Genomic DNA, 847,883 nt, shown 5'->3' on the forward strand with positions numbered 1-847,883 from the left:
GGCTGCATGCCCAAATAAGAAATACTGGGTCACTCGACCTGGGGGAAGGCAGAGGGACAAAATGGCCGAACGACAGAACAAAAGACTTTGTGGCACAGCCATTTTGGGCACTGGCCACAGTCTTGCAGTAAATGCGATATGGTCCATCAAAAAGAAGTAAAAATACTTTAAAAGTAAACTGCTGCCACCGGTTTGTCCTAGGCACACTTGTAAAATCCCCCAAAGAATCTTTAGAGGGTGGCTAGGGCTATAAAACAAAAGGACCCCTATGCACGCGTTACTGTAAGGTACTTGCGGCATAGATAAAAAGTTACCAAGAAATGGCAATATAGTCAAAGAGAAAGATGGAAACGAAAATTCAATAACGGTCAATAATTCAAGACATTTAAACCAAATCGGTTAAAATAAATGAAATAAGCAAGTTCAAACAGTTTACACTTTATAAAATAAATATGGAAATTAAAGAAAGATATTGAACACTATATAGACATATACCCGTGTTTGGTTCCTGACTTCTATCTGCAACAAAATATAAATTCTAGCAAGAGGCAGGCCCAATATTCAAATGTACAAAAAGAAATATGTTACATTCTCAGAAATGTCCAATACATCTAATAGCAGGTGCAACAAACGAGGGTCCTTCGACCACGAATGGAGTGTCACAGAATCAACAACCACACTTTTTTCAGGGGAGAGGCAGAAGAGGCAGGTCCAGATAGCTAAGAGTCCAGACATTGGATCACACAATAGCAAATAGAATGGTAGCTCCTATATTTAACTTGAGCTCAAGTTTTGTCTCAGGAAGAGATAAGTAGAATTAGTAAAGGCTTAAGTTTTGTTCCTTGAACACTAGCTACTAGGTTCCAGACTGAACATTTTCTGAATCATAAGATTAAAATATTTCTTTCTTGATAAAAACGTAGTATTTTTTAGGCAAGGAAAATATATATTTGCTGACGGAAACAACTAGAAAAACGGACAACAAATGGAAATAGAACGCGCCACAAACAAGCACACATGGCAGGAAGTTTCTGGGGAGTGCGGGAGCCCAGGATTCACCCTCTCCTAAGTCAAGCCCCCACATTAGACACAGCCTAAGGGAAAGGCAACCTATCTGCAAGCAAAGGAAGAATTAATAATAACTAGCACCCAACAAGACAGGCAGCGCCTGTGATTCGGAGTGAGGGCACCCCGTCCTAGGAGCTCAGGCAGGCGATGGCAGGCACTCCCCATGATGACCTAAGAGCAACCCACAACCTTACCGATCTTGACCCAGGGGTTGAAGGGAGGCACTTAACACCTTCACGCCCTCAGATCACTAGACAGTTACCGGAACATGCCACTTCCTCACCCAGAACACAGAACCCAGCGAGTGACACACCACAGAACGCTCCAGCAGACAGCACGGGCAGAGAGACCTAAAACAGAGGTCCGGAGCAACGAGGTAACTCCACTAACCCATCCCTTAAAACCTCAACTCTCTGCATACACCTCTGTTATGCTTGAGCTAAAACATGGCGCTGGTGCGCAGTGTATTCTGGGAGCACTCAGAGCCATGATGGATATTTACTTCATGCCGCAGTGAAAAACTGTACTAATTTTGCTGAGAGCTAGATTCACGCTGCTGAAGAAAACATGCTTTCCAAACCTGGTATGCAGTCAAGGACATTTCTGCTGGGAAAGCTAGCTTTGTTATGTCGTGTTATGAGTTACGGGACTGTTTTCCGTGGTGCTTGTTTTTAGAGGAGGGAAGCACTTTGCTCCTTGAGGTTACTGTCGGTTGACCCAGCTGGCAACCAACGGCTGCTCATCAATGCGCAAGTGCGTTGCCAGAAGGTTCGAGAAATTGCCACCCCTTTTTGAGGAGTGCATATATGCGGAACCCCTTAGCTGTCAGGCGAGACCTCAGCCGGAGGGAGGACGCTTTCGTCCGGCATACCTGTGGGCTGTTGTGCTCTCATCCTGGCTGTCATTGGGGTCTTCCAGCCGCTTCTGGCGAGATGAGGGATCCAGTTACGCCCACGGTGATGTATTTTATTTTGAACTCTCTGTTTCTTCTGTGATTTATTTCTATGTTATCACTTGTTGCTTCCAAGCTTTGAATAAATAGCCGTATAGGTGCTCATTATTTTCTAAGAGTGTGTGTATTGCGTCTACCTGTGTAGAAAGTATTGGCTCCGTAATTACACTGGTGATTAATGACTGTCCGTGCACTCTGGGCGAGCAATACAACCTCTCAAAACTAAACAAACAAAACCACTTCCTTGCACAGCAAACCGCATGAACTTCACTACATTGCAACAACAAAACAAACACACAGGGCCTCATTACACGGAAGGCGGTAATGGTTAACGGCCACCGTTAATGGTAACAGTGGCCGTTAACCATTACCGCCTTACTACGAGGTCCCTTAGCGGGTTGGTGTTTTAATGCCTGCTTTTTGCAGGCGTTAAAAACCAACCCGCTAAGGGACCTCGGAGCTAATTACGGCACCGCAAAATTGCAGTGCCGTAATTAGCGCCTTCCCCATTCCCATAGAGCCCTATGGGGCAGGAATGGGAATGGGGAAGGGCAATGGCGGAAGGGGGATTTACCGCCCCACCAACCTTGGAATGGGGCGGTAAATCCCCTTTCCGCCAAGGCGGTGCCGGTAATTTACCGGCATGGTCCAGGGTGCTAATAGCACCCTGGACCACCGCCTTCCGTGTAATGAGGCCCACAGTCTTGCACAACAGCACATGGGAGTCTACCGATCCGTAAACTGTACCCATGATCAGTGAACAGTGTTTACCGAACTGAAGCTGTCAACAGGTTATAACAACGCTTGCTCTACCTGTGTCTGCTATGCCCCACTAACCCATCCTACCCTCTTACCTTTCAGATACGCCAAAGGACCACCCCGGTGGTGATATTGCGCAGTATAAATGTCCTTTAACATTAACTTATTTAATTTTAAACAAATGGCACTTGCTCGTACTTCTAAAATTCCTATGGCTAGCAACTCCCGTAAATCAAAAGAAACATGTTTTTCCAAATAGATTTTCTTCACATTAGGCTGCATTTCTCTCTATGGAAGATTCTGCTTGTTCTATGGTCTGAAAGCTCGATGCTCTGAAGCGACTAAGTTGGCAAGCAGCGAGTTACAAAACTCTGAATATATCACCTCAGCAGTGCACAGTGCACATGTTCTGTCATGTTAAGTTGTCTTGTTCCATGCACAGTTACCATTGGCATACGAGTTATATGAATTACTCTCTATTTTTTTATGTTTTGTTAGTGTTACAGTTCATATCGAACTATTCACATAATTAAAACAAAAGGATTAAAAACACATATACAACAAAAACTAAGAATAAAAGTCACAAGATTAAAAAAAAGAAAAAAAATTATTACAGTAACACACAAAAAATATAATTTGTCTTCATATGATTCAGGTCAAATTTGTACCTCATTAAAACCTGTACAGTTTGATAAGCATATACAGAGTTCTTCATTTTCTGGAGGGCCGCATTGGCCTTTTTTTGAAGGAGTAAGACTTATGGAGTGCTAGGGGTCTGGCAATAATGAAGGTGGGATTTGGCACCAACAAGTCAAATGACCTGAGCAATAACGGCAAGGCTAGCCAAAGGTGTGGGCATGCCAGTCTAAGGCAGGTCGAAGGAGCCTGCAAGGCAGATGGACGCAGGCTGTCTGTTTTATGACATTAGTTGGTTATATACTATGATCAGTCGCCCCTTGGGTGGCACCGCTTTTGACTTTAGTGGTGCAGCTGTTCTGTAGGAGGGGGAAAAGTGCCAGGAGTTAACTTTGGTAACTCTCTCCATGCAATTCTTGGGAGCACTGCCCAGAACAAGTGTTCAGGGAAAATCAGTAAAGGGATTTTAAATTTTAAAAACTTCTTTTTTTTAAAGACCTTGGTGAGTCCCATGAGTGAAATCATACAATACATCAACTAGTGATCCCTGTGAAAACATCTTGTGATGAATACATTTTTCAGTAACATCTTTCCGAAAAATGTCAATCAGCAAAACAAATTGAAAAAAAGAGGAAAAGGTTTATCGGGGTAGAAAAATCATTAGGCCAAGGCAGCAGGTAAGAGATGAAGGTAGAAAGGCATAGGGGGCATCTCCCTGTAAAGTATCCATTCAGAAGATTTATTTTACATGTAACCATTAAAATCTATGTTGATAAAAGAGACAGGAAAATAGGCAATCTGCTGGCCGTCATCGACCGTCAGTATCCCTGCAGCTGCGTTTCTTGCAGGTTTCCGGTCTTGTCTTTATTGCATATTTTGTTTATTATTGACCCAAGTCAAAAAGCAAGATCTTCCTGGAATCATTCTGAAGTCATCCGGTGACTCCATCCTAGAGTCATCCATGGCTAGTTCATGGAGATCATCCGAAACCATCCTGAAGTATGTGCATAGGCCAACATATTTACATGAGATGACTAGAGTAATCACAGAAACTACTCCAGGATAAGTGCCGATTACTTTCAGTGATCTTGTATTACTCCAGGATGACCCCATGATGTCAGGAGGGGTGTGGACTACTCCAGGATGACCCCATGATAATGTCAGGATGGGTGAAGATTACTCCAGGATGACCCCATGACAACTTCAGGATGACCCCATGATAATGTCAGGCTGGGTGCAGATTACTGCAGGATGACCCCATGACAACTTCAGGATGAGTTTGGAATTGTGAATGATAATTGCAGACCACTCCAGGAGGAGTCATTTCATAATGCTTCCAAAAGATTTAGGAAAAGGATTTTGATTATCCCAGGACGTATCCCTTGTGAGTAAGACAGGTGGTATTACTTTAGGGTGAGTCTAGTTAGACTTATGGATAGTGTACTGGAAAACCTCAAGGGGATTTGCAGACGTCACTTTCCATCTTCCATGCCCGAGCACTCAAGTGTCATTAAGTTTGCGGATTTAGTGTACAAAAGTACAAATTCACCCCACAATATCACAAACCAACCTGTAAACTCCCTCATTTCAGTTCTTACCTCTAGCTAACATGGCAACACATCAAATAACCTCCCACACTTACAAATCACTGCACGAAAATACACACTTTCAGTGACCTAAACAGAATCTGTTAAAGTTATACCTGCATGACAGACTGCCGACAGTCACTTCACCTAATATCACAATGAGCAACTAACAGTTCGACCATTTACTGCACCCAAGAAAACACTCAATGACCCCAACAGAAAACAGACAATACCCAATAGCACACAAACATGTACCATTTACAAGTTGGCACCAACCTACAAATTCATCAGATCAACTATATCGTTCTACACACAAGAGCACTCGCATCTTCAGTTTCACACAGCAGCATGTGCGATCCACACAGACACACACCCCAGTTGACTCAAACAGCAATACTTATGTCTGGCTCTGGTTCCATAAACACAATCTATACAAGTATGGTTTCACAACAGTAATCGGTAGCTTTGGGGCAATCTATTAAAGATGGACATGGTTGTACATTACGTTATCACTTAGGAGCAGGGACTGACGTAGCAACCAAACTCTGTTGTGGAGATGTTCCAATGCCATTGTTTTTACAGACCGTACTCTGAATGATTGAGCAGATGTGTGGTAAAGTGTAGGCGTCACTTCTAAACAGGCATGACAGTTATATTGTAACAAGGACACACTGTTGAAAAGATCTGGTGATAGAGTTGAGCTTGTCAAATTAGATCTGTCCGACAAAACTTTTGTAGCAGACGGCGGACTACGACACCCAGAATTCCATCGGCTGAAAATGGCAACTTAAAAAAAAAATAAAAAAAATGTTAAACCCTCTTTACACCACATACATATGCCGGGGGAGACCCTCCGCAGCCCTCCCATACTATTATATCCCATACCACCCCACCCACAGATATATCTGCTGTAAGGGGAATGGTCGGAAAAATAAAAGTCGGAATTACGGGTGTTGGAATTCTGAGGGAAACATTTTGGGTATTTACCGCTGACTGTTACTTGATAGTCCAATATTTTATATTTTCTCCCGATGTATTGCTGTGTCTTTCAATTGTCCAGGTAAAGTAACAGACACGGGTTCGGAGGAAGGAATGTAGGAGGAATGAAGAACACTATCCATCCCTTCCAAAAGACTTAGGTTTTCCAGCTTTTGTTACCATAACTGAACAGCCATTACTAAGTTTAGGAATAATCGGTTTCCACCCATCAGCTTTCACAATATAATTCTTTGTTTTCTTTTGTTTTTTCACTGCATCTTCTTCTTGTAGCTCACGCAACACCCTTTCAGTTTTGCAGCGCTTCCCTGATTGCCAGATTCCACCAATAGCTGCTTTTACTTTCTGCTTTTCTTTTTAAAGCCTGAATTGCTCCCTCTGCATCACAATAGGTTTTAATTATTGCTTCAAATGTTTTCCGTGTCTTAATACACTGTTTCTTGGCTGCAGGTATGAAAAAGGCAAGTTAAAACTTCAAAATGTCACTATCAATACAACAGACTTTTTGATTGAGCTGTACACTGGGGTAAGTGACTTCCCTTAAGCGCGGTCCTCTTGGTTTCATTTTTACTTATTCCTGTGCTCCTAGGCACTTTTCTCCTCCCCATGCAGCTACCCACAACTCAGTATAGCTGCACACAATGTGACCTGGACTACGGTCCCCGAGGACGTTCAACCCACAGCGCTTTGAGATCATCCCCAACGGTAAAGGGCGCTATAAAAATGTCCAATAACATAAGGGAAATCATGTAGGGCATCTATACTAGAGAGTTACTCTAGAGGATTTAGAGATGCTGTAAAACGTGGGGGGCATTGTGCAGCACTCATCTGTATGAATGAAAAAAGGGAAAGCCTCAACATAGGGGCATCAGATGATCCCTAACAACAAATAGATGGACTTGCAAAAAAACAAAAAAAAAAAAAGACACCTTGTTTACCTGCGGACTGGAAAAGCACTACTGCTTTGAAATTCTTTCCTTCAAGACCCTCTATCAGCCATTTACAATTAACTTCAACAGGAATTGGCAATAGCTCAAATTCCCCATCCTTTCTAATACACAGAAGATTGTCAGAATCAAAGAAAAGCACATTAAAAAATAAATAAATAAAATTAAAAAAATGTTTTACAAAAGAGTGTCATGATTTGAATTATTACCTAAAAGAAGAAGGGGAAAAGTAAATTTAGAATGAGTATTTGTGAAACTCGTCTGTACCCAAAACCATTCATTCATAGTGGGCATTTTCCTGCCTGAAGCATCCCCGTTTGGTGCTTGGTAACTTCCTCCAAGACTTTGACCAATTGTGGACCATTGTGGCTTCAACTAGTTCCATCGGCTTGCAAATAAAATTAAGAGGGGAGTGTTCTAGAAAGGCAATACTCTCTTAACTAGAGAGCTCTTATACCTAAAATGCTGCAGAGTAATTCTGTGTGTGTCCTTAAAATGACAAGCACCTGTTTTGGTTTATTAAATGTAAACATCAACATGTACAGGAAATTATAGGGGCCGGAAATAGGAGGGCATGCAGGGACAGAACCCATAACCAAAGGGATCTTTACTTGGGGAACAAAAAGTAAATATTACACCTTAGGAGGCAGGGCTTTACTAATATGAGCCGGGCACTATCGTCCAGAAGGGTCAACAGAAGCCACAAAACTTCCATAAATTATGCACTACAGCTGAAATAGTGCAGCGCTCGTGAGCAGTGGAGAAATCCTGCAAAAAGGTAAACCAAGCCATGGGAAAACATTGCACAGGCATGGATTTCTCACACATGCGCCATGGCCCGATACACGTAGATAAGCCAAATTACTTCTTGCAGTGTCAGGTGCACCTATTCATGTGGAACATTGTGGGGGCATTGGAGCAGCAACAGCATTAAAGCCAGAGAGGGTCAGTCCGTAGGAGCATTTATCCCCTACTTGGCGACTGTTTGAAAGCAATCAGAGTGATCAGTAGAACAGCCATTGTGTGGAAACAGAAAGGGGAAGGGAAGGAATCACTCCACGCACAAAAAGGGGGCCTCTGTATGCTTAACGACTCAGGTGCCTTAAGGCAGTGGTCTTCAAATTGGGAGAGGGGGGCAGGTAGCTCGTAGTGGGTGGGGGGTTTGCCCTTTAATGCAGGATTATGGTGACTGTTCTTAATAGAAAATATAAGCATTTAATGGAAAATAAGCATTTGTGGCTTGTGGGGGGCCCTGAATGATATTTCTACTCATGGGGGGGAGGGGTGGGGGTGAACTCAGCATACAAAGGTTTCAAGACCACTGCCTTAAGAAAATTAACATCACTCCTTTCACACACAGGTCAGAAAACTTGTGTTACTGCGCCAGTCCTCTGTTACACAAGGCTTCTGAAAAATACGGAAGCGCAATAAAATAAGCTCCAAGCTCCACAACATCGAACGACAATGAACTGGTCCCATTATTAGAGACAAAAAAAGATGTCAAAATGGCTCCCAACCATTATCATAGAAAGCATTCACCCTAGATCATCATAAACAAGGATAAGAAATAATTAACGACAGTGATCACAACTCGCCCTGGTCGGCATTCAATAAATAAGTTATAAAGTTGACAAAAAACTATCTTCAATTGACTGCTGATGTGCAATGGTTGGAAAGAACAAACCGCACTGAAGGGGCAATAAAAACCCTCCAGGAACCTCATCACCCTATACACAGAATGGGACGTGTATAACTAGAATGTGCAGTAATCTGTCTGAGTCTCTGGAACTTACATTTGTATTTATTAAATCATGTAGGGATTTCCCAAAAGTGTTGAACATAAACTAAACATAGATGGAGGGAATTAGAAAACTGTCCCACGCGCCCAAAGGCTGGCACAACTTCGCCCTACTGTGAACTGAATGGAAAATCAAAAGGGGGTAACCAAGCTCTCTATATTTTCTTTAAATGGCGTAGAAGCAATACAACAGCTCTGCCTCATGGGTATAGCATCCATAACTTCCAGCAGTGAGAAGGTAAAATGCAAAAGTATTACAATACACAATTACAGCCTTTGAATGCCAGACCATTTGCTTTTCATGGGAGGGAGCTTTACAGAACCTCTCTAGGGGTGCTTTGACCTTGAACCTGTCCTGTACACTTTTCACATTACACAAATCTCAAACTAATGCATATATTGCAAACAATCTTCCCCAGCTTAAACGAGGTGGAAAAAGGGGGGATTAGGAGGGCCGGGGGAGGTTCGAGGCTCTCCTTTAATGCACATTTCTTTCAGTTGCTGGACAATTAATGGATGCCACTTAGAAAAAGTAAAAACACAGAGTGCCACTCTCTATTTGGCTGGTGTTCAATGACTTAAGTGAAAGCAATGATCAGGCCGGGAGCAATTGTTTAAGAGAAATAGATGGGGGCATCCGTCAACTGTTGGTTAGAGAAGCCTTTTTTTCTCCTTTCTTGATGAGGGCTTGGATGGGGAATGTCTGCAACCATTCTAGGTGTGCAGAAACATCAGCAAATCTAATTTGGAGCTTTTATAAAGTAAAAGCAAATTCATTGCGACTGTTCATCCAATTCCAAAGCACCCTCTGCCACCAGAAGCAGGAATCGAAGAGTGCATTCATTAGGGCATTTCAACCATACCAGGGCTGAGACTTTACCTGGCAGTGTGTGCAGTGCACACTGTACCACACAGCGGCTCACACAGTCTGCCACACAATTTAAAACATGGCCAGCCTTCATGTCTGCCAAACAAAACTTCACCCCTTGGCACCCCGCTTCAGTATTAAGCAATATTGAAGATCCTGCGAAAGTCACAGACGCTTACCACGCGCCATACACCAACAATCCTGACACAAGGGAAATATAAGCCGGCGGGCATTTGTGCACCGGCATGCAGCTGTCGGGGCAACTTATTGAAAATTACAAACACAGCAACACTGTGCCCTTTATATACAATAGGCAAATGCCCACAGGGACTACGCGACATTGCAATGTTTCTAAGCAGACAACCAAGTCAAATCTTGAGTATCGCCGGGCCCGTGTGACTCTTTACTTCACAGTTAAGCACTGCATTGATTCGCTCGTACCCACTAAAGGTGCCGTTGTGTGTACGAGTTGTATATGCACCGTACCGTACACATAGCAACGTCGCACACAAGGGAAATGCAAGCATGTGGATATTGGTCCACTTTAAAAAAGTAAAAAAGCAACCAGGGATTTTGCAAAGATGATTTGTTTAGTACATTAAGCTTCTGCCGTTCAAGCCCACAAGTGCTCTTCAAAGCAATCAAAATATATGTTAACATAGAACAGTGCTTGCAAGATAGCAATTATGTTGTTTGCCTTTTTATAACAAGACAGTATGGCTAGTTTTAAGGCAAAATACTTAAAGGCATGGTCTAGAAGAAATTTTTATTGTCCCTACGGGTCGGCCATGTTTTTTTAAGCCCAAGTGGCTCGATTTTAGAAAACTTTCCTATGGACCTTACCCGAGTTTTCATCCATTAAACGCACGCGAAAACAAGCACCAGGGAGCCGCCATTTTTTGATAATCCTATCTTTCCCCCCCCGTCGCCCTGGCTGACCTGCTTTTGCGGCACTAAATCAATTCCCCCGCCCCTGAGCCTGTCATCAGCAGACTCGTACCGCCCATTTCCCAACGCCAAAGCACGTCTCGTGTCAACATTCGCTGCGCTTCAGCTAATGACGTGTCACCATGGAAATGGCAGGACACCTCTTTCCTCAATAAGTATAAACAGACCGTTTCACAACACACAGCAGCAGATTTTAGATTCTATTCCTCTCTCTGTGTTACTTTGAGTATTCTGTGACTCGTTTCAGTGCTCTGGTCAGCTACCTTCGCCGCTTGTAGCCCGTGTGAACACCTGTACCATCTCGGTAAATTATTTTACTCTGTTTACCACACAATGGCTACAATAATGCCCTACATGTACGAGCCCGAGTATACCGAGGAGGAACTACTGGAAAGGGAAGCACGCGAAAACGATGGGGATTCGGACGGCAGTTGGCAGGACGAATCAACAGATGAAGAGCCTGGGCCTTGTCGAATGGACGTTGTCTCCACCTGGTGCACATGCAATCGGTGCGAGCTGCTGCTGCCGAGAAAACTCGGGATGCCTGGCCTACATTTCGGAAGGCGAGCCACGACCGCAATGCATCACCGAGCTGCCAGACTTCAGGGCAGCCTGCCTCACACGGGCCGTGTTGAGAATAATGATGGTGCTTATGTTCGTCCTCGTAATCCGAGTAACGAGTAAGTATACTCTGCTTGTCATGCCACTCCTATTTCATGTTCTTCTACTATATCCAAAATTACATCTACATATCATTGTAACGCATGCAAGTCGTTCAATAGTGTGCATTGTCTAGATAGCATTTGTCCGTGCAGAATGCCATTAGTTACAAGAATTGTCATTGACAACAAACGTTTATTAAACTTATCTTGTTCATTTAAAAACAGTTTGTTTCATTCCTTTTCACATTTGGTACAGGCTGGTGGCCTATCGTTCCTTTACATGGTGGCTCCACGGGAGGCTTGGACACCGCGTTCGAAGAGTGATACCCGCATGTGCCGTTCGTGCCATTAGAGAAACGTTCCCGAGTGACAGCGGTCAGTACAGGGGATTTTCTCTCGCTGTGCTGCAACCTGACCTGTATAATCTTTAAAGTCTTGTATTTTTGTGTCATGAAAATAAGATACGAAATAAAACACCACATATATTTTAACAACGTTTGTTTCGATTTTTTAAATGAATCAAGTGCGTCTCCATTCAAGGATGGACGTCAGACATCTGTGCTCCGAATGGGTGAAGGTCTGGTCGCTGTGAAGCAGGGTGGTCACTATCTATCTAAGCTAACATAACATATTCTCGATAATGCATGCACTAAAACACACTTGTTCAAAGTATTTCAGTAGGTTATGTCTCTATAAAAGTCACACATATATCTATACTAACAATTACCATTGGATTATACAGGCCTTAGGGTCTTGACCACTATAATACACCGGTTGAAGTGTGGGTCTGTGCTCACAAGAATCTCCGGTATGTGGCATTTGTTATTGATAAGCAACGATATACTATCATTGATATAAAGGCGATATACTATATATTGATATAAAGGCGGTTCGCGCCAGTGGATGAGCGCTGGCATGGGGGACTGTCAGGGGCGCGAAAGGCCAAGGTGCCAAACTACATGTACACTTCAAAAGCTGTCCCACACCAAGGGGCCATCGGTCACATGGACTCCTCAGACCCCGTGTCTCCAGCCAGGCCTCCCCTTGAAGCAGGCCGCCCCCCTGCAATCCACATAAGTGTGTCTCCATTCAGCAGCCTTCCTGTGCCTTATCTGCACACCCCAGGGCCATCCATCCAACCCCCCTGTATCAAAGGCGGTTCGCGCCGGTGGATGCGCGCTGGCATGGGGGGCTGTGACGGGCGCAAACGGCCAAGGTTCCAAACTACATGTACACTTCAAAAGGTGTCCCACGCCAATGGGCCATTGTTCACATGGTCTCCTCAGACCCTGTGTCTCCAAGCAGGCCTCCCCTGAGGCAGGCCGCCCCCCTGCAATCCACATAAGTGTGTCTCCATTCAGCAGTCTTCCTGTGCCCTATCTGCACGCCCCAGGCCCATCCATCCCACCCCCCTGTATCAAAGGCGGTTCGCGCCGGTGGATGCGCGCTGGCATGGGGGGCTGTCAGGGGCGCGAAAGGCCAAGGAGCCAAACTACATGTACACTTCAAAAGTTGTCCCACGCCAAGGGGCCATCGGTCACATGGCCTCCTCAGACCCTGTGTCTCCAGCCAGGCCTCCCCTTGAAGCAGGCCGCCCCCCTGCAATCCACATAAGTGTGTCTCCATTCAGCAGTCTTCCTGTGCCTTATCTGCACGCCCCAGGGCCATCCATCCCACCCCCCTGTATCAAAGGCGGTTCGCGCCGGTGGATGCGCGCTGGCATGGGGGGGCTGTCAGGGGCGCGAAAGGCCAAGGTGCCAAACTACATGTACACATCAAAAGGTGTCCCACGCCAAGGGGCCATCGGTCACATGGCCTCCTCAGACCCTGTGTCTCCAGCCAGGCCTCCCCTTGAAGCAGGCCGCCCCCCTGCAATCCACATAAGTGTGTCTCCATTCAGCAGTCTTCCTGTGCCTTATCTGCACGCCCCAGGGCCATCCATCCCACCCCCCTGTATCAAAGGCGGTTCGCGCCCGTGGATGCGCGCTGGCATGGGGGGGCTGTCAGGGGCGCGAAAGGCCAAGGTGCCAAACTACATGTACACATCAAAAGGTGTCCCACGCCAAGGGGCCATCGGTCACATGGCCTCCTCAGACCCCGTGTCTCCATGCAGGCCTCCCCTTCAAGCAGGCCGCCCCCCTAATACCACGACATACATACGTCATTCATTCACAAACACACATCAGTTTCTAATACTTTAAAAACTACTCGATATGTCTCATGAGAACATCTTTGTGCTTTGCAAGTCAACTCCTGAACGTGCTACCTGGGAACCACTGAGATATATGCTAATCTGCTCGTCGTCGTGCTATCCGTGAACTTCTGTGACCGCTTCGAGCTAACCCATCAGTGCGCTACCTGTGGCCATCCACCTATTCTCCCGCAACATACTGCTCTGCTTGCTGAATCCAACTGTTTGTTGGTCAAGGTAAGGCCATGTATCCTGGTCATATTTCGCAGATTTTTAAATTTCTATCTATTTGCGAGTAGAATACCCAATAGTGCTATGTTCATTGGTCTCATTGCTATTGACTTGAATTTCCATTGCTATGCTATCAATAGATCTATTTATTTTCATCTGTGTCAATTGTCATCGAATTGCATCCTTCAGGGGTCCAGTCTATGATGTAAGCATGTTTCCTTCTCGTACAATACAGAACATCCAAGGGATGAGTCACATGTTCAGTTTTTAGTCACATCATTTATACATTTCTGCAACTTATGCAAATACCAAGCCGCACATAATGAACTGGTATAGTTCCTGCGACCAAAACAAACCTTGCATTGATCATTGTATGATTCATTTACTTTTGTATCAAATCTTTATTTTTGAAGATTGTATAATAATGTCGATATTTACTTTTCAGATTTATCAACAATGCCTGCCTGTTCGATTAGCGGTTGCCCTTCGAAGACGCATGCGAAATCTGAAGGCACTACAATGCATGTATTCCCGAAAACTGTTGATCGAATAAGAGAATGGGTCAGACATTGCGGATATCCACTGGATGAGCTGGAAAGTAGAGTCCAACAAGTCTTACAGGACAAGAGGGGTGATCGATACCGCATCTGCAGCCGGCACTTTTCCTTGGACATGTACACAACATCTTGAGTAACAAAGAAGAATAAACGGCGAACGACACGGAAATTGCTCGAAAACGCTATTCCCACTCTATTCGTCCACATTCCGCCACCGGTAAGTCAAGTGTCCGGATTTAGCTTTAGGCCTTGCGGTAGTGTGTAGGTATCCGAACGGATTAATTGATATTGTAGGCGTTCTATCCCTTGTAATAATTTCGATATTGATATGATTGTATAGTTTTTTGAATAATGACATTTACCAATATATTATTTTTCGATTTCATAACCCACAAACGCAATGTATATATATGGGAACAGGGAACTGTGCTGTATTGAGCATTTTACAAGTATTCTGTCGCCTTACATGGCTATTTTTAATATTGGCATTTCATTATCAATCATTAATTTACCTTTACAACTTCTTGACTATCCCTTGAATCTGAAGCAAGAACATTCTACATCCTTGACGTGGTCGCAGTTATCAACCACTTCTAGCGCGTATCAGGTGTTCTTACTAGGCTAATCCGCTACAGACCTGTTTTATGCATGTCAAGTAATATTTTTATTTTATCGTGTAATCATTTTACCGAATGTTTGGTTAGTGCTTTCCAATTGATATACACCTTAGTTATCGTCCACTGGTGTTTTTTTTTCGGTTATAATTAGTGTTATCCATAGTAATGCAAGTACTGTCTTTCCTGGAGATGCTGAAGCGTCCGCCACATCTACAACATTTCTAGATGTTCTTCAACAGAAGGAGGTATGGATACTGACAGCTCCATCGAGCGTTATCATCAGAGCTGGAATTCTTGTCGTTTGATTGTTCTACACAATGTTTCATTCGTGGTTAGCCGTTGATATGTACCTGTGCTGTCGACCCCAGGTGTGTGTTATGTTTTCACTATTGTAATCCTCACTAATGCAAGTACTATGTTTCAGGCGGTTGATGGAGCGTCAACACCTGCACTTGATGCAGAGCCTGACATTCAAGTTATTCCAGGGGAAGTGGAAGCGGGACCATGCGTATACGAATCGGCGCAACAGCTTTCGGAAGTGCGTACTACATTTGCAACATCCATAGATATTCTTCAGCAGCACAAGGTATGGATAATGACAGCTCCATCATGCGTGATCATATAACGTGATTCCATTTGCTATACTTTCTTCCCTATTAACGCAAGTGCTGTGTTTCAGGGAGACGACGAAGCTTCCACTACAATCACAACATCCAATTTAGATGATGCAGATGTAAATAAATCGGAGAAATAAGTCGATGAAATGTGATCATATTTAGATTTTCCTTGATTCTTTTGGACAATGCATCATTTGCGGTTATCTCTTTATATGTACCTGTGCGTTCGACCCCAAGTGTGTGTTATGTTTCCAATATTGAAAACCATACTAATCCAAGTACTGTGTTTCAGGGAGACGACGGAGCTTCCACCACAATCACATCTCATTTAGATGATGCAGATGTAAAGGAATCGTTGAAATAAGTCGATGAAATGTGATCATATTTGGATTTTCCTTGATTCTTTTGGACAATGCATCATTTGTGGTTATCTCTTCATATGTACCTGTGCCGTCGACCCCAAGTGTGTGTTGTGTTTCCAATATTGAAAAGCATACTAATGCAAGTACTGTGTTTCAGGGAGATGCGGATGCCTCCTCTCCAATACAACCATTCATGGCAGTCCATGCAGAGCCAGAGGTATGGATACTGACAGTTCCATCGAAATAGATCATCACTGGTCGAATACTTGTCCTTTGATTGTTGCACACAATGTTTAAATCGTGTTTGGCTATTGAGATGTACCTGTGTGTTCGTCCTCACGTGTGTTTTATGCTAACAATATTTTGATACATAGTAATGAAAGTACTATGTTTCAGGGAGACGATGGAGCCTCATTCCGTGCTGTCTATGCGGATACAGAAAATATAGTCGTTGCAGCGCAAGAGGAAGGTTGAACATGCGGAAACGAATCGGAGCTACAGCGTGCAGATGTTGAAGGTCGAGTCAAAAAAGTTGCAAAGAAAAAAAAACAAAAAAAAGGTTAGTTACAAACAGTTCATAACTTTAAAATAATGTTTGTGCTGGGGACTATTTTATGTTTTTTTCCAGTCAATTCTACTACACTCCATCTCGTGTTTAAACTGAACATCCCTTTTCCAATCTCTCCTCCAGTTACCCGTGGGTGTCAGAACTATACACACACAGAGAAGCGAATGAGAGATGTGGTTTGCCAGACCGTGTACACTATGGAGGAACTATTAATTGAGGTGAGGCGTGTTCAGGCTCGAGATGCTCATGTCCAATGGCCAGAACATGAATTAACTGTGTTTGGAGACTACAGCAAAGTTGCATTGGACCATACCTACAGTGCGACCGCACCACCACAAGAAGATGTTAATGAATGTATTGAAGATAGCTCTAAAGTAGTTGCAGATCAATTTACACAATCTACACCTGCCAAAAATTTGCCACCAAAAAACCTGTCGACATTGTTGTGTTCTCCCATCAATGTTGAAGTAATAGATGTCGAAATGACAGAGAATGAACCAGCTGCAGCATCCATAGACGCATCAGAACTTGATATCAGCAATATTACTTTCCAATGTGTTGAAATCTCCACAACATCACAGGCTGAAACAACGTTGACGCAGGATGACAGTCTAATGAAAGAGAGCAAATACATTGTATTCGACAGTTGTTTGATGGAAATTATAAGTATGCTGAAATGTGTGCATTCCATTAGAGGGAAAGTATGTTGGAAGCCATTGATTAATGTGACTCGTCAAATAAAAGGCAGTAACGTCAAAATTAATGCCGCCTGTAGATTAAATCTTAGGTTCTCATGGTCTGCACAACCGATGCTGGGGAAACTGCCAGCAGGCAATCTACTGTGTGCAGCTGCATCACTTTTTAGTGGCTCCAGTTTTAGAAAGTTAGAGGCTTTCTTTCAGTTTGTGGGACTCCATTTAAGCGCTGTACTACATAAACCAACGTGATTATCTGTTTCCGGCCATTAGTGATGCTTGGAAAATTGAACAATTGTCTCTAGCAAGTACATTCGAAGGCAAACGAATCAGGCTAGCCGGCGATGGACAGTGCGACAGCCCTGGATTTTCTGTCAAGTACTGCACCAACCACTTTCAGGACATGGATAGTAAGAAAATTGTGAGTTCGGTGGTCGTGCAGGTAACACAATGTACATCGTCAGTGGCCATGGAGAAACTAGGATTTATAAAATCAGTGGAATATCTACAATCAAGGGGAATGCACATCGACCTCATAGCCACGGATAGACACGTTTCAATTGCCAAGACAATGAGAGAGCAGTTCCCACATATTAAACATCAATTTGACGTATGGCATCTTGCTAAATCAATCAATAAGAAAATCTCGGCTGCAGGGAAAAAAAAAAGGTTTTGAAAGTATTTTGCAGTGGTCACATTCTATCACCAACCATCTTTGGTGGAGCTCAAAAACTTGTGAGGGGTCAGTGGAAATACTACTTGAAAAATGGCGGTCACTGATGCACCACTGTACCAACGTTCACCGCTGGACAGCAAATGAACATTTCCACCAATGTGAACATGGCCCTTTGTCCCCAGAGGAGGCACGGAAGAAGAAGTGGTTGATTCCATCTTCACCGACACACAAAGCCATTGAGAAGATTGTTTTCGACAAAACTCTATCAAGAGATTTGAGAGGACTGCAGGAATTCTGTCACGCAGGAGATTTGGAGGTGTTCCACAATATGTGCCTAAAATACAGGCCAAAGCGCTTGCGTTTTAGCTTTCGGGGCATGAAACATCGCACTCTACTAGCGGTCTTGGCCCATAACAGCAATGTCAGACGTGAACAATCTAGGACTAGGGGTAAAGTAAGGATGCCTCGTTACACTAAGGTGTTTTCAAAACGAAGTAAGCAATGGGTGATCAAACCAGTCTATGATGAAATGCAGTTCGACTTTGTGAAAGGCCTTATTGTTGCTGTGTTAGAGAAGCACAGATATGGAATTTTGGACGTTTCTGTGCAGAGCAGTGATCCATTGCCACCGACCATTGCGACTGTGCCATGTCCACCCGAAGCACAGCTGATTGTGAAGTACAAATCCCGGTTTAAATAATTGCAATACGATTGTCTTTTTGTAAATAAATGTTATTGTACAGTGTACCTGTAAACCTAACCCCTACCTTCACCATCATGGGTGGCGAACAAGCTGGGTGTCATCTTTGAATTCTCTCTATTCACCTCACATATGTGTATGTATATATTTTTCTCATGTCTCATCTCATGTAAATGTAAATGCTGCGCACTGTTGACGGAGGGGAGGCTTGCGTATTGCAAATAATAAAACAAACAAACAAACAATAAATCTCACTTTTAACTCAACTCCTGTGGTACTTTATACTTTCCCTGACCTTCCGCAAAAAATTAAATGTCTCAATTTGGGCTGCAAAGCTCGCAGACAACGGGGACAAAATTGGGGCACTTAGAACGCGCCAGCCAAGCGGGCCGTGGCATTTGGGAGAGAAGCCAGTTCGCATTTGCACATTGAGGCGCACTGCATAGACGGATTCTAAACTTCAAGTTCTCACAGATGCCTATACTACGTGATGTTGCAAATAAAGAATGCGAAGGACAGCGCCCAGATGAGGCCCACAAGTCGCACTGGAAGTATAAGGATCTATTGTTTTTTGACCTTGAGACAGGGACCATGCTGAAAGAACTACATTTGAAGGGAGTGCGCAATAACGTAAGAGACGATAAGGCAGAAAATTCAGAAACTAGACCGAGTTTCATTTTAGTTCAGTATACGAAAAATCGTTGTCAAGAGCACGGTCCGTTTTACAGACTGCATTACGAAGAGACACAATGGAAATTTCAAATATAATGTAAGTAAATCTTTACACGCTTTTATACCGGAATGAAGATTTAATGAATGGATGCATAAATAAATGAATGAATGAAGAGCTAGGAAAAGCAAGTAAAACGTGTTCGTAGTGGGCACATGGGCATGCAGGTCCACTGGTCTCACCGATATCGGTCCTTGGCCCAGCCACTTTTCCCTGCACTGCCTACCTGCACTACGGGACTGTCTCTGTATCCTTCAGCCCCTTCTCCCGGCATTTACCTTGCACTTGCCACCAGCTGGCCCTATTATTTAATTTGTATTCAACTAACCATGTACAGCCCTTCCCCATGCGTGATCAGAAAGACACCTAGCCTAGTAGGATCGTTGTCTGTCTGCCCTTGTTCCCCACCTGCCTCGTCACGCCTAGAAACACTTGAGTATAGGCGCGTTACAAATGCCATATCATAGATCATATCCATCCTCACGCATGCAGACTAATTGTCGTTTATTATTGTTTTTGCCTCGATTTATCTCGTTACTTTTCGCATTGATTTTAGAGACGAACATACTCCATTGAACTATCCTTGCAAGCAAATAGTTTCTGATCGGCCGTAATAAATAAAATGAGTAATATTAATGAAGTTCGGCTAGCGAGACTAATTATAATTTTTTTGTTTTCAGAACAGGTATTTGATCCCATTCTGCCACTGCCATCTGTTTGAGACACCGGTGTGTTGTGAGTTGATCTGTGTTGGTTTCCGGGTTCTGTGTGGAGTCGCGCAGAAGACTGGGCGCGTTTGCCTACGCAGCACGGTAACGTCACGGAGAGAGGCGGGGAATATGAATGTTTTGATAATGTCAGGCTCAGGGGCGGGGGAATTGATTTAGTGCCGCAAAAGCAGGTCAGCCAGGGCAATGGGGGAAAAGATAGGATTATCAGAAAATGGCGGCTCCCTGGTGCTTGTTTTCACGTGCGTTTAATGGACGAAAACTCGGGTAAGGTCCAGAGGAAAGTTTTCTAAAATCGAGCCACTTAAGCTTAAAAAAACATGGCCGACCCGTAGGGACAATAAACATTTTTTACTAGACCATGCCTTTAATTGTTGATCTTGCTGGCAAGACTAGGTAGGTGTCTGCATTTCGCACTGTATACTAGCATAGAGACAACACAGGGAAATGAAGACACTGTGTCCTATACATACAGCGGAAGAGGGGGTGAGGGAGGCTCAAGAAAGGCATCTAGTTGTACAGCCAGACCCTGGCCAGTCAGTTCAATGCACTGCCAGGCAGCACTCAGAGGTAGAGTTAGCCACATCTCCCTGCAATGTTCAAGCCAAAACCCCTCCCCTCGTAAAGGCAGTAAAGTAAGAGAAAACATGGCAAGGGAACTTCATGCTGTAATTTGCAAAAAACATCTGCCCTGAAAATCCCTTTGTGTGCGCTGCACAGCCATAGATCACTTCTGCTTGGGGGTGGGGAGGGGCGGGGATACTACTTACCAGCCAAGAAGACACACAAAGACATGCTGTTGCTGCAACCAAAATCAAAATAGGAAAAACAAATCCACCGGCAGCTAAATATACCTGCCCGTGAATGGCATGGAGTCCGTTATTCTTCTTCTGCACAGTCACCGTCTCCAGGCAACTTCAAACTCCCCTGAGGCAACTCTACCCATCATACGCTTCCACCCTGCCAACCCTGCATTACCCGCCCTAAGGCGATTTAAGATAGTTTCCTCCGTTCGTGCCAACTCAAAACCAACAAACACCCGAACCCGCACCTCCTTGCAGTCTGCATACAACTGCCGCCCCTTCGAACTCATAGCCCACCGATCTTGCCACAAATCCTGCCACGCACCACCACCGTACACACTTAAGGGGACTTCTACACCCAACTCCCCCCTCTGTGTGGTCCCATAAGCAGCCCTGTCCCCCAATTTGTTACCCAAAACCCCACAATGACTGGGGACCCAAGCCAACTCTACCATGGTACTCGCCAAAACACGCTCCTCTAACCGCCGTCTAATGAGCATAACGATATCCCCCATCACCATTTCTCTCCTTGATAGCCAACAACGCACTCATCAAATTCCACAAACACCACCACCCTAGCCAACTGCTTCCCCTTAAACCAAAGCACAGCCATATTAACAGCCATCAACTCTGCCATGCAGATTGATACATCATCCGACAACCTAGCCACCCAAAACTCCTCTTCCGCCCGTAAATAGCAGGCCATACCAACCCTGTTCCTCTCTGGATCCCTCGAACCATTCGTATACACCTGGGGACCAAATTTCCCCCCACATTCTGCACCGTCAGACTCTTAATCACACCCTGATCACCACTCTTCTTGACCACCACCTTTGATAAATCCAAACAGATAATTGGATCATGCAGCATCCAAAAAGGCAAACTCCAGCACCCTCCTGACCAACCCCACATACAACATCCTCATACTCCTCTGCCCTCCACCCCAAGCCTGACCCGACACCGGCTTTTACACTTCGGCACCATCCTCTCCACTTGTAACTTACAAGACAGGCACTCATCGTAGGGCACACCCAGATACCGGAATTCCAACATCCGTACCAACACAGTCCCACTCACCTTAAGTTTCAAACTGACACCACTACATCACGTGTGGAAACAGCGGACACACCGTTTTGGAGGAGGACACCGTAAAACCCCCAATTCTGACACCACGCTTCCATTACTTCCAAAGCCTCCTGCAACCTTCCTTAAATCACCCCATCCACTTTACCCCTAACACAAATCACACCATCTTCTGCATAAAATCCCACCTGACAACCACACTCCTGAACCTTCTCGATAAGGCCATCCACTGCCACAATAAACAAAATAAATCTGACAACACTACCCTGCGGCGTCCCATTTTCCAGCAGAAACTCCCGGGACAACACATCCCCAAAGTGCACACGAAACACCCTATTCCCCATAAAATCTTCAATCCAAGAATACATTATCCCCTTAAACACCTTTCTCACGCAGGAACGAATAGCAACCCATCCCTCCACACCACATCGTACGCCTTCTCTATATCAACAAAGATCGCACCCACTATCTCCCGACAGGACAAGGCCTCTTCCACATCTGTCGCCAATGCAACCACAGCAGCCATCACTGATCTAAATTTACAGAACCCATGCTGAAACACAATCAGCCGCTGCTCCGACTCCAAAAAGTGCACCAATTGGCCACACACCATTTTTTCAATCACCATACACAAAACACAAGTCAAAACAAAGGGCCGATAGGACCCACACAAGCTAACCGGCTTCCCCAGTTTCAGAATCGGCATGATTAAACAGCTGCAACACCTTTAGTAAACATCCGGCAAATGCTGCAAATAAACATAACGCACCCCATCCTCACCTGGACTAGAATCCCGTCACCCTCCCCTCCCCCCAGCTCGGCCCGCAACTCACTCAGAGTGAAGGACATAAACATACAGGGCTTCCAATTGTCCACGGCATTCAGCACACCCAGATTAACAGCCACAAACTCTGACATCGTCCGTCTGGACGCCAGAGAATAATTTTCTGTGCTGTGCACACCCGCAAAATACTCACCCAGTTCCCGTGGTTCACCACCATATCACACCACATTACAATAATCCCCGGAATCCGAGATCCGCCCCTCGCCTGCCTGGACATAACCTGAAACCTAGCCCACACCCGCATCACCAGAGAGAGTACCACAAAAATTCCTCAAATACATCCACTTATGATACCGAATCACCCTCTACAACGGTGCCCTGGCCTTTTTATACGCTATAATTTCCGCCACCACTTTAGAACGCATGGCCTTCGCTGCTTCCTCTTCCTATCCTGAACAAGCACTGTACAGTCTGATGATCACCACGGACCTCAGGTTTCCGGAAGCGCTTACCTCGAGCCGGGCCAGGTCCGTCACAGCACTCTGAAAGATGCCTACCAGAGTCACATCCAACTCATCCACATTAGTCAGCACCCACACTCACTGAGCACCACTCACCCAATCACACCCATCAACCTGCTACACCCATCCCCAAACCTCACCCAATCCAAATTACGGAAGATTCCAACCCCTCAAACAGGACTCGTCGACTTCACCATCCGGACATCCACCTCCACAGATATAGACCCATGATCACTCCCCAGGCATCCTCAATTTCCACACACACACTTAGAGACTAAAGAAGCTGCTACCCAGGTCAAATTCATTCAAGACCCCATACCCGTATAAACATCAGTCCTAGTATGCCCTGGCAAGTTCAATAAAACAAGCCTGCAATCATCAGCCAGCACCTCAAGACTAGCCCCATTTACATCTGTCACAGGACTATTCCACAGTGTATTATGCCAATTAAAGTCACCAGAAAAGACACACCTGCTGCAATGCCCCAATATCAAAAGCCCTACACAGATTATAATAATTCAAAACAACCAACACACCATCACCCACAAACAACCTCACACCAATCAACTCCAACTCCCCATCAAACTCAAGAACAGAACATTGAATACCAGTCCTCACCAAAATGCAGAGCCCACCCCCACAACTCTATCCTTCCTAAAGAACACAATCTGGAAAACAGAAATTAATACCCCCTCTCAACCACATCTCCTGAACACATAGGACATCAACATCACCCACCCTAAACAACAACTCCTACAGCTCCTTCTCATTCGCCAACAGACTCCTCGCATTTCATTGCCACAACCTCAAACTGCTCAACTCTCACAGGAGACGTCACCACCACTCATCCACATATCTGTGATATGTCCAATCTTCAAATACATTTTCACTGCCCTCAGCCTGCAACCTTTCAGATTTTGACTAACTCAGCTGTCATATTGATAGTCGCTATATTAAAACACAGCAAATCCGACAACTCCAACAGTAACACCCCCACCAATCACCCCTCCGTCCCCCAAAGGGGGTCATAACCGCCTGCACCTTCTGAACTGCTACAGCATAACTGATGTTATGGCTCACCTTCATATTCACAACCTTCCAGACCTCCACCTGAGCAACACACCCCTAAACAAAGCAACATGATCACACCACAATTGCAGCACTTTGCATCCACACCGAGACATCTTTGATATCATGTGGACCACCACACTTACCACACCTCCTCTCCTTCCCACAGGATCGCGGCACATGGCCATACTCCTGACACTTATGCCACTTAAAAGGGGCTGGAACACAAGGCTTCAACCTAAAGCGCTGAAACCCCAAATACACATGCTCCAGCACCTCACACCCCCTAAACTGAATAGCCACAGTCGTAGAAGTAATGCCCCCATCAGGGCCTTTCCTACCCAACTGCCACACCTCCAAAACCAAATTACAATATCCTTGTCATGCACACAGAGAGGTAACCCCATAAATCTCCCCCTTACACACAGCACCACCCTGTTCTGACATGGAAACAGGGTGCCTCCCAAGACTACCCAAATCCAGTGCCTTGTTCCTGGTCGCCTCACCAACAAACACCCCCCCCCCCACTGATCACCTGAGCAAACAGCACAGCTCCAAGCCCTTTCCGGACCCACTCTGACACCACAAAAGGGCTAACTCCACCAACATCCTGATCGGGCTTCGCAGACTTTATAACCACCTGCCAACCCAACTCTGCCTCCATGGGCTCAACCCCAGACTCGCACCCGCCCACACACGCACTGCTGCCCACCACCAGAACCCCCACCGCCCTCAACCTTCCAATCCACAGTGGATCTACTACTGAGCAGCGCAACCACCACCCGCACCAAATTTCCCTTTCCCACAATCACCCTTTTAACTTTCCTTCCCACTTCTGCATTCTCCAGTCCTAAGCGACCCCTTTGACAGGCCCACCACCAACCACTGCAGGCCCAAGGGTACCCTTGCTCATACCTGCCTAACCTCTGGGTTTATCCCAGAGACTCAAGGTTTTTAAGCTCTTCTCTGGGTCTCCGGGGAAGAGTGTGGAGTCTCCAGGTTTACACAGCAGGCCCAGAGTTGCTGCTCCTCTGAGGCTCGGAAGGGCTGAAGCAGTAAACATTGAAGCGGCTATGGCACCACTTGCTGCACCTGCATCCCCGAAAAGGGCGTTTTTTTAAAATTGGCCTTGATTTTCTAATGAATTACTTTTATTTGTACCTGCAAGGGAAGCACTAATCAAGGTCTTGCTAAAATGTTAAAGAGATGTCTCCGCAGGACTATACAGGCTGCAGGCATTTTCCCCTCATTCTCTTTGTTTCTTTTAAGAAACCCACTTGGCATATCATATTGCAGGCATTAGCAGACAAGTGTGTGGGAATGGTCCATTTCTCTATCAAGCCACATCTCACTGGGATGGGCTGCTTAGCATTAAAAAAGCCCCACAATCTGCAACTATGCAAAAGTAAATACCAGACTAACAATGCATGCTAGTCTGTGCCATGTTTGCTTGGTTGACATGAAAACATATTAGGCACTGCACATTTTATTTACGTCCTGCATAACAAGATGCATGCCAGTGTGAAATGACTAAACTGCATTGACTAGGAGTCAAAATGGGGAAACCAGGGGTATATTCCCCTTATCAACTTAAAGAGGCTGGAAGGCCCTCTCTAAATGGAATGGTGTGTGGGTGCGCATTTCAAAATGTCCCCTTGCCTGCAGCTGAGAAGACCTGCCTGCCCAGGTTAGCAAAGATGCCTTTATCTGGATTAGTGTGATGCTTCCAACTGCAAAAGGGCCCTGTAAAAATGGTAAATGCTTTTTTTGAGGGCACAGTTCAATGTGATGCAGTTTTGCGCACATGGCCAATCGCGCATTCAATATAGTTTACCTTTCTGACATGTGGGCGGAGCCTTGTGCACTGAGGCGGAGTCTCGTATGGCTATGGGCGGGCATAAAGGATTTTTGATGTTGAAATGTAGGCAGGTATGCCCTTGCTGCTCAAAGCCTCACCCCGCCCAGGAACAGGCCCTAACGCCATCTTGCACCCTCACCCCCGTGCCGCAGCTGCCTTCTCCAAAGCAGTCCCCTGCCCACTCATATCAGCGGGCAAGAACACCCACCACATGACTCTCTTCCTCCCCCTCCCCCCAAATAAACCATTCCCCCAACAAAACAGTGCCGCGACTCTCTGTGCTCGTTCTCAATGAGATGGCGCCTATGTGAAGAAGACGTCGTGCCGCAACTATGGTATGCTCGGTCGGTACTCCGCGCTGAAGTCCTCACGCAATCTGTAAAGGGACGGGTCGGGGTCTTCCTTTCTCCATAATCCTCTCCCTGAGCACGTAGACACAATCTCCAGCCGCCCTGCACAGTAGTTTCCTTCTCCCGCGACTCTCTTCCTAGACACGTAGACGTCCTGTGTGAAAAACGTCCATACGTCAGGGCGCCTTAAAGGCATTTGAGAAAGTGTCGGCAAACTTTTAAACAAACGCAATTCCATCGGGTCTCATAGGGACTTTAAATGTGTGTTTCAGCTGATAATAAAACCAACACAAGGCCTGCCTTTCCCATAAGCTCCTTTCCAGTCCCAGGCGCCGGCAGCAGCAGCAGGTGAGGAGTGCAGGCATCCAGCTGTTGTAATGAATTGTATACACTTGCCTGGCAGGGGAGACACCATTCTCTGAGACACCCCCATGATCACTAAGGGTGACCCCTCTCCCCCCAGGGAGGTGTCACTTTAACTTGCGCGGAAGCGGGGGTGAAGGTGGACGGGAGAGCCCCGTTCACTTCAAACCCCACAAACAATTGACAGAAAAGAAAAGGGCGAAGGGAAACATTTTTTTTATTTATGCATTTCTTTTAGCGTCCATTAACTCGCCCCCTGTTACATTGGTAAGAGGAGCCCTTTTGCAACCTCTGGAAATGCACGTTTAAATAAGAGGCTGCAGCCGAAGCTGTAATTCGTTATAATGTAATGGTCGCATGTTGAAATTAAAATGGGGCAGTACGTGACTTTCTAAACATCTGGATTTGAAATTCCACTGGGGAAGCCTGTTGTTGGTGTTGTAGACACAGCAGCTGTTCCGAGGGGTGAAGTTTCTTCCATCCAGTGACTCGCATACCCTCTCACCCTTTTCCCCGAAAATCGAAACGGTGGCTGAACTGGGTGGGGCTGTAAAGGAGTTGAGAGAGCTGGACCAGCGTCGCATACGAAAACCATGTAAGCTAAAGGCTCTCGCGTAAAAGCTATTTAGCACATTTACCCAGGGCTTTAAGTGGGGTAAGAACTCGAGGGGGAGGGGGCAGGTTCATATTTGGGGTCTGGCTTGTGGGATGGGCGTGGCCTAAACAAGTGCACAAACCATATTAAGGTGCGCAAACAAATATATAAATGCATGTAAGCATTTATATATTTGTATGCGTACATCACTATGGTTTATGTAGTATGAAAGCCATCTTTTATAAACATAGAAATATGTAATATATTTTAATGTTTATAAAAGATGGCTTGAATTCTGTACTTTTCAAGCCATCTTTTATAAACCTTGAAATATGTCAAAGAATCCCCAGGTTTGTCGAGGGTGAAAGACTCCTCAGCGACCTGGGGAAACAAATGGACAGTAAGGTCCTCTGGTGACCCCTCGTGTAAGGGGGTCACCAGAGGAATTTACAGTGACTGACAGAAGCGTCAGCCAGTCACAGCATTGTTGTGGCTGGCTGTCACTTCTTTCAGCTTGCCTGACTTAATGGCGGGCACATCTCCCGTCGCGACTGCCAACGGTGCGGTGGGACCGGAGGGCCCCGGTAGGCCCCCGGTACAGCCTCACTTTTTGGAGACTGCTGAGGCCTGGCCCCAGCTAGATACGGCCCACTTGGAGCATTGCATTTACCTAACCTCTTAACTAGCTCAAGGGTCCCCGTAAGTCAATAAGGTGAAGCGGTTAGGAACATCTGCAAAGTAGATGCAGTTCGGAAGCTAGTGCAAATATGCATATTATTTACGTTTACTAAGAGCCATACAACCTTTTATTAATGAAGAAAACACAGCCACCGTTGTGAGAGCAGTTATATTGTCACGCTTAGACTATGGCAACGCCTTACTACTTGGAGCCACCAAGAGGGAGCTAGAAAGGTGCCAAGTAATGGAAAATGACGCTGTTCGCATAGTCAAAAGAATTAAAAATAGAGAGCACATATCGACTGGGAGAAAAGATTTACATTGGCTCAGAGTAGAAGACCAAATCAAATTTAAAGCCATGACGATAGTTCACAGATGCCTTTTTGGAGAGGCACTGAGCTACTTTAAAAACAATTTGCCTTCTGCACTTCCCGGAAATATCTAAGATCAGCAGACGCAGGTCTACTGAATATACCCTACGTAAACCGTGTTTCAGGGTGTGATAGATCCTTCCCGTTTAAGGCAGCAAAATTCTGGAATAAGCTGCCTGCGACAAGAGGGGAACTATCCGAGTTTTAGTGAAGCATTGAAAACCTTCTTATTTCAATAAACTCAAATATTAAAGGCACTTTTCGCTGCCTATCGGGCTTTGAGCTTCTAGTTAGGGATCAGGTTGTGAATTTGCATTTCTGGTTTTGTCGCACCCTGATGCCTGCGGGCTATCGGCGTGTTACAAGTACATACATAACATAACAGGCGCTGCATGGTTCTTTCCTTGGAAAAAAAAAAGAACATTCGGGACGGCTGTGGGGGTCACCCTCGCAACCTCCACTCACAATATAGTGAGCAAGGGTGTGGGGGACATACCCGCAGCCACCAGCACCAAATGCATTATCTGGTTGAACTTTTCGGCCGTTCGGAATATTCGAACGGCTGAAATTCGCCCAAATCCTGCATTCAGTCATTTTTTATCGGTCATTTTGTCTGATTTCTTTGCAACAAATACCCTTCATTAGCACCCCTTTCCATCAGCATTCAAATGCGCCATCAGAGAAGCTGAGAAAAGCTTATTTAAACCCCACCCGTCCGAGCCATCTCCTAGCCTTAAAGCAGCTCCATAGTTTTCGGAAAAGGGACATCGCCTAAAGCAGCTATTACTTTGCCACTATTTCGTCAGTGGGCATTGAAAACTAGATTATTGAAGGCTGTCCTTCACTGCTTTTACCCCCTCCCTCCATATTTTACATTGGGAAGCTAAGGATATTAACAAAATCTGTAGCAACATTTACCAGGTCACATGCGCCTAGCCTCAGCTTCCTGGAATGGCTACCCTCTAGCCTCACAGCCCACTACACCTCCTCTTTCCCTGCTTATTCCTTGACCACACAAACATCATGACCTCTCTAAAGGTTACCTTTTTTTTTATTTTTATTTTTATTTTTTACTTGAATTTAATCGAAAAGATTTTTACAAGAGCTATTTCTCCTTCTACAGATGCGCTTCAGCGCGTTCAAGTTTTGATCGTAGGAAGAATGTTTCTCAGCTAAAAGAGACTCCTATCTATGTGTCTCCAAGTTGTGTCACTTCTTTTATGTGAGTTGAGAAGCAGAAAAATGTTTTGCGATGATCACATGATGTATGGCGTTGTCACGACCCCATTCTCAGCCAGGTACGGTTGTGGTTTTATTTGCGATCATTTCGAAGGCCAGTTCTATCAGTTTCACCATAACGATGGTCCATCTCGTCCTCTCTCCCGATATTAACCGGTTCCATACTGCCTCTTCATCTAGGGTGCTCGCCCTTTGTATACAAGGTAAAAGGAATATGTCTCTGTTTGGCCTTGTTTTAGGGCATATCAGGACAAGGTGTTTCAACGTTTCCACTTCCTCTTTAACTTTGCATAGCCGGCAGCTGTTGTCCGTCTTTGGAGTGCGAATTGCAAGGATTTGCTGGGTCATCAGGAGATTTAGTCTGGCTTTCAAAAATGTTCCTCGCATCTTTTTGTTCGGGAATTGTCTGCAGTAGTTTAATGGCGTTTTTACCTTGTTATATGTCGGGGGAGATGGGTGAGTAACTTGTTGGTCCTTGCAGTATCTGCTGACCGGATCCAGTCCATAAGTTCAATTTTGGTTTTCACTCGTTCTGGGTTTGTTTTCAAGTCTTCTTCTGTGCAGGCTATTTCAATCAGCGTTTCTTGAATTGAGGCCGCCCATTTGTTGAGTGCTTTACAGGTGCCCTCTTTTAGTTCTTCTGCAATCACGTTGTATATAGGTAATGAATCTGCCATTATGATTTTTCTGTAAAGCCTCATCTTGCTTTGCTCCACCGAGGCAGCGAGTGAAACAAGACCTAGTTCCCTTCTTATTGCTGACATGGAGGTCGACTTGGGCAAGCCCAGTACTGATTTCCACACGTGTCCTTCAAGTTTTTGCCATGTAGCTTTAGGGACATTAAGAAAAGCTTCCATTCCGTATGTGATAGATGGCACAACCTTGGTCTTGTAGAATTTTATCGCAGGAATGATGGAAAATTTTCCAAATTTTTTATCGATCAGTCTTGTTTGAGTAGTGAGTATTTTGACTTTATCCCACAATTGTTCTTGCATCGCTTTTTCTGCTGATGATCCGTCCATGGTCACCCCAAGGTATTTAAACTTATCGACTATTTCTAGTTTCGAGTCTTCCAGTCGCCATGTCCGCAGGTTTGGCCTCTTCGTTGTTATTTTTTCCATGATCAACACTTTAGTTTTAACTGCGTTTATTTCCAAGTTGTTTTTTCTCATGTAGTTTGCCAAGTGTGTCAGTTTACGCTGCAGACCAATTGGAGTCTGGTCGATGATAATGGCGTCATCAGCATAGAGGAGTCGTGAGATGAAGCTTTTTTGCCAATTTTGGGCGGGAAGGCTCTTATTTTTTCTTCCTCGTGCTGATAGTCGCCCAAGAAAGCTATAAACAAGGCTGGGGCTAGTGGACAGCCTTGTTTGACGCCTCTCTGGACTGTAATCTCTTCTGATAGGGCGCCTTGTTTGCTCAGTTTGACTATGATCTTCGTGTTTTCGTGTAAAGCTGTTATTGGCTCTATGATTGACGTTGGGCAATTCCAATTCTTTAATTTGATCCATAATTTCTCTCTGTCGATTTTCTCGAAAGCTTTCGATAAATCTACAAAGGCCAGGTAGACTCGAGGTGCTCCTTCTCTTGTTTTTGCTTTCAGGATTTGTAGCATCATTATGTTGATGGTTGTGCTTCCGTTTTTCTGGAACCCAGTCTGGAAGGTGTCAAAACAGGGTGCCTGGTTTGCCCAGGTTCTGAAATGGACCAATAGCTGTGCTGCGTATATTTTTCCCACGATGTCCAACAGGGCTATGGGCCTGTAACTTTCCGGATCTTCTCTTCCACCTTTTTTATAGACGGGTACTATTATCGCCTTTTGCCAAGTCTCAGGGACCATTTTTGATTGTGTGCAGTGGGTGAAGATTTTACTTATTATTGCTGCCCAGGCTTTCGGGGACTGCTTCAGTTCAACATTAGTCAAGCCGTCTGGGCCTGGGGCCCTCGATGATTTTAAGTTATTGATGGTCCGTTCTATTTCCACGCTGTTTGCTACGTTCACCCAAGGGGTTGATGATTCACATTTTGCTGGTACTTCTCGTGAGTCTGGAAGCTGAAATTGGGTCGTTAAGTAAGTCTTCCATCTTGTTTCATCGACCGCGTTTACCAGTTCTGTTGGTTTGCCCGGGTTTGAAGCTTTGATTAATGACCAAAAGTCACTTGATTTCTTTGTGCTGAGACATTTCAACATGCTTTCCGCGTCCTGCTGGTAAAGTTGTAGTCTATGTTGCTTTAGCCACTGTTTGTATTTTTTAGACTCTGTACTCCATTTTTCCCAGGTTTCTTGGAGATCACATTTTTTTGCGATTTTCCTCAGTCTCCTGACCTCTTTTCTTTTTTCCACCACCAGTCTGTCATAGACATGGGTGTGGGTTGGTTTGCTTCTCCGCTGACTTCCCGCTGGTTTTCTGTACGGGATCAACAGCGGTAAGTAGTTCGGACGGTTCCCCTGAGCTTGAGGCCTTGTTGGATCAGGCAGTTTGTATTTTTCTGTTATCCTTTTGATGTCTTCTTCCTTCAAACAGGTTCTTGATTGTTGGTTATTTATGTCGAGGTTGTACTTGTATACTGGGTTTAGTGTTTGAGTTCCTAACCAATTGCATGTCAAAAGATTATGATCGCTGTGCGTTGTTTTCTGAACTTTGAACTCTTGGATCCTTGTTGTCAGTTCGGTGGATACGTATATATAGTCCAAGGTTGTTTTGCAATGCAGATTCTCCCAGGTTGGGATATTCTTTTGCTTCGGAAAAAGTTCTGCAATATTCTGGAGGCTTCTAGGTTTAGTCAATAAGCCCCATGTGATCCCTCTGTCTCTGGTTGCTTCGCAGGGTTTTCCTGCTTGTGTTTCTTTGTTCCCCTCGCTACAGTCCGCGTTTAGGTCTCCGCACACAATGATGTGTGCGTTGATATGTTCTGTGTAGAGCGAGTCTAGTAGATCCTCCATCCTGGTACAGTAGGTTTTGGTTGTCATTTTTAACGGGTTCCAATGTGTATATTATGATGATTTGGTTGCTGCGCCTATTTTTCTGCCCTTCCGATTGGTCGTACCAGGAGGTCAGCGTGACTAACGTTTCGTATGATTCGTGGAGCTTTATGGGTGTTGCCAGACCTACTCCCATTTTTGTTGCTGTTAACAAACCTGATGACCGGCGTCCAAAAACACCTCTACTTGCCGACGATAGTTCTACTACGAAACCATTGTGGCACGGTTTCTCTTGCAGCCATGTCTGTTGAAGACATATAATGTCCAGTGAACCTAGGTCAACATCGCCAGGTCTAGTTAAGTGAACGTGTCCCCTTGTGTTCCAGGAACCCAAAGTGAAGCACTTCTTGCTGATCTCTAGGTCCTCGTTAGGTCGTTCACTTCTTGTAGGTGGCGCTGATCCCTTTAATTGCTAGTTCTCTGTGTTAAAATTTAGTGCTGCTTTTATCTAGGCCAATGGCCCTGTGCCCAATAGGTTGCTCCTTGTTTGTGCCAGAGCTGTCTTCGCTGGTTTCTCGTTTCGGTTATAGGAAGAGGTGCGCGCCGGGCTTGCTTGTCGTATAGTGTATCGAGTTACACCTCTTGTTCGTGACCTGTATTTGTCTAGGTCTGTTTCCTGGTGTTCGTTCCTTCGTTGTCTGTTTTCTTTGTTCTTCTCTTCATTGGTCCATTTTTGGTTGTCTTTTTGATTCTCGGTTCATACGTCTGCTGTATACCTCTTCTTCTAGGTTTTTGCCTATTCTATTTCCTCAGTAGCTCTCTTCTGTGCGTGAAGTGTAGCAACTTTTTCTTTCCCCTCGGTGGTGGTAGGGGAAGTGATTCTTTTCTCTTTGCGTTTCTGTTTTTATTTCAGTCAGCTCAAACCCATTTTGCTCCATTTCTCTGGCTACGTTCTTGTCCATGTCTTGGAGGCATGTTTCTTTCACGTGGATGTAAGCCTTCGCGATCTTTCCTCTGTGATAAGGTTCCACTAGAGTGATGTCTTCTGTTTTTATTTTTTTTCAGTGAATTCATTGTGCTCATTAGTTTCACGATCGTTCTCCTGTTTAAAATCATGTAGCCTTTTTTCAGGTCTAGTTGTTAAACTTTAAATATTCGTCTTTGTTTCTCTACTTTTGGGGTTTCTGTTTTTGATGATCGTCAGAGCCTTTGTAAGCTTCATTTCGATATGTCTGACTTTGACGTCTTTCTCTTTGCTCTCTTGGGGCCTTTTGCACGCCGTCCTTCTTCCTTGTTTGCTCTTCAAGTGCTAGCCTCCTTTGACAATCGGAGGCTTTTCGGGTTCTCTTGTTTGAGTTTTTGGGGATTTTGGGTTTTCGTTTCCTTTTACAACTGTTTTCTGTTCTGTTTCTTGCTGGTCCAGGATTACCTCGATCACTGAATTGTTGGAGGCATTTTCCCAATGTTGGGATAGATTCATCAGGTTCATGTCGCTCATAAAATCTTCTACTGATCTTGGGGAGCACCTCTTTTTCTCTCTATTTGTCGATCTCATTAAGTCTTCTTGTATGCCCTTGGTTTTCTTTTCTTTGCTTTCTTTATCCTTCGGTGTGTCTTGCTGCTTTACCTTCTCTCCCAATGTTTGTTTCTGCCGTTTATCGATATTTGCTAGTTTCAGTACCACTGGGTCCTTTTTCTGAGGATGCTTGAGCAATCCCGACTTGATTGGGTATTGCTGTTGGCGTTCAGGACATGGTTCATTAGCTTCACTTGCTTCTCGATCTTCCTCGCAGATGTCTACCGTTTCGCCCTTCTGACTTTCAGACTGGTACCTTATGTTAAGCGGGTCTTCCTGACCCCTCTCCCTTTGTAGAAGCTTGATTTGCTTTTTTAGTTCCTCCACCTCTTTTTCCCAGTCTTTATGGTAAGCATTGTTTTTTTCCTCAAGTGCTGTCATGTAGTTTTCTATATTCGTGACTTTTGTGAACGCAGAAGCTAAAATTGAGGTGTTATCTTGTATTCCCTCTTTTATTGCTTCGTATAGCTTACAGTATGGAGCCAGGGCAATCGTTAAAGCCGACATAATGGCCAATAGGTCTGTTTTTTTGCTTGGCGTATCTTTTTGCGTCGGTGAGGTTATTTCGCTTATCCGTTTGTTTTTAGGGGATTTCGGTGTGCTTGCTGTTTTTCTAGGGGTTGTCCTCGCTTCCATGAACAAGCTGTCACTCAGCCTGGTTCTATATGGTTCACCCTCTGTTAGCGCATGTTTAGGTAATTCTTTTAGGCCTTATTTTTGACGGTTCTTTTCGTTTGCGTCCCTTGCTTTCTCAGGGGTACACGATAGCTGAGTTGAGTTTGGTTTGGCTTTCGACCAGCCTCTCTCGGGACCCCTGAGGCAGTGATCTATCCCTTGGTGTCTTAGTTTTTGTGTTTCCGTTCTTTAATCTGCGGTCGTCGGTTGCAGACTAGTTGCTGCTTTCATCTGGTTACACAGGGTCCATTCTTGTAAGTGCTCCCAACTGACGTCGTTGCCTATGCTTTTTAGTGCACACTCGTCTCTTACTGAGTTCTTTTCCTGTTGTTCTTTCCGCGTACTTTGTCTCCGACTCTCTTCTCTTTCCTCTATTTGGCGCCGAATCGCTATGGCCGCGTTTCTTTTTTCCCTCAGGATCTGGGACAGGCCTGATTCAGGTGTGCCTACTTGCAACCCTTCTGGGCCTGTTGGCTGTTGACTGTTTCCTTGCGTGGCCTCCTGAGCTACTTCTAAGATTTCGGCGTCCGATACTTCGTTTTCTGAGTCAAGTTTGCGCTTCTGTTGGTTGAAAAAGAATGCCTTCAGTGTGCCCGATGGCGGTGGCTGCCCTTTTTGCAGCTCTTCATTTCTTTTTTGTAGTTTTGTGGTTCTGGTTTCTCCTGTCGTTTTCCCTTTGGTTAGTTTTTCGGGAGTAGTCTTTGTCATTTTCATTGTGTTGATCTTTTCTTGATTTTTTCTTTGTATTGTTATCTTATTATTATTTTTTCTTTTTTTCTGTTTTAGTGGAGACGATTTTCTCTCTGGCTCCGAATCGGAGCCTGTGTCTGATGTGGCAATTTCACTTTCTTGCGTTCTTTGCTCTGTGCCACTTTTTTGATTTGATCTAGGTGTGTTATTGTTTATCTGCTCAATGTTACTTATTTGCTGGGTCATGTTTTTTCTTTTCGCGCCTGTGCTTTCTATCGTGGCGCTTTCATTGCTGCCTGTCTCCTCGACAGTTTCTGCTAGAGTTGGGTCTTTGTGGACTAATGCTCGGGCCGACTTTGCCAGGTTTGTCCATTGTGGGTGTTCGTTTGTCGCCGTTACCAGCTCCAAAGTCGGGCTGTTTGTGTGCTCTGATGTAGGGTTCCTTTCGTCGCGTTCCTCCGGGCTGTCAATCTGCCCTCGATGTTTCTCCTGGTCATGTCCCTCCTTACACCCCGTCTGTGTTGGGCTCCTTCCAGCTCTCCCTGGATCAGGCGGCACTCCGCCGTGGTGCTCCAGTGGGTCCGGTGCACTCGACCTTTCCCGGTCCTCCACATCACAGCGCACCCGTTGAGGGTCCGTCACTGGCCGCCCTTCGACCGCCAGTGCCGGGGACCCACTCGCCATGCCGGCGGTACACGAGGTGCTGATGGTTTTGAGTCCGGGTAGGCCACTGTTTTCAGTGCTCCGTTTTTCTTGTATATCATGTGAGTTTGAAGTGGCTGGTGTGTCTTGGTTGTTTACCGCTTTAGCTTGCCTTGAGGGGGGAGCCGGCTTTCCTGTCTCCTCCCTGTGCTCCTTGTTCAAAGTCTTCCGACGCACCTTTGGCACTTGTGGTTCTTTATTCATTTCCTGCGTTCCCTCTGCAAAGACAGTTGTCTTTGGTTTCGGCTTTTTCACCGGAGTTTTGACACTTCTTAGCCAGCGCCAGCTCTGCTCCGTGTCCGTGTCTGTGCCAGCCGGCTTTACTGCGCTTGTAACTGCTTCTTTCGCTTTTTCGCTTCTTGCTCCTCGTTCTTGCTCTTGTTGGGGTCGACGGACTCGCAGTGTTCAGGGTCGAGTCCATGCTCCCGCGGACTCCTGCAGACTCAACTCGCCTCACCAACTCCGCTCAACCGCTCCGCTCTGGGTAAGGGTTTTTAAGCCCTCCCACACGCTGTGTGAAGTAGTAGACAGGGGAGAGAGACTGCAGCGACTCCTGCAGACTCAACTCGCCTCACCAACTCTGCTCCTTGTTCAAAGTCTTCCGGCGCACCTTTGGCACTTGTGGTTCTTTATTCATTTCCTGCGTTCCCTCTGCAAAGACAGTTGTCTTTGGTTTCGGCTTTTTCACTGGTTACCGGTTTAAAAGGTTACCTTTTCTCATTATTACATAACATACTTTGCAGTGCAATTGACCGTATAGCCCTCGCCCCTCAAATTCCAGGTAATTATCATTACTGTCCCTTGATGCCTTTTGATAGCATGTCCTGGGATTATCTGAAGCTGGTCCTATCGGGGTTCAGCTTTGGCCCACGGTTCACCAAGCTAATACTTTCAGATACTGTCTGCGTCGGGGTTAACTCTCGGTGGTCGCCCTCCCGATAGCCATGGGTAAAGGAACTAGACGGGTGTGCCCCTTGTCCCGCCGGGTATTTGCCTTGGCAATGGAGCCCCTAGTCCAGATAATCTGCCTCCATCCAGACATTCAGGGCTTTAAATATGGTGGAAGATGTCATAAAGTGGCACTGTATGCCGATGACGTGCTCTGCTTCTTAAGTAATGCACTTACCTCTCTCCCGATATTATTAGATCTCTTAACCCAATTCACAGCAGTCTCGGGGTTCGCAATGAACCTAGGGAAATCCATAGGCATGCGTCTGACAGAAACTCAGCCCTGGCAACCCTTTGTATGATTTGTCTTCCGATGGTCGGATACAGACCTCTCCTACCTGGGAGTTCTTCTAACACCCACCTACTCCGGGTTGCTGAAGGTGAACATCCCTGGCCTCTGGAAGGAAACCAAGGAATGGTTTCAAAGAAATTTTGTAGTTGGGACGTATTTGCTCCATCAAAATGACTCTCCTTCCAAAACTGCTATATATTTTCCATGCTTTGCCAGTGCTCTTCCCCGAACGGGAACTTCTCACTACAGAAGGCCGTGGGACAAATCATCTGGCAGCGCAGAAAACTCTGAATCCCCTGCAAGATCCTCACAAGAGGGAAAATGCTAGGCGGCCTAGGCCATCCCTCGATCCCACTGTACTACCAAGCGGCTCAAGTAGCCGTAATGCGGGGCTGGGTTTTGAGCAACTGAAGCTTAAAGTGGTGGGACATTGAGCAATAATGCTTACCACTGAGTCACCTGCCATTCCTCCCCAAGGAAGCTCGTCGACAGCGAGGCACCATGCGTACTACTACTCTAGCGACACTCCAGAGCTGGGATAAGGCCTTTGCCCAGAGAGGATTTAAATCGGGCCTGGGCCCTCTCTCACCTACCACCGAAAACCCTGCTTTCACCCCAGGCCTTCAAGCTAGAACCTTCCAACACTGGACATCAGGTGAACCCCTGAGATTATGCAACCTTTGCGACAAACGGGGGCCCCTGACCATTGTGGAATGTAAGGAGAAATTTAAACTGCCTGTATCTGAACGGTTCTGCTGTGCACAACTGCGTCACTGGTTGACTAATACCGCCATATGGCAGGCAGCATCCAGGCCCCCATCGGGAATAGAGCTAAAAGTTCTTGAAGGGCAAAAGACTCGCAGATTAGACGCATGCTATTCTAGAAAGCGCCATGCCGGAGTCGAAGCTCCCCTACATGGTGGCATGGCAAAAAGAACTGGCTTGGAGATTCCAGGGGAATGCTGGCAGAGGATATGGACCAGGGCCCAAAAAAAGCTCTTGGTGTACATTTGAGAAGGAAGGAGTGCTTAAACGGTGCTTCCGTTGATATGTCTCCACAACGCTTGCATGCTATGAATCCCGCCTACCCTGACAGATGTTGGCATGGATGTGGAGAGCGGTGCGATTTAGCCAACATGTGGTGGCATTGCTCCGTAATAGTCGTTGTGGTTGGAGGTTCGGTCCGAAATTAAAGCGAGCACGAGCCCCTTGCTCCCCATGAATCCTCTCGTCCTGCTACCGGGGATGTTCCCGATGATGGGTTGTTCCCCCATGTCAGGGCCAGAGCCGAGTGATCTCTCAGCTGCTTATGGCAGCCCGAATTCCCCGAGCACGATTCTGGAAGGAACTGGACAGGCCACACATCTCCTATTGGTGGGTGAAGTGTGGGAATTGATGGGATGGAGAAACTTGCACCATTGGTAGAAGGGATGTTGCCCATGTTCTCACGCATATGGGGGCCGTTCTTGGACTATGTGGCAGACAAAGAGCAGATGTTCTGCCAACATTTGCTTTTGAGACACCTCATGAAGCCATGACTCCATAATGGTGAACTCGTTGGATGAGATCCTCAATTACTGCAAGATAAAGACTGTAATGTCGGCAATGTGTTACATCTCTTCTTTTTATTTTTTATTTCTTCCTCTTTTCCCTCTTCTATCGTCTCCCTCTCCTCTTTCCCTTCTCCCTTAACTTTCACCTGTTAATAATATATAATCCTGCAAGGGTCAAAACTCCCCCTCCGGTGTACTGTGCCCTATTTAATCTCAGGAACCCAGGATTGTAGCCCATATCTTGTACTATCCCTTTTATACTGTTGTTTGCTCAGCGTTTAACCTGAACAGTGGGACTGGGAATCTGCGTGGTTACAGTGTGGCCTATTACTGCCCCTGGGTAAGTTTAAAGGGTGCTAACCTAGGCCATTGCTATAAAACCAATGGCTATAGGAACAATCAACGGTGCTTAGTGAATCCAGGACTAATCAAGGACTCAAAACTAGAGTTGAGGGATTAACTAACACACCCACATTTTACAAGGGGACACAGTAAATGATAAACATTATGGTGGGGAGAAGCTATAACCCGGAAATTGAGCAAAGAAAAATGCACAGAATTCTATAGCTAATACCAGCTTATAATTAGTTGAGGAGACAACACCAGTAAAAGGCAAACGAAGGGGAAATTGTTAGACTATAATGAAAAAGCAGAAAGTGAAACAGAATGGCAAGGTCAACAAACCGGTGAATGTAAACAGCCTTGTAATTGAACCTCGGGTGATCAACCTAATATGGCTTCTGATTATCTAGAATTGGAACAGTCGAAGGTCGGGTCTACTAGCACACACATCAAAGAGATGGATGAAGAGAACTCTGTGCAGATGGTCACCAGATTCAAGAGATAATTTTGAAGAACCTATTGTTCTTTCCAGTCGTTGAGGATATGGTGGACAATAATTCCCCGATGAGCAAGAATAACGAACTAACTGAATTGGAAAGGCTGTTAACAAATGACATTCACAAAGGAGCAACAATCTATTAAACACAACTAGTGATGGTGAAAATATATTTTGATTCTCAGAATATACAGTTTCTGTGAAAAAAAAAGATCTATAACAAAGTAGGAAAAGTTAGTATTTCAATTCATGTGCACAATATTAATGATAACCTAATACTAAAGAATAATTTGGTATAATTTAAGCAACAAACCACTATGGTGTCGACATGCAAACATTCAAGCTATTAGCCAGCCATGAAAATTTCTCTTGCCACCTCAATTCCGCAGCACACTATTTATTACTCCTCACGGGTAAAATATTACTAGCCAATGGCTAGTGGCGAGTGCCCATTTCCCCCCTCACTAAAGCCCACAAAGAGACATAAAGAATACCAAAACAAAAAAGGTCTCTCTCCTGTTAGAATCCATTAATTTCTTATCAGTTAGTTGAATGGCCTTTTGCCAATCGTTGAACAAAACCACTGAGTGTCATTACTTCGTGGAAAGGTTGTGCCCCCCCCCCCCCCCCCCGACGCCAAACCTTTCTGACGGGTATTCCCCCAATAAAACATATTGTGAAGTAGTTGACTTAAGTTTCGTCTTTAATGGCCCACAATTAATGGTCAAGCCTTCTGCAGGACTGGTTACACTATGTACAATTACATAATACATAGAGATTTAGAAACCTATAAGGAATACATGAATGAAGACTTACATTTCTGGATCTGTAATTTAGATGCATTTAAAAAGTGATATTGGGCCAGCGACCTACTATTAAAACTGTGTGGTTTGTATTTATCATTCCAATCAATTTAGTGTTTGCATATTGAGGAGCCTCAAATTCTAGATGATATCCAATTCAAGCTAAGTTATAATGGCGCAAACAGTATTTTCCTTTTACAAGTTTATCTGGTATAGGTTTCTCGGAACATTGAGAGGATATGCTATAAAATCAATCCCATCAGAATCAATAGGCTTCTTGAAGGCTCGATCCCAAACTGCAGCATCCTTTTCTGTATTTAGTCAAATTCAAATTCGGGAACTTGTGTGCAACTGTCTAAAAATACAACAACAAAAAACTCCAGGGAGCAAAATATAACTAGGACCGATCAAGCAGAGGTTTTAAAGTATCTGTATAATTTGAATGGGACACGTGCAGGGTATCTGGTGGGTGCAGACGACAAAACTCTGCAACTGTTGAGCAAAGCACATTTCATATTCAGACCTGTGACATCAACATGCCATGTCTATACCATGCACATTCCTGAAGGTAGTGCCAAAACAACATGTTTGAGCTAGAGCTAAGGGCATCAGCGTCGCCATAGCAAAAGGATTTCAGCCAAGAATGTTTTATTAACCCATAGTAGAATTGCCCATTGTATGTTCTCATTAGTAACTGTACTGTGGCTCAACCATCTATCCAATGTTGCTCCAGTTTAAAGGAGCCTAATTGCAATAGTAGAAGTTACTTTAAAAGGGTGTCAGACTATGCACGAAAAGCTAGATAAACTGATTGTCAGGATGTCCAAGCACCAAAGTGATTGGCAAGTGAGGCTTGTCTGTTTTTAGTCAGGATTCGGGACCCATGCTCCATAATTCGTGTAGATGCTGTTTGGGCACCACCCATACATTTTTGGGAAAGGACTATTATTCACTTACATTACATTTTTTGTTTGGCTGTTAGTATCCTGCCATATACAGATTAATTGTATTTTGTGCAGGGACAAGCCCTGTCCTGTCCACATGGACAAATCCCGATTGAAGTAACATTGAATATTGCTGATTGGTTCAACCTATCAGTCTTAAGGACAAACTGGCGCTCACACTTTTATTTTTTTTTAGTCTTAAGCGCACATTTATCCTTCAGATTACGGCCTATTTTTTTTACAGCAAATATGGTTCTTTCCTGAAATGGCCACGTTAATGGTTACCAAATGTCAATATTTGTTAATCAGATATTTGGTTTTTAGGAGTGTTTAGCAATGGGGTTGTCTTCACTAGATTCAGATTCCTTGAAGGCAAATGGCATTCCTCACTCTGTATACCATGCTCTTTTGGCTGATTGCATAAATAATCTGCAAGGATAAACTGAATGTTGAAATCTTTTGGTTAGTAGGTTGGCATGATTGGTGTACTCCTCCTTACTGCAGTCTTAAAAATTCACTACATGATAGATTATCCTTTAAGAATTTAGATGTTTCCTAGAGTAAAAAAGCATTGTGACGAATGGACGACTTTGAAATAAAGTTGTCTTATTTTTCCCGTAGCATTGTTTATAAGAATTCCGATGCATGGTGTCTCATCTCTATTGTATGTCATTGAAAATTCTAATTTTGGGTTCACTGAATTGAACCAAACGACGAATTCCTCCAGATAAGTCACATCACCTCACCAGATGACAATAGTCTCACTGATAAACGTCTTCCAACATAAGTTATCAGAGAAACTGTCTAGGAAAAAATAACTTTAAATCGGCCATATAAAGATGGACAAACTGGGGGCAAAGGATCTTCTGCAGCTCGTTTTATTCACCAAAACAATTCTTCCTTCATGGTAGACCAATCATGCACAATGCTACGTTTAATAGTCCAAAAATAAACTCTGCTGGAACTTACTGAGGGGCTTGCCTTTTATTCAAGTTGTTACAGATGAAATGTAGTGCTTCTTTTTGATTAATGTTGACATAAATCACAGTAACGTTAAGATGTTAACTGTGCTGTCCTAATTGCGACCTTCATTGAGGCTAATGAAGTCCCTTGTATTTTGAGGACCAATATTATTTGCTCACTGCTCTTAGAGAGACACAGCTTTGCCTCACTGATGATGCCCAACAAGGTTGAAACGCGTGTATGGGGTTGCTGTGGTACTCTTGTTCAGAGGAGAATTGCCTAGCATTTCGGTGCTGGACAGCCCATGGGCAGGACAAAGACTGATATGCCGGTAAATTTCTTCTCTGTGAAAAGAACAGTGAGCTAAAGACTTGGTTGAGACTCTCCCAGGGGCCACCCATCCAAGAACAGGTCAATGGGCTGTGTTCGTGCTGGTAGAGAGATTCCCAGACCCCCTCTCTCCCCCGTTTTTGCTTTTATTCAAGTTGTTACAGATGAAATGTAGTGCTTCTTTTTGATTAATGTTGACATAAATCACAGTAACGTTAAGATGTTAACTGTGCTGTCATAATTGCGACCTTCAGTGAGGCTAATGATGTCCCTTGTATTTTGAGGAACAATATTACTTGACTTGCCAATGGTTGAAGAAATGCTTCTATGCATTTCACTACTGGCTCCAAAACTGTGCCACATAATGAGATAATTGATCATCTTGGTAGCTGCAGTTGGATCCTTCCGAGTCTTGGGTAATGCATAGAAGGAATGGTTCGTGGTATATTGGGTGTTCGGTGCAAAGCCTCTTGTTGGCTAAGAAAGACACTTTTATCCATTTTTTTGCAAAGATATTGCATGAGATTAATAAACTTCTCAGTCAGGTCTTCACTTAACTTGGGGCAATGGGTGGAATTATCGAGTAGCTCTTTGGCCTTAAATTCGTAGTAGGTGGTTTATAGGACCACAATGCTACCAAACCTTGCTGATCAGAGTGGTGGGAAAGAGGCTGTTATTTTGAAGAGGGCTATAATTTTCAGTTTACTCCTATTGCTGCAAACCTATAATGGTGTTTCAAAAATTTAATTTGGGCCATGCTTTCCCAAAAGTTATTTGCTCTGAGGGCATGTCAAGATCTGAATAATCCAGGAAAGTACTCGTTGGAATAAATCACTTGTTTCCATTTTTTCTTGGATCTTTGTTGGACTCTGCCGATAAAAGGTCTGTTTTCTGCCTAGTTAATCTCCGAAGTACTGCTCCCACTTGTATTAGAAAAAAGTAATACATTTTCTGTTCCCCTTTTTGTGCCTGTCCCTCTCCCTGGTAGTTAGGCGGAAATCTTGGTGTGGCAATACAGTAAGAATTAATTCACTTTGGCAAAGAAAGAAATATCTGTCTGAGTTTTTCAGATTTTTTTTTTAACATCAATACTGGTTAGCAGGCAACAGATCAGTAAAATCCACAGCAGGCAGGGTATTAGTAATGTTGATGTCGGGCAGTAGTAGCAAAATGACTGTCAGTTGTGGTTAGCAATACTGATACACAGTTGGGAGTTTGGGATTAGCACCATTGACCTTTACATGGTGCTATCAATGAAAAATAAATATCAGACTTTGTTTTGCTAAGTCATCCAACCAAACCAATACCCCTTGAGTGTGTATAAATAGCTCTACCCTCCACCCTTTCACTCACACAATGGCCCATCTGTCATCAGAAGCACATATCCACACACTATCAACCCAATCCAGACACATTCCAACACTACACCCACTCACCCACCTCCACAGACATATCCCAACCACCCAAATCGACACATCTACACACTTCACCTATGCCCCTACAAGCATATCTCCTCTGTCAACCCCCAACTCATAGACAGCCACTTATCTACCTTATCACATAGATGCATATCCCCTCCTCCTCTGATAGGCACATTCCTGCCTTCAGTGTATTCAATTATTCATTTCAGACCCCCACAGGCTCCTGAAACTTTTTTTTAAAATTATGTTTATTTTTTAAACATCAAACCACAGGAAAGGGAGAAGACCAAGACGAGCAGAGGGAAAGGGAGGAAATGATGATCTTGATCATGAACTTTGGACGTAGATGGTTTTATATCACGGGTGTGCAACCTGTGGCTCGCCTAATGTTTTGGACTACAGCTCCCATGATTCCTCACTATTGACTACACTGCCAGGAATGATGGGAATTGTAGTACAAAACATCTGCAAATCCATAGGTTGGAGACCCATGGTCTAGATCATAATCCTGGGCAAAATGGCAGTGTACGTTCCTGTTGCCAGCAGCCCTGGTGGACTGTTTGTAACCCCATCAGGCCTTGAAAAATCCACTCTACCACTGGCATAGCGCAATACTTTATAGAAGAGTTGTGTACTATTTTTATGGTAGTCAACCCTGTGGTCGAGTGTCCCTTCTGAAATGTTTGTAAGCTATCAATGCACTGTCTTTGAATGCTCTCCAGAAGGAAGCAGTGCATCATGTCTGAGGCAGTCTGTTTTTCAAGCTTGTTTATGAAAGGCGTCTGGGCCTGCGTTCTGTAGTTGCTCTGATGTGTATTAAGCAGCAAAAAGTCTGCCAGCATGGGGCTCGGTCCACTTCTGCTTTCTCGAAGATAAATTCACATAAGAGCGGTCACTAAGTAGTTATCAGATAAAAGGTTATCTATGTGGCCAAGAACTGATGTAGCAGAACTGATGTGATACAATGAAGATCTTGCATTACACCACTCAGTATGTCATTCTTCTCCACATTGGATGAACAACTCCCCCACCACCAATGTTTCCTTGGCAAGTTGCTGGATGAAGGGTTTGAGTGCGCGATCCAGTCCTGCATGGGATTCATTTGATTTTCTAAATGCATTTTTAAAAAGAAAAATGTATAGCATTGATAAGTCAAAACAAAATGGTCCTTTATTAACTCATGTATATGTGGAGTTTATACGCTTGAACCCAAGAGTGGGGCAGGCTTGGTAACCCATGCTACAGTGTTGAGGAAGAGCAGCATTGTGGGAGGTGTGAAAAGTGAGCATATGGTCCGTAACAGCTGTTTAATTACCTTATGATAGCAGGGAATGGCGGTGGGCGAGGCCAAAGCTAAGGATACCACCTGTGATGTGTGGCTGGATGGGTCAACAGAGGGTGAAGTCCTACTGGAAATGACCACCTCTAGCAGTCTAGGTGGGCAGTCACCAGGCTCCGCTATCTCCGCTCATCTCATCTACTTATGCCACAATCTCTACAGCTTCAGCAGCAATCACCAGACTGACTGCTACGGGTTAATTGAGGGAGGCAAGAACCCAGAGCTGATGCTAGCAGAACCTTCATTTAAAAGTACTGCCCCATAGAGGGACTGACCGGATGGAGCAGAACCGAGGGGCTGGAGAGGAAAGGTGGGGCATTCAAGCCTGGTGCCTTTGGTGTCCAAGGCTGTTACAGCCACAGTGCTCTCAGATTTTGCAGAAATAATGTCACCGATTGCAGTCCTAATAGCCCCACTTAGACTGTGATCTTTGGCAAATACCTCTCCTCTGTTTTTTTTAGCTGCCAAATGTTGGAATGTTTAGAAGTGGTGTAGCAGTGTACTGAAGTGTCAAGTTGCTGATTTGTGGTCAGATGATCTGGGTCCTAATGGTTTGGTCTTGGCCAGAAAACTTTAATTACCTGTATTAAGTGCCCTTAAATTCTCTTTGTTTCTTTTTCTGCCATAAAATGAAAATGTCCTCGGTGATCCTACACTTTAATGGGCAACTTAAATTCTTTGTGCCTTCAAGTTATATGGTGGCGATTGCCTGCCTTTCTCATCAATCGCTGTGTGGGCCCAGGGATAGGCACATGCATATGGATACCAGTCTGTTACTCGCTAAGCTTAATGTTATTTTATTAAAGTAATTGCAAGTGGAATTTTCCTTACATCATTGAAAACCCGGCCAGGAAGTGTTTATTATTTTTATTTTTTTGTTTGTTTTTTTTTTTCCAAACCTTTACAAAGTTCTTTTAAAATCAAGACAAAAAGACAATACAATATCTCAAATGATACACTTAAGTCATAGCAAACACTATCCATCACATAGTAAAAATTAAATAGCATCACTGCATAATATAGTTCCATAAAATATAAAAACAATTGCTTACACATCAACATCACAAATAGCAGAAAGCCAACTTAGTCTATAGTTAGACATCACTATCTCACATAAATAAAGCTATAAGGTTCACTCGATGGACCTTTAATAGAAATATAATCCTCAATTCATTTTATATTGTACATAGTCGCCAATAGGAAACGCAACATTTACTTAAGAATTCTACTTTAGGATGTGCTGCCCAAGCTTCCACAAAGGTTTAAGACAATCATAATAATCCTCTTTAGAGGCAATCTTAATATGCAATTCATGGTAATTGATTAGGTGCAATTAGTAACTTTTCAGATAGTTTTTGCTCAAGAATTATTTAAAAATTTGTTAAACAAATAATGAGACTTTGGTTTGTACCTGCCATGCATCTTTGCCAAAGGGACTCTCTGCTTAGGCTAGATACTGTGTAAAGGTATTTACCAAGTATGTGGGTTCTGAAGGATTCAAAAAATGAACAGTAGACTGTAAGATGTTTCAGTGTTTCCATAGTATTATTACCATTACAAAATCTACATTGACCATTGTTAAATGAGTTATTATAGAATTTCCAGGACATCAGTCGCTCATTCGTAAGGGACTGGTTCAAACAAAATCTCAGATACGTCTTCCTGGCTCGTTCACAAGGAAAGATGGTCTGGTACTTCGGTCGATGTCCCCACTGCCATGTAAATTTCGCATATTCACCAAAGGTTTGATATTCATTGATTTTATCAATCAATGGACACCAATGGTATCTACAGTATTTAAGTTTGCACGAAGGCAAGCGCAGTACCAGATCATCCCGAGGGGTCATGGCACTAGCTAACAACTCCTCCATCTTAGTCCTAAATTTTAGAAACGACGGAGGATATCCTTTCTTTATCATAATTTCAAGATCTTCATAAAGTGAATCTTTAGGGGACGCTAGCGTTTTTCCATAGTGCATAAGAAGTCGCCAGTGCCATTTCACTGATAATGGTAATAAGCCCAGTTCATGACACACAATAGCATTCGGGGTGGAAAGAGCAAACCAATACAGTTTTCAACATTTTACCTTGAATCGCATCAAGAATAGATTCCACATCCAGCAAACATATATCTAGAGAATACAATAAAATTGGTTCAATCTTTTGAGCATAAAATTTCATAATGGGGATCATTGAGTATTTCCCCAGACGAAGATGAATCATTTTCATCTGCGTTGTTAGCATTTTTGCCTTATTAGACAAAATAGTCTTCCACCCCTCTAAAGAATATGAACTAGCAAGTTGATAACCTAAGTAGCGGATGGCAGTAGATGTAGGAATAGCAATACCATTCAGACCCCAATCAAATTTAATATTTTTTTTCCGACCTTCAATAAATGTTATTATGAAGGATTTTTTGAGATTGATCTCTAGATTGTGTTTACTTTCAAAGGAATTAAATAAGGCCAATTTTGTCTGTAGCCCAAACGGTGTCCTGTCAAAAAATAATAAATCGTCTGCAAAGCTCAACCAATTAATCGCAGTTACCCCCAGTTTAACAGGAAAAATGATGGCATCCTTCCATTGCTCGTCCAAGTCTAATAAGTATAAGTTAAATAGGACCGCAGCAAGGTTACATCCTTGTTTGAGGCCGATAGCGGTGGAAATTGTATCGGTGAATGCCCCATTTCTTGTCAAACGAATACGATAAGTGGTTTGTTTATGTAGAGCAGCAATGATAGCAACAAGCTGCTCTGGAAAACCAAATTTGCACAGTTTTGTCCATAAAATATGTCTAATTACGGAGTCGAATGCAGCAGTAAGATCCAGTGACGCCATGTATACCGGGCCTGCCTTATGAGATTTTGCCTGTTGATATACATGTGCAATAAGCGTCGCATTAAGTTGACATCCCATATGACGTCGAAAACCAGTCTGATATTTCGATAAAAGATTGATTTTTATGATGTGCTGGTTTAATATGTTGAAGTAACAAGCTAGTAAAGATCTTCGCTGCAGCATCCATCAAAGCTATCGGCCTATAATTGGCCGGTTCATTCAATTGGCCCTTTTTGTAAATTGGAATGATATTGGCCATACACCACGAATTTGGAATGTAGCCCAGGGAGTAAATCGCATCAAATTTTATTTTGAGAATCCTTGCCCACAAATCCGGGTTAAGTTTAATCGGGCAAGGAGGAATCCCATCCGGACCTGGGGCTCTAGATCCTTTAGAATTCTTAATGATCGTAGTTATATCTTCTGTCATCCAAGGACAACCACATGGGGTTGGCCTAAAAATTAAGATATCCACATAACCACAAAACGCAGTAGGTTTGGTAAATTTAGCCTTGATATACGCCATCCAAACTACTGCAGATATTGCCGATTCTCCAATTGACTCAGTATTATCAAACAGGGTACGCATGGTGGCCCATGCCTGTCTAGTGTTATTCTTTAATAATAGAGTAATTAGATGCTGATTATCCCTATTTATCAGTTCATACCTCATCATTTTTAGTTGTCTTTTATAGGTCGTATTGATTTGAGCTTTGCTTTGATTAAATTCACTAGTTGTAAAATTAGTTTTGGCAAGTTGTCTAAGCAGTAGCCGTTTCTCTTTCCTCAATGCAACTACTTTTAGATTAAACTGGTGACGATGTGTGAATGTAGGCTTAATGGCCTTAGATTTCATCAGACAAGCCATGTGAAGTGCAACTCTAATGGAGTTCTGGATCTCAGCGATGACACACGAGATTCCACTAGACACACAACTCCTATTAATCAAGGTATCGTTTTCAGTTTTGTTGGTAACTTCATTGCAAGTGCTTGAAGTCCACTTAAGAGTGGCACCTACGCGATCGAATTCAATGGCATCAAGCATAGGTATGTTATCGAAAATCATAACATTTAATCTAAGCTTAGAATTCAAGGATAAATGATCTCCCCTCCCAAGATTGTGAATTGCTATAGGGTCCATTAGTTCTAATAGCCCCGTTGAAACAAAGATGTAATCAATAAGTGACACACAAGTACCTCTAGCCCAGGTATACTGGCAGCTTCCCATTTTAAAAGGAACACATTGAATGTCCCATGAGAGAAGGAATTCCAGCCACTTTGAGCCATTTACCTGGGATTTATTTTTCGAATCATGCATAGCATATTTCCCATTCTTATCTATGAATATACAAGTGGAATTGAAATCCCCACCGATTAATACATTCAACATTAATTTATGCATCAAAGCCTTTTGATTGTAATTGTTTCAAAAGAAACAGTGACCTCATTCCAATATAAATCAACAATCGGAAGCTCTTGCCCTACTAGATCATTGCATGCAATTCCCACCACCAATAAAGCTTCATCAGCCCACACAATAGAAGATTCATATTTTAACTGCTTATCAATCAGTATGGCAAGGCCTCCAGCTGGACGGCCTTGATCACCTCTTCTAGCCGGCTGTTGATAAGCATCAAACCCTTCTAGGACTAGATTTCCCATGGACATAGTTTCTTGTATTAAACAGATCCCTGGGCGACTGTCCCTATCCAAAGACTTATTCCATAACCTTAAATTAGCACTGCCACATGAGTTCCAGGAAAGTATCCCAATCCCCAGATTTTCATCCTATTTGCCTCCCATTTTTGTGTGCGGGGCAGATGGAGTCAACGCCCCCATACTCATCATACCCGTAAGGGATGCTGCTAAGTTCATAAATTGCTTCAGCACCTCCTCGTTAATCATTGGTTGAGAACACACTGCATTAGGTATTTGCAGGGATTCAGGGAGAGTTGCAGTGAGAATTTCCGCGGGTTCACTGGTATTAAAGAGACAAGGATGTAGTCCCAATAATTCCAGATCTTCTCGCTGAGCCCAAATCAGTCTTGTGATGATAAGTGACTGGTAGCCACATATCATCCGCGTAGGATTGTTGTGTGCCAAACGAACCCAATCAATATCGTTGCTTCTGATAGTACGTAATGCTGGGATTGCTTGAAAGGCCTTTAGCATTGCAGACCGATTTAGGCTCGTTTTTGGAAAATGTAGTTGTTCGCTTTCCCATCCCATGATAGGTGGCATCTCGGGGGTTAGGAACATTCCGTCTTTTTTTGCCATTTGATCATTAGGATAGGATTCAGAGTAGACCTCATAAATCTGGCTTGGGGGTTCTATTTTAGACGTATTCAGGTCCATGTATGTAGTATGCTTGCCTTGGAAATCACCCAGCTCTTCAACTACCTCCCCATCGTCAGTGACTACTTTATATGCAAGATCTTTAATGCCACTAAGCAAGGGTCCCACCCTAGGGGGGGAGTGAGTCATCAATGGCTTATCCAAATTTGCCTGTCCATTATTGGTTATCTTAGAATTGTTCAGAAAAGATTTATTTGGAACTATTTTTTTCATGGTTTTATTGGTGGCTGCAACCTTGATTTTATTGGAGGCCTTCTTCATGTATAGAGCAGGAAAGAACTTTATCAAGTCTGTTTGTTTTTGTTTGGGCGAACAACCATGCTCTCCCACAGCAATTCCCCCCCCCCAGTCTCTTCCTGTGTTGTTTTTAATCGGTGACATCTGAGAGTCGCCAGGACTGTGTGTTACATCAATATTCAATACTGCCCTTGACTCTTTATTCAATTGCAATAGATCAATCCTCTCTTCTTCATGGGACAAGTTCTTTGGATCGACTTTCAATGAGTCTAAAGTGACTTTAGGGAGAGTTTGATGATTCTTTAATTTTACGTTTTGTTGCTCTCAGCAGCATTTTTCTCTGCTTCCTAGACAGGACAGGTTCATATACCTGTTCCTCATTCGTGAGCGTTTTCAAATAGTGCTGACATAACTGACCCTCATCTTCCAAATCAATCAAGTTGGTTAAAGCTGAGGGACTATCCAAAAGTTCCTCTTTTGCTAACTTGGGTATCGCTGAAATCGGAGCGGCGATCACATCATCACTAGTCATCTGAGCATCCACTGGTAGTGCACTTGGACTGCTCCTTGTTATAGTGGCTAGTATCTGTTGTATGGCCACTGCATTAGCCGATACCATGTCAGTGAGATATTTAGTTTCTGCTGCAGTTGGTGTATCATTTTTGGTATGATCACCAGCAGTAACTGCTGCAAAGGTTGTCGCCATAGGTCCCAATCGTGGGTCATCGGGCGTTTGAGAAGCTTTGTTCTTCGGTAAGGGGCTCTCCCTTTGTTTACCATTAGAGAGGGCCGCTACCATGTCACAGGTGAACAATAACCCCTCTATTCTGTTGACCTTAGTAAGCAGGTCAGTTGGCATGCTGTGTGAATATCCAAGTTGGATATGAGTCTGGTCATGTCATTTTATCTAGTAAATTAAGGATCCTAGACAATACCAGAAACTCAGCTCTGATATCTGAGGACTCAATTAGGTTACGTTCTGCTTCACCTTCTAGAATCGATAGTTATATGTGGTTCAACAGGGGAGGGTACCAGTGCTGGAGGAAATCCCGACATCCTAGGAGTCCCTTCAGAGGGAATTTCTACTTCTGAGGGAGAGCTAGTCTCTGACTTTTTGAATTCCTTATTCACATCATTATTACCAATTTGGTCATCGCAATGAGTATGCCCCTGGGCCTTCATATGAGGTACTAGATCAGAGTCAATGTACACATGTACATCCTCCATGCAGTACTTATTGGCATTAATTGGGGTGGAGGGCCCTCTAGAAAAACGCATCCTCCTATCCAACAATGCCTCAATAGCAGGAGCAATTATTGATACATCGGAGAATCTAGGCTTTGTGGTAGTGATACCCATTTTCGTTAGTAATTCATCTTTCCCATACTCTTGTAAGGTTTCACCCAGAACCCCATCATCAGAATCATGGTTCATTGCTTTGAGCTTAAAGGTCTAGTGCCGAATCAGAATTATTCTCGGGAGTGCTTTCCACTGATGTCTCGGGCAGCGTTATTTTGCCAGACATATCCCCCTGGGTTTCTACACACGCCGACGTTCCCACCTTGAAAGATAACTCATTCTCTTCGCTCTCAAAGTCCCCCATTTCCTCATTCTCTGCGTGTGCTATCATGGTATCATTGATATCATTACTCATCTTACTGTGTATTTTTCGCCCACTACGTAGACCATTCACCATGATCAATCAACAAGGAAGTTGGTGATTACCCTATCCTCAAGTAACCAATTCAATGCCTCGAGTTTACTATTAATACACTCATCCCAGCTTACCTCCCAGCAGCCAGCCCACCACACACTTCACAGTAAACAGTACTTCCTCTGTACTTCCCACGGTGCGCGCGCGAGTGCGCTGGCTGCTGGGTACAAGTAGGAGGTTGCCAAGAGCAGTGGGCGTCACAGAGGGCAGAGCCCAGCCAAATCAGTCCTTTCAGAGAAGGAGACAAAACAAAAGAACCAATCAGTAAACTAGAATTTGAATCCACAAAGACCCAGCGTTAACGCACTTCTCGCGTGCACAAAGGCACCACTAGACAGACAGACAGACAGACAGACAGACAGACAGACAGACAGACAGACAGACAGGCTAGGCACACACTGTACTCTAAGTATACACGGTTCACGCATGCACGATGGCACGCCAAGCTCGCCTGTTATGCGCACAGGAAGTTATAAAGTCACCTTCTTCTAGTGCCACTAGATCAGGCAGTCCAAGGTGTTCAGCAGAAAGACTTCCTCCTGCTGTAATGCCAATTGAAGCACGTAATTCCGTATGCGCAGCGAATGGAGAAAAATGCTCTATCAATCCAAAGCAATCCCAACACAGCACGGCACGCCAGTAAACAGTACTTCCTCTGTACTTCCCACGGTGCGCGCGCGAGTGCGCTGGCTGCTGGGTACAAGTAGGAGGTTGCCAAGAGGAGTGGGTGTCAGAGGGCGGAGCCCAGCCAAATCAGTCCTTCTTCTAGTGCCACTAGATCAGGCAGTCCAAGGTGTTCAGCAGAAAGACTGCCTCCTGCCGTAATGCCAATTGAAGCATGTAATTCCGTATGTGCAGCGAATGGAGAAAAATGCTCGATATCAATCCAAAGCAATCCCAGCACGGCACGCCAGTAAACAGTACTTCCCACGGAAGTGTTTACAAGCATGTAATGTGTCCCATAATGTGTAAAATGTCCCACACACTACGCTACCTGGTTGTGGCATATTCTACACACCTGGGCCTGGCATAGCCTGCTTGGGTGATTTTCACAGTACATCATCAGTCGGAGTGAGGTTGTGCTAGACCAGGCCTGGAAGACGCGGTTGAAGAACTCTTGCCTATTTTTGGTCTAGAATGCCGATCCGGCTATCTATGCATAAGGGAAGGGTAGCAATAGGATACAGTTACTCAGCCTAGCACGGCTAACTCGAAACCAGTCTGACAGTGTTGAGTAGGTTTATATTTGGATAGTGGTTCACTCAGACTTGACATGCCATGTAATGCTCCTATTTATACAATCGTCCTCCCTACCCCCAATTCAGGGCAAAGACCAGACAGTGAAGCGGTCATGAATTGAAATTTATTTAACAGAAGTATTCAGTTTCAGACAGCTGAGTCTCCAGCTTCACCTTGGAGACCACTACAATATAGTATGTATACAAGACAAAACCAAAACGAAATGTTGCCAGCATATCACTATTATAAATCTACAAGGTCTCCACTTTTAATCTTGTAGTCTTCCTCTAAATATCATAGTAATCTCAGACACTACGCATGCGAACTGTTCTGCTTAACATTGGTTTCTTTATAAACCTCGCTAATTCTTTCATGGAACCATTTCACATAATGCAAATATGGTTAAAACCGCTGATTGTCTCCAGCATCAAAACCAGTATGGCACGGGAGAAAGTTAATGGAAACCTAACAATCAAGATACTTTTACACTCCTCCGACCCTGTTATTCAGTTGTGAGATAATAACGTATTGAGTATGTAGAGACCACTGGACATGTAGACAAAGGCTGGCTAACATGGGCTCTATGGGGCTCATTACGACTTAGCCGGTAGAAAGGCGGTAATACCAGTAAGTGGTGTTACCGACGGGGGTGACCGTCAGAATTACTGCTGTATTAGGACATTGCGCGGGCATGCGCACCACCCCGCTGGTAACTGTAATACTGCCTTACCGTTATTACCAACAGAAGTGACGGTAACACCACCATAGACGCAGCATTATCACAGATACCAGTGCCATATCAGTCAGTGTTATTTTTGCCAGTATTACTGTAAGTGGAAATAACACCGCCGCCGGAACGGGAAGTGCTACGGGGACCAATTTTAAAAAGACAATCCATTCAGAATCCACTATATCCAGTTTCCACTCCCGAAACTTATGGCAGCAGCATGGCGCAAGAAAGGCACGCATCCCCTGAACTGAGCCAGCGTAAGCCAAAGTTCATTGAGGCAGAGCTCACAGCACTTGCTGATGCTGTTGTGGCGCATTCTGAGGATTTATATGGGCGCAGACAGCGGAAGCAATGGTGTTAGCAGTGAGCATCGTACCCCCGCACTGCCAGGGACTGCCACAAGCGATGTGACGATTTAAATGTGAAGGTATGCAACTGAATAGCCAGACACAAGAGGGAGTGTGCTGCAGCAGTAGGTAGAACAGTGGAATCCCTCAAACTAATGCCATGGGTGGAGACGGCCGGCACTGTCCTCCACATGAGAGGATAGGCAGCGCGGAGGCCATCTGACCTCATGTACATGTGAATGGTGTGACCATGAGCAAGTGTCCCCCAGTTAAGACATGCACCATGGGAAAATGTGTTACCACATGGCCATCATAGCTGACACCTGTATACCAATTCAGGGACACATGAGAACCACCCATGCGTGCCATGTACATCCATATTGCCAAGCAATGACCCACCGCGCACACCAAAACATGCCACCTTGGCAGCCCAACAGATGGTGAGCCCATGCATGCACAGTGTACATCCTCGGCAGACACCACCACCATATGGAAGTGGCAGCACCAATGCCAATCATAATTTATAATTGGTTATTATAACACGCTTAATACCCAGAGGTTTCCAAGCACAGACCTGGGGATCGAACCTGTGTTGCTCCGCATCGTCTTGCTTCCAAGGCGAGCGCATTGACCCTGGGCTATCTTCAAGAGTGTGTCTCTGGAACACATACGAGTGCCCTGCAAGCTTGCATACATGTCTGACAGCATGTCATTCTATTTCCGTCATGTACACAGTCCACAGACAGTGACGTGGCAGGACCCTCTACGGCAGGCACATCAGCTGCCACCATCCCTGCCCAGGTCAGAGCTCTTGCCAGTGGTAGCAGGCAGCTGAGCAGGGCTACAAGGCACACAATACCACCTCCACCTGAGACCACAGTGGAAACACCATCTACCATTGAGGAAGACCTCATCCCTACGGTGATGCACACTGGCCCCTCTGCACAGCTGTCACTGCAGCCACCACTGCCATGCCACAGCTACCATCTGTCATGGCACACACCAAAGCCATCCTAGCAGTGGTGCACAGTCGTCGGGGTTAGAGCATGCCCTCATCTTCATCACATGCAGCACAGCCACTGGTACATCATGGCAGGACCAGTGGTCGAAGTGTATGAAAAGAAGTAGTGGAACTATGTTCCCAGCTGGCCTGCCCCTGCTCCCCACAAACCCCATTGCCACAACCCCTCCCACACACAATACACCCCCCAAACACTTGCACCTGCTGTTTAAGGGAACGTTCAGTGATGTGCACTGAAAGGGAAGGTTTCAACTTCTTCCTACACTTTTATTTGAAAACAAAACCATTCCGGAACGGTTTCTTTTTAAAATAAAAGTATAGGAGCTGTACAAGGTAATTTAAAAAAGTATAGGAACACCGCTCCCGACCGCTCCCGCTCACTTCGACCACTGGGCAGGACCCATTTACCTACCACCGTTGAGGAAGAGCCCGACATGGCTGATGTGTCTCCATGCTTCAACCCAGAGCCACACAAAAATCCCATGCAGCCAACCACCTCTGCCTGTGACCAAAATGGCAGTAATATGTGCGAGACTGGAGGCCATTGAGCAACACCAGGCATCCATAGAGGCACTTGCGAGCCAAGTGCTGCATGAATGGTGCATGCAGTCCATGCATGAGGGCATGCAGGGGTGCACCTGCAGGATAGCTCGGTCACTCGGACATTCCACTACTGCCATAGTCTTACTGAGACAGAGTGCAGGAGCATACCGAGTCCTCTTCGTTGCTGCAAAGTCACTCAACCAGGCCATCCAGCTGATTCTGCAGGTCATCCGGGCCTAGGGGTCAGATCCCTCCATTATTGTAAACACAACAGAGGGCTCCCTACCCAGCACCCCAAGTCGCCGCTCGCAGCAACACCTCGCTGCCAAAGAGCAGGAGAAGGCCCCCATGCCAAAGGGGCGCAGGAAATTACTGTTGAGCATTGTGAGGGTATATTGAGGGTGTACTTGGGGTGGGATGTTTTTGGAGGGCTGTTGGGCAAGGGTGTTGGGGAGGGGTTTTGGAGAGGGATAATGCTGTCTTGGGGAAGGTCAATTCACCTCTACACATAACAATGTGTTCACGTTGAATCAATGCTAGCACAGTCCTTATTGTGTGCAATATGGGAAGTGACAATATAAATAGGTGCTGTCCTGTGAGATGGTGCTCAGAAGACATTTTCAATCTGTTTCTGAGGAGCCAGGTATTCCTGCCTTGTCTTGGCCCGCTCAGTGCAGACCCCCAAAGCACCTGCAGGCACAGTCGTCCTCCTCTGGGTTGGCATGTCCTCATCCGTGGAAAGGGGAATGTTGCGCTGTATACTTCTATTGTGCACCATAGCACCTGCGAGTACTATCTGGCTCAACCTGTACAAAAGCGCAATCCTGGAGCGGTGCAGGCAGTGGAAGTGCCCCTTCAGGAGGCCAAAGGTGCCCTCAACGCACCCCCTGGTGCCCCCATGTGCCCAGTAGTAGTATGCAACCTCCTGTGGCGTCTGCCGATGAGTGGAGCTTGGATATTATTTTGTGCACCCCTAGGTGGGCCAACCAGCTCTAAGGGATATCAGTCAGGCACACACCCAAGTCTTGCCTAGTATGTAGGGCGCAAATTAAACCCTTATTTATTTGTCTAGAAGTTCAATATTCTGAATGATCTACCACTCATATCACACCCTTTTCAAAATACCCCCCAGGTCATACCGAACCAGGAATCGGGCTAGTTGGCAAAGGTAAAGATTTATTTATTTAATATTCAAATCACACATAGGTGTACTATAGATGGGTATATGGGTAGCAATCACCCAAAGGGTGACAATACAAGTCAAGCAATTTAATTTACTAATAAGGAGGCAAAATAGAAAACACAAGGAAAAAGAACAGTTTGTTTTGCACACAGATAGCGTTTAGGTTAATGTTCCCCCTGCAAGGTTTTGTTTACATACAAATGAGCAATCCTACACCAATGTGAGTAATCAGCAGGTTTTCGGGAATGAAAATACAATGTCTAGAGTTATAGGCCATCCTCCTTCCCACACAAGAGTGAGAGCCTTATTTTGGCAAATGACACTTTGAATTGACAGGTGAAAATGGCTTGGTGAAATACTGCAAAATGGTCAAAATGCTAAACTGCAAACAAATTCTGAAGAAAGCAACACTATTCCGGTCCTAACATGCATGGGCTATGATATGAAGCACAATATGTACTTCAGATCCTGATGGGATGGAAAAAGCACTTTGAAATGGGCAAAAGACACGTGTACTTTGGCTAAAATTGCAAATTTGCGGCAAACGTTTACTATGCGATATTGAAGAAAAACGGGTCAAATACACTGTTCTGCAATGCGGTTTTTAGTTCTGGAGATAGGTATCAGTGGGAGTTGAAATTTCGTTTCTATCTTTAAAACTGAGGGAGATATAGCAGTTTTAGTGAGAGGTGTTTTTCGAAAATAAAGACACGAATTTGGACAAGGACTTCAGTTTAAAACCAGAAAATATGGATTATGCTTTTGCTCAAGACTAGAGCATTCAAACTAGACAACCAGGTTGGGACGAAGTAAGCTCTGAGACTGATTCATGACTTCAGTAACAGATCCCCAGCGCCTTCCCCGGCGGAACCAGTCCAAACACTCGAAGTGGGATTTATGGATAAGAGTTGCACAAATAAAAATGACTATGACACTGACGCTTTGGCAAATAGACAGGATAGGATAGCACTAAAGATTTTGACACTGTTACTGGGTATGAAAGTAATGATAGTTCAGAGATTAGGGTGGAACAAGATAAGGCAAGGTATACAATAGTTATCTAGCGTCCTGTTAACACTCAAAATCCAAAGGGATTTAAGATTTTTGGACCGTCGGGTCAATTGAGTCGGTCTATCAGGGAAGGACAACACATCAGCTAGGCCGATCACCGGAACTGCACAGAATCTGCCCTTCTTGTCTCTGGATATTTCAGATCAGTGGGATGGCGAGTTCAGCAGGCAAGCATTTATGGGAGCAAGCCAGATAGTTTCAGGATGCTCCCCCCCCCCCCCCCCCCACCAGAGCGCTTCACTGGGTTGTGAGGATTAGCTGAGGCTTGAGAACTAGCTGAAAATGGTTCAGCTACGTCTTGGCCTGGTAGTTGGCATCTGGACCTAGAAGGATGTTGAAGGCTGGATGTTGAATACTGGTTCAAGTGCTTCACTGGAATCCAAAGAGAGAGTGTGTCTGTTTTCAGATGTCCCTATTTATCCTGTCAAATGACATCACCAAATGGGTGTATGGGCCGGCTTAACTAAACCTGCCCCTGTGAAATGGGATTGGATCAGAGCCTCATCTCCGCCTTGCATCCGGGTGATTGGATCAACGACGGATGATGTCAGGTTTATGGCGTGATTTTTACAATACTTAGAAACCTCCCATAGACACCAGCATCAAAATCATTGAATTTTGTCCTAAATGCATATTTATACATTTGCAACCTCTATGAAAATCACATACTCTATAAAATATGTAATACTTGTATCTGTTCATCAAACTCCCACAGCTGTGAGACCTTGTTTCGCCTTTCTGCAGCATTTTGTCCATTTCGCCCCAAAAATATTTTCCAAAATTTCTCCAAGTTTCCACAAATATGCGCGTTTACCATAGGAATGTGTGTGCAAAGTTTAACAATTCTAGCATAAATACAGTTCCCATAAAAACACATGTATATTGCTATTCCTGTTCAGAATATGCTACACAGTTCCACCACGTTTTCAACTGTAGGGGCAAAAATTACATTAACAAATCTGCCCGTTTTATATTTTTCACCACTTCTGATAGCAAGTTATAAATCTCTAAAAAAATGTTCATTACATATTCTTTAGCAGCAAATGGTCAGCCTTTTGTCTGTCTCTGGAGCCAAGGAGCAGCCCCCACCTTTGGGATTTCCTTCTGCAAGCCTAGTTTATGACCTCTTCACACATCCATTTCCTGGCCTGGAGAATCTGCCATTGTTCAGTCCTTGACAGCAGACACAAGTCTGGCATACCTCACAATTCTCATGTGTCAGTGAGCATCTGCTGAGAGCAATGCCCTCCTCTTGGGTGGAAACCTGTTTTTCAGCCCCTGGCAGGCCCAGCCAGCCTAGGTTCATTCTTAATTTCTTGACCTGAAATCTAGCATAAAACAAACTTGTTGCATCAGATAACATATATAATTTACATTCTAGATTTAACCTGTGGGATCAAAACAACTGAGATCCGTGTTCCTTTCAGCACAGTCCTTTTATATTTGCTAATCCGACAGACCTTTAGTTTATCCAACTTTAAAGTTTAATCAGGAGATCCCATTTGACAGGGGCTGTCACTCGCAGGCAATCCAGTTTTGCTGAGAAGGTATTTTGTTCTTAACACTTCAGGACCTTGTAAATTCACAGTGCTTCATTAGATTAAATGAATGTTATCACCAAGCAAGAGTTTGAGTGTTGGAAAGTGTTATGTACAGGTATTTTGAAGTTTCAGCAGCAAAGTAAATGTCATTTACAGGCAAATTTTGGAGTTTCACTTGCACAGCTCTGCTTCTCCCTCTGCACTCCATGTTTACTTGTCATGTAGCCCACTGGCACTTTTTTTGTAGCGTTTGCTCTGTTCCACCACACATGCACCATGGGTGGCAGGTTGTGCAGCCATCTTTTTGTGTGTTTAAAAACGCGGTTTTGGAGGTTATGGCGTGCATAAGGGTTTGCCGCCATTTTATTCTTTCGCACACCATGGATAGCAGAGCGAGGCCGCATAGTATAGCAGAGTGGGTCAATACATCCCACAAATTCCCCCTCCTGACTTCGTTTTGACTTCCAGTCGAGGGTAAGTCGGGCGAGTGGGATGTTCTTTTCTGTCCATGTGGAGAGATTCAGGTGCTTCTCCCGTCAGCGATTAAGTTGACACGCTCCCCTCGCCAGTTCGGGTTGGGATGGGATGATATTATGGATTCCTTGGGTTTTTCTTCCCGGTCCCCGAGTGGTCCTCCTTGGTGATTCTTGGGATTTGGTGCCAATACTAGAAAACAGAACATAACACGGTTATGAAAATGTTCCCACTACTGTACCCACACATCTTCAGGGGATCTCAGCAGTGGGAACAACACTTGCATCCCCTAACAATTGGCAACATTCCCTGCCATTATTCCATGATAACTTAGCCATTTTCTCAGGGGTTTCTAGATGTCCGGATTTTCCCCCTCTGGGTTTCCGGTAAGCTCTTCTATCTGCCACAAAGTATGCCTGGGATGGCAACTCTTTAGCTGGTTTATGCGGACCCACTTGTCTTCCCCCCCACCCCCTCTGTCAAACTGCCCTTGGGGATGCGGATTTGGTAGGCGACTGGTGAGATTCTGTCCACAATTTCAAAAGGACCCCGCCAACTTGGGAGGAATTTGGACTCTTTGGCTTGGTTCCTTTGGAAATTGTACAAGTAGACCCTGTCTCCTTCTTGATATTCCTTTTTAGTTGTCTTAAGGTCATAGTGGGTCTTAATACTGTCTGCAGATCTTTCTAGATTCCGCTGAGCATACGCAAAAGCATGTTGAAGGTGTTTTCTCAGATTCTCAACATACTTATGAGTTTTGGAGGCATTTATCAAGGTCTGCTCTTGGGTTCTGTAGAGCAGATGCTGGGTTAGCACCATCCTTTGTTGAGTCATCAGCTCAAATGGAGACATTTTGTAGCAGAAGAAGGGGTAGATCTGATGGCCATCAGGAAAAGGGGCAATCGAATGTCCCAACTTGGCCCAGAATCTGCCACAAACTTTTTTAATATGCTCACAATAGTTTTATTGTACCTCTTCGCTCCACCATTAGAGGGCAGCTGGTAGGCAATATGTAGTTTCTTTTTACCCCAAGTATCTCCCACATCTTTGTCATCACTTTGCTTGTGAAGTGGCTACCTCGGTCTGACTCAATCCTTTGGGGTAGTCCAAAATGCGAGAAGATGTGATTGATCATCGGGGCAGCTGCTGTTTCTGCCTTGCAATTTGGGGCCGGGAGACATTCCACCCATTTGGTAAACAAGCATGTTAGGGCCAACATGTACTTGTTCTTCCCCCTAGAGGAGCGAATCACGGGCCCGAAAATATTTACTTGCAAATCTGACCAAGGCATTGTCATCCCCCTCTTTTGGAGGGGAGCACGGTGTGTGAGTGATGTTGGCTGAAATTGTGCACACACAAGACACCCCTTCAAGTATTGGTCGAGGTCCTGCCCCATGTGTGGCCAGTATGCAACCTCTCGCAAGATTTCTAATTTCATATTAAACCCCCAATGACCGGCTGTGGCTGCATCATGGGCGTGACTTGGCATCAGGCTTCAAAATGAGGTAGGGACCACCCACTGGTCATGGCCAGATATGGATCTCCTCACCACCAAACCGTCTTGGATTCGGAACATTTTTGGACATTTCATCAACACTCCGAGGTCCTCTTTCCCCTGACGGATCCCGATTGCACTGGGAAAGTTTTCAGGGTCCTCAATGTGTTAGAACTTACCAATTATTGGATCCCCTTTTTTGAGCCATAATCAAATCAGCATTTGGGGGTCTCCTTATTCCATTGGGCAGGCGAGAGTTCATTGTGAGCACTTGTCTGGGACTTAGTGATAGCAGTGACCAGGATTTCCCCTAACAGGGACTCAATCTCAAGTAGATCACCTTGGAATTGGCCAGCTGATCAGCTAGGTCATTTCTAGTTTTGTCTGGTCCCTCTGCTTTAGAATGACCCTTAATCTTTTTCCAGTAGATGGTCATCCCATTCGAGGTGACCAGATCATCAATATTTTGTATTAGTTTTCCATGTTTTAGTGGTTTATTGTTGGCACATAACATGCCTCTGGTTTTCCAATTAACCAGGTGCTCCACGAACCTGTTCCGTACATAATCTGAATCAGTGATTATGACCAGTTCGTGGAGTTGGTGTTTGACAGCAGTGAGGATGGCTTGATGCACAGCCATCAGCTCTGCCACTTGACTGCTGCATGGATTTTGTACCCAGCGGAGGGTTCTAGTGCATCATTTACCCATGCATTCCCGACACTGGCTACTAATTTCCTTTTCCCCGTTGTTGTCAACATGGTAGGAGCACCCATCCACATAGACAGTGGACGTTTCCTCACACTTGTCTTCTTCATAGACCTTGTGTGGGGAATTAAGGTATGCCTCCCTGTTGTCCTTGATTTTAAGACTTTCGTCCTTGAGAAAGTTTTCTCTGGCAAAATCATGCAAGTCAACCAGACCCTTGCGCGAGGGGACTCTTCTTGTTTTGGCCATATCTGACCTCCACAGGAAAGCCTTGTATTGACAGAATCCAGGAAGTAATTTGGGAATTACTCACATTTCCGGCCGGATTCTGACACTTTGAAGATATTGCAGAGGCTGGTGTGGAGTCTCCACTATGATGTGTTCCCCCCCCTGGATAAACGGGCGGTAATTCTTCAATGCCTACACTGTAGCCAGGATTGCCTTCTCACAATCGTTGAATTTTTCCTCCACAGAGGATAAAGTTTTGCTTGCATAGGAGATGACTTTATTGACCTTGTCATGCTTTTGGTATAATACTGCTGTCAAGCATGTATTTGAAAACCCTGTCTCCAAGAGGAACTCCTTGTTTTTGACAGGGTAAGATAGACATGGCGCTTGTGAGAGGCTTCTTTTAAGCTGTTTCACTGCCTCGGCTTGTTCCGGACCCCACTCCCACTTGATCCACCCCCCCCCCCTATTCAACAGATGGATCAGGGGTCTTGTGATCTCTGTGTAATCTGAAAATGACCTTTCTACTGTAATTAGTCAGTCCAAAGAGGCTCCTTAGCTCCCGCAGAGTTGTGGGGTCTTTTAGTTCCTGGAGTGCTTCTACTGTCTTTTCCTGGGGACAGGGACCCTCAGGAGTTATCTCATACCCCAAGAAGTTGACACGGGTCCTGCAGCACTGTGCCTTTTGGAAATAGTTTTGCTCTGACAGCCCTCAACTGTGTCAGAACATAACGGATCTCCGCTATGTGTTCCTCCACAGTTGAGCCTTTGATTAGAACATCTACATAGGCTAGATTACCCCTTTCACCCAAGACGGGCATGGCCTTATGCAAAAAGATTTTAAATTCATTGCCGTAGTTGATGTAGCCAAAGGGAGTCCGGGTCCAAGTGTACTGCTGCCCCCTGAAGGTAAAGGCCAGCTTGTATTGGTCCTCCCTACTGACAGGTACAGTCCAGTACCCATTGGTCAGGTCAATGGCAGTGTATACTTTTGATCGCTGGATCTGGGCCAGCCCTTGGTCAATGTAGGGAAGAGGCCATCGGGAAGTGTGGAATTGTTTGTTGCGCTCCCTTAGGTCAGCACAGAGTCTCCACTGGCCGTTTGGTTTCAAAATCCCCAGCACTGGATTATTGAAGGTGCTGTGGACTGGACAAATTATCCCACGGGACTCCAGGTTCGTAATTATTTCTGCGAGAGGCAAGCGATATTGCTTCACAAACACTCTAGTCATGCTAGGGTCCGTGAGAATTGTTGTATGGATTTCGGTGTGACCACAGTCATGAGTCCACGGCAAAGAGATCTTGAAAATCTCAGAAAACGTGTTTCAATTTTTGCTTCTGCTCCAGAGTCTCACAGGCATCAGCTAGGTTGACTCTCTCTTCAACCATCTGCCTGAAGCCGGAAAGACTTCTGGTTTGGCTATCTCAGCGGCCTCCTCCAGCTGTCTGGAGAAGTCCCTGGTTAAAGTACTGACTTGGACTGGTGGCTTCAGATGGGGAAGGCAGTCCTAGTGGACTTGAAAGATCACTTCATCCCTCCTGAAGTCACAGGTCACCTCTTCCTTACCATAAGGGCAGGAAGAGCACACTTGGAAATTCCCCCCCATGACGGCTGAAGATCCTGTCTGGTGTTGTCATTGTCGCTATCACGGTCAAAACAGTCATTTGGGGATTGGTCCTACCAGTTCATAACCCAAATCTATGGAAAAATGTAAGTCATCAACCGCCATTCCAATAATGGTGCCTGCAACCAGAGTGATACTCCGAAGGTCGCTGTTATCCACCACTATTGGAATGGTGTTGTGTTCTGTATTGAATAGTGGTGTTGGGTTTAACACCAATCCTTGCTGTTGGAAATGGGCATTGAGGTGAACGCATGCGTCAGAATTTTGCAGTGTCTGTCCTTTTTAAAATTTTTACTTTAAGTGTGAATTGTCGGGTCCGTTCTGGGATGGTGACTTCCTCTCCAATCTGAATTTCAACTGCAAATGGCAGCAATTGAGCTGACCGAAATGCTTTCTCTAGGCCATCAAAGTCCATGGGATTACCCGCTAATCGGGGCCAGGCTTTGAAGTTTATTAGGTCCAAACTAATGGCAAAGCGATGAGAATGTCGCTGCCTAAATAAAATGTGTCAGGGACATCTCGCATGACCCAACAATCATGGACTATGCTCTTGTTGCCTATAGAAGTTTTGAGCATACACCTGCTAGGCAAGAGATGTTTGGAATTGGGTGTTTCCCGGTCCATTTCCCATTTGTCTATCAATTTAAATGTGGAAATGGCTGCATATTTTGGCACATGGCTTCGCTGTTACGCTCACCTGGTATCCACAGGGATGCCACCCAGCGGGGTTACTCGCTGGTATGCTTCTCAGCTTTGCCCTGATGTAGTCTGCGGGGAAGGTTCTGCCTGAAAATACAGGACGACTGTGATCAAGACTGACCGACTGGGGTAAGTATCCTCCCTCCACCCCCGTATGACCTCAGTCCCTCTGGCGCCATCTCCTCACTTGGTGGTAGAATTAGGCGTGCTCTCCGTCCTGCCTTCTTTGCAGGGTCGCGTTGTCTTTCGTGGGCGAGTGCGGTCCAGTTACTTCACTGACGCCGGGCCGTTTGATAGTGTTCAGGTAGGTCTTATTGCTGTTCTTTAGTTTGTTGCTATCCTGCATGCCTTTCTTTGTTTAAAATGTCTTTTTTTTTTTCTCTCTCAATTAGGTATGCGGAGCTTCAGCGCGGCGAACTGGCTTGGTTGAGCCCCGCTGGTAAACGATGGCGTGTTAAGAGCACTATGATGCGGTAAGTAAGCGCTATGCGCAGCGCTGCAAAGTCTTGTCTGCTAACTTATGTTTTCCTCCCTTGTAGGACGCAGTGTTCTTCAGCGCGAGTGGGATGTCCGGAGTGGTGCCAGCCGAGATGCGACCAGCCAGGTAAGCCTTTTGAGCAGTTCGTAATTTGTAAATGTCTCTACTGCTTTCTTTAATGTTGCCTCTATCTTCCTCTTTCAGGTCGTTCTGTCTGGGAGGTGTGCAGATTCGAGGAAGCTGTTCTCAGTAGCTGCGAGTGTTTAAAGATGAAGACTGCAGGTAAGATGATGATGATGATGATGATGCTGCTGCTGCTGCTAATGATGTTCTTTTTGCCTCCTTGCAGGTTCTGCTTCTCCGAGGGAATAGCTGGACACAGTGAGCGTCACGTTGCAAGCTGCAAAGTAACGCGAAGCGTGTTGTCTTGCTCGGGTGTTGTCTTGCTCGGGTGTGGTTTGAATAGCCCCAACAAAATAGTCCAGGTAAAGTAGTCCCTAGGCTACCACACCCAAAACACTAGACCGCATAGCTTGGTTCTTAGAAACCAAGCTATGTGGATGCCTTCATGTATGACAATACAATAAAGTAGTTCCCAAGCACATTGTTTTTCATGGTGTATGAACCTGGCCCCATGAGGGCTTTTGAAGAGGATGCCAGGCTCTAAAGGCCCAAGTCCTGACTCCACCTGGCCAATGGGTTTGCCAAAGGGGGTTTCGGGCGAGGGTCGTGACACTCGCTGATGAAGCTCTTACCATTGTTCACACACACTCGGGCGAGAACAGAGTCCTTCCTCCCATTTAACTGAATGGGGATGAACAACTATTCTACAATTTTCTGAATGTCGGCCAAGTTTTGAGCTGGTTTCTTATCATTTTGGACTATAGCAGTGGGATTTTCTGATTGTGAATTTGTATAGAATTTCAGAGTATTCCCTTCCAGTGTGGAATGCTACTTGAGACTGGAAGGAAGGTTGATTTTCAGAAATAGAGAGGACTTCCCATCACCTGTTTGTTGTCCTACTGCAATTACAGTCACGTCAGGGGTTTGGTTGTTTTGAAAATGGAATTCAATTTGGTCAGGTTTTTGTTCAACCATGTGGCATGTGCCATTTAAACTAACTTGGTTGACACTATGTTTTAATGTTATTGGTCGGTTAATCTGGGTCCAGAAGACCTTGTTTACACAATCTGAGGGGAGACAATCTACGCAGGATGCCATTCCCTAGTAAACGTGGTGTGCCCTCTGGAGTCGCAACTAGGACTGGGTGTTTCACCTTGTGTCGCCCAATTTTAATGTCTAAATCTGCAGTCCCCCTCGACAGGAATTTCATTCACATCGAAGTTCTGAATTTGTCCAGGAAGAGGGGTGAGAGGGATCTGGTATCTCCCCCCCCCCCCCCCCCTTCTTGAATTCAGCTGATCAAAGGCCCTTTTTGACAGAACAGTGGCTTGGGATCCAGTGTCAACCAGTGCCAAAAAATGTACACTGTCCCTGTATTTGGACCGGGGCATAAAATGTTCCCTCCTTTTCCTCAAGGGGGCAAAGATAATGCACATTTTGGGCCAATTGGTGGGTTCGTTTTTTTACTCTTGATTCTGACGGAGGGGTAGTTTGGGCAGGATTTTGTTTGGGAGCTTAGGAACCTGTAAGAAAAAGATGACAGTTTGATATGGGGGGAGTTTTGGGCTCCCCTGGTTCTGATTCTGGGCTGCCACCTCACCTCCCCTTTTTGGAGGCAGTCACTAGAATTGGTTTGGGTAAGGTGCTTTTCTGGCTGGTCATTCTGGGGCTTCAATGATGGGCAGTTTTAACTTGGTCCCCACATCTACCCATTCTGGATTAGGATCTCTCGTGACCTATTTTTCTTTGGGAGGAGTTCCCCCATCCCTAAGGAGAAGATAATTTTCCCAGAATCCTCTGAGGACCCCTCTCCTTCAAATTGGAAGATTATGACCTCCACAAAATGGGTCTTTTTTTTTTCTCCTACCCGCCCTCTGTTCCTTAGGTTGCAGGAGATTTTGGTTCCGGTTCCTGGGTTTCCAGGGGCTTTTCACAAGTGGGGAAGAAAGCTTCCTCTAAGGCTTTACACCCCCATTCCCGCTGTGCCTCCTCCCTTGGAACCAATGTATTGTCCGGGTTCTCTCCCCATCATTGCTCTGGAGTACCAGACCCTTGATTTGATGGGTTCTGAGTCGCCATGTTCATCTGAGGAGCTACCTGGTTGGACCCCCCTCCCCCGGGCTGTGGGAGTCCACACATAGCCCAGGTCTGTGCCCTTGTAACGGGGGCATATATAATCAGGGGAGTTGGGGGTTACCTCCCTGACTATCTGTTTGGGATTGGCCCAAGGGCCTTCTGGGTCTTTGGTTAGGAGGATTTTGCGCAGGAATATTTTTAGGCCCCCTAATCTCCAGATCTAAAATGGGGCCTACCTTCACCTCCGCCACCTTAGCAGCAGCAGGGGTGTTGGTTTGGGGTTTTTATTTGTATTTTTGTTCTCAACTGGTTTCTGCACTTCATAAATGTTGAGTGGTTCTGATCCTCCAGCCCCACAAAGAAGCTGGAGTATTCAGGGAAAAATGTCCACTTGACATTGTGGGATGTTTTTACCCATGCATCCGAGCCCTACCCCAAAAACTGTGCAGTACTGGCATTGAAAACATCATGATGGTCAGAGCTTCCCAGAAAATGCCCAGGGAAATGCATGAAGAATAGGCTGCCACCCATTTTTGCCGATGTTGTGGGCACAGAAGGGCACTGCCTAAAACCACCATTGGAATACCCACACAGTAGCCTGAAACCATTGGGAATGGCAATGCTGATTGCCAAAAGCAACCTAGAACTGTGGGGAATTAATTTTCTTAAATCCCAAAAATGGTTGCATTACCAGTACTCACCACTATCAGAAAGCCGGCGTTTTAAAACCACCAGACTTTTGTGTAAAACTGAATCAATGATCCCAAAGCAGGCCAAAGAAAGACTTACTGAGAGGTGGATACAATGTAAAGTTATATTCTGAAGTGACTTGGAGGTTTATAACAAAACTGGCTGAGCTGTGGATTTCAGCAGTTTAAGTGAATTTGGACTGAAAGACACTAAAAATCTAAATGTTTAAAAGAAATGAGTGACCTACTTTTGAGTGTCACATAGGTTGCAATTGTTTAAATGTCATAGTTTTAAACTTAGAATCAGCATTCTAGCTGCATGCGTAAAAATTGGAAGTTTGATTTGGATAGGAAAACTGGCAGCCAAAGAGACATTTAGCTGAGGCCTGGCTTAAAAAGAGTGGGAATTTTGCCCACCAGCTACCCCCGACAGGAGTTGAGACTTGCACAACAGCTGTGTTCCCAGGCCTAGCTGCCTTTTGCTGTTCCCACCAAAAGGGATATGACACTTCTCTGATTTAATTACCTGGGCTCTGCAGGAAATTGAACAAAGCCCTGTCCTGACTCAGGCAAATGTTTTATTAGGGGGGTCGTAAAAGTGGCTTCCTCCTGGAAGGAAAGGGGAGGAGCACTGCCTGTGAGAGCAAGCTGGCTTGGCAGAACTGGAAAAACCAGAAATTCAACCTTGTGCTGGGGGGAAACCACACCCCTTTGGGGCCAGAACATAAATCTAAAAAGATGGATCATTCATAGAGCGGACTTGTGAAAATGTTATAAGTGATATCATTATTCTTGTGATTTTTCGGTGCACATTTGAAGACGTGTTAGGACCCGGTGGTATGTTCAGGGGGGTTTTTAGCGGAAAAGAGGATATTACTCTAAATGTATGTATGTTAAAAATCTGACACTCCACCACCTAATGCCCACATGCTTTGCGAACATTTGTGTAAATGCGGGGACAAATCCAATATTGGTAACCCGACCAAAAAGTGAAATATGTTGCCATTTTTGAACCCAAGCTCCTAGAAACGACAGAATTGGAACAGGGGCTACCATCAGTAAATGCATGATGTGTGTATGCAATGCCAAACAACTGTCTATCGGGGAAGTATGTATTTGGATCAAATATAGATTGTGTGTAATTTGACAGGGGAGTGTCCTTTCTACAGGCCATATAATGACATCGCTCTGACACTCCACTTCTTTTCCCCAATCAAGAGAGAAAGGAAAGCTTGACCAATGGGCAGTTGAGAGAGGGGCTGGCTAGTGATGCTGCACACACACCCACTTTCAAAAGACATAAAAAGAGCCACTGAAAGCTAGAGAGGACATTCAATTCCATTTGCTGCGGAGCATGCTGATCGACTTCACATCCAGAGATCCAGACTTCTAATCCATCAATCTCCAGAACCTGTAGCAGTACCTAGAAAGCAGAGCAGTATCCAGAATCCAGAGAGGCTATACCAGCAGAGCAGAGCTGACCCAGACCGCTGTTAGCAGAACCAGAGACCTGACCCAGATCACTGTGAAGTGCCGAGACCAGACCGGAGTCCAGTCCAAAACCTGACCAGATCCGTGGCGAGGCCTATTTCTAAATATATTGTGAGTACCTAGCAGAAACTGTGCAGAACCAATCTCTTAGTTAAAATAATATAATTCAATCTATTTTAATCTAACCAGACTGCCTTCTAGAAGTTGTCACCTGTCATTTGCAAAGCTGTCACCTGTCATTTTCTAGCTGCAAGCTGTAACCTGTCGCTTTGAACTTTTAAAATTTCAAATCCGAAAAACTACCTTTATTTAATCGTCCGTATCTCTGGAACCGTTTGGGCTAGGTACTTGGTTTAACTTTCCTCTGAAAACTTAGCATCTCAGCTTTTCAACGGGCCTAGAACCTACTCCTTATACTTTCTCCGTAATCACGATTCTTGCACTCGGGAATTTTACCGCAATTTGGTTAAAAATCCAGCCACGTGTGAAAACAGCAGCTTCATTGCTTTCCTTTGCCAAAAATTTGTTTAACCTGCTAGTTACTCTGAATCATTGCTAAAGTGATCCTGAACTCATTCAAAGTATCTATCACTCACCCTGAACCTCTAGAAGGAATTAAAAGCATTTTAGCACATTTTTCACTTCCTTGCAAACCACATTCAAAGCATTTTGGGCCTGTGTTAAAACTCCAACCTGTTTTCCTCTAAGCTTGCTGGGGTGAACTGAATTACATTTGATTGCATTTCTAAGAACTTTGTGCTCTCCCCTTCATTTACTTACATTGCATAAGGGGGGGGGGAGTGGATTGCCAGAGAAAAGTGATTACATAGTTTTGTTGAAATCATATTGAGTATTTTCTGTATTGCATTTTCATTCAACATTGCATCCATCTGAACTTATATAAAGCATTCTCTACCACCTTATTCTTCTGTTCCTATTCACAAGTGTGCTAGTGCCAGACTATCCATTATTGATTACTGCTCAGATTAAGTGTGATATTCAATTATTAATTTATTATAAAGTGTGATATATATATTGTTTAAATTCTCAAATAAACCTTTTAACTTGCAAAACAGAACTACTTCTTGGCTCAGTGGGGTCAGGGGGATTCCAAGAGAGGGGTGTTATATAGGGGTAGTCATCCAGAACGCATGATCTGGACGTAAAGATATATCAATAAGGGTTTCCATTCAGTATCCCAGACTAGGCATTGACTTAGCTGTAGTGTTGAATTGAATCCTCTTACAACATATTGAATGCAACTCTGGCTATCTTTCAGGTGGAAAGTATCCATTTGCTCATACAACTCGAGGTGCTCCCAAACTGTATATTTGACATTTTTATGATGGGGAGTTATGGCACTCCTAATTGTCATGACCACTGTGAGGTGGCACAAGTTGTGCCACAAGCAGGCTCCCACCAGAACCCTGAGGGCCTTAAAACCACTGCAAAAGGGCTCCTGGATCCAGTCCTGCCACCTTTGGCACCAGGCTCATATGTAGGACGGAAGGGCTGTTCAAACTAGGTCCCATTTATGTACATGGGCCTTTGAATCCAACATGGAAGCACCCACACAATCTATTTCTAAGAACCAAGCCATGCAGTCTAGTGTTTTGGGTGTGGCAGACCTGGAACTACTTTCCCTGGGCTATATAAACCACACCCTGACTGCAGAACACGCTTCGTGTTATTCTGCAACCCGCAGCGTGATGCTCACCGTGTCCAGCTCCTGGTCTTCAGCATCTTCCTGTAATCCTGCAAGAACAACATGTTTCTGTCTTACCTGAGAAAACACCTTCCAGCACTCAGCATCTCAACTGGGCTGCAATCTCTGGAAACCGAGAGAAGAAGAAACCTCACTCACCTGTGAGTACTAGCTTAAGGACTTACGGCGAACCGCTTCCACAGCTGCTGTTCGAAAATTGCCACCTGCAATAACGAGAAAGGGAAAAACAATATTGGAATGTGTGCTTCCAAAACCTCGAATTCCATCATTCTTACCTGAACTCCATTTCGCTACGCCACGCTTCCATCTCGAGCACTACAGTAACATCTGCAAAGGAAAAGAGACCTATTCAGGTTCGCTTTCAATATTAAACAACCGCACAGCGCTGTACTTACCTTGATGGATTCCGGGGGCCTGTTTTTCATCAAGCTCTCATCCACTCGCAGCACCACAGCGGCCTGTGAGGAGAAGAAGAAGAAAACACAGGTTAACTTTAAAAGACAATAAAGGTGCTGCCTTTCGCGCTTTCTCTTACCTAGAAAACGTGCCTCTCCATCCGTCACGCCAGCATCAAGACCTTTGCACCTGAAAAAAAGGAGATAAAGACATTAACGAATTCCCAGCATAAACAGAACAAAGACTTACAATCAACAAACCTACCTGCCTAACGGCAGATTCGGGGTGACAGCAGGCCTCTGCCCAAGGAAGGCGTACTGCACCAGTGAAGCAACTCGGGCAGCTTGCCAACAAACGTCAAGCACCCCTGCACAAGAAACGCAGGACGGATAGCTCACCCTACAAATAACTAAGATTCATTATTCAGCACTGTGCAACTACGCATACAGGGTTCCAGATCTCGGAGCCTTCCAGATGCCCCCGGGGATATCGGGTGAGCGTAACACTAATGGCCTTTATTTGTTTCAGGGGATCTTTCAGTAGGGCCCTCTTCATTTTGTTGGCCTTTTTAGTCTTAGTCACCCTTGTCCACTCATCCTCTGACTCAGAGGCACTGCTACAGGAGGTGGCTATCTGAACCTCTAGGCTCTCCCTGATTGTGCGAGCTTGGGAATGGCTTGCAGAATGTGGGGACCTAGTCTTTTGAGACCTGTGGCGCTCAGAATTGTCTTCTGACTCTCCCTTGCTCCAGGATTGGCTAAGTACCCCCCACCCCCACCCCCACTGCCCTAGCTGGGAAGAGGTTTTTAAAATGCTCTTGGTGGGTCTAGTTTCTTGGAGTTCCCCACCAAATTTGACAGACGGATCCCTTGGGAGGCGATAGTTTTGAGGCTCAAATTCTCTTTCTCCCCCCACTGGAGTCTTCCTGATCAGAGAGGCTAGCCCTAACATTTGGGAATCTTTACATGGATGCCTGCCCATCCATTTCTGGGAGGCGTTGATCTGTCGGTGCCATATTTCCCCTTATGTTGAAGTCTACCATCCCTGTGGCTCTTGGTCCATATGAGCCGGTTGACATGAGGGTGTCAGAGTCCATGAAACTGAAGGGTTTAAAGTCCCCGATGCCAGGGTTCCTAAGGTTATGCTCAGGGGTTTCTGTGTCCCTTCTTACCTCATCTCTTTCAGCCCCTATTCCCTGGTTACATGCCAAATTCTGACCCTTTTGCTCCTCTATTAAGGCATTACTGGTCTCAATGATTTGCTCCTGCATGGCTATCTGTTTGTGGAGCCTGTCATTCTTTTCACAGAGAGCCTCATTGTCTCTCTGTGCTTCCTGCCAGTATTGGGAATACTGGGCCAATTTTTGCTGCAGGAGACTCACCGCCTGAGTTTGGTCCTGATTGGTCTAAGTGTTCTTTGTCAGAGCATCCTCCACCCGCCCGGTGTGCTCTAGTAGCTTTTCATATTTAGTTTTAACTTCACTAAACTTCTGAAGTGCCAGCTTTCTTTCTTCCAACTTAGTTTTTAATTGTCTGACTTCCTGGCCTAAGGCGTCCCTCTGTTTTTTTAAATGCACTAGATTTCTGGCGCTTCTCATCAAATTCCTCCTTGGGAGTGGATGTCTTTGATAATTAATTTATTTTCCTCTTTCAAGGATTCTAGGCGGTTTTGTAGAGTGACTACCTGCTCTGCGCAGGCTCTGTTAAAAGTTAATTGCTGCTCCAGTTTCTGTTGACTGTGTTGTAAAGAGTCAACCCTTTCCTGACATTCTTTTTGCAGTGTCTATACCTGGGTATCTTGCTCTGTATTCTTTTGCTGTAAGAGAGCCAGATCTTCTTTGAGTTTGGTGATGTACTGCCTACCCTCTGTTTCTGATTCTTGGCTCTTCTGGAGCTTTTGTTTTGCAGAGTCCAGATTAGTCTGGATTTTCTGCATTGTTTTCCCCTTGCCTCTTGGCCAAATCTATGCTGCCTGCATGCTTTTCCTGTATGACTCCTATGTGGAGGTACAGGTGGCCCACTATTTTGGCAATTTTACACTGCTCCTCTTTTATTTTTGGTTCATGTACAGTTCGCTAAGCGCTTGATGTAATGGACCCGTGTCCTGCCATGTATTCAGGTCTATTGCAATGACTTGTTCTTTTATTTCCTGCAGCCATACCTGTTCATCCTGTTCTGGCCACTCACCCCTGACAAACAGTTTGTGCAGGAAGTGTTCCCTAGCAATATTAATTTCCACTGGGGTTGCCATCTCAGAAATATCAATTTCCTAATGGCTTATTTCAGGGTTAATTTACTTTTGCAAACAGGCCCAATTCTTTTGGTTATTTATTTTGAGGGGTGCTTGTGCAGTGTAGCACAGTATGCCAACCCAGCAAGTGTCTGTACCCTTCCAGCTAGTATGCTGTGTTAGACTGTCACGAGTGGTAGGTCAAATTCAGGATCCCGGCACGAGCCCCAAAGCTGTAAGGGATTTCAGTCAGGCACACACCCAAGTCTCGCCTAGCATGTAGGATGCAAATGAAACCCTTATTTATTTTTGCCTATAAGTTCTATATTCTGAATGATATACCACTCATATCACACCCTTCTAAAAATACCCCCCAGGCCACACTGAACCAGTGATCAGGTTGGCAAAGGTAAAGATGTATTGATTTATTTAATATTCATTTCACACATAGGTGTACTATAGATGGGTATAAAGGGCACTAATCCCCCAAAGGGTGACAATACAATTCAGAAATATAAGTCAAGCAATTTAATTCACTTATAAGGAGGCAAAATAGAAAACACGGAAAAAGAACAGATTGTTTTGCACACAGATAGCGTTTAGGTTAATGTTCCCCCTGCAAAGTTTTGTTTACATACAATTGAGCAATCCTACACCAATGTGAGTAATCGGCAGGTTTTCGGGAATGAAAATACAATGGCTAGAGTTATAGGCAATCCTCCCTCCCACACAAGAGAGAACCTTATTTTGGCAAATGACACTTTGAATTGACAGGTGAAAATGGCTTGGTGAAATACTGCAAAATGGTCAAAATGCTAAACTGGAGACAAATTCTGAAGAGAGCAACACTAATCCGGTCCTAACATGCATGGGCTATAATATGAACCGCAATATATACTTCAGATCATGATGGGATGGAAAACGCACAATGAAATGGGCAAAAGACACATGTATTTTGGCTGAAATTGCAAAATTTGCAGCAAACTTTTACTATGCAATATTGAAGAAAAACGGGTGAAATACACTGTTCCGCAATGCAGTTTTTAGTTGTGGAGATAAAGGAGGTATGGAGGTATCAGTGGGAGTTGGCGTTTCGTTTCTATCTTTGCAACTGAGGGAGTTATTGCGGTTTTAGTGGAGGAGTTTTTCAAAAATAAAGACACAAATTTGGACAAGGACTTCAGTTTAAAACCAAAAAATATGCATTATGCATTATGCTTTTACTCAAGACTAGAGCATTCAAACTAGACAACCAGGTTGGGACGAAGTAACCTCTTATACAAGGGTGGAACAAGATAAGGCAAGGTATACACTAGTTCTCTAGCGTCCCGTTAATACTCACAATCCAATGGGATTTAAGATTTTTGGACCGTCAAAGTTCTGGTCAATTGGGTCGGTCTATCGGGGAAGGACAGCACATTAGCTAGGCCGGTCACCGGAACTGCACGGGATCTGCCCTTGTCTCTGGATATTTCAGATCAGCGGGATGGCGGGTTCAGCAGGCAAGCATCTATGGTAGCAAGCCAAATAGTATCGGGATGCTTCCACTAACCAGAGCGCTTCACTGGGTTGCGAGGATTAGCTGAGGCTTGAGACCTAGCCGAAAATGGTTCAGCTACTGCTTGGCCTGGTAGTTGGCATCTGGACATAGAAGGATGTTGAAGGCTGGATGTTGAATACTGGATCAAAGTGCTTCGCTGGAATCAGAAGAGAGAGTGTGTCTGTGTTGTCAGATATCCATATTTATCCTGTCAAATGACATTAACAAATGGGTCTATGGGCCGGCTTAACTAAACCTGCCCCTGTGAAATGGGATTGGATCAGAGCCTCATCTCCGCCTTGCATCCAGGTGATTGGATCAAAGACAGATAATGTCAGGTTTATGGCTTGATTTTTACAATACTTAGAAACCGCCACAAGTATCAAAATAGATTTTTGTCCTAAATACATATTTATACATTTGCAACCTCTATGAAAATCACATACAAGGATTATATATTTATGGAGTATCTGTTCATCAAAATCCCACAGCTGTGAGACCTTGTTTCGCCTTTATGCAGCATTTTGTCAATTTCGCTCCAAAAACATTTTCCAAAATGTCTCCAAATATGGATGTTTACCATAGGAATGTGTGGGCAAAGTTTAACAATTCTAGCATAAATACAGTTCCCATAAAACCACAAATATTGCCATTCCTGTTCAGAATATGCTACAGTTCCACCAAGTTTGCAACTGTAGGGCCACAAATTAGATTAACAAATCTGCCCGTTTTATATTTTTCACCACTTCTGATAGCGAGTTATAAGTCTCTAAAAAAAAAAAAAAAAAAAAAAAAAAAAAAAAAAAATAATGTTCATTACATATTCTTTAGCAGCAAATGGTCAGCCTTTTGTCTGTCTCTGGAGGCAAGGAGCAGCCCCCACCTTTGAGATTTCCTTCTGCAAGCCTAGTTTATGACCTCTTCACACATCCATTTCCTGGCTTGGAGAATCTGCCATTGTTCAGTCCCTGGCAGCAGACACAAGTCTGGCATACCCCACAATTATCATGTGTCAGTGAGCATCTGCTGAGAGCAATGCCCTCCCCTTGGGTGGAAACCTGTTTTTCAGCCCCTTGCAGGCCCAGCCAGCCTAGGTTAATTCTTAATTTCTTGACCTGAAATCAAGCATAAAACAAACTTGTTGCATCAGATAACATATATAATTTACGTTCTAGATTTAACCTGTGGGATCAAAACAACTGAGATCCGTGTTCCTTTCAGCAACAGTCCTTGCTAATCTGGCAGATCTTTAGTTTAGACAACTTTAAAGTTTAATCAGGAGAGCCCATTTGACAGGGGCTGTCACTCACAGGCAACCCAGTTTTGCTGAGAAGGTATTTTGTTCTTAACATTTCAGGACCTTGTAAATTCACAGTGCTTCATTAGATTAAATGAATTTTATTGGCAAGCAAGATTTTGAGTGTTGGAAAGTGTTATGTACAGGCATTTTGAAGTTTAAGCAGCAAAGTAAATGGCATTTACAGGCAAATTTTGGAGTTTCACTTGCAAAGCACTGCTTCTCCCTCTGCACTCTGTTTACTTGTCATGGAGCCCACTGGCACTTTTTCTGCAGCGTGTGCTTTGTTCCACCACACATGCACCATGGGTGGCAGGTTATGCAGCTATCTTTTTGTGTGTTTATAAACGTGGTTTTGGAGGTTTTGGCACGCACAAGGGTTTTGACGCCATTTTACTGTTTCTCGCACCATAGATAGCAGAGTGAGGCCGCATAGTATAGCAGAGTGGGTCAATACACCCCCCCCCCGCCCCCAATCCCAGTTTGATGCCAGGGTATGTTTACGGATATGTGATGTTGCATTGTGGTACCTGTAATCCTTTTGCTTGGCTGGCCTGATGGGGATATATGACTTGACCATTTTCTGTGGCATCATGCGTCATGTTGCAGACACAAGTGATCACAATGCAAGGGTGTTTATTGAACAGTAAATGTGAGGTGGAAGAATGCCTAAACTAAACCTAAATCTATGATGGGAGCCAGCGTGGACCCTCATATGAAAAATAAGGCCGTCCTAGTGGCGTTGTCAAAATAAAAAGGGCCTGTACTAAGAAAAACCTATTGCCAGTTCCTTACCCTATCCCACACTCTTTTTGTAATAAGTTGTATCAAAATAAAGGAAAGGGTGCTCAAATAACAAGTCAGGATGTGATTGCCGCGAGGTCTCCCTTCCTCTTGTTTTTAGCACCGAACAAGGTGGGACTTGGGAGCACAGCACACACTTGAGCCTTCCCAGCCCGACCCTTTCCAGCGCAAGCTGACCATTCCATTCCAGCTGTCGAGTTCTTCGATGTTAAAGTCTCTTTGCATTAAAAAGTCTCTTTTGCCTTCGAGGCCTGATGTATCCAACACACAAACAAAAATTCATTTTCCACAGTTCACGTTGGGTGATGGCTTGACGTATTCAAATAACAAAACAATAGTTCCTTCAACAAAATTTGTTTCCTGGTTTTACTTGGGGTGAGGATTCTTCACCCCTGCGTGGCCCTTTTTTCGGGCGCTGACCCCTGTTCCTCGTGGTGTTGGGAGATTGTTTTCCACCCCTTGGATCTCCCCCTTCCGGCTTGGATCCTAAAACAGTTCCTATCGGTATCGAGGCCTTTTGTGGTTGTGTTTTCCTGGTCCTGAGGGCCTGATAGGTTTACCAAGAGAAACGACAAACGCAAAGTTCTGCTTCACGTATACTTCAGGTGACTCAACCCCTGAATCTCCCTCGGCTGGGCTTGGATCCCAAATGACAAGGGGAGCTTCCCTTCCCCTTGTCTTTCAATGCATCATGCTTCACCAATCTTAGTGTCTTCTTTTTTTTAAAAACATGTTTTTAACTTTATTAACAGGCCGTCAAGTTACATTGACATTCATTTTTAAATTGTACAGTTCTTGGTTATCTTGCTTACGGATCATACAGTATCAGTTAAATTACATTTCAATATCTTTTTACAGCTGAGTTTCTCTCAAGTATTCTCGGACTGGTTCCCAAATGTCCTTGGGTCTATTTGTTGTCATCATTATCCGACATAACTCTCCTCTTTCCTGCACATAGGTCAGCTCTCTGAGCCATTCACTCATTGTTGGGGCTGATTTAGATTTCCACTGCAGTAAAATGCCCTTTTTTGCTATAATACATCCCATGTTAAATAGTCTATGGGTTTCTAAGATCAACCTTTCCAATATCCCCCCCCCCCGTCCCAACAGGTATTTAAGGGGGAGTAGGGTAAGGGGTAAGTGGTTTGGGGTAAGTGATTTGTCCACTCCTTTCCAGAATGATACCACCCTGGGGCAGCTCCAGAACATGTGAATCGTGTCTGCTCCCTCTGTCCCAGATTTCATGCATTTGTCTTGTATATCATGGGTAAAATCATGACACCTTTGATGGGGTGTAATAGAGCCTGTTTAGCACTTTGAATTGTATGAGTTGCATGCGGGATTTGAGGGAGACTTCCTTGGTTAGGTAGCGGAATCTCTGCTATTTAGTGGCATCTATGCTGGTTGCTATGTCCCTCTCCCGTTTTCCCTTCACAGTGTTACGTAGTGTAGTGGTATCCTGTATAGCCCATTTGACCTAGAGATTAGCCTTTTTCGTTTTTCCCCAGCACTATAGCTTCAATGCAATTCGAGGGCTCTGGTTCCTTGCGGAACAATGGTCACTTCTTCTGCACTGTCGTCCGCAGTCTAAAGTATTGCAGTATTTTGACCAGGTTATTTCCCAGTTTTGCCTTAAATTCTTCCTTGGCCACACATTCACCCTCTGGGGATAAATCCCCCAGCTTCATTTCCTTCCCTGGGTCCCATGAAACCTGAATGTTTGGGGAAGGCCTGGGCAGTTAGACAGGGGGATTTTGCCATTGTATGGGGTAGATATGTCTAGACGCTTAAATATGCATTGCCATGCGTTTCATGTTGTGCACACTGGTTCAAATGTACATGTATCTGTGTAGTGATCGTCTAAAAGGACTGATTGAGGTCTGTCGGGGCTGCTCCATAATGTTATACGGCTTGGTGTCGTGGACCGGGGCCTGTCTGATACCAGTATTCTGCGTAATGTGCCTGTGCCACCAGGTAGTACAGTTGGAAATCCGGGGCAGCCAGTCCACCTTAGTTGTATGGGTCAGCCAGTGTTTCTCAACACATACAGGGCGTCCCTCCCAGACGAATTGCATGGAAATTGTGCAAAGATTCGTCAAGAATTTACGCCCTGGCCATACCGGGCTGGTATTAAAGTAGTAAAGCAGCTTGGGCACCACTACCATCTAGAGCAGTGAGATCCTACCATATAGGGACATTGGGAATTTAGTCCATATGTCTAGCTTCACGGCCAGCGTGTTGAGGTACTCTTTGTGGTTTTTTCATATCATAGTTTTTGTGTTCGTGCTATCGCCAACCCCAGATATTTTAGGCTGGTTTCAACCTACTTCAACCTGCATAGTTCTTCCAGCTCTTTGTTAACTTTTTGTTAATGGGAACAATTTTGACTTAGTAGTGTTAATTTTTTTATCCGGAGTAATGTGTGAATTTGGCTACTTCTTCCATAACTGGTTTAATGTTCAAAACCGGGTTTCGTAAGTATAATAAAGCATCATGGGCATACAGTTTGAGGGGGACCTGCTAGGTGTATCCCTCTATGTCCATGCCTATCCCTCATCAATTGTTAATGTGAAGAGGATAGGTGAAAAAGGGCAGCCCTGTCGGGTTCCCCTGGCCAGCGGGATTGGTCCTGTTTATGAGCCCATTACACGAACCGAACAGCAAAGGTCCGTACTAAAGTAGTCCTACGTACCCTCTAAAAAGACTTCTTAGTCCAAACCGCCTCAGCACGCCGAATAAGAAGTTCCAGGACACCGCTTTTTCAGTATCGAGCGAGGGCGCAACTGCAGATGCTTGGGGGGAGTGGGGGGTCGGTCTATCTCTGAGATGAACCCGAATAGTCGCCGCAGGTTAAAGGCCGTGGACCTGCCAGGGATGAAGCCGGATTGATCGTGGTGCACTAGGACGGGCATGTAAGGAAGAAGACTATTTGCAAGAACTTTGGCCAGTATCATTGCATCTGCTGTAATCAGTGACAGTGGGCGATATGAGGCTACTTCCCTTGGTGATTTGCCTGGCTTCGGGAGCACTGTAATGATTTGCCTTGGTCATTGACGGTGGGAGGGTGCCATTGGCATAAGATTCCTCCCATACCTTAAGTAAGCATGGGGCTATGATGCCCTTATATCTTGTATAATTCCATCATCAGCCCGTCGGGCCCGGTGCTTTGCCCTAGGCCAGTGAGGAAATAGTTGCATTTATTTCTTCTAATGTCACCGGCTCATCTTGTGCCTCACGGGCTTCTTCGCCTATGTTAGTGAGTGCTGTCTACTCTAGGTACCAGTCGACACTCTCCTGGGTACGTGTCTGATTTGGTGTATCATTTCTTATAGTACTTCTCAAATACTACATTTATGTCTTCCATTTTGGTTAGTAACTGTCCCTCACTCTCTTTGCCTGCAATGGTCTGCGAGCCACGCTCACCCCGGCCAGATAGCGGCTGGGCTGATCTTCCACCCCGTATCTACGAGCTTGAGCCGGCACCATCGTAAGGTGCACTTCTTGATCCGCTAGTTCACAGAACTTCAGTAGGTTCCCATTAAGGCCCCTGTCCCCCTGTGTTGCCATACTTATTTTCGAGTCCTCACAGCTCCTGATCTAATTCCCTCTGATAAGAACGTATCACTCTTCAAGCTCTACCTGGCCGTCATTAAGCACTAAAAGCTGATGATTTATGTATTGGTGTGAGTACTCCCCTCAATTGGGAAGAGTAGGCTGCGTAGTTCCTTTTGTCGTCCGCATGTAGGTGCAAACCCATCGTGCATAGCTCTCAATGCATGCATTTCTTGAAGCATCATCAATTTTGGGAGAAGATCTTTTGATGTATGCTAGGACCTTTCTGGTTTTAATGGGGTTAAGACCCTGCACATTCCATGAGATCAGTCCTATTGAATCACCCATTTGTTTTTTGCTGTCTTTCTGCTTTCCCATACCAGTGTACCCTCTTTATGACGACCATCATATGAACCTGTCCCATGCCCATCTATGAACCTGTCCGCCAACTTTTAAATAACATTCCCGTCTCCCCTTGTTCCTTGTTCCGATGGGGCATTCCAAACTTCCCAGTCAGGGTTTCGCTCTCCCCAAACCTTCAACTTTGTAAACTCCCCCCTCCACCACATTCACCATCTACGCCAACTTGATGTTGTGTCCATTGTGTAGCCATCGAATTTCCCAGGGGCATGTTGTTAGCAGCTACTATTGCTTGGTCTGCCAGCTGAGTGCCTCTGCACAGGCTTCATGGAAACCATCTTTTCATGCCTATACATTTGACATGAACATAAACTGTTGCATTAAGGACACAGTGCAGTCTCCCACTCGGTCACCAACAACCTCCTGCCTTCCTTCTATTCTTGATTCTGGTCCCCGCTGTGGAGCGAAATGGGCGCCTCCACATAGTTCAGGGCATCGGTAGGATTCTCAAAGTGTACTCTCCCTCCTTGTTGAAGTCAGATTTGCTGGGAACATCAATGCGTATGGGACCCATTTTGCTCTCGGTAATCATTTCACTGGGTCGTAGGTTCTCCTCTGGGCTTGTATCCTGGCCGTGAAATCCGGGTATATGTGTATATTATTTGCTTCATAGCGAAAGCTCCCGTGCTCTTTATAATTTCAGGTTGTGGTCTGTCTCTATAATTGAGCATCTTGGCGATTATTGTGCGTGGCGGGGCACCTGGTCTAGGTACAGGGGCGAGGGTGCGGTGTGCACGCCCCACCAAGAAGTGCGCAGAGAAGACGGCCGATTCAAATGGGGTTTTCAAAAGTGTCTCAGTAAGTGGTTCCATTGGGCCCTTACATGACGCCTCCGGCACCCCGACTATCCGTATATTGTTTCTACTTGAGCACGATTCTATGTCCTCGCATTTGCCTCTCACTTTGAGTTCCGTCTTTAAGCTGGCAATATCTCGGTCATGTTGTCCCACCTTGTACTCTACTTTGTCAATTCTGGTCTCGGCTTTGTTTATACGTCCGCTCTCCTTTTCTAACTTAGATTTGAGTGATCCTGTCGCAACAATGTCGTTAAATGTCAAACTGGATGACATGAATCTGCTTTGCATGGCTAATAGTAAACGGTCATCGCGGGCGTTGTCGGTTGTTGTCTCTCAGCTAGCCTGGGGTGGGTCTGACGTCAGGTGGATGGGGGTCTGGGAGCTGGTAAAGTCAATTGGGCCTTTTTTCCTTCCCTGCACCTTTCGTCATTCTATGTAGTTGTGTCTAAAAGAGCAGATATGTCTGCGGGTACCCGAGGTGTTGCTGGCCCTTTTTGCAGCTATTTGCCTGCCACGTATCTTCTTGTGTCAGGGCTCCTTCATTGCCCTATCGCTTTGAGGTACCGAATTAATAATGCAGTTTCCTTAGTGGGTGTTTGAATTTGGGTCGTGGTTCTCTTTTGATGAATCTGCACAACTTGTGGAGCCCACTTCTCAGTTTCAGATGTTTTTTTGTTTTATAGGGCTTGGCCTTTGGCGGGGAGACTGCGTTCCCGATACGTGCTCCTGGTCTGGTGCTCTGCTCCTCGGCTTTAAGATGTTATATACCTGGGGGGGCCTTGCACTGAATCACTGTTGGCCATGCTGACAGGGGAGAAGCAGGAGCGGCCTGTGTATATATTTATTTTTATTTAAACTTATAAAGCGCACAAACAGCCCTTGGGCATTGTGGTGCTGTTACAGTATGCTCACATAGTTGCGAGATGGGTGCAGATAAATGACAATGGCGACAGGAAAAATGTACAGGTTCCTTGGTTAAAGTGGAACAAGATAACAAGATAACAAGATGGGCCCATGGTTACAGTGGAGCTGAGTCAGCTACAGAGGCAGTTATTAGAAATGAACTGTTTGACATTACAGAGGATTGCCGTTTGGTCTACATAGCATAATTAATTGAAGAGTTTGGTTTTCAGTGCTTTACGGACAACTGTGTATGATGCTTCATTTCTGAGTGCTCTAGGAAGGGTATTCCAGTTTTTGGGTGCTAGATTTTGGAAGCTGGAGCCACTTGCTTTAGCTATTTTGAAGGAGGGGATGTAGATCTGGTTGGAGTGGTGTTTTCATGGTTTTGAATAGAAACGCTCTTATACTGGCAGCCAGTGCTCATTTCTTATCCCCTAAGAGATATGTTCCCTTGTTGGGATGCTCAATGCTGCTCTGAGGGAGTTGTTTTGCGTGACTTGTAACCTGTTGAGATCTTTAGAGGAAGTTCCTAGGAAAAGGGCATTACAGTAGTTGAGTTTGGCACCGACTGTAGCCCTGGCTATTGCGAGGCAGTTTTTGGTTGACCAGTATGGTTTGACTGCGTTGATGATTTTTGTGGCGAGTTCTGCCGAGGAAACAATGGCACTGACTTGGCGAGTCATTAACGAGGAGTCGTCCAGGAAGACCCCTAGGGTTTTGACTGATTGTGATACAGTGATAGGCGTGTTGTCAATATTAAAGATCCTGTATTGGGGGTCGAGTTTATTGAGCGTGTCTTTAGTGCCTACCAAGAGGATCTCAGGTTTTCTCCATTGTGACAGAGACCATTCGCTGCCATCCTGTGTAAATGCTAGCTAGGGCAGCTCAGTCTTGTTCATAGGAGCCGGTTAGAGGGAGTACGACTTTGGTGTCGTCGGCATAGTTTGTATAAGCTATGCCGCGTTTGTCCAAGTCATTGAAGAGTGGTAAGGTGCAAATGTTATATAGGGTGGGTGCAGTGCAGGAACCCTGCGGGGCTCCACAGTGTATGGTGGTGGGTGCTGTGCACGCAGTGTTCGAGAAGACCCTCATAGGTCTCCCTTTGAGGAAAGCCGAAATCCAAGCTATGGCTTTTGGGGAGAAGTGGGCTGCATTTTGAGTTGTTTACATAGTGTCTCATGGTTGACGAGATCAAATGCAGCCGATAGATCTAGCAGGAGAAGTGCCAGCTTGCCTTTGTCCACAATGTCACCGAGTTGGATCTTGAGATCAAGTAGGGCAGATTCTGTCCCATGGCCCGGGCGGAATCCCGATAGCCTCTTGCCCAGGATGCTGTTTGCTTCCAAAAACTGCTGGATTTGAGTATAGCCAACTTTGTCCAGCATTTCCAGCAAGAATGGGACCGTGGTGATAGGTCTGTAGTTGTTGGCTATCTCAGGGTCTAGTGTAGGTTTTTTTTTTTAGAAGTGGACGAACGCATGCCTATTTTAGGCATGCAGGGATTGTGTTAGAGTTGAAGGAGGTATTAATTAAAGTTTTAAGGAATGGGGCTAAGGTATCCGCACATTCTTTGACGAGCTTGGCTGGGCAAGCATTGCCTTTACAATTTGGATGGCCTGATTTTCCGAACGATGTCCAGTACTTCGTGTTTTCTCTTTTGTGTCCTTGCTAGTCGTATAAGAGGCTGGCATGTTGTATTTCGAGAGGTCCTTGTGATGATCATTAATCTTCTTCTGTAAGAGTTCAATTTTATTAATCGGGGCTGTTTGTACACTGGTACACCAGGATTCTTCTTTGACAACTACCTGTGAGTTGGTGACCGTGTGTGGACAGTCCCTTAAAGATGGCCAACGGCTCTTTTGATTCTGAGGTAGCGTTAGTGAACCTATCGTTGCAAGATGAGGATTTAGCTTGGACTATAGCTTTTTTGTATTGTGTAGCTAAAATTCTGTAGGCAGTTAGCGTGGAGTCTTGTGGGGATCCTTGCCATTTGCTCAGGGCTTTGCGTTTGAGGGCATGTAGTTTTTGCGTTGCGTTGAGGGCACGGGCTGCCACAGTGCCGGTCTCCAGTTGGGCCTTCTCTTTCTGGTCCCGGAGGTCTGGATCGGTGTCTGGGCACGTCTCGAACCGCAGGATTTGCAGTCTGCCTTTTCTCTGTCGTCGTTGCGTTTGGGGAGTTGAGCTTACGCCCTCTGCTGCCGTGGGTGTTAGCTTTCTTCCGACGCTTACATAAGGAAGATGTTCAGCACTTCTGAGGATATTTTAAAGATCAGGATGTTGTCTAATGTAGAGCTTCTTGTTCAGGCAGCCATTTCCTTCGCTGTTCGACAGCGCCCCTCCTTAATGTCTTTTTAAACAGTTCAAGTGGACATCCCTCGGCCGGGTTCACTCTTGCCAACTTCACACTTGTTCTCAATGTTTACAGGATTCACTTCCCTTGCTTTCTCATGAAGCGAGATTCACTTCACTTCACTTACTTCCTCTACAGTCCCTGGGTAAAAAGCTTTGAACTGTAAAGGGGTTTTGCTTGCCCTCCTGTATGACCACTTTTACCTATTTTTGGCGGCTCTCCTACAGCCTTCTGGAATCTGTAGTTTCACTCAGACGGGGATCGACCAGAGTTTCTCAGAGCAGCACCCAGGTGGTGCCGGTCTCCTTCTGCAGCTGGTCTCCCCTTAACATTCTTACAGTTCTTTGAAGTCCTCTCTTTGTCACTTTCACCACAGGGTTTTATCAATTCTCCCTTCAACTCACTGGCTGTGATGAACCGCTTGGCTTTTCCTCGTTTGTTGAGTCAAGGCCTGTACCACCATAGCGGGAGCCTCCCTCGCTCCTGTCTATCACCATAGACGTGCTCTTTGTGCCGTCGGCGTCTGGAGCAGCGCACTTGGGCTATTGTACTCGGTCTTACGATTCCGTCTGCAGGGGTTTCACATGGTTTTGGCAAAAAGGGCAAGGTCATGTCTCTCATTCGCCTTGATATTTGCCATCTTCTCCTCCTCTGCCTCGATATTTGCTGCCTTTCTCCTCTTGAACTGCTGGGTCTGGATAGCTGTCTCTTTGTGCGGCCTGCCTTGCTCTTAGGGTGCTCTCTTGCTCTACCTTTTATCGCTGTGGGGAAAGGAAAGGGCCGTCTGGTGTGTGTGATTTAGGTCAGTTGCCTGATCTTTGCATCGAGACATATCGGGTAAACAGGTTTATCATTAGTCCTTTGTCTGTTACAGTTTACAGAAGTGTTCAGGTTGGAAAAGGAGAGATGTAGAGTTTCTAAGTGTTCTACGTGGTAGAATAGGGAAAAAGTGTTATATGGAATAATAGCTTTTGTACCAGGGGTTTTGGTAAACTTGGAGGGGTAAGATTGATCGGATTTGTGAGACAGACGGGAATGACCGGGATTGTTCTTGTGAACGGAACAGGAGGGATTATGGGAATGGTAGTGTTTAGTCCCTATAGACTGGGTGGTCAGGAAAGAATAACCAGAGTGATGTGAAAAAGAAGGATCGGGAGTATTCGGGTATGTAACGGGGAAACAGATTCTGGGATATACACTTTTTGGGTGCAACCGGTTTTGGGACCTTAGAGGATTGGTTATGTATGGAGGGGTTGTTGGATCTGGCCGGGGTAGTTTTAATGGGAGGAAGCGAGGCAGATGTATTATAACCCATGAAGAATTTAGCGATCTCGTTCTTTCTTTTTCTCTGTTTTACCGCGTCTCACCTGGGGCATTCTCCCAAGTTTAACCCCGGGCTCCCCTACCCAGGTGATCCTCGCTCGTCCACCCCCAGGGTTGGGATCTGAGAGTGCCAGACCTTCGCTGGCCAACTGAATAAGGGATTCTTGAGGTCCACTCGGGAGAATAACCTCCGGTTTCTCACAGTTGCAGTCTGCCATTTGCAGCTATGTGGGCTGACCCTGCATGTTCAGGGCCTTGACAGATCCTGCAATGTCCTTGTCTGCTCCCCCTTCCTCAATATCATGTCAATTGTACGGCAAGTCTGGTGTTCTGGAACTTATACACGCCTATTATCCAGGTCTGGTGGCCTATGTACCTCTCTGCGAACCCCGGCAGTGGGCTGTTCTGCAAGACCATAGCGTCATGGGCAGATGCTGGGAAGCGGGCACAGGAGTGCGTAATATTTGGGTCACAGGTGACCTGGACATTGAGTGGTACTGCTTGCGGTTGCGGTATGCCTCCTCTGATGCCTCGGGTACCAACTCTCCGTGGGTGCAATCAATGGCAACCAGTACATTTGGCATGTGTGCCACAGCGTAGAATCTAGCCTTCATGGCATCCTGTTGTGCCGGGGTGGTGGGGAGTGCGATGAAACGTCACACATTACGCAGGAGTGCTTACAGCTGCGAGATGCCATGCAGCGTGCCCACAGGCATGCAGGCTCTACTTGCGTACCTGAGGGAGACTGCTTTGAAGAACATAGGCCTACGTTTGTTTGAGTCCACATTATCCGACTTGCAAAAGTCTGAGTCTTAGTAGGTCCTTTGTGTTGTCAGTTCTCAAATTGTATGGCCGTGCCCTTGCTGCTTTGATTATCCTTTCTGGCTTCATTGTCTAAATGTAGGTCTTCGCCACGGCCGACTGCATGTTGTCTCGGTAGTGAAATAACTAATAAAGAGGCGATCTGGGGTGGGGGCTGGGATAAAATCAACTGGTTGAAGTTGAATGCCTTAAAGATGGAAATGTCATGCAGCCAGGAATGGGTTATTCCTGCTCTGCTAATTGTGATGCTGGAAATGCATTGGAGGGACAGGGCCTCCATATCCTTGTCTTGTACTCCCTTATGTGTTCTGTGATGTTTTCTGCTTAGGAGGCCAGTTGGGACACCTGGCAGTGCAGCTCTTCCTCTTTTTGGTCATGATGAACAGAGACCCTTTGGATACCCTTATGGCACCCATGGGTGGGGATACAACCCTGTACCCTTAGTGTATATTGTAGGGCACCTGTGTGTGGCCCACAGTGCAGGGTATGGGCGGCTGGCAGCTCCATGCTGAACTTGTCAGGTGCTCGGACTATCCTCCATTTTGGGATACACAGGCCCTGCCATAGGAATCAGAGGATTCCTAATAGAAGGCAAGATGGCCCCTGTGGCCTCTTGATTTCTATTACCTGTTAACTTGTTTCTCAAGTCCTGGGAAGCCCTGACTCTGTCCCTTCTCCTGACTGGCTGTTGGGTGGAAGAACCATATATGGTATTATGGGGGAAGTCCAGGCCAGACTGGCTGGAGCCTCCCCAGTGACTGTATGTTGTGGGTACACCCTTGTGGTGGGACCTGTGTGAATAGTGTGTGACCAATATGCATTCTATGTTATCGGTGTCTGGTTTCTGTGTGGATGACACAATAAATGAGGCAGCCCTGCCTGAAACTGACATGAATGCAGTGTGGCGTTCTGAAAGGCTGGGTGCTTACCCCAATCCACATTCCTTGTTATGGGTGTCTGGGTGAAAGTGAATAGCCTGAATGCCTGTGAGCCTGATTGCCTGCATGAATGCCCTTCTGTCTGATTGGCTGACAGAGTTTGGTATAGCAGAGTGATTGAGGGACAGATGTGTATATCTAGGGACCTCTTCCTTCCCAATTTGTTCAGAAGATGAAGTTGAAACTTGAAGCTGCTTATACTTGAAGCCCAGCTGGAAGAAGAATTGCTGCTGCTTTCCTTCAACCCAATCTAAAAGCTGTCGAGGACTGATCCAAGAGAGGACCTGTCTAGGAGACCTCTCCCTGAGCTACGAGGAAACATCATGCGGAAGCTGATCTTCGAGGCACCCTGGAAGCCAGTCCTGAAATGCTGTCAACCAGAGACGGGGTCCGCCGAGAAATCTTGAAGTAATTCACCAGGCCATTGAGGCCATAGAAGTCCATCGCAGTCGACTGGGGTTCGGAGGATTTCCATAACCGCTGGAAGCCAGTCGAGTCGTGTTGCCCAGAATTGGTGCTGCTTGACGAGAAGGAGCCGCAACGCTCCACCTTGCTTAAGAACATTGAATGAAGGGCTCGCTTGCCATCACCGTCGACTGCTTTGTCCCGCCGGAGAAAGTCGAGGTCGTCAACTACAGACGAAAGTCCGCTGGTGGTTTTCCCGCCAACCGAAGCCCACAAAGACGCTGCTGAGTGAAGATCCGAAATCCAACCGTGGTAGAGTCCCGATTGTCAACATGCACTGCCGGGCCTACGTTCTTCAGAGTCTTTCTAGCACCAAACCCTTTGCATCGAGGTGCACTGCACGCCCCATCTTCACAGGACTTCCACAACCGATCGTCGAAGAGAAAAGCAAAGATCGAAGCTGCTGTTTCGACACCAGTGTTCACATTTCATCGAGGAATCTCGATGCCCTGTAGCTCCTGCTTTTAAAGTGAGTCCACTCTCGAGGGATCAGTCCATGAACGTTGAAGAAACTCTTCTAACTCGGGTACATTTGTGGGATGTTTTTACCCATGCATACAAGCCCTACCATAAAACTGTGCAGTACTGGCATGGAAATCATCATGATGGCCAGAACTCCCCAGAGAGTGCACAGGGAAAACATGAAGAATAGGCTGCCACCCATGTTTGCCTATGTTGTGAGCACAGGAGGGCACTGCCTAAAACCACCATTGGCTACACACACAGTAGCCTGAAACCATTGGGAATGGCAATGCTGATTGCCAAAGAGCAACTCTAACTGTGGGGAATTCATTTTCTTAATCCCAAAAATGGTTGCATTAGCAGTACTCGCCACTATCAGAAAGCCGGTGTTTTAAAACCACTAGACTTTTGTGTAAAACTGAACAAATGAAACAAAACCAGACCAAGGAAAGACTTGCTAAGAGGTGGAAGAATGTAAAACCATATTCTGAAATGACTTGAAGTAATTATTTAATGTATAGGTACAAAATGTCAGTTTGATTTGAATGTAGAAAACTGGGAACAAAACGTGACATTTAGCGGAAACCTGGCTTAGTGAAACTGGATTCTGCCTGACAACTACCCCCGACAGGAGAAACCTGTTCAGCCACTCTTCCCAGGCCTAGCTGCTTCCTGCTGCCCCTTGCCAAAAGGAGTTGTCACCTCTCTTATTAGATTAGGGGTGGAGCACCTGGGAACTGGAAGGAACAGAACAATGCAACTCCCTTGATTCAGGCAAATGTTAAATTGGGGGCGTCGTAAAGTGGCTTCCTCTTAGGGGAAACTGGGACGGGCAGTGCCTCTGCTAGCAGCTGAGCTTGGGGGAAGTGGATAAACCAGTTATTCCAACCTGTGATGGGGGAAGCCACACCCCTTTTTGACCAGAGCATAATTTTTAAAAGATAGATAACTCATAGTGCGGACTTGTCAGAATTATATAAGTAATATCATTATTTTTGTGATTTTTCTGTGAACATTTTAAGAGGCGTTAGGACCCTGTGGTGTATTCTGGGGGGTTGCTAGCGGAAAATAGGGTCTCACTCCAAATGTCTGCATGTTAAAAATCTGACACTTCATCAATTAATGTCCATACTCCTTGCGCACATGTGTGTAATTTTGGGTAAATGTCCGAAATTGCAAAACCAGTTAAAAAGCGCAAAATGTTGTCATTTTTTAATGCAAGCCCCTAGGAAGATCAGAGGCGGACAAGCATGGACCATAAGGAATATATATTGTGTACATGTAATTTCAACAAATTGTATATCTGGGAAGGATGTATTTGAATCAAATATAGATTTGTGGGCAAACTGACCAGGGGAGGATCCTCTGACCCATAAACAGACTTCATCATGATGACAATCCATTTCCTTCCCCCAATCATGGGAGAGGGGAGAATTGGGCCAATGACAACTAGAGAGGGGCAGGCCTAGCTAGGCCCAGGCACACACCCATTTTCAAAACACATAAAAAGAGACTGCTGGGACAGGTAGAGACATTCAATTCCATTTGCTGCGGAGCATGCTGACCGACGACTTCACATCCAGAGATCCAACACTTAGACTTCCAAGCTAAACAGAGACTACAGAACTTTGAACCAAGAAGGCCCACTGCAAGCAAAAGTATTTGTCAGCAGGCCTCACAATCATTTGCAAACTATTCCACAGCCGGGGGAGCTGTCTGAATTCTTTTGCCAAGAACTCTTGCCAGTACCCAGAAAGCAGTGTTACATCCAGAATCCACTTGATCCGGACCGGAAAGCAGAGCAGTATCCAGAACCAGAGGCCGCTGATTCCAGAGAGGCTAGACCAGCAGAGCAGAGCTGACCCAGATCGCTGTGAGCAGAACCGGTGCCTGATAGACCCGCCGAGCAGACAGAACCGCAGCCGGACGTGTTGACCAGATCCGTGACGAGGCCTAGTTCAAACTTATATTGTGAGTACCTAGCAGAACTGTGCAGAACCAATCTCTTAGTTAAAATAATCTAATCCAAACTATTTTAACCTAAGTAGAACTGCCTCCTAGAAATCGTGTCATCTGTCATTTTTAAAGTTGCAAGCTGTCACCTGTCATTTTGAGTTTTACTTTAAATCCGAAAAACTACCTTTATTCGGTTCTAGACTTATACTTTTGTCGTAATCACGATTTACGCACTCGCGAAATTTACCGTGATTTGCGATTTTGGCTCAATTTCTCCACTTGTCAAAATAGCAGCTCCATTCTTTCTTTTGTTAAAATCTGTTGCAACTTGGTAATAACTCATAGAGCATTGCTAAAGTGAGCCTGAACTAATACCAACACGCATCTCCCACTCACCCTGAATCTCTAGAGGGAATTAAAATCGGTTGGCACATTTTCCCATCCATTGCCATCACATTTAAAAAGCATTTTGGGCCTGTGTTTCAAACTCCTACCTGTTTCCTCTAAGCTTGCTGGGGGGGGAACTGAATTTTGTATTGTATTTGATTGCATTCCTGAGAACTGTGTGCTCCTCTTTCCATCTCCTTCCATTTCTTGCATTGCATAGGGGAGGGGGGGTGAATTGCCAGAGAAGAAGTGATTATCTTATCTTTTACTAAAATCATATCAAGTATTTCTGTACTGCATTTTATTCCTCATTGCTTTTCCCTTGAAATCATAAAAGTATTTTTGCTACTTTATCCATCCTATACTAACTCCTCATTGATTGTAAAGAAGTGTGCTAGTGCCAGATTACCCTTTGTTGATCAACATCATATGTCTAACTGTACTATCAGATATTAATTTATAGTAGTGTGATATATATTGTTTAAAATTTCAAATAAACCTTTTAATTTGCAAAACAAACCTACTTCTTGGCTCAGTGGGGTCAGGGGGATTCTAAGAGGGGGGTGTTATACAAGGGTGGTCATCCAGAGTACTGAACTGGACATAAAAATACATCAATAAGGGTGTTCCTCAGCATCCCAGACTAGGCATTGACTTAGCTGTAGTGTTGATTGAATATTGCTTACACATTGGGGTAGTTGATCATTTTAACTAGGAAATAATACTCTTTAAACATTAATGGACTGGGATAATTAATACTCTTTATTAAAGGTTGCCCAGGTGGGGTGGAGGATCCTCAAACACAACTAGATCTAGGTAGCTGGGGACCGCAGTCTGCCATCGTTTAACCCAGCTTGTCTTCCCTCCTGTGATCTATGCTGTTATACATTTCTGCATGATTTGTATGCCATTAGAACTGTGAGTAGTTGATCCATTTTAAAGGAATCAATAGCTAAGTGTGGTACCACATAAACATATATTTTCCATATTAGAATTGTCAGAGTACAAAGTGTGTTATTAAATGATGTATAGATCTTGAACCTTAATTTTATATAAAGAACTGTGTTTGCACATTACATATTGTGTGGACATGGGGGCTTGGTGATTACCCTGTACTTAAGAACCAGCCTGCATCACCTCCTGAGAGCTTAAGCCTTGGCTGCTCGTCCATTCTACCATATAGAGAATCTTGGCTGGGGTGCCCTTTGCTTCTACTCTGCCATATAGAGGGCAAGAGTACAGATACTCCCCCGCCCCCAGTCTTTACAACTATCCCTCTGGTTCCGTGGTCAGATCACAGCCTAGTGTGAGTGGTATTTTGGGGGGGGGGGGTAGTTGGTCTTGAAGGCTCCCGGGGAGGTGGATGTGCAATGATCTGCTGCTGAAGGATAAGGTGCTAGCTCGGAGGCTCCAAGCCCATAATCAGGAATACTTTGAGTTTAATGTCTGGGGGGCATACCAGTCTGTGGTTTGTGTGGGAAGGGTTCAAGGCCACGTTTTGGGGGAGGAGGGTTGTCTTGATAGGCCTAGGTGCCAAGTAAAAGCACGAGAGACAGAGGGAGGAGACTGATCTATGGGCAAATATAGTCTTTGCCTGGGAAGTTCTAGGGCAGGAGGTCGGAACCCGCAACGGGTAGCACAGCTACATTTATATGAATCTCTTATATGAATCATGGCTAAAGTCCCTGCTTATCCAGGATACAGAAAAGAAGTTGACCTTCCTGAAATGGATGTATCACGAGAAGGGTGACAGGGCAGATGAAATCCTGATGTGGCACCTACGGGAGGTGCAAAAAATGTAAGTTGGTCAATACAGTTAAAAGTCCCCTGTTCGACACTGGGGAAATAGGAAAGGAGTTTTGTACGTTTTATGAGACCTTGTATACGTCGGTTCACTGGGGATAGTGAACTAGTGTCCCAGTTCCTAACATTGCTAAGGATGCCGGCTTTAACTGACCTCGCGGCAGACAGCATGAATGGCTCGATTTTCCCCAGAGGAGGTGGCCCTTACGATCAAGGGGTTAAAGTCCGGTACTACTCTGGCAGATGACGGCTTTTCAGTAAAGTTCTATGAGACGTTTCGGTCTCTGTTGGCCCTGTCATCTGGCTAAGGTTTTTTAACAGGGTGTTCGAAGGGGAAGTGCTGCCTGCCTCGATGCTGAACGCTATCATAGTGGTTATCCATAAGCTGGGGAGACCGCCTCTTCCTCAATCTGCCTCTTTCCTCCTTTCACCCCCTCCAACTAATCCAGAATAGGACTGCAAGGGATATGTGGTGGGATTGCCCGGTGATCCAGATCTACTGGGCGCAGAGGCCCTTAGTTGGATGAAGGATGTCACAGGTGTCCCCTTGGAGCTAGATCCCCCTTCAGAATCTATTGGGAGTCCCTTCGGTAGAGAGTGGGGAGGTGAGCATTCTGAGATTATGGGAATGAATGCCACGAGCGAGTAGGATCGCACTGGCGCAAAAGTGGAGTTCCCCGGTAGCCCCTGACAGGGCAGGCTGGGGAATAGAAACTGAGCGACATTTACAGAATGTAGAAGCTTTCTGCCATTGTGAATGACCAATTGGGGACGTTTCACGAGGAGTGAAGCCCATTCATTGAAATATGGGAATTGAGTTAAGGAGTGGCTAAGGGAGGCCTGTTGGTGTGGGACAAGAAGCTAGTGTGGGGAGTGTGTCTGGGATCCTGAGGGAGAAATGGGAATGAGAGGGTCTGGGGGGGAGGGGATTCCATCGCCTGAAGTACAAATCTTGCTAAAGTATTGTAACAAGCTTTCATGTGTAGAGCTAGTTTACACATGGTCAACGTGGTAGACGTGGTACGAATTTGAGTTAAGTGTATCTGATTTTAGGTTGCATATGGCAGCAAGCATCGCTTGAGTTTTGGGTGGTGGCAGGCGGGGGGAATTTTAATTTGTTATTGTGGTTGTTTTGCTATGAGTCGTGTGTAGTAACTGGAAAATGTTTAGCAAAATGATAATAAAAATGAAAGTTTAAAAAATAAAAGATGGAAATTTCAATGGGCGACCGAGTCCACTGCAGATAGCCAACTCCTCGTCCTCCACCCTTGGACTGTGTTCTCTTTGAGCGTTCAAGTAGAATGTTGGAGCCACTGCCTATCGGTCTTTCTCAGACTGCCTTTGTGAACACTGTCTCGTCATGCTTTTTCCAGCTTGATATTTCACCTTGCCCTAAAAAAGTAGAAATACGTTGGCAACTTTGGTCATCCTTGCAGCACAATTGTAATACATGTATAGCACCTACATGGTAATGTTAGTTATAGGTTCCAGCATGTTTGAGATGTTGCAACCATACTTCTATCCAGATCAACAAGAGCGAGCGTACCTTGTGAGTGCTTCAACAGTTTCACTAACTTCACTGTTGCAGAGGGTCAAAGTTACAATCTTGCGTCCTTTTAGTTTTTGTTTGCCCATGCTACATTGCGAACAAGCAGTTTCAAAGCCACATCAGCTCCTCCGTGTAGTAGATTGATATCTTGTGACCTCAAGAGCTTACACCGCCTTTTCTGTTGTTCAAACTTCTCTATGAATCTCACTTCCATCTTAGCATCTGAGGGGTTGCACATTTGTGAAAACAGTTTATGTATGATTAAGCACCATTCCTAATATCTTATCCTCGATATAATATTACCTTTTTTAGGTATGTTCTACATTCAAGACCAAGAACCCTCCATTTGGTAGTCCATCACGTTACCAAACCTTAAACTAACATAACCAAGTCTGTCTTGGTTTATTGGGGGACCAGTTATTCTACTGGGCTGTAGAGCGGTTTTAAGTATGTTAGCAGTTTTCTGTTGTTGTTCTGTCATCTAGCAGAAATCGGTATCCAGATGACCAACCTTTCACCTTTTTGAAACTAAAGAAACTGACCCAGTTACTCAATTACGTAATGTGGATGTCAAATGCTATTGAGATTGCCCATTTTATATATCCCGTCCAGTCAGGGGATTTCTTCCGAAATCGGACCTTTGTTTGCTTTTGCCTCAGTTTATGCCCAGTGTAAGGGTGTAGAAGTAGGAGACTGGCACACAGGTGGCATATTTTTGGCTGTAAACTGTTAGAATGTAAAATAAGAGAAACTCCTACCTGGACCTATTATTAAGAGAGGTTTCCCTGCCTCAACCAAATACTAAGGACTCTTGTCAAGATGTCAGTCAAAACAAGTAGTCCACATCATGTGTCAAAAACCTATTTCCTTTCCTTGCGTTCTAAATCAAACTAAGTAAAGAGGTGATCTTCTCGGTCCAGAAGAATGGCTTCCTTCTTCTGGATGATAAACCAAGGTTCACTTTCGGGTGATCAAAAAGGAAAAGTTCTTCAAAAAGGTCAAAATCAAAAGTCTCAAAAGCTTTCATGGCCTGGCACTCCCCCACGCACATGGAAAAAGAAAGTCTCTTATATCTTTAGTGTCAGGGAGAGATGACTCCCTCTCCCCCTACACGTCCTCTGATTTCTCAATCGGTTCACATCGCCAAGATGAACAACTTTGTTCTCCTAGTCTTTATCCTGGACTTTACAATGTCAGGGGAATAACTCCCTTCCCCGTGTCTTTCTTGGGCTTCTCACAATGCCAAGGAAATTACTACCTTCCCATGGCTTCTCACAAAATGTTCACAAACAGCAGGGTGGGATGATTCCCTTCCCCCTGGCCTTTCCCTGGCTATTCACAATGCCAAGAGAATGACTTCCTTCTCTTACTACTTTCACAATGTTCATCAAACACCAGGGGGTATGGCATCCTACCCCTGGCTTTTCTCAAACTGCTTTATTTCTGTGTCAGGTCTGACCTTGTATACTCCCCTGCCAGGTGCTGCCCTGAGGAAGATGCACCTTGGAGGAAGTACCTTTGCCGGGCTTCCCCAATGCCTGGTTCACTATCTTGCCAGGAATATGCTTTTCCCCACGTCTTCCTCTTTCTTCTCTTTGGGTCTCTTTTGACTCTCTCAGTAGCTTCTTGATTTTTCACCATTTATATTCGGGTCCCAGACCCTGGTTTCCCTTCTGCACAGACTTGGTATAATCTCCTGCCAAGTAATGTGTTTAGCTTCTTGATCTGTACTATTTCTGTTTGGGTCCCAGATCCTAATTTCAATGGACTTGGTATATACTTCTGGCTACTACTGTGATGAACGAGAGGGTATTTCGGCTCATTATACCCATACCGCGTCATCGCCTCCTTTGTTAACTTGTCCCTGCTGGTCCCCGAGCCTTGCCAGTTACCTTGAGAGTATGTTGGGTGCTCGGCTGTTTGTTGCCAGATTCATCTTCCGCTCTTTCTTCGTGCAGCATCTCAGTCTCCTGTTGCCTGTCCTTGCTAGTTCTTGGGCTCCTTTTCGTTCTGGATGGTGTCTGTTACTCTCGCTCGCCACACCGCTGTCCTGCAGCTTCCTTTTCTCTGCCGGACTTTGGCAGCGCCTTCAGCCTTGCCAGCTTCTCCTTTGCAATTCCAGGTTTTTTTCAGCGTCTCACATAGATTGGCTGCTGCTTCTTCTCCCTCTGTTGTCCTTCATTAGTTTTTATACTCTTATGATGTCTATATGGACTGGGATGCTCACTTTGGTTCTCTGGAGTGCTCTTCATAACTCTGCACATCTTCTTCGTCCCAGTATGATTATGAGCAATCTCTATTGGATTGGCTGGACTCTTCCTCGTCCCACTTTTCCAGCATACTTTGGGCAAGTAGTCCCTAATTGTCATTATCTCTGTGGTTCTCACAAGGGTTTAGACTATCTACTTGACACCAGTATGAGTGTGGGGGGGCGGGGGCTAGTGTGTTGTGCCCAGGGAATGAGAGTGACAGAGGTTGGGATGTATTATGAACCTACCACATTCTCCCTGAGAAGTTGTTGCATAGTGGGGCGGGGAGTATTCCTCCCCATGAGATCATCACACGGAGTACCACCCCTAGCGGGACTATCTGGTAGCAACCTCACCTCTCTGGCCTCATGGGGAAGGGACTCCCCTAGGGGCGAAGGGAAGACATCCGAGGACTCGTCACACCAGTTATTTTGCCTTTCACATCTGAAATCTGTGTTCTCATGAAACCACTTTGTGTTTGTTTATTTTTTGTTATTTTATTTATTTATTTATTTTGTTTTCTCTTTCACTAATACTGGTACTTCTCAGACTATACAAACCATTTCTTTGGTCCAAAATCCCTGTCCTACCTTCCAGTGATCAAAATAAGGTGAAGCTGGGAGTCAGTTGTCTCTTCCTTGTGGCCTCAATCGCCCAACCCCAAGTACTCCCTTGGAGCTATCGTTGTCTCCTGTTGGCAACTGTTGTCATACAAATATACACGCATGTGACGTTATAGCTGTATTCGTCATTTTGAATTTGCATAAATATGCGCATGATCTCCTTTCTGGTTGTGCCTTTTTTTTTTAACTAACCTAAATAATGCAATGTGCATTATTACAAGTCACCGTGTAGGATCTTTGGAGTTTACAGTATCTAATATTGGGGAGCAGATCTCCATCCTTTCAATCTGTTTAGCTTAAGAACTTGGTTTATCCATAATTTGTACATATGAAGTACTCTGGATTGTAGTTAGACATGATGTTTCAATACTTTATTATGCTTAATGGAAATAGTATTAGTGGTTAAATCTAACGTTAGATCTCTCTTTATATATGCTAAACGTCACTATCTTAAGATGCGTAGTGTCCATTGCTTCAAGCGTCATGGCTTTACCTTCTCCCCACTGAAGGATCCCTACACGCCCCGCTGGAATCCCTACACGCCCCGCTGGAATCCCTACACGCCCCGCTGGAATCCCTACACGCCCCGCTGGAATCCCTACACGTCCCGTTAGAGCCCAAACAGCTTGAGTGGATTTATGCAAACACATGCCATTAAAAGACATATGTATGTGGGCAGCTCTGCACACCTTCTGCAAGAATTACTCTTTGGTGGCATGTTCTAGAAGCGCTGCTGGATTTAGCTCTTCTCGTGCCATCACCTCGATGCCCTCACCCTATTAGCCGAGTCTATGCAGCGGACCACTTGGAGAATTGAGGTGGATGAGTAGTTTCAGCAGGATGGCGTACTCCTTTACGATTGTAATTATATGCATCCATATTTCTGGCTGCACACCACTTGGACTTTTATTAATGATAATCGGCAATGTATGTATGTGTGTGTATATATATATATATATATCTATCTCACTTTGTCCAAAGTGCTTTACATACAACACTTATATATTCAAAAATGAGTACCCACGCAAAATCTGTATTATCCTCGGACAGTTGAAAGGCTGGATCTGTCCTGCCGGGACTACAGCCTGAAGGTCCCGCACAGATCCAATTAATGAGCTCTTAATCCGAAGGTACATTTCGCGGGTAAAGGCGACCTAAGCAAACTGAAGGCAATTGCCTATATCACTGTTGCCATTTCCACTACTCCAATGCTGCCAGCCAGAGATGTCGCAGCCTAGGACAGGAAGTCCAAGGGTCGTCATGAAGATGCATTGCCATTTTTCCTGCGGCCCCCTTTAGAGGAGCTGAAGAGGAAGTGCCTTTTTCAAGTTGGTCTTGGTGGATTATCCATTCATCACGGGTAGGGTAGGTCAGTGCTGTGCGGAGGTTTTGCTGCTGCTGGAATTTGTAACCTTATGTATGTAGGTATCTTAGATGGTGCTTGAACCACACCTTCACGCTGCTTCGAAACAATAGAAGTTGAGGGATTTTTTAAAAATCCATATTTATAGCATGTCTGCATTCATTTGGAGGTTTGTGGTGAATGGCAAGTGAGAGCGTAACGGGGACGTGAACTAACCAAACCAGTGTTTCAACTTTAGGTTTAATTGAATTGCAACTGCTGAAAGACCTCGTTTGTGTGGTTTGAGCAACGGCATGGGCTGGGGCCTATGTGTCTCATGGAGATTTCACTTGCTAAGAGTGTGGGGTGCCGGTGGATTAGCAGAGAGGCTGCAAGTCCCTACTTTAGCCTTGCAGAGTCCAGGATTGGCTCACTTGAGTACTCGAGCCTCACACCGGAGTTTATTTGCCAAACGAGAGCATTCCCGGGAGCAAGTGCCATTGAACAGGCGTGTATGGTGGTGCATTTTTGTATGCTTTGCCAGATGTCGGTTTGGGATCCCTCGAGTTGATTATAAATGTGTGGCCTCCCTACCGCCTTTTATGTTATCTATGTGGCCAGAGCTGGTCTAGCCATTGTTATTGATTGCGGTAGTTCAGGGCTTCGTGCTGAGGGGGACCTCCGCTGACAGCAATTGCCACGGCACAGCTCATTGAATGTTCCCGCAGGAGCTGCTTTCTGTGATGCCCAGCTTAAATGTTTAACGCCGGATTTTTCTTTTTACCAATTTCTTTTTGGCTTACTACACAAAAACCCAGACTCATTTAAAAGTGGAAAAGGTTGCTTTAATGTGACAGGCCAAAGCTTACAATCAAAACACTTATCTGGCTCCATGGCCTAACAAGCTAAAGAGATATTTGAACAATCAATTAAATAACTTAAACATTTTCATTTTCCCCCAACAATTAAATAACCAATTTCCTCCCTAATGAACCCTTGGATCCTACCGTCTCCTTGCCCCTTTTCCATGCGTCCCGCTTTCTCCCAGTGGCCATGCCCCTCCAGGCTCAATACCTGTTCCCCCCGGGGTGACCTGCTTGTGCAAACAGCGCCACCCCCTCCTTTCCCGTGTCATTCCCCCATTGTGCTTCCCTCCCCCCACATCAAAAGGGGCCATGCCCCCGGCGTCCCGAACCACTTCAACCCCTTTTAAACTCCCCTCTACACCAAACTCCCCCTTCCTATGACCTGCCACATCAGCAACATATATTACACACAAACTTTCACAATGCCTTGACCTGTCACACGAAACTACCAACCCTACCCCATAACAGACCCCACAAAACCATAAAAAACTCCCCCTGACATCTAGAAAATCCCCCCGCATAATCATGTACAAAGGACCCCCCCCTATTCCATAACTGCCATTACCCTAAAACCAAAATGAAGGGGTGGGAGGGCGGGACAATCACCAAGTCCTAACCGTCGCCTGCCTCCCGAACCTTCCCTGAGCCCTTAAGTACCCCTAGGGCGGCGCTCTGCACCCCCACGGCCACTCGCGGGCCGTGTGCAGCGCCAAAAAACTCCCCGGGTGGGAAACGCTTCGCGTTCCCCCCGGCACCTCCCTTTTGGCTTACTGCACAAAAACCCAGACTCATTTAAAAGTGGAAAAGGTTGCTTTAATGTGACCGGCCAAAGCTTACAATCAAAACGCTTAATTGGCTCCATGGCCTAACAAGCTAAAGAGATATTTGAACAATCCATTAAATAACTTAAACATTTTCATTTTCCCCCAACAATTAAATAATTAAATAACCAATTTCCTCCCTAATGATCCCTTGGATCCTACTGTCTCCTTGCCCCTTTTCCAGGCGTCCCGCTTTCTCCCAGGGGCCATGGCCCTCCAGGCTCAATACCTGTTCCCCCAGGGTGACCTGCTTGTGCAAACAGCGCCACCCCCTCCTTTCCCGTGTCATTCCCCCATTGTGCTTCCCTCCCCCCACATCAAAAGGGGCCATGCCCCCGGCACCAGAAAAACCCTCCCCCGAGGAGTTCTTTCTGCTCCAACCCCCCCCCCCCCAACTTTTCTACCTCAAACTTTTTACCCAGTCTCCCAGCCAAGAACCCAAGTCCGCCAGGTAGTGATTATTCCCATACACGGACAAGTGTACCCCATCCTCTCTAAAGATAAGAAAACCCTCATATGTTATTTCCTAATGGTCCATGACCCTCACCGCCACTGAGGCACAAAATGTTTCCATTTCCGTGTTTATCCCCTTCCTGGCCCGCTCTATTGCTCCCTCGCTTCTTGCTCCCCTCCACACTCTTCGGCGCAACAACTTAGTCCACACCACCACCGCTTGAGGCCACATATCCCTAATCCACACTAAGTCCCTCTTCATTTTCTTTAGCAGAGCCACCCCCGTATCTCTCACCAGGTCATTCTCCCCAGCATGCAGCATCACCACCCTTGGAACTCCGTAGCGTTCCCTCATCCCTGCCAATATGGGCAGCAGCTGATCCCACCACAGGCCCCCAAACCGTGCCATCTCACCACCACTTCCTTGTAACTGCACCCCAACTGCCTTCCAAACACCCTTTTCTCTGCCTCTTTCCCCGCCCACTTCACAATTGAATGGCCAACAATCCAAACTTGCGCCAACTCCCCCTTCTTTTGCGCAGCATCTGAAACAGAAATTACAAAATTACTGACAAGTCAAATTAATACAACATCATCTTTCCCACAAAGTCCTTCTCCACCTTTCTTCAACAATCCCCTTTCCCAAAATCCCTGACGTAACCCTTGTATTTCCCCGACCTCCAACGCCCCAATCTTTTCACTTTGTCTTCCGAAAAACCCAGTCTGGTACCCTCAGATGCTGCGCCCATCCTAAAAGAATGAGTCCCGAACTCCTCAGCCTTTTCTCCCACCGTGACCAGAGCCTTCCGCAATACCCCTAGCACCTGTGCCGCTGTAACCGGCAATCCATCCGCATGCTGAAAAACCAGGCCTGACTTACCCCCACAGCGCTCCTTCCACACCTTGCCTGCCTGAACTGGGCATAAAACCTCGCTCCCTCGACCCAGCAGAACCCAAGAGCCCCTTCCCTTCTGATCTGTCTTGGACCTTTTAATCTTGATGTCTAAACCTTCTTCTGTAATTTGAACATCTTCCCATTGCAGTCGCCCTAGCCCCCCTTTTTCCCCGACCAACTCAGAAACCCTGAAGGCCCCAAAAAATAACCATATAAAACAAGCCACAAACAGTTCCCCTTCCCATACCGACCAGCAAACTCCCCCCACCACCTCAATCAACTTCTGCAGCAATTCCGCCGATATCGGCCTCCTCTTATCCTTGTCCCTCTTACTCTCCCTTGCCCATCCTTCCAACATCCTACTCGCCATCTCCCCCCCACTTGGTTGAAAACCCCAAAACCATTTCCTGTAAAAGGCAATCCCTGCTAGCTTTCTTGCTATCGTTGCCCTTGACCAGCCCCTGTCCATGCACCTCAGAAGGAAATTCGTGACATCATCCCTCCTCCGCTCTTCCGCATCCCATCTACCCTTCCAACTACAAGCTCCTCCTCTAATAAAATCGTCCCAGGCCCTCCTGTATGACTTCTTAGATGCCGCGGCCAATGAACCCTCCACCAGAGCAAGCGCTCTCAGCTTCCTATCTTCCACAGCTCCTCCGGAATCTGCTGCCCCTCCTGATCTGCATCTGGAGCCAATCCATGGAATCTCTGCCATTGAAAACGAGATAATGCATCAGCGATGCCATTATCCTTCCCTGGCACATGTGTTGCCTTAAACACCACATTCCATTCAATGCAACGCAGGACAAATTCTCTCATCAGCCTTGCCACCCTCTGATCCTTAGCTGACTGTCTGTTCACCACATGGACCACGCATTCGTTGTCGACATTGGAGTTCACCTTCTTGTTTTGCAACTCCTTCCCCCACAACTCCAATGCTACTAGTAATGGAAAAAATTCAAGAAATTCTATACTCCTCCCTTCCTTCAACCACCTCTCTGGCCACTTTTCCGCACACCATTTCCCCCCCCAAAACACTCCAAAACCACCGGCTCCCGCTGCATCCGAGAGTATCTGAACTTCCCATGTCACCGGGTCTCCCTGCAACCACATTGACACTCCATTGAAACTCTCCAAGAAGCGCAGCCAAATTCTGCAATCCTCCCTCACTGCCCCCGATACTGTTATCCGATGATGTGGGCACTTTGCTTCCGCCATGGCCCTTGCCATGTTCCTGCAAAACGTCCGCCCTGGGGCCACCACCTTACATGCAAAATTCAGATGCCCAACCAATCTCTGCATCTCCACCAGCATCATTTTCTTGGCCCCCACCGCTTTCTCCAACAGTACCACCAATTTGCTCACCTTGTCGTGCGGCAAGCGTGAGGTCATGGCCACTGAATCCAGTTCAATTCCTAGAAATGTTAACACCACTGCCGGCCCCTCTGTTTTGTCTTCGGCTAATGGTACACCCAGCTCCTCCATCAATTCCTAAAACAACTTTAGCATTTCTCTGCAATCCTCCTCTCTTTTTGCCCCGCTAATGAACAGAAAATCATCCAGATAGTGCAGCACACTCTCCCACCCCGAGCTGAATGAGAAAACCCACTGTAGAAAAGAGCTGAACCGTTCAAACAAAGCACAGGAAATTGCGCACCCCATTGGCAATGCTTTGTCTATGTATATGCGGCCCTCAAACTGCAAACCCAACAACCAAAAATCCTCCGGGTGCACCTGCAATAACCTAAAAGCCGCCTTGATATCGCACTTGGCCATGAAGGCCCCTCGCCCTTCCTTCCTTATCAGCTCAACCGCCTGGTCAACACTTGCATACACAACCCTACATTCTTCCGGGGCAATGAAATCATTAACTGACATACCCTCCGGCCATGACAAATGATGAATCCGTCTGAACTCCCCCGGAGCTTTCTTGGGCACCACCCCCAATGGGGATATCACTAAGTCACCCGGCACGTCATCAAATGGGCCCACTATCCTTCCTGCTGCTATTTCCTTGCTCAATTTTTGTCTTACCACCTCAACATTCTCTCTTGCCGACTTCAAATTTTCCACCCACCGACGCACCCTTGGACCCTGGTAACCTAATCTGAACCCCTGACCAAACCCCTCACTCAAAATCTTAGCCCCTTCCCTATCCGGATAAAATTGCAACCATTATTCCAACACACCCACTTTAATTGGAGTAAAAGCTTTTCCCCCCAACCCCTTTTCCTGCACCTCTCCCCCTCCCCCTGTCTCCTTGTTGGAAACAATGCATGAGAGGGTGTTTTCCACCACACTTGCTACACTCGTGCCTGAACCTACACAGGGTCCTTGCGCAGCTATCCTTATTGTACCCCCAGCACGCTGCTGAGGACTGGCCCCTGCCTCCCCCCCCCCCAGCCCCCTCATGGGCGGGGCGACCAAGAAAGGGCCGGAAAGGCACAGGCAGCCCACTTGCAGGGTGTAATGTCGGGGCAGGCCTCGTTGGGGCCATCCATTGCAGCCAGAGATCCACATCTATCTCCCCCCAGACGCCTGATTGTCCTCTGCCATTCTCGCTCTAAATTCCTCATCATACCTTACCCAGGCAAAGCCCTCAAAGCTCGTGAAAGCCTTCCTTATTACATCCATATATTTAAGCAGGGCCACGCAACGCTCCGGGAATTTTTCGCAATACACAATGGCATAAAAGATAAACGCCGATGTCCAATTCTCAATGGTCACCAGGACCCTCGGGCGTGAAGCCAGTTCCCCCTCTTCCTCCTTAGACCCCTCCTTCGCTCTCACTTCCCTATGGAGCAATTTGAATACATCCACAAATTCCCCTGCCTGAATCTTCTCCCTGGTCGCTGCCATCAAGTGCGCCCCCAATGGTTTTGTTATCCCCATGTATGGCAATTTTTTCTCCTTTCCTTTCACTTCCACCTCCTTATCTTTACCAGCTTGCACTTCGAGCCCCAATGGCTCCACCACTTTGTCCGTTTGGACCTCCACTGAGCAAATGCTCTTTTCAACCCCCTCGGCTCCAATGGCCTGCACACCAACTTCTTTCCTTACACCCTGAAGACCAGCCCGTTCATCCCCTGTCCACCTATTTGTAACCCCTCTCTGCCATGCAGATGACCATTCCCTTTCCCGCTCGCCACTTTCCACACCTGCCACCTGCGGTCTGGCGTCCACACCGATGCTCCTCCTCTCCATTCTTAGAGGGCTCCTACTGCGGGGACAAAACATGTCGGCACACTCACCCAGCCAATAGTTCCCTTGACCCCTTTCACCCCGTCCACCCTGCACTTCCCTTTCCCTATCCCACCTTGAACCTCTTCTCTCCTCCCCCCCTCTCCCTTTCCGCCCTGTAATCTTCCAATTCCCATTGCCCCACATATTCCTCCCAACCAACTTCATCACCCCTTAAATACCATTGCGGATGCAAGCTCATGCCCGAGATGAGTTGATCTTCTTGCGAGCCCGGGGCGTCCGCCCCGCCACTCCTTTGACGTCTTCTCGGCGGGGTTGTGGGAACCCCTGCCTGGTCCTCTAATCTCGGGCGAGGCGTTCCGACCTCCACCCTGGAATCCTCATTGCTAGGGGCTGTGCTGCGCCCTCTAGGCTCTCCTTGCTTTGATCGAGGAGGGGCCGTACTGAAACCCTCAACCTCCACCTGACCAGCGGGAGCTGCGCAGCGCCCTCCGCCCTCACCCCTCCTACCCGGGGGGAGCCGTTCCGCGCCCCACTCTACCCTCCTCAATTGATGGGGACCTCCCCCTCCTTCTCCCACCTGCACTCTTCTGCAGGTATTTACCCCCTCTTCCCCTCTGCCCTGACACCCCCTTCTGTGCCCCATCCCTGCCCCTAATGTTGTTCCCTCGAGCCCCACCCTCTTGAGCATTCCCAGCTTCCCTAGGGCTATCATTCCCTTCCTCCCTCCCTGGCTGCCCACCCGACATCATTTCTCCCCCGTACGCCCTTCTGTCTATCTCCCTCCTCATTTTCCTGCCCCTGGATTCCCAAACCTCCCCCCTCCCCGCCGCAGGGGTGCAAGCCACCACTGCCGCGAGAGCCCCATCAGCTGCAGCTCTCCACTGCGGTCTACCCCCCCCCTTATCTCCCCCTCACCCGTGACCTCCCCCACCGCCCCCTCCAGCTGGGCCTTCGATGCCCTGCTGATGATTTCCAGGGCCTCCCTCAGAGCCCTAGCATCAACCAGCCCCTTCTTGCTAACCCCTTGGCCCACCATCGTGCACTACTAATCTGAGAGCGCACTAAACTTTGCCCTGACGCTCACTAGCTAAATACGCCCCCGAGCCGGTACCTACCCGTGGAAAAAATACTCCTAGCAGAGGGAAAACCAGAAGAAATTGCGCTATAACACTAATAACCCAAAGGGGTTAAATAACCCCAAAATAACAATTATCCTTTTTCTTTTTTATTCAAAACTGTTTTTTTTTTATTTGCCCCCACACCTAAAAATTACCCCTCTCCCAAAGAAAAAAAACCCCTCTCCTAACTCTACTTCTTCCCCTGATAACTGCACACCACCCAGGAGCCCCCCTACTGCTGCTGACAATCACCACTAATTCCCTTTTACTTATTCTTTTTATTTTTCTTTTTTAACCCTGTAAATCATATAAAAAGTTCACTTAGCACCGCCCGCCCTAACCCCTGGTGGCCCACGAGATGCACCGCACTACCAGCAGCACCAGCAAAACAGCGCGGCCCCTTTAAGGTGCCTTTCCTGCCCCCTCTGACAGAAGGCTGTCACCGCACCGGGACACTCAACAAGACAGGGCTGCCTGGGCTCTGCTAACCAAGCCCCCCCCCCCCGCCGACACCCCCGCAAAACCAAGAGGATCCGGGCAGCGAGGAACCGGTGCCGTGGGAAAAGGAAGTGTCCCCAGCTCCCGTACGGAACCGCCTCAATATGCAGCCCAACCCGGCCTGCATTCCCCTACTCCCGAGCGGCAGAGGAAGAAACCAGAGATGGGCCCGACGAGGAAAATCCCCTCTCCCACGCAGCGACCCGGGTCCCCAGAAGACCGAAGGCTGGGAAGGAAAAAACCCGTCCCCACAATCCCGCCGTGCACGGAACGCCAACGGCATCTCAGGTAAGGAGGAGGGGATAACTTATTTACGCTACTCCCAATGGGCGAAATTCGCCAGCTCAAAGTTGGTTTTTTTTTTATATAACTTTATATTAAATAACTCCTACTACCTAAACCGCCCCCCAGTTACTAACTAAACCTCCACCTACTCTACCCTGCAGAACCGAAGGCCCAGCTAACTTCAGGGAAGGCTCGGGAGCGGGCGACAGGACTGATACAATCACCAAGTCCTAACCGTCGCCTGCCTCCCGAACCTTCCCTGAGCCCTTAAGTACCCCTAGGGCGGCGCTCTGCACCCCCACGGCCACTCGCTGGCCGTGTGCAGCGCCAAAAAACTCCCCGGGGTGAAAACGCTTCGGTTCCTCCCGGGGCCCCCCTTTGCGCGAAAATGCAGGTTTTTGGGTGAGGCAATATGGTATGGGTAAAGTGTGTGGTTGAGTGGGCAAGTGGGGAGAGTGGGGGGCTGCAGGGCCTCCAGTATTTTTGCAGCAAAAAAAAAACAAATAGGAAAATGTGGTAAAAATCCTGTGCAGTGAAATATCAACGGTAACGTAGATGCACTTTCCGCTGCAATGCTCACCTTCCTACTCCGCACCTTACAAGGCCTTGCTGACTGCCATCCCTCTCACGCCTGTGAGGCCCTGGAGACCACTCCTCTCCCCCCCCCCCCCTCACCTCTCTTAACGGTCCAGCGGAATTGCCACTGTAGAACCCCCTGGGGCCTCACAAATACGTACATAAGTACACGCTCCTTGTTCTTGTCAGAGCATTTAAACGAGAAGCTTTTTTTTAATTTTTTTAGTGGTTCATTTGAAGAACTGTCTTCCTCCTCCCCAATCCCTCAACAAGCCCCTTATGAGTTTTAGAGTTTGGGGGATAACTGGTGAGGGGAGGAGTTTTCTTAAGCAAGCCTACACACAGCTCAAGTTAGCTACCCGAACAATACCTTCGTTCAAAACCGTTAAATTGTCACACAGAAACCTTTTTAAACTGACGCCCTCATTTTGATATGCACGAAAGCATTGGCTTTTCTTAACATCAGACACGCAGTAGCCCTGTCGGAAAGTCCGTACTGCCAGGTGACCTTATCACACGGTATATTTTGTTTTGCGTCTGAGTTTTGAAAGTATGTTGACCAACGTCATGGGCCACTTTTTAAGCCTTGCTCTGCTTTGCATTCTATTTGTTATATACTACTGAAGATGACGTACAAAAAAAACTGCAATATCGATTTATTATTGCCATGTAGCTATAAGGATGTATATATTGGTCTGGGGGGGGGTGTTTTATGATTTGTTTAATGTTCAGGTAATTGCTCCGTTTTTTTATTCTTCAAAACCAGAATCTAAATATTTCTACCAATTGGAACCGGAAACGCCAAAATGTGCGTCACTAGATGTGGTGCAGTGTTTTCTGAACCGCGTGGTAGGTGTGACCGTTGCCTTATGCAGGGGAGATGCTCTCTCTGGCCTTGCAACCCTTTTAAGAATGTGGCCCATGGCAACACACCCACGCATGCGCCTGAGCACACGATGCCATACACTGGGTATCCAATGTCTGTCAGTGCTTTAAATGGGGGGCGGGAAAAGAAGTGCGGGTGCTTCCCAATCTAGGCTTTAAGTGGCCCTGGCTCCGCACTGGGAGGGCCTTCAACGTGCTCTTAAATCGAGGCTCCCCGACCATTTCACTAACTACCACTGTGTCCTGATCCATTTTCGTAGATATCCATTTGTCTCACTTGCTATGTGTTTTATTCTCCATTTCTCCACATTTAAGTTTGTTTCTGTCTCCACACTTCCACTCCAGTCCTATTTTTCCGTCTCTTTAACTCTGCAAGTCTGGGCTTTTTTCTGAGCCTGGGCCTTGGCAGGGTGACGAGCTGAAACGTCTCTGTGATTACAACCAACATCTCGGTACAATGGTTTACTGTTAAGTCAACTTTAAGTTTGATTCTGTCGCCTAATGCAACCATGTCTCAATAACGCTCATCAATCACACACTGTCTTTGGTCTGTTTGGACAGCAGTATTGTTATGTCCAATAGTTGGCAGGCTTTGAGAATGGTCCTTTTTTGGAAGGCAAGCCACAGCGAGATGAATGAATCCTTTTGTTTAGCAGTGGTGGAAGATGGATTACTTTCACACGCACTTTTTTGTTTGTTGTTCTGAATGATGTTAAGAACATTTAAATATCCATATAAAATCAGACTTTCTTATTTGCGTGTCAAACTAGCAGACATCCTAGATGTAAACTAAACTTTAAAAGGGGAGGTTTATTAATGCCTGCTTTCATTGTTCTAAGGGCGCAGAAAGAAGATTCTGAGACGGAGGGGTCATGGTGGTTGGCATGGTGAAATAAATGAAAAAACAACCCCATCTGGCCCTAACTCTGGGAGGGGATTCCCTTCCTCAACCAGAATAACTGTCAGTCAGGATGTCATAAGTAAAAGTCCCAATCCTAGCTCTGTCCCTCATGCTCCAAGTTTAAACAAAATAAGAACGAGGGTCCCTTCCCCTAGACAAAAAGACAGTTCTGGGTTTATCAGTTCCTCAAGTGTTGGGGGATGTCTCCCTTCCCCAGCCTTCCTCAGGCTTCTGCTGCAGTTCAGGAACTGCTGGGGGATGTCTCCATTCCCCAGTCTGGGGGATGTCTCCCTTCCCCAGCCTTCCTCAGGCTTCTGGTGCAGTTCAGGAACTGCTGGGGGATGTCTCTCTTCCCCAGCCTGGGCGATGTCTCCCTTCCCCAGCCTTCCTCAGGCTTCTGCTACAGGTCATGAACTGCCGGGGGACTGTCTCCCTTCCCCAGCCTTCCTCAGGCTTCTGGTACAGGTCATGAACTGCTGGGGTATGTCTGGCTTCTCCAGCCTTCTTCAGGCTTGTAAAACAGTTCAACAATTGGTAGGAAAATGTCTGTTTCCCCAATTAGCCCTTATCAGGTTTTGTCTCAACGTCTGGGGTCCCCTGCAATGATTGGCGGACCTAGGCACTGCGACAAAGAAGATTAGCTTGGATGGTCCTCCAAGCCATGGTGGGTACTTGACCTGGGTTGGCAGACCTGATTTCCTTCTCTGTTAGGTCTCTTAGTCCCAAACACAGACTTGTTTTGCTCCCCTGCCAAGCTCTGTGTTCCTCATTATTATTCTCCCAGTTCTCTTTATAGGGTCTTATGTATACTTGGTTTACTTCCCTGCCAAGTACTGTCTCCATATCTGTCACACTCGGTTCTACTATTGGGTTTCCTAATTTCACATACAGACTTGGTTCACTTCCCTGTGTAGTACTGATTTCGTGTGTATTTATCTTTTTCTTATGCAACAGACCTGGGTGCCCTTCCTTCCAAGTACTGCCACAAAGAAGATTAGACCGTCTTGTTACTTGATATGCTTTTTTCTTGTAAGGCTACCAGACCCTATTCCCCTTGTTATTGTATCTTGGTAAAGGTTCATCCACTATGCTTCTCAGGTTTTTCTGCACCCTATGGGGACCCCCAACCATGGGTTCAGCCACCCAAATACCTTTTAGGGGTTTGGCTGCAGCACTCTGGTGGGTCAGGGGCTTACCAGTGTCCTTCTCTGGTTCTAGTTGGCTTCAGACCCTCTTCAGCGTCTCCCTTCTCTCATACCACGCGTTCCTGCCATGCTGCGCTGTTGGTGCTTTCCGCAGCATGCCTTTTGGGTTCCTCCGTGAATCTGGTGGAGACCGGCCCTTCAGCGTCTCTGCGCCTGGGTCTGCTCCCGCTGCCTCCCTCTGGGAGCCTCAGTCCCTCTCGTGGGTCCTGTCCAGACCATCTGACATTCGGGTAAGTTAGTCCTCAGTTTTTGTCTGTTACCATCAAGGTCTGCAGTTGAAAGCTAGACCGTTAAGTTAAGTTCCTTTTGAGTGATCCATGCAGATCTGCGCCTCTTCCTCGGCTCAGTCCCTTCTTGCCTTGGATCTTCATGATCTACATCACTATTCTTCCTCGTCTCCATCCTTTCTACTTCTTGCATACTACAGAAGTATATGGGATAGGTGTGGAGAGAGTGGGGGTGGGGGTGTGAAGGAAACGTTTAGGGTTTGGGTGAATACTGCATTCGCCCAGAATGGTAGTCACTGGTCCCACAGGGGGTTTCAGCACCCATGAGATTCACCCGCTGAGCACCACCCCCAGGGGGACTATTGGGTAGTGGCCTCACCTCCCTGGCCTCATGGAAAAGGACTCCCTACTGTGGAAGCGGTGACGACCTCCTGGGATTCATCACATTGTCTAGTAATAGGGGATTTGGAAGATGACTGGAGCTGTGGGGGCTTTCAGGCCAAACACTGAACAATGTACATAATACAAAAAAAAGGAATTGCCCATGGTTTCTAGATGTACTTCCCGCGTAGTGGTTTTTCCCCATCAAATCTACCCATACTCCACGTGCTTTTGTTCTGCAGGGAGGGCCCGGATGGAGACATTTATGGGCGCAGTGGAGAGAGAAGGTAGAGGGCACTGCTTTCCTGAGCAAAGACTGCAGGAGCTTTGCCCTTCATTGAGGTACACTTAAATGAAATGCTTTCAATTTCACCTCATCCCATAGTTCTAAGGCTGGGGGTGGGTTTGATTTAACACATGAAGAATGTATTATCCAGTTCCCTGACTTCCATTTTTTTTTTTAAGTCCCCACTCATAACCCGAAACGATTGCATTCGAGTGCAGCTAGGTAGACATGGCACTGTTTGCTTATGTCGTTGCCTATTGTATGTATTGATTTTGTTTCTTGTTTTGTTGTCATGACTCTACGAGTGCACCTTAAGCGGTCCTGGTCTGTGTGTTCTATATGAGCCATGAATAAAAGCACTATTGAGCAATAGCTTCAAACAAAAGTGATTTCAACCATTACCTTCCCAGAAAGAGACTGGCAACCCTTTTAATGCACCTACACAAAATGTGTAAAACATACAAGAACTGGTTAAATAAAATCTATACATCACAGCAGTGTCTCATAAAGGCTTACCCGGCGGCCACATGTACAGGACAGTGAACCTTAGCAAGGTAATCAGTCGCGTCAGACCTCTTCTGACCTTAGCTTCCTGGGCCGCCTCTATGATTTTGTCCAGGAAACGCCACCTATAGAAGACTGCATACAATGCAGCACTGGGCTTAAGCCAGTGGTCTACACACTTTTTTTGTTCTGCCGAGCCTCACTTTGAGTAAATATATTGTCTCCAGATCGCCCTACAAGCTATAAATGCCATTTTCTATTCAAAACAGTCACTTTGATACTGTTTTAAAGAGCTTTCGGGGGAGCCTAAGTGGCCAGCCCCACAGTTTGAAGGCCACAGGGGAGCATGTGATTGTGTGAATGAACTGAGCTGGTGGATTGAGGGAGGCATGTGTGGGGTCTGTTTGTGGCCTTTTTGATTCAGGTGTGGAGTGGCAGTGTGTTTATCAGGACAGGGAGGGGAGTTGGAACTTCCTGCTTCTCTTTCCTGTATGCAGTCTTGGATGTCTTCACGTTTTCTCCGTCTTAATTTATCCAAAACAGGAATCCTTTCCCTGTTCCTCCTCCTATTTTATTTCCCCCCGCTCCTCAAACACTGTCCTCAAACACTCATTATCTTGGTATTCCTTTCGACTCGTCAGACTTTCTCCACGCATATTCTCCCTCCTGCACACGCATGTTGTTTTTACCTCTTTAACATATGCAAAGCTCGTTCCTTCTTAAATTTATGGGCAACTAAGCGCCTAGTTTCTAGTATTACTCTCGCTGTCTTGACTATTGCTCCTGTCTTTTACTTGGTCTTCCTGCTACTCCTCTTGCTCCACGTTGCTTCATTTTTCACTCATCTATACATCTTCTATGCTCCCTCGCTCCCCGTAGCTCTGATCCCTTTACTCCCTTCAGCGGTTATCTTTTGAACATCACTTGCAACATCTTCTCTCTATTGTTTTTTAAATGCCTCTATGGCATGGCGCCGCCATATCTCAGTTCCCTTGTATCCTGGTGCATAATCACCCTATCTCAGTTCCCTTGTATCCTGGTGCACCACCACTGCATCTGTTCCCTTGTATCCTGGTGCATCATCACCATATCTCAGTTCCCTTGTATCCTGGTGCACCACCGCCATATCTCAGTTCCCTTGTATCCTGGTGCACCACCACCATATCTCAGTTCCCTTGTATCCTGGTGCACCACCGCCATAATCTCAGTTCCCTTGTATCCTGGTGCACCACCGCCATAATCTCAGTTCCCTTGTATCCTGGTGCACCATCGCCATATCTGAGTTCCCTTGTATCCTGATGCACCACCACCATCTCTCAGTTCCCTTGTATCCTGGTGCAGCACCACCATATCTCAGTTCCCTTGTATCCTGGTGCACCACCGCCATATCTCAGTTCCCTTGTATCCTGGTGCACCACCGCCATATCTCAGTTCCCTTGTATCCTGGTGCACCACCGCCATATCTCAGTTCCCTTGTATCCTGGTGCACCACCACCATATCTCAGTTCCCTTGTATCCTGGTGCACCACCACCATATCTCAGTTCCCTTGTATCCTGGTGCACCACCACCATATCTCAGTTCCCTTGTATCCTGGTGCACCACCACCATATTTCAGTTCCCTTGTATCCTGGTGCAGCACCACGATATATTAGTTCCCTTGTATCCTGGTGCACCACCGCCATATCTCAGTTCCCTTGTATCCTGGTGCATCATCGCCATATCTCAGTTCCCTTGTATCCTGGTGCATCATCGCCATATCTCAGTTCCCTTGTATCCTGGTGCATCATCGCCATATCTCAGTTCCCTTGTATCCTGGTGCACCACCGCCATATCTCAGTTCCCTTGTATCCTGGTGCACCATCACCATATCTTAGTTCCCTTGAATCCTGGTGCAGCACCACCATATCTCAGTTCCCTTGTATCCTGGTGCACCACCACCATATCTCAGTTCCCTTGTATCCTGGTGCACCACCACCGCCATATCTCAGTTCCCTTGTATCCTAGTGCACCACCGCCATATCTCAGTTCCCTTGTATCCTGGTGCACCACCGCCATATCTCAGTTCCCTTTTATCCTGGTGCACCACCGCCATATCTCAGTTCCCTTGTATCCTGGTGCACCACCGCCATATCTCAGTTCCCTTGTATCCTGGTGCACCACCGCCATATCTCAGTTCCCTTGTATCCTGGTGCACCACCGCCATATCTCAGTTCCCTTGTATCCTGGTGCATCATCGCCATATCTCAGTTCCCTTGTATCCTGGTGCATCATCGCCATATCTCAGTTCCCTTGTATCCTGGTGCATCATCGCCATATCTCAGTTCCCTTGTATCCTGGTGCACCACCGCCATATCTCAGTTCCCTTGTATCCTGGTGCATCATCACCATATCTTAGTTCCCTTGTATCCTGGTGCACCACCACCATATCTCAGTTAAGTGGGTGGGAGGCGTGCCCCTGTTGAGACCGTGGAGGACCACAGTAAGTGACGAAAGAGGGTGGGGAAGGCAGTGCGTTGTAAGAGGAAGAATTAAGAAGTTTAATTGGGTATAGCCAGTGTTGCACAACTTGTTTAGGGCCAAATGTACCTTACAGGATGTATACAGGGGCCCGTATTGTTTGTGTGCGGTAGCCAGGGCGTGGCATGTGGTGGATTTACACCCCCCCCCCCCCCAGACCTTTTCAGTAAGCATGTCCGGGAACAAACGGGCATTTTGAGGTGTAATTATTGCTATTTTTGCTTTCAGTTCTGCAGTACACATTATTACCAAGCCAGAAGAATAACTGATTAGCCCCTGGGCTTCAACATGTTATCAATAGTGTAAGAACAAAATCATACCCGCAACCCCAGCAGCAACAACCTAACACAACTAGCTGTCTTACAGATGAAAAAGAGATGTGCAGATGTGGCTGAAGAGTGATCTGCCCACATGAATGACTACATGAGGAAGCTTTGCCTCTGGATCTTAGAATGCAGCCTCCAACCCTTTGCACTTTACAAAATTGCAGTAAGGGCACCGTTGCCCGAACAAATCAAGAGATGTGGGTTGGGGGGTGGAGGGGAAGGGCATCTTCCTCCCCAAGAACATTTTTAAAACCAAGCATACAAACCAACATACACATTTAAATAAAAGTGCCTTCTGCCCTGGTCCTCCATGTTTCCTCCCAGTGCTACAGCTCCCGCGTATCACGAACATGAAGCGGAGAGTGCTTTCTGGTTCGTGCACATGTGAGCAATAGCCGGATCGCTGATGCTGAAGAGCCCTGCTCTGGTTGTATGTGGGAGGAGGTGCAGGAGTCCCTCAAACATACAAACCTACAGTTCCTCAGCCAGCATCCCCAATGGGTCAGGTAAGGTTGGGGAAGCAAAATGCCCCCGTCTTTGCATGGCTCATTGGATATACGAGGTTAAGGAACAGAACTGTGAAACGGAAACCTCGTTTCCCATTGACAGTTCAAGCCAGCCGAGGAGCGATCCCTCAACTGCATGAAGCAGCTGAGTGAGTGCTCAGTGTTTACAATGGCTGGCTCCATTATGGAGAAAATCACTGGTACACGTCAAAGAATGTATGCACATGGTCAGTGTGGCTGGAGTGGAGATGAAATACCTTTGACTTGGAAGTCCTGTACACTAACTGCACTGTTGCTAATACAGTGATTTTGAACACATGACTGGACTCCTAGACATGCCCTACAGTAGGAAGCTACCAGGGTAGCTCAACAGGTTGAGTGACTTTTGCCAAGATGTTATATTTACAACTGGCTGCAAATCTTACGACTTTTTGCAATTCCTTATAAAGAAAGTGCTATAAAATGTGTTCGGCCAGGGGATGTGTTGGGCTGGCAGCTTGCTTATATTCAGGGTGAGGGTGGGAAAATGTCTGCCCCAGAAGTGAAAATCAAAGGTTGGCCCCATGAACCCAGAGTATAATTTTCTGATCACAGCGGTCGGTGCAATAGAAGCATTTATTTGCAATTAAGTAGTTTGACAAGCATATAACGGTTTTAGCAATCTATCCTGTCGAACCCAAAAGGGACACAAAAATCACAGGGTATTTGTGTGGCAGTCCAGCTAAAAAAAAACATTTCAAAGAAAACTAATGATTAATGTAAGTTTAAGAATCCTGTTTCAGTTTGGAAATGTCTTTTTGTTTTTCTTCTAGACAAGTGTAAGCTGCACATTAGGAAAACAAAAGTGTAGCTTGCTTTTATCAGTGATGGCCCCCAGTGATATTCATGGCCCATTGCTTCCTGTGGTGTCCCTTTGAGGCCAGAAAAAAGAACACAGGCTGTGTAAATAGAGTCAGCTAATGTGTGCATGATACCTGGGTGAAGGAGTGCTTTTAGGGTTCCTGCAAAATTCTTTGCAGGGGGGGGGGGCGTTACAGGCCATCAATTAGGGGAGCAATTACCCACTTATAGGGATGCCTATGCCAGCAATGTCTCAGGCTTCAAAGACTTTCGTAATGACGTGAGGCCCGCTTTGTTTTCTGTTTGAAGTGGGCTGCACTTCTTTATCAAAGTCCTGTCCATAGGGGGGCACAAAGCACAAGCCTACGGGTCATATATTGTGCACACCAGGCGTATACCTCTTGTCTCTGCGTCTCCTAATAGGGAGGGGCACCATCTGGGACGTGAAGCCTTATTGAGACCCTGTTAGGCCACAACACTGGCGTCTGGGTGCTGACGGCCTGTGCCGTGCACCACTAACCATGTGACTACAGCAGGCACACTGCATACACACACAAATGTGTGACGCAGTTGCCGGACCACAGGCAAGAGAACGCCTGGGAGAGCACAAGTGTTTCGTGGATTACTGGGATGGACGGAAGGCAAAAAGCATTCCCCCAGCAGATCTGGATTGGACACTGACACGAGTCGGAGGCGGATAACCAAGCAAGGTCCCACTGAAGAGGCATTGACGTCCACGTGGTACACAAGAGCAACCATGAAGGCCCAGATATAACGGAAGAGAGAAAGAAGCTTAGTGGGCAAGCTCAGCTACAGTGCTCATACCATCAAGACAGGGACACTAACCAGTCCTGAACAATATCAGTGGAGGACATACCGGCCAGTCGCAGTGGCCACACGAAACGGGCTCACAGCAGGCTTTCAGGAATCGCTAGCACTACATCTGCCAGGCCCATTTGAGCTGAATGGCACCAGCAACATGGGACCACGATGGGTTACATGGTTTCAGGATTTTGAGGTGTATATCAATGCCCTGGGAACTCTAAATGATCACAGAAAAAAATGTCTCCTCACCCTGGCAGTTGGGTCCACCACACAAGGCTTTCTATAGGAATTACCCAGTGATACTACAGTCGGCTTTGGGCATGCAGCCTTTTTCAAGCCACACACTAACGTGGACTATGAGCGGCATGTATTCCATTCCACGACAGAGTAATGGCGAGACAATGGACGTGTTCATAATGCGTCTAAGAGCGCGCCTGAAACACTGCGCTTTTCACAATTATTCTAATGAAGAGGTGTTGCGCTCCTAGATAATAGCAGGCTGCGAATCCCCCAGCTTCAGAAAGAAATTGCTGCAGAGAGAACGGTCTCTGGAGGAAATCCTGACACTCGCATGTACAGACATGGCCATAGAACATCAAGTAGAGTTGATGAACAAACTAAAAGTACACCAGTTGTGCACAGCAGTGGTAAACGAGATCACCCAGTCCCCGCTCACGCAGACATCAGCCGACCCATTCTGTTTAAGATGTGGAAACAAATATGTGCATGAAGGGTCATACCCTGCGATTGGCCAACTGTGTTCCGTCTGTGGAGAGGAAAATCATTTTCAAGCAGTGCGCAGAATAACGAGGAACCCACCATGCGCTGGAGCACCATCGATGAGAGCAAAAGAAAGATCCCAAGCAACATCATTCTCGCAGCACCAGGAGAAGATGCACGGTAGACGCCATGAAAACAGGAGAAGAGAAATTGCCGGAAATCAAGAACCTGCCAGAATGATGGCCATCCCGGTACTCCTCCACATGTCCATACTTAAGACTGAAGAGAAACGTGCAAGATCTAGTTGACAAATCACACTCTGAGATTGAGCCCAGCTCACCCTCTGACAACCAGCAGCGGAAAGGATACTGGTATGCACCAGGGAATCAACAAGCCACAGTCCTGTGCTGTAGCACTTTTTGGGCGCAGTTATGCGCAGAATGGAATTACCATAATGAAGTATCTTGGACCCAATAACCGGACAGACTCCAAGAATATGGCAAAGTACTACTTTAATAAAGTTGGGCAATCTGGTGAACGTCAAAATACAGTTCACGACACTCAAGTTTGATTAAACATAGGCTTTATACCTTGATATGCGTCATCTATGATGTCGTTCTACCTAGCATACTAAAACCTATTGAAAGGAGGGATTGGTTAGGGGAACATGTGTACCTATATATCGTGTATTAGCAAATTAATTTGATGCCACTTATCTGGTGGGCACGCCTTGAACCATCTCTAAATACATATAATATAAATTGGGGCAGAAACGCATCAGCGGGTTGGCATATGCACCATTGTATAGCATGTTGCTTCACACACACACACACACCCTCTGATTGGTTGTCCTTCTCTCTAACCCTGGACTTTCGGCTCGTTGGCAGCACATAAGCGTAACCCGAAGGTGAGGGGAACGTCGCACTACTACCAGCTTTTCCCATTTGGTCCATCTCTCATAGGTCCTGCCCTAAGCCAAGGCGTCTCCTTTGTAGTTGACCTTGCAGCATGTTCTCTGTTCTGGAACTTTCAAGGGAGTGTTGGTACACCATTATCTTTGTCTAGAGTTTGATGAATCGCCCTGGTTTTTCACTTCTGAATCACGTGTGAGGAGACAACGTATTTGTCAATTTCGAGCTACTATTTGATTTAATTATGCTGGGTGTCATTACTCCTCTTGGCCTCTGGAGACTTGCTCACTCCACCACACAGGCTTGCCGCATCCTTGATTGTTCAATATGTGGTTCTTGCAAATATTTTCTCCTTTACTTAATCTCTGAGAAATATGTCTTTCATACATGGCTTATCCTTTTGACTCCCCTTGTGCCTTGCAATGATTTGATACTAGACCAATAGACTCCCCCTTGTTACTCACACAAAGCTTTTTTCCAGCGTCTCCTTATTGTCTCTGAGGTAGCTTGATTGGTTTTAACACGAGTCTGACACCCATCTTTCCATCATGGCCGCCATAACCATGTCATGTTTTCTTCTGTAGCAAGCTTCTTTATGTCTTGTCTACCTTACTTTTCTGCATATATACATTCACTACTTGTCTGGTTATTTTATCGTCTTCGTACATATGATTTCTTCTTGCTTGAATATATGATTACTTGGTTTCTTCAGTTACATCTTTATTAAGTATTTGTATATCATTTTAGTGCGTCATTGTAATTTTCCTCAATTACATCATTCTGCCTTTGTCTCATTTCACTTATAGCTCTTCGATGTCCAATGGTGTGCAAATGTCCTTCCACTCTTTCAGTGCGAGGGTACATTTGATGCGGTTGTCTGAGTGCATATTGTCTCTCATACACTCAATGCAGTATTGGTATTATACCTGTTGTTTCACTTAAGACTCTTCTGCTATTACAGTATGACAGAGGTGAGGGGGCGAGAGCTAGGGATGTCGTCTCTGCCTGCTCCTCTACAGTCCAAAACTTATACTGCAAGTCAATGAAAGAAGGTCAGCACAGGGGCAACAATCTGGTCTTGGAAGCAAGACAACGCAGAGCAACAGAGGTTTTAATCCCAGATCTGCGCTTAGAAACTGAACTCTGTATTAAGCGTGTTATTAAAAAACAAAAGGCCTACTGAATTCCTGGTGGGTAGGGAGAGGGGGTGGATGAGGCTCACGGTAAATGTGATCAGTGAAGCCATTTTCAAGAGCATCCCCAGACGCACGGGACCTAGGCCCAGCTGAAGTGGATATTTACACATTCGGGTCAAAAACAACACTGCCATGAAAGGGATATTTTGAAGCCAGCTGCAGTTACAAAACTCATCGACAATCATACAGATCATGTATTAAAGGGGACTCCCGAAAGCGGCTGCATATTAAGCTTCAAATTGGCTCTGGGCATGGCACTCATTCACGTACTATATAAGCTCATAGATACATCGATACAGTTGAAGATGGACCAACTGTTCCCAACCCTACTCGAGGGTCTAGGGAAATTTAAGAAATACACCTTCACATCAACCTGATGGTACAGCTAATGCCGCAACACTACAGAGGAATACCTGTTGATGTACGTCAGCTGGACGAAGAACTAAGCAAATTACTAGGGAACCATAGAACCGGTAATGGACCTACACATCCTGGACATTCCCCATAGTCTCTGTGCCAAAGAAAGGCTCTATTGTCATCAGGCTATGTATAGACTTGAGGCAACCCAATTGTTCTATACAAATAGAACGCCATCAGGCTCTCCGGGTAACTGGCATGATACACCTTCTGATTGGAGCCAAGGTATTCTCAAAGCTAGACCTGAACAAGGGGTATGACCAGCTGCTACTAGCACCCGAGTCGAGGTACATTGCTACTTTTGTAACACACCACACCATAATCTCGTTCCAGTGGTTGGCAATTCAGAGAAGTGCACAGAGCTAACGGTGGATGCAAGCTTTAGGGGTCATCCTCCTAGCCCAGTATGCTGAAGACACGCCTCTCCTGAAACAGAATGTCTCTTATGCCAGCAAAGGTGTGGGGGGGGGTGCGTGGTGTGCGTGCGTGCGTGCGTGCGTGCATTTGTGTGCGAGAGAGAGAGAGAGAGAGAGAGAGAGAGAGAGAAAAAAATAAATATATATATATATATATATATCATACTAGTAATACCAATGGCACAACGTCGAGTCATCAATATGGCGCATGAGGGACAGTGATATAGTTTCCACAAAGCGCATGATGTGCCAGAAAATGCGGCTTCCTCAGCTGGACGTGCAGGTAGAAGAGGCATTAAAGAGGCCCCACGTGCTGCGTCCTCACCCCACACATGCATCAAGAACACAATGGATGACTGAGCAACCAGCAGGTGTGTGGCTGGAAGTAGCCATTGACTTCTTCGGACTAGTGGAGTGTGGTTACTACGTGTTAGTGGCCGAGGATGAATATTCATGCTACCTGGAAGTTCAAATAGTGGAGTCCACAGTGGTCACTCATTTTGTACCAGCCCTAGATGAGATGTTCACGGCCTGTGATATTTCAGACAATGGTGCCCCAGTCACCAGCCAGGACTTCAGAGTGTTTGCTGAATACATGGGTTTCAAATACTGCTGAGTGACGCTGTGTGGCCTTAAGCAAACTGGACAGTGGAATGGTTCATGGGCAATAACAAAAGAACTTTACAAATAGTCCATCTGACCGGCAAGCCATTGGCACAGCTCCTATACCAGCTGCTAAAAGATTACAGGAGCACCTCATAAAGCACGACAGGGAAATGCCCGTCGGAAGTGATGTTTGGAAGAAATATCAGGACCCGAATACTGCATGTACCAGGACAGGAAGAAACCTACCCAGAGGACTGCACGATGAGGGATCATGAGGCAAGGGGAAAAAAAGCAAAATAAAAATATTTGTGGTCACTCGAAAGAGAACAGAAGAGTCCACACTAGCGATAGGCGACACCGTACTTGTTTGCCAGCCAAAGACGCACACACCGCAGCGTTCCATGCTGAACCATTGGTGATAATCCACAAAAAAGATTAGATTGCTGGTAACTGCAGAAAATGGAGCTCGACAGATCACAATAAATTTGACGCACTTCAAAAGCTGGGTGGGTGATGAAGGGGTGCCAGAAGAAGAAGAGGTGGCGAGTAAGACGTGTCATATCAAGAAGATGGAGAAAGGTCTGAAGAGGAGGGACTGGAAAGATACAGTAGTCACCTCGTGCGGACAACACCCCAAAGGTGCAACTACCTCAGAGGGTGATAACCGGGCCTGCAAAACTGACTCTCCCTCAAGACTGAAGAAATAGGGCAACAGGGATGTTGCTCCTGCATTTCGCTGGCAACCCTGCCCACAGCGATATGTGGTAGGTGGGCCCCTGTTTGGACCACAGAGGAACGGAAAGTGACGAAAGGTGGGTGGGCACTAAGTTGTAAATGGAAGAGTAAAGAAGTCTTATTGTGTATACCCTCTTGTCTCTGCATGTCCTAAGTGGAAGTGGCGCCGTGTAGGACATGAGGCCTAACGGAGACCCTGCTATGCCAATAAACACCACAACCACATAGCCCCGAATAGAGATTGTACCACAGAATCGCAGCACAAGGTGCACCTGTGTGCATTAGTTCTTATGGGAGTACAGTGCCAACCCACCTCAACTCGTTCATATAGTGCCTACCTACCTCCGTTCATTCAGCCCCCGCAGTGACTTTGGCTGGCTTAAGGATGTCACCCTGCTACACTGGAATGAGTCTAGCACAACCAGAGCTGAACGGGGAACCAATATTGGTCCCAGAAATGTTTGTCAAAGGCGCCCCAAGTGCAAGCAAGCCCACCTCTCTGAGTAGGTTTTGGGTGAGTGGGTGGGGCGTTCTTGGCCAAGAATAATTGGAAAAAGGAGTCCACGTAGTAAAGCACACGTGTCCTTATTTGGGGATTAAAAAGTAGTTGAACATAATTAAAAAACGGACATAAAGCATTTGGTAGGAGTGAGCAAATGCATACTGGAAATGTATAACCCATTTATTTTCTTGAACGAGATGTGGGGCTGAAGAGCGATGGTAGGATGGGGGCTGGGAGAGTGGGTAAGAAGAGCAAAAAAATGGGGTAACCACACAAGAGGTGCATACAGAGCTCTCCAGTTTCCCTTGGCCATGGATGAGAAGCTAGTCCTTACTGGTTTTGCATGGAATTGTATGTTTCCTATATTTCAAATAGGAAGGAGCAAACTACAAGTCCCCGAAGAGAAAACGGGACTGGATGGCCTTCTCAGACATGGTTACCATAACCTTGAGAGCTCCGCGCATGGTGTAGAGGCCCTCTGGGAACTCTCCGGGGTGTCCTCCAGGGCAGTTCACCGGGTAATTGGGGTGTTGACTAATGATTCACAGCTATGCTGCTACTATTTAGCCCTCACTGTCGGTGGCTGCTAAGATGTCGGCTGGACCGTTCTGTTTCCATACTTGCCAACCCTACAGATTTAGGCAGTAGGATCGATTTGGGTGACCGATCCCACTGCTTTTTACAGGGTCAGGTAATTTATGTGACTCTAAGGCGGGCTGCTTGAGACCGGCCCAGGGCAAAGCATGCAACACATTAGTCTGTCTGTGCAGTGGGCGAGTAAGTGATCACCAAATCTCCGACCAAATGTAGTGAAGTGACCGCTACATGACTGTACCCTGCACTCTTCCCGGGACAGGCCTTGGGTGAACCACCAGTGAAGGCAAGTGGCAGAGCGTACCACCATCACACAGCATCTGCCTATCAGACTGAGGAGGGTATCCGTCTCCATGTTGTTCAGTTATTCATCTTGCACTGCAGGAATACATATGTACTGCCCGGGCTGCTGCTGCAGAGCAGTGGCAAAAGTTGCCTACCAGCGCTGTGTGATTACCTTCTGTGAAGTTAGGTCATTGAATTTGGTGTTAACTTACCATTCACAATTATACATTTTAAACATTTGAGCAACTTTCCATGTTGTGCTGTTTGATGGGTTGTGTGTTTTAGAATGCTCCAGTGCTGCCAAAACATGTATGTTGTGTATTTCCCTGTGATGTAATTGTTCTACGAAGTATCCTCTTTGAAACTTGAAACATCCTACATCTTTTGGGCCACAGAATGTTGACAAGTAGGTGTTTCCTGGGTTCATTTAGCTGCAGTGGGACTTCTTCTGTTTCCTAGTTGCGCAGTTTGTGAGGGAGGCCCCTTTCTACGTCGTCCAGCCGCGAGGTGAAGATGTTTCCCCGTGTTCCCCGCTCCGCTTCATTTGTTCCATGATGTGCGCATTCTTCCTTTGGGTGCAGTGCTTGGCGTGGAAGACGTTTCCCCTCTCCCAGACGCCGGGGAGCTTTGCGCAGTGTGTCGTGGCCGGCAGAATGCACTGTTATGATGACAACCTGCCTGCCTCGCATCTCTGAGCTCATGTTGCAGGCATGCGTCTTGTGTTTCGACCGCGGAGGTTTCGGATGCCTGTGTCTTTTCTGGCACCGGCTGCACTTGTAGTCTGTGCCCCGTATTGTCTGTAGCCATAGGGCAGAATTTAGTGTGTGGGGCTTTGTTGCCAAAAGGGGGCACGGTGACCGCACTGGGGCCTCACCAGTGTTCGACTCCCACCTTACAGAGAACGCAGTTCACACAGCCCTGGTGTTATTTCTTGCATATTGCTTGCTGCTTGTAGTGTTATCGTCCCATTGTGAATGCGGGACAGCGGGTTTTAACACAGTACTTGATGATGTCTGACGTTGACCTAATCCACCATTGGGCATCTAACCTCTGCAAAGAAGCAAGAAGGGGGTCGGGGGGGGGGGGGGGTGGTTATACGATTCTGTGGCCATTTAATCCTTGGCCTCTCCAGTGTGTATCTCTAATGCCCAATATTGGCATTTATTAATAATTTAATTTGAATTCACTTGGGCCTAAGCACTGAACAAAATTAAATTCAGCTTCACAAAATCATAAGCAAGATGAAAAATCGAATTCCAGGTGGCCTTAGGATGGTGGGGAGGGAAGGAAGGCTTTAAGCCTAGAGTGAAAGATGGGCAGAGTATTTTGTACCGGGCGCCGCTATCACCCGAGGGCTGTCTCCAAGAAGGCGGGGTGTGTTAGTGAGGATAGGAGGAGTTGGCGTCTGTGTGCGTTGCCTTGCGTGTGGGACTTGGTTTGAGAGGCCCGATTGATGTAACCGTACGGGCAGGACTCGGTACCTCGGATGCCGGCTAGTGTTTGTGTTGGGTGTGTGGGCCATATGAGATGGAAGAACGAGTCAATAAGGGCAGAGAATTCCAATACGTTGGAGCAAACAGGGCAAATGATCAAAAGCAAGAAGAGGCACTGGGCGGCTTGGGCACGGCAAGAAGAAAGACATTGGGAGCATAAGGGATGAAGGAAAGGGTGGGGAGATGCCTCATGAAAGCCAGGAGAGAGAAAGTAGAGCTGAGAAGATCTTGAAGGAAGAGGTAAGAGTATGAATAGATGGATGGTCGACTGAGTGTAGTGGCGAAAGGAGGACCGAAAACCGGGATGAGCAGTGAAACAAACGAGAAAAAATAAAGACTGAAATAAGGGGGGGGTTGCAGCAGAAAGGACAAGAGGTGTCGAATTTTCCGGACGTTGTGTCAATGGAACCGACTGGTATGGGCAGTGATGGTAATATCATGAGAGTAGGATCAAGAGCATGCGCAGTGTCGGGAAAGGCTAGCAGGACAGAGGGGAAGGAAGAGGATTGTGGTTCTCGATTGGTTGTGAGCAGCCTAATGCCAGGTCCAGTTCATCCTTGGCATTCTTGCCTTTATGGCTCTGCTTTTCCCATTACAACTGTAAGGAAAACATTACGAAAGCGAATACAATAGCAGCAGGAGTGGGTGCTCTACTCACGCATGAAGCATGGGTTTTTTTAATGGCACAGTTTGCTGATCATTTTTTTTCCCTCTGTCACAATTAGTGGGCTGGGGGGGCAGGGGTTCATCCCCTCATTTTGCACTCGCCCGACCATCTCCCCATCCCAAATTGCCTCACCCAAACCTACCCCCTACATTTTGTAGAGAAACATGCGGTACATATATCGCCAGTGAACATTCTGCAGTCGTAACATTGGACGCTGCAAGAAACGCCAGTACCATGGCGCTTCCACAGCGAGGGTGGTTGGTAATCTTTGAAGCCGTCTCTCCTATTTTGGGTTGACTCTCGCAATGTATGGCTTATTTTGGGCACTGTAGCTTTAAACCTGATCTTCCAGTCTGCTTAGGTTAATGGTGGATAAAATGTTGTTTGTGCCTTTTGAGTCGCACTCTACCTCGTTCTGGTGTACAGCCTGTGCCTTGCTCATTCCTGAGCTAGCCAATACGTTTCACCCCGCTTACCGGGTGTTGGGAGGTTCCCTTTGGTTAAGGTCACAGCAGACAAACTCCTGTTTGGTCAATTATGATATTTGGGCCTCCCGGGCTGCCTCGTTGGACCTGTTGTTTTAACGCTGTAGTTGTTGGGACTACAAAGCGAGTGCTTTTAGAGTCTTTTGTAAGTTCCTCCCTTCTACGTTTCAGGAAGGACCTCAAGACCTGCCTCTTTAAAGAGTAGCACCGCCTTCACACCTCGGGCCACGCCCCACCTTGCCTGAGACTGGGCGATCTTCTCCCCCGTTTCTCCTGGTTGCCTGCAGATCCCTTGCTGCCAAATTTCCCACTCTCTTGTGTCTCTGCTTCTCTAACAATGTACTTCGTCCTGTGACTTGGTAAGCGCTCTGTTGCTTTCTGAAGCTATGTCCACGCACAATGTATCCCCTACTAATAATAAATGCAGAGTGCCTATAATGTAATTGTTTATTTGTAAAGCGCTCATACACAAGTGAAGTGCCCTTCCATGTATTCGCGATTATCGCCCTCTTTTATATCCCCTTAGAGCGGGTGATTTTCTTGCTCTTTTGCTAGTAGGTTCCGGTTGCTTGCCTTCCCTCTACTGGGAATTCCGGTTGCTTGCCTTCCCTCTACTGGGAGTTCCGGTTGCTTGCCTTCCCTCTACTGGGAGTTCCGGTTGCTTGCCTTCCCTCTACTGGGAGTTCCGGTTGCTTGCCTTCATATTCTAGAAGTTTGTTCTTCTCCATATACTGATTGCGGGTTTCTTTCGGTTGCTAGTGCCTGTCGCTCGCACTTCTGCATCTCCTGCCTGTACCTGTCCCAACTATCCATCACCCTGCTCTGCCTTCTTCCAGTACCTTTCACAAGTTTTTCTTTTGTGAGCTAACCTACTGCTCTATCCCCTGTTGCCCATCCCCTGCTGGTTTGCATCTCACTCTTGTATCTTTTTACCGCTGCCTAGCACACTACTTCATCTTCTGCTAATTCCATATGCACCCTCAGTTTCTGCCAGTAATTTTTGCATGTCTCCCATCTTCTGCTAGTATCTTTTCACCCTTTCATATTCCACAACTGCATGGCTGACTCCTCTGTGAAAGTACGGAGTGCCTTCCTTTTGCTAGTAACCATTTCCCCATCTCTTCTTAATAACTACTCGATTATCTCCAGCTAGTAACTATCACACGTCACCGTTTGGATACCCGCAAACGCCTTTCCTTTCTGCTAGTAGCTATACACCTGTGCACCTTCTTATAGTAACTAGCACACCGCCTCATATTCTGCTAGTACCTCTTACAATCCTCCACACTTTCATTTACTAGTCTTCGCGCTTCTGCATCTATTGCTACTGACCATCGCAAAGCGTTTTGCTGTTATTGACCTACACTCCTCATTCTTGTACTAGTAGCTATCCAATGCACACATCCGCTAGTGTCCATCACGCCCATGTTCTACTAGCACTCCTCAAATGCCTTGGCTTTCTGCTAGTGCCCATCACTCTCCTCAGTCTTAGGCTTGCTTCTTAGCCCCGGCGTTTGGTCTACTTTTTTCTGCCCATGAATCAACCAGAAATAGTTGAACCAAAATAATGTTTGCTCCCATCACCCTATGAAGTGTCCCGCTCCCAATTATGTACTGAACAAACATGCACACCCATTTTTTGCTGTTGTCTTGCATGCGCCTCTGTTGTGGGTCCCCCCCTGCACCTCTACTGCTGTAACCTCTCATGCTTCTCTTATGTAAAGGCTCCCATGCTACTCTACTGTAGAATCCTCCTGTGCTGCCTCGTCCGCTGAAGCTTGCCGTGCTCCTCGTCCGCTGAAGCTTGCCGTGCTCCTCGTCCGCTGAAGCTTGCCGTGCTCCTCGTCCGCTGAAGCCTGCCGTGCTCCTCGTCCGCTGTAGCCTGCCGTGCTCCTCGTCCGCTGAAGCCTGCCGTGCTCCTCGTCCGCTGAAGCCTGCCGTGCTCCTCGTCCGCTGAAGCCTGCCGTGCTCCTCGTCCGCTGAAGCCTGCCGTGCTCCTCGTCCGCTGAAGCCTGCCGTGCTCCTCGTCCGCTGAAGCCTGCCGTGCTCCTCTACTGTGGATTCTCCCTGCATTCCCTATATGTGAAGGCTTGGGAGCCCGCTCTCCTCTGCTGTGGAATCCCCCTATGTTTCTCCTCAGCTACAGCCTTCATACTCCTCCCCTGCTCAAATGCCCCTCTTTTGCTGAACCCTGCAATACCCCACTAATGTGCAATCTTCCTGGGCTCTTCATATGTTAACCTCCCCCCCACCCCCGACCCCTGCACTACGCCCTATTGGCTCTCCTGTGCCTTGTTATATGTGATCCGTAGTGACTCTCCAATGCCTTCTGTTGGTTGTGACGCAGACCTGCGCGCGCTCCTCTAGAGCGTTGATAACTGCCTGACCCTGACGGCGTCTCGTGCTAGTCCTATGACATGATTTCAAGCGCGGCCATTTGGTTGTCTGTCCCCGGTTTGACCTTTGTCGTAATTCAATCATTTGAGCACTGGCAGGGAGCCAGTGTTATATGCGAGCAATTATTAGCATCTGTGTTCATGCCACGCCCGAATGACAACTGATGCCCAGTCACCCATATGGCATCAGAACTCTTCCACCACCCTTTTCCTTTTAGTGCGGTTCATGTAAATAATCAGTATGATTTATTCACCCATTTGCTGCTAGATTCTAAATTGTCTTGTTGTATGTTATGTCAAAAACTATTCCTAACAGAAATATGTGCACAGAACCTATATGAATTAGTTATTTAATTGTAAGGTCTAACCAAAACTCTCTGCAGGGGCGGAGGCACGGTGGGCAACTGCTTGGCCAACCGGAGGCTGAAGCCCCTGCATTTTCAGATGTTGCCGTTAGGGAAATGTAAACATCCCTGCTCACCTGCAGAGGGAGCAATGGGGGCAGGCAGCGTCTTTGTTTTGGCTACCTCCAGGATCTTCCCTTTCCGGCTGTGCAGGAACATTTAAGGTGATGTCCTGGGAGGATAGCTCACCGGCAACGTACTCGCAGGTTCAATTCCCGGGTCCACACTTAGAAACCTCTGGGTATTAAGCACGTTATAAATACGCAACTAAGACATATTCCTGTAACAGCGCCTCTATGCCCCAGGGCTTTGTGAGCGCTTTAAAAATGCAAATGAATAAAAGATGGACAAGCTCTGTGTGAGACCCCTTTATTAAAGGGCGGCAGCTTCGCTCTGCCTTTTTTTTTTAATTTTTTTTTTTTTTTTAATTGGGCCAGAATTCCAAAATTTCCAATCACAACTGTCTTTTATTTCCATGTTTCGGGGGATAGACTTTGTTGGGTTGTCACCACTGTGTTACCTCTGTAAAGTGCTCCGTTGTGTATCTTTATTGTTGTATACTTGTGTAAAACGCTCTGTTGCTTCTCGAAGCGAGGTCCACGCTCAATACCATAATATGTTTGAAGCTGTCAAGGGCGCTGTGGGATGTGTTGTCGCAATATAGAAGGCCTTTCTTCGTGGTCACTATTTGGGTTCTTTGCTTCTCAGGGTTATTAAGAACATGGATGTAAGGGAGTCTGGATATGGGCCTAGGAAACGATTTCAATACATAAGTTTGTTTATTGGAGTTATGCTAGGTTGAGATGCAAAAACACCCGATCGTGACCTTGAAGGCCTCCTATATTGTGGCTACGCTTGATGAAGGATCTAAGGTTCGCATTGGCCTGGCTGGTGGTTATTTATTGATGACCATGGAAAGGGGTGTTATTTCAATCATATTCGACTTCTTGGCGCCTTTTCAGACCGTTGATCATGTCAGGCTTTTGATCAGCCTCTGGAAACTAATATGGATTTTTGGGGGATCTCCTCTTGAGCAGCTTTCGTTGTTCAGCAGGTGTGCATATGTACCTCTCTCTCTCACCTGTCCCTTAATGGATCTTACAAGTCTTCGTCCTCTTCCCCATTGCTGTTGAAGGTGTCTTTCGGGCACGTGATGGATATCATTAAGGGCATGGTCTGCAGTCGGATCATTATGCCAATGGTATACAGATCTTGTTCTCTTTCCAAACCAGCCCGCAATAGCTCCAGAATCCCAGACAAGCTGACTTAAGTTGATACTTGGACGTATGCAAGTAGCGTTAGTCGCACCCTGACACTATGAAAATTATAAGCGGGTTCCGAAAAACTACTGAGTCCTTGTTAGTGTGAGCTACCACTTGTTGACTATGTGCACCCAGTTTGCGATTACTACGTGCAAAACCTTAGGGTCCTATTTGACTAGAGACTTATGATTGGTCCATGCCTGTTGTGACGAATTGCAGGTTTTCGTCTCTTGTCCCCAGAGGGGAGCCCTTCCTTTTGTGGCTAGGGAGGTGAGCTTGTTATGCAACATTTACCCTAGGAGTGGCGTTAAGCGGGACCTCACAGGGAGACACTCATCCCTTGGGGATAAGGACTCCCGTCCATGATGGAACTCATGAAGAACCTTTATTTTACACCAACAAATCCATCCACACTTCAGAGCATTCCGTTGGATTAAGCTGTTTGTTATTGTAATGTTGGCCCCAACACGCAGATTGGAGGGAAATGTATCAAACACACTGAGACATCAAAGAGAGGTGAGCGCTCCATGTATGACACACACTCAGACTGTGACAAAGAAAAATGGGCGAGCAGGAGAGATTGGCCATACAATGAAGAGAAATGACTTTTAAGGTTCTGCTGGGGAGGACCCAGGACTTTAATACAAAAATGGAAGAAAGACTAAGCAAATGTGTGAAGCCCTGGAAGTTAGAATCTGGGTAAGGCAGAACTGGGGCGCTTATGAGTAGCTGTAATCCAGAGGCTTGGGAGAAGCAGACGACCATGCCATGTAGAGGACTGGCACCCCAAGGAAACGAGGAGCAAAGTGAAGGTGGAGTGACCTGGAAAAGGTGGATTGATCAGATCAATAACGGTTATACCGTTACTGCAGTGGCCCTGCAGGACCATGCGGAAGAAGCCAGAAGAAGTAGTACCAACGCTGTATCGGCTACGACTTGGAGAGTCGACCCGACCCTAGAAGAGCACCTGGTGATGCTAGCCTGTGGATACAGAGGTAACTGGAGAGACAGGAGACCCGGGAAGGGTTACGCGTGAAGAGACCCGCTAAGCTACTCATCCCAGTGAACATACTAATAGTTACAAGTGTGAGCATAACTACGAGACACAGCCTACTCGTCGCAGTTAACTTATAAATATTCACCAGAGTGAGAATAACTACGGGACTCTTTGTGTCCAAGTGGAAAGAGTAGGATTCACAAGTGAGAGTAGAAAAAAGGCGTACAGCCTACTCGTCCCAGTGAATGGTCAAGAGACATTAATAGAGAGAATATCCCAGAGGGGAATCGAGATCAAAGGTTATAGAGCAAGCCAGAACCAACAGGTGAAAGTGGTTGGAAAGGCCACCCCAGTCTTACAGAGGAAGTAATCGAAATAAACTAAGACAAAGCAGAGCAAAACTATTTTACTTCTAATGGAATTAGTAACCAGAGGAACATACAGAAGCAAGGCCAAAGAGAGAAAACACAGAGTCCCAGCAAAGTGGCGTGTAATGCAAACGTTTAAAAGACTTTGCCAGAAACTATAGTCCAACAGAACAACCCAAATATTGAGAGGAGAGGAAGTTCCCTGCTAATAGAAAAGAGTACGTGGAGAGCCTGGGGAAGTCCCAGAGAAGAACTAAGGGAACTGGTCAAAGAAATAGCTAGGAGCGATTTGAAAATCGTTCATTAGGCCTGAAAAGATTGTGCAGGAGAAGAGTAATTCTCCTGGGTTTTCTGTTTTTCCTTAGTGGTAGGGCCAGAACAAGTTAGCTTTGAGATGGAGGACAGACACGTTTCCTTTTGGACTTCACTAGCGACCATGGGCACACTAGCTAATTTATTAGGTAGGCAAACCTTCCGAGTAGGGATAGGTGGGCCCTTTTTCTTACTGTTTAATAAATCAGCAATTGAAAATCACCAAAACTACTACTCCTTCTTCTGACCTACCACACTGCGTTTTGCTATGTTTGGTCTACAGTAATGTGAGGTATGCAGTGCTGCCTATATGCTGAACGCAAAGGCCGCAGCCGGCAGAGAATGCGGCTCATGGATGATGTAGAAGCCATCCATTAGGTCCTTCAAATCTTTTCACCCATTCGGCCACTTGATCAGCGATGTGAGTGGTGGAACGGAGACTAACTACATACAACCTAAAGGCCTCCGAGCGGATGGGCCTCGCCGTTCCCAGGGTGTTACATCCATATTCCTTTTCATGTGCAGTTTGTATTACCCATTAGAATTGCACAGGTTGCTGGTGCCCTGCAAGAACCTTTTTTCGTTTGACTTTTGGTGCATAGGGCTTCTTCGTTTTGTTACCCATAAGCATTTTGTTTGACCCTCAATGTATATGAATGTGAATAATGGCTCGCGACAAGTGTGTGGTGATTAGGATCAGTGTCCGGTTTCTTGTAGGGGATGCTATGTTGTTCGGTTTGAAGGAACTGCTCGTCAGTTTGCTGTGGTGTCCATGTTTCTTTCTGGGATGTCCGCTGTTTGCCTTGTCTGGTGATGGGCTGTGGAGCGAGTAGGGTAATGCACCGTGTACGTGGCTTACCCTTCCCATGTTCTAACAGGTCCAAACAGCTGTTGTCTTGCACGACCGGTGTGAGACGCCCTGGAGGGTTAAGTATGAAGGGGGGGAGGGGTGGAGTATGAAGCATCAGTACAAAACATCATGTATTGTTGGATATGTGAACTCCTGTCACTTTCTCACTGCCTATTCTAGACAATAGGAGTTTGGCCTAATATGAAGTCTACTGATAAATTGGGTTACATCTGTTCTCTTACATCTTCCAGGTTCCGATATGGATGAAATAAGGGGTTACCCTTCTGGGGTTCATCTTTGGGGTCTTGGTGTGCATAAACCTCAGGAACAGAAACACATTGGTTGAGCTGGCCAAGTAAGTGCACTTCTGACCCGGATTCTGCTTTTCGCTCATGGGGGGTGGGGGGAGCACGGTCTAACATCTTCCCAGTCTGTTGTAGGTTTTCTGTGTTAAACTTGTCTGGGTATCGGCATCTCTCTTCACTAAACTGGGTGGGTCTTTGGGTGGGCTTTTATTTAGACTGCTTTGCAGAGGGGGAAGTTGCTTGAATATCGTGATATACTCTCCGATTATGCTATGAGGTTTGTGGGCTGGGCCAGTCTTACCTGAAGATCTTCTATGGACAGCAGTGGCCCAACATGTGGTCCCTTCGTTAATGCTCAAAGAAGGCGCTTCTGTGACCAGACCTGATTACAAGGGAAGTTCCTCCTAATGGCTCCTTGGTTTGAGGGAGATGGAGATCAGTCCCCACATGTGATTTGTGTTACACCTTTGGTCTTCATTTAAGATTCTAGAAGGAAGGATTACAAATTATATAACAAGACTTCCATTAGGAAACACTCTATTGTTCACCCACTTTCAAATTAAATGTGTCCAGGATAAGGCTGCCTTTTCTGAACAGTGGCCTGTCTGGATTAGTGCATGCATGAATTTGTGTACGACTGAGGATGATCGGCAAGCGGCGGCCCAGGAAGGTAAGGAGAAGCCACAGCGTGAGGGAGTAGGGGGAAAAAGTTGGCTTCTGTGCTTGGGTAAGGAGGCGAGGGGGCAATGAGATCTATGCTGCAGTTGAAGGAGGGTGACAACTAGGGGTTCTGGCGGTGTCCTCCAGTGACAAAATGACTGCTGTTATGCAGGAGTGCAGGAATGAGCATTGGCTAAACCTCCTGCTCAGCCCCACGCTACTAGTAAAGCAGCAGTGATCCCAATCATGAAGGTAAAACAAACTTGAGCCCAGCGGGTATACCTCCTTTGCATTTTGTGATAACTTGGGCCTAGCGCAGGCTATGCTCTCAGGAGTAGTGTGAGGTGACAACTGTAGCAACCCGAATAGCAAGAGAGCATCAGTCCAAAATAAAAACGTCCAATCAAGGTTGTAAACAAATACAGACTTTTTAAAATTAAAATGCAAATAATGATCTAAAAACACAAGGAAAAATAGAACACAGAATGTTCTGATATTAATGTATGGCACTCTGGGTTTTTGAGCTGGGATGTGCAGGCAAGGAATTGTAGCAAAGTCCATGTTAAAAAAGATCTGGAAAGTGGGGCTTATCAGTCCCTATGGTTTCAAAAAGTGGACCTTGGGTGGTTCGACAGCATCAAACTAGGTCTCTCTGCACTCTTCTTGTGATTCAACCTAGTTGGAGATGCAGTGAGTCACCTTGATTCAGGTGAGTCTGCGTCGAGACAGGGCTTGGTGCGGTTCGAGCCTGCCTTGGATACTGTGTGCAGGTTTCGAGGGGTCCAACATGTTCAGATTGGCAATCGAGTGCTGGGTCAAGTCAGCGCATGGCACGATGGCTTCCCGCGGTTCGAATTGATGTTTCAGTTCGGCAGAGGTGAGGTCCTGTTGGTTCGTTGCGGTGCACAAAGATGCAGCGGGATGAAGATTTCTGCAGCGGCAAATCGGCATCAAGCCAGTTTGAAGATGCCGGCGAGCAGTTCAAAGTCATGAAGTGCCAAAAGCAGCATGGCAGGTCCTCTGTCGATTCAGAGCGTTGAACATGGTTCGAATGCAGTTGAAAGCTGTGCGAACAAGATGCCAGTTGCTCTTGTGGCTTTCTGGTTGTTGAAAGTCTCAATCTGGGGGCTCAAGAGCGAGTTTAAGCCCTTTTGTTCCAGTGCAGTTGGCAGAGGGGCAGGCCTTGGTCCAAACAGCAGCTGCCCCAACAGCTCCCCAGGCACGGTTAAGAGGTAAGAGTGCTTCTCTGCCTTGGATTTCTTTTACCTTAATGTCGCTCCTTGGAGGACTATGGAATGGACTGTTTTACCAATGGAGGTCCAGTAAATTCTTCTAGGCTTCTTGAAGTTCCATAGATGAATTAAGGAAGTGGAAAAGGCAAATTGTCATTGGGCATAGGCCAGCCTGATGTAATGGGTCCAATCCATGTTTCTGTAACAAGTGACCTCTGCCTTATTACTACATGTGGAGAGTGCCATGTCCTGTGGGAAATGCAGGGGGCAGCAAGGGAAAAGAGTCCCAACAGACAAGCAAGATGGTGGATTCCCTTCTCATGCCCACCTGTCACTCTCTGATTTCTCAAACTGTGCCCCTCTACCATGCCTATTGACTTCAAAGACCCTCTAGTACTGCACCTTGGTGAGAGGCTCGCCTTTATGCGAGTGCCCCGTTAAAGCAGGTTTCATAGGAGATCACTTGGTGAGTCATGTGGAGTTGTTACCCTTCCTTCTGGGGAATCGTAGGAAGGCAGCATCCTGGCTGTTCACTAACGTGAGTGAGTAGGCACTGCTTACTATGGATTCTGTTTGTCAAGTTAACTTTTCAGCTGAAAATTGGGTCTGGTTTGGGGTGTATACCCTGTAAAGAATGCCATTGCGCCGGGCATTCAGTATATGGCAGCGTTGTGGACCTAGGCTAAAAAGCCAGGGGGGAGGGTTGCATGCTTTTGGTCTAGCTAACCAGCTAGAATGACATTTGTTTGGACTGTCTATGTAACATTAATAAATTTGCTGCTACTTATAAAAATGACATGCAGACGTTTTGCTCACCCAAGAACAAGCCATAGTGGCGTTAAAACGACCACTTTCAGCAGCCTATGCCCAAATGCTATATCACCAATGCATTTCGGTCATTCTGTCCATCAGGGCTGATAGCTATACATAGAGTATTGCAACATTGCCAACAGGCCACAAGGACCCAAAACAGACAAACCTGAGGAAACCATTATTTTTTTTTTAAATTTTTTTTATTTTTTTTTATTTACTTGATTTTAACCAAAAGGTTTTTACAAGAGTGTTCTGTGATGCTATTACATAACAACGTGTTCTTACAATTTGAGTCCGTAGGCTATGTCGTAAATATTGTGTTAGAGTTTAAAATGAGGTCGAGGATTTTTGCCGTGGCCGTCACCCTAGTGGTCTTCTCTCCTCCAATCAGCCGAGACCACCAAAGGTCTTCTTCATGTATATGAGATGATGCAAGAATGTTTTCCAGGTAAGGTTTTCTGATGTGGTCGACCGCTGGGCACATGAGTAGGAGATGTCGAATCGTTTCCACCTCTGCTTGGTTGTTGCAAAATCTACATATATTAGATGTTGACTGCTTTCTGATTTTTAAAATTTCATTTGTTGGTAAAATGTTCAGACATGCTCTCAGGAATAAGTTTCAAAGCTTCCTGTTTGGATATTTTATCAGGAAGGCTTGTGGCTCGTGAAGCTACCTTGCCTGTGGTGGGAGGTGTGCCGCAAGTTTGTAGTTTGCCGCAGAGTCCAACGTGGCAATCCAGTCGTTCTCGTATAGTCTTTTTTTGCGTTTTTGTCGGATTCTCTACGAGTTCCTTTTTTGTGCTTTGGATCTCCTCCAATTTTTCATCCTGGATTTTTATCCATTTATTTAGGTGTAAGCTTTGCTCGCCTGTATTCTTCCAGTATGGCATTCAGAAGGTTTGGACGGTCATCAAGCAGGATTTTCCTATATAACATCAGGGCGTTGCGTTCGAAGGTTCCCTTGAGTGATAGTTGGCTTAGTTCGCGTCTTATAAGCACGATTGGAGTTGACTTGGGAAAGAAAAGGACTTTTCTCCAAAAGTAGCTTTCCAATTCTGTCCAAATCTGGATTGGTAAGGATGGCATTGCTTCCGCTCCATAACAGATGGCGGGAACAACTTTTGCTTTGTAGAAATTTAGCAGGGGAACAAGCGAGAAACGGCCAAACTTCTTGTCTACAGCCTGTGCCTGGGTAGTTAGACTTCTGATTTTTGTGCGTAACGCAGTTTGCATTGCCTTTTCCTGGTTTGAATTGTCTAACATCACTCCCACGTATTTGAACTCTGTTACCCTCTCAATTGGCGCGCCTTCAATTTGCCATTTGAATTTTTTCGAACTTCCTTTGCTTTTGCCGAGAAAAAGAATTTTTGTCTTGCTTTTGTTAATTTCCAGATGGTTTTTGGCAATGTACCGATGGCGGTTAGGTCGTGTAGTATGATATCGTCTGCATAAAGCAGTCTTGAGTTTTTACTTTCGCCAAGTTGTGGAGGGAAGGATCACTCCTCTTTTTCCGAGTCTTTGAAGTCTCCCATATAGGATAGGAACAGGGCTGGAGCCAAGGGGAATCCCTGTTTGACTCTGCGGTTTGTTGGTATTGCTGCAGACAATAGGCCTTGGTTGTTTAGTCGTACCTGCATTCTGGTGTTTCTATGTAGTGATATTATTGGTTGCAGGATTTCTTCTGGGCATCTCCGCCTTCGTAGTTTCTCCCACAGGATATGCCTATCGACTTGATCAAAGGCCTGGCTTAGATCTCTAAATGCCAGGTAGAGTCGGGTTCCCTTTGTCATGACCTTTCCCTTTAGGACACTAAGGGTCAGTATGTTTGTTGTGGTACCCATGTTTTTCTTAAAGCCTGACTGAAGAGGGCCTCGCATTCTGCTGATTGTGACCAATTTTGAAAGCGTCGGAGAAGGAGAGAGCCGTATATTTTGCCGATCGCGTCTAGTAATGCGATCGGCCTAAAGTTTGCTGGGTTTTCCCTGTTTCCTTTCTTGTATATGGGAACCACCACGGACGATGTCCAAGAGTCTGGAATTAGCTTTGTTTCTGCACAGCGTTCGAAGACCAGGCTGATGAAAACTGACCATTCCTCTGGGTGCTTTTTCAGTTCGATGTTTGAAAGTCAGGTCCAGGAGCTCTGGAGTTTTTAAGTTTTCGTATCACTTCCAGGATGTCAGACTTGTCATGGAGTTTAACCCATAGTCGTTCTACACTTTGGGTTTCGTGGTTGTTTTCTTCATTTCGGAAGTCAGGATCTTGGCTCATGCCCACAAATAGATTTTTGTAATGAGCGATACATATATCTTCAGATATAGAAGTAGCTAGTACGTTGTTCGTTTGGTGGTCCGTAGATCTAATTAAAGCCCAAAATTTCCTGGCGTTTTTCCCACATAGTTGTTTCAACATCTCTTCTTAGTCGTTTTGATATAAAGTGATGCAATGGTTTTTCAGCCATGCTTTATAGTGTTTTGATGCCACCAAGAAAGCTTTTGTTTTTACCGGGTTATCTCGTACGGCCGCTGTTTTTGCTGCTCTCACTAGCTTTCTTTTTGCTACCAGGATGGTGTCGTATTTGTAAACACAGGCTTTCTTTCTTGGCCTGTTGGTTACTGTCGAGTTTTTAGACATAATGAAGAGTGGGCAATAGTCTGGCTTGATGTCAGTTTGTTTTAGGCGCCCCTTCAGGGAGTAGGCTGTTGCTAGTTTACTAATGCTGTTTGCACTCATCGTCAGCCGTTTTTGATTATTTGTTACTTCCAGTTTGAGGTCTAATAATGTGGTTTCCTGAGACCAACCCATGTTGCAGCCAGAAGATTGTGGTCGCTGGCTGCGGTTTGTATCACGTCCAAGGAAAATATTGCCAGAATTAGGGAACGGGAGACAAAGATGTAGTCAATTGTAGCTGTTGTTTTTTCACCTTCCCAGGTCGGTAATCGTTTTTTTCCTGTGTGGACACTGTCCAGGTTAACCAGTTCCCTTGAGTCCATCAGGGTGGACCACGCACGTCCACGGGTCTCTGCCAGAGTGGTTCTAGGTGAGGGGTGTTTCTTAGTGCAAATTGCGTTGAGAATTCCACATATAATTAGGTAGGAGACCTGGTGTTTGATGTAAGACTGGTCTATCTCGTTTTCCAACAGTGTGATGAAATATTCAATCGAGATCGCTTCTGGGTTCCAATAGGTGTTGATGATGATGGCTAAAACTGTTGTGGTCTTCCCATTTTCCATGTTCTGTTGGTTCCATGTAACTAGCACCGTTAGCAGAAATAGAGATGTTGTAAATATTTCTTTCACAGAGATTCCTTTACCCAGCCGGATGGCTGTTATTAGGCCTGAGAATGGAGGGCCTCTTGTTCCTTTGTTTGCTGGTGTGTGTGCTAGTTCGTATACATCTAGAGTTGTTTTTGTCATTCGCCATGTTTCCTGGAAGCACAGGATGTCAAAGTTGGCCAGGTTTACATCTCCAGGAACTGTCCGGTGAGAAAACCCCTGGGTATTCCATGAGCCTGGTCGAAATGTTGTTGCTTCTAGCTTTTGCTGGGTAGTTCGAGCGGTCGTCGATGGAATCAAGGGTTGCTATTTTCGGTTTGCTGACCGGGCCTTCGGGTTCCATGCCCACAGTTGTTTGAGGGAGGTCAAGTTTGTTTGGTCTTGTATGTTTTTTACTATTGTGGCTGGGTCCTGCACCAGTGTTTTTAATTGAAGTTAAGGGGCCCAGAGGCAACCTTTTTGATTTATCCTCTGCCATTGACAATGCGGCTTCTTCGTCTGTCCCACTCCCTTGGATTTCAGTTGATGTATTAGTGTGTAAACTGGGGATTCTATCCCTCTTTGCCCTTCCTGATTGTATCTGATCCGGACTTGCAATTTCTAAGTGTCCCTTTGGGCGATGTTTCGGGCTGTTGGGGCTGGTCTTTGGGAATCGACCGGTGGTGTTTTCTTCTCTACTTGGTGTCCTCCTCTTATAGCGCTGTGGAGACTTCAGGGTTTGTTGAGGGCTCTTGATTTCTGTTAGGTCATAGCCTAATTTGAGTAATTTGTCTGATCCATCTCGCAGCTTTTTTGTAACTCTTCCGGACGTAATGTGCAGAAGAGTTGTCGCTTGCTTTCCTTCATGAGTTGGTTCAACTCGTATCAAATCTTCTGTACTAATTGAAGAGAGGGAGGGTACACTGTTGAGCAATTTTAAAACTGTTCTTCTGTCTAGGATTACATATTCTCGACTATCCTTGAGTTGTTCTATTAAGAATGAAGGTCGAGTTTCGCCCACCTTCTGTAGAAGGACGTCTTTACCTCTGTTACGTTTATTTTCTTCTCTCGGACGCCTTTTTCCTGAGGTCGGCCGCTCTTCTGAGTGGGTGTAGTTGGTGTGCCTCCTTGGGGGGAGGTATTGCATCTGGTTTCCGTAGGGTCAGTTCGGTCCGGGTACTTATAGGACGTTGAGGTGGCCGCCTTGGATCGGTAGTGTCTTGAGGAGTCTCTAGAGGAACCTTCTTGTGATTTAAATAGGTGCACTGTTTGTTCCCACTCTTTGCTGTTTGTTGTCTTCTTATATCTGTCTTCCAACGTGAGGAAAAGGTAATCCTCATTTTCCTCTTTCGTTGGGCTTGGGATTTGCTGGCTCGACCTTGCCAAGGTGGGGATTGTGCAAGGGAGGAGAGCTGGGTCCCCGCTTTCCGAAAATGGTGCTTCTAGATGTTGGCTTAGGTTAATTTTTTGATTTCGAAGAAAGACAGGGGATTCAGACCCATCATGGACTTGCGCGGTTTGAACAAACTCCTCAGGAATGACAAGTTCAAGATAGTTACTCTCTCTCAAGTCCTCCAGGCCCTTCAACTTCAGGACTGGTTGGTGTCTCTCGACCTCAAGGATGCTTACTTCCATGTGCCGATCCATCCCAAGCACAAGAAGCACCTGAGGTTCGCGGTTGGCGACTCGCATTTTCAGTTTCGGGTCCTGACTTTCGGATTGACCTCCGCCCCGAGGGTTTTCACCAAGCTCATGGTGGTGGTGGCAGTGCATCTCAGGAAAAGGGGGATTCACGTCGACCCCTACCTGGATGATTGGTTGATCAGGGGGAGCTCTCCCGAGCAAGTCCTGGATCATCTGTCCGTCACCTGCCACTCCCTTCACAAGCTGGGCTTCTCCCTCAATTTAAAGAAGTCCCATTTGACACCAACGCAGTGGCTCCAGTACATCGGAGCAGTGCTCGACACATCCCTGGGGCAGTGTTCTCCTCCCCAGGTGAGGGCTCTTCACATTCAGCAGATGGTGCACAAGTTTCAACTTGCCCAGAATCTCCCAGCGTCCGAGATCTTGAGACTGCTCGGCCTCATGGCATCCTGCATTCTTCTGGTGCCAGAGGCTCGTCTGCGGATGAAATCTTTGCAGTGGGCACTCAAGCTCCAGTGGTCCCAGTCCTCTGGCAGACTGTTGGACCCTGTTCAGGTGCCGCACTCGGTCACCCAGGTCCTTCTGTGGTGGGCCGTCGAAGGCAATCTGATGAAGGGGGCCCCATTTTGGCTGCCCTGGCCAGAGATGACAATCGTGACGGACGCATCCCTCACGGGATGGGGAGCTCATGCCAACGAGTTGACAGTCAGCGGTCGTTGGTCTCCTTCGGAGTCCAGACTCCATATCAATCTGTTGGAGCTCAGGGCCGTCAGGCTTGCCCTGAAGGCTTTTCTGCCGACTGTGCGAGGAAAGAGTGTCCTGATTCTAATGGACAACACGGTGGCCATGCACTACATCAACAAAAGGGGGGGTGCCGGGGTCACTTCCTCTGTGCAGGGAGGCAATGCAGCTCGAGTTCTGGGCCATCCAGCAGGAAGTTTAGATCTCGGCTGTTCATCTGGCCGGAGACAATGAGACGGCGGACGCTCTGAGCAGGCAGAGCACGATCTCTCACGAGTGGGACCTGTCTCAGGAGATTCTCCTGGAGATCTTCGCCCTTTGGGGGACCCCTCAAGTGGATCTCTTTGCCTCCAGTGTCAACCGGAAGTGCGAAAGGTTCTGCTCACGGGAATTTCCTCCAAAAGGAGCCTTAGGAGACGCGTTTGTGGTGGAGTGGTCATTCCCACTGCTGTACGTGTTTCCTCCAGTCCCTGTCATCCCGCAAGTACTGCGGAGGTTACGGAGGTTCGGTTCCCGGATGATCCTCATTGCTCCGGCGTGGGCCCGGAGGACGTGGTACCCGGACTTTCTCGACTTGTCCATCTGCCCTCCACATCGTCTTCCCTACCGAGACGATCTGCTCTCAGGGGAGGGGGGTCAGGTTCTCCATCCAGAGGTCAGATCCCTCAACCTTCATGCTTGGCTTCTGAAAGGTTGAGGTATAAGGATTGGGACCTCCCTGAAGACGTGATGGAGGTGTTGCTCTCTGCCAGGCGGCCGGCAACAAAGTCTCTGTACCGTTGCCGTTGGAGAAAGTTCTGCGACTGGTGCAGAGTTAAGAATGTGGATCCTTTTGAGTGTGACATTCCCTTGTTTCTGTCTTTTTTGCTTTCCTTGGCCCAGAGGGGCTTGCAAGTGGGGACCATTAAAGGTTACCTGGCGCCGCTGTCCATCTTTAAGCGCTCGTCTGAAGAATGTTCCTATTTTAAGATTCCTTTAATTTCTCAGTTTTTGAAAGGGCTCACTAATGTGTTTCCTCTGTCACCTTTTCTGGTGCCATGTTGGGATTTGAACCTTGTTCTTAAGTTTCTTATGGGTGCTCCGTTTGAGCCTTTGCATTCTTGCCCTTTGAGACTGTTAACTCTGAAAACTTTGTTTTTGGTTGCTGTTACTTCCGCTCGCAGAGTGAGTGAGTTACAGGCACTTTCAGTTAAGCCACCCTTCAGTGTTTCATAAGGACAGGGTTGTCCTTAGAGTTCATCCTTGCTTTCTTCCGAAGGTGGTTTCGGAATTTCATTTGAGCCAGAAGGTTGTTCTTCCGGCGTTCTATCCTCCTCCACATCCTGGTAAGGAAGAGGAGAGGCTCCATAGGCTTGATCCTAGGAGAGCGTTGAGCTTTTATATTTCACGCATGTCCCGGGTCAGAGTGGACGATCAACTTTTCATTGGTTACACTGGAAAGCATTTGGGACAAGATGTGCCGAAACAGAATTTGTCTCGTTGGATTATTTTAGCTATCTCCGAGTGTTACTGCTTGGCGGGTAAGGACCCTCCGGCTGGCTTGTGGGCCCATTCTACCAGGGGAGTGGCTGCGTCTACTGCCCTGCAGAGGGGTGTTCCTATTCGTCACATCTGTGATGCAGCCACCTGGGCTTCAGTACATACTTTTGTACGTCACTACTCCCTCGATTCCATCAGAGGGCAGGATCTGGCCTTTGGCAAGGCAGTCCTTTATTCCTCACTTTGATTGGGTATGCTAAATTTGTGTTCAACATTTTTTTCCCACCTCCTTCCTTGGTACTGCTTTGGGAATCTGTCATAGATATGGAATACGTCGGAGGACCCAATCCCCTCGAAGAAAGTTACTTTCTTACCTGGGTTCATCAAAAAGATCTTGGCTTGAAAGGTTTGGTCTAACTTGGCGACATCGATAATAATGAAAGAAAAACAAAGTTGCTCCAATCATTATAATGAGTCCATTGAGTCGCGTCTCACCAGGTGCAGGGTTTAGCCAAGTGAAAAACCCCTTGAAGAATATAAAGTGAGAGTAACCCGGAAAGAGACCGTGCCAAATCTTTGCAGAAAGTGTTTATTTTGTTCAAAAATGCCCTTAAAAAAGATGACACGTGTTTCGGTCCTCCAAGGACTTTTTTCAAATCAGGGCTGATGGTTTATCTTGAAAATCATGTAAGTGCCCCTGTCACACAGTGTGAAAAACAAGCTTCCATATATAGAATGGGTTAATCCCTGCTGTTCCTAGTTCAAGCGTTCGATCGCAAAGTTGCTAAGAATCTCGAGACACGTGTCATCTTTTTTAAGGGTATTTTTTAACAATAAACACTTTCTGCACAGATTTGGCGCGCTCTCTTTCCGGGTTACTCTCACTTTATACTTTCTTACCTGGTAACGTTCTTTTCGATGGGATGGTCCGACGACGTATTCCATATCGTTCCCTCCCTGCCTTCCCCGCTGCAGAATTTCTTTTGCGATTGCAGCTTGCGTTCTGCAAGGCCTTGTATGTCTGACTGGCAGAAAACTGGTGGCACATGTTCTGGGGGAAAAAACTACAACTGAGGCTACGGGCGTCGTGCGTCCTACTTATCACATCGGGTGATGTTGGCCGTCGAAGGAGGTCCTCGGGGAAGGCGCATTGACGTCATCGACGCAGACGCCAAAGATTTTCCGAAGCCGCACAGCTGTGGACATTACCTGTCATAGATATGGAATATGTCGTCGGACCATCCCATCGAAAGACCGTTACCAGGTAAGAAAGTAACTTGTTCTTCTCAGGGATTCCAGTCCGTTGTGGTGGGTTGCGTGCTGTTACCCTGTGGCCTGCTTGGTGTGTCTGTGGCCGGCAGTGGGTAGCCCTTGCCTAGGTGGTATACCATGGTTAGGTATTTGGCTACTTCGATTTGAGTTGGCACTTCTTAGCTCCGCCTGCTTGCGTCGACCTACGAGTCTACACAGGAGTGTCTCAGTTTATTGTGTGCTCTGTTTTCAGTCTCTTCGTTCTGCTCTGTGTCAGCTATCTGTTAGTTTTCATCCATCATGCTGGGTGTTCTGTTCCCGGGTTTGGGGCGAGTGTGTTGGTGGTTCAGTTACTAGGGTGTTGGTCCAGGAGGTCTTGCATACGTCCAGTTAGATGCCGGTTGTTGTGCTTTCCTGCTTTATTGTATCCGCTCAGTGTTACTTCGCCCTTGTTGTCTCACTTGGTGTGTTCACTCAATGAGGCTCAGTTCACTTTTTTATTTGTGGCTGGGCTTCATTCCGAGCATACTATCCTCTGCTATAGGATCACTGCGATTTTCGGCAGAGTCCAGTGTCATGGAAAGTCTCTGGGCGTCAACCGGCGCAGGGTGGGGGTGGACACCTTCAGTGGCCGCTGTTTAGAGCTGCGGTCGGTTCCCCTCTTCCTATAGGTTTCAGGCAACTTTGTGATGGTGCGCAGCGGCAGCCCCACTTGGGCCCTCCTTCTAGGGCTCCCCTTGCTTGTCTATTCTAGCATTGTTGTTGGGCTCTGTGCGTTATGTGCCATTGGTGTACTCAAGCTGTGGCAGAGCCTCGCTTATGAGTCTGTGTTCTATGCTTCGCTGCCGCTGTATGGGCACTGTGTCGCAGTGCCTCTGCTACTTGCCGCCGCTCACCTAGGTTTATGACCAGCCCCTCCGTTTTAATCCTCTTCCTTTCCCCCCTTTCTTAACTCCGCGGTATTGTTCAGGCCGTTAATGGGGTAGTGGGGTTTGGCGCCTTCCAGTGTTCTACTCCCTGTACCCTGGTCGTCTGGTCCGTGTGTCGCAGCCTCTCCCCCGGGTCGGGATTGCGCCGTCTCAGACTCCTTCTCCTGCCACCTAGTCCTCGGCAGTGTCGGCGGGAGGGGCCACATTCTTCCGCCGCCTCTCTGTGCTGCTTGGTCTCATCCGCAGGGTCCGTTTGTGGGTTTGCTGCAGGGACCTCTCCTGCTTGGTGTCGTTTTGCGGTCTCTGCGCCCGCTCCCTTCAGGTGATCCAGGGCTGCCACTGGCCCTGGTGTCCCGCCTTCGGTTTATGGAGCCCGACACTGTGAGCTCATTAGGGGCGCCTCAGCAGCATCTGTAACGCAGTTGCTTATACATTTGGCAACCCCCCTTGTACAGTATTCGGTAGCATTTGTTATCATTGAATGGGCGGTATTGCACAGTGATGGACATGTATTTTTTTTGTTTTTAATGTGTGAGCACTAGAGTGAAATGAGTCTGCTTTTCTGCTAAGTGTTTTCACTGGCTCTTTGTCAGGACAAATTAATAAGGGGGTCCTGGGAGTCCCTCTGCCAGACATTAGTCCTGGTTACGAGAGACTTACCCAGAGTCTTTAGCTCACTATCGTTCACAGAGAAGAAATATCCCAAACATATCAGTCTTTGTCCTGCCCAGGGGCAGTCCAGCACCGAAATGCTAGGCAATTCTCCTCTGAACAAGAGTACCAACAGAAACCCCAGACACGTGTTTCGGTCTGGTTGGACCTCATCAGTAGGGTGGATCTGTGCCTCTCTAAGAATAGTGAGCAAGGGGTCCACGTCTGGATTCCCCTAGTAACTTAAGGTGAGACCCAATGTTACTTAAATATGCAAATTAATAAGGGGGTCCTGGGAGTCCCTCTGCCAGACATTAGTCCTGGTTACGAGAGACTTACCCAGAGTCTTTAGCTCACTATCGTTCACAGAGAAGAAATATCCCAAACATATCAGTCTTTGTCCTGCCCAGGGGCAGTCCAGCACCGAAATGCTGTTCAGAGGAGAATTGCCTAGCATTTCGGTGCTGGACTGCCCCAGGGCAGGACAAAGACTGATATGTCTAGGATATTTCTTCTTTGTGAAAGATAGTGAGCTAAAGACTCTGGGTAAGTCTCTCGTAACCAGGACTAATGTCTGGCAGAGGGACTCCCAGGACCCCCCTTGTTAATCTGCATATTTAAGTAACTTTGGGTCTCACCCTAAGTTACTAGGGGAATCCAGACGTGGACCCCTTGCTCACTATTCTTAGAGAGGCACAGATCCACCCTACTGATGAGGTCCAACCAGACCGAAACACGTGTCTGGGGTTTCTGTTGGTACTCTTGTTCAGAGGAGAATTGCCTAGCATTTCGGTGCTGGACTGCCCCAGGGCAGGACAAAGACTGATATGTCTAGGATATTTCTTCTTTGTGAAAGATAGTGAGCTAAAGACTCTGGGTAAGTCTCTCGGAACCAGGACTAATGTCTGGCAGAGGGACTCCCAGGACCCCCCTTGTTAATCTGCATATTTAAGTAACTTTGGGTCTCACCCTAAGTTACTAGGGGAATCCAGACATGGACCCCTTGCTCACTATTCTTAGAGAGGCACAGATCCACCCTACTGATGAGGTCCAACCAGACCGAAACACGTGTCTGGGGTTTCTGTTGGTACTCTTGTTCAGAGGAGAATTGCCTAGCATTTCAGTGCTGGACTGCCCCAGGGCAGGACAAAGACTGATATGTCTAGGATATTTCTTCTTTGTGAAAGATAGTGAGCTAAAGACTCTGGGTAAGTCTCTCGTAACCAGGACTAATGTCTGGCAGAGGGACTCCCAGGACCCCCCTTGTTAATCTTTGTCAGGACAGCCATTTGTTATTTTTTGATGAAAAATTAATTGGGAAGGCATTCTTTATTTTTTGGTACTTATTAGTGTTAACACTTTAAAAAAAGTTTTTTTTTTATTTGTTTTGGAAGGATCCATCTCCCAAGACCCCACCTTTTAGACACTATTGTATTGGTGTACAGATAGGAGTGTGATTGCATGTGAGGTGGGGGACCCACGCAGTGACAGCCAATTAGCATGTTGATCCCGATGGCCATTCCCACCCACTACCTGCTGCTGTATGCCAAAAAAAACACATTTTTCTGGGACCTCTTTCAGCTAGGTCTGTCAAACAGTAACATCAAACTTTGGCCTGGCATTGTTCTTTCTAAGCAGACTTCAGCTTAATTCTGGCTGTAAATGGTTTACTGCTGTAATAAAAATGTCTTAACAAAGTGTTCCTTCAACCACTTGATTTAGATCTGTTCCCTGTTCTTAGATTGCATTGTTAAAACCAACAATGTTTTCTTCTGTATAAGTATTTGGCATTTGCCAGACCCTGCTATCATATGCCCAGCTAATCTCGCCATTTTCCGGCTGTTGGCGTTTTATGGCCAGGTGATGGCATTATGAGACCGCCTAGCAAATGCTTTTCCCATGCCTACCTAAAAGCTCAAACTATTGGCTTTGACAATGCTTGCTTTACAGCGCTCATATTCGAGGGGCCCTGGTGTGACAAGTTGCTCTGTGATGCAGAACAAGTGCATCATGGTTATAGTGGCATCCATCTTGTAGAAGAGAGTGGAACGGTTAAAGTTGTTGGGACAGTTTTTAACTGGTGCTCCTTGCAGTTTGTTTTCTTTCTCTGCAGCTTGGTACTTTGATGTTTTTGCCCCATTTTTGCCCCATTTATGCCACGTTACGTTCCATTTGACTATTGATTTTCTGGTTAAAGAGCGCGCCTCCATGATGGCTTGGGAGAAATGTATGCCTTGTTTTCCCATTCCATCATGGCCACCATAATAATAGCATTGGCCTCTTACAACTGATGTTGAAATCTAAAAACCGGGCCACGTTACGTTACGCGGCTAAATTGAATGGCAGCTAATGAGTGTGCTAAGTAGAATGAATAAACAAGGAGCTTGTCTCTAAAATATCATGAAACCCCATTTGTTAGAGGGCTCAATTTAGTGCCTGGTGTGGACTAAGGGGGTTAAATGGCTAAGTTAACTTTATAGGAGGTTTGGGTAACGGAAAAGGAGTGGCACAACTGACGCAGTTGGGGTTTCTCTGTTAAGAAAAACACTTGCCATGAACCCGAGAAACATCTAGTTAAAAACTGTATTTAAAATAGTATAATCGGTCACAAATAACTTCTAAAGTATGTTGCAAATAAAAAAGAAATCGCATCATAATTTTAGTGTGATAGCTCAGGGTGTTAACATGCATGCTGCAGAGAGCTGTTTCAGCATCCAATTTAGAATTGACGATCCCAGTAAGGCAGCTCGGTAGATAATGCCCCTGCTGCATATCTGAATCTACCACCAAAATAACAAGAGGGCCTGGGGTTCTGTCACCACTGTTGCAGCCTAACCCCCCAAAATTGAAAACTGTATCCCCGATCTCTCATAGGACAGACTGGTAGAAGTGGCGTTGTAACACTGCTGCTGTTAGTGCTTTGTTAACTTGGTGAGCTGGCGCCTTTCACATTTCATAAGGCCCACTCGCATTCAAGGTTTAGTCCTGTTGCAGCAGAAGCAGCATGTTGGGTGAAGTGGTTGGCATCTGCCCGTGGGTGGCTATCTCAGCAACGCTAGTCTATATGCAGAATTTCAAAATGCCTTGCAGATGCTGGGCCTTGTGACTGATGTCACTAGCAGCAGTGTTTTATCCAGCTATCTATATTTATGAAAGTGAAAATGTGTGGGTGGCTGGGTTTGTGGCAAAGCATTGTTCCTTCTAAAATTACACACTGGTTCACCAAGCTGCACCACATTTGGCCTATTTACCGGTTAGGACCCTCTGAACATTACTAGCTACATGACCTTAGTGGGCAAGAGAGCTCCCTGGGCTCTGAAATTGAAAGCAAGGCTCAGTGAAACTTGATTCTGCTGTCAAACTGTTTTGACTAACTGGGGAAATTAGAGCATGTTAAAAATAAAAAAAAATAAAAAAATAAAAAAAACACCTCCCCAGCATCGTTTAAACAATTGTATATGGGTAATGACCCGCAAGTCGCGCTCTTCCTTGAATTAATACAGATTTGTAGTAAATAATTTTACAATTGTAAACATATTCGTAAACGTTTATAGTCCATCAGTATGCAGTGTTTATTAACACTGTGTCAGCGACACGTGTTTCGACATCAACGTCGTTCTCAAGGCTATCATCTTTATAGTCTATACACGTTAGATCCAGACACTAAATGTATTCGGAATGAAGTCTAGTGCTGTGAACCTTAAGGCAGAGCTTTGTCAATGTGATCATCTTCTACGGATACTATTTAAGTTGTGTGGTCATTCAAGGGCCATTAGTCTGAAATTCCCGTTGGGCACGTATCATTTCATGAATTCCCATATATATGGGTTGAATCCCTGTCTGCATGTTGGTAAGGTTACGTCTACGCATATATTTACAATTGTAAAATTAATTACTACAAATCTGTATTAATTCAAGGAAGAGCGCGCTTGCGGGTCATTTCCCATATAAAATATTTCAATTTACTGGGTATGAGTAGGCGTGCCCTGTCTTTGACCTTTGCAGCACAGCTTAAATCCCAATTCCTAGCTTGGAGACGTGTAGAGCGCACGCATCAGGTCTTTGCCTACCCTTCCAATATATGTAATTGTTTAAACAAGCCAGTATTTTCCAATACAATATGCAGAATACAGGCCTAATCGGTACCGGTCGTCCCACCATATAGTTGAGCTCATTTACCCTAAGCTGTTGCTCAGGTAGGATTCCTGGGGGACCCTTGCACAGTGGAAATATTCATAACGCACACACTACAGGAGGTTATAACAATATTGAAAAGCACTGAAGGGGGTGGGGGCGGGGGGTGTTGTCACCACCCACATTCGAAAACCCCTCTGGCAAGCCCATGGGCCAGGAGAGGTTTTGGCTCGGATCTCCAATAAACCTCGGTATCCACTGCCTAGGCCCTCTTGGAGCCAGTCCTGGCGCCTATTTGCGCTAGGCTCATATACAGTGAAGACGTGTTTGGGGAACTACTTTATTTTGAAGCTGCCAGCCAACATGGAGGCATCCACCTAGCTTGGCTCCTAGGAACCAAGCTATGTGGTATAGTGTTTTGGGTGTGGTAGCCTAGGAACTACTTTACCTGGACTACTTTCTTGAAACTATTTAAACCACACCCGACTTGGATAACACGCTTCGCCTTACTTTGCAATCCAGCAATGTGATGTTCACTGTGCCCAGCTACATCCGCGAACCTCGGAGAAACTTCACCTGTAAGGAGACAAAAGGAACCTTGTTAGCAGCAGCATCTTTCCTGCAATTCTCATCTTTAGCTGCCCATAGCTCCTGCTAACGGCTTCCTAGGATCAGCACGTCTCCCTGACCGACGGATCTGCAAAATAGAAAGAAACAAGGTATTAGAGACATTACAACATAATGAACTGTGCCGAAAAGCTTACTTAGCAGGTCGCCCTTCGACCAGCATCGCCTCGGAATTCCACACCCTGGATGAACACCGCACTCTATGGGAAAAGAAAAGAAAACAGGTTAGCAAAGGCAAGGCATCACTGCGCTGCGCATAGCGCCAACTTACCGCTTCGTAGCGCTCATTGCAAGCCATTATTTACCAGCGAGACCCAATTCAGCCAATGCACCATACTGGACTTCCGCACATCTAAGGAAGAGAAAGAGACATTATTAAACCAAGAAAGGCACGCAGGAATAACAATATACAACAGCAATAAGACCTATCTGAAAGACTTCAAACGGGCCGGCATCAGTAAAGTAACTAGATCGCATCCGCCCACAAAGGACAACACGCCCCTGCCAAGAAGGCAGGACGGAGAGCACCCCTGAATCAACAATAAGGTGAGGAGAGGCCCCAGAGGGGCTGAAGGCATACGGGGTGGTGAGAGGCTAATTACCCCAGTTGGCCAGTCTTGAACATAGCCCTCCTGTATTACAGGCAGAACCTCCCCCACTGGCCACATCTGGGAACCGCAGAGAAGGATACCAGTGTCCATACGGCTGGGTGGCGTCCCCATGGATACCAGGTGAGCATAACAGGTGTGTGTAAGTGACTAAATAGAGGAACAAGGCTAAAGGCCACAACATTTTAAGATGACTTGCAAGATCTTTAATAAGTGTGGTGGGGGGGTATTGTGTTCCCTGTGATGGGACTGCGCCACCGTTCCCTTTTGTTATTTGGAGGCCACCCAGTTGTTCATACATTTGCTCCTCAATTTGGAATCTATTCAGATGAACGAAGCTCTAATATGTTGCAAAACCCATTTCAAGCTGTTCTAATACAATGCATTGAAAGGCCATTTCGGGTTTAAAGTAAGTGATAAAATAGAGATAAGGTCCCTCCTTAAACTCCAGCCTTGCACAAAAGAATCCTACTACCATGAACCCTTCCCCACCGATGAATAGCTGGAAAGCGTCTCAGAAAAGGTATATGGGAAGATGTGAACCTGAAAGCAGATCAAATCTTGAAGCACTCCAGTGGAAGATGGCATTCTGCCCTGTGCTGGCTCAAGCAAGAAGCCACTGTAATGCGTCATTAGTTAAAGTAGTAATGTCATTTTCTTTGTACTGGCGAGCAGTAGTGTTACTACTATACTGTAATATGTATGAGATGAAGTAACCCCTACTGTGCATTTATAAGGATATTGCCTTCAACAAGGAGTTCTGCGAGCAAATGCAGGGGGTGGAGGGGCATGAGCCTGAGAGCCGAGTTCCTTCATAAGGTCACAGAATATCCTTTTTGTGAGTATGGCAGGGGTTTTACGCCTTCCATTACATGGCCACACACTATCATGACTGCTGTTACCTGGCCTCCTGCTTAATATAATCTATCTCTCGAGCAGCAGGCTGGGGGTGTTGCTCAGCAGTGGAGTACATTTTGTGACGTTGTGCACCAGTTGTTTTTCAAGTGAGTTTAGTTATGAGGTTATAATGAAATGTACAAAGAGAGAGAAGAGCACTAGGAGGTGGACGACGGACACGAGCAACTGAGCTCCTCATTACTCAAGATACGACTAACCTATGCATAACAAGATATTTGAACCAATGCAATACACATCATGCAACCTTTTCTCCAGGAAAGAACTAATCATGAGGCTATCAGCCCTTGCCTAAATTCCTCGAACTCCGATTACCAATCTAGCCTTGATAAAGACCTGTTTAGGGTCGAAACACATGTCGGCACCATCTCCTAATCAAGAAAAACCTCAAATCACTAATGAAATACACATAAGTATTGTGTGGACCATACTTATTACGCTCAACAGAGTGAATGGAGTCAACACATATGATCAAATGCACCAGCGCCAATCGAGTAGAAACACTAACCAAATCAAATATAATGAAATGTCCATGCTTACCCTGTCTACAGTCATTTGACTGTGTGGATGCCAGTACTAAATCGAAGCTTATAGAAGTGAAGATGGGGATTTGTTCTTGTAACCATCCTTTCTATTTTCGCTGCAAAATTCAAGCTGATCATATTACTATGTCTAAAGCTTATGCGTTAAAGTGATCAACTCTGTGTACGCGTGTCTGCGGTGGGGGCTTCTGTGTACATTTTCCTGGTTAGGGTTCATGCATCTGGATGAATGCTTCAAGTGTTCTTTAATTGCTTATTTAGAGTTATTCCTTTGAGGAATTGCAGGAGGAATGCTCTTTCTGGGACTTTTATTTTTTGTTACGATATTGTTGCATATACTACAAATCCTCACATTGTGCGGAGAGGCTATGTCATTTGCACTAATGCAGTTGCATATAGTTTTATGAATACACCTGTTCCCGAGTTGTAGTTAGGAGATTAGGTGAACATGCCACTTTGCGCACCGATGTCAAAGGAGGACTCTGTGGTGTGCGTGGAAATGTGTGTTGACTTTGTTGACAGGAGTTAGTCAGGAGCATCATCTTGATGTGGGAAGGATGCTTTCCACATCCCAGCTTGCGAGCTGTTTCTGGTTTGTTTGGGGACGCCCGTCTGCCAGCTTGAAAGTTATGGATTTCAAGGAGTTTAATGACTTTTGGAGGTATTTTGGGAGATGTATGCGGCTAGGCAGTCAATGCAGTCTATTTGCTGGTTTAAAATGTTTTGGTCAACCATGCCACCCTCGTGAGTTGGGTTGTGTGAGTGTAGGTTGGTCACTTGTGACTCTTTTAAATCTTGCCAATGGGAGCTTGGGCTGGTGCTTTGCTGTTTCTTTTGATGTGTCTTAATGTTACCTGGTCAGCAAGTTTAGCTTGGTTTTTGGTAGCTTGTGCGTGGTGTGGTAGTAGACCTCACTGTGTTGGCTCCCGTGTGTGTGTGTGTGGTGCATGTTAGCAGAAATGCTTGCAGTTAGTCATTTGTCGTCTATGTGTGTGTGTGAGTGATCCTTGTAGCCTTGAGTATGTATTACAGGGGAGTGTGGTGGAGATAGTTGTTGGCATTGCAAGTTAGTTCAGAATCTAGATGACACAGGAACGGCCAGCGTGTCAGTCCAAAGAGGGGCATGGTAGTGCTGCGGAGTGGCAGTCTGTAGGTCCATCGGTGGCAGAGATGAATGGGAGGTGATTTGTTTTTTTTTTGGCCCAAGGAGGGGGCAGGTTAGTTTTCTATGGTGGCCTAGACATCCATTGGTGGCAGGAATGGACGGGAGGTGTCGAGTAATTTTCAGATGGTTTGGAGTGTATAGGTTTGTGTGTGGTGCTGCCTACTGTAGAAAGTTTAGTTACGCCTGGTTGGGCACTCCTGTCCTTGGTTGAGGAGTATGTTTGGTCTTTAGAGGTTGTGTGAGCATTGTTTGATTGGTGTTTATGAAAGAGAGAGGAGGTGGTGTGTTTTTCTGGCTAGATCTGGTTTGGTGTGCGTTTACATTTCTTCCTTATTTCTTTGAATGTTTTATGTGTGTCAATATATTTTTCTGTCTGTACTCACTCGTTCCTTTGTGCTCATGCACTATAAGGAAGCCGGACCAGTCTGGTGTGTCGGCTCCTTAAGTTACTGTTAGTCACACCCCTTCCGCTAGGGAAGGAACCCCTACGCTCCCTCTGCAGTTTACCAATATTACACAGAGGGAATCCAGTAGAAAAGAAAACCCTTGAAGTAGGTTGAAATTTAGTTGAAACCTCTCATTTGAAAGGCCTTTCGTGCATCGAAAATCTGGGGAGCAGTACATAATGGGGCAAATGGAGTGCATGTCGATGGAACTGGGAACTGGACCTTCGGTCAGTTACTTTATGCAATACCCTCGAAGTTCCCAATAGCGACAAGGCAGTGAGGAGTTGGGACTCCAAGAGGTTGCCCAATGAGAATATGGAGCCTGTTTTACCACTGTATACATCTTTGCGTTAGCCCATATAGAAAGCTCCGTCCAGCAGATTCACAATCTTCTAGAGCGCAAACTGTGCCCGATTGGGCACCCACCGCTACACATGGGTGGTGTATGTTAATGTTAAAGGATATTTGTACCGCGCACTATCACCACCGGAGTGGTCCTCTGGCGCTCTGGCAGCTCTGAAAGAGGGAGGGGGGCTGAGTTGGTGGGAATAAGCTTGAAAAGTGCAAGATAGCAGTGATGTGCTGTTGGCAGCCTCAGCCCGGTGAGTAAGTTGGCTGGGTGTGGGGTGTTTTACGGTCGGTAGTCGTCGTGTGTTGTTGTGCAAGTCTATGTGAGGTTTGTTTTGTTGCAGTGTAATGAAGTTTGTGCGGATTGCTGCGTTTTAGGCTTGTGGTTGTGTTTGGTTAGAGTTTGAGAGGTGTATGCAGAGGGATGAAATTGTTAGTGGATTGGTTAGTTGGCATTGCTGTCCTTGCAATTATGTCTAGGTGTGATGCTTGCCATCGTTCACTATTCCATCGGAGCGTGGCGCTTGCTAATTTCAATATTGTGTCTAGACATGAGGCAGGCTAGTGATCACGATTCCATTCAAGTGTTGCGCTTGTCATCATTCACAGTTTCATTTAAGTGTGGCGCATGCTCACATTCACATTTCCTTCAAGATGCAACGCAGGCCAAAGTTAAGAATTTCATCTAAGTGCGGCACATGCTAACATTCATAATCCTGCGTCGATGCAACGCAGGCTAAGTTTAAGAAGTCCATCTAAGTGTGGCACAAGCTAGCACTCAAAATCCTGTCTAGATGTGACACAGGCTAAGGTTAAGCCATGAGCCATGCTTACTCTTCACACTGAAATGCTGCTGCATGAACAGACCTATTCAGAATCCTGGTCAGATTTACGTTTACAAATTGCTTACATTACAGAAGTAGGCCTTGGGTGGGGTCTGCAAGACATTGCGTATTGCATAGTTCAGCAAAACCATATGTATGTATGAATGTATGTATGACGCTGATTGAAGAATTGGAGGTGTTTGAGGAGTCCACAGAATAGAAGAGGGGCATAGATATTGAGGATCAGGGCAATGCAGTCCATCTGTGCCTGATGTAGCCAGAGGCTACATTGGCTGTGCAATGCCTTATTTTGGCAATGTAATGCTTGTGGGATTTTTGAGGATGAATGGAAGAGCACCTAGAAAAGAACGGCACCAGGGGGTGGGGGGTGGGGACAGGGACAGGGGGTTAATCATTTGTCAGTATACACCATCCAAGGGGGGGTGTACTCTGCACGATGATCTAGTGCAGAGGTCTACAACCTGAAGAAGCCATCTTTAGATATCTGCTTGGTGGGTAACTACCGCCCAATCACCAACTCCCCCTTTCGCCTGAAAGTGCTGGATAAAGTATCTCGCCAACAGATTCAGGCTTTTCTGATCGAACATTGCATCCTAGGCTATAAACAATTTTGTTTTGGGAGTGCGCATAGTACGGAGTCCACCTTGCTGGACCTCAAAACCAACCTCTTACATACTATGGATAAGAGTAAAACCGCAATATTGATGCTGTTGGATTTAACAGCCGCGCTTGACTTGGTCGATCATTCCTTTCTTGCCACCAGGCTGCTTGAACAGGCATCTTTATATAAGGAAGCAGTAAATTTGGTACTCTCCTTTTTGTCAGAACTCTCAGCCAAGGTTTTCCATGGCGAAGCCACATTAAAGGGCCTTCTTCTACAAAGTGGTGTGTCGCAGAACTCTTGTCTATCCCTTACCTTGTTTAACTTATTTATGCTTACCCTGTTGGATCTCTTGGACGCAGAGGGCACTTGCTATGCCAACTACGCTGATGATACTCTGTCTGTTTCCGCTTTCTGGCGACTATACGAAGGACACTATATTCATCAATGCTGCCTACAACCTAATTCGTCACTGGATAGCAATAAACAGATTGGTCTTGAATAACTCCAAAACCGAGGTTATAATTCTGGTCACAGGCCCTAAACTGCACATTTTAAACACACTTGTCCAAATTGCATACTTTCTCCTCTCCACCGTGAAAAAGGTAAAAACCTTAGGAGTTACCATCGACCAAGAGCTCTCTATGAAACAACACATTGGCTGTTTGGTGTCTAACGCTACTTACTACATCAAACACAAATCGGGGCCTTACCTTGATATATCGAGCTGTGCTACGGTAGCCAGGGCCATCATTGGTAACTGACTGGATTACTGTGCTAGCAGTCTGTTAGGTGTGTGCAAGTATGAACTCTCCCATCTGCAAGTAGTGCAGAATAATGCAGTGAGGGCGGTAATGGGATTGCGCAAAACGGATCATGTATCATCTGCTCGGAAAGCACTTCACTGGCTGCCCATCGCCAAGAGAATCCAGTATCATACTCTCTGAATCGCACCATCCTGCCTTCATGGCCAGAGCCCATCCTACCTGGCTGCTAAGCTGAAATGGCTCCCGGACAGACTATGCCTGAGGTCTAATAACTCAGCGCTGCTTTGGGTGCCAAAGGCCAAATTGGTGCTGATACAGAGAGGCGGTTTCCCATTTTTAATTCCTTCTCTGTGGAATGGCCTTCCACCTGACCTTAGGCTTTGCCCTAGCCTTCCCTCCTTTAAACAAAACATGAAAACTGTTCTTCTCGAATAAACTGTTCTCGGTTGATTGACTCAACCTGGTCCTCTCTGTACACTCAAGCTGTTTCTTGTTTTCTGTTTGTCGTTTTGCAGCGCTTTTATGCCTCAGAGCCCTTGTCTCTAGCGCTTAAGAAATACATTAAATAAATCAGCCTTTTTGGCTTTCCCGAAATTTTGGACTACAACGCCCCTCATCCTTAGTTTGCATAGTCTGTGATGAGAGTTATTGGAAGTCCTATTATGAAACATTTGGAGAGGTGCAGGTTTCAGACCACTGATTTAGGAAGATAAGGGAGGTTGAAGGATCAAGAAAGGGGTAGAATGCTTAGCTGGAGCCTCGATTGTTGGGCACTGAGGTGCGTTTATCAGGGACAGTAGGCCTCTGAAGAGGTGGGAAGGTGAAAAATTGACAATGTGAAAGAGAGGAGTCTGCTTTATTCAGCAAACAAGGTTATCGCATAATGGAAAGGTAGATTAGCCATTACAATCTGGGGGGTGAGAGAGGAAAGGTGTAATGGAGATTATTTACAAAACAGTGGGGTATAAATTGCCCAATGTCTCTTTACTCTTCCCCTCCTCCTAGGGTAAAAGTCTCTGTCCTTTTGGGTCAGCCTGTAAATTACCCAGTCCTGAAATATAGTGTCTCACCCCGCCTTGGGCTATTTCTTCCTTCTCCCGGCCTAGGAGGTTTGTTACACCTTTCTTTGGGTTCCTGTGTCTTGCACCCACCTTGTTGTTCGGCTTCTGACACCCTGTCTTGGGATCTCCTGTCTCTCAGCCGGCCTAGGGGTTTTCTGTCCATCAACCGGCTTTGCCTTTCACTCCGTCTTGGGATATCTGGTGTCTTGCTCTATCTTGGACTATCTGGTTTCTCACTCCTTTGGGTATCCGGTTTCTTGCCCTGTCTTGGGCTGTGGCCGGTCCTCTCCGCCTTCCCCCCGGTTCCCTGTATGCACCACGCACTTTGCTCTCTGCGGCAGTGTTCTTCTGGGAGGTGGTCTCTTCAGCAAGTGGGGAACCGTGACTCCATTGTCCCTCTGGTCTTGCGCATTGGATCGCTTGCGTTGGTTCTTCCCGTCTGGGTTCTACAGGACTTTGGTGTAGATTCCAGCAGGCGCCAGTTGCTTCTTGTGCTGTCATCTGTTCGTTTCGCGGGCCGAAGCTCTTCTGGCTCCCAGCCTTGTAGAAGGCAGCATCGCTTAGCAGTCTTTCTGGGTCTGCCTCAAAGGGGGGCATTCCCTTCTCTAGGTTACTCTGTAGGCTTGCGCTCCTATCTCTTTTCCACTCCCTCTCCGTGTGTCGATCTCACAGGAGGTTTATGATCCTCACTGCAACGAGATGGGTCAAACTATTGGTCCCACGTTTCATGCAAGAATGGCAACAGAAAAGTGTCAGAGTACACCAGCCACTTCTCTATGGATATTTTCAGTTTTCTCTTGCTATCCCCATATATCCAACCAAGATATTAGCTTCATGAGACCAGGGAGGGTAACGCGTATCCTTGTTCATGGATTGCCTTTCCTCTAAATGGAGGGAGGGGTTCGCGTATCATCCCGAGGGTTGCCACTTGCCCTGTCCCTTAGGGGGAGTTAAGTTTAGCAGGGATCGCCTCTCTAGTCACAAAGGGAGTGGCTCCCCCTTTGGGAGAGGGGGCACATTCCCTGTATTCGTCACACTAGACGGGGCCTACGCCTTGTTCTAGTTCAAACCAAAAGTGCGTGACCCTCGGTGCCTGTATCTTTTGTGCATGCCCTGATCATAGACCTTTGCAGTCAATGTACTAATAACAGGAACTCAGACGTCTCCTTACAAGCCATAACAGGAGCCCAGACGTCTCCTTGCGAGCCATCTATGATATTGCTGTTTTCGCAATCTCACACATGTTGTCATGTCATTGAACAGTCTGGGCTCCGTTTGCTTAATCGTAATAAGCCCTTAATGAGTCTCCAATGCTTCGTCTGCTCTTTTCCTCTGAGGGACTGTTCTTTGGGGATCTAGGTTTCCGGTTTGGACAAAAGAATAGATTGCAATAAAGCTTCCTTGGAGTGGGATACAGGGGCAGCCAATGCCAGCTAGGGATTCATTGTCTCGGGAGGATAGCTCGGGGGCAATGCGCTGCCCTTGGAAGCAAGACGATGCAAAGCAACACAGGTTCGATCCCCGGGTCCACGCTTAGAAACCTCTACCAATTAAAATAAAATTGTACGTAGACTTTCATTCCTATATTTGCAGGATCCTGAATTTCCTGAAGAATCGTGCTAATCTGGTGATTTTAATGTGTATTAAGGTGAGTGGTCCGGCCTGGTAGTGCGAGGACGGCTCGTATATCTGTTGTCTTCTTGTTGTCTACTCTCTCACGCTGCCAAGCGTTTTCCAGGTTTTTACTGCCGTCTCCTCTTTCGTCCGACCAGCAGTCCCAAACCTTGGGGGCTACGGTGCTGTGAACACTGCAAAGTGGGGGCGAGGGAAGAAAACTCGCAGCTCAGCCCAGCCAGCCCTCGAACAGGAAGGATCAGACGAGGGCCAGCTCATTAAAACGCACTCGGCCGGTTTTTGCTGAAGGATCCGCCGGGTGAAGCTTTTGTTTTGGTGAATAGACGCGGAGCCAGAGAGGGAGAAGGGGTATTGTGCACGCAGGCGTAATGGGGGTTCTCGTCCTCGAAGCTCACGAGGGAGGGGGTGGGCCAATGGAGCACGGAGCTGGGGATCCCAATCCTGACCCAACTAAGCAGTTTGTTTTTACACGGTTACGTTGCACCACCAGCGCAACATTTTTCAAGTGCTAAATTCAGAGCTGCACGTGAAGTCAAGTCACCGGTGTGAAGTAAAGTAACCGACTGTAACGAGTGGGAACAGTTACACTCAGTTACGCCTGAAATAAAGGATGTGGGAAAGAAAAGGGGTAAAATAACTCATGAAACAGAAAAGTTACTTCCAGCAAATAGAAGGCAGTAAGGTCTGTCAGGTAAGGGCGGAAAATACATAGATACATGTTATGCATTGCAAAAGGAAAACAAAGGGCCACCCATCCCCTCCCCTGACCATGTCATCCACATCCACGGTGCATGAGCACGGCCACTATACCAGGGAGGATAGCTCGGGGGCAAGGTGCTCGCCTTGGAAGCAAGATGACATGGAGGACCACAGGTTCGATTCCCGTGTCCACGCTTAGAAACCTCTGGGTATTAAGCGCGTTATAAATAACCTATCATATCATATCACCTACTGTTTGAGGGCAGGCGGAATCTGGTGGGTGGCATACAAGGAAGGATGGGTGTACGCAGGGCCCCTCACCTGCCAACCCCCGCATACATAGTCTGATTTTACACATTGGGTCTAACTGACTCACAGAGGCTGAGAAGATCTCATTTGTACACGACCACCACAATTTACATACTGAAGCTCGCGGAGGAGTTTGAAAGCTAAATAAGGATGCACACATCCATAAACCCTCTATTGAAGCTTGTGGCTGCCCTCCATTTCCAAACCACGTGCGCATTCTACCGTTGCTGGCATGGTGCATGCCCTGGCCCAGCCAGTGGCGGCTGGTGAATTATTTTAATTGGAGGGTTGTAAACATTAACCACAAATATGACAGAGCGACTGAGCGTTAGCAAGGGAACCCTAACTCAACCAAGCGGTGGACATTTCTTTTGATATTGGGTTAAAAACGTGCATTGCACACTTTCTCTGAAAAACTGGGTAAAAAAGCCAGAGAGTTTGAATTTGGTGTTCTATGGTCGCTCCAATCCAAAATGCAAGTCACTAGTGCACAGGAGCATTTCCCAATGGATTTTCATATTGCCTTCACCCACAATGTCAGTATAAACACATTTTCACATTGGCTTTGCCCATACATTTCCATGCTGGCTGCACCAATATATATATATATATATCAGTATTCCTATATAAGAACATGCTCCTCTTTGCTTTGTACATGGAACTGTCCCTTTTGGGGTGCGACCAAGCCTGATTTGCATATGGTCTTTCCCCTTTTGTAATGTTGTAATGGCTTGGCAGGTGAACAAAGATGGTTTAGAGGGTTGCCCAGAGCAATGCCAGAGATTAAGATTAATTCTAATATTTCCAGCCATCACACCATTTTTGGTTGGTCTTGTACATAATGCCAGTAATCATGATATATGGAAACCTGTCTACAGTGGCTCTGCCATTATGTGGCAGCATCACCCACATAAGGACATACTGCTGATAGCTTTACATTTAAAAATGTCATGGCACAATCAATGAAACATGTTCGTATTGGCTGCGCACAATGTAGTCCAGTGTTGACACATAAAAACACAAGTTTGTTTTATCATTGAAGCCCACAATAAAATGATATGCCACCGTTGGAAAGGGCATAGACTGACTGGATTACAATGACAGTATAGTTGGGTAACGCATGCCAAGCTTGGTTTAGCATAGATTCCCAGTACAAGACTTCATGCCACAGTTAGAAAAGGCTGGACCGGCTTTCCCCCCAAATGCCAGTCCAGCCACATAACACTTCCTTTCTTTTATCAGCCACAGGTTGACAAAATAAACAATGATAATGTTGTACTGCCCATCTATTTCAGAGGCCCAGTAAAAAATGCTTTGTTGCCACGCCCTGACTCGCACCCATTCCCCGGACCAGCGTGTCTACATTCACACAACATACAGCTTTCACTCACTCAAATGCTTACCCAAACATCAAACGCTCAGCCACACAAATTTCACATTAAAAAATACAAATCTTACCTGCACTCGGCTCTGGTCCGGATTCCGCTCCACTGCTGTCTCCTCTCCTGGCTCCTGCTCGCGCAGGACCAGGAAGCGGAGCACTTCCTGGTTCTAGCTCATGTGCAAGCCGTATCGATGATGAAGCGGTCGCCTGCTCCGTTTATATGTGCGGAGTGCGCCCTCGAACATTCAGATGTGCAGTATCCCAGCGTGCATTTCCAGTGGGCCATGGAAGGCTGGGGAAGCAAAACATCCAGGCCTTGCATGGTCCATTGTACAAATATCTACGGTAATGGACTACCAATGTACATGGCCACACGCAGGGTTCAGCGAACATGTCTTTTAGGTAAGCTAAAACAGTTGGGTTCCTGTTCAGTGGGAGAGGCATGAGCATAGGGAGTGCCTGGTGACATGGGTGAGATGCAGGTATTGCCTGGTTAACGGTCTGTACACATGTACGAGATAAAATACCACATCCCAGCTCCATCAACCGCACTTCAGACACACATGACTATAGCCGTGTCATGTCTATAAAAGAGGACCCATGGAAGAATTTTCATATTACTCGAGTCGATACAGGTGATGCCAGCTGTTCGCTCCTACCATGGCTCTGGACACCCTATAGAAACCCACAGAGGGCACCCGTTCCATAGATGTACACCCAGCTGAATGAGTGTCCTGGGAGATGGAATGGCAATAAGGGCATAGGTTCATTGTACCAATTCAGCCGTTATTAGTACCAATGGGGGTTAGGTGCTCGGCACAGGTGTGAGAGGCCAGCCAATGCATCGTACGCCCGTCCAGCTTCTTTGAATGGGGTCAATTTGTATTACAACCAGACTTCTGCTCTTTGAGAGCTGTCGTCTGCTTGTTGTTTTGCACACATCTGTGTAATGCAAGCCACGTTGAGTTGTGGAGAGCTGCATATGTGAATGCAGTAGGAGGTGGGGCATGTTGTCTCAAAAGGAGCACATGTATGCATGTGTGCAGTAGAACAGAACTGCTAAAGACTGCACCATAAACATGAGAATCTTTCCTGCTAAAATTGACAAATGGAAATTGGTACATGAATTCTGATGCGCGTGTGAGAAACGCCCTTTAGTCTAAATGACAGCCTCACATGTGTTTTGTTTACCACTCCTCCTCTGCAAGTCCACCCCAACACACACCCCTCTCCTCAAAAAGTCTCATAATACACCCTGCTTTCCCCAGAAGTCAATCCCAAAACACGGCTCCGCCTCTCCCAGATGTCGGCCCCAACACACCTCACCAGGCTGCTAGCGAGAGAGTGTCACCCGTAGCCATAGTTATTGGAGCCGATTCTTCCCCTTCCCGTGTGAGTTGGGAGATGTGAACGCCTTATAGCGCAGTGTGGAGGACTGCTTGAGGCTGTTACATCTGTGTTCATCAGAGACTGATGGTGTGCAGGTCCTTGACGCTACCTAATGGAATCTCTGCATGGATGGTGCCATCTGCTCCAAAATGCCGGAGAGCAGGTGGCAGCCATGGAATGTTGCCTCTGTGCCCCCCCCCTCATTTGCTGTCTTCGGGGTGTTATTGCACGCACATGGCCATCAATGTTCCCTGCAAGGGGGAATACATGCTGTCCCATCTTCTTGCATTGCAGTATTATCACCTTTATTTTTATTTATTTTATTTATTGCATTTATTACTCGCCCAAACCCTTGGGTACCACGGCGATGTTACAGACAGCTTGGTTAAAACATTTCTTAGAAATTGCCAATCGGGCGCAGTGCATGTGAATACAAAATAATCATACACGGAGACATTTAATGCAGGGCTTCAGTACAGTGATATTTCCTTAGTCTTGGTTAAATAGCCACGTTTTCAGGGATTTCTTGAAACCTGAGAAAGTTTGCTCATTTTTGATGGGGAGGGGAAGAGTGTTCCAATATGTGGGTGCGAGGTATTGGAAACTACTGCCTCCTGCCTTGGTTGTCTTGTAGCGGGGGATGGCTAGGAGTAGTTGACTGTTGGATCTGAGGGGCCTCTTTGATACTTTTTTGGTGATGGCGTGGTTGAGGTAGATGGGGGCACAAGAGTGGATGCATTTGAATGTGACGCACAGGGCTTTGAATGTGACCCTGGCTTTGATGGGGAGCCAGTGATGGTTTCTTCTAATATTTGAGATGTGATCTGATTTCCTTAATCCAAGGGCCGCCCGAAGGGCTTTATTTTGAATAAGCTGTAGTTTGTTTAGATTGGCTTTTGAGGTACCCAGGTAGAGTACGTTGCAGTAGTCGAGCCTGGATAAGATTAAGGCTCTTGCCAGCATGATACAGTTGGTGGGTGTCAAGAATTGGCGACTGAGAGCAATAAGTTTTGCGGTGTAGGAGGTAGAGGAAGAGAGGGCGTTAATGTGCTTGGTCATGGTGAGGTTGGCATCTAGGTAGACACCTAGTGTTTTTACTTGTTTGAGTACTGATATGTTTGTGCCATCGATGTTGATGGATGAGTAATCAGCATGTAATGCTTCTATTTTGGATTGGGAGCCCACAATGAGAACCTCAGTCTTCTCATCATTGAGACAGAGGCTATTTAGTGCCATCCAATTTTGGATTATGGCATATATTTTGTTGATAGTGTCGGTGTCTTGAGTGTAGTCTCCCGATAAAGGGATGAGGATCTGGGTGTCGTCTGCAAAGTTGGTGCAGATGACACCCATGTCGTCTAGCGCTGAGAAGAGGAGTTTAGTGTATGCATTGTATAATGTTGGTGCGAGACTGGAACCTTGGGGGACACCAATGGGTACTATGATGGGGTTGGCGGCTTCTTTACCTATGGCGACCCTGGAGGTGCGGTCAGCAAGAAAAGATTTGATCCAGGTAGTAGCTTCGGTGGAGAAGTTGAAGTCTTTCGCTAGTGTGGCGCACAGTTTATTATGGTCTACTAAATCAAACGCTGCGGAGAGATCGAGTAGGAGGAGGATGCAGAGTTTTCCTGAGTCTCTGATGGTATCCATCTGGATTTTTAAGTCAAGGAGTGCCGTTTCTGTGCTATGGTTGGGGCGGAAGCCTGATTGCCTCGTGCCAAGGAGGTGGTTTTGTTCAAGGTGAGCTTGGACTTGGTTGTATGCTAATTTATCCAATATTTTGAGGAGAAATGGGACAGTTGTTATTGGCCTGTAATTAGTGGGCACAGTAGGGTCTAGGGTAGGTTTTTTCAGGAGAGGGGTGACCCAGGCTTCTTTGATGCTAGCTGGTACTAGGTTAGTATTGAAGGATGCGTTCACGAAGTTGGTGATAATGGGGGTGAGGGTGTGGGCGCAGGATTTGACTACTGATGCGGGGACAGAATCTCCTTTGCAGTCGGATGCTTTAAGTTTGGCGATGGTGTCAAACACTACATTTTGGGATACTGGTGTGAAGTGGAATGGGGAGCTGGTGAATTCCTGATGTGGTCGATTTAGATTAAGGAGGACAGGTTTGTTGGCTAGTGATTGTTTTTTGGATGTGATTTTTACTTGGAGTACAATTTTGGCTGTTAGTGCGTCTTGGATAGTGGTGCACCATTCCTTGCTGGGGATGGTTGGGTTTATGGCTGGGGTAGGGTTTTCCAATTCTTTTAGAATGGCAAATAGTTCCTTGGTATCTGAGGTCGCATTACTGATCCGATTATTATACGCATTAGATTTGTAGGTAATAGTGGCTGTTTTATAGGTTTTGTTTATTTCTTGGTAGGATTTTTCTGCCTCTGCAGTAGGATGCTTTCTGTAGGCATGTTCACACGCGCGTTTGGTTCTTCTGAGGGCGATAAGATCATCATTAAACCAGAAGCTAGATCGCTTGTCTGAGCGTTTTGCCTTGGTGGTGAGCGGTGCTATAGCATTAATGGTTGCAGTGAGGCAGTTGTGATATATGTCTGCTAGGAGACAGGGGTTGTCACTAGTGATCGAGGTAGAATCTAGGATTTTTGAAAGAGGAGGCGTGAGGTTTTCTGGCGTGAGTTTGCGGGCGTTTCTAGTTTCATAGGTAATCATGGTTTTAGGTTTCTTTTGTGTGGGTTTGGAGGGATTGATTGTAAAGACAATGTTATGGTGATCGGTCCAAGTAAGAGGGGAGATGGCCTCAATGGTTATGGGGGTATTAAGGGAGAGGATCCAGTCAAGAGTCCTGCCTTTGATATGTGTGGGTGCATTAACTAGTTGGCTGAAGCCCATGTCCTTCAGGGCGGAGTGAAGTGATTCTGCTTTGGCATCTTGGCTGTCATTGAAACCTAGGTTAAGGTCACCCAGGATGATTTATTTAGAGCTAGGTTTTATTAATGGAGCTAATAGCAACGGAATTTCAGTCTCTGGGTGGTTGTTGGGGCTAGGTGCTCTATAAATTACTATTAAATTAATCGTAGTTTTAGCATTTATGGGAAATTTTACGAGTAATGTTTCATACCCTTCAATACTTTCGATGGGACAAGATCTAAGCTGTAATTTAGTCTTGACTATTATAGCAACACCGCCTCCTTGTGAGTGGGTCCTATCTGTTCTAAATATGGTGTAGTCAGATGGGATTGTCAGAGTTAGTAGTGGACCTGATGCTTGATGGAGCCAGGACTCTGTGACTACTAGCATGTCGAGCTGTGATTCCATAATGAGGTCGTGAACTTCTATAGCATGCGCCCCGAAGGAGCGGGCATTGATGAGCGCTCCTTTAAAGGTGGATAGTAATTTATTGGGGGTGTCCGGGGCTGGTTTGGAAGTGGTGTTGGGTTTCTGGCTAGGAGTATGGTTTTGATGAGGGGGAAGTACTCTGGGCCTAATTTGTTTGGGAGGTGTGTGTTCATATTTGATTGGGTTGGGGTGGTTGAAAGTACGAGACCTTAATCGGAAGTGTCTTGCTGCACCTGTCACGGGGTTAGAGGATTTTTCAGTATGGCTGTGGTGAGGTGACTCTGCAGTGGGCAATACGTGTGAGATTGGATCAGGGCTGATAGCATGATGCTTGAAGGTATTCAGATAGGTCCTAGGGGTAAGACTTACGCTGTTTGGGAATGGGGGAGTGGAGGGAAGGAACGGTGTAGGACATGGGATAGAGTGATGCCGGGGGCATGCCGGCTTGCTGAGACCGTTGTTATGGGGCCAGTAGTAGTGGCCCAAGCAGGGTGTGTGGTTGGGGAGAATGCAGAACGGGAACATGATGAGGGGCAAACAGGTTTGCATATTGGATTAGTGTCAGGGCGAGCTGCGACCATAAGGCACAAAGCTGGCTCCTCAAAGTGGTCTGTAGGCGACCAAAGGGCACAATACAGCGGTCTAATGTGGTCTGTAGGCGACCAAAGGGCACAATACAGCAGTCTAATATGGTCTGTAGGCGACCAAGGGGCACAATACAGCGGTCTAATGTGGTCTGTAGGCGACCAAAGGGCACAATACAGCAGTCTAATATGGTCTGTAGGCGACCAAAGGGCACAATACAGCGGTCTAATGTGGTCTGTAGGCGACCAAAGGGCACAATACAGCAGTCTAATATGGTCTGTAGGCGACCAAAGGGCACAATACAGCAGTCTAATATGGTCTGTAGGCGACCAAGGGCACAATACAGCGGTCTAATATGGTCTGTAGGCGACCAAGGGGCACAATACAGCGGTCTAATGTGGTCTGTAGGCGACCAAAGGGCACAATACAGCGGTCTAATGTGGTCTGTAGGCGACCAAAGGGCACAATACAGCAGTCTAATATGGTCTGTAGGCGACCAAAGGGCACAATACAGCGGTCTAATGTGGTCTGAAGGCGACCAAAGGGCACAATACAGCGGTCTAATGTGGTCTGTAGGCGACCAAAGGGCACAATACAGCAGTCTAATATGGTCTGTAGGCGACCAAGGGCACAATACAGCGGTCTAATGTGGTCTGTAGGCGACCAAGGGCACAATACAGCAGTCTAATATGGTCTGTAGGCGACCAAGGGGCACAATACAGCGGTCTAATGTGGTCTGTAGGCGACCAAAGGGCACAATACAGCAGTCTAATATGGTCTGTAGGCGACCAAAGGGCACAATACAGCGGTCTAATGTGGTCTGTAGGCGACCAAAGGGCACAATACAGCAGTCTAATATGGTCTGTAGGCGACCAAAGGGCACAATACAGCGGTCTAATGTGGTCTGAAGGCGACCAAAGGGCACAATACAGCGGTCTAATGTGGTCTGTAGGCGACCAAAGGGCACAATACAGCAGTCTAATGTGGTCTGTAGGCGACCAAAGGGCACAATACAGCGGTCTAATGTGGTCTGCAGGCGACCAGTATTTGAGACCGGGAGCACATTTCAGTAAAGCGGTTAAGATTACTAACATACAATAGTGGCTCCGGTGCTGGCATGTACTTACAGTACGTTTTCATTGTCCGAGTGGTAGTCTATCGGTTGGAGTGTAGTAAAATTGTGCAGGGGGGGTGGCCAAGCCGCGCTTTCATGCGCGTAACAGGCGCAGGAACAGGCCTTTGTATGGCCTTCGTGTGCGCCGCCGTCGGATCCGCCTGCCGGCGGGAAAAGCAGATTCAAATGCGAGGCTCAGCCTCGTTCTCGCGCCGCGAAGCGCCCAGCATGTGGGGGTCAGGCAGGGAAGCGAGACAAGGTCAGGCAGGCCTTGTTGCGTGCATCGGGTGATGCCGCACAGCTTAACAGCTGTTTTCCTGGTTGCTGCAGTGAGGAGAAGGGCTCCTGCCCTCTTCCCTTGGCAAAGGGGACGGAATGAGGGGACCAGGGCGCAGGAACAGGCCTTTGTATGGCCTTCGTGTGCGCCGCCGTCGGATCCGCCTGCCGGCGGGAAAAGCAGATTCAAATGCGAGGCTCAGCCTCGTTCTCGCGCCGCGAAGCGCCCGGCATGTGGGGGTCAGGCAGGGAAGCGAGACAAGGTCAGGCAGGCCTTGTTGCGTGCATCGGGTGATGCCGCACAGCTTAACAGCTGTTTTCCTGGTTGCTGCAGTGAGGAGAGGGCTCCTGCCCTCTTCCCTTGGCAAAGGGGACGGAATGAGGGGTCCAGGGCGCAGGAACAGGCCTTTGTATGGCCTTCGGGTGCGCCGCCGTCGGATCCGCCTGCCGGCGGGAAAAGCAGATTCAAATGCGAGGCTCAGCCTCGTTCTCGCGCCGCGAAGCGCCCGGCATGTGGGGGTCAGGCAGGGAAGCGAGACAAGGTCAGGCAGGCCTTGTTGCGTGCATCGGGTGATGCCGCACAGCTTAACAGCTGTTTTCCTGGTTGCTGCAGTGAGGAGAGGGCTCCTGCCCTCTTCCCTTGGCAAAGGGGACGGAATGTGATGTCCTGCAGCACAGTTAGGTGTTGAATCGATCGCTCCACCTCGCGCTGTCTCTCAACTCACTGATGATGGACTGGTGTTGTGTTCCACTGGAGTTATCCAACTAGGCAGATTGGTCTATCCCAGATGGTATACGGACTGGCATGGAATGTTTGGGCTGTTGTGCAGATGTGATGTGATGGTCATCATATAGGTAGTGACCATCTGTTGGTCGTTCGTCTATCACCCTTGGACTCCATCAGTGTCCTCAATGTCTATGCCTGTAGTTGTGAATGGGGTGGTTTTGCCCACATCCATGGTGTCTTCTCATCTGTCCAAGGACACAAGTTGGGAGGGCGATTGAGGTCCAAGGCATCTGGGGTCAGTTTCACAGCCATATGTTGTGTCGCCGGTTATGGGAAGTTTGGTTGGATTGCCGAGCTGTGCTGGCTGGACAGATTGGGCCTGCCTGCCTGGCCTGACAGTTTGTGCTGGCTGGCTGGGTAGGTGGTGGTGGTGGTGGTGGTGGTGTCTTGGCTGGATTATAAGTGATCCGACCGCGGCTGATTTTGCTGTGGCCGGAATGTTCGCATGAGAAAGGTGCGAACTACCAAACGTTTGCACCTTTCTCCTGCAAACACACTTACATGATACGGGGGTTGTAGGGGCTTCCCCCGCTCACTATACTGTATAGTATGGTGAGCGGGATGTTGCAGGGGCCAGCCCTGCAGCCCCCGTTTTTTTTCTTTACTGACCTGGAATACTACCACCAAAGGTTCGATCTATTGGTGTTCGTACCTTTGGTGGTAGCTTTTTTTCGGTCATTTTGTACGGTCGATCCTTTTTTTTCGGTACGATCGTACAAAACCCTTTGGCTGAGGTCTTCTCCTTCCTTTTCTTTCCTTTGGCTGCAGGAGTGACAGCTCATTTTTGGAGGGCCTGTTCCCTGATGGTGGTGCACTGGTGGCTTTTGGTGTGTCAGAAGGGGTACATGTGTTGCAGTGTATGATGTGGCATTTATTTTGGTGCCAGACATGTCCTCTGTGAATACACGTGGGTGTGACAAGCTAAATATGTTAACCACATTAGTTTACTTGTCATTTGTATAGCATTATTCTCTAGGTCATAACTGTATGGCAAGGTATTTATGTATGCACATGTCAAATGTCTGTCTGGAATTCATTTGTGGAATGCCTGCTGGGGAGCATATGAGTGCATTGTTTGGGTTTGTTGCTGATGACTCATAGACCAGAGTCTGTGGGATTAGGTGATGGATGTACAACCTTGAAGTTGCTTACAGGTTTGTATGCATCTTTTCTGAGATGTGATCATTTCACTGATGCCTTGCTATTCTTATTGCCAAGGCAACCCACCCCTTCACTGTACTTCAGGCATCACCCTGCAATACTGTAGGCTTTAGCTCCCAAGTCCTAACATAAGTAATTTGCATCGGTTATACTCCCCATCTACCACATGTATCCTCTGCGCAGGTGGTCATGGAAAGGAAATCTCTCTTGGATCCTGACCCAGGAGTTGGAGAAGCGAGGGAGGATCACCTGGGTGGGAGGGACCTTGAGGATTGGGATTCGGAGAGGGGGACCCTTGGACGAGACATGGTATCCCCTTTTCCCATCGATGACAAATCTAACCCTCCCCCAGCCTTTATGGGCTATTATAAGCCAGCTCCCCTCATTTTTCCACACATGCCATTTGACAGTACTAGGACAAAGAAGAGGCGACTAGGATTTATGCACACCGACATGCACCACTTGGTACTTAGACGAGGAAGAGTGCCTCAGGAGTACCATGGCAAAGACCAGGCATGTCTTCCTAATAAGCCTAACTATAGTCGGGCAGTTAATGAAAAGCACTCGCACCTGCAACCCCTTTACACAACTCTGGTGTATAAAAGTGAGGTGTGAGGGGAGAGAGGCGAGAAGCTGATGGAAGCCGTTGTGAACCATGCTGCAGCTGTAGAAGCACATCGAGGACTGAAGCAGCTGAGGGTGTGGGCGAGGGTGAAGTGGCAGCAGGATTTCTGTGGCTCAGATGCGAGGCGTAGGAAGGAGACCAGATGAGGGGTTGTCCTTCATTCCATCCAAAAGCTTGCTGGTTTTCCCGTGGAGCTGCAAGAGTGTCTGAGGGGCAGAGAAAAATACCCCCTGGAAGGAAGCCGCCAAGGATGTAACCATCCCGATATAGAAAAGGACTTCAAAATGGACCAGTGAATTTCCCAGATCGAGAAATCTGGTGTTACTGTAACTGTGAGTCTCATGAAGTGAACCGCTATTGTTAATGAGGGCCGAGACTGGCACAATGTAGTGGAGTGGCCGCGTGTTTTGTTAAAGGGACAAGCACGTTTTCAGAGGTCTCCTAACATTATGAATTCTTTGTTTTTGAATTAAGCTTGTTGAAGTGATCGCGAGCCTTAAAAGAGGAACGTTATTGAAAGTACTGAAAACCAATGTGTATAAAATACCGAATTAAAGGGAAAAGGAAGTGAATGCACATTGAATTCCGAACTAAAAGGGAAATTTGACATTAAAACAAACCAGTAAAATGCTGAATGCATGTTGCACAACAAATGAATTCAGACGTGATCTGCATTTGAATAATATTTAATGTGTTGCACAATGAAGAAAACCTAAGGAGTGAATAAAGTGTGACAAGGCTACCATTCAGAAAGGGGTGTGTGACACGTGGCAGCATAGCCACGCAGCAGCGAAGGAGAAACCAGAAAAGCCCCAAAAGCACACCCTAACCCCGAAATCAATAAAGGGAAGTAAGTGAAAGTAACTGGACGCACAGGAGTAAATGTCAAGGAGACTGTGTGGGACCTTGAAGTCTTGAAGGGATGCCTGAGGCCTGGCAAGTGTATCTATGTTTTGGGATTGGAATCCCCGAGACTCCTCATCTTTGGATTATGTTTGAAACCTGGGGAAGGGAAACCTGGAGTGACTTTGAATTACATTACTTTTGAACTGGAGAAAGGTAAACGTCAAGACTCTTTTTCATGTTCTTGGGGAAGGGGAACTGAGAGAAAGTGTTGATCTGGAATAAACACAGAACCTTGAGTTAACCACTGTTTATTTTGACTTTGATATCCCTACACATTTTTTTGTTGTAGTTGTGAGAGCATGGGGCAAGTTTAGGCCTTCAACCATCCTAACATTTAAGTTAATACATATCTTTTGTTTGAACTTCAAGTCTGTCTGTCTTGCTTTATGATGCTGTCACAGTACACCGTAGGATATCCTTTTGCCTCCCAGAATACCGGTTCTGTGCTTGATCATTACACAGAGGAGGAGGCAGGGAATCTCCCAATATACCCACCATAAGACCTTTTCTGTGCAAAATCTATAATTCCAGAAGCACATTCCTGAGCAACTTCTTAGGATCAACAGTCAATTTATATCCCCCTCCCCTTCACTACTTTCACAAATAAAAAGGGCTGAGGTCTATTCACCTATCACTCCCTTGACAATGATTTCCCTTAATATTACACTTGCATCTGAGCTTCTTTTTAACTGTGTCACAGACGTGTGGTCACCCTCTTAAGGACTCTTTCTATTCTCCTCTTTTTGGAACAGGTGGTCATCAGTCCGCAAGATGGGGTCAGCTTCCCCCTCAGAACCTGATTTCTCTTTCTGTCTTTTCCACTGAGGAAGGCTTGGTACTTTAACTCCAAGTAGGAATCTCATGCAGTGTACTACTAGTAATCCTTAAGTGGGTCATGAAAGAAAGGAATCTTTTCTATTCTCCTTTCTGTTATTGCCAATTCTACTTTCTCTCCTTCTTTGTCAGTCAGTCCATCCCAGTCAGTGAGTAAGGAAATGAGTCAACAAAACCTATGTTTTTCTTTTTTTTTATTAGATCGGAAACCACTCCATTTAGAGGTATGTATCATTTCTCTTCTCTAATGGGTCAGTGTTCCAAAAGTGACATCACACTAAACCATCCTCTTAGTACTCCTAGCGCATATCAATGAAGAGGACAGTCTGAGAGTAACATCTGCACCTAGTTTCCCTAACATTTGATGGGTGTTATCATGGAGATTTCAACAATTGTAACTTTCTAAAACATTACATTCCTCAAATGTGATCGTTACTAATTGGTTCATCAGATTGCTCTCACAAAGGTGAATACAGTCCTGCAATTCTCATCTCACCACGACTAGTGATGCATGTGTTTATAGATTTTGTTACATTTTTCCCCTCTGTTCCTTTTATGCAAAAACTATTTTTCCATCTCTGAATAACTGGCTCGCCAGCACCAATGATAGGTTATATGAATCACTAACGCACGTTTCTGAGCATAAATATCCACATTTGCCTCATTTTCATAATTCACCTTAATAACATTCAGCTGGTGGGGCTTTCCACCCTGAACAATTGTTTTAATAAATTAAGTCTCTAGGACAAAGGTACACGCCAAAATGTGATTCCACAGTAAATTATGTCCTTGCATATAATGTGGTGAATCCCAATCTGAAATGGCATACCACCCCCTGTCTGAAAACAGAATATCTGGTGTCGTATAATGTTAGTTCCTTTGCATCTGAGAGCCGTTCTTTATGACTCAGAAAGGCCTCGTCATCATGGTACAGAGTGTCAGGAGGCTCTTTGAAATGTGGCTTCCTCAGCCATTTGTTGGCACAGGTCCATGCCCCTTGAGTGATTGTAGCCACTTTCTATCACAGACCCCAAGTCTACAAAGGTGCGAGTTTCCTTCTCCTTGGAAGAGCTAGCTGATGGGAAGAGCCGATTTCAACAGCAGGCCGGTGCCCAGAATCAATTCTGTGTGTTTATAAGACGTTTGCCTTCCTCAGCAAAGCTTATCTTGGTGAAAGAAACAAAACACTTGGTCTTTTGTTGCCTCAGGCTGAGTCTTGAAACTTTTATAGTTTAGCTGCAAAGCCCCAGAATGTTATTTCCTTGGAGCAAGCCACCCCTCTCAATAGGTGTTTGGGCAGGTTGGGTTCATTTAGAACTACAGCCTTTACAGTGATTTTCTTTCACGCATTGCTTTCACATTTCCATAAAGCTGGGCCATATTATAACATGTATTTTCAATCAAACCCCTGTCAGCATTTTACATTTTTAAGTTTCTATACGTTTTATAATGCTGATTGTTGTTTGTGTAAGGAAATGAAGAAAGCAGTCCATATCTGGTTTTCGACTCTCCTATGAAATTCTGTGCTTTTTGTCCCTCATTAGACTGTTCTCCAATCAACAAAAACTGTTCTTCCATGCAACTGAAATTATTTCTGTTTGCTTTGTCAATCATTTTGGACGTAGGCTCTTCTTGTAGATGGGCTGGTAACATCGCACATTTCCACGCACATGTCTGTTTCAGATGTTGCAAGATGAAGCTCACATGTTTTGTTTTTAAATTCATTGCTTTCCTCTGCATCCTTCCCTTTTGGTGTAGATTTCACATGAGCCCTCATGGCGAAAACCAGCTGACCCCTCATTTGAGGTTCCGGCTGTGACCTTCTAGGAGACTCTTGGTTCCTCCTCATTGGAAGGGCCTACTGTCCATTCGTAGGAGGTGCTTCCTGCCCCCTTTTGGAGGTGCTTGTTGATCCTTGATGGGAGGACCCTACTTTGCTCGCATAGGAGGTGAGCTGCCTGGTGTCATCATGCAGTAAGCGCCCGCTACCCCTCAGAGAGCTCCCACAGGCCCCTTCGCAGCTTGTGTCCTCACTGGAGGTTTGTGCTGCTCGTTTGCAGGAACGGCTTCCTGATTCCTTTTTAAGGGGCACCTTATTCATTCTTACAGGAGCAGGCTGCTGCCAGCTGCTTTCTTCCAAGCACTATATCAAGGAGCAGTACTGCATAGTCACCGTTTTCCTCTTCACTAAAATCCCTGCATTTGATATTTGGCTAGAGGCCATCTACTTTATCTATGAATGAATGAATGAATGAAGAAAGGTGTTATCGGTGTCCAAATCAGGAACTAATTGCATCAAGTAAAACAAGCCACTAGGAGCAGAGCTGTCCGAAATGCAGTACAATCCTGCAAGGAGAGGTAATAATCATTGCCAGTTTCAAAGGGTCCCTTCACCTATTTCAAAGCATTATTCTGCTGTCTTAGTATATAATTAGCATATTTAAAATGCATACTTTTTTCCTCGTTTTGACAGCATCTTGGCTGTTGCACGTTTACCAAGTGCCCAAACTGTACGCTTTAGCGTATGATTGATGTTTGGGCAACATGAAGTCGTTTTGTGCTATGCCACAACTAAATGCTTAGGTGCAAGGTTGAGGTCCATGGCAATTCTTTAATGGTGCTGCAGAGACATTTAGCACATATCTAAACACTTAAATGTTTAGCAAATAATAAGTGAGCCCGGGCATATGTGCTAACCTGCATTGATTACACATTGTGATCAAGTGGTAAGGTCTGAGCTGAAATATCAACACGTTCAGGCTCGGACTGGCCTATAGGGCAATAGGCTCGTGGCCGAAGCAAACGCACCCAATGCTGGTGTGGGCCACTTTTGTTGGTCAAGGTGGGCCACTTCCTTGGCCAATTTGGGCCAGTTTGAGTTAATTCACTCTGAGGCTAGTAGTTTTGACCAGTGTTGCTGAATAGATCTTCTTTAAAATGCACACTTTGCATCACACTTTAGCAAAAGACTCCCCCTTGGTTACTATTCAAACAGTGTCACAAAAGGAACGAATAGCCATTTGCAACTGTCGGCCACTTTTTCATTGGTGCCCGAGACAACTGCATGGCCCAGTCCGACCCTGATTACACGTTACGTGTTTTTAATATTTTTTTTATTTTATTAATTTTTTTTTTTTTTTGGTGGTGTGACCATGCAGAACCTCTCCAGAATTTCAAAACGGTCTGATGAATACTGCCATTTTGGGTGATATTGCTTTGACGCCTATGAATGGACAGAAATAGAGACAGCACATATGACAAAAGAAACATGAAAAACGAAGACCCTAGCAAGTGACTCGGGTAAATGCAATGGGGAGAGGAGAGAGGAGAGGAGAGGGGAGATGGGGAGGATTGCCACAAAAACAGGCCCCCGGTCAGCCGTTCTTCAGGATGAGCAAGTCCTCCTGCACAGACAGAACGTTTCATATTCATGCAGAAATGGGGTCACGATCGGCTACAAAACGAAGCTGCACTGGTACCAACATGAAACATTTGTTATCCTCGTGCAGTTGGCTTTTAATCAGTTTCCAGGTAGTGCCAATTTTGGCAGATAATGGACCCTGGCTAAGGAAGCTGAAAAGACGTGCATTTGCTGAGGGTTACACAGTGCAGTCATGTGCCGGAGTCAGGATTCAAACCTAGGTTACCCGGGACCACAACCACCAGACCACGTCGTCTTCTAGCCCCAACAATCTATTTCCGAAGATGTCAGGATAGATAGATAGATAGGATAGGGCTACTCACTTGAGCCTGATCGTTCCCGGGCCGACCCAGTGGAGTAACTTTAATGAAAATGTTGGGAGGGACATGACATCTGTAGAAAAGGCGCCCCAGCCAAATGAATGGGGACAACATGGTGGGCCATGAAAGTTGGGGTAGGGGACAAACACCTGCCCCCCCCCCTAAAATTACACCCATGGCCACCAGAATTTCCATATCGTTCAGTTTGCCACTCCCGAAAAGGCTGAACCCCAGGAGTCGATGCCAGTGGAACCCTTTCGAGCCCCCAAGATCCTTTGGCATTTATTTGTATTTGTTTGTTTATTTGTAGAATGAGCCTAGGGAGCATAACTTATGTTACAGTTGCATATGAACAGAGTACATTTACAGATATTTTCAAAGCGCATGAGCGCATATCTTATGTTGCAGTAACATACGCACTACAAGGTGCAATGACACATATTTACAGTAAGCATGAGCGAAAAAGTACACAGTCCAGTAAAGCGTAAGTAAAAACGAAAAGGACTATACCTCAGGGAGGGAGCTAGAAATGAATGCTGACTGAAAAGTACCATAGTAAGAGAGCTATAGTATAAATACAAAGTTGATGTACAGCAAGACGGCTTTAGACATCTTGGGACAGCAGCCATGTCTTGACTTGGTGCTTAAAGGAGCGGAAAGATGGCTCATTCCTAGTGGGGTTGGGGCAATGAGTTCCATCATTTAACGGCGAGGACAGGGAAACGTTAAGACTATGCATTTGGGCAGATCTCAGTGGGCGAGTAGAAGTATGCTGAACAAATCGATTTACCAACTAAGTGGGGGCCTGATTGATCACACATTTATGTGAGGGCGAGCGTGTTTAAGTGATATTCTTTGGGTTACTGATAACCAATGAAGGCTTCGTCTAGTGTCAGAGATGTGAGAAGATCTGGGAAAGTTAAGGGCAGCCATAATGGCATTGTTTTGAGTAACCTGGAGTTTGTTTAGGTTGCGTTGGCTAGTCCCTAGATACAGTGCATTGCAGTAATCTAATTTAGACATGACCAGTGTTCTGGCGAGAGTAATGCAGTTAGGCGTGGTCAGGAAAGGGCGGCAGGCTAAGATCCGTTTGCATGTGTATGCAGAGGCTGTGATTACAGCGTTAGTTTGTCTGTTGAGCGATGTAGAATCGAGGTAGATTCCAAGGGTTTTAGTATTATTGGAGACCTGGATGGTATTACCATCGATGTTGAAGGCTTTGAAGGCTGGGTCCAATTTGTTGATCCGGTTCTGTAAGCCCAGGAGGAGCTCTGTCTTGTCATCATTGAGACAGAGCTTGTGTTGGGCCATCCACGCCTGTATCACTTGATAGACCTCATTCAAAGCCTTGGTGGCTATAATGTGGTCACCCGTGATGGGCATAAGTATCTGGGTGTCGTCCGCATAGTTGGTGTATGTGACACCCAGATAGGCAAGTATGTCAAATAGGGGTTTGGTGAACACATTATAGAGTGTGGGAGAAACGCAAGATCCTTGGGGGACCCCAAGTAGGACTGGTGATGGATCGGCGGAGGGGGAGAAGACCCTCATGGACCTATTGTTCAAGAATGATCTAATCCAGGTAGTGGCTTTGTCAGAGAAATGAGTAGCAGTTTTGAGGTGTTGGCAGAGGATATGGTGATTGACCAAGCCAAATTCAGCTGATAGATCGAGAAGAAGTAGCAGGGCTAATTTGCAATTATCTTTAAGGTCCTCAATTTGTGTCTTAAGGTCAATAAGCGCAGTCTCAGTTCCATGACTAGGGCAGACGCCAGAATGTCTAAGGCCTCGGAGATTGTTAGATTCCAGATAGTCCTGTATCTGCAGATAGGCCGCACGATCTAGGATTTTAAGTATGAAAGGGACGGTGGTGATGGGCCTGTAGTTAGTTGGTATGTTTGCTTCCAGTGTCGGTTTTTTTAAGAGGGGAATGGTCCAGGCGTCCTTAAGGTTGTCAGGGACAGTACCAGTATTGAAAGAGGAATTAATAAGTGCCGTGATAAAGGGGGCTAGTTCATGAGCAGCTTCCTTGATGATAGGGGCAGGGCAGGTATCGCCCTGACAGTTAGGTTTAAGTTTGTTGATGATACTTTCAACTTCTAAGTTGGTAAGTGGTGAGAAGTTGAATGGTGCCGGAGTGTGATCCGATGGGGTGGTTGCAGGATTAGGTTGAGTAGCGTTTTGAAGGCGGTTTTTTTTTTTTGATCGATTTTCGACTAGAGCATAGCTACCTTGTCAAGGAGAGCTTTTTGGATATTGGAAAACCAAGCACTGTCTTTGCTACAGGTGTCAGGTGAGCGGGGTGTGGGGGGAGGGGAAGGGGGAGGAGGGCGATTCTAGTTCCTTCAGCATTTTAAAAAGCTCCTTAGTATTAGATTTAGCTTGTGTCATGCGTGTGTTGTAAGTCTCTTTTTTTTTTTTGCTTGGAAGATGGCTTCCTTGTAGTTGAGAGTAGCAACGATGAGGTTATCTTTGTTGGAAGGGCAGGGGAGACTTTTCCAACAGGTTTCAGCCATTTGTTTATCTTTACGTAACGCTCTCAGTTGTGGGGTGAACAAGGAGTTGAGGTGCGCTCGCTGTGTTTAGGTTTCCTGAGTTTAGTGGGGGCTATAGTATTAGTGGCCTTGAGCATGGTGCAGTTGTATGCATCCACAAGGGTAGTGGGGTCAGTGCATGGACGTGCGATTTTGTTAAGTGTGGGCAGAATAATGGGGAGAAGTTTATCCCGTGTAATATCCTTTTTGTTTCTTGTGGATATAGCAGGCCTTGTTTATTATGTGTGTTATTGGCTTGGATATTGAAGGTGATAATATGGTGGTTGGACCATGCACAGGGAGTTTTCTGTTCTATATTAATGTTACAATTGAGGTCAGCTACCCAGTCGAGTGTTCGGCCTTTATTGTGGGTAGGTTCATAGATGCAGTGTGTAAAGCCTAAATTGGAGAGAGTACTGGCTGTTTCCAATGCATGCTGATCATTAGGGTCAAGGAATCCAAGGTTAAGATCACCTAACAAGATGATTTGGGAGTTCATCTTAGTTTTCTCAAGTAGGATGGATGTAAGATCCTCTGTGAAGGTGTTCAGAGGGCCTGGGGTCTGTAGATGCGGTGCAAAGTAGCAGATTTGTACGGAGAGATTGCAAGTTTGACAGATAATAACTCATCTGATGGGATTTGTACATTAGAGGTGGTTCTAATGTTAACACTGTCTTTATGTATAAAGGCGACACCGCCACCTTTAGACTGGCCTGAGTTGCGGTCGCCTCTAATGATGGAGTATCCATTGGGTAAACCGAGGGAGAGGAGTGGGCCGGATGCAGCGTGAAGCCAAGTCTCAATGATGGCGATGAAGTCGAGATCATGGGTGGTAATAAGATCAGCGATGTCCAGTGCGTTTTATATATGTTACTTCTGAGTGTACATGCACCCACTAGGCTTTGTCACGTGAATTATTATTATTGGTTATTTATAATGCGTTTAATACCCAGAGGTTTCTAAGCACGGATCCGGGGACCTGTGTTGCTCTGCGACCTCTTGCTTCCAAGTCTAGCGCGTTGTTGCTGAGCTATCCTGCCAAGCTAACATTAACACTGATGTATAGACGAAACAAATGTGTTCCTATGACAGAGTACATCAAGTAGCCATTGTTCAACCATGCCATAACTCTGGTTCAATTAACTGCATTTATTATTTGTAATGATGCCATTCTGGCATACAGTCCATCTCTAATTGTTCCTTATTTTGACATTTAAGGGAACTGTAGTTCAGGGAGTTGGCGATATGCCCAAGGTTGCAAAATGTGGTTTAGTGGGCAGCCAGGATTAGAACCAAGGTCTTTTTAGCCCGTGGGTCACCAACTTAGCCATTTGACCACATCTTCTCCCAAACACAGGCTTGCTGATAACTAAGGAATGGCCAGTAGGGTTTGATGAGCGATCCAGGCCAGCATAGGCTTGCTGGATGCTAGGAAAAACAAGTTGTGTCCTAGTATACTGGTAGAGGATACTGGTACCTCTGAAGAGGCGTTAGGGTTGGGGCAGAGTCAGTAACCTGGTTTTTCATCTTGGACAGGTAAGGGGAGAGGTGTGTGGGATTCTATTTCTCAACCTTTCTCAGGCATACGGCAACCTGTCCCCCTTACACTAGCTTCAATATGAAAGCCAAGTTTGGCAGGGAGAGAGAAAGCACTCTGATCAACTCTCCCAGAGCAATATTTGCTAAATAAAGGATGATTCCATTTCAGCTCTGGCAATGCTTGCCGTGTTTAGTCATGCCAGTACATCTCTGTTGGATTTTATTGGATTGACCAACGCCCATACTCCTTGGGCACCTCCCGCGCAACTCCCTAGCCAATCAAGGCACTATCGAAAAAATGGGTTCTATGTGTTAAAATCGTGTCAAAAATGGCAGTGTACATAAAATATCGCGGCAACCAGGCTGTGGTTTTGCCGCCCCAATCCATGTAAAGGATGCAGGGGACACCCCCGCAACCCACGGACCCATTATACCATTTAAGGAGAGCTGGGGACACCCCCGCTCCCCTTAAATGGTGTAGTGGGGAACACCTTGAACGGGTCAAACCACATTATTTTTGCCGCGATTTTAGTTGTACAGGCGACATTTTTGCTGAGATTTATTTATTTATCACTTTATCACTGCATACCGAAAAATGTGTGTATTTTTAAATCTGGCATAACCTGCTCATCTAACCTTCCAATTTATACAACCCTTCCCACAATTCTAGGGAAGGAACAGGGTGAGGTAGTCAAAATCAAAATGTGTTGAAAAGAATAATGTTAGTTCAACTAAATTGGTCTCCAGCTTTTCACTGTGGAGACCATACGATAAATACAAAAATCAAATAGTCAAACATAGTTCCCTGCTATAGGCATCTCACTATTACAAGTCCACAAAGGCATTCACTTTCAGTTCCACCAATCTTCATATAAAGGTATAGTATTCTAAAAGGTACTAGACATTCCGAACATTTCTACTGTGCATTGGCTTCTCTGTGCACTTAAATCAATAACATGTATTCCTGCATATTCAAATGCACTCCCTTCTACATGTGTGGGGTTGTAAATGTGTATTCCCAGTAAATGAAGACCACAGCAGGAATGCATTGGCTCCTGTAGGGTTGAAGTTGAGGGAGTACTGTCAGGGGTCTGATGATTATATTCTGAACAAACATGCAGACTGTGTTCCCTGAACATGTGGGTGCAACTTTCACTAATCATGCATGTGTGGCTGTGGATACAGCTATGCATGTAGTTTTAATTCAATTGAGTGTGCATCTTTCAATCCATGTATGCCGGCACAACTTTAATGCATCTGTGTGTGTGTTCAGTCTGCATGTATTTTCGAGCTGAAGATGTACTCTTCCAGTAACATTCACAAAGTTTGCGGAATGCAGGGGTTTGCGCTTCGCATTAATCTTAATAAATAGAATGAATTCGATCTGCATTCACTTTGTTGTGCAAACATCTGATCTATGACTTCCCCAATGTACGATATCACCTCAGGTGATATTATGCAACTGTCATGACCCAAGATTCCTCTGGACCACCTGAGGCTGCTCATTATATTTGGCATAATACTTTGGCAGTTCCACATTAGATGCCACCAAAATACATTGTTTTAAATTTTGTTTTTCAATACTAATGCATTGGGCTTTAAATCAGTAACTCACTTTGTGCCCTGTATAACTGGGGGACACAGGGAATTGTGTTTGCAAATTGCACTCCCCTTACCCTTTTCTTCATCGTCCCAGATGTTACTGTGCTCATGTATGGCTATTTTGGGATTGGGGGAGTTTTAATGTACATTTTTTAATGCAGAGACTGATTTTGGAGAGCCAGCAGGGGATTCAGTCTGAATCATTCCTTCAGCAAACCCTCTCTTCAGGTGGCTATGTGGAAATCAATCCCCCCCCAAAGACTGGGCCTCCTTCTCTCAATGGACTGGTCTTCTCTTGATGGACTGCCTCCTTGTCTCAATTCCCCATGTTCATTGCCCCATATTCCATAATACTTTTTCTCCTTCCTTATTAATAATCCCCCTGACCTGTGTGCATCAATAATGTATATCTTTCTGACTCCACGTGTGCTTTATGACGGAGGTGTGGTTTTTCCAGCCACATGATCAGCAAGGGTGGGAGGGAAAACTGCTCGAGTGGTTGAAAAGCCTATTTCGTTTTTGGACTCCAATTTCTGACCTAAAATGTGAGACTGATCAAACTAATGTTCTCAGATTCTGCAAGTCGGTGCACATGTTTACGGCCTTTAAATGGTCGCACTACAATGAAAGTGTGTGTGTGTGTTGTGTGTGTGTGTGTGTGTGTGTGTGTGTGTGTGTGTCTGTCTGTCTGTCTGACAGTGACATACATGGAGAAGAGGGACTAAATGTGTTAGATTACTTTTCTATGTGTAAATGAAAACCATACGGGACACTGTTTGGCTCAAAAAAAGCCCAGGAAAGGGTGAACCCCGTTAGTGCAGCAGGGTAATTTCTGTTTGTTTGTCTGCTAAAGCGGGTTTTTATAATGCAATATTAATCAATTGGAACGAAAATTCGTTCTTCTGTGGTGTTTAGAGCAAAGAGGTGCTGTGAGGAGTGCGGTTCGAATGTTTGGGAAACCCAAGGAAATGTACGGGGAAATATACACTTTTTTTACATATTCTAATAGATTACTTCGATCTACAAACTGTCCACATTTGTGTGAATCAGAGCTTGCATTGCAATACAGCGCTCAATTTAGTAATTACGTGTTTTAATGTGAGAATCCTCTCGTAAATCAAGTTTTCTTGCATGCTTCCACTACCCTTCCCCCCCCACTTTCCCCAATTGACCACATCCATGTTGATGGCACCGCCTACAGTCGTGACGTCTACGGCTACGAAGCATACCGCCAACTCTTCAGAGAAGAGATACCCATCAACTACCCACACTCAGTCGTTGAACCAAAGAAAATCATCAGTGATGACAGTTACCTAGTAATAAGGTCCATAAGGTGAAGTCAGCCTCCTTATCGACGTCTGCTCTGTCGACTATCGTTTCGATGATTACGACCGCGATCACCAGAATTGCTCTGCCTCCAAGGCCAGCATCGCACCTTTGATGCCTAAGAGAACTTCGTCTATAGGCACGTTATAAATGCCATATCATATCTCCACAAGCACCAGTTTGTACTACGTTCTCAAGGAGCACAAGTGTGGACAGAGATGCCTCCAGCACTTTCCTTTCTACCGCCCTACTAAGACAAACCACTCTTCACTCTGGTACCTTGGTCAATTGAAGCAGCACCACCTGCTCAACTATTACAAGAATGTGTTTTCTCAGGTGATGAAGGGCCTCTGGAGGCTTTATTCTCTCAGCAGGAAGAAACGGAGGACGAACCCTATCCAATTTTACCCACTCCTCACAAGTCAGTCCACACACCTGTTCCACCAGTGTCTGTGCCTACAGTTCCTGTGGGACGACCTCCAGCGGTACCCAGGGACCTGTTGCTAGACTTTCTGTCTACTGTGCAGACTTTAGTCACGGAACTACAGCAGCGACTGCCTCCTCTAACCCCCCCCAGGTGCTCCCAGTAGCGGACACTTCCGTGAGGCAGTGACCCCACCAGTGCCTCTCCAACCTGCCCTCTGAGACCGGCTCCATCGTTTCATTCGTTGGCTGGACCTGTGGCTACTGTGATGAATCCTGCAGAGTCATCACTAAACCCCAGCCCAAAGTCTCCTCCCATGTGGCCAGGGAAAGGCAGCCACTACCTGACCCTGGGGGTTGTATCGGGAGTGAGAATCGTATGGAAGTAGATGGCTTCCTGGGGAGGGGGGGGTGCGGGGGGAGTGTTGCATTAGGAGAAACGGGTTATTTGTCCTCTTCTGAGGATGGGATTCCCTGAATGCCTAAATCACTAATGGAATGCTGTCACTGTGCAGTTCCCTCTCGCATAACTACCCAAAGTACAGAAAATGACTCCTGTTTTAAAAATATTTTTTATATAAACTTGGAAATGTTAAGAGGGATCAGGAAGCTAATATTGCAACTTCTAGCCGTTATGATTCCGCCTGTCAAGGTCCTAAACCCAAAGGTAAAATATCAACTGCTGTAACCATCTTCCCCAAGTCTCAACACTCTGTTACCCAATCAAATTGGGTTAACTAATAGTAAAAGGAACAAGAACATTATGGACTTCAAATCCCATAATGCCCATAGTACGGAGCTGAGGAAGAAGGGCTCAGAGTTAAAGAAGTGTTATGAGTGGTCTAGTTGTTTGAATAGAAAGCACCTGAGTGGGACCTTTAAAAACCTCAGACTTTCCGGTGCGAGAGCAGCAGCGGTAGGAGGAAGTATCAGCTGGTGGTGGTAGATGGATGCTGTGCAGGAGCTGTGGTAGATGTTGGGTAGATGTGGCCATGCAGAGAGCGCGCAGTTGGAGTTCTCAACACGCTGTGAACTTCTCCGTTATTGAAGTGGACAGTTCAGCAAGAGATTCACTGAACTTCAGACCAAACTAATCCGGCAGAAACAGATGAAGCCCTGAAGAGATCCAGAGCAACACCAGTGAGTCAGAAGGAGACGCCAAGGCATATCTGTGAGTTGGCCTGAAGCAGGTGACTCTGGGGTGCCATGAAGGATAACGCTAGGTGTGAATGCTTATTTTTAATATCGAACAATTGAATTGATGCAAACTGGACACAACTATCCTAATGAGGGATTCCAAATAGGGAATTATTGTACCCCCCTTGCCAAAGCCAGAGACGATTGATAATCGGGCAAACTGGATGCAACTCTCCTAATCAGGGATGGCAATTAGGAGACTATTGTAACCTGTATTGTCAATTCAGTAGAAGAGGGTACAACTCTCCCAGAAAGAGATGTCAATTGGGAGATAATATTAACTCTCATTGTCAGCAGCCAAGAGGTTGCACAACCAGAAAACTAAGGCCTCCGTTGCAAACCCTCCTTGTATGAGAAACCAAGGGGGAGAGAATGTAACCTGAATTGCTAATAGACCAGCAAGAGAACCATTATCCTTTTGTGGAATATCCATTTGGAAAGAGATGGAGCACATTTTGATAAGTCAAGACTATCAAGAGAAGTAGTTGTTTCCAATCTCCTCATTTATGATTCTAGTGTGGAGAGTTTGTACTCTGTGGTAAGGCGTGTTCCAAATTGCAGTAGTATGAGTTTTATCCTGGCAGGCGAGTAAAAGAGGAAATGAACCAATTGTAGTTAGTCCTGGCAGGCGAGTATACTGGGAAGAAGAAGAAGAAGAAGAAGAAGAAGAAGAAGAAGAAGCTGTGGTAAAAGGTAGTGGTGGAAAAGTGTTAATTCGATCACCTTGTACTGTAGCATTTCAGAAAGTAATTGTTGAACCATCCTGACCAAGCCTCCGGATAAGGTGTCCCGTACCAGGGCTTTTTATGCATGAGCATCTTGTAAATACAACAGCTTTATTATTTTCCTGTGTACATTTACACACAGGTTTAGAGCAGAGGGCATTTGCAAAGGTCCGGTTACTTTACAGAAACCAGGAACGCTTCTTTGATTTTTATCTACATGTATGTCATTGCAAGCCATGGAGAAAAGTCTCTGAAACATAATGTATTTCTCTGAAGCCTTTTGAAAAAGGAAACTGCACACTTTGATAAAAGCAATGGTTTATTTCCATTTAGATTCTGCCGTGTTGATGTTCGTGGAGCACACAGAAGCACTGTGAATATTTGTTTCCGTAGCATTTTAGGATTGTATAATTCATAAGATGGAAAACTAAGTTGCAATTGAGAATTCATCTTTTGTACCAAATTATGTTTATTTTCCCCAGTGAAAGCAAACCAGTATTGCACAATTGTATTTTTCAGAATTCCTGTCCTGTGTGCATAATCATGCGGTGGCAGATAATTTTTTAACTTCTAATTTAATTTACACTCGAATTATAGAAACAGTGTGTAAAATTATGAGTATGCATGGTCTAGTTCACATCCATTCAACCTTGCCGTCAATGGGGTACATTACTATAAATGGTCAGTGGCAGCAGAGTCTTTGCTCAAAGGTGAGTGATTGCCATTACACCAATCACAGGTGTTCTAGCCTCTCAAATCTTCAAGACTTATAATTAAACCTGACTCTGCAGGAAGTGCAACCGCTATTAAAAAACAAACAAATGAAAGTTACATTTGTAATTGAAATGGAAACTCAGCAAAACCTGTCCTTGTGATCATCCAGGTAGGTATTTAACTTAATGTTGCGCTTCATACATGGTTCGTCCAACATCTAGGCACTGATTATCATACCTCAGTCGATACTCAGTTTACCGACCTATGAAGGATGTTAGCCAATAAGATAGCTCAGCCTGTTGAGCGCTTATTGCTGAGATCTGTAGGTTGTAGGTTCGAATCCCAGCAAGGCCAACTCAGCCTTTCATCCTTTCGAGGTCGATAAAGGAGTACCAACTTCGGTTTGGTGATAATTGTGATAAATATGTTCTATGTACAGCACTTTGCCAAAAGTGCTATATAAATAACCATTTGACCATGAGATTAGATGTAGAATTTAACACACTCTGCACTGTTGTATCCTAACATTGGTATACCATTAGGTAGTAATAGCTCCAGGAAATGAGCACTTTCATTAAACATCAACAGGCAATTCTGCTATCGAACCTCAAAACACACAATACAATTAATGTTTGCTTTACTGTGTAATTGGCTAGGTCTTTGTGTTGTCAACATTTAAATATATACAGGAGAGATCAAATGGCCATACCTCAGAGAAACAATGAAAGGTGTATTCTGTCACAATCCAGAAAGCTGCCGCATAGGATTTCCATACAGGTATTGCAGACGTCTGCTGGATGTCACATACATTTTACTCTTCCAAAGAAAAGTCAATTTACTCGCTTGAAATCACATTTCCTCTCAACGTTTAAAAATGAGGAATAAAATACTCGCGCCTCAAAATCTCATTTGGAGCACTGGTCCTATCTATCGTTTCTTTCGAAGAAGAATTATGGTGTGCTAATAATTATTTGGCCTTTTGAGAAAAGAACACTTGTACTTGATTTATGTTTGAAGGAAAATAAATTTGTTTCACCAAAGAGGAAGTTGTGGAAAAATGAATAATTGCTTTGATGTATAAACCAGTTTTTGGAAGAAAGATATTCACTTTGACAAGTGAAAGAATATATTGAATGGAAACGACTTTGTATGCTACACTGAATGGAGTTTTGGTATTACCCAGAACTTTCTTGAAACTGAACTTTGTTCCGGATATTCCTGAATTGATCCAGAGGAAGGGAATCCAACCTTGGTTACAAGGGTGACCGTTTATGAGTTTTGAGTTTGACTTTATGTTGTGGAACTTAAAACAGCCAAACAAACCTTGTGTAATGTTGTTGTGTTTATTAGTGTGAGGGTCAGAAATGTTTTGGACACTAGGTAATTTTTCTTTGCATTAGTTTGTTAGGCAGGGACATCCTTGTTGGGTTAAGGCAAGATAGGCGTTTGTCTCATCCCTTTTTAAAAAAAAAAGAAAAAATGACTTGTGAGAAAACTATACCTTTTGTGTCCGTCTCGCATTTCTGACCCCTCGCGCTACCCTCACAGACACTGGTCCAGACACGGATGTACATCCAGACATGCATACTGCTAATGACTAGTATGACGACTTGGTCCCAGTGGACGGGGAGCCCCCAAACATGCCTTCAGGAGATTGGCCTCTGGACGGAATAGCCTCTTTTCACGCTCTTCTGACACGAGCTGTGAAGCTTTTTGACCTTGTTCCATAGGGACAGCAGAAGGAAGGTTTTCTATTCCAAGGTGGGAAGCCTCGAGGCAATCGGTGGTAGCCATCCCAATGCTGGATGACATTTGGGAGGATGGTCTGCTGGTAATGAAGCTCCTTTCCTCGGCACCGTCCAAGAAGGACTGACTGGACAAAAAATATAAGCTCACAGACGTCGCTCCCAAGTGTCTTTGCACTCAGCCAGGCCCTGACTCTGTGGTGTCTGCTGTGCCAATTCTTTAGCCATCCTCTACAGATATGACAGGGAATTGTGGTACAAGATAATCTTAGATTTCATGCCCGACAATAAGCAAGAGTAGGGTCGGCTTTGCTATGTGAAGGAGAGGCGGCATCAGATCACGCTGTCACTGTGGCTCCGGACGTTGTGGGCACATGATTCCGACAGATGGGTAACGGAGTGGTCCTGAGGTGCATGGGGTGGTTGAAAGTTACACAATTTCACCCTGATGTGCAGTATAAGGTCATCGGCATGCCCTTTGATCGGGTAGACCTCTTTGGGAAGAAGGTCTACGAGATGCTTTTAGCCATCAAGACTGACAAGGACCCTGCTTGTTCCCTGGGTACCCTGAAACAGAGAAGACAGCTCTTTCCGTCCAGTAAGGGCAGATTCTCTAGGACTTCTAAAGATTATCGACCTGCCCATAGTCAACATTCCCGCACCAGCACGCAGGAGGCATACAGAGGGAGGTTGCAAGCCTATAGAGGTACGTAACAATGGCATGCTGCTTCGACTCGCACGCAAACCCCAAAGCGAGTCTGACCAGTGCCGGGTCCAAAGCCCCCACTTCAGCAACCCAGCGGGAGGCCGGCTTTCACAGTTTGACGAAAAGTGGCTCAACATTACCACCGACAAATTGGTTTTCAACATCGTTGGGCAGGTTCACACACTGGAATTTCAAGACGAATGCCCCTCCATTCCACCAGCACGAAGGAAGACTGGGAGCAACATCTGCCGCTCCTCCTACAAGACGTTCAGTCTGTATTGTAAAAGGGGGACATAGAAGCCATTCCAACGCAGGGCTCTACAGTGTACTCCAGGCATTTACTGGTGAGAAAATCTAGTGGGTGCATACCCATCTTGGACCTCAGCGAGCTCAACAAGTTCCTCAAATCGCAGAAGTTCTGCATGGTTACAGTTCAGCACATGCTAGAACTGGAGTGGGGAGATTTCCTTTCGTCTCTAGATTTGGAGGATGCATACTTCCACATTTCCATTCATCGGAAGCACATGCTCTTCTTTCGCTTCATGGTGCAGAGGCAGCACTACCAGTTCAAAGCTCTGCCATTCGGGCTAAAGTCTGCTTTAAGGTTATTCACCAAGTGCCTAGCACCGGTAGCCACCTATCGGCGCCACGCAGGCATCTATGCTTACTATTACCTCTATGACGGGCGAGAATGCACGTGGATCAGCCAATTAGCCCTGCAGACCATTCAGTCCCTGACTACGCTGGGATTCTCCATCAAATTTTTTCAAAGTCATCTTTGTTCCTGTGTCGGAACACTCTGCTCCTGGGCTTACAATTGGGCACGCTACAGTGCCTCGCTACATACTTTTAGGAGAGGGTCAAGATCATACACTGCAAAATTAACCAGCTTTCCTCTCTCCAGCTGCCAACTGTTGGCTCCCTCAAGTCACTACTAGCAATGATCTCCTCTTGTATCCTGTTATTTCCACACTGCAGACAGCAAATGAGGCCTCTCCAGGAGTTCCTGGATGACAGGTGGAAACGGGTGTCGGTACACAAGACGCTTCTTTTTTTCGCCCGGCAACACATCATGCAACCGTGACAACAAACTCCTCCCTGGAGGTTTGGGGAGCACACACTGGAAAATTCCATTTGTGCGGTCTATGGCAGCCCGAAGACCAGATACTGCACATCAATGTGCTGGAGCTCTGCGCTGTTATGAGCCCTCCCTTCTCTTCAACACCAACTTAAGGGCAAAGTTGTTTGCACCTTTTATAGACCAGACAACACAACCACGATGTTCTACCTCCGGAAGCAAGGAGGGACTCGTTCTCCCATACTGTCCAAGGAAGCACAGACTCTGTGGTACTGGGCTCTGTCCCAAGGCATGTTCCTGCAGTCCGTTTCACCTGGCAGGGGTCCAAAACACCATCGCAGATTCCCTCGGCAGGGAACTGCTTTCATGCCACGGATGGGAACGCGGTCAAGATCAAGTTCTTCATCTTTTCTCCAGGTGGGGGAACCCTCAGATCAACTTGATCACCACATCGGACAACTCCAAGTAGGCCAGGTTTGCCAGCAGGTATCCTCAAGCAAGAAGCCTGGGAGACGGTTTCTCCATTTCCTGGGAGGACCGGTTTGTGTACACGTTCCCTCTGATCCCGCATCTTCTGCGTGATCAGTGCACTCAAACAGTCGGTGCAGGATGATTCTCGTGGCCCCATCTTGGCTGTGCCAAATTCGGTACGCTGACCACCTTCATCTGTCAATAAATAGTACCCTGCATCAAATGCCTCCTCTCCCAGATCTGCTCTCCAGAGAATAAGGATCAGTTCTACACCACAACCCAGCGTCCTGAAGTTGACGGCTTGGCTCCTACAGACCTAGAATTTTGGATTTTTCGCATTGCCTTTTAGAATGCAGATAAATTCTAGCAAAGGCTCGAGCTCAGTCCACCCTATCCTGCTACAAGCACAAGGGGAACCATTTCACTATGTGGTGTTGTTCGCAATGGCTTTACCTCTTTGATTCAAAGCTGATCAAATACTGCTGTGTCTTCTATCGCTGCACAAGTTCACGCATCCATTAAAGTCCATCTCGCTGCGATCTCTCGCTATACTTGCCCAGCTGGAAAACCAAACCTTCCCTGTGGTGTTCTATGCTATTGAAGGAGTTTCTCAAGGATCTGTACTATGCATTCCCTCCAGTAAAGGCACCAGCTATGGCGTGGTAGCTTACTGTGATTGTCTCCAAGTTAATGGGCCCACCTTATGTGCCTCTTCATCGGGCTCCTCTGAAGTCTCTCTCATGGAAGACTGCTTTTCTGGTGGCTATTTCCTCGGCCAGACATGTTGGAGAGTTGCAAGCTCTCTCCAGCAAACCACCGTATTTGACATTTTATCACTCCAGGGTGGTGCTGTGCACTCATCCTTCATTCATGCCGAAGGTGACATAATCGTTCCACCTCAATGACTCACTGGTCCTGCCAGTGTTCTTTGGTTCTCCTACTTCTCTGGCGGAGAGGGCATTGTATTCACTGTACGTTGCCAGTGTTTTGAAGTTTTATTTTGCATGTACGAAACCATTTCGCAGAACTTCACAACTGACATTTGGACTTGTTGAACAAGGGAAAGCCTTGTCCAAGGCTTCCATTTCTAGGTGGCTATATGGGTGAATTTCGCATTGTCATGGGCTTGCAAACAGGCCACTGGCAGGTAGACCAAAGTAACATTCCACCAGAGCTGTGGCTTCTACTACAGCATTCTTGTCTGGTACTCACCTGCTCGGCATCTGCAGGGCTGCTACGTGGAGGTCGACCCACACTGGCATGAAATTCTACTGCGCTGACAGGGATTCCAGGGAGGAGTCCCGGCTCGGGGAAGTGGTACTTCACAAACTATTTGCTTGATTTGCGTGTTCCAGTGGTGAGTTCATTGCTTCTGTGGAGCTGTACTGCCTCCCATTGGTTGTGTATATTGTGAGACACCTAAAGGTGTCTCACCCGCTACTCCCTGGGAATCTGTCATCCAGGTGGCCAGGATATGGGCATCGCTTTTGGATCCCGTTCCTAGGGGTGGACCAGTGCGGGAGGATCACCTGGATGAGGGGATCTTTGGAGAGTGGAAGTGGGACACTGGATGGCAAGACATGGTATCTCCTTCCCTGTAACACCCTTACCCCATCCTACAAGGTAGGATACTTGGGAACGCAACACGCACCGCTTTTTCCAACACTAACACTTTCTCGTGGACGGCTCACTGAGAAAACTGACTAACGCCCGAGCCGTATAGCTGACTGAAGTGGGAAGGTCGAAATCTTCCCCTGCTCCCCCTTCCACAAGACACACGAACCAGAAGAAGAACCAAAGACAGCGTGACCGTTTGGACCGATTCCCACTGCACCCAGGATAGACATATATGTTGAAAGGTACCCAATCAGTCAACCCTACAGCCCAGGAGCAGTGCGACTGTTGCCCAAGGTGGATGAAGATCCACGAGACTCAACCAAAGACCCCTCAATTGACCGTCTCGACTAAAGCACCAAGTAGTCATTGGAGACATCATGACATAGCTGCGTCAGACATGAAGCACACGTGCCATCTGCACATCGGGACACAACTACACACTCAAATACACGAAGAACACATGCGTACAGTTCTATAAAACAGAGGACAGAGACATACTGTCTTCACGTTTATTATTTTGTCATTAGCTTGCTGCTGCAGCGCAGAAACCACAAGAAGCAAGAGATCCTGTGTAAAAGCTTACAGATGCTTCTATGCAAATAACCCAATGGAACTACAGGACCACCCAATAGACCTGGCAGAGCCATGAACACTTAACTTATGGATACTATAGCAAAGCACGAACAATTCAAAGCCATGCAATGGTTTAGGAAATCACAGTAGGCGATAACCACCTCAGTAAAAGCTGAACTGATATAAGAAGAAATCAGGAGAGCAACCGGGTGGGACAGGGCCCACTGCCAAGGCCACTGACATACGAATGACATTACATTCCCTGAACTGCAGTAACACCAGCACAGTAAATGTGAATAGGTCCTCATAAATCTGAGTAATTCAGAGCTCCCGGAGCCCAAGACCATGGTCTCTAAACATGTGATCCAGACGAGCTGATGATGACCCAAAAGTAGCAGCTGGGAAGCAGAGCGGCCTCACGCAGCCATACAATGGCCTGCAACAAAGTCGTTACAAAAGAAACCAAGCGGTGAGAACGAGCACTCTCATAGTCGTGGTGGTGCACCCACGTTACAATGCAGACAAAGTTGCTATTATTACCTTGAAAAGGTACATCTCAAGATGAGAACCGATTTGCGTCCCGGGCCTGGGGGCAGCAGCTCTAACCAGTTACAATGCAGGACCCTAGGTGTGGGTAGCAACGGGCAAGAACCAATGGTCTGACCCTCACACTGCAAAATTGTAGAAGTAGCCCTCTTCGGGGATGGTCCAGGCCTGACACCTGACATGGGAGAGCCAGAGAACTAACTCATATAGGAGCTGCTATAGGGGATCTACCACTCAGCATCCAATCCACTCGCCTGATAGGTTTGCTGGAGAAGGGCCCAGATTGTGATGTCACAATGATGCCATGGTGTCAGAAAACTCGTTGCGAGCCAGTGATCTCTGGGACGTCCATGAACCTGCTCCTTGTACTGATCCCTGTTGGTTTTTCATCTGTAATAAACCACAGTTTGAACTTGCTGTTTGTCTGGGCCTGCGTTCCTTTTGGGGAAGGGAAGGAGTTGGGCCTTCCATGAGTTCTGAGTTCGCAAACTCCTAGCAACCCTCAACCTGCCTGGGAGTTTTATCCAGAAAGTTGGTAGCAGAGGACGGACTAACACCCGAGCCGTATAGCTGACCTGTTCAATACAATGGTCAGGCAGTTACTGATCATTAAAAAACACCTGATTTCCATCACACTTCCCCACACGGATGAAAGGCGGAGCACGAAAGCACACTCTGAGCAAGGCAAAGCATATGAGGAAGCAGCTGTTCCAAGATGGCAGTTTAATACAAGGTGAAAGACGGCAAACCCAAATAGGATTGCAAGGAGGGAAGTGCCCTTGACCTCTTCACCAAAGGACCATAACTTTCATGAGCCTTCGAGAATAAGAACGTAAGGTCCGGAATCAAAGCTGAAGAATCCTGCATTGTGTGTCGGAGGTATCCGCAGCTCTCCTGCGTCGATAGCCAAGGTGGGGTGAATAGTTTGCTGCTGTGGTACTGTCCTTGGTTCCTACAACAAAGCAGCCACAGTAAAGTCAGCACAGCCAGTGAGTTGGGGAGACTGATATCAGACCGGTCTGTGTTGAAGCGAAGGTTGCGGCAACTTTGTATAGAGAAAACCAAAGAGAGCAGTGTATGAAGCATATGTGGCAAGCAACGCAATTCTAATTAAAATAGTAGATGAGTGACTGAACTTGGAAGCCAAGATACAATGCTGTAAATGGAGTGGTCCGGCACTGCGTGGGTTCTCTTTCAAAAGTCTCTTAGGTATCCAACTGAAAGGTTGCAAATGTTAAAAGGAAAGGAATTGTGAAATTGCAGTGGTCCTGCAACGGGTCAAGCCAAACCCTGTGCATATTCAAAAGCCTTTGATAGTTGATGTTAATTGAAATTAGTCCAAGCCGGCCGAAGGAGATTAATTGTGTTTAAAAGGAATTTGAGCCCAGCTGAAAGGGGAATCCAGGGTGAACCGTGAGTCACCCGAAAAAGAATATCCTAAGAACATTGTTCTAAGCGGATCTGAGCTGGGATGAGGGTGGAGTCAAGGTGACGAACATTGTGCTAAAGGGATCTGAGCCCGGCTGAGGGGGATCCGGGGTGAATAGTGAATCACCTAAATTGAATACATGGGGGGGGGGGGAATCTGAAAAACGAAAAGAACTTCTTGTTTATTTGGTTGCATCAGGCCCTCTGAATGAAGAGACATTGAGAAGCAAAGAGACTTGAACATAGAAGGCCCTGATGCTAATGATTGAACTGAACTGTATCCTCGTGCTAAAGAAGCCAGAGACTGCCATGCTCGAGTGAACCGGCTTGTCCGTTGCTGAAAACGCTGGAAAGGGAGGCCAATGGCCTGAACATCCTGACATATCATTTTTAAACACTTCTTTTTCGTAACACTATTTCTCACACTATTTGTATTTAGAGGTAAGGATTGGCAATAGGTTTATTAGTATAGGCCCTTTTAGACACCACTAGGACTTTGTTATTATTTGATGGTCGTAGCTTGCTCCCATCTGTAGATTTAGGATTAGATAGGCGTTTATTGAACTTCCAAAAAGGGTTTGATAAACACCCTTGAACTGTGGTCAGTCACTTGTCTGTCTTACTGGTGATACTATGCCTTCCTTACAATATGTACTGCTGTCATCTTATTCATAATCCTCTGAATCCATGAAAGATCCCATGCCTGAGAAAGAGCAAGTGGCATACCTGTAACTCTTGTTCTCCAGTATGGGTATCTTCCATGGATTCACATGCAACGCTCCCTCCTACCTCTCTATGGCTTTCTTCTTGGTTCCTACTGCCCCATTACGTGCCCCATAAATCTGAAGCTGGCCACCAGGGATGTAGCTTTGGAGGACCACTGTCATTGGCTGGGGCAGTATGACACAAAGGGCTATAAAAGCCCAAGCAGTTTTAAAATATAAAGCAGAACTGTTTAGTTACCGAGGATTCCCAGCCTGATGAGGAATATTCAGAAGTGTGTGAACCATGAAAGATACCCCTGCTGGAGAACAGGAGTCGCAGTTAAGTAACTTGCTCTGTGTGTGTGCTCTCTTCATGTGCATTCCTGTGCTGGGTCTTTGCACAATTGTATTGTAAAATACATAATAGAGGCCCTGATTTCACATTACATTTAACATGGTGATCCACTTTTTCCTTACAGGGCATATTTGCAATTGGGTCGTATTGAGGAATCGAATTCTTCACTTCTGTGGTTCGCTGTAATCCTTGGAAAATCAATGCATTCTAGATTAAACCTAGTTCTTGTTTGGTTCTCCGCCTTGTCGTCTTGAATTGTCAGTGGATGAAAGAAAATATGTAATGTGTGTACTCCGATGTGAATCTGGCCTCAGAATTGATTGTAACCCAAAGTTACTTCCACAATATTTGGACTTGTGTCGGATGCGGGCAGATTTCTTTACACTTTTCAATGGCATCCTATTCGAACATGGCAGCGAGCAAAGAGTGCAATCTAACAAACATAATTTTAATTGTGTCAGCAAGTAAGACAGAAAATCACAACAAATGACAGAATCTATAAATGGCGCCTCTGTTGCTCTTTCAGGAAGGCTTTACACTTTGTACTTTGTTTTAGGCCTCATTTTTGCTGTAAACTTTATGACAGCACCTTCTGCACCCATCAACCAATCCACAACTTGCACCCTAAAATAGAAAACTACCTTTATTGTTCATTTACATTTTGCTATGTTAATGTATTTAATAGTAATTTTTTAAGTGACTTTTAAATCCATATTTTCACCGGACTTGTGAGTTGGGAGAGGTTTGCGCAGATTGTCCTAAAGCTGTTCCTCTGTCAGCAATGTGGTATGTGATGGATGTGGGTTGTAATTTGTATTAAATTCCCTGTGCTCTCACCTTTAAGAGTGAAGATAAAATAGCTTGATCAATATAACTGCATCAGCACAATAAGCCTCAGAGCTGAAGGAAATACTTTAGTCATGTAAAAGTGTTTGATAATTGCACATTTCATGATGGTTGTTAGTTTGTACATGTTGGGTGCTGTTGCCAGTCTTCAGGCTCCGTCCTGTCCTTCTGTCTTGATGCTATCCACATAGAGGATTTGGATCCACTCATGAGAAAGAGTTGCAGCGACAGCCAGGCGTGTGTTGTGGCTTTATTATTAAGCTTTTGTAATGCACTGAATCATTGCTGCAGTTCTCTCAAAGCACCTACCATTGTCTGAGATTAGAAATTCGAGGTGCCGTGCATAGCTGTGAGCTAGACTGACTGTTTCTTGTTGCTGGACTACACTTCAGTCTGGGCTTTGGCAAGAATAGCCACCACAGATATGGGTAATCTATTAGGGCACTCTGGCCATAAAGATGCTAAGTGGTTTTGCAGGTCCTCTTTCCCACTTGGGTAACGGCTAACAAGCGCCTACCAATATCTAAACAGCTAAAGACTCCTGATCGGGACTTTGAAACAACTCTCAAACATTCAGGCTTTGAGGCCGCAGCGACAGACTCTGAACTCTGGCAACCAAACTGAATGTGATGTGAGAATGACTGGAAATGCCTGTACAGCCCCAATGATAAACGCTCCCACCCCCCCATCTGCCACCCTCTATTTGGTTGCCTTTTCCTTAAGTGCCGCCCCATGTGTATCCAAAACCTCTGTCGCGCGGCGAGGCTGTCCTTGGACATAATTGAGATTGAATCGCTGCTACACAATCAAGAAAAACTAAATGTAGTGTTTGTTTTTGGGAATTCATTTGTAGCTGAAGTTCCAAATTAAGGCTACTGGACATCCATACCATTTCCAATGCCCACTGCAAAGTCAGCTGATAAAAGCAGTATTACTTTGTGTTCTCCAACTTCAAGCAATACACGTGACTGTATAGCGATGACCACTAACAATACAGTTGTGTTTAAACAGCAAGACGTGGTAGCCCAATCCTCGGGGTTTAAAGTTAAAGTTCTTGCCAGGCAACGTCTTCCCTTCACTGATCCGTCGCTTGCCCAGTCAACTAGTCCGACTGGTATCCCTAACATACTGAGCCAACCTGAAAACACGAGTCATCGTCCTTCAATTATCTGTCAATCAATAGAAATGAGGGCTACCCTCCCATTCCAAAAAGCATGATGGATCTGCAAAATAATCTAATGGCAGCAATGTCAATTTCCGTGTCACGGTTTCTAAAACTTTAAGAATCTTAGTGAGGCGATGAAAGACCAAGCGACGCTCCTGTCTATGATGCACTCAAAACAGATCTACTTGGAAGCCTTTCCTACTAAAATTTAATCTCAACTTGACACAGAGGTCGAACTGATATACCAGTGGCAGGCAAGGCTATTTGATGTGGCAAGAAGAGAGCAAATAGACAAAACTTCAATGTTGACCGCAATTGAAATAGTAAAGATGTTGCGGTTAGAGAGTCTACCAACTCAACCTCTCCCTGCTCCATTATACAAATCTGCGACTGAGACTGACCCCCGACCCGTGAATATACATCCCAGTGAGAACATCCATCAAACCAACAACTCTGAGGATGAATCTGGTGAAAAGAACTCAATCCTCTATAACTGGAGCTAAGGCGAGAAAGGCTTCAGCTTTGGCACCAGCTTCTGCAAAGCATGTCCACACTGATGCTCCCAGCGGTCCCGTACCTAATTCAATCGAAGCCGATGTGAGTTTGAAAACGCTGCCGTGGTTCCATTCACACTGCATTCTGGTAATGAGGATTCACTGGGCTTGGAAAAACCAGAAGGCATGGAAATCCATCAGATTTCAAAGAATCCCTTGCTGATATTTCACCAAGAGGCTTAGACGAAAGAACCCTTTATCTTTCAGAAACATCTACTCTTGACTGTTGTAAGACTCTATACCAAAGAAACCAACTAAAAATAACCAGAAAAACTGAGATGTGTTCAACCCAGATCCAATGGGTCAAGGGCATTTTTTTTAACGAAAGTTAAACTTTCCACAAACGAATTCAAACGCATCCCCCCCCCAAAAAAAAGCAAGGAGTACAATCGAAGAGATGTATAATAGATGAGGATTTGGACCAAAGAAATATTCTACTGAATCATCAGTTTATATGATTGAAGATTCGGTAGAGAGACCTACATCTGTCCTGAATTGTGAAATATCCTGTGAAGAGATGTATGAGAATGTTTGAATTTTCCACTTATGAGGATGCTAACACCTGCCCCAGGCCACTGCCCTACGATGTTTTACTGGCTTCTCATGGAACGACATTTATGAAAGTTGACCAGAAACGACTCCTAACAAAAAACTCAGGAAAAGGAATTGTTGATCAAGCCGAGACACTTCACATCAAACAAAGACCCAAAAAAACTACCCAACTTTGATTTTCCACGTCACAACTCTTCCACCTATACACTAGTGATTGAGTTAATGGTAAAATCATTGGATGGCTTGATGTTGAATCGTGCACACGTTCTGAAGCTTCTTCACTTTTTGGCAAAATTGCAAAATATTGACTCAAAGGACATTAAAATCGTCCAATTCGTGGAGGAAGCAAGAACAGATTGAGTAATACTACATCTCTCCTCTAAGAGGATTCACTCTGCTATTCTAGATCAAAGTGATGCCTTCTTGCCCCTGGGATTTTACCTTCCCCGAACATTGCCCAGGGCGAACCTGAAACGGGCAGAGAGGCTTGAGGAAACGGTTATACCTTGCAACTCAGCTCCTAGTGTATAGATTGATTTGCGAAATTGCTTCCGAAAAAACACAACCCAAAGGGAGGCTGAGAAAGAGACGAGTACCCAATGCTTGACGATAAAATGTGATGCTCATGATCTAGATGCGCCAAGAGAAGTGAAACATGAAAACTACAGTGCCCCCACACGACGGACAAATCTAAGCATCGCTACTGAAGTTACCCCACAAGCTCACCAGAACAACTAGCAATCACGGATAATAGAGGCCTCACTGTGGATGCTTTGTTCGTGGAACACACAAGGATTTTCCCACCTGTTCACTAAAGCTAATTCGGAACTTCAACTTCGATATTGTCTGCCTCCAGGAAACATGGTTTCGTAATCAACCATTATGCGGCGGCTATCTCACATATCTGAATCCAGCTATTTTGAGATCTTCTGGTTGACCTTCATCTGGGCTGCTGACTTTAGTGAAGTCTGCCTCTAACTTGATAGTCCAAGAGGCAATGAATCCCAACCCGTTTATACAGATCACCATCATTGGCGAAGCCATTGACTGTAAAGAAAACCGAAATGGCTTTATATTGGAACCCTGCGGGTATTAACGACAACGTATTCATCAATACTTTACTTTTGGCTATTGATGATCTCCATCTTCGCTACAAATCCCTTAATGTCATCTTGTATGGAGATCAGAACATCATTTATTCAAGATTCCGGGAGTCTTGATCCCTGCAGTGAAGATTCCCTTGAAGGCCCAACTATGGATGAAAGAACCACAGGCAAGGTCCATTCTGCTAATCAACGGCCAGCTGAGGGAAGATACACCACCCAGCCCGACCTGGCAAAAGGAAAAGTCACTAGCCTATTTGGGCTATATTTTCACCTTGCTACCACTAATCCCTCAGTTGGTAGAAATGATCTTTAAGGCATCCAACAAGGGTGACCCCCGGGATGTTGACACTCACCTGGAAAGAACCTCAAAGATCTTTGAGTACTCTTTCGACTCTATACTTGAACAATGAGAAAAATGGGTTATGTATTAAACCAGATGTCCCAGCATTGACTGAAGTTTTATTAAACGGCACAAAGGTTGGCACTGAGAGACTGGACTATGAGTGGCTTCTAGTTCCATGTAGAACTGCGGATTCAAAAAACTAAAAATATTTTCCAACCACGACCATGCCTTTCATTTAGAGCTCATCGAGAAAAGGAAATGCTACTGTGCTGAATTAAGGAAAGCGAGATCCCTCCTGCTGGAAGTGCGTCTGACGCCATCCAAAAATAATCAAGGGAAGGTACAAGAACTGGCTTCTTATGTCCAAAGCCCTCTGCACCAAATGTGATGCATGCTTAAATCATCAGCTCATCGCAATACCCAAGCTCTGTGGTCTCTTCTGAATGGCCTAAACAAACAGGCTGCTTTTATTAATCTCTGATGTCCCAGAATCCGTGTGGGTGACTCACTTCACTATTTGGAAAGATTAGAGAAAGAACGGGGAAGATGGTGACCCTGTCTTTTGATACCTCAATCAGGAAAACAATGTACCTTTTGTATGTAGACCAAGCTGCTAAAACACCAGGCAAAAGCCTGCATGTATAAGGATAGCAAAAAACGTTCACAAAAAATGAAAAACAACCACTACATGATAACAAATTTTATTTTTTAATTTGCTAAAAGGCTATATGAAAATTAATGTATTAAAAAAGGGAGGAAGAAAAGTCTTCACACACAATCTAAAAAATGAATGGACAACTTATTCAACAAAACCAGACTGGAAGGCTGATATAACACATTGAGAGCTATGGTGACAATTTTGTGTATTGCCTGATTTTTCTTGGTGCCTCTAGCCGAAACATATGTCGACCATCACAAGATTAAACCTAAGATGTCTGATAGGTTTCTTTTTTGATAGAGCTGCTTTTATTAAGAAGTGCTCTCTCCTTTTGTGCTTGATTTTGAACAGTCAGTGTCCACAAGACACAACTTTCACGTACTAACCCCAACATAGCTCTCAATGTGTTATATCAGACTTCCAGTCTGGTTTTGTTGAATAATTTGTGCATTCATTTTTTAGATTGTGTGTGAAGACTTTTTTCTTCCTCCCTTTTTTAATACATTAATTTTCATATAGCCTTTTAGCGAATTTAAAAATAAAATTTGTATTGTTATCATGTAGTGGTTGTTTTTCATTTTTTGTGAACGTTTTTTGCTGTCCTTATACACACAAGCTTTTGCCTGGTGTTTTAGCAGCTTGGTCTACATACAATAGGTACATTGTTTTCCTGATTGAGGTATCAAAAGACAGGGTCACCACCTTCCCCGTTCTTTCTCTTACGCTTCCTTTGATCCCTGGAGGTGGGGTTCCCATAAATAGGATCTTTCCCAACTTTTACACAGAATATTTGGAAAGAGACATGACTGGGAAGATGTACCTGACAATCCCAGCCATACTACCTGGGAACTCAATTGGTACATAGATGACTTACTTACGCAAATCGAACAACTGAATCCCTCACAAGCCCCAGGCCCTGACTGTTAGACCAATATGATCTTGAAGGCCAACCCTGATGTCTGGGCCGATCTCTGCCAATCCCTATTTAAAGTGATCATGGAAACTAAGCAGATCCCAGACACCTGGAAACCATGGTACTGATTCCAATCTTTAAACAAGGAGTTTGGATGGTAGTTGGAGGGAATCGACTGATTGCTCTACTGGACCCGCTGGGGAAACTGTTTGCCTCCATGCTCCTAGGGCGACTAACTATCTGGACGATTCAAACTAACAGACGGGATCCACTACAGACCAGTTTTGCCAAGCGCGTCGGTACAAACATCAACCTGTTGATATTGAACCTACTAAAGCTAGAGGTGATGAGATCTAAAACTACATTGTATGCCGTTTTCATAGAGTAAGCAGGCATTAGATAGCGTAGACGGTAATAACCTGTGAAAAAAAACTGCAGACTTGGAAATGCCCCCCTGACCTACAAGCCGCTATTCAAGTGCTTCACTCCAACACCTCGGTCAAGGTGAGGCTATCGGCTCTGGGGGCCACTACAAAAAAGATTGTCATGTGGAATGGCTTGAAAACGGGTTGTCTCCTTGCGGCAACCTTATTCAACCTGTACATTTCTGACATAGCAGCTTCACAGGAAGTAAGAGCACATCTGCGGATCTTGAATGGCACTGCTGTACAATGGATGGTATACGCGGATGATCTGGTCCTTCTAGATAAATCACATATTGGACTCCAAAGAAGACGGAATGCCCTAGCTGTCTGTTGATGAATACGGCCTTACTATAAATGCAGCAAAGACTCCAACCATGGCCTTTGCTTGCCAACAAGGAGTAAAGAAAAGACCCTGCTCCCTGTTCCTGAGTTCTAACAAATTGATTCAGGTTCAAACATTAAAATACATAGGAGTGTGTCTAAATTCAAGCATCAGTAAGATCGAATGTGAGGTAGAGTGAAAGTCTGATCCCTAGCCCGTGGGGTCGTAATCTACACAAAATGTGGAACATTTTCTTTGTGCCCAGTCCTCGCTTTCTATTGTCAAAAAGTAGTGCCAATATTGACATATGATGCAGAAGCAGCACTCAATCTGACATGGCACATCTGGGACCAGTTAGAAGGCCTCTTTTGGAGGAACGCTCTCTCTCTCCCGCAATGTTTCCAAGTACAACGGTTAAGATTTGAAATAGCTGTCCAATCAATGCACTCACTGGTATTGTGGAAATCACTCGACCTCTTAAAAACTGTTGTTGACCGCAAAGTGCCAGCAGTTGACATTTTGAGAACAACACCAGTCAAAATGCGATACTGAACAACTGGAAGGCAAATTGTATTCAATGGATCGAAGCTCTAGAATGCTGAATTGAAAGGCTGAAGACTAACCCATTGTCAATCAAGAAGAAAATCCACTGGAATCACTGGATTGAGGCTCGAGGGTTGAAAATGCATTACAAAATGACCATTAACTGTTCAGCGGAAAATCGTGCATTGAATCAAATCACTTCGTATTTAAATCTTTTCCCATGTCCAAAGTTCCGAGATTTGTTTCTACGTTTGAGGCTAAATCTGCTACCAACGAGAGAGGTTCTAGTGCAAACAAAACAATTGATGGGTCTCTCTAATACCTGTCGCTTCTTCAAAGACAGGTCGCAACAATAATCTTTACACCATCTTCTAATGGTTTGTGATGCGTTAGCCTCCGTAAGAAGAAAATATCTAGACTTGCTACCACCAGATTACACACGCCTTTAACTATGGAGGAAAGGTGGACTTCTCTGATAATTGGGGCACAAAGTGTTTAATCTTCAGAGTCTTACAATTCTGGGTCCAAATGACGAGTTCAAAAGACTTTTTTAAGATTGTGAAACGGAATATTGCTTTTCTTTTTTTTTTGTATTTCTTTTTTCTCGGTCTACAAGGAAAGTAAATTAATGTGAAATAATGAAAAGTTTGTAACAAACTCCATTAAATATAAAATTAAATGAGTTGTGTCTCAGCACTTTCGGCTCACCTGGCTTAATAGGAAGCCAAAAGGTAATGCTAGTTTATGGGTTTTATAGGCGGAGGCGTAGACAGGATAAATTCTGAGCGGGCAAGACCCACCGAAAATCAGTAAATGCCCACTCGGCAGCGCTGTGTGGGCATTTACACATGTCAATGTCACTGCAGTGGGCCCAACTACCCACTAACTAACTACAATTAGCTTGCAGATCAAAATACTATTTGCGTTTTTTGGAAGAAACAAAATGTCTTCGTGCTACCACAGAACTCCCACTACCTGCCGTCAACATTTTGCTCCATATTGAGGTCGTTAAAGGGCAAGTAAGCGACATTGCTCATATGGGCGTGTCCTGAATTGCGCAGAGTTTACAGCTTCTGGGGGGGTATTCACAGTAATATTGTTACGCCTAAGGCGGTTTATCAGCTTTTCAACGCCATATTACGGCCTCTTGATATAAGTTATTTATAACCCTCTTAATACTTAGAGGTTTCTAAGCGCGGACCCGGGGATCGAACCTGTGGTGCTCTGTGTGGTCTTGCTTCCAAGGCGAGCACGTTGCCCCTAAGCTATTCTCCCGAGAATAGAAGAAATATGTAAGTGTTTAAATACATTCACAGCCTGTGGCGTCACTTTCCATTACATACGCCAGAGTCCCCCCCTCCTAATGTTTTTATGAATATGTTTGTGGGTGTCGAGCACTGTAATCGTCCCCCTTCTAATTGAAGTAGACGGCGGGTCCATCCCATTCCTACACATGCCCTCAACCTCCGCAGCGGAGTGTGTGCTCGTACACGGCAACCTTCCCCCTGTGCCTGCAACTGCCAGGGCCCGCACACAGCTCAATCTTGCTCCTGCGGCTCGGGTTGTGTACAGAGTGGAGGCAGCCCCTGGTGCGTTTGTGTTATGCACAGAGCTCGGTGTGTGTACACAGCACCTGGGCAAACCGCCCCGTGTGGCTCAGGTGGTGCAAAGCGATCAGCGCCGAGGTAAGCCGCTCCTGCAGCCGCACCTTGGCCGTGCACACCGCAGCGCAGCGCAGCGTGCAGCACCCGCCGCTCGGGCTGTGCACACAGCGCTCCGGCGGCTCGTCCTCGCACTCTCTGGCAGAGATTCAGAGATGAAATCGCTCGCACGGAGCAGGGGAAGGCAGGCAGGCAGGCAGGCGCTGTGCTGGGGGAGGAGCGTAGCAGGCAGGCAGGCTGCACAGCGCAGTCTAATGAATAAGCCGCCCCGAGATGGGGGCAGAGCAGCGACTCCTCCGGCGGCGGCAGCAGCCCCTGCCATCGCAGCCACCTCGCTCTTCCACAATCCCCCGCTGCCTAGCGTTGAGTGAAGGTAAGCTGCCGAGCAGGGTGCTGCATTCTGGCGTAGGAAGACTATATGCCATTTCATGCCCGTGTGTACTCTCTAGGTCCACTTGAAAGCCCCTCGGACAGGGGTCCCCTTTGTCTACCAGGGTTACGGGTCACGGGGGGGGAGGGGTGTTGGTGTCGCAGCTCAGGGTGGATCTGTGGGCTGGAAAGCCGTGGAAAGTGCAGTCTCAGACACCACAGGCGTGGCTAGAATGCACGTCGGTACCTGATGCTGGGGCGGCCAACTGGCCCTCTGCTGGCCTGATTGGAGACTGTGTGTCGCTGGAATGTGCCCTCTGCGGGTTGTAACTGGTGGCACATGTGGGCAGAGGTAGTTCACTGTATCTAGCCTGCCTGTGCCTCTCCTCTTCAAGCCGTGGAAACGGCACCACAACCCTGTCCGGGCACGACTCTGGTCTTTTCAGTGGCTACATCATGTATTTATTTCATGTGATGTGGACAAACTTTCAAACAAATAAAGTAAAACAATCATCCTAATTGTTAAAACAATGAACATAATCCTAATTCGTGTAGTACAGAGTAAATACAACTACTAAATTATGCAGCAATACAAAGTTTTTCTAAAATTTTAACTGTATCACGTATTAGGGAAATTTGATTTCCCTCAAGAATTCTGTACCAACATGTTTTGGTTGTTGAAGCATCAGATCGTGCACACATCTCGAGAAAAGATGAAGGCACTCATTACAGATTTCCCCAGCTCTGGAAAAAAATGCCAGTCATTCTGGCACCAGCATTTTTACCGGACGGGGAAACACAAGTTTTCCAGTGGGGGTTTGGGGAGGGTGGGGGGGGGGGGGGCTGTCACAGATCAACCTCCAGGCCTGACCTGCCGGTAATTGCAGCAGTCCGCTCCGTGGAGTCCTATGGAATGGTCGAGTTGCCGGCTTTCCTGCCCCCCATGATATCCTTGTATACAAGGGCGCAGAGTACGGGACGGGTACATTTCACGAAAGTCCCTATACTTAACAATGGGACTTTTTTGGGGTTGTTTTTCCTGTGGTCCCCATTATCTCCCCCCCCCCCAAAACCCCATGCCGCAGAAACCAAAAGGCTATGCCCCTGCCGGTAATACCGGGATATCGGGCAGCGGGAATGCTAATTACGTTTTGGTGGAGTCCCACCGGAATTCCCGACGGGATACCCCTGAACTCGCAATGAGGGCCGAAGTCTTGAGGAATGAATGATGAAGTGCTCTAAGGTTTCAAGTGTGGTGTGATCTACTCCTAAGCCTCGCTTAGTGTCTTGGATCTAGAGCCAATTATTTCATGGGTTAAGAAAAGGTTCAAACGAAACCTTAAAAATGCTTGCCGAAATCCAGTGCATTTGGTAAGGTATATAGGGAAACCGTTTATTTTTGGTATTTATTTAGCACCGTTCACAGAGCAAAGCGCCTCAAAGCGCTGCGGCGCGTCTAGTAAGCGCATGGCTGAAGGAGGAACCGGCATACACTATTTGAATAGGACGCATGACTTTTCCCAGTACCAGGACCACCATTGAAGGGTCTGTGCACTTGTCTTTGGACACTGTCACATGCAACTGAACAGACCCCAAACCTCCAGATCCTGCAGGTGGCTTGCATCACACACACACGTGACTGTCAAGGCAGATGCCTTTGAGGCGCATTGGCTGTCGCACATCAAAGTGCATTCTTTATTCACAAAGGGGTGCTCTTTGATGTGCGACCGCCGCCGTGACTGCTTCCGCTGTGCCTGGCGTGCACAGTTGCCCCGGATCGTTGAAGTGCATAACCCCGAAGGTGGCATTCTCCTTCTAAAGTGGTACACATTTTGCCCGCATCCTATTATTATTATTTTGCAGGTATCCTTTTTTGACACCTCCTTACTCCCGAAATCAAGGAGTCCATAAAATGTGTACACCACCCTTCTGCTTAAAAGTGTAGATTGCCAACACCGAGTCTTTCTTCTTTCTTATGAATGTATCCGAGGAACAAGCCAAGAGCGTTCATCCTGAATTGGAAAATCGCCTTATAAATGCCACAACTCAAGCTCCCTAACGCGAAATGACGTGAGCCTGAAACCCAGGAATGGCTGAAAATGTCAGTCTTCGCCCAAGATAGTCAGACCTCTGATGTATACTCGCCGCTCTCTTGTCTTCACACCACAGAAGTCATTGTTTCATACAAGCATCTTGTGAATAAAACCTGCAGGCACACAGACATCCCGAACACCATACCTTTTGTTCGTGTCCAGAGGCGTTGGGGGGGGAGGCAAGTGGGGAGGCTGAGGGGGCTATAGCCCCGGGTCTTTTGGTTGTAGCCCTGGATGGAAGCCCAGGAGCTACAACCAAAAAGCTAGCTAGCAGCGAGTCCTGACAGTCTCCACATTAGCGCAGCCCTGGACCTATTCCTGACCTAGTAACACTCCTGCATGTCACAGATTAGTCCGAATTGCTAAGAATTGTTAGTTGGTCTTGTTTGCCTTTTTTTATGCCGCTCTACTGCCCATAACGTTGGCCTTGCTGCACAGGTTTATGTGGTGCAGTCGTTTACTGTGGAATAGACACAGAATGAGAAGATTTTCAATGCTGATGGTCCCAGGGAGCTGTGACTTGACCCAAGTGCCATTTCACGCTGATCTGTCCCAGCCAAGAAATAAAAGATAATACTTAAAAGAATCAGATTCGGGAAATGACCCGGGGCGGCCTGTGAAGCCCTGCTAGGTAGAACTTCACCATAACAATCTGTCAAAGCCTTGATATGTGCCAGCCTGTAGCAAGCAACCACAAAAAAGCAACCTTTAATTTGGAAATTAAAGGAAGAGACTAAGAGTACGAGGATCACCACTGAGTAACATGTACTTATTGGTATACCTTGTTCACCTTCTTCCAGACTCGTGGAATAGCTGCGCCTCGATGCCTCTGTGGAGGCGAAACGATGCACGCCACAAAACCAGTACGTACTGTGACTGGTCAGAATAAGGACGAAGACTATTTGAGGGCATTTTTGATGTGATTTATTGAATGGAAAGGCCTAGCTATCGCTATGGCCACGGGGTGTTCCCTACCTAAAGAATAACTAAGGAGCTAGTCGGTCGTCTTTTCCTCAATGTCCAAAAAGAATACGTCTATGGTCAAAACTATTGCCATCTGACTATTGTCACAAAACGGAGGCAGGAGAATGACTCCCACCTCCTGCTGGGTGCTTTCGGCACTTCTTATCTTGGTATATGCTCTCGTTTTCTGGCCACTCTGTCAGTTCCATGAAGTCCTTTCGGGCTTTAGAGAGTTTGCATTCCACTTTAGATACAACTCGACTTTGTTTCACTTGGTTTCTGGTAAAGGCTGCATTGGGCCTTTACGTTTTGATACTCGCTCTAAGATGTCTGTCTGTTACTGAAAGTGTTTCGCCTGGTTTACTTTCTTTCCAGGACAGAATTATATTCCGTATATTATCTATCTTTCTTGGTGTTCTCAAAGTTCAGTTTTATGAAACGTGTTTTTTCTCTACTTTTATCCCCTCCAGGGATTATCCCAGTTCGGATTTAATATGATAGTTCACTTGCATTCAACTCTATTTCACTGTACTTGTTTCATCACCAATTTGTACTGAGGCCAGTTATCTGTTCTCTGCTATGCTGCTAGTTACCCTTCCTGTGCCTCCCCAACCCTCAGTTACCTTCTTTCTTCTTCAGGAACGGTCCTGGGACTCCTACAGGTTTGGCGTCAGGTGGATGCCTTCTTTGTACTTGCGAACTGTCTCCTTCTGCATTCCTCACCCATAGTGCTTGCACAGTTCCTGATTCTCTCTGCGTCTCCACAGGGAGCCGTGATGCTTGCTGCGGTCTCCCGTGGATGCTCTCACCGTCGATACACAGGCCTGCGTCTGACCCTGCGGCGCTTAGGGTCACACCACCTCCTCTCTGCTTCTTGGTTACTCTGCTCGTCTAGTGTCTGCTCTCATGCCTCCAGGCCTGTTTGGATTTTGCAGGCTCTGTGTCCCGTGATGATACCACCTCTTCTCTAGGTTAAGTCCGCAGGGAACCTCCCCTGCTTGGAGACACGCAGTCCTCTCACTGAGTTCTCAATCTCTCTCTCGCTCTACCCTCCACATGACAATTGTTCTCTTATCAAGTGACTTGTTCTAGTGGATTGGTTTCTTTTCATTAAAGATTTATTTCTCTTTCTATAGAAGGATAGCATCCTTCAAACTCTTCATCGTCCCAGTCTTGGGTTTTAACCAGATTTCATATTCCTATATATGCCATTGTGATGCTAGGTAAAGGGAGTTCCTCGTAGGAATGGGAGTTGTGACAAATCCTCGGATATGGTCCCTTCTCTTCTGGGGGGGGGTGTCCCCTTTCCATGATGCCAGAGACTACCCAATAGTCCCCCTGGTGGTGGTGTACCGATGGAGGATCACATGGGGTGGGAACCCCCTTGAGGGACGGTCATCTGAGGAGAACATGGTATTTTGCACCATAGCTACTCACTCCATGAATACCAACCCCTCCCCCCCCACCACTTCCATGTGTTTGTCACCCCTTCAATATAAATTCATGTACTGAGACGAGGGAGTGCAGAGACTACCTATGTGAAGCCTTTGACAAAACTGGGACTAAGAAAAACATCAGTAACCCAATAAAGAGCACAATGTGGAACTAACAAGTGCGGTGTAGATGATTTGGTCCAAGTACTGGGACGAGGAACAGAAGCATGAAGAGCCCTCCTAGAATCACTATTGACCATTCAGTGGTTCTCGAAATCCTATTGGTCTAAAAGCTAGAAAAGGGAAGTGAGAAACCAGGAAATTGGAACACAATCCTGGATGCAGGGCAACCCAGGAGCAGAGCAGCAGGAGAATTGAAGTAGCCCACAAGGAAGGGGGCGGGGGGAACCCCGAGAACGCTGTCCAGAGTGTGAGGTCAGTCTTTCACCTCAGAACAGAGGCAGACACCAGGAATCCCTTGCTCGATGGTGGTGAACTACTTAACTACTTTCCAAGGCTTGCGGGTAGAAGCCCCCACCCACCCTCAGCAGGAAGCGGGAGATTCAAATCCAGGCAGTAGTAGAGGAGACGTGACGCCGACGGTACCAGGAACGGCACACTTACCTGCTGGTAGAGGCGTTCCCGAGGCATCCCTTGCAGATGAGTACTCGATGGGAGCAGAAGCCTGAGCCTCCAGCCATATTGGAAGCCTGGAGCGCATGGAGAAGCCGAGACGCACAGCTCAGAGGCCGGGAGTCCATGTGGAGCTGGCGCAGTCCCTGGAAGCCACAGAGAGAAGCCGAGAGGGCCCAACACACCCGCAAACAACCGACGACTACAGGTAAACTCTCCAAAGAGGTCAGAGAGAAAGGGACGGTGGTGGGACAGCTTATAAGAGGGAGAATCACTAAGGTGAGCCTCGGACCCGCACCCACAAACCTAATGAAGGCCTCCAAAAGCAATCTTCATAGTCTCAGTACCTGGCATACCAGACTGGCTATGACCAACATAGTACTAACACTGCGAGAAGAAAAATTAAAAATATACAAAAAGAGAGTCTGGGAATGACACCCATATGAAGAGCCAAAGCAATCTTCATAGTTGCAGTAACTGACAGGATAGTGTACCAGGATGGCTGTGACCAAGGAAGTATTAGTAAAACCACAATTAAAAATGCAGAAAAGGCAAAAGCCTGCGACTCACTCACACGTGAAGAGCAAACCAAAGCACTCTTCATAGTCCCAGTACCTGGCAGGACAGTGTACCAGGTTGGCTGTGAAACCAAGGAGAAGACCAGAGAGGAACCTTCATAGTCACACTATCTGGGAGAAACAAGAGCCAGGGTGACTGTGAAATGTACTTGAAATAAACTAGAGGAAGGGAAGCATCCTTCCTAATTATATGCACATACAAAACAAAGGCAAGAAAAGGGAGCTATTCCCTCAACATTTGGGCAAAGCAGGAGAGGAAACCAAGAGGAAGGGAAGCAAATTTATCCCCCCCCCCCCGCATCCCCTGTGTTGTGGATGTTTTTGGAACACTGAAAGAAGGGACGACCTTCATTGGACATTCGGAAGGTGAGAAAACCCGGGAATAAGGTTGTCCTTTCTTTTGAAGTTTATTTGTTGCATTGTTTGGAACTTTATTTTGTAAGCTGGAAAAGAACCTTGAGAGTAAAGAAGACCCCCTTATCACGTTAGTTTGAGTTCTTGGTGTGAGGGCTGGAAATAGTATTTGTGACACAACAGTGGATTTATTTCTTTGGACTATCCTAACGGATTCAGTTGAATATTCTTTCGAGGCAGGGAAAACCCTCTTGGTATTAGGAACAGGAATGTATTTCCCCAACCCTCATTTATTTAATAAGTCTTTGAGAACCATCATGCCACCTGTGTGCCAGCCTCCTCCTTCCACACCCTTACAAGGTCCTTATCCCCAAAGGGGTAGTCTCTCTAGGGGAGTTCCTACTTGCCTCAACCCCCCAGGTATGGTGTTGCAGAGTGTGGTCACCTCCCTAGACTCACAAGGGGGTCCCCTGTTGGGAAGAAGCGACAAATTCCCTCTATTCATCACTGTACATACCTACATGATACAATAGAGGGTGGAGGCAGTCCCTAACATATACTATCAACCAAACAAAAATTTTCTTGAGCATAGGCTAGTTAAACTGTGTCGGCTCTTGCTCTGTATCTGCAAGCCTACAGTCCCCTTCCAGCACTATTCAGACTCCTGTTATCTACACCTTCTCCAGCATGGGGTCTGGCATGGATTCACATGCTCATGAATATTCCCCGTCGTCAGGCTTGGAATCCTCGGTAAAGAAAAAATCAGTATCAGTTTCGTTTCTGATCTGTCTTTCTTAGTAGTAACCAATCACTGATCTCTGGGTCATACTGCCCCCAGCCAATGACTGCCCTCTCCCTAAGCCCCGCTCCTGGCAGCCATCCTCAGATTTTTACCGCACGCTCAAGTGTTGGGAGTCCTCGTGTTTAGCTCTCGAGTTTTTTTGCTGCGTTTTCACATTTTTTCAGGAGAATTTCTAATTTTTTCTGTTTAATCGAGCCTCAAGCTCCACCGTTTCTACTTCCGATAACGGGGACCCGTTTCGGAATTCTCCTACGCCCCTCAAGGGTGAAGTTTTCGTCGAGTTTACACTTCTTGGAGGATTCCGGAAGATCTGCGGCCTACCTCAAGACATGGCCCATGACAAAGGGAACTCGACGCCCGGATCCAAGCTGTTCAAGAACTGCCCTGGATGCGGATTATATAATGTTTTCAAGGAGGACAAGCATTTGCGATGTCTCTACTGCCTCCATGGGGACAAGACGCACGTGGAGAAGGACTGCGCGTTCTGCAAGAACCTTTCAGAAGGGACCAAACAAGATTGTCGTTCCCGCCTCGCCATCTGGCTGGAGAAGGGCACGGCAAGTGAGAAGGCGAAGAAGAAGTCTGAGCGTGCTTCTAAGTCCTTTGAGGGCGCCCCGGCGACGGGGGCTCAACAGAAGGCCAAGCACCGCAAGTCAGCGGGCTCCGGGAGCGCCGAAAGGTCGGGCACTTCGGTTGCCAAGCAGGGCGCTCCTTCCCCGGCACTTTCGACCACGAGCCAGTGCTCTGGGTCGGGGAAGAGGAAGTCCGAGAACCTGGGTAGGCCGCTGGAGCGGACCCCGTCGATCTCGAAGGGGGAGCGAGGCGGTGACCCCCCCCCCCAAGGCGAAGGCCCAGGACGCACCTAAGGTGGTGAGGGCCTTGATCCACCCGGCTAAGGCCTCTACCGAAGTGGTCTCTGCGACCCCGGCGGAGCCGTCTGAGACTACGCCAATGGAAACGGCCTCTGGGCCCAGAGTATCCCTGCCGCCGCGGAGTGCATCCTCTTTCCAGCCCATAGCTAAGACCCCCGTGAAGCCCCTGGCTGAAAAAGAGGGAGAGGGGCGGTGGCCGTAACGGACTCGGAATCAGCCTCTGAGGAGGAACTGGTGGAGACCGAGAGGGGCTTCAACGAAAGGTCCGTAGGCCTCAACGAGAGGTTCATAAACCTCAACGAGATGTTCGAAAAGGTTCGATTCCAGGGGACGGTCCCTACTGACGTGATCGATGAGAGCGACGAGGACGACGAACAGGGCCCACGGGAACGGCCATCCCGTCCGTCGCAGCCATTGCCCGAGCCCCAAGATAGCTCAGCGGCCATTTTTTTGGCGATCCAATCCTTATGTACCGAGATAAGGACGAGATTACCACGCACCCCGACGGAGGAGCCAGAACCAGGCCCGTCGGGAAGCCCTCCGAACAAGCGGAGGAGAGTCCACCCTGCTCCGCCCTTCGTGCCTGCGAGACTGGCGGACCCCTCATCCCCCTCGCCGGGAGAGGATACGGCGATGGACGACGACGACGACGGCGGCAATGACACCGGCGATGACACGGCAGACATCCCGTTGTCGCCTCCCCGGCGGGCGTCCCCAGCCGACGAGGTTGGCTCTTTCCATGCATTGATAACCAGGGCATCCGAGCTCTTCCATCTCTGCCCTGAAGAACAGAAAAAGGAGGGGTTTCTGTACCAGCGACGAGAGGCTAAGAGGAAGACGGTCCTCGCGGTGCCTTTACTCGACGACATCTGGGACGAGGGGCTTGCTGTCCTCAAGAACCCTGCCACGACACCCGCCAAGAGGGACCAGAACGAGAAGAAGTACTGAGTCCCTGATGCCGCCCCCTTGTGCCTCAGGGCCCAGCTCACGCCAGACTCGGCAGCGGGCGTGGCGGCTTCAACTTCCACCTCCCCGCCGGACAGCGAGGGTAAGAAGTTGAACTCTATGGGATGACGAGTCCTCTCGTAGGCGGCGACGATGATTAAGGCGACCAATGCCTTAGCGATCGTGGCCCGCTACGACAGGGAGCTCTGGTTCAAGATGGCTCCCCTGCTAGATTTCCTGTCGGATGACAAAAGGGCGGAGGCCCTAGAGATTCTGCAGGAGGGCGAGGTGGCGTTGGATCACGCCATTACGGTGGCAAGACATTGCCGATACCGGATTTCGCCAACTGGGCAACAGAGTTTGCCTCCGACGACGAGGATGGTTCAAGGCGAAAGACTTTCGCCAGGACGTCCAGACCAGAGTGTTGGACATGCCGTTCGACGGCAACAACCTCTTTGGTAAGGCAGTGGATGAGTCTCTACAGGCCATCAAGACCGACTCGGAGACGGCCCGGGCCCTTGGGGTGCTTCAGCAGCGACGGCCCTTTCAGAGCCCTGGAGGCAGACAGGGTGCCTCCAAAGGATCCAGCGGTGGCTCCTCCACCTACCGCCAGGCGGCCCGCTCCTCTTCCCAGGAGGCCTACAGATGTCACGGCAAACAAGGGATTTCCCGCCGTTGTCACCAAGGAGGCCAAGGCGGCAAGGCCGCCTCCAAGCAAGAATGACCCGGCCGTGTTGTCGGGCCCCCACCGAAGCACCCCGGTGGGAGGCCCGCTGACGAAGTTCGTCGGCGTGTGGGAGTCCATCTCCACCGACCGTTGGGTGTTGGACACCCTGGCCAACGGGCACTCGCTGGAATTCCAAAAGAAGTGCCCTCGCATTCCTCCCATGGCCAGGAAGGAAAATCGCGACCCTCAACTGCTGTTGGAGGTAGGGGCGATGCTCAAGAAAGGTGCCATCAAGCTCGTCCCCAGAAGGCTCCGGGGCACCGGAGTGTACTCAAGGTACTTCCTCGTCAGGAAGAAGAAAGGCTGTTGGCGCCCCATCCTGGACCTGCGCCGCTTAAACAGGTACATCAAGGCACAGAAATTCAAGATGGTCACCCTCCAGCATGTGCTGGGACAGCTGGAGGAAGGTGACTTCCTATCATCGCTGGACCTGGAGGATGCTTACTTCCACATCCCCATTCTAAGAAGGACAGGAAGTTCCTCAGGTTCGTGGTTCAAGGACGCCACTACCAATTCAGACCCCTACCGTTTGGATTAAAGTCGGCACCCAGGGTTTTCACCAAGTGCCTGTCACCAGTGGCGGCGCGGCTGCGCCTGCAGGGGATCCACGTCTACCCCTACCTGGACGACTGGCTAATCTGGGCAGGGTCAAGGGAACTCGCCGTCGATCATACGGCGAGGACCGTCCGGTTGCTCACGGAGCTGGGGTTCTCCATCAACTACCCCAAATCCCACCTGGTTCCTTCGCAAGTAGCACTGTTTTTGGGGGCTAAGCTCGATACAGTGGAGCAATTGGCCTCCCTTTCAGAGGAGAGGACCAATACCATCCTGGGCAAGGTACGGCGACTGTTAGCCACGGACATGGCCAGGGTGAGGTCCATCAAGTCCCTTCTCGGGATGATGTCCTCATGCATCTACCTTGTACCCCTCTGCAGACTTCGGATGCGTCCGCTGCAGGAGTTCCTCGACACCCGCTGGTTTCAGACGGGGGGCTACTTCGAGGACAGGATCCCCCTCGACGAGGAGTTCCGTCGGGCGATCCTATGGTGGGGCACCCGGGCTCTCCTCACGACGGGCACAGACTTTCAAACCCTGGCGTTTCAGGAGATGGTGACTACGGACGCCTCTCTGGAGGGTTGGGGGGCCCACACTGGAGATCTCCTAGCAAGAGGCCTTTGGCTCCCGGAGGACATGTCTCTTCACATTAACATCTTGGAGCTCCGTGCAGTGTTCTGGGCGCTCAAGTCGTTCCTCTCGTCCCTCAAGGACAAAGTGGTGAGGATCTTCACCGACAACACCACCACGATGTTCTACATGCGGAAGCAGGGGGGGCACCAGATCCCCAGCCCTATCCAAGGAGGCCCAGGATCTGTGGCACTGGGCGGTCGCCCAGAGGATGTTTCCGGTTCCCTTCCATCTGGCAGGAATAAAAAACACCATCGCCGACTCACTCAGCAGGGAGCTTCGCTCGTGCCACGAGTGGGAACTGCGCCAGGATCAAGTGGATCGACTCTTCCGACGATGGGGCAAACCCCAGATCAACTTGTTCGCGACGGCGACAAACTCCAAGTGCCAGAGGTTCGCCAGCAGGTTCCTCGAGCCGAGGAACATGGGCGATGCTTTCTCGTTCCCTTAGGACGGCCTGTTTCTATACGCGTTCCCTCCATTGCCTTTGCTGCTCCGCCTCATCAACCAGCTCAAGAAGTCCAGGTGCAGGATGATCCTCGTCGCACCGGCATGGCTGAGGCAGATCTGGTTCCCGGACCTTCTGGACTTGTCAACGTCCCCGCCAGTCAGGCTGCCAGCGGACGCGGATCTTCTCTCCAGAGAAGGAGGCGCCATTCTACACCACGACCCACAGTCACTGAACTTGCAGGCCTGGCTCCTGCAGCACTAGAGTTTGGAGGGTACGATATCCCGGCTGATTGCAGAGAGGTTCTTGCAAAGGCCAGGGTGTCCTCAACTCTCAAGTGTTACGGTCATAAATGGAAGAGGTTCTCTGTCTGGTGCCGTGCACAGAAGATTAACCCTCTGCGGATTACGGCCCCTCAAGTGCTGCCGTACGTACTGTCGCTGGCCAAAGCTGGACTGGCTCACGCCTCCATAAAAATACATCTGGCTGCCATCTCCCTATATACCAGGACTACGGGACGGGCGTCCTTGTGGTCTCCTCGCCTGATAAAGGAATTTATGAAGGGACTATTCCGATCATTCCCGCCGGTGAAGGCCCCTGCCCCGGCATGGGAACTTAATGTGGTGATGACCAGGCTCATGGGGGGGGGGGGCCCATTCGAGCCTATGCATTCGGCGCCTTTGAAGTTCCTGTCATGGAAGACAGCGTTCCTCGTGGCTATCACCTCCGCACGACGAGTGGGAGAGATTCAGGCCCTATCTTGCAAGCCTCCATACTTGACTTTTCATGACACAAGGTTGGTGCTGAGGATGCACCCCTCCTTCATGCCCAAGGTGCTGTTGGACTTCCACCTCAACGAGCCCTTGGTGTTACCAGTTTTCTTTCCGTCGCCTTCGACGCCGGCCGAGAGGACTTTGCACTCGCTGGATGTAGCTAGAGCGCTGAAGTTCTACGTGGACCGGACAAAGAGTTTTCGGAAGACGTCACAACTGTTTGTGATCTTTGGGTCTGTGAATCAAGGGAAGACTCTCTCGAAGACTTCCATTTCCAGATGGCTCTTCGGCTGCATTATGCATTGTCACCGGTTGGCAAACCGACCGCTGCCCTGCCGTCCGAGAGCCCATTCGCCCAGAGCGATCGCTGCTACCACGGCGTTCTTGTCTGGTGTGCTCCTGCTAGATATCTGCAGGGCTGCTACGTGGAGGTCGACGCACACCTTCACAAGATTCTACTGCGTCGATCGGGACTCCAGGGAGGAGTCCAGGGTCGGCCAAGCAGTGCTGCGCAACCTGTTCGCCTAAGGTGAGCCTGGTGAGGAGGTAAGAGATGCTTAATGTTGAGCCTTGCCACCTCCCGTGGTTGTGCATGTGTGTACTGCTATGTATTCTTATATTCATGAGCATGTGAATCCATACCAGACCCCATGCTGGAGAAGGAACAAGTTACTTACCTGTAATTGTTGTTCTCCAGCATGGGTCTGGCATGGATTCACATGCGAACCCTCCCACCTACCCCTCTACGGCTCTTCACTTGGTCATACTGCCTCTTGGCGTGCTACCAAATCTGAGGATGGCTGCCAGGGGCGGGGCGGGGCTTAGGGAGAGGGCAGTCATTGGCTGGGGGCAGTATGACCCAGAGATCAGTAATTGGTTACTACTAAGAAAGACAGATCTGAAACGAAACTGATACTGATTTTTTCTTTACCGAGGATTCCCAGCCTGACGACGGGGAATATTCATTAACATGTGAATCCATGCCAGACCCATGCTGGAGAAAAACAGTTTCAGGTAAGTAACTTGTTCCTTATTCTCGCACTTACTACCTGCTGGCCGCACTACCTGTTATCATGTGTTCAGCACTTTCCACTCCCCTTCCCTCTTCCCTACACTTGCACGTTCTCATTGTCACTGGGCCTAGTAAGATCGTTGTTTTGTCCTACCTTGCCTCGTTATGCTCTGAAACACCTGTGTATGAGTGTGATGCAAATAAAATATATCATATCTTGTGCTCACTTTCAATGCATAGTACGAGTAGAACATGTGCAGAGGGGCCCATGTCACTGCCCTGCAGGTAACTTCTAGAGGTACATGGTGTTGACATGCTGCTAAAGCTACCACAGCCCTAGCGGCCTAAGCACGTCTACCAGACGAAGGAGTCATACCACTCTCTGCGTAGCACTTAAGGGTTCAAGACTTCACCCATGGGGCAATGCAAACATTTTGTTATTTATTTTTGTTTTTATATTGGGAAGCGCTGATATAGGTCACAAAAAACCTGTCCGAAGTACAGTTTGAATTTGCACTCCAGGTAAAACATAAGCGAGATTCATAACGGGTCTGGCAAAAATGTCAGTAATAGTATTTTTTGATTTGACTGAAAGGCTGCAATAATACCTTAAAAAGGATGGATGTGTCTGAAGTACAACACTGTGTAGGGTGCCCCGGCTAAAAGCTTTGGTAATTCATAAACTCACTGCGCTGAGGTAACAGCCACTAGAAACACCATCTTTCATGTCAACACAACAGATTCAGTAAGGGGGTGCTCCTGGGGTCGAACTTCTGTGCCAAAACGTAGTATGATATGATAGGTTATTTATAACGCGCTTAATACCCAGAGGTTTCTAAGCGCGGACCCAGAGATCGAACCTGTGGTGCTCCGTGTTGTCTTGCTTCCAAGGCGAGCACGTTGCTCTGAGCTATCTTCCCGAGACTAGCACATTATGCAAATCTGAAATGGGATGGGGCCTCCTAACTACAGAACTCCTGTGCTTCTTAACAGATTATTTTGTTTACGTGAAATGGGTGAGCTCCTGCAGGGCCAGATTTCTGACAGATAAAACCTGCAGGACCCCACTTGAACTCCCAAATGAACTAGGAGTGAAATGAAAGAAATTCATGATCCAAAGGGCACTGACGTGGATCCACCTTCTCCTTCAGTGCCTAGTAGCAGACATTCAACTTGCTATTCGACTAGTGTCTCCTTCAACTCTGTGATATCGGTGGTCGATTTGAAGAGACCCAGATAACCTGGAGTTAATTCCTTAGCAACCAGATGGCCAAGCTCCTTGATTGGCGGTGGGGAGTGGTTAACGGACCGAAGATCCTTCCTATCATGTAGCCTAGTCACCCCCACCAATGACCATTTCAACCGGTCCAAGTATTAGAAGTGGTTGGGCCAGACTGGCCAAAAAGAATCATGGAGTATCTTGGGCCCTTTCTCTGCTTGATCAACACTCGCTCAATCAGAGGGATTGGAGAAGGGCATTTAACAGGTTGTGCGAAAGAATTAGAAAGATGTCACATGGCGCCCAATGGTAGAGGCCCTTCCATGAGCGAACCTCAAACACGTCCTGTTGTCCCTGTTTGTGAAATGTCTACCACTAAGGGAACAGACGAAACTTGGCCATGTGGGGGAACATTTCATGTGACTGAGACAGTCTGCACTCATGCTGAGCACACCTGACTGATGCAGGAGGTCTATCTGTTGGGGAATTGCCTGATCGCACAGATCTATCGCTAGTTGACGGTTTGGTTGGCCAGGGAGTCCCCTAATTATTCATGTAGAACATGGCAGTGTTGTCTGTAAGGATCAGCACTTTGTTGTTCGACACTAGAGGAAGGTAGGATTTCTGAGCCAGGGAGATGTCCTTCAACTTCAGCATGTTGATATGGAGCAGCCTGTCCTCCGGTGGCCTTCTATTGTGCATCTGGAATGTGCGTATGGTTTAGAGTCAGCCATATTTCGACAAGTCTATGGGAAGAGATGGAATGAGTTCCTTCTGGTAAATCGTGCATCCATCAAGGCATAGACCTCTTTTCTTCTCCACGTTTGATGGTCTGTTTATGAAAATTGAAGTGGAATCTTCTTTTTCATGACATTAGTTATGCCAAATTTTGTTGCAGCGCATCTGGAGCTGGGCATTTTGGAGCACCTAGCTTCAGGAATCCATGACTCCAGGGCCTTGGGATCCCGGGAGGATAGCTGGGGGGCAACGCACTCGCCTTGGAAGCAAGGCGACGCAGAGCAACACGGGTACAATACCCGGGTTCGCGCTTGGAATCCTCTGGGTATTAAGTTTGATATAAATAACTAATTATAATTATAATGTGCTGAACCCACTATGAGTGCTGAAGCAGCAAAGCAGTTGGTGCATTCTCTGGGGAAAAGCCATAGGCCAGGCAGTAGTTTCAGGACATGCCAATGAATGAGATACTGTGTCGGAACCACGATGGCCTTCGGAACAGTGATCGATGAATACGAGTAACTTCATCAGCATAAGCGTCTTCCGTGCCCTATGGGGATAAAGTTCTAGATGCAATCCTTACCACATAGACATGCTGGTATGACTGCCATCACTTTACCTGAGGGACATGCACAGGCCGAATGGGAACACTTTGTACTGAAGGGAATTCTGTGCACCACACACCTCAAACCTCCTGTGCTGAGGACCGGCCAAAACCTGGGTCTTGGACACCATCTTGAAAGTGACGTCTGGCATGCTTCTGTTAAACATGGACATGTTCTAGATCGCTCTTGATCCTGGCATTTCTCTGTCCACTGCATCACCAGGAAGAAACAGCTCTTGCACAGCCCCCAAGCTGATCCGTTTGATGGCCCGTACCCTGACCAGGAGCTGAATCTCTGGCATCAACTGAGGAGAAATAATCTGCAGGGGAGGAGAAGATGTAGGAGTGAGAGAATCAAGAGGAATGCAGTAGCTAAATGCCTTTACTGACCAGCCCCAAGAGGCCCTCGCCACACGTTCCAAGACTGGAGGAAACTGGACTGTTAGGGAGAATTCTCTCTTTAGGCTGAATTTCCTAACCTAGTGAGTCCCCCGGCAGCTTTGCTGGATTTCTGGAGTTTGTTTTTTTCTCCTGCCAAGAGTGAGACTCTTTTTCTCCCACTCTTGGACATGATTTATGGTGTTCCTTTGACTGTTAATGTGTTTTATGGGCTATGGGGTCCTTTACTCCATAGGGTCCCATGTGTTTTTACTATGTGTGTTACACAGCACCCTCCGTGCAGTGACACAGGGGTGTCATAGTGACACCCCGCCATAGACTCCATACTCTGGGACTGACTACTGTCTCCCAGGGCATGTAAAGTCACCATTGGCTTTACTAGTCCCAAATTATTAACAGAAACCGGTACAAACCATCATATTGTGGACGTACTGGTCGGGGCAATTCGATTGCCCCGGGGTCTGTTAGTCGAGGGGGCACGTCTCCGTCCCCCCTGATCGAGTTTTGGCTGGTGGCAGTGGATACTACTTTTTATATTCGACCGCGAATATATCCCTATGGGATTTTCCCATTGTTCGAGGCTACCAACTTTAATTATTTAATTCTCATAGCCTCGAACATACCGCCGGTTTATTTAATTACTATTAATTCGCCGGTTGGTATTTTTTGCCAGGACTCGATTCTAAAATGGCGTTTGTGTTCTCTTCTGTGACTCCAACCCAAGTTGAGCCCTTTGTTCAACACTTTGGCGGGCTTCTCCACAGAAGCCTCCAAAAGTGGTGCCACTCTGTCTGGGTATCACAGGGGGTGTGGGAGGGGGTTTAGGCACCCTGGACTGAGTTACCTTGGTAACTCAAGTCGCACTCTTGTGTGATTGGCCCAAGGGGTGAGCCGGCCGGCTCACCACTTAGCATGTTTGATTGACAGCTAGGCTGAGTGAATGGGGGTGTGCTGCATAAAAGCAGGGCTTTGGGGACTGGAACTTCAGAAGTCACCACAGGACCTGAGAATCCGACGAGGGAGAAGCTGAGCTGACCTACCACGACGACACCACCGGTGGAGCCCTGCGGAACCGAATCAACACTTCCCGACGACAGAGAAGATCTCCCGGCTGGAGAGGCTTCTTCCCCTGACTGGTGGGCACAACCAGTTTACCTTCTTTTCCTCGCATCCCAGGACGTCTTGTGGTCGAATTGCCCGTGCCAAGCACCCGGCAACCGGATAGCCACTTACCACTGGACCGCGTATAAAAGGACCGCTCCTTTTACCTGAGAACTCCGCGGATGGTTTCTTCCCTGGCAGTGCAACGGACTCATGTCTTCCTCCCCGACGAGATCCTCTCTTCCCCCGGACGAAGCACCGACTTGCATCTGCTGCCAGGAACAACTGCCCCCGCTGGAGTATTCTCACCACTTTAAGGTTCCGTGTCCGCCAGGCCTCCCTTTCTAAAGATTGCTACAAGGTAATAATAATCCCTTAACCTTCTGGACTGGGCTGGCCGCCTTGACCATCTAACTGGTCCCTTTCTTTGGTCCAACTCTTTTTGAACCTTTTCAAGACTTTTGTGCACTGCAACCGTGTGACCTTGGACACATTTCGTTCTGATCCTCTTAAAGTGGATCCGGACCTCTGAACTCTAACTTCACGGTTTTACTTTGCCTTCCTCTCTTGTTGTGTTCTTGTGAAAGTGTTGGGATCTGTTTCAAATTATGCTCTGCTCTTCTCTCCCTTTTTAAAACGAATTAATAGAGTGCCACCTGCGTTAAGCGCTCACTGCTGTCTGAAAATAAGTGGGGCTTTACTTAAGACTTGTCTAATATTCTTTTAAGGGAGTGTATATCTTTTAGTGACTGTGTTTTTAAACTGCTTAACATTAGTGCCTGTGTGTTTTACTAGATGTGGGTTTAAATAAATAATTATCTCTTTTACACCAAGCTCTGGTCAGTGTTTACTTGTTCTACTGTGTTCTTCTGACCTATTGTGAATACTCTGTATACTGCCTAACTCTTCTTGAGGGAAGTCTGACTGCTCAGCCACAGCTACCAAGTGAATCTGTGTGGTACAGACTGCTACCAAGTGGGTTTACTGCCAAACACCTGTAGTCTTAAATCTTTTGCAGTGGTCCCAGAGGGAACTGCACAGGTTTCTGCCTAACATGGACAACCACCTGATAGTTAAAGTTAAATGCACCACGACTTGCAGTTTTTCTTCTCTTTGCCGGTGCAGACCATAATCTGGGGACTTGCCAAACATTTGCTGTTTACATCTCTGCTCCAGAGCTTGGAATCCCATATACCTCATAACCTTGTACCGAATTATGGAAGACCTTGCCCCATGCAAGTTCTTTCTCATCCAGGACAAGATGATCAGGGTGCTCCATTGTGGGAAGTGACAGAGTTGCTGCATGAGGGCAGGGAAAACCGACCAAGTGGAGCAATGATGCCTATTACCAGTTGGGTCCGATTCTTGAATTATACCTTTACCACCAGTGCCAGGGCAGAGGCCACAAGTTTTGAAGGTCTCCATGGGCTATACCTGTATGTCATTTATCAACCAGGTACCTAGCTGGGGAGTCAGAGTGATATAAATGGGTGACACCTCAATGAGGCTACACGTAGAGTGTGTAGGCAGCAGTGAATTTGGGAGGGGTAGTGGGAGCAACGAAGGAAGAGCTCCAGTTGGGTAAAGTAATGTTGAGTAGAGTGATATCTGATTGGCAAGATATTGAGTTACCTCCTGAAGTGCAGAATGGAGAAGTCCGTCTTTTCTGTGTTGGTAACTTGGTACAAGGGTAGAATGTATGACAACAAACAGCACGTTTCCCCGTGATCTTACCCCTTTTGTAGTTTTTTGTTTCCAGTCTGGTAATGTTGTTACATTTGGTGGAACCCTGGCCTTCAGAGATGGAGAGTTTATTGACCAAGTAGAATTGTGTTTCGATTGGATTCTGTCCTCCAACATATTCCTCATCTTTGGCATGTAATGTCCAGCTTTGGCTGCTTCAGAAAAAGATTTTGGCAGAGGGTGCCCTGTGTCGATGGCGTCGAGTCGATGTCCCTCGAATGCCTCCGCCAAGGGTGATGTTATAAGTAGCACGAACGGTGCCCGTTGGCCTAAGTTCCATTTTTCCGCAAACGTGTTTGCTTCGTGAAACTCGGCGCGCCTCGTACTTCTGAAGCACTGTTATTTGCTTAATCTTAGATGTCTTCGTCTTCCACCCCGACGACCCCTCGTTCCGGGTTCAAAAAGTGTAAGGAGTGCGGCTCCAAGATGTCGTTAACGGACCCGCATCGAGTCTGTCTGTGGTGCCTGGGAGAGGGCCATGAGACAGACACTTGTTCCAAGTGTCGAGCCATGACAGGGAAGGCCTTGTCGGAACGAAAGGGGAAATTGCAGGTAGGCAAGATGTCCAAACCCCATAAATCCCGACCGGTTGGGGCTTCGACCGACGAATCGAGGGGCGCCTCTCCTCGTTGGAAGTAGTCCAAGCGCTCACGGTCTCCTTGTGGATCCCGCCAGTCCTCATCGAAGCGAAGGCACTGCCAGTCGCCTTTCTCGCCATCTTCGTCGGGCGGTACCCCCGAGAGGGTGACCTGCCCCTCCAAGACATCAACACCGGCGGAGTGGTAAGCTTTCTGGATGGAGATGCTTACGATTTTTGAGAGACAGGGCAAGGCTCTGTCCGCGCCTTCTGTAGAAGCCGGAAAGGAGCAGTCTCGACTCGATACTCGTGCGCCCTGGAACCCGGGTACTCGGCATGATTCCCATCGAGAGCCATCGAGGCCTCAAGACAAGGGATTGAAGGAACACTCGAAGCGGAGAGAGAGGTCACGGTCTCCGACTTCATCAAGGCCTTGGACGTCGCCGTTGGATCTGGTAGCGTCGTCGACGCCTGCTAGGCTTTTGGTGCCGTTGTCGAAGCCGACACCGTTGACGCCGGTGGGGCCTAGTTTACCGGCTCAGCCGGGTGACCATCCTAGAAAGTCTTTGACTAAGTCTCAGTGGACGCCTTCGACGCATTCCAAGCCTCTGGCCTCCATACCCGAGAAAAGCTTTGTCCCTCTTCCGAAAAAGGATTTTTTTAGAAACCTCACTTCTGTTTTTGAGGAGGAGGAACGTTCGGAGGAGGAGGGGGAGAACCTGTTTGGGCTCCAGTATGGCACACCTGATGTGCCGTAGTGCCTCATTTCAGAGGAGAGCAGGACGCAGGACTTGTGATACTTTGCATAACGCAAGTGGGATTGATGCCTCTCCTGAGCTGGAGTTCGGCAAGCCAGAACCTGGGGAGCATGCCGACTCATCATATAGGCACCTTATGTCTAAGGTGTTGGAGTACTTGGGCTGGGCCAGACCGCCAGCACCTTATGATCAGGATGATTTAACCGGTATTTTGGACAAAGGTCTACCTACGGATCCTGTGTTACCGTTCCATGTGGCTCTGCAAAAAAAGGGTGGCCAGGAATTGGGAGCCCCCTGAATCTAATCCGGTGGTGGACAAGTCTCTAACAAGAAAATACTGCCCCTCCAATAGCGACCCCAGCTATCTGTCACAACACCCCACTTCCGACAGTCTGGTGGTCCAGGCAGATACGGCTACCTCAAAGCCGGCCGCATACTCTACCATCCCTCCTGATGGGGATGATAAGCACGTACATGGAGGGGCGCGGAAGGTATTTTCGGCAGGAAGTATGGCATTGAAATCTGCCAACTCCACCTGGGCGCTTGCAAAATTTTCACACACTCTGTGGGAGTGCATCTCCATGGCTGCGCAGCACATCCCAGAAGGGGACGAGAGGGACGGCTCCCTGGCTGTTGTTAAGGACGGCAAGGAGGCCATGTGTGTGTCCCTCCTGGATTGGATTCTGCGGATAGTATGGGCAGATCCATGGCCACGAGCACCGTGATACGCAGCTTTGCGTGGTCGCGGAAGTCTGGTTTTTCTCCCGACGTGCAGGCTCGTCTTCAAAACATGCCATTTAACGGGTCTCAATCTTTTTGGCAGCAAGGCTGACGAGAGCCTTGAAGTTGCAGACCTCTAAGGCGGCTGCCAAGTCTTTAGGGGCCGCCGTTGGGCAACCTCAGCCTTTCCGTGCTAGTGGACAACCATGGAGGGGTAGATCCTTTTGGTTTTTGCTCCTCATTTGGAAAGGCGAGAGGAATGGCCAGTCAAAGTGGGGGTCGAGTTAGATGTGCCAAGTCAGCTGCAGCAGCAGCCTCTGTGCCATCGGCCTCTGCAACAGCTGCTTCAAAACCGCTCTGAAGGCTTCAGTCACAATTCACCAGTGGGGGCATGCTGTCACGGCATCTCGAAGAATGGCGAGCCATGAAATCAGATGCTTGGGCTCTGTAAATAAAAGCCCACGGCTAATGCCTTCCCTTTATCAAGAAGCTTCAGACCAATCTACCGGGGAAACACTCTTTGAGGATTCCGGATCTGCTCCTTGTGCAGGTGATTTTAAGAAAAGCGCTGTAGAACCACTGCCTGTAGCGGAGAGGAACAAGTGTTGGTATTCCTGATATTTTTTGATTCCCAAAAAGGACGGGGGACTGAGACCCATCTTGGACTTGATCGTTGAACAAGTTTATCAGGAATGACAAATTCAAGATGGTCACTCGGATCCTTCAGGCCCTCCCAACTTCAGGATTGGTTGGTGTCATTGGACCATCACGATGCTTATTTTCGTGTGCCAATCAATCTCAGGTACAGGAAATACCGGAGGTTTGCCATTGGTGGCTCGCACTATCAGTTTCGAGTCCTGCCATTCGGGTTGACCTCTACCCCAAAGGTATTCACAAAGCTGATGGTGGTGGTGGTGGTAGCGCCTCTCAGGAAAGAGTGGGATACACGTCTACCCCTAACTGGACGATTGGCTGATCAGGGATCATCTCAACGTTACCTGCCACTCTCTTCACAGGCTGGGCTTCTCCCTCAGTTTCAAGAAGTCCCATATGACACCTTCCCAACAGCTCCAGTACATCGGGGCTGAGTTAGACACTTCCTTGGGAAAGTGCTCAAGACATTCTCCAGATGGTTATGAAATTCCAGCATGCCCAAAATCATCCGGCCTTCGAGTTCTTGAGGTTGCTCTGCCTCATGGCATCCTGCATTTTCCTTGTGCCAGAGGCCCGATTGAGGATGAGATCCCTTTTAGGACCATGGCGTTCGTTGAGCCCATTGTTCTCAGGACAGATGTCGGACCTCCTCCATTCCGACCAGAGTATCACGGGATGGAGATCACTGTAGTGACGGATGCCTCACTGACTGGGTGGGGAGCTCACGCCAATGACATGACTGTCAGCGGTCGTTAGTCTCCATCGGAGTCCAGACTACACATCAATCTTTTGGAGCTGAAAGCAATTAGACTTGCACTGAAGGCTTTTCTACCATCTGTATGGGGAAAGATTGTCCTGATAATGATGGGCAATACAGTGGCCATGCACTACCTCAACAAAAGGGGTGTAGGGTCACCATCACTGTGCAGAGAGGCAATGCTGCTCCGGTATTGGGCTATTCAAGAAGGAATTTCCCTGTCGGCGGTTCACCTAGCCAGGGAGGAGAACTCGGCGGCAGACTCTCTGAGCAGGCAGAGCACAGTCTCCCACGAGTGGGAACTAGCTCAAGACGTCCTTCAAGAGATCTCAGGTGGATCTGTTCATGACCGGTGTGAACCGGAAGTGCGAGCTGTACTGCTCAAGGAAATTTCATCCGGGAGGAGATCTCGCAGATGCGTTTGTGGTGGATTGGGAATTCCCACTCTGTACGCGTTTCTTCCAGTCCCCGTAATTCCTCAAGTATTCAGGAGGTTCGGAAACCACATGATCCTCATTGCCCTGGTTTGGGTTAGGAGAACGTGGTACCTGGACCTTCTGGATATGTCCATCTGTCCTCCGATACGTCTTCCGCTAGGGGAGAGAATCTTCTCTCGCGAGAGGAGGGTCGAGTTCTCCATCCAGAGGTCAATACTCTCAACCGTCAGGCTTGGTTTCTGAAAGTTTGAGGTACAAGGATTGGGACCTTCCGGATGATGTGATGGAGGTGTTGCTTTTGGCTAGGAGGCCAGCAACAAAGTCTCTGTACCGTTGCTGTTGGAATAGGTTTTGTGACTGGTGCAGAGACCGGCATGTTGATCCTTTTCAGTGTACAACACCAGATGTTTTATCCTTTCTGCTTTTCTTGGCACATAAAAGTTTTGCAGATAGGTACTATTAAGGGTTACCTGGCAGCACTATCCATTTTTAAGCGCTCCTCAGAGGAATGTTCCTATTTTAAGATACCTTTTTGGTCACAACATTTCTAAAAGGGCTCACAAATGTGTTCCTACCTTCTACATTCCAGGTTCCGGTATGGGACCTCAACTGGGTTGTAAAATTCCTGATGGGTGCTCCTTTTTAACCATTGCACTCATGACCTTTAAGGTTGTTGACCTTTGAGACCATCCTGTTGGTTGCTCTTAAATCTGCTAGAAGAGTGAGCGTGTTGCAACAGCTTTCTTCCTAGCCACCCTTTAGTATATTCCACAAGGACCTGGTTGTATTGAGGGTGAAGCCCTCCTTTTGGCTAAGGTTGTTTGGGAGTTTCACCTACGGCGGAAAACTGTGCTACCAGCATTCTTTCCTTCTCTGCATCCTAGTAAGGAAGAGGAAAGACTTAATCGGTTGGACCCTTGTAGGGCATTAAGCTTTTATGTGTCAAGGATGTCCAAATTGAGAGTGGACGACCAACACTTTGTATGGTATACAGGACACAGGCTAGGCCAGGCTGTTTCCAAACCGACCTTCAACTAGGTGGATCATCCTAGCTATTTCTGAATGCTACAGGCTGGCAGTCAAGGACCCTCCTGAGGATTTACGTGCTCATTCCACCAGAGGCATGGCCACTTCGTCTGCCCTGCACAGAGGTGTCCTTATTAGGAACATTTGTGATGCTGCAACATGGTCATTCATACACCAAGCATTTACCAAGCATTACTCTTTGGATACTTCCCCGGCTCAGGATGTCGCTTTTGGCAAGGCAGTCCTTTGTTCTGCCCTTTGAAAATTCTGCATGTCTAAATTCTCACCCTCCTCCTATCATGGATACTGCTTTGGGAGTCTGTCGAAGATGAGGAATACGTTGGAGGACACAATCCATTCGAAGAACAAGTTTCTTATCCCTGGTAACGTTCTTTTGATTGGATGATCCTCCAACGTATTCCTCATCGCCCTCCCAACCTACCCCGCTTTTGGAATTTCCCATGCTATTACAGCTTTTGTTCCAACAAGGCCGAGTACTATCCTGCCTGTGTTATTGGGCACTTCTGCTACACGAGGAGGGGAAAACTGAACTGAGGCCAACAGGCGCTGTGCGTGCTACTTATAACATCCAATGACGTTAGCCTCGACGGAGGCATTCGAGGGACATCGACTTTGCCGAAATTGTTTGCCGAAGCTGGACATTACATGTCAAAGATGAAGAATACGTTGGAGGAACATCCAGTCGAAAGAACGTTACCACGGCTAAGTAACTTGTTATTTAGTTGTGACTGCTTTGGAGGTGATGTGTGCTTCAAGCGGTATCAAGTGAATCATGCCTTGAAAGAAGGCTTTTATAGAATCCAAGGTAATGAACCTCTGGAAGAGCCCAAAAGGCCTACCCCTCAATGGGTGCGCATGACACCCCCCCCCCCCAGCAAGGCTTCTTACGTCGGATCAAGTTAGTACACTGAGGGCCAGGAGCTCCGTGCCTCGCTTATAGAGCGACTCTTCTCAAATGAAGCATCTTCCAACCTTGCCACACATGCATGGGACTCAAATGCAACAAATAAACTCAGTACTTTCTTCGCTAACTCCTGCTTTGAGTCCCTCCATGATCTTAATCGGTTTGTGAGTGGAGGAGGTAGTAGTGGACTTAAACGACGAACGGAACGCTTTCTCACGTGCAGGGCCTCCAGCCGAACTCCTGGTTGGCAAGTCCTCCTGCCGCCCAGTGAGGCCCATGACAACCCTCTGGATAGCCAAATGCTTCTAAGCTCGTGAATTTGAGCGGTGCCTGTATATATGATAAACCATAGCCCTCTTGTGAGGCTCTATTCCTACCGCCATGTTCTGACTGCTAGGGCACCTTCATAGTGCTCAGCCTTTGCAACTTGCCACTTGCTGGCTGCACTACCACTGTTTCTTGCTCTTATTATTTATGTATTTACTATTTCTTTTTATTCCTTTGCACAGCACTTTCCACTTCTCCTCCCCTCACGTGCATGTTCACATTCCCCTTTCCCTCTCCCATGCACCTGCGCGTTCTCAATGTCACTGGGTCTAGTAAGATTCTTATTTTGTTATCCCTTGTTCCCTCCTTTGCCTCGTCGTGCTCTGTGACACTTGTGTTCGAGCACGATTCAAATAAAATATCAATATCAATCGCCTTGCACCATAGTTTCTTATGAGCCACTCTCTAGAAGGAACATCGGAGTGTAGCAGCAGAGAGGTCTCGGATAATCTGGAAACAGCACTGCTCAGGGATGATGGGTACGGGTACTGGAGTAAGCTCATTTTGTAGCCTCTACACAGGAAAGATAAAAAGAAAACATTGGAGCCTCTGTATGGTGTCCATTATGAGTCCCTGCTAGAATCTTGCCACATGGGCCATACGTCGACCCTTCCGGGTACTTCTCCTTGCTGTACACTTTGATGTGTGCAGACCTTCAGCACAAGACACACCTCACTGCACGAGCCAGACACCGTGCCTGGAGTAATCTCCGTTGCAGGCCTCCGTTTTTCTGTGCTGGCCTGCATGTAGAGTGTGCATTGCCTGGGGTGCAGTCCTTTTTTGTGTCTGGATTTTCCCAGTCCCGCCTCTCAGCCTGCCCACCTATCCTGATTGGTACGTCCACCTGGTCATAACTGATGTACCCAGGGCAGCCCTGTGCCCGTGCAGTCCCTGCTGCTAAGGGCCCCAAGGCAAAGGGCGGCTCTCACAGAGGCAGCTCCATATTGTGTCTGCAGGTGTCAGCAGGGGAGGCCAGTGTAGCCAGCCGTCAACCAGCAGCAACTTCCAAAGTAAGTGTGGCATAGGTGGGGAGTAGAGCAATCACTCTATTCCAAAAAGCACTACCACTCTACATTACCTTACCATAGAACATAGCTTGACAGGCTAGTATTCACCTGCATCACCCTCTTGGTGAACATCCACACTAGCAATCGCCCATTATACCTATACTTGTGAGTAGATTTATATCAAACTTTCCGTGTCTGCTTTAATAGTAAACCATTATATTCCGTAACCTGCTACACTAGTAAACTTGGGCCTCCCCCCACTATGTAGGACTCTCAAATCTAGGCGCAGCCACCACCTCTATACACGGGTAACCCACCATTAACCATTAGTATGTGTCGCATCTAGATGTATTTGTGAATGTTGGCAAGTACCACATTTAGATAGATTTGTGAATGTTAGCAAGTTCCACACTTAAATTTGTGAATGTTAGCAAGTACCACATCTAGATAGTATTGTGAACACTAGCATGCGCCAAACAAGATAGAACTGTGAACAATAGCAATGGTCTCACCGAGACAGAACTGTGAACATTAGCCTGTGCTGGAGCCAGATAGAACCATGAATGTAAGCGACAGCCTCACCTGATAGAACTGTAAACACTAGCCTGCATCATAATCCAGACAAGACTGTAATTGTCTGCAAGTGCCACATTTAGATTGAAGAGGGAATATTAGCCTTTAGGCATGCTTTTTGTGTTTCCCTTGTTCCCTCCCGTCGTAGGGCGCTTTGAAGCGCATTGTGTATGGACGCTGTATAGATGAACTATCCTTTCATTTCACTATGCTTACTCTCTACTCTACACCATCACACAACTAGGGTGCAGCTATACTACTCAAATAATTCGGCCTAGCTGCTCACATATGAACACTATCCCATGAACACCTCATCATTCTAATAAATATCAGGTATACTCCAAGACAAACCGGCCCGGCTGCACAGATCAGCATCTCACAGGCCTAGCGCAGCCAGAACCCAGTCTTGGTGTCCACCGGCCAGACTGCACACATTGAACCAATATCAATACCACAATGCATAATGCTAGGATGCAGCTACCACTTACATCAGCTGCGCACTTAACTGGTGCACCCAAGCACCCTGCAACACCCTACTCGCTCAACTGACCTGGACTGTGGTCCCTGAGGATGTTTAACCTACTAGCGCTTTGAGGGAATACCAGTGATATATAGAGCGCAATATAAATGCCAAATAACATAACAGGTGTTTGGTCTTCGGAGCACACCTGGTTAGTGTATCTGAGATGGCCAGGGCTCTTCCATTTACATTGGTGCAGACCCAGTACTCCTCAACTTTGTCTCTTATGTAACACAATGTCCTTGAAGTGAGTGGCCTCCTGGATCCTGAAGAAGTCTGCATAGCTCGGAAGTCTGTTCCTGCAATTTCCTTTCCTACAGGGATCTCGGGAAGTGCAGTTATGCCTGGAGTGTTGGGGCCTAGGGCACTGGGGTAGGAGTGCAGGTTTGCTTCTGCAAACTGGTCATACCATATATTTTTACAGTTAAACATTTACTGCACAAATTGAGAAGACTAGGTGCGGAACCCATTGGGCCCCCAAAAATAGTTGGAAAAGCAATGTGGAATAGAACGGTCTACATTGGCCATACATGACCCGCAGAATAACATATCCAGTCTTCAGTGTGGATGAAGAGGACAGGGAAGGCAAGCCAGAAGGTGGGAAAAGCAGAGGGCAGGGCCTCGGCCTGGATAGAGCTGAGCAATGCGCACCAGGACCCCCCTGACGCCCCCCAAGCTTTTAGATGGCTGATATGGAATAATGCTAGTCTCCAAGCCCTGCCATGGAAGGCCTATAAGTTTGGAGTAAGGAGATCAAATTGACATCCTCCCAAAGTTCCCGTACAACTGGCCCCATGCGCGTCTTACGTATTGCTCATAGTTGTCCCCATCAAAAGAGCAGTAGGGATCCACAAGCTACTTGATGCGTTGGTCCACTATGGGCAACGTGCATGTACTGATGAGTGGGTGGATGGGCCAAACAGACTGACGGAAAGCAGCAGTAAGGTCTTTCCGAATCACTGTGCCTTTGCCTGCCTCGGGTACTGGGTGTTGACCTGATAAATCCAGCCAGGATTGGGAATAAGCAAAAACAAGGGTGATTAATACCCCAACAATTTCTAGCGGTAGTGGCCAAAGCCACCCTGTTAGTAACCTCCTCACTTCTGCTGAAGTACTTAACTACCGTAGTAGGAATCCCATCCAATCGGAATACTCCTCCGGATGCAATAACAGGGAAAATAGTACACATCTGGTAATAGTTGGTGACAAAACTATGAATATTTAAGGTGGCAATGTAGAGAAGATTTTGATTAACATCAAAGACTTTGAGTAGTGCAGCTGGGGTTTGTCAGATCTTCCATGAGAATACCTCAAAGTCTGTGTACCGCTCTTCCCAATCTTTTGCTGAATGTTGGAGCCAGACTCGACAACCAAACCAGTCCGGGGGGGGGGGGGGGGGGTTAAATAATTTCCCCACCCAACTGTGGGTGGCAGTGGATTTCCGCCATGCCACTTGTTGCCTCACTTTCACTTCTTTGCCCCACAGCTGAGTGCAGAAACTTTGCTGAAAATGTTTGGGGGCGGGGGGGACATGACATCTAAATGAAAGGGGCCCCTGCCAAATGAGTGACCATATACTCCTACGTCCCGTCCCCTTTCCTCCATACTTATGGGACATTTCTCCGTTCTGTGGGACGGGACCAGAGCACTTTGTAAAAAGCATCACATTTTTCAAAAATGCGTCCTTACTCTCTTTTTACGTGGGGTACCGCAAGCGGCCGTAACCCCGCCCTTCTTAGCCTCACCCAGCACCTCGCCCATCAGTCCTTTTCTCAGCTCGTTCGGGACTGGACGCACTTGCATCTTTGGAAGATTATTTTCCTTCCATTTTCCCCCTCTCTTGCTCTGGCTTAACGGTCGCGTGGTAGTCCGTCTATGCCGTTTCAGGTAGACTTTCCAAATTGTTCTAGTCAGCGACGCTTCGCTAGGGCGGATCTCCATTCTTTGTTTAGAGTGTTTGGGTCCGGACCACCGGTGGGACTAGTGCTTTTACTGCGACTGCCTTTCAGTCCGGGCGCTTCAACGTCGTTTAGAGCGGTGGGATGAGGTGGTGCACTGTACTCCCCCGGCGCACTTTCAAACTTTCATCGACGAGAAGAAGAAACGCCTGGTGAGTTCTTTACTTTTTAGAGCACCCTGGCCGGGGGACTCCTTCCCGTGGTCTTCCCTGTCCGGGAGGAGCGTCAAAAGCTCTATTACCGGGGCTTGCCCTGAGGTGCATTCTAGGCCTAAAAAGTGTACCAGAGTTTTCTCTGAGGGCCTCCGTAAGGGGCCTATTGACACAGGATTACAATCCAAGGCCCCTCCTGTGGGGGCTATTTGTGGGCCCAGTTCTACTGAGGCGTCGGGTATCGGAGCTTGCTTCGAGGTCTCCTAGACTGAGGCTTCCCATAAAAACACCGGGGTACGCCCTGAGGCCTCAGTTGAGGCTGTTAATACCGAACAGAAGTTCAAGGCCCGTCGTGAAGAGTCTTTTACCGGACTCGGCTCCGAGGTCCCTCGTTTGGAGTCTAAGGTGACCAACAGTTCTGAGAGGCCTGTTAGGGTCTTGTCGGTGAGGTGTGTTCCTCATCGGTCCCGCTCTAGCGGTGACTCTAGATCTGTTGAGGGGGCACGGACTCCGTTGTCCCCAGTGAACAAGTCTATTGTGGTGCCTGATGCGACTCAGCCTGATATGGACCTGTCGGATGACGCACAGGGCGATCAGGACAGCGAAGACCAGCCCCGCTCTGTCGGAGCCTTTCACGACCGGGCGCTGGACATGTGTCTGTTGTATGTTCCAGTACCCGAGGCACCCGCTCCGCAGCAGGCCGTGCTTTCAGGGGCCTTCACCTTGTCTCCTTCGGAGCGTACTGGCTTGTTCTTGCAGAAGGACGTTTTGGCTGAGGTCTGTAAAGTCTGGGAGAAACCACACTCTGGACTGTCAACAAGAAAATTGATGCGCGCTACAGGCTCCATTCTTCGGAAGAGGTGTCCTTAGCGTCGTGTCCGCCCTCCTCCTCCACGGTAGTGGATGTGGCCACTTTACAATCCATACCTGCTGCATCCTCTAATACGACGGCTACACAGGTTCTTGCCAAAGAGGATAAGCTTCTTGACTCCCTAGGGAGGAAGATTTTCGCTAATTCAGCCCTGCAGCTGCGTCAAGCCAATGCAGAACTGGTGTTAGTGGGGGCGAATATGAAAATGTGGAAAGGTCTGTTGGAGTTTGAGGAGTTTATTTCCGCTGAAAAGCTAGACGATTTCAAAGCGGGATTGTCAGATGCCAGGGACCTGACGCAGGATTTGCTGAAGGCAGCAGCGCATCATGTCGACACCTCGGCCCGGGGCCTTATGCTTGGCGTGAATACCGCTCGTCGGGCTTGGCTGCACGCCACCAAGTTCTCTAAGGAGGTGCAGGATAAGGTTTTGGACCTGCCCTTTGATGGCAAGGAGCTCTTTCATTTTACAACCGACATGGAGCTGACCAAAACTAAGGACAGCACTCAGACTGCCAAGTCCTTGTCTGTCCTGGTAAAACCACCTTTCAGGACACAGTGATCGTTGTCGCAGCCTCGGCCTTCCTCTGGTTTCAGGGGTTTTCTAGATTGAAAATACCGCAGGGTTTATTTTTTATTTTTTAAATTAGTTTTATATCAACCGAACAAACAACAACCAAACTTGCAATACGTTACAATATGTCGAATTTTATACAGCACAATCATTGTTGACTGCTTTTCCCGTTCACCCCCCCCAAGCCTACATCTCTTCGCAATCTACTTCTGCAGTTTGCAAAGGGGTTTCCTTACTCGTGTTCTCCGCCGGGTCTTGGTCACTTGACTAATCTTGCGTGGACCCAAATAGTGTAGCTATTAGGTGTCTCCAGCTAGTCAGGGTTTCTGTTTCTTCACCCGCCCCCATGTTTCTAGCATCCTGCCATACTACAGTTTCGGCTTCTGCCAATTTCTGGAGGTCTTCCCACCATTCTTCAATCCTAGGTCTGTGACACGCCTTCTACCCCATGGCAATCCTACGCTTCGCCAGTATATACGCCAAATCCTTTAGTTTGCTTACATGTTTACGTGATCTGGGGAAAGCCCCAAGCAGGCACGCCCACGCTATCCCTACAGTTATCTTAATCCCCTTTTCCTCCAATCTGTGGGCTATTTCTCCCCAAAATTTCTCGATTTTCCAGGCACGCCCAGAACATATGCGTCATCCCAGCGTTTTCTTTGCCACATTTGGGGAATATTTGCCTTACTGCATTACGAAAATCCCACAGGGTTGACGCCCCTTTGGGAAATTCCCGCCGAAGGCAGCAACAGAGTCGGTTTTTCTCCCGCTCCTCAGCCGCCTCCTCCTCAGGTTCAGGTGGTGCTGCCACTGAGAAACCAGCTAAATGAGGGTTTTCTGCGCTCGCACGAGACCCCGGTGGGAGGACGCATTGCGTCTCATTGGGAGGCGTGGCAGATCATCACTGAGGAGCGGTGGGTCTTGTAAGTTGCTTGGGCGGGCTTCTTCTTACCCCTTCCCCCTACCCCACCCATCAGTCCTCCCTTCCAGCAGTCGGGGTCGCCCTCCCTCGCCTAAATTCAGATATTACTGGATCTCAGAGCGTTGGAACCCAATCCCCTAGGGGAGCGAGGAGAGCGCTTCTACTCCCGGCTGTTTACTGTGCCCAAACCCAACCAGGCTGGCCTGCGCACCATCCTAGACCTTTCCCAGTTCAATCTTTTTTTACCCCAAGAGAAATTCCAGATGATCACGCCTTGTCAAATAAAGTGCTCTTTGCAGAAGGGCGATTGGCTCAGCATGGTGGACCTTCAGGATGCATATATGCATATTCTGATCTGGAATCCACACCGGAGATACCTACGGTTTTCCGTAGAAGAGGAGCACTTCCAATTCCGAGTGCTCCCCTTTGGCCTCCGCTTGGCACTGCGTGTCTTTACGAAGATGATGTTGGTTATCGCAGCTTATCTTCGGCTTCAGGGTATCCATTGGTATCCGTATTTGGACAGTTTGGCTGTTGCTCAGTCCTTGCCCGCTGAAAGCCTCGAGCAATCTTCAGTCTCTCCTCCCGCTCCTATTCCACCTTGGGCTGTCGGTGAACTGGCGGAAATCTTCCACGACGGTCTCTCAGGACCTGACTTTCCTGGGTTTTCGTTGGAACACGATTGACTGCAGAGTATATCTGACTGGGGACAGAATGGCGGATCTGTTGGCCACGTGTCCGATGTTTGCGCAGTCGGAGAGCATGTCGGCCTGGTGGTTCCAGAGGCTTCTTGGCCTCATGGCCTCGTGTGTATTGGCTCTTCCTCGGATCAAGATGAGGCGGATGCAGATGGCTCTTCGGAGTTCTTGGCGTCAGGCTGTGGATCTGGACTCCAAGATGATATTGATTCCGGCTTTCATGAGAGTGGACCTTGTGTGGTGGTCGTCTCTCAGCAACCTGTCGGTGGGCGCGGGTTTTCAAGACCCCGCTCGGATGGAGACAATCACGATGGATTCTTCCCTTCTGGGGTGGGGTGCGACGTTGGATCTTCTTCAGGTCTCCGACCTCTGTTCGCCCCAAGACAAGCTCCTTCATATAAATCATCTGGAGCTTCTGGTGATCTTCCTGGTGCTCAAGGCGTTCAGGCCGGTCGTTGCCAACAAAGTGGTTTGTGTCCGCACGGACAATGTGTTGTCCATGTTTTACATCAACAAGCAGGGGGGCACCAAGTCCCCTCTTCTTGTGGATCTTGCCATTCAGATTTGGGAATGGGCGGTTTAGCATGGTGTCTGGCTGGTGGCAGTACACATCCCGGGCCAGCTGAACGTTATGACAGATGCCCTCAGCCGACGAACAATGGTCAGCTACGAGTGGGAATTGAAAGCGGAGGTCCTCTTACAGATATTCCTGTGTTGGGGCACTCCGGAAGTGGACCTCTTCACAACATCGGCAAACAAACTTCCTCTGTATGCCTCCAGAAATGGGCTGGGAGCCTCCTCTCTGGGAGATGCTCTTGAGTTTCCCAGACACAACATGAGGGCCTATGCTTTTCCGCCTCTGCCTCTGATTCATTGGACGATTTGTAAGCTGAGGAACACCGTGAACTGTTCTCTTCTGCTCATAGCTCTGTGGTTGTCCAGCCAGGTTCTGGTTTTCAGAGCTTCAACATCTGTCCGTGTGTGCACCGATCAGGCTTCTGTTGGTTCCCGATCTGCTTCACCAGAGAAATCGGCAGCTGTAGCACCCTTCCCCACAATCGTTCAGCTTGGCGGTATGGTGCCTGAGTTCAGATCTTTAGAACATCTGAACCTGTCTACTGACAACATGCGCATTATTCAGGCAGCCAGGAAGCCCTCGACGAGGTCTCAGTACAGAAGCAAATGGCTTTGTTTCTGTCACTGGTGCTTAGCCAAACAGCGGGACCCCAGGGTGGCTACGATCAACACGGTGCTGTCCTTCGTCTCTCATCTAGCAGAGTCGGGCATTCATGTCCTGTCATGCAGGACTTATCTTTCGACTGAGGCCGCCTACCTATCCACGCACCAATGCTCTTTTTCACTGTCAAATCCAGTGGTTAAAAGGCATTTTGTGGGTCTAATGCGTCTTTACCCTCCTGTTCACAAACCGCCTCCGATGTGGGATCTGAACGTGGTTCTTAAAGCCTTGTGCTATAAGCCTTTTCGAACCAATGGATGCGGTAGATCTTAAGCACCTTTCGTGGAAGGTGTCTTTCTTAGTCACAGTTACTTCGGCAAGGCGTGTGAGTGAGCTCCAAGCTTTGTCGGTGGAGCATCCCTTTTTGGTTTGTCCTAAGGACAAAGCCTTCTTTCCTACCAAAGGTGGTTTCTGATTTCCATCTAAATCAGTCAATCTCACTGCCTGGCTTCTTTCCAAACCCGGCTTCGGAAGCTAAGGAGTTTGCATTGCCTGGATGTTAGAAGAGCTCTTAAGTTCTATTTAGAAGTGCTTCTCAACTATTGGTGACTTTTTGTAATCCTCATGCACATCTGGTACGGGGCAAGGCAGCTGCTGTTGCCTTTCAAAAGTATGTCCCCTGGGTGACCATCGAGAAATCGGCTACTTGGGCCTCCCCATCGGCCTTTTGTAAACATTACTGTTTGGACCTGAGCTCCAGATCTGATGCCCAGTTTGGCCAGGCTGTGCTGGAAAACCTTTTTCAGTAGGGGGTTTCCATCCACCCGTAGTTCCTGCGAGAAATGCTTGGGAATCTCCCATAAGTATGGAGGAAAGGGAACGGGACGTAGGAGTATAGTAAGGTTACTCACCGTAGTGACCACCTTACTCCTAGTCCATAGTCGCCTTTCCTCCATACGCCCGCCCGCCGTCCCCTCTAATAAGGTTCCTCTGTTATTGGTTAAATGCGATAGAAAAGGACTGTGGGCGATGCGCTGGGCAGAGCTAAGGAGGGCGGGGTTACGGCTGCGTGCGGTAACCCGTGTAAAAAGAGAGGAAGGACACATTCCCTTCCCACAGGACGGAGGAATGTCCCATAAGTATGGAGGAAAGGGGACTATGGACTAGGAGTAAGGTGGTCACTACGGAAACCTTATTAAAAGGTGTGCCACAAAAGTTTGCCGGGCAAAAACCCTTGGCTCCCCCACACCCTGAACACTACGCACATGGCACAATTCCTTACATCCTAATTTGAATAACCCCCTTTCAAAAAAGAAAATGCTATGATGTTACCGACTTGCATTTTTTTCGTACTATGTACCTTAATATGCAAATCTTAAAAATGTTGTTGAGGAAATGCCTGCAACATCTAGTTCGAGTCTTTCGGCGTCATGCGTGAGAAGGCCATCCAGTCTTGTTTTTCTTTTGTAGTCTGGGAATTGTAGTTTAGCTACATTTTAAATGGGGAAGAAAAAACAAGTCCCAGAATAGAAAGGCAGGAGAAACAGGACTTGTGGGAGGGGCGTGATGGACGGGCCAGCTCATGAGGTTCATAGTTTAAAAATCAGAAGATATTACACTGTTCGTGGTAGAGGCTTCATTGGAACAGGCTCATCTGGCAGGACTTCCCTTCGGATGTGGCCAGGGAGGTAAAGGACTGTGGGGGTGAAGCCTGCGATTGGGAAACGAAGGGGCGTGGTGTGAGCGATTGAGTTTTAAATCTCCAAAAATTAACCCCAGATCTTTTTAAATTCTCATTATTTCCCTGGAAATGTAAAGGACGCTCCTTCTAATTCAGGTCAATCGGTTATGAAAATTTTAGTTCATCAGGCCAAATTGAGTTCCTAAAACAATGTTTCGAGGGGATTGGGTCCTCCGACGTATTCCAGATCTATGACAGTAATCACCACAGCTGTGCTGCTTCAGAAAATCTTGCGGCGCATGTGTCCTGCGTCGATGACGTCGATCCGCCGTCCTCGAGGCCCTCCGCCGACGTCACCAGATGTTATAAGTAGGATGCACGACACCCGTAGCCTCCGTTCTGTTTTTGCAGCGAACGGGTTTGCTTCGGAGATCTCGGCGCGCATCGACTTTCTGTTCTTTCGGATCTTCGAACCTGTTCGTTTGTACGAAATTTATCGGGATGTCTTCCTCTTCTTCCACCCCGCGTCCGGGCTTCAAGAAGTGTGGAGACTGCGGGTCCAAGATGTCGTTGACAGACTCGCACGATGCCTGCCTCTGGTGCCTCGGGGAGGCCCACGACACGGATGATTGTGTCGACTGCCAGTCGCTTACGTCCAGAGCCTTGTGGGAACGTAAGAAGAAGCTGTCAGTTGGTAAGGTGTCGAAGCCCCGGAAGTCGAGGTACACTGGGCTTTCGATGGGCGACTCTCTGCATAGTCGTCGTAGGTCTAAGGGGTCTCGTCCCGGAGTGGGTCCTGCCACTCCTCTGCCTCTTCGAGGCACTCCCAGAAGCGCCGTCATCGGTCGCCTTACCCGTCCTCGTCCAAGGACTCCACCCGTTGGCGGGTTGTTTATCCCACCAAGCATGCAACTCCGGAGGAATGGGCTTCCTTCGGTAAGAAAATGTTGGCGATTCTTGAATTGCAGGGCACCGGTCCGTCCGCGCCTCGGAGTGGGGTCGGGCGTGACCGTACTAGAGACACTGCTCGTACGCCTTCGGGCTCGGGTGGTAGGCACGGTTCGCGGGAAAGGTCCCGCTCGGACAAGGGGTATCATTCTAGTCATGCCCGTTCCCGGTCCCCGACGCGCTCGAGACCGTGTGCACCTGTGAAGTCTTCAAAGAGGACGTCGACGCATGTGGCGCCGAGGTCGTCTACGGACTCTCTCGAGGCTCCGCCTCCGAGGAAGTCGTCGATGCCATCGGCCCCCAGGCTGTCGAAGGACACGGTCGGGGCTCCGCCCTCGAAGCCTGTGTCGAAGCCGTCTATGCTGTCGGCACCGTGCTCGACGTCGATGCCGATTCACTCGACGCTGATTCACTCGACGCCTTTCGAGGCTGTTTTGTCGGAGGTTCCCCGTGGCATGGTGGAACCCCCTAGAAAGGCTCTGGCCAAGGCAAAAAATGTCTTTGTCCCCTATTCTGTGCCCACTTTCCACCATTTGGAATATATTTCTGAGGTGGATCAGGGTTCTGAAGATGGGTTGGTTCCTGATACGGTGCCAGACGAGATTATCTCTGGTCATAGCCAGATTGAAGACCTGCGTCAGTCGCTGCACGACGCCAGTGGTCTGGACACCTCTCCGGAGGTGGAGTTCTGTAGGCCTGAGCCTGGCACCCACGCCGAGTCCTCGTAATGGCGCCTGATGTCGAGGGTCACCGAGTACTTGGGGTGGTCTGCTCCACCTGGGGATTTTCTGCAGGATGACCACACGGATATCCTCGACCAAGGTCCACCAACTGACCCGGTACTGTCATTCCATATGGCTCTGCAAAGAAGGGTGGCAGCGCCTTGGACTGCTCCGGAGAGTCTCCCGGCAGTGGGCAAGTCTTTGCCGCGAAAATACCACCCAGCCAGTAGCGACCCCTGCTACTTGACCACGGACCCCACTCCGGAGAGTTTGGTGGTGCAGGCGGCTACGGCCCAGCAAAGCAGGCATTGTATCCTACCATCCCTCCTGATGGGGACGACAAGCATTTTGATGGTTGGGCGAAGAAAGTGTTTTCTTCAGGGGGTATGGCTCTTCAGGCAGCCAACTCCGTATGTGCCTTGTCACGTTTCACGCAAACTCTGTGGAACTGTGTTTCCTTAGCGGCTGAACATATTCCCGAAGGGGACGAACGGGATGGTTTTCTTGCTATGATACAGGATGGCAAGGGTGCCATGTGTGAGGCCGTTTAGTCGGGTCTGGACATGGCAGATTGCGTCAGCCGGTCCATGGTGGCGAGCACCGTAATACGCAGGTTTGCGTGGTTGTGGAAGTCGGGGTTTGCTCCTGATGTGCAAGCCCGGCTCCTCAACATGCCCTTTGATGGTGTACATCTTTTTGGCAGCAAGGCTGACGAGAGCCTTGAGAGGTTGCAGACCTCAAAAGCTACAGCAAAGTCGTTGAGCGCTGCAGTTCGCCAACCTCCGCCTTTTCGTCCTAGGGGACAGCAATGGAGGGGAGGCTCCTTTCGTTATTACTCATCCTTTAGTAAAGCGAGAGGAGCTGCGAGTCAAAGGGGCCACCGTGGGAGTGCCAGAGGTGGAAAACAAGGTACTCGACGTGCCAAGGCCGCTCGGTGTGTTGCCTCTTTGCCATCAGGCCACGCCGCAGCCGCTTTAGCTCAGTCATGAGGCCATGTCCCATGGTTCACCGGTTGGGGGGAAGGCTGGCGCAGCATCTTGTAGAATGGCGTGCCATTACTTCAGATGTGTGGGTTCTGGAGATCATAGCCTACGGCTACTGGCTTCCCTTTCGGCAGAGGCCTCGCGACAATCCACCAGGGAATCTCTCTTTGAAGAGTCCGGACCCGCTCCTTGCGCAGGAAATTCAAGCCCTGCTGGAGAAAGGCACCATAGAACTGGTGCCTGTAGCGGAGAGGAACAAGGGATGGTATTCCCCTTATTTTTTGATTCCGAAGAAAGACTAGGGATTGAGACCCATCATGGACTTGCGCGGTTTGAACAGACTCCTCAAGAAGGACAAGTTCAAGATGGTTACTCTCAAGTCCTCCAGGCCATTCAATTTCAGGACTGGTTGGTGTCTCTCGACCTCAAGGACGCTTACTTTCATGTGCCGATCCATCCCAAGCACAAGAAGTACCTGCGGTTCGCGGTTGGCGACTCGCACTTTCAGTTTCGGGTCCTGCCGTTCGGATTGACCTCCGCCCGAGGGTTTTCACCAAGCTCATGGTGGCGGTGGCAGCGTATCTCAGGAAAGGAGGGATTCACGTCTACCCCTACCTGGACGATTGGTTGATCAGGGCGTGCTCTTCTGAGCAAGTCCTGGATCATCTATCTGTCACCTGCCACTCCCTTCACAAGCTGGGCTTCTCCCTCGGCTTTAAAGAAGTCCTACTTGACGCCAACTCAGCGGCTCCAGTACATCGGAGCAGTGCTGGACACGTCCCTGGGGCAGTGTTTTCCTCCCCAGATGAGGGCTCATCACATTCAGCAGATGGTGCACAAGTTTCAACATGCCCAGAGTCTCCCAGCGTTCGAGTTCTTGAGGTTGCTCGGCCTCATGGCATCCTGCATTCTTCTGGTGCCAGAGGCTCGACTGCGGATGAGATCTTTGCAGTGGGCACTCAAGATGCAGTGGTCACAATCCTCCGGCAGGATGTCGGACCCCGTTCAGGTGCCTCCCTCGGTCGCCCAGGACCTTCTGTGGTGGGCCGTCAACGGCAATCTGATGAAGGGGGCTCTGTTTTGGCTTCCCTGGCTGGAGGTGACGATCGTGACGGATGCATCCCTCACGGGATGGGGAGCTCATGCCAACGAGTTGACAGACAGCGGTCGTTGGTCTCTGTCGGAGTCCAGACTCCATATCAATCTGTTGGAGCTGAGGGCTGTCAGGCTTGCCCTGAAGGCTTTTCTGCCGACTGTGCGAGGAAAGACTGTCCTGATTCTGACAGACAACACAGTGGCCATGCACTACCTCAACCAAAAGGGGGGGGGCAGGGTCACTTCCTCTGTGCAGGGAGGCGATGCAGCTCTGGTTCTGGGCCATCCAGCAGGAAGTTTCGATCTCGGCAGTCCATCTGGCCGGAGACGAAAACGAGATGGCGGATGCTCTGAGCAGGCAGAGCGCAATCTCTCACGAGTGGGAGCGGGCTCAGGAGATTCTCCTTGAGATCTTTGCCCTTTGGGGGACCCCTCGAGTGGATCTCTTCGCCTCCAGTGTCAACCGGAAGTGCGAAAGGTTCTGCTTGCGGGAATTTCCTCCAAGAGGAGCCTTAGGAGACGCGTTCGTCGAGGAGTGGTCCTTCCCACTGCTGTACACGTTTCCTCCAGTCCCTGTCATCCCACAAGTTCTGCGGAGGTTACGCAGGTTCGGTTCCCGGATGATCCTCATTGCTCCGGCATGGGCCCGGAGGACGTGGTACCCGGACCTTCTCGACTTGTCCATCTGCCCTCCACGTCGTCTTCCCTACCGAGACAATCTGCTCTCACGGGAGGGGGGGGGTCAGGTTCTCCATCCAGAGGTCAGATCCCTCAACCTTCACGCTTGGCAACAAAGTCCCTGTACCGTTGCCGTTGGAGAAAGTACTGCGACTGGTGCAGGGTTAAGAATGTGGATCCTTTTTCATGTGACATTCCATTAGTTCTGTATTTTTTGCTTTCTTTGGCCCACAGGAGCCTGCAAGTGGGTACCGTTAAAGGTTACCTGGCGGCGCTGTCAATATTTAAGCGCTTGTCTGAGGAGTGTTCTTATTTTAAAATTCCTTTAATTTCTCAGTTTCTGAAAGGGCTCGCTAATGTGTTCCCTCCGTCACCTTTCTAGGTGCCCGGTTGGGATTTGAACCTTGTTCTCAAGTTTCTGATGGGTGCTCCATTTGAGCCTTTACATTTTTGCCCTTTGAGACTGTTAACTCTTAAAACTGTATTTTTAGTTGCGGTCACTTCCGCTCGCAGTGTGAGTGAGTTACAGGCACTTTCAGTTAAGCCACCCTTCACTGTGTTTCATAAGGACAGGGTTGTCCTTAGAGTTCGTCCTTCCTTTCTTCCGAAGGTGGTGTCGGAATTTCATTTGGGCCAGAAGGTCATTCTTCCGGCATTTTATCCTCCTCCGCATCCTGGCAAGGACGAGGAGAGGCTCCATAGGTTAGACCCTTGGAGAGCTTTAAGCTTCTACATTTCACGCATGTCCCGGGTCAGAGTGGATGATCAGCTTTTTATTGGTGAAGCTGGAAGGCGTTTGGGACAAGCTGTCACTAAGCAGACTTTGTCTAGATGGATTATCTTGGCAATTTCTGAATGTTACCGCTTGGCGGGTAAGGACCCTCCGGTGGGCTTACGGGCCCATTCTACTAAGGGTATGGCTGCCTCTACTGCCCTGCAGAGGGGTGTTCCTATTCGTAACATCTGTGAAGCAGCCACTTGGGCTTCGGTCCATACTTTTGTACGTCACTACTCCCTAGATTCCATCCATGGGCAGGATCTGGCCTTTGGCAAGGTGGTCCTTTACTCTGCAATTTGATTGGGCATTCTAAATTTGTATATTCTAAATTCTTTTCCCACCTCCTTACGTTGGTACTGCTTTGGGTGTCTGTCATAGATATGGAATAAGTTGGAGGACCCAATCCCCTCGAAGAACAAGTTACTCTCTTACCTGGTAACGTTCTTTCGATGGGATGGTCCGATTTGTAATTGTGTAATTGCCCTACCCAGAAGTGCATATTTCCAGTTGCAGGTTAATAGTCACTCCCCCGCCCTCAATTCTCCAGATACACATATGTATGTTTTCTACTTGAGCACGCATCACCACGCCGAGCGACTCCAACGTCTTCTGTGAGTAGGTTGTTTTCCAGCTATTCGGTCACCGAGCCTGAGATGTGGCTTGTTCTCGGGCCACGTCCACTCTTATCTCGGGTAGGACATTTCTCCTGTGCATCAACCAAAAGCACATGGCTGAGATTCTTATGCTACGCAGAACACAAGACAGATTCAGGCTAGCCATGTTTTCCAAGGAAACTCCTGGATTCATTTTTGTAGTACATCATCTGACCAGTAGGTGCACCAAACTCTGCCCTCAAAAGACTGGGCTAAGCACGAGTGTGTAGAAGACCGTCTATAGAACGGATAGAGAGATCGGTGTGTAAGAGTGGAAGACTAGGTCCTACTTACAGCCACATATGGTCACGCCAAGTGATGCCTTCTGAAAAGAATATTGCCCCGGCTGGAAAGTAATCCTGGATGGTAACACTGGTGGCGACTGTAGAATAAGGATGCCTCGTATGCAATGGCTTCATCGTGCTTCCTGGGAGCACACCGCTGTTTGATCCCTCGCACAAGGACAGCCTAAGGATCATCGGAAGCAGGCGAAGCGATCAGACTCAGGAAGTGGGAAATATTTGGGAGTAGACCAGCAAACGAATTCCTTTTAGATCATTTGAGCTGTTCTGCTTTTTTGATTTTTCATGCACTGGACCTTGCAGGAGATGCCAACGTAGAGTTTACTGACTAGAGACCATCCGAACTTAGCAGGCCTGATGTGCCTGAAAAAGTGGTTTGATTCTAAGAAACGGAATACGTTTGCATTGGTCTTTCTATCTCCTGATTATCCTGATTATTTATTTCTGTGCATATTCTTGCCTCTTCTGAAATGTTCTACTTTTTTGATTGATCGTAAAAAATAAACTACTGCAATACATGGGAAGTGTTGTGCAAAGCTATTTTATCCTCTTCCGATTCCTTTGTGTCCCTCATGTGATGTCCTTTGCAGATAAATCGAATTTTCATTTCAGTAAACTTTCTTGTTGAATGTTTTACAGACTGTCTTCTACCCTCTGCTTTACTTGAGAGCTTTCTTTTGGCAGGAGCCTCCCTCTGGAATGGACTTCCGTCCCCTCTACATCTTGAGCCGGATCTCCTTACATTCCAGAAACTTCTCAGGACCTTCCTTTTCTCCTCTTCCTTCCCCCTCCCCTGCTAGTTCCACCTGTATCCCGCATGAGCCTTATTGGGGCAGACCCTCCTTTTAACCAGTCTTCCCCTTACCCCTTACCAGCACTTGCCCTCGGGCACGCTTCCCCAACTAGCCTACTGAGTCTGGTCCACCACCACTCCCTTGCACTAATTGACCCTTATCCACTTCCTGAGCACCTGCCCTCCTGGGCCTCCCTTAACACTTGCACAGCCCCTTGGACCCCACTCCCCACCCCTCGCACGTCTTCCTCCCCCCGCCCCACTACCCCTCTCACTTCCAGTTACTGCACTTGCAGGATCTGAATGTCACATGGCCTATTAGGACCGTTTACAGGTATTTCTCCGCCCGTCCTCCCCCACCCCCAACCCCACCCTATCTTGTGGCGCCAGAAAACACTTTTTGATATATAGGCGCAAATGCACTTGTTCAATAAATAAAATACATAAATGAAGGTTTGCACCTAGGTGAGTGCCTTTGACTTACTAAGGGGAGGGAAGTTGTAAACAGCTGAAGCTGTTCTAACCCAGTTGTAGGAGCGCAACTAAGACAACAACAAAAAATTCTGTAACAGCGCCACGATGCCCCCGGGCTGCGTGAGCGCTTTAAAAATTCAAATAAAATGTTGTTCTGAGCCAGTGGTATTTAAAGGGTATGTAAAGTGTTGTCCTCTCTGGACGTTTGTCCAAAGGTTAAAGGGGAGAACGGGCGTGTTTCTCCATTTCAGGGTTCCTCGCCACCCTCTGCCAAAGTGTTGTGCAGTGATGGGGCTTTTCAGTTTGGTGGTTCTGCTCCAGCTGCACCTTAGCCGTGCACAATTCCTACTGTAAAAGAGCACATGTTCAGATTACGCCTTTGCCTGCAGAACTTACAATCGTGCTCCTTAAAAATGCATGGGCTTATTAGCTAACGAGCAGGCTTGCTTTGCCGAAGGCTTCATAACGCCGTGTTTTACTCACTTGGGTCATTTGAGGACCACGTTACTAGCGGGAAGTTTTAAGCTCTAGACGAAAGACCGTTTCAGTTTCCTCGAGTCGGTGGCGCCGCTAAAAATAAAGCAACTAGAGAGGGCTTTAATATTTGACGTCTTCCTGCCATCATCCCATTTGGTTATTTGCTGCCAGGCGCCTTACACAGCAGCACGTTACGCTTGCCATGTCCTCGACGCGTCACATCTGATGCACTGATAAGACTGTATCTACAGGACACAGGGAGGGGGTTTATTGCCAGCCTAGAGCATGTTCAAGACCGCGCATTAGTCTTAGGATCATGATGTGGGATGTTACACTTGACGTGTGCACGACATGGGCTTGTGCAAAACTGCATATTACATGTGGCATGCCCATGATCTAGCATGTTTGAGACACAGCTGTTGAGTTTAGCCACCTCTTAATGCAGCACATGAACTTTAGTCTGCATATGTGATGGACCGCCTGATTCACTAGTGATTGGGGTTTCGAAGCCACTCACTCTAATTTAAGGCGCTATCCCGCTCCATATGCCTAGCATTATGCAGGTATAACGGGTATATTGAGTTGTTTCATGGCCGTTACCCAGAACAACATTGTGCAAGAAGGAAAGTCTGTTGGGGCCAGGTTTAGCCTACTATGCTGCCTCTGACTTGATTGGCGAGAGCACACACGTCTAGAGTTAGTGTCCATCGTGCAAGCGATACCTGTCACAGTAGGCCTTAATACAGTCACCAACCCGCTAGAAGCTTCAAGGGGTTTTATTAACGCGCCTTTCAACACTTTGTGATGGAGCTGATGAGGCTGTTGGCTTAGTTCTAGCTGTTCCCTCGGTTTCCCTGTCGCACAGGGTCCGTGTGAGCACTAATGATCAAGGACCCCTATTGGTCAAGCTGTCCTAGCTATGGTGGGAGGGGCAGAGGGCTCAAATCCGATCTATCTTACACCCTGGAGGTGCTAAGGGCACCCTACTGATTGGGTCCCCAACTGAAGGTCTTAATGATTTCTGATGGCACCGGGGATGTCTCGACTCTTCCTCTTCTCGCACCGATCTTGTATCTCCTTCCTCTTCACTGCTCTTCCTACTCCTCTCTTCCTCTCACCTCACTCGACTTCCTCTTTCTCACCTCCCAACTCATGTCTCCGCTCTCATTCTGATAGTCTCACACTCTTCTCCCCTCAATCGCTGCCACTTCCCTTCACCACCAACTCTTCCCCACCTTCCAATCGTCTTGCTCCCACAACTCCTACCTCCCCCCCCTCTCTCTGATACTGTTCACCTTTTTCTCCAACGCTCATCCCACTCTTACACTGTTTTTTTTCTTTTACACATGTTTATATAACTTTTTAAATAATCCGACATCGAAAGAGGAGAGGGGGGGGGATGAAAAAGGGACAAAAGCCAAAAGTACAACTTGAACTTAGTTGTTACGTCATTGGGGTACACTCTGTGGGAGGCGGGGCGGGGACGGAATACGTACACTGCATGTTGACATTAAAAGATGCAAACAAGGAGGACCAGACGATGTTTGCAGCCTAAGGGGGGGGGGGGGAGACATTTCTTTGACCTGGTAACACAACTTTGTGAAGCTTACTGTAAGATGTAAGACCTTACAGGCTTCAGGGTCTACATAAGGAGGGTCTAAACGTGTTCAAGTCGATGATCAGTAGTCGTAGAAGGGGACTCTACTCAGTCATCCTTAAAAAGCCAGTTGTGAGCACCCGTACTCTCAGCCCAAAGGTTGAGACTTTGCCCTGTACCTGATTGAATGCTGCGTCTGCATGACTTGGGAAGTGCAGATTCCAGCAATGTGGTTTCCAATAACTCCATACTGGGCATCCCGCAAGATGGTGCTGATTACCTGGTATCCGGGTTCCAAGTCCCTAGTCTTCCAGTAGATCTGAGCGCATTGTGGAGGATGTGCTGAAAGTACAGCCACCAACTCCAGGTTTTTGTGTAGACCGTCATGCTGTACTCTATTGGATGTAGTTTGCCAAGTGCAGATTCCAGTTCAGAACAGTGTGCTGTGGCAGATGCAATGCTTTAAACGACACAGTCCTTCCTGTTCCTAGACTGGAGATGGAGATCTTCGCCCTCTTATTCTGCGCCTTCCTTCCAACCTTCTCCCCTCCCTCCATCCCTATAGAATTCTCTCAAGGCCTAAAGGCTGCATTAAGGGCTAGACGATAAACAGACCAGTGCTTTAAGTGGGCCGGGGCCCCCCGGTTCCGCCACAACATTGGCGGGATGCATTATCCCATCGCAGCCGCGACGGGAGATACGCCTGCCAGTAGGTCAGGCAAGCTGACGGAAGTGTCAGCCAGCCACAGCATCGCTATAGCTGGCCGGCAGATGACCTAGAGTAAGGGTGCGCACACAGATGGGGGTCTAGAGGTTTTACCACTTTTAGTTGTCTTTTTACCCTCAGATTTCATAATGAGTTCTTATAGCTGTTCAATAAAAGCCCTGGGAAGCTGCAATGCCATCCCTTGTTGCGATTGGACATGTAACCTCCAGGTAAACCTTATACCGTCTGTTGAATGGTGTGCCATAATGCCTGGATTAAGATCTCATAGTATTTACAATATCTTGTAGAGATTATATACTGTGTCACCTGAAATAAAATATGAGCCACTATTATATCCCACATTAATAACCCGACTGATGCAACAGTGTTAACGAGCCTTGAGGGCCTTTAATATGCTGATATAGCCTGCATCTGTGGGCTAAAAGGCTATAAACGCCCACGCAAGAGCCCCAAAGTGCTAAAACATTCCAACAAGTTGAAGCTGTGTGAGCTCCGAATGCTCGGCATTTGGAACCTGCTCAGCATCAACCGAGAAAGACAAAGAGGGCCACCAAAGCAAAGGGAAATGTGAGGCCCATTTGGAAAGAGGGAGCCACCCATTCAATTTCCATGGTGGCAAGCGGTGGGAGGGATCCGGCGGTAGGTTGGTGAGAGAAGCCGGCGTTGCAAAGGTAGAGCTGCACAAGACTGTCCAGAGCAGGCAAAGGGAGTGATGTGTGGGAGAGCCAGGTAAGGGGTCTGTGGCAAATGCAGGTATGCAGAGCCATTAGGAGCAATCGCAATGCAGACGTCCACCACCAGTTAATTCCCGTTTTCCAAGCCTTCCTATTGCTCTGCCGCACGTCCTGGTCCTAATACAGTTTATGGTTTACTGGAGGAAGATGGCCCAAATGCTTCTTGCCATCCATTCGGAGCACATCTACATTGAAGTCTTTTGTGCCAATTGATAGGTGACTTCAAACCTTTCCAACAAAGGGTTGGAAAATATGTTAACACCTTCTAGTGCTTTGTGATCTTATTTAATATTCCAGCCAACCCACCTTAGGCAGTACCCCAGTTACTAAAATTGCAGACGCTGACCTCGTGGCAGGTTTTTTTGCGCACAAGTTGAGGCTCGCTCACACTCCTCCACCTTCCCTGTTTGGTAAATAAGTCTTTGTAAGGACCTGCATGCTTGATTTCTGGTAGAACATCTATAGCGATTCTGTTGAGATGGATTTTCAAAACTAGCCCTGTAGGAGGGTCTGAGAGGCCTAGTTCGGGTAATTGACAATTGGGTGTAGCCAAACTCTATCAAGGGAAGGTACTGAGCAGCGGGCAGCATTAAGGCGGTATGGGGGTGGTGTTGTAGTACAGTTTATTTATTTGATATTTGTAAGGCGCCTATACCATAGAAGATGTTTTAAGACACCACAAGACAAAAAACAGGGGCTGGGGAGTGGGGGTAGGCTTGCGGGAGACAAGGGAGAAAGTAACAATAACGGCCCTACTATGCCTTGTGACATTTGGATTGTGCAAAAACGAAGTTTAAGGCGGGAAGGGAAAAAAAGTGAAGGGGCCAAGTGCAAGTGCTAAAGGGAGGCCAGAGGGTAAGTGCCAGGGAATGCAGATAAGTACAGGGAAGGGAGATGGACTGGGCGGGGGTGGCTGGGGCATGGAGCCCTGTAGTACATATAGGGAACAAGGCAGCCCGTCACTCGAGGCAGAAGGGGTTGGCAGGGGACGAGTGATGCTGGAAATGCATTGGAGGGACAGGGCCTTCCTGTCCTGTAGTCCTTTTTAATTTGTGTTCTGTATTGTTTTCTGCCCAGGAGTCCATATGGGACTCCTGGCAGTGCAGCTCTTCCTGCTTTTGGCTTGGTGTACAGACCCATGGGATACCCTTATGGCACCCATGGGTGGGGGTGCAACCCTGTGCCCCTAGTGTATATTTCTGGGCACCTGTGTGTGGCCCACAGAGCAGGGTGTGGGCTGGTGGCAGCTCCATGCTGAATTTGACAGGTGCTCTGAGTATCCCCCATTTTGGGATGTCCAGGCCCTGCCATTGGAATCAGTTGATTCCTGATAGGAAACAAGATGGGCCCTGTAGCCTCTTGCTTTCTATTGCCTGTTACCTTGTTTTCCCAAAGTCCTGGCTCTGTCCCTTCCCCTTGACTGGCTTTTGGGTGGAAGTTCCATATATGGTGGTGTTGTGAAGTCCAGGCCAGACTGGCTGGAGCCTTCACAGTGACTGTATGTTGTGGATACACCCTGTGGGTGGGACCTGGGTGAATGGAGTGTGTGACCAATATGCACTTCTTGTTGTGGATGTCTGGTTTCTTGTGTATGACACAATGACTGAGACAGCCCTGCCCGAAACTGGTATGAATGCAGTGTGTAGTTTTGAATGGCTGGGTACTTGTCCCAATACACATTCCTTGTTGTGAGTGTCTGAGAGGGAGGAGTATGGCCTTAACGCACTGTATGCCTCATAGGCTGACTGACTGCATGAATGCCCTTCTGTATGATTGGCTGCTGAGTGTGACCCAGCAGTGTGGATGAGAGATAGAATAGTATATCTGGGGACCTCTCACCACTGGAAATTGTTCAGAAGCTGAGTTGACACTTGAAGAGTAACTGGAACTGCTAATTCTTGACGTGCTGCTGCATTTGTTTCAACCCGATCCGAAAGTTGTCGAGTTCATCGAGGACTGATCCAAGAGAGGACCTGTTTAGGCACCCTCTTCCCATGCTCTGAGGGACCATCGAGCACTGATAACCTTCGCCAAAGCTCCCTGGAAGTCAGACCCTCGAAAGGCTGTGGACCGGCGACAGGGACCGCCGAGGAGAACGAAGTAAAGCACCCAGACATCGACGCCGTCGAAGTCCATTGCTGCCGACCAGGGTTTGGAGTATCGCCATAACCGCTAGAGGCCCGTCGAAGCCGGGTTGCCCAGAAAAGGGGACCGCTTGACGCTGTGCCGCCGATGACCGGAGCCGCACGCTCCTTTGCCTCAGACTTTGATTCATGGACGCGCTCATCCGCACCACCGCCTGCCTTATCCCGCCGGAGAAGACCAGGCTGTCGACTCGCTGAGGAGCATCCGCCGGTGGGTTTCCCGTCACCTGAAGACCACAAAGACTTCGACGACTCGACGCCCTTGTCGGGCCACAGTTCTTCATAAAGTCTTTCCGGTCCTGAACTATCAAACACCGAGGTGCCCCGCACTCCTCATCCTCACAAGACGTTGCTGACGAGCACCGCCTGGATCGACGCTGTGGTCTCGGCACCATCAAACTTTTCATCGTTGACACCAATTTCACCTTCTTCGACGCCTCTTGACGATCCGTGGCTCCCGCTTTAAAGGGAGTCATTCAAGAAGGATCCATCAATGCCTCATCGAAGAACTCTGCTCTACCAGGTACATTGGGGGGCGGGTAGAAACCTTATAGAAGGAAATAAGACTTGTAGAACAATATATGGACTGGGCTTGTGATATATCTTAAATTTACAGGTTGCCCAGGTGGGGGTGATATTCTGCCCGTTGTTCTAACCAACTGGTTTCCTCCTATATCTATTGTTGGTTACTTTTATTCCTTGATCTGTGCGACATTTGACCAAAGTATAGTTGATGCACTTTAATGAGATCTGATAATAAATGTGGTACCACTTTAGAACTGTATATATTTGCCATTGTGGATTTTCTGAGCACAAAGTGAGTTATTTATTTCCTTGATTTAATCAAATTAATGATTTTTACAAAACATAGTTGAAGAAGAACAGTAGAATGAAGTTCATAAAGACAAAATAGCCTTTAGAGTTTGAGTGGTCGCAATTGTCCAGGTATTTCTTTCTCCGCTCATTAAGCGATTCCACCAGAATTCTTCTTCCATGGTGTAAGATGCCAAAAGATGTTGCTGCAGATATTTTTCGCCAATTTCTTGTGTACCTGGACAATTTAGAAGCAGGCGGCGTATAGTTTCAACTTTTGTGGAGTCCTTACAGAAACGACATATATCTGAGTCACTCAGTCCTCTTCGTTTCAGAATCTCGTTGGTCTGCAGTAAGTTTAAGCGTGCTTTCAGGAACAGGTTTCTGGCTGCTTTGCTAGGAAACTTGCTCAAATAGTTGGGAACAATGTTGAGTCTACATTGGTAGGGTGGAAGATGATTGACTGATTTCGCTTTTTCTGCATAATCCAAAGTCTTTATCCAGTCATACTCGGCTATTTTCCTTTTTATTTTTAGAGGGTTCCGGATAAGCTCTTGTTCCGAGGAATGAATTTCCACTAATGTAACTTTTCGTGCTCTTTCCCAGGATTTTAGCACCGGACAGCGTGCTGCTTGGACTTCGGTGCGAATCGTGGCAAGCACGTAAGGACAATCAGGAAGTAGCATTTTTCTGTAGAGCATCATGAATTTGGTCTCCACAGTCCCTTGCAGTGAGAGTAGACCCAATTCCCTTCTGATTAGAGGCGGCGATGTTGATTTTGGCAGACCCAGAACCGTGCGCCAAAAGTATCCCTCTAGCTTCAGCCACAGCTGAGGGGGCGTGTGAGGAAGAGCATCCGCTGCATAGGTGAGTGATGGAACCACCTTTGTACGATAGAATTTGATCGCTGGCAGCAAGGAAAAGTGTCCATACTTCTTGTCCAGTGCACGAGCCTGTGCAGCTAATTTTTTTACTTTGTTGACCAAGCAAGTCTGAAAGGTTGCGTTTACACTGGAGCTGTCCAAAGTTACTCCAAGGTATTTAATACTTGATACTTTATCAAGCGCCACACCTTCCAGATACCAGGAGAATTTCTCTTTTGCCCGTTTGGGTTTTTCCATCGTCAAAATTTTGGTCTTCGAGACGTTGATGGTTAAGTTGTTTCCACGAACGTAAACAGCCAGATTTTCAAGCTGACACTGAAGGCCAATTGGGGTCATATCCATTAGGATTAAGTCATCTGCATAAAGTAACCTTGTGGTTTTGCAGTTTCCCAAAGACGGCGGAAAGGAGCGAATAGATTGTTCGGAGTCCTTGAAGTCACTGAGGTAGGTGATAAAAAGTGCAGGAGCTAGCGGACATCCCTGCTTTACTCCTCTGCCGACTGAAATTTCTGACGATAGCAAGCCTGCTTGGTTTAACCTCACGCGGAGCTTAGTGTCCGTATGTAGTGCCTGGATTGGTTGAAGTAGTTCTGCTGGACAGTTCCACAGGGACAGTTTCCTCCACAAATTAGCTCTATTAACTTGGTCAAAGGCTTGCGCCAAGTCAATGAAGGCCAGGAACACTCTCGGGCCTCCTGCTAGCACCTTGCTTTTTAACACACTGAGAAACATGATGTTTATGGACGTACCGTTGTTCTTGGTGAAACCCGTTTGAAACGGGTCAGCACGATCTGTATCTTTGAACCATCGGTGGTATTGCTGGAGTAATAGGGAACCAAACACCTTTCCAACCGTGTCCAGAAGGGCTATAGGACGATAGTTCATGGGATCTTCTTTACGTCCTTTTTTGAAAATAGGCACCACTATTGATGTTGTCCATGAAAATGGAATTTGTCTGGCCTGTTTGCATCGTTTGAAGATCTCACTAATCAGTGCAGACCATTCCTTCGGGAATTGTTTTAGATCAAGATTTGTGATGCCATCTGGTCCAGGGGCTCTCGATGGTTTAAGCCTGAGAAGCATTTTAGTGATCTCTGTTTCGTTGCTCAGATCAGCCCACGGTTCCAATTTTGTACTTGGCAGCGATGTCCCCGAGTGTGTAGGCGTCTGAAAAAGATTGGAATACAATTTTATCCAGTCAGCTTCACAAATCGGGTTTGTTAGCGATTCGCCGGGAGGATTGAGCTTAGATCTGATCAATGACCAGAACTCTCTGGGGTGATGACCACAAACCAGTTTCAACATTGCTTCCGCGTCTTGTTGGTAAAGGTTGCTCCGATGTTGTCTAATCCATGTTTTATAGGTTCTCTGCACCTGTGTGAAGGTCGCCTGGTTTTCTAACGTCGGAAATGCTCTCAGCTTTCTCTTTGCTTGTCTCAATTGACGCCTTTTTAGGACCAGTTCTTCATTGTACTCGTGTGAGGCGGATTTGTTGTGCCGTCCCGGGCCATTGGGCTTTGATCTGAAAGGTAACAGAAGCGGTTGATAATCTGGTAATTGCAGGACCTTCTGTTGATTTTGTTCTTTACCTGTACTTGCGTACTGCGACTTTATTGTAGAAATGGCAGCTGCTGACAGTTTTAAACGGGTTTGTTGATTGTTCGCCTCAACAGGAGCAGGCATAATTAGGTTATGCGTTGAACTGGTCTTCCATTTCAACACCAGCAAGTTATGATCACTCGCCACTGACTTTAATACTTCAAACGATGTAGTGAAGGTGGCCAGATGCCTACTGATGAAAATGTGGTCAATAATCGCGTGCGAGTTGCCTCTTTCCCAGGTAGGTGGCCGCCCTTGTCTAGAGAAAAGGTCCTCTGCGCACAGCAGATCACAAGTTGACATTAGAGCTAACCACTTTTCTCCACGTTTGTTTCTAAGAGCTGAGCCAAGAGGCTGGGGGTGCCCTGCTGCTTCAAGCGGCGTCCTGGTAGCATTTAAGTCTCCACAAATGACCAGTAATGCCTCTGGATTATTCACCAGGGCTTCATTGATGGTTTCTCTGGTCAAGGCAATGAAGGAAACGTCACTCAAAGCTGCCGGATTCCAATAGACGTTAATGATAATTAAGGGCTGTTTCTTGAATTTGCCCTTTTCCTCCTTGCAAGTCATCCAGCCGACTTCCGTGGCCAACAGGTAAGTAGAAGAACTTAAAGTTTTCTTTAGTTGTAATCCTGAGCCACACAGAATGGCCGTGATAAGGCCCGATGAAGGGCGTCCGAAGGTCCCTTTTATCGCTGGAGCACAAACCAAGTCGTAGCCGTCAATGTATGGATGTTCCATCGTCCAAGTCTCTTGTAGACATATTATGTCCAAGGACCCCAAGTTTACATCTCCCTTTTCCATCAGATGCTGGAAACCACGTGTGTTCCATGACCCCAGGGACAGAAATTCTTTTCCCGGTGTTTGTTTTATGGAGAGAGGTGCAGAGAAATGACTGGCGAGTTGCTATTTGGTCTTATTCTGCGTTCGTGCCTTTGGCAGCCATGCCCAGAGTTGTGACAAAGGGGCTTGTTTGGTGGGGTCCTTCGTACCAAGGCCCTCCTCACCGGCAGGTTGAGTTATTGTTCGTTGAATTTTAGCCATAGGGCCACAAGGGCGTCTTCCTATTTTCAGCGGGTCCTGGAAAACAGCTTCCTCTCCAATTGCTTCCTCCAAAGGTTGTTGACTCATAGTTTCGCGGCGATTGGTCTGCGGCACAACTGCAATTTGATCCTCAGAGGTTAGTTCGATAAAGCGAACCTGTCGCTCAGAACCTCTCTCCTCCAAAACTCTTTTCGTCAATTTCAGTTTGGTGCTCGAATTTTCAGAGTGTGGAGGTTTAATTTGCCCCGCTGTTCGACTGATTCACCACGTACAGCAGAGGATGCCCCTTCTTAGAGTTCAAACAGATCGAATCCCAGCTTTAGAAGGTGTTCAGCTGCCTCAGCTATTCTAATTTTCGCCCAGTTAGTATGAACGTGGAGGTAGGCACTCACCGTTTTACCTTGATGGAATGGTTCCACTCTAGCTAAGTCCTTTGTTTCGACATTTCGAAGCGACGGCACACATTTGAGAAGTTGTAACAGGAATCCTCTATTCAGTATCACATATTTGTTGTTATACGGTAATTGTTCAATCAAAAAATTGCGTTTAGTTTTGGGAGCCTGCGCTCCAGACCTTGCCACTTTCCTTGGACTGAATCTCGGATTGTGCTGGTTCCGCGTATCTTTTAGAATTGCTTCTGCTTGCTTTCTTGATTCTGGGACATCTTTGGTTCGTGTCGCGTGCACCCATCTGCTCTTTTGGGGAGAGCTCTTTCTAGGGGCATAGTCATCGTTTTTTTTTTGGGACCTATATCTCTGAGAGACGTTGGAAGGAGTAGCCTCATATAGGTCATTGTCTTGGGACTGTGCATGGTGACTTTCTCGTGGCACACACTTCAGTGTGCACGGCCCCCAACTAGATTTATTTTGCAGCTTCTTACAGCGACTCTCCAAAGTTTGAAAGGGCGAGTTGTCCTCCATCGTACAGTTCATGTTTCGGGTCTCCTCTTGATCGTCTGACAGCGTGTAAACACTGAGATTTAAGATGTCCTCGTCTATTTCTTGATTGTCCTCCTTTGAGACTGTTAGACTGCCAGATGCGATGTCGTCTTTGTCCTTTATTAGAAAGTTCACTTTATCTTGTCTTTGAATTTTTCTGCCCCCAGATTTGTCGGTCAATATGTGTAATTCCACCTTCTCGTTTACAGGCCCCTGTTTGCTGCTGTTTGTATTTGCAGTGCAGAGCTTGCTTATTGTTTGCTTTTGCTTTATGAGAGGGCCTTTAGTAGCAGGGGCACTGTCTTTTCTGTTAGTGCAATGTGCAAGCTCACTGCCTGGTAAGATTGAGATCTGGTCGTTGTAGATCGATCCATTAACCTTAACTGCTGAGTCCTTCACATTTTTTGTCGTGAGGACCCTAAGAGGGGGCGCTTGACCTCCCTCAAGGGAGGGCCCCTCGAGATCGATGATCGGCCCACCTTCGAAGGTCTGGGTGCTGGAGTCTGAAAGGGGGACTCGCATAGCGGGTGTACTGTCCTTCGTCTTTCCAGCACAGTCGTCCTTGTGCCTTGTTTCCATCATTTTGCTGTTCAAGGCATTGATGTAACCTTCCAGGAAAATCAGACAGCTGTTCATCATGGCTGTAATAGACGTATGGTCTTTCAGCGAGTCATTTATCGATTCGTACAGTTTGCAGAAGGGCGCCATCGCCAACGTTACTGTAGACATTATTAATCTTAAGTCTGTCTTTTTAGGCGAGGAGTCCTTGGATGAATTCCCTGTGAGTTCACTGGAACGTCGATTTCTCGTTGGACTGGGAACCGTTTGGGAACTAGAATTGTGGGTCCCCACTCTGGAAATCACTGGAGTCCTTGGAGCATCAAGAGTGGACCTCTCCCCTTGTCTAAGGGGGTTACGGGGGTCCCAGGCTTGAGCTGTCAAGGAGGTCTGCCCGGACTCCAGGTTTGGCCGGGTAACTCCGATGATGATCCTAGGTCCGGAGTCTTAGGCACAGGGCCGTAGGCTTCCAGGTCTTTTGGGTGAATCTCAGATGTAGACAGTGACGGCTCAAGCTGGTGATCCTCCACGTCGCTTTCTGCCACGATGGGATTTGTCGGAGGACAATACCGCTCCTTGTTTTGCAAGGAGTCCTTGGGTGTGTGACATATAAACCCTGTTTTCAGGGACGAAGTCACGGGTTCCTCGGAATCACAGTTCATGGCTAAGAGAGGCCTTTTAGCCGAAGCCAATGACTTTGGTCGTGGCCAATTTGTCGCTACTTCCGAGTGGTTTGGTGAAGTTAAAGGCTGACTTGGAGGGGGAGGTAGAGCAGTACTTGGGGATCCAAAATGCCACCTAATGTTGGCATTGGGGGCTGTGCTAGAAAAAGAAAAACACACCGGTTTAAGCGAGAATACTGGCCTCGCGTCGTTAGATTGCTCTGATGTTGTGGCCGGGGTTTGGTCCGTGACGACCCTCAGGATCTCAGCATCCGAGATTTCTTCAGAAGTCAGGGGTTTCTTTTTTAAAAAGTTGGCAAAGAATCTGTTGTTAGTAGGCAATATAGGCGGGTCGTCCTTCGGTTGATTTGGAGGCCTGTCGGAGGCGTTTGTAAGTTTTTGACGCTTTGGTATCTGGGCTTTCAACCCCAGCTTTGGCCGCTAATGAGCGGATCGTTTCCTACGCGACGGGCCTCCCTTTTTCTTATGATGGACAGCATTTGCAGAAATATGAAAAGGTTTGGTGTAAATATCCTTGGTCGTCACTTCCCTTTGGGTAACTGGTGGTACGAGGTCCAAATGAGCAGAGGCGGTGTACTGGTCCCCCACTGTGCGCTCAGACCATGATGGAGCTGCTCCGGTCACCGCGGCACAGGGCTCCGGGGGAATGTGGTGCAGGATAGAGGCCCGAATGGGGCCATTGGAGGCTAAGAGGTCTGTCTCCCTCATTTGCAAGTTTTCCTGGGGCTCCTGCCCGTCTTGATCGATGCACCCCTCTGCCCCAAGAGGAATTGGAGTTGTCAATGCTGGTCCAACCCCCGGGGACACACAGACGAGAGGTCTGAGCGGGACACTCTTACCCCCACCGCCCCACCGCCCACTGATACCACCTCACCTGGGGCGAGCGGCGTTTCCTCTCCTCCGGGGGCCGCGCTGCACTTGCGTCGCTTGGCGGGGGACAGCAGGTAGAAGGTGGGAGCTCTGTCCGGATCAAGGGATTGCTGGAGGTAGGAGACTCCACGGCGTCCCTCAAGAGTGTTTCCGGATCCAGTTCAGGTACCAGTCCAGGTTCCGTGTTAACTCGCATCGGCACAAGGGGGTCCATCTCTTTATCCAGCTGAGAGAGAAGTGTCATGGTAGTTTTGGCGCTACGTAACCGAGGACCTAGAGTCTCAGATTTTTTGGCAGAAACCAAGGTGTGCGAGGCGCTGTTTTTCCTACTGGCAGGTCGCGCTGCCCTAGCTGCCATAGACTGCAGAGACTGCCACTCTGCAGCTACTCCGCGGCCGCTCTGCGGGAAAGAGGGGTTTTAGTATAAGAGTTCCGCCCTCACACAGTAGACACTGGAGAAAGACTTCCAGGCACTGGAAGCACGCCTTGAACCTGCAGAGACTGCCACTCTGCAGCCACTCCGCGTGAGTTATTGTGATAGTGTACATAACCTTGAATATTAATTCTATAAAGACTGTGTTTTAACTAATAGAGTGTGTGGACATTCCTTTGTGGGGGCTTCAGGAGTACACTGTACTTAAGAACCAGCCTGCATCACCTCCTGAGAAGCTAGGTCTTGATTACTCGACCAGTGCTACCCTATAGAGAATCTTGGATGGGGTTCTCTGTGCCTCTTCTCTGTCATATAGAGAGCAGGAGTACAGACACCCCCCTCCAGTCTTTACAACGAGGAGAGTGAAGGAGGAGAAAATGAGGTTCTTGTGGAGCTTCCATAACTTAAGGAGATCCGGCTCAAGCCTCAGGGGGGCGGAGAGACCATTCCATAGGGAGACTCCTGCGGAGGAGAGACATCTACCCCCACTCTTTGCTTAGAGAATCGTCTTCATTCACAAAGCGTTTGAGCTAGCAGACCAATGGGCTCTAGGAGGGAAGTATTTAGGGAGAAAGAGTTGGATATAGCGGGGTCCCAGGCCACAGAAAGCATTGCGGATGATGCAGAGTTTGAATTTGATCCTAGCAGCAACCGGGAGCCAGTGGAGAGAAAGAAGGGCTGGAGATGCGGTCGCTGGGCTTGAGCCCAAGAATAAGTCTTGCAGTCCTATTCGGTATCGGTTAATATTATCCCCACCAAAAAATATCGCCGTATATATGGTCATCGGAAACGGCCATAGGCAATATTTTTGGTGGGGATAATATTAGGAGCGGGGGTTGCAGGGGTGTCCCCTGCATGTTCCATACATTAATATCACCGCAAAAATATGGCAATATCTTTTGTATGGTGATATTTTGGCTGGATATTAACACATGGAACCTCCTATTCTGGATCAATTGAAGGGGACAAAGGGAGGATGAAGGAAGATTGAGGAAGAGGCCGTTACAGTAGTCCAGCCTAGAGAGGATCAGAGCTCTGGAGACAATGAGTTTCTGGGGGAAAGTGGGGAAAGGGAGAATGCCTCCTGGGGAGATGCAGCTGATATAGTGGCCCTTCGTGCAAGGTCTGTGATGTGACGAGAGAGAGGAGTCCAAGATGACACCAAGGTTTTTTGCCTCACAAGAGGGTGAGGTGGAAGAGACTGAGGGGGAAGGGACCGACCGAGGGAGAGAGGGAGAGAGGGAGGGAGGGAGGCGGAGATCATTGGCAGCGCACCATGACTGAGTAACGGTCTGACAGTGGGGGGCTGACGAAGGGGAGGGAAGCTCGCAGGAGAGTTGTGTGTCATCTGCATAGCACTGGAAGTGGGGAGAGGAGGAAGAGATCAAGTGGGCAAAAGGGGCAAGGTAGATGTTGAAAAGCCACGGCAAGAGGATAGAGCCTTGAGGGAAGCTGCAGGTGGAGAGTGATGAGGTAGAGAAAAAGGCCTGGTTGAACCTGGGAAGGTCATTGGAGAGGAAGGCGGTCAACCAGTCCAGTGCCAGGCCTGTGATGCCACGGGTTTCACAGAGCCAATTTGTCAGGGTAACATGATTGTCTGTGTCGAAGGCCGAAGGAATCTCCAGGAGGATAAAAATGGAAGGAGTGTTAGAGTCCAGAGTAGAGAGAAAGTCATCACAGAGGTTCAGTAGAGCAGATTTTGTGCCATTGCCAGCTCTGAAGCCAGACTGGTGGTCGTGGAGACAGCTGACTGATTCGGTATGTTGGGTCAGTTGGGAGATGCAAGCTTCTCCAAGAGTTTGCCCAGGAAGCAGGTAATGGAGTAGTTAGCAGGGCAGAAGGGGTCAGAAGAGGGTTTTGTAAGGAGGGGATGCACAAGGGAGTGCTTGAGGGGCAGAGGAAAGGAGCCAGTGGCAATGGTTACTGAAATAGGCCATGGAAGGAGCAAGAAATGCAATGTTGTCCTTCATAGTTCTGGAGGCGAGGGGGAGCACCTGTTTGAAGGAGACTTTCATAGAGGGAACTAGTCTAGAGACCTCACCCGGTGCTATGGGAGAGAAGCGGGAGAGAAGCAGTAGAGAAGTAGGGAAGGGGAGAGAGGTCAAGGGAGGCATGAAAACTGGGGAGGAAGGCGGGTAGAGAAGAGTGTCCAGAGTTTTGGAAAGAAATTGGGAGGCCATAGAGTACAGGGGGTCAGGGATGGCAGGGGAGATGTGGAGACTGTAGAAGGACTGGTGAGTTCCTTGCAGATGTTAAACAGTTTAACAGAGTTGTTAATTGCCCCGGAGATGCGTGCTTAGATGCGAGCCCTCTTCTTCGAGCAAATGGAGAGTCTGTATTGCCTTTGGAGCAGGCAGCAGGCCAGTTTGTCAGAGGATGCGTCCGATACCTGCTATTTTCGGCTCAGCCACTCTGCACTTGCGTTTCAGAGAGGCTAGGTCTGAGTCGTACCAGGAGTTTTAAGGTAAAGTAAACGTGAAGTAGCTATCACTAAAACACACTGATAAACACATATGCATGCACAGTTGATATCTCTAAGTGATGTCACCTACACTTTACACTAAAAAACAGTTCAAATTAATTAATTAATGAACAGAGAAACGCTGAGTAGTAAAGTGAAAAAAGGTGCATTACAATTCTAAACCATATGCTCTGCCTTTAATATGGACCATATAGGTTCAGTTGTCCTTCCCTACCAGGTAAGTAGGCTTAGTTCTTCAACAGAGTCAAAGTGCCAACTAAGTACCGGAGAAGGGAGCAAGAAGTCTTCCAAGCCCCACGGAACAAGCTTTCGCAAAGCTAATTGGGTGAGCACAGTTCTAGAATAAAGCACTTTGAGAGTTTGAACGTAAGTAAAAAGGCTTTAGGGGTACTCTACCAATCGCACCACTCTAGTGGTTACACAGCTGGTTGGAGGGGGATCTTTGGTCAGAACTCCACTGATCACAACCAGGCAAGTGAGAGTTGGGGATTGGACTTTACGCCCATACAATCCATATTGCACGAGTTTGGGTGAGACCACATGCAAGCGCATGCCTGAATACCAGTAACACCCCTAGGGTACTCTGAATCACTGGGGCCAATTCCTTCTGCTCTTGGTCCAGTTTTAGGGGGCCCAGGGGCTGTGGGTGCAGGGGCTGTGATGTCTGTGTCAGGTTCTGGCTAGATGGTGATTGTGCGCTCCGTTGTAACTGTTTTGAAGATTTTCTCGCTCGATAGTCCGGGCACTTCCACACAGCAACTCCTATGACGATAGGCGACCCTGAGGATGTGGCAGAGATGGGCAGCAGGAAAGTTAAACAAAATCTGGCCGTGGCAGGTGAGACATGCAGTGTTGATGAAGACTTGGTTCCAGTAAGGTCCTACTTCCTTTTCGAGAGCAGCAGGAAGGATGGTCTTCATCTACAAGATGTCCGCTTGCAGTGCTCCAGCTCAGGATGGCTATGTGTGCAGCAGAGAGGCCTTGAAGAGGCTGGACAGCCATGAAAGTCCCAGGGCATACCCAACAGCCTCTGACAGCGGGCTTCTCATGAAGGAACGTACTGATGAGGGTCTTCAAGAATCCCTACAGGAGAGGCAGGGTTTCACCATGACTTGTCTTTGGCAATGCTTGTCGTTCGCAGCATTCTTCCAAGTTTCAGTGCATGCTTCTCTTCTCTGGTTTCTTGGCTCCAGTGAGCAATCTGGGCTAAGAGCCCAGTAACCATTTCTCGGATTTGTTGTGTGCTACCTCAGCCTACCAATGGTGAGGACTTGCACTATTCAAATAGTTACGGGCTGTTCAATCATGGACGGCCTCAAACCCCACATCTGCCCAGCAAGAGACATCCCCTGGCTGGAATGTGGATTCGGACCAGTTAGTCCCGCGCCTCAGCCTCTCACATCCTTACTTTACCTGGGAATTCATGCTGAATGTCCTTAAAGTCAATACCACAGCATTTCCTGACTGCAGAAGGCAGGATGACGGGCAAAGAACAAGATGGCGAAAGGACAGGGGTAAAGGACATGGCATGGCGATTTTGAGCATATGGTACTCCAATATGGCATTACATGGTAAAACAAAAACATGCACGCAAGTGCATCAGAAAAATTAATAGAACAACAATCGCTGCCACCAGCCCATCCTAGGCACATCAAAAAGGTAGCAAAATGTTACTAGAGAAAAAAGAAAAGAGATACATAGTACCCCTGCAGAAAATCACTGTAAAGTGATGAGTGCTATAGCAAAACATGTTATTGTGACTTATATTGCGCACCAGCTTCCATGTTCATGGTCTCTAGGTGCTCTGGTGGATTCAAAGGAAAGAGGGCTCGGGTGGTTTAGTTGGTGGGACTAATAGGGAGAGCGCAAGAGAGCTTTTGATGTGATGTTGGTAGCTTCAGTTCGGTAAAACCAGTCCCACTGTGCTGGGTTTGTTTTTTTTTTTTAGTCTGTAATCGTTTGGCGATGTTTTGTATGCGAGTATGTATGCAATGGTTTCTTGTTTGTGGTTTGGTTTTCTGTAATGCATTTGGTTTAAAGGGGGTTTGCAGATTGTAGACATTTGTGGCCGCTTCAAGTTTGTGCGGTATGTGTTTTGTTAGAGGGTTAGCTATGAGGGTGGTCTGTGCCATACTCTTCAAGGGTTATGTTGGATTGGCAGGGCTCATATTCTTCCATGGTGTCCTGCATTGAAGTGCTTTTATTTCCTTCAGTGTGCAGGTTTCGGTTGTTTTGGGTGTTTCTCTTGTGTTGTGATGGCTGTTTCCCTCCGACAGTTTTCTGTTTATTTTGCAGTTAAAGAGCCACGTTTCTAGTAATTTTCGGAATGTTGGATGTGCTTTTGTTTGTAGTTTCTTCAGGAGTGAGTTCCATTTTTTTTTTTGCTGAGACCAAATTTCAACTTGAATATTGTTTTGGTTTGAGGCAAATGTCATTGGATCTCCGTCTTTGATTTGGTATGTAAATGGAATTTTTATTTCCTGTATGAATTCCTCTTTGCATAACCCACAGAGCAATCCATGGGCGTGTGTTTTGAAGACCTTTCTTTTATTGACAATACTAGGTATCTCAAACAGGGAAAAGGCTAACCCTGCACTGGTAAAGATATGGGCTGAGCAGGGCCCAAAAATGAATGAGTCAAGCAAGTGGAGTAAAGCAAAAAGACTTTACTTACCTACAAAAGTCAGTACAGGGTTCAGGTCATAGCAAATATTTGGAGGTTCCATTGATGTCAATGAAAGTACGTTTGCAAAAAGTAAAAAAATCTTTCATGACATTAACATAGTATGGAAATCTATACATCAGAAAAGGAGGAAATTAAAATCCCACATTGAAAAATAAATATAATGAACTACATTCTACGCAAGGCATTTGTCAAACGCATGTGAGGAAATGTGATGTCAGAATACCATCTACAGCAAAAGGTAATATGTCCACAGTAAATGACCAGGCCTAAATCAATCCTTTCTGTTGTGAAAGTATACAGCAATCTGTATTAGATGGAGAATGATCAATTCCGGATGAAAAAGCACAAGATTTTATAGAAAAGTGAAAATTGGATTGGGACCTACATTATTTCCGCTTTCTTTTTTACATGACTGAGAATTGGCCTTATATATTGGAACTTGCAGAAACTTTAAGAACACATTCTGATGTGGAAAAGAGGGAAAAGTAAAGTGACTTTATATGTTACAGTTGTACGTGAAACTAGAAACATTGGCCAAAAAGCTAAATTACTTTTTCTGTGTCCCAGCTTCAGGGCTGAAGAGATGTTCTCCCAAAAGAAACTAAGCCAATGCCTGGAGACTGGGCTATCCACCTTAGGAGTCCTTGCACTAAAACATCAACTGCTCTTTGTTCTGAAAAGCAGCCCTTGGTAATAAAACAGTTTCTGTCACTAGCTATATACAAGAATTCCCTAAAAAATACAGAAATATACACTGAAACCCAGGCCCACAGTAGGACATTCCCAGGTCATTGTGAGCTTTTGTAGAACTAACTTTCCATTAAGGGATGCTATTTATGCTTGCAGAGACATAATGCCAGCTTTTATAATCACTAGAGTCCGTGAACGGTGTCAATATTTGGTTATGAGCAGCCTAATTTCAAAAACCCTTGTGACAATAGTGCCATGATAACGAGGCCTCTCGGGGGGGGGGGGGGGGGGGGAGGATCATAAAAGGCCATGGCCTGAAGACTCAAAGGAATGACACCATATGGCTGTTGCCAGTGTGGGGAAACTCCTTCAACTCTCACACCAGAAAAAATACAACCCGCTAGGGGGGGGGGGGGGAAGCCCAGCACACCTCTTACAAGAAGAACGTATTATTTCTTCAAAAATAGAAATGCGCCAGCAAAGAGCTCTGCTGCCACCGAGCATTCTGCCAAAATTGGTACGTGCAACATTTTATACGGATAACCGTATTCTTGTAATACATAGTTCTAAAATTGATCCTCCTTCTCCCCTTCCAGAAAGCCATCACTTCTGATTTTGCTGCATTTACTACCAGGCCCCACCCTTCCATAAAAGTGGCATACTCCGAGATCAGTGCTTGTAGAGCTCTTGGTTTGTTTTATTTATATAGCGCGCCTGACCCAGAAGTTTCTGGCCGCTTGAAGGTAGTGGTTACAGAAAACCGTTTATACAGTAATCCAGTTTATACAATATATACAATTAGAATACAAATAATACATTCATATAACAATGGCCAAGCAGGATAGGGATATATCAAGTTGGAGAGGTGGGGTACAAGGTGAAGTTAAGTGTGAGGTAAGTAGTGTTAGTTTTTGTTCAGTAACCATGTGATGACATGACTTCTGAATGAATGAAAAGTTGGGATGGATTTGATGTCCTAAGGAAGTGTGTTCCATAATTGGGCGACAAGAACCGGGAAGCTGGTTCCTCCTAATCTTGTTAGATTATACCTGGGCACCACCAGGCAAGATGTGTTGGTGGATCTGGTGATTCTGGCTGACGATTTCAGGGTAAATTTGTCCGTGAGTTAGGGTGGGGCTTTGTGGTTCAAAGCTTTGTAGGTGAGGTAGAAGGTTTTTAAATTAATGTTTTCTTGAATGGAGAGCCATTTGCACAATCTTCTGGTAGCAGAGATGTGCTCTGTCCTAGGTACGTTTAATGCAGCTCAGAGTGCATTATTTTGCAGAACCTGCAATTTGTTAATTATGGATTTGTTGGCACCTAGGTATAAGCCATTGCAGTAGTCCAGTTTGGACTGTGTAAGTGCTCTGGCCAATATAAGGGTCTACAGGCCCTGATTAGCTTGCCAGTGTAGGAAGTGGCTGAGGCAGTCATATTTATTTGATTGGTTGGGTGGGTGTTGGCATCAAGGTAGAAACCAAGGGTTTTTACACTTTTGGCAACAGGTATATTCTTTCCATCAATGAGGATACTGCTGTAGTTGGGACTAAGTTTCTGCAAGAGTTGTTGGGTGAGCCAACTAGGTGTAGCTCTGTCTTATCATCATTCAGGCAGAGGCCATGTGTGGCCATCCATGCCTGAATGATGGTGACGACTTCAATAATCTGGCAAACATCAGAGACGTAGGTGCCTGATAGTGTTAGGAGTATCTGGGTGTCATCTGCATAGTTGGTATAGGTGACACCCAGACGGTGTAATTTGTCAAATAGGGGCTTTGTAAAGATATTATACAAGTAGGCGCTAAACAGGAGCCTTGAGGGACACCACAAGTGATTGGGGCCGGGTCAGCTGCAGCTGTGGGTGAGAAAACTTGCATGGTTCTGTTTGCAAGGAAAGATTGGATCCACGTAACAGCAGAGCTGGAATAGTGTGCTGCCGATTACAAGTGGTCGCATAGGATTTTATGGTCCACCAGTTCAAAGTCTGCCGATAGATCTAAAAGAAGTAGGATGGTAACTTTGCCTTTATCTTTTAGTTCGTCGATCTGACTTTTAAGGTCAACAAGGACAGTTTCCGTTCCATGTTGGGGTCTAAAGCCGGATTCCTAATAGTTGCTTTGTCTCTAGGTAGTCTCGAATTTGCAGTTCTCCAGCATGGGGTCTGGCATGGATTCACATGCTCATGAATATTCCCCGTCGTCAGGCTGGGCATCCTCGGTAAAGAAAAAAATCAGTATCAGTTTCGTTTCTGATCTGTCTTTCTTAGTAGTAACCAATCACTGGTTTCTGGGTCATACTGCCCCCAGCCAATGACTGCCCGCTCCCTAAACCCCGCCCCTGGCAGCCATCCTCAGATTTTTACCGCACGTTCAAGTGTTGGGTGCCTCGTGCTATAGCTCTCGAGCTTTTACTGCGTTTTGCGCTTTTTCTAAGAGATTTATCTAATTTTTCGGTTTAATCGAGCCTCAAGCTCCACCGTTTCTACTTCCGATCAACGGGACCCGTTTTGGATTTATCTACGCCCCTCAAGGGTGAAGTTTTCGTCGAGTTACGCTTCTTGGAGGATTCCAGAAGTTTCTGAGGCCTACCTCGTGGACAAGAAGAGCATGGCCCAGGAGAAGGGAAGCTTGACTCCCGGCAAACCGTTCAGGATCTGCCCTGGATGCAACCTACAAAATGTGTTCAAGGAGGACGAGCTTTCGAAATGCCTTTACTGCCTCCACGAGGACAAAACGCACGTGGAGAAGGACTGTGCGTTTTGCATTAACATGTCGGATCGGACTATGAGGGATCGCCGGACCCGTCTCTCCAACTGGCTGGAAGGAAAGAGCCCAGCAGGTGAGAAGAAGAAGTCAGAGCGGTCTAAGTCCTGTGAGGTCGCCCCAGCGACAGGGGCCCAACAGAAGGCAAAGCACTGCGAGTCCGCTGGCACCGGGAGCGCCGAACGGTCCGGCTCCTCGGCTGCCAGGCAGGGCGCACCTTCACCGACGCCATCAACCGCGAGCCAACGCTCTGGCTCTGGGAAGAGAAAAACCGAGAACCCGGCTAAGCTTCTGGAGAGGCCCCGGTCGATCTCGAAGGAACCGGCCGAGGGGGAGCGAGGTGGTGACCCTCCCCTTAAGGTGGAGGCCTCAAGCGCACTCAAGGTGGTGAAGGCCTTGATTCACCCGGCTAAGGCCTCTATCGAGGGAGTCGCTGCAGCCCTGGCGAAGCCTGTGGAGGCTATCCCAGTGGAGGCGACCTCGGGGCCCAGAGTTTCCCTGCCTCCGCGGAGGGAATCCTCTTTTAAGCCCATCGAGAAGACCCCAGTGAAGACCCTGGTGGAGAAAGAGGGGGTAGGACCGACACGGACACAACCTCTGGGGAGGGACTGACCGAGAATTTGGAAGAGGCCCAGCCCCCACGGGAGGAATCCCAAGGAGGGAGACGACTAGAGCGAGGGTGGCAACGACGACGAGGTTCCCATGGAGGAACAACTGTAGCTCCCGGCACGCCCGTCGCAACCCGAGCCTCAGGACAACTCAGCGGCCATTTTGATGGCAATCCAAGCCTTATGCACAGAGATAAGGACGAGACTGCCCCTACTGTACCGGGTCCGTCGGGGAGCCCTCCGAACAAGAGGAGTAGAATTCATCCAGTGCCCCTTCAGCCCTCACGGCCTTCTCAGCCTTTGTCGCCTTCCCCGAACCCGAGGGACGACACGGGAATGGACACGGCCACGACGGGGACGGATGACGACGGCAGTGACGACGGGACTGGCCTCCCGTCTCCGATTCCTCGGGCGTCCCCGCCCGACGAGATTGGCTCCTTCCACGCCATGATTGCCAGGGCATCTGAGCTTTTTCAGCTCTCCCCTGAGGAGAAGGAAGGCTTCCTCTACCAACGGCACAAGGCCAAGAGGAAGACTGTCCTCGCAGTGCTGTTGCTGGATGACATCTGGGACGAGGGACTTGCCCTCCTCAAGAACCCATCCACGACACCTGCCAAGAGGGACCGGTACGAGAAGAAGTACCGGGTCCCCAACGCCGCCCCGTTGTGCCTTAGATTCGGTCGTCTCAGCAGCAGCCAAGAAGAAAGCAGGGGGGGGGAGATACATCGGCTTCATCCTACACGTCCCCACCGGGCGGCGAGGGAAAGAAGCTGGACGCCGTGGGACGATGAGTCATCTTGTCGGCGACGACTATTAAGGTGGCCAACGCCCTAGTGATTTTGGCCCGCTACGACAGGGAATTGTGGTACAAGATCGCCCCCCCTGTTGGACTTCCTCCCGGACGACAAGAGGGCAGAGGCCCTGGCGATCCTACAGGAGGGTGAGGTGGCGTCGGACCACACCATAACTGTGGCCACGGACATTGCCGACACCGGTTTCCGCCAGTTGGGCAACAGCGTTTGCCTTCGACGGCGGGGGTGGCTCCACCAGGACATGCAAGCCAAGGTTTTGGACATGCCCTTCGACGGGAACAATCTGTTTGGAAAGACTGTGGATGAGTCACTCCAGGCCATCAAGACCGACAAGGAGCCGGCTCGGGCCTTGGGAATTCTGCAGCAACGGCGGCCGCCCTTTCGGAACTCCAGAGGCAAGCAAGGTGCCTCCAAAGGATTCGGCGGCGGCTCCTCGACCTACCGTCAGGCAGCCCGCTCCTCATCGCAAGACGCCTACAGGGGATGAGGCAAGTCAGGTGGATCTCGCCGTCGTCGCCAGGGAGGCCAAGGCGGCAAGGCTGCTTCCAAGCAAGACTGAACCGGCCGTCGCGTCGGGCCCCCACCGAAGCACCCCGGTGGGAGGCTGGCTGACAAAGTTTGTCAGCGTGTGGGAGTCCATCTCCACCGACCGTTGGGTGCTGGATGCCCTGGGCCACGGGCACACTCTGGAATTTTTAAAGAAGTGCCCCCGAATTCCGCCCGTGGCCAGGAAGGAAAACCACGTCCCTCAACTGCTTTTGGAGGTAAGGGCGATGCTCAAGAAAGGAGCCATCGAGCTCATCCCAAAGAAGCTCCGGGGCTCCGGAATATACTCAAGATACTAACTAGTCAGAAAGAAGACCGGAGGTTGGCATCCCATCCTGGACTTGCGTCGGCTAAACAAATACATCAAGGCACAGAAGTTCCGGATGGTCACCCTCCAGCACGTGCTGGGCCAGCTGGAGGAAGGCGACTTCCTATCATCGTTGGATCTGGAGGATGCGTACTTTCACATCCTCATCCTAAAAGGACACCGAAAGTTTCTCAGGTTCGTAGTCCAAGGGCGGCACTACCAGTTCAAGGCCCTCCCATTCGGATTGAAGTCGGCGCCCAGGGTGTTCACAAAGTGCCTAGCACCAGTGGCGGCGCGGCTGCGCCTGCAGGGGATCCATGTCTACCCCTACCTGGACGACTGGCTCATCCGAGCAGGGACAAGGGAACTCGCCGTCGAACACACAGCAAAGACCGTCCGGCTGCTCACGGACCTGGGATTCTCCATCAACTTCCCCAAATCCCACCTGGTTCCATTGCAAGTCGGGCTGTTTCTGGGAGCCAAGCTCAATACAGTAGCGCAGTTGGCCTCGCCGTCAGAGGACAGAACGCAGGCCATCCTGGGCAAGGTACAGCGTCTGCTGGCCACGGACGTGGCCAGAGTGAGGTCCATCAAGTCCCTTCTCGGGATGATGTCCTCTTGCATCTATCTGGTGCGCCTGTGCAGGCTTCGGATGTGTCCGCTGCAGGAGTTCCTCGACGCCCGTTGGACGCAAGCGACGGGCAGCTTCGAGGACAGGATCTCGCTCAACGAAGTATTCCGCCAAGCAATTCGATGGTGGGGCACCCGCGCGCATCTCGCCGCGGGCACTTACTTTCAGACCCAGCATACCAGGTGACAGTGACGACGGATGCATCCCTGGAGGGGTGGGGAGCGCACACCGGAGATCTTCACGCGAGAGGCCTGTGGCTCCTGGAGGAGAGGCCGCTCCACATCAACATACTGGAGCTCCGAGCAGTGTTCTGGGCCCTCAAGTCATTCCTCCCGTCCCTCAAGGGCAGTGTGTTGAGGATCTTCACCAACAACACCACCACGATGTTCTACATCCGGAAGCAGGGAGGAAACAGGTCCCCAGCCCTGTCCAAGGAAGCCCAGGATCTGTGGCACTGTGCCGTTGCCCAGGGGATGTTTCTGGTGCCTTTTCATTTAGCAGGGATAAAAAACATCATCGCCGACTCACTCAGCAGGGAGCTGCGCTCGTGCCACGAGTGGCAACTACGCCAGGATCAAGTCGATCAACTCTTCCGGCGATGGGGCAAACCCCAAATCGACCTGTTCGCGGCGGCGACGAACCCCAAGTGCCAGAGTTTCGATAGCAGGTTCCCCCAGCCAAGGAGCATGGGCGATGCTGTCTCGTTCCCCTGGGACGGCCTATTCCTGTATGCGTTCCCGCCGTTGCTGCTCAGGCTCATCATCCAACTCAAGAGGTCCCAGTGCAGGATGATCCTCGTTGCACTGAGGTGGCCGAGACAGATATGGTTCCCGGACCTTCTGGACTCTGGACTTGTCAGCGTCCCCACCAGTCAAACTGTCGACGGACGCAGATCTTCTTCTCTCCAGAGAAGGAGGCACCATTCTTCATCACGACCCGGAGTCGCTGAACTTGCAGGCCTGGCTCCTGCAGCACTAGAGTTTGGAGGGTACGATATCCCGGCTGACTGCAGAGAGGTTCTTGCAAAGGCCAGGGCGTCCTCAACTCTCAAGTGCTACGGACACAAGTGGAAGAGGTTCTCTGACTGGTGCCGTGCACAAAAGATTAACCCTCTACGGATTACAGCCCCTCAAGTGCTGCCGTACTTACTGTCGTTGGCCAAAGCTGGACTAGCTCACGCTTCCATCAAGATACATCTGGCAGCGATTTCCCGATACACCAGAACTGCAGGACGGTCGTCCCTGTGGTCTCATCGCCTGGTGAAGGAATTTATGAAACATCTGTTCCGACCGTTCCCTCCAGTGAAGGCTCCAGCCCTGGCGTGGGAGCTCAACGTGGTTCTGACCAGGCTCATGGGCGCCCCATTCGAGCCCTTGCATTCGGCCCTGTTGAAGTTCCTGTCGTGGAAGACTGCGTTCCTTGTGGCCATCACCTGTGCACGATGCATGGGAGAGATTCAGGCCTTTTCCTGCAAGCCTCCATACTTGACTTTCCACGAGACGAGGCTGGTGCTGAGGACGCACCCCTCCTTCATGCCCAAGGTGGTGTCGGACTTCCATCTTAATGAGCCCTTGGTGTTACCAGTCTTTTTCCCGTCGCCGGCCGAGAGGACTTTGCACTCGCTGGATGTAGCTAGAGTGCTGAAGTTCTACGTGGATCGAACAAAGAGTTTTCGGAAGACATCACAGCTGTTTGTGAACTTTGGACCTGTGAACCAAGGGAAGGCTCTCTCGAAGGCTTCCATTTCCAGATGGCTCTCCGGCTGCATCATGCACTGTCATCGGTTGGCAAACCGACCGTTGTCCGGCCGTCCGAGAGCCCATTCGACCAGAGCGATCGCTGCTACCACGGCGTTCTTGTCTGGTGTGCCCCTGCTGGACATCTGCAGGGCTGCTACGTGGAGGTCGACGCACACCTTCACGAGATTCTACTGCGTCGACCGGGATTCCAGGGAGGAGTCCAGAGTCGGCCAGGCAGTGCTGCGCAACCTGTTCGCTTAAGGTGAGCCTGTTGAGGAGGTAAGAGATGCTTAATGTTGAGTTTTATATAATGCTTAATGTTGAGCCTTGCCACCTGCCGTGGTTGTGCATGTGTGTACTGCTATGTATTCTTATATTCATGAGCACGTGAGTCCATGCCAGACCCCATGCTGGAGAAGGAACAAGTTACTTGCCTGTAACTGTTGTTCTCCAGCATGGGTCTGGTATGGATTCACATGCAAACCCTCCCTCCTTCCCCTCTGCGGCTCTTCACTTGGTCATACTGCCACTTTACGTGCTACCAAATCTGAGGATGGCTGCCAGGGGCCGGGCTTAGGGAGAGGGCAGGCATTGGATGGGGGCAGTATGACCCAGAGACCAGTGATTGGTTTCTACTAAGAAAGACAGATCAGAAACGAAACTGATACTGATTTTTTCTTTACCGAGGATTCCCAGCCTGACGACGGGGAATATTCATGAGCATGTGAATCCATGCCAGACCCATGCTGGAGAACAACAGTTACAGGTAAGTAACTTGTTCTGTATGCAACTCTATCTAAAATGTTCAGTAAGAACGGGACACTGGTGATCGGGCTATAGTTGGTAAGTATAGCCAGATCTAATGTTTGCTACTTGAGTAGTGGGAGAACCCACTATTGTTTCAAGTTGCTTGGGACCAAGTTGTTAGTAAATAAGAGTTTATTAATTTGGTAATAAAGGGAGACAAATCTCTAGCTGCGTCTTTTATGATCTGAGCTGGGCAGCTGTCACCTTTGCAGTTAGATGGTTTCAGGGATGCTATGATTTTTTGTACGTCGGGTATGGTTACCATATTGAATGTGAAACCTGAATTGATGTATGCGGATGGTAGCATGATAGGACTGGTGGGTTTACCAGCGGTAAGTTGGTGCCTTTTGTCAGCTATTTTAGTCTGGAGCCCTGTAATTTTATTGGCAAGAGCATTCTGAATGCTACTACACCTGGGTTTGTCCTTAGTGCAGGTATCTGCAGGTGGATTTGGGTTTTCTAATTCCTTAAAATGTTGAATAATTCTTTAGTGCTGGATCCTGCCTGGTTTATTCTGGCATTGAACATATCTTTTTTGGTGCAGATTTTCTAACATTTATATAAAGTCGTGATGTTGGTTAGGTTGACTTCATTTTCTGTAGAAGGGGTGTTTTTCCAAAGTGTCTAAAGTTTTCTTTTTTCTGTCCGTAGTAATTTGAGCTCGGGGGGTGAACCAGAAGTTCAGATGTGCTCTTGGTTTACCTTTGCGCAGTTTTAACGGGGCAATGGTGTCAATGGCTTTGGTCATGGAATCATTGTAGGTGTGTCGCTATCAGGACAGAGTTGTCTGCATATACTAGAACTGGTAGCGGCCGACCTGCCATTTTTGGGACATCAGGAGAAGCTTTTAGGAGGTGGTTATGCGGCCCATTTATATATAGGCAAAAGAGCAGGGGTGCCAATACACATCCCAGGCGAACCTCCAGTTCGACTGGAAAGGAGCCTGTGCATTGCCTATTAACACCACTCCCGACGCTTGCTTGGGTGGAACCATGCAACTTGGCCAACAAGTTTACTAAAGGCACTGGGCAATTTATGGACCTGAGCATATTTCCAAAACTTGGTACGATTTAACTTGATCAAATGCTGTGCTCAGGACCATGAATGCTAGGTAGATGGGCTCATCCTTCAGTTAGAGGTGGAGTATCTGCTCCACTGGGCCCAACCCCGGCCTAAAACCTGGGCCAGAATGGCACAACGTAGTATTTTAAATGGTGACTCCAAGAGAGACGTGTCTATATGAAGCAGGAGAAACCCTTTTTGTAAATTGGTTGAATTACTGCCATATTCCACAACTGAGGAATGGGCCCACCCGCACATATCGCGCTAAACCCTTGGGTTATTACAGGAGCTCAAAAGTCTGAGGGCCATGACTAATAAATCAGCTGGCACATTCTCTGGCCTGGAGCACGGTTACAGCGCTGTTGGCCGATTGCCTTCCTGATTTCCACTGAGGACAATAATTGGCTCAGTACCCATCCCCTCACTACATCCCATGCTAGCCGTAGAGGCTGGTCCTTCTGCATCAGCCATGTGCCCTGCACTTTAAAGGCTTGAGTCCACCCAGGCCTTCTCTGAAACATTACTGACCGGGGTGTCCTAGTTCTGTTTATAGTATGGGCCCTTTTGGGTAATCTCCCAGAACAATTTAGAATCCTTGATCTTGGCAGCTACCACCCAGGCTTCCCATGCCTCTTCCTCGATTACCCGTTTTCTATTTGCTAGGGTTTTCTTGTAGTGGGATCTAGCCTCATAATGGCAGTTCTGGGAGTTTCCATGCTCCCCAATGCTAGTAAAAGATTATTCCTAGCTCTCGAGCAGACAGTTATACCACCCCTGCTTCTTTTCCCACCTTGTTTGCTTGGTTCACGCGAGAACACCTGTGAGAGTTGGGTCTGCAGCCTTCTAAACTCCTCAATATATTTATACTTTCTGTATTCCCCGACAGCAGATTCTCAAGTTCCAGTGGACTTGATAATACTGCCTTTCTCAGTAGTTACTCCTTCTTATCCTCCCATTTAAGTCTGCGCCACAAGGTGTCCAGAAATACCTCTGAGGAGTATACTCTGTTCAACCTGTCCACCCTAGGTGCTGACGTAATCTCTAATTTAATGGGCAAGTGGTCACTGCATATATTGTCCAATACCCCAAACCCCTTTGAGATCCCAGTGCTGAACTGATACACAGAAGAAATCAATCATCAAGCTACCCATTGCAGAGGAGAAAGTAATTTTACCGGGAATGTCCCCACACAACCGCCCATTTGTTGACCGTAATCCCCATTTATGCAAATAATGGCAAAGACACATCCCTTCTGCACAACGCCTAGTGTCCATCATGACTTGAGGAGAGGTTCCTGCCACCGTATCTTCGGTGCTATCATATAGGTTCTCTTCCGGGCTGGTCCCCAGTTTTGCATCAAGATACCTCCCAGAACTACACACACATTGCCCACAAAGGACCTGGCAGAGATTTCTTCAAGGACTTGAGCCAGCCCACCAAAGCAGTTTTTCCCATACTGTTTGTGGGGATGTTATAAAAGTTTATAACTAGGAGGTCCGTCTGGCCCAGTCTAAGAATTTTACCAACCAGTAGGAATTGCACCGGGGTTGTCAGAATCACCCGTGTACTCTCTAAATGGGTTTTCACCAGTATGCGCAGCCTGCCATAACTTCTCCCTCGCCTGTTTCTCTCCGCCATGCACTGATGAATACAAAACCATCAACATTGATGAAGTATGCGGGAGTCAAGGTAAGTAATAAACTTTTCTTTAATTTACTTATTATTAGCCGGCGCCCCGCACAGCGTCCTTCCCATCCACCCCGTCTCTTGCCAACTGTCCTCTGTAGAATGTTCCCTCTCAGACCCTACATTCTATATACATTAGAGCTTGCGCGCAGGCGAGGAGCCAGAGTGTATTACATTAATTATTAGAATATACTTGGAATAGAACATCATCCCCCCCCCTTACAAAATTGAGTAAGAGAAAGGTTCTACCTTATAAAAATTTAAACACATGTGTGCTAGGTATAATAAATCAAGACATTTCAAACATAACACATTAGTGCGGAAATGTACAACTGTACCAATTAATACTTATAAGAGATTAACACAATATAGAATTCCATTACCAACAACCTGCGTGCGGAAAATACTTAGCTCTGCATGACATAATCTCTAGACCAAAACGGTAACCTCTTTTCCCTAGAACTACGCACACTCTTATTATCAAAAGCTACCCCAGCTCGTTGAGTGTTAACATCTTCAACCTGTCTCAACACGTTACTGTTCATACTCACATGTTCTAATCCATATTGAATATGATCATCTCCAAATAAATCTCTTCTCTCGAATCTAACCATTTATCTAACTAATCTCTTCTCTCTTTCATTCTCACCATTCCACATCCATTTACTAACCCTGTCCAAATTCCATACTGATCCTCCCGCAACTGTAACTGCTCTCCTGAACACTTGTAACACCTTGACAGGACTGCTGTATTTCGAGTCACCTTTCTTAACATTTCGTCCAAGCCTGATTCGCACAAAATCTCCTGGTGATATTCTCAACTTAAACCTTTCAGAAGACCTAGTCTTTCCTGGAGACCTACTACTCCTAATTACGTTTTCATCAGAATTACGTAATCCTGTGTTTCCACTTCTCCTACGATTAACCCAAACAGGATTAAGCAAAGTATTTGGAGCTCTTCCCCTCATTAATTCAAAAGGAGAAACCTTCATTCCTCTTTACAGACATCCTGGTACTCCATACTCTCTCCTTAAGAACCTCGTCCACCGGCATGTTGTTACTTAAGGCTAACTCCATTGCCTCTACAATTACACGGTTATATCTCTCCACCAACCCATTGGTTTGTGGGTGATACAACGACGAAAATCTCCTTTCAATACCTGATCTCTTGGCAAATTCTCTCATTTCTCCACTTCTAAACTGAACTCCATTATCACTCATTATTATTTTGGGAAATCCTTCCCTTCTGCAGATTTGCATTATGAATTTTATCACCTCATCAGTATCGACTTTTCTCACCGCTTTGACTTCCACCCATCCTGAATAGTAATCAACCAAAACCAATATGAATTTCTCCTCTCCAATTAACTTCACGTATGGTCCAATGATATCAATCCCTACCATCTCCCATGGTGCATCACCTTTGTCAATACACATCGGCTTAGACTTCACTATCCTGCAGCTCTTGTCACTGTTCTTACATGGCCAACAATTTCTAATAAACCTCTCAATCATGAGATCCATGCCTGGCCACCAGTATTTCAAACGCACATTGTTCTTAGTGCCAGTAATACCAGGATGACCCTGGTGCGCTTTCTCAATAAGGTCATTCCAAAACTTACGTGGGGGAATCAACTTGTCTCCCCTCACTAAAAATCCATCTTCCATAGACAATTCATCCTTAACCTCCCAATATCTTCTACAACTTTCGCTAATCTCTCTTTTTTCAGGCCACCCTGATTCGGAGTATCTTCTTATCTCTTGTAATTCATCATCTTTATTTAATTCTTCAATCCACATTTCCTTAGACGTAAACTCAAAAACGACCGCCACCATCTCTTCATCCAGATCCACACTTGCTTCATCACTCCTTAATGGCAATCTAGATAAATAATCAGCAACAATATTCCTTTTCCCTGGCACATATTTCACTGAGAAATTGTAATCCTCTAATTTCAGATTAAGCCTGGCTAACCTGTGAGAAGCTTTACACATTCCTTTCACAGTGAGTACTTCAATTAAGGGCTTGTGATCTGTCTGAATTACAAATTTGCTTCCCCACAAATATTTCCTAAAGTAATTCACCGCCCACGAACAGGCTAATAATTCCTTTTCAATCACAGAATATCTGCTTTCTGTTTCCGAAATAGCTCTAGAAGCATGACTGATCACCTTCTCATATGCATCTTCATTTATTTGGTTAAAACTGCTCCTATACCACTCCCACTGGCATCCACCGTAATCTTCGTCAACCTTCCAAACTCGAATCCTCCCAATTCCAAAGAGTCACAAATTTCTCCTTTTATGCTTTTAACCGCCTTACTGCATTCAGCACCCCATGTACATTTTGCATCCTTTTTTAACAACTTTCTCAATGGTTCTGTTATACTCGCAAAAATGTTTACAAACCTGTTGTAATATTCGCATAACCCTAAAAACGATCTTAATTCGTCTTATTGTTAGGATTCGGTGACTCTCTGATTGCCTTCATAGCATCTCTTTTGGGCTTATAACCTTTACCATTCACAGTATGCCCTAAATACTCCACTTCTTACAACCCAAATTTGCATTTGCTTTTCTCAACTTTCAACCCGACTTCTTGCAATCTCTTCAACACTTCTTTCAACCTCCCATCATGTTCCTCAGATCCCTTACCAAATACAATTATATCATCCTGATATACCATTGTTCCACTTAAACCTTTCAGCACATGCATCATAATTCTTTGAAATACTGCTGCCGCAGACGCTAATCCAAACGGCATACGTCTATACCTAAACAACCCTTGTGGCGTTATAAATGCTGTAATGTCCCTCTGTCAAAGAGATTTGATGGTAAGCGCTCGAAAGATCTAATGTAGAAAATACATCAGCATTACCAATACGATTCAACATTTCAGATATGATAGGGAGTGGAAAAATGTCAGTTATGATATTCTTGTTGACGTCTCTCAAGTTTGCCACTTTTCTTCAATGCAACCACAATGGGGCTCACCCATTCAGATGATTCCATTTTTTCTATTACTCCTTCAGACTCCAATGATGCAAGTTCTTGCTCAACCTTATCAGCAATGGCAAATGGAATTGGCCTGGATTTCGTGTGCTTAACAGGTATTGCTCCCTTCTTGAGACGAATCCTGTGCGCAAAGTTTTTGAGCAAACCCAATTTTACTGTCTCCACTTCCTCTTCTCTAACAATCTCATTACCTTGCGCTTGGCTCCCGTTTACCACTAGGATTTGTTCTTCATCACATGGATCCAACCTGATCCTCAGTCCAGCTTGGTCTCTCCAACCCAGTACATTCACACCCTTTTCTGCTACGTACACCTTCACTTGAGGCCGTCTGTCTTTAAACTGAACAATACATGAAAACCATCCAATCATCTTGATTTTGGATCCTTCAAACCCACCAGGATTTGGTATGTCTGACATCTCCATCTTACTTTTGAGACCTCGTGTTACTAAATCCTTCCATGTTTTCTTGGTAATATTCGTCCAAGGTGAACAACTGTCAACCTTCACTTTAAGTTTCCAATTATCAAAAATTACTTCACAACTCGGGCATTTAAATTCTCCCGTTGGTGGCTCACGTATCAAAAACACTCTCTTCCTCCGATTCTTCCTCTTCTTCCATAATGGCAGATACTTTCTTCCTCCTTCTACATGTGACCGCGAAATGACCTCTTATGCCACAATTTCCACATTTTTGCCCCAATGCTGGGCACTGTTTAGCGTAGGCATAATGACCCACTCTGCCACAATTATAGCATCTGTCTCCTTCTCTCGGCTGGACATTCTGAAATCTTTGTTCATATTGAACTTTTGGTTCATTCTTTACCCAATTCTTTCCTCGATTTGAACTCCCTCTCTGCTCAAAGTTCTTCATTTTGTTATTTCTTCCTGCATTGACCTCGACTTTATCTTTGTTTTTAACGTTTGCTCCACCTCTGTCCTTTGACCGTAGTACGTTAAACTGGCCTTGTTCTTCTGTTTCTTTTTCCTGTATCTCTTTACTACTATGCTTCTGCATGCTTTGCACAACCTCCTCTTTCTTGCTCTTCATTTCCTTCGAGCACAACTGACTGTGTTCTACATGTTTAGCAATCGCAATGGTTTCCGGTAGGGATGGATTGCCAACCATCCACAGTCTGTCTTGGACTAAATTGTCCTTAGAGTGAATAATGATCTGATCCCTGATTAACTCATCAAGGGTGATACCATTGCCAAATTGGCCAGTCCACGATAACACTCTCAATGCAGAAACATATTCTTCAATGCTTTCATGTTCTTTTTGTACCCGCGTATAGAATTTGTATCTATTTATGGCTACATTAGTTTCTGGAGCATAGTATTTGTCCAATTGCCTTATGGCCCTATCATGCTCATCAGCATCACCCGCCTCATCTACAGCCAATTCTGGTAGCTCTCTGAACTTCCTCTGCCCTTCCAACCCTAGTGCATGCAGTAATAATAACTTCTTCTTCCTAGACGTGAGATCTTCATGTTCAACTGCTTGGATGTAGTTTTACCAGAATTCTTTCCATTCTGACCATAAAACTACAGGTTGGCCTGGCGCCGGAAGAAAACTTGCTGGCGGTTGAATGTTGATACCTTGCATAGCTCCGTGGATTATTGATCCTTAATGATCTATTATCAACAATGTGCTTGGAAAACTTAAATTCTCCCACACTAGCTTGTAATATGTTAGATATCACCAATTGCAGAGTATGGATTTACTGTTGCCACAATATTTTTCAATCTCCAAAAAGTACTGCGACGGAAATGAAGGGATCACTGTCTCCTCTTCATTATGTTCATTTCCTGATTGAGCTGTCACATGACCTCAAGCTTCCTGACGGGTCCTTTCTTCTAACTTCATTAATATGGACGCATCCCACTTTTCGGGTCTCCACACAAACCAACGCAAAGTACGCGTCAGTTCGGAGAATCCGCTCTCCCCATGTGATCAGCTGTGGACCCAGGCACCAGCACAAGTCAACACAGCTACAAAGCGTCGACTCGGAGCTTCCGCTCTCGCTTTTTCCTGAAAGGCCACTATCAGCACGAACCTACGCAACACTGCGCAATGGTTCGGAGCAGCTGCTCTACACCAGTCTTCTCTTCGTGGGTCTTCAGGACGCCGGCATCCTCGTCGCCATGTGAAGTATGCGGGAGTCAAGGTAAGTAATAAACTTTTCTTTAATTTACTTATTATTAGCCGGCGCCCCGCACAGCGTCCTTCCCATCCACTCCGTCTCTCGCCAACCGTCCTCTGTAGAGCGTTCCCTCTCACACCCAACATTCTATATACATTAGAGCTCGCGCGCAGGCGAGTAGCCAGAGTGTATTACATTAATTATTAGAATATACTTGGAATACAATTAGGAGGTCCGTCTGGCCCAGTCTAAGGATTTTACCAACCAGTAGGAATTGCACCGGGGTTGTTCGAATCACCTGTGTACTCTCTAAATGGGTTTTGACCAGTATGCGCAGCCTGCCATAACTTCTCCCTCGCCTGTTTCTCTCCGCCATGCACTGATGAATACAAAACCATCAACATTGATCTCATCATGTGACTGTTTCCTGAAACAATATAACATCTGCCTCATTCAGTACAATCTGTGTCTCTGCGTGGGCAAACCTTGTTAATAATTCTGCCCACATTCCATGATGGTAGAGACCGGTTATCCCCCTCATCCAGGATTTCCACTTTGGGGAGGTCCATAACAGCACCTAGTGCCACCTCCTGAAACTATTAATGGGCCTCCCCGGGGGGTTCACATCATTCGATGTCATCCATATCGGACAGGCAGGCATATTGGTTCTGGGTCAATGCCGAGATAGATACACTGCCATGTGGCTGCTGGACCACTTGTGATGGGATCCAACATGGCCCCCGGGGCATTTTTACATTGTCATGACCCAAGTCCCTAGTGGTTGCCCCTCCTCTTAGCCTGTCCTTGGAGTAAAGAAATGTTTAGTGGTACCAGCCAGGCCCTACGATCACGGCTAGGCATACCCAAGTTGGACTCTTACAGAAACTTGCCCACCTGTGGATTCTTAAAAGTTACCCACCACACAATCCCCCGCAATTGATTTTGTTATGGAGCCCACCCACGGTACTCTGCGGCCCATTAGGATCGAACAGGGATCTAAAAGATTCCCCTGGATATGAAAGTTGACCCATTGAGTTGATTTGTTAATCAGAGCTCCACAGTCCTCACTGTGCCCAGTTCCCAGAGTTGGCATATTTAGTATTACAGCTACCTGGGGAAATTGAAGGTGAACACCTTGGATCTGCCATCTCTTGTACCGGTGGTTTTGCCTCTGCTTGAGTACCCTGCAATATCAAACGCTGGGGTAGTGGCTGCGATCGTTCTGACATCGGGGGGGGGGGGGGCACATGCTGGCTGTGAGGGCAGTTAGAAGGAGCATGCATATCCACTGGGACCACTAATTCTTGGCTCATAGAATTCACCCCACTGACCCCTGTGCCACTTCCCAGGGTTATGTCTACATTTGGGTTTCGGGTTCCCTGTGCAATCTCTTTTCCTGGTATGTTACAAATCAGACAAAACCTGAGCTCAGTACTTAATGTCTCAATCTCCTTTTTTTTTTTTAAGGGACCTCACTTGATCATCCAGGATCGACAGGGTATTCATAATACCTGTTTTAAAGCTTGTCAGGAAGTTCATCAAGGGCAACATCACTTCTCTGTTTAGTCCTTCAGCACCAGTCATAGGAGGTGGGGCAGGGGCTACTGATACAACATCTTGGCCAGACAACATGCCTATGTCTGTGCCAGCCACAAAACATGGGCCCCATCCCAAGTGCAGGTCGGGCTGTCTCTAAGGGGTTTGCAGTTTGATGAATGGACGTCCGCCTCCCTGTGGAGGCAATTGCCTTTTCTGCCACCCTAATCTGCTCATCTAGTCGTATGACTTTTTGTAAATTGAGGTAAATGGATGTTGTGCTCACTTTGAGCAATCCCTGAAATGGTGCGTTTGCACAGCTCAAGCATTCGGCAGGTCAGGGTTCAGAGTGCGTGGGTCGTTGGTTGGCAAACCGAAACTCTATGCCTCACTCAGTATCGAGCCATGAAAAGACGCGAGTGCAAAAAATAAACACAAATCCACTTCTGCTCAATGCCATGTGGGCAGTACGCTCACCTCACGGTCCCTTTAGCACTCTACGCCAGCGCAGATAGCAGGGGACGGCATCGCATTGACAGCAGGCATTGTGACGTCATAGCTGAAGCTTAATCACTGATTACAGAGCAGTGGTGATGTAACTGAGCCTAAGAGCAAAGGTTGAGGACCAGGAAGTGACATGATCCACATTGTAAAGTTGATTTTCGAATGAATCATGGGTCTTAATATTGGCTAACACCTGTTGGCCTTTTATAAGTTTGGGTTGGTGAAATGAATGAGTTAGACACCCGTGACTTGGGGGTTGCGTGCAGAGCTATGCCATTGATGTATAAAGCTACAGCGACATGCAATCGGCGCAATCATGCCACCTTGCCAGCATTGAAACCTGCCAGTGGCAGGTTGCTACTGCTGCCCATGCATCTAGCCTACATGTCACAGATTCAAATCGATCATGTAGCTCACGCGACTGAGCGCCAGGTACATTAGCAGTGTTAACACAGATCTTTGTCTGTCAAGTACACGCACTACAATGAAATGACGCTGTGACCTTCTAGAGATGTCTCTTATTGTTTTATTTTTTTGCTCGATTCCAGCATGAAGTTCAAGTGCAAACAAAAAAAGTTGTTTGAGATGTGAAATTGGCCATTTGCAAGCAGTGAATTGTTCTCGATTGAGTACTTCTGCCCTTTGCAGAGGAGAACGTTTGCGCAAATTCCTTGTTTTTTTTTTTTTTGCTTCGTTTTTGAACAGGCACCATTTTCACGTAGTCTTTGCCTTCCCTTGGGTCTCTCTGATCAGAAAGAGCACTGGGCCGTTAGACTTCTTGCTGGCTGTGCCATTGCAAAAGCTTCAATGTCTAAAGGCTAGTAACTAAAGAACGGGGTGCGGGGGCGGTTGGAGGGAGAGGGGCACCCTGAAACTCCTTCCGTTGCACATCCTCTCCACCACTTAACTTGTGGGCTCCAGCGCATTCTTCAGAGGGCGCCGCGTAAAGGCCGCAAACATTACAGACGGAGATGTAGCAGCCCGCCGGCAGACTATAGCCATGGTTAATAATACTCTGACCACCTGCAGAGTCCACACGTGGGTGCCAAAGTCGCTCTAGTAATTGAAAGGAAAAGAACATTTACTCGAGGCAGCCACGAAGCCGCGCCATACTGCTGTAGTCCATTTTACTTGTTGATGATGTCATTAGCAGGAAAAACTGAAGCAACCAGGGAGCAATGACGGCACAAGAATAATGGGCTTCTACCCGTGAATGCAGCCTGCCTTATGAGCAGTCACGTTGGCAGTCTGGCAGCTGCAGTGTGGTAATGACTAGTATTAGTCTCCTCTGCCAACGTTCCAAAGGTTCTCGTTGGTCTCGTCCTTTTTCAAACTGAATATTTCTAGACTAAATAGATTGTCTTCATGGCATAAGACGTTGAGTATTTTACTCCCTATTTTTAAACTTTGAGAGTAAATGTAATTTCAAGAGAGTAAAAATAACTTTTCTCCTTTGCAAGAGAGTAAAATGTATGCAACATCCAGCCGACATGTGCAAAAACTATATGGCAATCATTACTATGAAGCAGCTTTCTTCATTGTGACGGAATGCACCTTTCATTATCTCTAAGATCTGGGCCATTTGATCTCGTCTGCATATATTTAAATGATGAAAACACAAAAACCTAGCCAATTACATAGTAAAGCAAACATGAATTGTAATGTGAGTTTTGAGGTTCAATAGCAGAATTGTCTTCCGATGTTTAAAGACAGTCGTAATTTCCTGGACTGGAACTAGTAGTACCTAATGGTATGCTAATTTTATGATCCAACAGTGCAAGGAGGCAAGGACTGCATGTTAAATTCTATACCTAATCTCGTGGTCAAATGGTTATTTATAAAGCGCTTTTTGCAAAGCGCTGTTCATGGAACATATTTATCACGATCATCAAACCGAAGTTGGTACTCCTTTTTTGACCTTGAAAGGATGAAGTCCTGAGTTGGCCTTGCCGGGATTCGAACCTGCAACCTACAGATCATGCACGCATCAGATTGCAGCAACAAGCTCTGAACCAGCTGAGCTATCTTACTGGCTAACATCCTTCAGAGGTCGGTAAATTGAGTATCGCGTGAGGTATGATAATCACAGTACCTAGATGTTGGACGAACCATGGATGAAGCGCCACGTAAAGTTAAATACCTATCTGGATTATCACAGGGACAGGTTTTGCTGAGTTTCTATTTCAATTGCAAATGTAACTTTTATTTGTTTGTTTTTGAACAGCGCGTTCACTTCCTGGAGAGTCAGGTTATGGATGTTTAAATTTTAGTCTTGAAGATTTTAGAGGATAACACCTGTAATTGGTGAAATGATGACCACTAACCCTTGAGCAAAGACTCTGCTGCCACTGACCATTAATAGTAATGTACCGCATTGACTGCAAGGTTGAATGGATGTAAACTAGACGGTACATACTCATCATTTTACACACTGTTTTTATAATTAAGTGTAAATCAAATTATACGTGTAAAAATGATCTGGCCCTGCATGATTATGCACACACCACAGGAACTCTGCATAAAATACAATTGTGCAATGCTGCTTTGCTTTCATGGGACAAAATAGCATAATTTGTTATAAAAGATAAATTCTCGATTGTAACTTAGTTTTCCATCTTATTTCTTATACAATCCTAAAATACACACAAAACAACAGAAGCTGAATGGAAAAAAACATTCCCTTTATCACAGTGTACAGTTTATTTTCTTTTTTGTGAAAGGCTGCAGAGAAATAAATTCAGTTTCAGAGACTTTTCTCCATGGCTTGCAATTGCATCCACATAGATGAAAGAAACCAGAACGTTTCTTTTGATTATCAAGTAACCTGACCTTTGCACTGCCCTTTGCTCTAAACTTGTGCATGGGAAAATAATAAAGCTGTCGTATTTACACGATTTTCAAGCGTAAAAAGGCCTGTACAGCAGGGTGGGGAGTATCAAAGGGGGGGGCAGAGGATAGGTAGAGATGTACTGGGTGGCAGGGAGTAGAGGGGCGGGCAGTGTCTAGTGAGTCAGGTGGTGCGAGGGACGACCTGATGGCCTAGGTGTTGAGGAGTGACTCCTTGAAGGGGTGGGTCTTGCGTTCTTTTCTGAATTGTAGGAGTGTGGGGGCGAGTCTAATGCCAACAGGGAGGAGGTGCCATAGTATTGAGGCATAGGCAGAGAAGGCTTGTTTTCTGGTCCTTTCCTTTTTGCAGCAGCGGATTTCAATCTGCACGTGTCCTGGCTTCTGGTGGTGCTCTGTCCGCCAGAGGTGCAGTTTCTCCACGAGGTAGCGGGGTGACTTGAGGGCGACTGCCTTATAGACGATGCAGCAAGACTTGAAGGTGATTTGTGCATGCATTGGGAGCCAGTGAAGGTCGATGAGGGCCAGGGTGTTGTGGTCGTATCTGCGTAGACACTTGATGTGGCGTGCGGCCGCATAAAGGACACTTCTATGGGGCACAAGGGAGGATGACTGGATGCCTTCGAGAAGTGCATTCCCCCCATCCAGGTGGGACAGGACCAGTGCTTGAACGGTGGCTCTAAAGCTGTCTGGAGGGAGTAAGGGTTTGACTTTTCCCAGGAAGGGGAGCCGATAACAAACTGGCTGAGTTTTGTTTCACTATGTGTATCTTGAAGGAGAGGTGTCACTGTGGAACCTGAGGAACTTGGCGTAGGTGGTGAGCTCGGGTGTGAAGCCCTCAGAGTTCATGGTTGATAGCCAGGTCTGTATGTCTGGGTGTTTTGTGTTGTTGGTGAGGAGTAGGAATTTGGTCTTGGAGGGGTTGAGCTTCAAGTATGCACTGGATATCCAAGACTGGATCAGCGAGAGGCATGTTTTGAACCTATGGATGTCCTTGATGGAGTCGATCTTGAGGTATATCTGTGTGTCAGCATATTGGTGGATGTTGTATGTGGCTAGGAGGGCTCCCAGTGGCTCCATGTATAGATGGAAGATAACTGGGGAGCGGATGGAACCCTGCGGGAATCCTCAGGTGACTGGTAGCGATGGTGATCTAGAGGACTCCATCTGAACAAACTGCTTGCGGTTGGCGAGGTAGGACTTGAACCAGCATAGGACAAGGTTGCTGACCCCATGCGCCAATGTAGGGTGTCCATAAGCGCCTTCTGGTCTATGAGAGGTCGAGTAGAACCAGGAGGAAGTCGCCGCAATGGATGTTGATGGCATCATCGATCACCTGTATGGTTGGTTTCTGTGTGCTGCATCTGGGTCTGAATCTGGATTGGTAGGTTTGGAGGAGATTGTTGGTGTCTGTGTTGCTGCAGTTGTGCGGCTATCGCTTGCTCAATTACCTTACCTAGGAAGGGAAGATGGGTGATGGGGCGATAGTTACCTAGGTTGTCAGGGTCCAAAGTGGGTTTCTTTAGTAGAGGGAGGATTTGTCCTGTCTTTATGGTCGATGGGAAGGTGCCTTGAATTAGGCAGCTGGTGATGATCTGCAGGTAGGGTAGGAGAGCTTTTGCAGGGAGGGTCTTGAAGATGTGAGGATGTCATCCATATACGATGTGGCTTTGAGGGCGGCCAGGGTTTCTACCAGGTCCCCTGTCGAGAGTGTCTTGAATATGGTCCAGGGTGTGGAGATATTGCGAGGAGGAATGTGAGGTAGGTCTGTGAATGCAGAACTGGCATCAATGTGTATACAAATCTTGCTGATTTTGTCGATGAAGGTGTTGATGGCAGTGGGTTTTTCGATGGAGTGTGGTATGGCAGAGTTGTGTAACTGGTTGCCACACTGCTTGACCACTTTGAAGAGGCCTCTGCTTTTGTTGTCGGCTTCTGCCATGGTATTCTGATAGTAGGAGGCCATGACTGTGTGTGTTTATTAGTTGTCGGCGGGTTGCGCGGAGTTCCTTCAAGAGCGCCAGTTCTGATGCCGTCCTGGATCGGTGCCAGGTTTTAACTTGTTTCCTGTTGACTTTTGCTGAGGTTGAGTTCTTGCGTGTACCAGGGTGCTGATGGTTTTGGTTTTCAGGTGTGTTGTTTCAGAGGTGTATGTTGGTCGATGGGGGCTGAGAGGGTGGGGTTTCTAGTACAGTTGCAGTTTGGTTAGGGGTGTTAAGTCCATGTAAAGTGTAGGTTGACAAGGTCTTCTGTGAGGGCTTCCATTGGGAAGTTCTTGAAGGATCTGAAGGTTTGTCTGTTGGGAGTGCTTGACTGGGGTGGTGTGCAGGATGTTGGAAAGCATAGCTAGGTGGTCAGACCAGTCAAGCAGGAGAGTAAAGCTGTAGTGGAGGGAAGACATGGATGATTAGGTTGGGGATGTTGCCTTTTTCGTGTGTTGGGTCTTGTGTGCTGTGTCAGGCTGAGGGTGTCAAAGGCTGAGTAGAGCTTCCTTCATCCGTTTGGTTACCTTGTTGCCTGGGAAGTTGAAGTCACCTGGGAACATGTTGGTGTGCGTAAGGGACATGGTAGTGACCAGGTCGGTGAAGTCTCTGATGAAGGTGGTGTCGGGCTTGGCTTGTCTGTAGAGGAGATGGAAGGTGACTGTGTACGTCACGAAGAGCGGGAGGTGGCAGGAGAGGACTTTGAAGGGGCCAATGTTGTCGACATAAAGTCTGGTGCAGGGCAATGAGGTTTTGTGTATGACTTTAAGGCCTCAGCCTGTTTTGTTTGGCCGTTGTCTGTTGGATGCTGTAGCTGTCTGGGACAAGGATGTGTAGAATATGGGTGGAGCCGGGTGTCGGCCAGGTCTCAGTGCTGAAGATGGCATCAAGGTTGTGTGTACTGATGAGGTTGGCAATGTCTGGTGCTTGGGTGATAGCTAAGCAGGCGTTGGCGAATGTCAACGTCCATGTTGTGAATGGTGAGGGGGGGGGTGTTGATGGGCTCGAGGCTGATGTGGGTGAGGTTGCTGCAGTGCGCAGTCCGTGCCTTATAGGAGGGAGGATGTCATTGACGTTGGCATTGCATGGTGATGTTGAAGATGCCTGTGGGAACAGAGGGAGAAAACGTATGTCGGCGCGTGCTTACCTGTTTGACCATGGGTTCCGGCCCGAGTCCTGCTGGTCTCAACAAGAATTGCCCTTTTCTTCGGCTGCCCTTGATCTAAAAGTTGCAACTGCTTTTGTCGCAGCTGAGAGCACCTGTCCGATCTCCTGAAAATCCTTGACCGCACTGCCTACTCCCAACTCCAAACCCATCTAGAAATTAATAACCTACTTGGCAAAAGAAAATCCGGTTTGAGGCCCAGACATAGCATGGAATCTGCCCTCCGCGACCTAAAGATCCAGCTCAATCACATCCACGATGCTGGAGACCTTGCCATTCTCCTCTTACTTGACCTCTCGGCTGCCTTTGACCTTGTTGATCATGTCGTCCTCTGTCACCACCCCTTAGGCTCGTTCAACCTATCCCTCGAAGCAGCTGACTGGATAAAGTCCATCCTAAGCAAACAAACCCACAGGGTCTTCACAGGCTCTGAATTTGCGGATCCCATCCCAGTCTTCTATGGTGTCCCCTAAGGATCCTGCCTCTCGCCTACACTCTACAACCTGTATACTAAGCCACTCTTCAACCAATTGGACAACCTAAACATTCCCTACACCAACTTCGCCAATGACACGCAGGTCCTCAAACCAGTAATTATGAATTTGACTCTGATAATGTCAACCGGGTCTTCAGGATCAGCCAGGCCTGGATGGCTTACCACCATCTCTGTCTTCATGATGACAAGACAGATCTAATTGTTGGCACTTGCTATTGCCTCAAACACCTCAATACTGCTTTCACCTCCTTTTGCAGCGATAGTAATATCACTATTGTTTCTGCCCATGTCAAAACACTGGGGTGGAGGGTCTACCTCGACGCCGAGCTAAACGTGCATAAACACATCAAGGCTGTTGCCTCATCTGATGCCAATTCAACAAAACTGATCAACCTATACAGGAAGTTTCTCACTAACAACAACTGCCTCACAGTGGCCAGAGCCATCATAGGTAGCAAACTTGACTACTGCAACTCCATCCTTGCAGGAACTTCCTTAAAAAAAAGTGCAGCTGATCCAAAACCATGCCTTTTTTAGAGCTGTGTGGGAGATGAAACATTCTGACAACATCTCCAGTGTGAGACCCGAAGCCCATTGGCTTCCCGTCCAGGCTTGCATCGTGTTTAAAATTCTGTACATTACACATCGCTGCCGACACAACACCGCCCGCCCCACCCAACCCCACCCACTGCATCTCTATAAAAAAGGTTTTTAAACTTGCGTTCTTCCTCCTCTACCTTAAGAACTACCCCAAGAATCACTAGATAAAGAGCGGGAGGAACGAGCTTCCCAGTAATCGCTCCCACCCTCGAACATGCTTCCGCCCAACATCAAAGAAGACCACTATCTGTCCTTCCGCAAAAACATCAAAACATTTTTGTTTACCAAATATGATAGAAAGTGCTCTTGCCTGTATTAATATGTCTGCATGATAGCTACCTTACGATACTATGCTGGTACCATTTGTCCCTAATACACTAAATATATTGTAACCCCTAGCGCCTTGATACCTCCGGGTCTTGGGCGCTATCAATTTTGCAATAAATAAAATAAATAAAAATGTGACAATTGTTACTTGGCAAAATAAAAATAAAACTAGCAGTGTCTGTTAATGGATGGAGTAGATACATGAAAGAGTTGTAAAACAGGAGTACATTTGATTCAATAAAATGTTTGGTACCTTACAGCTGGTATTCCCACTGTGTCGGAGTGCTTCCATGTGAATTTGGAGATGGGCCCCTTGTGGTGAATCCACTCATGTTTTTATTTCCCCTGCACGTCTCTGCAGGGCAAACAGTCATTAGCAGCCATTGGGGAGGTTAATCACACGTCCTTGTGTAACTAACTCCCTTGGGTGGGGTTATTTGGAGTTGAACTTTTATTGTATGCCTGGTAATGCTTAGTGCCTAAGTGTTTCTCTCTCTGGCTTCTCCATTTTATTTCTTAATTGTGTTTGTACTTGTATTCTACCAGGTTCAACAATGACGTGGAAGGGCGTGGCCTAGGATGGCACAACGCTGTTGTCAGATGGGAATGCCACAGGTCTTTTCCCCCTTCCTGCTCGCGACGATGTTTGTGCTGCTTGTCCAGCCTATAACTCTTTGACTGAAAAGGAAAGATTGACTGCTCACTCAAGATGCCTGCCGTGGAGTGTGAGGATTGCCCAGGAGGAGTGTGGAGTCCAGATCACTTTTTGCAACACAGAAACTCTTCCAGGCCACAATGGAGTGCCAGGTGAGTGGACTATTCCCTTTGTAATCTACCAAGGGATGATGACAAGCAGCCAAGGATTCTCCCCTTTCCCTCTGCAAGTGTAGCAGAACCCTGAACTCCTTTCCCGCACCTTTGAGCACAATGTTTTGATTTGCCTTTCTGAGAGATTTGTAAAACATTACATTATCATTCCTATATTGAAAAATCCCTCGCTTGATCGTTCACACCCCTCTAACCTTCGCCCTATTTCTGTCCAAACTCCTCAAAAGTATTGTGTACACGCAAGTATTCTCTTTTCTAAACCTGGTCTCCCGACTTCCATCGCTTCACTCTGGTTTTCGCCCTGCATACTCTACAGAAACTGCACTACTGCATGTTTCAGACTTCTTTCTGCCTGTCGCAATAAGGTCTCTTCTATACTTATCCTTCTTAACCTGTCTGTTGCTTTTGATGCTGTTGATCTTCCCAGTCTTCTGTGTACTCTCGCCTCTCTTGCTCTTTCAGGTGCTGTTCTTCAATGGTTTCATTCTTCTCTCTCATTGTCTCTACTCTGTTACGTGGGCTGGCTATTCCCCAAGGAATAGGAAGGTTCTTGGACTCTTATTGTTTTTTGTCTACACCGTCCACGTTCCTGCTCTGATCAAATAATCAATCTTTCATGTCACTTGTACTTGATGATTCCCAGACCTTCTCCATATCCTCTTTTTTTGACTCTCTCCACTCTACCGTTTCACCATGCCTCTCTGCCATGCAATCCTGGATGTCCTCCCACTTTCTTCACCTCAACCCTCTTAAGACCAAAATCCTGTTTTTCCCGGCTTCTTCTCCTTGTCCTCTTAGCCCCTGTCTTCTTCTCTCTCTTCCCCCAAACGTGCTTTCTTTCTCGTCTTCTGATCGCAGGTCTGTGTCCTCTTCAATGTTTCACTCCCCTGTTCCTCTTGCATCACGCTTGCCCCTTTCTCTCATTTCCAGCTACTAAATGTCTCCTCTCCCTCCTCAATTATTGCTTTGCTCTTTTGCTTGGTCACCCTTCCTCTCATGTTGCATGATTTTTCATGGTAAGTTCAGCATCTAGGCAGGCGCCGAGTGTCTTCATACTCTTGGAGACAGTGATGATATTGCTGGGGATGCTGAAGTTCTTGTACACTGGATCAAGTTTCTTCAGATACTGGCCTGAAACTATAATCGGAAGCTCGGTCTTATCTCTGTTTAAGGCTGAGGAGTTATCAGCCATCCAGGTCTGTACAGCATCATACACAGCATTAATGGCATTGTAGTCCTGGGTGTAGTTTCCAGTGAGCTTGAGGAAGACCTGGGTGTTGTCCGTATAGTTGGTATACTGCACACCCACGTGGTCGAGGAGACTAAGCAGAGGCCTGATGTGAATGTGGAAAGTGTGGGGGCAATGCAAGACCCCCTGTGCAACCCCACAGGTTTGATTAGTGGGTAAGGAGCTTGCTTCAACTACTGCCACACTGACGGTATGTGGCCCGAGAAAGGAGGAGATCTATTGAGCGGTCCGGTCTGAGCAAAATGCCTGGTCACTTAACCTGGTGACCAACAATGAGTGATCGACCAGCTCAAAGGCAACTGAGAGGTCCAATAGCATCAGTAGGGCAGGGTGATCGCAATCTATTATGCTGGCTATGATGGATTTAAGATCCAGTAGAGCGGTTTCTGTCCCATGCAAAGCCTGACTGGCGAGCCCCCAGGAAACCCTGTTCTTCGATGTGGCCCTGGAGTAGATAGGCTACTTGGCCAGAATTTTGAGAAGGAAGGGCACGTTCGTAATGAGCTGATAGTTATTGGCCATTGCTGGATCTAAGGTGCTTTTCTTAAGTAGTGGTACGATCCAAGCCTGCGTAAGAGAAGATGGAACCATGCCTTCACTAAAGGACAAAGTGATGAATGTAGTTATGCGCGGGCTTCTTTTTCACTTTCTTTGTATTGTGTTGAAATGTTGACCTGGTCTTGCGCTACTTAACTTTCCTGTTATGTCTCCTTTTATTCCCCCTCCCTGTTCTCAATCTCTCTACCTGCTTTCTGTCCCTAAGCCTGTGTGTGCTGCCTCTCGCTTTCGCTTCTCATCACCAAACGTTGGAACTCCTAACCCCTTGCTATCGGCTCATCCTTTTCATTTCAGGGCTTGGGTACCTGTCTATTTTCTCTCCTTCCTCTCTGATACTTTATTCTACTGCCATCATGACTACTGATATTTGTTCGGCCGTCCATTAACGTTTGTACATTGCTTTGGTGAAAGCGCTCTATAAATACCAATAAAATACAAAATGGACAGCTTGGCAATGAGCTTGGAGAAACAGATGATGGATAACGGTGATCTGGTGTAGGTTCATAACCTGCAGTTGGTTCGATGGAATTTAAGACGGTGTGTGAGACCATCCATTGCCCAATGAACGTCCGACATGTTTTGATGACTGGGTTGTCTGCCGCTTGAGGGCAGTAAATGGGAAGTTCTCGTTTAGCTCTATAGAAAGGATACCCAAGGACAGATTTCTGTATGGAAATTATCATCTATGGTTATGCAGCTTAAATTAAAGGAGGCTAGCCCCTGGTTCCCAAAAACCGAGTCCTTGGTGGGCGTCCTTGGTGGGCTAGAATAATTGAGGTAGGTGGCCGACATATGTTTAGAAAGGCCTGACATTGAACCAGAGCCCCATCTGAGGGTGGCCATCCCCCCAGATTTTTCAAGCATGTTTTGTGGGTCTGCATTACTGAAACCTTGCCCCAGCGCTGTGCAGTTGTTGCGTCCGTATGAAGTTGTGGAAGTGCTAAAATGTATTCAAACCTATATGTGCACTGGCATGATATGTTTACAGTTTTGCTATGTGGAAGCAACATCTAGAGCATTTGGCTTTTGCAGCGCCATGGGTGTCCTTCCCAGCTGTTTTGTGTGACCTGACTTTGGGAGGTCTAAGAAGTACAGTTTTGTCATCTGAAGGACAATGGTCTTCTTGCTGATTTCAGTAGCTGGTGTCGGCAAATGTATTGTGTTTGCTTGGTTAATCCAATAGCCTCCTTGGCCGGAGGAATCTGAACACTTCACAACCTTTGTGATACCCAGTGCTACATGTCATTGCTAACGTTTTACCATGATCCCATGCTCCAATTTTCCAAAGGGTCATGTGGGAGCAGGATTATAAAAGAACGATGTTCTTATTTATGGAAGCAGCGCAAGCCACAATCCAGTCTTCATGTATGCATTAGTGGAGTTGCAGAATAGTTGAATGTGGCAATGTCCCCTGCCTGACCCTTTGGGTGTGATAGGGGAGGGGTTGATCATGGAGGCTTGATGCAGCAACATGCTCTGTGATGTAAGGCCCACGGGTGGTGGGGAGGATGCCTTGGCCATTCCCACACCGCGTAGGTTGGCATGCAGGAGCCCCCACATGTATAAAACAGTGCCCAATACCGAGTTGAGTTCTGATGCCAGAACGACTGCTAAAACTGGAAAAGTAGAGCTAAGGCGGTGCACAGACTAAGTCTCAAGAATAAGGGCCAACCAGTACTTGGGCTTACTGGGTGGTTCATTTCAAGGTGGCAGATGCTGCTTCACTCGTGCAGCGTGGAGCTCAGCCTCCAGCATGCATGCGTGAAAGGCAAGTCGGAACCAAAATGGTGGCCGGGCATTTCATAGTCTGTCCTCACAACATGCAGCAGAATTCCACTGATAAAACTGATATGCCTGAACAACACTTAATGTCATATTCAAATACTTATAATGGCTCCCAGATGGCAAAACCTTACTGAAGTTTCACTTTGGGGAGTGGTTACCGATCTTTAAAACCAGAGAAAGGAAAACCGTTGGTGTGGGTGGTGTAAGGGTATCTAAGAAGGAAGCTGACACAAAGGTGACAAGATTTTAGTTATAGACTTATTTTATCGTAATGAAAACCTAACTGACTCTAAGAGGGGTTTCCCTGCCTCGAAACTAATACTAAAGGACCTGTCGGAATGTCAGTCAAACTAAAGTTCCAATGTCGTGTCAAAATCCTACTCTAACCCTCACACTACAACTAAAGAATAAATGAACAGAAAACTTCTTCCTTCTCCTGCTTCTTTAACAATGTCCAAAAGAATGTTCTCTTGCAACAGCCAAAAGATAGGCCCGGGGAATGACTCCCTGGCTTACGAGTTTCACACAGTCTTCATGAAATTTCACACCCAGGAGTTTGGCTACCTTGTCCTTGTGTCGATCTACCCAGTTTCAAATAAAACTGGTGTCTCCAGTACAATTCTCAGCCCAAGAGAAGATCTCCCTTCTCCTGGTATTACTTGGTACAGTTCATTGCAAGTCCAGAGGGATTGACTCCATTCCCGTGGCGTCTTTGTCACAACTCTTAGTTCGGTACCAGGAGAATGACTCGCTCCTCCTGGTATTGCCATAGCTCTCAACCATTTGTGTTGCAAAGGCGGGTGAAAACACCCGATTTTATTATAGGCGGGTGAGAAGCCCATTGAAAAAAATGGGTGTGCAGGAGGCTTGGTGGGCGAGTCAGCTGTTTACAAAGCGGGTGACACCAGCCAAAAGTGTGTGAGTTGAGAGCTATGTATTGCTTAGCACAGTTCTTTCTCACTGTTGGGGTCCCAGACCCTTCTCTGTTGGCCAGTGGGTCTCCTTGTTACCACTGCACCGAGGCATATTTCCTCTGATCCTTGCTTTCTCTTTGTTGGTGTCCCAGACTCTTATGTGGATGTCAGTGTTCGGGAGAATTCTCATAAATGTGCTAATTCCCTTCACCTTAGAGACCCCCCAGCAACTTTGCTGGATTTTGAGGACTTGATTTTTTTTTTACCTGGAGAGACCCTTTTTCCCACTCGCTCATGTATTTGTGTTTTACTCTCGTGTTTTCTTTGGTTATGGAGTCCAACCAACTCCATAGGCATCATCCTTTAATTTGTGGCACACAGCACCCTTAGCGCAGTGGCACAGGGAAACCTTTTCAGGCTTTCCCAAGGTTTAAATACCTTCTCTGGGATAAACTACTGTTTCCCAGAGTAAGTAAAGTGAAATTGACTTTACTAGTCTTTTCAAATGCCTAGACCCAGCACACCCTATCTTCCTATAGAGTGCTGGAGGGGTTACCTAGTATCCTCTGTGTCGAGAAACTCATGTAGCAGTCAAATGCTACCCTTTCCTCTTGAAATGGCTGGTGGCAGTGGTTTTACAATGAACTACCATGATTATTCCCGACCGGGGGCGCCGGTAGCGTTAAATCGCGGGAGTCATTTTTTTCGAGATGGCATCTGAGCCCCCTCTGTAAAAACTGGTTTGGTCTTCTTTTTTTGTCACTTCTTTGTGGAAAGGTCCTTCTAGAGTTTTGCTCTGCGCGCCAAACCATGTTTGGTCTTTCGTTCATTCGCCTTTGGCGGGCTTCAGGACTGAACACCGCCTCTGGCGCCCAAGTGTGTGGGGTGGGCAGGAAGTGAGGGAGGTGCCCCAAACTCGCTGTGCTTAGTCTCCTAGACCCAAATGCACTCAGTGGTGATTGGTTGGCTGACTGTCCGGCAAGGACAGCCACCCTGCTGGGTGAGTGGTAGCTAGGCTGGAACGAATGGGAGAGAACTGAATAAAAGGCAAGTCTCTTGGCTTGGAACGCAGAGTCGACCACTGGAACGAAGGAACCGAAGAAGAGCTTGAAGAGGAACGCTGCTGCAATTCCTGGACGGTTGGTTTGCCCGATGAAGCCCTGCTGCAGGTCCGAATTGCCAAGTTCACATCAACAGAGAAGCCCCTGCAAGGATGACTTCTCCCTTTGAGTTGGTGGGACCAATCAACTCACAAGTAAGCCACCTGGACCCCTACCTCGGAGCTGGTTGAATTTCCTCAGAGTTACTGCAGGAAACCATAGAACCAGGGAGAGGGACACCAGTTTGTGTGTGTTACTTGCAGCCATCGGAATTGAAGTTTGCCAGTTGCAAGCTTTTTGACCAGTCCCAGTGCAGTGCAGGAGTCCCCCGACGTCCTCCCTCTTGTCCCCACGACTGAGGCACAGGAACAGCGAGATCTGCAGGAACTGCCAGGAACAAATGTCATCAGCTGCATCTTTGCCTTCATTATAAGGTACTGTGAAATAATACTGAGAGTACTTACCTCTTGCGGTGAAAGTGCTTGAAACTTTTGCAACTCGCAGGTCTAATCAGCTTGTGACCCAACATATTCTTTTTACAAACTACTTCCAAGAACTTGTGCAGAGACTTTACTGTTTACTTACCAGAACCGCTTTATCCTATCCAAGACTTTAGCCCATTGACTTTGGCCTAGCCCACGGGTGCACAACATACGACCCACGGGCCAGTTGCGGCCTGCCATGCTGTTTTGTCCAGCCTGTGAGGTACAAAGACTTTCCTAATGGAGTGCGGCCTGCGAGCAGCATCCGTCGCCCTCCATTAAAGTCTTTGAAATACTTCCGGGCAGGACAAAACACTGGCCCTCATTGGCTCAGCACAAACGCACCACATGGCTCCTGCGAGCCAGGTAGTGCATGTGTGCTGCACCAATGGAAGGCCAGCACTACGGCTGGCGTGGCCAGTAAGGCTTGATGCCGGAAGGCATTTCAGCCTTTCCACACCCGCACCAGCCGTAGTGCCAGAGACCTCGCCAGCGTTCCAGCTAGCCTGCCTTCCAGCACGTCCTGTTTGTTTGTGTTTCAGGTCTGTTCTGCCTGTATATTTGTGTGTTGTATGTTGAGATGCGGGATGGGGGGTGTTGGGTCTGCATGAATGTTTGTTTTTGAATGTTTGTGCGGTGTATGTTGAGACGCAGGGGTGGGGGATTCGGGTCTGTATGGGTGCATGCTTGAGACTGTGCTGAGTTGGGGGGGTACGGGTCTGTATGGGTGCATGCTTGAGTTTGTGTGCTGAGTTGGGACCCGCCCTGCCCCTGCCCCACCCACATTTACTTTTCAGCCCTCTATATGCGGCATGTAAGGTACATTGGTTGAGGGGTGGGGCCATGGGGCAATAGTGTTTGGTTGGGGACTGGGGGCCATGGGGCAATAGTGTTTGGTTGGGGGTGAGGGGGCCATGGGGCATAGTTTTTGCACTCCAAGAGTGAACCCAATAATTAAACTAAAACAGGCACAGTTACGAGCTAAACATCCTTTGCTTTTTGGGGAAACCTGACTCAACGAAGACCATACTCCTCTTGGGCAACCCAAACAGCAAAGTATAGCACTCCATAATAACGGAAGGTCCAATCAAGGGTCAATAAAATATATATATAATTTAATTAAACAGACGATATACAATAACTAAATAGAAATAAATTATAACAATGGAAAATGTGTAGTACAAAATGTAAGTTTGAATACAAATAAAAATCGTTACACCTCAAAAGCGTATTCTTTTTCCATGTGTTTAATACAAAATGGGGGTTGTAAAAGCCTCCTGCCGCGCCCCGCCTACCGCCCTACCCACATTTACTTTTCGGTCCACTATAGCCATCATGTAAGGTACTTACGGCCCTCTGTCAAAATCAGTTGTGCACTCCTAGCCTATTGAATTGAATTGACTCTTCTGGTGAACTCACTGCACTGTCTAAGAGTAATTGCAACCTTTCATGTTCTAATAATCTTTGCCTTTTACTCCTCTTGAAAAGTATTCTGAAATAGTATTGAAGTATATTTGTGTGTAATTATATTGCCTCCTTCTTATGAATGTTTTATAACTGACAGATAAATTAATAAGTATTTATCAAAGAAACCTTGTATAAGAGTTTATTTGAACACTTGTGATTGTAGACCTATGTGTAACATCAATACAGCTCACCTTCCCCTCTTGAGATAAGCCTGGCTGCTGAGCTCCGCTACCAAAACTGTGTAGTACAGACTTAGACCAAAGGTTGGTTTGCTTACACCTATAGTCCTAGTTGTGTGTAGTGGTCCCAAAGGGTAATGCATACAAACTCTGCCCAACAGTCAGTGGGTTTTGTCTCTCCACTGTGATGAGGAAGATATCCTCTGAGTCTCAGGTTATTCTTTTCAGTGTCCCAGACCCTTGGCCTCTTATGCCCAATAACATCTTTGCTATTATTGGGCCGATGAAAAGCCTCCTTGGCCTCTGTGTCAAACGCATTGTCCCCTCTGGTTCTTGTGTACCTCCCCTTACCTCTTCCAGGGCTCCGGTACTTTACCGGGACTTTCTGGCATCGGGGCACACTTCTCCGGCTCCATGGGCTTCTCCCCTTTGCACTCGTGGCTTTGCTGCATCTTCCTGGCTTTGGGATTCGGGCTGCCTCCACTCACCGGCAGAGAGCTTCTTCGGCTTCGTCTTGCTGCGCTCTGCTTCTCTCCAGTTGCCGGCCCATGTTTGTATCTCCCACACTGGAGAATTCGAACACTGGCTGCTTACCCCAACAGGACTGGATACCGGTGTGCCTGCCACCGCACTGCTTCTTCTCACGACCGCTTTCGGCTCTGCGGACGGGCTTGACGCATCTGATGGTCATGTGAATCTCTCTGCCCCAGCCCTAAGCAGTGTTAGGAAAGATTTGTGTGTTTCTACTCTGCTTGAAAGACTTGTTGGACCTTACCTGAACGCTGCACTTAATCCAACTTAATCCAACTTTCCTCTTACGGCCCCCGAGCGCAGCTCTTGCCGTGAGGCTTCCAGCTTCCTGGAGGAGGCGGGACAAGCCCGGCCCACGTGACTCGTCACGTGACTTTACGAGTCCACCTCAGGAGACTCGAGCCGCCCGAGCGGTGTGTTTTTACTCTGCTTGAAAGACTTGTTGGACCTTACCTGAACGCTGCACTTAATCCAACTTAATCCAACTTTCCTCTTAAGGCTCTGCGAGCGCAGCTCTTGCCGTGAGGCTACCAGCTTCCCGGAGGAGGCGGGACAAGCCCGGCCCTCGTGACTCGTCACGTGACTTTACGAGTCCACTTCAGGAGACTCGAGCCGCCCGAGCGGCGTAAAGCCCGGCGATGACAAGGCCGCTAGCTGTACTGTTGTGTGGCTGTTTGGGTGCTAAATCGGGCGGGAGACTGTGGAGGCATTTCTCTTTGATCCCGGACGACTATATCGTAAGTGTAAGCATTGGGTTAATATCAGTTTGTTGCACGCTGCAGAATATTCTTGGTCAATCGATTGGGAGTGTAACAATAATACTGTTATTGTCCTAGACATAGTTATACCCGAGGGTTGCATTGACCAACTGGTTGTCGGGGTGCCGTGTGGAGTAAAAGAAAAGTGCTACAATCTGGCCAATCTTCATAACTGACACTTACACTTTCCATTCTCCTCTTGCCTGCCTTTCCCTCCCCCCCTTTTTTCTTTGTATCTTGCTGCCCCTCTGGTTCAGCTAAACCAGGCTTGATAAAGATGCCGGGAAAGGCAACAAGCCGAAATAAAGCAATTGCAAGGCGAAGGAAACCCTATGGGCTACGTTCAAACAAAGGAACCTCCGTGGATATGGGAAAAGACCATATGGCAGAAAATGGGGAGAAAAATGCCACCAGAGGGAAAGTGGCAGTCCCCCAAAAGGGCCCTTTGGATGCATATTTTCCCTGTAAACCTATGGACGATGGGACCACGTCTGGACCCAAAAGAGGAAACGCCTCGCAAATTGAAGGGGAAGGCAGCTATATTCCGCTTGATTTAGATAACGATTCATTACTACAGTTATGCTATGCCCTCCAGGAGCGGGTAGGATCACAAGAGGGGAAACAAATAGAAGAAAGATGGTAGGATCCATTGCATCAAGTGATCTTATACCTGACACTCTGGAGGAAAAAGGGCCTACAACTCCTATATTGGAGCATATTACAAAAGCCCCCCTCGTAGGGGCAGAGGTATATCCTATCTGTGTGTCCTCTGCCTCACAAACTGATCCCCCCCCCTGTTGCCTATAATAAACTCGACACCCTCACCAAAGGCACCGAGACTATCAGCTTGTCCAAACATGGCCTTTGATTCTGGAAATTCGTTGCATGACCTGGTACCAAAGGAGTATAGCACCCATGAAACATCACAATCTGGAAATGCAACTCTTAATTTTGCTATTAAAATCCTGTTAAAACTATGTGGCACGATACATGAAGATCAAAAAGCACAGGGGAGAGTGGTTATTGCCCTCTATAAACTATTGAGTGCCCCGGCCAAAAAATCCACTATTCCTTGTATCGATCTAAGGGGTATCCTACCCACCGCTATCCCTACAAAGGAACGGGATAGGCCAGCCCCATTACTAACCTTAGATAAGGAAACTACGACTGAGGAGGAACACAGGCCCATACTTGTGGGAGAGGGGGAGGTGGAAAATAGAACTATACCCTCTAGAAAACAGAGAAGACAGACAAAGAAATGTGAAGATAAAGTAAATAACCCTCCCCCTCCACCCCGCAATTCCACTCCGCGGCCTTCAGTAAAAATCTCATCTAAAAAACAACGTAAATGGGCTGCTAGAAGAAAAAGAACAGCGGGCACCCTCACCAGCTGGCTTATGGATGAGCAACAGGGGCATGCTAGCCAACATTTGGAAGATCAGCTGTCAATTGGTACTGAATCAGGCGCAGTTATACAAAATCCTGTATCCTTGGTTGGACAGAAACAGGTGTCTCATCCCCAACCTATACCCACTAAAACGCCCAGTCTGGCCTGTGGGGAGCTTCCGGTGTTGGAGCAATTGGACATTAAAAATGTAACTATTGCGCCTATTGAAGGAGGGGAAATGGGTATCCAACTTAACAGATCTACACTCTTTACCATTTTTTCTAAAATTCCTTCACTTCGAATACTGAATACCAGCGATGTTGACTTTGTGGAACCTTCGCGTTTAAAGGGAATAAAACTTACAACAATCCACTGCTGCTTAGCTGAGACAGCTGGCTATGATAAGGGCTAACCGGTGGTCTTTGGAATATCTGGGATATAAATTAGATGTACCCATACCGACTTTGGCAGGGGAGGAAAAATGCCAAAAATGCTCCTGTGTCTGTACCCCTAGCACTGTGGTACCTACGACAACTAAAGCTGCCCAAAGACTTAGTGATGAACAAGGGTGGGAGTGGTTGCAAGGAATGTTTGCCCAGAAGAAAAAAGATTGAATTACCTCCATTATCAGTTGGAATACGAGGGGACACAACCACTGGGTAAGTGCGGGAGAAGCTTGTAATATATTATTATCTGCTGACCTATTTCTACTACAAGAAACCTGGGTAACTTTTGAAGTGGAATTTGATGGCTACGTAACTTTCCAATGTAGGGCGGTAAGAGGAGAAAGGGGAAGACCCAAGGGGGGTCTCCTAATTGGTAAAAAGTCCTCTTATAACCCCAAACTGATTTATCAGGATACCCCAGGAGGAAATGTATTGGCTGTTCAAATAAATCCTCCAGGGGGCTGGGCAGGCTGTAAGGAGGTCTTGATAATTACCATCTATGACCCTCCGGGTGAGCTTAATACAGAAGCCATTGGGGATAAATTGGACACTTTGGTGACCGGCTGGTGCACTGGGGGAAATAAGATGGCAGTCATACTTGGAGGCGATTTGAATGCAAAATGCTGTGACCTAGAGGGGAGTGGAAACTACCCTCATGTACAAAATGTGTGATATGCCTCTGTTTAAAAGTAATAACAAAGGGAGAATATGGTTAGACATATTGAAAGAGTGGAATTTGACAATCCTAAATGGTCGTGAAAGGGGGGATACACCAGGGAAAGCATCCTGGTCGGTGGGGAATAAGTGCTCTGTCCTTGACTATATGGTTGTATCAGAATGTTTTCTCCCACATGTTAAGCACCTAAATATCAAGTTAAATGGAACCTCACGTTGCAGCAGTACTGTGAGGCGGCCCGCCTCCAGAGGCTTTGTTCTCCACTTTTACAAAATCAATAACATATATATACAATACAAAACATACATAGCAGTACATAAAACAAACTTCAATATCACAGCAAAGATTTTATGTAATGATGCAGGTAACAGAAATATTCCACAGGTTTCCCCAATCGGGGTAGTTTTGGGGCGCTCTGCGTGGGCGAAGTAAAGGGTGTGATGGGGACAGTGAAAGCAGTTGGGCCTGAAGTTTCTCTCAGGATTTCACACTTGCCACCATTCACCGGCAGCAAAGTGCCAACCTGCTGCCCTTTCACTCCTTGCCTTCTCTGTGGTCCTCCCCAACATAGCCCTGTCCCATTAAAAGTATAGCGCCCTTTGTCATTACCAGTGTGCATCACCCTGAAATGCGGGACTGATGATTGGCTGGTGGCTTTGTGGCATACGTAAGCGCATTCTGCAACGTAGTGGTAATTTTTAAAGGTCCGGTATTTCAGTGGTTAACCCGCCTGACTCATAACGCACTGTCAAATTTGGCAGATCAACAGAGCACGTAGCATAATATCTCAGTTTCAAATGCATTTTTTAGCGTCGTCAGGGTAAGGTTGTGAACAATGTCTATGGGTTCTAGAATTTCTTCTAAAACTAGAGAAACTTAAACTAAAAGTGTCTTGGGCTTAGGACCTTCTTAGCAAAAGAGGGAACAAACTAGAGTGCACACAGATTTCCTGTCTCTTCGAGATACGTGGACCCTAGAGCCACAGTAGTTACTTCAAAAGTTCCAAAAATATCGGCAAGTTGTTTGAAGCCAAATACGAGACACTGGCCTCCGACAGGATCTACTTGCCTCCCACTGGATCCACTGATCTCCCACTGGATCCACTAATCTAGGGGCAGCCTCTGGGATATGGAAAACAGCACACTTCTTGCTTCTCGAGGGCCGTCTCTGGGATATAGCACCCAGCAACATTCCCGATCCTTGCCCTTCATTGTGCCATCTAGCTGAGAAACACGGAGTAGCCATGCATCAGTATGCAGAGTGTACAAGAACTGTATCTCTGAATTTCCTCAGAAAGTGACATGCGGCAGCTCCATAATTGTCCATTGGACAACGAATCGTGGGTGGTCTCTCGCTGCCTGAAATTGAATACAAGTGAAACTGAATTTCTTTTACTCTTACTCATTGCTGATCTTCCTTTTCAAAATGTTTGATGCTAAAATCCCTGTGGCTTCTCCTGAATGTTCCAATGCTGCGAAATCTCTTGGCTTTACACTTTATTCCCGATGTCCTTGGCTCCGCATGGGAAGATGTCCATTATGTCATCTGATTTTCGAGATCGGTGAAATCTTTTATATCGGATTGGCAATTTAGACTTTTGGTGCAGTCTCTAATTTTATCTCAAAATGACTTTGGCAAATTTCTTTTATAAGTCTTCAATCTTAATTTGCACCAATAAAAGCAGTTTTTCATGCTGCTGCCTGTTTGGTTTGTGTAGCAAAGAAATTTGATCACATTACTCGATTTTGAGATCGCTCTGTTGGTCACCTCTAAAAGCTAACATTTTATTTAAACTAATTTGTTTACAAAGTAGTTAATTTTCATTCTCCTTCATAGCTGGCTGAACAACCTAAAGAGTTCTTCGCAGCTGAGATTGATTGCGTTTGGAAGTTCCACATTTTAGATCTGTAATTTTAGATCCGTCTTCTCAATGAAAAGGTATTTCGCTAGTGCAGCAGTTTTCTTACTGGAATGATTTACCACCTGGAATTTTATACAAATTAGAATACCTCACATTTTGAAAATCTTTGAATTCCTGGATGTGGAATTCTGTTTTTCAATTAGATGCCACTTGAGATGAGGCATGCTTTTTGTGTTGCTCTCTTTTGTACATTTCATTGTATGTGTTTGTTGATTTAGGATTATGTGCTATTTTGTACATCAGATGCACTAGTGCCTTGTTTACACTTTATACACATTTTAAATAAATAGGTAATTGAGTCTCAGGATAAGAAACCAGCTTGATATTTGTGTGGAGTGACTGGATCACTTATTGTATTCACCATCTTATAGCTATTGTGTGCTGCTTCATTCTTGAGTGATATAGGGGCTGATTCATGGAATTATTTGCGCCGAAAAACAGAGATTTGTGTGCCATTCTGCCCTCAAATCCCTGTTTAACAAATGGGGATTTGTGGCCAGAACCTGCTTTCTCCGTTTGCAGTGTCCCCTCCGTGCCCTGGGGTGGAGCCGGGCCAATGATTTTGTCAAACCTAAAAAAATAATGTTAAGTTGATTACAGCATTACTCATTTCATTGGTGTTGGACCTGGGAGTGAACAGACCTAATGACACCATTGAGCTGGCAGGTTGTAATGGGCTGTTTCCTGTAATGTGGAGTGGAACAGGGTCCATACTGCCTATTGAGTATTGGTATGCAGCTTGATGTGTTCAAACGCCAACTGACCAGGGGAAGGTGATCGGGCAGGAGTGACACTTTTCTGAAGAGATTGGGCTATGGTAGGCCTGATGTTCTTGCCGGCGGTCGGAGGCTGAGCATAGGCAAGGAGACGCATCAGTATATTTAATGCAATTCTGACGAGGCAAGCAAAGGCACGACCGATGTGTGCTATGGTGCATGTGTGATGAGCTGTGGGATTTTAGAGCTTTAAGTGGAGGCATGGCCTAATCTTAAAAAGACTGCTCTGAAAACTAGGACGGGGAATGAAGCCTTGTGGGTGCAACACCTGAAGCACAGCAGTGTCTGGCTGCAAACAACCCTAGAAGGTGGAGTGGGAGATGTACCGTCGATGAATCGCTGTGTCCGCTGTCCTAGAACACACAGTAAGTGGGATAAAGAAGAGGGAAACCTTTTTCGATATATGGTGGGAAACTGAATTGAAGCAGTCGGGGCGGGATCAAGCAACTCCAAGGATGCCTCTACGGACACTGGTGGGCAAAGGGGAGCTTTTACACACAGGGATAAAACTGCTGGAGTACTCCTGTCGTGGGACATTTAATTGAACAATTTATGAGTATGGTAAGTCCAGCTTATGCATGGTGTCGTACACTAATGAATGGGTTGGCGATTGATAATGGATATGATCGGGTGAGTATTTGCGCATCACCGGGAGTAAGTAGTCTGTTGTGGCATCGGTAATGGGAGAAATTCAGGCGAGTGATTGCACACGTAGGTACAGGGCAAAAGCTGAAGTCATCTTGAACATTGGTGGTATATGTGAAGCGCAGGTATGTGTGAGTGGATTGAACATACAATTTTCCGCTACCACCACAACGTTTGCGTCCAGGAGCTGTAGAGCTGGCTATACCTTTGAAAGGCTGGCAGGATCTATTTCTAATGTGTTTGGCAGCATGTCAGGAGAAAGCTCCCGAGGAAAGTGGGCTGTTGCCTTGTTTGGGTGCAGAGGGTTATTGTTTATAGGCATTTAGGTTGAAGGTTATTACGAGTATAAACTGGTCCCGTGAAGGTTGAACCAGAATTTTGGCCAGTAAACAATTGGAGTTTTGGAGAGTTACTCATTTATCTGAAGGAGGTCTATATTATTCATTCATGCAGCATCCGGTTTTTCAACTACACAGCCCATACAGTTTGTCTTTAAATTACAGAAATAATGTAAATGTGTCTTGACCACGTTGATGTATGTATTTTGTAAATACCATCTGAAATGCAATGCATGGAAGACTAAAGTTATAATCTTTTTTTTTCCAACTTTTATTTACAGTATTTCCATAACAGAAAGTAAGACAATCAAACAGAGATAAAAAAACAATGCAAATTACAAAGGAAAATCACTACTATTTACACAGGAAAATGCATAAATCAAGACACATAAATCAAAAAATGATAAATCGGAAAACTAAAACCTACCCCACCCTCTACTCTTCAACTCCAATGCACAGTTAGAACAGCTGCAAAAATCTACCCCATATCTTCTCAAACAAACTCAATTTGCCAATTTTCCGATACAGCACCCGTTCCATGTTCGCCAGATCATGCATCTCAGATAACCATGTCCCAATGTCCAATGACAAAGCATTCTTCCAATTTCTCAAGACAATTATTTTACCAACCATCGCCCCTCGGAATAACCACTTCTTCTCACTCGGAGTGTGATCCTCCAAAGATACATCACTCCCCAGAATAACCACACTAAAGTCCAGAAGGGGGGAGACCAACAATCGCCTTGCTGAGTATCCGTTCAATCTCACCCCAGAACAATCTCACCTGCCCACAGTCCCACATTAGATGTTCTAACGTCCCAACCTGACCTGAACATCTCCAACATTCTGCGTTCTCCAGCAGCCCTCTTTGAAACAGTCTCTCAGGCGACCAATAGACCCGGTTCAGAATCTTTATCTGTCTCGAACGCTCCGTCAGTCCCAATGAACACAACTTCACATTCATGCACATGTTTTGCCGCAAATCCTCAGTGAGATCCAGCCCGGGTCTCCTGCCCCATTCCTCACGCAAGGAATTATTTCCTTGAAAACAAAACTTTATATAGGCGACTGGCCAGTCCCCCCAAATTCACTGTAAACAGACCCAGTTCAAGTGTCTTCTCAAAATCCACAACACCAATCGCACGTTTAAGCTTCACATAGTCGGAGGCTCTAAAGTTTTCAATGCCATACCGTTGTTGCACTTCCCCTGCGGTCATCCAACGACCATCACTAAACAGATCAGCCACCCACCTCAACCCCACCTAAAAACCAATCCGCCCAAAAAATTACCTTGCCGTCAATTTTGATAGCTGAATTCAGCCAAACCGATGCGCCAGGCTCCCTAAAAGCATCTACACCCAAAGAGCGTCACAAACCCTTCCAAGCGTTCCTCAAGCCACCCATCAACAGATCATTACCACAACTCCGCCTAGAGACTGAGGTCAACACAGCCCTCGATGAAAGCGGCCCATTGAAGCTAGTTTCCGCCTCCACCCACACATCCCGTGATTCTGTCACAAAGGGAACCAAGAATTCTGAAAAGAAAGCCAGATGATATGCCCTGAAGTTCGGCACACCAAGACCCCCCTTATTCAATGGCAATTGTAATTTCCACAATTTCAGCCTCGGGGGCTTCCTGTCCCACAAAAACTCCTGAATCAACCTGCCCAAGTCTTTCCAAAATGTCATAGGGAACATCAAAGGAACCATACTTAAAACATAATTGATTCTCAGGGCAGACACCATCTTTAAGGCATTCACTTTTCCCCACAAAGTAAGATTCAAAAGACCCCATCTCTCAAGATCCGTCCTTAAACCACTACTCATCACCTGCGCATTCTCCTTAACCATGTCACAATCACCGGAGTTAACCAAACACCCAGATATAGCAATTTATCCGGGCACCATTTGAAACCCAAATCCACCACGAACTTCCTATCAACTGAAATAGTCAAAGGCATAATCTCCGACTTCAGCCAATTAATTTTGTAACCAGAACAAAGATGGAATTCAGCCATCACATCCATCAGTTTCGGTATAGATTTCTTAAGATCACTAAGGACCAAGAGCATATCATCTGCAAACAACCAAACCTTCTGCGTCATCCACCAACATGAATGCCCAACCACATCCTCAGCCTTCCTAATAAACTCGGCCAATGGTTCCAAAGCCAACACAAACAAAAGAGGCGAAAGGGGGCACCCTTGCCTAGTCCCTCTCTCCATACAAATCCTCCACGACCTCACCCCATTGGTGACAACCTCCGCCGTAGGTTCACAATATAATAGCTTGATCCAGGAGATAAACCTCACCCCAAAACCCATCTTGCTAGCACTGTGTAGAGGAAATTCCAATTCACCCTATCGAAATGCTTTCTCTGCATCCAAGAATATAACCGCACCATCCCCTCTCTGGTCACCCTCCCAATATTCAGAATCTGCCTAATGTTGCTTGATGATCTCCTACCCTTCACAAAACCAGATTGATCGACATGTATCTCTGTTGGGAGCAAACGCTCCAACCTGCAAGCTAACATCTTCGCCAAAATCTTATTATCAACATTAACCAGACTAATGGGCCTATAGCTCGATGGCAGAGTATCATCCCTCCTTTCCTTCAAGAAAACTGAAATCAGTGCATGCCTGGTAGACTCAGAAAGCAATCCTATGGACAACGACTCCTCAAATACATCCAACAACAACCGAAGAGCCGAATGTGGCAGCACTTTATAAAACTCCGCCGGGAACCCGTCCGGCCCTGGGGCTTTCCCAGAGTTCAGCTTACCGATCGCCAATTTAACCTCATCCAGCGAAAAATCCACCTCCAACAAATCCGAATCATTCACGCCAATCTTAGGCAGATCTACTTTCCCAAGAACTTCCATACTATCACCTGACACCTCCGGTTCGTTTTTGTAAAGATCTGCATAGAAGTCCCTAAAAATGTAATTTATCACACCTGGGTCATAACTTATATTGCCATCCCGAGTCCGAATCGAAGGGATAGACCGGTCTGCCTCTCGTTTCCTCAACCTATATGCCAACCACCTATCACACTTCTCACCCTTCTCATAATAGGCGCATTTTAAATAGAAGCTACACCGATCATTACGTTCATCAATGAGCAAATTCAATTCTCTCCTCACCCTCTTAAGTGCACCCACGTCCTCCTCACTAACAGGATTCATTACAACTCTCCTCGACAATAGGGTAAGCTCATTCTCCAACAAAGCCTCCCTGTCCATGCTTTTATTCCTCGGCCCACTCGACACACCAATCAAGTGGCCACGTACCGTGCATTTCAACGCCTCCCAAACCACACTCTGACACATTGCTCCATCATGATTACACTCCACAAAATAGTCCACTTGCTTCCGCAATGTCTTCAACACATCATCCTTCTGCAGTAATGAAACATTTATCCTCCAAGTTTTATGTGTATTCCGGGCAAACCGCAGCCGTAATTTCAAAATCACATGCGCATGATCAGTTATAAGGATGTTACCAATCACACATGTTTCACACCACTCCATCATCCGACCAGCAGTCAAAAACATATAAATTCTTGAGTACACAGAATGTGCACCCGAGTAAAAGCTGTACTCTCTGGCTAAGGGATGTTCCAGCCTCCAACAGTCTTTTAAATTGTGTTATCAACAAGTCCGCCAGGGCCAAATGTTGACGGTCCACACCACTCCTTGAACGACTCCCACTCCTATCCAATGAATCATCCAAAACAATATTAAAATCTCCACACAACACAACATTTCTGGACCCCAAATCCTGCAGTATCTGCGCCACCTTCCCGAAAAAGGATCCGTCATCCACCGAGGGTGCATAGACATTACACAAGGACACCTCAAGACCCTGCACATCAAGCAGCAAAGCAATTATCCTCCCCTCTTTGTCAGACACCTCCCTCAGAACCCTGATCGGCACATTTTTCCTGATCAAAACCACAACACCCCTCGAACTGGAACTAAATGAGGCGCCATAGACCTGGCCCACCCACCCCCCTCTTCAGATTCTCAATCTCACCTTTTGCCAAATGAGTCTCCTGCAGGAGAGAAAACGATCACCCTTGAGTTCATCCAAGAATCGCAAGATTTTCATTCTTTTTTTAACATTATTCAATCCATTAACATTCCAAGTCACCAACCTCAGTTCTTCACCCACCATTTTAACTGAACTTTCTTCACACACGACTACCCAATCCAATACAATCAACTGCAAAGAATAGGGCAAAACACACACACCCACACCCCGAACACCCAACCCTCCCCCGCTGAAACAGATGCAGTGCGCTAGCAGCAACCACAAACCCAAGTAACACACAAAGTACATACTAAAGTCCCTAAGTCCCAACCCCCTCCCCATCAAACATGAACCCAAGCATCACCCATAAAAAGTATAAACCCCACCACAACCCACCAGCCCCAGCCCCAAGGCCATAAAATACCTAAAAATGATCAGTACAAACCCTATCCCACACCGCCCATACATTTCAAATAGAGGGCTTCCAAAACCAAGCCCAATGTAAGGGCCAACACAAATTAATATAAATCCACCATGATACCCCTAGGTCCCTCCCCCCACAAAGAGTACAGTGGGCAATAGAGAACGCCCATATTGCCCCAGGAAACCAAATCCAGGCCATCCAAGCATCGACATTGGCGTCGAATCTGCATCGATCCCGCACACATTGAATACCCTCCAGTGTACTAAAAATATCAAGGGCAATGTTAATGGCAAGGTTATAAGCCCCACTAAACCACTCCACCTGTGCGAGTATACCTTGCAAGAAACAAACACCCAGGTGAGACACACAGTCACACAACAAACATTATTTAAGCCCACCATGGATTTGCATTCACCCTCAATCTGAAAATAAATCAAAAAAGGAGGGGTGGAAACATGGAAAGAGCCCAAGATGAAGTGAAAGCAATCCAAGTTCATATCATATCAATCGATGCTACATCCTGCCAAAAACCAGTAGCCCGCCACATGTAGTCCAGAATTGCTGTAACGTATGAGGAAGACACGCTGCCCCCATATCATGCACCGGAAAACGACGAAGGTCGAGCCATCCAATCTCACGCAGCATCCTTAAATGCAAACACAGTCACGGTCCCGTGTCCGAATAAAGTACACGCAACGCCATTAAATCCGGGCGCGCATAAAGGTATCCAAGGAAAGGCTGACACACGGAAAATGCAGGTATCATGAAATGGGCATGTCGCAGATTGGGTAAACATTAACCCGAGCACAAGAGCACATTCCAGTGCACCGCTCGTACACAAGCCGCAGCCCATGGAGCCTACATGCGGGGAAGGGCTGGAGATCAGGAACCACCCGCTGCCTCCAAGAATAGAAAGAGGCGAGCGAGGACTTGCATGCCAAGCGGGTCCCTCATCTGATTCCGGCGCGCTCGGTGACCGCTCTGCCTCCCACACAGTGAGCAAGCCCGATAAGGCATGACCGCGGAGGCCGCGTATCATAACTTCAGTCACCAGCGTATACATGCAGCGCGCAGGAATCCACGTGACTCCCATGCACAGCAAAGAACAGGGCAAGGTCCATTACTCTGAAGAGTCTCCTCCAAAGAACTCTGGTCGAGCAGCCAAACCCACGAGCAGAGTCAGAGCAATTATTTTTTAAAAATCCATAATGGTTAACTGTTTTAAACACAAGTCGCCATATTGGTAATCCCAAACAGTGAAATACAGCAAAAACAAATACAAATATACATCAAATGCACATTAATTGTTTCTATTCAGCAATGGCTCCAGCCACCCAGCTGCCTCCTGAAGGTCTGAAGTTGTTTTATCACCACCAGGCAGGGCAAGGGTCAAAACGTTATTCCTGTTTAGGAAAGCCTTCACACCAGCAGTCTTTGCTTTTTCCTTGACCTCCTTAAATGACTTCTGTATGGCCAGAGTGTTTCCTTAGCGTAGTCAGGATACAGAGAAATCTGTTTACCCTTATAGTATGCTTTGCCTTTCAGCCGTGCCAGCCTAAGCACTTCCTCCTTGATCCTTGTGTGTGTGAAGGAGATGAGAATCTGTCTGGATTTAGAGCCATCTTTTCTGCCAACCCTGTGGGCATTATCCAGGTCTCCCAGCACAGCCAAATCATAATGAAAGGAAGATTTCAAAATGTCCAATACCAGCTTAAACAATTCCTCTGAAGCATCCTCCTCCACACCAACCAGCCTCAGATTCCTGGCTCTGACTTTCAAATCCAGCTCAAGGCTTTTGTCCTTTCCTCTCTGCACTTCATCCTTCAGGGTGTTATAGGCTCTAAAACTCCCAGCCATCTCAGATGTAATAGATGCAGAGCCATTTTCCAAGGCTGAAACCCGGCAATCCAACTGTGACACCTTCAAGGAAACATCCTCCATAGTGGACTTGACATCACTCACATCTTGTACCACCTTTCCAAGATCTTGGGCCCTCTTCAGCAGAAAGGAGTAAATATCCTGTGTAATTGGCGTTTCCTCCATCCCTGAGGCAGATTTTGGCTTTTTAGGAACAGGGTTATCGGCTGAGTCAATTTTCTTTTTTGAGTTCATGATCTCCAATAATCATAAAGGGAGAGGGTCGGGAGCAACAGGATTATGCTGCTGCCTCTGCTGCCTGCATGCCGAAATCCTCTAAAGTTATAATCTTAAGTGATGGTGAACGTTTGATTTTGCCTGTTTGATGCTTCCTCCACAATTGGCGAGGAGGAGGCCACAAATTAAGGCATTAAGGTGGACACCAAACTCTCCTTTGTAACATAAATTAGTTAGGTGGTGTAAACCAGCCGGGTTTCTCCTTAGAACCTTGAGGTATATATTTAAATACCTTGGTGAGCCCCTACAGGTTGTGACCACTTTGGCCTTGGTCATTTCCAGATTGGTCTGTGCGAACAAAGACCATCTGGGGTTGCCAAAATATGCGGTCAACCAACTTTAATGGGTGCAGTCCTCTAATGCCAAATTGTTACTTATCCAGCCTTGCTCTACCTGAACTAGGCTGGGACTATACTCATTGCACGATCTTCCCGTTAGCCAGCAAAGTCTGTTAAAGACTTAGTGCATTATAGGTCAGTACAAAGCCAAGAACCTTAATTTATTGCAGGGACATGCCTGCCATATAGTCCTCTTAGATCGTTATGCAGCCCCAATCCACCCACTGCTAATATCAGATGGCCGCTATTTGAGATGCTATGGACCTGATGGGTCCTTTCAATACATGTGTTCTGGGCTTGGGTAACTACAGAAGCTAGCAGGTGGTATAATTTCAGTGACTAATTGGGAGTGTCAATGTGTTTTGAGGCGGTGTCTGACTAAGAAAACATGTTTTTGTTTAGAGAAAGTTTCTGGAATCATAAGTAAGTGAACATTCCAGAAAAATACTGTACAACCAGAAGGCAAATGGATAATTGATTTACAAAGTATAGTGTACAGCTTTCATTGATGAGAAACTTTCACCGGAGTGGGGTCAAAGAGATGTTGGGAGCATATAGTACATTAGCACCAGTATAGCGGCCGCCAGTCGGTGAGGTTGGATGGATCGTGTTCCAAGTAGGTCTTGAATATTTCCTCTTAAATACATCAGTTTGGGGGTAGGTCTTATGTCTCATGGCAGGTTAATTTCTGCAAATTAACTGTCCCCTTTGTTCTTGCGCACCATTTCTAGTTTTGGCTATAAGGTGTCACTTTTGCACCACCCATAAGCCAAAACGATTGCATTGGAGTACTGTTAGAGGGAACTGGAATTTCAGATGGGACACAATGCTTGTAGGTGTTTAGTTACTTTCCCACATATTGACTGCCCATTTCCTGCTAGGCCCCATGGCCCTTCCCACCCACTTCCAGTCCCTCCCAAAGCACACCCTCCTGGGTTCGATTTGAGGTTAGTGTGTCAAACCTTTGCATCAAACTTTGCACTGGAAGTACTGCCAGTGTTTTTTCAGTCTTCCAACAGTTAATGGTTAAATGAAGCTATAAACGCACTACTGGTATGATAAAGAAGTCTTAACGAGGTCTGCCATCAGCCACTTCATTTGCATGCCCTTGATTGAAGTCCTGTTAAAAACAAGCATTGTCAAAGCCAACCGTTTCAGCTTGTGTATTAGATAGGCATTTTCCAGGAATCCTATTATATGTCCAGCCGCTTGGACCATTTCATAGCTGATTCCGTTGGTGTGGTCAGTTAGTACCACTACAGCAGTGCCTGGCAAATGCCTTTGCCATGTCTGCACAAAATGTAAAACATTGGCGTTGCTGATGCTTGTTACACTTAGCAGGTGGTTGTCTATTGCTGGGTGTGGAGCTTCGTTTGGTCGGTATGGGAGATCGTATTTTGCAGTTAGTGTTGAAGTATAGTTTCGGGATTACCTGTACCTAAAACACTGAAGACCAGTGCCTGGATATCTGAAGAACTATGAATTGGAGTAATTTAGTTCCCTGGATCTATTACTTGGGGTGTTGGGGGGTGCAATCAGAGGCCCCAAGCCAGTGTAACTGAAGGGCCTACTGGAAAGAAAATTACCTGCCAGCCTTCATAAACAAACCTTCACAGTGAAAATGGGCCTATAAAGGACTGGGGGTTTCTGCAAGTAACACACAGATGTGCAATGTGAAAAAGGCCTCGGGGAGGATCCACCAGGGGGCGCCGAGATGCACTGACGCATCCGCACTGGTCTCCTCCAAAGGGCGCTGTAATTGGGACCTGAGCCCCCCCCAGACCCCCAGGAGTGCAGTGTCGACCCCCCCCAAGGAACACTGTTTCAGCGGAGCCCCCGCGGACCCCAACTCCGATCTCCCGGCGTGGAGATTTCGCTGAGATCGGACCCCCGGAAAGAGGAGGGAGAAGGAGCTCCGCCTTCCCCCGCGCTGCGGCTCGGGTAGGCCCCGCGGATGCTTCCCCCCCCCCCTACGTCGGACTTCACTGGGACGGATCCCGACCCCCAGTCCCCCGAGCGGGGCCACATAAGGCAGTTCACGGCACAGAACTGGGAGAGGGAGTGAGCTCAGCCCTCCCCAGCACCGCGTCCCCTTACGCGGAGCACCGGCAAGCCGCGGCCTACGCGAGGCCTGCGACACAGCCGGACGGCGCGGAAGAGCCCCCCTACGAGTCCTCCTGATCGCGAGCTGTGTGCTGGGACAGGCAGATCGAGCCTCGCCCGAGCCCACCGTTGGACTGTTGAGCTGGCGCAGGAGCGCACTCAGGAGGCACGGCCTGCCCCCCCCCCCCCGATCCCACCCCTCCCCAGGCGGGCCTTCCCTGGATCCCGCACAGCCTGGAGGCCGCACAACGGGCGCTCGGGGGCGAGGGTGCCCCAAATCAACATCCTGCAACCAGCATCACAGAGGTAGAGGTACCCCCCCGGGCCAACCACAGCCAAAATAGTGGCCACAAAGACCGCCGATACTGTGGCGACTTGAACTAAAACCCAGGACGAGGAGTGATAGGCCCGCGTCGGCGGTGCTACGGAGACGTGGCCTGAGCAACCACCCGCCCCAACAGTGAGTACAACACCGTGGCCGCACACAGGGAAGACCCCCCCCCCCCCCCCCTCGCGTGGTCCGGTGACCCGGTGGTACCGTCCATAGGGCCTAGAGCATCAGGGAGAAGATCCTGTGGGGATGGTCAGGGGAGGCCTATGAACTGGAAGGAATCTCTGCAGAGATTTCGATGTAAACCCTCAGGCTCCCCTACCCGCCCGGGAATGGCGGCCTCGGCACCCCTGGACATGTCTGACGCTAGCACGGTCACCAAAGGCATAGCGGCCCTCCTGGAGGAAATAAGAGGCTTCAGAGCAGACATAACGCTACGGCTGGATACCCTGGACAAAAAAGTGGACAACATAGACGACAGGGTCCAAGCCCTTGAAAACAACACAGCCTCGAATGACATTTTCGAGACGCAATTCGACATGCGCCTATCGGAACTCGAGAGGAGGGAAGAGAAGTGCTCCCTAAAACTGTATGACCTGGAAAATGGGGAACGACGCTGTAATCTTCGCTTTTTGGGGTTCCCGGAGCGGGAAGGTGAAACGCAAATGGACATAATTAAAGCTGTGAACGCAGTAGTGGGATCTCTCTTTGAGGGGCGAACACAAATGAACCCACAATTGACAGAGCTCACAGGGCGGGAGCGATCAACAGAGGCCCCAGGTCCATCCTCGTGCGTTTCCACTACTTCTCGGAGAAGAATAAAATACTGGAACTGGCACGTAAGAGAGGCCCGATCGACTGGGAGGGAGCCCGGATTTCGGTGTACCAGGATCTGTCCGCCTTCACCCTGGCAAGACGTCGTCTCTGTTCCCCGCTGACGAAAATGCTCCAAACCAAGGGGGTCCGATACAGGTGGGGATACCCTTTTTCGCTTTCCTTCGAACTGGATGGGTACAAATATGCCCTGGTCACGGAGGATGACATTCGCAGGGTGTCGGGCGAACTCCTTGGAGAGCCGAACGTGGAGGGGGAAGACCAAGAACGTGGAAGAGAGCCCGTCGGACCCGGGAGAATTAAAGCTTCTCAGGAGAGACGTAAAGTCCGAGGCCACAGGAAGTTCAGAAGAGTGGCTCCGGCATCTCCTGGGCAACCTGACCCTTGAGGAACCCCAGGAAGTCTCACGGTCCAGTTTGATTTATATTTCATTGGGGGAAACACTATGATCATTTGTATTCTGAGCATGATAAGGGGGGGGCTCAAGTTGGGGTTGTTGGGGAGTTTAAGAGCCCGGAGGAGGGAGACAATGGTGGCCTGGCTCAGCGACAGGATGAAGCCGCTGGTCTACCAGGCGTTCAGGGGGGAGGTGGGAGGTGGGAGGGGGGAGGGAAAGGTTGGGGTTAGTTCAAGAGGACTCTAATGGGGCCAAGCCAAGTTTTCTGGTCTGTTTTGTAACTGGGTTTTTGTTATGGGTCTATAGCGGGAGGTGGAAGCACTGCGGGAGCGTTGGAATCATTAGTCCCGGAAAGGGAGACGTGAACTTTTACCATGGCTATGGTGGATGATTCCTTGCAATATTTGACAGTGGGTTCGCTAAATGTACCGGGTCTCAACTCTCCTACCAAAAGGTCGCTGCTGGTGAGGGAATTCACAAGGCTCCGGCTCCATTTTTTATTCGTACAAGAAACACATTGGGTTCGGGACAGGGAGCCAAGGCTGAGAGCTAAAGCTATTGAACATGTCTATGCAGCGTCCTTCCAGGCCAAGAAACGTGGAGTAGCCCTTTTGGTTTCTCCCGGGGCTCACTTCGTCCTTAAAGCCCAGAGGTCAGACCTGGAGGGACGATATATCATGGTTAAAGGGGAGGTGAGGGGTCGGCTGTTCACCCTGGTTGGTATTTACGCTCCAAATGAGGCACAAGATGGCTTCTGGATGGGGATGAGAGAGAAAATCGTAGCTTTTTCCGAGGGTACTTTGCTGGTCGGGGGGGATTTTAATATGGTTCTTTGCCCTGATAGAGACAGGAGCTCGCCCAATCCATGCCCTAACCAACGCCTCCAAAAAAAACTGGCCGAGGCATTTCGATCAGTCAACGACGATCTGGGCTTGAGCGACACACACCACACAGAAAAAGATCGGGACCCCGACTTCACTTTCTTCTCGAAACCCCATGCCACTTTCTCCCGTATTGATTATATTTTGGTCGACGCCACGTTCCGGGGCGAGGTCACAGACTCAGGGGTGGAGGTGGTTCCCTGGACTGACCACGACATGGTTAGAATAAAAATGGGTGTGCCCCCGGCCCCCCCACCTGGGTCCCTATGGAGATGTAACGACCTCCTCCTACACGATAGAGGTGCGACGATCCCTCCTTACAGCCATCACCGAATACTTCTCTATCAACGACAACGGGGAGGTCGGAGTTGTGGGTGTTTGGGAGGCATTCAAGGCGACCATCAGAGGCATTCTCATCGAGACAGGTTCAAGAAAAAAGAGGGAGAGGGGACAGGAGGAGGCACGGTTGAGGAAAAAGATAGAGGCTATCCAACCTGGTGGGAAACTAAAAACACAAATGTTCCCCGGGAAGTGGGAGGAACTCCAGAGGTTGCGCTCAAGCCTGGCAGACCTCCAGGTGGGACAAACAGAAAAAAAGCTGTCCTTCCTGAAACAAAAGTACATGGAAAAGGGGGAAAAGGCTGATAAAATACTTGCTTGGAGGCTCCGGGAGCTCAGAAATAGTAGGAGGGTTAACTCCATCCGGCCACCGGGAGGGGAGCCAACTGTAAGAGACAGCAAAATAGCTGAACACTTTCGGCTCTATTATCAACACCTATACAGCTCGGAATACGCGGGGGACGGAACCGAGATCGACAGTTTCTTGGACGCTCTCCCGATTCCCGGCCTCTCACCTGAAAATGCAGATATACTGGATCTCCCCGTATCTCCAGAGGAGATAATAGATACTATATCCTCCCTGAAGAGTGGAACAGCCCCAGGCGACGATGGGTTCACAGTCAAATTCTATAAGACTTACCGGTCTACGCTAGCCCCGTTTCTGGCCAAAATGTTTAACTCGGCGCTTGACCAGGGCACCCTCCCGCCTTCGATGATGTCAGCACTGATAGTAGTAATCCCCAAAGAGGGGAAGGACCCTTCCCAATGTCAATCGTATCGCCCCATTTCCCTTCTTAACGTGGATGTCAAGATCCTGGCCAAACTTCTGGCGAACAGGCTGGCAAAACTCCTCCCATCTCTTATACATGGTGACCAGGTAGGGTTCATCCCGGGGCGCCAGGGGTCCAATAACATACGAAAGACCCTAGGCCTCATGTACGAGGCCTCGAGGCAGGGGAAAGAGGGTTACCTGTTAGCTCTGGATTCAGAAAAGGCCTTCGACCGCGTCGAGTGGCCTTATATGGGCAAAGTCCTCCAGAAAATGGGTCTCGGGGAGAATTTTTGTAGATGGGTCTCGACACTATATAATGCTCCCACGGCAAGAGTTTTGGTTAACGGCGGCACGTCGGAACCCTTGGCTCTATCTAGAGGAACCCGGCAGGGCTGTCCCCTTTCCCCCCTTCTATACGCTCTGGAAATGGAGCCTCTGGCTATAGCGATCAGGGCGGACTGTGAAATTACGGGGATTCGTTGTGGCAATTGCGAATTTAAACTCTCATTATTTGCCGACGATATCTTGGGGTACCTAACTAACCTCCAGGTATCACTACCCAGATTGTTTAATCTTATAAACCTCTTCGGGGCCTTTTCGGGGCTTAAGATAAATGCCTCCAAGTCTACTATTATGCCAATGGGCCCCGGGGACAAAGACATTGGGGATCGCTCGGAATTCTTGGGAGTGAGGATAGAACGTGTGTCCACCAGGTATCTGGGCACCGACATCCCTAGGAACCTCTCGCTACTATATCAGTTTAACTTCCCGGGGATCTTGGCCAAAATCACCAGCGATCTCAAACGCTGGGCTCCCCTCACACTCTCCTGGTTTGGCCGTATGGTGACGGTTAAAATGAATATACTACCCCGCCTCCTGTATCTCTTCGCAGCCCTCCCTGTGGTCATCCCTGAATCCTTCTTCGAGGTTTTGCAAACCCGTGTCCTCCAGTTTATATGGGAGGGGAGGAGGCCAAGAGTCAGATTTTCCACCTTGACCCTGCCGAAGTCTCATGGTGGATTCGCCCTCCCCGACTTCAGATTGTACTATAAAGCAGCCCAGCTCAGGGTGATGATGGAGCACATGCGAGAGGATATGAGGACGTACTGGACATATATAGAAGATGTCCACACCCACCCTAAAAAAGTTAGAGACCTATTATGGGCATCCCCGAAAACCATCCCCGCCTACCTTAGAGAACACCCCACACTGGCAGTCCTATGGGCACTCTGGAAACCGAATAAAGATAACAAAATGCTGTCGTCCTGGCCGGCCCCTTTAACATCGCTATGGGGTTCCCCTATCAACCTAGACACCAGAGGCTTCCGTGACACTCAAGCTTGGTCAGACATGGGGTTGGAGAGAGTTTCCCAGCTCTCCCGTGAGGAGGGCTTTGTGGACTACGAACAATTGACCGACGCACTGGGTGATAAACCACCATCGATCTTTGAGTACTTGCGTTTGAAGGGAATTCTGACTCACCCCCGCTGGGCTGACAACTTGACCCGCCCCCTCACCCCCTTTGAGGAAGTAATAGCTAAAAGTGTCTCTCGAAAAGGCTCCCTGTCTAAGTTTTATAGTACCTTGATAACGGCCAACCTGGAGGGTAGGCAACCCTTTAAACGTATATGGGAAGAAAGGCTGGGTATGGCGTTGGATGACCATACATGGAGGGCAGTTTTCAAAACCATATTCTCCGGTACTCTGTACACCGCAGCCATGGAGCATAGTTTCAAGATTCTGCACTCCTGGCATCACTCCCCAACCACTCTCTCTAAAATGTTCGCAGAAGTATCCCCTTACTGTCCTAGGTTGTGTCACCAAAGAGGCACATGGTTCCACATGTGGTGGGGATGCCCGGTTATCCAGGTGTATTGGTCAGAGCTCCTCAGCTGGATTAAGGATATAGAGGGATTCTGCCCATCGCTTCTCCCCTTGGAAATCCTCCTGGGTTCCCCCATGCCGGAAACGGAACAGAGTGCATTCCCGAGGGTCATCGGGGCCATGCTGAGGGCGGGGAGGCTAGCATTGGCCCAAAAGTGGAAAAGCGCCTTAGCACCAACCAAGGAGGAGTGGCTCTGTAAACTAAGGGGTATATTTACTTATGAAAAACTTACGGCAGTGAAAAACGATAAACTCTCGGAGTTCTCACAGGAATGGACAGCAGTTCTCCTCCACGACGAATGTGTCTCTATGCGATTGTAATGTTGGACCCCAATATATGTCCCCCGAGCATACCCTAGCGCCGGCCTTAAAACTGGAGACTCTCCACCATTCTGCTCTGCACCGCGCTGCTCCCACGATGTCAAATTGTAAAACAAGTGTATGTAATGATGTCTGAAAGTTCTCGCTGCTGCTTCCGCAACCTGCAAAAACCTAAAGACTTGGTATGTTGCAAAACTGGGGGGAGGGGAGGGTGGGGGGTGGGGGAAGGGGATTATGTTGCAAAAGTTGGGGGGGTGGGGTGGGGGGGATGGGATGGGAGTAAAAAGTAAAAAAATTCTGTCAATTATGCTTGCTCAGTGTTTTGCTGGCAGGGACTGCTCGCGCACCCTACCTTTTTTGTAATATGACAATAAAAACAAAGTTAAAAAAAAAAAGAAAAAGGCCTCGGTCATTATAAAAAGGAAAAGCAGCCTTTTAATTCATGGTGGCGGAAGAAAATCAAAGGCCCCCTTCACCTAAAAAACAGGATTTGCAAACACTGGCATGAAAATGGCTGTACGTGTGCGTTTGCAGTTTGAAAGTAAGACATGAGAAAAATGTTTCCCTGTTAACATAAAGATGTCAGGGAAATGACTTGGTGTGTATTTGTATTATGCTTCACATGCAAAGTACCAGCAACATGTGAAAATAAAAATTTCCATGGGTCACATGAAGATTTCATTTAGGCCCAAGGCTGACCCTTTTGGCTTGTTAGGCACACTGCGCAAATGGCTTCCCCACTGAAAATATGGCTACCATCCCCAGCTGTTTACAACTGCAATAAAGGGTGGCCTGCTAAGAGGTGTACATTTCCCCAGACTTGGTGTCTCTGAAAGCTCATTTCTGTTCGCGCAAATGGCATGGCTAGTGCATGACTGGAATGTAGGGAGGAGTTTTGAAAACAAGGGCTGCAATCAAGGCTTAACTCTGTAAAAATAAAATAGAAGCTTTTCAGATCAAAATGGTGATTCCCCGTCAGATAAGAGGACAGGAAGGCAAATCGCAGCAGGGCCTCGTGACATCACAGGGCTGGCCTAGCTCATTATCTGCAGTGGCAGGGGGTGGGGGGGGGGGAATCTCTGTTTGGCCGGTGCATCCCAAGTATTTATGACTAGAAGCCTACCAACTTCAAACAATAAAGAGGCAATAAAAAATTCTGGTCACAGGCTGGCCAAGAGTGGCAAATGGCCTGGAGACAGCAGAGCTCCATTGTGCATAACATGAAGATTTCCTCTTAATTTAAAAGGACTATTATAACTTCAGGGATTGAAATTAAGATTGGATTAGCAGGAGCTAAAAGCAGCTTCTGGGTATCCAGCATTAACAGTGACCAGGGGCTACCACGGCGGGGCAAGGAGCTAGTACATTTTGTTCTGCAAATCTAACTTACAAGATGCAAAAATATAATTGTCCATTATTTATGACCCCATATGCTTGAACTGTTATATAGGTGAATAGTAGTGTTTACATATTGTCCCAAACGCACAGGGTTAAATTCACATAGGTGCGTTTATTCTGCATCAGTTGGCCTGGGAAGCTAAAAGTAGCGATTAGTGCCAAGCGAACCAGGCTCTTGTAGGCTACAAGTAGAAGCTAAATAGGTCCTGGCTCCCCTCAATTTCGATCCCTGAACTTATGCATTTTTCTCAAACCATAAGTCAGACTGCCTTCATTTCTGTAGATAATTAGCAGGCGATTTTGTTGAAATAAGATTCATCCACCTTTGACTTAAGGAATTGTTATGGCCAGCTAAAAGGTGTTCATGGCTGCGCTGAACATGTCCCGAATTGGCGTGCTGGTGGAGGGTTAAATTAGGAATGTGGGGAGTACATAGCATGTTCCCAACTATTGGGCTTTTTATACAAATGGCGCAAAATTGCCACACGTCCGTGCAACATAGTGCGGACCCGGCTTTTTTTTTTTGCCAAAAAGTTGACATGGAAACAAAGGGGGTTTTCAAATGGGTGTTGCCATATGGCTGTTCCTGACTCCTAAACCAATCCTTAGAGAGGCTGGATTTGGGAGGAGGCAGCAGGGTAACTGTCAAATCCTGGTTGCGAGAACTCTTGCAGGGCACTGCCCAATATTGAGCTCTTGATGGTATCATCACTGGTATATAAAGTGGATGCACTGAGAAAGGGGGAGAACTGCTTAAAATTACCATCTGACAGCTGCAAGGAAACACCAATGGAGCTTTACTGAAATTGCATCTGGGCACAGCTGGGGGGGCCTAAAAGCTGATTGGGACCTATGTTGAAGAGCTGGGGACCATCCTTGAGAGTGGTGTGACCAGACCCCTGCCCTGCCCTGAAACAGGGTCCTGAAATGCAGCTGGCTTTCCTGAACTTTAAACCAAGGTTTTCAATGTCTGTGCAATTTAGCCTTGTGGAACCAAAAGTGTGGGAATCTACTTGCTTTAAATCCTTTCCCTTTATAGGAGGTTGGGGGCGGGGGGCAAAACTGTGTAGATTCATAGCCTATTTGATTGAATATAATTTAATTAATTCCCCTTTGCAGAACACCACAGGGTGATTTTTGTTAAAATTCGAAATTAATAAACCTCATTCCCAGTGTGGACTGAAAACTATAGATTGTAATGTAACTGGGTAATCCTATTTCTCCCATTAACCCCGACTTCTTTTAGGAAGAGGTATTTCTTTGTCACTAAACCAAAACTAAGCAAATCATCGCAATTTTATCTGTGCACCTTCCCCAACACAGGCCTTTAAGTAGAGGGAGGTCTGAAATCCAGAATTCTGAAATCATTCCAATTTTTCTGTCAATTCCCCAACAGGGACCTATAACTGAGTGGGAGGGGCGTCTGAAAAACTAACTGTTGAATCACCCTTTGTTTATTTTAAAACAAAAGTATGGGTGAAATAATAATTGCCATATCCATTTGTGCAAATCTGTAAACCAAACTGCTAGCCTTTTTAAGTGTGCAGGAAAATAGAGATTGCATAGCATTGCATATGTAAAGCGATTTTGTTAATTGATCAGTGTAGATTATTTCTTGAATTGAAATCAGGATAAATAAAGTATTGTGATTTGTGTTTTTCCCCAACCAACTTGTGTGATTTATTTGTGTAACAAGAAGTTTAATTGTGAGCCACAAAGAAGGTGGCATGTGTAGTTTAGTGTGATTTCTATTACCTATCCGAATAAATACAAATATATTTCCTGTACACCGGCCTGGTTCTTGGCTCATTGGTAGTTCAGGGGGATTGATCCTAGGGGTGTTGGGTGAATCGGTAATGGGGCTGAACAAAGAACTGACATTAAACAGTTTGTTGTGTGACACCTTGATTAGGGAGGGAAAGAACTCCCTGGGTTGAGGGTGGCCTCTCAATATACCGTTTTATACTATTGTATTTTGAATGGGCACGTTTCTCATTTCTAATTATTGTAAGGGAAGGAGCGATGTTGTGACTGCCATCTGTCCTCACAGAGTGTAGACTGTGTCAATAATTTGTGATTGTTTTTTAGACAGTGTACCACTATCTAGGCAAATTAATTGCTTTTTGGCACTGGAGGACAGTGGGTCCAGGCTCACTGGAGGCGACTACTTACTCAAGTGAAAAGCTATGTTTTTAGAGCATGTCGAGAGTTGGAATGCTGGGGATCGCTTTGGGAATGGAATTCCAGAGCTTTGATGCCTGTACCGAGAAGCCTAGAATAGAGAGCGCTTCTGGCGAAGTACATTTCAGTCTAGCTGAAAGATGGAGAGGGACTAAACAATGAAGACACTTGAAGGTGAGGCAGCATAGCTTTACAATTCTGCGACTGTGGATCAGTAGCAAGTGCCGAAGCAGGTGCCGCTGCAGAACAAAGGCATGCGTTGTTCTTTCCAAAAGTAAATGTTAGACGAACTGCTGCCGTTTGCACTTGTTGGAGACCCTGTAATTGATAGATGGGCAAACCCACAATTAGAGCACCTACCACTGTGATGCACATCTGCTGAAGTTGCTAAAGTTTAAAGGAAATTAATGGAATTTCTCCAGCATGGGGTCTGGCATGGATTCACATGCTCATGAATATTCCCCGTCGCCAGGCTGGGAATCCTCTGTAAAGAAAAAATCAGTATCCGTTTAATTTCTGATCTGTCTTTCTTAGTAGTAACCAATCACTGATCTCTGGGTCATACTGCCCCCAGCCAATGACTGCCCTCTCCCTAAGCCCCTCCCCTGGCAGCCATCCTCAGATTTTTACCGCACGTTCAAGTGTTGGGAGTCCTCGTGCTATAGCTCTCGAGCTTTTGCTGCGTTTTTGAGCTTTTTCAAGGAGATTTTCTCATTTTTTTGGTCAATTCGAGCCTCAAGCTCCACCGTTTCTTCTTCCGATCAACGGGGACCCGTTTTGGCATTTCCTACACCCCTCAAGGGTGAGGTTTTCGTTGAGTGACGCTTTTTGGAGGATTCCAGAAGATCCGAGGCCTACCATGGACGCGGTCCAGGACAAGGGTAGCTCGACGCCCGGATCCAAGCTGTTCAGGAACTGCGCTGGATGCAGGTTACAGAATGTTTTCAAGGAGGACGAGCATTCGAGATGTCTACTACCTTTATGAGGACAAGACGCACATGAAGGAGGACTGTGCGTTCTGCAAGAACCTATCGGAACGGACCATGAGGGATCGTCGTTCCTGCCTCGCCAGCTGGCTGGAGAAGGGCCCAGAAGGTGAGAAGAAAAGGTCAGAGCGGTCTTCTAAGTCCCGTGAACGGTGCCGAACGGTCGGGCTCTTCGGCTGCCAGGCAGGGCGCACCTTCCCCGGCACCATCAACCACGAGCCAACGCTCTGGTTCAGGGAAGAGGAAATCCGAGAACCTGGGTAAGCTTCTGGAGAAGCCCCGGTCGATCTCGAAGGATTCAGCCAAGGGGGAGCGAGGCGGTGACCCTCCCCCCAAGGTGAAGGCCTCGAGCACGCCCAAGGTGGTGAAGGCCTTGATTCAACCGGCTAAGGCCTCTATCGAGGGAGTTGCAGCGACCCTGGCGAAGCCTGTGGAGGCTACACCAGTGGAAGCAACCTCGGGGCCCAGAGATTCCCTGCCACCGCAGAGGGAATCGTCTTTCCTGCCCATCTACAAGACCCCCCTGTGAAGACCCCGGTGGAAAAAGAGGGGACGGGGGCCGGTGGCCATTACGGACACGGATTCAGCCTCTGAGGAGGAGCTGGTGGAGGTCGTGAAGAGCCTCAACGAGAGGTTCCAGAAGGTACGATCCCACGGGAGAGATCCCGAAGAGTTGGTCGAAAATAGCGACGGTGGCGCCGACGAGGCCCCAGTGGAGGAGCGGCCAGCCCTCCCGTCGCAGCCATTGCCCGAGCCTCAGGACAACTCGGCGGCCATTTTGATGGCGATCCAAACCTTATGCACGGAGATGAGGACGAGATTACCACAAGCCCCGGCGGACGATCCAGAATCGGACCAGTCGGGAAGCCCTCCGAGCAAGCAGAGGAGAGTTCATCCCCCCCGCCCTTCATGCCCTTGCGGCCCATGGAGCCTTCTTCCCCCTCTCCGGATCCCAGGGATGGCACGGCGACGGACACGACGACGGGGACAGATGACGGTGGTGACGACGGGATGGACCTTCCATCACCACCCCCTCGGTCTTCCCCGCCCGATGAAATTAGCTCCTTTCACGCCAAGATCGCCATGGCATCCGAGCTCTTCCAGCTCTGCTCCGAGGAACAGAAGAAGGAAGGTTTCCTCTATCAACAGCAAGAGGCCAAGAGAAAGACGGTCCTCGCGGTACCGTTACTCGACGATATCTGGGAGAAGGGACTTGCGGTCCTGAAGAACGCCTGCCAAGAGGGACCGGTACGAGAAGAAGTACCGGGTCCCTGACGCCGCCCCTTGTGCCTCAGGGCTCAGCCGATGCCGGATTCGGTCGTATCGGCAGCGGCCAAGAAGAAGGCGGCGGGGGCGACAGCTTCAACCTCCACTTCCCCACCTGACGGCGAGGGAAAGAAATTGGACGCCATGGGGCGACGGGTCATCTCGTCGGCGGCGACGACAATTAAAGCGGCCAACGCCTTACCAATTGTGGCCCGTTACGACGGGGAGCAATGGTACAAGATAACTCCCCTACTGGACTTCCTACCAGAGAGGGCGGAGGCCCTAGAGATTCTGCAGGAAGGTGAGGTGGTGTCGGATTGCCGACACCGGGTTTCGCCAGTTAGGCAACCGTGTTTGCCTTCGACGACGAGGCTGGCTCAAGGTGACAGACTTCCGTAAGGACGTGCAGACCAGGGAGTTGGACATGCCGTTCGACGGCAACAACCTGTTTGGGAAAATGGTGGATGAGTTGCTGCAGGCCATCAAGGCCGACACAGAGACGGCCCGAGCCCTGGGAGTCCTTCAGCAACGATGGCCCTTTCGGAACGCCGGAGGCAGACAGGGGGCCTCCAAGGGATCGGGCGGTGGTTCCTCTACGTACCGCCAGGCGGCCCACTCCTCGTCCCAGGAGGCCTACAGAGGTCGCAGCAAACGAGGAAGATCTCGTCGCCAAAGAGGCTAAGGCGCCAAGGCCGCCTCCAAGCAAGATTGAACCGGCCGTAGCGTCGGGCCCCCACTGAAGCACTCCGGTGGGAGGCCGGCTGGCAAAGTTCGTCAGCGTGTGGGAGTCCATCTCCACCGACAGTTGGGTGCCGGATGCCCTGGCCCACGGGCACACTCTCGAATTCCAAAAGAAGTGTCCCCGCATTCCTCCCGTGGCCAGGAAGGAAAATCACGTCCCTCAACTGCTGTTGGAGGTAAAGGCGATGCTCAAGAAAGGTGCCATCGAGCTCATCCCCAAGAGGCTCCAGCGCTCCAGATTATACTCAAGATACTTCCTCGTCAGAAAGAAGACAGGTGGTTGGCGCCCCATCCTGGACCTACGTCAGTTGAACAAATACATCAAGGCACAGAAGTTCAGGATGGTCACTCTCCAGCACGTGCTTGGACAGCTGGAGGAGGGTGACTTCCTATCGTCGTTGGACTTGAAGGACACCAAAAGTTCCTCAGATTCGTAGTTCAAGGACTCCACTACCAATTCAGAGCTCTGCCATTCGGATTGAAGTCGGCACCCAGGGTGTCCACCAAGTGCCTAGCACCAGTGACGGCGCAGCTGCGCCTGCAGGGGATCCACGTCTACCCCTACCTGGACGACTGGCTCATCCGTGCAAGGACAAGAGAACTCGCCGTGGAGCACACGGCGAAGACCGTCCGCTTACTCATGGAGCTGGGGTTCTTCATCAACTACCCGAAATCCCATTTGGTTCTGTCGCAGGTGGCACTGTTTCTGGGAGCGAAGCTCGATACAATGGAACGATTGGCGTCTCTGTCGGAGGAAAGGACGAAGGCCATTTTAGGCAAGGTGCAGCGCCTGCTAGCCACAGACGTGGCCAGGGTGAGATCCATCAAGTCTCTCCTCGGAATGATGTCCTCATGCATTTACCTAGTGCGCCTGTGCAGGCTACGGATGCGTCCTCTACAGGAGATCCTCGACGCCCGCTCGATGCAAGCGGCGGGCAGCTTCGAAGACCAGATCCCGCTTAGCAATGTTTTCCGTCGGGTGATTCAGTGGTGGGGCACCCGTGCGCACCTCACGGCGGGCACGGACTTCCAGACACCGGATATCAGTAGACGGTGACAACAGACGCCTCCCTGGATGGATGGGGTGCGCACACCAGAGATCTCCACGCAAGAGGCCTTTGGCTCCCAGAGGAGAGGTCTCCCCACATCAGCATCTTGGAGCTCCGAGCCGTGTTCTGGGCGCTCAAGTCGTTCCTCCCGTCCCTCAAGGGCAAGGTTGTGAGGATCTTCACCGACAACACCACCACGATGTTCTACATCCGGAAGCAGGGAGGCACCAGATCCCCAGCCCTATTCAAGGCGGCCCAGGACCTGTGGCACTGGGCCGTCGCCCAGGGGGTGTTTCTGGTTCCCTTCCATCTGGCAGGAATAAAAAACACCATCGCCGACTCACTCAGCAGGGAGCTGCGCTCGTGCTACGAGTGGGAACGATGCCTGGATCAAGTGGATCGGCTCTTCCCTCGATGGGGCAAACCCCAGATCGACCTGTTTGTGACGGCGACGAACTCCAAGTGCCAGAGGTTCACCAGCAGGTTTCCCCAGCCGAGGAGCATGGGCCATGCTTTCTCGTTCTCCTGGGACGGCCTGTTCCTGTATGCGTTTCCTCCGTTGCCGCTGCTGCTTCGACTTATCAGCCAGCTCAAGAGGTCCCAGTGCAGGATGATCCTCGTCGCACCGGCGTGGCTGACGCAGATCTGGTTCCCGGACCTTCTGGACCTCTAAGCGTCCCCACCAGTCAAGCTGTCGACGGACGCAGATCTTCTCTCCAGAGAGGGAGGCGCCATTCTTCATCACGACCCGGAGTCGCTGAACTTGCAGGCCTGGCTCCTGCAGCACTAGAGTTTGGAGGGTACGATATCCCGGCTGACTTCAGAGAGGTTCTTGCAAAGGCCAGGGCGTCCTCAACTCTCAAGTGCTACAGACATAAGTGGAAGTGGTTCTCGGTCTGGTGCCGTGCACAGAAGATCTACCCTCTACGGATTACGGCACCTCAAGTGCTACCATGCCTACTGTCGCTGGCCAAAGCTGGTCTAGCTCACGCTTCCATCAAGATACATCTGGCAGCGATCTCCCGATACATCAGAACTACAGGACGGCCGTCCTTGTGGTCTCATCGACTGGTGAAGGAATTTTTGAAGGGACTGTTCCGATCGTTCCCGCCGGGGAAGGCTCCAGCCCCGGCGTGGGAGCTCAATGTGGTGCTGACCAGGCTCATGGGTCCGCCATTCGAGCCTTTGCATTCGGCTCCATTGAAGTTCCTGTCGTGGAAGACAGCGTTCCTTGTGGCCATCACCTCTGCACGACGCGTGGGAGAGATTCAGGCCCTATCCTGCAAGCCTCCATACTTGACTTTTCACGATACGAGCGTGGTGCTGAGGACACACTCCTCTTTCATGCCCAAGGTGCAGTCGGACTTCCATCTTGACGAGCCCTTGGTGTTGCCAGTTTTCTTTCCGTCGCCTTCGTTGCCGGCCGAGAGGAATTTCCACTCGCTGGATGTAGCTAGAGCGCTTAAGTTCTACGTGGACCGAACGAAGAGTTTTCGGAAGACATCACAGCTGTTTGTGAACTTTGGACCTGTGAACCAAGGGAAGGCTCCCTCGAAGGCTTCCATTTCCAGATGGCTCTCCGGCTGCATCATGCACTGTCATCGTTTGGCCAACCGACCGCTGCCCGGCCGTCCGAGAGCCCATTCGACCAGAGCTATCGCTGCTACTACGGCGTTCTTGTCTGGTGTGCCCTTGCTGGACATCTGCAGGGCTGCTACATGGAGGTCGACGCACACCTTCACGAGATTCAACTGTGTCGACCGGGATTCCATGGAGGAGTCCAGAGTCGGCCAGGCAGTGCTGTGCAACCTGTTCGCTTAAGGTGAGCCTGGTGAGGAGGTAAGAGATGCTTAATGTTGAGCCTTTGCCACCTCCCGTGGTTTTGCATGTGTGTACTGCTATGTATTCTTATATTCATGAGCATGTGAATCCATGCCAGACCTCATGCTGGAGAAGGAACAAGTTACTTTCCTGTAACTGTTGTTCTCCAGCATGGGTCTGGCATGGATTCACATGTGAACCCTCCCTCCTTCCCCTCTGCGGCTCTTCACTTGGTCATACTGCCACTTTACATGCTACCAAATCTGAGGATGGCTGCCAGGGGAGGGGCGTAGGGAGAGGGCAGTCATTGGCTGGGGGCAGTATGACCCAGAGATCAGTGATTGGTTACTACTAAGAAAGACAGATCAGAAAAGAAACTGATACTGATTTTTTTCTTTACCGAGGATTCCCAGCCTAACAACGGGGAATATTCATGAGCATGTGAATCCATGCCAGACCCATGCTGGAGAACAACAGTTACAGGTAAGTAACTTGTTCCTTCTAAAAGCAGCTAATCTGATTGCTGCATCACCTGTGGAGGTGGTGGGATGACATAAAGAATTAGTTTCTGCTGACTACAACAGCTCTTCATTTCAGTTGCAGTGTCTGGCGTAAGATATCTTTAGGGTTTTTTCTTAATGAATGGGTAATGAGCTCCTTCAAAGTGTTTTTCTCCAGGCGCATCCTGTGTATTGTTTTAATCTGATGCGAAATGGTGTGATTGACATCCTTCTCCAGCTGCCCATGTCATTCCCACATTCTACGTTTGTCAGGTTGATGCATATGACAGTTTACAAAATGAGAAACTGACAACATTGAAGCATATTTTGAAGCTCAAAACATAGCTCTCTTCTTGAGGTCCATGACGCATTTGGAACTCAAATGGAATGGCCCAGTACAGACCAGATGCACGAGCTCCTCTACACTGGACGCATCACATTCGTGGCCAGCGCACCACTCTCTTAACCCTTCAATAGCACCCCATGTCACTAAAAGCGCTGTCCTTGCAAATCAGCGGCTTTTCTTCACCCAAGAAATACCCGGTTAATCGCAAGTGAACTACTGCTCCTCACCACATCAATATCAGACGCAAGAGCACGTCTCCTTCACCGAATACAAATCTCGCGTAGCAAGTGTATGACACTTCTTTTCTACTCAAATGACGTTGACACAGTTTCTCTCAGGTCTGTGTTCAGGGTCTGAGGGCACTGTCCTAAACCTGAAAAACAATGTGTTTCCTTGGCTCACCTAGTGGTAACAGTGGTTGAGCTGTCAAGGTCCACTCTTGAGAAGAAAGCTGGTTAGACAGGAATACATGGGGACACTGTATTACTTTGAACAGAGGGATGTATGCATCGAGGCTTTTATGGAAATATGCTTTTTATCTCATACAAAATGTAAGTAAATTGGATGGAGCAGGTTACAAGCAAATCGTATAGTTAAGAAAAGTCTCTTGGAACATTGTCTTAATACTTTACCCTACATTTGAGGGTAAACCTTGAACTGGACCTGCAGTACAGATTTGCCCAATTCGTACCTCAAAGGTACCCGTGGAATTCTGGGAACTTAAACTGGGATTCGGGCTCCCATTGCAAACAACGGGGGTGTAGACCGGCCTCTGTTTAGCGGAGTGGGATACTGGCCCTGATGCTAGATAGCACCTCATGGGAAGTATAGGACTAAATGTTAGTGGTGTGACCTAATGTTACAGATTGGCATTAGTAAGGATGCCTCTTGGGAGGAAAAGCCAGCACCGGGAACCTCTTGGCTTGGTTATCATTGGCTGTATCTGGCCAGTGGCTGGCGATGCTTGGCTCCATGCGAGCTGGCAGGTCAGTGGTGGCCGTTAGGGAGTTCCAGTGCTTCAACGGCATCACAGAGAGGACCTCCAATCAAAAGGACTGCTGTGGGTTCACCTGTGTTTTATATTTCATTGCACTCTCACTTTTCAAGGAGTGTCTTGTTTTTAACCTATTTTATATATGTAGAGTACTATTTACTTTATTTCTCTGCTTGAATATAGGGTCGTCTTCAAGTCCTGACGAATGTGGTGTATATTGCAGTTTCCACCGGAACGGGCATTGTATGCCTCGGCCCACACAACCTTGGGTTTGGGGGATCCAACCCAGGAGGACCCTTGCTTTCCATGGCTTGGAATGTAGATTAGATAGTTGGTCTGTTATTATGTAGTAGATTCACAGCAGCTGCCGCCATTTGACATTTGCATTCATTTCATGAGTAGATGGTTCTTTGTGCAGCTTCGGTAGTTATCGAATTTCTATGAAATTCCAAGCATCATGAATTGGTTTTCTTTCATGTTTTTCTGTATTTTTTTTAGTTTTCCAGTGTCTTCAATTTGGTTGCTTTTGTATTATATTTGTGCATTTCCTTTTCTGTTGAAATCTGTTTGATTCAACTATAAATTAATATGCATTTACTTATGTAAATAAATATCATTAGATATGGCAAACATTTGTTGACCGTATAGGATGGTTTTCCTATTTTGTCTGGATGTATCCCTAAAATATGGAACGTTATAGGGTTGCGGCCTCGTAACTTCCCCTGGCCTTCTACCAGTTTAAAATTCGGTTTGAATAGTACTCAGTAGGCAATTGTCTTTGTGTTGATTGTTCTGTCCCTCAGTTCCAAGTGGAGAAGAGGGTCGCCCTCTTGGATTATAATGATCTATGCGGCCAAAACAGGACTTGGAAGAGTGGAAGAACTCGCTAAGCTGTTCACATTTCCTCTTTTGGTAGGCACGTTCTTCTATTCTCCAGGGTTCTTCCCTGATTCAACATGTTAAGGCAGGTCGTCTTCTGGTAAATGGGGAATTTGGGGGCTGAGAGGATGTTCCTCCTCCAAAACAACCTCATTCAAATGTCATGGGTTTCATCCCAGGCTTAACTCTGTCTGTTCTGATTCAGGCTTAAATCCAGACACTATTCCAACCAGGTCACATCTGGTTCCGACAACTGTAGCCCTCACTCGGCAACATCTGTGTCTCACGCTCTCATGGAGTACGACTGGATTTCATGTTCTGTAGGGGCACCACCTCAGGGACTTTTTTATGGGCGGGCAAAAGGGGCACTTACCCAGGGCCCCCACCTTGGAGGGGGCCCCGCAAGGCTGCCTAATCTAAATAAGTAAGATTCCTTTGTTCACCAGACTTAAATAGCACACACAAGGATATTGTATTGCATGGTGCTGAGGCTCTAAACCCATTGCCTGTCTGTTTTGGAAAGTTCACTTTACCTCAATCAATTCATCATGTACTGCTTTGTGTGTTCACTGTGGTATATATAGTTTGTGTGTTCCTTGCGGCACAACTCTTGTAGCATTCTTTCCTTCCTGTGGGACTTATGTTGATCATGTGCAATAGCCACATTTGAAATGCATACTGGTAAATTGCATGCCACAGTGGTTCAGAAGTTAGCTCAGTGTGTTAAGCACTCATTGCAGAGATGTGTGTTCCTATGGAAGATTAAAATACCGCATTCCTGTAAGGATGGCTGAACCTTTCCTATGGCTGAAGTTTATAAACCTGCCTGCATATGTACTTGGTCTTGCAGCACAACAGGTGCTATTATCAGCAATATACCTGCACCTGATAGGGGTTGCTATAAAAACGAACATGTCATCCTTATGGTGAAGGTCTAGAAATTGGTGTGCTCAGATGGGGTGTTGTAAAATCTAGGCAATCGCCTCCAACGATGAGCATAGACTGTTAGTCCAAGAGATGAATACGTATCAGAATTTGGAACCAACGCATTCATGCTTGTATCCTGGCTTTGCCAGCAGACAATGATCCTATCAATCATCTTATATTGCGTACATTATTGTACTGTCTTTTGTGAAGTTTGCCTCCTCGCATGCTGGTGGCATCGTTTAGCCCATTACTTGATCTTTCTTCTTATGCAGGCCATTTGTTTTGAAGGGATGGTAGACAGAAGGGAGCAGACCGGATGGAGAAGGGTTCGGGCAAGCATATTTTAAAGTCTGCTCATTTGACACAAAAAAACGCTTTGCATTTTTGTAAAAGCCAAAGGTTTTTCTGCATGTTTATAAATTTGACAAGCCAGTGTTTTGGAAGTATGTAAAGATTTAAAATACAAAAGACCAACCCAGATTAAATCTTTTAAATCACACTGTTTGGTATGCTGTACTTATATACGTCTCTTGATGATGGAGAGAATGAAGCTAGAATCATTCTGTGTTACACCCTTCTATAATATTTTGTTTTTAAAAATGGTCACGTTTGGTAATGTGCTGTGTGTACTTTCCAAGTCAGTTTTATAAAATGAGATTATTTTAGTTATGGTAAGAACTGGAAATGAAAGTGTTCAAATGACGAATCCCAGATTCACCCCTTAACCCGTTTGTGCAATGCTGGGCATCAAATGTAATCTTGTATTGCCTAGCCTCTCGAAATTGCCAGTCCCTAAACCTTTCAGAATTGTCAGCCCTTCAGAGAGATTTACTTCTCAGGGTATGAGCTTCAAAACAACCTCACTCATGGTTTCACTGGCTATAGTGTTACTTCCACTGTAAAAGTGATCCATGATATATTGCATGCCACGGGCACTTGTTCCTTTGATCTCTAATGGCAACACTATTTGAAAAATATGTCCCAATTATAATCTCAGTCTGTCTGGATACAGACACCTACCTGGTAGCTTCTAATCTCCATCCACTATCCATGCTTTGGTACGTGTAGCTTTCTCCTTCCTACCAATTGGTCGCCTCTATCCATGCTTGAGCACGTTTGCATTCTGTGAGGCAGCTAATGTGAGATCTTGGTCTATTCTGGATTACATGTACCTTTTACATACAGTCCTGCATTAATACTACAGGCTGCTTACCTTCCTGGATTCTATTGATATAAAGTCTCCTGTATCTATGCTAGAACAGAAGTAACCTCTTCCTAGACTGATTAACAAGTAGCATTTGAAGGCTAACATTGTCACATTGATTAGAGCAAGAATGAAGAGGGTAAGGGGACTTAAAGGGAATAAACATCCTTATTTTTAATGCTGTGAGGCAGCATATCAACCTATGGGTTGCGATTGCGACAGGGTGGGCGGGGGAGGGTCAGATATTCTTGATCATTTAATTCCTTTGGTTTGGTGGAGGGGGGCCCCAAAGAAGACTGTGCCCAGGGCCCCAAATGTGCATAAGATGGCCCTGCACCACCTCACTGCGCCCCACCATAGATCACAAGTGGCGCCCACACAGCATGCTGCGCAAGGAGACTCCCACTGGGAAACTGATGGGTGGGCACACCTGGGATTTACTTACCTAATTAGGCCTTTAACGAAGAAGACTCGTCAGGAAGGAGGGCTGGAGGGGTGGGGGGGGGGCCTTGAAGCAAAAAATACAAGAGCATCAGGCAGGAGGGACATCTTTTTTGGGTGGGGGGGCTTGCAACCACTCCATAGCGCACTCCTAGGAAGTCCAGTAACCCTCGTTGAGGCACAGAAACCGGAAGAACTATAGACGCTGCCATGTGCTCCTGCAAAGTCTAGAGCTGCCAGTTATGCCGCTGCTTGCTGCACTGGATGTTGTAGTAACGCTCGCTTGCACGCCTCCAATGTGTTGACCCTTTCATTGCCGGCAGTTGTGCTTTCCTGTGTGTGTGCATGCAGGTCTGCGTCCTACGGGCCGTGATTGGCATCGGGGGCTAGGCCTAAACGTCCGCTGCTGGCTGCACACAGACGGGTGAAGCCATTCAGACTAGTTATCACGGTGCCTACCACGTGTCGAAGTGATTTCGTTGGGCCTAATGCGGTCTAGATTATGCAATGCCCTTGAATGATATGACTGCATTGTTTTGTTTAAATGGCTTGTTTGTTTATCACTGAGTGACACTTTGAGCCCGTAATGATGGGAACTGACGGAGGACAGTTGTAAGGTTACCGTCCCCATAGAGCATTGTGCCACAGCACCCACCGGCGAGAATGCATCAGCACGCCGTCAATCACACACTACTACAGCGTGTCCATGCATGGAGTTGATCGGTTTCTTATTGTATTCATCTACACCTGGTAATTGACTTCACTTATGTAATTTCCCTGGATGCATATGACTGGTCTCCTATAATGATGCAGACACAGTGCAGTTGATGGGCTGGATTCTGCCACCCCACGAACCCCGACGAATTGCCAGTGGTTATGATTTAGTCCGAGTTTTCCATCCACCCCTTTCGGTGTTTATGCTCCGACTTCTCGGCCTGGTGCTGGGCCTGCTCTCAAGAGCAGTCGTCGTGGTTCCCACTCCAGCCTCGCGCTCCTGAATTACTAGGCCTCATTGGTTGCACCCCACTCGTGAGACATGCTCCCCTTGGGCTGGGCAGACAGCCAGCTGCAGGATTGTGAGGTCACCGGGGTCTGCTGCAGTTTAAGGTGTCCAGTAAGAGGAGTTAGTTCAACTTTGAATGTGTACAGCGGCGACGGCGGGGGGGCTCGGCAGGTGGCTGTCCTATGCATTTCTCTCGCAGTCTGGTGGACAGTGATCGCAAGGTCGCTGCCAGCATGTCGCCGTGCCATGACTGGCATTGGGCCCCTGTGCTTTGGGATGGTTGAATGGTGAGGTAAATTGCACCGGCAGCGCGTTGCCTGGCCCGCATCGAAGGGGGAGCGAGCCCCTGCTGTACAGGCCGGCCCTGCCTCCTTTCTTCCGCCAGTGCGTCGTTATTATGCTGCCAGGTAAGGGCCAGTGAAAGACTTGACTTCTCTGCGTGTTCCACGCCCTGTTTAGCTCAAAGCGGATGCATACAACGCTCTCAGTACTGCGGCAGTTTCTCAGGGATTGTAAAGTTGGCACTCACCCTTGTGATATAATTCTAGGCCAGCACAGGTAGATGTGCCTTCTATGCGCTGCAGTTTCCCATGCAGTGTCGGGTTATAGTCCGCTGAAACCCAGACCCGTTCAGGACTGTGCAGCAAAAGGCCCGAAGAGCTATGAGGCCTTTCCAGTGTCCGGTGGGCGCTTTAAAAATGCCACGGAATCGTGTCAATGTCCATTTTTATCTCTTCCTTCTCTGGAAAAATATGCAGGTCAGAATGCACCCAAGGGACTCTAGCTCGCCTAGCAGCTGGAAGTGTCAGGGCAATGGTGGAGGAGCTACTCCAGTTGGCGTGCGCAGGGGTGGATGCAGTTCCGTTGGTGGGTTCGCGAGGGCAGTTTCTTCCTCGCCCGCTAGGGGTTTTGTAGAGTACGGCTCCTCTTGCAAAGCAAACATGGGTTTATAGTTTCTTGGACTTCGGATAATAAGACCGCCTTTCATGGAGCCCGTGAAAGCTGGCAGTCTTGGTCTGGCTGCACTGGTGGTCCCCTTTAAGTTTAGCTGCAACCCGCTCCCTTCCCCTTCCTTTCCTCATTAAAGGGAAAGCTTTTATTTTTCAAATCGTGGGAGAATTGTATGTGTAAGGGATTCAGTTTAACACGGTTCCATTATCTCGCCACAGGCCCTCTCTAGCCGGAGAAAACCCCCATGCCGGGGTCCCAGGCCCCAGAACGCCTTGTGAATCATGCATAGGGTCTTGGACCGGATCCTCGCAACAACCGGGAGCCAGTGGCGAGATTTTAGGGCTGAAGAGTATTTAATTAAAACCCAGGAATGAGTTCATAACTTTTACATTCGTAAACCGCCATTCTTGTTTGTGTCAAGTAAGTGCCAAGTGATGCTAATAATATAATTAAGTGGGTTGTGTACCCCCACTCCCCCCTCCCCCCGTGATCAAGAGCTGGATATAGTGCGAGCTAGCAACACATGTCTTTTGGTTTTAGCCCGGGATAGAAGCTCAGTGGTTACAACCAAAAGGCTAGCTAGCCCCCAGTCCCGACAGTCCCAAAATTAGCATACCCCAGATCTTTTACAGACCTAGCTACATCCCTGGGGGAGAGTAAATCGGGGGGTGGTGGGTAGGGTGGGGCAGGCTGCTAGCAGATCAAATAAGCGTCAACAGGCCCGGACAAGTTTTAGAATACCTGTATTTCACCAAACTGGTTAAAAAAGCGTGACATTAAGCATGTTCAGGGTAGGTTTAATGCAATAACAGTTTTGCATCAAGTTAATATACATCCTAAAAAGTGAACTCATGTTCAACAGTTGCATAAATGCGCTTGCAGTCAGCAAGAGACTGCATTCTTTTAACTTAAGCAGACCCCATTCCCAGCACAGCTTCATAAAATGTGTAGTTCAAAGTGGTATTTAGCAGAAGAGACCTCACCTACAGGTCCGCTTTAAATAATGGCCAGCCAAAGTAACTGAGATGTCACTCATACTTCGGTTTCAAATGATGGTCAAGGGCAGTCTCTCTAACGGATGAAATGTCACATGCAGGCGCAGAGTACAGTGGGGAAAGGAGGGAACTGCGCCCTTCCTTCTTTAGCAATGCTTGCAGGAATCTCACTTTGCTCCCGTAGAATTATTTATAGTTTCTGGCTGCACATCCCAGTGGGGGCTGATGAATTTATCAATTGGAGGGGTGTTCATATTTCCCCCAAATATGCCAGTGTGATGGAGCGTAGCGAGGGAGCCTGTACCAATCAAGAGGTGTTGAGGGGTGAGGGGCACCCCCAATAACATTTTTAAAATAGTGACTTAAAATGGTGCATTTTACAACACAGTTTTAGGGGAAATTGGGTAAAATGCTTCACAGTTTTTTGCAATTGATTTGGCAGGGTACATCAATAGATGCAAATCACCATGGTTATTCATTTAAAACCCACCAAAAGCCTAGGTTGGATTTGCAGTGTGCTGTGTACTCCGTTCTGGTTCCCCAGTGGTGGCTCCTGCCTGTTGGGTGACACCAGACACCCAGGAGCTAGTTTTAACCCCTGCTCATCAAATCATAATTTCGAGCCCTGTATGCTGTAAACCAAACATTTTCGTACTCCAATATAAGCAAATATTCATGTTCACTTTGCACATAATGACAGTAATGCTTATACTATAAGAAAACATGTCTGTGCTCGTTCTGCCAAAATAAGGCAGTATCCCCACGCAAGAACATACTCCAGTTGCTTTACCATTACAAATGCCAAGTCACAGTATGAAGACATGTCCAAACTGGCTGCACCATAATGCCATCTAGCCACATGAACGCTTACCATGATTGCTTTATCAAAGATGCCCTATACCAAATGTCATGCCACAATAAGACATGTCTGCACCAAAATGGCAGTCTAGGCACGTAATAACACTTATGCTTACTTTATCAAACATGGCCAATACAATATATCATGCCACTGTAAGAAATGGCTAGACTGGGTGCATTAAAATGCCAGTTCAGCTACATAATAACACTTAGGCTTGCTTTAGCACAGATGCCAAGTACAAAATGCCATGCCTGCCCTCTGCCCCTCCAGCGCCTCGTGCACACACTGTGATTGTGTGGATGCGACACATTTACGGACCCAAGGGGCAGGGATGGTATTTTTTACTAGGCATCTATCATAGATGCCCAGTAAAACAATACAACACCGCCCCTAGCGCCTCACACACAGGATGTTGATTTTGGCTGCGGAACGGTGAGAGGGGACTGATGAAGCCTGCAGAGTTATTCCAGAATCCCAGCCTAATGCCTCCTCCTATGTGACGAGGGAAAGATCAAAACGGTCTGATCCTAACACTGGGTGAGTTATAAAGGGGTGGGGGTTCACAAAAGACGAGAAGGCTATCAATGGAATGGCCCGACTACTAGGAGGGATGCAGTATTCATCCTGTTATGAGCATGAAGGTTTGCGAATGCCTGAATACTTGATGGCATATTGTCACCGCAGGACCTCCCCACCCAGTCTGACCCCATGTACCAAATATAAAAGACTTCCTTGTGAGTATGAAAAGGAAGAATATCAGTAAAAGGGAGTTAATATGACTACTTTTAGTAGTAATGATTCTACGTCGGATTCTGCTTATAAATCTAAGAAAGGAACCCTAGTTCCCTTAAAACCTTCCATCAAACATATTTCAGATAAATCCAGTGAACAATGTGAATTAAAAGATGTTGAAGATTTTCATGGTAATTCAGCTAAGAACTTTCTGGACTTCCAGTCCCATAATGCCCTTAGTACTGCGACGAAAAAGAGAGGTGCACTTACCAAACCGTAGTATGCAGTCTAGTGTTTGTAATAAAGCACACCTGAGCAGGACCTTCAAATGTTTAAAGGACCTTCAGGTGTGGGTTGAGCAGAGGAAGCAGGAGCATCCGAAGCAGAAGTTGGCCTTGCCGCTTTGATAGCAGAACGCCGAGAAGTCGCTGGCCCAAGAGATGCGGAGGAAACGCACCGGGAAGCGGTGCTGGGACAGCCTGTCTTGGGAGAGGAGTGCTCTCCTCATCATGCTTCTCGCTCCGGTGAGTGAACTGCACCAGAGTGCGTGTGGAGCGGGAGGAGCTCCATTAGGAGACTATGTAGTCAGCTGGAAGCTGAGACGAGCTGTCAGACGCAGGGCAAACCCCAACTAGCAGTGCAACAGAAGACGCAGGCCTGCAGGAGACACCAGAAACAACCGGTGAGTTGGCCTAAGCGAGGTACCACCGGGGTGCTCCCAGACCGGCTGCTTTACCCAAAAGCTAATTTTGAAAACTGGACCGTTGACTACAAATGAACTAAATGTAATGCTTTAAAAGAGAGGGAACAAACAGAAGGGGGTGGTAATAACCCGCATTGTCCAAGCCAAAAAGGGACAATTTATAAACAGAATGAATGACTTTTGGGAGAAACAAGGACCATTAAGAAAACACTGTAACCCGCATTGCCCAACCCAAAGAAGGGCATATATAACATTAAAGGAGTACTGTTTTACCAATAAGGAAGAGTTAAATAAGGGGCATTGTTTCCTCCATTAACAAAGCTAAGAGACAACAGAGGAATCTGAGTGTGGACAATTTGAAAGTTGTAAATCACACTATCAACAAACAGTGGGTTGTGTGGAAAGAAGTCAGAGACAGCAGGGGAAGAGCCCTCCGTATGGAAAGGATAAAGGGGGAGAGAATTGCAACCTTCATTGCCAATGGCAAACAAATCATTGTGAAAATCGTTGGCCTCTTGTGTATGAAAGAAGTGGCAAGCCAATTGTGATTCAAGTCAAAAGACTTACTCCAGAAGATGTTGATTTAACTTTCCCCATTAGGGAGTTAAATGTGGAAAGTTGTGAATAACCTTTACCACGCAGTAAGAGCAGTAGTAGTAGGAGCTTTATCCTGGCAGGCTATTATACCAGGAAAGGGACAATGAATGGTTAGTCCTGGCAGGTGAGTGGACCAGGAAGAAAAGCTTGATGTACTGTAACTGTGGTGGAAGGTTATGGTTGAAGTAGAAGGTGGAAAAGAATTGCATTTCCATCCCTGTTTTGATGAACTGTTGCATAACCATCCTGACTAAAGTAAAACTTTTGAATGGTCTATTCTGAATAAGGTGTTTCTGAAAAAGAAGAAATGTAACGTAGTGAACATTGTTTGATCTCCGGAGAGACGAATCTGCTTGTCAGTGACTTTTCAAGTTCATATATGAAGAAAGAGACTTTGACTTGCCAAGGGGAACTGTAGCAACTATTACCCTTGTGGACATAAGCAAGTCCCCTTGCCAAGTGAAAGACACATTGGATACAAAAAACTGTATAGTCCACTTAAAATTGAACTTGAATAACATATTCTGAATTGATCTAGGGGAAGGGGATTCAACCCTGATCAGAAGAGTTCTTGTTTTTGCCTTGTATGTTGAAGTTGCGAAATTATTCCTGTATGATTTTGTTATGTGTAAGTGTGAGGGACAGACATTTTTTGACACTAGGTCACTTTCCTTTTAGTTGGATAGGTAGGGAATCTCTTGTTAGGTTAGGGAGAGATGGGTGTTTATCACTTTACCTATGTGTCCATCTCCCACGTCTGACTCATCACAGGGAACTGTGCAACAATGCCTACGCTCGCCAAAATCAGCTCCACAGCCCAGTACAAACACACAATCTTCACACGCAGCATGCACTCACTCATTCACACACCCTCACCCTACACTCACTCATTACACACAACACAAGCATGCACACATACATACACATTTAAATTTCTTCTGCCCCGGCCGGATGTTTCCTGCCAGTGCTACAGCTCCCGCGTAGGACGAACAGAAACCAGAAAGCGGAGAGCTTCCTGATTAATGCACGCAAAATCTGGAGTGCTGATAAAGTGCACCGCTCCATTTGTATGTGCGAGGAGGTGCCCGATTGTCTCCCTCACACATACAAACATGTAGTTCCTCTGCCAGCATCCAAAATGGGCCATACACATTTGGGGGTAGCAAAAAGCCCCCAGCCTTGCATGGCTTATTAGATATGCTAGGCTGAGAACAGAAAAGTCTAACTGAAACCACATTTCACCTTGACAGTTCAAGCCCGACAAGGAGCACACTGGGCAGGCTCCTCCATTATAGGTGAGGATTCACGTGGATCGGTACTTGGTCTCCTATTACTTTTGGGAATGCAATGTTTTTGTAAACAATAAGGGATCTATAGACTATGCCGTACAGTAGAAGGCTACCAGGGTAGCTCACCAGCTTGGATAACTGTTGCAAAGATGTTATATATTTAAAACTGGCGGTAAATCATGACATTTTACAATTCCATAGAAACACAAGTGCTATAAAATGTGTTCGGCTGGGGGATGGATTTGGCTGGTCGCTTGCTTATTCAGGCCGAGGGTGGGGGAATGTATGCCCCCATAGTGAAATCAAAAGTTAGAACCCATTAATTACCTAATAACTGTGGTCAGCTTTTTAAAATTACGATTTTATTTTGTAACGCGCTTCATACCAAAGAGGTTTCTAAGCGCGTACCCAGGATTCAAACCTGTGTTGCTTTGCCTCGTCTTGCTTCCAAGACTAGCGCTTGCCACTGAGCTATACTACCCGTTCGACTAAACAGTTTAACAAGCATATAACCACTTTAGAAATCTATCCTGTGATAAAACACAAAGGGGCACAAAAATCACTGGTTATTTGTGTGGTGGTCCTACCAAAAAATAAACACATTTTAAAGAAAATTTGTGAATGTAAGTTTAAGCAGCCTGTTTCAATTTGGAAATGTTTTTTTTCTAGACCATTGTAAGCTGCAAATTTTGAAAACCGTAGTGTGCCCAGCATGTAGGTAGCCTGTGTTTAACAGTGATGGCCCCCAAACCAGTGATACTCGTGGCCCATTGATTCCTGTGCTGTCCCTTTCAGGCCAGACAAAAAAAACACAGGCTAAGTAAATGGAACCTGCAAGCCCGCGATTGCCGGCTGTGCAAAGGAGCACCTTTAAGGCCCATTGAAAGAGTTCTTTGCTGGAGGGGGGTTAGGGGGCAGGCCACCAATTGTGTGAGGGCAAAGCAGCCAGTAGGTGGGTCAATTGCCCCCCTTTGCACCGCTCTAGGGACACCTACTTAGTAGATATGTTTACATCGGTGCTGTAGATGTTGACTGACCTTGATTATATACAGACAGCCGTGGAAAGGAGGAAAAAGTGCTTTGGTGTTGAAGCGAACAACCAATGCATTGGAGCGAAATGGGTGCACTCTAGGGTCAGATCATGTGCTATTGGGTGAACTGAAACTCCTGCCAAGGAACATGCAGGATTACTGCAAATAAACTCTAAATCCTGACTGGTTAGCATTTAGTAGCACATACAAATCGTAATTGACCGCCTCTGTGATTTGGAATGTTCAGAGTGCAGTCAATATCTACTGGTATTGACTGCATTCTGCCTTCTAAAGCAGACGGGAAAACCATAATGCAGTTTACAGACGAGATTCTTCCAACAAGATACTTCCTCTTTAAGAAAACCTTTTTTCAGTGGAACATCCTATTTAGCACACCAACAAATCAGCTGAAACATAGGAAAATGCTTTCCTTTTCGACCCACTCCTAATCGAGTGTCGAAGTCTTTAATTGGATGAATGCCAACAACCTGAAAATTAACCCAGGAAAGACAGAAATCATGATTATATCCAAAAATCAAGAGAACACCTATATTCCATGGCCAACGGAAATGGGAACTGCACCATCTCCATCTAAGGTAGTAAAAAGTCTGGAAGTCCTAATGGACAACACCCTAACCCTAGAAACACAAATAAATGCAATAATCAAGAAATGCTTCTTCCTCCTTCACACAGCAAGAAGAATCTTACCTTTCCTCTCCTTCACCCACAAAACACTCACAATCGTCGCCCTCGTATCAAGAATCGACTATGAAAACAGAATACCTCCTGAAGAAACTACAACGGATCCAAAATGCAGTAGCCGGACTCCTCCTCAAACTATTCAGAAGAGACCACATCACTCCAGCCCTAAAAACACTGCACTGGCTCCCAGTCAAACATCGCATCACCTTCAAAACAATGTGCATATCACAGAGGGCAATCAGCGGACAAGGAGCGGAATTCCTGCAAAAGAGATTAACAATCTACAAGCCAACGAGACTCCAGATCAAGCAACAAAATCCGTCTAGAAGAAAAACCATTCCTTAAGAAAAAACTTGGGGGCTCTTCCCTCTCCCACTTAGCCGCAAAAACCTGGAACAACATCCCGAAATAAATAAGAAACACCAAAGACCACCTACAATTCAGAAAATTACTAAAAACCTGGCTCTTCAACATCACAGATTCAAACTGAAAAACCAAACCATCAAACAGGAAACACACAATGAAAAGGATGACCAATCTAGGACGACAATGACAACATCTAGAACCAAATAAAGAAACTCTTATTACAACAAGAGAGACAACACTAAGTCTTATAGGTCACAAGCGACACCCATGAGGACAGAATCAAGCATCCCTAGCCAACAACCTTCACCCACTTGATGAATGCTAATACAGCTAACACATGTACAAAGTTGGGTGAACGTTAGCACTTGCCACTCTAAGCTGTGGATATTGGTAAGGGGCATGGTCCGAAGAGAGTTGTGAATGAAGGCAGACGCCGCCCCTGAACATAATTGCAAGCATTAGCATTGTCACATTCCAAAGGGGGTAGAAACGGTAACATGAACGAGCAACCGAAAAAGATGAAGGCCGAGCAGTCCCAAAACATGGAAAGAGTAAACCCGAGCTTACACATCCTGCCCTCCTATTAGACTAGATTGGGAATGCTTTCTGGGCTAGACTGCAATGAGCGCACAAATTCCTGCCCGCCCTGCATACAAACAAGGGCCATGTAGGCGGTCGGTACCCAACTTGGGCAAGGTTATGCATATGAACGGATGCCATATGGGAAAGGGACCGTGAGTGTCGTACAGCCCTGATCTGGACATAGACACAGAGACGCCCACACACCCCACCTAATTAGAAATACAGAAATTTAGCGCCTCACCTCAAGACGGCAATGCCAATTAACCAACCCACTAACAACTTCACCCTCTGCATACACCTCTCAAATTCTAACCAAAACACAACCACTAACCTACAACACAGCAATCCACACAAACTTCACTACACTGCAACAACAAAACAAAGCACACATAAACCCACACAACAGCACACAACATCTTCCGATAGTATAACACCCCAAGCTCAGCCAACAGCACATCACTGCTCTCTTGCACTTCTCCAGCTCATCCCACTAACTTCCACCACCCGCTCCTCCCATTTTTTTCTTCAGAGCTGCCAGAGCACCAGGGGACCACTCCGGTGGTGATAGTGCGCGGTACAAATATCCTTTAACATTAACATAGAGAAACCATTTCCTTTTACACAGCTCCTAATGCATTTTTGTGTGAATCACGCTCCATTTTAACCACGTTTGCAATTGAAATGCTTAACGTATGAAGATAAGCTTGTTACTTGAATGCTCCAAAATAAAACCACGTTTAATTTACTCAGTGTATCGATTTACTTTCACGTTTTAAACAAACATTTTGTACTTCAGCACCAAAGCTCCAAAACATGTATTGCCATTACCAGTATGTGCTAATAGCCCTATAGACCTCGGGAGGGATAATTGTGCTTGGGATAATGACTCTATGAAAACGTATGGCCCTCTGTTTCGCCACGGGCCATAACTTGTGTGTCATTTTCCTGCGATATGATATAATTGGTTAGTTATAGCTCGCTTAATACCCAGAGGTTTCTAAGCGCGGACCCGGGGATCGAACCTGTGTTGCTCCATGTCGTCTTGCTTCATAGGCGAGCATGTTGCCCTTGAGCCATCCTCCCGAGACAATGACCCCTTCCTCAACCTAGGAAGCTATATTAGTAACAATGACATTTTGGTGTTCCTGGAGATTTGGTCCATGGTAGGGATTGCTGTACGGGGTTATACTGCTTTTGCAGTGCCTGCCTGTAGGATTTGTAATGTTACACTGTAAAAATAACCTGGGGTGATATGGGCAATTCGCTTGGTACTGATCAGTGAATAAGAAATCAAAAATACATTTTTAAAAGGAATACATAAATTTTCACAGAAGTGGCTTTTTAAGAAAAATAAAAGTATTGTATTTAGTTTCTTTTTTGACTTTCTTCATTTAACATGTCTTTATTTTTACTGGTTAAATTGCTTTCAGTGTTAACATGCAATTTCATCATTACTAATGCTTAATTTTCAGTCCAGAATGTAATGCTTCAGATATTATGACATAGAATATTTATAGCTGGGGCCTTGGCCCAAGTGCTTTCTCAGTCTGTGCCAGCCAAATGAGGTTTCAAGGCTGCAACCCATGACTCACTCATGGATAATTTACAAATAGTTGAACTTTCAAAACAGCCCAACCAGAAGTAGCGATTGTGAACCTTTACAGAAGTAAAAAAGAAGTAAAGCCGGAGGCGAAAACAACCCTCTCTTTGGAAAATGTTGCGTCCAAGAATAGATCATCAGAAAGACTGCAATGTCAGGGGCGTAGGAGACACATAAAATCTGGGGGGGGGGGCAGGGGACACCTTGGAGACTGCTTTTTTTATTTGTGTTTTAGTCAAAGAACTCGACTTTTCACAAAATTAAAATAACAGTACATATTAAATTACATATATCATCACTGTTATCACTGTATAAAACAAGAGAAAACAAAAAAAGAAAACAGAAAAAAATTAAGAAAAGAAAAAGCAGTTCAGAGTATAAAATCCTTCAATTTAGCGTCTCACTTCAGAAGGCTCAGTTTGCGTAAAAATGTTACCACTTCCCATGTCAAAAGGCTATCATGGCCAGAGCATAGCTGGTCCCAAAGAATGGGTGTACAGCCACCATTCCTTGTCCACAAATCTCACAAACTTTACAACCCTCTTCTTTACAAGCCATTACACAGAAATAAGCAGTGAAAACTGAAATGTGGGCTACTTATTTGCTGTGGCGAGCAGCAAAGACAAAGGAAGTAGGAATCCTTGCATGTAATTTTGTGTGCGTGTACTCTGTGTAAATTGTTTGTTCTGGGGGCCATGCCTCTGCTTCATTAGTAGCCAAGTAAGCACTCTAAATGCTACACATACAAGATGTTCTTTCCAGTGTACTTTCAAGTGTACTTTCAAGTGTACTGTTTCCTTCCTATTGGAAAAAAGTGGATAAGTTAATGGTTAACATTAGCAGGGGTGGACTGCCCTACAGAGAACTCTGGAGATTTCCCATTAGGCCTGTGTACCCTGGGCAGGGGTGGACTGCCGTACAGAGAACTCTGGAGATTTCCCATTAGGCCTGTGTACCCTGGGCAGGGGTGGACTGCCGTACAGAGAACTCTGGAGATTTCCCATTAGGCCTGTGTACCCTGGGCAGGGGTGGACTGCCGTACAGAGAACTCTGGAGATTTCCCAGTAGGCCTGTGCACCCTGGCTCTCATTTGTGTGGTAACCTATTTTATTTGCACATGTTCTCATAGGAAAAGGGTTGGGCTTTCTGGAAATGTGTAATATGGGGCCACTTTGAACATTATGTCCAGGGGCCCATATTACTGGTTTCCAGTCCACCCCTGAATTAGTAAACCTCCAGTCTTGTCAAAGATTAATAACAAAAAAAAAATCCTTGTTTTTTGGAAACATGTGTAACACTTGGACATGTTTGTAGAACCAGATGAAAGCACCCCTTTCCTAGTAAAGTGCATTGTTGTGATATTCAAGGTCAACATGATGATATACTGATATCAAATTCTCAAGTGCTAAGGGTGTGTATGTTGTCCTTGAATTCCTGTAAGAAATCATTGCAGGCTTAGCCACTCCCGCACTTTTAAACACCCGTTGGCAGGTTTAGAATCAAAATCTAAAACGAAATGGAGACATTTAAGGACAGCTTAGAAAACTGACTTTTCTTCTGAGCCCCTGAAAACTGCCCCACTCCCATAAGACTCTTGGAGGATTGCTGTGTACCCGATGCCACTTGGCATCAGGGGCGGAAAAATCCGGGGTCTTGTTGCCCAGTAAAGCTGTGCTTTCGATTGCCTTTTCTTACCTGCTTACTGCAGTGCACGTTTCATTTCTCAGGGCCCAGAGGAGCACTTTGTTTCTCCAGAACTGGAGAACAATGCAGCTATTTTTAAGGCTCAAGAAACAAAAGATTGGGAGGGGATTGGTGGGTTGGGAGGCGGCGGGGGAGGGAAAAAAAGGTATAGAGCGAGAGAAAGCACCTCTGCACACCTAATTGCCAGACTGACAGATTCAGGGCCATCTATCACTTTCAAACTGAGCCTGACATGTGACATGTCTGTGACACCACTGATTGCACGCATTGAAAGACATTGGGCCTCATTATACGTTTTCTGGTCCGGTAACAACGGTACCGGTAAGCTTGCCGGTACCGTTGTTACCAGACCGGAAAACTGAGATTGGCTCGCGGGTGCCTTCCTGCCCGCCAGGTCTGACCTGGTGGGTGTATCGGCAACCGCGAGCAGAGCATGTCGGATGCACTTTCCCATTGAGCTATCGGGCTGAATGGGAAAGTGGAGCATTTTATTCCAGCACCTGCAAATGGGCAATTACCAGGTCCAGCCGGGCTGTAATGACCCGGTTGCCCATTCACGGGTGCCGGAAAAAGTCGCAAGTTTGGCGGCAGCCTGCCGATTTTACCGGCAAGGCTACCGCCAAACTTGTAATGAGGCCCATTACATAAATAATTAACAAGCATTGGCAATGCCAACAGTTTGGACTTCTGTGTAGGCATGGGAATGGTACTTGCCAGGCCCTGCCATAGTGGTATTAACTGGGCATTGATGGTAGCAGTTCTAAAATGGAGTGCCTTGCCATCCAAGAGCTCTGCATGGCATCTGCCTAATACGTATAGACAAGCCAAAACTGTTGGCTTTGACAGTGCTTGTTTTTAATAGGACTTTGGTGAAAGACACGCATAGTGGTAATACAACAAATGGCTGAAGGCAGACCCGGCTATGGCATTTTTATTGCAGCAGCAGGTTTAGAACTCAAATGTTGTTAGCTCTCAGAAGACTGCTCTGGAAACACACTGGCAGACACTTTGGGCCTCATCACGAGTTGGGCGGTATTCCAGTGGTAATACTGCTGGGATACCGCTGGGGCTATTAGCGTTACCGCCAAACCCCCCGGCACTATTAGCGCCTGATCACGGGTTTGGAAGAACGGCAATTCCCGTTTGGGCCCATTTGGGAATTCCCCATTCCCCATTGTGCCCAACTGGGAATTTTCGGCGCTACTACTGCCAGCAGTATGAGCGCATGGTAATAGCACAGAAAATTGGCAAATTCGCCTGCAGATTTACCCCCAACTTAGAGCTTGTGGTAAATCCTGCCAAACCCGTGGTTTGGCGGACCCTTAATTGCAGCGGTAATAGCGTTACCGTCATATTTAAGGGTTACCGCCAAACTCGTGATAAGGCAGTTTGAGTGTTAAGTTTGATGGTAAGGATTAATTCAAGGGAGCTCAAAGAGTTCCCATGGGTGGGGAGGAGCAGGAAATAGGTGCGAATTGCCATAGGGATAGCATGGCCAAGGGCAGTCAAAAGGTAGGCAAATACAACACCTTGTGTGTCCCTGCCACCTCATATGCCATTTCTCCCTAGCTGTACTCTAATGCAATATTTTCGGCTTATAGGTATACCAAACTAAAAATGAACCATTATCATCTGAATCTGCTGTGATGTATTTTACATTATTACAATAACTTCAACAACAAAAAAATATTCAAGACGTATTTGGACCACTGGTATAAAATGTAATATAAAACAAGCATTTATCGTCCTTTGCAACTGAACTAAACTTTACCATGTTCAAAGCGTTCTCGCAAACAAACCTTTAGTTTATGAAGAAATTAATCTTAATAAAATGTGTAATGTTAACAGATATTATTAAAGTGCTTACAAGAGTAGACATGTACAGACATATTCTGGGGGAGATAAATGCCATTATATTCCCCCACTTATAATTGTGGGGTGGATTTGTCCCCACTGTCCCTCCATGGCCTACGCCCATGCAAACTGCTTACACGCTCTCTTAGGATATTGATTTTGATGTTGGTTCTCCTTTAAAGGTGGCAATACCTTGTACTGGCAGCATCCCCAACCATGTCCAGTCTGTGCTTACATTCGGACAACTCATTAGGACCAACCTCACAGGCAGTGGTCGAAGTGAGCGGGAGCGGTCGGGATCGGTGCGCCTCTACTTGTTTAAATTACCTTTTACAGCTCCTATACTTTTATTTTAAAAAGAAACTGTTTCGGAATGGTTTCGTTTTAAAATAAATGGGCCTCATTCCGAGTAGGGCGCAAAGGGATACCGGGCACCGTTAAGGACATCTGTGCCGGTAAACCCTTTACGCCCTACTACGAGGTCTCTTTGCGGCCCCGTCCTTAACGCCTGCTTTTACCAGGCGTTATGGACGGTATCCGCAAAGGGACTTCAGAGCTAATAACGGTACCATAAATTACGGTACCGTAATTAGCACCCTCCCCATTCCCATTGAGCCCTATGGGGGCTCAAATGGGAATGGGGATTGACATTTTCAATGGGGACGTACCGGTCCCGCAAAGGTCGGACTAGACCGGTAAGTCCCGATTGAACGAGGGCGGACACGGTACCGGTAATGGTGCTAGTCATGGCGCTAATAACGCCATGACTAGACCCAACCTCGGAATGAGGCCCAATGTGTAGGAAGAAGATGAAACTTGCACTTTCAGTGCACTGCACTGAACGTTCCCTTAAACAGCAGGTGCAAGAGTTTGGGGGTGTGCACTGTGTGTGGGAGGGGGCGTGGCGATGGGGTTTGTGGCGAGTGGGTGCGTGCCAGCAGGGAACACAGTTCCACTACTTCTTTTCGTACACTTCGACCACTGCTCAAAAGGCGTGGAGAACATGCATATCTGTTTATTGCCGTTTGCGTTCGTGTTGTTACACCGGACCCGTCTGGGTCCCACGAGGTGAAGGATCGAGCAGGGAGACAGCGTGGGGTAGGTGGAGATGGGTTGCGGAGAGTCTGTATTGTCAAATGGCCACGTAGTGGACCTCAAGGGAAAAGGTACTGAAGGGTTCACGCAACAGTCACAGAATTGTGCCTCAGCCAATGCCAAGCTTCTAACGTTGTCATGGAGTTAGTTATTGGGCCTCATTACGAGTTGGGTGATATTCCAGTGGTAAATCCGCGGAAATACCGTCCAACAGAATTGCTGTTACTGCCACTTGGTCCGGCGGATTTACTGCCAGATTATAAGTGGTGGTGGTGGTGGTGCTGTTCCCCATTGGGGATTTTGCATATTCTAAAGCACAAAGTGGGAGGAGAGGTAAATCACCCCCCACCCCTACTCCAGGGTAATACTCTTATTATGGCGGAGCGGGAAAAGTGGCGGTAATTCCGTTAGCACCACTTTCCCCACGCACTGCCGTACTTGTAATGAGCGCCGTTATTGTGAATGCTTGGTGGAATAAGGTACTTTTTAGTTTTTCTAAATCAGAGCGGCTCCTGTGGTTTAGGCTATTGCAAACCTCTGCAAAGAGCACTTCACTCTGCTGCTTCTCCCGCCTTTTTCTCAAGCGCTAGTTTGGGGCAGTCTGCTATTCCTCATCAGATACTTGGATGTTTGGCCCCGCCCACTTCTGTGGTTGGCCGTGGGTCCACGTGTCACGCAGGCTGGCTGCTAACCCCAGCAGTCCAGGCTGGGTGGTGCAGAACATGAAGTATGTTAACAATTCGTACCCTTCGACTTTGCTCAAGCGGCTTTGCCCCAGGTCACTTGTTCAGCGGCCACTCCTTGCCATCCTGGACAAATGGCCTCATTACACGGATGGCGGAGAACCATGGCGCTATTAGCGCCATGGTTCATGCCGGTAAAATACCGGCACCGCCTTGGCGGAAAGGGGAATTACTGCCCCATTCCAAGGTTGGCGGGGCGGTAATTCCCCCTTCCGCCATTGCCCTTCCCCATTCCCATTTTTGCCCCATAGGGCTCAATGAGAATGGGGAAGTTGCTAATTACGGTACCGCAAATTGCGGTACCGTAATTAGCTCCCTGGGTCCCTTTGCGGGTTGGTTTTTAACGCCTGCAAAAAGCAGGCGTTAAATCCCCCAACCCGCAAAGGGACCTCGTAGTAAGGCGGTAAGGATTTACCGGTACCGGTATTTTACCGGTAAATCCTTATCGCCATCCGTGTAATGAGGCCCAAAGCCTCGGGTGACTTCCGTAGACCAATGAGAAAGACCGGGAATGCTATTATGAGCCGTGGTGGCGCTGCAACGCGAGGCTTTGGCTGCAAACGTGGGTGTAGTGTGCATGCGCAATAGAAAAGCTACCTTGAGGTCATTTGCACGGGGCGCGCAGGCTCGGGGTTGCGGCACGTGTGGGAGTCTGAGGCCATGCAAAATAAAATGGGGCCTCTCGCTCTAAGTAAGAGTGACGTCACGGCAGGGCACCAGATGAGATTAGGAGTGGGAGTATTTTACTCGCTATGTTTTAATGTTAGGAGTAAAATGATTTCTTAGGGAGTGAAAAAGTAAGTCCCCTTCTAAATAGAAATATTTAATAAGCAAGTGAAAACATGTTTTAACTGGAAAGCGGAAATATTTGTGTAATATTTATTTCTTTGCGCCAAGTTATTCATGCACGTTAAAAAAAATATATAGGTTTACCTCTTTGGATTAGGCAGTGAGAATAGTAGATTCTAACTACGATTCTACGTGCACTGCTGGTCCAGTAGGATTCTACGTGCACTGCTGGTCCAGTAGGATTCTACGTGCACTGCTGGTCCAATACGATACTAGGCGCACTGCTGGTCCAATACGATACTAGGCGCACTGCTGGTCCAATACGATACTACGTGCCCTGCTGGCTGGTCCAATACGATACTACGCGCCCTGCTGGTCCAATACGATACTATGCGCCCTACTGGACCAGTACGATACTATGCGCACTGCTGGTCCAGTAGGATACTATGCGCACTGCTGGTCCAGTAGGATACTATGCGCCCTGCTGGTCCAGTACGATACTATGCGCCCTGCTGGTCCAGTACGATACTATGCGCACTACTGGTCCAGTACAATCCTACATGCACTACCGATTTCAATACGATCCTACACGCACTGCTGGCCCAGTACGATACTACGTGCCCTGCTGGTCCAGTACGATACTATGCGCACTACTAGACCAGTACGATACTATGCGCCCTACTAGGCCAGTACGATACTATGTGCACTACTAGTCTAGTGCGATACTATGCGCACTACTGGTCCAGTATGATACTATGCGGACTGCTGGTCCAGTACGATACTACGTGCCCTGCTGGTCCAGTACAATACTATGCGCCCTACTAGACCAGTACAATACTATGTGCACTACTAGTCCATTGCGATACTATGCGCACTACTGGTCCAGTACAATCCTACGTGCACTACCAATTTCAATACGATCCTACATGCGCTACTGGTCCAAACATATAGAGTTGTGTGGTGAAAACAGGGGAACCGGGTGGCATGTGTCTGTTTGCTTTGGGGAGTATTTGCCTATTGTGAAGGAGTATAAGTGGCTGCTCCAGGCCTTGCATTCCATTAGTAAGTGTGGTTTGCGGCCACAGGGTATCCTGATACTGCCTCAGTAGTGGACTCCTCCTGGACTCCCGAGCCCCTGCTGAGGATGCCGTCTCTCCTTTACAATTGGGCAAGATCATGGCTTTCCCAGGGTACAGGCTCCATTTGCTGCATGGCACCTTGCCAGTAGTGAACAAGCTACTGTTGTCTCGCACATACGGAGGTCTTTCTAATGTCTGGCAAAGTGATAGTAATGAAACGCGGGCATTATTCTAGTCAATCAAGTTCCGCTCCTATAGTTGGGGATCCGGAGTCTCGTCTTCTGCCTCTTTTCTGCTTTCTCGCCTCTTTGCTTTTTCATCATCTTTTAAAGTCTTTTGTAATTCTTAGGCCATCTCCGGTCCACACACTTCAGGTTTCTAAGAACCTGTGCCAGGCTCTCTCTAACATATAACACCTTTCTGGCTTCTAGGCCCACTGTAAAACGTCTCTGAATTCTGGTGGTCTGGTTGGCATCCTTCAGACCTCTGTGCCGTCTCAGCATCTAGGCCTATTGTAAAGTGGTTGCTTCGCTGTGCCGCCTCAGCATCTAGGCCCATTGTAAAACGTCTCCGAATTCTGGCGGTCTGGTTGGCATCCTTCAGACCTCTGTGCCGTCTCAGCATCTAGGCCAATTGTAAAACGTCTCTGAATTCTGGCGGTCTTGTTGGCATCCTTCAGACCTCTGTGCCGCCTTGGCATCTAGGCCTATTGTAAAATGGTTGCTTCTCTGTGCCGCCTCAGCATCTAGGCCCATTGTAAAACGGTTTCTTCTCAGCACCGGCTGGCATCTTTCCGACTTCTCGCTGCCGCCTCAGCATTTAGGCCTATTGTAAAATGGTTGCTTCTCTGTGCCGCCTCAGCATCTAGGCCCATTGTAAAACGGTTTCTTCTCAGCACCGGCTGGCATCTTTCCGACTTCTCGCTGCCGCCTCAGCATTTAGGCCTATTGTAAAATGGTTGCTTCTCTGTGCACCTCAGCATCTAGACCCACTGTAAAACCTCTCGGCCCCGCCCAAGGATATGGTTTTCGGCACCTCAGATTCAAGGGTTCTTTTCATGGTATCTGGTCATTTCATCTAAAACATTACTATTGAATGCCATTCCGTCGACAAAATATGCATTGAATGCGTTATTTCAAGATAAAGGATTTAGTGTTATTTATAATGGGTTTTAAAGGGTAAAAAATGTTTTTTTTTTTAAAAAAGGGAAAAAGCATCGATGGTAATGTTTTCGATGCATTTCTTTAGATGGAATTGTTATTCGATGGTAAAAATTCCATGGAATGACCATAAACCCGTTTCATGGGTATCCGCTCCGGTTCAAGGTGCCCTCGGATCTTTCCGGGACTAGGCACTTCTCGGAGTTCTCAGTGCCTCTCCGGTTCCCAGCGCTTCTCTGGAAGTTCTTTCGGCATCATCCTTTGTGTGGCAGTCAGGCACCGCGATTCAGCCTCTAGGTGTGGAGCTTCGGCTTCCTTCTGCTCCAGACAACGACTGCCTTCCAGCAACCCTGTCCTCCTGCTGCCACTCCTATTGAGCTTTCCTGCCTTTTCCTTGATGTCTATTGGCTCGTAGACCCATTCCCTCTGTGCTGCAGAGCCATTTGTGGGCAGTGCAGCGGCGAACATTGGCCACTCTTTAGATCAAGTGTCGAGAGTTCCGGGAGCTTTTAAGATACCTGAGCAAGGAGTCCAGCTTAAAAGAAGGTGGCTCTTCAGCACTTGCACTTTGCTGCCGAAAGGAGGGCATGAGTCCCACCCTCCCATTTTGACCCCACTTGGGCTGATTCTGACTTTGAGCAAATACGCCGAAATGTGCAATGTGCCGCCTTTCTGTCGTGCCACGACATATGGGATGGCCCCTGGAAAATCGCACAGTGCGTTACAGGTCCTCCTCAGGGTTTTATTAATAGGAACTCTGTAGCCCTCTTCTTGTCCTGCACCGTGAGCCTCGGGGCTCGTTGCTTAATAGTGTGCATTGCGCTCCAGCCTTGCTACAGTCCCCAATTGTTTTGCAGACTGCATCCATCGTGGCACAGTGAGCATCTGTGCAGGGTGTGTGAGACGAGTGCCCCACTTATTCCAGGTCTTTGTGGTGTTTTGTCGCCGGCTTTGTCTGGTTGCCCATTATTGTTGGCTTCCGTATTGTTCTTCATTGAGTGCAGATGTTGGAAGGAGCCCTGGTGATTGCGAAGTGAAATGGATATTGAACCACGAACAGCTGCAGTTGATGATCTTTGAAGATACTTTAAATAAGTGAGGCGGGTGAGCCCCATCCCTGCCAAGAGGGTTGGGGCTCTTTCTATTTGCTAAAAAACATCTTTTGGAAGTTTGTGTTGTGTATAGAATAGGCCTAACTAGTAAGCAACAAAGTGCTGTACAAAAGAGGCCGCGTTACGTGGGGGACGGAGGGTGTCTTCTTCTCTTGTCGGTGAAATGTTTCTTGACGAGCAGGACCTTTAGTTCTCTCCTGAATCTCAGGCGAGGAGGAAGCCAGCTGAATGGTAGCAAGCAAATTGCTGGTTTTCTGGCCGCTGCCTTGCGCTTCTTGGATCCAGTCTGGCAATATTTGGTCTCCAGATGTTGGTGTCCTCCTGAGATGGAGAGCTTTTCCGCTATGTTTGATGGTTTCTTGGACATAGGAGCTTTTGTATGCAATACATTTTTCCTTGAAGGTGATGCAAGCTTTGATGGTATTACATGCAATTCCTTGAGAATGGGGTGGGAGAGATGTGGTTGAATTTCCTTGGTGCTGCAATGAGGCATGCTGTGCCATTTTGGATGGCATTCAGTGGTTGGCACACCTGCCAGGAGGGCGTTGATACCATCCAGGTAGGAGACCACCAGGGCCTGGACGATGGATGCGAAGTCTGGGGCTGCATGACTGGTTGGATTCAGTGCAGGAGTGAGCGCTGGTACTGTGCTGTTTGTGCCTTCTTGGTGATGTGTGCGTTGAAGAAGGGGTCGCAATAAATAGTAAAGCTGGGAGATTTTGAACTAGAGGCGAGTTGAGGGAAGAAGCTGTCAAGATCCATCTCTGCCAGCTCTGAACATTGGTGCATGTAGTGGTGCCGCCAAAGAGAATGACCTCTGTTTTGCTGGGATTGAGTTTCAGGTGTGTACTTGACATTCAGGCTTGTGTTTTTGTGACTGTCCTTGAGACAGTGTAACTACATAGATAGCTGTGCGTCATCGGCATACTGCTGCATTTTGATTTTGAATTTGGTCAAGTGACTTGATGCAGAAGAGGACGGGGGAAGGGGATGCATCCTTCTGGAACTCCTGCAGGTGCCCATCTGGACTATTTGGTCTGTTTGTAAGTGAGGTAGGAGTCAGACCATTTAAGGGCTGTGGCATGGAATCCCATGCTGGGGGATAGTGTTGTTCATTAGCGCTTTAAGGTTGACTGTTATGAATCTGGTAGAGAGGTGAAGCAGAACCAGGGGGCATGAGTCTCCTTTGCCCATGTTGAGGAGTGCCTTGTCAATGACCTGGATGGTGGCGGTCATGGGGCTGCATCTTTAATGGAAGCTGGAATGCTATTCTTGATGTCGGTTGTGTTTAACACTCTTTGTGCGTGCATGACAAGCTCCTTGCAGTTGTAGGGTAGATGGGTGATGGGGCAGTAGTTTGCTAGGTCGTCCGGGTCAAGTGTAGGCTTTTTTAGTAGGGGTAGGACCTAACCAATTTTTAGTGCATTGGAGAAAAGGCCTTGGATGAGCGAGGTGTTGATATTATGGAGTAGTGAGGGCATTACATGTGCTGTTCTTCAGGATGGAAGCTGGAATGACCTCTGATAGGAGTTGGCCTTGAGTGATGAGAATATGTTTGCGAGTTCTTCCAGTGGTATGGTCTTGTATTCTCACAACGTTGGCGTGGTGGGATGGCCGGGGTGGCTGTGGTGGGTAGTGTTGTGAAACTGGTTTTGTATTTTGTAAATTTTATCTGTGAAGAACATTTTGATTGCATTGTATCTCTCTGTGGATTCAGCTACTACGTGGTTTGGTTGGGGGCTGATGTAGTGGTTGACTGCCTTGATGAGCACTCTGCTCCTTTTGTAGGCTTCTACTATGGAAACTGTTCAGTACTGTGCTTTGGCTAAGGTGATGTGGGCTCTGCGGGCAGAGCTGAGGCTTTCAAAAGTGTTGATATCTTGTACTTGTGTTTGTATCCAGATCCTTTCTTGTTTGTTAATGGTGCACATGCTGTGTTTGAGTTCTTGTGAATACTAAGATGCTGAGGTCTTGGGTTTCTTGGTTTGTAGTTCCAATGATGCATGTATGTTGGCAGTGTGGGTTAGTATGCGTTTTGAGCTGCCTGTAAAGGATTTTGACGTCTGATGAAGGAGTGTGTGTAGTAACCAGCTATGGGAGGTTTTGTTGTGTCCAAGGCAAAGATTCTGAATGAGCATTGAGGTGTCTTTGTTGGTTTCAGTTGCCCTCGATGGGAAGGTTTCCAGTGCTGGAGCAGCTTGATTGGTATAGCTGCGTGATCAGTCCAGTCAAGTTGTAGGTCGGAGGCAGTTGATGTTTGGGGAGGCAGTGAATACTAGGTCGAGAGTGCTACCTTTTTGTGCATGTGGGATCAGTGATGAGTAGTGGAATGTGGAGGGGCATCCAAGAGATCTTCTTTGGTTTTCTTGGTTGCTTGTGTTCCTGGCAGATTTATGTCCCATAGGAAAATATTCATGGAATATTGGGCAGTTGATCCAGGAAGGCTTAGTTACATTGCGGCGAGTTGTAAATATGGTGGATCCTGGAGTGACCATGCCCATGAAGTCTTGAGGTTGGCAGCAAGCTCTACGCCATACTTAGCTTTATAGTTGTCATGCTAGATGCTTTTGTCGGCCAGGACAAGGAGGAGGTGGGGGAAAGGCTTGTATCTGTTATGAAGACTATGTCAAGGTTTTGCTTGGTGATCTCGGCAATGTCTGCCACGCGGAGTACAGCAGAGGGAGCGTTGATAAGGTTGCGTGTGTGTTTATGGGGGTAGACTGGGTGGCTGTAATTGGGATGATGAAGTTGTTTGTGTTAGGTGTTTGGTACCCAACAGCTGTTGTATTGGTGGAAGCATTTGTATATAAAGCAGGGAGGTGAAAGGAGCCACAAACAGGGTGGGAGGAGAGGAAGAAAGCAGTCACAGATGCAGGGGGAATAAAGGACAAAAACGAGACAAATGTGTTTTACTCTAAAGGAGATGTGTATTCAGTTGGGCATGGTCTATCATCTCGAAGACCTCTATATGTGAGGAAGGAAAGCTCAGGGGCAACGGGTTTGTCTTGGACGCAAGCCAATGCAGCGCAACACAGGTTTGAATCCCGATCCCTTATTAGGCACGTTTTAAAAGAACTATATATATATATGCCTCCGGTGGCGGCCATGTAGTAATGGTTAAGTTCCTAAACCCATAGGAAGAGAACTTTTTGGGCGGCTTATAACTTCGCTCCCCCTGGACAAATCCTCACCAAACTTAGCTTAAAAAGTATATGGGCCACTCTGAATTCCTTTGCAAAGTTTGCTGAGGTCTGGTCAAGGGGGGGGCACAGTTATAGGGGGGTCCCAAAATTTCTTTTTTGCTCCATAGACTGAATGGAAAAAACTTTGCTCACGCCTACAGCCCAAACTGCTATGGATTTCCACCAAATTTGCGGCAGGAGCGGCGGCTTGGTCACAAAAGCGTGCTTTAGTAAATTTGGTGGAAATCCGTCCAGTAATGTCTTTTTAAATCGACTAAAAAGTAGGTCCCAAAAAATGTGTGCTATCTACGTCTGCTCCACGGACACACTTCCCTGTTCGGTCCGCGGACAGGACTCCGATTGGCTTAGAGGGCAACATGCTGTCCGCGGACATCGGACGTGCCCACTGATTGAATGCTGAAAAGTGTGAAGTGCGTCAGATTTTTGGAAATGCCCGCCATCTTGGATTCGGATTTGGTGTCCGCGGACATCGTGGTAAAAACATATTAAAAAACACAACATTGCACTTGTCAACCGTATCAAATAATCTCTGGGGAGGTGAAGGGTGATGAGGAGGGGATGGGATATGGCTGCAAGAAGCAAAAACAGGTGTTTCTTGCAGCAAAAGTACGTGAACAGTTCAGGTGTTCGCGAACAGTCTGAGAAGTTCAGGGACACTTCAGATGTTTGGGGGAAGCTTTTGGATAGCATATAACCTTTGCACCACTCAATGAAACTGCATGACATTTTGCAAATACATTCCTGACCTGATTACAATGTTTGGTTGGATTCTGTCAAGAGGGGGCAAAATTAGAGGGGGGTCCCAAAATATTGTAAAGGCTTATAAATGTGGTGCCATTTGACAAATCTTCACAAAGGTTTGTGAAAACATTTGCCACTTTTGAACAAATAAAACATGGGTGGATTTCCAGCAAACTTGTTTAAGGAGCATTGGCAAGGACCTGAAAGCATAGTTTTGCAAATGTGCCCGTGTTTTATTTTTTGACAAGTGTCATAATGTAGGTACAAAAAATAGTGATAGATCTTTGGTGACTGAGGGATAGCCTGTGGCCGTGGGCAGTGGCCAGATTGTCCGGGTCATGGAGTAAGGTCATGATCCGCCCAATCTGGCTACTGGTGATGACCACGAGGGACAACACATGGGGTTAAAGTGGCCATGTCCACCTGGGACTGGCCTTGTGGTAAAGTTATTTGAAATTGGGATAGATTTAAAAGGTAAGAAAAATGTGGTTGTGGTAATAAGGTCTTAGGGTTCTCTTTTCGCCTTCTACAGGCTTCCATGGAAAGCGAAGAGGGGCCCTGTATGGAACCCCGCCTTCCCTTTCCATGGTGGCCATCTTGGAAAAGGATTTTCCTTCCTACACCTGAACGCCGCAGGGTGGTAATGGCCTTCATCCCCCATTACAGGAGCTGGAATGGGGGGGATAATGGTCCAGAGATCTCATTATCCACCCTCGCTCCGCTTGGGCTGATATCTTGGGCTGCCGGGCTGGTATCCACCGTTCCAGTCCCTGGAACGGAGAATGAACGCCACAATATTCCCAATAGCATAACACAAAATACAAATGGAAATGTTGTAAAATCTTATGAGTCTGTGTACTTTACTGAGAAATATAAAGTAGATGAAGTCTATACGTTTTATTTTTCTTTTATTTCTATTTTTAACTGTTAAAGGTGGTTCCTAAAGGAACATTTATTTTGTTGTTTTTGGATGTATTTTTTTGGCAGGAGAGCTAAGAATGAAAGGTGGGGAGGAAATGAGGGAAGATGCACCAAACACTAATATGGAGGGGTAGGTGGAGAGGGGAAAATGTTGTGTGTTTTAATTCTAAGGGGGCAGTGTTTCTCATGCTCCTTGATTACAGCAGTGGTGGTGGCTCTTGGGGAGGAGGGATGGCATTAGCTGATGCCATTTTAAGATAAATAGCAGTTTTGCTAAAAGTATGTACTGTGTACTAGATTGTTAATGGATAATGAGTAGGAATAGGTGTTGGAGCTGTGCAAGGGAAATTTTGAAGTTGAAAGTTCCTAGATCAGTAGAAAATGCAGTTCCGAACTGTCCGCTAAGCACGGATCTTATCGTGAAGTGCGGACGGGTTCTCGGACACGTCATCATGCCACGCGCTTGCGTATGGTAATGTGGCACAGTTCGGAATGTCTGCAATGAAGTCCGATGTTCGTAGACTTCTACGGATGCAAAACTAGTTGAAATAGTTGCAAAAAGTGTATAGCAGTGTTAAAAATTATTCTGGAAGGTGGGAAATGGCAGAGTTTTAAGGTGACACTTTGTAAATTGGACACTAATATATTGCTATATTGGGTAAGTATGAAATTAGTAAGTTGTAGGAAAATAGCACGCACTGGTAAAAACCCATGAAACGCACTGAAAAAACATTTTTAAAGGGACGTTATGGTTACAAGTAAAACCGAAAAACCCCTGATATTCACCAGTTATGGTAAGCAAAGCAACCATAACTCGCGCCACCATCGTGCACCTCTAAGACTAACACCCAGGTCATCAAAGGTGACATCACAAATGTCAATGATGACATAACTGGCTGACAAGCAGAGATCCGTTTGTCAGTGAATTTCAATGCCACTCAAGGGCAAGAATCGTCTAAGTTTCATCGAAGATTTCAGCAGGCCATCGGGCCTACTCTGCACTCGGGACCTTGTCTGAAGGAAGAGAGAGGGAAGCTCTTTGCAAGCTCTGCTCCAGCTGTGGACTGTGGAAGGTGTTTGTGGAGGACTAACACTTCCAGTGTCCCTACTGTCTCCATCTGGCTCACAGAGAAGCACATTTCAAAATCTGCCTCGGGTTCTCCCCAAGCGTACCGTGAAGGATCGTCACAGTAGGCTGGCGGCGTGGCTCACCACCAAGGCCTCTGCCCTGTGTGGCAAGCAGGGGCCTGCTAAACCCGGACCGGCCGGCTCTAGGAGCGGGCTTATAAGTCCTTTGAGGGCGCTCTATCCATGGGGGCCCAAGACGAAGACAAGCACACCAAGCCCGTTTCCGCCAGGTTTGCCATGCAAGCGGGCCCCGCAATGGGCAGGGCACGCTCATCTTAACCATCTGCCTCCATCTCCAGCCATTGCTACAGTTGCTCCTCGAAGAGAAAATTGGCTATCCCGGCGAAACTGTGGGAAAAGCCAGAGAAGACAAAGGCACAGGAAAAGGTGTCTGACCTGCGCCAGAAGGCCCAGGGTATTTCGCTGATGATTAGAGTTGGTGGCGGCTGCCCTTTTGAAGGCCAAAGGGGCTGACCCGGTCAAGGTAGCCCCAGCAATGCCCAGAGTAACCCTGCCCTCGAGGCGGGAGGCCTCTGCCAAGAGACAACACCAGAGAAGAGGATGCCATCCCTAAGCCGACCATTCAGGATTCAAAAAAGGGGAGGGTGGGGTTGGGAAGCCTCAACTGTACTCCAGGGCCCGGATATTTCTTCCTCGGACGAGGAGGACCATGTGTCCGTTCACACGATCCAAGAGGAAGTGGGGAATGACTATGATGGCGGAAACACTGAGGGGGGCAACGGCGGAAATGTCGACGGTGGCGCAAGGCCCAGTAGGGCTTCTACCTGACCCCTCCGAGGGATATATCACTGGTCATCCTTTTGACTCTGCACACCCGGATGTCGGAGCCTCTGGTGAAAAAGAGGAAACCGCACCCTACGCTGCCACATCAACCGCCACACGTCTGTGCCCCTGCCCAGGGACACGGATGGACACAGTGACTATGGACACGGATGACGACATGGCCATGGGGGGCGGTTCGCCACAGCCAAGGGCTTCTCACCCAGACAAGGTGGGGTCATTCCATGCCATGGTCGCCAGAGTGTCCGAGTTCTTACAACTGATGCCGGAAGAGATCAGGAACGAAGGTCCAGGAGAAGGAGGTGGCATCGGTTCATGCCAATACTGTGGCGCTGGACATCACGGCCACAGGGTTCCGGCAGATGGGCTGAAAGCCACCAACTTCTGTCAGAAGGCCCAGACGAGGGTGCTGGACATGCCTTTCGACGGGGGGGAACCACCTTGGGAAGACTGTCGATGAGTCATTGCAGGCCATTAAGATGTACACGGGAGACCGCCTGTGCCCTGGGCACTCTTCAACAACGCCCTTCCTTTCGTGCGGTATGAAGTGGATGCACTGCCGAGCCCTACAGAGGCCGTCCCAAGGCTTTCCGTGGTGGTGGCCGATGTCGCTCCCAAGGTGGCACGCAGGCCCCGAAGTAAGATTTAACTGGCCCCCACCGATGCACCCCAGTGGGAGGCTCGCCAGCGGGCTTCTTCAGCGAGTGGAAGAACATTTCCACCGACCGATGGGTGCTGGACGCTCTTGCCAACAGACACACGCTAGAGTTCCAGCAAAAGTGTATACTGATTCCTCCGGTGGCCTGGCAAGAGCAGCACATCCCTCAGCTCCTGCACGAGGTACAGGCCATGATAAGAAGGGGGTGGCATAGAGCTGGTTCCAAAGCAACTCCTGGGCTCCGAGACTAATCCAGATACTTTTTTGTAAACCAGACCGGGGCTGGCGGCCCATTCTAGACCTGCGGCGTCTGAACAAATGCCTAAAGTCCCAGACATTCAGGATGGCCAAGTTGCAGCACGTGCTCGGCTAACTGGAAGGAGGAGACTTCCTGAGGTTGCACGTCCCCATTCACGAGAAGCATCATACGTTCCTGCGCTTCGTAGTGCAGGGAAGGAGCTATCAATTCTAGGCCCTCCCCTTCGGACTGAAGTCGGCACCCAGGTTGTTTACAAAGTACCTGGCACCAGTGGCAGCCCATCTAGTCTACAGGGTATACACGTGTACCCATACCTCGACGACTGGCTCATCCGGGCCAAGTCAAGGGAACTGGCCGTCAAACACACGCAGAGGACCGTCCGGCTGATGACGGTTCTAGGGTTCTTCGTCAACTATCCAAAATCCTTCTTGATACCATCTCGCAACGCACTGTTCCTGGGGACCAGGCTCGGCTCTGTCTCCTGCCTGGCGGCTCCCTCATAGGAGCGGATAGCGGCCCTGCTGGGCAAGGTGCAACAGCTGTTACACTGAACGCCGAGGTGTGGACCATGAAGTCGCTGCTCGGCATGATGTCATTGTGCATCTACCTGATCCGGCTCTGCAGGTTACGGATGCAACCCCCCCTTCAGGAGTTCCTGGATCCAGGTGTCCGGAAGCTTTGCAGACAGGATTGTTCTCGACAAGGAGTTCCGTTGAGCGATAAGGTGGTGGGCCGTACGCTCCAATGTCGCTGGGGGCACAGGTTTTCAGAGCCCCCTTACCAGGAGACGGTCACCATGGACGCTTCCCTGGAGGGCTGGGGAGCCCAAACCGGACGTCTCCACGCCAGAGGCCTGTGGCTGCCAGAGGAGAAGGATCTCCACATCAATATCATCAAGCTGTGGCAGTGTTTTGGGCCCTCAAGGGCAAAATGGTGAGGGTCTTCATGGACAACACCACAATGATGTTCTACATCAGGAAGCATGGGGGCATCAGATCCCCAGTGCTCTACAGAAAGGCACAGGCTTTGTGGTACTGGGCCAGCGTCCAAGAGATGTTCCTGATCCCGTTTCATCTGGCGGGAGTCAAGAACACCATTGCCGACTCCCACAGCAGGGAACGGCGCCCCAGCCACGAGTGGGAACTTCGACAGGACCAAGTGGACTGCCTAATGGGGCAGACCTCAGATCCATCTGTTTGTGACAGCGACGAACTCCAAATACCAGACGTTCGCCAGCAGCCAAGGAGCATGGGGTACGCGTTCTCCTTCCCGTGGGAAGGTCTGTTTCTATACGCGTTCCCTCCGTTGCCTCTCCTACTGCGAGTCATCAATCAACTCAAACGGTACCGATGCAGGATGATCTGTGTCCCCCCCCCCCCCCCCGGCGTGGCCAAGGCATATTTGGTAACCTGTCAACGTCGCCTCCAGTCAAGCTGCCAGTGGTCGCGGATCTGTTCACCAGAGAAGGAGGCGCAAATCTGCATCATGACCCACGATCACTGAACCTGAAGGCTTGGCTCCTGCAGCCTTAGGGGGTCGGAGGGTATGGGTTGCCGGCAGACTGCAGGTAGATCCTTGCCAGCGCGTCATTGACTCTAAGTGCTACGGACCCAAGTAGAAGCGTTTTGCTACGTGGTTCTGGTCGCAGAAGATTACCCCGCACGGCCCTGCAAATTCTTCCGTACTTACTGTCCCTGGCCAAGGCAGGCTGGCGCACACCTCTATCAAAGGTGCATCTGGCGGCTATCTCCTGCTACATCAGGTCTCCAGGACGGTCTTCTCTTTGATCCACCGTCTCATCAAGGACTTCCTCAAAGGACTGTTTCAATCATTCCCGCCGGTGAAGGCGCCTGCCCTGGTGTGGGAACTCAACGTGGTATTGATGAGGCTCATGGGGGCCTCCTTCGAGCCTATGCATGAGACCCCTCTTAAGTTCCTATCATGGAAAACGGGTTTCCTCATGGCCATCACATATGCCAGGAGGGTGGCTGAGATACAGGCCCTATCCTGCAAACAGCCGTATCTGAATTTTCACAAATCTAGGGTGGTGCTTCGGACGCATCCTTCCTTCATGCCAAAGGTTCAGTTGGAATTCCACCTCAACATTGCTGGATTATTATTATTATTATTATTATGTGGCTCGTGCTCTGAAGTTCTACGTGGCATGCACGAAGAATTTCCGGAAGACGTCTCACTATTTGTGAACTTTGGTCCTGTGAATCATAGGAAGGCCTTGTCCAAGGCTTCCATCTCCAGCTGTATCACACACTGTCATTGGTTGGCAAACTGACCGCTGCCCGGCTATCTGAGGGACAATTCCACCAGGGCTATGGCTGCGACGACTGCATTCCTGTCTGATGTGCCCCTGCTTTACATCTGCAGGGATGCTACATGGAGTTCTACGCACACCTTCACGAGATTCTACTGCGTCGACAGGGATTCCAGAGAGGAGTTCAGGGATGGCCAAGCAGTGCCACGCAACCTGTTCGCTTGAGGGTGAGCCTGTTCCTGAGGCAGAGTAATTGCTTCTGTTGAGCCTTGCCACCTCCCGGGGTTGTGTAATATTGTACTGGTATGTATTCTTTATTCATGAGCATGTGAATCCATGCCAGACCCCATTCTGGAGAAGGAGCAAGTTACTTGCCTCTAACTTGTTGTACTCCTTCATGGGTCTGATATGGATTTGTATGCGAACCCTCCCGCCATCCCCTCTGCGGCTCTTCTTGGTCATACTGCCACTTTACGTGCTTACCAAATCTGAGGATGGCTGCCAGAGGAGGGGCTTAGGGAGAGGGCAGTCATTGGCTGGGGCAGTATGACCCAGAGCTCAATGATTGGTTTAGAGGAGAAATACCGTTTGTAAGTGAAAGTGAAACAGTTTTTTCTTTTACCGAGGATTCCCGGCCTGACAACGGAATATTTATCATGCAAATCCATGCGAGAGCCATGCTGGAGAACAATAGTTACAGAGAAGTAAGTTGTTTCTTTTGCCTATCTGGACTGGCCTCGCCTTGCCTCATGATGCTGTTACACTAAGCCCCAGTAAAGAAAACTATCATCCGAGGCCTGAGCCACTTTTCACTTCTAGGGCCTTACTATATGCATATTGCACCACAGAGGGCTGTAAGTTCAGGCGCAGGAAGCTTGTGCGACTGAACTGAGCCTTGCAGAACTTACCACTCAAAGCAGGGATCTGCAAACTTTGGCTCTTCAGATGTTTTGGACTAAACCTCCCATCAGCGCTAGCCGGCAAAATCAATGTTGAGTAATCATGGGAGTTGTAGTCCAAGACATACGCAAAGCCTCAGGTTGCAGACCACTGCCTTCGAGGTTATTTGTTGAGCTAATGTTAGTTCATGGTAATTAGATCTGCTGCCCTTATGAAAGGGGGTAGGACACACTAAAGCATCAGTTGTGATGTTCAGCAGGATTTTGAGTTCTATGATAGAACTGTCGCAAGCATGTTGAGCAAATGCTGCTGCTCCTGCTTCATCTCTGATGATTTTTAGAGTAATATTTCATATTTGGCGTGATTACCATTTCCAGTGCAGTGGTTAGAAACGACACTGGCAAAACAGCTTATTCTCAAGTAGAAAATAGGAAAGCTGGGCGAGATAACTTTTTAAAATACATTTTCTGACTATTTAATTGGTTTGGTGATTTTCTTTTAGCATATAATGTATATATCCTAATTTTCTAGAGGGTGGCTGGTAGTCTGGACTGGTGCTGGTGCTTGTTGTAACCCGTCAGTGTTGCATGTTGGTGGTGGTCTTCAGAATCGCGCGCAGAGCACCATGCTGCTGGTGATGGGCTCACTGCTGCCGGAGGTCACGCTACTGGAGATGGTCATGTTGGGGGAGAGCGGGTGGGCCACACCGGTCATTTTGGAGGCCACTGCGCTTCCGGTGATAGTCTTGCCTAGGGATGTCATGCTGTTGGCTGTCATCATGCTGACTTGATTGTAAGACAGATGACTTTCCATGGCCAATGTGGCAAGCGACAAATTGTCGCTGGGCAGTGCCCCCTCCTGACAGACTGGCCCTACTGGTTACAGGTACCCATGGCTGCATCCTTTTGCTCTAGAAGAGTGACGTAGCGCTACATCCATGGTGAAGGCACCGCTGTCCCGCTGCTGGTGGTGGTCGTCGTGCTTGGAGCTGCGCATTGCTGTTGGTCATGATGCTGGGGGTTGTCGCAAAGCTGGTCTTCAGCGCACTGAGGGTGGTACCACCGCCGCCGCTGCTGCTGCTGCTGCTCTCCTCCTCCTCCTCCTCCTCCTCCTCCGCAATAGTGGTCAGTACTATTTACACTGAAGACTCTGTTTCTGTCATGCTTGCTGTCAGCAGATCTACAAGCGCCTCTGCATCGATATGCCTCCCCTAGACTGGCAACGCAAGGCCAAGCTGGCTGGCCATTAATGTCGAAGCCACAATATCCTCATCGTACTAGTACTGGGATTCTTTGACAATTTTCGCTTCTCCAGAGGCTGAGTCCTTGGGCCTGCGGTGCACCAACATGGGGTCTGGAATTTAGCTTCTGTCGCTCACGGCAATCTGTGATGGTGGCAATGCCAGGCTGTTGGCTGGTGTGGAGCATGATATCGCCAGCATCAGCTGCTCCTTCCAAGATAGTAGCTACTGCCAATGTTTGCAGCAGATGGGTACCAGGCTGGCCCCAGTTTACCTGGAATGTGGAAAAAAACAGGATTAAAATGGGGGAAAAAGTCAAAATAACATTGAAGTGCTGTCTGAGGGGAAAACCGTGGATGATCAGGCGAAAAAGCTAGTTGGGAGGAATTCAAAGGTATGATAGGGGTGTGGGGTGAGAGGGAAGGGGGGAATACCTAAGATAAATAGGCTTTATTAGGATATGGAAGAATGGTGGAGTAAGCCAAGTGGGTGATCAGAAGGAAGAGAGGATGAAAGGGATGGTGCGAGGATGCTGCTCCTGTGCCAATCTCTTGGCGGCTTCTCGCCGGGTCCTGGCCAGTGGACCCAGTCAGCTGGGAGGGTAGCCTCCTTTTATGGCCCTTGCCGATGATAATCCATCCTTTTATATGGCCCTTGCTGGTGATAATCCATCCTTTTATATGGCCCTTGCTGGTGATAATCCATCCTTTTATATGGCCCTTGCTGGTGATAATGCATCCTTTTATATGGCCCTTGCTGATGATCCTTTTTTATGGCCCTTGCTGGTGATAATGCATCCTTTTATGTCCCTTGCCGATGATAATCCATCCTTTTATGGCCCTTGCCGATGATAATCCATCCTTTTATATGGCCCTTGCTGGGGATAATGCATCCTTTTATATGGCCCTTGCTGATGATCCTTTTTTATGGCCCTTGCTGGTGATAATGCATCCTTTTATGTCCCTTGCCGATGATAATCCATCCTTTTATGGCCCTTGCCGATGATAATCCATCCTTTTATATGGCCCTTGCTGGGGATAATGCATCCTTTTATATGGCCCTTGCTGGTGATAATCCATCCTTTTATATGGCCCTTGCTGGTGATAATCCATCCCTATATATGGCCCTTGCTGGTGATAATCCATCCCTATATATGGCCCTTGCTGGTGATAATCCATCCTTTTATATGGCCCTTGCTGGTGATAATCCATCCTTTTATATGGCCCTTGCCGGGGATAATGCATCCTTTTATATGGCCCTTGCCGGGGATAATCCATCCTTTTATATGGCCCTTGTCGGTGATGGTTCATCCTTTTATATGGGCCTTGCTGGTGATAATCCATCCCTATATATGGTCTTGCCGGTGATAATCCATCCTTTTATATGGCCCTTGCTGGGATGATCCGCAGGGCGTGGCTAGGTATATCGTGCTATACAGGCCATGGCTAGGAGCAAAAGTGAGAACCAGGGTAGGATATACACAGTGAGGGTCGGAAACGGACAGGTGCTGGAGCGGTACAGCGGTATCCGGGCTATTGTCCTTAAGGGCCATTACCCCAGGTCAGAGTTCTATACAGTTCTGTATTAAGAGTGTGCACAACAATCACTTGTGCGAGTACTCCTATACCGTCTCCAGGTGCATGCCGAAGCGGGTGGCTCTTCTGGACCCGAGAGTTCCCCATTCTCCTGCACGGAGTGCAAGATATTGTGACAAACTATTTGCCAACCAAAATGCCCAGTTCTTCGCTACATGAGCCCTTCATCCTGGCACATCAATCTCATGATCTGTTCGTTTTAGTATGGCATCCTTCTTTGCACCCACTACAATCGGCCACGCCTTTGTTCTTAAAGTTATAGTTGAACAATGTTATTGGAGGCGGTCGAGTATATGCCGCCTTTTTAGATGTAGCGAAGGCATTCCAATTCAGTAGTTCAGGCTCCAAGGCCTCCGTTGTTAGCCATCCAGGTCAGGGACCATCAGAGGACTTCAAAGTTAACAAAGGGGTAAGACATGGTTGGCCAAAGGCCCAATTGCTTATTATCATTTTTTAAATCTGATTTTGAATCCCTGTTTTTTGCATGCTATATTATTGCCGCCAGCTTTGAATGCGGTCGGGTATCCTTCACTGCTACATGCTGATGACGCGCTACTACGCGATTTCACTCCGAAAGGCCTGAAGCGCAGTTTGTCCTATGCTGCTAGTTATTTTAAACAAAACAGGCTAAATCTAACCTCTTCAGAGACCAAGATAGTAACATTTGACAGTAACAAAAATTGAAATCTACTTGGTCAATCAATGATGTAAAGATAGAAGTAGTGGACACTTGTCAATATCTGGGTGTGGTTTTTGCAGGCAGCTGTTCCTGATCTCCTCATCTCGAACTGGTTGAAAACCGTCTTCGGACAGGCTTGTGCAGCCTGGCGGGATTTTAATACCAATTTGTACGCCATCATCTCGGCAAATGCATTCGGGTTTTGGAGGCCAAGGTTCATTTGGCCATCTTATAGAGCGGCGAGATTTGAGGAAGCATGAACTGTCTTTCCTTAGGTTGCATCCAATATGTGTTTCTTAGGAAACTATTAGGCGGAGGCCTGAGCGCTGCCGAGACGGCCCTAAGGCTGTTTTAGTGTTTTAGTGTGCAGATTTTTAGAGTTCTGTCGGAAAACATTTTTTAAACACCTCAGAATACCCAAATATCAGAAATGCCATTGGGGGAGATGTCAGAAAGTTCTCGGGTTACTTATCCCTACCTGAAGAGATGCACCTTGATATGTAGAAAGTGGGGAATAAACATTGCGCAACCGAAGAAGGGTATAATTCATAAACGGCTCAAAACAAAATCTAAAGGTTTATAGTTTAATGTGGCTTAGAAACTTCTAAAATGATTACCAATTTGTCCTCATTAAGGTATTTAGTAATTGCTCGCAGTTTGTCTTCTGATTTACAGGTCAATCTGCACAATTCGATTACCGGCCCATAATGGCAATGATCAGGTTATTTCGACGCAGGGGCAGATAAGATCCTACCCCACTTCTTGTTGATATGTAAACTGTTGTTAGATTTAAGGGGTTGGTATCTGCGCTGCCATTTTATATGTAAGAAAAATAGAAAAACCTCACAGGCTATGCAATATATGTTGTCAATGTTTGACAACCTATATTGAGAGTAGCTTTGTCTCCGACCTTAGTGAATAGATCAATGCCTTCTTTAAAGCCTTTGGGTATAAAGTTGTACCGTAGTTGTAAGTCCTCTATAATTGAAGCTTAGTTACTAATATATTCTAATTGCTAACGATTTGTATTTTATTTTGCATGTGCAAATGTCTGTTTAAAATGTTATTGTAATTTGTATACTGCATTAAATATAAATCGCGAAAGCCGAATAAAGTATAACCTACCTTAGACCCATGGCTCATCTCTCGGACATGTGTTACAAGTACACTTCATAAAGACAGATAACACTCTTGTCCAGGGCTTTAAGTGGGCCAGGGCCGAGCCCCGGCAGGCTCCGAAATTTCGTTTTGAGGCGGGGCTCTCCCGGGGCTCACTAGTCTCCCCTGGCAGCCCCGGCCACCATATGACGAGGATTTCTTTTCTAAAGCCTAAAGCTCTCGCTCGTATGCGAGAGCCACAGGCTTCCAAAAAAAATGCCTTGCATCCATAATGGTGGTGGTAACCTGCAAGGCATCCCTTCGAGCATTAGATGCAGTGGGCCGGCACCACCGTTATGGAGTGAAACTTGAGGCCACTGGAAGCATAGGCTTCTAAGTCCTGAAGCTCCTGCGCATTCACAGGCGTTTGTTTTTAGGAAAAGGGCCTCAACTTCCAGCAGCCTCACCCTTTCAGCCTCTCGAGGGGCAGCGCAACCCTTAAAGATGAATAGGCGAGGCACTGTCCCCTACCAGGCAAGCCTATAAAACATAAATGCAGTGATCAGCAGAGAGGGTGCTGATCTCTACAAAAGGCTGCCTGGCAGAGGTGCCAGTTGCCCATTGAGCCGGGCTCGTCTAGGGGCCGTGGCCTACGGGCCAGCAGTGGACCCCCCACAGTTGGGCCACGCCCCCTTGATGAGCCCCAGCTCATTTAGCAGTACCACTTAAGGCACTGCTCATGTCTAGCCAGCCACCATCAGTGGCCCGCTCCGATCCCATCCGTGTCTGGCACCCTATGCCCAGAGTCGGTGCCAACTGCATCATGCCATCTTGAATGAAGGGTGGCATGAAAGCAGAGGTTTGGGAAGCAGCCAGAGAGCCTCTGCCGATTGCCTCTGCTGCACCCCTGAGCGGAGCAGGATTTGCGTATTCATGAGTATAATGGCTTACTATTAGCATGTTAATAATCTGCTCGGTGCACCCCCAGCCTTCCCTGTGCACGCAGGACCTGTGCTCAGAGGGATTGTTCTGAATAAAAAGGGAGGGTTGCCCATATGACTATCTACAAGCTGCTCTGCATACAATCTTTGTTTTTATTCATAAGGTGCAGAGAGGCAGATAAAAAGCTTTCCCTGCTTTGCGCATGTCTCGATGTGTGTGCCAATTAGAATCTACTGCCTTTGTTTGTGAGCTGGTATTTCCAAATACAAAACACAAATGCATAGTTCAGAATCCTTCAGTCTCCCACTGTGCACAACTGGGCTTCTTGCAACGTCTCTCCATCCAAGTCCCGCGCTTCTGCTGCTCCGACGTATGAAAAGGCTGCGTTTTACATATGAAAGCGGTGGCAGCCGCCTTGTATTTGCATACTTACTCCAGCATGTTCAAGGAGGGTTGAATGCCAACCACCAGAAGGGGCGGTGTGCGACAAAAAATGACCCACTTTCATGAATGACAATGTAATACTTGGCAGAACAAACTTACTATCCGGGCCCTATTTTTGCGGAAAGATGAGTAAGAAATTGTGCATTTTGCATACATTGACCTGATCATATTGTTTAAAACTACATCCTTCACTGTGCAGTATGCAAATTGGCCCACATTCGCATTTTAGGCCGCCCCTGTTGGCACTGGCAGGCCACACCTCTTCCTGTAAATGCTTCAGAAATGGTGATACTGCTCGGTGGCATGTAGGACACCAGCGGCCTCTCATGTCCTCGCGCCATGGGCCTTGCACGCCCACCACCAAGCATCCAGCACGCAAACTAGGCTTGACCTGGATGCAAATCTGTCTTCTAAGCAAATCACTGCTGCCCCCGAATGAGCTTCCTGTCAAAGGTAGGCATTACCAGTGGTTGTATTAAAACGGAATACATACTCTCTGGAAATGTTCAAATGTTACAGAACGCTCTCATTTGGAGCATGTTTGTAATAATGTGGTATGGCTTTCCACCTCTTTGTGGTGACAGAATAATATCTCCACCTGCAATGAACGTGACCCAGCCATTTCAAAATGGCTGCTGCGTTCACAGCAACCTCTACTGGCAACACAGCACGTCTTTTATGTTTACAAAATGGATGGCCATAGAAACATTGCTCCAAACTAATATGCACGATTTAAATTCAGGCACGTCGGGGATGCCTGGGAAGAGTCCAGGTCAATCAGTTACACTTATGCAATTTGCTACATTTAAACTCTTACTGAATAGAAAAACTATTTAGAACAATTTCGTCTGTATTTAACATTCCAGATAAACGAATGTGTAGGTTGAAATGAAGGTATTAGTGGCACCTTCAGGGTGAATCAAAAGCAAATGAAGGCTGCCTGAATTTATAGTGGGAGGTGCGGGAATAGTGCTTTTTACCCACCTCACTTATGCAATATTTCTTCTCATTACTACAAATTCGTTGCACCTGTAGGACACGCGTAGTCTAGTCACCGGCACATGGTGCAGCTGTTGCCATAAACTAAACCATATCCGGAACAGTGTAAGGCCTTGAGTACATTTAGCCTTAAGACCGAGTTTAAATAATTTCCGGTGGCCATCTTGGATCAGCCCCATCTCCAGCATATGGCCACAAGTGACACCACTGGGAACACCAATCTGGAATAGTTTGCCTCATCCCAGCAACAACAGGGACCATATCGGAGAGACCCACAACTGATGGACTAGGCGATCTGTGTGTCATCCATTCTGGTTTTTGGCTTCACCTTCTGTCTGGAACATCACGTCCTGTGGCCATCTTGGATTCACAAGAGGCTTCACTGGGAACACCAATCTGGAATAATGTGCATGATCCCAGCAACACCAGGAACAATATTAGAGAGACCAGCCACCGATGCACTAGGCGATCAGGTGAGGTGAGCATGCGTCCTCCCTTCTGAACTCACTAGGGGCATCCAGTCAGGGGCATCCCAGTTAACGGTGGAACGGTGAAGGGAGAAGGCCAGCTGGTAACAAGCCCCTTCTACCTTTTCACCTATGAGCCTTTGCTTTGCTATGTCCTGGCCCTTGTCCGTGTACCCATTATAGCTTTTTCTCAGCATAAGAAGTGAATGGTGAGGATGTAGCTATCTCTTCCTTTTCCTCCTGCTTCTCTTTACACTCTTTTCAGAACCACCTGAACACTATCCCCATCCCATCATCGCTTCCCAATGCCACCTCCCTTCACGTTCCACTACTTTCTATTCATAAAATCTACTCCAACTCTAACTTCCACTACACATCCTCTTCTCTCATCTACCCCCGGCTCCTCCCTATTTCTCAGACTGGGTGTTGCTATGCTTCTACAGCTCACTGTTTCTATTGCTCTTTGGAATGCAGTCGGTCAGCAATGAAATCTTTGTTAACTCTGACTTCTTACTTTCTCCTTCTCTTGGCCTAATAACTATTATTGAAACCTGGATCTCTCCCTCTGACTCTGCAACCTTTGCTACATTTCATGTCCTTACCTACACCTTCACACTCTCCCCGCCCCACTGTGCAGGGGTGGTGGTGTAGGACTGTTTTCATCCTCCAAACTTCTCTCTCTGCTTCCTCTCTCTCTCTCTCTCTCTCTCTCTCTCCCTCTCTCTTCTGCTGATTCTCCCTCGTTCGAATACAGTATCTCCACAATCACTGCCCCCTCTGGCATAAATTCTCTCTTTCTCTCTCTCTCTCTCTTTCTCTCTCTTTCTCTCTCTTTCTCTCTCTTTCTCTCTCTTTCTCTCTTTTTCTTTCTCTTTCTCTCTTTTTCTTTCTCTTACTCTCTCTTTCTCTCTTTCTCTCTTTTTCTTTCTCTTACTCTCTTTCTCTTTCTCTTTCTCTCTCTTTTTCTTTCTCTCTCTTTTTCTTTCTCTCTCTCTCATTGTTATTGGGGACTTTAACTCTCTTGTACTTAACCACTCACTCTTCTGTCCGCTCTCTACCCACCCATTCAAATAGAATCTCCCTTGACCTTATTCTCATCTACTCTCAGCCTCCAATATCTCCACTGCGGCTTTTCCCTCCTAATCACTGCATCGTTGCCTCAATCTCCACTCCTGCTTCTTCCTCAATCTCTCCATCTACTACAACTATTACCAAGTGCAAGGTTTCCTCCTTCAAACTCCCAGACTACCTCTCTGACCTACACCTCTCGCTCTCCTGTGCTGAACTCCCCTTTGCACCCACTGAAGAAGCCTTCATTAACTTTAACACTGCTCTTTATGCTCCCTTTTCCACCCTACACTCACTACTAAATCCTCCTGTTATAGGTGACAAAAAGTTGTGTAGGGGCCACAGGGTCCCCGGACAGCACAGCTGACCGTAGACAGTGCAGTGACAAAGTCTGGGAAAGTGATTTCAGGTTATTTGGTGGCCGAAAGAAGTCCTGGAAATTGTGGGGAGGTGGAATAATGTTGATATGGAGCTGCTTTTATAGGGGAATACAATTGTTGCAGGTGCCGCCGAGTCCATGGTCCATTTTAGTGTTCGTGAACATCTTTGGGAGTGGGGAGGTTCATAGCGAGTCTTGTTATTGGAAGGTGCATTGTACGTACTTGTTAGGGTTTAATTCTATTGTTGCCAGTGTAGATAGAAGGGCTGCCCTGTGCAACGGTGTCCGCGGACACCGTGGTAGGCCACATACCTGATTTGTGCCATACAGTCTTTTAAGCATGCCTGCCATGTAAAGAGGACATTGGGGGACTAGCTAATTAAGGTTTGTGGTTGTGGAGGAGGGGTTGAAGTGTACAGGAGTATAGACTAGCAAGTCTTTTATTTGTTGTGTGTAGTGAAGATGGCTAAGGCTGTGAAGAAGCAGAAGGTGTGGAAAGCGAACATCATTTTTCTGAAGTTCGCGAAAGTCAAATATGTAGACGTCCAAACTTGTTTTGTTGTGAAATGGAAGGAGCTAGACAGCATGTCAATAAAAGTTTGTGCTTTTTTATTGGGTTAAGGAATGACATCTTTTGACAATGCAAATATCAAGTTGGATGGTGTAAATATTTTTCGAGGGAATGCAATGCTTTTTACTGATGTTGGAAATCCGATTTGTTAAGGATTTTTTTAGTAGTTGGAGTAAACAAAACACTAAAACAGAAAAAAAGTTGTAGTTTTTGTGAAACTTAGAAAAATTAAATTCACTAGAACATTTGTTCGTGCAGTATATAAAACCCTCAAAAAAAGAAAAAAAGGTTCTTTTAAAAGGTGACAGTCTTTTAGTTGGAATAATGACTTAGTGACTTATGAAACCGTGATGTCTGTTCAAGCCCTCTGCCAGTGTTTTGAAAATGTGCATGCATTTGAATTCATAGATCTATATGGCTTTGTCAGTCCTGAAATTATCTTGGAGTACAGCAATCTTGAGATCATCAAGGGTATGACTAGCTTCTGAAAATTGCTCACCCACTGGACTCTCGCTAGTACATCGCTTCACGCTTTGACGCTGGAGGTTTATGCGTTTTATGTAGAGGTTGACTAGTTGCCCCAACATAGTAGCCAGGCCTGGGACATTTCATGCACATAATCAAGTAAACAATATTGTTGGATGCACATGTAAACGTCTGATAATGTTGTAGTCCTACCCCACGTGGGATGTCTGAAATGTTGATATGCGGGCAGGTTAGACATTGTCTGTTTCTGCAAGGTACAGTTCCATAATCTGTGCTATTTGTGTGTAGTTTGCTCCTGACCATCATTCTCTTCAAATTGGCTGGTTGTCTGAAAGCGAGGAGAGGCATCTCCATAAAAACCTCTGACGTTCATCTTGTTGCAAGATGGGTTGGAGTTGCTTATCAATCTTGTTGGAGGGCTTCGAACACGGGATTGTATGTGACTAACAGTGGCACCCGGGTTTGTGCGTCTTTCGCTCTGTATTCTGAGAGGTTGCTCCGGGGGATCCGTGTTGCCCTGTGGATCTCGCTATCCACAATTCTGTGGTTGTATCAACGGTTTATGAAGTCTGATCTCAAACTTTGTATGTTATTATCCCGGTTACTTGTTTCTGAACATATTCGATTTTATCTTAATCCTAATTGTCATTGGGAGTCTGCTTGTTTGTGGCAGTTTAGATCCCGGGGGAGGGTATGTGAAGTCAGAGGGTTAAGGCTACATCAACTTCAAATGACTTGGTATAATGCATACTAATTAACACACAATCGTTTAGTAGCCCTAGAGAAGCTTTTATTAGTGATGAGTTGTGCACTCTGCATGCAGGGGGTTTGCTAAACATATTTTCTCCAATGCTTGACACGTCTGGGACTCCTATATCCCGCATGCATGTGTCCACTGCTTGTGGAGGAGGGAACTCCTATGTTGAGCATGCAATCATGCTGTTTCTTGGGACGGGCCAAGTGGGTGACTGCCCGGGGCGTAAGTGACACGGGGGGGCGCAATTGCCCTGGGAGGCAAAATTTCCCTCTGGGTGTGATTAACCCTGGGGCGAGTAGCTGCAGCAGGTGCTGACTCTTCTGACCGGCATAGTTACTTAGTATTGCGTAATGTTATGTGAGCCCGAGGCTCTCTCAGGACCACCATTTTGGGACGTTTCGTGCTGCACCGCGCCGCTTGGGGACATAAAAAGGTGTCTTTTTGTTGGTGGCCACCTTTGTAATCCAGCCATCCTGCAGGATCGATGCACTACGGAGGAAAGAAAGGCGGCCTGGACCGGTGCAGAACTAAAGAAGGCTGCATTGCTGGCCAGACACTGGAATTGCTCTCCTACACAATCCCTTCGAACATCTGTGTATGAGGCTGCGTTTTGATGCATTTAGATAAGTTACTACTCTTGTATCAAAATGAGAAAACGCCTGCTCAAGTCCCAAATGAGCAGTTAACATAGTAATCATTTCTTTCCTTTGCATTCTGGTATTTGTAGTTTTCTTTTCTATTTTAAATGATCCACTATATCCATGCAGTTGACCCGGGTCATCTTGAGACCAATGCTGTGTTCCTAATATGTATTCTGTGCTGTGCCCCCACAGCTGAAGTCCTGCTTTCCTGGTGTTTTGTAATGAGCCCATTATCACCTGAAGGCACGTCAGCGTGTATTACATCTGATCCGCCGAGGGAGCCTCTAATGGCGGGATAGAGGCCCGGCTTGCTTTAAAGTGTGCATGCAAGGTGCCGCTTATTGCACGACTATCTCGCACTGTGGAATGGTTCATTGACGTGCCCCGAACTAGTACCGGAACAGATGCCGATGTGTGATTTATCCTTTCGAGTGAAGTTCTGCTGCCGGGGTACCAGGATGTGTATGCATATGCATTACAGGGCCTCTGCTAGCGTAACAGTAGTCGGTGTGCGATATGCCAGGGCACTGGGGTTAGGGTGTCCATATGGCATGCCACCTATCCTGGTGGATAAGTTCACCAGTGATATAGGTGCTTTATCTACCCAGTACATCACACCGACTTCCCAGTCCAGCCGGCAGGATGTATGTGTTGTTAATACCACTGACCATCCAGTGATCTCGAAAAGGACCACATCTGTGCAGTAAATCGTCCCTGCCCCCCACACAAAGTGTGCTCTTACTACCAAGTTGGGTATATGGATGTGCTGCGTTCGCCTCTTCCAGTAGAACACAGAGGCCACATCCCTGCTCCCACTTGGAGCCCTTGCGGGAAAGTAAATCGGCTTGGGCAGGGAACAAACCGCATGCAAAGGGCAAACATTGCGCTTTACAAATACCGCCGGACGAAACATACACTCACTTATGGTTGCACATTATGAAAGCGCTAATATCAGGTGGTGTTCTTAATAAGTTATCTTGTCAGAAATCGACTTTCTGTTTAATAGGCTGCATGGCTCCCTGGCACTGGGCAGTAATGAGGCAGAAAGGCAGCCAGAGTTTTGGGGAGTCTGTGTCTTGGTCGAGTATGGTGCAGGTAGGTCTAGCAGCAGAGCAGACCCTTGGGATGTGGGTCACCTAGGATCATGAGGTTGATACACAGCAGGACCCCCATTCAAAAGGTGTGAACCTCTCCTGCTGAAAGTCTTACGGCCTCGTGACACATTTTCCTGATTTAATTCCACCAAACTCATTTACTGTTACAGCAACCGAAAATGGAGGCAGCTCCTGTAGGCATCTCAGATTTGCACTTATTACCATGGGGGATCTTGGAGCGCCTCTTCTACACCCTTTCGGAAATCTTTGTGAATCTCATTTAGATGTGGGCATCTCAGAGATGCTCCAGACATCTCTAGGTTTGCTCCAGTTGTTTTAACTTCAATGTGTTCCACCTGTCGCGCCATCACCTTAAACCCCTTGACTCCTCGCTATAGCTGCCACGTTGCTTGTCTTCCCCCTTCCTAGTCACGTCATCTGCTTGCCCATTTCTGCCCCAAAATGTCAGCCCCTCACATTCTCCTTGTCCCCCATTCAACCCCTCTCTACTTCCATATCCCTGTTCTCATTCCGGTCCTTCCCATCCCCTGAGTCACTCTGCTGGACTAGACAGTCATTCACTTTTGCTGCATCCAGGCAGTCCATTGGCTGCAGAGAGATGGATGACCCTGTCCTGGAGGGTGCAAAGGATGGACACTGGAGTGGTTGCAGGAAGGGGTAGAGATGGCTGGTACCCCTGTATTAGTGAGAAGAGAGTAGAGGGCTAGTGATGGTGAGTTTGGTCAGAGTGAAACTGGGAGGGAGAGTTTCAGAATTCTCAGGCCTTGACGCCTCTGCATTGTGAACTATGACTTTCTCTTCCTTTGCAAATCTTAATGTCTTTTTTTTTTTTTTAACAGTTCCAGTGGACATCCATCGGTTGCCAACTTCACATTCACCAATGTTTGCGGGATTCACTTCCAATGCTTTCTCACAGTTCTTGGGTGAAAGGCTTTCCACTGTACGGGGACCCCTGCTTGACCTCCTGTATGACCACTTTGACTATCTCGTCGGCTCTCCTATGGCCTTCTGGTATTTGCAGTTTCACTCGGGCATGGATCTCGAGTTAGCACCCACGTAGTGCCGGTTCCTTCTACAGCTGGTCTCCCCTCAATCTCTCCATCTACTACAACTATTACCAAGTGCAAGGTTTCCTCCTTCAAACTCCCAGACTACCTCTCTGACCTACACCTCTCGCTCTCCTGTGCTGAACTCCCCTTTGCACCCACTGAAGAAGCCTTCATTAACTTTAACACTGCTCTTTATGCTCCCTTTTCCACCCTACACTCACTACTAAATCCTCCTGTTATAGGTGACAAAAAGTTGTGTAGGGGCCACAGGGTCCCCGGACAGCACAGCTGACCGTAGACAGTGCAGTGACAAAGTCTGGGAAAGTGATTTCAGGTTATTTGGTGGCCGAAAGAAGTCCTGGAAATTGTGGGGAGGTGGAATAATGTTGATATGGAGCTGCTTTTATAGGGGAATACAATTGTTGCAGGTGCCGCCGAGTCCATGGTCCATTTTAGTGTTCGTGAACATCTTTGGGAGTGGGGAGGTTCATAGCGAGTCTTGTTATTGGAAGGTGCATTGTACGTACTTGTTAGGGTTTAATTCTATTGTTGCCAGTGTAGATAGAAGGGCTGCCCTGTGCAACGGTGTCCGCGGACACCGTGGTAGGCCACATACCTGATTTGTGCCATACAGTCTTTTAAGCATGCCTGCCATGTAAAGAGGACATTGGGGGACTAGCTAATTAAGGTTTGTGGTTGTGGAGGAGGGGTTGAAGTGTACAGGAGTATAGACTAGCAAGTCTTTTATTTGTTGTGTGTAGTGAAGATGGCTAAGGCTGTGAAGAAGCAGAAGGTGTGGAAAGCGAACATCATTTTTCTGAAGTTCGCGAAAGTCAAATATGTAGACGTCCAAACTTGTTTTGTTGTGAAATGGAAGGAGCTAGACAGCATGTCAATAAAAGTTTGTGCTTTTTTATTGGGTTAAGGAATGACATCTTTTGACAATGCAAATATCAAGTTGGATGGTGTAAATATTTTTCGAGGGAATGCAATGCTTTTTACTGATGTTGGAAATCCGATTTGTTAAGGATTTTTTTAGTAGTTGGAGTAAACAAAACACTAAAACAGAAAAAAAGTTGTAGTTTTTGTGAAACTTAGAAAAATTAAATTCACTAGAACATTTGTTCGTGCAGTATATAAAACCCTCAAAAAAAGAAAAAAAGGTTCTTTTAAAAGGTGACAGTCTTTTAGTTGGAATAATGACTTAGTGACTTATGAAACCGTGATGTCTGTTCAAGCCCTCTGCCAGTGTTTTGAAAATGTGCATGCATTTGAATTCATAGATCTATATGGCTTTGTCAGTCCTGAAATTATCTTGGAGTACAGCAATCTTGAGATCATCAAGGGTATGACTAGCTTCTGAAAATTGCTCACCCACTGGACTCTCGCTAGTACATCGCTTCACGCTTTGACGCTGGAGGTTTATGCGTTTTATGTAGAGGTTGACTAGTTGCCCCAACATAGTAGCCAGGCCTGGGACATTTCATGCACATAATCAAGTAAACAATATTGTTGGATGCACATGTAAACGTCTGATAATGTTGTAGTCCTACCCCACGTGGGATGTCTGAAATGTTGATATGCGGGCAGGTTAGACATTGTCTGTTTCTGCAAGGTACAGTTCCATAATCTGTGCTATTTGTGTGTAGTTTGCTCCTGACCATCATTCTCTTCAAATTGGCTGGTTGTCTGAAAGCGAGGAGAGGCATCTCCATAAAAACCTCTGACGTTCATCTTGTTGCAAGATGGGTTGGAGTTGCTTATCAATCTTGTTGGAGGGCTTCGAACACGGGATTGTATGTGACTAACAGTGGCACCCGGGTTTGTGCGTCTTTCGCTCTGTATTCTGAGAGGTTGCTCCGGGGGATCCGTGTTGCCCTGTGGATCTCGCTATCCACAATTCTGTGGTTGTATCAACGGTTTATGAAGTCTGATCTCAAACTTTGTATGTTATTATCCCGGTTACTTGTTTCTGAACATATTCGATTTTATCTTAATCCTAATTGTCATTGGGAGTCTGCTTGTTTGTGGCAGTTTAGATCCCGGGGGAGGGTATGTGAAGTCAGAGGGTTAAGGCTACATCAACTTCAAATGACTTGGTATAATGCATACTAATTAACACACAATCGTTTAGTAGCCCTAGAGAAGCTTTTATTAGTGATGAGTTGTGCACTCTGCATGCAGGGGGTTTGCTAAACATATTTTCTCCAATGCTTGACACGTCTGGGACTCCTATATCCCGCATGCATGTGTCCACTGCTTGTGGAGGAGGGAACTCCTATGTTGAGCATGCAATCATGCTGTTTCTTGGGACGGGCCAAGTGGGTGACTGCCCGGGGCGTAAGTGACACGGGGGGGCGCAATTGCCCTGGGAGGCAAAATTTCCCTCTGGGTGTGATTAACCCTGGGGCGAGTAGCTGCAGCAGGTGCTGACTCTTCTGACCGGCATAGTTACTTAGTATTGCGTAATGTTATGTGAGCCCGAGGCTCTCTCAGGACCACCATTTTGGGACGTTTCGTGCTGCACCGCGCCGCTTGGGGACATAAAAAGGTGTCTTTTTGTTGGTGGCCACCTTTGTAATCCAGCCATCCTGCAGGATCGATGCACTACGGAGGAAAGAAAGGCGGCCTGGACCGGTGCAGAACTAAAGAAGGCTGCATTGCTGGCCAGACACTGGAATTGCTCTCCTACACAATCCCTTCGAACATCTGTGTATGAGGCTGCGTTTTGATGCATTTAGATAAGTTACTACTCTTGTATCAAAATGAGAAAACGCCTGCTCAAGTCCCAAATGAGCAGTTAACATAGTAATCATTTCTTTCCTTTGCATTCTGGTATTTGTAGTTTTCTTTTCTATTTTAAATGATCCACTATATCCATGCAGTTGACCCGGGTCATCTTGAGACCAATGCTGTGTTCCTAATATGTATTCTGTGCTGTGCCCCCACAGCTGAAGTCCTGCTTTCCTGGTGTTTTGTAATGAGCCCATTATCACCTGAAGGCACGTCAGCGTGTATTACATCTGATCCGCCGAGGGAGCCTCTAATGGCGGGATAGAGGCCCGGCTTGCTTTAAAGTGTGCATGCAAGGTGCCGCTTATTGCACGACTATCTCGCACTGTGGAATGGTTCATTGACGTGCCCCGAACTAGTACCGGAACAGATGCCGATGTGTGATTTATCCTTTCGAGTGAAGTTCTGCTGCCGGGGTACCAGGATGTGTATGCATATGCATTACAGGGCCTCTGCTAGCGTAACAGTAGTCGGTGTGCGATATGCCAGGGCACTGGGGTTAGGGTGTCCATATGGCATGCCACCTATCCTGGTGGATAAGTTCACCAGTGATATAGGTGCTTTATCTACCCAGTACATCACACCGACTTCCCAGTCCAGCCGGCAGGATGTATGTGTTGTTAATACCACTGACCATCCAGTGATCTCGAAAAGGACCACATCTGTGCAGTAAATCGTCCCTGCCCCCCACACAAAGTGTGCTCTTACTACCAAGTTGGGTATATGGATGTGCTGCGTTCGCCTCTTCCAGTAGAACACAGAGGCCACATCCCTGCTCCCACTTGGAGCCCTTGCGGGAAAGTAAATCGGCTTGGGCAGGGAACAAACCGCATGCAAAGGGCAAACATTGCGCTTTACAAATACCGCCGGACGAAACATACACTCACTTATGGTTGCACATTATGAAAGCGCTAATATCAGGTGGTGTTCTTAATAAGTTATCTTGTCAGAAATCGACTTTCTGTTTAATAGGCTGCATGGCTCCCTGGCACTGGGCAGTAATGAGGCAGAAAGGCAGCCAGAGTTTTGGGGAGTCTGTGTCTTGGTCGAGTATGGTGCAGGTAGGTCTAGCAGCAGAGCAGACCCTTGGGATGTGGGTCACCTAGGATCATGAGGTTGATACACAGCAGGACCCCCATTCAAAAGGTGTGAACCTCTCCTGCTGAAAGTCTTACGGCCTCGTGACACATTTTCCTGATTTAATTCCACCAAACTCATTTACTGTTACAGCAACCGAAAATGGAGGCAGCTCCTGTAGGCATCTCAGATTTGCACTTATTACCATGGGGGATCTTGGAGCGCCTCTTCTACACCCTTTCGGAAATCTTTGTGAATCTCATTTAGATGTGGGCATCTCAGAGATGCTCCAGACATCTCTAGGTTTGCTCCAGTTGTTTTAACTTCAATGTGTTCCACCTGTCGCGCCATCACCTTAAACCCCTTGACTCCTCGCTATAGCTGCCACGTTGCTTGTCTTCCCCCTTCCTAGTCACGTCATCTGCTTGCCCATTTCTGCCCCAAAATGTCAGCCCCTCACATTCTCCTTGTCCCCCATTCAACCCCTCTCTACTTCCATATCCCTGTTCTCATTCCGGTCCTTCCCATCCCCTGAGTCACTCTGCTGGACTAGACAGTCATTCACTTTTGCTGCATCCAGGCAGTCCATTGGCTGCAGAGAGATGGATGACCCTGTCCTGGAGGGTGCAAAGGATGGACACTGGAGTGGTTGCAGGAAGGGGTAGAGATGGCTGGTACCCCTGTATTAGTGAGAAGAGAGTAGAGGGCTAGTGATGGTGAGTTTGGTCAGAGTGAAACTGGGAGGGAGAGTTTCAGAATTCTCAGGCCTTGACGCCTCTGCATTGTGAACTATGACTTTCTCTTCCTTTGCAAATCTTAATGTCTTTTTTTTTTTTTTAACAGTTCCAGTGGACATCCATCGGTTGCCAACTTCACATTCACCAATGTTTGCGGGATTCACTTCCAATGCTTTCTCACAGTTCTTGGGTGAAAGGCTTTCCACTGTACGGGGACCCCTGCTTGACCTCCTGTATGACCACTTTGACTATCTCGTCGGCTCTCCTATGGCCTTCTGGTATTTGCAGTTTCACTCGGGCATGGATCTCGAGTTAGCACCCACGTAGTGCCGGTTCCTTCTACAGCTGGTCTCCCCTCAACACTTTTACAGTTCTTTGAACTTGGTTCAACTTGCCACTTTGTGTATTTCATTCACCAGAGCCTGGCTCTTATTGCTCTCCCCTCGACTCACTGGCTGTGATTAACCATTTGGCATTTCTCATAACTGGAGTCGAGGCTGGTACCAAGGTAGCAGGAGTTTCCCTTGCTCCGACTTATCAGCATTGACAAGCTCTGTGTACCGTTGACATCTGCTGCAGCACACTTGGGCTATTGTCCTCAGCCTTACAGTGGAGGGTTTGTGGTGTTTTGTTGATAAGGGCAAAGTCGTGTCACACCTCGTCGGCCGCCTTTCTCCTCCTCTTGAACTGGCGGGTCTGGATAGCTGCCTCATTGTGCGGTCTGCCGTGCTGGTCCTGTGCGCTCTTGCTCCATCTTTTATCCCTGTAGGGAAGGAAAAGGGCCGTCAGGTGTGTGAGATTCTGATCAATTGCCTGACCCTTGTATTGGGACATGTCAGGTAAAACTCTGGTGTTAGTCCGTTCTCTGGTGTGTCATGCGAAGGTGTTTGTGTCGGAAAGGGGGTGGGGGGTGGTTTTTAATGCCCTACGGGTTAGGATAGAGAAAAGGTGTTGAAATAAGGGGGGTACCTCATCTCACCCATCGGTGTCCCACTGCCACACCCCTAGCACCCCCCATCCAGGTGATCCTCCCTCACTGGTCCACCCCAGGCACTGGATCCAATAGTGATGGCTGTGTCCTGGCCACCTGGGTAAGAGATCCCCAGTGACTAGCCAGGGAGACACCTTCAGGTTTCTCACACAAACTACGTTTTTCCTTCTCCTAACTGCCTCCCTTAGAGGAATACGAGGCATTTGATACATATTTGAGCAGGCTCTCCAAATTTGTCCCACTTTCTACTCAGCACCTTTAGAATTGAGCCTCTTTACTGCTGCTACTTTGCCTGGCAATCCATGCATCACTTAAACTGAGATGTTTTTGGGTAGTTTGGATTATTCCTTTGAAGAATATTGCAAGATGTTTTAATTGGGCTATACTTTCTGGCTAATTCTTTTACTTCAGTTATTTGAAAGTACTGGCAAGGTCGAAACTAATAAGATTTCAGGACCACAGAACCAGCAAAGAAAAAAACAAGTGGCACAAGATGTGAAAAGTGCCATACTATGATCTTTTTTCTTCAGGAGGCAAGTGACGACTTCAAAAGTAGATGACTTCCCTCCCCAAGAACAGGCATTACTGAGGAAATGGTACTCCCTGTGATTATGCCACAAGTTTTAAGTGATGAGGCCTCAAGAACCCAAGCAGAAGAGAGCAATGATGACCAACAGGAACAAGGCACTAAAACGTGTATGTTTGAAGACATTTCTTTATGGCCTAAATCAATGTCTAGACATGTGCGTAATCAAATTGTAATGGGTGGGCGACAGCCTATGCCACCTCCTAATTATTCATACCCAAAGGGTGACAAAATAGATAATTTTCTTCATAATATGGGCTAATTACCTAACAAAGAAGCAGTCTCCAGGCCATGGCTTCAATATTCTATTTTGACTGATAGTCTACTGTTTTGGCTGTAGGCTTTTTGACTCTATGCCAAAATCAAAACTTGGTAGTAATGGCATTAATAACTGGAAGCATGTTGGGGACTATTTGAAAACGCACAAAAGATCTCGTGAACATGTCAGTGGCAAGTGGGTATATGCTGAACGGTGCCTCACACGAAATGTTATCGATTCTCTCATGCAAGATCAAATGCTGTCAGAGACCAAGCGTTGGCAGGATGTGCTTGTAAGAATGTACTTCAGAGATTCCATTATTTGTTTGCAGCATCTACCAAACACTGGAGCATTCTCAGTGAGCATGTCAAAAGTCTTACCTTGAGAAAAGTCTATGAAACACAATGGGAATGTAGAATTGAAAGCTTGAGAGCTGTGCGGTATCAATTTGTTGAGATACACACAGAATCGTTGTATTGTATGCTTTTTGGTGTTAACTGTGATGTTAAATCGCTTCTAAATCGCTATCGAAATTTCTTCATTAATTGTAGCTTCTTTTATTTGGTTTTTAGCTAAATTTTAAAACTTATGCTCTGATTTTAGAAGATAGACTTTTCATTTTAGTATTGGGAGTAGAAAATGTTTCAAATTGCTGAAGTTTACCGCTGCAGCTGCACCTTCTATTGCCTAGGCATTTTGCGCATCGAGCTGGCAGAAAGGAACTAAAATTCCCAGCCATCTTGTAGTTTCCTATCAATTTAAAGTCAAAGTTGGGCGCGTCCAAGCCGGATTGTGCCTGTTTGTGTTCGTTGAGTGTTATATCGATCTCCTCTTGGTTGCTTAAATTGACATCATTTTTCATTTATTCTTGAGGTCGTTCTGGGTCTAACGATGCCTCCATTGTGATTTAGTAGCTACTATTCAAAGAAATCGTCAGGCACGTTTTAAGATTGCTACCTGAGGAAAATATACCAAGAAAATAAAATCATACAAACCACTCAATTGGCTTTGGCTTTACCCAAATCTCCAGTAAATCCTTCCCTGTGCGCCTCTCACCTTCCAATTAAGACGATTAGCGCCAATAAGCTTGCTATGAGTCAACTTGCACAAGCTCCTTAAACCGATGCTGCCAAGTACAAGGGTTGTCTTATCTTGTACTCCTCTATTTAGTACTCCATTGAAATGTGGGTTAATAAATACCCAGTCCCTGGTATTGCATGCTGTGGAAATTTCTGATTCCATCCCGGAAAATAACTGACTTTTTGGTGCTTACCAAGACCTGGCTACATGAGGCAGCTCTTCACACAGTGGCCTTGGCTAATTCTGATGGCTACATGTGCCTCTGTGTTGACCGCGAAAGTGATAGAGGGGGTAGAGTTGCTATGATCTGAGTTTTGACATTCCCCCTCTCCCCCCCGGCTCCCTAATCTTGACCTATGTGAAGCTATGCTGCTAAAGATAAATACTGATTCTGTTCACTCACGTAGTGCTCTGATTTTGCATAGGACCCCTAGGGTTACACCTCTATTTGAAAAACCAACTCCTAGCATTTATAGGAAGCACATCTAAAAGCACTCCAGCCTGTATCATCCTTGGCAAGTTTAACTTGTGGGCTAACAACCCACAGGATCTTGAAGCTATATCCTTTCTACAGACTTAAGTCTGTGGGTTTTGATCAACATGTTGACACACCAACGCATAAGGGAGGTAATACCTTGGACTGTGTTCTATCCAAGAACCAGTCAGTGACACTAAGCTTGGTCGAAAAGTGCATTTGGTCTGATCATTTTCTACTTCATTTTGAAACTTCCCTTTTTTTCTTGTACTATTCTTAAACCAGCAAGACTACCAGTCCCAATACACAATCATATGAAAGCTGCTTTTGAGCCATTTAATTCCGTGGCAATCCCACGGTTACCATCATTGGTAGAGAAACCTACCTCTTGATGAGTTTATGCATTCTTTTAGGTCAGCTATTAATCCATTGATCTCCTGTCCTCCCTTTGTTCAGTTAAACATAATAAAGGAAAAGAATGTACAATGTAAAGAGATACAAAGCATCCAGACCAACAACAAAAAAAACAAATTGAACAGATGGCCTGAATGGTTCACCCCAGAGGTTTTGTTACTAGAGGAGTGAAACGGAAATCAGAACGAAATTGGAGAAGTCCTCCATCGGATTACTCTGTTTTGGCTTATAAACGCGCTGCTAGACTTTTTAAGGCTGTAATGTTTAAAGCTAAAAGGCTTAATTATAATGCTGGAGTTGAAAGGGCTACCTATAAACCTAAGGAACATTTCTCAGTCCTTCAGGAGCTAAGAGGGACTACTGCTGAGCCTTCCCTTGTTATGGACGATGACTGGTTTCTGATGGTTTCACTCGGAAGACCCTACAACATCAGATTCAGATACGTAGTCAGGACCAGATTAAGCCATTGCAGCATACAATTGATAGTCTATACCACCCTCCAACTAATTTACTCGTGCCACTAATCTCTTTTGTTTTCATGACGTTTCAGAAAGTGAGGTTTTAGAGATGATTCAAAAAATGAAGCCCACATCATGCAAAGGTGATATTTTCCCGGCCACACTATTTAAAGATTTTGCGCCTACACTGGTTCCATGGGTCACAAGCTGTATTAATCGTTCATTTCAAGTGGCTTATGTCCCTGGGAATATCAAGGATTTGTTGATAACCCTTCTACTAAAAATAAAGGTGAATCTTGACCCCTTAGTAGTTGGAAACTACAGGCCTATTACGAACGTTATAACATTTTATTCTAAAAATAATCGATAAGGTAGCATGCACCCTTTTGTGGAACTGCACAACATCCTAGGTAATGAGTGATCAGGGTTCCGTGTAAATCACGGAATGGAGACTGCTCTACTAGATTTAAAATCTAACATCACAGAAATTATTAAGGAAGGGAACGTGGCATTGCTTCTGCTGTTGGATCTCTCACCGGCCTTCGACTTGGTTGACCATGATCAGCAGACAGGCTGATTCATGTAGGGAAATGTACCCCATGTAGGGAAATGTACCCCATCTGCAGTATCCTGGTTTAAATCCTTTCTGGGTCCAAGGATGGCATACGTTGTTGGAGGAGAGGCCCAATTCCAAAGGACGCTCCTAACATGCGTTGTCTATCACCACTACTTTTATATATATATATATATATATATATATATATATATATATATATATATATATATATATATATATATATATATATATATAGTCAAATGCTTATGTGATCTCCTCATGTCTGCAAAGCATGCAGATTATACCCAGGTAGTATTTAAGCTCTCTGGGGTGTATAAGGGTGATGTAGCATGTGTTGATGAAGTTTTCAAAGCCATACAGAAGTTAATGGACATAAATTACATGGCCTTAAATGATTCAAAGACTGAGTTACTTATCCTGGGAACACTACACAGACTAAAGAAGTTAGATGTACAGTATAAATGTCTTGTGATTTACTGGGAATACTATCCCAGTATCCGACTCAGTCAAGACACTTGGCGTCTTTTTTGATTCCCATCTCTCCTTTAAAAAACATGTTTCCTATCTGAAATCTTCATGTTCTTATTATGTTCACATGTTGTGGCAGTTCCGTCCCTACCTATCGGAAGCTAATAGGACCCTGATTGCAGCAGCTATAGTGAACACACAGCTGGATTACTGCAATAGTCTTTTGTTGGACACCTCTATATTAAGAAGCTCCAGATGACAAAGAATGGAGCAGTGCGCGCTGTCTGTGGACTTGGCTGTCGCTCACAGGTCTCTGAATCCCGCAGGAAATTGCACTGGCTCCCAGTTGAGCAGCGTATCCATTTCAAGGGCTCTGTTCTAGTGTTTACATTTTTGGTGAGCAAAGCCCTGCTCTACCTTTTCTCTAGAGTGAAAAGAACCCTGTTCGCCGGACCCTCTGCTCAAATAATAGGTTACCTTAGATCAACTACATGTAATCTTGAAAAAGATTGGTGTGGCCGCTTTCAATGCGTGGGCTCCTTCTCTTTGGAACTCACATCCACCAGACATTAGGGGCTGTGTATCTATACTACGCTTTAAAAAACGTTAAAAACACTTCTCTTTGATAGAAAATATGATTAAAATAGGCATACGGTTGTAGGCTTCCTTAAGGCCATGTCCCCTTATTGTGTGTTAACTCGCACATCACTTTTTATGTTTCATGTCTGTGGACCCTGAGGCCTTCGGGCGACTGGCGCTATTGGTTTGATCTTCTATTTCAGGGAAACATTGTAAGCAAATCTATGCAGTCCAAACAAATTGATTTGCCGGCCTGCAATGACCTACTTAAGAACTGCATTGCCTTTGTCAAATGTTATAGAATTGTTGGTTTTGAGTCTACTGTAACAACAGCAAAAGAGAGAGCCTTTCCTTTAGATGATGACCATACTTTTAAAGAAACTAAAAGGCATAGGATCAAGAAAAGAATGTTTGCCTATGAGACTCGGGATGAGACTCCTGAAAGAACTTTTTAAAGTAACCGTATTTTATCCCCTAATTGACACTAGAACTACTTAGCTTGAAAGGTGCTTTTCCCAGTTGTCTGATCACAGTAGAAGCTAGAGTTTCATGTACAACATCAAGCTCCTGCCTGGAAAAGAACTGATAGAACTGTGCAAGCACCTGGAGCAATTGTTAGCAAAGGGTAACGATAGTGCACCAGAATCGGATACAGGTGGCTGATGAACTGAGAGGTATCCAGCCATTGCTTTAGAAGAGTTCGGTTTGCCGCCTTGCAGTTATGCAGAACATTTCATCATACAAAAACGCATTGTTTTTTTACCAAATGTGTGTGTTGCCATGAGGTTCTTACTAACAATTCCAATTACTGTGCCAAATGTTGAGAGGAGCCTTAGTAAATTGAAACTGATACACATACCTGCACTCCACAATGTCCGTAGAAAGGCTATCGGCCCAAGGCAAAAATTAGTTTTCAGAAATTGATTAGCAGAGTTTGCTAGTTAAAATTGTCTTGATTAGCAATGTTGCAATAACAATGTTTGTTTTTAAAAAGTCACCAAAAGACATTTTCAAGTGTTCTCTTGTTAATATGATGAATCTTCCCCAGTAAAATGAAATATAGTTGACAGATTTAGGTGCACAAAACTAAACTTTACTGTAAAGCATGGAGACAATGCAGTTTACAGTACCAATACTTTAATTATGCATTATGTAACAACTTACATTTTTTAGGAAGAATTGCATGACTGTATTTTTTAAAATAAATCAAGTTAACACATACTGGTCTTTGCCAGATAGAATATAGTTAGCTTAATAAAAGTATTAACCCGATTACGTCTGGATTGTAATTATAATAAAAAGATTTTGAAAAGTCTCACCTATGACTCAGGCCTTTGGCAGTTAAGAGTGGAGGAGATGATTACTGCTGCACTCTCTCCATTAGCTCCAAGTTTGCAGTAAACTGAGAAAAGAGGGTGGAGAGAGCCATGAGGGCAAAACAGAAATGCAGGGTGAGTGTGCTTTCATTGAACATGCTAACTTAAATAGCTAGCTTTGCTACACAAGTGTCCATTTAATTAGCAAATCTACAAAATTGCATAGCATATTGCTATGCAACACTGCTTATTTGTATGCCTTGCAGCCCTTGCAATACTTTCAATTGAGAGCGAACTTGTTAAAAAATTGATTATGCAGCAGCAATAAATGCTTTCATAGCTGCAACATTGACCCAAAACTTTAAAAAACAAGACTAGTTTTTACTCTTTGAGGAATTACTGCAAGGTTCTTGAAGCACAATGTATTAAAACCGGTTTCATTGTATAGCAGTGATTTATTGACGTTGTGTAGTAGTAACTTGAGCATGGAGTGTAGTTTGGAGTTGCACGCATGCCTAGAAACTACCCTGCATGCAATATATTTCCAGTCGGCAAATGATTTCTCTCCATTCACTCTGAGTTAGACTCTGTATCCTATGCTGCAGCTTTTCCACACAGTTAACGGGTTATCATCGGCACTATAGCAGATGGGGCTTAGTTTCCCAGCATTGTCGCAGAAATAATGGTTGCTCCATTCTCTCTGGGAGTTGGAGCTCAATTTCCAGCTTGCCGCATTGATGCATGGTACTGCACATTTTCAAATCTTTGCTTACCGGAGTGTTTTTGGGCTTCTTAATCCTGACCCGCAAGTCAATCTTTACTCTTTGTGCTCACTTCTCAACTTCTTGGCGATGCTACCTCTTCTCACCCTGCATTTGGGTGTGTTCCCGCAGCCTCTCCCTCAGTTCTGATCATTAAATCATTTGTATCTTCTTACTTTCGTGTTCCCTCATGACTCCTTGGGCCAGAGGGGCTTTATCTCGGCTGTTTTGCTCGGCTATCCTGCTGGACTCTCGTTCTGATTCTGCATTTGCTAGCTGCCCAGCAATCCGTATTCTTATACTCTCTACTAACTGGAGTTAGTGGAGGGATGTAATTTCACCAAAATGCCACGGGTAGTGGAAGTGACATCACACGACCCTTGATCTCGGACATCACAGGAAGTCATGTCATTTGACCCCACCCCGAAGTGATTTCACGGGAAGCTATAGAACACAGCCTTTCAGCCCTCGGCAAAACAAGAAGTGGCATCATATAGCATTGTTTCGAAGTACACTACGAACAAAATGGTTACGATATACTTTAAAGTGATATACATTTCATACAAGAATGGATCACCATATGAATCGTTAATATCCTGTGCGTATAGGCCCATATCATCAAAGCACTGAATGTAAGCAGACAGCCAAGGCCAAATGATAATGATGTGTTATTATAAAGCACTTACACTTAAGCGTTTCATATAGAACAATTATACATACAATATCACCCAACCTGTGTTGGTACTCATTTATCAACCTCTGCAGGATGAAGGGCTGAGTTGACCTTGCTAGGAGTCGAACCTGTAACCTGCAGGTCACACACACATTGCAGCAGCCAGCGCTCAGTCCACTAAGCTATCTTACCAGCTATAGCTATCAGAAAACCAGCCACTCCAGAAAGAAAGAGCCACATGCTGGTGGCCGAAGCCCATGAGCCTCAATCTAAAAAAAAGAAATAAAAAACGATGTTTTAAAAAAAAAAAAAAAAGTTAGGGTTAGCAAGGGAGCCGTGGCATTAGATACCCAGTAGGCATACGGGCATTTGCTTTGTTCCTCGAATCTTCTCCCCCCACAGATCAAACGGCAGGCCAACGTTTGTCGTATTCAGTACGCCACCTAGCAACACACTGTTGTACCATGCAGAGCTCCTTCACATTAGTTTGGCGATACTGCCACCTTCAATGTGCTGAACTAGCCAAGCGGCCATGTTGCCGCATGCCAGGCCAGCTAACCATAGTCAAGGACAAAAGACTATACAGCTCTAAATCAAAGGTCGTGAAGCATGAAAAGAAGACCAATGAAGTTCTTCCATCTGCGTCCCGAGGGTCACAGTAAAGAACAGGCATGTTTAAGCCTACTAAATCTAATGTAATGACATGTAAACCATTACTTATGTCTGCTGACACTTTTTTTTTTACATTGCCCTTCTCATTTGTGTAGTTATATAAACCTGTTTAAACTTGAATATTTTATATTTGTGGAGCGCAAAACGTGTTGTGTTGCAGGTCTTGCCTCACAACGTCCTGCCCCTGTCTGTTTGTTGCTGTCCACTTTGTTATACAAAAACTTGTATCTACTGATGTTAGTCTCTTTGTCTTTTTTTTATCCTGGAGATTGTTTTTGGCCCGCGGGAGTGTGGTTCCCTTTTCCTCCTTTTCTGGATATATATATATATATATATAGGTGATACATTTTGTTTCGAATGTATTTTTTTTTGGTTTTGTAAGTAAAAAAAGTGTTTAAAAAGCAGGGGTTTGGGGGGGAACCCCCCATTAAAAAAGCTTTTAAAAAAATAAACATTCACATTTTTTTTTCGACGAAACGTTTTCGGGATAATGGCATTCGAAAAAATGCCATTCGAAAAAATCAATATATAAACCATATATATATTTCTGAGGCTTGTGGAATCTGCTTAGATCACATGCTGTACATAGGCCGACATCTAGTGGAAGCTGCAGAGTATTACAGTTTGTTTTTCGAAATGGGCGTCGACACAGGGCATGCCAGTAATACTATCCCGTGTGACGTCCACTGTACCCATGATCCCTCACGCGTCTAGGACCCTCAGATTGTTGTTTTCCGCCACACTGGTCGGAAGCATCCCGCGGAGTTCCTGGCCTTAGCCGCAATTTTGCTAAAATATCTTAATATTTCCCCATTTCTCCACCCCAACGTCGAGCCACCGAAGTTCGACACTCAACGTCAGCCCGGAGAAGGAATCAACCGTTGACAGCTGCACAACAGACTTGGGCCTCGGAAGGCCTCTGGCCTCGTCCCTGCAAGTAGGGAGAGTGGGGGGTGGCGCATACTCTACACTCTTTCATATATAGGTACATCTTCTATATATTCCTACAATCATTAGCCCGCTGCCACAAGGTGCGTATGGAGGGTACCCCTTTCCAATTTTGCCCCAAGTGCAACCGCAAGTACCCTTGGGTTGACAGACACGCCACATGCAACCTCTGCTTGCTGAGGGACCACCGCGAAGCGAACTGCAGAGCGTGTAGTAGGTTTAAACCAAAAACACTAAAGGATTGTTCGATCAAGCGTTGGGCCCACCACGCCAGGCGTCAAGAGGCCATGGCAGCGGAGGGCGCCTTCAGCGATGGCAGCAATGCCGTGCTTTTGGACGGCGAGGGCAACGTGGCGTTGAGACAGCCAAGCGCAAGTCCCCGACCTCGGAAGGTCGTCCGGCAGGGCGGCTATGGGGAAAACACCCGGCGACACAAGCGCTACCCACACTACTTCCACCAAACATAAGTCCCACCGAGACTCGACGCGCACGCCGATTTCTCGGAAAGAGGCACACAGAGAACGGTCCACTGAATCGGTGTCCTGTGGGCGTTCTCGATCTAGATCGCCGCATGACTCCAGGCAGCCATCCACTGTTCCCAAGAGTGCCTCGCTCCCTAACGTAACGGAGTTTCGATCGTCGGAAGACGAAGCCGACCTCTATCCCCAGGCTGCACTCCAGGGGTCGGCGTCAGGAGACCGCTTAACGGCTGTTCCGAGTCCCAACCTCCACACTCTAGAGATGGGGACACTACCTCCGAACCTCGACGCCAGACGTCGAAAGGCTCCAAAGGGGTGAATAAACAGGGAAAACACTCTTCCACCCACGTGGAGGGGGGAAAACAACAAAAGAAGCATTCTCTACCTTCTTCCACACCTCAGCAGCAGTCAGACAGGCAAAAACAGATGGACAAGTCTCAGTCTTCTGTCATTTTAAAGACCTCTGCACAAACACATAGGTCCAGTCAGGACAAGACAGGGAAACTCTCCCAGGAAAGAGTCATTCCCAGCTCAAAGGAATGGTCTAGTGACGACATAGACAGTTATGTCTAGGATGTCATCTTTGGCAGACTTCTATGCCAAGAATCCTGAACACTTCCTCTCCTATACCCCTGACGGGGCTTCACCCTCAGGTTCTGGGGACCCGATATCCCCAAGTAAGAAGTCCCGGGTTGAAGCACCAACACGGTCTTCGGACCCTTTCTGTATACAGCCCTACTCTCAATATAATGAGGATCCACCCTTTATTGAGGATCCTGATTTGGGCATGTTGGGAGACCAATCTGGGACGGGCTACTATGGGGATGATGAGGACCAAGAGGAGGAAGAGGACGGCCCAGAAACCTACAGGGTAGATTCCCCAGTAGACAAAGATCCCCTTGTTACCGACTCCTCGGTCGACAACCAACCTCTCCTGAATGAAGTTCTGTCCAGAGCGGCAGAACACTTCCACATTGACACCCAGGTAGCACAGGAAGAGAGGGACTTTGCCGAAGAATTAGTGGGAGAAAGGAGACCTGTTGTCCAGGCCATCCCTATCGTTAAATCGATGCAAAGGAGGATAGACCCTTCCCTTGTAAATCCCAACCTCACCGGGGCGGTAAACCCTAGGATGGAGAAACTTTTCAGGGCAGCCCAATCAGACCCGTTGTACATAAGGGGGCAACTGAAACCGGACTCCCTGGTAGTTATGAACACATGAAAGAGGGCGGGAGCACCCCTGTCATCTTCCGAAGCTCCTCCTGACAAGGAGAGCCAGAAGATTTATGGCTTGGGTAGGAAAGTGGCCTCCACTTCAACCTACCAGGCAAGGATCGCCAACTCCACCACCCTACTGGTGAGTTACAACTGCCACCACTGGGAGGAAGTCGCAGCACTCATAGACTCCGCCCCAGAACCCTTAAAAGGCCAATTGGCACGGGTTGCATCGGAGGGAAGAGCCGTGTCCGGTTTCATCTTAAAAGCAACCTTTGATGCTGCAGATAATGCCGGCAGATTGATAGCAGAAAGCACTGTTATCAAAAGACCTGCTTGGTTACGCCAATCTGGGTTCAACCCGAAACACAAGCATAATTAATAGACAAAACGGTGGAGACAGATCTACTGTTTGGGAAGCCGGTAGAGGACGCCCTGAAAAATGCCAAGGATGAGTACGAGACTCTCAAATCCCTAGGCCAATTAACCAACAAACCCTCAAATCAAAGGGGAATGGCAATTTTCGTCGCCCATGCGGACAAAATTCCCAGAGAGGAACCAACCTTTCACAGGGGCAGGGTACACCATGGAACAACCAGCAGTCTACCCAGAGTTATGGCAGGGGTAATAAGAGGGGACGTGGTAAGGGTAGAGGCAGCCCCAGTAGAGGCAGCGGCAGGCCTCCACCAAAACAGTGATGCTCCGTTCAGGGTCCCTTCTCACGCATCCCCAGTAGGGACGCATTACCAACTTCACCCCAGCTTAGGAAGGGATCATCAGACAGATGGCTGCTGTCCAGTGTCTGCAGGATACTGCATAGAACTGTTAGAGCGTCCCCGAAACCACCCACCACGTCACAAAGTACACTCATTAGACCACCAGAAGATCCTCCTCGAAGAGATCGCCAATCTTCTAGCAAAGGACGCGATAGAACTCGTCCCGGGACACCAGATAAACAAGGGTATTTATTCAACTTACTTCCATGTGCCAAAAAAAGATTTGACAATGCGCCCAGTATTGGATTTAAGGCCTGCAAACAAGTATGTCGAGCCCCAAAAATTTGGCATGACTACTCTCCAAGAGGTAATCCCCCTCCGAAAAAAAGGGGATTACATGGCAACATTGGACATGAAAGATGCTTATTTTCATATTTCGATGTTCCCAGCGCACAAAAGATACTTCTGTTTCAAGGTGGACAGTCAGCACTACCAGTTCAAGGTACTGTCCTTCGGGATAGCCTCGGCTCCAAGGGTATTCACCAAGGTACTGGCGGTGGCGGCGGCACACCTATGCAGGGAGGCAATCCCAGTGTACCCTTATCTGGACGACTGGCTCATCGTGGGGGAGACCCCAGTAATTTGCAGAACAAACATTCAAAGAACAATCGACCTCCTCTTCGAATTAGGTTTCTCCATAAATGAGAAAAAGTCAAGTCTGTTGCCAAGCACCTCCAAACAGTTCCTAGGCGCTGTCCTAAACACACAAGAGGGGTTGGCCTTTCCATCAGAGGAAAGAATTCGGAATATACTGCTGCAAATTCCGCAATATCAGGCCGGTCGCCAGATAACGGTACGCAAAGCAATGCGTTTGCTGGGCATGATGGCGGCATGTATTTACCTGGTCCCCAACGCGCGCCTGCGGCCCATGCAAAAATGGTTGGCGAAACAGTGGTCTCGGCAAGTGGTCAGTGGGACGATCTAGTGGTCATTTCACCAACACTTGTACAAAGTCTTCACTGCTGGACAAGAGAAAATCTGTCCAAGGGGAAAACCTTTTACGATCCCGAAATACAGGCGGTAGTCACAACGGACGCATGCCTGTCAGGGTGGGGAGCTCACCATCTCCACCACACAGCTCAGGGTCTCTGGTCTCACTTAGTGGCCAAGAATCATATCAACCTGCTAGAGCTTCTGGCAGTATTGAGAGCGCTTCAAGCGTTCAAGCCCTACCTGTTGAACCTGTCAGTGCGGATCCGGACGGACAGCACTACAGCCATGTTTTACCTGAACAAACAAGGAGGGACTCGTTCGCCAAATCTGTCCAAGCTTGCCCAGAAAATCTGGATATGGGCACTCAGACGGAACATCTTCCTGTCATCTCAACATGTTACAGGGGATCTCAATTCTCTGGCGGACGCTTTGAGCAGAGATCCCCTCCCAGAGGAACACGAATGGTGTCTACACAGAGAAATCGTAGAAGATCTCTTCTCTCAGTGGAGTTTCTCCACTATAGACCTATACGCCACAAGCGAAAACAGACAGTGCCCAGGATTCGCATCCAGGTTTCCCCAACCAGACTCCCAGGGGAACGCCCTGTGGATGAACTGGTCAGGGATGTTTGCGTACGCTTTTCCAGCAACACCTCATCAGGAAGGTGATCAACAAGATGAACCGAGAATCGATGACGCTCGACCTGGTTGCTCCCATGTGGGCGAGACAACCATGGTCCCCACACTTGCGCAGACTAGCGGTGTGCGAGCCCATCAAACTCCCGGGCTGGTACAACCTACTGTCCCAGCACCAGGGTCAGAAAGTGCATCCTCAACCCAACTCAATGAACCTGACAGCATGGTTCCTGAGGTCATAGAGTTTGGACATCTGAAATTGCTGCAGAGATGTATGGACATCCCAAGAGAGTCTAGGAAGCCAAACACGAGGCACTGCTACTTTGACAAATGGAGAAGATTCATTATCTGGTGCCAGAATAAGCAAATCAACCCTGTTGATTGCACTCCTTCCACAATTGTCACATACATGCTCCACCTGCTGGACGCAGGGTTGGTTTTGAACTCACTAAAGGTACACCTGGCAGCTCTGTCAGCATAAACCACCTCCCATACCAAGGTGTTGTGGTGGAAAGTACCAGTGGTTAAAGCCTTCATGGAAGGAGTAAAGAGACTTTACCCTCCAATTTCAAACCCACCACTAAGATGGGACCTTAACGTGGTGCTAGCTAACTCATGGGCCCCCCATTCGAGCCCATGCATAAAAGCAGTCTCAAACACCTGACTTATAAGACAGCCTTCTTGGTAGCAATTACATCGATAAGAAGGGTCAGTGAAATTCAGGCTCTGTCAGGGCAGGATCCTTTCTTTACAGTTCATAAAGATAAACTGTTTTTACGTACACATCCTAGGTTCTCACCTAAGTTTCTTTCTAAATTCCACGTGAGCCAGTCCATCAAGCTTTCGGCTTTCTTCCAAGGGCTTATTATAATATACTTACTGTTTGGTTTAGTAACTGAAGTATATGTATTTCGAGGGGATTGGGTCCTCCGACGTATTCCATATCTATGACATGTAATCACCACAGCTGTGCTGCTTCGGAAACTTTTTTCTGCGTCCTGCGTCGATGACGTCGATGCGCCGTCGTCGAGGACCACGTCCGACGTCATCCGATGTGATAAGTAGGACGCACGACGCCCGTAGCCTCAGTTCCGTTTTTTCCGCGAACGTGTTGCTTCGTGTTTCTCGGTTAAACGCCTCGACTCTTTGGAGTTCTGTTCTTCTCGGTTCTTCGAACCTGCTCGTTTTGTGAAAATCCTTCGTGTGAAGATGTCTTCTACTTCGTCTTCGACCCCGCGTCCGGGCTTCAAGAAGTGCGGGGAGTGAGGGTCCAAGATGTCGGTGACAGACTCGCACGACGCCTGCCTCGGGGAGGCCCACGACACGGATGACTGTATCGACTGCCAGTCGCTCACGTCCAAAGCCTTACGCGAAAGTAAGAAGAAGTTGTCGGTAGGTCGGGTGTCCAAGCCCCGGAAGTCGAAGTCTGCGGGGCTTTCGACGGATGATTCGAGGGGTGACTCTCCGCGTCATCGTCGGAAGTCTCGTGGGTCTCCTTCTAGGAGTCGGGCTCGCCACTCCTCAGCCTCTTCGAGGCATTCTCGGAAGCGCCGACACCGGTCGTCTTCCAGGTCCTCTTCAGAGGACTCTGCCCGGCACGTCGCTTACCCCACCAGCCGTGCGACGCCGGAGGAATGGGCTTCCTTCGGGAAGAAAATGCTGGCGATTCTTGAGTCGCAGGGTACTAAGCCGTCCGCGCCCCCGAGTGGGGTCGGCCGTGAGAGGTCGAGAGACACCGCTCTCAAGAGTGGTCGGCACGAGTCACGGGAGAGGTCCCGTTCGGACAAGGAGACTCGTTCTCGACGTACCCGTTCCAGGTCCCGGTCCTCAACGCGTTCGAGACCGTGTGCACCTGTGAGGTCTTCGAGGAAGACATCGACGTCTGAGGCGTCGAGGGCGTCGACAGGCTTTCTCGAGGCTCCGGCTCCGAGGAAGTCGTCGAAGCCGTTGACGCTCAGGTCGTCGAGGTACACGCTCGGGGCTCTGGCTTCGAGGGCTGTGTCGACGTCGCCGATGCTGGAGGCGCTGCATCTGACGTCGACGCCGATTTCCTCGACGCCGATGCCGGTTTTCTCGATGTCGGCGCCGATTCGGTCGACGCCTTTCGTGTCGGAGGTACCCCGTGGCACGGGAGAACCCCCTAGGAAGGCTCTGGTTAAGAGCAAGCACACTCGGGTGCCTTCTTTTCGTCACCTGGAATATATTTCAGAGGCGGATGAGGATTCTGATGGCCTGGTTCCTAGTCAGGTTCCAGATGAAATTGTCTCGGGCCATAGTCAGTTTGACGATTTGAGGCAGTCACTGCATGATGCCAGTGGACTGGACACCTCTCCGGAGGTGGAGTTTTGTAGGCCTGAGCCTGACTCTCATGCCGGTTCCTCGTACCGGCGCCTTATGGCTAGGGTTTCTGAGTACTCTGGATGGTCTGCTCCCCCAGGAGAGTTTGTGCAGGATGATCTGACGGACATCCTTGATGTTGGTCCCCCAACTGACCCGGTACTGCCGTTCCATATGGCTTTACAGAGAAGGGTGGCGGCGGCTTGGACTGCTCCGGAGAGTCTCCCGGCGGTGGGCAGATCCTTGTCGCGAAAGTACCGTCCAGCCAGTAGCGACCCCTGCTACTTGACCAGGCACCCCACTCCGGAGAGTTTGGTGGTGCAGGCGGCCCCGGCAAAGCAGGCATCGTACCCTACCATCCCTCCTGATAGGGACGACAAACGTTTTGCTGGCTGGGCGAAGAAAGTGTTTTCTTCTGGTGGTATGGCGCTTCAGACGGCCAACTCCATTTGTGCCTTGTCTCGTTTCACGCACACTCTGCAACTGTGTTGCGTTAGCGGCTGAACATATTCCCGAAGGGGACGAACGGGATGGTTTCCTTGCTATGGTCCAGGATTGTAAGGATGCCATGTGTGAATCCGTTCAGTCGGGTTTGGACTTAGCTGAATGCGTCAGTAGGTCCATGGCGGCGAGCACCGTGATACGCAGGTTTGCGTGGTTGCGGAAGTCGGGGTTTGCTCCTGATGTGCAGTCCCGGCTCCTCAACATGCCCTTTGACGGTAAACACCTTTTTGGCAGCAAGGCTGACGAGAGCCTTGAGAGGTTGCAGACCTCAAAAGCTGCAGCGAAGTCGTTGGGCGCTGCAGTTCGCCAACCTCTGCCTTTTCGTCCTAGGGGACAACAGTGGAGGGGTGGTTCCTTTCGCTATTACTCGTCCTTCAGTAAAACGAGAGGAGCTGGCAGTCAAAGAGGCCAACGCAGGATACCAGAGGTGGACGACAGGGAACCCGTGGTGCCAAGGCCGCTCAGGCAGTTGCCTCTTTGCCCTCAGGTAACGCTGAAGCCGCTCCCACTCAGTCATGAGGCCATGTCCCATGGTTCGCCGGTTGGGGGAAGGCTGGCGCAGCATCTTATAGAGTGGCAAGCCATTACTTCAGATGTGTGGGTTCTGGAGATCATAACCCACAGCTACTGTCTTCCTTTTCGGCACAGGCCTCGCGACAATCCACCGGGGAACCTCTCTTTGCAGAGTCCGGATCCGCTCCTTGCGCAGGAAATTCAAGCCCTGCTGGAGAAAGGCGCCAAAGAACTGGTGCCTGGAGCGGAGAGGAACAAGGGATGGTATTCCCCTTATTTTTTGATTTCGAAGAAAGACGGGGGATTGAGACCCATCATGGACTTGCGCGGTTTGAACAAACTCCTCAGGAAGGACAAGTTCAACATGGTTACTCTCTCTCAAGTCCTCCAGGCCCTTCAGCTTCAGGACTGGTTGGTGTCACTCGACCTCAAGGATGCTTACTTCCATGTGCCGATCCATCCCAAGCACAAGAAGTACCTGAGGTTCGCGGTTGGCGACTCGCACTTTCAGTTTCGGGTCCTGCCGTTCGGATTGACCTCCGCCCCGAGGGTTTTCACCAAGCTCATGGTGGTGGTGGCAGCGCATCTCAGGCAAGGGGGGATTCACGTCTATTCCTACCTGGACGATTGGTTGATCAGGGGGAGCTCTCCCGAGCAAGTCCTGGATCATCTGTCCGTCACCTGCCACTCCCTTCACAGGCTGGGCTTCTCCCTCAATTTAAAGAAGTCCCATTTGACGCCAACACAGCGGCTCCAGTACATCGGAGCAGTGCTTGACACTTCCCTGGGGCAGTGTTTTCCTCCCCAGGTGAGGGCTCTTCACATTCAGCAGATGGTGCACAGGTTTCAGCATGCCCAGATGCTCCCAGCGTTCGAGTTCTTGAGGTTGCTCGGCCTCATGGCATCCTGCATTCTTCTGGTGCCAGAGGCTCGCCTGCGGATGAGATCTTTGCAGTGGGCACTCAAGACGCAATGGTCGCAGTCCTCCAGCAGGATGTCGGACTCGGTTCTGGTGCCGCCCTCGGTCGCCCGGGACCTTCTGTGGTGGGCCGTCGAAGGCAACTTGATGAAAGGGGCTCCATTTTGGCTTCCCTGGCCGGAGGTGACCATCGTGACGGATGCATCCCTCACGGGATGGGGAGCTCATGCCAACGGGCTGGCAGTCAGCGGTCGTTGGTCTCCGTCGGAGTCCAGACTCCATATCAATCTGTTGGAGCTGAGGGCCGTCAGGCTAGCCCTGAAGGCTTTTCTGCCGACTGTGCGAGGAAAGAATGTCCTGATCCTGACGGACAACACAGTGGCCATGCACTACCTCAACAAAAAGGGGGGGCAGGGTCACTTCCTCTGTGCAGGGAGGCGATGCAGCTCGAGTTCTGGGCCATCCAGCAGGAAGTTTCGATCTCAGCAGTTCATGTGGCCGGAGACGAAAACGTGACGGCGGACGCTCTGAGCAGGCAGAGCGCGATCTCTCACGAGTGGGAGTTGGCTCAGGAGATTCTCCTGGAGATTTTCGCCCTTTGGGGGACCCCTCAAGTGGATCTCTTTGCCTCCAGTGTCAACCGGAAGTGCGAAAGGTTTTGCTCGCGGGAATTTCCTCCAAAAGGAGCCTTAGGAGACGCGTTCGTGGTGGAGTGGTCGTTACCGCTGCTGTACGCGTTTCCTCCAGTCCCCGTCATCCCGCAAGTGCTGCGGAGGTTACGGAAGTTCGGTTCCCGGATGATCCTCATTGCTCCGGCGTGGGCTCGGAGGACGTGGTACCCAGACTTTCTTGACTTGTCCATCTGCCCTCCACGTCGTCTTCCCTACCGAGACGATCTGTTCTCACTGGAGGGGGGTCAGGTTCTCCATCCAGAGGTCAGATCCCTCAACCTTCACGCTTGGCTTTTGAAAGGTTGAGGTATAAGGATTGGGACCTCCCTGAAGACGTGATGGAGGTGTTGCTTTCGGCCCGAAGGCCAGCAACAAAATCTCTACCGTTGCCGTTGGCGTAAGTTCTGCGACTGGTGCAGAGTTCAGAATGTGGATCCTTTTGCATGTGACATCCCCATGGTTCTGTCCTTTTTACTTTCTTTGGCCCACAGGGGCTTGCAAGTGGGTACCATTAAAGGTTACCTGGCGGCATCCTTAAGCGCTCGTATGAAGAGTGTTCTTACTTTAAATTCCCTTTTTAATTTCACAGTTTCTAAAAGGGCTCACTAATGTGTTCCCTCCGTCACCTTTCCTGGTGCCCGGTTGGGATTTAAACCTTGTTCTTAAGTTTCTTATGGGTGCTCCGTTTGAGCCTTTACATTCTTGCCCTTTGAGGCTGTTAACTCTGAAAACTGTGTTTTTAGTTGCGGTTACTTCCGCTCGCAGAGTGAGCGAGTTACAGGCACTTTCAGTTAAGCCCCCCTTCACTGTATTTCACAAGGACAGGGTTGTCCTTAGAGTTCGTCCTTCTTTTCTTCCGAAGGTAGTGACGGAATTTCATTTGGCCCAGAAGGTTGTTCTTCCGGCATTCTATCCTCCTCCGCATCCTGGTAAGGAAGAGGAGAGGCTCCATAGGCTTGATCCTAGGAGAGCTTTAAGCTTTTATGTTTCACGCATGTCCCGGGTCAGAGTGGACGATTAACTCTTTATTGGTTACGCTGGAAAGCGTTTGGGGCAAGCTGTGACGAAACAGACTTTGTCTCGCTGGATTATTTTGGCCATCTCAGAGTGTTACCGCTTGGCGGGTAAGGACCCACCGGCTGGCTTGCGGGCCCATTCTACCAGGGGTGTGGCTGCATCTACTGCCCTGCAGAGGGGTGTTCCTATTCGCAACATCTGTGATGCAGCCACCTGGGCTTCAGTACATACATTTGTACGTCACTATTCCCTCGATTCCATCTGAGGGCAGGATCTGGCCTTTGGCAAGGCCGTCCTTTGCTCTATTTGATTGGCTATTCTAAATTTTGTTTCTAAATTCTTTCCCTCCTCCTTGCTCTGGTACTGCTTTGGGAGTCTGTCATAGATATGGAATACGTCGGAGGACCCAATCCCCTCGAAGAACAAGTTACTTTCTTACCTGGTAACGTTCTTTCGATGGGATGGTCCGACGACGTATTCAATATCGCTCCCGCCCTGCCTCCCCGCTGCAGAATTTCTTTTGCGAATGCATCTTACGTTCCGCAAGGCTTTGTGTCTGACTGGCAGTTGACTAATGTCACACTTTCTGGGGGGAAAAAACTACAACTGAGGCTACGGGCGTCGTGCGTCCTACTTATCACATCGAATGACGTCGGACGTCGGAGGAGGACATTGACGCAGGACGCAGACGCCGAAAAAAGTTTCCGAAGCAGCACAGCTGTGGTGATTACATGTCATAGATATGGAATTCGTCGTCGGACCATCCCATCGAAAGAACGTTACCAGGTAAGAAAGTAACTTGTTCTTCTTGTTCATTTCTGTGATAAAAGCTAAGATCATGTTAGTATTGGTATTTTGTAACGATTTAGAACATTGAAAAATCAATAATCTTTTTTTTTACCCTCATATTTAGTAGATTACAAAGCAGAGTACTGTTCAATTTGCTCAGTTTCTGTGTTAGTTGCTAAAATCATTGGGTCTGTGGGAGAAAAAAAAATCCATGTTGGATTAAAAAAAAAAAACCTTTCTGTTATGCTACAGTTTATTTGTTTGTTTGTTTTCAGTGGTCACTTGCTGTTTCTGGCTAATGCTGTATATATTGGCTTGTTGCAGTTTTTTGGAGCAGTAACCTATTATTTATTTGTTTGCCTATTGTAACATTTTGGAGCAGTTAGATACCAGTAGGCGTATTCTAATTGTCTATTTTTTTATATATATATTTTAGTGGTATTGATTTATCTGTTTGGATATTGTAAAATATTGGGTTTTTTAGATACCAGTTGGTGTATTATAACTATCTATTTTTTGCTCTAATTTAGTGGCATTCATTTATCTGATTAGTTGTTGTAGAATCTTTGGGCAGTTAGATACCTGTTGGAATATTGTAACAGTTTATATTTTTTTACTACAAGTTTAGTTAAGGTTTAAGTACAGTTTAGTTAATACATTTTGGTTTTAAGAACATTACATAAGTGTTTGTAAGATTTGCTTGTAATCTCTGCTTTAGAGTAATGGTACTATCATTACATTCAAACCATCCACATTTCTTTTTTATATATGCAGTGTAGTGTAGTGTAGTGACCTGAATTGGTTGTGGCTCCTGCGTGGTAGATTATACCTATTGTTGTGAAGGTTTTCTTACCAAGTGATACTTGACCATGTGTGAATCCAGTCAGCTTGCAGTTGTTTTTTGAGAAACATTAGTATTACATATTTACTATGTGTTTGTATTAGTAAGGTGGAGCGATTATCCAAATTGCAGGTAGTACATAATCTACCATGGTTTGCATTTTGTACAAGTTGCTGAAATGGAATGGATTCACAATTAGGTATTGATATATATATATATATATATATACACAAAACGTTCATTGGGGATTTGCTCTTGTTTCACATTGTTGCAGAGAGTGCATGTATGTTTCCACATGTATAGGTATGTTTTTATTTTCCAGTACTTGTAGTAAGTACATTAGAAATTCTTGTGGATCTTCCTGTGAGTTTATAGTGAATTTACCCATTCCAGCACAGTAGTCCAATTGTCTTATTCCATAAACACTATACGTGTTATCAGGATTGTTTGTTGCATTTCTGTGAAGTACTAACATTTGCAAACACAATTGGTCTGTACTGTGTAAGTAAATGTTGTCAAAAATTGGTGGCAATTGAAATAGAATATTCATTGCTACATTTGCTTAGCAACTTACTCCAACTATATTTGAGAGTTTAAATGGACCAGGTATTTCTGTATCTGATTGATTTTTGTTTTTAGTTTGTCTTCCTTCTTTGACGAAGTACCTGGTTTACTTTCCCTAATTGGTTCTTTTATGTTTGTGGTTCACTCTCTTTGGAGGATTTTCAGTGACATCCTGTTGCATTTCTGTTTGATTTAGTTTTCTTTTACAACGTTTCACTTTTTGTGGAACAGAATGTGTTTAGATGGGGGGTGTATTGTGAGCGAAGTCTATTGTATTCTAAAATGCAAGGAATATCCGTGTTTACTTTACTTGCATCAAAGTTGATTAGAAATAGACCGTCAAGTGTACGTAAGCGTGATAGTGCTACGTAGCTCATGCCTTCTTTAAAGACTGTGTTACCAATGTCTATCATTGCTTTGTCTAGGGTAAGACCTTGTGATTTATGAATGGTGACTGCGTATGCAAGAGTTAGAGAAAATTGTTTTCTGTGTACATACATGTCTTTGAAGAGAAGGAATCGAGCTGTTGAGCGTTCTATCCTTTTTACTTCTGAAAGTCTGTCAAAGAGAATATTGACAAACGGAATTTTGTTGTCACGTGGGTATGTTTGAAAGCCAACAACTGTACCCAGTGCTCCATTAACTAGTCCTTGGTCCACGTCAAGGTTACGTTTAAGCATTACTCTGCAATTTAAGGATCATTTTAATATATTTTCCAACCCAGCTGTGTTGGAGATTACATTTTCTAAACTATTTAGTCTTGTTGTGGCTTGCTCACACATGGGTAGTATCATACCATGTACATCTAGTTTGTCTCTGGCGCTAATTTCCATTATTGGTTGCATTTCTTTATTTAACATAGTTTCATTGAATTCGAAACAGCTTGCAAGAGTTAACATTAAGGCCATACAATTGACATTTTTATGGGCTAATAGTTCCATAACATCTGTGCACATGCATTATCGCCATAAAGTGCATGAATGTGCCGGGTTTTCAATATTGCTTGTGCTTCTTTAGATAGTATACCAATTCTAATACTTTTTACGATGTTGGCATAAATGAGATCTGCAGATTGCTGAATGTTTTCTGTTAATTCTCTGTATTGGAAATGTTGCCAAAGGGTGACATGTACAATGCTGCCAACAGTTTACGGCATAGTTTGTGTCCTAATGTTTTAAAAATAGGCTCACCTTTTACTGGTGTCAATTGAAGAAGATCTCCGAAAACAATAATGTGTATTACTTCTAGTAATCTGAGGTAAATCAAAGCCAACATTAGGTTGGACACCATGCTCACCTCATCTATTAGTAGCATTTTCATTTGTTTTAATACTCTGCGTAGTTCCATTGCAGCTTCTGTAGAAAGTTTGTAGTAGTCTAATTTGTTTTGGTGTTCTACTGGCAGGAGTAGTAATCGATGTAAAGTGACACTGCCTATGTTGTAGGCAGCTAAACCTCTGGGGCAGTAACAACAGCTGACAGTTTGTTGTTTGTCAATTGTTGAAGGAACTTACAGATGATTTTGATTAGGAATGTTTTGCCAGAACCAGCTTCACCACTGACGTACAGTAGTATAGGTTTGTAATTTTGGCAGGTGCATTCTTTGTTTTCATGTTGTACACCATGTGCAATTTATTTTGTTACTTCTTGAAAAATGCTATGTTGCTCATTGTTTAGTTTGATTGTAGTATAGTTAAGTCTTCTTTATCTTCATACTGACACATATGGTGTTTTCTACTTCTGTCATAGCTAATTCAGCCTCATTTTTATTAGTGGTTCTCCCAGTGGTTCTTGGCTTCCTGTTACAGAAGGTTGACTACTGTCAGGAGTGTCCTTATCTAGTTGGGCCTGGAGTTCTTCTTCGTGTTGCTGTTCGTTGTGCAACCTTGTTTTATACTGTGTAAAGTCTACATCAGTTATAGTACTTTCATTTGCTTTGAAAGCGTCTGCATATGAGTCATAGTTATCTAGTATTTCTTCTTTTCTCCATGGTTTAAAGAGTTGTAGCAGGGACATGTAATATACTTCTTTATGTTGAGGAGTTTTTAATGACAATTTGATATGATTCATTAAATTTGGTTTGAGTTTTACTAAGCTGCCTTCACAGTTTGTCACTCTGTATTTACCTTTTTTTTCATCAGGTTTTATATTATCTTTGTATGTGAAGTGGGCTATGTCATATAGGCACATGGTTTCCAAAGTATTACTTCTGTTTGGGTAGTATGTGTCCAATAAATTGTTTTTAAAAATGTCTTGGCTGTTGGGATCATGTTTGGCTATTGTTTCTATATCTTCGTATGATTTTAGAACTCTTTTTCTAGATTTAGCTGGACCAAGACTTAGCCATACTATATTTTCAGATTTACCATACAATGCAGTACCAGTTAAACGATAAGCTGCTTCATAGGATCCACATTCTCTATGTGAGAGCATTTTTATGCCCAAGCTGTATAATTTCTGAGATACTGTTTTATCTGATGACAGGTCATTCCAGAGGTCTTGGAGCTCTCTTTTCTGCTTTGGTTAAGTATGCTGTGACATATTGTGCAACTGCAATGTACTGCACATCTATGTTTGCATTCGATAAGTGGGCAATGATTACATTGTAATTACATTGATTACATTGTAATCATTGATATATTTTTCTTCTTCTGTTCTTTTTATGTAATATGTATTTTTAGGTGACTTATCTTTAACACTATGTCTAACTGAAGACATGAGGTTGTTCACTTGACCTGTATTTGTAACTGGTCTAGGGAAACCAAATCGGCATTTGGTGTAGTATTTCCCTTTGTTTTTGTATTTGCGACAACAATATTTTCCACATTTGTGTCTTTGAAATTGTAAACTTTGTGCATGAAGATCACTATTTGTGGCTTCTGATGGAATTTCACAAATGACATATTTTTCAATAAACTGTAAAACAGTGGCATCACTGTCTTGACCAAATTTAGGAGCATCTTTAATCCATAAAAGCATGTGGATATGTGGTGCTCCTCTGGCTTGTTATTCTTTTCTCCAAAAGAAATGTTGCACTTCTCCAAGGGGAGGAACAGTTTTCTTACAAATAAAATGTAGCATAGCAATGAAGCGATGGTGAAAATATCTTGAAACATTAACAGGATCTAGAGAACAAAGTTCTCCAGGTGTTAGTATATCTGTTTTGTTTTTGTTTGATATTCGTAGGAAATCATGTAAATATTCCCATGCATATTCTGCACAACTTAATGTAACAAACCAAGTGGGTGGGCCAAGGTTTCTGATCATACAACGTACATCTCCATGACGTCAAACCAGTACTCTTTAGTACCACGCATGTTTGCTAATAGATTTGTAATATTTGATTGTAAAACTTCATCTTTTTGTTGCACTTTTTGTAATAATTGTGTAGCTGTCATATTTTGAAAGTGGGATCCTGATTTTAATGTGTGTGCAACTCCGTAACATAAAGTTGCAAGTTCACTTTCAAAGAGTAGGTGGAATATGTATTCCCAGATTTAGACAAAATGTGGATCTTCAGAATACATCCGTAATGAGCGGTATTCTGATGCTGATATTTGAATAGGTCTATCATCGTACCGTCCTCCTTTGCTAGTAGGAAAGAGTAGAGGAAAAGCATGTGCTAAAATACTGTTTTCCCATATGCTGATTGGTGATCCTTTTGTTTGACGCATTTGGTACGTTTCCAGTGCATCTTCTATTTTGTTCAATGGATGAATTGTATAATGGTCTAAAGTATTTGATATTGTAGCAGGATCTAGGAGCTCAAATTGACCAGCTTCTTGTGTCTCTTGAATTATTTCAGTTGTATCCTTCAAGTGTTCTTCAATATTTCTTTGTAATATTCATTCTCTTTAAGATATTGCAAGGCTTGTCTAACTTTATGTAAATCTACCAGCTGTTGCCAATTTTTTTTGTCTTTTGTAGGTACTCCATTTACTAAGATAATTAAAGATTGCTGCATTGGATCTTGCACTCCTAGAGTATGCACATTTTCTTTTAGATCTAATGGTAAATACACTACTTTTCCACGAATGCCTTTCACTAATTCAGAGGAAGGTAATTTTGCTGTTTTTGGTTGAAGGCGTATTATTGCTTGAAATGGGTGCACTGTTTGAATTATGATGCTCTCATATAAATTAAGTTGTAGGGGTTTTGGTAGTGGATATAATTCCAAATTATTTGTGATAGCACGTGAAGGAGTTTGGTTGTTGTCAAGTTTTGTAGTGCAGTAACTGCAAAGTATTAAGGGGTCAGTTATTTCGTACTTGTTTTCTGCTATAAGATAGAGAGCTAATTCAAACCATTTAGAATCTTCATTGTCTTCTATTTTGTATGATAGGTCTACAGTTTTTGTGTTACTTTTATAAAAAGTTCTGCGGCAACATACACACACATGGTTTGGTACTTCAGCTGATGTACTTTTAAATTTTAGTATTTCTTTTTTGCATGTGTAGTAAAAGGTTGCCATGTGTAGAATTGTTGCTAATTTGGTTTACAGCTACTTGATTCTGTAAGTGGCTTTCACTTCCAAAATATTTTTTCTGTATATAGTCGATTTCTTCAAGTAGGTCTTTTGCTGTACCGTGTACAAGAATGTTCTTTAAATTGGCTAGTGCTAAAGCAGGACTTTTAGCATAGTACAGTTTATAAACTAGATTTCTTATAGTTGAATGATGTGTTGATATCCTTTTAATAGCATGGAAGGTGGTTTTGCAAGTAGGTCCTGAAATGCAAGCCAATGAATGTCCTTGTAATCCTGTGTACTTGCGCACTGGACAGGTATCCATATTTTGCAGTAGTTCAATTTTGATTTTGTCTTTGCCTTTCACATATTGATTGAGGAATTGGCGTAAAGACTTGAAACATTTTTTGGGAATGTTACACATTGACGTGCATGGCCATTTGTACACTAGACGTTGTGATTCAGTTGAATGGAGGGGTAATTCTAACTTTTCAGGGCATATTTTTGTAAGGAGTACTTCTTGTTCCATTATGGTATTATTAACTTTTTTATAACCTCATGGCAATTGTATTTGTTTGCTTTTGTTTGTATGCTTCTTCATTAGAGTATGGTTCTGTGCTTGTAGTGTGACTCCTTTCACCTCCGCAGATACTTAAGAAGATCTTTCTGTTGACATTTTGTTTATTTAGAAGTCTTTTTTTGTAATTTAGTCATTAGTTTTGTTAGTGCTTTCATTTTGTTTAACACCAAAATAAATAACTTTCTTTTGAGAATAATTGCACAGTCTATCAACGTTTCTAAGATTAATTTTCTACGATGGGTTTTAAGGGTTGAACCTGGTTTCTCTCATTTTTATAAGATTTTGAAGGACTCTGTGACGGAACATTTTGGCTGAAATACTTTTCTTGGTATGCTTACTTTGCACTATCAAGATTTATAGAAGCAGTTTTATCTGTAGTGATAGCTGATTTTTTGTTAATTGTTTTCTGGTTTATTTTACATTTTGATAGAGTAGGCAAAGTTTTTGTACTTGAAACTTCTTTTGTTTCACAAAATGACTGTATTAGCTGATTTGATTCAACTTTTTTTTACAAATTCTGCTAGAGATGGATGCTTATGTTGGACACGTTTATTTTCATTTGTTCTACTTCTGCGTTGCTTTTTACGGACTTGATTTTTGGTAGGCTTTCTTTGGGGTCTGTTGAAAAAATAAAGAAGGTATGGGTTGGGGTGTTCTGCAATGTATGTGTGTTGTGTGCGTGAGTGTTTGAGTAAGATGATAAAGATGTATGTAATGGTGTATGATTGTGCATTGGGCAACTACAACTAGTAGGGATGGGTATTCTTGAATTAATGTGCTACTAAACTGGGGTTCAGATGACAGAAAAAAGTAAGCTAGTGGTGTGGAGAAGTACAAATAGTAAATCTAACGCTATATACAATTAAAACAGTTTGTTCTATAACATCAAAATTCTAGTAGCTGAGTTGGGTAATTTGTGTGTCTAAAAATAGGAATTTTTGGACCATTCTGGCTGTAAATCGCTGTTTAAGAAATGGGTATTTTTGGAGAGAATGGTGCGCAATCTCTGTTTGGGCACAGAAATAGCATGAATTAACCTTACAGTTTGAGTAATAATACAAATATTATGGTGGTATTCAACTTACTTTTTTCTAAAATGAGCAGGTTACTTCTTAGTTGTTCTTTGTACTTCAAATTCGGCTGCTTCTTTTCAGGAGAATGGTCTTCACTGCAATTGTAAAAGATAAAAATTAGTAATTTTGTTTGTATATAGCACTGTTTTTAATTGACATTGATTTCTTTTTAATTGACATCCTCAGCGCCTTCCTCAAAACCATTAAAACTATCTTATTCACATAAGATATGTTGCACCAGTTGAATACATATCATATGTTGTTAATTAATAAACTGTATTGCAATGACTAACTGTAGCAAACAAAATATCTTTAGTATGCCTTGTGGAGTTCATAATGTACCACTGAATACCACTATTCCTGTAACTAAGCTCTTGCAAGTAATAGTGCTTCAATGTCATGGGCTGCTTGCCCTAAATAAATATAAGTAATTTAATAAATTGTACAAGTATTGTTTGAGATTTGAACATAGTGTGTGCATGCAATTTTGTTTGACTATGTTTTGGCTATATATTTTATTTAAAAATGTTAGTTCTACATGATTTGAATATGTGTGTGTAAAATGAAATTAAATAGTATAAAGGTTTGTGACAGTTGATTTTATTAGATTGGAAAAAAAGACAGTAAGTTCATTTTACAGATTATACAAGGTAAAAGTCAGTTAATCTGTTTACATGAAACTACAAAATTTGTACATGTACTTTACAGAAAATATGCATACCTGTAGTTTGTGTTCATGCATATGGATGTGCACGGAGCTGCAAGTAGAAATCTTGGAGACTTGTACAGTATTTCTTGTAGAAGGTGCTTTCCAATGAAATGACACTTGTACTCGGAGATTTACAGTACATTTGCAGTGCTGATCTATGATGATGCAGTTAGATGTAGAGATCTTCTATGTGATTGGTGGATGGTCATGTGACTTCTTAGCTACATCCAATGATGGAATGGCACAGAGAGTGAAGTGGAAATGATAGAAGGGCTGTCCATGTTACGATATGTCGGCGGACATGGCGGTAGTTCGCGGACATCGGGTGTTACATATGGGTATTTTGGGTTGGGAAGCCTTGCAAATGAGAATGAGCATAGAAAGGGATTGGTCAGGAAAGTTTAGTGGGTGTGTTGTGCCAGGAGAGTTTCTCAGATACTCTTTCTGCTGAGAGAAGAACAGATAGCTATGGCTGTGTGTTTCAGAAAACAGATTGTTTGGATTTTGGGAGACTGCATGCACCTTCAACCAATGTGGATACATTTGTGGATACATTGGTTGAAGGTGCATGCAGAATGCTGTGGAGTAGCTGTCGATCTTGGATTCCCAGATGTGGAAGTGGCATGGAGTATACTGGCATGGAGTACGTGGAATGACGTGGTTGGACTTGCTACCTCTCTGTGCTACTTTGGAGACAGAGCAACATCCAGATATAATTATAATTTATTGTGGAGGGAACAGTTTAGGAAATGTCTGGAATTGCTTTGGACTTGGGAAGGTCATGGACATGTTCCCAAATTCTCAGGTAATTTTTTCACGGATTGCGCAGAGACAAATGTGGCTTCATTCTTCTTCATTTGGTTTGTGCCTTTCTAAGAGATGTTGGCATGTCCTCTTTTCACAATGAAAATATTATGTTTTGTAGTGCATACATTTTTTGCAGAGATGGAGTACATCCTACTTATGCTGGCAATCAGATTTTTCTGAGAAATATACAAAATGCATTGCAACCTTTTTTAGAATTACATCATCCATTTTGTAGTAGGTGTTGAATATTTATAATTTTTCAAACAAACACCACCAAAAGGCTCTCTTCAGAGCCACCACTTCCTCCCAGAGAAAAGTGAAATGGTTATGATAGGGCAGCACCCCAAAATTTTAGATGTCAGGCGGACTTCTAAAAAAATACACAGGGCCCTACTTCATTTATTTTCACTTCTAATTTTTAACTGTGAAAGGCGGCTCTTTAAAGAGCCTTATTTTTTTTTTTGATTTTTGTTGTTTTATATCTTTTTTTATACAAGACACACTAGGAGAGGAGGGGAAAAGAGGGTAAAGGGGGGACACTAACCACATGTATAATATAGGCCGAGCTGAGAGAGGAAGATGTAGAGTGGGTTTTATTTGGGTTATGGGCAGATCTTCTCATGCTCTGAGACGATAGTCTCAAAAGCACTTGGAAGTCGCTCCCACCTGCAGAGTACTGCGTCGCAGTACATACACACAACTGTGACCCTCGAAAGGTAAGGGTCAACAGCATTGCGTATGGCCTGTGAGGCAGTTTGAGGAATACGCTCTCCCAAGGGAATGTTCCTTGTGGTGACAGGATCAGAAACGGAGGATGAAGTAGAGGAAGTCAACCTGCTACGCTCCTCACAAGGTACAACCTTGCGAATGGCCCCAGAGTGAAATGACCTTAGGTGTCGCTTCATGGTAGTGGTACCAAAGCTGTACGAACCATGCCTTCCGCGACTGAGTGCAGGTGACTTTGTTCGCACGAGCCTTAGGACCATTCCCATGAATGGTTAATAACCGCCACACACAAGACTCACGCTGAGTGCGGGTAGTAGGTAATTCCACTACCTCATTCTCGTCCTCTATTTCCTCACTCCTGTTCCCCTATTCAGGCCCTTGGGGAGGTGGTGGTGGTGGTGGTGGTGATAGAGGGGGTGGTGGTGGAGGGGGTGGGAGTGGTGCTGAGGCAGATGTAGCACCAGGTGGCAGGAGTGCAGCAATGGATGCCATCAGGTTGAAGATGGAAATCTGCAGGTGGCAGCAAAAATCGCTGTGCTCTGTAGAATAGCCAGAAACGCAATGAGAATAAGCTCTAGGGCGTGGTCTTTTATAGGGGTGCTTGTACGCAGTTCGCGGACATGCATGCTGTCCGCGGACATATCGAACACAAAAAAAAGTTCAACAAATTTCAAAAAGTATGTAGAAACTCAGGATTAGTATGTGGGACTTGTGCTATGGTGAGTTTTTATTGAAAAATATTGTGGATTACTTGAAAATGTACTTTTAAATAGCCCGCGGACACGAACAGTGTCCGCATTCAGAAAACGCGATCAGCGTGGGCGCGGTCACATGATCGCTTCGCGAACATGTCCGCGATGTCCACGAAGGAAGCGGCTGTCCGCAGGACACCAAATGCACGGACATTGGTTTGCGCATGCGCGTTGATGTTCTACCGACATTGTTTGGGTCCTGAAGTAATTAAGTGTGTCACACATGAAACGAACAGTTACGGACAGGCGTTTGTTCTTAGAACAGTTTCAACTTGCTTGCGAACAATACGGACAGACACATCGTCCTCAGGACACCTCCAACATAGCAACATTATGAATATTATACCTTTATTATTTATGCTGCACACAATGCCTATGTTTCTGCATGAATACCTTAGTATACTGGATAGAACTTCATAATAGAATGCTATTTATATCAATGCATTGCTTAATGCACTAATTAGCTCTTGATATTTATTCCAATGATCTCTGACACTTTTTTCTCACCATTATAATAAGAATCCCTTGTACAGACATTTCATGAAAAGTAATTGCAAATGTGATGTCATCAGTGATGTCATCAATGACACTTGTGATGTCATCTTTGATGTCCTTGGTGTTAGGTTTAGCAGTGCACGGTGGTGGCGCGAGTTATGGTTGCTTAGCTTACCATAACTGGCGAATTTCAATAGTTTTTCGGTTTTACTTGGAACCATAACATCCCTTTAACAAAGTTTTTTCATTGAATTTCATAGTTTATTAGTGCAACGTAACCATAACGTCCTTTTCAATGGATGAAGACCACTAGCATCCTAGGTTCTCAAAGTGGGGGCAACAGGAGGGAGACACGGGGCATGAAAGGGGGTGGGGGGTAGCAGGAGAGAGACACAGGGCATGAGCGGGGGTGGGGGGGCAACAAGAGGGATACAAGGGGCATGAGCGGGGGGTGTGGGGGCAACAGCAGGGAGACACGGGGCATGACCAGGGGATGGGGGCAACAGCAGGGAGACACGGGCCATGAGCGGGGGTTGGGGGGCAACAGCAGGGAGACATGGGGCATGCGCGGGAGGTGGGGGGGCAACAGAAGGGAGACACGGGGCATGACCGGGGGGTGGGGGCAACAGGAGAGAGACACGGGGCATGAGCGGGGGTGGGGGCAACAAGAGAGATGGGGCATGAGCGGGGGTGGGAGGCAACAGGAGGGAGACACGGGGCATGAGCAGGGGTGGGGGCAACAGCAGGGAGACATGGGGCATGAGCGGGGGGGCAACAAGAGGGAGACACGGGGCATGAGCGGGGGGTGGGGGGAAAACGAGGGAGACACGGGGCATGAGCGGGGGTGGGGGAAAACGAGGGATACACGGGGCAGGGGAATGGGGGTAACAGGAGAGAGACACGGGGCATGAGCTGGGGGTGGGGGGCAACAGCAGGGAGACACGGGGCATGAGCGGGGGTGGGGGAGCAACAGCAGGGAGATACAGGGCATGAGCAGGGGATGGGGGGAACAAGAGGGAGACACGGGGCATGAGCGGGGGGCGGGGGGGCAACAGGAGAGAGACACGGGGCATGAGCGGGGGGTGGGGGCAACAAGAGGGAGACACGGTGCATGAGCGGGGGTGGGGGGCAACAGCAGGGACACACGGGGCATGACCGGGGGGATAGGGGCAACAGCAGGGAGACACGGGGCATGAGAGTGGGGTGGGGGCAACAGGAGGGAGACACGGGGCATGAGAGGGGGTGGGGGGTAACAGGAGAGAGACACGGGGCATGAGCGGGGGGTGGGGGCAACAAGAGGGAGACACGGGGCATGAGCGGGGGTGGAGGGCAACAGCAGGGACACACGGGGCATGACCGGGGGGATAGGGGCAACAGCAGGGAGACACGGGCCATGAGCGTGGGTTGGGGGGCAACAGCAGGGAGACACGGGGCATGAGCGAGTGGTGCGGGGTAACGGAGAGAGACATGGGGCATGCGCGGGGGGTGGGGAGCAACAGAAGGGAGACACGGGGCATGACCGGGGGGTGGGGGGCAACAGGAGAGAGACACGGGGCATGAGCAGGGGTGAGGGCAACAAGAGAGACGGGGCATGAGCGGGGGTAGGGGGCAACAGGAGGGAGACACGGGGCATGAGCAGGGGTGGGGGCAACAGCAGGGAGACACGGGGCATGAGCAGGGGTGGGGGCAACAGCAGGGAGACATGGGGCATGAGCGGGGGGCAACAAGAGGGAACGGAGCATGAGCGGGGGGAGGGGGAAAACGAGTGAGACACGGGGCATGAGCGGGAGTGGGGGTAACAGGAGGGAGACACGGGGCATGAGCGGGGGTGGCGGGAACATGAGGGAGACACGGGGCATGAGCGGGGGGTGGGGGAACATGAGGGAGACACAGGGCATGAGCAGGGGGATGGGGTAACAGGACGAGACACGGGGCATGAGCGGGGGTGGGGGGGCAACAGCAGGGAGACACGGGGCATGAGCGGGGGGGTGGAGGGGATACAGGAGGGAGACACGGGGCATGAGCGGGGGGGTGGAAGGGTGTACAGGAGGGAGACACGGGTAATGAGCAGGGGTGGGGGGGTACAGGAGAGAGACACGGGCATGTGCGGGGGTGGGCGGGTACAGGAGGGAGACACGGGTAATGAGCGGGGGTGGGGGGAATGGGATATCCGCTCCTCGGTCCTCCGCAGGCCACCGTGTACCGATGGCGTGTCTCCTGCAAGTCTGCAGCAGCCTGGGATGGTCAGGAAGTGTAATCCACATGAGCCTCACACAGCCCCATTGGAGGCCCCACCGTCCTCTGATCAGAATTTTCGCTTGTTACATTGTCTGAAGTCACCAGAGAGCTTGCCACAGATGCCAATATACGAACAATAAACTAAGATGGCGGGCGTCTCTGAAAATAAGACGCACTGCACACTTTACTGCAGCCAATGGGAGCGCACGTCAGATGTCCGCGGACAATCACGCAAGTCGCTTGCCCAATCCCTGTCCTGTCCTGTCTGCGGAGCGAACAGGGAAGTGTCCGCGAAGCGGACATAGATATCACTAATTTTTTTCACTTACAATTTTGTCTTTTCTTAAACTACTGGACGGATTTACACAAAATAAAAAAAAGCACGCTTTCAGGACCAAGCCGCCGCTCCTGCTGCAAATTTGGTCTAAATCCGTCCAGCGGTTTGGGCTGTAGGCGTGAGCAAAGTTTTTTCCCATTATGTCTATGGGAAAAAAAAAAGTTTTGGGACTCCCCCTATAAATTTGCCCCCCCTGGACCAAACTTCACCAAACTTTGCAAAAAATGTGGGCCATATACTTTTTTTTTTTTTGCAAAGTTTGGTGAGGATTCGTCCAGGGGGAGCAAAGTTATAAGCCGCCCAAAAAGTGCTCTTCCTATGGAAACAGCAACTTAACCATAACTACATGGCCACTACCGTGGCCGTGTAATATATAGTGTGTGTATGTGCAATAATACATTAGAACTACGTCACACATGCTACAGTGCCACCTAGTAACCATTGGTGTAAGTGCACCTCCAGTTCAGACCTACACCAGCAAGGCATTGTGGGTATGCAAATTAGTACAAATGCTAGCCTTTTGCCCTAGAAAATTGCCTTCGTCTTACAGGGCAGCGCTATTATAGATTTCCAGGATGTCCCATTTTAAGTACAGGAGCTTTCGCGCAGATTGCCTTTCCGGGGAGTGGGGGGGGCGAGATGAGGGACTGAACGGCTAGTGTTTACTCACATGTTGCCCCCAAAGCATTGCATTTTTTCGGTGCTTCGGCTGAGGATATATTAAACTTCAGCATCCAGGCACGTGGGTCCCTGAGCCCTGCTGGCCGCAGGCAAAAGGGAGTGTCTAAAAGGGACCTGTGTGCGAGGCTTTCCTGAAAATCCTAGCTGAATCCCTCTGTAAACCGCGCTGCCCCTTCTGTTATCGGATTGCAATACAGCCACTCGCTCAAACAGCTTCTTTAGAATGACTGGTATAGGAGCGCTTTCCAGTGAACCTCCCACGCAGCCTAGTCTCTGGGCTGCTGAAAGATGCCAGGTGGCGCATTCATGGCTGATGAGTACATGCTCTGGTGTGTGCCCAGCGCCGCAATCACAGGAGGGCGGATGGGTGTCGCGCTGGTGCTCCACCCCCTCTTCAGCAGATATGTCCCTTTATGGGCGGGTGAGGGACTGGCAATCCCCTTTCCATGGGCAGCGCTGCCAGCCCCCACGAACCACCTGGCTGCTTTATCCTAACCAGGGTTTCCGGTGTTGGCTGTATTTACTGTAGGTGTGATCCAGTGTTTAAAAAAATATAGTAATAATAATTCTGGGTTTATCAGTACTTGTCCGTTATTTCCATATTTTAAAAAACTTCGTTTTTCAGTTTGTTTTTAGTGCTGTATATTAAACGTGTGTATTTGTTTGGAAGTATCATTTATTTTTTAATTTATGGTAGGTACTTATAGAGCGCAAACTATGGTCCAAAGGCATCTAGGAGCTGTACCTCAATTGTAGCCTCTTACAGCTTAACTTTCTTTGAACAAGGGAAAGTAAAACGTACTCGGCTCTAGTGCCGTTTTCCTTGAAGAAATGGGCACGTTCGCCACAGTTGCAGAGGGCGAGTGCTGCTCGCAGGGCTGTGTTAAACACGGGAAATGCTTGCACCAGCATGCAACAAAGGGAGCCTCCCATGCATGTGCAACCAAATGCAAACGCAGATTGCAATCTCCCCCCTGTTTCTGGTGCAGGGCTTCCTGTCCCGCCGCTTTCCTTGCTTTCAGGTACCTGTAGTGCTGGAGTTAGAATGCAAAAGCAAACCACACACAGCATGGGCACACAGTATGGACTCACAGCATGGACACACCTATAACCCGAGATTACCCCCACCGTGCAAGTCATTATGTTATGTTAAAGGTACTTATATAGCGCACCGTCACCAACGGAATTGGCCCCCAGGCGCTCTGGCGGATCTGTAAACGGGAAGGAATGTTCTAAGCAAGGCTGAGCGCGTGGTGGGTGTTGCAAGTTAAATCTGGTTAATTTGCTAAAATACTGCCTGCCTCTTTTAGAAGAATAAAACACAGACACACCACAAGCTTTCTCCACTCTAGCGGCTTTTGAGTTGTAAATTGGACGACCACCAACAGGAGACCCCTAATCCAGCACCAGCCATTTAGATGCTAGGACTTGTTGCCCCACTTCTTGGTTCTTCTGCATTGCCTACAGGCACTTCTCCAGGTGTGTAAAATAAATACTGAGTTGAGGAAAGTAATGTTGCTGGTGTTTAATCAGTAGTTATCGGTTTTAACTGAAAACCTAACCCCAATGTAAACATGCTTTCCTAACAAAAGCGACGTGGTCATTTCTGATCAGACTTAATTATTATATAGCCGGGTAGTTACTGAAAAGGACACTAGCGTTGATTCGGCCTCCAAGGAGCACAGGTGTTTGGGTGCCAGTTACAGTTAGTCTTCTTTGGAACCCAGACGCCCCTGTGGGATAGCTTGAGTAGCTTCACAATTTCAGTCATGAGAATCCCCTCACCCCATTGGCCTGGTGCCTCAGTGACCACATATGTAAAAAAAAACACTTGTTCTTCTAATTCGTTGCCAGTCCTATCCCAAATCTTCTGCTCCGCACCCTGGATCTAGGTCTCCCTTTATCATTTCCCTTTTTGTCCTGCCCTCTTTGTTCCCCAGGTGTTACCTTTGTTCCTGGCTACTTGCTCTGTCGGCGGGTGGTGCTGAGGAAGGGGCTGAAGATTGGTGGTGCATTGCTCTAGCCCATTGCTGAAGCCTGCCTGGCTACCCCCCGCACACAACCAATAACCACAATAATCTCATGCTGCTGCTCATTCGCCTCTCTTCCATACATAGATCCCAAGTATTAAAATATTCCTGTCTTCAAATTCTCAATCCGCTTCAGGCCTCATCGGCCCCACTCACCCATGACTGCCCCCTCAGTGAGACCTCATTTCACTAACCCTTGATATTCTATCTTCTGTTGTCCTGGCCACCAGTCCATAACGCTCACCTTTGCAGTAGCGCACTTTCATCTCACCAGCATCCCTTCTTCTCGTGATCACTTCCCCACACAGCTGCAAAGGTTCACTGCCCCTGCTATCTTCCCTTCCTGCAAATAGAATCTTCTCCATTGTTCGCTCCCTTTTAAGAATAGCACCTTAAGACTTTGATGATGCAGCCTTGCCGTCACAATCTCCTCGATTCCTCATGGCCCACGTGGCATGTGTTCTCCAACCCGCTTCGAAGTCAGTAGCTCATGAGTCCATGCCATGCATCTGTGCATAATGTCCGGATGAATGTCACGCGACAAACCGCACTCTCTCCCTGTCTCCATGTCCTTCGCACTGCAAGTGGATGCCTAGGACCCACCCCCATGCATTATCTATTAGAGCACCTGCACACTGCTTTACTCCCTTCTGTATCCATTAAAGGAATGGTTTCTCACTGCAGCTTCCTTTTCTGTTTGTTTAGTAGATCCCTCAACCAGCATCGCTGTCCACATCTGCACGACAACCACAGGGTTGCTTCTTTCTTTTTTTCTTCTGTAACTGTTGACGCTCTCCTATCTTGTAGATCACTCTCCAACTTTACGGCGTACCTGGGGGGCCTGGTTTTCTCCATTGATCTCTTGGAGATGTCCCCTCTTCTTTGTCACTGTTACCCACCAAGGACTCTATCCATAGTAGGCTGCGTCGTCCATACAGCTCCAGGTGCGCTCGTAGTGCGTTCCGAGATTACCCCTTGCCTGGCAGCTCTCAGTACCTTGAGGACCTCAGCAACAGCAGCTTTCATCAGAGGGCTTTGTGATGAATCTGTGATTCCCACAGAAAACCTGGCCTGGGACCTTTCATCTGGCCAGTAAAGGCAGACGCTTTCTGATCCTGACCCTGGGGGTGCTGTTCTGCATGAGGCTCACATGAGGGGGAAAGCAGGTCAGGAAGAATGGGAAACCCCCTTGTTCAACTCCCTCCCCCAAGGCCCCCCCACCAACGAGATCCCAACCTTGTAACGGCTTATTGCAAAATAGAACAAGTTAGAAAAACAAACATTTTCATTAAGAACTTCTAGTCCCATAATTGCCATAGTTCTGGGACAAAGAAGAGTTTTATAGAGGAATAAAACTGTAGAAGTGGTCAGCTTGTTATTGGAAATTTCTCACGCTGGCGGGAGATTGAGAGGCTTAAAAGGCCCCCTCCAGTGCAGGACATTATTGAGCAGTGTGAGCAGCAGAAGCAAAACCTTGAGGGGGCAGAAGACGCCGGGAGCACTGTGGAGCATAAAACAGTAGCCGGTCCTGAGAGGGTCTTTACCTTGTGAGAAAGGAATGGTGCGCAGAGGTAGACACAAGGATACAAGTTTTGAAAACCTTGATTTATAAAAATAGGGTTTGAGAATGACTAACTTGCCATATATCTTAATGGGAGTAGTCTTGACGATTAAAGTAAAGAAGAATGAATAATCAAAAAGTCTGTCAAATTAAAAATCTGTCTGTGTCAAACCTATGCTTTCCCTCATGTTCTACCTTAATGACATGTTGGGTATTGGATAAAATAAACAAGTGTCTCAGAAAATATGAGGCTTGTCGTGGAGTTTCTTCTCAACTCCCTTCCCCAAGTTTAAGCTACTTGGAGTCTCCGAAATTCTGTTTGTTCAAAACAGTTCACAAAAAGGCAGTTCAATAGTTTTTTTTTTTATTCGGCACAGTTCATGTACTTCTTTCAGGGTTCCCTTGCCTGATTCAAAGCTTTTTCGTATAACACACTTCTGTTTTAACAATGTTCTCTTTCTCAGGCTTCCCTCACCTGATTCAATGCTTTCTAGCACAACACGGTTCTACTTTAACAATGTTCTTGGGTGGAGCTTTCCGGCTTTCCTCACCGTGGCTTAGACCCTTTTTACTTGTTACTTTCAACTCTTTAATATTTCACATTATAACATTTCATCATCTTGATCCTCTGGGTTCCTTTCCCCAATCTTCCTGCTTTCCTCATGTGGTTCACGTCGAAATGGCACAGCTTTACTTATTCCCATGCCTGCATTCTTGTTGTCGTATTCCTTAGTCTTTCCTCAAGTGTGCCTTCTAGTACCACAAAAAGTTCTACTTCCTTGTCTCCATCTCAAGCATGCTACATAGCACCCCAACAAGTTCTACGTCCTTGCCAATACATTTAATCACTCAGTTCTGTTTAATTTGATCCCCATCAGGATCTTGCTTCATTCAATATTGTCTTCAGTAGTTTTTCCCGTCGGCTTTCACTTCCATCAACTTTATTCAACTCTTTTTTCACCTCAACAATACTTTCTTTAACATTTTCATTTCACAAAGACTTTCGACAATGCGGTATTCCACAGGACCACTTGTGGGATGTTTTTACCCATGCATCCAAGCCCTACAATAAAACTGTGCAGTACTGGCATGGAAAACATCATGATGGCCAGAACTCCCCAGAGAGTGCACAGGGAAAACATGAAGAATAGGCTGCCACCCATTTTTGCCTATGTTGTGAGCACAGGAGGGCACTGCCTAACCACTATTGGGCTACACACACAGTAGCCTGAAACCATTGGGAATGGCAATGCTGATTGCCAAAAGCAACCCAGAACTGTGGGGAATTCATTTTCTTAATCCCAAGAATGGTTGCATTACCAGTACTCACCACTATCAGAAAGCCGGCGTTTTAAAACCACCAGACTTTTGTGTAAAACTGAACAAATGAAACAAAACCAGACCAAGGAAAGACTTGCAAAGAGGTGGATACAATGTAAAACTATATTCTGAAATGACTTGAAGGAAGTAATTATTTAATGTATATGTAAAAATTGTAAGTGATTTAAACTGAGAACAAAAAGTGACATTTAGCTGAAACCTGGCTTAATGAAACTGAATTCTGCCTGACAACTACCCCCGACAGGAGTTGAAACTGGATGTTCAGCCACTCTTCCCCTGGCCAAAAGGAGTTAACACCTCTCTGATTAGATTAGGGGTGGAGCAGCTGGGGACTACAGGGAGTTGAACAAAGGCCTGTCCTGGACTCAGGCAAATGTTATATTGGGGGCATCGTAAAATAGCTTCCTCTTGGGAGAAACTGGGGGGCAGCTGTGCCTCTGTGAACAAGCTGGCTTGGGGGAAGTGGATAAACCAGTTATTCCACCCTGTGATGTGGGAAGCCACACCCCTTTTTGACCAGAGCATAATTTTAAAAAGATAGATAACTCATAGTGCGGACTTGTCAGAATTATATAAGTAATATAATTATTTTTGTGATTTTTCTGTGAACATTTTAAGAGGCGTTAGGACCCTGTGGTGTATTCTGGGGGGTTGCTAGCAGAAAATAGGGTCTCGCTCCAAATGTATTCATGTTAAAAATCTGACACTTTATCATCTGTAACCCATATCCCTGGTGCACATTTGTGTAAAATCTGGAAAGGTTTAGAGGTCGTTATCTGGATGAAAAGGGGAGAATTCTGTCATCAGTGGACACGACATCATACAAAGACAGGGATCGGATGGTTTGGTGCTACAGAAAATATGCTAACTGGACCTATAATATTAGAAAAATGGTACCTAGATAAATATGTATTTGGGTCAGAAATAGATTTGTGTGCAATCTGACAAGGGGAGGTTCCTCTGACCATAAAACCTACAGCATCACTCTGACTCACATTTCCTTCCCCCAATCATGGGAGAGGGGAGAATTGGGCCAATGACAAGTAGAGAGGGGCAGGCTTAGCTAGGCCCAGGCACACACCCATTTTCAAAACACATAAAAAGAGACTGCTGGGACAGGTAGACATTCAATTCTATTTGCTGCGGAGCATGCTGACCGACGACTTCACATCCAGAGATCCAGACTTCAAATCCATCAATCTCCAGAACCTGTAGCAGAAATTAACTCCAGAATTTGTAGCAGAGAGGCCTGAATCCACCAGCTGAATCCTCTTCAGCAGGCCTCAAAACTAACCAAACTATTCAACAGCCGGGCGAGCTGTTTGAATTTTTGCCGAGAATTGTTGCAAGAACCTGTAGCAGTACCCAGAAAGCAGTGTTACATCCAGAATCCAGAGAGGCTAGACCAGCAGAGCAGTGCTGACCCAGATAGCTGTGAGCAGAACCGGTGCCTGATTGACCCGCCGAGCAGACAGAACCGCAGCCGGACGTGTTGACCAGATCCGTGACGAGGCCTAGTTCAAATTTATATTGTGAGTACCTAGCAGAACTTTGCAGAACCAATCTCTCAGTTAAAATAATCTAATCCAAACTATTTTAACCTAAGTAGAACTGCCTCCTAGAAATCGTGTCATCTGTCATTTTTAAAGCTGCACAACTGTCACCTGTCAATTCTGCAGCTGCAAGCTGTCGCCTGTCATTTTGAGTTTACTTTAAATCCGAAAAACTACCTTTATTTAATCGTCCGTATCTCTGGAACCGTTTGGGCTAGGAACGAGATTTAACTTTCCTCTGAAAGCTTAGAATCTAAGCTTTCCACCAAGCCTAGAACCGACTTCCTTACTACTCCTTACAATCACGATTTACGCACTTGTGAAATTTACCGCGATTTGCGATTTTGGCTCAATTTCTCCACTTGTCAAAATAGCAGCTCCATTCTTTCTTTTGTTAAAATCCGTTTGCAACTTGGTAAAAACCCATAGAGCATTGCTAAAGTGAGTCTGAACGAATACCAACACGCATCTCCCACTCACCCTGAATCTCTAAAGGAATTAAAATCAGTTGGCACATTTTCCCATCCATTGCCATCACATTTAAAAGCATTTTGGGCCTGTGTTTCAAACTCCTACCTGTTTCCTCTAAGCTTGCTGGGGGGGGGAAACTGATTTTCGTATTGTATTTGATTGCATTCCTGAGAACTGTGTGCTCCTCTTTCCATCTCCTTCCATTTCTTACATTGCATAGGGGAGGGGGGTGAATTGCCAGAGAAAAAGTGATTATCTTATCTTTTGCTAAAATCATATCAAGTATTTCTGTACTGCATTTTATTCCTCATTGCTTTTCCCTTGAAACCATAAAAATATTTTTGCTACTTTATCCATCCTATACTAACTCCTCATTGATTGTAAAGAAGTGTGCTAGTGCCAGATTACCCATTGTTGATCAACACCATATGTCTAAGTGTACTATCAGATATTAATTTATTATAAAAGTGTGACATATATATATTGTTTAATTTTTCAAATAAACCTTTTAATTTGCAAAACAAACCTACTTCTTGGCTCAGTGGGGTCAGGGGATTCTAAGAGGGGGGTGTTATACAAGGGTTGTCATCCAGAGTACTGAACTGATTATAAAAATACATCAATAAAGGTTTTCCTCAGCATCCCAGACTAGGCATTGACTTAGCTGTAGTGTTGATTGAATATCGCTTACAAAATGTTACTTTGTTTCATCACAGTTCAAAACAATCGAAGCTTTCTTTCAACACGTCTCGCTTCTTACGCGTAATCTTGCAACTTGGTAATCATTTGCGTCGCTACAAACCTGGCTCTCTCATCACTTTGCAATCACTGGTTGTACTTTAAAAATGCGTCCTTCATGCTTCTTTTATTTGAGGTCAGGGTCTCTCCCATCCTGCCCCTCAGACCTTCCTGGGCGACTTTGTTGTTCCAGAGAAACGAGCACTCTCTTGGCACAATGTTCAGAGTTCTTCTCTGCTTCCTTTAACAAACCCTTTTGGCTTCTTGGAGAGGCGGCTCCCTCGCCACGCTTTCTCCTGCTTTCTCCTGCTTTAACCTGCAGCCTTGTAGCATCTTGGCACCCCGTTCCCTCAAGCCTGGTTCTCAGCAGCCTCTGCTCACCTGTTCGCCATCTGGCCTGCTCTCCTTTGCCTTCCTGGCTTCCCATGCTACCTTTGTGAATCTGGGTTCCACCTTTTTAGTTCGATTCTCAATTGAATTCAGGTGTTTGTGATCGTAGCTAAATACCTGACTTAGGCTGTCCTCATTAGAGGGACATTCATAGAAAGAGAAAGGCCCTTTTGGGTGTAAGTGTTCTTTCATAATGTTATTAAGATGGGCAAAGTGTTTGAGGGTTCTGGGGAAACCAGAGGTCTGGCTGACAGTAGGCTGAATGGATGACGGTTATGGATTTATTTGAAAGGGGATACCAGGTCTCACCCTCGGGTCATCACTCCCCAATCCCAAGAGACCCTTCACTCAGTTTATCCTTCCTCGCTAGTCCGCCCCAGGGTCGGGATCCAAAAGAAAAGGCTCGCACCTTGCCACCTGTTTTCGAAGAAACCCCTGGGAGTGGGAAGGGAAAACCCCTTACGTTTTTCACAACCTCCAGAGCCTTAATTGCAGAGGTCGTGCAGCGGGAAGCATGAAAGAGGGACGCTTACTCTCTCTGAAGACCGGTGTTGCAAAGGCTGAGCAGCGGGAAGCGAGAGCGTGGAAAGCATTCTCTGCCACAAGACTGTCTCTGGTGGCCGAAGAGCACCAGGGAGCCTCCGGAGCAAAGGAAGCTCCTTTTACAAGTGGTGCGGTTGGTGGCGAGCCAAAAGTAGCAGATTGCTGGGTCACGACGAGCCACTGGAGCAGAGTACCTGTGAGCAGCAAGGGATTCGGACACCCGGTGCGTTCACCAGCTGATAATGAGAACGGAGCACTCAGAGACTGCTCGTGTGCTCGATACAGGCATTTGCAGAGTAGAAAACACTTGTGTATGAGTGAAAGTAAAGTAGAAGGTAGTTATGAAAACCGAACTATCAGAATCCAGAGAAAACAGTGTTTTTCAAAGCCAAATGACTGTCTCTTTTAAGCATGCAAGTTTGAGAACACAGCAACAACAAGGGGCAATGCTTTTAAAACCTAATGCAGACAAGCCAAAATAAGGCAATATCATGGCAGTTTAAAACCAACAGATATTGCCAAAGGCAGGAGGGAGACTAATGGAAGTTCCAAGAGTTTCAAAGCTTATTGTCCATAATTCAAGAATAAGATAAAAGCTGGTATAAACCCACTTTTCCAAAGCCAGGGTAGCAGCAGAATACAACCAAATCTGTGTCCATGTTTAGTTGTTAACACAGTGGGGAAATAAGAGTGGCAAGAAGGTTACTGTTCTGGGAAAGGTTATTCAGAAGAAGAGCAGCATAACTTGCAGAGGTTTTGGAAAGTGCAAAATTATATTAAAGAGCACCAACATGAATCTTGCTGTCCCTGAAACACTGCCCAAAGCCTGATGTTGTAAAGTAATGAACACTGCAAAGCTGCTGTAAGCTGATCTTATCCAGAGAGGCATCTGTTGCTTGTGAATTACTGTTCGGGCAGGGGAGTATACCCAATCAGCGAATTGAAGTAGTAGGCCTGGCATGGGAGTAAACCAGGTGTAATAGAAGCAGAAGGCCTGGCATGGGAGTAAACCAGGTGTAATTGAAGTAGTAGGCCTGGCATGGGAGTAAACCAGGTGTAATTGAAGTAGTAGGCCTGGCATGGGAGTAAACCAGGTGTAATTGAAGCAGAAGGCCTGGCATGGGAGTAAACCAGGTGTAATTGAAGTAGTAGGCCTGGCATGGGAGTAAACCAGGTGTAATTGAAGTAGTAGGCCTGGCATGGGAGTAAACCAGGTGTAATTGAAGTAGTAGGCCTGGCATGGGAGTAAACCAGGTAGAAGTGGCGTTAACAAATTATTCTGACAGACTTTCATTGCCAAAGAAAGAACTGTAAAACTGCTGCAGAAGTGTTAATATATTTTCAGAAATAATAGGTTGTGGCAAAACATTCTGACACGTGTTACTTTGATTGCAAGAAGAGAAAGAACCTTTTTGTTGAACTACTGGAGAGTTGGAACTTTCTTTCGTGTTGGAGTCACAAAGATCTGTGTTGGAACTTTTGCTACAAAGCAGGATTTTATAGTTTGTTTTTGGAACTGTGGAGCAGAAACCTGCTTGAATCTGGATATGGGGAATTTTCCCACATTATAAGTGACTATGGTCATATTGTGAATATAATTGTTATAATTCGGTTGCCTTTGAACTGCCATGCATTACCTTATTGAGTTACTGTATGTATAAGTCTGAGATTCAGGCAGGGAAATCCTCTTCGGGGTAGGGATAGTGAGACATTTATCCAACCTTTTAATTTAATAAAGACATCTTTTGAAAAACCTTCACAAAGCTTTCTGCCACTCATTTCTGACCCCTGGCAGATTCCTGTTTTTTCCTCACTTATGTGTGTACACTCTCCCGGGTGTATACTCCGATCATCGCCATGACACTTGTGCAAATCATGATATTCTAAAATAAAGCAAAAGGTTCCTTGTCATTTCAATGATAGAAGTAAATTACTTCCAAATAATTACTGTTATTTTTTTAATTTGGGGTCCCCCATGCTTTCCTTCACTAGTACCCCAAGCCCCTCAACAACCCCTTTTTGACCCCTAACGCACAACTACATTTTTTTCGAAGTCATTTTGAGTAATTACTGTTGTGGAAACAACAGGAATTACTGTTGTGGAAACAGGAGACCAAGCAAAGAACAACGGCAACAAATTAGAAGTGTTCCGTAGTAGAACAGACGTTGCGCCAGTTACAGACTACACTTACCCAGGGTTCAGAACAAATGTACCTGGAAGTTTTAAACTGGTAATAATAGCATTACAAAAAGAGGCCCATTGTGCATGATCTGCTGCTATCAAGAAGCACCTAGTACCCTATAATCCACCACTAACATGAATGCTAAAACCTTTTGACAAAACCATCTCCCACTTTATGGTAGTGAGGTTCTGTCTTCAACACTAGAAAACATTTATTTTTTTGCAGCATATTACCCCCCCCCCCCCACTGAAATGTCCAGAGCAGTGCAGAACCGAGATGGGGAGATTCCCCCAGCTGCATTTACACCGTCTGATGGCATTAAGAGCCGTAACCCTCCACTACCAGGCACCGCAAGACTAAACAGTCCAACCCTTGAAGCAGATCCTTGAATAAAACATTTCAAAGACGGGAGGAAAATTTGGCTAGGTGCTTAGAATGGACCCTAAAAGGCAAATACACGATGAAATAGAAAACAAAACTGGGACAACAGAATAAGCAAGAATGCTACACATCTCTGGGACCAAACTTTAAACTTGCAGAGTCATTCACCTTGTTAAAAAACAAACCAACACAAAGCCTTGTCAAGACCCACCAAATACAGATGGAGTGACCGCAAACTGGAAATTAGAGGCTTGACGCTAGAGCAGAAACAAGGAGGTTAGTGTGACCTCGAGGAAAAGGTGTGACTGACAGACACTGTCTTCCCTGCCCTACATAGACAGGCGTTCGGAATACTTCTTTCCAGCACCCCTCGTTCTTCTGCGAGAATAAGAAAGACTGAGCAGCGAGGACTGCAAGGTGTGTCTTTGGATGTCACCAAAGAATGAACGGTTCATAAGGCCACGTGGACTTTGACCAACATAATCACTTCTAGGGAGAGGTTACACTGTTCTGGAGCCTATGTATTTACTTTGGCAATACTTGTCTCACTTGTCTGGCCAATAGTAAAGTAGCTCGTTATTGCGTGTTGTATTCGCCTGCCCCATATAACTGATTTGCAAAGGGTCCATGGGAGAGGGGAGCAGCCTTTAGGAGAGGGAGAGGCTGAGAGAGGGAGGAGGGGGGGCTTCTCCCCCCCCCCCCCCACCAGCAGAGCAGTGTGAATTCCCCAAGGCTAGTTTGAATATATGAAGGGCTTCCCACAGTGAATTCCAAGTGCAAAGTCTGTGTGACCACGCCAGTCGCGCCAGACCGAGTTCCTTTCAGACCAGTGCCTCTGAAGGGCTGATTGCACTCAGTGGAGTAACTGCTGAAAATGTTGGGGGGGGGGGGGCATGCCATCTGAAGAAAAGGTGCCCCAGCCAAATGAATGGGGACAAAATGTGTGCCATGAAAGTTAAACGCCACTGTCCCCCCTAAAATTACATCCATGTCGTCACCTGCAGTCTGATGCATATGCAGGCAGGTGCGGCTGGGGCAGGGTCAGCCCTGTGCTGTTCTGTCTGCTTCTGGTCTCTACCCTGCCGGTCTTTCTGAAGCAGCGGCAGCCTGATCTACAATCTGCTCGGCTTGGATGATCAAGCACTTCCCGTTTCCCCAGTCACAGTCCCCATGAGACGCACAGGCTGGGTGCATGGCTCTGGCTAGGCAGCAGCATAGCCTTTCTTATGCATGATGGTGAATTCCCAACTGATAAGACCTCAAGGCACCTTGCACATTTGTGACGGTTAAAGCGAGCAACACATTAAACCACCCTTTGAAATATTTGTTCACAGCCATAATGTCGAATAGCTTGATATGCTAAAAAGTAAAGTTTGCTTTGATGTCCTTCTTGGAAGTTTGTGCCGAATCTCCAAACCTAAGTGAGTTTTTGACACAACTACTTTTATTGTGTGTCTTAAAGCGCTGAAAATAAAGTGGGTAAATAGATATTTTGCATCTTATAGTTTTCCATTCAGGATGTGGAAATTAAAGGTACACTGACATTTTGTCTCAATGTGCTGCTATAATGATTTACATTTTGTCATGATGCTTTACTATGCAATTTGTGTATTTTGCAAGTAAACTTTATAGGACAGTATTATTGTAGGCCTTGACACCCAAAACTTAAATATTTGTTCCAAGTAAAGCGTGGAAGTGGGTGGCCATGCCTAAATTGCAGAATGGGTTAAAATCCCTGCTTCGCTGTTTAGCGTAAGTGTTTGATCCTGGCCAGATAATTTAATCTCACCCTGACTTCAACTGCAACAATTGGAGTGCTTATAATGATTACGTTTGCCCACTTACAATAGGACAGCTTTAATAAGTGTAGGGACAAATTGGTGTACCCTGGTGCTTCTCTGCTAGTGACTCAAATACTGTCCCATTGAATTGCATTATTGCTGCACTGGCCCTCCTCCAGTCTCGTTTCACTTGTTTTGACAGGCAGACATAGTCTCACCAGCCAGTCCGTGCACCAGAGATTCGAGTATAGCACACTAACTGTGGTAGAACCAACATTACATTTTCTCCCCTGTTGCTTCGAGCCACTGACGTTGCTTGGGCCGTCCACAGTACTGCCTCATACTCTGTCCTGTTATGATAATGAGTCTTTCATTGCACACCAACTGCCATTTTCACACTTTCTTGGAGCTTCAGGATCTGCAAGAAATACAGTAGGGGGCTAATGCATTATCAGAGAGATCTGGCCAAGATTGCTTTGTTCCAACGTTTGTGTGCAGAACTTAAGATATGGCTCTGTACAGGGGATGTTTTAGAAATTTTGTCAGCAATGTGGAGCAGTGGTTTTGTGTGTTTCGGGTAGCTAAGGTACTTGTTTGTGTGATTGACAGACAATTGAAGCGTTTTGCTTCTTCTTTTTGCCACCGACTCACCAGAGCCAAAGACCAAAGGAGTGATTGGACCTTTGGACCTTTGGTCCAACTCGCAAGGGAGCCTAGGACCAGAGGAGAGTTCACCAGAGCAGCTGTGACCAGAGGGGCAACTGACCAGTGAGGGTCACTTTTACCTTAGCTTTACTTCATTCTATTTTTTATTTTGGCTGTAAGCCGAAACTAATGAACTGGAGTACAATTGGGAGGGAGAGACTTGTGAGGAGGGACGCTCAGCTTGAGGGTGTTTATTTACCAGCCCACTGACTGCCCATGGCCATGCTAATTCCTATGGCAAATCCCACCCACTACCTGCCCCTCCCAAAACACATCCTCATGGGATCTCTTTGAGGTGCTTTATCAAGCATTAACATCAACCATTAGCCTTCCAAGGTTATTTCTAAGAAGTCTGCCTAGAGTTAATGGCTTAATTACAGTTGGAAACGGCTTATTGTGTATTAAAAAAGCTTCAACCAAGTGTGCCTTCAGCCACTTCATTTAGATCTGTTCCATGCACTGAACTCCTTTTTAAAAACAAGCAATCACAAAGCCAACAGTTTTGGGTTGAGGCATTAGAAAGGCATTTGCCAGTTAATTTTTTCAGCCATTGCCATTTTATTACAAGGTAATATACCATTAGATCAGTGTCTATCTTACTTGCACAAAAGCCCAAACTGTCAGCTTTGCCAGTGCTTGTTTATTATTCCAGGCAATTTTTATTCTAGCCACAAAGCAACAAGAGACATTGTAGATATCAAACCACAGGTCAAGCCCCATCTGGCACAGTCCTACCCTCCCCCACCATCCCACACCCTCATTTTCAGATGCAGAGTACCACTGGTTCCTTTTTTCCACTTCCACCACTGTTCTGAATACAGCACTTTGCACAAGAATAAAAAATGTTCTTGGCACAGGATGCAGCGCTGAATCTACTTGAACTTGCCTCCTCACTTGCAAACTGTTTTTATACGCAGAAGGTGTGGTTTTGCAATCTAATGTAAGCTTTGTAAGTGCTGACAGGTGGGTGCAGGTCAGAAGCACCCCAGTCTTGAGTGATGATCTTCTTCAATGGGTTTGGTGATATGTTATGAAATGCAGAGAACCCAAAGTCTGATCCCTTGAAGTGGTTTGTAGAAACCTTAGTTATGTAAAGCATTTCACTCCTCGACCTCTCCGCTGCTTTTGACTTGGTGGACCACAAGACCCTATGCCATCACCTCTCCACCGCAGCCAACTTCTCCCTGAGGGCTTGTGCCTGGATAACTTCCTTCCTGCAGGACAGAGTCCTGAAGGTGTTCTCAGAATCCTTGTGCGTGCATAGCTCCCACACTCTATAATCTGTTCACTAGACCACTATTCAAAATCCTTGACGCTGTAGGAATCTCATACACCAACTATGCAGATGACACCCAGGTGCCGATTCCCCTCTCTGGTGACTACACATCTGACCTTAAAACCCTCAATGCCATCTACTCCACAATCCAATCATGGATGGCCAAAAACTGCCCTTGCCTCAACAGCGAAAAAACAGAACTCCTGCTGATTGGGGCCCCCTCCACCTTGAGGAAACTAGATGAACATTACCAATCGTTCACAGTTGATAGCATCCCTATCACTGTCTCCAAAGTCATGAAGACACTGGGTGTCTACATTGAACCTGACCTATCCATGAAGAGACAGGTCAATGCAATCGCATCCTCTGCAGCGTACACCTCTACTCCTCAATGCAGCTAGACCTTACCTCTCCCAACCAAATTGCCTCACCATAGCTAGGGCAATAATTGGGTCGAGGTTGGACTACTGCAATGCCCTCTTGGTAGGCACCTCCCAAAAAAACTTGGCCAAACTGCAACAGGCCCAGAATAATGCCCTCAGGGCCGCAACCGGCATTTCAAGACGTGAACACACCTCTGAGGCCAGGAGGAAGGTCCACTAGCTCCCCGTCAAGGAGAGAATTACGTTCAAAACACTCGCCCTGGCGCACAAGTGCCTGCACGGTCGTGCCCCACCCTACCTATCTCAGAGAATCAACTTGCACACTCCTACTAGGCCCACCAGGGCAGCCTACACCAACAGAATCCTTGTACCTTCCACCCGTAGGGTGAAAGCGGGCGGTACAAGCTTCCCCAACATGGTAGCCACGTTGTGGAACTCCCTTCCCCCATCCATCAGGGAGATAGACTCCCATGCAACCTTCAGGAAGGCCATCAAAACTAGACTTTGTCTAAACAACCTCTGCTATGCATACTGTAACACGTTTTTTTTTTTTTTAAATGTACTGTTTTCCCGCCTAACTGTCATGAAAATGTCCCTTGTTAACCGTAACTAATTTCTGTTCTCAAGTCTCTGCTGGGGCCGCATTCTTGTAACCCTGATTCAAGCCTCCCTAAGCTTTCTCATAACGTCTCAATGCCTGAGGGCGACAGTGCGCTCTACAAATGCAAATAAATAAATTAAATAAAAAATAAATAAAATTGTTGGCACCTGCAATCGTATGCATACCACTTTTAGGCATTTGAAATCATGATATAGAGATAGTACTTACATGCCAGAAGAATGATTGGAAGGGTACGGAGGACAGGAGACAGCTCATTCTCACAGCAGTCCGTAAGTGGTTGTTTTCAGACTTAAAGGAGAGAGTAAACTGCTTGTAACATTGAAGCTGCACTAGAATAGTCTCATAACAATGCTTAAAGAAGTTCTATGCCCCTGCACAAGTAAGTTTACCACTCCCCCACCGTCTCTGAAGTTGGCGCCTCTCCCACTATTTGAAGGGTTAGACCTGCCTACATTTTAGCCTAGCTGCACCCCTGGATGTGCGCACTTGCATTTTGTTAGGCAGAGAGGTGAGGGAAGCCTTACTGTGTTTGTGCAGAAAAACGTACTTGAACAAACGCAGTAAAACTAAAGCTGCAACTTTCAAGAAAGACTTCCATCGCCTGCCTGCATATTCTGCTTTAAAATGTACTATTTGATAGTTGGCCCCTGCCGGTCTGGATTTGTACGATTTCCCCATAGCCCGGTTCACCAGGGTTTATTGGCAGGCCATGTGCCGCTGCCAGAGCTGTGTCTCTGATTTCATTCCTGCGGCAGCCATGGCACTGGGTCAGTGCAAAGTGCCACTATGCAAAAGAACGTTTGGGACTCACTTTCTCCTATATACACGGTTTCAGATAAAAGGAAAGAACCCTTGCCCTGTGGGAGGGGGAAAATGCCAACATCCACAATGTTCTGGTCGTTCGCATATTGACTAACACTGTAGTGCTTTCTTCCGCAGGCCGGAAGAGGGCGTTTCAAGTGCGGTTCGCTGCAGGTTGCGACTGATTTAATGGTTTACCAAGCTGTCCTCAAACACATCTTGCCCACAAAAGGCAATTAAAACATCCAATTAAAGTTTGGCATACCGTTGACAGTCTCTCCACAAAATAGCAATATGATTTTTCTTTTTTTTTTTTTGCTTTTCTAATAAATTTTTGCCTTTTCGGAGCGCTTTAAATAACCACCATTACTCATGTTTATGGGATTAAATGTATCCATCTCATAAGGATAAAAATCTGCTGGCATTTGAAACCTCTAGTTGAGTATATATTCTGAACTGTGATTATTTTTTTGGGGGGGGAGGGGGTTGGGTTTTTTTTTTTTACATTTTTTTTCTTTTTTGTCCTCCCCGAGCTACCAGACCAGCAATCGCTGAACTACAAAAAAAAAAATCACAGCTCAGAATATATACTCAGCCTGCAGTTTCAAATGCTAGCAGCTTGTTATCCTTCTGAGATGGATGCATTGAATCCCATAAAAATGAGTAATAGTGATTATTTAAAGTACTTTCGAAAAGGCAAGAACTGTGATTCTCATAGCATTAAAAAATAATCCCTCCGTGAATTCTATGTCATCAAGAAGCAACGAGCATACTATAATCCACCACTGAAATTAATACTAAAACCTTTTAACAACACAATCTCCCATATCCCACTTCATGGGAGTGAGGTGCTGGCATAGCGAGTGCCTCGCTGTCCCTGCACTAGAGGTGTTCCCTACCAACAACCAATACTAAGGATTTGTCAATTGTCACAATGGCTAAATCAAAATCGGTCTTGTGTCCAAAGTACTAATTTGGCCCTCACGCAGTCTAACAAAATAAACTCCAGGGTGAACAGGATAATGTATTTGGCCTTGTGTGATGAATACATGTTCAAAAAGGAAAAGGTATAACTCCAACACAAAAGTTCTAGAAGGATAGAGTTCCTTATCCCAAAGGGTGGTTCCCTTCCCCTGGATTTCTCTTCCTTCTGTGTTAGATTCAAAGAGATCAGTTTCAGTTTCTCGTTTTCCATATTATAACTAATATACAAAACAACCTGACTTTTTGTCTTTGATTTCCTCTTGTTCCACAACACAATTGAGACGCACAACCACTTGGCTCTTTATCCTTTCCTTGTCAGAATACCTGGTGTACTCTCCTGCCAGGTTTTACTCCTAGTCTCTTCTTGGTTTCACACAGCCTTTTTACCAGTCCCAATTTTATCCTTCTCTGGACCCCTTGTACATAAGGTGTTTCCTGTACACTCTCCAGTTTATCCATACCTGGTATACTCTCCTGCCAGGGCTTCCTCAATTGCACTCTTGCAACTTCGTGGTGTACTTTCCTGCCAGGACTTTTTCAAATGCGTTCACTTGCAACTTTCACTTGTCCGGTGCACTTTCCTTCCAGGGCTCTGCACGCACTCCCAAAAGTAAGATTTTCTTATGTTTGCTTTATCTGACACTGTGTTTGCCTGGCTTATTAGCTTGCCAGGGCTTTTCATTTATGTGTATTGCATTCTCTCATCACTTAGAAAGTTCCTTGCTTTCGCTCGGTTTTCCCATTTAACCCCTTAAGTGCCATGGGCGAGGCATCTCGTCCTTGGGATTACCTCCCCAGTGCCATGGATGAGATATCTCATCCTTGGCACTTAAGGGGTTAATGAAGGAGCACATGTTAGAAGGCTTTGAATGGTGAAATACCGAAATAGCCAAAAAAGGCCTTGACACTGGGGGGGAAAACCCATGGCAGTTAAAAGGTTAAAGAAATGCCCACGTCTTCTTTCCCTCTCATATATCTCATGTATTTTCTTTGCAGTCATTAGTCTTTATCAATATTGCCAGTACGCCCCAGTGTCCCTACTTCCCTTTCTGGGACTCGCCAGCTCTTACTGGCGTACTTATTGTCTCTCGCGGCAAGCTGGTGGTGGGCGTTTAGTGATTCTCCCCGTCACGCTGCCTTTATTTGGCTTCTCTGACTCTCGCTGTTGGTGCTTGCTCTTCTGCTCCATGCCGAGTGTCAGTAAGGAGGACTCCGTCTTGTAACACCTACGAACGCCCATGAGCCCTGTGTTGGCTTCTGGCGTTCCCGAAGCAGTGTGTTTTCCGGCTCGGCCAGCCTTCTGTCTCTTCATTCATGAGCCATTTGGCTCCCTGACACCTTTGTCAGCCCTTCCTGAGAGGAGTGGCTTTCTCTCTCCAGCAGCAGCATGCAGCAGTCCCCTGTGGCTGCGGTTTAAATATCCCACTTACAGGTATGTTCTCAGAACAACTAGAGCACAGCCTGTACTCTTGGTCTTTTCATCTCTGCATTACTCAGCTCATTTTCCTTGTCCCAGTATTCCCATGGTTATGGGAATGGTAGTCCATCTTGGTGTACGTTTTCTCACAAGTCTTAAACGGCATTATTGGTTCTGAATAACATTGTAATAAGAGACTGTGAAGATACTTTCATGAATCTTAGGGGACAAGCCAGATCTTGATGGTTCGAAAGTCTTTAGAACTTTTCCTATGGAAATGAGGGGCGGTGTAACAATAACCCTTTAGGGCATTGGGTTTGGATGGGGTATCCTCAAGAGAGGAAAGGGAATACCATGCCTTCTTTGGTGTCTCACTACTCTCCCGGATGTTGTCTCCACACTGATTTTTTTATCTTAATTTTTTTTTCTTTTTTTCTCTTGCATAGCCACGCCCCAGGGTCAGGATCATGTAGCGGCTGCCATCCCCTGGCCACATGGGGAGAGGTACTCGCCCGGAAAAGAGAAATGCCGCCATCGGATGCAACACACTACTTTACTGAGATGTAATGGGGTTGGAAGAATAAACCTGACTTTGGCACTGAAGAAGGATCAGCTAGATGTACTATCTTCATCTAATGCAAGCGTGGGGAACATTAAGCCAGAGTTTCCCCTAGTTTTGAACCTAGTGAGTGGTGGGAGTGAGCCTTGCACAGGGATGGTCCTCGGGAGGTCTGCATTGGAGCAGAGATGAGTCTCGGGCGTCTTGATGGGCAATGCCTCGAGGTGAAGATGGGGCCGGTTCAACAGAATGCTTGATATGGTGACCTTTGACTGGTGGGCGGAGCAGTGAAACAGTGTCTCGTGTACACTGTGGTCGGAGCTAGCCATGTTACAGCAGAAACTCTACTGCCCATAAGACTCAACGTTCTGGCAGACTCCATATGCGAATGGAACGCTTTCCCCTCTGCCCCACTCCCTGCGTGCCCTTTCCAGTGCAGTGTCTAGACAATATAGTGACTAGGGCCAAATACTAGAAAGCACCCCAGTACCTCAATCCCTGCGCTGCAACCCTACCCCAGAATTATACAATCATTCCAATGTAGGTTAAAAAAAAAAAGCTGGTTTTACTAACTTGTAATTAAAGTACCTAAAAGTATTATGCAGCCACAGCGAAGTAGACGACTATATTGCGTAAAATATGTCACTTTCAGTAGATCATGTTTATGTTTATGTTTATGTTGTGTTGTGTTGTGTTGTGTTGGACACGTGCCTAGATTTTGCATCTGCAAAAGTGTTTACTACTGCCGTGTAATTTGCCCTGGCACTATTCAGCTAATGAAGACCGAAAATCTTTTCCTATCCATTCAAATTTACTGAAATTCTTTCACCAACCAGGGACAGCGACCGTAACCAGGGACAGCGACCGTAACCAGGGACAGCGACCGTAACCAGGGACAGCGACCGTAAACAGTGAGCATAACCAGGGACAGCGACTATAAACCGAGACAGCAACCGTAAACAGCGACCGTAAACAGCGACCATAACCAGGGACAGCGACTATAAACCGAGACAGCGACCGTAACCAGGGACAGCGACCATAACCAAGATCCTCAAAATAACCACACATTTGGAAACAACAAATATTAAATGGATATGTTGCAGCAATTATAACATGTTCACAAGCCATAATTGTTGGCTTTTTCTAGGCTACACTAGAGTAAACCATGAGATTTTTTTTTTTTTTTTGCTTGGTGCACAGTATAAACTTCTAGATTTGCGGGCAGAATGGCATCTGCCCGCAAATCCCTGTTTTACATGCAAATAATTACAGGAATCGGGGCTTAAATTATGTGCCCGGGATTACACATTTTGCTTAATTGCTTAAATTATGTGCCCGGGATTACACATTTTGCTTAATTGCTTAAATTATGTGCCCGGGATTACACATTTTGCTTAATTGGTGAAGCCGGGATTTGAGTCCGTTCTGCAATGCAGGCACTTGACCACATATCGTCCCAGCTATAGTTGGTAGAAATATTTGTTTTGCTCCTAAGAGCAGTGTGTTCTTTCATGTTGGACATCCCAGAACTAAAATAAGATTCTTCTTTATAGAGCTGACTTTAAGAGTCAATCGTATAACAAACCAACATGGCAAAATATAAATCATTATAAAATATTGAGTAAAAAAAAAAAAGCTTGATTTTACGCATTATTTTGCTCCTTCCTGGATCAAATCCTAAAAGTATGCGGGTAAAACGTGCTTTTGTTACAGGTTCAGCTTTGCATGTATTATCTACTATAGGGAGGTAGCAAGGACAGTAGTCGGGCACAAAGACCCGCTTTTGGAGTTTAGTCGCATTCTAATAACCAGTCCTTTGCATTATGGGACTAGTAGTCCTGCATTTAAAATATAAAAAACTGAAACCTCAAGTCCCAGAATGCAAAGAATAGGACATTCTGCACATCAACCTACCCATGCTACAAAGTATTACAGGCACAGCACTGGCCAAGATTAGAGCAGCAGTGCACACTTGAGCCTCGCTTTAAATTCCATTTATTGGGTGAGTCTATGGGTCCCTGGGGAAATCGGGAGGGTTCGCGAAGGCAGTGCTGCAGGGATGGAGGCTACGGATCCCTGCAGGCTGGGGAAAGAACGAGGCCCGACCGTCACGTGGCTAGGGGGCCAGCCACGCTCCTCCCACCGGTACGTTCCTCTAAGACGCACGGCCCACTGGCCCTCACGCTTGGACAGTGGTCGAAGTGAGCGGGAGCGGTGCTCCTCTACTTTTTTAAATTACCTTTTACAGCTCCTATACTTTTATTTTAAATAAAACCCGTTCCAGAAAGGTTTCGTTTTAAAATGAAAGTGTAGGAAGAAGTTGAAACGTGCCCTTTCAGTGCACTGCACTGAACGTTCCCTTAAACAGCAGGTGCAAGTGTCTGGGGGTGTGTATTGTGTGTGGGAGGGGGCGTGGTGATGGGGTTTGTGGGGAGAAGGCAGGCCAGCAGGGAACATGGTCCCACTACTTCTTTTCATGCACTTCGACCACTGAGCTTGGTTGATTTCTTGTACAGCGCAGGAGCACTGCTGACTGACCTACACTGCGTTGGTCACCGCACTCTAAATGCGTTTGGTCCCATTGGCCTTTCCAAAATGATGACTGTTTGTACAGCAGGAGTTTCCCCCACAAGTGATTCCGGAAGCTGTGTACGCGTTGTACGTTTGAATAAGCAAACTAAACATTTCCAAAATAGCACTTGACGCAGCATTTTTATAAATGTTGTATGGGTAGCTGTATTTCTATGTGTACGTTTTCTGAGTCCGCGCGCATGGCTTCTGTTTCCTTAAGTGGTATGTTGAATGTATTTATTTAAATGGTTAATTATAACGCGTAATACCCTGAGGTTTCTCAGTGCGGACCCGGGGATCGAACCTGTGTTTGTTTTAGCACGTTGACCCTGAGCTATCCTCCCGGCCCTATGGGTGACACTTAATTTTAGACCATGCAAAGAAGTTACTGTGTATGTACTAATGTACATTAACATGTTTATGCAGCGTATAGAATGGGGATGATTAAGTGATTAAAGCTCTTATGTTGCTGCAAACCACCCCAATAGATTCTACATGTTTTACCCAACTGTTAGCGGGTTTTAGTAAAGAGATCTTTCATTTTGAATGTGGTTTGGGGCTTCACGTGTCTGCTCATGAAATAACACACAGCAAAGATCTTGGTATGTTGGAGTAAAAGTTAAGATGGGGTGAGGGGAGCTATGATCTGCTGGGGGAATTGGAGACCATGAGATAGTCACGAGGCCCGGCTTCTCCTCTTGGCCAACATGTGTGATCCTGGGCAAGTTGCTGTACCTCAGAGGGCCTCATTTTCCATGACGTTCTCGAATTAAGATGTCGACTCATGTATCCAGAATTCCAGGCTTTACCCGGTGTACTTGGGCAACTGAGTCTGCGCGTGGCAATGATCACAGCACTTGGGTGTGTGCGGCTATGGCTTCTGTTTGATATTCTGCATGGCTTTCGAGGCTTTACCTGCTATAAGATGGCAATATAGGATATATGAGGTTGCAATTAGCATGTTATATCAGTGTCTAGCATGTGGAGCAGTATTCGGCATAGCATGGCAGTACCTGGCATGATTTAAAATCTAAAATAAGCCAGTGACGCCATTTGAGGCAACACTGGTGTAAGAAAGCAGTGCTTGTGGCCTATGATGGGTGCTGCTGGCTGTACCACCACCACCACCCACTGCCCCCCCCCCCCACACCTCACCGTCTGGCATAGCATGACTGCCTATTACAAAACATATGGTTGAAAACTAAAATACACTTTCATACTTGTTATTTTATGAATTTTAGGCTCATTGTTTTTTTAAATACCTTTCGCCTCGTCACTTACTGTGCTGTAATGGCCTATAGCACCACTTCCTGTGAGGCTGACAAGTTCAAAGGTTGCATGATTTGACTTCCTGCAGTGCCACCTCCACTACCCCTGGTAATTTGATGAACGGACGTCCAGGACAGAGAGAGCTGTAATGACCGGGCCTTGCAATGGCATCCGTGCATTGGGCCAGGTTATAGAGTGAGCTGAGCTGGGGGTTGCCTGTGACCCCAGAGAAGCTGCAAAATCATGATGCTTCTCATGCAGACCCCCAATTTATTTAATTTTTATTGCATTGTTTTTTTTAAATACCGCACCTAATACCGTAGATACCGGAGTTCGGCTTCTAGGCACGGATCCTCTGTTGCTCTGCGTGGTCCTACTCCCCGCCCGCCCCCCCCCCCCCCACTGCTGGTGGTGTTTCCTTTGCACCCGTGCAATCACTCCCGTGTGGTGTAAGGCAGCAGCCATATGACCTGTACTGTAGGGCGCTGTGCATGCAAACAGACTCCCACGCCCGGCACCAGCATTGCACACTGCCTGCGGTGAGGTGAGGTGAGGTGAGGGGGCGGGGCGGCGGGGGGTGCTTGCCTCTTTGGACTCTGCGAGACACACACACGCACACGCACCCCCCCTCCCCCCCCCCCCCCCCCCCCCCAGGTGCCAGCCGATTCACCAAGCAATCCATCTGCTCATCTAAACGTGTTCGGCGCGGGCAGTGTCACCCTTCATGACTCGGTCCACACCCAGAATTGCCGGCAGGGGCGGGCCTGAATCCCCACTCTCTTTGCCGTGCCTTGTGGCAGTCCAGCTACATGCCACAGTGCAATGCTGACCTGCCGCATCGATGTGCCCACACAGGGTCGGGCTGGGGCATACACTTGTCTCAGGCACCAATGAGAAAGTGGCCCACATTTGCAAATGGCAATTCATTCCTTTTGTGACTGTTTGAGTAGTACCCAAGGTGAAGGATTTTTTTTAATAAAAATGTGATGCAAATTGTACATTTTAGAATATTTATTCAGTAACATACATAAAAACTAGTAGCCGCTTGGTGAAGTAACTTACCAAATTGGCCCACATGGGCCAAAAAAGTGGCCCACTTTGACCTAAAAAAATGGGCCCACGCTAGCATTTTGCGTTTCTGTTTCGGGCATTGCCCTGTTGGCCAGTCTGAGGCTGTGCCCAAAATAAAAACTCACACTTTTTTCCCACTTTCCAAAATGGAGGACGGAAAGTTAAAAATAAAGTATTTGCAATGGCGATCTATTTAAGGACCACCACTACAAAAGTCTTCACTGGCCCTATATTGCACAACAGGGTGATCCCAGCAGCAATTATTATGATTAGTCAAATTGATTGGCACATGGTGGCTACAACTACAACTTCTTGACTCCTGAAACACTTAATATGGTACAGAGAATGCTACCAATATCAAACACTAAATGATTGTTTAAAAAGTAAACACGACAAAAGAATATGAGAAAATCTATATATATATATATATATATATATATATATATATTATGTGTAATTTATTCTATAAAGTTAATGAAACAGTAGAAACCAAGACTAGTCACTTTACCAAAGGAGCGCTACTAGATGCCAGTTCAATCTGGCGGCTCCCATCCAAGGTGTACGCAGAAGTCCACCATTGGATGGTGACATATCATGGACATAGTCCATGTACCTTCGGGCATTATGTTGAACACATCCATGTGTATATCTTCTATTCAGTGTATTATTCACACTTGTGGGTTAACTCATGGAACACATGTATACGTGCTTTCTCCTTAAAGCATTGATTTGGACTTTGTTTAGTAGTGATTTGGGTGTTTTTGCATGTCACAATCCAATGGTGGACTTCTGCGTGCACCTTGGATAAGAACTACCAGATTGAATTGGCATCTAGTACCGTTCATTCGGTAAAGTGACTAGTCTTGGTTTTAGGTTTCTACTCTCTCATTGACTTATATATATATATTTCATATTCTTTTGTCATGTTTACTTATTGAACAATCATTTAGTGTTTGATATTGGTAGGATTATGTGGACCATATTAAGTGTTTCAGGATTCAAGAAGTTGGATTTGTATGTATTTACCATGTACTTTAGTGTGCCAATTTTTTTGACTAATCGTAATAATTCCGGCTGGGAACACCCTGTTGTGTAATATGTTTTCTCCAGGTCCCACCAGAGTTGGAGCAACCCCCTTTAGGATTTCACTTCACTGACCCTATGCATACCTCTCAACTCGCATGCATTTTCCCGTTGTCCCCCACCATGTAAGCATCTCTCTTCCTTCAAGCCCCTTAGACGCCCATAAAATTCAATGTGCTTTCACCCGACAAAAACAAAATCTGGTGTTTCTGCCCTTCCTGGGCAGTGGCGTGTCCACGGAGGGGGCCTGAGGTGCCACGTGCTACCCCTGGAATCTTATTGGCCAGCCCAGGTGCCACCCCATTACCTAAAATGTGATCATTGTGTGTATGCGCTCCTACTTCATGGCACCCCTACCCCAAGTAGAGCCACCCCATTCAAGAGAGTCTGGACACGACACTGGCCCTACAAAAGGTAGCAAGATGTGCCTCCATGGGTGTGGCACCAACCGACAGAGTCTGCCCTGTAGAAGAAATAAAGGTTGATCGAAAAGGAGTTTTATTCAAAGACTTGGCCTTTTGGTTTTCCACTGCTTATAATAGCGTTTAAAGCCAGTTCGGTGTCCTTCGCTTAGAATAGTACATGAGATTGTTTTTTTTTTTTTTGAAAGGAGAAGTGTTCCATTCTCAGTGGCACGCAAGTGATGGAACAGTTCCTCGAAATGAGTGCTTTACTGGGGGCTGTTCTCGGCGTGGGACTGTCCTGCCAGAAAGGCCTAATCGACTACCAGGCATCTAGTTCATGACTCTGACATTGATGATCGCCGTCTAAATAAGAAACCAAAATGGAATCCTCCAAGTAGCATGCAGTGCAACTGCTCTTGCAGGAAGTGAAAAGGATTGTGGTCACTATTTCGTGGCCCATCTTTTTGCAACCCCCTTTTTCCGCTCCCGGGCCGTCCGCCTACCGTTGTGACATCTGTGGACACGTTTCTGCGGCAGAGTGACCTGCTCGCAGCGGAAGTGCCCTGAATGCGGAAACGATCCGTGCACTCGGCCAGTTACCACGCCCAGCACACGGCATTCAGCGTCGGAATCCGATGTCGGGTATTCCAGCGCAGCGCTTTCGGCCTGGCACCTTGGGCGCAGATCCTTTACATGTGCACCGTTTAGGCTGAGTAGTGTGGGCTCCCTTTGCTCCTGTTACCTGACCTCTACCTATGGATTAAAATTGCAGACCAGTTTTGTTGTGGAAAAATTATAGGCCGTAGGCTTTTTATTTTCTTACAGAAAATACACAAACAACATATATCACAATAATGTGCTTTTGGGCACTTAGTGTCCAGCTTTGTAGATGCCCAAAGCTTCTCCTGACCAAGTCTTTGTTATCCTTAGGCATCCGTTCCTGGACACGTGCCGCCACACCTGAGTGGGTGTTACCTCGGCCGCTCAGGTCCCCCCAAAAGCCCCTTTTATTTGCTTCCTCGTTTTTCCAGTGCCCTGAAAATATTGTCAGAGAAAACCCCCATCCCTTTATTAGACAGGTTGCATCCCGTCCTGATGAAACATCTCTGGGTTATTTTGGGAGAGACCGTGTTTTATGAAATGGAGCTCTGTGCTCCTGTAGTTTTTCTCCACTGCTTTGTTTAGCTTCCTTCTAGCTGTCTCGATTGCCTGCCTCCGATTTGCCCCATACCAGATTCTCTGTGCTATTATTTCGGACATGAACATTTCGGTTTTCCACCAACAGTGTGCTATGCTATGGAGGGACTCGCAAATGCTTCTCTGTAATTCCCCCCTATTTGTACTGACCAGGTCGTTGCCCCCAAGCTGTATAACCAGGTACTCGGGAGGGTCTCTAAAGCCGATCAAGTCTGACAACCTGTCGTGAATGTCCTCCCAGTGCAGCCACGGTAGGCCCCACCAGGACGTGATTATTTTCTTGAAGTGGAGTCCTTGCTTGACTTCCTCAATCCACCTGCCTACCCGGGTCACGAAAGAGTGGTCCACTATCCTTGCTTACTTGTAAGGGCCCGTCTCTGTGAAAAAGAAAAAAAGGGGGGGGACGGTTCATATCAGTTCCTCTCTTATGTATCTCTTAAAACATTGTGACTTCCACCCCCCAATCCTTTTCACACCCTTTTCTCCCAGCCCCCCTACCCATGCAGAAGTAGCTGCTCCTATTCTGAACAAGTGTGTCCCAAATTCAGCTGGATCCCATCCTGCTTTGGCCACTGCTTGCTTTAATACCGCCTGGAACTCTTACCTGCTGAGTGCGCTGCGTCCCTATGTATTAGCAATTGCTCGTCGACCTTTGGCCGGATATCCAGAAACGCCTGGGTGATGCATCTAGGCCAGTGGTCCTTCTCTTTGATGCAGTTGAGGTCTATTGCTCTCCCCTTTCCTGTTTGGTCAGTTTTTGGACTTTCTCAACATTATTGACATGCCCTTGCTCCCAATGCTAACATCGCTTATTGCCAGTCCATCCCCGCCATTATATTACGGCTACCTGCTCCCCTACCCTGAAAGCCCCGTAGTATGCCAAGGCGAATGCTGCCCTGAACAAGGCTGTCTCATATATGCTGCTACATGTGCCTTGCAATACTTTCAACAGAACCACCAGTTTCCCAAAGTTCAGAGGCCTCCTGCTGTCCGGTTTCCTCCCTTCTAACTTTGCCCAACCCTTCATTGCATACTTTATCCGAGGGCTGTTTGTTGGATCTGGTACACCTGCTACCTTTGCGGTGTATGCCACTGCGGCTAAATGTGCGGCCGCCCAGCTTTTCCTTTTCCCTTTGGCAAATGCCCCTTTCAAAAACTCACACATTTTTTCCGTTGAAACTTTACCCACATCTTATACTCTTGTTTCCGCCAATACATTCTTCACATGCTTTCCATACTGCTTACCCGTTTTGTATGTTATGGCGTTCCTGGCCAGTTTTTCTATGACCCGTTCTTTTTCCTGCGGTTTTCCTTTTTCTTTTGAGTTAACCTTGTAGTCAACCTTTCTTTCCTTTCCCGCGCTTCCAATGGGACCCAGGCCTTCTTTGGCGTGGGCGTTCTCTCCCTTTTTGCGTCCGGCCTCAGCTCCCTGAACTTTTCCCACTGAAAACGAGACAAGGCGTCAGCTACCACATTTGTTTCACCCGCGATGTGCCTCGCCCTTATGCATACGTTATTTTTTAGACATTCTAGCGTGATGGCTCTCATTAGTTCCAATACTATTGGGCATGATGCACTCCCTTTGTTCAGCACATGTACCACTGCCATGTTATCCGACCAAACCGCCCTTTCTTTACTAATCAGCTCCTTCCCCCATGCACACAATGCTACCCAGATAGGAAAAAGCTCCAGCAGCGTGATATTCCTAGTCCATGCTGTCTCCTGCCATGACTTTGGCCACTTTTCTGCACACCACTCTTGCCCTAGTATTGCCCCAAAACCTCCTGCTGCATCCGTGAACAACACTCTTTTTCCCTCTTCGTTGATGGGCAAGCGCCAGATGACCGATCCATTAAATGACCTCAGGAATTCTCCCCAAACTTCCAAGTCTTTCTTAATACCACCTCCTATCCTCCGTCTGTGGTGCCCCATCTTGTCCCTTCTTGTCCTTAGCTCAATGCTTCTTTGAAATGTTGGCAATTCTCTCACCGTGGCCTTGTTCCTCCCTTTTAGGTCATTTATTGTTTCCAGCAGGTCAGCCACTTTATCCTCCGGAATCCGGCATACCCCCTGCCTTGAGTTGATTTCTATACCCAAAAATTGGATTGTCTGTGCTGGGCCCATCGTTTTTTCTCCCGCCAGCGGAAAACCCCAATCGTCTGTCATCTCCACAAATTTGTCCAAGGTGGCCCTGCATAAATTGGACCCTTTGGGCCCTATAAAGAAAAAGTCATCCAGGTAATGTACCATCCTGGCCTCCCCCAACTCCTTTGTGACTGCCCATTGCAAGAATGAACTTACCCTCTCAAAGTATGCACATGAGATGGCACATCCCATAGGCAGGCATTTGTCCATGAAATATTCCCCCTCCCATTGCATGCATAGCCATTTTTGTGATTCGCTGTTAACTGGTAAAAGACGGAAGACAGATTTAATATCCGCCTTCGCCATCCATGCCCCTTTGCCTGCCTTCCTGACTACCTCCACGGCCTTTTGGAAGTCTGAGTAAGTTACTGTGGCTTCATTTTGCGAGATGCCATCATTTACTGAAGCCCCAGGGGGACATGAGAGATGGTGAATCAATCTGTACTCTCCCTTTTCCTTCTTTGGGTCCAGCCCTAGCAGGGAGCATATGAATTCTTTGAATGGCAAGTCTTTGAAAGGGCCCCCAATCCTACCCAGCTCCACCTCTTTCTAGATTTGTTTGGTTACTATCCCCTTGTTTTCCATAGCTGACTAAGTTTTTTGGGATGTTCTGCGACCCCTGCCCTTGAAATGGAATGTTGAACCCTTCCTGGAAACCTCTTCTGATCAGATTGGCAGCCTCTTGGTCTGGGAATGCTTGGAGCCACCTTTCCATCCTTTCAATTCTAACTGGTGCGGCCCCCTTCTCGCTCCAGCCCCTAGTTCCGCTTCTCGTTGCCCCTGTTGCTGGGTACTGTTGCCCTGGGGCACTTGGAGCTGCTATGGTCTCCTCTGCATTTCTCGCATTTGTGGCTGAACTTGCACTTCCAGCCCCAGCTGCATGGTACCCCCTTTTCAAAATTCCGACATTGTGCTGGCTCAGCCCGTGGTGACCACATGTTTCCGCTGCCGCCCCCCTGTACTGTCGGTGGTAGGTTGCTCTGCCACCCTCTCTGTGATCCATATTGCCTATTCCGAAAGTTCTGCTCCCTTGCTCTGTCATAGCTACTCTTGTATCTTTTTTTATTATATCTATAATCGCCTCTGTAATCGTTCTGCCAATACTGCCTTCTCTGCTGTCCTCCCGAATTCTGTTCCCTGGAGTCCCAGTTCCCTTTCAATACGTTAAATATGTATAGCTTAAAGTTTTCCCCGTCCCAACCCATATCCGGGAAGCAATCCATTTCTTTTCTAAACTCGTGGTCATATTCTTTCCATGCATCCCCTCCAAATGCCTAGTACACTTTCAACACCCTCTGTTGGTACGGGACCAAATCTACCCCGTCCTTAGGGTATTTCTGCAATATAATAGTGGACATTATTTGGAAGGCTGCCACCCAATTATCAAACCTCTTTGTTACTGTTGCTCTCCTCAGTAGGCCTTTCTCATCTTCCTTTATGTCTTCTATGGACACATTCATCCCTCTTTTCTGACATTCTAGCAGAGAAAAAATGTCAATGAACTCCTTTCTCCATATTTTTTCCTTTACCTTGTCGCTTATATACCATGCCATTGCTTTCATGGACCGGCCCTGTGCGTCCTTCCCCATTGTCGGTATGCCCTACTTAGTCATGGCTGGCCCCCCCTTCCTTGTCTGCTGTGACTACCGCCGCTACCACTGGTGGTACCACCCCCTGAGGTGGGCTCCCTTCCACTGGTATCGCCGTTGAACCTACCGGTGCTACCGGCTGTCTAGGCGTCGTGCCCTAGGGATTGGTGCCTTGCGGGACCCCTTGTGGATTAGGTACCATTGGTGCCCCCTGAGGTGTTGGGACCGGGGTGTCTATGGGTTCTTTCCCTGCACCCCCTGCCCCTTTTCGTTTCCCCACTGGCCCAGAGCCCCTCTGCTTCTCCCTCCTTATTTCCCCCATGCCTTGAGGTGATCCCTTTCCTCGTCGTCACTGATTTCTGCTTCCGATGATGAAACCCCTTGCTCTTCCCTGTATCTCCTCTGCCCTCTGCCATTCCTAACACTGGTTCTGGGTGACTTACCCGTACCCGTGATGCAGGTTTTCAACATTTTAACAATTTGCCTCCCAACTTTATCATCGTTATTCAAAGTACCTTTATTCTTTTCTGTCCTCTTCTTCTTCCTGGGCGCCTCTGTTTGGTCTTGCAATCTCCTAGGCTCTTCTCTCCCCCTCTTCTGTCCTTGTGGTACCGCATCTTCTCCTTCGCTGTCGCCAGACTCCTCGATCAGCAAAGGCGACATTACCTTTGCCCTCTCCTCCTTTTGCATGACGTCCACGACCCATTGGGCCCCATATTCTTTTTCCGCCTTCCTGGCCCATTCGCTGAATTCCTGTGCCCTTCTTGCTCTTTCCTCCGCCATGCCTCTTGTTTGAATTTTTTCTTTCTGCTGCAATCTGTATGCTCCTTCTTTGTTGTATTTTGCCTCTTCTTTGCTCACTTTGTTTGACCACCGGTTACTATGCCCTTTTAAACCTTCTTTTGGGTACCACCGTGACCCCTCGTGCTTGCCTCTTTGATAAAGTCACCGTTTTTCCCCTAGTCGGGCCTTTCTTAAAGGTTGCCACTCCACCTAGACGTTTTTTTGACGATTGTGTGCCTGCCCCTTTAAGGACTTGCAAGCTGGGCCTTCCTTGAGCGTTGCTGCTCCTTTAATGCTCTACGAGGCTTGTCCCAGCTCCGCCCACTATTTATTCGAAATCTTCCCTATTTCCGTGTTCTGAAAACTTTACCGGCTTTTACTCGGCGCCTCAGCTCGTCACCGTGCAAATGCTTTTCGCTCTGCCCCCTCCGTTGCGGGGGGTTTCCTGCCCTGGACGCCCGCTGTTGTTTCCGTTGCCTGGTTTGGCTCCCCCCCCCCCTCAGATGCTCTGTGGATCTTGCAGCGGTCCTTCCGGCAGCCTTCCACGGCCTGGCTCTTCCTCTGGGCGTGATCCCGCTTGGTGGTCGTAACCTCCGGCTCCCGACGATGCGCTGATCAAAAAGATCTGCAGTCCTCCGGCTCTCCACGCCTGTCGGCGTCACGAAGGTTTGGTCGTGCTCCCTCTTGAGAAAGAACCACCAGCGTCACAGGTCAGCAAAAAGGAATTGTTCCCTACTGCTAACGCAAGTTTAGCAGCATAAACGCTTCTCTTTTCTTCCAGGCCCTAGGAGCTTACCCGAATGAGGTGAGCTCCTTACCTGGTTTGTGATCCTTCCCTTTCTCCGAGCACTACCTATACCCCCCAGCCCCTTTGTTCTTCCTTTGGGAGGCCGTACTTCCCCCAGATCCCCTGTTGTTTCCCTTCGCACCTTTCCTTGGTGCTGCTGTGCCATTTTTTGGCGACACTGGGGTGAGGCGCCACTTGGTCACCCTCCCCTCTGCTTTCGTGCTATTCCCCCCCCCCCTCAACCCGGCGCCTAACCCACCAGGCCCTCCATCGAGCTGCTATAGGTTTAAATATATCGTCTCCCGCAGCACCGAAAAAGTAGTGCTTTGGGTGACATTATATTTAAGGAACACGATCTGCTCAGTACATGGAGCTGTATTTTAACTGCACATGCTGAATACTCACAAGGCCTAGTTGGATTGCCTCTTTCTCTTATTATTGAATTTGTCTTTCCTTCCCATGCTTCCTCCCTGTTGCCCTGTGGGTTGCTTTGAAACGCAATTTACCTGCTGTACAAGAGCCTAATAAATGCACAATAAAAATGCCCAAATAGGTTGCTGTTTATTTTAACTGAACCGAAAGCCCACAGTCGTCAGGGTGCACACAGAGACAGAGGACAAAACCTAAAGCACAAGGCAATGTAGACCTCCAGCCACACTATAAATGTGCTGTCCCTCAGCTGGCAGGCAAAGCCGTGCTGAGAAGGCGTAAGCTGCTGTCTGCAGTTCTCCGCTGCTCAGAGCTGTGACGCCCTGCCGAGTTCAGCAGTTCACATCAGATGTGACCCAAAGGTAACCCACCCGCTGTCCCACGAGGCTCCAGCTCATGCTGTGACTCCCCTCCTACTGTGGCCCTGTGCACACACCTGGGCCATCGAGACCCAGATACAGCCTGTTACACACTCACCAACAGGTGCCCCTCTCCCTCTGCGCACGCACAACCCCTAAGGCAGTCTTATCTACACCCCTAGATACTATCACCTGTAATTACCGTCTAGGTCAGACCACCACTACCTTCTCGCCTTGCCCCAAATACTCAAACTTAACTCCTCCCCAAACTGCACCATTACCCTCCATATTGTCTATCGACCCCCTGGCCCCTTAGCCAACTTCCAAGCAGCCTTGACACGCCTCCTCTCAGATAACCTAAAAAAAAGTCTACTAAGGCCATCCTTCTAAGTGACTTCAACCTTGGCCTCAATGACCCCAAAGACTCCCATGCCAAATAATTTGACTTGGTGCTTGATGCCCCAGGAGTTAAAGACACCATCTTAGACCCTACCCACATCAAGGGCTGCACCCTAGATTGGATAGCTCACCACAACTGCCACTCACCATCAAGGCCAGCGCCCCCTCCCCTGGACTGACGACCACGTTCTTACTTGCCACCCCCAAAAAGGCACACCAGCCTGCTTTGCCCCTCCCTCCAACCCTCACTAGGAGCTCTCGCCAACTCACCAAAGATAGGCTCCTACCCTACCTACTAATGCCGGCCTTCAGATCCCCCTTCTCTAATGACCCTGAAATACTGGCACAAATGTACAACACTTCTATTAAACTAGCAGTGGAAGACATTGTCCCCCGCCCACCTTTACCTCCAGGAAAGCCATACAGACAAAACACACGAACGCCTGGTTCTCCCCTGAATTACAATAACTTAACTCAAAAAAGCGGACATCACTATCCACATGGCAAACAAACCAGCTCGACTCTGCCAAACTAGAATTTGGTAAAGTGGCCAAATAATATAAAAAAGCGATCATCCTAGCCAAAGCCTCCTCCTTCAACACAAGAATTGCAAATGCCAAACCTGATACCAAAGAGATCTTTGACATTTTTAGGGAATTAGAAAATCCTATACCCCCCGCGACCCTGACCCCCGCCTCAGGAGATCACCAAGGATGAATCCTGGTGTGATAAAATACAATAAGCCATGCTAACTAAACTATACACCTTGCACAACAAGATCAAAGCCAACCAACAGTCTCTACTCCATCCCACACCCCTTCTCCCGCTGCTCGAAACTAGCAATGCGTCCCCGCTCTTTTCCTTCAAGGAGGTCAATGAACAGGACAATCAACATCATGCATACCATCAAACCATTCCAATTACAAAGACGACATATGCCCTGCCCCTCTCATCAAAGAATGCACTAGCACACTTGCACCCTTCCTTACGGCCTTCATAAGAGCCTCCTTCGCGGCAGGAACTGTTCCAACTTGCCTGAAAGAAGCTTGGGTTCGGCCCCTTCTAAAGAAACCCTACCTCCCCCAGTAACTACAGACCCATAACCACTGTGCCATTCCTGCAAAATATTCTAGAAAAAGCAGCGTACATACAAGTTCAACTGTTCCTCGAAGCTAACAGCCTCCTCGGACCCAGTCAGTCTGGCTTTCGCCCTGGCCACGGAACCGAAACAGCCTTACTGATTTAAAAAATCAAATGGACGACATCCGTGATTCCGGCAAACCTGCCCTACTCCTTCTCCTGGACCTGTCAGCAGCCTTTGACTTGGTAGACCACAACACCCTCTGTCACCACCTCTCTTCCACAGCACACTTCTCTCCCATCGCTACAGCCTGGATCACATTGTTCCTGCAAGGTAGAGCCATGAGAGATTTCTCTGACCAAGCCTCTGCTAAACCAGAGATCCAATGGGGAGTGCCACAGGGCTCATGCATATCCCCTGCTCTACATAACATCTTCACAAGACCACTCTTCAACGTTCTGGATTCGCTAGGTATCACATACATGAACTACGCAGATGACACACAAGTCCATGTCACTCTATCTGGTGATTATGATTCTGACACCAAGTCTCTGAATGCTGCCCACTCTGCCATCCCCTTTTGTGTAGCGTGCCTACACACATGCGTCGCATTTTCGACTGGCAAAAGAATTTGGAACAGAGCCAGTCTTCTTGACTCCTTCTGCGCGGGTGATTTAACAGATATGGTATCTGTTTGATGCAGTGATTTACAGACTACATCAATTTGTCGGGCTAAGCTGTGCTGCTTCATGTTCCAACACATGCAGCCTTGTCCTTCCCTAAAGTCCATAGGGTGCCCTCCAGGTGAGGAATTGATCCTGATTTTTCCAGCAAATTTGATCGCATTACATCGCTATGACCATTTCAGCCATTTGGTAGCCATAAGAATCGTAACATCTACCTCCTGAGGAAGACGTTGTGTTTACTACCACTACACGTCAAAACCGGTCGAGAGATAAACCCTATAGGGATGTGATCTTTTGCACTGGTTCTTCCGATCCACCCTGACAATAGATGATCTGTGAAATTGTTTCTATTGATTGCAAACATTATAATAATGTCTGTATTATGGGGACTAGTCATGAATTCCTTCTCATAGGTTTTTAGCATGATTTCTTTGTTTTTTAGCTTCTTGGATGTATGTCACGGTATGATGAGGTGTTTGAATGAGGGCTAGTATGTGTGACAATGTTTTAGCCAATTTTAGGCATATGGTTGCTGCTGTTTTGTTGTATTAAAGTGATCAGTGTGTAATTATTTTTGATTGATTCACCATTGCTTAAATTGTTGGTATCACTTCAGATATATTTTGATACACAATTTTCACATATATATTCTCAGGACATATCTTTTCTGCTTTTCTATGTTATTATAATACTCTGGTGCAGGGGCTAGAGTTTCCCTGCTCCCTTCAGCTTCTTGTACTCTGCCATCCAAGCCTGGAAGGTAGAAAATGTTTTCTGCCTCAACGGGGACAAAACTGAACTGCACCCACTTGGCTCCACTGAAACTTTAAAGAAACTGGACAGCCAATACCTTGACTTCACGATCGACAACTCTAATCACAGTATCCCAGGCAGTTAAAACCCTTGGAGTCTACTTAGACTCCAACCTCTCCATGTCCAGGCAAGTCAACGCCATTGTATCTTCCGCAGCCTACCACGCCAAACTGCTCAACGCAGCCAGACCCTTCCTGTCTAAGGAAAACTGTCTCACCATTGCCAGAGCCATAAGAGATCCCATTTCGACTACTACAACGTTCTCTTTGCTGGCACATCAGTAACAAATTTGGAGAAATGCCAATCTATCCAAAATAATGCACTCCGCCCAGCCTTAGGCATTCCCAGAAGAGACCACATATCTGCTGCCAGGAGACAGGCCCATTGGCTTCCCATGAAAGGTGTCCTCTTCAAAACACTGGCCATCACCCATAAATGCATCAACCACTCATCCCATTACTACCTATCACGGAGAATAAACAGACCAGCACCAGGTAGACCAACCAGAACACCTTATTCCAATTTCCTCACAGTGCCCAAAGTCAATCGCGCTAGAGCCGGGGGGCTCCAGCTTCCCTTTCATCGCTGCCACTCAATGGAACTCCCTTCCACTCCACCTCAGATCGGAAACCTCCCACCTAGTTTTCCGTAAAGCTATCAAAACACTGCTTTTTGTCTGAACTTTACAACAGTTAGCTATGCACTCTATACCTTGTATGAATGCCATTGTATTTAATACCCAACTGTATGCAGTCGACATGTGTAATACCTCTGTATGTGTAATGTAACTAAGTCACCTTCTTACAACAGCGCCACGATGCCCCAGGGCTGTTGTGCACTTTATAAATAAAAAAATAAATTGCCTTGAAAATGAAGTTTATGTAAACCGGAAAGTCTTCAAACATTTACGAAATTTAATTTAGTTGATTTCCTGTGGGGGAAACCGGAGGGTATCCTCTTCTCAGGTGGCCATGGAAAGGCCATTGCTTTTGAATCCTGACCCTGGGGGTGGAGAAGCGAGGGAAGATCACATGGGTGGAGGGTCCTTGGGGATTGCGGAAAGGATAGCCATAGGCGAGGCACAGTATCCCCCTTTTCCTTATGAAGACTAGCCTAACACTCCCAAGGCCTTTATGAGCTATTGTAAAACATTTCCCAACAATTTTCATCATTTAACACACTATGGTACTGGGACAAGGAAGAGGCAACAGAGCGTGATGAACACTGGTAGGTAATTTCAACACTCTAGTACTGAGACGAGGAAGAGGCCTGCCGAGTATTGTGAAGGTCAGGCAAGTCCCTTTAAACATGGTCAGGCAATTGGACTGAATGACGCACACCTGAGGTCACTTGACAAACCTCATGAGTATAAGAGCAGAGGCAGTTTGAGAGCTGCAGAAATAGGCCAGGGGAAGACGCACGGAGAATCCTGCTTGCGGGAAGCGGGAATTGTGGCGAGCTGCGAGAAGGCAACCGGAGTGCAACCTCTGGAGGCTGTGACACTTGGCGAAGCATAGCGTAGAGAGGGAGCAGGCAGCAAGACGGCAGATCAGAGCAGAAAAGGCTCAGAAAGGACCGGAAGCGAAGAAGCCGCTTCGGAGGGTCAAGCTTCTCACCTGCCCAGAGAGTGCTGCTCCGCCCACGGAGAGAAAGCTGGCAAGTGTGCGCAAAGCAGTGTAACAGGTGGGAGAGGGAGCTGGATCGCCCATGCAAACAAGTAGGAAAAGCAGTGTCATGAGGAGGGTCGCGTACAGATAAAGGAACGCTGAAAAGACTGGTGAGCCTGCTAGACACCAGTGGGGAAAACTGGTGGTTTAGAAGGGACAGCCCTCTATGCTAGAAAGTAAAGGGAGCATACAGAAAGACGGATGATAAGTCCTATGGGATCCAAAATTGAATGAAGCAAATGCAAGAGAGATCCTTGAGTTACATGGGATGAATATTTGAAACCCTGAATAGCAAAGTGATCAAGTAACGTGTGTGAGTTCCAAATGCACTCTTTTGAATACCGAATGACCTGAGAACATTATTGAATGCTCTAGAGAATTGAAACAACATGTAAATATGCGTGAATAAGCATTTATGAATGCCACACAGAGATAAAGTGACCAAAGAGAACATTTTGAATTGAACAAAAGCAACGGGGTGCACGTGGCACACACCACAAAGCAAGTTGAATGAAATGCAAGTGTTGGCAAAGCGAATCAAATCCCCAGAATGGTGTGAGAAGAGAAACAAGTAACTACAGCGTAACCAACTGAACAGTGATCAAGCTAATCCAATAAAGGGTGGAAAGAGGATAATTAATTTATGATACTAAAGAGTACTTAACCACTGTCAAGCAGGGAAAACAGTAGACAATTGTTGTAAAAGCTGATAAAAGGTGTATCGGTTGCGTGACCTGTGATGGGTGGACCCTGCGCAGTGTCAACTGCGCCTAGACTCGGGGGCCCTGCGTGGAAAGTAAGTCAAAAGAAGAATCAAGAGTGTAAACTTTGCATTGGTGAACCAACAAATACTATCCTGGACAAGAGGGTTCGGGAAGGATCTCAATCCTTTGAGCAGGGGGCAATAATTCAAGTCAAAAGGTACTAGTCGGCCATCAAAAAGTCACTCAGCCACATCAATTCTATATATAGGCACAGCACACCATTTCCTACTCGCCAAGAGTCAAATTTCACTAGCCAATGGCTAGTGGAGGGTGCACTTTTTGCACCCTGCTTTGAGTATTGTTTTGTTTGAACCTTTGAACTTTCTATCTTGTACTTGGAGAAAGGAACCCCCGAGAGATTTCTGGAACTGTTTTGAACCTGGAATCTAAGCCAAGACCTGGAAGAAGCTCATTACTTTGTTTGGAACACTGTCTTTTATTGCGGATATCCCTACATATTGTCTAGCTTTAGTTGTGGGGGCAAGTATAGGTTTTGACACATTGAACTCTTTGACTATTGTTAGTTTATTTAGGTAGGGAAATCCCACCTTAGCTTAGGGCAAGTTAAGCCTTCATCCATCCTGATATTTATTTTTATTTTTAAATCTGTTTATTGGCATTTGTAAGCAAGCAATGCTAAAATTAATCATAGTGCAGTAGATGGAGGTATGCATCACGTTTACTGGGCACATTCTGCCAAAATAAGCAAACAAAGCAGACAAGTCAAACAACATAAACGAAATTTCTCCACTCATGTCAACTAGGTCTTAGTTTTATCTCTCTGTGGTCAGGCCCCAAGTAAAGATCAACAACATACCAATTGTACATAGTTGGGCCATGCTATTCAGATTCCCACACCGTCTGGGAATATTAGAGCTGGCGGTAGGGCAAAAAATAGTAGTGAATCCTGCTAATCATGCAACACCTTAAGTTGTGATTGGGTGTTCACGGTGGCTTGTCATCTGAGAGGTGAAACATATCCCATACCAACTGCTTCCATGACGCATAAGCTCCCCCGCCGCCCCCCCCCCCTCCGAGGCCGTATCTAGGCTCTGTGCTGTCCTGGGCCCCGCTCTGGGCTCTGCCTCGGCCCAAGTCTCAGAGTCCATTAACCAGCGTGAACATTGTGGACCCTCAGCCGACTTCCATGACTGCAATGCTTAGCAAGGATACACGCCAGATCCATAAACTTGATGATGTGCTTGTGTTTACTATTTCTCGGGTATTCACCGAGCAGACGCTCCACTGGATTCCAGGAGTACCTTGTGACCCCAGCCCTCCTACATGCTCGTTCAACCTCGGACCATAGACCCCGCACCTTTGGGCAATGCCAAAACATGTGTGCCAGATCAGCCCCATCACCCCGACACCAAGGGCATGTTGACTGTTTACCTTTATTGAATTTGGCCACTTTACTAGGTGTCATATAGGTGCGGTACAGCACATTTAATTGGATCAGTTTGAAATAGGCATTCCTGGACACATCCTTGGGAAATCTGAGAAAACATTCCGACTCCTAGACCCCAATCTCCGCTCCCAAGGCTGATTCGCAGCATGTTTTTAGTGTGGAACTCCGGGGATTAGGTCTAGCCATTAAAATACCATACAGTCAAGACACCGATCGCCAGCCATCGTCCAGAATGAACATTAAAACCAGCAGCGCAGTTGCCTCCGGTTCCTCAGGCCACCCATACCACATTCGTTTAGCCACCCCCACTAGTCTCATATATCGCAGGAACTGCCCACCAGAGGGTCCAGTTTACTCAATGATAGTGTCCAGATCTCTAAATTTGCTATTTTCAAACATATCACACAAAGTAGAGATCTCCCAATGTTGTGCCACCGCAGGTTCCTCCCTGTTCCTGCATATAACGGCCACTATCGGAAGATCAGGCGAGTAAGGGCAGTCCAACTTCAATACTTTCTGTGCTCTATGCCACACCTTCCTGCCCAAGCTAATTAATAATGGTATGCTGTCGAGGCAGTTCAGTGGTAGCCATATCACGTCTCGGATTTGGGCAGGGGCCTCCAGCTGTTGTAGCAGTAGCGACTCAGATGTAACCTTGTCCGATAGCCATTTCGACACATAACTAAGTTGTGCCGCTAAGTGATAACATTCCCGAGTCTGAGCTGCACACTGCCCTCCTTATATGGTCAACAGTGTTGCTTGGGCAATCCTATGACGGGATGAGCCCCACAGGAAACCCCTAACCAGAGAGTCCAGTAAGCGGAAGGTGGCATTGATAAATAGTGGTCGATATTTGTGAAAAAGTACAAGAATCTAGGTAGAGCAATCATCTTTACAATCACTACCCTACCCATTAGCGAGAGTGGGAGTCTAGACCAAAGGGACATTGACCTTCTCAGCCCTGTTTTCACCCCAACTGTGTTGCATTGGTGCATGCCTTCAGGCGTGTGCATGATGTCTAAGTAAGGGAAGGCACCCACTACCCAAGGGAGCCCCATATTCGGCAAGGCCTCATCCTCAACCCCACGGATTCCCCCCAATGGAAAAATGCATGATTTCTCTCTATTAAAAGGATATCCCGGACAATTTAGCACAGTTGTCCAATATTTCCATGACTATTGATAGGCTGTGTGGTGGCTCCCCTATATACACCAGGATGTCATTGTCATACAATGAAATTAAGTGTCTAGTGCCAACAACCCAAATGCCCACCTCCAAAGATTCTTGGCGTAGGTAGACCGCTAGCGGCTCCATCGCCAGTACATAAAACATGGGTGATAGCGGGCATCCCGGTTGTGTTCCCCTCTAAATGTCCCATGACACTGAAACCTGCTTTCCAGATTTGACCCTAGCAGTCGGCGATGTGTATAGAATCCTTACCCATCTTATAAACTGTTCACCTAACCCAAATCCCTGCAATGTTTCAAACAGCCATTCCCAATAAAGCGAATCGAAGGGTTTAATCGCATCTAACGATACCACCACACACTGTTCGGGGCATTCATTGGTCTGTGCAATAATGTGTTGCAGCCAGCGCAACTTTAGGGCAGTGTTTCGGCCTGGGATAAAACCTGTCTGGTCCATATGCATCAGGCACGCAATTACTCTATGGAGCCGTGCCGCCCCGCCCCTCCCCACCAATATTGCTGTCCATATTTTCATACTATAATTTAGCATTGCCAGGGGCTGATGAGATTTGCATTTATCCGTGGGTTTCCCAGGTTTAGGTATCGGGACCACCAGGGATTCCTGCATGCTCGCCGGTAGTGCACCATTAGTGAAACCTTGAGCAACCTCAGAGCTAGTGTCGAATTATGTTTTATAAAATTCGGGTGGAAGTCCATTACTTCCGGGAGCTTTACTTGTAGCAAGTGAAGCAATCGTGTCGCGTACTTCTTCTACAGTGAAGGGCTGGTCTGGTGTAGCCTGCTTTGCGCTCTCTAGCTTGGAAAGCGTCATCAGCATCCTCTTGGGGAACCAGTTCTTCATGACTATACAGCTGGGAGTTAAACCTGGCAAAGATAATATTGATTCCAGATTGTGTCCTGCATATGCTCCCACCTTCCTCCTGCAATGCGGTCGTCAGGTGCCTGGGGTGTTCCCCTCTGCATGCGCTCTGGTGGTTCTTGCAACTTAATCAAACTTTGATAAGCTTTCCCACGCCTCAAGGCAGCAGTACCGGGTCTTGGCCAACCCCTCTTCACACGATTGTAGATCCACATTCTTGGCCTTCAGGTCCCGGTTCTCATCCTTCAGAGTTTCCAGTTCCGCCCTCAGCGTTTTTCTGATACCCCGGCACTAGCAATTACATCTCCCCTGACCACCACCTTCAGGGCTTCCCACACAGTACCCCACTCCTTTACACTCCCCACATTATGTTCTAGAACCTCTACCAGCATCTTGTGCAATTTGTCTCTAAAGACTTGGTCAGTCTGTGCGTCCGTCTGCATACGCCACATCGGAATGGGGGGGGGGGGTCGCGGGCTCCCTAGATTCCAAGCAACCACTAAAGAGTGGTGGTCGGATATTGTTCTCCCCAAATACTCAGCCCCGCACATATAAGCCATCTGGCGTCGCCCAACAAAGAATTCATCAATCCTGGTGTGCAGGGCATGCAGTGAAGAATAATAAGAGTAACCCCTACCCTCAGGATTCAGCTCTCTCCATACATCCACCAAATCCAGGTTGGACAGTGCCACATTAAGTGCAGTAGATACAGATGACGGACCACTGTGGAATTAAGGATCTGTGAAGCACAGGATCCCTAGCACAATTAATATCGCCTTCCCATAAGAAGCACTCCCGATGATTTGCCACCTGGGATCAAAGTGTGTGCACGTGGGTTGGAATTCCGTGGTCCTGGAAATAAGAATGAACTATGCACACCTCAATGTTGTCCATGTTACCCCACAAGATGAGGTACCTCCCTTCCTTATCTGCCTCCATCTCCAGTAGCTGAAACAGTAAAGTGTCATTTATCCAAGTGAACACTCCCCTAGCATATTTAGAGTATGCCGCCCCATACCCTTCCTCTTCCTCTTCCCGCCCGCCCCCAGCGCTCACAGACCCTCTCCAGTTCCTCGGTCGTTAGGTGGGTCTCCTGAAGCAGGGCAATGGATATCATCTTACGTGCCAGGAAAGATTTCACCCTATTCCTGCGCAGGTACGTGCCCAACCCATGCACGTTCCAGGTTAATACTTTAATGGGGGTCATAGTCTAGGTATCTGCCTACCAACCCGTACACAAGTTCACCAGCACGCCCTGCCCCTTTCATGGCAGACCTGAGATCCTTCGGTGCCCCAACAGCCAGCTCCCACCCAAACAGTTAAACCTTAAGATTGGCATACAAACCAAAAAGCGTGGAAAACATGAAACAAATAACACAGCAAACCAAACAATATTAACTTGCCCAGCTACTGCACGGTGTGTACAGTGCTCGGGCCTACCCGTACCATTAGGGCATATCCAGGACGCCATGTGTCAGGAGATGGAAGCTAGCATCAGACCAGACATCCGCCTATGCGTAGAGCGTTCCAGCAAGGCCATTGGTTGATGATCAAATCTTTCCCCCATCGTATGCAAGGGCATTTGCTCAGATGGACATATATTTCGCATATTATACACAGTATAACATAAATCTTAGAATCTGGTATATCGGGTGCATCATTCTATAGGGTGACCATCAGGTAATCGTCTCCAACCCCACACCCCTATTCCCGGTTATCACAACCTCCAAACTCGAGTGACCCAGCTCAACAATGGCGCCAGTGTTAGGTTCGTCTCCACTAGCAAGAGTGTTGTGTTTCAGCCACATGTTAGCAGCTGCAGGAGTTTCAAGGAAGCGTGCCCTGCCTTTGCAAATGATTTGATGATGAGCCTGGCAGGATGTATGAGCAAATATTTGATATTTAGGTGCCTGAGTCTCGCCTTGACCGACACAAAGGCGTTCCTGGCCCTCTGAACTGCTAGTGTGTAGTCTGAGTAGATGGTGACTTTAGAATTCTCTCTGGATCGCACCGCCTTCCCTGGAGTGTTTCAATATCACTTCCCTATCACGGAAGTTCAAAATCTTTGCAATGACAGGTCTGGGATGTGAGCCTAGTGACGGGCCGCATCTGTAGCGAGCGGTGAGCGCGCTCATCCGCAAAACCCTGCGAGAAGTTCCCGGGTCCTATTTTCTGCAGTAATAAGTTGTCAAAATACTGAGAGGGGTCCGAGCTCGCCAAGCTCTCTGCGAGCCCAAGCAGCCGTATATTATTTAATCGGGTCCTCCATTCGGCATCCTCCGCCCGCAGCTCCAAGGTGTTATTCCCTCTCTCCAGGTCCCAACTCGAGTCTCAGGTCCTTTGTAGAGTCCCTCGTTTCCTTCCGCTCCATCTCAGCCGTCGTAACCCTTTCAGCCAGTTGTCGCACCTCCTGTCGTAGTAACTGAACGTCTGTCTTTACCTCAAGATCTTTTGTTTTCCTGGCTGGCAGACCATTCCTGGGACATTCAACAAATGACTGCCAGCCTGGACGCCCTCATGCGTCACGCGCCCTCGAAACCTTGATTTATCAGATTCAGAGGTCATTTAAAAAAAAAAAAGAAATGTCTGTTAACTTCTTGAATTAACTTTAAAATGACCAGTGATATAATCTCATACCTTTATACTGGGACCATCAAGGCGGTGATTCAGGGGACCAGATGCCATACCGGGCCAGTGGGTGTTGGACCCAGGAGAGTGCTATGGGAAGGAATCCTTGGTCATCCCACCTTGGCCCACTAATGTGGTAAAGGACTTTCACAGTGATGCACACTGGGTCACTCTAGGGATTCTGAACCTACCTTACCCACTGGTCCGGTCCCGCAGCTCTACTCCTTCCCCAACCCCTTACGAGACACCGTGGGATAACATTAGTGTGCCTCCTCCTCAATTGAGAGCCAGGGATAACATTAGTGTGCCTCCTCCTCAATTGAGAGCCAGGGATAACATTAGTGTGCCTCCTCCTCAATTGAGAGCCCGAGCACTTAGCTCACCAGAACTGTGGTTATAATGATGTGAATTCAGCACTTACCAAACGCTGAAGTATAAGAGTGGCAAGGAAAGCTTTGCAGTGTTGTCCCCTAGCTAGAAATTCTCCCACTGGTGATACAATGTTGCTTTAGTTACTGAAACTAAAAACTCAAAGCTTACCCAGTGTTTCCAGCCTTTAATTCACACGGTGGAAACACAGAAGAGATGAGCACAGGGAGCCACTGACGGGTCAGATGGGGGAAATGTAATCCCAAGATGGCAGACAGGCAATTATAGCCTTGGCTGGGCCACTTCAGGCCAAATCACCCTCAGATGTACAGGGGACAACCAACACACCTGTATCAATTGCCAGCCACTGGTGCAGACCCTGATTTAGAAGCCTCACCTGGGGGAGGAGGGAACACACTATAAAAACTCCCAGATTCAGTCAGGCAGTTTGTGGTTTTTAAGAGCAGGAGGCATTTGTGTAGAAAACAGGGATGCAGTGTAAGAAGCAGAGGCTGGAGTGTTGCCAGCAGTTGAGAGGAGTAGGTGGTAACAGCTAAGAGGGTCAAGAAAGTGGTAGCAACATCAGAAGAGAAGGAACAGGAGAAGGGATTTGGGTTTTAGAAACCGAAGGAGGTAGTTATATCAGAGGCTGAACAGAAGGAGACGGTGGGAGTTGAGATGAAGTAGGAAGTGGTAACCACTGATGAAAGTGAATAGGAGGAGGTGGTAAGAATGGAGGGAGAAGGCAAGGAGGAAGTGAGCATGAAGGCACTAAGAGATATTGATATTTATTTCAATTGCGCTCGTACACAAGTGTTTCAGAGCGCAGCAAGGGAGGGTAACAGTGGAGAACAAAAACAACAATCTTAATAGGCCCAGTGACATTGAGAACGCGCAAGTGCATGGGAGAGGGGAAAAGTGCATGGAAGGGAGGGGAAGTGGAAAGTGCGGAGCAAAGGAGAAACAGATAAATAATAAATAAATAATAACGGCAACAAACAGTGCCAGTGCAGCCAGCAATTGGCTAGTGCTGGGTTTGAAGCAGCAGACAGGGTAGGTCTGATAAGTACAGGAAGAAAAAGGGGGGGGCTGTACGGGTACAGATACAGACCCGAGTGCAAGGGGTGGCCCAGAGGCAGAGCGGGAGTGTGGCAGGGTGAGCAGGTACCTGGGGGAGCAGGTACCTGGGCCCGGAGGACAGAGGGTGACCAGGTGCGCAGTGCCAAGAGAGAACAGATCATCAGGGAAGCGGGCGAGCGAAGGCAGAGGCAAAAAGGAAGGCCTTGAGGTGCTTCGGGAACCGGAGATGGTTCTCCTCAAGTTTTAGAGTGGCAGGGAGGCTGTTCCAAAGGGAGGCTCCAGCCGAAGACAGAGATCTACCCCCAGCTTCTTTCTTTGAAAAACGACTGACCGTGAGGGAGCTGGAGGTAGAGGAGCGAAGAGCTCGAGAGAGGGGGGGTATTTGCAGAGGGATAGCTGAAGGTATTTTGGACCCAGGCCCCAGAAAGCCTTGTGGACAATGCAGAGGGTTTTGAATTTTAATCCTTGCATCCACTGGAAGCCAATGGAGAGATTTCAGAGCTGGAGAGAACCGATCAGAGACAAAGTGGTAATATCAGGATGGTGGCAGGAAGAGAAAAGAACAAAGATCGAGGAGTAAAAGTGGAGGTGATGGTATGAGCCGGGGTGCAGGTGACATCCACAGAGACTGGAAGTCAGCCAGTGGGATTAACATTGGGGGAAACGGCAGTCCTTGAAGAGGCTCAAGATGGAACATCCCCTAGAGTAGATGATGGAGCACAGGCATCTCTCTCCTCCTGCAGGTGCTGCAGAGGCGGCCGAGGGAATAACATCAGGAGGAGAAATCCAGCTGAAACCGGAACATCCGGTGAAGAGGAGAGGAACAATGAGGTGAGAGAGAAACGCCAGACGTGGCTAGTGAGAACAAGCAGGTACGGACAGACGGGCCTGCTTAGGTGCAGGCAGGACCAGACTGTGGGAGCAGGTGCGATCCTGGGCTACTGCGCGTTTAGGGAGGTGGGAAGAGAGAAAACAGGAGAGAGCCTAGCCAAACTCCCAAGACACCCCTCTGGCTGTCCCCGCCAGCTATATCCACTGACCTGCTTGCTCACGCTCCTGTATGTGCGTGCGCGAGTCATGTGATGCGGGACCCGCAGAATGCCAGCAACTAACTAGTTTACATCAAGAAGGGGCTGAGTAACCAGAAAGCCCACACCTGCATAGGAGGTGAGGTAAGCACCTTGGTACAGTATGAACTGGCTCGCTTTAAGGCCAGCTCACGCGCGGATGTAATATTGGGCATGGAGCTAAGGGTCTGAGGGCAAAGAACTCAACTCCCTGGCAAAAGTTCCTGCCTTTGCTTTACTGGCCAACTTTGTAAGCATTCCCCAGATAAAGCGAGTGTAAACCCTGACACTGTCTTGGCGTCCTTCATAATCCCAGGAGTGGAATCCGTGAGGGTCCTCGTTATCCACATTTATTTTTTGTCTTGGCTAAATATTTTCCTCCATTAATTAAAGTGAGATATTTGCACCAGCACAAACAATGCATGTACGAGCCAGATTCCTCCTGCTTCTAAGCGCTACTGTAACAGGGGCTGCGATTGCCCATCTTGGCAAAAAGCAGAAACACAAAAAGCACTGCGCGCTGCAGTTCCTCCTTTTAAAACGTACACACATCACATAAATTGATTTTTAAAACACTTGGTACCCACAGCTCAGCACGCAAAGCAAACGCCATTTCTTTAGTTGTGATAAGCACGACAGATCCTGTCCCAATTCATGGAAAGCTGATTTTGGCCTGCTGAGCTGCAAACGTGGTTGTTCATCTTCTGCCATGCAATAGTAATGCGTGCAACACAGCTCTCCTGGGTCAGGAAATGCCGATTCCCACTTCAGCTGGTAATGCTGACCAATTGCAGGCCGTGTGTTCAGCCGAGCAGCACTCTTCCGGTGTCAGCAATATGCTTGATCGGAGCTCTCAGCAATGTTCTTTTTCCACATATGGCGTCCTTTTGACTTTTGTGTTTTGTCATGCCTGGGCAGTACTTTATTTTGTTTTTGCAACACAAATATGGCGGTGCAAATAGCTGACTGCAGAGCGGTGTCCCTTTTAAAGCGGTTCTAGGTGTCAATCTTGCCCCCGTCATACGGGCATTTTGAGATCTTTGTAAAATCTCCCCTAGATCTCTCTGGAGTACGTTCAATACTTAATTGTGTGTTGAGATCACCTGCGTGTAGTCATGCATGCACCATGTAGTTCCACAACATAGTAAGCATGTGTTTGTGTTGTATGCAGCCATCCAGGCAATTGCCATGGTAAAGGGGCTCGCTTTAAGATGCACTCATTATTTTGAGCCATTGGATGTCACTTGCGGCATCTATAAGCCGATTCTATTGGTATTGGATTAGAGTACTGATGGGGGAGAAATGGCATATGATTGGTTTATTTGCCCACCCATTGACTGCCCATGGCCATGCAAATACCTACGGCTGTTCCTGCCAGTGCCTGCACCTCCTCGCCCAAGACGACACCTCATGGGAACTCTTGAGCTGGCTTTATTCAAGCCTTGCCATCAAACTGTGCACTCAACGTGCCTGCCAGTGTCTACACAAAGCAGTCTTCGAGTTAATGGCTTAATTTGAGTTGTAAACCGGCTACTGATGTAATAAAAATGTCAACCAGGTCTGCCTTCAGCAACTCGATTTAGAAGCACTCTGCATGTCCTTCGCTGAAGTCCTGTTAAAAACAAGCATTGGCAACACCAACAGTTTTGGCTTGTGCACATGTATTGGGAATTTGCCAGGCACTGATATTAAATTCCCAGGTATTAGCACCATTGTGCACCTGCTACCGTTAATGGCCAGTTAATGCCACTATGGCTGTGCCTGGCAAAGTGCCTTTCCCATGCCTACACAAAAGCCCAAACTGTGTTGGCATTGCAAATGCTTGTTTTTCTTTCCCGTTATCTTAATAGAGTCCGGATGAGGCAGTTTGGAGTTTCAGTTTTGAGAGCTGATGTGATAGCAGTGCTAACAGCGGAAACATTGACACTTATTTGCATGACTTCTCGGAGACCACAGTCACTCCCAGGATACATTGCCTGCTCCTGGTTTACGCCTGCTAATAGAAGGGCTGCGCATACTTTAAAATGCACCAACCAGAATGTGGTTTACCTTGTATGCAAGCTTCTTTGGTAGACGGCGCAACACATTGTAGGATACCATGGCATAAATGCAGGGTAACATGTGTTAATGGGTATATTTCCCATGATGCTGTTGGGCGTGGGGTGAAGCAGTGAATGCTGGATTGAAAGAACCGCTGGTGAGGAGTGCAGTGCAGGAGAGCTGGTCAGCCAAGACATGGCAGTTCTAAGGGTCACTGTGGGGCTCTGCTTTGCTGCATTCAGAAGGGTTCAAACCATCTCTCTGTCTACACAATGGCGGCCTTAGTGCTGGTCTACAATCTGCTGGACAAACCGTCACAAACAGTAAAACCCTCCTCTCCCTGTCACCCCCAGAATCCTCAGGGCAAACTGTGAAATAGGTCCTTGTCAGTTCCCGTCAGTGGAACCCCTTCAAGCCCTCAAACTGAACTGGTTAAAAGATGGGGTAGCCAAGATGGCCAAGGAGTTGGGGGGGACCCCCACCATGTGACGCAAACATATATTAATCCTAGTTTATCTACTACCACAACCAAGAATACTAGTAGACCGTCTAATAAAAAGTACTTATCAGAGAGACCAGGGGTGGCAGGCACATACCTGCAGTTTAAAAGGAGCATCTGGGCTTGCGCATTGATTGCACATAAAACCAGAAATCAAAAAGCGAACAGTGTTGGTTTTTCTTAGGGGAGACTACTTCTGTTGCACAGGCCCCTTCACAGATGCAAGCAGAGGGACAGGTAATGGTTGGCATTGTTCAGCCATAGTTTTATTAGCGATGGTCGACCACTGTTGGCGATTGTCAACCCTAGTTGGTGATGGTCTCCTATTAATGGCACTGGCCAGTAAAGCTGGACAGTAGTTGTAGATGGAGACGGCCAGAGTGCACGCCCACTGGCTTGTCGGAGAGATGTATGGGGCAGCCATAAACGCAGGGAGTTGTCCCTCCCCCAATCAAAAGTGCCGCACCAATATACCTATTTACATTATTCAACCTAGCCCTGTCTGTGAACCATATAACACCACTATCAGCCCCCAACCCTGTGCAATATATAAGCCAAGAACCAGGCCGGTGGGGGAAAATTAATATTTTCACAAATCACAAGACACACTATCTCTGGCTCAAATGTTTTTCTTTCCTAACAATTCACTTTCCCACAAAATAGATACACCTATTTTAGGATCACACAGATCAGACTCTTTAACCCCACAACATGTAGAGTTTTCCTTCTTTGGTTATTTCCACCCTGATGACATAGTAACACATGTCTATAGAAAACATCTGATACCTGGGCCACTCACAAAATACTCTAAATGTACAGAATTGTGCATTGTGCAGCACACTGTACATGACAAAAAAAATTTCTCTGTATACTTTATTTTAAATATCATATAGCTCCTTGAAACCTGACCGGCTTATATACGTTTAATTTTACATAAAGTTAAGTTATATAACTTGCAACACTTTTCAATTGACAAAAGCAATTTCACACATTTCGCTCTCTATTTTTAATTTCCATGTGCATTTGGCAATGCTAGCGGTGTTGGTGCACCACAGACTTAAAAAAAGATAGTTATATATACATAACTATCAGGAGTCACTTTCTCACTCTCTGTAGAGAGTATGCTTTTAATCAAGGACTTAACTCTGTTTAACTTTGGGAAGACCCTTTTCCTCAAACCCAGATGTTCAGTTACAATTTAGAACCCCTCTGCTTTAAGACGGTGTCTGGGGATTGGGAAGTAATTGGGAATTTAATTTTGATTTAGGCAATTTTTGGGCTGGCAAAAGAAATGGTTGTACCCAATTAATTTAACAGACTATATTTCTATCCTCACTGGAAGCAATGTTGTTCATTTCGAATTTCAACCAACGCGCCTAATGTCCGTTGGCTATAAGGGAATTAATTGATTACTTGGTAAGAAAATACCATGGAGCTAATTTGTCTGCCCACCCAATCAATACAGGGAATGTATTAACTCAAACCGATCCCCACAAGACTTGGTTTGTTTGGACAAGTTACTTACATAGAATATCTCTGGGTTATGTGCTCAAGGAAAACCCCCACCTCTTGGATCATCTCATAAAGAAAGGACATGATATGGTTAGATGGCCTTTCCAGGTTCTGTCTTGTGTACCTCCAGCATCCAACCCCTTGATCTGCCGCTGTGTATGGATCACAGCTTCTGTCTTTCCCTGGTTTCCTCCAATTCCTGCTACCAAAGCAATGTTAGTTTTCCAGCTATTTTTCAATAGTCCCACTCAGATTATTTCAGGCAGTTCTTTCCCTTTTCCCATTGTGCGTCTCCTTATAAATCTTTAACCACTCCCCACATTATCTTAATTGGGGTGTGCCAGCTGATTCGCTAACTATGGACATCTATGGTCCACCCCATTGCAATCACTGGTTACTTTTTAGTTACTAGGCCTCATCCCTGTGAATTATAATGGCACCCCTTTAAAATTGCAATTTTTGACCACTTCAGTTATGATCTTAACAACAACAACGTGGCTAATTATTTTAATTTACTCAAAAGCATCATAAAATATAGATGTCTGCATTTGTCTGACCATGCTGGACCTAATGAGAAGTGTCTTATTTCGGCACGAGGTTGATTTCTGTGATTTATTCGGAAATTATAACAATTATCAACACAAGATTTTCTATGCAGATATTTAATTCAACAAGCTGTCTTCTCCCCGGATCTCCACTTCGTGACATTTTCTGGGAAGCTATCATCGCATTTTAGCTTGTAACTCTTGTTCCCAAAGTCGAATTTTAGGCGAGTTGTACTATCAGATGGGGCTTTCCGGTGATGTGTCCCATTTTTTTGTTTGTTAGATGTGTGGGTCCCAAGATAATGAACAAAATGTGATTGTCCATATAAACCTGTGGAAATATCTTAATTATTCATAGCATGAGTTCCAAAAACAGCACATTTCTTCAGTTCACTTAGATATAGGCCCAGCCTATTGTTTCTTTTTGTTGACGCAGGCTGGTATAGTGAAATACCTGGCCATTGGTCTGCTTATCTCTTGAAGCTGATGTGCCACCCCCTCTTTTCTCATGTGACCCACGCCCCCCTCCCCTGGTCTCTGTCAAATGTCATCAGGGAGAGGCAGCACACATTTCAGTTTGAATTAAAGTGTTTTAGAAAGTTCAACCCATTAAGGGCTGCCTCTGTTTACACAGTTGCTTTTACTTCACTGCAATAAACCCCTTGGTCATGCATGAGTACAGCCCCATTTCTGGCCCTGAAAGCTTCAAAGAGATTTCTAAATTAACAGGGAGGCAGAACTGGGCCCTTTCATCTTATGGGGGACAGTGAGCATGCCTGGACTTTGAATCTCGTTAAAGTCTGCTCTAATGAACAGAAATCTGTGCTTTGAAATGTCGCAATTTCTTTCTTTACACACAAGGCCTTCATACATATCTTACAGCACACAATCTTTGTTTTTCTCTTGCACCATGCCATCAATGTCAATCTTTAAATTATACTTTATATCAAACTGGCACAGGCAATGAGTTTCACTAGTAAACCATTCCTTTCAATCCCAGATGCAATTGTCTTCATTTTTCATGTTGCAGAATGAGTTTATTTTTATTTTTCCATGCCAGCTTTCTTTTTGTAAAGTGTTATTAATTTGTTCATAATGTAGTGAAAGGTAGGCCTAATTTCTTTTCAGCCTTGTCGTTCACACACATGGCATACTTAATTTTAGTCTCCCTGTTTTTGACAACGCTGTTGGTGTATTTCCACATCCAAGCCCATGTATCTGCGGCATCTTAACACCTCAGCCGAACTCTTTAAAATCTGCAAGGATCAGGCCAACCCTCCTGCAGTCTCTACCCCTCCTGTCGCCTCTCAGGCCCCTTTCACGGGCCTTGCCTCTCACTTAATCTCAAAATCCCAGGGCATCCTGTCTACCCTCTCCGCAACTCCTCCTCTCCTCCTCTCAACTCTGACCCTCATTTCGCCACCCCCAACCTCTTTCTCCTCCTTTCCTCTTTTCTACCTTGACAAGGTCGCTAGGCAAGTCTGATCTATGAAAGTCTTGTCAAAACAGGCTCATCCCTAAACTATAAAGGACCATATTGACACCCTTGCTCCTGCCCTGGCCGATTTCTGCAACCTCTCCTTTGCCTCAGGAGCCTTCCCCTCCCCTCTGGAGCACTCTCTTCTGCATCCTCTTTTCAAGAAACCCACAGCTAATCCGAACTATCGCCCAATTTCCATGACTCCTTTTCTGGGCAAACTCCTGGAAAAGCTGGCCATCTCTCAGCTTAACCTCCACTTTGATTCTGTTGGCTGTCTTCACGACCATCAGTCTGGCTTTAGAGCTGTCAGAAGCACGGAAACTGCTCTCCTGAACATCTGTGAAGATTTGCTCTCCAACCGTGACTCTAACATTCCCGCTGTCCTCCTCATACTCGATCTTTCTTCTGCCTTCGACACGGTCAACCATACCATCCTGCTTAACAGTCTGTGACAACCTCAGCATCACCAATCAGGCTCTGGCCTGGATGACCTCATTCCTCTCTGATCAACCCTCCCAGGTCCAACATGGGTCCTTCCTTTACTCTATCTCCCCCTCTACCTGCAGTGTTCCCCAGGGGTTCAACCTCTCGGCCTGGCTCTTTAACCAATACCTGGCAACTCTCGCCCACCGCATTGCCATTTTATGCTCAAATTTCCATTGCTATGCTGACGACACAACTCATTTTCAGGCTTCCGTCGGCCACCTCTCATCTCCGACCGGCTATCTGCCATTCAGGATTGGTGTGCCTCCAACGATCCATGCCTGAATGCCAGCAAGACTGAGACCCTCCTCATCGTCACACCTTCACCCTCCTTTCCTGTCACTCTCTGGCCGGCCTCCCTTGGCCCTCCTCCTACCCCCACCTGCGAGACCAAGAACCTTGGGGTAATCTTTGACTTCACGCTTTCCTTCTCTGCCCACATCTCTGATGTCTCAAAAAAGTAAAACTTCCTACTGCATCTCCTTACAGGTATTCTGCCTTTCCTCTCCTTCCCCCAGAAGCTCACTGTCTCTCGAGCCCTGGTTCTCTCAAGGTTGGACTATTGCAACAGCCTCTTTTTAAATCTTTCCTGCATCTGCTCTCCGCCCTTTGCAACTTATCCAGAACAGGACTGCAAGACTTGTCCTTGGCCTCAAGCCCTGGTATTGTATCTTTCCAGCCCTGAAATATATTCACTGGCTCCCAGTGGCTGTAAGCATTTAATTCAAGACCCTCTGTATTGTCCACAAGGCTTTCTGGGGCCTGGGTCCAAAATACCTTCAGCCGTCCCTCCGTCAATACTTTCCCTCTCGAGCCTTTCGCTCCTCCGCCTCGAACTCCCTCAGGGTTGGCTGTTTTTCCTAAGAAACGGGCTGGGGGTAGATCTGTCTTCGGCTGGGGCCTCCCTCTGGAACAGACTCCCTGCCACTCTAAAACTTGAGGAGAACCACCTCTGGTTCTGGTAGCACCTCAAGACCTTCCTCTTTGCTTCTGCCTTCTCTCCTCCTCTCCCCTGCTGATCTGTTCTGTATCAGCTTCGTGCACCTGGTCTCCCTCTGTCTTTAGGGCTTGGGTACCTGCTCACCCTGCCACCCACCTGCACTGCCTCTGAGCAATCCCTTGCACTGTGGTCTGTATCTGTAACCCTACAGCCCCCCACCCCCTGTTTCTTTTTCTGCACTTATTCAGACACACCCTGTCTGTTGCCTTATTGCCATCACTTGCCGGCTGCACTACTACTGTTTGTTGAGTTTGTTATTTATTTATTCATGTTTTATTTATTTATTTTTATTTTTGCTCAGCACTTTCACATCTCCCCCCACCCTCCCACGCACTTGCTCATTTTCAATGTCACAGGGCCTAGTAAGATCGTTGTTTTTGTTCTCCCTTGTTCCCCTCCCTTGCCTCGTCACGCTCTGAAACACTTGTGTACAAGCACAATACAAAATAAATATCAATATCAATTTGGCAGTGTTGAAATGTCCATGCTGGCCGTTCGGATTGCCTGTTAAAAAAAGTGTGCTTTCAAAGTACAGGAAAAGCCGCCTGCCATTTTAGGTCCAGCGTGGCCAGTGGCAGTTAATTTGTGTCTTTGGACTGCCTTTAAACCCCACTGCCTTATCCCCCAAAAACCTGGACCAATAGGAATAACACCAAAGGTCTGACCCTGAAAGGACTGCTGACACAAGGTTGGATCTGTGTCTGGCTCCAATTTGCCACCCTCGTCTCTACACATCTATTTCCTTGATTAATGCAAAACTTTTTGTGAGCCCAGAAGCCTTACTTATGGGCCCAAATAAAGCAATGACGCTTAGGGAGGGCTGAAGGCTCCTACCATGCAGTATTGCTCGGGGGGTTATAACGCCAGTGCACCTGGCCAAAAGGCTGGGTGGTGAACATGGCCCTTGTTTTTGAAGCAAGAAATACTTGTTGGCAGAAATTCTCTAACTGGTTGCCGAGTGCCCGTGGCTCAGCAACTTGCAGAGTGTAGACCACTGTGCTTTGGGGGTGTGCAAGGCGGGGAAAGGGTATCGACATCTGCAGGAGAGTGGGTGAAAACACTTACATTTCTAACAAACTGCAGCTCAGGGGTTTAAGTACCACTCAACATGGCTGTGCTTAAATATTCATGCCAGGGCCGCTTCTTGGCACTATGCCCAAGGGAGAACATTCTGAAATTATAATAAGTTAACCCCCTAAAGCAAACGTTTTTACCCATATAAATATGCACACATATGATTAGTTGAAAGTGCGTTAGTGATCCAGCGATGCCTAGGGGCTATATACCCACATAAGGAACCTATGGTAAAACATTTTTTTTAAAAATGTATAATGGAGTTTTTGAACCAAGGTAAATGTGCATGAATGGCCGCCAGGGAGTGCATAACTTGGGCTTTCGGCGTGCATGTGAACTTAAGTGTTGTGGTAGATTCAGCGCCATAGTTGCTGGACTCCTATCACCAGTCGCTGCCACCCATTCCTAGCGTGTTGTCCTACATCACTGTCCATGTTGGGGCCCTTGCACTCTCAGTATTTCCTGTTTTCCGTATCTGTGCCGGATCCGCCCCTGTCTGGGAGGTGATAGTTGCTCCCTGCCAGCGGATAGTGGAATTATTGTAGGAAACTATTGGCTAGATGACAATGGCTCCATTTCACTGGATGATAGTAGTCCTTGCCAGCTAGATGATGGAGGGCATGTATGCTGGATAATAGAATCGCCCCATTCAGTTAGATGATCATTCCGGTTCGCTAGATGTGGGCCCTACCAGGTGGATTATAGTGACTCTTCGCCAGCAGGATGATGGGGCTCTTTTGACTGTATGAAAAGGGGCCCTTGCTGGATGATAGTCGCACCTTTCTGCTAGATGATAATGGCTCCATTTGGCTAGCCGCTTGATAACAGTAGTACCTATCTGCTAGATCATAGTAGGCCCTGCAAGAAAGATGACTGGAACTTCATGCCTACTGGATTATAGGGCCGTTTCAGATGGATGATTGTTAAGACTGGGTCCAGGCAGTGATAAATATATTAAAGTCCTTTATTAGATAGATCATTCAAGGACAGCAGGTACCCCTTCAAGAGGCAGGCTCCAACTGACTAACCTTAGAACACACAGTGAATCTAAACACTCTACATAGAATCACATGACATCACAGTATTACTCTTTTTCTGACACACATAATAATGTAAATATGGCACAATAAATAACTAGGGAAGTTTCACCTCAACAATGATGGTGGGGCCTGTCTGCTAGATCACAGTGGGCACTGTTAGTTGGGTGATGGGGGACAAACTGCCTGCTAGATGATGGCGTCCTATCAGATGGTTGCTAGTGGCCCTAGACTGCTAGATGTTGGTGGGCCCTGTCTGCTAGCAAGACTATAGTACTCCCTGTGAGCTAGGTGATTAAGCCAGCTAAATGATAGTGGTCCTCTGGCTTAAAGAAAAGCAGCATACCACTCACTTCAACTCTGTAAAAACAGGTAAAACGCCCAACAAAAAGGGAAAAATCCACCGCTCCCAACAAAAAACTCAGACAACACAGGCACGTAAAAACCAGCCTCCACCCACATAGCTTCACGAATATGTCTGGGCAACGCCGCAGGCACCAGGCGAGGCCTGGTAACCTGTGCCCCATGACAGCCAGGCAGGGGAGAGGGGGAGCAGCAGCCCAACACATGGGCCAGTACTCTTCCCCCACCAAACTACAAAGGCGCTGTGCAGTCTCCGAACCTGGAAGCACAGAGGGAAGGGCAAGGTGTTAATCAACCTCCTCCCTCAGGGATGCAAAGCACCAGGGCCCCCAAAGAGAGGAAGTAGGTGTGGGAGCAGTCATTGGGCACAATTAGGTGCAATCTGTTGTTTGCATCTGCCGGCCAGGGGGCTGGCACCACAGCCCCCACCACACAGAAGGAGCCAGGAGACAGCCCCTGGGTTCTACATAAGGAGCTGCTTTTGCAGCATAAAACAGAACTAGTTTGTGGTCCCTGCACGGGGACCCAAACCAAAGAGTACTCTGTGCACTGGTCCCTGCACGGGGACCCAAACAAGAGTACTCTGTGCACTCAGTCTCTTCTTTTTACCAGAACCCTCCCACCCTAAGAAAAAGGACGAGGAGAAAGAGAAAGAAGACGGGTCACTGTACGGTGACCACACTGTCGCAGGACAAGAATGGCGGCACGGGCCAGAGGGGGTAACTTTGGGACCCAATGCCCAAAAATACAGCATATTATGGTTACTGTAACTATGATTGTTTGTTATGACCATAACTGCAATAAAATCCCATAGCCTTTTATTGCCAACACTTACCCAATGTCTTGTCTCGCGTAATACCAGGGGATTGGGGGGGGGGGGTGTTAGAGTAGGGGACGTATTGTCACCCAGGTCATGTTACCACTCTGCCTGCATATGGGTCCACTGGTCATGAATCATTGGCCCCACAGCAGAGGAGGGTTGGAGGGTTGGAGGGTTAGAGGGTTGGGGCGGGGGAGGGAGGGGCACGGGAAGGATCTCTGCTCCTAGTACTTTCAGACCTGAAGAGGACATTTAAGGTAAAAGTACAGATTTTATTTGGCGTGGATTACAAAAAGATATCGAGTTTGGGGTTAAAATTGTACTCCCCTTTATTGGGAACGGGATTTTGTTCAACTCCCTAAAAATGGGGAATCATATTTTGCTGCTCCAAAATCCTATCTGAAAACCTGGTGGTTCCTGCCAACCGTTTTGTAGCGCCCCCTGGCGGACGGAACCCCTTGTCGGCTGGAGGGCAGTGCCCCTGTCAGCCAGCGGGATGTCATGGCAGCTGATGCTGTCGATGGGTGGGATCACAAGGGGGCTCCGGAGTCCAGGGCCGTGGTCTGCTAGCGAAAGGACAGGGGCCCTTGCGGCTGAATGAGCGTGATCAGCTGGAAAGTGAATGCCATGGGCACTGTCCGTTGGGTAATAGTGGGCAGCTGATGGGGGCTGTGCCAGATGACTGGGTGGCAGTGGCACTGTGCGTTGGATGGGGCGCTGCTATGTGGAATTGTGGGCCCCGCCCGCCGGCATGATGACGAGGATGCAACGGAGGGGCCCTCTCTCCTGGCACGGCGGCAGGACCCATTCCAGCTGACTGTCTGGCGGGGGCATGGCCGGGTGCCCAAGGCACTGTCAGCTGCACTGCAGAGGCCCAGTCATCCGGCTGGATAAGGGGGAGGGGGGCACTGTCAGCTGGACCTGCCCAGTGAGCGGACTAAATGCTTGGTCCACGGTTCACTGAACAGCAGCGAGTGAAATGCCTGGCTTTGTGTCCGAGGTCAAGCAGCTGGGCGGCCTTGGGATTTGTGCGCCGTGATTTCCCCTCCCTCCCTCCCTCCCTCCCCCGGCGTGTATCCGAACTCGCGAGCATGCAAAAATGTTTCCTAAACTGCAGACTGGGCAGGAGAGCCGAGCCTGCAGCGCCGGGCTGCATATCCCGGCCGGTGCTAATGCCAGCAAACGCGGGCGGGGCTGATGGGTGTCAGTGACCGGCCGGGTCGCCTTGCCTCCCGTCACTCGCCCGAGTCTGCATGCCCAAACACCCTGGCTCTGCTTACCCTCCAGGTCTGTGTGTACTCCTTCGGTATTCCCCCTCCCCCTTCCCGTGTTAGTTATGCAGTTGGAAAACCGCGTGATGGTTGTCATATGCTTTGGGTGGCTGGCCCCTTTGCAGGTGCCCGCTCCGAGATGTTCAGATCTGCCCATGGGAGAGAAAATGCAGCGAAGTGCGAACTGTATGCGTGGTGTGGCACGCCGGCAGCGGCATCTCTTAAGTAACCAGAGGCGCCAGGAGTTCTACTGAAATGCCCAGGTGGTAGTGAAAGGCGCGTAGATGGTGCCTGCCCGAAGGGCGCAGCGTCGCATGCATGGTTTGCCATATTGCGCAGTCTCTGTTAAGTGACAGGTTCTGGGACCAGGATCTGGGTTCTAATCTGCGCTGCCTCAGAGGACAATGTGTGATCCCTCTGTGCCTTTGAACTGGATACTCCAGCCCCTTTTGAGTAGCAATTACCCTGGAGATGGACGGGGATGCAGATTTTATCCATACATCAAAAACAGAGACGACTCCGGTAATTGGCAAAAGGAAGACTGTTTTAATATCAATTATCTAAAACAGGCAGCATAACGAACACCAACGAACTTGAACCTCAACAAAGTGGGTCGCACCTCTTACTCGAACATTGTACAAAAAACGGAGACCTTGTACACAAACCTCGTCATCAATGACATCAACCTACATGTTTACTAGCGTCATCCTACGTGGCAAACTACAAAAACCTATGAGTATGGGTGACAGGTTCTCAGTGAATATCTAAGCATACGATCCATACTAGTACGGGATAGTGAGTGAAGGTAATTGGCTACTTAACATCAGGTGGGGCAACAAGCCCTCCTCTAAAAAGGACTACTATGAACGTCACTAAATACACGACGTCCTATTGGTTACACAAATATAGGACTCTTAATTATGTGGTCCTCTATCATTGGTTGGCATTCTAACCCCCGTCAGTGCTATTCCACCTACGTCTAGCAGCATGCAGGCTGGCCATCCAGGTGCTGGTGAGTCCCTCTTAACTATTGCTTCCCACCAATTAGCATATCAATCCATCACCTCAGTGGTCTACTGTCAATTAGTACTTTGAAGTTCGGCCTTGAGTTTCTTATCTCTGAGAAATTCGGGGAGTGAAAGCACGGTGTGCCCTCGTGCTTAGGTTTGTCCAACTTCATTCTTCCACGTGAATGGAGTCCATGAAATTGAGCTTTTAGTGCATGAAAATACTATTTTTATGAATCCTGGATGTATTCCTTGTTTTGTTCATGCCTTCTGAACAGGAGTTTGTTCTTTCACACGATTTGTATCCAATGTCAGTTTACTCCAGTTTGGTAAGACCTTGGCTGCTTGGCTCATCCAACTCTTTCTGCTGAGATTCACTTTGTAATACAATTTGCTTATTTAACTGCGACACTCTAGAAATGAGACCTTCTTGCTAATGTCCAGCACTGCTATATATATATATATTATGCCAGCCTCTTGTGAAATGGGACACCCAGTGGCGTAGGCTGGCAAGTTGGACAAAGGCACCAACGTAAGGTTTAACAAATGTACCTATCGGGCAGCCTGTGCCCGATAACAATGATTTTAATTTAGTGAAGTCAATCAAATCCAACACTTTGATGCCTTTGTAACTCAAAAGCATTTGTGACCCAGTCTCTGCAGTGAATACCCTTTTGGATGTGCTGGACAAACCAGTTGTAATCTATGGGGCAAATAACCGTTGGTACATTGCCTTGGCCTCCTATCAATTATAGCTGAAACCCATGCGTTATTTGTCTTTATAATGACACATTTTATGTAGAATGCACTTATAACGAACATTTTGCAAATACAAACATACCTAATTCTTTTTTATTTTGGGGAGGGGGTCTGCCCTCAACCATCAGTTTCCCACCCCAGCCCCACATACGTTATGGTTTATTGTTGTAAAAGTTTTGGTATATGTGGATGCCTTCATAACGTTTTCGTTATAAAGACTGGATACCAAACTCAGGCCATTTATGTGAACTTGGTGCCTGGAGGATTCGTCTTTGTGCTACAAGATTTGTGCTTGATTTCATATATGAAGCTCTGATTTTGTACTTCAAACTGGCTTTCTCTTGCCATTTGGCTTATGAAAGCGGGGTTTGGTCAGCCGACGATTTACCGCCGCAGTGAGCATGCTTGCTTGAGATTGATGGTTTTGTTTCTGAGGTGGGCTTGCTTACTTGGTGAGGCTTGGAGTTTGAGATGTTCAGTTAATGGATTGGTGGGCCGCTTCCTCACAGTCCTTGTTCATGATGGATGCTTGGGGGCTTGCTTACTTGGTGAGGCTTGGCGGTTGAGATGTTCAGTTGATGGATTGGTGGGCCGCTTTCTCACAGTCCTTGTTCATGACGGATGCTTGGAACTCTGCTAAGTGATGCTTGCGTGGCATTTCCGGTATTCTTTGTAGCGAGATGTGGCGTTAACACAGAATGTTCATACTTGGTTTGACAGATGCACAGTCTTTTATCATCAAGTGGGCTCAAATTTCATGATTTGGATCCAGCAACTCGTGGAACTTTGCAAGGTTTTGGACTATGCGTGGAAGGTGTCAAGGGATCCCTTGCTGTTGCAGAGACTGGCATAAATTGTCTCTTTCATAGTTTGAATTGGTCTGGTATTGAAAATAGGTTGATGGTGCAGGGCTTTCGGCAACATTATCATCTGTGCCAGAATGGGAGTGTGTATTGAAATGTTCTTGGCCATCACCACTTGCCAGATGTTCGTAGGCTGGAGCCGTTACTTCAGGATTGGTTTCACTCGTGGCCTTCAAATAAGTGTTGGGACAACCCAACAATAGAACCCACCTGAAGGCTTTGGGGACGCGTTGGTGAGCATGCCAAAAGGTGGCAACAGAGGCACTACATAGTTGTAGGTTTTCATAATGGGGTGAGGCCACAGCTGAGCCTGTTAACCTTCCGGGCAGATGTCAAGGTGGTAAGTAGGCCCCGGAAGGCAGGCTGTGTTGGACTGGTAGGGTATGGGAATGTGTATTTGAAAAGCGCTTATGCACAAGGCAGTCTTTCAAGGCGCTCAAGGTGGGAAGGAACACGGGAGAAAAAAAGTCATTCAGGGCCCTTGAGTTTCTGAACGATTACCAGTCTGCCAGGAAGCGTATGTGCATATAATACAATGAACAGTGTAGATAACAACAAATAGGTCTGACAACGATTCTGATGTTTTTCCAAGAGGTGCCACTATGCAGGAGGGGAGACTGGGAGGCACAGTACTTTTAGATTGTGCAAGTGCACAGACGGTACAGGAGAGGGAAGGGGGGAGGAGAACAAGTGCGGGGGGAGGGAGTCCGGATGCGCCAGGTTGGTCAAACTGGGCAAGTGCTGAGAGATGCCCTTCTCAATGGGTAATTGACCAAGTGCAGTATCATGAGGCAAGTGCAGTCCCCGAGGCAAGTACTGGAGGACTGATGAGGGTGCCGGGCACCTGTGCCAGTCAGCATGCTGTGTGAAAAAGGAGGGGGATAGGGAATAGAGCGGAGAGAGAGGTTAGCAGGGTAGAGGGAGCGAGAAGGAAGAGAAGAAGAGGAATGTCTTAAGGAGTTTCCAGAACTTTGAAGATGGAGGGCTGCAGGGAGGCTATTCCAGAGGGAGGCCTCCTGCTGCGCAAGAGGATCTCCCACCAAATCTCTGCTTAGAGAACCGGCTCACTCGCAGAAGGTTGGAGGTAGATGAGCGGAGGGCTCGGGAGAGACCGTATTTAGGAAGGCATCTGTGAAGATGGGTGGGTCCCAGGCCACAGAAAGCCTTGTGGACAATGCAGAGGGTCTCGAACTTGAGCCTTGCAGCCATGGGGAGCCAGTGGAGGGATTTCAGCGCAGGAGAGATGCGGTACCTGGGCTTGAGGCCAAAGGATAAGTCTTGCAGTTCTGTTCTGGATGAGTTGCAGAGGGCGCAGTGATGAGACAAGGAGGTTGAGAAAGAGGCTGTTGCAGGAGTCCAGCCTAGAGAGAACCAGAGCTCTGGAGACAGTGAGCCTCTGGGGGAAGGTGAGAAAAGGAAGAGTACCTCTGAAGAAGTGCAGGTGGTAGTTGGACTTTTTAGAGATGTCCGAAATGTGAGTGGAGTTGAAGATGACCCCAAAGGTTTGTTGTCTCGCATGTGGTTGCGGGTGCATGGCCAAGGGATGCCTGCCAGAGTGAGTGGGAAAGCTGGAGAAGGAGTCCCAATACAAGCAATCTCAGTCTTCCGGCGTTGAGGCAGAGGTCGTTTGCAGCACACCATGACTGAATTGCGGCCAGACGGTCTGATATGAGCGAGGTAGAGGAATGCAGCTGAGGGTAGCCTGAGGAGAGTTGCGTGTCATCTGCATAACAATTGTAATTGGCGGTGAAACTGCCAATCTTACGTGCCAGGGCGGCCATGTTAGACATTGAAGAACTAGGGGGAAAGGTTACAGCCCTGGGGGATGCCGCAGGTTGAAAGAGTGAGTGGCGAGAAAGGGCCCAAGTACCACCTGATGGGCGGTCGGACAGGAAGGAGGTTAACCACGCCAGAGCCCGACCAGTGATTTCTAGGGTGTCACGGAGACGTGCGATCAGGATGTTGTGGTTTACTGTGTCAAAGGCAGAGGAGAGTTCAAGAAGAATGATGACAGAGGGAGTGTTAGTGTCAAGATTTGAGAGCAGGTCTTCACAGATGTTCAGAAGAGCAGTTTCCGTACCCCTAGAAGCTCTAAAGCCAGACTGATGGTTGTGTAGACAACCAGCATATTCAGTGTGGAGGGTGAGCTGAAAGATAACCAACTTCTGCGGGAGTTTGCAGAGGAAAGGGGTGATAGAGTTGGGGCGGGAGTTTGCTGAATGGAGGGATCGGCAGAGGGTTTCTTAAGCAGAGGTTGCACAAGAGAGTGCTTAAGAGAAGTTGGAAAACTCCAGTGGCAAAAGAGATTGCAGAGATCGGCCAAGGTTGGTGCGAGAGAGTCTGTGTTGTCCTTAATGGTTTTGGAGGGGCAGGGATCCACCTGTTTGGATGAAGCCTTCATAGACCGGACATTTCTGGCGACGTCAGCAGGTGTGATGTGAGTGAGAGAAGAGCGAAGTGATGGAGGGGCCAAAAGAGACCCCAGGGTATAGGTGCATGATGTGGTGTGGAGGTGAGAGAGGAAAGGATGTCTTGGGGTTTTGCTGAGAAGTGAGAAGCCAGGGCTGAGCAAAGGTCCTGGGTGGGTGTGATAGAAGAGGAGGCTGCTGCAGGATTGGCCAGTTCCTTACAGACTTAGAAAAGTTTGTCCGTGTTGGTTGATGCCACGTAGATGCAGGCTTGAATGAAGACTCTTTTCTTGGTGCGGATGCAGAGTCAATATTGCCTTTGAAGGAGGCGGCATGCTAGTTTGTCAGGGGGTCCACCTGATGCATTCCATTTCTGCTCAGCTGCCCTACACTTACGTTTCAGAGCAGCCAGATCGGAGTCGTGCCAAGAGTTGCACTTTTTGGAAAGCTTCAGTCGGACCCTATTGGCAGGGGTAAGAGTGTCATGGGTGTTGGAGATGGAGAGATTGATCTTAGTGAGGGCTGTGCCAGGGTGGGAGTCAGCCGCAAGAGTAGGAGGCGGAGAGTAGGTGGAGGCAAAGGCAGCCATTGTCACTCTTTTCATGGGCTTGGTGACTTTGAATCTGAGTGGCCGTGCCGGGTATAGCGATGGAAGAGGAGACTGGAGCTTTAAGTGTGAAGAGAGAAGAGAAAGGTCAGTCCAAGAGAGAGAGGTAGTGTGAGGGGGCGAGAGAGAGAAGTCAGTAAAGGTCACCCTCACCTCGGGGAATTATGGCAGACTTTAGAGGTGTACAGGCAGGTGGGCACTAGATACAGGCCAGAATCAGCTGTGCGACTATGTGCCTACCGCTACAAGCTCCGGTTACTGCTCCTTTTCATTTTCGTTCAAAGGGGTAGAGGGTGGGGGCTGTGAAACGGTTGTTTGTTTGGGAGAGCCACCTCGTCGTATACCGTTATAGTACGGGAGATGCTTGAGCAACAGTAGCGCAGCACACTTAAATGTAATGTGCCAGAGAACATAGTACACATCTCGCCTGTCGCGCTTTCGAGGGCCTGGCGAGTTCCTTGTTGGTTTAAACGATGGCGCGTGACCTTCTCTGTGCAGTGCGTGCTTGCATTGGAGTGACACGGTTTGGGGAAGCCTGACTGGGCCGGAGCTGTGCGCAGCATATTATGTTTTTCTTTTAGTACAACGATGGCGCGTGACCTTCTCTGTGCAGTGCGTGCTTGCATTGGAGTGACACGGTTTGGGGAAACCTGACTGGGCCGGAGCTGTGCGCAGCATATTATGTTTTCTTTTAGTACAACAATGGCGCGTGACTTTCTCTGTGCAGTGCGTGCTTGCATTGGAGTGACACGGTTTGGGGTAGCCTGACTGGGCCGGAGCTGTGCGCAGCATATTATGTTTTTCTTTTAGTACAACGATGGCGCGTGACCTTCTCTGTGCAGTGCGTGCTTGCATTGTAGTGACACGGTTTGGGGAAACCTGACTGGGCCGGAGCTGTGCGCAGCATATTATGTTTTCTTTTAGTACAACGATGGCGCGTGACCTTCTCTGTGCAGTGCGTGCTTGCATTGGAGTGACACGGTTTGGGGAAGCCCGACTGGGCCGGAGCTGTGCGCAGCATATGTTTTCTTTTAGTACAACGATGGCGCGTGACCTTCTCTGTGCAGTGCGTGCTTGCATTGGAGTGACACGGTTTGGGGAAGCCCGACTGGGCCGGAGCTGTGCGCAGCATATTATGTTTTCTTTTAGTACAACGATGGCGCGTGACCTTCTCTGTGCAGTGCGTGCTTGCATTGGAGTGACGCGGTTTGGGGAAGCCTGACTGGGCCGGAGCTGTGCGCAGCATATTATGTTTTCTTTTAGTACAACGATGGCGCGTGACCTTCTCTGTGCAGTGCGTGCTTGCATTGGAGTGACACGGTTTGGGGAAGCCTGACTGGGCCGGAGCTGTGCGCAGCATATTATGTTTTCTTTTAGTACAACGATGGCGCGTGACCTTCTCTGTGCAGTGCGTGCTTGCATTGGAGTGACACGGTTTGGGGAAGCCCCCACAGAATACAGGAGCTCTGAACAATGCAATCCCCTTCACCCAGGCAGATGGTTTATTGCAGATGTCGTAAAACAGCTTCCTCTTGGCAGAAGCTGGGAGGGGCAGGGTCTCTGAGCTTGGCAGAAACTGGAAAGACTGGTTTCTGTACCATGTGACCTGAAAAGACACACCCCTATAGCCAGAATATGGTTTTAGAAAAAGATGGATCATTCATAGAGCGGACTTGTGAAAATTATTTAAATGATACCATAATTCTTGTGATTTTTCTGCCCACATTTTAAGACGTGTTAGGACCCGGTGGTATGTTCAGGGGGGTTTTAGCGGAAAAGAGGATATTACTCAAAATGTGTGCATGTGAAAAATCTGACACTTCATCAACTAATGTCCATACTCCTTGCGCACATGTGTGTAAATTTGGGTTAATGTCCGAAATTGCAAACCAGTTAAAAAGTGCAAAATATTGCCATTTCTGAATGCAAGCTCTCAGGAAGAGCAGATTTGGACAGGGTATACCTGCTGTAATGCATGATGGGTGCATATGATTTTAAAACAATATGTACCTCTGCAAATATGTATTTGGTTCAAATCTAGATTTGTGTGCAAGTTGACAGGAGGAGTGGACTTTCTGCAGGCTGTAAAATGACATCACTCTGACACAACTTAGCTCCCCCAATCAGGGGAGAAATGAAAGCTTGGCCAATGACAAGTGGAGAGGGGTAGAGCCTAGTGATGCTGCACACACACCCATTTTCAAAACAGATAAAAGCAGACAGACAGGACAGATGGGGACATTCATTTCCATCTGCTGCGGGACGCTCTGCCGGAAAATCCATACTTTACCTCCATCAATCTCTAGAGAAAGCTGTGCAGAAAGATCCAGACTTTAAATCCATTAATCTCCAGAATCCAGAGAGAGAGCAGACCCAGACCAGACCGCTGTTAGCAGAACCAGAGAGAGCTGACCCAGATCACTGTGAAGTGCAGAGACCAGACCAGAGTCCAGTCTAAAACCTGACCAGATTCGTGGCGAGGCCCATCTAATTCAAGAATATAGTGTGAGTACCTAGCAAGACTGTGCAGAACCAATCTCTTAGTTAAAATAATATAATCCAAGCTATTTTAATCTAAGTAGAACTGCCTCCTAACTGTCACCTGTCATTTTCTAGTTGCTAGCTGTCGCTTGTCTTTTTGAACTTTAAAATTTAAAATCTGAAAAACGACCTTTATTTAATCGCTCATATCTCCGTGACCGTTTGTCCTAGAGACTTGCAGTAACTCATCTGGAAGCTGAGATCCTAGGCTGTCCTAGGACCCCAAAACGATAGTGCTAGTCCCTATAGTTTTGCCGTAATCGCGAAAGACGCACTCGCGAATTTTGCCGCGATTTGCAAATTTCTCAACGTGTGAAAACAGCAGTTTTCTTGCTTTCATTTGCCAAAAACTCGTTTAACCTGCTAGTTACTCCTAGATCCTTGCTAAAGTGAGCCTGAACTTTTCCCAAGTATATTTCACTCACCCTGAACCTCCTAGAGGGAATTAAAAGCATTTTAGTATATTTTTCACTTCATTGCCAGCACATATAAAAGCATTTTGGGCCTGTGTTTAAAACTCCGATCTGTAATCTAAGCTTGCTGGGGTGAACTGAATTACATTTGATTGCATTTCTGAGAACTGTGTGCTTTCCTTCCATTTCCTTGCATTGCATAAAGGGGGGGGGGGGACTGCCAGAGAAAAGTGATTACATTGTTTTGTTGAAATCATATTGAGTATTTTCTGTATTGCATTTTCATTCAACATTGCATCCATCTGAACTTATATAAAGCATTCTCTACCACCTTCTTCTTCGGTTCCTATTCACAAGTGTGCTAGTGCCAGATTCTCCGTTGTTAATCTTTATCATATCAGATTAAGTGTGATATCCAATTATTAATTTATTATAAAGTGTGATATATATCTACATTGTTTAAATTCTCAAATAAACCTTTTAACTTGCAAAACAGAACTACTTCTTGGCTCAGTGGGGTCAGGGGGATTCCAAAAGAGGGGTGTTATATAGGGGTAGTCATCCAGAACGCATGAACTGGACATAAAGATATATCTATAAGGGTTTCCATTCAGTATCCCAGACTAGGCATTGACTTAGCTGTAGTGTTCAATTGAATCCTCTTATAGCCCTGAGGGTCTTCACCAAGCTAATGTTGGTAGTGGCTGGAAGTCTAAGGAGGGAAGGGATCCACGTCTACCCCTACCTGGACGATTGGCTGATCAGAGCTGTATCTTCCGAACAAGCTCAGATCCAGCTAGATTATGTCTGCCACTTCCTTCACAAACTGGGCTTCTCCCTCAATTTAAAGAAGTCACAGATGATACCATCACAGAGACTCCAGTTCATTGGAGCGGTCCTGGACACTTCCCTGGGAAAAGCCTCGCCACCAGAGGTGAGGGCTCAAGATATTCTGCAGATGGTCACCAAGTTTCAAAATGCACAACGTCTCCCAGCCATTGACTTTTTGAGGTTGCTAGGCCTCATGGCATCCTACATCTTCCTTGTGCCAGAGGCTCGCCAGAGAATGAGATCTCTTCAGTGGGCACTGAGGACTCAGTGTTCACAATTCTCTGGGAGAATGACAGACCTCCTTCAGATTCCAGACAAGATGGCTCGAGACCTTCAGTGGTGGGCCTGCCAGAAAAACATCTTGAAAGGGGAACTGTTTTGGCAACCATGGCCGGAGTTAACAGTAGTCACAGATGCCTCACTCACGGGGTGGGGAGCCCATACCAACTACTTGACCATCAGCGGTTGTTTGTCTCCATCGGAGTCCAGACTACATATCAACCTGTTAGAGCTGAGCGCAATCAGACTAGCGCTTCAAGCTTTTCTGCCATCTGTACAGGGGAAAAATGTCCTGATAATGACGGACAACACAGTGGCCATGCACTACCTCCACAAAAGAGGAGGCGTAGATCACTACCACTGTGCAGAGAGGCAATGCAGCTCTGGTTTTGGGCAATTCAAGAAGGAATCTCTCTATCGGCAGTCCACCTAGCCGGAGAGAAGAACTTGACAGCGGACGCTCTGAGCAGGCAGGGCACAGTCTCCCACGAGTGGGAACTAGCTCAGGAAGACCTTCAGGAGATCTTCGCCCTTTGGGGAACCCCTCAAGTGGATCTGTTTGCCACCAGTGCCAACAGAAAGTGTGATCTGTTTTGTTCAAGGGAATTTCCCCCAAGCGGAGCTCTAGGGGACACGTTCGTAGTGGACTGGGCATTTCCACTCCTGTACGCATTTCCACCAGTCCCTATCATTCCTCAAATGATCAGGAGGTTGAGAAGATTCCGGTGAACTATGATCCTAATTGCCCCAAACTGGGCCAGGAGAACGTGGTACCCGGACCTTCTGGACATGTCCATCTGCCCTCCAATTCGTCTTCCACTCAAGAAGAATCTTCTCTCACAGAAGGGAGGTCAGGTTCTCCATCCAGACATCATAACTCTCAACCTTCACGCATGGCTAATGAAAGGTTGAGATACAAGGATTGGGACCTCCCCGATGACGTCATGGAAGTGTTGCTTTCGGCCAGAAGGCCAGCAACAAAGTCTTTATACCGCTGCCGTTGGAACAAGTTTTGCAGCTGGTGTAGAGAAGAGAATATCGACCCCTTGTCATGTGGTACACCAACGGTGTTATCCTTTCTACTCTACTTGGCAAATTCAGGCCTTCAAGTTGGCACTATCAAGGGCTGTCTCGCAGCGCTATCGATCTTCAAACGACTGCAGAGGAACCTTTGTATTTCAAATTACCCTTAGTAATACAATTTCTAAAGGGATTAACTAATGTCTACCCTCCAAAACCTTTCCAGGTTCCTTTATGGGACTTAAATTTAGTCTTAAATTTCCTGATGGGTACTCCTTTCGAACCACTCCACTCTTGTTCGCTAAGATTTCTCACCCTTAAAACTATCTTATTAGTGGCTTTAACATCTGCTAGAAGGGTGAGCGAATTACAAGCTCTATCCTGTAAACCCCCTCATACAATTTTTCATAAAGACAAGGTTGTCCTACAGGTGAAGCCTAATTTCCTCCCAAAGGAGGTTTCTGAATTCCACATCACTCAGAAAATTACTTTGCCTTCATTCTGTCCGCCTCCCCATCCGGGGAAAGAGGAAGAAAGGCTACATAGGCTGGACCCAAGGCGGGCTTTTAAGCTTTTACATCAGGAGACTTGCTAGGATTAGGCAAGCAGACCAACTGTTCGTGGGTTACTCAGGGCACAAGTTGGGACTACCGATAACAAAACAAACCATTTCCAGATGGATTATTTTGGCCATCCTGGAATGTTACAAACTGGCAGGGAAAGAGCCTCCTCAAAATCTTAGGGCTCATTCAACCAGGGGTATCGCAGCCTCCTTGGCCCTCCAAAGAGGGGTTCCGGATCGAGACATATGTGTGGCTGCCACATGGTCGTCCGCACATACCTTCGCAAGATTTTACAACCTGGATTCCTCCTCTAGTCAAGAGACTAGGTTTGGCAAAGCCGTATTACATTCGGTTCATTCCTAAAGGAAACATGGCGTTTTACTCCCACCTCCAATTGCACACCACTGCTATGGGAGTCTATCAAAGATAAGGAATACGTCGGAGGACACAATCTCTTCGAAGAACAAGTTACTTCTTACCTTGTAACGTTCTTTCGATGGGATGTTCCTCCGACATATTCCTTATCGCCCCTCCCATCCATCCCCGCAGTAATACTTCCCTTGTGGTTGCAGCTTACGCTCCTTCAAGGTCAATAACCAATTCATGTAAAACAACTGTTAACGTCAAAACGGAACTGAGCAACGAACGCTGCGCGAGTCTATTTATATGCGTGGTGACGTCGGCACCGATACGGAGGCCGTCGAGGGACATCGGCTAGAGGGACGTCGACGCGCATCGCCCTCTACTGAAAAAAGATTTCCGAGGCCAGCAAGCTGGGAGATGATCTATCAAAGATAAGGAATACGTTGGAGGAACATCCCATCAAAGGAACGTTACAAGGTAAGAAGTAACTTGTTGTTCTCCCTCATTGAAAATTGGATGATGGCCAATAACCTCGCGCTAAACAAAAGTAAAACCGAGCTCATGATCGTGGCCAATACAAACCACCTTGCCAAATTGGATCCCATGTTTAACCCATTCAGGTTAGGTCTAGTTGATATCTCCCCCCGCCCCAACCTAAATTAAAAATACTAGGTGTTGTTCTGGACCAATCTCTTAACATGAAAGCTCATGTTGGCAGTATCTTCTCCACCTGTACTTACTATGTAAAACTTTTGTCCCACTTGAGACCTTTTATCTTGCAGGCAAATGCCGAGACCATAGCGAGAGCTATAGTCGGGGCAAATATTGATTACTGTGACATTCTCTTGGCCGGATTATGAAAAAACGATTTTAACAGACTTCAAGTTGTCCAGAATGGAGCGGTCCGTGTCGTTACGGGCCTGGTTCGATGCGACCACGTCTCAGACGCCTGACGCTCCTTACACTGGCTGCCAATTGAAGCCAGGGTTTGATTCAGAATCCTCACAATGGTCTTTCAATGCAGGCACGGCATAATGCCCAAATATCTGCTTGATCAAATCATGGACAAATCTAATCCCGTGGCTCTTAGATCCAGCAGTCAGAACCTGCTATCTCTACCACGCTGCAAACTTAGGAAGGTGGAGAAGGGGGCATTTTATATGGCACCGCCTAAACTCTGGAATTTACTTCCCCCTATGCTTCGTCAGCAACCCTCGGTCATCTCCTTTAAGAAAATTCTCAAGACTCACCTCTTCTATTTATCAAACACCTTGTATTCATCGGGCTGATCGTGCACCTTCACATTCTTGCATTGATGGTCTTCTCTCTGACTTATCGATATCTTCCTTTTATGTTTTATGTTTCGTTTTTTAATGTCTTTGCGCCCTCACGCCTCAGGGTTCATGGTTGTGCGTAATAAATTGAATAATAATAATCCATCTCCACCCCATCTACTACACCTCTCTTTTACCAGAGAGAGGCTGGGAGGCAGGTCTAGGTCTCTATAAAATCCAAGAGCTCAGTCTGATTTTAGAAGCTGTATCAGCATATTCTAACATGTCGGAAGTGAACAATATGTGGCAAAAGAACACAAGCTGGAAACAACTGACAAACACCACAAGCACATAATATTAGGCAGATGAAAGGGGAAAAACACCAAATAGTTGAGTGAATGGATGAAAACGCCACAAACGCATGAGGACTTGAGTTGGATGAAAAAGAACAGCACTGCCCTCTTAAGTAAAAGACCATTTCCTGGAGAAAAAGTTTTGTATTTGGGATTATTTGCTTAACCACAATGACTTTCTGATGTGGCTCAGAACTCATGGTGAACTTAAATCAACATTACTATTCATATATTAGGAAGCTTAAATCAGTGCTATAGTTAAAGTGACTGTTGGCAGGCAGTGGCACAAGTTAAGGTCTAGTGTGTAATATCTCTGCAGATTTTTTGAAAGTTTTCTATAAGTTTGGACTCTCACTACCCAATTGCTTTATTATTTAGCCAAGGAATAATGTGGTTCAGGCAGATGAAGGTGATGACAATTCTTATAACTGATAAGTGGAGTGCTCTCAAGTTCAGCGGACCATGTGATCAGACTCGTCTAAACATGCCGGTCCAATCGGGAGGTGCTAAAACTCAAAAACGTGTGTCAAAGAAAATGTTCCTCCCATAGAAACAAGTAGAACATGAAATCTGCAGCAATGAATCGTGAATAAAGGAAACATCTCTTCTGAAGTTCCTGGCTTTAGCTCGTACTGCCCCCGCACCAGGGTCTAGTGAAACAAAATGCTTTTTCGTTCTGGTGGAGTTTTTCAGGGTTCCCAAACCAACTTCCAGAATGTCTATTATAAGGAACATCCGAGGTCAACAAATCATAGACGTGGCAAAGTTTTAAGTCCTCCTTCAGACATCTCAAACAGATTTATCTTTCTCAACACTGGTCCATTCTCCCAGGATTTCAGGTTTGCTGCGACCTGGCAACCACCCTCTTCTTGCTTCTGTGTCCCTCTGTGAGATTGCACTGTCTAATAACTCTTCTCATCATCCCCGCCCAAAGTCTCGCCCCGGTCTGCTAGAACTTTGTTTGCCCTCTGGGCTAGTAAGGATCTCCTACCTCCTCGGGTCTTGAAACGCCATCTCTTCTATCTTTTCTCTGTCGTCCTCCCCAAATGTTAATGGTTCTCTTCTTCAGCAACGTTGGAAACTTCTCTCGAGATAGCTCTCCTTCTCCAACTTTAACACCTTCTCCCCTGCTAATGCTCCATCAATCTCTCAATACCTCTTTCCAGATAGTATCAACTATCCTTGCAAAAGCCACAGTAATTCCCCCTCCGACCTTCATAATTCTCCAGCCAAACACTTTTCTCAGCTCATTCTCAAGTACCCCACACTATTTGATCAAGCTAAATTTTATAGTCTAGTCCCTCCACCCAATGGGTTGTGCTTTCGGGAAATAGATTGCTCCTGTATCGTGTTGGCTGAGATATTATTTGGGCATGTGCTTATGGCCATTGGTGGGTGCAAGAGGGTTGGCCTGAGCTTATATCGAGACCTGCCGCCACCTTGGATTTTAAAACTGTTGTTGTCCTATGTGAGATCTCCTTTCCTCCCCTTCAGAATACTGCTAACATTGCCTGCTGTGAACAGGGCCCCTCTGTCTCCCAGCAGCTAAATCAAAAGCCATACACACCAGTAAATTAGGAATGTTGCAATTTCATCCCTTTGGAGGACAGAGATAACGTCCTATGCTGATGTCGGGGTGGTCAGGAAGGGTCCCCACGAGCACGAGGGGTTCATGTTGCGCGCGCCATATGGATGACTGGGGGTGCCGCAATCTGAGCGCAATGTTGCTATTTCATTTGGATCCACTGTAGTTAATTATGGATGGGATATATTACTTTTACTTTTTTGTTTAGAGCTGATACTTATTAGAATTGCATGCGCATGGAAAGATAAAATGTTAAAAACCACAAAACACAACATGAACACGATTCACACACAGTGCTCTAAAGTACAAAGAAACTGGAAGATGGGGAGAGTGTGGGGTGTGGTTTAATGCGCATTGAAGACGGAGCCTGTCCTGAAAAACCATGTTAAAAGAGAAATAATTCTTAGTCATGCACACCGAAGAACATACAAAGGGAGTTTATATTGATCTGTATGTAGTGGGCTTTTTGTGAATTCATTCTTATTTTGCAGCTGGCAATTTAGGTAATTGTGCGCAGTTCAGGTTTTGCAGGCTTGGGGGTTGACTTTTGAGAAACTGGTTCAGCAGCATTTCAGAGGCCAGAGGATAGGAACTTCAACCTTCGTGAGTCTGCTCAGCTCACCGAGCAGCCATGCATTTATGGTCTGATAAGTATCGCAGAAAACCGGTGCAATCTATTCAATGCATGGGAGCTTGACAGAACGGTTTCGGTATTTGTTTTTGACTAGTAGTAAAACATGACGTAAGACATTGCTCTGGGCTAAAGTAATTGAAACGCAGGTGTTTCAATTGCATTTTCAGATGTGCTGTGTGCGATGAAACGTCAGCTATTTAGATTAGAATATTCCGATGGAGACTGGGAACCGGGGATGAGATTACTATCGCTAGTTCAAAGAACAACTGGTTTACTCAGCCTTCTTCATATCGCTTGAAGTATTTATGCGAACCATGGGAAATAAAGAGTTGCGGTTAAAAAACCTTAGGATAGTTGTTGCTAGTAATGAATTATGTTTGTATGTGAATGTTTTATTATGTCCTGATGTCACGACCAACCATGGATGAATCCCAAGCAAGAGTGGACTATAAATCCAAACTTAATATGGTAGTTAAGATAAACGGCTACTAATGAGAGTTTAGGAATTAGAGAAAGGTGGGATTTCTTTGAAGAGGTTTAGTCCAATCACATGTGGGGGGATTGTAATAAATTATCTGGGAGTGTTTTAACTGTTGCAAAAAATGTGTCGACTGATGTGTTTCCTTGAGTTAGTTTGGTCCTCCGGTACCATCGAACTGCACCCCGAGCAATTGTACAATAAACTTGCTTTACGTACAAAACGTGCACTTGTTCCTGAGGTGGTGGGCCCGCTTGGGTTGAGGTAATTGGGGAACGCCCCCACACTGGCTGTTTGAGTATGGCTTGGCGGTGGAATAGCTCTGAGTATTAGTGCTGTGATTAGGATTATCTTCATTGCGTTCGTGCTCAACCGTTTACCCTGGTTATTTGGTGGTTCCGGGTGTGGAAATGTTACTGTAACTGCCCGCAACCTTCGTGCCAGGTTTCAGTGGGGTTAGACTGGTGGTCCCCCATTTACATCGCTTGTACCAGCATTCACTATCTGTCGGTACCCAAGGTTAGGCACGATGAGACACGATTTTAAAGAGTTAGTACTACCGATAAAAAGGTACTATCCACATCATTCCACTACTAGATGTGTGCAGCATTTTTACATTACACATTTTCGTACATCTGGATGTGAGCCGATTTATTTATTGTGTATGCGCCTCTTGCAAAGTCACTCACTTCAATGAGCTTACAAGTGAAATAAAGGAGTATATCAATGAAAGAATACTTGTGTGCTATTGTTTCGTATTCATGTTTTACTCCTCATCCCCTTCTACTCTGGCCCCCCACATTACGGCACCTCTCTAGAGGGGGGGGGGTAACGTGAGGGGGGGCACCTCATACAAGGGGTGGGCTATTCTGAGCTCTGGTGAATGTCCGCCTTAAATGAAGAGCGGTGTCTCTGCTTTCTCTAAATATATCGGCTCGGTGTGGTAGTATATATATATCCAGTAACGTGGGTCAGAGGGCACGTGGGGTCAGACAAAGGTCTTGCGAGCAGAGGCTGCTATTCTTGCCACCCGCCTGTTTCTTCTTTGGGTACAGGGGTGGGTACTCGGGAGAAGGGCACGCTGCCTTGGGAGAGGAGGAGGCGTGTGGCAGAAGCTCCGAGTTGGGATGCTTGGATGGAAAAGCGGTTGGATTTGGGGATGATTCCGTGAAAGGCTTGAGATGGAGCTGGGTGAGTGGCGGCCCCTGCAACAGGCTAGTGCAGTTACACGTGTCCTGGCACCACTGGGCGATCCCACACAGGGCAGCGCTGCTGCTATATGCAGCTAGGTCTGCTTCATAGAGGCTGGCAGACCGAGATAAGCAGCTGTTCCTGTATAGGGAAGCGGGCAGCGATCTACAGAGGCGTGCTGGTGTACAGAGCAGGGTCGGGCGTATGCAGAACGCTGCTGCTGCTGCAGAGCACACGAGCCGGTGGCCGCAGAAGTGTTGGGCTTCTGTATTGAATGATAGCGGATATTTGGAGGGCTGCTCGCTGATGGAGCGGAACTCGATCAGCTGTGACTGGGAAATGGAGGGGTGTGTCTGTCTGTCTGTCTGTCTGTCTGTCTGTCGTGTAGTGGGCTGTATAGAGACTGCTGTAAATGCAGGGCTATGCTATTTAGAGACGGGCAGCCGCCAAGTACGCACGCCGCGCTTGTTGTGCTGCACAGAGGAAGGTACGTTTAACAACCAGGTTGGCGCTATACAGACAATGAGCGGAGCTGCAATATACACGAAGGGGTAGCTTAGAAAGGGCGCCCTTATCAGATGGAGCTTCATGAAGTGTGGCATTGCGGCTGTAAGGTGGACTCCGCCTTATCTGTTGGGGTACTGTTCTAGAGAGCTAGCGCTACAAAGCATGTGGCGCTATGAATATCCAGATGCGTTCGAGTCGCTGTGGAAGGCGTTGGTCATGGTGGTGTTGAGTGAGGAGGTCGGAGTCAAGGGGGGGTGGCCTGCGAAAGTGGGCGTTGCGCTGCAGTCTGACGAGGGCCCTTTAGGCTGCCAGCTGGGCTAGTTGGGCGAGGCGGGGGGCTGCCACGAGTCTCCCCCTCCCACTTGCAGCTGCAGCGTGCCTCTCCAGCTGTGACACAGCTGAGAGTGCAGATAGATAGCCGAAGGTCTACGCAGTATTCGTTTAGCCCTCACACACCCCTTTGGCAGTAAAACATGGCGTTTCTCTGAAATATTGCAAATGTGCAAGTTGGCTGACCATCTGCCTGTACAAAGGTCGGTGGCCTGCCGGTGCCAAGCGGGCAAGCACTCTTAGGGAGGCTCTTAGCATGCCATGTCCCCCACCCCCTCCCAGAATTGGATTGCAAGTGTGCTTGTGAAATGTACTCCTGTGCTCTAGGAAGTAGAGCATGCACCCCGGCCAGTACGCATTTAGGTAAAAGCAGTTTGACACCAGTTTTTTACAGCTGCGTCACGCAGTTACCACACACGGTTAACCCCTGGGTATGGGGCATGTCGCTATGCGATTCCCCCAAGACCTGTGCACGCTGTGGAAGCGATTGGCAATTAACCCGCCTACCACACTGCTATCGAGGGTGTTGCATTGCTATTGGCGGTTAATGCAGGGGTCTCTGGAGGAAGGGGCACTGCCGAGGGAGGGGTTCTTGTGAAACTGACCGGGAAATGCGGCTGCTGCCAGTGAGGCCTGCTGTAGAGTCACTGATGTGTGCTGTGTTTGTGGTGAGCACTGCTGCGCAGCAATGGGAGTGCTTTCGGAAGTGCTATAAAAGTGCAAGTGCTAGTTGGTGTTGACGGTGTGAAGCGGATTAAAGAGGGCATGTGGGGATACTTCAATATGGCACTGGCCAAAGATGGGCTCCAGCGCACTCTGAACCACCCGGCAGAACAAGGGCCCACACGCGTGTCCTTTCACAACAAATGAAATGGTAACAAAGCCCCGTTCCAATTCATTCTCGGTGGTGGAAATGTCGAGCATGCTACGGACTGCGCCTGCCCGTGTCTCAGAAGAAGCACTCCGGACTGTTTTAAACTGGCTATTAAACGTTTTTTTAAAAGACCCCCGTCTCCCACACTTTCGTTATTGCCAAGACGCAACTAGCACACGCCAATCCACCATTAAAATGAGTGCCAAAACTCGTCCCCAATGCTTTTGTGCGAGTGAAACCACCAAGGAAATGGAGTGTCATTTGCTGTGGCGGGCCCTCGCCTTGCTCTGCTGGGCCAGGAGCTGATGTGTTTGGTGCATTTCACCACCAGATTGAGATGTGATGACTAAACTATGCATGAAGCTAAAAAGGGCTGAAAATAAGGAGACTCAACAAACGAGGGTAAAGCTGGAGACTTGCAATCATTCATTGAAGAGAAATTAGAAAATGGGTAAACTGCCTGCCCTTACAAAAATGTGAATATGCGTGGGACCTTCTATCAGCCTTCTGTGTCCCCCAAGGAGTTTTCTTTATTTATTTAATTTGATTTAGTTGATAGACAACTTTTCAAATATTTACAGAAATACACAGTAATACAAAAGCATACACAAAAAGAAAAAAAGGACTACAATACCAAGGGTACAAAAGATACACAGAATAAAAAGAAGCATAAGGTAAAAACAAAGTATTTTACATTTCATGTACCTTCCAGATAATTTTGAACAGAATATCAAGAGCTAGAGATACCAAACACACATCACAATCCAATTAGACCCCATATATGGATTGCGACCGAAACGTCAATTTGAGTCACCTAATGATTGCCGGCTTGGGTATCTCAATTTCCGGCGGCCACAACAGGCAGAACCATTCTTAAATATTGGAGTTTTCTTTTTAGTTTGGGCTATTATGTAGCCCTTCAGCACTGCAAATTAACAAGGGGGGTCCTGGGAGTCCCTCTGCCAGACATTAGTCCTGGTTATGAGAGACTTACCCAGAGTCTTTAGCTCACTATCTTTCACAGAGGAGAAATATCCCAAACATATCAGTCTTTGTCCTGCCCTGGGGCAGTCCAGCACCGAAATGCTAGGCAATTCTCCTCTGAACAAGAGTACCAACAGAAACCCCACACACGTGTTTCGGTCTGGTTGGACCTCATCAGTAGGGTGGATCTGTGCCTCTCTAAGAATAGTGAGCAAGGGGTCCACGTCTGGATTCCCCTAGTAACTTAGGGTGAGACCCAAAGGTACTTAAATATGCAAATTAACAAGGGGGGTCCTGGGAGTCGCTCTGCCAGACATTAGTCCCGGTTATGAGAGACTTGCCCAGAGTCTTTAGCTCACTATCTTTCACAGAGAAGAAATATCCCAAACATATCAGTCTTTGTCCTGCCCTGGGGCAGTCCAGCACCGAAATGCTAGGCAATTCTCCTCTGAACAAGAGTACCAACAGAAACCCCAGATACGTGTTTCGGTCTGGTTGGACCTCATCAGTATGGTGGATCTGTGCCTCTCTAAGAATAGTGAGCAAGGCCCTGCCCATAAACCAAAACTGTTGCAATCAAGTACAGCTACATGGGAGATCTGTTAAGGATTCTAATCGGGTGTCACATACCAGACAAGGACTCTTGCCGCTAGCCTAGGATGCAGCGCACAATTAAAACACTTCATTTCCATAGAATTCAGATTTGAGCTGGCACCCAACCCATCTCACACCCCCTTTTACAAATACCCCGGTTCACAATGGACCATGAACCAGGCCGGTGGCTAGTACTAGAATATTTATTTTAAATTCAAATAAAATCACACATTTAATATTGGGCAGCAATCACCAATGGGGTGATAATTACAAGGTAAATTGATGAAATACACTTTGTTTATGTTATATTAAAAGGTCAAACTAAGCACAAATGAATGAGCGCAATATTTGTTTTCGGATAGATAGCACCCCAGTTAAGATTTCCCGCTGCAATACTCCCTCAAAGTCCTATTAACCAAATTTTGTGTGGGTAGCAAGGAGTCGGGTATACTAGGCAACACGCAGAATTAAAATCAGACCTTCCCCCCACAAAATGGGAGGCAAAATTGGATTTAAACCCTTTGCAATTGAACAAAATAGCACTCAGAATTAGTAACGATTTGTTTTATGTGTGCGGTTGAATGAATGAGGTAAAGATGAGTTATAGCAGTATCGGGGATGTAAGAACACTAGCAAACTACAAGGCAATGTACCAACATTTCAGAAAATCGACTTGGAAGTGAAAACACAGTGCAGCCAAATCATACCCGTAGAAATTGCATTTGCTAACTTTCATGGGTTTGAAAACAGGTTGAATAGGCAAAATTGGAATGCGGTTTTCACGCTAAGGGACAGATGCGCATCACAGGGATAATATGAAAGTGAAAGAGTGACTCTAAATTAGTGCCAGGATGAGATTCTCAAGAAGAAAGGAAATTCGGTTGAAAAGTAACAGCAGATGACGGAGAAAATCGGGTTGGAAAGCACAAGTTTCACTTAAACTAGATTTTAGTGGCTAGAAAAGAGAACCGCCACCCGTGAATAGAAAGGGTAAGCTGCAGTTTTAACCCCTTCATGCTGTGTGCCTCTTTTAGGGAGAATTAATTTATATAATCAAAATAGCACTAAGGACTTACACAAGGACAGTATTAAGTCAAAAAGAATGGTGCGAACACTTGGTCATCAAGAACAGGCTGCACAAAGGATTCTGACAATTTTAAGGATTTCTGCTAAGCCAGTTACGGGAATTTCTGTTGGATTGCACCTAAAACAAGTTAACAGTGCAAAGGATGCAGTTTATGGTTGTTGGGAAAGGAAAATACTCAAAACAAGCACTTGAATGGGGTATTTTGGACAGTGGACTGAGTTTCTGAATAGCGAGGCAATATCTGGTCACTAGTCACAGCGGCAGGCTCTCCTAGAAGAAAACAGCTGGGCAAAGGTCATGCAAGCAGGTAGCACTGGATAACCTCAATGAGGACTCAGCCACCTTTCCCTTTTCTCCCTGAGCTATTGGGATTTTAGTGGGGTTTTTCTGGATCAATCGTCCTGCCTGGATAGGGTCAGCTATGCTCTGGCCTGGCAGTGGAATCTGGACTCTTGTAAAGTGAATATGAAATATCTGGATACGCAGGAGCTGGAAAATTCAGAAGAGAGTGTCCTTTGTCTCTGTGAGCTTCCACCTTTTATAAGGCGGGTGACATCCCACAATTTACTATGGGGCCAGACCATTGGCTTGACATGCCTCAAACAACTGGATTGGTCAGGGGTTAATGTTACCGCCTTCCTGTCAGCCGGTTGGACTTCAGGGACATGACATCCGTTTTACGGGGTGTGCTTACAAGGCCTTTGGCCCTCCCACAGTTCTTTTATCCAAAATAAGTTAGGACATGAATTGCACATTTTTACAGTTATAGCACTTTGAAAATCACATAGGCAGATTCCAGATTTTACACTGAACATGTCATTCCAATTCCCACAATATCGTTTCGCCATTCAAATAATCTTTCGCCATTCCTAGTGGGAACCGCGTCACCTAAAAGTCTACAATTTCAGATATGTGTACCTATTATCACAAAGCATGTTTGCATTAAATTTCAAAGTTATACCATGTATACTTTTCCCATGATTTACATTTTTCTGCCGTTTGCGTCCCGCACATGCTAGGGAAAGCTACAATGTCTTGTTTTAATGCCACCAAAATTACATTTAAACTGTTAAACTGTCGTATTACTACTTTTTCCGGTTGCAGAAATAAAAGTCTTAAAGTTTATTAATTCAGAACAGTCTTTTGCAAATGAGCCAGCATTGTCTTCAAAATAAGGGCATACTTCCAACCCCCCAGCTAAATGTCAGGCTTTAGCCAACCTGAATCCAATGTTGCTGTGGAGTTGCCTTTGAAGTCACATCTATGTGTCCCAGAAATCCATTGTACCAGGCTGGAGCACAGCCACAGAGTCTGACAAGGGAGCAAGATCCACCACCCTTGCCTATTCATATGCCCCGGGGGCTAGTCCACTTGAAGGGGGCAGATTCTGTTCCCAGGAAGCAAAGTCCTTTGAAGCCAGGCCAGGAAAAACCCTTTTCTGTGGCTTCAGCAAATGTGTAAATGTATTGATTTTCTTTCCTGAATCAGAAAACAAAACTGTTGGAGTTTAATATCCTACATAGGTTTTAAGATAAACCCACCCCACCTTTTCTATGCAAGGACAGGGCCTTAATTCCACAATTTACTTTTAAACGGATATTTCCTTGTTTGTAAAAGACACCATTTTAAACGTGGTTAATTTTCCATTGCTGTCACTTCATAATGCGGTCCTACATCTAGATTCTAAACATTATTTGTAGCCCTAGCAAATTCTCCTACACAGAAATATGTTCAAGGCAAGGGTCCACTGAAACTGACATAAGCACAGAGGGATGGGGCTTCTTGTGAAGAGTTTAGCTGAAATATTTTGTTGCAACAAGTCAATCGTTTTTCTGTATGGTTTGGAGTGAAGTTCTTTGTTATTTCACAGATCTTGCTTGACACAGACTGTCATTCAGTGAGAAATGCCCCCTTTTGTTAGAGAACAACCTGAAGATGGATGGACATAGCTGGGTCACACTGGAACAGAACTATGTACTGGTGAAACCGTGGAAAAGAACCTCAGGGCACAGTGATTTTAAATGCAAGATATTTCCTTTTTCAATTGGAAATTGTGAGCTAGCAGCACAGCAACACGGCTTTTCAATTCTTTTCTTTGGTGCACATTAGGAAAACACTGGCAGCCTTTCTCGGGGTGTGCCATGTTCCATCTTTCCCGATATGTGCTTGGTAAAGACAGCGCAGCCATTATTTCGGTGACTGCAAAACAGTTTTGGTGCAATGCAATGGTGCTCAACAGAGCCAGCGCGGCTATTCTGCTGGTACTGCTGAAAAATGCAGTTTGGTGATGTAGGGGAGTTTTGCTGGGCGGATAAATGGATCCCACAGATGGCAGGAAGGACACACAGCTTGTAGGTAGTGTAAACTATTTACCCACCTATTGACTGCCCATGGCCATGCTAATTCCTATGGACATTCCCACCCACTCCCTGCCCGAAACACACCCTCCTGGGATCTCTTTGAGCTCACTCTACCGATCCAAAACATCAGTTATTTCGAAGCAGTCTGCTGAATGTTAATGGCTTAAATGCAGCAGTAAATGGCTAATGGTGTAATAAACAAGTCTGAACCAAGTGTGCCGTCAGCCAGTTGATTATTTTCCTTGCACTTACGTCCTGATAATAACAAGCATTGACAAAGCCAGCTGGTGGGACTTATATATAGCTTTCAAATAGGCATTTGCCAAGCACTGCCATGAAATGTCTAGATAATCACGCCATTTTCAAGCCATGGTGAGCCTCTGGCCAGGTAGTACCATAATATCAGCGCCTAGTAAATGACCGTGACATACCTAAACAAACACCCAAACTGTTGGCTTTGCCAGTGCTTGTTTGGCCGCTTCGACACTCTGTTGTGGACTTCACTGGGAGAATGAATTTCAGCAAGACGGGCCTCTCCCCCGTAGAATGAGCAATCCTTACCTCAGGCGCCCAGTACAGCTGGGAGGCTGTGACTTGCGACCAGTTTGATTAGTGTGTAACCGGGCATGGGCAGCGTGTCATTTAAATGTGCACTTATGCAGAGATCAAAACAAAGATGTGATGTTTCGGAGCAAACAGCAGCTCCTGGGCACAAAGCACTACCCGCTAGGCAGGAGCGGCGTCTAAGTGGGGCTTTAAGTGGGACACGAAAGTGAGTGAGGGCTCTAATAGCGTTAGATAGTAATATGTGGGGCTGGGGCCAAGGATGGAATCAAAGTAGCTTAGGGGCCTTTAAAATGAGTGGATCCATGTTAAATAAAAGAGTGGCCTAAAAGCTGCGGTCCAATGGCTGTCCATAGTATGAAACGGATTAACAACTAATAATAATAATAATAATAATAATAATAATATTAATGTGCAGTCAAGAAAAACCGGACTAAAAGAAGGATATTTAAATAGAACATTGAAATCAAAATAGGTCCATCCCTCAGTTCTTTTGAAAGAAATCTACGAGTCTAATTTACTCATTGTTTTAAAGCGTTTTAATGACCAGATTTTAATACAATATGTTGCTAAAATCAAACCTAAAAATCAAACCATATACTCTCTGTATTATATATACAAATAAATAATAAAAATCCCTTTTGTGTTAGAAAGCAATTAACATTTTTCCAAATGTCTAACTGATGATCGGATTCCAAACATGGCTGCTGGGGAAGACCAGTATTGCCTTTGCAAAAGCGCACGAGGACGCCCTGTGTGGGGAGCCGGGCAGGCAGCCCTGCCAGAGCCTGGCCTGAGAGCACCTTTTGGAGGCTGCTGGGTCTGAGCCCCAGAGCACTTGGATTCAAGCTCTAAGAAACTCGGAGCTAGTACACAGCATGGCACACAGCTAGCGTCCATGTGAGGTACAAACTGTGCTCTTTATCCCTATTATTAAAGGCCTGCTATGATTTAAATGTCGGCTCCTGCCTGCTCATTCCCGTGCACACAGTGTTGATATCACAGTGGACCAGAGGAGTCAAAAGTAGCAACTGGCAGCTGTTGGAGCCAGCAAACCACACTCTGGGAGCCTAAACGGCTCCTTCCAATTACAATTGCTTCATGTGGGATTTCCACATAGACTGGACCTTAGTAGGTCACAGGGGTGCCGGGGGAACAGGTGCTCCGGAGCCCGGGCACCCATTTTTATGAAAGTCTCGCTCTATTCTTTGAATGGGATTATTTCTTAGTTTTATTTTTTTGTTTGCCCCTCCCCCCATCCTCCCTGCCCCTTCACCCCCACGCAGGAAAACCAAAATTCGGTGCCTTGGTAGGTCATGTATAACCTACTGGTTTTAAACGCAGAAAGAAAGAGATCTCTTATTTCTCCCCTCCTGCGTTGCATGGTCTCCAGCTCTGTAGCGTGGACCACCCACATCAGTACAGCCACGAAGAATAACATTGAACAGTGGTGGCACATGTGAGGTTTGCATGATTCAAAAGAGGACTAAGGTCCTGCAGTCCCTCGGCGGGACTTAATGTGCCTTAACTCGGACAAGGTTTACGTGCTTTCAGACTGCTACAGTGAACCTAATAATGATAGAATAGAGAGGAATCGGGCTCTGGTTTTGAACACTCCTATGCTGAGCTGCATTTATTAGTCTCGTGGTCATGGATTTTTTCGTGAAAGGTCACAGGTTGGTAGAGGTGAGCCCACACCTCCAGGTAAGTATAGAGAGACAGTCCTGGTTAGCTCGCAATGCATGCATTTGAGAATCCTTTATATGAATTGATTCCCACGCAAATGCGTTTTTTTACAGTGATATTTTTATTGTGGTATAGACTTGTAGTCTGGTAGTGGTCAGCCGACACGTGTTTCGACCTCGAGGGGTCTTTATCAAGGCAAAGTATAGGTATTTGAGGATGTGGGGGGTGTTTCCCCAGGTTGAGTCCTCTTGGAGTTTGGAGTTTCCTGGTTGGGTCCCAGTCTTGGGTCTTTGATTCGCCTGAGGCTGACATTGCAGTTCCGGCTGTATGCTACAAGTGGAGGGAATCTCCAATTTACGGCTGTTTATTAACCCAAAACAAAAGCATACATAAGTGAATGAAATGCATTAAAAAGTAGATTAGATAAAATACATCACCATTGGCAAAGCTGTAAGCCACTTTATCTCGCCAAGAACTTCACTGGACAGCTTCCAGACAAGGTTGGCAGAGAGAATCTTCACAACCGGTCTGGCTGGAAAAGATGCATCCACCTTTTCTCCAGCCCTGAAGCCTTTTCTCTGACAGCAAAATCCAGAGCTCTCCGATTTAAACATTACACAAATGCAGTATGGCATTTTCCAGAAAGTTCACATGTTGCTGGCATTCACAGGCCGAAATGTCACGTGGAACACCGTAAGGGGTAAACACATTATTAATTTTTCATGGGAGCACAAAGTAACTTGCATTTGGCTCCTGCAACGTTATCGGGCAGTAATTCTGAACAGTCCCTAAACAAGGCAAAGTAGCATGGGGAGAAACATGTTTTTGTAGTGAATCAAAGAATGCAAACTGTATTCAGAGCTCACATTAAAATGAAGCCCTCACTGAGCCATGAGGAACATGTCCACTACACCCAGAATGCATTTCAAAAACTTCATGTTTCTTAGTCAAAGATATTACATTTATTTTAAAGTATTAGTCCACTCTTGGACATTTGACTTCTATAACTCAGTGGCATTAAAGTTGGCCACTAAAACAGATGGAGCATTATAGCTAGGCTAGAAATACTTTGAAAAAAGTTAAATGCTAGCAAAAGCATAAGTTAAGGTTTCTCCATTGTTTGGAATCAATCAAAATAACCATTCCCAGTATGAAAAGAGGTCCCCTGCTTTGTCAAATCCTTTAGACTTTGGATGTGGTTTTGCACAGACTGGTAATGGTCACTCAAATTGAAACAGCACATTCCTTCAAATGCATTACACCCTAAATTATGTTTTAATTACCGCCAATAGCAGCTCTATTCTGCAAAACTGCTTTTCTCGTAACTTTGCTATCTAAAAACAATTCTTCTAAGGCTAGAGGTATGATTTAACCCCTTCACAACTAAACATGCTAACTTAATCAAAGATGTATAGCCCCCAGCAACTAATCCCCAGACTCCCACCAGTTAATATGCTAGAACTAGGACCTCTGATTCAACCAATAAATGCAAGTTTAAATCACAACCTGGGGTTAGCCTTGTAGATTCAAAAATGGATCTTTTAAAGGAAATAACATAATGGCTAGTCCTGATACTGCACATGGTCCTCCAGGGATGTTTGCAGGAATGTAAGTAACAGTAGTATTCCTGCATGAAAACAGCCATCCTTTTGGAAGTTTGACATGGTTCAAATGACCAGCAGTTACAATTGTATGATTACAGATTATTGGATTGTCAACGATGGTGCATGTGATTGGAGTAGGTGAGCACAGTTGTTTTACATACACAGTCCGGTTGATTTCTGTGTTCATATCCAATTGCTGACACTTGCCAACCTCTTCTGGCTGACAGGTCATGAAAAGCAAACATCCCCTTTAGCAATTTTGAATGTACAAAATGTAATCAAATTCTTCAATTTTTGGTTGGTCTCCTTGCAAAATTTGAAATGTTCATGAACCGAAAATGACTGTCGGACGTCATTATCCTCCACCAAAGAGTCGTTTTGAGTGATATTGAAAATATGTCTCAAAGTTGAAGCTGGTGTTGGGCAGCGCTACCAGACAGGTTGTCGGTAGGTCCATTCCATTGTGCTCATTTGATAAACAAAAATGGGTGATATTCAAAACTTCCTGAGCAAGGTAGATCCATATGTTTGTCGTTTGGGCACCTTGTACTTGGTTTATCCTCAAAGCTTTGCGAATCGGTTTCTTTGTGCCTGCTGGGGCTGGTATGTTAGCATTGGCATCAAGTGACCCATGCACCTCATTCTCCAACCACATCAGATTCAGATTGGATGTCTGCACAAATGTGGCATTTTGATTCCACAGTGTATTTGATTCTTCCAAATGGAGACCATTCAGAATTGCACATATATCAGCCAGGCACAGGCACAGTCTGTAAATCAAACCCAGAAAAAACACACCAATGTTGATAACCATTCTCTTAAATAACACTAGTGAGCAGGAACATAGTCCCATTTCACCATGCCAGGCTCCATTGCTAACACAACTTGGTCTCTGCCTGACACTGACATCTGCAGGTACAGGTGGGCCACTTACTTTTCTACCCACACCTTTGCCCCCGGTACTGTGCAGTCTGATTAGCCAAAACCACTTTTCCCCGAATAGTTAACACCATAGGGAGCTCTCCCTTTCTGATCATGGACAGTTTAAAAGGTATGCCAATCAATTGGACTTCCTGTCCCCTGCATGGATTACATGGATAGGCAAGATCTGATTTCCACTGTTCATTAAAATGACTTTGATTTCTCCTTGATAGTCAGCATCTATCACTCCTCACAGTACTTGGATGCCCTTTAATGCTAATCCAGATATAAGGGCAATCATTCCCATATGTTCTGAAGGAATTTGTACTCCAAAATTAGTCTTTGACTATTATACCTCTAGGTTCTAATCTGATTTCTCTGAGCATGCAAGTCTATTCCTGCAGATTCTTGCGCGGTATGGGATTAGGGCACGTGGTGTGAATTCCCAGTACATTTACGTTTCTGTACTACTATGGGCAGCCATTCCAAGCCTCAACAATGACTGCCACAAGGACAGTCGACTTGGAGGAAGAGTGGCACAACATTTCGACAAGTGGCATTTGATTACGACGGACTGATGGGTGCTGAATGCAGTACAATTGTGCCACTCGGAGTTCCGGCGCCTGCCACTCCCTATTCCACCGGTGAAGGTTTCGCAAGACGCATCTACAGGTCTTGCGGCAGGAGGTGCGCCTGATGCTGGAGAAGGGGACTATGGAAAAGGTCCCGAAGTCAGAAAGAGGAAAAGGAACCTACTCCTGGTTTTTCATCATCAAAAAAACGAATGGAAAATGGTGCCCCATTCTGGACCTAAGGCGGCTAAACAAAAATGTGAAACGCAAAAAGTTCAGGAAGCTAACGTTGCAAGATTCTATTTGGAAAGTCCAGCCTGGGGAGTTTCTTGCGTCATTGGATCTAGAAGATGCTTATTTCCACATCCCAATGCACCCAAACATCACACATTTCTACGGTTTGTGGTCAGCGATGAGCATTACCAGTTTCGTGGTCTCCCCTTTGGCCTCAAGTCAGCTCCCAGAACGTTCACGAAGTGCCTGGCTTCGGTGGCAGCTTATCTCCGCAGAGAGGGACATCATGTTTATCCTTAGGTGGACGACTGGTTGGTCAGGGGGGAGACTCGTCTCCAAGTGTCGGAGTCTCTCCATGCGGCTATGCACCTGTTAGTGCCTGGGCTTTGCAATCAACTTTGCCAAATCTTGTCTGATGCCCTTCAGGGACTTGGTTGTTCTGGGGGCCCATTTTCATAGGCAGCTCAATCTGGTGAAGCCATTTGTGGAAAGGATAGGTAAGCTGTTGTCCATGGCGGGTTCTTTTCTGCCGGGAACATCGATCACAATCCGAGTGAATATGTTTTTTCTCTGCACCATGGCGTCCTGCATCCCAGTCAACCCGAATTGTCGGCTGTTCATGCGGCCAGTGCAGGAGTTTCTCGCTTCAAGATGGTCACAGGTCCTCGGTTCCTGGTCCAACAAGCTACTCATATCCTGGGTGCTGGCAGACACCCTGTGGTAGTGGACTCGCTCCAACAACATCGTGAGGGGAATGCCCGTGGTGGAGCCAGATTTTCAGTACACAATTGTGACAGACTCTTCCCAGGTGGGTTGGGGAGCCCACCTCAACCAGTTCAGATCAAAGGCCTATGGTCCCGCAGGGGGGCTTCGTTGCACATCAACGTTCTGGAGTTGAGGGCAGTACGCTAGGCACTAAAGTCTTTTCTGCCCCTCATTCAGGGCTCAGTGGTACGGGTTCTGACAAACAACACCACAACTATGTTTTATCTCTGCAAGCAGGGAGGCCCGCATTCGCAACCCCTGTCGAGAGAGGCTCAGCTGGTCTGGCACTGGGCCATAGCACACAAGATTCATCTGTTGGCTTACTATTTGCCAGCGGTTCAGAACGAGCAGGCGGGTGCTTTCAGCAGACAATCAGTTCAAATACACGAAGGGCGGCTAAAGGATGACCAAGTGGCAAGGATATTCAGGAAATGGGGGACCTGTTTGCCAGCCCAGAAAACAGGCAGTGCAGGCTCTTCGCCAGCAGGGTGGCTCATCCAGACTCAAGCAGGGATGCGTTCTCATTCCTGTGGACGGGCCTGTTCACATAAGCGTTTCCTCTGATCTTGAAAACGATCCAGATGGTGCGCAAGATGCCGTTCAAGTTGATCCTGGTGGTCCCATTTTGGCCCTGACAGACATGATTCTCAGACTTTCTTCACCTAACAGTAGACGACCCTCTTCATCTGGGGTCAGAGCCGGATCTTCTGTCGCAGAACGAAGGAAAGGTGTGGCATCACGACTCCGACTCCCTCAGCCTTGTAGCGTGGCTCCTGACCACTCCAAATTTGGATACCTGAATATTCCACGGGACTATCGCCGCATCTTGGCAGCCGGAAGGGTGCCATCTACTCAACGTGTCTTACAGCCGAAAGTGGAAAAGGTTCTGTGTCTGGTGCTTGCAGCAACCGGACTTGCAGCTGTTGCAGGTTACGTCCCCACAACTCCTGCCCTATCGCCTGCATTGGTGAAGGGGGGGTCTGGCCTGGTCATCGATCAAGGTCCACTTGGCTGCCATATCCAGGTTCACGAGACAGCGCAACTCTACACATCTGTTCAGCGAATGACAGATTAAGCATTTCCTCAGGGGCCTTTTCAGGACGTTCCCCCGCCCCCCCCACCCCGAAGAAGTTTTCTCCAGTCTGTAGTCTCATCTTGGTACTATCGACCCTCATGAAACCTTCGTTTGAACCCATGTCCACGACGGCGGTGTAATTTCTCACGTGGAAGATTGCTTTTCTGGTTGCCATTACATCTGCCAGGCAGGTTTCCGAACTTCAGGCTCTGTTTATCGACCCGCTGTATCTGCATTTCATGAGGGACAAGGTTCTCCGATCTACACATCCTCACTTTTTATTCCTAAGATTCCATCAAAGTTTCACAAGAAAACCATGTTAGCTTTGACTACCTTTTTTACAAAGGTGTCCACTCTGGCGGAGAAAGCGATCCATTCCTTGGATGTCAAGAGGGCTTTGTAGTTTTACCTGGATAGGGCTCCGTCCTTCAGGACATTGAGACCGCCATTTGTGGCTTTCGGCCCCTCCAATGAAGGGAAGCCGATTTCAAAGCGGGCCTTTCCCGTTGGATATGGTCTATGATTTTCATTTTGCCACGTAAAGGCTGGCAAGCCATTGCAGTCGACTCCCAGGGCTCATTCGACTAGGTCCACTGTGTCGCCGGCGGCACTGTGGGCAGGCATACCGCTCGGTGACATTTGCCAAGCATCAACCTGGGCGGGCCCCACACCTTCACCAGACACTACTGTCTGGGTCAACAGCATTTGGAGGATGTAAAGGTGGGTTGTGCGGTCCTCCAAAACCTGTTCCAATAAGGTAAGCCCTGCAGCTTCCAGGGGTTGGCTTTACTAATGCTTTCGGTCTGAATGGCTGAAAAGGCATGTTTCTCTATTGTTGGTTTCTGGTTGCCTGGGGCATGGGTTTCGTTTTCCTGGTATACACCTCCAGGTTATCTTACTGCTATGTAGTCTATTCACAGCATGTGAATCCATGAAAGATCCAATGCTGGTAAAGGGAGTATTTCTTTCCTGTAACTCCATTTCTCCAGCGTTGGTAGCTTTCATGGATTCACATGCGCCCTCTGGCCTTCCCCCTTCAGGCAAACATATTTTTCGGGTTCCTCCATTTTGGAGGGGTTAAAATCGGAAGGGAATCCGTGGGGCGGGGCTATTTATTCTGGACGTCCTATTGGTGCAGCCCAAAGCACCCATAAAGACGTCTATAGGACACTCAGTGTCGAAGTTTTCCATAGGAAAACTGCCATATGAAAGTTACCAAGGTTTCCCTGCCTGACAAGAAATATTCATAGCATGTGAATCCATGAAAGATACCAATGCTGGAGAAATGGAGCTACAGGTACGAAACTACTCCCTTCCTCTCCTGTACACATAGAACCCTTACAGTAATATCCCTGATACTAACAAGAATTGACTACGCAAACCGCCTCTTCCTAGGAATGCCGGAAAGACTCACCAAGAACCTCCAACTGGTCCAAAACACTGCAGCCAGTATTCTCCTGAGATTAAACGGAAGGGACCACATCACTCCAGCTCTGAGAAGCCTTTATAGGTTACCAGTAAAAAAACACATCAAATTTGAAGCCCTCTGTATTGCCCATAAATCCCTACACAGACCAGGAGCCGGATTCCTCCATGCCAAGATGAACCGCTACCAGCCAAGAAGGGACCTAAGCTCAAGCGACAACCTACACATGGAGCAAAAAAGAATACGAAAAAGGAAATTCAGAGGAACCGCATTCTCACGCCTAATTGCTAACCTACGCAACACCATGCCCAAAGAAATTAGAACCACAGAAGACCACCTCACCTTCAGGAAATGACTAAAACCTGGCTATTCAACTGACGATGACGAGCAAAAAGGGACAACGGCAGCAGAACATCGAGTGCCAAAAGAAACACACTAAGGGACGTGGTCACAGATAACATTGGCAAAATCAAGGAGGACCAGAATACCTACCGCCCTCCCTCCCCACTTGCCCAGTCATGCGCCACAACTAGACAGATCCGGAAAGAGTAGTCCGCCCAACAGCAGACACTCGGGGAATGACATCCCACACGCACATCTAAGATAAGCTTGGAGAGGAGGCATGGCTGGCCGATGGACCACAATCATGAATGTTGTAAGGTACCATTGAGCAGCAACCAAAGACACTGTCAAAACTAACCAATGTACTAACCAACCCCGTCCCCTTTCCTGTTCATTCAACATAACCAACGCCACTATATACGACTCGGGGCTAGCCACACAACACATACACAACTAGCATTAATCTAATTCTTGCACTCGACTAACTCTGAGACTCTGGAAATAACCATAGATGGAACAAACCAATGCACATAATCTACAAATCCAGCGACACTACAGTAAAGCACACCAACACAACTAAAACACCTAACGGACATATGCAACACTGGACCCTCTTATGGACACAACTAACAAATGTGCACAACCATAACCCCACACTAACCTCTTACAACCCACACACTCAACATAAAACATTAGCTCACATCTGACACACTGAGTCCTACCCTTACAGTTACAACAAGTGGGGCCTCTCAATCAACTCCCATACACAAGGCACAAAGGTGTCAGTTTCTCCTGCTTCTGAACCTATCCTATCATCCTGTCCGCCCTAACAAACCCACCCGCTTCTCTTGCATAGCTATGTGAGCGTCTGGAGACTGCCCTTGGGTGGTAGTGGTGTGCGATATAGATCAACATGACATAACATATCATGAATAAGTGCCACTCCTACCCTAGAGGGCACCAGTTCACTATCTCCCCTCCCCTCAAGTGCTATCATATATCTGTGCAGTGGTAGTTTGCATCACCACATGCCTCTAAACAGAAATACTAGCCAGGATCTCTCACCCCTTTTTTAGATGCCAGAGCACCAACCACGCAGGACAGCAACTCTATGCCCCACACAACTCTAGTTAGAGAGTGAGAGAGACGGAGATGAAAGCATCAGGGTCCATATGCACTGGAGTCCAGCCCTACTAGATCTATGCAGCGATACTGCTATAAATGAGAGAAACTGGAGCAAAAGGAGCCACAGCTCTTATGTAACTAATGTCAAAGCCGCACATGAACCCCAGCATGCATTTTACAAGAACGATTGCGGCAGTCCTAGAACACCAAAAACAAAATAGAGATACAACTACTCCCAAAGATAAACTTACCTTGGAGTAAGCGGGACCACAATTCTCCAACCCGAACTAGGACACATTGCAACATGGGCTGCTATTACTGCTGCACTGCAGCCCTGCACATAGAAAAGGGGCAGGGCTTAGACATGGGTCTTGTCATGATTCCTACCCCTCTTGTCCCCAGCCCTCCAAGATTTCAGGCTGGAGCCAGGCCACTATCACCTACATGCCCCTCAAAGGCCTCTCCATCCCTCCAAAGACTCACTTGGAGTCAGACTTGGCGCTTGTGGCACCAGACTCACTCACTCCCATAGGATAACATTGGGGATTGGACTTGTAGTGCATTGATGGGGACAAGATGGATTCCCCCACATATTTCGGTTCCCAAAACTGCATGTGCGGTCTAGTCTTTTGGGTGTGGTTCAGCCCAGAGGCAACTGGGATACCCAGAAACTATTTAAGCCACATCCAGGCTGAGAAGCATGCTTTGCGTTTTCTGCACCTCTAGCGTGACACTCACCGTGTTCGGATCGGTCTCCAGTGGGCCTGCATCTTTCTTCTGCGCTCAGCTCCTGCAAGAAAAAGAACACAGTTAGGAACAGCCTTACCTTGTAGCACTTCTGCCCATCATTCAACGCTGCTTCTGTTCTGCGGGCATCTTCGGCGGTGTCATTCCCATCCCGGCACGCCGCTTCCTAAAGAAGAGGAAAAGAACAGAGAAAAGGCATTAGTAAGCATTCTACAGCCCTGCGCTTATTTTTTTTCAATTACTGTACGAGCTTCAAACGCTTACCTGAATCCCAGCCGATCTGGGGAAACTGTGTCCCCGTAACGTCTCATCCATCTGCGAGGGGGGGGAAAAGACACTCCAGGTTAGCGTGGAAACATCTAGAGGCGCCACATACCGCACTTACTCACCGCATTCGTTCTTCATAAATGGCATCCACGCTGACAACGTCGCGGCACCCAAAAGACACAGAAAGACCTCAGTTCAATACAAATACGAAAAGGGTTAATCGCGCTTCGCGCTCTGTCACCTTCAGCGCCACTCATCTCAGCAGCACGCTGCCATCCCCAGATGCCGGCCATCATCTAAGAAGGAAAGGAACGAAGTTACAGAACTGTTCAAAGACTCATTATACTTACCAGTCGGACTCTCGCCAATGAAGTAACTAGGCACCAACGAGCCCGCATCAATCAATGCACCCCTGCGCTGAAAGCAGGACGGAGAGCACACCATCTAAGAAAACAAGGTGAGCTGTGGATCTAAGAGAAGGGTTGGAACACGGGGAGGAAGGGCTTCAAGCACACAGAGACAATAGGGAGTTAAACTCTACCAATCCTGTGTTTCAGGCCCAGTCGCCAGTCGAATAGCCTCCAGGGAAGGGGTCGTAAGAGGCCAGGACCGGCTGAGTGACGTCCCCGTGGATACCAGGTGAGCGTTAGAGTTCTGAAACATTCTTAAATTTCTGAGCCCTGCCTGGTGGTGAGTTAGGGGCCAAATTGACTAGCGACAGGGAAACAACCGGAGGATGGGGAGGGGGTTAAGAGATCCACGGAAGTAGGAAGTTGTGGGTTGTTCAGGTTGTCTGATGAGATGGAGATGTCAGACCAAGAGACCAGCATGAGAAAAGAACGAGAGTTAGAATGTGGAGGGGGTTTCTGGAGAAGGTGAGGTATTGGTTAGTGAGTGCAAGTGGTACTGCATTGCGAGTGTGCCTGAAAGGAGACCAGTTGTAACATTCACTTGTTATCCACGGTGACGCCACTCAGTCTGGTTGGACCACTTCTGACATCGAACCCCCTCCCTTGGACTCTTGTTCGGCCGAGGACCAGGTCTGAAAACACAGGAATTTGGGTTTAATCTTAGTCTCTCTCCCTGTCTGGAGCCCACCTCCCTTGTGGACCCAACTAACCCGCCCCCTCCCCTTAGTGCTCTCCTCACCTTGCTTTATTGTATGGTGCACTCTCCGTCCTGCTTCTCAGTGCAGGGTTGTGTTGGTTAATGGCCCTCAGAGTCCAGACCTGCTGCAACTCCTGTTTGTCCAGGTAAGACTGCTGGTTTGACAGTTTTGTCCTTCACTTTGCAATTGCCCCTATTAATGTCTCTCCGTCTTCCTTAGGTGCAAGAAGAGTTCTAGTGGTGGCGTGCTGTTTGGGGCTGCGCACGAGATGGTAAGTGAAAGCACGATGTGTGGCGCTATGTGCCTTTTCTTATGCTGACCTGTTTGTTCTCTCTTCCTTGCAGGCCGCTGCAATGCCCCAGAATGGATGCTGCTGAGAAGATGGAGAGCGGCGAGTAAAGCGTAGCATGCGCCGCCTTCTTGACCTCTTGTGTGCTAATCGGTGTTTCTTCTCTCTTGCAGGTCATTATTATGGCCCGGCGTGGACGTGGGCCGAGGGCGATTCAAACCCAGGTAAGTGTACGATTATTTGGTTATTTTCAGTATTGGAGTATAAACGCTTTCGAGGGGATTGGGTCCTCCGACGTATTCCATATCTATGACAGTAATCACCACAGCTGTGCTGCTTCGGAAAACTTTCGGCATCTGCGTCCTGCATCGATGATGTCGATACGCTGTCCTCGAGGGCCTCCGTCGAGCCGACGTCACCGGATGTTAGAAGTAGGACGCACGAAGCCCATAACCTCAGTTCTGTTTTTTCCGCGAACGTGTTCGCTTCGGAGATCTCGGCGCACCTCGGTTCTTCTGCGTTCTGTTCTTACGGTTCTTCGAACCTGTTCGTAGTGAAGATTTCCATGATGTCTTCTTCGTCTTCCACCCCGCAGCCGGTTTTAAGAAGTGGTGGGACTGCGGGTCCAAGATGTCGTTGACAGATTGGCACAATGCTTGTCTCTGGTGCCTCGGGGAGGACCACGACACGGATGACTGTGCAGACTGCCAGTCGCTTACATCGAAGGCCTTGCCGAAGTGTAAGAAGAAGCTTTCTGTAGGTAAGGTGGCCAAGCCCCCGAAGTCGAGATCCACTGGTCTTTCGACTGACGATTCGAGGGGCGACTCTCCGCATCGTCGGCGTAAGTCCGGGGGGGTCTCTGTCCAGGAGTAGGTCCCGCCATTCCTCTGCCTCTTTGAGGCACTCACGGAAGCGCCGGCATCGGTCACCTTCCTTGTCCGAGGACTGCGCCCGTCGGCGGGTAGCTTGTCCCAACAAGCATTCCACTCCTGCGGAATGGTATTCATTTCGGCAGGAGATGTTGTAGATTTTTCAGTCGCAGGGCTGCGTTCCGTCCGCGCCGTCGAAAGACGCCAGCCGTGACCGTGCTAGAGACGCCACTCGCACGCCTTCGGGCTCGAGCGGTCGTCGCAATCACCGGGCACCTTCGAGGTCCCGGTCGGACAAGGATGGTCACTCTAGACATGCCCGTTCCAGGTCCCAGTCCTCGTTGCGTTCGAGACCGTCAGAGCCTGTGAGGTCTTTGAAGAAGACCTCGCCGCTGAGGTCATTGAGGGACTCTCTCGAGGCTCTGCCTCCAAGGAAGCCATCGGCGCCCAGGCTGTCGAAGGATACGCTCGGGGCTCAGTCCTCGATTACTGTGTCGAAGCCGTCGGTGCCACGCTCGACGCCGATTCCATCGACGCCTTTCGAGGCTGCTTTGTCGAGGTACCCCGTGGCACGGTGGAACCCCCTATAAAGGCTTTGGCCAAGGCTAAAAATGTCTTAGTCCCTTTTTTTGTGCCCTCATTCCAGCCTCTGGATTATATTTCTGAGGTGTATGAAGGGTCTGAGGAAGGTATGGTTCCTGAGGAGGTACTTGATGAGATTTTGTCTGGTCATAGCCAGATTGAAGACCTGCGTCAGTCGTTGCATGACGCCAGTGGTCTGGACACCTCTCCGGAGGTGGAGTTCTGTAGGCCTGAGCCTGGCACCCATGCCGAGTCCTTGTACCGGCGCCTTATGTCGAGGGTCACAGAATAGTTGGGGTGGTTGGCTCCACCTGTGGATTTTCTGCAGGATGACCTGATGGATATCCTCGACCAAGATCCTCCAACTGACCCAGTACTGCCATTCCATATAGCCTTGCAGAGAAGGGTGGCAGCAGCTTGGACTGCTCCAGAGAGTCTCCCGGCAGTGAGCAACTCTTTGCTGCGAGAATACTGCCCAGCCAGTAGTGATCCCTGCTACTTGACCCCACACCCCACTCCAGAGAGTTTGGTGGTGCAGGCGGCTACGGCCCCAACAAAGCAGGCATTTTACCCTACCATCCCTCCTGATAGGGACGACAAGTGTTTTGATGGCTGGGCAAAGAAAGTGTTTTCTTCAGGGGGTATGGCTTTACAGGCAGCCAACTCCGTGTGTCTTGTCGCGTTTCACGCACACTCTGTGGAACTGTATTTCGTTAGCGGCTAAACATGTTCCCGAAGGGGAGGAAAGGGATGGTTTTCTTGCTATTGTGCAGGATGGCAAGGATGCCATGTGAGTCCATTCAGTCGGGTCTGGACATGGCAGAATGTGTCAGCCGGTCCATGGTGGCAAGCACCGTAATACACAGGTTTGCGTGGTTGCAGAAGTCGGGGTTTGCTCCGGATGTGCAAGCCCAGCTCCTTAACATGCCCTTTGATGGTGAAACTCTTTTTGGCAGCACGGCTGAGAAGAGCCTTGAGAGGTTGTAGACCTCCAAAGCTGCAGCGAAGTCTTTGAGCGCTGCAGTTCGCCAACCTCCGTCTTTTCGTCCTAGGGGACAACAATGGAGGGGAGGTTCTTTTCGATATTACTCATCCTTTGGCAAATCGAGAGGAGCTGCAAGTCAAAGGGGCCACCGTAGGAGTACCAGAGGTGGAAAACATGGTACTCGAGGTGCCAAGGCCGCTCGGGCATTTGCCTCTTTGCCCTCATGCACTACCGCAGCCGCTTCAGCTCAGTCATGAGGCCATGTCCCATGGTTCGCCGGTTGGGGGAAGGCTGGTGTAGCATCTTGTAGAGTGGCGTGCCATTACTTCAGATGTGTGGGTCCTGGAGATCATAGCCCATGGCTACTGTCTTCCTTTCCGGCAGAAGCCTCACGACAGTCCACCAGGGAATCTCTCTTTGAAGAGTCCGGAACCGCTCCTTGCGCAGGAAATACAATCCCTGCTGGAGAAAGGTGCCATAGAACTGGTGCCTGTAGCAGAGAGGAACAAAGGATGGTATTCCCCTTATTTTTTTGATTTCAAAGAAAGACGGGGGATTGAGACCCATCATGGACTTGCGCGGGTTGAACAAGCTCCTCAGGAAGGACAAATTCAAGATGGTTACTCTTTCCTAAGTCCTCTAGGCCCTTCAACTTCAGGACTGGTTGGTGTCTCTCGACCTCAAGGACGCTTACTTTCATGTGCCGAACCATCCCAAGCACAAGAAATACCTGAGGATCGCGGTTGGCGACTCTCACTTTCAGTTACGGGTCCTGCTGTTCGGATTGACCTTCGCCCCAAGGGTCTTCACCAAGCTCATGGTGGTGGTGGCAGCGTATCTCAGGAAAGGGGAGATTCACGTCTACCCCTACCTGGACGATTGGTTGATCAGGGCGCGGTCTCCCGAGCAAGTCCTGGATCATCTGTCCATCACCTGCCACTTCCTTCACACGCTGGACTTCTCCCTCAACTTAAAGAAGTCCCACTTGACGCCAACTCAGCGGCTCCAGTACATCGGAGCAGTGCTCGACACGTCCCTGAGGCTGTTTTCCTCCCCAGGTGAGGGCACATCACATTCAGCAGATGGTGCACAAGCTTCAGCATGCCCAGAGTCTCCCAGCGTTCGAGTTCTTGAGGTTGCTCGGCCTCATGGCATCCTGCATTCTTCTGGTGCCATAGGCCAGATTGCAGATGAGATCTCTGCATTGAGCTCTCAAGATGCAGTGGTCACAGTCCTCCGGCAGGATGTCGGACTCTGTTCAGGTGCCGCCCTCGGTCACACAGGACATTCTGTGGTGGGCTGTTGATGGCAATCTGATGAGGGGGGGCTCCATTTTCGCTACCCTGGCCGGAGGTGACGATCGTGACGGACGCATTCCTCACAGGATGGGGAGCTCCTGCCAACGAGTTGACAGTCAGCGATCTTTGGTCTCCATCGGACTCCAGACTCAATATCAATATGTTGGAGCTGAGGGCCGTCAGGCTTGCCCTGAAGGCTTTTCTGCCGGTTGTGCGAGGAAAGAATGTCCTGATTCTGATGGACAACACAGTGGCCATGCACTACCTCAACAAAAAGGCAGTGCAGGGTCACTTCCTGTGTGCGATGCAGCTCTGGTTCTGGGCCATCCAGCAGGAAATTTCGATCTCGGCAGTTCATCTGGCTGGAGACTAAAACAAGACGGCGGCCGCTCTGAGCAGGCAGAGCGCAATCTCTCACGAGTGGGAGCTGGCTCAGGAGATTCTCCTGGAGATCTTCGCCCTTTGGGAGACCCCTCAAGTGGATCTCTTTGCCTCCAGTGTCAACCGGAAGTGCGAAAGGTTCTGCTCGCGGGAATTTCCTCCAAGAGGAGCCTTAGGAGACGCGTTTGTGGTGGAGTGGTCCTTCCCACTGAAGTACGCGTTTCCTCCAGTCCCCGTCATCCCGCAAGTGCTGCGGAGGTTACAGAGGTTCGGTTCCCGGATGATCCTCATTGCTCCAGCATGGGCCCGGAGAACATGGTACCCGGGCCTTCTCGACTTAGACATCTGCCCTCCACGTCGTCTTCCCTACAGAGACGATATGCTCTCACGGGATGGGGGGGGTCAGGTTCTCATCCAGAGGTCAGATCCCTCAACCTTCACGCTTTGCTTCTGAAAGGTGGAGGTATATGGATTGGGACCTCCCTGAAGACGTGATGGAGGTGTTGCTTTCAGCCAGACGGCCTGCGACCAAGTCCCTGTACCGTTGCCGTTGGAGAAAGTTCTGCGACTGGTGCAGGGTTAAGAATGTGGATCCTTTTTTCATGTGACATTCCTGTGGTTCTATCTTGTTTGCTTTTGTTAGCCCGCAAGAGCCTGCAAGTGGGTACCATTAAAGGTTGCCTGGCGGCGCTGTCCATGTTTAAGCGCTTGTCTGAGGAGTGTTCTTATTTCAAATTTCCTTTAATTTCTCAGTTTCTCAAAGGGCTCACTAATGTGTTTCCGTCATCACCTTTCCAGGTGCCTGGTTGGGATTTGAATCTTGTTCTAAAATTCCTAATCGGTGCTCCATTTGAGCCTTTACATTCTTGTCCTTTGAGACTGTTAACCCTTAAAACTGTATTTTTAGTTGCGGTCACTTCCGCTCGCAGAGTGAGTTGCAGGCACTTTCAGTTAAGCCACCCTTCACTATATTTCATAAGGACATGGTTGTCCTTACAGTTCATCCTTCCTTTCTTCTGAAAGTTGTCTCGGAATTTCATTTAATCCAGAAGGTGGTTCTTCCGGCATTCTATCCTCCTCCGCATCCTGGTAAGGAAGAGGAGAGGCTCCATAGGTTGGATCCTAGGAGAGCTTTAAGTTTCTACATTTCACGCATGTCCCGGGTCAGAGTGGACGATCAGCTCTTTTTAGGTTATCCTGGAAGGCGTTTGGGACCAGCTGTTACTAAGCAGACTTTGTCTAGATAGATTATCTTGGCAATTTCTGAATGTTACTGCTTGGCGAGTAAGGACCCTCCGTTTAGCTTATGGGCCCATTCTACTAGGGGTATGGCTGCCTCGACTGCCCTGCAGACGGGTGTTGCTATTCAAAACATCTGTGAAGCAGCCACTTCTGCTTCGGTCCATACTTTTGTACAGCTCTACTCCCTAGATTCTATCCATGGGCAGGATCTGGCCTTTGGCAAGGCGGTCCTTTACTCTGCAGTTTGATTGGACATTCATACGTTTGTACTGCTTTGGGAGTCTGTCAAAGATATGGAATACGTCGGAAGACCCAATCCCCTCGAAGAACAAGTTAATCTCTTACCTGGTAACATTCTTTCGATGGGATGGTCCGACGACGTATTCCATATCGCTCCCTCCCTCCCTATCTGCCCCGCTACAGAATTTCTTATGCGATTGTAGCTTACGTTTCGGCAAGGCTTTCTGTGGTCATACTGGCAGTAGTTGGGTGCCGCACGTTCTGTGGGGAAAAAAACTACAACTGAGGCTACGACGTCGTGCGTCCTACTTATAACATCCGGTGATGTTGGCTCGACGGAGGCCCTTGAGGACAGCGTATCGACGTCATTGATGCAGGACTCAGACGCCGAAAATTTTCCAAAGCGGCACATCTGTGATGATTACGGTCATAGATATGGAATACGTCATTGGACCATCCCATCGAAAGAACGTCACCAGGTAAGAGAGTAACTTATTCTACTAATGCTGTTTTCGTTCTCTTTCTTCTCAGGTTGCGGCTTTCAAGATCAAGGGAACGTCGCCGAGTTGCTGTCTTCTCCGGACCCACGAGCGGAGGACAGGAGCAGGATTCCCTCTCAGGTAAGTGTATTCTAACAGTGTTCTTGTTCTTTCAGGTAACCGTCTCCGGAATGCTGATGAAGATGCGAGCAGAACGTAGTGAGCGTCACACTGCCAAGTGCAGAGTAACGCAAAGCGTGTTCTTCTGCCTGGGCGTGGCTTATGTAGCCCCCAGGTATCCCTAGACCTGACCACACCTAAAACACTAGACCGCATAGCTCGGTTCTTGGACTGAGCTGTGTGGGGGCATCCATGTTGTGCAAAAGGTCATTGTCAGGCCTTGTTCTCAGGTTCTCTTTGCTTCACATATGAGCCTGGCGCCAAAGGCACCAGGACTGACTCCAAGAGTTGTGGGCGAGATGGTGAGGCCTTCAAGGCCATGATGGAAGGTCGTGGTGCAGGCCTATTAGGGCCATGACACCAGTGTGGTTAACAGAAGAAGTGTAGAGAGTGAATGTGATTGTGTGAGTGAAAGGAGGGTGTCTGAAAGAAGGTGGTGTGGCGGTGAGAGTAGTAGTGTCATGGGGAAAGTAGTGACCTCAAAGCATGGAGGAAAGGCTTAGAAGGAGTGAGACATCAGAGAGACTGAGGAGGAAGACGCAGGAAGTAGGAGTGAGAGGCTGGTGGTGTTGGAAGTAAGAAAGTAGTGAGAGCGAGAGAGGAACACTAGGGCGTGATAGAAAGGAGACCGAGTCGGGCATGGTGTCAGTAAGACACAATCTAATACCCCCCTTAGATTACTAACTTCTCTTTACAGACAACTTGTGAAGTCCCTAAGGGAGTTTAAAGAAGTCGTCTTGCTTTTGGGTCCTCACTTTCCCCATATGGTAGAGGCTAGACAGTAGAGGGTCAATAATCAATATCTACAAACCATGGGACTAGGGATGCCTAGGGGGGAGGTTCTTTTCTAGACGAGGGCCCATTGAAATTTTTATTTAAACAGTCTCTGAGACTTTGAGAATTTCTTGAGCAAACTGTTAAATTAACCAACTGGCCTCTCCTTCATTCAGGATCTTAAGACTTATCCAACATGTAAGAGTTTAGGATGAAGAAAGTTCCATTAGCTCTGGGTTTATATGATTTCTTTTCCCAGCAGGCAGTGTTTTTGCAAAATATTTATTCACTTTATTATTATTCTGAAAATTCCCAGGCTATCATGTCAATTATCTCTTTCAGGACTCAACGTACCCAGTATGCAAAATTCTTTTATGCTCAGCGATCTAGTCCTTTGTGGTATGAAAATGGAGGCGTGAGATTTAAAAGCTGCCAGCCTGAAAGAAATGGAGTCGGCTGTGGAAACAGTCAGCTGTGAGAGAATGCCCACAAACTGCTGTGTGCAAGCAGACGGCTCCAGTGTGGTGGCATGGCAGGCTAAGTGCTGGAGACCTGTCAAAGTGTAGAGCATAAGCAGCGGGAAGTGAAGGCCCAAGAACCTGGAGGCCGGTGGCAAGCAAAAAGGAGGAGGCCGGCAGAACCGAGGGAAATGGTTGTGGAAGCACTGCTGAGTGTGCAGAAGCCACAAGACCAGCGCTGGGAGAAAACACAAGCGACTGCACGAGAGACGGAAACCTGTGGCGGTGGAAGACCACGCGAGGAACCGTAAGACCGACCAGTGAGTGCAACCAGGAAGGGTGACACTGGACTGCCAGGCTGTGAGAAATAAAGCAATTTCCTTAAATAAATGGAAACCACGCATTGCTATGAAAATGAAAGAAAGTTAAAGCATATTTAAAGGCATTTTGAATATCGAACAAAATGAAAGCAAGTTGGGAACACTCTTGCATTTTAAGAGGAGAGAAAGAAGGATTGTGATTCTTACTGAAATTAAGTTTTTGAACTGAAATGAAATGATGAACTGTATTAACTGAAACAAGTGCTAGCAAAGCCAAGAGTGAACACAGTCGTATGCATGATATGAGAAATCCAGCATTGGCATAAGTCAATAAAATGCAAAGAACTGTATATGATAGCATTGGCACAATCCAAGAAAACGTAAGAAGGTGTGTAACAAGGGCATAATGGCTAGACATGCCACAACATCATGTCAAGAGTGTGACACACGTGGATGAGGCAATCCTTACTACTGAGGGCAAGCAGTGGAATGGTGTTAAAGGAAAAGCAGTCAAGGAAGGGTACCGGTTGCGTGAACTGTAATGGGTGCACTGTGTGGTTCGACAACTGTGCCGGGTGCCCTGAATGGAAAAGCCACTGAAAACACCTATAAAGGTGCTTGTGTTGTACAAAAACTGTCTTGTGACTTTGAAGTCAAATGTTTTGAAAGCTGGAAGATTTTAACTCTTGAGGAAGGTAACCCCCTGTGTTTGATGAACTACTTTGAACTTGGGGAAGGGGAGCTGATTACAAGCCAACAAGCTAGAAGAAGCTCTGAACTTTACTTGGAACACTATTCGTTTTGATGCAGACATCCCTACACATTGTATGCAGTTAGTCGTGAGAGCAAGTATAGGTTTTCTTTCGATGCAGACAGTATCCTTAGTTTTCTTCTTTAGGTAGGAAAATCCCACCTTGGCATAGGACAAGTTAGGCATTAATCCACCCTGCCTTTTGAGTTAATAAAACATTGTTTGGCAAACTTGAACCTGTTGTCTGTCTGACCCATGATGCCTTTACAAATACTGTGGCGTGTGTAAAGTATGGTAGGTCATGAGAACTGATTTGTGCCTCTCCTTCATCACTTAGTCTACACAAAGGCTTTGGTTACCCCTTTTAGTTAAATTTGTACACACATTTTTGCAACATTATTTGAAGAGTGAACCCTTAATGTGTCTCCCCATGAGTAAACAATATCTACTTCTATTTCTTTATGTGGAGGACATCGTGATGATTGCCAGGACCCCCACTGATATGTAGCTATTTATTGCTGTTCACACTCATTTTTTCTGGGAGAAAGGGACAAGCCAGTGGAGACGGCAAAATCAAATGTGGTGTTCATAGGGGCTAAAACTAAAATTATAATATTTTAGGCAGGAGTAAGCATTTCAAGTTGCAAGCTAATGTCTAGGCATGAAATGTTACTCGTCACCTCAATTCTCCACATGCACACCGTACACAACCAGTAGCTAGTGGTGTGTGCAAGTTTTGAGGCCTTAAGAATTGTATTTGCAAATTGGCACAAAGAGATTCAAAGATATCAGTGAAATGTATTTATAATGAACTCCATGATTTCAACTTTTGTATCAATTGATTAATGTGATTAATAGAATTTGTATGAATTGTATATTTAGCATATATACTTCAATTATGATGATTAAGGATTGTAATATAATCATGTATATTTGTTTGTTTGGTTTGTGTCAGGGTTTTAATATAAAATTAATCCACAATTAAAAATAAATGGAGGCCTGCTTTGGGGCAAATGTTGGGCCAACATGAATGTTTCACTTGTATTTATTTATGCAGAGGTAGTGTTTTAAACCACTTAAGAGGAACAGCTATGGATGTTTCTTATAGGGGTGTTTTAAATATGGATAAACATGAGTGGTTATTTTCCAGTAGGCGGAGCAGTAGCAAATAGTGTGGTGACAATGATTGGGGCAGTACATTCTGCGAAGAGTCAGGAATGAAACCAGGACAGAGGTTGCCATGTTTTTGGTTAAAGACTTTTATTGAAAACAAAAGGGTTGGTTAAAGGCCTCTGCTCTAAGAGGAATTTCCCTACCTCAAACCAAAAACTAAGGATCTGTCAGTGTCAGGATGTCAAAATCAAAACTGTCCTTGTGTCCAAAAGTTCTATTCTGACAGTGAACTACAGACCTGACAGGACTTCTTATACACTTATTATTTAGCAAACACCGTTTTATATCCTTTCTTGTGTGACTTCCTGTAGATGTGCAACTCCCTGGAATACTCCCCTGCCTGCCAGGCCTTCTGACATATGCTTCCGACTGATTGTCGGTGTATACTCTCTTGGCAGGGCTTTTGAGATTCACACACTTGTAACACCCTGGTTTACTTGCCTGCCAGGACTTCTTAATAGCACACGTGGTTCCTCTTTCACAATTGCACATACCTCTTTTGGTATCTTGCATCTCCTTGATACATCATTCGTTTCAGGTGCTCCCCATATTTGCATTCCATTTACTCCTATATGGCTCGGGTCCTTATTTGCAATATGCCTTCTTGGTGTTCAATCAATCTTTGTCTCTCTTTCTGCAACTTTCATTGTTATACTTGGTTCTTGGTGCAGTTGCCGAAATGCCCTATGGTCACCCTATGCCTGGGTTGACTCGACGGCTCTGTATAGCGTCTTCAGTCTCGTTCCTGCATACATGGCTCTGGTTTGCCACCCACATTCCACTCTGGAATGCTCTTGCATCGTTCCGGTTTATCTTTTGCAGACCTGTCCTGCTCCAGGTGCCGGTAGGTGAAACGCTGCCTTCTTCGGTTGCCGAATGTCCAGGAGTCTTCCACTGGCTCCTGACATGTCTGCAGTGCGTTCTGTCATTGCAACGTTTTTCTGCTTCCTCGCTGGCAAGCTGCTCGCCTCCGCCACACTGGTTCATGCTTCCAAGCTCCACAAGCCTCACATAGGGGTACAACTTCTCAGGTGCATTCCGAAAACAACTAGAATGCTCATTGAGCTTGTGGTTTTCCTGGTTATGCGCGATCCCTCTTCCTAGTCCCAGTATGGTGCTTATGGAAATGGTAGTCAGTCTTGGTATATGATAGCGGTTCTGTACTTCCTTTACATACTGTAAGTGATTTCAATGCGGCACTTCACCTAAGTAAATGCCTAGCGTGGGATGCGCAACTGAAACCCTTAATTATTTATTTGTGTCTATAAGTTCTTTTATTCTGAACGATGTACCACTTATATCACACCCCTATCTTTTAACCCCCCCAGTCACACTGAACCAGGAATCAGGCTGGTTTGCAAAGTTAAAATATGTATTTATGTATTGCACAATATATATCACACTATTTTAATGGGTATACAATGATCACCAATGGGGTGATGTCACACTAAACGATCTCTTTAATCACAAGGAGCAATGATGAGAAAAATAATGCAGCACAGAAATAACACTTTTGTGTGTGTTCAAAGCAATGTGATTACTATTTCCCCTGCACACCCCTCAATCCCCCCAATATGCAATATAAAGAGAAAGAAAGAGAGAACAGGTTTCAGAAATGCAGAACTCAAGCAAATATATCAATCCCAATTTCCCCCCCAGCAAACATCAGAGAAAAACAGAACTGATTGGCAAACTTGTCAGAAATGGTTTTAAAGTCGCCTTTAAATGAATGGGTAAAACACTGAAATTGTTGAAATTCTAACGGGAGCCGCTTTGTATGGTTTCAGACAAGCACTAGCAATGATTTGAGAGTAATAAGCAAGTTGAAAACTTAATTTTGAGGTCGGGTGCAATGAAAAGCTATTTTACACGTTATAGATTTTGGCCAAACGAAAAATTTGCGGCAAACGTTTCCTTGCGCAGTAAGCACGATTGCGGAAGAACTATAAGGAGTTGAGATGCGGTTTTGGGTTCTTTAGAAAGCTAGATTAGATTGAAGTAGTCACTTAAATTCCGTTTCTAGCATGAAATATGAAGAAGTTATGGACGTATTTCGTGGAGGTCGTTTTTTCAGATAAAGGCAAAATGTAAAACAAGGATGCGCTTTTAAAATACAGACAAGGTTTCTTTAAACTAGGGATGGACTATGAAGAAACAAACTACACGACAGCACAACCACCAGACCAGGACACCTCCCATCAGCGCAAAGATGATTTTAACAATATTTTTACAGAAGAATGTTAAGGGACTTCAATTCAGCACTCCAACTAAGTCAATGCCGAGTCTGGGATGCCCAAGGGAAGCCCTTATTTATATACTTTTATGACAAGTTCATTGATCTGGATGATAAACCCTTGTATAACGCCCCTCTCTTTGAATCCCCTTGACCTCACTGAGCCAAGAATTAGGTTTGTTTTGCAAATTAAAAGCTGTATTGGAAAATTAAACAAGATATATATATATATATATATATCACACTTTTATAAATAAATTAATATTTGATAACACACTTATGAAGATAATGTTGATCAACAATGGATCCTAGCACACTTTTTTTTATCAATTAGGAGTTGGTACAGAAAGGATAAAATAGCTGAGAATGCTTTATGGTTTCAAGAAAGAGTAATGGTGGAAAGGAATGCAGTACAGAAATAAACTGATATGCTTTCAACAAGAGATAATATAATCACTTTTCCCCTTTGTGGCAATTCACTCCCCCCTATGCAATATAAAGAGATGGAAGGAAAGCACACAGTTTTCAGGAATACAATCACAATACAACATGAATTTCAGTTCCCCCCTAGCAAGCTTAGAACACAGGGATGATTTTAAAACACAGGCAAAATACTTAAATGTGATTTGCAAAGAAGTGAAAATATGCTAAAATTGATTTTAATTCCCTTTAGGCGATTCAGGGTAGGTGGCAGCTACTTTGAATTAGTTCAGGTCAACACTCAGTGATTCATGAGGGTTAGGGTGAAAACGGATTTCAACAATGCAAAGCAAAAGACAGCGATTTTTGACAGGTGGTGAAATGAGCTAGTTGCAATTCGCGGCACTTTTTCCGAGAGCGTCGAGCGCGATTACGGAAAAACTATAAGTTTACGGACAATTTTGTGGAGGTAGATTTTCAGAAATAAAGTAGTGATTCAGAATGGCAAATGACACTTTCACAGGTTTAAAGTCAGAGAATGGACACGATTTCTATGATGCAGTTCTGGACAGGTTAAAATGGTTTGAATCAGATTATTTTAGACTAAGAGATTGGTTCTGGCACAGTTTTCAGGATACTCACTCCTAGTCTTGGAAGGAATGGGCCTCCGTCACGGATATGGTCAACGGGTTTAGCTGCTGTTCTCTCGCCATGGACGGTCTCTGGTACCGGTTCTGCTCACAGCGATCTGGGTCAGCTCTGCTCTGCTGGTCTGGATCTCTGGTTCTGGCAAAAGTTCTTGGCACTGCATACAGCTCTGCTTTCTGGGTGTTTCTGGCGCAAGGTTTTAGGCCAGAATCAAACGGCTCGCCCGGCTGTTGAATAGTTTGGTTAGGTTGCTGGATTCTGAGGCCTGCTGAGAAGGATTCAGCTTTTGGACTAGGCCTCTCTGCTGCAAGTTCTGAAATCTGGAGTCTGGTTTTCTAAGTTCTGGTTCTGGAGTCTTCTGGATATTGTCTGGTCCGGCAAAATGCTTCGCAAGAAATCAGTTTGAAGTGGAAAGTGAATGTCTCTTCCTGGGTCTTAGTGGCTCTTTTTATGTCTTTTGAAAGTGGGTGGGAAGGCTGACTTTATATGCCCAACCCTCTGAGGATCCTGATAGGTGAGAGAATCTACCGTCCTCTGATTGGGGAAGAAATGAAGTGTCATCGTGATGACGTAGGTTTATGGGTCAGAGGATCCTCCCCTTGTCAATTTGCGCACAAATCTATTTTTGATCCAAATACATATTTATCCATGTACAATTTTTCTAATATTACATGTCCAGTTAACCTATTTTCTGTAGCACCAAATCTTCCGATCTCTGTCTTTGTAAGATGTCGTGTCCACCTCTGACAGAATTCTGCCCTTTTCATCAAGAACGCAACCTCTAAACTTTTCCAGAATTTACACAAACATGCGCAAGGAATATGGCCATCAGATGATAAAGTGTCAGATTTTTAACATACAGACATTTGGAGTAATACCTTATTTTCCGCTACTACCCACCAGAACATACCACAGAGTCCTAACACCTCTTAAAATATGCACAGAAAAATCACAAGAATAAATTATATTATTATATAATTTTGACAGTTATGTACTATGAATTATCCATCGTTTTAAAATTATGCTCTGGCCCAGATGGGTGTGGTTTAGGTTCCAAGCACATGGGGGGGGGGGGGGATTTCTGTCTGTCCCCGCCTCCAGCTCCGGTGGCTCCCAGAAGCACTGCTCCTCCCAGTTTCTTCTAAGCCATTTACGACCCCCCTAATTTAACATTTGCCTGAGCCAAGGAAAGCTCATTGTTCTGTTTCCTGCAGCCCCAGGTGCTCCTCCCCTGATTCAATCCGAGAGGTGTGATCTCCTTTTGGTGGGGGCAGCAGAATGCAGCCAGGCCTGGGAATGCAGTTGCTGAGCAAGTTTCAACTCCTGTCGGGGGTAGTTATCAGGCAGAATTCAATCTCTTTAAGCCAGGCTTCAGCTAAATGTCACTTTTGTTCCAGTTTTCCTTCATTCAAATCAAACTTACAATGTTTACACATGCAGTTAGAACGCTGATTCTAAGCTCCAAACTATGACATTTAAACAGTTGCAAACTATGTGACACTCAACAGTAGGTCACTCATTTATTTTAAACCTTTCGATTTTAGTGGTTTTAAATCCCATTTCACATAAGCTGCTGACATCCACAGCCCAGCCAGTTTTGTTATGAACATTATTTTAGGCTCTTCATCTTTCCAGATTTTGTATGCACACAAGACTACATTCTGCCAAATGTCTGCTGGTGTTCAGTGAGATTTTTGAATATCTTGCAATGTTTAAAATAGGCATTTTTAGCTTGCATTTCAGAGAAACAAAGGTGATTTCAAAGCGCTTTTTTGAGCTAACAGGCACTGCTGTTTTTCCTTTGGCACCACGTTTCACTCATGGCGCTTCTGGCCCATCACGCTCGCACTGGTGGGTGGCAGGTCAGGCGACCATTTTGGTGTGCGCAAAACTGCACGGTTTTCCTGGATTCTGGCGCAAATTTGGGCTTTTCAGCCATCTTGGATTTTCTAAGCCCACAGCACCAAATGTTGTAGCATAATGATTCAAACGTGGGTCAAGACACCTGACAAGAACTATAGGATAAGAGGGAGAGTTCAGGCAAGACAAAAAGGATTTCTAAAAATACAGTTCTGGATATAAGATGGATTTGATTTGGATAGGGAGGACTATGGACCGTACGTAGGCTAGTGACAATCCTATACTATGGATACTCACTACCAATGGAACCGTCGGGGATTCTGGTCAGGGATACCTTCTGGGACAGACTGCTGGGCACACCGGATGGGTCTGGTTCAGCGATCAGCAAGGCGTTCTGGACACCGCATGGCAGGACTGGAAAGCAAGTCGCTCTGGTCTACACTGCACAGCACGACTGGACTGGATCTGCAATGGTTCTCTGGTCTGCACAGCACGGCACCAGATTGGGATTTAATCTGCCCTTCTGGTTATGAAGATAATTCTTTGGCAGGCAAGCAGTTACAGCATAGCCTGACTGCTTTTTTGGGTCCCCCTTTAAGTTGAGGGATGGGTTCTTGAAGTTAGGCCCAGCTGAAAGTGGTTCAGCTATTCTCTGAGCCTTTCTGCTTGCCAAGTTTCTGTAGTCTGGATGGAACAAGGAGTATAAATGGATCTCCTTCAGAGTACGTAGCCAAATTCGGGATGATGGGTGGATCATTGTCCTTTTCTAGGTCCTCAGCTGTCTCTATTTATGTGTTTGATAGAGGGGTGGGTATGTTGAATTATCCTAGGTGCACCCCCTAGGTAGACTATTGGCTAAAGTCCGCTCTCTCCGTTGATTGGAGGTTAAAACAGAGTGTCATCATGATGATGTGGTTTATGAGGCAAAACATCCTCCCCTTTGCTTTTTGCACATAAAATCTGTTTTTGGTATAATACCTCTTTACATGTGTACAATCGTGATACCAATAACATGCATAGATCACATATTTTGTGGAGCAAACCCTCTTCCAATCCTCGTTGCGCTGAGATCTTGGGTCTGGATTTGACAAATGTTCGCACTTTTTCGCCCAGGACACATTTGATTTGTCCAGAATTTTGTACATATGTGCGCATGATATCTGGGCATAATCGTATGAAGCTTCATGCTTCTGACATAAATACAATTGCTCCAAAACCAGACTTTTCACTGCACCTTCTCAGAACATTGCAGAGTTCTGGCTCCTCTTAAAATGTGCACAAAAAAATCATTAACAATGCTATTAATTTTATAACTTTTACAAATTCGCACAGTCCTTTATTAGTCTTTTCAAAAATATGCTTTCTGTGCTTTGTGAATCCACAAATGGTCGTCTGCCCCTGCCTCCATCTCCATCTTGTAGCTCAAGAGCAATCTCCGCCCTCTTCTTCTGGCAGAAGCCACTGTTGACACTTACAATCTGCATATCCTTTCAGCCAAGGAAGGTCCATTGTCTCTCCCAGGAGCAGCCCCAGTGCCCCTCCCCTCTTGATTAACACCTGAATGTGAGTTCCTGGTCCAGAGAGCAGAAGAGAGGTGCCTTGCCCAGAGGGGAAGTTTCTTTGTAGTTTTGGCTTGCATTAGGCTTACTTTAAAAGTCACTTTGTTACATTTTTCTTTGTTGAAAATAAACTTGCAATTTTAAAGCAGGCAACTAGAACTCTAATTCCAGTCTCTAGACCATGGAGATTAAATAGTTGCAAACTATATTACTTTTGGTAACGGGTCACTTAATTTATAGACATTTGATTCCAATTGCACAAGTTTAAGCTTCTGATGCAACTAATGACAGATGTCATACAGGCAGCCGCTGGTACTGCGCCCATATTTTGACAGATTTTCACAGGCAAGCACACTTTTTACTGTGGATATTTTGATGATAGATTTGCTTTTCCTGACATTGTGTGTTCATAATGATTCCTTAAATGAAGTGACGGGTAACATCCAGCAAAGATATAGGATGTTTTGTGGTGTTTTGGACCATTATTTTGTATTTTCAGCAACCAAGAAAAAGGGATTTAAGAACAATGTCTGGGTTTCTTGCAATAAAGCACTGCCTTTCCTGCAGTGTTCATTTTTACTTGGTGGGCAGCCCGGTAACATGTTTCAGCAGTGTGGCCTCCTTCCCACTACTGACAACAGGCAAAGTAGATTTGGCAGCGATCTTTCCGTGTTTCAAAGCGCACTTTTCATAGGTTTTGCCACGCCCAGAGATTGTGCAGCCATTTTGATGATTCTTGCACCATCAGCACACAGGGATGTCGCAGGGCGAGCCTAGTGGGTTAAAACATCCCACAATACCCATGGATAGAAAAGCTGATATTACTGGGAAGGGTTGCTTTTATATGTTCAGTAGCTCTATAGTCTCCAATGCTATATGTTAGACAGTCACAAGGGTTCATGTTGATGTTACCAAGTCTGTTTAACCCCAATAAGGTCCAACATCCGCTTCCCCAAAATCACATGTTAATCGTTATCGCTCACTGACTCTTCCTTTCTCCAGGCGTGGGTATATTGTTCCTTGTCTTACTTGGGGGAATATTGGAGGTGGAATAGGCAAAGGGTTGAGGGAGAGTATTACAATAGACATTCAGGGTCTGTGGACGGGAAGGAATATCCTCTAAAGGCAAAGGGGGCATGTGTCTTCCTCCAACAATGCTGTGTCCGAGGATCACCTTCCCCGTGTCATCTTGCCTCATATAACCGCCCCACGGGGATTGGATCAGAAAGCGTCTGCCTCACCCTGGTCACATGATATGGCATTTATGATATGGCATTTATAACGCGCCTCTACACAAGTGTTTTATGGCACCATGATGGATGGTTACCTCAGAGAAATTACTGCTGACATTGTTGGAATCATCACAGTTTGCACAACAAAAGTTATATGTGCAGTGTAAATGCAGGTGCAGGATAATAAATAACTCTGTTTAGACGGAACAGCAGGTACAGTTCATCTTATGATTACCTTGTATTATGCACAAAACTTGCTAAATAACTTTTTCAGTATCATGTAGAAACAAAACCTAGGAAAGCACAACATTTTCATACATATAAAAATGCTGAGACGAGGAGGCTGAAGGGAACAATGCTGAGAACTACAGAGTTTGCTCTAGTAGTTACGAACGCTAGACAGGTGCCAGGAGATTTAAAAGGCAGAAACTGAATGAGCACAAGAGAAGCTACCTGGGTGTCCTGCATTCGCTTGAGGATGTGCGAGGGACTGGTGAGTCTCTGTGGAAGAGTCTGTGGAGCCAACTGGCTCAAGGCAGAAGAGGAAGACTGTAGCAACTGGTGTGCCTCACTGGGATTGCCCAGAGATAGAAGGCAAATGTGGTTGGCGGCCGCGGGAGCTTGAGAACAGTGCCTCAGCCACACGAACATAGAGATGCTCAAGCACCAGGCAGGAGCTGTGAAGGATGTGGAGACTGGTGAAAGAGGACGTTGGACCTGCATTACACTTCCCCACACAGATAAAAGGCCGAGCACGAGAGCAAACTCTTGAGCGAGGCAAAGCGCACAAGTAAATAGCAATTCCAAGATGGCAATTTAACACTAGGAGAAAGACGTCAAAACAGAAGGGGATTGCAAGGAGTGAAGTTCCCTTGCCTTTTTGACAAGGAACCAATGCTTTTATGGGTCCTCGAGATTGGAAAATATAAGACCAGGAAAACAGGCTGAAGAATCCTGCATTGTGTGTCGGAGATACCCGGGGCTGTCCCGCGTCAAGAATCAAGATGGGGAGAATTAGCAGCCACCGTGGTTCTGTCCTTGGCTCCAACAACAAAGCTGCTTCAGTGAAAACACAGCTGGTGAAGTTGGGGAGACCAATAAGAGACCGGTCTGTGTTGAAGCCAAGGTTGCAAGCAGCAACATTGTATGGCGGGCTCTGTAACGAACCATATTAAAATGCATGTGATAAGACACAAGTGATGATAAACTGCTGATGAGTGATTGAACTTTAAAGCAAGCCACAATACCTTTGACAGAGTGGTCCAGCACCGCGTGGGTGCTCAATCGAAGGTCTCTGTAAGGTATCCACCTGAAGAGTAATGAAAGTAGATACACTTGATCCGAGCCCGGCAGAGGGAGATCATTTGTAAGTGAACAAATAAATGTGAATCGAAGTGGTCATGCAACGGGTCAAGCAAAATTCAATGCACAGTCTTCGATTTTGATGGAATAGAGAACATTTGAGAAAATACATGAATCTGGTCTGAGCCCGGCAGGAGGAGACAATTGAAGATTTTGTGTGAAAGATGGTCTGAGCCCGGCAGAGGGGCGCCCGGGGTGAATCGAAAATCACCCAAGAAGTTGGACATGAGAATACTGAGGTGAAAGGAACCTTTGAATGTTTGTTTGTCGTATCGGGCCCTCTGAAGTTAAGAGACTTTGAATGGCAAAGAGACTTTGGTACAAAAGGTCCTGATAGTGAGATTTGAACTGCATCCTCGTGCTAGAGAAGCCAGAGACTGTGCTAAGCTAGAGTGTGCAGCCTTGTTCCATGCTGAAAACATGGGGAAAGGAAGCCAATGGCTTGAATATCCTGACATCATTTCTTGAACACTTTCTTTTGCATATCATTGTTTCCCTCACTATTTGTATTTAGAAGTCGTAGCTTGCTCCCATCTTTAGATTTAGGATTAGATGAGCGTTTTCCAAACCCAAATGAAGTTCAATAAACACCCTTGAATTGTGGTCTGTCTTACTGTTTGATACCATGCCTTCCTTACAGGATTCTTAAGGAATTAGGAGCAGGCTTTTTGAAGGACCATATGATGTGTAAACTGTTGAAACTGTGGGTCTGAATGGGCCAATGCCAGTGACACTGCCACGTGTGATCCAAGTGATCTAATGCCTAGGATAGACTGGTTGATGTATATCGAGAAGAATGTGTCTGATATAGGAGTAGGTGGTTAGTTTCAAAATCTTCACAGGGTAACTTGAAATACAAAACTGATTGTGTGACAAGGAATGGTAGAAACATTAGCTGCCGTTGCTCCAGATTCGGCCGCCGCTTCCTTAAGTTCCGGAAGCTTATCAAGTTCCTCCTTTTCTCTTCTTCCTTCCCTCTTCCCCACTAATGCCCCCCTCTGCCACATTGACTGGTTTCCCGACTCCCTTCTTCTGAATCCTACAGAGTTCCTGGCCCTCCTCGCCCCGTCTACCCCAACACTCCGGTCTGCCTGACCCCCCTCTCCCCTTAATCCTGCGTTTGCCCTTCTGGGCCACCTTCCCCTGATTAGCCTGGTGGGGTGTTCATCCCTTCCGTGCCTGGTACACCCCATCCTTGCACTTGTGTTCCGCACTCCCTGCATCCCCTGGCACTTGCCCACCTGGCCTTCCCTTAGCACTTGCCTTGCCTCGGGGACCATCTTCCTCCCCTCTCCCCCCCCCCCCGTTTGCACTCCTATGCCTCTACTCTGCCCCCTCTTTCCTCCCACCCTAGAATTTTCCCTTCCACCCGACTGCCCTCCCCTTTTTCTCCCCCTTCTGCCCCTGAACTTCTTGTTTACTGCACTTGCACGCTCCAAATGACACTAGGCCTAGTAGGATCGTTATTTCTGTTCTCTCCCCTGACCACCCCACCCCCCTTTTGTCTTGTGGTGCCTTGAAACACCAGTTTATGTATAGGCGCTTTATAAATGACCAATAAAATAAAAGCAGATTGAGGCTGCACAATCTAGTTTGAAGGCTTTTCATACCTTTGGCTGGTATCTGGTTGAACTGACTAATTAATGCATGTAGATTAATCCATATAAAGTTAGATCTGTGCTCCGTTTCATTTGAAGTGCCTGCCATTAGCCACCAATAGGGATTATTGGGTGAACAATCGGTAAGTAAATTGGTCATGACCTGTCATGAAGCAGAGTAGGATAAACGGGCAGATAAAGGCACGCATAATTAAGCCATGGTTTATTGCGACGGGTCAAATTGTTGGGCAAAAGCAAATAAGGGAAACGTAAAAGCTACAACAACCATGGCAAGATGGCTTCTCCTTGAGTTTAACAGTTCTTGCCTTTGTAAAGTCTCAAGAGGTTCTCCTTCTAGAGAAAGTTATTAGTTCTCAACCTCTCCTCACACACTTGCTCTTGGAGAGTGTCTCTCTCTTGCCATCTCCTAATGTCCACACCCACTGCTAAGGCCACCAAGACTTTCATTCTGTTCCAGTCCCCCTCTGGCCTATACTGCCCGACAGCAATTGCAACTGTGCTGAGTTGTGATTGGTGTACTAGGTTTCCCTGCTTCAGTGCACGTGCCAGCAACCAAGCGCCATTTTATGGTAACTCGGAACAAGCTTACTTTAAGTGTGTCCTCAGGCCTATAGCCCCCACCTCTTTCTTGACTTTACCTTTGTAACAGGGGTACCCAACCCCAGAGAGGGGCATTGGATACCACTCTCAGCCTGGGGGTGGGAGGCCTATCCGGTTTTTCACCCGAGCCTGTATGTACTGCCCCAAAGGCGAGGTGGGAGGCCCCAGTCCATTCCCTTGTTATTGTGCCTGCATGTCTGAAAAGTACCAACTTTTCTTGCTCCATACCTTCACAATGGTGGCCAGTGTTTCTGCTTATCCTCTAGCATTCCAGTCCCCGTAAGGCTATGGCAGGGGAAAAAGGAATGAGCAACCCAACGTGTGGAGGGACAGCAAGAGATGGTGAACGGACAGAGCGCTCACTGCAGCAAAGTAACACTTTCCCTACTCTCTATGACTCAGACACAGTGTATCATGAACGGAGCTGCACAGTCCACTCGCCAAAGAGACCCATGTGCTCTACACGCCACAGACTTTTCACTTACCTGCAACGAGACAGTGGAATGGTTTGTGCTGCAAAGTGGCAGTCCCAACACTCTAAGCGCTATAGGCATTAAGTTCACCTGCGACCAGGCCCACATTAAAGCGGCCATCACAACACTGAATATTACAAAGTAGGACATTGCCTATGGTGAGAGAAGGCCGCCATTCCTTAATACAGGTGCACCCGCGTACAAAATGAAATGGAGCTTCACACCCATTATATGTCTCCTTACCTGGTAATCCCACAGCTTGATGCGACGACACACATCATTTGGCCTTGAGAACCAGCTGAGGGTCAGAGCCAGTGGAGTGGGTAGGGGAAGGATAATAATGGGCACAGGCAAACGGAAGGTGTGGGTTGTTAGGCTGAGGTAAAGGACGGAGGAGGGCTAAAAGACCAAGCAGAGGAAGGATGGTGCAGAGGATTGATGAAGGGAATTGCTGAAGGGGTAGCCAAGGTGAGGCATACGTTGGTAGGAGAAAGTGCTACTTGTGTTTGAGTGTGTATGCAAGGTATGCAATTGGGGCTACTAGAGGAAGAGTAGGGCGTGAATGAGAAGGTGAATGGGGAGAGAAAGAGTGGCTGGGAGAAGTTGCTGGTGGAGAATAGTGTAGTGGATAGTAGTCGCAACGGGAGATACGTATTGTGGAGAGGGCAAGAGTAGTAGTGTGGAGAAGGGGAGAATAGTAGTAGTGTGGAGATGCAAGAGTAGAGAAAGATAGAGAACATTGGAGGTAGTGACTGGAAGGGAGAGGGAGAGACCAAGGAGAGTCAGAGGAAGGAGGAGAGTAGAAGGAAGGTAAAGGAAGGGTAGAAAATAAAGGGCAGGAGTACAAGGCTGTTGAATGGAAGGACCAAGTGAAGTCCGAGTTTCTGGAAGACGCCTATCCTTGTACTGCATTGCAATGGGAAATGAAGGTTAGGGACAAACTAGATTTTTCCCAGAGGATTATAGTTAGAAAGGGTGTTTGCCCTTAGACCTTCACCATCAGGTAGACAGGAATTGTGTAGACAGTAGGGGTTACTGATCTCCTAGAGATCATCCTGGAGTTAAGGTACACCTTGGCTAGGGAGAAATCCGGCCACACTGGACAAGAGGGAGTGAGTGGAACTGCCCTAATGGGTCCTTCACAACTTGTCAAATAACAATCCTTGAACTGTCTTTGAGAGTTGGTGTGTTTTGCCAGCTTGTCTTAGGGTAGGTTTTTGTAAGGAAGCCGCAAGCCAAGGTAAGTAGGAAACAGTTTATTTACTTAGTTTCTAGCAGTAAAGCATAAGACCCCCAACACAGTCAGCATCCTGGGTACAACTGAATAAAGCCAAGCATAAACATTGATGACCTATCATTCCAGAATGGTATAAACACAAGGGATCCAATCTAGAATCACAAATGCCCTGCCTGTCAGAACACAGAAAAAGCATTAGCACTTAGCAACAACAATAACAATACATAAAGCATTAGTCCCTTTATATAACACATCCCCCTCCCCTATAAAACAAAATTCTTTATTGATAAAAGCAAACAGCAGTAAAATGAACATCAAGAAGACTGAAATGCGAATGCTCTATCACTTTACTTTTGCAATTCTGGACAAACACCATATTTGTCCACTTTCCACACACACAGCATTCTTGAAAACTCGTGTAACTCTAACTGGTTCTGTGTAAAGTGGCTCCCCTTTCTTGGAGATGACCGCCTGCCTTATCCTCACCAAATCTCCAGCTTCGACCACAGTGGTTTTCCTAGGATGTCTCTCATTCACTTTTTCCACCCATTTATCCTTTCGAACACCCATCTTTTTCTTTACGGCATCCACAACCACATCTGTTGCTCTTGCCCTGCCCAACCAAGCTGGAGCCACACAGGTATTCGCCTTTCGGCCTCTCATATGTTCAAATGAACCAATTCCTGTTTCTACTCGCGGAGCCATCCTCAATACATACAACCTGTCCCTCACTGCAACTCTTTTGTCCAAACCACATGCATTGGCTCCACGAATGGCATGCATAATGCGTCGATTCACTCTCTCAATCACGCCGTTGACTTGTTGACAATACAAAGGCGTTCTTTTGTGTTTAATTCCACATTTGTGAAGATACTCCATAAATAACTTCCCCACAAATTGTGGACCGTTGTCAGTGAGTATACTTCTAGGTAAACCCTCCCTCTCAAACGCATCCTCCATGAATTCAATGATACTCCGGCAAGTAACTTCCCTCAAAATCCTAAATTCCGTCCATCTTGAAAACATATCAACCATGACTAAAATGAATCTTCCTCTACCAGCACCCATGTCAACTGGACCTAGCACATCCATGGACAAATCCTGCCACACTCCCTCTGGTATAGTTGTTTTTCCCAGGGGCTGTGTTACAGCTATCACATTTTTACCTGACTTGATACAATCATTGCACGCACCAACAACCTTCTCAATTTCACGATCAATCCCTGGCCACCAGTAATCGGCTTTAACAACTTCTTTTGTCTTACACACTCCAATATGTCCTTGGTGGGCGCAATTTATTAACTTCTTCCTCAGACTATCTGGAACCACCAACTTATCCCATCTATATAGAAGCTCTCCTTTTACGGACAGTTTGTTTCTCACTTCCCACATTGCCCTTTCTTCGCCAACTAAAAGTCTTTTCTCTGGCCATCCTTCCACCACAAAAGCCATAATACACTTCCACATTTCATTTGATTTAAGAATTTGAATCCACTCTTGTTTCTGTATTATACCTTCCACGGTTGCAAAAACGGTTTCATTCTCACCACACATATTACTTCTTCTGTCATCATCTTTATCTTCCAACTTCACCCTCGAGGCATGGTCGGCCTGTACATTCTCTTTACCAGCGACTACTTCTATCTCAAACTTATGACATTGTAGTCTGGATACCATGCCCGCAACTCTTCTTGAAACCTTGTCAAGACCTTTACTTTCAAAGATCGCATTAAGTGGTCTATGATCTGTTCTCAGGATAAAATCTTAACCCCAAACAAAATTTTTCATTTTCTCTATCCCCCAATGGCATGCCAATGCTTCCTTCTCCAGTACCGAATAGTTCAATTCTGCTCCTCTCAACATGCGGGATGCATGCATTACAATCATTTCTGTGCCATCCACATCCGGCTGCAACATAACTACTCCTATTCCTGTGTCACTGGCATCAACAGCCAGAATAGTTTTCTTTATTGTATCAAACATTGATAAAGGTTTAGCCATGTCAATTGTTTTTTTTATTTCTTCGAATTCTTTCTGACATTCGTTACTCCATTCAAATTCAACACCTTTCCTTAACAAAGCTCTTAAATTAATTATGGAGTCAGCAAATCTGTCCACAAATTGGTGATAAAACTCAATAGTGCCAAGAAATGATCTCAGTTCAGCCTTATTCACAGGTGTTTGTGTTTTCAAAATTGATTCAACCAAATTTCTTTTCGGTTTTAAACCTTTCTCAGAAATTTCATGACCTAAATAATCCACAGTTTGTGTCATAAAAACACATTTCTCGCCCCTCAATGTTATTCCTCTCATTTTGAAAATCTTAAGGACCAGGTTCAATCTTGTCTTCAACTCAGACTCATCCTTCCCACATATCAAAACATCGTCCTGAAAGCACCACACTCCACCAACATCCTTCAACAATCTGTCCATAACCTTCTGGAATACAGACGACGCTGATACCAATCCAAATGGCATGCGCTTGAACTGATAGATTCCCTCATAAGTAATAAAAGCTGTCAATTTTCGTGAGTCTTCATCTAAACTGATTTGATGATATGCACTCGCCATATCAAGTTTAGCAAAGTATTTTGCACTCCCTATCCTACTCAATAACCCTCCCATATTGGGAAGAGGATGGCGATCCGCTACCACACATCGATTAAGTTCCCTCAAGTCAATGCATACTCTCAAATCCCCATTACTCTTCTTCACCACTACAAAGGGGGATATCCATTCTACCGCTCCAGCCGGCTCAATGATTCCCTCTTTCTCCAGTTTTATCAACTCATCACGCACAGCCTTCCGCATGGACAGACGCAATGGTCTAAGCTTAGAGGCAACGGGACTGCTCCCTCCTTTTAATCTCAATCTTGTGAACCATCCCCTTGAGGCATCCCACTTTGTTACAGAATACTTCAGGATATCTAGCTACCATCTCACATTTGGCTCTATTGCTGTTAAGCGCAACACATTTCTCACCCCTCAGATGCCCTGCCTGTCAGAACACAGAAAAGGCATTAGCACTTAGCAACAACAATAACAATACATAAAGCATTAGTCCCTTTATATAACAGTTTTGGGCACAAACTCGCACTTATGGCTCTTTATCTAGAGGCCAGTGTCTATACCTTTATACCCGCAACCCCCTTCCAACCAGAAAAGGGTTTCCATCTTGCTTGGTGTTTTTGTCAGGCTGTGGCAGTTTAACCCACCAACCATGCGTCTCACTCCTGAGCGTATGGCTCCTGTTCAATGTCAGGCCTCTCTCGTAATCTGGCCTTACGTAGACTGAGATGTAGAGCTTAGCAGGCTCTGCACTCTCTTCTGCCAGATGGTCTCAAGATTCCTCAAGCTAGTCTTTCACATTGTCTGAGCTATAACCCTCATCAATGTCTTACATCACGGTAGCTCTGTCACTGTACTCGCCATTCTCCATTTGCCATCTGGGTCAGAGACGCTAGACTTGGGCTCCGATATGGGGCTTATGGGACACTTTGATTGTGAAATATAATTCTGATAGGTTATTTCTCTTCTTCTCAAGTGGCTCTGTCTGGTTACTTATTCCCCCCTTTCCTGATGTTAATCTGATCTATTGAGGGTTTTCACTTTTATCTGCTTATTGGTCTTTTGTTGGTTATTAGGATTATTGAGGTGGTGTGACAAATCCCTATGTGTCGTCACTCCTCTCCTAGGGAGCCTCTTTCCATGAGGCCTGGGAGGAGAGGCCGATACTTGATAGTACCCCTGGGGGTGGTACTCAGCGGGTGTATATCATGGGAAGGGAGGCATGTAAGGAAGGCATGGTGACTACAGTTCACAGATGAATATTGAGCTTCAAAAAGGGTTTGGTAAACACCTATCTAATCCGAAATCTAAAGATGGGAGCAAGCTATCACCATCAAATAATAAACACACAGTCCTAGTGGTGTTGTGTCAAAATAAAAGGGCCTATACTAATAAACCGATTTCCAAATCTTACCTCTAAATACAAATAGTGTGGGAAACAATGTTATGTAAAAGAAAAGTGTTCAAGAAATCATATGTCAGGATATTCAAACCACAGGCCTCCCTTGCCCCACATTTTCAGCACGGGACAAGGCGTTGCACCCAATCTTAGCACAGTCTCTGGCTTCTCTAGCACAAGGGTGCAGTTCAAAACTTCAACATCATGGCCTTCTATGCCAAAGTCTCTTTGCCATTCAAAGTCTCTTCTTTCAGAGGGCCTCATGCAACAAACACAGTTCCTTTCCTTTTTGTTTTATGCATGTACACAAGTCTCTTAGGATTTTCACCTATCCAATTTGTCCGGTGCTTCACTGTTCACCCCAGATCCCTCTCCGCCGGGCTCAGATCCAATTTGACACAAAATCTTCAATCAGTGTCCCTCCGCCAGGCTCGGACCACTTTATCTACTTTTCCATCAACTTTCTTGACTGTATCAACATCGACTTTCGATTGTGCACTGGATTTTGCTTGACCAGTCGCAGGACCACTTCGATTCACAATTCTTTGCCCCTTTCACTTTTGCTATCTCTTAGCTGGATACCTTAGAGACCTTCGAATGAGCACACTTGCAGTGCCAGACCACTCTTTCAAAGGTATTGTATCTTTGTTTCAGAGTTTAGTCACTCATCTGCAGCTCAACTTTACTCGTGTTGGTTATCACATGTGTATCAAACCATGTTCGTTCCAGCGCTCGCCATATAATGTTGCCACTTGCAACCTTGGATTCAACACAGACCGGTCTTGTAGCGGTCGCTCCAATTCACCGGCTGTGTTAATTTTGTGGTGACGTGGCTTTGTTCGTGGAACCAAGGACAATACCACAGCAGTTGGCGAGTCTCTCCATGTTGATTACCGACGCGGGAGAGCTCCGGGTACCTCCAACACACAATGCAGGATACTTCAGCCTGGTTTCCGGTCTTATGCTTTCTATTCTCGAGGTTTCACCAAAGTGACGGTTCTGTGTCGAAAAGGTCAAGGGCACTTCCCTCCTTATGACCGCCCTTCTGTCCTGCCATCTTTCTTCTCTCGTTAAACTGCCACCTTGGAACTGCTGTTTCCTCTTGTGCTTTGCCTTGCTCAGATTGTGCTCTCATACTCTGCCTTTTATCCATGTGGGGAAGTGTAATGGAAGTCAGGTGTGTGTGATTCTTGGCAATTGCCTGGCCTCGCCTGACCAAGGTATTGGGACATGACTGGTACACAGCTCGGGTGCTAGTCTGCTTTCCCTTAGAGCGGGCTGACTGTAAGAATGTGTTTGTGTTGGAAAAGTGGGGGGGGGGGGTCCTAAATATCCTACCGGTTAGGATGGGGTAAAGGTGTTACAGGGAAGGGAATACCTCGTCTCACTTGTCCCACTCACACTCCCGAAGACCCCTCACCCAAGTGATCCTCCCACACTGGTCCACCCCCAGTATTTCTAGATCCCCGAGGACTAGCGAGTGAGACACCTTCTGATTTCTCACAGGCCGCCTATGGGATTAGTGACGGCCTGGAAAGAACATGGTATCCCCATAGCCCATCCTAACCCACCTTACTAGACCCTCCACCTATATGTTTTGCTTCACCACCAATATAGAAAGAACTGGGACGTGGAAGAGTGTAAAGTCCTCAAGGGATAGGTATCCCATAAGTAATGAGACGAGGGAGAGACCAATTGACTCACTGGAAGACCTCAAGATCAGTACTTGGATACAAAAGTGTGGAAGTATAAAGAGCACTCATGAGAACTTGAACGGAGTGGCTAGTGTTTCCATAGACCTGATTTAGTGTTTTCCTCCTTTATTTTCATCTAATAAAGGTCTTTGCCAACCGCCATGCCAACACTGTGTCACTCGTACGTCTGCACCCTTACAGTGGCAATGATCGAAAGCATAGGTTGTTCCGCCATTTTGATGTCGGGCAGAATTATGGTTTCGGATGTGTTGTCAGAATCCCAGCACCCGCTGCAGAGCCTATCCTTGACCTGCTCCTCCTCACCTTATGGAAAATGCATCCTCGGTGTGATGGCAACATAACTGCATGTCATACGCAATGACAACAAGTCTCAAAATGCCAGGCCAACCTCACCCCAGGGTATGCCTCTGTCATTTCTGCTCTTATTCTACTTTTAACAACAACAAAAAAAACACAGCACTCCCCTAACCCGTTAAGGATATGTGTCCCCTCCCCCCCCCGATTGCGCTTCTGTCGGCATCGGCTGACGTGGCAACAGTCGCAAAGAGAAAGAGAGACAAGAGACACAAAGTTGATCAGGGAGAGTGAGCACGCTAGGTCAGAGTATGATTTGTTGTATGAGTTGGTAGTATATTTGTTTTATAATTAGTGTACAGAATCATAGTGTTCTTTTACAAGTATATTCTAAAGTATATTCTCTGAAAAAATGACAATTACTTTACAATCTATGCAATTCCAGTACACTCCCAGTTTAAAAGATCCAGTTTGTACAATATCCGTATATTCCCAGTTGCTCCTAGTTGAACAATTCTAGTCCACTTTATTCCTAGTATACTCAATCTAGGCCTACTACCAGGTATACATTATCAGTATATGTTTACGTTATACTAGTATAGTTTTAATTTGACAGCCCCAGTATAGTCTGTTTGTGCAGGCCTATTTTTATCCCAGTTTGAACAAGCCCCAGTAAAATGCCAGTATATTTCTAGCTGCACAATTCCATTTTACCCCTAGTTTAACAATCCAACTATGCATTAAGTTTGCAAAATCCCAGAACAGTCCCGGTTTAACAAGCCTTGCGGTATGTTCTTAGTCGAGACATCATGATACTCTGGGCCTATTTCCAGTTTGCATAACAACATTACATTCCAAGTTTCAACAGTTGAATTATAGTACACTGAAAAATCCCAAATCAGTCCCATATATTATGGGAAGCAAGATGACAGTGGACAAACCCTACTTTTGCAGCTCAAACTGAAAAGACATGGACTATATCCCTACGCCACTTGGATCATAGTGGCAGGTTGTGTGCTGGATCTCAGGACTTCTTACACTTGATCATGGCTTTCCACTTAAAGGAGCAAGATAATGCCTAGGACCACAGGAGCTAAAAGCTGACGGCAGCTATTTATTTATTTATTTATATGGCGCAAAAGCCACAGGCATCAGAACGCATTCCAAAAAGACAGGACAGTGATTACAAAAACGGGACAAGAATAGACACACAGAAGATCGTATCATGGGGAGCTGAGAGAGGTCGCTAGTCCAGTTTATTTAAAGAGTAGGGTCTTTAACTTCTTTCTGAAGACTATGTAGTTGGTTTCTAATTTCAAGGATACGGGCAGTTCATTCCATTTATGGATGCTTCTGTTTGGAAAGGCCTTGGCCAGGCCGTTTTGCTTTTTAGCTGGGGTTGTCTGGAGAAGACCTTTGTTGGAGGATCTTAAATTTCTAGATGGTTCATGCCACTTGAAGTGTTTTTTTCAAGTATGCTGGGTCTTTGCCATACAAGCATCGGTGGACCATTGTGACGGATTTAAAAGTAATTCTCTCCTCCATGGCCAGCCAGTGTAGATCTTTCCTATCGCCTGTGATGTGTTCCCTCCTTGGCCTACCCGTGATTGTCCTAACGGCATTATTCTGAATTACCTGGCATTGCTTCAGGCATTTCATATTAGCTCCCAGAAGCAAGGAGTTGCCGTAGTCCAGTCTTGACAGTATAGTTGCTCTGGCTATGGTAATGCCGTTTTTTTGGTTGAGCAAAGGTCTAATTTTTCTGAGGAGTTTTTGGTGGTATTGACAGTTCCTTTTTAAAAATGCTGTATGGGCCTCTGCTCCTAGTGAGGCTTGTAAGTAGACTCCCAGTGTCTTTACTTTCTCGGATATTGGAATTAGGGCATTTTTTAAACTGAATGAGGAGTATGAAGGAGTTTGTTTTTTCCTGGCGTGTGTGGATCCAAAGATCATTAGTTCTGTTTTGGTCCCATTCAAACACATCCAGTTGTCTTTCATCCAGCCCTCGACGATGTTGTATATAGTTGTAAGTTTTTCACTGTCTTGATTATAGTCTCCACTAAGCTCGAATACCAATTGAGTATGGTTGGCGAAATTAGTGAAGAATATTCCCAGTTGAGTTAGCATGGTACATAGGCATTGCATGTACAGGTTAAACAGTAGGGGAGAGAAACTAGCTCCCTGCGGGACTCCACAGTCCACTGGTTTGGTTCTGGAGGCCTTATTTCCCCAGACAATCCTGGATTGTCTGTCTTGTTGAAATGATGATATTCATTCTGTTGCCTCTAGTGAGCAGTTTCCGGAGAGTTCTAGGGCCTCTCGGAGCCTCTTGTGATCGAGCAGATCAAAGGCTGCCGAGAGGTCCAGTAATATCAGGAGACCTTATTTGCCCTTGTCAAATATACCTAGCATCTCGGTCGGCAGATCTATTAAGGCTGATTCGGTGCTGTGGCCTGTCCTAAAGCCCGACTGTTGGGAGAGCCATTGTGTGCTCTCCTAAAAACTGAGCTTTGCACTGAAATGAATAGACCGACATTTAAAACACAGTAATTATGACCTCGGTCCAGTGGCTGTCGTGTTGCATCAGCCCTGCCCTGGCATTTGTACATGCTTGCAGTGATGAGCCACATTTATGAAAGTACTGCTCATTCAGAAGCCAGTGTTGGTGTATTACAGATTTAAAAAAACACTTTGACCCATGGTTGTGCCTTGAGAGATTTCAATGGTTGACATGTTGAGGACTGCTGGAAAATCTCACTTCCCTAACAAATGACTTTCTGCTTGTTGAGCTCCAAACATCTCATTTTCTCTAATCTCACTCTTACCACAGTTGACATTTCATTTCACATATTGGAATATTACTTGTTTCTAGTCACCAGTCTATGGCCGGTGGAGTGTCTGATCCCTGCTTCCATGTTGAAGGAGCTAGTTAGCGGGTTATGGTGAAAAGGGCTATTATAGAGTTGTTTTGGAAGTGAGATGTGCTTGTAAGTCATTTGAAAAACAAATAAGAGGAATCCTAATGTACTTTTGTCCTCTTTCATTCCACAGATGCAGCACTGCTGGGGACTGTATCACCGAGGGTTTCTTGGAGCTTCATGACGGAAAACATTCAGCCCTCCCTGCTGGCACTACCCCCCCTTCTCTGTTGCAAACCACATACATCACCTGCAACTTCTGTTCGGTTTCCTGACCACCCATCCTCCTTTTCGTTACCCTTTTTATTTTGGTCCTGTTACTGAGCACTGGGAGTAGGAGCAATGAGGCACATCCAATTAGAGACATCACCCAAAGAGCAGGGAATGGACTCTCCTGCTGCAGAGAGCAGTGCTTCGTCTGCAGGGCAGGGCAATGCCTTGGACTCCGGGCAGACCCAAGAGTGCCGGGTTCTAATGGGTTACAGCGAGCAAGAGATCAAGCGCCAGAAAGTCTACCAAGTGTCCATCTTTTCCAACCTGTCCAACTCCTCAAACCCTGCCGATCAGAGAGTCACTGGCCATCAAGCTGTCAAGAGGGGTTGTCCTGACCAACGGATCCCTGATGTCAGCCGTGACCCAAAGAGGGCCCATTGGGGTGGGACAGCCAGCCCTAGACGAGATGGTGTTCCAAGCAAACCCAACCCTGATAGGGACCAGGTGAGCTCATGGTCAGATTTTTCCCCTGGGGTCTCAGACCACTCGGATACATTTGAAGATGGTTTATTGGCTCAGGAGCTGCCACTGTGTTGTTCAGCCCAACACTTTTGCCACAGCGGGCTTAGAGTGATTGAGCACAAGTGTGAGGGTGGCTCTAGCCATGCCAAGGACTTGGAATTCAAGCCTCCAGCCGTCAGGGTCTTTACCAAGCATGCAAGCAGCCATTTGGGCGAGTCACAACCAAGCAGCCAGCACAGTTCATGCAGCGCTTTGCACATTGCTGATCAAGGGGAGTCTTCTGGTAGACCTGCTCCTCAGGGTAGGCTTCCCACCGGACCATGTCTGCCTGAACACGTGAGAGACTGCGGAACAGCAGCAGGAAAGAAGTCACAACTTTTCAGAAGCCATCCCCATTCGCGAGAGCCATTTATGGAAGACCATGCAAGTTGGAGGGATTCCAACTTTAAAGAAGATGGGGCTAGTAGCCAAAATATACTTGATCTTGATTTGCACAATATTGCACAAAACTATACAAAGGACTCCTGTGTAAGGCATGATGAAGTGACTGTAGGAGGAGTTGTGGGTTCTACCCTTGCACGTGCCTCGCTCAGCAGAGGGATGCGGAATGGTAGCCTTCCAGGAAAGGAGGAGCTGGTATCAGTTGATGGAGTCAAAGAGCCTACCACCCCAACATCAGAAGGTTCAAAGGTCCAGATTTCAGAAAGCAATGGCTTAACATCTTTGGAGAAAACCCCTGTGCTGAGCAAGCTACCGGGCTTTGGCCCTGGTGGCTGTACGGTGAAGAGGAAGCTCCTTCAGTCCAGCGAGGGAGCAGAATCGTGCTCTGAGGATGAAAGCCAGTCAGCGAAGAGGAGGCGGATCCAGTTTTCTCACCCTCTTCCAGTGTCCTGTAGAAGCACAGATGCCAAAGCAGCTCCTTTCTGGAACCATCTGCTCCCTTCAGCAAGAGACTCTTCCAAGGTGGGTGTCCTTTTTGTGCTTCCTTTGGCACAAGTCATTGATGAATGTAAAGATTTTTTGTCTACTCTACTTTAAACCTTTTCTCTTGCTTGTCTCATTAAGGGTGACTTCTTCCACCCTTCCCCCATCTGCAGTTAGTGACTGTTTTCATGTTGCGCTCACCACCCCAGCTTCAAGTGATGCTGTCCATTCTATGCTTTCATCCCAGAAAACCATTGGGTTCTCCACCGCCATTGGTAAATGACTCCTTCCACCCTCACTCTGTAGCCATAGTAAAGTCTTGCCCCTTTGTTGTTGACACCCTTCGTTGATGACTCGCTCCAACTTTCCACCCACGTATGGTTGAGAACCTTCCAACCTTCATCCCCTCCATGGTGTTGCCAGTCCTTCCACCACTCACAGTATGTGGCTTTTTCCTTGATGCCTCCCCTACACCTGTGGTGGCTCATTCCATCTTCCCTACATGCGCATGGCGATTACTCCCTTTATTCTTTTTTGCCCATAGTTTCTCTTGTCATTCATCACCAAAAAGAATGCTTCTTCTGTTGTTCCCACCCCACAATTTACTTTTGTAAGGACTCATTCTGTTCTGTTTCCCCAACCAATGTGACCCCGTCCATGCTGACCACCTTTTCCATGATGGCTTCTTAAGGAGATGCCTTGTACACATCCTCCTCGCCCCTGTCTTCTTTGCCACCCATGGTGACATTTTTCATCCACCATGTGATCGTCCACCTTCCATACTTCGCCTCTCCTTGGTAAGTACCTCCTTCCATGCACCCTCTTTCTTTGCAGGGGGCCCTCATCCGTTTAATTTAACCTATAATTAGGGACTCCTACCATCTCTTCATCTATGGTGCGTTTTAGGTTTTTTTATCTAATCACTTTAGATTTAGTTCTTTATAAGGTTAATACTTCCATGTGCAGTCCTCTATGCAAGGATGTTCAGAAACATTGAACGTGATGTCCAGAAACATTAGGCTGATGTATCCAAGAATACTTTTGCCTATCTTTAAAATAGTTAAGAATTGAAGACTGGGGATTCCGTAGTGGTCCAAAATAGAAAAATGTCATCCCTTAATTTGCCCTTATTAAAGGGAATAATTGCTAGTGGAGATGCAGTAGAAGTGGATGGAGTGTGGCTCAGATCTGTACAAGCCACCACTGCTATTTTAGATATTATGGCTGTATGATAGCTCGGCCATTGGAGATCTTGGAGATCTGTGTTCCGCCTGCAGGGCACTTCCTCAAGTCCTGGCAGGGCTGACTCAGCCCTTCTTTCTTCTGACGTCGATGAATTGAGTACCATTATTGGTTAATAGTGTAAATGTTTTACAGCACTGAGAAGCAGGAAGAATCTGATAAGAAGTGTTAAGTATCTCTTTTGGATCTTTTTTTTTTGTCTGGGTACTTCATGCCCTTTTTTGCGACCAGGGATATCCTGCCTGCTATATTCCTTGAACAGTTACATGGACTTCCTGCTTTTCATTTCTGTGTGCCTTAGCACACAGGGCACGCAGGGGTTCCCTGCCTCAGAGGGTCAAAAATACACCCAGGCTCTGTTGTGCGAGATGCAATAGTTGCAAAGATTTCACAATGTTCTCGACAGAGACCTATTTTTGGCCTTGAAGGAATAAAGGGCTGCATTTGCCTGTGTTTCTTTGGTGACCTAAACAGTGTGCTTGGGATTAGTAGCTCCTCTGCCTCTTTCACTGCCTAGGTCCACCAGAGCATGCTTCAAGTTGGCCATAGGGTCTGAAAATACCAGGCTATGGGAAGCTAGGACTCCAACTCATTGGTCCAAGGTGTGATCTAATGCAATATTAAGTGGTCGTTTTATAGTGCACCTTCTGCCATTGTAGTCCTATTGGCTCTGAACCTCAGATGTTGATGTGGGAATCCCTGTCCTCCGACAAGCACAATTTCTCAGCCGGACCCTATGGTTGCTCCCTATGATGTCCTCTGAAGCAGGAGGGAAAGCGGACTTCTACCAATGAATCTGCAAGTGACTTCTGCCTACCAATTAAAATCCACTGGCCCCTTAGTGTAAACTGGGATCTACAACTGGGAGTCTCTCTATTTGCCCCAATGTTCCACTAGTTGAAATTGCACTTTGAGCATGTTCAGGTTGCCAAAGGAGACCACGTGAACAAACAAGGTCATGATCCCAAAGTCCCCTGAAACAAACATACTACACAGTGAATGGGAGAACCTAGAAATGCCCTGAATGGTGAGCATACCATCCCTTGGTGGGAAGGTCATTCCAGATACTATGTACAAGACTACTCCAATGGAAGGGAAGTTCTGGGATGGATATGGCCCTGTTGAATTTGATGCTTATTTTGAATACAGTGAATGTTCTTCTGGTCAGAGACTTCAACAAAGCTGGAGGATATAGAGACAACCTCTGTTGGTGCAGGAGGTCTGCCACTGCCATCATAACTTCAAGACGAACCTGGGCAAAGAGCTCAGTCTGAAACCTGGACCTTGTGTTGGTAATGAATGCCTTTTTAAATCTAAAATATTTTCAATGGGGACCCCAGATAAGAATGTGCATGTCTGCACGATTGAGGCCGAAAAGCACAAACCAAAAACTCTTTCTGTATGGCTGATAAGATGCAAGCCAAAGGGACCACCTTTTGAAGAGGCATTGCGCCAAGATCGTGCATAGGCCTCCACTCTTCTTGGTCGTGAAAAGAAGTGTGAGCAGAAGCCCTGGTCGGGTTCTGCACGGGGAAACTACTTACTGACCCCCATTTTTAGGACCTTCTGCACCGCTGCTAGCAAGGTTTGGGAAACTGGTTATGCATATGGCTGAGCGGTCTAGAGAGTCGCTGAATGACTGCCTAATCACCATAGAATCCAAGAGTCGTAAGTATTTTGCTCCCATGAATGGAGCACGATGCTGTTCTTGCTTTGCAGTGATAACATGATGACTTGGATAGACACTATGAGCACCGACCTAAAATTGATATAGCGATGGGACAATTGCTTACTTGTCCCTGAAGCATCGTACTAAGGACAGATAATAACGTGCCAGACAATTTGGGCACCTTGCAGATGATTGATACCAAGGAGCTGAGTTTGAGCAGCTTGCGAACAACTGATGTGACACCAGACACTAAGAATTGTTATTGCAGCTCCATGCTGACAGGGAGGTGTCTTTGTAAGATGTTTACATACATCATAACATGTGAGGTAGGGTTTAAATCCAGGTAGCATAGGTGTGCGTTAGCAGCTGAGGACCTGCCCATCAAGTGACATGGAAGTTAATAATTAGGGGGTTTCCATTTGGGCCTTATTTGAACTCCCATCTGAAGCCCATCTGGGTGGCTGGCCAGAGCGGACAGGCTGAGGAGCTGCTGTTAAACAGAGCTGCCAAGACAGACCAATGACGGGGGGTGCCATACTTCATTTAGAAGATTGTACCTACTTTGCTGAGGAATAACTTGCCTGAAATCTGTGCTAATTGCTGGTCACCACTTTCTTTTTTTCTGATTGATGATTGATGCATTAAATGTATTATTATTGCATTTCATTGTTCAATGAAGTTAATATAATATATTCTTTTGGTTTAGTTCAAGCTTGGAACTTTGCACTGGCAAGTTTTCTTTGAACTTTGTTGGTGTTGAAGCATGGAAAGAGAATTGTGATATGCCTCATGTGGGGATGAACAGAGCGGCTTTGGGATTTGAAGACGATATTTGGAAGCCCATGCTCATAAATGTTGTTTGGCAGAAATATGATGTGTACCCTGTAAGAGGTTTGATTGGATTTGTTGGAACACTGTGAACTATTAAAAAGAGAACTGAGTGTGTTACAACGTTAGTCATTTTTGACTTGGGTAAATGGTGGCACTGTGTTGTGTTGTAGTATTATGCCTCTGGTCCAGTTATGCCATTTGGATCTGTTCTTCTCTATCCCTTTTAAAATGGTGTGCTATTGTGATCATGTTGCAGATCCTGTGAGTATATAATGAAGTAATAAGGGGTGTTGTGCTTCAGTGTATGGGTTGGGAAGAGACACATGCTTTGAGCTCCCACGAGATGAACTAATGAACCCAATCAATCTATCTATTTTCGCAGATCAAAACTCGAAATTGCAATTGGACGAGAATAGACGTCTTCTGTGCTCTGAGCCAGTGGCCAATCGCTACCCAGTCATGTGAAAAGTGTGCTATACACTTATTTCCAGCTAAGCTGAGGGCGGGTGGGCGGAGGTGAGTTGGGGGGGGTGCACTTCATCCTCCATATTAGACCAGCATCATTAGTCTAGCCGGGGTGGGTCTACTGAACTAGCGACAGAACATGCTCGTCAAACTAGCATATCCTCCACACAAATCAATCTGGGATGTTAGTTTCCCCCCCTGAGAACAAAGTCAGGGGTCAGAGCTGATTCGTCTTCTTTTTGCAAGTCCGTATGATTCAGGTTGCACCACTTTGGCCCCCCTGGTATCAGATTTCTTGGATTTTCTCTCTTCTTATCTGTTTGGAAGATTACATGCCTCATCAACACAGGTCTGAATCTCCATCAAATACTGACGCTGATCTGTTGGCTCCTGAGACCCCTTCAACTATCGCCAGAAAATGTGAAGATCCCAGATATGGCTAGGAAGCATTCTACCAGAGGCTCAGCTTCTTTTATTGGGTTCTTGGTAAAGCATTCAACTCCCCCTCATATTCTCTAGATTATATTCTGTTCTTTGTTTTGTTCTTGGAAGGTTCCTAGTTTCAGATGGAATCTTACAAGTCTTGTTTGTTTCCTTTGGGTGAAAATAGAAATTCTGATGATAAAAGTTTTTAATTTCAGAATTCTGCTGTAATGTGGAGTTTGTATGGGCCTTTTCACATGTTCCCCTCCATTTAAAAGCTCCTGTCAAGTTGGGTGTGTAACCTTGTTTAGACTATTCTGGGTAATCAGCCTTTTGATTCAGTGGATACCAGGGTTTGAAATTAAGGGGAGCTATGTACCTCCTGCTTGTAGCCCAGAAGAGCCTTGTTTGCTTGACGCCAACAGCTACAGGAGCTATGTTTGACTCTCCAGGCAACTTATGCAACAAAGAAAAACACCCTTATGACTTTAACTTTGCATTTGGGACAGTCTACGATTATAATTAGGACACATCTATAGAACCTTTAAAGCATGGGTTCATAAACAATGAACAAAATGATAGTTTTGAGTCGATTGTGTCCTCCAACGTATTCCACATCTAATGACCACAGCTGCGCTGCTTAGGAAATTATTTCGGCAAAGGCATCCTGCGTCGACAACGTCGATTCTTTGTCCCTCGAGAGCCTCCGTCGAGGGTCGACGTCACCGGATGTTATGTATAGGACGCACGGTGCCCGTAGCCTCAATTCCGGCAAGCTCGGTTCTTCTACTTCAAGTACGATGTCTTCGTCTTGTTCTACCCCAAAGTTGGGCTTTAAAAAATGTCAGGACTGCGTTTCCAAGATGTCTATCATGGACCCGCATGACGTCTGCCTCTGGTGCCTCGGCGAAAGCCATGCTACCGATGATTGCGATGACTGCCAGTCCCTGACATCGAAGGCCTTGCGGGAACGGAAGAAAAAATTAACGGTAGGTAGGGTGTTTAAGCCCCATAAGTCGAAATCCACTGGGCTTTCGACCGACGACTCGAGGGGCGACTCTCTGTTTCGGCGTAAGTCCAGGTGGTCTCGGAGTGGTTCCCGCCATTCCTCTGCCTCTTCTAGGCATTCGTGGCAGCACCGACATCGGTTGCCTTCCCCGTCCTCAACGGAGGACTCCGCCAGAAGGCGGTTGGCTTGTCCTACCAAGTATTCGTCGCCGGCCGAATGGGAGGCATTCCGCCTGCAGATGATGGCGATTTTCGAATCGCAGGGCACTGTTCCGTCTGCGCCTTTGAGAGAAGCCAGCAAGGAATGGGCAAGGGCCACCACTCGCACACCTTCCGGCTCGGGCAGTCGGGGCGATCATTGGGAGCCGTCGAGGTCCCGATCGGACAAGGTTGATCGCCATAGCCATGCCAGATCCATGTCCCGGTCTACGACGCCATCAAGACCGTCGGCACCTTTCAAGCCTTCTAAGAAGGCATCAACGCCATCGGTGCCATGTCCGTCGAGGGACTCTCTCGAGGCTCTGGCCTCGAAGCAGTTGTCTAAGTCATCAGCGCCTCGGACAACATCAACGCCGATTCCATCAGTGCCCTTGACGCCTTTTGTGGAGGATTTGCCAGAGGTGCCCCAGAGGGCTGTGGAAACTCTGAGGAAGGCCCTTAGTAAGACCTTGAGGCCTGTTTTGAGCCCTTCTCTGTTCCTCCAACCAGATTGTATTTATTCCAACCTTTGGATTATATTTCAGAGGTGGAAGAAAAGTCTGATGAGGAGATGGTTGTGCCACCTGATGTACCTGATGACCTGTTGTCTGGTCACAGTCAGTTGGAAGAACTCTGTCAGTCCTTGCATGACGTCAGTGGTCTTGATACCTCTCCGGAGGTGGATTTTGGCAGGCCTGAGCCTGGTACGCATGCCGAATCCTCCTATAGGCGCCTCATGTCGAGGGTGACTGAGTACTTAGGGTGGTCTGAGTACTTACGGTGGTCTGCTCCACCTGTTGATTTTCTTCAGGATGATCTGACAGATATCCTGGACCAAGGTCCACCCGCTGGCCCAGTGTTGCCATTTCATATGGCTTTGCAAAGAAGGGTGGCGGCGGCGGCTTGGACTGCTCCAGAGAGTCTCCCGGCAGTGAACACATTGTTTCCGAAAAAATACCGTCCAGCCAGTGGTGACCCCTGCTACTTGTCGACGCACCCTACTCCGGAGAGTTTGGTGGTGCAGGTGGCTACGGCCCATACAAAGCAGGCTGCGTACCCTACCATCCCTCCTGATAGGGACGATAAGCGCTTTGATGGTTGGGCGAAGAAGGTATTTTTATCTGGGGGTATGGCTTTGAAGGCAGCCAACTCTGTGCCTTGGCAAGATTCACTCACACTCTGTGGAATTGTGCCTTTGGCGGCTGAGTGTATTCTCGAAGGGGAGGAATAGGATGGTTTTCTATTCATCGTGCAGGTCGGCAAGGATGCCATGTGTGAAGCTGTTCAGTCGGGTTTGGACACGGCAGACTGTCAGTCGGTCCATAGCTGCGAGCACCGTGATACTCAGATTTGCGTGGTTGCGGAAGTCGGGGTTTGCTCTTCATGTGCAATCCCAGCTTCTCATCATCCCCTTTGATGGTGTCCATCTGTTCGGCAACAAGGCTGATGAGAGCCTTGAGAGGTTGCAGACCTCCTAAGCTGCAGCAAAGTCTTTGGGTGCTACAGTACGTCAACCTCTGCCTTTTCGTCCTAGGGGACAGCAAATGGAGGGGAGTTTCCTTTCGGTACTACTCTTCGTTTGGTAGATCGAGAGGAGCTGCCAGTCAAAGGGGGCCACCGGAGGAGTACCAGAGGTGGAAAGCAAGGTATTCGAGGTGCCAAAGCTGCTCGGGCAGTTGCCTCTTTGCCCTCAGGCACTGCCGCAGCCGCGCCCGCTCAGTCATGAGGCCATGTCCCATGGTTCGCCGGTTGGGGGGAAACTTATGCAGCATCTTGGAGAATGGCGTGCCATTACTTCAGATGTGTGGGCTCTGGAGATCATAACCCACGGCTATTGTCTTCCCCTTTCGGCAGAGGCCTCACGACAATCTACCGGGGAAGCTCTTTGAAGAGTCCGGATCCGCTCCTTGCGCAGGAAATCCTATCCCTGCTGGAGAAAGGTGCCATAGAACTGGTGCCTGTAGCGGAGAGGAACAAGGGATGGTATTCCCCTTATTTTTTGATCCCGAAAAAATATGCGGGATTGAGACGCATCATGGACTTGCGTTGGCTGAACAAGCTCCTCAGGAAGGACAAGTTCAAGATGGTAACTCTTTCTCAAGTCCTCCAGGCCCTTCAACTTCAGTATTGGTCGGTGTCTCTCGACCTCGAGGATCCTTACTTTCATGTACCGATTCATCCAAAGCACAGGAAGTACCTGAGGTTCGCTGTTGGCGACTTGTATTTTCAGTTTCGGGTCCTGCCGTTCGGATTGACCTCCGCCCCGAGGGTCTTCACCAAGCTGATGGTGGTGGTGGCAGCGTATCTCAGGAAAGTGGGGATTCACGTCTACCCCTACCTGGACAATTGGTTGATCAGGGCATGTTCTCCCGAGCAGGCCCTGGATCACCTGTCCGTCACCTGCCACTCCCTTCACAGGCTAGGCTTCTCCCTCAATTTAAAGAAGTCCCATTTGACACCTAGCCAGCGACTTTAATACATGGGAGCAATAATCAACTCTTCCCTGGGGTTGTGTTCGCCTCCCCAGGTGAGGGCTCTTCACATTCTGCAGATGTTGAACACATTTCAACGTGCCCAGAGTCTCCTTGCGTTCGAGTTTTGAGGTTGCTCGGCCTCATGGCATCCTGCATTTTCCTGGTGCCAGAGGCCAGGCTGCGGATGAGATCTCTGCACTGGGCTCTCAAGATGCAGTGGTCTCAGTTCTCCGGCAGGATGTCGGATTCCGTTCATATTCCACCCTCGGTCGCCCAGGATCTTCTGTGGTGGGCCGTCGAAGGCACTCTGATGAAGGGTGTTCCATTTTTGCAACCGTGGCCGGAGTTGACGATCGTGGCGGACACATCCCTCACAGGGTGGGGAGCTCATGCCAATGAGCTGACCGCCAGCGGTCGTTGGTCTCCGTCTGAGTCCAGACTCCACATCAATCTGTTAGAGCTGCGGGCTGTCAGGCTAGCCCTGAAGGCTTTTCTGCTGTCTGTGTCGGGGGAAGAATGTCCTGATTATGACGGACAATACAGTGGCCATACACTACCTCAACAAAAAGGGGGGGGCAAGGTCACTCCTGTTGTGCAGGCAGGCGATGCAGCTCTGGTTCTGGGCCATCAAGCAGGAAATTTTGATCTCGGCAGTTCATCTGGCCGGAGATGAAAATGTGGCGGCGGACGCACTCTCACGAGTGGGAGCTGGCTCAGGAAGTTCTGTTGGAAATCTTTGCCCTTTGGGGAACCCCACAAGTGGATCTCTTCGCCACCAGTGTCAACCCGAAGTGCGAAATATTCTGCTTGCAGGAATTTCTCCTTCAAGAGGAGTCTTGGGGGACGCGTTCGTAGTGGAGTGGTCCTTCCCACTGCTGTACGCGTTTCCTCCAGTGTTCCGGAGGTTACGGGGGTTCGGTTCCTGGATGATCCTCATTGCTCCGGCATGGGCCAGGAGAGTGTGGTACCCTGACCTTGTAGACATGTCCATCTCCCCTCCACGCCGTCTTCCCTACCGAGACGATCTACTCTCACGGGAGGGGGGGTCGGGTTCTTCATCCAAAGGTCAAGTCTCTCAGCCTTCATGCTTGGTATCTGAAAGGTTGAGGTATAAGGATTGGGACCTCCCCGAAGATGTGATGGAGTGTTGCCTTCGTCTAGGCGGCCCGCAACGTAATCCCTGTACCGTTGGCGTTGGAGAAAGTTCTGCTACTGGTGCGGAGTACAGAATGTGGATCCTTTCCAATGTTCCATTCCTTTGGTTTTGTCCTTTTTGCTTTCCTTAGCCCACAAGGGCCTGTAAGTAGGTACCATTAAGGGTTACCTGGCGGCGCTGTCTATATTTAAGCGCTCGTCTGAGGAATGTTCTTATTTTAAGATTCCTTTGATTTCACAGTTTCTAAAAGGGCTAACGAATGTGTTTCCACCGTCGCCTTTCCAGGTGCTGCCATAGGATTTGAATTTGATTTTAAAGTTCCTGATGGGAGCTCTGTTTGAGCCCTTACATTCTTGTCTGTTGCGACTGTTATCCTTTAAAACTGTATTTTTAGTTGCGGTTACTTCCGCACGCAGAGTGAGTGAGTTGCAGGCACTTTCCGCCAAACCACCCTTCACTGTGTTCCCTAAGGACAGGATTGTGCTTAGGGTGTGGCCTTCTTTTCTTCCGAAGGTTGTGTCGGAATTACATTTGAGCCAGAAGGTCATTCTTCCAGCGTTTTATCCTCCTCCACATCCTGGTAAGGAAGAGGAGAAGCTCCATAGGTTGGATCCTAGGAGAACTTTGAGTTTCTATCTCTCACGGATGTCCCGGGTCAGAGTGGACGATCAGCTCTTTGTTGGTTATGTTGAAAGGCATTTAGGTCAGGCTGTTTCCAAACAGACCTTGTCCAGATGGATCATTTTGACGATCTCTGAGTGTTACCGGTTGGCGGGAAACGACCCTCCAGTAGGCGTACGGGCTCACTCTACTAGGGTTATGGCGGCCTCCACTGCTCTACAGAGGGGAGTACCGATTCGCAATATTTGCGAAGCAGCCACATGGTCCTCTGTCCATACTTTTGTGAGACACTATTCCTTGGACTCCATCCATGGGCAGGATTTGGCCTTTGGTAAGGCAGTCCTGTATTCAGCAATTTGATTGGGCAATCTAAATTTGTAAATTGGTACGTTGGTACTGCTTTGGGAGTCTGTCAAAGATGTGGAATAGGTCGGAGGACACAATCCCCTCGAAGAACAAGTTACTTACCCTAGCTGGTAACTTTCTGTCGATGTGATGTTTCTCCGACGTATTCCACATCGCACCCTCCCAGCCTGCCCATCTACAGAATTTCTTGTGCGATTGCAGCTTACGTTTCCGCAAGGCTTTCTGCAGTCATACTGGCAGGAGATTGGTGCCACACGTTCTGGGAAAAAACTACAACTGAGGCTACGGGCGCCGTGCGTCCTATATATAACATCCGGTGACGTCGACTCTCGACGGAGGCGCTCGAGGGACAACGTATCAACGCAGGACACCTTCACCGAAAACATTTCTGAAGCAGCACAGCTGTGGTCATTACCTGTCAAAGATATGGAATACGTCAGAGGAACATCACATCGAAAGAACGTTACCAGGTAGGGTAAGTAACTTGTTCTTTGCATTTTATGTGGATGTTAGATTTGAGGAACTCTATGTACTAGCTCCTTGTTCCCCAGTGGTAGCTCCTACTGGCTATTTTGCTCCCAGGGATACCAAATCCAATAGGGATATCCAGTCATTTTAACGTACTGTAGGTTTTAAATTCTGACATCAGCAAACAACAATTCTAGAATCCTTATTGTTGATGATTGTTGATGTGACTGAAAAAGGCCCTCTTTTGATGTGTACAAGCAGGATTGCTGTTTCAGGGTACGAGAAATTAATTATGAGTTTTCAGTAGTTAAAGTAAGATTTAAGAGCAAGAGGGGAGCGGTCAGGAAGGCAGGGTAGCAACAGGGCAGCAAACATTGGAAGGAATTCAAAAACATGTAAAAAAAATTACTTCCTGAAGAAGACGGAAGGAAAGAACACTGGGAGAACAGCCTCGGAACAAGCGCCAGACTAAGATAGTCAGAGGTTTGCAACGCAGAGCAATGCTTATTCGGTTCTAGTTTAAAGCGATGTACAGAGAAGTGGGACCGCTGTCTTGAGAAAAGGCTAGACTGGCACTTCAGTAGGTACATGACATTCATCAATGACATCTTCTATGGTTGCCACAATAAATAGCTTGAAGTGCTCACAGCATGCCCCCTCACATGATGTGTGCGTCTGGGTTTTGACTATTGGACTGCATGGGAGACTAAGTAAACGAGGTGCATGTATATGTGAGGCAAGTTCACAATCTTTACGGCCTACCTTGTAATTGTAGCCTACCTTGGTATATAAAGTCGCATATTTGCAAGACTTCATACTCTTCCTGGTTGTCCTTCCGCACAGGAGGAGTAAATGGCAGTACCCTGCTTGATGTTTGGCTTGGTTGATAACATTTAAGAAGAGATATATGCAACACATTGTGTATTTGTGCCCAGGATAGTGACAGTTTAAATTTGTAGGCAACAGGATTGACCTACGAATTCTAGAAAGAGGTCCCAGGAAATGAGGGGACAACTTGGGAAGGATGAATAGTTTTGGGAGGTTTTTGGTTGACAGACAGACCTGGTCCCCAGCTTTCCAATCAGATGATTCATTGTAAGGTCTTTCAGCGTACAGTTTGGTCCAAGCTTCTGCTGCCTTCAGGTTTATGGCTGCCTCTTTATGTCCTTTGTGGATCTCCTTAAGTACTCTTTCGATGGCAGGCATGTTGCTGAGGGGATGTCAAGGGGTTGGGAATACTCAATGATAAACTCTAGAGGAGCACGAGAAATGACTCATCCCTGTGGCGGAATGGAGTGCATTGGTGTAGATAAACTGCGGTAGAAAGGAGTTCCACACAGTTATCATGAGCTGCAGACGAAACCCTCTTAGGTACTGCTCTATGGCTTGATGGAGTGTTTGTCTATCCATAAGACTTCAGATGATATCCGGATGTCAGTGCTTATTGTGATGAATCGGATGATGTCATCACTCCTTTCCCAGACGTAGCCTCTCATGTGGCCAGGGGACGGCATCCACTACCTGAACCTGGGGGTGGCTATGCAAGGGAGGATCACATGGGGAGAGGCAATCCTAAAGGGGACTGGGGGAGGGGGGTTGGTTTGCGAGTCATTATCAAATGATGCATAGTATTCCCCTTTCCCTTTTTGGGAGGTCCTCTCCATTCCTCATGCCTTTGACATTATGTGGAAAAGGAGATCGCAAACACGACTGACTATTCCCTATATGTACTCAACCCGTTCTGCACTACTGGGACGAGGAAGAGGGATGAAGATGGGCAAAGCCCGAAAGCCAATCATGCGCTCTAGTTGTTGAAGGGAGTGGTGGTACTTTTAAATCCCCAACAGCTGATGCAGAGAAGAGAGAGGTACCTGACATGAGCAAGCGGCTCACGTCAGAAGGAGCTCAGAGAACTCAGCGGCAAGAGAAGTCCGATGAAGGGGAAGGAGCAGGCGAACTGCTGCCTGACGCTGCAGGTTTGTCAGTGTGCCTGAGGAAAAGGCACAGAAGAGCCAGAGCTCGGCTGAAGTGATGCTGACCGCAGAAAGCTGACCTTAAGCCTCAGTGACCATGCAGAGAGCGGAGAACAGGTGGGGAGTTCTCCCAACCCGCCGGTGAGCTGGAGCATCCGCACACGACGCGAGGAAGAGCGATGCAGCCAAACACAGCCGAAGAACCCAGCTGGGAAAGGTGGAAGTCCAGGGCGCTTCAAAGTGATTGCGTGCACTGGGGAAAAGACTGAAAAGCTTCTTGGGAAGGGCGAGAAGCCATGAAAGGGAGAAACCGTTGCAAGAATGGTCACTGACCAATTGGATGTAGAATGTATGGAAAAAGATGAAAACTAAGAAACTTTGCGAGTCTGAGACACGTGCCCAAACGAGAAACCTGTAAAAAGCCCTTGCAGGATAGTGAACCAGGCACTTGTGGAACTTGTAACATGAAGTCCTGGCAGTAGAGTATACCAGGTGAAGAGCACATCTGCGACCCGCACCTATAAAGAGTTGTGTGGTACTAAGGAACCTGGCAGGGGAGTATACCAGATGTTGTGTGAGTCGGGGACCCGCACCGAAGCATTGGAACTTTGAAAAGAGAATCCAAAGGAAGATTCATGCCCTCAGGATTTTGAACTGCATTGCATTTGGAAACTACCTGGGATGGGGGACATTTCCCCTGGAGTGAATTGCAACACGAAGAGGAGAGGTTTATCATCTTGGCTTACAGAGAACTTGGTTGTTCTTTTTGAACATTTGTTTTTGCTGGAAAGAAACCAGGGTAAGGGAGTCACTCCCAGGAACTGTGAACACCCCTGGAAGTGGAGGCCTTTTTGTTTGAGTTGTACCTTTGTAATGCACTTGAACATTTGTGCACTTTTGGAACCACCGACATTGCCCTTATCACCTTTATAGTTATCCAGCATGGGGTCTGGCATGGATTCACATACTCATGAATATTCCCTGTCAGGCTGGGAATCCTCGGTAAAAGAAACATTTTTCACTTTCACTTTAAAAATGTATTTCTCCTCTAAACCAATCGCTGTCCTCTGGGTCATACTGCCTCCATCCTATGACAGTCCTCTCCCTAAGCCCCGCCTCTGGCAGCCATCTTCAGAGTTTTACCTCACTCTTCAGTATTGGGAGTCCTTGAGTTGATTTCCGAGCTACTTTGTATTTTTTCCATGTTTTTTGTGGAAAAGTTCGATTTTTGTTCCATCAGAGCTGTGTGCTCCTATTTTTATCGGCCCGCAATGGAGGTTCGTTGTCGGTGAAGTTGCGTGCCCTTGAAGGGCAGTTATTCGTCAGTTTCTGGAAAGCTGCCTTGGGCCTACATTGCGCCCTCACACCATGATGGAGGAGAAAAAGGAGGGAAGGACACTTTTCAGGCCTTGCACTTAATACGGGCTAAGGAACGTTTTCGTGGAAGACAAACCTGTCTGTACTGCCGGCACCACAACAAGAATGGGTGCATGTTATTTCAGGGATTCTCAAAGAAAATGCTGCTGTAGATTGCCAAGGGAACGTGCCGCCTACGTGTCTGTCTTTATGGCTTGAAGGGATTCATCGACCACCTTCCCGTACAGATTTTCGCTGTCGGAAGGCATGTGCAGGACCTTCGCATGAACGTCCTGGCTCGTCCGTGGATGAGATGTCCATTGGCTGAATGTAAACCTTGGAGAGCTGCTTTGGGAGCTCTTCGCCCCACCCTTTCCTCCTGGGGGACATATACCTAAGCCAGTGCTCAGCCCCTTTCCAGGGGTGCCCGCAGCCTTTGCCACTGCCCCGGTGGTCGAGTCGCACCTGGGAGGCAGGGACACCCTGTGCTGTAAGGACCACCCTCGTCGGGTCGGAACTACCTGCCGTAGCGGTCGCCCCAAAGGATGTCGACAAAGTGGTCGATGGGGTCTTTGGCTACGCCTGATGAGCCTGCTGCGAGGCCTATTGCTCTTCCTCCGGCCTATGTTTCTCTGATTTGTCCAGTAACTGCAGGTTGCAGATGCGATCCCTACAGGAATTCTTGGATGCACGTTGGATACAGGTGTCTGGGAATTTTGCGGACATGATCCCCCTCAATGAGGAGTTTGAGCAGGTAATAGAATGGTGGGGGGGTATGCTCCCTCATTGCCCAGGGGACGGGATTTCAAACCCTGCCATACCAGGAGACGGTCATCACGGACGCCTCTCAGTAAGGTTGGGGAGCTCATACCGGACGTCTACACGCTAGGACACCACCACCATGTTCTACATCAGGAAACAAGAGGGCACTTGATCCCCAGTGCTCTCCATGGAAGGTCAGGTTGTGTGGCATTGGGCCATCAGACAGGGTATGTTCCTCGTCCCATTCCACCTAGCAGGTGTCAAGAACACCATCTCCGACTCCGAGTGGGAACTTTGTCAGGATTAGGTGGCTCATCTATTCGTCAAATGGGGCAGACCTCTGATCGATCTTTTTGCCCTCGTGGTGAACTCAAAATGTCAGACGTTTGCCGGAAGATTCCACCAAACGAGGAGCATGGGGGGCACATTCGCCTTCCTGTGGGAAGTTCTGTTTCTGTGCGCCTCTGCCCCCCCCCCCCCCGTTTCCTGTCCTGTTATGTGTGATCAACATACTCACAGTGTTGGTGCAAGATGATACTCCTCGCCCCGGCGTGGCCAAGGCAGATTTGGTATCCGGACCTACTCAAGCTGTCCCCTCCAGTAAAGACGCTGGTACTTCTGGATCTGACATGGGAACTAAATGTAGTCCTGACAAGACTCGTGGGGGCACCTTTCGAACCAATTCACCAGGCCTCACTCAAGTTTCTCTCGTAGAAGACAGCATTCCTTATGGCCATCGCCTCAGCCAGACATGTTGGTGTAATCGAGGCCCGATCCTGCAAGCAGCCGTATCAGACTTTCCAAGAATCAAGGGTGGTACTGCATACGCATCCCACTTTCATGCTGAAGGTTCCGTTGGAATCCCACTTCAACGAGCCTTTTGTGTTGCCTGTTTTCTTCCCGAACACTGCGTCGACGGCTAAGAGGGCCTTGCATTCGCTGGATGTTGCTTTCGGAAGACTCATCAATTTTCTGTGAACTTTGGACCTGTGAACCATGGGAAGGCCTAGTCCAAGGCTTCCATCTCAAGGTGGCTCTCCGACTGCATCATGCACTGTCATCGGCTGGCGAACCGGCCTCTGCCGGGCAGTCCGAGAGCCCACTCCATCAGAGCGATCACTGCAACGACGACGTTCCTTTCTGGTGTGCCCCTGCTCGACATCTGCAGGGCTGCAAAGTGGAGGTCCACGTATACCTTAACGAAGTTCTACTGCGTCGGCAGGGATTCCAGCGAGGATTGACCAGGCATTGCTATGCAACCGGTTCTCTTGAGAGAATCTGTTCCGGCGGGAAGTGTTAATTGCTTCTGTTGAGCCTTGCCCCCTGCTGTGGTTGTGTAATGTGTACTGCTGTGTATTCGTTATTCATGAGCATGTGAATACATGCCTTGCCCCCATGCTGCAGAAGGTTTAAGTTACTTACCTGTAACTGTTGTTCTCCGGCATGGGTCTGGCATGGATTCACATGTGAATCCTCCCTCCGCCCCTCTGTGGCTCTTCTTGGTCATACTGTTACATTACGCGCTTACCAAATCTGAAGATGGCTGCCAGAGACGTGGCTTAGGGACAGGACTGTCATTGGATGGGGCAGTATGACCCAGAGGACAGTGATTGGTCCATAGAAGACATACAGTTTTAAAGTGAATGTGAAACTGTTTTTTTTCCTTTACCAAAGATTTCCAGCCTAACCATGAGGAATATTCAAGAGCATGTGGATATGTGCCAGACCCCTGCTGGAGAACAATAGTTACAGGTAAGTAACTTAAACCTCACTTTTAAGAATGAGAGGGCTAGGATAGGATTTCGGACACAGGACATTTTTGCTTTGAACAGCTTCACAGGGCAGACCCTTAGTTTTTGTTTGAGGTATAGAAATACCTCCTAGAGTAGGAACAGTGAGGCATTTCCCAACCCCCTTTATAATTTGAATACAAGTTTGTAACCACAAACATGAGTCTTCTGTGTCTGCGACTCATTCCTGGTTCCTCACATTATTCCATTCCAAAATACTTGGAGGACAGACCAAAATGACAAGGTATATTGTGAACCTCTCTCAGAAATGATGGTACTAGGCAGAATATATCCTTGAGAATACTTCAGCCATCACTGGAGTTTGGTAGACCCGGTGACATTGAAAACTGGGCCATCTTAGTGAATGAATCCACAGTCACCGTTACGACATCCATATGAGACGGGAAGATTAACCACAAAATACATAGCTATAGCTTTCCAAGGGTCCTTGTGGTGAGGTGTTTGGCTTAGTTTGCCGCTCTGCAAAGAGGTCGTGTTTGCATTGAACACAAAGGGAACATGATTAAACAAAATCCTCAATGTCCTATTTAGATGGCCACCAAAACGTATACGTGGCAACAGCTTTTAGGTGGGAATGGTTCCACAACAATCTGCTATTGCACCTGGACCAAACTTTTAGATGGAACTCCATCTACCTACCTCTGGAACATGCTCTGACTTCATCAAGAAAGGAAACTGCAGAAAACCTAAAACCCTTGCATGCTACAATGGTCCCTTTCAATCTACTAAATGTGACAGCGGCACAGCATCAGCAGTTATATCTTCTCCCCTATGTATGCAAGTCGGGAAGGAATCGTACTGGAAAACTAAAGACGCCCAGCGCGGCGCTTGTGCAGTGTTTCTGCACACTTGTTGCTGAAGAGCAGATGGATTTCTGTGCTCTGGTCTATTCTCTACCAGAAGTATGGCTCCTAGAAGCAGGGGTCTCCACTCTGTGCAAGCATGCTTCTCCAGAACCTACTAGTTTTGTACACTTTTAGACAAGGTACGGGACAGGTAAGCCACTGAATGTTCAACTTCATCTTGCCGCGTTGTTGTTTCATAATCGCTCCAATGGCATGGTCCGCCGCATCCATTTCAATTACGAATGGCTTCTTAGAATCCAGCTGTACTGGAAAAGGAGCAGTACAAAAGGCCTTCTTTAAACGGAGAAAGGCATGGTTGGCTATTTCGACCCAATGAAAATGAGCTCCCTTCTTAAGGAGCCTAGTAATTGAAAGTGTTGTCTCGGAGAAATGAGAAATACAATTCCTGTAAAAGTTTGCAATACCAGAAAACGCTGGATAATCTTAATGGATCTGGTAACGGGCCAGTTGATTACGGCTTCTATCTTTCGGAAATTGATGCATATTCCCTTGTCTAATCATATGAAACCTAAATACATTGCATAGGGTGCTTTGAATTGACACTTTTCCAGCTTTATTAGGAAAGATTGTACCTCCCTTTTCACATGTTTACGATTGTTCTCTTTTGAAGAGTAGTACACAAGTAGATCTTATAAATAGTTGATAATGGAGTGAAATGGTAGGTCTGCAGAAACATGGAAAATGAACTGCTGAAAAACTGCAGGTGCACTTACTAATCCAAAAGGCATTGTGTGATACTCGAGATGCCCATGGGGGTACAAAAGGCTGTTTTCCATTAATCACCTCTTTGAATTCTGATCAAATGACCAGACCCTCTCAAATCAAGTTTTGTGAATATTGCAACACCTGTAAAGAACTCATGGTGGCAACAGTAAAGACAGACACAAGTGAGCACAATTCAAGGATGTTTATTGAACTTTATAATGGGTGAGATAAACTCCTAATCTAAACCTAAATCTAAGATGGGAGCAAGCTACGACCATCAAATAATAAGGCAGTCCTAGCGGCGCTTTGTCAAATAAAAGGGTCCTATACTAAAAATAAAATTTATATATATTGCAAATCCTTACCACTAAGTTACAAAAAGAGGATGGGCAACTGTTCAACAGAAAAGAAAGTGTTCATAAAACAAGTCGGGCTGGTATGGCTGGATCTCCCTTCCCCACGTTTTAGCACAGGACAAGGTGAGACTTCTGAGCACACTCCTGGTCCTCTCCACACAAGGTTCACAATTCCTTTCAAAGATACAAGAACGTGAAGGTTCAAGTCTCTTTTCTGTAAACAGAAAGAGGATTCAACTTGGGAACCCTCCCGTCCCCTGCACACTTTCAAATGTTTGGATTAATCCAATACAGTTGTTTAAACTGCGTTATATACATTGTACATACATTTGTTTCTAACACATATGGTCAGACACAGGAGTGTGAGATAAAAAAATATATATCTTTATAGTCAGGCTGTATTATTTTCAGCAAGAATTATAGTTCAGACAAAGATTATTTACAGTGCATAGAAACATTATCAATAGATAAAGCTCAAATTGAAGAAAAATGGAGTCCAAATTGATTAGCGACGCGTTTCGAGGAAGTTCTCCTCTTCTTCATAAGGCCACACTTGGACTCTTAAAAAGGAAAGCATAAATTCAGTAAAGAAAATTTTGTAAGCACAATGCATAGACTGTTCATGTCATATTAAATGTATACAGTTAAAAAATAAATGGCATTAATTGTATTTAGAACATTAATCTGTCCCTAAAAAATAGGGAATTGAAACAATGTAGCATGTTCTAATATGCATTGTAATTCATGCAACATTATAAGATTAACTAGGTTGCCCCTGCTCGAGAGAGCGGCTGAAGGTCTACTGAAGCATCTTTTCCTGCAAAATTAACTGTATAACGTCCATCATACTGTAATTTAGTAGAGTACTACCTCTAATGGGATCTATCACGTGGATGGTGAAACATAAGCTAAAGAAAATTAAATATGTAGGTAAAACAACACACAGATAGTTCTTAGGCTGTATCAATCTAATATGGAAAAAATATAAAAATCGTTACCTCTGTGAGTAGAAAGTGCCGGAAACAGAGAACCGGACGGAGCGGTGAAAATAGATAGACAGTCTTCGTGCATCAGTTAGTTCCTTAAAACATGGCTAATTCCCAAAAAGATACCAGAAATCTAAAGAAAACAAAGCCTGATCAATGCCAAGCTCAATGTTCAAACGTAACAGTCATAGGTGTGAGATAAAAAATTGAGTAACATACCTAACCAAAATATGGAGGGCGGAAAATAATCAATAAAGCGGCCCACATAAGGATGTAGAACTTAAGTATCCCGCCGTCACTACAGAGGTGCCTCAGTATGTGGGAATTCTGTCATACGAATAGCCAAACTGAACAGGAATGAAGTCCTGATTAGTATAATATACCTAGCAATCTGATATGAAGTAATGGAAACATAATATGGTGTTTAATCAAGGCAAAAAATGTAAAGAATTACCGTGGTAAGAATGTGCAAATGGCACAATTCTCAAAGCTGATATGCAACTGATGTCAAGATTGTGTGGCCGGTCAACAGCTGAAGAATCCGGCAGTAATAGGTCAGTTAGAGTATCAACTAAAGAAAGTGTAAGGAAAACAGAAAAAAAAGGAATCATGAGACTAAGGAACTATTTCCCTGGTCCCTAGATAGATAAATGCACATGCATTCACGCTTACCTGGAGCATGGGGGGGCAATCCTGAGCAGAGTCTGTTCAGCCGAGTGGCTTGTTGTTCACAAACCATGGAGACTACATGTGACCATGGAGATAAATAGAGGACTGAAGTAATAGGTGAAGAAAAAGGACTAAGAAGTAAATGGGCCTCAATGTCGGCCATCTTGGAACGAGGTTATATTGTAATGAAGGTGTAGATCTCTAGGCATTCAATGACAAGAAGTAACTTAAATCGGGAAGCGTAAAGGTGCGTAACTAAATAAATTAAAAGGAAAAAATTCATACAGTACAGAAACCTATTGTGCGATGTAAATCGGACATTACAAATACTAGTCCGCACATCGTAGAACGGGGAGAGGAAAGTTGAGAAAAATAGTATACCATGTGAAATAGAGTCGAAATTAGCAATGACAAAGGGTCTTGAATCGAACGAAACGCTCGGATCTAAAAAGGGAAGAAAAATAGCACGGAAAAAATGAATATAATGTTCAGATTATCTGGCTAAGGTCATTTAATGATCATGTGTAACCTATCAGTTCAAAATAGGTGGATCACATGGATTCACATTATGCAGGAAGAGGGAAAAAAAACCTTAAATCTCTCTCTCATTGCATGGACAACCTAGTGCAATATAGCAATCTCAATGGGGTAAATGCATTTATTTTACAAAAGATCACAATTAAATGTGATAAGTATAACAGAATGACAAAAAATGAAAATTAAGAATAAGAACAATTTTTACACTGTGTTTACAGGCAATTATTTTTATGGCAACCATCTATTAGTCTCAACAAAGTAGTGCCTTAGATCACAGTCAGACACAGGAATAGCAATGTGACTCTCAATTTTATGTTGAAGATCAATCATTCCTTATTGTCAAATTCAAATCACAGAAAACAGTTCAATGTGAAATCTTCATTTAGACCCCAGGGCTGTAAAGAGCTTAACTTATCAATCCAATAAGCTTCTCTTTGTAGTAAGAGTGACTGATAGTCACCTCCTCTTGTAGGTCGTTTAACAACTTCTAGCACCTGGTATTTTAGTTGGGCAATTGTATGTTTTTGCATGTTGAAGTGGCGAGCTACCGGTGAGTATTGATTATTACATCTTATGTTCGACTTGTGTTCAGACAGTCTTGATTTAACAGGTCTTTTGGTCTGTCCTACATACACTTTGCCACAAGGGCACTTCAACATATATATGACACCTGATGTCAGACACGTAGAATAGTCTCTTAATTTGATTTTTTGACCATTCCTAGGGTGAGTCACTACATTACCTTTGATTGTGTTATTACAGTGTATACATCCTAAGCAGGGGAAGGTGCCTAGTTTTTTGGTAGCTAGGAAAAGTTGTTTCTCCTTTGGTACTCTTTCAGCTTTCACCAGCTTGTCTCTTATATTTTTACCCCTTTTAAAACACATCATTGGTGGTGTGGGGAACAATTCCAATAGAGTTTGATCATTATGAAGAATATTCCAATGTTTCTTTATACTTTTTGTGATCTGAAAACTCTGTCTTGAGAATTTTGATATGTATAAAAGTGGGGTGTCTTTAGCCTCCGATTTAGGTTTCAGTAAATCTGTACGGGGGATCTCTGAAGCTCTGTCTTTGGCAATTTCCAAAATTTCTGGTGGATAGCCTCTGTTCTGAAATTTACTAACAAGATTGGTGCATTCCTTATCTAGAACTTCTGGGTCAGAAATTATTCTTTTCAGGCGTAATATTTGACTATATGGTAGACTTTGGAGCATAGCCCTCGGGTGGAAGCTGGAATAGTGAAGCAGATTGTTGTGGCAAAGTGTATGTAGGACAGACCAAAAGACCTGTTAAATCAAGACTGTCTGAACACAAGTCGAACATAAGATGTAATAATCAATACTCACCGGTAGCTCGCCACTTCAACATGCAAAAACATACAATTGCCCAACTAAAATACCAGGTGCTAGAAGTTGTTAAACGACCTACAAGAGGAGGTGACTATCAGTCACTCTTACTACAAAGAGAAGCTTATTGGATTGATAAGTTAAGCTCTTTACAGCCCTGGGGTCTAAATGAAGATTTCACATTGAACTGTTTTCTGTGATTTGAATTTGACAATAAGGAATGATTGATCTTCAACATAAAATTGAGAGTCACATTGCTATTCCTGTGTCTGACTGTGATCTAAGGCACTACTTTGTTGAGACTAATAGATGGTTGCCATAAAAATAATTGCCTGTAAACACAGTGTAAAAATTGTTCTTATTCTTAATTTTCATTTTTTGTCATTCTGTTATACTTATCACATTTAATTGTGATCTTTTGTAAAATAAATGCATTTACCCCATTGAGATTGCTATATTGCACTAGGTTGTCCATGCAATGAGAGAGAGATTTAAGGTTTTTTTTCCCTCTTCCTGCATAATGTGAATCCATGTGATCCACCTATTTTGAACTGATAGGTTACACATGATCATTAAATGACCTTAGCCAGATAATCTGAACATTATATTCATTTTTTCCGTGCTATTTTTTTTCCCTTTTTAGATCCGAGCGTTTCGTTCGATTCAAGACCCTTTGTCATTGCTAATTTCGACTCTATTTCACATGGTATACTATTTTTCTCAACTTTCCTCTCCCCGTTCTACGATGTGCGGACTAGTATTTGTAATGTCCGATTTACATCGCACAATAGGTTTCTGTACTGTATGAATTTTTTCCTTTTAATTTATTTAGTTACGCACCTTTACGCTTCCCGATTTAAGTTACTTCTTGTCATTGAATGCCTAGAGATCTACACCTTCATTACAATATAACCTCGTTCCAAGATGGCCGACCTTGAGGCCCATTTACTTCTTAGTCCTTTTTCTTCACCTATTACTTCAGTCCTCTATTTATCTCCATGGTCACATGTAGTCTCCATGGTTTGTGAACAACAAGCCACTCGGCTGAACAGACTCTGCTCAGGATTGCCCCCCCATGCTCCAGGTAAGCGTGAATGCATGTGCATTTATCTATCTAGGGACCAGGGAAATAGTTCCTTAGTCTCATGATTCCTTTTTTTTCTGTTTTCCTTACACTTTCTTTAGTTGATACTCTAACTGACCTATTACTGCCGGATTCTTCAGCTGTTGACCGGCCACACAATCTTGACATCAGTTGCATATCAGCTTTGAGAATTGTGCCATTTGCACATTCTTACCACGGTAATTCTTTACATTTTTTGCCTTGATTAAACACCATATTATGTTTCCATTACTTCATATCAGATTGCTAGGTATATTATACTAATCAGGACTTCATTCCTGTTCAGTTTGGCTATTCGTATGACAGAATTCCCACATACTGAGGCACCTCTGTAGTGACGGCGGGATACTTAAGTTCTACATCCTTATGTGGGCCGCTTTATTGATTATTTTCCGCCCTCCATATTTTGGTTAGGTATGTTACTCAATTTTTTATCTCACACCTATGACTGTTACGTTTGAACATTGAGCTTGGCATTGATCAGGCTTTGTTTTCTTTAGATTTCTGGTATCTTTTTGGGAATTAGCCATGTTTTAAGGAACTAACTGATGCACGAAGACTGTCTATCTATTTTCACCGCTCCGTCCGGTTCTCTGTTTCCGGCACTTTCTACTCACAGAGGTAACGATTTTTATATTTTTTCCATATTAGATTGATACAGCCTAAGAACTATCTGTGTGTTGTTTTACCTACATATTTAATTTTCTTTAGCTTATGTTTCACCATCCACGTGATAGATCCCATTAGAGGTAGTACTCTACTAAATTACAGTATGATGGACGTTATACAGTTAATTTTGCAGGAAAAGATGCTTCAGTAGACCTTCAGCCGCTCTCTCGAGCAGGGGCAACCTAGTTAATCTTATAATGTTGCATGAATTACAATGCATATTAGAACATGCTACATTGTTTCAATTCCCTATTTTTTAGGGACAGATTAATGTTCTAAATACAATTAATGCCATTTATTTTTTAACTGTATACATTTAATATGACATGAACAGTCTATGCATTGTGCTTACAAAATTTTCTTTACTGAATTTATGCTTTCCTTTTTAAGAGTCCAAGTGTGGCCTTATGAAGAAGAGGAGAACTTCCTCGAAACGCGTCGCTAATCAATTTGGACTCCATTTTTCTTCAATTTGAGCTTTATCTATTGATAATGTTTCTATGCACTGTAAATAATCTTTGTCTGAACTATAATTCTTGCTGAAAATAATACAGCCTGACTATAAAGATATATATTTTTTTATCTCACACTCCTGTGTCTGACCATATGTGTTAGAAACAAATGTATGTACAATGTATATAACGCAGTTTAAACAACTGTATTGGATTAATCCAAACATTTGAAAGTGTGCAGGGGACGGGAGGGTTCCCAAGTTGAATCCTCTTTCTGTTTACTGTTTATTGTCGGGGTCTTGTGCCATGACCTCAGTTTTCCCCCCCGCACCTAAAAGTTTATACAACATAATCCTCGAATCTCTTTACTAATCTTACTTACTATAGGTGTGCGCTTCTATCTAAACCCTCAAGTCTCTTTTCTACAAAGTCTCTTACCTAAGACGGTCTGCTGGATCGAAAACAACAAACGGAAGTTCAGTCGGTCGTCTTGTACCTTAGACAATGGCTCTTCACCCCTTGGGTCTCCTTCCGCCTGGCTCTGATCCTTCTTGCAACTTGGGCCTCCCTCCGTCTGGTTCACTACAGCCTCTCAAATGCAGCTTGCAACTTCCCACTACAGACAACCCTCGGGTTCACGCTTGTCTACACAGTGTTCACGGGTGTATTACTCTTCACCCCATGGATTTGACGTGACCCTTGTAGGACCACTCCAACACCTCACGCTGCCCTTTCCGAGGGCCTTCTGATACTAGTAGTTTCAACGCAGAAGGGACCAGCGAGAGTCCTTCAAATGAGCACTCCTGCGGCACCAGACCACTCTGCAGCTGGCCCTTCTCTGGGCTTCCCCCAAAAGTTCATACGCACACAAGTTATTTGTTCTGAAATTCTTGTGTTCATCTAATTTTGCCACTTGCAACCTTGGGCTCCATATGATTCAGCTTGCTGTCGGCTTCCTCCGACTCACTGATTCCGTGTCGGAGAGTTTCCTACAAGGGCCACGTCATATCCCTTGTACACTCTAAAGTCTCTGACCCGTTGCCGTCTCACTGTCTGACTTTTTTCCACACTAAAGTAGCCGATATTTGTTTTAACATCTCAGGAGGCAAGCAGGCTACTGCTACTACTACTTCTGGAGATAGGGTAGCTGCTGAGGGTATGGGATGGAACAGGTTTCCCGAATTCCAGGCTTTTGAAGTCTCCCAGGCAGTTGAGCGCCTGAAGTCAGCCGCCCCATCTGACCCTATTCCTCTGGCCATTTTGAAAAAGATTCTGCAAGATTTGATTCCCTGGGTAGTGGAGGCTGTGAATTCCTCTTGTCCATCCGGCTCGGTGCCATCTGAGTTGAAGCAGGCTGTGGTGATCCCGCTTCTTAAAAAGCCCTCACTTGATGTCACTGTGTTGGCTAATTTTCATCCTATTTCTCTGCTTCCCTTTTCTATGAAGCAATTTGAGTCTGTAATAGCTCCTCTTATTTCTGTCTTTTTGAAGTCGTCCTCTTTTTGACACCTTTCAGTCAGGTTTCCGCCCGGGGCGAGGCACTGAGGGTGTCCTAGTGTCTGTGAGCAATGTTCTTCCCATATTAGTCGACCAGGGCGGAGTGGGAGCTCTGATCATATTAAACCTGTCGGTGGCATTCGACACTGTCGATCATGCCATCTTGCTAGCCCGCCTTCAGACTGTTGGCCTCTCGGGGTCCGTCCTGGGCTGGTTTGCATATTTCCTCGCTGATGGGGACAAATCTATATCACTGCCTTCTTTTGCTCCACTTTCCCAGCTATTACTTTGTGGTGTGCCTCACGGGTGGGCCTTGTCACCTATGATTTTTAACATCTATATTCAGCCGCTAATTCGCCTCATCCGTTCCTGCGGCTTCCGCTGTTATTCTTATGCCGACGAGACACAGATCCTGGTCCGTCTTGATCAGGATAAAGGCACGGTGGCCCATGAATTCAGGGAGTGTCTGTCGTCAGTAGGAAATTGGATGAGTGCGAATTGGATGAAGTTGAATGGGGACAAGACCAAAATCTTGGTGGTGGGCTGCTTTCTGCTGAATGGTCCTTCTGGCCTTCTACTTTAGGTGACTGTCCCACTCTGGTGAAGGTGGTTAGGAATTTAGGTGTCCTTCTGTCATCCGACCTCTAAATTGCATCTCAGGTTTGTGCAGTCTGTAAGACTGGTCACTTTTTTCTTAGACTTGCGCAAGGTTCTGCCTTTCTTGCCTGAACGTCTGCCTCCACCGGTGGTGTCCTCCCTGATTACCAGCAGGATTGATTATTCTAACGTATTATACCTGGCTCAACCTCTTGGGCTGTGCATCGTCTACAATTGCAGCAGACCTTGGCTGCTCGGGTGGCCACCGCCTCTCCTTATGGAGTTCATGCATGTCCTGTGCTTCGGGCACTTCACTGGCTTCCAGTGGCACAAAGATTAAATTCAAGGCCCTTTATCTGGTACATCGTGCCTTTTTTAAGCAGGGATCAGAATATTTGCAGGACAAATTTCCCCGTTATGTTCCAAGCAGCCCGTTGCGTTCCGGAGAAGCCAATTTGGTTCTTGTCCCAAAGATTTGTCGGGTCTGTGTGGGTGGACTGGCTTTTTCTTATGCTGCCAGCAGATTGTGGAATGGGCTGCCCATGGGTCTTAGAGGCATGGCAAACCATCTTCAATTCAGAAGAGCGTTGAAAACTTTACTGTTTTAGGGTTACTGCTGGGGCTGGTACTGACTCCATTCCTCGCACCAGGATGCCTTTGGGTGAAAGTGCGTGTTACAAATGCCCATAACATAACATAGTTGGTAGCAAGTGGAGAGCATTTTAACACACTTGTGTACAAGCGTGATATAAATAAAATATCATTTCATTTCACTTATATTTAAAGTTGGCAGCAATTAATGTAAAAGGGTGCGTGAACAGCACGGGGAAGTAGAATGGCAGAGAAACCAGACAGGCTCAATCAGACACCACGAGCTGGCGAATAGCTGGTTTGCTAAGCGATGGTGAAGCTGCTGTAGGAGGTTGCTGGAGAAGTCCAGGAGAGCTGTACTTCTATCCCTGTTACCAAATGTCAGTCCAGGAGGAAAACCATGTGAACCATAAGTGTGAGTTTAGTTTAGTTTAGTTTGTTTATTTATAAAGCGCGTCCAAACCCTGAGGTAGCTGGGCGCATAATCATGTGCACAACAGAGTTCCAGCTGCCGCGCAGAAGACGCAACAAGGCAGAATATCTGGTACTGGCTGAAAAGAGGCGGGAGCGGGCTTTCGAACTGTTACATGACAAATATTCAAGTGGATCCCACAACACCCTACCACATGTGAGATTCGAGTAAATAAATGCCGATTTGGACAGACAAACCTCTACGTAAAAAGTGATGCTTCAAACTAATTGGTAAATTGGACAGGAGAGTATACCCACTTTACCAGAAGGGAACGGACGAAATACAATAATAAAAACATGGGTATAAGCAAAATACGATACCTATGCTTGCAAAGAGAGGGAGACCCCTGCTCTTCCTCGTCCCAGTGATCCTGAGAAACAAGGTTGGTAATCCTTGGTAATAGAGTAAACCAAGATTGCCTGGGAAACACTCTATGAACACTTGCTCTCTATAGACAGTGTAACTGGAAAGACCAGGGGAAGTGGATTGTCCCCCTTGGCATTGCCAAACTCTGTTTAGTGGAAGAAAGCCTCTTCATCTAACCAGAAATATCTAACAAGCAAGCAAACATTACTTTGAGTTGGCGGACTTTCATATTGGAGCTTTGCACACAGGAATTGAAGCAGGTTGCAAGAGACCAGCCGGGAGACCCTTTGTTTTTCCCTTGTAGTATGTTTTGTAGAACTTAGAGTGCGAGAGTCAGATTTGATTTTGGACACCAGATTGTGGACAAGGACAATATTTTAGACATCCTGACAACTGTCTAATTGGTTAGTTTTGCTGAGGCAGGGAAACCCCTCATAGTGTTGGGGCTAGTGAGGCATTTGTCCAACCCCTTTTATTATTTGAATAAAAGTAATTGGACAAACTACCAACCTTGTGTATGTCTCTGAACTTTGTCCCCTCCCATATATCAATGTACTCCTAGTAGGTAAGGGAATGAGACTAAGGTTGATTGGAGAGACAGATGGAGGCCTTTGGTTACACGTAGGGTCTGCAGTATTCCACCCATTAGCGCCCTCTTCATAACATGTTCTAGAACAGTAGTCCGAACCCGGGTACAATGTATTGGTCGTCCAGTATATGCAGGGGTCGTCTGCTCAGTCTGTGGGTGCTGAGGATATCCGAGTGAGCAGCACATATTAAATCAGAGCAGGCAGATTCCCGATTGAAGGCAATCTGTATGAGCCCCATCTCAGTTTTTCCATAATAAACCTAGAATTCAAGGGGTGCCCATCCATCCCCTCTATGGGTACAATGGATTCCTTCACTTCCCTAGGCACTCGATGTTCCTTAGATCGCATATCATTCATGAATGGTCTGCTGCTTTACTGTCTACAAGGGCTAATGCTTCAAGAGTGGACTCTGAGCTGGACCTAAAGCAGACTCTGAGGACCGGAAGAGTATTATCCGAACAGTGCGGAGTGAGAGACGGGATCATAGTGGGGCGTCTTATTTGACATCGTTCCTCTGTCCCAGCTAAGAAAGGGATCTGGCATTTCGTGGTCTCCTAGGTGGCTAACCAGAACATTCCACAGAGATGTCTCTTTTCTCCGCCATACAGGCATGGGCCCTTATCCCTCCTCTTACGTCTCTCTTGATCAGACAGCCCTCGTGCTTCCCCAATCTCTCCATGACTTCAGCCTCTGATGGAGATTCATATGTTGGTGAGGAGGCTGCGATGAAAGAATGGGATTGCTTCTTCTCATCCTTGCTTTCTGTTGGGCGATATTCTAGATGCAATACCATTGTGATTAATTCTGTGAGGGAGGCTGGTCGGGCAGGCTCTCACTAGTTCACCCTTAATGTCTTCATTTTATGCACGCCTCAACTCGACAGTCTTAGACCAGTCTGGCTCGGTGGCTACTTTCTTAAATCGGGATGCATAAGAAAGAAAATCCATACAACCGCGAGTAATGTCCAACAGAGTTTCATGAGCCGAGTGAGTTCCGCTCTGTCAAATCTCTCTCTCGTGGCTGCTACGGATCGCTGGTAATCCTTTATTGGAGGGCAATCCGCTGTTACTAGTGAGGTTGCCCAACCCAGGGTATTCGCAATCATGTTGGAAATTAGATGCCATACTTTTGCCCTGGAAGTGGCAATGGCCACTGGTTTGAATGAGATTTGGACCACATATGCATTGTTTGGCAGAAACCTGTGCAGTTCCCCTGGGGACCACTGCAAAAGGCTTAAGACTACAGGTGTTGGCAGTAAATCCAATTGGTAGCAGTCTGTACCACCCAGATTTACCTGGTAGCTGTGGCTGAGCAGCCAGACCCATCTCGAGAAGAGTTAGACAGTATATAGAGTGTACAAGATAGGTACCAAAATACAGTAGCACAAGCAAACGCTGACCAGAGCTTTGGTATCAAGTATATAATTATTTATTTAAAGACACACTTAGAAACACTCTAGCACTATTATAGTAAGCAAGTTCAAAAACACAGTCACTATTAACATATATACATCCCTAATTCCTTATTAGACAAGTCTTAGTTAACACCACTTATTTCCAGACAGAGGTGAGCGCTTAACTAAATATTGGCACTCCAATAAGTTAAGAAAAAGGGAGGGAAAAGGCAGAAATTAGGAACAGCACACAACACAATACTTTAGAAGCACTCAGCAAGGCAGGAAAGTCAAAGTCTACTGGTGAGCAAAATGTTCAGAGGCCAGGCTCCCTCTTGGAGAGAGTAGAACACCAATGCGCCCAAGATCACACCGTTTAAAAGGCTTGAATAGTCTTGCAGAGAGTTTAAAAATGAACAAGTTCAGCTCAGAAAAGTTCACTTAGCCAGCCTAGGGCCAACCCAAGTGATAAAATGAGGATTTACGAGACACCCCACACAGACCGTTGCGAGGGAGGCCAGGCGGACACAGTACCTTGAAAGTGGAGAGAATCCTCCAGCGGGGGCAGTTGTTCCTGGCAGTGGATGCAAGTTGCGGCGTCCTCCAGAGGAAGAGAAGATCTCGACGTGGAGGAAAGCTGAAGGTCGTTGCACTGCCAGGGAAGAAACCAGCCACGGAGTTCTCCGGTTAAAAGGTACTACCCTTTTATTCGCAGTAGTGGTAAAATGTGGTATCCGGGTTGCCGGGATGCTTGGCACAGGCAAGGCGGCCACGAGATGGTCCGGAAGGCGAAAAAGTCGGGCAAACTGGTTATCCCCACCAGTCAAAGGAAGAAGGCTCTTCGGATGAAGATCTCTCTCGTTGGAAGAAGTGGTGAGTCGGTTCAGCAGGGCTACACCGGTGGTGTTGTCGTTGCAGGTCGGCTCAGCTTCTCCCTCTTCGGATTCTTTGGTCCTGTGGCGACGTCTGAAGTCCCAGTCCCCAAAGCCTTGCTTTTATGCAGAAAACCCCCATTCATCAGTCCTAGCTGTCACTCAAACATGCTAAGTGGTGAGCCGGGCGGCTCACTACTGGGCCAATCACACAAGAGTGCGACTTGAGTTGCCGAGGCAACTCAGTCCAGGGTGTCTAAACCCCCTTCCCACACATCCTGTATACCCAGACAGAGTGGCACCACTTTTGGAGGCTTCTGTGTAGAAGCCCGCCAAAAAGTGGAACAAAGGGCTCGACTTGGGTTGGAGTTACAGAGGCGAACACAAACACCATTTTAAAACCGAGTCCTGGCGAAAAGACCCAACCGAGGAATAAATATTAAATAAATAACCCGGCGGTATCTTTAACATTGCACTAAAAAGTGGTGCGTTTAAAATGAATGGGAAAATCCCATAGGAAATATTCTTAAGGAATATTTTGCGTGGTAACCACTGCCACCGGCCAGAAACTCGACGAGGGGGGACTGCACAGTGCCCCCTCGAAAAACAGACCCAGGGGTAATCTAATTACCCCTACCAGTACTTCCTCAATATGATGGTTTGTACTGGTTCTGTTCCCAATTTAAGACTAGTAAAGTCAATGGTGACTTTACATGCCCTGGGAGACAGTAGTCAGTCCCAGGGTATGGAGTCTGTTTGGGGGTCACTATGACACCCCTGTGTTACTGCACTGAGGGTGCTGTGTAACACACTTACCAAAAACACATGAAGCCCTATGGAGTAAAATACCCCATAGCCCATAAAACACATTACATAGTCAAAGGATATCTCAAATCATGTCTAAGAGTGGGAGAAAAAGAGTCTCACTCTTAGCAGGAGAAAAAAAATAAACCCCAAAAATCCAGCAAAGCTGCTGGGGGACTCACTAGGTTTGGGAAATTAGCCTTATTCGACGATTCTCCCTAACATGCATCCAGGAACTTGCACAACTTTTCTGGTGACCCATCGTATTTGCCTGTCACACGAGCACCCCAGGGAGGGCCGACTGGTATGGGTTCCCTGGTAGACCTCACATGATTGGGAGCAGCATTTTCTGCCTTCAGGAGTGAGTTCCTGCATCTGGTACACGATCACCTCTTCAAGTTGCGGGAGTTGCAAGCTCTCAGCATTCTGGGCTACTTCACAAAAGGGGCTCACCTGACGATAAGAGGCTCTTCCAGAGTACAGGCATATTATGGACAAGTAAAGACGTTTCTGTACGGATGCCATCAAGTCTGCCTCGACTCAACAGATGTTAGAGCGGCACACTGGGGAACAATCAAAGTTAGAGGGAAAATGCTACACAAAAAGCCACACTTTTGATGTATGCTGGCAGGGTTCCACTTTTAGGATGGGAAGGAGCGGTCAGTAGCAACGAGGAAGTAAACGTTAGAGGGCAATGAGAAAATACGTAAGATATGAACTTGGCCGCCCTTGCCGTCGCTGGCCCAGGCTCCGTCCATCAGAAGGGCCCTTGCCGCACATTCTGGGAGAAGCGAAGCGGGAATGAAGGCGGGTGCTGCTGGAGATACAGTGGAAGTGGAGTGAAGCGCTGAGAAGCCTGCAAGCGCTTCCCATTAGAGCTGATCCCCCTCCTCAGAGCGGATCCGTCCTTTCTGTAATTTACTGGTCAAGCAGCCCTAATGGAAGTCATTGGGAGATGACCCCTAAAATGCAAACTCCCCTCTTGCTCTCGCTGGAAATCACTGGCATGCCATCAGAAGTCCCCTACTCTGCCATCAGAAGTCCCCTACTCTGCCATCAGAAGTCCCCTACTCGTTGGCAGTAATTAGGAGAGGACCGGCATATCATACCTTCTTTTCTGCCCTTGGTGGAAGTCGTTGAGATATCATTTTCCTATTGGACCACAGCAAACCCTCCTTGTGTCTAGCTATGAGTCGCATGTAAGTGGGCATTCCATTAGCACGCCTCTTATCCTCAGAGGGCAACATTATATCTAAACTCTCTCTGCCACATTAAGTCACTGTGAGGGCCGCTGTAAATCCTCGTGACAGCAGCATCCAATCGGAACCTCGCCTGGGAAAGCAAGTTCTCCTCTAGGAAAGCTGGCGGGAAAAGACTGCCAGCAGTACAGGTCCTCCGAGGTGCTGGGAATAGCGTATGCCACTGGCACCAGTGCTCGTTTTTGTTCTGCATCCGAGATGAATCCCACATCCACCAGCGTAGCTGCAGGGGCAGCGGAGAGGGTCGAGTGGTGTCAGGGGTTGGGTTTCTGGAAACACTGCTGTGCACCCAGGGACAATGGCTCACGTGACTGGTGAGCATCGGCTGAAAGCTTTTGCTGGCCCTAGCTTCCACTGCACTCTGGACCCACAGCCCTTGATGGGAGATACCTGGCCAGTGATTCACCCGCTAGAAATGGTTCTCCCGGCACCCCACCTGAAGCTGGGCTTCTGCCCTCGTGGGACTCTGCCTGCGGACAGCGCCGCGGGATATAAAAGACCCCCACATCTCTTGGCTACGGTGGTCACCTAAGCACAGCCGGGTTTCTCTGTGATTTGCTTAAGTGGTCCGAGGCATATGGACACCGTGGACCTGTTAGTAAGTTGAAATGACCGTTGATAAACGTGTGCACAAGGGGATTCATTCAGATGTGTGTTGGGTTCTTGGAGCGTCAATTTCCATTTTAGTGAATGCAGAGGAAAGACCAAGCGGGCTGTAGATTGGAGACGAGGCTTCGAGTAGGCAGGGACATGAGCAGACTAGTTTAGTCTGAAGTCACATTCTATATCCTCAAAGTAGCAACTCTTACTTTTCGCTGTAGAACTGTTTGGAATCATTGTTTGACTATAACCCACATGACAGCCATTCCCTTCTTATGAAAAATAGAGTATGCTGGGGACCTTTTCCTCATGGGAGCGATAACAGTCTGGATATTGCAGTTTTTAATTTGGTGTAGGAGACTTTTCCATGCAACAGGAGTGGCTGACTCTCTAATAAGGACCAGTAGGTCTCTCTAGAATGGGGTAGGAGTCTGCAACCTTTGGCTCTCCAGATTTTTGGACTACAAATCCCATGATATCTGGCTATCAACTGTGCTGGTTCGAGATGATGGGAGTTGTAGTACAAAACAACTGGAGTACCAAAGGTTGTAGACCCCTGGCAGAGGAAGACCGCTAAATAGAGGGTGGTGTCAAACTGCGCTACTGAGGCAAAGGAAACGCCATTTAGACGATTGTCTAGGCTGTCAATGGCCTTCGTCAGAAGGATATTAAGGAGCAGAGGGGGAAGCGCAAGTGAGATTGAGAAAGAAGAGGACAAAAATCCCACAAAGGTTTGCGTAGTGGACCGTGTTGGTAAGGCACTAGTCCAGGGGTCTGGAAACGTGTATCGCCAGATGTTTTGGACAAGGACGCCCACGATCCTTCACCATTGACTAGTCCAAAACACCTGGAGAACCAAAGGTTGCAGACCCCTGTTTTAGGTAGAGAAAAAATGGCATTGGTGAGTGTCTGACTATATTCATCCCCAAAGCAGGATGCCTTGAATACTTGAGTGTAGAGGAGAGAGCACACAGCGGTAAGTGACATGGTGGCCAGAAGATGCACAGTGTGTTGGAGGGATGGGGGCGTGGGTATATTGAGGTTGACAACTCTGCGGCCAAGTGTCCTTCAACTGGCATGTGGTGTCTAGTCCATGAAGATGACTGTGCCAACCCCTCCAAAACATGGTGGACATCCTACATTTAAGCAGTTTAATGGCAGTTTCTCACACTGTCTTTCTCTTACTTCCCTCTTTAGAGTACAGCAGATTGCACTTACGCCAGCCGACGGCTCAAGAGTGGACTGCGTTCCAAATCGTAAGTACCACACGCCTCTACCACGCGCTGGCTGTTCTGCGGTTGACATGGCGAGTTTCTTGTCCAGGGCAAAGATCTTCCATTGGTCAGTGGGGTTAGCGTATTCATCGACTCGCTCTAAAACAACTATTCCAGTGCAACCTTGGAAGCCCTCTGTACAGGTGCACCCAGCCCTATAGATGAGGGGTGCATTGGCCACTTTTACTCCCTATAAATAGGCAAATACTGGAGACCATCCCCTATTTTCATACACAGAGCTCCATGGATATTTTGGACCACTAGTACACTTTGTGCCACAGGAATAAAGTCTTCTAGTCTTGCTGCCTGATCTGAAGTGGCACAAATGTATATTTTTAATGTGCATGAATAACTCTGTGCAAATATTTATGTGGCTTACTTTTTTACTTCCAACTTTAAAAAAATAGGGATTAAAATACTCACGTCAAAATCTTATCTGGAGCAAGGGGTGCATGTGAAATTCAATCCTATAAATGCAATAGTATTGATTTCCGCTGGGTATTTTATTTCATTTGGGGGAAGTAGGTTACAACAGAATTTCAAGCAATTTCATTTTCCCATTTTTGATCAAGGCTCAATTAACCAGATATGAATTGAAAATATGTCAAAGCCTCATCCCATCAACCATGAGCATGACCGAGACATTGAGTGACCTGCTCCTTTCTGTCTTCGCAGAAACTTGAACTGGCTTCAAAGTAGAAACATAAGTGGCTTAAGAGCAGGGGGGGGGGGTCACCAAGTTCAGTCCACAAGAGCGAGATCCACCCCATGGTTTCATGTTATGCACACACAGCCCATTAGAATACAGTGAGTCGAAATGACCGGTATTTACATAGTCTGGGGTTATCCCGAAAACCTGGTCTGGCTGAGAACCAAGAAGACCAGACTTGGACTCCTACTTTCAAAAGAGGAAGGTAGCAACAGTCTGTGAACTTAATAGAAGGGGTTTCAGTTGTAGTCAGCAATATCGGTATAAAAGTGGAACACAAAAACATGAAATAGCCGTTTTTATAGGACTATGGTTTGCATATACAATAATGATTTTTTAAATTATTTTTTTTATTAAAGCTGTGCGGTTATAATATTAGCAAATGCTTTTAGTTACAGGATTTCTGTTGAAGTTTACCGTAGCGTGAGGATTTTCAATACAGAACTTTGTGAAATTGCAGAATGGAGTACGTGTTTGGTTTTTGGGATTAGCACAACACTGACTCCTTTCTTCACTTCTCAGGAGACATCTTCGCAGCCTTCGGAAGGGCGTGATCAGCCGGCCTCCGACTGGGTCCTGGGCGTCGTCCTCTGTCAGCCGCTCCCTGCTTGGGAACTTTGAGGTAATGGCAGGGTCTCAATTTAATGGCCATTGTGATGGCCGGCATCTGGGGCTGGGCGTTTCAACCTTTTCCATTGAAATGGGCCCCCGCACATTGGGAGGGGGATACCCATGACTGACAAAAAAAAAAAGCTACATCGTTTTTCTTTTAGGGTTTCAGCTCTTCACTGGTTGCTTTCTTTATGTTGTCTGGGGGCTTGTCCCTTGTATCACCTTAAATTGCACAGCCCCTCCCTCCTTTAATCATGGATTGAAGTAATGGAGGTATCATTGTCCTATTCCCCCAGAATCCTCCCTGTGTCTCACTGTAAATCATCAAGATTGGAGGCGAGCATTATGTTTCAACTTCTTATTTTATTACTCTAATGCTCGCCTCCTAGTCTTTAATAGAATCAAGACTCCCTGCGCAATTAGCAGGGGTCATCCTCATTATAACTCCTCTTTTCCCCAGAGGGCACCCTTATATCCCAACCTCGCTCTCACCCCACTGTAAGTCTTTGTGGGAGACTTTGTGAGAGGGGGAGAGAGGGTGAGGGAAGGGATGGAGCACCGGCCGGGGAAAGTGGTGGGATGACTGAGGGCACAGGCAACAGAGAGCTTCCTCACAATGCCGGCTTTGATCAACCTGATTGGCTCCGGGACCCGCCTAGGGTGCTAATATGCATTTATGCAGCACTTATCACCACCATAGGGACTGTGTTTTATCTTCCTTGTTGCCACCACTTTCCCTGGCTCATCCATTGCTCAGACTTACCATGACGAACCCTTTGCCGTCATGGACATGGAATGCACGCCCCCTCCCCCCCCTCTATTTCAATGATGGCTATCCTAGATGAGTATTTCTTTGAATAAACGGTTTGAGTGCTTTTGCGGCAGCCAGTTATTTCATGCTAATTCATAGCTGTCGGCACCCCAGGGCATAAACCCGGGGACCTAAAAGCAATATTCACTAGCGCCCCTAGATGTGTACTGGGCGTTAATGGGATGGGGGCCCTCGTCCACCAGCGTAGATGAACATCCAGCAGAGCCAGTGATTCTGTACCTATTCCCTAAAGAAAGCATCAGTATTCACAAACTGAGGGCTGCGTCACTTTAAATGTCTATTTGCAGACCAACGCTGCAACTCCAAAAATCACAAACCTGTTTCACCCTGTATTTAGCGGTTTGGTGTGGGGCCAGTACACCTGTTTGGAGATTAGTGATGTTCAAGGAGTGGCTCATGTTCTGCCAACTCAATGATAAATCAAGGACAATCACACATTGCAATTTTCTGAAACACATTCTCCAATCTAATCTTGACCCCACAGGTTTGCCCTCCCTCCTATGGTGCAGTCAATTCTTTTCATTTTTTGGAGTATAGTGTGGCCCAAAAAACCTATTTACCAGTCCACCTCTGCTCTTTTGCACTTGAAAATCCTAATCTACACCAGGTCAATTAATTGTTGTGTACAGTCTGATAAAGGCACGTTTCCCCAGCTGCAGACAAGGTGGCTTCCAAATGTCGTTTTGAAAAGTGACCCCACCTTGAATTTTCAGCCCGTCCAGGCCATATGTCCTGTAGTGGCACTACAAATCGAGCCGGGCTCGTCGAGGGGGCGTGGCCTAACAGCGGGGTCTTGATGGCCCGTTAGGCCACGCCCCCTTGACGAGCCCCGGCTCAATGGGCTACTGCCACCCCTGCCAGGCAGCCTTCTGTAGAGGTGCTGATCTCTGCATTTATTTTGTATAGGCTTGCCTGGCAGGGGACAGCGCCTGCCTATTCAGCCTTAATGGTGGTGCCGCCCCTCGCCAGCTGGAGAGCGGCAGCACCACCATTAAGGCTGAAAGGGTGAGGCCACTGGAAGCAGAGGCCTTTTTCCTAAATAGTGAAACTCCCGCGAATCGCGGGAGCTCCAGTATTTAGAAAGCAAGGCCTCTGCTTCCAGCGGCCTCACGTTTCTCCATAATGGTGGCGCCAGCCGGCGGGAATCTCTTGATTAAAGGGATGCCTCGCAGGTGCAGCGCCACCATTATGGCTGAAAGGCATTTTTTCTGTAGCCTGAAGCTCTGACACACGAGCGAGAACTTCAGGCTGTAGAAAAAAATGCCTTTTCGTGTAGTGGTCGGGGCTGTCAGGGGAGATTACTGGGCCCCGGCAGGGCCCCGCCTCAAAACGAAGAGCCCCGGCCGGCCCCGGCCCACTTAAAGCCCTGCATGTACATAAAGCATCCCATCAAAGGTCTGACCACAGGGCACTGCTGCACTGCACATTCCCAGAGATGTGCGGAGTCCAAGGTCTATAACCACTGGGACAGGACCGCCTTGCGAAACCAGGTGGCGTTGCCTCCCAAGAGACTCGAGAGTTCTTGTGGATACGCCCTGGCGCGCCAGTGCCGTGCGCAAGCGCACACCTCCCGAAAAGGCAAGAGATGAGATGAAATGAAATGACGGACATGTTCCACTGGCCCCTTCTGCTGGTTGGGGCAGGCCACATGTCTTAGAGTAACCCCGACAAGAAGACATAAACCATAGGCATTTCTAGGCTTCAACCCGGTAAAGCTTGGCAGAGTGGCGGCTGTGAGGGGGGAAAGGTCAGAGGCTCATGCAATGTGTTGTATGTGTGTTTTGTTACTGGGCTGTGTACTGCACAACACTCAGTGCTGGAAATGGAAGGAACTTACTCTGGGAACGCTCTCATTGGGGCCAGGCCGGTCGGAAAATTTGCGTGGGCCGAGGGGCGTGGCCCCAGGCCAGGTCACCAACACAGTATCTCTTCATGGAGCCCTACCCCTAGCGATTTGCATAAAAGCAAAGAGGATTTCGCGAAAATAAGAATAGGCAATCGTGGCATAAATGGGAAGCTAAAACAATCAAGGGTGCCTTGTCTGGATGTTGGCACGTCGGCCTGTACCTTCATCTCCTCTGTTGAATATTAGTTATTGCTGAAATAGTCACACCTAAAATAAGTGGGTACGGAAGCCGCCCCTCGGTCTAACCCGCAGTGGCCTAGAATGCCGTCCTTGGGCTGCTGCCCCCACCCCTTGGCGGCCGTCAGACTAGCAAAACCTAACATGAGATGCCGCGCAATTACTGTTACACGCTGGGCTTCACCCACTAACCGCCCTTTTGGCTAGCAGCAATGGACATAGAGTGATCGAGCCACCGGCCGCGCATGTGAGGGCTGCATTAGCAAGACCTAGTTAGTAATCCGGGTAGAAGTTGCTTTGTTTTCAGCATGCTTACTGTCACAAACCAATCCAGTCCAGAGGAGTGACTGGACCCATACCCTCTCCCCCGCCTCCTCATTACCCCACTACTGATGGGCATTTAATGCAGTCCCTTTCAAAATGCAGTCCTACTTTTATGTCGATGCCCTGGCCCGGTTATTTTTTATCTGTGCACCCTAGGCTAGAGGTGTAACACGGGATTGTAGTATTTTTTGTGTTTTATTTGGGCTATTAGGCGACGCTGAAATTATTGTATTCGGGTACAGCTAGGGAGAAATGGCATATGAGGAGAGACACAAAACTTGAAGGTGTTTTGGTTATTTGCCCACCCATTGACTGCGCATAGCCATGCTAATCCCTGGCCATTCCACCCAGTTCCTGCCCTCCCCACACAACACACCTCCTCGTCTCAACTCTTTCAGCTCCCTTTACTCAAGCCTCACCATCAAACATTGTGCTCGAAGGGCCTGCCAGTGTTTTCTTTCAAAGCTGTCTTATTTAATGACTTAATTGGAGCAGTGAACACGCTACTGTTGTAATAAAAATGTCAACCAGGTCTGCCTAAAGTCCTGTTAAAACATGCATTGGCAAAGCCAACAGTCTTGGCTTGTGTAAGTATTAGGCATTTGTCCGGCACTGCTCTTAGATGCCCAGGTACTTGCAACATTTTGCACCTGCTACCATCAATGGTGAATTAACACCACTTCGGCAGTGCCTGGCAAAGTGCCTCTCCCATGCCTCCACAAAAGTCCAAACTTGCCAATGCTTGTTTTAAGGCAGATGTGTCTCAGTACTTCCAGAGTAGTTGACCAAGCACTTTTAATCCCTCCACAACTCTTGTGGCTAGCGCAAAGCGTGAGATGACCGTGCGTTTGTCAGGGCCTCGCCACCGCGAAAGCACTCATCCTGAAAAGCACTCGCGCATCTGGCATTTGAGCCTAGCCATTGCCCTCATACCGCTCTTCATTTGAAAGAGACTGCCTTTTGTCATTTATGAATGGCAGCAAATCTTCCTAAATTAGCATGAACGTTTGTGGGATACGAGCTCGTGGGGGCCTTTGCATCTATAATCCAGCACACCAGCTTGCTACAGAAATCTTACTTTTCTCATGACATATCGTCAAAACGAAGCCCCTTGCCACCTTCCAAAGATTGATCTTTGTTTTCTGTCACTTGGATGCTTCTGTTGAACATTGAGGACAAAAAGGTGCAAACATAATTCGATGCTTCATGTTTTTCAGTAAGGATTTCTAGATTTGTTTTTTTTAAATATTTGTTTCATTCCCCATAACTGGAAACCTGACTCGTTATATTGCAGACTGGGCCCAAATGGCAGCTTCACCTCTTAGCTAAAAGTGAGGGACTTGGGGCAAATCCTACCCACTTACTGTGTCTTTTCTGTCAAAAGACTTAGTTTATAATTGTAGTGAAGTCACCTGGGTTTAGTCAATCTTTGACATGTTGAGATACAATCTGCAGTTTACCACAAGCCTTGTTTTATGTCCTACACCAGCCAGGATGGGGAGATTTTGTTGCAGAAGAATTTGTCAAAGCAGAAATCATTATATTTTTTACGTTGGGTTTTGCCCCAAATATATGTGTGGGTGGGTTTAGGTGAATAATTTATGTAGGGGTGATAAGCCTGGTGCGGGGGTCCCCAGTGCATATAATTGCGGCAAAACGACCAGTTAAAAAAAAATAATTTAATGAACTCTTGGATAAGATCACATCGAACCCACAAGCAAGCATTATAGAGATTAAACTAATAGCTTGCTGTTTTTAATGCAGGTGTTGTATTCGTTGATGGGTGTAAATATCGAATGCCTGGGGAGTCTGAAATGTGGTCTTTGGTATGTGGATAAAAAACCCATCTGAAATCAAAAGGTGCCAGGGTGCCATGTCATGACCTGCTGTGCTGCTCGGCTCCAAAGGCTTGCACTTAAATCGGACACCCTCCTCTGCTCACTTGGCTGGCCTAAGGGACACCGCGCCAGACACCTTCTCTAAAAATAGTAGGGGGACTCGGTTCACTTGGGTGTCCCCTCGGCTAGTGCACTGCAGCCAGCAATGAAGTCACTGTAATAGTAGAAGTGCTGCTGCCTTGAGACTGCACTGTAAAAAGTAGTCAGGTCGGCCCAGGTATATACTCTCTCTGTAGGTAATAATCACTTATTCCCAGGGCAATTGCCAGTTGATGATAATGCCCATAAGCCAAAGTGTCACGTTATATTAGGTGGACACTCTCGTATCCGGGAGTTCCTTCCCCCCCCACCCAAGCAAGGTGGAGTGCACCCATAGCACTTGTACAGATTCAACTTTAGTGAGGCCTCCAACCCAACAAATACCCTCTGTACCACCAATGAGCTAGGAACCCGGCCGGTGTATACTAGGAATATATGTATTTATTTAAGGTTCAACAACATTTAATAGCAACCAAAACATCGCCCGTCAACGCTGTGGCATGACACAATATCACAAATTCAAAGTTCTTGCAGCAATTGACTGACTTATATTTCTAATGAACTTACAGATACTACAACACAAGGGTAACATATAGAGATGGACAGCTATCACTTTAAACGGCTCTTCATCAGATTTCTTGCAATTAACCAATAGGAAACATACAAAACACCCAGTGATTGCTTAGTTTGGCACAAACCCCTTTCACGCAGCAACTCCTACCTTCCACACCTCAATTAGATATGTGAACGAAAGGTACAGGGAGTGGGAATACAGTGGCAACATTTTGGGGTTTTTATTTGCATGAAAGGCAAAGTCAGGAAAGGAACTCAATGGGAAAATCGTTTTTGGATTTTTATTTGAATGAAATGCCAGGCTTTGGAAAAATCGTTTTGTGATGCGAGTACATGAATGGGAATTTTCGTTTTGCACCCCCTACATTCACTTGAAGAGCAGCGTTTTAGGGTTACTTATTTTAGGATTATGGACACCCCCTTCAGTACAGAAGACAGGGGTTTCAGAAAGGTAGTTACCCAAGTTCTTTATTGTCTATACCGGCTTCAACACACTGGGCATGAACTTTGTTAGTTTCGAACTCTAACACTCATCCCATGATTTTTCTATATGGGAATTAATTGATTTAACTTCAATTCAATGCGCTAAGGATCTGCACAGCTTCTCCCCTCCCCACAATTTAATGGGAAGGATTAAGGCATGCAGTTCCAAACACAATTCAATTTAAATGGATAGGATAAACTTCTATATTGGAATTATTTTGAATTAGATTTAATAAAATGTGCTAAGGGCCTCCCCAGTTCCACCCCCTACCCTCTATGCAAGATGGAGATTAAGGCTAGCAGATTCCCCCACATTATTGATAGCATTGGGATATAGTACGTACATGGGAGGCCTTGATTATGGGGCATCCATGGAAACAGCAGGGCTCCCCTGAGGACAGCACAGATCTGGTCATAGACTTCAGTCAAGGGTAGTCCCCAGCACCCAGACTTCCTCTGGTTCCTTAAATGGCAGGCCCAGCTAGCTTCTAGATTTCCCAGTCTCCGTCTCCCCTGCAATGTTTAAGTCCTTGGTAGCTCTTCCTGTCCCTCTGCTAGTTCTTTGCAAGCGTCCTGAAGCAGACTACATCCAGCAATAGCATGGGAAAGTCAAGGGAACAATCAAAAGTCCAAAGAAATGTCCCAAGTGTCGAAAAGTGAACCCCAGATAGAAAACTGATCTCCTATAGGGCTGGTGACACTCTATTATTATCATATTTCCCATGCTACAGATTGGCCAGCTCTCTCCCTCCCCCCCAGTATGCCCACTGCCTGCTAATAGGAAAAGGAATCAGGGGTGTGAATGATGGGGGCTGAGGGAGGAGAGATATTCATCATCCTAAAATGACAAGTGCGTTTAACTTCCTCCGTGTCCTAAAATCTAACATGACAGCTACCACAATTTTTCAGATAATTGCAAGCACATATATAGTTTAAGTTCTATATTTTATGGCGAGTCGGAAAATATTAATTTTATTTCAGCACGCCCTCCCTGGGCAGAGCTACTGTTTTTCCCGATTTGTTCCCAAGCCGACATAGTCACAAATCTGCCCCTTTCTGATCCCAACCTTACTTCCATAACCTTACTTCCATAACCTATCATCACAACAACTTTCTATTCCCTTGGAATTATGGAAAGGCTAGAATCATAATTTGTCTCATAATATTCATCACACACAATTCGTTTTTACATGGTCCTGGCGGGCTTCTTGTCTCCTTCAATATGATTCCAAGATGAGATCACTGGGACATACAATGCACTTTATAATCAGGAAAATGTATTCAATGTTAGTCAATGGCAATGCACGACAGGTCCCTCAGTTTGACATAGCCCCTACCAATTCTTAAGTTCATTTTCTCTTCTATGACCTGATCGACATCTGGCTGGCTCATGTGATCATGCCCTCCCCTCCTGGGCTTCAAAGGTTTTTGTTTGAAGTTAATGCACAGTTAATGGGGAGACCTGACCTTAAAGGTAATTTCTGCTGGCTCTGTTATCTGTAAATCACATCATTGTGATCTACTTCTCTGTATATATTATTATTTAAACTGAAAACCAGACCTCCTTCTCCTTGAGGTCCTCAGCAAAAGGTCTTGAGGACAAGTTTTCAAAGGCACAGCCCTTTCAGTTCAGTGGGGAAAACGCCAGCTGCATCCATACTTCAGAAAATACAGCTTTAAATCGACAATATGTGCTTACATATACCATTTTAGCATTATAGCGAGGCCTGCTGTTCATGAATACAATCTTTCTTTTCTACTATATTAAAACAGAGGTAGATTCATTATTACTTTAATGCACACAGATGGGCCACAGTTAACGTGGCAAACGAGTGTTCACTTTTACAAAAAAAAGAAATAGGCCTTTCTTTTTACAGGCTGTCATTTTATATGATGGAAATTCAGTCTTTTTAGTCCTCATAAACACAAACTGTCACTTGACTTTATTTCTTAAATTTCAGCCATTATTCCTCCTTTTTATCTTCCAAATGCGCAGTGTTTCAAAGGTGTTGTTTCTTACCACGTGCAGTGCTGCAGTTTTGCATCATTTCTTGGAACTCAACATTAGCCAGCTTCACTCTCACAATGGGGGCCTAGCATGGCCTCTCCATCTCTGTCACTCTGGGGCTGTCTTTTTACCCCACAAAAGTTAACGAGGGCCAAGGGGGCGATACTAGGGGTAATGGCCAAAGGAGGGAGCAATATTGCTATCGGAACATTCCACCCACTGGAGGTAGATTGTTCTGTTTACAATGAGGAAAGACAACAGAGAAAGACTTTACCAACCATTAGCACCATGCTTGGGGAGCCAGCCAAACAGAACAATTGAGGAAAGACAACAGAGAAAAACTTTACCAATCATTAGCACCATGCTTGGGGAGCCAGCCAATCAGGTGGCTAGGAACCAGGCTGAAACCAGAGCTCTCAGCCCGCGTTCCTGGCCGCCTGATGACCAGTTCCTGCCACCGCCATCTTCCCGCCACCCTCTGTTCCCTTTTTTATTTTTTTAAAGACCACACTTAACCCTTAGCTGCCATAGCTGCTGTTGCTCCTTGCACATTTCCCCTGATAGTGTCTACGGAGCCCCTCCTTCCCATTCCATGGCGGCAATCTTGGAACAGTCTTTTCTTTCCATGAATTGGATGCCACGAGTCGACCCGTCTCGGGAGTAAAATACGTTTAATTAACCCCATCCCGGCCCATGGTTCGGGTGCTAATGAGCACCCGTACCAAGGGCTGGAATGGGTGGTAACGGCCCGGCTTCCCAAGTTAAAGGCCGAACAAGGTGCTTAACGCCACATTATTGCACTTGAGCACTGCATTGTTTGCAACAGAGCTGATCACATTCCTATATTTTAATATAGCATTAAGTGCCGCAGTTGTGGGCGTTCACGACCAGTAACAGCCTGGTATCCTGGGCGGTGTGCTTGGGTGGCTGGGCCTCACCTACATGAGGGCTTAGGCTGATACCTCGCCACATCACTTAAAGCTATTAGCATCCCATGTTGACTGGAAAAAAATATCCTTTTGATGAAGGGGGCGAGCACAGCCTTGTAGCCAAATCCTATGCTGTAACAGCCTCTGTATGGGTGTGGAAGCGACATGGTGGAATCGGAAGGGACGGCGGGGTGGGATGAGGGAGCACAGAGGATAGAGGAGGGCCTGACCAGGAGGCAGGACAACACAACACAGCGCAGGAAAGCAGCCTGAAGCTCCCACCAAACGTAGATGGAACACCAGATTACAGGTGCTGATGGCATGAGCAAGGCCAGATCAACCTGGACTCTGACAGGAGGCTAATAGCAAATGCTTCTTCGAACTCTAAATGTGGGTTTGGTAACAGCAGCAATGCGCAAAGTCATTCACAAGTTGCCATCTAGTGGACGTGAGAACAAGTTATATAGCTTGGTGATGGAGACGGCATAGCCCCAGCTTATCAGGCCACAGTCATGATCTCTGTCTTTGAGGGATTCGTGCACGTTTTTGGAAACCTTTTTCCTTTGAGGGTTGAAATGTCTTTTACTTATGGAGAAGACTGTGTTTGTATGCTTTAAAAGGAGTGTGGGGGCCCCTCTATCAGGGCCAGTGCAAGGAACGTTGCCATCCTAGGCAAAGTGTTAAGATTGACTCCCTCCACTCCAGGTCCTAACACTTCTTTGAGGATGGGTACAGCTTGCATGCTTTCCTCAGTGTAGGAACTTCTGTACCCGTAGCAAAAATCAAAAGCTGGCATCTATGAATATATGCACAGTAAGTGTACATATTTTTAAGTGAAGTATACAAGTTTGGCTCAATTGACCTTTTCCCCTTAGAAGAAAGTGCACAAGACAAAAGCGCATAAACATTTAAAAAATAATTGACACCGGAAAAATTATCTGAGAGGGCAGGTGTTCTATTAAGTACACTGACAACGTATACAAGGTGTCCTTCATTTAATCCCAAAAATCTATAGTGACATATTGTAGAGAAAACAAAATCCCAATACAAGACATGTGTTTTGATGACACTTTTATGTGGTTTTGCTGGTAAGTGTCTGCACTTGGAACTTGGAACATGACAACATGGGTGAAATCTTTGTAGCCAAACACCCAAGCGGGGAGGCGCCTGCCTTATAAAAAAAAGTGTGCCCACCTACATGTATCCGCTTGGGCACAGACAAGCAACACATGGCCACAATGAGGGAAAATAACCCCCCCCAGGATTGTAACCTCTTACCACATCCTGGCCATATATAAATTACTAATTTTTATGACAACCATAGTAAGGTATTCAGACAAATATATACCCTTTAGAAACATGCTGGGCAAAACGTGTTGGATTGTGGCATTATTCTCACTCATCTTGAATGGAAAACTACAAATACCAGAATGCAATTCAGCATAAAGCAAATGATGGCATTTGAGTTTTGAAAACGTACTTTCAAAATACTGGCTTTATATGTGGTGTGAAGAACATATTACATTCTATCAAAAATAATCTCTTTTTGGTGTGTTAAATATAAACATCTGAAGGTAATGTAGTTCGTTTAAAACTGTTTTGTGGGCTGTATTTTAAGTGGCTGTGAAGAGGGCTTAGCTTTAGGCAGCAAACTGGTGGTGCGTTAGCTTTTAGAATATAAATGGCCATTTGCATGCCTGAACACAGAAACGTTAAGAGCATCTTGCCCAAAACAATGGTCTCTTAAATGGGCCGTCACTTGTAAATCACTCCTACTTTAAAAGCTCTGCTGGATGAAAGAAAGTGATCAGCCAGAATTATGGGTCCTGCAGCTTCTGATGCCCCGGCCCCCTGGAAGGGGGCTATATTTGTCTTAAGAGCATGGAAGGGGGGGGGGGCTTGGAAGGTGACAGCCACACAAGATGCATTGCCCTGCGGTAACTGTACATGGAGTACACAATTCAACGCCTCACGCCCCTGTACGTATCGCTCACGCCGACGGATCAATGCCTTGCTGCTGGTCTATGCCCAACAACCATGAATTCATGTCCTGCTGCGAGTTCCCAGATACTGTCCTCGAACATATCACACACATGTGTAGCCAGTGTCCCAGAAATGATGAATGCCTAAATACTGCTGCAGTACACACAACACAGAAATCGACGCGCACAAGCCCCGGTACCGTGCTGCTGATCCAGTGGATCTAGGTGCCAGTGCCCTGCTGCTGGCCTGGTTACACTCTTCAAATCAATAAATGCCCAGCTGCACTCCCTGCCATGTCCGCTTGTATGTAACCCCCCAAATACCCCGGATCGCTTCTCTGTGCCCGACGTATCCCCACTGTTTTCTGATCCGATCATCCTCCCACCCACCACTTTTGCCCAAACTGCTGCCCTCTTCCTGGATACCGGCAGCAGACAGACATTGGCAAGCAGCCCAGAACCCCGGTGGAAATCCAAGCAGAGCAATAACAAACAAACTTTCGCCTGCACGGTCACATTTTAAAACTACAAGACATCACGACCTATTTAAATTTTTGGTGCCAGTGTCTGCACCCTAGCAAAATCCGAACGTATTTCTGTCCAAATCATTAATGCAGGATGCCAAAAGGCCATGAAAATAACAGCAGCGTGCTGTATGGAACATGGCAGAAAGCGTGATATTTGCTGTAGATGGTACCCATTCCGAACAGCATACAAACATTTCAGTTTGGAATTTTGCATTACTCAAATCACAAACCCTCGCTCGAATCCTCGCGATACACAGGCTCCAGCTAGTGTACAGCCCGGCAGGCCACCACAGAAGGTCCAGTCACCAGAAGACCGTCCTCTCGTCCAGAAGTTGGAGAATAAAGAGGACATTCCCATGAGCGAGCCTCAGTCACAAGGGCAGTGGGCATGTGCAGTGCTAGTGCTAAGGTGCCGCCTGAGCCCTGCACAGGACCCCGCGTGCTGTGCCCACCCCCTTCAGAGTCCGACCCAAACCAAACCCCCTCGGTGTGGTGCTGCTACAGCCCTGCAGAGACAGTGCAGCTGAGAGTGCAGGCCGCCTCAGTCACGACAGAGAGAATGCATTATATCAAACAAATATTATACAAAAAAATCATGCATTTGCCGCTCTAAACATTTCACATTATAGCCAAGCACCTAACCTTTCCTAGTGGTAGCAATGGCCCTGCCCTCTACTGAGGAGGAACATTGGGCAAATGCCCTGCTGTATGGAATTTCTTCCACTCAGTAGAGACAACCACGTTTCAACTCACTGCAGCCTTCAGAGGAGAAATATCCATTTGCATATCAGTCCGTCCCACCCACAAGGGCAGTCTGGCCAGCGCTGAAATGCTTGGCAATTCTCCTCTTGACTGCCCTTGTGAGTGGGACCAGACTGATATGCTAGAAAAACTAGAACAAAGGAAAATCCAGACCTAATCACCTGACAGGAAACCCATATACAAGGGAAAGATGAGCATACGTTAAGAGGTGGGAGCCATGCCCCAATAACGCTGACGGTTAAAAAACCACTAAATGGAATTTCTCAAGTTTAGTCTGCGCCAAATCTAGACAGAAATGTGACTGTTAGCATATGCCACACTTAGATGGAATTTCAGAAATGTGATTGTTAGCATATGTGATTCTTAGCATGCAACTCATTCAGGATTCTGAACCCTAGCTTGCGTCGCATCTAGACAGAAATGTAACTGTTAGCATGCACGGCATGAGGCATGGTTGTTGGGATATATGTTGGAGTGCATGGGATCATTGTTGGCATGTTTAGGACTGTGTACGTTTTCTAGATTCATGGATACACTATTTTGGCCGGTGAGTTAGCCTCTGTCGGGATGTTGGGTTTGTGCTCAAGTGTGGCAGACTTGAGGCCAGGAGTGGCAGGCCTGGAGGAAGGTGTTTTAGTTTGGTGGGTTTTGGTTTGTAGTTTTGGTTTTTGTTTGTCCATTGTGGCAAGGTTGTGCTTGGTGGTGGCGGCGGCACCGAGACCCTGGTGTGGCAGGCCAGGGTGGAAGGAGTAGTAGAAATGTTGTGGTTGTTAGTCCTAGCATGGTTGTGTGTTTGTGCGTTTTCTTTTGATTGTAGAAGGGGGGGGGTGTTGTATCCTGCATATGTATGAATGAGGTCTGAGTCAGTGTAAGACCTGTGTTGGAATGCTAGGGGAGCTTGGAGTGTTGGGGCACGTGGGGATTCCAGGGGAGATGGTTGGGGACTTGGAGCTGGGCAGGGAACCAGGGCAGAAGCTACTGATGATCTCTCTCTCTCCCATATTCAATACTGAACCTGTAACCAAGAGAATAAAGCGTGTTTCCTTTTTCTACATACCCGAGTCAGCCTGGTTCCTGCTCCTTGTTATTACTAGCTCATGGTAGTTCCTGCAGGAGGCAGGATACTTCAAATGGTTCACCCCGGGGTCCTCCTCTTCTGGGCGCTGACCCTTCTTAAATCTTTCATCCTTCAGGGTTCACTATGGCTTCTTTGTCTCTCAATTATTTCAATTATTGCAATGTCTTTCTGAATAGTTTATCGTAGGCATCCATTGGCAGGGTTCAAGTCTGTCAACACACTGTCCTTGGGACCTTAGACTTTGCCCCTCTTTACTGGCATCCCTCGTTCATGTTCACTCTTGCCGTCTCGCTCTTTACTTTCGCTTTCCCTTCTGGCTCTCGATTAGGATGATCGCAGCTCAACCCTGAGTCCCCCTCTTCTGGGCGCTGACCCCTCTTTACTTTCACACTTTTCTTATACACAGTTCAATACTTGTGTGATTCGCTTCACTTGTTTTTCAACAGTTTGTAGATGATAGACTTGCGATTGTACAGGGAATTTTGCTTGACCTGCTGTTGTGACCACTTTGACATATCTTGGCGGCTCTCCTATGGCCTTCTGGTATCTGTAGTGTCACTCAGACGGGGATTGACCAGAGTCTCTCGAGTTAGCACCCAAGTGGTGCTGGTTCCCGCTGCGGCTGGTCTCCCCCTCTTATCACTTTAACAATTCTTTGAACTTGGATCAATTTGCCACTTTGCAACTTTCATTCACCGCAGCCAGGCTCTTATCAGTTCTCCCTTCGAATCACGGATGTGATTAACTGTTTTGCTTTCCTTCTTTCGGAGTCAAGGCCAGTACCACGGATGAAGGAATCTCCCTTGTTTCTGCTTATCGGTGTAGGTGTAGGCTTGCCCCGTGTACCGTTTACGTCTGCTGCAAGACACTTTTGCTATTGTTCGCGGTTTTACTTTCTCTTGCACGAAAGTTCTGCAGGCCTGGGACAAAAAGGGCAAGGTCACGTCTCTTGATTCCTGCCGCCTTTCTCATTTTCTTGAACTGCCTGGCCTTTTAACTGTGCTGTCTGCCGTGCCCGTACTGTGCACTGTCGCTCCACATTTTATCTCTGTGGGGATAGGAAGGCGTTTAAATACACCCAAGAAGGTTATGACCCAGCTAAAAATCAAACGGTGCAATTACAGAAACAACGGAAGGTGCATTTTGGGAACACGTCGTTCTCATCTGGTTCCTCTGGCGAAGACGGCTCTTCCAACTCTAGAGCACAGAAGAATAGTAGTTACCCCACGAGACAGCAAGGCAGAGGGAGGAGGAATAATAGCCGGGGGCAGAATTACAATAGACCGTCTAGATGTCGACAAGGACCCTCACCCCAAAGACAACATTTTTTTTAGAGGAGGACACGCACAACGACGACTGGGACTACGCACCTCGCCAATTTCGGAGCACCAGGGGTTATTAGTTAATCTATCTAACTATACCCCTACATTGGCAGAAGAATAACTGCTCAATAAAGGTTTAGGGTTCGTTCCCACTACGAGTTATGATGGCTTCCGTATGAGGGCAGAGCTCTATCAACTGTTTCGTAAGATACACCTGAGACAGTTTTTTGCAGATAAGAGCTATGAAGGCGAATCGAATGTTAGTGGTTTGAAAAATCGCTCTGATTTTCATCCCCCATCTCGAGCTTTACTCGCGAAGCTATAGTATTAAAAGAAAGAGTGCTTTCAGAACTACAACTATTGGAAAAGAAAAATGCTAATACCAACTTTTTCCAAAATCTGACGCGAGAAGAACGAAAAGCCCTAGACCTACTGAAAAATAATGAACAAATTATTATCAGAAAGACAGACAAAGGAGGAGCTATCGTATTGCTCAACCGCTCTTTTTATATTTCTGAATGCATAAGACAATTGAACGACACTATGTTCTATAAAAAAAATCCAAGAAGACCCTACACCCCGTTTGAAACTACTGATTGAAGAGAAAATAAGCAAAGCTTTAGAAAGAGGTTGAATTTGTAGACAAGAATATGACTTTTTGATAGCTAAAAAACCTTCTATATCTAAGTTTTATATCTTACCCAAGATCCACAAATCACTCCTTGACCCACCAGGTCGCCCTATTGTTTCTGGGGTTGGCTCCATATTGGAACGCTTTCAAAATTTGCGGACAAATATTTGAAGCCATATGTCCTGGAGATGTATTCTTATATCCAGGATACCACAGAGGTTATAACGTTAATCGAGAACTACCCTTTCAACAGCGAACAACAAATACTTGCGACTCTCGATATCATATCTTTGTATACGTGCTTCCCCCAAGATCAGACTCTAGAAGTATTAGAAGAGGTGCTTCTTGAAAAAAGAAAAGAAGGTACATGTCCCAATAGCTTCATACTTTGGTGTGCGTCCATGTCCTTAAAAGAAAATTTCTTCAGTTTTAACCAACAACTGTTTCAGCAAGTGCATGGCACAGCCATGGGCGCAGCACTTGCCCCCTCAGCGGCTAATTTGTTTGTTGAATATTTTGAAAAAAGTGTCATTTATAGCGCCTCCAACCCTTTTTTAGGTCAGTTACATCTATGGAGGCGCTATATTGACGACATTCTTATTATTTGGGATAGCGACCTAATAAAGTTTGACAGCTTTAAAATATGGCTTAATGAACAGAATCCTTTTTTGAAGTTTACAGCGACCACCAGCACTAGCTCCATCAATTTTCTTGATGTTACGATTTGGACTGATGCGAGTGACAATACGTTGAAAGTCAAGCCATATCACAAACCGACCGATAGGAATTCTCTTTTGAAGTACGATAGCTGCCACCCAAGTCACATTAGAAACAATCTGCCAGTAGGACAATTCCTACGACTCAAGAGGAATAGCTCTGACAGGGCGACTTTTGAAACAGAAGCTGCCACTCTGAGCCAGAAGTTATGCACAAGAGGGTACCCGAAAAAGGTGGTGAGGCGAGCCTTCAAACGTGCTAAGAATAACGATCGAGAAGCTCTTCTTGAATACAGTAACAAAATGCCAGACAATGATAAAATTGTATTCGTCAGTACTTTCAACACCCTCTCGAACAAAGTGAATGCCATTGTGAAACGCAACTGGCACATTTTAGACACAGGTGATTGTCCGATTGAAAAACCTTTGTGTGCTTTTAAAAGGGGCCACAATATAAAAGATTTGGTCACCAGAAATTACCTTTCAGTTCAAACATCACAATTAACTCTGACTGAATCATGGGGGCTACCCAAAACCATCGGGCATGCACCATGTGGTCGGTGTAGCTGCTGTTCCAATACCAAACGTACAAAGGAGATAGATTTAGGCCTGTCCAAACCATTGGCAACAGAGGCAGTTCACCAATTGCAATTCCCATATGGTGGTTTATGTTATTTGGTGCCCTTGTCCAAAAATCTACATTGGGATGACAGAACGAAAAATTAAAACTAGAATTAGCGAACACAAAAGTTGCATTCGTAATAAGAATATTGCAGCCCCCATGGTTGGCCATTTCTTATATATGGACCATTCACCAGAGTCATTCACGTGGAGTATTGTCACAAATGTCTGCTAAAGAGAATACATTGGAAAATAAGCAAAAATTGTTTGATACAGAACAAAGACTGATTTATTTGTGTAACGCGGTAGAATTGGGTCGCAACGAAAATATCGAGTGGGACCGTGTGAGCTAGGGTTCTGCACCCCCACCTTTTTATTTGCAGAAGGTGTCAGCCTTCCTTCGAGTAGCGACCCCCAGTGGAACCGTTTTTCGTACCCCAGTTTGGGGTGACACTGTGGATCCTTACCGGCCAATATTATGGGCACAGGAAGAGGGAATTCACGGGTCTTGCAAGCCTTTCTCCATTTGTTACTCTTTGCACATGCTAGTACTTTGCAGCTTGCATTTCCCCAGTTCTAGTTCAGTGCAAATTTGGTTAACCTTCTCCCCCCCTTTTCTTGCGGCACTAAAGGTTTGCCTACTTTAAAGATGGCCGCCGGCTTTTTTCAGGGATGTGCAGCCACTTTGCACTCCCTTGTCAGTTTCTACTCTGGACACCTGCCAGGTAGAAATCACCGCGGCTCCGAACAGTTTGTTGGAGTTTCGCGGAAGTCTGACAAGCGCCGGAGCTTACTAGGAGAGCACCTTCACCTACCAAGTAAGGAGTAAGACGCTGCGCACAAAATTATATTGTAATTGCAGTCTGGGATACGGAGTAGTTTTCACGTACCACTGCAGGGCTTGCGCCCGGCAGTAAAGAACGCGAAATTGAAGCTTTTTTCTGCTTCCCTTTTTTCCTTAGGCGTGATAGGAACGCTTACCCGCCTGCCGTATAGGAGGCTGCAACCGAGTACAATAGAGCACGGTCCTACCGCGGAAGGTAGAGACCCCCCTCCGCGAGAGTCTTTGCAGAACGGTGTCTTATAAAAAGGTTAGTTATGCATGCTGCCTTTTGGCTTTACCCATGAAGTTGCAGTTGCAGTATGCAATTACGGTTTAAGGCTCGGGAGAATTCCCGTGAAAAAGCTGGTCTGTAAACATAAGGGAGGCCAATAAGAGCATCTGCACCCCTTTCCTCATTCAGTTACCTGCTGAAAATACATTAGATCTTTGCTTATGGGTTAGTGGTGCCTCCACATGTAGGTTGTCTCAATGTCCAAACATTCTGAGATACAGGGCCACAGTTCGGTCTGGTGCTTATTTAATGTCCCTACATCCCTGCTTTGCAGACCCATGATAGTAGTCCGTCATCTCCATTTGCTGATTAGTTTTTAAATATTGCCCTTTGTTCACACTTTTTTCCAGAAAGAAAAATATCACCACTTGAGCAGTTCGCGTTACTACCTCTGCCACTACTGATAAGTGACTAGTAAGGTAAGCTTTAATTCTAGCGATCAGTCCGTTATCAGATACTATTTACAGTATTAGTTTGGAGGGATCCAACTAATTTGTCCTGTTGCTGTATCCTTTTCTGTCCATTAGGTTGCCCTTCCGCAATTAAAAGAAGGCACCCTTTATGAACTGCTTTCCTTAGTCGACTTTAAGTGTTGCAGATTGCATACGATACTCTACCGAGTCTTTGATATGCTACTCGATGCTTCCACATCGTCCCCTGAAGAATTTCACACCATCCATCTTCTTTAAGACTAATGGGAATGAAACATGTCGGACTAACGTTTCAATTGTGAGAATTTTGTCACAAACTAAATAAGGCATTGACTGCCATTTTTTTTACTGAGAATTTAAAATTAGCGTTTCAGTGTAGAAACATTTTTTCCAGGTAGAACACCAAAGTGTGTTCCATCCGATATTGATAATTGCACATTGTGTTTTCATGTCATATAGTTCTTTTGGTATACAGTGTTTTGAGTTTTGTCTCTCCTTGTTATTAGGTTTGGTTTGTTCCACTAATTTTGTTTTCTTGATTTGGCTATTTTTGTAATTGTCATTGTACACTCATTTTTTCAAGTTGGGTATTACTGTTTTTCTAATATATTTGAAGGTTGACGGTTGATGTACCGCCATTTTTAAAACACAGTTTTATAATAAAACAATGTTGTCTCCTAATAAAATGTATTTTATCTAATGATATGTACTAAATAAAAATATATTTTTTTTTCAACTCAGTCTCAGCATCAGTTGTAGCTACAGAGGAATGCAGTTCATAGTGTCCCCCCAGGGATGAATATAGATCCGTAAAGGGTTTCTCCGAGAGGTGTCAAGACCTTTCTGTTTTGACTTAAACTTTTGTAGGGCGCCGTCTTGAACCTCTCCAGTTCAAAAATTTCCCTAGTCCTTTTTCAGATAGGAAAGGGCCGTCAGGTATGTGTGGTTCTGATCAATTGCCTGACTATTGTATTGGGACATGTCAGGTAAACGGCTCTGGTGTTAGTCCGTTCTCTGGTGTGTTGTGCGAAAGTGTTTGTGTCGGAAGGTGGGGGGGGGCAGTGGTTTTGAATGTCCTATGTGGTAGGATGGGGAAAATATGTTCAAAGAAGGGGGATACCGGATCTGACCCGTCAGTGTCCCACTCTCTGAGGACCCCCCCCATCCAGGGGGTCCTCCCTCACTGGTTCACCCCAGGAACTGAATACAATAGCGATGGCCGAGTCCTGGCCACCTGGATGATATCCCTGGGGATTAGCTAGGGAGACAACTTCAGGTTTCTCACACAGCTCATTCTTTTTTGTTTAGGTCGGCAAATTCCTCTTAGAGCAGGGTCAGTGAGGCCTTTTCCCCACAACCCCTTTTATTTTCAAAAAGTCATTAGCCAAAAATATGGCAAACTTGTGTCCATCTTTCATTCCTGAATCCTCACAACTCACTCATGCATTCTCTTAAGGCTCCCTCATGGCAGAACAAAAAACAGCCGGGAGGGAGCATGGATACACTACACGTCACAGTAGAGATGGTGTTAGACACGCTCAAGTCGACGTCCTTTTTTTGATCTTCAAAAAAAAGATGCCAAACTCTGTGATTACCGCTAGATGTCAGAGTATATGCACATAATGTGAATCTAAGCAAATGCAAGCACCAGAAATATGATTACGGTAAGTAATGTATGTCATACGGAAACCCTGACTGTTTGGTGCAATCAGATTCAAACCTCGTCACAGTGGAAGATTTCCTCCACAATGTACTATGTGAAAAGGGAACCCAAGGGAAGGACAAGGCCCTGTGGAATTGGGCCGTCACCATCTGAATCTTCCTTGTAGTGGAGCACATGCTAGCAAATGCGTTCAGTCTCTATTTCCAAGATATTCTTCAATGTATATCCAATGAACAATGTTTGATTTTAGACTGAAATATTACTCAATTCCATCTCATTGGGACCAGACAAAGTCACAAATGCCCTAACTTTGCATCCAGAGGCCTATGACGGGCTTCAAATGGGAATGCACTTTTTACCATATTGGTACCTGATTGTGACAGAATGGCCATCTGCTGAGAGTGGGGTAGCGCAAGCTTGTTAGATTTTCAGTGAATAAAAGGAATGAGGGTAATTATTTCTCTTAAAACGTCTGCTAATTGGGCCCATTTTATAAATACTCCAAACCAAAATGTGCCTCTCCTGACACCACCAGCACCAGCCGTGCTGTGGCAACAGCACAGGTCACTTTTGCATTCCTGACAGCTGCTGGAACACAGTGACAGTAGGTAGAGGTGGCTTTTTAACTGTCTGCGTCCCTGTTACCAATTCTAATAATTGTATACCTTTTAGCCTATTTAAATATAAACCATTCCTAGTTGTGGCTGCTAACATTGCACAACTATAAAGCAACAGTAATTTGATATAACGTGTCAGCTCTGTGAGCAGGGCCCATCTATGATTGGGCAATGTGTATTGAACGTCTGACCTGCATGTCTCTACCACTGCTTTGTGAAACAATGGCCAGGGTACATTCTCTTTGATCCCAGCAGAGGAAGGCAACAACTTCTTTCAGGGAACAGGAACCCTTCCCAGGGGATCTTCTAGGAACCAGGGCTTCAAAGGCAACACTGAAATGACACAGCCACACCCAAACCATGGTGTTGACCACTGGAAGGGTTCAGAGTTAGAGCATACAAGAGAGAAGGGTGGGCCAGGAGAAGAGTGCCTCCATCTTCGTTTTCTGTAAAGGCTTGCTACACTTCCTGTCCCCCATTTCCTGCAGGACAAGGCACTCTTGGAGTGATGTCAGAAGGCAAAGAGCACTTCTTACAACACTTCTTACAACAGCCTTAATTATACCCGTTAAAGCAGTCTTGCTTTGGACCAATCCTCTGTGACATTCTTTGATTCATTTTGAACTCTCAAGAGTAGAAGCATTTACAGTGCCTCTGTTTAGGATTCAGCCTTACCCGTAGGTCCTCTGGCAGGTAGGTAAAGACAGAAGGCATCTAAGGTAGAGGCAAGCTCTGCTCCCTAACCATCTTCTGGGAACCGTGGGGGTGAACAGTTGTAGACCAATGCCTCACTGCTGGTTGCACTGGAACCAGCATCCGTTCACTGTAGATGATGGACCCCTATTTGTGTGTGGCGTCGAATCGCATAACAGAAGGAATCACCTTATCCCAGAGACCCTGGCTTGAATCTTCCAGCAACCCAAGTTGCTCAGACCCAGTGTTACTAAATTGCAACATCTACAAGCCAGCCCGATGCACTTCAAGCCACCATTGGATCTGCGGTGCTGCTTTTGACACTCTGTACAACCTAAAACCGCTTTCCTCACTTCAAGCCATCCAGACAGTGCCAGGACACCTTGAATCGGTCTCGCTCATCTTGACCCGATCACAGGCTTGACATCATGAAGTAACTGAGTTGGGTGCCAACTCGACTGCTGGAAGCCATCGACTCGTCCTTCTTGAACGCTGACTCAGCCCAACAGACCTGTCATTTCGCTGCTAGATTAGACTAGTCTGCTGCCCTGAATCGTTGGAAGTCAGTCTTGAATGTCAACTCAAACCAACAGGAGCCTGCACCGTCGTACCTACTCCACACTGACCGCCAGTGGGATCGCATCGACTTGAGCGTCTCAAAATTGGCTTGAAAGCCAGTGGAAGCTTGGCCCAGTACTGTCAAGAGTCCCTATCCCCGGTCCACTTCATGGGACCATTGTGACTTTTACGCCCTCTTCAATACCTTTCTCTACAAGAACATATCCTTGAACATTGACAGTTGCAGAAATCCTTGCATGAACACCCCTGCCCATCAACCCAGGGGGCCCTTTTACACAAAGTTCTGCATTCTCTGCGTTTCTTTTACAGTAGTGTGTTTTTAGTGGGCTTCCCAAATATGATTGTACTATGAAAGTTAATATATTTTTATAGAACCTTAATTGGATCTGGTTTTATTTTTAGACCATTGTGCTAAAGCTGTTTGGGTTGCTACTGGTATTCGCTCCCATCATTGAAGAAGATATAAACTGCCCTCAGCCCACGTTACCAAAAGAGACAAAGGTGGCATTTTTGTCAGGCTCAGCCGGTTTCATCTTTATAATTGGAATCAATGTTGGTTTTCTTGTCGTGTGGGACTGAGTAGGCAGTTTACCCACTACCCATCCCTCTGATCCTGCGGAGCAGTATCATTTTGTCACACTGATGTTAATGCTTCAGCACTGGTAACACGTGATTGTCAGTGTGACTCACATGGGCAAAACAAACATATATCGCAACTCGGGAATGCAACAGTGTATCCATGTAGGCCAACATATGTTATGTTTTTGGAATTTATACCACGCCCTGCTGGCATGTGCTCGGTCTCCATATGCTCACGTGGCCCTGAAAGTGAAAGGGTGTTTAGTTAGAGGAGGAGAGGGAAAAGACCAGGGTGTGGTTCCCATAGAAGCAGTAGCAACTGGTCCCTTTGTAGTTTGTCCATTATTAAGGTGGATATTGATTTGTACACCAGGGGGGATTTTCTTCCAGATGGGAGAACTCAAGGGTGTTTTTGCTGGTGGGTGAGGATTGCAAGTTGATTTGAGAGATGTAGAGTTTTGGGAGGTTTGATAATGGAGCCGGTTTTGTGTATCCATTTGTGTTGGCATAGCTGCTGAGCATGTGGTGACCGAGGGTGGTGAGCCATAATATTCTTAGTGGGTTGTGTGATTTCTGGCAGTGACTGTTTAGTCTGATGTGTTAGGGGTTTTCTTACTGGTCAAGGGTATGGAGCAGAGTGTGGGGGGCTTACCATTGCTATGGATCTGTTTGGCAGTGCAGATATATTGGTTGACAAGCTTGATAGCCTGCGCCTGTATAGCATGCAAGCCCAAAGCGTTTTGATGTAGGTGCCGTTTGACTTTTCCTGCTAACTTCTTCCTTTTTGCCTGCATGCACCTTATTGGATGTTTGATTACATGGTGTGTCAGGTTAATGATAATGAATGGGTTGTGCCCATGTGAAATGCTAGCCTACAGTTGATGCTTAAGTGGCTTGAATTCTATGTAGCTTTGTTCCTTATTGTGTGTTTGCTGCTGGTGTTCATTGAGGTGGGGATTTTTCTTGTTAGTTGGGTGTCATGCCATCTGATGATGAGGTTTTATGTTTGTATGTTGTACTTTCGTCTGCCTCGCGGCCGATGATGGGTTGCCTGGTGGATCAAAAAGCCGTTTTTACCCTGTTTCTAAGAGCGAAGTGGTTTTGAGTGGTCTGAATGGGTTTAGGGGTGGAGTTCATCATTTTGATATGAGGGTGGAGAACGCTGTGACTCCATATATTTTATTCACATAGCGCTTGGTTTCGATTTCACTTGTTGCTGCTAGACCTGAACATCCTTTGCAGTTGGCAATGAATGGTTTTGGATTGAAATGATTCCATTCCCCGTCTGTGTAGTGCTTTGTGAGCAATGGCGAGTGCTTTTTTTTTCACTGCTAGCCAGTGGAGGTTTCTTAGGGCTGAAGTGATGTTTCCATCTGTCTAGTCTCTGTAGCAGTCCTGCTGTGGCATTCTGTTGGTGAGATATTCTGCCATGCCTAGGTAGAGGCAGTTTTGTTTAGTCTATTCTTGAAAGTAGCAGTGATATGATGGCGAGCGTCTTAACTGGAAAGCTGGGATACGGAATGATATGTCTGATTGAGCGGAAGATGTTCGAAGCATCTCCTTACTAGGACTTGGGGTTCCAGTGTGATACTGCTATCCATTAAAATTCTAAGGTTTGTATCACTGTTGAGGTGTCCAGGCCTTTTCCCATTTTTGCAAGTCATTGATGTGGCACAGGGTGTCATTGTTGTGCGGAGTAGCCATGATTTCCATTTTGTTTGGGTTGGGTGTAGTTTCAAACTATTGGTCATCCAGACTTTATCTTGCTGAGGCAGCTAGTGAGCAATGCTTTTTTAAAAAAAATGTATTTATTTATTTTTTACTGGTCTCACGAACAGAATTGGTGAAACACTTGATCCTTGTGGGACACCGTATTTGATGATTGCATACATGAGAATTGTGGCAGATAGGCTGGTTCTATCCATGAGGAATAATCCATTTATCCATTGTAAGGCAGTGTCACAAAAGCTGGATTCTTGAAGTCTCTTGATTAAAGTTCCATGGTTGATGGTGTCAAAAGCTGCCAAAATGTCTCATAGCATGAGGCCTGAACATATTATTGTACACATCCTTTTTAGTTCATCCCAAATGGAGAAGTGCTGATTTAGTTCTTATTATTGTTCCAAACCCTACTTGGGATTGTTCCATTACTCCATTTGATTGTGCATGTTCTAGGATTTCCTTATGTGTAAACCTCCAGGATTTTGGCTGGGTAGGATATGTTGATATAGGTCTGTAGTTAGGCAGGTCAGCCGCTCTTTCTGTGGTATTCTTTAGGAGAGGTTTAATACTGGCACCTAAAACGTTGGTCCTGTTCTGGGCTCCAGCAATTGGTTCATTCATTTTTGGGAAACACGAAGCTGAGGAAGCTATTGAAGTCTGGTGGGCAGGGATCCTTTGGCAAGATGGCCTTTTTGTTCTCTTTGACAAGTTTGAGGAAGATTCCAGTGGTGAGGGTTCTGAAATGATTGACCTCTGTTAGTGTTATCTGGTTTTCAGCATGAAGGGGTTGTTAATTAGGGTAGCTGTGTCAGTGGCTTGCTGGACGTTATAGATTTTGTTTTCGGAAATGCGGTTGCACAGCTTTTGTGAGGGAGTAGGGGTGTTGCTGCATGTGGCAGGATTTCTCGTCTTGTTGGTGATTTTTAACAATTCCTTTTGTGGGTTGGTCGCTGTTATGATCCTTTCCGTGTGGTGTACTTCCATGTCTTTACAGATGGCAGCTTTGTATAGGCGAATTTGTTGTTGGTATTTGCCTTTGTTGGCCTATGTGTCATTTTTTATCCACACTTGGTTTTCTTGAGTGCTTGAAGTTGCATGGTGAACCATTTAGCAGTTTTCTGGGTTTTATTTTGTTTCAATGGAGTGAATGAACGATATAAGGGGCATCAGTGATCCATTTATAGCATTCTTGTGTGACCATATACAGCATCATTCGGTCCATTAACAGCTACATTCTCTAGATTAAGGTTTTTCCAGTTCCTTTTGGATGCGGTTCCTAGGGTTCTGTGTATTGAGGGTGTTCATGCTAATGCTAAAAAGGGATCATGAAATTGTTACTCCAGATAAGAGCAAATTGAGGGTGATGAGGGGGGGGGGGAATGTTCCTTAAAAAAATATCATCCATATTAATTCCAGGAGGTTTCAGATTATTTTTCAAACCATTGAGGGGTTACTAAACCAGGCTGTTGGCGTACAGCCAGTCGGGTTGCCTCAAAAACAGCCGAAGATTCAGCCTACACCAACAGGATGTTTGAAGTCCAAACTTCAATAGTGGGTGCAGGGCTGGGATCAGAGTGTGAGCCCATGTGTGCAAACTGCCATTTGAGGCCTGCCCCCTGGTTTCCCTAAACAAGAAAAAGCCCCTAAAACAAAATTGCCAACAGGACTTACAAAAATACCTCAGTCCTACAATTGTATAAGGCTACTAATGCGGTTAATCGGCTTGCATTCCTGGTTAAGCCCAAATTAAATTGTGTACCACCGGCCTAAAGTAAGGCGATTCTAGCATCAAAATGGGTGCACGTTAATAGCACCCCTGTTACTACCATAGAACCACATGCTAAAAAATAGATGTAGTAGGGGTTCTTCAGTAGAAGTTTCCCTGACAATAAACATAAGCCAGAGAACTTGAAACCCAACGGCCAAAAGGAGCAAAAGGAGCAAGGGTCCCGTAAAATGAGACTGCCGAACAGACAAAAAAGTTATCTTATTATTTTTGGTCATTTATTTCAACCAGTGGAGTAGCCATCGGTTATTTGCTTGAGTGGTACCTCTTTTCTTTTGTTACCATCCGAATAATGGGCCACTTTAGCATGTGTCTCATTGATTCCTGCTGTCCTTCGTGACAACTCCCGATTGAAAATATCAGGAATGGATCACATCAAATCTTGAATTTGGACGTCCGTCTTGTAAGGGTGATTTGTTCCCTGGGTCCTGTAGAAACGATTCTTCCAATGTTGGCAAAATTAAGTATCATCGGTCTTGTGGAACAATTATATGAAAGGCGACCCAAGGGAAGTGAAACAAATTCCTGCAGCATACTACAGATGAGACTGTGCCTTGTTTCTGAGAATAGCCCACGGAGCTGAGTTTAAGAGGGGCAGTCGAGAGATTTCCTGCTACTGAGAAGTGGTTGTCACCAAAAGAAGACAAGAATAGATAGAAGTCATTAGTGTTGCTTGATTGAGAAGCAAGTTTTGCAATTTGTAGGCAATATTCCTACCCCATACACAGATGGGGGTGGGTTGTTAGTTTTTGTGGATTATAGGACGTACCCTACTGTCTAAGAGACGAATAGATAAGCCCCTGAAGAAGTTCCTGTGATTCGACACCTAGCCGTTAAGGAACTAAACATGTTGGGCAGGCTAAGATTGGAATTGCAAATGATGTGCTTATTTTTATGATTGTTCAACCAAGAAAGGTCATGACGCTTTTATACACAGTCAGAACATTATAATACCAAGGCGGTCTTCTTTCAACTGTGGTAGTGTGTAACATCTTAACTTTGTATGTAAAATTGCACGTAGCACTTTATAAATGAAAGAGCGGGAGTGTAGTGTGGTGGCGAGTTGTGATTTCGTAATTTTTTTATCTGTCACAATTGTTGCTGTTCACATTAGTTTTAGGATACACAAATAGGGCTCCTTGAATAGAGAAGAGCTGTATTCAATGAATTTCTGTGTTGAGATTCTTTTGTACTGTATATATGGCGATTATTACATTTTTGTATTACTGACTTTGCAGTTGTACTAAGTGATGCACACAGGTTGTTTGTTCATGAGATAGGTATCCATGGGTACCTGTGTGCATATTACCATGGTGTCTCTTCTTATTGTATCTGTGAGTGATGTGTTTTACATCTTTTCATTCTCACAAGCAGTCTGCTTGCCACATTTTGTTCTTTGTAGCCTGTTGAGTAAGTATATTGGGAGCCCAATGTTAAGGCTATTGACGCAGTCTAGTCTTCAGAGGATATACGTCCCGTGTGTGAAGATCAAGTCGGGCATGAGGCGACAAGTCATTTAGAACTGAACAAAACATCATCTTAAAATGGTTTTACCCTGGATTTCTAGTGTAAGGTCGCTCTCCATCAAACATCTAAGGTTTCTGAGAGTTGGCATAGGCAGAGGCCAGATTATAATTTCGTCTGATCAGGGGATTGGTATGAGATTTGGTGATGTCCTGCCACAAATCAGATTACTATAACAAGAAATGTCCTGCCACTTATGAATTCTACATACATCAATCCTGCATGTTTCTGTGTGTATCGTTCTGAGGTATTTAAATCCCTCCTAACTTTCGGGTGCCAAAAAATCTGCTTATTCGCCACAGGGCAACAAGACCTACATGTCGAACCAATGAGGCCACATCGCACAAACAACCTGACCTCATCCGCCAATTAGCGAGGACAAGGAAAATGTACAAACTCCATAGAGATTTGAGCCAAAAGAAACGGTCCACTCCAAACACCATCCTTTGGAGAAAAAAAAGCTGCTCTCCAAAGAGGGATTACACCTCTGAACATAGACCTGCTCTAAGAAAGGGAAGGTCAATAAGAGAAACCCAATTCACGGCCCAGATGAAGGCGACAACTCTTGCCGAAACATCAATCGATTAGGAAAAGCTACAACATTTCTAGCGCCCAACCATAATTGATGCTAATAACTAAAGAAGTTGACCCAGGATATGTCACAATAGTATATGTAGAATATAGTGAAACACAACTAATGGAAATGCTAAAGGATTGAACAGCCATCTCTCATGAGACAGGACATTCCGGTTGTTATACATTTATAATCACTGACAACTAGCAGAAAAAGAACAAAGGGGTCGTTTTTACTTAAATAAGGCAAACGAGAACGAATCATTGTTTAACTTGTCTGACTACTGCTGCCTGTCTATACATATTTTTTCTGTCTTGTGTTCTATTCCACTTTATTTTATGTTCAATTGGACAACAAACCCAGAAATAGGAGTATTGTGATCTATTTTATTTCAGTTGATGTTTTATGTGTCAACAAACCCAGAAATACGAGTTTACAATTGCAAACGAGTCAATGCACTAACTTTGACTAAAAGTGCATGGCCCATTAAATGTACACCCATAAGGTACTTTGCTGTGTGAAAAAAACTCTCAATTGTTCTAATTATATGCACATGTTTCTTTCAACGTGTATATATGTTATGTCACCTATTTTTCGTTTGAAAACATATCACCTTGAGAAACTATTATGTCAATGCTATGAAAATGTTACATAAGAAATAAATTGGGCCAATTCAAAACGGCCAAGAAAAATAAATACAACTAGTCTGTATTTCTTTAATAATAATACGAATATCCAGATTTTTGGTACCCGAACGTTAGGAGGGAATTAAATACCTCACAACGATGCACACAGAAACATGCAGGATTGATATATGTAGAATTCGGAAGTGGCAGGACATTTCCTGTTAATAGTAATACTTTTTCGCCCATAGTCCTCCTACTATAGGGCCACCCTTTTGTTAAAAATGCCGCAAATCATAATCTCGATTTATTTATTTATTTATTTTGTTTTTGGTTGGGTTGTGCATTTGTAGACCTGCAGACGTCCACTTCTGCAAGGCATGTGCTAAGATGTGGTGTGTTTGGTGTAGAGTAGTTTGCAAGCTTGTAGACTATTTCGGTGTCCACTGCATAGCTGAATAATGTGAGTTATTAAGTTCCAGGAGCAGGATGATGTAAATGTTGCCCAGTTTAGGCAAGACTTAATTGTACGATATCTGCATGTGATTGGAAAGGGACCATGTGTGTTCTTTCCGTCCTCTCGTCAGAATTGATGTTATCCAGCACAATGTGATTCCTTTTAATCCAGTGTCTGCTAGTCTGTTTATTAGGATCTTGTTGGTGTTGGTGTTGTAGGCAGCGGAGATGTCCAGCAGGATAAGTGCTGTAGGCGAGTTGTTACTGTTTTCTCATATCTAGCATAGTGTGGATTCTATTACACTCACGAGTTTGAATCCTTTTTGTAACTTGTAAGGGAGGCTGTTGCTTTTAACATTCATGTGGCTGTTGGTAGATTAATTTCTCGAGGACTCTGGTGGTGAATAGTGTTTTGTAGATTGGTCAGTAGTTTAGAGAGTCTTTGGCGTCACCCGTGAGGGTTTAAGCAAAGGTGTGATAGATGTTTTGAAGGCAGTAAGGATCACCCCCTTAGATGATGGAGGGCTGGAAGGTGAATATTTGTTGCAATAGCTTATTTATTGCTTTGTAGGTGTTGAGGGGGGGTACATGTTTTCTGTCAAGACTTCTGGATTGCCATCATGACAGTCAGTTTGTGACACAGTCCTGGCGGGAGAGGAGACAAAATGCTGTTAGTGGTTGGGTTTGTGTTTTTGTCTATGCTGCTATTCATTGTTTGGTGTGTTGCAGTTGGTCCCTTCCTGTCCAGGGGGTCTTGCATTTGAATAATTCTGTTACTGTAACTTGTAACAATGGGGTGCCAGATTTCTTGATATGGTGTTTGGAGCAGTGCTGCAGGCTGCAGTGTTTTTGAATTTATGGATAATTTTGAAGAGTTTATTCTAGCCATCTTGTGCTGACTATTAGTTCTGCCTAATTCTCATGGCTTCCATTTGGTAGAACCCAATCTGTTGTTGGTAGACTTATTAGTCTGTAGGCAGGTCATTTCCTCTCTGAATGTTAATATTTCGATTTTCTTTTTCAAGGAGATTGTTGGTCAACCATTGTCCACTAATGTCATTTGAGAGCATTTGAACGGCTTATTTTTTTTAGCTGCCCTGTATTGAAAACAAGGGAGTATGTCATTCTACGGGGCCCCAAGAGAGCATTGGAATACAGAGATGACATTTTTACTATTAATATAAAATATATATATACACCTCCAAAATGGCCTTACTTAAATACAGTCAACCAGAAACTCCTAAAATCGGAGGATGGGTTTCACAGGCAACCCTCTGCTTTTTTAGTTTTTCTGTCTACCTAACACATCATTTCTACCCTCATGCCACTATTGCTTCCTACCTACTTCACTAGCAGTGGCTGACCCCCAGAACTTGAGTTGGGGGTACAGTAAATAATACATGAATGTGATCAAATGATCATGTGCACACTATGCACCCTCCCACATGTGTACTATATTTCTTCCATTTCACAAATCACATTGATATTCCATCTCATATAAGAATAGAACCACCATGTTGTATTGCTTTTGTTGAGTCTATGAAACAGTACAACAGTCCTATGTGTTCATGGTCTGTACAAGATGCGTACAGCACACATGTTCTAGTGATCATTTCCCGTCAATCATCCGCCTCTAGCATACCATTTCGGAGCTCTTTTCCTGCCTTTAGAATCAATGTATTCAACTGCATGCCTTGGTTATAAGCCACTTTTAATAAAATGAATTCCAGATCACGTTTAGTCTGAATAATTCTCAGAGAAAATCTTGTACCATAAATAATGATCATATCCCTATAGCTTCATTTGCATGCCTGGGAAGTCCATGTTCTACTCTAAGAGCTACACCAAAGTTGCTGTGTTTTTTGCTGTTGATGTACAGGCATGGGAGATGGCATTGACAAGGTATCCTACAATAACAGTGGCCCAGGGAGCTTCCGTTTTTGTCGCAATTGCCATTCGTTATAAACCCCCGACAGCACAAAATATTTTCCCTATCAATGTGTTTTTTTGTTTTTATTAGAGACTGGTCTTTAAAAGATTGAAATCTGTTTTCATTTGGAGGCCTACGAAGGCATTTTTCACAAATGACCTTACCACTTCATGTACATCTCCTAGGAAGTAGTTATCACCAGACTGGTTTTGTGACAGTTTAAATGCCTGGTCTCCCTTTTCTCCCCCTTCTGTCGAACTCTCCTCACCTGAACCGCCGGAATCGCTGTCGGGGTCCTGCAGACGCCGTCGAAGTAGATAATCCTTCTCCTTTTTCCGATGAGCTTGCTTGTCACGGAGGGAGGCCACCGTGACCGCTGAAGAGAACAGCTGTCCGAGGACCTCCCTTCCGGAACCAAGCCGAAATAGGGGAAAAAACCCCCAATGGGAAAAACCCTTGGACTCCTCTGGTCTGTAGCCCGGAAGGCGTAGTTCCAGCAGAAAGTAGACTTTCAGATGGGTAGGAGGTAGATAGTTGACTGGATCCGTATGCGTAACTGAAGGCAACACTGCAGCGGAACAGGGGAGTCCTGTCGTGGGAGCCGGAACACCCACCAGCCAAGGCCGCAAGCGGGGCAAGGACCGGAAGAGAGGTAAGCAAAGGAGAAAGGCGCCAGGCAAGTAGCGGAGAGAGAAAAGAAAAGCGCAGGGAAAGGGGCGGCGCCTATCCGCGGGGACGGGGCCGCAAGAGAAGAGAAACAGAAACCGCCGAGGCACGGCGGCAGCAGAGAAAACTGGAGGGGAGAGAAAGTAAGAAGAACACTCGCTGGAGGGCGCGAGTGACTGAAGTCTGGACAGAGCGAGGCAGGAGCGAAGAAACCCGGAAGAGCGAGAGCTTCCAAAGGATAGTTGCAACGCAGGGACCGCTGGGCCGGGAGAGAAGATATACTCCCAGCGGCCCCGCGCTACAAGGAGGAAAAAGTAACGGACACAAAGGAGGGACTAGTACCTCCCGTACCTACGTCCCAAAACCCAGCGCGGAAGAAACCGCCAGTCGGAACGCCTGCGGGTGACAGGTTTTAAGAAGACCTGCAGAAATAGCACAGCACTGCCAAAGGTGATGTAATGTGGCAGTGCTTGTCCCGCTCTCAACAGATCTTTGCTCAGTTCCGCTGAGGTCCTCCGTTACTTACAGCTATTTAGTCATGGACAAGCCTAGCAATGGGGAGGACGCATTGAAGCACTCCGCCGTGGTGTGTAAATGGGAAGACATGCTGTGGTGCTGCTCATCGATTTACTTGCCCAACTGAGTTTGGGACTTCCATCCCTTTGCATTATAAAAACGTGAATTTTAATTCTACCTATTCAGAGGTTGTAAGCCTGCCGAAGAGTTTGATAGTAACCATTGTTCTCGAATGTCTTGACAGCGTAGAATCATCCAGTCAGAACGGGCTTCGTGGCTGTGAAGAGATGGGCTAAAGAAAGAGGATCTGGCATTGATTTGCTGTTTAAGCATTAGCAAAATATCATTTTGCCTTTTCTAAAAAAAGAGATAGCTGTAAATGGCCTGGACTACAGTTCATGAGTCAGGAACATTCCCTAGCTCAGTGGTCTGCAAGCTTGGGCTCTTCTGTTATGACTACAACTCCGGTCAGCCGCCGTCGGGCTCATGGGAATCATAGTCCAAAACATGTGAAGAGTCACTGGTTGCAGTTCCTTGACCTCGGTCATTGCAAATTTCAAGTATGCTTTTGACAGCACCCTCTTTTGAGGGAGTACTTGCAAGTGGTGGTTGGAGCCCTCTGTAATCGGACACACACCACCCTGGCTATTAAAATGTTAAACACTAACTTAAGAATAACCAAGATCAACGGTGCCATGAAATGAAGAAATCGCCTCCTGATTGCCACCTCATCTTCCTGTATGGAAATTTTATTTAACACAAAACAATGCAGATGTTCCATCTTGGTCACAGCTTTCGGAGAGAAACCAGAGGTATAATGGATATGTGTGCGTTCAAGGTGAAACCTACTGAATAGCAAGTGACTGAAATAGACCCAAAATTAAGATCTCTGCTTTCGAGGCATGCATTAAGATCAGTAAGTAATTGACACTGATGACCACCTTTCTCTGTACATGACTTGAGAGGCAGGAGAGGATTACATAGAACCAGCTTAAACATCAACATATCAAGATCTTTGGAGAGGGGAGACCTTTCTGCCACCCTGCATAAGAATTCTTCCAACTTCACAGAAGGATTTATTCTTCTATGAAGTCAGTCTCTGCATATAGGGCACCATCCTTAATGATATTACATGATAGTTTATTTTTATAGCGCCTATACACAATGTGTTTCAAAGCGCTTCAAGGCAGGGGAAGGAACAAGGGAAAATACAATTACATTCTTACAGGCCATGAACAGTAAGGATGTGAAATTAACTATCGTACTCGGCCTGACGACATTTCAGATAGTGCAAGAGCTAAGACATAGATAAGGAAGGGAGGGGGAGAGTGGGAAGGAAATGGAAACAGACAGGTGACTACCGTACTAGGCTTGACGACATTTCTGGTAGAGCCAGAGAAAACAAAGGTGACGGAGAGGGGTGCAGAAAGGGAGGGGAGGAACAAAACAAGCGACTATCGTACTAGGCCTGACAACCTGTCAGATAGTGCTGGAGGGAGGGGGGGCATTAAGGGAATGGGGGAGCGACAGATGAGGTTGCTATCATACTAGGTCCAGGGACAATTCTGATAGAGTAAGTGCATAGAAGAAAGTAAGGGGAGGAGGGGAGGAGATAGGAAAAGGGAGAAGGGAAGCAAGGAGAGAACAGAGAGTAAGCTGTCAAAAGGAGTGGAGAAGAAAGGAGAGCGCGAATACAATTGCAGAGGTCAGTAGTAACACATAATGTTGCAAGCCTGGATACAATATGAAGATAGGAACAGCATGATTCACGGCCACCATGAGTACAAGATGCAAAGGAAGTCCTGCATGAGAGTTAAGAAAGGGTGACGTACCGTGAATCAATGAAGTCCATAAAAGTAAAATCCATCATTAGCCACAAGACGGGCTGTCCAGACATTTGGTCGACCTAAAACTGGTCGAATGACATTTGGTCGACGCAATTTGGTCGAAAACCAAATGGGCGAGTTTTTTTTTTAATTATATATTTATTTTTCGGGTTTTCGTTTTTTACAAAAATGGGTTTTTAGAAAAAAAAAGGGGGTTGGGGGGGACCCCCCCCCAAAAAAAAAATAATTCGACCATTTGATTTTCGACCAAATTGGTTCGACCATTTGTCTGGTCGACCAATTTTTTTGAACAAATGTCTGGTAACCACAAGACGGTGATGGTGAAACCAGAATGTATCAGGACAGACCCCTGTGTGCGGGAAGGGTGGGGGCACAAGGGAACAACACGGGGGGGCCAGAGAGGGTGGGTATGGCCTGTGGGGACAGAGGGGGTAAACACATGTTGGTGCATGCTTACCTGCTGTCTTAGCAGGGGGTCGGTCCCTGGATCCTCCTGGTCCAAACAGATCCAAACAGGAATTGCCTGAGAGATCCTTGATCTAAGAGTTAAGAGCAGGAAGGAAGAGGCAGGGCTAAGAAGGTGGGTGGTGCTTAGGCCATGCGACCTAGATCCACTTACACCTGCTCCCCAGCTGCAGAGAGTAACAGTGCAGTGAACTGAACTGTACTGTGATTGATTCATTTCCTAGAAGAACCAGCAATGCATATCCTGCTCCTGCATCACAGCCTTGGATGAATGGGACAAATATTGTACTTCACTTTACTGTAATGACTGGGACACAAATGTATTAATACTACGTTGGAAGGCAAAGGCTGCCTGTGCACTGTGTCTTAAATTAGAATCACACTGGGTCAGGGCATGGTGGACACAAATCCTTTTTTTAGGGTCCAGTAGTCTGTGTAGTTATGTACTTGAAATGTCTACTTGGTCATATCCGTTATATTGCAATGTTGTTGAATATTTGCTACTTGCTCTCTAACTTGCTGGTCTGCCTAAATGTGTGCTTTATAAATTTCCCTTTCAGCATGTATTGCCTGCCCTTTTCTTTTGCACAAAATGAGGTCACCCTTATAGCCAGCAAGGTGACATGCAAGGTTTGTCATCTCCATGGATTATGGTGGTGTGGCACCGGTCTTCCGCCTTTGGTTGTAAGCCTCGTGCTGAGAACGTTTTGTGAAAATGTATATGCACTAAGACAGAAATGTACTATTGAACAGATTCATTGTTTTCATCTAAATGAAATACATTTTAACACAAAGCCCATGCAAATATTTTTCAGGAGTCTATATTAAAAGGCAGATTTGCACCATCTGGTCGGATTGAAGGTTTCACAGCTGAGATTGGAGCCAGTGGGTCGTATTGCCCACAGCATGCCACGTTGCCCGTCGAGGTCACCTACTTCGACATCTCGGAACACAGCGTGCCCTCACCTTTCCTGGTATGAGGGTCAGGGGGTGTTGGCTTACTGCGTGTTGGTATGTGTTTGCAGATGCGTTTTGGGTCCTAATCTTGAAATAATGCATGCCTTAGAGAATATTAATAACTGGGGAAAGGGCACTTCTATATCTTGCTCCTTCAGATTGCAAACTTTGATTGAAAGATCTGCAAACTGTTGGTCTATCACTTGAAGATGGAACAAGTATCCCTGTGCATGAAACAATTCTCCACATGGTCCTGACTCTGCCGCTGTATTTTCTTTGTCTCTCCATAAGAAACACCTTCAACCACTGCTGGAATTAGAACGTATGGCCTCTGGGAGATTTCTACTAGCCAGTGTCTTTCTTCCTTTTCTATCTGGTGGTTTCCTTTTAGACTAGAGTTTGATGTGCGTCTTTGTGCCATGTCATAAGAAGTCCATGCTGCATGTAATGAAGTTGCTTAATCCCCACATGGAACCTGTAACCAGTCAACACTGCAGATTCTGCAGAGCAATAGCTGGCTATTCTTCACAAAGCAGTTCTTGCACAGCATGCCAGACAAAAGTCCTCAAAAGTGTTGTGGAGTTGAAGAGGAGCAGAAATTGTGAGAAACATTAACAATGTAGATGACTGCTGCTGTCATCAGACTAGATTGACTGAAGGTGGACCTGGAATTTAGGCCCCTGAGCTGCCTTTGAGGCTCATCCTAAACTCAGTTACTAACTTGACCTCTCAACTCACTAGTACAGTAACACAATAACACATGGCGACCCTAAATCGGCAAAGGAGAAACAATATTGCCTCGTTGTAAGGCCATAAACATACTGATGCTTCAGGTAGATTTTGGGTCCATTTGAGTAACAGTCATGATTCAGTAAAGTCCCTCAGATACCCATTTCTAGAAATGGTTAGCTTTACATATGAAAATCTGCATAAGAGACCAGCCATCCTACAAACCAAAATCATCACCGATCATAGTAAGGATTCTCTTGCATGATTGTGCTACTAAAGTAGATCTTCCCTGAATCGATAATTTAATACCTGTATGCTGTTCCACTACACAGATCAGTTATAAGGAAAGTTGCATTTTGGAAGGTCGTGTGTTGCAGCAGCTATTGCAATCCTACAAGCGGTGCAGTTAATTTGGGTGCAACGGCATCCAATATGGGCTTCTTGTTGTTTTGTTGTTTGGTTTCTCAAACCAGATTTTAGTTGCATATAGTCAGGTTATTGTTTATTTTTTTTTTTTTTATTCTGTGGGAACTCCAGGGAATTCACCCCCCATCTCCAAGGGGGAGACACCCCATTTGGGACTAGGGAGGTGAGCCCGCTAAGCTTAACCACCCCCTAGGGGACAGGGCACGCGGTGTCTCACTGGGGGTGACTCCCCTTCTCCTTTGAGGACAGGAGATTCCCAGAAGGGGATATACGTAATCCTCCCTACTCTCAAGATTCCAATATCTGTGTTTTCTATAACTTCAGTCCATTAAGTTGTGTGATGGCTTAATACTTCCTGTAAGAATGGCTGGTATGGTTTCTGACCCTCTATGTACACAGTACTCACCTGGAAAAAGGGAATGGCAAGCCCCATAACAGAGGGAGAGTTAGAGCCAATCAGCATTGTAGACCTCCAGTTATTTTCAGGAAACAATAAGGAGACACACAAATTGCAAGAAAACGCAGATTTAATGCAAATGCAAAAACGTCCGGGAGGTCAGCAGGGTCCTGTGAGACCACAACAACTGAAAACCTTCGACCCGCTCACATTGGGCTACAGTATTTAAACATGAAAACCACTAAAAAAAGAATATATTCGAATACATTCTAGATATTGGGTGTAAGTACATTTTAACCCTTTTATTGGCTCCTACCTATAAAAATTACTTAAAACAGTAATTGGCCTACCCTAATTGGCTACTGTCACAATATGTAACATTGTGTGCTTCCCGTCGCAGATGACCTAACCTGCATTCAGTGAGTAGAATGAGCCCTGCCCGCCCATATCAACAACTAGATCCAGTGATATTTCCTCCTGTGTGACCAGACATCATGGCATCCCAAGCTATTCCCAAAACCTGCTGCTCTCCCACAAACATGTCCTTGTGGGTGACCACCAGGGGTCGTGGAGGACGATGGCCGCGTGAGCCGGGGCTCCTGATCATGTCTGCATGAAGAGATGAAATAGAACTGAACAGCCCCATGCCCACATCCAGCACCTGTGGCACGGAAGAGTAGAGACCAGGGAACCCAGTGGCTGCTGTTAAAGGTGTACATCGACCTGTGGTCTTAAAGAGAAAGCATCCCCCTGCAGCTCGGAGACGACAGGCCTAGGTGCGTTGAAGCTGACACGGACCAGCAGCCCGTCGGAAGCACTGCAGCATTGGGTGAAACCCTGCATGGGTGCCCCAGCTGGTAAACTGTGCCGCACAGTGAAACGAGCCCCAGTGAGACCACCAGCAAAAAGCCTGACACCAGGATGCAGTGCTGCTGCAGAGTAGCAGTGAAAGGAATTCCAGTGCTGCCGCCTGAGCACAGCCCGCCACACAACAGCAAGTCCCAAAATCGATGGGGGTACAGTGAGCACCTTGCAGGGAAGTGGGAACTGAAGGGGTACTCCACCGTGCCCCGCCTAGCTGTGGTGGGTGCCCTCCCCCATACATGCAGTGTGTCCCAGAGAGACAAGAGGCGCAAAGAAGTCCCCCTGGCAAGGATACGGTGAGGAGCAGGTAGTGGATGTGGGAACACCACTGTACTGCGGTTAGAGGATCAGCAAGAGAAAGCAGAAGACCCAGCCTGAGCCCTGGAGGGGGAGGGGTACAGCGGGCGGCCCAGTACCTGTGTCTGACGAGTTACCTCCGGGCTTCGAGGGGACCGTGAAGCTGACTGACAGGTTCCCGGAGGGGGTGTCTAAGCCCAGAGCCAGGGAGACTGAAGAAGGGCTGCGCTGGGATATGAGCACTCAGGCTGCCCTAGTTGCCACAGACCTGTGCAAAAAGGGACCCTAGCCCTATTACACGCAAGGCCACTAGTGAAGTGCGGGGAGCAGGCGTGGGGGCAAGTGCTGTATACCACAGCGGACCAAGAACTAGGCCGTGCCAGTGGGTGAGCCTAGTGTGCGGTGCTGAACCCCCGCTGAAAACAATCGATGAACAGGGGTGTGACCACCCCGCCCCCACCTACGACCCAAGGTGGGCAGCTGGCACTGACCAAGGCTGGGAGAGCAAAGGGATCAAGGAGGCAGAGAGGAGCTTGCCAGTGGAGGTGGACATTTCAGTGTTCTACGAAAGAGGATGTGGGAGGCAACCTGGCTGAAGTTAGAGCACTTGGCAAGGACATACAAACTTCCCTCACAGACCTGAAGGAGAGAGTTGCTGCGATTGAGGGTGAAGTGAGAGGCATGGAGTCCAACCAGCTTAGCGCGAACCTGTGGAAATTAGCTTAGATGCCTGCATGTCGGACCTGGAACTGCGGGAATGAGAGGTGGCCCTGAACCTGGACAATCTCTAAAACCGCGAGAGAAGGAACATGATTGTCGGCTGAAGCAGATGAAAAGGATGGAAATACACTGGCGCAGTTGGAGCGTACAGTTCAAGGAATCATAAACCTCATGTTCAAGTTGGAATGAGGAACAACTCGAACAAGTCCAAAGAGGAGAGGAGGAAAGCTGTTTGAGAATGGCCCAAAATCAGTTATTGCAAAATTACTTCAGTACAAGGACAGAACGGAGGTCCTTTGCAGAGCCAAGGTGCTTCCAGATCTTGGCTTTGAAGGCTCCAAGAATAAATCTTTCAGGACCTCTCTGGCATGACCCTGTCCAGAAGACGAGACTGCCGAGATTGGCTCACAGAACAGGGGGGATACGATACCGGTGGGCCTACCCATTTGCAATGCAAATTGAGCTGGAGTCAGTGGACTATCGGATAACGTCGGCACTGGAGGCAGAACAAGCTATGCACCACCCTGACCTCAGCTGCGGAGAGACCCGTGGGGACATCCACGGGCGCAACAGACAAGGACAGTTGTGTTGCAGAATGGCTCACCGGCCACACCCCGGAAAAGCACATGAAGGTCATGCCGTGCGGGCAGAAACACCAGGGTCAAATTACCGCAGCCATGAAACAGCTGGAGTCAGGAACGGAGGCTCACATGTGAACGCTGACATGGACCAGTGGGCCCCATGACCCAGGTGGCCCTCAACGGAGCAGAGGGCATCTCACTGGTTATCACATTGTTATATTTAATGTTTATTTATAATTATAAGTTGGGAATGGGAAACTGTGAGCAATAGTGTACAGGGAAAAAAGTGGGGCTTATCTTGGCATCAGCAGGCGGGTGAGGGGGCCAGCAGGTACGACCGGGATGGCAGATGGAGTGCCAAGTTGGGAAGAATGATGGCACAGCCAGAGGGCTCCGTGCTCTCCATGGGCACCCTTAATATTAAAGGGCTCAACTCTCCCAGAAAGATCAATGGTCGCACGCAAATTTATGAATGCAGTGCTGAATGTATTGTTAATGCAGGAGACCAGACTAAAATCCGGCGATAATAGGCCAATCAGGGTGTAGGAATAGGACATGTGCACAGGGCCTCTAAGGAGGCCGGGCAGGGTGGGAATAATCATGCACACCGCATGAAAGTATCGGGGATGGTGGTAACAAGGACGTTTGAGGGTTGGCTGTTAACGGTGACCTAGAAGGAACCCGGGTGGTGCTGGTTACGATCAACACCCCAATCCGGGCCAGACTCCCTTTAACACAGCCGCTCTGAATGCAGTCCTCGCATTGCGGGGGACCTCACGATCATAGGGGGAGATCTCAATACCTGGGCGGACGAAACAACAGAAAGAGTCGCAACAAAAAACCCACATGCAACAGAGGGAGCAGTGAGCAACCGGGAGCCCCATGCCTAGCCATAGAGGCGAGAGGACTCAGACGCATGGAGGAAGACTCACCCTAGCCAGAGAGGATCTACTTTCTACTCCATGCCACACTCCACCTATACTAAAATCGACTATGTGCTTATGAACGGGGACAATAGTGGGCGGTTAATGGAGTGTGACCATAGACCGGTGGGCTGGACTGACAATATAATGGTGCACATGTAAATCGATGTGGCAGGGATTGGACGAGCAGACTCCAAAAGGAGATGCAATGAATCTATGTGGCGGGATAAGATCTTTGAGGAGCAGCTCTGCACAGAAATAATGGAATACTTTAAAATACATGACAGGGAAGGTGACTGTTAATATAGTTTGGGATGTGGGAAAAGCCACATGGAGGGGTTGCCTAATGAGGGAGTGAGCACAGAAAAAGTGAGATGAGGCTTATCAAGGAAGCTCTCCGGAAATAGGCGGGAGGACAGGATGCACTCTGGGAAGGGCTACACGGAATCAGATCTTCACTAACTCAAGCTTAAAAAAGCAGAGCTAAAAGTGCTGGGCTTTGTGAGATACAGTCCATAAGCTAAGGTTCCTCAAACAAAAATTCTACGAGAAGGGGATAAGGCAGACGCGCTGCTAGCAACAAGGTTGAGGACTCGGAGGGCGGAAAGGTGGGTCACTGCAGTGAAGGGAGATGGTGGGGAATCCCAAACAAAACCTGACAAAATAGCATCCAGCTTTGCGCGATACCATGAGAAGCTTTAGGAGAGCAAAAGTATAGAGAGCAGGTCGCGTCTGAGGAATACCTCAGGGATGCAGCAATGGCGAAGCTTACCAAGGATGGGATAGATAGCTTTAGAGAGCCCGATCACTGCAGAAGAAATGGCCTGAGCCATCAGCAGGCTCCCTAAGGGGAAAACCCTAGGGGAGGATGGGTACACAATAGGCTTCTATAAAAGTGTTACTGGCATACTCCTACCACACATAGCCAAGCTCGATAATAATTTATTGGAAACCGGAGTAGCACCCCCATCCTTTTAGCAACGCACTAATATCAGTCATACCCAAGGAAGGTAGAAACCCGGTTCTTTGCCACTCCCACCGCCTGATCTCCCTACTTAATTTAGACAATAAGTTCTACACTTGAATATTGGCCACACGGTTGGAAGGGATAATGCCCCACCTAGTCCACCCGGACCAGGTCGGATTTATCTGGGGGCGACAGGGCTCAGATGCAATGGGTAAGATATTGTACTTGATGGACCACATGACCCGGGATGTGGGGTGGTGGGGACTATGCGTTGATCAGCCTAGACTCGGAAAAACCATTCTACTGTATCGAATGGGGGTTCCTCTTCGTGGTCATGGACAAAGTGGGTTTTGGGGAAAAGGCAAAAAGAAGCATCGGGGAACGTTGTCGAACCAACCGGGCAGGTAGTAGTAAATGGCATGACGTCCCAAGCATTCAGCCTACAGAGAGGCACTAGACAAGGTTGTTCTCTACCCCCATTATTAATTGCCCTTTCAATAGAGCCACTCGGAATCCAACTAAGGAGCGACAAAGTGTTGTGGGGTATCAAGGTGGGAGAGATAGAGTACAAGCTTGACATGAATACTGTAAGAGGATTCAATTCAACACTACAGCTAAGTCAATGCCTAGTCTGGGATACTGAATGGAAACCCTTATTGATATATCTTTATGTCCAGTTCATGAGTTCTGGATGACTACCCCTATATAACAGCCCTCTCTTAGAATCCCCCTGACCCCACTGAGCCAAGAAGTAGTTCTGTTTTGCAAGTTTAAAAGGTTTATTTGAGAAATAAAACAAAATATAGATACCACGCGTTTATAATAAATTAATAATCGATATCGCCCTTATAAATATAATGTTAATCAACAATGGGTAATCTGACACTAGCACACTTCTTTATAATCAATGAGGAGTTAGTATAGGATGGATAAAGTAGCAAAAATACTTTTATGATTTCAAGGGAAAAGCAATGAGGAATACAATGCAGTACAGAAATACTTGATATGATTTTAGCAAAAGATAAGATAATCACTTTTTCTCTGGCAATTCACCCCCCTCCCCTATGCAATGTAAGACATGGAATGAGATGTAAGTAACACACACAGTTCTCAGGAATGCAATCAAAAACAATACGAAATTCAATTCCCACCCCAGCAAGCTTAGAGAAAACCGGTATGAGTTTTAAAATACAGGCCCAAGTGCTTTGAATGTGGTGGCAATGAAGTGAGAAATATGCTGAAAATGCTTTTAATTCCCTTTAGGAGGTTCAGGGTGAGTGAGAGATACTTGGGATGAGCTCAGGCTCACTTTAGCAATGATTCAGGGATGGTTATTAAGAGACAAACAAATTTTTAGCACAGGAAAGCAAAAAGCTGCTATCTTTTTACAGATAAAGAAATCGGGCCAAATCGAGGCAAAATTCGCGAGTGCGTGAATCGTGATTATGGCAAAAGTATAAGGCGTAGCAAGTCGGTTCTAGGTTCGTTGGAAAGCTGAGATTCTTAGCTTTCAGAGGAAAGTTACATTTCGTTCCTAGCCCAAACGGGAGATACGGACGATTAAATAAAGGTAGTTTTTCGGATTTAAAGTAAACCCAAAATGACAGGTGACAGTTGTGCAGCTTTACAAATGACAGATGATACGATTTCTAGGAGGCAGTTCTACTTAGGTTAAAATAGTTTGGATTAGATTATTTTAACTAAGAGATTGGTTCTGCACAGTTCTGCTAGGTACTCACAATATAAATTTGAAATAGGCCTCACCACGGATCTGGTCAGGTTTTGGACTGGACTCCGGTTCTGGTGATCTGGGTCAGCTCTCTGGTTCTGCTCACAGCGGTCTGGGTCACTCTGGATCTCTGGTCTGGTCTCTGGCAATTGTTCTTGGCAAAAGAATTCAAACAGCTCGCCCGGCTGTGGAATAGTTCGCAAATGATTTTAAGGTTGCTGAGGCCTGCTGAGAAGAGTTCTCAGTTTGTGGGTTTAGACCCTTGCTTTAAGTTCTGAAGTAAAGTTCTGGTCTTTGGAGATTGATGGATTTGAAGTCTGGATCTCTGGATGTGAAGTCGTCGGTCAGCATGCTCCGCAGCAAATGGAATCCAATCTCTCTACCTGTCCCAGCAGTCTCTTTTTATGTGTTTTGAAAATGGGTGTGTGCCTGGGCCTAGCTAAGCCTGCCCCTCTCTACTTGTCATTGGCCCAATTCTCCCCTCTCCCATGATTGGGGGAAGGAAATGGATTGTCAGCATGATGAAGTCTGTTTATGGGTCAGAGGATCCTCCCCTGGTCAGTTTGCCCACAAATCTATATTTGATTCAAATACATCTTTCCCAGATATACAATTTGTTAAAATTACATGTGCCCATTATATATTCCTTATGGTCCATGCTTGTCCGCCTCTGATATTCCTGGGGGCTTGCATTCAAAAATGACATTTTGCGCTTTTTAACTGGTTTTGCAATATCGGACATTTACCCAAAATTACACACATGTGCGCAAGGATTATGGACATTAATTGATGAAGTGTCAGATTTTTAACATGCAGACATTTGGAGTGAGACCCTATTTTCCGCTAGCAACCCCCCAGAATACACCACAGGGTCCTAACGCCTCTCAAAATGTTCACAGAAAAATCACAAAAATAATATTACTTATATAATTCTGACAGGTCCGCACTATGAGTTATCTATCTTTTTAAAATTATGCCCTGGTCAAAAAGGGGTGTGGCTTCCCACATCACAGGGTGGAATAACTGGTTTATCCACTTCCCCCAAGCTCAGCTGCTAGCAGAGGCACTGCCCCTCCCAGTTTCCCCTAAGAGGAAGCCACTTTTACGACGCCCCCAATATAACATTTGCCTGAGTCCAGGACAGGCCTTTGGTCAACTCCCTGTGGTCCCCAGCTGCTCCACCCCTAATCTAATCAGAGCGGTGACAGCTCCTTTTGGCCAGGGGCAGCATGATGCAGCTAGGCCTAGGAAGAGTGGCTGAACAGGTTTCTCCTGTTGGGGGTAGTTGTCAGGCAGAATCCAGTTTCACTAAGCCAGGTTTCAGCTAAATGTCACTTTTTGTTCCCAGTTTTCTACATTCAAATCAAACTGACAATTTTTACATATACATTACATAATTACTTACTTCAAGTCATTTCAGAATATAGTTTTACATTGTATCCACCTCTTAGCAAGTCTTTCCTTGGTCTGGTTTTGTTTCATTTGTTCAGTTTTACACAAAAGTCTGGTGGTTTTAAAACGCCGGCTTTCTGATAGTGGTGAGTACTGGTAATCCAGCCATTTTTGGGATTAAGAAAATGAATTCCCCACAGTTCTGAGTTGCTTTTTTGGCAATCGGCATTGCCATTCCCAATGGTTTCAGGCTACTGTGTGTGTAGCCCACTGGTGGATTTAGGCAGTGCCCTCCTGTGCTCACAACATAGGCAAAAATGGGTGGCAGCCTATTCTTCATGTTTTCCCTGTGCACCCTCTGGGGAGTTCTGGCCATCATGATGTTTTCCATGCCAGTACTGCACAGTTTTATTGTAGGGCTTGGATGCATGGGTAAAAACATCCCACAATACTGATGATGTGCTTCTTCATGTGTTCGACATGGCAAACTCTATTAGAAGTGAGTTTGCAGTTCTGGCAGACCATGGAAAGGTGTTAGGATTTAAGGTCAACACAGTCAAATCCACCCTGTACACATGAAGGAGAGAGCTCACCCCAGTCAATGACCTGGAGGAGCTGGGGATTTCAATACAGAGGCACAAGATTAAATACTTGGGTGTGTTGATCACGAGAAACCTAGCAGACCTGTACGATGAAATTTCCTCCGCTGCTACATAAGATATTCTTGGGCATGGAGGTGTGGTTGCGACTCACGCTGTCTTGGCTAGGAAGACTCAAAGCAGTAAAAATTACCCTACACCCAAAAGTCCTATATTTGTACCAAATGCTTCCGATAACAATGCCGGAGGAGCACTTCAAAGAGTTGAAGTGTAGGTGTTGGGCAAAGCTTGCATGCAGTACCCTTTGGGAACACTAGGAAACCCAACCTTTGGTATAGGCTTGCACTACACAGTTTTGGTAGCGTGTTGAGCAGCCAGGCTTCTCTCAAGAGGGGTCAATGTGAGCTGTAGTGGAGTTACACAGAGATTCACAGTTCCAAGTATTCAAGTAAACTCTAACACTCAAGGTTTCTTGCATAAACAATTATTAATTTATTTATCAGTCAGTTAGAATAAGCCTTCTTCAGAAGGGTGCTATATAATAGTAACACACAAATACACTTCAATACTGTACAGTCTTAGTTTCGAAATCAGTGAAGACCCTTTTGGGATGGCCCACAGACACAACCTACACCCACAGGTGACTACAATAACTATGGTGCTGGGGACATTAATATCTTACTTTTGGAATTTAGAATACTCTTAGAAATTGGTACATGTAAAGGTTATTCCAACAACAAGAGACCACAAATATTCTTAAGCAGGCAAATACTTTTGGATCCCCCTAGAAGGGTCATTCAGTTCAATAGGCTAAGCCAAAGTCAATGGGCAAAAGTCTTGTATAGGATGAAGTACGTCTGGTAGGTAAATGGAGAAGTCTTTGCACACGTTCTTAGAAATCTTTGAAGAAAAGAAGAATCAACTGTTGAGGGGGGTCGAGCTCGGTCAGTCCTGCTTCCTGGGAGTCCGAGGATGTTTCTGAAGCTCTAGGCCATCTTAAAAGCAATGCACACAATCTGGTATTCCTCTCCCTGGCTAAACCGTTTCCAGCAGCAACTGTGTGGAAATTCAACCAGCTGCGTGATGGATGTCCTAGTGGCTTACTTTGGAGTTGATTGGTCCCAGCAACTCAAGGGGAGAAGTCGTCCTTGCAGTGGCTTCTCTGTCGATACGAACTTGGTGTTTCGGCACTGCAGCAGGGCTTTACCGGGAAAACCAACGGTCCAGGCGTTGCAGCAGGCGTCCTCTTAAAGTTCTTCGGTTCCTTCGTCCAGTGGTTGACTTCCAAGCCAAAAGACTTGCCTTTTTATTCAGTTCTCTCCCATTCATTCCAGCCTAGCTGTCAGTCACCCGGCCGGACAGTCAGCCGGCCAATCACCATAGAGTGCATTTGGGTCTCCTAGGAAACTAAGCACAGGGAGTTTCGGGCACCTCCCTCACTTCCAGCCTACCCCAGACACCCTGGCGCCAGAGGCAGTTTTCACTCGTGAATCCCACCAAAGGCGAAATGAACAAAGAGATCAAACCTGGTTTGGCGCACAGAGTAAATCTGAAGGACCTTTCCACAAAGAAATGGCAAAAAAAGAAGACCGGGCCATTGTGACAAAAATGGCACCTTTCGGTGCTTTACTGTAGCTGCAAACGCAGCCCGCGGTAAATGCACACTATGGTAGTTCAAAGGAAACCACTGCCACCAGCCATTCAGTGAGAAAAGGGTAACATAAAAATTGAACATGAGAAGCTAGACAAAGGGGATACCAGGTAACCCCTCTAACGCCCTATTGTAAGATAGTGTGTGCAGGGTTTTGAAAGTTACAATGGTAAGAAAAGTCAATTTCACTTTACTGCTCTGGGAAACAATTAGTTTATCCCAGAGAAGAATTTATCCCAGATTTAAACTTTTGGGAAACCTGAAAGACTTCTGTGTGTCACTGCACTAAAGGTGCTGTGCGACACAATGCAAAAGATGATGCCTATGGAGTTTGTCAGACTCCACAACCAAAAGAAACAGTGTTCAAAATCACATTAAAATACATGAGAGAGTGGGGTAAAAGGGTCTCACTCACTCCAGATTAAAAAAAATCAAGTCCTCAAAATCCAGCAAAGCTGCTGGGGGTGTCTCTGAGGTGGAGGGAATAAGCATATTTCTGAGAATTCTCACTAACAGTAGGATTGGCAGGTTCCTGTGGGGAAGGGGGGGCAAGCGCAAACAAAGAGTAGCGTACAACATCCTGATGCAGCCTAAGGGCAAGGGCGGGTGGGCTACCAGACATGCTGTTATGCCACAGAGCAGCGCAGCTTAGAGCATTAGTCCCACACCTACAAGTAGATGGCGATAACTATAGGTAAGCATAGAGAATTATCTCCTTCCCCCAGTGATGGTGGGGTAGTGGCTGTGGGCACCATGGCCTGCGGTCCCACGCAAAGTACACAGCCACACAATTCTTGGCTCACTATGGGAGCTTTGGAGGGCAAAAAAAGATAGGACAGGGGTCACAACATGACCAACCCGATGAGCCACGCATCCCCTCTCCCCCCTTCCCTATATGGATGACCTGCAGGACCCTCTCCAGTTCCAGGACTGGTACAAGTTGGGCCCGAGAGGACCGGGCAAGTGATAAAGGGGACAGAATACAGGGCTGTGGATCCTGGAAGCCTGCACATAGGGGTGCTCCTGGTCTTTAAAGCTCTGCAGTTAAAAGGGGTCTTGATGTCCCCGAAATGGAAGGATTAGCTCCAACGAGACCTAATAGCCACCCAGACCATACTTGGCACTGCTATGTCCAGAAGGTGCCTGATCTCCAGGCTGTACCAATCACTACCCACTGTGCATAAGGGAAGAGTTGGAGACATACAAGAAAAGCTAGGAAAGAGACTTGGGGGTGGAGTCTGAGGAACACCAATGGAAAGCTCTGTGTATGAACGCCCAACGCAGCTTCATAGCATGTCAATGCAAAATAGTTATTAAACTACTATATAGGTGGTAGCTAGACCCCGTCCGCCTCTCCGAGTTGTTCCCATGGTTCAACTAAAGTGCTGGAGTGAATGCGGGCAGAACGCAGACTACTGGCGCATGTGGTGGGCCTTGCCGAAGATGTACATTTACTGGATGAAGGTCCTGGGGTGGAAAAAGGCCCTAGACTGGATTGAGAGGAGGCTTGAACCACTCATAGAAGTATGTGATGAGGACTGGAGGTGACTCTTACACATGGTGCCCTTCCTATTGCTAGCAGCACGCGTGTGTAGTAATACGCTGAAAGCAGCCAGTGCTGCCAACTGAATAACTTTGGGTGGTTAAAGGAAGGGACATCTATGACAAGGAAAATTTGACTTGTGCACTTCATGACCGTAAACCATCCGGAGAGATGGTAGGGTCCCCTTTACTTGGTAAATTCTCCCCCATATCCTTGTTACTATCGCGTATCCACCTACCGATATCCAGGACTATGAAACAGAGGTCACAAACCAAATAGCCTTCTAACTGGTATTTGCCAAAAAAAGAGACCACCAGTGGATTGTGGTATGCCAGATGCAAGGTGTAACCCCGTTTTAATTGCAGTATAAGCTGGGAGGGAAAACAAGATTAACAGCCAAGCTCTCACTCAAGATCTCTCCCCATTTTAACATGACACAGCAGTTTTTATAGACATTTTGATGTCGGTTATGAAAACCTATCGCACCTGGTCATTGACTCCCTCTACTAAGGTACATAGGTAATTCTGTATGCCCAAACTAATGATTGGACAATTGTTATCTAAGATCCCACCCATAAACCATCCCATAAAAATGTGTTACCTCATGCTTAAATATTATTGGTAGGCTCTAAATTACTTATACAGTGAAAAAAGACAAGTGCTATTTGGTGAACATGGAGTCACTCTCCATGAACTGGCTGCATAATGACATGTTTTATGAGGCCGCCAACAGCACATCACTGCTCTCTTGCACTTTTCCAGCCTCTTCCCACTAACTCACCCTCCCTTTCCCCTCTTTCAGAGCCGCCAGAGCGCCAGGGGACCACTCCGGTAGTGATAGTGCACAGTACAAATCTCCTTTAACATTAACATATTGATGGGAAGAGAAGACAAGCGTATCGCCTTAGTTCTTTACATAGAACAGCTCATGTTATCCCTGCCATGATTTCTCGAGTCTGAAGGACCACTTCTTGCAACAGTAATCGCGCCAACTTGTTCTTGACACATGTATGAATAACCATTATTATAAATCATTCTGTTTTCACCACATGCCCAGTAATTACTGGTCTTTTTAGTCGCATCGTGTTTCTCTGTCAGGCCGAGCCGATCGCTGAGACATTAATCTGCCAACTACTTATGAACTTCCTGGGATGTTCAGCTGTCCCATAGACTTCAAATAGTCTGCCGTGTTATCGTAACTTGATTCACCTTGACAGGTGGATGCACACAATGGTATCTTGTGCCGCCATGTAACCCTACCCTACGGAGCCTTTTGCCTTCACATTCTTTTGAGGCAGCTACCCTCTAGCTGGCTACAGCATTTTCTTGAATTAAATGTATTTGTTCAAATAGCGTGTTTAAACGGGGCCTTGTCTTAAAGCTGCTGAGCTCAATTCTATGCTGTGCTGGTACAATTTAAAGTAGCAGCTGCTTGTCACGTTATTTTCCTCTGCAGGACACATTTGCTTGCTATCTACTGAGTACCTGGTGCATGCATGTCACATGATCTCTCTAACTATGGGTAACAGCATCCTTCTCCTGCCTACAGTCGCTCTGCCCTACTTGTGTAGTGAGCACGCCTTCTTGGGTACACGCCTTCCTGTCACCTAATCTATTAAAACACACTAATTGCACAAGCTAATGCCTTATCTGTCCCCTATGTGTGCAGCAAAACTAACTATTCTTTGTGCCAGCTGCATTTCCAGTAGAAGATAAAGTGCCGTTTCAGATGTGTCCTTTCTTATCTTATAATGTAGTTTTTCTTCTGAGAGAGGCAGGGGACAGAGCCTGCTCATGCTCTCTAGTCAATAATTGCCCCACTACAACACAGTTATTTATTACAATTTCTGCAATGCTGAGTCTCTTGAAAAAATACAATCAAGGCCCAATTCTTGGACAAAACGGTCTATGGGATGATGCAGACATTAAAGCCATTTCAGTAAATGGCAGAAACATTCACCTGTTCACACGGCTTATACTCAATTCAATAACCACACGGAGTAGGCCTAATTTAATAAAATGGTGGAAATGCTCACTTCAATAATATTCACGTAGCCTACAGTTTGTTTTATGTTTACGATATTGAACATACATTTTAACATTCCACCACTCTGTCTTTCATCTCATCAAAGGGAGTCTTTGGTACCCAAACTTTAAAAACATTTTGCAAATCCCCTTCATATTCTTCTGGGCTACCTGGCAAAAAACAACAATCTCCATCACCTGTGGGATCAACATGTGTTTCAAAATAATGTTATGGATAATTAGGGCATTCAAATAGTGTTCCATCTGGGCCAATGGAGCATTCTATTCAAACCATGCAAGACTTGTCCTTGCGAGACCATGCTTCAGTTTGTGTGTTGTGGGATGTTTTTACCCATGCATCCAAACCCTAAAATAAAACTGTGCAGTACTGGCATGGAAAACATCATGATGGCCAGAACTCCCCAGAGAGTGCACAGGGAAAACATGAAGAATAGGCTGCCACCCATTTTGCCTATGTTGTGAGCACAGGAGGGCACTGCCTAAAACCACCAGTGGGCTACACACACAGTAGCCTGAAACCATTGGGAATGGCAATGCTGATTGCCAAAAAAGCAACTCAGAACTGTGGGGAATTCATTTTCCTAATCCCAAAAATGGTTGCATTACCAGTACTCACCACTATCAGAAAGCCGGCGTTTTAAAACCACCAGACTTTTGTGTAAAACTGAACAAATGAAACACAACCAGACCAAGGAAAGACTTGCTAAGAGGTGGATACAATGTAAAACTATGTTCTGAAATGACTTGAAGGAAGTAATTATTTAATGTATATGTAAAAATTGTCAGTTTGATTTAAATGTAGAAAACTGGGAACAAAAAGTGACATTTAGCTGAAACCTGGCTTAATGAAACTGGATTCTGCCTGACGACTACCCCCGACAGGAGTTGAAACCTGCTCAGCCACTCCCCTTGCCAAAATGAGTTGTCACCTCTCTGATTAGATTAGGGGTGGAGCAGCTGGGGACTACAGGGAGTTGAACAAAGGCCTGTCCTGGACTCAGGCAAATGTTATATTGGGGGGGCCGTAAAGTGGCTTCCTCTTAGGGGAAACTGGGAGGGGCAGTGCCTCTGCTAGCAGCTGAGCTTGGGGGAAGTGGATAAACCAGTTATTCCACCCTGTGATGTGGGAAGCCACACCCCTTTTTGACCAGGGCATAATTTTAAAAAGATAGATAACTCATAGTGCGGACTTGTCAGAATTATATAAGTAATATCATTATTTTTGTGATTTTTCTGTGAACATTTTGAGAGGCGTTAGGACCCTGTGGTGTATTCTGGGGGGTTGCAAGCGGAAAATAGGGTCTCACTCCAAATGTCTGCATGTTAAAAATCTGACACTTCATCAATTAATGTCCGTACTCCTTGCGCACATGTGTGTAATTTTGGGTAAATGTCCGATATTGCAAAACCAGTTAAAAAGCACAAAATGTTGTCATTTTTTAATGCAAGCCCCCAGGAAGATCAGAGGCGGACAAGCATGGACCATAAGGAATATATAATGTGCACATGTAATTTCAACAAATTGTATATCTGGGAAGGATGTATTTGAATCAAATATAGATTTGTGGGCAAACTGACCAGGGGAGGATCCTCTGACCCATAAACAGACTTCATCATGCTGACAATCCATTTCCTTCCCCCAATCATGGGAGAGGGGAGAACTGGGCCAATGACAAGTAGAGAGGGGCAGGCTTAGCTAGGCCCAGGCACACACCCATTTTCAAAACACATAAAAAGAGACTGCTGGGACAGGTAGAGACATTCAATTCCATTTGCTGCGGAGCATGCTTACCGACGACTTCACATCCAGAGATCCAGACTTCAAATCCATCAATCTCCAAAGACCAGAACTTTACTTCAGAACTTAAAGCAAGGGCCTAAACCCACAAACTGAGAACTCTTCTCAGCAGGCCTCAGCAACCTTAAAATCATTTGCGAACTATTCCAGCAAGCTGTTTGAATTCTTTTGCCAAGAACAATTGCCAGAGACCAGACCAGAGATCCAGAGTGACCCAGACCGCTGTGAGCAGAACCAGGGAGCTGACCCAGATCACTGTGAAGTGCCGAGACCAGAACCATAGTCCAGTCCAAAACCTGACCAGATCCGTGGCGAGGCCTATTTCAAACTTATATTGTGAGTACCTAGCAGAACTGTGCAGAACCAATCTTAGTTAAAATAATCTAATCCAAACTATTTTAACCTAAGTAGAACTGCCTCCTAGAAATCGTATCATCTGTCATTTTTAAAGCTGCACAACTGTCTGCTGTCAATTCTGCAGCTGCAAGCTGTCACCTGTCATTTTGAGTTACTTTAAATCCGTTTACTTTACTTTAAACTACCTTTATTTAATCGTCCGTATCTCTGGAACCGTTTGGGCTAGGAACGAAATTCAACTTTCATCTGAAAGCTTAGAATCTAGGCTTTCCAACGAACCTAGAACCTACTCCTTATACTTTTGCCGCAATCACGATTCACGTACTCGCGAATTTACCGCGATTTGCGATTTTGGCTCAATTTCTCCACTGGTCAAAATAGCAGCTCCATTCTTTCTTTTGTTAAAATCCGTTGCAACTTGGTAATAACTCATAGAGCATTGCTAAAGTGAGCCTGAACGAATACCAACACGCATCTCCCACTCACCCTGAATCTCTAGAGGGAATTAAAATCATTGGCACATTTTCTCATCCATTGCCATCACATTTAAAAAGCATTTTGGGCCTGTGTTTCAAACTCCTACCTGTTTCCTCTAAGCTTGCTGGGGGGGAACTGAATTTCATATTGTATTTGATTGCATTCCTGAGAACTGTGTGTTCCTCTTTCCATTTCTTACATTGCATAGGGGAGGGGGGTGAATTGCCAGAGAAAAAGTGATTATGTTATCTTTTGCTAAAATCATATCAAGTATTTCTGTACTGCATTTTATTCCTCATTGCTTTTCCCTTGAAATCATAAAAGTATTTTTGCTACTTTATCCATCCTATACTAACTCCTCATTGATTGTAAAGAAGTGTGCTAGTGCCAGATTACCCATTGTTGATCAGCATCATATGTCTAAGTGTACTATCAGATATTAATTTATTATAAAGTGTGATATATATATATTGTTTACATTCTCAAATAAACCTTTTAATTTGCAAAACAAACGTACTTCTGGGGTCAGGGGGATTCTAAGAGGGGGTGTTATACAAGGGTGGTCATCCAGAGTACTGAACTAGACATAAAAATACATTGAGGGTTTTCCTCAGCATCCCAGACTAGGCATTGACTTGGCTGTAGTGTTGAATTGAATCCTCTTACAGTGTGGGCCTTTTCTGTCATGGGGCTATTGCCAATGAGTTGTATTGTGAGAGTCATCATAGGCATTACTTTAACCATCAGTCTTTTGCAACATCCTACAGACAGTTGGCACGTGCAAAAAAGAACAAGGAGCCAAACGATAATAGACATCAATACTTTGAGACTATTGCTTATCCATAAGGGTACCCATAAAAAAAAATTGGTGAACCAGTCATTCTGCACCCCACACTGAATAATGTCCCACTCTGTTTTTACAACCTCTTCGCATTGCTTACCGCTTGCACTCCTGTGACAAAAACTGAGGCGAAAATCATCTTGGCTTCACTGAACAATCTCTACACCTACGGTTTTCATGTAGCCTGTTGAGTTATTCACGAGACAAATAGTTGCTGCGGCAACAGTGACGTGGACTCAAAGATTGGTGAATTCACTGGTTCAATAAGTACACAGGCAGTCATTGGGTGCTTGAGGTTGATATCTGCAGTTTGAGTTTGCTTCCACAAACCTGCTGCCATTGCTTCTGAAACACTAGGAGAACCATGTGAGGATCATAACTTTGGTAGGTGGGGGGGGGTACGTTATATTGAATGCAGGTCAAACTGTTCACATATTTGCCTCCATATGGCAAAACCAGTTTCATTTATTTTTAAAACCACATTCTTGGATAGCCCGACATTCCCCATGCCCTGCATCCAATAGGCCCCTCAACCCATTTGCCTTTATAGAAGGCTGCGACCTTCATCTGTAACTTCAGCCTACCCCCACACCGAGATCTGCTCTGCCCTATATCATTGAAGCAATGGGAATGCATGCAATGCCTTAACAATGAACTCCTTCTACATAACTTTGCCTTTTGAATTTCTCAACAGGCCAATGACACGCTAGTGCCTCTTTTTCCAAAACGGAGTATTTTTTTTCTGCTCCTCTCAATCCTCTTAAAGCATGAGCAATGATCTCCTGTGACAATACCGCACCAATGCCAACATCACTGGCTTCTACAGTTATCAGACTTCTTCTACGAGTGTCACATTTGCCTAATGGACCAGCTAGGTCGATCTCTTCCTTTATCATGTTAAACTCATGCTCACATTTATCACTCCAGATAAAATCTTCCCCTTTTTTGAGTAATCTTCTCATCTCACCAACCTCAACAGCGTAATGCTTTACAAACCTTTGGTAAAGTTCCATCATGCCCAAGAATGAACATAGTTCCCCTTTCGACTTGGGTTTCTACACTTCCTTTATAGCTCTAACCATACTACCTTTGGGTTTTACTCCATGCACTGATACTTCATGACCCAAATATTTAACTTTGTTCACCCTAAATACATATTTCTCTTCCCTCAAGGTTTTACCCTTTGACTCCAGAACATTTAATACCACATACAGCACTTTATCATGTTCACTCTCATTTTCGCCACACACCAGGACATCATCCTGGAAGCAGAACACTCAATTAATTCCTCGAAATAGCTTGTCCATAATCCTCTGAAGCACTGACGCAGAGACCAGACCAAAAGGCATCCTTCGGAACTGGAACACACCCTTGTGTGTTACAAAAACTGTTAATTTTCTGCAACCCTCCTCAAGTTTCACCTGGTGGTAGGCAGACACCATATCCAATTTCTAAAAAAACACACATCCATGATCAACCATAGATAGCATCTCTCCGATACTGGGCAATTAATTGCTGTGTATTAACGCACATCTATTTAACTCGTGCAGATCTACACATAAACGCAATTCACCTGATGGCTGCTTCATCACCACTAACGGGGATATCCACTCTACTCCACCTGATCTTAACGATGTTACCCATTCATAACAAATTACTTCATTTCTTTTACGCTTCCTCTCTTAGAGCTAATGGCACTGGTCGTAGTTTTGCTGAAACCAGAACAGTTCCCTTTTTTAACACAATTTGGTGCTGCATACCTTTCACTCTACCAACTCCCTTTTTAAACACGCTTTTGTAGCTTTCACTCAATGTAGAACCAATGTGGAAGACTTCGTCCTCAGTGTTGGGATCCAATCAATTTTCAATATCTTTTGATTGTGCCTTCCAAGCAGTGTCATTCCCTTTTTAGTTATATACACCTTCCCCTTGGGCACACCTCCACTTGAATTCAGATTTTGCTTAGAAAGTAAACGATCAGATCAATTTTGTTTTGATTGTAACCCCCGGGATTGACATCTGGCTCTAACAAATTTCGAACGTCCCGTTCCATATCTTGCTCCAGCACCATCCTGGACATCAAAGATATCTTTGACCCCGAGTCTGCCATCATTGATGCAACCCTCATATTCACTAGTACACTTGCATACAGATGTTCACTTTCATCCTCATCTGCATTCTGAACTACAAAGACAGTAACGTTTTCTATATTACAACCTTTATCCTCATCAGAAGACTTATGTCCATCTTTTTCGTTAACATATAAAACTTTCTTTTGACTGAACTGAAAATTCTTGCAACAATTTGAGAAGTGGCCACGTCTTTTGCACTTAGCACAAACCACTCTTCTCCCCGGACATGCTAATGATCCGGCAAAATCTGCATTGCTGGCACCTCTAAAACACAGGCGCTTGCACTCTTCTCTTTTTTTTTTTCCTCTTCACCTGTTATTCTTGACGTCGATTCTGTTTGTCTGCAACTTTTTCCTTACCTTTCTTCTTTTGCTTTCCCTCTGTCACACTCAAAACCTCCACTTTTGCTTCAGAGTATTCCTTTTCTGATATCTTTGCGACACAGGCCAGCAAATGTTCAACCGGCTTTCGCTAAATCAAACCCCTCCTCCAGTGTGGGTTCGTCCTTCAGCCAAAGTCCCTCTTATCTTGTTTCTATTGTAGTGGATCATAAATTTATAAAAAATGTGCTCATCGAAAGACTCCCTAAATCTACATGACAAAGCTGAATGTCTCGGAGCGGTCACTTACTCTTCAACGCTCTCTCCTTGTAGTACTCGGACACCGACATTCTATCCCTCCAAAATGGTGCTTGTCTTGGGATTAAAATGCAAGTCTAATTTCCCCTATGCAGGACAAAGGCTGATATGCAAATAGATATTTCCTATCTGTGAAAGATTCCTTGACCAAAAAGCGATGGCTGCAAACTCTCAAAGTGGGGGAAAAAATGACAGAACAGGTTAGCATGCCATGTTCTTTCTCTAGAGAGGCCCCGGCTACGTTTTTTGAAAAATAAGTTCATCAATGCAATCATCCAAATCATTCGTATTGTTGCCATCACCTTCATTTTCTAGAGGTGGTAGTGTATCATAAATAAGTTTGCCCTCATAACCAAGAAAGTGCATTAAGAGGGACACTTTTCTATCCATGGAATACGAATTCCCACAAGCAGCATTGATACAATGAATGAAGCCTTTTTTTCACTGCACCTATTTTACTTTTGTTGGGCCCGGAAATGCCATGAAAACAGAAGGACCAGGTACCTTCATCATTGCCATTCTGGCGTCTGTATTGTTGCACTAGCCACTGGTGGTGTTCCTTTCTTGTTCTGTGACAAACTTGCGAGGAAAGTTTACCCCCTCTTTTCTTTTTTCTTTTTGTTGTCTAGACGTGGAGGCGTTGTACCAGTGCGTGAGCTAGTGTACTCAATATGAATGTGCCAAAGAACATTTCACTTTAAATTGTTTTCCCTTTGCTGAGCAGGAACCGTGATGTGCGACTTTGCGCATGCGTAGAACGCCGCTGTGCCACCTCCAAAGTCAGGCGGTTGCTGCTCTTTGCGCATGCATGTGCTTAATAGCCTGGAGCCAGTTTTGTAGGAAAGTTTTTGCAGGGGTAAGCCTTTCTTTGTTTCTTTGATATCGTTAGCCGCATCAACACCCATTGGGGCGGAACGGCTTCGGGGATAACAGGGTAGCAGTGAGAGCTATCCTTGCTCGCTCACTGACCGCCTACATTGTAGAGTGGGCACCAGCCCTCTTCATGGTGAATGGCAGGGCTGGCCTTCGGAGCTCCCTCGCTGGCCACTTCAACACCGGGAAGGCAGAGCAGGCTGCGGTTTTCCATTCAGCTGAACGGTGCTCTTCAACCATGGGGTCTGTGTAAATATCCTCATCGCCAATGTAGGAAAGACCACAGATGCCAGATATAGTCTTTATTTTATAGTTCGCTAGCACAGACTCCCAGCACAGCTTTCCCCTTCAACACTGACACCAACCGCTGTGCCTGGAATCTTTTCATCAGGTAACATTCTGTATGGAGCGTTTGGTACACAGTATCCCCAGCTCATCATGCCATAATAAGATACACCATAATACCTTTCTACCGGAAACTGTGACGGCTGTGGGGCTGGCGTAGATCAGCTTGAACGGTCCTTCAAATTTAGAGTTCTTCAACTTCCACACAAAGTTCCAGACAAAAATGTGATCGCCTGGGAAAAGTTGTGGTTGCGATGACTCTTAATGCACCGCTGACGACTCATCTATAGGTGGATCAGTATTATTCCGAGATATAAATCTGAAAGATTTTGTTAGCTCCCTAAGGTACCCCTGGAACTCCTCTGCACAGATTTTAGAGGAAGCGTGTGCATCTGAGCTTGTGCGAGGGGAGTATGCACTCTTCTGCCTGTGATTATTTCATGCTGGGTAAGGTGATGGACGTTAGTCCATAAGTTACTGGGCACCTTCTCTAAATCTTCCCACAAGTGTGATGGTAAAGTGTTGGCAAAGAGCAGGGTGTGCAGTACCTCTCTGTTTTCCACGATTACCTGGCAGGGTATGGAGATGTTAAATCTGCCCCTCATCTTCTGTGTCCTCGTACAGCCTTTCGTCGGACACATCCCTCAATCGCTGTGTTGGGTCGCTCACGTGGACTGCATGATAATTCACCATAGGCATAGAATTCGAACAGCGCTCGGAACGCTGTTATCTCCTCAATGTTGAGAGGTTTGTGAATACAACTTTGCCACCCGATGACGATCAGTGGTGATTGAAACATGCGTATGTTGTGGCTATCATATTAAATTAATGTCGCCTATCAAGCAATTTATTTTGGAAACCTTGTCGAAACGCACATACAACAAATGCATGAGAAGTGGATAATAAAATACATCACATCAACAAAACAAAAAAATAGGAATTGGGAAGAAATTAGTAAAGCTTCGTACCGAAAGCAGGGTGCCATACCTTTGGAGTAAATGCTGTCTCATCGTTCAACTGGTGCTACTGCTGTATCTTGTATGGTATTTTTAATCCCTGACCTGGAGACACGATGATACAAGTGCATTCAGGAATATCGGAGTGCTCTTGTATCTGGAGACATTTAAAGAACACACATTCCAATTTACTCTGCAGAGGTGTTTTTAATTAAACATCTTGACCGGAGTAAAACTGATAAGTGCATGCATGCCATCAGGCCCGTTTAATAACCATATGCTAGACAAGACCTCAGGTTTTCATTGCATTCTAAGACTGTTAGTCCTGAATTTCCCCATTATGAATCTAGGATTATAAGTCGCACAATGACCAAAACCAGAACAGGACCTTCAGCCTCCCCCTGCTCCCCCGCCCAGGAGTTGAAAGGGTATGTTGGCATGTATGGCATATGTCAAGAATACATACTTGGGGCACTGTGCGCACAGATCAAGTTTTATTTTGTCCTCTGGTAATGGCACTAACGTTTATGTACAACAGATGACATAAAAAGTATAGAAATCTTATGCGAGTACGTGCGTACCGATTTCCAGGAGTCAGGAAGTCTGTTTTCCGTGGTAGCTGGAAGTTGCCATGGAAGCTATGGACTCCATTGTCAAGGGGAGGCAACTCACGTCTGGGACGCTGACGGCGGTGTCATGTGATTTCTCCTATTTCAGCTCTGCATCGGCAACCTCTTGTTGCTTCTGATTAGCGTGCTTATTGTGTTATGCCTAAAGTTACGTTTATTGACCTTCTCTTCTGTACTATTGACCTGTCTGCAGATTGCCCTTACCTGTGTTGGCGATATTTTTGATCTTTTGATCTTTTGGTTTTACGGACCCTTGCTTCCGTCTCCCGACTTGTACTGTCTTGCTCCTTGTATCATATTGGATCAACTGTTATTACGACCCGGACCGTATTTGTATATTTCTTCTGCCTTACCTCCATGTCGGCCATTGCCCGGCTCCTGCTGTGACCCGGACTGCCTTTTTGACTACGAACTGTGTAAACCCTCGCCTTGGATCATTCCGCGTCCAATCAGTTGTGAACTTTCTCTCCAACACATACTATATTCCAATTCAGCTCTTCTGTTCTACCTTCCTTTCTGAGCACGAATCTGGGAATTGGAACTGCTCACTGTACACACGGACTAGAGACTGTTGGAGATATTGTGTGTACTCCAGGCGTCCTCGTGCCATCGGGGTAGGTTTGGACATATTAGGCGTCCTCGTGCCTTCGGGAATAGTCTGTGTTGGATTATCCCCACAACATCGAATTACAACTCTGTTTTGGAACTTTCAAAGACTCACAGATCCCTTGGTAAGAACCTTGCTGCTTTTTGGGATATTTGGTATTTTTCACTCCTTGTTCTTGCATACTGACTATTTTCTTTTTTTCGTCTCTAATTCCATGCAGAATTGGTAGTGCCTCCTGTTCTATCTATTATCTAGAGTTATACTTCTATCAAGGCACAGGTTAGTGCATAGTCAGTCTGGGTTTTCCTTGAAGCCTTGTTTAGCATATATACACTAACCATAGTGTTTTCTTTGCAGCTGCCAGACTCTCGGGGGGCGGGGGGGTTTCCTGTCTTTCAATTACTTGATCCCTCTGTATGCTTCATTGTACATTCTGAGGGTTACATTAGTGGAAAGAATACATTAGTGGGAAGAATTCTTCTTCACTACGGGGTCAAGATTTTGGAAGGAGAATTCTGACAGCATATGAGACAACTCTCTAAGAAACATGTCCCTATTTGGAGATTTTTGTTATTGAGGTGCCCCATTTTATCGCAATAACGAGTACCTGTGTCCTGATTTTGTAAGGCTTACCTGATACGTGTTAGGGAGGCTTTCCCATAGTCCTCTTGTACAGGCTGTAAGAAGACCTCTCATTAGTGGAATAGCAGGGTGTCCAAAAAGTTGTTCCCAACTCTCGCAACTGGTAGCGTGGAACATATGGATGTGTATCTCTATGTATATGTATGTGCACAGCATGTGATCTAAGCAGATTCCACAAGCCTCAGAAATATGATTACGTTGATGTCGGCCTATGCACAGCATGTGAATCTAAGCAGATACAAGCATCAGAAATACGATTACGGTGAGTAATGTATTATATAGATATATATATATATATATATCAGCAAACTAAGTATTACATAGGTTAAAACAATGTCTAATAATGTCATGATTCCTGCCCCTCAAGTCCCCAGCCCTCCAAGATGTCAGGCTGTAGCCAGGCCACAATCACTTATATGGCCCTCAAGGGCCTCTCCACCCCTCCAAAGACCCACTTGGATTCAGACTTGGCGCTTGTGACACCAGACTCACTCACTCCCATAGGATAACATTGGGGATTGGACTTGTAGTGCATATTTCGGTTCCCAGAACTGCATGTGCGGTCTAGGCTTTTGGGTGTGGTTCAGCCCAGAGACACCTGGGATACCCAGAGACTATTTAAGCCACACCCAGGCTGAGAAACATGCTTTGCGTTTTCTGCACCTGCAGCGTGACACGCACCGTGTTCGGATTGGTCTCCAGTAGGCCTGCATCTTTCATCTGCGCTCAGCTCCTGCAAGAACAAGAACACCGTTAGGAACAGCCTTACCTTACGGCGCTTCTGCCCATCATTCATCGCTCCTTCTGTTCTGCGGGCATCTTCGGCCGTGTCATTCCCATCCCGGCACGCCGCTTCCTAAGGAAAAGGGAAAAGAACAGAAAAACGGCATTAGTAAGCTTTCTGCAAATCTTCGCTTATTTTTAAATACTGTACGAGCTTCAAACGCTTACCTGAATCCCAGCCGCTCTGGGGGAACTCTGTCTAAAGAACTTCTCATCCATCTGCAAGAGGGAAAAGACACTCCAGGTTAGCGTGGAAACATCTAGAGGCGCCGCATACCGCGCTTACCCACCACATTTGTTCTTCATAAACGGCATCCACGCTGAAAACGTCGCAGCACCTAAAAGACACAGAAAAATAACTCGGTTCAGTGCAAATACGAAAGGGGTGTATCGCGCATCGCACTCACTCACCTTCAGCGCTACTCATCACAGCAGCACGCCGCCATCCCCGGCGTTTCATTTTAAAATAAGTGTAAGAAGAAGTAGAAACTTGCACTTCAGTGCACTGTATCGGGGGTAGGTGGGGAGGGGTGGCTTTCATCTTTAGCATGCGGCATACCCCTTAATAGCTTAGCATGGTGGGTGATTAGAAAGGGGAGGGTGCGTAAAGCTGCATGCTGTGGGGACAACAAAATTAATGGGGTCATTTGAAAAGACCTTGGAAATTTCTTTTGCTTCGTTTCTTTCCACCTTTACACAGTGGTGGGGGTAGAATTGCGGAAAGGTGGGACTCGGGTATGGGGTTTGTATTGGGTGGTGGAGGGGGTGATGGGCCAGTAGGGAACATAGTTCCACTACTTCTTTTCCTACACTTCGACCATAGGCCTTGTGAGCACTGCCTTCACCCACCTATTCCCCCATGTTTGCAAAGGTTGCGTTCCTTGTCACTGCTGGAAGTTACCCCGATTTCTGACGTCTATTTCACCTTACCTTTTGACCCCTTTGTAAAATCAAAGTGGAATTAACCCTGTGCTCCCTAGCATGCAAGTGACGGAGCCTATTTAAATGCTGGTCCAAAGACAGGGTCCACTCTCAATCTCACGGTTTGATATGGGAGAACCGAGGCAGGTCAGGTGATTGGAGCCTTTAAGAAGGATCCCGCTCTCCGCTACGTAGATAATTATTATTATGGTATTTAATTAGCGCGTACCTAGCTCTGAGAAGCAACGGAGCGAGAGGTGGGTGAGTGGTGTGAAGGGCAGGTGGATGTTTGGTGTTCGTGGGAAAGTGGCGGTGAAGGTGGATGCGGGGAGTCTGGAATGGAGGAGGGGGGAGGTGATGCTGAATAGGTTGAGGATAGGGCATGTGGGGCTGAATGACTGTCTGTTTCGAGTGGGGAAGCGTGAGTCGAGGGACTGTGCGGTGTGTGGGGTGCCTGAGACTGTGGGACATTTTTTGCTTAGGTGTGAGAGACATGTTGAAGAGAGAGAATTGATGAGGGTTCGGTTGGCAGCGCAGGGTGTGGCTGAGCTGAGTGGGAGGGCTTTGCTGGGAGGTGACGGGGTGAGAGGCAGGAGGAGGAGCAGTGTGATGTTGGATTTTGTGAGGCAGACGGGGCGGTGGGAGGAGTTGAGTTTGTGTGCGAAGTATTGATTGGTGGGTCTGGTGCACATCATCCTTTAGGATGGGGAAGCGCCTGCGTGGGTCCGCCCACGCCTCTGATAATTGAGAAGAAGAAGAAGGAGCGCTTTACAGAGGTGTAGAACCGAACAGATGCATAACGGAGCGCTTACAGATGTATAACGTAATGCAGGGCTTTTCAGAGGTAACCGTACAGCTGGATAACGTAGCGCTTTCCAGAGGTAACCCTACAGCTGCATAACGTAATGCAGCACTTTTCTGAGGTACCTGTACAGATGCATAACGGAGCGTTTTTTAGAGGTAACAGAATACATATAGAGCGGGGAAGGATGCAGAGGGGTGAGGTACAGCTGTACTGGCCCATGACACTGCATGGGGGAAGGTGCTCAATAAAAGGTGGCTACGCTTGCACGGGTGATTCAAGATCAGGTTACTGATTGTGAGATCCACTAACGAAGAGCAATGCGCCCTCCGTATAGCACATGCAGTGGTCCTCTAAACATGGTGTTCCGAGCCATGGTGACGATGATGGAGTCTTCAAAAGGATGCCACGTAAGAAATAGATGTAGCGGAGCCCGCTGGGCCCATGGTAAGAAAGATACCCCAGATGAATTTGATGGTGGTCCCCACCAGGTGCGTTGCTAGGCCTGGAAAAGATCCAGGGCTACGCTAATTTTGGGACTGGCCTGGGGTCTAGCTAGCCTTTTTGGTTGTAACGCCTGAGCTTCTATCCGGGGTTACAACAAAAAGACCCGGGGCTATAGCCCCATCAGTCGCCCCCCCAGCCCCCTAGCAACGGCTCTGGTCCCCAAGTTTCTGCCACAGCAAAATCCATATTCCACTGGTCCCAGATTGAAGGTTGGGATGATTAGATTTTAAAGCTTCACAAAGGCTACAAAATAGACTGATCCAACAATAAAGATATCAGTGTCATTATTGGTGGCAGGGGGATGAAGTGCATTGCATCTTCCTTGCACTTATCACACACGGGAGGGGTAGATGACTTTGATGCTGCGACAACTGCGTTGACTAGATTTATTTATTATTTTATTGGTTATTTGTAAGGCGCCTATACAACAAATGGTGTTTGAAGGTGCCAAAAGTAAAAAAGATAAGGGGACCGGGCGTGGTGGGGTGAGGGGGGGTCAAGGTAGAAAGATGCAATAACGGTCCTACTAGACCTTGTGTCATTTGCATCTTGCAAGTACAGAATAAGAATTGCGAGCGAGAGGGAGGAGTGCTGGACTGCACAAAAAGCAAAGTGCTAAGGTGGGAAGGGAGTATGCTTAAAACAAGTGGAGATGGCAAGTGCCAGGGATTGTGATTGCAGATTTGAGGATCAACACAAGTGCAGGGAAGGGGGGTGTGGACTGGGGGGGCAGAGGGAGATCAGATAGCCAGTTACTGAAACTGAAAGAAAGTGTGAGCCGGGGAGGGCGTAAGAAACCAGAAGATGTCTCACCCGCTAGTCCCTAGGGATCTGTCATTCAAGTGGCCAGGACACAGCCATCGCTGTTGGATCCAGTTCCTGGGGGTGGACCAGTGAGGAAGGATCACCTGGGTGAGCGGTCCTCGGGAGTGGGACACCAGATGGTGAGACGCGGTATCCCTCTTTTCTGAAACACCTTTACCCCATCTTACCCATTGGGATATTCAGAAACGCAGTTGACCCCCCCCCCACCAACCCGCTTTCCTGCATGAACACTTTTACACGGACAGCCCGCTCTGTGAGAAAACAGACTCGCACCCGAGCAGTGGACCTGACATGTCCCAATACTATGGTCGGGCGAGGTCAGGCAATTATCGACAATCATTCACACCTGACTTCCATTACACTTCCCCACACAGATAAAAGGCGGAGCACGAGAGCACACTCTGAGAGAGGCAAAACACACAAAGGTACAGCAGTTTTGAGTCAGCAACTGAACGACGGGAGAAAGACAGCCAGACATGAGAGGTTCGTGAGAGGGGCAACACCCTTGACCTTTTTGGCGGGAAGCCTTTACTTTCAAGAAGCCTTCAAGGCAAAAAACGTAAGACCAGAAAACCAAGCTGAAGAGGCCTGCATTGTGTGTCGTAGATACCGAGTGTCCTCCCGTGTAACAGACCAAGGAGGGGAGGAGCAACAGATGCTGTGCTATCGTCCTTGACTCCAAGAACAAAGAAGCGACAGAGAACAGTCGATGAGTTGGGGAGACCGATGCCAGACTGGTCTGTGTTGAAGTCAAGGTTGCAAGCTGCAACATTGTAAAACGAGCGCTGGAACGAACATTGTTAAACACGTGTGATGAAAGAAGCACGCGCGTGATGAAAGAAGCAAGTGCAGCTAAATTGCTGGTGAATATTTGAATATTAAAAGGGAAGATCCGATACATTTGACAGATAGGTCTGGCACTGAATGTGCTCAGTCAAAGGTCTCTGTACGGTATCCTAACAAGAGAAATTAAAGTAGAAGATTGATGTGAAGTGTAAATTGTGTCAAGTGAACCAAAGTGGTCTTGCAACGGTTTAAGCAAAACCCATGGCACATTCGAAAGTCTTTGAGTCTCGTATCAAAAGAGGATATGAGCCCGGATGAGGGAGACCATGTTGCAAATATTGTAGAAAAGGGGTCTGAGCCCGACAAGGGAGATCCGTGGTCCAAGCCCGAAGGATGGAGACCTGCCTTGAATTTAGAAAAAGTGAAAACCCTGACAAAGGGTTTTGTTTGTAACATCAGGCCCCCAGCAACAAGAGACTGTCCTTGTGAGAGGAACTTTAGCGAAAGGCCCTGATGCCTATGTGTTGAACTGTTTCCTCCTGGCCAAGAAGCCAGAGTGTCTGCGAAGCCAGCACATGCCGCCGTGCCCTGTGCTGAAAACATGGGGAAGGGAAGCCAACTGCTCAACTATCTTGACATAGCATTTCTTGAACACTTTTCTTTTGCATGCATTGTTATCCCACATTATTTTGTATTTGGAAGTAAGGATTAGCAATAGGTTTATTAGTATGGGCCCGTTTACTTTGACAGACTCCACTAGGACTGCATTATTACTATTTGATGGTCATAGCCTGCTCCCATCTTTAGATTTAGGTTTAGATAGGTGTTCTACCAACCCATTGAAGTTCAATAAACACCCTTGAACTGTGATCACTTGTGTCTGTTGTCAATGTTTGATACCATGACTTCCTTGAAAGGGGAAGAGTGAAAGAGGAGGTGAAAAGGAGAGTTTGAGGAACTTCCGTAACTTAAGGAGCTCCTGATGAAGACCGAGGAGGGCAGATGGACCATTCCAGAGGGAGGCCCTACAGAGGAGAGCGATCTACCCCCACTCTGAGACGCTTCTCTGAGATTTGGAGCTAGCAGACCAAGGGCTCTAGCAGGGACGTATTTAGAAGAGAGTTGGATGTAGCAGGGTCCCAGAAAGCCTTTTGGATGTTGCAAGGGGTCTTGAATTTGATCCTAGCAGCAAACGGGAGCCATGGAGAGAAATTAGGGCTGGAGAGATGCAGTCCCTGTGCTTGAGGCCAAGGATAAGTCTTGCAGTTCTATTCTGGATTATTTGAATGGGGCGAAGAGAGGAAGAAGGAAGATTGAGGAGGAGGCTGTTGCAGTAGCCAATCCTACAGAGGACCAGAGCTCTGGAGACATTGAGTTTCTGGGTGAAGGTGAGGAGAGGGAGTATGCCTCCTGAGGAGGTGCAGCTGATAGTGGGCCTTCTTGGCAAGGTCCGCGATGTGGTGAGAGATTGAGACGGAGGAGTCAAAGATGACACCAATGTTTTTTGCCTCACAAGAGAGTGAGGGGAGGGGACCCATAGAGAGCGGCCCTGAGGGAGGGAGGGAAGCTGGGTGCTGTGGTCCCAATGAGAAGTATCTCAGTCTTACTGGCATTAAGGCAGAGATCATTGGCAGCGCACCATGACTAAATAGCAATCAGTCGGGGATGAGAGAGGAGGAGGAGAAGGGGAGGGAAGCTTGAAGGAGAGCTGCATGTTGTCTGCATAGCACTTGAAGTGAGGATAGGAGGAAGAGATTAAGTGGGCCAAAGGGGCATGGTAGATGTTGAAAAGCCACAGCAAGAGGAAAACACCTTGAGGGATGCTGCAGGTGGAGAGTGTGATAGGGGACAGAAAAGGGCCCAGTTGAACCTGGGAAGGTCGCCCGGAGAGGAAGGAGGTCAACCAGTCCAGTGCCAGGCCTGTGATGCCAAGGGTGTCACAGAGCCTATTTGTCAGGGTAGCATGATTGACCATGTCAAAGGCAGAGGAAAGATCCTGGTGGATAAGAACGGATGGAGAGTTGGAGTCGAGATTTGAGAGCAAGTCTTCACAGTAGTTCAGTAGAGCAGTCTCAGTGCCTCTGGCAGCTCTGAAGCCAGATTGGTGGTCGTGGAAACAACCGACAGATGCGATGTGTTGAGTCTGTTGGGAGATGGCCAACTTCTCCAGGAGCTTGCCCAGGAAGGAGGTAATGGATATAGGGCAGTAGTTGGCGGGGGCGGGAGGCGTCAGAAGAGGGCTTTGTTAGGAGGGGATGTACAATGGCATGCTTGAGGGGGAGAGGGAAGGAGCCGGTGGCAAAGGAGTGGGTACAGAAATCGTCCAGGGAAGGCACACGGGAGGCGATGTGTTCCTTAACGGTTCTGGAGGAGTAGGGGAGCACCTGTTTGGAGGAGACTTTCATAGAGAAGACTTGTCTAGAGACCGCATCTGGTGCTGTGGGCGAGAAAGCGGAGAGAAGTAGGGGAGCCAAGGAAGGCATGAGAGCTGCGGAGGGAGACGGGGCAGGGGTAGAGGAGGATATTTCTCTACACAAATCAATACTGCGATTCATCTTGAAACTAGTGAGCATGTGCACCCCCACAAATCCTGATAGAGGTGCAAGCCCAAATTATAAAGGGTGCTGATCGAACAAGTTAAGGCCATTGATACTGCATGAAACGAGGATGTTGTTGGCAAACTTGATAAAGTTAATGCTATTGATTTGTTATTTATATAACGCTTACGGCTAAGCGATGTACATAGAACATATTTACATACATCATCATCATCCCAACCAAGGTTGGTACTCATTTATCAACATCAGAAGGATGAAAGGCTGAGTTGACCTAGCCGGGGTTCAAACCTGCCACCTGCTGATCACACATAGATCACAGAAGCGAGCGCTCAACCCACTTAGCTATCTTACCGGCTAAGGTCATGCACCGTCTAATGCTCAGGCCAGTCATGTGTGAAACTCATCTGGTGAGAGCATTCCATGGAGCACACATTATGACCTGAGGATCACCACGGAGAGTTGTTCCCTTATGCAGTATGAACAGCACAAGGCCAGATATGCTTATTGTGTGGCAAACTAAACCACAGTTCACTTGTGTGTTGATCAGAAGCATCAAGGGCAAGAAGAGTTAGGCCCTCAAGCCTACGAATAAAACTAGCTGTCAAAGACTGACAGAAGCCAGAGATTTGGCTGACACGAAAGTACTACATATCCTACCGTAGAAACAAATGCAACATTAAGTTAGAAATTGTGGGCCTGAAAGTCAAAGCGCTAATAGACACCGGCACTTCAGTGAATGTAATGTCTCATATACAGCTCAAGTAACCGAAACGGACTAAGCCGATTATACATGTCTATGGCGGTATGACGCAATACCTTTTTATGGGGTACATTTGAAACACACATTAGTCATGAATTGCACAAGGTATGAGCCGAAGTGTTTGTAATATAAACTGGAAAAGGTCAGTAATCAGTTGTAAAAAACAGCGGAAGAACTGCAATTAATAACATTTTCCATCTTTATCAAGTTGTTTGGTGAGTCAGATATAGGAGACAGTCAAAAAGACATGTTTATTTTTTCTTCAATTTTATTTATAACTTTTCTTTGTACAACAGATGCCATAACCGTACAATTTTCATAACAACCAAAGTCATTCAAATAGCAGAATCAGTATGAAGAAAAAGTATATAGCAATATAGTGACTAACTAGAACTAAAGTAATTCTCTGAACAATTCTAATTCTAGGAAAACAGGACTTGAACATTTCTAAGTTATAAAAAAAATAGCTTAGTCCAGCTTGAGGAGTCCAACCATACATGACAAGCCAACATTAAACCCACAAAAAAGTGCATACTGATATATCACAATTAAAAGTAAAACATTACATGCCCTTAGAACAATTTGAGGATTACCATAAAGTTCATTAAATGATGAGCACATTTCATCACATAAGAGAGTTTTCTTTCCTTTTATACATAACCTTTTTATAATTAGAAAGGATAAGCAGATTTTTTTTCTAGTTTTCCATAACTTTAGGATTTGCGTATGTGCCAGAACAAGAGCTCTGGCAATCCAAAGATCGGTACCAGAGTTGATTCATAAGTCCTGTCCCCCAAGAATACCATTAAGCACCCAGGATTTCTTGAAATACCAGCATTAGCCACTAGATCTATTAAGTACATCTATCCAGAAGGTCCCGACCCTTGAACATTCTCATAGCATATGTGTCAGCCCATATTATAATATTGGTGCTCATATTTGTAATGTGCTGGAAAAATCTTTACTCGGTCCTGCCAGAGTGATCAAAGTCAGGAAGTATGGCAACATACATATACTAAGCAAGGCATCTCATTTCTTTTTTCCTTGCGTATTGCAAGCGTTTATTGTTGCAAAACTTAATTTCTTTACCTTTTCGTTTTATAAAAGAGGCGAGCATGTATATTAGAAAAACAGTTACTCAACATATTTAACACAATACTATGGACAAAAAAGAAATAACTTATCCAACAATTAAATGTAAGGAAAAACCTTCATTTGCCACCGCACAAGCACAAAAAGGTTTCTTATCACCCCACATAAAGTCTTTAAAAACCTTGTCCATCTTCTCTAGCAGTTTTATTGAAAAGGGTTGGAGTAGTGACTGAAGGATAGAGTGCTTTGGAAAGTAGTGCCATTTTGATTTCACTCATTACGCTGCATATATTCAAATTAGTATGATTCCATTTACTAATATCCTGTTTCATATCAGTTACCCATATCAGCTACCCCAGGGTCCGTATCAGGTAGAGGATGCCTTTCCCTGGCCACATGAGAAGGGGTCCAGTCCAGGGTTTCTAGGATGATTACTTCGGATTCCTTGCACCTTTTATCCATCTTTCTCCTTCCACAGATCTTGCTTTGATTCGTTAACCGTACTACCACTAAGCAGGCCAGGATAACTATGAGGAAACACCTTTTAAGTACAGTATGCTGATATATCTGTGCCCTAAAAAGCAAGCCCATGGAACAATATCACCAACAGTGTTTTGGAGGGTTTCGTGTTAGTTTATCTCACCATTTAGGAGGCCGCCCTAATTTGTTTGTTGTCTGTGCATGGGTCAGATGCACATGTATGTAATTGTCACTTTGTTGTCCCTGTATGTGTGCATTGCTGCTGATGTTTTTCCAGGTGAGAAGTAATCATACCGGTCAATGGAAGCCAAATTTTAGCTCCTCATAAGCCCCTCCTAATATCAACGATTGCCAATGATGGCTTACCTATTACAGGCTTCTGGAGAACAATGCCCTTCCCTTATGCCCGTACCCTTTAATGAAGGTTCCGTTATACCTGAAGAGATGGGACGGGGGCTGGGAGGGATTGTCAATTTGTGAAGCCAATTTCAGGAGCAGATCTGATTTATTTGGTGGTAGAATAGGAAAGCTATCCCCTCGGCTGGACATAGTCTCCTTTGGTACGTATGGTAATTCATATCCAACTGCAATTATCTCAGTCTTGCGTTAGAAACAGAGGCCTGAGCCAAAGGCGACCTAAACACAGGAACCAGGCTTTGTCTACCTGATCTTGGGGACCCTTCAGGCAATGCTTACAAGTATCATTGATAGGGTGGGTATAGACGCTCCACTTACCGTATCCTACACGGTTGTAAGACTATCACTGGAAAAGTGTAGTACATCGCATGCCTTCAATCCCAACTGGTAAAAACTATGAATGGAGGACTACCCTATACGAAAAGCCATTTATCTTGTGGTAAAACAAACTTACACTAGCAGGTGCGGTAGAGAGGATAGGTAGTGAAAGGTCTTAAGCAATGGATCAAAATTTAGGAACAAATTGGAAAAGTACATTTGCAGGAACATTTTGGCATGCTACATGCAAGTTTTTATCACATTTTTGGTGAGATTGAGCAAAGTAAGATGTAATGGATGTCCCTGTTTCGCTGGAAGCACCATCTCCTGGTAAGGATTACCCCTTGAGCCTGGGCAGCTGCCATTACTTTGTTTTCCCCCCATTCGGTGCCCTATGCTGCCCGCTTTCCCTGCTCCTTTCTTCCCTCCTCACTGCCCATATGCTGCTCATATAGACCAGAGCAGCGCCCACATAACCAGAAGTACTGGGAAACCCTTACGAGCCTTATTAGCTCAGTGCTCGTGGGAATCCAGCATTTTCTGACCCAGTTTCGCTGGAAACACCATCTCCTGGTAAGGATTACCCCTGTGGCCTGGGCAGCTACCATTTCTTTATTTTCCCCCCGCTCGGGGCACCCACCAGCCTGCCTTCCCTTCTACCTTCCTCCTTTCTCTCTGCCCGCCCACAGGCTGCTCCGATGAGCAGCGCCCACATGACCACAAGAACTGGGAAACATTAACAAGCCTTATTAGCTCAGCGCTCGTGGGAATCCAGAATTTTCAGACCAAATTTTGCTGGAAGCACCATCTCCTGGAAAGGATTACACCTGTGGCCTGGGAAGCTACCATTACTTTTTCACTCCGCTCGTGTGCCCTTTGCAGCCTGCTTTCCCTGCCTCCTCCCTGCCTGTCCACAGGCTGCTCCGATAGCCGGAGCAGTGCCCACATGACTGGAAATACACACTTGGATTCTCCTCCCAGGCTAGCCTTGTCCGTGCAGCTCTAAGGGCCAAAGGCAAAGGGCAGCTCCCTACTAAGCAGCTCCACTCTGTGTTTAACTGTGTTCGCCTGGGAGAACTGAAGCAGACAACCTACAGTGACTGATAAGGTAAGTGTGGTGTGGGCGGGGAGTACATCCATCACTGCACTCTAGTAAAACCCCACCATTCTTATTACCTAATTATCCTATACCTACTTGCTTCTAGCCTAACTGGTATTTCATTACACTGCCAAAGTTTGCATCAAATTGGTTTTTCATTACACTGTTGAATCTAAGTGCATTTTCCCACTGCTGTATTTTGTTTTTATCGAAGTCCATTGTTCCACTGCTGTATATTTTTAAATCTTAGTACATTTTCCCCACTACTGTATATTTTAAACTAGGTACATTTTCCCCACTACTGTGAGTTTGAATCTAGGTGCATTTTCCCACTGCTGTATATTGTAAATCTAGGTGTATTTTCCTTTCCGACTACTGTGAGCTTTATTCGATTAAATGGATTTTTGGGGGTAGGAAATGTGGTGCACCTAGTTGGATTTTTTTTTGGGCCGGTTAAATGTGATGCACTTGGATGTATTTTGGGGGTAGGAAATATGGTGACTTCTAATAGATTTTGTGGGTAGGAGATGTGTTACACATAGATGTATTACTGGGGCTGGAATACATTACACTTCAATGTGTTGCACTTAGATGGATAGTCAGAGCAATGTGTTCATACTTAAGATTGTTTGTGAGGGATTGCAATTGGTTTAGACCTAGATATGTTGCTGAGGTACGACATGTACTATACTTGTCTGTGAGAGACAAGCCATGTGTTATATATACTTGGATGGGTTGTTCGAGGAAATGTTACTCTTGTAGAATTGTGAAGTTTAGCACATGCTTGCATTGGAAGAAACAATGTCGTTTTAGTAGTCACATTTCTTTTGAACTTAGCCTGGCACTTGTATGACCAGTTTGCACATTAAATTGATCTGGGAATGGTATTGTGTCGCACCCATTATGTTAACCCGCCTTTACATCCCAGATCTAAGCTGGTAATCCCTCCACTACACTTAAAGATCCAAACTAAGCCTTAGTATCCTGATATTGCAGTTAGTAGATGGCTGTTAGGAGTTACATAGAACCAGGAAGACATCTATAAATGTAGCCTGTCCATGGCGTCAAGAGAATCCTATTCAAAATCTATGGTAGACGCCTAGTAGATGTACTAGGTCAGACAGTCTAACGAGCGAAGAAGACTTGAGGATAGCCCACCGTCCTTGTCCCCCATGGTGGCTAGAAGAGTCTGCGAGGGTAGCTGGTTTTTTCCCCACAGACTTCCTGGCGACACAGCAACATCCAAGACCAGCTCCATTGGTGCTCTTGGTACGCATAAATGCACCACACACGGGTATTGTGAAGGCATCCTGAAGCAAGACACAGACAACAGATTCAAAGTTCAAATAAAGCAGTTTTATTAACTTAAATGTCAGGATGGTTGAAGGCATACCTTACCATATGCTAAGGTGAGATTTCGCTACCTAAAGAAACAAAGGAAAGTCTGAGTCTGTGAATTCAACTTAAGTCTGTCTCCAAAACCTATACTTGCCCTCACAATTAAAGCTAGACAATGTGTAGGGATGTCTGCATCAAAAGAATTAGTTTTCCAAACGAAGTTCTTAGCTTCTTCCAGCTCTGGGCTTACTTTCCAGCTTCCCTCCCCCAAGTTCAAAACAGTTCCACAAGGTCCCGGGGTTCCCTTCCCCAAGAAGAAAACATAGTTCCAAAAAGAAGCCTCCAGGTTCCCTTCCTGAAGACAGCAACAAAGTTCATAAGGTCTTAGGTTGCCCTTCCCCAAACTGCAGCTTTTCTCGCTTTCCAATGGATAGTTTTAGTCTCAATATTCAAAAGCCAGTTCCAGGTCAACTTTACACTCCTTCTGGTTTCTTGACAGCTTATGCAGATTGCTTTCTTCTGCTTCACTTCAGCAATCTCTTTCATTTACTTAGATTTGCTCTCTGTTTTCTTGGATTTTGCTGATAGGGTATCCCCGGTCTAGCCGCAGTTGTCGGACCACACGATCCACCCGTTACAGGTCATGCAACCGGTAACCTTAGGCTTTCTTGCACACACAGGTTCTTTTGTAACTACACCTGTGGTCTGGTTCACATTGACTTTACTTTTTCCTTGCCAGCCTTTTGTCTTTGCCACATTGTGTTCTTTCATATAGTTCACTCCGTGGTGCGCCTTCACTACATTTTTCACACTCTTCAGCAATATTCAATAATTGCTTTTCACTGCATTTCATAAAATTCATCGATCTACTATACGTGTATTTCACACAAACTTGTCTTCTGTTCACAGGCTTATCAAAAGCTTTCATAGGCTTGTCAAAAGATTTCCTTTAATTCGGTATTCTATCAATCTTAATTCTTATTCATTTGCTCACAGTTCATCTTATTTGTATTTTTTAGGTAAGATTGTCATAGTAATGGTAAATCTTCCTGACCCGTGACAACCCCAGAACATTTTGCTTTACTGGTGGATTATTTTTCCTTATACCTCTGTGAGTGGGAACATTTTTCTACACTCGCAGAATCTTTTACTCTTTTCATGGGTGTCATTTTTTGGACTCTCCATAGTGTCTTTATAACAATATCCTCTTTGACAACCTTTTGGCAATAAGTGCCTGTTGTTGCTGGGTTTCCCTAGGGGCTCCCCTTTTAACTTATGTGCCTAAACCTGAAAGAACTACAGTTCCCAAGGGTAGAAAGTATCTTTGGATCCTTTTTACGTTTTATTTGATGAAACCAGCACACTCCACCTTTTGTGGACTGCTTGGGAGATCCAATGTATCCCCTTTCACACTAAAACTGTAACGATTATGTTACAGGGACAAGCTTACCTTTAATGGCTGGTGGCAGTGATACCTTTTACTAATTCAGTTCACCTTTACTGCGGGCTCTGCTCACAGCAGCAGTTAAGGCACCCAAGGGTGCTTATTTTACCAAAATGGCCCTGGTCTTATTTTTATGCCATTTTAGTGTTTCTTGTCCTTCCTTCTTCATTCCCCTGACATCCAGGGTGAGAAATTCCTTTGTGTGACTTTTATCTTTGGCGGGAAGCCCCTGGACTTCGTGGCCATACTGGTGGATCTCCAGAGACACAAATCAAGTCCAAAAAAGTCCCCTCACCAGAGTACTGGTCCTTTGTAACAACGAGAATCTGACCAGCGATATTCTGTCTTCTTCTGTGCTCCTGTAAAAGGCGCCAAATCCACAGAGCCGTATCGAGCCACAAGGAAAACCTTGCCTAGAGCCTTCCCCATTGATCCCTCCTGCAAAGTCCCTTCCAAGGTCCTGTTTTCAGTCACCACGACAAGGAATCCACCGACTGTTTTTTTGGCTGCAGATCCTGAAGTCCTCCTTCTGCAAAATCTTCTTCTGTGCTGAGGTACTGTGCTGGCTTGGGTATTTACTTACCATAACTCTCTTGTGATTCCTGTGTAGTTGGGGTGTTTACTGTGCACTATTCCTAAAAGTATATGCAACATCTTTTTTTTCCTTTAGAAACTGTTTTGCCATTCTAACAGAAAGTAGATGTAAGGGTATATTACTCCCCTGTGATTTGGTTGTGCCTCTTCCCAAAAGTAATTCTGTTGGTTTCACTTTATTATTCCTCTTAGGATAAGTTTGTGTTTCCCCCAGTGGGTCTTGCTTCCTGTGACTTGCTGTTAGCATGTCTAGAATAAGTCTGCATTATGTTCTACCTACTTAGAATAACCTTGAGTCATTTATAAAGAGCAACGCTGGGTTTTGCTTTCTTTGGGATGTTTTAGACAGACACAAAAAGTCTTCAGTTCATACCTGCCCCAAGTTGCTGATAGCCATGAAACACTTACAAGAGCGATACAAATAAAATCTCAATATATCATTAGCTCCTTGAAAAAGTATGGGTTTTACTTACGTTTTGTTAGCTGTATGCCATCCAAAAAATAAGTTAGAAGAGTTACTGCTTATCTCAATCTGTGTTTCACGGATCACAAAAGCACCTGTAATTGCATATTGCATCCTTGAGTTTTACTCACCTAGTATAACTGTGTTTTCTAAAAAAAATGAGTTATAGGTTTTTACTGTACCTAGAATAAGTGTTCCACTATTCACAAAACGTATATCGTCCAGTTGACTGTGAATTATTACTGAGCGTCACGGTACAACTGGTAGGGTCTACTACCCTTGAATTACTGAGTGTAATCTGAAAGTAACTATTGAAGAATAAGCATGACCTATACTGAATGTGTATGAAAAAGCTCGACTTACCGAGAACTACTGTTGGGTGTTCCAAATAACGTTTATTCTTTGGTCTGTGTACCTTCAAGCATAGTGTCGTGTTTTTATAATTGTGATTGCATATAATGTGATAGTGCTTATTTCCCCCAAGATTTATCTGGGCCTACTTGGATTTAAATAAACCATTTATTTTGATAATACATAGTGTTTCAGTGTTTATTTGCACCATTTGTTTTACAATTTCATTTGTATGGATTCTACAGCCCTCTCTCCCTCCTAAGATAATCCTGGCTGCTCTGTCTATGCTACCAACAAAAATAGGGTGGTACAGCCTTATACTAACAGTGGAATCTTGTACTGTCTCAGTTGAATGGTTTTGATGAAGTTTGGTAGAACTTCAGAAAAACTGTCCTAACAGTATTGTTCACCATAACCCTTACCATAACCCTTCTGTTACTCACCACTCCGAATAGGTCGAAGATGCGGAGAACACAACCTTGGAGATGTTGGTAGTATAGAATTCCGAGTTCAGCCTTCCATCCCAGCTCCCCTGAGTACAAGACTCAGGCTTCCTCAAAGAGGGGCTCTTTTCCACAATGTACCTCTCTGCTGTTTCAGTTAGAACAGACAGAGATGTCAATTGAATAAAAGAGCGGGGAGAACACACACCGCCAATACCAATGCTGCAAAAGAATACCAAGATATTAGACTGTGTTGATGTTAAACAAGTGATTAGAACAGTTAAAAATGATTGGACAACTACCTATATGGATATTGGAGTGGAATTGCGTTTCCCCGGAATAATCTACAAAGAATAACACGAATGAGTGGAATAAATCTAAATCAGTATCGTTTCCCACTTTAGCTATAGAATTGATAACAACTGACCTGTGTAAAGATAAATGGAGTAAGATGAGTCCAGGATTGTAAGAGGAGTTCAGGATTCTGAAGACAACGACAGGAGAAAATAACAAACAGGGAAGTTAGTATAGGTAAGTAACCCCCGAACGGCACGAGGGACGCACTAGGGTCGGGTTGGTGCAGTTCAGGAAAGCGTTCATATGCACTGATGAGCAATCTCACAGGAAAGTCACTCAATGTCCCAGAATCCAACAGAAAACAATGTCCATGGAAGACCAGAGATATGTACCTGAGTACACGAGTATAGTTGAGTAGCTGTTGAAATGATCCGGATGTAAACAGCAAAATTGATGTGCAGAGCGGCAACCAGGGAAGAACCGCAGGAGAGAGCCGTATCCGGTAGCGTTCCGAGTCCAACAACCAGACGATCACAACAAGAACAAGGGAGGAGACGATGCAATCCAAGATTCAGGCAAAAGGTCAAAACCAGGAGTTCAGATAAGGATTCGTGTAGGGAGACACGAAGAGGAAACGGATGAAACCGCGTGTAGCTGGTAACGCTAATTAGCAGCAACGAGCCCCTTGGAAGACAGTGGTTTTATAGTCGTAAGAGGGGCGTGGCTTGCTGTACGTCTTCCACGTACAAGGCGTGTCAGGTGACTTGGAGTGCGTCGACGTTTGTACAGACGCCATGGTAGCTTGTACCTGGACCATAGAGGAGCCTGTAAAGAAGTTGTACTCTGCAAGGATGCCGGCGGGGAAGTCTGAAGTGTAACACCTTCACTTTGAGTTCACAGTATCTTGCACAACTTAGTTTGTTCATTCAGCAATTACTTTTGCCTGCTCATAGCCCCCAGAAGCACTCCAGTTCGAGTATTTCCTTGAATTCACTCACTGGTCCCTGGTGACTCCTCCGGGCGGCTGCTTTCCTAATCTTCTGCTCCGCATACACCTTTCCGTCGTATCGCGAGCCCTGCACACTCTTCCCGCGGACACTGTCGGTAGCTTACTGCAACGAGATATCTTCTGTGCCTCACAGCTCCTGCTACGAGCACCCGACCAGGGAGGCTCCCACCACTGTGCCCCTCTCAAGGCACACTTGGACCTCGGCTCCATAGTCTCTCCAGGGAACATGCCAACGTCCTGTTTCCCCTACAGGACCCCCCTTGGCAGCCTCTGTCTCCACAGGGTTTCTTTCACTTCAGGCCCGCAACATTCGGCCCGGCTCCCCTCCTGCTGGTCTCTCTTGCTGGACTTTCCCCTTTGTATACACCTGCAACCATTTAACAGGTTGCAGGTGTGCCTCCTCAAATCCAGTTGCCTGACCATAGTTAGTGGTATTCTCTAGACATGCCTGACCCTCACAACAGTCTGCAGGCCTCTTCCTCATCTCAGCACCAGAGAGGTGAAATGACATGTTAGTTTATACTACTCCTAGTTGCCTCTTCATCGTCCCAGTACTACAGATGTATGAATGCAGGTAAGTGATCGACAACCACCTGTAAAGGCCGGGGGAGGGTGAAGTTGATTATTACAAAGAAAAGGGGGATACCATGTCTCGCCTGTGGATATCCTCTCCCCAATCCCCAGGGATCCTCCACCAAGGTGATCCTACCTCGCATCTCCACCCCCATGGTCCGGATCCAAGAGCCATGGCCCTTCCTTGGCCACCTGAGCAGAGAATGTTGGGGGGGGGGGGGGGTGGGAGGTGAAGACACCCTCAGATTCCTCGCACTATCCATCCACTCGCAGTAGAATGCAGCTATGACCTTTGACAAAATTCGGGCTAGTAGGGCACTTAGTTTTGAAGCCTACTTACAGCACACTATGCTTCAACACCCCGACATCAGTATGCAGCGAATACCTATGACAAATTCAGGCACACTGGACACCTAGCAAGTCTCTACACTATTGCCATCTTCTGACCCCCCTCTGTACTGATCCACATGCCTGATCTTCATGGGTTGCTTCTACCAAAGCCTGGCTAGCCCTGCTAAGCCTTATTGTGACAAAATGCACACACGCAATCTAATCCTATGCCGTGAACTCCAAGACTCTGGACTTCGGTCCACCAAGAGGCGTTCCCAACACCAGCGCTTTGATAAGATAATATTACGGGTTAAAGGAGGTATACCAAGGACTACTACAATACAAGAAAATCTAATTAGAAAATAAGTATAACTTTTAAAGAGAAGCTTCAATCAATTGATTTTCCTCACATCTCTTAAGAGCCATGTTTCCAATCATTGCTGGATATTCCACCAAATTTCTGGATCTATTTTTATGGATTGTAAAAAGGAGTGGATGTGATGTTTTTCTCTATATAAGCAAGCCATGTGTCTATTCAATGAACTTCTTTTTCTCTTTCTTGTTTTTGCAACAGGGAGTTATAGACTTGGAGGCATTAGGAAAAAAGGGGTACAGCGTCCCCAAAGCTGGAACTATCCAAGTGGTAAGTTGCAGTAGAGTGTGGGGTTGGTTGGTTGATGTGTTGGTTTTAGTTTCATAGATATAACACAGCGTGGGCAAAAGAAAGTGTGGCAACCAAAGAAAAGTGAATGAGTATTCTCATATCCTAGGGATCCTACGAGTTGACTCGCACTGCAACGCATCTTCTGGCTTAAAGATTTTCCTCCAGCCTTCATTCCATTTCTTCTGAATATCTCACTGTGATCTCAAACTGGACTTGCACAGTTTTATGCACTCTTCCTCTCTGTTCTTGGGCTGTTCACATCATGTTTCTCAGTCTCTGATTTAAGGGTTTCCTCTGCCTGTCTTCTCTGCCCTTCTCAGGGTCTCCTCCGCAACCCACACTTGCTTTCCAGTCTCTTGTTTAAGGGTTTCTCGCACCCTTCATCTATAGGCTTCTCTGAGTCTCCTTTTGTGGCTCTTCAACTTCACTTATGAGTCTACAGGGTTTGCCTCCCTTCCCAGAGGCAAGTATAAAAAGGGCCTCCAACACCTCCCTCCCGTAGGGTGCAAACTCCTCCCACTGACCTGGAGCTTGTGCTCATGCTCCATGGGAGCATCAACTAACGGTGAACAAAGTAAAGGGACTTTTGAATGTGCGTGAGCTCTTGGTGCTCAGTCTGTGGGGCAACACATGTTTTGTCCCTTTTTGAAGTGGAGGTTTGTGCAATGGTTATGGGAAAGTTTAGTGTGCCTCTATTGTTTGAATGGACGTGTGACATAAAAAAAATGTGATGTTTCTGCGAAGTGTGAGAAGGTCTATGCTACCGCCTCTGATAAAATTGAATTATTTTGCTTCATGCTTCTTTAGATTAGGGTTTAACTTTTTAAAAGGGACAATGTTGACAAATTCCTCTGTTCGAAAAACACATTAATATATTTCTCTTTGGGAACCGAGAGATCATTGCATTACCGATTTCATATTGTTTCAGCTACCCAGGTGAAAGAGCTGTCTCACTTAGAGACAGTGGGCTTCATTGCAACTTTGCCGGTCCGAAAAGAAGGGTGCCGGTAAGCTTACCGGCACCCTTGTTTCTGGACCAGCAAATTACAAGTTTGTCTGCCGGGGCCGCTGCGCCAGGCAGGTCTGACCCTGCCGGGCATAGCGGCCACGGTAGGCAGACTTTTCACTGAAGTGCTGGCACCTTTCGCAACTGTGTCTGCGCTTACCCTCTCCCCATTCCCATGGAGTCCTCTGCGACTCAATGGGAATGGGGAGTTACGAAATCCAGTGCCTGACTTCCCGTGCCGCCGGGACTTGTAATGTCCCGGTGGCACCGGGAAGTCAGTCGCTGGTGAAATGTTACGAGTCCGGCGGCAGTCCGCCGGTAGCACCGGCAGGGTTACCGCCGGACGGACTCCTAATGAGGCCCAGTGTCTTTAATGGCCCCACGTGAAGGTCCTCTATATTAAGGCAGGGAATAAGTGTGGGTGACAAGGGTATTTTCCCCATTCCACTGTCCAGCGCAGGCCTTACCTGGGCATTCTTTACTTAAGGTTTGCAGTTGAACTGCAGCTACCTATCTGTATTAGCCACTGTATTAATGGGTAGTTGAACCACCAAGAACTATCAAATCAAAAGTTAGGTGCCTAGCCCTAAGGGTAATAAACTCATCTGGTGTAAACCCTTCTTTATCAGATAGGTGGTTTCTCTTGTAAGTTCTAGATGGACAGTAGAGCTGATATGGTAGCACATGCGATGGCGATCAGGAAGTTCTTGTACTAGTGGGCAAGAAAGTACACACGGCCATAAGCAGATGGTTCCAGGTAAATGGACTCGAGGGAAGAAGGAAAAAGGATAAGGCAGCAAGCTAAGAGGTAAGTGAGCAAACTGGGGCAAGTGGGTAGAAGAGGATTGGAAAACAAGACTTCACTAGACCGAAATCCAGCCCGATCAGAATACACATGCCTTTAAGTGCAAGGATGCAGAGAATTCCCCTGGATAAATCCTTTCCTCCGCTCCGCTGCTCCAGATCAGAAGCTGTAATCTGTTGGACTTCTGAGTTGCAAGTGCCACCATGAACTATGTTTCATGCAGAACTCTGAACCTCAGCACACCATTCTGCTACCCAATTAATATGTAGGATGCATTTCTGTAGCCAAGGTAACCCCAAGATAACCCCAAGATTGCTGGAAAATGGGCCATTTTAACATGGAAATATACCTTTTTTTATGCTCATGAATCGCCATGTCAAGGTGTTTTGTGTGTACTGTCACGGTATTGTACGATCGGGCCGAAAAAAAAAGTTGACCGTACAGTACGACCGGAAAATGATACCACCAAAGGTTCGAACACCAAAAGTTCTAACCTTTGGTGGTAGCATTGCAGGTAAGTAAAAAAAAAAACACCCTGCTAACTATACTGTGTGGTATAGTGAGCGGGGTGCTGCTGGGAAACCCCCGTAGCACACCCGCGGAAAAAAAAATACAATAAAAAAAACACACCCCTCAGATGACGTACATAAATACTTTGCATTAGTCAAGAAGGAGAGTAGAGGCATCTAAACCATTTTCACTCATGTGGGTACTATGTAGCCAAACATGCAGTGGTCGAAGTAGGTGGGAGCGGTGCTTCTCTACCTTTTTTCTATTGCATTTTACTGTTCCTATACTTTTATCTTAAAAAGAAAACGTTCCGGAATGATTTCATTTTAAAATAAAAGTGGAGTAAGAAGATGAAACTTGCACTTCAGTGCACTGCACTGAACGGTTCCCTTAAACAGCAGGTGCATGTGTTTGGGGGTTTGTTTTGTGCGTGGGAGGGGGAGTGATGATGTGGTTTGTGGGGGGCTGGGTCAGGCCAGTAGACAACATAGTTCCACTACTTCTTTTTGTACACTTCAACCACTGCAAATATGCCTCAATCAGTAGCGAACTGGAGCGGCTTATCAGCAAAATGTATTGGGCATGCATTCAGACATTAATTTAGCTGTTTGGGATTGCCTTTAAATCTCCCACAAGAAAGTCCCCAAAAGGAGAGTAAGATTACGGTATGTCATGTTGCGCCCAATTGTCTTGAAGTGATGTTCTTCTATCGCAATGCCTTTGTTTCTGAACAGCTCCTAATAACTGTTGTACTTGACCATGTTCATATTCATGATGGGTCTGGCCACTAACGTTGGGTGCCTTTTTATCAGTCAACTGCGGGCCTTTTATGGCTTCTTAACTTTAGTTTTGCTAAACTGCAGCCATTCTTCCGTAGAAGCCACTGTATAAGTTGGTAGTTGAACCACCAAAGCCATGTGACCTCAAAGATGGGCATATCGGCCCAAGGGAATAAGCCCTGCTGGGGAAATCCCTTGTTCAACAGACAGGGTTCTCTTGTAGGTTCTGGATGGACAGTAGAACTAACACAGGAGCCCATGAAACGGCTCCTGTGTGTGTTCTACTCGGGAGCAAAGAGGAAATGAAGCCAACAGAGTACAGATGGAGAAGGTTTCTGGAAACCGACTTGAGGGTAGAAGGAACAATGACAACGCTGCAAGGTAAGAGGCAGGTGAACTGTAGCGATATGGTTGACGAGGACGGGAAAACAAGAAGACTGCACTTCCAGGAATCAAGCAGGGTCAGAATACTTACACACGTTAAGAGGCAAGGACTCTGAAAATACTGCCAGTTAAATCCTTCCTTAGCTCTGCCGCTCTGGACCGGAAGCGGATGTCCACAATATCTGGTGTTGTGGTTCTGGCTCCATAGATCCTCCACCTTGGTAGGTAAAAAGTTGCTCTAACGTGCTGCATCGGGAAAATGTTCTAAATGTTGATACCACGCTCTTATGGATGCCCCAGAGAGACCAGCGATGTCAGAAGTCGTACCAGCCCAAGTGAGTCCTGGGCCCATCACCCACTGATTCGGAGAGGCATAAATCACAAACCCATGCCACCCATTACCAGACAAGAATGAAAGCCACATCCTTGCACAAGGCACCATCATTCTTCAGTTTCAGGCTTTTCTCACTAGAACAATATAGCCCAGTCTAGCATAAAGCTCTTGAACCTGGGGAAATCACATCATTGATCCTACTAACGTGACTTGTTCACTAGTCTCACACACAAGGTGTTCCCGTTGTGTCCAGAATTAAGTAGTTCCTTGGCCACAATGGTCAACAGTCATGGATTGGGAATCAAAAAAGGTTCACATTTAGTGTGGAAGGAAAACTGTCACTAGTCCTCATATCACAACACTAGACAGATTTCAGAACTGACGTTGTAGTACCTTTCCACCAATGAAATGGTCTCTAAGAGTTTCATAGATGGGTTTTTCTTGCTGTGCATCCAATTGAAACAGCAAACAAAGCTCAAGTAGTGTTTGAGACCTTGGGTCCCACCTCATGAACTGTGTAGGTAAAAACTGCCATGTGTGTTCCCTCCGGCTGAGCAAAATAAAATGTTTGAGCCCATGAACACAAGCTTTAGGTATTTGCTATTAGGAGCACGACTGATTTGGCTTTTGTTGGGAACAATTTTCTTTTTTCGATGGGAGACCTTTTCTTTTTGCTTAGTTTGGACTCCTGCTGTGACTTTTTTGGAGGCAAGTAAATGTCTTATGCTTTGCTTCCCTTGTCATTTTGCTCAGTCTTACGGGGAACCTGATTAGTCTCTAGGACTATCATTACTGAGAGACTGTCTCTCAGTGAATTTCTTGTATTGCTACAATTGCACACATCGCCTTAAAGTGAAGTGCGGTTAGGATACTTTCTAGCCTTATAACTTTTTCTATAATGGCTTTTTGGTTACTTTACCAGATGCCAAAATTCATACAAAAAATATGTATATATTACATACTACAGTGAGTAATGTATGTCATGTACGTATTTTGGTATGAATTTTGGTATTCTTTTCGTTAAAAATTTTTCTTGACCACTATGGGTCGCTTAGTTGTATCTTCCTGTGTTTCTATTGTAATTCTGTTTACTAGTGTCCGGGAATACAGGGATGTTGTGTTATTCTGACTGTGCCCTTTGTATGCACAAATACTTTTAAAATGTTCCTAGGATGACCTGGTGGCAGTGAATATTTTTCTGCTGGGTTTTATAATTTGTTCTCGTGCTCTTTTGCATTTAGAACAAAGGGTTACTAAAGGTGGCTAGCACAATAAGGTTGCCATGCCGCAAGGTTTTCGCTTTTCCTTTGGCCATATTCTTTGGCCTTCTGCCCTCTCGGTTCAGGAAATCCCATATATGCAATGCCATTTCCTGGGGAAAGCTGCTGCTTTTGCAGCCAAAGGGGCAATTTTTGGATGTGAAGGCTGGAACAGGTGGCTGAATGTCTGTTGCTGGGCAGATGTGGTGGCCAAATTTGATTAGAGATCCACTGCCTGTTAGAATGGTGAGCCAGCTTCCAGTCCAGACCTTGGATAAATGGGAGACTCCTGCATCCATTCTTCAGATCACTGTTGGAGCCAAGTCCTCTACGAAGAAGAGCAAACCGTTGACGGCTAAAGGACAACCCCTGCAGAAGACCAGCATCAACCCCAGTGAAGTCCTACTTCTCTGCCTGATCTGAACAGGATCGCCATCCATCGTCAACACTGGGACCAACTAGTCTCAACCCCTGCTCGATGATTCATGCCTTCAGAGCCTACGGAAATGTCCATGTACTAACCAGTGGATAGACCAGCTCGCTCCTTGGGTACTTTGCTGCAGCTGTCGTCATTCCGAGTGCATACTTGGAACTTAGAGGATCTTTAACTTAAACAACAAGACGCCTGCCCATGCATTTTCAGTATTCCTGCATCAACGGAAGCCATGCAGGACCTGCTCCTTTAATCATCCCTGGGAGATTGCCTGCCACCACCTCCCTATGCTGACTCCCATTGCAATCCTCCTTCACGTCCTAAAGGTGTCCTGAGGTTGCCTGCATTACAGACGTCTTCATCTTTTCTTCATTTGAGTGTTCAGCTGGAAGATGTATGGAACTGATTCCTAAGCACCCGTGACCCATGGTCCTTCCTCAATCGGACCACGCACAGAAGACTTGTGTTCCCAACAGATTCTGGAACCTCAGCTGTGGTCTCTAGGGAATTCGGAGTTGGGGGGGTGGGGGGGGGATAAGTTAACATACCTGTACCTTTTCCTCTCTATTCTCCATAGGGTTACATGTGTGTAAAATCCTCTACCCTTTACTGACTTTGGTTAGTGGAGGCCCGGTTAAGGTTCCCTCCCTAGGCCTATCCTAGTGACTGGGATTTACTTACCTGAACTTTACTTACCTTTATGACTTTGTGATCATCACCACTGGCATCAGCCAAATCTTTTAATAAAGCAACCTGCGAAGTGTAACTTTGGAACTGATGACTTTAGGGTACAAGGACCCAAACCATGTTGGAGTTATACTCATCAAGTGTTAGGTAAGCTGTTCTGTGGTTATTTTAAGTGTCTATAGTGAATTTCATGCATTCTAGTACTTTTGTGTTTTACTGGTTATTAAAGTATATGCTTTCTTTCTTCTCCAAATGGTGAATGGATACATCTGTTTTATTTAAGTGTGTGACTAGAGGTTTTACTTATTGTGTATTTTAAATAGCTAATAAATCGTATATATATTTGTATTTGCGTGTCTAACTTGAATTATTGGTGGTGTTCTGTGTGTACTCATTGTAGCCCTAGACCACTCTTACAGCCCTTCTGATATGAAGCCTTGCAGCCCTGCTACCTTACCTTGATTGGATTTGACTAGTCTTTATGGTCTCCCAGTTCACCATTGTTGGGGGAGTTTTCCTAAAGTCCTACTGGAGGTAAAACTTTAGTAAGGTTTCCCAATGGTTTCTAGATCCCCAACTCTTAGTACTCATTCATAGAGGATATTGTATCCCTTGTATCCACCGACACTAAACCTAATTCACAAACTATCCTACTTGGGGACTTCAACCTTGGTTTCAATGACCCCACGAATAATGCCCGTGATCTGGCTAACACCCTATTAGACTTGGGTCATACCCATATTATTCATGAGCCCACACATATCAAAGGAAGAACATTGGACTGGCTCACCAACCTTAACTGCTCGATCGATCTTCTATCCGATGATCCATGTATTTGGTCGGATCATCATAAAATAACCTTTTCCATCAAAGCCAACACACAACACCCTGCTCCTATTATCGCTCCAGCCACCCGCACTAGAAGTAAGAAAGACATTACACCAGATAAACTCATACCGCTATTACTTCCCCTTCTTGACAACGTGGCCACCTCTGACCCCACAGTCTTAGTAGACATTTACAATCAGGCAATATTGAAAGCCTTGAATACCACCGCCCCCCTAAAATTGCGGAAACCTAAACCACAACGTCACCTGAATACATGGTTCACGCCGCATCTTAGAGAACTACGTAAAACTAAGAGAACTGCAGAAGCACATTGGAAAAAGTGCCCTTCTGTAAATACTAAAAATGAACTAATTCTAGCAACTTCTATCTATAAACAAGCAATTATACTTGCCAAAAAAGACACCTATAACAAAAGGATCGAACAAGCGGAATCTAACACAAAAGAACTTTTTAAGATTCTAAAAGAATTAGAATCCCCGATGCCACTATTGATAAATGTGTTGCAGATGCACTATGGTGCAGCAAAATCCAGAAGGCACTTCTAGATAAAATAGCCCGTTTACAATCTAAAATCAATGCAAAAAAAGACCTGTTACCCGCTGACCCTGATCACAAACAACTTCCTAACAAGTCACCTACCTTTGAGCCAACCTGTAAACCATTTAGTTTGTCACCCCTCTCAATTTGGGAAGTAGAAAACATCATTAGGAAACTTAAACATTCGAATTGCCAAGGCGACGCTTGTCCTGCTCCGATTATCAAAGCAGCAGCTCATGAACTGGAACCATTCATTACTAACCTTATCAACGCCTCCTTCAAAACGGGAGTAGTGCCTGATAACTTAAAAGACGCCTGGGTCATCCCACTAATCAAAAAACCCACTCTTGACCCAGCCAACCCGTCTAACTATAGGCCGATAACAACTGTACGCTTCTTCCTAAAGATACTAGATAGAGCAGTCTACCTGAAAATACAGGCTTATCTAGAAACAAACAATCTTCTGGGACTAAGGCAATCCGGCTTCCGACCTAGACATGGCACGGAAACTGCCCTAATAGATCTCACTACTCCGATTCAAATTTTAAAAGACAATGGCAAACTAGCACTGCTCTTATTGCTTGATCTGTCAGCAGCTTTTGACTTGGTCAACCACCAAACGCTTTGCCACCACCTGAAATCTGCAGCTCACTTTTCCGACGCAGCCACTGCCTGGATCAGCTCCTTCTTGGCTAACAAAACCGAGAGTCTTTTCTCCTACTGACTCGGCTGAACCCTCACCAGTCCCGTGTGGTGTCCTGCAAGGCTCTTGCGTGTCGCCAACGCTCTATAATGTATTTACGAAGCCCCTTTTCGATATCCTTGACTATCTGGGCCACCACTGGGCCGGGGTCTTGCGGGGGCCAGGAAGTAGCGCTGTTGATGCTGCGGGCAGGGCGGCACGCCTTCATGTCCAGCCCACACTTGCTTGTTCTTTGTTCCCACGGCAGGCCCGGGATCTTGATGGGCTGCTGCAGGCACGTGTTCCAACTTGTGGGAGCAGTTCCTATCCGTGCATGGCCTGGGACATGTGGCTCCCTCCATTTCTGTCCTGCTGTCCAGGGATAGTTTCACCCTGGCAGGCCCAGGTGTTCATAGGCCTCACCCCCCTTCATCACTTCGAGCACTATGCTTGCATGGGTCAACGCCGGGCCCAGGCGTTGGAAGGCCACAACGTATAATTTAGTTTTAGTTTCCTCGATTGTTTCTGTAATGTGCTTTTTGTATTATGATGTATGCTGTGTTTACTTAATCCCTTCAGTATGAAAGCAACAAAATCACTGTTTAACTGTATTGTCTTGTATCGGGCTTCCCTACTTCCTGGTGCGCTGTTCTCACGCAATCGCACGTGCTATTATGGAAATCTTATTCAATCAAAACAACCATGTTACCTCATAATTCAGCTTTAAATGTATTTTACCATAATCGAAGCGAACAATGGCTTCATTACACTCTATACAATGTAATCTTACATTGAAAAGATGCATTCTAAATTTTCAGCATTACGAATAATTACACTCTTTTCCAACCTGTTTCGAATTCGATCATTTCATGTAGATCCTGGTCATCTCCAGCTGGAATGTTGGGCCCTTTGCTTTCTCAATCTTATCAGATTCCATTTTAGCAATCTTATAGTTGACTATTTTTCTTTTGAGCCCCAGCTCCTAGTTTCTTAGATTAAAAACACTTTCTGCCTTAGATGTAGTAATAGAGAAGTGAGAAGACCTCTCTTCATTCTCACTTGAGCCAGCTGTGGTTTCCAGACTAACCAGACTATTACTACTGCTAGGCCCTGCCCCAGCATCCGCTCAACCACTCGCATCAGGTAAAGACTGTTTCCTGGCTTCCTGGTGATCTATCAGTTTCTGCATTAGATCAACTTTAACACCAGAGGTAGGTGAACTCTTCTCTGGTCACAATTTATTTAGACAGTCAACTCTGCATTGCAAGAGTAACATCAGTGTATGTCCCCCATACTGTAATATAGGTTGTGTAACGTTTACAGGCCTGAAAGCTTTAAAGCCTAATGTTCTGTGTGATAGGAGCTAAGGGATCACTCCAGAGAATCTACACTAAGTGCCAAAGACTGTGTCCCATTTCTGCAAACCAAACTGTTAGATGGATTTCCAAAATCAGCCCAGGTCTGAGTATTTTGGGAGGCCACCCTACTATGGTGAAACTGGGGAGACACTGAGAGGTTAGCTAAACCCAGTCAAGGTGAGGTAGCAGAGCGGCAAGGCTTAGTCTCGGGAAGGGTGGGAGAGTGGTCTAGCTTGCAATGAGTCCAGACAGAGCAACACCAATAATTCCAGTTAGACCATTATGAATGTACAATTATTTATCAGCCTTTAGTTCACACACTAAGCAGAGGGAAATACTAGGCAACTATTGTCTTACAAAACCCTTATAAAATAGATATATACAATATATTGAGATTTGATACAATGACCAGCAACACAACTGTCAGGAACCCGTGTCTTGTGCCTGTCCTATGTACCCGACACAATGCACACATGCACACGCACACCCAGACACATATACCCACACCCGCCCCCCCCACCCACAACTCAATGTAAATGGGTGCAGTTAGTCAGGGATTGGAGACTGGCTTAAAAGGCTATAAAAGCCACGCCCTTCAACACGCCAGGCTTGACGTTCGTTTAGTCACAAACTCGGCACTCCTGGCAATTTACCTCGCTCCTGGATACTCAGTCATCCTGCACCTTCTCCATGACCCTTTCAGCTGCTCTGAGCACAAGCTGCATCCCATGTGAACTGAAAAGGAGCAAGACAGTAGGTTAATACCTACCGTAGTTAATCCAGCATTTCTCATCCGCTTGCTTTTACAGAATGCTGCTCTGTGTTTCCAAACCCTGAAATCGCTCGCTGAACGCCGTGCTCTGCATAAGGAGTAAATAAGATTGCTGCATCTTCTGGCTCCTTCCCAAAAGTACACCGGAACTCTGAACGCCGCGCTCTATGGCTGGGCCCCTCATTTCCTTCTAGGACACTGTTGGTTTATTTTTTTAAGGCTGCACACTAAGCTCATTATAGTGCTGAATCTCCCGGCACTCACCTGATATAAGCACAGAAGCTCCCTCCTTGTGATTTCCTTCATTTCTGGAACCTGCTAGACAACGGAGCAAGTAGTTAAGGACACTAAAGCACATAGTTTACAAACAAATAAGGACACTGTATAGAAGTAAGTTAATAAAAAACAATAAGACTAAGAACCTTGATATATATACATCCCAAGATTAGTGCAAGGAAGCAGGACTACACTTGGTTCAACCAGTGCTTATCCGACCGGGTGAAATCGCTGTATACCGACCCTCAGCAGCCTCAAGACAATTTGCAGCTTTCCAGCATACATCAATGAACCCTTGGAAAACTAAGAGGCAGGCAAGGGACACCTCTTAAAAGCCCCATTCCCTTCTTTCGGCCCCACATCATTCTAATCTTGGGTGACCTGGTGGAGGAAGTGTTTGGTTCACAGCGTTCCTGCAAGAGTCCGAAAGGTAAGAGCATGACGGGTAAGTAGATCAAATGCATATAGGTAGAAAGCGCTCTTGGAATCAATACCAAACAGCTTCCAACCCTAACATGGTTTGGGGACTTGTGCCCAAACGTCACCAGTTCCAAAGGGTATTCTTCTTCAGGTTAATATGGAGACTTGCAGGGCCAGTGGTTATGATTATTAAGGAGTCGCCATGTTAGATAAAAGTTTAAATAAAGTTCAGATTTGGACACCACTCAATCCAACACAGTAGAATAAGCCTAGGAAAGAATCATTAACCCAGGTTCCACCACCAACGGTTAGGTAAGAGTTGGTCAGGGCTTTATGCCCATGTAACCCTCTGGAGGACAGGGGCACAGAAACAGGTATATTAACTTGCCTCCCTGATTCAGATTTTTCCAGTGACCACTGCAGATGAATCCGTTAAGGCTGGACAATCTTCTGTGCTTCATTCCGGTTGAGGAAGGCCCAGAGGTCACTTTGGAGGTCAGGATTTGGCTCCGGTCAGTCGCAGTGCATAGGTATCTGTTCCAGACAGCTTCAAGTAGAAGATGCAAATGAGAAAAGATGAAGACCTCTCTGGGGCAGGACACCTAACAGGACTGAAGAAGTGTTGTAACAGGAGTCTCACCACGGGCAGGCAGTGATCAATGATCTTACAGCAGCAAACGCAGGAGCAGTTCCAGCATAGCTTCCCTTGGTGTGAGACAGTTGAAAATGCAGGAGTAGGCGACAAGTGGCACAAGCTGAAGATCTGTAAAGTTCCCAGGCTCTGCTCGGAACGACTGACGGCTATAGCGATGTAGCGCAGGAGAGAGCTGGACAGTCCACTGGTTGGTCAAGAGACACAAAGGCTCAGCAGGCACAGAGCCTCAAGCAGGGGTCAGACTGGTTTTACCCACTGTCCAAGTTGTCGAACTACCAACTATTGCTTTTTTGAGATCAAGAAAGAGGAGCAGGGCTTTGCCTGGACAATACTGGAGACGATGGTTGACTGCAAAGGTCATCTGCAGGTCGTCAGCAGGCTGCACGTCTTCTCGGAGGTCTTGGCTCCAACGATGATATGCAGAACAGGGAAGGTGGGGGTCCTCATTTTATCCAAGAGTAGGGCTGGGAGCAAGCCAAAGCCCACCAATGGTAAGGGTCTGCACCATTCAAACAGCCTGTGGCTATCCAATCATGGATAGCCATTGGTTACTACATCTGCCAAGCAACAGACCTTCTGGCCCCAGAGATCCTTGTGACATGGCTATCTTAGCGTGCTAGCGACCTTCAGAGCCGTTTGCTGTAAATGCAAAAGTGCATTAGTAAAATAACAATAAAAAATGTAAAAAAAATATCATAGCTGCCACCAGCTTGTCATAGGCACATTGTAAAGGTACCAAAACAAACTATATATATATGGCCGTGTAGTTCTGGATAAGTTGCTGTTTCCATAAGAAGAGCACTTTTTGGGCGGCTTATAACTTCGCTCTCCCTGGACGAATCCTCACCAAACTTTGCAAAATAAGTATATGGCCCACTCTGAATTGTTTTGCAAAGTTTGGTGAGGTTTGGTCCATGGGGGCAAAGTTATAGGGGGGTCCCAAAATTTCTTTTTTTCCCATAGACTGAAAGGGGAAAAAACTTTGCGCACGGCTACAGGCCAAACCGCTGGACGGATTGTCACCAAATTTGCGGCAGGGGCTTGGTCCTGAAAGCGTGCTTTTGTAAATTTGGTGAAAATCTGGATTTTCATCAAATTTGCGGCAGGAGCAGTGGCTTGGTCCCGAAGGCGTGCTTTTGTAAATTTGGTGAAAATCCGTCCAGTACTTTTCTTTAAAACGATGAAAAAGTAGTTCTGGAAAAATTAGTGATATCTATGTCACACTTCCCTGTTCGCTCCGCGGACAAGAAATTGATTGGCTAATGTGGTGGTTTCTTGCCACCAAATTCATACGGTAAAGTGGAAGTTGGTGCTCAATGCACGGCGACGAATGCCTGCGTATGTGTTACAATGTTTTCAGATTAATATTGAAGTCGGACTGGCGTCCTATGTTTTGAAATCTGAGGCGGCCACCTGGAGTATTTGATGGAAACAGTGGTTTACGCGCCGTATGGGAGTAGCGGTTCTCATGATAGGATGCTCATATGTTGTTGCAAAGTGAGAATGTATTTGCCTTCTGAGTGAAGGTCAGTTGATTTGCTTTTTTGGTTGCGAGCTCAGTAGGCCCATGCATCCAAGTCAATTCATAAGGGGCTATTGTTTTTTGACCTTGAGCGAAAGGGAAACTTTAAAAGCTACGTAAGGAATGAAAGCTTGGAAAAAAATACTATTTGATAAGGTTATATTTTAAAAATGCTTGTAATCAGTTCACGAATATTCTTTGATGCAAACAGTTTGCTGTCTGACTTTGTAAAAAATAATGGAGGCTGTGAAGATGAAGTAAGTTTAATTTTGATGACTGTACACTAATTGTGACAATGTAACTGAAGTATTATATTTTTGCGCAGTTGTAATTTTCCTCCAATCACAGAGAGTGTACATTGTTCACGTTTGCAGGCTATGACTAGCGTCACCGTTGGTGACCGTTACTACTTTTTCTTTTAAATGTTATGCTTGCCCACATAGCTTTGTGTATCAGTTTGCACGTTCTTTTGGTCTTGTGTAACATTACGGCGTCATTTTTTCTTTCTTGTCCATTCATGCTGCCTTCATAATTGAATTACCATTTCACTGTGTAGGTGTCCTTTTTTTAACCCTCACGGCGAGTGCTGTTCATCTGCGTTTTGTAGGGTGTCATTATATGTATCCATGGTCAACTCTAATATTTCTTTAAAATGTCATGTTTGGCCACTTACATTTGTGTAGTACTTTCCACAATCTTTGTGTCTGTTTTAGTCTTTTTTCCTAATGGTTGGGTATTGACACAGATTTTCTCTTAAGTTTTCCGCCTAAGTACATTTTGCCGTACTGTCCGTGCCATGGTTTCCAGATGCCGAGTGACTGCTTCTTTCCACGCCAGATGCAACTGCTGTTGACCGGGTGCCTGTCCATTATAATGTTATGGGATGACCGGCCAGAGCCGCTCTGTCCCTATGCTGAACTAGCGACAAGGAGCGGCATACCATCATTTATGGTGGTGTAAGGCAACAGTGATGCCGCCGTGTTGGAAATACCTGTGCAAACAAAGCGGGTGCTTTAACAGAAATGTATACTTTGTGTATGCGAAATTAACTGCATGGGTCTCTCCATGAACATTTTCAATTTCGGTCTTAGACTCATTGCTACAAATTATTTGGAAATGGAATTAGTCTGTTGATCTCTGACAGTTGTTAAATAAAAGTACTTTCCAAATTCTAAAATGTTACCCTTTTCTTTTAAAATCACGTGTATCATTTCGAAATGTAAAGTACCACGTTATACGTCACTGTATGTTTAATTACAAGTTCTGCGTACCGGTACATACTGTTGCTTTTTCCTTGCTGTCATGGAAAGCGAAGAGGGGCTATGTATGGAACAACCGCCTTTCCTTTCGATGGTGGGCATCTTAATGACATTTGTGATGTCATCTTTGATGTCCTGGGTGTTAGTGTTAGCAGTGCACAGTGGTGCGGGCAGTTTTGGTTGCTTAGCCTACCATAAGTGTTGTATTGCAGGTTTTTTTTTTATTGTACTTTGAACCAAATGTCTCATTTATAAGTTCTGCGTACCGGTACATACTGTTGCTTTTTCCTTGCTCTCATGGAAAGCGAAGAGGGGCTATGTATGGAACAACCGCCTTTCCTTTCGATGGTGGGCATCTTAATGACATTTGTGATGTCATCTTTGATGTCCTGGGTGTTAGTGTTAGCAGTGCACAGTGGTGCGGGCAGTTTTGGTTGCTTAGCCTACCATAAGTGTTGTATTGCAGGTTTTTTTTTATTGTACTTTGAACCAAATGTCTCATTTATAAAGTTTTTTTAGTGAATTTCACAGGTTTATAGTAGTGCAACTTAACCATAACGTCCCTCAAACAAAGTTTTTTCTAGTGAATATATGTGTGTGTGTATATATATATGTGTGTGTGTGTGTGTATGGGTATGTTTCTGTAGTCAGCTAATGCAATTCATCAGTGTTAGGTTGCCCTCTGCTGTCCAAATGATAAATTGCACCTCTGTGTGCCCTTCCAATTCAACAATAGCTATAATTTTAACAAACAGAATGAGCATGTTTCTACACGGTCACCTTCACCTTCCACTATCGCTAATATTCGGAATAATTTCTAGTTACTTCTTTTCATCCTCACTTCTCTTCACACAGAGCACGGCGGTTCCAGTGTCACTGAACAGTTATTACCGGCTCAATGTTGCAGTCTCTAAATAGCAAACCGCTGTAGGATGAAAGCCTCCTCACAAGCTCAAACTGAAAGTAGGTGCTGTAATTATGCTACTACGCAATCTTATGCCATCACAAGGACTCGGCATGAAACAAGCTTGACAAATACATATCTACAAAGACAAATCATAGAGGCCTGTGTAATCGGTGGAACTTGGATACTAATCTTACACCGCGCATATCTCTCATTCCATCTGATATAAATATGCCTTTCAAAATCAGACCGTTACCTGTAGGTTTAGCCTTTTTCAATGACCATTAATAAGTCACAGGGACTAACGCCCGCTTCCTGGAAGTGATCAGTGGTAATTCCGATATTTAAGAAGGGGGACAGAAGTGACCCTATGAATTACTGACCAATATTGACTTTTAAGATCTCCTAGAACATCATATGTTATGCCAGGAATGGCTAGTTACATACAAAGAGCACTTCCCTGTAAGATGTGTGAGATTGTACCCATACAAGAATGTATAAAGAGAGACGGTCTCTCAGTATTGACAGTCTTATGGACTATTCGGTTTCCCCACAAGAAGGAACAAAACAGGCAAGGGAAGAAAATCTTAAGGCTTTACTTATCTCAAAGTGCGGTCAAGATTCAAAACGAAGAACAGGTATCACATAGAAATCTAGGGAGAGAAAGTTGCAAAAAGAAAATCTTTCCCAACAGAGGTGCATTTCCGCTGCACTTAGCATATGATAGCAGCATTGCACATATGGTGTTATATCTCCAGCATGTGATGACTTTATAATGAATATGATTGTATTAATGGGGTGTATGAAACTGAACTGTACGTATAACAGCCAAAACCTTTTAGCTTTCCCAATGGATATTTTTGCCTAAAGGAATATGAACATGTAACCATATGAATAGGATAGCAACAAAGGAAGCACTGTGCACATGTACATATGACAACTTACCAGTGCTACATGCTACCTATGCTTTCGGCCTAGTTTTCTGTTGCCATATGGTACAATGAGCAGAGGTAGTATGAAATATGTCTCCACATGTTCTGCCTTCTTTGTGCCCTGGTTTAATCCCTAAGAAATGGTGTAACCTCAGGGAGGTTAATTCTTGACGAGACATTAATTGCTGCTACAGGAATGTTTTCCAGATACGCGCTGCCAAGGAAACGCAATTGTGTTCTATATGTCATACATAATCCCTTTTATGTGTCTAGCTCTTGCTAATGCCATTCGTGTTTCCCATCTCCATCTTGCCTTCTCTTCTTCCCACTCCCATCAACTGTATGTGCAGATTTCTGCCCCAACACTGTATGATGCAGCACAAAGCACTAGTGAATACATAAATCGTATTTGCACACTGAATCGGCTGGTCCATATTTAAACATTGTACACAAAGGAGACACATCCATACCCTGTAGAGACATTGAGTTTCTCAAGATGTTACACTGCATCTAGAGAAGGTGATGGAACACTGTTACTGTGGGCCAACAAACGCAGAGCTCATTTGTTTTTCAAAACGCAGCTGCATATGCAAGGGGATCCTGTACATTCCTTTGATTCTTATACCAATTACTGGAGGACGGCCACAAAAAGGGCTACTTGGTCTGAGGAGTTTGGCCATATTGGCTGAACCCAGGCTACTTTGTTGTTGCCCCAGTTTCTTATTAAAGGAGAAGTTCTCTTTTATTGGCCCAATGGATAGGGCATGTATTTCTGAGCATAAATCGATTGATCACTTTTTTCCAATACATATTACCTTCAATTGTCTGACATTTAGAAATGCGAACCGCACAGCTCAGAAACCGCCATCTTGTGATAATCGTATACCTTGATCAATCGCCCTAAGTTCAATTGTCCTAGCGTAGTACATCATAACCCTCCCCTCAAGCTGTCATCATGTTACCTAATTCAAACGCAGAAGATAGACATATACACACACAGTTAATGTTTACTCGCGTTTCACAAAAAGAAGATAAGTTACTTTTCAATAATTACGCATAATCGGGAATTTACTAAGTCGTTATGTTCTTATTGCAACGGAAACAGTTAAATATATAACTGAGCCATTACAACTTGTTTCACACATAATCAATGGAAAAACAGATTGTTCACTTCAATCCACAGTAATCTGTTTTGATCAACGGTAACATTCCAGAACATCTTTCTAATTTCATGCTTTAAGGTTTTAATCCCAGTACTTAAATTGTGCAAGGAAAAGTTCAGTGGAGTGAAATAGAATTCAATGTATTTCCATCATCTGCTTTCTCTCTAAGCACATGGCATTCTGTTTGTGAGAAAAATGATTAGTTACACATCCAAAATAAAGCTTTACTCTCCGCCTGTTTTCATTGATGAAATGCTGGGGTGTTTGTTCTAATGATGGGCACAGCAAATGGGATCATCCCAGAATAGAGATTATATTCCCTTTAGTGATGGTGATGTTACAGTTTTGGTTATAGAATCCAACCAATGGAAAATGTGTTCCATGGCAGACACACATTTTTAGGATGTAACTATTTAGAAGTAAAACATAGAAATATATTTTAGTAGCCATTGTTAAAAGAATTAGCCCTAGTACCTTTAATTTAAATAAAACAACCTTATATGTATTCTACATACACAAATGAATCCTGTAACTACATCAGATATTGATTTGTACTTTTCAGTAAATATAGGTTTATATCAGTGTGGCAAGCCAATATCTTCATATTGTTCACATTTACTGTGTGCTTCACAATCTTCCCAGTTACATGAGGGTGTATTCGAGAAAGTCCTGTGTTTTCTTAACACCACATGTGGCCACGTTTAGCATAGTTATTACAGTGTGCAAACTAAACACGACGTGCAATAAGACGGCCACATTTAAGTAGACAACATTTAAAAGATATCAGTTGTGCTTGCGTTGCGATTTATTACCGATTTAAAAATTCTTTCTACACATTATATTCTCAACATAAACAAAATCTCTGTTTTGCGTCAAGTCGAAGAGAAATGTAAAACATTGTTTAGCGTTAAGCACACAGTAACACAATTATTATAATAATTATGGAAGCAATACTTAGAAGAATTGTTGGTAGTTCTTTCTTGCAATGTAAAATGCAGGGCTTTCTCTTTTGAGTTATTCATAAATTAAACTAGTATTTCAGCCCATGTGTTGCTTGAAGTTCATGTTATCTAATTGTTTGCTGCTTAGTAACTAAATGTTATCCTTGGAATTCTTTCTCTGGCCATTTAAGGAACGCCTTACAACGAGACCTTATTCAGTTTTGAAAATTCCAAGGGCCCCTTTGGTTTCGGTTTAGTCTTTACTGCAGAAATAAAAAAATATTATGTGCCTATTTCTATTTAGACATCGAGATACAAATAAAGACCGTTGTTATGCAATATTGTACATAGTACCCTTTGGGTGCACTACAATAAACTTGACCTCCTGGCAATAGGGACCCAACCTTAGGTATAAGTTTGAACTACACAGGTTGGTAGTGTGATTGAGCAGCGAGGCTTATCTCAAGAGGGGTCAATGTGAACAGTCATGTTGTGACACAGAGTTTTACAGTAACAGTTACTCAAATAAACACACTCAAGGTTTCTTGATAAAACAATTATTAATTAATTTCACAGTCAGTTGTTTAAGCCTTCAGATGGGAGAAATATATGTAACCCTTTTAATACACTTCAAAATACACTCTGTTTCTCTAAATCAGATGATACCCATTGGCGTTGGCACACAGGCACTACTACCTTAGGGGACTTAAATAACTAGGGTACTGTGGACATTGATTTATCAGTGGTACATTTAGAGCAATACTGAGTTTGGTGCAAACGATAGAATAGAGGAATAAAACAAAGGTTAACAAACAGGTAAGTACTTTTAAAAACCTTCCAATGTCAAATAGGTTTTAACCCTTTCCTGGGGGAAAAGATAAAGCACAGAGTCAAAGATAAGAAGAGTCTCTCAGGGAGCTTGGGCAGCCAATGTTAATTGCACAATGCCAAGGGGAGCTGAAGATCTTCTTTGCAGGAAAGTAAAAAGTATTGCGCAATGATTTTAGAAATGTTTGTACAAAAATACAACACTTGAAGGGCTGCGAGCTGGGAGGCTTGTGAGGGGCCAAGTTTTAGCAACTCTGCAAGGTAACCAAGACGGGTCTCAACTGGGAGCAAGTAAGTTCTCTTGGACTTTACAGTACCTCTGGTTAGAAGAAATGGTTCCAGCTGGCTTCTGTTCCTGTACAGCTCTGCAGATCCTGTTGTTCCTTAACCCCAGTCGTGGGGACAAGAGAGAGGACGTCTGGGGACTCCTGCTCTGCAATGGGAAGGTCAGCGGCAGCAACGGGCAAACTTCAATTCAGCGGTCCTTCTGTGTTTCAGCTCCTTGCGTCTGACAGCAAATAGCAACACTGCGGTTCTCGGCTACCACTTCAGACTTTCTTCGCTTCTGGGGTCCAGCACTCTGTTGAGGTGACTCAGGCTTGGTCAGTCTTGCATCAGGAAAGTCCGGAGGATCTTCCTAGCGCTCGGGTCTGACTTAAAAGCAACGCACACAATCTGGTGTTCCTATCCCAGGCACTTCGGTTCCAGCAGCAGTGGAAGTACAGCCAGCTCTGAGAGGATGTCGAGACGGGCTTATTTTGGAGTTGATTGGTCCCACCAACTCAAAGGGAGAAGTCATCCTTGCAGGGCTTCTCTAGTCGAGGCGAATTCAGAGCTTCAGCACAGCACAAGGGCTTGTCCAGGAGTTGTAGCAGGCATCTCTTGCAAGTTCTTCTTTGGATCCTTCGTCCAGTGGTCGACTCTGCCTTCCAAGCCAAAAAGCCTCGCCTTTTATGCAGGTTTCTCCCATTCATTCCAGCCTAGCTGTCAGTCACACAGCAGGGTGGCTGTCCTCGCCTGACAGCCAGCTGGCCAATCACCTTTGGGTGCATTCCTGTAACCAAGGGGATTAAGCACAGGGAGTTTCAGGCACCTCCCTCACTTCCTGCACCTTTCAGGCATACTGGAGCCAGAGGCGGGCTTCACTCGTGAATCCCGCCAAAGACAAAATGAACAAAGGGACCAAACCTGGTTTGGCGCACAGAGTAAATCTCAAGAAGGACCTTTCTAACAAGAAAGGGCATAAAAAGAAGACCAAGGCCATTTTAACAAAATGGGCACCCATGGGTACTTTCCTGTGGCTGAGAACACAGCCCGCAGTAAAAACGCACAATGGCAGTAAAATGTAAACCACTGCCACCAGCCATTAATTGTAGAAAGGGTAACATAAAAATGTTACATGAGAAACTAGACACAGGGGATACTAAGTAACCCCTCCAGCACCCTATGGTAAGATAGTGTGTGCTGGGTCTAGAAAGTTACAAAATGTAAGTAAAGTCAATTTCACTTCACTGCTCTTGGAAATAGTAGTTTATACAAGAGAAGGTAGTTAAACCTTGGGAAATCTGAAAGGTGCTGTGTGTCACAATGTAAAAGATGATACCTATAGAGTTTGTCAGACACCAAAGTTAAAAGAAAGAGAGTCTCAATCACAATATAAATACATGTGAGAGTGGGAAGAAGGTCTCAATCTCTCCAGGTTAGAAATGAAAAGTCCAGCAAAAGAGCTGGGAGGTCTCTCAGGTAGAAGGGAATTAGCACATTCTTGAGAATTCTCCCTAACAGTTGTTTTTATCCTCGCCATAATGTTTTTTCAAATGTTACTATTAATATATATATATTTTTAATCAAAACATGTTAAACTATTAATAAATGATAAGACTACATGCACACGTGGGAGTCTGTGTTATTTCTGATCTGCCACTTTTACATAGCAAAGAGATTAGTGCTGGTTTTCTCAGTCACGTTTGTTTGGTAAAATGAATGAGTAACTTGTTTGGAAATAAAGGAAAAGATGTGCGTTAATTAAATATCATTTTTGCTGGTATTTGACTAAAATAGTAAAGTATCACAAAAAAGTAATCTTGGTTGACAATTGCAAAAACCAAGTACTCTCTCAGATTGTGACCGCGACAATTAGGGTATCTGTCGAGTCAGATGGGGGTATTGTGGAGGGGGACAGTGGAGGACAACGGGGCAACGATGTGTCTACATAAGCTGGACATGATCGATACAGTTAATGTCTTTTATTTATTGGATATTTGTAAGGCGCCTATACAACAAGCGGTGTATCAAGACGCTGCAAGACAAAAGTGTGGGAGGAGAAGGGAGAAAGATAAAATAACAGTCCTACTAGGCCTTGTGACATTCGGATCGTGCAAGTGCAGAACAGGAAGTGCAAGGAAAAAAGGGGGAATGGAGAGGATGTGCAAATCTGAACCCAATGAAGTGCTAAGGGGGGGGGGTTATGGCGGAAGTGCAGGTGTAAAAGGGAACCCAAAAGGCAAGTTCCATGGACAGCAGGTAAGCATGGTGAGGGGGGTGATGCAGGATTAAGGGGAGGTCAAAGGGCAAGTACCAAGTTAAGGGGGGGTTGGGTGGAAGGGGGCCTGGGACCCTGTAATGCTCTGAGGGAACCTGGAGGACTATCATAGAGGAGGAGGAAGGAGGTAGCAAGAGAGAGGAGGAGAAAATGAAGGTCTTGAGCTTACCGAACTTATGGAGATCTTATGGAGAGGGGTAGGGAGACATTCCAGAGGGAGGCTCTGCAGAGGAGAGATATCTACCCCCCACTCTTTGCTTGGAGAAGCGACAGAGCTAGCAGACCAAAGGGCTCTAGCAGGGAGGTATTTAGGGAGAGGGGGAGTTGGATGTAGCAGGGTCCCAAGACCCAGAAAGCCTTGTGGGTGATGCAGAATTGATACTAGCGGCAACCGGGAGCCAGTAGAGCGAAATTGGGGCTAGAGAGATGCAGTCCCTGGGCTTGAGGCCAAGGGTAAGTTTTGCTGTCCTATTCTTGATAGGTTAAAGGGGACAAAGGGAGGAATATGGAAGAGGCTGTTACAGTAGTCAAGCCTAGAAACACCAGAGCTCTGGAGACATTGAGTTTCTGGGGAAGGTAAGGAAAGGGATAATACCTCTGAGGAGGTGTAATTGATAGTGGGCCTTCTTGTCAAGGTCTGCAATGTCAGGAGAGAAGGAGAGACCTCAAAGATGACACCAAGGATTTTTGCCTCAGAAGAGGGTTAGGGGAGGGGACCCATAGAGGGCGGCCAAAGAGAGGGAAGGTGGTGGGAGCAGGGGTCCCATTAGAAAGGATTTCAGTCTTGCTGGCATTAAGGCAGAGGTAATTGGCAGCACACCAGGACTGAATGGAAATCATACAGTCAGGGATGAGAGAGGAGGAAGGAGAGGGAAGCTTGAAGGAGAGCTGTGTGTTGTCTGCATAACACTGGAAGTGAGGGGAGAAAGCAGAGATCAGATTGGCCAAGGTGGCAAGGTAGATATGGTGAGAGGATAGAGCCTTGATGGAGCCTTGAGGGATGCTGCAGGTGGAGAGTGTGATAGGGAAGAGAAAAGGGCCCGGTTGGACCTTGGAGGATCTGTTGGAGAGTAAGAGGTCAACCAGTCCAGAGCTAGACCCGTAATGCCAAGGGTGTCACAGAGCCGATTTATCAGGGTGACATGATTGACAATGTCAAATGCACAAGAAAGATCAAGGAGGATAAGAACAGAAGCAGAGTTAGAGTCAAGATTAGAGAGCAAACTGTCACGGGTGTTCAGTAGAGCTGGTTCTGTGCCTCTGGCAGCTCTGAAGCCAGACTGATGGTCGTGGAGACAACTGACAGAATCAGAATGTTGAGTCAGTTGGGAGATGGAAAGCTTCTTGAGGAGTTTGCCCAGGAAGAGGGTAATGGAGATAGGGCACAGATTGGCCAGGCAGGACGGGTCAGAAGAGGGCTTTTTAAGGAGGGGTTGAGGGAAGGAGCCAGTGGCAAACAAGTGGTTACAGAAGTCAGCCAGGGAAGGATTAAGAGGCATAATATTGTCCTTGATAGTTATAGAGGAGCAGGGGAGCACCTGTTTGGAGGAGATGTTAATTCAGAGGACTAGTCTAGAGACCTCATTCATCCGGTGCTATGGGAGAGTTAGGGAAGAGGGAGGAGAGTTGAGGAAGGCAAGATAGCTGGGGAGGTAGGAGGATTTGGTGAGCAGAGGCGAGTGAGGACCGAATGTTCTGGGTTTTGGAAAGGAAGTGGGAGGGCAGAGAGGTACAGAGAGTCAGGGATGGAAGGGGAGAATTGTTAGAGGCCCCGGAGATGCAGGCTTGGATGTGAGCTCTCTTAGAGTAAAAGGAAAATCTGTATTGCCTTTTAAGCAGACGACAGGCCAGTTTGTCAGAGAATGCGTCGGAGGCCTGCCACTTCCACTCAGCCACTCTGCATTTGCGTTTCAGACAGACCAAGTCAGAGTCGTACCAGGTGTTGCGCTTGGAGGCAGGTCTTGGTGAAGATTAGCAAGGACCGAGTCAGTGTGGGCTCTGTGGCAGGAGAAGGAAGGGAAATGAAGGTGATGGCAAAGGCAGCCACTGACACTCCCTTTGTTGGTCCAATGACTGGGAAGGAGACAGGCAGTGAAGGCAGAGGCATAGAAGGGGGATCTAAGGGATCAAGATGAGAAAACGGAAAGAAGTGGTCACACCAGGAGAGCAGTGTAGTGAGAAGGTTGAAGATGGGAATGTCAAAGGAGATGAGTGCATCCAGGGTATGTCCGGCAGAAAGTGTCGGGCCCGAAGGATGGATGTTGAGGAAAAGAGCGTTGCAGAGGCTGCAAAAGTGACTAGTGGCAACCTCGAAAATGTCTAGGTGAATATTGAAGTTGCCAAGGAGGAGAAGTTTGGAGGAAGAGGCAATAAGGGAAGAGGTGAGGTCAGACCACTCGGAGGAAGTGGGCAACTGGACGAGGGGTCCTGTAGATGGTGGCAAGAGTCAACAAGGAGGTTGGAGAGATGCCAAGCCTGCAGATGAAGCATTCAAAGGAGGAGTACGACTGAGTTGGAATGATAGTGGCAGGGATGCAGTCGGGGAAGATCAAGGCCACTCCACCACCAGACCAGTTAGGCCTTGGCTTGGAGAGGATCCTGAAACCTTCTGGAAGGAGTGTCAAAAGCAATGACAGAGCTGGCAGTGAAGCACCTCTCAGTGAGTGCAAGAAAATCAAGGTCAAAATCTTGGAGGAGGAGACAGATCTCTGAAGCGTGTTTGACGGCAGAGCAAGAGTTGAGGGTTGCAAGTTGGACCTGGTTACCACCTTTCAAGGTCTTCCGAGGTGGGGTACAGGGATGTGGTATGCCCATCGGAGGTGGGAAGGAGGAGTGGCAGCCAGCGGATTGGCACGAGAGGGGAGGCAGTTGATGAGAAGGAATGCGCCAGTCAAGGAGAAGGTTGTACGGTGAGCCCTGAGCCATGACAGTGCCATTGTGATGGAGATTAATGATGCACCTAGAGGATGAGAAACCCGCCAAGAGTTCTTCCCCTCTGGTGCCTTCATAAATTGGAGACAAGGGGAGAGGAGTCAGACCAAATGTTGAGTCCATATGTCTGGGGAAGGAGCAGCAAAGAGTATGTCTGTAACAGTCTGCCTGGAAGAAGCGTTGACGTAGGTGTCAGAGATGAGCAGGCCTGGGTTGGAGGCCAGGAGACTCTTTTTGGATGTTTTCCTTCCAGGCTTCGAGAGGGAGGAGGGATAGGTGATAGAGTAGCAGTTAGAGTAAATAGGTGAGATGGAGAGCCATGGAGGGGTGAGGGAGCAGAGACGAGGAAGGTGAGGGGGGTTGGAAACGGCACAGGCATGATGGACTTACCAGGCGGCCTAATAGTAGACCGATGAACTAAGAAAGAAGGAAAAATGTGACCTTTGTAATCTTCAGGGCCACACGGTCAGTCAGCCCTCCTTCCACACTATGCAGATAAACAGATGTAGTAGGTGAGGACAGTAGGAACGAATTAACAAAAACAGCTAGATTCATATAAGAACCTTCTTTCAATGAATTCTGTATGTAGATTAAGCAATAGATGGAGAGAAATGTTTAGAGGGAGATGTATAGAGATAAATGAATAGATAGAGCTGCATACAGGGAGATGAATAAAGGTAGATCAATAGTGATTGATGGATAGAGATAGAGTAGCCTGTAATGAAGGAGATGGATAGAGAGTTAAATGCATAGATGGGGAATGCATGAAGGTGGAGAAACCCAATGGTGGGAGACAAAAATATTTAGTAATTTTGTTAAAAGAATGCATTGCTGTTTGGGTTTAAAATGGCATGTATAAGAAAAGTAAGGAAAAGACCGACATGTTATAATAACCCATAGAGAATAACTGGAAAATGCCCAAAGTTGGAGAGTTCTCATTAGCACATGAAAAAACCAACTGATCTAAGAATGCAATTTGTGTCTAGTTTAGCAAAGACATTTGTCAATTATATAATAATTGAAAGTCATAGGGCTTGTAGGGAAAAGTCATAAGAGCTAGGGCAAGTACCTTTTCCTGTTCTATTCATCGTAGTTGTTTGGTAGCTGAACAGAGCATGAAGGAGTCGTAGGGTCTGAATGAGAGACGGACATGAAGGCAGGAGAAACGCCAATGTTGTCTGATCAGAAAGGGTTTGTTTATATTTATAGAGCAAAGAGGAGACTTGGAATTTCCATGCAGACACATTAGTAAATTGCGCACAGAGGTCGTTTCGAATGAGAGGTGCACTGGCGTGGTGATGAGGAGCGTAAACTTAAAGTTAGCACCTGCTGATGTCAGCTTGAGCGGCATCTCTTATGCTTTATTGCCGCCAGGGCACTTGGACTTAGGGCGATTGATCAATGGGTAGGATTATCACAAGATGTAGGTTTCTAAGTAGTTGAGTTTGCATGTCTAAATGTCAGAAAATCGAAGGTAAGTTGTATTAGAAAAAAATGTGATCAATCGATGTAGGCTCAAAAAGACATGCCTTGTCCATTGGGCTAATAAAATTCCTTAGAAAACTGCGGCAATGACAAAGGAGCCTGGGTCCAGCCACTATGGCAAAACTAAGTCCTCGGACCAAGTAGCCCTTTTCGTGGCCGTCCTCCAGTAATTCAAGTAAGAACATAAGGAATGGACATGGTGATCGATCGATTTATGCTAAAAAATACATAACATTCCTGAGAGAACATCTCCTTTAAAGCCACTGGAATTCCTTCTGGGGGGTTTTCCTCGGATTTGCCTTCATCGTCATTGCTTGCTGGAGTGGATGTCCCGTCTCTGTGAGAAATCCTCCTTAACAAGCGCCTTGAGGTCGGGAGTTAACCAAGATTGTGGTGGGCCTCCACTACTCTGCCTTGGGATGTCCTAGGTCATCATGTTGAGACTCTTTCTAGCTGGCTGCCTGTCGTGCCCTTCGTAATGCCCAGATATCTTTGTTTGGGGTTCTTCCACCTCTGGGTGTCTTTGCAGTCACTCCAACTGCCTGATGGGATGGGTTGTCCTCCTGGGAAGACAGATTATTCTTTTTATCTGGGTCATCGATGGTCCAGGGTTCAAATTCCTTGGTACAAAGCCTTCAACGCATCTGGTTCTGTCATTTCCAAGTCGAATCCTCCCTGACTGGCACCATGAGTACTTGTCACCATATCCTGGGTTTCTGATCTATTCCAAGGAATTGTCTTTTCATTCCATGGACCAAAACTCACTAAGAATTACAGTGACCACCTATATCTGAAATAGAATGCACAAAATACTACACAGTAAATGTCCTCTCCCGAATCTTTTAGGTAATGACACAAACTGGTCCCTGACTTTGGAGAATGAGACTATTGTTACTTTCATTACAAAAGCCAAGAATTTGAGAGCCCCTGGACCACATGGGCTCGCAAATGCCACCCTAAAAGCTAATCTGGAGATGTAGGCAGAGATCCTATGTCCATTCTTCGAACACATCACCCAGAAGAAAGATATTCCAGTGTCCTAACAGATGGCTCACATTGTTTCTAACTATCAGAAACGAGTGTCTGAACAAAGAAGACACTTTTATTATTATTTATTTATTATTTATTTATTTCTATTGCACCGGTAACTCGCAAGTCTCGGGGCGCAGAGACATGGAAATGTGAGGGCAAACATAAGTAGACAGGACAGATTCTGTGTGCTTAGTGCAAATGACTAAGATGCCACTATGCTGAGTTTAATTGAAGAGATGAGTCTTCACCATTTTATGGAAGCGTAGATAGTTAGAACTTTTACAGTACATACTATATCAACAAAACTACAGTGTATTCCGATATAAAAATTAAAATTTATTTAATTTCATCATAATCAATCATTCTTTTGACTCGTAGTGTACAGCCCAACCAGTCATAAGAAAATCACAAAACCTTTGGTATAAACATGTTTCTCCAGCATGGGGTCTGGCATGATTTCACATGCTCATGAATATTCCCCGTCGTCAGGCTGGGAATCCTCGGTAAAGAAAAAATCAGTATCAGTTTCGTTTCTGATCTGTCTTTCTTAGTAGTAACCAATCACTGATCTCTGGATCATACTGCCCCCAGCCAATGACTGCCCTCACCCTAAGCCCCACCTCTGGCAGCCATTCTCAGATTTTTACCGCACGCTCAAGTGTTGGGAGTCCTCGTGTTTAGCTCTCGAGTTTTTTACTGCGTTTTCACGTTTTTTCAGGAGAATTTCTAATTTTTTCGGTTTAATCGAGCCTCAAGCTCCACCGTTTCTACTTCCGATAACGGGGACCCGTTTCGGAATTCTTCTACGCCCCTCAAGGGTGAAGTTTTCGTCGAGTTTACACTTCTTGGAGGATTCCGGAAGATCTGCGGCCTACCTCAAGACATGGCCCAGGACAAAGGGAGCTCGACGCCCGGATCCAAGCTGTTCAGGAACTGCCCTGGATGCGCATTGTATAACGTTTTCAAGGAGGGCGAGCATTCACGATGTCTCTACTGCCTCCATGGGGACAAGACGCACGTGGAGAAGGACTGTGCGTTCTGCAAGAACCTTTCGGAACGGACCAAACAAGATCGTCGTTCCCGCCTCGCCACTTGGATGGAGAAGGTCACAGCAAGTGAAAAGGCGAAGAAGAAGTCTGCGCGGGCTTCTAAGTCCTTTGAGGGCGCCCCGGCGACGGGGGCCCAACAGAAGGCCAAGCACCGTGAGTCCGCGGGCTCCGGGAGCGCCGAAAGGCCGGGCTCTTCAGTTGCCAAGCAGGGCGCTACTTCCCCGGCACGTTCGACCACGAGCCAGCGCTCTGGGTCGGGGATGAGTAAGTCCGAGAACCCGGGTAGGCCGCTGGAGCGGACCCGGTCGATCTCGAAGGGGGAGCGAGGCGTTGACCCTCCCCCCAAGGCGAAGGCCCAGGACGCACGTAAGGTGGTGAGGGCCTTGATCCACCCGGCTAAGGCCACTACCGAAGTGGTCTCTGCAACCCCGGCGGAGCCGGCTGAGACTACGCCAATGGAAACGGCTTCTGGGCCCAGAGTATCTCTGCCGCCGCGGTGGGAATACTCTTTCCAGCCCATCGCTAAGACCCCCGTGAAGTCCCCGGCTGAAAGAGGGGGGGGCGGTGGCCGTTACAGACTCGGAATCAGCCTCTGAGGAGGAACTGGTGGAGACCGAGAGGGGCCTCAATGAAAAGTCCATAGGCCTCAACGAGAGGTTCATAAATCTCAACGAGAGGTTTGAGAAGGTTCGATCCCAGGGGACGGTCCCTACTGACCTGATCGATGATAGCGACGAGGACGACGAACAGGGCCCACGGGAGCAGCCATCCCGTCCGTCACAGCCATTGCCCGAGCCCCAGGATAGCTCGGCAGCCATTTTGTTGGCAATCCAATCCTTATGTACCGAGATACGGACGAGATTACCACGCACCCCGACGGAGGAGCCAGAACCAGGCCCGTCGGGAAGCCCTCCGAACAAGCGGAGGAGAGTCCACCCTGCTCCGCCCTTCGTGCCTGCGAGACCGGCAGACCCCTCATCCCCCTCGCCGGGAGAGGATACAGCGATGGATACGGCGTTGGGGACGGACGACAACGGCGGCGATGACACAGCGGACATTCCGTCGTTGCCTCCCCCACGGGCGTCCCCAGCCGACGAGGTTGGCTCTTTCCACGCCATGATAACCAGGGCATCCGAGCTCCTCCAGCTCTGCCCTGAAGAACAGAAAAAGGAGGGGTTTCTGTACCAGCGACGAGAGGCTAAGAGCAAGACGGTCCTCGCGGCGCCTTTACTCGACGACATCTGGGACGAGGGGCTTGCTGTCCTCAAGAACCCTGCCACGACACCCGCCAAGAGGGACAGGTACGAGAGGAAGTACCGAGTCCCTGATGCCGCCCCCTTGTGCCTCAGGGCCCAGCCCATGCCGGACTCGGTCGCCTCGGCAGCGGCTAAGAAGGCGGCAGCAGGCGCGGCGGCTTCAACTTCCACCTCCCCGCCGGACAGCGAGGGTAAGAAGTTGGACTCTATGGGATGACAAGTCATCTCGTCGGCGGCGACGACGATTAAGGTGGCCAATGCCTTAGCGATCGTGGCCCGCTACGACAGGGAGCTCTGGTTCAAGATAGCTCCCCTACTAGATTTCCTGCCTGATGACAAAAGGGCAGAGGCCCTAGAGATTCTGCAGGAGGGCGAGGTGGCGTCGGATCACGCCATTACGGTGGCAACGGACATTGCCGATACCGGATTTTGCCAACTGGGCAACGGAGTTTGCCTCCGACGACGAGGATGGCTCAAGGCGACAGACTTTCGCCAGGACGTCCAGACCAGAGTGTTGGACATGCCGTTCGACGGCAACAACCTCTTTGGTAAGGCAGAGGATGAGTCTCTACAGGCCATCAAGACCGACTCGGAGACGGCCCGGGCCTTTAGGGTGCTTCAGCAGCGACGGCCCTTTCGGAGCTCTGGAGACAGACAGGGTGCCTCCAAAGGATCCAGCGGTGGCTCCTCCACCTACCGCCAGGCGGCCCGCTCCTCTTCCCAGGAGGCCTACACAGGTCGCGGCAAACAAGGGGGTTCCCGCCGTCGTCGCCAAGGAGGCCAAGGCGGCAAGGCCGCCTCCAAGCAAGAATGACCCGGCCGTGTTGTCGGGCCCCCACCGAAGCACCCCGCTGGGAGGCCGGCTGACGAAGTTCGTCGGCGTGCCGGAGTCCATCTCCACCGACCGTTTGGTGTTGGACACCCTGGCCAATGGGCACTCGCTGGAATTCCAAAAGAAGTGCCCTCGCATTCCTCCCGTGGCCAGGAAGGAAAATCACATCCCTCAACTTCTGTTGGAGGTAAGGGCGATGCTCAAAGGTGCCATCGAGCTCGTCCCCAGAAGGCTCCGGGGCTCCGCAGTGTACTCAAGGTACTTCCTCGTCAGGAAGAAGACAGACGGTTGGCGCCCCATCCTGGACCTGCGCCGCTTAAACAAGTACATCAAGGCACAGAAATTCAGGATGGTCACCCTCCAGCACGTGCTGGGACAGCTGGAGGAAGGTGACTTCCTATCGACGCTGGACCTGGAGGATGCTTACTTCCACATCCCCATTCTAAGAAGGCACAGGAAGTTCCTCAGGTTCGTGGTTCAAGGACGCCACTACCAATTCAGAGCCCTACCGTTCGGATTAAAGTCGGCACCCAGGGTTTTCACCAAGTGCCTGGCACCAGTGATGGCGCGGCTCGCCTGCAGGGATCCACGTATACCCCTACCTGGACGACTGGCTAATCCGGGCAAGGTCAAGGGAACTCGCCTTTGATGATACGGCGAGGACCGTCCGGTTGCTCACGGAGCTGGGCTTCTCCATCAACTACCCCAAATCCTACCTGGGTCTGTCGCAAGTAGCACTGTTTTTGGGGGCGAAGCTTGATACAGTGGAGCAATTGGCCTCCCCTTCAGAGGAGAGGACCAATACCATCCTGGGCAAGGTATGGCGACTGTTAGCCACGGACGTGGCCAGGGTGAGGTCCATCAAGTCCCTTCTCGGGATGATGTCCTCATGCATCTACCTTGTACCCCTTTGCAGACTTCGGATGCGTCCGCTGCAGGAGTTCCTCGACGCCTGCTGGTTTCAGGCGGGGGGCTGCTTCGAGGACAGGATCCCCCTCGACGAGGAGTTCCGTCGGGCGATCCTATGGTGGGGCACCCAGGCTCACCTCACGACGGGCACGGACTTTCAAACCCCCGCGTTTCAGGAGACGATGACAACGGACGCCTCTCTGGAGGGTTGGGGGGCCCACACCAGAGATCTCCATGCAAGAGGCCTTTGGCTCCCGGAGGAGAGGTCTCTTCACATCAACATCTTGGAGCTCCGTGCAGTGTTCTGGGCGCTCAAGTCGTTCCTACCGTCCCTCAAGGACAAAGTAGTGAGGATCTTCACCGACAACACCACCACGATGTTCTACATACGGAAGCAGGGGGCACCAGATCCCCAGCCCTATCCAAGGAGGCCCAGGATCTGTGGCACTGGGCCGTCGCCCAGGGGATGTTTCTGGTTCCCTTCCACCTGGCAGGAATAAAAAACACCATCGCCGACTCACTCAGAAGGGAGCTACGCTCGTGCCACGAGTGGGAACTGCGCCAGGATCAAGTAGATCGACTCTTCCAACGATGGGGCAAACCCGAGATCGACTTGTGCCAGAGGTTCGCCAGCAGGTTCCCCCAGCCGAGGAGCATGGGCGATGCTTTCTCGTTCCCTTGGGACGGCCTGTTTCTATACACATTCCCTCCGTTGCCGTTGCTGCTCCGCCTCATCAGCCAGCTCAAGATGTCCAGTTGCAGGATGATCCTCGTCGCACCGGCGTGGCCGAGGCAGATCTGGTTCCCGGACCTTCTGGACTTGTCAACGTCCCCGCCAGTCAGGCTGCCGGCGGACGCGGATCTTCTCTCCAGAGAAGGAGGCGCCATTCTACACCAAGACCCACAGTCGCTGAACTTGCAGGCCTGGCTCCTGCAGCGCTAGAGTTTGGAGGGTAAGATATCCCGGCTGATTGCAGAGAGGTTCTTGCAAAGGCCAGGGCAACTCTCAAGTGTTGCGTCATAAATGGAAGCGGTTCTTTGTCTAGTGCCGTGCACAGAAGATTAACCCTCTGCGGATTACGGCCCCTCTAGTGCTGCCGTACTTGCTGTCGCTGGCCAAAGCTGGACTGGCTCACACCTCCATAAAAATACATCTGGCTGCCATCTCCCGATATACCTGGACTACGGGACGGGCGTCCTTGTGGTCTCATCGCCTGGTAAAGGAATTCATGAAGGGACTATTCCGTTCATTCCCGCCGGTGAAGGCTACTGCCCCGGCGTGGGAACTTAATGTGGTGCTGACCAGGCTCATGGGAGCCCCATTCGAGCCTATGCACTCGGCGCCCTTGAAGTTCCTGTCATGGAAGACAGCATTCCTCGTGGCCATCACCTCTGCACGACGAGTGGGAGAGATTCAGGCCCTATCTTGCAAGCCTCCATACTTGACTTTTCATGACACATGGGTAGTGCTTAGGACGCACCCCTCCATCATGCCCAAGGTGCCGTCGGACTTTCACCTCAACGATCCCTTGGTGTTACCAGTTTTCTTCCCGTCGCCTTCGACACCGGCCGAGAGGACTTTGCACTCGCTGGATGTAGCCAGAGCGCTGAAGTTCTACGTGGACCGCATGAAGACGTCACAGCTATTCGTGAACTTTGGGTCTGTGAATCAAGGGAAGGCTCTCTCGAAGACTTCCATTTCCAGATGGCTCTCCGGCTGCATCATGCATTGTCACCGGTTGGCAAACCGACCGCTGCCCGGCCGTCCGAGAGCCCATTCGACCAGAGCGATCACTGCTACCACGGCGTTCCTGTCTGGTGTGCCCCTGCTGGACATCTGCAGGGCTGCTACGTGGAGGTCGACGCACACCTTCACAAGATTCTACTGCGTTGATCGGGACTCCAGGGAGGAGTCCAGGGTCGGCCAAGCAGTGCTGCGCAACCTGTTCGCTTAAGGTGAGCCTGGTGAGGAGGTAAGAGATGCTTAATGTTGAGTTGTTGTATTGCTTAATGTTGAGCCTGTTGCCACCTCCCGTGGTTGTGCATGTGTATACTGCTATGTATTCTTTTATTCATGAGCATGTGAATCCATGCCAGACCCATGCTGGAGAACAACAATTACAGGTAAGTAACTTGTTCCTTGTACAAAAACAAGGGGACAGGATAGATGTTTAAGTAAAGGGTTGAGTGCCCATTTCTATCGAGCCCAAACAAAGTCCTCTAAATGCTCAGAAATCGCATTGCTTTCTATAATCCAAAGCTCTGTTTTTACAATAAAATACATAAACTATATCCTATAACCTAAAAACTTGCTATATCGAAGGTCATCAACCTCTACATCGAACGTCTACATGCACGTTTCAACCCTGCATTGTTATTTCTGGGTCTTCATTAGGACAGTTGTTCCTCTTGTTTTAGCATAAGTCATTTCTTGATGCTCAGTGCAAATGAGCAATGAATTGCTTAGGTTGTTCGCCCGCGAAACCTATCCAATCCATACAACTTTCAATGTGCACCAGTTATTGCATTGCCTCTGTTTTTAGTTTTTATCAGATGTAACTCTTCATCAATCAGTTTACTTATCGTGTAGTTATCCTTCACATTTTCTTCTTATAGTCCCTTCATTTGTAGTTGGTATTCGTTGCACGCCTGTGTTTGGCATTATTCTTATTGACTCTTGCTTGTGTTGGTTTTAAATGGAAACCTTTGTGAGCAGAATTTAATCTATGGCAACCTCGCAGAGCTCTTGACTTCATCTTTTATGCAGTTAAACGTTGTCCAATGCGCCCTCCTCCCATTATTCCTATCCACAAGAAGGGCGGTTGGATGAATCCCTGCAATTACAAGCCTATAACCCTAATAGATGTCTCTATAAAAATATTCACCTCAGTTGTTCTTGGTGAACTAAACTTCTGGATAAAACATTCCAAAATTCTTGACCGGAATCAATGGGGGTTTAGAAAAAGGTTGGGCATGTGCCTGAATGGGTTTCACATTGATTTACTTCAGTATCCGGTTAAATTGACAAGATGCCACTCTCCATGGCACTGATTGACTTAGAATTGACCTTTGAGCTGGTCAGTTGTGGAAAATGATGGACAAAACTGAATGCCTGGGGCTGTCCCAGTCATCTAGTAAACTTATTGATACACCTACACTCAGAAACGCAACTTCAAATTAGGTTGGACAGGGAAGGTGCACTAACGGCTCCTATTCAGACACACCAAGGTTTGACAAGGTTGTGTTTGGTACGGAGCGTTTTCAATTTATAGATGTCCAACATATTTGGTTGTCTCACCAATATCGTGGCACACTTCCAATTTTACATCTTCTGTACACAGACAATTTTATCTTACTGGTCAGACCCTGATTGAGCTGCAGCGCTCCATGAACAACTTTGCGGGTTACACTAAAGACCATGATCTTGAGATCAACCCGCAAAAAACAATTGCAACACTCATTCAAAGTGACGCAACAGTGATAAATTCAAAGGGCACCTTAACGATTCTGAATTAGAGAAGGTGGCCTTGTGGATATACCTTGGCTTTCAAAGTACCGAAATTCAAACTATTTTATGGAACTGTCCCGTAGAATGATTGCTTTCGCAGCACAGATGCCCAAAGTAAATTGGAAATTTGGGAAATATTCCCTTATGCCTGTCATACAATTCTATAAGGCTAAATGTATCCCTACCCCAACATATGGAGCCGAATGTATTTAAAGATTCTAATTTTCCTAGGTACAGAGTTGAGGGAAAGATCTGGAAACGTGACTTGAATTTACCTCAAGGTGTACCTATTGCTGTAATTGTGTCTTTACTGGTGCATTCCTCAATCAGGGTTATGGTAGAGTGGAAAACTCTGACTATTTGTATTTGGTTTTAGATGTTCGTAAATTGGATCATCTCCAACCCTCAATCTCTGGATTGAATATTGTGTAGATATTTTGGCCAGGATCAGTGCGACAAAAGAGGACCTTATTGTCCATCCTATGGGCGTTAAGAAAAGACTAAAGAAATACAAACTATTTTATCAGTTACGCTTTGATGAAAAGAAATTAAATCAGTTGCCTCTCTATCTAATTCTATCACCAAACGTGTATTGCAGAGTCTTTTCTTTGTGAGATTAAAGTTAAACCTTCTACCCACTAGGGAACTATTAACGTCAAGAAATAAGCCTGCTTCAATGACCAAGGATTGTCGATTCTGTCGAGTAACTGGAATTGTTGAATCCCTGAAACATCTATTTGTAGAGTGTACCAACTTAACAGAGAAACGAGTTTGTTACTTTGGTAAATTCTTCCATGACGTAGATATTCTTCAGACAGAAGGCTTTTAGGAAAGAATTCAACGGGTATATGCAGTTTATAATAGGATGTTCTTAATATGTATTTAGATACCTTTATATCAATTAATGTAAAAAAATAGCATTTAGTCTTGAAATTGATTTTTTATTGTGCATAATAGTATTGTATTTTACATGTCTTTTTCTTTCGTAAAGAATTTAATAATCGATATAAAATATAATTTAAAAATAAAAAATGGTCTTTTTCTGATTTATTCTTAGAAGTTATCTTTAGGGGCCCCCTGGGCAAGGGAATTGTGTGGTTTTTCAGGCCCCCATCAAAAGCATATTCCAATTGACTTCAATTGGGCGAAATCCTGCTTTGGATCCACCTTCTCCAGTTGGCTGAGTTACAAACTGTTGCTCTTTAAGGAGGTATCATCTGGTTACCTGAGATCGATTGCTTCTTTGGCCTCACTTTTGCGGCAGAACTGGTACTTGCCTAGCTTTAACACATAACCACGACTTGCTCGTTGCCTTTTCCCTTAATTTCCTACGTGGAACACTTCTGCAAACTTTTAATCCCGTCCTAAAGTAGCTAAAAAGAGTACTTTCTTCAACTTTTCCGTCAGTCCCCCAGTTCTACACCAAAGAATGGATTTTTAGCAACTCTGATTCAGTACGGCATTTAAATTAATCCATCCCTGCTTTGCACTCTTGCTTATAGAAACATATTGGGCTGCCCTGCCGAACTTTGGTTATTTTGTTTCATCTATTTCCAGTAGTGTATGTATTGATACCATTTAGGTCTGGTACTATACATGTAGTTTGTGTCTAATCAAACTTTTGGTAGCTCTCTGGGCATTATTGAACTTTTTTAACTGCTTCACTCACTCACTCACTTGTCTCGGGAGGATAGTTCACAGGCAATGTGCTCGCCTTGGAAGCAAGACGACACGGAGCACCACAGGTTTGATCCCCGGGTCCGCGCTTTGAAACCTCAGGTTATTTATAACACGCTTAATACCCAATCATATATCATATCACTCTAGTTACTTCACTAGCATAGAGGATTTGCATATGGGTTGCATGTTTTACTATTCACTAAAAGTTATGGGGAAGACGGTCAGTTCATGTAGTGGCATTGGGGACTCTGAACATGGCTATGTAATGCAGTTTACTGATGTCTAGAGGTGCCTATCCATTAGCATTATAATGTATGGGTGGGTCTTGATGTTAATTCTTGCAGTGCTGATTGCACAGAGCCTCTTTTCACAATTGTCTGTTTACAGAGGCAGTAGACCCTGAAGTCCTCACTTAGAGCCCACCCTGAATCACTTGTAGGAGTGGGCAGAGAGGGAGCCGCCAGTACAAAGCGCAGCACCAGAGTGTGGCTGTTGGGTACCTCCTCTTGAAGGCTGGTCAATACTTTCATCTTCTGTTGCTTGAGGCCTCTAGTCTTCCCCTTGCAACAAGGCGTGGAAGCAGAAAAGTCCTGTTTGAATGACACGCAACAGAAATATTATTCATGTGGGCCAATCCTCTTTGCCGGAGTGTCTGTAGAGGTTGATGGGAGAAATGGTGAGAAAAGACCATGGCTGGTTTTTGGTGAAAATTGGCCTGAAAGGTTTTCATGTAAAAAAGAAAAAAACTCTAAAAGGTGTGATGTTTTCAAAGGTCCTAGCTCGGAGGAGGTGCAGAAAAGTTAACTGAAATGGTTGCCCTAGATTGGTCTTGTCGACCTACCAAATAGTAAAATGTTGTTATGCTTTCAGTGTGTCCAGTAGACGAATGTTTGAGTGTATATATAATTAATTTCTGTGGAGACCATTTGCATATTGTTAGGTCCTTCTGAAAACCTGCCTGGATTTTAGTATGCGTTTAGTCGATAAGCACCAAACTACCTACCTAGCAATGGATATTGGATCTTTCTCAGTACAGTACCGACATTTTAAAGGGGCAGACTTAAAAATAAATCTTGGGTCTCGCCTCTTATTGAGAAAGTTATTCAAAAGTGATTAATGTAGGAGTTATTACCCAAATTGAGCTTTTGCACAATCAACCTAATTATAGTGGTCCTAATTGACCTTCTGCATAATTTACCTTTATATTATTTTATATATGTATTGGGTTGGTTTTGGATTATAAATAATATAAGCGGCTTGGGTGGGGGGGTTGCAGGGGTTTTTGGATTGGGTGGTGGTTTTGGGGGAGGGGGGGTTTCCCCCGCATATATATGTCCTAATTGACCTACTAAATTAGATCAATTCTCCCGAGGTCAATTCTCCCGAGGTCATTTGTGAAAAAGTCAATTAGTATACATCCATGTAGGAAGCATCTCTGGCTGAGCAAATGTGCATTTCTCCCCGTGGTCCTCTATTCTTTGTTCACACATTAAAGACTCAGGCAAGTCTATTGTATCTGGTGTATTTTGTAGTTTTTTATTTTTTTTTATTTTAGGTTCGCCCTCCTCTTGAGGTTTTTGGGGGGGTTCTGTGTTTGTTTAAAACTGCTTCATAGATGAAAAAACATTTTTATTCCATTTCTCTATCCATAGGATTTAAAAGTATTTCTTTGTGTTTCTGGCCAACAAAAGATCCCTTCGAAGATTTGCTTCTTTGGGGTTAAACTGTGCCCAGTGTTTGTTTCTCAGAACGCAGTGTTGAATGAGGCCATAGTAATTTATTCTGCTCTCCTGTATACTATGAACCAGTCTTCCTAGTTTTCATTAAGGGACTTAGTTCAAAGTGGAGTTGTCCTCGTGTTGTTTTCTTCAAGAGGATCATAATCCAAACTTCCACCGAGTTTCCAAAGGTTAGTCACTCGGCTGGTAGGTTTGGAAAGGAAAAAAGCCTACCGGTTTCAGCGGTGTTACTAGAATGCAACCACTTTCATCAGGGCTAAACAGACACTGTTTTTTGCAAAGTTAACTAATTGGTATGGATTGAAAACAGGCGTTCCCACCTGCAGATGGAGAGTGGGGTCAGGGAAAGGGCCAAGAGACCTAAACAGAGTTGTAAGTAATTGTCGCAAGTGTAATCTACAAATTCAGGTACACCAGGAGGACACTGTCCCATAGTTTGCTATGATTGCTTTCCCAGTAGTAAGGATCCCCATAGATGTCAATACGTGTGGTAAGGAAACGTATGCACGTGACTTCCTAGGCTGGCATTGAGCTATTAGTATGCCCAGGAACCTAAAGTGAGAAATTTATAATTAGGGTCTCACTTTGAGGGCAGCACATGTGTAGGCAATTTTAAATCTCACATTATAAAATAGAAAGTGCTCAAATACGTGGGTCAATTCAATTAGGAATTGGACCACGGCGTATATTGACAAAGGAGACTGTAAAATGGAAACAATCATCGGGTTGTTGGGGGCTATTGACAGGTGTAACTGTAAGTTCTAAGCTTCTAAAATCTGGATGGCAGTGATTGGCAATCTGAGACTGGTCTGCACCTAGGCAGAGGATGCTAAACCCAGACTGCGTATTGAAATCCGGTCAGTCGGTATCAGTTTGAGAGCATGGCTCCCAGGTCGCGGGAGCGTTTAGACATACGAGAAAGGCGAGAGTGAACAGAAACTGCAGCCTACCTTGTACTCGAAACTGGAGTCCCTCAGAGCTGTTGCTCTCCAAGCTCCGAAAACGTACACGTATACCGGTTACTGCCGTGTGTGCATGTTGCCGGAAGGATCAAGCATTATCATCCATCGTTGAGGCAGCGCAAACACAAACAACGGACTATAGCATCTAAAGTAGTCCGGCGCCATATTGGAGGTAGATAGTATTAGACAATGCACTCCTAATTATTGGAAGGGAGCCAGAAACCTACCTCATTAATAGATTACATAGCTCTCATGCCTAATGTTGTCTGAGTCAAATGTGTGTGTGTGTGTGTGTGGGTGTGTGTGTGTTTTTGTGTTTACAGTTGTCGGCCACAAGACTTTTGATGGATGAGGTCGACGGGTCAAATATTTTGAAACCCTAAGGTAATCCCAAAGTGGAAAAATACTCCAAAAATACAAATATGCACAAATCCAACTGATGTGTCCGAGGATGGTATAAAAAAGTCAAAGATGGCGGTGTGGTTGACTTCATCTAGTTGTCACAAAAGGCTGTGGTATCTTGGCAGAAAACGTGTGGGTATGAAGTCCCCACTGTGTACACACAAGTAAATCAATCACATTATAAATGCATGAATACATGAACACACAAGAAGGAACCCCACTGCTAGAGTGTATCTCGGGAGTAGCTCTGGCTAGTCGTTGGTTTTATCATTTTGTATATTCATTCATGCGAAGGCCCTATACTCTGAGTGACATTCCAGAATGTGTGATACATTGGGCAAATCATGTCTGTGCAACCAAAATATAGACGGTAGTATACGTGAGTGAGAATACTGAGAACATGCATGTATGGATACACAGTGTGTCTCAAGAGGGATCATCTCATGGCATCTCAGAAAAGGCATCTCAGAAAAAATGGCATATCAGAGAGAATGTACATGTGGAAACCAGGTCCTTCATGAAATCTAGGTTTACAAAGTTGCCAGGGTCTGCCAGCTTGATGGTTCATTCAGGCCCAAAAGATCTGTTTTTAGGCGGAAAATTGAAAGTTATTCTCTTTTGAAGAGCAAATTGTGTATATTTCCTCCTCGTTTTGGAATATTGATTTTCTCAATGATTGCCAATTTGAAATCAGTAGCGCCATGTTGATTTTCTATGAAATAGGTTACCATTGGTGCAGCTAGTTTCTTGGTGCGGATGCACGACCGATGTTCCGCCAATCTAGTCTTTATGGGTCGAGTGGTCATTCCTACGTATCGCATTCCGCAGGGGCAAGTGATTAGATATGACATTCTTGCTGTTACAATTCTTGAAATTCTTTTGGAGCCACGGATAATGCCATCCGATGTCTATTGATGTGGTTCTAGTTGTACCAATGCATGCAGTACATGTCCCACATGGTGTATGTCCTGTGGATTTTGTCTGATTCCACAAGGTATTTATGCTGGGATCCCTTGGTTCGATGTAGGTATGAATGAAGGAGTCTCGTAAGTTCTTCCCTCTTTTGATCGCAAATCTTGTTTTTTCTAGACTTGATTTGCCTACATTAAGGAGTGGCCAGAGTTTCAACACCTCCTTCTTGATCTTATTTGTTAGAGGCGAGAAACTGAGTATTGCAGTGATTTTTTTTTCTTGTTCTTTTTGTTTTGTATGTTGTTCCAGGGTGGTGTCCCTGGGGATGTTTCTTGCTCTCTTTCTTGCATGTTTTATCGTGTGTTTGGGATAACCAGGATTCCGGAGTTTACAGGCAAGTTGTCCCGATTGTCTTTCATAATTCCAAAGGGATGAACAGTTCTCAGATACCTCAAAAATTGGCCAAACAGTAAATTAGTCCTCAAGCTTGAGGGATGGTAACTTGTGTAGGTAAGGAGGGAATTTGTCTGTTGTCTTGTTGTATACCATAGTAGATACTTGATTGTTTTGTATTTCCAAGAGTAGATCTAGGAAGTGAATGGATGTCTGGCTATGATTTTCAGAAAAGGTGAGAAAGTTATTTTGTTTGTTGAGCCAAACCATAAAAGATTTTAGTTCTTGTTCATTACCTTGGAAAATCATAAGGACATCATTGATGTGTCTTGTCCAAAGCTTTGTATGGACCACCCAAGGGTTGGTGGTATGATGGTTTTCTCCTCGAAGTCAGCCACATATAAGTTTGCCAGGCTTGGCGCAAAAGTAGCATCAATCGCTGTGCCTGATATTTGTTCGAAAAACATGGTTTTGTACATTAAATAGTTCTTTGTTAAAGCGATCTCTGCAATTTGCATAATTAGGCTAATCGGTGTATCAATGGGAGGAACTGAATCTCTAAGGACCTTTTCTATGACTTATAGGGTCGCCATCTGCGGAATCTTTGTATATAGCGACTTGATGTCCAAAGTGACAAGTAGTTGTCCTTCTGTGTCAAAAGATAGATCTCTTATGCGGAGGACTGCAGTCATATCTTTTAGATATGACTTCATTTTGCTTAGTTTGGGACTCGGGAAGTAGTCGACGAACTCTGATAGGGATTCTAAAATGGAGCCTATTCCCAAAACTATAGGTCTTCCAGGGATCAGTTTTACTCCTCTGTGTACTTTGGAAAAGGCATAAAAGGGTGGTGTTTTTGGTGTCCTTTGGTTCAGGAACTCGTATTCCCTTGTGCTAATATGGCCTTCCGCTATGGCTTCCTCCAAGATGGGTACTATCAGTTGTTTTATGTCTTCAGTTGGATCTCTTCCCAGTTGTCTATAGTTAGTTCGGTCTTCTAGGTAGGTCAATACCATTTTGTTGTAATCTTGTATGTCTAGCAGGACCGTAGCTCCCCCTTTGTCTGCTGGTTTTATCATTATCTGATCATTGTCGGCTAGAGTGCGTAGGGCCAGTCTCTCTTTTTCGGAGAAGTCGGGCCAGTCTCTCTTTTTCGGAGAAGTTGTTAAATGTTTCAAGGCATTCTTTTTCCAGTTCTTCAATTTTCTCAAGTAATGCTTTTTCAAAGGTTATAGATTAAGGAGTTATCCCGTTACAGGGTGGGTAGAATGTAGATTTACCTCTGAGATTGGATGCGCTTTTTTCTGATTCCATGTAAGAGATATTGCCAAAATATTGTTTCACCCTGATTTTGCGGACCAGTTGAGCTACTTCCACTCTGGTTTGGAAAAGATCATGTATGGTTGTGGGCACAAACGATGACCCTTTTTCCAAGAGATTGTGCTGGTCTTGGTTCAGTCTGTGACTTGAAAAAGTCATTACTAGCGATCTTTCACTGGACTCCATAGGGATTCTTTCAATTTTAGTTTGTGGTTCTTCGTCAATGTTTGTCTGAAGTTCACTGGTTTGTGGTCTTTGTGAACTCTCCGGTCTGTGGTGCTCGGTATTGCTTTCATTGTGCCATGTAACAGTTTTTTTTTCTTTCAAGGTGCTTCTTAAGGGGCCGTTGATGTCCACCCTCGTCTTCTGCTGCATGTTACACGTGATGATTGGTTCTGCCACTGAGATTGCTAATGTCCTCTTCCTCTGTTTCTGGTTTTCCCTTGCCCCCGGTGAAAAAACTGTGGTGCTGAGGAGGCGTTTTTATTAGATTGATTGTTGGCGGCACAACTTGTGCTGGCTATGCTTGTATTGCTCCCATTGGAGCCGCCACTAGAAAAGGTCAAGTTTTTAGGCTTTGGGTGGGTATTTTGTATCCTTTTTCTATTGAATTGGTTGAAGAGTTGGCCTGGCATAGTAGAGTTTTGACTCTGATCTTCGTAGTGAGCATCTCTGATGTATGGATGTATTTTTTTCTTTCTTTAGTTTCATCATTTTCTTGTTCAAATTGAATTCTTTAAATTCCTTCATTGATGCATCCAACTCCTCAATACTTTTCTTATAACTTTCCAGGACATGAGCTGATTTAAGAGCGTCCTGCTTGTCTTCGATTTCTGATAATCAATACTAGCCAGTCCCTTGTGCACTTGTTCGAAATATAGGACCAGTCTTTTCTGAACTGTATTTGTTCCAGGAATATTCTTGGTTCTATCCTTACAATCAGGCCCATAGGGACTGCATGTGCCCGTATTTATTCAGTCATTATCGTTCCATGGAGCTCGTTTCGAATCCGCTGTTTTTTCAGAACTTTGAGTTCATTCCATTCATTTCCATTGGATCCGATGTCAGGAATCCCTTCTGGGCCTAGTATTGAAGGATTGTTCAGAAGGTTCTCTACTAAGTCTTCTGCATATACCAGGTATATAGTTTCTGCCATCCTGGTTGTTTATTTTGAAAGTTTGTCTTTTAAATTTTCTGCTTTGTAAGTCTTGAGTCTAATTTCACAGAGACTCAGATGAAATACGCCTTGCACCAACTATAAATTATGCTAAATTATTTTTAGCTATGGTCCACAGCTACACGCTGTCGGAAAGAATATTTTCCACTAGAAAGGACAGAGAAAAGGGTCTCACACCTGAGTGTACTCTTATCAAGTGTGAGGCTCCTTTCACTGTCTTTTCTAGTGCAAAGTGTCCTCTATTCTTTTCCATTTTATCTATAAAGGAAAGATAGGTGGGCAGATAAAAATGCAATGAATTTTAATTTACTGGTTTAAGAAATGTAGGTGAGTGATGAGCATGTTTGACTATTTTTATCTTTTCAGACCTTATTTAACCCAAACAAAACTGTGGTGAAGATGTTTCTGGTGACGTACGACTTCAAGGACATGCCCTCCAACCATGTGACCTTCTTACGCCATCGGATCTTTTTGGTGCCAGTCGAGGAGGAAGAGGGAAGCACTGAAGGGCACAATGGCTGCAGTAGTACTACGGCAGGCACAAGCACAAAGGAGAAAAGCAGGCGGATCCTTTGCTACCTAATGCACCTAAGGTGGGTAATGGCAAATAATGGGTACCTGTCTAGCAGGGGTCTGCAACATTTGGCTCTAGTTTTTGCCTACACCTCCCATCAGCCCTAGCCAGCATAGTCCATGGTGAGGGATCATGTGAGTTATGGGTCAAAGCAGAAGGTTGCCAGATCCCTGCTCTAGGACTAGGAGAAGGGGCCAAAGCGAGGACATGAGCTAGCACAAGACCTGAAGTGTTGTCTAGCATACTAACAGGCCCTTATTGTCAGGCTCAGTGTGTCGGAAACAACAATTCCATATTGTGGATTCTTACTTTGATTTGTTTCATGTGCAAGATGGATCGTCTTCGGCTAAGGGTTCAATCGCTGGATCACAATGGGGGTCATTACAACCCTGCCGGTTCGGTAACAACAGTGCCGGTAGGCTTACCACCATTGTTGTTACCGGACTGGCAGAGTACAAGTTTGCGGGCCGGATGACCTCCCGCCCGCCAAGTTTGACCTGGCGGGCGGAACGACACCCGCTCGCAGACTTTGCCGGTGCTGCCGTCCTCCCCATTCCCATTGAGTACTATGGGACCCAAATGGGAATGGGGCGTTACCCTTTCCAGCGCCTGGCTCCAGGACCGCCAGGGCTGTAACTCCCCGGTGATTCCCCAAAGCCAGGCGCCGGAAGAAAACATAACTCTGGCGGTAGCCGTACCCCTTTTTACCAGCACGGCTACCGCCGGCGTCATGAGGCCCCATGTTTCGGAGTACTTCACATGACATCAATCAGACCACCCTCAGACAGTGCACTCTTGGAAGAAAGCAGATTAAACCCATTTATCACAGACAAATTCAAAAGAAACTGCAAACATGCATGCATATTAAGAAGATGCGCAGATGGTGAGCTAAAGTAACCTTTCATAATGTCACTATGAATGAGAGGCTACTCTCCATGATTCATGGAGCTTTGAGAGGAGTTTGATCATTGTGACTTCCAACTTCATAACGTTTCCATCGGGAACCCTACCAGGGAGGGCCTTGAGGCAATTCAGTTTAGAGGTGTGCTATTCAAGTGTTTTAATTCATTCACTTTGGATAAGTGTTCACCAACTGACAGAACGTATTAAAGACATGTGGTTGCAAGGTTGGAACATTGTTAGAAGTGTTGCTTTGTTAAATTTCCTTGTAGTATATATTGACTTTCTTTATTATGCAGTTAGTAAGCACTGTACATGTTCACTTAATTATGCATGTGGCACATAGCATTCAATGACATGTTCACCTTGTACTATTAGATTCAAGAGAAAAACTTTTTTAAGGTGTGTATGGAGAACTGGTCCTTACAATTTAAAAGGAGAATACATTTAGTTATTTGTACTTAATTTGGTATTTTTTAGAATGTTGAATTTGTGGTTTAGTTGTAGCTCTGTTCCTTTTAAAGTTAGGTCCAATGTTTCTTGAATTGTAAGGTCTTTTGGTTTCACCCAATGCTTTCTTGCAAGTCATGAAAATGTTTTCTAGTCTCCTGTATTGATTGACCTATAAAAGATGTCTGACATGCGTTTCCCCGCCTGGATAGACATTCTTCAGTGTTTCTTTTTTTTTTATAAATCTTCCAAATAAAATGACATTATTTTAAACAATTGTAACTTTCGATAGCTACGCAGTGAGTTGTAATCTTCCTTTAGATTACACTAGGTGTTGAGCCCAGTTCATAGGATTTCAGTTTTGCTATTGAAAAGAGTATCATGTATATCCTATTGTGATTAATGGACTAATGTATTCCTAGAATGTGTAAAGGTAGGAATGTTGTTGTGCAAAATTAACTTTGTTTATATACTGCCAGCTGTTCATTTTAAGAGTTAGGAGCTCTTTCGAGAACCACAAAACGCTCATTGTGTATGTAGGTAACAATGCTCAACCATGACCCTAGTTACTGCCATACCATGCTCGGGAACTTGAGGCATGGTGTTGTTGATCTTCCGTCTGTAGTTTAAACCGCAGCAGCTCGGTGGGAAGCCACCCGATTCTGAATGGAATGCTACCCCGAGGTCCAGGCGTACTCTTATGTCGTCTTCTGGTGGCAGTGTATATTTTGTAATCTGACATTTTATTTTTGTTGCCAAAGCAGTTCATAAAACAAGTGATCAATAATCAATTTAGTATTAAATTCCTTGAAATAATTTTTCTTCCTCTGAATTGTAAGTCTACAGTGGCAGCAGACAAGGACTCTGAATGTGTGCCATTTTGCAGTGGTAGCAAGGAGCGGTAGAGACAGTAAACACTGGATGAGTTCAAGCAGTAAAGCTAGCGGCCCTTGGCAGTAAGGATATTAATGAATGATGGGTAATAAAGGATGGTGATAAGAGACTAGTGGCAAAGAGGGGAATTCGCAGAGGAGCAAAATACATATGAGGACTAACCAATTGCCTATTAGAGCTGTTCATGGTGCCCAATGGCAATTGGCCAAAATCCATCACTACTGTGGTATTTGTAAATTAGCTAAAAATCTTGAGACAGTAAGACACATTTTGTCTGGGTGTCCAGTGTTGGCATCACCATATATGTCCACATATGGGAGATAGGTTTATCAATATGCTTCCATTCAAACTGAGCATTTTTGTCATTATTGTATTAATACGCCCACGAAATCCATGCACATTGCACTTTATAGTGTCTGGCTTAAAGCTGTGTTTGTTTTTGAATCATATGAAGGTGCAGAAAATGTAAACAGTATGATGGGAATGTATTTTCAATATGGATAGTTTTTAAATATTTCTCAATATGTGAACAGCTACCTGTAAATCCTGCTGTTTGCCATATTGTGTGATAATACTGTAAAGTGTTTTAGATAATAACAAGTGTGAATTTGACAGCGATTAAGGACTAGTAGTAAATGTTTGTATGTTTAGTGGAATATGAGATGTGCTGATAATTTCAGATAAATTATGAGTTTTGATGTTTTTATGTAAAAAGATAATTGTAACAGTGGTAAAGGTTCTTTGGAACTAGACGCCTATAACAATAAAATAAATAAAATAAAATGAAATACATACTCTACTCTGTCAGAGTGGACTCCATCTAGATTCTAATAGATTTACTCATGTCAGAGTAGTTAGTAGTTGGAATATTTACCCATATTATAGGGATACTTCGGAATCTAATGTAAATTACATTTGGGATCAAATTTGCTGTGGAAAAAATGTTGTGCACTGTAGAAAACGATATGCTCATCCATGGCGTATTACAAATCAATTTCCACATGAGATGCAAGCTATATGTTTATCTCCATTACCTATATCCCATCATGGACTAAATATCTTCTAGTTGTTTTGTAATGCACCTTTATAAAAATGGCCTAACAGATTTAAAGTAAAATGGCTTGTGTTGTGTTTGGCACCAGTTGGCTTTGAGATTTAAAGTCAAGCTAGCTAGGATGTTCTAGGCCCCCTGTGACCAAAAGAGTAGACTTAAATGCAAAGCACTCAGCATCATTAACAGGGTTTTCCATACCCTGAGAGCAAAGATAACACTGCTTCTATATACAATCAGCTTCTGATTTTCTCCACCTCTGCAATGACATGTCACTTTGCCTTTTCTGCCAAACTCATGTGGGTGGATGATCATTCTGTCACTTCTGCTCTCCATCCTCTGTAATGAGCTCCCTCAGCCTGCCACATGATCCTCACTCTTTCTACTCGCTCCACTGCATTCACATGACACCTAACCAATGGGCAGATACTAATGTCCTATGTAACGTTCCCATGTTATTTCAGCCCTATACAATATTATTCATTTCTCAAAATAGGTAAATTAATTTAGCAGTGTGATCTTCTTTAGCTAGGTGATGTGTAGTATATCTTCTATATTTAAGCGAAAACCCCAGATTACAGCATCAGTTTTGTGGCTTCCTCTCCTCATTAGGATCTTAAATCTTACTCTGTAATTCCTTTGTCATCTAAGAATCATTTAATTCCAATTACAATGAGATTTTACAATTCTATACATCTGACCATTTAGCTCTCTTTAAAATGTTTTTCATGTCCATCTTATTTTAAGGGTTCGTTCTTTTTCTCAAGCAAAGTTCATTTACCCAAATAGGCATCTACCTTTAACATTTGTCCCTTCCTTGAGGCTCTAAAACTCCTCATTTTTTTTTTTATTCCGTGAGGGCATATATTGAAGTATTAGAACCAGGGCTCCTTAATACTCCCCTCAATGTTCTCAGAAGTTAGCTATTTTAGATGGCCTTGGCAAGTTGATTGATTATCTGCCCTCTAACCTAGTTTCCTATCTGCCCATTAACATATATTGCCTTATCTATTAACAGAATGCTAGACAACGCCACTATCCTACAGAAAGGCTGTTTGAAAATAACACATTGACAACTTGTCGCTTACAATCCCACCATCTAATGCGTTTGTGTCAAAACCATTGCAATTGTTAGTAGACCATATGCTATCAATTAGGTCCACTCTTAAGCATATGTAACCACTGTAGTAACCTTCTTTAAATATTTGCATTAACTTAATTATATGAACACGTTCTGGGGATAGACCCCCGAAGCCTTCACAATTCTAAATAATGTGATCATGGGTGGTCAGTCATAATTTCGACAGTAAAAATATCGACAGTCCAAATTTGGAAAAAAAATTCAAAAAAATAATGTCGACAAACAATAATGTCGACATTTTTTCGAAATTTTCTATTTATTGTATAAATAAATATATATATAACTAAAATGTGTTGAGTATGAGGGGTGAGAGGGTGGTGGGGGGTGGCAGGGGGTGTTGGGTGAGGGGGGTTGCGGGGACACCCCCATAGTAAATCATACTCTTTTTATTTATTTAATTATTGAATAAATAAATATATAATTACTATGTGTTGAGAATGAGGGGTGAGAGGGTGGTAGGGGGGTGCGTGGGGGGGGTGGCAGGGGGGTGTTGGGTGAGGGGGGTTGGGGGGACCCCCCCATAGTAAATGATACTCTTTTTGTTTATTTATTTATTGAAAAAATAAATAAATATATAATTAGAATGTGTTGAGTATGAGGGGTGAGAGGGTGGTGGGGGGTGGCAGGAGGGTGTTGGGTGAGGTGTTGATAGTTCTAATTGACATTTTTTTGTCTAAAAAATGACTTTTTACATTACATGTATAGGATGTCGACATTGTTTTCTACATTTTTTTTTTCGACATTTTTGTTTCGACATTATGACTATAAACCGTGATCCTGCTTTGCCAACAATACATGCACTGTCGAAAAGGTGAGCAAAGTGCTTTGTGCATAACATTTAACATGCCACACATTCAATTATTTATTGATTTTTATATTTTGATTCTTAGTTTTGAAAAGCATAAAAACCGCAAAGCAGTGTTTTCCCTCTTATTATCCAGGCAAATGCTAATTTATCCCAAAAGCTCTGTAGGTATTATTTTCTCTGTACCTAAAAATCATTTGCATTAATTTTATTTTAAGAAAAGACAGTGGAAAGAAGGATACAGGATTATTATTATTATTAGGGTATTTATTGAGCGCTGTAGTGGAAAGTAACGATCACTCGCGACTCCTGTGGATCGATAAACACTTTACTAGTTAAGCAGTAAGCAAACAAATGAGCAACGGCAACCCAAGACTTCGGCACAAGTGAACTCCCCTCCCTCCAGGGTCCAGATCTTATACTCACAGGAATACAGGAGTGCCAAACGAAGGGAAAGGGAAGGGAAAGGGTCTCAGCCTGGCAAGGTCCCACCTTGCAACTTTAATTGCTGACCGAGACAAACCCTCATTGTACAGTCTTTTGATGCAAGCTGCGCTCGCAAGCGCTTGTTAACGTTATCAGTAAAAGCAGCACGGTGCAAGGCATTTCTTCAAGGTGAATATACTCCCTCATGATTCACACTTGCCTCTAGGCAGGCAAGAGGTCTGGTAGTATGACATCCGCTTTTCAGTGAAAGGCGAGCGCAGGGAACAAACTTGGCAATGCCAAAACGGATAAGTGTCAGAAGCGTGAACAATGACGGTGTGCAAAGCGCTGGTTTAAGGGTGACATGCGCAGTGCAATGTACCATCTACCTTTATACAGGCCAGAGACAATTGGTTAAACATGGCGTTATGTCACACAATGGCAGAGTAATAGGGGGTACCTATATAATCATGCCTTAATCAATGTTTACCTCCACTGCGCAGACCTAGCTTCGGGAAGATTAACAATCATAGGGGGGGGGAACAAGGTTGGGGAGAAGAGAAACCAGGTAGTGGAGATATAACAGGCGAAAAAGGGCAATTTTCTCAATGGATCTACAAGTAACTACAGGAGAAAACAGTGGGGATCAGATCTCCAAGTCTCAGGTAAGTTGGTGAGGTTGTGTGGACCTAGCTATTAGTGAGGAGCCATTCCTTGAAGGAGAGGGACTTTAGCTCCTTCCTGAACTGAAGAACCAAGAGGGCGGGTTAGGTTTTGATGGGGAAGCGGTTCCAGAGTCTTGGGGCATAGACAGAGAAGACCTGTCTTGTGTTTTTTTCCTTCCTGCAAAGGCAGAGTTGAAGTCTGTAGATGTGCTTACTTCTGTTGGATTGTAGACCTCTGGAGATTGAGTTTCTCAGTGAGGTACGTTGGGGACTTCAGTATGACACCCTTGTAGATTATCCAGCAGGATTGAAAGAGGATACGGGCTTGCAGCGAAAGCCAGTGCCGTCTGATGAGGGTTGGGGTGTTCTGGTCGAAGTTTCAGAGCCCTTTGAGTCTGCATGCAAGACACATCTCTGGGGAGCCAGGTCAGTTGCCGGAATACCTTTAGATAAGGCAGTTGGCACCATCTAGGTGGCAGAGAACCAAGGCTTGGACAGCAGTTCTGAAGTTGCTTTCTGGGATGAAGGGCTTGATTTTCCGCAGGAGAGAACGTTTGTACCAAGCAGTTCGTGTCTTCCTTGCTATGTGCTGTTTGAAAGGGGGGGCAGAGGGGGAGTCGGTCAGTGTTGAACCCAAGGGACTTGTAGTAGGTGAAGCCCTCAAGGTGCATAGCAGAGAGCCAGGTCTGGATGTCCAGGTGTTAGTTGTTGTTGTTGGTCAGCAGTAGCAATTCAGTCTTGGAGGGGTTGAGCTTCAGTTAAGTACTGGACATCTATGATTGGATCAATGAGGGACATGTGGATGTCTTCAATGGAGGATGTATTCAGGCAGAGCTGCATGTCATCGTGTACTGGTTGATGTGGATGTTGTGTGGCGCTAGGATGGTTCCAAGTGGTTCCATGTAAGGATTGAAGCAAATGGGGAGAGGATGGATCCGTGCGGGACTCAAAGGTCGATGGGTAGAGTAGGTGATCTGGAGGAATTCATTTGTACAAACTGGTGGCGATTAGAAAGGTAGAATTTTTACCAGCTGATGACGATCTTGCTGCTCCCCAGGCGGCAATGTCGATTGTCGGTGTGTTTCTGGTGGTCTACATTGTGAAATGCTGCTGAGAGGTCCAGGAGAACCAGGAGGCAAGGATGGCCATCATTAAGGAATTTAAGGGCATCGTTGATCACTTTGATGGTAGCTGTTTCCCTGTGGATCGAAAAAAATTGGTCGACTGGACAAATGGTCGACGTAATTTGGTCGAAAACCAAATGGTCGAATTTGTTTTTTAATTTATATATGTATTTTTTTGGTTTTCGTTTAGGGAAAAAAAGGGGGTTGGGGGGGACCCCCCCCCCCAAAAAAAAGGGGTGAGAATAAAAAAAATAAAATTCGACCATTTGGTTTTCGACCAAACTGGTTCCACCATTTGTCCAGTCGACCAATTTTTTTCGACCAAATGTCTGGTAACCCACAGCATCTGCAGCCAGATAAGTAGGACTGAGGTGGTTTTTGGCTTCGATGTGTTGGAGGAGTTGTGTGGCTACTGCTTTCTGAAGCATCTTGCCTAGGAAGGGAAGATGGGAGATGGGCGGTAGTTGCTGTAGTCATAAGGCTTCATTGTTGGTTTCTTGTGAAGCATGAAGATTGGTCCAGTCTTGAGGGTTGAGGGAAAAGGTGCCTTGTGTGAGGGAACTGTTGATGATTGTCAGAGCAGTTCTTCATTCAGACTTGTCTTGAGAATGGCAGCAGGGAGGTTGTCGTACCCTTACGATGTAGCCTTGAGGGATGCTAGGATGGCAGTGAGGGCTTCCATAGTGAGAGTCTCTGAAAGTTGTCCAGGGAGTTGTGGTTTTGCGAGGTGGGATGTGTAGTGCACTGTCAGTTGTAGTGTTGGTGTCTGTAGGCGGATCATGTTGATCTTATTGATGAAGAAAAAGTTGTTGGCTGTGGTTTTCTCGATGGAGTGCGGTACGGGTGGGTCAGGCAGAGGGTTAATGCAGTGCTTGATTGTTAGGGAGATTTATCATATTTATGCTTCATCCTCTCTTTTAGTGAGACCCCACAGTACTTTTTGCTGGACTTCTTTTTCTCTCAATCCTGAATGAGTGGAGCCTTTTTCCCCTCATTCATTCTTGTGGGCTCTCGTTTGGAACTCTGTTGTTTGTATTCTACTTGTACTATGGAGTCTCTCTGCTCCATGGCTATTAAAGACATCTGTGTTTTACTAATGCAGCACACAGCTTCTTATGGGTAGTGTTGCTGGGACCCTTAGGTCCTCCTTTAGGATTATTTTTTTTTGTCCGCAAGTAACTACAGTTCTCATACTGATGAATCTGCTTAGAATCACATGGTGTGCATATAGTCTGACATCTAGTGGTAATTGCGGAGTATTGCATCTTTCTTTCGACGATCGAAAAGGGACGTTGACATGGGCGTGACTGTAACACTATCCCTAACGTGACATTTAGTGTACCCAAAATCCCTCACGCGTCAAGGTCCCTCAGATTGATTTTTTTCCGCCCAATTAGTTGGTCGCCTTATGTGGAGCTCACAAGAGTTTAATATTACTTACTTATCCCACGACCTAGGGTCGTATAGTCTCCCGACTACTTCTTTTCAACGACTGCCTTGTAGGCTTCCTGCCACAGAAGACATACACAACTGCTCGGTGACTGAACTGCTCCACGTCTGTTAACTGCGTTGCCTCGGCCCTACGGCTAGGCCCTTAAGTAGGGAGAGTGGGGCCCTGGGTTTATTTACTTTCAATAATGCATTTCATTTTCCCTGCTCTTTCCTTATTTGGTCTGGCTGTCGTCACCCTCTGCTATGGATAGGACGCCCTTGTGTAACAGAAAATTCCCTTGGAAGGACACCCATTGCGGCATTCCCACAAAAACACACACGATCGCCGACACACCATCCAAAGGCGCGCAAGCAACGGTGCCGGCAGGCTTGTCGAGACCTAGCATTCAGCCGCCGAAAATACGCTAGTCACGCGGCTATTTCGGCAGCAGGAGAGCACAGGAGTGCCCTCTCTCGTAGAGAAGAGTACTTTGAAGCCCCCCAGCCTCTCTCGGAGGCTTTATAGGAAAATCTCCCCCTTCTGACCATCCTTTCCCACCTTCAGGCCCTTCTGCATCTTCCCTGTGGACTAGGCAGAGATTTGAGAATTATATGGACAAGATGGCCCAATTTATAGATTCTCAGATTCTAGAGACCTAGGGAAGAGGACTCTGACCCCATTCCACAAAAAAAAGTAGAAACTTCCCTTTTCTACACCAGTCCTCCAAGAGGAGGCCTTTGATTTCTCAGAGCAGGAGGATACATATGAGGATAATCCATTTGATCAGGACACAGCTGACCAGAACCCAGACTGGGATCAGGATCAGTCAGCAGATCACTCCCGACCCGGACGTCATTCGTCTAGATCCACTTTCTTCGCCTCAACAAAGGCTGTCATTACCTGTGGATGACCAAATGTTATTTAACGCTATTCTGAAGTGAGCGACCGATCACTTCAAGATCGCTACAGATGAGGCAGTCCCTGACTCTGACTTTGTTGAAAATATTCTCAAGGAGAAACCTCCCACTGGTCAGGCTATCCCATTACTCAATTCAATAAAGAAACGCCTAGCTCCTTTGTTACCGTCCCTCACAAGGGCAGTCAACCCTCGGGTTGAAAAATTATTCTGCCCCTCTCCATCTGACCCAATGTATAATACGCAGTCATGCCACGCCGGACTACCTGGTTGTTACAACCACTAGAAAGAGGGGGGGTTCCACTGTCCACGGCGGAAGCTCCTCCGAATAAAGATTGCAAAAACGTTATTCCTTCAGGAAGCGTTTTACTCCCTCTGCGGCCTATTCAACCAGGATTGCGAACAATACGACTCTCCTGGCTAGCTACAGCGACGTCCAATGGGGCCTACTCCAGGAAGGCCTTTAAGAGGTCCCAGAGCCCACGCGATCACACCTGCTGGCAGTTGTGACTGAGGGCAGACAGGTGACGGACGCTGCTGAGACTGCTGGATGCACTCTAGCCCAAGGGACTCTACTTAAGAGACACGCCTGGCTGAAGAACTCTGGTTTTAAACTGGAAACTCCTGCCTTGCTCATTAATAAACCCGTCGAGGACTCCAATTGTCTTTGGTAAAGCTGTTGACGACAACCTGGAGACTGCCAAGAAGGAGCATGAAAAGCTGAAATCACTAAGTCAGATCACGGGTTCCTTTCGAGGACCATTTTTCTCCGTCTCCCCGTGGACAGTACGGCTCTGAAAGTACCCCCTGGTCCTCCGGCCAAGGCACTTCAGGTAATGCCCAATATCAGCAGAGAGGTCCTCATAGAGGCACGGGTAGAGGCCGGAACTCTACTCCAAGAAGCTCCCCGGCCTCCACCTCTGTGACTCGCCGGTTCAGGTACCCTCCCACACCACCCCGGTCGGGGGTTGTTTGTCGCCATTCATTCACGCCTGGGAGGGGATCACATCAGACCAGTGGGTGTTAAAGACTGTCACCCACGGCTACTGCATCGAGTTTCACTGGCCCCCTCCATATTACCCACCGAAGAACAGACTCCTATCGCCAACACACCTGCAGATCCTTCTGGAAAAGGGTGCCGTAGAAATCGTCCACATTCACCAGGCAAACAAGGGTATTTATTCAGTGTACTTCCTTGTACCCAAAAAGGATCTCACCATGCGCCCTGGATTAGACTTGCGCCCAGCGAACAAGTATGTCAAACCGCAGAAATTCAGAATGACGACACTGCTGGAGGTAATCCCACTGTTGCTGCAGGGGGATTACATGGCCACATTGGATAGGAAAGATGCATACTTTCATATTTCAATGTTGCCACCGCACAGAAAGTATCTAAGGTTCATGAGAGAAGACACCCCACTATCAGTTCAAGGTTCTTCCCTTCGGCACTGCCTCAGCTCCACGGGTGTTCACGAAGGTACTGACAGTAGTAGCTGCTCACCTTTGCAGGCAGTCCATCCCAGTCTATCCTTACCTCGACGACTGGCTAATAATGGGATTCGTACGCCTAACAAATACCCAGAAGACAGTAGATCTCCTCTTCACCCTAAGGTATTAGATCTACAAGAAAAAGTCCAGTCTAAACCCCAGCGAAGTCAAACAATTTTTGGGGGCTCTAATTCAAACTGAAGACTGCCTCGTCTTCCCCTCCTAAGAGAGGGTTCAAAACATGTTGTTCCAGATCTCTCACTATGTAGCCAGTCGCGAGGTGACAAAGCGCAAAGCCATGCAACTGTTAGGGATGATGGCATCCTGCATCTAACTAGTTCCACACGCTCACCTGCGCATGTGCCCCATGCAAGAGTGGCTCTCGAGCCAGTGGTGTTAGGCCAGCGGACAGTAGGACAATCTAGTGGTTGTCTCGGCAGCCCTCATTCAGTCTCTGCAGTGATGGTCAAGGGAAATCCTTCTGCAGGGGAAAACCTTCACCACCCCCGCAGTAGAGACCACTCTCACCACAGACTCATCTCTGACTGGGTGGTGGCCTCACCACCTTCATCAGACGGCACACAGCTTGTGGTCCCCAGCAGTAGCAACCAATCACATAAACTTGTTAGAACTGCTAGCAGTGTTCAAGGGCCTGAAGGCTTTTCAAACACAACTCCAGGTGCAGACTGTGCTAGTCCTCACAGACAGTAATACGGCCATGTATTATTTAAATAGACAAAGGGGAACTCTCTAGGGCTGTCCAAACTGTCCCAGAACATTTGGAAGTGGGCTCTCATACACCTCCTGCCACAACATGTTCCAGGGGAACTCCATCTTCTGGCGAACATACTCTGCAGAGACTTCCCTCTACCGATAGAGCTTGAGTGACGGCTGCACGAAGACATTGTTATCAACGTCTTCGCAGCCAGGAGCTTCCCAGAGATCGACTTGTTCGCAACTCTGAAGAATGCACAATGCCCAGATTACGCCTCCAGGTACCCTCACAACCGCTCCAAGGGGAACGATCTCTGGATAACAATGTGTCTATGCTTCTCCCCCCCACGCCCCGCCCCTCAATTCCCCTGCTCAACAGAATAGTGCACAAGATGCACAAACAGCCAGTCAAGATGATTCTGGTGGCCCCGATGTGGGCCCACCAGCCTTGAATTTCTCATCTCATGGCAATGTCAGTCTCCCCTCCCAGGAAGTTGCCATGCCCATACAACATGCTGTCTAAAGACTGGGGGTGTGGGGGGGTGGGGGAGGGACGGACACTACATCCATGCCTTCAAACGCTCAAGTTACCAGCCTGGCTCCTGGGGTCATATAGTTCGGAGAAGCACGGAAACCTAACACCAGGCATTGCTACTCCAGAAAATTGAAGCGCTTTGTCATCTGGTGTAATGGCAAGGGCATCAATCCTATTGATTGCACACCTAAAACCTAAACATATTGGCCTGTACCTAACCCACCTGTTAGATTGAGGTCTGGTTTTCAATTCTCTATAGGTTGGCTGCACTTTCAGAGTACACCACGTCCCAAAACCAGGTTTTGCAGTGGAAGATTCCAGTAATTAAAGCTTTTATGGAAGGAGTAAAAAGGCTTCATCCCCCTATTTCCAACCCAGCCCGCAGGTGGTACCTGAATGTTGTACTTAGCAGACTAATGGGGACCCCCTTTTGCGCCAATTCACAAGGCTACAAGACTGCCTTCCTGGTGGCCATCACCTCTATAAGAAGAGTTAGTGAACTGCAGGCCCTTTCAGTTCAAGACCCATTTGTCACGATTCACAAAGATGAGGTGGTTCTGCTTGCTTTTTGCGCCTAAATTCATCTTAAAGTTCCATGTAAACCAATCCATAGAACTACCCTCCTTTTTCCTGAACCCCACTAACGTGGCGAAAGAAGCCTCCACACACAGAGCGGTTGTCTATTATCTGAAAAAGACAAAGCCACTAAGAAAAACAAATCAGTTCTTCGTTTCAATGGCAGCTAGTATAGAGGGGTACCAACTGCATCACACTGTTACACTCTTGCCAAGAGAGATCTGTCTTTCACGCCTAGAGCACACTCTACTCTGGGCACATGGGCTACCATTGCATTCATCGCAAAGATCTGAGACTCGCTGCCACTACTGCAATCAGTTTGGTGAAAACCCTTTGGATGGAGGTCAGCCTGAATGGCAGAACTCGAAATTGAATATGAGTACTGCCAACCGCAAACCTCAGGTATTTTCTGTGCTTGAGATTGGCACATGAAAATACGCATCCTGAAGGTCCAATGACACCAACCAATCCTGTAATTGGAGGGCCTGAAGGATCTGAGAAAGTGTGATCATCTCGAACTTGTTTTTCCTGAGGAACTTGTTCCAAGTATCTCAAGTCCAAGATGGGTCTTAGTCCTCCGTCCTTTTTTGGACTAGAACAATATGGGGAGTAACATCCTTTTGTTCCTCTCCGCTACAGGTACTGGTTCTATAGCACCTTTCTCTAGCAGGGTTAAAATTTCCTGCACAAGGAGCGGATCCGGAATCCTCAGAGTGGCTTCCCGGTGGATTGTTTGAAGGTCTTCTTATAAAAGGAAGCCAATAACCGTGGGCTAAGGTTTCCAAAGTCCAAGCATCCAAAGTAATGTCTCGCCATTCTTGCAGATGCTGTGACAGTATACACCCCACTAGGGAACTGTGGTTGAAGACCTCAGAGTGGTTTTGTGGCGGCTGTCGGAGAGGCCGATGGTAAGGAGGCTGCTGCTTGAGCTGGCTTTGCACCTCTAGCTTGTCCACCACGAGGAAATCTTCTTTGGCCTCTTTGACTGGCCATTCCTCTCACCCTTCATACTGATGAGTAGTAGCGAAAAGATCTACCCCTCCAAGGTTGTTCGCTAGGATGGAAAGGCTGAGGTTACCTAATAGCAGCGCCTAAAGATTTGGCTGCCGCCTTTGAGGTCTGCAACTTCACAAGGCTCTCGTCAGCCTTGTTGCCAAAAAGATGAGACCCGTCAAAGGCATGTTGAGGAGCCTAGATTGCATATCTGGTGTAAAAGCCGACTTCTGCAACCGTGCAAATCTGTGCATGACACGGCTGGTAGCCATGGATCTGCTGATGCTATCTGCAGAATCCAATCCTAACTGAAGGGACTCGCACATGGCCTCTTTGCCGTCCTTAACAATAGCTAAGAAGGCGTCCCTTTCCTTCCCTTCGGGAATGTGCTCTGCCGCCATGGAGATACAGTCCCACAGAGTGTAAAAAAATGTTGAAAGGGCACAAGTGGAGTTGGCAGATTTCAATGCCATGGTCCCTGCAGAAAATGCCTTCCTCGCCCATCCATCTACCCTATCAGGAGGGATGGTAGGGTACGCTGCCTGTTTTGAAGTAGCCGTAGCTGCCTGTACCAGCAGACTCTCTGGAGTGGGGTGTTTCGACAGGTAGTCCGGGTCGCTACTGGAGGGTCAGTATTACACTGTCCGGTTCTTGTCGACTGCCGGATTAGAGTCCCGAGTCTCCCAGTTCCTGGCCACCCTTTTTTGAAGTGCCACATAAAGGGCAAAATGGGATCAGTCTGAGGACCCTTGTCCAGAATGTCTGTTAGGTCGTCTTGGTCATTGGGGTGGAGTAGGCCCTCACTACCCTAATACTTGACCACCTTTGACATAAACCGACGATAAGAAGAGTCAGCATGTTCCCCTGGTTCAGGTTTTCCGAACTCCAGTTCTGGGGAGGTATCAATGCCACTTGCTGTTTGTAAGTTTTCATATGAATCTTGCATCCTGCTTTACTCAGAGATAAAGCTCTCTGGTACATTGGGTGTACCATATTGGAACCCAAATGGTGCTTCCTCATTGTCAGAATGCTCCTCCTCCTCAAAAATGGAAGTAAGGGACTTTGAAAAAATCCTTCTCTCTCATTGTCAGAATGCTCCTCCTCCTCAAAAATGGAAGTAAGGGACTTTGAAAAAATCATTCTTCGAGAGAGAGAGAGGAGCATACATTTTGTCTAGTTTTGTAACCACAGGCCTCAACGTTGTCGAAGTAGTTGGACAGTTTCTTTGTCGACCTCAATGGATTAGGAGCACTGGGCACCGACGGCGTGACTGGCAAGTGTGGCGCAGCTGGCGTCGAAGACTTTGGTGCCAATGTCGAATTTGATGACTTAAGAGGCGTTGAGTGCCTGGCGGGCGTTGAAGGTCCCGCCAGCATTGAAGGTGTTGATGGTGTTGACAACCTGGACTTTTCACCATGTTTCTTATGATCCTTTGTTTTTTCAGATCGGGGCCTCGATGGGGTTCAGGTCTTCCGGGCACGAGGGCGTATGGGTTTTCGACAGAGACACCTCCTTTCCGGCTTCATCCTAAGTCACGGTCAGAGCATGGCTTTGTTTGTCAAATATTTTCAAGATCTGCACCCTGAAGGCTTCCCATTCAGCCGGTGATGATTTTTTAGAGGGGCATTTGACCCTTTCAGGGGAATCGTCTGATGAAGTCGACAAAGGCAACCGTTGGTGCCTCATCTTTGACTTTTTCGAGGAAGAATGGGAACGGCTCCTCGACCTAGAACGCTTGGCCTTCCTCTGAGGAGAGTCTTCCCACGACTCGTCGGTCAAAGGTGTAGCAGTTCGGGTAGGTGACTTTTTGGGGACTTTTCCTATCTCGAGTTTCCACTTCCTTTCCCTCAAGGCTTTTCCTGTCATGGACTGACACTTGGAACACTCAGTGGTACCGTGGCTCTCCCCTAGGCACCACAAGTAGATGTGTTGCGAGTCAGTAATTGACATTTTCTAGCCACAATCTCTGCATTTCTTAAAGCCGGACTTCAGAGTCGAAGAAGACATATTTTCGATTTTTGTAACATACGTCACAGAAGAGGCGCGCCGAATTTCAATCGAAGCAAAATCTAACGTGGAATAAAAACTGAATTGAGCCCAACTGGTGCTGCGCAAGCTGTATCTACCCTTTGATAACATCACCCTCGATGGAGGTCTTCGAGGGGCATCCTCTCGACGCCATTGACGCACAGCGCCCTCTGCCAAATTTTTTATCGGAAACCGCTGAAGCTGGACATTAGATGTCAAAGTTGAGGAATACGTGGGAGGACACAATCCAATTGAAAGATGCAATACTTCGCGATTACCACTAGATGTCGGACTATATGCACAGCATGTGAATCTAAGCAGATAGAATCATCAGAAATGCTATTGCAGTGAGTAATGCATGTCTTCTTACGGATACTTAGTATCTCTCCCAAAACTCTATAGTCTGAGAGATTAGCACACACCACCTTCAGATGGTATTTAGTATCCCCCTTCTCTCTGCTCCTTTGACTTTTTAGTCACAGACAATCACCTAGTTATGGTTGGTGGCAGTGGACGTGTTCTACCAACTATTGTGTATTTTTTATAACGTAGGCTATGTCCATAGCCAGGGTAGTGCACAATAGGGGCACCAAAGTACCAACTTGGGGCCACCCTTCTTTTTTGCCATTACTAGCAAGGGATCCCATTCTGTCTTGAGCCTGCATACTAGAGCGTGCCGGACCTCAGAGGTGCAGGAGCCCCCACCACTGCAGGAGCAGTGGGCCAGCCTTCCTGCTGCCCCCCCACCTGGATCAAGGTAGGCACTCTGCCTAATTCTAGACCCCTGCCAGCTACAAAGCCCCAACACGGAAATCGGCTGCAATCTGTTACACAATTGCGGGCATCCAGGGTAAAAATCATTTCAGGCTCTGATCCGAGCCACAAAGTGAATTTTAGCTTTTTTTTGTGTCCTCCATTAGAACACACAAGGTGTTCCCTATCCAAGATGGCCACCGGCACCCTATCTGCCTCTTCAGCGACCACATGACTGGAGCGCCCGATTACATTGGCCAGCTCCACTTCTTTAAGGCCAATCAAGCGCCGGCATGCGAACGCCAGCCCTCATCCTAAGGATCCTCATCACAAGGATCCCTTCCTGTCTTGAGCCTGTCCAGAGACGTACAGAGGCCAGGGCCTGAAACTATGTGCATTTCATTCCTCCACTCTTGGACATTTTCACCTTTGCAGCCAGTTCTAACCCTGCCTGATGCATTGATTCTTTGCTGCCGGTTAAATCAATTCCCCTGCCTATACGTGTATGCATTGATCTGCATTACTTGTATCACCTTCTCAGGGCCAATTAGCTGAGGTAAGTGTCCCGACTGCAGCTTAGCCGTCTAACCTCCCTGCTTTACTGTTTCTCACGTGCTATGAGTCCTTGCTCACCCATATCACGCACGCGTTGGGACGCTCACCCGCAACGCCCAGTGAAATATCTGCTTACTCTTTTAACAAGCTTTGTTTACGCCGTCCATACTCTCTGCCTCAAGAGGGTTATGATGCCCTACTAGCTATAGCACAGCCCCTTGCCAGCATCCTCTGTGATCTGGTTGTGCCCTAGTTAATTGCTTTACAAGTATGGTCCTCATACGTCATGCTACTTTGTTGGATGTCTGAGCCCGGCAACCTACTCATCTGGTGTCCTACCTGGCGCCTCGCATCTATATTAATTGTATATCTAGTTGCCCAATTGTCCTGCTGCGACTGCTACTGCACTGACTGCCACTGCATACTCAGCTGTCTAACTGCCTTGCTTTTGAATTCTACTGCATACCCAGCTACTTAATTGTCTTGTTTCGAATGTTGGACTCCTACCTTGAGTCATATAGGCTACTCAGGAACTTCCTCTAAAGTAATTACCACTGCAATAGGTGTTGCTATCAGACTGCCAATCCAAAACCAACAAACAGTTATGCCAGCCTGGACTATATTCATCACGTTTCCCTTTTATCTGGTACCTTGTGACCTACCGTGCACAGGATCGCATTTCCTCTCCCACTCCAACGTTCTTAGCAGGCCAGCATGTCCTAGACACCATCCTATCCCATGTCCACCCCATTCCTACCTAACCTAAACCCATTCCAACCCTGCCATAATCAAGCCCACCCCATTGCAGATACTTGCACTATCCAAAAAGCAATGCGTGCCTCTATCCCTTGCACTCCTATCCCGAATAACAATCCCATCAGGAACTCCTATCCTAGCTTAGGCATAGTGAGACGCGACCGCATCAGATCCAGGACACACACCACCTCGCCTCTTCCTAACACAGGTCCAAGTAAAAGCAAACTCAAACTAGCGACACACAACAGCATCTCCTGACCAGCCTACTCTCCGTTCTAATGCCTCCTCCCCCCGCACACTCAACAGAAAACCACTTCAACCTACCACCGAAACAATCAAAGGCGCACTAATCAACGCAAGTTCATTAGTCGTTAATGCCTTAGACATACCAGACATCATCTCGCTAAATGATCTAGACTTCATAGCTATTACTGAGTCCTGGCTCCACGCAGCATCAGGTCCCACCCTAGCGCTAGCCATCCCAAATGACTACTCCATCTACTGCATGGATAGACAAACAAGCATATGCGGAAGAGTAGCCTTTATAGCAAGAAGCTCCCTTAACATAAGACACATACTAAACCAAAGTCTCCCATCTGCAGAATCATTTACCATCAAACTATCCACAACTAACACAAGCACAATCACCATCCATCTTATCTACAGACCGTCGGGCCCCATAGCCTCATGTAAGGACGACATAGCTCTCCTGCTTTCCAACAACACCAAACCCAATTCACAGATACTTATTCTAGGTGACTTCAACCTGGGCTACAATGACGAGAAAGATAACAAAGCAAGCACAGTCGCAAACACTATCTCAGAATGAGTCAAAAAAAGGTAGCAGGCGCTCCTCTCCAGAAAGAACATGGCATGATGACCTGATCTGAGATGAGTTTGCAGCACACGCTTTTTGCTCACTTCACCTTTCACAGATGGGAAATATCCATTTACATATCAGTCTTTGTCCCGCCCACATGGGCAGTCCAGCACCGAAATGCTATGGCAATTCCTCTCTGAACAAGAGTACCAACAGCAACCCCATACACGTGTTTCAGCCTTGTTGGGCCTCATCAGTGAGGTGAAGCTGCGCCTCTCTAAACACAGTGAGCAGGGGGTCCATGTCTGGTTGCCCCCACGTAACCAACCCCAAGTTCCTTGCAAATATGTCAAAAAAAGAACATGGCATGATAACCTGTTCTGAGATGAGAGTTTGCAGCACACACTTTTTACTCACTGTACCTTTCACAGATGGGAAATATCCATTTATATATCAGTCTTTTTTTTTTTTTTTTTTTTTATATCTCAGAATTAGGACTCACCCACCACGTCTCTCAATCTACACATAACAAAGGCTGCACCCTCGACTGGGTAGCAGACCTCAACTGCAACACCTTCATCCTATCCAACACACCTTGCACCTGGACTGACAGGCACCTCATCCCCTTCACCATCAACAAAGATAAACACTGGCATCCCTTCCTAATGCTCCACCCACATTCACAAGAAATGGCAAAAACATCACAGTTGCGAAACTCATCCATTTACTCCAACCCATCTTTGACTTCACACCTACCATTACCAACCCCACAGAATTAGTAGACCTTTATAACACAACCATTCTTAAGGCCGTTAACACTGTAGCACTACTCAAATTACGGAAAGCCAATCCACGCGCGCACCTCAACTCTTGGTTGACACCTGAATTAGAAACTCTCTGCAAAAATAAAAGACAAGCCGAATCAGCCTGGAAACAGTCTCCTTCCGCTAATAATAAAACATCCTATTCCTTAGCCTCCAACATCTACAAGTCAGCAATCATCCAAACAAAAAAAACATGTATAATGAGAGAATTAGTAAAGCCAAATACAACATCAAAGAGCTTTTCAACATCCTTAGAGACCTTGAGTCCCCATCTCCCATCCCAGACAAATGCACCAAAGACATCTCTTGGTGTACCAACCTACAAGAAGCACTCCTTGGCAAAATAGCTATGCTACAATCCAAAATTGAGTCAAAGAAAGAAAGCCTCACCTTCGCAAACAATCCCAATTTACCCACCCACACCATACGAACGGACAATAACAACCTATTCAAATCCTCCACCATCACTACCAAGGAGGTTGAAGATATAATAAACTCTCTTAAACCATCTAAATGTCAAAGTGACATCTGCCCAGCCCCAGTTATCAAAGACGCGGCCAAACATCTTGCCCCTTTCATCATCTCTCTTATAAACTCATCCTTCACATCCAGTATAGTACTCAATAACTTAAAGGATTCCTGGGTTCTACCCCTACTCAAGAAACCCACTCTAGACCCTAGCGTCCCCACCAACTACAGACCCATTACTACTGTGCCCTTCCTGCTAAAAATCCTCGACAGAGCTGCCTACTTGCAGATTCAGAACCACCGAGAGAAAAATAACTTGCTAGGACTAAGACAATCGGGCTTCCCACCCAAACACGGCACAGAGACAGCCTTGATCGATCTCAAGACACAAATGGACAACCTTAAAGACAATGGCAAACTAGCCCTTCTTCTCCTCCTCAACCTTTCGGCTGCTTTTGACTTGGTAAACACGATATTCTCTGCAAACATCTAACCTCAGCAGCTAAATTCTCTGACGAGGCCAATGTCTGTATTCAGTCCTAACTGAATAATAGATCCATGAGGGTCTTTGCTCCCCTGGCCGCCGCTGAACCAGCCCCCATCACTTGTGGTGTCCCCCAGGGCTCCTGTGTTTCCCCCACATTATACAATGTGTTTACGAAACCTCTCTTCGACATACTGGACCATTTGGGTGTCATCTACACGGATTACGCAGATGACACTCAAATACTCATCCCACTAACAGGCGACTACTCCACCGACAACACTGTACTCAACAATATTTATTCCATTATCCAAGAATGGATGGCCAAACATGGACTTTGCCTCAATGACGACAACACTGAGCTTCTTCTACTAGGCTCCCAATCCAGACTCAACAACCTCGACAAACTTTACCAGATATTCACCGTTGACGGCAACAACATCTGTCTCCAACAGCTTTAAAACTCTGGGGATTTACCTTGACTCCTCCCTTACATTGACTAGACAAATCAACGCCATCTCTTCCGCCACCGCTTACACCTGTAAGCTCATCAATGCCAGCAGACCTTGCCTCTCGACCTCTAACTGTACTACTCTAGCCAGAGCACTACTACTCTCAAAAGTCGACTATTGTAATGCTCTCTATTTGGGCACCAGCCAAAAGAACATCACCAAGCTTCAGGGTATCCAAAATAATGCACTAAAATCAGCATTGAACATACCCAAACACAAGCACATCTCTGACACTAGACGTTCCGTTCAATGGCTATCCATCCCTCAGAGAATCGAATACAAAACACTCTCTCTCACACACAAATGTCTATCTAACCAAGCACCTAGATACCTCTGACAACTTCACGCTTCACATACCATCGCCAACCAGATCAGCCCAAACACAATGCCTAAATATCCCTAGATTCAAGCTCCAAAAAGCAGACGGCACAAGCTTCACTGTGCTCGCCGCAAAACTCTGCAACTCCCTTCCAGCCGATCTCAGATCCGAACCTTCCTTTCACTGCTTCAGACACAGAGCCAAAACATGGCTACTTGCCAAAGAAGCCCAAAACGCCAACTTATTACTAACTACTTAGCCACATAAATGTATATATTCAGTTCTGTGCAACCTCCTGTATATATTGTTGAATCGTAACGCAACAACTATGCTCTCAACAACCTTTGCTAATGCCCATGTACCGCCTGTACAATCTGTACAACTACAAACCATGTAAATAATTCACAATGTCTATACCATGAGTAATTGTTTGTATAATGTTTTTACTGCCTGTAATGCCTGTTTGTATTGTTTTTGCAACTTTGTAACCATGCGAAGCGCCTGGATGCGCCAGGGCCAGGCGGCGCTGTACAAATAATAAACTAAACTAGCGTGGTTCTTCTTTGTTAGCCTTTCTTCTACCGTTCTGTGAGGTGGAGGTCTGTGTGTTTTTTGCCTTTGGTGGGAACCAGCAGGTATCCCCCACCCCAGGCTCCAGAGTGTCTGGGCAGGCAGGTAGTGGGGGAGGGGTATTCCGCCTCCCTGTCCTTCGTCTGCCAGAGTGCCTGAACAGGTCCAGCTCCCACAGAGGGTCTGGCTGTCCTGATTGGACAGCCAAACACACCTTTCTGTAAAATGCATATCGAGATATGTGAGAAACCGGAAGGTGTCTCGCCCACTAGTCCCCGGGGATCTGTCATACAGGTGGCCAGGGCACAACCATCGCTTTTGGATCGAGTTCCTGGGGGTGGACCAGTGCGGGAGGATCACCTGGGTGAGGTGTCTTTGGGGAGTGGGACACTGGATGGTGAGACGCGGTATCCCCTTCCCTATAACAGCTTTACCCCACCCTACCAAGTAGTATATTTAGAAACTCAAACCCCCCTCCTCCCCTCTTTACAACACAAACACTTTCTCACTGACAGCCCGCTATGAGAGAAAACGGACTAACACCCAGGCCGTATACCTGACGTGTCCCAATGCAATGGTCAGGCAATGTCGCGCTCTCTCCATTAAGCTTCCCTACAGGAGCATGAGAGCACACTCTGAGCGAGGAAACAGCAGTTCCAAAATGGCAGTTTGACGAGAGAAGAAAGACGGCTAAGATGGAGGGAAGTTCCCATGACGTTTTTTCCACAAGGAGCCGTTGCTTTCATGAACCCTCGAGATTGGAAAGAATAAGACCAGGAAAACAGGATGAAGAATCCTACATTGTGTGACTGAGATACTGGGGCCCTACTTTGTCAATAATCAAGGCGGGGAGAATCAGCAGCCGCCGTGGTACTGTCTTTGGCTCCACGAACAAAGCAGTGTCAGTGAAATCAACAGAGCCAGTGAGTTGACAAGACTGATACAAGACGGGTCTGTGTTGAATCCAAGGTTGCAAGCGGCAACATTGTATGGCGAGCGCTGGAATGAACATTGTTTCAAATACGTGTGATAAAATTACGCAGGTAAAGATGAATTGGTGATTAGTTATTAAAGTTTAAAACCAATACACGATACCTTTTGAGAGTGATCCAGCAGCACATGTCTGCTCAATCAATGGTCTCTGTGGTATCCAGCTACGAAGTGGCAAAAGTGAAATAGCTGTAGAGAATTGTGAATCGAAGTGGTCCTGCGATGGCTGAAGCTAAATCCTACTCACAGTGGAAAGTCTTTGATGTTAATACAGTAAAGAAAGTTTATAGCAAAGCAGATAAAGTTGGGCCGAGCCCGGCAGAGGGAGATCAATTGAAAGCTTTGTGTTAAAAGTGGGTCTGAGCCCAATGGAGGGGCACCGGGGGTGAAATCCTAAGAGGAAGGGAACTTTGATGTTTGTCGTGATGCATCAGGCCTCTGAAAAAGAGACTTTGGCACAGAAGGCGATGATTTTGAAATTTTGAACTGCACACTCGTGCTAGAGAAGCCAATGTCTGTGCTAAGCCAGAGTTTGCTGCCTTGTCCTGTGCTGAAAACGTGGGCAAGGGAAGCCAACGGCTTTAATAGCTTGACTTATAATTTCTTGAACACTTCATTTGCATAGCATTGTTTCCCACACTACTTGTGTTTAGAAGTAAGGATTGACAATAGGTTTATTAGTATAGGCCCTTCTTTTTTGACAAGACACCACTAGGACTGCGTTATTATTATTTGTTGGTCGTAGCTTGCTCCCATCTTTAGATTTAGGATTAGACGTTTTTCAAAACAAGTTGAAGTTCAATAAACACCCTTAAACTTTAATCACTTGTCTGTCTTACTGTTTAATATCATGCCTTCCTTACAGATTGCCGAGGCGTGTGTGCTGGAACTGTATAAAAGGCAAGGTTTCTGGAGCGTAGAGAAAATTGACCACAGGAAACAGAAGTAACCGAAGAAGAAGATGACCAAAGACGCCTGCAGACCCTTTGCAAGACCATGAAGCGAACACTTCTGTCCTGAACCTGCTTTCTATGCAACAGAGGAACTCCGAAGACGACGGCTCCTTCCTTTTGGCTGGTGGGAACAACCAGTCCCAAGACGAACTTTGAAACTAGTAATTTCCTGAGGTCCTAGGAACTTCCAGAGCTATGGAACCCCAATACCAGGAGACCTGTTGGCCTTTTGAGTGCATCGTCGTGGAAAGGCTAAATATGTCCAAATCTTTGCTGAACCCGTAAAACACTCCAGAGATCGGATCCAACTCAACCAGACCCCCTCATCAGAGTGTTGGGCTGCAGGAAGCGAAAAAGATTGGCCGGGCGATCCGTGTCCTTTGTTGGTGCTGCTAAATAGGCTCCAAAACCGCAGAGTGAACCAAGAAGTTGCTGAAAGTCGTGTTACAGGTTCTCCCTCGAGACTGCTGCTGAGACACCGTCCATTGTCCTGCCTTTCATCACCAGACCAAGGAATCCGGAGGTCGGGTCCAGAGCTGCAACATCAAAGTGAAACTAGCACGAACACTTTATTCAAACCTAAGCTACTATGGGGAAAAAGGTATTGCTTACCTGATTCCAAGAAGTCGCTCCAGAGTGTGGAGTGCACGTAAAGGTGTCCAGGACAACCCACTCTGACCCAAGTCACTGCTCATGTCCCCTTCTCAAGTCTGTTTTTAGGTCTCCCCTGTTAGTTGCTAACTTGCTGGTTCAATAACCTTAGACACTGGAAGAAATCCGCAGGAACTCTTCCTAATTCAGTGTTTGTCAAGACTTCAAGCCCTCTCCGAACTGCCTCTAGCTAGGGTTGTGTTTTTGGACTTACAAGACTTGCCAGGCGAAGAAACCATCTGTAGAACCTTGAACTAAGCTCAGGTTGCACTGACCACTTATTTTCCTCACTTTAAGTGACTTTTCTATGTGTTTGCAGAGTAAATGCAGTACTGTATAACCCATTGAAAAACGCATGAGTGGGCAATTACCGATATGATAACCTTGTCTTTTCCCTTTCTAACGTTGCTAAACGTCTGAAGTATTTAAAGTGATTCTGGTGTAAATATATATCTTTTATATAACAATCTGTGTAAGTGCTTCTTTGTTGTGCCTGTCTAGCTAAGATTGTGTACTTATCTACAATCACATCTTCCTCTTAAGATGTGGCTGACTGCTCTGCCACACTTCTAAGGTCCTGAGCTAGTACAGACTGATACTAAGTGCTGGGGATCTACCCGCCACTAGGATAGCTTACTAAAGTCTTACTGCCAGTAGGACTTCAGGAAAGCTCCCCTAACAGTAAGATGCAAGGGAAAGGTTGGTGCTGGAGAAGCGGAAGACCAGGTTTGAGAAAGTAGAAATTGACAGAAACTGTTGGTTATTTAGGGGATGGCGGTGGAGGGTGATGACATCAAAGTAGAGTGAAGGGGTGAGAGGAAGGAGGCAAACGTAGGTGTCAAGGAGTGGATTATAATCTTATAGGGAGCAGAGAGGACAACCAAAGGGATAGAAGGTTCCCAATCAAATAACAAGCAGATATTTGTATGGTAATGTTTAAAGGCCCATACAAATGAGATGCTAAAGGCTCACACTGACAATGAACTGTGATAGTGAAACTTTAGCACTCAAGACCTTCATTCTGTCAGTATGTATGCTCCAAGCTTTGATGTTCCATTCATTTGTGTTGGTTGTTCCGGAACCTCATGCTCTTTTTAGGAGACTTTGCAAACAGAGAAGAGTGTATAGCACTCGGGTTGCTGGCACAGCAGGCGATAATACACAGCCCTCTTCCAGCCACTCTAGGCCCTTCCCGGGTGGTGCCATTTTATTTTATTTTTTAATGTGGGGAGGTGTGAGGATACACCCCGGAGTCACCTAATTTGAACAGTGGCGGGACATCTAGCCCACTCACCAACATAAAGTTAACAGAACACCCTGTACCTGCAGTCATGGACGGTGAAAACATGCCGCACATAATGAAAAAACCCACTCTGCCAGGAGATTCCAAAATAAAATCTACAGAGACTACATGTCAGAAAGCTACTTCTCCCACAATGCACTATGCTGAATCACGAAGAAAAGCTGCCAAATCACTTAGTTCCAAAATGCATAGTGACCTTCACCTACCTTATTACCTCAGCAGAAGAAAGGCATTCAGAACGGACAGAATATCAGGAGGGTGGGTGGAATCCAATAATAACCAGGGAGGTCAGGTGGGAGAGCCCAGAGAGAAAAGCGAGGAAAGGGTGGGGTTGATTCATGAGAGCACGGAAAGATTGAACACACCTGGACTTGGGAGGGGAGGGGAGGACTGCATTTTTAACGCATGCGTGGATTCAGAGAGGCTGTCTGTTCTTTCTTTATCCAGGGAGAAGGCGAGTGCAAGGAGGAATGGAAGGAGGAGGCAGCAGGTTTTAACTGGGCATACTGATTGCCAGAGCCACAGGCATGCAAGAAGTCTGTATGCGTGAACTCTCGCCGCAGAAAAACGCAGAGTCCCTCTGACAGGGGCTTACTTGAAAAGCACCATTTGGCCGGGATAAATGCTGGCTGTTAGACGACACGGGCATTGATTTATGGACTGTTTACTTTAACCCACGGAACCAAGGAAAGAAAAGGTTACCGGAATGGACATCTTTTTTTTTTTTTATTGCACTTCAGATAGGAAGTCTGAAGCAACGCTTAGTGAGTGCCTTAGGAGGAAAAAGAAGCCCACAATAAAAGGCAAGGACATTTAAAAGACTTCTGTTTTTTTTTCTTTCTTCACATTAATTTGGCCTTAACCCGTGTCACAGCACCAACCCTGATTTAAGGCCTTGTTCAGGAAAGTGAAAGAAGTGCTTCCTTGAAAAAACGAAAATCGTGCTTGTGTTGAAAACTCCATTTAAAGTTTTTTTTTTTTTGTTTGTTCTGAATAAAAGGAATTGGTGCATCCTCAAAGACGCCTCCCGCCTGCTGATTAACAGGAGGCAACATGGAGCCTCTCCCATTTGCCCTGCAACCCCCCTCAAAATAATCGTTACCCCATCTCCACCTCCACCTCCTCCCTACCTCCCTACTTATCTGCTGGACTAGAGATTTCTGCTCCACTCGGTCCCTTTTCCCTATGGTGGCGGACATATTTCTTTCATTTTTTTTCCCTCAGGAGATTGGTGTCTCCTGCGCAACCTATCTCCCTAGGAGGAAATAAAACATTTGTACCCCGGACAAAACCTTGAGTGCAAATGGCTTTGACGGCGCTATGGGGTGGGCGGGGAGGGTGGTGTCACTGGACATGGCCTTCAACGGCCCACAGCAGTCAATCCGGCTGGCGGGCCGTTAAAGGACAGGTCCACCCCCCTCCACACAGCGGGGTCGAAAGCCATATTATCCGAACTTGAGTTATCATTACTGTTGAGATGGATTTTCAGAATCCGCCCTATGGACAGATTCCAAGAGGTGACCCACCAGAGAGGGACACTACTGTCCAGTCAGTCTTTCTGGTTAGTGTGACTGAGCAGCAAGGCTTAGATTACGAAGTGTGAGGGTGGTGAAAGGTTCAGTTAAGCATGCACAGAGCACTCTTACTAATACAGGTTAGGCAGAATGTGCACAAATAGTTTTTATTTAGGCCTTGGAAAAACTCTTAGCAATTAAAAACCACAAGTAAGCACTGCACTCATTCACTACTCCTGTATGCACGTTCACTTTGGTGTGCTCAGCTGAGAGCACAAACAATTCACTTTTAGAATACAGTTCAGATCGATCAGTTTCAGAATACTGTTGGATAGAAAAGCAAGTAAATAAAAAGAACCAGGTAATTAACCATTAGTTATAGAACTAATATGTTGAAAATAAAGAAGTTAGAAACACTGTTAAAAAACCTTGGAAACAAAGCCACTTATGCTTAGAATGTCCTTTCTTAGCTATAAAACAAAAGGCATGATGCTCAATGTCTCGGGTCCCAATGTAGATTTCTTCAGAAGGCTTAGGAGTCTTTTTAACAGTCTGAACAAGAGTTGCCAAAGCAAACAGGCAATTTGTGATTGTTTTAAAGTTAGGCCATTATTGAAGAAGGGTCTTTAGCAGACCCTTCTGTAAATCCAGCCACGTTGAATGAAACCCAGGAAAGGATATATGACCAGGGCACCACCACTCCTGGTCAGGCAAGCGATAGGGTAGGTACAGGACTTTACGTCTGGTAAACTCTATGAACATGGAGGGGAGAGGCAGCAGAGGTATGGTTCACTCACTCCCCTGTACTTCGATTCACTCAGGGATCATGTAAACGCTCATGAAATTGCTTTGCCCCTTTATTTGTGCTTTGGTTTCTGTTGAGGGAGATTCATTCATTGGGTGCAGAGCTCACTTTCAGCGTTAGGGTTTTGGATCCAGCTAATTTGTGGTTCTGCGCTCCGATGGATCATTCTGGACACTGGATAACTGGGCACCTCTACTGGACTATAGAAAAGAAAATGTCTTTTTCCTATAAGGCTATTTCAGCTATTCGAGGGCAGGAAGAAGGCCAAACAACACGATGGCTAAAGGGCAGGCAAAAATCTCATGGCATGGCCATTTTAGAGTATATAATGCAGTATTTGGCATTAAAATGCAGAAGTGCATGAAAAAAACTGGTATAAATGTATTCGCTGCCACAAGCTCTTCTTGGACACATTGAGTTGATAACCACAAAGTTGGAAATATTAAAGCTACAGGGACCCAAAGGAGCTAATGGTCCATAGTGGCGTAACGTTATGGAAAGGCATAGAAGCCTCGAGTAAGGCTTTACCGCATTTCTATCAAGCCACGTGACATATTCAAGTATTTGTATGGTGTAGAGGAGTGGTGGATCACAACTTGCGTTTCCACCACCTTCTCTCCTCTCCGCCATACAAATTCTTCAGCATTTGCGCCAGCATGGATTTTTATGCCGGCACAAATGCTGGAGATCCCTATGCGGCCTGTCTCTATGCACAAACATAAAGCATGCGCACCACATAGCTATCCGTTGTATATGCTGCCTGCCATACAAGCATGCCAGGCAGTATTTACAATTACACCTTGCCCGACATGCTTGCATGTTTGGCAGCGTTTAATTGTAATTGTGAACAGTGCTTAACATGCTTGCATGGTAAGCAGTGTTCCCAATTGAATACTAGGATGTTGGTATAGGGTGGGGCAGTGAAGATAAAAGCCTATCGGGGCTAGGGGTTTACCTATAATCAAACTAGAGAATCTTTTCCCAGACTGATCCAAATCAACTGTTAAGATGGGTCAAACCAGGTATGTCCGAATGCTAACTCAACACAGTCTCACAGATCCTGCACTCAGCCTACAGCCGTAGGGCTATAGTGCCAATTTACCACACATTCTCTTCACAGGGATATAGCGTCCAGCTCATAATTTGCAATCCACACCAATACTCAATCCAAGTGGCATACATGTGTTTCAACTTCAGCAGCCACTGAGGTGTATGTAGGGCTGCCACATCTTTCTGGGCACCAGTTATTAATTTCCCGGTCGATGGGCAGTTATTTTTGGTACAGAATATTTGTACCATTAACAAAGAAAAGATACCCCGATAGCAATATACAAACGAAAGACTTAAGCATAATATTCAATAGAAGAGGACCATATGAGGTTTATTTTTCCACCACGCTCTTTGTGATGTGAAACCTTTTCCCTTGCTGATAGTGCACATACATTCTGTATTGAATTGGTAGCTGAGGGCCCAGAATGTTCGTCTTTTATAACAGTCCTGCAATAAAGGTCTCCCTGAACCATGCTGTCTTTCTCTATAACCATCCTCCCATTTGTTTACTATTGTCGATTCTTCCTACGCAGTAGATATGGCCGCGTCTGGAATGAGCATGAGAAAAGAGTAAGCACCTACTATATTAACTTTTGTAGTTTTGTGTTTATGGTGTGCCACTGGAACACAGTGGTGTTAATTGCCAGATAAAACCAAGTATAGTATGTACAGTTGGTGTTAGGATACAGCAAAAGGGAGGGGTCGCTGTCCGGTAGAACTGTTCACCCAAGCGTAATGAAGTCATAGACATCCTTAAACATCTCAAGCCATCAAAATGCAAGGGCGAGGTATGCCCCCCCCCCAAAAAACATCAAGGAATGTGTTGAGCCACTTGCTCCTCTCGTTACCGCCTTCATCAACGCGTCATTTAAAACAGGCATAGTCCCTGACGGCCTTCAAGAGGTCTGGGTGCTCCCACTCTTTAATAAAAAAAAAAAAACAACGCTACACCCCGCTCAACCTAATAACTACCGACCCATAACGACGTCCCGTTTCTTCTTAAAATATTAGATAAGGCCGCCCACAGACAAATCCAACTGTACCTTGAAACTAACTCTATTTTACGAAAAAGACAGTTTGGCTTCAGCAAAGGGCACGGAACCAAAACCGCCTTACTAGACTTAAAAAACCAAATCGCCCATATCCTCGACAAGGGCAAGCCTGCCCTCCTCCTCCTCCTCCTCCTCCTTTTAGACCTCTCAGCGGCGTTTGACCTGGTTGATCACAATACCCTCACCAATCATCTCACGCATGCTGCACACTTCTCCAATCATGCAGCTACTTGGGTCACCTTCTTCCTAGAAGGCAGAGCTATGAATGTGTTCTCCAATATAGCAAATGCAGAGCCCACTGTCATTCACTGTTTTGTCCCCCAGGGATCCTGTACTGCCCCCACTCTTTATAATCCTTTCACTAAGCCACTGTTTGATAAACTGGATGCACTTGGGATCACATACACATAGTATGCCGATGACACCCAGGTGCTCCTTCCCCTTACAGGGATTTATCACCAAGACGCTACAGCCCTACAGCAAATTTACTCCACCATCCAAGCATGGATGGCCACAAACTACCTTTGCCTCAATGGGGACAACACAGAATTCCTCATTCTTGGTCAAAAGTCCACATTAGCCAATCTTGGCTCGCTCTACTCTAACTTCCGTATCGACAACTATGTCATCCCAGTCTTATACTCTGTTAAAACTCTAGGGGGGTCCCCATTGATGCCACAGGATAAAGAAGTCAGCGCTATTGTCTCTGCCTGTGCCTCCGCCTTGAGCACTAAACTTATTAATGCTATAAAGCCGTTTCTAACCAAGGACAACTGCCTCTCCATTGCCAGAGCTCGTATAGGAGCCAAGTTGGATTACTGCAATGCACTCCTAGCTGGCACCTCCAAAAAAAACCTAGTTAGACTCCAAACCACCCAAAATAACTCACTCAGAGCAGCACTTAGTATACTTAAGAGACCACATCACACAAGCAAGAAAGACTGTTTACTGGATCCCAGTCAAAGACCACATTACTTTCAAAATTCTCACAACCACACACAAATGCATCAATCTCTCAGCACCTTCATACCTATCAGACACATTATCCAGATCACACTCAACAAGGCCTACTAGACTACGCTACTCTAACCAACTCGCTGTACTGCGCATCAACCAGGCTAGGGCAGGAGGGATAGGCTTCCCTTACCTTGCCGCCAAGCCATTGAACGCACTTCCTACTGCTCTCAGAGCTGAAACGTCTCTCCATGCCTTCCGCAAAAATCTTAAAACTGCTCTCTTCAATTAATTGACTACACTCACATACCCACTATCTGCATGTTCCTCTACTATGCATATTATCTATTCCTAGTATGCTTGTCTGTATTTTTGTATGTAACTAAGCTATGATCACCCACTGTAACAAGCGCCACGATGCCCCTGGGCTGCTGCGCGCTCAACAAATGTAAATAAATAAATAGGTTAATGAACAACAGCAGAGAGTCTAGACCAAACCGTGGCAGATCCACTACCGTTAGGCAGATGAGTCAAAAGGTCTGATGAACAACACAATCCAGATCCCTTCCATAGATATGCACAGGGCGGTGAGGTGTGTTAGGGACACTTCGGAGAGCAGCACATGCGTTTTAGATTGACTACACTAGAGCTTTTACACAGTTTCCAGTACCAGCCACAAAATGTTCTGATTCCAAGACATCTTAATAGGGACAGTTTGGGACTACAACTTTGTACATGAGGTTAGTAAATTGTTTTTAGGAACATGATGCTTGCATTTTCAATTTTGACCAACTTCTGTAAGGTTCTTGTGTTTCGATAACAATACTTGCCTTAGATTGCTGTATAATGTTGGAAAAGAGACTAGATCTGGAACAGATAGGTGAGCGTCACCCATACAGCTAACCACTATTACCGCTTTCTGAGCCTGCTAATCGCACTAATCTCACTGTAACTCTTTATTCTTTCTACAGGTTTCAGAAGTCGAAGTCCGGGAAGATCTACCTTCATGACGACATCAGGCTGCTCTTCTCACGCAAGTCCATCGAGGTGGATTCTGGAATCCCCTATGAACTTAAGTCTTTCACCGAGATGCCAAGAAACCCCAAGTACTCTCCCCGGGTGTGAGCCCAGCTAAACCTACTTGACAGACTAAAAAGGATTTCAGAAGTCTGTGAGGGGAAAAATCAAAGTGAACTAGACTGAAATACCACAATCCAGAGATTTATTCCCCCCCCTTACAGATCCCTTTAATGTAGTACAGAACCCAGTGCTGTGCACTATCAACACTGCAATGTTTTATTTATTATCAATCCTCCAATCTCTGCTAAGGTACAGCTGATGCATGGATCAAGAGCCTTCCTTTCCACCGTGGGCAGCAGTGTCCGGGATGATTGGGGAGCACTGTTCCATGAGGGGTTTATTCACTGCCTGCAGCAATGGTCAACGGCTGAGCCCGTGGTTCTGCCCGGAAGTTTCACTGGAATTTCTTCTGAAGAATTCTACAGTCAGCTGCAGTTTGGGGCATAACACCCCCTGCCCCCAATTATGGCAGCCTAACCCGGAAATCCGCTCTGCTTCCCAACATTTATTTATTTTTCAATGATACATCTCTGTTTGGATCAGTGGTATGAAATGAATCTCTTTTTTTAATTGTTATTATTTTAATTATTTAAAAAAGTAAGCTGTGGCCCATCATCCTTTTTGATCTTTTCCGCAAAGTGCTTCTTTAGGGATGTGCACTTGTTGCCAGACCTATATTTCTTCCTCACCCTCTTGCTTCGGGACTAAATGCAAAGTTCATTGCTGAAGAAGATGTGCGGGTGAGTGATGTTCAAGTCAGCATGCAAACATCTTGCTGTGTTCCGACTCCAAACATCCATTTTGTGTCAAAGTGTAATCATTGGTCCAGGTCATGAAAAGAGAGCTCCAGGTTTTACTTTGCTCAAATCACATTTTAAATATGTTCTTCGCTGGATAAGTTCTTGCTCTTCAAAGAAATTCCTTCAGTTAAGGAGCCCTAAACAGTTCCAACGCTCTGTAGCTATGTTTCCCTGATTTCATAGTTCCTTCATCTTGAAAGCTGCTAGGCCATCCACCTCACAGTTCCTGACCAGTTTTCTTTCAAATCTGAAGAGGGCCGGCATACACATCAACATGCACTCATTTGTGAAGTATTATCCTACTTTTCCCCCATAAATAAAACTAGCCTCCCCACACCTTCAAAAAGTTGCCAAGTAGGGATCACGGTTGCAATGCCTATTTTCGTCTGAAGCTGGCATTATATCTGGGGACGGGAAACTCTAGAGAAAGATGGATCCTTTTGGCACTAGCCATGGTTTCCATTTAAGGGTCCCCAACACAAGGAAGTCCTTGGTTTGTAATCCTATTAAAATAGGATTTGAAACCACTCTACCATCAAAGTAGGATCCACAGACACCTTTATCTTAGTCTATTTGAGTCAATGTACCCTGGTATGCCAGTGGAAATTGATTTACATTTCCAAAATAACAAAAGCTTCACGAGAACCTGACATTTAAACACTGAACATGCTAAAGACATAATTGAAAGCACATGCACCAACATTAATGAAGTGAAAGATGTGGCAGTGTCTCCTTTTTGAGAATTAGGACATTGCAATTTTCATTGCAATTTTTAACTATGAACACAACTTCAAATAGGTTTTAGAACACATTAGGCAGAAATGTTAACTCCTATCCAAAGAGCTGAAGGTCCTAAATTGGGGTTCTGCAACCTTTTGGCGCTTCAGATCTTTTGAACTACAACTCCCATCAGCCCTACCCAGCATAGTTGATGGTGAGGGACCATGGCTTTCACAATCCCCAAAATCTGCTGAGCAGCAGATTGCAAACCACTGTTCTAAATGACACTTCCTTTTATGTCTTTGTTATGCAATTTATTTCCTCTGCAGAAGGTTTGTCAAACGCGGCCCAGTAGATGACTACTGTCCTTTTCAAGCTCAAAGCTGGCCTCTAACAATTCAGGCCATGCGGATGCCATAAGGTATTTGTAGACACCAATGAAACCGAAAACAAACCGTGGATGTCCTCATCACTAGGGTTTGTTTTTGGTTACTATGTTAGTGTTGATGCCATCAGCAGTAGTATGGTCCAAGGATGTTTGATCAAAATGCAACAACAGTGGGATAGCTTTTTGGATCACTGGAGGTTTGTTCATGGTTACAGTAAATGATTATGGCTTAGCATGATATTTTGATAATAGAAATGTGTGAAAGGTACCGCAGAATACTGATATCCTCAGTGTTTTTAGTGGCTAAAATACAATGATGATTCCAGCAATACTCATGAAAACCTGGTTGTTATAAATGTGATCAAGGTTACTATACAATGGTAATGAAATAGGCAGTTAAAGGTTGGCCTTCCACGGTTGGGTACGATCCAATGAATACTATTCTTCTGAGAGTTTGTTCACTGTAGGTCTTCTCATAATTACAAAACAATGGTTATACCATCTGTAGTGAAACTATCCTTCTGGTGTTTCTTTTAAGAGGATAGATTCTGTTCATTTTGGATACAGTCAGAGTTACAATGGAATGACAATGTTAGTAATACAGATACCTCAGAGGGTGGCTACTTGCAGTTAGGATACAGTGATGATCCCATACATAATTGGACATTGCCATTTGGCTTTTTGTGCAGGGATATGATACAAAGACGATAGAAAATGTAGTAGGCCGTTTTGGTTGTTAGTTATCTCAAAGTTGTGATACAGTGACTATCGCATCCGCTGTACAACATGTTGAACATTAGTTAACTGCTCAGGGTTATGATACAATAAGAATACAATCCTTAGTAGGACACTTTATTCATTGTGTAGCTGCTCACAGTTAAGATACAGTGACTTGAAGTGAAACACCTTAGTCTTTGGGTTTTATTTCCCGGTTAAGAGAGAGCAATGGGTTCTGCGTGTTCATGCACCCAAATATTTGAAGTATCCACAGTTTTGCTTTAGGTCTATATTTACGGGTATACAAACATACTAAATCTAAATAGTCATCCCCAATTTACTGTGCCCTCACACGGTGTGCATGTTTTGTGCCCCACAATATGCAGGGGAGGCCCCCACAAACCTCTTCTCCACCCCTCAGTTTACTGCCTTTGGTCATGCTTGGTCATGCCTGCCGTGTAGAGGCCCCAAGCACCACATTCCCTCTCCCTACCGATCACCCCCTTTAAAGTAGTAACGGGTCATCCACCTTCTTCCTGGTCACACTACAGACCCACTACAGGCCACAGTGGCGTGGCGACCATCATTAGTGTACATTGTAACATGTTTCAGCGACAAATATCTGATGGTCTAAAATATCAATTTGTGCATATCTTCAGCAATTCCACTGGGTGCGATAGTAATGATGCCATCCACAGTCGAACACCATAACATATCTACTCAGAGTTATGATGCATTGTCTAAGCCATCCATACTGGGACATTTTGGAGGCTTTGTCTGTGGTGCGATATAATACAAGGAAGAGTGATGCAGTTCGGCTATCAGGTGTTTGGAGAGGGTTACATTAATGACCATGATTTCACAGGTCAGTTCGATCACGGTAGATTTAGTTAATTATACAAAACAATGACATTGGTAGTAAGACACTTGGTCATTAATCATTTGATCTGGGACACAATAGAATTATACATTCATTAGCAGCTAGATTGTTTGCCCATTGCTGGTTTGGTGGGGTTTTCAGTACTCTGATAAACTGGTCATTGACAGGTGAATTAGGGATTCATTATTAGTATAGTATCATCAGTAGAACGAGAGTTTGGTCATTGGTGGTTTGGTCGATCATTATAACATGACCATTACACCATTGATCATTAGGGTTATGTTGTGGGCTACTACACAGTGCTGATGGCATCAAGAGCATATACACTTGGACATTGGAGGCTCAATGTGGCTAATCCTACATAGACAGGGCACTGGGGGTTTGGGAAGACACCTTGTGTGTGCAGTACTGGTCTTAATCTCCTAGTGCATACAGGAAGAAGGCACATAAGAGGCACAGTAAGCCAGTTGTGTTCTTTGAGACAGGGCAAATAGTGTGGAAAGTACTTTATATTCACACTCCCCCCGCACCCCTAAAAAATTTATTTAGATTGCCAGCACTCTATCACTGATCCAAAATTGGCCTTAGGGCTTCACCACAAAGTTGAATTTTCCATTCTTAGCTATTTTCATTGATTTGTTTGTTTTGCACTCCATTATCTGGCATTTTCCTCACCAACTACGCTTCCATCTACTATTCACAATAACAATATTTTCCACCACTCCACTATCACGTGTTTATATTAACTACTCTGCACTGTTTTTTTTCTTAAATGCATTTCATATTTGTATTGATTTCAATAATCTGCTACCATAAAGTTGCCCCTTTCACTGTCAGGTCATTCATCTAATCTCAATTGCCTTCCCAGTAATGCTTATTTCTTGGTCTTCCTTGAGTCATTTGCCTCCAGGGTGCTAGAATGTTTGGTCTTATCATGCAACAGACATTGTGGTCCAGGTAAGAGCGCACTTTTGTAAATTTCCCACTGGTTTCCTGAATGACCTCCTACATGTAGCCCTTGTGCCCAGGGTAACCGTAATAACGTAAGTGTCCAGTGCACAGACAGTGTAGGGGATCCAGCAGTAAGGTGACCGTGGGACTTGCTGATGTATGTTTAATTCATGCTTGATAGCGGGCTGGCTTGCTTTGTACGCACATTATTTGTCTTTCTCATTTCCACTAGTACTTCCATAGGCGTGGATTCAAGATCTGAAGAAGTTCAGGATTATCCTGTAAAATATCAATTACTTCACAGATAAAGCCATGGCCCAGATCAATACCGAAAAGGCCTACGACTGAGAGGCCGTCCCCTGTGTGGAAGGATTACCCCGCCAAAGAAAAACGTGTGCACCTCATAGTGATTTAACTGTTCTTTTCCAAAATCTGACTGTAATCTGCTTCCACCTATGACCCAGACACTGAACAGATGGCTTCCCATGAGCATGGCTAATAAGATACTCTGACTCGAGCTGGCATTTGTAGGTCAATGTCGTACCTGCCCAGTGTCCCGCACTGTGGATCCTTACCACTATTAATATTTGAGACAAATTCCCAGAGGGAAGCCTTTACCCAGGCATTTCAGCAGTGCTCTTTCAACTCTTCAACACAGTCTATCACTGGGTCACTAATGGTAATATCCAATTCTGATCACAATGCATTTTCTAGTTGGTTTCTTTGTTTATTGTTGAAATAAACATTCTTAAACTTGTTGAGGGTGTTTAAGGCGAAATACACCCCACTTTTTCCAAAAGCAGATCTCTTTGGCACCCTTCTCCATAGGGTAATGGTGAAGTAGCGGTAAATGGCCAAAGGGTAAGCATTTATGAACTTGCTTCTTATGGTAACTTGCCATGTATATTATAATTGACTGCTACCTGAAGTATTGCAGTGTAGAGCTGGAGATTCTGTGAACAATCTGGGCAGGAGAAACAGCTCAGCCTCTCTGTTGGGACTGATCTCTTGCTCCTTTTAAGGCTTTACCCAACCTCAAATTAGTATTCCAAACACCTTATCGTGTTAGAGACCCATCAAGGCTATACTTTTACACGAAGGTTCAGGGCTGGCACTGAGCAAGGATACATACATTTTGAGTCGCATCATAAGGTGCTTGCAGCTCAGCACTAGAGGAGAACCTGTATTAGGAGATTCCTGCAGCAGCAGTCCATGGGGAGAGAGTTGTGGCCTTGTACAGTAACATTGCTTTTCATCTGTTACCCACACACCCGGAGCTGGTGAACGAATGAGGAACCGGATCTGGTGCAGCTTGTGTGGTAATGAACCGGAGTATATGTACAGACCGTTTCCCCACCTCACGTTTCTCCTGTACCCTTTCATCTCCTGAATTTCCTTCATGTGGGATAGCTCCATCTCTTCCAAGTGTTATAGCTTTTCAAACATCCCTGAACCATCAACCCAGGTTTTTTTTCCTGTACAATTCAAAATGTGCTGCTGTTTGTTAAACGAATTACACAATTCAAGCAATAGAAATGATGTAAAATATTAAAGTAAAAATTGTGATTTGTCTTGTCAAATGTCTTTCGTTGATGGAATACCACTCGCTGGCTGCTAGACGGCCTCTTAAGTCTAGGAACATGGCCAGAATTTGGATTATTGTAGGTTATTTTAGGTTAGAGCCCTTGCATGACACCATAGACTCTTGCCTAGAAACCGACCCACGCCATGCACTACTTCAGTCTGATATGCTATGAAACCCAAATGATCTGCGGCAATAATCTGTTTACGAATCCGAAGCGATCCGAATACACCTGGAAGTATGGGAATGGCATGCGTCAAAAGGATCTGAACTCTTTGGAGAATATGTGTTCCACGGTGAAGACTATTATTGCTATGTTTCCTGAATGCAGTGATAGATGAGTTATTAGAAGTCCATGTACATTTGTGGACTTCTCTAAAGTAAGACCAACGTAACAGACCTGTGTCTATTGTAGAACTGATGCAAAATTGAAGAGCAATGATCGCATGGTTTTGAATGAATCATAATTCCTTGCACTGCTCATGACAACCCTCCATGCCATTGTTGTAAGCATGCCATGCCACATTGGTCATGCAAATCGGGCCTGATGCCACCCCAATAGGCGCAGCGAAGCTTCAACTGCTGGTTCACACCCTTTCAGCATATGACCGCAAGCAGCACCACAAATGTGTCAGCGTTGTCAGTGGGGTGGGAGCTTGGGGATTATGGGTACAATAAGTTGTTACAGAGAACCAAACTTCAGGCTGAACTGACCTTTTTTTCTTTTTAAATGAAGATAGTCTTTAACCTTCTTTAATGGCTTGGCAGGCTGAAAAACTTTAAGGGATGGGGGATAGGTGTGAACCTTCAATCCATCACTCTTCAGTTTTGCATTAGTCACACTAAGTGGGACAGGTTTGCCCAGACATTGGCTTGAACTTGATATCCCTAGAAACCCAACCTACACCTCACTGATAACACCCAATGAGGCAGGAAGATGCCCGCTGTTGCTTGTGGTCTTGTGCAGTAGCGATGTGACCTAGCACTTCTCTGACCGAAGTGCCTCTTCTTGTGGAACTGAACCTAATTTGCCCTCCTCTATGACATGGTGGCTGAAAAACAATGATTCGTAGGGGTGCCCAAGGCAGTGCCAGAGGTTAGGATGAATTTAAAACTTCCCATCCACCAATCGTAGGTTTTTACTTTTTTCTCGAATTGATGCCCAAAGAAGGCTTACTGACAACAATAAGGATTGTGCCTCTTACTATGAAGTAATGGCAAACATAATTGGCCAAAATGCTGAATAAAACGGTTTTTTAAAAATCTAATTCATTCATAGAATTTAAAAAAAAATCTTTTACTAGTAAATCCACATGCGACCACTGCAGTAATTGTCGACCAAATGCTGTTCCTATTTTCTTTAGCTACCGTGACCAAAACATCTACACTGTATTAAAGACACAGAGGCATTCATCTTATGCATTGAGTCTTCATTTGGTTTTCTCAGAAGAAAAACACAGTTTATGGAGCTGCTAACCGTAGCAGAATCACCACGTTTCTTCTCGCTCTGAAATGCAGCATTATAAATGATATACACATATTCCCCATATGGCACGTTTATTGTAATCCGCTGCATTAAAGGTTAATCGAAGAATCTGACGGGGTCCCCAAATGGGTTACATTTCTTTGAGAACAAGATGGCGAAAGAAGTGTGTGCTGAGGGGTGGGTGGGAATTGAGAAAAGATCTTGCTGAGAAAAACATGATTTCATTATTGAAGAATTTTTAAATTGTACCATGAAACGGTTTAGGATCCTGACTGATGCTCTGAAGGATGAAAAATGAACTATACAATTGTCCAGACATGCATTTGTATAAAGGAAGAATTTCAGTAAATGGTTCAGTCATTGTACAGAATGCAATGGGAACCTACAACTGAAATATGACGCATCATTGGGCATCAGGTTGGCTCTCAAGTGCCACAAACCTGAATGGCAGCATCAAAAACAGCAAGATGATATTGTTTTATGAGGACAACAAAATGTTATTGTGCTGTTTTAAAAAACGAAATAATAATAATTTAGACGGTAGGATATTCTTCAGCGGTTAATATAGCACAATGCTAAAAACATTGGGAGAAAGGAAATGATCAGGCACTATTTAATTAGATCATTATGGTTTTCCTTGATTATTTCCCAAAAATGCATTAGGACAATGATATATAAACTGGTGCAAAGCATCATGGTATGCTGTTAATTTTTTACATGACTAAGCTCAAGTGGGTCAACCACTTCGATCATGAGCTATTTAGGTACTGTGGCGAGTCTGAAGAAGGACGCAGACACTTAAAGGACATGGTTGACAAGTTTTAAGTATAAGTCCTAACATTCCCTATTACTATGGGTTGTTGCTTCCTAAGTTACTAACTACGGTCCTTGTCCATGAGTCGTGAATGTCCAAAGGAATAAGTCTGCTGTCCAAAACGATCCTACTTCTACGTAAACTAACTTATATCTGGTTAATGACTTCCTTCCCCTGAGGATACTTCTAGTACCAGTCTGTAGGAATCTTTATCAATATATAATCCTCAAATATTCTCTCATGATTTCTTGGATCAGTCTCTGTAATTTTTCTAATGGGCTCTTTGGTGTTCCTTTCTCCTTGGAAGTCCTTTTTGGGGCTCTCTTACAAGCTCTTTATTCCTGGTTGCTGTTTCCAGCGTATCCTTGGAAATCACTATTCTACAGAGAGTCTTTCCCTCCTGGCCAATTCTACCTCGGCTTGCTTTGTGCGACTTGGTTTAATGTCTAGTTCCTCTGAACTCTGACTCAAAATATTCTCCCCTTTTGATATTGTGTTTTTTTTGTACAAAATATCTAGTTACTTTTCACTTTTCCCAGGGCATTGTTATCCACTATTATTTTCTCTTATCTTAGTATTCAGATTCTCATTACTTCTTTCTCTGGTATAACGACATTTAAAATACACTGGTGTTAGGTTTGGCGTTGCCTCTTTCTCCTTTAAGCAGGATATTGTTATCCACTGATCTTTCTTGTCTCTGTGTTACTTCTTTCTCTTGTATCCCAACAGTTCAGGTTAATCTGCTTCAGTGGTAACTTTGTCTCATGACTTCCACTGAGACGAGTTGCTGGCACAATATAATGAGCCCTTCTCGTCCTCCCTTTATTCCTGTTCTCCCTGTTACCTTCTGTGAAGGAGACCGTCTTTGTAAGCTTCGTTTCTCTGGGACCTTCTCTCTGGTCTCGGACCGCCGTCGCCTTGTCTTTGTCGGCATGCTCCTCCTGCCGATTGATCTTCTCTCTATGGTGTCCCGGTCTTCCGACGAGGGACTGGATACCCAGCGTCTATCTGCGGTGGTTTCAGTGACATTTTTAGGACTGGCTGTCCCGGCACCACCCTCCTCCAGGCTCCTGCCATGCTGGTTTCTCATGCTGGGGATGCGATGTGGCTCTGGTGTCTCAGTCTGCAGTATCGGGCAAGTTTCAAACTTGGGGGCTTCCTGGCTTGTGCTTACTCCGCCTCCTCCAGGTGTTAAGCAGCACAGGGCCTTCTCTTGCCTGCATATGTGTTCCTCTCTCTTCTCTCTCTCTGTGGGACGTCAAATGCATGTTATTTAACGTACTGGTACCAGCGGATCATTACGAGTTGGCCGGTAAAAAAGCGAATTACCGGTATGCCCGTGCAACCGTGTCCCTGTTGCACTGCTGCCGGAATCAACGGTTGATTCCGAGTAAGGCTCTCCAACCCCTGATAGTGACATCATCAGTGCCGCAGACACCGGCATCCCCAATGCCGTAAGAAGCAGTACTGTGTATACCGGTACCGGAAATAACGGCACCGGAAGCAACGTCATTGCGCATGAACGGGAAATGCTCCGGCGGCCATCTCTAAAAACACAATCCATTTCAATCCTCTGCCTACACGACCTGTACCACAGAACAGTGCAGTGTGTCAGCAAGCTGATGACCATGGCTACGAGGAAAGGCACAGTGTGGCAGCGAAAGCCACGTTTCAGCGACGAGAAGCTGAACATGCTTGCGGACACCCTGATGGAGCACGCCGGCGTAGTTTTCTGCGCAGACCTCTGCCGTGCAGCTCAAATCCGCAAGAAAACTGAATGGGAGGAGGTGGCGCAGAAGGCCTCTGCGGTGGGGACAACACCACGCGCCGTACATGATTGCCAAAAGCTGTGGGACGATCTACGGCTGCGTGTCTGCAACATCCTCTCTGCGAATCGCAGCCAGGGCCTGGCCACAGGTGGAGGAGCTCCATCCCTGATTAAGCTTGCACAATGGGAGGAGACGTGCTGCACAGTCATGGATATGTAGTCGATCAAGGGTATTGGCCATGCAGAGATGGGAGTACCCTCATCAGCCGATGACAGTGAGTGACCCTTAGTGAAATACCCAAGTCACAAAACACACCTAATACCCCAAGTACAATGGCAGAGTCCAAATGGCCCATCACCTCCCACCTAAAGTCAGCACCCACAAAACTGCAAAGTCTCTACCATGAACACACCCAACAAACCCCACTGACACAAACCACATGAGTCTCCAATTGCAAACACATGCACCATCTGCATGCGTGCGCACACATATACATCACCGTACAAATGCAGGCCTGACCACTGTACCAACCCATTGCATGGTGCACACATCACCACTACCGATTGCACACTTAACGCATCCACCATGGCCACGCATGCAAACAATGCAACTACATACATAGTGCAGGCACATCTGACCCACATCTAAACACATGGCACACAGCCCCTGAGGCATGGCTACAACACGCAAGCCACAAGACACCTGTAGGCCACCCAACAGACATCAAGCACATCATGGCTGCACCAGAGGGATGCCCAAACACTGCACCACCCACCCCCCAACTCCTGTGAGCACCATGCCTGCCCCTCCAACATGTCCACGATTATGCACAGGACTCTGAATGTATTAGCATCGATGCATGTAGGATGTACGTTGACCCATGACGGATGCCCTGCCTCACTGTCCTCCACAGGCACAGGATCAGACAGCGAGACGGAACACACCCCGACACCTGGGAAAGCACCTGCCCGTCTGAGCCAAGGGGACAACGCCCCAGCCAGAGGCCTTGTACATCAAGGGCTGGCCAGAAGCATCGCACAGCTCCCAACCCACAGCCCACCAGCCAACAGAACACACAGGCTGGACAGCAAGCAGAGCAGCAGCAACCGACACCCAGAAAGGAGCCCCAGCAGAGACCCACTGCTGGCATCAAGGCACACCAGCCAAAGGGCACCCCTGGCACAAAGGTCCCAACCCTAACAACATCATCTGGGGCACAGGAACCACCTAGGGTGGAAGAGGTGGGGTCTCGCCAGTGGTGTGGAGGGGCCACAGTCAACGGCCTCCAGTGATCAGGGTGAGGCAGCACAGTCTGCACAACACAGTGCGGAGGAGGAGTAAGTGCAGGAAGCAGACACCGAAGGCAATGGCATGCTTGAAGACATGCCAAACACCCCACCCATGCTGCCTACACCAGGGTTTTCAACGGAACCTAGCTCAGGTGGCCACAGCTCTGTGGATGACATGGTCGTAGGTGCACGCAGCCCCGGAGGCACACACACCACCTCCAGTGCAACCACCTGCAGCACAAACCATCAGGGACCTTGAGGGGCGGCTGACCCGCATGGAGGAGCGCCAGCAGGCCATGCATGACATGGTCGGGCAGTATGTGATGGGCGGCGAAGCCACATGCCGGGTCATGCAAGAGAATTCTAGAGCAGTCAGCCATGCTGTGTACCATGTGGCCCGGCGCGTGCGAGAACGAATGGCAGACATGACACAGGCCGTCACCCAGTTGGTTGCCAGCATGGCCCAACAGCGGAATGCAGACCCAGACCCACAACCTGCACCATCAACCAGCACAACCCCGGCAAGTTCAATACAGACAAGAGCGCTGCAGAGGTCACGGCATAGTATGCGCCGCACAGACCAACATCCCCCTCCACCTAAAAGGGGGCGTCGGTAGCCTGACACAAATGTACATGTCATGAGGGAGTCAAATAGTACTTGCAGTGGGTGGGGTGTGGGGGCAGTAGGGGGGGTGTGTTAGGGGTGTGGGTGTGTGGGGGTATTGTGGGTGCGGGTAGTTTGTTGTATATTAAAGGATAGAGGTGCACGTTGCTTCATGTTCAATATACATAGTTCTCATTTAATTAATACACCTAGTGTGCATAAGAAAAGCACATGACTGGACATTGCTTTTTGAGTGCGTGTCAATTTATTTATTTACAGTGCCCAGTGTCCCCTATTCCCAGTGCCTTGTGTTATCCAGTCCATCAAAAGTATTGTGCAATCAAAGTTGGCCGTACAGCACGTCCTTCATTCACACTGTGCCGTGGGCGATATGTAGCATCTTTACCATCATCCTCAGGTGGAATCAGGTCCATATCGGGGCAGGGGTACGTTGCGCCGGATGCACATGTTGTGCAGCATGGCACATGCCAACACTATCTTGCCCACCTTCTCAGGCCTGTATATGAGTGTCCCACCCGACATGCTGAGGCAGTGAAAACGGGCCTTTAACAGGCCAAAGGTCTGCTCAATTGTGACACGAGTGCGTGCATGTGCACGGTTGTAGTCCTCTTTGTGCCTGTTGACTGATGGGGGCCACGGCTTCAGGGGATACACTTTCCATTGCTCCTGTGCAGGTGATTCTGGGTATTTATGAACATTGTTGTCATTCCTTGTGTGCACTGCCTGTAGTGTTCATGGTCACATGCCACATATTCTTCATTACTGCACTTGACATTTCCTTATATTAAGACCCAGGTAAGTGTACTTGGGGATCATCCATGGTTGGGGGGGGGGGGGGTATGTGTGCCATTCACATCTTAGGGACCATTCCATCAGATACAGCACTCACACAAATGAGGGGAGAAGGTCCATGATGTGCTGACATCTGATGGGTGTGTTGCATAAGAAAAATGTACTATACATGTGGAGTGCATCATGACCCATTTGCCCGATGTGCTTCATGATACATAGTGGTTTGATATTCATGCTTTCGACTACTTGATGTCACCATGTACTTGTCCATCAACGCCTTCCCCACCTATGACCAAGGCACAATGGCATTGGTGGTATGGTCCGCCAGTGAAGGCAAACGTTTCTGTGATGGGGCTGGGTGTGTACTGGCATGGTGGCATGGCATGGTGGAACTGAAGTACTATGGATGGGTCCTGCACCACTCGCTCACATGTTAGTGGTGGTAACTCATTGATGATTACAATAGTTTCCTTGATTGCACCATTGCATTTGGAAGTATCCCTTAAAGTGCCTGGGCCGGTCTGCTGGTTTGCGGTGTACCTGTGGGGTGGGTGCAGTGACAGATTTCCATGTGTGGCAGTTGGATTTGGCTCAGACATGGCTGCATGCCCGTGATGTACTTTGCTGCGCTCATGTATTTCATGCATTGTGCCTGCAGGGTGGTGCATGGTGGTACCTGTGGTTCATATCTGATGGTGTTCCAGGTGCATATTCTGGGATGGGCGCTGTGTATGTTGATTACATTTACGCACAGCTGCGTAGGCATGCCACATCTGCATCCATTGGCTGTGTCCCACATTCTGTTTAGATAATTGGGGTCACAGTTTTTGCCACCCAGGTCGCTGTGGTCACCCCCCCCCCCCACAACACCCTTCACATCCCAGCCAGCAGTTTGCCTATGCTAGTGCCCCACAACACCCCTCATTTCCCTATCGTTAGACATACCCAGCAGCCAGGTATGTTCTGCACCACATCGCACCCTGTAGCAGGGAAGCGTGGAGTTGCACAGCACCATGGCATCATGTGTGGATCCTGAGAAGCTTGCACAGCAATGCGTTATTATTTTGCTTGCATCGCACACCATCTGGACATTCAGGGAATAGTAGAGCTTCCTGTTGCGGTACACTACCTCCATGGCATGCCGGACTACCAGCTCCACATGGGTGCAGTCGAGGACACAGATTACATTTGGCATGCCTGCCAGTGTATGGAATGCTATTTTGGAAGCATTCTCCTCCTCTGCAGTCAGTGGTAAATATATGTGGTCCCTTCCATGTTTCAGGAGGGAGGAGCACCTGGTTGAGCACACGGGAGAAACATGGTTGTGAGATGCCATGCAGCTGCCCCACTGTGTGCTGGTAGGTGCCTGTGGTAAGGAAGTGTAGCACAGACACTACCGTCAACAAGAGGAAGATACCTGTCTGGATGTTGATGAGGCTTACCAGGTCGTCATGGATGAGGTCTGCTATTGTGCATATGGTGTCCCTGCCCAGGCGGTACAGGGTGTGGATCTGTGCAGAGATTAGGTCAAATGGACTGGCCCTTAGGTGAGGGATTGGTGGCTGCCTGCAGGGTACAACTGCCTGCACTGGTGGTATGTGCTGGCCCAGTCTGACCCTCCTTCTCCTGCGCTGCATTCCCTGGTTCAATCCAGTATTGCAACTGCTAATGGTAGCATTTTGGGTTTGGAAGGGGTGTGGTGTGTGGGTGTGCTCCTTTTGTGCTGTGCCAGACTCCATTGCCTCCACCTGTGCTGATTGTGTGCAACACATCAGATTGCTATTAACGGCTGCCCTGCAACGCCAGTGTTGACGGCATCATGGTAACCGTTCTTACCGGCATCTGGATGCCGGTAAGTGCATGTCCGTGCACCTCTTAATGTGCACTCCCTTCCGGCATGCCAGTGTTACTGGCATGGCTGCCTCATGCCCACGCTCATTCCGGGAAGGTGCTACCCGGTCACAACGGGTCCCTGCAGATGCCGGTAGCACTGGCACCGCGGGTCGTAATGCACCGGTCCGGTAGACGATGTCGGGATTCCTGTACCGGTATCGTTATTACCGGACCGCCATCCTTGTAATGAGGCCCATGGTCTTTTTCTGTATGATAATGGCATCTATTAGGAGTTTCTTTGTCCCAACCTTGATATTGTTTCTGGTATTTTGGAGAATCTCATGTAGGTCACAGTTTGTACAGCTTTAGGGAATTCCTCACAGGAACGGGAGTCCTTGTCCCCTAAGGAGTAGTCTCTCCTGGTGAGGTCCCACTTGCCTCGACCTCCTAGGGAAGGTGTTGCAGAGCAGGATCATCTCCCTAGGCTCTCGGGGGGGGGTGGAGGGACGAGCTCCCCTTTGGGGAGGAGGGACGAATTCCCTCAATTTCTCACAGTACATAGTTGGTGCATATAGCTTTTTAAATAAATGACTAAATAATGCAAACTTTGTATTGGAAATACAAAAAAAGTATGACAATGTCCTCTTTGTAGTAACCATAAAGCATTGTGATGTTTCTTGGTATTGTTAATGCAGCTTTTTCAGCAGTTGATTTTCTTGCACAACCTTTGTACTCCTGATACCCAGCTTTTCTTCAGGCCCGACAATTATCTGATGCACATGAAGAAAACTATTTAAATAGGTTAGCTAATTTAATGTTATTCTCCTTTATCATATTTGCTTGTTATATAATTGTTTTTGTTATACCTACATGGATGATATCCTTAGGAGGTATAAATACTGTTCTCTTTGTCTTTATTGTCAATCTGTATTTTCTGGTTAATGTAGTTGGGGGGTATTGCCATTTCGTGGCAAGATCGAAAGCTCCTTTTATCATTTATTGATGTTCAAGGATACATAATCTATTCAGATGAATTTAATGTTCTTACAAGGACCAGCGTGGCTGACGCAAGCCAAATGGCCATCTAAACCTCGGAGCTCTGATGAATCAGACTCTTCCCATGAGGGCCACTATATTATGGAGCACAGAAGGAGCTTGGATGTAATGAGAGAGAATAGATTTCTTGGATCCGTACTGCAGGCTGAGTCCAGGAAGAGCACGGAGTCGCCCTGCATGCATGAAATTAGCCTGATCTGGATGACAGCAAACTAGTTTTGCTGCGAGGAACTGCTTGGTGGTGGAGGGAGCCCGGATCACCTCTGCAGGATTGCGGGGGCGCAATATAGTTCAATTGCCTTGGGTCCCGTCGGTTTGCCAGCCCCATCCTAGGCCACACGAGACCCATTGAGCCTGCATGGGCTGTGTGAGGCTGGGTATCACCTTGCTTGTGAAGCGGGGTGTGGAGAGCAAGCGGGCCTGGCTGAGTGTAATTTCACTCCAACAGGATGGAGACAACCTTCATGACTATTCAAATGAATCCCAAACATATATAGTGCAGAGTTGGTGATCTATGCAAAATGACTTTAGAAGTGCAACAGAGAACCCAAACAAAATGAATGAGCCCACGCAGGTGTTCCTGCTTAGCCCTTTACGGTTGAAATCACATGGGGACACGCGGTATAAGATAGTACTGTCTAAGGGAGTTTATAGTCTACCTGTGAATGTGGAGCAGAACAACTAAGCGGTGAGAGAACAGAGAGCCTTGAGTTGAGGCGAGTGAAGGGAGAGGAAAGGAGAGATGTGCAAGACCAGAGAGAGGGAGCAGAGGTAGTGAAGCAGGAGGAAGAGAGCAGACCACCGGAGTTGGAGGAAGGAGGAATGTGGCAGAAGGTGGTGGTGGTGAAGTCCAGAGAAACAGCACAGTATTGGGTAAGGAAAGAGGGCTGGAGGAAGGCTGGAAGGGGGTGCTGAGAGGTCAAAGGCAAAACCAATAAATCCTGATTTAGAGAGAAACCAGAATAGCAGGGTGGTTCCAGTTGAAAACCTTGTGGGGCTGGGGCAATGGGCTGGTAGCATTCAAATCTAAATACCCAGAGATTGCCATAATCCATATCTGGTGGGATTAGCAAAGCTAGGATACTTAATAACACTTGCCAGCATGAGAGAGCAGAGAAGACTGTTAGTGCCACATTGTACTTTGTAGGAGGGGGCTAGAATGGTGAGAGCCTGACCATCCACCCGGGACCAATAGGAAAGAAATCATCAGACATCTGTAGCTGATAAGAGCCATACATCATCGACCACACCTTCAGAAGGGCCCACAAACCCAAAGAAATGGGACTTGCATTTACTTGGCCTACAAGGGCCATCCATCTTAATCACAAACAGCTGTGGAACTGTAAAATGCAGGGCAGAGGTCTTTGCAATAGACAGACTGATTCTTATGAACATTCCTTGCACCTGTTTCATTTTCCTTAAATCTGCACCCTGTTTTAAGGTGAAGTCTAATTTCTGTTTCACATTCACTCCAACCCCAGTATTCTCATCACAATACACCTTGTTGTTTGAACACTAATGTATGCCACAAATCCTTTGGTTCCTCAATATGCAACAGAAGGCTTTGTTTGAGCATCATCACCAATTCTCTTCTTGACCTTAAGTTTTATTTTAGTTCTTCCATTTAGCTGCCTATAAAGGAAGGCGTCCAGTACAGCGGAGCGTAATAGATAGACAGATGTTCTTCCAAATTTATTTGTGTTTGTTCTAATGGGATGGCAGTGTTCCACAAAGAACTGTAGCCTGTAGTCGACTGAGGGATGAAGGGACTGAGGGATGAACAGAAGACGTGAGACTGACTGGCACCATGAAGAGTATCCTTTACTGGTGCCAAAAACATAGGTTGGAGTACGTAACGGTCTAAATGGCTGTAACAAAACTTGAATACAACCCAATATAAAAGTGCAGTAGTTGAAGGAAAATAAAATGTAGTGAGAGGGATGCTTAAACCTAATCTAAGGTAGGACCATGGTCCTGAGTCCACATTTCATAGTTTACAACCGTTTGTAATCAGATTTGTATGGCATGCTTCTCACAAAGTCATGCAGAGTTCCGATTGGTTTACACAAAGCTACCCAGTTCCATTGCGGTTCATACAAAGTCACATACAGGTCTTTGTGGTATCCCCAAGGCCCATGACCTTTTTGTAGAAGTTGCAGGCAAATGTTGGTCCACCTGGTAGTCACCTCGACTCAAGATCAAACTTGAGTTCTTCCCTGTGTTTCCCAGGCAAATGTTGATGTTGCACTCGTTATGCTAGCCAAGAGCAGCATGCACTCAACAATTCGGCTGTGGTGTCCCAGTGAGGACTAGCTTGGAGTCTTGGTGAGTCTTCTTGGTTCGGGTGGTCGATGAGCCTTCTGCTTTGGGTTCTCAGTGAAAGAATGTTAAATTGGTAGCTGTGCCTGTGCCACCAGTGTCTGGACTGAAGTTCATGCTGTCCACATCTTCATCTTTCTGCCCCTCTCTGGGTTTTTTAAGCTTTGGCCCTACCAAACTTTGGGCACAAGTCAACAAGTCTCTCTTTCGCCTTTGTCTCTCTTGGCTTATCGTCCACTCTGACCCTCCATCATCTCCAAACTGCGGCCTGCATCCAATATTGTCCTTCCTCTCTCCACTTCTCTCATCCACCCTCCTCTCATCCAACCTCCTCCTATTTCCTCCTCCTTTCTCCAACACTAACACTTCCCTGGCAAGTCTGTTTCTCTTAGCCCTCCCCCAATGCCAACGTTTCACTCACAAGTCTTTTTTATTATTATTGGGGCATTTATTGAGAGTGGACCTAGCTTCGGGAATCAATGAACGCTTTACAAGCCTGTATTGCTCTCCCAGAGTGCACGGACAGTCATAAATCACCAGTGCAATTACAGAGCCAATACTTTGAACGCAGGAAGATGCAATAACTTGCAACCACACACTCTTAGAAAATAATGAGCACTTATACGGCTATTTATTCAAAGCTTAGAAGCAACCAGTAATAACATAGAAATAAATCACAGAAGAAACAGAGAATTCAAGAGAAAATACATCACCTGAGCGTAACTGGATTCCTCATCTCGCCAGAAGCGGCTGGAAGACCCCGATAACAGCCAGGACGAGAGCACAACAGCCCACAGGTATGCCGGACAGAAGCGTGACTGCTCAGGGGTTCCGCATATATGCACCCTTCAAAAAGGGGTGGCGATTTCTCGAACCTTCTGGCAACGCACTTGCGCATTGATGAGCAGCCGTTGGTTGCCAGCTGGGTCAACCGACAGTAACCTCAAGGAGCAAAGTGCCTCCCTCCTCTAAAAACAAGCACCACGGAAAACAGTCCCATAGCTCATACTTTCCCAGCAGAAATGTCCTTGACTGCATACCAGGTTTGGAAAGCATGTTTTCTTCAGCATCGTGAATCTAGCTCTCGGCAAAATGAGTGCAGCTTTTCACTGCGGCATGAAGTAAATATCCATCATGGCTCCGAGCGCTCCCAGAATGCACTGCGCACCAGCGCCATGTTTTAGCTCAAGCATAACAATTCCACCCTTGGATATTTATCTTCCATAGCCCAGTGGCAGAGGAGCCGGTCTCTGAAACCGACGAAATATTAAAACTAAATTAGGAATGCATTGAATACATCAACAACAAGCTATTATGATAGCTAATATAATGCAAATACAACCAAAAGTGTAACGTAGTGTACCCCCAACATCAGGAATCCATGAAAATAACCAATCCCACCAATTACCAGTATGATCTTGGGACACTTGAGAAAGGAGATCCCTCAAACCTCGAATATGACTTTCAATGGATCGTGAATGGTCACGTTGATTGAAACAAAACATACCTTCAATTGCGTTACAACCTAAATTATGCTTTAGCAATAGATAATCAACAGCAGCTCTGTTTTGCAAAGTTGCTTTTCGAATAAATTGACTATCAAGGAGTCATTCTTCTAATGCCTGAGAAGTATGATCAAGTCCTTTGACTACTAAACATGCTAATTTGATCAAAGATATGTAACCCCCTGCAGCTAAACCCCAAACTCCCACTAATGAAAGGGTTGCTAGAACCTCAGCTTCTGATAACAAATGCACATGTGAATCACAATCGGGGGATAGTCCCACAGACCTGAAAGTTGACCTTTTGCCTCGAGTTATCACTGGGTGTAAAGTAAACATCATTAATCCTAATCGAGTTAAGGCACATGGACATCCGGAAATGTTAGCTGGAATATAAGTGTATGTGATGTTGCCACATGAAAAGAGCCATCCTGTTGGAAGTTTCACAATGTTCAAATGACTGGCAGCTATCACTGTATGATTACAAGACATAGCGTTATTCATGCTGGTATATGTGCGTGGCACTCGCGAACATAATCGTTGCTCAAACACCGTGCGATTTTGCTGTTTGGTTAAATCGAGCTGTTGGCATTTGCCAATTTCTTTTGCATTGCATGTCCTAAGGTAGCACACATCGCCTTGGGTTATATTATAGGTTATAACACGTGTCAAATTTCTCCATTTTGCGATCTGTTTCCTGGCAAAATCTGCAGTACTCATAGACGGAAAAAGATTGCCTAATATCGGAATCTTGAACCAAAGAATCATTGTGTGTGACGCCGAAAATATGCTTTAAAACCGGAACTGGCGTCGGCACTGCTACTAAGCACGTAGTCAATAAGGCTTCAGCATTGGGCACATCAGTTAGGCAAAAGTGCGTAATGTTGAGCACCTGTTGTGCCAGATATATCCACATATTCTCCGTTTGGGTAATCATGGGAGAATGTTTTCACCGTCCTGAAGAGGCCTCTCGCATGATTGGCATCAATGTGGTTTTCACTTGCTCCTGACGTGTTTGCCGCATTTCACGAATCCATGTCTTCTGTGTGGCTGGCTTTTCAGCATCGGCATAAGGCTGCTTTTGGACAGCATTACTCGTCATTATCAGTATCCCCTTGATCACTGGCACAGATGTGACATTTTTTGTTGGTAACAGCATGCCGTTTAACTTTCCCAAATGGAGTCCATTTTTACACCAGCCAGACACAGGATCTACAAGGCAAACCCAGAAAAGAGATATCAGTGTTGTACATCACTCTCTCAGGTAACATTTGTCTGCGGGCACATATTGCCATTTCTTTCTACCGAGCTCCATTACTAAAACTACTTGGTCTTTGCCTGATGCAATGACATCTGTGGGCACTGGTGGGCCACTTGGCCTTTCCTCCGGCACCTTCGCACCCGGTACCATACTATCTGAAGAGCCAAAACCACAATCCCCACGGGTGTAAACACTGTAGGAGGCTCCCCCTTCTTAATCATGGACAATTTAACGGGAATGATAATCAATTGGGCCACCCGATCACCCTTGTGGATCGGTAACAATTGGTCCCCACTATTCATCAGGATGACTTTGATCTTGCCTTGGTAATCAGCATCAATTACCACTCCCAACACTTGAACTCCCTTCAATGCTAGGCCAGATCTAGGGGCAATCCATCCCATATGCTCTGGGGGAATTAGTACTCCAATCCCTGGTTCAATTACAACAATCCCTCTTGGGTCTAATCTGATTTCTTCATGGGAATGCAAGTCTACCCCTGCTGACTCTAGAGTCGCCCGATAGAGAGCTAAAGAACCTGGGGTAATTTCCCAGTACAATAGGGTTTCTCTGACTGAATTGGGTTGAATCTGTAAAGTAGGAGTCATTAGCCGCATCAAAGAGGTTTCATGCTCATTCACCGGCCTATTGTTTAGTACTTGCACCGCATCAAACACACGATCACGCCAGCCTGCCAAATTGCCATCTCCAGATTTGCGCAGCTGTTCTTTCAACAACCCATTCATTCGTTCGTTCAATCAGCCCTGAAGCGGCAGGGTAATAAGGCACATGGTAAAGCCACTCAATTCTCTTTTCCTGACAATACTCCTGTATTAGTTTGCCTTTGAAATGTGACCCATTGTCACTTTGAATCTGCAAAGGCACTCCGTAATGTAATATGATCTGATCTAATAACCTGATGGTAATTTGACCTTGTAGTTTTCCTCTTCGCAATGTACCCCGAACAATCTGAGGGATAGGTCTATGCTGTTGGTGTTGGCACACTGGAAATTGAAAAATGATAATTTTCACTACCTCTAAAGGAATACTGATTCCTCGAGCTTGTGCCCACCGGATAGTAGCCTTTTCTCCCAGGTGCCCACATTTCTGGTGTGCCCACTTGGCCAAACCCTCCAAATCGTCTTCCTGAGCCTCCGCATCGACAGATGAAACCTTGGTGTGTTCGTCTGCAACAGAATTAAACCAACGTTCTAATGAGTCTGTGGCACAATGCGCGTCCACATGATACACAGTGACTTCACTTTGTGATGACATTTCTGCAATATCTTGCCACAGTACTTTTCCCTGCAACTCTTTTGAATGAATTTTCCACCCATTCTTTTGCCAGGTTGGCAACCACACCGCCAATCCATTCGCCACTGACCATGAATCCGTGTACACATAACATCGACCAGGGGTCTCTTGTTTCAATGCCTGGTAAACTGCGTAAAGCTCTGCAAACTGACTGCTCTTCCCTTTCCCTGACGTTGTCAAAATCTTTTTTGTCTTGGGATGGTACGACACTGCTTTCCAGTATCGCTCAGTTCCCACATATCGGGCTGAGACATCCGTGAACCATGCATGCTCTGTCTGCTCCACGGACAAATCGCTGTAAGTTACTCCCCATTTCGCAGGAGACTCGCGTTTTTCAGGCACTTCCGGTGGTATGTAATCTGAGGGCGGTATGTTGGCTACTTGCTCATGTAATTTCGCAACTCCACCCTTCCCTGATTTGGCTCTGTCTTGAATGTACCATTTCCATTTAATTATGCTGGCTTCTTGTGCATGTCCTATTCTATGCATTTTAGGAGAGCTCAGTACCCATTGCATGATTGGTATTTCTGGCCTCATCAATACATCATGGCCCACCGTCATTTGCTCAGTATCAACAAGGGCCCAATAACATGCCAGCAACTGCTTCTCAAACGCAGTGTATGAGTTACCAGCATCGGGCAACTTACGACTCCAAAACCCCAATAGCACACGTTTCCTGTCCTGTTTCTGCCACACACTCCAGTTAGCATAATTGTCTTGTACAGACACATTCAATTCCACTTTGCCTTCCTTCAATGGCCATAAATCAAGCACCTGCTGCACGGTGTCTTTCGCCAAATCAAATGCTTTCTGCTGCTCTTCCCTCCACTGAAACTCATATTTCTTGCGTGTCACTTTGTAGAGGGGGGCCAATATCTGCCCTAAATGGGGAATGTGCTGTCTCCAAAACCCAAACAGCCCTATAAACTGCTGAGCTTGCTTTTTGTTCATTGGAGTGGTGAATTCAAGTATTTTCTGTCAGGCTTTTGGCACCATTTCTCGATGCCCATGATGCCACTGAATCCCTAGGAATATCACTGTTTCAGCTGGGCCTTGAATTTTATTCGGGTTAATCTCCCACACTTCCTTCTTCAATCCTTCCATTATGACATTTAACTGGCTTTGCACACTGTGCTCATCCTTGCCCTGAATCAAAATATCATCAATGTAGTGAGAGATTTGTATGTCAGGTTTACACGGTATCTTGTCTAAGTGCTCTGCTACCAGCCGGTGACAGGTAGTCGGGCTATGTATGTACCCCATAGGTAACCTTGTAAAGGTGTACTGACGCCCGCTCCAAGAAAATGCAAACTGCTCTTGACACTCTTCAGCAAGGGGCACAGAGAAAAATGCATTGGCTAAATCTACCACTGCATACCAAGTCCCCTCAAACTTTTGGACATTCTCAATCAAGGTTGGCATCTGGCTCTGGGACCGCAGGCACTAAGGGAGGAGTGTGTTTATTCAACTCACGGTAATCGACCGTCATCCTCCACGACCCCATCCCCCTTTTTAATAGGCCAGAGAGGATTGTTCCATGCGGTGGTGATAGGGCGTAACACACCCACCTCCACATACTCTTTGATGGTGTCTGAAATTTCCTTGTGCCCCCCAGGAATGCGGTATTGCTACCTGCTTGTTTGCCACAGGCACTTGCACTGTGGGCATCTTCAATTTGCCTACGGTAATGGGTGTACAGGTAAATGCACTCACCCCAAACTGGTACGTTTTACCTCCAAGTCCCAAAGTCAACCCTTCCAGAATGTCAAAGTCAATTATATATTCAGGTATCGGGACAATCAACACTTGGTATTTCTGCCTATTCAAATTGCCTATTTTCATCTCCACTTTCGTTTGTACTGCGGGGGTCTCCTTCCCTCCCCCCCCCGGAGACCTGTAAAAGTAAATTGTCTGCCTTTAAATCGTGCTGGATTGCCATGAATCAGAGAGGCCTCCGCCCCGGTGTCTTTCAATGCTCGCACCCCTTGCGTATTTCCTGGCCCCCCAAAAAATCTTAAAATCAACATGGGACTGCCTATCAACTTTTATGCGAGCAGACGCTGCCGGAGCTTGGCCGCAGCCCTAGTCAAATTTCGAATGTGTGACTTCACTCCGCCTCTAGCATTGCACTCACCACCTTCCTCAAATCAGCGTATGTTGGCTGGTACGGGGAAGGTGTCTCCATAGACCCTTCTTTTTGTTCTTCCTCAGGAGGAGCGGAAGGCGAGGTGTCCCCCTTTGGCTTGGTTACTACCTGTTTCTTAACCTGTTTATAGCGCTCTTTGGCTGCAAGTCCTCTTTTTTTGTATAATTCATACATTACTCTGGTTTCAATGACATCAGTTTCTTCTCGTGGCACACCATCTTTTAACAAAGCCAGAAACATGTCTTTCGGGACACTCGGGAGTCTCTACTATCTTGCCTCCTACCTTCGGTTCTTCTCTCACTACGCCCCTCTCTCTCCCGAGGCTTGTCATCACTCTTGTCCCACTCCCCTAAATCTGCCAGTTGCCGATTGGCATCCACTACCTCATCAGTGGGTTTGCCCGTCATACCTACGAGCAAAGTCATAATGACACTTTTGTATGCGGGTGGCGCAGTTCTAATCCCCATGTTTCGAGTTGACACTGAGAGCGGCACGGCCCCCATGTGTCCTGGAGCATCTACGTGAATTGCCTCTTTCATATCATGCTCTCTGACCTTTTGAATTGCCTCTTTCAAAGTATACCATTTAGTTTCTTCACTAGGCCAATCTGTGGTAATGGGGTATTTACGGTTACATGCTTGGGCTGCTAGGTGCAACAAAGACACCTGTGCATCATGACCATTGGCATCAGGGGGCGGCCCTGCCCTTAAGACTTCCTGTACATTGGTGTCAGTTGACAAACGTAGAAAACACAGTGAGTCTGTGGAATCTACCAACAACCCTGCAGCGCCCCCATCTAGCAACCTCACCATCCATGTCAATAAAGGTTCCCCTGATTTTTCCTCCAGCGTGGTTAAATCCACCACTCCACCCGCAGGATTCTGCGGGTGGGGTCCGGCTCGCCGTCTTATAACGGGCTTAGCCGCCACTGTTTTCTGCCTAATTTCCATCTTGGGGTAGGACTCATTTGCAGAACTACTCTCTGGACTGGTGGAGTCAAAAATATCACCATCCCACTTATCCGGGTCCCAGTCCACACCGGCGGTAGCAATTATAGCTGCCACCTTTCTTTTGTTGACCCCTCCCCGTCTTTTCCTATACTTATACCGGGCTACTCTGACTGCTGCCCTCTCGGCCACAGCCTGATATGTGTCAGCCTTATCTTTAAAAAGTTTCATTTGAATCTGCTGCATTAACGCCGTCTGTCTTTCTGCAGCCAGCTCTCTTTCTAATTGCAAAACCTCATTTTTCATTTCCAAATTCCTTTGATGTATTTTCCTATCAGCATGCAAAAGAACCCAAACCTCGCCTACCTAATGCAGCGCATTCTCTGCCACGTTCCACTGGAACTTGTTGCAAGCACACTATTACATCAGACGGATCAGCATCTCCCAATCCCTGATCCCATGTTTCACTTAGCCCTGCGCCGCATGCCCACGCCTGGGCCAATTTATCATATGGACTCTTAGTCCAGCCTGGAATGATAACATCAGAACATTCACCGCCAGCGGTAACGCTCTTTTTCCTAAACAAACTACTCATTACTGCAAACGAAACCAAACCTCTTTATATCTATATTTTTTTTTCTTTCCACCCTGCAATCACTCACACAAGCACGCACACACCGGCAAAGGAAAAAAAAACAGCTTCACACAGTTCAACACTCACTGCCAAATTACTTTCGCTTGCAAGGTAACCGAAGCCTATCTACTTTCAAACAGATTCTTGAATATTTGGAACAATTCATCACAAATATCCTGTTCGTGACGCCAAAATGTATTGCTCTCCCAGAGTGCACGGACAGTCATAAATCACCAGTGCAATTACGGAGCCAATACTTTGAACGCAGGAAGACGCAATAACTTACAACCACACACTCTTAGAAAATAATGAGCACTTATACAGCTATTTATTCAAAGCTTAGACGCAACCAGTAATAACATAGAAATAAATCACAGAAGAAACAGAGAATTCAAAAGAAAATACATCACCGTGAGCGTAACTGGATTCCTCATCTCGCCAGAAGCGGCTGGAAGACCCCGATAACAGCCAGGCCGAGAGCACACCAGCCCACAGGCTTGCCGGACGGAAGCGTCCCCCCTCCGGCTGAAGTCTCACCTGACCGCTCAGGGGTTCCTCATATATGCACCCTTCAAAAAGGGGTGGCGATTTCTCGAACCTTCTGGCAACGCACTTGCGCATTGATGAGCAGCCGTTGGTTGCCAGCTGGGTCAACCGACAGTAACCTCAAGGAGCAAAGTGCCTCCCTCCTCTAAAAACAAGCACCACGGAAAACAGTCCCATAGCTCATAAGAAGACATAACAAAGTTAGCTTTCCCAGCAGAAATGTCCTTGACTGCATACCAGGTTTGGAAAGCATGTTTTCTTCAGCATCGTGAATCTAGCTCTCAGCACAATGATTGCAGCTTTTCACTGCGGCATGAAGTAAATATCCATCATGGCTCCGAGCGCTCTCAGAATGCACTGCGCATCAGCGCCATATTTTAGCTCAAGCATAACAAAGCCATAGAGGGAAGTACATAGTGAGGGAAGCAGATTGCGAGGATCAATTCAAGGAAGGCGGAGTGATAACCAGGGAGGGAGAGGGGAGGCAATTTGGAAGCAATGGATCTACAAACAACCAGGGGAGGAAAATGGGTGGAGTAGATCTCCCAGTCCCAGTCTCGGGTTAGGTGGGGAGTGAAAATGGTTTGGACTTACGTGTTAAAGAAGAGCCATTGCTTGAAAAGGAGGGTCTTCAGTTTCTTCATAAAATGTAGAAGCATGGTGGTGAGTCTGGTATTTGGCTGGTAGGCCTAGTTTGTGGTTCTTGCCTTTCTGGTGAATAATGGGTCACTGGAGATGCTGAGTTTCTAATTGAGGTAACTTGGGGATGATGGCTAAGTGGATTATGCAGTGGTATTTGAAAGTGAGAACTGCTTGCAGCAGGAGTAGTGTAGCTCAATGAGGATTGGGGTGATGTGGTGAATTTGAGGAGTTCTTGGATGAGTGGTGCTGCAGCATGAAGGACAGATTTTAAGAATGCCAGGTTTGTCATAGGAGGGCCTTCTGATAGGGCAATACCACTATACAAGTGGGAGAGGACCAAAGTTTGAACAGCAGATTTAAGGTTGTTTGATGTAGAACTCAAGGGACATGCTACAGGTAGTCAACTGGGGCAAGAAGCTCTAGGGGTGGGCCCCTAATCACCATCATCCAAAGCGGGTCCCACACTTAAGGAAGGAGTGCACGTTTGTACATAAAGCAAGTTTATTGTAAAATCGTCTGGGAGGAGTTAGATGGTGCTGCAGAATGAAACAAACTCGAGTCTCCCTGAGCCAGATAAGTTGACACATTTTATACATTTTTCCAACAGTTAAAGCAATCCCATATATTTTATTACTATCCACCCCCACATGTGATTGGACAAAACCTCTACAAAGAAATCCCATCGTTCTCTGATTTGTCCATTCTCATTGACCACTTGTTATCATAACTACCATCTTCAGATCATATTCATAACACACCCCTTCTTGGGATTCGTCCATGGTAGGTCATCACATCATCGCAGAATTAATCATTTGTTGTACAAACATTATTCATTAATAGTAACAACTGGCCTGAGCCCTTTAACCTTAAACGTAATTGCATATGGTTTACATGGACACTCCAGGCAACATGAGGAAGGCTGAATAAACGGGTCCTCTTTGAACTGATGATAACCATCTCATCCAACTCGGCTTACTGGCTCCATTCAAACATTGTAATCTAAACTGCCATTTCATCACGCACAGCACATCTGAGAATACAATTGAAATATTTATTGCTGTTTAAAACAATTGGCTGATTCCTTCTGCAAAACTTCAATTCCCATAAGAATATTACATCTGTCTCCTGTGGAACTACCAAGCCATAAACACTGTGTCCTGTTCAATGGCTGACCATCTGCTTGGTTAATCATTGTTCCTATCCCAGCCCTGAGTCCTGCAGAACTAGCTTTTCCCTGCCACCTGAAATTCACCGTACAAACTGCTGGCTGCAATGTCTACATGAATACAGATTTATAAATTCTCTTTGTATGTTCCTCAGTGTGCATGATAAATATCTCTTCTTTACAGTGGGTTCTTCAGGACAGGGCTGTTAATGATAATGAGGTGTTATTTATATAGCGCCTTAATCCAAAGCGCTTTACAGAGCACATATTTACATACAATATCACCCAACCGAAATTGGTTCTCATTTATCGACCTCGGAAGGATGAAAGGCTGAATTGGCCTTGCTGGGATTTGAACCTGCAGATCACGCTCAGATCGCAGCAGCGAACGGTAAACCCGCTGAGCTATCTTACCGGCTGTTCTTCGCATGCGCTTTAAAAAAACTCCCCGTCTCACAGTTTCTAAGTATTTCATAGCACACCATGTGTGAATTGCATTTTTATTTCATTTGGCAATTTTAGCTTTTCATCTTTCTACACGGGTGCACATCTAACATGTAACAACTTTAAACAGAAAGTAATACTGAAAGTAACATATCCCATTCACAATTAACTATACTGGATACATATGAAATTACAACATTGTGCCGATTTCCACTGCACCTTCACTCACAAATATGGTGTACGCTTCATCATTGGGGCCTTTCCTGACCACCCCAAAATTCCCCCTTTAGTTAATACTTTAACACATCATAATCATCTTCTTGGGGAACAACCAGGCAATCGTCTCTCATACCGGTACCAATATGGGCATACTCCTCCAATGAACAAACCCAACTCGTCCCCCCACCATTTCTGCAATCTACCTGTTGATCCACACAATCATCACAACTTGGTGGAGGCATAACACTTCTTCAGTCTGAGTACCCATGTCAGATGAAATGGTAGTCATTCTGGCTTTGGACTGGGTGTAAGTCATCATAGCAGCTGCTTCCGGTACCTGGACAGAACAACATTGTAAGAGCATTTGGCAGTAACAGAAGATAAGAAAAAACACAAAAATAGGTAGAAGAATCTTCACAGCGAGGCTCATGCAAGACGGCACCAGGAGAAAAGCGAATCTAAACACGAATCATTTGTAATTCCTGCCTCATTTTCCATGATCACTCTGAGATTATGCAAGGCAGTGATGTTCTGGGTTAAGGACCCATTCTCTGAGTCGTTGGGAGGCACAAATGTGCAGTGCATACTCTGAATTATTTGACACACATCCCCCTCCATAGCTGTCAGGAGGTGGAGGATGTAATGGTTCTGTGAAGTCATGAGCCTCAGGACCTGCACCTCTTCTTTAATGGGACTAAAGGCTGACTTGGAATTTGCTGCGGGTTTGGCGCCAGGTCCTAGGAGAGAGGGAAATAATGTCTCTATAACTAAACATTCGGTACTGCTCAGGACTGTCCATTAAGGCTTTTGATGAAGCTGAAAAGTAGTTCAAACGCGTAGTCCGTTGCAATAGTTCCTTCTTCCTGTCATAGAATAAAGTAATTGAATTGTCCTTATGTGTTGAAGAAGGGGGCACGAGGGGCACAGAGGACAAGGGGGACACAGATGTGACTTTGGAAATTGGGTGGGCCAGGACCAAGTGTTCCTTATGGATTATGAGGATTGGTACATGGAGTGGAGAGAAACTGCGCACACCTCGCCAGGCTGGAGGCAACTGCCTGTAGACATATGATCCACACGTCCAAAAAATGGCCGATAGGGCAGCTGTACCTCCAGCCAGATCAGCGATGCCAAGCATGTGGCTGCAGTTTCCATTTATGCCAACGGGTACTGTGCTATCACCCTTAAAATATAGAGGAACATTGGTTAAAAAATGTCTGGCTCTTTGAGCCATGTCAGATGCTGCAGATCACCATGCTACACGTTTCCACTTTCTTGGTTTATACATGCCACCCCTCCTTCTAAAAAAAATCCCCTCATTCTTCCAGCTCAGCAACTCTTCACCCCTTGCTCCCATCAAATTCTGGTAAAAAAAATAGCCCATTCTAAACTCAATTGGGCCCTTTGTAAAGTGAACAGTCTTCTGTTCTTTACAATCTGCAACTGAAAATTCTTCAACAATAGGAAACATGGATGCTGTAACTGATTGCCCTTTAAACTGTCCTCGGATCCTGCACAATGCTAGGTGCATCAGGCATAGTGTATCTGCTACCTCTACTTAATTTGGGATAAACACCCTAGGGACACCAGAAGTGTGGGGTATGGGAGAGCAAATGTCACAATATCCTACTGATCTCTCTCTCCCAACTTTCCTCATATGGTTGTACCAAACATTATCTACTGCAAAATTATGTGCATTTGTTCCGGAATATATTTCATCATCCCCATTATCCAAGTAATCAACATGAATACTTCTTACTCTTGGCAATACATCCTCAGATTCTATAAAACCAGATAAAGGTAGACATACATTTGCGCTTGTTGCCATCTTCTAACATGAGGATGAAGAAAACACAAAGAACGTATAAATACTCAATCTAACACACCAAGAATTTGAATATTTCTTCTTTTTCTAAATAAAGAGATTCAAGTCCCAGATATTTGTTTGCACCCCTTTTTCCACTGGAATGAACCGTGGATACTTGGGGCATAACTAACTTTGAGCCTGCTCCTGTGCCGGTGGAGGGGTACCAGTATCCCTTCGTATGTCTGTGACGTGGATCCAGCTTTTGTTGCCCTCCAAGTGCGTACATTTCTCATGCAAACTTTCTCCTCACTGACTTTTCCGTGACGGAAAAATCACGCAGATCCTTATCAAGCGCTTTCAGTGACTCCAGAATCCAGCAGCTCCCTTGGCTACTGGTAGACCAATCTTGCGTAACCTTCATTGACTCCCGGTGGCAAAACACATCAAATTTAAATCACTTTGTGCCGTTCATCGTGTCGTACATGGACTGGGAGCTGAATATCTTCGGGTTATGCTCCTACCCAGGCTCTCTGTTCTTAGGACGGTCATCTTCTGGTGATTCCACGCTACAAACCGGTTAGAACTGGTAGACGGGCATTTTCGGTTGAGTCCTCCAAGCTGTGGAATGCGCTGCCACGAGATGTCCAAATTATGGGGAATCACCTTATGTTTAGGCGTGCCCTGAAAACGATCTTATTTTAGATGTATGTCTGCACTACCTACTTGGATTGTACTAGCTTTGGCGAATGCAGGCTCTATACATTTTATAACATAACAGGGGGGAATAGCACCCTGGAAAATGGCTAACTAGCATTCTAAAGCCCCCCCCATCAGCACCTAGTATTACCTTCATCTCATAGTCTCGGGGGGATAGCTCAGCGGCAACATGCTCGCCTTGGAAGCAAGACGACATGGAGCAATATAGGTTCGATCCCCAGTCCGCGATATTACGCGCGTTATAAATAACCTATCATAGCATATCATAAACCTTATTTTAAACTGAACCATTCCTACTAGTCTACGCTGTGACTGCTTGCATCACTTGAATACAGCATGCTCACCATTTTTTGCATGATAGCAAAATGCGAACCACTGTAAACCAATGACTTCTATGTCAAATAACAGGCCAGTCCTTGATGGCAGGCTTTCATTGCATTCTGTTACTTGTAGGCATGACTTAATAATGCAGAACGCTAAATTACATGCACTAAAGAAGATAAAACTTGCAGTGCAGGGCGTAAGAGCTCTGCTTCTGTATTCTTTTAGAGAAATAAGAGTGTGCAATGGCAGTGTGCATGACTATCTTTAGTGGGCTTTTGCATTTTTTTTTGTATTCCCTCTTTGCCCCTTTTTCGTGGCCCTGGTTCAGATCATGGGCAGAAATGGGGTGCAGGGAGCAGGCTAGGAAGGGCGGGCTCTAAGGTTCGCTTTCAATGCAAGGAATCCGAGAAAGGAAACCTGTGGCTGCCTGTTCCTAAAACCACACTTTTCATAAGAAGGAATGAGTGCTTTTGGAAACTGTGGTGACAATCTGCATTTTCAAGCATATGGGTGTTGTAGTGCACTGAAACTACTCCTTGGACATAAGTGGCGGGTGAAATGAAGTTCAGAAAGTAGGGCAAGAGGGTGCTTAAGATGAGCATGGGTACCCCCCACATTTGACTAAGTTCCACGAGTGGTTTCCAGCGGCCTTCCTGCATTGAAAGCATGGCGCTAGCGACTGATGTCTTATTTTCTAGCAATGTGCTCTTGGGCTATGTGGAGCCACCTGACCAGTGCTTTACCACCATCAGGCTGCCCACACTCTCCTTGACGAAGTGCTGCCCCCGCCCCAACTACCGAAAGGTGCCAGTGAAAGCTCGATAACCAGGTGGCTTATATAAAGGAGCATCACGAGAGCAGCCCTTCTGCTATCTTGCTTGGGTGATCGCAGAGGAAACATGACTCCCTGTAAATAAATAAATAAATAAAAATGACCCCAGCCACAAGCCCCGACTTTACCAGGCCTCCATGCATAGATGTCTGGCCTGGCTGCTGTCTTACATTTATCGCTGGGGAAATTACAGCTACAATCACCCGCCTTTTGCTTAATAAAGCAAAATATTATTTTGGCCTTGGGAAGCCAAACGTAAACACCTATCAGTACCAACTGGATCTGGTTATATGTGTGGTCGAGCGCCTAAATTGCAAGACTGAGGTAAAATGATGGCTTTCCTCGTAACCAAAGTGTGCAATCCCGGGCAAGCATTCAATCCCACTGTGCTTTATCTGGCTGAATTGAGAGTCCATATTTGCTCTGTACGCCATAGTGTTGAATTTATTTATTTATATTTATATAGCGCGCAAGTAACCCACGGGCATTGAGGCGCTGTTACTTGCAAAAATCTTAGTTACAGGCATATAGTCATTCATAGGTACAGTATGAGTTCGACAAAGCATAGAGCTGACATTTTGGTTGGTACAGTATGTCATTACAGTACAGTTTATGCATTAGGAATATATGAGATGTATTCGACTAGTGCAACGCATCTTATGTGAATAAGATTGTTTTCAAGGTTTTGCGGAAGGTGCTGAGGGAGGACTCGCCTCTGATTGTGGGAGGTAGGGCGTTCCAGTGCGTGGGTGCGAGATATGGGAAGCTGGATCCGCCCGCTCTGACTTTTTTTTTACTAATGGCACAGAGAGCATGTTAGTATATGGTGATCTGGTTGGCCTCGTAGAAGAGACGGGGTGGATCCTCTGGGAGAGGTAGTCAGGGGCAGTGAGGTGAATGCACTTGTGGGTCAGTGTCAGTGTCTTGAAGATGATTCGTTCTTTTATTGGGAGCCAGTGTGCTAGCTTTCTGGCCTCCGAGATGTGTTCCCTTTTGGCAATGCCTTGGGCTGCCCGGAGAGCACTATTCTGAATGATTTGCAACCTCTCTAGGTTTCTGTTGGAGGTGCCTAGAAAGAGTACATTGCAATAGTCAAGCCTGGATCCAGTGATGGCTCTGGCTATGTTAGTGCAGTTCTCTTTGGAGAGAAAGGGCCTGACTGCGTTGATAAGTTTGGCATGGTATGCAGCTGCAGAGGCAATAGCGTTGACTTGTTTATCCATGGATAGGTTAGAGTCCAAGTAGACTCCAAGGGTTTTGACTGATTCTGAGACAGGTATTTTGATAGAGTCTATGGTGAAGTGGCTGAATTGGGAGTCTAGATTTTTCAGTGTGTCAGGTGAGCCTACCAGAAGGAGTTCAGTCTTGTCAGAGTTGAGGCATAGTCCATTGTCTGCCATCCAGGCTTGGATGGTGTTGTAGAGGTTGTGGAGGGTCATGGAGTCAGTGTCATAGTTACCAGTGAGGGTTAGGAGGATCTGTGTGTCGTCGGCGTAGTTAGTGTATGAAATGCCCATGGCGTCGAGGATGAGAAAGAGTGGTCGTGTGAAGATGTTGTAGAGGGTGGGTGAGAGGCAGGAGCCTTGGGGCACACCGCAGAGAATGGTAGTTGGAGATGCGGATGCTGAGTCCGAGAATACTTGCATGGTTCTGCCTTGTAGGAAGGAAGTGATCCATGCTGTGGCTTCAGGGGAGAATTTGGCAGTAGAGGAGAGGTGGTGGCATAGGACGTCATGATCCACGAGGTCGAAAGCCGCGGATAGGTCAAGAAGTAAGAGAAGTGCTGGTTTGGCCATGTCTCTGGCATCGTCCATTTGGTTTTTCAGGTCAAGTAGGGCGGTTTCAGTCCCGTGTCTGGGGCGGAAGCCTGATTGGCGGAGTCCTAGGAGTTTGTTCTCCTCAATGAAGTGTTGAACCTGCAGGTAGGCTGCTTTGTCCAGTATTTTGAGGAGGAAAGGGACAGTGGTGATAGGTCTATAGTTGTTGGGGGGTGTGGGGTCGAGAGTTGGCTTTTTTAAGAGAGGGCGGACCCAGGCTTCCTTGAGGGAGGCAGGGACTTTCCCAGTAGCAAAGGAGGCGTTTACAAAGGCTGTAAGGAAGGGAGCTAGCGCTTCAGAGCAGTCTTTGATAATGGTGGCTGGGCAGGCATCACCTTTGCAGTTGGAGGGTTTGATGTTCCTCATTATGTTGGTGATGTCTTTTTCTAGAATGGGTTTGAATGAGAAAGGTTGGGGGGGGTCCGGGGCTGGTGGTGGGGCAGGGGTGTGTGTGTTGGGTAGGGCTTGCTTAGTGGCTAGTATTTTGTTTTGGAGCAGGTTCAATTTATTTTTCATGGCTGTTTGTATAGCATCACACCAGGCCTTGTCTTTGGTGAAGTTCTGGGGAGCGGGCGTGGGTGTTTCAAGCTCCCTGAAAATGGCAAAGATTTCTTTAGTGCTGGATTGTGCTTCAGAGATTCTGGATTCAAAGGATTTGGCCTTAGCTAGGGTGATTGCTTTTTTATATCTAGTGGAGCAAGATTTAAAAGTCGTCTTGTCTTTGTCGGAGTGAGACAATTGCCACTGAGTGAGAGCGGCCTTTTTTTCAATGCGGAGTGCGAGGAGGTCCGGGGTGAACCAGGAGTTGGAGTGGCTGGTGGGTTTGGGCTTACGGGGTTTAAGGGGGGCAATGGAATTAATGGCTGCTTTGATGGCAACTTCGTAGGCTGTTGCGAGTGTTTCTGGGTCTGTGGAGAAAGGGGGTCTGAAGGCTGGGCCTTGGAGGAAAGGCAGTAGCTTTTCCTTAGTGAGTTGGCGGGAGCTTCTGGCAAGACAGGGTGGCAGTGGTTGGGGTGGGGGGGGGGGGGTGGAGCGGGTAGTGAGGATGTTGAAGGTGATGATGTGGTGGTCTGACCATGGGGTGGGAGAGTTGCCAATGATAATGAGAGGGCAGTTGTGTTGCGCAATCCAGTCGAGAGTTCTGCCCTGGGTGTGGGTTGGGCTAAAGATGGTGTTATTGTACCCCAGAGCCTTGAGGGCTGAGTCCAGGGATTTGGCTGTTGGGTCCTTCCTGTCCAGGAGACCTAGGTTAACATCCCCAAGAAGGATGGCTTTTGATTGTTTTTTGAGGTTGTCAGAGAGGAGGTGGATGAGGGAGGCTTGGAAGTCACCTGTTGAGCCTGGGGGGCGGTAGACAATGTGGACAGTAATGGTACATTGGGGGGATAGGTTGATTTTGACTTGGAGGTAGTCACTGTTGAGTAAGGATTTCTCTACCTTCCTGATAGAGAGGCAGTCTTTGGCAATAATTGCTACACCTCCACCTTTGGAGAGGCGATCTTGTCTAGTGATGGAGTATCCAGGTGGTAGTGCGAGGGCGAGTGCTGGGCCAGAGGCATCGTGTAGCCATGTTTCAGAGATCATGAGTAGATCGAGGTCATGGGTGGTTAGGAGGTCATGGATGTCTAAAGCGTGGGCGTTGATGGACCTAGCGTTAATCAAGGCGCATTTAAGATGTGGTCCGGTAGTGGCTGGGGGGGGGGTGGGCACAGGTGGTAATACATTTGGCACAGTAGCATTCAAAATGGTGGTAGATTAATTGCAAACCACAGGTTTTACACTGGGGGGCTCATTTTCAGTGGTGGTGGGCACAGGTGGTAATACATTTGGCACAGTAGCATTCAAAATGGTGGTAGAAGAATTGCAAACCACAGGTTTTACACTGGGGGCTCATTTTCAGTGGTGGTGGGCACAGGTGGTAATACATTTGGCACAGTAGCATTCAAAATGGTGGTAGAAGAATTGCAAACCACAGGTTTTACACTGGGGGGCTCATTTTCAGTGGTGGTGGGCACAGGTGGTAACACATTTTGTATGGGGGTGGCACCCATGTGGGTGTGGTCACGTACGTCATCATCTGCTATGTTGTCAATATCCATAGAAGCAGTAGGCTTTTTGCGGAAGAGTCTATTCGAGGTCACATGTTGTGGGGGCGGCAAGATGCGTAAAGTAAAGTCTATGACTTGTGAACAGTGAAAATGATCCGAACAAAAAATCGAGAATGCAGCAGCAATAACCACTTTTGCAGCTGAGAAACCGATGAGACTGAGATTTAGAAAATGTACATATGACTGCGATACTGCAAGAGAATAATTATTTGTAATTGCCTACTTTGCTGTGTCTGTATTAAGTATTTTAGGTAAAAGTTAATAAAACTAGATTGTGTTTTTGTTTGAATGATTTTGTGGCAGGTTTTGCAGTGTAGGGCACAGTTAGGGTTGTCCAACTCGAGGCTTCGAGGGCCGTGATCCTGACGGGTTTTCGGGATATCCTTCATTAATATTCATGAGGAAAAATGTGTATATATTTAGAATAATTTTATGTAAATTTATATCATGAATATTAATGAGGGGTCTCCTGAAAACCCGACATGGATCTGCCTCTTGAGACCTGGAGTTGGACAACCCACTGCCCTGGAAAGAGTACTCCATGAGGGAGAGGGGAAAGTATTCTATAAAAAAAAGAATTCTGCGTTCTGAATTCCATACTAGTTGGTAATGAATGGCCAGAAGCACCATTTAATAGCAGGCTATTACCACCTAATACAGCCCAAAGAATCGATGCATTATGGCTCCTAGTATCCCCAAGCAAATGCAGAGGGGGGTGCTAAAGGTAAGGCAACAGAGAGAAAACATGATGAGGGCAAGCTTGTGACCCATGATTCTGTTTGTGAAGAAAAAGAACCATGGCTGCCATGCAAATGGAAGCCGGGAGTCTAAGCGACTTCCGTCTTCCTTTTCCATGAATTGGGCGTTGAGGTGCCAGTGAGAGTAAGGGGACCAGGCGTTCAGGACTAGGCCTGCATAGTGCTGTGTTGCGAATAGGCGTGGTGGGAATAGGACCAGCAGCGGGAAGGAGTGACCGGCGCCAAAGGCAGGGCGATTAGCAACAGCCACAAGTTATGAACATGGGTTTGCATCTGTCAATGACGTCTACGTTCATTGGCTGGCTCAGATGCGCCAGGTTCTCGTAACACACGAGATCTCCCTTCTGTTTTGGTGATTTGGCATCTCTGACTGGGCCCAACCAATACATTTAGCAAGTTGGCACCCATGCCGATAGATGCTTGTGGAAGCTCACTACCACTGAACATGGACACACAGCAAACTAGCTGAAAACCATTAACCTAATGTTTCAATTAAGCTCTATTCACTTCAGCTGATGGTTTGGAGGGTATTAAAAGGGCCCATAAACTGCTGGCCAACTCACAAACTCCTACTCAAACATCCCAGAGGAAGCACAGACATCCCACCAACTATCGACCAATAGCAAACATCCCTTACACAGTCAAACTGCTAGAACCTTTGGAATATGGACAAATCCTAGCACACATGGAAACCAATCACCTACTGGACCAGGCACAAGACTGTTTCAGACTCTATCAGAGGGACTGAATCCGCACTACTCTCCCTCTGGTACCACCTAAAGATTTACTCAGATGCCAACACCACCTCTGAACTGGTACTGTTAGACCTTTCAGCGCCTTTTGATACAGTTAACCACGCAACCTGCCTCAAAAGAAGGGGAAAAAGAGGTACATACACCATAGCACTACAGTAGATGAAATCATTTCTGACAGTAGGAACACAAACTACCTATCTACCCCTTCAGCTCAACCTCGCCCAAACTCAAATGTGCTGTTATACAAGGCTTATCCCTCACCACTACTTTTCAATATCTACATGGCCCGCTCATAAAACTCATCAAACAACATGGGCTTACATGCTACAACTACACAGATGACATTCAAATCAAATCTTCAACAGCTCCTCCAGCAAAGACACACCAAACCCTCATCAATTGCCTCTCACAAATCAATGCATGGACGAGCAAAATCCTTAAACTCAACCTGGATCAAAATGAAATCATGATCACACCCAACAACCCTTCTATTCAACTGCCCATACCTTAGGCTACAGAAATGCGAATTGGGCCAGATACCTCCAAAGTGGTTAGAAATCATGATGGACAATGAGCGAACACTGGAAGCTCAAGTTAATGCTGCAGTGAAGAAATGCTTTGACCACCTAGAATCTATCAGACAGATACTACCCTTTCTCACTTTTCCACACAAAACGCTCGCCATTATCTCACTTCTCATGACGAGAATAGACTATGCCAACATCTACCTTGGCATGCCTAACTACCCCAAAAACGACAACGAATCCAGAACACAGCAACAAGACTCCGTCTAAGACTCAAGAAAAGAACATTACGCCAACACCAAGGTCACTACCCTGGTTACCAGTTAAGAATAGAACCCACTTCAAAACACACTGTATTATCCTCAGGGCAATTTACAGCCAAGCATCAGAATTCATGCAAAATAAAAAAGCACCATCTGCAAACCAAAGGGAATACGGAGGTATAGCAACGACATACACTTTGAACCCAGAAACCATTTTAACATGAAATAGAGGGGATCAGCATAAATCTCAATGAAACTCTGGGGCTACCGCACCAAGGACATACACACAATAGAGGAACACCTGTCCTGCAGTAAAAACTAGGCTGTTCAACATGCCAAGCAAACTCGCAAGCCGTAGACCACTGGCAAAGAGAGACCTAACATAGCGGACCATGGCACACTTGTTTCAGTCATCCAACAAACCACCAGTGTGACTGAAATACAATCCGATGCTGTGGGGAATGCACCCATTTCTACCACTAACCCATACGGAAACTCTCCATACTCCTGCGAACTCATCACACGCTAACCTAACACGTCACGCACACACATCTACAACACCCGAGACCAGCACCAAACCGCAAGACTTTACATCGCCGTCAATAACTCATGCAATCTGAATATGGCCAATGCATCCTTACGCCACACCGGCACGTAAGGCCTTGCATACGGACACGAGTACCCGCATGCCCATCATCCCAGACCACCTAGAAGAAAACCCAAACACAGTGACCGGGTTTTCCTAATTGAAACTTCAAACACCACAGCAAAAGCACTCCTGCATGATCCCTTTCCTTCCACTAACAAACGCACCCCTCTGTTATTTTTCAGATTCGCCAGAACGCCTGGAGACCACGCAAACGGACGCGGTGCATGGTATAAACCCCACTAACATGATCTAGAAAGCCAGGCTGCCCTCGCATGGGCCTTACGAGCTGGCAAAATAGCTCTACCCCACCTAAGGACACAGGCTACCCGTGAAAAGTAAGGTCCAGACAGAGTTTTTAGAATTTCCAACAATGACTGCGGATGGGCATAAACGTAAGAACAAATTAAGCAAAGTGCGGGTAGAAAATGGGCACTTCATGGCACTACATTGGCTAATGTGAAATGTGTTAATAAGCCAGCAGCTGCAAAAGCGCTAAGTGGTTCTTGTTCACTGCGCTTATTTATTTAGTTATTTATATAGCGCACCTAACCCAGAGGTACCTTATGCAGCTGTCATTGTCTTATTTGAAAAACAACATATTTCTGGTGTGGTAGAAGTTCCGGGTGGCAGTGTCCTAGGATTTTATAACCAGTACATTGAAATAAATCAATGCTCTGAAATATTTGATAAAGCATAACAAACCTAAGACTTCATTACAAAATAACTATTTTCCATGATCATTTATTTGGACCCCGGGCCACCCATGCTGGAGCTCTTCCAGAAGTAGTTATGTATAGACCTGCACAGTCAGTCCATCAAAGCTCGTGGGCACGCATGGGTTCTTACAGAAGTCCTTCTATAAACTGCGCTCCTCAAAAACAAGACCATCCTCTCAGAGGCATAGCGAGCTGATAAACAAAGATAGTCGCAGAGACTTTCTGCTCGGTTACAGACGGAGTGCATAATACCAGCAATTCAGCATTTTCGAATTTACAAGATGTTGCTTTTTCGGGCTTACAGAGCTCTCTTAGTTGCTAAGAAACATATCCTAACATTCTGGAAGAGTGACACACACCAGCCCTTGTGTGGATGATTGGCTGCTGCGCTTACAGAGCTCTTTTAGTTCCTAAGAAACATATCCTAACATTCTGGAAGAGTGACACACACCAGCCCTTGCGTGGATGATTGGCTGCTGCGTTTACAGAGCTCTCTTAGTTCATAAGAAACATATCCTAAAATTCTGGAAGAGTGACACACACTCGCCCTTGTGTGGATGATTGGTTGCTGCGCTTACAGAGCTCTCTTAGTTCCTAAGAAACATATCCTAACATCTGGAAGAGTGACACACACTAGCCCTTGTGTGGATGATCGGCTGCTGCGCTTACAGAGCTCTCTTAGTTCCTACGAAACATATCCTAACATTCTGGAAGAGTGACACACACTAGCGCTTTTGTGGATGATTGGCTGCTGCGTTTACAGAGCTCTCTTAGTTCCTACGAAACATATCCTAACATTCTAGAAGAGTGACACACACTCGCCCTTGTGTGGATGATTGGCTGCTGCGCTTACAGAGCTCTCTTAGTTCCTAAGAAACATATCCTAACATTCTAGAAGAGTGACACACACTCGCCCTTGTGTGGATGATTGGCTGCTGCGCTTACAGAGCTCTCTTAGTTTCTAAGAAACATATCCTAAAATTCTGGAAGAGTGACACACACCAGCCCTTGTGTGGATGATTGGCTGCTGCGTTTACAGAGCTCTCTTAGTTCCTAAGAAACATATCCTAACATTCTGGAAGAGTGACACACACTCGCCCTTGTGTGGATGATTGGCTGCTGCGCTTACAGAGCTCTCTTAGTTCCTAAGAAACATATCCTAACATTCTAGAAGAGTGACACACACTCGCCCTTGTGTGGATGATTGGCTGCTGCGCTTACAGAGCTCTCTTAGTTTCTAAGAAACATATCCTAAAATTCTGGAAGAGTGACACACACCAGCCCTTGTGTGGATGATTGGCTGCTGCGTTTACAGAGCTCTCTTAGTTCCTAAGAAACATATCCTAACATTCTGGAAGAGTGACACACACTCGCCCTTGTGTGGATGATTGGCTGCTGTGCTTACAGAGCTCTCTTAGTTTCTAAGAAACATATCCTAACATTCTAGAAGAGTGACACACACTCGCCCTTGTGTGGATGATTGGCTGCTGCGCTTACAGAGCTCTCTTAGTTTCTAAGAAACATATCCTAAAATTCTGGAAGAGTGACACACACCAGCCCTTGTGTGGATGATTGGCTGCTGAGTTTGTCGCTCCTTTCTAGGAGAGAGTTTCTTTTCATGCTAAGGAACAGCACCACAGATATGTTAAAAAGTGGGGTGTATTTAATGATCTATGTATTAAGATGCGCTATTTTCTTTCCCTTTTTTCTCTCTTCTCTTTTTTCTCTTTTCCTTTTCAGTTCGTTCTCCTTGTAATATGCTTGCTTTGATTAATTTCTGTATATATTGTACTTATGTTCTGATATAGCAAGTCATTGTATTGCTTCCGTGTGTTCTCTTTGGAACAATAACATGTAAAAATCCCAACATGTTGCATCTACCTACCTGCAATGCCTGCTCTTCGGGGGAAGACCGAAAAAAAAAGAATGGACCAACTGCATACAGAATCACATCTGCCTGTTTGCAGGCATGAGAGAAAATAAAACAAAAATCAGGGCCCAATCCCAAACATAGACTCCACTCCAGAGAATTGTAGGTAGCCCAAGTTCACTTACGTCTCTAGCCACTCGCTGGGAACACAGCAGCCATAGGGCGTCTTGTCCAAAGGCATTTGGGCGCTTTTCTTAAGGTTCATAGTTACACAAAGAAACAAGGAGGCAGTACATATTACAATGAGCGTACATGATATATACATTTTACAAGGAAATCTCCTCAGCTTTTGGTATCCGCCCACCAATAGGAGGCAAAAGCAGCTGTGATGTTCGTATTGTATCCAATGGAAGGGAGTCATCTGCGGGATGTAGATAGTGCGAACCATAGCATTAGGCTCTGCAGATTCTCTGTTGGTGCCCAAAATAGAGGCACAGATGCAACCATTGGCTTTGGAGTGTTCTTTTCATTTTTTTGCTGTGGCAATGGCTACCAACCTGCTTTCGATTGCACCCAGCTGCAGTGATCGTAGATGCTGCTCCTCTGCCTTTCCCCACAATAATACGTCAGCTCTGAACATAGCAATTTAGGTGGGAAAGGGGATGGGTACAACAGAGCAATGAGCTACCGTATAGGAAATGTCTGATTTTGCCTACTACCCGAAAAATGGGTGCACCAGAGGAAAGAATACTCACCTGAGAAATGAGCAACCAGGGGTGCGTTTGATCCTCTCCACCAATGATCTCCTATTTTTCGAAATGTAATTCCAAGAATATTTGTAGCACACCTATCAATTGGTGAGTGTTTTGTCACTCCATTAAAAAGACCATTACACTCCTTTGATATAGTATTTTTGTAGTTGCAAGCCATCAAGTCCACACCACACTTAAGTCTGCACCCAAGTAGTAAACGGGTGGAAATAATTCCTGCAACCCCACTCGAAAGGCACTATGCAGCTTGTGTACACACCCCACAATACACTTGGCCGTCAAGTAAATGGCCTTGCTACTTCAGGGTTGCTCTCACCTGTGTTTGACCAGCTGTGAAGGTCGGTATGTGATAGCCTAAGTTAACTGGGGAACTATTATTTACAACACTTATTTAATACTCATGTATGTAGTAACCACATTTTGGTTTTTTAAATGGAAACAAATTAGAGTTAGTCATGTTGCGAAATGGTAATCCCAGTGCTAACCAGCAAGACCACTTCATTACTGTCAACCCGATTCCAGGCAGACTGCAGCCACAAGACACCCCGCCTGCCAAGAATACAGCAAACATCCCCCAACGATATCCCAGAAATGCTACCATAGCGTTGCTATTACTGAAATGCCTCCCGCAGTAAATGCCACCATATTAAAAGTTTGAAATCCAGCTACAATCCAGCCAAAAGGATATGGTATTGCCAGGCTGACGACATCAAAGTACAAAACTGGCTGCAAATTGCTCACATGGCCTCTCAGAACCATTAAACGAGTTCCATAACTATAAAGTACTGGGGCCTGTGGGACAATATATCCAAGGCAATGTCAAATGTAAACCCTTTCCCAAAGTAGCTGCCTAGTGCCAGCAGGAGGAAAATGAGCACCACCTAAACAGCTTGGTAGACCTGGGGCAATTGTTACGCCATGTACTGTGTTGGGTAAAGGAGTCTCTTGAATGTTGTTCTCATAAAGAGCCAACAAGAGTGGGCTGCTGAGTTGCATCCATGTTTTAAGCGGTTTATAGTGACATTTTCGAATGCATTTTTCTCGAAGGAAAATTGTCGGAAAAAAGTTGCATTTTAAAAAAAAAAAAAAAAAAATGGGGGGCTTTCCCCCCCACCCCCGGTTTTTTTTATTGACCCTTGTTTTACTAACTAAACCCAAAAAAAACATAAAATAAAAAAATATATATTCGAAATTCTTTTTTGACATTTTGTTTTCGAGAAAAATGCATTCGAAATTGTTCATTCCAAATTTTAACTGGATACCGTTTTAAGCTTGTTAATGTGGTATATCCGAGAAGGGTTCTTCATGTCTGCCTGTTGGCAGGACAAGCTGTATAACACCTCAGAGATTGCATAAGGTCCATGCTATCTCGCCAAGAGCTTGTTCTCAGTAGTAGAAGGGCGGGCCTTTACGTGAACAACCCTAAAAGTTCAGAATGTGGCATTCTGTTTACAGGCTTTTTCTTGTTTGGCATGGGCCGCGTGGAGGTTGGGTTTTAGTAATGCTGGATTCTCCATGTACTCTTGGGTGTTTTGTACCATAGGATGGATACTGGCTTTCCGGTTATACAGGTCTTTTAATGCTTCCCTTATCAAGTCATTTATGTCTCTTGGGTTGTGCCCATAAACCAACTCAAAGGGGGAGAATCCACTAGAGACTTACTGCGTTTTCCATAATGCAAAGAGAGTCCAAGGAATTTGACCATGTCCATTTGTCCCCTATTTGTCTACTAGTCTTTTTAGGATCCTTTTTAGCTTCTGGTTGACATTTAGACCGGTGAAAAACGATGGTCTGGAGGGAGGCCCAGAGCAATGCCAGAGGTTATGATTTTTTCAAAACCTTCCAGCCATCACCTCTTTGTTTTTGCTTTGTCACCCAGAGTGGGACGGGTAAGCCCAGACATGGGTCCCGTGCCTGCTGGGCCTAGGGTCCCAAACTACACCTCACTGATGAGGCCCAACAAGGCTGAAACATGTTTGGGGATGCTTGTGGTCTCATGCACAAGATATGTGACCAAGCAGTAGGGGCTGGACTGCAACTTTCGGGGTGGCACCAAGTCTTGATTTGCATATGGTCTTTCCCCTTTTGTAATGGCTTGGCAAGCGAAGAACGAATGTCTGGAGGGTTGCCCAGAGCAATGCCAGAGGTTCAGATTTTTACAAAACCTTCCAGCCATCACCTCTTTCATTTTGCTGACATCTAGACCAGTCCATCTGTACAGGGTGATATATTGATGTTCTTTGTGTCTTTTGTGACAAATTCAGGGAATTCATCCCTTCTGCCCAACAGTAGGGGTGACCCACTGTAAGAAATTGACTTCTGCCCTGCAGGAGTGCAAGGATGAATAGAGGCTAAACCACCCATACAGTCCTCAGACTTCAACTAAGGGTCAATACAATCATAAAGTAAAAGAGGCACAATTAACAGATATACCTCCTTCGACATTTGTGGTAACCTGGGCAGAGGGAAGGCCATACCCTAAAGAGGGGTGTAAATACGATTCAGTAGCAACCCAAACAGCTATGTATAACAGTCTAAAATAAAGGAATGTCCAATCAAGGTTCTACAAAAATATATACTTTAATCAAACACACCAGGTACAATAATAAATAACTAGAAAACACTGTGGAAACTCCCCACTATAGAAAGAACACAGAATATGCAAAGATGGAAAGGATGCAGCAAATGAGGCAGGGGGAGAAAAGGCAATAGAAGCCCACAATGTTTAAAGGATATGTTTTTACCTTGCAAAAGGGAATAAGGTAACCAATGCCGTCTCTTAGGCCCACCGATGAACCAAGTGGCAGATATCAGTCAGTAATACCTTTGCAAGTGTCTTGGCGGTTGGACGGCATCAACCAGACTTCTCCAGCATCGGATCTTTCATTGATTCACATGCTTATTGAATATTCACTGTCGTTAGACTGGGAATCCACTGTAATATTAAAGTAGTTTAGATTTAAAACTTAAAACTGCTTGTCACTTTTGTAGTCTATCAGTGTCACTTTGGGTCATACTGCCAAACCAATGACATAGGTCCTCCTTATCTGCACCCCTGGTGGCCATCAACTGATTTTTACTGCACGTTTAAGTGTTGTGAGTCCCCGATTTTTGCTCTTCAAAACACAATGTTTTTTTGGTCGTATTTGTGAGAATAATGTCATCCACTTCAAGTTTAGTGCCTCACTGCTTTTTGACTATGGTGATTCGTGGCCAGTGTGGTTCCAGCCATCAACAGAGCTTCAGCCCTGTCTCAGGCCTTCTTCGTCCATCAGAGCACGGCAGAAACGAAGAACAAAAGCCTTTTTAATACTTGTGCCAAATGTCACCTCAAGAATGTTGAAGATCTAGATGAGAGGTGCTTGTACTGCCTGTATCCTGATCACGTCGTCAACGGCTGTCCCATCTGCCAATCCTTTTAATTGAAAACCTGCAAGGACCTCCATTTCAGGTTGGTGACATGGTTAGATGAAAGGGCCGGGGTCTCTGACTCCTCCGCAGTTATGCCTCCACCAGGCACAGCAGACCCTTGGAACGCACTCCCTCTTCTAAGAGGTCGAAGTACCATGAGGAACTTTCCCGGGGGAAGAAACTCAAAAAGGGACACCATCGACCACCTCATCTACACCTACTACCGCCTGGTCAGTAGTTGCGGCTCCAAAATCTCTGTCATCAAAATATTCATCAGAGAAGTGACGGCGAACCACTACGTCGACGACTCCGAGTCTCACAAAGTCACCATTGACCACTACCTCGTTGACGATCCATAAGCATCCAAAACTTTCCTCGACGACACGCTGCTCATCGACGAGGAAGGCCATTGTTCACTCTGGCACCTTATGTCCCGTCAATCACTACCTGTCAACCCTCTCCTCCACCTCAGCAATTGCTTCAGCACGGGGAATTTTCAGATGACAAGCCTCTGGAGGCTCTATTCTCTGACCTTGCAGAAGCATATGAGGAGCCTGCTCCTCTTCCCAGCATGCCTGTACCACTCGCTCCTAAACAAATCCCTTTACCAGTTGGCAGATTACAGTGTCAAGTTCACTACCCTGGATTCTCGGGAACCACGTAGCTAATACAACTGGAGAGGGCGGGGAAGGGGAGGCACTGAATGCTCTAATCTTACAACAGACCTCTGGGTTCTCGTCTCCTCCTCCAGCGTGGGGAGGGCTTGGAAGCAGGAGAGATGACGTCTGTCTTCTCCAAGCATAAATTTATGTTTTTGGAACCAATCCTGTAACATACCTTCAATTATTCTAAACATCTGAGACTGGAATGAGATAAGGACACAGAATGAAGCATTAGTTTGACTCCAGGAAACACCCCCCTTCTCTTGTAATAATATTACCTGGGAATGGGAAAGCACCCTCCTGTAACTTATACTGTTCAGCACCTCACCATTCTAACTAAAATCATGTCAGGCACCGGATCCAAAAGTAAATTGTCCCAAACAAAAAAAACATAAATACTAATTACCAATTACCTAACTCGAAAGAATTAGTATCTTGGTTTTTGGAGCAAGGATCCATAGATGAGGCTCAGCGAGTCTCAGTCCTGGGAAGGTTTGCAAGACACCCGGCCTGTGTCCATAACCTTCGTTATATGCCGCCGGCTCTGTAGTAGCGAGACGTGAGGCAGCGGCAATCTTGGCGAGAATGGGGATATGGTGCAGCCATCTTGGTATGGGCAAAGTCCTGATCACACAGTTTGATGAAGAACCTTTATTTTGTTGTTACTTAACCTAGTCAGTGTAACGCTCACCTGGTATCCACGGGGACGTCACTCAGCCTGTTCTGACCTCTTACGACCTCGAACCCTTCCCTGGAGTCTACTCGACTGGAGACTGGGTCTTGTTTTCTTGGAAAGTGTGCTCTCCATCCTGCTTTCAGCGCAGGGGTTCGTTGATTGATGCAGGCTCGTTGCTGCCTAGTTACTTCACTGGCAAGAGTCCGACAGGTAAGTATAATGAGTCTTTTGAACAGTTCTCTAACTTCGTTCCTTTCCTTCCTTAGATGATGGCCGGTTTCCGGGGATGGCGACGTGCTGCTGAGATGAGTAGCGCTGAAGGTGAGTGAGAGCGCAATGCGTGATGTGACCCTTTCGTATTTGTATTGAACTGAGTTCTTTTTCTGTGTCTTTTAGGTGCTGTGACGTTTTTAGCGTGGATGCCGGTTATGAAGAAGAAATGCAGTGAGTAAGCACGGTATGCGGCGCCTCTATGTTTTCATGCTAACCTGGAGTGTCTTTTCCTTCTTGCAGATGGATGAGAAGTTCCGGAGACAGAGTTCCCCCAGAGCGCCTAGATTCAGGTAAGCGTTTGAAGCTCGTACAGTCTTTAAAAACAAGCAAAGATTTGCTGAATGCTTACTAATGCCTTCTTTCTGTTCTTTTCCCTTTTTCTTAGGAAGCAGCGTGCCGGGATGGGAATGACACCGCCGAAGATGCCCGCAGAACAGAAGGAGCGATGAATGATGGGCAGAAGCGCCGCAAGTTTAGGCTGTTCCTAACAGTGTTCTTGTTCTTGCAGGAGTTGAGCGCAGAAGAAAGATGCAGGCCTACTGGAGACCGATCCGAACACTGTGAGTGTCACGCTGCAGGTGCAGAAAACACAAAGCATGTTTCTCAGCCTGGGCGTGGCTTAAATAGTCTCTGGGTATCCCAGGTGTCTCTGGGCTGAACCACACCCAAAAGACTAGACTGCACATGCAGTTCTGGGAACCGAAATATGTGGGGGCATCCATCTTGTCCCCATCAATGCACTACAAGTCCAATTCCCCAATGTTATCCTATGGGAGTGAGTGAGTCTGGTGCCACAAGCGCCAAGTCTGACGCCAAGTGGGTCTTTGGAGGGATGGAAAGGCCCTTGAGGGCCATGTAGGTGATCGTGGCCTGGCTCCAGCCTGACATCTTGGAGGGCTGGGGACATGAGGGGCAGGAATCATGACAGTCAGGTATGTTGTTGAACTTGAACCTGCAAATGTGTATTTAGTTACATTCACTTACACAGTGCATAGGGGCGGGGTCTCTATTGTATTTATCTGTTCTTCTGGGTATGATCCCCCCTCCTCCTATATATATCTTTTTACCCTACGTCTTTCCTAAGGTTGTTGCTGATCACAAAGTGTACTTTTTGACTTTTTGCAGAGGGGTGAACTATACTGGTGAGGGATCGCCATGTCCATCAAGGTTGCCACAGACGTCCTGGAAGTAGGGAGCAGTGGCGACTATGAACGTGAAGGGGTTTCCTAACAACCAGTTCAATCACCACTTCCACTGGGTACTCCTTCTGCAGCCAGGGTTCTTTCACTGGATATACTGTCCACCTAGCTAACCCTGGTGTCAGACCTTCAGCATTGTCTTCCTTCTCCTCAAGACAGGCATCAGGCACTCCTTTCAGGAGAGGGTTTGCCCCCCCCCCGGTCATCTAGACCTCTGCCAGTTTCCTCTACCTGTTGCCACCCTCGCTGAAATGGACGATTACCTCACAGACGGGTTTCCAGGCACTCATACCACGGATGAGTTTGATGACCCCGTCCCAGGCAAAGTGGAGCCAGCTGATCTGCCACCAAGAGATTCACCTCCAGATGGAATTGGCTCGTTTCATGCCCTCATGACACATGCAGCCAAACTGTTCGGTCTTATACCAGAAGAACAAAGGAAGGAAAACTTTCTTTTCCAAAGATGTGAAGCTCCGAGAATGTCTGTTGTGTCCATTCCCAGGAGGATAGTGTTTTGGTCATGAAGAACCCCTTTTCAGTGCCTCCTAAGGGGGGCTGCCTGTAGATAACATACAGGGTACCAGATTCAGCTCCAGAGAGCCTGCACGCTTAACCCTGCCAAGACTCTGTAGTCTCAGCAGTCGCACAGAAACGGTCTACCAATTCTTCCTCCCCTGCATAGAGCCCCCTGACAAAGAGGGTAAGCCGCTCGATGCTTTTGGGAAGAGGGTTACTTCCACAGCTACAACTACCATAAAGGCGACAACTCATTGGCAACACACTCCCGGTATGATCGCAGGCTTTGGTACAACATGGGTCCCATCCTGGAATGTCTCCCAGATGATAAGCAGGACAAGGCTCTCACGCTATTACTTGAAGGTGCGGCCGCTTCAGACCATGCCATCAGACCATGCCATCACCGTGGCGTTAGACATCACTGATACAGGGTTTCAGCAGATAGGATACAGGGCTGTTTTGCTGTGCCAAGAATGGCTAAAGCCCACCAACTTCCGGCCGGAAGTTCAAACAAAGGTGGTTGATATGCCTTTTGATGGAGTAGATCTGTTTGGCAAAAAAAGTGGATGAAACCCTGAAAACCAAAAAAGTAGACCCAGACAAAGCCAGTTCCCTGGTAACCCTCAGAAAAGGCCTCCAGTCCCTTTGATCTGATAAACCAAGATACTCAAGGATGTCAAGGGAATACAGGTCCTCCTATCGCCTGCAAACATCCCGCACAGGCTCCCAGGAGTGTTACAAAGGAAGGGCCCAGGCGTACTGGGGAAACCAGTGTCGACGCAGTGTTGCTCCAAGGGACCCAGCTGCTAAACAGCCATGCCATCCCCAGTGCCCAACCCCATGCTTCTACACCTTGGTAGGGGGTCAGCTGTCAAACTTTGGCATGCAGTGGGAAAACATCACCAACGACAAATGGGTGCTGAGCATCATTCGTCAGGGTCACACGCGTGAATTTGTGGGAAAATGCCCTTCCATCCCTCCAAAACGGAAATAGGAGAAACACTTATCGATCCTCCTGCAAGAGGTGCAGGCCCTCCTAAAAAAGGGATCAATAGAAGTAGTCCCATCGAACTTCTAGGGCTCCCGAGTGTACTCCGGATACTTCTTAGTCAGAAATAAGTCTGAAGGATAGAGACTCATACTGGATTTCAAGAAAATCAACAAGTTCCGAAAGTCCCAAAAGTTTTGAATGGTCACGCTACAACACATTTCTGGACTTAGAGGATGCATATTTTCATATCGCCATACATCGACGACACAGACACTTCCTCTGCTTTGTAGTGCAAGGCAAGCACTACCAATACAAGGTGCTACCGTTCAGCCTAAAGTCGGCACCATGGGGGTTCACAAAATGCCTAGCTCCAGTGGTAGTCCACCTCTGGCACTCAGGCATCTACGTTATGTTATGTTAGCAAAACTTCTAAGGCGCATGTACACCCGGGGGCATCTTGGCACTGAGGAGGCGGGCAGAAAGGAACACAGCTAGAAAAGGAGGGTTTTTAATCCTCAACGAAAAGCAAGATGATTGGTGGTGTCGCGTAACCGGAGGGGAAGGTCATTCCACATTCTAGCAGCAGCGACAGAGAAGGCACGGCCACCCTTACGTGCAAGCATATAATATGGTACAACCACCTGTCTGGTGGTAAGCGAACAGAAGATGTGGGAGGGCTGATGGGGAGCGAATTTACTTTGCAGATATTCAGCTCCAGATCCATAAAACGCCCGATGTACTATGTACATAGACTTAAACAGAATACGCTGAGCAATAGGGAGCCAGTGAAGTTGTCGCAGTACTGGGGTCATGTGGGCTTCAAAAGGAGGGCAGATGATGGAACGAGCTGCAGCGTTTTGAAGCAGCTGCAGCCGGCCAATCAGGTAGCAGGTTGCGCCAGATAAAGTGAGTTGCAGTAGTCAAGGACACCAAGGACCAAGGCAGCCACAACCAGGGCCTGACTGGCAGAGGGGATGAAGGGGAGGACTTTTCGAAAAACCCTAAGTTTGAAATGACCTGATTTGCACACTGCTCTGACTTGCTCATCCATGGTCAGGGTAGCCAAGAAACGAACTCCAAAGTTTGTAACTGATGGGACGGGTATAGGAACTGGGACCAGAGACAGGGGCCAGAAGTCAGCTGTCAAGAACACATGAGGGGTAGAAGTACCCACAACCAAGACTTCAGTTTTTGTGCCATTTAGCTTGAGCCAATTCAGCGTCATCCATAGACCAAGTTCCTCCAGACACTTTTTTAATCTGTAGGCTGTTTCAAGTTTGGTTAGGTCAATACGGACCAGTAGCTCGGTATCATCCGCATATGAATAGAAACAGAACCCATGAGACTCGATAAGGAACAGCAGATACCTTATATAGATGTTGAACAGAATAGGGGAAAGCGCCGAACCCTGAGGGACACCACAAGCGAGGAAAACAGGAGCAGAGCAGAAAGGAGGAAGCAAGACTGACTGTGAGCAATTAGTAAGAAAGGCTATGAACCAATTGAGGACTTGACCTGAGATTCCGGCCTCAGAGAGCCGTGAAATAAGAAGAGAATGATCAACAGTGTTGAACGCAGCCGACAGATCTAAAAGCAGGACTGCTCCAACACCGCCTTGGTCGACAAGACGCATAAGGTCACCCATCACCGAGTTAAGAACAGACTCAGTCCCTCTACCAGGTCGGAAGCCAGATTGAAAGGAGTCAAGAAACTGTGTGGATTCCAAAAAAGTGGATAGTAGTGGCGATACAAGTGCCTCCATAACCTTCATCAGGAAAGGTAGGAGTGAAATGGGACGATAATTGGCCATTATTTTGGGGTCGAGAGAAGGCTTTTTAAGCAAGGGGATCACTAATGCATGTTTAAGTGAATCCGGAATCACTCCCGTAGTGAAAGAGTTGTTAACTGCTGACGTGATAAAATCAATCAGGTCCACAGACGTCTCCTGCAAAAGGGCAAGTGGTATAGCGTCAGTAGGGGATGCAGATTTGAGCTTTTGAATAATAGAAAGAACCTCAGTATTGGAAAAGAGGGGGAAAGATGACCAGCAACCTCCCGTCGAAGGGGGCGGCGGGAAAGCTGGGGCGTCGGCAATAGCTGCAGCTTCCACCATGATGTTATCTCGAATGGTGGTTATTTTGTAGAGAAAGAAAGTGGAGATCGAGTCGCAGAGCTCTTAGGAAGGGGGGACTGTATCTTGTGCTAATTTTGGCATGGAAAGAGATTGCACTAGATCAAATAGGGCCTTGGGCTTGTTAATAGCCTCCTCAATGGTCTGCGTGAAGTAGGCTTTTTTTTTGTTGCATTTACCACTTCCCCATGGTAGGCAGCTAATGTGTTCCTGTACAGGATTTTGGAGTTAGGAGAGTAGCTGTGGCGCCACTTTCTTTGCATCTTCTATGTCTACCCTTACATAGAAGACCATCCGGTGTCTAACATCCCTAGGATACTCCATCAACTTTCCAAAATTCTGCAATCATCCCGCTCACTGTTCCTAGGCTCACGCCTTAATACTCTAGCATGTCTCACCAGCTCCTCAGAGGAGAGGGTCAACTCCATTTTACACAAGGTCCAGTGACTGTCCAAATTAATAATAGCGTTAGTCCGTTCCATCAACTCTCTACTAGGGATGATGTTCTCATGCATCCCTTTGGTCCCGTACTGCAGGTTCCACATCAAGTCTTTTCAGGAATTCTTCGACACCCGTTGACAAGTGTCAGGGTCCTGGGAAGACAAACTTCTCCTCGCACCACTTTTCCGCAAAGCTCTCCAATGATGGAGTCATTGTGACAATCTCTCATACAGGGCGCCTTCCAATACACCAAGCTACAGTGAACACGGATGCCTCCCTAGAAGAATGAGGAGCCCACACAGAACAGTACCATGTCAGGGGGCTATGGCAACCCAAAGACAAAGCCCTCCACATCAATGTTCTAGAATTAAAGGTGGGGTTCTGGGCCCTAAAGTCCTTCAAGCTGCAGCTTGAAGGACTCATCTTCTCATCTTCACGGACAACACCACCACCATGTTCTACATCCAGAAACAGGGAGGTAGCCGCTTTCCAGTTTTGTCTGCAGAAGCACAGGTGCTATGAGACTGGGCAATAGCACACACAATGTTTCTAATCCCCTTCCATCTACCTCGGATTCCAATACCATTGTGGACACCTTCAGCATGGAGCTCGGGTCCTGCCACGAATGGGAGCTTCATCAAGACCAAGTTCTCCACCTCTTCTCTCAGTGGGAACTCCCAGAGATCAACTTGTTTGCCATTGCAACCAACGCAAAGTGTACCCAGTTTGCCTGTCGATATCCCTAGACAGAGAGTCTATAGGACGCCTTCTCATTTCCATCGGAGGGATCGTTCCTGTGTGCCTTTCCACCAATTTCGCTAATCCTTTGAGTTCTAAACACACTCAAACAAAACTGCTGCAATATCATTCTGGTGGCTCCAGCATGGCCCTGCCAGATTTGCTACTCCAACCTGCTCCACCTGTTGGTGGCCCCTTTACATTAAACGGCCTCCTCTTCATAACATGCTATTCAGAGATGAAGGGTCGGTGCTACACCACAATCCACCAGCATCTCCCAACTTGACTGCTTGGCTCCTACAGCCCTAGCATTTGGAATATTCTATTGCCTCTGGAAAGCAAACAGATCCTTCCCAGGGCTAGAGCAGCCACTACGATGTCATGTTACAGGCAGAAATGGAAGCACATTAGTACTTGTTGTCAGTTCTGCCCAAAGGGAAGCCCTATTCCGTGAGGCTATGGAGGTGGTGCCAGTACCCAATAGTCCCACTAGGGGTTTTTCAATGCGGAGGAACCTCATGGGGAGGGACTCCCCTTCTGTAGAAAAGGATGATCACATGAAGTGTAGCCCATTGAAAATGTTCACTCTCCAAAATTCACTAGCCTTCCTCACTGTTAAGAACCATTTTATTGAAAGTCAACCTATGTACTTTTGTAATACAAGGGATAAAGCTAAATCTAAAAGGTACTAGGATAAAGAAGACATGAAGGTAATTGGCTGTGCTAGTACTAGTATGAGGTGCCCTCTAGGAGGCATGAAGATTAAGTTATCAACAAGAAAAAAGGACTTTTACAATCCGCCAGGGCTGGACTGGCAACATTGTATACATGTGGATAATGGACTAATCAATTTGTCAAAGCCAACCGCGAGAGTCAACAGGCACGGAAGCCAGCAGGAGTTTCAAACGCTGTGGGCGGACCAGAGTCAGAGAAGAGTGGAGGACGCCAGCGAGGCAAGGAAGAAGAAGTTCTCCATGGGTCCAGCGGATGCAGATCTTAATGAGAAGCAAGAATGAAGAGCTGAGCAGCAGTGTGGGATGTTTTAACCCACTCTGCTCTGCCCTGCAGCATCACTGTGTGCTGGTGGCACCAGAATCAGCAAAATGGCTGCGAAAACCCCATGCGCACCAAAACCTAAGGAAATTGCGCTCTACCAAGCATAAAAAGATGGCTGCCAAATCTACCATGCATGTTGTCAGTGGTGGAATGGAGACCACACTTCTGAAACATGTCATTGGGCTGCCCAACATGTAAAAATGGAGCACAGATGAAAAGCAGTGCTTGCTGAAAGAAATCTGAAATCTTGCTTTTAAATCTTTTCTTGGTTACTAAAAATACAGAATGCTGGTCCCAAACACCCACAAACATCCAATTTTCTTGTTGGGTGTCCCATGCTATTGAATACAAGAAATTATTGTGAAAATTGCAATATCCTGGACAGCTGAATTGGTCACAAAAAACATCCACAGCCAGTTTGCCTGCCTGTGAAAGATGTCAAAATCTGGGCGCAGTACCAGTGGCCGCCTGTGACTGTTTCAAAAGCCGTTTTAAAACTGTAAACTTGTACCATTAAGTTCCAATGTCTAAAATCTAAGTGAACTGTTATCAAGAGTAACCTAGGTTGCAACTATTTAAAATTCATGGTTTAGAGCCTGGAATCAGTGTTCTAGATGTTTGTTTTAAAATTGCAAGTTTATTTTCAACAAAGAAAAATGTAACAAAGTGACTTTTAAAGTAAGCCTGATTCAAGCCAAAACTACAAAACAACTTCCCCCACTGGGCAAGGCACCCCCCTCTGCTCTCTAGGCCAGGAACTCTCATTCATGTGTTGATTAAGAGGTGAGAGGCACTTGGGGTGCTCTGGGAAGAGCACAATGGGCTTCCTCCCAGTCATGGAGATACCAATCAGGAAGGACTGTAAAGGGCATCTGTCAAAAGGAAGTGGGTGGTGATTGCTGCTGAAGCTGCAAGAAGGAAAAGGAGGCGGGGACAGACAATTTTGTTGATTCACAATGGACAAAAAGCAGATTTTTAATAAGACTGATAATTTACCGTGGACAATTGTAAAAATATATAAAGACCCCGGACTTCTGAACCTAAATTTTTGCTGCACATTTTAAGAGGAGCCAGAACTCTGTGCTATGTTCTGGGACATAACTGTAGAAATTGTGGTTTTATACCAAATGTATTGATGTCAGAAGTATGAAACTGCACACGCTTATGCCCATATACAATGCGCACACGTGTACCAATTTTGGACAAACTAGATATTGTGTCCCGGACAAAAAGTGCAAAATTCTTTCAAATCCAGACCCAAGACCCTACAGAGACAGGGCTTGGGGGAATATTTGCTCCACAAAGTATGTGATATAGATATGCTATTGTTATCAAGTTTGTAAAATTGTAAATATGGATTATAGGAAAAGTAGATTTCATGTTCAAAACCCGTGGGGAGGATTCCCTGACTCATAAAACCACATCATCATGGTGACACACTGTTTTCTCCTCCAATCAAGGGAGAAGAAAGAATCTAGCCTATTGCCAACCTAAGGGGCTCGTTTAGTGTAATCCAGCATACACACGCCTTTATCAAATGCATAAACAGAGACAGCTGAGGACTTAGACACACACACACACACACACACATTCACCCACCAACCGATTGCTGGCGGAGCACTTTGCAAGAGAACTATCCATATTCTAGTCTCCAGACTCCAGAAACTTGGCAAGCAGAAAGGCCCATTTCCATAGCTGAACCACTCTAAGCTAGGCCCTGAAAATTCCAGAAAACAGAATTTACCCCAGACATCTAAGGGGGTCCAAAGAACAGCCTCGCTGTGCTGTACTGCTTTCCTGCTATGAATTATTGCCAGAATCCAAAGACACAACCCAGTAGAGCTGTACTGTGACAAGATAGCTGTGAACCAGAGCCATTGCAGACCCTGTCCAGTCCTACCGTGCAGAACCAGAGCATCTTGCTAATTGCAGACCAGAGCGCCTTGCTGTCCAGTCCGGTGTGCCCAGCAGAATTCCTGTCCAGAAATCCTGACTAACCTAAATCCCTGACGGTTCTGTTCAAATCTATATAGTGAGTATCCTAAGTATAGGACTGTCACTAGCCATGTACTGTCCATAGTCATTCCTATCCAAACCCATCCTCTCTTATATCCAGAACTGCATTGTTAGAATCATTTTTTAATTGCCTGAACTCTCTATCCCATCGCTATTATTTCTTCTGTACTCATAGTGTTAAACCGATCTTTGTGCTGATATATATTTTTCATTAGATGAGCGTCTCGGCAAGCAAAAACCTGATCCAGAGACGTCCTGGTCTGGTGGGTGTGCTGTCGTGTAGTTTGATTCTTCATGGTCCATCCCTAGTGTAAAGAATTCCTTTTTGTCTTTTTAAAAGCGCATCCTTGTTTTACAATATGCCTCTATCTGAAAAAAACGACCTCCACGAAAACCTCCATAACTTCCTCAATTTTATCCTTATAGTTCTCCCGCGATCGTGATTACCGAGCGTGGAAAAGTTTGCCGCAAATTTTGTCTTAGATTTCTATTACGTGTAAAATAGCTTTTCATTGCACCCGACCTCAAAATTAAGTTTTCTCATTGCTTATTACTCTCAAATCATTGCTAGTGTTTGCCTACAACCAGATAAAGCGGCTCCCATTGGTATTTCAACAATTTCAGTGATTTAAACCATTTTTAGTGTTTTGCCTATTCCATTCAAAGCCAACTTTAAAACCATTTTTTGACAGCTTGTCAATCAATTCTGTTTCTCTCTTCTGTTTGCTGGGGGGAAATTGGGATCGATATGTTTGCTTGAATTCTGCATTCCTGAAACCTGTTCTCTCTCCTCCTATATCTCTACATTGCATATTGGGGGGTTGAGGGGTGTGCAGGGGGAAAGAGTTACCACATTGCTATTTGATTTGAACATACATTCAAAAAACTATTATTGCTGTGCTGCATTGTTTTCACTCATCATTACTCCCTGTGATTAAAGAGATTGCTTAGTGTGACATCACCCCATTGGTGATTATTGCATAACCATTAAAAACAATGATTATTTGTGAATATATATAAATAAATATTTTAACTTTGCAAACCATCCTGACTCCTGGTTCAGTGTGAACGGGGTGTTTCAAAGAGAGGGGCGTGATATAAGTGGTACATCGTTCAGAATAAAATAACTTTTAGACACAAATAAATAAATAAGGGGTTCAGTTGTGCATTCCACGCTAGGCATTGACGTGGGTGACGTGCCGGAATGAAATCACTTACAAGATTGGGGGCTCGTCACGAGATCCTGAATTTGACATACCACTTGTGACAGTCTAATACAACGTGCTAACTGACGGGATACATAAACCCTGTTGGGCTACCACACTGTGATACACTGTGAAAACCACCCTTCAAAAGGAACACTCTTAGGGATTTGGTCTGTTTGCAAAAATAAAATAACTTCTGTAAGTCAGAAAGGAAATGTATATTTCCGGAATGGAGACCCTAGTAGAAATTAATATGGCAAGGGAACACCTACTGCATAAATTATTTGTCTGGGGTGAATGGACTGAACAGGATCAGAATGTTTGGATGCAGGAAATTAAAGACCAGGCCACTGCCACAGGATTAGACATCTGGCAGGATCAGGGTCCATTACACATGGCACTTAGTGAGTTGTACATGGCCACTAAGGTAAGAGAAGAGCAAAGTAAAATTGCCAAAATAGCGGCACATCTGTACCTCCATATTGGAGCAATAGAGAAAAAATATGCAGAAAACCTAGATCTGGCAAATAGTCGTGTACAATCACTAGAAAAAGCCCAAACCGATCTGGACTCTGCAGAGCAAAGGCTACAAAAGATCCTAGAATCAGAAAATGAAACCAGACAGTACCTGGTAAAAATAAAAGGAGATCTGGACATCCTGCAGCAGGAGAAGGTAGAGCAGGATACAAAAGTACTGGCACTGCAAAGAGAGTGCCAAGAAAATGTGGACTCCCTAGTATGGAGCCAACAAAAGCTGGAGCAGAAACTGAACTATAATAGAGCATGTGCAGAGCAGGTAGTTACCCTGCAAAACTGCCTAGACCAAGAAAAGAAGAAAATAATAAATTCATTCTCAAAGACCTTGACACCCAGACAGAATTTGATGAAGAGCGCCAGAAAGCTGGTGCACTCCAAAGATAAAGGGACAACCTGGCTGCACAGAGTGGTACTCTCATTCAGGAAAGGGACACCTTAGGCCAGGAGGTCAGTTATTTAAGCCTTTAAGTGCCATGGGTATTCTCCCCCCCCCAGTGGTAAGGCCTTTTTTGGTGATTTCGGTATGTGGCCATTCAATGGCTTGTAACATTTTTGTTACATGAGATATCTCAGCCAAATTACGCTCCTTTTTGTCCCACATGTAGGCGGTACGTAGGAATCCTAGGTTGCTGTAGGGGGTGAAAGAAAATGAGCAAAAAGGGCAAAAACTTTGGGGCTTTTCAAAAAATGCCAATAAAATGATGTACAGAGAACCTGTGTTTTTTTCCTTGTAAGAGCTAGGAACAAATGGTTTTCTGTGCTGAATTCACTGAATTTCCTGGCTTTCAAGAACAGGTTAAGTGGAAACGAAAAAAAAATATTTTGATGTGGTTATCAATTGTTTTGTGAGAGGTAGGTGATTTTTGCCATTTTTGCCAATTGGACATGCATGGACGGAATGGAAGAAAAGGGTAGGAAAGCTGAATTGGAGGACAGAAAGGCATATATTTCTGAAAAGTAGACAACATTCCAAGTTTAGGAAGAGGTGATTTACATAGGTCAGGCAACAACTAGGTAGGGGAAAATGCCACAGATTGGGGGAAAAGCAGGAAAAAGACTGAAAAAAAGGTATGTGGTGGACATGGTTGGCTTGGTACGGCAATGGCTTCTATGAATTTTGAGAAAAACAATGCTCTGCTACATTCCCCCGACTCTTGCAGTTAGGAAAGGGTAAATTGTTTGTAGTGTTTTACAAAACCACAAGCCAAACACTGGGCCATGGTACACGGGAGTTGTATGCTTACGGCCTGAACAGTCACACTTAGCATGTGTATATCAGGAAAACCAATGTAGTGAGGAACGGCAAGCATACATTTTTTGAAAGAGCACAGGCAGACCTTTTCAAGGGTAGGTGACTTGTGCAGGTTACAAAAGTGTATGGTGCCTAAAGCAGCGACTAAATGTAGGGCACATTTGGGAAATGAAAGGGTTGTGTGACAAAGGGCACCAGCAAATGGGTGAACACGGTATCAAAACCATACATACACAACACATGTTATACCTTCCTGCGTTCCCACAGGTGTCCCAATGAAAATGGTACCTCACATGTGTGGGTTCACCTACCTGGGAGCCAAGGGGAAAGCCTAAAACACAGGTAACCCCAAGTCTGTTTTGACACGTGAATTTCACACTTTCTGCAGATGGGCACACCATACAGATATGGGCCAGGGGTGTCCAAGCCACCAAGGAAAACAGGGAACCCCATGCATTTCCAAAAAGAGGACATCCGTGGGAATCCACAGAGGTATGATTTGCGCAAATCGGCCCAGAATTTATTACCCAGTCACCCCTGCGAAGTCCAGAATGTGGGAAGAAAAAACACATTTTCCACACATTTCACTCGGCTAACCCATCGAAACACGCCGCCAACAACACATGGCCTACTGTCCCGCGTTTCCACATGTGTCCCCATGAAAACGGTACCTCACATGTGTGGGTGCACCTACCTGGGGGCAAAGGGGAAAGCCAGAAACCCTGCTAACCCCAAGTCATTTCCGACAGCAGAAAATGTTGAATTTCGCTCAAGCCCACACCGTACAGGTTTGGGCCTAGGGTTTCCAAGCCACCAAGGAAAACTGGGAACCCCATTCATTTCCGAAAAGAGGACACACGTGGGAATCCGCAGAGGGCTGACTTGCGCAAATCGGCCCAGAATTTATTACCCAGAAGCCCCGGCAAAGTCTGAAATGTGCCGAAAAACCCCACATTTTTCACTTTGTCAGGGGTTCTGGGTAAAACATTCTGGTCCGCTTCGCGCAAGTTGGAACTCTGGATTCCCACTGCTGCCCTCTTTTCAGAAATGCATGGGGTTCCCAGTTTTCCTTGGTGGCTTGGACACCCTAGGCCCACATCTTTAGGTTATCTCCCCAAGCCCTTTTGTGGTTACCAGTGGGTTAGCCTTTTCCCTTTGCGGCTAGATTGGTGAACCCACACATGTGAGGTACCGTTTTCGTTGGGACACCTGTGGGAACACGGGAAGGTATGACATCTGTTGTTGGCAGCGTGTTTCGTGGGTGAGCAGAGTGAAATGTCTGGAAATTGTTTTTTACCCCCAAATTTGGACTTTGCCGGGGGTTCTGGCTAGTAGATTCTGGGCCGATTTGCACAAGTCAGACCTCTGTGTATTCCCACGGGTGTCCTCTTTTGGGAAATGCATGGGGTTCCCTGTTTTCCTTGCTGGATGAGTGGACACAGGGAAATGTCTCTGAAATTGGCTGGAAATGAAGACAATTCTCAGACATTTCGCTCTGGCCACTCACCGAAACACACCGCCAACAACACATGCCCTACCTTCCCACGTCCCCACACGTGTCCTAATGAAAACGGTACCTCACGTGTGGGTGCACCTACCGGGGGCGCAAAAGGAAAAGGGTAACCCACTGGTAACCCCAAGCCTTTCGCCACTGCCCATTTTGTTCATGTGGGAAACCTACAGATTTGGGCCCAGGGTGTCGAAGCCAGCAAGCAAAACAGGTAACCCCATGCATTTACCAAAATAGGACACCCGTGGGAATCCACAGAGGTCTGACTTACGCAAATCAGGCCAGAATTTATTACCCAGTACCCCCGGCAAAGACCCACATGGGAGAAGGGTGCCCAAGGCCAGGGATATTACCACCGACTTTGCTGGAGCACTGGCTGTCCTTCGATACAGCTTCTCCCCACCAAGGAGTCTCGGCACTGTGCCAATACCTCCCTGAAGAGAAAAGCTGTTAATGCAGCCCAGTCACAATTCCAGGACAGTTGGAGGTGATGTCCCTGGCCTTGGACATCCATGTACCCTGTGGGTGTACCGTCCCCTAAGCACAGCAGCAGCTCCTGGGAGCCCCAGCAGGATCCCCATTCCTCCCCCGAGGTGATATTTGTAACGTAGCCCAGCCAGAGGTGGAGCCTGGGCTTGCAGACGGACAACCCACATGCGAGGAATCCGCTCCCAGGCAAACACCAATGTTCTGGGGACAATTTGTGGCCTACCCCTGCAATTGTGTCCCAGCCCACCAACATATCTGCCCAGACGGCCCATTCCCACCCACTCCACCAGCAATCCAGCCCAGTCTCACCCACCCCACTAACCATAGAATAATAAAAAACAGTACTCACATAACGTTGCAGCTGCTCACGTAGAAAAGAGCTGTAAACCAAACAAAAAACATGTTACCTACGGTCACACCAACGAAATGTAGCCCTCCCTGGGGCAGATAAGGGGGGGCTGTCCTGCACTTCTCCGTGAGCTCCGGCGTCCCTTCCTAGGAGCAGATATCTGGTCCCAGGGAGGGCTGCATGACATGGCACCCATACCATTGCGGGTGGGGGGAGGGGGTCAACGCCCCATCCCATTAGAAAATTCCCCAACCCTTTGGGGTGCCTCACAGCCCCCCTAAAAAGCGTTCCACCATTTTTACTTTTTTCCTTTGGTAACCCAACTCCCCTTGGCGCAGAGAGGCACATTGATGTGCCAATTTGGCCCCGGGGTGCCCAAACTTTACTGCCCCACCCACTAGGAGGCCTGTCCCACCATTTTAGGGGGCCCTCTCCCCCTCACCCTAAATGGGGGGCAGGGCCACCTCATGCAGGCTTCCCTGGGCCTCCTACAAACGGTTGCGTGAGGTCCACCCCACCTCCATTTGTGGTGGGGGGAGGGCCCCCCAAAATGATGGGACAGACCCTCCAGTGGGTGGGGCAGTAAGGTTTGGGCACCCCGGCACCAGATTGGCACACCAATATGCCCCTCTGCGCCAAGGCAGGTATAGTAAACAAAGAAAATAATTCAAAATGACAGGTTGACCTTTAGCAGGGGTGGAGGGGCCCCCTACACCGCTGTGGAATTTTCTAATGTGAAGGGGGTGCACCTCTCCACCCCCACCCCAATTGGAGGGGCGGCCCATCTCATGTAGCCCTCCCCAGGGGCAGATAAGAGGTGCTGTCCTGCGCTCCTCCCTGGGCTCAGGCGTCCGTTCCTAGGAGCAGATATCTGGCCCCAGGGAGGGCTGCATGACATGGCACCCACTCCATTGCGGGTGGGGGCGAGGGGGCAACGCCCCATCCCATTAGAAAATTCCTCGACCCTTTGGGGTGCCCAACAGCCCCCCTAAAAAGCATTCCACCATTTTTACTTTTTTACTTTGGTAACCCAACTCCCCTTGGTGCAGAGAGGCACATTGATGTGCCAATCTGGCCCTGGGGTGCCCAAACCTTACTGCCCCACCCACTGGGATCCCTGTCCCACCATTTTTGGGGGCCCTCTCCCCCTCACCCCAAATGGGTGGCGGGGGCACCTCATGCAGGCCTCCCTGGGCCTCCTACAAATGGCTGCGTGAGGTACAGCCCCCTCCATTTGGGGTGGGGGAGAGAGGGCCCCCAAAAGTTTTGAGACAGGCCCCCCCAGTGGATGGGGCAGTAAGTTTTGGGCACCCTGGGGCCAGATTGGCACACCAATGTGACCCTCTGTGCCAAGGCAAGTTCCATAAACAAAGAAAGAAATGGAAAATGGTACACTACACTTTAGGGCAGGCTCAGGGGCACCCTAAACCGCCAGGTAACTTTCTAATGTACTGGGGGGTGATCCTCTACCCCCCCACACCAAATGCAGGGGGGACATCTCATTCAGCCCTCCCTGGGGTCAGATGCCCCTTCCTAGGAGCAGATATCTGCCCCCAGGGAGGGCTACAAGGGGTGCCCCCATTTCCCCCTGGTGTGAGAGGGAGAGGGCCACTCCCTTTTCTGTAAAATATATCCCTGGTGGCTAGTGCCCCCCCATTCCCACCCAAAATTCCCTTTTTATTTATTTATTTATTTTTAGTTTTTATTTTACCCCCTTCCCTGGGGGCAGATGATCGGCCATCTGCCCCCAGTGGGGCCCTAACCTGCAGGCCCCATCCTTTGGGGGCCTGCACACTTATTCCTGGTGGCCCTCCCCCCAATTGGTTGTGGGGCCACCTCATGTATTCCTGCCTGGGGGCATAAATCTGCCCACAGGAAGGGCTACAAGGGGTGGCCCCCCTTTCCACTTGGTGTGGGAGGGGGAGGGCCACCACCATTTCAGGGGGGCAAAAAAATCCCAGGCCCCCCTCCCACACCCTCCATTCTATTTCTTTTTTTTAAATTATTTTTTGCCCCCTTTCCTGGGGGCAGATGATCAGCCATCTGCCCCCAGGGTTGTGCACATATGTGCCCCCATGCTTTGGGGGGGAGAGGGCTGCTTACTGTAAGAAGACCCCTCCCACGTCACAAACGTATCCCTGGTGGTCCAGTGGGTTGCTGGTCACGGATCCATCGTTCTGCGTCATATACATGGTGTCGTTGGAAAGGGGAGAATCTCCCCTTTCCCACGACACCACGTTTTCCTATATCCATGGTGGCTAGTGGGACCCAGGGCCCCAAACCCCCTCCCACCTCCCTCCTTCCTTAGAATTTTTCATTTTCACCCCAGAGGCAGATGATCACTGCCCCCAGGGGTCTCCAGTGCTGTGGCCCCATGCTTTGGGGCCACGGGGGGCAGGGGGCCGCTTACCTAGTAAGCAGCCCCCCTCCCTCCGTGTCACAAATGGATCTCTATTGATCCAGTGACATTGCTGCCCATGGACCGCTCGCCCTGTGCCCGATCCGTATGCAGCAATGCCACACAAAGGGTATTGTTGGAAAGGGGAGAATCTCCCCTTTCCAACGATACCTGCCTCGATCTCCGGCTTGAAATACAGCCTGAGACTGAGGCGGACAAAGAAGGGCTCTTACCTTCTCTCTTCACCGCAGCAGCCGAAAATGGCTGCTGCAGTGAATTTACTTTGTTCCACGCCAACGTTCTTTACGCATGCCGACGTGAAACTGAAGGTAATCCAGCCCCCTGGCAGTGAGGGGGGACCTCCCCCTCACATAGCCTGGGGGTTGGATTACAGTTTTGTGTGATCCCTGCTATGCAGGGATCACACAAAACAACGTGCCAAAAAGGACGAGCCATCTCGTCCTTGCCACTGAGTATGCACTGTCAAGGATGAGATACCTTGCCCTTGGCAATTAAGGGGTTAAAAGCCAAAATGGAAAAAAAATCACCTGGCCTTCAGGGTCTGGGTGAACTCCAAAAAGACCACGTAAAACTGTTAGAGCATGCCAGGAGGGTGGAAGATTCTCTAGCCAAGGAGGACCAGGCCAGTAAGGACAGGACTCAGGAGGTAACCCTCCTGCAGCAAAGGTTGTCCAGATACTCTAAAATTACCCAGGAAGCACAGAGAGACAATGAGGCTCTCTGTGAGAAACATGACAGGCTCCACAGACAGGTAGCTATGCAGGAACAACTAATAGAGACTAGTAAGACCTTGATAGAAGAGCAAAAGACACAGATGCTTGCATGGCAACAGGGAGTAGGGCCTGAGAGAGATGAGGTCTGCTGGGAGAGGGAAACACCTGAGCATAACCTCAGGAACCCTAGTCCCAGAAACTTTCATCTCTTCCACTCCCTGGACTCTACCACCCCCATGTCCTCTAGCACACATGAGCCAAGGGCTACGGGGATGGCAGACTTCAATTCAATGAGGAATATGGGGCTCATAGATCAGCACCTCCCAGGAATGGATGGGGGGCATCTGTGTATGGGTTCCCAAGTGCTAGGGCCATCTTCTCTCATCAGGGAGACTCCAATGAGGGGAGGGTCAGAAAGATCCTCAAAAATATAATTTTCCCAGAGACCAGATGGTAAAATTCCATGAGAGTAGGCCCACTAAGGGCATCCTGAAAACCTCTTCCCAGCTAGGAGAGTGGGGGGTTGAGGGGGTACTCAGCCAATCCTGGGAGCAAGGAAGAATCAGAAGACTCTTCTCAGCGCCACAGGACTCAAGAAACTTGGCCCCCACATTCTGCCAGCCATTCCCTAGCTCACAGAATCCGGGAGAGCCTAGAAGACCAGACAGGCACCTCTGGTAGTAGTGCCTCTAAGTCAGAGGATGAGGGGACCAGGTTCACCCGAACTAAAAAAGCCAACAAGGTCAAGAGGGCCTTGATCAAGGATCCCCTAAAACAAATCAAAGCCATTAGGAGCCTCATCACCCCCTATCATAAGAATGTGAAATATTTGGTTTGGGAGCACCTTGAGCTATTTGAACAAATGATGGACACTTTCCATTTGAAGGACAGCCAAAGCTGTATTCAATATGTAAAGTCGACATTTTCTCCCGAGTACTTCAGCTTCTTCAGGAGGCTCGCAAGGCAGCCTACAACTTGCAATGTGGGGAAGATCAGGCCCCACAAGAATTTGTTCAAGAGTTAAAACAGGCCTTTGCGCAGACCACTAGAAGGGTGCGCACTGACAGCAAAGAGTTTATAAACACTTTCTTCCATGCTCTCCCTAAGTATATGATGACCCAGCTAGTGAGGGACTTGCACGAGAATAGATCACTAGACTGGGTAATTGAACAAGCCACGTGCATTTATGAGGTGCAAATGCCAGTGGAAAATACAAATTATCCCAAAAGCCCCAAGACAACCAACACTATTGCTTCTGCTAAAGTGGCGGAGCTGAAGGTTGCCACCATGTTAGACTTAGAGATGGGGTGGGGGGACTAAAAAGCTGGCCACACAGAAAAAAAACAACCTCAAACCCAGAAGGCCCTCGGGCCAATCACAAACAGGGAGCCAGGGAGGCAACCCCACAAATGGGACCCCTAACTCCCCTGACTACATCAGCCCACGCTACAAGGGCAATAGACCCATCCTGGGTTATGTGTGGACTCCTCCAGCCCAAGGGGGATCCAACCAGACAGCAGGTAAACCAGGGAACTGCCCTCCTCACTTCCCCCAGGAGGGCAGTAATCCCCCAAATACCGGACAGAATTTCTTTGCACGGTACCCGCCAAATTTTAACCCCCAAAACAATCCATCCTTCTTTCCCCACTTTCCTGAGCCCAGACAACCCAATCCGGGAGAGGGGATGCTAAGGATGGAGGGGTACCCAAACTTTCCTAACCCGGGGTATTTTGGGAGAAGGGGTAGCTACCCTTCCTGGAATCAGCCCAGGGGAGACATGAGGACCCCGTACGAGCCAGAGCGGGTGTCCCAACTAGAGCGCCAGGTCCAAAACATGGCACAGGATCTGGATCGCGTGCTGAGGGCTCAACAGAACCCTCAGATGAGCATGGCGGCGCAGAATGCCTCAAATCCAGGGCCTGGTGCTCCAGAGCAATGATGGGGGAAGAACCCCGACAACCCACCGGTTCCCAGAGAGGAGGCACAAGGGGAAGGGGGGTGTAAAGTGTTGGAGGAAGCTTCCTTCCCCACTTGTGGAAAGCCACTGAAAACCCCGGAACCGAAATCCCTTGCACCTGAAAGTCTGCAGCCCAGGAAGCAGAGAGGGGGTAGGAGAAATAAAGAGCCCAAAAAGACCCATTTTGAGGAGGAGGTACAAATCTTCCAGTTTGAAGGAGAGGGATCCTCAGAGGATCCTGGGAAAATGATCTTCTCCTTCAGAGATGGGGGAACTCCTCCCAAAGAAAAATGGGTCCCAAAGGATTCAAATCCAGACTGGGTAGATGTGGGGACTGGGTTAGCACCGCCGATCATCAATCCCCAGAATCATCAGCATGAAAATCCCCTGGTTCAGACCCATCCTGGTGACTGCCTCCAAAATGGGGGGGCCGCCGAGAACCAGGGGAACCCAAAGCTTTCCCCATATCCAGCTGCCACCTTTTTCTTTCAGATCCCACGACACCAAACAGAATCCTGCCCAAATCACCTTCCTGTCAGTGTCTACATCAGGAAACTGACCCACCAGTTGTCCAAAAATGTACATTATCTTTGTCCCCTTGAGGAAAGGGAGGGAAGATTATAGGCGCTGGTCCAAATACAGGGGCAATGTACAATTTTGGCACTGGTGGACACTGGAACCCAAGCTACCCTTCGGTCAAAAAGGGCCTTTGATAAACTGAATTCGGGAAGGGGGAGAAATACCAAATTCCTCTCAGCCCTCTTCCTGAACAACTTCAGAACTTTGACGGGAGGAAATACCCATTGAGGGGACAGCGGGTTTGGACATTAAAATTGGGCGACACAAGGTGAAGCACCCGGTCATAGTTGTGACTCCCGAGAGCACCCATTTGTTTACTAGGGAATGACATTCTGTGTAGATTATCACCCCTCACAGATTGTGTAAACAAGGTCCTCTGGACCCAGACTAACCGACCAATAAAATGTAAACAGAGTGTCAACCATGTTAGTTTAAACGGCACATGCCACATGGTTGAACAAAAATCTGACCAAATAGAATTTCACTTCCAGAATAATCAAATCCCAGACGTGACAGTAATTGCAGTAGGACAACAAACTGGTGATGGGGGGGGGGTCCTCTTTATTTCTGAAAATCAACCTTCCTTCCAGTCTGAGGGGGCATTCCACACTGGAAGGAAACACTCTGAAATTCTTTACAAATTCACAATCAGAAAATCCCACTCCTATAGACCAGAAAGATGAAAAATCAGCTCAAAGCCTGGCCAATATTCAGAAAATTGGAGAGCAGTTGTTCATCCCTATTCAGTTAAATGAAGGGAAGGACTCTGTTCTTGCCCGAGTGTGTGTGAACAACGGTAAGAGCTTCATCAGCGAAGCCATGTTCTGCAAACTCCCAAAAGATCCAGCCATTCCCACATTTAAACTGATAGACAAATGGGAAACGGACCTGGAAACACCCAATTTCAAACATCTCCTGCCTGGCAGGTGTATGCTCAAAATTTCCATAGGCAACAAGAGCATAGTCCATAATTGTTGGGTCGTGCGAGATGTCCCTGCTGCATTTTACTTAGGCAGTGACATACTCAATCGCTTTGCCACTAGTTTGGACCTAATAAACTTCAAAGCTTGGTCCCGATTAGCAGGTAATCCCATGGACTGTGATGACCCAGAGAAGGTATTTAGGTCAGCTCAACTGCTGCCTTATGCAATTGAAATTCAGATTGGAGAGGAAGTCAACATCCCAGAAAGGACCCGACAATTCTCACTAGAAGTGAAAGTTAAAAGAGGACAGAAACTGAAAAACCCTGACGCCTATATTCATCTTAATGCTCAGTTCCAACAGTAAGGGTTGGGGGTAAACCCAACACCACTAGTCAACATAGAACATGACACCATTCCAATAGAGATGGATAACAACGACTTAAGGAGTATCACTCTAGCCGCAGGCACCATTATTGGAATGGTGGTTGATGACCGACATTTTTCCATGAATTTAGGTAATGAACTGTTAGGACCAATCCCCAAGGACTGTTTTGACAGTGATAGCGACGATGACGCAACATCAGACAGGATCTTCACCCGGCATGGGGGGAATTTCCTGGTGTACACTTCCTGCCCTTATGGTAAGGAAGATGTGACCTGTGACTTCCGGAGGGATGAGGTGATATTCCAAGTCCGCGAGGACTGCCTTCCCCACCTGAAGCCACCAGTCCAAATCAGCACTTTGACCAGGGACTTCTCCACCCAGCTGGAGGAGGCTGCTGAGATAGCCAAACCAGAAGTCTTTCCAGGCTTCAGGCCGATGGTTGTAGAGAAAGTCAACCTAGCTGATGCCTGTGAGACACTGGAGCAAAAGCAACAATTGAAACAAGTCTTCTTAGATTTTCAGGATCTCTTTGCAGTGGACTCATATGACTGTGGTCACACCAACATCCACACAACAATTCCCACGGACCCTGGCATGACCCCAGTGTTTGTGAAGCAATATCGCTTGCCTCTTGCATTAATTAAGTCCCTTACTGAAATAATTAAGAACCTTGAGTCCCGTGGGATAATTCGTCCAGTCCACAGCACCTTCAATAATCCGGTGTTGGGGATTTTGAAGCCAAACGGCCAGTGGAGACTCTGTGCTGACCTTAGGGAGCTCAACAAACGGTCCATAATTCCCGATGGCATCTTCCCTACATTGACCAAGGGCTTGCCCAGATCCAGGGGTCAAAGGTATTCACTGCAATAGACCTGACCAATGGGTACTGGACTGTACCTGTCGTAGGGAGGACCAATACAAATTGGCTTTCACTTTCGGGGGGGCAGCAGTACACATGGACCTGGACTCCCTTCGGATATATCAACTCCTGCAATTAATTCAACATTTTTCTACACAAGGCCATGCCCGATCTGGGCGAAAGGGGTAACCTGGCCTATGTAGATGATGTTTTAGTCAAAAACTCAACTGTGGAGGAACACATAGCGGAGAACCGTTATGTTCTGACACAGTTGAGGGCTGCCAGAGCAAAACTTTCCTTTCAAAAGGCACAGTGGTGCAGAACCCGTGTCAATTTCTTGGGGCATGAGATTACTCCTAAGGGTCTCTGTCCCCAGGAAAAGAAAGTGGAAGCAGTCCAGAAATTAAAAGACCCCACAACTCTGCGGGAACTAAGGAGCCTCCTTGGACTAACTAATTACAGCAGAAAGTTCATTGAGGACTACGTAGAGATCACAAGACCCCTGATCCATCTTTTGAAGGGGGGTTCAAGTGGGAGTGGGGTCCGGAACAAGCCGAGGCAGTAAGACAACTCAAAAGAAGCCTCTCACAAGCGCCTTGCCTAGCTTACTCTGTCAAAAACAAGGAGTTCTTCTTAGAGTCAGGGTTCTCAAATACATGCTTGACTGCAGTATTATATCAAAAGCATGACAAGGTCAATAAAGTAATCTCCTATGCGAGTAAAACTTTATCCTCTGTGGAGGAAAAATTCAACGATTGTGAGAAGGCACTCCTGGCAACGGTGTGGGCATTGAAGAATTACCGCCCGTTTATCCAGGGGGAACACATCATCGTGGAGACTCCACACCAGCCTCTGCAATATCTCCAAAGTGACAGAATCCGGGCTGGAAATGTGAGTAATTCCCAAATTACTTCCTGGATCTTGTCAATGCAAGGCTTTCCTGTGGAGGTCAGATATGGCCAAAACAAGAAGAGTCCCCTTGCGCAAGGTCTGCCTGACTTGCATGATTGTGCCAGAGAAAACTGTCTCAAGGACGAAAGTCTTAAAATCAAGGACAACATGGAGGCATACCTGAATTCCCCACACAAAGTCTTTGAAGAAGACAAGTGTGAGGGAATGCCCACTGTCTATGTGGATGGGTGCTCCTGCCATGTTGATAACAACGGGGAAAAAGAACTTGTGGCTGGCTTAGGGAATGCATGGGTGAAAGATGCCCCAGAACCCTCCACTGGGTACAAAATCGGTCCCTGAAGTAGTCAAGTGGCAGAGTTGTTGGCTGTGCATCAAGCCATCCTCACTGCTGTCCAACACCAACTCCACAAACTGGTCATCATCACAGATTCGGATTATGTACGGAACGGGTTTGTGGAGCACCTGGTTAACTGGAAAGCCAGAGGCATGCTATGTGCTAATAACAAACCAATGAAACGTGGGAAACTAATCCAAAACATTGATGATCTGGTCACCTCGAATGGGATGACCATCTACTGGAAAAAGATTAAGGGTCATTCTAACGTAGAGGGACCAGACAAAACTGGAAATGACCTAGCTGATCAGCTGGACAAAACCAGAGCCATCCAAGGGGATCAACTTGAGATCGAGTCCCTGTTGGGGGAAATCCAGGTCACTGCTATCACTAGGTCCCAGACAAATGCTCACAATGAACTCTCAACTGCACAATGGAGTAAGGAGACCCCAGATGCTGATTTGAGTATGGCTCAAAAAGGGGATCCAATCATTGCTAAGTTTTATCAACACATTGAGGACCCTGTGAACTTTCCCCTGACAGATACCGATTACATTGGGAAAGAGGACTTCAAGAGTTTTGATGAAATGTCCAAAAATGTTCTGAATCCAAGACGGTTTGTTGGTAAGGAGATTCCTAGCTGGCCATGACCAGTGGGCGGTCCCCACCTCATTCCGAAGCCTGATGCTAAGTCACGCCCATGATGCAGCCACAGCCGGTCATAGGGGGTTTCATACAACACTTGAAATCTTAAGAGAGGTTGCATACTGGCCACACATGGGGCAGGACCTCGACCAATACTTGAAGGGGTGTCTTGTATGTGCACAATTTCAGCCAACATCCCTCACACACAGTGCACCTCTCCAAAAGAGGGGGATGACACTGCCTTGGTCAGATTTACAAGTCGATTTTATCGGGCCTGTGATTCGCTCCTCTAGGGGGAACAAGTACATGTTGACCGTGACATGCTTGTTCACTAAATGGGTGGAATGTCTCCCGGCCCCAAATTGCAAGGCAGAAACAGCAGCTGCCCTGGTGATCAACCACATCTTCTCGCGTTTTGCACTACCCCAAAGGATCGAGTCAGACTGAGGTAGTCACTTCACTAGCGAAGTGATGACAAAGATGTGGGAGATACTTGGGGTCAAAAGGAAATTACACATTGCCTACCGGCTAGCCTCTAGTGGTGGAGTTGAGAGATACAACAAGACAATTGTGATCATATTAAAAAAGTTTGTGGCAGATTCTGAGCCAAGTTGGGACATTCGATTACCTCTTGTCCTGATGGCCATCAGATCTACCCCTTCTTCTGCAACTAAAATGTCACCGTTTGAGCTGATGACTGGACAAAGGATGGTGCTTCCCCAGCATCTGCTCTACAGAACCCAAGAGCAGACCTTGATAAATGCCTCCACAAGTCATGAATATGTTGAGAATCTGAGAAAACACCTTCAACATGCTTTTGCCTATGCTCAGTGAAATCTAGAAAGATCTGCAGACAGTATTAAGACCAACTATGACCTTAAGACTACTAGAAATGAATACCAAGTAGGAGACCAGGTCTACTTGTACAATTTCCAAAGGAACCAGGCCAAACAGCGCAAATTTCTTCTTAGCTGGCGGGGACCTTTTGAAATTGTAGACAGAATATCACCATTCGCCTACAAAATCTGTATCCCCAAAGGCAGTTTGGCAGAAGGGGAAGATAAGTGGGTCCACATCAACCAGCTGAAGTGTTGCCATCCTCAGCACACTCTGCAGCAACTAGAGGATCCATCTGGAAACCCAGAGGGGGACATTCTAGCTCCCTAGGAAACTGATTGTAAAAACCATTCCATCTGCTATAATTAGTAATACGTATAAGCGGGAAAGATTCTCATGTATCTATCAAATGTATGTGTCTGCCCTACTACATGAATAGTGGTGGTGAAATGTCTACAAACATGCTCTGTTTTGTCATCCTAGGAACGAAACCATGGATCCTAAGCCCAAGGAGGACCACTCGGGGACCAGGAGGAAAGAACCAAGGGGCCTGGGGTATCGCTCCATACACTTCCATCTGGAACCGGCAAGGAGAACCTGTCGATCCACCACTGATGGGAGAAGCAGACACATTTTTTTCCACTTGGACGAAAAGAAAACTGTACATCCCAGTCTCTCGACTTCCCCTTGACGGGCGGTCAAAAGTCAAGTCGCGAGGGGGGGCTTTGTGGGATGTTTTAACCCACTCTGCTCTGCCCTGCAGCATCACTGTGTGCTGGTGGCACCAGAATCAGAAAAATGGCAGCGAAAACCCCATGCGTGCCAAAATCTAAGGATATTGTGCTCTACCAAGCACAAAAAGATGGCTGCCAACTCTACCATGCATGTTGTCAGTGGTGGAATGGAGACCGCACTTCTGAAACATGTCATTGGGCTGCCCAACATGTAAAAATGGAGCACAGATGAAAAGCAGTGCTTGCTGAAAGAAATCTGAAATCTTGCTTTTAAATCTTTTCTTGGTTACTAAAAATATAGAATGCCGGTCCCAAACACACACAAACATCCAATTTTCTTGTTGGGTGTCCCATGCTATTGAATACAAGAAATTGTGAAATTTCAATATCCTGGAAAGCTGAATTGGTCACAAAAACATCCACAGCCAGTTTGCCTGCCTGTGAAAGCTGTCAAAATCTGGGTGCAGTATCAGCGGTCGCCTGTGACTGTTTCAAAAGCCTGTTTTAAAACTGTAAACTTGTACTATTAAGATCTAATGTCTAAAATCTAAGTGAACTGTTATCTAGAGTAACCTAGGTTGCAACTATTTAAACTTCATGGTTTAGGGCCTGGAATCAGTGTTCTAGATGTTTGTTTTAAAATTGCAAGTTTATTTTCAACAAAGAAAAATGTAACAAAGTGACTTTTAAAGTAAGCCTGATTTAAGCCAAAACAACAAAACAACTTCCCCCTCTGGGCAAGGCACCTCCCTTCTGCTCTCTAGGCCAGGAACTCACATTCATGTGTTGATTAAGAGGGGAGGGGCACTTGGGCTGCTCTGGGAAGAGCACAATGGGCTTCCTCCCAGGCATGGAGATGCTAATCAGGAAGGACTGTAAAGGGCATCTGCCAGAAGGAAGTGGGCGGAGATTGCTGCTGAAGCTGCAAGAAGGAAAAGGAGGCGGGGACAGACAATTCTGTTGATTCACAATGTACAAAAAGCAGATTTTTAATAATACTGATAATTTACTGTGGACAATTGTAAAAAATATATAGACCCCGGACTTCTGAACCTAAATTTTTGCTGCACATTTTAAGAGGAGCCAGAACTCTGTGCTATGTTCTGGGACATAACTGTAGAAATTGTGGTTTTATACCAAATGTATTGATGTCAGAAGTATGAAACTGCACACGCTTATGCCCATATACAATACGCACACGTGTACCAATTATGGACAAATTAGATATTGTGTCCCGGACAAAAAGTGCAAAATTCTGTCAAATCCAGAACCAAGACCCTACAGAGGCGGGGCTTGGAGGAATATTTGCTCCACAAAGTATGTGATATAGATATACTATTGTTTTCAAGTTTGTCAAATTGTAAATATGTATTATATGAAAAGTAGATTTCATCTTCAAAAACCGAGGGGAGGATTCCCTGACTCATAAAACCACATCATCATGGTGACACACTTTTTTCTCCTCCAATCAAGGGAGGAGAAAGAATCTAGCCTACTAGCCTATCGCCAACCTAGAGGTCGCGCTAAGGATAATCCAGCATACACACCCCTTTATCAAATGCATAAATAGAGACAGCTGAGGACTTAGACACACACACACACACACACACACACACACACATTCACCCACCAACCGATTGCTGGCGGAGCACTTTGCAAGAGAACTATCCATATTCCAGACTCCAGAAACTTGGCAAGCAGAAAGGCCCATTTCCATAGCTGAACCACTCTCAGCTAGGCCCTGAAAATTACAGAAACCAGAATTTATCCCAGACATCTAAGGGGGTCAACAGAACAGCCTGGCTGTGCTGTACTGCTTTCCTGCTAAGAATTATTGCCAGAATCCAAAATCACAACCCAGTAGAGCCGTGCTGTGACCAGATAGCTGTGAACCAGAGCCATTGCAGATCCAGTCCAGTCCTACCGTGCGGAACCAGAGCACCTTGCCGATTGCAGACCAGAGCGCCTTGCTGTCCAGTCCAGTGTGCCTAGCAGAATTCCTGTCCAGAAATCTTGACTGACCTGAAACCCTGACGGTTCTGTTCAAACCTATATAGTGAGTATCCTTAGTATAGGACTGTCACTAGCCATGTACTGTCCATAGTCATCCCTATCCAAACCCATCCTCTCTTATATCCAGAACTGCAGTGTTAGAATCATTTTTGAATTTCCTGAACTCTCTATCCCATCCCTATTATTTCAACTTTACTAGTAGTGTTAAACCGATCTTTGCGCTGATATATATTTTTCCGAAGAAGGGGAGCGTCTCGGCATGCAAAACCTTGATCCAGAGACGTCCCGGTCTGGTGGCTGTGCTGTCGTGTAGTTTGCTTCTTCATAATCCATCCCCAGTGTAAAGAAATCCTGTTTGTCTTTTTAAAAGCGCATCCTTGTTTTACAATTTGCCTCTATCTGAAAAAAAACTACCTCCACAAAAACGTCCATAATTCCTCAATTTTGCTAGAAACGAAATGTAAGTGTCTGCTTGTAGCTAACATCCTAAGCTTTGCAGAGAACCCAAAACCGCATCTCTAATCCTTATAGTTCTACCGCGATTGCGATTACCGAGCGCGGAAAAGTTTGTCGCAAATTTTGTTTTAGGAGATTTCTATAATGTGTAAAATAGCTTTTCATTGCACCCGACCTCAAAATTAAGTTTTCTCATTGGTTATTACTCTCAAATCATTGCTAGTGTTTGCCTACAACCAGATAAAGCGGCTCCCATTGATATTTCAACAATTTCAGTGATTTAAACCATTTTTGGTGTTTTGCCTATTCCATTCAAAGCCAACTTGAAAACCATTTTTTGACAGTTTGCCAATCAATTCTGTTTCTCTCTTGTGTTTGCTGGGGGGAAATTGGGATTGATATGTTTGCTTGAATTCTGCATTCCTGAAACCTGTTCTCTCTCCTCCTATATCTCTACATTGTATATTGGGGGGTTGAGGGGTGTGCAGGGGGAAAGAGTTACCACATTGCTATTTGATTTGAACACACACTCAGAAAAGTATTATTGCTGTGCTGCATTGTTTTCGCTCATCATTTCTCCCTGTGATTAAGGAGATTGCTTAGTGTGACATCACCCCATTGCTGATTATTGCATAACCATTAAAGACAGTGTGATTATATTGTGAATATATATAAATAAATATTTTAACTTTGCAAACCAGCCTGATTCCTGGTTCAGTGTAACCAGGGGGTTCAAAGAGAGGGGCGTGATAAATAAAATAACTTTTAGACACAAATAAATAAATAAGAGTTTCAGTTGTGCAATCCATGCTAGGCATTGACTTGGGTGAAGTGTCGGATTGAAATCACTTACAGCAGACTGGTGCACAGGGCCGCCGTGGCGCTGTGGAAACTGAAGAGAGAAGACCGGTGTGGCAAAGAGACGAACCCCAGTCCCAGGAAGTCCCATAGTGTGCCAAAATCCCTTGGAAGGTAACAGGAGGTGTAAGAGGCCCGGAGAGGACATTGGGGTGGAAGATGGATGGGTCAGGGACCCTAACACTGATATTGTAACGCTCACCTGAATCCCTCGGAGGCGCAGGTCCGGGCTTGGAGATTTCAGTGTCTTCTAGGGTCACGCGCAGGCCTCTGGTAACACCCTGGATAGACCCTCTCCTCACCGTAATTTTGACCTGGAGGGTGAGGTGTCTGCAAGCAGGAGAACAAGGGGTTAATGTATGTCTGGTTGGCCAATCTGACCTTCCCCTTTTCTGGACTCCCCACGTTACTCGTAGGCTGAATATGCTCACCTTATATAGGTGAAAGCGGAGCTCTCCATCCTGCGTCTGTGCAGGGGTGCTGATGCCAGTTGCTTCACTGGTTAATTGCCCAGCCTCTTGATTGCAGAGGATGAAGTCAGGGAGCAAGGCCGTCGTTAGCTGCACGAACGGTGATTGCTTGAATATGGAGTTTTATTTATATGACCCCTTAAATGTCTCTTGCCATTGCAGGTCCAGTATGTAGATAAGGTAAGCGAGAAGAATGCCGGAGCTCGTGAAGGCACGTAAGTAAAAGAATGTTATTCGAAGTTAAATGCACTTCTTAATGTCTCTTTTCCCTTTCGAAGTTAAATGCACTTCTTAATGTCTCTTTTCCCTTTTTCAGGTAGCCATAGCAATCGGCGTGAAGATGGACGCCGAGGTACGTGCCGGAGAATGGACAAGCCGATGACAGCTAGAAGGCACGTGAGTAGTGATGGCGTACTGTGCCCCTAATGATGTCCTTCTTGTTTGAGCAGGTGCGGACAAACAGCGCCTGACGAAGATCGAGGCGTACGTGGCACAGGTGAGTAGAATAATCACGGAGGTTCACTAACCAATGTCCTTTGTTTCCGCAGGATTGCCGGAGTATGAAGAGTGCGGCACGCGGCCTCAGGATGCTCCGATGGACGAGGTAAGTGCTGCGCTGGTTTTGTCTTGTCCTAACCTGGTGTCCTTGTTCACTTTCAGACGCTGCTGAAGACTGAAGACTGATCTTCCGGGAGGTAAGACTGAAGATTTCTTATTCACAGATGCAGAAGCTGAAGATTCTCTGGAGCTGACACGGTGAGCGTCCTGCTGCTAGTGCAGAATAACGCGAAGCACGTTGCACTGATCGGGTGTGGTTTAAATAGGCCACTGGAGTGCTTAGGTGTCTCCTTCCACAGCCTCGCCCAGACAAGAAAGAAGTTCCAGCTTCCAGAACAGTTCCAGTATCCAGTCCCAGGGAGTGGTGCTGGCCACACCCAGAAGGTAAAGTAGTTCCAGCCAGGAATGGATGAGGATATCATCCTACAAGTAAGTGAGCAGCATGGTCTGCAGCAGGTAGGTCCACCCAAGCACCATTCCTCTCAATATGAGCCCGGCGCTTCCTGTGCCGGGACTGGGTTCCCTTATGAGCCTGGCGCCACTGGCGCCAGGACAAGGTCCAAAAGGCCCCTGTGGGGGCCGGCTGGTGCCTGGAATGGAAGTTGTGACCCTGCTTCCAAGGATGTTGGGCTGGGTCTGACTCCTTGGAGACAGCGGTCATGACAGCACCCCCCTTCAAGGCCCCTCCCAAGCTTGTCTTCTCCGGAGGCTTTGGCTTGTTGGGAAAAGTTTGATGAAACTTCCTGACTAGACGAGGTGCATGGACATATTCTGAAGGCTCCCAAGATCTCTCCTGGGGGCCAAATCCCTTCCAATCAATCAGGTAGTACAGTTTCGATTTGGAAATTTTGGAATCCAAGATGTTTCGAATTTCAAATTCGAGTTCTCCATCCACCTGGATTGGCTCTGGAGGGTTAGTCAAACGGGTTCCGGGTTGCATAGGTTTAAGGAGAGAAACATGGAAAACGGGATGTATCTTCATCCGAGTAGGTAGCTCCAATTTCACAGCCACCGGATTTATCACAGCCGTGATCGTGTAGGGTCCTAAATATCTTGGGTTGAAGGTGCGTGGTCCTTTTAGGGATAAATGCTTCGTGGACAGCCAGACTTGATCTCCTACTTGGTATTGAGGGGCCTCTTTTCGATGTTGATCCGCTCCTTTCTTATATATTTCCTTGGCTCGTTGAAGGTGAGCTGTGGCTTCCTTAAATGCTTGAGTTATTGTCGCATGCAGATGGTCTACAGCGGACGTTCCGAGAGCTTGAGGTGGATCCAAATTAGAGGTTCGAGGATGACTTCCATACAGCAGAAAGAAAGGGGTTTTTCCAGTTCCTGAATGGATTGAATTGTTGTAGGCGTATTCAGCAATCCAAAGGACATCCTTCCAAGTGCCCTCCGATTGTTGCAACATACAGCGTAGATATTGTTCCAGAGTTTGGTTAGTCCTCTCAGTCTGCCCGTCAGTTTGGGGGTGATGGCTGGTGGAAAGTCGTACATCAATTTGCGCTAAACGACAACAACTTCGCCAAAAATGGGAAATAAATTGGCTCCCTCGATCGGAGATTAACACTGAAGGGAACCCGTGCAACCGGACGATGTTTTCAAGGAATTCTCGGGCCAAAACGGGAGCTGTTGGTAAACCTTTCAGTGGAATAAAATGAGCCATTTTTAAAAAAAGGTCCACGATTACTAGAATTGTGTTGTATCCGGAGCAGAAGGGTAAATCCGTGATAAAATCCATTGAGAGAGTATGCCAAGGGCATGGTGGAATGTCTATTGGGTGTAGCAGACCTGCTGGTCTTTCCTTTTGACTCTTGTTTTGTGCGCAGATGCCGCAAGAAGCCACAAAATCTTTAATGTCTTTTCTCCAAGTCGGCCACCAAAAATGTCTTTTGATTTTCTCTAGGGTTTTGCCCACCCCTGGATGTCCTTCTATTAGAGAATCATGGTAGCAGGTGATGACCTGCTTCTGTAAGTCAACACATGGCAAATATAGTCTTCCTTGGAAATACAATAGATTCTGATCTATCGTAAAATCTTTCCCTTTCAGTTGCCAATTCAATGAATCTTCAGGAGTTATTAGTTGACTGACTTTTGCTTCGATATCTTCAAGGGATAGCGTGTTGATTACTCCCAGTATCTTTTGTTCGGGGATTATTGGTACCGGCTCTGAATTAGCTGAGTGTTCGTCTACCCCTATTCGGGAAAGGGCATCTGCTTTTCCGTTCTTATTCCCTGGCCGATACGTGATCACAAAATCAAATTCCGCGAAGAATAATGCCCAGCGGAGTTGTCTCGAAGATTGGGCCTTGGCTGACTTCAGATACTGGAGGTTGCGATGATCAGTGATTACAGTGACTGTGTGCCGGGCTCCCAGGAGATAATGCCGCCAGGCCTTAAAGGCGGACTTAATTGCCAGAAGTTCTTTGTCCGTAATTGTATAGTTGATTTCGGGGGGCGAAAATTTGCGGGACCAAAATGCCACAGGGTGTAATTGGTGTGTTTCGGGATCTCTTTGTGATAGCACAGCCCCCATTGCGAGGCTGGATGCGTCTGTCTCGACGATAAACGGAAGTTCTGGACGAGGATGCTTTAAGACTGGAGCGTAGACAAATTTAGCTTTCAATTCTTGGAAGGCTTGTTCGGCCTCTGGAGTCCACTCGAATTTTTTATTCTTTTTCAGAAGGGCCGTGATGGGTTGAACTACTCGGGAAAATTCTGGAATGAACCTCCGGTAAAAATTAGCGAAGCCCAACATGCTCTGTACTCCTTTCACGGAAGTTGGGGACGGCCATTTAGTGATAGCGTCCACCTTTCTTGAGTCCATGTGAACTCCATTGGGTGACAAGATGAATCCCAAGAAATCGACTTCCTTTACATGAAAAGTACACTTCTCCAATTTAGCAAACAAACGGTGTTGGCGAAGTCTCTGTAGAACCGCTGTGACATGTCTTTGGTGCTCAGCTTCTGAGGATGAGTATACCAGGATATCATCGATATAAACAATTACGCATACATCAAGAAGTTCTCGGAAAACGTCATTCATAAAGAACTGAAAGGCGGCCGGTGCGTTACATAGTCCAAAGGGCATTACTTGATACTCAAATAATCCGTATTTAGTGCGAAAGGCCGTCTTCCATTCGTCACCCTCCTTAATGCGTACCAAGTGGTAAGCTCCTCTGAGATCTAACTTTGTGTATATGCAGGCTCCTTTAACTTGGTCCAATAATTCAGGAATCAGAGGCAAAGGATATCTATTTTTGACTGTAATCTGGTTCAGGGCGCGATAATCGATACATGTTCTCAGGTCACCTTCTTTTTTCGGAACGAAGAACAAAGCTGAAGAAACTGGAGATTTCGAGGGACGAATAAATCCATTAGCCAGGTACTGGTCCAGGTATTGCCTGAGATGGAGATTTTCTGGCTCAGTGAGAGCATATATTCTACTGCACGGAGGAGTAGATCCAGGTATTAGGTCTATCTGGCAGTCGTATGACCGATGCGGGGGCAAGGTATTGGCCTGATCTTCCTGGAAGACGTCGCGGAACTCTTGGTATTCTGGAGGCAATTGGGGGCTCTCGGAAGCGATGGCTGCTAGCCTGATATCGGGTCGAGGGTAGCAAGTTGGGGCGCATTCTGGAAACCGGATTACCTTGGCTCGCCAGTCTATCTGAGGATTGTGCTTTTCCAACCAAGGAATACCCAGGATTACTTGAAACTGCGGGGCCTTGATCACATCAAACACGATCTTCTCCCGATGTCCATCTTGGCATAGCAACATCACTTCCATGGTGGTGTGAGAAACCGGTCCGGAAGCTATTTCTGTACCATCCACCGTAGTGATTATGTCTTTAACCATCTTAGAACATAGAGGAAGATTCATCCTGGTTGCCATATCTTGATCTACATAGTTACCGATCGCTCCGCTATCAATGTATGCTTTAATTGCATGCATGCGATCTGGTCGATCTGGACTTATGAGAACCATAGGCATTACCAAATGCGAGGTCAAGGAACTGGTTTTAACGCTCGGCAAGCGGACCTCTACACTTGTCGGGCGAGGTCGTTTCCCGATTCTAGTTTTTTAACATTCTTATCGGAAGCTCCTACAGCCTTCTTGACCGGTTTCACTGAACAATCACGAAGGAAATGTCCGGAATTCCCACAGTAGAGGCACAGCTGTAATTGTCTTCTCCTTTCCCGTTCCTTTTGGGTTAATGGTCCTTTAACAAACCCTATCTGCATGGGCTCCACGGAATCAGTTCCTTTAGCGGAGCTCTGAGGTCTTGAAAATTTTTGGGTTTCAAATCTGGAACGATCGGTCTTCCTGTTCTGTAGCCGGTGATCTAATTGGACTACTAGGTCAATATAATCGGAACAATCTTGCGGGGGATTCACCACCTGTGCTAAGACATCTTTAAGTTCTCCACGCAGCCCTCTGTAGAAAAGCGTGATTCTCTTATCCTCAGGCCACCTAGTCTCAACCACCAGTCTGTTAAAAGATGCTATGTATGCTAGGAGATCCTGATTCCCTTGTCTTAGTGATAGGAGTTCATTGTCCAAGGCCTGCCCCTGTGAGTGTCTTGCGAACAACTTTTCCATACTGGTCTGGAAATCTTGAAAGTTATGGAGGATCGGATCATCTTGTGTCACAAGAGGAACGGACCAATCTGCAGCACTACCGCTAAGATAGGAAAGTACGAACGCTACTTTGGTTTGGTCAGTTGGGAATGCGGCGGGTCTACACAGAAAGTGCAAGCGGCATTGATTGATGAATACTGCAAACCGTTTTGGATCACCTGAAAAACGTTCGGGCGGGGCCAAAGGCACATTCCCTGGCAGATTAATTTGCACCGGATTATTTGAGGTTGTAGGAGTGTAGCTCCCTCCCGAGGCAGGCAGAGGCGTCTGTCCCGCTTGTGTGTGCAACAACTGTCTGGCCAGATCATCCGTTCGTTCTTTTGAAACGATCAACTCCCTTCGTAAAGCATTTGTCTCTTGGCGGGATGCCTGTACTTCAGCTCTCAGTGCCCCAAGCAATTGGGCCAACTGATCTGTGTCCGAGGTTTCCATTGCGCCTGGGTGGGAATTTTGCGGTAGGCTTCGCGTTCTGTAACGCTCACCTGAATCCCTCGGAGGCGCAGGTCCGGGCTTGGAGATTTCAGTGTCTTCTAGGGTCACGCGCAGGCCTCTGGTAACACCCTGGATAGACCCTCTCCTCACCGTAATTTTGACCTGGAGGGCGAGGTGTCTGCAAGCAGGAGAACAAGGGGTTAATGTATGTCTGGTTGGCCAATCTGACCTTCCCCTTTTCTGGACTCCCCACGTTACTCGTAGGCTGAATATGCTCACCTTATATAGGTGAAAGCGGAGCTCTCCATCCTGCGTCTGTGCAGGGGTGCTGATGCCAGTAGCTTCACTGGTTAATTGCCCAGCCTCTTGATTGCAGAGGATGAAGTCAGGGAGCAAGGCCGTCGTTAGCTGCACGAACGGTGATTGCTTGAATATGGAGTTTTATTTATATGACCCCTTAAATGTCTCTCGCCATTGCAGGTCCAGTATGTAGATAAGGTAAGCGAGAAGAATGCCGGAGCTCGTGAAGGCACGTAAGTAAAAGAATGTTATTCGAAGTTAAATGCACTTCTTAATGTCTCTTTTCCCTTTCGAAGTTAAATGCACTTCTTAATGTCTCTTTTCCCTTTTTCAGGTAGCCGTAGCAATCGGCGTGAAGATGGACGCCGAGGTACGTGCCGGAGAATGGACAAGCCGATGACAGCTAGAAGGCACGTGAGTAGTGATGGCGTACTGTGCCCCTAATGATGTCCTTCTTGTTTGAGCAGGTGCGGACAAACAGCGCCTGACGAAGATCGAGGCGTACGTGGCACAGGTGAGTAGAATAATCACGGAGGTTCACTAACCAATGTCCTTTGTTTCCGCAGGATTGCCGGAGTATGAAGAGTGCGGCACGTGGCCTCAGGATGCTCCGATGGACGAGGTAAGTGCTGCGCTGGTTTTGTCTTGTCCTAACCTGGTGTCCTTGTTCACTTTCAGACGCTGCTGAAGACTGAAGACTGATCTTCCGGGAGGTAAGACTGAAGATTTCTTATTCACAGATGCAGAAGCTGAAGATTCTCTGGAGCTGACACGGTGAGCGTCCTGCTGCTAGTGCAGAATAACGCGTTGCACTGATCGGGTGTGGTTTAAATAGGCCACTGGAGTGCTTAGGTGTCTCCTTCCACAGCCTCGCCCAGACAAGAAAGAAGTTCCAGCTTCCAGAACAGTTCCAGTATCCAGTCCCAGGGAGTGGTGCTGGCCACACCCAGAAGGTAAAGTAGTTCCAGCCAGGAATGGATGAGGATATCATCCTACAAGTAAGTGAGCAGCATGGTCTGCAGCAGGTAGGTCCACCCAAGCACCATTCCTCTCAATATGAGCCCGGCGCTTCCTGTGCCGGGACTGGGTTCCCTTATGAGCCTGGCGCCAGGACAAGGTCCCCCCCCTGTGGGGGCCGGCTGGTGCCTGGAATGGAAGTTGTGACCCTGCTTCCAAGGATGTTGGGCTGGGTCTGACTCCTTGGAGACAGCGGTCATGACAGATATACCCAGCATCCGAGGAGAGCTCGCAGTGGCAACCTGTTAGGAATGATTTCCATTTTGGGTAATTGTCTCTCCAGATGTGCACCCCCCAACTTTTTGCTGTTGACTGACAATCCTAGCCTGACTTTTGCCAGTGGAGCCCAGCCTTGTTCTGTTTTCCGCTGGTATTTTCCTAATTTTGTTATAGGGAAACGGACATGCCCTTAAGACTGTCAGTACTGGGAGACTTTGTTTCCCTTTGTCTTTCACTTTTTTGCTATTTCTTTGCAACATTTTATCAGTGCACAATGTACCATCCAGTACAGTGCGCTAGGGTCTCTTTCATTTTTAAGGCCCTAGACACCCTCAAAAGTTTTTATTGAATGTACAAGTGTGTCCGGGACAGAGCTGGTGGCAGCAGTTATTTGTAAGGCATTTTGACTCTTTTCTATGGTCAATACTGCGTTTGGCTCAGGAGAGTGGCCAGTGCCTTAAAATGGCCATGCCATGAGGTCCTTTGGTCTGTCCCTTGGCCATTTTGTCCCTTTGCCTTCCCCAGGTCGGGCAAACCCATGAAATTCCTCATTTGGTCATGCAGACCCCACGCAAACCGAAGCTTTCACAGTCTTCTGCATGCCTTGTGTGTGCCTCCAGGATGTGGGCTGGAGCAGTTTAGTTCCAATACACATCCTGGGTGCCAGGATGTCTGGTGTGCTGGGATGACTGGGACCACCGTGGTCTGTGATTCGTCCACATCTGGGAGGGCTGAATGTGAGCAGCTCTCTTATTGGTTTCTCTTCGTTTTAGAGCGAAGGAGACTTTGGATAAGAGAAGGCACTCTACATCCATTCCAGGTCGATCTTCTGAGTTCACACCGAACTTAGTAAAGGAGCCAAGTATCCTGAACCAAAGAAGCAGATCTGTGTAACTGCTGGTGACCCGCTGTTAGATTTGGCAACCTGACCCCACTGTTGTCTCGTCAGAACCCCTGTTTCTGATCGAACCTAGAAGGCCTGCAAGGGCGCTTTGACCCTTTGGAATAATGGGACTAACTATTCTCGCCACCTTGTGCTTAACCTGCAAACAAGCCTTTTCGGAAGTGTTCCTGGACCGCCCAATGAACTGACCAGCTCGTACGGGTCCTTTGCCCTGGAACTGCCGCCATCTCGAGTTCTGACTTGAACCTTTGGAGACTGTTAGCTTTGGGTGTAAGACACTCTCCTGCCAAGTTTTGTACACCTAGCATTCCTAGGTCTGGAATTAGGAGAGTACGCCTGAACCAGAGCATATGTGTTGCCCAGCAGTGGTGACGATCTTCGTGGGTGCCTTGCTGGTGTGCCCCCCTGTGCCCTAATACGAGCTGCAGTGGAACTAGCCCGATCCCTTCATCAGAAGCGGAGAAATCGCAGCTGTCCGCCACGGACTGAGGTCCCGGAACGCAGCCCTTGAAAGCCACAGAGATGAGCAAATGCTGGATTCAAACCTGCAAATGAACTGGACTTAACTGGCGAAGTTTGGCCCAGAGTGCACCGAGGGTCGGTAAGTACTTGCATCCCTTACCGGTGGCCTCTGGCGCAGCCATAGACTTTTACGCACAAGTGTCCTCTGGGGGCCACTCTCCTTTGTCAAGGTAGCCTGTGCTACCAAGCTATTCCCGATTCTTGGAAACTGCTGTGCCCTCTTTTGGAGACCCTCCTCGAATAGCAGGACCTTATTCTTCATCACCTCAACCATCTTTCTGAGTCGCTACAGCCCCTTGAGGAGAACCCGTTTTTAACTTAACGCACGATCGCATGCGCCAACACCAAATGTATTTTTGAGCTCAAAGCTCCACTCATTGTAGGGACTGGACTGCCTATTAGTTAGGGTTTGAATGGTTGAAGGACTGCCTAAAGTATATTCGCACTGCGTGACCCCTTTATTTGCAGGTTGTGGATCTCTACTTATGTAATATTCCTTTAGGCCAAAAAGTTACTGTATATATGTTTCCTAGTTAGTGTTATTAGTTTTGTTAATATTGCTTTGATTCTACTTTGTGTTTGACTTAAAAGGCCTTTTATACACCTGACAAAGTGATTTGTAGTGTTGTTTACTGAGTGTGCTCATCGTGGACTTTCAAATCACCCTTGCCCCTCCTGAGACCTAGTCTTGACCGCCGCCAATGCTACATTGATTGGTTTGGCTTGTCCAGGTTACCCTGTTCCAAGAAACTAGGCTGGCCGTCTGAACCTCTGCCAACCAGGTCAGAGATCAGAAATCCATCTTAATACGACCTTAAGCCCACTGACCACCAGAGATGGGTTGGAGACCCCAATCAGCAGAAATCAAGTACCAGAGGAGAGCTTCCACATCGTAGTGTCAACCATAACCCCATTAAATGTTCAATATGCAAAAAAAGTCACTCTAATGCGACGACTCCTTGAATATTTTAATTAAATAAACAATGTGTGCTGTTCGGTGAGTCAAATCAAATTTATTGATGTAGTGTTGTTTTCACACTTATCATAAACTGTTCTTTAGAGTTAAATTGTGTTGATTTTCTCATAGTGTTAATTTCACACTAGTCATAACGAATTTTAAAGGTCAAATTGTGTTTATTTTTCCCAACACGTGTTTCCCCATTGCCAGTTGCAATGGTTCTTCAGGAGAAAAAAAGAGAAAGGATATTGGTCTGTAGAAAAAATAGGGAAAAAAGAAAGAAAAAGAAGAAACTGATATAATATTAACATTTCCCTTTGTTTTGATGTTAACATGAAAAAAGTAATGTTTAATATTGGTGTCTAAACATATTATGCAATTTACTGTCTCACCCTATAATATGTGTGATTGTTTTTTGTTTAATTTCCTTGTTCCAGTATCCATATCCAGATAAATTGAAAGTTAAGTCTAATCACTTCTGTTAGTATAAGCTTGTATAGATAACCAAATTAGTTTTCCTGTAGGGAAGAGAAAAGCCAAGAAAAAGAAAATGTATCTCTTTTTTGTGGTACTTGTAAAAAAGCCCCCCACTTTAGTTATAGAGAAAAATTAGTAAATATAACTAAGGTTAAAGCTGCTAAATTGTTGCCCAATTTAGTCTTACCTTGATCAAATGTGCTTTCTGTGCTCGGCTCCTTTCGCAATGAAACAATGCCGAAATACGCTATTTATAGCGTGCTAGTCAGCGTGATGATGTCACCACGCCTCACGCAACGTGCCGTAGTGATGTCATCACATCAGCACGTACCCTACGTTCCCGGCGGCCATTTTGGAGCATATATGGGATCCCTCAAATACGGCCTGAATCTTGTGTTGTCAAATGTTTACCTCAATTTTATGCTGGTTCTGTTAGGCAGATCTCTCAAGTTTTTTCTATTCTATTTTGATTGTAAATAGTCCTAACTGGCTGGTATAAGTTAAGATAAATGAATCTTTCATTTTAATGTTGGACTGATAGGGTACTAAATTTAATCTAGACTATAGATTGCGATATCACTAATATATAATGCTCTTATATTTGTAGTGTTGGTCCAACAAAAAAAGCCTTTTTTTGAAAACAAGAGAGTATGTAAAGTTTTAAACAGAAAGGACAGAAAAGAAAGCAAGGAGTTACCTTGTGAATATTAAATATTGCATATTGACTTGCATAATTCTCTGCATATTAATAAGCATGCAAACAATATTTATAACCAATTATACATGTCTGAATCACAATTCAATCCAGAGGCACATACGTCCATAATACAAATCCATTTGCTCTCATGTTTTCGTAGTAGTTCCTCTTTGTTGCCTCCCCTCTGGGGGGGGAAGGAATTTTTTCCAAACTTAAAATCTTAAGTGAAGATATTTCAAAGTGAGGATGCTCATTGATAATATGTACGGGTAAGGGAGATCTAAGTCTTTGTTTTTAATGGCTCTGATGTGTTCAAAGATTCGCCCCTTCAATTTTCTTAATGTCCTCCCAATGTACAATTTTTTGCAAATGCATTCGATTCCATAAATCACAAATGTCGAATTGCAATTGATCAATTGATTAATTTGCTTTGTTTTGCCATTTGGTAGATTGATTTCTTTCTTTCCTTGGTTCATAAATGGGCATAGCTTGCAGTGTCCACATTTGTATGTTCCTCTAATTGAGGTTTGAAAAAAAAAAATTGACATCGGGATTCGGGCTCAGAAAGCTTGGGCTAATCAAATTCCTGATTGTAGGTGCCCTCCGAAAGCAAATGCTTGGTGAGATATCTAGATGTTTTTGAAGGCTTGGATCTGTAAGCAGAATGTTCCAATTTTCTGATAGTATTTGCTTTATTTTCTTTGCTTCAGTACTAAATGTTGTGATGAACTGAATCTTGTGTTCTGGTGATCCAATCTTAAATTTGGTCAATTAGTAGGGATTCTCTTGAAATAGTTTGAGCTTTGTTGATGGCAGTTTTAATGTTCTTAGATCCATATCCTCTCTGTTTGAATTTTGAAATTGTTTTTGGAATATTTTCTTGGAAGGTAAGTTGTGTGCTACAATTTCTTTTAATCCTTAAGACCTCCCCATAGGGAATATTGTAGATAGTGTGTCTTGGGTGATGAGTTGAAGCAAAAAGGAGACTGTTTCCAGTTGATTGTTTTGTAAATAATTTGGATTGGATCCGGTCATCCTCCACAAATAATTCAAGATCCAAAAATTCAATATTAGTTGAACTGGCTGTTTTTGTAAACGATAGGTTGAATGTATTGTTGTTAAGATGAGTAACATAAATCTCAAGTTGTTGTAAATCTCCTTCCCAAATCATTAGAATGTCATCAATGAAACGACCATAACCCCACTGACCACCAGAAATGGGTCGGAGACCCCAATCAGCAGAAACCAGGTATGCGAGAGTCTTTTGAACACTATCTAAGCATTAGGAGAAGGGAGACATTCTCCTACAGAAGGGACTTTCTGTTACATTATACTTTAGGGTGTAGTGTGAGGGATAAAAGTAGGTTGCGACACAGGACGGTGGTGTTTGATTTGACAGACATTGTGACAGACCCTTTAGTATTAGTTTTGAGGCAGGTAATCCCCCTCTTATAAACTAGGGATAGTGAGGGACTTTTTATTCACAGATAAAAGTCTATAAACAACATATTATTAGTCTAAATGAAATTACATCATTTTATTTAATGTTCATAAAAGAAAGTGTACCGTTCACTGCAGATAATAATAATAATAATAATAATTATTTGGCACTTATATAGCGCTACGAACCCTCAGGTATCTGAGCGCTGCTTATTATTACCCACAGTGTGTGGTGCTCATTTATCGACCTCGGAAGGATGAAAGGCTGAGTTTGGCCCCGCCGGGATTCGAACCTCTGTTAGCAGGCTCTGCACAGATGTCAAAGCGTGCGCACTACTCGACCGGCTCACAGACAGTTCTGACATCCCATTGAGGATTCTGTGGACTGCTGTTACATGGAAATATCAGTACAGCTCTACATGGATTTGACAAAGTGTGATTTCCTCGTGTCTTTCGCTTTCTTTGTGAAAGACAGTTCGAATCTCTCCATATTTTGCAATTTTAGCACATTTCCTTTCCTCTTGATTTAAATGTACATGGCCTGGTATTTATTTCTCGCATCCGAGGGCTATTTCACCCCACACATTTCAGTCATTTGTATTCCATGAAAGTATTTATATTGTTAAAGTAGGCCTTATTTTCATTTATTATATCACTCGAGGTATCAGTTCATGGTTTTTACATATTTATCATATACAAGATTTATTATAGCCATTTAATTTGACCAAAGTGTAAGATATCTTATCCATTGGCATAATTATGGATCTATATTCTAATTGAACCTGAACTATTTATGCAAAATGTGTGTCCCTATTTTTTTTAAATGTCAGAATGTGGAGTAGGGTTCCACTCCACCATCCTTCCCACTCCTTGAACATATATATATGGCCTGACCTCAAACCATCTATCTTTGGTGGTATAAAAAATGTAAAGAAATTAATGGGGGTGGGGGGACATTTCAACCAGTTGGGTGGAGGGGATGGGAGGGGGGGGTAGGCTGACCAAAATACATACACCTTTAATTATACTGTTAATTGGTGGTATGTTCACTAATATTCTTAATAATCTACATAACTTTAAAAAGGAATACAAAACAAAGAAATGGACAATTGGGTAATGGAAATGTTTTTATTATGACAAGTGCTTACACTGTAAAGCAACAAATAGTACATATACATGTGTAGACTAGATACATTACAAAGGTAATTGCCTTTTTAAAACCAAAGATCGAAATGGTGGAGCCATATGGAGTGAACCTGCTTTACCGGAGGGGATTGGAAGAAAAAGAAGCCTAATAGTGAAACATTTGTGGAAAAAAGGTTCTCATAATTGCACATGAAAAGTTGCAAGCATTTGATAACAGAAAAAGTCAACTTTATTATTGCAAATGTTCACACTCTTTTGTCACACTATTTTCTGTAAGGGATCAACAGATATCACAACTTCACAACTTCAGCAGGTGGAAGGAACTCAACACTTGTGAAACGCACCTGGCACTTTTTTGAATCTGTTACACTATTTGCACTTTAGTCGGGCATTTACAATTTGCCTTGGTGAAGTAATATGGTACTGCATTTACTTTATGATGCATTTTGCACTCAGTACTTTTATATGGATGCATAATGGATTTGTATGTAAAAAGCATTTTTTTCAGTATTTAACATGCATTTGTGTGTTTTGATATGTATTCTTGTTTTCTGATGAGCTCTTTGTGTTAGGTATGTAGCAAGTGTTTTGCAATAAGTCATTGTGAGCAGGGCAAAATGAGTGGTACGTATTTCAACATTAACGTGCATCTGCATATATTTTGCTCCCATTACATGTATTATATGCATTACGTTTATATTTTTGTTCACAAACAATTCACTTATTTATGCTACACCCTGTGTCTGACGTATTGAGGAAAATGACTCAGTATATCAATTTATCGTTTAGCAACATTTATTGCTGATTTCAATAAAGCTGGTAATGTTTAGTCAATTAGTGAGTTGTGTATTGAGATTTGTTGCTGCACAGCAGTGAGATTTTTCAGAAATTGGTAGTGCCATTTCTTCATTGATGCGGAAGGCAAAATCCACCTTTGGTCGTACAACTTTTCCCTGTAGAAGATGATAGAAGGCTGTTCTGCATGGAGCGACTGAAGCTCACTCATCTGGCAGGCCTGGGTGACAGCAACCAAAAAGTCCACCTTTAACCACAACCTTTGACAATTGGCAGTTCAAACAGTTTTCACATCAGCGCCAACAGAACCATATTGAGGTCCCACTGGTTGTGCAATATTCTCATTGGCAGGTAATCTATGTAGACCGTTCACATGGCTCCAAATTATTTGATTTACAAATGACAGCATCTGCACTCAGCTGTTCTAATATGCCCCTATTGGTGCCAAATAAGTAATATAAGAGACCACAGACACACCACTTTCCACTAATTGTGTGATGAAGGAGATCTCATCCAGTCTTGCCTGCAGTGGGTATTTGTCACTGCCTAAACCCCAAAGGCAACAACACCTAGACGCCCTGCCGCCTTAGATCACGCTATATTACATTTTAAAATAAATAGCATCTCCATTTACTTGAGTACTGTGACCTGATGGAATCCTTCCTACTGGCCCTACTGCTCCCCATGTTCTTTTGAGAGAGTCCAAGGTGACTGTAACTTAGGTCCTGTAACAATCCTGCAGATGGTATCACTTTTCCCTGGGGGGTGGGAGACTCTTCCTTGGAGTTTAGGGAGGCAAGGCCGCTAACCGATATTCCGCCTAGAGGTGGTAACATGAGGGAGGATGTCATAGGCAGGAACTCCCTGCCTGGGGATAAGGATGAGAGTTTGGGATACAGTGCCTTTACACCCAACACAACCTTACGCATGATAAAATCAGAGAATGTATTACTGTAATGTGTCAGACATTCTCCCTCCGACAAGGACTGGGATGAAGAAGAAATCAAGCATATTACAGACAAGCATGAAGTAGTCAACTAGCTGCTCTCAATTGGAATGCTGTTATGCTAGGGCAGTCCCAGCTACTTAAGACAAACAGTAAAGAAGGACTAGAAAAACCACCTCCGAAGAGAGAGCTAACTCTAGGAGGAAAGTCCGACAAGCAAGGACGCTGACAAAAAGCTCACGGTCTGGGGCTGAAGCGAGACAACCGTAAGAAGTGCTGGAGTTGAACCAAGGGACGCAAGGGAACCGTCTCATCCATCAGTGGAGAGCCAGCAAACCTTAAGTCAAAAGTCAGTACGGTGGTGGCGTTGCCTGTAGCGGGTGGATCATACGATCCAAGAACGACACCCTACGACAGAGCCACGTGAGAAGTACGAGAAACTGTGGTGGCTGCGAGACCTGTAATCCGTGGAATGTTTGGCCGAAAACTTGCGCCCTGATCACCAGTCATAACAGACTACAAAGTCAAGCGGGCCGAAGAACAGTAATACAAGAGAGTGTCAGACCACAAAATCAAGCACGCAGAGGAAGAGAGTGACAGGCCGCAAAGTTTAGCCGACCTAAAGGAGGGTGGAAGAAGAAAGTAAACGATTGAAACCACGACCCCTGGCAAAACCGGTGAAGCATTCCCTGAGAGAAGGTAAACGGAACAGTGATCAGTCCAGGACAGGGCCGGGCAACTTATGAACTGGAAACGGAGACAAAAGAAGTAAACCATTTTGTGAAGCAATTCCCTGGTCAGTTCCATAAGAATGTGGTATTGAGTAGTTGAGAAAGACTCGAGGAGCCTCTCCCGGACAAGTTGAAAGACAGTGTTCAAGTAAAGCGAACACCAAAGCATTGAAGATGAAGGATTTAAGGCTAAAAGTATACTTAAGAGGAATCTGCGTAAACTGGACATTAGATAGAAGGGAGCCATTTTCCAAGTTTTGATACAAGTGTGGAACTTTATGAACACAGAACATTTTGAGACTCGTACTCTCCTGGGTTGTGATAAGAAATCTTTGGTTAGCTTAGTTGTTTTATAGTGACAGGGATAGTTTAGGAGTTTGACTAGGATGGAATACTTTCTTTTTGACACAACAGATTTTCAGGCACACGTTTTAGTTTTGTTGAGGTAGGGAACCACCTCTAGTTAGGGACAAGATAGCTTTAGCATATTTGCATCCATAAATAATTTTCATAACCAAAGCCATGCCTGCTTTTGGTCAGACTGCTCATTCCAGGTCACCACAGTCCTTGGGGACTAGGCCATCAAGGAAAGATTTGTGCTTGGGTACAAGACCCCCGACACCCTCTTTTACTGTTTGAGGAGATCCAACCTCAATAGTAAGCTCCACAGGACATCCCAACTCAGCACTTTCTGGTTGGAATACCACAACCTCTTGAGCCAGTTCGGTGAAATCAGGATTAGATGATAGTTGCTTGTGTGTCTCAGTTTGTGCAGGACACTAGAGGGACTTGTGGAAAGAGTCTGGCATCTCAAGTGAGGAGAAAAGGATCCCCTTGAGAGTTCTCCCCCTACCCTTTCCAAGATGCATACAGAGTACACTTGTTTCTGTCGCATCAGCATTCCCCAAGCTCAGAAGACTGGCTGTAATGTTTTCACATGATGTTCCCATTCACGGGGGATGTATGACTTTCAACTCAGAACATCCGCCCACACATTCTCCTCTTTCGCCACGTGGGACGCTATTGGGAAAACAGTGCAGGCACCAGCCCCACAACTTGAGTGCGAACATGCAGAGAGTTGCAGACCTCATGCTGACATAAAACTGGGTTGTTGTGTTGTCAGTGTAGATCAACACGCAATTCCTGACAACCTATTCCCTCTGAGACTGTGAACAGCGGCTCAAAAGGTTTAATTGTATATCTTCCATGTGTCGGGTTATGTTACCAATACTTGTAAACTGCAGCGTACACCCAAAGGCATCTTAGCGCTAGCTAGCGGATTGAGGATTGAAAGAGCTAGAAAAGATAAGTTTTTAGTATCAGTGATAGTTTTGTCAGAACCACTAGGAGATCCTTATGGATGCAGTGGAAGAAGCATCATCCCACGTATTTTCAGAAGAAACCAAGATGGCGCCTTTTTTGTTCCGTTCTTCCAACTCCAGCGCAGCGGTCTAGTTCTTTTCAAGATGGCGACCGCCACCTATCCGGAGCTACTTAGTTCCTTCTGCAGCTTCGGGTAGGTTCGTCGCTACTTGTTACTTTGCTTGCTCCTATGCTACGCTCCTCTGATTACTTTTCTTACTTAGTCTCCTCTGTTACATCATCTCCTTTTCCTGCACTCCCTGCTCTTCCCTCTCGGTGCACCGGTACTGCGCTACTCCCGTTTCTCCTTTGCTGCCTACCGCTTGCCTTCTTGCGGTTCCAATTTGGAAGCTTCCATCCCCCTTCCTTGTTGCGGATCGCTGCCGCAGTTTACGGCAAGGAATTCGACTGCTCTCCATTGCTGCCGGAGCTGCTACTGCGGAATCGCTATTAACAGAAATCTTACCTGCATATCCACTGTAAGTCAAGGGACTCTGTGACGGCATCTCACAGACGGGTTTCCCGTGGATGCCGCCCTCCGGTCTCTGTGAGTCCAATCATTGGCCTCATTAGAGACTTGAGGGAGACATACCATTTTCTTCAAAAGAGACAAACTTATCGTCGGAAGTAAAGCACAGGGGACTATAATTACAATGGTGTGCCGCTGCGACCGGAAAGGATCCGTCCCCAATACGATTGGCCTTGAATCGGGACAGAAAAAAAAAAAAGGTAGGCAGATATTCTGCCCCAGTTCCATAAAAGGCATGATGAACTAGAAATTAGGCCTTGACCTGAATGCGCTTGGCCATGGGTAGCCAATGAAGATGGTGCACAACTGGAGTAATGTGAGCACAACTAGGAGTGGAAGCGGCTTCTCTGGCTGTAGTAGACGGGTTGTGCCAGAAATAGGGTGTTGCAGTGATCCATGGAGGGCATAACTAGTTAACACACCACAGGGGCACGTAACCGAGAAACAGAAAACAAAGAACCTTACTAAGGGTTTTCAAATGAAGATAGCCCCTTTGACATACTGCACTTATCTGCGATTCCGCATGCAGAAAGACTAATATTTTTACCCCTAAATCCTTCAATAGTGGAACAGGAGAAGGAAAAGGGTCCAAGGAAGATGGCCAAATAAGAGGGGCTCCAAAAGGTTGTAGAGGAAGGAGGGCCCAACACAAACACCTCCACTTTTCCCCATTCAACTTGCACCAGCTATTACACATCCATGCAACCACAACTCCAAGGAAAGCCCTAAATCTGGTTGCTGTCTCGACAAGAGAGAGAGATCTAAACGGACCAGAATCTGTCTCATCTGGTAAGAGTAATATTGAAAGCTGTGAGAGCAGATAAGCTTGGTAAGAGGGTGCATGTACATGTTAAACAAAACATGGAGGAACCCTGAAGGATTCCACAGGTCAAGGCAGCGGGCACAGAGTGAAAAGGGGGAGGGAACTTGACTGTTATGTCAGAGTGAAACAAAGAAAACCAAGAAGGAACGGCACCAGAAAGGCCATCCCAGACAAGCAAGACGGCATGGTCAATGGTATCAAAGGCAGCAGATAAGTAAAATAAAGCACTGACGCCGCCAGAGTCGTGTGCCGAGCCACATCGTCAAAGCTGGAGACCAGCACCCCCTCTGTGCCACGGTCTGGACAAAAACCGGATTGCAAAGCATGGAAGAAAGATTACTCAAGAAAGGAGCTCCGGAGAGGGCAGACTAAGGCTTCAAAGAGCTTCATAAGAAATTGAACAAGGAAAATGGGACAAAGATGAGCCAGGACAAAAAGGGTATAAATAAACCTTTTCCAAAAAAGGAACAACCAAGGCTGGGATCTGCTCTGTGAGAAAGTATTAACAGCATGTGTGACCAGAGGACCAATCACACAGTCCTTCAAGATTGCCCAGCAGGCCAGTCTCTGCTGGGGCATTGCATGTGGCACAGCTCTCGGTCGGGACCGGGGGGCTATACCCGCCATGGAGGTATTACCCAAATTGGTCGTTTACAATTGTTCGAATGAACAATTGACCGAATTTAAAGGGTCACAATTGACCTTTTCACAATTGACCGAATATATATATATATATATATATATATATATATATGGGTTTTGGCGTTGGGTGGGGGGTTGTGGGGGGTTTCCCCCCACATATATGGTACAATTGACCTTCACAATTCGGTCAATTGTGAAAAGGTCAATTGTCATTCGAGCAGTTGTAAAACGATCAATTCCTATACAACCGCCATGGAGCCAGGTTGTGCAGCGAGAATCAAGTGGAGCAGAGACAGGTCCCTCACACCCAGTCTATAGTAATCTCGAGGAAGGTGACTAGCTTTTTTGTAATCTGTGTACCAAGAGTAACAGAGTGGGGTCCGATGGCAAAAGCGTCCAGGCTCATTATAGACCCAACTGGAGACACCCATCCAGACTTCCAGAGCAGCCGAGCCATCTGGTGCTTGCATTCATTTATATGGCCAACTATCAGATGGGAGGGCTCGCAGATAGGGTGGGCCGGGACTTAAGGCACAGGCTCCGTGCACTAAGCCACCACTGGCAAACCAAGGCCCAGACTCTTCCCTGCATCGCTCCAGGTGTGGAGCAGGTGTCTACCGCCTGCGCCACAGAGCTGCCCTGCAGGGAATCACTTCCACACACACTATTAAGCCCCCAGATAGTCGGGGTTTACGGAACCTGACCGGAGACAAATGTAGGAGTCACCTCGTCCAAATGCCCCAGCCCCTCGACCAGATGGCCGGTCGAGCCCCAACCAGATGGCCCAGCTGCCGTCAGGCTACGCCCGCCCTGACGCCACCGTCCAGGGGCCAGGGCTTAAGGCACTACCGCCTCCGCGTCCTGGGACTTAAGCTGCCATGCCTCTTCCCTGCCTGCCTCCCAAGGGATTGGTCGAGCCACGCAGCCTGCTGCCGGCTGGGCCTTCTGGTCTGCCAGGCTGACCTGGAAGGGAGGATAGAGACGCACACCCCCACGGGTGTGCACCCAGGGTGGGTGGGAGGTTCCCCTGCGCCCCGCGACACAGCGGGAGGAAGGATAGAGGCCCTTGCAGCACCACTGCAGCGCCTTGTGACAAAAGCTTGGCCAGAGGATGAATTTCAATAGATCGCAGTACGGTAGCTGCTCTGCTACTTACGAAACCGTGACCCAGAATCAGGTAGTCTACAGATGATTTAGCATCAGGTTCCCCACAATCATGCGGTGCATTACGGGCAAAAGAGGTGCCCTCCTTCTGTACACACTCGAGTCCTGAAGCGAGTTGCTCTATGCACCGGCACAGAAGCCAGCTATCCTAGGCCAACCGAGGCTCCACAGCGCTGCAGTACTGTTCCGGTTAGGGGGGGTGGTGTAATGGATTCACTTGAGTTATATAGTAAAACACTGAGACAGAGAGTAGGTTTTTGGGATTGGTTTGCTTCAAAACACCTTTATTAACAAACTTTTCTTCTTCTTTCTTTTAGGAAAAAAAAGGATACGTCTTTGACCCGGATTCTCGAGGATTTTTGGTAAAAAAAAAGACTTCTTCTTAAAGAGATGTTTAGGTGAGTGTCATGGTTTATTCTCAGTGTCCCATTTCGTTCTTTTTTCTTTAACTTCTTTTCTGTTTCTAGCTCTTGACCTTTTCTTTTATCTATTCCCTCTCTTCTCTTTTCTTTAAACACCATGCATTTTATTGTCCTGTTCGAGTCTTTATTTTCGCTGGACTTCTGCTTAATAATTTCCTTTCAGCAACCTCATTTTAGTATTTTTTTTATTAAAGTATGCAAACAATTGCGGTTCACGTCTGTTATTTATGCCTGCCCAGCAACACACTGCATATCCGTTGTAGCCTCTTCTGAGATGTCGTATTCCAAGCTTCAGATCTCTCTTGACACTATTTTGTGCTATTTATACAGTTCACAGTCTCTCATTCGTTATCTTCCTTGGTACACAAGCACGATCGCAACAACTCACATTGTTACCCAAATTGCCTCGGGCTCTCGATTTGTTTCGTTCCTCTTCGCTCCACTCTTCCGATCAGCTGATTTCTTTGTTTACCGACGTTCATCGGCTCTGCCTCCTCGGTCTCCACCTCCTCGCCTCGCTTCGGGCCTGACACGGCCAAGCCTCCAGCTGGAAATCAGCTGTTCTGCGAAGATAGTCTCCCTCCTGATCCGAAAGAAAAGATACACGCCCCTTCTCATGTAACAGCTTTGGAGAGCGCTCGTACTCGGCCAAACTCGGTTTTCTTCTACTCAAAACTTACGGCGACAACGATCGCCTTTATAACAAAAATGAAGACTTTCTGAGCGCAACGGCGCAAATAGTTTTCAGCAACTATATATTAAACTCGTCTCCATTAAACTCTTAATAGGCCCACTCGTAACTGCCAATCTCTGCTTCCCCTCGTTCCTCCGTCGTTTCCTAGAAACCAAGAACCAAGAGCAAGCAGCTCACATGTTAGAGAAAAGCATCTTCCGAGCTCCTTCTGTTCAATATATATACACATTTCCCATAACCTGAAATCAAGCCATTCGTTTCCACACATTTATAAGTATTTTAGGACCCCCCCAGTAAGACTTCATCACATACCCCCCCCCCTACTGGGCCCTTACGCTCGGGAAGGGTGTCAGCTCTTGACGAATAATCAGCCTGCAGACGACCTGGTTGATGAATGGTTTTGAAAGAGAAGGGCTGGAGAGAAAGAAACCACCTTAGGACTCTGATTCGTGTCTTTGTTCCTGGCGAGCCATATCAGGGGAGCATGATCTGTTGTTAAAGTGAACTCACTCCCAAGTAGGTAATATTTCAAAGCTTCAATTGCCCATTTGACAGCTTAACATTATTTCTCTATAGTGGGATATTGCAACTTGTGTGGCAGTAGTTTTCTGCTGATAAATAGGATCGGTCTTTCTTTTTCTCCCTGGTTTTGGAACACGACGGCACTGAGGCCAGTGCCAGAAGCATCTGCATGTAGAAAAAAAATGGAGCTTGATAATCTGGACAATGTAAAAAAGCTTTATCTGTTGGAGCTCCTTTTAAAGAATTTAATGCCTTTTCTGTCTGTTTGCCAATTCTTTTTAGAAAGAGAAGTCTTCTTCAACAAATCTTTTAATGGTGCTACCAACGTAGACAAATGAGGAATAAACCTCCCGTAGTAACCTACAAACCCCAAAAATGCTCTTACTTGTCTGGCATTTTCTGGGAACTTCAATTGATTAATCACTTTTAATTTCTCCTCCTGTGGTTTGATGATTCCTTGGCCCACATAATAACCAAAATATTTGGTATGGAAATTTGCAATGTGTGTTTTTTTGGGATTTACATGTAACCCTACTTGTTTTAGGGTTTTGAGTACAGCCTCCAGGTGAGACATGTGTTCCGACCATGTTTGACTGAAAACTATGTCGTCATCTTAGTACGCCCCTTCATATTGCTCGTGGCCTTGAATGATATAGTTCATCAATCTTTGGAATGTAGCTGGGCTCCATGCAGTCCGAATGGCAATACCGTAAACTGATGAAGTCCTGTCGGCGTGGCAAATGCAGTTTTTTCCTTATCAGGTGGATACAAGGGTATTTGCCAGTAGCCCTTTGTGAGGTCTATTGTCGTTAGAAACCTTGCTTTTCCTAGATTATTCAGAAGGTCCTCAATCCTAGGCATTGGATAAGCATCAAACTTCGAGACCTCATTTAAATTTCAAATATCCATACAGAATCTGACACTACCATCTGGCTTTGGAACCAACACCACTGGTGAACACCAATCACCATCTCCTGAACCTCTTCATTAATTGCTTTGATTTTTGCCTCTGGGATTCTGTACAGGCTTAGTCTTACCGTTTTCCCTGGATTAGTGGAAATATGGTGATAAGTTAGGTTAGTCTTTACGGGTAAGGAGGAGAATACTTCGGCATAGGTACCCAACAACAATGATAAATTCCGCTTTCTGGACTGAAGATAGATCAGGATTAATGTTCAGACTTTCAACACCCATTTTTATATCGGCTTTAGGAAAATGTTCTTCCTGAAATTCACTATGACTTATCATTGCCACTGAATGAATTGGAGATACCCATTATTTAAGGAGATTTACATGGTATGTCTGAAGAGGAATTTTGCTTTCAGGCTGTCTTATTTTATATGTCAGAGGACCCAACACCTCTTCAACTTTGTACAGTCCTCTCCAGGCTGCCAACATTTTATTTTCAGAGGTAGGTAACGACACCAAGACTCGGTCACCCACTTTAAAATGTCTTAGACTAGTGTTTTGATTATAGTATTTCTCTTGTTTCTCTTTGGCTTGAAGGAGGTTATCCCTGGCTATGGTCTGCAGCTTCTATACCCTTTCTTGTAATTGTGAGGCATATTCAGTCAGAGATAACTCTTGTGATGGTTCTTCATCCCAATTTTCCTTCAAAATATCTGAGAGACTGTACCAGCCTTCCAAACATAAGCTCAAAAGGTGAAAATCCTGTTGATGATTGAGGTGTGTTTCGCAAAGTCATGAGTATCCAAGGGAGTACTCTGTCCCAGTCTCTATTTTCGGGTGTAGTAGTCTTTCTCAACATTTGTTTAATGGTTTGGTTATACCTTTCTACTAAACCACCTGTTTGAGGGTGGTACACAGCC

The 847,883-nt window shown here is 46.4% G+C and overlaps 1 protein-coding gene across 6 annotated transcripts; it reads left to right on the plus strand.

Annotated features, from left to right (window-relative positions):
• The first annotated feature begins 26,655 nt into the window (after nt 1-26,655).
• ATOSB (atos homolog B) lies at nt 26,656-752,838 on the plus strand. 6 transcript variants are annotated; one of them, XM_069626804.1, is made up of 10 exons: nt 26,656-26,707; nt 134,426-134,529; nt 294,502-294,762; nt 553,007-554,571; nt 589,306-589,364; nt 590,614-590,713; nt 626,113-626,271; nt 670,178-670,246; nt 714,058-714,284; nt 740,809-741,285. In XM_069626804.1, the coding sequence occupies exons 4-10, from the start codon at nt 553,216-553,218 to the stop codon at nt 740,909-740,911; spliced, it is 2,073 nt and encodes a 690-aa protein (XP_069482905.1). In that variant the 5' UTR covers nt 26,656-26,707; nt 134,426-134,529; nt 294,502-294,762; nt 553,007-553,215; the 3' UTR covers nt 740,912-741,285. The 6 variants fall into 6 exon arrangements, with proteins under 6 accessions (XP_069482905.1, XP_069482901.1, XP_069482902.1 ...); XM_069626800.1 differs by lacking the exon at nt 740,809-741,285 and adding an exon at nt 746,708-752,838 and having other exon boundaries at nt 26,661-26,707; XM_069626801.1 differs by lacking the exons at nt 26,656-26,707; nt 134,426-134,529; nt 740,809-741,285 and adding exons at nt 206,516-206,672; nt 746,708-752,838.
• Nucleotides 752,839-847,883: the final 95,045 nt, after the last annotated feature.

Source organism: Ambystoma mexicanum, chromosome 6p, assembly GCF_040938575.1.
Source record: "Ambystoma mexicanum isolate Mex_15411 chromosome 6p, UKY_AmexF1_1, whole genome shotgun sequence".
Classification (NCBI taxonomy): Eukaryota; Metazoa; Chordata; class Amphibia; order Caudata; family Ambystomatidae; genus Ambystoma; species Ambystoma mexicanum.

Bases quoted from the DNA above. Each gene is read 5' to 3' on its own strand.
- ATOSB (XM_069626800.1), top strand. From the start codon at position 553,216: ATGAGGCACATCCAATTAGAGACATCACCCAAAGAGCAGGGAATGGAC. The intron at 589,365-590,613 runs GTAAGTACCACA...TTCACTTCTCAG, and splicing joins AGTGGACTGCGTTCCAAATC to GAGACATCTTCGCAGCCTTC. The intron at 714,285-746,707 runs GTGGGTAATGGC...TTCTTTCTACAG, and splicing joins TGCTACCTAATGCACCTAAG to GTTTCAGAAGTCGAAGTCCG.